The sequence below is a fragment of the Mus musculus genome, chromosome 6, assembly GCF_000001635.26.
Source record: "Mus musculus strain C57BL/6J chromosome 6, GRCm38.p6 C57BL/6J".
NCBI classification, from domain to species: Eukaryota; Metazoa; Chordata; class Mammalia; order Rodentia; family Muridae; genus Mus; species Mus musculus.
In genome coordinates this window covers 93,529,520-94,497,267 of record NC_000072.6, presented here as the reverse complement: position 1 = coordinate 94,497,267, position 967,748 = coordinate 93,529,520, and the positions used below count along the sequence as shown (strand labels likewise).

Here is a 967,748-nt window from a genome sequence, read left to right as displayed (position 1 = left end):
TTCTTAGTATTCCAATTAGTGGGCTCATCCCTAGAAAAGACTCTTTCTCCTTCTTTCAGCAACTGTTAAACTGTCTTCTATGACCTGACTCAGCAGGAAGTCAGTAGCCATTATTGCAACAGCTTACTGGCATGACAATACAAGTCATGTGTATATACCACTGTGTTGGACTATGTAAATATCAATGACTGACATATTGGGAACTGGTACCCACATTAGAGAAATGCAAGTAGAGACCACAATAAAATACCACTGCATGCCTATAATCCCAGCACTCAAAAAACAAAGACACAGGATTGCTACAAGTTTAAACCCAGCCTGGGCTACATAGTAAGTTCTGTGCTAGCCAGTTCTATATAGCAAGCAAGACTTTTTCTTTTTTAAAAAAGAAAGAGAGAAAAAGAGCCACATTCACTGTAGTGGCTAAAATTAAAAAGACCAATGTTGTCTAAGATGAAAAAACAACTAATGCACTGTCTTGCTGAAATAAAAATTATACGCCTACTATAAAATATAATTGTCACCCTAAAAGACAAACATAGTGTATCCAAAACTTTTACACTACTATTAAAAGGTTTATATAAACAGGAAAAATGGAAATACCCAGCTGTCTATCAACTAATGAATGGATGTAGTGCATGGATTGTAGTGCATAAAGAGCATCACTCAACCATACAAAGTAATCTGGGGGCTAGTGAGATGGCTTAGTGGGTAAGACCACTTGCTATGCAAGGATGAGTTTGAATCTGCCGCAGTCACATAAGAAAGCCAGGCATGGCTGAGTGTGCCCACAACCCCAGCACTGGGGAGCAGAAACAGATGAATCTCAGGAGCTTACTGGCAAGGAGCCTAGCCAAAGACTCAGGTTCAGTGATAGACCCATAAATGAATGAAGAAGGCAGAGAGTGCTTGATAGAACAGGATACCCAGTGCCTCCTCTGGCCTCCCCAGGAGAGCACATGACATGAGCATCCTCGCACACATGTACACATATTGCACACCCCATTTGCACACACCATACACACACAACAAATAATAAATCACAAATAAACATTTTATGTAAATTATTGATGTGTACAACATGGGTTAATCTCAAAGCACAGTAGTAAATGAGAAATAAACATTAGAGGACTCACACTTGGCGATCTTAGGTCAAACTCGAGAAAAGATAAAATTTTAAAGTACTATTTTTACATTTTTTAATTGTGTGTGTATACATACAGACATGCATGAATGCATGCATATGTGCCACATTGTGAGTGTGGGTCCTCTGAAAGAGGACCTTTGAACTGTGGGACAACTTATTTTTCTTTGATCAACATGCTGGAATGGAATTCATAGGCTCATTGGCAGATGCTCATTCATTCATTAGCAAACATAATAGGAGAAAAAGCTTCCAACTGCAGATCTAACATTGGCTGTAACATTCCACTAACACATCCTGCGAGGCAGCTGTGTCCATACATGCTTGTACAAGCTACAGTACTCTTAGACCTTAGGGCTGCAGTCTCATTTTGGGGTTTTACAGTGTGAATGATCATGCATGGCTCTGTACTGTACAATTGACCCATTAGGTAGTTTATATGGCTACTGGGGTTGTGGCATTGGAAAATCCATGCAAGTTGCAAAGATAGAATCAGAAGAGCTTCAGATGACATGAATGACCTGGTATAGTTAAAAGTTAAAGAAGTTGCAAGAATAATTTATATAGTACATAATGAATTAAGGATAAAGCTTTTGAACTAGAGCTCAGCTGGCTTGGTGAAAAGGAGACATGAATTGTTCTGCGAGATCTAAGGGAGGAAAGCAGAGAAACGCTGCAGCAAGCTTGTCTGAATGCTGTACGCTCCTTTAGTAACCTCCACCTACGCCCCATCAGTCCCAAGAAAGCATCTCTTCTAAACAGCAATTCCCAATTGGCTAGCATTGTCTGCATCAGCAATTCTTGGTTTCTCAGGCAGTCTTCAATTAGGTCCTCCTGCAAGAGATGCCTTTTACTGCAGCACAGTCCCTGGTGGTTACGTAGAGGTGGCCATTGCGCCATTCTTCCTACTTTTCCACCCTTTTGTTTTTAGATTTTGACAGCCTAGTGGGAGCTGGGGTGCCATTGCCTTGACATTGTTGACCCCCGCCTCAGAGCATCCCCAGAATACTGGACTGTGCCTGTCTTAGTTTATCCTGTCTTCCAGGATCTTACCCATCAGTGATTGCCAGCCCTCAAAGAGCTATTACTCCAGAGGCATGCTACACAAGGGGGAGATGAGCAGCCTACATGGTGGTCTCATGGATCTCTGGCATCCAGGCTTTAATTTCTTCCTTAGGGGCCTGCAATCAGGATTTTTTGAGAGCCATCAGCATCTGCAGGGTTGCCATATTTATGGAGCACTGCCTGGAGATATGCTGTGTGAGACATTTAAAATAATTATTAGTATGACAATTCTTCCCATCATATCGTAAGTGGCTATCCATAAGGGGTCAAACAGCCTCTTAATATTTTCCTACACTTTCCCCAAAAATCTGGCATCTAGGGAGAGCACAGATACCTTGGTCTCATTTGAAGTTGTCTATGTTCTCCCTTAGCACCACAGAATAGTTAAGGAATTTGTCTGACCAGGTACCTTCAAGATATTGAGCCAACTCTTGTTGAGCTTCAGTGGCGGTGTTATGTACCTGATAAAGGGTTAGGCAGATTGAGTGAATCCTGGGGTCACATGCCAATAGAGACATGTCCCCAACAAGGGCCAATTCTTCTGCCAGTAAATCAATTGTTGTAAAATGTGAATGACTTGATAAAGATGTTGATTTAGTACCTCTTGTGCCTATAGCATCTCAGCTGACTTAGAGACTACAGTATTGATAGTCTCTGCCCTAGTGACTGTATGGGTCAAGGCAACAGCAGCAATTTGTTGTTCAACAGCAGGCATTGTTGTTCCCAGCAATGCCTGCAATGCCTGCACTGATGGCAACTGTAATTCCAGAATCCCCCTTCCCCCCATGTAAGGGTTGTAAGTGAGTCTGGGCCATCAGAGTGATGGCATGAAAGTGGGTAGTATTTACCACAAGCATTCAAATGGTGAGTGGTTTCCTTCATCAGGATAGCTGTTGCTGAATACCCCATCCAGCAGGCGGTCAGGAGACATTTTTCATTAAAGCAGTTAAAGCTGTCTCTGACAATGGAGGTATTAGTGACCAGAAAGAAAAAGGGAGGTTGGACACAGACTGGGGTGGCTTTCCAGCCAATCTGGCTGTCAATGGTCACATTCACAGGGGTTGCCCCAGTCCACATTTTCGCTAACTGGTTTATATGGAACTATGTCCTATTAAAGAAATGGCTACCTTTTGGGAGAGTAAGAGGACATAAACCAAGACCATTAGAGGGGTCATATAAATCCCAATTGTTCATAATGGGGTTATATCAGAATCTAATGGGATCCCTGTTAATATAGGGAGTAATATTGGAAGCATCATATGAGGTAAACCTCCACATGACAAGTGTGAGGTTAGATGACAATATTGGGTAGTCTCAGGCAAATTTTATACCCAAAGAATAGGAAGTCCCACAAAAGTGGGAATTTGAGGCATGCTTGGACAGCGAGGCAGGGGTGGACATGATATGCTTGGGGGATCCTTTGGGGATTTGTAATCACTAAGGGGAACGTGAGGTTCCATGCCTAACATGATGCCATAGGTTAGATTGCCAGGAAAGTTCCCCATGGCCATATTGGGTAGCTGGATACAAGGCCCAACAGAGGAAACATTGGTGGTAAAGCAGAGAATTTCCTCCCTGGGCCAGGTGTCTTTTAATCATCGTGTAGTAGTGACTAAGTCCATGAAGGGTAAACCCAAACTCATAGTGGAAAAGAAAAGAATAGGGCAGGCCAGGGAGTTAACTGCCACAGGCAAAATAGGGGGCAGGGGCGCCAAAGCTCAGAGCTCATCTGCCCTCCCAGGCTGAAGAAAAATTAATAAACACAGTATGTGCGTTATGTCTCCACGACCTGTTCTTCTTCTGGCTCCTTCATTGTCCCCTGGTCCATGGCTGTGTGAACATCTCTCAAGGTCACCCATATTGGTGCAGTTGCATCCTGGGGGAAAACACAAACATAACCTTGCCCCCTTGTCAGAAGCAGGGCTCAGCCCTTTCTCATCAAAGGAGAGAAAGTTCACATGGAGCAGGACCTCCACCAAGGCTAGGTATGGCTACTTTTGGAGTCTGGAGAGGTGACCCAAGCAAATGCTCCCTTCAAGGAGTGATTTGCTCTTTCTATGGTTGCTTGGCCTTGAGGATTATAGAGTATTCTTAAAGAGCAAGTGATCTTCCATGACAATAGGAAGGCATTGAACTGCTAAGACGAGTAAGCAGGTCCATTGTCAGTCTTAAGTGCCTCTTAATAGCATAAGAGGCCTTTTCATTTGTCATGGCCACCACTTATACAAAGGCCGAGCAAGTGTCCACCACAACATGTACCTACCTAAGATTACCAAAAGCTAGGTAATGGGTAACATCCATTTGCCAGATTGCACTGGGGAGTAGACCTCTAGGGTTAACTCCTGATCTGCCAAGGGGCCCCAGTGGCACAAGAGGTGAACACATTGCACAAGAGCTTGCAAGATGTTTACATTTTGACATAGGCAATTCAGGCAAGAGCTTATGTAAATTCTGAGGGGAAAGGTGAAATTGCTGGTTTAACACTCTGGCTTGTTCTAGCAATTCCATGTCTACAGCCATAATCAGGGCACAGTCCTCTCATTTTCTTCTGCTAATATGCCAGGCAATTTAGAATGTAATCTTATGTGTGAGATGAACCATGGAGTTCCCTATCCTATAGAGCCTTCTAGATGGATCGCATGCAGACATGTATGGGGCTGTTTCTGCTTTAATATATGTGTTCATTAATGGCTCTCAAATCCTGTAGAAGCCTATATTTCCCTGACTTCTTTCTAATGACAAAAATGAGAGTATTATGTCAGCTAGTTGAGGGTTCCAAGTGACCCAAAGCTACTTGTTTCAAGACCAGTTCCTTGAAGGCAGAAAGCTTAAGTTCCAAAATGGGCCACTGGTCCACCCAGATATCAGCTTCAGACAATGGTCAGACACCTTCATGTCAATTGGCACTGGGTGGGCAGTGGCCAGTAGCATTGGGGGTGATCCCCAACTTTCTAACCTGTGCAGTCTAGTTGGTCATGTTGCATAATGTCATCAAACAAGGCACAATCATCTGTAGTAAGGACCGCATCCATGTCTTCCAGAAAAATCTCTTCCCCAAAGGTTGCAGGGAACATCAGCCACAACAGGTATAAAAGAACCCTGATTGCCATTCAAATCCTGCCAATGGACAGGTCAGGTAGTCATTTTGTGGTCTGTTGGCCTCCAATTCCCGTAATGGAGGAACCATACTGGACTCTCCAATGAGAGAACCTCAATGATTCATTTTTTGTTATTATAGTGACATCTGCCCCTGTGTCAACCAACCCTTTAATGGGTATGCTATCTAAATGTACAGTCATCTTTGGAGAGTAAGGAAACACAGGCAAGGTCCAAAAGACTACTGGCCAAGCAGGGCGTCTCTCTTACTGGCAGGGTTGAGGGTTTTAGAGTTTAAATTCTCTTCCTGCTATTGAGAACAGCAATCACTAGCTCAGTGGAAACCTTGGTTACAGCAAGGACATCTGGTCTTGGGCCTATCCGAGGGGCAGTCCCGTCTGAGTTGACCAGGCTTGCCACAGCCCCAGTAGGTGTGATCAGGAGGCCGTTCAGAGGGAGGGCACATCCTCTGTACATACTCCATGACCAAGGTTAATGTATGCCCTGTGGCTAGTAACCATATCAAAATTAACGTTAAGGTTATATTCCAAATTAATCCTAGCCTGATTCTTAGCAAAGTCATGATATGCAGACCTCCAATTAAGAAACACAGTGGGTGTTCCTCTTTCTCCATATCCAGCTTGTACAACCACTCTGGAAGTCAGTCTGGCAGTTCCTCAGAAAATTGGACATAGTACTTACTCGAAGATTCAGCAATACCTCTCCTGGGCATATACCCAGAAGATGTTCCAACTGGTAATAAGGACACAAGTTCCACTATGTTCATAGCAGCCTTATTTATAATAGCCAGAAGCTGGAAAGAACCAGATGTCCCTCAACAGGGGAATGGATACAGAAAATGTGGCACATTTACACAATGGAGTACTACTCAGCTATTAAAAACAATGAATTTATGAAATTCTTGGGCAAATGGATGTATCTGGAGGATATCATCCTGAGTGAGGTAACCCAATCACAAAAGAAGTCACTAGATATACACTCACTGATAAGTAGATATTAGCCCAGAAACTTAGAATACCCAAGATACAATTTGCAAAACACAAGAAAATCAAGAAAAAAGAAAACCAACGTATGAATACTTCATTCCTCCTTAGAATAGGGAACAAAATACCCATGAAAGGAGTTACAGAGACAAAGTTTGGAGCTAAGACAAAGGGATGGACTTTCCAGCGACTACCCCACCTGGGATCTATCCCATAATCAGCCACCAAACCGAAACACTATTGCATATGCCAGCAAGATTTTGCTGAAGGGACCCTGATATAGCTGTCTCGTATGAGGCTATGCCAGTGCCTGGAAGTGGATACTCACAATCATCTATAGGATGGAACACAGGGCCCCCAATGGAGGAGCTAGAGAAAGTACTCAAGGAGCTGAAGGGGTCTGCAACCCTATAGGTGGAACAACAATATGAAATAACTAGTACCCCCAGAGCTCGTGTCTCTAGCTGCATATGTAGCAGAAGATGACCTAGTTGGCCATCATTGGGAAGAGAGGCCCCTTGTTCTTGCAAACTTTATATGCCTCAGTACAGGAGAATGCCAGGACCAAGAAGTGGGAGTGGGCGGGTAGAGGAGCAGGGTGAGGGGAGAGTATAGGGAACTTTCGGAATAGCATTTGAAATATAAATAAAATATCTAATAAAATAAAATACAAAAAAAAAGAAGAAGAAGAAACAGAAAAACAAAGTGAAAAAAAAGAGAGAGAGAGAAACACAGTGGGGCCAAGCACTGCCTTAAGGAGCTTATACCAATCATAAAAGGTCTGGAGGCACATGGCCCAGTGCTTCAGTACTTGTTCAAAATAAGGGGAATCTGAGCCAAGAATCATTGGCGACTTTTCTGATTAGTGCCAACTCTTCCAGAGGAGTGGGAATCCAGGGCCTACTCTCCACATCAGGGCCAAGTTTGACAGGTGAAGCCTCACGATATACCTGAGGAGAATAAGGCCCCCAGAGGACAGGCAGACTAGCAGAAGAGACGGGCATTGCAGGAGCAATCACCGAAGGAGTGACCACTGTAAGGCAAAGTCCCCTTAAATCAGGACAGGGGTAAGCTAAGGGTACCTCTAATGGGACAGGAGCAGAAGGGCTAGTAAGGGACAGCAGGGACAGAGGACAGCTTGGACCCTGACAGCTGGAGGGCTGGAACAGTGGGATCCTCATTACTAAAATCAACTTGTTTGCCCAGAGAAAGTGGGACAGGGTCAGTAATGGAAAGGTGAATATTAATCTGATCCTGACAAACGTTTGTTATTCCTCTGGGGAAGAATTCTTAAGACTGGCAATGACTGCAAGGAGGATAGGGACAAAGAACAAGAGAGGGGTAATCCCAGACTGTCTCTTGCACTTTTGGGCAAGGAAGAGAACATGCATCTCAGTGAGACCAGGATGGGTTACTGAATGCGCACCCTAATACTGACTGATCGGGACCTTAGCTCAGAATTCAGGGACTTGAAGACAGTGGCGAACATCTTTCTCTGTCAGTGTATGAAGGCTAAAACTGCAAAACCCACAATGAGCTCATACTTGGGAGCAGGAAGTGTTGCCCCGTGATCAGCTCTGACTCAAGCCGTTTTAGACATATTAGTCCATATTGACCTTTAATTTGATGAGTCCTACATAAGGCTTTGTGGAATTTCTTAAGATTAACAAACCTCAGAACTACAGAACATAACGGGATATGTGATCAGCATGACCTTGTTGTGGATCAAGTTATTTTTCTATGTCAATGTCTGACAGGCATATTACAGCAAACAATATGAAATAGCTTGCAGACGTGGGACAAAATGGCTATAACTAAGCTGAGGGTAGGGTGCAGGTCTCAACACTAACAACATCCTTACATGGACCATAGGAAGGTTTTGCCTCCCCCTGAGCCTCACCCCTTGAGGGATATGAATTAGCCAAGGTTATCTACAGAAACAGAAATTATAGAATGTGTGTAGTCTATATTTTATAGAATTATATATTACATATAAACTATAGAAGATAGAAAAATACATGGTAGATGAATAGATACATAGACAGACAGACAGACAGACAGACAGGTAAGTAGGTAGGTAGGTAGGTAGATAGATGATAATTTATTAGAATGTTTTACAGGCTCTGGTCCAGCTAGCCCAACAATGATTGTCCACCAAGAGAAAGTCCAAGAAAATAGTTGCACAGTCCACAAGGCTGGATGTACTCAGCCAGTCTTCAGTATACACTGGAATTCCCAAGAAGTAGGCTCTAATGCCAGTAGTGGAATGGACTTACCAGAGAGAGCCAGAACAAACAGGCAAAGAGAGTAAGCTTACCCTTTTCCATGTCCTTTATATAGGCTACTAGCAGAAGATGTGGCCCTGATTAAAAGTGGATCTTTCCATGTCAAAAGGTCTTGGTTAAAGATGTATCTTCTTGTCTCTAAAGATCTATATTAAAAGTGTATCGCCCCACCTCAAAATATCCAGATTAAAAGTTCTTTTCCACTTCAAATGATTTCATTAAGAAAAAAAAATCTTTACAGGTGTGCCCAGCTGTTTGGGTTTTAGTTAATTCCAGATGTAGTCCACTTGACAATGTAGAATATCACAGTGGGGATTAACCAGCTTCCCATGGGTCTGAGGCTAAGCTCATGTCAACAACTTGCATTCTCTCAAATTTTCACTCACTCAGGGCTTCCTACTCACCAGCACAGTCCACCTTCTAGAGACCTGTCTGACTCCCTAGTCCCTTAACTCTGGGAAGAGCTCACTTAATAAAATATCTAGGTTCCTATCACTATTCATATCCCTGGTCCAATTCTTTGTTCCAGTGCACAAGAACCTTAAAATAGCAGTGAGGGTCCCCTGAACCCAAATTCACACCTATAACACGGGGACCTGCCATACAGCACCTGGCTTTCATCAGAGTAAGTGATCAAGAAAGGAGAGAGCACCCAAGAAAGAAGCCACAAGATGAGACCTGCCAATCTCTGAGTAGTGCATCTGTTTTCAGCTTCAGGACATCTCTAATGAACACTCATTAGTACTGCAACCATTGTCATTTGTATGCTCTTGTTGATGGCCTGAATTGTGCTGACATCTACTCATAAGATACTGGTTAATGAACCTGCTCTATGAACAAGCTAAAATACACCTACCTACACTTTCCAAAGAGTAACTCAATTATCTTCCATAATTGGATTTTTGTTTCATATTTAACCCACGATGAACCTGTGGCTCAGTTTCAAAATGTATTAAAATAATCATGATGGAATGTTGTTTGGCTAATTGTCACCGTCTCTGACACAGACCTTCATTTTGCTTTATCCTAAAGCCTTAAGCATCAGGCCCATAGTCCTGTCAAAATGATCTATGATGAATGAATGCTTCTTCTGTAATTGCTCTCCACCACTGAAGTACCAGTAAATAATTATAAGTCACCCTGTGACACTTACCCAGCACAGGTGATGGGATCCAATGACTTTCTGAGGCTTTGGTTTAGTGTTACGGTCAAGGACAAAGTGGGATGATTTTCTTTTGCCAAAATGAGGAGAAACCTGGCATGCTGACATACACTTATAATCCCGGCACATAGGGTATGGAGGCAAGAGAATTAACAGTCCAAGGGCATCTTCAGTCATGTTGACAAAATGTCCTCCAAACATTTATGTTTATGCCTATAGATTTGTGTTGCTCTTCGCCTGCGTCAGGAAGGCTGATTTTTGCAGTGGCCTACAGTTAACGCAGAGATCCATAACTGGTCAAAATGCTAAAAATAAGTTACTGTCCTGCCCAGCCCTAAATGAGACATTTATATCAACCCTGTATCCCCAAGGCTCAGGGACCATTGTGGAAAGCGGGACAGAAAAAGCTGTTAGTGCTGGAAGACAGATAGGAGAGCTGTGAGGTGCTGTCTTCTGGACATGGTGTGACCTTTACCTCATGGAACTTACAGCAGCCATGATTACAAGATCAAACAAGCCAGAATTCCAACATGGATGGAGAGGGTCCCAGGAGGCATCTAATGACTGCTGGAGGAGAAGCAGTCATTTTTCTCTGGGACACGGCCATTGGTGGGTTGCTTATGCTCCAGTGGATAACCTCACACTGTGAACATATGGAAAGCACTAACTGGACTCACTGGGTTATAAACTTTTTGAAAAGATGAGAGGGACATGCTGGGGGAATATGTCAGGGGAGAGTGGGGGGTGGGGGAGTAGTGGGTGGATATGATTAAAATACAACGTGTATGTGTATGAAGTCCTCAGTGAATAACTTAAAAATTGTATTTTGCCTTTTAAAACTCAAGGCTGTTCTCAGTTCCATGGTTAGTTTGAGGCAAGCCTGGACTATGCCTTACCTCAAAAACAGATGAGGAAATGAGCTTCCGTGTTTGGAGTGTGGGCCAGGAAATGTCCAGCAGACAAACACAGTGCTACCGCGCCTGGAAAACCTGAGGGTAAGCCTTAGGCCCTGTACTATGGAAGGAGAGAACTGGTTCCTGACAGTTGTCCCTGATCTCCTCATTAATATCACAGCAAGAGCACATACACACACACACACACACACACACACACACACACACACACACACACGAAGGCTTGCAAGCACACATGTGCCCACACACATGGACACCCCTACACTCACACTAAATAAGTAAATGTAATTTTTTTAAAAAGGAGAAACAAAAAACCACAAATGTGGTTCAATCACTTCAACAAACATAATTAAAATGTTCGTTATTGACCTAGACTTTTCTAGCTAAGCCCACATAAGAACTTTATTTTTTTCAAATTAATTCATTCTATCAGAATTGCTAATCACTGATTATCTCTGTATATTTTTCTGTATAACCCTCTTGCTTTTCTAAATTGATTTTAAACTTTTTATTACACTTATTTACTACGTATGTGTGGGTATGTGTCCATCCTTTCTCCTGCCATAGTGTTGTGTGGAGATCTGAAGACAAACTGGGAGTGAGTCCTCTCCTTCTGCTGTATGGGTTGGAAGGACAACCCATACATCAGGCTTGGTGACAAACACCTTTACCTTACCTGATGTGCCCACCTTGCTGCCCCCCACTTGAAGTTTTCCTTTACAATTTAATCTAGTGTGTGTGTGTGTGTGTGTGTGTGTGTGTGTGTGTGTGTGGTGTGTGTTCATGCATCTATGTGTCCCCATGCATGCCAGTGCTCTCAAGGTCAGAAGAGGACAGCACATCCCCTGGATCTGGAATTACAGAAAGTTACAGTCAGTCTGATCCCTGTACTGGTGACCAGGAGGGGCTTTTGTCTGCGACGCCATCTCTCCAACCCTACCTACTACTTGCTTTCTCATTTTTAAAGTCATGGTTACACTCTACTTGAAGTGGGATAGATTAAGAAGTCTGCTTCTTGTTTAACTTTTGAGAGAGTGGGGGAGGGGAGATGGGAGAGGGAAGAGAGGATAGTGGGGAGAGAGGAGAGGGGAGGGAAAGACAGGGAGGAGAGGGGGGAGGGGGGAGGGGGGAAGGAAGATGGATAGGGGGAGGAGAGGGGGAGAGGGAGATTTGCTAGGTAGTCCAACCTAGCTGACACTTGCTAAGTAGCCTAAGGTCACAATACTCCTGTCTCTGCCTTCAAGAGATAGGATCACAGGCATGCGCCACACCCAGATTAAGTGACTTTTATGTGAGGTGGGGACTGACTCTGAGTTCCATCTCCAGAACGTTGTAGAAGAGGTGAGATTTCCAAAAATTGTCCTTTTTGAATGTGCTTCTTACTTAGTAAAACTAGCTAATCTGAAAAACGCATAGCAGACATGGAGGGAAAAACAGCTCTGGGGAAGCAATAAAGAGTCCTGGTGGGGGTAGGGAGGTGGAGAGATGGCTCAGTGGTTAAGAGAACTGACTGCTCAAATCCCAGCAACCCCATGGTGGCTCACAACCATCTGCAATGAGATCTGACGCCCTCTTCTGGTGTGTTGGACAACAGCTACAGTATACTTACATATAATAAATAAATAAATCTTTGGGCCTGAGTGAGGAAAAAAAAAGGTAATAGATTTCTATTTTTTAATAAAGAGTAGTGGAGTCTAGGGGACAGCTCCGGGGAGAGTGCTTACCTAGCGGGAGTGAAGTCAGTGGTTACATGATTCTGAAGGAAAGAGGGATGACCAGGCAGAGCATACTGGATTCACAGGACAGTGAGAGTACATAGGACAGTGTATGGCTATGATGATGATATATGTGATTGTGCATTGTAAAAACTCAGAGTGCACAATACCAAGAGGAATGGACTTAATGAAAATCATGCAGTTTGGGGGTAACAGTATTTCAATTTTGATTCATCTTCGGTCATAAGTACACCTACATGGAGAGTCTGTGCTGTGTGGCTGATGAGAAATATCAGATTATGTGCTTTCTTATCAGTTTAGGTATAAAGCTAAGGAAGTTATTATTTTTTTACTCCTTAAGATGCCCAATGATAATATTGCATAGTCAAATCCCAATCTCCTAATCAAGGCAGAAAAGGGAGGGGAAGAGAAGAAGGCTGGACAGGTAAGAGGCAGGAAAAGTGAAAAGGAAGACAAGGTAAGCCTGGGCTTCATTGCACATGCCTACTCTGTGAAGTTCTGGGACAGGAAGATGGTGGGTGATGTGATTGGAGCCCAGGTCTACGCTTCCACTGCCAAGCTCCTGAATATCAGCTCCCTGTTCTTCAGCATCCTTATGGTCATCATCTGGATCATTACTTTCTCTACCATCTCTGTGGCAGACTTTCAATCATTTTCACAAAAAATGCCACATTCTAGATTCTAGCTAACCTGTGTTCCACGGTCCACATCTGGCCCTCCCCCTAGACTGAGGCCTTGACCCCTTTACCCTATATGTATGCAAATGTTACCTTCAAGGCAGAAAAGGGAGGGAATCAATAAAGTGCATGTGATGGCAAAAAAATAAAATAAAATGATTAGAAAAAGAAAAAAAAGGAGGAGAAGAGGAGGAGAGGAGAGGAGAGGAGAGGAGAGGAGAGGAGAGGAGAGGAGAGGAGAGGAGAGGAGAGGAGAGGAGAGAAGAGAAGAGAAGAGAAGAGAAGAGAAGAGAAGAGAAGAGAAGAGAAGAGAAGAGAAGAGAAGAGAAGAGAAGAGAAGAGAAAAGATGATCATCATGTCTCTCTGCTTGTGCTGGTCACCTTGGCACAAGGCAGGGTCATTTGGAAAGAGGAAACCTCTGCTGAGAAGATGCCTCCTTGATTGGCCTGGAGGTGAGTCTATGGGACCTTTTCTAGAGTGGTGATTGATGTGGGAGGGTCCAGCCCACTGCGGGTGGTAGCCCTGGGTTATATACAAAAGCAAGGTGAGCAAGCCAGTAAGCAGTTAGAGATCAAATCTTTGGGGTTCAAACTCCATCTTAGAAAGCCTGACCTAAGGTTGAACTCAAGTAAACTAACAGGCAGGTACCTAGCGCCAGTTTCCAGGCTACCCCTACCCCATAAGACCTGTGTCTAGCACCAGTTTCCAGGTTATTCCCCAACAAATCTGCACCTCCAGGTAACAAGCCTGCCCTGGCATTTCACCTCCTAACAACCCCCAATCATGTAAAAGGCAGAAGTTAAGTTTGTGGTTTGACTCTTAGCACCAGCCAATTATGTTAAAAGCTGTAATGGTCCCCAAATCAGATATGTACCAGGCTAGATAACCCTTGTTGCCTCTATAAATGCTTGCCTAACACTGAGCTCAGGATGCCCCCTCCCGTTCTCCTGCATCAGAGATGGTCCAAGCTTGAACTTGAATAAAGAGATCCTAATGTGATTGCATTGGATTCGGCTCCTTGGTGGTCTTTTTGGGAATCACAAATGTTTCCTGACACAACTGCAGCACTCCTTTGTGGTTTGACCTCTGCACCTCCTTGAGTTCTTGCCCTTGCTTGTCTTTATGGTGGACTGTTTGTTCCCTGTCAGATGGAATAAACCACTTCCTCCTCCAGATTGGTTTTGACCAGTGTTCTTGTCACTGCAGCGGGAAGCAAACAAGAACACTGATCCACATTTCAGAGACTCCTTCCCTAAAACCCAAAGGTTTGTGCATATTTACACATACCATAAGATGTTATTCAGCCTTAATCTCTGCTGTAACATGGGCAAAGCTTGAAGAAACTGTGCTCTGTGAAGTAGCTAGGGCTTAGAAAGAGGACAGATAAGAAGCACATGTGGAAGGTACATAGGATGTAAACTCCTTAAAGATAGAAATAGACTGGAGATTGCTAGAGCCTAGGAGAGGGGAATCTCACACCCATTATTTATGGAGCAGCTGAGTGAGATGGTTTATAATATTTAAGTGGATATTAGCCCAGAAACTTAGGATACCCAAGATATAAGATACAATTTGCTAAACACATGAAATTCAAGAAGAACGAAGACCAAAGTGTGGACACTTTGCCCCTTCTTAGAAATGGGAACAAAACACCCATGGAAGGAGTTACAGAGACAAAATTTGGAGCTGTGACGAAAGGATGGACCATCTAGTGATTGCCATATGCAGGGATCCATCCCATAATCAGCTTCCAAACGCTTACACCATTGCATACACTAGCAAGATTTTACTGAAAGGACCCAGATATAGCTGTCTCTTGTGAGACTATGCCAGGGCCTAGCAAACACAGAAGTGGATGATCACAGTCAGCTATTGGATGGGTCACACGGCCCCCAATGGAGGAGCTAGAGAAATTACCCAAGGAGCTAAAGGGAACTGCAACCCTATAGGTGGAACAACAATATGAACTAACCAGTACCCCGGAGCTCTTGTCTCTAGCTGCATATGTATCAAAAGATGGCCTAGTCGGCCATCACTGCAAAGAGGGGCCCATTGGACTTGCAAACTTTATATGCCCCAGTACAGGGGAACCCCAGGGCCAAAAAGGGGGAGTGGGTGGGTAGGGGATTGGGGGGGTGGGTATGGGGGACTTTTGGGATAGCATTGAAAATGTAAACGAGGAAAATACCTAATTAAAAAAAAAGAGAAAAAAAAAAAGAATGGAATGTACCCCATACTACTTAACTGTAAGCTAAATATGTCCCCAGCCCAACCCCTTTGGTGATGCAGGGGCTCACACACCTAAGGCCTCATGCACATTAGGTAAGGGCTCTACCAGTGACCTACAATCCCAGCTCCCCCGCCCCCAGGACAATTTTTATATTATATATATTTTATTACAATATAGAGATGCTTTCTCTTTGAAGAAAGTACAACACTTTTAATGTATTTAATCTCAAAATAAAGCACCTGTCACCAAAAAAGCTTGGCTTGGGGCTGAAGGTGTGAGGCCCAAAGAAAGAACCACACATTAGGCTGAGCCATTTGCAAGACCATTGAATTGATTAGAACTCCACTATTGAATGTGAAGAGGTTGGAATGGTGCAAGTCCAGAACCAAGTTATCTTGATTCAATTCTTAGGGGGCTCCTAATTGCCATTTACTGCCCTCCTTAATACAAGACCTAACATCTTTGTGGCCATTGGGTAAATCCTGTGGAATGTTTAAAAAGAATCCTAGTGACCAACAACCAAAAGGTCAAAAATGTTACCAGATACCACTGGTGGCCCAGAGCAGAGATATCTTTGATTTCCTTCAACTGACTGACCTGATATATGTTTTATGTGCCTTAAATTATGACTTTATTTGTCTTGTTACTACAAAAACGTCATCACACTGTTATCACATTGGAAAACTGGAATTTAGGATTACCTGAAGTTATGTTCTCAGACCCTGGACACTCATTTAGTTACAGTGTAATTTGTCTCTTACCCCTTTGAGGTGGGAGCTGTTTCTTTCATCAACAAAACTCAGTTAATAAGAGTGCTTGCCTAGCGTGCATGAGGCATACCACCTAAACTGGCTGTGGTGGCCTATAATCTCAGCACAGGGATCAGAAGTCCAAGGTCATTATCAGTTACATAGTTAGCTTGAGACCAATCTAGTCTACATAAGACCTATGTCAAAGAGAGGGGAGCGGGGAAGAGAAAGAAGATTAAAACTGACATTATGTTTTTAATCAATTAATAATCTAAGCTCTCCCCCTTCCCCAAAGTCATTGCGTTTCTGAAGTGAGGAGAGAAGGCTGCAGTAATATTGGCCAAGGGCTCTGTTAAGTGCTCAGAACCACAAGTAATTTCCCTCTAAGGAGAAGTTTTAAAGAGTGATGGGCCTCACTTTGAATTTCTATTTCCTGGCTCCCTCACCATTACCTGACTGTCGCATGCTCAGTTGGCCATTTTTTACCTTCTTCATCTTGAACCTTCCCAAAGCGCTGTGGGGCACTGCAGGCTTTTTATTTATTACCTTCTGTCAAGCAAACAGCAGGCCTCTATACCAAAGAGTGCAACCTTTTATTCTTCCCAGCTACCAGCATGCACTCTAAATGAACACATTATGCTTAATGTTACAGACCAAATATCCATTGTCTGCATCCATCCCCAGGTGAGCCTGCTTCCAAGAACTGCTCTTTCAAGTGAATGACTGCCTTTGCTTTGTCATAAGCTCAGTGTTGCTGTTATGGGAAATGGTCATCAGTTCCCCAGATAGTTACAGGGGGACATGTTACCACATGAAGGGCCATGTGTCATCTCCACGAACAGTCCAATTCGCCTTGCTCATTTTGAGTTTTGTTCAATTTACTGGTGTTATTTCCCAAATATTTTTTGAGGCGTTGTCTCATATATCCCGAGCTAGGTTGAATTTTATGATTCTTCTACAGCTAAGTATGACCTTGAATTCCTCATTCTCCTGTCTCAGCCTCCCTAGTGCTAGAATTACAGGCTATCAGCACACCAGGCCAGGCTTGTGCAGTGCTGGAGATAGATCAAGCCTAGGTCCTCATGTTCTAGTTTCATGTCTGTGGCTGTGATAAATACTCTGGTACAGACAAACAACTTAGGGGAGGAAAGACGTTTTTTTTTGTTTTTTTGTTTGTTTGTTTGTTTGTTTGTTTGTTTGTTTTTTGGCTTACAATTCAAGGTTACAGTCCATTATTGCAGGGAAATTAAGGCAGGAACTTAAAAAAAAAATCACATCCACAGCCAAGAGCAGAGTAGATCAAGCAACAGCAAGGGAGGGGAGAGAGAGAGAGAGAGAGAGAGAGAGAGAGAGAGAGAGAACAGATCCTTCCTTGCTTGTTCTCACCTAGATTCTAGGTTTCTCCTGTCTTCAGGACAACAACACCCCCACACACACACCTAGGGAATGGTGCTGCCCACAGTGAACAATGGGACAGGTCTTCCTACATCAATTAACCATTAAGACAATTTCCTACAGGCAAATATGATCTAGACAGTTTCGACAGTTTCTTGATTGAGGCTCTCCTTTTTAGGTGATTCTACATAGTGGCAACCTGACAAAAACTAACCACGGCTGTATGCTTGCTTTGTTCTGAAAGTTCTTTATCTTTCTACAGTAATATCAAGAACAATACTCTTCATTGGTGGATTTTTTTTATAAGACAGGCAGTGGACAAAGTCTTGCAGGTTTTTCATTGTGCAGCTTCAAGGGATGTCTACTATACAAACGATGACTATGTGAATGGTTTAGACTATTATATACTGTATAATAGTATAATGATTTATACTATAAACTTTATGCCCTCTTCACTGCACAGATCCAAGAAAAGTTAAGTTCTTTGCAGTCAATGTAAGTGGTAGTCTTTGAGGTAGAGCATTATGTGATCTCCATGGCAACTGTGCATTTCCCTCACTCTGAAGTTAGGTCCAGAAAAGGAGTTTGTAAAAGCTGCTGGTCATATTGCACCTGGTAACCTTCCAGCTCACCTGAGTTCACCTACAGCAAAGGCAAACAGTCATGGTGAACTGACAGCGTTCCTCCTCAGAAGTTGATGCCATTCAACCTCTTGCCCCATCATGGACACAATCAAGTATGTGGGTGCAGAAGGGCTCCAAACTTCACTGCCTTGGGGAGATTTTATGTACGTTCCAGACAGCGTCTCAGGGATAGCCATGACTACTGAGACCTAGTTGCTTGCAGTACTCACCTGCTTGGTTATGTATAGCTTATCCCCTGTCTTAGTTAAGGTTTTACTGCTGTGAACAGACACCATGACTGTCTTAGTCAGGGTTTCTATTCCTGCACAAGTATCATGACCAAGAAACACTTGGGGAGGAAAGAGTTTATTCGGCTTACACTTCCGTACTGCTGTTCATCACCGAGGAAGTCAGGACTGGAACTCAAGCAGGTCAGGAAGCAGGAGCTGATGCAGAGACCATGGAGGGATGTTCTTTACTGGCTTGCTTGCTTCCCCTGGCTTGCTCAGCTTGCTCTCTTATAGAACCCAAGACTGCCAGCCCAGAGATGGTTCCACCCACAGGGGCCTTTTCTCCTTGATCACTAATTGAGAAAATGGCTTACAGCTGGATCTCGTGGAGGCATTTCCCCAACTGAAGCTCCTTTCTCTGTGATAACTCCAGCCTGTGTCAAGTTGACACAAAACTAGCCAGTACAATGACCATGGCAACTCATACAAACAATATTTAATTGGGGCTGGCTTATAGATTCAGTCCATTATCATCAAGGCGGGAGCATGGCAGTGTCCAGGCAGGCATGGTGGAGGAGGAGCTGAGAGTTCTATATCTTCATCTGAAGGTTGCTAGAAAAATACTGGCTTCTCAGCAGTTAGGAGTAGGGTTTCATTGCCCACCCCCACAGTGACACACCTCTCCCTGTGTCAATCACTCCCCGGGCCAAGCATATTCAAACCACCACATGGCCTCCCCGCCCCTTTCCTGTCTCATGGTTTTCTATTTGCTTATCCATGCTTTAAGACGTTTCCTTCCCCCAAACTACCTGTGTCTCGGTCCTTGTCTGAGGTTCTAGCACAGATGAGACACAAATGGAACAGAGTACCTTACAAATAAATGGCCATGGTTAGGTCTAACTGAATAGTTATTAAATGAATGAAGTAATGATTCTAGCATAGGGTCAAAGCAGTTGTCTCCATATATAATCTACCACACGATAGAAAGCTCAACTGTCTTCCATCCAAGCTAGAAAGTATCCTCAATTCCAAGTGTGACTTAACCCTGTTTCATATGCAGCTGACATGAATCATATAATCTTGAGTGGATGTAGGTATTAGACCCTTGCATTTATGCTGTCAAAGGTCTCCACCCACCCATGAAATTCTCTCCAGTCTCTTAACAACATGTACAAGTACCCCACTGCAGTACCAACTGAAGCCTTGCAGCAATCTAATTTAGGAACAATAGCTCGACCTGTGAGTACATCTCACATCTTCCTAACTAGAAGAACTTATACGACTCTGGGGACAAGAAATTTTAAATCCACTTCTTTGTTTCTTAAAATTATGTCTTTATCTGTGAGCCTCAGCAATGGTTTCTCCTCTCTCGTTCAAGGGTAATGTGTGCTCAAGGAGTGTGAAATTAGCACAGTGCATGTTCAGTCTCAACAGATAAACATGAAAACCTTTTCACTCCACATCACTAGCTTCATTCAATTAGGGAAAAGTTAAAACACGGTGGCATGGTACAACCTAACCTTTCAATTTCTGAAAAGACACAATAGAACAAACAACTAATAAATAAGAAAGCCCGATGCTCTTCCCTTTCCCCCAAAGACAGTGAGTGTTCTTAGCCAAACGAGGAAGCAGCAGCATCTCCTTTTTTTCTTTTTAAATTCACATTTCTGCATCAACGCCCCTGCATCTTGCAGTCAATACCCATCACCCTTGTCCTAGTTCTCTAACCTCCCTCTTCATGATCAACCACTGTCTGACGTATTAGCTAACAGATAAGTGGTTTAACACATCCATGGCCAACATGCATTAAGGACCCTAAACTGTGTCGTGCTGTGCACACGGCAGACACCAAGCTCCTTCATCACTGAAACAGCATCCTGCTTCTTAACAAATACTACCGGCTACCAAGAGCAACTAGTCAGAGTTAGTAAAAGCAAGTCATTCCTTACCTAGTATTTACTGAACTACGACTGTGTTCTTGTATGGCTGTAAATGGTCATGAACAGATCACATAAAGAGGGTCCCTATGTAGTACTGAACGGGACAGGAAGTGCCTGGTTTTCTCTGAGGTTTCATTATTCTAGGTGCTTTTATTTGTTTATTTGTAATTGTGTGTATGTGTGTGTGTCTGTGCGTCTGTATGTTTGTGTGTTAGGGCATGAGCATGTGTGTACAATTGCCCACAGGGGCCAGAGGGTCAGATTCCAGGAGCTCAGCGTGGGTGTTAGAAAACAAACTTAGACCCTTAGCCACTGAGCCACCTCTCCAGCCCCTACTTACTTACATTTGTGGGGGGCAGGGAGTGGTAATTAAGGATCTCATGTGCTCAGACTAGAATCAAATTTACCACATAGTTAAAGGTGTCCTTAAATTTCTGATCTCCCTGTATCTTACTTGCAAGGACTGGCAGTACACAGTATGCCACAATGCCTGGGTTTCTAAGTTCTTTTAAAACCAGAAACCTTACTGCCAGGTGTGGTGGTGTGCACCTTTAATCCCAGTACTTGGGAGGCAGAGGCAAGTAGATTTCTGTGAATTTGAGGCCAAGCTGGTCTACAAAGTAAGTCCAGGACGTCAGGGCCCTATTACACAGAGAAACCCTGTCTCAAAACACCAAAACAAAACAAGAAAAAAACAAAACAAAACAAAACAGAAATCTTTGGCCTGGAGATGTAGTTACTATAATTTTAAGTTGGCCTCCATCTTATTTTGTAGCTGAGGCTAGCCTTAAAATTCTGATCCTCTTACCTCAACCTTCCAAGTGGTGGGATTACAGACATGCATAGCACCAAGCCCTGCTCTGTATCTTTTCTCTTTTAAAAATAGATTTCTCATGGAGACCCTGCTGGTTGAACCCCAGGGCCTTATACTAGAATGGAAATTTGCTTTGAAACAAGATGGTAGAATGTAGTCCTGTTGATGGATAGGGTCTTATGAGGTGAAATCATGACGATTCAGACATAATGTACAGGAGACCTTGCTGTTGGAGTCTCTTGAGTCATACAAATGGAGCAAGTTTGAGACATGTGAACACCTTGCTGAGGGAGAATTAGCCAATGAAATCTTTCCTTCCCTGCAGCACAAGCTTTCCTGATTTGATTCACTCGAGGCGTCCAATGCTGTGTTCACTCTCTTGTCACCTGTGGAATCCAATACTGTGTAATAGGCCCGGCTTCCTTCGGTTTTGATCATCTAGGAGTGCAGAAATCAAACCTTGTCCTCGCCAGTATTTATGGCAGCAGTTTTCAACCTGGAGGTCACGACCCCTTTGAGGGTGGCATATCAGATAGTCTGCATATCAGATATTTATATTATGATTCATAATAGTAGCAAAATTACAGTAGCAATGAATTATGAAGTAGTAATGAAATAATTTTACAGTTGGGATCAACCCAACATGAGGAACTCTATTAAAGGGTTGTAGCATGAGAAAGGTTGCTCATTTATTATTTCCATGATGGGCTTCAAGCCAAGTTAGACACCATGGCAAGGTCAGCTCCATACAATGTGGAGCTAGTTGTAATGGGGGATTAAAATCATTAGCTCACTTGGCAAGTTGACAGAGTCTGTTTGATCCAGAAAATGGTTAGGTTTATTTTATTTCCTGGTTTTAGTAAGATCATGGCCATTTTTCTTATTACTAATTTCTTCACTTTGCCTTTTTTTTTTCTGGATGTTTTTAACTGGTAAGGAGTAAAATGGAATTCAGTGAAGGAAGAAAATATGGCTGGGCTGGAGATGTAGCTCAGGGGTAGAGTGCTCTGAGTCCATGACCAGGCATGCATGCATGTGTGTATGTAGAAATGCACATATGTATGATTACAGTAGCTCAAACATTTTAAAGAAGATATGATCCTAGCATCAGTCAGTTGCATTTTTGTCCACCCTGACCATTGGCCATTTTAATGGACTGCAAGATGATTGTTTATGAAGTAGAAATGTCAAAGCCTTTTATCTTCACTAGCAATCATTCTAGACTAACCTTAGGAGGCAATACACACAGATGATATTCTATACTCTTTGTGATTTGCTATAAGCTAGTCCGTTGGCATTTCATATCAGACATTTTGCACTGAATACTTTTTCCAATATGAGCTTTTCAAAGATCCTCTCACTTTAATTTTGTAAGAAGCACAACTATGTAGTTAGTAAGTTTAATCTTTCAATTTATAAAATAGCTTTTATAAAAATAGCTCCTGGAGGTCTAGAGAGATGATTCAGTGGCTAAGAGTTCTTGCTGCTTTTCCAGAGGACCTGAGTTCAAGTCCCAGTATTCACATCAGTTGAGTGACTTCTGTAACTTCAGTTTTAGGGAATCTGATGAAGTCCTTTGGACTCCATGGGTGCCTAAACACATGTGGTGCCCACGTACACTATACAAACTACGCATACACACATAATGAATAAATAAATGTTTAAAAACAATAGCTTCCGAGCATAAACACTTGTTTGTTTTCCTCGTTGGAGATGATAGATGTACACTAACCATTGATAGCCTTTGCTCTTGCTGAACACATCCAATGTGTGTTTTACCATTCTCTACAGACATGGATATGGAAAGAGACAGCATTTATACTCTTTATAATGAAGAAGACACCAAAAGGATCCAGTGCTACATCTGTGGTAATATGGGAGATGTTAGAGGCACCATCTGGGCTCCAGCACCCCTAACAAGCTGGGCGCAGCCACCCATTCTCAATAACCTAATTAAACAGATAAGTAACAGTGAAAGGCAGAGAAAGGAGGTTTAGCACTGTGTCACATTGGGAAGAGGAGCAAATCAGGAGACTCAGTAACCTTCTACCTCCAGGCACATCCTAAATCTCCTTGGCCATGAAACCATCCTTAGGGTCCTGGCATGAAGCTCAGATTTAAAAGTAAGGGAAGATGTACACATAACTAAGCAATCCTGGTCACAGTGTGATCTGGTCCGGTTTTTTTTTTAATTTATTGTTTATTAGATATTTTCTTTATTTACATTTCAAATGCTATCCCCAAAATTCCCTATACCCTCCCCCCACCTTGCTCCCCTACCCACCCACTTCCACTTCTTGGCCCTGGCGTTCCCCTGTACTGGGGCATATAAAGTTTGCAAGAACAAGGAACCTCTCTTCCCAATGATGGCTGATTAGACCATCTTCTGCTACATATGCAGCTAGAGCTCTGGGAGTACTGGTTAGTTCATATTGTTGTTCCACCTATAGTGTTGAAGACTCCTTCAACTCCTTGGGTGCTTTCTCTAGCTCCTCCATTGGGGGCCCTGTGTTCCATCCTCTAGATGACTGTGAGCATCCACTTCTGTATTTGCCAGGCACTGGCATAGCCTCATATGAGACAGCTATATCAGGGTCCTTTCAGCAAAATCTTGCTGGCATATGCAATAGTGTTTGCGTTTGGTGGCTGATTATGGGATGGATCCCCAGGTGGGGTAGTCTCTGGGTGGTCCATCCTTTTGTCTTAGCTCCAAACTTTGTAACTCCTTTCATGGGTATTTTTGTTCCCTATTCTAAGGAGGAATGAAGTATCCACACTTTGGTCTTCCTTCTTCTTGATTTTCTTGTGTTTTGCAAATTGTATCGTAGGTATTCTAAGTTTCTGGGCTAATATCCACTTATCAGTAAGTGCATATCAAGTGACTTCTTTTGTGATTGGGTTACCTCACTAAGGATGATATCCTCCAGATACATCCATTTGTCCAAGAATTTCATAAATTCATTGTTTTTAATAGCTGAGTAGTACTCCATTGTATAAACGTACCACATTTTCTGTATCCATTCCTCTGTTGAGGGACATCTGGGTTCTAGCCTCAAAAATATGGGCACTGGGGAAAAATTCCTAAACAGAACAGCAATGGCTTGTGCTGTAAGGTCAAGAATTGACAAATGGGACTTCATGAAATTGCAAAGCTTCTGTAAGGCAAAAGACACTGTCAATAAGACAAAAAAATCCACCAACAGATTGGGAAAGGATTTTTACCAATCCTAAATCTGATAGGGGACTAATATCCAATATATACAAAGAGCTCAAGAAGCTGGACTCCAGAAATTCAAATAACCCCATTAAAAATGGGGTACAGAGCTAAACAAAGAATTCTCAACTAAGGAATACCAAATGGCTGAGAAGCACCTGAAAAAAATGTTCAACATCCTTAATCATCAGGGAAATGCAAATCAAAACAACCTTGAGATTCCATCTCACTCTAGTCAGAATGGCTAAGATCAAAAATTCGGGTGACAGCAGATGCTGGCGAGGATGTGGAGAAAGAGGAACACTCCTCCATTGCTGGTGGGATTGCAAGCTTGTACAACCACCCTGGAAATCAGTCTGGCAGTTCCTCAGAAAATTGGACATAGTACTACCAGAAGATCCAGCAATACCTCTCCTCGGCATATACCCAGAAGATGTTCCAACTGGTAATAAGGACACAAGTTCCACTATGTTCATAGCAGCCTTATTTATAATAGCTAGATCTGGTCTGTTTATTGGCTGGTCATTGAGTTGGCTTTGGTCTATCCTGCAAGGTGGTCTGACAAGTCAAAACTGTATGAAATCTCTTCCTGAGAGACAAGTTCTTTTGCTGGCTGTAACCAATATGAGATTCCGGTGGAAATTTCAATTTCTTAGAGCCTATTATTTCCATAATATGATAGCCAAAGGGACACAAATGACTCTTAGAGTATCCTCACTCCTGCTGGGATGGTTGCAACAGCTCTTGAGTCCACAGCAGTGAGCCATAAGCTGTGAACCATGACTAAGTCCTTGTAATCTGTGTGCTCTGCCACTTGCCCTTCCCCACTGTCTGGATTGTGCTGCCAGCTAGGCCATTCTGCCCAGTACCTGCTTAATAAAAGATAGGAAAGACCTGTGGCAGTATGTGGTTCCCAGAACATCTGTGCTCCATCTGTCGTGCCAGGAGGCCTCTCCACGGTACTTGAATTGGTTTGGACTCATGTGAAAGTTTTTGTTTTTATCTGTTTAATTTATAAGCCATCATACTCTGTTACCATAGCAACAAAAAAGAAAGTTGTTTTAGCCATTGTATTAGACCATGCTAACATGAATGAAAGCATATTTGAAAATAAGTATATCAAATATAAGCAAGTTGATGAATATGTATAGTTCTCAAAATATGTTCTCATCTCAAGTCACAAGGAAAGAAAGCATGATGAAACTAAAATGTGTACATGTAAAGACATCATGCTTATTATACTCAATTTGGTGGTAATGGGCTAGGTCACATAGGAGTGTGCCTGAAGGTCAAGGCAAGAGTTAGTGTGAGGCTTTGGGTCAGTGTGATCTTCAGAGTCATGAAGAGGGCTTCTGTATCAGGGTTCAGGGGAAGAGGGTCAGGTTAAAAGTCAGCATTAGAGGGGAAGTAAAGGTCAGAGTCAAGGTCAGTATTAGTCTAATGATCAGTGATGGGGTTAAGTCAAAGATCAAGATCACTGTCAGAGTCAGTGAATGTCATGATGTGACTAATGTCAAGCAAAAGTCAAGGCTTGGATGAATCTAAAGTTGAGTCTCAGGGTCAGGAGAAGGGTTAAGATTAGAATCAAGGGAAAGTGAGGAGTTGGTTGAAGATAAGGGATATCATTCAAAGGGAGAGAGGGAGAAGCAGGTTGAAAGTCCATTTCAGTATCCGTGTGAGGCAAGAGGGACATGACGAGGATTATAATAAAGGGAGGGTGAGAGTCAGCTCCAGGATGACTTTTGCCAAAGCTATAATCAGATTCACAATCACAATATTGGTCAGGGGCAGAATAATGGTCATGGGCAGGGGCAAATGACATAAGAAATAGCAAAACTTTCCAACGGTCTATATTAGTTACTTTTCTACTATTATGGTAACACACCATGACAAAGAGAGTGTGAGGCGAGAGTTAGTGTATAACTTAGTTCATAGCTGGGGACATGATACGAATTCTAGTAAAGGAAGGGTGAAAAGTCAGCTTCAAGATGAGATTTGTCAAAGCTGTGGGTGGTAAGATAGAGCAGGTTGAGACCCAGAGACTCACACACCTGAGGCCTAGGCAACTTCCAGCTCCCTGCCAGACTTCTGACTTGGAACATGTGCCATGATCCTCACATAAAAGAAACATGTCTATAGTCATGTAGGCTTAAAGCAGAGTTCTCCATGTTAATGAGATAGCTAGAGAGAGGCCTGGAGAGCTTAGCCAATAAGCTTCCCTTCCCAGACATTCCTCCCTGCCAAAGATATTTAATCTCAGGCCTACCCTGAGAAATGGTTATGGTACATTATGCATCCATTTTTCCACCATGAACAACAAATAAACAGTTTAGAACCATGGGCTGTCTTTTTCATCAAGATCCACCGTAGGAAGCCATGGAGAAGGCATTCGCCTACAGAGCCACAGTTTATTTCTCCTGTAGAAGGCCTCTGCACTCCCAACCACAACCAGCACCAAGCCTGTCTCTGTTGGAGTCTGCCAAAAGACCCTCACTCACAAAGACCACGGAGACTGAGATTGCTGCAAACTGCAAGAGGTTTATTGATCCAACGTGTTGGGGGCCCTTCAGCATGCAGGCAAAAGGAGACTCCAAATGAACAAAGAACACACTTTTTATAGCTTGTAAGGGGCAGATTTAGGCAACAAGGCTAGCTGGCTTATTCTAATTGGTGTAGCAAATAACCCTTTCAGGCATTGGTTGATTTGCATGGGGTGACTATCTTTGCCCTGGTCTCTCACTCTGCCTGCCCTTTTGGTTTTTTTCAGCATTGTTTAGTCGGCCAGTTTCTTTATCTGGCTCTGCATCTGGCCTGCTAGTATAGTTTGGAAAGTTCCTTCAGAGGGGGAAGGGGCTGGGTGGTCTTGAATTCATTTTGGATTCTACACCTCCACCAAGCTAAGGACTATCACCACTCACTGAGACAAGCCAGCGCTTCCCCTCTCACCCCATCCTGGGCTAGACATTGTCCCCAGCCCTAGGGCTCCCTACTCCATTCTCAGTTCTTCCTCTATTCCCAGAGGAGCCTGGGTGTCCAAGAGTCAGAGAACCCCACGGCCCCGGCCTTATCAAAGGTCCTGGGACCCTCCAAACCACCTCCAGCATTTCCATATCTCAGACTGCACTTCCCCACCCCAGCACTTCCCTGTAGTTCAGCACCAGTACCAGGGTGGGATAAGCAATGTCTTCCTCCCAAAGAGGCCTTGCCAGCAGCCTCGAAGCAGACACAGAGAAGACTTGGACTGACAAAAGCTGTGATCACAACGAATAAAATAAAGTGTTTACTTACTCTCATGATTCAGGAAAAATAAGGGTCTATCATGGCAAGGAAGCATGGCAGCAAGTGGCAGGCGTGAACAGAAAGTTGAGAGCTCACAACCTCAACCAAACTCAAGGCAAAAAGAAGAGACTGGAAGTGACACAGAGCCTTTAAACTCTCAAAGCCCACCTCCAGTGAAATTCTTTCTCCGACAAGACTGCATTTCCCAAACCTCCCCACATAGTGCCATCAACTGGGAACCAAGTGTTCAAACATCTGAGTCTATGGGGGAATATTCCCATTCAAGCCACCACAAGGATCACTGGATGGGTGAGTGTAAGCATAAAGACCAGGGTGCAGTTAAGGCTCAGAGGCATGTCAAAGTGGAAGTTCAGAGTTGTGGTTAAAGGTGAGAATCATGTTCATGGTCAGGGTCGAGACAGTGATAGACAAGTTCAGCGTGATAATCAAGGTAAGGATCACAGTAAGGGATAGGCTCGCAAGAGTCAAGGCTAGAGTGAAGAGAGGGTCAAGGTGAGGCTTCGTGTCAGGGCATATGTGGAAATGTGGGGGTGACTGTTAATGTGTTTGAGAGTCGAGTTCAGGATCAGATTCAGAGTGAAGGTCAGCTCTGTCAGGACGAGGGTCAAAGTAAGGACTATGCAGGTAACAGACTTAGGATCAGAGGGAGGACACAGTAAGGTTCAGATTTTACTTGGAGAAAGTACCAGCCCAGCTTGATAGTTGAGTTTCAGATAGAAAGAAGGCTAAGGTCAGTCAGCACCATGCTGGGGACCAGAGTGACCCTCTGCTCAGGTAATGCTGGGAGTCAAGTTCAAGGACTGGAGTGAGGATCAATCTGGATCAAGGTCAGCTTCATAGCCACTGTCAAAGCCGAGATGTTTTCAGAATGTAGGGATTGAGAAAAATGTGTGATTCCATTGAGTTGCCTCAGATAAGGCTAGGCTCAACTCCACTAATTCTAGTAGTCCAGAAACTATTGCAGATGCCAACAAGATTTTGCTGACAGGACCCTGATACAGCTGTCTCCTGTGAGGCTCTGCCAGTGTCTGACAAATATAGAAGTGGATACTCATAGCCATCCATTGGACAGAGCACAAGGTCCCCAATGAAGGAGATAGAGAAAGTACCTAGGGAGCTGAAGGGGTTTGAAGCCCCATAGGATGAACATCAATATGAACTAACCAGTACCCCTAGAGCTCCCTGGGACTAAACCACCAATCAAAGAAAACACATGAATGCCGGGCATGGTGGCTCACGCCTTTAATCCCAGCACTTGGGAGGCAGAGGCAGGCAAATTTTTGAGTTCGAGGCCAGCCTGGTCTATAGAGTGAGTTCTAGGTCAGCCAGAGCTACACAGAGAAACCCTGTCTCAAAAAAACAAAACAAAACAACAACTACAAAACCACATGGTGGGGACTCATGTCTCTAGCTGTATATGTAGCAGAGGATGGCCTAGTTGGACATCAGTGGGAGGAGAGGCCCTTGGTCTTATGAAGGTTCTATGCCCCAGTATAGGGGAATGCCAGGACCAGGAAGCGGGAGTGGGTGGGTTGGGGAGCAGGGGGAGGGGGGAGGGGATAGGGAATTTTCGGAGAAGAAACTAGGAAAGGGGATAACATTTGAAATGTAAATAAATCTTTTATTCCCAGCACTTGGGAGGCAGAGGCAGGTGGATTTCTGAGTTTGAGGCCAGCCTGATCTACAGAGTGAGTTCCAGGACAGCCAGGGCTACACAGAGAAACCCTGTCTCGAAAACAAAACAAAACAAACAAACAAAACAAAAACAAAAACAAACAAAAAAGAAAAGAAAAAAATCTAATTAAAAAAAAAAAAAGAATGTTGTAGTACCCCGGGGGGGGGGGGGGTGCAGGGTGGTGGGATTGACATCTAAATCTAAGCTTGACTCCGTCTTTGCTCTTGTATCTTTATCTTCATACAATTTTCAACTTTATTCATTTTGACTATGAATAAAAAATTCCAAGAACAATGTACAAATGTAAACACATTTTGGGCACACACATACCTTAGATTATCGTTGTCTTCCTTTCCTCCGTGGGAAGAAACCACAACTGACATGAACGCAAGTTTCTACTTTGTGGGGTTCTTCTTCTCACATAAATCTTACATACACAAGTTTGGGCAAATGGATAAGATCCTGGGGAAAAGATCATTCTAAGGGAAGTCAGACGTCAGATTCTCTGGAGCTGGACTTAATGGCAGCTGTAAAGCTGTAGCGCACCAACAACAATAACAACAGCAGCAACAACAACGAAACTTTGTATTGCTCCTCAGTAAACGGAGAGAAACGGAAGCAGAGGAGAGCAGAGCCATTAAAAAAGTATTTCTCTGGGAACATACTCTTAAATACACTTCGCTCAACCATGCACGGGCCTGGCAGGTACTAAGTCAAACAGTCCCCTGACTGGGGAGTGAGGAGGATTATAGGAAAGATGGAAAAGAAGACTCCGAGACAGAGGTTAGAAATCAGGAGGGCTGTCTAGTCACTACTGCGGCAGCCTCGAGTTTAATTTTCTTAGGCTTTAGATACTTTACAGTATCATGAGAAACAAAGCCACAAGCTAACAGAAACAATTTGCTAAAATGTACACAAGACATTCCTTCCCATCCCAAAACGCTCTGTTCTTTCCACCAAGGTCAATAGACTCTTCAGCCCCAGCCTTGAGCCCCAGGTTCACCTCCTCTTATCTTATCATTCCATGCCACAGAGGCCAGGAAATCTGCCAACAGGCCCTCCTTCCCCTCCCCCTCCCTCTCCTCCTCCCCCTCCCTCTCCTCCTCCTCCTTCTCCTCTCTCTCTCTCTATCTCTCTCTCTCTCTCTTTCTCTCTCTCTCTTTCTCTCTCTCTCTCCCTCTCTCTCTCTCTGCTTCAGAGAAGCACAAAACAGCTCCCCACACAGCAGCTAAGAGCTGATCTTCCAAAATGATTCCCAGCACAAATGGTGGCTGACTCTAGTCTCAGAGGACCCAACGCCCTCTTCTGGCCTCGTCTGGTACTGCACACATGCAATGCAGAGATGTACATGAAGGCAAAACACCCATACACATAAAATACAAATAAAAATTTAAATCTAAACAAAGTTAAGGTGCATTCTTAGTAAACATATATAGGTATAACTATTCATAAGCCATACTTTTAACTGAGTCTTGTTTCTTAAAATCAGTGAATTCACAAAATATGCAAATATCTTTTGATGACAATATGTGTATATTTGTGTTTGCCACCTCAAAATGTTAATGGATAGGAAATAATGCTTTGTGAAAAATAACTGACATGTTCTTGAACTCTCCATCCTCTAGGTGTCACTTATGTCTACAGAAAAAGAAAAAAGAAATAGCAATCGCTCCCATATGAGACAATAGTTAAAGTAAAGAGTTTATTATACTGGGTACAACAGAATTTCTAATGATTTTCTATTGATTTTTAAAGTTATTGCAGCTCGTCTACAAGATAAATTTAATTTCTTATTTACTGGTAGTTAATTATTCTTTATAGCTAAGTTTTAAAACTTTAGGTTATCATTTCATCATCTGTTGTATATATACAAGATAACCAATTATATATTTGGCCCCCCCCCCACATCTTATCTAGGCACACGCCCTCATACCTGAAGGCCCTTGCTAAGTCTCCTCACAGAAGATGAACTTTATAATAAATAGATTCTGACACTTTCGTATGGAGACAGCTTGCAGTTCCCACCACCCTGAGTTCTCCTTCCATTCAGCTAGCGATCCACGCAACAGCACCCACAGGTGAGCTCCTGGGAATCTGACCCTGGGCCTGGCAAAAGCCATTCAGTCAAGTATACAGGAACTGCGGGACTCACCTGGCCAAACTGCCACTGCCCCCCACCCCCTTGAAAAGGTAAAACAACATGAGGCAAATTCTTTTTTTTTTAAATTATTTTATTTTAAATTACATGTATATGTGTTCGTCTGAGTGTGGGTGCGTGTACATATGTGTTCAGGTACCCGTGGATTCTAGGAGAGAGCACTGGATCCCCTGGAGCTGGGTTTACAGGCAGCTGTGTGTGGATACTGAGAAACAAACTAAGAAGAGCAGCACTCCCTCTTAGCCTTAACCACTGAGCTGTCTGCCCAGCCCCAGGGAGACACATTCCTACCACACACAAGCTGAATGATTTTAAGGTTCTCCAGACAACTGCCTCTTACTTCTAGAGAACTGATTGACTACTCAGTGAAAGACACTAATTTTCAATATGTTTGGTTTTGGTTTTTGAGACAAGCCTTACTGTTTGGTGCCCTGGAACTCACTCTGTAGACAAGGCTGGCCTTAGACTCAGAGATCTTCCTGCTTCTGTTTCCCCCGTGCTGGGATCAAAGGTGTGCACACTAATTCTCAGCTAGACAGACTATTAATGTAGCTGTGAGTAGTGCCAGATCTAAGCTGCAGAAATACAGCTCTCTGAGCAGGGCACTATACTGAGAACTTTGTATGTTTGCCTTGTTTTTTGAGACAAGGTCTCACTTAGCCCAGGCTGGCATAGTAGAGCCTGCTCTACAGTAGAAGATCTTGAAGCCCTGCCTTCACACACTGGGATTACAGATGTGCACCTTCATGCCTGCCTCCTTCTCAATGTTTACATTTTTCTGTGCACATGACTAAATTCCTACAAATATTGCATAGTAATAAGCCTTTACCACTATATGGATAAGGAATAAATGATTTGCCTTACAGGTAAGACAACTGTTATTTTATTCATGAGCATCTCCTTTTGTCACCAAACCACTGTTATTTCTTCCTGCCAAATCCTCAACTGCTCTTTTAGCTATATCCCAATTTTTTATTTTTCGTATTCTAACATTACACAGCAAAGCTTAACTAAGTACCAGCAGGTGGAGACACTGAGCACGCATGCACATCCCAAGGGCCTGGACAGGCACAAAAGCACTTATTTAAAGGAACGGGGTGGGAGGGAATCCAGCTTTTTGAGGAAGCTGAGATCCTTCTTCTTTGGGAGGAAGGAGAGGAATGCAACAGATCTCCAGCTAATCCCCGATTCACCGCAAGCCGCCGCAGCAGGCATCCTCAAGGCTGCCAGAAGCCCCATACAGATCACAGAGAACAACAGTTTGGCAGCAAAGTACCTGGAATAGTCTCTGCACACTCAAGGGTCCAGCTGGGCTCTTTTCTGCAAAGCACACATGACGGGGTCTAGGGATTGTAGTGCGTTTCCTAGCAACAGCAGGACTGTACTCTCTGATACTGTGGAGGAGGTGCAAGCAGTCGCCTTAAGAATGGCACCCCTGCACGCTGGCCAGGGTCTTTTGAGGAGCAGTGAGAGGGTAACACACATACACACACAATTGCAAATGTTTTAGGGTGCATTAAACTTGCAAGCCATTACTAGGTCACTGGCTAAAAGGTGTAGTTAAATGGGTAGGTAGATGTATTGCAATGTTGTCCAGCTCCAAGGCAGCAAAGAGGCAGGAAAGAGAAGCCCCAGGTAGATCCCAGAGGGTTCAGCTGCCTGCTCCTTCAGAAAAGGAAGTCTCCCACGTACAGCTTGAGAGTCCCAGAAACAGACAGGAAAACTGAAGGTACAGCTTGGTGACAGGGGAATCAAGAGGTTCTGCAAGCTCCCTTACTTCTGTCTCAGATTGAGGGCTGCAGAGGATGATAACCCTAAGCTTCTGTGTCAAAATATCCAACAGTGGTTATAGTCAAGTGGACGTCCGCATCATTAGAGGGACTAGTGGGAACTTCCCCGATTTCCACAAAGCCAAGCCACCCCTTCCACTCTATAGTCAGATTAGCTTAGCTCTCCCGGGAAGAGAAAAGGCAGTGACCCCTGGGAACTAACACCCAACAAACATAAAAGGCATTGTATGAAGCCCATTGGCTGGCAGTTAGAAGTCATAGACTTCTTCCTTCTCATTGGCGGCCCACTGTGGAGCTTTATCAAGACTCTGCCTGGCAAGTAGGGCATGCTTTGGGTCACACTTGTGGCATGGAGATTTAAAATTAGGCTGCCAGTGTCCATCCGATGTTTATCTCTGCCTGATGCTGACAACTTGAAGAATTTTTGTTCAGCTCCCACTTTCCAGTGTTTTGGCATCATTACTCAGATATTCCTGAGATCTAAGTATCATCTCAAACCAAATTAGGGACAATTTACTTACTGCCCATTAACAGTGGATTGATTCTGCAAGCCTTGTGGATGTGATCATAGGAGTGTCTATCTAGATTAAGATTGCTGTCTCAGCACAGTGGTAAAGATTTTCATTTTTCGTGCAATGTATAAGTTTTGTTTTGTTGTTGTTGTTGTTGTTGTTGTTGTTGTTGTTTTTAAGATTGGACCCAGCTTTGTGTTGGAATGTGCTCAGCTTGGTCTACTATGCTGTGACGATTACTATGGATTGTCAATTTGACAGGATTGAGCATTGCTGAAGGGAGCATCCTCTGACCATGTCTTTGAGGGATTTTCTACCTTAGGTTAGTTGAGGTGGGACCATTTACCCTAAATACGGTGGCGCTAGTTCATCGGCCAGGGTCCCCATTGGGGCTGAGTGAAAGGGACAGTCAACTGAGCATCTACTTTTCCTTCCTCTGCTTTCCGACTCTGGGAGCAATGTGACCAACTGCCTTGTGCGCCCACCACCGTGCTTCCCTGCCATTCTGTACTAACTTCAAGCCAGGAAACCAAATAAGCCCTCGCTTGGGTTGCTTTTATCAGAGCAATGTATGAAAGAGCTAATATCTACTAAACAAATAAAAATAAAACACACGTAAAATTCCTCTCCCACCCCGTCCTGTGAGCTGTCAGTGCCTGTGAAGATGATGGTGTTAGTCTTCTCAATTGACCTCATTTGCTGGATGTTATCTGTATTTTGAGGGTGAGCTACCTGTGGCGGCATCTTAAATTTTGAACAAGAACATTTAGGTCAAGGTTATCAAAGGGACTTCCTAATGCGATGGCTGGAGATCTGCAGGAGGCATCCGCCTTGGTGACAAAAGGGAATGTCCATTGACTGTTGTGCTACCAGCCAAAATCATGAGTCATTTTACACAAAAGGTCTCCATTCTGCCAGACCTGACAATGGCGCACACCTTTAAATCCCAGCTCTAGGGAAGCAGAAGCAGGTGGATTGCTGTGAGTTTGAGGCCACCTAGATCTACACAGCAAATTCTAGGACAGCTACTTAATGAGATGCTATCTTAAAAAAAAAGAATAGAAAAGAAAAGAAAAGAAAAGTCCCATTCTAATTTATATATATATAGTAAAGGATATATTCTCTTTGCATGCATTAAGGCATATATAAATATATAAACATAAGTAACAATATAAACTACAATGTTAACATATAGTTGTTAGTATACTTAGTAAAACAGTATATGTCATGTTACATTAATGGACTACACAGCTTTAAAAATGCTTAAACAGAAGGTCAGACATTATATCAGTAATCCTGTACTGAGAAAAAAAAATATGTCAACCACTATCTCTAATTCTTTTCCTAGAGGACAGGAAGTTTCAAACTGCCCAGCTATGTTTTTATGAGCATTCATCTTATTAATTAAAAGCTCTGAAAAGGTCAATCCAAATGCATATGCATTATGAGCCAGAGAGATTTACATATTTTGTTAATTCGTTGGCATTTTAAGAATAAAGAATAGATTAAGATTGTGTTTAGTTGCTTCTTTTCTGTGAGAATGTGCCTTTGATATGTGATTTGTTTAGCTGTATGTTGTTTGTCTCTGAGCAAAGCTTTAAAAGCCAGGTGTGACCTGAGCTCAGTGATACTGTACAATTTCTTCTCATTACTGCTTCTTAGCTTCACTCTTTTGTGCTCTACTGGTTCAGCCTGGTTCTTGCAAGAGAACAGCATCAACTGGCTGGCTTCAACAACTGGCATTTGTCATTTATCGTTCTGGAGACTGGGAAGCCCAAGATCAAGGTCCCAGCAGAACTAGCATCCTTGTTTACTGATGACTTAAATGGTAGAGACCAGAGAGGGGAAGCAAGCATTCTGCCTCCTCTTAGAAGTTCTCTAGTCCCATTCATTCCTACAGGCCCTGTCATCAGATTATAGGTTAGGACTCTAATATAAGACTGGGAGATGTGAATAGTCCAACCCTGAAGGAAGACTAAGCCCTTTAGATGGGCACATGCTGTTCTTACATTCATCTTACTTCGCTTCAAGAAGCAATAAGGAATTTTGTGTTGTTGTTGTTGTTGTTGTTGATGGTGATGATGATGATGATGTTGTTGTTGTTGTTGACATATGAGACAGGCTCTCTCTATATGCAGTTCTGAATGTTCTGGATCTCACTGTGTACACCTGGCTGACCTTGAACTCACAGAGATCCTCTTGCCTCTGCCTCTGGGTGCTGGAATTAAAGGTATGCTCCACCAAGTCTGGCAGGAGTTCTTTTCATGAGGAATGTTTGAATCTGAGCTTGTTTATACTAACGTGGATCCTTCCAATGCCACTGCTTCGACTCTTCATCCTTTGTGCCTCTCCCTGTAAGGTGTACCTTGGAGATGAATGATACACACAGTCTTCTGTGTGTATGCTTATGCTCATGTCAGTTTAATCTAAGAAGCAGTGAGCTATTTGAGAGAAACGTGTAAGACAGCTTGTTTGCATTGGTGCCGAGTTTCTCAATACTACGTTTGTTTGCTTCAACCAAGACGCATATAGGTTTGATATGATTTTAAATATGATTCCCTCAGAAACTCACATTCATCTGAAGTACATTTTTTCCTTTGAGTCAGATCAAGTTAGAAAACTCTAAGCTCCATACAGTTACATATTGTCAGTTTAAAAAAAAAAAAGATCTCTGAAAATTGTATCTCTGTAAATAGACTGGGAAAATATGGAAGAAACAAGGCATTGCTCTCTCTCTCTCTCTCTCTCTCTCTCTCTCTCTCTCTCACACACACACACACACACACATCTTATTAACTGCCAGAATTAACTGAGGCTATATCTGAGGCAAGTAAAAACAACAACAAAATATTCTTCTCAAGTATATTTTTACTTTGATATATTCACGCAAATCAAAAGAATGTATTTGAAAATACAGGGTACAAGTACAAGCAAGTTTGGAATTACATATACTTTTCAAGAGTGTATTTCTATTGTAAATTATAAGGAATATAACACAAGTATATAACATTTCATGTTCAAACTAGGTTTAGTGGTGATTAGGTTATGATAATAGAATCATTATGAGGGTCAGGGTCAGGTTGAGAGTCAAGGTTATGAAGACAGTGAGCTTTGGGGGATGCTGAGGAGCAGGTATAGGGTAAATGGAGTCAGGTTGGAAATCAGGAACAGTGAGAGTGTGAGTAGTAGGATAAAGATGAAGAGAACGGTGTCAAAGCAAGAGTGATTGTATATTTTAGGGTCTGTGATCTGGGTCTGTGTGATGGTTCAAATGAAAAAATGTCCCTCATAGGTTCATGCACTGAAATACATGGTCCCCAGTTGGTAGCCCTGTTTGGGGAGGCTATGGAACTTTAAGGAGGTGTGGTCTTGCTGAAGGATGAACAATGTCCTTAGGGGTGGGCTTTGAGAGTTGATAGCCTTACCCACTTCTGTTCATCTCTGCTTCCTGTGTGCAGTTGAGATGTGATCCTCTAATTTACAGCTCCTTCTGACATGCCTTCTCTACCACTGTGAGCTCTGGAGCTATAAACCAAAACAAACTCTTTCTTCCAACACAATAATAGAAATGTAGTTACGACAGTCAATTTGAGGATCCAGTTCAGAGTCAGTGTATGGAAGCCTAAAAGCAGGGGTCATGCAAGGATCGATGGATGGATGAAGTTCATGGCCAGAGTAAAGCTTAGGATCAGGGTCAAGGTGAAAGGGATAATAAGGATAGTGCAATTGTTGAGGACAAAGACAGAGGTAAGAATAAGAAATCCAACTGGGATTATAGACTTTGTAAGATATGAACTAATTGAGGGGGAGGCTAGCATACGGTCATGATGTTGTACATGATCAGAGTGATTTTCAAGGTCAGATTGATTGTCAAGGACGAAGTAACAATTGATGTGTGGAGGAATCAGATACTGTGTCTGGGTAACGTGGGGTCAGGGTCCCATTGCAGGTAAAAGTCAGCTCCAGAGTGATAGATGTGGGAAACGAAGTGATGACATTTGTTAAGAGGGTCACAGTGAGTATGAGAGTCAAGAGGGGGTTAGATTGTTGATTATAATCACTGTCAGTTTGAGGAATATGATAAGAGTAAAAATAGAAGTTAAGATTCATGATCAAATCTAGGATTTTGGTCCATGAAAGAGTGATGTCAAGATCATGTTCAGGGACATCATGATGGTCATGGATAATGTGCTAGCTCGTCTTTCTGTCAGGCTAACGTTGTTTGGGAAGAAGATCCAGGAAAGAGTGTTCACAGTGTAGGTGAGAGTCAAGGGTAAGTGTGAGAGTGAGGTTTACCAGCATCTTGGGGTAGTTTGTTATATAGAATAATTACAGACACTGTGTCTTACAGGAGTATGATCTACATTCACTGGAAGCTAACAGCTGCTTCATACTCTTCCATATCACTCCTCCAACTTTAGCTCTTGAGATAATCACCAAAACACCATAGACTCTTATGAAGTCAGTCAGAAGGGCAGGGGAGATCTCTGTTTGTATTCCTTCAGCCTCCCCAGGGACATCCTTCAGCCCAGTGTCCTCGGTGGGTGGCAGCTTTCAGTAGACACATTTAATTTTCCATCTTTGGAACAAAGAATGATGTGGCAGGTCTCTGGTCTTTCCCACTGATGTTATCTCACTTCGGGCTGAAGGGAGAGTGGACATCTGGTTATAACATTAGATCTCAGGTCTGTAGCTCCTTTCTCTTCTCATCACATTATCTGTAAACCAGGAGAGCTGGATTTGATAGGCTTCTCCTACTCTAAGGGGACTTCTCAGGAATGAACTAAAACCTTTTAGGCCCTGCTTCTCTTCTGAAGACTCCACAGGACTGTGTTTCTCGGTTTTTAAAATTTCACACCCTTGGGGATCCAGAGATAGATCAGAGAACCCAGGTTCCTTCCACAGAACCCACCTTAAAGGGGGCGGGGAGGGAAGGGGAACAATTGAGTGAGCGAGCTGAGTCTAGAGGCATCCTTGTCATCCCAGCACTGGGGAGTGGAAGCTGGAGCATCCCTGGAGCTCATTGGCCAGCTAGCCTAGCCCACTTGGCACCTTCCAGGCTAGAGAGACTCTGTCTTAAACAAAAAGTGAGAGCTGCCTGAGAAAAGGCACCTGAGATTGTCTTTTGCCACTCCCCCAAATACACATAAAACCCATGTCTCTAATGCCCTCACATCTAATAATTTAGAGCGTCCTTCCTGTCCCTTTGGGAATCACTCAACTCCCATATAGAATGAGAGATCAGGAGCATCTGCATGGCTCTGGTTTTCCCCAGTTCACAGGGAGAGCATAAGAGGGTGGTTTTGACATTTTGCCAGCTATGTAAACGGCAATCTGAAATCTGTTCCTTCCAACAGTACCCTCCCCATCCACAGAAGACCCCAGAAAGCATTCTCAGGCTGTCATTTTCAGGCCTTCCTCACTTCCCCTTGGGAAAACTTGCTCTCAAATCATCTGAAGATATTGATTATCTTCGTCATCACAGACACGTTCTCCCTTTGTGTCCTGGCTGCCTGTGCCTGGTGTCAGTTCACAGATAAGAAAAGAGAGTGATGGGAAGGATCTATTTATACGATGTCCTTGAAGGCTGAGGCCTGGCTTCCTTAAGAGAAAAAGCTGTCAGGTATGGAGATGAGACACAGAGCGAGTGGTCACCCCAGTGTGAATGGCAGCGCTGGATGCAGAGGCACCGCCACACGGTTGCTTTCCCAGGTGGGCTCTCACACTGCACAGCTAATATCAAAATCCATACAAAACAAAGGAAAAGAAACAGAGTTCTGTGGAAAGAAAGAGGTCTCTGAAAGCATGACAGAAACTCAGTATGTGTTGGGGGAGGGAAATGACAAGAAGAAAGGAGGAGAAGGAGGAAGGGGAAAACCAGAGAGAGTACTAACGTACGAAGGAAAGCCATAGACTTGGAGCCAGGGGATGTTCGTATGAAGCCTGGCTCTATATTTAGTAGAAATCTGAGCTTGGTCTAGCTGCTTGATATCTCAGAATTTTGGTTTCCCCCTGCCTCAAGTGAGTATCATATATCCTTCTTCACTAATCTCATCAGATTGCTATAAAAATTCAATTCAAGAATGGCCGTGGAAACACTGGCTAAGTTGAAAATACTGCACACAAATAAGGCCCTCAGTGTCTGTCCAGCTAGCGATCTTCTAGAGTTCTGTGAGTCTGCACATGCCTTCTACCTAGAGAAAGCAGTCCACCTCCCGGCAAACTTGTTAGCAATCTGCCATTCCTCTTCTGCAGAAGAGGAGACATAAAATGGGGGTAGTAATTTTCTGGAAGTCACTCAACTAGTTAATGGACTTTGAACCAGATCTGCCCAAATCCAGCAGCCGATTTTCCCCAGCATTTCCTGAGTCTAAATGTATACATAATGGCCTTTCAGTATTTACACATAGTAAGATCTGCCTTCCAGTGTTAAAGGATATTGTGTTTGTGTGCCAGGTCTACCAACGCCAGTACCAGAGACTGGAGGCTGGACATTTGAGAAGAAGGTGGCAGCATGGTTGGTCTCTGGGGAGGGCACACGTCCTGACTTGTTCTGTCTTCCATGCTTCCCCCCTGTACAAGCACACGCCATGGCAACAACATTAGTCTTCTTAGATTACAGCTCCACCATTATGACCACATTTGATCTTCCTTGCTCTCCATAAGGCCCCATCTCCAGAGACGGCCATGCAAGGGGCTAGCTCTTTGTACAGAAGGAGAACACTGGTTCAGCCCTTAGCAGGCGTGTAATAGACAAATGTCCAAAATCTTAAAGAAAAAAAATCCTTGTCCCCCTTTTTCTCCCCAGAAAGGTATTTCTAATCTCTTATCAGGTCAGTAATAGCTTCTGCCGCAAAACAATTTAACTCTTGAGTCCTCCCGAGATGCCTGCTTTCCCATCATGTCAGGGACCACTGGCATAATGGAGAGGAGCCAGGCTTGGGCAAAGCCTTTCACACATGTTCCTTCTCCCTCTCTCCTGCTCAAGAGCTTTCAGTAGGGAACAGGGCTGTCTCCCTTCCCTTCTCGCCAGGCGGTCATTCTTATTTATAGTTTTTGGTGCTGGCAGACCAAAAGTTTTAAAACCACTTCTACCCTTTGCAGCTTTCCCTCCCTTCGCCTGGACCAGTAAGAACTACTTCTTGTTCCTGGTTCCATGGGTGGAGTGAGCAGGGTGTAAGAGGCACCAAACCGGGGGAAAGGGCTCGCAGCATGCAAAACTTCAGTTCGTTTTTGAGAAGGCTCTGTGGCCAGTGAATTGTACAATGTTTTGTGTTCACGGCTGCCCCTTTCCATCTGTTCTGGGACCCAAGGAAAGAGTTTTATGTTGACTTTCTCCTTGAACCCTGCTCCATGGAGATGCTGATTAGTTCGAAGACAAAGAGGAAAAGGCCAGAAGGGTTTGGTGCCTGGATGCCAGGGGCCATTAAAGGGCTTCACCATCCATCTCTCTACTCCAGCCACACGTGATAAATCACCAACATCAGCCTATCTAACTGTGTCAGACTTCACACATGACCCGTATGCTCACAGCACTGCTCTGTGCAAATAGATGCTCTGCACACCCATCGATCTGGCGTGTATCACGAGTACCTATTAGAGGGCTCTCTTGTCTCCCAACACATATATTAATAATAATAATCGTGAGTAATATAAAGTTGCAGCCAGGCACAAAATACAAACTGTGGGTAGCGTTTGCACACATAATGAAGGCTATTTGTAATCGTAAAAGAAGGGTGGAAAGCCCAGTAGCTAGAAATTCCTGTGGAAGATAGAGAATAATGCTGGCATGTTACTGTTTTATAAATGAGTAGTTGAAGAAAGAGAAACAAGGTTGAAGTTGATTCATTCTCAGTAAGAACTGTGGGTTGGTTTCAGCCATGTGGAGAAAGAAAACTTCTTTGTCTTTGTGTCCATGAACTAAGTCAGACCCCATATTTGCCCTCATATTGCTAATCTCACATTTTTTTAGGGGAAAAAAAGTACTTTTTAACTAGTATCTGTTACAAGACTCTCTCCCTGGTTTCTACCACCAGGAACCAAATTGTGAACCTCCAAAGATAAAGCAATACTGGTGATTGCACATCAACAGATTCGGAGGGAGAGGGAACATTTGAAAAAATACTATCACTTTACCAATAAAGTGGATTCTTAGCAAGTTCATAGATGAGCCTAATATCTTTCCAAGTTTTGAATTTGCTTCATTTCACTAGAAAACTGCTTTTTGAGACATTTTAATGCACCTACAATAGATAAATCTGCAAACCTGTGTGACACCTTCCAACAAACAGCCATGTTAGCATTTTGTCAACTTTCCTCTCTTATTTCAGATCACAAAAATCATAGATAATACTGAACTTCTCACTGGACTTCTTGACAGTCCCATTATTTAGTCTGCCTCTCCAAAGTGGCCACCACTAAGAATTTGGAGTGTATCTTTTAACCACAAATATCTGATTTCAAATAGTTATATAAATATCTTACGATATCACCCTTCAACTTAGTTTCTCATTCTGCTTTAAGCTTTTTAGAAAGCTTTCCTTCTGTGTCACATGCTGACATTTTTTGCAATATTTATTTTTGAAAAAATAGCCTACATTTCTCTAATTAGCAAGATAAGACATGTTACTACTTTAACAAGTCAAAATAACTGGAAGATGTCCCTTCTGGGTAAGTTCAACTGTAGAGTCCCAACACTTAATGGAATTTTCTCAGAGAATTAATTACATCCCCCTGATTTGATATCTCGGTCAGGGACTCTAAACTTGAGGACAAGGATTTAATGCAGTTAGTCTAAGGGAACATCATAGGAGACAAAAGGGAGGCAAGTGAGCCACCCTGTAGATTATGGACATCACCCCATTTGGATCCAATAGGAGTTGAGCCTAGTAAGACCTCTTAAAAATGCAGGTAAACTGGCCAGCCTTTGTGTGGAGGATATGAGGACAGAGCAGCCACCTGTGAGCTTTTTCTCCCTGTAAGTTGTCATTTGGGTACATTTGACTGTATTTTCTGTACATGGTAATCAGAAAGGGCTTTGATACAGCCAAAAAAAAAAAAATTACCCAGTATACACTCCACTAAGACTTGGGCACCCTTCACATTTCTTGGAACTTTCGAGTTATCTAAACTTAAAAATTCAGCTATCCAGTAGTGTCAGGAAGTCAACCCATATCTTCATCAGTGGCTTGTACTAACCACAACAAATAGAATGCATCGTTCTTGGTATAAAACTCCAGTCCATAGTAGATACTCAGAAAATATACACTGACCACAGCCTGTTGCTGAAAACACTTTCTTTAGTTACCATTACTCTCCTAGGGGTGAGTTCATATCTTGAGTTTTTAATACACCATCCAACTTACCCACTTCCATACCTCATGAGCCCTGGGCAACCACAGGCTAGAAGATGGGTGTTCTGTGAGAAACCATAATATAGGTTCTTTCAAGGGCAGAATTCAAGAGTGGGTATTCATTGAATACTAAATTCGTTGAATCCAATGGAAGGTAGAAGAATGTCCAACAAGACAGAAGGTAGAGCTGCTGTGGGTGGAACAGTGGATGTATAGTGAGTTCTTGTTGATGACAACTTTATGAAGTCTTGTGCTTTTGCTTGCAAATGTGCTGTGACACTCCTTTCATGCAAGGAGTGGTTTGTCTCAGTCGTCTATGGAATGGCTTCCCTGTTCCAATTTATCCTGTTACTAGTTATTACTACTTAGATTACACAGGACAACATGATAATCTCTCTCGCTCAGTCCACCATCTCAGCACTTGTAAAATTCTGCAAGGCAGAGATCACACCAGCCAACATCTCTGTGGTACCCAGCCCATATTCAGGTCTCAGTGCACCCAGATAACCATCTATTCACTCTACCCAGAGGGCCTTTCTTTTGATTAAGCAAGCCAGGCTTCTAGTGCCAAAGGGGAGCAGGGGATGATAGTAATTATCTGCAGGACTACAGCCATAATCTCACTTTTGCCGGAGTGTGAGCCTTACCTTAATTACCTCAGTAGCTAGACAGAGGATTTATTCTTGGAATTACAAAATTATAGGTTTGGAGGGAGATCTAAGGGGGTCATTTATCATCAGGATAATAAGCTTAATTATCTGGTAGAAATGGATACTGGAAACCTTTTCCCTTTGAAGAGACTGGTTGCTTTCTCCACATCTTAATCCCCCATCTCACCCCTTTTCCAATTAAGGCAACCAAAAATGAAATCCTCAGCAGGTTCTACAAAATCCTGAGAGGGCACTAGGGAAAAAAATGGCAATTTAAGATGTCCTTTGTACTAGTGTGAAGATAATGCCATTTGTTTTATTGGGCAGGTGTAATCTAATGTAAGACTTTGAAACCATGAGTCAAGTCAATATGAGAGTCTGAGACCTTCTAAACTAATACCTTGTATTTGGATGGCATTTTCTCTCTCAATAGCCCGAGATTTCAGGTAATATCCTGTAACTGCAAATAGGCTTCAGGAGAAGAGTGATTTGATTTTTGTTATTTAATCAATAAGGTTCAAATGTACTTTTGATTTACTAGGCTCCAAGGCACCCATTGGCTTTATATTAAAGCAGCACATTAGAGAAACAAGGCTGTCACTTGTAAAAGATGCCATTACCCACAGCCTCCATCCTTGATTTCCCACCCTGGCTCTAAAAGCATTCCCCGTTCCCAGTCTTTATGCTTGTATAACATCTCAACACTTGGCTCAAGTTTGCTCAAGGTTTTTTGTTTTTTGTTTTCCTTAAAGAACTCTATATTCTATGTGGGGCAAGTGGACCGTGCCACCAGACAGAAGAACTGGTAAGGTTGAGCAGGCACAAACCCTGGGGAATCTCAGAATTGAGAATGGCAGGCATGGAGCCAGCTCCCTGCCAAACTACGTGATCTGGAACCTGTAACCATGGCACCCCACTGAGAAGACCATGACAATCAGTCATGTAGCATAAAAACCTGGAGTTCTCCATGCTAATGAGGTGTATAGATAGGCCCGAGTGTTCAGCCAATGAACTTCCCTTCCTGGGCATCTCTTCCCACAAAAGGTATTTAACCCCTGGTTCACCCTGAGTAAGGTATATGCATTCACATCCCACATCAAATAAAACAGTTTGAACGAGCAAGGACTGTCCCCTTCATCAAGGATCCCCTGGTGGTGGGGGTGGGGGTGGGGGTGCTTCATCATAAAAAGCCATGCCTAAATCTCCCAGAGAAGACCTTTTCTCTTCCAGCCCATGGACCCCCGTTCCCAATTCCCAGTGGTAGCCAGCAGTGCCTGGGTACAAAGGAGACTGGGAACCACAGCCTCCGTTTCAGACTCCACTGTTTCTCACCTGGAGAAACACAGACTGGGACCCCCTTACAGACTGTGTTTTGCATTTCTGGAGCAGCTTGCCCGCAGCACCCAGGCACCCCAGCGGTGAGGCAGACACACAGCTGTGCAATTCTACATATGCATACATGATTTTCTTTTCCATTTTAAACACGTCTGTGTATATACATATGTGAATGCTTGTGTGTGAGAATATGGGCACAGGCTTGGCACGGTGTGCATGAGGCAGTCAGAGGACAACCTCAGGTCTTAGTCTTTACTTTCTACAACTGGCCATGATACTCCTGAGGATTCTCATCTCTGTCTCATCTTGCTGTAGGAACATTGGGATTATAGACATGTAGATTCTATAGCTTGCTCTGAACTCAGATCCTCACATGTACAGGGCAAAAACTCTAGCCATTGAGCCATCTCCCCATCCCCAAAGATGGCTTCGCAGAATAAGTCCCCACAAGCATAACTTATTCTTGTACTAAAGACTCAACAAGCAATAAGGCACTGCTTTTAAAATTAAATTATTTATTCAGCTAAATGGATATAGAATTAAACTAACCCCAAATGACTCACTGCCATACTTGTGGATTAGGGTGTCTCTCAAGCCTCCTCTCACAGTGATTAACACAGGAACTCACAAGTGGTCCATGAACAGAGACTAAGAGACTGTGGGGTCTTGCCCGAGCTAGTATCTCGCCGGCAAGAATTCACTCGGACAACCAGATCCTTCTACGGCAAAGCTTTTATTGCTTCTTCAGGAGGGAAGACCCCGAACCCGGAAAATGGTGCTGCTTATATAGCCCGCAGCGTGACGTTTCAGCACCTGATGTGGCGTGACAGCACCTGATTCGTTGCTCGCCCATCACCCCATTACTACCCGAGATGGGCAGTGACTAGGCATGAGTTCACTCTCACACCTGCGTACAAGGCTTGTTTACTAGTTAGGCACAGCGGAGGCCAGCGCCATCTTATAATGGCGATTGCTCACAGCACGGCTCTCCACAGTGGGGTGCTTAGACCTAAATGGGACCTCTATGTAACATCCTTTCCTATGGATCTCCAGGATCATTGTGAAAGGGGTGTGTGTTGGGGGGGGGGGGGGGAGAGATGAAGAGCCAGAAGAATGAGAAACTACAATGGAAGAGTGTTTTTCAGATAAAGCAGGGTAGTTGCACATATGAATTGTGACAGCATGCACAAGACCTACTCAAGCTCAAGCCAGACAAAATCCCACCATAGAGACGGAGGTGGACACAGAGTTCCACCCCCATCTGGGGAGCTATTGGCAGTTGATAGCTGCTGGGAGAGAGTCTGTTTTAAGGATATGAATCCCTGATAAGTTAGCCATGCTCCAGGGACTGGACCCATACCCAAGAGTATTTGAACAGATACACCGGACTTGATGGGTTATAACGAGGCTGGGCATGAAGTTGGATGAGTAGATAGGTGGGGGTGGACCTGAAGGTGAATTATGATAAAAACACATTTTATAAAATTCTTAAAAAATAAAGTATGATTTTCAAAAATCTTTCCCGGGTGGGATTTTCTGAAGAGTCCATCTGTGCCAATATAAGGTTCAAACAAGAGGGTCAAGAACACTTGTGACTGTCTCATTATGGATTGTCTCATAGGGATGCCTGCCTATGAGTTATTGACCAACAGCTGTGGATACCTGTACAAGATCAAGCTAGTCAAGACTCCAGCAAGGATGGGAGAGGGGATCTGAGGCCCCATCCTTTTCTGATCTATTAGCAGTTGACGGTGGTTGACGGATTTAAAAAAATGTCCTCTCCTTTGGGGCTATGGCTAATGGCAGGTTGCTCACACCTCATTGGGCCCTGGATTATTAACAACAACAACAAAAGGACATGAGATGGAGTGGGAGGAACAAGAGAGACCTGGAAAGATATAGTAATGGATGAATATGATCAAAATATACTATATAAATGTGTAAACATTTCCAAGAATTAAAAAAAAACAACCTAGCAATGATGGCCACTTTGCCTAGTACATCATACTTTGCCAAGCACTGTAGATGAGTGCTAGGCCATCTGGCTAAAACTTATTAGCCAGGTATTTTTATTCTTCACATAGATAAGCATGCTGATTCTTGGAGCAGTTCACTTATTTGCCCAGAGAGTTGAAAGTAGGTCTGCATAGATGATGTGTAATTTTTGTGTTAACTTTATAGAACCATGGGGATGTCTCAGCATTTGGTCCAGTGGTATTCTGCATCTTTCTATGTAGTTATTTTTGGATGAGATTAAACATTTAAATCTGAAAATGGAATAAAACATCTCCCTAATGTGGATGGATCTGACCCTGTGAATTGAGGCCTAGATAAACCGAAGACTAGCTTTTCCTTAAGTAGAGAGCCCTTTCTGCCTGAGTAGCTGACTGCCTTTGATCTGAGACATGGGCTTTTCTCCTACCTCTGTACTCCAACTGAAACACAGCTCTTCTGGGATCTCAAGTCTGTGAGGCTTCAAAACTAGAACAGACAGTTTGGCTCTGAGTCTCAGATTTAGCTGTGCACCTACAAACCTTTCTACTTTTCCCAAAGCATATAGGCAAATTCTCTGTAATAAAGATCTCTTTCTCTCTCTCTCTCTCTCTCTCTCTCTCTCTCTCTCTCTCTCTCTCTCTCTCTCTCTTTCTCTTGTTCTCTCGCTCTCTTGCTTTTTCTTTCTCTGGTTGTATTCCAAAAAGGGCTTCACTATGTTAACCAGACTGGTCTTGAACTCAGAGAAATCTACCTGCCTCTTCTTCCTGAGTGCTGGGCTCACAGGTGTGTGCTATCACACCTGGCTAAACATTTTTCGTTGTGTTATCCCAGTTCTATGTCTCTAGATAATCCTAACTAACTTCTGTTGATAACTACTTCTAATAGTATATGATTTCAAGTCAGGTTTACCAACGCTCACTATACACAGGGTGGTACCCACAGTATGACATTTTAATGTAGAAAACCATATTCAATGTGCTTATCTTCTGAGTTATCTACTGTGCAGTGCTAGGTGAATCAAGCTGTACCAACTATTTCTTTGAAACTTTAGGTGGCAACCTCTGCCTAGCAATGTTTTGTGACTTTTCATAATGCATTTTCATAAGCTGACAACATTGTCTCATTTTGGTCTTCATTTAGAAATAATGATGAATATTAATAAGCGCCCAAGGCACAGTGTCTCTTTTCTTAGGAGGGCCTTGTCACACACAGAAGAAAACTTCTAGAAAGTTGTGTTCAAAATGAAGCTGTGGGTTAGAAATGCTAATGAAGAAGAATGTGGGTGTTCTGGGCCCTGTAAACTTAGGAACAACTTCTGGAGCAAATGGTTAGCTTGGGAAGTTGGGAAAGACCTTGGAATTTTCTGGAGAAAGCTTTTCATCAATCAGGAACTGACTTTAATAGAAAATTAAGTAACTCTCATTCTGTGAAATACAGAACAAGAGCCTGCTACTATTTTTAAGTAAGCTCATTCTACCAATAGCCACAATAAATATCTGTTCTGCACTTCATCGTGCCAGGGAACAGACACACACTGTGTCAGTACGAGGAATAAAAATCACTCCCCTTTTTGAACACAAAGAACTTAAGGCTTTTAGAGATTTAAAACGCAATCGCCTCAGATGCTACTTAGAGGGGAAAGGAGTTTAAAGATGTTGTGAAAGAGAATGATGAAATTTCACTTTTGTAGGAGGTTAAAGATGAGTTCGTGGAGGAGATGAGGGGTGAGGACTCAGGGATGCTGCCAGGGATGCACTAAGACAGCATTGCTGAGCACGATGTCAACTCTTGTTCACCTCAGGCAATCCCTACTTGCTCCTTTTCTCAGGGACCACTCCCCCCTTTCCACTCTCAGTGTATCTTGTTCCTTCATCTACCCTAGCACAAAGAGAAGCCTGGAAATTTTGAATATTCATTATTTTTGGTCAGGGACCAGACTGATGGCAGGTGATAGGTTTGTGATCCATGCCAGGCCGACCACGGACATCAACTACTTTTCTTACACCATGACAGAAAATGGGAAAGAATGAACTCAGTGGAGGAAGGATTTATTTTGGCTCACGGTGTCAGCCCATCACAGTGAGAAACACACAGTGGAGTTTACAGCAGTGAAGACCATGTGATGGAAGAGAACTTGCTCACATCACGGTTGGGAACCACAAGAGAACTCAGGCCAGCCGGGCGATGGTGGCACACACCTTGAATCCCAGCACTTGGGAGGCAGAGGCAGGCGGATTTCTGAGTTCGAGGACAGCCTGGTCTACAAAGTGAGTTCCAGGACAGCCAGGGCTACACAGAGAAACCCTGTCTCAAAAAACAAAACAAAACAAAACAAAACAAAACAAAACAACAAAAAAAAGAAAGGAAGGAAGGAAGGAAGGAAGGAAGAGAGAGAGAGAGAGAGAGAGAGAGAGAGAGAGAGAGAGAGAGAGAAAGAAAGAAAGAAAGAAAGAAAGAAAGAAAGAAAGAAAGAAAGAAAGAAAGAAAGAAAGAAAAGAGAACTCAGGCCAGAACCAGAAGTGGCTACAGCATTCAAGGACCAGAAGGCCATGCTTCTAGGTAGCCTCCTAGGACAGTAACACCAGCGAGGGCCCATGAGCCTGTGGGAAACACTTGAAACTGCAACCATAGTGGGAACTTTTTTAATTGCAAAACAAAAGCCCCCACTCATCTCCCACTTGAAGATACTGGTATCCATCCTCCATTGAAATTTAGAGAAAGTCTGGCAAGAATGCCATAAACACAGGGCACAGAGCCAGGAGATACAAAGGGAGATGGTTCTGTCAGGGGCTGAGGTATGTCCTCCTCATATAATTCAATTGGGATACCAACCTTCAGCCCCTTGTGTGACCTGACATGGAAATGGAGTCACTGTAGATGTGCTAAGCTCACTAGAGCAGGCCTGGGATCTGCTGTGAATGACATTCTTATAATAAAGGGGAGGTGAGACAGAAATGTGCACACACCATGTGCACTTGAGGGTAAAGACTAGCACATGTATGTGTATGGAGTGGTATGGGAGACACTTCTGCATGCAATAGAATGCCAAAGCCTGCCAGCAAGCTGCCAGAATTTAGGAAGAGAGACAAGACAGGTTTTCCTCTCATCTCCTGGAAGGGAACCGACTTGCCCACACCTAGGTCTCACACTTCTACAGTCTGTGACACGATAAGTCCCATCATACAGAGCACTCTGGAACTCTGCTACAGCAGCTCTAGAATAGGAATTTAGGGCCCCGAGCTGAGGCTGAAGGCGACTTACCTTAGAATTTTCAGTTTAATGAACCAATAATTTTTTAAATTAGAATTATTCTAATTTGATGGAGTTTCTAGCACTGGTTACATAGTTCTCACAAATACTTCACTAGGGAAGGACAAGGGACCTGGGGACACTCACCCAGAAGAAAATACACTTCACAGAAAAGAGGTTAAGGAAGGGAGTGATGTCCTCACTGGAGCGCTGCGAGCATGCGCATGCTCTGTGTGGCTCTTTGCTCTGACTCCAGCCCTCAGCCCCAGCAGCTGCCAAGTGAATCAGTTGGTAAGAACATTCAAAGGCTGAGGCAGGGGGCACAGATGCAGATGCTAGGACGGTTAAGGGAACTGAAAAGCTGGGGAATAGTACTGCAACCATTGAAAGGCCATTGAAGGGCCTGGAGAGTTGCTGGGTGACTGGAGAACTTCAGCATCAAGGTCACCAAGGACCAAAACAAACTTCAAAACCTGTGCAGTCCAAGCTTGGCTCACCCATTGGCAACATTTTGACTACAGGAAATAGAATTCCAATAATATCTTTAGGGACTGGGCTTCATGGGGAATATATCTGCTGCTAGATATTCTGACAACAACTGAGTATGTGTGCCAGTCAGCGGACACTCTTGGATCTCGCTCCTCAGGTGCCACCACCTTATAAACCTCCTTTAGAGGTGAGATTTCACTGGTCTAGAGCATGCCTACTTTTGTGCATAGGTTCTGGGGACCAAATGAGAAAAAGCAATACAGACAGACATAGAGGGAAGGGGGAGAGAGAGAGAGAGAGAGAGAGAGAGAGAGAGAGAGAGAGAGAGAGAGAGAGAATGAATGTAGGTACTTGATTTACATACAAGTTGCATAGATACTGAATGCAGGCTCCCTAAGCCTGCAAGATGAGTGTGTTCTACCCAAGTGCATGCTTTAGTGCAGCAACAGTTGCCTTGGTCATGGTGTCTGTTCACAGCAGTAAACCCTACCTAAGACAGGAGTCATTTGAGTTGGGATCTAAATTGCAAAATGGAATGAACTTCATGAAGAACAAAAAACAAAAAAAAAAAACAAAAAAAAAACCCACAACCCTGTATCCTTAGCCAGAGGCAGTAGAATGTGCAAAGGCATGGATAGGTTATAAACTTGATCTCACTGAACAACAGAAGCAGCTTAGTTAGTTTATGGTAAATTAATATGCAATGTGAAGCTTCAGTAACTCTGGGAATACATTGTGTTAAGTTTCAGTGATGTGAAGGTGTCTAGATATTAAGTTTTGAGTGAGTGACAGTGATGCCTAAGTGACCAAATACAAGTTTTCAAGAGTAGACTCTGGTGACAGCAAAGTCCCAGGAAACCCAAAATAAAAGTTTTAAGAAACCAGTGATGATGATGGCGTATCCCTGTAATCCCAGAACCTGGGAGCTGGAAACAGAAGCATCCAGAGTTCAAGGCCAGCCTGGGCTACATACAGAGTTTGAGGTCAGCCTCGACTACAACAGGTCCTGCTTCAAAAAAGTTTTATTAGAGAAAGGATCTGTATTTTAAAAATTACAAAAATTATCTCTGGGGGTACAGATCTGCTTGTAGGAATTGCACAGTGGTCTCTTAAGGCTGCAAACAACTTTTATCAACAGGAAGTTTGTATAACAGACTTTTGAGTTCCCACCTCAGCCTTTGCGTAAGACACAAATAACATCTGAAGTCATATTCTAATGAGTACCACCTTGTGGGGGAAAGTCCTAGCCCTGTGCTTCCAACAGTGTAGTTCCTACTTGGGAAAAAAATAAAGCTGTGAATACTTGTGGTTCTGAGGACAAGGGATGCTCTTCCTTCAAATGCTTTAGAACGAATGGCAAGATTCCCCAAGCATCCAAAAAGAAGAAAGAAATTAATGTTAGGGAACATCTGCAAAACTATTCATCCGGCCTCGGAACTTCAGGAATGTGGCTGGAATAGGTTCCTTTCAGTGCCCAGGAAATCAAGGGTGTCAGATGGTGGACTGGCCTCACCCCAGACGGCAGCTAGACCTCGCTGATGAAACAAAACAGGAAAGAGCAGGGCGTCCCTGAAGGCCCTGGTCAGAAAGCAATGTAGAAATGCTTGCACTTAATTTTGAGCAGCTGTACACCGTACTGAAAGAGTGCAAAAATCTTTCCGCTTATTATTTAAGTTACAAAAAATTTTGATAGATGAAATGCATTAGCTTTGTATCAAAGGAAATGAAGGAAAGCCAAAGGTTTGACCCATCATCAGGGCATTGGGGCTGCAGGACAGGATTGAAAGAAATAGCATTTGCTAAGCACTTAGAGATGTATAGGGAGACTGAAGGCTTAACACCTAGAGGCCGTTACTCTGGCTTTTGTATAGCATTCAACAAGGTGCTTTCAAAACTCTTTGCTTCATCCTCCTAACAGCTCAGGCAGGCATGTATTAGGATTCCTCTAGGTTGTAAATGAAAGAAGCATGATTTAAGCATGCATGTTCATAAAAGGGAATGCACTGGCTTATATACCGCAGGGAGCATTCAGGCCTGACTTGGTCCAGAGGCCAGTGTATACATCTCTTACAACCTCTCTTTCTTATTCCCTCTTGTTCACTGTCCCGTTCCCCCGCCCCCATGCCCTACTTTAATTTTAGAAAAATACATCATTATCATTTTCTTCAGTGACAGACGACTCTCTCTCTCTCTCTGTCTCTGTGTGTGTGTGGTGTGTTGTGTATGGGTCTGCAGGTGTGGAGGTCATGAGAAAACTGAGTATCCTGCTCTGTCATTCTCCATTCTGCTTTTGAGCAGAGTTTCCCACAAAACCTGGGACTAGGGTGGTGACCAGCAAACCCTGATGATTCTCTTGTCTCTGCCCGTCCCCCACTCCCCGAGACTATTCTGTTACAGGCCAGTGCAGACAGCCACACCCAGCTTTTATGTAGGTGCTGGGATCTAAACTCCTAAACTCCTCATGCCTGGGCAGCAAGGGTCTTTACCCACTGAGCTGTCTCCCCAGCCTAATCACAGATAACATTCTCCAGGCAGGGGCAGCTTATGGAACCTTGTAGGCTGCAATTCCAGATCAAGTATGCATTGGTTTCTTTTTGCTGTGACAAAATGCCTGGTACAGGCAGCTTAATGAAGAAAGAGGTGTTTGGGGGCTCAGAGTTAAAGAGTACACCCTATCATGGTGGGAAAGCATGGTGCAGGAGTATAGGCAGCAATCTAATGATGTTGTGTCCAAATTAGACAAATTAACACTGCCATTCCTCTCTCTCTCTCTCTCTCTCTCTCTCTCTCTCTCTCAATTCAGTCCAGGCCCACCACTGATGCCTCCCACCCTTAGGGCGAGTCTTTTCTCCTCAATTGACCCAGTGTTGAAATTCTCCCCCAGACAAGCCCAGAAGACTTTCCCCCAGGTGATTCCAGAGACTATCAAGCTGTCAATCAGTATCAACCACCAGAAGTGGAAAGCTCCTCTCCAATAAGCCTCCATGGGAAATGGACAGTCCACCATCATACACAGGCTTGAGTCTTGGGATTAACAGTCCAAACAGATACAAAAAGAACTAAGGCTCTGTGTCCCAAAAGAGAGAAATTCTCCACTGACATCAGCTGTGCATAGGTATCGCAGGATGGCCAGCCCCATCTGCAGATGAAACAACTTCAACAGTGAACTTAGTCCATTAAAAACACACACACACACACAAAAAAACAGTCTAGTAAAGACAACCTCACACTTCTTTATCAGGAGATTAAGCCTTCATTCAACAAGATAGACGAGGCTTAAAGATGCATGGTAACACCATGAATTAAAGTCATACCAAAGTCAAAATGGATGTTTGCAGATCCCTGTCTGAGAGTCAGTCTTGTGCAAGGGAAAAGTATAGTGTGCATCTAAAAGACAGTGACAGCAGCGAGGAGTGTTACAGAGCCCCTGCCATTCTTCCTCCAGTCTGCAAGCCTCAGAAGGAAAAAAAAATCTGTGACTTTTCTTCCAGCATCCCCTGCAGGGCTTGGCAAAGGACACCAAACATCTATGAATGTAGTCAAGTAACAAGAAATAAATTAGCACCCTCTGCTTGCCCCCTTCCCTGGTAAGCTGATATGAGCTCAGTATCTTGCCTTCAATATGACATCCATCTGACGGACAGGACTGACCTTCCACACTGGCAGACACTAATGGTATTTCACTGGGCACGGAAGCTGTGCAAATAACCTGGAATCACGAGTTTACAAAATATTAGGGCTGAATTTGAAATATGTGGTTCAGCTCATCTAGTTTTATAGATCAGAGATGGGATGCAAGGAAAAAATGCATAGCAAGCCCCAGATTCTCTGCAGGCTGGGGGTGAACCCCAGGAGGGGGGGGGTCACTTATCAGCTACTGTCCTTGGTCCTGAATCAGCACATTCTCTGTTTAGTGTTGCAAACTTGGAATTGGGTCCAACTGTGCTAGACCTTGCTACTTAGGTTGTAATCTACCATGTCCAGACAGCTTTCCAGAGCCTGACACAAAATGGGGGGCTCCCTTTTCCTGGTGGGCTTCCTTTTCTCTTCCTGATCTGGAAAGCCCAACCCACAGTCTATCTAAAAAAAAAAATCACAGGTTCAACCTCCTGGAATGCCTCTCCTTGCACATGAGGTATCCCCAATACCTTAAACCTCATACAATGAAACTCCACCTTAAGAAGAACCCTTTCATACTCTCCAAGTTTCATATATATATATCCCCGATTCACCCCCAAATAAAGTGTTTCTAAGCCCACCCGGAATAAAGGTATGTGTACAAGCTACAGAGAGCTGTTTCATTGAAGATCCTCAGAGAAGGCCTTTGCCTATCAGAGCTGTAACACTAAGATCCTCAGAGGCCTCCCCTCCTCCCTTGCACTCACTCCCAGCTGGACCAGGATTCTGCAGAGCCCACCCATAACAAACTGCACTTCATGCTTGCAGCCCGGTGTGCCGCAGGATCTGGATGCCCTGAGAAGGAGAAAGCAGAGGACTCAGAATCACAGCTAGACCCCAGCACACACACCACACTACTGCTACAGGATCTTTCAGGGTTGATAGAGGTGGTCAGAAGTGTACTTCTGAGGAAATAGAACTGAGCTTTCTATTACAATAAAATAATTATTCACCTTCTCCATCCCAAGGTTTACACAAGAAGTCCAAAGCAGTGGGTTAAAACTTTCAGTTAACAAATAAACCCAGGATTCTGGGTTTCCTGAATTGCAGTCTGTTGCCCACAAATGTAACCATCAACAGCACTCCCCATTGTCTCATAAGCATCAGAAACTTCAATCCATGAGATTAGGGGCTAAGGCAGTGCCAATCCCCTAAGGATTCTCTGTATCTGCTATCTCTGGCCATGTTCTTAAAAACCACCTAAATTTAAGGAAATGACTATAGTGGTGAGTGTACACCAGCCCAGGAACTATCTGAATTTGTGAATGGAAGACACACACACACACACACACACACACACACACACACACACACCAGTTAATTTTAAATGCCTTAGCTACCTCAACAGCTGGGCACTCCTAAACCTTCCCCTGCTACCCCAGGCCCAACTGGGGAAGTAGCCAGTGGCCACCCACCCAAATTCTCACATGGCTGGTTGGCTTTCTCTCCTGCAGTTCCTATGTCCTACCCTTCTCCCCAAGTTATGCCAATTCTGTCTCTCCTCCTCTCTCCTGTGTCCTGGCCCACACAAATCTCAGGGTCCCACCCTGTCTCCCTTTGCCCACTCACTGGCCACTGGTATCTTTATTGATCAATCAAAAACCAATTGGGGACAAGGACCTTCAGCGTTTGGACAAACAGATTCCCGATTAAATCAAAGCATTAGAACCAATCCCCAACAAATTACAATAGCAAACATGCCTTCTCCTATATATATCTGATGAGAGCCCTAGGGCAGGTTAGCCAAGGTTGGGCTCAGAGTTTCTCAGGAGGTTATGGTCAAGACACCAGCTAGTGTTACAGTCAAGTGGATGCTTATCTAAGACTGAAGAATCTCCCCCCAGGTGCCTCCTCACTATGAAAGCCTTTCAGATGGCCACATGAATGTCCTTGCAGCACAGAATGGGCTTCTATGAGGCGGAGGTAGAGGTGGCAATGTATTGATCCCATTTCTGAATTGACACACTATCACTTCAGTTGGTCCAATGGACCTCTTGGCACAAGGGCGTGTGTGCTGGAGGTGCAGCTCATGAACAGTCATCTTGGAGAGGCTACCATCTCCTCCATCCAGTCTCATCAGGGCATAATCACACTGTGATGATGGCTTGTTTTCTGCACAGCCCGTGAACTAAAGTCAGTTTCTACATTTAAAAGTTTGTAAAATTAAAAATGTGTAACATGAGCCTTATTCCTCAGATGACACCTAAAACAGTTGTCACATGGCCTTTTACAGATGTTCCTGATCCCTGGCCCACATTGTGGATAATAATACAACTCTAAACTTTCCCTTAAGCATATAAAAACAAGCAGATGCCTTACTTCCAGCATGGAGGATACAAGAAGAAGGCTGCTGGGCCCTGGGAAGCTTGTGCAAAGGATTTTTCTCCTTTAACAGAAGAGATGTCCATTAGAGGATATCCCGTAAGCCTTGCACCTTTTCTGACATAGGGGTTGTCCGATGAGAATGGAACCATGGCAACTATGTTGTAACTAGGAGGGGAAAACCAAGATTGTTCTGTAGAAAGTCACCAAGATAATTGACCTTATTGAGTTGTCTAGTTAAGTAATCCCCTAACAACTGACTGGAGATTTTTTTATTTCACAAGAAAAGTTAAAATATCTTTAAGACATGGTTTGGGCATTTTACAATTTTTAGCTGAATAATGTATCCACTTTACCTTGAGCATGAACTTCTGGGGGAAAAGTCCTGCTCGACACATTCTCCCTTATTTTTACAATAAGGTCTGGCATGGAATAAAATCTTGAGTGTTTGTTGTCTATGATCAGGATTTCACAGCCCATCAACATTGACACTAGGGGTCACATGACTCCTCACTGTGGGTGGTCCTGGGCATTATGGATGCTGAAGAGCGCCCCTAGCCTTCACCCCTAAATGTTGCCCCATCCCTTCCTGGGATATGAAAGAGTGTTTCCAGACATTTCCAAAGGTCTACAGAAGGTGGACTGAGTCACCCTGCCTGAGGACCACTGACTATCATTGGGGTATACATTTTTCCCTAAATGACTTAGCATGCAAAGCTTCAGATTCTATGTGGGGTTCAGTTAGGGTTTAGTCAAGTCTGAGAGGTCTCTGTGACAGTAGGGATGTGGAGAATGTGAGATGGCAAATGGCAAGTAGTAGACATCTCAGCTCTGTCTCAGGCTGTTTGGGTTTTAGAATATAAGCCCCACCATCTCCTCTCAGAGGATCGTGAAAAATGTTTCTTGGTCTGTGTCTTAAATACATCAGTTCCAGAAGCCATAAAGGTGGGACGAGAGAAGTGCCACCTTGCTTATAGTATCCAGAGTCTAGGGAGCTGATGCTTTCTGGGAAAGAGTTCAAAACAAGTCAGAAAAAGGAGACCAGAATACAACACATTAGTAGCTATGGACTCAACTCCAAAATGAAAACACAGCTGGGCGTGGCAGCTCACACCTTTAATTCTAGCACTGGGGAGGCAAAGGCAGATGGATGGCTGAGTTCAAGGTCATCCTGGCCTACAGAATGAGTTACAGGACAATCAAGGCTACACAGGGAAACCCTGTCACAAAAATATATATAAATAAATAAAATTTAAAAAGGAAAATACAAACACAAAACAAAACCCCCACAGCCTGTGTGAGATCTGCCATGTCCCTGCCTCTTTTTAAAAGGACAACAGAAGTTTCCATCAGACCATGTCCTGTCAGTTGCTAGCCCCTGAGTGACAGGCATGCAGTTTGTACTTTAAGCCACAAGGGTCCTCTTGCTTGGCCTCACCAAATAGTGGCTGTAATGATGGCAGTAAATGCCTGTCTGTTTCTTTCCCCTTAAAAGAGCAAGCATATTAACAAGGGTGTAAAAGAGACCACATAGAAGCGTGTGCTGACGGCTCCTCAGAAGATGATCTGGAGAATACAGAGTACTCCTCAGAATCTAGGCTTGTTTTCTAGAAAGATCCAGGGGTTGGAGGTAAAAGGTCAGAGCTCTAATCCAGCCTGACCTCTTGCAAGACTGGTGAGCTTGGCAAAGCAAGGGCCTCCATCTCCCTGAGTCCTACTTTCTCAGCTGTGAAGATTTGATTTGTGTTGATCTGTAAAGACTAAAACAAGACCCTCTGTGTGAGTTTCCACAATGCTACCTCCATGGCAAGGCAAACCATTTTCCTCACGTGCATAGCACACACTCCTCAGTGGAAGCCAAGCTGGCAGCCAACAGCTTAAACACGCTGGGCCCAACCATGGGCTATAGGTACTCTGGTAATGTGAGTTCTTGCTCCACATGGCCCATTGTTCTGTTAAGATGACAAGGACCCCCAATGCCTTCTCATGCCTCTAGCCTCAACTCAACTCTTTTTTTGAAATTAGGTATTTTCTTCATTTACATTTCCAATGCTATCCCAAAAGTCCCCCATAACCCCCCCTCCTCTACCCACCCACTCCCACTTCTTGGCCCTGGCATTCCCCTGTACTGAGGCATATAAAGTTTGTAAGACCAAGGGGCCTCTCTTTCCACTGATGGCTGACTAGGCCATCTTCTGCTACATATGCATCTAGAGATATGAGCTCTGGGGGTACTGGTTAGCTCATATTGTTGTTCCACCTATAGGGTTGTCACCTATAGGGCCCTGTGATCCATCCAATAGCTGACTGTGAACATCCACTTCTGGGTTTGCTAGGCCCCAGCATAGCCTCACAAGAGACAGCTATATCAGGGTCCTTTCAGCAAAATCTTGCTAGTGTATGCAATGGTGTCAGCGTTTGGAGGCTGATTATGGGATGGATCCCCAGGTATGGCAGTCTCTAGATGGTCCATCCTTTCGTCTCAGCTCCAAACTTTGTCTCTGTAACTCCTTCCATGGGTGTTTTGTTCCCAATTCTAAGAAGTGGCAAAGGGTCCACACTTTGGTCTTCATTCTTCTTGAGTTTCATGTGTTTTGCAAATTGTATCTTATATCTTGGGTATTCTAAGTTTCTGGGCTAATATCCACTTATGAGTGAGTGCATATCATGTGAGTTCTTTTGTGATTGGGTTACCTCACTCAGGATGATGCCCTCCAGGTCCATCCATTTGCCTAGGAATTTCATAAATTCATTCTTTTTAATAGCTGAGTAGTACTCCATTGTGTAAATGTACCACATTTTCTGTATCCATTCCTCTGTTGAGGGGCATCTGGGTTCTTTCCTGCTTCTGGCTATTATAAATAAGGCTGCTATGAACATAGTGGAGTGTGTGTCCTTGGATTTCAAGCTTGTACACTCTGGAAATCAGTCTGGCAGTTCCTCTCCTGGGCATATATCAACTCAACTCTTAAAGCCACATCAAAAGTCTAACCATCCCAGAGCAATGTCACCTGTCTAAAAATCTCAGAATTCAGGAAGCTGAGGCATGAGAATCATGTGTTTGAGACAATCCTGGGCTACTTATAAAGTTCAAGGCTAGCCTCAACTACACTATACAATGAGATCCTGTTTCAAGTAAATGAATGAATGAATGAATGAATGAATAACAACACAAAGCAAAGCTACAAAAACCACTATTCAGAGCTAGAGGAATGGCTCAGCAGTTAAGAGCACATACTATTCCTGCAAAGGTCAAGAGTTCAGTTCCCAGCACCCAGAAGAGGTTTGTAACTCCAGCTCCGGGAGGTTCTGTTGCTTCTGGCCTTTGTGGGCATCTATAGTCATATGCACCTACACACACAAAACTGAAAATAGTGAAACAAATCTTAAGAGGAAAGCTCATACCATCTCAAAATGCTCACCGAGGTCTGCTTTTCTTAAACGAATGCTAAATGTGAACTTGTTGCTGTTATCAGTAGTAAGAGAGGATTACATCTCGAGAGCCCTGCCTTGGTGAATGGATGAAGGAAATTATCACACAAGAAGACTCCTAATGAAGGGAGTTGTGTGCTTTTTCTCAGTTGAGTTCACTTTCTCACTCTGCAAGTCCCTGCAAGATGTGAGTCAGCATGAAAGCTCTTCCCAGATGCTGGCCTGTGTTCTCAGTCTTCTCAGCCTCCTGAACTATAAGGAGTCTTCCTATGTTACAATGTATCCCCTCTACGGTAGTCTGTTACAGCAACCGGAAATAGGCAAAGACACTCTATACACTTGTCTCATTTGCCAACCTGGAAACAAGAGAGCCAATGCCATAAGGATGTTTGTTTTCTTTGCTCAGTTCTGTGTGTGTGTGCACGTACACACATACACACATACTTACACACACACATTTATATTTTGTAGATGTGCATGTAAGGACACATGTGTCAAAGCCAGAGGACAGCCTAGTGGCCATTCCCATACAGCCATCAGCCAGGGAATAAAGTGACAGTTGAAAGGAATAGGCCCACGGTCTGAGAAATGATTAATAAAATGCAATCTTAACCTATCCTTTTAGGAGTTTAGACTACTTTACAATACTCGCACTGGAGAGCTTGTTTGATACTTGGATAGCAAATGATTGAAAGTTGTAACCGCCAGAAGGAGCAATTAGGAGTAACGAAAATTAAGAGCTCTTAAATATATTCAGGTCTATCAACTTTGTCAGCCAAGGGTTGCCTTTAATTACCATTGATTTTTATAACAGAGCACTACCCCGCTATGTCAATTTACATTTTGTCACAGGTTGTTGCACACAGAAAATTACTCATTTTGCTACATGGGAGGGGATGAGAGTCCAGGTATACTAGGAAAAAAACATTTTCTCTTACTTGTCTGTATCTGAATTTAAAAAACATTTTGTTTGAGCACAGCTGTGTTTTATTTTAAGTCTCCTGATCAGTCATTCTGACAATGCTTTGGCTCCAGAATTTAGAAGCCACATTTTTTTCCACATCATCTCTTGGGAGTATTAGAGAAGAAGAAGAAGGCATAATGTTTCTGACCAATCAAATAAAAAAAATACATCAGGCTGGAGAGATGGCTCAGAGGTTAAGCCCACTGGCTGCTCTTCCAGAGGACCCAGGCTTAATTCCCAGCACCCACATGGTGGCTCACAACCATCTGTGGTATGAGATCTGACGCCCTCTTCTGGCCTCCTCTGGCATAGAGACAGAGGAGGCACAGACATACATGCAGGCAAAGCACTCATACACAGAAAAGTTAAATTAAATTTTAAAAATTGTAAATGTCACCTTAAAAATTCTTTTCATTAGTGACACTTTCAGAATGCAGCAGAGGACTTGGCCCTGAGTTGAGAGAATGAAGACCCTTTTCTGACACATACAACTCTCGTCATGACTTAAGTTTTCCCATGCATTAAAATGGGGCTCATAGGCTATAGAGATGGCCTGATTGGCAGCGTTCCTACCCTGCAAGCATGAATACGTAAGTTCAAACCCCACAATCCAGGTTTTAAAAAAGGCAAGCATGGCGGTGTGCACTTGCAATCCCAGTGCTGGAGAGATAAAGACAAGTGCATTCTGGGCTCCATGGCTGGCCAGCGTAGTCTACTTGGCAAGTTACTGGCCAGCAAGAGACGGTGTCTTAACACAAAGTAGATAGTAGATAGTGCCTAAAGAACAACATCCAAGGTTGTCCTCTGGCTTCTATATACATGTGCACATTCAGCACACTCCTCTGCACCCACAGGTACGCACACACACGCACACACACACACACACACACACACACGAGTCCAAGACAGATGCCTGCTTCATCTTACCTCGCAGTGTATACTGTGGTACTTAGGTGCAACAGTGGTTGGGTTTCTTAGGGCTTAAAGCCCACCAAGAAAGAATAGATTCCAGGCTTCCTTTTCTACTGCAAGCACTCATCAACTTAGCAACAGAGGACAAAGCATCCTCTCTTAGTAAATAACTGCCACTATTATCTCTTAAGACTTAGTAGTCCTGCTAATAAAACAGAAATTAAACACTAGTTACCATGGGTGGGACATGGATTGATGTGGTGGAGCCCTGCCTATCTACACAGGAATCCTGAATGAGGAGACTGCATCAGGAGCCACTATGAGGATGTTTTATGTTCATCAGTAAAGGGCTCATGCTAACTGGCTCAACAGAACACCTCTGTGGAGCCTACTCTCATTTCCTGCTCAAAACCGTGAACTTGGAATAATTTACAAGGCACCAAATCTATTAACTTCCAGTCTGTAGAACTAATGAGAACCACCAAGCTGGGGTGAAAAACTGAGGATTTTAAAAGGTCATGAATGGTTATTTCTTTCTTATCTTCACTAGGGTCAAAGCTACTTAGAATCAGCAAACTAGAAGGAGAGAGAGAAGGGAAAAAAAACCCTGTAGTTTGTATGGGGGCTTCTGCATACATTGTCCCAGAGTATGCCAGTTTATGGTGTAAAGGTTATCTCACAAACTTTAGTAATGATCACTTCCGAATCTATGTAATTATTCATATTTAAGCTAACTAACGTTATCAAGCGAAGCCTCTGGGCTCAAGCTGAGGACCTCATGGCAGATGGTAGCTTAATATCAAAACAGGAAGAGAGTCTGGAATGGGACCAACCCAGGTTTTTTTTTTAATAAAGATTTATTTATTTGTAAGTACACTATAGCTGTCTTCAGACAGACCTGAAGAGAGCATCAGATCCCATTGCAGATGATTGTGAGCCACCATGTGGTGGTTAGGAATTGAACTCATGATCTACTGGACTAGCAGTCAGTGCTCTTAACCACTGAGCCATCTCTCCAGCCCCCAACCCAGGTTTTTGGCACAGTCTTTTTTCAAGAACTAACCACAAATACCTTAATGCCTTCTGAGAGCAAGCCCATGCTGACCCAAGGACATGACACTGGCTTTACTCTTTAAAATTCTATCAGCTCCTAACCCTGACACCTGGACCAAGCTCCTAACACATAAACACAATGACAAGCCACATCTAGACCACAGCCCCTCCCAAAGCAGATCTGAGTCTCACACAGCAATGTTCAGGTGGGCTCTTTATATTTTAGTTAAACCTCTCAGGAGAGCCCTCCACAGGTACACCCAGGCCCAGAGCTTGTCTCCTTCATGATACTAAATCCTGTCAAATTAATAGTTAAATATAACCACTGTACATATGAATTTGGGGATTTTTGATATCTAGTTTTATGAAGAATATCATTGAAATTTTGATAGAGACAACATTGAATTCAAAGATTGCTTTCAATTATATAACAATTTTTACAATATTTAGTCTGCCAACCCATGAGCACAGTCCTTCCATCCTCTGATGTTCTCTTCAATTTCTTTCTTCAGTATGTTAAAGTTTTTATTCAGTTAGACTTATACCTGTGTATTTTAGTTTTGTTTTTAAAAACATTTTAATTAACATATAATTACATCACTTAACCCCTTACTTTCCCTCCATGCCCTCCCCTACTACCTCTCAGATTAATAGCTTCATTTTCTTTGATTATTATTGCTACATATATGTATGTATGTACGTATATGTTACTATATATATATTTGAATCTATTCACAGTACATAGGTTTTTATTTTCTCCTGATTTCTTTCTTGACAAGTTCATTATTAGTGTACAAAAACACTACTGGCTTTTTTTTTAATGTCAGCTCTCTATTATTTTTTTCCCCAACATAATATTCCTTTTGAATATTTGGAATTTTCAAATGCACTCTGATTACACTCATTTCCGTTCCTCCCAGGTCTTCCCTCCCACCATTACAACCTTACCCGAAAAAGAAAAAATAATACTTCAAATCCAATTTGTGTTGCCCATATACTCACTGGAGCACGGTCAGCCCCTCAAAAGTCACGGGGTCCTTTCCCACCTCACCCCCTCCAGAAGCCATCAACTGTGAAGAGCTACACTTCAGCATCTTTATCATAGTTCCTAAGGACTCTCTACAATAGCTTCTGCCTGGACTGTTTTTGGGAGAGTGGGGAGGTGGGGTATCACAGAAGCCTTCAATGTCTCTTATACTCAATCGTAAGTCCAAAGTCATCCGACCACTGCAAAAGAAGCCTCCTTCTTTGTAACAGGCCACGGCAGCACAGACCATGGACCACCACCTGGTTTCCCGTGGCAGCATGGACTATGGATGCCTTAGGCATCAGCACCGACCACAAACCTCAGCATGGTTCCCAGGCTTTAATGTTGAATTCACATGCTCCTATTTTGCTGAAAGTGTTTATTAGATCAAAGAGTTTTCTGTGGGGTCTTTAGGGCCTTATGGGATATATGGCTACCTGTGGTGCTTATTAGCATATCAAAGCTCATGCTGGCCTCCAGATTCCCTCAGATTCACCTGTTATACTTTTCCAAGTCCATGTTAGCATCCTAGCTTTTCTCCCCTCCTCCCCTGTCTTCACCTTTCTCATTAGATAGAGCCCTGGCCATGTCCAGCCCTCTGGCCATGTAAGGGAAATGACTCTCTTTTGTAGAAGGGAACCGGTTTCTTTTTTTCTTTTTTAAAATTAATTAATTAATTACATCTCCATTGCAGCTTCCCCTCCCTCTGCTCAGAAGTCTCCTTTCTCTTCTCCCTCCCCCATCTTCCAGTCCTCAGTTTCTCCTCAGAAAGGGGGGGGGCCTCTCATGGATATCAATCCCCCTTGGCATATCAAATTGCAGTAGGAAGATGCAATAGCATCTTACTACTGAGCATAGACCCAGCATATAGTAGTAGGTAGCATCTTCTATTGTGGCTAGACAAGGCAGCCTAGATAGGAGAAAAGGATCCAAAGGCAGGCAACAGAGTCAGGGACTACCCCTGCTCGTGCTGTTAGGAGTCCCACATAAAGACGGAGATGCACAGCTTTTACATATATGTGGCATGCCTAGGTCCATCCCATGAATGCTCTGTGTTTGGTGAGTCGGTCTCTGTGGGCCCCAATGGGCCCAGGTTAGGTTTTCTTGTGGTGTCCTGCACTTCAAGGGCTCCTTCAATCCTTCCTCCCCCTCTTCCACAAGATTCCCCAAGCTCCACCAAATGTTTGACCATGGTTCTCTGTATCTGTTTCCATTAGTTTCTGAGTAAAGCCTCTCAGATGACAGTTATGCTAGGTTCCTGTCTGCAAGTATAGCAGAGTATCATTAATTGTGTCAGGAGTGGGCTCTCTCTCATGGCATAGGTCTCAAGATGGGCCAGCCATTGGTTAGCCGTTCCCTCAATTTCTTCTCCATCTTTACCCCTGTACCACCTATAGGCAGGACAAATTGTGGGTCAAAGGTTTTATGGCTGGGTTAGTGTACCAATCCTTTCATTGGAAGTCTTTTCTGGTTATTGAAGATAGAGATTTCAGGTCTTTCTGTCTGTCCATCTGTCCATCCAACCACCTGTCTGTTTGTCTCCCTGTTTGTCTGTCTATCTATCTATCCTATTGCTAAGAGTCTTAGCTAGAGTTATCCTCATAGATTCCTAGGAGTTTCCTTGTCATTGATTTCTAGCTGTCACAAAGATACCTGCCCCCCACCAATCCCAGTTCTCTCTCTCTCTCCTCCTCCTCCTCCTCTTCCTCTCACTAGATCCCTCTTGCTCTCTACATCCCTCTCTCCACATCCTCCTCCACTCAGTTCTTTACGAAGGCACTTAGTGCTATGGACATTCCTTTTAGTGTTGCTCCAATTGTGTGCCATAAGTTTGGGCATGTTGTACATTCATTTTCATTGAATTCTAGAAAGTCTTCCATTTCTTTCTTCATTTCTTCCTTGACTCATTGGTTGTTGATTAGGAAGTTGTTCAGTTTCAGTGAGTATGTATGTATGCTTTCTGTTGCTTCTGTTTTTGTTTAAATCTGCCATGATGGTCTGATAAGATTTAATTTTAATTTTAATTTTCTTTTTTTAATTTTAATTTCCTTTTATCTGTTGAGACTTGTTTTGCAACCAGCTTTGGAGAAGGTTCCACGAGGTGCTGAGGTATATTCTTTTATGTTTGTGTGAAATGGTCTATAGATCTCTTAGGTCTATTTGATTCATAGTTGCTGTGAGTTTCATTATTTCTTTGTTTAGTTTCTGTCTGGATAACTTGCTCATTGGTAATATTGGGGGTGTGGAAGTCTCCCACTATAAATGTATGGGGTTAGTTGTGTAATTTAAGCTTTAGTAATTTTTCTTTTTTATAAACATGGGTGCCCTTGCTTTTGGGGCATATTCAGAATCATGACATTATCTTGGTGGATTTTTTTTCTTTGATAAGTATAAAGTGTCATTCGCCATCTCTTTTGATTAATTTTGGTTGAAAGCCTATTTTATTAGATATTACAATGTCTCCTCCAGCTTGCATGTTAAGACCATTTGCTTGGAAAATCCTTTCTAGCTCCAAGGTAATGTCTATTTTTGATGTTGAGGTGTGTTTCTTGCAGCAGAATGATGGATTTGTTTTTTGAATCCATTCTGGTAACTTGTGTCTTTTTATTGGGAAATTGAGTCCATTGATGTTGAAAGATATTAAAGACCAATGATTATTATTTTGTTATTTTGATGTTGTTGGTGGTAGTGGGGGGGGCGTATGTGGGTGTGTCCCTTCTTTTGTTTTTGCTGGTGTGGAATTATTTATTTCCTGTGTTTTCTTGGATGTAGTTAACCTCCGTGCATTGGAACATTTCTTCTAGTATCTTCTGTAGGGCTGGATCTGTGAATAGATAGTGTTTAAATTTTGTTTTATTATGAAAAATCTTGTTTTCTCCCTCAATGATGATTGAAAGTTTTGCTGGTTATAGTAGTTTGGGCTGACATCTGTAATCTCATTGGGTCTGCAAGACATCTGTCCAGGCCCTCTGGCTTTTAGAGTTTCTGTTGAGAAATCCAGTGTAGTTAAGATAGGTCTGCCTTTTTATGTTACTTGGCCTTTTCCCTTAAGTATTTTTATTTTTATGTTGTGGAAGAATTTTTTCTTTCTGGTCCAATCTATTTGGTGTTCTGTAAACTGCTTGTATGTTTATAGGTATCTATTTCTCTAGGTTAGGTAAATGTTCTGTGATTTTGTTGAAAATATTTTCTGTTGAGCTGGGAACCTTCTACTTCTATTCCTATTATTCTTAGGTTTGGTCTTTACATAGTGTCTCAGATTTCCTAGATACTTTGTGTCAGAGGCTTTTTAGATTTAACATTTTCTCTGACAGATATATCAGTTTCATATGTGGTATCTTCTACACCCAACAGCCCCTCTTCCATCTCTTTTATTCTGTTGGTGAGGCTTTAATCTGTAGTTCCTGTTTTCTTCCCTAGGTTTTCCATTTCCAGAATTCCCTCAGTATGTGTTTTCTTTATTGCTTCTATTTCTGTTTTCAGGTCTTGAGAAGATTCCTTCACCTGTTTGGTTGTATTTTCCTATATTTCTTTAAGGGGTTTACTCATTCCATTTTTAAAGGCCTCTATCATCTTCATAAAGCTGAATTTAAGGTCATTTTCTTGTGCTTTAGCTGTGTAAGGATATTCAGGGCTTGCTGTAATAGGATATCTGGGGTCTTGTGGTGCCATATTTCTCTGGCTGTTGTTTGTGTTCTGATACTGGCCTTTAGCCATCTGGGTTTTGTGGTTATTATAGGTTTAGATGCTGATTTCTGAGTTTATCTTGTTGGAAAGGTGTTTTGGGATGGTTTTCCCCCTTGGTTTCTGTATCCTCTGTATCTTCTGGCCTGAATGGCCTGGGTTTCTGGTGACTAACAAGTCTGTAGATCTAGTAATGTGTCTCCCCTGGGTTTTTGTGGTTTTCATGACCTCTGGGGTTTTGGATGCTAACTTTAACTCTAGGATCCCTAGTACCAGCCTGGCCTGGGATCCTTAGGGCTGGTAGGCCTCCAGGATAGTGGACAGAGCTGTAAACTGGTAAATGGAGTCTAGGGTGTTGGGTGCAGTTTAAGGTTGTCGGGTGTATTTTAAGGGGATATGGTAGGTAGGCAAGGGTTTAGGGCAACATCTTATGTGGTGTCAGCAGACCTCCAAGAAAGCAGGCAGAGTTGTGGAGCAGAAAATGGAGCACAATATTTGGGGTGCATTTTACCTCTGTTGGTTGTGCTTTCAGGGGAGTTGGTAAGCAGGGACTTGGGGAGGGAAGGCCTTCCTTTGGGTCCCTGGTGCCTACTGTAGGCCTCCAGGAAAGCAGGCAGAGTTATGGTGCAGGAAATTCAGCATAGGGTATTGGGTGCAGTTTACTGCTGTTGGGTTGCTTCCAGGCAGAACTAGTTTCTCAAGTTCCTGAAGAATGCTGGCTTTTATCTACCTGTCAGAAATCCTCCTCTAGTCAAAGCTGAGCTCATTTCTGGGTATTTTGACTGTCTTTTGTAGTCTGGAGAATTAGAGTTTCCATTGGACCTGACAGGTTTTCTAAGTTTAAAATCATGTGATCTGCAAATATGGGTAATTTTTCTTCCTTTTCTATTTGTATTTTTTCCTTTGTCTTATGCTTTAGCTAAGGCTTTGAGCATTACTGTATTAAATAAAAGAGACCTTTGCTGAGAAGTGATGGGTCCGGGGTGGAGGAGAGCTGTGAAGAGACAAAATGCCAGCATGGACTCTGAGCTGTGTAACGGGTACTTGGATACTGAGGAAGACTGGGCACCAGCAAGTGCTTTGGTATGCTAATCACCACCACAGAAAGCCATTTGCCTCTTCTGCCAGTGATAAGAGAAATGGCATCTTTTGGTAGAGATTAGCATAGAGGTCACCTACCCCAGAATTCCCTAGTATGCTTTAAATCAGACCTACAAGCTCATTTGGGTGTCTCTGTCTTGGTAATAGGAGACCCCAGCATGCTGGACTTCTGCAGAATAAAACACTCTTTGCATTTGCATACTATTTGAGTCCAGGGTATCATTCTCTGGTGAATCATGGATCCTTACAATGCCATCAGTTTATACAATTCCTGATTTCAATTTTTCAGGAATTTCATTGAATATTGTCTCTGTTGATCAGGGAAATTATTTTATAATTGTTTTGGTAGAGTGTGTCCTTTTGAAAATTTAGTGTAAAGGTAATTGTCTTAGTTAGGCTTTTCGTGCTGTGAAGGGACACCATGACCAAGGCAACTCTTATAAAGGCAAACATTTAATTGGGGCTGGCTTAGAGTTTCAGAGGCTCAGTCCCTTATCATCAGGGTGGGAGCATAACAATGTCTAGGCAGGCATGGCATGACACTGGAGTGTTCTACATCTTCTTCTGAAGGCAAACAGAAGACTGGCTCCCACATGGCTAGGGGGAGGGTCTCAATGTCCACCCCAACAAGAACACACTTCCTCCAACAAGGCCATACCTACTCTAAAAAGGCAACACCTCCTAATAGTGCCATTCTCTGGGCCGAACATATTCAAACCACCATAGCAATATAGGCTTTATAATATGGATTTGATGGTATACCTTGCCTTTCTCATTTTTCTTTGTGTTTATGTTTTCCTTTCCATTTCTATTTTGGAGAATGTTGTGCTGGCTCTTCCTTGAAGGTCTGGTGCAATTTGACAGTGGTCTACCCAGCCATGGGGTTTTCTTTATATGGATTTTACTTTTATTCAATTGCTTGTTATGGATCTGCTGAAGTTGTTTATACATCTTAAATTTAAGTTTAAGTTTGATAGGTCATATATATATATCTCCATAATTTATTCATTTGTTGAACCATGTGTTCAGTTCATTATCCCATTTTTAATAGAATAATTTGTTTTTCTTATTGTTTATTTTTTAAATTTCCTTGTATAGTCTAGATATTATTTCATGTGTGTGAGTGTGTGTGTGTGTGTGACAATGATTTCATCCCATTTGTAGTCTGTCTCTTCACTTGATTCACCACTTACTTTGCTATACAGAAGCTTCTTAATTCCATGAGGTGCCAATTGTCAGCCGTTGGCCTTAAGTCTTAGTTAGATTTAACTGTCAACTTGACACAGCCTAAAGTCACTTGAGAAGGGAGTCTCAATTAAGAGATTCCACAAATCATATTGGCCTGTGGGCATGTCAGCAGAGCACTGTCTTGACTGGTAATTCATTTAGGAAGTCCAGTACACTATGGTCCTTATCATCCCAAGCCACCTAAGCAGGAACTTGCAAACAAGCCAGCATGCAGGCATCCTCCATTGTTTATGCTTCAAATCCCAGAGTTCTAACCCTGGCTCTCACCCCTCAGTGATGAACTATATAACCTGTAAGCTGAAATCAGCTCTTTCCTTCTCTTAGTTGCTTTTGGTCAATGTCTTAGTAGGCTTTTATTGCAGCGAAGAGACCCCATGACTGAGGCAACTCTTACAAAGAAGAACATTTAGTTGGGACTGACTTACAGTTTCAGAGGCTCAGTTCATTATCATCATGGCGGGAAGCATGACAGCATCCAGATAGACATAGTGAGGAGAAGGAGCTGAGAGTTCTAAATCTTGATCCAAAGGCAGGCAGAAGGAGACTATCTTCTGCAGGGAGCTAGGAGGAGGCTCCCTTCTGGATTCAATGGAGCTTGATCGAATAGAAGCCTCAAGGAGGTCCAACCCATCCCTCCAACAAGACCACACCTACTCCAACAAGGCCACACCTCCTAATAATGTCACTTCCCATGGGCTAAGCATATTCAAACACCACAAACGAGATTAAAACACCTTGCTTCCTGGATGACTAGAACCCTATTCAGAAAACCTTTACCTGTGCCCCTATCTTAAAATGGTTTTCCTACCTTTTACTCTAACCGTTTCAGATCTTGAGTTAAGGTGTTTGATTCATTCAGAGTTAATGAGAAAGAGAGAGAGAGAGAGAGAGAGAGAGAGAGAGAGAGCTGGGGGAGAGAAGGAGAGAGAGAGAACTAAGGGACAATCTGAATATCCAGTTTTCCAAACATCATTTGTTAAAGAGGCTTTCATTTTGCCAATGTGTACTTTTGGTGGCTTCGTCAGAGATCAGGTTGCGGTACCTGTGAAGGTTTGTATGTAGGTCTTCTGTTGTGTTCCTCTGATCAGTTATTGTGACAGTGTCATGCTGCTTCTGTTACTATGGCTCTGAAGTATACCTTTAAATCAGGCATTGTCGCCTTGTTTCTCAGGGCTGCACTTCAAAAAGAATCGTAAGGCTAATTTTTTTTTTTTAATGTCCGGGAAGAACATCACTGGAATTCTCACAAGGGACTGCATTCAATCTGTATATTGCTTCTAGAAAAACCCCATTTTCAAAATACTCACTATACTAATTTATAAGCATAAGGTCCATCTTCTACACTCTCATTCAATTTCTTTCTAGAGTGCTTTAAATCTTCCATTTTAGAAGTCTTTTTACTGTTTTGGTTACATTTATTACAAGCTTTTAAAAAAGCAACTGTGAATGAGAGTGCCTCCCTATTTTCTTCTTCAACATGTTTTTTATTACTATAGAGGAAGTGTACTAACTTTTGCATCTTACATCTGTGGCTTTACAGTTTGATGAAAGTGTTTCTCAGTCCATGCCATTTCTCATATGCCATTTCTGGGTCTCTGATGTGTAGAATCATATTAACTATGCATATGGACACTTTGACTTCTTTCTTTCCTATCTGTATCACCTTCATTTATCTTGTCTCATTGCTGTAGCCAACACTTCCAGCACTAAATTGAATAAGAGTAAAGAAAGTAGACACACTTAGTTTTTTTCCTGATTTTACTGAAAAAATTCTCATGTAGTATAGAATTAGCTACAGGTTTGTTATAATACATTTCTTCTAGTCTCAGCTTCTTCAAGGCTTTTAAGAAATGTTGATTTTGTTTGTTTGTTTTTGCTTTGTTTTTGAGACACAGTTTCTCTGTGTAGCTTTGACTGTCCTAGACTCATTTTGTAGACCAGGCTGGCCTTGAACTCACAGAGATCTACCTGCTTCTGTCTTCTGTGTGCTGTGATTAAAAGCATGCACCAATATGCCTGCCCCAGGAATATCAATCTTTTCACAAGTCTTTTCTTGTTTATTGAGATGATATGTTAATTTCTGTTTTTGAGTTCATTTGTGTGGGATTTATGGTCATTGATCGGCCTATTTTGAACCATTGCCGCACTTCTAGTATAAATGCAACTTGATCATGGTGAATGTCATAGTTTGCCTTCTGTTACTGTGATAAAATGCGCTGATCAAAAGTGATTTGAGGAAGAGTTTATTTAGCCTATACTTCCCAATCATGGTCACCAGCGGAACTCAGGGCAGGAACTCAAGCAACGGCAGAGGCAGGAACCATGGGGGAACACTGCTTACTGGCTGGCTTCCACCAGCTTGCTTCCATCGGCTTCCTCAGCTACTTTGCTTACACAGCTCAGGCCCGCCTGCCTAGGAAGGAGCAAGAAGTTGGCTGATCACATCTTTATCCATACAAAGGAAACATAGAGAGTGAGTAGGAAGTAGGACTGGGCTATCACCCCTCAAAATCCTCCCCTAATGTGCTTCCTTCAGAAAGTCCGCATCTTCTAAAGAGTCTATAACCTCCACAAACACCAACACCAACTGACGATCAACTGTCCAGATATGTGTAAGCTTATAGGGCCCATTTCTTACCCTAACCACACAACAGTTAGTTTAGCTAGAGGTTTGTTAATATTATTTATCTTTTAAAGAATTTATTCTTTGTTTTATCAGTTCTTTGTGTTGTTGCAGTGTCTTTACTTCATTAATTTCTGCTGTGAGGGTAGTTATTTCTGCATACTGACTTTGAGATTGTTTTCACAAGGCATTAAAGTGCATCATTAAATTATTTACTTGAGATCTCTCTCCTTGTTTTTAATGTGAATATTTAGAACTATCAGCTTTCCTCTTAGAACTCTTTTCTTTGTGTACCGTAAGTTTTGGTGTGTTATGTTTTCATTCTCATTAACTTCTACTAATTCTTAAATTTTCTTTCTTGATTCCTTCAATGACTAAATCAATACATCCAATAATACATTGCCTAATCTTCATGCATTCATACGTGTTCTGTATTTTCTTGCTATTTATTTGTAGTTTTATTCTGCTGTGATAAAATAGAATAAAAGGACTATTCAACTCTTCTCCTCTTGCTAAGACTTGCTTTCTGTTCTAATCTATGGTCTTTTCTAGAGAAGGTACCATGAGCTTCTAAGAAGAATGTATTCTGCAATGTTTGGATGCCATATTTTGTCTATGATGTCATTTGATTCAAAGGTTTCTCCACTGAGGGACTGGCCTGTCAATGGTTGAGAGTATAGAAGTCATTCACTGTTACTGTGTTTTGTGTTATCTGTGACTTTTTATACCTAGTAGTATTTTATGAAACCTAATGCACCCATGTTGGGTGGATATAGGTTTAGAATTATCAGACCCGTTTGATGGTTTGGTATGTTAATCAGTATATAGTGGTCTTCTTTATTTCTTCTGATTACTTTTTATTTGAAATCCATTTTGCCAGATATTAGAACCTGCTTGTTCCCTAAGTCTTTTTTCTAGGAATACCTGTTTTCATCCTTCCACCAAAAGTCTCTTAGAGTGAAATGTCTTTCATGGGCAAAGTAATTATATGATTCCTGCTTTCTTTTCTTATTTGTTCATCTGTGTCTTTGACTGGAGAATTGAAAGCATTAATATTCTAATATTCAGAGTTACTATTGAAAGGTATGTAGTAATTCTCATCATTTTGCTGATTTTTTTTTTTTTGGCATATGAGTATACTTAGCTGGAGTGTCATCAGACACACCAGAAGAGGGCGTCAGATCCCATCACAGATGGTTATGAGCTACCATGTGGTTGCTGGGAATTGAAGTCAAGATCTCTGGAAAAGCAGCCAGTGCTCTTAACCAGTGAGCCATCTCTCCAGACCCCTATTCCTATCTTAACTATTATTCTATCATGATCTATTCTTTCTCGTGGCCTCATGGATGTCTTTGCCTTTGTCCTCAGTCTGAAGGGTTTCTTCAAATATGTTCTGTAGAGCTTGCTTTGTGGTAATGAATTCCTCTAGCATATTTTATTTTGATGGAAAGCTTTTCTTTCTCCTTCAATTAAACTAGCTTTTCTGGGTGTTGTAGCATGGTGAGGCAATTGTCTTTAAGAACTTGTAATACCTCATTCCAAGTTTTCCCGGCTTTCAAAGTTTCTTTTGAAAAATCTGCTATTATTCTGGTGGTCTGGCCTTAATATGTGCCTTGACGTTTCCTTTGAAATTTGGTACACTTTCTTTTTTCCTGTATTTCCAGTGGTTTAAGTTTAATATAATGAGAAGACTTCCTTTTCTCTTTTTATCTACATGGTGTCTTAAGTGCCCTTTGCATCTGGATTGGCACTCGTCTCTAATTTGGAAAAAGTTTATGCTATCATTTTGTTGAAAATGTTTTCTATACCTTTGGAATAAAAAGGATTGTCTTTCTTTTATGCCCACAATTCTTACATTTTGACCTTTTGTTGTACCTTATATACCTTGAAAGTCTCACTTGTACCTTCTTACTATTTTTCTTTTTGTCGTATTGCTCAGATTCCCCCTCCAGCTCATGTCTTTGAGTTCTGATGTTCTGTCCTTTCCTTCATCTGTTGTGTTCGTGAAGCTTTCCAGTGAGCTCCGTGTCTTAGTGTTCTTTTCATTTCCAGTATTTTCATTTGGTTTTCTTCAGAATTTTTGTCTCTTTATAATATTTCTTTCATACCTTTTTGACTTCTTTACTTACTTCACCCATCTGTATTCTCTTGACATTTATTCATCTTCTGTGGTTTCTTTGAACATATGTAGAATCATTTTTCTGAGTTATATGTCTGGGATTTTATCTAACCCTTTCTCAGTAGAGGCCATCGCTGTGGAATTGGAAAAAAAAATTTTTTTTGAGAACTCAGTATTGTCTGTTTTTTTGTGTTACTTGTAGTTTTGTATTGAGAATGGAATCTCTGGAGTTAGATTATTGGTCGGATTTATTTATTTTCAATCACCCTCGCTCTCTCAGATAGTGTTTACTCTGTTCAGAGATCCTTAGCTTGTGGGTTTTACCTGTTACTGGGTTTTCAGAGCATACTAGTTACTATTCTGCTGCCTTGACAAAACACTGGGACAAAGACAACATAAGGAAGAGGGAGTTTGTTTTGGCTTATGGCTCTAGATGGGTAAGAGTTCATCACGGCATGGAAGCATGGCAGCAAGTGGCTGGCATGGTGACAGGATCAGAAAACTGAGTCATCTTCAACAGTGAATATGCAGCACAAAGTAAACTGGAAATGTAGAAAAGCTATAGTTTCTCAAATATCACACACACACATACACACACACACCATTGATAATCTTCCTTCAGCAAGACTGTACCTCTTGGACCTTCCCAATAATTCCACCAACTGGAAACCAAGTATTCAAATACCTGAGCCTATAAGGGGACCCATTCATTCAAACCACCATACCAGGTTGTTCAGTTTCAGTTTTTAAAATGATGCCTAGATATGACCCTCTGAGTAAAGTGACCCACTCAACAGTGGACTCACTGTGTCACCAAAATGTGCAATCAGATTTGAGGCTTGTAAGGGCTGAGGGCTTGCCCTGAGCTTAGGAGTCAGTCTCTTTGCTTTGGGGTTGCCTGGATGTACTGGATAGTTTTACGTCAACTTGATAAAAGCTAATGTCATCTAGGAGGAGGGGACCTCAGTTAAGGAAATGTCTTCATTAGATGGGGCTCTAGGCAAGCCTGTGGGGCATTTTCTTAATTAATTAATTAATTAATTAATTAATTAATGAGAAGGGCCCAGCCCATTGTGGGTGGGTTCATCCTGGACTGGTGGCCCTGGGTTCTATAAGAAATCAGGCTGAGCAAACCAGTAAGTAGAACCCCTCTGTAGCCTCTGTATCAGTTCTTTCCCTTTTTGAATTCCTGTCCTGACTTCCTTCGACGATGTAAGGAAGTTTAAGCCAAATAAACCCTTTCCTCTTCAAATTGATTTGATCATGGTGTCTCTTCACAGCAAAAACTTAAGACAAGTTGATACCACAATAGCTGTAGTAAGAAATTTGGTTTCTTTAAAAACACAGAAATATTATAAGAATGTGTTTTCATTTAGATTCTAGGTATAGGATAGAGGACTGTTTCAGATTGTCCACTGCAGCTGACCATGATTTGCCTCATGCTCTATCAGGGACATAGTTTTGCCAGCTGCAATGTGTGGCATTTGGAATTCTGGGGATTTTTTTAGAGGTTTTATAAATGCTAAAGCCCCAATAGCTATTGTGGCTGCTAGATGGCTGTTTGGTGGCTGGATGCCACTGATTGCTGTTGGTTGAAGTTTGTCAAGTAGACATGTTTGAAAAGGCAAGAGAAAGAAGAAATTAGATATCCTGAGGGTGACGATCAAACTTGCCCCAAAGAACTTGATGCCCCGAATCAGCAGGAAGAAGTCTAAAGTCACTTCCTTTCCCCCTATCCTTTTTCCTCTCCTACCTAGTGTTAGGGGCTTGAAAGGGTTGGGGAAAAAAGAACCCACAAAGTAGCCAAAAGCTGAGGTGTTGCTGTGACAGATCTAACCACGTTTTTTTAGAATGATTGTAGAAGGACTTTGGAGCTTTGGCCTAAAAAAGTCACTGATTTGAGAACTCAGATCTGTTCTGTAGTTGCTTGAAAGAGAAGAAACTTAAGAACAGTGGAAATGATGGAGGCTTGGCTTGTGAAGTGTCAGACGGAAGCAAAGACTCCACCAGGCCTTTTGAGTTAAGAATCTGTGATTCGGGTTTGCTGGGCTATAATGAACAAGATACCAGAACCACTAAAGAGAAACCCCTGTTTCTCTGGGACAATGGATGCTGGTTAGCTTGGGTTAAAGAATGAGCTGCGATTTAAGAAAAGAGTAGCATCACAGAGGTGAAGTTTTCTAAGAAATGGTTCCTCGGGGTCAACACACAGAAGCTGCGCTACAGAAACAGCCAAGGTTGCACCTTCTATTGGCAGCCAAACTTGGTAGTGTAAGAGTCTCCCATGTGGTACTGGTTTTGTATTTATGAAGTGCTCACAGAGAGCAGCTGAGGCTTGACACCGTTTGGCAGGATTGGAGTTCCTGAAGAGACTTCAAGAAAGGTTGTTAGTGAAAGTGCATCCCAGTTGCAGCAAGGGGACTCTGGCACTTTGGAAATGCCAGTAACATGGAGAATGGCCACCAAGCAGGTGTGGAGTGGAGCTAGCTGGAATCTAGAAGACAAGCTGTTTGTGCTCCATAGGGAAGAATCAAAGAAGTAATCCAAGACCTTCCGGGGAGCCCAGAAGGTCATGAGTGAATCCCAGATAATTGGACAACGAATTACTTTCACATTTGGAATTTGGTTTTGCTTTGTTAAGATGGTGACTGTGCCTTGATTATTCCTTCCTAAAGTAAGAAAGTATTTGACTTAATTTTTTTAAACGGAGCCCACAGTTGAGAATTTTAGAACTTTTAAAAGAAAATTTGGATTTTTAAAAGAACCTAGATCTTTTAAAGGGACTGAACTTTTAATGTGTTTGAATTTTTTTTTCTTTGCAACACAATGAATTGCCTTTATTTCAGTATGCATCCACATTTCAACATTTAGTGGTCCTGAACAGAGTGGGGAGCGTGTCAATGAGCCAGGAGGCCAGGCCTACAGATCTCCAAATGATCTGCAAACGTAGTGACACAGAGCTCCTCCTGGTCCCTGCAGATGGTCTGAGGAGCACCCCTGAAACCTGAGTCTGCAGAGTCAGGGCCTCGTGTTCCAGCTCTCAGGCTCCACATCAGACCAGATGGGTGGCCAGGGTGACTCGAGAGCCCTGTTCAAACCTCTTCAATGTGTAAAAGCAAAAACAATTATGGGAAAAGGAACCAACTCAGAACCGTGTGTGCTGAGGACTCTCCGCATGGCCTTTCTCTAGGCATATATCCACCAAGGACCCAGCGCTGGCCCGTCTGAGTCATCCTGTGACTGCTCTGTTCACCTCTAGACCTGAGCTCAAAGCTCAAAGGCTGATGGCGGCCACAAGGCTGAGGACCCGGCATTCCCAGCCCAGGCTGGTGGCAGGTGAATGTGGTCCTGAGCTAAGTGAGGGAGGCCAGGCTCTTCCAACCTCATCTGATAGCTTCTGGCCACAGCAAGTGGTGGGTGGTGATAGACAACAAGGGAGTTGAGGAGGGAAAGCAGCACCTGTTGATAAAGGTGGGAAGACGGGAAGCCCTGAATTCCTCACCCGCAGCCAATTTCAGAGGGAGGGGAGGGTTACAATCTAAGATTTGGCCAAAGGTGGGAGTGGAGGAGTGGGGACCATGGCTTGGATGGGGCATCACTTAAGACTTAAGAAGCAGGGGTGCAGCCAAAGCGCCCCAAGCCCAGCAGTAGTCAATCCCACAACTGCTACCTGAAGCCTTCCCATCTATTCTAAGGGCCACCACACAGCTGTGGCGGAGGGCAGGGCGGGCAAAGCAGACACAGGCCAAGGGCCAGATGCAGGTGATTGTGTGACAGATGATGTCTGTTCACAGTTGTGTTAGCTGTGTCCACCACTCCCACAGGAAACCGACTTCAACACCTTCTTGATCCCAGAAGTTCAACCAGGCAGACAGCGGTTACACTCGACAGATGATGTTACACAGCACAACTTAGGTATTTCAAATGGACGAGAAGTTAGTATCAGAACAGTGCCTCAGGATGAAGTCTGAGTGGAGCTTCCTCTCCAGGACTTTGAGGTCTACAGATGTATCTAGAAAATTCACTACTGTGGAAAATGAAGACTTGAGTTGGATGGGGAGAGGAGGCCGGGTGACTAATTGCTGTAACACTGTCCTTCTGGTGGCTGTGGCAGCTTCATGTTCTCTTTTGACATTATCTGGCACCACAGTTCTTGCAGGATGACTTTGATACTGTGCGAGTTCTGCCACTTTGCCAGCACTGCCATGGCTCTTGGATCCACCACTCCATTCGAACTGCTCACACAGCTCATATTGACTCTTGTTGCAAATCATACAGACGGGGGTGCTTCTGGGTGCTTAGGCCCGCATTCTAGTTTAAGGCTGTGTATTCGGTTTTCATATATTGTTCGTGGAGGCCCAATTATCATGCCTGTCCATCTTGTAAGTGTGTCATGTCCTCATCCTCCTCCAGACCCAGCTAACTGTGCCGCCGCCTACTCCTTTCTGGCCTTCTTCCAGCTCTTCCAACAGTCGGAAATTTCGAGGGACTTTTCCTCCAGAGCCTGTGGTGGCTGCCATCTTGCGTTACTGTTGCTCAAAGGACAGCCAATGTGTTTGAATTTTTAAAGATTGTCAATTTTTAAAATTATGTTTTAATGTGAGTTCTTGGAGGTGACTAAGAAAAGCAATGTTGTAGCTTAATGGTGATGTGTTTGTGCGTCAACTTGACAAGCGTTCAATTGCATTGGCCAGGTTTATGTCAACTTCACACAAATTATCTGGAAGGAGGGAACCTCAATTAAGAAAATGCCTCCATAAGATCAGGCTGTACACCAGCCTGCAAAGCATTTTCTTAATTAGTGATTGATGTGCAAGGGCCCTGCCCATTGTAAGTGGTGCTAGTGAGTTCTATAAGAAAGCAAGGCAGTATGAAACGCTCCTTCATGGACTCTCCAACAGCCCCTGCCTCCAAGTTCATGTCCTATTTGAGTTCCTATAATGATGGACTATGATATGGAACTATAAGCCAAATATACCCATTTTTACCCAACTTGCTTTGGTTATGGTGTTTCATCACAACAATGTAACTCTGACTAAGACACTGGATTATCACCTTTTGGGTGAGGAGTTCCTTACCCCTGCTGCTCAAGCTGCATTATGGGAGCTGTGTGGAGCATGCCTTTTTTTTTTTTCTTTTTTTTTTTAAAGATATTTTTTTTATTTACATTTCCCCTTTCCAGGTCTCTGTATCCTTTGTAAACCCCGTATCCCATCCCCCTGCCTCTATGAGGGTGCTCCCCCACCCACCCACTCACTCCTGTCTTCCCGCCTTGACATTTCCCTACACTGGGGCATCAAACAACCCTAGGCCCAAGGGCCTTTCCTCCCATTGATGTCCAACAGGTTATCCTCTGCCACATATGCAGCCAGAGCCATGAGTCCCTCCATGTGTACTCTTTGGTTGGTGTTCCATTCCCCACAGCTCCAGGAGGTCTGACACTGTTGCTCCCTCCATGGGGATGCAAGCCCCCTCAGCTCTTTCAGTCCCTTCTCCAATTCCTCCATCAGGGACCCCCAAGCTCAGTCCAATGGTTGGCTGTGAGCATCTGCCTCTGCATTTGGGGCAGAGCCTCTCAGGAGACAGCCATATGAGGCAGACAGGCAGGTATGGCACTGGAGCTGCATCCAAACACTTACATCCTTATTCACAACTCGGAGGCAGCAAAAGAGAACTAATTGTGAATGGTATAGGTTTTCATAACGTAGTGACAAACCCCTCCAAGGTAGATCACACCTTCTAATCTTTCTCAAAAAGTTTCACTAACTGGGGGCCAAGAATTCAAACATATGAGACTGTTGAGGCCATTCTCATTCAAACCACCATAAAGTGGGTAATCAGACATGGGTCATTCAGGGCTGGAAAGATGGCTCAGCAGGTAAGGGCACTGCTATGCTTCCAAGTGTCCTGAATTCAATTCCCAGCATGCACATGGTGGCTCTAACTGTAGTCCCATGAGATCCAATGCCTTCTTCTGGTGTACAGATGCACATATAGACAAAACACCCATATACATAAAATGCATACATAAATCCTTAAAGTAGAGCTGGAGAGATGGCTTGTCCAGTGAAGGCTAGGCTCACAACTAAAACTATAAGAGATGGGTCCTTCAGCATGGAGTCCATGACTCCACTCCTGTTGTCCTCTCTTCTCCCTGTCCACCGTGAGGCAAAGAGTCTTCTCCTTTACATGTGTCTGCTGCTGTGGTGGTTGGTCGACCTCTCCACAGGCCCCAAATCAGTGGGTCCCAGCAGGACTATTAATCGAGCCGTTTGAAGCAGCGGTCCCAAAGAAACTCTTCCTTGTATAAATTGTTCTCTCTGATACTATTGCTACAGTTACATAAAAGAAATTAATACAGGGACCCTATAAAGCTCCAAGTAGGATTCTTAGCACCAAAAATAGTAATAATGGTGCTGCTGGTGGTGGTGATGATGATGATGGTGCTGGTGGTGATGATGATGGTGGTGGTGATGATGATACTACAGTCCATGTATTGAAAGGCAGGCTGAGGTGATCTGACCTCAGATAAAATAAGAAATAGGAGTTTGTCGGAATGTAAAGATGACAAAACTAACTTCAGGGAGGAAGAGGTCAAAAGCAGGGATGGGGAAAAAGAAGAGGGGAGAGGGGAGGGGAAAGGAGCAGGGAGAGAGAGGTTGAGCAAGCAAACCTGCTAACCTGTATGGGCTGAGGTCTCGCGTTGCATGTGGTCCCTTGAGACCTGGCTACACTTCCAGATTTGATAATTGCTTTCAGGTTATATTATTAGTTTGGTTGCTCTTTGATTTCTAGCAAACATTAATTCTTAACTCTAAAGAAAGGCATTCTCAAAACCTGTGGTAACGTGAGTGCGTTTCTCATTCATTCATCTGTCCACTTACTGAAGAATTGCCTAAGGGTAGGTGAGGGCTCGGGGAGGTAAAGGCACACAGGTGGGTGAAGTGGACATCAGCTTTGCTGGGGTTTCTGATGGGGCAACAGCTATCCGTGTCAAGAAGGGAAATGGTGAGGTGACCGTGTATCTCTTACTGCCTAGGATACTCCAGGAACCAAGAGCTGTATCAAAATGCCCAACTCATGCCAGGTGTGTGTGTGGGGGGGGGGGAGGTGCATGCCTTCAATCCCAGCACTTGGGACAGAGAAGCAGGTAGATCTCTGGGAGTCCAAGAACTGCATAGTAGAACCTTGTCTCAAAAAGGAAAACAGACACACAACAACAACAACAACTACAAGATACCCAATATTAAGATGCCTGTCTTATTTATTTATTTATTTATTTATTTATATGTAAGTACACTTTAGCTGTCTTCAGACACTCCAGAAGAGGGAGTCAGATTTCGTTACAGATGGTTGTGAGCCACCGTGTGGTTGCTGGGATTTGAACTCAGGACCTTTGGAAGAGCAGTCGGGGCTCTTAACCACTGAGCCATCTCACCAGCCCCCAAGATACCTGTCTTAATCAGGGTTTCTATTCCTGCACAAACATCAGGACCAAGACGCAAGTTGGGGAGGAAAGGGTTTATTTGGCTTACACTTCCACACTGCTGTTCATCACCAAGGAAGTCAGGACTGGAACTCAAGCAGGTCAGGAAGCAGGAGCTGATGCAGAGGCCATGGAGGGATGTTCTTTACTGGCTTGCTTCCCCTGGCTTGCTCAGCCTGCTCTCTTATAGAACCCAAGACTACCAGCCCGGAGATGGTATCACGCACAAGGGGCCTTTTCCCCTTGATCACTAGTTGAGAAAATGCCTTACAGTTGGATCTCATAGAGGCATTTCCTCAACTGAAGCTCCTTTCTCTGTGATAACTCCAGCTGTGTCAAGTTGACACAAAACTAGCCAGTACAATACCCAAGTCATAACTAGTATTAAAGAGAATTCAGTCTGTGTATATAGAGGAAAACCATGCCATTCTTTATCAGAGAGCTGGTTCCACACTTAGATTCCACAAGACTGGTTTCAGACTGTTTCCGTTTTATAGACAAGTTTGAAGCACTCGGCCCTCTAAGCAAGGGTTGAGTGACTGTCTTGAGCAACAAAGCCAGGAAGACAGAGAGGCAGAGCCTGAACAGTATGCTGTGTCTTCAGAGCTCTATGTCTTTTGTGTTCCTTCTCTTCCCAAGCACAGTAAGTCCGGAAGAACCACACAAGGGGCATAACCCTGTAGGAACCTGCAGCAGAAGGCATCCAGGCTGTGCTATTTTAAGGATCGGTTCTGCCAAACAATGCTGGCAGCCAGGAGCAGAGGCTCCAGCCAGCTCTACGCTGAAGTTGCTGCAAGGTGGGTCTATTTGCCTCTCTCTCTCTCTCTCTCTCTCTCTCTCTCTCTCTCTCTCTCTCTCCCCTCCCTCCCTCCTTCCCTCCCTCCCTCCCTCCCTCCCTCCCTTCTTTTCTCTCCCTCCCCACCCCCCACTCTGGGCCTGAGGTCTCCAGGGTTTGAGGGACTGAAGGATGGCTGAAGTGGGTGAGGCCATAGAAACCAGTTTCACATCCTGAGCCTGCAGTGAAGACAGATAGACCCAACACAGAGCTTCCGAGGGTGCCCCTCAGACCGGCTCCAGAAATCTCTTCAGAGTTCACAATGACATTACGGGACTTGGCTAAACTGCATACTCCCAGGGGAATCTCATTTTCTTTCCAACTTATCTCACATTACTGACAGAAAGGATAGAAATAACCTCCTCAGAGCTATAAAAATGAATGTCAATAAAACCCCCAAAGCTCCTTCAGCGCCTTGGAAACAGTAACCTTGTTTTCAGACCAGCTTTCGTCAGAGGAGACAAGAGCAGAAACCAGCTGGGGTTCGCATTTGGCTTCCCAAGACCCACCACAGCGAGAAGCAAGATGCTGAAGGGCCCCAGCAGTGCAGCCCAAAATACCTCCCCGCCCACTGCTGGTGCCTGGAATTCCACCAGGAGATGTGTTCCTGGCTCAAGATGGTGCCCCTCCAGAGGCTATTTCTGGACTTTACCTAGGCTCAAACCTGACAGCGCCACACTGCTTCTAAGTTGTGCTCTCGGATCCGTGTTTAGCAGAGTGTGTTCTGGGAAATACCTACATCTAAAGAAACTCTATCAGAATGAACGTCAACATCTAGCCAAGCGCACAACTCTTCAATCTGAGGCTCAGGTTACCCTCATCTTAAACAAGTATCCATTTTAATACACAAGTGCACCAAAGCCTGAAGCCTGAAACCTGAAGCCTGTTCTATGCTATGTTCACCTATCAGTGTTGCAGAATACATTATAAATTGATCATGGATTTATGGCGGAGGTGGGTATAATTCCTCGGATGCCATCCACTTTCTTTTTTGAGACAAGGTCTCTCCTTGACCTGGAACTCACCAAACAGTCCTTGCTGGCTTTCCAGTGAGCCCCAGGGTGGGTAAACTGTCTCTACCTCCCCATGCTGGGACAGCAAGTGTGTGATACCACGTCCAACCATTTTACCTAAGTTCTATTTTTACATTGAATTCAGGTCCTATGCTTAGACATTTTGTTCTGAGTGGTACTCTGTTTGGAGTTTGTTGATCTTATTGTAAGATATTCAGTACCATCCCACTGATACAGCAACAACACCCTTCCTTACAAAAAAAAATGTCTCTAAGTCAGGCCTAGAAATCCAATACCTGCGAGGTTTGAGGTAGAAAAATCACAACTACAAGGTCTGGACTATATAGCAACAGTCTATAAATTAAATTTAGTTTTTTTTTGTTTTTTGGTTTTTTTTTAAGTGCCCCGGTGTTCACTTATAATCCAGGTGCTTGCGATGCTGAGTCAGCAAACAGCTGCACGTTCAAGGTCAGCCTAGCCTAGAGGTCTATAGAGTAAACCTCCATCTTTCAAAATGAAAAAGACCAACAGGCTGCACTTCAGACAGGATGCAGTCAAAGTTCAGCACGGTCTCTGTCATGCTGTTCGTCTTTGAGTAGCTTTCCATCCCTTACTCGACTCTCTTGACAATGGCAAATGGCTGTGCCTTTTTAAAGCAGTTACTGCTCCAGATGGTGGTATCTGGCAGAAAAGAAGTTTTCTGTTCCCTCAGCCATCAAGAGAATGAATGATCTCTTAACTAATTTCATCAATTTAATTGGTTATGTGGGTAAGGTGTTAAGGAACTTTTTTTTTTTGAGGCAGTGTCTCTTTATGTAGTCCCAGAACTCACTCTGTAGACCAGACCAGCCTCGAACTCACAAATCCGCCTGCCTCTGCCTCCCACGTACTGCCATTAAAGGCATGTACCACCACACCCAACCCAGGAACTAACTTTTAAATTAAACCACTATATAATGTTTAAAACAGGATCTTGCTATGTTAGACTAAGTGGACCCCTGATAGGCACATAGAGCCATGGAAAGATGGACAGTCCCAAGTGCTCTGGGACAACCGGAAGGGCATTAGTGAAGAGTGTGGCAGCTTAAGGGGAGAGGAGGCCACCAGTGGAAAGCACAGTCTAAGCTGCTGCCTGTGAGCTGCATGGGTCCCAAGAAGGCTGTAAATATGACTCAATATAAAATCATAAGAATGCTTAAGACATGATTGTTTTGCAATTTTTCCTAACCCAATTAAGTCATTTTCAGGCATGAAGCTGGTAGGTGACCATGCTGTGTCACAGAATCAAAGTTAGACTTGCCAGAGCACTCAATCTTGGTTTATATGATTACATATTTTTTCAAGCAGTTAGTGATTCCTTTAGGGGCAGAGATTGCTTTTTGTCTCTCTCTCTCTCTCTCTCTCTCTCTCTCTCTCTCTCTCTCTCTCTCTCTCTCCCCCCCCCCCACACACACACACACACACACACATACACACAAACACACACACGGTTTATTTATAAATGTAGAGCTAAAATGTATTTACTAAGTGAAATGAGAGAATGAATGCACACGTGCATGAAGTTGAGATGTAACTGAGTATACAGTAGGCATCTAGTCCAATTAGAAGTAGCCAAGCTACCATGTCTACCATTGGCTTACTATCATTGACTCCATAGCTCGCAGCTCTATGCTTCCATAATTTAATATTGATGCCAGTCATGTGAGCCTCCTGTTACAGCTCAGCTTCAACTTCAGTAAACCTGGCAAAGAACTGCTGCTTTCTGTGTACAGGCATTTCCCCTGTGCTTTCCACTGGTGGCCTCCTCTCCCCTTAAGCTGCCACACTCTTCACTAATGCCCTTCCGGTTGTCACAGAGCACTTGGAACTGTCCATCTTTCCATGGCTCTATGTGCCTATCAGGGGTCCACTTTCAGCCTGTACACAGAAAGCAGCAGAAGGACAGAGTCTGGAAGACATATAGAGGCTCAGCATGGACTAGCAAGGGCTGCGTGATGGAACTCTCAAAAACCAGTGTTAAATGCAACAGAGGTCTATCTCAAGCAAGCGCAAGGCCTTGGATCCAATTCCAAGCCTAAAAGAATACAAAGAAACATGTTCAGGAAGTTTTTGTGTAATTCCTAAACTAGCAGAAAGTAATGCATTTTAAATGTATCATGGCCATGGCCACTGCCAATGACATAGAACCTCAACCTGCCTCTTAACACCTTCTGTTCTTGTCATCTCCCTTCTTACTTGTCACTGAGCCAAGTAGCCCAGCATAGCTTCTCATGTTCACACTCTACTTGCTATTTGGTGCTGGCAGGCAGAACGGGGGACAGGGCCAGTCTGCTCACATTATTTCTCTGCCATGAGTGTTGAGACAACAGGAATTAGAGACATACGACATCACTACCACATGGTTCAGTCCTCCACATTGTATCCCAGCTCAAAGAGATACAGTAAACACACACTGGATGAATGGCCCAACCCAGGCTCCTTCACTTCATCCAAGGTACAGTTACCTGATCTGTAAAATCAGATACTAGCAGTCTGTTTTCTAGAATTGTATTAGTGAAGAAACTATAAGAACATGGCACAGTAGTGGGCACAAACCATATATTCCTCACAGTATATATGTACACATGATATATCTTATATGTAGCACATGCACACATATATACACACTCTCAAAGGGATATCATACACACACACACACACACACACACAGAGAGAGAGAGAGAGAGAGAGAGAGAGAGAGAGAGAACAGTTTCTCACCAGCAGCTCCTGCAATCTGAAACAGACTCCATGAAATGTTGTCTAAGTAACTGGGCATGGTACTCACACTTATAATCCCAATTCTCAAAAAGTCAAGGTAGAAGAACCATGAATTTAAAGACAGCCTAGGCAATATAAGATCATTCATTAATTAATAATGTATGTGGCCCATGCAAAATAATTAAATAGATAATTTGGGTGGCCCGTGCAACTATCTTTGAATGGGGAAACCACAAACCTTGACATTCTCCACATACGATCATAGAGTAGACATGCTGTAACTGAGCCTCACTTCCTCAGCCCTTCCCGCAGCCCAGCACACACGTTGCCATGCGACACCGTGTATATTACTACCCCGCCTGTATGTGTTTCCTCAACAGAAAAGGAGGAAATCACTGGAAGTGCCATAGGGGCATTGGAACTTCCATGGCCTGAAACAAGCCAAGTTTGTGCCCATTTCTCCAGTGTGGGAATTATTCCAACTATCAACTGGTCCAGTTGATGTCACATTGCGGGATTACTTTGTGAACAGCGTGAGCTGCGCAGGTACATGAATCCTTTCATGACTTAGTTCCTCAGGGTCACCTGCCAAACCTCTCCATTTACCAGCACCACAACAAACAGTATCTGCATCCAAGTTTATCACAAGAAGGGATGGAAATGTATCAACAGGAGTGCAGTGAACCATTGCTACCATCCCTTTGTCTGCCCCACTGGGGGCTCTGAGTCAGAAATTTGTCAAATTTAAGTGAGAAAAGCAGCTCAAAATACTGTGTACAGCGATGGTTGATATATAAAAGCCGATGTGTCCAGGTCATTCGCTAGCTTCAGATGAATGCAAGGCCCAAGTGCTTAAACATAGCAGTGTCAGGAATGTATGCTTGTTGTCTTCCATCTTCTCTTCCTCCTCAGCTTCTACCAAGATCACCGCTTAGACTTATGGTCTTGACTCTAGAAGGAAAAATCACTTTCATTCCCAGACTTCACATCAGTCCCTAGGAAAGAGCCAGGTGGCTCAAATGGCCATGTGCCCACTCATTCTCACATCCAGGGACACGGGATATGCTGGCTAGCTAGGCTCAGTCACATGTCCATCCCATGAGAAAGGAAACAGTTCCTGTTGATTCTATCACACAGATCTGAGGATATAAAGTTCTCTAGAAAGGGTGAAGGCTAGACCAGGAAAAAAAGATGACCCTTATGTTTATCTTTAGCAATACTTAAACTATATTCCACCCCCCAGCCCTCTCCTGTCAACAATCATCTCTGCTGGACACAGAATTTATTTCAACTTTGTAATGAGCTAAGAAATGAAAAGAAAGGGCAATAAAAAGTATTTTGGTTTTTACTAGTGAAGCTGTAGAAGAGTTTCAGCCCACATCAGATAAGCATCTTTATAGAGCAGCTGGCACAGTGCTCATGCTCCGTTTGTCCTGACCATCATCCATCCCCTTTGCTCCAGGGCCTGCTCTATGGTCTGAGGTTGACCCTTGGTGATGTCTAACCTGGGATCTATGGGGTTCAAATTATGTAAAAAAAGTAAGGCCATAGGAGTCTCTCTCTCTCTCTCTCTCTCTCTCTCTCTCTCTCTCTCTCTCTCTCTCTGTGCCTCCCAGTCCTCAGCTCTGGCCTCGCCACAGTCCTGTGAACCTCAGGCTTTATCCTTTATCTTTGCCTTCATGTTTCATAGTGAGAATAGCTTCCCACCTGCAGTTCCTTGAGTGATGGGTCATGTTTTATTGCCCATTGAAAGATAACAGTAGAGTTACCATTATCTTTTAAAATTTGAAGTTGTCTTTCTGTTGACATTGGTAATAAGAAGAAGTTAATGGTTTCAACGGCAAGTCAGAAAAATTATCTTCGTAGAACACTGTTACAAGTACACTTTTTTTTCAAAACAATTACAAAATAATCCATTTTAGAGATCTCTTGTAAACAAGTGACTAAACTTCCAAGCCAAGTAAAGTAAATGTGGGGGAATATTCTAGGACTTAGGTGGCTTTTAGTGAACTTTGACATTCTCAACAGAGAGTGAGGGGACAAGAGCAGCGAGAACACTTGCTAAAGCTCCTACCCAGAGGCCCTCGTCAGCTCTAGAGGGCAATGCAGTATTTTCCCTAAGTACTTTGTTTCAAAAGAATTTTTTTTTAAAGTTTCCAAGTCCTGGTGTGTATTTTAAGAACAAGGCAGCTATGCATTGTGCTGGCCGGATGAACATTAACACAGCAATGGCTTTAAGCACAGCCAAAGCACATGGATCTATGCAGAATTATCTCTCACATGACTGAACCCAGTCACAGACACTGTTCATGCAGACTGTTAGTTTAACAAGTGCAATGAGTATGACGGCCACTGAAGAAACAGGCACGACCCTTTAAGTCCACATGGATGGCCCAGTCACTTAGAATGACCTAAAACAACAAAGTGTTTATCTACCAAGAACTAGGAAACACTAGTACAAACTGTCCTGGTTTGGGTATGAAATGTCCCCTCCAAAGGCTCACACAACGCTAAGCATGGTGGTATACAACTTTAATCCCAGTATTGGAAAGGCAGGGGCAGACTGGTTTATATAGCAAGTTCCAAGACAGCCAGGGCTATATAATGAAACTCTGTCTCAAACAACAACAACAACACAACAAACAGACTTACAGGTCGAAGGCTTGATTCCTAATGAGGCAGTGTTGAGAGCTAGGTATGTGTGGTATGCATTCACAGGGTGTGTTGTGGGTACACAAGAGTGTGAAGGCCTGACGTTAACGTTGGCTGTCTTCCTCAGTCGATCTCTATCTTTTTGAGACAGGGTCTCTCACTTGAACCTGGAGCTCATCTATTCAGCTGGAATAACTGCCACCGAGTTCCAGGGGCCCTCTTGTTCCTTCCTATTTCTGGGATTCTAAGTATAGGCTGCTGTGCCCAGCTGTTGCTGCTGTTGTTGTTGCTGTTGCTGCTGTTGTTGTTGCTGTTGCTGCTGCTGTTGCTGCTGCTTCTTTTTCTTGTTCTTGTTCTCCTCCTCTTCCTCCTCCTCCTCCTTCAATGTGGGTGCTAGGGAATTTGGACTCAGGTTTTTATGCTTACACTGCAAGTACTTTACTAAGCCATCTACCTAGTCTCAGAGATGAGACTTCTGGGGAGTAATTGTGTCATGAGGACTCTGCCTCCATCTATAGATTAATCCATTAATGGATTTATGGATTTATAATCTTCCGGCATTATTTGGAATTGGTAGGGGGTATGTATAGGTGGAAGAAGTAGATCAGTGGGGATACACCTTTAGAAGCAATCAACATCTTGTCCCCAACTCCTCTTTTTACCTACTCCTGACCAGGGGCAGAGGGTAGTGACAAAAAATAGTAAAACAGGACTCTGCGTTTGGAGGCCCTGCAGTTGGAAGGAGCTAAACCATTTAATGAGAAGGCACTGGAGGGCAAGTCTGGTGCCAGAAGCTTCAGTAATTCTAGTTCAACAGAGTACATTAAAGCTACTACGGTTGGGAGGAAACAGTGATAGAGTGTATGGAGGAGCCGGAGGGGTGGGGTGGGCATGAATTTGATCAAGATACATTGTATTTACTATGAAAATTTTCAAGTAATATTCTTGAAAAGAAAGAAAAAGGTCACTGCACTTTAAAAGGTCAGATCTTGGATCTTGGGAGAGAGCAGGGAGTCTACTGTGGGGCAGTCAGTGCCTTCTCAGCCCCTTGCCTCTCTGTGCCCCCTCTGTGTTCTTAACTGGCCTGAAGCACTTACTCAAACGGCCTGGATACTGTAGCTAGTAATGATGGGCTAGCACTGCACTTCTGTTATCTTGCTGGCTTTCAGAACTAAGGCATAATTAAGAAGGGTGGTTGGGGAACATTCGCATTGTACCCCTAGAGGTGAAATTACTGGACCCAGGCAACATTTCCTGGCCATTACTCAGTGAGCAGCTAGCTCCGTTCCACCATGCCCTTGCCAGCCTCTGCCTTGCCTTAGGCTTAAAAGCAGTGACTATAGGCTGAGATCTCTTGAGCCCAAATACATTTTATCTTTTTTAAAAGTTTATTTTCTCTGGTCTTTTTTTTTTTTTTTCAAAATAATGAAAAGTCTAACACAGAAACATTGGGAGGCTCCCAAATGCCCACCATTCATGCAATCTGGTGTCTTCACTGTCTCCTGTCAACAATGCTCACTGGTCATCTTACACTGATGGTGACTCTGCTTTGGGAAGAGATGGAAAATATGGATTTTTCACCTTTCACTAATAGTCTCTGGTCTCATGAATTCAATTTTCTCAAGCACTGGCATTGATTTTACCGTTATGCCTGTGGGATTTCTTCTGGCAGGCCTCATCTCTCTGACTCAGCCAGCACCTTTGCAAGTGTTGGCTGAGATAGAGCCTACTTCTCTGGCCTGGGTTTCTGCAGTTGCAAAGGGAGCCGTCAATGCAGACAGACACTTGACTCTTTCACCTATATGGTCCTTGTAAATGCAGTCTAGAGATATCCACGCCTTTTTTTCAGTTCCCAGAACCTTATGACTATTAGAGTTTTAAAAGGCCTAAGAGACACCTAGGCAGCCAGCAGCGATTACGGTGTAGGGCTACTCCGGCTCAGAGGCATCTGGGATATCTGAGTGGCACATGACTCATTCTGACTCAGCCTCTGTTTGGTCCTCTTTATTCCAAGGATGGTGCTCTCAGAAGCTCACATCCTCTGCAGATCCAACTTGGCAGGCCTGGGATGAGGGTGTCACTTCCTAACTTAATACTTCCTAACTCTTTCTACACCCCACATCCACCCATCCTTCCATTCACCATGCCGACAAATAGTGTATGATCTCTGTTGCAGCAGAATAAACCAGGCAAAATCTAGGACGTGCTTGGGGGAATAGCAGTGTGCTGTGTCATCATCCTCCTTAAGAACTGTGAGTTAGGGAGCTGGAGAAATGGCTCAGCAGTTAAGAGCACTGACTGCTCTTCCTGAGGTCCTGAGTTCAAATCCCAGCAACCACATGGTGGCTCACAACCATCTGTAATGAGATCGATGTCCTCTTCTGCTGTGTCTAAAGACAGCGACAGTGTACTCATGTACAGTATACATATAAAGTATACATATAAATTAAATAAATCTTAAAAAAAAAAAAGAACTGTGAGTTAGATTCTGATACTGCTACCAAGGTGAACTTTTACTGGTTTCATGCCAAAGACCAGATGACAATTTTGCTTAGACCTTTTGGTTAAACCTTTGGTCCTTTCTTCAAGAAGCATGGTGTTACAAATTACACTTAGACATAGAATACAGATAACTAGATCCCATCGGGAACACACAGAGGGACTTTGCTTCGGATCCTCTTCCTGCTTGAATGTACCACTCCTGGGTCACACTCTCCTCTCTGAGATGGACTACACCCTCTAAATGTAGGGAAATAAACTCCTACTTTAAGCTGTTTTCATTGTTCATTCACGGCACTTGATGGTCTTAGTCAGGGTTTCTATTCCTGGACAAAACATCATGACCAAGAAGCAAGTTGGGGAGGAAAGGGTTTATTCAGCTCACACTTCCACACTGCTGCTCATCACCAAAGGAAATCAGGACTGGAATTTAAGCAGGTCAGGAAGTAGGAGCTGATGCAGAGGCCATGGAGGGATGTTTCTTACTGGCTTGCTTCCCTTGGCTTGCTCAGCTTGCTTTCATATAGAACCCAAGACTACCAGCCCAGAGATGGTCCCACCCACAAGGGGCCTTCCCCCTTGATCACTAATTGAGAAAATGTCTTACAGCTGGATCTCATGGAGGCATTTCCTCAAGGGAGGCTCCTTTCTCTGTGATAACTCCAGCTTATGTCAAGTTGACACACAAAACCAGCCCGTCCAGTGAGGATTTTATTCCTTTCTCCAAAGGAGGATCAGAAAACTCTTATGAACTACTTCAGAGAACAGGGGTGGGACCTTGATTGCCTTTGCAGTTTTCTAAAATGGTGACCCATCACATTTTGAGACAGCATGTGTGGTGGTTTCGATATGCTTGGCCCATGGAAAGTAGCACTATTAGGAGGTGTGGCCTTATTGGAGTAGGTGTGGTCTTGTTGGAGGAGGTGCGTCAACGTGAGGGTGGGCTTTGAGGTCTCCTAGGCTTGCCTTCCACCCAGTGTGGAATTCCAGCCTTCTCCTGGCTGCCTTCTGGTTAAGATGTAGAACTCTCAGCTTCATCTCCAGCACCATGTCTGCCCAAAGGCTGCATGCTTCCCACCATGACAATAATGGACTTCTGAAACTGTAAGCCAGCTCCAATTAAATGTTGTCTTTTATGAAAGTTGCCTCGGTCATGATATCTCTTCACAGCCATAAAGCCCTAAGGCAGTGTGTCCTGTTAGAATGAAGGCCTGGTACATGCTACTACACAGCTGAACCTTGAGAACATTGTGCTAAGTGGAAAAGGAAAAAGAGTTACACATTGGATGCTTCCAATGTGGTGGGTAAGTCTGTAAAGATAGAGTACAGACTCCCAGCTCCCAGCAGCCAAGAGTGGGAAGTGGTACTTGTAGTCTTCACCCTGGGAGGCAAAGGCAGGGCAATCAGAGAGTTCAAGGCTAGGCTGAGCTACGTCGTGAGGCCCTTTCAGACAGAAAGCTACAGAAAGAGAGGGAGAGGAAAGGAAGCAGCATTGTTTAATGCTAATGGAGTTCAATATCTGTTAGTAAAAACATCTGGGTAGATATGGTAACTACAACACAGTGAATAAACCAGCTGCCACTGAATTACTCACTTTGAGACAGTTAGTTTTAATCAACCCACAGTTTTATGTTTTAAAAAGAGTTAAATTTAGGATAGGTGACAAGGCATCTATGCTTTAAAAAGGAAACTGGACCTTGAACAAGCGTGTGCTGCTTCAGCTCCTTTCCAGGATGCTGGGACGCTGTTAGCTCAGCCCTGGGGCCTCTGTGATTCAAGTCCAGATTTCTGAGTTCTGCATGAACATAGCAACACTTTTGCTAGGCCTAGCAAGATGGCTCAGAGGGTTAAGGCCTCAGTTCAGTCCCAAGGACCTTGGGAAAGAAGAAGAGAATCAACTCCTACAAACTGTCCTCTAACCTCCACATGTGTAGTGTGGCATGCACACACCCAGAACAAATGAGCAATCAAGCTTAAAAGAACACATTTCTAACACTCTTTCAAAAGCCATTCTGTTATCATTTCCTCCATTGAGATGCCATAGCTAGTTCATCATCATGTCAAGCCTAGCACTCTCCTTCTTCCTCTGCTTCTTCTTCTGCTTCTGCTGCTTCTTCTTCTTCTTCTTCTTCTTCTTCTTCTTCTTCTTCTTCTTCTTCTTCCTCTTCCTCTTCCTCTTCCTCTTCCTCTTCCTCTTCCTCCTCTTCCTCTTCCTCTTCCTCTTCCTTTTCTTTTCTCTTTCTCTATTTTTTTTAAGTCAAGGATGGAGATCAGACAGACGATAGCAGGAGCCATATATTGGAAAAGGAAGCATTAGAGAAAATGTCAGGAGCCCCACACAAAGTGTTAGGGGAAAACAGCTTAGAATTGAGACAGAAAAGTCACTAGTTTTCTGAGTACCTCAGTGGGCAGACTCAGAGCAGCATGGCTGCATTCTGTAAAACATTCTGGGAAAGAAAAGTATGGCATCTCATGAAAGGGACGATTATTCTGCCTGCCTATTTAGCATGGTTTAAGGTAAACCCACTTTCCTAGGAGCAATTCCTATTTTCAGAGGAGTAAGGCCTACATCAGATAGTTGATCCACCTAGCTGGAACATCAAGTCTCAAAGCAGGCCAGAGATTTAGTCTCTTGGCCAGGAGGAATTTCTCCTTAGTGAGTCTTTCCTGGCAGCCGTTCTCAACTTTCCTAATGCTGGAACATTTCATACAGTTCTTCATGTTGTGGGGACCCCCTGACCTTAACATTATTTTTGTTGCTACTTCCTAACTATAATTTTGCCCCTGTTATGAATCATAATGTAAACATCTGTGTTTCCCAATGGTTTTAGAAATTTCTAAAGAGAAATGTGAATGCTGCTCTTTCGCAGACAGCTAACCCCAAGAAATTAGGTCTCATGCTGGGGGGTGGGGCAGGGCCTACCGGGAGGCTGAGCTTCTCTGAAAGAAATTTTATGCAGCTCTCGCAACTTTGTCAGACCAGCTCACAGGACTGATTAGAGCTGATGAAATGATGGGTCAATAATGGGCGGGGTCACACCTTGATCAGGGCTGCCTAGTTATGCAGGCCCTTTGCTCTCTGTTTAAATCTAAACCTTAAGTCAGAAACCTGAAGGAAGATCATCCAGGGAACAAGGATCCACAGCATCTCTTTATCCACACTGAGCAAATCTCCTTTCATAGCTCTTGACCGTGACTTGTCTCTTTAATTACCATAATTAGCACGGGAGGACAGGTGGCTGAGCCTAGATTGTGAGGTTGGCCAGAACCCAGGCTCTGACCAGAACACCTAAAACTATCTACATCCGAAGCTCTGGACTTCCCAGAGGAGTGGGCTAAATGATGAATTACCTTTGCATGTGTGTATGTAAGTGAATTCGAATTGATTTTTTTTCTTATCATTACAATTCCATGAGAAGGATGAATGGCTAATAGCATCTATTAGATTGAGATCAAGCTCTAAATCCCCAAGCCAATTTAGGATTTATCCTCTTGCCATTCAACAATTCCCTTGTCTTCCCAGCGTCACTGACTGCAGTCATTTGCCTGACCTGTAGCTTTGATGCTGTGTTAAGTATAACTCGTAACTCGTAACTTGAGTAGATGAACGGCACGGAGAGCACATTAACGCTTCTGACCCCATCATGTCCTCCCTTAAATGGGTTATGCACGTGTAGCACTGCTGCGGACCATCTGTCCTGTGTATTTAAGCTCTGTAATGAAATGGCCCGGCCCTCATTGTTTATTTATGGGATGCAGACAGCCTCGCTCAGTCCTAACTCACTCCTCAGTCACTGTTTTGCAGGCTAGAAGGCTCAAATAGCTGCAAAAGAAACGTTTGCTGCCTCAGATGGCGCTATTAAAAAGAGAATCGTTCCCAAAGAGACACTTATCTCCTGGTGGGGGAGGGGCCGCCAAATCACTATAAATTATGGAAAGGAGGATGGCAAGTGTGTCTTGCTCTCTCTTTTTTGGAGGCATTGTTTTTATCACAACTGTCAACTTGAGCACACACCTATTTTGGAAAGCTTTTTTACGGCTTTGAATTAAGCACAAATGGAGACATAAGAGGCTTGCCTAATTAGAGCGGCTAACAAGAGCTCCGCTCTGCAACTAAAGACAGGGTTGCATGGTGACTGATTCACAAATGGCACCAGCTAGGGGCCGGGGCTGTGCAGAGAGGCAATAAAACACAGTTGAGAGGTGCAACCAGTGAGATAGCAGGGAGCCCGAGGGAGAGAAGGAAGATCATTGGGTGTGGGCAAGGTAGCACAACTCCCTTCCCGGGGACAGAAGAGGACGACCGGAGCAATCAGGGTTGAGAGTTCCTTTTGACCTGAATAAATACAATCAATCAAACCGCCTGTGTTGCTGCAGGCTTTCATATAACTGTTGCAGAAAAGGCAGCTGCCCGGTCCACTGTCCAGCACCAGAAATTTCCATAGACCCGGTTTACAGTAGCCAGGTCCACTGTTCATAACACAGTGCATGTGCTGACCAAGGCCAGCAGAGGGAGCGAGAGGTTAGTGGGTGCATTCCAAGCTGTGCCAAGGTCACAGGCTCCCGACCTGGGACCACCCAATCCATTTATGACTAGGAGTCTCTTCTAAGCCCCCTTGTTCTCTCTCAGAAATGAATGTTTGATTGCTCTGCACTGTGGGTGTAGGGGGTCAATGAGCTGTTTATTTTTCTTCAATTCATAGTGTATTATGCTTTGAATGTATACATTGTATGCACTTAATGTTATATAGTGTATGTACGTTATGTGTTGATCTAATATGGTTTTGGTTAATTAAGATCTGTAAATGCTTGTTTATTTTCTCTGGGTTCCAGTTCGATAATCTTAATAATGCTACAGAAAATGCTCTGGCTATACTAACTAGCACCACAAAAACATAGAAAATGAGGTCTTAGTGAAATCTAGATGTGAGGGGCTTTACTGGGGATTAGGGAATAGAAGATGAACTAAGCTCGCTCTGTGGTGTCAGGAGGCTTAGACGCTTTGCTCTTCATCAGGACTCTGTGAGTGCTTTAGTTAATTACGCTGCCATAACAAGATGCCACAGGCTAGGCAATTTATAAACAACAGGAAGTATTACAGCTCTGGAAGCTGGGAAACAAGAGAAGATAGGGCCAGTAGACTTGGGGTGCTGTGAGGGCCTGCTTTTTTTTTTTTAGGTATGTTACTCATTTACATTTCCATTGCTATCCCAAAAGTCCCCCATACCCTACCCACCCACTCCCCTACCCGCCCACTCCCACTTTTTGGCCCTGGTGTTCCCCTGTACTGGGGCATATAAAGTTTGCAAGTCCAATGGGCCTCTCTTTCCAGTGATGGCCGACTAGGCCATCTTTTGATATATATGCAGCTAGAGTCAAGAGCTCCCGGGTACTGGTTAGTTCATAATGTTCCACCTATAGGGTTACAGATCCCTTTAGCTCCTTGGGTACTTTCTCTAGCTCCTCCACTGGGGGCCCTGTGATCCATCCAATAGCTGACTGTGAGCATCCACTTCTGGGTTTGCTAGGCCCCAGCGTAGTCTCACAAGAGACAGCTATATCAGGGTCCTTTCAGCAAAATCTTGCTAGTGTATGCAATGGTGTCAGCGTTTGGAGGCTGATTATGGGATGGATCCCTGGATATGGCAGTCTTTAGGTGGTCCATCCTTTTGTCTCAGCTCCAAACTTTGTCTCTGTAACTCCTTCCATGTGTGTTTTGTTCCCAATTCTAAGAAGGGGCAAAGTGTCCACACTTTGGTCTTCGTTCTTCTTGAGTTTCATGTGTTTTGCAAATTGTAACTTATATCTTGGGTATTCTAAGTTTCTGGGCTAATATCCACTTATCAGTGAGTACATATCATGTGAGTTCTTTTGTGATTGGGTTACCTCACTCAGGATAATGGAGGGCCTGCTTCTTACACAGCACGTTCTCTCCACACACTGCCGCGGCAGTAAAGAGCAACAGGAAGAAATTCTGTGTCTTCACGGGGCTGAAGGAAAGCCCAAACCGTGCACTTCTCTGAGAGTTCACAAATCTTGTTTATGAGGGCTGTAACTTCAAGGATCCCAAAGTCCTGCACATGTGGATCAATGTATGTGTGAAGGTACCTGTGTGTATGTAAAGTGGGGGTGTATGTGTCTGCATGTGCATGTATGTGTGTGCATGACTATGAGTGTGCAAGTACATGTATATGTGCTTGAGGGTGGAAGCCAGAGGTCAACCTTAGATCTTGTTCTTCAGGATTGACCCACCCTGTTTCTGAGGGTGGGACCTGGGGTGAGACTAGCTGGCCAGTAAGCTCCAGAGACCTGTCTGTCTCTACCTGCAAAAGAAAAAAATCATACATGCTCCAATTAGGTCTCCACTTCAGTTTTGTTTTTGTTTTTTATTTTTGTTTTTGTTTTTTTTTAATTTTATGAAGGTCAGAGGACAACTTGCAGAAGTCAGCTCTCTTTCTCTCCATCACATGGGTTCTGGGGCTTGAACCCAGGTCGTCAGGCTTGACAGCAAGCCCCTCTATCCACTGAGCATTCTCCCAGCCAAGTGTCTACTTTTTATTAGTTCTCATTAGTCCACATCTCTATTAGTTACTTTTTCTGTTGTTATGACCAAATAAGTACCCAAAAGAAGAAACAAGAGAAAGATAGACTTGTGTTGGCTCATGGTTTGAGGGGACAGTCTAGCATGTGTGGAAGACACGGTGGGAAAGCTAGCTGCTCCAGCTGAGGTGGCAGGAGCGTGAGGCGGCTGGTCACTTTGTGGTTGGTCACAAGCCAGAAGCAGACAGAGATGCTGGTGCTCAGCTCACTTACTTTTCTGTTGTTCCCAGACCTCAGCCTCTGGATGGTGCCACCCACAATCAGGATGGGTTTTGTTGTCTACATTGTGTGTGTGTGTGTGTAGGGAGTGGGAGTGTATGTGCCATAGTATATATGCTGAAATCAAGGGCAGCTTGTGAGAGTCAGTTCTCTCCCTCCTCAGTTAAGCCTTTCTGGAAACATCCTCACAGACATGCCCAGAGGATGGCATCATTATTGCCCAGATGTTTCTCTTCTTCTACCTCCTCTTCCTCTTCCTCTCCCTCCTCCCTTTCTTCTATATTATGTCCTGTGCATTTATTAGCCCTTTGCATGCATGTATATGCAGTATATGCATGCCTGGTGCCTAAGGAAGTGATGAGCCTTCATTTGGGTGCTGGGAATTGAATTCGGGTCTTTTGCAAGAACAAGTGCTCTTAACCACTGAGCCAGTTCTCCAGCCCATCCCAGGTGTTTCTTAATCCAGTCGAGATGACAAAGACGTTACCTATCTGTACTGGCTAGTTTTGTGTCAACTTGACACAGCTGGAGTTATCACAGAGAAAGGAGCTTCATTTGAGGAAGTGCCTCCATGAGATACAACTGTAAGGCATTTTCTCAATTAGTGATCAAGGGGGAAAGGCCCCTTGTGGGTGGGACCATCTCTGGGCTGGTAGTCTTGGTTCTATAAGAGAGCAGGCTGAGCAAGCCAGGGGAAGCAAGCCAGTAAAGAACATCCCTCCATGGCCTCTGCATCAGCTCCTGATTCCTGACCTGTTTGAGTTCCAGTCCTGACTTCCTTGGTGATGAACAGCAGTATGGAATTGTAAGCTGAATAAACCCTTTCCTCGCCAACTTGCTTCTTGGTCATGATGTTTGTGCAGGAGTAGAAACCCTGACTAAGACACCATCCCAGCAGCACATTGGTGAGTTCTAGCAGAGGCATTTGCAGAGATTTCTGCACTCAGTGTGAGACGGCATCAGGAGCCTTACATTTACAGGTGGTTTGTACAAGTAAGGGCAGCTTAGCAGTCTGCACATTAAAACCATGGCATTGCTGAGTGAGGTGACAGTGCATGTAATCTCAGGGCTCAGGGGGCAGAGGCAGGTGCTGCTCTGTGAGTTGGAGACCAGCCTGGCCAGCACAGAGAGACCCTTTTTCAAAAAAGGGTGGGGGATACGTCTGAGAAGATGAGACTCGCACAGCACTTCTTTCCTTTGCCAACAGAGGCAAAATTTCCTAGCTCTTAATGACTATCAGTACTCTTTAAAAGTATTTATTCCTTTATTTCTAAATCTGTTTACTTTGAGATACCCCAGGCTGTACTGAACTTGATATGTAACCAAGGATGACCCAGAAGTTCCGGTCCTTCTTGTCTCTACCTCTTGAGTGCAGGATTACAGGTCCGGGCCATCACATCTGGTTTATGCAGAATTGGGGATATCCATCCTAGGGCTTGGTGCACAAGCCAGATAAGTATGTCACCAACTAAGTTACATCATCAGCCTCCAATCAATACTTTTCTTTACCTCAACTGATTTGTACCTGGATTGTCCTTTCTGCAGTGCTGGCAATCCACCCGAGAACTTCGCACATGCTAAGTGAGCCATCTATAGCTAAGCTACCTTCCCAGCTCGGAAATCAATTTTAAAAGAAGCTTTATGTGACTACTAAAAATGAAAATAAGAATTATATATGAGAAATAAGAAGATAATCATTAAATAAACACAATAAAACAAAGCGTTTACACTTGTGCAGTAAATGTGACCCAGGTTCGGAAAGTCACACCTCTGCCTCTCAGGGGCTCCCTTCTTAACTTCATTAGAAATTCTACATGTGTACTAAAAGACAATGGCTTTGCATGTGATTTCACACCATAAAAGACACCAGCCGAGGGGCTGCGGAACATGGCGGCTGTCTGATACAAGGTCAAGAGAAATACTCCAACCGAAAGAGGAATGGTGAAACCAGCAACTGGAAAGATAAGGCTTCATAGAGGAATATGTAAAGCAAACAGTACTGAAAGGAGTCTCAAGATGACCGGAGCATTCTGTTCTGATAATAAGTGATTGCCGTCAGAACAGCAGCAACTCAAATTCGAAACCAACAGTCACTTCTTATAGACTAACAATGTCTTATCCAAGGAAGGAGCAGTTCCGTGAGATAGAAAAAAACAGTGGTGTAAGAGCCGAATAAACACGGATTGAGATCTGACTAGGTAATCAATACAACTTACTATATGCAGGTCCTAAGTTCTTCATCTAAACACCAGCAAGGGGGATAGTATATATACTATATATGTATATGTGTGTGTGTGTGTGTGTATATATATATATATATATATATATGTGTGTGTGTATATATATATATATATATTATACACAGTATATACTATATATATATACTAATATATATATTAGTACACAGTAGGTACATCTCAGGTTAAAGCATCATACCCACAAAAGGTAAAAGCACAGAAACCAGATGAACACCTGCCAACAATCCACCTAACTCATCCTAGTGAGAGAACATGTTAGCTTTTCAGCTTGCTCAAAGGGGAAGGCAAGGAGTAGAGAGAGAAGAACACTAGACTGTTGGAGCAGGGTGCACAAACACACCTTCTTCTACAACATGAGCGGGACAGCCATTGGCTGTCCGGCCGGCTGATTTCTTTGCACAACCGAGAAAGAACTTCCTGCATTACTATCCATTCTACCATCAATTTCCTAATTATCCAGGTCAACACAGACAACTCCAGATAAACAGTTATCAGATTAATTCTCCTCAGAGTTAACAGACTGGGGATGTTGTGTAGTTGCTAGAGTGCTTACGTGAAGCCCCGGACTCCATCTCTAGAACCGCATAGATTGGGCATGGTGGCTCATAGCTCTAATCCCAGGACTCTAGAGGTGGAGGGAAATGGGGCAGGAGGATCTAAAGTTCAAAGGTCAACACCCCTTCAAGGTACATAATGAGTTTGGGCCAGCCTGCACTACAGGATAGTTCAAGAGATGGACCATCTGGCCTTGTACATGCTAGGCAAGTGTTGTGCCCCATGCCTATTTTTTTTTAAAGTTCCTCTTTTTTAAAAGCAGATTTATAATGCAAAATAGACTAACTGGAAAATAACCTCTCTAATTAACATTTATTCATATTAAAATATCACTGCTGTTAACAATTCTGTAGTAATTAGTAACACACAGGACTGAGAGGAGCCGTGCTCTTTAAGGCTCTTCTAATTCTAACATCGCAGGAATCTATCACCCAGTACACTACGGGGTGAATTTATGTTTTATTAAAGCTGAGTTCCAGAAAGGTTAGAGTCAAATTTTAAAATCAATCAGGAACAACGATAAAAGCATATCTGAAATTAATGTGCAGTGTGTAAGTTAATTAAAAAGAGAAGTTCATTATATAAAAATGAAATTAAAATATATCTGTGGCGGGGAGGGAGGGAAGGATAAGGGCGGAGGGGTGGAGACAATCACAATACATGATATATATCTGAAAGTTCCTGTGCAACCCATCACTATGAACAAGGGATATATGCCAATACAGACTCTGTTAAAGACTTTTCAGTAAGGTTTGAATTATAAAAAGCCAGGTGCTCGCTCGCTCTCTCTCTCTCTCTCTCCCCCCCCCCCCACAGCGACAACTGACAATATCTTCACCCCAGCATCATGCTCAACACAGAAATCTATGGGAAAGCTTCCCAAGGCTGTACTCAAACTGACACCCACAATGATTTTTGAATGATTTTTAATTCATCCATTTAAGTCCTTCAGTGTGTCTAGGTGACACTAGGTGTCACTTTTTTTTTTCAGGTTAATTTTTTTTATTAGGTATTTATTTCATTTACATTTCCAATGCTACCCCAAAAGTCCCCCACCCGCTCCCCCACCCACCCACTCCCACTTCTTGGTCCTGGCATTCCCCTGTACTGAGGCAGATAAAGTTTGCAAGACCAATGGGCCTCTCTTTCCACTGATGGCCAACTAGGCCATCTTCTGATACATATGCAGCTAGAGACACGAGCTCCAGGGGGTACTGGTTAGTTCATATTGTTGTTCCACCTACAGGGTTGCAGACCCCTTTAGCTCCTTGGGTACTTTCTCTAGCTCCTCCATTGGGGGCCCTGTGATCCATCCAATAGCTGACTGTGAGCATCCACTTCTGTGTTTGCTAGGCCCCAGCATACTCTGACAAGAGACAGCTACATCTGGGTCCTTTCAGCAAAATCTTGCTAGTGTATGCAATGGTGTCAGCGTTCAGAGGCTGATTATGGGATGGATTCCCGGATATGGCAGTCTCTAGATGGTCCATCCTTTCGTCTCAGCTCCAAACTGTGTCTCTGTAATTCCTTCCATGGGTGTTTTGTTCCCAATTCTAAGAAGGGGCAAAGTGTTCACACTTTGGTCGTCGTTCTTCTTGAGTTTCATGTGTTTAGCAAATTGTATCTTATATCTTGGGTATTCTAAGTTTCTAGGTTAATATCCACTTATCAGTGAGTACATTTTTTTCAGGTGCTTAGGTGTCACTTTTCATGGTTAAAAATAGTACCTGAAGTAACTCTGTCTCATCAAGACATCTTGAGAGTACCTCCCCAGCAGACAATCCCTGCAGAACCATTGCCACTGCTGATATTGTCAGAGAGTAACTATTCCTTGTCAACAGTCACTTTCCATCTTATCTATTCTGTCTTCAACTTCTGGCTTTTAGGGGTCAGTTTTGGATTTTCAGGGAAGCCCTTTAACGTTTTGCCACCATCCCCAGATAGTTTGGATCTTAGCCTTGGTATAGGAGCCTTTCTCTGTGACAAATCAACTTAATAATGTTCTCTTTGCCATTTTATCCACCCCAGTTCCTTGAGTAGACTTAGCAAACACAGCAAAGGAATTCCATTCCGAGGACGTTTCCTTCTATTCACAAAGGCATCCACTTCCTTGTTCGGTAATTAATGGCACCCTGGGAGCAGAGGGAACGCGGCAGAACAGGGACAGTAATAGTTGTCCCTGGCCATGTAATAGAGTGTGAGAGGTTATCTATCTCAACAGGATATCTGTGTTTAAATGGCAAGAGATAAAGAGACCAGGCCCAGTTGCTCTGCTCTGTGGTCTAACTGGAAGGAAATCCACAGAAATGGACTTTCAAAGAGCAAAAGCTACGCCTCAAAGCAAATGGTGACGTTTAATGTTTGAGCTCTTCTTTCTTTCCAGGGGTGGGTGAGTGGCAAGGATGTGAACATCACAATACAAAATTTCTATCCATAGAGCCCCTCATCTATACTTTCAGTACTTGAGAGTCTGAGGCAGGAGGATAGCAAGGTTGAGGCCATCCCAGACTATATAGTGAGACTCTGTCTTTAAAAATAAAACAGAGTGGCTAGAGAGATGGCTCCGTGGTTAAGAGTACTGGCTGTTCCTTCAGAAGGCCCTGGGTTTAAATCCCACTACCTACTTGGTGGTCATAACACCTTCGTAACTCCAGTTCCAGGGAACCTAACACTCTCTCCACTAGTACTAAGTACACTCATGAGGTGCAGACATACATTCAGCCAAAATGTTCATACACGTAAAATAAAATAAATAAGTCTGAAAAGTTAAGAAAACAAAAGAAAAAGGGGGAGACCCCAATACGTTGATTCTAATTAAATTCCTGTGGTATGTAATATTTTACACGGCCCCTTATCATCTGTATGCAATATGTATTTGCATGACCATCTTACAGAACAAGGATAGCCAGGTTCTAAAAGCCCCACATACAATCAGTTGGCTGATTGATGAGCACAACTCTCCATTGAGCATGTCTGTCCACATTCATCTCGTGGCCTTGCTTCTTCCCTGTCTTTTTGTTGAATGCGGTACTGGGGATGGAAGCCAGGACCTCACAACTGCTGGGTCTGTGCTAGGCAAGTGTTCATTGTTAAACTATAGCCCTAGCCCTTTTCAAATTATACTTTTAGACAAGACTTCCCTCTGTAGTTCATGGTGGCTTGCGGCCCTGTGGTCCTCCCACCTCCTGCCTCCCAAGTGCTGGGATTATAGGAATATCCCACCACGTCTGGTTACCTGGCATCTTTTCATTGTGAACCTGCCTGCCATGTTGACCCTTTGACTTCATATTTATTTAAAACTGTACTCATAAATAAAGCTCTCTAAATAAATAGATAAATGCAGAGCTTCTGGAGAGCATGCATCCTCTTCTTAGATTATTATGAGGTTGCTGGAGCTCTGATTGTGTCCACGGGTGTGGGGAATGGTCAGTTCTCAGCCCCATGCAATATTCCTTCTTATTTTTATCTTGAGCCTTTCGCTCATGCCAGAGGGAGAGGGAGAGGGAGAGGGGGAGGGGGAGGGAGGAGGGGAGAGGGGGAGGGGGGAGGGAGAGAGGGGAAGAGGGAGAGAGACAGAGAGAGAGAGAGAGACAGAGAGAGAGAGAGACTCAGTTGGAACTTAAGCCTTGCACATGACAGGCAAGTGTTCTACCACCACACTGTATCTCCAGACTGTACTCTTTTAAACTTTGACTTACAAGTTCATTATGATGATAATCCAAACGTTGTAGAGAAATGCAAAATAAGAAAGCAAAAAAATTTTACATTTTTACTATTTAGTACTTAGATGCAGTGTCTTCTGGAGGTGTTTGTTTAGTTTTGGATTGGGGCTGTGCTGGGGATAGAGCCCAGCGCTATACACTTTCCAGACGGATCACACTCCAGCCTCACATTTCAGATTTCCTGAGTCATTTTTAAAAACCAGAATCATTTGGAACTCAATGCTATTTCTTCCTTTTGACTCAGAATATATCAGTATCACAGATAGGCCCTGGAAGCCACCGTCCTGAGTCAACAGCTAGCACTCCCTTTTATACCTCTACAGTCACAGACTCCTCTACTCATTAACAGAACTTCCCCCAAACCGTTCCTCTATTACAAATTGTCTACATCCGGGTTGCTGAGACGGTTCAGTGGGTAAAGGAGTCCTCTGCCAAGCTTGGCACCTTGAATTAGTCTAACATGTGGGTCGAAGAGAACAAGTTCCTGAAAGCTGTCCTCTGACCTCCACAACTCACAGGAGTATGTGCATGAATAAATAAATGTAATAAGAACATTTAAATGTCCATAGCTGCCTGATTTCCCTGGGGCAGAAAAGAACATTCTCACCCACCTTGGCAACCAAGGAACTAAGAAAAGCACTAATAATTCTTCTGTTTTTGTTTTGTTTGAAGGGCCCCTTGCTTATATAAAAAAGTTTGTGTGGGGCCTGGTGCTTTGCTTTCCATGCTTCACCAATATGAACACACACTCACACACACACACACACACACACACACACACATACCACTCTGAAAGAGAATACTAACTATTTAGCATATCCCCCAATGCTCATTTCACATCGCTATCAAAGAGCAACTTCAACTCCTGCTTTGTTTGTGAGGGAGGAAGAGAGGGAGAAAAGGAAGAAGAGAGGGTGGGAGGGGAGGAGGGAGGGAGGAGGAGGAGGGCTTCATAAGGCATGCAGAGAGTGTTAGCTATCTTCTGGTTTGTAGAAGTAGGTGGGCGTGGCTCTGCTGCTCTCTTTTCCCAGATTAAATTATAACCAAGAGTAGATCAGTAAAGGTGTGCCTGACCTTGGCAAGGCTGCCTCTCTAATCAGAAGAAGCCAGCTCCAAGGTCAACTCTCCCTAACTCCACATAAAACAGGGAACCTGGATAACCTTTTAACTCCTCCCCACCCTGATCACTCTGCATACCACTCATAGCTGTTGGGAGTATTTGGAAAGTAGGTGTGTAGAGGGGGAAGTGTTTGCTGCCTTCTCAGCTGTGTCTACACTACAGGGGCAACCTACGTATACCATGCTTCTTACTCATTTCATGATCAATGTCACTGGTCCTCAAGCAAGGACCAGCAACTATATCCCCCACCCCCCCAAAAAAAAACTTTTGTGTGCAAGTAAGGAACCCATCAAACCAAACAGAACAAGACAGAAATTAATAGTGCCTTTCTTGTGGCTCCTTTTGTCAGGAAAACCCACAAGGTGACAGAGAATTGTTGGGTGTAGCTTTCCAGGAAAGTACACCGAGGTAAAGGGTTCTCTGGAACACAAAATTTCCCTTTTGCCTTTTCTCTCACCTGCCTGGAACACAGAAGCTGTTAGTGTTGGGGCAACGAACTTGGGACAACATGAAGGAGAAGCAGACATGGTCCTTGATAGCCCCTCAGGGCCACCATATGAGCAGGGGATTGTTTGTGTCTAGACTTCTAATTACTCGAGAAAACTGAAGCCGGCACTTGGTTAATGCCATTGCCACTGGTGCTTCTGGTGCCTCCTGCCAAAGTCGTTCCTTGTTGACATATCCCAGCGTCCCTTGCACTTTGAACAGAGCCTGGCACACGATAAGATATTCAGTACTGGGCAAGCAGCTCCGTGATTAGAGCACTTTTACTGCACAAGCGTGAGTTCTTGAGTTGAATCCCCAAAACTCACGTGGGGGGTGGGGGAAGAGGCAGTTGTGGGGGCCCACACTTATAGTCCCAGCAGAGACTGGTTCTTGAGGCTCTCTGGCCAGCTAGGCTCTCCTACTTAGCAAATTCTAGGCAAGTGAGAGATGCTGTCTCAAAAAAAGACAAAGAAATAAAAATAGGTTGACGGTGCCTGAAGAGTAAGCAAGACTGTCCTGGAGCTTCATGCATGTGTGCCCACGTGGACATGTATACAAACATGCATGTGCACCAGCACACACATGAAGATGTACACAACAGAGATATTCAGGGTGGGGTTTTTTAAAGGGAGGGGCATACATCCAAAGCCATTCACAATCAAGACCTAACATAAAATAACAGGAATATCAAACTTGAAGGAACCAATAGTTATAGTCTTCATCCATAGGGATTACAACTCATACATAGGAGTGAAATAGCTATTTTTTTAAATCATCTTTAATTTATGTATTCATTCATTCTATACTGCATGCATTGTTGCAATCTACCAGACTAAAGAGCAACCGCTTTGTGGAGTCTCTAGTGGAGGAAGAAAGACAACATACAGGAGATAAGTTCCTATGTTAGGAGCCATGGGGAACTATTACTAGAAGAAATAGGAAAGGGAGAGTGTCTGGGCAGAGGGAGCAGCCTGTTCCTGGCCTGCGGCAGACATTTCCCAGGTCCTGTGCACATCTATGTATTACACTTTATTATTTTAATCTCAGCCCAACATGAAAGCAACATCAGTACCCTCCTTGCCTCAGGGTTCATTCTGAGCACGGGAGCCTGCTCTGTCACTAGCCATACATAGCCACTAGCAGGACTGAGAACAAACACAGACCAGGAACTGGCAACATTTGACATAGAAGTTCCCCAAGCCCCTGCCATTTGGGCAAGCGAACACTATTATCCCGTTATGTGCATGGTTGGCGCTGGATCTGATTTTGTCAGAGAAATTAGACCAGTTGCCCATAGTGGTTGCTGGCTTGATAACACACCCTCTCTCTAGAGGAGTGTTTCTCTTTTCTGGCTCCCTTTTCGATTTCCTAAGGGCAGTTTCCAAACAAGTGATTTATACTCAAATCCTGGTCCCCAAGTCTATAGGCAGGAGACACAAACGAAGACAGAGTCAAGTTGGCCAAATAAGAAAGCTGTCCTGTGCCTGAGGGAAAGAGGGAGTAATAAGAAAGGGAGCCAGACAGTGGCATAAGGATGCCTAGATCCTGGACGTTTGTCCAAGTAAGACAGGAAGCCTTGGAGGGTTTGGGGCAGAGCAGGAACATGTTCGACTTATGTTTTGAACCTTAGTCTAATTGTGTTGATAACAGACCACAGGGGTAATCTCAGGAGCAGGCAAGCTCACAAGGAAACTCTTCATCGTTACAGCTAATGCTGGCAACAGATGGCCAGCGCATAGGCCAGGGAGGTGGCCTATAACTATCACAGCTTCAGGAGGGCTGAGGAGATGGCTCAGTGGGTAAAGTGCTTGCTGCACAAGCATGGATATCTGAGTTCAGAGCACCAGAGGCCATGTGAAAGCTGAGCACAGCAGCACACATCTGTAACTCTAGTGTTGGAGGGCAGGCAATGAACCCTGGGGGCTCAATGGCCAGACAGGTTAGCCAAAACAGTGAGCTCCAGGCTCAGTGAGAGACCCTGCCTCAAAAAAAAAAAAAAAAAAAAAAAAAGGTAGAGAATGACAGAGGGAGACAACTGACATCAGTTTCTCACCTCTTTATGCATTTGCAAACCAAGAACACACACACCACACACACACACACACACACACACTACATGCACGCATTGGCAAACCCATCTCCTTGTCTCTCTTCATCTCATTTGAGTTCATCATCCAACACAGCAGGCCCACATCATTGGATCTCTTTGCCCTGAGAAGTCAGTATTCAGTAAGTGACACATACCAGAGCTTGAGTCCTGGATTCCTCGAGTATCTCTGATCTGCCTTGTTTAAAGTGTCTGGCTCTCCATGGCCAAAAATACCATACCCACCATCTGAGGCCACTGTGCAGACTAAATTAAATGAGACAGTGTTTTCAGGCTGCTGAGCTCAATGTTTATCCTATGAAATTACAACATGAATATTATTTTAAAGATCACATTTCATCAGCTCTAAGCCAACATTGCTTTTAAATGGGTTATTGTTTACCCACCTCCAAGGAAGAATACAAATAGTGCCAGTTAAACTATGACACAAGGCCTCTGTGGTGGTCCTGCAGGGTGCACAAGAGATCTATCACCTTCTCACTGATCTGAAATACCTTTCATCTCATCCAAACAACTGGACCATTTATCAACTGCATGTGTGATATGAGATGGGAAATGATTTTGCCTGTATCCAAGAAACAGCATGAAAGAAAGTGTGACCGGAAGCTTCATCTGTCTTTGGATATCTTTCTGTAAAACATTCAGAGGAGTCAAAGGCATCCCTCCTTTCACCAATACCTGTTTCAGGAACTGCTTCTGGGCGCTGCTACTTTGTTTCTCACCACAAACTCTGAGGGTGTAATGATTTCTCACTCTGTAGCTGCATCACTGTATCCTCTCTTGAGTAGATGTCCTGATTGCTGCATGTCTGAGTTAGGGTTTCTATTCCTAGACAAAACATCATGGCCAAGAAGGAAATTGGGGAGGAAAGGGTTTATTCAACTTACACTTCCATACTGCTGTTCATCACCAAGGAAGTCAGGACTGGAAACTCAAGCAGGTCAGAAAGCAGGAGCTGATGCAGAAGCCATGGAGGGATGTTCTTTACTGGCTTGCTTCCCCTGGCTTGCTCAGCCTGCTCTCTTATAGATACCAAGACTACCAGCCCAGAGATGGTACCACCACCCACCAGGGGCCCTCCCCCCTTGATCACTAATTGAGAAAATGCCTTACAGCTGGATCTCATGGAGGCATTTCTCCAACTGAAACTCCTTTCTCTGTGATATCTCCAGCCTGTGTCAAGTTGACACACAAAACCAGCCAGTACACTGCACTAGACACATTCAGATCCAATGGGGTAAGGCATTATTGAGACAAAAAATTTTAAACAGACTAAATGAACAGATCCCCAGGTTAAACAAAAACAAAAAAACAAAACAAAAAAGCCACTACCCTGTGCCCCAGCTGGAAAGCATATGACCAAAACTTGTGCACTGACAGGAGCACTGGCCGAGGTCCCTATGAGGAGAGACAGGAGCAAGAGAAAAGCACTCCAGTTTGTGCAGGTTATTTGTGATGTGGGATCTTTTAGAAATGAACACCCAGAAAGGGAACATTGTTTTTATGGTGACGTGCAGACGTGTGAGAGGTGGATAAAGGGGTGTGGCCTGGTGAGAATAAGCTGGAAGTAGAGGGCTTGGCAGTATCTTCCCTCAGGCTCTTGGCATCTCAATGTCTCTGTCCTCTCTTCCCGATCTTGGGGGTAGGGGGTAAACCCACTAGAATTAGAGCCCGATGACCTGCTTCAGGGGAAGCTCTTCTGCATCGGGTGGACTCCATCAGGGGGCAGGAGCAAAGGAAAGGAAGGTCTTGCTTCTGTGGCTTTCTCAAATGCCATGGTAGCAGATCTGGGGACAGCACATGCCAAATAATCCCAATAGTCTCAGACTAGAAATCTCCCAAATATCAACTAATGGTGGAATAAAGTTTGATATACATAGTATAGTAAATATAGAAATAAGAATGAATTTGCAAAAACTTCCAGCCATAATACCTGTAAAGGCTTACAGATGGAATATGGAGAAAAGGGGGTGATTTTATCAAGTAGTTAAAGAAGGATTAAAACTCATGCAAGCTATTAGAAGTCAAGAACATTGTTATTTGTAGGAGGGAGTAGGATGGCAGTTAAGTTTGAACAAGAAAGGGACATTTAGGGTAGGGCCATGCTCTGTTCTGGAGGTACATGCTGACTGCATGAATGTGGACAGTTGAGCAGCAGCCCTCCTTTCCAACCCCAGGCCCAGGAGTTAAACTACTTAGCTCCTCCTCTTAGATGTTGGACTTTACCCTGAAATCAACATGGAGAAAGTTACCAGGTGTGATGGCTGTAATCCAAGTACTTACGAGGCTGAAGTAAGAGGATTACCAGGAGTCAGAGGCCAGTACGAGGGACATAGTGAGCTCCTGGCTACCCTGGGCTACAGAATGGTATCCCATGCCCCCACCCCAGTTTGTTCTTTCTGTAGCTTTCCCTCATCAGATTGCAACCTTCTCCTGCTGTTCTGGCCCTGAGCCTTGGTTCCTCCTCCCAGGCTCTCTGTGCCAGTTTCTTATCCTACCTAGCGTTAAAATGAGCCCAGAATCAGTCACTACCCTCTGTCCCTGTAGGGGATCAGACAGAATCAAAGGCTTGCTAACATTGATGCTGACAAAACCCTAGTCCAAATATCACCTGGGCCAAGTCTCTGCCTACGGCCCTTGGAGAGTGGCTGCACCTCCAGGTAAAGCGGACTCAGGCACCAGCAGCACTTTGACTCTGGAAATACCACACACCAGCGTACTTGCTACTCAGCTGCCATCTCTTTGTACGTAAGTCCTTCACTCTCTGCCACGAATGCCCTCTCACTCCACAACACATCACGAGCCCCGTCCTTTCAGCGTGCGTTTCCCAGGGTCTCTCAACACAGGCGTGAGAAATGCAGGCAACTTTAAAAAATATTTTACGAATATGGCCCTTCATATTTTAGAGTCAGTTGTCTTCAGGTTGCTATTGCTGTGATGAAACACCATGGGCAAAAGCAACTTAGGGAGGCAAGGGTTTATTTCACTCACCGTTTCCTATGACAGTTCATCATCAAAAGCCGTGAGGGCAGGAACCTGGAAACAGGAATTGATGCAGAGACCATGGAGAGAAGCTGCTTACTGGCTTGCTTTCCATGGCTTGTTCAGCCTGCTTTCTAATAGAACCCAGGGTCACCAGCTCAGGGGCAGTACTACCAGGAAGGCCCAGGCCCTTCCACAGCAAACACTAATTAAGAAAATGACCTACAGGTTTGCCTACAGCCTGATTTTAGGAGGCATTTTCTTAGTTGAGGTTCCCTCCTCTCAGGTGACTTTAGCTTGTATCAAATTGACATAAAACTAGCCAGCACTGTGGTAATCACAAGCCTGCACTCAAAGGTTACTAGAACAAGTCCTTCAATTTACCCCAGTGTAACTAGAAATTAACTAGAAATAGTTTAGATTATTCCTAATCTATATATTCAGTTGGTCTCCAACCAAATAGAAAATACATATATGTCTATATACTAATATGTGTACACATATACATGTATATACCTATACTGTATACACATGTATATGTATATGTGCACATATACAGAGAAAATCAAACCATGTTTTATATATGTATGTATGTTGTGCTGGTCTGAATGAAAATGGCTCCCATGCACTTGTAGATAGAGAGTGGCATTATTGAAGGTGTGGCCTTGTTGGAGGAAGTGTGTCACTTGGGGTGAGCTTTAAGGTTTCAGATGCTCAAGCCAGGCCCAGTGTCACACTCTTCCTGCTGCCTGCTGATCCAGATGTGGAAATCTCAGCACCTTCTCCAGCGCCATGCCATGGAAGCATGCCACTATTCTTCCCATGATGAAAAAGACGGATGAAATCTCTGAACTGTAAGCCAGTCCCAATTAAATGTTTTCATCTATAAGAGTTGCCATGGTCATGGTGTCTCTTCACAGAAGTAAAAACCCTAACTCAGACACACACACACACACACACACACGTGCGCACACTCCTTTTTGGTTTTAGTTAGGTTTGGCTTTAGTCTGTGTTAGTGAGCATCTTTCTGTCTGTAGATGGTTTATCTGAAATTACTCTAACATTGTAAGGCCTCAGAGTGGAGGCTGATCTAAGCCACCATCTTTTTTTGTCTACATATGTTCCTACTTGATGTCACTTAGTGGTACAGCTTTAAACTCCCACCTGAATAAAGCCAGGCATAGGAGGAACAGCTTTAATCCCAGTGTCAGGAGGGCGCAAGAGAGAAAAATCACAAGTTAGAGGCCTACCCAGCTACACAGTGAAACCCTATCTCAAGCAAACATACAACAAACCACCATCACCAAAACCAGTAACAAGTAAACCCATCTACTTGTATGTAGGAGGCTTTTTGTGGAAGGAGGAGGGAAGGAAAGAGGATTCTGGGTGCCATGCACTGCCAGAGAGGCAGCAGATCATACTGGGTGACTCAGCCACTATTCTATTGCTGTGGTGAGACATCATCACCAAGGCAAGTTATAGAAGAAAGCATATAATAGGGAAATCACCATTCCAGAAGGTGAGTCCAAGACCATCATGATGGGGAGCACGGCACCAGGCAGGCATGGAACTGGAACAGTAGCTGAGAGCTCATATTTTGAGATACACCATAAGGTGGAGTGAGGGGGGAAGCTCTAGAAATGACATGGGCTGTTGAAACTTCAAGCCCAACCCTGGTGACATGCTGGCTTCCAATAAGGCCACACCTCCTAATCCTTCCCAAACAGTTCCACTAACTGAGGACCAAGCATTTAACTACATGAGCCTATGGGCACCATTCTCATTCAAACCATCACACTGGGCCAGCATGCACTTGGGAGCAGAACCTTAAAAGTGAGCTTGGAGGGCTGGAACATTGGCTAAATAGTTTAAGACCCATGATCCACAATTGTGAGAAACACAGTTTGGGTCCCAGTGCCCAAGTAACAAGTGTGTATCCATTAGCCACAAATCCCTGCAACCCTAGGACAAAAGGGGACAGAGGCAGGAGGCTTGCTGAGGCTTGCTGGCTTCCAGCCTCCCAGAGATAGGAGACCTGGGTTCAAGAGACCCTTCCTTAGGAGGAACAGGCAACTGGGTGTGGGGGCGCACACCTTTAATTCCAGTGCCTGGGAAGCAGAGGTAGGCAGATCTCTCTGAGTTTGAGGCCAGCTTGATCTATATAATGGATTCCAGGTCAGCCAAGCTGCTGAGTGAGACCTGTTCTCAAAAAAGCAAAACAAACAAACAAACAAACAAACAAAGACAAAAGCTAGAGACGAACAGGCAAAGAACAACAGAGGATGCCTGACAGCATCTCCCTACTGCCCCTGCAGGCACAGGCAAGAGTACATACACATGTGTATACTCAGACAGACAAATACACACAGAAATACACACACACACACACACACACACACACACACACACACACACGAGGGGCGTGGGGGAGAGACAGAGACAGAAATATGAGGAAGTTTTTTTCAAGAGAAGTGTACTTGAGTCATTTAGTGACAGAAGCCATAAAGCTTACAAACATTATAAAGTTGCCACCAAAGCATGGGAAATTGATTCTGTCTCTTTGTTTGTTTGTTTTTCATCTCCAGCTGTAAATACTGCAGAATAAAAACCTGTGCACTGGCCCACCTCTGAGGTAGCTTGCAGCCTAGCTGAACTTCCAGAAAGTCACAGACACTTTAATCAAATTCCCAAGTTAATTAACTTACAAAAGTTTACTCCAGCTCACAGTCTTTTTTTTTTTTCATTTTTTATTAGGTATTTAGCTCATTTACATTTCCAATGCTATACCAAAAGTCCCCCATACCCACCCACCCCCACTCCCCTACCCACCCACTCTCCCTTTTTGGCCCTGGCGTTCCCCTGTACTGGGGCATATAAAGTTTGCATGTCCAATGGGCCTCTCTTTCCAGTGATGGCCGACTAGGCCATCTTTTGATACATATGCAGCTAGAGTCAAGAGCTCCGGGGTACTGGTTAGTTCATAATGTTGTTCCACCTATAGGGTTGCAGATCCCTTTAGCTCCTTGGCTACTTTCTCTAGCTCCTCCATTGGGAGCCCTGTGATCCATCCATTAGCTGACTGTGTCCAGCTCACAGTCTTACAGGTTTTAGTCCAAGATAGGGGAGCCCCAATGATTTGGGCCTATGAGGGGTGACAGATGGCAATGGTAGGGAGCACACAGCAGAGCAAGCTGCCCATCTCGTGGTTCAGGAGGCAAAGATCCCAGAATCCCCTCTAAGGGGACTCCTCCAGGAAGGACGTCTCATAAGGCTTTACCTCCTGAAAAACTACAGCTGTTGAAAGCAGTACCACTCTTGAAAAAGCCTTTAACACGTGGAGCTTCGTAGGACACTCAGCATCCAACTGTGGTAGTCAAGGATGATGCTAAGTACTCTATAATGTACAAGAATACTCTCTGCATTCCTATCTGCTTCCAGTTGTAAATTTGTGGGCTAAGCACATAAGAACTTTCTCTTCTGCTCATCTCTATCCTGTCCCACTATATATATGTCTCATTCCTCCAACGTTCTCCTATTCCAACATTAATGACTCAACCATCTTGGATACTTAGCTCTCAAAGTCTAGCCCTCAGTTTCTATAGTAGCGAATCTGCAAGATTGGTGCAAATATGACATTCTGTACAGAGGTTAAAGCCTTCCAGTCCTACTAGGCAAAGTGGTGCGCAGCTGTCATCTCAGCACATGGAAAACAGAGACAGAAGGACAGTGAGTTCAAGGCCAGCCAGGGCTTCATAGTAAGTTCAAGGCCAGCCTGGAGTTACATAGAGAGGCCCAGTCTCAAAACATGAAGGGCTGACAACCTAAGTCAGTGGTTGAGTACTTGCTGAGTATCACACAAGCCCTAGCCTCAGGGAGGAGCACTACAACATAAGCAAGCCAACAAACAAGAATCTGAGGTGCTATGGATGAAGTCCAGCTAGCATGACCAAATGAAGAAGCCACTCAGACTTTTCTATCTCAGGATAGAAAGAAGCTCCAAGACTCCATGGGAAGAGAAGAAGGCCAATGTCCTAGGTGAGCTTCAGCGACTCCTGTCAAGACAATAGAGGAACAAACCCAAGGACCTTCAGGTGACACCAGCTGCAGCAGATATCACCAGGAATGGAAGAATTGGCAAGCTGACACAAGGTAGCTCAAAATAACAAGAAGTAACAAAAGGGCTTGCTGTTGGAAACCACTAAGATGTAGACAACTGTACTCGTTTTTTGTCTCTACAGTGAGGAGAGACAATGAAGTAAGTCATGATAGTTTAGATCCTTACGACTCTCAGAATCCCTCATCTGGACACAGTCTTACTAAAAGCAATGGGTGTGCATATCTTTAGGGCATCTTCTGCAGATTCAAGCTTAGACAAAAGTGAATTCTTTATATGGCAAGGAATCTGGAGCCAAGGGGCTGCTGGAACTGGCTGAGTTTCTTACAGCCATCAGAGCCAACAGTATCTGTGATTCCAATCATTCTCATCATGCCTCCTTCTATGTCACCACGGGACACTTGGTATCATGACAGATGGGATGTTAGCACGGAAAGGAAGTGGCCGTAAGAAAGAGGACAGCACAAGCCATGTGTTAGAGTGTGTATGTGTCTTTCCATGCGCATCAGTGTGCACATACATGCAGAGGTCATCGACCAGTCAGGACAATTATTCTGCACCGAATCTGGAACTTACCAAATTGGCTAGGCTGGCTGGCCAGTGAGCCCCATGGGTCCTCTTGTCTCTGCTACTTGGATACAAGCCTTGCCAGAAGTCCTCCTAGCATTAAGTTTTGGGGGCCTACAAAGAGCTATGGGTTGAAGCTTATCCTTCAAGATACCAATTCCCTGGTTATGATTCTGTGAACAAGAGTTTCATCAGAAAGCAGAGGAAGGCAGAAGTGCATCAGAAGCACATCGTGGGCCACAATGTTACAGAGTATATGTGATACCTAAGATGATGGTGCTCACAAGAAACAATGTCCCAGTGCACAAAGAGTGACATAACTCCAGTCGCAATGGGGAATATTTTCTCCTATTTGTTTATTCTTCTCTCATAGATTACATCCCAACTGCAGCTTATCTTCCCTCCCCTTGCCACACCCCAGTCTCTCCCTCCTACCTCCCTTTTCCCTTTCCCATCCCACCTTTGTCTCCCCCCCACCCCAGGAAAAGAGCAGGTTTTCCAGGGACACCAACCAACCAAATATAGCATAACAATAAGACAAGACACATATTCTCACATCAAGTCTGGATGAGGCAACCCAGTAGGAGATAAAGGGTCCCAAAGACAGGCAAAAGCGTCAGCGGCAGCCCATGCTCCCACTGTTAGGAATCCCACAAGAACACTGAGCAACATGACTGTAACATATATGCAAAGGACCTAGGTCAGACACATACTGGCTCCTTGATCTCTATGACTCCACTTGAGTCCTGGTCAGTGGCCATGTTCCTGTGGTGTCCTTGATCCCTCTGGCTCCTCCAATTCTTCTTCCTCCTTCTCCTCAGGACTCAAGTTACACCTAATACTTGACTGTGGGACTCTGCATGTGTTTGATGGAGGATACTATAAGAAAGGCTGTACTGGCTAGTTTTGCATTAACTTGACATAAGGGTCATCTGTAAGGGAAGAATCTTGATTGAGAAAATGTCTCCATAAGACTGGGCTGTAGGCAAGCCTGTGGAGCATTTTCTAAATTAGTGATTGATGAGGACGGTGGGGGGCAGCCCATTGTGGATGGTTCTACCCCTGGGCTGCGGCCCTACATTCTATAAAGAAAAAAAAGGGAGGCTGAGCAAGCTATGAGGAGTAAGCCAGTTATCAGCAACCTTTCATAGCGTTCCTGCCTTGTTTGAGTTCCTGTCCTGACTTCCTTTAATGATGAACAGTGCTTTGGAAGCATAAGCCAAATAAATCCTTTCCTTCCCAACTTGCTTTGGTCACGGTGCTTCATCACCATGTTAACCCTCACTAGGACAAAGTTCATGCAGCTCCATGAGAAAAAATCTCATCTGTAAGAAACCCCAAGGAGAAGGAAATCAAACACAGAGACGGAAATAACCCAAAATGTCTTTTGTCCAGAAGATGGAGTAACTCAGAAGAAGGGAAGGCTCTTTGGAGCTCAGGCGTGTGCTTTTTGGAGCTAACCCGAACAATTTTCTATGAAACTTAAGTCAGATAATAAGAATAAAGTTATCAGCTGGGTAGTTAAAGTGAAAATGGTAAATAAGTAGAGCTATTTCAGATAGCAGAATTCTGTGTTGGTTAGTTTCACGTCAACTTGGTATAAGCTAGAATCATCTGGGAAGAGGAACTTCAACTGGGGAAATGTCCCCTCAATGGATTGGCCTGTGGACAAGCCTGTAGTGCATTTTCTTAATTAGTGATTGATGTGAGAGGGCCCAGGCCATTGTGGGTGGGACCGCCCCCTGGGCAGGTAGTCCTGAGTTCTATAAGAAAGCAGGCTGAGCAAGCCATGAGAAGAAATGCTAATAACCAACGGCCCTCCATGGCCTCTAGTTCCTGCCCTGACTTCCCTAGATAATGGACTGTGATGTGGATGTGGAAGTGAGATAAATTCTTTCCTCCCCAGTTTCCTTTGGTCATAGTATTCATCACAGCAAGAGAATCTGTAACTAAGACAAAGAGGCTTTAAAATAATTACACTGGGGGGGGGAGCATTGAGGGAGTATTTGGGGGTTATATGGGAGGACCTTTGTCTGAGTGTATGGGGAAAAAATAGTCATTTGAGCTGAAAAATGCCAGCCACGAGAAGCTTGAAAGGAAGAGATCCATCCAGATGGTCACAGAGGAAAGCTTATTTTTAAGGAGCCATGGGGAACAATGTGGCTGTACAGGAGAGAGAAAACTCGGTGGGGAGAAACAGAGCTACCCAGAAACCTGCTTGTCTGCTGCTGGCAGGCAGCTTCCTACTTAACCTCACCTTCCCCAGTGGCCTTTTTAAAGGGCTCAGCACATTTTCATTTCTACCTTCACTGGAGGTCGAATTTTTAGTGTTGCTGATTCTGGAGCCCAGTGTTTTGATAGATGTAGACTGGGAGGATACACAGACATAAAGTCTGTAAATGAATCTTTCTCTCTCTCTCTCTTTCTTTCTTTCTTTCTTTCTTTCTTTCTTTCTTTCTTTTAGGTATTTTCTTCATTTACATTTCAAATGCTATCCCAAAATCCCCCAGACACCCACACACACACTCCCCCACCCACCCACTCCCACTTCTTGGCCCTGGCGTTCCCCTGTACTGAGGCATATAAAGTTTATAAAACTAATGGGCCTCTCTTTCCAATGATGGCCATCTTCTGATTATGCAGCTAGAAACACAAGCTCCGGGGGTACTGGTTAGTTCATATTGTTGTTCCACCTATAGGGTTGCAGACACCTTTAGTTCCTTGGGTACTTTCTCTAGCTCCTCCATTGGGGGCCCTGTGTTCCATCCATTAGCTGACTGTGAGCATCCACTTATGTGTTTGCTAGGCCCCGGCATAGTCTCACAAGAGACAGCTATATCAGGGTCCTTTCAGCAAAATCTTGCTGGTGTATGCAATGGTGTCAGCGTTTGGAGGCTGATTATGGGATGGATCCCCGGGTATAGCAGTCTCTAGATGGTCCATCCTTTCATCTCAGCTCCAAACTTTGTCTCTGTAACTCCTTCCATGTGTGTTTTGTTCCCAATTCTAAGAAGGGGCAAAGTGTCCACACTTTGGTTTTCATTCTTCTTGAGTTTCAGGTGTTTTGCAAATTGTATCTTGTATCTTGAGTAATCTAAGTTTCTGGGCTAATATCCACTTATCAGTGAGTACATATCATGTGAGTTCTTTTGTGATTGGGTTACCTCACTCAGGATGATGCCCTCCAGGTCCATCCATTTGCCTAGGAATTTCATAAATTCATCCTTTTTAATAGCTGAGTAGTACTCCTAAATGAATCTTTCTAATCATCGTCCTTCTTCTGTCTTCTCATTGGAAAACATGGGCAGGCATCACATGAATCTGTCCTTGCAGTCAGTAATAGCTGGGTTAAGAAAGTACGATGTGCCACTTTCGAGGACCAACATTCTGTCCACAATCTGTCGGGAGTCAAAGCAGTGATATATGCTCCCCAACACAAAGGGAGAGCCCTGTTGCTCTTAGCGCCACAGCTGCAGAATTCAGACAAGTCCTCGGTTTCTTACAGAAAGCAGTGAGCATCAGACTGGGTAACTACAAAATCACTCTAGGCTGACTGTAAACGAGTGGGTTAAACTTGAATCTGGGACCTTTTACACACCAAGCATAGGAAACACTTCTGTGGGTAAGACCTAACTTCCCATGAGTTTCCATTCACAAGTCTGTGAAAACAGAAACTTCTCAGGAAACCATGGTATGGAGGGCTGAGACACTTCTGAAAAAAATATCTTACACAATGTTGGCATTGGCCCCAACAGCCTAATGATTGAAAGATTGAGCCTGTGCAAATTCCACGCACACAGCCTCTAATCCCTTCCGAAGGCTAAGTAAATTCCTTGAGCAGGGCCAACATTTTCTTCTGAGAATCTCAATGGAAAAACACTGACCAGCACAGAATGACGATGGTGACAATTATGAATAACAATGACAGCTTCTTGGGATTTCTTAAGTATTTTGTGACAGGAGCTTGGCATCCCTAACCTCATTATCCATCACAAAACCCTTGTGTTGGAGCCGCACCTATGATACCAGCTGAGTAATGAATTACTTGACACTGTAATAAACCCAATTATAGAGAAATTTAGTTGAGTATTGCCCAGGTTACTGAGATCCTCAGAGGGAAGTCTAGGATTTAACTCTAGAAATAATGAGAGTAACTACTACGTAGTTTTACTCTCAAATAGCATGAGGGCCAATAGAAGCAAATTTCTGTTTTTAAAGATGCTTTGAAAATGCTAGGCATTTCAAAATCCATGAAATGCTGCTTCTGGGGTGTGTGTGTGTGTACACGCATGCTTGATACCCTAGGAGGTTTCTCTGAAACTGGAGTTACAGATGGTTGTGAATCACCATGTGGGTGGTGGGAATTGAACCCAGGTCCTCAGCAGGAGCAACAAATGCCCTTAACCTCCAAGCTATCTCTGTAGGCCCTGGTTTAACTGTTGATTTATGTGTACTTCTAAGTTCACAGCAGACAGATATGCCAGGCTCATTCATAAACAGCCTAAAGCATATGCAAACTTGCTTGAGCACCTCTGTTCTGAACCTTTTGGAATGGCGAGCTCTGCTTGCTTTCCAGGAAAGGAAGTGCCATGAAGGAAGTCAAGCTTTTAATAAAATAAATGACATTCAAGAGAAAGGACTAAAGTAAAGTAATGAAGGAGAAAGAGAGAGGAGAGGAGGAAGGGACAGATATTTTATCCAAATTGATACCCACAGGGCAGAAGGGTAGAGAAATGGATTCTTTCCTGAGCTTCATGAGATACTAGACAAAACCTCTGCTATGAAGATTCTTCTATGATATAAGAATTTTTGTCCAAAGATCAATGGGAATGTCATTCTCTCTATTAGACTCTGATTACTTATTTCATTTTATAAGCTGAAAGAGAGGAACCAGTTAGAACAGTTTTCAACAAACTCAAATGACATTAAATGGTGCATTGGAACATAGATCACAGGCTCGTTCTCAGGTTCTCCTTGATCTATTGTCTTCCGACCTAGGCAATGTCTCATTCACAGTGGCTCTCTCATCCACTCACAGAGCACAGTGTGTACTTCCATGGGATGCCTCCATGGGCTGGATCATGCTACAGAAAGAGGAGAATTAGCTCCCTGTGGGGGTAACCTTAGCCAATGAGAAGAAGGTGATAGGAGGAAGCCTAGAGCATTTGCCCCTCCTCTTTGATGAACTACCCCTGCAGCAAAATATGTCAACAGTCAAGCAAGGCTGGTGAGTGGTCTGTGACCCTCCTCATGATTGCCTCATGGCTCAAAGCTGAACAGTGCTTCATATCTTTCCCGCCCCGTTTTGAAGCTCCCAAATCAGTTTTAATACCTTCAACGTGGCTACCTGAATACAGAGCACACCCTCAGAACTGATGGTGCCTGAGTGTAGTAGCTACCTGGCAGTTCTTGTGAATGGGATGCATGCAGAAGTATCTTATACAAATTCTAGCCCTTGGTTTGCAAAGAACTGAATCTTTTCTCTGCCTTCCCTATTTCCCACCCCAAACTCCACTGGCTGGGAAGCATCAACAATTGGAAGAGTTGAAGGCCACATATCAATAACATTAATGGACCATTCAGCCCTGTGTTGTTTCTTAAGTGACTGGGAATTAAATGTTAACATTTAAAATAAAATTGTATTATGTGTCTCAATTATTGACTCAAACTCTACCTTGTAAAAATACTTAAGGCAGACTATAATCATGACATCTGCATTTTGCAGGCAGCTTTCTTCAGCTGAGGAGTCTGCGTGAATCACATTAAGGTCCTGGCAGAACAGAGGCTGCGCTGGCTGAGGCGGGCAGATACACGTGGAAATCAATTCTTCCATAGTCAAGATACAGACAGAATGGATCTCGCTTTGCCCCTGCAGGGTGACCTTCTTTTATGTCTGAGATGATGGACATATAACATCCAAATATAACTTCTTCCCCTTCTTTTGGAGTATGAAGCAGTTGGTCACCTTTATGCTCAAATAGAAATACCACAAAGAGAGAAGAAAGCATGCTCAAATTCTTATGATATAGAGAAAGAAAGAAAGAAAGAAAGAAAGAAAGAAAGAAAGAAAGAAAGAAAGAAAGAAAGAAAGAAAGAAAGAAAGGAAGGAAGGAAGGAAGGAAGGAAGAAAGAAAGGAAGGAAGGAAGAAAGAAAAGCTTAAGATACACTTGGGCTTCCATTTCTCTGTTGGTAAAAGTTACTAAATTCTATATTATAAATGGACCAGTCTCCCTATAACTCCAGCTCCAGGGGACCCAACACCTTCTGCTAACCTCCAGGGATGCCTGCACTTATATGAACACACACACCCTCCTACATACCTGAGCCCATATAATTTTTAAAAAGAGAAATCTTGGAGAAACTAACATTTGAATATTGTAATAATGCAACAGATAGTAACGGTAACACAGACACTGTCATGCATATGATGTAAGAAAATAGAGTTTTCACTCAAGATGATAGAGTTGTATTTCTTTTTACAAACTGATTTGTGTGTATGTGAATGTGTGTGTGTGTATGTATGTGTGTGTGTGTAGGGGATGTGTGTGTGCAGGAGGAGGTACATTGTTCTGTGTACACAGAGACCAAAAAAGGGATTGGATCTCTTGGAGCTGGAGTTACAGATATGTGGGAGACGCCTGGCTTGTTAGAGGTGCTGGGATCTGAACTCTTGTCCTTATGACAGTGCAACATGACTTATATTTCCAGCTGCATGATGTATATTTCTTGACATTAAAAGAAACCATGATATGCCTGGGCTTCCTTTTACTTGTTTATTTTGATTATGTGCATGTATGTGTGTCTCAAGGGAGAGGGTGTGTGCATCTGAGAGCAGGTGTCTTTAGAAGCTAGCGGCTCCCCTAGAGTTGGAGTTATAGATGTCTGTGAACCATAGATATGGATATGTGGAATCAAATTCAGATCCTCTGCAAGAGAAACAGGTACTCTTAACTGATAGCCACACTCCTACAGCTTATTTGAGCTTTCAATTTGTTTATTATTGTCTGGATGTGCTGACACACCCCTTGCTAGACTAGTACTCAAGAAATTGAGGCAGGGAGGTCATGAGTTTGAAGACAACCTGCTATCTAGTAATATCTTGTCTCAAAACCAAAATAAAGAAGAAGTTCATTACTAAATGTAGTACAATAGTGTTTATTTGAGTAGTGCATTATACCAGCAACTTTGACATCAGCTGGGAATTTCCTAAAATTCCAGCATTTTGCCTCACCCCAGCATTACTGAATCAGCAGCTCTTGTAGCAGATGGAGTCTAGCAGCGTGTTTCAGTAACCCCCCTGGGTTACAGGCTCCATGCTAAAGATGGACAATTGCAGATACATGTGACAGATGAGGCCTGCTTCCCCTCTGCTGCACCAACAAACACAATAATCAAGGCAACCCAACTGCTCTTAAAGAATGGGTGCTTTAGACAGCACTTCAGTGTCAGGAATAATGTAAAATACTTCATCAGCGCTGGAGAGATGGCTCAGCAGTTAGGAGCACATTCTTTGGAGGACTCACGTTCAGTTTTCAGCACTCACATATGACGGCTCTCAGCCACTTAGAACTCAAGCTGCAGGGGATTTGGCACCCTCTTCTGACCTCAGTACCTGAACTAGAATATGGAAAGTTCTAGACTTTATATTTATTACTCCATCTCTATTTGTTCTGAGCCTTTAATGAATTTGAGAGAAGGCTGCCATAAGTCTGAGCACCATATAAAGACATTTCATATCCAGAGGCAATTCCTGAAGTCATCTTCCCTCCCTCTTGTCCCACTCTTCTTTCTTTCCTCCCCTTCCTCTTCTTTTGGCGTGTTTTTGTTTTGTTTTGTTTTGTTTTGTTGTTTTTGAAACAGGGTCAGGGTTGCCTTGAATACATGGTTTTCATGCCTCCACTTGCAAAGGCTCAGAAAGGATTACAGATCATCAAACCTTCGTGTGTGTGTGTGTGTGTGTGTGTGTGGAAAAAAAAAGCCACGATCCCTTCTCTTACCCAGAAGGCTGTAGTAGGAAGATTATGAGTTTAAGGACACCCCTAGCTACATAATACAAGATCTCCAAAGCATTTTATTTTTATGAAATAAGCTTTAAAACCTAATGGAAGAGGGGGAGAGTCAGCCCAAAGAAACAAACTTCAACACATACATATGTGCACACACAAATGGCTCCAAGGTTTGTGTTCAAATTCCCTCCTAGTTAGCTAAGCAAAAATTAAAACAGCATCAAACTACCATTTCTTGGGCCTGATGAAATCCTTGGGTTCTCAACACTTAAGAGCACACACTACTCTTTCAGAAGACCGGAGTTTTGCTTTCAGCAGCCACATTGCATAGCTCACAACGGTCTGTAACTCCAGCTCCAGGAAGACCTGCACTCATGTGCACACACTCACACAGAGACACACACATACATAAGATTAAAAATAATTTTTAAACACCAGTTCTCTACTGTCAGGTTTATAAGGACTATAAACTCTGGCAAGCCTGCATCACAAGAGACAACAGAGAAACGGGCATCATCTGGCATTGCTGTGAGAATTCACTCCAGTACAATCCCTGTGGAGGGCATTTTGGATTATCTAATAAAGCTACATATCTATTTACCTTTTGACTCAGTAATTCCCTTTTTAAGAACAGATACTGAAGTTATGCTTTCAATAATATAAGAACACATACAAGTTATTATATCATTGTCAATCACAACAAAATATCAGAAAAAGCTTCACCAACCACATGGGGCAGAGTGGCTGAATAATACACAATGGAGAGATATGATGATGGTGATGGTGATGATGATGATGATGATGATGATGTGTGTGTGTGTGTGTGTAAATGAGAAGGTTCACCGTGGAGAGATATAAAGTTATTTCCAATAGTATGGATTAAGTGGGGAGGAGGACAATAGAATACTATAACCTGTCAGCTTTCCTGGGAAATAAGAGGATATAAGAAAATGTTATATGATACTATTCCTAGGGAGACATGAGCGAAGATCTAATTATCCTAAATAGGAAACTTATGACAGACCCAAGTAAAACTACCACCAGAGTCCAACTTAAGTGAACCAACGGGTTTTATTGGGGTTACTTTCAGGAATGTGGATAAGGAGCTACTTACAGGAACAGAAATGGTTCCAATGCAGTTGCATCATCTAAAGCCCAACCTAAGCATGGGTAGCAGCTCTCAAAAGATGGGAACATGAAGCAAACTGCAGCCGGCAAGCAGCTCAACCGTTTGGAGAATGTCCTTTTCAGTAAATTCAGTTGCCCTGAGCCTCTTCTAGGCAGTTACCTAGGCTAGATTCTGTTTCTTTCAGGAAGGCTGGATTGTCTGCAAATGTCTTTAAATAACCCTTACAGCTTATACAAGCTTGAACAAGGAAGAACCTAGTGAATCTGGTGGGTTTCAGGGACTTCCTGAAGCCTTTGAGTTGTTTACTTCCTGAGTTTAATGAACTTCTCTGCAAAATGGAATGTTTCAACCTCCCTTTAGAACATCCTGTTGCCTTGCCTCCCTTTTCACATCATATATCTTGTAGGTTTTCCCCTAAAATAGAAAGTTTTCATCTTGGAGGAAACTGCTATACAACATTCAATCCTTTCCTGCAGTTCTTGCATCCTTTCCACGTGCTAACCTGCCATGATCCACTGGAGGGAGCGACTTACAAGTCTGACTCGATGATCCTCTAACTCAAGTAGGGTGGAAACTTCTTGCCCTTTTTGTTGTTTGTTTGTTTGTCTTTAATCTTTCTGTCTGTTTTTAGAGTGGTAAGTTTTAGTGGTATTTCTTTTGCTGTAAAATTCAAGCGTAGAAAAGGAAGAAAATCAGAAACAGGAAAAATATACAAGTGAACACCACTAGCAGTAATTAACTCTGGTTGTAACTACAAATGTTAGAAAGTACCTTATCCTGTATACCATATCTATTTATTAAAAACAAAAGCAGTTATTTTTTAATTGGGTGCCTATTACTTCCCTGATCACATATTTATCTCAGTTCCTAGAACCAGCTGTGATGTTCTCCATGTGGAGCAGGCCCTTACAGCCAATCAGAAAGTTGGTTTTCTCCATAATTCCTCACACCATTATCATTCTAGCTGACTATAGTCTGGCACTTTCATCTGACACATACAGGATCCACAGCAGAGAAGGACTTTGAGCCATAATTATCTATAGCAACTTAACAGCACATTCTAGCACTATAGGAAGTAGACCACAGGGAAGGGACACATTTAGCTTAGACTTCTTCTTAGTCTTCGGTCTTAATCTTTCCTCAACTCCTATAATCAAAGTATGTGCTACCTTCCAAGATGGCGTCTTACCCACTTCTGGAATGTGGCCAACATCATTGGCAGTAACCTTTATTGTTTCAGGAGTGTCTGTGGCTTCCCTGGCCAAAAACTCCTTAGGAAGAAACCATTCTCAGCACTGGGATTTTTAATAGCATAAATTTTGGAGCATCTCCTTTTATTCTTGTACAATACCTATTTTTACTGTTTATGAATTGTTTTCTCTCTTCACTCCTTTAGGTGCACTGGAATATCTCTTAAATGTATCTCTAAATATGAAAAACACTTAAGATAGGCATATTGGATAAGACCATTTTGTAGAGGGCAAACGGGACAACAGTGTAAAGTCCTGAACCCCCATCCTCTAACAAATAGTGAGGTGGTATCAATAACATCAGGGAAACACTGAGAAAGTATACTGTCATTTGTTCTGAGCAGGTGTTAGGTGATCACAGAAATTCACAGAGAAGAGTATACGCTAAGGCAAGTTCTCAGCAAAGTGTAATGAAGCATTGAGGTTTTATCCACGGTATCAGTTACCTGGATGGTTCATCCTGGAGCACTTTTATTGAGTCTCTGTGCATTTCCTTCACCCTAGTGAACTTGGTGAAGCTGGCTCTATCTGCTTAGTCTAGCCTAGGGTCAATGGAGAAATAGTCACTCACCTCCTTAGCTAGCCCTATTCCCAACTCCTAGGCTAGACCTGTACCTCTCTACTTGTCTGGATGAACACTCTCTGCACCTAGGAGAGAAGTGTACACTATTTCCTTGGAGGAGACAGCTGCCCACACCTCCTCCAAGCTTAATCTCTTTGACTTGCACCGCTGTCTATCTAAGTCTACCAACTGATATTCAGAGTATTTGACATTTCTGGGAGTCACCAAGAACTAAGACACACCCGCTTCCAATATATATATATATATATATATATATATATATATATATATATATATATTCATCAATAGAAGACCAATAAGTCCATGATGTAACATGGTGATCTTGGGCACCCTACATGGTCTTCACCTCAAGTATTCCTGGCCCATTCCATTAGTAGCTGTGGATGTTTCCTTCCCTGAAAACCACTATCCTCCATGGCAGGTGGTGGTGGTTGGATGTGCCTGTATCTCTCTATTTTCCATATTTTTCCCTCTGTGGTGAACTGCTCGTCAAGCCTTAAGGCTCACCAGCCCTGCATTTGATCTTGCAACGATGTTTTCTCTTAAGAACTCTTGACTCAGGACTGGGGAGATGTCTCAGCCATTAAGAGCACTGACTGCTCTTCCAAAGGACCTGGGTTCAATTCCCAGCACCCACATGGCAGTTCACAACTGTCTATAATTATAGTTCCAGGGGATCTGACACCCTCACACAGACATATATGGAGGCAGAATACCAATATTCGTAAGATAAAATAAAAAAAATAAAGAACTTTGACTCAATCTAACTCTACCTACATTTGACTCCAAGTATCTGGAGAGGTTTCCCTTTTTATCTGTTTTTGCTGGTTTTGTTTGTTTGTTTGTTGTTGCACCTTTACGAGTTTGCATGTCAGCTCAGACTTGTTAAAATCTCTTAATTACCAAGAGCAGGTCCTAACATGGCTCTTATCAAAGTCACTGCACTCCACCCCATCCTGAAGTCTTTGATAAGTTCATTTTTCCTCATCTCTTGAATGAACAGCATCAAACACCACTTATTATTTTAAATTAAGCATACTGACTTGTTTTAAACTTACATTTCAGCCATTGTACTCCCTCCCATTCCCCACTCCCACAGTTCTTCATCCAATTCCTCCTCTCCTTTGCCTCCAAGAGGGTGCTCCCCACACACACCAGGCCTCCTCTTTCCCTGGGGCCTCAAGTTTATCAAAGATTAGGCACATCTTCTTCCATTGAGGCCAGACCAGGGAGTCCTCTGCTATATTTGTGCTGGAGACCTCGGACAAGCCTGTGTATATTGCCTGGTTGGTGGCTCAGTCTCTGGGCGATCCCTGAGATCCTGATTAGTTGAGAATGCTGGTTTTCCTATGGGGTCACCCTCCCCTTCAGCTTCTTCAATTCTTCCCCTAATTCAAACATAGGGGTCTCCAACTTCAGTCCAATGGTTGGGTGTAAGTATCTGCGTCTGTCTCAGTCAGCTGCTGGTAGGGCCTCTCAGAGGACAGCCATGCTAGGCTTCTGTCTGTAAGCAAGTCAAGTATTAATAACAATGTCAGGACTGGGCAGTGGTGGCGCACGCCTTTAATCCCAGCACTTGGGAAGCAGAGACAGGTGAATTTCTGAGTTCGAGGCCAGCCTGGTCTACAGAGTGAGTTCCAGGACAGCAAGGGCTACACAGAGAAACCCTGTCTCGAAAAACAAAACAAAACAAACAAACAAAAAAAAAAAACAAATAAAAAAAACAATGTCAGGCCTTGGTCCCTCTGCTCCTCTCCCATGACATGGATCCCAAGTCACTGCAACACCCTTCCTTCAGTCTCTTCTCCATTTTTGTCCCTGTAGTTCTTTTATGCAGGAACAATTCTGGGTCAGAAATTTTGACTATAGGTTATTAAACCTGTCCCTCCACTTGAGGCCCTGTCTATTTACTGGAGGTAAGGTGCCCTATTGTTGGGCATTTTGGCTAAGGTCAACCCCATTAAGTCTTGAGAATCTCTCAACTCCCAGGTCTCTGGTACTTTCTAGAGGGTCCCCCACCTCCCACCCCTGAGGCTGCATATTTCCATTTATTCTTCTGGCCCTCTGGGCTTCTCTGCTGTCTTCTCCCCCACCCCATACATTATCCTGTTCCCCTTGTCCCCCTCCCCTCTCCCACCCACGTTTCTCTCTCCTTCCATCTGTGATTATTTTCTTCCTGCTTCTAAGTTGGATTAAGCATCCTCGCTTGGGCCTTTCTGCTTGTTAAACTTCTTATAGTCTGTGTGTTGTATCCTAGCTATTCTGTACTTTTTGGCTGATAGGTCCATCAACAGAATAGAATTGAAGACCCAGAAATAAACCCACACACCTATGGACACTTGATCTTTGACAAAAGAAGCCAAAACATACAGTGGAAAAAAGAAAGAAAGAAAGAAAGAAAGTATCTTCAACAAATGCTACTGGTCTAACTGGTGGTCTGTATGTAGAAGAAAGAAAATAGAACCATATTTATCATCTTGAACAAAGCTCAAGTCCAAGTGGATCAAAGATCTCAATATAAAATCAGATACACTAAATCTAATAGAAGAGAAAGTGGGAAATAACTCAAACTCATTGGCACAGGGAGAAATTTCCTCAACAGAACTCCAAGGGCTCAGGTTCTCTAAGATCAACATTTGATAAATAGGACCTCATTAAACTGAAAAGCTTTTGTAAGGTGTACTGGCTGGTTTTGTGTCAACTCCACACAAGCTGGAGCTATCACAGAGAAAGGAGCCTCCCTTGAGGAAATGCCTCCATGAGATCCAACTGTAAGGCATTTTCTCAATTAGTGATCAAGGGGGAAAGGCCATTCCTGGCCTGGTAGTCTTGGGTTCTATAAAAGAGCAGGCTGAGCAAGCCAGGGGAAGCAAGCCAGTAAGGAACATCCCTCCATGGCTTCTGCATCAGCTCCTGCTTTCTGAGCTGCTTGAGTTCCAGTCCTGACTTCCTTTGGTGATGAACAGCAGTGTGGACGTGTAAGCTGAATAAACCCTTTCCTCCCCAACTTGCTCTTGGTCATGATGTTTGTCATGAAGTTAACCTCTAAAAAGCAAGCAAATAACCCAATTTAAAAATGAGGTACAGAGCTAAACAGAATTCACAACAGAAGAATCTTGAGTGGCTGAGAAGCAATTAAAGAAACATTCAAAGTCCTAGTCATCAGGGAAATGCAAACCAAGGCAACCGAGATTCCACCTCACACCAGTCAGAATGGCTAAGATCAAAAACTTAAGTGACAGCACATGCTGGTGAGGATGTGGAGAAAGAGGAACTCTCCTCCATTGCTGGTGGGATTGCAAACTGGTACAATCACTCTGGAAATCAATCTGGCCGTTCCTCAGAAAATTGGAAATAGTTCTACCTGAAGACTCAGCTATACCACTCTTGGGCATATAGTCAAAAGATACCCCACCATACCACAAGGACACATGTTTCACTATGTTCATAGCAGCCTTATTTGTAATAGCTAGAAGCTGGAAACAACCCAGGTATCCCTCAACTGAAGAATGGGTACAGAAAATGTGGCTCATTTACACAGTGGAATACTACTCAGCTATTAAGAATGAGGACATCATGAATTTTGCAGGCAAATTAATGGAACTAGAAAATATCATCCTGAGTGAGGTAACCCAGACCTAAAAGGACAAACATCACTTTTTTTTTAATCAGAAGATTTTTAAAAAAAATACTATTACTTATGTCATATCCTTTCTTTACTACCTGACTCTCGTGGACTCAGAGTTTTTGGATGTAGGGAAGGTTCTTTTAGGAAAGATACTTGTCCCCACCTCCCCTGCAAACGGTAAAGAACAGCTACACCAACATCTCTACTGCATCTCTTCTTATGCAAACAAGTTCCCACTCTTTAGTGGCACCTCAGTCTTAGCCACAGATTTTGCTGCATTCAGTGGTGGCCACACAGCCTCTGTGACAGGCTCTTGACACTCTAGTTCCTTACATGTCACTCTCACAAAACATAGTGTGTGTTTAAAACCTTTAGCCCCCTTTAGGGCATCTCTACATTCATGCACCAGACTCCTTTCATCAAACAGGCATGCTACTACCTACCACCAAGTTCAGTCTCTCCACTTGGTGGCTGTCTGGGGAGGCTTAGGAGGCTGAGGCCTTGCTGGAGGAAGTAAGAAAATGAGGACTCTCTTCATTTCAGATGCACTCTCCCTGTTTTCCTGTTTGTGGTTCCGGATGTGAGCTCTCAGGTGGTGCTACAGCCACCGTGACTACCTGCTTCCCTGCTATGATGGACTCTTATTCCTCTGGAATAGTTAGGTAAAAATAAGCCCTTCTTTCAATGGATTCTTAGGTCATGATGTTTTCTCACAGCAACAGAAAAGTAACTAATGTACTGTAGAAGCGTAAGGACCTGAGTTAGATCCCACAGCCCACGTAAACTGCCAGGCATGATGGTTTGTAATCCCAGCCCTGTGGAGGTGAAGGCAGGAAGATGTCTAGGGTTCACTGACCAGCCAGTCCAGTCTAATTGGTGAGCTTCAGGCCACCGAGAGGTGGTGGTGTGGGTTGCCCTGGTGCTGTTTGTATTCTGTTGTTAGTTCTGCTTCCTCAAGAGCAGTTGCCCAGACAGGCAGTAAATCACATATTCAGGTGATTTCATGTGAACCTTCTCCCCATTTTAACTGGTCAAATAAAGGCTAGAGCCTGTGATTGGACAGTGGAAGGGAAAGGTAGAGCTGGAGGATTAAGAGAGTGGGGGAAGAGTAGGGAACAAGAGAGGAAAAATATGGCGGAAGACTAGGTAGAAGGAAGACGGAGCAGAACCACATGGCCCAGAGAAGCCACAAGTAGCAAGGGATCTCATAGCTGGAAAATAGAGTAGTGTAGTGGTGGATCTGCCCAATCGAGGCATGCAGCTTATAAATATTGTAACTGAGTTGTGCCTTCACACGGGCTTATTGGGGTGGGAGGTTTACTGCAACAAGGTGGTGTTCCTGAGGATGGCATAGTTGTCCTCCAGTCTCCAATTGTGCTTTCACACACACATAAACAAATGAGTGGATCTACGCATGGTGACACATGTCTTTAACCCCTTGGAGCCCTTGGGAAGCAGATGCAGGTGGATCTCTGTGAGTTCAAGGCCAGCCTATTCTACATAGGAAGTTTCAGGTCAGCCAGGGCTACACATTGAGGACCTGTGTTACTTCTGATGATGTGTCCCTCTGTCATAGTCTTGGGCATTTGAATGCTTGATCTCCAGTTGGTGGTGCTGTTTGGAAGGTTTAGGAGTTATGTGCTTTGCTGGAAGAAGAGCGCTTTGCTGGAAGAAGAGCGCGACTGTGGGCGGGCTTTGAGAATTTAAAGGCATATGCTATTTTTTTTTTCTTAACTGTTTCTGCCTCCTGCTTGCCCTTCAAGATGTGAACTCCCAAGTGTTCCTGCCGCAATGCCTGCCGCCAGGGTTCCATGCCAGGATGGACTTTAATCCTCTAGAATTGTCAGCCCAAATAAGCTCTTTTATAAGTTGTCCTGGTCATGATGTTTTTATCTCAGTAGTAGAAAAGTAACTGAAGACTCTGTCTCAAAAAAAAAAAAAAAAAAAAAGGAATGAGTGGAAACAACAAAGAACCATGAGAAGAGTGGATGAGAGATGACACCTGAGCAAGAATTCTAAATTGTAGCGCTGTGTCGATGTTCTATATTCAAAGGTGATACTCACATGAACTCAATCAGGATGTAATGGGAAACCAGACAGAACGCAGACTAGCAGAGGGCCTTGTATTCCAAGTGACACACCCATCCCTGCAGATGGGAAGAGGCTGAGGCAAAGTAACCTGTGGGAAACTGGACAGTGGCAGTCTTTTCCATGTATTGCAGGAATAAAAAATTGCACAGAGGGATAACCTATATCCATTAAAAGGCAGAACAAGTTAGTGAATACATTACTATTGTTTTATGCTGGCGTGAGAGATCAAGGCAAAGGCTTTGCACATGCTGAGGACACGCTCTCCTACATAGATTTCTCTATGTGTCTATATGTAAATATCATCTATATATACATGAGATTATATTTTTGCTGGTCAAAAAAGAGAATGAAAAATAAGAAAAAGGGGCTGGTGAGATGGCTCAGTGGTTAAGAGCGCCAACTGCTCTTCCGAAGGTCCCGAGTTCAAATCCCAGCAACCACATGGTGGCTCACAACCATCAGTAACGAAATCTGATGCCCTCTTCTGGAGTATCTGAGGACAGCTACAATGTACTTACATATAATAAATAAATAAATCTTTAATTAAAAATAAGAAAAGGATGACAGCTTACAGAAACCCTCTGTTAACTGAAACTGGAATTATCAGATGATAGATAGATATAGTCACCACAGAGAGATGATAAACAGAGACAAATAATAGTTATGGAAGTATAAGTTTATTGTATATGTGCTTGTTAGAAAATACACATATATTTTCTAGTTTTTTTTTCTGGTCAGAGAAAGAACTTGGAAACAATGCAAGCCATGACATCATACCACACTGTGCACACAAAGAGCCTAGACCTTGGTGTCAAGGACATTTCCCAGTGAAAAGGACAATGGCTTCTTACAGATATGATTGATTCTGGGGCTGGGCCAGGGAGAGCACAAGATGAGCACAAGATGAACAGTCTGTGTGTCTAGAAAATTAAGGAAGTCAAAAAAAAAAAGGAATAAAGGGATTAAAAAAGGAATAAAGGGATTAAAAAAGGAATAAAGGGATTAAAGGGATCAAGAAATGAACAAATGCTGGGAGAGAAGAGTCACCTGGAGGGTCACCTGGTGAGTGAGCAGAGGTGGGACATCACTGGGGCATCACTGCCAAAACGCACAAAATTCCTGAATTTCATCTTGAGGAAACAGCACACTAGCCAACATTGAGGAATGTTATGCAGAATAACTGACCATCTTCCCCTTTGTGTATGTGTATATGGTGTATTGTCATGTTCAAGTGGGTCTATGCATGTGTGCAAAAGGGACTGTGTATGTTTGCATATGTGTGTGGAGACCAGAGGCTGACGTTTCGTGTCTTCCTCAATTGCTTGCCACTTTATCTTTTGAGATAGGGTCTCCCACTGAACATGGAGCTCAGCAGTTAGGCTAGACTGACTTGTTAGTGTGCCCAAGGGCTTTTACTGTCTTCACCTCCTCAGGAATAGGATTACAGAAGCCAACATGTAGGTGACATGGTTGCACATGCCTACAACCCCAGCACTGATGGGCAGAGACAGGCAGATCTTGAGAGCTCGCTGAGCAGCCAGCATAGCTGAAATGGTGACCTTCCAGTTCAGTGAGAGACTCTGTCTCAAGCCAATAGGGTAGAGAATTAAAGGAAGACCCCCATATTCTGCTCTCACCTCCACATGTGTGTACACAAATGTGCACATTTATACATTCACATATTTGTACCACACACATACACATGGGCACGCACATGTGCAAATATTTTTTAAAGGGCTATTGTTTTCCCCAGGGAGAAGAACCAGGCATATTGGAATTATGTTCCATGTTGATCTGGGTTGGGGTATGTTGAATATATTCATATCTAAATTCCATCAAGCAGTGAACATTTAAAAGTCATGTACTCTGCTGCAGGTGTGTTATTCCTGAATGAAGAAAACAAAGAAAGAAAGAAAAAAGAAAAGAAAAGCACACACACCAATCAATTCACCCTAGCATGCTGAAGAGTAACCTCCAGGATGCACGTTGGACGAGGTTCCTAATAGAAGCCATAACATCCATCATCACAATGCTTTCAATAATATATAACAAATGCCCAGGAGAGGAGTCACATTTCAGATTTACAGCCCAACTCACATTTAGAGGGTATTTATAACTGACACAAATTGTATAAGGCAACTTTTTTAATGGCATTGATTCTTCGTGACATATTATCAGAGAAGTTATAAATATTGTTTCTTTTGAAGATAAAGAGACCAAATCTCAGGGGACTGAGAAGACACCGGCCCAAGTCAGACAGGAGTGAGGCTGCTTCAAACGGCGTTGTGTCAAGGCCAGGGTGTCTCTGACCCCCATCACCATGCCTCACACAGAAAGATTTAGGAGTTTGATCTCTAGCACCAGGGAGGCTGGAGAGGTAGATCATGCAGTCAGCATGGTGAGTGCTGCAAAAGCATGAAGACCTGAGTTCAATCCTTGTGCATGGTGGCAGACACGTGTCACCCCAGAGCTGCAAAGGCAGAGATGCTGGGTTCCTAGGCTTCACTGGTCAGCCAGCCAAACCAAATCAGTGAGTTCCAGGACACTGAGAGAACCTGGCTCATACAACAAGGTGGACAATGGCCGAGGAAGACACATGAAGTTGACCTCTGACCTCCACAAGCGTGCCCATATGTGAAGAGAGAGGGGGGTGGAGGGAGGACAGGGAGGGATCCACATAAAACAAAAATCAGATACCAAGAAAATACTTGCTTGCTTTGTTTTGTTTTGTTTTTATGAATTTCAAGATCATTTTTTTTTGTAGTTGTCATATCCTTAAATTTTTTATCATGGTCATAGAATTCTAACTGCCTCTATTTAAAATACACTCAATCAAAGGACACTCTAGACATGTAGATCTTTGGAAAGAAATTTGACTTCAAATATTTGAAGAGAAAAAAGGATAGCTTTTAAGTTTCCATTTGACCTCTCCAGCCACCCTTTCTGTCAGCTTTTGAGTTTCATCCTATTAACTTTCCCTTCAATTATCACCAGTCACAATAAAATCAAGTTTACTTATTGCCGACTAGATGGACAATGGCCTGTAATTCCTTTGCAGACAGCTGTGTTATGTCTTTTTACCACATGTACTAGACACTCTACCCCTAGCACCTCTTACTCTAATTGGTCCAGGAATACTGGGGTTCTCTCAATGGGATCCTCTCCTTATAGCTCTGGCTATAAGAACAATCTCTTCCATACAACACTCTGGTATGTAAGATCAGTGGCCTCTAAGATATACCTGGCCCAAGTTCTAGCTTGGCCATTTTTGGTAGTATTGTCTTAGGCAACTTGCTTACTCTGAAGATATTAAATGTGTCTACTCAGTGTTTTATTGCTGTGAAAAGACACCATGACTATAGCTACTCTTATAAAGGAAAACATTTAATTAGGGCTGGCTTACAGTTCAGAGGTTTACTCCACTGTTGTCATGGCATGGCAGAAAGCATGGTGGCATGCAGTCAGACATGCTGGAGAGGTAGCTGAAAATTCTACATCTGGTTCTGCAGGCAGCAAGAAGAGTCAGTGAGCCACTAGGCCTGGCTTGAGCTTCTGAAACCTCAAAGCCCCCCTCCAGTGACATACTTCCTCCAACAAGGCCACACTCCCAATAGTGGCACTCCCTATGAGTCTCTGGGGACCATTTTCATTCAGACCACTACAAAAATGCATGTCTATGATATGCCGTCAGATGTGGGAGGGAACAGTGGCCAATGAAACAAAGTCTACAAAATCTTAAAGGGACATTCAACAAGACAAGGATACAGATGACTGCAAATAGTTGAGAAAATAAGCCTTGTGTGACAGAGCGCTGGAGATGGGCAGTGTTTAGCTATGCTTGCTACTTGCCTTTTCTGTCCTGACCTTGTATGTGTATATGTGTATATATGTGTATATATGTGTATATATGTGTATATATGTGTATATATGTGTATATATGTGTATATATGTGTATATGTGTGTTGCAGGGGTGGGGGTGGGGGGGCATGTATGTGTGCATACATACACAGGCCAAAGGTCAAAGAGCTATCATTCTACAGAAGCTATCTATTTTCTTTCTTTCCTTCCTTCCTTCCTTCCTTTCTTTCTTTCTTTCTTTCTTTCTTCCTTTCTTTCTGAGATAGGGTCAAGCTCTCTCATTGAGTTCTGGCATTCACTGGCAGAGTGGCAGGCAGAGATCTCAAGTCCTGGGATGACCAGCACATGTCACCTCTCCAGGGTTTTTAGAGTGGGTTTTAGAGCTTGTACTCAGATTCTCATGGACAAGCACCTCACCAACCAAGATGTCTCCCTAGCCCCTGCGCTGCCCTTTCTGGTTGCTTAAAGCAGTAGTTCTCAACTTTCCTACTACTACAACCCTTTAATACAGTTCCTCGTGTTGTGGCTACCCCACCACCATAAAAGTAACTTCTTTGCTACTTCATAACCGTAATTTTGCTACTGTTATGAATCATAATATAAATATCTGTGTTTTCTGATAGTCATAGGTGACCCTTATGAGAGGGTCAGTAAAACCCAAAGGGGCTGTGCCCATAGGCTGAGAATACTGGCTTAGAGACTATGAAGCTAAAACAGAAAAATCTCATAATGGCTGTAAACATTCAAGGAAGAAGCCGGAAGGAAGGGACTTCCATCGAGGCACCATGTTGTACAAGCTGCTCTGAGTCTGGAGTAACCACTCACAGCCAGCTCACTAGTAACCAAAGCAATTATTCCCTCCTGGGAACGTTTCTGCTTTGATTGTCATCAAATATGGACATCTGGAAGAAATTCAGAAATTGATTCCTACCAGTAGAGTGAATGCCAGCGAGCACAAGGTAGTACTACTTTAATTAAATACACAGCAAATCCCCATTCATCTGATTCTCCTTCCTTTATGTAAAGGACCCACATCCTTCCTGCCCCTGAAGTGTCTACACCAAGAAAAGGCACTTCCTGAATCCTGTTACCACACACCTTCTACCCAGCATTTAAAATAAACTTTTAGTAAGTTGCAATCTACCGGGTTCATATTTTATTGAGTCACAGTAAACTAAAGTAAAGGAAAATGGGGAAACTTGCCTGAAGGAAGATGGCTTTTCGAATGCAGTTGGTAAATAAAGTGAAGAGGGGCATCCTGGCTGTATGTCTGGGCTGTCAGAAAGCTGCAGTGATTACGTTATTCAGCAGTAATCTAAGATGCTCCCATACTGGCTCCCGGAGGGGAGAACCTGGAGTTTTAATCATTTAGTAATGCACTTGTGTCCAATCTTGCAGATTTGTCAAGAGCAGTAAACGAATCACATTTTTTATTCACTTTTCTCTTTGGGGGCCAGTTCCAGTCCTCCTCTGCAGCACAAGCAATTTTAAACAGAGAGGACACATGGGAAGGAAAATAGTCTTCTCAGGCACAGCAGGGCCTCCAGGTGAGGGGCAGGCAGCTAGAGAAGACCCAAATTCCCACAAGCTGGATGCAGGGCAGCAGGGGCCAAAGGGGCCAAAAAGGGGCCAAAAAGGGTCCAAAGGGGCCAAAGGGGCCAAAGGGGCCAAAGGGGCCAAAGGGGCCAAAGGGGCCAAAGGGGCTGCAGCAATCTGCAATTTTCTGGCCCTCAGTACAAAGCCAGGTGGGGCAAAGTCTCGCTTATATGCTTGCATTCTAGTGACCATTCACCCTTTGTGACATGGTATGACCTTTTGTGGGGGGGGAGGGCGGCAAAAGTTGGGTTGTCATTTCTGCTTTGTTGTGGCTTCATGGGCTTGCTGTGTGTGTGTGGTCCACATCAGTCTCCTTGGGGACTATAGGCTGGGTGGACTGTGTGTGTTTGATTTCTGATTGCTGCAGGATGTTCACACACCCCCAGAACGAATGTAGCAGTATCAGTCTCCACCCACCTGCTTGCGTGTTTGGAAATGATAACCAGTTCAAAGGAGTTGACTCTGCAGTTGTCTAAGACACACACAATACTACCCATGCCTCAGGCAGGACATTGAACCCTCAGGTGGCAAGTGCCCCAGGATAGGCTTGAATGTGACCAACACATCCACTGAGGTTTGTTTCAGTTTTGTTCGTTTTGTTTGTCTTATCCGCCCCCTTCCCCACCCCCCCCTTTTTTTTTTTTTTTTGTTGTGTGGCTCTTCAGCGTGATCTATAAATAGCAGTGTTGGGCTATAAAGGTTGGACACTCCTGGCTAATTTGTGAGTAAGACCCCTGTGGAATTCACGTTTACCTTTTCCTGATAGTGGGGCCTGTCAGTTACTCAGCCATTCTGAAAGTCTTGTTTTCTAAAAAAAAAAAAAAAAAACAAACAAACAGACAGACAAACAGACAGAGAGACAATTCAGCCTGGGAAGATGGCTCTAAGGTTAAAGTACTCACCACCCAAGCAAAGGAACCAGAATTTGGATCCCTAGAACCCACATAAATATTAGTTGGTAGAGGTACTTGTCCTGTAATTCCAGCCTTTGGAGGTAGAAACAGACCAACAAGAAAGACTAGTGACTTAGTTAGGGTTTTATTTCTGTGAACAGACACCATGACCCAGGCAACTCTTATAAAAATAACATTTAATTGGGGCTGGCTTACAGGTTGAGCGGTTCAGTCCATTATCATCAAGGCAGGAGCATGGTAGCATCCAAGCAGACATGGAGCTGGAGGAGCTAAGAGTTCTACATCTTCATCTGAAGGCTGCTAGTAGAATACTGACTTCCAGATAGCTAGGATGAGGGTATTAAAGTCCATGCCCACAGTGACACCCCAACAAGGTCACACCTCCTAAATAGTGCCACTCCCTAGGTCAAGCATATTCAAACCATCACAACTAGCCATTACAGGTAAGCTCTGGATTTCATTAAGAGACGCTGCCTCAGAGCTGTCGGGATACAACTTTGGTCGTAGCACTCTGGGAGACAGAAGCAGATATCTGTGAACTCCAGGCCAGCCAGAGCTATGCAGTGAGACTTTCTGAGAGAGAGAGAGAGAGGTTGGGGGAGACTCGGAAGAACAAATTGGAAGGCCAATCAAGAGAGATTTCTGATTTTAACCTCAGGCCTCCCCTTGTACATGCACAAATGTACATTTGCACCTTCCCATAGTGCTCCCACATGCATGCAAACACACATACACACACAGAGGAAAAAATAATAACACAGGCCAGTTTTACTCAAATTGAATGCTTAGAAAGTTAAGTGAGCACACATGTAAAGGAGGCTTAGCTCAGATCTTTAAGATATATATTCAGGAACTAGAGTAGATTTTTCATGAAAAAAAAATACTCTCAAAGCACTGACAGGTCACAGAAAGAGAAATGTAAGTTGCTCTTGGCTATATTAAAGCTGTTCAACTTCACTAACAATAAGAGAAATACAGGGCAGTACTATACAGGGATATCATTAAATTGGCAAAGATTCAATCTCCAAATTTTATAACACATTCTGGAACAAATAACAGAATTCTACACTCTCATACACTGTTGGCAAGAGCGCAAAATGGTACAGCCCTGTGGGGACCTAAGTGGCAACGGCAATCCAAATGACAAACGCATTGACTTTTCACGCAGCAATTTAACTCCCAGGGATTTGTTTTATATCAGCACCTAAACCAGCACTAAGCAAAGTGACAGACCCCCTGTTAGAGCTGTGAGCATGAGCCATGGGCTGGATGGGGGCCCTGCCAATCCATGGACAGGTTGGCAAATAAGCCAAGGTATGGTGCAGTGTTGGCTCAGCTGGAAAAGGTGAAGGCTCTCTGCCCCTTGTAGAAAACAGCTCAGGAAAACCACTCGGTGAAACTGAAGATTGCAAAACAGCACAGGGCATCCTAGTTTCCATGAACATGACAGAGTAGCATATTAGATAGAAATAAAAGCCAGAAGGTCCCACAACACATGAATAAGACCCATTACCGAGAAGAGGCCAGGAGATAAAAGATTTGGTAGGTGGAGTCAGGACTTACAATAACAATTCCTTTTGATTTCTTTTTATTTTTCCTAGTGCTAGAGAAACCCTCTATTACTGAGCTATGTCACCAGCCCCCTTGAATTCCTCTTTTTTTTTTTTTAACCAGGTCAATATATTGTCACCTCATATTACAAATTCAAAATAAAGAAAATGATCATTTTTCTAAAAGGAAGTGCTTTCAACATCAATTGAAACCCATATTTGGATTATCTGTCATTCAGAACATTTTCTGGTCTGTTGCTGTACTGTAAACTTAGTACTGTGACCTGGGTGGCAAGTTGTGGGTCTCACGCTCGGAGTTAAAGAGCAGGCTTTACTATAGCATCGAGTGAGTGCAGGGTCTTGCTGTTTCTGTTCCACAGGGAATGATCAGTTAACTGTCTCTACCAGAAACTGTCCACCCGGGAGTTAACAGGAAAAGGGAAAGCAAATTTCTCTGTATGTTTATGTGTGTGTGTGTGTGTGTGTGTGTGTGTGTGTGTGTGCGCGCGCGCGCGCGTGCCGTGTCTGTGTGTCTGTGTGTGTGTGTCTGTGTGCGTGTGTGTCTGTGTGTGTGTGTGTCTGAGTGTGTGTCTGTGTGTGTGTGTCTCTGTGTGTGTGTGTGTCTGAGTGTGTGTCTGTGTGTGTGTGTCTCTGTGTGTGTGTGTGTAAAAGACAACCCTTGCTCTTGTTCTTCAGATGTTATCCACCTCCCCCTTGTTTTTTTATAGTCTCTCATTGGCCCGGAACTTTCCGAGTATGGTAAGGTGGATTACTGACCAGTGAGCCCCAGGAATCCACTTGTATCTGCCTCCTAAGCATTGGGATTACAAGTGTACTCATGCTTGACTGTTTTTTAACATTGGTTCTGAGGACAGAGCCCAGATATTCCTGCTTACAAGGCAAATACTTCACTGAATGAGCCATCCACACAGCCCCACTAACTTGTAGATGGGAAGGCAAAAGGACATCGCCAATAAACATGAAGGAGTAAAAAAAAAGTGTTCTTTCTTGGAACTCTGCAGGAAGACTCTGCTCTAGTTTCAGGAGGGGAGGGGGAAGAGTGTGTGTGTGGAGGGGGCGGTTCCATTCAAACCAAACCCAAAGGCATCGGAGGCCGGAAGGGAAGCCCACAACTGCCCTGGGTCAGAGTAGAGCTGAAGACTGAGGAGACACTTGTGGAATCAAAGACAACGCTCTCCACACACCTTCCAGTTCTGTCCTCATTACCAGTTCCCTTAACTGAAACAGAGGGGTAGCGGGAGATCACCACAGAGAGATGATGGATAAAAAGACTCCTACACCAAAAAGCCAAAGAAAATTTGTTCTTCCACGCCTCAACTTCCTCTACACCCCATAATTTATACAAAACACCATCTCCTTTACTGTGGGGTGCCTGATTTATAGATTGGGCATCTGTTTCATATAAAGGGCTCCGAATGGAACAACAACCTATATTCTAAGAAAACAGGATTCCTTACATAAATCACTTCCGACCCGGCAGATACCTCACACTGAATTTCTGTTAAATCCAGGCACATTTTTCTTTTCCTCAGAGCTTGTCCCGCAGGTGGCTATTAAGACAGAAAAACATATATTTCAAGCTGTTAAAAGACTGCAAAATAGCAATAATAAATCTAGAAATCAGTTTATTTCTTTAGATTTTTTTCCTATTATACAGGTTTTTGTAAATGTTTTCAGGATGAAATATTTAAAGCAATCAATGTCCTCAGAGATCTTCTAGCCCAGGAAGGAATTTGCAGACAAATGGAATTTCCTTGTTCCCTCCCTAGTCCCTCTCTCAGAGCAGACATTACTAATTGATCACTTCTTCCCTGTTCAGGTTGCTTGAGGCCCTGACTGTACTTCTCAACCCAAGCAGCCCTGGGAAGGAGATCTGTTCCCATGCAGATTGGAACTGACCAATCCAGGACTACAGGGGGAAGGGCAGGAGACTTTGAAGAGGTCACAGCAAGTCAGTGATGCCCATGGAACATACTCCCAAGTATTCTTGGGGTATTCTCCTTGGTCCACATTACCTGACAATGAATTTCTATCAACACACGTGATTCTTGTTTTGTCAACAGAACAATTCTGCTTTCCTTCAAAAATTTTTTTCTTATAGACCAAAACAATCCCAATTAGTTACATTTTTCAAATACACAGTCTACCAGGGATGTAGCTCAGTTGGTAGAAAGCTAACATAACATGCTAAAGCCTCAGGTTCGAGTTCAAGAACGAATAAAACTGAGATGGCGCAGTGGGTAAAGATGCTTCATGGCAAACCCAGGGACCAGAGTTCTATTCTACAGTCTCACACCTGTGGGAAAACAGAAGAAAACAGACTGGGGTAAGTTGTCCTCTGACCTCCGCATCTGCCCACACATATCTACACACACACACACACACACACACACACACACACACACACACATATACACACCCCCCACCTGCACATGTGAGTGTGCATGCACATAAGCACAATAAATAAATAAATAAAATAAGTAAATAAATAAATAAATAAATGTCTAAGATAAGGGTGTGTTGGCATAGGGAGCTGAAGGCAAGAGGATCAGGAATTCAAGGACTTCCTTAGCTACCAATGGAGTTTGACACCAGCTCAAGCTACATGAGACTTTGTCTCTGAATAAGTAAGTAAGCAAAATGAATGGATGAATGAATGAATAAATAAATAAATGAAATCTTTTTAAAAAAAGAACCTACCTGTCATTCCAACACAATGTAGAAACTAGCCACCTGTTACTCTAACTATTCTTTTGTTTTAGCAATAATCCTCTTACCAATCTGCTCCCTCCTCAGTACGGTGGCCATGATTATTCTTAAACCGGAAATTACTTTTCATCTGGCTATGGCCAATGAGCTTGATGCATGGACAAGACCCTCCATCACTGAAACAGTGCAGAAGCTCATTAAGCAATTCATCACAGTCTTTATTAAACCTTAGAGAGGCTTTAATTTTTCCTTGTGCCTCAGAAAAAAAAAAAAATCCCAGAATTACTGAATGTCTGGATAATGAAAGTCAGATAGAGCCTTTCAATTCCAGCGATTACACAAACTACAAGAAACCATGGGATTCTACAAATGATCTGGCCAGGATAACATAGCTGTGAGCCAGGCCTCACAATTTTAAATTCCTTCTAATTCAGCATGCCACGTGGTGGGAGGAGAATGAGAATTTTATCGTAGAGTGTATAGTGCTACATACTGGCAGTCTGGACACTCAAGAAGCAGAGGCTGGGGGAATTTGAGTTTCAGGTTTTTCTGAGCCACAGAGAGTAACCCTGTCTCAAAATAAAATAAAGTAAAATTAAAACAAAACAAAATTAAAAGGTATTTCCTATGTAGCATATAATAATACTCCAAAATATGCTAAGTTTTTATTTTGGGAGGCTGGGATTTTTGTTTTGTTTTGTTTTGTTGTTTTACTCTTTTTAGTTGTCCTGTTTGTTTGTTTGTTTGTTTCAAGCAGGTTTTCTCTTTTTAGGCCTGACTGTCCTAGAACTTGCTTTGTAGACCAGGCTGGCCTCGAACTCAGAGATCTGCCTGCCTCTGCATCCCTAGTGCTAGAACCAAAGGCATGTACCACTACCACCAAGAGTGGTTAGTAAGATGCCAACTAGTTGAGTTGGATTTGATAAAGTTATAGAAGGATACAAATTTATTTTCTCTACTGCTATCTTTAAACCTTTATTGCTATATTTTCATTTATTTTCCCAGGTTAATGTCTAAAGCAGATTCCATGGCTTATTTGAGAACAATTGCTTATTTATAATCCCATATTTAGATATAAAAATGGCAATGTGGTACAATTCTAGCTTTTCTCCCCAGCAACTCAGATCTACTTCATTGTGGGAACAGGGAAGTAGACTGTTTCTCTCCTTGCTCTGTCACCTCTGGACACCCTGAGATCCAATGGGAGAAAGGAGAAATAATTACAAACAGAGATGTTACTTAAAAATTTAAAAAGGACTTAGTGGATTGGTGATACAAAATTTCAGACATTGCCTCCTTCCTTTTGAGGTCAATACCATGAATTCTTTAGAGACTCAAAGTTTCCCCTTCCGTGTCACGATAGGAACCTTCACTGTCCCATGGCTGTGAAGAGACTCCATGACCAATGCAACTCTTATATAAGAAAATGTAGACAAACATGACACTGGAACGGTATCTGAAAGCTTTACACCCTGATTCTCAGGCAGCAGCAGAGAAAAAGACAATGGGCCCAGTATTGGGTTTTTAAGTTCAAAGCCTACTCCCAGTGACACATCTCCTTCTCAAACAATTTATCAGCTGGGAACTAAGGATGTAAATCTTTGAGCCCATGGGGGCATCTCATTCAAACCACCACAGTAGCCAAAAGAAGGTCTCAGTGTCTGATCGTAACTGCCTCTAGTTCCTAAATGCTAGGATAGTAGCTATCTACCACCACACACAGCTTGTGCATCGCTGGAGGTCAAGCCCAGGGCTTCCTGAAGACTAGGCAAGTGTTACCATTGAGCTTTATCCCCAACTGATTGATGTTAATCTATGGGTTTTAAATCCTTAGAGCTATATGTATACTTACAAAAATGTTTCTAGAATACATTTCTAAAAACTAATGCTGTCACTACTAGCATAATGATTGGGTACATGGCACTGAATATTTCTTTTAATTCATCTAATTATAGCAATTGGGCACGGAGGCACTGCTTGAAACGTTAGCATTCTAAGCTTGTTATGAATTTATGATTAAGCACTCTTGGAATTCTCCTAGGTGGTATTTTCATTTTTTTTCTCTCCACGGAAGAGAAATGTATCATACAGAACATTAATTTCATGGCTTTGAGTCCTGGAATTATTCATTGTAGGGCTGAGGCACATTTCTAGAACACAGCCCATGACAGGATATCCTTTATGGTAGTTCTGATTCTACCTCTACAGTGGTTAGGCTAGTTGGCATTCATGACCTCATCAAAGTCAATTCGACCTAACAGTGCTTCTTGAATAGAAATAAGACCCAAGCGGTTGGCAAGGAGGCTAGATTATATACTTGTAATGTGCAGAGTTGTTACTTGTACCAAAAACAAAACAAAACAAAACAAAAAACACTTAGCACTCACAGATTCAAGTGTAGTGAAAATAACCCTGCGATCTCATTACTGTGTTTTATGTGGGCCTGGTTAAAGGGCCTCTCTTAGTAACTGTTCTATTACTGTGAAGAAACACGATGACCAAGGAAACTTTTATAAATGAAGTGTTGGGTTGGGGGCTTGCTTACAGTTTCGGAGGTTAGTACATTATCAGTATGGTAGTACACATGGCAGTGGGGCACTAGCTAAGAGCTTTACGTCCTGATTCGTAAGAGCAGATAGAGAGGCTAAGCCTGGTATCAGCTTTGAAACCTCAAAGCCCACCCCCAATGATATACCTCTTCCAACAAGGACATGCCTCCTAAGCCTTCTAAGTCTTTTTTAAAAAGTTCTACTCCCTGGTGGCTAATATTCAAATATATGAGCCAATAGGGACTATTCTTATTCAAACCTTCACATTCTACTCCCTGACCCTATATGCTTGTAGCCATATCACAATGCAAAAATTCATTCAGTCCAATTTCAGAGGTCTTTATAGTCTTTCAGTCTCAACACTGCTTAGAAGTCCAAAGGTTCTTCTGAAATTCATAGCGATTACACACACACACACACACACACACACACACACGAACGATTTGGAAAGAAGAGTGTACTAAACAATGATCAAAGGAGAAGCCTCCATTGTATACTTTTTCTTTTGTCTGGTCGTTCAGAAATATGATGTTATCAGCTATGATTGCTATGGCTTGCTACCTCACATTCTTTTTATCCATGTATTCTCCATAGTCCACTTATCCTTCCACAAATGTCTAAGCCCCCCTTTTCTTATACTGATATACCACATCTCTGAGGCCTAGCTGAAACGCTGATACTCTGAACCATGCAGTCTCTTGACTGATGTCATCTATTTGTTCCACATCACCATCCCCTCATCACCACATCACATTTGTGGCTCGAGAAAATATTGTGACTGGGTTTTTTTTCCTTCCACTTGTCTCATGACAGGGTCCTGACCTGCTCACTCAAGTAACCGAACACAGTTCAGAGATCACTCAAGAACCAAACTACTGGCTACTTCAGACTCATGTCTTACAAACCGATGAACTGCCTATAAAACAGGTCTTTCGAATATGCCTTTGATTTTACTTACAATCTAATCTCTTTAGGCTTTTCCTGGTGTGCAGCACTAGACTTCCCCCAGACAAGGGCTTATAGCCATCTTTTAACTGTGACACCCTCCCTCCTATAAAATCAATAAGTGGATCACAGACTTCCAATATACAATGACACAGACTATTTGTCAAATATAGACCATTCCAAAAAGGAGAAAAGAGAGCAGCACAAGGAAATACAGGATCATGGAAAGACCAAAAATCAGCAGGATAAACTCCAAATTCTGTATTTCCATGTCTGATGTCAAAGTACTCTTCAGTACCCCTCCAGCTTTCTTAAAAGAAACATGCTTCTCTCTCTCTCTCTCTCTCTCTCTCTCTCTCTCTCTCTCTCTCTCTCTCTCTCTCTCTCTCTATATGGTTTCATACTCTGTTAGCAGCTCTCTTTGGCAGGTATTCCATGACTCTGGCATCTCCAACAGCTCGAGGTCTCTAATACAATCCAAGATTTACCTTCACAGCTTCCATCAAGTGGCCTCCATGCAGGGACACTCCTGACATGCATCTGACCTCAGAGGCTTTCCTTAGGTCCAAAAGGAGATACCACAACCCCTTACTTGTATCTTTAGCTCTAAAGCCAGAAGCATGTGGCTGCCACATGTACCAAATTCTGCTGCTTGCTGGAAATGGAACTTGGCCCCCATGTTCAGCTACCTCTGCATCAGCTCTCTGTTGCTGGTGGTTTCCTTTTACTTCTTAAGCTTTTCTTTAATTCTTTTTCACACGTTGGAAGCTAAGCTGAGTGAGGTCTTGCCCTGAGGTTACCACTCCCTTTATTCCACTTAGTACCAGGCTTTTCTTTAAACATTTTATCTACTTAAGCAAAGGCTCTAACATACCTCCTAGCACTTCTTTTCTCTTCAAACTGTATATTTTATATGTCTCTTGGTTCTCCTTGCTTCTTTTCCTTGTATATCTGTTTAAGAGTATTTACTAATAACCACATGACAGTCAGGCCCAAGCTGTCTTGAAATATCCTCTGCCAATACAGTTTATCCAAAACTCTTCAATTTAACCTCCAGCAGATTTTTAAAACAAGGGCCAAAAACAACCACATTCTTTGTCAAAATATCACAAGAACAGTCTGTAGGCCACTTAATATCCTCCCACTCTGAAACCTTTGAGCTGACATTGATGGTCCACACTGCCCTCAGCACTACTGTCTTCCATTATCCTAAGATGACCCAATAAGCTCTGCTTAAAGCATTCAGCCACTTTTCTAGTTCAAAGTCCCAAAGTCTTCCATAATTCTCCAAACAATAACATGGACAAACCTATCACAGAAATACTCCAGTCTCTTGTGTCAACTTCTGTCTTAGTCACTGTTCTACTGCTGTAAAGAGACATCTTGACCAAGGCAACTTTTATAAAAGAAAGCATTCAGCTGGGGGTTTGCTTACAGTTTCAGAGGTTAGGATATTATCATTATGGTGGGGAGCATGGTGGCACACATGGCAATGGGGCACTAGCTGAGAGCTTTACATCCTAACTCATAAGCAGCAGGCAGAGGTAGAGAGGCTTAGCCTGGTATAGGCCTTTGAAACCTCAAAGCACAGTCCCAGTGACACCCTTGGTCCAATAAGGTCATACCTCCTAATCCTTCTAATCCTTTCAAAGAGTTCAACTCTCTGATGACTAAACATTCAAATATAAGAGCCTATGGGACCATTCTTATTTAAACAACCACAGGGACTTTACCTGACTGACAAGTGGTGTCAGTTTTATTGTCTTTGGAGCCTTTGTTTAACTACCCTTACACTTAGATTGCTTTCTTGAGCCACATAGGTCTCCATCATTCTGTTCAAAGTTTATTGAGACCAACACCAACCACTGGGGAGCCAGTCTCTCTGATAATAATTCAAGAATTAGATAAGTACCTGATTTCTCAAACTAGATCCATCTTAAGAAACACTAACTTATTTTTCAGCTGTAACACATTCAAAAGCTGAAAAGGTACATGAAAATGACAACCTATAAGAGATGATGATCTGTTCCATAAGTTTATGGGGCAATTAAACAGTCTTCGTGCCTGGGAGGTTACTGCCAAGAGTAAAACAAAAACCTACCAAAGAAGGCACTGTATGGATCCAAATCTTTTTGTTTCTGCCCTTTTACCCAGGAATGTTTCTTCTAGAAATAAATTCTGAAAAAAAAAATTGTTCAAGTACCATAAGAGATATATATGGAATCATTAACAACAGTAACAATTTTCATGAAGAAAAGAAAAAGAAAAGAAAAGAAAAGAAAAGAAAAGAAAAGTCAACACAATTAGTAAACAAGATATTGGGTACAGTACATTTCTATGAAAAAATAGTCACATTTATGTCATTATGGAAAAGAATTATGGTAAGTTTAGTGAAAATCTTTCAGAACAGACAATATATATATATATATATATACACACACACAGATGTATTTGTATATATTATTTATGTGTATATGTATAGTATGTATATATGTATATAATTCATAAAGATATATTCCATAATGTAAATACAAACTCTAATTTTATGGGAGATTTTGCTACATTATTATGACTTTCTGCATCTCTGGGTTTTTTCTTGCTGTGTTATTCCTGCTATGAAAATTTTAAATCTCAAACACTTCAACATCTAAACCTTTTTAAGATCTATATGGTACCCCAAGTTAAAATTTTCAGATATGGTCTCTTAGTTTTTATTGCTGTGATAAACACCATAATAAAAACAACTTGGAGAAGAAAAGATTTCTTTGGCTCATAGTCCATCATCAGGGGAAGCCAAGGCAAGAACTCAGGGCTAGAAACTAGTGGCAGGAACTGAAGCAGAAGCCATAGAGAAATGCTGCTTACTTGCTTGCTCCTCATGGCTTGCTCAGCCTGCTTTTTTATACAACCAAGAATCACCTGCCCAGGGATGAAAACCCCACTCCCACCCCTAAGCCCTACATGTGGGCTGGACCCTCCCACACCCATCATTAATCAAGAAATGCCCAACAGACTTGCCTACAGGTAATTTGATGAAGGTATTTTCTCAATTCAGTTTCATCTTTTCAGATAATTCTAGCTTGTTTCAGGTTAACAAAAATCAATCAAGATACCTCGTTTCATGTAACAGATTATAGTCAAGATGATGGAATAATAAATGTATGAAATTACCTTTAGGCTGCATGCAAAAGCTTGTCATGAAATATAAATGAATTTCATTTTAGATTTTTATCCCATCACTAAAATAGCTTATTATGTAAATATTCAATCCTTCCCCCAACTCAAAATCTGAAGCATTTGGAACTTCTGGTTCCAAACATTTCTAATAAGAGATAATCAATCTGTATCTACAATCTAAAAGGGAAAAGATCATTAAAAAAGTAAGCCTACTATGTGTGCTTTTCTCTTTCTCTCTCTCTCTCTCTCTCTCTCTCTCTCTCTCTCTCTCTCTCTCTTTCTTTCTTCCTTTCTTTCTTTCTTTCTTTCTAACAGGGTCTCTCTATGTAGACCAGGTTATTCTCAAACTAATAGAGATCAGCCCACCCTGCCACCAAAGTTTTGGGATTAAAACATGTCCCACCACACCTGCCCTCTCTGCCCAAAACAGATTGTTTTTAAAGAAGCAAGGAGCTCAAGAGTTAGTAATGGTTCTGTTTACAGAGGAGAATCTTTTTATAGGCATTTAGAGAGGTTTAATTTTTGAAGTTTGATTTTGCTTAAATGACTGGTAAGTTTTAGAAGATGGTTGTCCACAGTTTGGTTTGTTTCATCTTTAAAGGAAACACTGACCTAAGGATGCCTTCCCATACAAACACCCTAAGTGAACTTGTACCTCTCTCTTATCTATCACTACATCCTCGATTGTTGGCAGCAGGAACAAAAGGTCATACTCTTTCCTAGACACAATTGTTGCTGGTCCCTGGGAGGAGGAGGGACAGAGTGACAGTGATAACCAGTCACCTGTGGCTTCATTGAAGAGTGGCTGAAATTAATAGTAAGGTTCCTTACATAATCAAAACAGCATTACCTCACAGGTCTAATTCAGTCTAAAGAATGATGTGTCTTGTTGGCTTTCTTTCCTCTCTTTTTGCAGCAATCTATCTAAAGTAACCCCACCAGAGAGGTTTTCACTGCCTGACCATGGATGGGAAGGGCCAGCCTTAGTACAACCTAGGACAATAGATCCAGGTGGGCCTGGGTTTGGGTGTCTTTTGTTTTCTGGATTCCTAAGATCAACATAAATAAGCTTGTTCCAACATTTGGCTTTTAATTTGTCTGTATGTGCACATGCATGTGTATACACTCTGGTTCGTGCACACATATAAATATATATATGAAGGTCCAAGAACATCTTTGGTTGTTGTTCCTCATGTTCTGTTTCCTTTTGGGGAGAAGATAGGGTCTCTCACTGTCCTTGAACTCACCACGTAGGTTAGGGTAGGGGACTAGTAAACCCCAAGAATCCATCTGTCTATAGAGCCCCATGCTCTTATTCAGATGCATGCTACTACATGTGGTTGTTTAGTTGGTTCTTTGGTTTGGATTGGTTGGGTTTTCTGAGATAGGGTTTCTCTGTGTAGCCCTGGCTATCCTGGAACTCACTTTTTAGACCAGGCTGGTCTTGAATTCTCAGAAATCTGCCCACCTCTGCCTCCAGAGTGCTGAGAGTAAAGGTATGTGCCACCAAGCCAGGTCTGTTTGTTATTCTTTAGTGTGAGTTCTGAGAATCCAAATCGACTCTTGGTGCTTGCAAGGCAGGCACTTACCCACTGAGCCATCTCACCAGCTTTTTTAAACACCTTTTTCCCATCACACATAAAGAATGTCGAGAAAAGCCTATCCATTCTAAATGTGAAGCTTGGTGACTCCACAAGTTCAGTGCTGTTACCTAGCCACCATTTGATAGAGATGGCAAGCCCTTCCAGCATACTGGCACCCCTCCCATCCCTCCCATCTGCCCATCACCACAGACCGAGCTGGTAAAAACCATGCAGCTTTGTCATTACACTGGCATCTTAGATCTTCTGTTCCCAGTCTCCCCATGTGCTGTCAGCCAGAGTTTGGCTCCCCCTCTAGGACCTGGGCTCACTCAAGCTGTTGGCTGGATTTAGTTTCTGTGGCTGCATACCTAAGGTCCCACTTCCCTGCCTCTTGTTAGCTAGGAACCACTCTTGGCTCCTATAGGCTGCTAGTAATCCTCATAGGCAGTTCACAGCTGTTACTTTTTTTTTTCCCCTAGGCCAGAATGACCTTTTCCCTCTGGCTTCTATTTCTGATCATTCAAGAGCTCACCCAGATACATGACCCACCTTAGATCGCCTGCTGGGTAATTAGGAATTCTAATGACAGGTGTGATAGACCAGTTATTTTGCAGTCAGTGTTATGGGAAAGCCTGGCAGAGGCCACTAAAGAGAAGAAGGGTTTACTTCCATCCATTCAGAAGGTGAAGGCATTTCATAGTTTGTGGCAGTAGAGAAAGCTTGTTCACATGCTGGCAGACAGGACTCAGAAAAAGCTACACCAAAGCCAGGGACAAGTATAACCTCCAAAGTCCTGGCCCCTGTGGCCGAATACATCTAGCCACTGTCTACCTCCCAAAGGCTCATAGCCTTCCAAGCAGTGCCACCTGAGACAGTAAGGCAAACTTTAGACTAAGACCCTAAGAAGTGATGTTCTATTACATCGTAAGATGCAACTGTGCTCAAGGGGCAGGATGTACATAAGGGACAAGCACTGGGAAGCAGAGATCCTTACAGTCCTTAGACTGCTGCATATGACAGCACAACTGCCTGGTGCCACACAGTGTGGTTTACCTGACTTTAAAATTTATAAGAATGGTATGGAGAGATGGTTCAGCGGTTAAGAGCATTGACTGCTCTTCCAGAGGTCCTGAGTTCAATTCCCAGCACCCAGAGGTAGCTCACAACCATCTTTAACAGGATCCAATGCCCTCTTCTGATGTGTGTTAAAACAGAACAGTGTACTCAGATGCATAAATAAATCTTTAAAAAAAAACTTTTATAGAAATGAGATGGCTTGGTATTAAGAGCACTTGCTGTATTTCCAAAGGTCCCAAGTTCAATTCTCAGTACCCGTTGGGCCCCACAAAGGTCTATAATTGTAGTTCCTGAGAATCTGATGCCCTCTTCTGATCTCTGGCCAACAAGCATGCTGGTATGCATATATATATATATATATATATATATACATGCTAACAAAGCAATCATACACATAAAAATATTTTTTTTTAATGTTTAAAATGGCATCATCTGGCATGTCTCCTGTGCCTCACTTTCCTGGTTGGACACTGTGAACTGCCTCATCCTTCTGTACGCAGTTGTAGATAAATCATCTGCATTGTTGCATATAGTACATGTGACTGTGGGGGGTTCGAAGAGACTCGTGTGTTTGGTTCCTAATTAGTGGTACTGTTTGGAAAAGATTAGGAGGTATGGCCTTGTTGGAGGAAGTGCCCACACCAGGCTTAGTCTCTCTCCCTGCTGCCTGTGGATCAGGATATGAGCTCTTAGCTACTTTTCCAATGCCATGCCTGACTACTTGCCTCCTATTGTCATGTTCCCTGCCATAATGATAATGGACTAACCCTCTAAAGCTGCAAGCAAGTCTCCAATTAAATGTTTTCTTCTATAAACTGCCTTGGTCATGGTGTCTCTTCATAGCAATGGAACAGAAACAAACAGTGGCCATACCACAATCCGTTCCAGCTTGGTGGACATTTAGATAATTCTTACTTGGAGACTAACAGTGCTGCTAGAGCATTCTAGAATGTGTCTTTTGGTAAAGACATGAATGCAACACTGTTGGGTAGATACTGAGTTGAGTTGCTGGGTGTATTAGTCAGGGTTCTCTAGAGTCACAGAACTTCTGGATAGTCTCTAGATAGTAAAGGAATTTATTGATGACTTACAGTCGGCAGCCCAATTCCCAACAATTGTTCAGTCACAGCTGTGAATGGAAGTCCAAGGATCTAGCAGTTACTCAGTCTCACACAGCAAGCAGGCGAAGGAGCAAGAGCTAGACTCCCTTCTTCCAATGTCCTTATATTGTCTCCAGCAGAAGGTGTAGCCCAGATTAAAGGTGTGTTCCACCACACCTTTAATCCCAGATGAAAGGTGTAGTCCAGATTAAAGGTGTGTTCCTTAAACTCGGAGATTCAATCTTCTGGAATCCATAGCCACTATGGCTCAAGATCTCCAAACCAAGATCCAGATAAGGATCTCCAAGCCTCCAGATAAGGGTCACTGGTGAGCCTTCCAATTCTGGATTGTAGTTCATTCCAAATATAGTCAAGTTGACAACCAGGAATAGCCACTACACTGGGCCATATAGTATTCTCATGGTCCACATGGGGAACATTACCAAAATATTTTTTATTTTAATTTAACTTTTAATTTTCCTTTTTAGAAAGGGTCTCGTGTATCTTAGGCTGACCTAAACTTCATTATGGAGCTGGAGATGACCCTGAACTTCTGGTCCTTCTACCTCCATGTCACAACAGCTGATATTACAGTATATAAAACTCTTCCTGGTTTCATGAATACTGAGGAACTAAGCCACAGCTTCATGGATGTTAGGCACGCCACAATCTACCAGATGAACTTCATCCTCAGTCTTGCCAACCTACTACCTACATTTGTTTTACCAAGCTGGGTATCCAACAGCAGTGTTAAAATAGTGCACAAGACTGTGCTAGGTGTTGCAAACTATAATCCTTACAAAGACAGTAGGACTGCACCTGAACCATAGTAATAAACTTTCTGCTGCATTATAAAAATCCATGAGGTATAATATGCATCTTTAAGTACACAGAGGAACCCATCAAAGTTGAGCATCCTCAACAAAAACTTCCTAAAGGTTTCACTTACTTTTTCCTGGTCCTTGCCTAAAGCCCATGGTAAGAATCTCCACTACTTGAGTCATGATAGTCTGCAAAGGTCTCACTGACAGGGCACTGTCTTTGAACTTAGTAAGTAGTGATATTAAGACTGACCTGGGTTGGGGACATAGCTCAGTGGTGGAGCACTTGCCTACCCCATGTTGAGTCTCGTGGTTCAATATTCAGTAATGGAGAGAGAGAGAGAGAGAGGGAGAGAGAGAGAGAGAGAGAGGAAGAAGAAGAAGGAGGAGGAGGAAAGGAAGGAAGGAAGGAAGGAAGGAAGGAAGGAAGGAAAGAAGGAAGGAAGGAAGGAAGGAAGGAAGGAAGGAAAGAAGGAAGGAAAGAAGGAAGGGAGGGAGGGAGGAAGAAGGAAGGAGGGAAGGAAGGAAGGAAGGAAGGAAGGAAGGAAGGAAGGAAGGAAGGAAAGAAGGAAGGGAGGGAGGGAGGAAGGAGGGAAGGAAGGAAGGAAGGAAGGAAGGAAGGAAGGGAGGGAGGGAGGGAGGGAGGAAGAAGGAAGGAAGGAAGGAAGGAAGGAAGGAAGGAAGGAAGGAAGGAAGGAAGGAAGGAATAATGGTAATTTTGTATAAACCAATTACTCCAGATTGGGAACATTCAGGTTGTGTCTGTAAAACATGGCATTCATGAAAGGTATTTCAGTTGCTGGGATCAGCAAATTACAAGGAACACCTTGATTAAAACCTAGCCTAGGGAGAGGTTTTGTCTTATTTTTCAGAGGATTAAGACGTGAAACTCAAGCCAAATAATCTCAAGGAGAAACTAATCTCATGTACTGATTACCTTTCATGCAAGGGACCGGGCATGCTAATCAATTCTTCCTAATGGCTTGTTACTCATTATCCTAGTGGGGGCCATGAGTCACTGGTTTCAGTTGCCTGATGCCAGACCTTGGAAGGCCAAGTCAAATCAAGAGAAGTAATGAGGAATCCCACAACCACATCAGATAAATCAAAGTCATTGCCTACTCTCAATGCCTTTTAAAGCTGGCCAGTTTTAATCAGAGGATCACTTAGCCTACCTTCCAGTTTCTCATTTGCAAAGTAGGCATTATAGGGTATCAGTTACCTCATATGGCATTAAGCATCCACTAATTCAAAAAACACTTAATTCACACTCTATGCTAGACTTGGTGCCAGGCAGTGAAGTTATTAATTAAATATTAATGAGATGTCAACTATATCAATTGTCAACATTTAATTACTTGCCTAAGACATCTACAAAAATGTGGAACCTTGGGGCCGGAGGGTTAGCTCAGTGGGTAAGAGTGCTTGATACACAAGCATGAGGATCCCAGTTTGGATTCCAGCATACATATAAAATCTAGACATGGCTGGATGTGTCCCTATGACTCAGTACTGTTGTGAGTGGAGATGGAAGGATTTCTGGGGCTTGCTGAATATAAGCCTAGCTTCAGACTCAGTGAAAGACCCAGGCTCGAGGGAATAAGGCAGAAAGCAATAGAGCAGGACATCTTCCTCTGGTTCTCTTCTGCCTACTATCTCATAGATGTACCTACACCCCCCCCAAAGCTCCCACACACCACACATACACATACACATATAAAAAAACACACACATACACATACAAACACACACACACACACATACACCGCATGCTATACATACCATACCACACCACACAGAGAGACACATATTACATACCATGCATACTACACATACATACATATATACATAAACACACATATACCACAGACAACACATTACACCACACTCACCACATACCCCACACATCACACATACCACATACCTATACATGCATACCACAACACATCACACACACACACACACACACACACACACACACACACACACACCACACATACACCATATCACACCATACTCACCACATACCCCAAATACCACACATACCACATACCTATACACACCACACACACACACACACACACACACACACACATCACAAATACACCACATCACACCACACATACCACATACACACACACACCACACATACCACATACACACACACACACACACACACACACCACACACACACACACACACACACACACACACACACACACATACACATCACATACCACACACACACAACAAAACAAAACAGAAATGTGGAACCTTCAGCTGGCTGTACATTTGTCCTCTCACATCCACTCCCACCCTCACACATGATGACATCACTACCATCTACCACTAGTATGGATCCAACCCCTCAAGCCTGAATTCTCAGTACATTCGGTCAGAGGAAACAATGTAATTGCATTATTGGCCTAAGTGCTTCATAATGAAAAAGGCAAATATGACCAGTTTCAAACTCCCAGGGGAAAGTTTGGGGGTTAACTGTCATTATGCTTATCTGCCCCACATCTTCCCTTCCATTAACTGAGAAACATTAGGCAGTAGCTCACTAAACATGTCTGAATGCAGGATGATCCATTCTTGCAGGGAGATTCTATTTCCTCCTCCAGAACTAGTCAGTGGAAGAACATTTCCAAAACACTTTCCCTTCCAACAGAGAGGTACTAGATTTTCTCTCAGCCCTAGTCATATGGTGAAGGAATAAATGTTAAATTAACTTTGGCAGAGGAACAAAAGAAGGTCACAGGAGTTAAAGAATGGTACTGAATAGAATATTTTTCTTCTCTGGAGCCAAAAATCCTGTCTGAGGATTGCCTGGATTAAGGTTGCCTGCCTAAAACACAAAGTACTAAGTTATGTTTGAGTTTCGGATAAACAGCCGTTGTTTTAGTGTAAATATATTCCTTACTCAGACTTTGGACATTTTTCTGCTAGAAATTTATTTGTTGTTTATCTGAAATTCCAATTTAGCTGGGTGTTGCTTGTTTTGATTTGCTATGCCTGCTAACTTTACTCCATTTATTAGCTGCATGAACTAGGGCATGGATCTATAAACTGTGTCTTAACTGTAAAACAAGAGGAGTGAGAGCATGTTCTTCAGAGGACGGTTGGGATACCTTACTGCTCAAGGGAGATGCCCGGTTCCTTTCCTTCCAGGAACATGGAAGGGTAGGTAGTATTTCCTCAGTTTCTTGACGAGAACCTTGGGGTTTGTTTTAGCCATTGCAAAGCGGAGCTTCCGGGTGGAAGAGTTTTCTTCCCCAGCTCCAGACCCAGGGTGTATGGGTGAGGATGGAAGCTCAATGTGTGATTTTGAACCCTGAGCCCTGGAAGCTTGTCATTACAGTGATCCTTGGCTATCTCGGTGATGAGGACCAGAACCAAAACCAATCTCTGCAGGAACAGATCGCTGTGTATTACACATCCGGAAGCACAAGAGTCCATTGAGAGAAGCCAAGGCAGGAATCCGGGGGCAGGAACTGAAGCAGAAGCCATGGAGGAATGCTGCTTCCTAACTTGCTCCCCATGGCTTGTTCTCCCTCTCCCTCTCCCTCTCCCTCTCCCTCTCCCTCTCCCTCTCCCTCTCCCTCTCCCTCTCCCTCTCCCTTCCCACTCCCTCTCCCTTTCCCTTCCTCCCCCCCCACTCCCTCTCTCCCTCTTCCTTCCTGTCTATTATATAACTAATTTTGCTTTTGTGTTTTGCCTGTACGTATGTCTGCATACCACTTGTGTACCTGGTATCTGCAGAGACTGGAATACGGTGCCAAATCCCTTAGAACTGGAGTTACTGAGAGTTGTGAGCTACCATATAGGTGCTTGATATTGAACCTAGGTCCTCTAAAAAAGCAGCCAGTGCTCTTAACCTCTGAGCCATCTCTCCAGCCTTTCAGCCTGCTTTCTTATACTACCCAGGACCACCTGCCCAGGGTGACACCACCCCTAGTAGTCTGGACCCTCACACCTCAGTCAAGGAAATTCCCACATTACTTGTCCACAGACCAATCTGATGGGGGCATGTTATCAATTGAGGTTTCGGGCTTGTGTCAAGCTGAGAAAGAAAAAAACCCTAAACAACCAGAATATTAGCTCAGTCTGCTTGAGCTAATTCAATGAGCTGTTATGGAGCCTTCACGGATTAAAAATCACCCAGGGGCCTAGCAAACACAGAAGTGGATGTTCACAGTCAGCTATTGGATGGATCCCAGGGTCCCCAATGGAGGAGCTAGAGAAAGTACTCAAGGAGCTAAAGGGGTCTGCAACCCTATAAGTGGAACAACAATATGAACTAACCAGTACCCCACCCCCCAGAGCTCGTGTTTCTAGCTGCATATGTATCAGAAGATGGCCTAGTTGGCCATCATTGGAAAGAGAGGCCCATCAGTCTTGCAAACTTTATATGCCTCAGTACAGGGGAACGCCAGGGCCAAGAAGTGGGAGTGGGTGGGTAGGGGAGTGGGGGGGAGGGTATGGGGGACTTTTGGGATAGCATTGGAAATGTAAATGAAGAAAATACCTAATAAAAAAAATCACCCAGGATTCAGTGCATTCAGAGCATGCAGGCCACACAGTAGGCAATAAATTCAGACATCTCTCATACTAAGAAGTGTGCAACACTGTTCTTGTGTGAAGAGAAAAAGGAACGAGGCTGTGCCTGTCATCTGTCTGAGTCACATTGGGTTGCCATAACAAAGCATCGTGGAGTGGATGGCTCATCGTGGAGTAGATGGCTCAAACAATGGGCATCTGTGTTCCTAATGTTTTGGAGGGTAGAATCAGGGTACCAGCATGGTCTGTCCTGGTGGGCAAATGGCCACCTTCTCTCCATGTGCTCACCTGGCCTTTCCTTGGTGTGTGTGGTACACAAGAGACAAAGGTTCCTCCTTGTTTTTCTTCTTCTACAAAACCACCAATCCTATTGAGTTAGATTCTTTATTTTTTCATATATCCTTTACTGTTTAAAAGCCCCCTTCCCAAATCATGTTGGGGGCCAGATTGTCAACATACTCATGTTAAATGGTCAGAGTTCAGTCTAGAGCACTATGCATGTATTGGAAATAAACATTTATTGTCTAGTTTCTTTTCTCTGAGCCTAAGAAATCAAACTACATATTCCTTTCCATCGTATTTGGTATCTAGCCCACCAATGAAGAAACACGTAGCTCAGTGAGTTCCTTTGATCATTAAACAGTGTGTGTGTGTGTGTGTGTGTGTGTGTGTGTGTGTGTGTGTGCGTGTGTACTCCAATTGCAGCATGGGTTATAACAGAGCAACAGACTTGACTGCAGACATCCATGGTTGAACCCTCTGCAGAAGCTAGCCATGCGCACAGTAATTCAGAAAGGGCAGCGAAACCGGATCCAGGGGGGAATCACGAGCAGTTAATGAGAATCAGATGTCCTGTAATTCAGACCACAGCACACATCCTGATCTCTGGGCACAGGGAATTACATCCATAAACAGACTAGACTTGATTTTATGCAGCACTTCCAACCCCCAAAGCATCACAAAGCACTGCAAAGCACGCCCTTGTTACTGGTGGCTTGGTAATGCAGGAGGCACACAGGGCAAATGTGTGTCTCTAACTCAGGCTCAGAGCCTTCATTGAGAATCCACATTGTCCACGGGGGCTGCCTCTGCTTTGATGCTAGGCAACCCTTTACTGATAGGGAAAACATACTGCTTTTCCTTTTTGATAAAAAGCACACACATAAAAGAAGTTCTAATATCCTCCAAAGAGGTTTTCCAACTTTGACCATAAGCCATAGTAAAAATGCAGACTCACTACACAAACATCTTTGTATATGTGCTTCTACATTTTTATAGTCAACAGAAATAAAGACTTCACGAAATATTACTAATCCTTGCTATATGTGATGTATTCTGAAGTTCTCAAGTCTCCTTGCTTTTTGAAAAGTCAATTGCTGTCCAATAATTGATCCTAGAACTTATTACCATGAAGAATCTTCAGTTCTGAATTCCATTTTACTAAAGTATACTTACTAGACTCCAACATCACGACAGTCCAATTATACCACAGCATATGGCCTGGGGACAGTCACTTTACCTTTTAAGTAGCAAGCCTTCTGGGATTCCTCCAGTTTTAACTTACTGGAGTTTTGATGTATGAAACTGAAAACATGCAACAGCTTCAGTCACTGCTGTGTTGTTTTCAGAATGTCTGAGAGTTGGCGTTCAAGGTGGGAAGAAAGTCTGTGTTCCTGTGCATTGAACAGAGTTTTGGACATGTGCAGAGGAAGCGGCTTCTCTGTGAAGAAGGAGTCAGTGCAGTAGCTGAGCTGGCCCAGAGGCTGAGATGATACCACCCAATACTGCTATCCTCGTCCCTGTATTCCACTGTCCTCACTGCTCAATTGTTTCTTCCTTTTATGGAAAGACTTCCATATAGCATCAGAGATATTCCAGAGTAGCTCTCAATGTAAATTCTCCCACCCTTAACAATCCACACTAAACATGGCTCTTTGTTTTGATGAAAAGCTCCAGGATTCTTAAAAGCCCAGGTTGGGTCATGTGCCCATTTTGGGATCAATCACATTGACTAGAGATATGCCTTCTTTCAGTGGTTCAGGTCTAGGTAATTTACCTATCCTTGAGGCATAGTCACGAAACAAACAAACCACATGAACCTGATGTGATGTTACAAAGGAAAATCAAAGGACCATTTCTAAAAGTTCAAAGCAAGGATTACAAGTAGGTGATGACAAGAGACGGCCAGCTTTGACCTTGAACTGGCTAGGCCATCGGTCCCTGTTTCCTGTTCAGTTTTAAATCACAGAGAGGAAACTGGAGCTTCATTATTGAACTCATAGAATTCTTACCAATGAAAGAAATGCATGATATTTTCCTTCTCTAATCGCCTTCATAAGTTGCAGCAAGGGACTCTCCTAGTTTTCAGATGGAGAACTTAATGTGCCATGAACTTCTGTTCACAAGCCTAAGAACTAAACGCTCTCTTTGGGGCCTATTAGAGATCATCTCCAAACTTCACACAGTGGATTTTGAGTGTAATTGCACTGTCCTGAAGCTGTCTGTGCAGTCAGTGTTTGAACACATAGGCTACCATGGATTAACCGAGGTATTGTGTACTCCAACGATTGGCTCAACCAGAGTCGTGAATAAACTTGCTCTGTCTTGCACTAAAAAGCAGACAGAGGGAAAAACACTCAGGCTCACACACAAAACAACATCCACAAAAATCAGACAAGAGAAGGAGAGAGACATGGCTTGAATATGATCATCCTCCTGTATTTTGCCAATAGTGTTTTTTCTTCTGGGAAGCAACAATATCAGCGTTGTGACTTCTAGGCTCTGCGAGCATTTTTGCCGTGCGTGGGAGGTGGTTAGCTTGCCCCAACACAGACAAGGAACGTGAGGAGCAGTCACTCACTCTTTCCTTTGGCACATGCCCTATTCCAACCTAGGTACCAGGCCAGAGTCTGGGGTTTTGCTTGTTTGCTTCCTTCGTCTTGTTTTTAATTAGTGTGGGGTTTCAGAAAGTAATTTCTCATTGCATTTTTCAATTCAGACAGAGAAAAGACAGCTCTGGTGTGATGCAGGCACATTTTATGACTTTCAAGAAAGGGGCACACTTTCTCTCATTGTGTGTGTGTGTGTGTGTGTGTGTGTGTGTGTGTGTGTGTGTGTGTGTGTGTGCTATTGTTATGCACATGTATTCAGGGGGAAGAATGTGTCTGTGTATGTGTGGACACCAGAGGAGAGCCCCTGGGTGCGGCACTCTTTGTCTTATTTTTTTGAGGCAGGTCTCTTGAACCTGGAGCTCACATTTTCTCCTTAGGCTGGCAGCCAGCAAGACCCATCCATCCTTCTGTTTCTGTGCCCCACAGTGTTAAGGTCACATGTGTGCCCAAGGATGTCCTCAACTTGTTACATGGGTGCTGGGGTCTCTCCAGCCTCCCTTAATGCCATTCTGTATTGGATTTTTTTAGTGCAAAGTATAATTATTTCCTTATAGCTATCACATATGGAATAAAGAAACTAGTGTTTTTCCATTGCCTAGACCATATCTCTTCCCCCTTCCTTGGCTATTTTTTTTTCTCCAGACTTCACATCTTGGCTTAAATGGTAAGACATATTTTCTTCAAAATTAAATATTAAAAATTAAATATAATCAAAAGTAAACAAAGTTACCATGTAACTTACCCAACCCATTTCAAGCTTTCTATATTGAGAGAAATGAAAACACATGCCCAAGCAAAACCTTATATGTGAATATTCATAGCAGAGTTATTCATGATGGCCAAAAAGAGTGAACCAGTTAACTAGCAAACAAAATGTGGATTAAGGTAAAGTATTAGTCAACCATAAAAAGGAAGCACGCATGGCTTACTAGTCCACATGAGAAGGAAAGAAAGACGTATTAGTATACACTGCAATGAATATCCATCTAAAAATATTATATGAAGAAGTCATTGTAAAAGGTCACATACTGTATAATTCCATTTATATGTTCAAGTCTACAGAGACAGGAGAGATACGAATGGTTGCACATGGCTGGAGGTAGAAAGAGAGACCCACTGCAAATAAATATATGAGAACAATGTTGTAAAATTGAATTGTAGAAATAGCTACATAGACAACTTAATCAACTCAATAAAAATCATCTAATTGAATAACAACAATAGTGATAAGCTTATGCTTCTCGTAAGCTTATTGTTTGTTTGTTTGTTTACATCTATTCAGCATGTGTGAGGAGGGACATGTGGCGATCTCAGGACAGTTTGTGTGAGCTGTTCCTCTCCTCTTCCCATGTGAGCTCCTGAGATGGAGCTTAAGTCACCTCACTTGAGCCTTTTCCCACCCAGACATTTTGCTAATCCTAACTTCCCCTGCTTTAGAAAGTCTCACATATCTTAACGTACTTGAACTTGGTCTCTCTGTGCCATTAACCAGAAGGATCTTGGATGGGTCACTTGCTTTCCCTAAGACCAAAGAGGACAGCATTCACACCAGTTTTCTTGTTGCTCTTGCCTAGTGGAGCATGCATGCATTTTGAGACCATTCTTTCAACCCCTTTCCACCTGTCCCATGCCTATGGTAACGATGTCTGGAGCCAAGGACACAGGTGAGGATTCCAGAACTAGGCTGTCTGGGTCTGAGTCCTCTTTCCAAGCTTCCAACTGCACAGCTGTTATTTAACCACACTCTCTCATCCCCGTAAATGGAGTTTTGTGAGACACCGAGGCTCTTATGAACATCAAACGAGATGTCTAAAAGAAGACATGGAAATGAGGTTTAAGAAAAAAATGCTCAACATCACCGACAGTCAGGGAAACTCAAACTGATGAATTACCACTTCACACTGGATATTATGAAGATGACATTTAAAAATGGCTGATGGAAATGTATGGGGAAGGTTCAGCAAGATGGCCCAGTGGGTAAAGGCCTTTGCTGAGAAGCCTGACAGCCTGAATTCGATGCCCATGACCCACATGGTAGAAGGCAAGAGCCAACTCCCACAATTTGTCCTCTGACCTACATGTGGGAACTGTGTCACCTACCTGCCTCCTCTCCATGCTGTTACACATCAGGCGGGACTGTCGTAGCCCACAGCAGCCCCTACAGTCCACCCAGAGCTTCAGCAAGACCCAGAGGTCCAAGCCTAGGACTCTGTGGATGAGGGTAATTCTTCTTTAAACTTTTAATTTTGTTTTTAGAGTCATGTGTATGCGTGTGCACATCACATATGTGTGCTGATGCCCAAGGAGGCCAAAGAGAACAGAGTCAGATCTCCTGGAACTGGAGTCCCTAGCCATCATGAAATGACAGTGTGAATGCTGAAAACTGAACTCTGGCCTCTGGAAAAGCAGTATGTGCTCTGAACTGCAGAGCCCCCAAGGATGACTCTTGCACAGTATGTTAGCCCCTGTGTACTATAGCAAAACACCCGAGGAAGGTTAAGTTATCTTTACAAACAAGGCATTTTTATCACTTTATATTTAAGGTTGTTTGGAGACCTTACCCTTCATGTTTGATCTCACCGTGCTGTTCAACAGACAGTCCATCAGCCAAGGAAGGCGGCATTTGCTTGGATTAATAGGAGAGTTCCAGCTGGGTTAGGTGACTTATGTTGGCAATACAAGGTGTGAGTAGAATAGCAATTTTGAAAAGTGACATTTAAGTGCCTCAAAACACACTAAAAATAGAACTATAATATGTTCCAGTAAACTTTCTTTGGGGTCTATACTAAAAGGAAATAAAACCAGAATGCCAAAATGATGCCTGTCTTGATGTGTTCATTTTAGCACTGTTCACAATAGCTGTATGGCTATCCATGGCTATTGTTGTTAACTTGATGCAATTTAGAATTACCACATAAATAAAACTCCGGTCTCATCTGTGAAGGGTTAATTGAGGTGAGGAGGCCATGTTAAAGGTGAGCAAAACCACTGCAAGACCTGTGGCTTATGGCTGAATCTGTTTTGCTTTGTTTTGCTTTGCTTTGCTTTGCTTTGTTTTGTTTTGTTTTGTTTTGTTTTGTTTTGCTTTGTTTTGCTTTGTTTTGCTTTGTTTTGGTGGTGCTGGTGCTGGTGCTGGTGTGTATGTTGGGCAGGAGGTTGAGAAAGGATTTTTTTTATATGGCCCTGGCTGTCTGGGAACTCATTCTACAGACCAGGCTGGACTCAGGCTCAGAGATCCACCTGACTCTGCCTCCCAAGTGCTGGGATTAAAGGTACAAGCCATTATGCCTATCTTCTATCTGCTTCTTGAATGCAGAGCCAATGCAATCAGCTGCCTCCCGTTTCTGCAGCTGTGCAATCACCATTGTGATGGACTGCATCCCTTGAAGCAGGAACCAAAATAAACCATTTCTTACCTGACTTGATTTTGACAGGGATTTCATCTTAGCAATGATGGAAGTCATGATTACAATAGCCAAGGAAGGGAATTACAATTGCCCAGAAAGGGATAAGCAGAAAGATTTTTAGGGTGTAACATGCACGAACACTGAAATATAATCTAGCTTTTAAAAAGAAGAGCCTGTGAGTCAGCAAAATGGTTCCACAGGTAAAGGCTCTTGCTGGCAATCTGACGGTCTGAGTTTGATTCCCAGAACACACAAGGTGAAAGGAGAGAGCCACCTCCTACAAGTTGTTAAGCAGAGTCTCTTCCTGGACAACATACATCTAGACCTAGATTCTCAGAAGGCTGAGATGGGAGGAAGGCTTGCACCTAGGTGCTTAAGACCTGCTTAAACCACATAGTGAGATGCTATGCTTTAAAAAAGAGGCTGGGAATCATGTCACATGTTAAATGTGGATAAATCAAAAAGACACTGTGGAATAAAATGATCCAGGCCTAGTTAGGCATGTGGGATCTACAGGAGCCTAGCTCTGGAAAGTAGAGAGCAGAAGGAAGTTTATCTGGACTCTATGGGTGTGTTTGGTCCCCAGGCTAGAGATGCTGAGAGAAGTAGATTGTCCTGGTAAGCCAGGGTGAGCATCCTAAGTGACAAACAGGTGAGAAGAGAGAGCTGTGACTCCTAGAGAGGAAGAAGGGCCTTGTGGTTCTAGAAGCAGAGGAAGGAAAGGGGTTATGATGTAGTTTTAGTTTTATAGTAATGATAGAAAATGAATCCAGGGGAATGCCAGGGCCAAGAAGTGGGAGTGGGTGGGTAGGGAAGCAGGGCAGAGGGAGGGTATAGGGAACTTTCGGGATAGCATTTGAAATGTATATAAAGAAAATATCTAATAAAAAAATTTAAAAAAAGAAACAAAAATGGAAAAAATAAATTTTAAATAACTCCAGACAGAAAGAAAGAAAGAAAGAAAGAAAGAAAGAAAGAAAGAAAGAAAGAAGAAAATGAATCCAGAAGGACAGACAACAAACTAGGAGTTAATAATGAATGGACATGCAAGGAAGGAGGAAGAAAACAGACATTCGATGGAATCCGTAAGTCTAGGTTAGATGATGAAGATATCAGGGAAGGGAATCAGTAAGAACACAAGGAACCCTCTGTGTTGTTCATGTGATGAACAGTCAAGTTGGCCGGCAGAGACATGGACATGTTTATCCCAAGTGCTGATGCGCTCCCTGCACCTGGTGGTTGGAAGGATCAAAGAATGGAGTAAATGTAGAAACCTGGCCTGGGGCAGTATTCAGCAAGTGTCAGAGGAGACAATCCCATGCCTACATTCTTCATCCTTTATGTGTCTCGGACATGGCATATTATGACACTGTCTTGGTTACTTGTAGTCTCCCCTCCCCCAGCCTGAAACCTGCTTGCTCAGGGGTGGAGCTTCCCGCTCAATCGGTCTGCCATGCCCACTGCTGGAACCTGCCGCTTTGCTGTTCGGAGCCGTGCATGTGGTCACCCTGCTATTGGACCCCAAGACTAATTGGCGGGAATCGGGCCCCCTTCCCCTGCGTGCAGAACAGTAAAATTGAGCTTTGATCAGAATGCCTGTCTTAGCTGCATTTCTTTCTCTCGCCACCTAGCCCCTCTTCTCTTCCAGGTTTCCAAAATGCCTTTCCAGGCTAGAACCCAGGTTGTGGTCTGCTGGCCGGACACAACAGTTACTGTTTTGTTTGTTTGTTTTTAATTCTTCTCTCACATAATGTATCCCAGTTGCCATCCCTACCTCCCCTCACATGTGGATTTACCACCTTGATGTCTCTCACTAAAAAACAAACAGGCTTCTCTAGGATAATAATAAGATAAGATTAAAAAAAAAAAAAACAAGATAAAACAAAAACTGACACATTGGAACTGGTTCACAGAGAAGGACAAGAACCCAAGATAAGGCACAAGAAACACAGACCCGTTTGTTTGCACATTCAGGATCCTATAAAAGACATTTAAATGAGAAGCTGTAATACACAAAGAGCATGTAAGGTAAAAAGAGAGAAGGAAAGGTATGTGATTTTCATGGGCAAGTGATTATGACTTGGAGATTGCTTCTGGAGTAAGGATAGGCCATGTGCCCACTTCTACATTAGTTCGAGGAACCCATCTGATGCAGACCCAATCTGGCCTTGTGCATGCTCCCCCAGTCTCTGTTGAATTCATATGTGGTGATCATGTTGGTTGGAGGGCCTAGTTGGTGTCTTCCATCCTGTCTGGCTCTTGTACTTTCTCCACTTCCTTTTCCTAGGGTTCTCTGGAAATCCTAGGGATTTGATGAAAACATCACATTTAGGGGTGAGTGTTCCAAGATTTCTTACTCTCTGCATGCTGTCTGGCTGTGGGTCTCTCTATTTATTCCTACCTACTGCACAAGAAAGCTTCTCTGAGGATGGCTGACCAAGGCACTGATCTATGGGTATAACACAATGCCATTAAGAATAATTTTATTGCTACTCTTTTTTTTCTTTTTTTTTTCTTTTTTTTTAAAGAACAGTAGTATTAGTCTCTGCTTTGGGGGCCTACATTTCTCCTTTAGTAGCATGCAAAGTAACTTCCTCTACCAAAGACACTTAGAACAGAGGTGAAGACTCTATGTCTCTATGTAGGCACCAGCTTGACTTCCCAGTGTTCAATAAATTGTGTATGCATATGTGTTCTACTGTTGTGAAGGGACACTATGACCAAGGCAACTCTTATATAAGGAAGCATTTAACTGGGAGCTTGCTTATAGTTTCAGAGGGCTAGCCTGTTATCGTCATGGTGGCAAATAGACAGGCATGACCCTGGAGCAGTAACCGAGAGCTTCATATCCTGATCCTTAAACAGCAGGGGGAAAGAGAGACCCTGGTGTGGTTTTGTAGAGACCTCAAAGGCCACTCAGCAACATGCCTCCTCCAACAAGGACACCTCCAAGTCCTTCCAATCAGCTGGGGATTAAGCATGCAAATACATGCGCCTGTGGGGACCATTCTCTTTCAAACTAGTACCCTGGCCTTTGTCCCTACCTGTTTCATATCAGTCTTTCTAGTAGAAGGCAAAATCAAATACAAGAGTCTCTAAAACAATCCTTAATGTCAGCTGAAACTTAAGTGGAAGAAAGATCCAGAGTTGGGAAAAAGTGCTTCTAAGTGCTGGAGAGAGAATTCAGAGTTTAAGAGTGCTTGCTGTTCTTGCAAAGGATCTGAGTTCAGTTCCCAGGACCCATTGGTGGGCAGCTCAGAACCCCAGTAACTTCAGCGGCATAGGATCCAATGCCTTCTGTCCTCCAAGGTCACTTATGCACACATGTGCAAATACACTCCGTGATATACACCCATGCACATAAATAGAATAAATCTTTTTTTAAGCGCTTCTATTGATGTAGAAATAGAGGTTCCCTTGGCTAGTCGATATTTCCTAATTGAGTAAACCTCATTACGCAGGACACAGGCTCAGCCAGAGTTTCTCATGTCCCCATTTTAAAGGAGAATGAGTTTGGAAACAAATGATGAGCTTGGCAAGATTTCCAAAGGGAGTGTTTAAACTACGAGAAAAAGCAAACTGCAGTTAATCACCTTCAAACACTTCAGAAGCTGGTTAGGATCCAGCTGATATGTGAATTGCAAACTGTTCCTCTATATTAAAGAAGCCTTGGGTAGAACAGGGAATCATTGTGTAGCCTTGTTATATTTCCTGGAAATGATCAAACTATTTTCTTTCAAACATTTCATGCTTTCTACCTTATTCTAATTTTCACTGGCTGTTTTCTATTGAGGACTCAAAACAACAAAAGTATTTTTTTAAGGTTTTTAAAAATACATAGTATTTTTATGTATATACGTGGTCATGAGTGTAATTCTGTGTACCACACATATGCAAATGTCCCCAGAGCCCTGGAGAAGGTGTCAGATCCCATGGAATTGGAGTTACTGGTGGTTATGAGCAACCATTGTGGGTGCTGAGAACAGAACTTTGCAAGAGCAGCAAGTGTTCTTAACCACTGGACCATCTCTCCAACCTCACAGTAAATGCTTTGAAGGATCTAAACCTCTGTAGATTTTGCAACACCACCTGTCCTTGTCACCCGGGGTTGTAGCTCAGGACAATCCTCCTCCCACCCACATCCCTAAACAGTTTATCACCAGACTCTTCCAACCCAATCCACATACCTGAAGTCTCACCTTTGAAAATCTAGACCTGGGCTCTGTCTCCACGTACCAAGACCTCTGCAATAACTCCTTCTCTGGTTTCCTGAACACCACCCAAAACCTTCCAGGACACCTGACAGCTACAAGCAAGATCGACCTAGAAGAAAGGCTAGTCCATGGCGTTGGGTGGGTTGGGATCATAAGCTATGTGGCTGTCTTGGCCCATCTGTAATCTTTCCCAGACTCATTATTTCATTGACTAATGCAGATCATACCAGTAACTGGCCCTGAGGTTTGAGGTCAGGATTAAGAGAGAGTGAAGTCCTTCTAAGATGCCTGGAAATAGCAACTTCTCCTTCAATAATAAGCGTGGACAGGCAGGACAACCTCACTTCAGTTACTATAAACACATACCTGTTTGCTAGATAATATACATTCATCTGTTTATATGGGTAAAATAGAAAAGGGGACTTCGGATTTTGTGATTTGTTTGTTTGTTTGTTTGTTTGTTTTTGAGGTAAGCAACATTGAGTATATGTAATATAAATAAAGGCGATTATATTTAGGAATCGCGAATCACAGATTTAAAGGAAACACGAGGCTGGGGATGTAACTGTATGGGTTAAAGTATTTGCATCCCCAACACATGACAAACCCTGGCTTCAATTCCCAGCATCCCGTAAACCAGGCATGGTGACACACACCTGCAGTTCTCGAGGAAGAGACAAAAGGCTCAGAAGTTCCAGGTCACTCTTGACTACGAAGCAAGTTCCAGGCCAACCTGGGATTGTTTGGGGGAGACCCTGCCTCAAAGAAACCAGAAAAAGGAAAGAGGAGTAAGGGAGGGAGGGAGGGAGGGAGGAGGAGGAGGAAGCGAAGGCAAGTTGACTGAAGATTTATCAATTCCTTAAGCCAACAAAAATTCCTTTCACACTCCTACCAACATCTTCCCTCAGTGAATTCCCCAATGACCCTCCAGTGGTGGAATAAAAGGATTTTTAAAGAAATAAACCCCATGTTGGGATGGGTGATAAATGCCTCCTAACCTAGTACATGGGAGGCAGAGAGGCTGCAGATCTCTGTGAGTTCAAAGGTAGCTTGGTCTATGTGATGAGTTCTAGGCCAGCCAGAGCTACAGTATGAAAGCCTGTTTCAAAAGGGGTGGGGAGGTCCGAAGCATCTGAATTAGTCATTAAGTACTGAGAAGAACACTTGCTCAGAATATAAAGTGAAAATGCTTTCCTTGTCAGACTTAACATAAAGAATGAGAAGTCAGGAAACAGTGTCATGCCTGAAACCTCCATGTAGCATCATCCTGAGACACAGGTCCGGCCATTATCATGTCCCCGATTTTTCTCTCTGGAGCCACGCTAGACATGCGGAGCACCTGGAGAGCAGTCACTCGAAAGTGCATTCCCTCCCAGCCACGTTTTGCAGGCAAAGCTCATTAGCTCAATGCGAGGGAAGCTTTCTCTGAAGTAATGAAAAGAATATTTTAAAATGAAACACCATTTTATTATGTTTAAAGGACCCAGAACTGGAGTTAGAATTTTAAGAGGGCTCTGAGGCCTAAAGAGATGGCCCCTTCCCACATTTCCCTTGAATTTCAAAATAAAACAACCTTAAATGAAAGGTAGACAAAGCGTTGCATTACGGATTTTCTTGATGTGGCATATACTTAATTATTTGTGTGTGTGGACATGTTTCTGCATGTGTCCATGAATAAGTACACATGCATGTGTGTAGAGACAAAAGGTCCAGGATGAGTGTCTTCTTCCATTGCTACCCAGTTTATCTTTGGGACCGGGTCTCTAATTGTGCATAAAACTCAACAGAACAGCTGGCTCGCTGGCCGTCAAGCCCCAGGGATTGTCCTGTCCACCTCATCAGTGCTGGTGTAACAGGAACGCACCACTGTGCCTGTCATTTCTTTACCTAAGTGTGGAAAGTCCTAACACAGGTCCTCACTCTGCACTTTACCAAGCCCTTCCCAACCTCTCTCTCTCTCTCTCTCTCTCTCTCTCTCTCTCTCTCTCTCTCTGTGTGTGTGTGTGTGTGTGTGTGTGTGTGTGTTTTGCTTTGCTGTTACCTAAGCACACGTTTAGTCTGCCTGCCAGGATACAGGGCTATAGGCACCAACATATATCAAATGTGCCTGACAAAGAGTGAGCCAGTCAGGGTGGAACTTAGAGATCCGTATTCGAATCTCAGATGTTGACCTGTGACTTTCCTCTGAGCATCCATTATACTGTCTGTGGCTGAAAGATGGTTCTGGAGGGGTGAAAGCAAAGTAGACCAAGACAATGCCTACTTTCTAAATGATGACTACATTGCAGTAAGCACCTGCTTGCAATGAACTCATTGCTTATATGCAAAAGGTAGACTAACACCACACCTTTACTACCTTCACAATTTCAGCCCAACAATCTAAGCAAGCTATTGTACCCCACAGTATGGAGAGAAGGATAAAGAAAGGAAATTATATACACCAACCTAAGGAAATAAGGCAGAATACACACATGTGTGGGTGTTAAGGTGGGGGGATAAGCAAAGCGCTCTTTGCAGGAGTCTTCCAGATGCCTGATGGGAAAGCCTACATTTCTGGAAAAGGCAAGCCTTCAACAACTGCTCATTACTTCTCATCTTATAGTCACAGTGAATGTGATTAAAAGAAATGGAAGGTCATTTCCATCTTTCAGAAGAGAGATTCCCCCAACATCAAATGGGGTGAATCTAGTGCCGAGTATGTTATGAAGTCTACTGGTGTCCCCATGGAGAAGGCTGGGGCCCACTGAAAAAGCAGAGCAAAAAGGATCATCATCTCTGCCCCTCCTGCTGATGCCCCATGTCTGTGCTGAGTGTGGACTCTGAGAAGTATAACAACTCATTCATTTGTTAATTTTGCCTCTCACACCAACTGCTTGCCCTCCTCCACTCCCACTGCCCTGGCCAAGGTCATCCATGATAACTTTGGTCTTACAGAGGGACTCAAGATCACATTTCACCAATGCCACTCAGAAGTCTGTGGATAACTCTTCTGGGAAGCTGTGGTATGACGGCCATGGGGCTGCCCAGAACATCATCCTTGCATCCAATGGCTCTGCCAGCACTGTGGACAAGGTCATCCTAGAGCTGAATAGGAAGCTTACAGGGATGGCCGTCCATGCCTCTCCCCTCAGGGCATCATTTGGGGAATCTGAACATGCTACCTAGAAAAAAATGCCAAGTGTGATGACATCAAGTAGGTGGTGAAGCAGGCATAAGTGGGTCACTAAAGGGCATCCTGATTATACTGAGGACCAAGTTGTCTCCTACAACTTTACCAACAATACCCACTCTTCCACCTTTGATGCTGGGGCTGGTATTGCGCTCAATGACAATTTTATAAAGCTCATTTTCTGGCATGGTAATGAATACGGCTACAGCAACAGGGTAGCAGACCTCAAAAACTACATAGTTTCCAAGGAATTCCAAGCCCTGGACCACCCAGCCCAGCAAGAACAGAGAGGAAGGGAGAGGACCTTGGCTGCTGAAGGGTCCCTGTTCCATCTCAGCTCCTGACACTGAGCATTTGAGCCTTGTAGCTTCCATCCCAGACAGCCAGCAGAAGTAGGGTGTGGGCTTAGAGAATCCTACTGTCTTGACTACAATCAATAAGGTTCATTGCTCCTGTTCCCCCAAAGAATGGACCAGTGTTCTTCCAAATGTCATTATTATGAAATATAAAGAAAGGCTGAGGCATTGATTAAAATTAGAGAAGACAACCACAATGTAATGTTTGATTTTGTTTTGGATTCTGTACTAAAAATAATAATAAAAGCCCTTATTGAATCAGTCGACAAAACTTGGTAGATGGACAGTAGATTTGAAGAAAGTATTAATCAATATTTAATTACCTTCAATAGGTAAGTGCAGTGTGGTTCTATACAGGAATGCCCTTGTTCCCAGAAAACACAAGGGTTGGTGGGTAATGTTGCATACTGAATGCAACTCAGTCACAAACTTTTTTTAAATATATATATGAAGAATGAATAGGCGAAATGTCAGTAATTGGTGAATCCCATTAATGTATATATAGGAGTTTTTCCACTTATAATTTTTTCTTGATACTTGAAATGAGTCCTGAACAAATGTTTAAAACTGTGTAAGACTGGGAAAATGCAGGATCTCTGGCAGTACAAAGGTAGGAATGAGAATTCCAGGCACGCACTGTGCAGCTGGCTATCATCAAGAATGATGTCCTGTTGTGACCAGATATTAAAAGTTTGATCAGCAATGGTGAACTTCCATAGATTTAGGCAATAAAATGAAACATCCTCTCAGATTAAGATTTTTATTATCATCCCTCTGAGGGTGTGGAGTTGGTCAGATATTCTTTATTTTGGATCCAGGCCACCTACAACTTCAGAATGCATTCTGAAGTTCATTTATCTCTTGGGTCATTCAAATATTGAAAATGGCATTTAAAAATATAACATACAACTGAGCTGATTTTTGTCTTGCAATTCCTCTAGTACGTTTCCATTTCCACTCATCATTAGGGAATTTTTGTTTGAAATCCAAAATTCCCTAATGAGCTCAGTCTCTTGATAGCCTCAACATAACATTCAACCTGATTTAAAGTTTTTCTTGTTTTACAATGTGATTTATGTGCCAACTGACACATATCACAGGCGGTGACTGATACCCACTATGACTGGGGAGTCTGGGAGCAATAATTTTATGTAGAGTCAGTTATGAGTGAAGGGAAATATTCTTACCTCAGAGGGGATGATGAAAGAGATAATTATCATTTGTACAATGTCTCAAGGTCTTTTGACGAAAGGGTCCATTCGGGTCCACAAGTCATTTTTTTTTTTGATGGACTCTGTCATATTTCACATTTTCTTGATAGTACATGGAGTGCCACCACTTTAGGTTGTTTTCTCAGAAGCTGATGAAGGTGGGTGCAAATAAAAGACACTGATTTCCTTGCCCTCGGCTACAATTATGGGTCCTGTCAACAGAATGAGACAGAAAGAAGTTCCTAGCCCGAACATGGAGGTGCACACCTGTAATTCCGTCACTGGGGAAGTTGAGGCAGGATGACAATGTGTTCTGGGCTAGCCTGGGCTATACAGTAAGACCTCATCTTCTCCAAATCAAAAAACTCCTAGCCTTTGCCACACTGTTGCTTTTCTCTGGATTACTACATGAACCAGTTTATTATATTCATTTTTGTGTTATTATTTTGTTTATTAGGTACATGGTATTGTCGACTTGACTGAAGTTAAAATCACCATGAAAACATACCTCGGGTGTGTCTATGATGGTATACCCAGAAAGGTTGAACTAAGGAGGGAAGATCCGTCCTAAATGGGAGTTCCACCCTAATCAACCAGCCACCTCATGCTTCTGACGACATGCCTTCCTCCGTTTCAAACTGTGATCCACTTAATTCCTTATGTAAGGTGCTTTGTCACATATATTGTCACAGCAACAATAAAAATAGCTGAAACAACAAACAACTTTTGACTTCGTTTATATGACTGGTTTGTGGCCAAATATAAACATGATTTTGCTATTTATTGAGCACATATTCAGTGTTAGGCATGGAAAGAAAATTGAGAGACAAACGGACTGGTCTCATCAATGAAGCTTAGAGTCCAGTGGAAGAGAAAAACAAGAAACACACACATACCACATACACACCATACACACCACACACACACACACACACACACACACATATCACATACATACCATACACACACCACATAAACACACACACCACATATATACCACACACACACCACATAAACACACACATCACATATATACCACACACACACCACATACACACACCACATACACACACACATACACACACACATATACACATACCACACACACCACATACACACACATGCACACACCATACACACACATACACATGCACATACACACACACACACCACATACACTCACACCATATACACATATACACACACATACACACACATACAATACATACATATGCCACACACACACATACCACACACACATACACATGCACACCACATACACACCACACACACATACACCACACACACACACACACACACACACACCACACAACCATATACACTCACACATACATACACATGCACACACCATACACCCACATACACATGCACACACACACCACATGCACATGCACACACACACCACATACACTTACACATACACATACCATATACACACATACACACACCACACACTCACACACCACACACACACACATACACAAATACAATACATACACACACCACACACACATACACACACACACACACACACACACACACACACACACTGGACAAAAAGCATGAACAGAAAGAAAAGAGAAGTAGTTCCCAGACCACAACTGCCTAAAACTTCAACTCCAAGGCGTTCAATGGCCTCCGTGAGCACCCATACATATATGGCATACACTCCTTTAGATGGTCATAAAAATACATGAATGAAAATAAAAAAGGAAAATATGTCTTTAGATTTTTCTTTAAGGAGAGAGATGTGAAGCCCAAGATTATAAGAATGGGGCCTGGTGTAAGTTAACTTTTAATAGTTCTTCCCACGTCTGGTTGTAGCAATGTGGTCACGGATTTCCTTATAGGTAACATACTTTAATAACACACCACTTTTCAGTGCATCTGGGCCACAGACGAACCTGAGCTCATTTTCCTAGCAGTGCCTCTCACATCTTAGAGCTTTAATACTGGGGAGGGATTATGTGACGGAATGAAATGTTACAATGATAAAAACACTCTGGGGCCCTGGGGAATTGCTCATTGGGTAAAGTGCTTGCCATGAACACCTGAATTCAGATCCCTGGCACCCAAGTAATAGCCAGGTGCCATGGCGCATGACTAATGCCCGGGCTGGCAGAAGAGGATCAGGCAGAACATGTGAGTGCTAACCAGTCAGTCTACCCAATTAGTTAGCTCCATTTCCCCCTCAGTCCTAGGGACTGAACCTAGGACCTCATATATTTAAGGCAGGGGCTCTACCGCTAGGCCCCAACCCCAGCCCTTAGCTCTAGTTCAGTGATATATATATACCCTGTCTCAAAATGAATGAGATGGGCAGTGGTAAAGGAAGATACCTGCTATTAACCTCTGGCCTTTACAGATACTTGCACATACACACAGTACATGTAGACCCACACTCACATGTGTATCCATGAATACCACATGCATCAAATATACACACACTCCTATGATAACATGTAGTTAATTACTGAATTCTAATTGTATGAAGTGATAGCTCAGTTCACCATTGGTAGCTCTCAGAAGAGCGTGTAACATAATGCCCTGGGTGTTAGGATAAGTACCTAATATTCTCTCACAATAAAAAGATGCTGAATAAACTGATAGTTTATTAGAAGAGGAGAAGGACTCCATAGACATGTAGGAGCAAAGAGTGTAACATGTCAAAACCTAACCAGTAACAACAACAACAAAAAAAAGGTTTGAATTCTCCAAGTGTCTCAAATGCAAACCTTTTGGTTCAAGGGCCTTTATTTACATACCCTGTTGTTTAGACTCAGGGTATGTATGTCATACAGCTGTCAAACAAAGCAGCATGTAAAAAAAAAAAATCTAGGACAACTTTGCATAAGTTAGTTAAAGGCCATAGCCTGAAGGACTTTCTTTAGGCATTTGGCAAGAAAACTAAAACAAGAAAACTTGCAATTGGTTGCAGGTGTTTGAACAAATTTCCTGAGATGCCGGTGAGATGCCGGTGAGATGCCGGTGAGATGTCGGTGAAGGTGTCTGCTGCCACTGCTGCTGCTTCATTTCACTGATTGACTAAATTCAGCAGCTCACCCCTGTTTGTAGGTGTTGGGAAAATAATCTCAGTGTCCCACAAAAGAACACATAAAGAAAGTAATGTGACAAGATGGTTTCTTTTTTTTTTTTTGAAAAAAAAAAAGGCACACCGGAATCCAAACCAGGCTAGCCAAAGCTCTCAGACAAAATGTTCTCTTTTATCTCTGGCATAGGTGGTGACTGCATCTCATCCCACTGGTGAGAGAGAGCTTAATGTCACAGTCTAACATGATTGGCTAATGGCACAAGGAGAAGGGAGCAGTTCAGGGAATATGGGACCTCAAAAAGCTGATTGCCTTTGATAGAAAACAAACAAACAAAAAAACCAAACATTTCTCATAATTTTCCCTGTCTATATCATACATGATTTTTCTTCAATCATCCCCTCTCTTTCTGGAGAGGTAACCCTAACTGCCTTAATAGAGTCAAGGCAATAGTCAATCCGGCTTTGTCTGTCTAGATGAAGCTCTTAGCCAGATAGTCAGAGGCCTATCTGAAAGACCCCAAAAGTGCATTGGAACTTCCCTTTTGTATAACAGCTAGACGGAGGGAGGAAAGGAAGCCCCTGACTGGTGTCCCAGAAGAGATTTGAGGGCTAAGTAAAGGCAGGAGTGATTAGCATCACAAATCTTAAAGAACCACCAGAAGCCAGAATAAAGGATATGATTTAAATCTCCAAATGAAAGTCCATGAGAATCTCTTGATGGGCCCCCAAGAGCATCCATCTACTGGACTCCTCAGTTTTCATTGGTCTCTAAGGCTGGTCGCCAGGATGCTGAACCCAGAATCTGCTCTCAGGCCCTTTGGATAGCTATTGGAATGGCTAGAACCAGCTTGTGGTCCCACCCAGATGGGTTCTAAAGATTGAGAGAAAAGAAATGCAGCCATCATTTAACTGTTGGCTAAAACCATCACGGGTGAGTCGCGTGGCTGTAGGTCAGTGCTGGCAAGGGAGCCAAGGCCTGAAGTCTTATACCTGGACAGCATTTTTCACATTATGAAGAAAATCCACAGTGAGAGATAGTCGCCTAAATGACATCCCCTATGGATTTTAGACTAATGTCTAGAGAGTGTCTTTACTGGGACTACTGTGGAAACATGCTAATCATCTTAGTCTTTTGTTATTCTTCCATGTAAGGTGTTTAAGACCGTGCAATTGGCCAAAATTAATCACTTTTTATTGCCAAGGCCAATTGAGGATCTGCTCCTCAGGGCTCACTCGGCTTGAGAAGAATCTTTGGCTCCTCTAAGCTTTTTTTTTTTTTTAACCAGTTGTTCCATCTCTGTGATGATAAGTCAGTGCCCTTGCTTAACTCTGGCTTTTGCTTGGAAGCAGAGAGGAAATTCTCTCCTTTCTGTAGGCAGGACACCGGTTAGAACTCACCAGATGGATCTCCATAGCCTCTCTGAGCAAAAGAATAGATGGTTCCCCACAGTTACAGGGCATTTCAAGAGCAGCCCACAGTGCCCTGACGTTGGAGAAGAGGCAAGATCCCTCTGATGACACCAGTATAGGCCTCTAAGTACGGCTATTGAGAACCCTGAATGTTGGTTACACCAGTCTGGCACTTTTACTCTGTAATAGTTAAATAAAGCTGGGGGCAAAAGCCAGCACCATAAACTTTGATCAGACATACATTTAAGCAGCAGTTTGACATTAAGGTATTGAACTTTGGCCTTAATTTTGGTTTTAAAATCATGTAGGGCAGTGGACTGTGCCAGAAAACTTAGTAAGGTTGAGAGGGTTCAGAGACCCTGGCACCCACCCAAAGCCCGTAGGAGTTTCTCTACTCCCAGCCAGATTCCTGGCCTGGAACACGTGATCGCCCTCCCCCACATAGGGATGTGACCAATGGTCATATAGCACAGAACAGAATTCTCCATGCTAATGAGATACCTAGATGGGCCCTGAGGGTTTAGCCAATAAGCTTCCCTTCCAGATATCCCTTCCTGCAAATAGTATTTGAATCTCTGGTCTACCCTGAGGAGGTTATATGGATCCATTTTCCACGAGGAATAATCAATAAACAGTATGGACAAGCAGAGGTTGTCTCTCTCATCAAGAACCACTTTGGGGAGCATGGAGGAAACCTTCTGTGATGATTTGTATATGCTTTCACTCAGGAAGTGGCACTATTAGGAGGTGTGGCCTTGCTGGAGTAGGTGTGTTACTGTGGACTTAAGACCCTCACCCTAGCTTCCTGGAAATCAGTCTTCCACTAGCTGACTTCAGATGAAGATGTAGAACTCTCAGCTCTGCCTGCACCATGCCTGCCTAGATGCTGCCATGCTCCCACCTTGATGATAATGGACTGAACCTCTGAACCTGTAAGCCAGCCCCAGATATATGTTGTCCTTTATAAGACTTGCCTTGGTCATGGTGTCTGTTCACAACAGTAAAATCCTAACTAAGACACCTTCATCTATAGAGCCACACTGTCTAAGTTTCCCACAGGTAGAAGGCTCCTCTGTGCTCCTGGACAATCACAAACAAAGTCAGAACCCTCCCCACATTCCCAACCCAAGATTTATCCTTGCACACACACACTCAGGCCCCTAGGCCCCCTCCATTCCCAACTCCATGTTGTTTCCAGCAGCAACTGGACACCCAGGGACTTGGGAACTCCTGACTCATCTCTTATCCAGGCTGAGGTCCACATCCTAGGCTGCATTCTCCCACCCTCTGAGCGGTATGTTGACACTTCCTGCAAGCCCATTCCCTGATGGTTGTGTAGGGTCAATGCAGTCTAGCATTCCCTGTTTAGTCTGCTCAGCGGAGTTCCCACACCTCTTTGGCGAGGCGGAACATGGAACCACAACATCATATACATTGAGCCTCATCTTGTATATACCTTTATGTGACTTTGTATGACCTTGGTAGTTTACTTAAGCATTATACCTCCCCACACCCTTTCTTGTGGGTGGGTGGGGATCCAGCCATGGTAATCTTTATCAATGGCCAACAAGCCCAGCTATGAGGATTGATCTATCACAGCCAAGCTTTTGATTTTGAAGGAGTTCAAGGAGTAGACAGAGAAAATCAACAACTCAAAGTAAAACATCAAACTTATGTTAACAACAGCTTACAAATTCATCTTAGGAAGCGATGCTAAAACTGTGACACTGGAGGGCTGGAGAGATGGCTCAGTACTTAAGAGTACTGACTGGTACTCCAGAGGTCCTGAGTTCAATTCCCAGTGACCACATGGTGGCTAACAATCATCTGTAATAGAATCCGATGCCCTCTTCTGGTGTGTCTGAATGTCTGAGGACAGTTACAATGTACTTATATATACACAAAATAAATATATCATCATAACTATGACATTGGAGTTAAAAAGAACTTAGAAAGGGATGATATCCCCATAGTCTGTTTGTTTCCCTAACCTGACTAACCATAACTGATAAATAAAAACGTAAGTAAATGGTACCCAGGGTTCAGTGGGGCAGAAAGAGAAGCAAACAGAAAATACAGAGCAAAGGAATCTTGAGAATTGAAAGAACACTGCACCAGTTGGAGAAAGATAGGCATGGAGATATTGAGCAGAGAGCAGGCGTTAAGATACAGCAGAGCCTGCATCTCCAGCCTCCAGTTCAAGAAGACTGATATCACTGGATTCCAGCTGTGATGGCAGCCCATTGGCAGTAGCTTCTGTACACCTGGCAATCATCCTTTAGGTTTCGATGGCATATGGACAATGGTGACTTTTTCCTGGGCTGCTGCAAATTCACGTGTGGTGGTTTGAACAAGACATCCCTCAGAATCTTTGGTGTTTGAATGCTGAGTTCCAAGTTGAAAGGCTTAGGAGGTGTGGCCTTGCTGGAGGAAGTGTGTCACTAGGGGCAGGCCTTGAGGTTTCAAAAGTCTCATGTCCTTTCGTGTGTACCTTCTTGCTTTCTACTTGTGGTTCAAGGTGTGAGCTCTCTGCTGTTGCTCCTACAGCCTGCTACCTGCTACACTCTGCTCTACCATCATGGACTCTAACTCTGGACCATTAGCCCAGAATATACTGTTCCTTCTACAAGCGGTCTTGGGTCATGGTGTTTTATCACAGAAGTTCAAGAGGTTTCAGAGAGGAAGACTATTGGCAACTGTGCTAGAGACTATTCTTGTGATTTTTGGCAAAGAATTTGGCCGTTTTCTGCCCACATCCTAAGAATTTGCTTGAGGCTAAATTTTAAAGTGATTGACTGATTTCTTTGGTGAAGCAAGTTTCAAGATAACTTGGCATGTAGTTATTAGTAACCATTTTATGCAGGTTTACAATGAAAAATACTAAGTGGGGCAGAAAGGTACACAAAATGTACTGTGGGAAGCCACATATGCCATTACAAGGTGGCACTGGCTACCGCTGGCCACCATGCATAAGGTTGGGTAAACAACCAATGAGTATATATGCAGTAAAGTTTTTTGCCAGGTCACTGCCTGGCCCAGGCATGATAATGAGGTTCTGTGAGGTACTGAGAGTATAACCAATCGGATGTGAGACATGCAAATGAGGTAGTAAATGCATAACCAATACAGGTGTGAGACACCCCTCTCCTAGGCCTACATAAGCAGCACCAGTTCTGGGCTCGGGATCATTTCGCCTCTGCAATCAAGCTCTCCCAATAAACGTGTGCAGAAGGATCCTGTTGTGGCGTCTGCTTTGCTGGCAAGTCGGGCGCTCACAATGTACAGTTGGGGGGGGCACTGTTGAGCACTCCCTCGTGCCCCTCCCCCACCAAAAGAAAGCACAGGGAAGAAAAAAAAAAAAAAGAAATAGCATAGTCTCATCCAAAAAGATTTTACCTTAACCATAACATAAATTCTTATTATGAACACCAAGAAGTAATCTCTGGGTCCCATTTTGATCCCCCCTTAGTTCCTTGTTGGGAAAGAGAGCCCATGAAAGCAACTGTTAGGATAAAGGCCTGCCCAGTGCCCATAGGTGCTGCTGTTTTGGGGAATCATATGAGGAAACAGGGAAGGAGAAAGTGGCCTTGGTGCTATTTTGTCCTATCTAAGACCGACCTGTGACTATAAAATGGGGCCAGGGAGCCTTTGGGTTTACCAGAGCAGATTCTGGAGGAATCTGTTTCCTTCCAGCTCTTTTCCCCTAATTGTTGGCCATCCTGGCTTCGTAAGAGTTAACCTATCAGAGTCTCAACCCCACATAATAGGGCTCTCTCACACTCCTATAACTCATCAGCACCGCAGCCTTCCCTCTCAAAGACTTTTGGTGCACTCCAATTCTGAATGTTTTATTCATCTGCAACCAATTACCTCTTGAGTCCATGTCCTGTGTTAGGTGCTTCTTAGCAAACAGATGTGTCCAAGGACACTTATAGAGCCATCGGTCAGAGTTCCACATTCACTTTGCCTCAGCAACAAGTCTCACCGACCCACTGTCTCTCACTCAGTCTCCACGATAGCCCAACCAACCAAAACATACTTTGCCATTCTTCAAATTTCCTGTCTTGGTTTTGTGCGTAAAAGTCACCGAGTTGCCACACTATTTTCTTGGGCCATCTGAAAGAGTGTTGTTCACGTGGAGGGCCACAGCAATGGAGGTGGGGTGGACTTGAAAGTCCATCTTGGAAAGCCCCCAAATAGTTGGAAAAACAATAATCTCAGTGTTGCACAAAAAAAAAAAAAAAAAAAAAAAAAAAAACAAAACACATGAGCAGAGCAAAAGTAGTTGAACAAGGGAATTTCTTCTTGCCAAAATTATGGGCCGACAAGTGTGCATATGTGTGTGTGCGCATGTGTACATGGGTGTGCATGTGGGTGCGAGTGTGTCTGTGCTGAGGCTTGAACCCAGGGCCGTGTGAATGGCAAGGACATGCTTTGCCGATGAGTGTTTCCCAGATGTTGGCAATTAAGAAAAAAAAAAAAGCATGCATATTTACTTACTTAAATTTAACTAATACATGTAAGGCATTAGTTCTTGGAAGACATCATGAAAAAAACTTAAGATGGATTTTGGAGTGATTCCATCCTTAACCTTGATCTCCTATCATACTCTTTATTCTAGAGGGTGCAACATTGTCTCTGAACTTCTCACCACCTCGGAAACTTGACCTCCAATTCACAAAGTCTCAAGTTAAATGATAAATGAAGTGCATACAGATAGTTCCTCAGGACGTCCAGAAGCAGGGCTGACTCCAGGTGGGATTTGACTCCAGGCTCTCCCAGTGTCTTCTTCCCATCCCATAAGCTCTGGCTTCCTCTGAATTAGCCCTGACCCGGAGTGACTCTATGAGTGGCATGAGTTGCCACCCCTTCCCAGAATCTGTATCTGTGTCACTACCACATTGTCTCGAACCAAAAGTGAGCCTCTCTGCCACTGCATTCCATATGCAATCAACCAGAACCCCCGAGGTTGCATGCACAGTGCTGGATCTGCCAGCCGAACTGAGCATGCCTGTGAGCTACACAGCGAACATCTACTCCTGTCCTGGGAGAGTCCCTTTTTCCTCTGGTGGAACGTGAGGACTGCTGGGAAGTGGAGGCTGATGTGGAAAACATCAAACGTGTCACATCAACTATGAGAGGCAAATCCAGAACCAGACAAGGTAGTGTGTATCTGTAGTACTAGCTACTTGTGAGACATCTTTGTGTCCAGAAATTTAAAACCAGCTTGGCTCATATAGCAAAATCACATTAGGAAAAAAAATAAAGAAAGAAAGGAAGGAAGGAAGGAAGGAAGAGAAAGAAAGAAAGAAAGAAAGAAAGAAAGAAAGAAAGAAAGAAAGAAAGAGAAAGAAAGAGTTGGGTTAATGATATGGCTTAGTTTACAAAGGTGTCTGCTGCTGGGTTCATCCCTCAGGAGCCACATAGTGGAAGGAGAAAACTTACTTTCAAAAGTAGTCCTCGGATCTCCCCCGTATGCCAACTTATGTGTCTGCATCACAAAATAAACAAACCTTTAAATAAAATAAAATAAAATAAAATAAAATAAAATAAAACATTTTAAACAAAATAAAAGAGATCTGGCTTCATCTCTGTATATTTTCTCCAAGTTGTATCACCTCTTTTTTCTCCCAGGGAAGGAGGGTGTCCTGGTCAGAAAAACTACACATAATCTCAAAGTGAAAGAATGTTGTCTCTTATCTGTATCTAACCACATTACTTTGTAACACAATGTATCCAGTGAGCAGAGCCGCCTACCCAGAACACTGGCAGGCCAGATGTGAAGCATCGCTGCAATGATGCCATGAAGCAAGAAAAAGGCCTTGGGGATTCTGCTCCTTGAAGTTTTTCATTATAAAGTCAGCTTAATTTTAAAAACAGAAACCTTTAGCAGTATGGAGGGGGGGGGTATGCATGTCATAGAACATGTATAAAGGTCAGAGGATACAGTAGCAGCAGGAGGAGGAGGAGGAGGAGGAGGAGTTTGGCTTTTCAGGATAGGGTTTCTCTGTGTATCCCTGGCTGTCCTGAAATCACTCCATAGACCAGACTGGCCTGGAACTTACATAGATCTGCCTGCTTCTGCCTCCCAAGGGCTGGGATTAAAGAGTGCACTACCAGAGGACAATTTTATGGAGTCTATTATTCTCTCCATCCACCTTTAAATGATGTGCTGGTTAGTTTTGTTGTTATTGTTGACTTGGCACAAACTCAAGTCACCTAGGAAGTGGGGGCCTCAATGGATAAAAATTGCCTCTATCAGATTGGCTTGTAGGAATTTTTGTGGAGTATTTTCTTAGTTAATGATGTCTGTGGGAGGGCTCAGCCTACTATAGTTAGTACTGCCCCTAGGTCATATACCAAAGCAAGCTGCACAAGCCCTGGAGAGCAAGCCAGTAAATATTCCTCCATGGTCTCTCTGCTTTATTTCCTGCCTTTAGGTTCCTGCCTTGGGTTCCCTCAATGATGGACTGACTATAACCTGTAAGCTAAAATAAACCCTTTCTTCCACAAGTTATTTGTGACTATGGTGTTTATAACTGCAATGGAGAAGCAAACTAAAACACATAAGTTCCTGGCATTGAACTCAGGTTGCCGGGTGTCTGAGGCAAGTGCTTTTACCCAAGAGCTCTCTCACTGGCCCTATCTCCACCTTTAATCTACAGGTTTCAAACAAAAATCACAGCTTTGAATACTGCCAAGTTGGCTGGCCTTTTCTAAATCCCTAATCTGGTAGGACCCCATTGTCTTCTTTACTAAGGCTTTCAGATGATACCAGATTGCTGAAATGTTGTACAAATTGTTATACAATACTTTTCTTGGTAGGTGCTGGGAACCCATAAGTAAATACGGCAGGGTTGTAGCTCTGCACGATTCAGCAGGAAGCAGAGACGGTAAACATATTTATTTGATCAGTCAAAGCAAAGACCCTTTGGTGAGTTGTCTCTTGAAGGTACTGTTGTGCTCATCAACCTCTAAAGCCCTGTATTTCCTAGGCTAGCGCTGCTTCCTTCCACCCCCTGAGTCTGAGCCTTTCTTTCCCTTTGTATAGGAAAGCCTCTCTCAGCCCCTCCGCAGCCTTCTTTATCTCATTAACTTCTGCATGTTTTGAGTTTTAGTTTCTATGTCCTAAGGTACTCCTTTCTCTAGAGTTGATAGGATATTTTTGTTGTCATTGTTTAGCTTGAACTTTTGAGTCGTAAAGGGTGGCTCTGGATTCCTGTGTCACTGTGCCCAGTTAATGCTGTACAAAGCCAAGATGTTGTAGTCTGGTAGACAACTAAGCCATGTCTCTAGCCCTCCATCAGAAGTCTTTATGGGATCATTTTACTCTGCCAAGGCTTTCCAGCTGACACTGCAGTTTTACAACTAGACAGCTATTGTGGAGATATCTAGTCTTTCCCCCATCCAGCTCCTTGAGGGACAAAGCTTTTTATATTGTTTCTACCTCTTGGCTTCATGCCACACCCTAGGGTCTATGCCCCTGCCATTCCTTCTGCCTATGACCCTTTCTCCCTGTGTAACAATTCAATCAACTCTCTTGCTTTCTCCAGGTCTCTGCTCAGAGATGAAGGTAGCCATGACAACTTTGATTGTCACCTAAGAAACAGTAGCCACCTTCATCCTGAGCCTCAAAGCTTCCCCCCATGTCCTCTCTACAGCACTGATCTCCAGATTTGTCTTTGTGCATTGCCCCATGAACAGTGTAAGCTTTCCAACCAGGGTTTTGGGTACAGGAAGATGCTGTAAGCTTGAGGCCTGCCTAATTGATGTGATAATTTCCAAGCTCAAAACAAAACACAAAAATAAAACGAGAATAAGAGAAACGGTGGAAAAAGGATAAAAACATAAGCCGAGCAGTGATGGCACACGCCTTTAATCCCAGCACTCGGGAGACAGAGGCAGGCAGGTCTCTGAGTTTGAGGCCAGACAAAGCCTCTACAGAGCAAGTTCCAGGACTGTCACGGATATACAGAGAAACCCTGTCTTGAAAAAAAAAAAAATAAACCAAAGCAACAAAAAATAGAAATGAAAGTCTAGTCCATGACTTTTTCCTAGTAGCCCTAAATTGCCTTTCATGTGTTAGGGACACAAACCATATGAAATGAAGGGAAGGCTAAACCCATGTGTAATGTGTAGCAAATGATCTGGTCCACAGTAGCATTTAGTACATATTTTAGAAGAAAAAGGCAGTTGGGAGTTACTAAGAAAACACAGGGTAGAGGAGTCAGTCGTGTAAAGGGGCAAAAAATAAAATAAAATAAAATAAAATAAAAAAAATAAAAGAATTTCATGCACAGCCTGAGTTCACATCCAGCGTGACTATCAGAATGAGACGCTCTCCAAAAGGAAAAAAAAAAAAAGAAAGGAGGAAAAACCAAAAAACAAATAAACAAACACAAAACAAACAAACAAACAAAAAATCTTGAAAACTGTTTGGCTTAGTTTTTTTTTTCCTTGCCCTTTTTATTATATTCATGTAATAGGTAAAAGGTGAGTCAAATTCTCTTAGTGTTGATAGCTAGATGAGACTACCTAAGCAGGGTGGGAAGGCTGAAAAACTCTTCACTCCCAGACACCCTGCTCTTCCACCCCCGCCCCACCCCCACCCCACTCCCACCCCCTGCTCGTCAACATATTTTCATGCAGCTGGCAGCTTTTGTAGTTCTATGCTTTCTTGCCAAGAATGGAGATTAAAAATGTCCCATAGAGAAATTAGCATCAGGGTTGACCAACTGGAAGCCAAACCCTGCAGCTATTTTCCTGCGTTCCTCAACTCCCGAGAGAAGCAGAAAGGGGGGCAAAGCAGAGTCTGGAAGACAGTGCTCTAGAAGGGTCATCCTCTTGTGGAGGCACAGTAGAGTGGGGGAGGAACGTAGCAGAGCAGAGGTCTGTGCCTGGAGAGGAGCCGTCGCTGCCTCTGAACATTCAGAGTTTTATTCCTAAGGATGCTCAGGAGCTGTGTGGTTTTTTTCTGGAGCCATGGAAGGTTTTGCTCCATCAGTCTTGATACTCACAGTGACAGCTTATTTACTCTCAGAGGGGAGAGAAAATGGCTACCTTTTTCTCTTCATAAATTCTTTCCTATCAGTGTAAAGATCCCATGGCTGTTCTTGTTTAACACCAGGTTGGGACCAGCGTCAAAATTCTAGCTATAGAAATTTAGCCTAAATTTCAATATAATCCTCCATAATGGTTATTATAAATTGCTCTACTCCTTTGGGAACTACTACAAAGACTTGTCGGTGGAATATTTTTTTTCTGGGATGTAGAAGCCTTGTATGGAGATAAAAGTCGTCTGAAATGTGATTATTTCTCCCAATCTGGCTCATTTGGCTTTTAATGATCACTAAAAAGATTAGCAGCCCTCAATTCACAAGCAAGAAGAAAGAAAGAACGAGGTACGTGTTGGCTATCACCATTATTCTTAGAGTAGGTGCCAACCTACTAGAGAAGTATTCTACAACCCCAACAGCAATCGTGGTTTATATGTGGAGACGCTCTGGGCTCAGTTGGGTTATACCCTTGTCAGTATGTAACACGTACTGACATTAGAGACATTGTGTGATGGCATGGGATTCTGCTTTTTTTGACACTGTCTTCCATAAAATTCATGCTTGTAAACTGTAAAACTGAGTTACAAAAACAAAACAAAAATCAAAACAAAAACAAAAATGGCTAGAGGGATGGCTCAGTGGTTTAGAGCACTGACTGCCCTTCCAGAGGTCCTGAGTTCAATTCTCAGCAACCACATGGTGGCTCATAACCATCTGTAATGGGATCCGATGCCCTCTTCTGGTGTGTCTGAAGACAGCTACAGTGTACTTATATACGTAAAATAAATTAATTAATTAAGAAAAAGCCCCAAAACCCTGATGTTTTATAAAAGTTTTGTGTTAAGCTGCATTCACAGTTGTACTGAGATGCATTCAACCCATTTGCCGTGAATTAACTACACCTGAGTCAATTTGCTGACTGAATACTGGTTCTTGTAATGTGTAACTTTTTTCCTTTGTAAGTTATACAACATACACGAGCATATTCTGTGTTGTTTTAATATATCGTAACTTTTAGTGATGTTAGAGAGTTTGGTTTTGTTTTGGGATTTTTTGTTTGTTTTGTTTTGTTTTCAAGACAGGGTCTCACTGTATAACTCTGGCTGCCTTGGAACCCACTATGTAGACTAGGCTGGCCTCAAACTCACAGAAATCTGTCTGCCTCTGTCTCCTAAGTGCTGGGATTAAAGGCATACACCACTTTGCCCAAGTTAGAGAGTTCTTAAAAATTCAGGTAGAACTCACAGGAAATACAGTTTACTATTTTATTGCTTTTATTGTGCTAGGGCTAAATTTAGGGCCTTTCACGTTCTAGAAAAGTACCCTTTTGATGAGCTGCATCTTCAACTCCAGAAGATTTTAAAGATAAATTTTCATTAATACATACATAGTAATTGTATATGTGTATTTGGGAACAAAGTATCCTTCAGTACATACAAAATGTAAGGATTAAATTGGGGTAATTGGCACACCTGTCATCTCAGACAACTTTTTTTAATAATATGTTTTATCCTTTGAAATTTTTATGCATTTATAGACTGTTTTTTGGTCAATCCACCATTACCCCTCTCCACTTCCCTCTTGTGTCTTCCCCCACCCCCACATCTACACAAAGGCAGCCTCTGATCATTTCCTAGACTGTATGAATTCTGGATATTTCATCCAAATTGGAACCGTACCATGCAGTCATTTGAAGGAGAATGTCCTCCATAGGCTCATGTGCTTGAATACTTAGTCCCCAGACGGTGGCACCATTTGGGAGCGTATAGAACCAGTAGGAGTTGGAGTCTTGCTGTCTTGCTGGAGGAAGATATCATAGCCAGCTTGAGGTTTTGTCACAGCAACAAGTAAAGTAACTAAGATGCTCTTTATAGATTTTGTGCTTTCCTTCTTTCAAGGTTCCTCCATGCTTTGGCATGTTAGTAATTGGTTCCTTTTACAGCTGAGTAATTTTTCATTGTATGAATATGTATATATACACATATATTCCAAACATGTATATATTTGTGTATATGTATATATATGTGTGTGTATTTATATTCATATGTATATATAAATGGATATAGTTCATTTTGTTTATGCATTTATTCACTGAAGGGTATCTTCTGTTTATTGTGAATAAAACTGCTATAGGCATTTTTGTACAAGGTTTTGTTCATATACCTTTTTAAGTCCTTTGGGTGTGTCTACCTCGGAGCTGTTGGCTTATGCATGAGGAACTGCCAAACTGCTCACAGCCACTATGCCACTTTCTATTTCTATGTGCAGTGCATGAAGCTTCTGTCATTTTCACTTTGTCAACATTTGTTATTTTCCATTTTACAAAGTATAGATGGCCTAGTGGGTATATGGAGGGACCTTATGGCTCTGGCTTACATTTCCCTAATGACTAAAGACGCTAAAACTTCAATTCATGCGCTTCACCATGTTTTTTAAAACCAAGCTGTAATCTTTACGAGGAAAGGCTTAAGATTAGAGAAAATGTGAAAAGATAATAGAACAGTATTTTAGTAACATAGGCTCATATAAAATATACTAGAAGTTGCTTCCTCTGTGCCTCTACTAACTCATGTACCTTAAATTATTATGATAGAGAAATATACCACAGGAGTACACCAGCCTGATTTTCTACTGCGTTACTGACTTTGCCTACAAAGCCCACCCGTCTAGAGATTCTTACAGTGAGTGTAGAAGTTAAAAATAGAAGCTAGGTGTGCTGGCTCATCCCTGTAATATCAGCACTTGAGAGGTTGGAGCAGGAGGATTAACAAAGTTTGAGACTAGCCTGAGCTATATAGCAAGTTTTACATCTGCTTGAGCTACACTGTAAGGCCTTGCCTCAGAAATACATAAATAACGGAAGTACCTAAGCGCTAGGGTTAAAAATATATCTTTCATTTGGGTCACACAGATTTAAATACTGACCATGTCATGCTAGGCAAGTTGCTTAGCATTTCTCATCCGTCTCTCTATCATCCAGGGACAGCATGTGCCCGGTAGAGTCATTACAGTGGCATTATGGGACTTAGGTGTGGAAACATATTTGAAGCAGTTACATGTAATCTTTTAAATGAAATGTTCCCTTGCTTTTAAAGCCCAAAACATGCTGACATTTTGTCCTTATGGCTAGTCAAGACCCATGGGAGACTCACTCTCTCTGTGTCCAAGGCTGCTCAAGATTCACTGGAGGAGACTCACTCTCTCAATGTCCTTCATTCATGCTTCCAAACTTCTTCCTCAGTCTTCAAGTACGCACTGATCCCACATTGTATGTCAGGCCGCGGGCAAGGAACAGCACCCAAAAACATCAGTCTTGAAGTAGAGAACTTCAGCTCAAATCTCAACGGCTACTTCCTAGGTGTCTAACCCTCTTCTAGTTACACAGCCTTGCCTGGTTTTCGTTGCCTTATCGGTAAAATGGGGCAAATTCTCCGGCCTCTAAAATGGAGAGCATTAAATAAATGTGCTACATAAAAGCATTCAGCAGGGGCTGGTGAGATGGCTCAGTGGGTAAGAGCACCCGACTGCTCTTCCGAAGGTCCAGAGTTCAAATCCCAGCAACCACATGGTGGCTCACAACCTTCTGTAACAAGATCTGATGCCCTCTTCTGGAGTGTCTGAAGACAACTACAGTGTACTTACATATAATAAATAAATAAATCTTAAAAAAAAAAAAAAAGCATTCAGCAGCATGTCCAGCACACTGGGAATGCACTGAGAGATTGCTCGCCACCACTGCTACCACAGTCATGACTTTGATCCCAGCAAAGACGAATTATTGTAAAGATTTAATGAGATAATAGTCACTAAGATTGATGGCAGTCATATGCCTTGTTGTAAACATGTCTCCATAGCAACATTTTTTTCTTTGAGATGCTTTTTGTCCATCTAAAAAGGTAAAATCAGTCTTAACTCGTGGGCCATGCAGGGGCAGGTTAAAGAACGGAGTAGAGGTGGGCCAGAAGCTCTGTCAGAACGAAAGGATAGTACAGTGTCATCCCGAGACTTGGTTTCGGTCCCATGCACAAATATTTTTGCATAAGGATATGCTGGAGAGAAAAGAAAACTGCTTTTCTTCTCCTGAACGGCAATCTGAAAAGTTTGTAAGATACAAACCTAGAGACAGTTCCCAGCCATCTGGTGAGCAGTGGCAGGAAATGCCAGCTTGCCTTAGCAAGGGGATGGCATAGCTGTAATATTTTTACATTTAATGGCATCAATTAAAAAAAAAAAGTCATACCAAGACTGCATGGTAAAGTAAAATTAGTAACTGAAGGAAACTGAGTAAGTCTAAAATAGGGTAACCCTGGTTTTAAAATAAAGACCGAGGAGAGAAGAGAGAAAAGAAGTGTGGTCTTGTGTTTGCTTCCATTACTCGGCTTCGAGAGTTCCCAGGGCTGTCTGAATTCTAGAGGCAAGGTTAAAGATCAAGGTCAAACATCTGAAAAATGCAGATGCTATGGGTCTGGAAGCAGAAACATTCCTTAGTGTATGCCAGCGTATGCACTCACTAAAGCAGAAAGCTAACTCAGTAATTAAAACTTTGGTACCTTCCAACATGAAGCTGAAGTCAGCCATTCTTGATTGCATCCAAAATCCTTGTGGGGCACAAAGGCAGACAGGCAGAGTGTCTCAGTCTGGATGACAGAAATGCTCAGCATACAAGGACTCCAAATTTGGGAAGGACTCCCTGGGACGCATTGCTCATAACCACTCCGGGGTTGGCTAAGTCTTTCCTCACCTGGGCAACAGTCCATAAAAAATGAGCTTGAAATTCTAGGAACGTGGTGAGTCTGGGGAGCGAGTCAGACCTATTTCTGGAGTCCTCTTTCATCTGGCTACATGGTTTTGGTGGGGAACAGTTTCCCTAAGATGGCGCAGGTCAAGGAGCAAGGTCGCCAGACTCCATGCTGCCTTTTTCTCCTGAGTCATATGTCACAACCTCACCTCAGAGGCAAGCTTTGTGGAGCCACATATTCTCACTAGGGGGTGACTTTACCTGCCCAAGGACCTGCATGAATATACAACACACCTTCAAGCACCAGAATGTGATCATCACAACACCAGATGGCCTCTCATTTCATAGAATGCTACTAAGATAAACAGAGGGGAGGAGACGGGAACCCTTTCTAACAGTTCTGTTTATAAGGCACCGTCCTCTCTAATGAGAAGTCCTCTCAGATTGGGTTTCCCTGTCCATGAACTTTCTAAACACTGTTTTCTTCTTTTGTCTGAATGCCAAATTTGGGGATAAGCTTCCTCTCACCCAGTAGTTTTCAACCTTCCTCATGTTGTGACCCTTTATCTTGTGGTGACTCTATCCCATAAAATTATCTTTGTTACTACTTCATAACTGTAATTTTGCTACTTTTATGAAATCATAAATATCTGTGTTTTCCAAGGGTCTTAGATGACCCCTGTGAAAGAGTCATTTGAACCCTCAAAGGGGTCATGACCCACAGGGTGAGAACCACGGTTCTACAAAGAGCTATCAGTGTATACTTTAGTCCTATGCCTCCAGTCCTTAATATAACTGACAAAATAAGTATTTAATCAATTTTTGTTGAATAAATAATGTCCTTGATATCCAGTTGTCACGTACTATCTCTCATTATATAATACATATTTTTTTCAGCTTAGACTAATAGAAACTCAAGATTTATGTTAAAGCATTTGAACCTGATGCTATGTCGTTTAATAAGACATCATATTATACACCTAAGTTTGACTGGGTTTCCATAGCAAAGGGTTTGATACTATAATGTTGCCAACTTTAGAGTATCTTAAAAATGTCTACAGAAATATGGGCCAAGCACTGCAGCTTTGATCAAAATAAACTCATACTACACTTAAATTTTTGGAACTTTTAGATAGTTGCATTAAAAAGCAACCATAAGAGCCTGCAGGGTGATTTCTTTTTGTGAGGTTTCCCCAACCATCCCCATGTCCTGTGTTGTCCTGTGTGTGTGTGTGTGTGTGTGTGTAAGTGATCTGATAGCCAATGATTGCTTTAAGGGCTGAAAGGAGAGGTTCTGGGGGTGTACCATGCATGAGAAGAGGCTGTTTTCCCATTGAGCTTGACCTCCAATGCCTGATATTTTTGAATCACTGGTAGCTGTTAAAGCTTCTAAAAAATAGATTCTATCTCTATTCTCAACAACTGAATTACTTTAGCAAGAACTGGAGTCTCTCTGCTCTCTTTTTCCCTACCTCAGTTTGCTAAACTGGATTAGGAAAACTGCTATGGCCATCTTTCCTTACAGACAGAACAAGGCCAGTCTTCCCAGAGCCAGAGAGGATGAGACCAACTAATGGAGGGCGGAGCTAGGAGACAGACAGCTGTAGCTCCGGGCATCTGTATCAGCTACTTGTGTTGCTGGGGTGATGAAATCCCTGGCAAAAGCAACTAAAGGAAGAATGGGTTTGGCTTCAACACTTTCCTTCAAGGTGAGAGAAGGCGTTGCGTCGGGAACCGGAAGCAGCTCCTCATTCTGTATCTGCAACCGGAAGCTGAGAGGAACGCCGGTGCTCCGCTCATTTTCTTCCTTCTTAATCATTTTAACTTTTATGTGCATTGGTGTTTTGCCTGCATGTATGTATGTCTGTGTGAGAGTGTCTGACTGGAGTTACAGACAGTTGTGAGCTGCCATGTGGGTGGTGAGAATTGAACTCAGGACCTCTGGAAGAGCAGGCCAATGCTCTTAACCACTGAGCCATCTCCCTAGCACCCTCCCGCCCCGCTCCCGCCCCCTTCTCCTTTTTATTTATTCTGAGACTCCAACAAGTAGGAGAGTGCCACTCACATTTAGGGTGCATCTTCTCCCCTCCAATTAGCCTAATTTAGAAAATCCCTAACAGACATACCCTGAGGTTGGTTTCCACGGTGATCCTAAATCTCATCAAGTTTACAATCAAATTTAACCATAGCAGAGTCATTTAATCCTTTCATCCAGACAGGCTGAGAGCCATTCTTAGGCTAGCCTTGCCAGTTATGTGGAATAATACATTTCCTGTTTGGGTTAAGCTAGTTAGACTGGGTTTGTTGTTGGCAACCCAAACCTACTACAAATTGTTATTTTAGTCTCATTGAAAATCTGGAATAATTGCTGCAAGGACAGTGGTTTACTCTATCTTGGAACACTCAAAATAGGGTATTCTTCAGCTCTTGCAAGTAACACACACAGGACTATGCTAACCAAAGGGGAGTTGATAATATATCAATCAGCAAAAATTTAAAAAACCGTTGCTTTGCCTGGTACAGTGTGGCAGGTGCTTTTAATCATAGCACTCAGGAGGCAGTTACAGAGGCCAGCCTGGTCTACTAGTGAGACCTTGTCTCAACAAACAAACAAACAAACAAACAAACAATATTAAAGGGCACAGTGTGTGTGTGTGTATGTGTGTGTGTGTAGTGCATATGCATGTGTATGCACTACCAAGTGCCAAACACTTGACCTTTTTTTTTTTTTGAGAAAGGTATCATGAAGCACAAAAAGGCATCAACGTTTCTAGGTGGTCAAGGATGGGCTGAACTCAGCAGCCTCTTGCCTCCACTCACCAAGTGCTGGAATTACAGGCATGTGCCACTATGCCCAGGCTTTGTCGTATGCATATATACTGATAAGAAGCCAACAGGAAGCTGGGAGTAGTACTACAAACTGGTGATAACAGGCTAGAGGTTAATCACAGAGGACCTGAAGCGTGAAGCCATCTCAAGCTACACAATGAGAACTTATCTAAAGAGACAAACAAGCAAACATTCCAGATGCCACAACAAAAAAAGTCCTAGAGGGAATCCACTCAAGCACAGGTGGTTGACTTTTGCTTATAGGAATTTGAACAGCTTGATTTAGTGCTTTCTTATTATATATAACTCTACTTGTCTTCCAAAAACCAGTGTTACTAGGACATTTAAAAAATATATAAAAATCCATTATTGTGTATGGATAATGATGATGATGGTGATGGTGGTGTGGGTGTGGGTATACACCTGTGTAGTGGACGGTTTTTGGAGTTGATTCTCTCCTTCAAAACTTAAGTGGGTTCTAGGATTTGAACTCAGGATCAGGCTTGCATGGCGAGGGCTTTGACACACCGAGCCATCTCAATGGCATTATATTTTTTTAACCTCAGGCATTCTACTTTTGGGTTGAAGCCATCCCAAGCTACACAATGAGAGCTTATGTAAAAGAAAATTCTGAGACTATCTTTCTCTTCTCAGCTTTGTTTTGGTGTAGGAAATGGAGAAGATAGACAATAAGTGAGGGGAAGAAATAGCAGAAAGTAGAACAATCAAATAATAATACCAATAATAGTAGCAGTAACAACAGCAACAACGGGGTTCAAGAGATGGCTCAGTGTTTAAGAGCACTGATTGCTCTTCCAGAGGACCTGAGTTCAATTCCCAGCACCTACATGGTGGTTTACAACCACCTATAAAGGGATCTGATTCCCTCTTCTGGCATGTAGGTGTACATGCAGTAGAGCACTCATACACAAAAATCAATAAAATAATCAATCAATAAATTAAAGGCAAATTCTAAAAATGTTTTAAAAATAATAAAATCAATATTAAAAACTAGAATTATTTAGCTTGGTGGTGGTGGCATACACCTCTAATCCCAAGCACTTGGGAGGCAGAGGCAATCGGATTTCTAAGTTTAAGGCCGGCCTGGTCTGCCAATTGAATTCTAGGGCAGCCTGGGTTACACAGAGAAACCACTCTTGAAAAAAAACCAACAAAACCAAACCAAGAAAATAATCCTAGAGCTATCTAAATATGTACTATGTTTAACCTACTGAATATTTGGTAGAATTGGTGGGTGATGGGTTAGAAGAAATATAGAAGCCAGGGTTGAGGGATGGTAACACTATTTTATTACAGGAAATGGGATCCTAAGGCTCTTTTCACTAGGAAGCAATTTATTATGCTCTTAGTACAGGATTATCCAAATACTAAGGTTGTGGGTTGTTTGTTTGTTTCTTTTTCTTTTTCTTTCCTTTCTGTTTGTTGCCAGCATCTCTGTAGTATTGGCTGTCTGAGAGCTTGCTATGTACTCACACTGGCCTCAAACAAGGTTGAGGCTTTTATACATTTTTGTCTTCTTTGTTTCCTATATATGGCTATAGGCATTCCAATTGGGTGCTTCAAACTATGAGGCAGTACAAGCTAGAACATGAAGGGAAGAGGGGGGCTACAGAAGAGATGTGGTCAGTTTGCATATCCATACAGAGACTATTGACCAACCTGCATGTACACACACACACTCACACACACACACACACACACACACACACACACACACACATGGACATTGTCCAGTCTGCATGGCTGTTTCCTGTTTTTCTTCCTCTTAGCTCTCAAGGGTCCTCTATTCCACCTCCCACAGCGCATGCCTATCACCCACAACACTTGGGAAGTGGAGGCAGGAGGACTGTTAGGAATGTGAGGTCAGCCTGGGCTACGTGGTGAGTACCAGACTAAGCAGCCCTATAACACAAGACCCTGACTCAAACCTGCTCTCTGATGAAATAAAACAAAGCAACAAAACAGAAAGTGATGCATAAGAGGGCAAAGGTGACTGCAGGCAAATCTGTCAGCCTGGGTTCAAGCCCAGGGCCCCACATGGTGAAAGGAGAGAATGGAGAGACCTCGTTGTTTTCCGTTCTCCACACAAGTGCTGTGGCATACATACAAGACACACACATGCACACACACACACACACACACATGCACAAGTGTATGTAGATAAAGTGAATAAAGTACACAAGAGTATGTACGAGTGAATAAATAAAAGTGTAAAGAGAAAGACACACACACTAAGAAAGACAGAGACAGGAGCATAAAATGCTTATTTGAATAAGCTTCATATATCCTGTTCTCCAGACAGTGAGCCACATCATCAGATGCATTTTTGATGAATTATGCAGGAGGAGGTGCTGTTATAACATAGTGTTTTATATAGTTGAACAATTTGGGAAATCCTAGGAGTGCTATAATAAAAATTTGGGGTTTTCTTTTTCCTTTGACATACAATCTACCTTCAAATCTTCCAGTCTTCAGTTTGGGAAGGGGGAAGTGAACCAGAATATTCATCAGGCTTTAAACATTTAAATCCTCTCTCTTTTTGGCCTTTATCCTCTGGGGTATCAAAAATAGAAGCAGAGATCTGATGTTTTGAGACGTCACAAAACTTAACATTTTATTTATCTTTGCTCTTAGCTGAAAGTACTAAGGGGTAAATGCTACGCACAGTGCACGGTTGTGTGAAATACAGTGACCAGTTTGCCTGACTGGTAAGAAAAACAAACCTTGTGGGTGGATCACAAAAATGCCTCCGCGAAGCCCATCACTGCTCATGATAGTCGGCCATACTTGCAGACAGGAGCCTGGCATAACCGTCATCAGGGAGGCTTCACCCAACAACTGACAGAAACAGATGCAGAGAACCAGAGGCAAACGTTGGTCAGAGCTTGGGGAATCTTGGGGAGGAAGAATTGTAGGAGCCAGACGATCAAGGATAGCACAAGAAAACCTACAGAATCGACTAACCTTGGACCACAGGGGCTCACAGAGACTGAAACACCAACCAGGGATCCTGCATGGGACTGACTTAGGCCCTCTGCACATGTTACAGTTGTGTAGCTTGGTCTTCATGTGGGACTACTAACACTGTCTTTGTTGCCTCCCTTTCCTCCTAACGGGCTGCCTTGTCTAGCCTTAATAGGAGACGATGTCCCTAGTCTCACTTCAACTTGATATGCCAGGGCTGGTTGATGGATATGGGAGGCCTCCCCTTTCAGAAGAGAAATGGAGGAGTAGTGGATGGTGGGGAGTGGGGGGTGGGAGGAAGGACCGGGATGAGACAAAGAAAACAATTAATTAATTAATTAATTAATTAATTAAAATCCAAACCATTACAATAAAAACAAATGGAAAAAAAAGCCTTCATGAGATCACTAGGAAAATTTCCTTTCTTCTGATTATCATCTGCCTGGACCAATGGCTTCAGTCTTTCCTGTTGGTGTATGACCCATGCCAGCAGTGTGGAGTTAGTTACCTTACTATACACAAATCTTTATACTGGCATCTTTAACAAACCTTCTTAATAGCATTCTTCAGGAATTAAGGTTTGTTTGACAGGCTGAGGTTGAAGGATGATGCTTCAAGGCTAGGCTGGTCTACATAGTGATTCCCTTGACTTAAATGTCTTTACATTTCCAGAAGAGTGAGGCAAAATGCTACCGTAGACTGTATTCTACTTTGCTTGTGTGTTTCTGTGCTAAAGAAGCATGGACCAAAACCAACCTGAGGTAGAAAGATTTATTTGGCTTGCAGAATATAGTCAATCATCAAGGCATGCCAAGGCAGTATGAGAAATGGCTTATTTGTTGTTTATATCAGAGGTGTCTAGGCTCACCAAGGGCCAATATTCTATAACCTTTGCCCATTTTGAAACTCTTTTGTGACATGTCTGTTTGCCCAAATCCTGAACATTCCTGAGATTTGACTTTCACACACATACACAAACACAAACACACACACACACACACACACACACACACACACACACACACACACACACACACATACTGATTATGAGCTAGCCAATCATGTCAGATTGTGAGGTTGAGCTCTCACCACTGGGGTAAGACACAGTCACCATTTACATTAGAATATAAACTAAGTGACCTTCCCTCCCCAGTGTATGCTTGTTAGCCTGGTCATAGGTCACAGACCATCCTTTTTTTTTTTTTTCAAAAAAGAAATTGTCTTGCTGGGTTACTTTGTGTGTTTGTGTGAAGTAACAATTTGGGGCTGGCCCCAGATTTCAAATCCATCTGGAAGAGTGTTTGAACCCCCTCCCTTGATGGAGACATGATCCCAATGCCCCATGGTCCTATGTCCCATTGAAGTGGCGCTCAGGGTCTCAGGCAAATGACAGTCTTTCAGATTGGTAATGCTTCGAGGACAGAAATTTTCTCTGCGTTGTAGGAAAAGGCCTGGGATTTTCCTCGGCCCTCCAGGCACAGCTGTACACAGACCAAGTTAAGAAACATCATGGAGAATGGCATCTGAGAGATGTTGGATCAGGTTTGGAGGAAGGGAGAAAAGACAGTTCCTTGTGTGGCTAGGTTCAAAGCTGCCTTAGACCACGAGGTTCTGAGGCTGTTGCTCTTCTAACTGTGTACAAGCACCGCACAAGATGCCTGAGGTTTTCAATTAGGTTTAATTATTTTAGCATGTTAGTTTTTCAGAGACAATGAAGTCATATGGCCTTACCTTCTTGATAATATCAGTAGTAAAGATGGCAAGTAAGTTATATGATTGCTGTAATCTTTTTTTCCCCAAGGCATGATCTCTCCATCTAAGGTATGCCAAGGCAGTATGAGAAAGTTCCTGGCTTTCCTGGAACTCTCTATGTAGACAAGGCTGGTCTGGAACTCACAGAAATCTGTCTGCCACTGCTGGTGGTCACAGATCTGTCTGATCTCAGCCCATGTCATGCTTGTGGGGAAAAGGGTAGCAAGGGCACTTTCTCCTTTTCGGTTTCTCCATGTGCTCCCTTAACAACAGCATCACTTATGGATACTGGGCACATCTGTCCCATTCCTCCCCATTCCTAGCCAGAGCTTATACCTAGGAACCAAAAGAAGGTTTGTAAAAGAAAGCAAGATCCAGATAATAGCCCTTGGTATTCACAGTTACAATTTGTGCCTTACCACAGGCCCTGATGAAGGATGGGTTCATTCTATCATGGATCTGGACCCATCAGAAGAGGAAGTATCATGTTGCCCTCGTGGCTGGTGACCTCATCAAGATTAAGGCAACCATTGGGCTTAATGGCACACACCTTTAATTCTAGCACTTGGGAGGCAGAGGCAGGCAGATTTCTGTGAGTTCCAGACAAGACATAGAGTTCCAGGAAAGCCAAGGACTATAAAAACACCCCCACACACCCCAAAGATTGCAGCAACCATGTAACTTGCTTTTCATCTTTATTAATATTATCATGAAGGTAAGGGCCATATGACTTCATTACCAACTTAGTTCATGCTCCCCTATAATTTCCTGTACCACAGACATTCAGTCCCACAACACAATCCTTTTCTCTCTTTCCGCTTTTACTTCCCTGGATACCTGATGGGATCATGGAAACAGGAGACCCAGAGGAGTCCCCAACATGGGCTGTATTGCCAGGTGCTAAGGTTGATGAAGTTTTATATCAAACTAAGGCAATAATACTAAACCTCCATGGTAGTTTTTATTTTTTGCACGATATCATCACAGTGCCTCCAACACTGGCTAGCTCCCAACGGGAGGTGACACTTTGAGACGGTTAGATCTGGGAGGCTCAGGGGACTCTGCAACCGCCAAGAACCAACTTGGGAAAGCACAGCTCTACAGGATTGGCAGGTGCTAGACAAACTGCTGCCAGTGCGCAGCTGCAACAGCCAGAGGAAAGAGAGGGATCAACCTGCTTGGGTAGGAGGTGAAGATGCAGGTTGTGCTGCGTCTTTATGCCCGAGCTTTCTGCTCAGCCTCGCCATGACGCTGCAAGCTAACCGAGATAGAATCTTCTATCCCTTCTCAAGGCTCCTTTCTCCATGCTTGTCTGCTTTGGTTTCTGCCCTCAATGAGCCCCAAGTGCTCCTGCTTTTGTCTTAAATTTAAATGACAGAAACAGGCTAAGAAAAAGAACAAGCTGGTGGCATGCCTTTCCAGAGTCTTTTAGATGTTATTGTGTTCTGTGTTCTGTGTTCTCTAGATTGCAGGTGACAAATAAAAAAACAAAACAAAACAGATGAAGTAAAAAACTGCTACAGTCCACAGAGAGGACTGTCTGCTTAATAATAATGATAATTCGTAATGGTAATAACAACAACAACAACAATGTAATCTCACAATGGTAAGTAACACCAGTGTCATAGTTTTAACAGAGCCTCCCTGGCTGTGTTTGTTAGGTTGTAATCATGGAATTCATGATGGTTTACTGAGTGTCGCTGGTTTTCTCTATCTGATACTTGAACTCATTCAAAGCCAAAAGCATGGCGATGGCAGATCATTCTGTGGCCAGTACACACCACAGAAACTTCATGTATTTAGCTCTGTAGGGATCTATTCAGTGCCCGTGAAGACAGAAGAGCTTGTCAGGACCACTAGAGCTGGAGTTATAGTTTAGCAAAGTAGGAAATATAGATGGTTGTAAGCCACAGTGTAGGTGCTGGGAACCTGCAAGTTCAGCAAGGGGTCTTACTGCTGAGCCATCTTGCCAGCCTTCCCATCAAAGACTTGTGGGTGTCTTATGTTTTATATAAGATTTACTCAGGAACTTACAAATTGCCATACTTTAATAGTATATTAACTCATAATATTACATATATATAGTTTAGGTTCCACTTTCATTTATTGAGGTGGTTGTTATACTGCACTCTCTTCTAAGCCAAACAACTGCTGTCTTTTTTTTTTTTAAAGATTTATTTATTATTATTCATTAGTACACTGTAGCTGTCTTCAGATGCACCAGAAGAGGGTGTCAGATCTCTTGAGCCACCATGTGGTTGCTGGGATTTGAACTCAGGACCTTCAGAAGAGCAGTCATTGCTCTTAACCGCTGAGCCATCTCTCCAGCTCCACAACTGCTGTCTTAAGAAGACCAGTTGTAGCCAGGCGTGGTGGCACATGCCTTTAATCCCAGCACTTGGGAGGCAGAGGCAGGCAGATTTCTGAGTTCGAGGCCAGCCTGGTATACAGAGTGAGTCCCAGGACAGCCAGAGCTATACAGAGAAACCCTGTCTCGAAAAACCAAAAACTATCTGTGATTCTGCCTCAATTTCATGTGTTTTGGGGGTCTTGGGAGAGGCTAGGGTATATAGGATGGGAAAGATTAGGGATAGGACTTTCCATATGTGCATCTTTGGGAAAGCCACTATCCATACTGAGTAAATGTGGTTCCTTCCAGTGTGGCTGCTTTCAGATTACCCACGTTCTTTTCAGAGCCCCCTCACCCAGAAGTGAGCTCAAGAAACATATTGGTTCTCCAAGGTGAACTACATAAAAATCAAACCTTGGTTTGTCACTGGGACTTTTAAGGGGGGAAATGACATATTCCACTCTCTTGGGGAAAAATCCTCATGGTCTTAAGAAAAAAAAGCAAAAGATAGAAGAAAATATTAGAATGATGTAACAATGGAAATTTTTTAGTAGAGTAGGACTCATGTATGAAGATTAAGATGGTTGGATTTTTTTCCAGAATGGAAAAGAAACCTATAAATAAAGTTCTGATCAAGTTACAAAAAAGCATGTGAAAGACTTTATATATATGACATTAACATTCCTAAGGTCAAAATTCATTTTTATTAATAGAATCACTGGTCTGTTCTTTATAACAATTATACGGACTGGCTTAAAGAATAAAAATGTGGGGGCTGGAGAGATGGCTCAGTGGTTAAGAGCGCCGACTGCTCTCCCAGAGGTCCTGAGTTCAATTCCCAGCAACCACATGGTGGCTCACAACCATCTGTAATGGGATCTGATGCCCTCTTCTGGCATGCAGGTGTATATACAGATATACAGATCGAGCACTCATACATAAAATAAATAAATCCTTAAAATAAAAAAGCATACAACTTTAAAGTGTAGCTGCCTTATTAGGGTTTTAAGACCTCAAAGCCCCATCTCCACAGTGACTCACTTCCTCCAATAAAGCCACACCTCCTCCAATAAAGCCACACCTCCTAACAGCGCTACTCCCTGTGGGCCAAGCATTCAAGCTTATGAGTCCATGAGGGTCCACACCTCTTCAAACCACCACAATAACCAGAAACTAAAATGATGAGTCCATTAATTTAACAATCCAGGAGATTGCATTCTGTAGTCCTTAGAGAATTAGTCCTTAAGAATCCATATGAGATGTTACTTTGACAACTATTTTTGAAAAAGGACTTTCTTCTTCAAAAGATAGATAACTTCATACTTCATTGCAACACCTACTTATAGCCAAGAGAAACAAGCCCACTATTAGTTTAACCTAAAAATTAACTGGTAGCTACATTTCTTCTTAGTCCATCTCTAGAAGCCATCTTGAAGGGACTTGAAGCTGATTTTAGCCACTCCAACAACTACCAAAGGGCCTGAGAGCAGATTCTGGGTTCAGCATTCTGGTGACCAGCCTTAGAGGCCAGTGAAAAATGAGGAGTCCAATAGATGGATGCTCTTGGGAGCCCATCAAGAGATTCTCATAGACTTTGATTTAGAGATTAAAAAATGTCCTCCATTCTGGCTTTTCCTGGTTCTCTGCCTAAATTCCCCCAGGCATCAGTGAAGAACTTTCTTTCCTCCCTATATCTAGCCATTATATAAATGGAACCATGGATGTACTTTGGGAGATTTTTAGATAGGTCCAGTTAAGAGATAACCTTGGGTACCACATCTGATACCACCATTCAATTTGCATAAGCCAGATCAGTTACGACCCCAGTTTCATGTGGCACTTACAGTTATTTCTTCAGGGAGGGGATGAGGAAAACAAGAGGTCAAAGATCAGCCAAGCAGTTTAAGGTAATAGACCCTGGAAATAAAAGAAAAAATAACCAGTTTTTCTCTTAGCTAAAAGCCAGAAATGCCCTTGGGTCTCTTGGTAGCCTCATCCTTGTTAGCAGCCAGAGATGCTAAAAGTGTTTTAGAGACTCTGTTTTTCTCATCTGGTTTGCAAATGATTCAGCCTTACCTTCTCAGACATCCACTCTCAGGAATGTGACAGTCACAGTAAAGGCAAGAGAAATCTTACAGTCAAGAGAAATCTTACAGTCAAGAGAATAGAACCTTTGGCTTAGAGAGGGAGACAGAATTCCAGCAGAGCCAGGTCAGTCTCCTGGTCACCGGCCTTGGCCTAGGAAAGTGGGCTCCCCTTAAGCTATGTTAAACAGATAGGAGAGTAGTTAATTCCTGTGCTGGGAGACTTGTCCAGAGCCTCATCGCGTCTACTCTCTCCAGACAATCCCCAATCGTTTAGCATGACAATGATTTATTATTACTAGAGTGTTCAGAAAGTCAGTATACTGACTTTCAACCTCGAAGAAATAAGTGAAAATGTATACCAAGGAGGGGCAATTATGATAAGCGTTTGTTTTGTTTTTCTATAGAAGCTGGCTAGGCCACCGATGGCCTGCGTCCCTCATCCTGGAACTTATGTGCATATGCTTGCTTGTTCAAGCTCTGTACACTCCTGAGACTTGACTCTCTAGAAACTGTCTCCTTCTGTGATAGAATCAAATCCAAGGGAACATTTTACCCAGCCGTGCCCTTATTAGCCTGGTTCAGGTCATGGCCCAGCCTTTTCGCAAGAAGAAACGGCTTTGTTAGATTAATTTCACTTTCTTTGGGTGACACTCAGAATATTCTTTCCAAACAGCAGGAACTCAACCTGGAGGCAGGGACTGAGGCGGGGATGGCAGAAGAGCGCTGCTTTCTAGCTTGCTTTCTTTGGTTTGCTCAGCTCCTTCTCTCATACAGTCCAGGCCTACTTGCTAGTGATGGCCCCACCCAACTGGGCTGGGTCTCCCTAAATCAATTAGCAATTAAGTACATGTCCCAAAGATGTGTCTACAGGTCAACCTAATGGAGAAGATTCCATAAATGAGGTTTCTCTTTTCTCAGCCCAGACTGTTAGTATGACTATCGTTCTTCATAACTCAAAACTTTGGAAAGTAACAAATTAGGGGGAAGCTGAAGAAATGAATCCTCGGTATTCATGGTTTTGTTCTTCCTTATCAAAAAGTTATATAAAAGTTGGATCTGAATTTATGGAGAGTTTTGTTGTTCAAGCTTCTTGTTCAATTCTAGTTTGTTTTATTGGGAGAGTTCAACGTTGGGGCTGGAGAGTTGGCTCAGTGGTTTAGAGCACTTGTTGTTGTAAAAGACCTGGGTTCGATTCCCAGCACCCACATGGAGGCTCACCACCTCCTCAAGCACCAGCACACGTGGTACTACACACATGAAGGGCAAAACATTCATACACATAAGATACTAAAAATAAATCTAAAAATAAAAACCATTAAAATCACTCATACATACTTTTAAAAGTTCATAGTTGGTAGCTGGGTATTATGGCTCACACCTTTAATCCCAGCACTCAGGACACAGAAACAGGCAAATCTCTGAGTTCTAGGCCAGCCTGGTCTACAAAACAAGTTCCAGGACAGCAAGGGCTATGTAGAGAAACCCTGTCTCAAAAACATCAAAACAAGTCAAAACCCCAAATCAAACCATCAGAAAAACAAAGACCAAAAATCACAATCAAACCAAACAAAATAAGAGTTTGAGGTTGTGGCTGGAGAGATGGCTCAGCAGTTATGAGTCCTTACTGCTCTTGTAAAAGACCTGGGTTTGATGCTCAGCACTACACTCTTATCTCACAACCCCCTGTAACTATAGCTCTAGGAGCTCCAGTTCCCTCTTCTGGCCTCTGGGCCATGTGTATATGGTACATATACATTCCCACACATACATACTAAATTTTTCAGAGGAGACTGAGCCACGGGATGCCTAGCTGTCATCCCAGTAGCCAATATGCAGAAGCAGGTAGAACTCTGAGTTTGAGATTAGCCTGGCCTAATCTCAAAGTTCCAGGCCAGCCAGGGATACATAGTGAGATCCAGTCTCCCCCCCCACCCCCCAAATTTAGCGTTGACCATCTTATGTATCAACAGTATAAGACTGCTTTGCACATCACCTGCAATGCATTCAGTCCTTGGTCTCTGTGTTCAGTAGGAATGCTTACAAATCTTCCTTCCCTTCATCTTCTTGATGGCTCAAATGCACACCCCAGAGCAGAACACTGTGTTCCTTCAGCCAGATAAGAAGAGACGGGAGGACCAAACATACACATTAAGCAGATTCAGGCGACCCTTCCACCAAAACTTTTCCTAAATATGCTACATGCTGCATCTGTCTTCTCACCCCCAAGTGTTTGGGGTACATGGCCTTTGGGTTGTGCCTCTGGAGTAACACCCAGCTTTGTTACTTCAAAACTCTTAGGCAAGTTGTTCAGTCCCTGCTTCACTTCGCCTAATGGTCAAACTGAGATCATTTCTGGTGATCCCCACCTCACTCGGTTGCTATAGAAATTAAATGTAACAATACCCGTAACTGTCCTGGCATACATAGTAAGTTTCAGAGTCAGGTATTTGTAGCATCACTCTGTGCAGCAGAATGTATTGCCAAACTCCTGGCACAAGTAAGAAACATTAGGATGGTGGACCCTGTGCTTCACATCTGATCAAGGGAAATATACTTTAAAAAGTGGCAGCTATAGACCTGTCCTAAAAAACAATCTTCAAATATTTTGGTTTTTAGCCATCAACTCTAAATTGTCTTTATTTTGTATCATATGATTTAATATTTTACTTTGGCTCTTCATTCATAAATACATTCAACAAAGGTTCCTACTTATGCTGGCTAGTTTTATGTCAACCGGACACAAGCTAGATTTGTTTCAGAAGAGTCAATGAAAAAAAATGTCCCCACCAGTTAGCCTGTAGGCAAGCCTGTGGTACATTTTCTTCATTGATGATTGGTGTGGGAGGGTCCAGTTCACTGTGAGTGGTGCCACTTCTGGGCTTGTAGTCCTGGGTGCTGTAACACAGGCTGAGCAAGTCATAAAGAGCAAGCCAGTAAGCAAGCAGCACTCTTGCATGGCTTCTTCATCAGCTCTTGACTTCCAATCCCAGCCCTGCTGTGTTCTTGCTTTCACTTCTATCAGCACTGTTGTAAGCTCATATAGGTTGTACGCTGATATAAACCCTTAGGTTGTAAGCTGATATAAACCCTTTCTTCCCTGTGTTGCTTTTGATCAAGGTAGAAACCCTAAGACAGACATTTGTAGCAGGTCATGGGGGTATTACTGTGGCAGACCTGACCGTGGGTTTTGGGAACAATTAAGGGAGCATCTGAGCTTTGGCCTGGAAAAGCCACTGAGTATTGAGAGCTCAGCTCAGTAGGCTGCTCTGTGGGAGCTCCAAAGATAGGAATGCCAGGGCAAGTGTAGACAATGAGGGTATGGCTTGTGAAGTTTCAGAGGGGGTTAAAGGCTTTATCATATGGTTTTATGTGCTACCTTGAATTAAGAATCTGTGGTTCTGGTCAGCTGGAGCCGAAGAGTTGGAAGAGACCAGAATCAATAAAGTGAAATCTTTGCTCTGCTGGGACTATCAAAGTCTTCTGGGAAGTATTTTGTCAGGGTCATTATATAGAAGCTGTGGTCCAGAGGTGGCCTAGACTGTGCCTCATGCTGGCAGCTCAACTTGGATATGTTAAAGAGTCTCCCAGGCCTTACTGGTTTTGGGAAGGAGAATTCAAAGTTGGATATCAGAGATGTAATTTTGGCCATGAAGTTGCATCCACTGTGGGCCTGGGAATGAGACCATGTGAGAGTGGCTGAGAAGGACCAGAAGGCACACAACAAACTCAGTACCTGGGAAATTCCAACTCTGACTGCTCAGGAAGTCGCAGTTTTTTTCTTGTGTTCCCTCTGTGCTGTCTTCACGGCTCTCAAGTCTTTTTTCTTTGGGGTCATTCCACACTCATAACCTGAAGAATGGGCTGGAGCAATAGACGGCAGGTAGAACTCTTTCCTAGTACACACAATGCCTGATGTTTGAATTCCAGCACTGGAAAAATCTAGCTGTCTATGTGTTTGTGCTCAAGAGATGGTGAAGCAACTAAGAGCCCTGCCTGCTTTCCAAAGGGCCAGGGTTTGAGTCCCAGCACCCACAGGGTAAGTCACAGTGTCTGTACCTCCAGTTCCAGGGGCTCTGATGCCCTCTACTGGCCTCTGTAGGCACTAGGCATTCAAGTGGCACACAGGCAAATAGTCAGGCAAAAACTTTCTTACACATAAAACAAACAAAATTGAAACTGTATGTGTATATGTATGTTTGTTTATATGTATGTATGTTTGTGCATATGTATGTATGTGTGTATATCAGGTAGAAGCAGAGACAAGGACAATCAGGAGTTCTATGCAACCCTTGGCAATATAGAAAGTTCAAGGCTAGGCTTGGTTACCTGAGACTGTCTCAAAACAAAGCCTTTAGACTAAAATCTCCAAACACAATCAACAGCAAACAAAACAAAACAAAAAAAACCACCCTCCATGGCTTTAATCCCAGCATATGCGAGCCAGAGGCTGGTGGAATTATAGACGTTTGAGGCCAGCATCATTTATAAAATACGTTTTAGGCTATCCAGAGCTAAATAGTGAGATTCTATCTCAAAAACCAAACCAACCCAATCCCCACCCAAACACAATAGAAGAAGGGAACTGGTCTAAATTCCAATCCTCTCTACCTTTTCAGTAGCACTGGGAGGAATTATGGAAGTCTGGCTGTGTAGATTCCTTGGCATGCTCCAGCTGAGGGTACGAGTGAAGTCAGGAAGCGAGGGACACCAGTTCTATGTGGGTAAGGGAATTATTGGCAAATAGGTCTTACTAGAAAATGAAGTGATAAGAAGAAACACAAGGTCAAGACTACCAGTGACTATAAATGTGTCTCAAACATTTTAAAATGTACATTTTTGCAGAGAGGCCTTTGCACATACATGAGGACTCCTGAAGTATTAGGAGTCAGGTACTCGTGACTGGGAGTATGCCAGGAATCCAAATGCCTTCCTGTAGTGCATACTCCAGAGAAGCATGTCATATGTTTACCCTCCCAATGGGACCGTGACAAAAAATACATAGGGATCAAGATGCTAAATCTGAGGTCTTTAGTGTTGTATAGCAACACAACTTAATGGAATCCTTAGTGGTACATGATCCAGCAGTAAGAGGGGAAGCAAGAGTGAGGGTTTGAGGTCTTCTTGGGCTGCAGAATGAGTCAGACCTAGTCTCAAAGACAGAAAAATAGGCATTCAATCTATCACACAAGTGAAGGATAGTTATATGAATATGGACCAACACAAAATAGTAAAAAAAAAAAGTGAGATTTATTCATCTGGAAGGATTTGACATTACAGAAGAGATTTCACTTTACAGTTAAGAGACTGGATTTATTAAGAGCCCTTGAACTGGGCTGGAGAGATGGCTCAGTAGTTAAGAGTGCCAACTGCTCTTCTGAAGGTCGAAAGTTCAAATCCCAGCAACCACATGGTGGCTCACAACCATCCCTAATGAGATCTGATGCCCTATTCTGGGGTGTCTGAAGACAGCTACAGTGTACTTACATATAATAAATAAATAAATAAATCTTTAAAAAAAAAAGAGCCCTTGAACTTGTAAAATGCTACAAAATTTGAAGACATGGGACTTTGAAAATCTATTTTATATTGCTGTATCAATATTATAATGGCATCTTGGGTACAAAGGCAGGGAAGGTTACAGTTTAACAGTAATGGTTGACAAAGAGTGGTGGGTTCTGCTAGTGAAGTTTTTGTCAACCTGAGGAAAACCTAGACACAGCTGGAGAAAGAGCATGGTAGCGGACCTGGGGAGTAGCTATGCCTATAGGGCATTCTCTTGATTGCTGGCTGTTGCAGGAGGACCCAGGCCACTGTGGTGGGTGCCATCCTTGGGCATGTGGACCTAGGATGTAGAAGAAAGGCAGCTGAGCAATCCAGGAGAAGCAAACCAGTAAGGTGCATTCCTGAGCTCTAAGTTCAAATAGACCCTTTTTGACTAAGTCGGTTTTGGTTAGTGTTTTATTATAGCAACAAAAAGCAAATTAAAACATCCTAGAGATGCTGATGGCTAGATCTCTGTTAGGGTTTGGCAGTTAGGTTTGAAGGGACTGCTCATTTGACCTCAGTAAAACCAAAACCAACAAAACCAAAAAGCAGCCCCCCTCCCCCAACACCACTATCACCACTTGGGGGAAAACACAACCAACCAATCCCCCAAAAACAAAACCAAAAAAAAAAAAAACAACAACAAAACACCAGAGACATGAAATTCCTTTCACCTTTTCAAATAATCAGGAGCAAGACGGTTTTTTGTGTGTAGCCAGTCTTAGGGAGCCCAGGCCATCCTCTCCTAGACTTTGCCTTGAATTCTTGGTCCCCATGCCTCAGCCTCACAAGTACCAGGATTACAGATGTAAAACGCCAGGCCCTCATTCTTATTAACTTAGAATAGCTCTCTAGAAACAGGGCTTGAAGAGCTTAAATGTATGCTTATGTTCTAGAGAGGGGATTACAACCCCAACCACTAAGGACTCTGACACCCCCCCCCCCCCCAGTTATCAGACTGTGAAATTTTATATGCCACCATAAATTATTTACTTTGCAAGTTTCCAGTGCCTATGTATTATTTCTAACAACTCTGTGTGTGAGGTGGGGTGGGGTGGGGGTGGGGGTGGAGGAGGGGGTGGGGGTGGGGGTGGGAGTGATTGTATTCCTCCAGCCTTGGCAAGTGGAAGGTCTTCACTTAATGTTGTACTTAAGATGCCTGCGGAATCTGAACTTCAGACCTATCCTCTCGACCCACCTCAGTGACATCCTCATCTCTCTGAGTGGCTCCAACTCAGCTCCTTTTATCTAGTAGATTCTCAAGTCCGTGACCAAAGAGGAACTCATTGGAAACCACTGAAAAATAAACAAAACCGCTAGGGCCACCACTGCACTGGCTTCTTGGCGGTGGGGGCTGTTCTTTCTGTCCCGGCCTCACCAGTGCCCCGATTACTGGACCCCGCCTCTGGGCGGCGAATTCCGAGGTGGCCGGCTCGCCCACGCTTGTGCAGGACCCGCACCCTGCGGTGATCTTTACTCCCCAAAGCAGTGCTTAGGTTTCTCGGCTCTCCTAGAAGCCAAAGGGGGCTGGCCACCGCCGCCCCCTTTGCTGGAAGGACAATGAGAGGCCAGCGAGAAGTCTTAGGTAAAAAGGCCACGCTAGCTTTGGCTTTTCTCGCTCGCTGGCAGTTTTTTCCTTGTCCTAAAAAGTTGGCCCCAAAGTTTAACGATGGGAGCGTATGTGTAGGTGCGTTTGGTGGGCGCGGACAGGGATGCAGAGGGTGTGTGGGTCTTGTTGATTCGGGTCCTCAGGGTCACAGAGACAAGAGCCAGGCTCCGCATGTGGACTTGAACCCCTGGGCGGGGAGCAGGCGCGGAAATGTGGCGGAAGGCGCGTGAGCGATGGCGTGGCCAGGCACTAGCGGAGGACGAGGAGGGACCCGGGTAGGCAGCAAGAGTGTGAGCCCCGCGCTGAATTGGTCTCCCAGCCCCCACCTGTTTGAAACGATTTGCAAACACCAAAGCCAAATTCTCTGTGTTCCAAAAGTTCGAGAGCTGGAGTCGGGCAAGCACACGTGTTCCCCCAAAAGGCTCTGGCTGAGCCGACCACACTGCAAGAGGAGGAATTCTAGGGGTGCAGGGAGAGGAGCAAGTTGGCGTCAATGAAGGGTCGGCCCTAGGACCCCGCGGGAGGCGCGTTGGAATCTCTCCCTTCCAGGAGGAGGGGTGGGGCGGGCCTGCCCGCGGGCGGCCGCCGGGCGCATGCGCGCGCGTCTCCTCTCCAGCCGGCCGCTGCGCTCCGCCGCGCGGAGTAGAATGAACTGTAACAAAACAAGCCGAGCCTTTGTATCTGCTTAAAGGGGCCGCGGCCACTTCCCTCGCGTCCCCTCACCCCCGCCCCGCGCCGTCGCGTCTCCAGGGCTCCCGGCAACTAGCTTGGAAAGGGCTTCCCTCGCGCTGAGGAGCGGCCGGCCGGCGCGGAGCAGGCGCGGCGTGTGTGGAGAGAGCCGCGGAGCGGAGAGCGGGCCCGGGCGGCGCCGGAGTGGACTCTGGTCCCGGGAGCGCGGTCGGCGCCGGAACGCGGACCCGGAGGCACCGGAATGCAAACAAAGCTCGCGGGCGCCCGTGCAGGGCTCTTCACGGAGCCCGGAAAGTTTGTTTTATGATGGCTTGAGAGCGCGAGAGAGTCGGGCGAGGAGGCTCGAGTAGCTCGCTCCCGCGCTCCGAGAGATGCTTCTCCCGTGAGCCCGCCGCTCCGGGGGCTCGTGCTGTGGGGGCACCTGTCTCTCGTTTTAGCAGTTTTCTTTTCTTTTTCTTTTTTTCTTTAATTTGAATTTTGTTTTCGAGGAGGGGCTGTAACTCATCATGTCGAAAGTGATCCAGAAGAAGAACCACTGGACTGGCCGCGTTCACGAGTGCACCGTGAAGCGGGGACCCCAGGGCGAGCTGGGGGTGACGGTCCTGGGGGGCGCGGAGCATGGGGAGTTTCCGTACGTGGGGGCGGTGGCGGCGGCCGAGGCGGCGGGGCTTCCCGGCGGTGGCGAGGGGCCGAAGCTGGCCGAAGGTGAGCTGCTGCTGGAGGTGCAGGGGGTCCGGGTGTCCGGCTTGCCCCGCTATGACGTGCTGGGAGTCATCGACAGCTGCAAGGAGGCCGTCACCTTCAAAGCCGTCAGACAAGGTAAGACGGGGCGTGCCTTTGGGGGGCGCACCCCGAAAAAGAGGGGAGGCCTGAGGGGGCGCCGTTTGCTCCGAGTGCTGTGAGCCAAAGTTGAGGCCCGGACCAGATGCACTCAAAGTTGTGAGGTTGTGGGCTGTGCGCCCACCTGCGTGGCGGGCTGGGGCCGGGGTTGCGCCGGGAAGCGGGGAGATGCTTCCCAGGTCTGGTTTGCCAACTTCTAGGTCGTAGCCACCTAGTGCTGCGCAGCCTCGCCTTCACCTTAAGGCAGATGGGGAACTGAGGGAGGCTAAGGTGGACGCTTCCCCCAGCCCCTTACGGGATGGATGAGCTCACGGAGCTGGTGGCTTGCCACTGCCTGTTTCCCTGAACTGGAGAGTGGGTCGTGGAAGGAGAGGGTCTATTTATGGTTGATTGGAATTCTTCCATCACAGAATTTGCCTTCATCCTGCAACCCCTCCAGGTGGGGCTGGGTTATAACCCACTGGAGTCCTTAATCCAGCCTCCTGCAGAGCCCGCAATCACCCCACAGCGGGGTGACGTCTGTGTCTCCTCCTTGTGGAGACCTACGGTGGGGGAAGGGGTGATTAGCGCTTGGCGCGAATCTAGTCCAAGTTTACCCAGCCACCTCCTCCTCTTGCACCGTCGTCCTTATTGATGATGGTTGTTGAGAGTTACAATTCATTGTTAGCGTGTTATGTGAGAGGCTGTCTGTAAAGTGGTTTAATTGCATTATCTCATTCTGATTCACATCAATGCTATAAGAACGACTCGGTTTTTGTAAGTCCTATATTACAATAAGTAAGCCGGGTCTGACCTTAGGTAAATGACTTGCCCAAGGTCACACAACTACCAAAAGTGTATGGGTCTTTTTTTGTTAAACCTTGAGCAAGGAGGAGGAGGGCTTGAGGGGACGACTTTCGGGACCTGAGTTTTGGGGTGGGGGTGGGGAAGCAAATCCTCCCCTAGAAGTCTGTAGGATAAGGATGGCTTTCTGTAGGGTAAGGATGGCCGTGGGAGAGTACTCCCTCGCAGTTTGGTCTGAGCAATGGTCTGATCCTGTAGCTAGCCACCGGAGCATAGCTGCAGTCCTTAGAGGCATCCCTCCTGCACCCAAGTGCTGTGACGCAGGTTCTCCCAGATGAAAGCACCAGAGGAGGTGGCAGAGTTGAATGTGGTGAAAAGTTGCCATATGTTCCTGTCAGGATGGCAGCAGCTGAAGGAAACGTGTCAAAGGAAAGCGGGGAGAGCCAGCGCTCTCAGCAGCAGGCCGCTTCCAGATGACCGGAGGATGAGCGCAGTACTGTGTGCGGGGAGCCTAGTAGCCAGGCCTTTCTATCCTGTTGGGAGCGCAGAGGCTGACACCTAACAGTGGAATGTCCATATCCTGCTACTTGGCCTTGCTTGATGAATCTGTCCTTAGGAGTTTCTGGTAAAATCATAACCGAGGAAGTGTGCTGGTTCACAGTAAGTGCTCAGGAAAAGCGAGTTGTATTGGAGTTGGATTTAAGCAGTTAGCAATTCAGTTTTTAGCTAGGAATTTAATGCCAGTTCCCCGGGTGTTTATGACTTGGTAGAGCTGTTGAGATAACACTGTGACAGGCATTTATTTATTGGGGGAGGGGGGCAGCATTGGGTTTGAGTTCAGGCTCATTTTGCAGAAAGATTTCTCATCCGGCAGGATGGCAGGATGTCTGGGTGGTGGTAAATGGGTCCTAAGACTTGTTGACCATGGGCAAGAAGCTTCCAGAAGCTGAGCTCTTCCACTATTTTGCAGAGACCCTGGAGCTAGCTAGTACCCCTTCTCCCTCTCCACTCTCCCTTCCTCTCTCTCACCCCTCTGTGTGCACTTTAGTGGTGGTGGTGGGAGATGCCTGTGGATTTGACAGTTATTATAGTGCCTTCAGGTGTCCTATGATCAGGGCTGTCTTTTGCCAACAGAAATGCTCACAAAGGGAGAGAGTGGGCTTGTGCTTCTGAACAGCCTTGCAATAGGCTATGAGTGCTGTGGAATCCACCACATTATAAAGACTGTCACATGTGATAATGACATGGGCACAGTTACTGTGAAGATGACCCTAGGAACCATTTCAACAATCCTCTCACTTTCCTGTTGCAAAATGATTTAAATTATAGGACATATTTGTCTCCACCTTTTTTTGTTACTGTGTCTTATTGTATCGAGTAGACTGAGCTAGTATTTGGGAAAAATATATTTTTTATGGTGTTTCCATTTTGAGTTAGCTCTCACAGGGACATAGTCACTCTGGGTACATATCTGCGTGGAGATGTCACAGTCTTCTTGTGGTAGAAGATTGTACTCTTTGTGTTGCATGGCAGGTTTCTATAGCAAATAGTATCTCATGGATAGGAGTGGGTTGTGAACGAGACTTAGTAGACCCACATTAAGTGGAGAGGACAGTTGTTGGTCATAACATGCTTAAAAATATTAGAAATGTATGTATGCTAGTTGGATCTGTGTATGCATATTATTTTCAGAATTCAGATACTTAATATGCAGAATAATAGCAGAATTCAGATCTTTAAAAAACTAGACTTTTAAACTGATATGTGTGTGCGTATATATGTATATAAGCATAAAAACAGTACCTACGGGTTTGTTTTGTTTTTGAGGCAGGATAGTCCGAGGATCGCAGGTGTCTGCTGCCATGTCTAGTGTACTGCAATGTTTTGATACTTGTATATATGTTATATCCGTTTAGGTCAGATACCAAGTGTCTGCTTTAATGAATTTGGGCATGTGTACTCTCTCATGTTCCTTCCAGACACTCAAATAAATATACACAACATTACCATCACCTAAATATTCCCTTCAGGATTCTTCCCAGTTACTCCCCTGTCAACCAAGGGTGTTGGTTCCTCTTACTATAGATTTGAACAATTCTTTTACTTCATAAAAGATGAAATATAGTATATACTACTGTGTGTCTTTTTTCACCCAGGAGGTTTTGGAGAGTTCTTGTATGCTTCACTCTAGCTCCTTTTTCATTGCTGCATAGTATTCTCTAGTAGGTATTTTGTTCTCCCCCGACCCCTCCTTTTTAGCCTTTGCTTCTAGGTCCAGATTTGACTGTTACAAACCAAGCTGCTATGACTGTTCTGGTTATTTTCTGTCTTTGCCAGTTTTTAATCTTGTCCATGTTGAATTTTAATCATTCTAGTGTTTTAGGGACAGAAAGTAATTATAGAAATATTGAATAGGAGGTAGCTAGTCTTTATTAAGTTCTTACATTGGAGTTTGCCAAGACAACATGTGTTTAGTACATGTGATTCCTTGGTTCATACCTTAGCACTGGACTAAACCCAGAAGACAAAGTATGTCAGGTGGTTGGTTAACCTAGCACTTTGTGGGCATTCCCCTTCTTTAATCCTCTGACCTTGACTCAGAGGAACCTAAGTTGGAAACTTAGGCTCAGAGAGGCTGGATAACTTTGCTAAGAGCCCTGATAACTCAGCCGAGGCAGAGGGGGAGCGCAGCCTCTACCATCCTGATGCCTCTGCTCCTGACACCTAGGGCATTGGCTATGGAGTTGGAGTTCCTACCCAGCAGGTCTGGGCTCCCTTGTCCTAGTCACAAATGTAAATTCTGCCTCCCAAGGTACCACTGACTCACACACTTTGGGCTCGGGGTCCTTGGGGGAGTTTTGTGACTTGTTGGCCCGTGTGAGAGAGAAGATGGGCAGGTGGCCTGACCCAGAACATGGTGTCACAGATCTTACAAAGTCACTTTCCGTGGGCCTAAAGTTCTCAATGCCAAGAATAAGTGGGTTTGCTTCCCTGCAGAGCCATTGCTTGCCTGAAGTGCTGGGCTACGAATAACTCCGACTCGATGTTTAAAACTGTCTGATTGCAGTGTCTCAAACGAGTATATTATAGGTCATGCTTTTTCATATTTCTGTGGATGAATTTGTGGTTTTTGCAAATTACTCAGGAAATTGCCCTTCCACTGTTTTTTTTTTTTTTAAAGGCAAGTAAGAGACAATAAATAAGACACAATTTAAAAATCAGACGTTGCCACCACCAGACCTTCTCCTCACCGCAGAGAGGAGGAGTCGTGGCCACACAGAGTTGAGTGTAGTTCTGGGTGCAGGTTTTGTTCCTCTCGGTTTGGTTTTGTTTTGTTTTGATGATGTGTGCTTGTGTTGCTGAATTGGAATATGTGACAATGGCTCTTAAAATAATTCTGTGACCATTTGCCCTTCATTTCTAAGCTCACTGCTGTGTCTTCCTCGGTTTCTTCCTTTCCTGTGAATGTCTGATCGCCCATCTTCTCTCCCAGATTGTCCCCACATTGACTCCTGTTTTAAAATTCCTTTTTCTTTTTGCTTTTAAGTTTTGTCATTGTGTGTGTGTGTGTGTGTGTGTGTGTGTGTTTGTGTATATGGGGACATATGCATGCCACAGCCTACATATGCTACATAAAGTCAGAGGCTAACTTTGTGTAGTCTGGTTCACACTTGACAGGGGTTCAGGGGTGAGCAGCGAGTGATTTTACTCACGGAACCATCTCACCTGTCTTCTTTTGGCTTTTCTAGACCACATCTTACTATGTTGCTCTGGTTGTCTTTAAACTCACTATGTGGTCCCGGCTGTGCTCTGAAGTCTTCCTGTCCTCAGCTTCCTGCATGCTGGGATAACATGTGTGTCGCACTGTGCTTGGCTTTTGGCTCCTTTTAAAATTTTAAATGATGCATATATGTCCCTGGGTGGGTAATGTGCATGTGAGCGCAGGTGTCTGCAGAGGCCAGAGCTGTTGGATCCTACTGGAGTTGTGACCCATCTGATTAAACTAGGTGTTGGGATCCAGACTCTGGCATCTCTCCTGCCCTTGGCTCTTACTGTTACCGAATCTTCAAAGAGTTCCTGATCTCCTTGTGTTCATTCCTTATGTCCTTCTCCTGGTGTTCTACCCTAAGATCATTTAAGAAAAATATTCTTATTACGTGTGTTTATTTATTCATATGTATGTATTGCGTGTGTGCATGTGACCTGCTTAGTAGTTCTGTGGAGGTAGAGGACAACTTGAGGGAGAGAGTTTTCTTCTTCTACTGTGTGGGTCCCAAGCTAAGTCTTGAGACTTAGCGGCAAGCGCCTTTACCTGCTGAGGTGTTTTGTCTGCTCTTCCCCTCAGATCTTGGTGGTAGCCGGTTGACCTTGGTTTGTAGTAGAACTGGGATTGGGGAGAGGTGCCCGACATTGGATTTCCTAGTCTAGTCTAAGCTGTTAACAGATGCTACTGTCAGCATGGAAGATAACCCTGAAGCGAGTGCGTCCCTGTTCCTATTGTGTGTCACAGTCTTATAAGGTCTGGTTCTTCTATGTCATTCTCCTCTCTTGTGAAAACAAGAAACTCGCCTCTATACACTTCCAGTCCCAGTCTTTGAAACACCGCCTGATATTCACTAAACAGGTACTCACTAAAACTTGTTACCGTCAGGAGAACATTTTCTTTCCGTTGTTTGAATAGGAATCTATGAGATGAGTTGTTTTCTGAGACAGGGTGTCACTGTGCAGCCCTGGAATTCTGTGCAGACCAGGCCGCCCTTGAACTCACTGAGGTTTCTCTGCCTTAGCCTTCTGAGTGCTTGGATTAATGGTGAGGCCACAATGATGGTCTCATGTAAGTCTGCAGCTAGATTAGCTCTAGTGTCTGTCTCTCTTTCCTCTGTCTGCCTCCTTATCCTTCCTTCTATAGAATTGCAATGCTTTCAACTTTCTACCCAACAGTTTTTCCAATTAGCAGACACCCAGTGCCTATTAATCTCTTCTGGGCTGTAATGGTTGTCAAAGCCTAATGAGTTAGCTTCAAGTACTTCTGCCTGTTGACGAGTAACTTAAGTTCAGCTAGTCTGTCTGTAAACTTCAGATGCTCGGAGGATGGGGTCTTCCTGCTCAGGTCATCTGGGCTCGGTTTGAGTCAGTGAGAATGATGTTTTAGTTTTGCTGTATTGAAGCTCGGTCCTTGTGCACAGTATCTGTTTGTTTATTGTCACCCACAGCAGCACCAGTCCTTTCTCTCACTCTTAAACTATGCTTTGGGTTTATTTATATCTTTTTAACTTAAACTTTCAAAAATCAGTCTGTTTTTGTTCTAAGTGCCAAAAGACCCTTATCAGAGGCGTATTTTTAGTGTATGTTGTGGAATCCGCCATGACTTTTATAGGGAAGAAACTTTCCAAGGATAGGCAGCCCAGGCTGTGTGTCGTTCCCTGTGCCACCCTTTGCCATTGGCTGTGTTATTTAAAATAGATTAACTTGACCTTATGAGGCAATGGCATACAGTTGGCTCCCTGCATTTGTTGGCAGTCAGGATCCCACTGGTCTCGGATAGCAGAATTGATGAGATCCACCAAGGGGAATTAAGTGGCTTATAAGAGAAAACATCCTGACATCTCCTTACCACAGGGGTTTACATGAAGGATGTTGCTCCATAAACAGAGATTATTTAACACACAACACCACCCTGGGATGTTAGTGGTCCTTTCCTTGAGTTTGTGTATACGTGTAGCAGGATCTGCTGAATTTTGTATACACCAAGAATAAAGGCTGTCCGATTTGTTAAGGGATGTCCAGGACTATTCGTGTCCTAAAAGTAGGTTACTGAGTCTTTGCCTGTCTATAGCCCATGTGACCTTGGGCCCACGGGCTTTGTCATGGCCCACTCCATGGCTGGCTGCATGGGTATTATTTCTCACGGTTGCCTTTCATTGGTTCTCCAATTGAAGCCCATTTATGTCAAGGTTGGGTCTGTCTAGTCTGGGTCTCTTATTAAAAGTCCAGGGTGTTCTGACTCTCACCTTTACTGAAGGCATGTAATACAATTAGAAAATGCATTTAAACAGTGTTTTTATGATGAAATAGTAATCATCTGTTTTTATAGCTCAGCAATTATATAGTAGAACAGTCCATTATTTATGCTTTCACCTGTAGTCCCCATCTCAGAGGTAAAGGCCGAGTTGATAGAGACTTACAAGGCCTGTATGATCTGGCTCTTGACATCAGTTCTCTATCCCTGTCCACAACCTGTAGGCCCCCACCTACACATCTGACACACGGGCTCTTTCACCTTTAATCCCAGCACTTGGGAGGCAGAGGCAGGCGGATTTCTGAGTTCGAGGCCAGCCTGGTCTACAGAGTGAGTTCCAGGACAGCCAAAGCTACACAGAGAAACCCTGTCTTGAAAAAACCATAAAAAAAAAAAAAAAAAAGCCCTTCTCGAACAATCACCCTCCCAGTGAGGTTTCCTCAGCTCATTTAAAATGTGGTTTAAAATAATCTTCACTCACACTAGTCCTTCGGTGGTCTCCTGTGCTTCATCTTAGCCTGGACTATGCAGGTCTCTTAAGTACGTTGCCTGTAGGCTCTAAATTCCAGGAGGGCAGGATTTGTTTGTTTCTCCGCTGATGCTGTTGCCCTGGTGCCAAGGATGCAGCATAGTAGTTGTTCATATAATTTGTTGAGTATTTGCTGTCAAACTTAGAACTGGAGCAGGTCTCTGGAGCTCAGTTGTCTCTGCAGGTTACGAAAAGGTAGATGACTAATGATGGTCTGTCTGCACTACATCCCTCGTGACTTTTTAAATGATCCCACTCTGACTGGAGCTGAGTGGAGCTAGATGCGTGGTCCGGACATACCTTAGAAGAGAGCAGTTCTGACTCACTCCGATTAGACTTGATATTACTGGGTCCTTTGTCTCCCGCCAAGCCTAGGAGAATGGAGTATGTTAAAATCGCCTTGGAATCAAAGATAAAGTTTCACTTAGCTTGCATTTTCAATCTCAGGAGGATACTCTTGATTTTAGGGCAAACAGAATGCTGAATTCTTGTGGTGGCAGTTCTTAGGGTCACCAGGTGGTTGATCTAGTCCACTTGAGCCACCTGAGGATCTCATAGACAGAGCAGCCCTTATATACCCATGTCTTTATTAGATACCCGTTACTTTGTTTCCCACCCTGCCTTCTCCCCACCATCATGTGGGTCTTAAATGAAATTTCTAGGAGCACACCTGAGATCAGCTTTTTTTCATTTTTATTTATTTATTTTTGAAACAGCCTTTTTACCGTTGTTCAGATTTGCCTGGGCTTTACTGTGTGACCAGGCTGGCTACCCTCCTGTCTCAGCCTCCCCAGTTGATTATTTGAATGTCAGTAGTTTATCAGAGAGGTGGTCAGTCCTAAGGACCTTGGAGGCCCAGAGGCCAGCCAGGTGTTTAAAAACCTTGCTAAGGAAGAACTTGGGGCTTGGGGCAGCAGCTTCCTGCTGATTGCGTCAGAGAAGTTTATGGATGTTTTACTCCTTCTGTGGTTGGTGAGAGCTTCCTCCTGCTGGCTATCCATCCCTGTGCATTTTTTTTTTTCTGTAACTATCTCCAGTGTTGGGAGAAAGAGTTATGTAAGAAAATTATACTCTCATTGCTAAGGTTATTGCTAAGGTATCAAGCCAAGCAGAGTCGGTTGTGTGTGTGCTTTTAATGGGCCACGGTTATGTTTGCTGCAGAAAGAATAATCTTTTACTTTGTAGGGAGACAAGGCTTGCGGCTCTCTTTATGGACAGTGGCACGATGGTGCAATTAAAAGGCTCTTGCCCATATACTGATGATAAGCCTTGTTTCAAAATTATTGCTATACACGGGATTAACTGGACTGTCAAACTGCTTGTAGACTAATCCACAAATAGAAATTAATTGATGGGTTGTAATTAAGACTTTATACTCAGTCTGGCTAATGGAGAGCTGGGTGTTTAGGGGGCGAGGTGCTTCACCTCTTTTGAGCCATGCTTGTCCCTCTGAACATGGAGATGATGAGGGCTCTGCTCTGTAGGGCTGATGGAGGAATGAGCTGGAAATGAGGAAGCCACATGGCTCTGGGCCTGTGCAGAATGACTGCTCAGAAAGTGTTGGCTTCTGTTATTGTTCCCCATTTGAAAGCGCTTCAGGGAGAAGAAAGAGTTTTCTTGGGAGGGATAGAGATTTTGGTACATCGCTCTCTGAGGGAGCTTTTTCAAGTCCAGAAACTGCCTTCCTGTTCCTGTATGAATCACATGCTCTTTCTAAAAGACTGGTTCAGACAAATGAAAAAGAAGCCTGTAGCTTGATGTCCCATGTGTTCGGTGGAGCTCTGCGCCTACATGGTCATGGGTGAGGAGCTGATTCGGACGATTGTTCTTAGGCTCCATGTTGTGAGAGTTTGGAGAGATGGCAGGTTCCTGATTTCTTGGTATGCAAGGCAGGCCAGTACCAGCATCAGTGATCCTTGAGATCCGGATACTCATGTCGGCTCCTACACTAAAAATGTCTGGGGTGGTAGTGGTGCTTAATGGTTAGTTATGTAGGTTTGAAGTCAGCCTGCCTGGCTCTTCCTCTTCCCATCAGAGACTATGGGCCAGTTAATTGGCAGACTGTCAGCTCTCAGTGGACAGAGAATAATACCAGTGTCACAGGGTGGCTGTCTCAGTTCTGTCAACTCAACACACAAACCTGGACAATAGCTAGGAAGAGTAACTGTGTCTTCATCAGATTGACTTGTGGACCTGTCTGTGGAGCATTTTCTTGATTGATGATTGATGTGGGAGGACCTGGCCCACTTTGGGGCATGTTATTCCTAGGCAAATGGGCTTGGATGTCTAAGAAAGGTAGCTGCGCAAGCCGGCTGTGGTTTCTCCTTCAGGTCCTTCCTTGAAGCCTCGGCTTGCTTTTCTTGATGATGGGTTGTGTAACCCTATAAGCCAAATAAATCCTTTCCTCCCCAAGTTGCTTTTGGGCACAGTTTTATCACAGCCACAGAGAAGCGAGTTAATACGGTGCTGTGAGGCCTGCATGAGGTAAATGTTGAATATTTAGTATTTTCCTGGGTTCCTAAGTCATAATGAGCAGCTGTGATGGTTTTTTAGTTGGAAAAATGGACACCCAGCACTGTGTTCCCTCCTCTAAGGCAGAATTTTGCTCATCTGCTTTAGGGAAATTTGCCAGTGTGTAGGAACATTGTGTGTGTGTGTGTGTGTGTGTGTGTGTGTGTGTGTGTGGTCTATTAAGGATTAGGTGGTGTTGACACCCAGTAAATAGAGATCAGGAAGGTTGCTAAACATACACTATACAAGAAATTTATCAAAACTCTCACTAAGGCTGAGGCTGAGGAAACCTGCTCTGAGCCAGAGCTTCCTAGATAGGCTGGGAATCTGAGTAGGGTGGTGGATTAGTAAGTAAAACCCTTGTTTATAGACCCCACGGACGTCTCCACCTCTCAGTTAGTTAAAGAGCTTACTTAGCTGTGTGACCTCATTCTCCTTCTAACCTTGAGAAGTATATCTTCACAAGTTGTTAGTCAGTGACAGTGAGGCTCAGGCTAGGCTCTACCTTGGGCTTCCATATTCCAAATGTCTTGATCCTATAGCCTGGCATCCTTGTGTCCCCATGGTGGGGGGATTATTGTGAAAGGTGCCAGACACAATATATGCTTAGTGACCTCAGTGAAGAAAGTTCTAGAAATAAAGTATTCTTCCAAATTTTCCCAGCCAGAGATCAGAAAGTGCTCTGATGAATCTTCAAGTAGTTCTGTTTATCTGCCATAGGCTCCTGCTCTTTATGATTTACACCACGAATTCTGTTGATTTCCTTCCTCCTTGTGGGTGTTTTTCATGCCTGTGCCTTGTAACTGTAAATCTGCCTGACTGTCTTCTTTGCTGCATGTGTGTTTCTTGTAGGAAGCATCCTTGTTTTGTGTATTGTATAATCTCTGCTTTGTGTAGGTACTTAGGAAATCTTTGTTGAAAATTTCAGAGGGTTAAAAACTAGACATGATTTTAACATAAAAAAAATCCTCGCCTCAGATCTCGTTGGCAAGGAAATCCACTTTTTATTTTTAAGGCATATTAAATATACTTAGCCATATGTCTGACTTTTCTGTGATGATTTAAGATGGTTGTCTGCCAGTTGTTGTAGCATTTTGAACTGTAGAGAAAATATTGAATTAATTGTGTTGGAGGTCTTAGCGTGCCTTTATTCTGGCCAGATGTAAGCAGCAGTTGCTTATGTAATGTGGCCATGGGAGGCACCATTGTGGCCTGATTTACATAGAGTCAGTATAGAGTCAGTGTCTTACCACCTGGATTCTTGGCAAGACCTTGGAATTTACATCTGATAGAGTGTGTTCATTTCCTTCTCCAACTATCAGCCTGTCTGTGTGCCTTGGTTAAGAATTCAAAGCTCAAGTTGTTAAAAAATAACTTTCTCTGGCATTGGAGCATGTATATTTTATTTAATAAAAAGTAAATAATCAAGGTTCTGGTTTCTAATCTTTTAAAAATCATATGCCATTGTGATCTTATATAACTATTGATCTATCTATATCTATATATACGTGCATATATATATAGTTGATCAATACGTCAGTCTAATTGCTTTCACATTTACACAATATGTAGAATACAGAAAGATGTTAATGGGGAAAGAAAATGTATGCACATATCTTAATATTCTACCCTAGAGAAATGTATATGTTAACATTGTATTTTTATATATCCATCCATCCATCCATCCATCCATACTTACACACACACACACACACACACACACACGAACATGGACACGGGTAATAGGTGTGCTGGGGACTACTTTTTTCTTTACTAAAATAAAATTTTAGCTGGGCGTGGTGGCGCATGCCTTTAATCCCAGCACTCGGGAGGCAGAGGCAGGTGGATTTCTGAGTTCGAGGCCAGCCTGGTCTACAAAGTGAGCTCCAGGACAGCCAGGGCTATACAGAGAAACCCTGCCTCGAAAAACCAAAAAAAAAAAAAAAAAAAAAAAATATAACAGTACTTGGTAGAACTTTGTGCCTAATAAAAATAATGAAGACTTAACCCCCCTCCAACACCCCCTTCCCTGAAAACAAAAACAAACCCAGCTCTGGCTGGCCTAGAACTTGTTATGTAGATTGTCCTGGCATCAAACTCAGGAATCTGCCTGCCTCTGCCTTCTGATTCAGGGATATCTGTTGACTTAATAAGTTTTTAAACACATATAAACCTAGTTAAACATCCCAATGGCTATTTGGTCACTTTATAGTATGCCTTTATGCTGTGAACATGAACATTTACATTGCTTGCACTTGTTCCATATTTTTTGCATGGTTTTGCTGAGTATCCTCTTATCTATCTATATTTTAGTGAACAAATGTCTAGAACTAGTTTTGTGAGTTCATGTGAACTTTCCTTTTTAGTTGGGAATAATATCAGGTTATAGCCCTTGAATGGGAGTGTGGGAAACCCTGTTCTTCATGTACCTCACTTGACCTGCTCCTCAGTATCTTCTTCCTGAATTATTTTTTATGGGAGTCAAGCTGAGTTTGTGTATTGAGATTTGGAGTGAGTGGTAGAGACCGGGGTTAACTAGAGGGATTTACCTTGTTCAAAAGGGAAGTTTCTGGTCTGCTGTGGTCACCTCATGTACTAACATTGGCTCAGGGTCATTAGCTCTCTCAGGTTTTCAAGAAACCTCAAAAGCTTAGAATTTTTAAAGGCATAAATTCCACCAATTTTTAAACGTTGGTTCAGCATTCTTTTGAAAACATGGGTGAACCCAATAGAGTACATCTGGGAGCCATCTTGGGTCCCCATGTGACAGGTTTGCCCGGCTTCCTCTATGTGTTAGTCTCTCATCGGTGCCTGTCACACTTCATCTCTTTGAGGGTAGCAATCACATTTCTTACGTCTATGTTCCAGGGCCCAGGATGCTGACCAGCTCACAGGAAAGGCCAAGAAATGTGTGTTGAAATGAATAATACATTCTGGAAGTGGTTTAGTTTGGCACCAAAACTTGTCCATGTATGTTCATCGAGGCCCAGCTGGTGACAGCTCTCCAATTCCAGTTGAGAAGAGCTGGGGAGAGAGTATATTTTGACAGCTGATTATAATCGTTGGAATATTCTGTCTCAGGGCTCTGGTCTGCTGAAACTTAGAACTGGGTGCAAAATCACATCTTGAAATTGACATTCATATGGATTTGAATTCCCAGTGTGGGAATAGAATCTATTTTCTGCTTAGAGATGATTTCACTGCGAAATGTATAGCCTTATAAATAAAAGAATGAGCAGGCTTTATGTTTGTTACTTAGGAATGGTGTGTGTGTGTGTATGTGTGTATGTGTGTGTGTGTGTGTGTGTGTGTATGTGTGTGTGTATGTGTCTATGAATGTGGGTATGCATGCAAGTATGTACCATAGGATAACATTGTATCCTGTTCCTAGGGCACTGTGCCAGTTTTTATATCAACCTGACACAAGCTAAGGAATCTCAATAGAGAAATGTCTCCATAGGATTGGACTGTAGGCAAGCATTTGGGCATTTTCTTAATTAGTGTTTGATGGGGGAGGGCTCATTACCCAGCGTTGTAGATGGCGACACCTCTGGGCTGGCTGGTGATCCTGGGTTCCATGAGAAGGCAGGCTGAGCAAGCCAAAAGGAGTAAGCCAGTAAGCACTACTTCTCCATCACCTCTGCATCAGCTCCTGCCTCCAGGTTCTTATCCTGTTTGAGTTCCTGCCTTGACTTCCTTCCATGATGAACCGTGATAAGGAAGTGTCAGCAAAATAAACCCTTCCTCCTTATGGTGCTTCTGGTCGTGGTGTTGCAACACAGCAATAGAAACCCTTACTAAGACAGACGCTATCTACATTTTCCCTTCCTATTGTGTAGTATTTGCCTGTGTGATGTGAGAATGTGTGTGTGCACTATTTTGCGCCAGTGCACTATTTCCCATGAGACAGGGGTTTACTGACTGTAGCTAGACTGGTGTCTGGCTGGCTACAGTCATTCAGTCCTTCTGTCTTCTGTTCCCTGCTCCTCCACAGTGTGTGTGTGTGTGTGTGTGTGTGTGTGTGTGTGTGATTACAGTCACTTGTGCATGTTTTGCTTTTCCTGTAGGTGCTTGGGATCCGAATCCTGATTTTGGACATTGGAGCCTGGAAGGGCTTAAACAGTAAAGGGAAGTGCCTGATACCATCTTGTTGGGCTATTCTACAGAGAAGCCAGGATTCCAGCCTTTCCTCCAAGAGTAGACATGCTGTTAGAACTTGGTGAACCTCTGGGGCCTGTTCTGCAGTGCCATTGTTACATGGAAGCTGCTATTACCCTCGATGCTTTCCTGCCTGCATAATGGGTTGCTCTGTATTACATAATTGATGCTGAACACCAGCTTTGCTGTGCTAGGCTGAGGAACAGACTCAGTGTTTCAGACCAGAGGCTTCGTCAATATGGTTTTTCTATCAAGGAGCCAAGTAAGGGAAGGGATGCTACAAGATCAAAACGGTGCAGTAAACGGTAGTGAAAGCCAATGCAGACTTAAGACTCGCGTGGATTTGGTTTGTGTGTCCTTCTCATTGTTGGGCACTTTCCATCCCTCTGTACCCCTGTCAGAATGGAACATTCTGGTAGACTGTCTAGGAATTCAGTTTTTAGATAGGTTAGTTTATATGTAATTTAGAACTTCATGTGTGAGACAGAACTAAGGCATTTTCGAATTGAGACTAAATGATCAACTTCCTGTGTTTTCAGAGCCTCATTTGTGGCATCCAGATGTCCCCATCCAGGCATGAAACTTGGCCTTGGTTTGCTTCTGTGAAATGCTCAAAGATGTAGTGTAGAATGCAGTGCATCTATGGCATTGTTGCGTGGGTTGTGGATCTGTGGTAGAGTTTCTGCCCTTCTGTCTTTGTTGAAGAATCTAGATGTGTTGAAGACAGCTGCTCCAGAGTTTAGCACCTGGACTGTGTGTGGGAAAGTTCATTTGCTGCAGCTAGGACTCTAAAGCTGCCCAGCTTCTCTGAATCCTAGGTGAATGTGTAATTAACACATTTTGTTCCATGCCCCTGAGGTTTCGGGGTTGGTTGTTTTTGTGGTACTCCAATAACAGTATAGTAGGTAACTGAGACAGTGGGTTCCTCTTGTAAATTGCTAACACATGGTCAAATGCTAGGTCAGTTTGGGATTTTGTACCTTGAGTGTGGTGAGGAAAAGATGGGAGGAACACAATAAGTGTTCATTTTAGCCAAAGAATATTGGTTCTGATAGTTGTATCCCGAGATGTCCTGGCTTTCCCACATGGACTCTGTAAGGTGAATTCGTTGTTCTAATAACTTAATTTTCTTTTCAAACTGAAAAAAAAAAAAAGAAAACTTCTTTTGGAAGCAAAGAGCATTATCTCAGTGTTGGTATGTTTATATAGAAAGGCCAGTAAAGGACATATCCCTGTAACTGCTGGCTATTTGTGTCTCTCCAACGCTTTGGGAAAATACTGACATAAGGAAGAAAGGACCCAGCTTTCTTGTGCAGTGTGAATCTGTGATATTTTAGCTAAAAATGTAAGCTCAAGCTATTCTCTGTGAAATAAATTATCTTGAAAAAAAAGGGTAATTGTGAGGAGAAGTCATTGATGGGGTTATAATTTCTGGCTGTTACTCTTGAAGAATGTTGGTGGGAGAAACCTATCCATGGGGTTTAATAACACATGGTGGCTCACTTTGCCTTCTGAATTCACAAGGGCAAAGAGATATTTAGAGGAGACTGGGGAGGTGTGTGGGTATGTGCATCTGTTACCAGTCCTGGGTACCTCAACACTGCCTTTAGCACCATAGGCCTGGATACAGGGAAGATAATGATCAGGGTTGGAAACACTGACTGGCAAATTGAATTCAGGTGAGCGTAGCCTCTATCAGAAGTCCCTAGGGGACTCTACAAGGTGTAGGCATCTGGAGTTGTAGCTTCATTAGCTATTTTGACTCAAGTTTCAAAGCCTAGCCCTTCTGTCCCAATTACAAAAAGAGTGGGCCACAAAACAACCCCCAGTTTGGAATCAGCCAGGGTAATTTTGAATATGGGGATGACAAGGTCTCAGCTTAGATAGTGTGGAATCAGAATCCTGGGGCCAGGGGCAGCCATTCTGCGCAGCCATGGTGTAAAGTCAGTTCTGGCTAATGGTGGGACGTCCAGAGTGGGAATCTCTTGGCTTTATGGTGCTGATTTTCGAATTTCTAATTTTCTAATAAATGGTGGTAGCGGACCTGAAAAGCACTTTGTACACCGAAAGCACATTGGTTTAGAGAAGCCAGAATAATGGGAGGGCAAACTTGAGTTATTTGAGGGAGCTACGTATTGGGATGTGCTTTCAGACCCTAGCATAAGTCTGTAATGCACAGTAAGGGAGCTTTCCTTCCATAGCACATTAGCCCTTGTGAAACAGAGCCAGTCCTCCGGAGACAAGACCATGCTGCCCAGTAAAACACACTGTGATGTTTGACTAGCCTTTATGTTTTGTACCTAATCTAGTAGCTACATGTGGCAGTGGTGGCCTTGGACTGTGGCCACTACTGTGTCTGAGGAACTGGGCTTAGCATTTTATGTACATATAATGAATTTAAATCCAGGAAGCCACACATGGCTAGTGTCTACCATACTGCATTAGTACAAATGGAAGGACAGCCATGAATATTTGGTATCACATCTACCTGCTCTGAAAAATGGTTGGAGTGACACTTTGATTTTGATGGTTCCTAAATTTGAACTTGATATTGATACTTTTTTTTTTCTTCCCATCACCGTGTTCTTAAAGAAGCTGAGTGTATGACAGCGTGCAGATTTCCCTGAACAGTTTGTATAGAACAATTATTTCCCATGAGGCTAGGGACAATGTTTTTCCTATTGGCTTCTCTGTCCCCCAAACTTAGTAAGTATCTTGGAATTGGATTGAAAAAAAATCTTTTTAAAAAAGAGTTCTTTATTTGTGTGGGTGCTATGTGAGTTTATGTGCCCTACATGTGTGCAGATGCTTTCGGAGGCCGAAAGAGTACGTTGAATCTCCTGGAACTGGAGTAGCAGGCAGTTGTCAGTTGCCTAGCACCTGTTGGGGTGCTAGAACTCTTCAAGAACTGTATCAGGTGCTCCTGACCACTGAGCTGTCTCGTTAGCCCCCTGGAAAATCATTTACATGGAAGATTGTGCTTGGGGGCTCTGGGCTACCCTGAGGGTGTATTGTTAAAGGTTTTCTAAAATGTTTTTTTTTTTTTCAAGCCCAATGCTTTGGTTATAATTAATAATAAAAGTTCAAATGGTTTCAAATGGCTTAAGAGGATTAGTAGTTGGTGCATATAACTAAGAATTTCAGAGAGACAGAGCTTTGATTAGTGTTTGATCTGCCTCCCTCGGAGCTGTCAGCTCCTCCCATGATGCCACTACCTCATCCTGGCCAGACTCCCTGCTGTGAGAGCCTGCTCTCCCACCTCTACCCTGCAAAGCCTCCATCACTGCCATTCCTTCAGGTTTAAGGAGCTGGGGGCTGTGCTCAAGGGGGCTGGAAGGGTGGTGGTGGTGCATGCTTCCTTTCCTTTCCTTTTTTAGTAAAGAGAGAGGTTTTATTATATGGCCCTGGGTGACCTGGAACTCACTGTGTAGACAAGCCTGGCCTTGAACTTACAGAGATCTGCCTGTCTGTGCCCCATGCTGGGATTAAAGATGTAATCACCGTGCTCAGCTTATGCGCATTCATAGTCCTAGCTGGAGGGAGAGGCCCCCATGCCATAGGTTGTGTGCTGAGTCACTTGGTTCTGCAGCATTTATGTTAATTATCCAGGCTTCTACAGGTAAGTGCCCTTGGAGTGTGCAAGGGAGGCTAGTCCTCATCTGGATCTGGACCATGTGGTTTCTGCACAACTAGGGAGATGTTATTGGGGGATGTTAGGGAACATCTGCATACTAATTTGGGTTTTATAATTGGAAGGTACTACTGGCAGATGGTGAGTGGAGGCCAGGGATTCCACTCTGTGTCCTCTTATCTACAGGACAGTACCAGATGGGGGAACCCGTATCTCTAGACTCAACTGCTACCTTTTCGTGGAACCAGATGCCTTCCTCTTATTCACCCACTTGTTTGTATGCTCTTAGCAGAAGCAAGTCTCCTTGTGTACTGTTGTCCTCCTGGGGTGGAGTGGCTGCAGGGCAGTCATCCATCCTTATGTTCTGCTCTCCTGACTAAGCAGTAGCTGGCAGCTGAGCGGCATTCTTATATGGAATCAAGCAAGAGGGTTGCCTGTTTTGGGTGGGAAGGTTTGTTGAGGTATGGAGATGGCTCGGGGGCGATAAAAGGATTAACTCAGGAGCTCTGAGGTAGGCTATAGAATAATGGGTGTACTGTGGATTCCTAAAGGGCAGAGTGAGAACTGATCAGACAACACGTCTCATTCTGCTGGCAAAGCTGAACAAGCAGTGACTTGAAAGAGAAGACTAGGAGATAAATAGCCAGTGCCAACCCATTCTGGGCCAAGTGACGAGAGTGACGAGAGTGAAGAGAGACACTGAACTTGTTAGCTGGCTGAGGCTGAGCATTTAGACTGCAGTGGGGTTGCTTGCTAAGAAGGCTCCCAGTGGTCACCAGTGACTGGAACAGGCTCTCCTGGAATCTAGGCCCCAAAGGGACATGTTCTATGTGAGGCAGGGTATTCGTGGGTGACAGTGGGCTGTTCATCTTCTATCCCTTACCAGTTGTGTGACCTTGAGAATGCTGCCTAACCTCTCTTCACAGTTTCCTCATCTACAAGAAGAGATGGCAGTGGTTCTTGGCTCTTAGTACCTGGCTTAGGGCCACATAAGTCAGTGATTAAGAATTCTGGCATCTCAGGGTTTAAGTGCTGGTTCTAAACACCGTGGTGGTTGGTAGGTGAAGAGGACTATGCCATCTTTGGAGGAAGAGCATGGCTAGGTGCTGTTCACAGTCTTTGGGGGTTGGGGAGCAGCCTGCTTTTACATTTCCTACTGCATGTGCTGAGTTGTGCCTGCTCATTCCCCCATGTTACAGATCAGAACGAAACTGCTTGGCTGAGGTTTCTCAGCTGATTACCTAACACCAGGAGTTGTCTGGTAGCTGCTGCCTCTCTAGGTGTTTGCCTGGATGCAGTTGCCTGGGTGCTTTCGTCTCACACTGTGAACAGTGGCGAGACCTTCGTGAGACTGCTGGATCGCTGAGTGCTTGTGATATGGGTCCCCTCATGGAGAGCTAAGGTCCCAGGAGAACCGAGGCCCAGCACTGGTTGCAGTTCTTGCACCCTCCTCAGGGAAGAGCTATCTGTGCCTGGATGGCTTGGCACATTACAGAGCGGCACTGTTTATCCATCTGTAGCCACGCCCTGCACGTGTCTAGACATAAGTGTTTGCATCTTCCACCTCTGACTAAATACTTCTCAGGGGTCCAGGGAAAGGAGCATGGATTGTATGGACCTCACCAGGTTCTACTGGCTTAAAGAAAGATATGTGTAGCATAAAATGGCCCATTGCAATCATTGTTAAGCATATTAGGTATTAGGCACATGTATGCCATTGTCAAGCCATCGCCTCTGTCCATCTCTAGAGAACTGTGCCTTTTCTTTGCAGTGCGATTCCCCTTGGCCCATGGCCCCAAGCGGTGCTACTTCAGTTCTGCCTTGGAATATGGCTCTTGTAGGAGCAGTGTATCTGTAGGTGCATATTATTTGGCTTTTTGTAGCTGGCTTATTTCACGTCTTATCATGATGTCCAGGTTCATACACATTGTCACTTTTGTCATGATTTCCTTCCCTTTAAGGCGGAATTATGTCCCACTGCTTGTGTAGGCCTCATTTTTCCTCACTGTTGATCTGTTTATGGGGAACTGGTTTTCCTTTACCCCTTTTTCTGTTTGGCATTTATCTTCTGCTCAGAAGCAGGTATATGTAATCAGATTTTTTTTAAAAAAGATTTTATTTATTTCTTTATTACATGTAAAGTACACTGTAGCTGTCCTCAGACACTCCAGAAGAGGGAGTCAGATCTTGTTACGGATGGTTGTGAGCCACCATGTGGTTGCTGGGATTTGAACTCCTGACCTTCGGAAGAGCAGTCGGGTGCTCTTACCCACTGAGCCATCTCACCAGCCCTGTAATCAGATTTTATTTAGTTAGTTTTTTTCTTTTTGAGACCAAGTCTCCCGTGTATCGGGTCTGTCTGGCATCAAATACGCTATGTACATAGAATGGCTTCCCCTGATCCTCCTGTCTCTGTGTTCCACATTCTAGGATCACAGGCATGTACTGCCTTGCCTGGTTTTATTCAGTGTTGGGGCTGGGGTTTAAAGCTTTCCTCGGTCTTTGGTCCCCTCCCTTCTGCTTCTATTCCTTCTTGCTTCCTCCTCACCTTCCCAGGTTTCTCAGGCATACTACCTATCAAGTCCCTAGCTCTGAAAGCCCATGGTGCATTGTCAGAGTGTGGCTAGCAGTGTTAGCTCATCTCTTTGGTGTTTCGAGCAGTTTGTAGATTGGGCCTTAAGTACCTCCAACATCTTTCATCTAGTTATCATTTCCACCTTCCTGGGAGGGATGCTGTACATTACATGCCCAAGATTTGGGTTTCATGGAGGCTGGGTTCAAGTGTAGGCTCATCACTGAGCTACTGGTATAACGCCGGTCATGTGATTTTTTTTTTTTTTAAACTTCTGAGAAGTAGCATCATGTGTTAGCTGCAAGAGTTGAAATGGAATGACATAGTGAACCCCCAATGTGGAACACATAGAGTAAAAACAGAGCCAAGTATCTGATATTTCTTGCTTCGAATCTGATAACTTTTGATTCTAGGTTTGTGGAGGCGCGGAATTGACTATGTAGTTGACTCAAAACACTTCTGTTTAACACTCCGGGTTTTTATAATCGTTCCTGGCACTACCACCTCCACTTAGATTTTATGGAGAGGAATTTGTTGGGCCAAGTTTTATGGAGCAGATTTGATAGGAATTCATTCTAAAGTATACTGTTATACTGTCTTTATGTTTCCCTGTTATTTCTTTTGTAAGATGGCTTGCAGTCTGGATTTAGTCACCTCCCTCTAGGGGAAGCTACAAGCGATGACAGGAGAATTCAGTGATCTGCAAGTCCCAGTGAGATAGAAAATGCAGGTTGATGTCGATGCTGTCCAAGGAGCTGTGGGGCTTGGTCAGGGTTTCTTTCTCTTATGTGTTGTAGCTGTGGATAGGATTATAACTTTATCACTAGGTGTTTATTGCTCTAGCCTTAAGAAAATAAGACTGGCATGGTGGCACACACTTGTAATCCTAGTGCTTTGGAGCTTGAGGCATGGGATCCTAAGTTCAAGGTGACACGTGCCACACAGTGCAATCCTGTCTTACTAACAAAATAAAAATAGTTTTTATGTATATTTATTTATGTGATGATGCTTCATATATTTTAGATAACACATTTAATCATTACAGAAAATAATAATTTAATAGTTATGAAGAACCTAACATAGCTTGTACCATTCCATGTAACACCCTTACCCTTTGAATACAGGGTTCCATATATTGCAGGTTGGCTGGGAAACTCAATATTGTGACCTTGAGCTTTTTTGTTTGTTTGTGTTTGTTTTGAGAGAGCATGTTACTTACTGTATAGACCTAGCTGGCTTGACACTCACTTTGTAGACCAGGCTGGCCTTGAACTCACAGAGATTTACCTGCTTCTGACTCACAAGTGCTGAGATTAAAGATGTCATGCCTAGCAGGGATTTCTTCATACATCCTGAGTTGAGTTTTGTTCACTGAAAAATGATCCAGTCACTAATTTACCACTTACACACACATTGTTACATCTCTTCCAAATGAAGATGCACACATACCTTTGAACAGAGGTCTTTTAAGTGTCTAGCATGGCTTGTGTGGGGGAAGTGTTTGTACTGGCTCTTTCATACTTCTTCGAAGAGATCCAAACTCAAATACCCATGGCCCAGTCTCTTCATATGGAGAAAAATAAAGTTACCATGTTAGATTATAGCCTTGCCAGGTGTCCCAAGGACAGAGCACATTGTTCCACTGGTTCTTTAATGCTAGACACAGTCCTGTGGGCTCAGTTTCTGACATGGTAGTTGTTGCAAAGCTCACTTTTGGATTGTTCCCAAACATGGTAGCAATGTCCAATGTGTTTCCTGTTTTCGGGTTAGTGAGCATAGGACACGAAAGTGTGTGACTGCACCTGGATCTGAAGCCTACAGGGGACGGCTGGGTCCAGGACCCAACTACGAGAGCCTGGGGCAGAGCCTCGCCTGGAGGACAGTTCCTTGGCTCCAGTGCTCATTATGTGTTGTGTTGTGTTGTGTTGTGTTGTATTGTATTGTATTGTATTTTGCGATGCTGGCAGAACGTAGGGCCTTGGGCAGGGTAAGGTGATCTACCACTGAGCTGGTGACCCTCTCAGCTTTTCTATTGTTTTAAACATCTGTTCTTTTTATCATTGGAGAAGTGTGGTAGGGGTTGTGGGACCCAGGCATGTCTGCGTAGTGGACGCTTTAAGCAGTGTTTTCCTGTGTGAGGATCCAGGCCCCACTGGTACAGAAGCCATCTGTAGATTCTGTGACTTGTTAGTGCGCGAGTGAGCACTGGACTGCTCTTCTCAGGGTGATGTGATATTTACAATGTGTGGGATACCTGTAAGCATCCAGAGTTCTTATCTACTCTGGCCTTGGGTTTTTTTTTTTTTTTTTCCTTTTGAAGACTCCATTTAAAAAAAAAACAAAATATGTACATATATTTTTTCCCCAGAGCTGAGGACCGAACCCAGGGCCTTGCGCTTGCTAGGCAGGCGCTCTACCACTGAGCTAAATCCCCAACTCCAAACAAACAGCATATAAGTTATGTGCTTTATAGAATTGCTTGTGAGCATGAACTACTGTAATGTCTGAGGAATAGTCACAGAATACTGAGTACACTAAAAGCACCCAATAAATATTTCTCTTACTGTCCTTTTACCCAGAGGTCTGTTGGAACAGCAAACAAACATGTCCTGATTTCTGTGTGTGAGTTAATGTGTTGCTTTCACAGGGGACTTGCCCTTCAGGAGTCAGTCTGAAATGACTTGATTGACTCTTGTATGTTAAATATTCTTTGTGATTGCTCAATTAATCTTTTTTGTTGTTGTTGTTGTTTTGCTTTTTTGTTTTTTTGTTTTTGAGACGGGATTTCTCTGCATAGCCCTGGCTGTCCTGGAACTTACTCTGTAGACCAGGCTGGCCTCGAACTCAGAAATCCGCCTGCCTCTGCCTCCTGAGTGCTGGGATTAAAGGCGTGCGCCACCACGCCCGGCTCAATTAATCTTCATTAGAAACTTTTATACTACTTTGCATTCCTATGGGTTCATATTGAATCCTGAGGTCTTGAATTTAGAGAGTCTTGTGGTCCAAGTCACTGGTGTCAGTGGGATGCGTGTAGCCATGACTGAGTGCCCACAATTCAGACTTGACTGGAGACAGGTGAGTGTCGATGGGGACATTAGTGTTCACGGTTGAGGTTGGGTGTGCTTCCTGAGGAGGTCATATTTGATTTGTAAGCTGTTACAGAGTTGGGGTGGGCTGTTAGTCTGAACAGAGGGGACAGCCAGAGTAGTGGCCTGAAGGCAAGAAAATTCCCAGTGTGCTGTGTGCCCCAAGTGTCTGAGCTGAGGGCCTAGTGAGGGAAGGGGATAGCAGGCTTCCTTTCCCAGCCTGGCAGTGTGTCAGGAGTGCTCATTAACTTGAGTCTTGAAATGATTTGATAAATACAGCCTCTTTTTTTGAGAGTATGTGGGAAGAACCCATTAAAAACCGTAACATTTTGGCCTAAAATTCTTACCACTAGAAACCCTTTCTCTGGAAACACTCAAACAGTAAGATATGTGAAGGGCTGTGAACTCTATGGCATTGCTTGTAAAGGATTGGCTCGCGCATGCATTATAATAGTTGAAAGCTTACAGTGCCTCCTTCTTGTACCATATTCCACAGCCAGTTAGAACAGTGAGTTGAATCTGTGTCCTGATATGTAAACATGATGCAGTAAATGGAAGAGGTACTGTTGGGTGAGTCCATTCTTGGAACCAATTGATAACCCACTTGGGTGGGTATCTAGAACAATATGGATCACTTACCCATGGCTGCCTCTGGGTTGGGTGACATATGTGCCAGTTAGATTGTTTGAGAATAGCTGGATTATACCCGATGATATAATTATTTATAGTGTGATCTTTAAGTTTTGGTGTCTCGTTTGGGCAGCTTATTCTACCTTTTTCTGAGGATTAGAAAAGGCAAGAGTAATGGGAAGAGGCTGTTACCCCTGTGACCCGCTCAGAATAGTTTATAGCAAGCATGCATTTTTTTTTTTAATAAGGCGACTTGAGAATTATGGCTCTACTGTATTAGAGAGTGACTCGTTGCTGAGCCACCATTATGTGGTCATCTCTGATAGAGAAATTACCTTTTTTCCCTCCTGCGAGTTGAACATCTACTTTGTTCTACTTGAATAAGTTATCCATAGAATTATTGAAGATTTCCGTTGTCATCTAAGTCAGCAGACTTTGCCACTCACCCAATTTTGCAGAAACCTAGTGGGGGTTATTATGTTTCCTTCTCTCATTTAACGCCTTTGCTGTTGGATTGAAATTCTCCCTGAGAAAAACAACAGAGTCTTTGAAATACTGTGAAATTGTCATCTTCTCATCCTTAGGTTCCTCAAACATCAATTTAGACCCAATAGGAGTCTGAATTATTAAATGAGCTCCCTGCAAACCGTGGAGCTAGAGTGTGTTGCAGAGTTGGCTAGAGTCCTCTTTTCTTTGCTTCCCAGTAAAACCCCAGAGGAAATAAGCCTGGGAAGGAAATAGCTGCAATTCAAAAAAAAAAAAAAAAAAAAAGAAAGTCATAGGGCACTTTCGATGTGCTAGACTCTGTGGTCGGTGTCTTCACATCTGTAAGTGACTTCACATCTGTGGCGTTTCACAGTCTTAAATGAGATTGTGCTTTAGTGTCTTCTTTTATATGTGTGTGTGTGGAAACTGAGGCTCAGAACACTTAAGTACCTGACCAAGATGCTTGGGCTGCCAACCAGACTCTTTTCATCTGTAATGTATTCTTTGCTTTTGTTTGCAACCCAGTCTGATGTAGCCTGGGTTTAGCCTTGTGGCCGGTGACCTTGAACTCCTATTTGTTGAGTACTGTGGTATAGGCATGCACCACCCTGCCTGGCTTTGATTTGGGGTTTGAATAGTAACTCCGTTCAGAGAGAGCTTGTTAGCCTCAGCCTTATTGACATATTGACCTGGCGGATTTCTTGTTGGGACCTGTGGCTGGCACTGTAGCCACATCCCTGGCCTTTATCCACCAGATGCCAGTAACTCCTACCCCTTTCTCACAAAAAAAAAAAAAAAAAAAAAAAAAAAAAGTCTTTACGAAAGTCCCCTGGAGGGTAGAGCAGTCCTTGGTAGAGAATGCCTACACTGCACCAAATTCGAGGACTATCATTGGATCTGGGTAAGTCAAGGATGCAATGGGCTATCGAAGGAAGGGTTGCCTATGCTTAGTAGTGTGTCAACTTTCCCAGGTCAAATCAATCAATCTCCCCCCTCGCTCCCTCCCTCCCTCCCTCCCTCCCTCCCTCCCTCCCTCCCTCCCTCCCTCCCTCCTTCCCTCCCTTCTCTCTCTCTCTCTCTCTCTTTCTTTTCCAGGATTGTGTTTGTTTAAAACCTGAGGACCTGGAACACAGTAGCTGTAAATCTTACTAGTTAATGAGTAATGGCCCTGCCCAGAATGTTGAGAAGGTCAAAACATCTTTGGATCTTGCCAGTCCTCTTTTTCTCTCTTTCCGGATCATTTTGGGAAGCGCTTCAACCAGGAAGATTCATGTTAGTCATTCCATATGGTTCCATTCAGCTTTTTAAAAATGCTGCTTATGGTCCACAGGGCGTATAACTTAGTTGTGGCGTGTCTGCTTAACATTTGTGAGACCTTGTGCTCAACAACCACACTGCTGCCTAGAAGCACTTTGGTGGCTTGGGGCTCGATGCAGGCATGCCTTCGTCTTTAAAGGCTGTACATGCAATGCAGGCCGTATGGTTGGTTAATTTAATGATTCATCTTGGGAAACTGTGGAGGGCTCCAGTGTGTGCACACGTCTGGACATAGAAAAGTCTGCACTTTCTTTTCTCCTTTGCCCCCACCTCTGCTTTTCTCCAATAAGCTGACTGGTTCATTAGCACTTAGCTTTCTTTTATGTTTCAAGGTATGGTGGGGACTAGAAACTTCCAGTACTGTTTCTTTTCATATCTGTAAGAACATTCAAGAGTGAATGTTTGCTGCAGAAAGCATGCTGTGGAGTGGAACGTAGTGTGCTTTCTCCCTCCTCCCCATCCCAAGTTCTAAGATACCACTTGGTTGCTTGTCCAAGACAAAAGTCTTTATTGCCTGTCATTCTTTTGAACGTAAAAAGTATAACTTTCAGAAACAGGCTTTGTTTACCATCCAGTTAAAACAAAAGAAAACCAGATCTGACTGGGACAGTTTGGCGGCTGCAGGGAGGGTTAGAGCTGGAGCCAAGAAGATAGGGCATTGAGTCTTCTCCTTATAACAACTAATTTAGAATTTTTTTTCCTCCTCAGGTTTATATTTTAACTAGTCCTGGAGAAATGACAATTAATTTAGCTTGCACAAATATAGTCCTTGCTATGTAGCTGTTGTGGTATTAGTTGCCTAGAGAAGAATATTTTGGATGCTATCTTTTATTTTCCGTTTGCCTCATGGGGACATAACGGCCGTTGCCTAAATGGGCTCTCTCCACCAGCATCAGCATTTGCTCTGAATGACTCTCCTGCTGGAAGAGGAGGAGGATCAGCCCTCTCTTCCGATTCTCAGCTAGGGATCCCTGTCCACATTGATGCCACTCCAGTTCCCCAGGGATTCAGCAGACCGCTAGCCACTAAAATGTCATGGGTTGTACTTGATTTTCATGAAGGAGAAAGTTTTGAAGCCCTGGTGCTTTTTTAAGGATAGCAGGAGCACTGGGTAGGATCAGCCATCTATAAGATTACCTCCTGCATGTTATCACTGTGTATACCCAAGTTGGTGGTGTGTGGTATGCAAAGAAAGTTGAAAATGAAATAAAGCAAGGTTTCTACAACTTCCTCCACATCCCACAAACTGGAAATCCTGCAAAGGAAGTTACATTTTACAAAAAATGAGACCCTGGCGATTTTTAGGTAACTGCTTTACTAATGACATTGGAGTCTAGCCAGGCCAGAGAAAGCCTGTGTTCATTAGAAAGCTGCCAGGGGTCGATCACCCAGGAAGTGGTGATTTTCTTTTCAGCCGTTCTGATCACCCTGGTCAGAGGGTCTCAGCTTCTTTCATTCCACCTTTTCCTGTGTGCTGCAGGCTTTTGTTAGGCATCAGAGACTCATGCTGACCAGGAGTCTCAGGCTTTCTGAGCTCACAGGGTGCTAGGCAAGGGGAGCCCTTTGTGAACCGCCCAGATCACTGTGTATGGTTATAAGCCCTGGGATTCCTTTCAGCCTAGACTCAAGACGCCTCATCTTCTGGTCCATTGTGGAGTAAGAGTAGGGATAAAAAGCAATTTCATGCTCTTTGTATCCACACCAAAAATAAGTTTTTTTTTTTATAATAAATTTATTTTTGCCCCCTTCTCCCTTTTCTGGCTTAAAGAGTTAATGTGCTCTCGAGGGCAGGCTGAGAACCAATGCTGTATAAAGTTAGTTGATCTTTAAGGGCCACCTATTGTGTGTTAAATGTCACTCTTAGGGGTTAATCCTTTCAGTCCCCTTGTGATAGTTGCATGATTGTGCCCTATGATGTAAGCACAGTGCTTGGATTTGGGGTACTCCTTATTTTTATGAGTCTTAATGATCGTCACGTATCCTCTAACATCCTGTAGCAGTCACAAGGTGGACTCACCAGCTTTGTAGTGTTGGTGTTTTGGTTTAGCACCAGGCTACTTCTTGCTGATTTCTTTGAAAGGAAAAGAGACACGGTTTGCCTTGTAGGGTTGAAACCAGAGACACGCATACCCACGTTGTAGACCTAGGTCTAAGGGAAGACAAGAGAAATTGTTTTATGGATTGTCTGTGGGTCTGCATCTTCTTCAAGTAAAACCCTTCACCTTTTTGTTTTCTTCTTCTCTTCACTTGGTGTATCCTGCTTAAAGCCAGCAGGGACTTAGCAGAGTTGATAGCATCTTTCTGGATATGTAAAAGCCTCTAAGGTCTGGTGTCTGCTTCTCTCCCTAGTGTCATGCCACACTGTTCTAATGATGCTGCCACAGGCCATTGCAGTCACCTTTCCTCTCTTATGGCATGCCGTTCCTCCACATTCCTGGTTAACCCTGGCCGTTCTATAGGTCTATCTCAGTGACCACTATTTTTTTTTTTAAAGGAAGTCTTGCATGCTCCCCAGCACAGCTGTTGCTAAGCATTTATGGGCCATTCCCCTCATTGCTCGGCACCAAGCTGTGGTAAGGTTAAAGATGTTGCTAGTTTTCTTTCACTGTATCTGTAGCACTCACCAGGTTCAGGGCCCACATAGTGGGGGTCCTCACTTTGGGGACTTATAGAGGGAAGAGATGAAGACTTGAAGTCCCTGGTTTCCCTGATGCTGTGTGGCCCAACCTGGAAGTCTCCAGCTTGACTGCGTGAAGTCCCTGGGGATGCAGACTTATTTGAGAAGGTCCAGATGCCCTCACAGCTGTGTGGCACTGTGCTCAGAGTAGGGCGCATGGGTTGGAATCCCTGTAAGATCTAGAGAACAGCTATGTAGGTGTTCTGCCCCATCCTCATCCTGTATCCCCTCCCCCTGAAAGTATAGCAAGTGAAGTGGAATGGTCTGTCTACACCGTGTACACGGTGTTTCTTCCTGTCTGCAGTATCCTTCCTCATTTGCATGCAGCCTCTGCACAGTTCTACCCCAGTGTCCTGGATGAACCCTGACATGCTAACCACTACGGCACAGTGAGGCCTGACATGCTAACCACTACGGCACAGTGAGGCCTGACATGCTAACCACTACGGCACAGTGAGGCCAGCAGCTTAGGATGTAGTCCGGCAGTGAGCCTGGCGCTTGCATCATTTCCCCTTCCTGTGCAGTTGAATGCAGTGGGACTGTGTGGTGGCATGCTGTGTCAGAAGGGTTTGTCTGTAGATTATCAGGCGTCAGTTAAGTGGGGGTGGGGTGGGGTGGGGGGTGGATGTCCAGCTTTTCTGCTTCTTGGTGTTCTCATGGTCTTATTCATTGGCAACTTGACACTTGCCAGTTAATTAATAATACAGGAAAAGACACAGTGTGTCATTGGGGAGTTGGGAGCACCATGGCGACCTGGAGCTGGTGAGAGATAATGAGATGGAGCTGATGAAGTTAGTTCTGTTGGGTCAGGGCCAGAATGTACACCTCTCTGGAGCACTAGGGACTCCACATGTTTTCTGTGTGTATCTGCTTCCTAGCCTTTGTATGGTGATGCTCAGTAGAAAGTACGTGGAAGGTGTACTCTTTAAAGATAGGACTATGATCTGCTCCAGTTCCTGAATAATGACATGGGGGCTTATTTTTATTTATACTCCTTTCTGCCTTAGTTTAGGCTTGCTCCCCAACCAGCTCTTAATTTATATTAACCCATTTTTACTTTTTTTTTTTTTTTTTCTCCGAGACAGGGTTTCTCTGTATAGCCCTGGCTGTTCTGGAACTCACTCTGTAGACCAGGCTGGCCTCGAACTCAGAAATCCACCTGCCTCTGCCTCCCAAGTGCTGGGATTAAAGGCGTGTGCCACCATGCCTGGCTTTAACCCATTTTTACTATTCTGTGCTCTGCTACATGTCTGGCTACCTCTCCTCAGTTTCATAAGTCTGACTTCCCTGAGTCTGGGTGGTGAATCTTCCCCCACTTGACTCCTTCCCAGAGTTCCGCGCCCCCCCCCCCCCAGTCCCACCTTACTGTAGGCTTTTTATTTTAACCAATCAGAAGGTGATGGAGAACTATGTTTTTAAAATACTAAGGTAGGAGATTCTTAGAAATACCCAATCTGGCCTATAATCAGATCTCTGCCAGTTCAGAAATCAGCTCTTGAATAATACAAGGATAATCTTTACACAGTGCACACAAACATCCTCCAATACCATGAGACTGGGGAGATGGTTCAGTGAGTAAAAGATCTTGGCCTGCAAGTACAAATACCTGAGTTCAAATCCTCAGCACTCAGGGAAAAATCTGAGCATGGTGCATGCCTGTAAACCCAGAATTGGAGGCCAGAGAGCTCTCTGGTCAGCCTAGCAAAAAACAAACAAACCAGCAAACAAACAAACTACTACTACCACCCCCCCTCCTCCTCTTCCTCCTCTTCTTCCTCCTCTTCCTCCTCCAATGAGCTTCTGGTTTAGTGAGAGATCCTGTCTCAAGAGAGTAAGTTAGAGAGCAATAAAGGAAGACACACAGCCCTTCTCTGGTTTTACACTTACTTGCAGGGGCACATCTACTCTTCCACTCCCTCATGTGCATATAGCACAGTCACACAATTCTCAGTGTCTGTCTGAGCCTGTCCTCTCTCTCTGCACCTCACCCCTCTATAAGATCGCCAAGCCAAAAAAAAAAAAAAAAAAAAAAAAATCCTAAACAAAATTTAAGAACTCAGTCTCGTTCTTCATTTGTGTGTCTCTATTCAAATACGCAAATGTGTTTTCGCCAAACAGTTTTATGTGGTAGCCTTAGATACTCCTCATGTTCTGGTACCACAGGATGGCCAGAGCATAAACAAATGAAAAAGCTTCAATCTGGGATTGTCAAGGCTTGGCACTTGCTGAAAGTAAGTCTCTCTAGTTTGTTTTAGTCATATGTACACATTCATTTACAAATGCATATAGCTATATATAAACACATGCATATACATAATGTGTGTATGTATACGCCACAAATGCAAAATTCCTTACTTGGCTTTCTGGCAAAATTTCAGACTTTAAACTCCTTGGCAATATTCTGTGTTCAAAGGTGGGATTTTGTTTTTCTTCCTGTCTATTGCTGGCAGTAATAGGTTTTTCAGACTGTCGCAAGTTACTTCTGACTGTCCAGCATTATTTGTGTAATAACAATGACCTGTTTAGATAGCTGATTCTTGCTTGGTGATTAGATGATCCTCAGGAATAATGGACAGTGCTAACTGTCTTTCTCTAGATTGCTATTTACACTGCAGTGTAATGTCACTAGGGGCAAAGGTTATCATCTTTCGTACAGGTAGAAGTGAGTTGTTACTTTACAAGTTATTGCCCCTCCCTCCACACACACTCTCTGTTGTCTCTGTCTCTCTTCTCTGTCCGCCCATCCATCCCCCCACCCCCCACCTTTTCTTTTGACGTCTCTGCTGTTTTCAAACTCAGTGTGCACCCGAGGATGACCTTGAACTCTCTGAAAGGTTTTTTTATTCTCTGTGTTGCCTGCATATTTATAGTCTGTGCACCACCTGCACACAGTGTCCTTGGAGGCCAGAAGAGGCCCAAGATCCTCTAGCCCTGGAGTTAACAGATGACTCTGGATGCTGGGGATTGAACCTGGGGCCTCTGAGAGGAACAACTGGTGCCCGTAGCTCCTGATCTCTCTCTTCAGCCTGCAATCTTGAACTCTTGACCCTCTGGCTTCCAGCTCCTACTTGCTGGATCACTACACCTGCTTTTTTTTTTTTTTTTTTTTTTTAACCACTGAGGATCAAACTTGAACCTTTGTGTATGCTGGGCAGGAACTTTATACGTTGAGTTACATCCTCTGCCCCGTACTCATTTTAAAATCATTTCTATGTAGCGCATGTAATGTAGGGACCCTAAATGACTTAGGTGGTGTCTTCTTTAGTGTCTACAATCCAGAGGCCAGTTGTAGAAATAAACTGGAGGAGTACTTAGAGGAAGTGAGGTAATTCCCTTTTGCTACCTGGAATCTCTACCTCCTTTGTTCTTTATTCCCCACCAGGTCTGTCGGAACCTCTGTGTATCCTTCCCTTTCTTTGTCTCTGACCTGTGGTTGCCATTTTCTTAATTTTCTTAATTTTTCTTCCTTTGCTCTCACAAACCGTGGTCCTCAACCTGTCTGGGCAGACATAGGAAGGGAGTGGAGATTAGGAGTGGGGCTAGTCCTGAGTGGGAGGTATGAAGGGTTTTCCCAGCAGGGGAAGACCCAGTGACTGTGGATTTACTAGACAGCGAGGAGGTGGGACTGTCGTTTAGAAGTAGGGATGGGGTAAGCTAACAGTTGTTTTTTCCCCTATGACACACTGCCTTATAGAAAGGAAGCAGGAAGTGATTTTTTTTGGCTCAAAGTTTCAGAGAGATTCAGTCCATCATCACAGGGAAGACATGGCCAGTTCATGACTCTCTCTTTCTCTCTCTTTCTCTCTCTCTCTCTCTCTCTCTCTCTCTCTCTCTCTCTCTCTCTGTGTGTGTGTGTGTGTGTGTATGTGAAACTATGGCGGAATAGCTGAGAAAACAGGCCAGAACAAGTGTCTGCAACCTTTAAGGGCTCCTTTGTCCTTACCAACTAACTTGTGCCAGGCAGGTCTCCCCTCGTAAGAGTTGTACAGTTGTAGGAATTGTGCCACGGGCTGGGGAACCAATATTCAGAACACAGGCCTCTGGGAGACATTTCAGATTCATCATACCTGGTGTACCCAGAATCAGATTCATCATACCTGGTGACCTCAAAATGGGAAGATAGCCTGGGTGCTATGTAGGCGGGAAGACGCTTTGCCTTCAGGTGCCACACTTCCTTCATACTGTGCCTTCCCTTCCCCCTCTCACTTCCCAGCAGACTGCTGGGGGGTGGGGGTACTGAAGTCTTCCTTGAAACACATCCAGAGAGCTGTAGGTCATATCAGCTCCAAATTAAATCAAGTGCTTCTCTGTAAACAGCTGCTCTCTGTGTTCTATTAAAAACGAAAAAGCTATTTAACATGGCAAATTCATAACTGCATGGGTTTCATCTTGATGAAATCCAAACTTTGGAATGATAATTCAGGAGATGTTTAATACTCTTATATATTATGTTTAAATTAAATGTCAATTGGCTATAGAAGGAGCCATGGTGTTTTAAGATGGCAATGGTATGTAATGTATGCAGGGGACTCTTCTAATTGTAACCAGGACCAGTGTTTATAATTATGGCTTCAAAGGCAAGTTCTTGGGCTTCTGTGGCTAACACAGTTCTGGTCTCTCTTATGAGTTTTGCCCATCCAGGTGTTTGCTTTAAATCTGCTATACTCAAGGGTGTGTGAGACTAGGAATTTTTCTATTTATGTTACTCTTGGAATTCTTTTGTTGGTGACTTATCACCAGGACAGATTTAATTTTTACAAGTGTGCCTCCAGGGTATTTCCTGTCCTGTATGTACAGTGATCTTGACTACCCAAGAGGGTATGTGAGCTGAGGCTCTATCTGTATCTCCTCTTTCCTCTGCTTTTCAATCCCGAGTTAGTGCCTGGGATCAAACCAAGCGTCTCACGAGTACATGCTAGGCTACAGCTTCTTAAGTGTTGGGTCCTGACTACCTGGGATCATGCAACTCAGTGTGAAGACGGTGGAAAAACTTGCCAATAGTGAAAGATTTAGGAATGCTCAGTGACAGAAAGTTAATTTTAAACCAGTGCACAGTGAAGCGGAGCTACTCTGGCAATGCTTGCCTCTGTATCAATGTGTGACTTCATCGCAGCCTTGGTTCTTAGTATACGTGTGTATATACCACATACACCCTACACACCGTGCATGCTGTCATATACAGTGCCTGTATGTGCATGCTGCCAGAAACACCTTTCTTTTAATGTATGAATATGTATCATACCCAAAACACATGTGCATCTGTACACACACACACACACACACACACACGTACAGACATATACATTTTTTCCCCTGTGTTAATAAAAACTGACTGTGGAGCCTCATCCATGCTACATCCCCAGTCCCATACACAACATGCTTTTTGATTACATTAAGTATCACCTTATACATGATTCCAGCTGGCTCTCCTATGTATGAAAGAAGTAACATTCTCAGCTCAACCAGCAGGGCTGACCATGATCATGAATATTGAGATTTTTTTGATATACCACCATGCCCAGTTTATTCAGTGCTTGGGATGGAATCTAGGGCATGGAGGTAGATTGTCTTGGTGAGCTCATCTCTTCTTGTTACTGTTGCATTGGTAAAAGCAAACAAGAAAAGTGGTATTTGCTCCAAACTAGCTGCAGCATCTTTCCAGGTAGGAGCTAGGAGTGGCTTGGCTTTCGGATGTCTCATCTCACTAACTGCAATTCAGGTTTTGAGTGACTGTCCTTGTTCATGACATCCTACCTATGGCCGCTTTCTTTTTCCAGACTGTTTGACTGTCAGTACAGTTTTGGGTAAGAGGGACTTAACCTCACATTTATCTACAGAAACCCAAGCCCAGCAGGAAGTGCCTTACCTCAGTCACACAGGTAGTATGTGTGCGGTTTTGGCCCCCTGATTTCCAAGAGGGCACTTTTCCTAGGACCTGGGCTCAGCTTGTTCGTTCTAGGTACAGTCATCTCTAGATTGAATATATTTGGAAAAAGACTGCACCTGACTAAACACATACATATATTTTCTTATTCTCCAAATAATACATTATTAAAACTACTTAGCGTTTACATTTTATTAGGTATCTTGATTAATCTAGAGTGGATGGAAGCATGTGCAGTTAGTATGTGCTATTTTCTATTCCTCGTTATATAAGGGGCTGGGGCATCCAGGGATGATGCTGTTCAGTGTGTGTGTGGGGTCTAGAATTAGTATCTTTACTGAATATTGGGGAAATGAGTATACATTCCTTTCGTTGCTAATATACAAACCAGTGAAGGCCATTTAAAAATGATATTGGAGAGGAAAAAAATAATTCAACAAGTTTCCCGTATCCTGTGATGTAATTGTTTTCTTGTATCAAGTCCCTTTTAACCTTGAAATTATGAGCCAGGTCTTCATTATCCTGTAGCTAGATTGCCATTGTGGTAATTAATGTGCCCTATGTCCAAGTTGTTTGGAAAGGAGGTGGGAAATGACTAATGAGAAAGGAGAGGCAACCGAAGGTAGGAATGGGCAGTGAGGGCCACTTGGGTAACTCCCGTTTCCATGGAAAAATGGAATTAGCAACAAATGCCCAGTCTGTGCAGTAGACATGCACTTTATCAGTTCGTTTTCTTCTCCTTTTGTTTCTTTGTTTTTGTTCTACAATATTTTTATTCTTCACGGGTTGTGTGCATAGTGTTTTGATGACATTCACCCCCCCACCCCAGAAAGATTTGCTTTCTGTTCCCATGATAAAACACAGACCAAAACCAACTTGGGAAAGGAAGGATTTATTTCAGCTTAAAGTTCACAGTCCCTCGTTGAAGAAGTCAAGGGAAGAACTTGAAGTAGACACCATGGGAGAAAGCTGCTTACTGGCTTGCTTCCCCTGTTTGCCTGTACAGCCCAGGGGGCACTGCTCACATGAGTCATCTCGAAAATGTCCCACAGACACACTCGTAGACCACTCTTACAAAGACACTTCCTCAGTTGAGGGTCCATGTTCCTAGATGACTTTAGTTTGTGTCAGGTTCACGGAAATCAAGCAGACCATCCATGCCCCTTACATTTGGTGTTTATGCTTGAACCCTGAGCTCCGTCCACTCTGACTGATGCTATAATGTTCAACCAGCTGGTTATTTGTCTCTCATGCTCAGGGTGTTCAAGGTGCTTCTCTTAAACATGTGAATGTGGACTGATTGCTGGTTGAGTAGTATAAGTTTGCGTGTGGAGTGATTCCATGCTGTCTTAATTTCCCTGCAAGTGCCAGTCGTTGGATGCAATTTACCTGGCTGGGTAAATGGCTCTTCCTGTGCTCCTTGTTTCCGTGAGTATCAAGGATCCAGTATCAAAGGTAGTGAATCAAAAGCACTGAGTTTGAAAAAAGAGCCCACCCAGGACATGTGAATCTTAATCAGCACAAAGTTATCTCACAGATCTTCTTTTGCTCTCTGAAACATCTTAAAAATAGGCTCCAGCTCCTGCCTACCAGCCGTATCCTTAGGCGTCAGGTTGGAGCTTGTCTTCTGTATATTTGCATTAAAAGGAAACAAAATGTCAAGTGATTAAAATGGTAGCTTAGAGAATTCCTTATTATGGAGACATTTCACACAGTGAGCCTGTCCCTTCTTATCCATTTCTTTTGTGGAAATTGCCCTTTGTTTCCCAAAAAAAGCTAGTTAAAAATGTTGTATTTCCCACTGAAAATTTGAAGTTACTCTTTGTCCAAGGAGACTTACTGGCAGTCCCTTAGCAGGTAAAGAGATTTCTGTGCTATGTATTGGTTTTGTTTCTGAGGTTCACTGAGTGAAATAGAGACACTTGCTATGCCAGTAGACTGGTGAGGTTTGAGCCTAGTGAGGCTCGGGAGACACACAGGAGGTTCTTCATCAAACCCGTGCTTGCTCTGGGCTCAAGAAGGACAAGAGAGAAGACTTTGCTAGTTCTGCTACAGGTAGCTTCTTTCGTTTTCTATGACTGATGACTTTCAACTTTCATCTATTTCCCTCCCTCCTCCCCTCTCTCTCCCTCTCCCTCCCTCCCTCCTCCCCCCTCTCTCTCCTTCCCCTTCCCTCCTTTCTTTTCTTTCTCCCTTCTTTTCTCTCTTTTCTTTTTTGACAGGGTCTTACTATATAGGGGTAGCTGTCCTGGAGCTCACTATGTAGACCAGGCTAGTCTTGAATTCAGTGATCCACCTGCCTCTGTCTACCTAGTGCTAGGATTAAAAGCACTTGCCACCACACCTGGCAATTTCTGTGTTTGAGACCCTCAACAGACTAGCCTGTGGCTCCATCAACCCCATATGGAGGTTTGTGTACTTCCTCATAGCATTCTGTACTTGATTGTTAGTTTGTACTAAACACTTATATTGTCCAAATACCTTTCTGTCTTCCATTTGATAGCAGGTTACTTAAGGAAAATATTTTCATCTTTGTATTCATTGTCTCCAGCGTTCAGGCAAGATGCCATTGTCTTAGGGTTTACATTGCTGTGAACGGTCACCATGGCCAAGGCAACTCTTAAAAGGACAACATTTAATTGGGACTAGCTTACAGGTTCAGAGGTTCAGTCCATTTATCATCAAGGATGGAACAGCATCCAGGCAAGAGGAGCTGAGAGTTCTACATCTTCTGAAGGCTGCTAGGAGATGACTGGTTCCTACATGGTTAGCAGGAGGGTCTCATTGCCCAGTCCCACACTTCCCTCCAACAAAACTAGCCCACCTACTCTAACAAGGCCACAGCTCCCTGGGCCAAACACATTCAAACCACCACAGCCATCGTAATGTCTAGTACATGCTGTCTGTAACGCTGGGCCTCAGTTTCCTTCTTGCTGGGTCAGATCCCTAGGAGGAGTCAATGAAGTAACTTGTGAAACCTTTTCGTCAGGGCTGGGCATGCAGTGGGCTCTCAGTGTGGTTGATGGTATGAGGGAAGAAATAGTTGCTGTTTGTATGAAGTAGTTGATGTGGAAGATAGAGCCCTTGATGGTGAACACTACCCAGACACTGGCATGGAGTTAGTACTTGCTGAATACTTTCTTTGAGTCAGCCTCTCAGCTGAGTCCTGCCCCAGCAGAGGAGATGTGGGGGCTAAGTGAAGTTCTTAGCCTACCAACTTTCTGACTGGAATACTCTGGGTGGGATACCTTTCATCTTGATGTGTCCTCTTGCTCCTTTTTAGATCTTATTGCCTACAGGACACATCTTGTAGCATTCACCCTGGCAAATACTCAAGGTGGAGCTTCAAAGGGATGCACACTAGGATTATTTTTACAATATTGGTTTTGCTTTAATAGTTTATTGTCATTTTAGTTTTTTTTTTAATTTTTTAATTTTTTGTACATGGTGCGCTTTTTTCCTGAATGTATGCCTATACACCTCTGCGGAGGCCAGAAGAAGATGTTGGATCCTCTGGGACTAGAGTTATATAGATAGGCGTGAGTAGCCATGTAGGTGCTGGGGATTGAACCTGACTGAGTATTCTGGGAGGGCAGCCATTGGTCTTAACTGCTCAAGACAGGTTCTCTCTCACTGTGTATCTCTGACTGGTCTGCAACTTGCTCTGAGGCCAGGCTACAAACTCAAGAGAGATCTGCCTTTCTCTGCTTCCGAGTGCTGGGATTATTAAAGCATGTATCACCTTGCCTCCCCCTTCTAAACTGTAAGTAAGGAAATGTAGCTATGTACTCGGACAAATTTTGATTAAAACTGAAGAATAAATTCCACCCTGATTTTCTGAACCCATTAGGACTCCTTAAAGGGATTATATTTGCAAAACATGATGAAATTAGTTCTTGATTTCAAAAAGATTGTGGACTGGTGATCAGTCCTATCTTAAAAAGAAATGTAGTATCCAAATAATAAAGAGTGAAATAGTAATACCATGTGCCAGAGTGACCTGAGATTTTTTTCCACACAGAGAAAGTGGATTTTAGGTCATTAAAATATATTAAAATAGGTTTGATTAGGAGCAGAGTATCTATCACGTTTACTCAAAGGCCTGGGTAAAGTGCAAAGTAAATCTTCAGGGTCTCTCTGTTTCTCTCTCTCTCTTCTCTCTCTCTCTCTGTTTCTGCCTTTGTATCGTTGTCTCTGTCTATCTCTTTCATATACAGACATGTGAATACTGTACAGTAGTAGGTGTAGAGTAGGAGGAGAAAGTCTTGATGCTCTTTAATCGTGTGTTATCTATGTGAACCTGGGACTTGGTGTGTTAGGCATGTAAGTAGACCATTGGCATAGATTGTTTTCACAGTTATTGTTTCTGTCTTCTCTCGCCGACTTTCACCCTGCCTCTGGAATTACAATGTCTTTGAAGAGGATTCTTTTATAGCCATCGCCCTGAGTGATAAAAGATCAGAATGAAAAGGCACTAGTAAAATGTATCATGGTTTTATCCCCATTTAGAGATGATTCTATCCTCTGTTAAGAATTAAGTAATTGTGAGTACAATATGTAAGTGTACTATAAAACCACTTCCATTAACTGTTTCCAATAATGGGAACACATCAACACTAACCCCATGAAGCTATGTGCCTTAAAAGTTTACAACCTCAATTTTATGGGCTTTGAGGCTTTTTGCATTAGATGAAAGGAATATTACGCTATAAAAATTGGCACCTTATGAGCCTGAAGTTTTCGCATCAGCAGCGTTCTAGGAAAGGCAAGGGTAAAAAAAATTGTTTCAGAACATGATCTATAATTTTTAGAAGTTGGCATTATCTTTTGGCTGTGGCTAAATAAGGAAGGCCTAATAGGTTAGTCTTAGTCTGGTGTCTCAGTTTCTAAATATACATGCTTTATTAAAAGAGTGAGTGGATTTTATCGTTTGTTGTTACTTCCACAAATGTTTATAGCAAGCCTGCGGTGACAGTTATCTCTCCATGAAGGGCTGCGTGACATATCATCATGCTGAACGTACTCATCGGCATGGAGTATTTCTACTTTCACCCATGTGCACGTTGGTTGGGGAACTCTGCGTATGTTATTCTGGAGGCTAGCCTTGGAATTGACATCACACGGAGTCATCTCAGCATACCCAAAGCAGGCCAGGGAAGTACAGTCCTCCCATGGACCCTAGAGTAAGAAGAGGGAAAGAATAGTTTCCAAAATTAATAGAACCTACCACACTACTGCTGTGTCTTCTGGGTCCAGATTTACAGTGAACAAGGTGGATGGCATCTTTGTTGTGTGGAAGTTCTGCCGTGGAGGAGGAAAAGGTCAGAACATGAAAGAAAATCACCGAGCAATATAATTTCAGGTAGCAGCCAGGGTGCTATGATAGAGTACAACTCAGTGAAAATGTTATATGTACCTTTTCTCTTTTGTATGGCGTTCTGTGCGGCTGAACTGCATCTCTCTGTAGTGTGACCTTATTCTAGCATGACAACTCTTGGCCACCATGGATTTTGGTGTGTGGATAAGTTAGTGCAGATTTTAAGTGGTCTGAATTTTATGTGGAGTCCTTCAGTGTAAGGTAGGTAAGGTCACAGTGCTTGAGTCAGGGATTGTGTCCATACACCCAGTTTTAAGTACTTCCTACAATAGAAAGGGTTCTCCATGCAGGCCCTGTGATGTGATCTGCAGTTGGGGTTGGGAGAAAAAGTGTGTGTGTGTGTGCATATGTATATACATACATACTATACCTGCCTCTGCTAAGCAAGTTGTGGCTTCCAACTTGCCTAAAAAGGACCTTTCCTTTTCAGCTCTGAGAAAATTGACAGTGGACCACACCAGTCAGGTGTGTAGAGATGATGTCATTTGTCGCCGTGCTCAGCAATAGCAAGCTCTGCTTGTTAAACCGAGCACATACCAGTCATTGGATGGCTTACCCTGATTGGGGGCCAGTACCATTACAGCTGTTCCCTGCAGCTGCAAGGTATCTTCACCTCGCAGAGAGTTCCTGGTGCAGCCCCAGGGATGTGGCTGTTCGTTACAGATGGGAGGAAGGAGCAGGGCCAGTGGAACTACAAGTCCAGCTTCGTGTTGTGTTCTTCAGGCTGTCAGACTGGACGAGTGCTTGGAAGCAGGGGCTATTTTTTTTTCTCTCTTAGTTTTTCATTTATAGTTATCACTAAATATATTCCAATGATGGAAAATTACAGCTTCTTACTTGCCACTTGGCAGCTGTGCCTGTATCTCCTTTTTAGTTTTTGGTGTATATTTTAAATTCAGTTAGGCTTCAGTGGGGTAGAATTATGAGACTTTAAAAAAGATGAAGTGTCACACTGTTAATTTAGGGTTAGGTGCAGTATAAAAAGACAAGCTATAATCGGAGTGGCAGTCATTGAGAGTTTCCTGTGTCCCTTTCTTTGGTAAAGTGCTGGACACATGTGATGGCATGTGTTTCCGATATTCCTAGATACTTTATGGTAGTTACTTGGCTGTTATAATTATCCCCATATTAGAGGTAGGGAGACTGGAGGTCAGAGTTCAGTGGTTTCTTAAGTTTTTCTAGCTTTTGAGTGGTGGGGTCTAGATTCTAGTCTTCATTTGTATGGGGCAGGGCTGGAATTCTTAGAATTTTAATTACTTTTTTTTTTTTTTTTGAAGGGGAAAATATCCTGTATAATCGGTGCACAGACATTTGACTGCACGTGCCTTTTCCCCGAATGCCTAGAAAACAGACTTAGGTAGACGCTGAATATTCTAGAAATGGATGCCTGAGTAAGACAAGCAGGCATCAAAGTGCTGGGGTTATCTGTGCGTGCTCGGTACAAGAGATAAGTCCGTGAGGTGGTTAAACTTGTGGGCTTAAGGGATGTAACTTCTCATTCTGTCACCTTCAAAAACTTGACGATGGTTTGAATTCACTGTTTGAGACCTAGTGATACAGTTTGGATTTGACCCTCTTAAAAAAATTCCTTACTGGGCTGGTGACGTGGCTTAGCTGGCCACATAAGTTAGACGACCTGAGTTCAATCCCTGGAGCTCATGTCTGGAGGAAAGAACCAGTTTCTTCAGGAAGGTTCAAGAATGTTGTCCTCTGGACCTTTACAGGCTCTCTGTGTTACATGTGTGTGTGTCCTGGAATCTGAGTGGGGTCAGTGTGGATGGCCGCTGCTCGTGAGTCATTGTGGTGACTGACTACTGCAAGGTCCCATGGGGAATCGGATCCAGCTCTAGGCTGGACTGCATTTGTTCTAACGTTGTTGCTATCTTAGCACCTTTCTGGAAATGTGTTGGTTGATGTCTGTCTACACCAGGGAGAAGCCAAGGCAGCGTGAGTCATCAGAGGCTCACAGTTGCCTCTGTGTTTGTTCAGGGCCTGTGTAGTCTGTGTGAGAGTTGAGGACTGGGGTAGACAATCTCCTTGGTTCCCGGAAGCTTGTATGTTGGTGGAGGAACATGCTGAGGTCCCTGTACCTCCCATGCTTAGCACTTGACCTGGCAACTCTTGGTTTCCTTCTTCGTCAAGAGAAATGGCAGTTTTACATCTTCTCTATGCAAGGGACTGGTCTTTGTAGAAAACAAAGGTAAACTGAACAGATCCAGTCACTGAGGTGGATGTAATGATTGAAATTGTTTGTTGGCTCATTCTTTTATGTGTGCAAGTTATGCTAGGCTTTTTGCTTAGATTTCTCCCACGAGTTCAGCATCCGCTGTTTGTGCACTTATAGATCCCTCTATTGAACATTGCAGGGCTGTGACTGCTTTACAGAGGTCTGTGACTTCAGCTAAGGAGTTTTTGCTATCCTCTTGCTGTGTGCCATTCTAGTGGGGGACCCCAGGCATGAGTGTGAAAGAGAGCTTGGGAGATGGCTCAGTGGATAAAAGTGCTTTGTTGCGGGAAGGCCTGAGTTTGACTCCCACACACCTGTGTGAAAAGCTTGGAAGGCAGTAAATCTGTAATTCCTGCCCTGGAGGTCAGAGGCAAGTGGATCCTCTCTGGCCGGCTGGCGGCCAGCCAGCCTAGCTGTAAAGGCTTTCAATTCAGTGAAAGCCCATCTCAAGGCAGTAGAGAGTGATAGAGGAACACACCTGAAGCCCTCTGGCCTCCGAGTGTGTGGAGTGTGTGTGTGATGTGTGTGTCTACATTTACCACACAGTCATGTGTGCACTCCTCTGAGCTGGGAACCCAGATTAGGTTAAGATCATAATGGATCAGGATCTGTTTCATTCCAAGGTGTTGGCTCTTATTGGCTGCCTGGCTGGTTTACCTGATGTTTCCTTGCTGTGCGCATGTGCAAGTGATACCTGGACCACAGAGGATTCTTACCTCATGGAGTGAGACCTCTCATCTAGCATAGCAGTTTTCACACACCTAACTAACTCATAGGTTGTTATAAGGAAGTTTCCTACAGTCAAGTGGGGATATTTTGCACATCTTTGATCCCAGCACTTGAGAGAGGGGGGCACGAGGAATGAAAGTCCTAGGCTACACAGTGAGTTCAAGGTCAGCTAACTAAAAAGAAATAATTTAATTCAATTTAAAAAATTGTCTCTGAAGGCTGCCTAGACTGCAGTGCTGAACACGTTTTTGCTTCTGTCAGCGAACCCCAAAACAGTTGGTACCCCATAGTCATTCTCTGAAGATTGAGATAATGGGTGATGTCTATTCTGATGTGGATGAGTCTTGTTCACCAGGGAGGGCTTGCTGGTCCTTTGGATCATCTGCAGGTCTCTGTAGTGTAGTGTTTCTCAACCAGTGGGTCATGACCCCATGGGGGGGGGGTTCGATGACCAAATGTCCTGTGTGTCAGATATTTGTGTTATGAATCACAACAGTGACAAATTACAGTTATGAAGTAACAACGAAAATCATGTTAGGCTTTGGGGTAGCCACAACACAAACTGTATTAAAAGGTTGCTGTATTAGGAAGGTTGAGAACCACTGCTGTCGTGACTCCCAGGGCTATGTGCTGCTGGGTAAGTGAGGCAGAACTGTCATTTTAAAGGGTTGGGGGAAACTGGCACCATTTATGTTGCCAGGAAAGCTGTGAGGAGCAAGCAAATTAATAATATGTCATTTAGACTCCATGAAGCCTGTTGGCAGCCTTTCTTGATTACATGAGATGTTTGTTAAATAATTCAGTTCCTTGTCTAGAAATAAACTTCAGTAATACCTAGCTTCTTGGGAAGAGGAGGGAGTTTAAGAGGCTTTGGTGAGGTCTGTGTGCTTCCTCTGTTCTCCTTGGTGGATCTGGAGTAGGGTTTGGCTCTTCGACAGAAGCTGCAGCAGCCTTAGATACCGATTTCCAGGTCCCCTACCAGCCTTGCTAAATGAGAATCTGTGTTTTAACAGGATCCTCCAGGGAGGGCAGGAGGGAAGTTTTGATTGGAAAGTTTTGGTGTTGAAAAGGGAGACAGTGATAGAAATCAGGTGAAAAGTGTTTTTTAAGCTCCACTACAGAGCAGTTCCTCCTCCTCCTGCCCACCCCACTCCCATCAATCCCCAGAACGGGCCTAAAAACCATCCTTGTTTACAAGGATGCTTTGAACTCCTGATCTCCTGCTTCTGCCTCCCAAGCACCAAGATTACAAATGTGGTGAGAAATCAAGCCTAGGGCTTTGCGTGCTAGGTAAACACTGGACAACTGAATTACACCCCAGACGAACTCATTGTGTGTGTTCTTGCTGCCCACTTTGCTAGTTTTCTTCCATTTACACTGCATTTGGTCCACTCTATCACAGACAGCGAGGGATAGTACTCTGCCAGGACCCGAGAGAAGAGAATAAATACATGGACTTTATTTATGGAATGAATGTCTTTGTCAGGACATTGTTGAGGTAGCTTCCTTAGCTGCCCAGCTGTCTGAGTTAGTCAGGAGTGCTGACACTGACTGTCTTAGTGAATGCTAGTCTGTATGAGGCAACTCCTGGGAACCAGTTTACCTAACCCTGCTACAGTTTCTTGAGGTTAACTAACCCCTGATCAAACCCCAACACTCTCTGATACCTACCCTCTTCTAGGCTGCCATCTAAGCAAGGAAGATATTTACATCATAACTTATATTTGACCTTTGAGAGTTTGATATGTAGTAGTGGTTGTAAGTATTTGAACTCCCCTGCTGTAGGAGCAGGTCAGAATATAGTCTGTCATGACTAGCTTGCCCAGTGGTTCCTCACTTATCTGTGAGCACTGTGTCACGAGTTCATGCTAGTCAGTTACTCTGTGCTTGGAGCAGGCTGGCTGGGACTTAGCAAGGCAGGAATGGCATTGACCAGTGAAGCTTGAGACATGTTGGAGCTGGCCGTGACAGCTTTGCTCTGTGGTGTAGCCCTTGGTGTTGAAGTAAGAGAGCTTGCCTTATCAACAAAATCACATGTGTGGTTGGTGTGTATGTCAGTCTTTCAGCACTCATGTGCTTAATCCTTAACTTTTCCAGTTTTGCTAGTGGTGGGATGATCACTGAGAACGTACCAGTAGTTTGTAACTGGAATCAAGACCTGGGTCTGACTTGCTCCTGCTCTTTACTGTGAGGGTTCCAGTGTACTTTCTTTTCTTCCTCTTTGCACTTGGGTGGCCCTTCTAGTCTTGCCAGCCTTCCTGCTCCCTCTGTAGTCTCTTTCCCATTGACCTTGGTCCTCGAACCACTATCACACACACACACACACACACACACACACACACACACACACACACGTATATGTATACACACACACATATGTATATATATGTATATATATGTATGTATGTATATCCTCCTGAAATATATTTTACAATATGTTTTTTGATCAAATTACTTTGCAAATTTTAGTCTAGAAAAATTTGTTTAAGAAAGGGCAGCTAACATTCCCTGACATTCTTTAAAACAATCACAGGACTGTTAATATAAAAAGCAGTTATACCTGGCAACCCATGTGGTGTACATAAATATTCGGCACAATACTCATACACAAAGAGAAGAACAAGTCATTAAGAAATGACCCTGGGGCTGGAGATGTGGCCCAAGCGTAGTTTTATGCCTAGAATGCACAGGACTTGGATTTGACCCTCACAACTTTGAGAATTTTTTTTTAAAGCATTGTAACGCAGTCAATTCACTTACCATGCTTGCTCATGTACTGTTACTGCATGCTCTCTCTGCGGTCTGTGCGGCACATGTGGCCAAGGCGGGAGATGAGTGTGGCCCAATACAAGCTGTAAAGTTACTGAATATTATGACGGCTTTTCGTGTCTGAATTTTTTTTCCCCTTTAACCTGACTGTGTTTCTCCAGTGTTAACTTTGCAAATGGGAACATGTTGCAGTGTCAAAAGACAGGACATACCTGCACTTGGAGCATGACATTGTCTTAATCAGGTAAGATCAGGGGAAAGTTATAATGTCTTAAGCATCACTAATGAGATAATTTTTGAGAATGGTATATAGAGATAGGCCATTTTTTCTAAAAATCCTTAAATGAGTCTGGTGTGCATCCAGGAAGCCTAGAGCCCGCTGGAATGTCCTTACTGGGTTGTCTCTGTTTTAACCCATGCTTTATCTTACTTGTATATTAATTCTCTTAAAAAGTTCATTTCCATTAGTCCTGCTGGGACTAGATGTTCCAGGACTGGGTGGCACCCAAGGGCGTGTGTGTGTGGGCTTCCTCTTCTCTGAGGAAAAGGAAAGGAGGTAATTGTAAGGGTGGGACTGGGAGGAGAGGAGGGAGGGGGCTGCAGTTGGGATGTAAAGTGAGTAAATAAGTAAATTAATGAAAAAAAGAGTTCATTTCCAGATTTCCAGGTTCTGCTGTTACATATAAGCAGGTCTCTGATAGTGTCTGCAGTGGGAGGCCTTGCGTTTTCTAATTTTAGGTCATTGGCCATTGGAGTAACTTGAGCAGTCTGAGTGTTGGCTTATTTCTGCCACTTATTGACTTGAGGATTACAGGCAAGTGTGCATCTTTCGGAGTCTTAGTTAAGCCAGCTGTCAAGTACGAGATTAATCCTTACATAGATTTCCCCACACGGAGTAAGGGTCAAGTGAGGAGGAGATGAGCATTTCCCCTTTTATTGAAAATGTATTTTTTCTCATATAATATGTTCTGATTTCTGCTTCCCTTCCCTTACTCCTCCCAGTTCTCCTCACCGCCTCTCCCATCCAGACGCACTCCTCTGTCTCTTAGTAGAAAGCAGACAGGCTTCTAAGGGGGAATAATACAATAATTAATATAATATAATATAATATAATATAATATGATAAAACAAAACAAACAGAAGGAAAAGAGCCCAAGAAAAAGACTCAGAGACCCACTCAGGAATCCCATTTAAATATCAGACTGGAAGCCATAATATGTACACAAAGGACCTGTAGAGTTAAAAAATATATCTACATACATAAATATATTTTATATAAACTGTATACATATATAATTAAATATATATGCAATTTATATATGTAATTAATATATATCTCAACTAGGATTATATATACCAATATGTTTATTATAATAATATATAATATATGTGATTATATATAATTTTAATATAAAATTTGTATTTATATATATAATAAAATAAATAAAAATATATAAAATAAGAAGAAATATAACTAAGACTTAAAACAAAAGCACCCACAGAAGACAAGACCCCCCCCAAAGATGCCATTGAATTCATTTTCTGTCTGCATCTACTGCATGGCATGCAGCCTGCCCTTAGGACTGTGTGTTTCCGCGGTGAGACCCCCTTGGTGGAAGCTAAACTTTCATTTTAGTTGCTATCAGTTGGAGATTGTTTCTGGATTAGGTCTGGCAGCTTGTGCCCACTTCTCTCCTCTCTAGGACCCCATCTGGTATAGACCTGTGTGGGCCTTGTACATACTCCTGCAGGCTCTGAGTTCCTGTGTGTGTCGACTGTGTTGATTTAGAAAGCCTTGTTTCCCTGTTGTCTTTCATCCCCTCTGGCTCTTACACTCTTCCCACCTTCTCTTCCACAGGGTTCCCTGAGCCCTGAGGGGAGGAGCTTGATGGAGACCTCCCATTTAGGGCTGAGTGCCTGGCTATGGGTATCTGTTCCTGTCTGCTACAGGAGGAGGCTGCTCTGATGATGGCTGAGCAGGGCACTGATCTGTGATATAGCAGAGTGCCATCAGGAGTCCTGTTATTGCTACATTTTTAGAATAGCCGTACTTGATTTTTCCTTAGGCTCCTATCTATCTATCTATCTATCTATCTATCTATCTATCTATCTATCTATCTATCTATCTATCTAGTCTCAGGTTCTTGGTCACCCAAGAAGTGTTGAGTATGTGCTCTGCTTGCAAGGGTTTGGGGGCATATGCAGGTTTAGAGAAAGATAAAAACCTGTCAGAGGTTTTAAGGAGAAAAGATTTCACATTAGTGACCATACTTATAAATAGTACATTCTTGCTAATTACAGCTTTACAGCTTCCTCTTGTGTCCTCGCTCCTGGCCTGTGATTGTCCTCTGTTTGGGATAGCTGCGCTCACTGAACTGAGTAGCAGCTGCTAATCACAGAGTAAACCTGTAGACTGGTCTGAACTACATCTATAAGCTTGACTGTTTTTCACTGTATGTCATTGTGTTGTCATTTTGTCCTTTTTGTTGATTTGCTCTGTGTCTGTCCTCCTTTGTGGATAGCAGTGTGGTAGCTGCAAGCTTTTGCACCATTGCAGAATGGGATGCGTTGGATGGAAAGATGTCAGGGGGGAGAAATGGCGGGCTTGCTGGGCTACCATTGAACTGGGGGATGAGTTTGGATCCTATCTTTACTTAAGCAGCAAGTTGCTGCCATTGTGGAACAACATTTAAAACCTCTGTTAATTTTCAATTCAAAAACAGTCAACCACTTTGTCATCTAGGCTCTGCAGGTTTAAAAAAAAAAAAAAGAAGAAGAATGTCATAGACATACCTTAGATTTTTAGTAACTTAGAGAGGATAGTGTTTCCCGTCAATCACTGGTATTTTCTTACTTGATTGCAGATATCACAGGCCTCCTTGTGAGAGACTCTGAAGAGTGAGGTGCTTGTTGCTGTGTGTTGGTTTCATTACTTTCCTTTTAAAAGTGTCCAGATCACGACTCCAGTTGTAGCTTCAGTATCTCATTTTGTCGTTTTGTCTTGAGAAGGTCACTAAGATGGAATTACCCCTTGCTTAACGACACAAGCAAACAGTGACGGCAGGAGAAGACACATGCTAGAGTACACGTTCTTTTAATCTCTGTTCTTGCCTCTTGAGTGACACGAGGCAAATTACCTAGCCTGTGTGAACCACACTTTGAATGGTCCCATGCATGGTGTTTGAGGAATACAAGTCACACAGATGCCATTGTGATTTAGCGCACAGGTTTTATTTGCTGAGATAAAGACAAGTCAATGATGGGAGCAGAAATAGGAAAGGGCAGCCCGTAGACCATCAGCTGATGGTACTGAGGAGAGGGCATTGTCCTGAGAGTTGGCATGTCATGCAGTAATGTCATCCCTGTGCTCTTGCCTTACCCGATCCAGAGTTTATTCTACTTAAGTTAAAATAATTCCTGTTGAATGCACTGAGGTGAAATAAAATCATGACTATAATTTTCTGGTTATACTGCCCACTGTTTAAGAGCTTAGTGGTCATGCCTGTTGCCTTGTTTAGTAACTTCTCACACCACGGAGAGACCTGTTGGATGGTTCCCTTTAAGTGAGCTGGTGAGCTTCTAGGTCCTTGCTTCAACTTTTGGAGTAGCTGGTGAAACCTGGCTGGTAAGAATTTGGTTTTTGTGGGTGTTGTCCTTGGAAGTGAGGTTACCGTTCTCTGAGCAACCTTTTGTCTTAGCAACAGCCTGGGTTATATGGAGATTTTCATGGGACCCCTTGGTCAACAACTCAACTCAGTGTTACCCAGTTGGACCGTTGGAAGCCTCCTTGCATAAGGCACACATGAGCTCACAGATAGTGAAGCAGCAAACACAGGGCATAAAGGGTCTCCACCAAGTCCTCTGTGCAGATATTATAGCTGTTTAGCGTGGTATTTTTATGAGAACCCCCACTGTGAGAGTGACTGGGTCCCTGACTCCTGTGCTTGCTTTTGGGGCTCTCTTCCTCGTGTTGGGTTTCTGTATACAACTTTGATCTGATAGTTTTTGCTTTGTCTTATTTCATTTTTTTCATGTTTGGTTGTTATCTCTTAGAAGCCTTTTTTTTTTTTTCTTTTTCTTTTTTTTTTTTCCTAATGAGAGACAGAAAGGCAATGGATCTGGAGGGAAGGGGAATTGGGGAGGAACTGGGAGGAATAGAGGGCCGGGAATCTATAATCAGGATCTATTGTGTGAGAAAAGAATCTATTTAAAATAAAAGGGAAAAAATTTGAATTTTGGAGTACTACTGACTTGAGGTTGCAGTCACAGTTTCTTTGGTCCTGTCTCATTGATGTTGGACAAAGAGTTTGGGTTCTTTGAGCTTCAGTTTGATCATCTGTAAAACTGAGATATTGGAGCACCTCCCAGACAAGTATTGTATGAGAGATCATATTAGATGTGTGAAATGGCTAATGATTTGTGCCCAGAAGGTGGCTTGTGGGTCATTTACATGTCATTGTGTTTGTGTGAGGCATGGGGAGGACAGAAGTCATTGGCTGGGAGGAGTAGAGGGTCTTCATCGATTTATACATCATCATCATGATCATCATGATCATTGGTTTTCAAGGCAAAGTTTCTTGGTGTAGCCTTAGCTGTCTTGGACCTACTTCTGTAGACCTGGCTGGCCTTGAACTCAAGATCTGCCTGCCTCTGTTCCCTGAGTACTGAGATTAAAGGTATGTGCCACCATGCCTGGTTTCTACCTTATTTTTTGAGACTTGGAACTCACTGATTCAGCTGGACCAGCTGCTCAGAAACCCTAAGGGATCTTCCTGTCTCTGCCTTCCTGGTTCTGGGATTCTAGGTGCACTCTTTACACACACACACACACACACACACACACACACACACACACACACTCACACACACACACACACACTTTGGTTCTGGAGGATCAAACCCAAGTGTTTATGCTTTCACAGTAATCAATCTCCCCATGCTGACATGTTACTTAGCAATTGTGTCAGGCACATTATGTTCATAGAGATAAAAACGAAGGGCTTCCCCTCCCCCCGCCCCCAATTTCTTTCTGTTCACTGTGGAGACACAGACATGCCCTTCTCCCCTGGGTTTAGTGTACTGGCCATCTGTCTATTTTCTCATGGCTTCAGGATGAAGTGTGGGCTTAGGAAAAGGGTTTCCATACCCCCCCTCCCGCCCCCAGTTGCTGTGTCTACCCTTGCAAGGTGTAGCCTGGAGAGAAAAGGCAAAGCTTTCTCTCTTCCACCTTCCTGCCCCTGGCCAGGGAGCCATTCCATCCCATCTGTTAGGCAGAAGTGCAGAGATAACTCTGGCTTCTTCCTGGATACATTTAAAGAGAGAAGAAATGCCAAAACCCAGCTATAAAATTGATGGCATATTTAAATATTTACACCCAATAAATTAATGCTCCTAGTGTATTCATAATATGCCATGAGGAGTGACTGCCATAAAGGAGGTAATTAAGGTTTTATAAAAATATTAATTATAAGTGTCTGGCATGTGTGATGTGGTAATAGGGCTCTCGTGGAACCCCGGTGACTGTAGAGCTGGTTCCCTTCCATCCTCACATGACAGTGACATGGAGCTGGGCGCATGGGGAGCCAGTGCCAGAGGTTCAAGTTGAAGCCATTTGTAGCTGGCAGACCCAGACTCAGACTTCTGATGTCTGATAGAGCTTATCTTTAAAAAAATTTATGAAGCCATCATAATGGTTCATGCCTGTACTGCCAGCATTCTTGAGGTGAGGGACGAGGATTGCTGTGAATTTGAGTTTGAGCCTGGACTATAAAACAGCCTTTGGCTACATCGAGAGATATTTCATTAAAAAAAAAATTGTTCCTTAATGTTGAAGAGCACAAATATGGTAACTCATGATGTTTCTTACATTGTAAGGTAAATGTACATTATAAAGTAAACTCATTTGCTTGCTGAGATAAATATTTGCCTCTCTTTATGTGGACGCACTATTGCTTTCTGCTCCACTAGTTACTGATTTATGGACCGTTGCTTACTTGTGCTGCCCTTTGAAGTTGTGAAAATTATGCAAAGGTCTTTTATCTCAAAAAAAAAATGTAGAGGGCAGCGAAGTTCTCCCGGCTTCTCTCTGAACTTGCTTTCAAACCACTTGTAAGTGTGTCAGCTGTGAACTTCTCTGTCTTTTGAAATGGCTTGAAGCAGCGTGGATTAAAAGCCTTGGGACAATGTGACATAAACACTCACGTCCCGGTCTGAATGCTTTCTGAGCCTACAGCTTGTTTTCAGATAAATACTGGGTTTGAAAAATTTTATATTCAAATTAAAGACTGTGTGAGTTGCCTTCTAAACAAGGTATTTATTTCTGTGCTGCTCCTTGGGACTTGGGACTTCTGGTTCCCCACTGTCGCAGGCTTTTCTCCTGTAGTCAGTCAGCATTCCTCCTAGAGGTGGTGCCTGTGAATTGGGAGCAGCCAGCAAGTGTAGCTCCTGTTGTCAGTTACCCAGTCTTTCAGGCCTCTTTTTTTTTTTTTTTTCCTTTGAAAAAAACTAGAGTAGTGAGTGATGTCATCTCATAAGGCAGGAGTTGCTAGTCTGTGGAAAGTATGCAAAGTGGTGCTCAGCATCCATGGAAGTGCTCAACATGCTGTCCTTGTTATTACCACCACCACTCATCAGATTTGCCACTCATCAGATATGGATCGGAGGAGGCCCGAAGGTGGAGCTCAGGAGTAGAGTGCTTGCTTAGTGTGCACAGGAAGAGAAAGCATAATGACATGCCTTTGAAGATGCCGAGATAAAACCCATTATTTGTTAACCTAAAAAATTAAAAACGATTCCACTCTATTGTATACTTTTGTGTGAGTGCACGTGTGTGTTCCTGCTTGTGCATAAGTGGGAACACGCATGTGGAGGCAAGAGGTGAACCTTAGCTATTGTTCCTCGAGTGGTTTACTTTTTGTTTAGATTGATTTTTAATGCTGTGTATATGTATGTCTGTGTGCGATTCTGTGCATGACCATGCAGGTGCTTGAGGCTAGGGAAGGTTGTTGGGTTCCTTTAAGTTGTCTCTCCAGTCCCGTCCCTTTGCTCTTTTGAGACAGTGTCTTTCCCTGGCCCAGAACTCCAGGAGGCTGTGCTGGCTGGCCAGTGAGCCCAGAGATCTGTCAGTCTCTTCCCCAGTGTGCTGGGATTGCAAACACACAAGCCAGTATACCACCATGCCTGACCTTTTTCTTAAAATGTGGGCTGTGGGGATCCAGTTCAGGTCCTTGCTCTTGTGAGGCAAACATTTTATCTAGTGAGCTGTCTTCCCTTAATTGGCTCTTAGTGGTTGGAATGCTAGGTATTTACAATCCAGAGCTAACAGAAGGACGCGTTTTTGCCTTAATGGATCCTCAAGCTTAGCATTTATTTAATTCAAACACAATTTTGTTTCTGTGAGGAAGCAAGTGCAGAAGGCTACACGGTGGCCATTTTTCATATCATTATCCTCTTTTCAACAGGCTTTGTGTGTTTTTGAGACAGGTCTGGTTATATAGCTGTGGCTGGCCTAGAACTGGCTGTGTAGACGGTTCTGGCTGCTAACTCACAGAGATCTGCCTACTTCTGTCTCAAATGCTGAGATTAACAGCATATGCTAACATGTCCCGCTTTAAAACACTTTTAAAATACGTTTTATCGCCCAAATAGTATAGCATTCTAGTCTCAGATTAGTTTTGTGACCTCCCCAAAGAACTTTCTCTTTCTTTATAGATGACCAGCTTGAGACCTGCAGTTGAAGTTCTTGCCCAAGGTTAAGGTTAGAAGATGTCTGCTGCCTCTCACTTCTCTGAAGTGGCCCTTCTATCCCTCCTTTGAGCATGATGGCCACCCCTGGGCTTTCTTCCATGAGTCACCGAGTATGACTGTCAGGAGTCTCTGTAACTTTCTTGATTTGTGAGAATCAAGGTAGCCATGGTCTTGAGTATATGACTGCAGCCTGTGTAGAGTTACTCTTTACATTATCTGAAATGAGGGTGTTGGGTCAGGGAAGACTTCCTGCTTTTCTTTGATGTAGGATCTCTCTAGGTATCTCTAGATGGTCTCAAACTTAGTACGTAGACCCAGATGGCCTCACATTCGCAGGATCTGCCTGTTTCTGCTTCTTGACTGCTGGGGTGAAAGCTGTAGAAAACTAAAGAAGTTCTTAACTTACCCTTGATTCTGAATTCAGTTTCTTCTGTGCTAAATGACCTGCGTGGGCCCTGTGCCTGGTCATTTTGGTCCTACGCACAAATGTTCTCAATGGTTAAGGAGAGATAGTTGGGGTTAGTTGTTACACAAGGATCCTTCTTGGAAAGGTAATCATAGGAGACAGAAAGGTTGTAAATATTTCTGTGTTCCAGTTCTTATTGAAAACTTTCTTGGACTGTCATATTACAGTTGGTTAAAGAAAATGAAGATCAGTGAAGTGAGAATTCTTACCTGCTTAGGTAGGAATCACCCAACTTTTTTATCTTGGCCTTTTGAGACGTTTTATTTTATTTTATTTTTTAGTACTATGTTTTTTATTATACTATAATTACATTTTCCTCTTTCCTTTCCTTTCCTCCCTCCAAACCTTCCCACACACCCACCCCTTGCTCCTTTAAATTCATGGTCTCTTTTTCTTTAATGTGTGTGTGTCCTTCTTTCCTCCTTCATATTTCTCTCTATCTCTATCTATATGTTTTGGTTTTTGAGAAGGTCTCACTTTGTAGCCCTGGCTGTCCTAGAACCCACATATAGATCAAGTTGGCCTCCAACTCACAGAGGTCCACCTGCCTCGATTAGTTGAGTACTGAGAGTGATCACTGACTACATATAATATCATACACACACAGACACAGACACACACAGACACAGACACACACAGACACACACACACAGACACATAGACACAGACACACACACAGACACAAACACACACACACACAGATACAGACACACACACACACACACACACACACACAGACAGACATATACACACAGACACACACACAGATACACACACAGACACAAACACACACACTCAGAAACACACACTCAGACACACACACACACACACACACACACACACACACACACTTTCAGGACTATTTGGTACTGGATAACCAGTTGGGGTGCTCTTTCCTGGGGAAGACTTATTTCTCTCTGAGGATTCCTTGTTGCTTGTATTTATTGTGTAGAGTTGAGCCCTCACGGGCTTTCTTCTTGCCACATGAGCATGTCTATTGATGTCAACCTTGTTTAAACCATGTTTAGGTGAGACTTCATGTGTATAGTTTCTGACATTTCTAAGAGATTCAGTTTCACAGCAAACTCTGTGTACCTCTGGCTCTTAGAATCCTTCTGCTCCTTTTCCAGAATGATCCCTGGGCCTGAGGTGCAGAAGTTATATGACAGATGTCTCATCTGGGACTGGTCCCTACAACTCTGTGATTTTATCAATTGTGCTTTCTATCTGTTTCAAAGAGAGGTTTCCTTGATGAGGGGTTTATCTGTGGGAATAAGGATAAATATTTAGAATGTATTTAGGGATTGTGCTGGTTTAGTACAGTGATGGTTATAGGTTCTTGAAACTTAAAAAAATTTTTTCAATATATGATTATTTACTAACTGCCTATTTGAAGGAAATGTCAATATTGTCACAGAACACCAACATTACTGACAGTGAGTTGAGATAGATTCAATTTAGCTCAATTTCTTTTTCTCTTCTTCCCTCCCTCCTTCCCTCCTTCCTTCTCTCCTTCACTCCCTCTCACCTTTCTTCCCTCCCTCCCTCCCTCCCTTCCTCCCTCCCTCCCTTCCTTCCTCCTCCTCCATTCTTCTTTTTCTCCCTTCCCATTTGGAAGCAGAAAATTGTAACATTAAAACTAGCATTCTTATGATACTGCCATTTTGAACATTTCCAGTGACTTTACTGAGATCCTTGAGAAATCAAACGTTTGGTGTGGTATCCCACACCTGGGATGATGAGGCAGCAGACACAGGAGGATAGCTCTAGGTTGAAAACCAGTCTGGTATCTGTAGCAAGTTCAAGGCCAGTCAGGGCTACCACCCATCCTAATTTTATCCTTAGATGAATTTGTCTTGGCTCTGAACCGGGGTGAATCTCTTTAAGTTTGAAGAGCAGAAGTGTATAATTATGTAAAGGGATTGAGCAGGCCAACCACTCCTACAACTAGCTCTTGCACTGTGTGCAAATTCACATAGCTCTGGTCCTCTCACCCTGGGCATGTCTTAAGAGAACCTCAGTGACTTGCTGGGGCTTAGATGGGAAGGTGAGATTATTATCTTCTGAATGCATCCATCATATTTGAAATGTTGACGAGCCATTGGAGTGTACTTGTTAAATGTTCTAAGGATATAGTTCCATTACTTATATTTAGCTTATATTGAGTGTCTGTCCTTCGAGCTATTTGGGGACTGGTGCTTTGAGGATACTGTGATTACCTTCATTGTCTAAAGTGAAGAGCGGTGATGGAGTCAGAGATTTTAAGTCTGCTTGCCTGGGGTGGACAGATGAAGCCCTGTGTCCCCTATGTGGCTGCAGTGAGGAAGAACTTCAGCTTTCTGCCCTTCCAGGTGTCTTCTCTTGGGCAGGTGACGCCATGAGGTTTGTGCCATGCTAGAGTATCCCCAGGGAGTTGGAGATGGCAGTGGTGCCCACCTCTCGGCGTAGTTACCAGAATGACATCATTCTGGGCTAGAGTAGGGACTAGATGAGACACTTGCCTGAGTGACAGAACTTAAGAGGAACTGAAACCTTATCAGTTATTATATCCAAGCGCACTACCTTTTATTTTATAGTTTTTGGTGCTGAGGGTCAAACCCAGAACCTCACATACTCTAAGTATGTGCTCTTCCACTGAACTGCATCCCTAGCTCCAGCACACTCCTTTTAAAAATATCAGTTAATGATAAGGCCCACATATGATGTACCACAGTCCTGAGTAAGTTATGTCTGGTCCTGCCCTCATATTCCCCTGCCTCACTTTTCTTCCTGATATCCAGGGCCATCAGTTGCTAAGAGACATGTCATATGAGAACCTCCGGCTTGTCATTACCAGTTTGCAGTGACTCAGTGCTTAGCTGCTGCTTCTTGAGTCTCTAGCCTGTGTGTTCAGAAGGACTCCTCTCTGCAGTTCCAGCTGCGGCCGGCGTGAACTACTTTCCAGCATCTCTTTGGAGCAGGATGGTTCTGTGTTTTGGTTGCATCACCTGACACAGTCCATGTAGCTGTTCATTTCGGAACCCTAGACTCCAGCTATTGAGTTTATTAATGAAGCAGTTCTTTGAAGAGGTGGGGCATAATGCCTACTCCTGACCCACATTTCAAAAACAGAACGAAGAATAGTGATATCAGAAGCAAGTTCCGGTTTTTGCTAATCTCCTCTGTGAGCATTTTAAGGTTTTTATGAAGGAAGAGGGAAGCCATTTAGATTTCCCCGAAGCCACAAGAGCTGAGTTTTACAAGCACATCCCTGAGGAAGTTAATCAGGTTTCCTTGGGGTTGCTGGGCTACGGTGCTTAGAGGAAAAATAGCACCACCCTGAAGAGTAAGAATAGCAGAAACCACATGTCCCTGTGAGCCTCAGCCAACTGCTCCTGAAGGAAAGGGAGTCTAGCTGCTAGGATGGTTTTTGTTGGACAGCTTTTCGGTTAAGCAACAGGTTCCTTCCCAGCCTGGGAATGTGATTTATTAAAGATACAAACATTGTTATCTGAGTGTGTGTGTGTGTGTGTGTGTGTGTGTGTGTGTGTGTGTGTGTTGGGGGAGGTGCTAGGTTGAGGCTGTGCTCCGTTTGACAAATAACTGTAAGCAAATTGGACTGGATTTTATGTTTAATTCCCAATTCACATTTTTCCATTTGTTTGTTTGCTTGCTTTGTCCTTTTGAGTCAGGGTCTCACTATATAGCCTTGGCTGGCCTGGAACTTGATATGTACACCAGATTAGCATTAGACTCACAGAGATCCATTTGCCTCTGCCTCCCCAGTGCTGCCGTTAAAGGCGTATGTGCCACCACACCCTGCATTTTTTCCAGAGATCTTGATATTTCTGTGTTTAGCTGTGGCAAGAAACAAGAAACGAGCCTTGACTATTCTAAATTGGTCCCTGCCTGGCTCCTGGACTTAAGAAAGAAGAGTAAACAGGATAGATATCTAAGCTTGTTGAGAAAGGGCAGTGCTGCTTTTTGGGTCCTTAAAACCCTTGCTTGTGAATGAAGACACCGGGAGCTGACTCACGGCTGTGCTGTGATTCCGATGGCCCCTGTGATTGTGATGAAGGCAGAGTCAACAGTGGGATTGGCCGTAGGAGCCATGATTAGTGATCATCTGGGTGGGATCGGAGCCAGAAAACCATTTAGGGCCAGAGTTGAGTCAGTCTTCTGCAATGCTCACTTCCCAGCATGCTAGGCTCTCAGAGCACCTTCAGTGAGCAGGACAGAGAAAGTTGCTGCTGTCTTGGGAAGGTGCCAGGATGCCCTGAGTAAGACCACGGGCTGGGGGAGAAGAAAGAGATAGCTCAGTCAGTAAAGTGTTTGCTGCACATCCATGAGCCCCTGGGTTTGATATCCAGAACACAGGTGGGAAAGCCAGACGTGCTAGCAGGTACTTGTAATCCTAGCACTGGAGCGGCAAGGGCAGGGAGTTCCTTAGGGGTTTATTGGCCAGCTAACCTAGCAGAATACAAGAATGACAGCATCCCGAGAAATGACAACCAAGGTTGATCTCTGGTCTCCACACACAGGCACATACCATGAGCACTTGTAGCTTCAGATACATTGTACCTGGACACACATCAACATGCTACTCAACCCCCACCCCCAAAAGATTGATTCTAAACTAACTACTTAGAAGCTGTGTGCCTTGAGTAAATTAGCCTCTCTGTGCTTTTGATTAGCATTTGTAGCAAGCGTATCCCTTGCCTTACACAAAGTTCTTAGAATGGAACCTGGATCTTATGCAGTTTTTCCGTATAGGGTAAGCCTTAGTTTTTATACTCTATTTTTTTTTATAGGTTTACTTTTTATGTGTGTGCATATGGCAAGTAACAGGCACACTGCTGAACAAAGGTGAACAAAATTAACAGCCAACAGTGAGGGATCAGGGATCGTGGTGGTGCAGTCTCAGATTTGCTGCTCAGAGAGACCTGACTTGAGACAGGATCGACCGGGGCTCGGGTGCTGCTGACAGAGAAAACAGAGCCTTAGTTCTCAGAAATACCAACTGGAGAGTTGGCGAGTCTGGCAAAGAGCGGCAGGTCATTGAGGCTCAGATGCTGCATTCATTTTTCTCATTGCTGTGACCAACATATCTGACAGGATGGAGCTGAGTGAACAGGGCTCATTTAGGCTCATGGTTTCAGAGTTGAGTCTGTCATGGTAGGCAAGGCTGGCTGGAGCGGCTCAGCGGTAGTAGGGAGTGTGATGGCTTCTTCACCATGTGGCCATGACCTTAGAAACAGAGCTGGATTGGAACCAGAGATGGTATAAACCTTGAGTCCACTCTACCTACATGCCCCACTTTCTTCAGCAAGGCTCCGCTTCCAAAGGCTTTATAACTGCTCCAAACAGTGCTGTCAGCTGGGGACCAAGTGTTCACAGGCACGAGACTGTGGGGAGCCTTGCCTGTTCAGTCATAGCAAGTGGGCATAAAAGGAAGACAGCACAAAGAAGAGGGCGGTCCCATGGGGCCTTACCTGCCGTGGAGACCAGCTTGTTTTTTGCTTTTTTGTTTTTGTTTTAAGTAAGGCTTCTGGGTTGTCCCTGATTAATAGCATGACCCACTGTGAACTGAGTGTATGCTCAGTGGGTAGTTAAAGGTGGAAGTAGACTTGATCATACTGACCACTGTCCAGGTCTGCTGCTGGGAATGTGGCGAGGCGGCCGAGTACAGGATGATGTCTGTTCTCCTGTTCAATGCTGAGATGCCCCAAGCACAGATTGAATGGAGAGAGAAACCTTGTAAAGTCATCACCCTTTACAGGCCAGCACTGACTGTCATTTCAAAAGGCCCAGGGTTAAGTGCTTTAAGTGACATATTGATCTCCTGGAATTAGAGTTTGAAAGATTGCATGCCGGGATGGTCTCCATTTCTTGTTAACTTGAAATAGTTTAATGGCTTGTATTTGAAAATGCCTGTGATTGTCCCTCTCTGAAGGAAGATGTCAGCTGAGGGCTCCTGCTACCTGTTGCATCTTTTGAACAAAGCAAGTGTGAAGTATGCAGTGTGAATTAATGTGAAGAAAGCAGTGTGAATTAGGGCCAACTGTAAAACTTTGCAGCCAACCCCAGGGCTTCCTGGGCCCCTTCTGCTCTGCCTGAGCTGTGTGGTTTGATTGATTTTTGCTTTGGTTCAAATAAAGTCAAGTACAAGAGTAATAAATTATAGAATGACATTCAAACTTTAAAAATCCATGAAAATTCACTAGTTAGAAAGGGCTTTACAATACATTTTATATAATTGCTATTTGCTAGTGTTTAAAAAATAGTTTTTTATTTTTAAATCTATAAAAATGGGGCTAGCAGGTTGGCGTGGGAGGTAAAGGTGCTTCCTGACAGTCATGATGCCCTGAGTTGGATCCCTGGAGCCTTCATGGTATAAAGAGACAGCCAAACCCTGTAAGTTATTCTCTGACTTCTACAAGTACACCATGGCATGCCCCCACCCCCCGAAATGTCACAAAGTCTTTAAAGATGTATCCAAACAGATATCCAAACCTCCAAGTCCTTTAAATACAGCGGTGTGTTATTTGCATGTAGCCTTATGCAGCCTGCCCTATGTACTTTATAAAGTTCCTCCCTAGGCTCCCCATAATACCTAAAGAATGTACATGGTAAGGAATTAGTTGTGATGCTTTATTTTTTAGAGAGTAATGACAAGAAAGGAAATCTGTATATTGGACACAGATGCAGTCCCTTGAATCTACAGGGGTGGAACTCATAGACTGGCTATTGACAGACTAGACAATTACATCCCTTAAAGTATTTGTGGTGATTTGCTTTATTTGTGACTGTCTTATGACTTAGTAGCTCCTTCAGGATCATGCAATGTCACATATGGGCTGACTGTGGGAGAGTGTCAGCAGGCACAACTGGAACAGAAAGTTTGCGGCCCCACCCCCCACCCCCTGGCTTCTTAGCGCTCAGAACTGTATGAGCCGTTGAGAACGGGCACATCTGAAGACTGCAGGCTGGGAAACAGCGGCAGGAAGGAGTGTCTTGGGACTTTCCATCACTTATTGACAGTGGAGTTCAGCCTGGCACAGTTTCCTCTTAATTCTCAGAAGAAAAATCTAACTTGAAATACATTCTGTCACTGCATGTTGGGGCTAGGGAGATAGCGTGGCTCGTTAGGTGCTTGCTGTGTGAGTGTGAGGACCTGTGTGGTGCCCCCAAACCACAGAGCGAGCAGGGGATGAAGTGAACTGGTGGTACACTTGTGTAACCCCAACACTTAGGAGGCAGAGGTCGGAGTTTCTGAGTTCAAGGCTATGTAGTGAGATTCCCATCTTAGAAAGAGAGCACCTTAAAACAAATTCCAAGCAAAGTCCTGAAGCTCCAAAATCAAACAGCAGCAGTAAAAGCTCAAGTCTGGAGCGATGATGGCATTTGCCTGTAACGCTGGTGCTGAGGAAGTGAATTCTGGTAGCGCAGTGCTTTCAGCCGTCCTCATGACACAGCCCTTTAATACAGTTCCTCATGTTGCGGTGACCCCACCCATGCACTTATTTTCCATGCCACTTCATAGCTGTAATTTTTGCCACTGTTATGACTTGTAATGTAAATGTCTGTGTTTTCTGATGGTCTTAGGTGACACTTGTAAAAGGGTCATTTGACCCCCCCACCCCCAAAGTGGTCACAAGAGGTTGAAATTAAGTCATTGAGAATTCATGTAGTAGTTCCTCACAGCTCACTGGCTAGCTAGTCACACTCACTTGTTCCAGGCCAACTAAGAAACCCTGTCTGAAAAAAGCAAGGTGGCTGACTCCTGAGGAGCAGTTTCCAGAGTTGTATCCACTTGAACACGCCCACCCACGCACCCACCCACCCACTGTTCTCTAGAAACATCTTAAATAAGGAAAGAAATTCATGCCAAATAACGAGGCCAAAGGTTAGTACTGTGAGGGAAGATCTCAGGCTCCAGCAGTCCACTTGCTACTTAAGACATAACTTCAGTCCAAGCCTGAGTGACACTTGGTTACAGACGAAGATGCGATGCTTTTTGTGATGTAGCAGCTGTCTTGGATTCAGATGTTTTGGGGCATCCTGGCAGGGTGTTTTCTCTTACCTCATTTCTTATATAAAGTATGGTGCTCCAGGAAGGGTTAGAAGTGACAAGGCTGTCTTTTGGGCCTTTCCGCTCTTTTATGTCTAGCCTATGCTTCATAAAGAAGATTTTGGAAATTGGTCTCTGGGTACTAATATAATTGCTGAGTCAAGCCCTGATTTTTCAGAATGAAGATTATTCTTGCCAAGAGTTGCAAGTTGGACAGCAAGAACATTTCAGTTGTTTTTGGGTGAGGCAGAAAATTCAAGTTGACATTTCTCATGGATAATTGCTGTTTTTTAAATAGATACTTCCTTTCCAAACCATTATGAATGAGTTGTATAAGTTGATGCAACTATGCAAAATAACCGTGCCTCTCATGCTTGTTGGTTTGTCACTGTCAGAACCTGGGATGGAGAGTTTATCACGATCTGTTACTAAAGCCAGCCAAGATTTCCCCCAATTGATTAGTGTCTAGTGTTTGGGATCCAAAGTGTGCCAGGGTTGGTGGATATGTTCAGTAGCATATCTGTGGCCTGACATTTGCAAGATTAATCCTTTTGTCCTAGACATTTTTTTCTCTTTCCTTCTCTCTTGGATCCTCGGCCCTGTAGGGAAGCCATGTGATGAATGGCCCACGGGGTGAGAGGCTCAGGTGCCCTGCTGTGTACAGCTACTTCAGGAGAGCTGTGGGTAGTCACTGCAAAGATGTGAAACTGAAGCACAGTCAGCCAGCCAAAGCCTCACTGTTGGATTCCTGACTCACAAACGCCATTGGATAATAAATATTGGTTATTTGAAACCAGCAAAACCAGACTCATTTGGTACACAGCAATAAATAACCATTATAGACATAGGTTGCCTAATTGATCTGCCCCCCATCTACCTGTTTCCATCGGTCCATGATTTCAGTTGTTGTCAGAGTCTGCAGTCTCTGCAACTGGTCTTGCTCAGCAGGATGTAAGAAGGTGTGCTCTGGGATCTATGCTCTCAAGGTAAGAGGGAGCATATCTTCTATCTTTCTGCTGATAGAGATATAGTCCACCCTATCATTTCCCTAGTATTAACATTTTAAAAGTAACTTAATGTTTTTACTTTTGTGATCTTTCCCTTGTAGCATTCTTTATACTAATCCTGAATATGGGACTGTCAGCATTTCTTTAAGCCATATTTAATATAAACCAAAATGTAAACCATTTAGATAAAATGAAGTAAGCTAGCATGTATTTTATGACATCCTTATTTATGTTACATCATTCTCTAGTTGGATTAATTATCCTCATTGCTTACATTTTATTCTGATTATATGAATTTTCTGAAAATAAGAATTTAGGGAGGAAAATGAGGCAAGCTAAACCAGTAAGTCCTAATGCTGACAGAGTGATTTCAGGATGTTGAATTTGGGGCTAAACCACTCATTTGCATTCCTAGTCTTCATCTTCTCAAAGTGTTATGGCTACTACATCTGGGTTTTGCTTAATAAAAGTAAGATCTAGAACAGTTAATTATTGCAGAGTCTAAAAATCAGTAAACGTTGGAGATCAGTTTTAATCTAGGCCTCTGAGCTGGATGTGTGTTCATATCCCCTTGGAAGTGACTTTTTCACATATAAAGTACTGCTAACACGTGTTAATGCAATCCCAAGGATCCAGTATGTGCGTATATCTGATTAATAAATGTTTATCACTCAGAGTTGCATTCTGGGCTGCTCTTAGTACCATTTCTCTCATTTGTTTTTCTTCCTCATCCTCCTCAAAATTAGCATCTTTTCTTTAACTCTTGACCTTAGCAAGAATACCTGAGATTTCAAGCTGAATGGAGATTGTGAGGGAAAGTTGTTGAACAGTGCTGCTCCAGCCTGGTAAAGATTATACAGTGTACTGTTCAGGACAGGGTCACGTGAGAAAGTTAATAGAACTACCTTGTAATACATTTATAAATTAAATAAAGAGTATGTTTTATCTGGGGCGATTTGGTATTCACATCTGAAAATGGGTAGGACTGTCAATGGTATAATAGTTAGGCAGCGAAGGTTACTGTGCACTGGTGTTAGTGTCTCTCAGCAGCAGCAGTTAATGGTGTGAACGGACAGGCGTAGCTCTGTCCACATCTCCCATGGCTTTCTCTGCTGCAGTGTGTGTTTTCTTTCCTTCCATTGGGCTTTTGAAGTGGGGCAGAAAGTGCTTTAATGTGGAAGCTGGCAGTGTGAGAGATTCTTTATGCTGCTCTCTCTGTTGGAGGGGAGAGCCTGTGAGAGTCTCCAAGTCCCTGTCCCTCTCCCCCCACCTCCCCCAGTACCATGAGCAAGGTGCTTTTCTTGTTGTGACAAAACACTTGACATAGTGACTAGACTCACACTCAGACGATATATAGAATTTCTTATAGTGTGGGTGGCTCTATAGTGGTGGTATCATATAGCCAAAGACTTCCTATGGACCAGGAGTGCATAAAGAATGCCTGACTGGAAGGAGGGCTAACAGACTCCCCAAAGCCATGCCCCCCAGAGACTCCTTCCCTTTATCCAGGCCCCACCTATTAAAGATTCCACAAATTTTTAGAGCAGAGCCTCTAGCTAGAGATCCATGTGTTGAAACCCTTGTGGGAAAAACAATAGACTAACCCCATAACACACAATCTCATCTCTTTGGTTTCCTTCTTCTCCTCTTGCTAGATCTTTTCCCCTTTGCCTTAAATTCTCCTCTGTTGGATGGGATATGCTGGAGTATGAAATGATAGTTGACTGTGCCCAAGAGAAAGCTATATTGAACTTGGGTAGGTCAGGAAGTTTGTTCCTCTGCTGGTGAGATAGCTCAGTGGATAAAGGCACCTCTACCAAGTACAAACCCATCATGTAAACACCGAACAATTAAATGGAAAGCCTCAACTATTCTCACTCAGTGGTCCTTGGTCTGAAGGACAAGGGAACACACCATGCAGGACTGCAGGAAGTCAGGATGCAGCAGACTTCCTCTCTGGCAGGAGGAGATGTGCCTGATTTGGCTGACACAGTTGGCAGGGCTCTCCTGTGCTCTCTGGTTGTTCATCTTTGATTCCTTTGCATTGCATAAAGACCACGGATTTGAGTTGGGTGCTGATTATACTTCCTCTCTGGGCAAAGGTCTTGAACAGTAGACTGGTTTGTTTGCTTCCCCCCACCCACCCCCACCCCGGACCGCCCCCACGCCCCAATTTATGAGAGGAGAACACCATTCAAGGAGACTGCTGAGGCCTGCAGTGCTTCTGAAACACAGTACTGGTTTCTCTTTAAATAAGATGGTCTTTAGTAGGCTACTGAGTTAGAGAGGTGCAGCGTGTGTTTTCTGAAATGCAAAACTCCATCCACTCAAGGCCACAAGCCATAGACTGGACCCTTAAGGACGGTTCTGGAGCAGTGGTTCTTAACCTTGCTAATCCTGTGACTCTTTAATACAGTTCCTCATGCTGTGGTAGCCCCCAACCGTAATATTACTTTATTGCTTCTTCATAACTATAGTTTTGCTCTGTAGCCTATTGAGTCTGATAAGTAATTCATCCGCATCCACATTCTGTGTCTTTATCTTTAGATAACAGCTGGCCTTTCTGTGATTGTAGAGTATAGGTGCTCCTAAAGCATGCTGTAGTATTTACTCTTTGATTACTCTGTTGTTGGCGGAGCCATGAACCACTGTAGAGACTTAGTGCATTGGGCAGCTCTTTGGAAGGCATGCTATGTAACAAACTGCCTCTAAGGCCTATAGCGTACAAGAACCAGATGATAGCTTGTAGCTGCAGTTTTGTAGGGTAGAGATAAGGTTTTACTTGTTCTGTGAATAGAAAAGTTTGAGCACCAAGCTAAATGTCAGTCAAAGTCCTTTCTTGGTACTGCAGTGTAAGCTGAGAAGTCAGTTTGGCCTTCCTAAGTCTGCGTCTGTTCCTAAGTACACCTGGCATCTGTAGTGTCTAGAGATGGTTTTGGTTGTCCGGACTGGGATGAGCAAAAGTGGAGGCCAGAGATGTTGGTAGGTAGGCATGCTGTGGTACCCAGGACAGTCTTCCACATCATAGACCATGAAGTCAGTGATTCCTAGCTTTAGAAATCCTTTTTGCTCCCGACAAATGTCTGTAATTGACGATCAGGGAGAGTGAGTGCCATGCTTCTCAGCGTGGGGAAGAAGCTACTGGACAGGGCGAGGTGAGGAAGCTTGCGGCCAGATGTGGCCATTGGCTTGGGTTCTGGGAAGGTCCTCAGTACCTGACTCTGTCACCTAATTACTTTGTTAGGGTTCAGCCTTGTCTATGTGAACCTCAGAGAACAGATCACTTACCCATTCCTCTCAGTCACGCCTCCTGTGAAGTTGTCTCTACTGATGTGCTTCCTGCCTGCTGTACATGTGAGGTGTCCTCAAGAATGTCCAGCTCGGGTGAAGCAGTTCATCCTGGCACACTCGCCAAGGCACCGTGGCTAAAGTCCACCTAAGCCCCACACGCCTGTGAGTGCATCATACAAGTAGTCTGGTTCAGAGCATCCACACAGTTATATTTACTGCGTGTTCTTAAAAGGACTTCACGTGGAGGATTAAAGAATTCCAAGTTCACAGAGGATACAGTGAGAAGTCTCTAACTTCTCGACTTAACTAGTTCTCCTGCGGGACCCTGCAGCTGTTCCATGTTCTGGTGATTGTTCAGCCACATCCACGTATGTGTCTGTCTGTCTCTCTCTCCAGTTAAGTATAGAATATATAGAATAATATGTATGCACATAACATAGAAATATGCTTCCTGTGTGTGTGTTTTAAAGAAGATTTATTTATTTATTTTATATATGTAAGTATACTGTCACTCTTTTCAGACACACCGGAGGAGGGCATCAGATCCCATTACAGATGGTTATGAGTCACCATGTGGTTGCTGGGAATTGAACTCAGGACCTCTGGAAGAGCAGTCAGTGCTTTTAACTGCTGAGCCATCTCTCCGGCCCCAGCTTCCTCTGTTTTAAAATCATGTGCATGTTTGATTTTTTAAATTTCCTTTTCTCTAATTTATTTATTTAGTGTGTGCGCGCGCGCGCGCACACACACACACACACACACACACACACACACACACACACACACACAAACACACACACACACACGCACACACATACACACACGCTTAGAGCCTGTGAAGGGAAGAAGAAGAGGCTAGATCTTCTGGAATGGAGGCTACTGTGAGCCACCATTTGGGTGCCTGGGTCCTCTGCAAGAAAAACAAGTGTTTATAACTGGGAGCCATTGCTCCAGCCCCAGATGTGTGCCCTGGCCTTCACCCGCTCTCAGTGCTTTATACAGAATGCACTTAACTAGTGCTCCACTGATGAGTACCACTTCTCCCAGGCTTTTGGTTTTGCAAATAATGCTGTGATGACGCTATACCCTTCAATGTGTGCCATTGTGCATGATAATGCTGTTTATAAAATCGAACCCTAGCAGTGGAGTTGCTGGTTCAAAAGGTAGGCACTCTTTGTATCTGTAGTAGGTTTTGCCAAATTGCCCCACCTTTTATTTTTACTAACTGTGCACTGATGTACTTAAAGCCCCATTCCCTTGTTTTCTCACTGTTTTCTGTTCTATTCCTCATTTCTTCCTGACCCTTGGCTCAGGACTTCTCTTCAAGTGCCTGTTTTATCCTAGTCTGGGGAACACTTACCCCAAGGGGTGTGCCTAAGAAACCCTGCTAGTCTTCTTTGAGAACATGCCTGGATTCCCTCCATGGCAGGGTGATCCTGAAGACTCACCTTACCTCCTCCATGTCAGGGTGACCCTGGAGACTTCCCTCCAGCCGCTTCTCCCGTCCTCCTCTCCTCCCCTCCTCCCCTAGCTTTGGCAATCTCATCTGAGTAAGGCCCCTTCTGCACTTTTCCTCCATTCAGTGCCTGCCAGGCTTTTAAGAACAGGTTCTCATCTATGGTGCTGGTTACTTGGAGCCTATAAACTTGTCTTGGGTCTTTGCCAGTGCATAAAGATAGGCGCAGTTAGGCGCCCGCATTCCTTACCATTTGGAGCCAGAGGTGTCTGCTTGCATGTGCAGTGTCAGAAGACAGGTTCCCCTTGAGGCCTTTGGCCTGGTATTTCCACACACACTTGTGGTGGGTGAGGATTGCCCTCACTTGGCTGGCAGAGGACCCAGTCTGACAGTCTATTTGTTTCTTTTTCCTAGTCTTGGCCTCCAGATGGGGTACCCTATAACTTGATTCGGTGTTTACAGAGTTCGGCCAGGACACGCTTGGGAAGGAGAGTGTCTGGGAGGGGTCCTTCCAGCCTGCATTGCCGTGTTCCTTATTTAGAGCTCCTCACTCCCTTGCACTCTCTCTCTTCTGTTTTAAATGGTGACTCATACTCTAAGAAGTTATTTCATTTTAAAATTACTATATATATGTACATATATGAATGTATACATATGTATTATATATGCATATATTTATGTATGCATATATATTTATATATATTAATGTTTTACCTACAGAATATGTGCCTGGTGCCTAAAGAGGCCAGAAAAGAGTGTCAGACCCCCTCGGAATTAGAATTACAACTTACCGTGAGCTGCCATGTGGGTTCTGGGAACTGAACTCAGGTCCTCTGCAAGAGTGCAAATAGTCTTAACTGCTGAGCCATCTTCCCATCTACCCACTGTAAAAGTTTAAATGTACAGCGAAATCGAGAGATTTTTATAGTAGACCCTCCTATGCCTGATGTTTAGATTATGCCTCAGACTTTTACAAGGCTTGATTTGATGGGCCATCCGTCCGTCCCTCTAGCCTTCCTCTGAATTCTTTCACTAATGGAATGTTAAAGGCTCATGCACAGGTTGTTAGCAACTTATGCTTTGAAGTCAGACTAATGATGTTTGAGACCTGACTGCCCTGTGTTCCATCCTATGAAGTCTCAGAATATCTCTCTGCGCTTTAACATTATCATCTATGAAATGGAAGTAGCAGTAGTGACTTAATAGGGTTTCGTGAGAGTAAGTGAAGAAGTACATATAGATTACATTTACAACATGGTTTTAGTCATGTAGCATGTGTGAGATATAATAATAAATGACTTAAGATTGTGTGTGTTATAAAGCAGACAGGTTCCATGGACTGTGGGACAGGAGCAGCGATGTCCCTACCACTCTGCCTAGTACTTCATTTGTACCTCATCTTTGTTCTTCAGACCAGCCTTCAGCAGATCACCCTCACTTACACACGACCAAGTTGATGTTTAGTTGCTGCGTGCTGTGCAGCCGAGTCACTGGTCTGTTGGTCTGTCATGTTTTGTCTCGTGATTTGCATACTAGGCTTTCTATTTTAGTCCCATTCTACAGAATGAAGGATTTGTCTACAAGGTGGCAGAGGCTCTTGTAGTTGAAAAGCTTGTGCATCTGAATTGGGACAACAGGGAGACACATCAATGCACATTGCCCTTCAGGCGTGACCTTGGGTTCTTGAAGGTCGATCACTTTGTGATCTTGCCAAAATACCTTCCCGAACACTGAGTTTCTGGCCCAGTCTTCTTGTTGGGCTCTAGCTGATCTAGCTGGATCAGAATCACCTTGGGGTATTTTAATAGAGAGTCATTTGTCAACTGCTTGACATCTGGGGCATTCTGGGAGGAGGCGTTTCTTTAGGGTGTAAGTTATGGCTGTGTTACCATTTTCTGCCGTCATGCTGTAAAGACCAGGGGACTGTCTTTACTACTGTTTTTATTCAGATTCTTTTCCATGAATTCTCTGTTTTTGAAATTATACCAGAGAAGTGTCTTTTAGGTGTCAATATGCTTTTATGGGTTAGTAAGATGGCTTAGTCTGTAAGATGCTAGACATTGCAAGTCTGAACTCCACATAAAGGTGGAAGGAGAGACCCAACTCTGTAAAATTGTCCTCTGGCCTCCACACCTGTGCGGTGACGTGTGCACACCTCCTCCTGTTCACACATCACATGTCACACACACACACACACAATAAATATATCAATTAATTAAAAGAAAACTTTTATGCTCTGCTAACAGAATGTATTTGAGAGAGTCCAGCTTTTAATGGAACCCTTTGCTTTTATAGTTACCTTGTTTTTATGAAACTGGTTCTATGTCTGTACTTTATAGACATATCAGTTTTTACTTAAAAAATGTTCACTTGAAATACATCTAAATACATGAAATGAGTTTGTAAAAACGGGTGACGGTGAAATAGGAGAAGCAGCACTTTTTAATGAGTGAAGTATGAGAGTGGGTACAAATGGTGGAAGTTTTCCTAAGTGCTGATTGACAGGAGCCTTGGAGTTCATTCGTAGGTCTCTGCTGACAGTGGATGCTCTGGGCAGGGCAAGCATTACCATATTGCTGCATCTGTTTCAGAGGTGTTCAGTGGAAAGTCCTTTGCACACTGCATCTGTTTCTCAGCTAAGAAAAACACGTGCAGTTGGTTCGGCTTCTTTGGAAGGTTTTTAGAGTAAGGATAATTATGCCTTGGGGCCTTGGCCAACCCCACTTGCCTCTGGGAGGCAGTCCTTGGTACCATCAGCACTCAGAAAGAGGTGAGTTTGATGGAGATAGTTTCTAAAACTGTTTATTATTTGAAAACCTGTTCCTTTCCTCTATGACCTGACTGTCCAGGAGATGGAGCTTTTAATATCGGGAGAACTTGGAAGTAGCTCCTAAACCCCAGAGCACTCCGGGCTCACTGCTGGCTTGTCTGGATGGGAAAGAGTGGAGCGTGAGAGCAAGCCTGGTGGTGTATTTCGAGGAACCTGAGGTGGGAGTACCATTTGAAGCCCAAGTTTAATGGCAAGGCCCCATTGAAAAACAAATGTGGGGTAAGCTTATGGAATCCTCTGGAAATGAATCCTGGGTAAGCCTAAGGATTTGTATGATTCATAGGGATTGTATTTCAGGAGGAGAAGACGCACAGCTGCTTAGCAGGATCCATAGCTGGGTAAATGTTAAATAACCAGGAGTGTGGGAAGCAGCAGGAGCCAAAGGCAGGATCCTTATGGCCAGAGCCAGGTACTCACCGGTGAGGCCTTAACAGTTCAGGGAGCCTTGAAGATAGGGCTTTGCGGAGGTGTATAGTTACAGTTCCATTACTGTAAAAAGATACCATGACCAAGGCAACTCTTATAAAGGACAACATTTAACTGGGCTGGCTTACAGGTTCTGAGGTTCAGTCTATTATCATCATCAAGGTAGGAAGCATGGCAGCATCCAGGCAGGCATGGTGCTGAAGAAGGAGCTGAGAGTTCTATATCTAGATTGGTAGGCAGCCAGGAGAAGATTGGCTTCCTGGTGGTTAGGAGGGAGGTCTCTCAAAACCCACCCCCACACTTCCTCCAACAAGGCCACACATCCTAATAGTGCCACTTTCTGGGTCAAGCATATTCAAACCATCACAGGTGGTTTTTTGTTTTTGTTTTAAATTTGGGAGTGTACAAGTATATTCCTCTCATTAATGTGGAGTCCTTGCTTTCTTCTCTTTTCTTCCTGAGCAGGGATATGAGGTCATGTTGGGAACTTCAAGGCGATTTGAGATGAGCCCTTTTCTTTTGTAGGCATTTCCTTCCCCTTGATATTGGTGTCAGCATGTGACCTCTCCATGTAAGGAGCACACACCTCAGCTCCCTAGTCATTTGTCTTCCCTCACTAATGGACATTTAGAATTTTTTCATCCATCCCCCTCCCCCTTTCTCTTAGCTTTCTTTTTTAGAGACTGGCTATATTACCCAGGCCGGCTTTGAACCCTTGGGCTCCAGTGACAGTCCTGTCTCAGTAGCTGGGACTATAGGTAGGCGCCATTGTTCCCATCTCTAGTGGGCTTTATGTTAGAACCAGTGTCATTTTCAAGCAGAATTTAGAAGGCCTTGAACACAGCTCAGGTATCTGCCTATTGGACCAGACAAACCCACCTTGCATCTCTTCTTATCCTGTAACCACTGGTATAAAACGGGAGAAAAACGGCTTTTTGAATCCAATCATGGACGCTGTTCCAATCGTAGAAACGGCCTTTTCAAACCACTTAGCTGATTGCTCAGGTATGTTTAGTGCTAACCAAGCAATTTGCTGGAAGCTCCTTTTTTCCCTGAGTACAATGGGACATTCATGATGTTTATCTTTCAGAAACTTTATTAAAGAGAACCTAACAGGAAGGCTGGGAAAAGAGTGATGAAGCCTGTCTGTGTTGAAAGGTGACTTTTGAAGCATGTAAAAGGGCAAGAATGGATGTCATTCTCTGTTCATTTCAGCTGCTGACTGGACCAAGTACAAGGACCGCTGTCCTCTGCAGGGCACCCTTGAAGCGCATGCCCAGCCAATATCTCCATCCTTGCTGTGTTCTAAGGTGCCCAGCACGGCAGGCTGTTAGTCACCCATGTAGAATGCATTATTGTTCAGTGCATAGTTTTGTTACATTTCTGAGTTTATCATAAGGAATCTTCATGATCCACGTCATGTTTACAATGCTGATAGTGTACAGTACAGTTCCTAATGCTTACTTGTTCACTCTTGCCTAAGGAACTCAAGATGAAAATAATAGCAGCGTCATAGCCTGGGGAGGGACGAGATAAAGAACTGAATACATTCAGAGACCTCTGGGAAGTGTATTGTGGGTAGGTAGTAACACACCCAGGGTGACTTTATTTCTATAAGTTTATGTTGAATAATTCTTTTCACCAGACAGAGATTACATAATTTTGGTGGTCTTTTGATATATGCATCCATGTGCACACATATGGAGACCCCAAAACGACATCAGGGGTTTTCTTCTATTTTACTTTACTTTATTATTATTTTTTTAATATAGGGGTTTTCATTGATTCAGAAGCTTACCATTTTACCGTCAAGTTTCTCCAATTTACCAATCAATCTGTCCAAGCAGCAGGACCAGGCCTGTTGGGTTATTTCATAGTCAGTCTGTTACACAATTTCGAATGCATTTCAACAAATGGATGTAGCCTGCCGCAGGAGGACACTATCAGATGGAAAAGCCAATGCTCTTGATCCCCTTCCTGTAATTGAAAGTGTGACGTCATGGAAATGGAAAAGACTGTGTTGGGATTTCATGGTCGCTTAAAAGGTAATGGGAATTTAGTTCTCTTAGTCAGTCATTCAGCTTGCCTGTTAGTGTTCGAGTCCCTGCCGGTCAGACTGGTCTGAGACAAATGAGACAAGGTGCAGAGAGTCAGGGAGACCTGTTATTTTCAGTAAGCACAGAGGGAGGACATATGTGTAACCCAGGCATTTGGACTCATTTCTCAGATGCTTGTTTGTTTTCGTGGGATGCAGGGTCTCGCTATGTGTCCCTGGCTGCCCTGGGACATACTCTAGACCAGGCGGACTTCAAACTCACAGAGATCCACCTGCTTCTGCCTCCCCAGTGTGGCGTGCATCACCAAACCTGGCTCCTCTGAAGTCTTTTTACTTGTGGGTCTGTAGGAACAAAAATGGTGAGTTATATAGAAACAAGGTGTGTGTGTGGGGGGGGGGCGGGGAGACTTACTAGATGGAGTGGGGGAATTAAGATGGGAGAGGGGTGAGAACCCTCCCTGCATAGCTCTACGTAATGGAAGCAGTGGGAATATTTAGGGCGATGAGGTTTCTAATTCCAGCTTGGAACTTTGGTGGTTTAGCCTCTGTGGTTTTAGGCTGCGATGCTGTAATTAACATAATTAGGTACCTTTCTCCCCTTAGAGTTAGTTGTTCCCTGGGACAGAGCACCTTCTCACTTGATGACCCAAGGACCAGAGACATGTCCCTCTTCTTTAAGTTGTTGTATGTGTTGGTTGGTTATAGGCAAAGACATGTCTGTCCACCCTCCCCCAGATCTCTTCTCCACAGATGTCAAAACCCTGATGAGGAATCTGTGAAATGTGAACTCTGACTTGATTGCGGAGGTTTAGTGAAGCAGCTGGAGAGTTTCAGAAAGCTAAGCGGGATAGTCTAGACATCACTTTCTTATCTCTCCTGGCCTTTCTGGGGGTTTTCCACAGTGGGGGTCCAGGCTCAGGAAAACTGGCTTAACTGACAAAAGCCTCATCTGGAACAAGTTTAGACCAGTCTCAAAAAGTATAGGGTTATGGTCCCTTGTGTGAGAAGAACAGAAAACAAAAAAATGTTAGTTTTGATATTAAAGATTTATTTTTTGTAGTCACGAGCAAGATGTGTGTCTACATAAGATTTTGTCTGCTACTTGTGTGCAGGTGCTCATAGACGCCAGAGGAATTGATTATCTGGACCTAGAGTTTTAGGCTTGTATGAGCTGTGTGTTGCAGGTTGTAGGTATCGAACCTTGATCCTTTGTTAGATGAGTAAGCACCCTAACCACTGAGCCATCTCTACAGCCCTACTTTTGGTATTAAAAGAGAATTTAGGGAGTGGAAATATAGTTCAGTTGATGCGTAGTATAGCATGCATAGTTTGATGACAGACACCTATGACGGTAATACTTGACTAGAGTCCTGGATGGAGGCAGGATGGTCATAACTCACCTCTGAGGTTATCCGAAAATTCAGAGTGAGCTTGAAACCAGTCTGGGCTAGAGACCCTGTCTTATAAAGACAACGGGGCAAAGAAAGGAAAGAGAGAGAAAAAACATAGAGTTTCTCGCCTATCAGGCCTTTATTAGTGTTCATTATACATAGACATTGTACCATGCATTGATGTATTCTTATGGACAAAGGAATGATATATTGTTGTGATTCGAATAATTTTTGTAAAGGAAATACGTTGTAAGACAGCCGAAATGTAGGGGACATAATGAACTGGAAGATAGGTCAGGGAAAGTCTGAACTCAGTAAGTTTGAAATATTTTTGAAATTAACCAAATGGAGGAGATAGAGAATCAAGCTACTTCAGATTCTCTGTACCTTTGGCCACTATGCCCTTCAGAAACTTCCAGAAATGGAAATGCTATTTGTGCCCTGGCAGTTGTCAAAACAATGATCTCTTGCCTATAATAGCCAAGGGACAGAATATGTACTTTCTCCCTAGGACCATGGGCGTTGGCTATTTTACCTTAAATATATGTGCCAAAGTACCTAGGATGTTGTCGCTTCCGGTATGACTGTTGGAAATGTCTCACTGTGCCAGGCTGCAGGCCCCAGGCTGTATCCTCTGCTTTTCTTAGTGACGATCTGAGAATGCTCAGTTTCTAACCAGAGTGAGGCTGTTTTGTGTCAGACAGTTAACTGCCTGCTGGTGCGATAAACCCTAAGCACTCTGTCTAGAAGGCTTTTCTCAAGATGGATGGTACATATGCCCCTTTGATGCCACAATAAGCAGATCTTTATTTGCTATAAACATAGTATAAAAGAGTGCCAAGCTAAGCTTTGAAGACTGCAGTAATCTCTCCACAGTGGTTTGCCTATGTGAGAAGGTCTGGGCTAGTTTTAGTGTACCCCAGCTTGTGCTTCGTTTCCCTTGAGCTTGTCTTAAGAATTCCATTTAGATGTTGAAGTTTCATGAATGTCTTTCTTTGAGTTTTACATGAGTGGGGTCAGGGAGAGGGAAGCAGTCCCATTATGATGGCATATATAAGAGCTGACATAGCATGAGTCAGCCCACCTGGGCTAGTGGCAGCTCAAGGAGAACCTGAAGCAACCACACCCCCCTTTTGGCTCCACCCCTTGTCATGAAATAGGACCACCATCCTGACCCCAGCCTCAGTGGTGGGTGAGTTTTATGAACCTTGAAAGTTTATATGAACAGATGAATTTGGTATGGAATCTTTTATTCCTGATTTTTACTTCTTGCTGTGTTGTTGAGGATCACTGTAGCATGTAGGCTCAGATGAGTCTCTTATTTTTGTTGATAATTGTAGCATACGTATGTTTATATTTCTTTATGTGCTCTACGTTGTGTGTGTGCACACACGTGTACCTGGGTGTGGTAGGCAGAAGTTGATGTTTGGTATGTTCCTCAGTTGCTCTCTTTTGTGAGACAGGGTCTCTTGATGGTTGCCCCAGGGGTCTTCTTGCTGCCATTGTGGATGTCTGCAGCTGTACCTGGCCTTTTGCATGCGTGCATGTCCAAGCTCAGGTCCTCGTGCTTGTGTGGCAGGCACTTCACTGACTGAGTCATCTCCAGCCCCATGCATTCTAGTTTGGTGACATTGTGTTGTATGGTTTGGGACTGTTAGAAAGAAGGGTATGGTGTTGGCATATACCTGTGTGTTTATTTCTCTGGGGTCTACCTGATTATATACTGTGCATTTCTCTAACTTCAGTAGATAGTTCCAAAGCATGCGAAGTATGCTTCATTGTGGTTCTACCTCATGGTCCACCAGCAGCATCTTCATTTTCACTGTTCAGCATCCTTATTGTAATTTGTTTTTTTAAAAACAGGTGGGTTTTTTGGGTAGGCCTACAGATTGGATTCAGGGCCTGGCACATAGTAGGCCAGCACTCTGTCTCTGGCCCTGGACATTATTTACTTTTATCCATTTAAAGAGAAGGGTGCTTATAAGCCTTTGAATTGATGTGTCACACTGAGAGAAGTGAGGAGGCTGCGGACAGAGCTCAGTGGTAGCTTGCTTCGCATGTCCACAGCCATGGCTTGAACCTAGTGTACTCGAGGAAGCATGCACACAGAGAGCAAGAGAGAGATGGACTGAGAGGCTGATTGAGGTTTGGAGTTTAAGGAGTTTGAATTTACCTAAGGCCTCCCACTGAACGATGCCCATGAGGTGATTATTTGAGGCTGTAATGTTAGTGTTAGGATCTCAGCCTTTGGAGTCTGGCACACTATGGTCCAAATGCCAAGGGCTAAGTTATATGATCTTGACACATTTTAACCTCTGTGAGCCTCAGTAGTCCTTTTAGCAAAATGGGAATCATTTAAAATTCCTCAAGAGTGGGTACAAGTGAGTGCTTCCTTTGTTGCTGGCCTTGTTCATTTTAACGGAGGGCTGATATGCTTGATCTAAGTGCAGAAGTGCCCGTTTCACTGCTTTGGAATACTCCAGTATTTGTTTGTTTCATTTTAATTTTCACGGAAACGGTTATTTCACGGAGAGTATCCAACACCAGAACCCTTGCATCCATTCTGGAGCTGCCATGTGAGCTTGTGTGTGTGTGTGTGTGTGTGTGTGTGTGTGTGTGTGTGTGTGTGTTGAAGGACATCTTGAGCCCCGGGGCGCTGTGGATGCGTCTGCATTTGACACAGGACAGCAGAGAAGGAAGTGGCGCCTGGCTGTATTTTGAGGAGTTTTATTTTTCCTTTGTCAGGTCTTTGCATCCTCCACTGAAAGCAAAACAAAGCCCCTGCCGCCTGCATAAATATTGTGACTGGCAGCTCCAGGCTTGCTGCTGTCCTTTTCCCCTTTCCTACAATTGCCTAGTGACTTAGGGAGGCACAGTAAAGCTCCATTGTCATGCTGGTGTTTGAAAGGTGACCTTGCAATGCCTGAACTAAAAAAATGGTGATCTCAAGAAAAATAAGAAAAACAGTTACTTTCTTTGGAGAGAAATTGAGGGGCATTTGATGGGGAAAGAGAGGGCCTTTCCTCCCTGACACCCAGGTTATTGTACTCTGCTTCTGGGTCTCAGAGAAGACAGACAGTGGAAAACTTGTGCAAGGTAGCAGGCACTTGGTACCTTCACCTGAGCATTTCCCTACTCATTTTTACTTGAGAAGCAGAACATGCCAGAAGTCTGGTTAGGAGAGCAGGAAGGAGTGCCCTCATGATATCTTCACGTAGAGTTTGACTTAGAGAATTCCATTTGTAATTAAGTTTTAGTTTCATTTTTTTTAATCAGTTAAAAAGATTGTTTAAGATAATTTCATTTTCTCCTTTTTTAAAATTCATATTCCCCCTTTCTATTTTTATGCCTGTGTCTTTCTGTGTCTCTCACATCTTTCTTTCAAAAATATAGGGGAAGAGAAGTGGAGGGAGAGGGAACACACCAGGGATGGATGGATGGATGGACGGACGAATGATAGATACACTGGTGTCTGAATTCATACAACAGGAAAGGATCCCTTTATATAACTTTTTACTGCTTGATTTTGAGCAAACTTCATCATACCTTTAAGTTTCAATTCTTTGTCTCTCAATGGAGACAATGATTATTTCATTTGTTGTGGAGGTTCTGACAGAAAATGACAACCACATGAATTTCAAGAATAGGCGCAACTGGCTGTGCCTAGCATGTGCTCTGTGTCAGTTTCTATTCTGAATCCGTGGGCGTCCTCAGTTCTTTCTGCCCTCAGCACTGCCCTGAGGGTTGCGAAGTCTACTCAGTGGTGAGGAAACCAAGACGGCTCCTGTTAAAGGGACTTGGCTATGATCACTCAGTTACTGTGTAATAGGGTTGGCATTTAAATGAGGAGTGCTTTAGTCTAGAGTCTGTGTCCTTACATATAACACACCTCCTGCACACCGTCCATCCTGTCACACAAACCCACTCCTTCTCCCTGGAGATAACCATCGTTCTTTCAGCATCACTTCCTATGTGATTGGAAGCAACCGGTCTGGTGTGTACCACCTACAGCATGTGCATCCTACTTTGTTTTGTGATGGACTGTTAGGATCTGTAGCTCTGCCCCGTGGCCCGAGATCAGTCAAGATCACTCTAAAAGAAAGCTAGGCCACACTGAGCTTGGGCCTGTGTGTCGCACCCCCCACCCACAAAACCCCCACTCCCAACTAGCTTCTGAGGAAAACTGTGGCAAACAAAGGCCTTCGGAGGTTTTCTGAAACATGAATGCAAACTCAAATTTCATTTTGCTCCCAAAATGTTATTACCTAAAATCTTGAAAAATATTTTCTTTTAGGGTTATTTCCACAAGGTTGTTAATCTGAAAATGATCCAGGCCTAACAGGCCTGACTTTCTGCCCCTTGCTTTGGGCTGGAGAGTGGTGGCTGAGGTTGAATGGTGGTGGAGGAAATGAACTCATTTAATATTACACCTACCATTGGGATATGTCACCTCAGAGAGGGATGCTATGTCCCACAGCCAAGGCGAAACTTTTAAAGTCGTCCACTTTTAAAAAGAGCAGCATGTCTGCAAAGTCACAAATGTGCATTGGCCATCACCCTAACCAGGGTTGTCTCTCGAGATGGATGCTATTGTGACATTTTTCTCCTCTCTGTTTCCATAGCTGGCACTTGACAGTCGTCTTATTTTCCTTTCCTTGTCGTAGACACTGCTAGCTCAAGTGCTCCTGTGTTGTGAGGTCCTTGTCTAAATGAGGCTTATCAGGCCCCGTGAGTCTTGCACAGCAGAGACAAAACTTCGCCTGTTCCTGGTTGGGAGAGGAATGTGGCTGGTTCACCTGCCTCCCTGGATACACCTGTAGGGCTGGTTCCCCTGCAGACACCTTACTGCTGAATCTGTAACTCAGCCAGGGTTTGCTCTCCCCTGGCAACTCAGTGTCAATAGTGACAGGAAGCAGAGGGACTGAGGTTTCTGTGTTGTTTTTTTTTAACCTCCTGCTTAAGTCCCAGATATGTGTGCAATCTCTCTTACTCTGGTGTGGTAAAGTCGAAACTCGGCTTATCACTGGCCTGAGAGTCTCTGGGAACATAACTCTAGATAAGGTGGGAAAAAAATGCCATAGAAAGTTAATCTTTGCTCACAAAGAACACTGCTCTCTTTAATTGGCTAGGCTGTGACTAGGTGAGGGGGTGGGTGTGAGGGAAGCCTTCCATCCCTCCCGTGGGCAGTTTGGAAGCAGGAAGGAGTCGTCTGAGGGTTTATGTTCTTACTAGGTGTTACCTGCTTCTTGAGAAAATCCCAGGCAGCCTGGTTCTGCTGGAATCCCAGTCTTGTGACCTTGTACTTAACCTTTCTCTGAGCCTTAGTTGTTTGGTCTATGAAAAGGGAATGACTGAAGGTGTGCAACGCTGAAGGTAGGATTAAAGAGGTGATATTTGCATTCCTCAGCACGGCACCTGGCACGCAGTATTCCACAAGAGATTGCAGATGGAAACCAACAGTGAGAATTATACACAGTGCCGTTGATATTTATGTGGTCTTCTTGCTTACTAAATATTCTAGCATACACGTTGCTCACATGGGTTTAAATAATTGCTTATTGCTACAGAATTTTATTTCTCTCAAATTTACTGCTCCCAAAGTTCTTCCTGTTCGTTTGGCAGAACACAGAAGTTTGAGGCAGGGGCGGGGGAACACAGCCAGCGCAAGCTCTTTCCTTATCTTGGTTTGGCTGTGGTCAAATGCAAGTGCTGCGAATCATCAATATCGTAGTCACCGGATTGGGCCCCAGCGATAGAGACCCCTTGACAGAATCTCCAGGTAGTAAAGAAGCAAGCCTGGCCTGGAGATCATGGGGCCGCAGGAGGCCTGTGGGTAGAAATTAGGGGAGCCATCGATTTGGGAAGAAAACATGGTATCCATAGCTTCACTATGGTGCAGGTGTGGTGCAGGTGAACTTGAGTTTCCTCTCAGCTCTGAGTACAGGCAGAATGGGATAATCAGGGCGCTCTGCCAGGTCATCAGCAGGACTCCGAGATTTTTAAATACCTTGTAGTATTATTTATACCTTAAACAGTCATAAAGCAGGCTGACACGTAGCTCAGGCTAATCTCAGACTTAGGTTGTAGCAGTAGCAGAGGGTGGCCTTGAACTGATCCTTCTCCTTCTCAAATGCTGGGATTACAGGCGTATACCACCATGCCAAGAGGCCTTCTGCGTCTACCCCCCCCCCCCAAGAGATGGCAATACTCACCAAGTTCAGTCTTATGATCCCTCAGGGATTTTATTAAGAAAACACATTTCTGTATTGTAAATTTATTTTACAAGTACTTTAAAAAGCCGTATTTCAGTATAATTGCTTTCCTTTGTTCTTTTACACATTTTATTTTACTTATTTATAAATTCTGAGCAGTACCCATAGGACCCATAGGCTTTACAAACTACCAAAGGCATGCATGTACAAACAAACAGCGTGGTTGTGTAGTGAAAGCTAGAATGAATTGGCTTACTTTTAAAAAAATTTTTTTTCATGTGTTTGAGTGTTTTGCTTACATAGATATTATTATACACTATGTGACTGTGGAACACAGAGAGTCCAGAAGAGGGAGACACACACATGCTCTGGAACTGGAGTTACAGATGGCTTGTGGGTGCTGGGAATCCCATCCTGGTTCTTTGGAAGAACAGCCAGTGTTCTAACTGCCAAGCTTTCTCTCCCTGATTTGCTTCTTTAGAAGTGGATCTATCCAATATCAACATATTTTGAATTGCATGCAGTCTGAACATTCCTAGCTAGGTGTGGTGGTGCAGGCCTTCCTACCTGGGAGGTTGAAGTGGGAAGTTTCTAAGTTTAAGGCCTGCTTGTACAATAGAGTGAGATTCTAACTGGGGAGGGGTGGGGAACGACTTGGTCAAAAATCTCCCAGAGACTGAAATGGGCTGGGGATGGGCAGTGGCGGAGTAAAAAAGAGCAAAAGAAGTGAGTTAAATTAATATTAGTAATGTTGTTTTACTCAAATGATTATGTGTGAAATACTATTTCAGTAGGTTGGCTCTAGTAAAAGTTAATTGTGAGATATTTCGTTTGTTTTCTTACCATGAATGCTTGAACCAGGTCTGGCTTATATTTGGGTGGTGCAGGTTCGCGGCTACTCTGTCTACATGTGATAGAATTTCCCTTGAAGCGTGGATTCATGTCCTCCCAGCCCAGTGCACTTGCCTGTTATTTGCTTACACCAAAATGATGGAAGATGAACAAAATGAGCATTAATTTTTTAACCATAAGAGCTACAGGTTGGGGGTCCTCATGGTTGCTGGAGGTTGCAGTTGATGCCGATGGATTGTGCTGCTCTGGAGTCTAGCTGGACCTGGAACCTTCCCAGCAAGCACAGTGGTTGAACAGAGTGCTGTGGGGGTAGCCTGAGGAAGCTCTCCCATTCTGTTCTAGTATGTTTAGCAACACCAGTGTGTGTTCAGAGCCTTCTTTGAGCTCTGTTCGGCATTCTCCCTGCCCAGAGCCAGACATGATGTCCAGTTACCACAGTACCGAGCTGTTTTGGTGCCTTTTGCAAGGCCTTTGATGGATTAGAGGATAATTCACAAGTTTTTGGAAATGACTCTTACTGTTTTCTTAAACAATCTCTGGTGCTAAAATGAGCATGGTTTACATAGAGGACGTTTGGTATTTTGTTTGTATTCCTCTCCCTGAAGGTGCTTGAGTGGGGTGGGGTTGTGGTTGAAATGATTTACTTCATTTAAGTGTTATTGGACAGGGCAGGGTACAAGGCTGTTTTGGGAAGATTACAAATCCAAGATTGGCATTTGGACCACACAAGTTGAGTGAGACCTCTTCAAGGGTACTTTCTTACATTAGAAATGTTTTGTCCCTCCTGTGAGTGTTTTTCTGAACTCCAGACAGCCAACTGATTACGCACTTGGACAATCTAGCTCTTGTCTGAGATTCCTGAGAGACTCACAGCCCGAGGGGAGGTGGTGTGGGAATGAAACTCAAGACCATCCTTGTGGGTACTGGGTCAAAAATCTCCCAGAGACTGACATCGTGGTTTATTCTTTTTATGCATTTAAGCATAATAAATCCTTGGGAAAGGGATTTTGCGAAACAGTTATCACAACAAAGCTTTAGACATAGTTACAATAAAACTCCCTAGCAAGGTAGCAACGTACCTGTGACCCGTATAGTAAGAATGACTTCTATTGGCTGATAAACAGAGCTCTGGGCTGGGGCCTTTTTCCAAGGGATGATTCTATTCATTGAGAAACAAAGCCCAGTATTAGGTCCTAAATAATTAGGGGATTGAGGGGGTTAAGGAGGATGCTTGCTCCTAATAGAATAGCTAAGGCTCACCACGTTGTCAGACACCATTTACTGCAGCCTTCCAGGTGAGAGGCTGCCATTCATTTCCTTCCTTGAAGAAAGCAGAAGTCTGGCTCCTCTAATGCTTTCTGATTAAAATGTATAAAGTGTTACAAAAATATGAATCGGTAATGTTGCCAGTTCTGATCCACTATAAATACAGCACTAGGTCCTACACTTAAAAGTTGGGAGAGAGAGGAGTACTGGTGAGAAGCAGAGAGAGGAGACGTCTACATTGGGAAGAACAAGGAATCAAAGGACCTGGTGATCTCCCAAGTCCATGTTCAGCCCGACATTGACCTATCATTCCTTAGTTTCAGGTCTGTCCTGCTAGGTGGTCTCATGAACTGTCCGAACTCTGTGCTGCCCTAGGGTGTTAACCTTGCTGTTTGAGAGTAAGACCATTGTCACAGTTTAAAGGCAAAATTGAAGCAAGCTTTAATTAAGCTGGCCAGGTTGATGGGTTCTCTCTGGGTTTCTAGAAAATGGCCATGAGTCATTCCTTGCAGAGGCTTGAAAAGGCAATCCCACAAGGCCACTATATTTCCCATCAGGTCTAGTTCAGGACAAGCATATATCCTGACATATTTCCTGCCTACGTACCTCCTGCCTACATCCAATCAGGGGCAAGCATACATCCTGACTTATTTCTTGTCTACATATCTCCTGCTCACATGTGATCAAACACATCCTCTTGTTATCTCCCAAAAACAATAGCCTCCAGCCTTTCAGGAAGTATTTGTCCTTGGGCAAGGGGCTTACAAGTTAGAGGACTTTTTGTTTCATAGATCTGCCAGGCACAGTAATTTAAACTTAAATACGAAATGTTGCCTTTCACAAGGGTCCAACCTTCCATCCCTCCAGCATGGGATTCCTGAAGAGATTTTAGTCTTTGGGGGTCCCTTGTGTTGATAGTCTAATAACTGAAGGGAGGGTGTAAATGTATCTCTTCACCTGACAGGACAGTTATTTGTGTCACTCAGAATATGACACTTGAAGAACTCTTGTCTGTCTTGTGTACCTGGTGGCATGTTTCGTGTGTGCAGACTCTGAGCTGGTTGTTGACTGTTAAACTGCAGCATCCAGGAGGGAATAAATGGTGCTTTTTTGCTCTTGAGGAAATGTAGTCTTGGTAAAGTCCCAGTAGGAACTTGGAAATCACCTTTGCTGAAGGGCATCGGCTGCTTGTCTGTGACCATAATATAACTAAAATTCAGAAATAAGATGTGGCATCTCAGTTTCATTTTGCATCTGCCCTGTTGTTTTAGGTCAGCCACCTGTTCACTTCTACTTTTAGGCCTGTTAACTATGCAGAGAGAGTATGTCTAAAAAACCAGTGATGTATAGCATCCTTCATTCTTCAAGACTCAGGCACAAATTTATAAGGAATTGAGGTGTCTTGAGGTAAACTTTTACAGTGTCCGATTCCAGACACCCAGACAATTCATAATGGACTTCTCCATTCTCCACCCCTCTCCGCCCCATAAGCCTGAAGTCACCTTGAGTTCCAGGAGCAGCAGAGCCTTGGAGGATGGAGATAGCCACAAGTAAGAACAGTTATCTATGATGGTGAGGCTGCGTCCTTTGGTTATGACAGGAATAGGCATCTCGAAGACGACTGACTTGCGGATCCATCGTGAGACAGTGATCAACTGGACCACACCTTGACCAAGACTGCTTAGTTGTGCTTGCCTCTTGCCCCTGGCCTCAGTTCCACCCCCCACCCCCATTTAATCTAAAGTTCCCCTCTGTAACCTGAGGATGATCTTGGGGGATCACTGTCTCTTTTATTGTTAAATTTCTTTTCTCTGCTTTTCAGTACCACTTTCTCTCTGTTTGGTGAGTTGGGGTGAATAGCTGAGCCTGCCTTTTAGGGGATTCTGTCCTAAAGACCCCAGTTGTGAACTTCAACAATAATAATGGACAATTCCAAATGATGATTTAGAAAGACGAATCCTTTTGCTAATTTTCTATTTAATCTACATTGAATAGAAACATCAATTCTTAGCCAACCCGTAGCAGTAATAACAAACAGCTGTTGACATTTATACAGTTATTCAGCACATACTTGCTGGGTATGTACTGTGTCAGGTGTATTACTAGAATACAGCAAGACAAAATGCTGGGTATGGAGTGTGCTCATATGGGTGTATTCTGCAGGTGTTAGGACAGCTGATGGAGTATGTTTGTATGGGTGTATTCTGTAGGTGTTAGGGCATAGCAGATAGACTTTGACTTGGGCCAAAGCAGTTGGATTTTCCATCCCATGCTGCGGATTGAACCACACTTTTGATTCTCTTTGAAATGAGTGACCATTTATATCCTTGTCTGATAGAAGTGGGCTTAGGAGATGATAAATGGTGTGAAGGCCTAGAGTGTCATGACTAAGGGGGACACCTCAATGGAATGACATTGTCTTTGCATGCTATGTTCTCTGTGTTTCTTGTTCTTCATTCTTGTTGCTTTCAACTGCTGGGTTCTGGGCAGTGGGAAGAGCCTGGATGATTCACTCCCTTCATTTTGGTTTGAGACATAAATCATCAAGCCTCGTGATTCATGGGGACATCACCCTCATAACTTGTCATATTTGTTTTTCAAATAAGGACTGTGTTTTTATGATGTTGAAAGTAACACATTTTAATAGTTCCTTAAACAGTATATAACTTAGCATGCACAGCACTTAAAAACTGCATTGAAATCCTTGCTTAGGACTCTGGTTCTTTGACAGCTTTTTAGAATAAGCTAAGCTGGTTTTAACTGTATTCTTACCTTTTAAAGAAAATCTAATATTTACGTTTGGAGTAAGATATTTTTGGAAGGTCAGTAATGTTGACCTTCCCAGAAATTTGTTGGTTTATGGGTTCGAGTAAGGGCTTTGGAGTATCTTCTAAACAATGTTTAGTCCTGTTTGGCTAAGCCATTTAGAGTCCAGCATGATCAAGGGGCAAAAGCCCTGGGCATTTTATTCAGGTTCTGACAGCAGGGTGTGGTTTCAACAATGAGGAAGGGTTTATGAAGGAAACGTTAAAGAAGGGTGAGGTGTATGCTTTATCTCAGACTGCGCCAGGGTAGCTTGGTATTTTGTCTTTAGTCCTTTTTTCCCTCCACAGGAGGTGACAAGCTAGAGTATGCATGTATTGAACCGAACTGCTTACAGGGCTCTCGGATCGAGTTGAGTGTTAGCAGAGAGAAGACACTACATTGGTTTTGATGCCATTGCTGATTAGTGTGTTCATGGGAAGCTGCCCCAGTCAGAATGAGCATTGGATGGCCTCTGTCAGTGCAGCACACCTTATAGATCGTGTTTGCGGTGGTGGCGGTGGTGTGTATGGGTATACGTATGGGTGTGTGTAAGAGACGGGGAAGGAAAGAGAGAGGATACATGTATGTCATGGTACTCATGTGAATGTTGGGTCTAGCATTTATACCTTATATGAGGTGTTATTTCTTGTACGGGTGTGTGTGTGTGTGTGTGTGTGTGTGTGTGTGTGTGTGTGTGTGTCTTTGCATTAGTTAGGCTAGCTGCCTTTTAAACTTCTGGAGATTCTCCTGTCTCTAAGTCTTTCATCTCCTCATAGATGTACTCTCCGGTTATAGATGCTCATCGTCCTGCATTCAGTTTTCACCTGGATTCTGGGTACCAAACTCAAGTCATCAGGCTTTGTGAAAAGTGCCTTTGCCCTTGAGCCATCTTCCCAGTGCTCCTTACTGTTACTTAGAAGGTACGGATGCAGACATTTTCAGACTTTAGAAAGGTGATGAGTTTATTCTGTTTTTTCCCCCCTATTATCTTGAGCATGTGAGATTCTTCTCTGTCATTTAATGAAGTACAGGGGGTAGAACACTGACACTGAATTACGCACTCATCCGTTTTAAGTGTTTACTTTGAATCATGATCTTGCTAAGTTGCCCAGACTTAGGTAGCCAAGGCTGGATTCCAATGTGGGTCAAGGCTGCTTCTTTGACCTCCTGAGTAGCTCAGATTGTGATCCTTGCTACCAGAACCTGGGGTTCTTAACTGCATTTAGAACACATGTACCTACCACACTTTTGAGTTTTCTGCAGATTTGAATCTTATAGTTGGTATAGCTCAAATTGTCAACACAGAGGGATACAGACCTGTCTGAAGAGCATTTAGCTGCTTTAGGAAACTGTTTCCTGTTTGCTGTGACGTTCAGATCTCCTTCTCATGCAATATCAGGATCTGTTTCCTTCAGGAACTGCACAAAGTAAAAGCTGGGGAATTGGTTTACATGGCAGTAGGTGCACACTGATATTTGGAAGTTACTCAGCACAGAAGGCCCCAGAGTACCAAATACACACAGTGCAGAAAAGGGGCCAACTTCTCTTTGACTGCTGGCTGTAAATTGACATTAATTTATATAGAGTAAGTAAGATGAAAACACCTTATTTGAATTATTTAGAGATTGCCTGGCTATTATTCTTGCCCCATTTAAAGTTTACTTGAAAAGCATACTGTGTAAAATCATCAGCTGCTGTATCCCTTCAGTATCTACCTTTCACCTGTACCTTCTTAATCTGCAGGTGAAAACGGAAAAACAAACAAACAAACACACAACAGAAAAAGCTTTCAGTGCCTGCATGTTTTCTCCCATATCAATTGAACTCTTTCTGTTTATCATGTTCTGCCGTACTTGGAAGCTGCTGTTTATGTGGTGTGCAGCACACACGTGTGCATGTGCATGCACGACTGCCTGCATCGTTGGAATGCCATTTTCAGGTAACAAGTTCCTGAAAATGGGCTGTGGGCACATGATAGAACCAACTCACTGGATTCCACTGCCAAGACAAACAGCAGTAGCCCTGTTGGTTCCTGCTGAATCTCATTGCCACCCTGGCTCTGTTTCTCACTCATGTGGAAAAGCTTGCTGAAATTCGTACCTCACGGCGTGGGTAGATGAGGACGGACCCAGGGTGGAGCGAAGTTTGAGTATTCCCAATGGGGAGATGCCTGGTGAAATGTTGCAAAGCGCGAGTGATTTCCAGCAGTAGCAGCCACTAGAGAGAAGGATTGAGGACTTGTGGTTTGCAAAAGTATTTCACCTTGGGCTCCTTGTGGCATGAAGTAATGAGCCAGCAAGAAGGAGAGAGAAGTCATGGGGATGTAAGAAGAGGAAGTCTGTCATGCTGGAGTCTGGCCGAGGAGCAAGAACTCCAGTGCAATTAACATACCTTGTAAAGGCGGCAAACACGGAGTTTGTTATTCATTGTATATATAGGCACTTTGTGTTAAATAAACTATCAGTGACCTAGGCTGAGTGTGCATGACCTTGTGTAGGACCCGATTCCTTTCCCCAGACATTGCCCGAGCACCTTAGTTAGGGTTTCTGTTGCTGTGATGAAACACCATGACCAAAAGCTTGGGGAGGAAAGGGTTATTTCAGTTTGCAGTTCCACCATGTTGTTCTTCACTGCAGGACAGGAATGTCAGGGTAGGCACTCTGGCAGGAACCCAGAGGCAGAACTGATGCAGAGACCATGGGGGAGCTGCAGTGATCTGGACCCTCTCTCAGGTTGCCCCCACACAGTTCAGTGTAGTGGGGACATTTTCTCATTTGAGATTACCACTTTGCCAATGATTCTAGCTTGTGCCAACTTGACATCAAAGTAAACAAGCAATGTGCTAAGGATCTCAAAGTTGAACTGTGCTTATGGTAGAGACATATGCCCTACCCTGTTCTCCTCAGGAGCCACCAATGAGAAGGTACTAACCTCAAACCCCACCTAGATTATACATGCCTATTAGAAAAACGAAGTGCTGTGCCTCTCCCTTGAACCAAAATCCACACCTGGGTTGTCTTACTTTCCTCTGAGCACCCCCTTTTATCTTAATTCTCTTGCTTCAATCTGTATTCAAATATCTCTAATCTGCAATCTGCATCATAAACTGGCTAACCCGGAAGAAGCCATAAATCCTGGTTTGACCTGAGCTGAGGTCCCTGAAACTCTAAGGGAATTCCTCAGGCTGCTAAGGATGGCAGAGGGGAGCTGTGCCTCTCTCACCTGTACCCGTGAACGCTGTACCCGACAGTAGCTCCTTTTTGTTCTTTCCTTGTCTCTGCCCTTTTTGATTTCTAGTTATGGCCTTCAGTTCCCCGGGAAGGCCATACTTCCAGGGGTGGCAAGCATGCAGAAAATGCTGAGAGCCACCCCAGGGGGTCCTCCTACTGTGGTATCAGTTGCTTCCATCCCCTGCTAGTGCCCATGAAGGCTGGCCTTACGGTCCAAGCCAAAGAGCTGCTCAGGTGTTCTCCTCCCTACTGAGGGATAAATTACAACATTGGGATATTTTGATTCTGGATTAAAAATAGAACATTTGATAACTGCAATTAAACTACTGAATTGTAGCTGTACTCCTCTACACCACACACACACACACACACACACACACACACACACACACACACACACACCTGTTATTGGTTCCTTCAGCAGGTTTTCCCAGATAGGCACTCAGGGCATTTTCCTAGCATGGGTGGATGTATGATCCGCAGATGAGTGACCGCAGACTCTCCTGGGTGGTCGTGCTGGGTTTAAGCGGCTTCTTGTGTCCACTCTTGCCAGGACTTTCACAATCAGCGTGTTTGGGAGACATTGGCCAGAGAATCTGCATGTCAAGAAAAGCCTCTCCAGCAAATCTTTTCGTGAACACTCATGTCCTCCCCTCCCATTGCTTTCAATTTCTCTGTTGCTTTTCATCTATATTGGAACATGGCAAAGCCTTGGATGATATTCTGTCTTCTGTGCCCCTCTTCCAGACAGTGCTAGCTATTGAATGTCCTGGGTCTAGTAAATGAATTATTATATAATGAATACTTAGAGCCTTTAAATATGTTAATAGTACAAAATTGGTGCTCCCCTTCCCAAGCTGATCTTGTAAGTGAAGGTGATTCTCCTGCCTTAGCTTTCCAAGAGTTGGGATTACAAACATGAGCTTAAAAGTGTGTACTTTCTTTATTATATAGCCATTTCCCTATTGTGGAATATCTCCCCCTGCCCCCTTCCCACATTCTCTTAATTTGTAATGATGCAAGGAGTTGATAATTTGGGCATGGTACCTTTTTGGGAAATATTCCCTTGTTGAGTTGTAGGTTCTTTCTAGAGCTATTTCTTGTACAGAGAAGGTATAATATTTAAATGGGGTCTTTTCATGGCATTGGAAAGACATTAGCATTTATATAGCACTTTCTGTCTCTGTGATCCTACTTGTTTAACTAGTATATTTTTCAAATTGTAAAGCAATTCCGAGTCACTTTTTATTACATTTCCTTAAGCACATTAAAAATGGATGAATGGACTCCTGACTTCTCCGTGCTGCCTTGTGTCATGCATGTGATCAGGCACTTCCTTGGTCATTCACTTTCAGATGGACCCAAGCAGACTGTTTTGTTTTTTTTTTTTCTGAGACTTCTCTTCTTTGCTTGAGGAAAGAAAATATTAACCTTTGATGCTTTGAGCTATATAATTCTTAACACTTAAAAAAACACTGTAAAAATTAAAAAGCCCACTTAAGAAATAACTTAGGCATTTTGAGTTCTGTAGAATTAATATTCTTAAGATGCGTACTCTCATTAAGGTATGAAGAGTTAAAGTGACTAACCACATTTGACCATAAAGTCTTTAAATCTCAACACTCCCCATGCAAAGCTTTGTTCTCAGTTGGATGAAATCACGGCTGTCTGGAGCAGGTCCTCCTCAGGGGCTGCCAGCTAGAATGTATGGAGAGTGTGGTTAGACATGCACCTACAGAAGTGTCTTATGGAGGAGGGACACTTTCACCAAATCTTTCTTTTCTCCCTCAAGTTGTGAATGTTTTGAGAGTTCAGAGGCAAAAAGGAACTTTTAAGAAGACCATTTCTCTGTTCCTGGCATCAAAACAAACATGCAACACTGTGAACACTATAGTGAATAGAAACAAATGTGTTACTTTGTACCTCAAGTAGCAGCAGAAAAAAGATGGTTTGTAATGCTTTGGACAAAAATCCAGAGCCTCATGCATGCTAAGCCAGTCTTCTGCAACAGTGAGATACATCCACCCTAGATCGATATTAATTGTGCTAATCAACATCATCTACTAATTACTATGTGCCACCCCTATTACGAGTGTTTCCTAAATACTGGTCCTGAGCAATCCATCCCTTTGGATAGAGATGCTGTTATCCATCCCTGTTCTGTGGATGAGGAAGGTGAGACTTTGATTAACATTCTGCTTTATATACAGCTGAACTGTGAAGGAACAAGGTAGTTACTGTATATGAAACCTTGATTTTTGTGTTAAAAACATTTTTAAGGGGTTGCTCAGCGATTAAGAGCACTTGTTTCTCTTGCAAAAGTCTCAAGTTTGATTCCCACTCACTACAAAGTGTTACATAACCACCTGTAATTCAGGTCTCATGGAATTTAGACCATAAGAATTTATTTTATATATATGAATGTTTTGCCTGTGTGTGTGTGTGTATGTATGTATGTATGTATGTATGTATGTATATATATATATACCACATGTGTGCCTGGTGCCTCTGGAGTTCAGAAGAGGACAGTGGATCTCCTGGAACTGGAGTTATCAATTGTTGTGAGCCATCATTTGGCTTCTGGGAACCAACCCAACCAACAAGTGATCTTAACTGCTGAGCTATTTCTCCAGCCCCTTGATATTATATTTAATAGTATTAGTAAGGAAAATATGACTGCTGTGCATTAGGGTTGGAGTCCTACTGAGTGTTTCTGGCCTCATAGAAAAATGGCAGGAGCAGAAGAGTGCGTTCAAAGTAAGAAGGTTCATTGAGAGTGACAGTTCTTCTAAGCATAGGTTGTAGGCCAGTTATCTGGCCACAGCATATAATGTCCTACCAATTAGTAAGGGCTTTCTCTTCCCTCTTTGTGTGTGCGTGTGTGTGCATGTGGAGGTTAGAAATCAACCTTGGATATTGTTCCACAGGAGCCTACCATGTTTTCTGAAATAGAATCTATCATTACCTTGGAACTAACCAAGTATTCTGGGCATCATGGCCCCTGAGCCTTAGGGATCCACCAGTCTCCATTTCCCCAGAGGTTTTCCAGTGACACCACTACTATGCACAAGCTAAATCCTGATTCTTATATTGTGTGTTGCCTCTGGGTTGGGATCTCTAAGTACTTTGCATATAGTTTTGTTTATGTCTCTTTAATTCAGTGAAGGTCATAATGGTATGCCAGCTTTAAAAGTAAGGAGCCCGTCTCAGTGTAAAGTGACTGGACTCTTGGCTGTAGACTAAGCTTCAGGTCCCCTGTCCCTCCAACCCCCCATTTTTGGTTAAGATCCTGAGTTCCAGTATGGTAGTAGAAGGGGGTAGAGCTGTGATTAAATCACAGGAATGCAGCTCTCAGGAAATTAGTGCCTGTGTACAGACAGCATCGACAGGCTTCTGCTCTTCCTGCCGCATGAAGGCGCATTGAGATGGGTAGTAGTTGGCAACCCAGAAGAGGTCTGTCACCAGAGTCTGGCCATGCTAGCCGCATGACCTCCGGGGGCATATCTGTAATTCATTGACTCTCAGGCTTTTTGTAGTAGCAGCCTGGACCCATGAAGACAGCCTCCTAGCTTTTATGGAAGCATGGTATGTGGTATAAATCAGCATGCTTAGAGGGTGATCATTCCTGGGCTTGTTTTCCCCAGGAGTTCTACTTTGTTTGGACTAAGAACTAAGAGCCTGGAGAGGTCCTTTTTGGGTTCCTTGGTCATTTTTTCTTGAACTTCTAAAGCAAAGTAAATATAGATTTATTAAGGAAAAATGAGAATGGTCTCCTGGGAGTGGGAGGGTCCCTGGTCAAGCCTTTCCCTTGTTTACAGCATGTGGTTAACAAGGTTATTATAGTTCTGATACCAAGGGACAGGACAGAGGACAGTTAGGCAACTCACAGTCTCTGCCACACTGTTATTTTAACATTTTGATTTTTTTTTTAAATTTTGGTCACCTTTATTCTTCTGTAATCTCTAGAGAGAATAGTAATGATGAAAAAACTTGATATGATGGGAATAACCATTTCTCAGATGGCCACAGTGTGCTACTAACATTGAGAGAATATGCGTAATACCAGCTCTGCTTCCAGCCCTCCTTAGACTTCTGCATACCATTGCCTGACCGGGTGGGCGTTTCGTTACCTTCCAGTTTCTTTCTCACAGTGTCTGGTGTAGTGACCACCTACCTTCAGGGCAGGTGAGAGGAGAGATTGGTATTTTATCTAACTCCTCTCTCTCCTAACTTCTGGTTTTGATGGGTCTGCAGTATAATGTTCACCATTGCAATACTCTCTCTGACTTAGATCACAGCCCATCTTTAAGGCCTCTTTAATGTTTCTGCAGGTTACTTTACATTCTCCAGCCTGTGTTCAGAACCAACTTGAGTCATCTCTGCTTGATTCTTTGTACTTTGCCCAGAATTAGTACTGGGGGGTTTTGACCCCCCACCCCCACCCCACAGTGTAATCATGGAAAAAAAAACACACCAAAAATAGTCATGGCGTTAAAGTGCAGTTTGCACGTTTTCTAACACTAGAGATTATATGGCTGCGTTGCTTCCTGTCTGTAGTCACGAACGTGTGGAAACCTTCAGGAGCCATGAATTCGACTTTGAAAAAAGAGATGCACATAAAAAGATTCTTTGTGTATCACTCTAGAGACACAGGAAGTTCAAAAGAGCATGGCTCATTGATGATCTGGCTAGCACTTTCCATGCACTGTGTAAGTTAGTTTAAAGTAAGAGCAGGCATATTTATATTTTTCTCTTAAGCTACATAGTCATAATAAAATTATTTTGAAGAGGCCACGAAAACAAGCAGCAGGGCTGGTGTTTACATTAGAGACCTTCCCGAATGAAGGCACGCAGGGCAGGATACAGCTGTTCCTGCTGTTTACCTACAGGGGTTGCATCCTCACCACACAGTCCACAAGGCTGGGCGCAGTGCCCTCTGCTAAGCCTTTCCTTTTGTCTCTGAGGACCTTTCCCCTTGTGCTGGGCTGGTCTATCAGAATGGAATGGCTTTAGTGATGTCTCATTTCAGGAAATGTTTAATGTGTCTCAGGAAAACTATAAATAAGTCTCATGTCATTGTTACACCAAAGAACACGTACAGCTGTTGGCTTAGATAATTAGGATGTCCCACCTGTGATGCTTAGACGAGGTTGTATCCAAAGAAGTGCCTGCATAATGTTATTTTCATCTATTTTATCCAGTGCATGAAATTGCTCAGCACCACATGAGAGTCTCAGGTGTCACATGTTAGTCAGTGGGAAGGTTGTCATTTTCGACAGTGTTATCTTGAGATCTTAACGGTGATTTTGTCTATTTTTAGTCTGTATGTAGCACTTCAGTCATCTTGACCAGGAAAGTGAGAGCAGAACTCTTCATTTGTTTTAAGGGCCATTATTAAACAATGTAGGGTCTGCTTGTGCAAAACCATGGGTTCTGATTTATTTAACACACCACCCTCAACTCCAAGCAGCAGCAGAAGTAGCGCCAAGGAAAAAACCAAACCAAACCAAACCAAACCAAACCAAACCAAACCAAACCAACCAAACAACAACAAAAAAAACCCCAAAAAACCAAAAACTAAACAAAAACAAAACAAACAAGCAAAACTCATTTTAAATAAGTCCTGTTCTCAAAAAAAGTTTTTTTTTTTTGCTTTGGCTTATGATTTGATTTAGTTTAATTAAAGTAAAATAAATTGTTCCTGTCCATTCAAGTCCTAATCTTTTTTTTTTCCTTTTTAAAGATTTATTTATTTATTTATTATATGTAAGTATACTGTAGCTGTCTTCAGACTCTCCAGAAGAGGGAGTCATTACAGGTGGTTGTGAGCCACCATGTGGTTGCTGGGATGTGAACTCAGGACCTTCAGAAGAGCAGTCAGTGCTCTTAAGCACTGAGCCATCTCTCCAGCCCCAAATCCTAATCTTAAGATCTCTCTTTTTATTTGTGGTTTAGAAACTTGAAGCAAAAAGACTTTTTTTTTAAAGAAGTCCTCTAAATCCTAGGTTGACTTCTGACTTGCTGCGCACCCAAAGATTACCTTGACTTCTAATCTCTAGTTCTCAAATTTGCCACCACTCTTCGTCTATGTTTGGGTTCCAACTCAAGGCTTCATGCATGCTATTTAAGCATGCTAAAACTGAGCCATAGCTGTGGCTCAGAAAACTCTTAATAGGTTAAAATTTCCATGTTGTGTGTGCTTGAACTTGATAGGACAGATGATGGGTTTTTGTATAACATAGAAGATATTTCTTTAGATTAAGAGAGTTGGTCAAACAGTCCTATTGTTTTTTTTATGTTTGAGATAGAGTCTCTCTATGTAGCCCTAGCTATCCCGGAACCCACTTTAGCAGGCTCTAAATCATAAAGATCCACCTGCCTCCCCAGCTCCCCAGTGCTGTGATTAGAGGTGTGGGCCACCACGCCTGGCTGAGCTCAAACACTTCTTAATAGAGTATTATTTTGTATACATTCTCTTGATTTTGAAAAACTGCTCTTTCTACACACACAAACACACACACACACACACACACTACAGAAAAAAAAAAGCCAACAGTAACAAGAAGTCACATCTTGGTTTCTAGTAAAGTGAATGCCTGGTCTCTCCTATTTATAGCTCTTAGGGGTTCACTTAATCGTCTAACACAAGAATGTTCACTAAGTAAAAATGCAAGCCCTTTTAGTAGTTTCTACATTTTATGTGTGTGGGTTTTTTGCCTGCATGTATGCCTGTGTACCACACATATAGCTGGCACCTGTGGGAGTGGCACTGATCCCTTGAAACTGGAGTTCTAGACAGTTATATGCTGCTACGTGGATGGAATCAAATCTAAGTCCATTGGAAGAATAGCTAATGCTCTTAACTGCTGAGCCTTGTTTCTAGTTCCTACAATGACTAATTTTGATATATATTTTTTGTAGTATTCTCTCCATTTTTTTTTTTTGTCTCATGCAGTACTGCACTGTTTGTTAGAATTAATTATAATGGAGGCAAAAATAAACTAGGGGCTATGGGGTAGATGGAGGCTCGTTGCTAGCACGCCTGTTTAGCATCTAGGAGGTCCTGGCTTTGCATCCCCAGCACCCTCTCCCCTTCCAAAAAATAGTCTTAAAAACTTCCATGTAGCAGGTACAGCAGAATGAGTTGTGGTCATGCATATCCAATGCAGGCCATACAGGAAACCCGTGTTCATGATGGACTCATGCTGCATAGGCTGCCTGTGGCTCTGTGGTTGAACCACTAGCCACAGATTGGCCAGGGGAGGGCTACCAAACCTAAAGGCAAGTTCCTATTCAACCTGTTAGGTCACCTCCAGGAACAAGCTGACTTATAAACCATTTCCTGGTGAGCCACATGGGGAGGGAGAGGATTTCCTGAGCTGAACCCAGACTGTTGTTACTCAAAACACACCAAGACCCTAACCTTGAAACATCAGAAGCAGAAGGGCCAGGGCTCTTGGCCAAGTGTCACTGCTGGTTGTGACTCTGCTGTCCGGGGATGGTTCTTGGATCTCAGAATTGATTCCAGCTCCTCAGCTTCCACTTTTGCTCATTCACCTTCCCTGGTCTCTGATGGAGACCAGTGGAAAGTGCCTTTGGCAAGCTGTACAGACTCAACCCAGCACCCGGAGGAAAGCTGCTGTGCAGAGACTTAAAGGGAAACACCCAGTTAGATCCAGCTTGTGCTGAGTGTTCTGTATCTTGGCAAGGCAAACACCGATTGTTTCTCTGCTCGGCTGGTGGATCAGCACCTTGGTGTCCTTAGCTCCTTTATCTCTGTGTTTATTCACACGATTTTCTCTGTTTTCTTTACCACTTAAGTGGCAATCAAGGTACAAAGTCCTTTGCTGGGTTTCCGCATCATGACTCACCCACGTCTTCCAGTGGACTCTCTTTGGATGTAATATATGGAGCTAAGTGAGAGGAGGTTTGTGGTTAACTCATGGGTTACCAGCAGCTTCTTAAACAGTGGCTATCCTGAGTCTGCCATTTTTTTCTTTGCATTTTGTAGACGAGTCCTTTCATCCTACTGTTATCTATAATATTTTAATATCCATAACATTTAAGTGACAGACTTGGTGCTGATGGGCTTTGATACTCCTCCATGTTGGCCCCAGGGGTTGGGGTCCTTTTAGTTTTGCATCTAGGCTTTTTTGTTGCTGACTGATAAGTCCTGCAAAACTAGGCAGCTTTGAAACAGTGGTTCGTCATTTCTCATGATGATGCCACATTGGCTGGTGAGAGAGTTCCTGGCCTTGCTCATCTGCTCTGTTTGATCGGTGGCTGACTTGGAAGTTCCTTCCAGTGTCTGCCCTTTTGTCCTCCCTAGCACTCAGCTTCTTTTTCACTGTTACTTTTCTCTTAGAGGTAGGACAGGCTTCCTTGCTTGGTGGTTTCAGATACCGTTCCAGAAGACTGACCATCGGTCAGGTACAGATTGCTGGGGAGATTGAGGAAAGAGGGTCACAGTTTGTGGGAGAACCCCATCTCTAACAAAAGAAAATCTACACAGTAGTAAGTTTGGCAGAGGCGAAGCCTCTTGAGTTTCCTACTACACAACTCACCTGTGCCACTGTGGCACCTCCTGTTCCTCAGGGCCCGTTCTGTCCTCACGTGTTGGAGAGGCTCATTACAGACTTTACCCCACCCAACTCTTAGAGTTTGCACCTCTCACATGACAATCACGTACTTGCTTTTAGCTCTGAATGCCCCCTTCCTCCGCAGTTTTTGGCCCGGAATTATTGATTTCTCTCCATCTGGAATATTCCTTATTGCCTATTATTTTTTGAGCTAGTTGCTATATATACTTCAGACTTCCTCCTCAGGGCGTTTTCTAAGGGTGTTCCTGATGTGACACCCTAGATTCTGGGAAACATAACCCTTCCTAATAGTTTCCTCTGTTTTTCCTTTAGAACTTGTTTTTTGTCTTTCCTGAGAAACTCGTACTGTGTCCCAGGGCAGAAACAATGGCTGCCTTCCCAATGGCCTGTCTACCACCCATGACAGTGGCTACTTAAGTACATCCCTTAGTTTATTTGCTTAGAACATAACTTCACTGTACCCTTGGAATTGCTCGTTCTTCTTAGGGTAGCCTCTGGCTCCTCCCCCCCATTCCAAGGGAACTTTCAGTGTCCACCAGGGTGGCCTCAAACTCCCAGAGATCCTCCTGTTTCTACCTCTCAAGTGTTGGGATTAAAGGCAAGCACCACCTTCTCTGGCTGAAATCAAGTCTCTTGGCAAATAGCCTCATGAGATATCCATCATGGAAAAAGATCCCTCATCTTGATCAAGTCTTCAGGGGACTGTAAACTATGCCAGGGACTCCGGATGAAACTGTGTGGGATCACAAATGATAACCAGTATAGTCACTGCTGCACTCTGCATGCTCTCTGGACTCCAGGGACAGCATGTATGAGTGGATTACTCAAGTTGAACTAAGAATGTTTCTAAAGGTCGTTATTGAAAGAAATGTCAACTTCCCTGGATTCTCATTTTTCAATGGAACATGTATTTGGTTAGAGCCTAAGGTAGTAGTATTTCCTCTTTCAAATCAGCTGTTTATAAGATTATTTTTTAGTAGATTGGATTAACTGAGAAAATGTAGGATAATGTAGGATACTATAGGGTAGTACTTCATCTAAACCATATAAAGAGCCAGTTTTTATTCCAAATGGTAGCCTAAGTGGAAAGAGACTTTATTAATAGAGAACTCGGAAGGGCTAGCTGGCAAGGTTGGAGTAGGATCTCCTGAAAGGTTAGAACATAGAATAGAAAGTTATGAGGTGTCTCATTTTATCTCTTCTCCTGATCCCAGGCTTTCTGACTTAGGCCACTTTCCATTCTGTAACTGTCTGGTGTCCCGCACCTTCTTACTCTGAGTTAGTTAGCTGATTTGGTTTGGAGTGTGAGGCCTTTGTTTGGTTTGGGTTCTGGGGATTCAGCCCAGGGCTGGGTGACTTCTAGTAAGCACCCCACCACTGAGCTTTATGCAGAGCCTCTGTTGTGGTTTGTGGTGTTTAGCTTGCGAATGGTAGTTGTGGTTTTCATCTTTTACGGTGTTCTTGCACCATCAAAAGGATTCAAGTTGCTGAGGAGGTGGTGTTCTGCATTGTCTTGTGTGGATTGCCTCGACTCTGGAATAGATGTAAACTCCTTTTCCTTTATTGTGTTCTCTGTCTGTGCAGTGGCAGAGTTCCCTGGGTTTGCTGGGGTGGAGGGAGGGGCACTGCTCTGCATAGCAACTTTGTGTTAGATGGAGAAGAAAAGATAGGTTGCTCGGAGGAGGTTGCTCTCTCTGTACACAGGTTCATTGTCACAGGTATTTGTCATTGACTGCTGAAAGTGATCTAAGACAGACTTGCAGGCCCCACTCACATATTACCATATTCCACAAGGCTAACGCTGACTGCATCTGTGATTATAACTGTTTGGTTCATGTTGAGGGTGCTTCTGAATACAAGAGTGCATTGTCTCACTTACAGCCTGTAATGACAGACACATCACAAGTGGCCGTTTTCCTTACACCACAGCTCCCATTGTGGTTGGATTTTATTTGAGAAGGTAGTTATTTTGGAAAGAAGGAACTACACCTTCCAGCCTTAAAAGGCGACCTTGCAAGTTTTAAGTGTTTAGAACCTCAGCCAAGAGACTAGTTGCCTATGAACTGCAGTTTCAGAATCTTTCCAGGTGGAAGGACACAGTTGAATGGAGGGACCAAGGCCAAGCTTTTGTTATGGTGGCAGTGCCGGGAGAGGAAATGAGAACAGTTGGGATTCCTGCAGGCTGGAGGAGCAGTTGAGTCTGGGAGAAAACAATGCATTATTTCTTCCCACTCGCCCTTGACAAGTGGCGTCTTCTAGTTTCAGTGTAAGCAGCGCTCCTGGTTCAGCCTGAAAAACTACTTGTGAATTCACTGTAATATCAGTGCCCAGATTCTATCCTCAAGAGTATTCCAGGGGCGTGCTGATTGTTGGCTGATTGCCCGCTCTGGGAAGAGAGTCGTGCTTGCCCAGGTCCACTGTCAAAACACCACCGCCGTGGCCGGTGTTACATAGGTGGCGACTGTTATCGCCGTGTGCAGAGCTGGGAAACATTGCACACAGTTGGTTCCGCTGTCAGTGTGAGCTGGCTCTTTCCACAGGGAGATAGATCCTCATGCAGCACATTACAATGACGAAACTCTAATAATATGAGGACCATGGTCATGCATCAAGTTCTTTGGTACACTTTGTCTTACTTTTTCAAGTAGGACTTTTCAAGATAGGGTTTCTCTGTGTAGTCTTGGCTGTCCTGGAACTCACTCTGTAGACCAGGCTGACTTCAAGCTCAGGTACCCACCTGCCTCTGCCTCCCAAGAGCTGGTATTAAAGGTGTGCACCACCACCTCCTGGCTTACTTGTTTTGGTTTATGAGACGGTCTTACTGTATAGCCTAGTCTGGTTTCCAACTTGGCGTCTTCCACCCTCTCCCTCCACCTGCTAGCATCATAGCATACGTGTCCTATTTTTTTCTTAGTTGGTCACCATAATAGTACAGAGAGATAAATGCTGTCTGCTCTCCCAAACTTAGCATGGTCTCTATTTAGTCCCAGCAGCTTGTATTTTCCATTTGCCCATCTCTCTGAGAGTCAGATCTGAGTATGAATGGAAGATCTGAGACTGCAAAGTATTTTGCTCATCTCATAGTCAGGATTTGTGATCAGTAAAATATGCGTAATTAAACGTTCAGTGTCAGGTTCGTTTCACCTACACTTTCTCTTTTTCAGTTGTAAAGAGTCCACCGTATTTTCAGAAGAATTAATGGACTCATGCAGTTTACTCAGTATCTGTTACGTGCCTGTTTTACATTGCATGGCTGGATCAGTGGACAAAATAGGGAAACAACCATATCCTCCAGGGGAAATTGGGCCAACTAATGTATGTCAGAGCAGTTTATGTGGTCCGGTGGGGGTGGGAAAAGAATGCTAGGGGACTCTATACAGAGGAGGGGCCTGGGCTGCAGTTTTAAAGCCAGAGATCATATTACTGTAATAGCTTAAGTTTCTGATACATCACATTCCTGATTGCTTTTTCTCAAAGGAACATGGTATGCTCCCTGAACTCAGGTGTAGTTTGCTGGCCCCCTCCCAGGCTGGATCTCTCTGCCTTCCCTTGATTATTGGTCAGTATGTAGCCTAACAGCCCCTGTCTTTTCTAGGCCCCTTGTTACACTCCCGGCTGGTGTTGATCTGGTGGTCAGCCTAAACCCCTTTCCACAGGCACACCTCCCCACCAAGCCGGCTTTCCTTGCCCAGTCAGTTTACTGTTGACTCATTGGAGCTGGAAGTAGTACTTTATCTCTGCAGTTTCTCATTATACAGAATCCTGCTGGGACCCATTGATTTATTGCCAAATCACTCTTCATTTGTGTCTCCCCGAGTTCTTGATGCCATTTGAGGATGGATTTTCATAAGCAGAGTCACACCTTTTAAAGTTCATTTTCCCTGAATGTGATGTTTAGAAGGATCCTGTTGATGTCAGTAAGTCTCTAGCCCTATAGGAAGAAGGGGTGGGGAGGGGAGAGGGAGGAGAGGAGGAGCCCATTAGGACAGATGGACCTGAGTGTTGGAGCCAGCACAAATATTTTTAGCTGGAAATGATTAACATTCTGTTGCTAACATCTTATTCATCTTTAGTACCACAGTCTGTTTGGATTAAGAGGAAACCCTCCTTATCATGGTGTAATACAATTTCTTTTCAGCTTTAATCTATACAAGTAAAAGTTCCTTTGGATAAATACAAGACAACAAAAATGGCCTTCAAGTGTGACAGATTATGGGTTTTTTTTTTCAATGTCAGAATCTGGTTAATACTTGCAGAAAACTGCGTGATCATTAGTAGGCAGGAAGCCCATTAAAAGCTCTGGTTAGGAGGCTGCAGAGATGCAATAGATTAGAGGCAGGGTAGTCAGCTCAGGAGGAGCAACACTCAAGGTTGGCCTCTGCTCTGTGCTCTCAGGCACACATGTACACCGCACACACGCACACACAAGTGAATATATATTAAACTGCTTGTAAAATATGTAGCATTAAAAAACCACTTTAGAATTATTTAATTACAACCATATATATATATATATATATATATATATGGTGGCGAAAAGTAGGAACTTAGGAGCCAGACTCTGGATTAGGATGCATTTTTTTTTTTTTTAAGAAATTTGTTTGTATGATCACAGATTTGCCATATTTGGTGCTTCAATTGATTTGTCTGCCAAATGTAGATAAAAAATATTTACTCAGAGGGTTCTTGTGAGGATGGAGAAGATCCAGTAAAAATGGTCACACCTATGAAAACTGCTCCCTTTTGGGAGAGAGGGGTAGCCCCCGTGTTTAGCAGTCCAGCATGTCCTAATGGTCATGGGCATATTCCTTAGTATTCTAGCCCGCGGAAGTAGGAAGCCGACTCACAGAGTGAACAGTTCTTTTGTTTTACAGCTCTGCCTGGGGATTGTGGGTCCCTGGCTCTTGGTTGTTTATACTTGCTCTTGTTGGGCTAAAGTGAGCTGTTTTTATGCTAAGTTTGGGCAAGGTGCCCTTTATTGTCCTTGGGTTTGACCTTTACCCCACCTTCTTAAGTGCTACCAAAAGTACCAGAAATACCACCTGTACTGAGGCCTTTTATCACTGTGGAATTATATTCTAGAGGAAGTGTCAAGGATGGCTCTGTGGATGAGGAAATAGAAATCTAAAGGGGCTTAATCATGCATTTGAGTTTTCTTTTCTTTTACGTATTCATTCACTCACTCACTTTGGAAGCACACTCACATAGCCCAGGCTAGCCTCTAACTTACTGTAAGTAGAGGATGACCTTGAACTTCTGATCCCGCTACTTCCCAAGTGCTAGGGTTATAGGTGTGGTGTCTGCATCGCACCTGGCTATGAGGCGATGAAGGTTGAACTGAGGCCTTGGTGCATGCTGGGCCAGCACTCAACCTGGCAAGCTGCACTACGAGCGATGACTTCACTCCCGCCAAGTCCTGATACGATCGATAAACAACCTCTGTTGCAGGTGAGATGTGTGGAGGGAGATCAGGTAGACACAGTCCTGGGGCTGCACATCCCACCATGAACTTGGTAGGAACTATCCGGAGAAAGAAAGTGCCCACGGAGTAAGAGTGTCTGTGCCAGCCAAGATTAGGTGAATACCTAACTGGAATACATAAAATTCAGATGGCTTACTATTTGCAAAACTTCTTAGAGATTTTGTGAATAAAAATTCACCAAGGTGCTTTAAAAACACAAACAAGAGCCAGCTTATAAGCAACACTTAGTTATGTGCCTGGCATGATTCTGAGCTTTTGAATGGTGTGTGTGTGTGTGTGTGTGTATGTGTGTATGTGTGTGTGTATGCGTGTATGCATGTATGCATGTATGCATGTGCCTGTGCCTGCCATGGGTGGCATTGAGTGTTTTCATCTATTGATCTCCACTCTAGTTTTTGAGATGTTTTCTCGCAGAACATAAAACTTACACACTAAGTGAACTGGCTGGCCGTGAGACCTAGGGATTCCCAGTGCTGACATGACAGGTGGATGCCCCCCTGCTGGCTTTCATGTGGGTGCTGAGAGTCTACAGTGCAGTCCTTGTGCTTTCACACACTGCTCTTTCCCACAAGGCATCTCCGATGCCCCCTGTTTAGCACCTATTAACTCACAAACCTCACAGTAGCCTTGTGAGGTTATTCATTTTTTTCTCATGTGTTCTATGAGGAGGCTGAAGTTGGGGTGTATAGGATGTGGGGTTTCTAAATGGATACCCTGAGACAGGGTTGTAATTAGCAACCACTCTGGAAGTGCTGTGGGGATATCCTAAGCAAACTGTGACTGACATTGATGTGTTTTTTAATTACTTTTAGAAAAGTCCCTCAAACAATGCATTTCACTGTGATATTTTCATTCATCTATGTCATTAAATTTTCTTTACATTTGTCCTACCCCTGGGTAATTTTAGATGCAGATGGCATCACTGTGCCTTCCTGCAGTGTAGCATCTTGATTTCCCCTTAGTATCCTTGCTGTATAGAAACCTCTGTCTGTCTGTCTGGTGTGGTCGGTCTGTCTGTCTCCCTTCATCCATCATCTATCTGTCCATGTCCATCCACTCATCTACTCCATCCATCTATCCATCCATCCATCCATCCCTTTTCCCCATGTATGTGTGGGTGGTATGTGGGGGGTGTAGATCTGAAGTTGACCTGGATATCTTCTTTGAACATTCTTTAATATATATTTAATTTGGTTAATTATATATATTTAACATATAATTTAACTTTTTATAATTTTAAAAATTTATTCTTTGACAGCTTCATATGTGTGCAGTGTGTCTTGATCCACTGAATATACTGAGGCAGGGTCTCACACTGAACCAAGAGCTCAGGCTGGTACTTTGTTTTTGTTTTAAGGTTTATTTATTATTATGTGTAAGTACACTGTAGCTGTCTTCAGACACTCCAGAAGAGGGGGTCAGATCTCATTATGGATGGTTGTGAGCCATAATGTGGTTGCTGGGAATTGAACTCAGGACCTTTGGAAGAGCAGTCAGTGCTCTTAATGGCTGAGCTCTTTCTTCAGCCCCCCCCCCCCCACTAGCTACTTTGTTACAGAAATTCACTATCTATGCCTCCCTCAAATTGGAATTGTAGATGGGCCCCAAGCCCACCCAGCTTTTATGCATTTTAGTTATCTTGTGAGGTCAGCACCTTTTTAAAATCTCTTTTATCTGCTGGGCCATTTCTCCAGCCCTTTCTTCCGTATCTCATGCTAAAACATTTGGAGCAACTCCTTGTGGTATCTGTTACAGGCATAATTTTTCAGTTTCGTAGTGCCCTGCATGGGGGTAGGGTGTCTTTTTACTATACTGACCAGACATTTCAGTATCTTGAATGCAAAAAAGTTTGGTATGTGGGAAGATTTGATTGGGGCTTGTAACCCAACTTTTGACCCATGAAGGAACACACGATTACACAAAATTGTGTAACTCTTTTAAAGCTGCAAAGATGGGAAGATGAGCGTTTTCATCTAACATTTAAATGCATGTCAATTGTTAAAGAGCCAAAGTAGCTTTTTTTTTTTTTAACAGATGGGCTTAGCTTTAGTTATTCATATGTCACTTTGAATTATCGCAGTTATCACATAATGATGAACTAGTGTCAGGCAAATGACTGTTCCTGCTCACACAGGCAGCTGAGTCCAATACTTAAAACTTTTTCAGTTACTTCTCAATATAGAATCTAGGTTCCTCAATGCTTGCAGGGTTGGCTCCTGCTTCTCTGTTGTCATAGAGAGCGGATACTAGTTGGAATTGCTTCTATGTGACGATGAGAATACAGTACTCTTGGGGTCACGATATGCCTGTGGAGAGACCTGTATAGTCCTGTGTTGCGTGGTTAGGTGCCTTCCATCTTGCACAGTCTGTATATGACTGGCCAGCCTCGTCTCCTGTCTTCCTACCACCTACCACATCTCCTTGGTCATTGTCCTTATACTTAAAGTTATTTTTTTAAATGTATTTCAGGATGTGGATGGGTAGCTCAATCAGTAAAATGCCTGGATCTGAATTTGATCTTTCGTTTCCAGGAGAAAAGCTGAGTGTGGTGGTTGGGGTGGTAGATCTGCAGGGCTTGCTGGCCTGCCAGCCTAGGCCAGATTAGTGAGTTCCAGGCTCAGTGAAATAACAATGTGTACAGACAGTTCCCAAGGAACAGTATTCAAGGTTGACCCAAGGTTGACCTATGGTCTGTTCTCCCTCCCCTCTCCCCTCCCCCTTCTCAGGGTGCTTGTGATGGAGTTCCTCCCACAAGATACGCAGTATTAACTAATTCTTCAGTGGCTTGAAATGGCAAGTCAGAATCATTTTTGAGTTTTCTGGGTGATTATGATCTCTTGGTTTGGAAGTGAAGCCAATTACGACTATAAGATTGTAGCCCAACACTGTTGTGTTCTTACAAAATATAAATGTGATTATAAATTAAAACTTACGGGAGGTATTTCAATTTAATCTTAATTTTCATTTTATTCTGAAAAGTGAAACTGAATAAATATTAAAACTCTCTTTCAACATGGCAAAATTGGGTAAATTTAATTATGCTACTTTGTTTTATGAATACTTCCTAGGTTCCAAGAGAGAGTGAAGTTTATGTGTCTGAGTGCCTTGAGGTGATTGCATCCAGGGGGAGAGAGCCTAGGTTTTCATGTGACCCATGCATCATAACTTTAAAACGATGGTTCACTGTTAGAGACTCATACTGCGCTTGTGTTTGACTGGCAAGGTTTGTAGATCCAATCTTGCTTACACTTAAGAGGAAAGTAATTTTAGAACTACTTGTGTGTTTCAGTCTCCCTGCCTTTAATGACTATTACAGAGGCCTTATAGAAATTGAGTCTGAGGTGTTTATTTGGAAGAATAAGATACAGATGATTCGGGATAGGAGAGCTGATGTGTGTAATGAAAATCAGTTTCCATTGTGTTTCCTTGAGAGCCGATATGTTAAGTAGCTTACTCCAGCTGTGACCAAGCTTCCTGAGAAACAGCTTCCTGGGAGGAGGAAGGAGTTGTTTTGGCCAGTGGCTTCAGAGCTTTTACAGGTACTTCTGTTGATTGTGGGCCCGTGGTGAGGCAGGGATTTCCTAGTGTGGGGAGCATAGTGGAGGCTGCTTGCCTCAGAGCACACAGAGCACATGTGCACTTGCCTGTGTGGATACAGCCTGGAGAGGACACACCTGCGTTATTGACTCTCTTTTTGCCCACCCACATTTGGAGTGAATCTTCCTCCCTCCCTCCCTGGGAATGCCTTCAGAGACACACATGCAGAGATAGATTTTGCTAGTTTCCGAGGATCTTCCCAGTCCCATGAAGGTGAACCACCAGTTGCGCATACATTTATAATAATTAATCATCACAGTGCCTGGGAGATGGTTCAGTGGGCAAAGTGCCTGCTGGCATGAGGACCTGCACCTGTAACCTCAGTATAGGGGGTGGGGGTGAGGCAGAGACGACAGGACCCCCAGAGCTCATTGACAAGCAACTCTAGCCAGCTGGTGAACTCAGAAAATAAGGTAGCAGCTGATGAGGAAGAAACCTGGCATTGACCTTGGCCACTGCATGCACATGTATACCATAGACACACACAGAGAGACACACAGACACACATCCCACTACAGATTCTGGCATACAATGGGAGCACTTTGTGAAACATAGAGTCTCTCATAACAATTGTAGCTGTTTGGAATTGTCTCCCCCCGCCCCTGATTCTGTGCTCTCTTCCAGTTTAGGTCATCCCAGTAAAGTATGTGTGTATTGAGACATTGGGTCAGAAAGTAAGACTAGGTGACACCTCAGATTTCAGGTGTTCCTGAGTTTCTATGAATCTGGAATATATAGAGGGGACAAAAATGGAAAAATGTTGAAAGGCGAGGTGCTTACAGGTCTGAGATATTTGGATAAAATTTACTGAGCTTTGATATTCAGAGCAGTAGAAGGATGCTAGAAGACCAGGAGTATATGCAGAAATTCTTCTTGCAGTAGAAGGGATGAGGAGAGGGGAACACAGGCTAGACTATACTGAGCTATCTCCTGGGAACTTTCGCTTATGCAAGCATTTTGGAGGTTAAAGAATAGAAACTCCAGTTGCTCATACATTTATAATTTCAGAATCAGAAGTCAGTGTTTCATCTCCTGGGATGAAAACTAACTCAAATTCAATCAGATTAATTCGCTTTTGTGCAGAGGAAAAGCTGATGCAGTGAGTTGAGCAGGATCAGGAAAGCTGATAGTTTGTGTTTACTGGGTTGCCTTGTTTCCTGTACAGTCAGTGTCCTTGTGAACAGGGCCTTTCTGCCAGAGTGTTGCAGGATGCTAGCTCTGTACCCTTTGGGCTGGTGTTGGCTCTTCTCTTCTCTTCTCTTCTCTTCTCTTCTCTTCTCTTCTCTTCTCTTCTCTTCTCTTCTCTTCTCTTCTCTCTCTCTCTCTCTCTCTCTCTCTCTGTCTCTCTCTCTTTCCTTTTGACTTTTGTCCGTTCTTCCGTTCTCTTTTTTCTAAATAAAATGAAGTTGATTGTCCTACCTTGAGAAAGCCACCCTCCCTGGAACAGCTGAACTCTTCTTACTGTCTCATGCACATTCTCATTGTCTTGTAATTACTTATTGGTGGAACAGTTGTAAGTGAAGAATATTTAAAATTCACTGGATTTGGGGAAACAATAATTTAAGTTGACATGCTTAGTAGCCCAACAGTAGGATGAAATAACTCACTTGTAGCAAGAAAAAAAAAAGGCCAGTGGATGACTGCCGAGCAGCAGGCGCCCTGGTTAGATCCTTGGACCTATAACACAGGTGACTTTACAGATCCAGGGTGTTAATCAAGATAAACAGAAGTAAAGGTTGCAGAAAGCTAGCTTAATTAACACAGTTGTATAGGTTACTTTTTAAATTATAGGTGTTCTTCCAGGGACTTAATGACATTTTTAGTGATGATGGGTATTTATATGTGGTGATTCTGACCTTCCCTCAATAGGTCCATATATCTTTTGTAACTATAAAATCGATTTAGCATAGTCCTTTTGTTTGTTGTTTGTTTGTTTAGATAGCTTTTAAACAAGTGACTCTGATTGTTAGAGCAGGTCCAGTGAGAGCCGGGTACAGAGACAAATGACGTTTCTCCTGCCAGCTGGCACAGTTGCCTTCACTGTTAGCACTTCCGCCAAGTGGGGTCCACTTGTTCAACCCAAGGAGCCCACGTCGATGTATCCTTATCACTCTAACAGTTGATACGAGGCGCCACTTTTGGTGTAGTATAGTTTATGGCTTTGGACGGATGACAGTTGACCTGGACTGCCTTTACAGTAACCTGAACTATGGTTATAGTCTCCTTTAGAGTGTCCTCACTGCCAAACTGCTCTGTGCTGTCTACTCACCAAAGCTCACCATCACCGATGCCTTCTGTGCGGATAGGCTCCTGAGCATGGCTGCTTGGCAAGCTGTAGAGAAAGTTGCTCTAAACTTCGAGGGAAATGTTCTCTCATGGATACAGGATTTCCATCTACATTGGGTAAAATGGGAGCCTGACTGTAAGACCAGGTGGGAAGATTATGCTTTCATTTGTAAACACTGCTCCACTGTCTTCTCCATTTGCTCTTCCATTGTGTGTTCCCACACATGAGTGGGAGTTCCCATTTTCCCACATCTCTCCAGCATTTGGTGGTGTCCTTGTCCTGGGTTTTGGATATTCTTGGCTGTATTATATAGTAGTATTTCACTAGTTTTGTTTGTTTGGACACCACCCCTCCCCCCCAACCAAAAAAAAAGTGCTATTGTCTGAAATAGGTCTGGGTTTCAAAGAAAGAGACTACCACTCCAAATGAAGTATCTTGACATGGGAGGACTTTACTCTTTATAAAAAGGGTGCACTGTTCACCAGTGCAAAGGAGCAAAGCACTGTGGGTGAGGACTTCCATTCAGTTTTTATTTAAATGTGGGCAGTGACTATGTCTTTTCCCCATTGGCTGGTAGGGGTTTGGGATTGACTCACTTTTAAAAAATTGGTTCAAAGGAAGTGAAGAAGCAAGAGGCCAGGAGCTTTAACCCCAGAATGTAGCAGCCTTCATTTTCATGTAGACAGAGGTTTTAGTGTGTTGGAGAATTAAAACATTTGCTTAAAAGTCAGACATGTTGGAGGAGATAAAAAGATTTCAGTTCCTCACCCTAAACACAAGGGTGTTTTTTGTTTGTTTTCTGAGACAGGATCTTTCTGTGTAGTCCTGGCTTTTCTAGAACTCTTTATATAGATCAAACTGGCCTCAAACTCACAGAGATATGCTTGCTTCTATTCCAGAGTGATGGAATTAAAGGTGAGAACCGCCATGCTTGGCTCTGAGGAAAACTTCTGTGGTATTAGAAAAACACATTTATTTAGTGTTTCTTACATTATTAATAATGATTTCTTTATTTTTATTTTATGTGCATTGATGTTTTGCCTACATGTGCTGTCTGTGCAAAGTTGTTAGATGCTCTGGAACGGTAAATATAGGCAGTTGTGAGCTGCCATGTGCGGACTGGGAATTGAACCCAGGTCCTCTGGAAGAATAGCCAGGACCCTGAACTGCCGAGCCATCTCTCCAGCCCCCACTATTAATAAGGAAAAAAAATAAAGAGCAAATATAATTTTGAAACTCAGATAAAATGTTATATTTGTGCTTTTAGAAGCTTCTGTATTTTATATGCAAAAAGGCAAATGCCTGTGCATAAAGATAAAGAGGTAAAACTGCTAAAACATAATTTTAAAAATACTGATTGCTGGGCTGAAAAGATGACTCAGTGGTTCAGAGTAAGAGTTCTAGAGGTTCTGAGTTCTAATTCGTAGCAACTACATGGTGGCTCACAACCGTCTGTAATGGGATCGGATGCCTTTTACTGGTGTGTCTGATATATAAAATAAATAAATCTTTTTTAAAAACAAAAACAAAAACCCTTGATTGCTGCTGTGGAGAGGGCTCAGCTGTTAAGAGCCCGAGCTGTTCTTGCAAGGAACCAGTGTTCAATCTCATCACCCATAAGTCAACTCTCAACCCCCTCTTGACCTCCATGGGCACCAGGCACACACCTGGTACACATATATACACACAGGTAAAATATCCATAAACATAAAATAAATATTAAAAAAAACCACAAAGGAACATCTGAATAGTTCAGATAATATATTTAGAGAGAACCAAAAGCAGCTTTTCAGTACTGTCACATATTCACGAGCTATACAGTTTCAGCGAATAAGACACTGTACAGTATGAGTTCATCTCAGCTTAGTCCCCCGCCTTCTTGCCTTCATCATTCCATTATGTGAGATCCCTTGGGGTTAGGGTGCGCATTGGCATATAGGTGTTTCATGTGTGCTGTGCTATCTGTCATGTATAGACAATGGTATGTTTGAGAGAAGTGTCATTAAGGCCTAGCTAGATAGAGAAAGCACTTGCTATGCACATGTGCAGACCCAAGTTTGGATTCTGAGCATCTACATGCCAGGTGGGATGGTGAGCCACCTCCAGTCCCTGAACTCTGAGCAGGAAGAGCCTGAGCATCTCGGAGATAGGGCGGTGAGCTAGGTTAACCCTTTGGATGGACTCTGGGTTTAACTAAGAGATCATACCTCAGGTACAAGGTAGGGAGCGATGGAGGAAAATTTTAGGCATCAGCCTCAGGCCTTGACATGTATCCACACATACGTGCTCTCCTGAACACACATATATGTCTATGCACATGTGAAAATTCAGGCACAGGAGTACCACCACACATGCATACATGGCAAAATTGTCATTAGGTGATTTCTTGCTGAATAAACAGGGTACAGAGTCACTATGTGATAACATTTTAACAGAACCTGTGTCATATGCAATTCATTCTTGACCAGAATGTCAACAAGAGGCATGTGGCTATTTAAGAAAAGTATGTGAATGTAATTCTTCAAGGTTTTTTTAAAAAAAAAAACTTGTTTATTTGCGTGTGTATGTATGTTATGGCACATTTATGGTGGTCAAAGGGTAACTTGTGGGAGTCTGAGCTCTCCTTCTTCCATGTTGGACCTGGGTATTGAACTTAGCTCACTAGGTTGGGTAATAAGTGCCTTTCCCCACTGAGCCACTTCTCTGAGCCTGTGAATATATTTCTTATGCACTATATGACTATATAATTTGCCTTTATAATTACGCACACAAATGATAGCAAATACATACATTTGCATCTTTCTTTTCGCAGATGGTAGAGTTTGATTCTGTATAATTGAAACCTTGAATCACTGAGCTCTGAGCCTCATATTTGAGGGGGGGTGTTCATTATTTTTAGAATCCAGGAAATACAAAGGAACTGGCATGTGCATAGGAATAAAAGCCGTGAGGCAGAAAATACCGTCAGTTACCTGATAACCATCTTTTTACCAAGGAAGGAGAAGGCCGCACTTGCAGTGTGGCTCCTGATGGAGCTGCGTGCCACTTGAAGGACACACATGGTGACCCCTGGGGATGAGTCACCCGGTGCAGCTGCAAACTTCTCTTTTAATTAAGTAGGAAGCACCTGCGAGTTATTACTTCATCACTTTTCCTCTTCCCAGTACAGGCTCATTAGGGATTTAAACTACAAAAAGAAAAGAGAAACAAACAAACAAAACAGGTCCAGTGAGCTGGACTTGAGATTTTTCTGCAGATGCGTTTGGTGTCTAAGAAAGGGCAAGCCTACAGACCCTGTGCCGGGAAGAGTGGGTTAGAATTATGGGGGGCAAGTGGCTGTGCCTGCTCCAAGGTGTTTGGCAGAGAAGTGTCTATTAGCAGCCGCGTGTGTCTGGATTTGCACTTCTGCATTGAGTGTTTGAAAATATTTAGTAGGATTAACGCCGAATGTGTTCAAGGTGTTGTTGTGAGTGATACCAGTGTTTTGGTGTCTGGGCTCTGAATGAGCATTTCTGTAGATGGTTCAGTATTCTCTCATGACTCCAGCAAGAGGCTGAGACAGGTCACACAGTTAGCAGCTTCTTCTAAGCCTTAGAATGGAAGGGGCTGAGCAACATCATTACCCAGTGATTAATCCCTGCAACTTTTCTGTGTCCTTTCAAGAACTGTTTTCAACATGGTTGTAACACAAACCTACCTTGTTTTTTCAGAGGAAGACAGGGAACAGAATCCCACACTATACCCCAGGTTGGCCCAGGTCACTACACTGTACCTCTGAATAGTCTTGAACTCTTTTTGGCTTTTTGAGACAGGGTTTCTCTGTGTAGTCCTGGCTGTCCTGGAACTCACTTTGTAGACCAGGCTGGCCTCGAACTCAGAAATCCACCTGCCTCTGCCTCCCGAGTGCTGGGATTAAAGGCATGCACCACCCGGCCTGGCAGTCTTGAACTCTTGACTGTCTTCCTGTCTCAATCTCCCAAGTACTAAGATATGGGGTCTGAGCCACTATATTTGGTAAACTGTTTTATTGTGTAGCTAGTATATAATCAGAGCTTTGCCAATTTATTACTAACTTTAATAGCTACCTCAAGAGACTCATCATTTCACAAATGGAGAAATTGAAGTTCAGAACTGATAGACCTCACCGAGGTCACTTAGCACGTATGATATAGGCTCCTTAGCCCATCCACAGTGGAGTTTTCCTGCAAGAATTGCTCTCTATGAGTAAGTTTGGAAAATGCCTTCTATTCTAGCCCATGGCGGTGGGGAAGACATACTTACTAAGTTATTGGTGTTGTGTTGGTTACTGTCCTGGGCCCTCATAAACAGCCTTGTTTGGCACATGTGCTCGTCCCTGTTCTCAGCTTGGGGACTTGGACATTTAACATGGTCATTGGTCCTTTGGAACATTAAGTTCTGATCTTGACAATGGTAGTGATGCACCTGCTCTGCTTTTTCGTTGGCTTTTGCTTTGCTTGGGGAGCTGGAAGGCTTGCCCTTTGTCGTCCCTGAATGACACATGGATCTTGAGGGCCGCTTGGCTCAAGGTTAACATGTCCTCTACCTACCCTGTTGACATTTGGCTCCCTGATTGCAGAAAGTATGCAGCCAGGCTGGAGCCCCTTTGTCATGTGTTCACTTGTGGCTTCAGGCTAATCAGTGCTAAGAAATTGATTCTTTTTTTTTTTTTTTTTTTCTCTAGAATAAATGTTGCGGCTTTTACATTAGTTAATAAAAACCAGTGAGTTGACTAAAGCCAGTTCATTGTTAACCAGAGAAGCCCCTCCCTGTCGTAGAATTCTCCGCTTGGTCTGTGTTTGTAGAGCACCATCTGCTGCCTGTGGACAGAGTCCTACTGGGCGCCTCCCCAAGGCGGCTGCTTGGTTGATTATGATTTACCTGGATTTTTAATTCGCAGGGTATAGTATTGGGGGGAAATTAGCTCCAGGAGTTGCTGTCCATGTAATTGGGATGTATTTTTTTGTTCCAGTATGTAAGGGTTGAGAAGGCATCCTAAGCACAGCTCTGGGTAGTGTGTGTAGAGACAGCTATTCTGTTTTGCCCAACACGGGGCTTCCTAATCAGTTAAATCCCGTAGGAATCCGGTCTTGATGAATGCTACCTTTCTGCCTCTCAGAACTATCATTTAGTTTTGTACACAGCATGTTTTTAGGGTTGTCTCCCCCTAGTCTAAAACCTTGGAACTATGTTTCAGACTTAGGCAGTGGGGCACAATACCATAATTCTCATTCCGTTTAAATGGATTGATTTCTTGAGATGCAGGTTTCTCAAATAAGAAATGTGTTGACGAAGGAGTATTTGAAAGAATCAAACTTAAATAAGACTTTGTCATTTCTTTTGGTGTCTGATGGATTGAGGGGACCCTTTTTATTTTGGTGGCTTGTAGTTAAAGCAACAATTTGTAATGCCTGGACAACTTCAGTGTGCGTATTGTCACAGCATAGACTCAGGTGGACTTGTTCTACTTTATGACAGCCAGATGTTACAGAGATGGTAATTCCAAATATAAAAATATAAATATGTACTCACCCCTTCTTTAATGCTGAGGTTTGGGTCCTCTCACATGTCAAACACACAGTTCACCCAGGAGCTACACCCCCCACCCTGTGGTGTTTTATTTTGTTTGTTTGTTTTGTTTTTGTTTGTTTTTTCACGTTCATAATAACTTTGTAAGATAAAATTCCCCTCTATTTTGCTAAGGAAACTAGTCCTGACAGATGAAGTCCCTTAATTAGCCAGACCCCATGGTGAGTTAGTTAAGCGAATCTTGTCTTCTGAGTCTTTTGTTCTTATTCTTAGAACTTTGATTTATGTATGATTTGAGAAATGCTCTTTTCTGTTACAGAAAAAAAAAGTACCCCAAAGTCAGAATATCTTAATTAGAAGACCTTGGTTTTTACACCAAGCCAGATGTATAGGCACTGTTCCAAACCTTGGTGATTCTCTGTGGTGTGCTTTTAATTCCAGCGTTGGTTCCTTAAACCTCTCACCTGCTCGTCAGGTTTGGTCCTTGCCCTGCCTTTGTCAGAGCAGGGCAAGAGGTACCTCAACACTGAAAACATCATGTGTATGGTTTTGGAAACAGATCTTGTGGTTTTTTTGTTTTATGTGTTTGTTTGTTTTTGTCCCCCCCCCCCCCCCCCCGTCTGGTGAAATGTTGGCTTGTTGAATTTAACCTTGTACTGCTTTTCAACACTAGGTTCATGGACATTCAAGTGTGTAGTTACCTGGATAGGTTTGAAAGCAGATACGGGTTTCATCATCAGTAATTGCCCAATGAAATAAGTACTCCTTGAATAAAATTATTTTCACTTCTACCTTTCCCCTTTCAAGGATTATCAACAGTGCGTGGGTCTTCGGGCCTCTGAGTCACATTTTGGTTGAAATGTACGTGGTATGGGCCTATGGGAAGGGACACATTCAGCCTAGGTGCTCATTCTTGAAGTGGGATATACCACCTATCTTGTGGGGATTGTTTACAGTAGTGGGTCAGCAGATATCAAATCCAGCCTTGTACACAATACACATTTGATAATGACAGAAGAAAGAATATTAACATCTTCTAGTTGCCATACTTGATCCTAGAAATGAGTTCTGGCTACTTTTCTGTCAGCTTGACACAGACTAGAGTCATCTGGGAAATGGGGACCTCAGTTGGCCTGAGTACAGACAGTTGAATGCGACTCTTCTGTTCCTGTCTGCCTGCATCTTCCCACCATCCTAAGCCCTATCTTTAGTGCTTCCTTAATTGCAAAGCCCTCTCTAGTTTTCCAGGACACCTTAATCTTCCCTGAGTTCACGTAATGGCATTAATCTCCCTTTCCTAGTTTAGCCTTGCTTCAAGGAATACAACTATCCCTGGGTATCTCAAGGGGATTGGTTGAATCCAGGATCCTTTGAGGATGGGAAGATGTTTAAGTTACTTACAGAAAATGACTTAGTCGTTATATACCCTACCCTACCATACTAGGCAAGTGTTTCCATTGAACTCTGCCCCTGGCCTTCCACTATACTTGAAATCATTTCTAGGTCACTAGTAATATCTACTGTAAGAGAACTGTGTTGTAAGCAGTCGCTATGCTGTCTCTCCATTAGGGAATAATGTCAACTAAAAGTCTGTATGTATTTAGTACAGACACTTTTTTTTTTCTGTCTACTATTTCCATCCTGTGGTTGCTAGCATCCATGACTGGGATTTGTGTTGCATACAGAGGGCCAGCTGCCTTCTATTTACTATTAGATGCTGTCATTTTCAAGACGTGCCTTCATCATAACTAGTGTTTTCAATGGGAAGAACGACATGCTTCTACATTGTTGGTAACACAAAACACATGCTCTCAAATAAGGATGTTAAAATAATTCCAAGTGAACAAAAGCAAACTGAAATTCCATTATTTCTGCATTTAACACCCCCACCCCCCAAAACGTTTCCTTATATCCGAGAGCATCACCGAAGTCTGTCAGGTCACAGAGCTATCCCGATTTCTGTGGCATGTTCGTTTTGAAGTGTAGTCATCTACCATTGTGTAGTATAATCAAGCCGAGTGTAATTAAAGCGTTTGCAGTGTCAAGTCAGCTGTCAGATAATGGTTTGTTCTTTTACTGTACACTTGTTGGCAGGAGACTACAGATGATACGGGGGATTGAACCTGGGGCCTTGGGTACGCTGGGGTGGGGCTGTACATTGAGTACATCCTTGGCCTTAAACTGTGTTTTGATTACCTATGTACAATAGTACGGACATTGAGAGTAAGCATTTTGAAAGTGAATCATAATTTAACATATCATTTGTGTATCTGTATAGTTTGGGCTTATATTTCATATCTCTTAAAAGTGTGTGTGTGTGTGTAACCTTTGGTTTGTTGTGACTTACTTAAGCTCTGTCACAGAATGTTCTCATATAGGGAGAGGGGTGCCTTAGAAGGGGTCCCTATCTTTTGCTTGTCTCTGTTAGCTGGGGCTAGGGGCTGCATAGGTGGTGTTGGCACACAGGCCTGCTCTTCCTGAGGCTTTCCTGGAGAGGTAGGTGGGAGATAGGCTGTCGATAGGTGTTTAACCCCAGCTAGTGCTGCTGCTTGCAGTGTTAGAGAACACTGGGGGCATGGTGCTTCATTGGGCATAGGTCACAAGTGGTGCACACCGAAGGTCACAGCTGCCTCTGCTTCCTTCCCTACGCATACTTGTGCTTTTGATCTTCCAGGATGTGAGCAATGTCTCTCCCTGCCATGAACTCCCCTGTGCCTCCCTGCCAGGATGGTCTGAGGCTATGAGTGCCAATCAGCCTTTTTTCCTGTAGGTGATTTCCCTAAGGTCTGTGGTGACAGCCACAGGGAAATGACCAATACAACTGGCAGACTCTTCAGTACTTAACCAGTGAGAGTCACATGGACAGGTCACCTGTGCCAGGCAGGGATGAGTCATGGGAGATGAGAAAACCAGAGATAGGACCCAGAAGGTCAGCCTGGACTGAGGGACAAAGGGAATAGTCCTTGAAGAAGATGGAGTTCATAGTATCATGGCATGTTGGGTGGGGAGAAGTATTCACAGAGCCTTGTAGGCTGTGGCGAGGGGTTTGGATTTTATCAAAAGAGCAGTGACTTTGGGTTGAAAGATTTTAATTAGGAAATGAGCTTTCTGACTCTAGCGTACTTCCCTGGGCCCGAAAGTCTCAGGAGGTGCACGTGGCAGAGAGAGGTGGGGTCTGGTTTCAAGTCATGCAGACAGGATAGAAAATATACCAGGCTTGTCTGGCCAGTCCAGGCCCCTCAGGCACTGCCTGCCTTGATGCTATCTCATGGAAGTCTGAGCTGATTGCATGGAGCTGTGCTTCTGCAAGGTCTGAAATGGGAAAAGTAAAAACTGAGTCAAAAGGTTATCCCATCTCCACAATGTCCTCACAGGGTGAGTGTTGGGGGTTCCTTCTCAATTCCTAGATTCACATGGTTTTGAGGAATATAATTTTGTTTTTTTTTAAACCTAATTTTAGACAAATTGACAACTCGACTACTTTTATAAAGAACACTGTAAGAACTTTTAAAAAGAAAACTACCGGTAATGATACAATACAAAGGAAGGATGCCCCTTTTGAGGAAATGAATGTGAGGAGGGAGGGGTAGGGGGAGGGCTATATGTTTCACTAGGAGGACTTTGTGTGTGCTAGGACTGTAAATCCCAGGCTCCTTTGCAAGATACACAGAGCTATTCCTATCTTGTAGAAAGAAAATCGTACCTTAGAAGCAAGTTGCCCTAAGTCGCAGTCAGCTTTGAAGAGGCGGAGCAGATACACACCCAATCCTGTTGCGCAAGTTTTCCTCTTAATCCTTACAGTACATGAAAGCTTCAGCTAAGGCCCCTGCACCCCTGCCATGGGAGCACCTCTCTAAGGGCTCCTCTTACCCAGGAAGTCTTGGTGTGGCCTCGGTCCAGCCATTTAGTGACATCCACAATTCCTTCCATTTTTCCTGCATTTGAACCTTAACATCTTCATTTCGCTGTGTCTGAGGGTTGATGCTGCTGGCTTGGTTCTGCTCTCAAGCTAGAGAGAAGGGCTGGTGTTCTGCCCTGCCCTTGGGCTGTGCACTGCTGGTGGAGCATGCTCAGGGCCTGCCAGCAGCTGAGATGAAACCCAGGTTGCCATTTTTGTTGCCCCGCCCCTTTTGCAGAATTGCTGGGAGAGCCTTCCCTGAACTTCCCAAATTGGAGTTAAGGGGAGGGAGCTACAGGCTGGTGCAGGTAAGAAAGCCCCAGCAACCTAGTTCTTCACAGCTAAACCTCAAACTCTCTGCTTGAGGCTCTAAGAGAACACTGGCGTCTCCTGCAGGACCACAGGGATTGGGCCTGGGGTTCTTGTTCCCATACCCAGGGGTGTGGATAACCCCCGCCTTTTCTAATAAGAGTTTGTTGGCTGCTGTCTTCTTGTGTTGTTTGGAATTTTATTGTTAATGGGCCATCTTGGTTTCATTTACTTTTATTCATTCGAGAATGGGCTTCATTCTGAGTGATGGTAGTCTGTGCTTCTCCTGCTCCGAATATGCTACCAGTAAGATGTGACCCAGAGATGAATGAGGGTGTCCTTTCTCTCTTTTGTTTGTACAGCAGTAAAATACCTGTAAAAGCATTACTCAGCAAGCAGATGCAAATTCGAGTATTTATTCACCGCTATTCTCTGTAAGAGATTAGTCAGTCCCGTTAAGGAATACTCACAGAGTGTGTGTGTGTGTGTGTACATATACATGTGCACACATGCACACATGAGAGTGTACACATGACATTTTGCATTCTTTAGCACTCAATGAGAACAGCATTGGGAAAACAAAAATCACAAAGCATTGTTGTTTCGGAGTGGGATGGTCTTGGGGGTTCTTTTTGTGTGGTGAAAGTTTTCTTTTTCTGTTAATGATAGTGAACTTCAAACCCGGCAAGTGTCTTCTGACAACAAGCCTGTGCTGCCACTAAACGTGGTAATTACTGGAGCCCTGTGGGATCACGGGCATTTGGGAGTTTGGAGCATTCTTGGATATATAAATGCAAATTCATGAAGGGCCTTTAAGGAATGAAAACAGAAGAATTAGTCTATACAGAAATGTGCCTTGTTCCCAGGAACTGGGATCAGAGCCGTGGTATAGCTTGAACAGAAGTGGTTTGTGTAGGTAGGTAAGTGAATCTCACTCACCATTCTGGAGCTCAACAGACTTGTTTTCAATAGCAGGGAAACCCTCATCGCAGCTCTTTCTTTTCCACAGTGGTAGCAGCCAGCCAGCGAGAGAGTGTTTTTAATTGAAAATCACAGAACTTCACATCAGCCAACTCTCAATTACTTCCCAAGTGCAGCGTTTTGCCAGAGTTTCAAACAAAACTGTACAAGAAAAAGAAAAAGAATGTGGGATTCACAGAACCTAAAACATTGTAAAGACAGCTCTGCTATCAGCAGCCAACTCAGACAGCGAGCTCTCTCCTCAGCGTTTGCTGAGGGAGAACAGAAACTTAATTCATTGCTTTCTCAGAGCTTCCTTGTCTCCATTCTCATGGTTCCTCCTCTTTCCGTGGACCACCCTGGCTTGTTTGCACTTTTCTTTCTGTGGCCTCAGCTGTCTCGGTCTTGTCTGATGATGATTGCATTGGCTAGGGAGGAAATGCTTTCGTGTGTGCCTCTGTCATGCTCTTGAGCAAATGTAAAAGGAAAGTGTGTAACTTGAGGGCACAGGGCATAGGGCACCTTGGGGAAGGGGAGATACTCCCAGTGTGTTCATGCCTCGGATGCAATGCCGTCTGGTAGAGTTTTCTGGATCTGTCATTCCTTGCTTCTTGTACTCTCCGTTCTTACTTCCAGCATACACTTCAGACCAAGGCTGGGATCTTTGTCTTTATTGTGTATTTGAAAGAGATGGACTCTGATTGATCCACTGTGGTCAGAAGCCCCGCCCCATCTGTGGCTCAGGAAGTGAGTCCCCATGCTGTACAGGGGCCGCAAGCACAGCTGTTGTAATCATCGAAGGGGCAAGAAGTGGCTACTGAATTCAGTGCGCCATTGTTAGTTTTCTTTAAAATCATTCGTATTTATTTGTGTGTGGGCATGTGTGGAGATCAGAGGACAGCTTGTGGAAGTTTGTTCTCTAAGTCTGTTATGTGGGTCCTAGGAATGGAACTTAGGTTGTCAGGCCTGGTGGTAAGCGCCTTTACTCACCGAGCCGTGTTGCCAGCCCACACTGTGAGGTTTTTCTTTTTCCCTTTAAAACAAATCTCTGTAGGACCTTCTTTTAATGCCGGGGATCAAATAATAGTGAATTGTATGCACTAGGCAATTTTCTACTGCTGAGCTACGCCTCCAGTCCTTAGAAATCCTAACCCTTTCTTCTCCAATTTCGGGCTCATCGATCAAGTCAAGGGGCTGGAAGTATAGTTCAGAGATAGATGGAGTGCCTGCTTGTTAGGCTTAAAGACTCCAGCTCCCATCTCCAGCAACACAAAAAACTAAACCATAAGAAAAGATACCAAACCTAGTGTGGGACAGGCAGGTATTGGCAAAATAATTGTGTTAGGGTATTATTAGTGTGTGAGCAGGTACTGAATGCTGAGTCCCTTCCGTATCCTAGGTCCTGCTTCAGATTAGACAGGTAACATGTGATTCATGTCGTTTTCATCCACACCATTGTCACCTTCCCCAAATCACAATGGTGTGTTCTCTGCTGGATTCCCACCCGACTCCCACTGGAATGAGAGCTTATTTCGGTTTGGTTTTGACTCCCCCCCCCCCCCACCCGCTTGTTCTGGGTCCCACTTGCCCTGGCCTAAAGGTTCTTTATTTGTTTCTCATTATGGATGGTTGTGAGCCATCATGTGGTTGCTGGGATTTGAATTCATGACGTCTGGAAGAGCAGTTGGTGCTCTTGACCGCTGAGCCCTCTTGCCAGCTGGAGAGCTTATTTTGAAGGTTGGTCTTTGAGTCCCTGATTATATTTTTTTCTGTCCTAAGTGATGACATTTGAAAAAATAAATTCTTGGATTCAGGGAGGCCTGGTATAAGGAAAGATAAGATAGTGCTTGTGTCCATGAAATGACGTCCAAGGTCCAAGGACTGGGTATGAGGAAGCCATCACTTGCTCTAGAGACATGCCAAGAAGCAGAATTTGCCAGAAGGATAGAAAGTGCTTTATGTTTTTAGTTCAGGTAATTGGTTTCACTGGATAAATTATAATGTGAAAGCAAATCTGAAATTCTTTTAGAACTATAATTATTCTCTTTGATCTAAGCATGCAAGTGATTAGGATGTGAAAAATGTTTCTCAATGAGCAAGGTCTAAATTTCCTTGGATTTAAGGGTAGCCAGTTCACTTTGGACTTAATCAGGAGGTCTGTGGCATCTGGAAAATTTGTATTTCAGAGAGGGTTTGTTTTAATTTTCATTCCTTAATCTAATTTTAACTTTAATCTTCTTTTGAAAGTCTAATCCAAAATGTAAGTGAATTAGGTAAAGAATATTAGAAGCTATCAGAAATCTTTTTGGGGGTTTTGTTCTCCGCCCATGGGGACTTGATGCCTAGGGCTTGACCGTGAGTCTGTGGTCAAGAACAGCAAGAGGACAGGTGGCTGTTGTTCTCTCCTCTTCTGCCCATCTTGACTTCGTTCCTCTATTATTGACCTCTTTGGGTTTGTAACTGAGTCATATCAAAATAGTGACTATGGATGACATCTCTCTGACAGCATGGTGACATCTCTGCTATCTGTGAGCACCTCTGAAGTGACCTCAGGTTTTCATAAAGCTGACCTACCTTTCCTGCCATCCTGTGATCAATTTTTGGGTCACACCATATCTATCTATCTATCTATCTATCTATCTATCTATCTATCTATCTATCTATCTATCTATCTATCATCTATTTGGTTTTGAGACAGCATCTCACTATGTATCCCTGGCTAGCTTGGAACTCAGTACATTAACCAGACTGGTTTTGTACTTAGAAAGATCCATCTACTGCTGCTTCCCAAGTGCTGAGATTAAAGATCTTGCCAAGCCTACAGTAGAGTGGTCCTGTAGGTGTATGTTTTTAGTGAAAATTATTGAGCTTAGAGTGACTCTAGATTTCCCTTCATGTCTGAGGGTTTGTGAGGGCATTTTTCATGTTGGAAGGAGATCCATGTGTAAAATTCATTCTCTTGTTATTATTTTCATTAATTGTTCCACGTGTGTATATTTCAAAGCAGTAGGAGCTAAGAATCAAATTGTAGAAATGAATGATCTTTAAACTGTATATATGTATATAAATGTACGTGTAATTTTATACATGCATGCATGTGTACATCCGTAATATGGACATGTGTATTGACTTTTACAAATAAATGCCATCTTGGTGTGTTGTCATTTAAATTCTGTTACTGCTTTTCTCTAGATATTTTGAAACAGAACTTCCCTGAGACCCGCCCCCTTCCCACTTTTCTTTCTTTTCCTTCGTTCTCTCCAGTTGTCAATGGACTTTTATTTGAGAAGAATAAATATTTGATGTTAGAACATAGCTGAGGCCGGATTCTAGATCAACTCTTAGCAGAAACAGATAAGTAGAGAGAGTCTGTTTGAGCAGGGATTTTATAGAAAGAACCATCTGACCTACTGCCATATTAAACTCTGGCTTATGTTTTGTTTAAGGCATTATTCTTAAAAATTTTAAGGAGAAAGCTAATAATGAGTATATGCTGAGTTAAATAGTTGGGATTATGCTTTAAATTTATATTAGGGAACAAATAGCTATTTTCCTTGAAAATATTTTGCCTATAAGTAGCAATCCATGTAGCAGGATGTTGAAATACCTCATATTTTCCATTAATATTTGGATGCAAATAGTACAGGGTTATCATTAAACAGTTAGAAAGAAAAGACTTCTTCTCAGAAAAAGCCTGCTTATAATTTCCCTAAATTTGATGAGTGTTATCTTTCAGGAATATTAGTCTAGATGTACTTCATATGTGTATGTAAAATAAAAACCAGCATTGAAATTTATACATCATTTTTTCATTTTCACCTCCCACTAAATCATGAACATGTTGTATGTTTTAAAAAACACACATTATTTTATACTACCATTTTAAAGATTTGCTTGGCATTCCATCAGAGGGCTGGCTGTTCTCTCTGTGTAAGCATTGCTGAGTAGTAGCTCGGGTGTCTTTTAGTTTAAAGAACTCTTGAGATAAACTTCCTTGTTTCTGAATATCTGCCCACATGGCTAAGGGTTTTTTTTTTTTTTTTTTTTTGCTTCAGGCAAGTCCCCCACTGTGGAGTTGCTGATAACCAGGTTTAGATGATTTCCAGGCCCTTTTGTTTGTTTTCAGCTCCCATATGATCATGTTTTGCCTTCCTGATAACCTTCCTCCCAGTGCTGGACATGGTTGTACTTTTGATGTTGCGATCTCTGTTGATGTAGAGATAGCCTGATGGCTTCAATTTGGTTTTGGTTGCCAGTTTCTTTTCCTGTTCTAGTTTCCTTACTGGTGTCTGAATTAGAGTTCTTGTGTAACATTTTCCTTTGACCACTGTCTTTAGGAGAAAATCACATTAGCTCATCAGCCCATGACTCCACAACAGGAACCAGGCTCTGTGTGTCCTGTTGATGTTGTTGCCATTGGCTGCTGTGATTGGCTGGTAGGTAGTGGGTCAGTCCTTTCTTCTTTCTGAGCCAGAAGAGTGGCAAGTGAGTCTCGTCATAGAACAAGCAGGACACTTATGTGCCTCTAGCTGCCAAGGAGGGCTGCATCATTAGTAGGTTGCCTGAGAGGTTAAAATAGTTTAGACTTAATACTTACTATAGTTTGATAACTGAAGGATCCTTTCAAAGGCCAAAAATAACTGTCTGGATAGTCTAGATCAACATTCTTTCTCCACTTTAATGTGTGTATGTGGGGTCATTGACATGAATTTGAATAAGATTTTACTATGTAAATGACTTTAATTAGTTAACTTTGTGCCTGTCACTTCACACCATAGTGAATTTAGGTTCAGTTATTCCCTATGATAGAGAAGGCTGCAGAATAGATGATGGTCAGCGGTCATAGTGCAAGGGGTTTTTGTTTTTGGCAGAGATTTGGAAGAGAGCCTGGTTACTGTATGAAGAGAAAGGTAGTGTCTGCCATGATTTGCCTTCTGGAAGGAATTATAATTGTGTCACTCAGAAGCCTCTCATTCTGAGGTAACAGTTTAATTTCTGAATTCTCAAGATGTCATATAACTCCCTGGGCCAATAGATTTTTTTTTGTGTGTGTGTGTCTATTTCATTTATTGTTTTTGTTTGTGTCCACTATCATGGCACTGGGTGGAAAGAGAGGCACTGGGAAAGAGGTGCTGAGCTTTAAGAGGAAACACTTATCTTGGGCCTTCTGCCAGCCCTTCTGAGGTGTCCTGATGCAGGAAGTCACACTTGCTGGAGGTTCAGCCAGTCATGCCTGTTGTTCAGTCAACACAAGGAAGATAAAAGCCTGACAGATCATTGCCAAGTTTCTCTTAATTGTGAACATGTTGCTCTGTTCCCCAGGAACATCATAGATAGCTGCAAAGGGGCACATTTTTTATGTTTTAATAAATGACATTATTTAGCACCACCATTCCCTGATACTGTCCAGTCCTGTTTAGGAATGTCACAGTGATGGGTGTGTATGCTTTGACCTCATAAGAAGGTTCCATGACAACAGTAAACATTCACCTTGCAGGTTTTCATGAGGTAATTAATGTGAATGATGCAAGTGGCTTTGGCCTACAATAAAGATGGTTGTGAAATTTCCCATGCCGGAAGATCTGCTCAGAGCTGGGACGGGCTCTCTGAAGACTGTGAAGGGTGCTGTTGTGAGCCACCCTTACAGACGGAGCTAGAGAGAGTGTGTTCCTCTGGTGTGCCCTGACTGGGGTGAAGTGGAGAGTTCCTACCACTGTTTGAAGTAGTTTTTGTTCTTCTCAAGGACTATTCTAATGGAATTCTGTTTGTATTTTCTCTCTTCTATTAGTCTGGATTAAAAATGACAACCAAAATCCCAACATTCAAAATGGTTGATAATGTATTTTATAGAAGGGCTGTCATCAGTTACCTTTCCAATTTGATAATTGATATTTGATTATCTTTTTCAATACTTGGGTGGAATGGTTTATTTTAGTCATTTTAATGATTTTTTAAAAAAAGATTTATGTGTATGGATGTTTTGTCTGCATGTATGTCACACCATATATGTGTAGTACCTACAGAGGTCAGAAGAGACGGTGTTGGACTCCTTGGAACTGTAGTGACAGATAGTTGTTAGCTACCAGGTGGGTGGTGGGAATTGAACCTAAGTCCTCTAGAAGAGCCACTAGTGCTCTCAACTGCTGAACCCTCTCCCCAGTTTGACTTTGATGATTTTAACAGTGGATGGTACAGGAATCTGTTTTCTCTCCACCATGTATGTTCTGGGGATTGAAGTCTGGTTGGTGATCCAGGCTTGATGGCCAGTTGGGTCGACTTGCTGGCCCTACCAATTTTTGAAGTGCCTTTTTTTCAGGAAGAAACCAGTTTTACTGTAATTTCCATGAAACGTAAAACAACAACAGAGCAAGTAAAATCTGTAAAAATGCATATCTAGTTCATAAATTTTCTGCACTGGAAACCTTGCCTTCCTTCACCTTGTAGAAAAGTGACTTCCGTTGGATGACGTAAGAACAGCTGAAAGGTGGGTGTGGAGATTTTGTTCATTTAAAAACCATCTAACACGCTTTTTATGAGGTGGCTTTTTTGGACAAACAGTTTGAAAAGAATCTTGTTATTGAATTTTTCCCCTAAAATATGAGTGTTGGTGTCTTTCCTATGTGTTATGCGAGGAAACGGGAACAATACGTGCGGTTCTCTTTTAGGTGCGACCTCTAGGTGTGCTCTCCCATCTGGGTTTGTCTTGCTTTGATGAGCTTACAGCCCATTCTAAGCTCGGTTTCTGTAGCTGTCAAATGGACCTGGCCATGGTTCCTGCTCCTGGAGTTTTTGAGGAAAATCCATGAGATACTCTACTGTTTTCCCAGGTTGTCTGATCACAAAGATTTCTCTAAAGCAGCACAAGTTAGTCTACACGGTCTTTAAATTCACGTCTATACTTCCACATAATCTTAAATAACACAGTGAATGAGCAGAGATGTCAGTAAATCGCATAGTAAAATTTGTTAGTTTTTATATTCATTAGAAGGTTTTATGTACTCTTTGCTTTATTCATTTTCTTTCCTTTTTGCGCAGGGGTGAAGAAGGACTGTGGGTTAGGAACTTTTCCCCTTGTAATATAACTAAAGAAATAAAGTTTTCAATTAGAGTCCCTTAACCATGCAGGGATTTTGTGAGCAGGGAGTGATTTCCTGTTATGTATTGCTAGATGGTACGGGGTGGAGAATGCTGCTTTGGAAAGTGTAAAGTTTCCAGTGTGCACAGTGAACACAATGATTATCTGTGATGCATTTTCTACATACAGCATCTGTTTAGAGCTCTGTGTATGTGTCTCATTGTTTAACCTAATATTTTTATAGCTGGTCGCTTGTCCCAGGTCTAAACTGCAAATTTATAGCCAAGTTTGACAGCTGTGTGGGGCTACTTGGGATAGCACTGCATTTGTGAAGTCTTCTATAGGACATGTTGAGGTTTGGTTGTATTTGTCACCGTTGGTTGCGGTGTGTGCTACAGGGACTCCTACAGAGAGTGAGGTGTGGCTCTCAGCTAATGCAGCTCACTCACTGATCACCCCAGTGTTCAGCGGGTTCCTAGGTCTCTAGGCTTCCATTGCACTTGGAGCTCAGTGGAGCCACATACTGTGCAGCAAAGCTCTGGCTCAGTGGCTGGCCAGGGGTGGAATGAGGGCTTGATGTGCTCTCAGATTGCTAACAGGAACTCAGAGCACTGTTTACTGCCATTGTAGAATCCACCTCATTCTTTAAAGAATTAGTCACTGCACAAGTTTCATTAAAGTAGGCTTTATTGTGGGAAAACAAGGTATAAATTTTATTATTTTTTTTCTTCCCGTAGTTAATGTTTATGTGATTTCAGATGCTATTAAATACAATGGGAGGATTTTAGTCTGTAGCTTGGAGCGTTCTGAAATTGGGATATAGTTGTGGTTTCCTTTTTGTTACAGGAATCTCTTGTTCTCTGTTCTTTGTTCCTGTCCTTTCCCATCCCATTCTGTCCTGTCTCATCTTGTTCTGTCCCATCTCTGTTGCTCTGGTGATTGAGCCCTGATTATCAAGGACCTACATATACTGGGCATCTCTTCTGCTGAGTCTTCCTACTTTAGCCTCTCTAGTAGCTGGGGCTTCAAGCCTATGCCACCATGCCTCCCCCCATCCCGCCCTGTTTTTTAACCCTTTATTGGATCATATCATCCTGCCCTCTTGAGGGGATCCCTGCTGGTGTCACTGTAGGCAGGGAAAGAAAGGGACCACAAAGAGGTGAGAATAAAACTTGGTTCAGTTTGACTTATTCAAACTTTATCAAACTTGCAGACTCTGATGCCAGGTGGTTTATTGAAGGCATATTTAAACACAATAGAATCTGGAAAAACATTTCCAGGCCACAATTACTCCCATTCCAGGTGCAAAGAAAGCTTAAGGTATGACTGTGTAGACACTCATTCACAAAGGACATGTGACCAGTAAGGCGGGTCCTATAGCTCAAAGTATGATCTCTCCCTGAGCTTGCATAGAGGTCAGCAGGCCATAAAATACATATGACATTTCTCCTAAGGACCATTTCTTAGTTGATGGAAACTTAGGATAAAGGCCCAGGGAGGGAAGAGTCTGGGATAATCATTCTAGGGGGTTTGGGTGAAATCTGCTCTACACATAGCAAAAGGATTGCCAGGCTGTAAACAACATCCATTCCACTTTCTGGGTGGAATGCAGGTATTTCATCTCCCCCACTGAGGACACATGCCTCTGTGTTTAACATTCCTGGCTTCCCTACTGCTTATCTGGGAGTGTAAGGACCTTGTACTTTTGCACCCTTATGCCCCACTTTTGCTGTGTAGCTTAGCATGGCCGAGTTTGGAATCCTCCTGTCTCATTCTTCCCAGTGCAGGGAGTACAAGTGCAATAGCAAGTCTGACCTCAAGTTAAAATGTTCTTGGCAATCCTTTGGGAGATTTTCTCAAATATCGGCTTTTATGACAGGCCTTGTTCTACTGGAAATGATTTTTTTTCTTTTAAATACAATCAGTGTTTTTTTGTTTTTTAAAGTTCAGTTTTTGAGGATTTGGATGCATGGACACAAGCTTTTGATCAGCATGAGAGGGGGGGGGAGTGGGTGGTTTGGTGTGTGTGTGTGTGTGTGTGTGTGTGTGTGTGTGTGTGTGTGTGATAGGGACATATACATGAGAAAAAAATGTGTGAATAAAATATTGTATGTGTGCGTTTGAGAAAGTGTCTGTGAGAGAACGAGAGCTGTTTTGTTTGTATGTGTATGAGAGACAAAGCGATGTGGGGCATATAGTGAAGTTTAAATGTCAGCTAGGGTCCCTTCCCTTAGATTCACATTGTCATCTTTGTCCTGTAAGGCATCTCATTTTATCATTTTGTTTTAATTTTTGAAGTAGTGGGTTAACCACATCACCACAGTTGGCTTTGAGCTCCTAGTGCTGCCTTCATCTTCCGAGTTCCCATCCTCAGCCTAACGTGTGTGAGCCAGTGACACGGACAGCGGTGTGCTGGAGGACACACGGCTTCCTTCTGTGCCATGGAACCATCCGTTATCCTCATGCACATGCATGTGCACGCCCACGGATGCGCTTGCATTTTGACCATCTTCTGAGCATCCTCTTGGGTACTTCCCTCCTAGAAAGCCTCCCTTGACAGCAGTCAGTGGTAACTGCCTTCACTAAGTTCCTTCCTGCCCTGACGATGTGTTGGGAATACTTGACTCTAGCCTCAGCCTCACATGTGTTCAGAAGTTGTACAGCATAAGCTTGGAATTTGTTGGTCAATCCCCCTTTCCCTCAAGCCAATCATCACCATGGCTCACAGTGTATTCAGGTAGCTGAGGGGATGGGAGGGATGGCTCAGAAGGCAAGTATTGGGCATATTGCTGGTCCATATAGAGGCTGTGGTGACATGGTGCACTAGCAGCTGGACTTCTTAGAGGACTTTGATGTGAGAAGAAAATAAGTTCTTTTTTCTTAAATGAGTGGCTTCTCTGTTCCCTTTCACACATTTCCCGCCCCCGTACATATCAAATGGACACTTTCCTTATTTCATTCATCCATCTCATTCTGACCTAAGGCAGCTATAGTTTCTGTCTCCATTCATAGTCATGTTATGAGGTCAGCTGAGAGAGCAGACAGGAGTAAGGTGGTGGTTCCCAGTCTTTTAGTGACTGTACTTCAAAAAATTTTCATATTCACTAATACTCATGGTGTTAGAAAGCCACTAGGAACCCAGTATTTAATATTATCATATGTAGGCAAAATATAGATATAGCACACATACATGTGTGCAATACATCTGACCTTTACTTTGTGTATAGTAGAAAATACAATAAGGACCTTAATTTGTACTCAGATAATTTATGGTTCGCATGTAGAATCTCAAGGCCTGTGGAATAATGGTTATCACTATGCTGGATTTTGCTGGCTAGAGTTTATAATAACATTGTACTGGACTGTCTTGAGTATCTAAGTAATATTTTTCTTCACTTGTTTAGAATGGGAAAATTAAGGCTTTTAGTTTTTTTGAATGAATGTCTTAATTTTGTGTGTTCAGAAACATCTTAAAAGTCTGTGAGTGCACCCCCCCGCGGTTTTGTGTGTGTGTGTGTGTGTGTGTGTGTGTGTGTGTAAGATTTGTAAATCAAGTTTCCAGTTTGTAAGTTCAGTCTGCATTGATAAATTTCATCAGAAACTCAGTCTCTCGAATGACTTGAGTCATCTTCAGTTCTGCCAGGTTTACTCTCAGAGTCGTCTCCTGGGAGCACTCTTGGCCCTGGAGGGCTGTAATAAGTCCCTGGGGTATTTGGACTGCCAACCTTAGTTACATATCCGTGTCCTGTGCTTCCCTGGGTTCTAGCCCCGAGGAGGAGGGACGCGGTACTCCTCTCCTGACTTCCCTTTGCAGACCCTGTGCTTTTGTAAAGCTGCTGAGGTGGATTCGGCTGTTTAATATTCCATAGCAATAAAGAACAGTGTTTTTCTTGGAATATATAGTTTATAGTCTCAAGACGGTTATTTGGCTTCTCCCTCAAACCACTAGGTTGGTTAGTGTGGATGGCTTTTACAGTAATAATTTAGATAATCACCTGAGAACAACTAGCCGTTGCTGATGTCTAACAGTGCTTGCTTTGTGATAGTCTTCCTTTTAGATTACGTGTTTATTTATTTGTGTAAGAAGTTCATGCCATGGTGCACACGTGGGGGTCAGAGGTCAACTCCGGGGAGTCAGTTCTCCTCTGCCACCTTGTGGGATCTGGGGATTGGAACTCAGTGCAGATGCCACTAATGGCTGACCCCTCTTGACAGCTGACCCTCATTATTCTTGAAACACAATAAGAACACATTGAATTAAGGGCAGCCTAAATGTAGTTGCTGTCCTATGACATAGTACTGCCACTGGGTCTGACTGTTGCTCCTGTTGAGTGTGTATCGTATTAAAATGTATACGGTATGCTGTCATTCAGTGTAGTTAGTGTGTGCGTATGTGTGTGTGCTCGCGTGTTGCTCTTTTGTGGAATAAATACTTGGATATAAACATTATACTGAGTTATAAGACTGATCATGGTCATCCAACCATATCCTCTGTAGATTCTAAGCACTATACTCCTTAACCACATACAGGGTATTTATTTTTATGATTTTTTTTTCTTTGAAGAGAGAGTCTCTCTATGTCATCCTTGCTTGCCTGGAATCTCCTTTGTAAGACCGGCTGCCCTTGAACTCCCAGAGCTCCACCTGCATCTGCCTCTGGCGTGCTGGGGCTGAAGTCTTGTGCCACCCATCATCCCATGATTTAATGAACTTTTATTTTCTTCCTCCCTTGTTTCTTCTCTCCCTCCTCCTGTCTTAAAAGATCTGTGGTATCTGTTAAAGACAAGGAAGCTAAAAACACAGATTCAAGCTCTATAGTATGTTTTAATTGTTTATATGCAGTAGAATTTGTAAGTATATAAACTTACCTTATAAGTCTTTGGTTTAATTGTCAATGGGAATTTCATTTGCTTCTTCCCCCTCCCTCTTTCCCCGATTCCCTCCCTCTGTCTCTGTGGGGAGAGTGGGCAACCAATACAGTTTGTCTTTGTCCTTTTTGTATGCTATTAAACTGTTTGATACATGCTTATTATGGAAATCCAGCTAAAACACTGCCTTATGGAGCAGGAATCTAAATTTTCTGTTACCTCCCTGGTGTCAATATTAAGTAAAAACAAAAATTTCTTCTCAAAGGGAATATGAGATAGTTTATCCTGGAGCCAAATATGAATGGCCATGTTGGAACACAGATTTAGGATATTCTAATTTGGGGGGTGGGGGCGGGGTGTCTCTGTGATCATGGCCAACAGAGTGAAGATCCCTGAGAGGAAAGGAGACAGTCCTGTGAAACAAGACTAACTCGCTGGTGTCGGTTCAAACTTTGTTTGTTTCATCCTAAGTAGTTTAGTTTAGGCATATTTAACCACAGCACAGTTTGGTGAAAATGTTCCTGGTGATAATGAACTCAATCCTTTGTGCGCAATAAAGCTCACATAAGTCTTCTTGAGGAATAAAGAAAGCTTCATAAAGATTGGACATGCCTACTTTGTAAAGTGTCCCTGACACCTTCCATAATGATAGGTTCTATAGATGGACTGAGGAAAACAAGCGCCTGATAAGGGTCTGGGGGAGGGTCCCGTGTGGTCTCTAGCCACACAGATAGTGCAAAGGTCACCGGATTAGAATGCATATCCCCTCTAGTCTGTGGACAGATAATAGGTATCACATTCCTTCCCTTGAAGGAACACTTCTGTGCCCTAACATTCCAGGAATCCCTCAGTGCTTATCTGTGAGCACTAGGACCTGTGCCTCCTACACCCCAAATTCCATGTTGCAATGTAGCAATTGTTTTGTGAAGTTTTTATCGTAACAGAACAAAGAAACTCATAAATCATGACAGCTCAAATACACTGGTGGAGACCTCAAGCAGGCAGGTCACAGCCAAGCAAGAGGTCTCCTCTGTTGGCCGTGGATGCTATCTGATGCCATTCCTAATCTTGGGTTGGTGGCAAGCACAACAAGATGGTAGGTCAAATGCAAAGATGGGCAGTACCTGGCTAAAATAGCTTGAGGGGCTAAAATAGCTCAAGATAGTTTGGTTTTGCACATGTAACATTCTAACTCCCCATAATTTCCGAAGTTCCAGTGAGTTTAACGATCTAACACAAATATGGCCTTCCCTCCTGGGAATTTCCATTAACACCGGGTCTCTGACTTAAAATTCTAATTCTCAGTAGTGATTACTTGAAGATACATTTTTTTCCTACGCATATGAAATGAATATGTTCCTGGTCTTGTGATCTTGTACATGGATGTAGGAAGGATGACTGTACTAGCATTTGAAAAGTTCTCAATCAGCACTTGAAGTGCACTTTGTGTTTTATGAGTTTGTGTGATCTCCCTGGCATTGACTAGACGCTTATTTTCAAATTACCAATGAAGAACCAGTGGTTTACATTCATTTAGAATTTTTTTATTTTTTATTTTTGATGAAGGCAACTGTGTGTTACATTGGGCACTTAAATAACTCCCTGGCTCAGCTGTATTTGACTGTATCGGCCAGAGCATGTTTGGACTCAGCACTTCACGGGAGCTGTTGTAGAACAGAAGTTCATTTCTGCCTCTTCTAATGGTGAGAGCTCTGCAGTCCAGGGTCCGAGTGAGAGTTACCTCTTGCCTGCTGTGGATAGTGGGAAGGGGACAGGGGACCAAGACTGAAGATATCTTCTTTTTTCCACAAGTGTGGGGCAGGAATGGCACACTGCTTCTGCTCATGTCTCAGAAGTCCCTGAGCAGCTGCAGTGACAGCCTTTAATCAGGGCAACCATATGTTCAACTGAGTGTTTGCAGGCATGGAAGGATGTGGTTCATGGGCGACTCACACTGCTCTGTGATGTTTAAAGGAACCTTGGAGCACATGAATGCACAAATGACTGGAAAAAAATCTCATTGATGCATCCAGGATAAATGAAAAAGCCATTGGATTTTTTTAAACAACAACAAAAAAAATCTCATCTGTTTATATACATGTCTTACATACAATGTTGTCAATAGCTGGGATAGTTAGACATGAATATTCTGTGCAGAATAGGAGCAGGATTTTGTTGGATAACGAAGTACTTAGAACTACAAAACAGGGAGATGTGGAAGTTGTCTGTTCCTGATTAGTAAAAAGTTAATCCCACTCCAGTTCGAAACGTCAAGCATATAACACTGCTGGACTGTAAAGTGATTTTTAAAACTTTGTCAGGCTTGTATGCGTAGTTCGAAAGTACAGATAAAACTGAAAAAAATCCCCTTAGAGATGGCCATTCTGTAATACTTGCTTTATAAGTGGCGTGATAAATAGATATGGACATGTCACTGTATATGCATATATATGCCTATATACTATATGCATGCCTGAGCCCTACTTTCATAAGTTTTAATTACTTCACAGTTTGGGGTTTTGCCTGTATTATGTTTGCTACCCAGGAGGGAAAGCTTTCCATGACACACTGTTTTCATCATCCCCCAGATGATGTTCCGTGGCTTTTATCACACTTATTGTGTGTTGCTTGTTGAATATAAGTTGATTCCAATCTTGTGCTTCCATAGAGAATGATGTGACATAAAGAATGGTGTTTGTCTTTATTATTATTATGTATTTGTGTGAATGGTTTTTGGGGATGATTATTACATGTGTAATTGATGATACATTTATTAGTTTTTTGAATGTGGGTGTGTTTGTGGAGGCAGGCATATATATGTGTGTGTATATATATACATACATACACACAAATATACATACACACACACACACACACACACATATATATATATACACACACACACATACATACATGTGTGTATGTTTGTGTGTATGCGTATGTGCTTATGTGGAGGTCAGAAGGCAGTCAGTCTGCCTTGATTTTTGAAATAGGATCTTTCACAGGGCTAGGGCTTGGGTTAGGGTTAGGCTTAGGCTTAGGCCTAGGGTTAAGGCTAAGGTTAGGGTTATGGTCAGGGCCGGCCTGCTGCCACCTGGCCCCATGGTTGCACATGTCTCATGCTGAGATGGCAAGTGTGCACCACCATGTCTCACTTTCACTGAAGTCCTCAGGATTGGACAGGAGCACTTTGCCAGCCAGATCGTCACAGCCATGACACTTCTTAATGCTTTCCCCACTACTTTTCAGTAATAGCTCTTAAGTCTTTGTTCATACAGTAGGGGGCCTTCTTTCATTGGTAGTATGATATTTCAGTAGTCCAGAGATTGATTCCAGTTACCTTAGAATTTCTGTTCCTTCATTCTGTGTTGCGGCTGAAGGCTGTTTACTTCTCCATCTCTGTTGTTTGCCCCCTTCTGTGTGCCTTGAGATGGTGGCTTGTCCAGGCCCTGACTTCATCTTTCACTCTAGGGTGTGCTGTTTGTCCTTTCATCTTGGTAATGAGTCTTCCCCTAGAAACCTCATGCTCAGTGCTGTGTCATCAGTGCCTTGCCTTAGCTAAGCAGAGGCTGCTGATGGCTCGGTGGAGACGGGTTGAGAGCCATGGCCTGATCCTTGCCGTGCCAATTTAGGAGGGTAATTAGTGGGCCATCTAAAGATCACCTTTGGATCTCTGTGAGGAGGCATTGGACACTTTCTTCTTCCTATTTCATTGTCCTGTGGGACAGGTGGTTTAATCCTTTCTGCTAGAATCTCATATTCTGTCTTTCCTGTCCCCTTCGCATGTAGAAAGTGAGGCTGAAGGTTCTCCTTCCTTTTTGCTTCTTGCTAGTCTGGGCAATTAAGATTGAACAACTTATTTCTTCCTAGGGAACAGGAAGTGTACTGGCTGTGGCTTCACTGAGGGGGTTTTATTTTACATTTATGAAAAGCCTGGAGATAATATGCAGAAACAGAAAGATAAATGGTTGTTCCTGCTCTGTGGTCTTCCCCCCTATCTGCGAGTGAGATGGGAAATAAGATCGGAATGGTTTGCAGCAGGGCAGCCTGGAGGCAACCCAGGAATGCATCTTAGCTCTCACTACTGGATATGCTAGTGCCCCTGTCTACCTGCCCCTAGTTGTTGGGGTTGAGCACAGCCCCTCAAGAATGCTGGGTAAATGTTTTACCACTGAGCCACATACTAGGCCCTTTGATGTCATTGTTTAAAACATCAAATCTTTCTTTAAACAAAATATTTTGAGAACTGTACATGTTGGTAGTTGAGCCATTGAAACCGGGTGGTCTAGCAGTATGTTTTAGCACATTGCCAGTGTCTGTGCAATTCTAGGAATAACCTTGTTTATCACTGTTGCAAAGATTTGTATAACAAGTATTAAATTCTTTCTTAGGAAGACCCACCCTGCTTATAAAAGACTTCTGTTCATTTTTGAGGGTCATATTTCAGAATTATTGTATTACTGTTCCTTCATGCTAGAAATTGCTAGTGAGAATGTTGTAGGAGTAATTTACTTTGAATAATTGTTCCCAACTTGCTTTACAAATACAAATACAAAACCTAACTTCAATAATTTTTTTTTGGTATGGTGAAATTTTGATACCTTATTTTCATTTGCAGACTTTTGGACTCCTGGATCTGCTTTTGTATGTGTGGTATATGTATGTCTGCATGTGTATTGGCACATTTATGTGCAGGTGCATGTGTGGGCGGGCATGTGGAAGCCTGAGGTTGGTGTTAGCTATCGTCCTTCAATACGCTCCACTGTATTGACTGAGCCTGGGCCTCTCAGTGAGCCCAGAGTTTGCCCACTTGGTTAGTCTGGCTGACTAGCTTGTCCTTGGGATTCCTGGTGACTGCTCCTGAAAGCTGTCATTAGAGGCAGCCTCCAGTGTGTGCCTGGTTTTTAAGTGGATTCTGGGGATCAGAATTCTAATTTGCACACTTACACAGCGGAGTCTTTATTGACTAGGCTATCTCCCCAGCTTCTCATTTACCTTTTTAATTAATTACTTTTCAGAGACTGTAGGGGATCACACGTAGGGCCTGGTGCAAGCCAGGAATTACTGCTCCTCTGTGCCTGCCATCCCTCCAGCCCTTGGCTAAGGTTTAATAACAGCTTTTGATTTGTGCTCTGGAGCTTAAGATCCATGGTACTTCCAGACCGGTGACTTTAACTTTTTGGTATAATTTGTGCTGATAAATAAGTGCCATGTTAAAAAAAAAAAAAACTGGGAAGATACAGAATTTTACGAATTTCTCATGTGGGTAGCTAGGTGCACCTGACTTCTTCCTTGTGAGATGGACTTGTTAATTTTCTGCATGCACACTTTCTTTCCTTCCTGTTTTTTTCTTCTTCACTCTGCCCCCTTTTGTCCTTTTAGAGAATGTCCCTTTTATTCTCAACAGGATGGTTTGTCAAAGTCCTCACCATCTTCTAGATGGGGAACTTACAACTTGAAGTTAAGTCAGATGAACTCTTCCAGATTTGAAAAGAATGGGCCTAAGTTATTCAGAGTCTGTTGACCTTGGGTATTTACCACTATTTCCTTCAAAAGTGTGCTGGGCCTGCTGCCAAAATCTGTGCAGCACTCTTTTTATTAAGAAAGTATATATATATTTTTAAATTTGCTGTTAATTGTGTTTGGAGTAGGCTTATGAATCGAGGGTCAGAGGATAGCATTGTAGAGTGGATTCCCTGTCACCAGGCAACCCAACACTCAGACTGAAATGCTCCCTTCCTCTCCCCTCCCTTCTCCTCCCTTCCTTCCTCCCTTCCCCTGCCCTTCCTGGAGGTCTCATGTAGCCAATACTGACCTTGAACTTCAGATACTCCTGCTTCCACCTCCAAAATGCTAGATTTACAGGCATGCACCATTACACCCAGTTTTATGCAGTGCTGGGTCGGTCTTGAACCCAGGGCTTTGTGCATGCTAGGCAAGTACTTTACTGACCTAGCCATATCTCTGGTCCATTGGGGCTGTTTCTTCTTTTTCTTTTATAGCATGTCCACATAAGAAAGGACTTTTCTTTTGGCTTCTGTTGTTAGCATCTGAAGAAATGCCTGCCCAGTGCGTCTGGCGGTGGGCCCAGGGACTCTCCCAGGGGAGTCTACACAACCAGTTCCCATTAACCTTCCTCGCACATGCTCATATGTAGGTCAGAGTGATTCTCAGAATTCATGAAAAGAAAGTTACCTGTCAGGATTGAATGTTCTGGATGCTATTGTTGTGCATGTGTTTCCTGTTGGCAGCCACTCAGGAAGCTGAGGAACTTCCCACACGGAAGATGGCTTAGGAACAGGAAGAGTGAGATGTGTGGTCCCTGATGGAAATATGACTTTGTACCCCAGCTTGGTCTCAAACTGACCATGCATCTGTCTCCAGCTCCCCAGTGGTGAGACTACGGACATGCACCCTCTGACCCAGTTCTGACCTCATCACTGTGTTTGTGGCGTCACCCCCGTGGTCTAGCCTTTGCTATCAGCCTTGCCGAGGCTCTCATGTCTCCGTACCATGGCCATTGTGAATGATGGAAGGCATTTTAATATCACCTCCTCTTCAGAGCAGTTATCACAGGTACTTGGGTAAATTTAGAAAGATAAGTGGAGATGAGTTTCTGTGCAAAAACTAGAGAACACGGTCTCCTCAATGCACAGTTAGTTAACCCTGAATGGAAATCATCTGGTGAATGCTTACTAACGTTCTTAGGACTACCAAGCTACTCCTGTTAATGTGGCTGCTTGGATGCTTCTGAGTTCCTTCTGTAAGTTAGAAATATCATTAGGCCCATACACAAGATTCCTTGTACCCTTGGCCAAGAGGCACAGCTCTCTAGGTTGAATGCTAATGTAGGACCCATGTTCCCAGAAACATTCATACTTGGGAAAACTCAGGGTCTCAACTGTTTGAGTTTTGTTCAGTTGTTCCCTTGGATGAATGGCCATGAACTCAGTGCCCTGACTTTATTATCTATGACTAGGAGATAGTAGCATATCTACTTGATTTAATTTCTGAAGCTAAATGTAACTAAATGTTCTTGTACACAGTGCGGCATATTTGGTTAGCTCCATTGTAGAATGGATTCTTTACAGTAGACTCTCAGCTATGGTAGTCTTGAACTCTGTTTTTTCATGTAAGAAAATTTGTACTGGAAAAGTGGTGGCCCAAAGTCATGCTCACAGTGGTGTCTCCTGGGAGCTCTGTTCCCTCAGTGCCCCTGTGCCATGGAAGTTCTGACACTGGGCCTTCTGTGATCATCCACCCTTAGTCTGTCTTGAAATCTGTACCTTGAATTATCTTTCTGATTACTTAAATATTTTTTCAGAGTCTCAATAAACCCAGGTTGTAAAGAATTAAGACAGATGAAATCTCTTGAAATACGTATTTATTGTATTGAATGACAAAACCAATTTGTAAATAAATTCTTTGATTTTTGGGGGGGGGGTAGTCTAGCCTTAAACTAGTAACCCTCCTGCCTCAGACTCTCACATACTGAGATTACAGACTGCTGCTGAACCTTGCTGTGCTTATGCTCTTAGTAGATAAGATCTTGACAGTCCTCATGAATACAGTTTCAGTGCTGTGGTTTTAAAATTTTAGGTCTTTAAAATTGGTTTTCCATTTGAGACTCCAACATGGGCCTCACTAGGCAGGTTCCCTACCACTGAGCTATACACCCTGCCTCTCAGTGTTTTACTGTTTAGGTAATTATTTTGTATATGGGGAATTGAAGACAGAAGGTTGTTTATTGGCTTGCTAAAGACCACCTGGTAAATTAAAAGCAAACTGGCATTAAAACCCTAGTTTTCCAACTCCTGTGCAATTTGCACCCTAAGCCCATTTTGCCCTTTAATACAGAGATCGAATTTAAATTTGTTTGTGATGCTTTCTCGGAAGTGTAATCTATTTGAAGTGGTGTTTGGGAGCAATTGGTACATCTGCCAGGAGGCATCAGGACCCTGGGTATGGATTACAGAGGTAGAGGATGACTGTGTGTGAGGAGAGAGCAGAGCAGATTTCCCCCACCCCCACACACACTCAAAATAGTCATTGGCCTCCTATGTTAAGGAGGTCAGCACCTCTTTTCATGGGACCCCTGGGACCACTCTTGTCACCTTGTTGCCATTTTGACTTTAAGGGGATTTTATTTAAGGCTTTTATCACAAGTATATTGAATAGGTGGCTTCATGTGTCTGCTGAGAGTTACCAAGTGTTAAGAGTATAATAGGAGAGAGGAGGCTAGACTGTTCTCGAGTGTGAACTCGAGTCTGCCATATAAGATCCTGCCAGTAACCAGCGCTGGAGCTTTAGGCAAGTGGGTAGATCAATTCCGAGATAAATTTTGTTATCTACAAATGGGAGTAATTTAAACCACCTCTTTTAATAATTACTTTTTATTCTTGTGAAAAAGCATCATGGCCAATGCAAGGGTTTATTTGGCTCTTTGGTTCCAGAGGTCTAGGAGTCCATGACCATCATGGTGGGAAGCAAGGAGCAGCAGCATAGAGCATATATCCTGATCCATAGATACCAAAACTCAAAGCCCACTTCCAGTGACACGCCTCCTCCAGCAAGGCCACACCTCCTAATTCTTCCAAAACAGTTCCACCAACTTGGGACTGAGTATTCAAACAGGAGTATGTGGGCGCTGTTCTTGAAAATACTGTAACAGGACGGCAGTGCATTTGATTCTGTACTATGTACAGGTGCACATTTGAGTTGTAGGACTCACTGTTAGCATCAGTCTACAAATGTTTCTGAGCATAAGGAGGTTTACATTTTTGTTTATTGGACACCCAGCCAGGGTGTAGGGAGCTGGTATTGGGACACAGATAGCTTGGCTTTCTGGCATTGTTATATTAGCAAACCTTTGAGCAGGATGTCGCTTAGTGCCTGTAACTTTTGTGTAAAAAGTAATGTCGTTACTTTACACAAGGCTACAACTCTCTTTCAGAGAGGACCATGGCTTTTTCTGCAGGTTCTCTCCTCCATCCCACTTACTGTAGATGCCAGTGGGCCCGCTTTTTCTGTTCTCAAGGAAGTGCCACAGCAATGATTGCTTCTCAAGGTTTCCCCTGGTATCCTGAGACCGGTGATCTTTGCTTGCCTCTTTATTTATGGTTTTACATCAACAAGTTGAGAAATTTTTGAGGAGCATTTCAGCACAAGTCCTGGGTGCTCTGTGAGATGACTCATCCCAATTAGGCTGCAGCCTGCCTGATGGGGATTCTCTTGTTTATCAGTATAGTTTTTTTTAAGGTAGATTGCTGGCATAGCAATAGCAGCCATTGCTCAGCAAGGCTCATGATGACTGATCCCAGCACCTTGGAGACAGAACTCCAACTGGGGCAAAGAAAGCAGCCAGCCAGCCTGAATAATTATAGCCCAGGAGAACTGCCCCATGCTAAAACCTCTTCCCATCTCTAGCTGCTCCCCTACCCCGTCAGTTTCATAGACAAAACAGCTGTCTGTAAATCACTCCTGGCAGCCTCCTTCGAGCTGTGGACAGGACCAGGCTTTGGTTGGTTTGTAAACAGGTCAACAGCTTTGATGGGTAGGCTATAGTGTTAGGAACTCAGGTCCTGGTGGGAGTCCTACCTGCCCAGTTTCTTGTGTGTCTTATCTTTCATTTCTCTTCTCATCTTAGAGTATAATAAACACTGGATGATGGGAGAAAATTCATTATTTCTTGATTTGATATATAAAGAATGGTCCTGCCTTCTTATTTATATCAAACTTTTGGCTTGAGGCCTGAAGCCTCTGACAGAGGTGGTGCTGGACGCTATGGCCCAGCCCTTTGTTTTGCATGTGATTGAAAACCTTGTGCGTCTTATCGTCAGTTGAGGATTCAGAGCTGTTTCAGTGGGAGGATTTCTGTATGCTCTCCACATCTTACAGTAGGTGAGTGGGCTGAGAATCCTCTCCAGTGGGAACCTGCTCTGCAGCTGGATTCCCATGGGGATATCTCTGGGGAGTTGGACCCTGGGTGGACGTAGAAAAAATACCCTATGGAAGTGTGCATAGTCATGTATGTGCATATGTGCATGCATGTGCACACACACTCTCCCATACTCCTGCTGCTAATGGAACTGTGGCCTGCTGTGTGTTAGCCAAATGTTCTACTGTTGATCTATAGCCTAAGCCCAAGTGTTTGTTTTCTTAAAGCTCCAAACACCCACGTTTGTTTCCTCTGCCTTTCTTCCCCCTGCAGATTGGTAGGCAAAGGCAAACCAGTGACCAAGTCGAATGAGTCAGTCTCTTAGCAATTTCATTTTCTCTCTCATTGTTGTCATACTAGTTACTAATCTGTAACTCATTTTTAAGCATCTTAGAGTATTAGAGTTGGAGGAGAAAGCCTAGTCCTCCAGAGAATCCCAGAGGAGATGGATGCCTTCACCAGGGGGCTGAGCCCCTCCCTACAGAGTAAGTGACTTAGTTAGGTTTTCATTGCCATAAGGAGACACCATGACCAAGGCAACTCTTATGAAGGACAACATTTAATTGGGGCTGGGTTACAGGCGCAGAGGTTCAGTCCATTATCATCATGGCAGGAAGCAGGGCAGCATCCAGGCAGACAGGGTGCTGGAGAAGGAGCCAAGAATTTTATATCAGTCAGGAGAAGACTGGCAAAGCCCATCCCCAATCCCATAAAGCCCACACTTCCTCCAATCAGGCCACAACTATTTCAACAAGGACACACCTCCTAATAGTATCACTCCCTGTGGGATAAGCATTCAAACACTTGAGTCTGTGGTGGCTAAACCTATTCAAACCACCACAGTAAATGAGAACAGTGCTTGGTTTTGTGTCCCCCCCCCTCCCCCTCCCCCTCCCCCTCTCCTTATTCCCTTCCTCTCCCTTCTTTATCCCTCCCTCCTCCTCCTCCCTTCTTCAGTCTTTTACACACATGCACAACCATGTGGCGAGAGAGGAATGAGTGCAGGCCTATGTTTGTATGATACTCATGTGAGGGTCCCAGGGCAACTTCCTGTGTCGTCTTTGACTTCTGTCTTGTTTGATACACAGTCTATTTTGTTCACTGCTGTGTAGGCTTGGCTTGCTGGCCCAAGAGCTTCTGGGAATTTCCTGTCAGTGCTTCCTTTGCCCAGGAAATCTTCTTAGCCCTTGTTTCATTTGCAGATGCAAGATCTCCTTGTGCAGCCTAGCCTAGGTGTGTGTGAAACTCATCATGCAGCCCATAAGGTCCTCCTGCTTCAGTTAGCCCCTGAATGCTGGGATTGTGAGCGTGGACCACTCATGCCTGGCACTGTGAGGGTTCAGACCGCCGGGGCTCTCCAGTGTACACATCCCTCTCCCGCCCACTGAGTGTGGGCCACTGAGATTGTAGCGTGCCTTATAATAATTCCGTGCACGGTCCCTAACCCCTTCCTGTTAATCTGAAACCTTGGTGAGCAGAGTGTAAGCATTTGGAGGGATGCATTTTGGTTCTGGTAAAGTGGAAGCATAATGTCTCAACCAAGAACCACCAGATGTGCCAGAGAATACAACTCAGCGGTGATTAATGCTGAAGTCAGCCCAGGACAGTGTGTGTGGAATGAATGAGCGACTCTGAGAGTTAACTGCAGACTTCTGCCAGCCTCAGGGTTTGTTGTGGGGCCTACCACAGCAGATGCACCTGATCCAAACTTCCCATCCCTAGACACAAGGTTAGCTCGGGCTCAGCCAGAAAGCAAGTCAGCACTTTGCTTGTGGACAGCAGCAAGGCTTGCCATCTTGGCTGCTATCCCAGTTTGATGTTTTTAATGTCTTTGTTCTTTTAAAAATTGAATTCAAAAAATACTTAAAGCACATAAAGTACTTTAATAAATAAATACAGCTTGATATTTTAACCAGTGTCTTCTCTGTAACTACCACCAGAGGGAGCTGTGTTTTCAGAGTTGCCTGGCCTTAGCACTGGCCTGACTTTTACTGTTATCACTCTACATGTGTCTTGCCTGCTTATGATTTTTCAATAAGAAATAACTATAATATGTACTTTTTTATGTTAGGTTGACTTTTTTATGTTTAGAGGACACCTTCATTTTGAGCGTATCAGTAGCTCTTTTTACTGACTGTGTAATATTCTACTTTGTGACCATGTTATATGTGTTTATTTTTCTGTTTTTTAGGTAGCTGGGTACTTTATAACTCAGAGGTCTTTTCATTAAAGATGCCTTGTTTTTTCCTAGTATTTTTTTTAGAACATATTCTCCCCCCCCCCCCGTGTGTGTGTGTGTGTGTGTGTAAGAAACGTAGGTCTTAGAATAGGTGTTTGTTAGACTTTAGAAGGTGCTGCCAAATGGGTTCTGACGTGTGTTTCTCTCTTGTGTGCATATTTGTATATGTTGTGTGTGGATGCATGTAGGTGTACATGTGTGCACATACATATGGGGACCAGAGAAAAGGCTTGGGTATCATTCTACAGGCTTGACCTGAAGCTCGCAGAGTTGGCTACCCTGGCTAGCCACTAGGCTCCAGGTATCCTCCAGTCTCTGCATCCCCAGTGTATCACCAACCCAGCTTTTACTGAGGTTCTGGGGACCCGACCCAACTCAGGTTCTCATGCTTGCATCAAGTGCTTTACTGACAGCTTTCTCCCATCCCTGGTTCTAATTCTTGATCTTATCTAGCTTGCATCTGTCTATGAGCTCTGTGTTCCCAATTTGTAGTCTCTGGTATGTGTAGACTGGGGACAGGAAATGCAAAAAAAACTTTATGGAGACAGAATGGAGCAGGGAACTGGCTACTGTGTGTTTAAGGCTGAGAGGAATAGATGTGGAGAGGGGGAGTTGGAGACCATGCAGTTTGGGGCCTGATGCTTCGTGTGGATTCAAGCTCCAGCTTCTGTCCCATCTTCAGCAGTTCCACCTTAAGAAGTGTGTTTCTACTTCAGGAAACATTGTCCTCACCTGTGTGTGAAGCTAGGGCTGAGCCCATTCTTTACCAGGCAAAGCATTGACTGAAAGGCACAGTGAAGACCTCTTGGGGTCTGCTGAGTGGCAGCCACTGTGCCCACATAGCCATCAGACTTTATCTTCATGACAAGCCCGCCATGCACTGTTATTTTCAGTTTGCCAGTTAGGAAGCTTAATGTGTTGTCTTCCTGTTGCCGTGGCAGAACATTTGGGGTAGAACATTTTAAAAGCTAGGGGATTTCTTTTGGGCCATGGCTGCACCAATTGAGGAGCATGGTTGCTTGTCCTAGTTGCTTTGTGTCTGTGATTAGGAATAGAGGTTGAGTGCCTAGTGCAAGCTACCTGGCATCTGGTTGTAGGTTGCAAAGGGGAGGGGCCTGAGGAGGCAGAGAAGATGTGGTACAGCACCACAGCCTGCTCCTACACCTCCAGTTTCCACCACTTCCCAATAACGTGTCAAGTTAGGAAACTATCAGCCGATCCCTCCATTAATAAGGTCATACCTCTCTTGTCTCCTCAAAGACCCCACCCTGGAACATGCTTGGCTGGGGACTGAACCTTCAACATGTGAGATCTTGGGGGACGAATAAGAGCAAAACTGGGGTTCAGTAACATGTCCCCATGTTACACAACTGTTAGTAGGGGCAGGATGCTGATAGGTTTATACTGATCTCTTGATTGCAGAAGTGTGGCAGATAGACAAACAGAAAAGAGAATCCCTGCACGTATAGGGTAGACTAAGTAGACAACCCACTGTCCTCATAGTAGCCAGACATGTTTCGTAGTGATCTAAGTAGGATAGTGACGACATGGGGGGGTGGGTGGGGAAAGGGAAGCTGGGCAATCTGGAGACCTGTGATGCTTAGTAATGTGTCTTAGGCAGCATCTGCAGAGTCTTTACTGGGATTTGCAGGAAGACCTTACATAGCCATGGTGCTAAGCAGTCCTGATCCCTTCAGTCTCACCTGTGCCTCCAGCCCTCTTGTAAAGAAAGCTTGCTGCTGAGTCTGATGACCTGAGTTTGATTCCCCAGAACCTGTGTAGTGGAAGAAGAGAGGCAACTCCAGCAAGTTGTATCAGACCTCCACATGTGCTCTGAGGCAGGTGTACCTCCTGCGCACGCGCGCGCGCGCACACACACACACACACACACACACACACACACTCACACACACATGCATACACTCACACACCTCTGTATGAGCACACATATAGTGGAATAAATTAGAGGACAGAAAATAACAAGGTAATAGCAGGTGGAAGTATTGAATTGAATAGACACAATAGACTTAATTGAAGAGTGAGATAAATTCCTTGGTCAACTGACTTTTCTCAGTCCTAGCCCAGGATTCTCTTTCATTTCCCTATAGAGCTTGCTTGCTTTGTTAATCATCTATTTTCTTTTATATGTACATCCCACATGCATTAAAGACTCTTCCATGCGTTTAGCCAAAAGTGGCGAAGAAGTCCTCCTGGGTCTTTTCAGCAGTGCATAGGAGAACGGGTCACCTTTGCTCTCATTGGCCAGGAGTTATTAGTCAGCCCGTGAGAAGTAATTCCACACTCCTGCACAGTGCCATTTTTCATAGCGCTCCAAGGAGGGAAGTGGAGTATCGGGAAGTGTCCCCACAGGCTCCTCAGACACCCTGCTCTGCCTCTGATGGAGGAAGACACAGAGCCCTTCTTCCTTCAGGATACTCATAGTCTGTGTGGGAGATGGCTATGGAAACGCTTTAAGTTTCATCCTCAGAGTCCCAACCTCACAGGCTGAGCCCCACATTGTATAGGTCGCTACTAGAACTGTAGTTTTCTCCTTTGTGAAAACAGAATATCCACATTTACCCCAAGGGATTGCCCTCTGGGTTCTGAGTGGCTTTCGTCTCCTGCGCCTGATGTTTAAGTGTCCAGCATGATGTTGATCTACAGAAGCCTGCAGGTTGGGTGAGAGCCACTGGCAAGGCGGCTGCAGTAGCAGTCAAGCTCTGGCAGGTGAGGTGAGGCCTGCCATCAGAAAGCACTGCCTCCTTACTTCCTCTGCCCATCCCAGAGCCAACAGTGCAGAACAGCATACGGACCAGAGGAACTCCTGGGGAGTTTCCTCAGCAGGGTGGCTTGTAAGCAAATGACAGAGCAGGCAAGACTGGCTGTGGGTTCCTGAGAGATCAGTGGTGACAAGGAGTTCTGGGAACTACCATCTGTTACCATCCTCTCTGACCTGACACACCTAAGCCTCCAACAAAGCACAAAGTGTGTGGTGGGGACCTTGGGATAGGCGGAGAAGAAGGACCCTGCCGAGAGGGATCTTAGAGGGCTGGGCTGGTGATACACATGGCCCCATGGACCTGAGCTCTTCAGGGATAGTGCCAGGAAGGACAGCACTGCCCACAATGTGCCAGCCACTGTGCCAGCGCTGGTATGCTGGGATTGTGTTGTAGGGATGGCATTTGGTGTGAGTAAAAGCTGAGTGGTTTCTTTGGTTGGGTGACTCCCTGCGTACGCACTGGGTACGTAACTCATTTAAATTTCAGAACAATCATGTGGCACACTTTTAGAATTTATTTACTTTTGATGTATTTTCTTAAACTCTGTTTGGATTGAGTCTGGCGAGTAGCAACACACTTCTTCTAGTAACATTAATTGATAAATTAACTTCGAATGTGCTACCTTCCCTACCGGAGACACTTAACACCCACACACTCTCAACAGCGTCTTGATGAGTACCCTAGTCTGGCTTCAAACTTGAGCTCCCATTTTGCTGAGGTTTTGGGTCACCTTTACCTCGCCGTGCCTAGCAAGGCGCTGTGGTTTCACGGATGAGACCAAGCTAGGGAGTGTCAGAGAAACTCCCCAGGTCGCATTTCAGCGACCGAAGGCATTCCTCTTTTGGGGGCAACATGAAAAGGTTTGCTTTAAAAAGACATCTTGTAAAAGAATTCTAGCCAACAATATATGTGTGCCTATAAACAAATGTACATCTGGGTGCAGTGTAACATGGAGAAAAGAGACCAAGAAAGGCTAAATCTTAGGGAACGAGAAGGAACTGAATGCAAGGCAGGAATTGGAAGAGGATGGAGAGCTACTTGTCATGAGGGTTTTTTGCCTTTGTGGAGGATTAGTGCATAAAATATATTTGGTAGTGAAAGTATAAAACCCAACGTGAACTTTTACAACTTCCATTCCAAATGTCCACTCTAATTGTATAGAAATTAATTGAGTTTATATAGGTTTTGGGTCTGGTTAATTTTGGTACATGATGATTTTTGTTTGTGACATTTTTTAAGATGGTACCTAGCCTTTCTGCACTTGGCCGTGAGTTTTGCTAGTCTACTCCATCAGATAGAGGCACCCAGCCTTTGGAAACACTTGACCTCAGAAGACAGTGTAGATCTCTGGGGTGGGGTGGGGAGGAGTTTCAGTAGGAGATACCCAGATACCAGGCAGGCAGGCAGGTTACTGCATCTGTAATTCTTTTGTTCTGAAGCCCACACTCCCCAGACACTTCTGCCATTCCTGATCTGTCAGGAGTAAGATGGGGCCTGAAGAAGGTGGACAAAGCCTGGTGGTGAGCTCTAGGCCTGGATTCTCTTCCACATTCCAAGACAGTTTGCTTTCTTTGTTAGTCATTAAAAAAAAAAAATTAAATATGCCTCTTATTCCCCCACCCCACGCCCCAGGAAAAAGAAAAAAGAAAGGAAGAAAAAGGAGCTGTGGCACTTCCCAGCAGCTCCTCCCAACCTTCTTTTCTTTGTTTCTGTATAGCAGTTCTTTACTTGGTGGTGGTGGTGGGGGTGGTGGTGGTGGTGGTGGTGGTGTGAGTGTATTCTATGATATGTATTTTATACATGTGTATAGTTTATGTCTTTACACAGCAAACATGTATTTACATTATGAAAATCCAATCAATACATGCATTGCGTTTTAAAGCTTTTTTTTCTCTCTGTAATGTTTCACTTACGTGTTTCTATGTAAGCTGATGGTTTTTTATTGCTTTAAAAGCTAGTGAGTGTGACTTGATGGTAGAACACTTGCCTAGAATGTATGAGTCTCTGAGTTAGAGCCCCAGCAGAGCATAAGTTAGTCTTGTTGGAGACTACCCATAATCCTAGCCCTGGGGAGTTAGAGGCAGGAGGATCAGAAATTCAAGGTTATTCATAGGCTCTACCAGGAGTTCCAGGCAACCTTAGCATATATGGGATGGTGTCTTAAACTATAAACAAATGAAATAAACAAGCTAATTAACAAAGAAATGGAAATACAGGTTTTCAGAGTGCTCTCCTTTGGCATATCATAATTTCTTGAGCAATTGACATGAGGAATGTTGCTGAATTGCTATCATTACAATGATGGTGCCCTCTTAATGGCCTTATCTATAAAAAATTTGTTTCTTTTGCTATTTGTAGCCTTAGTAAAATCCTCATTGGGAGTCTAACTTAGATTTGGACAGTGACAGGGTCTCTGGGGCAGGATTCTCTTGTCAGTCCAATGTTTCCAGTCAGTAGCCACGAAAAGCCTCCTAGTGTTTCTCTCAAGAGCCTGGAAGAAAGAAGCCGTGGAGAGGACAGGGCCATTTCTGCAAAGCCCTGCAAGCTGGAAAATGGGAAGGAAACCACCATTTTGTCTGCTTCTGATGTGCAGCTGAGCTTTGCTGATGAGGCCCCTTGGCATGCGCAGTAGATCACCCTTCCAGGGCTGATGGGCATGCTGGACAGTCTAGACTTGAGGCAGATATGGGGTTTGTAGCCGGGGAAGCAAGCAAATCACTTTCCTCACGTGCTCACAGAAGTCTGTAAGTGCTAAGCTTTGTGTGTGTGTGTGTGTGTGTGTGTGTGTGTGTGTGTGTGTATGTATGTGTGATTTCTTTTATTTTTATTATTGTATGTCTGTTGTCACGTGACACTGTGTATGTGTGGAGGTCAGAGGGCAACTTTGTGGGCTTGGTTCTTTCTTCCTGTCTATAGGAGATTCTAGGGCTTGATCTCATTCCCCAGCTTGTACCACCCAAGCCATCTTTCACAGGCCCCCGTGTATGTACGTTTAGATTGGCATGTGGGCATAATCATTTCCTTTAATAGGGTTTTGCTGTAAAGTGTGAAGCATAATTTCTTTATTGATAAGCGTATTTATATTTCATCTCATTTCCTATTCTCTTCTATGTTCATTCATTCATTAACCTATTTAGAAGTTAAAAGAAGAAGTCTCTTTGTTGCCACTCATTTTCTATTAGTACAAGAGACAGGCAACAATCAAATAATCATCCCAGTGACTGTGAAAGAATGTTGAAAGAGGCTCGCTCGCTCCATGAGTTTGTAACACAGGAGAGTGGTCCTCAGGGCACTGACTCTTTGGCCACCTCTGAACACAGTTGTGGAGCAGGGATGGATATAAGAAAGACCCAAAGCTGCTTTTTATAGTTGTTAACAGTTCCTAATAAATGTGTGGTGACTTACATATCTATTACTGGGGAGTGTGAGGATCATTGCCATATTTTCATGTTTTATTTTGTTTTGGTGGGTGAAAATAAACCCTTTATTAAAGGACAATTCTGTATTTACTCTAGAAATAATAGGAGAATGAGGGGGGAAAGAAATGGCTATTGTTAGTGACTTTGAAATGGCTCAGAGAATAAACATTTTTATCATGTCAAACACATTTAAATCTATGGAGGATGGCCTTCCTCAAGGAGCTGCAAGAAGTGGGAGAAGAGGCAGCCTACTCCCCCAAGCTTACACCCACATCCTGTTTCTCTTCCAGGGATGCAGCAGACATTCTCGGGGGCCTTCATCCTTGGCAGCGGGGATGCCATCACCATGGTGCATCCCCACAGATCTTGTTAAAAGTGTGCACAGAAGTCCCTGCAGAGTACCTGAGGACCTAGGAGTTCTCCTTCTCTTAAATTAACACGGGAAACGTTTGCACTATGGTGCCATGTGCCTTGGCGTCTGCTCTGACCAGCTCAGTGGCTGCTCACACAGTCTTCATCTTATCTGTAAAGATGACGGCCTGCACATACATTTGTCTGCAATTCTGACAAAAGAATTTAATAAAACCTCATGTTCAAAGACCATGGTGTAGTGGCTGGCATGGAGCATTTAATACTGATTGATTTTTCTTCTTCGACCACCTGCCTCTACGATTCCCCCCTCCCCACCAGTGCTGAGATTTCAGACAAGTGCACACTGGGCAGGCTCCCTTGTTTTAATGCCTTGCTCTGTCATTTGAATGACTCTGGTATATTTGTGTTAGATATAGACAAAAATGATGCTAGCTCACTCAGGGTTGATGATGAATTACCTCGGAAGTAATGCACACACCAGAGGGGAAGGGGGCTTTGATATCTTTCTGCTTTTATGTGATTGGATGCTGGATATTTGAAAAAAAAAATTCTTTTTGGAAGTTGCAGTGAGGCTTCATCTCATGCCCATCACGGATGAGAGTTTCTTGCAGAGACGGCAAAACCAGATGCAGAGTGGGCTTTTATTAAGTGAAGGCTTCCACTTACAGTGGGACTCCCTTGTCTCTTTCCTCTTCCCATAAGACAGAAATGTTCGCAAGTACATCTGATAGAGAGATGCTGAGTGGAGTGGCATTGAAGGTAAAAGAATTTGTAATTCCTGTAGGGAAGATGCAGTGATTTAGTTATCCTTATTAGGACTTTGAAAATCCTGAGTCTCCTCTTTCCTAATTTATTAATGGCATTACCCAGCCAGCCAGAGCAGCAAAATCTACAAGATTAAAAATTAGTTGAGTGCAGCTGGGACCCATTGATGTGTTGTCTCCATAACAACTAGCTTGTGTCTGGAATGACAGACCGGGGCACTGTCTAACCACACGGCATTGCTCTATAAAACATTTGAGCAGTGAGTCCCTTCCGAGGTCACCTGGAAACGTCTCAGGGTCCTGAATTTCTGTTTGGTGGTAAGGATCACAGTTATGCATAGGTGACTCTTAAAGCATTAGACTTGTAAACACCATTTTAGAATTGGCATTGTTGGAAATCCTAGGGTTTCACAAGTCTCTGTTTAGTCCCTTGAATGTTGTATTGTCAGACCTATCTGTGCCTTTCCTGTTTCCTTTCCATGCTACCACATGTAAATACCTACGGTGTGTGTGGGGGGTTCATCTCTCTGTGGAGGTCAGAGGTCGGTGCTGGTTGGTTCCCTAGTCACTCTTCACTTTTTATTTGATTTTGTTGTGTTTTGTTTTTATTTTTGAGACAGGGTTTGTTATGGAACCCACACTTATACATTTGGCTAAATTGACTGACCAGAGACCTCCAAGAAACATTATTTCTTCCCCCTTCCCCCTACCTCTGGAGTTAAGTAGGCATGCTTTGGCATCCCACTTTTAAATGGGCATTGGGGATCTGAACTCAGGCTCTCATGCCTGTGATGCCTTGAACCTGGACAGTGTCTTTAAATAAACGTTTTTGCGTCTCACCTGGGCACGTGTGGAGGTCAGAAAAGGGTGCCAGATCCCCTGAAGCTGGGGTTACAGGGTCTGGAATGCTTGGCTTGCTACTGCAGTGCAGTCTCCAAGGTGTCCTTCTTAGGGCTGTGCTCTAACTCTTCTGCACTGCTCGTTCATCCTTCCAGCTCTACTGTGTGGGTGGGTGGGTTGGTTAGTTGGTTGGTGGTGTTGGTTGTTGTTGTTTGGTTTTTGTGTGTGTGTGTGTCGGATAGAAAGGAGGAAATACAGGCAAAGGCTTGTGGGTGGCTGACTGTAGCTTCCTAGTGGATTATAGTTTTCAGAATTTTACTGAAGATGGCATCTCAGATTTATTTATTTTTAAGGTCTTCCCAGAGGGAAATACTAGATTTAAAAGCTAAAAAAACCAAACCAAACAAAAACAAAACAAAACAAAACAAAACAAAACAAAAACAAAACAAAACAAACCAACCAACCAACCAAACAAACAAAAAACAAAAAGAGAAAAGGGAAAACCATCACCACCAAGCCTGCACAGTCTTCATGGCCAACCCTTTCATCCTTTAACACCACTCTCTGCTAGCATCCTGAGAGCCATTTGACTCTCAACTCTGTGACCCGGACTCCAGCTGTTGCATGCGATTCGAAAGTGGTTGGATCTGCTCTGGCTAGAGTCAGGTGTGGATTACGAGGTGTGAATTGGAGAATAGCTATGAGAATATTCTTGATTTGCAAACAATTATAGGGGATAATGAACAGGATTCCATAAGATTTGAAGTTCTTACTGTGGAAAATAGGACATGTCTGATATCAGGTGACTTGGCCTCACCTCAAAGTGGACTTGGATTCTGGGTTCTCCTCTCTGGCTTCTTCCTCTGGGAACCTGCTTGCCAGGCGTCATAAAGACTAGCTGTTTCCTGTTCTGAACACTGCTGACCATGGGTGGCTGATGACCTCATAAACCAAGGCCAAGGCACTTAGGAAACAAGTGCCGCATGTGTGCCAGGTGGAGCCTGCGCCCATGCAGCCGTGCTAAGCCCCATTGCTGCTGCTGGGCTCATAAATTCCTGTTGAGTAAACAGGACTCTTGCAGAACGTTGGCTTTTGTGAAATGCTGGTGTATGTGGTAGGGTAGACAGTGTCTAATATGGCATGAGTTGAGGTAAAATGAAGTCCAGATCTGTATGTGTTGGCGCTCCCCCTCTCTTCTGCATCTCATAAACTTGAGCATACACAGAAACTCTCCTGGAGAGTCCGCTGCTGTTTCTTGGTGATGCTTGTTCAAGTGAGGGCACTGTTAAAACATTATAGAGAAGGCACAGACCTTTAGCTCTCAACTTGTCTGTCCCAGGCACACATATTGAGATGGCAGGGTGATTTCTTGAACAAGTACTATTGACATTGAGATGTGGCACTGAGCATGCTCATCCAAAGTGTGTCAGAGTAGTATGGAGTGAAGTCTAGCTTGCTGTCATCTGTTGTCTGATGTGAAGGCGACCTTGCTGGTCTTTGTGCAGGGAAGTGTGGGAGGGACATCCCATCAGGCAGTATGCCATGTGTATCAGATTGGTTCAGACACCTGCCACGATTACTCACTCTATCCCGTGGTGGTCTGGTACACAGTTGATCCAACAGGAACTTTAGTGCTTTTTATCATCTGCCATTCGCTTGTAAATATTTTTTTGTCCCCCAAGGAAAGCATGTGCCCTAAGGAAAGCAGTAGAAATGAAAACACCAAATTTTGGATTAGCACAGCAAGCTCTGTGTGTATAGAGGAACGTTTGGATAAGGTCTACATTCACTCTTCTGGAGTCTCCTCTGCTCTCTTCTTGTTACCTAACCCAAGGGTCCTATCCAGGAGACCCCATTGAAATAGATTCCCTATCCATTGTGGAAGCCATTAGCCCAATGTGGCTATTTAAATAGAAACACAGATTTGTTTAAATGACATATATTCCAGAAATTCCAGATTGAGTTGCAGTAACATTTCTTTTTTGTTTGTTTGTTTGTTTTTTTGTTTTTTCGAGACGGAGTTTCTCTGTGTAGCCCTGGCTGTTCTGGAACTCATGCTGTAGACCAGGCTGGCCTCGAACTCAGAAATCCTCCTGCCTCTGCCTCCCAAGTGCTGGGATTAAAGGCATGTGCCACCATGCCTGGCTTGCAGTAACATTTCAAGTGTTCAGTAGCCATTTGTGGCTACTGTATAGGACAATTCAGATCGGAAATATTCTTTATCCCTGGTTCTGCTGAGGAGTACTAGAGATAGCCAGACTCTATTGTGTGTGAATGGGTGTGTGCATGCATATGTGGGAGTGTATATGTCTCTGTGCTTACTACAAGATTTCAGGACAAAGCCTGCTCCCAGTGACTCTGGTAATATGAGCTAGTGAGGGAGTGTTCTGGTTAAAAACAAAACAAAACACAGATAAATGAAGGAAAGGCTTTAATTATGTATGTGCCTGGCTGTCCTTCGTTTCCTTAGCCATGCCAGTGTACCACATGGATCAGGGATATCGGAGTTTAGTTTTCCTAATTTTCTCTGTGCCATCTGCCCCTCCTGCTTTCATTTGTTTAATTACCCCTCCCCCCAGTTACTTAGTGCAGTGATCTCTTTCTGTAGGTCCCAAAGCAGACATTACCCAGGTTTTTCCATCTTCTAGACCACACAAGTTCCTCTTTGTGATGGTGTGTTTGGCAGAATCCATCCTGTAGACTGTATGTCAAGTACTCCCTGGATACACTGATATCCCATCCCCTTTCTTGGAGTTTGGGCCTCACTCCCAGTCTTGGGGCACTGAGGCCCTCTAGATAAGAAGCTTGCCCAGTGAGCCTATTCACCAGTCTTTGGCAGAGCCAGGGCTCATCACACCCACATCTGAGGTTCCAGAGCCTCGGGTGTCTCCTATAGCGTGTTCTCACTGCTTGCTGTTTCAGTACTCTGGCCTATCCTAGATACTCAGTGGGCTCTGTGTCCACTAGGAGTTATACTGGGAGGAAACCATAGAGGAGCCAGAGTGGACCAAGCAAAATTGACTTTTGTCCTAAAAAAGGAAAACCCTGGGTGAAGGTAACCTGGGACTCTCTGTTGTGTGTTCTATCACCCCTAAGCAAGGTGAGACTCTGGTATGGAGTGCACTGAGGGAGACGGGAGAGAAGGGTGGTAAGGGCCGGCCACAGCTGCAGTCTTTTAGAGAACTCTGGTGGGAGTCTCATCCCGCAGCTTCCCTGGTGTGGCACTGCTTGGCCTCTTGCAGGGGAGGTTAGGACAGGACTTAGCCTTCTTTCCTCTGGGCATGCTTTCTCTCAGTGATACTGACATTCCGAGAGGAAGTGAGGGCTGGGGAGGCTTGTCACAGTCTGCCACATGCTGTGTTTCTCTTACCGTTTTAGTTAACCCTGAGTGATCACCCTTCTCCTTTCAGCCTGGCATGCCCTCCAGTGATAGCTGATGCTGTGCGTACCTGCTGCTTTTCTGGGCCCACATGCATGTCCTGGAGTTGGTATGATCTGAGGATGACGATTCCACCTCTGAGGTGCCATACTTCTCTCTCTGGCCCTGAACTTGAAATAGCTATTTCCAGATTTTTCATCTGTGTGGCGATATATCTGTCATGGCACCCTGGGAGGTGTATGGGTCATGATTTGAACAGAGGGACCAGGTGACAGGACAGTGAGGCTTGCTTTCATTTGGTTGCAAAACTCCTTAGCTAAGCATCCCCTGGGAAGGGCACAATGGGAAACAGTATCCACATAGAGTCGTGTCTGTAAGAACAGTGTCTCGCTTCTCTGTGAGTTATATTGGGGAGTTATGTATTTGGAGGTATGTATGTGTGTGTGTGTGTCTGTCTGTCTGTCTGTCTGCCTGACTGCCTGTCTGTCTGTGTTGTGTGCATCTTCAAAGTCTGGTTTTAAGAACCATTCTTGCTTATCTTGATGGGCAATCTATTTCGGTAATGGGGTTATAATAGTGCTGAAGATACTGGTGTAAGGTTCTTGCACTTCTTAGAACAGAGGTGATTGGAGATCATTGTTTAATCTTTCTTTCAAGCATCCTCTGGCTCGTATGTGCAGGGAGTAGGTGACGGCCATAGCTAAGTCCCTGTGTGGAAGAAAGGAGCTTCCTGGGTTTAGGTTTTCCTGTTTGTTTGTTTCCTCTGCAATATGTTTCAAGTAACAGGCTAGAACTGGCTCAGAACCAATGTGTTTTTGTCAGGGCCACTTTGGATGGGTCTTAACAGTGACAACCCATTTGCTCTGAAGGGATTTTCATTTTTAGTGTCAGCAGCGAAATGGGTGTCTAGCAGAGGGAAGCACTTTAAACAGTTAACTAAACTGGGGGCCTGTGTAGCTAGAGACCGCTTCCCCTTCTCATTCACCCATCCCTTTTTGATACACCTTAAAGGTTTACTTACTAGTCCAAACATTTATCCCATGTTTCTCTTAACTTCAGGCTGCCTGGGAGTTCAGTAGATGTAGAACAAAGAGGGTAAGGCCTTAATGTACCAGAAACCACCCAGCAGGTGGTAAAAGGTGTGCTGTGTGTTTTAGACTTTGAGTGTTGAAGTATTTGAGGAAGGAAACTCACATTAGCATTTTTATCAGCACAGAGTATGCACAGAAGAATGAGGTTGGCCCTGCCAGGAGCTCACTCGTCAGTGCATTAAACAAACCCTAGTAGATCAGTCATAACACACACTAAAGTCATGTTCAAGTTCCTGAAGCCGTTACTACATTGGGTTGGAATAGACTAGAGCGAAAATCCGGAAACTCTAAATCTCAGGCTATGTATCAACAGACGATGCTGGTGGGAAATCTCTGACCTCTCTAATGCTTTCTTTAGTACAAAGTGTCTTTTAACATTAAAAGCGGTGGATGGAGGTGTATACATAGACACTATCTCATGTGTTGTATTTTACCATTTTAGGTAGACTTCCACACTTGGTGTCCTTTGGTAACAAGTTTGCTGTATTTGACCAGTGCCCTCTTTATTTCTGGCTAGACTTAAATCTCTTGGTGTCCAGGGAGCTCATCTTATTAGACAATGGTCTTCCTGTTTCTATGACTACCTGCCTGTGTGATTATCCGGAACTTTCCAAGAGGATTTCCTTGGGCAAGCTTTTCCCCCATGATAGGACCAGACAGGAGGGCTGGTATAGGAGTCACTGGTCCCAGAACTCATTTTCAGTGTGGGTTCTTAGCTACTCCGGATGGAAGCACACCACCAGCCTACCCTACTCAAGGTGCTCTGTAGCCCTTCACACTTAGCTCAGGGTGTTCCCTGTGATCCCGTGTAACAGCCCACGCAAAATATTCAGCCTTTGCTTAGCTGCATCCCTGTCAGTCATCCCTCTTCCTTTGTGACAGAAAGCATGCAGTTTTTTCTTCTGATAGATATGTTTTCCAAGCTTTCAAAAATGAAAAATGTGTGTGTGTGTGTGTGTGTGTGTGCGCGCGCACATGTGTGCTGCCTGTGTGCGTGCACATGTGTAAGTGTGTGTGCTATTCTCTGGGAATTCCCATGACAAAAATGTTGTATATAAAGCTCAGAGACCAGAGCACTCATTTAATCAAACAATATATAGGAAGTATTTTCTCTGTATAAACTTCAGGTACCCAGCATATTCTCTGCTTTCCAATGTGGTGTGTGTTTTTTTTTTTTTGTTTTGTGTGTGTGTTTCTAATATTTATTTGTTTGTTTGTTTAATATATGTGAATATACTTCAGGTCTCTTCAGACATACTATCGAAGAGATCAGATCCCATTACAGATGGTTGTGAACCACCATGTGCTTGCTGGGAATTGAACTCAGGACCTCTGGAAGAGCAGACAGTGCTCTTAACCACTGAGCCAACTCTCCAGCCCTGTTGTGTTTTAAAAAGCCTAGGGAGGTTAATGGCTGGTCTTGGTCTAGGCTCAGACTGCAGGTAAAAGGATTGAAGGGTGCAATCTGTAAGGCTGGCATTTGTTCTCCAGGATCGACCATATCGTCTTGCCATATTCCTATAAAAACAAAAGACAAAAACTCAACGTTACTTTGACAGCTTTAGTTTGGCTCTAAAAGTTCATCCAGAGTTTATATCGTATATTATTTCTTATCTTGGTTTAATGGAAGACTCTCTCAGATGATGTAATGTCCCTCCCTTATATCTTTACACTCCAGGAAGATGTGTCTTTCTTATCTTGACACTCTGAGGCTGTCTTTGCTTTACTAAGACCAGCAGTACTGGTCTGACGGTGTGTCTGAGACGTGAGGCTTTCAGTTCGAAACTCTAGACAGTTAGAGAATAAATTCGGGACAGTCCAGAACAGTCTGGGAGTGTGTTTGCTTGGAATGCTAAGAGGTTTCTTCAGTTAGCAGGATGTTCAGAGCTGAAGCTACCTAAGTTTTCTGCAAAATGTGACTTCTGGCCATTCTCATTTGCATAATGCAAACAGAAAAGGCCTGTGTTTACATTTTAGAGCAGGACAGACACAAACGTGATCTAAGAAGATCTTAGCATATTTCCAAATAGGAATGTTTAGATTAGCATGTTTTTAGTAAGAAAGCAGCCTGCTTAGGTGAATTTGGTAGGACGTGTTGTACTTCTGTTATTCAGAGTAATATGATACTCCCTGGAGTCGTGATAATGATTGTTGATCAGCTAATTCTGATATTAGCTCCTTTTTTTTTTTTTTTTTTTTTTTTGCAAGCTAATGAAATAACTTACCTTTCAGCAATATTGGTCAGTTTTGAGGTTGGGATAATGGGAACAGAAACACAGCTCTGCATGGCTACCCTCAGCAGCCTGAGAAGTTTCCTTCAGCTTTCAGAGACTTCAACTCAGAGGGATCACTGGCTTCAACAGAAAGAATTTTAGGGCTAGGCTAGTCATTTTAGTGAAACTAGGTTGCTCATTTTCAATATAGGCTTAAAAGATAGGTACTCAGACAGTGTGCTGGTCAGTATGTGCTTTCTGTGGGAGAGTGCCAGAAAGCCAGACCCACCCAAATGTGGATTCTGGCTTCTTCGGGATAGTGAACAGTTAACTGTTTGAGCATTAGCACAGTCCTTTTGGCAGCTTTCACTTTATATCTCTAAAGGTTGCCAAGAAATCCATCTCCCTTCTCTCTTTTAATAACAGAGATGCCTTGGATGGAGTTAGAATCTGATAAGGCTAGGGCTGCACTGGGGATGTCCTTTCCCTGTAAATGAGATTTCCACTGGGATTCGAGTAGTCTGTAGGGATTGAGGAGAGGGCCTGGGACAGTGTTAATTGTGTTGGAATTCTTGCCCTGCTGCAGGTGAGACATCTAAGCTAAATGCCTGGATAATGCTAATGCTCCTTTTTTTTTTTTTTTTTCTCATGTCTTCCAGTTTTCCCTGCCTTTCTATCTGCCCCAGAACTACAGAGCAACCTTTTTTCATTTTTCTTTTTTTTTCTTTCTATTAAATTCCCAAAGGAGCCAAATGCCATGAATCTGGAAAGAACAGAGAAGAATTATATTAATTGATGTTTGTGTTCTTTCTCCATATGATGTGAAGATACATAGAGATAGATCCATGTTATGACTGTCAAGACAGAGTACTTGTGACACACTGGGGCTGTGTTAGAAGATGTATTTCCTTTGGCTTCTATGACTGTGAAGTCGTCCATCAGTATCATCTAATACAATAACCAAATGTCAGTGTTTTCTGTTAAACTTTCTGCTTCTGCTGCTCCTGCTGATTCCTAGCTCACGTGCATGTGTACCAAATAGTTAATGGCTGGGGACAGTGACTTTGCTCAGCTTCATCTCGAAGGTTGAGAGAGGTTGAGAGAGAAGTCACTATCCCAGCAGTGGAACTCGGTCTTGAGCAAAAGGAAAAGAGGCTCCGGGTGGTCTTGAACTTGCAATGTAGAGTTCAACTGGCAGCAACCTATTTCTTTGGCTACTTGATCATAGGTCCCCAGCCACTCACAAGCTGCTGACTAGGAAATGCAGCTCTCATAGATTACCAACAGTCAGAAAAATGTGGAGATCTACTCCAGCGTCTTCCCTAGCAGGGAGGTTTTTGCACTGAATTTGAGTCTAAGTTTGTTGAAGGAGTTTGATCAGGATCTTTTCCTAGGTCTCTGGGCTCGACTTCAGTACTGAGTACATCACTCAGGCTTTTTCAGTCACTAACTAGCCCACTCCCTGCAAAGTCTCCCTTCTTGCAGATTGCTCATCTCTTAAGTTAGAAGGGCAGTTTACTTTCTTTAATGAACTCCCAGCTTAGGAGGAAAATTAGATGCAGCAGAAGCTGGATAACTTTACCAAGAGTGTGTTCATTTTCTTTGTTCAAACTGTGCCTTACGTTTGTAATGCGCTTTAATTAAAGAGTGATTGTCAGTTTTGGTTTTTTGTTTTTTTTTTAAAGAGGTATAGTATAAGCTGGGCACTAATGGGTCCATGGGGCCAGGAGTAAATGTACTTAAGGGCTCGCTTGGATTTGCAGGCCCTAGGATGTCATTTTAAGCATCTTATTAAGACTGCCCATATGGGGTCTAAACCATTCCAGGTCACTTTGCTTCACTCTGCTCCACTTGGCCCACCTCTTTAACATTCCCATATGTTTCCCATTTGGCTTTCTTTTATTGGAGATTTCATTCAGTGTAACAGGCAGTTCTTATATTCACCACACTCCCAGTAACCCAAACAGAGACACATGGGCTGACAAAATAGATTTCTTCCAACTCACTGCTGCTTCCCAGTCCTCCCAGTGAGCTTGACAGACAGACTTCCTGTCTCTGGAGCAGCGCTGACCCTCTGGTTTGGCATTTTAGCTTCTGCCGGATCTATTAGGACTTCTGAGTTAACCGGTGTCAACAGAGTAGTGAACTAACGAACAAAGTTTGTACACACGCTGGGCGTGTTGCACCTGTTCTTTGGTTTAAAACGTCATGGTAACCACCATTGATTAGTGGGAGATTTTAAGTTCCTTAGACCTCTTTCATTTCTGTGTAGGTGCTGGTCCCTGGTCATTTTGGTCCTGTAAAAGAAGGGTAGCAGGGAGCACTGTGGGAACAGGCTTAAACCGGAGCTTGGGCACTTGGTGCTCGTTCGTTCCTTACAAAATGATAAGAAGCCCACAGAAGCACTATCAAAACACCAGGGCCCAGGCTGATGCCTAGTGGTGAGCGCTTGCCTTACACGGGCCAGAGGGACAGCCCACCAGCTTTGCAAAGAAACATGACTTTTAACTGTAAAAATAATCATTGTATGTCACAGCCTCAATGGGTAGGTTAGAGAGTGAAAAAATAAATAAGGGTTGAATGATACATTTCTCTATGATAGCTGAGAGGTGTTCAAAGTACATGTTCTTATATAAAGAACATGTATAAAAATTTCTGTATACCCAGCATAAAATAATGCATGAATAATGGTTGAATGATGTGTGTTTCCCCTCAGTGTGAAAATTCACGAGTGGTCACACTGCTCAGTATGGGTCCTGGGCATTTTTTAAATTCATATATTTTTAATTTTATTAAGTTAATTTTTTTAGAAACAAAGTCTCATTGTGTCGACTGAGTTTCTCTTGCATTGTGTGTGTTTCTGGTACTATAGGCATGCACCGTTGTCCCAGACTTGACTTGTGTGTTTTAATATTTTTCATTTGCGTCGCTTAATATACTTAAGAGCATACTTAAGAGATGGGACTACCTCCATATGGATATAAGCTAAATTTGTTCAATACTTTGGTTGGAATTATATGAAAAGCATACAAATTAAGAACATTTTTTTTTTTTTAACGTGGGTCACTTTGGCAGCAGGAACGCTGTCCAGATCCTATTTTTATGGCTCGCAGAGGCTTCTATTGTAGCAGAGAATGAAGCACCAGGTGGTGGCAGTATTTTTCTGATACAGAGATAAAAACTATAAACCCAGCCAGGGAATTTCCATCCAGGATCCCCTGAAGGTTTTGGGATTTCTAAGGCATTCAGCCATCTGCCTCAGATTTAACGTTATTAAGTTTATAGAGATTCTTGAGCGTTAGATCTGCACTTGGAAGACTCAGATGTGTGATTGGCTGAGGTACAGTTGTTCAGCAGATAGGGTTATGTATTGACAAAGGAGAGAATTGACTGGAGGGTCATTTGTAGCCATGTACTCTATTTAAGTACCTTCCCTCAGTGAGGACGTAGCTCAGGAATAATTTGTCTTAAAATTGGTATAAACAGAGTATCATTAATAGTGTCAGGGATTGGTGCTTGCCCATGGGATGGGTCTCAAGTTAGGACAGTTATTGGTTGGCTATTCCCTCAGTCTCTGCTCCATCCCCTGTCCCTGCGTTTCTTGTGGATGGGATAAATTTGGGGTCAAAAGTTTTGTGGGTGAGTTGGTGTCTCTGTCGCTCTACTGGGGTTCCTGCCTGGCAACAGGAGATGGCCTCTTCATGTTCCATATCCCCATTGCTGTGAGTCACAGCTAAGGTCACCCCCTTTGATTCTTGGGTGCCTCTCTTATCCAGGTCTCTGTCTCTCCCTGGAGATGCTCCCTACCTCCCCACCCCTGGCAGTTGCTAAGATTTCCATGCAGTCTCATGGCACCGATCCCTGACACTATTAATGATACTCTGTTATGCTTCCAGACAGGAGTCTAGTATGGCTGTCCTCTGAGAGGCTCCACCCAGCATCTGACTTGGACAGATGCAGACACTCACAGCCAAACAGTGGATTGAGCTTGGGGACTCTTATGGAAGAACAGGAGGAAGGATTGTGAACCTCAGACAGGGATAGGAATTCCACAGGAAGACCAACAGAGTCGTCACTTGGGGCTCTCAGAGACTGAACCATCAACCAAAGAACAACAATGGGCTGGCCCTAGGCCCCCTGCACATATGTAGTAGATGTGCAGCTTGCTTCTTCATGTGGATCCTCAACAACTGGAGTGGGGGCTATCCCAAAAGCTCTTGCCTGTGTGGGGGATATGTTCTTCTAGCTAGGCTGCCTTGTCTGGTCTCAGTGGGAGAGGAAGTGCCTAGTCTCACAGAGATTTGATGTGCCAGGGTAGGAGGATGCCCAGGGGGTGCCCCCCAACCCCGCTCAGAGGGCAAGGGGAGGGAGATGGGGGAAAAGATTGTATGTGGGGGAGGTGGGTTGACCAGGAGAGGGACAGTGAGCAGGATGTAAAGTGAGTAAGTTTTAAAAAAAAAGGTATAAACAAAAGTGTTTCATTTCTCAGAATGACTCTGGTGGCCTTTGTAATCCATAAGAACAAATTTTCCTCTTGATTTGAGGATGAGACCCAAGAAGATAAAAACACCAACTTGTTAACACTTGTCAGTCCATTTGTTCCTTTAGATTATGCATTCAAGTCTTCCTCAGAGGGGCAGTTTGGTCCCATGGCTGAGACCATAGACCTGCTTGGACTTGAACGTCCATCATTTCCTCTAAAGGTCTCAGGTAAATACTTACCCTCTCAGACCTACAGTTTATGTGATGGGAACAATAACAGGAGCTACTGTGGAATTCTTACCAAGGCTCAGCAAAGTTCTGAAGGCTACCACTTTGAAGCCTTGCTACTTAGGTGTTTAGTGTTATTTCCCTCGGTGAGCCCAAAGCCCCACCCCAGATTCATCGCCTTACGATGGCCATGGTGGCAGAGCATCCTCCAGCTCTAACTTCTGGTTGTTAAATCAGAATCTGTAGTTCATGACTTCCGTCCTCCATCCTCCAAATGAGGGTGGGGTGCATAAGCTAGCTGAGTATCCTATAAAGTCTGCTCAGAAGGCCAAGCTGCCTGCAGTCTGCAATGACATCACATTTCTGGGATGAAAATCCTCTCTCAACTGTGACTCAGGTCCTCATGACATCAGGGCTAATATCCCAGGATGCAACTCATTTGCAGGAACACCAGTATCCCAGGATGCAACGTGTTTGCTGGAAAGCCGTAGACTCCGAGGAGTCATGGACATGGTGATTCTCCTTGAGCTTAAATTAACTTTGGCAGACACAAAAGCAGGTGCTGTTTGAATAGAAGCTAGTTCATTTCTGAGCACTGTGTGTGAGCAGCCAGGCACCGGGTCAGCATCTGCAGGTTCCAAACTTGCCCCAGAGTGTGCTCAGAGCAGGAGCGTCACTACAGACTTCCAGCTTTGATTCACAAGTCTTATACAAGTGTTGAGAGTGTTCAGCCTGGCTGTAGATCTCTCTTAGTCTTTCACTAGGTAAGGACCGACCTATCTCATAGGTTGAATCAACTGTGTGCTAGTTGTAAGGATGTGGAAACATTGTGTGGCATCATGGGTGATAATTGTCAGCAAACAAACCCAGTGTTTCTTGCAAGGATTGCACAACTTTGGAAATTGTGATTTTTAACATGGTAGCCCCATCTGTAGTCTGGACCTGGGGAAAGTTGAGGTAGGTGTGACTGATACAGACAAGATGAAACCTGTCACTGTCACATGAGAGTAGAGTTACATCACCCTGGCGGTGCACTGGCCCAGTGAGGACCTCTATGCAGCTGTGAAGGACAGGATTGAAACACTGAGATCTCAGCCCTGGCTTAGAAATTTAAGTTCATTAATTTAAGATCCAGTGTATAGGATGAGGAGTATCGTCATGGTGTTTATAGAGTCTCTCCTGTCCTAGGTATTGTACCAAAAGTACCCATGGGTCTCACTGAAGTAGGCATTTTTAGCAGCTGCCTATTACAGATGAAGTGATGAGGCTTGGTAAAACTGTTTAACATGGGTCATAGGAGACAGAGACACATAGCAATTCAGAATTACTCCAAGTATATGACCAGAAGAAATGACATAACCCTAATCCTGGAAATTCCAGTGATTGTGACTGCAGGGCTCCATGGTCTTTGAATTGGTGGAGATGGGGAACCGTCTCATTCAATATTGAATTTCTCTATAAAATTTCTCTATACTTAGGTATCTGTTCTGTGTTGGGAAGCACATCATAAAACAACACAATGCCCTTGTCTTATATGAATTGAGTTTGAATTACTTTTTAAATTATATTCATTTTTATTTGTGTTATGCTTGTATGTCATCTACACTACATGCTTGCAGTACCTGTAGTGTCCAGAAGACAGTGCCAGATCCCTGGAATCTGAGGTTATAGACAGTTGTGTGCTTTCATGTGGGTGCTGGGAGTCAAACCCTAGTCTCCTGGAAAAGTAGCCAGTGGCGGTCAGGGTCAGAGTTTTGTTTTTGTTTTGTTTCTTAAAATCATATTTAAATGAGTAAACTGTAGCTGTCTCCAGACATACCTGAAGAGGACATCAGATCCCATTACAGTTGGTTGTGAGCCACCATGTGGTTGCTGGGAGTTGAACTCAGGACCTCTGGAAGAACAGTCAGTGCTCTTAACTGGTGAGCCGTCTCTCCAGCCCCAGAGTTTTTGATGTGCTAAGACCTCCCAGAGTTCTCTCAGAGTAGGAAATAAGTTCTTAGGTTCTCTCACAGTTTTTGACCATCAGTCTTTTTTCCATGAGATTAGTGTTCAATTTTCCTGCCCTGTGCATTTGTTTAGGGCAGCTGGGTTACATCCTCAAGAATTGGGAGTCTTTGGACATGAGTGAGCTAAATAACAGGTGACAGCTTTGTTGTGACAATCAATGTCTCTGGCTGGGAAGTTGTATTAGTTATTTATTGCTGTGTAATAAATGTATCTCAAAACTTAGTAGCTGAACATGATAGATGGAATTCTTTATCCTCTGGGTCAGTAACCCGAGTACGGCTTTACTTGGGGATCTCCTTGGTTCACTGTCTGATGACAGCTGAAGTCTTATCCAAAGGCCTGAGAGTCACTGGCAGGACATCTCCTCATCACATGCCTTGCTCCCTTACTTAGTAGACCCTCAAGAAGTCCAGTGGACTTCTCTGTGACATCTACATCCTTTAGGAAGGATTCTGGGAAGAATAGCAGAGCTCACCTGAGACAGGCGAGACTCAGTCGTCTTAAATCTTGACTGAAAGAGACATGCTTAGGTTAAAAGGGAATTAGTGAGTTCTTACTAAATGATAGAAAACCACAAATATCAAAAGTGCCAGTCATTGAGGACCATTGTAGTGGTTACTAACACATTACAGCTTATGAAATGTCCCTTACAGGCTCCTGCATTTGTCATTTGGTTGGTAACTGAATGACTTTCAGGGAGTGATTGGCTATAACAAGTGGATTATGTGTCCTTTGATGGGCTCATATTCTAATTAGCATTATTAGGAGTTAGCTGGTGAAAAATAAAAACTGGGATATAATTGGAGGAAGTAAGTCACTGGAGAAGGTTTTCATTGGAGGCTGTACCTTGTCCTTTTCTGCATTTCCTGGGCACCATGACTCATCTCTCTTATCTACCTCTGCCCCATAATCTTCTGGCAAGCCCAGCAACTGTGTACCCTTGAACCATGATCCAAAATAAATTTTCCTTCTCAAGTCATGTACTTTGACAGAGAGGTGAAAAATCTGACCAACAGAAACCACACAAGTGCAAAGAGATACAGGCATTTTGGGAAGAGGACCCATGTATCTGATTTTCACTTGCAATGAGCAGGCAGAGAAGAGTCTACAGCAGAAGGCTGTGGTCACCCAGGACTGTGAGCAGCAAACTTCCTGGTCCAGAATGAAGCAGAGGGGTTGGATAGATAGAAATAGTACTGGCCAAGCAACAGAAGTCGTGACTTTGCACATGGCACCCTGTGGTGACTTTGCCCATGACACCCTGTGGTGCCATGAGGCAGCTTATGAGAAAGAAGGAAGGGTAGAAAGGCATTTTGCTGCAGCTCACGGAATTCTTCTAGCTGAAATTACGTTAAAATTGCACATGCACAAAATTCGAGAACTAAACAAAATGAGAAAATGGGTGTGAATTTCTTTGCTTGATTAAATAACCTTTTATTACCTCCTCCCTTCCCAGAGTGCAAATTGCAGTGTTGTAAAAAGGTAGCTTTGCTCTGTCTTAAGACACCCAGGAGGGAAAATCAGCTACTTCCTGCTCTGTAGGCTACAGCCCTATAACTCAGAGCTGTGGCATTTGTTTCGATGTTAGAGAAATGGCCATAAAAATTTGATGGAGGCAGAGAGAGCAACCACTGTGGTAGAGGTCTGAAGCAGGGATGGGAAAAACAAAATAGAATGGTAAAGCTGTGCATACGGATACTTAACTAGTTACATAGTTAAAATATTTAATTGTAAGTAGTTAACTGTTGAAATATTTCATTACTATGATTCTTCTGTATCTGTACTATTAAACTGAATGATGACTCTTTTGAATTAAACCCTCGATGTCCCTCATACATTTCCAGTTGGCTTATATGGAGCCATTGTAACTTGGTTCTTTGTTATTCACAGTTTGGTGTCTACCTCATGTGCGTATGCTGTAGGTTCATGGGTTGATTTAACAGGGCACAAAGGACTCTTAAGTTCTTATGTTTTATAGATGGTAAGACCCCACCCATTTCCGTAAGGAAAGCTGAATAAACGCAATTAAACAGAAGGAAATTAAATAAATAATATATGGTCAGCGTGGTGGCTTGAATGAGATGTTACTCATATTCTCGGCATCTGAATATGTGATTCCCCAGTTAGTGACATTGTTCTGGTAGGCTTTGGAGGTGTTGCCTTCCTTACTGGAGGAGATATGTTATTGTGGGCAGGCTTTTGAGTTTTCAAAAGCCATATGCCGTTTCTAGTGTACTCTCTCTGCTTCCTGTTTGTGGTTTAAAATGTGGCTTCTGAGCTGCTGCTCCAGCCTTCATGCCTGCTGTTGTTCTCTCTTGAGCAAAAGCTCTGCAACAGTAAACTTAAAATAAGCCTTTCCTTGTCTATGTTGCTGTAGCCATGGGGTTTATCGAACCAATGAACCTCTAACAAAACATCAGCAATCATTGAAAATGGAGCATATTGGAGAAAATCAATGAGCCATTGAAAGTGTCAATAAAAGTGACAGATACCTACCAAAGTTGACAAATACTCATTGCAAGTGTGAAAGATGAAACAGAAGCTGTCATTGCAGATTCTGAAGACATTGAGAATTTTGGAGGTTGCTCAATACTAGAGTGCGTGTGTGAAACACTGGGTTCAGTCCTCAACACACACTGACCGACTGACCAACCAGACAGCTAACAAACAAAACACGTTCAGAGGGAAGATATCAGGGACAACTCCCTATGCCAGTAGTTCTCAGCCTTCCTAATGCTGTGAGTCTTCAATACAGTTCCTCATGTTGCAGTGACCCTCAACCATAAAATTACTTTTGTTTCTACTTAGTAACTGCAATTTTGCTGCTGTTATGAATCATAAGGTAGAAGCTGATTTGCAGAATACCCGATATGAGACCTCTGTGACAGGGTCGTTTGACCACCCCAATGGCGTCACACCCACAGGTTGAGAACCACTGCTCTATACGGATCTGAGTAGGATGACATGGAAGAGTGGCTGGAGAAGCACAAACTACCTCACTTTAGTTTGAATGGTTTATATGAGTAGCCCCATAGTGGGAGAGCAGCTGTCTGTAGCACAAACCTATTTCATTTCCCTTACATGTACACCTGCCAGTGGGATTGTTGGATCATATAGCAGGTCTCTCTTCAATTCTCCTGGAGGAATGAGAGCACTGTCTTCCATAATGGCTGTACTAATTTATATTCCTACCAACAATAGCCAAGGGTTCTCTTTGGTAATTGTTATTCTGTCTTCTTGATAAGAGCCATTCTTCCTGGAGTTAACAGTTGTGTTAGCTTGTTGTGGAGGGTGGTGAGACATGTTGGGTATATTAATATATGCAGGTAAGAAACTAACATAGAATATATTTATAAATGCATATACCAATGTCACTTTTTACTTTTGAAATTCTACTGTAGTTGGTTAGGTAGAACCAATATGGGAAAACAGGTGATGGGTACAGAGGTCTTGCCTGCTCTATCTTTATCCTTTTCCATGGATCTATGATATCTTGAAGGGGAAAAACTATTATAAAGGTAAGACCTACAGGTGGGTGATATATGTAGCTCTGATGGTTGGGGTCTTGCCTAATAAGCACAAGCTCTGGGTTTAAACCCAGGTGCTGGGGATGACTCATTTGCATAAGGAGGGGTTCCAGGTGCTGCTGGACATGACCTTATAAGGGGGAAGACGTTTAACCTGGCTACCTAGTAAGTGACCACCTCTGATGAGGTAAAGGTAGGGGCACAGGGCTATGTGCATCAGGACATGAAGGCAACCGAGACAGGGGAGGAGAGATCCCACTCCTGGGATCTCAGCACAAAACTTCTGGGGTTTGGACACAACCTTAACCCCACTCTTGATCAGGCCTTGCTCCTCCCAGTCCCACAGCTCCCTGGCTACACAAGGAAGTAGAGGTGGGTTGATCAGAAGTTGGCTTTATAGTTCATTTGAGATCTGTAGGCTACACAGGACACTGTCTCTAAAACAAGTGAGATCTTCTAGGTCACCTCTCATTTGTTTCTAGCCCACTCCCCCACCACTGTTCTCTCCCCCCCCCCAACCCAGGCCCATCTTTCCAATTTATTTTATATATGCTTTGCGTGAATACACACACACACACACACACACACACACACACATATGTGGGTGCTTGTGCACGTATGTATGAAGGCCAAAAGAAAGTATCAGATCCCTCAGAGCTTGAGTTACCTGTGGCTTGTTATGTGAGTTTGGGGATCTAACCCAAATGATTGCACAGCAAACATTTTTAACTGCTGAGCCATCTCTCTAGCTCCAACCCTGGCAGATATTAACATGTCCTAGAGATATTTTTGTTCATCACATAAGTTGAGAGGTAAGTATTGAGGCTGAATGTCTCACTGTCCACTGTGCAGTCACCAGGATGGAAGACGTGTTCAGCCACAAGTATCCTAAGTCCGAGTTTGAGAATTTCTACACTAGTTCCTTTAAATAGCTTGAAACAAGTGTGAAATTTGGGGTTGTTCCTGTAGGGAACCAGACAGCAGATTCGGACAGGACATGATTAGAGGAGCCACATAGACCAACACGGAGAGACCATAAATAAGATGCTGAGTGTTGCCAAGCAGCAGGAGGGCAGTTGTATCCTATGGAAACAGCTAGTCTTCGCTGCTGCATTATTTCACTAGCAAAACATTAAGGCCACTATGAGCTGTGTTTCTCCCTCATGGCTGGTGGATGGCTCTAGTGTGGTCTGACTTTGCAGTCAGCGTTGATACTGGAGACTAGACTGGGAGAATTCCAGCAGCCCCATGCCACTTTGGGGAGGGTGTGTGTTTTTCCTCCTTCCTCCTGCTTCAATGTGCTGTGCCTTCCCTTAGCAAGCACAGCACCTGTGGCTGATACTGACCTGTGGGGCCATTCTGCTAGTTGCTGCAGAAGTGATATACAGGGCCTGGGTGAAGATAGGCGGGGCCACAGAGGTGCTGTGGGAACTGTTTTGGCTGAGGTTGTGTTGGCAGGATGTAGCTCTGATCCCACCTGTATCTATTTGAAGCTGTGGTATCAGAATCCTTTAGAGAGAAATAAAATGTTTCGTTTTATTTTTTAATTGTGGAAGGTTCTCTTCATTTTGCCTGTGTTAATTATGTCTTAATCTCTGAGAAATTGTTTCCATACGGCCACATTTACTACCCATTTGTCAGCAGAGATGGACATTGTATAACTGTCAGTGACTGGATGACTATACGGAGGTGACATTGTGTTATCGACATGATCATCATCATAATCAACGATGACTACATGATGATGTCAACTCCCTCTGAGTTATGTAGGCTGGTCTTGAACTCAGGGACTCAAATGATCCTCTTACCTCATTTTCCCATGTGGATGGAACCACAGGCATGCATCCTACCACATCTGGCGTTATTGTTTGTTTAATACTTTATATTAGTACTACAGAGTAGACTTTCTAAAGGCAGTGAGACAGGGCAGATGGCACAGTCAGGTGTGTGAGACAGCAGTCAGCAAAGTGATGGCTTCTTAGAAGTCCAGTCCCATCTTTTTTTTAGGCAACTGTCATTCTCCTTGTATACCTTTAATAGCTGATAGTCTGTATTTGCCACTGATCTCTTACATGTTTTACAGAGTCCTTAGGAAACTACAAAGCCAGGAATATTCACTGCCCCACACAGCAGAGTTAGTTTAGTTTCTGGGTTACTGCCCAGCCTGTCAGTGAGTAGAGTTGTTTATGTTTTAGTCCAGTCTTTCGTGCAGCATCAGAATTGAGGTCGCCTGTTTTCCAGTGAAGACATTATCCTCCTTTGGCTTTGTCATCTTGTGTTTGGTACCTGCTACCTCTTACTCAGAACCAGATATACCCATGGCATGTTGGGCTTGTCGAGTGAGACATTAGTTTGATTGTGCACGTGGGTTGATGTGAGTGGCAAGCTAAAGCAAAGGCATTACAGGCCCTGGTACTGAAGCCTTGTATCAATCAAGCCACACCCATTTTGTTAGCAGTGACTTTGACTTCAGATCAGCTCTAATCTATTATCCATGATACCAAGTTTTAAATGAAAGCAAGAATAAACATGAAGTTTAATGTAACCAGTAAGGGAGATACAGGGTGGTTGAACAGAAGGGCTGCATTCTGGCTTCAGCCATAGAGATGATGAATCTATATATGGTACCAGTGAGTGCCAAAATTGTAAGTATAAGTTCTTAAGTCTGCCAAATAATGGCCTATGAGTACTTAGTATAAAAATGTTCTCATTTGCATTGAAGTAGTTTAAATTTCTTAGATTTCACTGTAAAATGCAACATTAATGCAAATGTTGTTTGGGGAAGAAAGTAAATATTCGAGAGAGGGCTATTAATTTCTTGAATACAGTCATGTATTTTCAAACACTAGCTTATCATGAATGGCCTCTATCGTGTTACGAGTTTACTTGTAAAGGCGGACCAGAAGCCCAGGAAATACAAATGCTTCAAATAAGAAATACATTGCAGGATATAAATGAACTCACAGCTGCACTTGCCATAGCGATTAAGTGACCGTTATGTACATTCTTCTTTTCTTGCTATATATATATATATGTCTGAACCAATGATATTTCAAGTACCTTAATGTAGTATGTGTTGTGTTTCCTTGAAGCCCTTGGCTTAAAAAAGATAAATGTTGCATCAAATGGGGGCATTTAAAAAATATAGACAAATGAAAAAGAAATTCTTTAATAAAAAAAAAAAGAGTTTAGGGCTGGAGAAATGGCTCAGCAGTTAAGAGCACTGACTGCTCTTCTGAAGGTCCTGAGTTCAATTCCCAGCAACCACATGGTGACTCACAACCATCCATAATTCGATCTGGTGCCCTCTTCTGGAGTGTCTGAAGACAGCTACAGTATACTTATATATAATAAATAAATAAATCTAGAAAAAAAAAGCCCCCTTTTTTAACCAAAAAAAAAAAAAAAAAAAAAAAAAAGAGAGTTTAAATTCTCTACTTGGGGAAAAAGAAAAGCAAAAATAGAGAATAGAACAGCTAAAACAGATTGGTTTTCTGAAGACCTAAGGCAGCAATCATTTTACTAAAACACTGAGCTCTGATTCAGTGGTTTTAATATGAGTAAGACTGGGATCTGTCACACATGTGCATGTGCACACTTTATGATGTCATCTAGAAAATAGCTTTAAGCTACATGATATACACAAATTTGAAGACAAAAAGTAATTTTTTGCAATCCTTAATAGAAAGCTGATTGGCTGTATTGATATTATATGAATTAGAATTCAGGGTTACAGAGATGGCTCAGCAGCTAAGAGCATTCGCTGCTCTTGCAGAAAACCTGGCTCCAGTTCCACGGTACCAGACAACCTCTTCTGGCCTCTCTAGGCACCAGGTACACACAGGCTGCCCAGATACACACAGGCTGCCCATACATGCATTCAGCCAAACACTCATACACATAAAATAAACAAAAGATATTTAAAAAGAAACAAGCCATACTTCAAAGCATGTAAACTTACCACACAGAGAAAGACATTTAGAAAGTTACTTTGTATTCGCACGCGCGTGGAGGCCAGAGGTTGAGACTGGGTGTCTCTGTTCTCAATTCTGTTTTCGTGAGATAGCCTCTCAATAAACTCAAAGATCACTGACTGTCTAAACTGCCAGCCAGAGAGCTCCTGAGATCCCAAACACTGGGGTTCCTCTAACGCCACCCGGCTTTGATGCCGGTGTTAGAGATCTGAACTCATGTCTTCATGCTTGGGTGACCGTCACTCTGCTTACCGAGTCAGATACCCAGCCCCAGAGAAGGACTTTATTTATAAAAAAGGGTCCGTCTGCCAGATTGGCAGAGGAGTTCAAACTGCCTGTGTACCAAACAAGAGAGCAGAAAAGTTTGTTCCATGCCCAGGACCACATAAACCATGAGTAATGGTGCCCATCTATAAACCCAGCACGTGAGAAGTGGGGCTGGAGGGCTGGAAGGTGCAGGTACTCTCAGCTGCATGGTGAGTTCTAGGCCAGTATAGAACACATGAGATCTTGTCTCAAAAAATAATAAAATATACCAAACCTATCCACCAACAAGCAAATAAGCAACAACAACAAAAACCAGTACCAAAAATATTTAAAGTAACCCAAACAATGACAAGGTTTTGCACATAGCAAATTGACCAGTGGTTACTGTAGTTAGTAGATATTTAAACATATCAATGTATATCCAGCGCCGTTTTTCCCTCTCTTAGTTTCATTTGGTTAAGTTGGAGAGGAGCTGTAGCGTGGATATTGGATAATCACAGATGTTCCGGTCATTTATGTCAGAAATGGGAACAAGCTTTATTTTGGCCTCCTAACTATGCCACTATAGAGTTATTGTAAAGAGCTTAACAAAGAAGTACTAATATTGCATGCCCCTTTCATCCTTTCACGGAGTTACACAGTGAGTGAAGGTGTGCACGGGCATCAGGCTTCCTAACACAGCCTTACCTAGAAGTAGTCGGATGCCGTCAACCAACAGATTGAATCCCCAGGCAAACAACAGAGATTAATACCCACTGAGTCTGTTCACCAAGACTGTGCTTTGGAGTAATGACAGCTACAGGTTAAGATCTACTGGTAGATAGGTCTGAGGTTTTTAGAGATTATTACCTAATATTCAAAGGAAAGTTCATGGCTGCTACTTGCGTGGAATCCAGCAGCGTACCGACTGTATAACCACATCTCCAACAGAGATCTTTCAGTACTTCATGTTCCACACTGCCATGCCCTTTCCGTTCTGCAGTTTGGTGAAGTTCACAAGGCCATTCTAGCTGAAATCTCCTTTCACACAAGTAGATATTTTTTCTCCAATAGGTGCTTTAAAAATTCTTGATTGACAACAGTCTTCATGAAATTCTTTGATTGACAGGGTGTCACAGAGTCCAGGCTGTTCTCAAATCAGCTGTGTAGTCAAGAGTGACCTTGAACTTCTGGTCTTCCTGCCTCCACCTTCTCAGTGATGGGATAGCAGGCGTACCCACCAGACTGTGTTTATGTGGCTCTAGGGATTGAAGCCAGGACTTCACACATGCCAGGCAAAGTGCTCTGCTAACTGAACTATATCCCACACCATTCGTCAGTTTCTTTTATTCTGCTTTTAAGAAGTATTTATATTTATTTTTTAAGTGACAGGTACAGGACAGAGATTTTTTTTGTCTATGCATGTGTGAGGGTAGATGCCCATTGAGTCCAAAACAGGGGTTTGGATCCCCTGGAGTTACAGAAAGTTGGGGTGATAGGATTCTGGTTCTCTGGAAGAAGTGCAAGTTCTCTTTCCTGCTGAGCCATTTTTCCAGCTCCCCTTTTCTGGTGTTCCAGCTTCATGTGTTTCTTGCTTTGATTCTAAGACTAGGGGTCATTTGGTTCTTTGCTTTTTGTTGTTGTTGTTCAGACTTGGCCTCCTTTATTATAATTACATACCAAGTGTCAAGTTTCAGAACTCAGTCTTCAAGCCTATTTTACAGATTAAGTGTTCTTCTTTGTATACTTTGGAAAAAACAGTGGTCAGGTCCAATGCTGTACTTTGTTACAGTGGAATGCTTTGTGTCTAAACTCAGACCCTTATAGAGCCCATTCTTAAGGAGAAGCAAATGCGAATTCAGCTGTCTCTGGGGGTGAGTGTGCTCTTGTTCTAGGTTTTGATAGACACTAGATAATGTGGATATCATTTCTCCCCAGTAGATAATGTGGTTATCATTTCTTCCCAGTAGATAATGTGGATAACATCTCTTCCCAGTAGATAATGTGGATATAATTTCTTCCCAGTAGATAATGTGGATATCACTTCTTCCCAGTAGATAATGTGGATATCATTTCTTCCCAGTTGCTCTTGACCTTCTGTCCATCCTGCTCCTCCTCATGCACGCTGTCCTTGTCCCTCCTCATGCTTCTTCCATATGAAATTCCTATTAAAGGAGATGCTGAGATAGCCCCTCACTCTCCCCAGCTAGGAGATAAAGCTACTAAAGGAGAAGCTGAGGTCAAGGCAGGAGTCAGGGCAGTATGCTGTCTTCTATCAGAATCAGCCCTGAGGGAACTGAATTCTCCCATTGCCATTAGAGATGCTGGTGGACCACATATTTTCATGAGTTTTAAATCTAGAACTCAGCACAGACCAATGAACGTACTTCATAAATGAGCAGGGAGGATCCAGGTCCAAGCGCTTGCCCAATACTGCCTGCTATTGGCACCGTCTCAGATCCTGGTTAGTGTTTATTTTTCAAAGTTCCCGTTCCTAAAACTCTCCAGTACCACACCCATCCCAATTCCGTTTGCTTTAATGCTATAAACCTACGTATTCCTATTACCTGGTGTGCATAGCAAGCCTCCTGGGGAGCAGCCCAGGCGGGTTTTATTCACTCAAAACACTAGGCTGTTGCAGTCTTGATAAGATTTGATCAAGTCTTTGAGTGTTTAATCACATGGACATGTGTGATTATTTTTAATAGTGTACAATATATTACTGTCAGTCATAAAACACATTGAAAATTAATTGCAAACATAAGTCAGCCGTGTTTAGTCATTTGGGAAGGCTGCCAGGAGCCTCTCTTATGAGGGGTCTGGCTGTGGGAATCGATGGGAAGTGATTTCTGCTGAGAGAAAATGTGTTGTGGTAGCCCATTTTGCCAAGAATCTGGTCATCTGTGGCTTAAAATTAAAAAAAAAAAATCGGGCCATTTGTCTTGTAAAAGCTGATTTTGTATTTTCTGCGAGCATTTTTACTGGAACTGCAGTTGAACTGGGTGTTTCCATGGATCAGTGCTTGGTAGTGAACCTAACCAGGCTCGCTATGTGGCTGGTGTCTATCTGTAAGTGAACCAGCCCTCCTCCCTTCATCCCTGCCTGTCTGTTTTAGCCTTTTAATGCCTTTGTTAGGTGTTTCTTTATCATCCAAACATGGGCATCTTAGAAGGCTCGGGATACAGTGTCTTCTAATAGTTAGAAAGCTTTAAATGTAATAATCTAACATGATAACCTGTATGGATTGAGAACTACACTGACATTTATATTAATGGCATTTTTAGTTCTCAGAAACTTTTTCTTTCGTCCTTTAATCAAGGAAAAAAAGATTCTTTTTTACACATTTATACACACTTATTGAATTTCTTTGCTGCTCTCAGTGTTATAGGTCATGCCTTATGTGCCCTCTGATCTTCTTAGTTTTATTTTTGCTCATGTTTCCAGTTTACTATCATCATCATCATCATCAGTGTGTAATGTGCATACAGAAAAGTGAATGAGCTGTAACTGAACAGTGTGATGGGCTTTCAGGAACTGAAACACTGCCACCCCCTGCCACCTCCCCATCCCCACCCTGTGCTCTCACGACCAGCACCCAGTTTCTGCGGGTCTCTGGCTCATATCTATATATTGCCATAGCATCTCCTAGGCCTCCCCTCATGACTGTCCTTACCAGTAGCTACCAGCAGCAGTGGCAGCAACACAGATGAGTTTTTATCTACCTTTCTAGTTTTTATCATCAGGAGAAGCACATGGCTGTTTTGTTTTCTTCTGTGTGTGTTGCTCAACATGGTTTGAAGGCTCATGATGTTTTAACCACAGTTACATAGTAGACTTTGTTTTGGGACAGCTAATACATTTGTAATATTTTCTTCCAGATGTGGCTTTACTAATACACAAATGACTTCAGGATGATTTTTGACTATTTAAAAGTCATGGTTGGTAGGTTCGTTCACTTTCAAATCAGGAAAAGTGTATTGTTTCAAGCAGAGGTTCCTGAGATACTGTATACTCCAGACTCTAACAGTGGCATTGGGGCTTAGTGCAGGGTCCTGTTGTTTGGATCTGAGTACTGTTGGTGGTCAGGACTTAGAGTGTCTTAACGTGTGCATATGTATCAGGTCTCACCTGCACATGGCATCTTTGTATGTATGAAGCAAACTTTCAATTGTAGGTGGATATTGTCATGACTGGTAAGATAATTCGTTCTTATATGGTAATGAGTCCAGCCTATCCGTTTTATCCACCAGCATCTAATGGAAGTGTGATTCTTCACATAGGGGTCTGTGCTTCATTTGGCTGTTACATTTGCCAGCAGCATATTCCGCTGGCAGAATTTTCCAGTGACTGATTCAAGTTAACTGTTTTTGTTTTTCAGAATATCCTGGAGGGATCTTATAACTTTGATAGTAATTTCTTAAAGACTTTCTCAAACGCTGCTGGCTGTTTTTGGCATTGCAGGCGTGTCTGTTTTGTGCAACTTTTACACTTAACAAAAAGTGTTTGTAAATAATGCCTTATGTGTATTAGTCACTGGGGCTTCTGCACCAAAGATTCCGTAGACTGGGTAGTGCCTAGCAAGAGTGCTATTGCTCAGGAGTCTGGAGGCTAGGGACATTAGATTCTGTGCTTGCCAAGGACACGTGTCTCATAGACCACACCTTCTTACTGCTGCTCACAGAGAGAAAGAGATGTTGCTCTGCCTTTTATAAGGTCTATACCCTGTCAGTGAGAGTGAAGCTTTTGGAAGTTCTTTCTTAAAGGCCATGTTTCTTAAGACTGTCACAGCAGCTTCAGGTTTGACTGTAGCAATTTTGAGGGAGCACTAATAGAACAGAGCAGCGTGTAGGTCTTTCTTGTTGACTTTTTGGCCTAAACAGACATTCACAATGATTTTGTATGCCTGTGCCTGTGTTTTACTTTGCTGCAACACCACAGGCTTAGTGGCCGAGATGCCACATGTCTAATTTCTGAAGGTCAGCAGCTTGGTATGATCTTATAGCTCCAAAATAAAGGTGCTGTCAGAGTTGTATCTCTGGATGTGCTCGGGGTTGTTTGGCCTCTTTATAATGCACGTGAAGTTGTGATCAACAATGTACAACGTGTTATCTACGACTCAAAGGCAAAAATGCTCCTAATGTTTTCAGCAACTTTATGATTTTGTATTATTTTTTAAGGGCAGTCCTTTAAAGGAAGCATCATTTTAGTGCTAGGCAGATTGTAAAGATGAAGAGACCTTCTCTGCTAGCAGAAATAAAGAGCTGCACCATTGGGCAAAATATTGAGTTGATAAGCTGTTGGTATTTTACAGTTTAGTTTTTTTTCCTGAAAGCAACTCTGATGTAGATTTTCAAAGTTAAACTTTTAAAACACCTGGAACCAGTGGTTTTGAAGTCATTAATCCCTTTCTGTTCTGTGCTTTTGAAGGTAAATCTTTTCCCTACTTCATGGGTACCTTACCCTGAGCTGTGCTTGTGTGTTCAGTGAGTGATGGCAGGCAGTACATGTCACCCCCTTTTCAGGGAGCATCTTTAAATGTTTAGTATTATTTTAATCTTACCATATGCTTCAATATTCTTGTGGATATTGTCTCAAAAAAAAAAACAGAGAAAAATAATAAGACTAGAACAGAAACATTGTATTTTTCAGTGAGTAGATATTTCCTGTAACTTCTTAAGTGCTTAAATGATTAATACATAAGAGAAGGGCCGGAAGATAACTGCTAGAACCATTGACTCTCCCACCATGTAGAACACAAGGTCTGAATGTTTCATTGGAAGGGAAAGCTGGTTATTTAAGCAGCCACCTTTAGCTGAGTTGGATAGCCATTATGTCTGGTGTATTTGCATATATGGGTTTCTCTTTCTTTCTCTCTCTCTCTCTCTCTCTCTCTCTCTCTCTGTGTGTGTGTGTGTGTGTGTGTGTGTGTGTGTGTGTTTGTCTGTGTGTCTGCCTGCCTGCCTGTCTGTCCGTGTCTCCTGTCTCTTACCTGCCTCAGTGCTGGGATTTTAGGTACACATGGATATAGCTAGCTTTCTCTGTGGGTGCTGGAGATCTGAACTCGGGACCTCATGCATGAGCAAGTGTTCCTACCTACTGTGCCTTATCCCTAGCCCCTCTGACTACTGTTTAATTCCCAGTCTATTAATGATGGGTAGAATTAAGTCACGTGAGAACAAAGACTAGATTTAGTTACTGTAGATAAGGTCTCCTGTAGTGTATTCAGTCTGACCTTGGATTTGCCTTGTAGCCGAGGATGACCTTACGCTCTCTCTGACTCCACCTCTGGGACTTCCGGCCCAGATTTTGCTTATGTGATACTAGGAAGAGAAACCAGGGTTGTACTTATATTAGGCAGACATTTTACCAGTTAAGCTACATATGCCCAGCCCTGAATCTATTTTTAAAGATAATGGAACTAAGAACTCTTTCTACAGCCTGTTTCACTTGTGTGTATAGTTCCTTATGGTCCCTTCACCATGCATGCAATTTGAAATGCCTGCAGTTTGGAATTAACCTTGCCTCTTCACGCATCGGGCCCCCTCTTTTCTCCATCCACACAGCCACATGTGCTGATTTACCCTATGGACCAGGGGCACAATTGCAGTGCTTTGTTTTAGTACTCATGAAGGGGCTGTTGGCCCTGAGGAGTTGGGAAGGAAGCCAGATGTGCTATGCAAACAAGTCCTGCTATTTGCCCATCTGTGGCTCTGGCTCGCATATTCAGCTCTTCTCTAAGATCCCACAAGAGCTTAAGGAAAAGGCAGAGAAAGGGTTCCCAAAATTATGTGAACATTCAGATTTCCACAGACAGTTGGTACATATAACTTTTAATCCTCTTTTAATTAACATTTTTAGTTTTTAAATTTACCTAGAGAGAATTGATGTAATGATCAGTAACATCATTGATTGCTATGTGTTCACATTATATTAAAAAAGTTTATATGTGAGCATAACTAAAATTCTAGAAAGTAGATTTTAAAATGTTTCCCCTTTTACCAGTGAGATAAAGAAAGCTGAAGTTATTCACTCCAGGCCTCAGCTTCTGTTAAAAGATAAGATTTAGATTGGGCCTCTGAACTTGTAGAGCCAGTCTGCTGTGTCTCTGTGGTGACTCTTGGGAGGGAGCCTGCCAAGGATGGCCTGTCACCCAGAATGCATACTTCCTGAGACATCCCTAGTACCCAGGCAGTGCTGGTGCATAGTGTAGACTCTGAGTATCCACTGGTGAAGAAGAAGGGTTGCTTTGGGAAGAGTTTTGCTCCTCTTCCTGCATTCTTATAACTATGGCTGTTATGTGCTCAGTGCTGCAGGAGAAGCTACCTGCACGGCTTCTCAGGAACGTTCTTCATTCTGTGCCATCTCTGCTCTACAAAGCGCTCCAACTGTCCTTCAAAACTCAAGTCTAGAGCCTCAGAGATTTCTCCTGGTAAAAGCTGAAACTCCTTGATAGGATGTAGGAGCTCTTCAGTGATGACGCCCGATGCTTCTCTGGGCTCATCGGACCGACTTTCTGTAACCCTTGAGCTAGCTAAACATAGGGATCCTTCCACACGCAGGGTTCAGCCCCTGCTAGGCTCTTGATGCATGGCATTTCTTGGTCCAGGATAGGTCTCCTCTTTACCCTCGATTTACTATGTCTGAAAGCTGTTGCTTCCTCCCTCATCCAAGCTGGTTGCCCTTTCTGCGTGTTATGGCTGCACTCTGTAATAAGTCTCTTCTTATTACAGTTGCTATGTCTTAGATTGTCCTAAATCCAGATGTTCCATCACTTAGGGAACTTATGCTTACTATTAAAGCCTAATACAGTGCACCTAATACAGTGCTTGGCAAATCGAGCCTTGCTGAATACTAATTGAATGTAATGTGGAACTGAGATGGACATGTGAACTAGCTGTAGAAGAGTACTGTGAAGACTCCGTAGAAAAGGAATATGCCCTTTTATTAACTAATGTTTTGTGGCCTAGCACAGTTTTTGAAAGATACAGGAGTAATAAAGATGATTATGTGTTTAAAAAGATTTGAGTGTCTTTTTTATTCTACTTTTAAAATGGAAATGGAGACCCGAGGGTGTACTGTTTAGCGGTATAATGCATATTTATAATGTGTGAGTTTCTGAGTTCAATTCCCATAACTAAAATTCTAGAAAGTGCCAAATCAAGGAAAACCAAAGTGGAGAGACCGTCCTAATTTGATTTAGTTATTTTTCAACCGAAGTTGGAATGTTCTGTGTCTTGCCTCTCTCTGCATAAGTAGAAGGTAGTAATTAGGCACTGCTGTGTTCTCCTGCATTAGAACCGACTGTCTCAAGCTATTATCATAGTCCAAATTTATTTTATGATTTGCTTTTCTTTTTCACTAGACCGTTGTGTCTTGTTCTCTTACATCTGTTATGTCATTAGCAAGCCAACCTTATTGTCATAAAAATAGTCCTTCCCAGGGCCAGAGCAGCACTCTTTAGTCTGGTGTCACTGAGCAGAATATGAATGCCCCAAAGGGCGTATCTGCTAAGCACCCAGTGTCCGAGCACTTCCCACCAATTTCCATGGTCCTAGTTCACCTTTCCTCTTTCTTTACAGGATTCAGTGGGTGACCTGACTTTTATTTTTTTAAGTGAACTTGTCATTTGGATAAGCCAGAAACATGATTTGTTTGTTTGTGTGTTTCTGTTTATTTTTGTGGTGCTAGAGATGAGTCTCCCTCTCTAGAATCATGAGGCAAATCCAAAATGTCTAGCAAGCTTCCTGCCCTAGCAGCTAGGTCCACTTTGAACAATGTGTGCTGGTGAGGCTCGTGCTTTCCCTCTGAGCTGTAGCCCAGTCCTGTTTCTCTTTGTTTGCAGAAGGGGTGGGTGGGGAAGGGACAGGAGACAGGGGCGTCGAGGATTGAGCCCAGGGCTTCACACATGTTCACCAAGACCACAGTAAGAATGTGATGTTCGCCGCCAGAGTTTAATTTAGCAGACTAAGCTTTTGTTTTTCTTTTAGATTGGTGCCCTGCCAAGGCTTGAGTCTTACACCAGTCATTCCTTCTCTGTGGAAGATAAAACTCAAGATTCCTTGTGGATATCTGAAACCATGGTGCATTAGTCAGGGTCCTCTAGAGGAACAGAACTGATAGAATTAATATGTATATGGGGTTTGTATATGGAATTTATTAGAGTGTCTTACAGGCTCTGTTCCAGCTAGTCCAACGATGGGTGTCTACCAATGCAAACCCCAAGTATGTGGTAGTTATTCAGTCCATGAAGCTGGGTGTCTCAGCTGGTCTTCAGTACATGCCGGACTCCCAGAGAAGTAGACTCTAATGTCGGTGAAAGAATAAACTTGCTTATGTAATAGCTAGGGCAAGCAGGCAAAGAACAAGTGCTTCCTTCTTGCTTGCCCTTTCTATAGGCTGCCACCAGAAGACGTGGCCCAAATTTAAGGTGGTCCTTCCCACCTCCAAAGATTGAAAGAGGGTCTTCCAATTTCAAATGATTTAATTAAGGAAAGTCCCAGCTACTTGGGTTTTTGTTAATTCCAGCTGTTGTCATGTTGACCCCCCACCCCCACCCTGCCAAGAATAGCCATCAGACATGGGTGTTTCTGCTTTCTACCTATATATACTATTTTGACAGTAATAACCTGAAGTGATTATAATGAGGTACTACATGAGAGGGGTATGGATGTGGCCTGTACGGAGTCATGTTTAGGCTTTTCCGTGTCATGATGCTCAGTGAACCAGTGCCTCTGTGTTGAGCTAGGTTGGGATGACCAACGCAGCATTGCCATGCTGTCTTAGGCGCTTACTCAGTACTTACTCAGAGAGTACAAGAGACAGGCAGTCTGATGACTTAGCTACGGAGTGAGTCATGCACAGGTAGTGTGTACAGCCCGGATACACTGGGCAAGGGGTGATTTTCATATTTGTGTGATGGATAGAAATGGCAGGAGCCTTTACCACCTTACCCAGAATATTCATTGACAAACTTACTAATCAACAATTTGCCCTGCGGTTGTTCATGGTTATGTGAAACCATAGAAGGTAAAACTATCAATAAGGGTTGTATATTTGGGACAGGCAGCTGTATGATATTTGTAATAGCTAAAGACTGATGATCCATTTTTTTTGTAAAGTCCATTCAGAATATAAGAAGTCATTTAAGCTATAGGAAAAAATCCCCATGTATAATTAGATAAGTGTAATATACTGCTCAACATCCATAAATGTAATTAAATTTTGACATAGAACATGCCAAAATCTGACTTGCCAAATTCAGTTCATCTTTTTCTAAAAAGCATATTTTATGGTAGGCTTTAGGAAAGTGTGCACATGTGTGAAATTAGTCAAGTGACATATATTATTGTAGCTCCCATTAAGGGATGTGTAATAACCTGGCATGCAGGAATGCTATTTACATAAGAATTCTTGCTGAAATAAAAGTGAGAAGTACTGCTAATTTTTCTAAGTTATAACTTATGTCTAAACCATCTGTTCCTTGCATATATTAAGTATTTTATATATTCCTATTCCTTATAATTTAGCTATTATCCCATTAGCTATACTATTAAATATAGTGGCTAAATGTGTTGTCATTGACTTATTCATTGATCCATTTAATATGTGTTTAAAACATTGGAGTTGATGATAGCTATCTGAAGATGAAGTATAATAATTTTGGGCCCATTAAGACACCACTTGGCCTATACCACACATTTAATTTAATTTCACCTCTTTTGTATTAATCATATAATATTGATGGTGGCCATGCCCCGTAATCGATGCGTGAATTATGAAGAGCATATTAGGAATGATCTTGGGCTATGGAGATGACAGTTGGTTAGAACTTTTGCTGTGCAAGCATGAGGACCCAGACTGCTAGGCAAGGCTGCGTGTGCCTGTAATCTCAACATTGCAGGGTAGAGGGAAAACCTAGCAAGCCGCCAGCCTAGCCAAAATCATGAGATTCCAGTGTTGTGAAAGACCCTGTCTCCTGATAATAAGGTGGGGAGCAGTAGAAGACCCCCAGTGTCCTGCTTTAGCATCATCCCTCCCCCCCACCCTGTCTCCCTCTGTTTCCCTTGTCTTCTCGCCTCTCCCCACTCTTCCTTCTCCTGAAGTGTTATGCTGTTCGAGCTCATTTGATTGACCACATTTGATATTCTTTCAGTAGTGTTCATTACTTTCCCCTCGTAGTCATTCAGAGTATCTGAATTGTGAGCAAGGCACCACTTTGGACAGTCAGTCCTGCCAGGTCATTGGTACGTAGAACGAACACCTCTGGTTTGCCTCTGTTTTACAGTGGCAATCCCACTTAGCAAAATTTCAAGTTGGTAGAGCTCCCATATATCTAGATATCTGGAGCTGTGCTGTTCAATACAGTATTTACTCTCCCTGCATGGTTATCTAATTTTTATTTGAGATGAAATAAATTTTGAATGTCCTTTCTTGCTTCCACTAGCCATTGGAGCTTCGGGCAACCACACTGGATTGAACTCATTGCAGAACCTCCCTGTCCTGGAGGGAAAACTTTTCGATACTGCTGTTAGAGAGTTCCACAGTCTCTTGGTAGCTTAACTTCCTTTATTGAGTTGAAGTATGACCCCAGGTTCTGCCAGATGCCCTCCCCCACATCCCCACACACCCTGCTTCATGTATTCTATACATCTTCATTTCTAAGCTTGATTGTACATTAACATTAAATGGGGGAATGTTTTTACCATTCAGGTTAATTCACCATTGAAGAAAAGAGGAAATAGTTTTCCTTCCCATCATTGTGATGAAATACCCCAAAAGCAACTTAAGGGAAAAGACATTTATTTGAACTCAGTTCAGAGTTACAGTGTGGGACTGGGGTTCTGGGGAGATGGGTGGTGATGGAGAGTCACTAGCAGTAGGATCTCGGTGCGGTGGGTAGTCATATTATATCTTCAGTCAGAAGAACAGTAAGGACTCTACACATGCTAGTACATAGCGAGCTTTTCCAATCTCTATGTAGGATTCCAGGCCTAGGCAATGTTTCTGCCTGAAATGAATCTTCCCATTTCAGTGGATTTAACCAAGTTACTATACCACAGGCGTGCTCAGGGTCCCACCTCCCAGGGAGTTGTAGATTTGTTAAGTTGACTGTTAACAATAATCACCACAGCATCAGAATTTACAAAAGATTTTTACTCGGTGTTCTTGCCGGCTGCCAACACTCATAATCACTGTTATATATGATAAAATTTTATTTTCCTTTGCTTACTTATTATACGTTTGAGATTGAGCCCAGGGCCCCGAGTGTGCTAAGCATATACCCTCTATTGAGTCCTACTTTTTAATTTTTTTTTTTAACCCATAGATCAGTGGCTTCAGAACTTGATCTTCTTCCTTTTCTCTTTCTTTGTCTTGGTGCCATTGAAAGTTGTCTGGCAAGTTTTCAAAGCATGATAGAGTTATCTCAACACTCCTCCCACCCCCACCCCCACCGTTGCAGAACTTCTGACAATATAGCACCCATCTTTAAACACGTAAAGACTAAGGTAAGCACATAAAACATGCACACATGTAATAAAATACATTCGGTAGTATAATTTTATCATAATTATTAAATATATAATAATAAAATAATATGATATACATTTTCAGAATATAATGTTATGTCACTCTTGCTAGCATAAGAGGACATGATAGATTTTTATGGGAATTTCTTTCCCATTTAAGGAACTAAAATATTTTCCTTCAAATAGGTAATGACAGAGCAAAGTGCATCCCCTGGGTACTTGGCTTTGCGTCTGCTTTGTCTGCAGAAGTTGTTTACTTTGCCCTTTTGGTTCATACTTTGGAATTGTGCGATCAGGGTGGATTTAAGAGGCACCATGTCTGGAGAAGCCACCAGGGCAGGTGATATCTTCGTGCTTCAGTGCTATCAATAGTCAGTTCTTGGCCCCAGCCTAGATTAGGACAAGCACCCTTTCTCAAACTCTGGCGTCTAGAATCACCTGAGTTTCTGAGGAGGGAAACTCCTTCCCAGTTGTCTGAGCTCCTGGGACTTTCTGGAGCTTAAGAGGAAACAAGGTAGAAGCAGCGCATGCTGCCGCGCCCTGGTGTCCTGTAGGAGAGACTGTAATTGTAAGAGGTTAGGGTAGAAACGGAGACACGCTTTCCAGGTGGAGGGCTTACAGCTTTCCCAAATCTAAACTAAAGTGCAGTTTTATGAGCATTATCTGTCCTTTTCCTTCTGTAGACACTGGTATTTTCTTTCAAAAGGTATGTTTTCCTGAGTCACCTATTAAAATGCCAAGACTCTTAGCAACCGGTTATATAAACAAACCGTTTTATGTCTGTGTTTTTAAATGATCAAATCAAATTACTGTAGAGCCAGAACATGAATTATCATAATTTCTCGGAGACATGAAAACACAGCAGCTGTAATCTGCTTCATGCAAGGCTTCTTTTGTAACACTTTATTCCAGCTGCAGCAGGATCTTATTTTTTGTTTGTTGGTATGATTTGGTGAGAGTTCAGAACTACAGATTTGAAGACAAGTGATACATCACCTACCATGCCCCAACCCCAAATAGCTGTTGGTGACCTTGTAAAAGACATAGATGCTTGGAGGTCTGAGCTGATAACCTTTGAAACTGCTACATAAGAAGTGGGGTAAATACAGTAAATATTAAATCCTAAATCTTAGTATATGTTGGAAGTGCATCTCTTATAGATTATTATATACCAGTTACAGAGAAATGGAGTTATGGAGTTTCATATATTAGCTCAATTAGTTCTTACTACTACTTCAACATTGTAATTTTTTTCTTTGTTGCCATATACAGATAGTTAAAAGAAGTTTACACTTTATTTTTTTAAGAGTTTATTAGCTGGAGAGATGGGTAGGTGTTTAAGACCACGGGCTTCTCTTACAGAGAACCCAGGTTGGTTCTCAACGTTCACGTACATGGCAGCTCACAACTCTCTGTAGCTTTGCCTCCAGGGATCCAACCACTTTAGGCCTCCAAGGACATGTCCTGCAAGTGACACATATATATTATATACCTAAAATTTTGTTTAAAATTCTCTGAAAAGTTTATTTGGCTTCACAGGTAATGTCTGTCAGAGAACTCTGTAGTTTAAATGAATAAGAAATCAACATCTACCCTTCAGAGGGATCTCTCTCTCTCTCCCCCTCCCTCCTTCCCTCCCTTCCCCCCTCCCTTTCTCTCTGACTCTCTCATGTGTGTGTGAGGTGAAGAATTATGTATGCACAGGTGTGAAAGATAGAGATTGGTGTGTCTTCTTTAATCATTCCCCTCCCCTTTTTGAGACTGAACCTGGCACTCAGGGATCCCAGCTGACTTCCTGGTCTGCAGGCCGCAGGGATCTCTCAGTCTGCGTCCCAGCTTTCCCACACTGGGAATGGGGCTCCAAATACAGGGCCTCAGGCTTTCATGGTAAACACTTTACTGACTGATTCATCTCTCCAGCCCCAACTTTTTGTTGTTAAATGAAGCAATACAAGCAGTTCTTAGCCAGTGAAAGCATTTCATCCCACATTAGGGTTAATAATAATGTATGGTGCAATTAAGTAAGTTGGTTAAGTCTGAGGAGAGTGGGAGAGAGATTCACAGAAACTCTCTGGTTACCCCAAGAGTGTCGCTTTTCTGTTGTTTGACAACACATTTCTGGGATACCACACTATATGACCTTTCATACAGATTTTTTTTTATAAATCAGCAATTTTATGAGAACAGCCAGCAAGGTAGTATATTATCATTTCTTCTCCCCTCCCCACTTTCTGTGTGTCTAGTACTGAGGCGTGGAGAGCAACTTCCTAAAGTAATTTAGATAGCTTAGCCTTGAGTTAGAGAGATTAATTAACCCATCCCAGATGTCTGCCCAGGTTTATAAAAAAGCAATAGTATCTGTTTACAGCTGTGAACCTGGGTGGAGGTTGGGGGCAGGGAGAGAGGGAGAGCATATTCAGTCCCAGCTAGTAAACAGTGCAAAGACTAAAAGCAGGAACCTTTATTATAGAGTTGCTGAGTAGCTCCTGCATGCATGAATTACTGCCTGGTTGTGGCCCTGAATCTGGGGAGCCCCAGGGAGTGTATCACTGTCTTGGCTTTGCTTTTGTTGTTTTTTCCTACAGCCTCTCATTCTCCGAAGCCTAGCTCTCATGTGGAAGAAAACACGAATAACCCTTAGCTCTTTCTGAAGTTCCAGCCACCCACAGAGACCAACTAGCTGGCTTCCAGTCATAGCTTCCTTCACATTTCCTAGAAAGAGACTCTGTGCTGCCAGATATGGGTCAGGTGGCTGCTCTTGGCCAGTGTGTGGAACTTGGATTCCTAAACATGGCTGCCTAGGGCTCCTTGTAGAGACCTAGCAGGAGGTGTCCCAAGAAGAGGGTTGGCTTCTGGATTTGACAGACAATCCAAACGATGTCTGATAGAATAAGGCAAAAGGCAACCCAAGTTTTAAACACTCATTTCTTAGGCTGTCACCAGAAAATGTTAGAGATCATTGCTTTCCTTGTTTGTTGGAATCAGAAGGGCTGGATGACAGGACCAAGGGAAATGTTACCATAGCGATACATGCTCTTCATGCCTTGAAGAGCCGGGATGCAAAGATTATTCCACTGCCTAGAGAAAAATGATGAAGGGTGCATTCAGTGTTCTGCTTCCTCAGCATGTACTTTGTAGTTAGTTACTAGCAGCTTCAAGTTCAGCAGTCTTGAGAACAAATGCCTTCTTTCCTGGCTCCTTGGGTAACCATCCATTTGGTCAATTAGTTACCAGCTCTTTCCAATCAGCAGATTAGTTATGTCAACAAATATGTGGCAAGTGCCCATTCATTGTAGGCTATCTAGATACAAAGTTTCAAAGAAGGTGGCGAGTGGAGCCTTTCTCTAACAGCCTGGAGGAAGAGACAGGAAGAGGACTGACATATATCCATTCACAAGTAACAAAGGAAACACTAGCGTTAGTGCTAGGAGGTGTACTTCAGTGGCTGGAGCTGCCAGGCCCAGGGGAGGGACTGCCTAATGTCACACATTGCAACATGAGGATGTTGGGCTCTTTTGAGTTGACTGAAACACAAGAGCTCCAAGAGAGCGTACCCATTACCCTTTTGTAGACACTTCCCAACATCACTGGCTATTGGAACCTTGGTTGGATGACCTGAAGTGTGAGGAAGAAGATACCTGTCCCTTGGTTCCTGTCTTCCTGGGGAGCTGCTCTGGAGTCCAGTTTCCATAAGCTGGGCTTCCCTGTTTCCTCTCTGTTTCTGACTTCTGTGTCTAGTCACCACTGCAGTGGAATTGCTCGTGCTTTGTCTTGCATTGTGCCCTCACATATCCTTTAGGAAGTATTCTTTTTCTGGACAGAGGTGTCACGGGCACAGTGGCCATGCTTGAAGATTGTGTGAAGGAAGGAGGCCTCCTGGCGGCAGAACTTCAGAGGCAGTTTGCCCCTGTGTTGGGATGTGAAGGATTCTGGGAAGGAAGGTCTTCCTCAGCTCCCCAGAAGTGCCACAGAAGTCATGCTATGGTAAACTGGGCATAGTGGTATACTTTTAATGCTAACAGTCAGGCTAGGCTATCTCTAAGTTCAAGTTCAACTTGTTCTACATAGCAAGTTCCAGGCCAGCCAGTCTACACAGGAAGAACTTATCTCCAAACAAAACAGAACACCAGCACAACAAGAGCCCAGAACAAACAAAAAAGAGAAAGAGATGGTGTGCGGATGCATTCAGGTAGCTGCAGTGGCTTTGTCTAGGTAGGCCTCTTACCAGTGAGGAAGACATTTGACAAATGAAATCTACGTGCTGTTCAGGTTTCTCCTGTTATTGTGTTCATAAGATACTGGTGAAAAGAGGAGAGACCCTGAAATGAAGGTACATGATAGAGAACAAGTAATAGAGACCTTTTCTCTTGGCAGAGAAAACTTATCTAGCAAGACAGGCCTTAAGAGGGAGGCGAGTGAAAAGGGTGAGGTTGTGTGCAGGAACCGAAGTCGGGGGTGGGGCGGGGTGGGGGTGGGGTGGGGGCGGGGCATTTCAGGTGCTGCCTGCAGAGGGCAAAGGAAGGGGACCCATGGGATTTTGAGACTGATTGTGAACTCACACAGCAAGAAACCCTGTGCTAAGGCCGCCATGTTACACACCTGAGAAGTTGAACTGGGTGTCAGACAAAGTGTTCTTGTGTAATATCCCTAGTCCCCTATGGTGGCTGTGGGGTTCCACTTTTCCTCTAGGAGGCTGGCTCTCTTCCCCAGCCTCTGGCCTCTCCTTTGTTAACAAGGACGTGACACTGGTCACGTGACTGTTGCCAACCAAAGGGAGCCCCTGGCCTTGGGTTTGTATTGGTTTTTCTGTTATCAGCTTCTGTGATTTTTGTAGGTTGCTAGCAAGGAGCAGAAGCCCTGGATAAAGTGTTTTTGAAAGACTTATCATTTAAATTATGTGTTCTTCCCAGTCATTGTTTCTTCCTTCTCACTTATATCTACCTTTGCTGCCTCCAGTCAGGGGACTGTGTGCAAGCTGTGTCTGAGAGCTGAATTCCTCTGCTAGGTGAAGGTTTGTGTAAAACCCTCTCACCTACTTATTCAGCGTCCCCTTGGAATGGTTGACAGTTGGTACCTGGTTGTAAAGGTCTTAAATCACCTACTCCATCTGGATTGCTGAAGTGTCCAGAAAGAAGCCTAGGTCCCAGGGTGCTCAATTATCCCAGCTGTTAGAGCGGATCACCAGGATGTGGGATAGGAATTCAGCAGGAAACCTCAAACAGCATTTTCACACCATGCTAGCTAGCAAAGCGTACTATTTTAATGTGTGTTTCCTAATAACATACCCATGGAGCCCATGGACCATAATCATGGGCTCATTTCTTCTCTGGAATTCCCAATATCCAAGTGTTTTTCTCGTATTAAATACCTGTATTTCAGGTTATCTCCACCCGGGGTATTGCTCTCATTTCCCAGTATAAATCCCCTTTCCCTTCTCTGTGTTTCTTTTTTTTTTGGGGGGGGGGGGTATCCAGGGGACACATTATGGCTGTGCCTCAGTGTTCCAGGTATGCTTCAGCAGTTAAGCTTGTGTGCTCTTATAAGAGGAGAATGTACTCCAGAAAGAAATCTTATTTTGATTAAAATGAGACTTAAAAAATATGCCTTAAAAAAAAAAACCTTGTAAAAGTCCCAAGTGAATCTGACAGGCATCTTAAGTGGCAGAGACCACAATGGTCCCCAGTCTGTGAGGTACACAGACCACAGGAACATGGACTTAGAGGACTGTGCTCTTGTGAAGATTTCCCATTGATGTTTTATGTGACATTTTGTGAAGATTTATCTGTCGGCATTATTATTATTGTCTCTGGAGCCAAGAGATCATTTTGCTGCAAGCAATTGAGGGTCAGCAGCCAGACCAGTTTTCCTCTTAAGTCCAGGCTCCATTAGGAGAGTCAGTACTGTTACATTGAATAATTCAGCTCCGTTTACTAAGTCTATTTGTCTGTGTCTTTCTTGCCCTGAAGGTTGGTGAGGTTGTGTGTGGAGCACAGGTAGTAGGAAGCATGCATGAGTTCCCAAGCCAGAGGTGACTTGCTTTATCTACCCCAAGTACGTCCAGTGGAATCACTAGGTGCTATGTTCTACAGATCTCTCTCTCTTTGAATGCAGCCTGATCAGGCTGCACAGAGCACTCCTATAATGCTGTATGCGATAGAGGCGGAATTACAGAAGAGAGGTGAAAACCCACTGACGTAAAAGTGATTCCACTTTGTGTCTGTGCTGAGCTCCTGCAGTGGTCACGTTGGAACTGCATCGCCGGTACAGTCGTTCTTAGAAGTGGGTGCAACCTCCACTGTATCATTCCAGAAGAGCAGAGACCAAGGAGTCATTCCCCCTCTATCCTTTATTATCTTAGCACACACCAAGGAGAGCTGGTACCTGAGGCAAAGCCCAAGCTCTCACTAGATCCAGGAGTTGGCCCCTTCAGTATCGCTGCACCCTCATCTGGGCTTCCCCACCTTCCAGAAGTGGGAGGAGCAGATTTCTATCACCCAGGCTAAAAGTCCTTACAGTGCACGGAAAGGTTAAGAGAGCTTCTTGTCAGTGAATGGCCCTGAATAGGACAGTTATCTTTCCTCAACTTTAATGTCTTCCTATTGTGGCAGTGCCAATTGCAAGGATGATTTGGCAGAGGAGAGTACATCTACAGCAATAACCAGGTGGATTCTCTTGTCATCGCTGTCATCATCTGTGTTGTCATCAGGGTCATGAGTGGAGATCATTAGTTCTCTGCTGAGAACTAACCCCCTCCCCCAATACATGCTGTATGAGGGTCACAGACATTTTGATGCTCAAAACTTGGGGGATGCGATACTAGGGCAGAGGCTGCACTGGTTAAGTTCTCTTTGGTACCCAGAACGGTCTGCAAGTTAAAATGATTCCATCCCAAGTCAGAGCAGAAACGCTGAAATCTCTTCATCCTTTATAGTGTGGGTATCCCTAGAAAATATTCCTGTTTTCATTCTCTTTGTCCCCCCTCCATTTCTTTCTCCTTTACTCCTCCCCTCCTCTGCACCTCCCCTGTGCCCCACTATTCTTTGCTCTCAGTTTTTTTGGTTTTTTTTTTTGTTTTTTCTTGTCTTGAGATGGAGTCTCTTGTAGCCCAAGCTGTCCATCAACTCCCAATTCTCCTGGCTCCACCTCCCAAGCCTTGGCATTACTGGCCCGTGTCACCACGTCTGTCTTCTTCTACCTCTTGATGTGATAGCTGTATTAAAAATGTTCTTTTTGTAACCTGATAAATTCTTTGAGCCTTCTGCCTTTCTTACTGTGCCTGTGCAAATCATTGTCTGCCAGGTCATGCAAAAGAAGCGATTAGCAGGTTATTTCTCTCAGTTCTACCTCAGTAAGAAGGCACGGGTTAGGTTTTTGAACTTGAATGTAATTAATGGGGCTTGAATGTTCCTGCTGTTGTCTCAGGGTAGACAAGGAGAGAGCTTCGTCTGTGGATGTGTGTGGATGTGCTTGTGTGTGCCCACATGGAGGCGAGTCATCAATCTAGGGTGTCCTTCCCCAGGGCTTTTTTCCTTGTTTCTTGAGACAGTGGCCGGGAGTTCACTGAGTAAGCTCAGCTGACTGAGCAGTGAGCCCCTGGATGTACCTGCTTCTGCCTCTCCAGCAATAGCAATGCAAGTGTAACGGAGCTTCGGGGTCCCCAGACCTTCGTACAAATGACTCCACAGTGGAAGTACAATTCAGGCTATAAAACTCAGCACATAGCACCACCTGCCAAAGCTAAAGCACACACCTAACCCATCAAAGCCCACAGTTTGGGAAAGTCTCAAAATGTGCTTCTGCTTCTGGCTAGCGTTTTATAATGAAATATGTCAACCCGGAACATGGTTTTTTGCGCTTGAAAACTCACCCTGAGAAAGGCTCAGCTACACTGGTATCTCAAATACCCAGTGTAGTCCCTGGTCTGCTAATAAAGACTTTCTTTTGGCTTAAACTCATGTCTGAGCTGTCTCCTGTGATGAATACCCCACAATAGTTAGTAAGCACACACCCCTATGCCGGGGATTCTCATGTAGGTCCCGGTCCTCACCCTTGCATGGTAAACTCTTGGACAAGCGCTGTCCCGACTGAGCCATCCCCCAGTCTTTTCATAAGCAACTTTCAGGACATGTGTTTGAGGGACATACCATGCCATTTCTAAGTATCTCCACAATGTGTTTTTTATTTGTAATCAATATATAAGTGAATAAAAATTAGACAGTTTTGAGATTGTTCTTTTGCACATTTACATTTGCAAATGTGTCCATTACAGTAGTAAAATTGCATCGTGTAATTTTAGTCTAGACAGTGTCGTTATCCCCTCATAGAATGCTGCTAGGTTAACACGGTTTTAGTTTGTATCACTTTACTAGATTGGCTGTGTTTGTTCTGTATAAAAATGATCCTCTTATTTGTTACCTTATTTTAAAATTCACTTTGCAATTAGCAGAAAACAGACAAAGACCGTGCATAAAGATTTTAATTATTTTGATGTATTTATTAGTTGGTTTGTTTGTTATTTTTGAACAGGGCTTGGCTGTCCTGAAACTTACTATACAGATCAGGTTGGCCTTGAACTCACAGGGATCCTCTTGACTCTGCCTCCGGAGCGCTGGGATTAAAGGTGTTGCAGCATCATAACCAGCTTGCTTATTTTTATTTTAATGCAGGTGATTTTGAAGGTGCGTGTTGCCCGTACTAGACATGTTCCGTGTTCATCTTGGCGTGCGTAGTGATGACCTGGGTTGTATACGTTGTAGAAAATGGTGGAGGTCTAGACTTGGAGTCTTTGTGGGTAGGTTAGATGTCAACAGAGGTTCAGTAACAGAGGTTACTAAAAGGATGGTGTGGATTTCCTTGTGGTGGCTTGGAAACCATGTCTCCATTTGCCAAGGAAGGAAAGTAGCAAAGTGTTCTTAGTAAAACTAAGGCTTCTTCAGTCCTTCACTCTTTCAGTTCTGCATTCATTGTGTCATTAATACAGCTCCCCTCCCCTCCCTTCCCCTCCCCTCCCCTCCCCTCCCCTCCCCTCCCCTCCCCTCCCTTCCCCCTCCCCTCCCTTCCCCTCCCCTCCCCTCCCCTCCCCTCCCTTCCCCCTCCCCTCCCCTCCTCCTCCTCTCCCCTCCCCTCCCCTCCCCTTCCTCTTCCCCTCCCCCCTGTCTATATTATGCTTGATGGATGTTAAAGGGCTGAACAGAAGAGTCCCCGTCCTTGTATGACCAGTTCCATGTTGATATGAGCAATTGTTAGAGCCACTGGTTTCTAACCTCAGAATGCAGTGTGGGGTTGCAGGATATCATGTTCTTAGGGAGCATTAAAGTGATTGTGAAGCACCCCCCCCCGCCCCGCCCCAGGCATCCTTCACATGAAGGTTACATTCATCTCCATTTACTTTTAATCACCCATAGATCACATGAAGGTTACATTCATCTCCTTTTACTTTTAATCACCCCTAGATGATGAATGGATCTGTATGTTAAGAAATTAAAATGGTTGCTACCTGTTCCCATCTCCCTTTCTTCCCCATTTCCACACAAACAGATTTTATAATTCTCTCGAAGGTTAACATTTCTCTTCAGACCTTCCGTGAAGAGCCCGGGGTGGGATGAGGAGAAGTGGGGAGGGCTGTGGAGAACTTGATGGGTATGCACAGGTGCAGGTATACGTTCACGTGGGGAGGTTATTGGACCAGAAGAGTGTATGGATATGCGGGCATGTGTATGTGTTCCTGCAGAGATTGTAGGGCAACTGCAAATGTTCCTCAGGCATCATCAATTTCTTTTGAGACTAGCCTAGAACTGTGCTAGTTTCAGTAGGTTGTGCTGTTTGGCCAGTGCCCTAGATATCTGCCTGCTTCCTCCTCTCCGTCCCTGGGATTGCAAGCAGCAAGCATGTGCCATCTTGCTTGGCTTCTTTAAGGATTTAATTTTATTATTTATTTTTATTGTTTGTATACGTCTCCCTTCTTCCCTTCCTCCCTCCCTCCCGTTCTCTCCACCCTCCACCCGGTGTGTGTGTGTGTGTGTGTGTGTGTGTGTACAGACCAACAAAGCCTCTTGACCAGGAGAAGTTTTCTAAATAGTATACTTTTAGAAGTACTTGGATAAGGGATTTTGTAGTCAGTTAAAACTGCATTTAAATGATTTGTGGCGCACCTGTTTAGTTTATCGTAATTTGGTTTAATTAAATCAAACCTCAGTTTACAAGGAGGGTTGTCTTAGGTCTGTGGCTAGTTATCTTGACTATAATTAGGAAAAATCTGTGGTGTTAGAAGACACCCAAGCGGCACTCTTCCAAAGCCCTGCCCGTGGGGACAGCAGCAGCTCTCTGCCGCTTGCACTGTGACTCTGGCCCTCAGCATCACGGCTGCTACCTGGTTTTTGCTGGCTTTTGTGTTCCAGGAGGAAAGGGGGCCGGAATGAATGGACGAGTTTCTGTGCACAGCTACTACTAAGGCTGTGCTCAAGGTGCAGCGCCCAAAAAGTGTGCTAGGAACGAGGCTGTGACACTTTAAGGGTTTGCTTCAGCACTGGCCCCTGCACTAAAGTCACCTCCTGTTGTAATTTCAGTCAGGTCTGTTTTCTTCTTGTTGTTTAGTTTTTGTTTGTTTCGGTCTCTGCCCTAAAGCCCGAGGAGATTCAACATGTTTATATAGCTGTGCATTCATAGAAACTGTGCTTCTGTCTCCTCTTTACCAGACCAGCAGCTGTAAAACATGGATCATATTAATTACAAAAACCTTTCTAGCAACTGCAGTTGCTTGTAGACTCCAGAGCCACCTTGTCCCTATTAAAGCTGGTTTGGGCACTTCCTTCCGGAACCCTGAGCTATAGTGCTTATCTGCCTCCTCTCTTGTGGAGAGTTTGAGGCCCTTGGGGCAGGGTAGGTTGTCTGACCTGTACTAATTAAGCTCTGCTTAAATGTCATAGACTAAAGATAGTGTATAATAGCCACAACTCATGAAGTATAGCCTAAGTTTTCTAGATAAATAGAAAGTGCCATCAAACAAACAAACAAACAAACAAGCAAAAAACACAGACAGATTTCAATCTAAGGTCACACCCTTGAAACCTGGAAGACTTAAAAAAAGCCCAGAGGATGGGGTGGAGGCCTTGGTACTGTCAGAGGGGCCCTTGATCTGTGTGTCCCTTAGCTTCAGTGTGGAATGTAGCTTGTTCCCATTGGTAAAGTTTGATTGGAACACAAACATTCCCGTGCATGCTATACAGTCCAAGGCTGCTTTCCGACCCCAGCATCCTCACTGAGCAGTTGCGGTAGGAGTGTGGTTCATGATGCTTCAGATAGAGGAGTCTTGGTCAGAACATTACAAATTGTGTGCATGTTGCTCAGAAGACTTCCGAGTTTAGAGAAACTTAAATAGGATGCTGAGATTGTAGCCCAAAGGAGGTCCTAGGTTTGAGTCGCAATACTGTACACATAAAAGTAGGTGTGGGGAGGAGAACTAGGAAGAGGCTAGCCTGCTTGGCCAGCGTGCTCGAGGACACTGGTTAGATCCAAAGCCTGAGAGAGAGAAATGTCTAGTTTCTTGTAACTTTAATCGCAAGCACAGAGTGGAAAATGAGATTGGTTTATATCTTCACTCTTCTCTTGTTTCTTCCTCTTTCCCATTTCTTGATACCCTGTTTTTGTTTTTGTTTTCTTCCTTCCCTCTTCTGTCTAAAATTCATATATACTAGTAGGAAATATAGACATTCTTGTGGACCATCTAACTAATACCCCCTTACATATTTCCCAGTGTTAATCCCCATGCAGAAACATGTTCTTTCATAGCTGTATTATCACCGTAGTACTGGCATGTAGACCTCTTAAAGGTAGATATTTTGTTCTGTTCACAGCTCAGTCTACAACAGTTTCAATAGTAATGTTGAATAGTTATAAACTTTTTCAGAATCTATAGATAATGGTTTGTTAATCCAGTCCTGTTTAGCTTGTCATTTAAAGATTCCCCTAAATGTTTGTTGTTAAGCACTTTGTTAACTTTTTTAGTTATTTGGATATCTATTAGGGTTTTTTTTTTTTTACCAGTTTTCTTGGAGAAATTAAGCTAGAATTCTACCTTGAGGTAGAAGTATCAGGCCAAAGGATACTTGAAGGAGAAAAGGAACATTTTTTTCTGACATGTGCAAGTCTAAAAGGAAAGTGATTGAACACTAAGAATCAGACGCTTGGAACACAAGAGAAAGGAAGAGCGGAGTCTCTCGGGGAACTCAAGCAGGCTGGAAGACATTCAATAGCCAGAACTGATGTTGTTTCCCCTTCCTTCAAACCTTCCTTCGTCTCCTGGTGAATCCACTTGTATCTACCATCCCTTGCTAAGCTGTATTCCGTCTTGACACACACAGCTTCAGTAGATGATCATTAGTTTTGACCGGCGTGTCTTGTAGAGGTATAAACCATTGGTTTCTGTACTTGTGGGTGGCATACCTGTGGTTCGACCAGCTGCAAACAGAAATATTTGAAAACAACAAAACAAAACTGTCTGTGTTGAACATATGCTACAGGCTTTTCGTATCCTGTCAATGTCGCCAAAGAATCTGATACAACAATTACTTCCTTAGCGTTTGTATTGAGCTGAGTGTTGGTAATACAGTTAGTTTAAAGTATGTGGGAGTGCATGTAGGTGATATGCAAATACTGAGACATTTTATGTAGGGATTTGAGTATCTGGATTTTCCTGTCTGCAGGTCACTTGTCTACTTTATGTTACCAAAAAGCCTTTGCTGGGCCAGCATGACCTCTTCAGCTTCGAGGGGAAGCCTGCTTGTTCCTCTCAGGAAGAGTGGGTGACAGAGGCCGGGACAGCGAGGACTATGAAGAATGCTTGCTTTTATAAGTACTGCATGTGTGAAGCATGTTGATTTGAACCTGCTTTATTGCATCAGTCTCTTACCGCTATTGAACTGAAAGGCCCAAGGCTCCCTGCGGAGCTCAAGCTGACAAGTTGAAATGACAGGATTCTTTGGCTCTAAGCTACCCTTTCCCACTTTATTAGCTTAAGCTTAACAGTTCTTTACAGATCCTGTAGCTGACTTCACAGGCTCAATAAAATGCTGCCTAATCAGGATCTGTCTGTCTGCAGGAAAATAGGCTTTCTTATTTTTCCTCGTTTAGCTGTTGAATGGCAGTAACCCTTGTGTGATGTGACTGTCCACTTTGGCCTTTATCTAAGAAAAAGGACCATGACTGGATTTCAACGGGTTGGCTTTAAAAAGCCACTAATTTAGGCTGAGTTGTGCTGAAGAGCTTTTTTTTTTTTTTTTTTGCAAGGAGGACTCAGTGCATTTCTTCACCACCCCCCCACCCACCCTTTTTTCCCTGTGCAGACAGCAAGCTCAGCTGCTAAAACAAAGCAAACCCAGGGGGTGGTGCACACCTTTGATCTGTGCCCTTAGGAAGCAGAGTCAGGCAGATCTCAAAGTTAGAGAGAGTTCCAAGACAGCCATATTGTTGTTTGTTTTAAGCTAGGGAGGTGAATTAAGTTTAGCCAAAGCTTGCAAAGATTCTCAGGAAAGTATAGAATTATTTTTCTTCTCCAGTACTAGGAACAAAGTTTTTCTCTTGGTCGTCTTTAGGCCTACAGGTTATGAAATGAAAGTCATGCAGCACATTGATTATATTACTAAGCATTTGTGATAAAGCTTACACTAACAATTTTTTAAAAAAAACATTTGTTTTGTTTGTTTGTTTGTTTATTGGGTGTGTAAATACAGGTCCTTATATGCCCTGGAGGGAGAGAGGGAGGGAGAGAGAGTGCACGTGCCAGAGGACAGCTCTTGGGAGTCAGTCTGCTCATAGGATCAGGTTTGGATGGTTGGCCTTGCACAGCAGACTCTTATCTGCTGAAGGATCTTACAGACCAGCTTTGACAGTATTTCTTGTTTTGAGCTCTCTGGATAAGAGACCCGGGGATTTTTATGTCGAAGCTGTTTCTGCCTTGTAGAAAGCAGAACAAAGGGAGAGGAAAACTTGTCCTAATTATTAAGGTTGCGCCTTGCTCAGAGATGTTTAACAAGGCAGAATTGTAATTCGTATGTATCTGGAGAAGTACCGCATGATTTAAAGAGTGCTTTCCCAGTATTGGTTTTATTGTAGCTGTAAAGGCTCTAGAGTGCAGATCACGCTGGCAGGTCTGTCTGAGGCATCCACCTACCATGGATGTAGCGAGCTGGAGAGACTTCTCCCAAGTTCATAGTGCAGAAGCAACAGGATACAATGAATCACTTACAGTCCATACACAAGCATGCTCCTAACTTGTCCACACAACTTGCCCACACAGCAGGACGTAACCAGTGGGGAGCACTGCTCTGGTGGCTTGTAGGTTGGGTTAGACCGAGTTCTATTGCTGAGTTCACGGACTTGGCTGAGCTGCAGGGATATTATTTGTAAGACTGGGGTGACACCTACCTTGTGGATGCTTGTGTGATCCCCCAGAACAGATCACTTTTTTTTTTTTTAAATCCCTGTAAAGCCTTCAGAAGCTTGTCACAGACACGTGACGTGCTAGTGTTTTCCGAGAACTGCTCCTGATTGTACCCAAGTCGAGTTCCACGAAACAATTGAGTTAGAGTATGTGTGAATTACCTGTTAGGGTTTCTTATTTGATCTTGAGGGAATTTAGAAGGATCTGAAAATGTGGAAGAGAAAGAAAATGGCCTCTTGTAGACCTGTATGATCCCCGGGGATCAAGAGTGGGTGAGCCTTGCTTATTAGTTCAGTGGTTGTTTTGACTTTAACCTTGACCGTCTCCACCCGTGACCTCAGTCGTGCTGGGTTCCCTCTTTCTGGGTTTGCTTAGCTTCTTGGCTTTTGCGTGGGGGATTTTTGTCTAGGGTACCTTCCCCACCCACTTTCAATGGCAAAGTCCTTATCTGTGTGTGTAACTACATGATTGGCAGTTGTTTTATTAACTTCTAAACCCTGATTAGGTATTCGGCTTAGTGTTCCCAGAGTACCATAGGCTTGCTCTTAGCATTCCACTCAGCTTTTATAATTGCCCACTTCTTTGTCCCACTGGTCCGCTGGGCTGTGCAGTCTCAGAGGACAGAGAGTATGTCCTGTTTGCTGTCGTCTCTCCAGCACCTAATATAGCCCTTAGCTCCATGACATGGTTTTGAGTACATAAATGAATGATGGTGTGTGAGAGTTGGTTCTCCTGTCGTTCAAGCTCAGTGTGTTTTTGGTTTTCTATTTAAAGTTTCAGAGCTGCCTAGAACTGGCTAAACATAACATCTTTGTTTTGACAGTAGACTGTTCTCTAAAAAAAATGGTAGAGGAAGACTTTTCAAGTTGGATTTATTCTTCAGTGTGTCTGGTTTCTTTTAGGGTGTGTTGCTGTGCAAATGCTCTTTTGGTCGAGGTTTGAGAGGCTTAAAGGTGGCCACAGTGTCTTCACTACGATAGCTTTATCTCCACCTGTTCCTTGTACCCTGAGTGCATCCATCTGTCTGTGGTTGCCTCTATGATCTTCTCTGTCCCTGAATGACTTAGGGGATGGAAAAGTGGTGGTGTTACCACAGGCATTCGGATGTCAGCTCACTTAAAATATGAGTTGAAAGGAGAACCATCTAATTTCCACTAATGAATTGCTGTGTGCTTCTCAGTGTTAGGAAGGGCATTGACTGAAATATTTTTACGTAGGAAAACTTTAAAGATGAATCACTGAAAGGTGTGTCTGTCAGTACTAGAGGATCTCTCTCTCTCTCTCTCTCTCTCTCTCTTTCTTTCTTTCTTTCTTTTCGAGACAGGGTTTCTCTGTGTAGCGTTGACTGTCCTGGAACTCACTTTGTAGACCAGGCTGGCCTTGAACTCAGAAATCTGCCTGCCTCTGCCTCCCGAGTGCTGGGATTAAAGGGGTGTGTGCCACCATGCCCAGCTGCTAGAGGATTTCTTGACCAAAGGAATTACGTTTAATACTGCCTAATGTATTTCTGAGAGATACTTGGTAAAACAATTCATTTCGGTGTGGGTGCAGAGAGGGATATTTTTGATCTGGTTTACAAGGCACAATAGAAATAGAAAGAAATACTGATTTCATTCATTCATTCATTCATTCATTCATTCTGTCCCCCTGCTAAGTCTTTATTGGGGGCTAGTTGCAGCAGGAACTTTTCCAGGGGCAGGAAATAGAGCAGGAAAGCAGTCCCCGAGTATTTATAACACGTTCCATTTCTTGTACTGATTGATGTTATCCTGATGAATTCCATCTTGAGTAAGTACCTTGCTGCGGTCTGTTGTGTGACTGGAGGTTCAGGAAGAAGCACACTGGCGTGCTGTCTGTATTTTGTCTGTATTTTCTCTGTCCCTGACATTCAGTTTAAACATTTATGTTTTATTTGTGTTTAATCCTTGATTTGTCAACCTGCTATCAACTTTGGTCATGTTCCTGGCTTGGATGAAACGAGCCAATAAATGCTGCTTCCCTCAAAAAGGAAGGAGGAGATGAATATGGAGTTAGATTGGTAAGGAAATTACCCACATAGTTTAGCATCCCTTCTGTAGCTTTGAAGATAGCGCCCTCTTGTGGCGTGCTGTGTTTCTCCTCATTTCTTGGATAAACTGCTGAAAATTATATAAATTCATGGCTCTGTTGGAGTTAAATCACATTTTAAGTGGTTTATTTAGAAATAATTGATATGTGGTGCAACATTCATTCATGTAACATTTGGTACAGTTTAGTGTTTTTAATGGAATTACAGAGTTATGCAACCATCTTGCATCATGCAGCCTTCTCATTCTTATTTTGGGAGTATTTTAATCTCCTCTCAAAGTAGACTCATACCCCTCCCTTCTCTGTCCCTTTCTCCAGTGCCTTGGGGCCGGAGATATTCAAGAAAATGTACTTTCTGCTTCTATAGACTTTTGTAGATATTTCACATAATGGGAGCTATATAATACCTGGACTTTGTAGTTTCTCCCCCCCATGATCACATATTAGGGCTCAAGTCCTTTCTTGCTAAAAATACTCTGCTGTGTGACTCTATCTCTGTAATACTTTACAGCTTACCGACTAGTAGACCTTTGGGTTGTTTCTGCTTTTAAAGCTTCTTTATAATTAATGTTACTTGGGAATGTTCATCTGCGAGGTTCTATGTGGGCACATGCTTCCATTTCTGTCGTAAAGCACCTTGGAGTAGGGTTATGAGGTCAACTGGTAACTTCACGTGTAGCTTTCTGAAGAACTTCAAGACTGTTTTCCAAATAGAAACTCTCAAAACGTAAAGGCCAGTCCCCCAGCCCCCCAGCCCCCCAGCCCCCCAGCCCTCCAGCCACCCATCACTGCATTTGGAACTCATCCATTCCTTGCCTGAGAATGGCAAGCAAGCCCCAGGAAATCCTGTTTCTGGGCCTGAAACTGGGATTACGGTGCAAGATGTAGTTTCTAGAGATCCAAAACCAGGTTGTGTGGAAGCGCTTTGCAGACCAAGCCCTCTCCTCAACCCCTCAATGGTTATTTTTCTATTAGGTTCTTCTTTGTAGTTTTAACGAAGTCCACCAAGTTAAAGTTAGTTCCTTAAAATGAAGCAGTGTCTGGGGACTAATGCTGAGCAGTGATTCCAGCAGGCTAAGCATCCAGCTGTGGAGGAGGCCCCACTCCCTTCTGGTGTCTCCTGTGGGAAACTCCATTTCCTTAACTTTTCTTTGGGGCTGCTTTCTTCTTTTCAAAACCATGGCTATCACATCTCCCTGTTAGCTAGGGCCCGTCCACGAACTACTGTAAGGTCATCTCAATTAGCAATCATTGTTCTGTTTGCTGTGTGCCTCATTCAGGAGCTCCTGGGATCCAGACGTGGACATCTTTGGGCAATTGCCATACTTCTTAATTAAAAATTTTGCAGCATATACTGGGAAAATATTTTCTTCTTAATAGGCAGGGATTCTAGACTTGGGCTCTGTGATGAGCAGTCATGGAAATGCATCATGTCCATCAAAGCCCAGGAGACTGCAGCCAAGACCCCCTGCTTGCCAGCAGCTCTGTACAGAACAAATTTAACATTTTTGCATGGAACTCTCCAGCCCAGTAGCTTAGTCACCTCTACCCCCCAGTACTTGTGACCCCAGCAAAGACCCAAACTACATATGTGGTTGCCAGGGGGCAGGGTGATGCAGATTAAAGACAGAATTGAGGAAAACCTTTAGCAAGTCCTTCCATGGATCTTATCACATGGTAATACTGGCTTGAAGCCCCTCACCATGATGGAGCTCCTAAGAACCTAAAGCTCAGTAAATTTCATTGCGTCTTTGGGCTTTGAGAAACAGCAATCACCATATAAAATTGGGTAATGATTCTTTACTGGCCCTGCTTCTGGGAAGCAGACTAAGGCAGCTGTGATGCTAAAGCCCTCAGATGCTTCCTCTCCAGGCCAGGCCTAGAGAAGCCCTCAGTGACTGAGAGGAGGCTTGTCTGGAGGGGGTGGGGGGGGGTGTCAGGGTCTGTTCTGTAGATGACCTGTATGGGTGCTATTCTGTCCTTCCAAACATTTAAAAAATGAATTGTGTGGAGTCTGCACTAAAAAGCATCCCTACTCACTGTTCTCTGAGAATGGAAAAGCAGCAGCACTCAAGACCTCCTTCCCCTCTGCATGAGCTCAGTTCTTTTCTTATCACTGCATCTCACAAGCAGTTTCCTCCAGGAGACTCGGGAGGTAAACAAAAGGTCACCTCTGTGGAGGAACAGAAACTTGGAAGATCTCGCGGTCCCTCCCCAGCAGTGTAGACAGGAGTGAACAGTGGCGAGGCAGGAGACTGATGAGAACAGAGCTGCAGAGAGGAGATTCTTGGAAGGCCGAGCTGCCTGCGAGCTGTGCAGAGGGCTCCAGAGTTGCATGGGAGGTTGAGGAGGGTCTTCAGGGATGCAGCTGCTTTCAGTTCACCCTTGTTGCTTCTAAGGAACCCCCGCCCGCATTTATTAGTAACACCTCAGTGGCTCCCCACAGTGATTTGCTGCAGTCATTGCATTGCCTGTTCTGAGTTCCCTTTCTGGGGTGTGTTGTGTTTCCCCAGAAGTCTGTCACGCCGGTGTTCATAACTTCCTTAGTTTTCCTACGGTTTTGCAAACAAGTTCATGCATGCTCTTCAAATATGCACTGGGCTAATTCAAATTCTTTGGGTCACACTAATGTACTTTTTAAAAATATTAGGATCAATTTGCCTTCAAAGAGGAAACTGCTGCTCAGCCATTGACGGTTTGTAACACTGATTCTGAATGTGGCAGCTAAGGCTCTTTGTGAGTTGACCTGCACAGGAGCCTCAGGTCTCTCCTTTGACTTGCTTTAGATAGGATTTGAGTCCTTTGACTGTTTTTTTTTTTTTTTTCTTTTTAAATTTTGTTTGTTTGTTTATTTGAGACAGGGTTTCTCTGTGTATCCCTGGCTGTCCTGGAACTCACTCTGTAGACCAGGCTGGCCTCGAACTCAGAAATCTGCCAGCCTCTGCCTCCCAAGTGCTAGGATTAAAGGCGTGCGCCACCACCACCCTGCTGACTGTTTTGTTATGAGGTTTCTGCCTCCAACCTTCCTCTGGGCACTTGAATAATATTATAACTAAATGCTGATTAATGTAAGCAAGAATAGGGGGGGGACTTGTTTTCTGCTGTATCCGTTGGCACCGTTGGGTAAGCCCCTTGCCCTCCTTTCTGCCTTTCCTGATGCATGGTCTCAGCCATCCGTGGTACCCCATCTTCCGGTTGGTCAGCTGTGTTCAAGAAACATCATCTTTTGCCTTTTAGTCTCATTATTTTCGTGGTAACACATCCTGGCATCACACAGAGTCTGAGAGAGATTCAGCTAGTTAGGGAAAGGTCAGCGCTACTTATCACTGCTGTATATTAACACATTTGTCATCTTCAAAAGGTAGCACTCCATGGGGACCTTACAGGGTCAAGATCTTTCCATCTGTGGTGTGAATAATGTTCATCAGATTGTGACTTTAAAAGGCTGTGTTCCCAGAAAGGATCTATTCACAATAGGAACTGTGGACCCACAGTTGACATTTCTTGGGAAGGGGGAGAAGCCATTAAAGATGGCATATATCTGTCACTTGATCATGCCATTCCCACTGTTGGGAATCAAATTCAGTGTTACCTTTGTGAAGTTTGTCTTCAAAACAAAGCCATCTGTCTGTCTGTCTATCCATCCACCCACCTATCCACCCACCAAACAAAGAAAACAAGGCCTCCTTGTGTAGCCCAGGCTGGTCTAAACTTTGATCGTCTTCCTGCATCTGCCTGCTAAGTGCTCCCATTGCAGGCATGAGCCACCACACCCAATTTAAAGTTTGCTTTAAAATCATTCCACAGTTCTTTATGCCAAAAACATAGGGAAAGCCATGGTAGACTTTCTTCTGGGTAGGTGTGTTATCTTCGGGGGAAATGTTGGACTTTCTACATAGTCATTTCAAGCTCCTCTTCAGTGGGGCTGACACTATGAAGCCACTTGGAACCTTCCCAAGTCTGTTTGAGAACATGGCAAATTCTTTAATGGGATTCTATAATGAAATCTGGGCTGGATCTGGCAGTGCTAGCTGGGCCCATGGTGTAGGGGAGAGGGTCACACTGGCCACACTGTGTGCCGGAGGGGAGGCTTGGTGAAGAGCCAGGTTAGGCCGAGCATGGGAGCTCCAGAGCATGAGTGAGCACCATGCAGGTTCACAGTGAAGGCATTTTTATTCTCTTGGTTAATAAGGGTGCTCTTGACAGTGTGTGCTGCCTTATCACTTGTTCACAGGTAGGCGGAGGCAGCTATTCTGGGCATTAAAGGATGTCTAGTGTGTTTTCTCTTCCATAATGGTAGGGCCTTCATATGTGTGACAACTAATAATGTCCTCTCTCCAGTATCCCCTGTCGTACTTGCTCCAAGGTGAAAGCTTTGAGTATGAAACCTGACTCTTAGGAATCTTTTTTAGAGTTACCCAGCCAAAGACGAATGTTGACTAGCTTTGTGCGTTTTCCATCTGCCTATGAAGTTTAGTGGCTCCCAGCTTCAGCTCTGGTTCCTGATGGGTGTGGATAAAGGCATATTTCCCCTGGTCTCAGTGTGTGCTGAGGATGTGGTCCATTGATTTCATGATGAGCCCCATGGTCCATTGATTGTGTGATGGGCCCTGGGTCTACAAGTGTTGTCTGTGTTTTCTACTAACTTGCATCTGCCAAGAGGGTGAGTGGTAGAAATGGTTGTTGCACATGGCTTTTGTAAGACTTTAAAGAATGCAGGATCTGAAATTGCCTAGGATGAGGTAAGCGTTCCCTGGATATTTTATGGGTCAGTAAATGATGCCTGACATATTATAATGTTCATATATAATACTGCATGTCTACTTATCCTCAGTATGGCATAGTGTTGGCTATGATGTATTGGCTGTTCCCTATGTGCCAAGCTTCTTGCTAGTTATATATGTATGTATTATTCTTTGTCAGTTATTTAACAGCTTTTGGGACATATACTTGCCCTACAATAATTTGCACAGGTTTGTATGTGTACAGCTTGATGAAATTGGGCCTTTTTTAGCATCTACAAAACTATCATGCATGAAACAACACTGTTAGGGGAGCACTCTTGTTGCAGACTTGCCTGTTGTTACTGTAGACTGGATTGTCTTTGAGTGTGAAATAAAAGAAAGATGCAGTATGGGGCGGTTCAGTGCAAGATGACTCAGCGGATAAAGCTCTTGCTGCCCAGCCTGCTGACCTTAAGTTTGAGCTCAGAGACTCTCGGTAGAAGGAGAAAACTGACTCCAGAACATTGTCCTCTGACTTCCACATACATGTCACGGCATGCACACATCATAAATACAACACACACACATACACAAGATAAATAGATGTTTACAGAGTAAAATAAATAAAATAAAAGTGGTCTGGCAAAGTGGCCTAGTAGGTAAGGGTGCTTGCTACCAACCCTGATGACCCAAGTTTCATCCCTGGATCCCTCATCATGATAGAAGGAAAGAACTACGTCCTGCAAGTTGCCCTTTGGCCTCACACACATGCTATGACATGTGCACCCCACTCATCAGGAGTTTATCAATTAATAAAGTGAAGATGTGATGTAAATTTTCTAGAAAAATGAATTACTTGTTTAACTTAATGTTTTCTAAATAAATAAATAAATAAATAAATAAATAAATAAATAGGCTTGGGGTTCCCATTAGTGGTAGAATTAGCCCTTGTCTGCCATGTGTGATATTCTGGCTCAATCCCTAGCCCTGTAACAGCAGACCCAGCGGAGGTGATGAGAACTCACTCCATGCACACACTCATCATCCATCCGCCAGCCTGATTACTCACTGCCATTCTTGGGCATCTCCTGTCTTTAGACTGTGATAGGCTGTGCAGTCCCTTCTGGAAATCTGGAAGCACAGGGTAGATCCGTGTTGAAATCTGCAGCAAGACTCAGGAGCGCTGTTCACAGAAGACATGCCAGGATGTGAATGGAGCTGCCTATGATGGGCGTAAACCAGCGCTTTGAACAGCAGAAGTGTATGACAGAGGAGAACGAATGGCTCTTTGTTCGTGAATCCCACAAGTGTCTTTCATCTGCTCCCGGCTCCAGGCCATAGATTCATGTTTTATATTAGACCAGTGGTTATTTTGAGGGGTACCACTTTTTGTTGATGTTATGGTTTTTTTTTTTTTTTTCATCCCAGCGCCTGAAAGCTGGCATTAATTATCGAAGTGGTGTGCCTGCCCAGAGATTTCCTGTAGCTGCCAAGAAAACCAAATACTGGAGGAGAGTCAGAAAATCACCCCAGATGTGCTCTATTATAATTTAGAAATCAGCTTTTACAAAACTGATGTCTCCTTTATAACTTAGTTTGCTTCACAAGAAGATCTAATAAAAGCGTGTTTAAGTGAGGGTTATCTTTCTTTTTTTTAATTGTGTTTCTTGCAATTCAAAGACACAAAACCAAAATCTCCCATTCTTTCCCCTCATTCCATTTTTAACATTAATATTTGTGTGGCTTTTTGGTGAAGTTACAGTAAAATTAAGTTGCTGCAAGGTGCACCTTTTGAAGTTGTGAGAAAATCCAGCTGCCTGCCGGTAGTCTTTCTGTGCAGACAGCTTTAAGTATTGGCGCATGGATCGGTTTTTCCTCCTTTTCCTGTACCATCCCAAGAAAAGGTAGGGGTGAGGATTTTGTTGTTGAAGACTGGGAAAAATCTCAAGGCACACATAATGGTGACAGCAACCACAGAGAAGAACACTTGCCTCCTAATTGATTTGACTATTTTGGTTCACATTTTCTTTCTCTTATGGAAGTATCTCTGCCTCGTTTCTTTTATAATCAAAGAGAAGTTTGCCAAAGATCAGTTAGTGCTAGAAGCAGCTCATTTATATCCAAAATTAACCTTTTTGTTGTTAATGAACATCCCTTGCCCTCGCACTCACATGGAGATGGTTTTTAAGAATGGCAGATACTTTGTATTACAACATGCATCCTTGTTCACCAGGGAAAGTGGCATTTGTGTTAGTTACTTTTGTAGAGTGACAGAGAGGAAGAAAAAGGGAAAGACATTCTATCAGAAGATTTCAGAAAGTTTTTTTTTTTTAGGGGGATGGATTATAAAGGAGGTGGGCATAGGGTACTAGAACACGTGATATGAAAGTCAGAGGGTGAAGAATGTGAGGGAAAGGTATTAGGGGATGAGGGAGTGGGGAGAAGGGAGCAAAGAATCAACCAAAACTAAGTGTGGATAAAAATGCCACAAAGAGACTCTTACTTTACATACTAACTTGAAACAATTCGATTTTAAAAAGCATTAATTTTTTTTCAATGAAATTGAGATCACGGAATGTTTCTATTATTCATGGCTCTCTGGGATAAGAATAATAGTAGACATTATTGGTAATATTTCTTAGCTTCTATATGCCTGTGCTATATATTGTTTCATTAATTTTCATTGTCATCCCTGCAGCATTGATAATCCTTTCATCTTCATTATAAGTGGAAACTGAAGCTAAGGGGTAACAGACTCATGTCCTGGTTGACTGCAAAGACTGAATGACAAAAGGCAGACCTGGGTCTTTCTGTTCTGAGGGGCAGGCTTTAGTGTCTTGTAATTGCCGGAGGCAAGTTTATGTATCTTGTCACAGATCCTCCCTCCCATGTGTTAGGCACAGAGCACATGCTCAGTTCCTGTTAGTCTTGGTTCAATTTCTTAGCTGTCTCTTACTTTAAAAAAACAGCACTGTGATCTTTTTGTTCTATGTACTAGTTCATACACTGAGTGTACCATTTCTCTTGGTAAAGTGGAATGAATGGGTGTCAGGGTCAGCAGTGGGTTGCTCTGTGTACCCATAAACCGCGTGAACAACCGCTCTTTACACTTTGACTTTGTAGACCACATGGCGCATGGAGGTCCTGAGCACCTTCAAGTCCAAAGACTAAAACTTACGCTTAGAACAAGAATATTCAGTCTAAAGCTGGATGTGGCCGCGCACAGCTTTAATCTCAGCTCCTGGGAAATAGATTCAGAGCAGGGTGACTTCTGTGTTTGAGGCTAGCCTGGAATACATACTGAGATCCTGTCTTGAAACAAACAAATAAACACATATTCAAAATAAGACCTTTTCTGTAATAGTATATTCAATAAAGCACAAAAATAGTCTTTAAAAATTACCCGAGTTATTGCATAACAGGATTTTCAGGGGTTGTACTTTTAGTTGTTGGTTTTGTTTTGTATTGTTGTTTTGGTTTGGTATTGGAGACAGGATTTTTCTTCATAACCCTGGCTGTCCGGAAACTCACTTTGTAGATCAAGGAAGCCTTAGACTCACACAAATCTGCCTGCTTCTGCCTCATGAGAATTAGACGTGTGTACCACCATGCCAAGTAGTTGTTCTGGTTTCTATTGTACAACCTGGAGTCACTTGGAGAAGAGGAACCACTCTCTATTGAAGAAATGGTTTGTGGCTCTGCTGAAAGGAATTTTCTTAATTGATGATTGATGTAGGAGGGTCCAGCCTACTGTGGGTGGCACCATACCTATGTAGACAAGCAGGCTGAGTTTGACCCAGACACCACACCAGTAATCAGTGTGCCTCTGTGGGTTCTACTTCAGTTTCTGCTTGAGTTCCTGTCCTGACTTCCCCTCAATGATGGGCTGCTATCTGGAAATGTAAGCTAAATAAACCTTTTTTTTTTTTTTCTTTCCCCTCTTCAAGCTTCTTTTGGCCATATATAGTGTTTATCACAGCAACAGAAAAGGAAATGAGGGCAGGGTGGGATACAACTACAGGCATCTTAAAGCAGCAACAGTGCACTGTGGCAAACTTCTGGCTGGCCTGTGTGAGTGGTGTTAAAGGTGGTGACTGCCCACTTATACCACTTAACAGTGCTGGTAAAAGTGGAACTGTGATTTAGTCAGATTTATAGTTTAGATGTAGAATTTCTTAATGCTGAAATATTTTATCCCATATTGGAGCAAAACTGGATTACCACTTTATTAATTTTTTTATTAGCTAGAGACTCAGGCTATGAAAACAAATGCCCATGTTCCCCTTAATTATTGGGTTGGTTAGCATTACAGGAATCTGTAGTGAATAATTTCTACCCCAGAGCTATTTATCTTCTGGAATTTTCTATCATCCTGTGGATTCTTTTTCATATTTGCTCTTTGGAAGAAATTATTCTAATTTGTAGCTCATTTAGCAAGCTACAAATAATTCATATTAAAAAGGAAGTACAATGAGATATAACAATTCTAATCTTTGAATCTAATTATAAAGAAGTCGTTAAAATTAATGACTTAAGTATAATTAAGGCATAAGTATCCAAGACAAGGCAGTCATAGACCTGCAGAAAGCAAATTACAACGCTGTTGTATTTTTCTTCCGTGTTCATTTTGTTCTCAAGAAGACAGTCTTGTGAAGCAGTTTCAAAGGCAATTGTAACAAATTCCAATGGGCTCTGTAGCCAGTGGAGCTGTGCAAGCCAATGACTATCTTTAAACTGTCACCATGTGAAGACAGATCTGGTGCTAGGACATGCTGAGTTGATCTGTCAGTGACTCTACTCCTTTTGGTCATTCGTTCTTTGAAGATGTCTGCATTTGTTTTGACATGCCGTTCTTCATCATAGTAATTCATGGTCTGTGAGAATGTGGGGTTTTTTCCTTTAAAAAAAAGTTTGGTGTTTTATGGGGGGTAAACGATCCTTGCTGACATTTAAGGTAAACTATTCTGCAGTCAGTACTTTTTGAATATTTTATATATATGTATATATATATGTATGTATATATATATATATCATATTAATTCATTTATTCTTAAAGTAGAATTGCCTGTCAAGTAGTTTCCTCAATTAACTGATGAGGAACCCAGCTCCTGAAAACAAAACAAAACAAAACAAAACACCAAAGCAGATTGCTTTTGGAAACTTAGAGGCTGGTTCTGGGGTCAGAACCTTCGCTCAGCTCTGATAGACCTCAGGCCTCCCTCGCTCCTCATGACCTTGCTGGTCTTCTGAGAGTGCTCACATCCCTCTGTTGATTCCCTTAAGCTCTCATTCTGTGAAGTGCTTTTGGTTGCAGGCTAACTTGGGGATTGTCATCTCTTTGGGGGTTGCACTTAAGATGTCCTGCAGATCAGATATTTATATTGTGATTCAGAACAGCAGCGAGATTACAGTTAACGGAGTAGCAAAGTAAACAGCTTTATGTTGGGGTCACCACACATGAGGAACTGTATTGAAGGGTTGCAGTGTTAGGAAGGTTGAGAAGCACTCCTAGACTGTTTAGTCTTAGGGAACTGGGTCATTACTTCATCAGGTGCCTGGGAAAGTGTCTTGTGCCCTACAGAGTCTCACCGTGCATCTTCCTGCTTGTCTGTAGTCTATTAGCTTCCTGCCTGGAAGATTTTGTCCTTTTTCTCTCTCTTTTTCCTTTCCTCTGCTGGCTTCCTACATACTAGCTTGGGTCTTGGGAAGCTGTTGTCATGGCAGCTGCTGGCTTTCTTCCTAGATCCTGTGTTCCAGGGTGTGGGTGCTTCTTCTCTGTCTAGCATCATTGCCAGGGTCTGCAGTGAACTTGGGTCCTCCCTTGGGATCTTTGCTTACGTCTGCATTGAGTGGCTACTCATGTCCTGTGTCTGACCCTGTGACAGAAGCAAGGAGCTGTGCCGGACAGTTGTACCTGAATTCAGTTAGAAGAGACAGAAACTATTTATCCTATTGCCTCACACATTCAGAACCATGAAGTCACTGTTTTGACCAGGGAACATTGATCTTTACAGTAACAGAAGTGGGCTCAGTATGTTACTAAGTATGTCACATTTTAAAAAATAATATTAGCAGCATTGAATTAAGATCTTACATAGTGTAGAGTCATATAACAGATCTTAATTTCAAACTTATTATAGGCCCTCATGCCTTCAAATAAAGAAGTGTGAAATAATTGGATCACTGAGGAATGAAATGAAATACACAAAGGTTATTTTACATTAGACTTCTTTTCGGGGGTGGGCAGGGACAGATTCTCACGTAGCCCAAATTGGCCTCCAACTATATAGCCAGTAATGTCTGTGAGTTCCTGGTGGTCTCACCTCTACCTGCTTCCCCAGTAGGGAGGACGGGATGGGGGCTGCCTTTACCACTGACTTGCAGTGGCAGCTAAAAGGGCAGCAGTCAGTGAGTGTTAGTATTCTGCAGTGTCTAACTGAGCTTGCCTGATTATAGTAGGAGGGTGGTGAAACCCAGTTTTAATACAGAAGGCAGTCTTCTTTGGGTTGGAATGCACAGAGTTCTTAGAGAACATTTAATGGCCACGGTGGTCCTGTCCTTTGTCCATGTAGGGCTTGAGGACCCATGTACTACAAGATTAAAATACTTTTCCCGTGGGTATATTTTCTTCTACCTCACTTTCCCTGTAGCCTTAATAGATATAGGAACAATGGCCACGTCAGGGACCCACTCGATGGCAATAAATCTGCAAGTTGTGAAGTTCATGGGGTTACGCTCCTGTTATTCTTAAGAACAGGGTGTTGCTGTTACACAAGTTAGCTCCAGATCCCTAGACTCAAGCGGCCTTCTTCTTCCAGCCTCCAAAGTGGCTGAGGTGATATGCACTTGTTGTTGAGCCCTCCCCTAGGGTACATTTTAAGAAATGTACAGAGTGTATACAGGTACTTCTGGCAGGAGGAGTCTTCTCCTCTGCAGTGTCTATGCTCTGTTTGTGTGTGTGTGTGTGTGTGTGTGTGTGTGTGTGTGGAGTGCTATAGCAGGGTGAAGCTCAAGCCCTCCAGCCTATCCTGGGAAACCAGAGCTGTGAGTGCCCTTTGATCTCCAGCCTCACTCCTCGCACCTGCCAACGCTGTGAAAGTTCTGCTGATCGAAGATACTAGACTGTTGCTTATCTGGTTCTGCCCTGGATATTTTCAAACAGAACATGCATCACTGTCATTTGTGGGTGTGGTCTGATTCCTTTTTAATAAAAGCATTGAAACAACAGCCACACGTTTAACATGGAACAGACATTTCTTCCTATGTCCGGAAAGACTTTGCTGTTTCTTCAATCAGGGACACACAGGATTTATGCTTTACATTTTTCATCACACTTACTTATTTCTATGCGTGCTGTGTGTGTCGGGGTAGGGGGGAAGACACATTATGGCTTTGTGGGGAGTTAGGCTTCTAAAGGTGCCCATGGTTTGTCATTTCCAGCTGTCTACCAGTCCCCTCAGATATGCTTCAGATTCAGCCGATACTTTCAGGTCAGTATATTTTCAACCCTACCTATGCTGTTGCACTCTGACTAGCAAGTGCCTGGCTTATGTGAGTCCATTTTTATTTTTATTTTTTTTTTTAAAAAAAGGTTAAAGGAAAACTAGGTACATTGTGTCCCCCAAGAACTTGGAGAGTGGAGGCAGGAGGATCAGAAGTTCAGTGGTCCTTTGCTCCATGTGATTCTGAGTCCAGTCTCAGCTATATGAGACCCTATCACAACCCAAACCTGATCAGAAGACAAGCAGCCAAGTCCCTGTATTCACGAGTATATTGTGACTATATGCGTAAGTAATCATTTGTCCCTGTCTGCTCGTATTTCCTTTGCCATCATGGAAAAAAAAAGAGGCCCAGCTTTGAAGAACATTTTCCTGCTTCCTTTCTTAAATGATAAAGCAAATACTGAGCGCAAGTTTTGAGGGAAAAAAAAAGTTTGTTTTTTTTTTTCCCTTTCTAGCACCGCGTCTTTGTTAAAGCCTGTTGCCTTTAATCCTGAAATTCATCTATTAAAGTTTGTGAGAAGCTGTTTGCTGGCTTTAGGTTCCAAGGAGTTCTTAGCACTAAGTTTAGATAAGAAGAGGTTTGTCAGAATCCCAGTGGGCTTATAGTGAGGTGACACAGGAAAACGGGCTTTGTCCCCGGACTTTAAAAGGGAAATATTATTCGGTGTGTAAAGCACTTTTTATCCTTTTAAAAAATACTTCTCACATTTTCCAAAAGATAATGATTTCTTTAAAGTACTGCCACTGTAGTATTTTCTAAAGCAGAGATATTAAAAATTAAACTCAAGGCAGGTTCAACCCAGGGCTCCCGTGTGTGCTGCCTTCATGGGAAAGCATGGGCCTCCAGTTCTGTATTTCATCTTGGCCATTTATTTCATCGATGTGAATAAAGTCATTCTACCCCACAGCTGGCTGTTATTATGTGAGTCCTGCAGGAGTGATTAGTTTTCAGACAGCATTCTAACTTTCTGCTGTTTGATTTCAGTGCCCTCCCCCCTCCCTCCCTCCCTCCCTCCCTCCCTCCCTCCCTCCCTCCCTCCCTCTGTAATAGAGTGAGGCAGTGGGAGGTTATTACTGACCTGACTGATGAACGTGACCTGTGATTATTAGTTCTTGAATTTGATGTGTTGGGACCACGTCTTGAAACGATTTTCTCAGCAATTTGTTTAAAGAACGGTTAGGCAACTTGCCTGTTGATGTAGGTCAGAGATCCGATTGGCTTTTATTAGTGATTCACAGGTTGGCAAATAACTTCATCTCAGAATTTATAAAAGGCAGTGTGGGCATGGCTGAACAGTCAGGATTTATAAGGTAGCTTGAAGAGGAGTGGGGGAAATGGAGAAATGGAGAGAATGGGCGGGTAATATTAGGCTAATTACAGTCTCTGCTTGTGATAGACAAGGACAAAGCATTGAGCCTGCTAAAACTGCCTGGCCTAGGACTTAGCTATCATCTTTCTCATTTGACTTTTCATGAGATGAACAACTTAAATTTTAACTTGTCAACAGCAGACTTTGAAACGAGTGACTTAAAATTTGATTTGGCCTGCCTTTGGGGGCCTCACGCAGGAGCTCAGTCCAAAACAGTGGGTGGGGGCTTTTTGTTTGTTTGTTTTTTGTTTTTTTAGTTGTTGTTGAATTTCAATTTACCAGAGTTTCCTCTGTTGTCTTTTGCCTTTGGAGCGGTAGTGAATCTCACCCAGGTCTTCCTGCATGTTAGCCAAGTAATCTACCACTGAACCAACCTCAGAAGAGCACCACTGTAGAAGAGCTTTTTCCTTGGTGGGAAGAATAGGTGGATGGCTTTCAGCTTGCCCACCCATTGCTTGCTTGTAGAAAATGGATATTTTCTACAAAAATATTCTCCAACTTACGATCATGGCAATTTTGAAAAATAGTCTTAACAAAGTATTTATTTAAAAAACTTGAATGCTGGGGAGATGTCTCGGCATATCAAAGTGCTTGCAACCAAGCCTGATGTCCTGAGGTCTGTTCCTGGAACTGACATGGTAAAGATCAAATTGTTCTCTGACCTCTCACAATTAAAAAAAGGGGTGAAGACAAATTCAGAAAAAGATTATGTGTTTTTAGGGTGTGCAAAAATATAGGATTTGGGATCACACTTTGGGGACAAGCAGGAAGGTTGCTTGTATAAGTAGGTGATGACCAGTAATATGGAGAGGAAGATATGGTATGATCAGAGAGGTCATGTGGCCAAGCAGACATGGGTGCACAATGATTGTGTTCCCTGTGGTTCTATATGACACCTACAGAATCCAGGCACCCCTGGAAGAACAAAGAGGCAGAATAGAAACTCAGAGAGGATGCTGTTACCTCGTTGCCACCAGGATTTTCTTTATTTTAACCTGCTGAATTTTCTCTTACTGTATTATCGTAGTAACTGCAATACAGATTTTTCTTTTATATTTGTTTGTCGTCGTCGTCTTCTTCTTCTTCTTCTTCTTCTTCTTCTTCTTCTTCTTCTTCTTCTTCTTCTTCTTCTTCTTCTTTTTCTCCTCCTCCTCCTCCTCCTCCTCCTCCTCCTCCTCCTTCTCCTCTTCTCTCTCTCTCTCTCTCTCTCTCTCTCTCTCTCTCTCTCTCTCCCTCTCTCTTCGACAGGGTCTCACTATGTAGTTCTTGGTGTTCTGGAACTCACTAAGTAGACCAGGCTGGCCTTGAACTCACAGAAATCTTTCTGCCTCTACTAGGATTAATGGTGTGTGCTACCATGCCTGACTTCCTTTGATTTTAGCGTCTCATATCCCACATCCTTTCCATCTTATTATTTTTTAAAATCCACTTGATTATTTTCTCCTGTTTAGAAACTCTTGCTGTGACCAGCATTTGCTATCTGTGGTATAATGATATAAATTAGATTGTCATCTAAGTAAGGCCACAAAACTCAACCATTGATTCATTGCACATGGTCATCACAGTAGTGCTTTGGTTTTTGTAAGCCCTGAAAGGAAGACATTATGTATAATACATAATTTCAACTGTTTAATGGTAAGATTCTCTACCCTTTTTACTCTTTCTTTCTTCTTTTTTTGGGGGACAGGGCACCATTACACACATGTTTTGTTTGAATTTAAGGAATAGTGATGTAGATATGTACTTAACATTCTTCCCTTGAGATAGCCAGAGATTCTCTTTCAACCTGGTTTCCAGTCTTTCTCATTCCCATCTCAGGTGGCCACAGTCCAGTGGTGCTTCCCTCTTCCAAGGATTGCAGCAGGTTGGCTATATCCAGATGTTGCCCACCATCTCTGGATTTTTGTTTCCTGTCCTTTATTCTATGTTGCAGCCAAAGCTGATGAATGCCCTTAGGCCTGCCCTGAGGCAGGTAGTCCATCTTATGTGAATGAAGTCCTCTGATAATCAGTGTGCTAACTTGTCCTGAGCATGGTATATAGATCATTGCTGACTCTGAGGTTTAATTCGTACTACATATATTAGGAGAACAAATGTAAATATACAAAGCTGTAATTAAATAATTAGGAAAGGCATAATCCATCTTTCCTGTTGCCCTCCGTTTAGTCATTGGTGAGAAGAAACCCACGTGTAAGAGAACAAGGAAGTGCTGGTGTGGTCAGATGGGGTTTTTTAGTTGAAGAGAGTACAAATTCTATTATACCAGCTTAGTTTGCAGCTATACTAATGATGTAGGCAGATACTAGATAAATGTGATTTTTGGTTTTTCTGTGTAATAGAAATTACTTTGTAGACCAGACTGACCTCAAACTCACATACCTCCAACCCACCCCTCAAATGCTGGGATTAAAGATGTGTACCACCATGTCCTGCAAAAATATAATTGTGCAGAAAGAACCATTCCCTTGTGTGGAAACTAGATTGAGGACCAAGAAACTTGAAAATGTAAATTATTAGAAGAAAGCCCGTTGTTGATTTGCACAGTGGAGAAAAATGAATTGATTTATGGGTTAATGATTGACTTTCTTTCCTCCACACAATCAACTCCAAAAGCCTCACTGGTTGTGGTCGGGATTTTGGAAGAGCAGACACTTCATCCTTTTCAAGGCCACTTTCTTGGAGCAAAAGTCCTTGCAGCTACTCCCTGATGCTAGCGGGTTCCAGGCCTCTTTATCTTCCCCCATCTCAAACCTGGTGACCTGGGCGGGGTGGAATAACACCCTTTCCCATCCTCAAAAGATTACAATGCGTTAAGCATTGGTATGTTTGTTATCACCACTGCCAGCACTGCCACAAAATGCATGAGTGTGTGTGCAGAGGGGGGGAGGGAGGGAGGGTAGGGAAGGAGGAAGGAAGGAAAGGAAAGAAGGATGGGAGGGAGGGAGAAAGTCCAGCTCTGTGCAGTCCTTTTCAGGACAGCCCATCCTTGAGCATCTGTCCATTCCCAGTTGCAGCTGCAAGAGGGACTCAGTATTTGCCAAGCTTTTATTCTACAGGAGTTGATTGAATGGGCTACTGGTTTTAATGGGAACAGATGTGTTAGATAATTCTCCAGCACTGGGGGTGGCACACGGCGGGTCGTCCACTAGCTTCTGCTGTCATGGCAAGTATGCTTTATAAGAACTCTCTATGCCTCCTGGGAGCCCTACTTTTGGGTGAGGTACTTTAGTTCCTTTAATTTTCTTTTTTGATGTTTTGATGGTTAAGGGTCTTTTTTAATGGGTGTATCCTCTAGGCTTAGTGCTGCAACCCCAAGGAAATAGCTTAATGAGTTGCCTGGCCACTCTGCATGCCAACTGAAAAACATAAAATAAATACCACTTTAAAATAACCGAGAGGAGTCGACGTATCCCAGGGCTATCACTCAGTCCTCGGGTCCACACCTCTGTCTACTCCACGTCCTTCATTCACTTATGAGATTCCTTCAAAAGGCTTGCTGCATGCTAGTGCTTTTCTTATCATAGTCTGAAGAGGATGTTTTAGAGATGAAAGCCAAGTTATGGTAGACTTCTTCTCTCTGCAAATGTAGTCCCTTTGATGGATGTGTCCCCATGTGGTTGTTGAGTTAGGTGACATTCTAAAATGCCTCACTTGTCAGACCTTCTTTTGGACTTTAAGAAAAATTGAAGTTCAAGTTAGGACAGAAAGTGAAGAAGCAAATTCAATGAATGGATATTCCCATTCTTAGCCTTTTAATTACTAACTGCAATCTTTGCTGACAACCAAGGCTGTTTGTATAGAAAGCACATGAGATACAAGTGAATGTGTGCTCTTTTGTTGTCCTTGGGTCCAGGGTGATGTTTAAAAGCCACTAAAGCTAGAGACCCTGGGATAGCTTTTACATTTAGTGCGTGGATGATGTGAGAGGGAGTTTTTCCATGTTTCTCTTTCCTAGGGCTTCTGCAGGGACTAGTGACTTAATCCTTTGAAAGTACATGGCACGTACTGAGTAACACCTGCGTTACTGCTGCAGTTGTAGAGGAAGCGTAGGCTCAGCAGGCTGAAGGGAGAGATGTAACATACAGATTTAGGGTAAATGTTGTATAGGCACAGGAAGTGTCCCAGTGAGATGGAGAGCCAAAAAAAGTTGCAGGATTTAGATGATTTCAGGTTCTAATTTCATATTCTGCTGAATAAAGAGGAGCAGTTAGTAAAAAAGGAAACTAAACTTTGCAGAAGTTGAAGAATGAGTGCTTTTAACACGGGCTGTTTGTACAGAATTCTCTCAGCCATTACTTCCTGTCCTTGACAATAAGAACATTGCTTTCCTTTCGGTACAGGAAGGGCATTTCATGGGGAAAAAGAAAAGAGTAGGTCAGAGTGTCCTATTCTTTGCTATTTTTGCTGTGCTTTAAGCTCAAAATAACCCTTATGCCAGAGTGGCATATGTAGGATTGGGTGCTCGGCCCCTCTCTGTTTTCATCTCGCTTAGCTTGGTGTTTGCTTTTAGAGTGTGTACCATCACTGATGGATCTTCCTTCTTTAGGAAACTGAAGTTTTTTTCTATTCTTGGATCTCAAGTTATATGACAGTGAGTACTTGTATACTGCATTTGGTCCCTAAATTCTGGAAGTTGTGGTAGCACAGACTTTAAGTCCCAGGGAGGATGCTGTTCTCTTCGGGTTTTCTGAGCGCATGCTAGTGTATCAAGCTCATCTCAGTCCCTTCCCAGCTGTGCAATCTCAGAGGAGGTAGGTACTTAGCCTCCTAAGGCCTCAGTTGCCTTATCTATAAAGTGTTAGGAGCACCATTCCCTGCTGACAGAGTTGGCTGTAAGAACTAAATAAGAACGTAGATAAAGCACTCAGAGGAGCTAGCACACACACCAGATAGTAACCAAAGAAACAAGCCAGGAAAAGATCACTTACACAACTCAAAAACCAATTCCAAGCAAAGTAATAATTTTTGCTAATAACATTCTTAGTTCCTTGCTTAGAGTCTTGCTCATGATTTTCTTGCAAATGGCTAAATGAACAATGTCTATCTAGTTCACATTTTTCATGGGATCATTGTAAAACAAAATAATGGTGGCTTCCCTTGAGTGCTGTGAATTTTTGCTTCCTGTTTTTTTTTTTTTTCCTCTCCATTCTCACAGTCTCTTCTTGATGTACCATACATCTGCTCACAGTAATGAGATGCCTAAGAAAGGCCAGTTTGAGGGGGAGTGAACTTGTGTCTTATATTGGCGTCTCTTGCAGTCATCAGTGGTCCTCAGCCGTAGATCCGACTTTCTCTTCATATTAGAAGGGACTGATAGTGTCTGAAGGAACTTCCCTGGCCCCCTTCTGAGAATTCCTTTGTGAATCTTGTTGAAGAGGCAAAAAGAACTGTTTGGCCTGTGGCTGGTTATGACCCGCCTTCTTGATAGACCCTGAGTGTTGAAGGCCTTCCGCCTGGTGAAATCGAATCACTCTGTGACAATGGCAGAGTTGCAGTACAGAGAAAAGCGGGGTGCTTTCCATCACTGCCCTATTGAATACCCAGGGAGTCCCTGAGCTCACATCCCAGCCTACCTCTTCCCAGTGGCACTTGCAAGGGTCTCGAAAGGTTAAATGCTCCTTCTTTTATTCCCCATCTAGGCCCATTTATAATCAAGATGGAAAATACCACTCCTTGTCCCAAGAAGCCCATTTTTCATTTCTTACGGGCTATCCCTACACCTGACTTGTTTCCACAAGCACCCAGGAACTCAGCAATCCTGGAGGGCAGAGTGGAGATGAAGCAGAGAGCACATTCGCTCCCAGGTGGTCCTGGGAGGCAAAAGCAATCCGTTTTACCTGCAGCCCTCACTGGCATCTGTTTTCTGTGGTTTCAGAGACATTGTGCATTCCAGACTCATTCTCTGCTGTCTAATGAGGAGCAGGCTCCTGCAGAAACAAGACTTCTGCCACATCGCGCATTCAAATGGTGTCTCGTTGGAAATAAAATGGCTTGCTCCTCTTAACCTCCCTGCCTTTGCTACTAGGAGCGCGACAGCCATAAAAGCATTTTGAGAGGTTGGAAATGAAACCTCCTGTAATTACTACAGGAAATAGCTTAGCAGTGCTGGAATTTGGCATTTTCCTATAGAGTCTGCAAAGTCCCTAGATCAACAAGGTCTATTGGAAACAGAGGCACCTCTTCCTGGCAGCAGCTAGCATTGCTCTTGATTTAACCCTGCTTCTCTTCTCTTGGTGCACAGGAAGTGTTCATTTCAGTCTCACTTTTGAGTCTCCTGTAACTTGGCTTGCAGTCAGATGGTGAGGTTACAGGACTGAGGTTGTGATGTTTAAAACGTTCTAGGGACAGTGGGAATTGAATGGGCCTCCAGGGAATCAGAGAGTGTTGAAAGGTGCAGGGACTTGGAGCTGCACCTGTGCTGTGGAAGGGCAACATTGTTTCACTGGGAATTTCAGTCTCTGTTGGTGATTGTGCTCCTAGATAGGGTCAGCTTCTCTGTCTCTATCAACTGATTATGTTTCCAGTGGTAAATGAGCTCACTGCAGTCAGACTAGAACCTCTCTGTACAAGGAGATTCTGGGTGACATGGCATCCAGTTCTTCCTCTAGCTCTGAGACGGGCCTCCTGTGTTGGGTCTTTAAGCCTACAATGCCTGTTTTAAGCCAGTCCAAAATTTCTTCATTGTAAGGCAGTCGTGTGGTACTAGAGACATGGGTTCTAAGACTTCCTTCTTGTGTGACCTTGGCCGAGTTCCTTTACTTTATCGCTCCTCAGTTTCTTCATTTTATGGAGTAGATAACAATCATAATTCTTTCAAAGGGCAGTGTATGACACATAATAAATAGTTTCTTATCTGTGGACGTACATTTTGAACTTTCTGGAGGCCAGACAAAGCAGGGTATTTTGGAGGCGGAGGAGTGGAGCAGATTTAATATCAACGCTGGCTGGTCTTTTGTACATGTGCATAATGGCAGCCCTGGGCTAGAGCTTAACTCAGAGCTGGGTCATGGTTGTTCTTGTTCTCATAGCTGCTTTGGTGGCTGATGCAGGAGAGTGGTCATGAGTTCCAACCCAGCCTGTGGATCAGAGTAAATCCAGGCCAGTCTAGGTTACCTAGTGAGACCCTGCCTTTTTCCTCTTCCCAAAAACACAGTGAAGAGTTAGACATGTGCTATATCTTTTAGTTGTCAACAGAATTCTGTAAGACTCGTTCTGTTGCCAGTCCGGTTTTCAAAGAGAAATCAAGGCTGGAAAGGTTTTCTCTCCTCCTACTTACCAAACTAAGTACATAATAAAAGTGATGTATTCAAATCCAGTTATTTCTAGGTTCCTGCGCTCAAATAGGGCATTTCTTTTCCTTGCTGTCAGTGTATTGCACCTCTTCAGTGGCCATTTAAGTAAGAAAATACAGACTTGTTAGTTTTTATGGGAAAAGAAAATATCTCTGTGCACTTACTAATTCTACCTTTGTCCCATGACTTTGAAATCCATGTTCTTCTGTTAATCTTTTAATAAAAGAAAAGGGAAAGAAAAGAGGCAGATGTTGAAGACTGTCCATTTAGCCTGTTGGCCCATGTGAATGGGAGTCCGCCCCTTCCTCTTACACTCTGTGGTACTCATATGGTGTTTTGCAATCGATGAGTTTTGTGCTGACTTTTCTTTCACCATACTTTGGTTGCTTGCTCAAGTATAGTTTTTCTTTTCCATAATTATATGCATGTGTGGCATCCTGTGAGCTTGTTTTTGGATAAACAACGCCGAGATGTGTATCAGTTAAGTGATTTCTGGAGGCATTTAGTGTTGAGATGGGGTGTGGCACAGGCCGATAGTCCCAGGACTGGTAAGGTGGTGAGGGACTAACTGAAGGTTGTCCTCTATTACATAGTGAATTGGGGGCCAGTTTGGGCCCCATGAAACCAACAATCTTACAAACAAGAGAACAACAAAAGCTAAAACCAAACACTTTCTTGAAAGAGAACCATGGTGTATATGGAAAAATGGGACCGAGGCACTTGATCTAGCAGTTTAATTTTAGTGAGCAGTGTGACATTTCTAGAGAACTTGCTGGGCTGTGCTAAAGCACACACATGTGAGAAGCTCTCAAGGGACATATGTTGCATGACTAAGAAGGTCCCAAGCAGTTGATAGGTTTAAATTATGAATTCTTATAGTGTACATACACACATGAGCTTACTAATTTTTTACATGTCAAGTATCAGTAAATGTGTCTGCCTGTTTTTCAGAATTCTTGGAGGTATATTGGAACCACCTGGCTATTAACGAATAAAGACAATAAAATACCATTGTCTTCTCAGAATGACTCAACTTTGGAGCACCAACGAGATTTTAGGCTACATATTATATAGCAGGTTTAGAAACATCCCTGACTTCTACCCAGTAGATACCAATAGCTTTTCTGTAGTCATGACAACCAGAACTGGATCCAGATGTTGCCAAGTGTTCCTTGGGGGTATGATATCACCTCTGGCTGATACCCACTGTTCAGGGAATATATATATTGGCATCTAGTTCAGTTAATATACTGCAGGCTAGGTAAATGTGATAGTGGCCCCATGTGAACAGTTTTCAAAATGTGGTCCAAAGAGAACAGGTTTTTTTTTTTTTTTTTTTTCATGTATTTCAAGAATGTCATTCTTGGAAATGAGCTCCAAACAATTAAAATGTAGCAATTGTGAGAGTTCATGGGCCACATGGTGAGATTCTGTTTCAGAAACAAGACAAATGGGTGAACAAGCACAACCTAATTTAAACAAGAAATCAGTGGAACAGAGGAGAGGTCAAGTATTTATATCATTTGGAGTATAAGAAAATTAATAATGGAAACATCTTGGAAGGGAATGAGTCATACCATACTATTTTCTCCTGTGTATGTTTTTTATTTTTTTTGTTTTTAGCATGGTGCACACTGTGTGCCAAAGCATGTGTGTGCAGTCAGTCGTACAAGTGTAGGTATTTAGACGTTGTAGACAACCTCTGTCATTGGTCCTCACCCTCCGCCTTATTGGAGAGGGTCTTTGTTGCTTTGCAGCTGTGTATGCTCGTCTCGCTTGCTGGTGAGCTTTTGGAGATGCCCCTCCGTCTGCCTCCCACCTCCCATCAGGAGCGTTGGAATTACAAATGTGCTATCACAGCTGGCTTTATGTGGGCTCTTGGGTTCAAACTCTGGTCTTTTTGCTTTCATGGCGAGTGCTTTTAGCCACTAAGTCATCCCTCCCTTGTTTTGTTGGTGAACTTTTTTGCTTCCTCCTTCCTCTCCTCTGTTTTCTTTACATGGGAAGTGGTATCTTGTGCAATTCCATTTTATCTCATCTTTTCTATATCCCTCTGAAAAGATTCAGCCAGGACTTTTTAGGATTTATCTCCCCACATGAATCTGATCTTGAAGTCATTAAGAGTCTTTGCAGGTAGGAAATTTTATCTGCATAATTAGACTCTAGGATTTTAGATGTCTTAGGACTCTTGTGACTCTCAAGTGATATGACAATCTTAGAAATGGACCTCTTAAGTTGGTTCTTCCTCAGAGAAGTTTCTGGAAAGAAAAGAAGTCATCTAGTGTCTTTCTAGATTAGCATATATATCTTTCTCAAATTAAATTGATAAAAAATTTTCAGATGTCCTGCTTGCTATGTCAGAAGATGGGGATACGTGAGGTGGTCCAGAGGATGTGGCTCTTGCCACATGAGCCCGAGGATTGAAGTTTGGGTCCCTAGAAGTCATGTGAAAGATGATGGCCCTCCCATTCAGTAGCTGGGGTCAAGGTATCCCCAGGACAAGCTGGCCAGCTAGCTCAGCCATATCAGTGAGCTCTGGGCTCAGTGAGAAGCCCTGCCTCAGGGGTCACAGTGGAAAGTGATTGTCAGAGCTCCTCCGTTTCAGCCTTCGGCTTCCTCACACAAACCTACACAAGAAAACAGTTTTAAAAAAAGATGGCCATCTCAACTCGGAGAGGTCACAAATGAACGTTTCTTTTTCTCCCTTTTCTAAGTTCCGGAGATTTATTTTCAGGTTCCTTCTTCTAGGAAGTTGGCCAAGAAATCTAAAAGTCGAAGCAAGTTTTAGTAACCCTGCATAGTGTGAGATACTTCTGAGAAGGTGGCTTTAACCACCCGGAGGTGTGGTTTTATTTATTGAATTTACTTTATAGCATATTGTTTTCTAAAAAGTATAATTTAGTGTGGTTTTTGAGATTCTTTTGTAATAGGCTGAGATGCTTCAAATTTGAATTCTGAGTGCAGGTTCTAAAAGTATTATTACTGAAAGATTTCTGTTCTCCCTTGAGGTCAGGTCACAGAGTTCAGCCTCATACTCCTGTGATGATGTGCTGCTGTGCGGGGCAATCTGGTTTTAGTTGAACCTGAAGTTCAGACATTGTCTTCCATAGCTTTCACATTGGCTCTGTTCTGGGTTGAGGTCCAGGTTTTTACTGGTGTGTCACTGGGAAGAAGAACGCCATTCTTCATAGCGGTGGTTTATAGCAAGAGCCAGGTCTGTAGTTCCTGAGAGAGAGCTTGTGTACTTGACAAAGAGCATATCTCAGGTCATTGAGGGATGCTGACGCAGGGCTCGTCACCATGGAGTCCTCAGCTGACACAGAGGATGGAGCATGTGTTCGGTGCTAGGGGTGGTGTTGCCTTTAGAGAAGCATCATGGCCCTGACCCATGCATTTATGGCGTTTAAAATGTTCCAAATAATCCATAGTGTGACAGCTCATCCCCAGTTCCCTACCTCCTCTTTGCTGCTCCAGCTTTTCAACTCTTGAGAACTTTGTCCTCATTTAACTGAACCACTTGCCTTCCTAACAGATGCTGGGCAGAACATGGACCTTTCTCCCCATGCAGCCTCTTTCTGCAGAGGGGAATTGCCTTCACTCTAAGTCCTTCCTTAACTCAAGAGTCTATAATTGCATGAGATTGTTCTTCATCTCCTCAAGAGGGGTTTCAGGGTGGTCAGGAAGTACTGTAGGTTGGAAAGAGGAAGAGAAGGTATGTGTAAACTCTGATTACATGAGCCAGCTGCTTTAGCATCATGAATATTATGTAGTTCTTCCCATATTTTAGAACCAACCACTGAAAATTGAGATGATTTTTAAAGACCTGAAAGAGAGCTAGTTTAGAAGCAGGGAATGGTATTGAGAGAGAGAGAGAGAGAGAGAGAGAGAGAGAGAGAATGAATTTGAGGTGGAAACAATCAGAAGTGACAGATTTTGAATAATCGAGGTTCAAATTATTCAGTGTTTGTATTACAGCATAATAAGGCATGAGGTTGCCTCAAGGGTAACTGTTTTCTCAAATTGGTACACTCTAGAATAAATTGTCCCAGGGTTAATGAGATTTTCATTTTAATAATTATAGCAACTTTGTAAGGTAGCTGTTGCTTTAACTCTTCCTGTTCTATCCAGTTGTGGGTGAGTTAATTTTACTGTTCACGAGAGAAAACATTAAGGTAGCTCCTGAGCTTCCTGAAGACCATAGATGCATACAGAGCCGTGTCTCTGGGCGTCATTTACATCTTCTTAGAAGAGTCACAGACATTGGATGCGCCTGTATGTAAGCTGCTGCTGTGGAATTCCATCACTGTCCAGAAGGGAATTCTGACCTTCAACCCTGTGCTTTCTCTGCCACATGCACCAGTATAAACCATGTCTTTTAGTTTCAAGTAGATGTCCATGTGCTTGATTGAACATGCTGATTCCGATGACAATGGTAGACTTGGAACCCAGGGACGTTCCTGAGCCTTTCTGCAGTTTTCCCGTTGTTGAAAGGTGTTAGCAAGCCCACTTTGGGAAGAACTGTTGTAAGCATTCATTGAGTAATTCAGCCCATTCGTAGCATTGTGATCATTGTCTCTTTGGTACCTCTCCGTATGTGGAAGATTCTTTTCTATAAGTAGGGAAACAGTAGCTAGCTAAAGATGACTGCAGGTAGAGTTAGAGTCCGTGGTAACTGGTGTTGACATTGATTGGCTAATCAATTGCCATTCTTTTCCTAGAACTAGGCAGATAGCACAGTCTGTGGAACCCAGTGGGACTTCGCCAGAGCTGTAATTCTTACAGCCACCTCAAACTTAGCATACGCCCTTTTAAAGGGAAACCCCAGCATTCCTAATGCCATTTTTTTTTTCTTAAGATGATTTCTTTTAAGGCAGCCCAGATGAAAGGCAAATTCTAGAACATCAAAGAATGTATCATGAATGTATCTAAGAAAAGGCTGTTTTAGAAAGAAATAATTTTCTTGCTCTTTAAAAGTGATGTTATAGATTAAAATTAATGTGAGTGAGTTTAGAATCTCATGAGCTCTAGTGTTGTTTCATGAGTTGCAAATGTTCTTAACCAATGAGCCATTTCTACAGTCCCAAGAAACTGTTTTTTTTTTTTTTAATTTTGATTAGAGACTGAGTACACTGGTTAGTTTTGTGTCAATTTGACACAAGCTGGAGTTATTAAAGAATAAGGAGCTTCAGTTGGGGAAATGCCTCCACGAGATTCATTTTCTCAATTAGTGATCAAGAGGGAAAGGCCCCTTGTGGGTGGGACCATCTCTGGGTTGGTAGTCTTGGGTTCTATAAGAGAGCAGGCTGAGCAAGCCAGGGGAAGCAAGCCAGTAAGGAACATCCCTCCATGGCTTCTGCATCAGTTCCTGCTTTCTGACCTGCTGGAGTTCCAGTCCTGACTCCCTTGGTGATGAACAGCAGTATGGAAATGTAAGCCGAATAAACCCTTTCCTCCCCAACTTGCTTCTTGGTCATGGTGTTTGTGCAGGAATAGAAACCCTGACTAAGACACTGAGTCTTTAACTCTGAAGATGATGTTGCTGCTGCTGCTGCTGCTGCTGCTTCTGCTGCTGCTGCTGCTTCTTCTTCTTCTTCTTCTTCTTCTTCTTCTTCTTCTTCTTCTTCTTCTTCTTCTTCTTCTTCTTCTTCTTCTTCTAAAAAAAAAAGAGAATTATTTTGTTTTATTCATGTGACGTGTGTGCGGGTTCCCTAGGAAGCCAGAAGAGTGCGTTAGATGCCCTGGATCAGGAGTTTCAGCAGGTTGTGAGCTGCTGGATGTACGTGTTGGGAACCAAACTTGGGTCCTCTGAGCCATGAGTAGCACACTTACCCACCAAGCCAGCACTGATGTCCATAATGTACTGTCTTTATGTGTACACTATAGCATTGCTCTGTAAACTTAAGCCTAGAAATAGGAAGTATTTGATATTGGAGAAAGAAACAATAAGTGCCAGGCTTATGTGTATATAAATCCTTACATCCCCACGTGACTCAGTGATACTTGCAATGGCAGTCTTGAGTGAAATTTGGGAACTCTGTCCTCTCGTTCCCAAAGCTGCTATGAAATGACACAGTGATCATCTTGTCCCCTTCTGAGAAAGACTGCTGGCAGTGGGAAGTGGTTTCAGAGAGCAGCTTACCAGAACCTTCTGGAACACTGCCCCCTTTCTTTGAGGGTCAGTGAACACAGTGCTCTGAGGCTGAAAGGGGACATCAAATCAGAGAAAGGGAGACCCTGGTTCCTCTTTGAAAATGCCACTGCCACACAAAGGAGTCACTGCAGCCCGGCTCTGATGTCTTCAGCTTTTCTGTTCTTGCCCTGTTAATGTTCCATTGCCCAGCAGGGGGCAGGACCAGCTCTCCCTTCCAGAGAAGCCACAGGCAAGAGGACATTTAGATGAGGGCCTCTGACAAAGCTAGACACAGGACAGATAAAAGCAGAAATGTGTGACTGACATCCATCTCTCTGGATTGATTGAGTGGCCTTATCATTTTGATCATGTGTTTTCCCCTAATAATTACTGCTTCTGTGTATCAGATACTTTGTCCACATACCTAGTTATAAAAAAATTGGATCAATCCTTGTAATAAATTTATAAAAATTCCTAATTTCCCATCTGAAGAAAACAGGCTCAGAGAATCTTTTTAAAAAGGAAAAACTAACCAGAGTTCCATACAGCATCTTGTGTGGACAGCATGTTTTGGATCCCATAGGCTTCTGGCTTTAATCTATAGAATGACTCTACCCAGTGACCTTGTATCCCTTCCTGCTCTGCTTGGCCCTTGCCAGAGCCTTCTTGGCCAGGAGATGGTGTTTCCCCCAGTGGCTTAGCAATATACGCCTACATTCTAGTTCTGGGTGGCAACCAAGCACAGTGACCACAGCGTCTATTGTTTTGGGGTCTCTTGAGCTTCCTTGGCAAACAACTTGAAATTTCTTATGCCTGGCACTGGTAGGTAATCTGTGGCTCTTGGTGGAAGTATTACCACCCTTAAGTAGTGTGATATCATTTAACGTGCGTGTGTGTGTGTGTTTTATATATTATATAATCATTTTAGGCTGACATAAAATGATGATTCCTTATGTCCCTTTCAAACATCCTCATTGTATCCCCCTCTCTACATTTGTGTTGCCCTCTCTCCCCACTTCCCAGTTAAGGCTGCTAACACCCTGACCTCTAAACCCTGTGTTCCTTATTTAGTTCTTCCCCTTAATAGCACAGGACCCTGGTATTCCTGTTTTTAGAACAGCTTACTCACCTTTGCCTCGTTTTTACATTCCTGGCTTCTGCTTGTAACTCCAGATTCTGTGCTCTAATCTTTAAATTTAGAGCAATTATCCATAGATCATAGAGACCATGCAGCATTTGTCTATCTGGTTTACCTCACCCAGTGTAATATTTTTTCATCCCATCCATTTGCCTGAAGTTTTCCTAATTTCATTTTTCCCTCCAGCTTCATAGAATTCCGCTATGCATATCTTCCATGTTTTCACTGTGCAGTCATCAACTGAGCGACTTTGAGGTTGTCCTGTTCCTGTTGTGAGTAGAGCTGCAGTGAACGTGGCTGAGTAGTTATCTGTGGAGTAGGATGTTGAGTCCTCTGGACATACGCCAAGAAGTGGCTTCTCTGTGTCACATATGTGGTGGATGTATTTTTACCTTTTTGAGAATTCTCCATACTGATTTCTGGAGTGGCTGCACCAGTCTGCAGTCCCATCGAGCATGAAGGAGGCTTCTCTTTCCCAAGCGTCCTCATGGGCATTTGTTGTCCGTTGCTCTGTTAATGTTGGCCATTCTGACTCGGGTAAGATGAAATCTCAAAAGTAGTTTTAATTTGGATTTTTCTCATTGCTAAGGACGATGGCCACCTTTTGAGATATATCTTAGCTTTATCTATCTATCTATCTATCTATCTATCTATCTATCTATCTATCTATCTATCGATTTTTGAGGATTCACTATTGACATCCATAAAAATTTTTAACTGGGTCATTGGGTTTCTCTTTCTTTTTTCTTTTTTTTCCTTTGATTCTGTGCTTTAAGTTCTTTATACATCCTGTAGATTTATCCTCTGTAACATTTACCGCTGGGTAAGACTCTTTCCTACTCTGTGGGATCCTCTCCCCTTGGTTCGTTTCCTTTGCTGTGCAGAGCTTTTTAATTTTATGGAATCTCACTTGTCTGTTGTTGATCTTAATTTCTGGGCATTGAGTTGAGTAATTCCCTTCCTTCCTAAACCTGTATCTTGTAAGGCACCGCCTGTGCTTTCTTACAGTAGCATTCCAGGTTTCAGATTGAGGTCTTGATGCCGCTGGGGTTGACTTTTGTGCAGACTGATAGACATGAATCTAGTTCCATTCTCCTAAACATGGCCATCAGTTTTCCCATCATGACTTGTTTAAGGCGCATCTTTTCTCCAGTGCATGTTTTTGGCATCTTTGTCAAATTGTCCACTTGTGTTTGGGCCCGTTTGTTTCATTGGTATATGTGTCTGGTTTCATGCAAGTACTCTGTATTATACCTTGAAATCTGGAATGGTAATTCCTCCAGAATTGCTCCCCCTACCCTAGGATTGCTTTGTTTCTCCAGGGTCTTTGTGGAAATTGAATTTATGCCCTTTGGAAGAGCAACTAGTGCTTGTATCTGCTGAGCCATCTTTCCAGTCCAATGATTGTTCTTTGAAGTTGTATGTTGTATAGCTAGGTAATTTTCATTAGAGAATATTTCTATAGAATTGGTAAGTTATACCAATAACTTGGGGAAATATACCATCTTGGCCTTTCTTTCGTATTGTTTGTTTTTGCAAGGAGAGCTGGGCATGTGGACTTCTTTAATTGACTGTGTGTCTAGTCTAGGTTGCCAGGTTGGATAGAGGTTGGCTTTTTGTTTTGCTATTGCTGTTGTTCAGTATTGGTTGGTTTCAGATCAGGGATGAGGAGTTGGTAGGTCAGTCCTTCAGATGCTTAGTGCTGATTTTGGTTTGGAGGAATGGGGGTGATTCTAGTTCACTGGTAAGCAGAACAGAGTGGGAATAGGGAAAATGGCAGATTTACCCAAGGTAGCGGGCAGGCTTTGCTACCTGGGCTATGCCAGAAGGTTCTATAATAGCATGGATGAGCCTGATCTTGCGAACTTACCAGGCAAGTCAGCATACAAGAAGACAAGTCCGAGTACAAGCCATATGGCAAGGCCTTAGTATTGTGGCAGTGCAAGGGAGCAAGGTTTTAGTGACTCTTCACACTGGATCATTGAGCAGGGTGTGTGACCCGGGCTAAGCCTGGAGATTGAAAGAGGTACAGGGTTGTTTTATTCTACTGGGCTGGCCCACAGAATGTGCAGTCTGAGCTAAGTCAGAAGATTCAGGAAAGTGCAGTCAGACGAGGGTTCAGAGAAATCAGCAGTCTAGCCCAGAGGCACAGGATGCTTGTCCTGAACAGGATGTGGTAGTTGGATGTGGCGTGGGGTGAATGGTCAAAGTTATGAGAGCTGAGCAGATTGGGCTAGCATGAAGTACAAAGTCTTGTTGCCATATTTTCATCCAACAGTGTTGAAACGGGGAAGCCTGTTCTTTGAAATAAGAATTCAGTACCCAGCCGACACTGCCTGCCTGCCTACGAAGAAGAAATAATTGACTAAACATGTGGGCTAAACTACTAAGAGATCTATGCCAATTGAATGCTAACCTGTGTTATGTGTTTATGTTTTTCAGGTAAGGAATTACATTTGGTTCTGCCTGGTTTCCTAAGGGGCGTGACAGATGCTGTCTTCCTGTGTTCATTTGTAACCTGCCAAATCGTTCACAATATGCTCGCCTACAAATCTAGAGCTTCCAGTTGTAAGTCATTTGCTTCATATTACTGTCTGTGGAGGCAATCTTGTGAGAAGCACTAGACAGACTGTGCTGGGTTGTTTCTCATACTGTGTGTGGCCCATTTCATGGTAGCAGTCAGCCTTACTGACCACCCGGCCACTGCCCTACTGTGTGTGGCTCATTTCATGGTAGCAGTAAACATTACTGGTCACCCAGCCTCTGCCCTACTGTGTGTGGCCCATTTCAGGGGAGCAGTCAGCCTTGATGAACACCCAGTCACTGCCCTACTATGTGTGGTCCATTTCAGGGTAGCAGCCAGCCTTACTGACCATCAGGCCACTGCCCTTTGTGTGCCTTTTCTCTTTCATTTCTTTTTTATTCTCATTTAAAGCACAAGGCATTCTGATTTCTTATATATAATATAGGAAATTTCCACTGTTAAAAAAAAACAACTAAATATGTGAAAATAGTTTTCAAAAGTATCAGTGTTGAAAATATCATACAAAGTAAAATAAACCAACATTGTATGAGCCCATGTTTTTGTAATATGGAATGAACAAATGCAAAGAAATCAAGTCGATCGAAGGTCATCGGGGTCTGGAATGGGCTGGGTAGGGAACTTCTTGTTTAGCAGTAACAGGATTTATTTCAGAGGTATTGAAAGTGGATACCTGTGATGACTGTAGAACATTGTGAATGTCATTAGTGCTATAAAATTATACAGTTTAAAATGGTCTAATTGGGGCCATCTATGTGAACAGGCTGTGATAGTTTAGAAGCTAGAGGCACCTGCTGTCTGACATTTGAGTTTGGTGCAAATTAAAACCCGTGCAAAGGTGGAAGAGGAAAACTGATTCTATGAAGTTGTCCTCTGACCTCTACAAATATGTCTATGGCACATACACATACACACAATGCATGCCCACATACACATGCCCAGGTGTAAATAAATAAACATGGATTTAAAATATTATCCAAATGGCAAATTTTATACATCTAGAGATATCAAATAAAGGGAAAAAATTACCCAGAAGCCCCTCACCCTGAGGCTTTACTATTTACGCATTGACAGTAGCCCCCCACCTTGACACCTTGGCAGCATTTTTATACATTTATTTTTGAAGCGTATTTTCTGTAGGTCTGTTACTATTGTAGTTTGTGGGAACAGTACCAAGGGAGGAGGGAGTGAGAGGTGATAGAGTCACGGGGTGAATACCAAGAAATCCGATTCCAGAGACCAGCATCAGGGAGCAGAACTGAGTTTACTGCCCAGCCCATAACAGTGAGCCGATCCCAAAGACATGAATCTTCAGCCAATCATAGCTTGCCACACTGTGCTCCAAGGAAAGACCTGACCAATGAGGTAACCCAGAAGGATTGCAGGGGGTGGGGTGGGGTTGTATCCTCACCTGTGAGGACTTCTGTGAAAATGGGGGAAGCTGCCACCGCCCTGGCCGAGGTTCCTTTTTGCTATGACTGCTGTGTCTGTAGCCAATTTAGATCTAGTGTTGTGCACAGCAGATCAGGACTCTTGGAGGAGTCGCAGGAGCCTATCGAGCCTCGCTCTCCACATTACTTTTTTACTGCACAAGGTTGACCTCCACAGAAGTTGAGATCATAGAGTCTATACAGTCCACATTTCACTTTCTTTTTTCAGCTTTTTGTCCTGAACATCTCTGTGCTGTGGGAACCTTTGCATCAATATAGTGAGCTGCTTAAAATACTGTGTCACGGTCCTGGAAAGATGGGTGAGAGTACTCGCTGCTCTTGTAGAGGACCTGGGTTTGGTTCCCAGCACCCACGTGGCAGCTCGCTGCAATCTAACTTCAGTTCCAAGGGAGCCAACATCCTCTTCTGGCCTGCAAATGTATTCATGTACACACTTAGGAACTTATACATACACATAAAGTTTATGAACAATAGTTAGTAAAAGCATTTCTTATCTGACTCATTCATTATGACCATGCACCACCACCACCTTTCTCCATGTTCTCCTGTTCACCCTGTGTCTCCATTTCATTCATTCATTCGTTCATTCATTCATTCGACAGTGAGCATGAGCTGGACCCCAGCCAGGCTGGTCATTGCACCTGAGTTAGTTAGAAGTTGGTGCTGGGCGTAGACATTGAAGCTCCATCATCCGACCCATGCAGACTGGTTCCACATGGTATGGTTTGGAGGACACTGGGCTGGATAGTCTCTAGAATGTTCATCACTGCTCTGGGTTTGCCATTCTCTCATGCAGACTTTAAGGCTAGTATGTGAAACCTATCTGAAGAACCCTGGCAAAGAAAAGCCCGTCATAAAGGTTTTCTACCATCACTTCCCATGCTGACTCTGTGCCACTGAGATACAGAGGATACTTTTGGCCCCTTACTAAAAACTGGTGTGTAACTGAACCTTTTGAAAGAGCCTTTGCAAACATGCACCCAGTACCTTTCCTCATTTGAGTTCCCGTTTGTTGTGAGTGGAAGGACAAAGGTGCCATACACTTAACCGCATCTTTGTGAATTCGTATATTGTCATTGTGTGTAATTTAATTGTTCCCAGACTTTCTTATATTATTCCTTAGAACTTGAGAACTCATACAAAGGGAATATATAGTAAATAGTCTCTAGATACAGAGAAAAGAATCATCGTAACAAAAGCTTTAGTGAGGTGAATAGACGATTCTAAAAACCTTTAAAATCTTAGCAGAGGCATGGACTGCGTCAGAAGTTTTTACTCTCTGGCTAATTAGGATGTTGGTGGGATGTGATGAGTTGGATAGACATATTCTCTCTCTCTCTCTCTCTTTTTTGGTTTTTCGAGACAGGGTTTCTCTGTATAGCCCTGGCTGTCCTGGAACTCACTTTGCAGACCAGGCTGGCCTCGAACTCAGAAATTCACCTGCCTCTGCCTCCTGAGTGCTGGGATTAAAGGCATGCACCAGGATAGACACTTCTTAAGAAGCTTCTAAATTTTCTTATTTTACAGGACCTAGCACACAGTAAAAACTTGACACACAGTTGACTGGATGAATGCACTTTGAAAGGACAGACCTTTCTATAGTGGGAATGAGCAGGATAATGACTTTATGTTAACTGATGATCTCAGGAGGAATAATAATAGATGCTGTGTGGTGTGTGGCTCTGTGTGTGTGGCGTCTGAGGAAGTGCAGATCTCTTTTGAGTTGTAAGTCCATGGGGACAGCTGTCTCTATTTTTCTCAGGTGATTTATAAAAACAGGCCCATTTTACTATGCCTGCCATTTTACAATTTCTTAGAAATGCTACTTTTCATATCTGTTTTCAGGCTTTCTCATTTGGGCAGATGTATTTTAGAGTTTGCTTACAAACATTTCCCAGACATATTGTTGATCATCGGGTCTCTTCAGTTAACAGCAGCTTCTTGGGGGCTGTTTTCGTACATTTCTGATTGGCAGTTTGATGAATGCTGTAGGTCTTCACAGATGCAGAGATAGAGAAGTGAATCCAGTGGAAATCAGATAGAGCTGGGACAGTTCACCCAAGATGAATTCATAAGGGCTGGGGGTGGGGCTTGAAACTGTGCCTGGGACAGTTCATCCAAATTGAATTCACAGGGTTTAGGGTGGGGCATGAAGCAGCGTGGCTGTAGCTTGCATCTCAAGTAAGGTCAGTGTTGATTTTTGTGCCGCTTCCCCAGATGCGCACACATTCACTTGAGCTTGTATTTCATTTATTTCTCTGAGGCATTCTGCATAGAACCTGGGCTCTTCCTTTCAGGGCAGAGGGCAGAGAGGCTCAGTTCATAGAACTTGCCCAAGTGTGCATGACCAATTCATGGTTTGTAGTAAAAAAATATTTAAAAATCCCGGTATGGAGTTTTTACCCAGCCTTTGGTTATTGAATTCCCAGATGAAACACACACACACACAGAGCCTTTATATTTACAATTACTGGGCAGCTGCCTACCCTCCATGCTGTTACAATCTACTTTCCTAGTGATAACCCTGAAACACTACTTGCTATGTTTCATGGGCTGCTCTTAACTCTAATTTGCCATGCCCTCCTCTCTCCATCCCATTTCTGTTCTCCCTCCTCCCTCCTCTCCTGCACAGTCTTCCTTTCTTCCATGGAAACTCCTTCTTCCTCCTTCCTTCCTCCCTCCTTGTCCTCTCTCTCCAAGTCCATGAACCCTCAACCTACCTATGTCTCTTCTGCCCAGCTATTGGTTGTTGGCATCTTTATTTACCAATCACAATTAACTGGGGGCAGAGTCACTCAGTATTTTACATGTGGATTTGTCTTTGGGGTAACCAATCTTGAGGGTCTCCAAATTAGCATTAGAATATCAGCAGCATTAGGTGAACCCAATGCAAGGTGCGCCAATGGTAGAGCGCAAAAGCCACCTGCCCTGAAACATCCGGCATCACCAGCTTCCTTTGGTCTCTATATAAGAGTTTATAGAAATTAAAAGAGTATTCTGGGAATGATTGGATTTCTGTAAAGAAGGAAAAAAGTGTAAAAGTGAGTCTGAAAACCCAGGCTCAAGGTTTCTAAGAGTTATGTCTCTAGATGGAGTGGCCGGTGATGTAAGATGTTAGGGATGGTGCTTGGTGAAGGCCTCACCATCCACATGCGATGCTCACGCTTGCTGTTGTTTGGGTTTCTGCTGTTGAACAGCAGAAGCCTTTGAAGAATGCCTTTGTTCTTCTTGCATTTGATGAAGTGTTAAATGTTGCACAGTTGTAAGCATTTTGATATAAATATGCATGAATGCCATATTTCCTTGCACAGATAAGCAAGGGCAGTGGGAGCCTCATGATGCAACTCTGTTATCTATTTTCCAGACTTCAGTCTGTGTAATCTGAACACGCTGCTTAGTCAAGGTTGCACCTCCTCTCTGCTGTACCTGTTACTCGATACCAAGTTCAGTCCATGAGCTTACTAGATTTTTACTGAATTAATAAGTTGAAGTAAGTCATGAACATTTGTCATAGAATGCTATCCTTCAAGTTAACAGCTATCTGCATCAGAACAGCTGTGACTGTTCATTTGCAGGTGACCCCCCAAGATCAACTGGTTGGCTGCTGACATTCCCCCATAGATGATGGGGGTGAGGGGGCCTCCTGGACTTACTTGGGATTCTGGTAGTTCTCTCACACCTCCTGGTCAACTGTGTGTAATTCTGCTCCAATTGTAGGGGGCCTCATTGTCTTGGGAAGCACTAATATACATAGAGTATGGTAGGGTGACTGAAGGAGGGCTCCATCTGTGCAGTTATGGCGATGTCATCATCCATGCCGAGATGGGACTGATCAGTGGTGTGGCTGCTTCCCCTTTCTAGTGCTGCTATGAATAACCCCTCACCACGTGCTGTATGTAAGCCCAGTAAGTTCAGCGGTTCCTTAAGTTGGAGTTTGATGCAATCATTCTTTGCTTTGTCATTGGATCACTATAAGGAATGGATAGGCACACATCTGCCCAAAGAAAAGACTTTCCATAAACTCATTAAACAAGCTTGGATAGAATCTTTATGTGTGTTTCTGTTCTAAACTTTGAATCTCCTTGGTGAAGGTTTTCTGTTTTCCTATTAAAAAAAAATGACATCACCAAATAGAATATTGTGCATTGTTTTGTATAACAAAGAATGATCTTGGGGTGTCTTCCCTGGCATTAAATCCACTGATTTTGTTCTATATAGAAATGCTGATTATAAGGAATCCTTTCTGTAGCTGGAGAAATGGCTCAGTCTGTAATTACTGCACAAACTTTAAGTACCTGGGTTACAATCCAGTGAATCAGTGACCTCATCTGTGGAAGGCACCCGGTGTCAACTTTTGGTTTCACTGTGTGTACATACCCCACCCGACACACACACACACACACACACACACACACACACACACACACACACACTTACACAGAATCTTTTCCATATGTCCTTGTCAAAGCTCTCCCTGTTGTAGCTCATCATAGGTTTTTAAATTTTTTTTTCTGTTTTTTTTTTTTTTTTTTTTTGAGACTGGGTTTCTCTGTATAACCTTGGCTGTCCTGCAACTCACTCTGTAGACCAGGTTGGCCTCAAACTAAGAAATATGCCTGCCTCTGCCTCCTGAGTGCTGGGATTAAAGGCATGCGCCACCACTCCCCTGCGGTTTTTAAATTCTTTTGTAAATTTTAAATATTGTTGCAGTAACTAAAGGAGCCAAAGGTGAGGGCTTTTTATATCATAAAGAGTGCCCATCAGCATGTACCTTAATAAATGAAGCAAGGATAATGGCTTCTGCACTTAGGTAGAGCTGTAGACTCCACAGTTGGTTAGGAGTACAAGGTCTGTCTGGTTCTAACTAGTTTTTGAGCCTGCTTGCATAGTGGGGTCCAAAATGTCCATGTAAAAAATAGCGCAAGGGCCAGCCGAATGGCTTAGCCAGGAAAGATGCGTCTGATGCCCTGAGTTCAGTCCCCAGAAACTATGCAAAGGTCAAGGAAGGAACGGGCTGCACAGCACTGTCCTCTGACCTCCACTGTAGCATGTGCGTACCTCAACAATAACAACAACACGATTTTTAAAAGAGGAAATTGTCTAGCTGCTATTAATTTTATCTTTTCCTCCAAAGATTCCTCTGACATCTTCTTCCTCACCACAGAAGCAATAAATCTGAAACCCTTTGGAGAGATTAAGCAATTTAGATGAGGAAAGGAAACGCTTGGGAGATGGTGTCTAGCAGGAGGCACGCACAATGCATTTGCAACTGGGTTTTTCTCATCAGTGTCTTCCTAAGATGTTCACATCAGTAAAGTCTTTTTGTTTTTTCATGGCCTAATTTTAGTAGTTTAAGAACGGTGGTTTTACAGAAGCTTAAGTTCACAAAACGTGTGTTGGTCCTAGCTGAGAACTGCTTCGGAATTGCTGCAGACTAATCCATAGCAATTACCTCTGCCTTCTCGTCTCCCTCCCGACTCAGCGTCCTTCCTGAGACCCTGGAAATGCTCCAGAGTAATAGGACTCCTTTGCCTTAGAAATACTTCCCCAGTAATGAACATGGTAATTAGATGCAGGGTTTGGATTAGGGCCTCCTGGATTCATACCCAAGCCTTCTCAGCTCTCTGTGGATGTGACCTTTGGACACGCCCATTAACAGCTCTCAGGACTAGTTTCCAATCAACATGCATTGGGATAGACATTGTAGGAAGCTCCTGGCAAAGCCTGCAGGATTGGAGAGAGGGATGTATGTGTGCAATGCACCTTGCACCACATCTAGCTCCCAGAAAACATTGTCAACATTCTTACGAACCCTGCTATCACACGCCTAAACAGTCACCTCCAGGAGAAGCTGATTCGAGGCATGTCCTCACAGATACGTGACTGTGGATTGGTATTTATTTTTCTCGGTATGTGGTCGTGTCTGTGGGGGAGAACTTGTGTGAACTTAGTGACTACTCTTTGAATAAGCTATCGTGTAAAAGCCTTTCTCCGTCTTCTCCGAGGCTGTCTATACAATTTTTGCAGGGAAGCCTGTGATGTAAACTCTTGAGTGCTGCTGTGCAAAATGGTGGCCTAAAGCACCACGCAAGGGGGGTGGGGTGTTGCCAGGAGTTTTTTGAGAATGTTGATTGCTTATGCTGTTTACTTGCATATTGGAGAGTTGTAAGGATGTGCGCAGTCTAATTTTAAGAGACCTGAGGAGGTTAATGGATCATGGGCTAATGATGTGTGTCTGTGCATCTTTCCACCTTTCTAAATGGCACCTCAGATTTCACCTTCACCAGTTCCCTCCCCCCTGACCGAGTGTAGCTGTGGCAGTGTTGACAAGCAGGCTAATGAGCTCTGTTCCTTGTTTCTAATTTGACACATTTTATCTGGATTTCCTGATTTGAGGCTTGTTATCCTTCTTCAATTCTCCCTCCTTCCCTGCAGATGAACCACAGGACCTGAAGCCACAGGCAGCGAGCAGTCCTGAGGGGGAGTGGGATGGTTAGACCAGGTGCTTCAGGTCCTCAGCTCGTGGATGCGCCTTCCTGGTTTTGAAGAAAGAAAAGTTTCCTTGTACATGTGCTTCGTAGAGCAGGCTGTACCCACTCTAAAAGTTAGAAACCCAGATAATACATAGATCCTGTCTGTCTATTATTAAAACAGACGACAACAATATAGAAACTGGAAATGGAATTTTTTAGACAAAAACACTCTGCATGGCCCCTTTCATTTTTGAGGGAGAAATTAAAGGATAGGATTCTAACACAACCCAGTAAGAAGGATCTGATGAAAAATATGTGGAAATTGGAGTACACCGCAGGTCTTTAAATTTAGTTTTGTGTCTCTTTTAGTAATACATTATTGAAATATTCCTGGGCATATTTTAAAGAATCTTCTTTGTATCAAAATATATGTGCTTTAAAAACCATCCTGAAAAGGTCTGGGGAGACGGCTTCGTTGGTGAAGTGCTTGCCATTCAAGCATGAAGTCTTGAGTTTGGATCCCCACAGTTGCTGGGTACGGAGATGTGAGTGTGATGCTGGAGCCAGGGAGTTGGGCATGCTATAATCCTTGGAGCACCCTCTCCAGCACAATAGGTGAGGTCCAGACTCAGTGAGAGTCTATTAAAAATAAAGGGATGGAGAGATGCTCAGTGGTTAAGAGCATTCATTGGATGCTCTCCCAGACGACCTGGGTTCAATCTCAGGCACCAGTATGGCAGCTCACAGCTGTCCATAACTCCAGTTCCAGGGAATCCAACAACTTCACACAGACATGTATGCTGGCCAAACAGCAATGCACATAAAATTAAAATAAATAACAAATAAAAATTAAAGTGTAGAATAATTGACTAGAACACTGGCTGTTAAACAGTGGCCTCTACCTGCATGTTCAAACGTGTATACACACCCGTATACACATGCGAACCAACACAACACACACACACACACACCCCTCACCAGTACATTTGTATGAATTGTAATGATCAGAAGGATACTTTTTGTTTTCCTTTTCCAGAATACTAGATATAGCCCACCTGGAAATTTCCACTAAATATTTGCATATGTTCAAGGGGATCGGGCCTGTTCTTATACTTAGGAGTTCTGCTTCCTTTGGGAATCTTCAGTGGTTGGTCACATTGAATTGGAAAAAGGATGGAGTGTCCTGTGACTCCTGGGAGTAAAGGCGGCGTGGATGAGACAGTGTATTTAACCTGAATATGAAAATGCACAGGCACCTGGCCCACTGCCCTGCTCTGCTGAGCCTGGTCCCTGCTCCTTGTCCTATCAGCTGTGGAGAAAGCAAACTGAGGGCCTATCCTTGTTCCTGGAAAAGATAAATGGACCTAAGGAGGGCCATTGGAGCAATAGGAAGAGAAAATTGAAGTTTAAATCAGACCCAGAATTGGGGAAAAGGAACAGCTGGGATCAGGCCCTGAACTGCTGTATTAATCTGGCTGTCGGTCCTTCCTAGGAGAAAGTTAAGTGGTCCCCTACAAACAGGGGAAGGTGGTCTCTTTGTCTCCATCCCTTACTTGGGAATGTCCAGTTTGTACTATTTCCCACACTTCCAGACTGAACAGGCAGAGGATGAAGCAGCCCAGGCTACCGTGGAGATTTATTTATGCTTTAATATGCCACGTAAAGCCACTTGTTTGTTTCAGAATTAAGATGAAACACCCAGGAAAGGGACTGGTTGAAGAGTTAAGCAGTCTTCAAATTACCACAGCTGCCGCGTCTGTCCGTCCCCGCCAGATGGGTTTTGATAGGATGAATCTCATTGTAGGAGAGATGAATGAGGTTTTCTTGTGTTTCTCTCTGGGATTGCCTTTGCTCCAGATGATATTATAGTAGACATGTCTGCTGGAGTGAATGCATTGAATAGGTTGGCGTGGCTTCTTCCTTCCCATTGTTTGAAATCATGTGTCATTGAAAACATAGTCTCCATATAAAAATTATTTTTCTAGCTTATCTTACAAACATACACAGATGCGTGCATATGGTCGCTACAATAATACGACAAATTGGGACATACGTAATCAGTTACCAAGAACTTAGATCTGGTTCCCTTCATTTCCTAATATCTTGGAAATCATGTCTCTTACTGCAGTTTCTGGTCAATGAATTAAGAAGCACAGGCACATAATTTTATTTAAGTTAAAGACAATCTTTCTATGCTGTGTTCAGTTAGTAGATATGTAAACCCCAGGGAGTGGGCCAGACCTTGCTGGGGGGGGGGGTGCGGGAGTATGGGTTATTAGTACTTAAGTGTGGAATAGAATCTCCTAGCAAGATGCTTGAGGAATTTCTTTATGCTAAGCAAAGATAGAACCATAAGCCTCAGTAAACATTCATTTTACTTCCATTCTTGTGCAAAGCCTTTTCTTTTTGTGCTGTAAAAAAAAAACAGGGCCCTCTAGAGGGCAGTAGAGAGCAGCTTGCTGATAGAGTGTCTGGGGCAGAGGGGCTGTTGGAAAATTCAGAAAGTTTCCTTTTCCTTTTTCTCCCACTGTAACTCCTGAGAGAGTACAAGGAGCTTGTGGGGAAAGTGGGGAAGGATGGAAGGTGTATTCTCGGGCTTTATTTTCTTTATCAGTATCTGCAGGAATCAATGTGAAGAATGTGTAGTTTGCAGGAGCTTATGTCTTGAATCAGAGTATGCACATGTCTTTTGATTGACGGCTAAATGCACAGCCGAAGGGCTATGGTCTGGGTACACAAATATTGTGAAGGGAATCTGGAGTTTGCTGTCTTGTCTCTCTGAGGTTTTATGACTGCTTCCTTTTTAGACCAAGACTGAATTAATTTTATTCCTAAACATCCCTAAATGTAACTTTATTTAAGTGGATTTTTTTCCTACCAGAAAGTGATATGAGGTGGTGGGGGGTATGGGGTTCACATAACCTAGGATTCTTTAAGTGTGGCTTTTTAATATCTTAATATTTTAATTATTAATATCTTGATATTTTAATTAATTATCTGAACAAGAAATAATTACCTCCACAGTATTGGATTTGTTACTTTCTGAAGTGTACAGGGTGATTCACCTGTGTGCTTTTAAACTGTTTAAGAATGGAGTGGCCCATTCCTTATGTTCCAGTCTGACTGCTGTGGGCATTTAATGCTCTTCTTTGTCTCAGCCTCTGTATCATGGCCTTGGACTCACAGACATCCACCTGCCTCTGCCTCCAAGTGCTGGATTAAAAGTATGCACTACTTCACCTGGCCCAAAATGACGGAATTTTAAGAAATAAAAGAATTTAAAGCCCTAAAAATTATTAATAAATGTATGATAATGGAACTTATTTATATGGTGTTGACTTCCACTTTAGCCATTTGTAATTGAGTTTGATCACATGATGGTTTTAACTATAGGGTGCAATTTACTTGTGTAGGGGGTAAGGGTGGATCACTTTCTCCAGAGTTACAATTTTCTGATGTCAGGGATTCAGTTTTGCAAGTGATTCTAGATTCTTCCTCTTATACCACTCATGAAATCCTAGAATTATTAGTTATACGTCTTTTAAACTTTTTTTGGGCTTCTGTTTATATTTATTTCATATGTATGTTTGTCTGATTGTATGTTTATGCACCATGTGCATATAGTGCCCCATTTGGCCAGCAGAGGGCAGTAGATCTCCAAGGACTGGAGTTACAGAAGTTGTAAGCTACCATAGTGGGTGTGGAGAATTGATGAACGGAGATCCTCTGGAAGAACATTCAGTACGCTTAACTGTTGACCTGTCTCTCCAGCCCCTTGGTTATCCATCTTCAATATATGTTTAAGACTTTTTCAAGGGTAACTTGAAGAAATGCCCTGTAATTCTGGTTACCATTTTAATACCCAGTTCCTAAGTTTGCAGCCAGACAGTATTTCCAGAGATGGCATGATTGATCTTCCTTCTTTTCATTGACAATGAGTTCATATGGCTTTAGAGTGGAGGTGATATTTTGTCACTTCTCCACATATCAGACAAGAAAAAAAAAGCAATATATGCTATGATTTTTATTCTTTAAAACTTAATATTTAAATTTTATGTTTTGAGTGTTTTGCTTGCATGTATTTCTGTGCGTGTGTGTGTGTGGCTGGTGCTCTTAGAGGTCAGAAGACAGCATTGGATCTCTCGGAGCTGGAGTTATGGATGGTTGGGATTGAATTCCCAGCACAACCTCCATGTGGGAACTGGGAATGACACCTGTGTCCTCTGCAAGAACAATGAGTGCTCTTAACCACGGAGCCAACTCTCCAGCCACAGTCTCTTTTTTCTTTTTTTTTTTTAAATTTTTATTAGGTATTTTCCTCATTTACATTTCCAATGCTATCCCAAAAGTCCCCCATACCCTCCTCCCCTACCCCTACCTACCCACTCCCACTTCTTGGCCCTGGCGTTCCTCTGTACTGAAGCATCTAAAGTTTGCAAGACCAATGGGCCTCTCTTTCCACTGATGGCCGAATGAATAGGCCATCTTCTAATACATATGCAGCTAGAGACACGAGCTCTGGGGGGTACTGGTTTGTTCATATTGTTGTTCTACCTATAGGGTTGCAGACCCCTTTAGCTCCTTGGGTACTTTCTCTAGCTCCTCCATTGGGGGCCAGTCTTTCTTTTTTAGGCAATCATTTGTTATTCACAGATCTTTCCGCTCTTGGTCCTGGTTTCCCTGTTGTTCCTACTCACAGAACTCAGACTTTCGTCAGAACAGTTCATCTTAGCACTTCATTTTAGCAAAGCAGGTATGCCTCCAGTTATCTCTGCTGAATCACAGTTGTTCTAAGACAGAATAGCCTCCTATTCTCTTTCAAGTGTCTAGGGTCTGGGGATGTCACTCAGTTGGTAGAATGTTTTCTCTGGCTTAAATCCTCAGTACCCATAAATTGAGTTTGGTGGAACATACCTGTCATCCCAAAAGTCAGGAGATGGAATTGGGAAAAGGAGAAGTTCAAGGTCATCTCCAGCTACATAAACCTATAAGACCCTATTTTAAAAACAAAAAATGAGAAAACCAACAACAAACAAGACCTGGGACTGGCTCAGTGATTGAATCGCCTCTTCTGCATGTGTACGACCCTAGTTCGAATCCCCAGCACCTGTGTAAATGTATGAATGCTGGGTGAGCGTGTTGGCCCACTTGTAATTCCAGTTCTCAGAACGTGAAGACAGAAGATGTACAGAGCAAGATGGCTAGCTAGACTAGTCATACCAGTGAGCTTTGGGTTCACTTGGAAATCTGTTGGTCAGTGAACAAGGTGGAAATCAATTCAGAAGATTACAGATATTACCTTCTGGTTCTCTGCCTTCACTGGGATTTTTTTATACATGCAAAACAAAACAATAATAAGCAACAACAAAAATATGATTGGCTTAGAGGTGTGCATGTGACCAACCTTTTGCCATTGACATTGAGAAGAGACCTAACCATTAAACTGAAGTCAGGACCCCTATGTTTGAAGTAGGGGAAGGACTGAAGAAGCTAAAGGGCAGGGCAACCCCATAAGAAGGCCAACAGTCTCAACTTACCCAGACCCCAGGGAGCTCCCAGACACCCAAACACCAACCAGGAACATACACAGGGCAGTTCGAGGCCCCTGGCACAAAAATAACAGAAGTCTGCCTGGACAGGCCTCAGTGGAAGAAGATGTGCTTAATTCTTGAGTCTTGAGGCCCCAGGGTAGGAGGAGGGGGAAAGCACCCTCTCAGAGGCAAGTGATGAGGAGCTGTGGGAGGGAGGGCTGAGGGGGAGGGGCAACGACTACTGGAATGTAAATAAATACAATTAAAAAAAAAAAACAAAACAAGTAGGTAAGAGAGTCCATTCCTGAATAAAAGTGTCAGATACTTATAGAAATTAATCATGTCAACATTCTCTCCTGCTTCCCGCTTTAAGTACAGATCTAGAAACCATCTTATGGGAATGAGGTAGAAGGCTGAGGATGGAGAGCAGAGTGGAAAAGAGAGTCTTGTTGAATAGCTGAGTCAGCTCCCCAGACCACGCCCTCTTCTGTCTCTCTGGGGTGCAGAACAGGGTGGGAGTCAAACAAAAACGCGCAAGCTTCTCACTATTTAAATAAATAAGCCCCGGTTTCTTAGGGATTCTCTTATTTTCAGCCCAAATTTTCTCGTTCATAAATACCGTTAGGGTAAAGCCAGTTGAGAGAGATGAGAAGACAGCCATATTTTTTTTTCCCTCAGTCTTGCTTTTTTATATAAACATTATTTTCTTTTGGCTTGAAAAGAGAGGCAGATGTTGAAGAAATGTAATTAAACTCTACATATATGTGGTTAAGTTTTAATTTTTAATTGAACCAGAGCCTGAAAGTGTGTGGTAACAGAAAGAAAATAATGGTGCCTATCTTGTTTAATTAAATCATACTGAAGTCCTCTTGTGTAGTCAAACATCAGAGGTAGCAGGGCTGCCTTCCTCTGAGCTTCCAGCAGTGTGGTGTCCGTTTCCCCTGCTTTATACTGCATATAGTACCATGTGAACAGCAGGCTGGCTCCGAGACTCTCAGGAGACTATGAGTATTCTCAGAGTGGCTGAAATGATCAGGAGGCCCTGTGCACGTGTGTGTGTGTGTGTGTGTGTGTGTGTGTGTGTGTGTGTGTGTGTGTGTGTATGTGTGTGTTTGCTTGCTTGCTTGCTTGCAGGCCAGAGGGTCTTGTCCCAGTGCTGTCTTCAATTGCTCTCCACCTTGATTTTTGAGATAGGGTTTCTCAGAGTCTGGAGTTCATCGTTGGTGCTGGATCTGAACTCAGGTCCTCATGGTTGCTGAGCTATCACTTTTACCCCAGAGTCATTTCGTTGGTCCTTAGAGTCTCGTTTGTTCGTGATCGTAAACTTTATAAGTGGTCCCAAGGATGACAAACGAATTTCCTTAAGGAACTCCTCTTTACTGGGTAGTAACTAGAACGTTAAATAAATCAGCGTTGGCAAGCATTTGTCTCTTTATTAGTTGAGTTTCTAAGCCTCAGGTTAGAGTTTAGTTTCCTTACCATTTCAGGGAGTTAAGCCTACACTGTAGTTGTCCGCCGTGTCCAGTGTTACACTCAGCATGTTAGTAGATAGCATGCCACAGGGCTTTACCCAGCCTGATACTTTTATAGTAACTCTGTTAACAATAGTTAGAGTCTGGCACTATGTAAATTCATTTCTACATGGCATTTGCTGGAGTAATTACTGTCTCATTCTGGGTGTTTTGTTTTGTTTTGTTTTTTGTTACTTTCTAATTTCTAAAGCAGAGTTTTCTTACTGAATGAAGACTCAGACCTTTACAGTTATAAACTTTTACAAAATTAGTTTTAATTTGGTCAGAGTTAATTAGATTGTAGTATATTTCACACCTTTTTATTCCTAAGAGTATTACATATGTTACCGTTTTGTGAGGAGATGTCATGGGATATTGATTAGCAGTCAAGGTAGAGGCTTACTGTTTAAAAACGAATTGACTTCAGTACATGCTGGAGCCCTCCTGGAAGAACAGCACTTGTGTGATTGAAAGGCTTTCTGCTTGAGCTCTTGTTTCCACATTCAAAAGAAGTTTGTTAAAGAATAATGCTGCCTGAGGCAAAATAATACTAAGGCAAAGGTTTCCTCTTTTGGGGGTGGGGGTGGGGGTGGAGGGGCTAGGGTAGGGGATGACTGTGCCTCTTCCAACAGTGTGTTTCTGGGAGAAACATGGCCCTGAACATGTCCTTACCTCTCTGAGGAAGGCTGGGCTTGAGGACGTGAACTAGGGTGGTGAGGTAGGAATTCTTCCCACACAGCAGCAGCAGCCGTGCTCACAGCAGAAAACATATCCTGGCATTTTCCAATGGTGGGCCTGGGGATGTGGCTCAGTCAGTGATGGCCAGCTGCACAGGTGATAGAGTCTATGACACAAGTTGTCATTCCGGTGCACATGGGGGAAATCTCACAAGGCCCCACCCCCCAGAGGAGAAGCTCCCGGACTTTAATGGCTGCTGAGAAATGGAGAATCCGTTTTCTCCAGCACTGAGCCCCCTGACAGGTTACCTGATCCAAGTGCTCATCCCCAAACGCAAACACATGTAAGTAACATCAAACAGAATCAACAGGTTGTATTTATGAATGCACATGCGTGTGTGTGTGCGTGCACGCATGCTTGCATATGTCCCCATGTGTGACAATAATAAGTAAAGTAAAAGGGGCCATGAATTTGAGAAAAAGTTGGGAATATTGGAGAAGATGAAAATGATGTAAATATAGTTCTTGTACATATGAAATTCTCTAAATATAAAAAAATAAGAATATACGACACTTTGATAAATGAGAATAATTTTTTTTAAGTCGTGTATAGTGCTGTATACCTGTAACCGCAGTGACCCTGGTTCTGGAGAGGCAGAGATAGAGGAGGAGGATTTCTGAGGTTAGCTGGCCAGCCAGTCACAATCTTCAGGTTCATTTGAGAAACTGCTCTCAAAAAATAGGGTAGAAAGTAATAGAGGAAGACACCCATGTTGGCCTCTGGTCCTCTTTTTTATGCACACACTGTATACATTCAGAGATATGTCACACGGAGAGGCTCAAGTGCATGGACACAGCAGCAGCAGCTGCCGCCCTCTGATGAAGAGCTGCCTTACTGTGCATTTGACAACCCTGTATGGTCTGTACCTCCCTGGGCCTCCAGCACTGGGTTAAATAAACCCTCTTCACCATTCAGAGGGTGCCAGGACTCCGCTGGTCTTTCCTCACTTTCCATCTGCCTGGTGTTAAGAACCTCTTTGCACAGCTCTTTATTTGACTGGTTACTGCTTGTGTCAGAGCCCCAGTGTCACCCCCATTAAAGTGCTTCGGTGCCCTCATCCAGTCTTAAAGCAGTACCCCAAAGTCCAAGGCACCAACACACTATCACATTACCTTGACAAAAATAAAATATGAGATTCTTCTGTCTACTTTTTGCTGTCTTGTCTGTTTAGCCTTGCCTACCTTTGCTATGCATCCAGTTTGCCTGTATAAGGGGGTGGGAGCTGGGCACCCCAAGGCCTGAAACATATCATGACTTTTCATAATTACTTCTCAAGTAAAACAAAAATAAGAAATAGCATTAAGCGTATATCTGAAAATATTCTACAAGAGACTGACGTTTTGGTTCAGGGTCGGGGACGGGGTGGGGGTTGAAGCCAGGGCCTTAAACATGTTAATCACATTATACTGCTGAGCTGCAACCCAGACTACATTGAGTCCTCTTTTTTATCGTAAAGTGTCCACCACCTTGTGAATTCCAATGTAAATAAATCCCTGCTTCTTTATTTTTAAAGAAATTCACATATAGATCAAATACCTATTGGTATCTGTGGATCAGTTAATACATCTTAAGTGTCTGAAGCTGGGCCCTCATACTTTGTGCTCTGTGGATTCTTGGCTCTAATGAAACTTCATTAATATGAGTATACTTAGCAGATAATTCATAAGTTGCCGCAGTTTCATACCCCTTTAGAACATTCCATTATCATTTCGAGGGTCCTTGTAAGTCCCAGGGTGTAGAAAGGTCCATTACTTTTGCTTTACAAATGACTGTATGTACGGGGCCTTCCCTGTGTGGCCTTCCCTATACTCCCCTCTGGGTGACTGTTAAGACTGAGTTGAATTATGCCCTTTCTGCTTTGTTTCCTAGTTTGTCATGAAGGGCTGTTGCAGTGGAGAGTGAGGTTTTCATAGTTCTCTGGAGAGGACTTGCAGTACTCAGGATACTGGGAATAAGCAGATGGTCTTGGAAGGCTCACCCTCATAAGGACCCATCCAAGCCCCCAAGGGTAGAAGGTACCCTTGAGTCCAAGGCCAGTGACTGAGAAGTTGTGCTTTAATGCACTTTCTGACAGTGGTCTACTTTATGGGCTACTTTTGGATCGGTACTATAAATTACCATAACTCGCTTTCTCTCCGTGTTCAAAATACAACCTGTGAAGTAAAAACAGCATTAATCAGAGATTTCTAGTCATTGTGGGGGCTACAGAGCCTTGGTTTCTTTAACAAAGACAGACAAACAGTTTACAAAAGACAAAAATACAAAGCAAATAAAACACCCAAGACAGCATGTGCTTGCCTCGTGGAAGAATACTCCAGGACCTCTCTCTAGGAAGTGTTACACGGAATCCTTATCTACTGCCAGTCAGGCAGTGTCTTCGCCAGGTAGTTAGCACCCCCTTCATTGAATATTCCTTCCCAGACTTCCATTTTTCCATAATTGAATTCAAAAGGAGGGGCTCTCATTGTGAAATATTAAGCTAAGGTGTTTTATGTAAAAAGCATTGAATTATCTTATTCTCCAGGTGGCATAGTTTAAATAAGATGGAAGTGTAAATCTAATCAACTATGTGACTATGTCTATTTTATACTGCATAGCTTCTGTAGAACACACTAATTCATATGCAGCAGTATATTTCATTTAATCTCAAAAGCCTATGCATAATTTTATATTCCCATTCTATACTTTTGTTTTTTTGTTTTTTTTTTTTTTTTTTTGCCAAGTGTATGTTCATGTAAATTTCTTTTTGCCTGCTATACTGGCTCCAGAATAGATTTGAGGAGCAGTGGAACCAGCAACCCTTCACGTACTAGTCTTTCTCTGTCTTCTGTTTTTATTGCTAATTGGATTACTTGAAATTGGGCTTTTAAATATTCATTTTATTTCTAATTATGTGTATGTTGGTATACATGAATTAAGTGCAAGTGCCCATTGGGCGTGTAAAATCCCCTGGAGTTGGAGTTACAGGCAGTTGTGAGTTACCCAACCTGAGTGCTAGGAACTATAGTTGGGTCCTTTGAAAGCACAGTACATGCTCTTAATTGCTAACAAGAACTTGCCATTTGATTGTTTCTGACAAAGAACTTGTGATGGTCTGTTATATGTCAATATGACACAAGCCAGAGTCACTGGAGAGGAAGGGACCCCAATTGTAGGAAATTTTCTTAATTGGTAATGAATGGGTAATTAATTGTGGGTGGTGCCACCCCTGGGATGATGGTGCTGATTCTATATGGTTGAGCAAGCCATGAAGAGCAAGCCATAAGCAGCATTCTTCCATAGTGCCTGCATCAGCTCCTACCTTCTGGTCCCTACCATGTTTGAGTACCTGTCTTGAGCACCTTACAAGATGAACAGTGATGAGGAAGCAAAAGCTAAACCAACTCTTTCCTCCCTAAAGTGCATTTGGTCATGGCGGTTTTGTCCTAGCAGTAGAAACCCTAAGTAAGACAGAAAGTAAGGGTATTTTGTTCCATTTAGTGTTGTCTTCTTTGTAGGTTGTCATTGCTGTCTTTGTAGACGTCCTTTTGTTGTCCTTATCTCCTCTTCCTCCTCCTCTTCCTCAGTTTGCTTTTCAGGACAGTGTTTTTCTGTGTAATACTTGCTGTCTTCGAACACTCTCTGTATATCAGGCTGGCCTCAAACTCAGAGATACAACTGCCACTGCCTCCTGAATGCTAAGATTAAAGGTTTGTGCCACCATGCCCAGTTCTTCTTTGTGTTTTTAGTCTGTAGTTATTTATAGTTGCACACATTTGAAATAGGTCTTGTTGTTATTCCTGTTTCTCAGACAGAAAGAACAAAGCACACAGAGGTTATGGGGTTCTTCCTAGGTCCCTCAAGGAGAATACTAAGTTTCAAATCCAAACACCATTTTTCCAGAGTCTGTGAATTCAACCATTACATTTTCCTGCTTCTGTTGAATGAGGAATTGTTAATTCATAGGGATGGATTGATCCAAACATGTTGGACTGGAACCATATTTGGAGTTCTTTCCTTCTGAGCATATTGAAGAGTTAGGTTCTTTCAACTCAAGTTGTGGGATTATTAGATCAGGTATGGAGATTTAGTTCTTGGGTTCCAGTTAGTGCTAGGTTGGTTTTGTGTGTGTGTGTGTGTGTGTGTGTGTGTGTGTCCGATCTTTTGTTCATTTGGTTAATATTTATTTATTGAGAACCTTTATTTTAGGGAGTATCTTGGGTAATAGGTATGAACAACAACAGAACAAGGAAAAATATCTCTTCTTAAGGAATATACATTAGATTGTATTCTGGTAAAAAAATACTGACTGACCTGAGTCATGTATGCAATGAAATTTTTTTATCCATGGACTTTGCATTTACAGCTATTTCGAGATGATTCCAAAGGACAGGGCCTTGTACCTAAAACACTCCTATGTCTGATACAACTGGCACAGGCACGTAAGGCGATGAAGAATCACTTGGATATGCTGGATAAGATCCTGTGTATAATGTGTGGTGGTGATTTTTGTTGTTTTTGTAACCACTTCTCTTGTCATCTCTCTCCACCACTGCATTATAATTTCTACAGCAGAATGTGAGTTTACATACAAACAGGTATATATTATAAAGCCTGGTAGATTTGGAAGAAAACTCTAATGTATGACCTCTTTAAGATGTATTGTATTCTTTCTCATTAAACATGCCTGTTCAGGCTTGTTACTGTCAGTGTGTTGCTTAGAGTTTCAAATTGCTTTGTTTGAAATACGGTGTGTAGTTGATGATATTTTAGAAATGCGTGCAGGCACTGGCACACCTAGCAATTCTCACAGTTTCTAATCCAGAAATGTACTAATTTTCACACATGGATTTTTTTTTTTTTTACCCCCGCTCATAATGTGTCTCACTGACAGTTAAATATCCGAGGCTCTAATGAGGCCCTCCTACGTGATTAAGGTCTCATCACTTTCTCTTTAGCATGAGTTCTACACCAAAACTGTGAGCATGATGTGTTCTTCATGGCAGCGTTAGTAACTTAGGCATTTGCTGTTGTTTCTCACATAGTAAAATGAGGGAGATTTGTGTATAGCGGACTGTACGTATCACCTGGGTTGGATGGTATTACCAGATATGCTATGAATACAGTGTGGTGGTTTCAATGAGAATCTTCCCAGTTGCTTAGATGTTTGAACACTTGGCTGCCAGTTGGCGATGTTGTCTGGGGAGGCTGTGGAATCTTTGAGAGATAAAGTCTCATTGGAGGAAGTAAAGCACATTTAAAAAGCCATAGGGAAATTGTTCATGATAAACTCTCAGTGTGTAGTCACTGGTGAGGAGAATAGTGCTTAAAGAGTATAGGATGCATCCTAGAAAGTCAGGAAGCTGTGCTTAGGGTGGGCTTAGCCCACCTACATAGCAAAGTTAGGACAACCCAAGAATGGAAGATTATAGGTAAAATAAGGGAATTGAATTTAATGTTGTTGCTGTTAAAATACTGAATACTAACAGCATTCCATAGTGTATTAGTTGATATGCACTAGTGCTTTCATTGTGTGGTGTAAATGATAAAAAAGAAAGTTAGAAAATAGCATATACAATTTCACCTTAAATTAAAACATATTGAGAGTGTTATAAATACTTATTTTGTTTTGTTTTGTTTTTTGGAGACAGGGTTTCTCTGTGTAGTCCTGGCTGTCCTAGAACTCACTTTGTAGACCAGGTTGGCCTCAAACTCAGAAATCCACCTGCCTCTGCCTCCCAAGTGCTGGGATTAAAGGAGTGCGCCACCACCACCTGGCCCTAAATATCTATTTTGTAAAAACAAAATTCTACATGTAAAATCCAGACTTGCAGATATATAATACATGTATATATGTGTTGTATACACATACGTGCATATGTATGCACATTTGAGCAAATCTTTAACAGTATGCTTACATTGGATCAATAGACTACTGGTTATCAATAGACTACTAGTTATGGTTTTCTTTATTTACCCCGCCTTTCCAAGTCTTTTCTTTTTTCTTTTTTAAATGATTCTAGGTTTGGGTTTTAGAACTTATTTTCTCAGCTGTTTTTTTAAAATTAATTAATTATTACTGCCTAATACTTTTAGCATTAGCATTTGCTCTGCTTTTTTTTTTTTTTTTTTTTTTTTTTTTTTTGATAGGGCTATGTACTGAAAAGATATTTCTGAAAGGATGGGGCTAAGAGTAGAGAGAGAGCTGGGTAAAGGAGTATCAGTGTCTGTTAGAGCCGTGAGGAAAGGGACATAGGCTGGACAGAGAATGGGAAGGAGGGCGGAGGATGAATGAGTGAGTGAAGAAGAACACCGTGGCCCAGGCGGACAGACAGCGGGAGCCTGTCAAGGATGATAAAGAACGAGGACCAAAATCAACCCTGGAAAGAAAAGGTTTGTTTCAACTCCCAGCTTATCGTCCATCACAAGACAAAGCCAGGGCAGAAACTGAAAGCAGGAGCCTGGAGCCAAGAACCGAAGCAGGGGCCATGAAGGAGTGCTGCTGCTCACTGAGTGCTGGGTTCCCTGAGAATTACAGGGAGTTAGGAACTGTCATGTGGTTGCTAGGAATCAAACCTAGGTCCCCTGGAACAGCAGCCAGTGCTCATAACCTCTGAGCTATTTCTTCAGCCACTCACCCCGCTTTCTTATACCACCCAGGACCACCAGGTTGGCACTCTTTGCAGTGGCTCCATTCCTTGTCCATGAATCATTAAGAAAATGCTCTTCACGGGGCTTGTCTTCAGGTTGGTCTGACGGAGCTAGTGTAGCTGGTCTTAGCTACTTTGTGGGTTTTTCTTTTTCCCATCTTTATTCCCCTACCACCTAGTTTCACCCTCTGTCACCAGATAGGATAGTAAAAAAGGTGAGAGGAGAAAGGGAGAGAGAGATATCCCTGGATCCAATTTCTTGTTTTGCCTTTTGTTTTTGTTTCTTCTTTGAGCACAACAACGAACAAACCTCAATCTATACCCCTGATCTACCAACACCCACCAACCCTGCTATTCAGGGGTCCTCTGAAAAGTTCCCAGAATTCCAAAGATCATACAGTCACAGAAGGTATGCTGGCAAAACCATGCCCCTGCTAGAGCATGAGGCAAATCATAGTCAGCTACTGTGAAGCAGCCCCTTCTCCCCATACCTGGGATTAAAATGAAAACATATCCTTACAATATTTCTTTGCTTTTTAAGAAACAAATTTCCAGAATTCTCACTACAAGGCGGTTTCTTGATTTGGGTCCCTTTTCCCAGATTATTAGCCTGAATCAAGTTGATTAAAAAACAACAACAACATCATCACACATGACAAATGATTCCTTGAGGAGCAATAAGAAAAAAGTGAATATTTTATTCACTTCCTTTTTTTATGTTGTGCTCCTTAATGCTGTATTGATTTTTGGCTTAACTCCTATATGTGTATGTAAGTTTGTCTTAGTTAGGGTTTTACTGCTGTGAACAGACACCATGACCAAATTTACTCTTATAAGGACAGCATTTAATTGGGGCTGGCTTACAGGTTCAGAGGTTCAGTCCATTATCATCAAGGCAGGATCATGGCAGTGTCCAGGCAGGCATGGTGAAGGAGAAACTAAGAGTTGTACATCTTCATATGAAGGCCGCTAGCAGAAGACTAGCTTCCAGGCAGCTAGGATGAGAGTCTTGTTTGTTTGTTTGTTTGTTTGTTTGTTTGTTTGTTTTTCGAGACAGGGTTTCTCTGTGTTACAGAAATGAGAAGAAATTTAGTGGCCGGGTGTTACTAATAGATAATGAAATAGACTGCCTGTGCATGCGTGTCAGAGAGTGGAAGCGTGATGGAAGTGCAGTGGGAAGGGCAGAGCAGGGCACCAGGACAACTTCGTCCATCCTGCCTATGCATATGACTAATTTCAGAGTTTCATCTCCGTCGTGTCCTGGAAATATGTCGTCAGGGATTTGCTACCTGCGCTCATTATTATGTTCCTTTTCATCACTGTAGGGAACGCAGATCCAGCAGAGTCTTCGTGGCAATATTTCAGAACTTTCTTCTACAGTGAGAGTGCCTGGTTAGTCTCAATACCTATTCTCTAAAAAAACAAAACAAAACAAAACAAGTTCGTGGTGACCATTGTGGTGTCACATTAACCATAGACAGTCGAGTCTCTTATTTTCATGTCATCATGACCTTGACAAATATCTTGATAAAGAGATTCACAGAATGAATTCCAAGTCCTAGAGGAAGAACAGAGGGACTTAGACATGGATGGGATTGTTAAATAAGACTCGGGAACTCTCTCCACAATCATTCTTTCGCCATAGACACATTGACCAAAATCTCTTTCTTCTCAGCTTCTTTTGTTCTGCCACGCTAGCTGCCGTATTGTAAACTGTAGAAATCTAGGGCCGACGACTCTTTGATCGTAGAAGAGGGTCTGAGTCTGACCTTGACTTTTCAGGATGCTGGCCAACCTCATCTCATGGCTACTGCAGTTAATTCCGGAATCTGTCAGTGATTCAGGCTGGACGGGTCAGAATCAACTGAAGGAGTTCTGGTAGTTCTATTAGAGAGGGCTCCTCTGGGTGTAAGGTTGTTGTCTTGAGAATGTGAGGAGATTGTTAGATGGAGACATCATAGGATGCACAGCAGCACCTGTACCTGTGAGATGGGAGTAGCCCCTGCACCACCCCTGCTTTTATGACCAGACCTGTTCTAAGAATTGCCAAATGCCCTCAAGGGCAAGGATTTTGAAGATTGTCCTTTGGCTTTTTAGTCATTTGTGTATATAGTCTCTGTCTGTCATCTGTCTGTCTATCTGTCTGTCTGTCTTGGGGTCGCCGCACATGCGTTTTGTGCAAGCACGTAGAATGGGTGTAGGTGGACTTGTTCCTGTGTTCTTATGTGGTTCCCAGTTGCCTGAGTGTCTTTCTTAATCCCTTTCTACTTTTGACATTCTCGTGATAGTCTGGAGTTCACCTTTTCATCTAAACTGGCTTGTTCCCAAGCCCCTGGGAGCCACTTGTCCCTGTATTCCAGTGCTGGGGTTACTGGGGCAGAGCTTCATGTCTAGCATTATGTAGGCTCTGAACTCAGGTCACCACACCTTCATTGACTAAGGTGTCTGCTTCTCTTCTTGTGTTTCTGTAAAGCCCAGAAAGGTTCTCTTCTTTTTAAGCTGCACCTGTCTCAGCACATCTGGAAAATTCCTGTCAGTCTCCCCTTCTTGACTCGCATCACTGGGGCCCCCAGTGAAGGGACATGCCCACAGGTCCCAAATAGCAGAACATGGACAGATTTGGTGGGACATTTTTCTGCCTACCACATTTGGCAATATTTTTTGGTTTTGCTTGAGCTAGTTGACCTGACTTTCCATTACAGCATCTAAGACCTAGCTATAAAATGTTTGTGGTGTAGGTTAGAAAACCTCTCTTTAAATGTTGCTTCAATTCAGAGACTGGGATTTTCTTTCTAAACACCAGCCTTTTAACACAAACACAAAGCCTGCTACAAAGAGGCCTCCCCGTGCGCTCACTGAACACCAGGCTTATTCTTTCCGTTCATCTTGAGCCCCATGAAGAAGTGTTGTTTGAAGCCGTGCATTGGGAACCGTTAGGAGACAGTTGTGAGACAGTATGCGGAGAAGGCAGCAAACAGCCTCCAAGATACGTGGTTAAATGGTTTCCAAAAGCTGAAGATTCCAGAGTCAGGTAGCAAGGGAGGAATTGCAGCCTCCCACTGTTCCTAGTTCCCTGTGAAATGAGATAGTCTGTCTCTGTGTCGCCTAATTGCAGCTCCTTCTTCCCGATTCTTCTCTGCATTGCACACTGAGGGAAGTGCCCAGCGAATCAATCCAGGGTGGAGAATAATTTATTCTGTTTATTTTCTTTCTCAGTGCAGCTTCTCAAGATGAGATGCATCTCTGTTCTCAGGCTGGCTTGTTCTGTAGTCTGTGTTCTTCAACAGAGTGATTGCATAGGTCCTTTGGGATTACAATTCCCTGACCTGTAGCATTTCTGACAGTACCTACCTCACCTTTGGTGTCCTTAGCAAATATCCCAAATTTTCAGGCCAGCTCTGCATCTGCTTTAAAGTGCAGAATCTTTTCTATGCTAGCAGCTAGATAGGCTAGCTCCTGGCAAGATGGTGTCTGATGCATCAGTCCCAGAGATGTGGACAAGAAGATGCTTCTAATTCAAAGCCATCCAAAGGTACCAGAGTTCTTCAGTTTGGTAATTGCTTTCTTGGCAGCCATTGTTTTTGTTTTGTTTTAGGACCCAATTTCAAAGACCTGAGCCTTCACATACCTTCAAGGGTAACAAGAATGTCTGAAAGCCCCGCTCTAACAAACTGTTTCCAACACCTGGCTGCTCACAGGGGCATCCCAGCGGAGAGAGGCAGCTGCCTCCGCTCTAGTTGACTGAATTAACAAATCCCAAGCAGAATGAGTTCTACAGCCTCACCTTTCCCTGCACTTTTTTCCCCTTTTTTAAAAACTTAACTGCACAAAATCTTGGTTATAAAATAGTGTTTTCATATAATGAGAGCACATAAATATTTCATTGATGCAATTATCTTTGACATGAAATAATTCCTCCGCATGGCTAGTGCCTGGGAGAAGTAATAAATCTGCTTCTTTCCCCCAAGTAAGTTTCAGTTTAAACAAAATGTGCGTTTGAAGCAATGGTTCCTGTGTGTACATGGCTGTTGGTAGACGCCATGGCAGCCCCTGGAAAGTGCATGTGTCTGCTGGGGTAAGAGGTGCTGTTCACGAGAAAAATGTTGCGTTCCCGTAGGTAAGGTGAGATAAACAGACAGTGGTCTGGTTGGAATTTCCAAAGTTCCAAAAGTTACTTAATTAAAGAAGCACTGCAGAGTCTGTGCTTTTGCTTTCTGGTGGCAAATTGGACTTAACAACTTTGCACTCAAAAAGTAAAAAGAAAGGTGGGGTGGGACTGGCGATGGTCTGGAGAAAAAGGTACAAAGAAACAAAAGAAAGTCTTCATTATCCCAAAAAAGTTATGACTACACTACATGCACGTGTACACACACACACACACACACACACACACACACACATTCCAGAAGATTGTTCCAGTCCATTTTACCTTCTAAAGTTGTGTGTCCTCGAGGAGATATCTAAGATACCAATTACCAGTTTGCAAGCATCACTGATTAATACTTTATCTAGCAGAAGGCACTTTTTTTTCTTTCTAGCCAGTTTCCATTTTGAAAGCAGATCTATGAACTATATTAGATCTGCAGATTTTCTGGTTTGGCTTGTTGTTATTGGTGGTAATGGGTGTGTGTGTGTGTGTGTGTGTGTGTGTGTGTGTGTGTGTGAGAGAGAGAGAGAGAGAGAGAGAGAGAGAGAGAGAGAGATTGTTCAGGTTTTTTTCTTGACCTTCTCGAATTTGCCATCTTATACCTTTGAATCATTTTGTCTGTTGGTTCTTAGGCTGAGTCTGTCTTCTAGTATTGGAGTTTCAAGGAGAAGAAAGGACAATTGTTAATGTAACAAAAGTAACTGCCAGGCTCATTATCAATGATAAACAGAAATTAGTAGGATCTAGATTGCAGTTGTGGAGAGAGAGAGAGAGAGAGAGAGAGAGAGAGTGTGTGTGTGTGTGTGTGTGTGTGTGTGTGTGTGACATCATTCCCTGGGAAACAAGAAAAATCATCTGTTTACTCCAGATCGAAAACTAATGATAGACCAAAGTAATAGTACCACTAAGGAACAATTTGGTAAACAACGAGTTGATTGGGATTACTTACAGATATGTGGGTAGGAGGTTACTTACAGGATTAGGGACAACTCAAAGGTCACCTCAGTATCAGAAGGTCATCTCACCTTTGGTGATGACTCACAGAGGCTGGAACCCTGGAGTTCTCTGCTCTTCTTGAAGGCAACTTGACAGGTTACAGACCTCTCCACAGAAAATTTTACTCCTTTTATAACTTTGGGCAAGGAGAGATCTTGTGAATCTCCTAAGTTTCAGGAATTTTCTGATACTTCTGAATTATTTACTTCCTTTTAGAACTTCCTGGATCCTAACAAGCTTCCTTCAACACTAGAATGTTCCAATGTAGAAGAAATTGCTTCACAACGAGTGTGTGTGTGTGTGTTTGCGCGTGTGCATGCACGGTGATAAAATAAAGGCTGTCATAAAAAAATTGATGGTGTCAGAGAAGAAATGATTAAGGACTTGAGCCCTCTATAGAAAACCAATCTTAGGATTGTTGGTGATTCTGGAAGGATAGTGTCATTGTTTGAGAATTTCGCTATACATAAAAGGTGACATTTTGCTGATTACAGTTTCATCCATATCAGCAGAAGACAAAAGACTCTTGAGCCAGAGATAAACGAATTGATACTACTCAGAAACCGCAAGTAGCATGGCCACGGGGAGTGCAGGCTTCCTGCACCCTTTGATGATCAAGAGGATGTTTTAAAGGGCCAAGATGGGATTGTACATGGTAAGCGTACTTCCCAGACCTGGAACTCTTGATGTATCTTACACTTTTGTGGTAAGCCTTGTTTGGAGGAGACATTTTCTCATCTCTCAAGACACATGGTTCATTACAAGTAAGTACAGGCTGCTATTATCTGGGCAAAGGATTGTCTCTTTCAAGAGGAGTTGCCAATGGTACTTTATGGTCATATTAATAATAGCAGTAGGAATTATATTGAACTGCATGTCACATGATGTTCACCTGTATTAGATATGTTAATTTTAATGGCTTTTAACCCTTACACCTATTTGTGGCACGATTATGCTTGTCTTCCAGTACAGAAACCAAGGCTAAGGCTTAGAGAGTTTAAATGATGCTGCCTTGCTTATTAGCATGACTGACCAGAGCTTTTGCAGTAATGTCAGGTCTTTACTTAAATTTGGCTTTCTTTGTCTTGAGACTGAACTGCAAACTGTTTTAAATGTCTTTGTTTTCCTAGTCACTAGAATGTACTTAGTGGTGTGATGTGGATCCTGGGTTAGTGTTTAATGCTGTGTCTGTTTTAGGATCTTCTGTAACCCACTCTAGACTCAGATTAATTATAAAGCTAAAGCTGGCCTTAAACTCTTCTTGCTCCTGCCCCTGTGTTGGGCTTTGAATGTAGACTATCTCCTATAGGTTTGGTTCGAACTGTTAGTCCTTAGCTGGCAGTGCTGTTTCGAAAGGCTGCAGGACCTTTGTGAGGTGGGGCTTCCTGAAGGCACCAGGCCACTGAGTTTGAGCCTTGAGGTTTTGAAGTACTTCCTGCTGCTCCCTGCCCACACTTTGCTTTCTCACTGCAGCTGCAATGCCATCGGCTACCTTATATTTCCGCTGCTGCCTTGGCATTGCTGCCATGCTGAACTGTGTTCCTTCTGTAAGGCAAAATAAACCGATCTCTCCTCACATTACTTCTTGCCAGTTTGTCACAACAGCAAGAGGATTAAGCAGTGTGCTTCACCCTCTGGCCAACTCCCATCCGCCTCCCAATACAGTAAGCTGACGTTCTATACAGTAACACTAGATCCTCCTTAGGCAGAGGTGGCTTCAGAGGGGATTGCAGTACCATAGATAGCATCCAGTGAGGCAGCTCTGGTCCGGGACCTGAAACATGAGTCCAGCCCTTGACTGCAGAAGTACCCTCCACCACCCACCTCTAAATTTAAGTCATTCTTTGATTTCATCATTCTGTAGGCTAAGCTGAGCACAAATTCAACTACCTGCTTCTGCTTTCAGAAAGCTGGGATGACAGGCCTGTCCCACCATTTTTGGCTCAATTGCCTCACTTTAATGAATAAAGTAGCAGCTATGCACAAAAATTTGATAACCACACAAGTTATCAGTGACTGTGTGAGATATCACCCTAATATTGAGTAGAACATTGGGGCTTGAGTTGAAGTTTCTCTGATCTTGTTGGCTTTATATTTAGTAACACCAAATATAAAGATAAACAAGATAGACTAAGTCCAGTGCTTAAAACTCTTTTCAGGTTTAGGTTGTCTGGCTTGCTTTAGTCACTCCCACAGGTCGATCATCAGTATTATTTTGGAAAGCAGTTAGAAATGAAAGTGTTTCATTTATTTTTATTTTTTGAAATTCTCTTGTGGCTGGATAGGAAGAAAACAGTGGGTGTCTCCTAGAACCCGCAATACCCATTTTCAATTAAATACCAGGCTTTTTCCAGAGCTCTCTGTAGGTAACAGCGTAGGGTTTGACCAAAGATGTTGAGCTTCTTCTCAGCCTGGTTTCCATGGTGATGGCTGCTGCTTTGATAAGGTTCACATGGCAGCAAAAGGAAGCAGAAGATAGGATGCTATTCCATCACTCAAGCAGCCAGGGTCCTCTATGACAACAAGGGTTGCAAAGGACAATGGCCAGGCACCGGCTCCCAAGCAGAAGAAGCAGAGAAAGCTTTTGTCCATATTAGTTCCACTCCCGATTGCACTGAGAAATCAGCTTACCTCTCAGGCAGAAGATTAGCAGTAAAATTACTTTCCTAACGATATCTTTCTGATGTATATCTAGTTAGAGAATCTTCCAGTAAGGGAATAAAGGCAATGTTTACCTGCTAAGGCTATGACAAAAGATCTAGGGTGGAATTGCTAGAAATGTCTCCTTACACATATCATGCAGCGGTTTGATTATAAAGTAGACCATCTATTGCTACAGAACAAAACCCACAGGTCATGAAGCTCTGTGGCTTACAGAAACAATTGTGGTGTTTCTAGTGCTTTGGTGTTTCTCCCTGCCACTGACCTATGTGGCTGCTCTCAGAATGAAAAGTCCTAACTTCTTCTGAGGCTGAGCGCCTTGACTTGGATGTATGCAAATGCATTCTCTCTGGTTTCTAGTGCCCTGGTGTTTTTCCCTGCCCTTGACCTCTGTGTGACTGCTGTGAGAGTGACAGATCTTTTTTTGTTTTGTTTTGTTTTGTTTTGGTGTGGTTTGTTTTTTTTTTTTTTCGAGACAGGGTTTCTCTGTATCGCCTGGCTATCTTGGAACTCACTCTGTAGACCAGGCCGGCCTTGAACTCAGAAATCTGCCTGCTTCTGCCTCCCAAGTGCTGGGATTAAAGGCATGCACCACCACGCCCAGCTGAGAGTGACAGATCTTAACTCCAGTGTGGCAGCTCTTGGTAACTGGCTATCACTTGGGATCTCCACTGGAACTCTACCAGAGCATGCACAAATAGCCTACCTATAGCTTCCTTTACCCATGTTGGTTAGGTTCAAGGAAAAGTCTCCAAAAGTAGTTTGAAGGCTCTTGGGCTTTTTGACCTGGAAAGAATCACTGTTATAGGACGGTATGGAATGGTGAAGTATCATCTCTCTCATGGTCTGGTAGTCAAGTAGTAGATCCTACATTAAATGGTTACATAGACCTTGCTTTGTAGTGGGTGGTGTACCAAAGAATTTTATTGCTAAACTACCACAAGAGTTCCCTCTGTGCTGAGTGCTTTAGAGAAACGTATCAGCTTTGGTCCTCATGAACTTCATAGACTGGGAGATAGCTTTAATCTCGAAAGCTCACACAAATGGAAATTATTTATAATATGGCAAAGATCTTGAAATGGCTGTACTCGGAGGGTGACAGTAGGTGGTTTTCCTTGGCTTCGGCTGCTGTAAGTTGCTATAGGCTGAGTGGCTTGAATAACAGTTATTTTCTCTTCCTCCTAGAGGGTAGAAGTTAAATATTAAGGAGTCAGTGTGTTTGCCTTCTTCTGAGGCCGGTCTCCTTGACTTGTCTGTATGGAAGTACATTCTCTCTGGGTCCTCACATGGTCTTTCTTTGAGCACATACATGTTCAAAGCCCTAAGGTTGTTGTTATTAGGACATCAGCCATATTGGATTAGGGTCTACCCATATAATCTCATTAACTTTCATTGTATTTTTAAAGACCCTATCTGTAACTAGACCCACTCATTCTTGGAATTCTCATTTCCACATATGAATTACATGTGCATGTAACGAAATGAAGCTTGTAGTGGAGATTTGACCAAACATCAAATAGATCCAAATTCAAAGTTCCAAGATGCAGATCATTTTGATAAGTCTCTCTTTTTAGAAATTGCTGAAAGCAACACTTTTACTTTTAAAACCAAATAGTTTATTTGATGAAAAGTCCAGTGATCATATTACAGAGCTTAGTGATTAATCCTCACAGTTAGAGACACTTTCTTGTTCATAGCATCAAACCTGAAGTTCTAGCCATACATAGGATGTAGCTGCTGCATGATGGATACTTACTGAGTGATGGTGTTTTATTGGAATTGAGGGCACAGATGAGTTTTGGGAATTATCTTCACAAGAGGCTATGAAAGTGGATGGCTACATCAAGTGGAGTGAGTTATAAAATGAAGGGCAGAAGCTAGGTGTGGTGAATCATGTCTGTGATCCAGCACTGTGGAAGACAGAGCCACAAGGACCAACCCAGGCTCCATACTGGCCAGCCTGGCCTGTATGCAGTTGTCTCAGGAAAAAAAAAAAAAAAAAAAAACTTAAAAAGAGGCAATGAAAGTTTTATACTTAGGGTGTAGTACACACACAACAGAGAAATTTGGTCAAAATGGGGCTCAAAAGTCCATGTCTGCAGGTGTCAGGGAAGACCATATTGAAGATGTGGCTATTGTTTAGGAAATAAGAGAGCTGGATATTAAAAGTCACTGGTTCCAGCTAGGCAGTGGTGGAGCATATGTTTAGTGCCAGAACTTGGGAGGCTGAGGCAGGTGGATCTCTGAGTTTGAGGCCAGCTTGGTCTACAGAATGAGTTTCAGTACAGCCAGGGCTACACAGAAATCCTGTCTCGAAACAAACAAACAAACAAACAAACATGCCACTGGTTCCAGTTTGCTTCCATGAGTATTCATTTCGCTGAAAATCTTCATCTCTAAGAGGATCTGCATGTGTTTCCTCTGTCATGGTTTAGTGCGAAAGCTTCCAGAGACAATGCTGACATTAGTAAGTGCTCTGGAAATATAGAAGTAAAGTTTCCTAAGATCAGGAATCTATTAAGCCTGCCTGGCTGAAACTTACATGTTCCTTTGCTTATTATTTATCTTGTTTAGGATTGAGCACAGAGCATCTACTGTACTGAGAATGCACTTTAACACATTTCCGGCCCTCCTGCATCTTCTAATTGATATCTTGCCTCCATTGAATGCTGTTGTATAGCATTTTGCTTTTCTAAAAACCAAACCCCAAATCCTCTTGGACAATACCATCTACATGTAGCTTTTTTTTTTCTCTCAATGACAATGTGAGTTCTTTTTAAATGTATGTATGGGTTTCTGCATGCAAGTTCATGTATGTGGGGAGACAAGGGAATAGGAAATCTGGATATTATTGCTCAAGTGACATTTATTTCCCCCCGACTCCCCTTTGTTTTTTCTTTTTGAGAACCAGTCTCTAATGAAACTCAGCAAGTAGCTTGCTGGCCAGTGATCCCCAGGGATCTGCCTGTTTATGCTTTGCTCTCATTGGAATTATGAGCATGTAAAACAAAATCCATGTTTGTTTGTTTGTGTTTTATGTGGGTTGTGAGGTTTAATTCAGGTCCTGGTGCTTGCCCTAGCCCACGAGTCATTCCTTTCTCATTTTTGATTACACATATATGTGTCTGTTCATGTGTGGGTATGTAAGTGTGACTGCAGGGGCCTGAAGTGGCAAGAAGAGGGCAGCGAGGGCATCAGATCCCCTGAACCCAGAGTTATCCGAGGTACTGATCAATCCACCTGATGTGCATGCTGGGAACTGAACTGGAATCTTTTGTATGACAGTATTTCCTAGTAACTGGTGAGCCATCTCTCCAGTTCCCATGTGCAGACTTAGAGAAGACTGAGTCACAGGGGAAATGCTTGAGCTTCTATGTAGTCACCCTGAAGGTGCTTTGAAGGGAAGGTTATTGGGTTTTGAAGAGCATTCCTTGTGATTTGCATGATGCCAGGTACTTCCTGGCAAGCACATTTTAAGCAAGGCCAGATTTATAATTTATTTCTCTCATAGAACAGAGGTTAATACCATAAGCAAATTAGAGCTATTCAAATTCTTCTAAAATTGCCTATTAAAAGCAGGTCTTGAATTTTCAGGATGTCAGTTGTTACATGTGAAATGAACACTGTGCTCAGAAGCTGATTAAGGCTGGCATTCTTATGTCCGTGTGTTTAAATACACTGCTGGTGGATCAGATGCCAAAAGATAAGTGTTATATGCTCACGTTGGTCAAAAGTAGCATATTACGTACATATGTACATACATACATACATACATACATACATACATGTTATGCTGCTGCTCCTACACTATAGACACAGAGAGATCTAGGGGTGAGAATCAGTTAGTAAAGTGCTTGCCTCACAAGCATATGAACTTGACTTGAGCCCCAGAACATATGTGGAAATCGCTGATCTGGTCCCAAGAGTGTGTACTTAGAATTCCAACACTGAGGAGGAGGAATACCATAGGTCTTCAGGTTTCATTGGCTATTGTGTCTATCTTACTTGTGAATTCCAGGTTTTGACTCAATAAAACAAGGTAGCTGGTATCTGAGGAATGATAGGTGAGCTTGCTTCATGGCCTCTGTAGGCACATGTGTACATGTATCCATCCATATCTCTCTCTCTCTCTCTCTCTCTTCCTTCCTTCCTTTCTTCTATCTATCTATCTATCTATCTATCTATCTATCATCTACCTATTTATCTGTCTATCTGTCTATCTATCTATCTATCTATCTATCTACCTATCTATCTATCTATCAATCATCTATGTGTGTGTGCTTCTACATAAACATAAACGCACAGACATACACATACCTATAAACACACAAAAATAAAAAGAGATACTACAGGAATGTTAATAGAGTTGGGTGAGTCAGGTTACTCTGAACAACAAAGGCTTGGTAGAGACACAGCTTTAAGGATATATTCTCTTAAAACCTTTGCGCTTCATCATCCACTGTGCTGCGCAGTAGACTGAGAACAAGCCGTGGTTCCCATCTCCAGAATGTCACCACTGCCTTTCTGTGAGAGACTGGTTTAAGAAACGTGCCAAGCTGTACAGTTTGTTTTGTTTTATTTCTCATGCTTTTATGTATTTGAATGCCCACCCCCCACCTGAAAGTCATCGACGTGACCTCAGAGGCCATATCTGTCACACAGAAGAACACAGAGACCAAATGCCTGTTTATTTTTGTATGAAAATGTATGACTAACTTTCTAAGGCTCCCCCCCCCCCACACACACACACAGTAGACAAAGCTGAGCTGTGTGGTCTGTCTGCTTTTCTAGGACTTGTTAAGTTAGAACAGTTCATTAACCCTTACAAAACATCAGACTCCCTCTACTACCTCCAAGGCCACAGCTCCCAAGAGGATCGCAGATGGGAGACCAGTTTCCAGTTATTCTTCTTTCCTTGGCTGGATCTACCCTAGGCCCTTAACTTCTTCTCATAGGTGTTACTTACCTTGATTCTCTGGCATTTGGGATAGAAGAAGAGACAACGAGGAAGGGTTAAGACATTCAGGAAAGGCCTTCCTCCAAAAGTGAAATGCTTTCTCCTGCCTTCCCACCCTCACCCCTCCTCCCTCTTTTGGTCTACACTGCCTTCTCATTAGCTTTGTTCTTTAAGGATACTCTGGATGCATCAGGCCATGTAGCTCATTTGGTAGAGTGTTGACGTAATATGCGCAAGGTTCTGGACTTGATGCACAGCCTGATTACTGGATAGAGATACAGCATAAACTAGATGTGCCTTTAAATGCCAAAGGAGCTAGGTTGGATCTCACCTATGTGTTCTGAGAGCAGTAGTCACACACACACACACACACACACACACACACACACCACACACACACACACACACGGCATTTCTATTTTGTCACATGATGCTTTGCTCTGCAGTCACCACACCATTCCCACCATTACAAACTTGGGTTGAGTAGGCATGGCCATGACTCTGGGTTTTTAGAGGTTTCCTAACTGTCAATATTTTATTGGCTTATTTTACCCTGGCTTAGCTGCCTGTGTAATTCAAATACTGTATTGCTAGAGAAACTTGAGAGGGAAGTTTGAAACCATGGCTACTGATGGTTTCTTTTATCTTTTGCTTAATGACCCTTCCTCTGTTCTCCAGAGATTTTTTTTTTGTCAATCTTGAGTGCCTGTTTTGATTATTTACAAAGTGCTTCTCTCTAGCATAGCACCAACCCTGATGGATCCAAGTAATGAAATATTTACTTTGGGAACATGAAGAGGTATGCAGGTTTTAAGCTATACCTTAGGAGCTCTCTTAGGCATCATTGAAGAGAAGTTGCCTACATCCGAGGTGTGGCCAGGCTTTGGGATAGAAGTTCCTACACCATTAAGAACAGCAGTGAGCACATCTATGTTTGATCAATGAGCTGTCAACCCCTCCACATCCTCTACCAAGTCTTTAGTTTATCCTACTGCCATACTGAGACTGGCTCACTTGAAATGATAAATGAAACCCATAGATTGTTTGGGTATGGAAATGTTTTTGTCTGCGCCTTACAGAGATGAAAGCATTGGTTTAGATTTAAAGTAAATTGAGCATCCTGCAAAAAAAACCCTTCAGTGGCTTCCTGTTGCAAAGTAGAATGCTGACATGTTCTGCCATGGCCAAGAGGGTCCTTTGCTGTCTGGTCACTGTCTGCCTTTTAGTATCATCTCAGGTGACTTCCCTCCTTTTCCTATCTATTAAGCTGTAGTCTACAAAGCCACAGGACTTTCAGATTCTCTGTATTTCAGGTCATGTGAGTTCTCTCTCTCTCTCTCTCTCTCTCTCTCTCTCTCTCTCTCTCTCTCTCTCTCTCTCTCTCTCTCTCATCCTTTGTCTTTCTTTGTCTGAATCCTCATCTTTCATTCTACCCCACTCCAGGCTGCTTCTGGTTCCTAACATCACAAGCCATTCCCTGTTCTTATCTTGGCCCCAGCACAATCTAAATTGATGCTGTTTTTCAGCTCCTTCAGAGAGAAGAGCTTGGCTTGTTTTTTACGGTTTCTCCATCTCTAGCTCTGTACTCGGTACATTGGATGCTCTTCCCATACATTTGGCAGGGCTAGAAAGATGACTCAGCAGTGAAGAGCCTTTGCTTGCTGCTTGTTGTAAGTTAGGGTATCTATTGCTGTGATAAAACAACATGATGAAAGCATCTTGGGGAGGAAAGGGTTTATTTCATCTTACAGGTTGCACTCCATCACTTAGGAAAGGCAAGACAGGAACTGAAGCAAAGGCCATGAAGGAGTACTGCTTACTGGATTGCTTTCTCAAGGTCTGCTCAGCCTGCTTTCTTACAGCATTCAGGACCTCAAGTCCAGAGATGGTATTAGCCACAGTGAGCCGAGTCCTCCCACATCAATTATTAATCAAGAAAAGACACTGCTGGTCAATCTTGTGGGAACATTTTCTCAATTGAGATTCCCTCTTCTAAAATGACTCTAGCTTATGTCAAGTTGACTGAAACGAGCCAAACACCCTGCCCACTCTCCTTCTGACACTTTAGACATGTAGAGAAATAAAAGTAAGGCTCAAGTGTATAGATTTTTTTCTTTTTGATCAATAGGCACATGCGCTCTAATATCCTGTTAGAACTTCTCTTGAGATACTGTTTAGCCCCAGGCCTATCTATCAGCCCTGTGTAATTAAGAGACTTGAGGTTTGAGTCACATGAGGGAGCTAACTTTTTTTTTTTTTTTTTTTGTGCTCATGCAAAGATTGTGCTTTGCCATACTCGTATAGTCTTCTCAATAAGACACATTAATATTTCATCACCTAAGGTGATTGGGAACTGTCCAATACATCTTACAAGATATTCAGGGGGACAGAGGGTATGGCTCAGTTGGTAAATGGTATGGAGATTGGTACCTGTGTGAGAAGAGCCTGGGAGGAAAAAGGTAGGTGGATTCCCTAAGACTTGCTGGCCAGTCAACCTAGCTGAGTCAGTGAGCTCCAGATCAGGAGAGACTGAGTCTCAAAAATGAGGTTGGTGGTATCTGGGGGAAATAACACATCTAGCCTCCATGCATGTATGCTTGCATGGTGCACATACCTACATACACATTCAAATATATACCACAGACACACATGTAGTAGCACATCAAAAATATTACATTTAAATTATATTTTAAAAACCACTTCTATTTCCTTAAAAAGAATATCCTAGGAGGTTTGTAGCTGGTCAGGATAAGCCCAGGGAAATCCCATGAAAATGAAGAAACTGTAGCATCAGAGATTGTTTGCCCTGATTTATATTTTACACAGCTGCTTTTTATAAGAATCAGGATGAGGTGCACTGGACATAAAGTATTTTAAAGTCAACAGCTTAAAGTGCATATATGCAACTTTTCACGACCAAATATGTGTTATGAATAATGTTCCTCTTAGGAATTTATAAGACAGTATCTATTTAATTAGAATTTCAGTGAATTTCAAAAGCCGATGTAGCTGGTCTTATGTGCTACTGAATACCAGCCACTTTATGAGGGTTTCTAGGGTAGAGAAGGTTTTCAGTTGAGCTTATACTCTCTAACAGTATTAAATGACTTAAAATAACACTTTATTATCCAAATGTAAGCTTAGAAATCATTTTTTTTTCCTTACTACAAATAGGCCTCAATAAGAATGTAGCTTGCCATAAGACCAGGAGAATGAGGGACTTAAGGAAATGGCCCGAGAGTCCCTGCATCACTGTGCTCCACACACAGTATTTGTGTAAAAGTAATATGAGATGCATTGTGACTTACCCTTAACCTCAGTAAAGGTCTCTGAAACTCCAGCCAGCCAGAGCCACTTTTAATTGATTGGGGATTTGGGGAAGGCACTGAGGAGTTTGCACAGCTGGAGAAAGCTGTGTTTGAGGCTACAAGGAAAGCAGGGATTATTAGGAACGGTAGGGTGACTATGAGACCCTCGGCTCCCTGTGCACAGCCAAGACTAGATGGAAGGAGATGGGGTCCAAAGGGCAGGGCGCTTAGTTACCTCCTCCCATAGGTGCATTTCTACAGAGTTGGCTGTGTGCCCACCGGTCTTCTTGTGGCCATGCACTTGAATGTACAAATATTCTCAGGCACTGGTTTAAATGATTGTTGCCAACAAAAATGTAAATGATCTGTTAACAATTACAGTCCCAAATTTTAGACCATAGGGACCCAAGTGAGTCATTTGTTACTCGTGCAAGGTAGATGAAAAGGAAAAAATCAGTACACAGTGTGTTTTGGCAGAGATAATCAACAGCAGGTAAAAGGTAAAGTTGTTGAGTCAGGAGAAAGAGGCGAGTAATAAGGTGTAGAAATCGGAAGGAGTGGGCAGCAGTGGGCCGTGTAGAACAGCCAGTCTGACTTGAGTGTCCTGCTGTGGAGGCTGCATGGTCTTTCCTTGACGTGTCAGCCAAGTTCATGTCTAGGGTGACAGCTCATTTTGTAGCAACTGTGTATAAGAAAATTATCGTTCAAGAGTGGCAAGGGATGGCAAATTAGGTGCCTCCTAAGGGCATCAGAGTTTGTTTAGGAGTGGACACAGCTTGGCTGCCTGTATTGGTAAAGACTAAAAGAAGAAATACCTTAGAGCAGACGTACAGAATGCTGCACATCAAATGGTTCTCCCCATGACTATTACATAAAGAGAGCAGTGGACTTGGAGACCGTACTTTTCTGCCTCTGTGCATCCCTTATATCAGGAGTCACTTCTGTAACTGTAACCGTTTTAAAGAAAAGCAAGGGCTAGGAGATGGCTCAGATGATAAAGGGAAGTTCCTACTTGTGTGCAAACTTAATGACCTGTTCAGTCCCTGGAACCCACGTGGTAGAAAAAAGGAGCTGATTCCTATAGGTTGTCCTCTGATTTATATATGGATGTGTCATGTAAAAAATAAAAATAATAAAGACGATGTAAGGAATAAGAGCTCCTTAAATTGAACAATTCTCAAACAAAACAAAACAAAACATACCTAAACCACAACAAACAACCACCAAATTGAAGGTAGTTTATTTTCTGAAAGTGTCTTAAAAATCTCAAACTAAAAAGAAAAAGAAAAAAAAAATCTCAAGTTCAAGTTAGCCGTCCCCAGGGCCAGTGGAGGATTTGGTCACATTTTATTGGCATTGCCGACCTAGAGCTCATTTTCCTGTGGTTCCATTTTTCTTCAGCAACTTAGTACAGTTGGACTCTCCCATCCTGTGTCCTCTGGGAGCCTCCATCATTGAAGGGAGAGAGGTTGAACATTGGAAACATTTTTATATTCTCTGGCACTATCTAAACCCGAAATTAACCTGCCATTTACTCTCTGTGTGTCTGAGGCAAGTTTGAGATGCCTGAGTAGTTGCATCCAAGAAGCAACTCGATCCATGGAAGAAGCTCTGTAGCTCTGGAAAAAGGTCCGGGAAAGACTCATTGCCACAGAGATAGTAATTGAGCCTGCGCACTTGGATAGAACTGCCTGGAGGCAATCATGCAGGGAATGAGAGAGGGCACCTGGAGGGTTTTTAAATTTCCTTAGACAAGTTTTCATTGGATCCTTAATCAGTGAGAAAAGTTGAGCAGGGCAGCCTTGTGATAATTGACTCTCCTATCGTGGGTCCTCACACTGTTCTCGGGCGCAGCAAATGCCTTAGTGGAGTTCATTACTCTAGTTAGACTCACTGAGCATCGAAGGCATCAGATTTGTTCATCTTCTGGTTCAGCAGTCATGTGGCACATAGAGCAGTAGGACCAGAAGCCACTTACCCCTGCCAAAACAGTAGGGCATGAAGGCCTTGCCTTACAGGCGAGAGGAGGCAGTTGTGGAGTGCATCCAGGAGCTCCTGAACTTGGAGGGTGGGCTGCCTCTCCCCAGCCAGTCCTGTTGGTTCCTCTTCTCCAGGTTCTGCAGCAAATGCTCTGTGAAAGCAGTGGGAATCTTCCATCAATCTTAGCAGGGGGTAGCCCTGCATCTCAGAGATCTAAAGAATCGAGTTTCTCACACCATGTGTTGAGCGGGAGCACCAAGCTGTAGAAATAGAAAAGAAGCTGCTTATTTATTCGTTGTTTGACAAATATGCCTTAAGGACTGAGACTTCAAAAATACCCTGGTATATCAAGCAATCTCTCCCCTTTCAAGGAGTTCAAATTCTTAGACATAAATAAGTGCCATGAGTAATTACAAGGTCTTAGTGTCCTCTCCTGGGGTTGGGTGGAGGATGGCTCAAGCAGTATAGTATTCGATGTGGACCTGAGTTCTACTCCCAGCACTAGGCTATCAGGAATGGTGATGAGCTCTTCCAATCCCAGTGCTGGAGAGACACAAGTGGATAGATGCTCTGGTGCTCTCTGACTGTCCAGCCTCGTCTACTTGGTGGGTTTCAGCCCCGTGAGAAACACTTTCTCTAACAAAGGTGGATAGTGCCTTAGAAACTACTCAAGTCTGTGGCATCCTCACACATGTGCATATCTATGAATTATGTGTGCAGCTACATACACATGTAATCCAATACACGAAGAACCCCTTTTATGTATTCAGCATTTGTATGCACACACACACACACACACACACATATGCATATCCATGCATACGTATTATCTTCTTTAGCCAGAGAGGGTGGGCTAAATGATGTGGAAGATGTAGATATAGGGAGTCAGGAGCAGGACAAAGGCCAGGTCAGGAAAGGGATTGCTGGGTAGCTCTAGGGAATAAGAGGGAGCTGGCTGGTGAGCCTGCTTACAGCTTCTGACCAGACTTCAGCATGTATATTTTAAAATTCACCCTTTACTGCTATGTCTTGTATCTGTGCTATGTGAGACTACAGGGGCAGTTGGAAGCTTGCAAGTTATACTACGATAAATTACAGCACTGACCCAAAAGGCTCTGGTGGTATCAGGCTCAGCTGTGAAAAGACTTTCTGCTTAATCATACATGTAAGGGGTGGATTGTTATGTCTGTGCATTGACTTTTAAAGAAGCAGGGGTGGGGAAGGACTGGCTGTAAATAGGTGGATGCTGTATAAGCTGACACTTTAAAAATATATGTGTAGAGATTCTTCTTGACGTTTGGATTTAATGCTGACTTTGAAGGAGACTGGTGGACTCGCTTGGAAATGTATGTGTGGAATAGCAATCAGAAAGTCCATCATGTTTGTCACCTCTCCTGCAGCAAGTGCTCTATCCAGAGCTTGAGCCACAGGGCGAATCACAACTCCCTTGTTTCTACTTGGATTTCCCAAGGGCCACATAAGGGGGAAAGCAAATGAAACAACAGGCAAGGGAGACCATTGTGTGGGATTTGCATATGATTTGCATAGTGCTTGATAAGCTGAAATCTGTTCTTTGAAACATTCACGTTAACATTTCAGTATGTCTTCCTGTCAGCCATTTCGTTTGATTATTTTGTTCTTATTGACTGTCTACAGATTACACATCTCTTAACTAGAAGTATACAGCTGTAATTTTTTTCATTAATACAGACATCATTTAGGGACCACAAGAGACCATTACTTGGCAAATGAGGCTCCTGTTTAAATTCTTCCTAGTCATGTCTTTCTTAGTCCTGTAATAGAAGTGCCTTTATTGGGGCCTTGTCTCAGAAGCTCAGGGCACCCACACATGGGCAGGACAAGGAAGAAAACGTAAGCCATGCATTGGAAAGCTACGAGGAGCCAGCCTCTGACATCAGTCCAAAAAACCCAGTGCAGTTCGAACTTGGCTCGTTTATTGTAGAATCTTACTTTCTTCATTGTCAACTGGAGATAAAATGTCAAGCAAGGGCTGTGGCAACACTTAGCACAGGTCAGTGATTGATCCTGTTAGCTTGTTTATATAACCTGCCCTTCAGCCATATTGTGGGCTTAGATTTTTTTTCTATAGGCAAGGACCTCCTTGATGCCAGCTAGCCCAGGACATTAAGAGAGAGTGTTGGCTAAGTGATTTGGGGGTCTCAGCATTCATGCTCTGTCGAGATCAGAGTGGGAGTGACTAGTGTGCATTTTCATGTTCTGAAGAAGTGTGTTGCACCTTACAAGTACTTACATTTGCACTTAATATTTAATTAACACATGCATTGACTTCATTAGAAGCAATTAAAGAAACAGCTTCAGGTAAAGATATGCTGTGAAGTTTCTGGACCCAGGCTGTTAGGCATTCACATTTTCTGTCCTTTGAGGGTTTCCTAAGATGTTTTACAGTCATATTTTAATTTGCTAATTATTAGAAGTGCTATCTGAAACAGTCACTACATAAGCAGGAGTTAGACTAGTTGTTCAGTTTTATATATAGGTAGATTCAGGGCAGCCATAAAACGCAAAGCATGTTTATGAAATTGCTTTTTAATACACAACTCGTGTATTGTTGGTTTTCAAAATGATAACTCACTAAGGGAATCATGGAAACTCTGTTATTATTTAAAGGTTATCTCAAGAATCTTACAAGGAAGGGTATTTTTAATTTACAGCCAAAAAGATCAAAGTGTTCTTAGTTGAAATAAATTTCCAATTGGGTATGATGGCATAGTTCCATCCTTGTATACTCAGGAGACCTAGACAGCAGGGTAATCAGTTGATCTCAGATCTTCAAGGTGAGACTGTCTGAAGGGAAGAGGAGACCTCTTTGCTTCTTTGCCTAGGGCAGTAATTTCTAAGCATGACTAGGACATATATTATGAACATGTATTATGTCACATGTTAAGAACATAAGTGTGTCCAGCATACTTAGCCTGAAGGCTGTAGGTAAGGCCTGAGGATTTTCCTTCTCAGCAGATGTCCTGCGGCTTCGGTGCTGAGTCTGGGGTTGCATGTGGAGAACTGCTATAGGGAAGATTCGGCCGTCCTCCTAGATGCTGCATGGTTGGACCCTGCAGTGCTCAGCCTGCACTTCACTGCTTAGCTCCGCCCTCTGTCTTCATGTCCCCTGCTCTTAATTCATCTCTGCCTGTGTTTTGTGTTGAGATGCATCGATCTTCTTTCTATTTGGGTTTTTAACCACTGTCATTTCAGGACAGGAAGTTCAGTGTTTGGTATCTCACAAGAGGGAACCAAAATGTGAGATCGTGGACAAACATGTTGATGGGCAGATGAGTTACTGTTTTAATGAAAATAACCTTAACCATTTTAATTACCAAGAAATCTATCCATCCTTCAATATGAAGCCGTGTTCCATGAATGAGTGATGGCTCCTTACCTGGTGGAGTTTAGTATTGAGTGACATTTGGGAAGGAGAAGAAGGAGGAAATAGACAGCAGATAAATGTTATCTCAAGTATGAAAATATTATGAGGAGACAAATGTGAGGGCTGTCTGTTTTACACAGGGTGAACAAGAGATACCATCTTGATAAGTGAAGCATGAATAGGTACCCATAGGAAGGTGAGGGTGAGTGCCTGTGGATGGAAGGTAGTGGTTCCCAGATGGAGATGCAGGACTATGCTGCCTGTGTTTACACATGAGCAGAGAGACCATCAGAACTGGAACTTAATAGGTAGGTAGGGAGGTGGATGATGAATGGCCAACGGATTTTATTCTGAATGAAAATGGTTGCTGTTGGAGGGTTTGGAGAAGTGCAGATAGGATCTAGGTGCCACTTGAACAGGGCACACTGTCCTTGTGGAGAGTGGGAACAAGGAAAGCATCCTGAGTTTACAAGAGTAGAAAGTGACCAAAGCACTGATATTCCATGCCGCTCTTCTAACATCACAGAATCATCACCAGGGCCTTTATCGGTCGGTGGCTTGGCTATTGACTTCCATGACTTGTCAACACAGCATGCTGCGGGAAGCTGAGCATTGGAGTCTGTCCATGGAATGGAACTTATTTCTGTCTGTCCCAGAAGTCTTTGTATGAAATGGCTTCTTAGTTCCTTATCTGTCCTTGAAGAAGTGTAAGAGGCATCTTTCTATTCCAGAGTCACTCATCCACTCATCCTGCTTCAGACTCATCTGTAAGGAGGGAAGTTTAGGAATATACAGATTTGATCATTTCAGAACCCAAGTTGTGTGTCCAAATGTGATGTAATCAAGACATCAAAATGGGGACCCAGCTGCATTTTTAAAAACCTTAAATTGATGCGCGCGCGTGTGTGTGTGTGTGTGTGTGTGTGTGTGTGCGCGCGCGCGCGCGCGCGCGCGACGAAAGGATGTTTTAAGGATAGGGCAGTCAGGTGAAGATTCCCCGCAGCTCCTGGCACAGAAGGAGCATGTCTTCTTCCTTCAGTCCTCAGGTGGGTGTCCTTATGCGCACTTCTGTCAGTCTGAGCTCTGCGCTCTTTCCCTGTCTTTCAAGAGGAGCAGCTGCTCACCACGTTATTTCACAGAATGGTGCCCAAGTCAGTCTTGAACTTCTTTTGAATACTTTCTACTCAAAATACCTCCCCTCCCCTCCCCTCCCCTCCCCTCCCCTCCCCTCCCCTCCCCTCTTTTCTTTCTCTCTCCTTCTGCCTTTGTTCCTTGAATTAATTTCCCTCTCACTCTCTTCTTTTCACCTCACTAGTTACCTGCATTGAAGAAACTTGTTTTAGGGCACATGCAAATGAACTCCACATGGACATGCTAATGGACTCCACACTGGCGTTCATGTGCTAATGACGTCGTTAATTTAGGGTTCTTCATCTTTTTCTTATCATAATTTTTTCTGATAATAAATACCTAATAATTTATTAAATTTAGCTTTGGCATGAAATGCCTTAAATATAAATTTCTCAATTGGTACACAAATGTAGAAGACACTAATATGTACTCAATGTATTCCGTAAGAAAAATAAAATAGAAAATCATTGTTCTCATTCTGCTTTTAGAGACAGCTAGCCAGAGGAGTAGTAGTTGCAGCATTTTATAATGAAAATCTTTTTGTGCAGTTGTGTTTACTGCCTGTTAGAGGACCTTGGGTTGAGAAGTGCAACAGCGGCCACTCATAGGAACATGGGTTAGATGTCTTGTCAGGGCACCTGCTATTTGCAGCATAAAAGCTTGTGTGTGTGTGTGTGTGTGTGTGTGTGTGTGTGTGTGATATTGTTGTGCACATGTATCCTCCGGTGTCTTCCTCTACCACTATCTACCTAATTTTTAAAAGATAGGCTAGCCAGTAATTTCCAGGCTCTGTTTGTCTCTGCCCTCCAATGCCAGGGTATGCACAGCCATACATGAATCCTGGGACTTGAACTCTAGTCCTCATGGACTTTGCTCTTACCTTACTTGCTTTTACAGCAAGTACTCTTGCCTAGCAAGCTACATCCCCACCCCCACCCCCAGTTACACTTATGAACAATTACTGTTAGCCAGGTATCGCACACTGTAAAGTCAGTTAGTTCCCACAGCATCCTGGTGAGGTGAGCAGGGACGGCTGCTCCTTGTAGCTGAACGGTGGTGGGGATAGAGAGTGCCCTCCAGGCGCTGCTCCTAATGCAGTACCTACTGCTTGGATTTAGCTTTTATATTTTAAGAAGTAGTTGGAATATATTGCTGAGAAGAGGAGATGACACTTTAACGCTTCTTATTTTCTGTTCCTTAGTTGTCTGACGACATTTTACAACACTGATTTTATCTGTATTGTTTTCACTGCTGATTAAAAAAAAAATCAGTATTTATTTCTTGCTCATGTTTTCTCCTCTCCTATATGTGTTGTGAATATGAATGCCCAGGAACACTAACTCTCCTGCTTCTCTGGGACAGGACTTCTTTCTCCTCTACAAAGATGCTCATCTCGTTTCCCTTGTGTTTGTTTTGTTGTGTTTTCCTGAGACAGGGCCGTGCTGTGTCGTCAGGCTGGCCTGAAATCCACAGTCTTTCTACCCCAGCTTCCCAAATGCTGGAGTACCTGTGCCCACACCACATTCAGCTTCAGTTGCATTTGATGGCAGGATGGCATCAAAATCTTTCAGGAAATCCTGATTTGGAGAATTTTCTTCACTGTTTTAAATCTTAAGTGTCATCAGAACCTAAAATCATGCATCATTCTTGTGCTGTGTTTTGTTTTTCTGGGGCTTTGAACTAGCTGTGTGGGCAGTGAAGAAGAGGGCCTCAGTTGTATGATCTTTTTTTTTTTTTAAGATTTATTTATTGTTATTCATTAGTACACTGTAGCTGTCTTCAGATGCACCAGAAGAGGGCATCAGATCTCATTACGGATGGTTGTGAGCCACCATGTGGTTGCTGGGATTTGAACTCAGGACCTTGGGAAGAGCAGTCAGTGCTCTTAAACGCTGAGCCAGCCCCCCAGTTGTATGATCTTAAGGAAAGTCTTTGAACTTATTCATTTGCAGTTCTTACTCACAGCATGGTGATGGTCATGTTAATGAAAACTCTAGTCACCCTACTGGGTTACAGGGGTTAGGAAACACTGCAGGGGTAGGTCAAGGCTACTTTTGGTTTTTCTAATTCTTTGTGTGTGTGTGTGTGTGTGTGTGTGTGTGTGTGTGTGTTCCCTTCAGTATCTAATTAGTGTATGTTGTTGTTCCTCTCCACTCTCTCTCTCACTCATCTGTCTTTTCTTCCATCTTTACAATAGCTTGTCACCCAGATCTACATCACTGCCTGTTATAGAGTAAGCATTCACCAGGAGTGTATGAGTGAATGAGCGAGCCAGATGAATGAAAGAATCTCTGCTGACCTGGAGCAGAGTGGCACATTGAGAATTGGATTATCCTGTTCTTCATAAAAACCTGTTGTTCCTTAATGGTCTTGGTAGTTTCTGAATTGTTCTATCAGAAAGCAATCAATTTTGAAATTACCAGCTTGGAAATGCATCCAGTCTTAGTTTTCAGGCTTTCAGATAGCGGTGTAGGGAAGGATTTTACGGGAAGGGAAAGCAGTGTTGAGGTGCTGTGATTCCGGGCTGTGTCACCAGCCTCCCTCAGAGTAGCTGTGCTTGTTGCTGGCTTATGTTCTGGCTTCTGCATAACATAACAGCTGAAGGATCATTTTTCACTACTAAAAGCCCTCTCTCACGCATTATGATTGAGTTAGAATGCTCTCTCCACAATGGTCTTCACTCCCTTTACTTAAATACCACTATGGCTTCTCTTTAATAATAAAAATGAGGCTAAGAGGGGCTGGAGATTTGGCTCAGCAGTTAAGAGCACCGACTGCTCTTCCAGAGACCGAGGTTCAGTTCCCAGCACTCACATGGTGGCTCATGATGGTTTGTTATTCCAGTTCCAGGGGATCTAATGCTTCTCCTGACCTCAGCTCCTGCATCCACGTGATACACAGACATAGACTCAGGTACAGAAAGCACAGTTTGCCCTTTAAAAAGGCTTACAATTTAAAGCAGTGTCTTTACCATTGGTTGAACATTGATGTACTCTGATAATCATCCTAGGCATTTACATTTGTGATGGAATAGTGTGTTCTAAGTTTGCATTTTACAGATGATAAAACAGAGGCTCAATTAATGAACTTGTTGAAGTGATAACTGCTAGTAATTAATCTTGGAATAAAGTGACATAAATCCTTTGGGGATTTCCAACCATTTTGTGCTAGAAACGTTAGGCAGTTTGGTGAAGCCTGGGGCAGCATCTGAAAATGTTTTTAGATGATAAAACAGAGACTAGAGAGGTGGCTCAGGTGTTTATTTAAAAGCACTTTGTTGCTTTTGCAGAGGACCCAGGTTCAGTTCCCACCATACTGTGGTAGCTCACAACCATCCTAACTTCATTTCCAGGGAATCTAATACCCTCTTCTAACTTTTACAGGTCATCAGGCGTGTGTGTGTGTGTGTGTGTGTGTGTGTGTGTGTGTGTGTGTGTACATATTTATATGAACATTTATACATTCACATATTTATAAATATATAGATATATGTATGCGTATATGTATATGCAGGTAAAACATACGTCATACTTAAATATGATTTAATCTGGTTAAATTTAGAAATCTGGTTAATTGGAAAGCTAATTAAGCTTCAAATAGAATTTCAAAAGGCAAAATTATGATTTTTAACAGAAGTAATGTGCACCGGAATCCCCAGCATTGGCAGCTGTGAGGTACTGAGTCTTGAGGTAATAAGGAACCAGGTGCTCTTTAGATTAAGCCAATTCAAGTAAGTGGTAGAGACTTACTTGAGAAGCAGCACGCTTGTGATTTCACCATATAGGAGGCTTAGGCAGGGACATTGTGAGTTGGGCTACAGAGAGAGATCTTGTATCAAGGAACCAAAACCAAATCAAGCCTAAATATCCCTGCTCCAGCATCAGACCCATGTACCCTGAACCTGTGTGCTTGGTGCAGCTTCAGTAGTGTTAGTCATGTGATGTGCACACAATATTTGCGTTGACTGGAGTGGTTCGCTCTGACTTTAATCCCTGTGTTCTAAATGCATCATTTTGACTTCTGAGTAGTTAAGAGCTGTTTGGCTGCATCAGGCTAGATTTTTGGCTTCCGTTGAGAAGTTGATTAAGTTGAAAATGGCGTAGGTACTTTTCCTGAAATGGTTTCACTGTAGTAATCCAACTCTCTTCTGTGCACTTGTGTGTGAACACAAGGGAACACAGCAATGGCAACAGGAAGCTGAGCACGGAATGCATTGCTCACAGTGTAACTTGCCCCGGTGCCTTGGCTTGCGATGTGCCGGGATAGCAGCTTTCCATTCTGTTCGATTTTGAAAACCCAAGTTCTTACATTTATATCAGCGCAGCCAGAGATGTAGAACAAGAGCAGCGGTGTTCTTAAGGCGGACAGGAGACCTTGGAGTTCAGGGCTCACCCAAGTGTAATGTTCTGTCATGTTTTATTTGCCAAGAATATTTGCATAGTAGTTTGAATGTAAAATTATGTGGTCAGAGAGGACAAATATGTTTCTAAAATGCAGAATATCCCAGCCCCTTAGCATGCTACTGTTTGTCATGACCTCCCTAGGGGTTTGGCATATGGACTATCATAGTTGGTCTGGACAGTCTAAAAGCAGTTCACAAATTTTGCTGGTCTGGTAAATGAGGTTTATTTATCAGAACAGCCTCATGTCATAATACATAATACCACACCCTAGCATTTTTGTGACCATTATTCTGATTACTAGGGTTTTTGTTTTTAAAACATGTATCCTTCTTCTATAGTCCTGGCTAGCTTGTAACTTACTATATAAACCAGGCTGATACTGAATTCACAGTATCTATCTGCCTGCCTCTACCTCCCAAAGAAAGGCATATATCTCCACTGTCAGCTTGATTGCAGATTCCTTAAACAGATCGTTATAATGGTTAAAGTTGTATAGATATTGGCCTATACTCCTTATTTATTTTGGATTTGTTTGTTTGTTTCTCTTCAAATGAGCCTTTTTTTAAAAATTGTATCACATGTACATTCAATCTTTTGTTGATAGCATCAGTTCACCAGCTGCACCTGGCTTTCAAAACAGTGAAACTATGTCTGGAAAGGCATGTCTACATAAGTCTACAGATGTCTCACCAGGGCCAGGCACATTCCATCTCCAGTTTGTATTGTTTTCTGTGTTGTTGTTGATCTGTTTCCTCCACTGTATGCATGTGGTTCTGAAGGGAACTGAGGAAGCAAATAGACACCACTTACACTATCTCCATCTATAGTAGAAGGTGGGTTTTTCTGCTCTCCCAGTAATGTGCTAGGTTGAAATCCCATTGGTGGGTCATGGTCATGTGATTTTCATGCCTTCCTCAAGTGAAAGGCTGTGTGAGAGGCAGAGCTGGGCTGGGATCCCTGTCGTCTTTTGTGGGAAGGGATATGTCTTTCCCAGGCAATGCCCATGTGCAGTCAGGAATGGGGCTTGGTCTATGAGCCGTAGAAGAAAGCTAAGGTGCTGAGGGACAAAGCAGCAGGAAAGCTGCTTTTGCCTTGGTAGGTGAGACAGCAGGCGACCTTAGCCTGTCAGCTTGTGAAACCCTCTTTTACTGTTAATCAAATAAAGATTTTCATTAATTGAGCTTCTTGTTAGTTAAGGTGCAGCTAATTATGTTTGGTAGATAATTAGGTACAGGCAGAATAAACAAGTGGATGTGTCACAAAAGTAAAAACAAGTGTGAATGCAAGTAACTCAAGGTTGGCCTTACCTTTTGGTACTACAAAAGTGCCTAAGAGATCAGGCTTAAGCAAGCTTAAGGTTAGACCGTGAGCTTTCGCAAGCTAGGCACATCCTTGCACGCTGCCTCTATGGACTGGTGTCCGTATTGCTGAATTTTGTTGTTTCTGTAGAATTCAGAGATCGTGATAGGAGGGCTGGTTATTTGCTGAAAGATTATATATATATATTTATATATATATATATATGTATGTATATGAATATATATATCTTGGAGAAAAGACACTGTGATTCTGAAGGCAAGAGTTTAGATTTGTTCAAAGCAAAATCGTCTTGGTTAAAAGTGAAGACGTGTTTCCTTGTGAGAGGCAGCGGCTCGCTCCTGGGCCAGTGAGAAGAAGTTTAGTAGAGGTGTTCTTGGAGCATTCGTTTTCTCTTGCAGACACCAATATCTGGGTCTCAGAGGGATTTTGTGTTTCTGTCTGTGTTTGGTAAATTGTATTATTTACCACATTTTTAGTGACACGGTGAGCAGCACATTGTTCAATGAGGATGATTTCGGATACAGAACTGACAAATAAAAATCTCTTTTGTTTCTCCTGCTGTCATCTGCAGTTTAGCTATTTTTTTTCAAAGCCTACAGTAAAATAAATAAATAAATAAATAAATGCGTGTATAGAGTTGGCAGTGTGTGGATAGTTTTCTTGCCTTGTAGCTTTCTACCCACAGTCTGTTCTATAAGATATTTTTGATTTCTGTTTATTTGCCTCTGGTAGAGTTAATAGATAATTCATCCCCTTCATTTCCCCAATGCTTAAAGTTATGTAGTGACTAAACTGTCTATGGAAAATAAAAGCAGTGAAGTAGATGATAGTGGATGGTGCACACTGAAGTGTGTGTGATACATGCTCGGGGCCAGCTCTTCCTGGGATCTTGTCAGTGCCTCTTCGGATGAAGCAGCTCCCATGTAATGCTTGGGAACGTGCATTTCAAGCCATTTGCTGAAGCCATTATTGCTGTTCCTAGACATAAAACAGAAAGGCTCTAGAAACCTGTGCACTGGGTCATTATGAATTTCAGTCATAAAATTGATTGCTGCAGATCCAGTTGAGGTCCCCAGGCTGCATAGCAAGCATCTTTATGCACTGCATCATATTGCTGACCCCAAGATCCACTCAGTTAATATGTTTTTTGCATATTAGAATCATAAAAATCATAATTTACGGGGTTGGAAAGATGGCTTGGCAGTTAAGAGCATTTGTTGCTCTTGCAGAGAACCCAGGTTCAGTTCTTAGGACGCATATAGCATCTCACAACCACAAGTAACTCTAGTTCCAGATTGTCCAACAACCTCTTCTTACCTCAGTGGTCACCTTGCACATATGTGATACATGACCTAAAATAAAGTAAATGTATTTTTACATCATACTCTAGGTTGGAGAGAGAGTTCTGTTAGTAGCGTGCTTACCCTGCAAGTCTGAGGACCAGAGATCAACCCCCAGAATGTATGCCTACAAACAAGCTGGGCATGATGGTGCATGCTTGCAACCCTAGCACTAAATATGATTGTTTGGTTTTCGTCAGCTTCACACTCTAGGATCATCTGGGAAGAGGCAACCTCAGTTGAGAATTTGCCTTTATCAGGTTGTTTGTAGCACTTTTGGGCAGGTGGTCCTGGGGATGTAAGAAAGCAGGCTGGGGTAGCCCTGGGGAACAAGTAACCAGTAGTCTTCCATGGCTTGTATTCAATCTCTTGTGTGGGTTTCTGCCTTGACTTTCCTTCAGTTTGGAATATGACTAAGGTGTGTAAACAAAACAAACTCTTTCCTCCCCAGGTTGCGGGGTCATGGTCGTTATCACAGCAGTAGAAAGTAAACTAACAAACACGGGATGTTGGGATGAAGTAAGTCCCCAGGGTTCTCTGGCTAGCTAGATGGATGACTCCTGATGGGATGCAGCCAAGGACGTCTGACCTACATACGCAAATGTGCACTCACATGGAAGCCAAAAACCGTATATGTAGAGAGAACCTCTTATAAGCATCATCAACTGTCAATCAAAAAGCCGATGGCCAATCAGTGAGGCAGCAAATAGGAAGTGGGACACTGTCAGGAAGAGAGAGGTTTCTGGGAAATAGTGAGAGAATAAAGAGAGACAGATGCAGGGAAAGCTGCAGAGAGAGATTAGAGAGAGGCACCTAGGAGATGCCAAAGAAGCAGGTCGGCATTGAAGGAGAGGTAACTAACCAAGTGGTAGACCTAGACTAGTTAGGAGCTAGTCAGGGAATGAGCCAAAGCTTCTGACCCAGGCCTTTCATGACCAATAGTCTCCGAGTTGTCGTTCCAGGAGCAGGACTGGGAGGAAAATATTTTATTTTATTTTATTTTATTTTATTTTATTTTATTTTTTACAACCATACTTTGCCTTTATAGGTGAAGGGTGAAGGGCTTTTAGCTCAGATTCTTGGGGTCTTGTTCACTGGCACAGCAGGCAGTCTTCAGTTGTGGCCAGCTCATCTGGATCTTGCCTGTGAAACTCTAGTTATGCCTTCACGTTGCTGCAGCAAGCTGCTTCTTTTTATTTGGAGATCAAATTCTTGGTTTTGATTTGTTTTCTTGAGGTAATAGGGATTAAACTTGGGCCCTTATGCATGCTAGCTAGGCAGATGCATTACCACTGGGCTGAGCTACAACTCTAAGCCTCTCTCTCTGCAGTCACAAGATCCACCCCCATACACATTGCCAAAATGTCTCATAGGATGGCAAGCCATCTGTGGAAGGCCCCTGAACCCAAAGGCCAGTAAATGGCAAGGACCAAGGCTGGCCTTCAGTTTGGTGTGACCACATAAGATTTAGTCAGGCAGATTGTCCCCGTAAGCCCAGAGCCCAAGGGAAATTCAAGTAACTTCCATTCTGGTAGGCAGCACAACACCCGGCCGGCAAGAGCACAGTCATTTTGGTGATGTTTTCTCTGCTGTTCACTTTGTTCTCACCATAATTGGGAGAGAAGTTGCCATGGCCATATTTGCAGTGACAGATTTGTTTTGCACTGTGCTGCAGTGGGGTGTTAAGTGGAGGCCCGTGAAGAATCGGAAACATTTTGAGGGTGGGGGCATAGCTCCAGAAGCGTTGGTAACTGCAGACTGAATTGCGGTTTTTTTTTACAGCCTTTCCCCGGAGCTCTGGGGCTTTAGTGTCAAGAGCACAGGTGTTATCCAACCCTTACAGGCCACTGCAGTTATATGAGGCTGTGAGTTCCTTGAAGTACCTAGAGTTCCTTGACTATACCTAGATCTTGCAGTCTGAATGCTCTGGTTTCCTGTTTTTGTTTCGAGACAGGGTCTTGTACAGCCTGGGCTAGCAGTGAACTCTTAATGTAGCTGAGGCTGGCTTCGAATGCTTGATTAGCCTCTTCCCACCTTCCTGGTAATGAGATTGCAGATATGGGCCTCCACAGTAGCTGTATAGTTCAAATTTTGAAGGCATTGTTGGTGCCAAAATTAAAATGATGGAATTGACAGAACGAAAATAGTAACATATAGGGTGGGTTTATTAGTTGCATGGAAAAGAATGTTTACTGATATTATATGCAAGGGATTAATTATCACTTCTAAATTGCTACTCACATGCTTGAACTGAAAATATTTTAGCCTTCTGCCAAGCTATATTCTTTGAAATTGTACTTCATATGAAATATGCACACTATGGCTTTTCTTCTTTTGATATAATGCAATTTCAGTAATCATAGACTATAAAATATATTCACTATAGAACATTTGAAAGATAGATTAAATTTCTGAGAAAATTAAAAAATTAAAAAGCAAATGAGGATATTCAGCACCCCCAAAATGACAACTATCAAGAATTTCTTTTCATGGTTTCTAATTTTTCCTTTCTTCTTGATTCAGAAATGTTTAAACCTGTGGTCACATTTTTACTGGATGACATTGTTCTGTGGTTTTGTATGCCAGTGTTTCGTTGAGCACTATGGAGAATGCACATTAAGAATACTCATTTCTAAGCACTTGCTTTTTAACTTGGAAATCTGAAATAATTACAGATTCCCATGTAGGCTTATGCTGGTGCTTCGTTGAGCGCTACGGGGAATGCACATTGAAAGTACTCATTTTTAATCCCTTGGGCTTTTTGACTTGGAAATCTGAAACAATTATAGATTCACATGCAGGTTTATGGAATAATGGGGTGGGATCCCTCTGGTCTTAGGACAGTGCTCCCAAAGCTGTACCCAGAGTGACAGTGTAATACTGCACCGAGGACCTTGACATTGATGCAGTCTTTAGCAGGTTCACATTGCCCCAATTTTATGCGTACTGCTTTGTGTGGATCTGGGGACTTAATCACCCTTGTAAGATGGTTTGTTGGTTAGGCTGTTCATTAGTTCTCCCAAGCTAGAGTCCTTTGGGAAGAGAGAACCTCAACTGAGAAAGTCTCCATAAAAATGGCCTGTAAGCAAGTCTGTGGAACGTTTCCTTGATTAGTGATTGATGTGGGAGGGCTCAGCCCACTGTGAGTGGTGGTACTAACTGGGCAGGTGATCCTGAGCTGTATAAGAAAACCAGGTGAGCAAGCCTTGATGCTTCAGTTCTGCGTCCACATTCCTGCCTTGATGTCTCTCAATGATAGATTATGATGTGGAAGTGTGAGAGAAATAACCCTTTCCTCCTCAAGTTGCTTTTGGTCATAGTGTGTTATCACAGCAGGAGAAGCCTGAGCTATGTATAACAGCCACATCATTGAACAGGGCTGGGCTGTAACTCAGTGTTTTGACTGGCACATATAAGTTCAGTCCTCCCAGCAACACACATGCACGCATACATGTCCCATAGGTCCCGCACCACCAGGGTAACATTTATATTCATATCTGCCCTGCTCTTGCTTTTTCCTAGACTTCTTAGTCTGTAGTAACTGCTAATTTCTCCTTAGATTCTAAAATTTTGTCATATCAAAAATGTTATTCCTTTGGAATATACAAAAATATAAAATATGTTCCTGAGTCATATTACTCATATTACATACTCACCTGTTACAGGATATCTTGGTTAGTTCCAGATACTAATTTCAGGTGCTCCAGTGCAGCTGCTATGAATATTCATATGCAGATTGATGTAGTGTTTTTCTTTCAGTGCAGCGTTCTCTTTTTGTGGTTAAAATGCACAGGCTACAGTAGTTGAGTGGATGTTTAGTTCTGCAGGGAACTCTCAAACCGGTTACAGGAGTGGCCCACCATTTCACTTCCTGCCTTACTCAGGGGTGTGTACCCAAAATCTGAAAAATGTGAAGGCGCTGATGCTCAGATTCCAGTTTCACAACATTTTGGATTTGGAATTTTCTGGTCCAGGGTACACCACCAGGCTGTGAACGTACCTTGCCCATCATGGGCAAGGGAGGTCCTGGGTTCCATTTCCAGGACCACAGTTAACCAATAAAGCTGAGATAACACTCTTAAGTTGAAAAGCTTCAGCGCTTTCCCCAGGCATTGTAGAAGCATCACTTACCCATGAGTACAGTCAGGTGGACCACATCCTTGCTGGTTCTTACTTGGTGGGGCCACTGTACTTTGTCCATTCTGAAAGCAGTGCAGCAGGCTTGCTGTGTTGTGAACGTCCATGGTTTTCATGCCAGTATGCGATAGACATCCTTCTCATGTGCGTGCCTATCACTTTCAGCCAGATGCCTCTTGTTCAGGTTGTTAGCTTATGCTAGAATATCCTTTTTAAGTCCCAGCTCTTCATCACCTCCAGGTTTTGAATATTTTTCCCAGCCAACAAATTGCCTTTGGTTTTTTTGTTTGTTTGTTTGTTTGTTTGTTTTTAAAATAATGTAAAGGCTATTTTTAGAAAAGCTTTGCAGCAAAGCTGAGAAAATTACACAGATTTTTCCCATATAATTGCTGACCCTACACAAGAAGATCCTTCCTGGGCTGTAGAAATGGCTTAGCAGTTAATAGTGAGGTTTCCTCTCCTAGAAGACCCAAGTTTGGTTCCCAGCACCCACATCAGATGGCTTACAACTTCTTGTAGCTCCAGTTTCAGAGGTTCTGGTGCCTCTGGTCTCCACATGTATGTGCACAGACCCAGGTACATACACATGCAATTAAAAAAGAATCAGAAATAAAAAAAATTAAAAAAACAAAGGCTCTTTTAAGATTCTTCTTCATTTTGCTCCTCACAAGAGAACTGTTAGAATTCATGTACTGTGGACAGTCATTTTCACCTGAACACTCCTGTCTGTTCATGGGGATATTCATTCTATTGGTTTAGATAAATGTGGTGTGTGCCTTCCCTAAATACCCTGGGCCTGTGAGTGGGTCCTTTTGAATCTTTCACTTTGACTTTCAAGTGGTTAACCTTTTAAATTTTTGTTAGCTTCAGAGTAACAATCTGTCCTTTAGTCTATTATAGGTAGTGTCATACCAATAACCCTTTCTCTTGCTCTTCGTTAAATTTTTTTTTTTTAAAGATAACTTTTGGTTGTTCTGCGAACATTCTTTTCTTTAGCAGTATGTGCTGAAAAGGTAACATTCCGTTGATTGACTTTTTATCATTACCAAAAAATCAGGGGCACATAGTTCTATAGGTCTATTTCTGGGTCCTGTAGTCTGTCCTTTATCTATATGTCCACCTCCCTGCCAATACCTCACTGCATTACTATTATAGCATCTATGGGGGACCAGTAATGGTTGCAGTGCTCTCCTTAGCTCTTCTTTGCCTGCACTGTTGGGTCTGTGATATCAGCAGTCCCGTTGTGTGGGTTTGTGTGCCCTCCTGTGCTCCTTTCCAATCCTGAACTCATTTTCTAGCTTTTCCTCTAGAGGCTATTTTACTTGATTAAATAATTCTTTCCCTTTTCCCAGGAAATCCCGATGTTCATTTTCTCCCTGAATACAGTGAAAACAAAATTGAGTTTGTGGATGATTTTATTTTTTGCCCACCATCACCCCTCCTCCAAACTCCTAAATATCTTTCTGTGAACTTCTCTGATTTGCAAACCATTGATTTCTTGGTTTCTTAGTTCTCAACTTCTTTTTCTGATGACAATGGCTCCCTCGTAGTCTCCAAATGCTCTCTACTCAGAAGCAAGATGACAGAGTATACAAACCAGCACATGGGTCTGCAAATATTTAACCAGGAAGGTTTGAGGGGGAAATTTCATCAGGGAATGTTTTTCAAACAGCATGGCATCGGAGTGATACTGTAAATTGTAATGTCTGTCCCTTTGGCTACATAAACAGAAGAGGAATGTATTTTTCTTTAAAAATGGGTTAGTTGGTCATTTAGAATAAAAGCACTATAATTCACACTCTACAGTAATGGCAGGACAGAGCAACTGTAACATCTTCTGGTGCTGTATATGGGTGTTAACTCTTAGAGGGAGCCTAGTGTGGAAATGGAGTTGAGATGAGAGTTTATTTGGTCCTGTTTCTCAGTTCCTCTCTGTGAATAGGATTAGGGATTTGGAAGACAAAGACAATAAATACATGGAGGGGAGAAAGAATTCAGAATTCTATCTTAATTGCACGCATATCAGAACAGCAGTTCCTAAGTAGCTATAATGATGTTTTAGCCAGTAGGTCAGAAGATAAGTCACCCTATTTCCAGACTCCAGAGGCACTTATGCACAGATGATGCCGCAAAGTATAAGAACGGCCAGATTTTGCCCCTAAGCCCCACTGCAGATCTCAGCCAAGTAGGTTCAATCTGTGGACTGAGGGAGGACGCGTTTGTCAGAGTGGGTGAAAAGTTAAGGAATGCCAAGCCAGTTCCTTTTCCTCCCCAAATCTCAGACATCCAGTCCTGCTGTCCCACGATGGCAGAACTCAGGTCATGCTTGCTTTGGACCATTCTAAGCTCTCTGCTCCTGGCAGCGTTATAATCATGATCATCATTGCTTATATTAGTAATGGCTATTCCCATTCAAAAGTGATAAATGACACTGTAACTTTATACTCTGGCAATAAAGACCATAGTTCAATGTTTGGAGAAGTCCTATGTGGCTTTGTCAAGGCCAGGATGGGGTAGAGGATGGGAATTGTAAGAGGCCAACCCTGTGGTACCTAATTCATGGAAGAATAGGAAGTTCACAAAGGAAAGAGTGGAGCCGGGCGTGGTGGTGCACGCCTTTAATCCCAGCAGAGGCAGAGTCAGGCAGATTTCTGAGTTCGAGGCCAGCCTGGACTACAGAGTGAGTTTCAGGATCAGCCGGAACTACACAGAGAAATCCTGTCTCGAAAAAACAAAATACAAATAAACCAAAAAACAAAAACAAAACAAAACAAAACAACAACAACAAAACCACCACCACCACCAACAGCAAAACCAAAGGAAAGAGTGGGATGTGAGGTCTGCCAGTCGGTCACTCTCCCACTTTTCTCATCTTTACCCTCAGAAGGTAGAAAGCTTTGGGACTAAAGGGAAGAGGCGTCTTTTCTGTCTCCTCAGGAAGGCTCTGGCTGCCTTCTTCATTCTTGCTCAGTAGAAAGTCTGGTGAGGGTTTTTGGGTGTGATATTATCCTAGCCAGCCATTGTCCCAGTTGACCCAATGAAAACAAGGGATGTAGGTGATTCTGTCTCTCTGGCAGTCTTAAGATTTCTTAAGATACCCCCAGAGGGCACACCTAGCTTATCTGCAGCTACTGCATCCTAGCCACGTACTTGAACATCCTGGAGTTTAATGTCTGTGGGTGACTCCTAGAAGCATTTCCCTACAAGTACAGTGTAGCTTTAATCTCCACAGTGCTAGATTTTAACACCCTTCTCACTTTAATTCATATATAACACACAACATCTGTGTGCTCGTTGAGTATATTCATCTGTGGCTTTGTGCCAGAGGATGAAGACAGGTAAACAGGAGCTCTCAGTGCACAAGTGGCCCCTCTGGGGGGGAATTGCTTTGTTAGTCCAAAGACATGCTTAGCCGACGAGAAATTAAACAACACGATTGAGCAGGGAAAGCAGAGCAAGTGGGATGCAGAAATAAAACAGGGTGGCTCCGTTGCTATTTAAGCCCATTATTCAAGTTTGGAGATTAGATGGTTCTTAATTATTCACTTGAGTATCAATGAGGATAGAAAATAGCTATCTTATAAGTGACAAGGACATGTGGGTACGATGAAGTGATTCTCAAAATTCAGAATAAGAATGAGGGGAAGTTTTCAGGTTTGTTTTTTTCCCTAAGCCTGTTGAGTCTATGCAGAAGAAAGATGTTAACCTAGTTGACAGTTTCCTCGAGGAATGTGCACACACAAGGTGACAAAATTTGAAAAGAACTGCACTGAACGAGCCCATAGCTGTGAGCTTCCTGCATTTGCAAGGCAGACTGTGCCAAGCATCTGGGTAGCCACATGCACATCTGAATGTTTGTCATCAGTCTCCGTACAGGGGTATTGGCTAAGTCTCCGTCCTGGAATCTTCTCTTACCAAGGATGTCTGTCTCCTTATCCCACTGCAGTTTCATTGACCCTCTTACATTTACACCCTGACTTCTTTTGTTTGTAGGGAATTTTGTACAGGAAGCAGACACTTAAGAAAAATGCAAACACGGTATATACTGGGCCTGAGGAGATAGCTGCTCAGTGGGTAAAGGGCTCGCTACAGAGCCTGCGGACCTGAGGGCAGATCCCAGCAGCCGTGCAACAATTGGTAGATGTGTAGGTGCACATCCCCTGTGCCAAGGGGATGGAGACAGGCGGGTCTTTGAAGCTTGCTGGCTGACCAGTCCAGCTGAATTGATGCGCTCCAGATTCAGTCTTTAAATATAAGGTGGAGATTGAGAGAAAAGGAAACCCCTGCACACATGCATGTCCACACACAAACATGTAATACACATAAGTCCACAGAAAATACTATCACTTGAAATATGAGCCTCCCTCCCCCCCCCCTCTCTCTCTCTCTGAAATCAGCATAAGTTGACTTAGAATTAATATGGAGACATATGTCTGCATATTTGAATCTTGTGCATTCCTTTTGGATCCAGATCGGGCAGAGGTGGCTTTATGTGAAGCGTGTGTGGGACAGAGTTGGAGGAACTGCCAGGCAGTTTTCTGAAAGGCTGCATGACACTGCCAGGTGGAGAGCGTGAGGCAGTCAGTAACACAGAGTGCTCAACTCTTCTGAGTGCTGAGCCAGGGTCACATTTGCCACCCTCTGCTTCCTCAGACCGAGAACTTTCCACATTGTCTTGAGCACCTTGCCCCCAGAACACTGCTTTTCTTCATTATTTCTCAAATGTCCCCTATTATCATTGAGATCAAAATGATATCAGTAGGCCATGGATCTATGTCATGTCTACCTGTGTCCCTGCCCTTACTGAATTCCTCAGTGACCATGGAAACTGTTCTTAGTCAGTGGTACCACTTTGTTGTATATCTTTGGCTTGATTCTTTTTGGTAAATAGTGAATATTAATGACAGTAATAACCAGGCAAACAAAAGAAAAACTAGAATTTAAAGGTGGGAAAGAGGAATCATTGTAGGAATTATTACTACCATTCTTAAGACTACTCTCAGTTCAAAAGAACTCTGTGTTGTTACTAGAATAATCTGCAGATACATCTCTCTAATCTTAATTACATACTTATTCTTTATCATGTGTAACATCCCTTCCCCTCAAAGTCTACAGTTCCTAAAGGACCCTGAGCAGCTGTTAAAATGTTGTGTGCATAGAGACATTGAATTAATACTTGTTGAATTAAATGAAATACATCTGTTCATGCCCCTTTGTCAGTCTCCTTAGTAGGAAGGTCTGTTATATTTGCAAGTGAGGGACAAACTGGGACATGTCATTCTGTATTGTGAGCACAATATTGTCCCTCCAGAAAAACACTTGGTTCTATGTAGTTCTTTGACAAATTCAAAGGATGGTGTGACCATCTGTTTTCTTTAACTCCTGGGGAAAGAACAAAAGGATTGTACTTTGGCTGAGAATGAGGACTAGCTAGAGAAAAGAACACAGGAAACAAATCCCTCTTTTGGTTTTTAATTGTTGACTGAGCTGATCAGGACGTCCCCTGTTTCCTTCCCTGGTCCCTGTAAAATCCAGTGTCTCCTTTGGCAGCCAAGCTGGACTTGACCAGGTCAGCTCCCTGGCTTGGCCCAGGCCTCCTTAACTCAAGTCTTTCCTCATCCTCCATAGTACTTTCAGTTAGTTTGCATGACAGAAGCAATGTACTTGGCCTTCATAGTCTGTGGGTTCCTTATCTGCAAATTCAGTCAGCTGCCAATCAAAAATATTTAGAAAGAAAGAAAGAAAGAAAGAAAGAAAGAAAGAAAGGAAGAAAGAAAGAAAGAAACCAACTCAGAGATTTCCAAAAGACAGATTTGAATTTGTTGCACATTGAGTGTAACCCCAAATCTATATAAATGAAGTAACATGTAACTGTTCTGTTATAGTATCTTTAAAAATTATTACACTTAATGCTTTCCTCCCTCTCCCCCTCCCCTCCTTCTCCCTCTCTGCCTCTGTGTGTGTGTGTGTGTGTGTGTGTGTGTGTGTGTGTGTGTGTGTGAATTCTCTGGAGTAGTGGCTACTCCTTCACTTAAGTGACTTGTGCATCCACAGATTTGGAGCATTGAAGGTTCTTGGGGTAGGGAGGCAGGGAGTCTCTCACAAATTCATAGGAAAAACTTATGTTTGTTAGAAGAAATAAGATTTCAGAATCTGTTAAGTCGGAGCTGAAAAGTCCCTGCTCCAGTTTCTTAGCCTGGCCTAGGCACTATCAGTAATTTGATAGACAACATTTTGTGGTTTTTACTTTAAATATAGACATGTATTTTGCATGCTATGGCTTTTATAAAAATGTTACAATAATTTTCATCCTTTAATTTATGTCTGTTCTTATTACTGTGGATGCATGGGTCTCTCTTTTTTTTTTTAATAACCACATAGACTTTTTCCAGCATGAATATTCTAGAATTCTGTGCTTGTTATTATATAGGCGAATATCTGGATGTTTAAAATTTACTGTTAAATAGAATGCTACGGACTGTGTGCTTAGGTGTTCCTTTGGAACTGGGAACTGTGAAGTGGACGAGGTCATACCTAGTGAAGACTGAGTGCTGCTACATTTATCTTTGAAAATCTGTCAAGTTGTCCCTCCTACTTCTCCACCTGAGAAGTCGTTTTTTCTTCCTGAGAGCAGTTCCGCCAAAACTGTCTGCAGCCTTGTTTCTTTGGTTGAACCCTTGTAAAATTGATTGGCTTGTGTTGTGAGACAGTTGTTTCAGTTTTATTGTTATTTATGTTTTGTTCTTGGCTCAGTGGGTGGGGCTGAATTCCGATGTAAAGAGCTACCTCATTAATCTGTCTCCTGTACAAGCTTGCAATGAAGGCTTGCTAGGTTCACAGAAGGTTTGTGGTTTTGTTTGCATTGCTGTTCTGTCTCCATGGTCATTTAAGAATTTCCTCTTTTTTTTCCCCCTCAAGTACTCTGCTAAGTGCTTTAAACCATAAAGTAAGCAAACAAACAAAAAAACCTTGAAATGTTTTTCCTTTTTTCTCTCGCCCTATTTCCCCATTGGAAACAAACCAACCAACCGCTGTTTATGCTCTGGTAGAAGTTTGAAATTGTTAACTACAGTTTTTGAACTGTAAAAAAGTTTTAGGCTTGTTGTAACCAAATATCTACTGTCCTTGGTGCCTAGAGGCCATAGGTGTGCCATTTTATAAAGGTGATCTGTTATTTCAAATTACATTTGAAACTCCAAACATCTGGGGTTATCTGCCCTGGAGTCACACGTGTAAGCAAATACTATAATTTTATTTTCACCTGTCTTTGTGAGTCTTGGTGTCCCCACACTGTGATTGAGACTGGCGGGGTGGCTGAGAGTTTGAGGTGAGATCAGAGTGTCAGGTCAGCTTGCCTCTCTCCTAATTTATCATCTTATCTTAAAAGGAGATCAGCAGCGTGCTCCCTCCACTGATAGGACAAGTAGCAAGAACCATTTGGGAGTGCACTTTCCAGTGTCTTGAGAGGGTGACGTTTATATATTAGTACTAAGTGCATCTGCAGCAGCAGTGAGCGAGCATAATTGTCAGCTTTAATATTGAACTGCCCAAATTAAGCACGTTAGCCTCTTCTTTAGAACAGTTAGGTTAGCAGTATGTCTGAGGAGTCCCAGGGTTCTGTATTGTGCAACAGGTTGTCTGAGCATAACCTGCTCAGGTGTGGTCGTGGCCGAACAGGGAATACAGAGAAAACAAGGACAGACTGAAGTCCTCCCTACCCCCTTTCTTTTGCTGATGACTTTGGTTTAAGGCAGTGTTAAAAGCTGTCTGAGAACAGAAAGACTCCGTTGAGAATGGCTGTTCTAGAAACTAGAGAAAAAGTGGAATAGTTTCTATAGAAGAAGTTTCACAGGCACCGTGTGGAGTTAGGAACGCCTGTCATCATAGGTTGAAATGAAACAACGGAATCACTCCTACAGACCGACTGTGGTCGGCTTCAGGGTGAACTGGAACCCTGCCTGAACGCCCCCTGCTGAGTGTGCTGAGCTTGTCCTTCACACTGTCCTGTGTGTCTAGCCTTGTCAGAGTGTGTTGAACATACATGCTCCTGGCTATCATGTGTATGGAGGGGTCTGAGCTATTTAACATAATTTTCAAAATTCTTTTTACATTAAACAAATAAACAAACAAACAAACAGAAAACCAACTGTGTACTTATGCGCGCCTTCGTGATGTGCCCAGGCGAAACTTGTGGAAGTTAGAGGATAATATTTGGAAATCATTTCTTTCCTTCCACTTGATGGGTCCTGTGACTCGAACTCTGACCATCAGTCAGAGTTTAGTGGTAGGTAGTTTTATCGGCAACTCTGTTGGCTCCTTCATGTAATTTTTGAGATCTCTTGTGATGCGGCCATTGCTCCTCTGTGTAGTGTCATCTCTTTACCATAACCAAATGCTAGGCCCTTGTGAGCTCCTTCGCGTGTGTCCGTCAGAGGTAGCCCTGTGTGGAAGGCACCCTCACTTTGCTTATGAGAAGTGTGAGGGAGAAAAGGCTCTTATTTTGCCAGTTTGAATGTGTTAGGTTTTAATAATGTAAGTGACATTTCCGTTAGTTCTGTGCTAAGGAATAACAGAGTTTCCCATTCTCAAAGCCCATGTTTTATGAGATTTTGCACCTCTGGTTCCCAGTAGACAGAGGGATTATGTCTAAAGGTCTCTGGCTTGTTTCAGAGCTCGAAGCATCCTAGAAGTCTCAGCCACAGTACTTAGCCTTACAAATAAACTGAGGGTCATGTTGGCCTAGAGCAGACTGTGGCAGATCTCAGGTCCGACTTATTCTCAAATTCAGGTGAGAGAGGTGGCCAGTAGACAGTCTACAGAAAATGAAACGTCCCTAAAGCTCTAACCTCTTGTTGATAAGCAGGCTACAAAAGTCGATCCATAATTAATTTTCATTTTTTCATATGTTTAATATATGTGAATTACTCTAATTTTAGTACAAAATTTATATGACATTTTAAGACAAGAATGAGCCATCACAAAATTAATATTGAAGGGCGTGACGTCAGACTTCCTCTGCGGTCCACACTGTGTTTGGCTGAGAAGGGCCGGTAATTCGGAGAAATGGGTATGACCTGCCACACTGTTAACAGAAACCTGTGACGCCCTTTTCCTGTGGAAAACTTGAACCCAGAAACCCTAATTAGATGACCATCCCAAGGCCTAGCCAAAGCAGGACAGTTCTGCCTGTCGCCAAAAGGTGGCGACAGTGGTTGTTTATTTGATGCCCTTTGGGGCTTGAGAGCTTAATTTTAAGTCACCTTTTCATAATCTAAAGCCGAACTGAAGGGACCGGGATAGAAGAAAGCAATTGATTGTGCTTGGTCTCATCCTGTTGTCCTGTCCGTTAAGATCAGCTGAGCGCTTTCTCCATAGTTCCTGGTCATCCAGCAGATTGGGACAATTTCTTTAGCACTTTAACTCTGGAGAGTGCCTACCCTTGAGGGAGCTTCATTCACAATGTGCATGTTTCAGAGGAACTGGCTTCAGCGATACCTGCAGGTCTGCTCTTTGAGATCAGCTCTTAGAAAATTGTATAGCGGTACTGAATCATCACATAATTAATAAAATGGAGTTTCTGGCCAGAATTGCATCGTGGTCCCTATGTAAGAAATCTACCCCTTCTCTGCCCTTTGTAGGCATTGGCTGCTTGGCACATACACCACTCCTCACCCCTCATCTCCCAAGGCAAGATTTCTCTGTGTAGCCCTGGCTGTCCTAGAACTCGATTTATAAACCAAGATCTGCCTACATCTGCCTCTCTAGTGCTGGGATTAAAGGTGTATGCCTCAGCAACCCAGCTTTGCTCAGTATTCTTATGTGGGTTTCCTGTTTTTGTATTTGTTTTTCTTCTTGTTCTTATGTTTAAAAACCGGATGCCAGCCGAGCATGGTGCCGCACACCTTTAATCCCAGCACCTGGGAGGCAGAGGCAGGCGGATTTCTGAGTTCAAGGACAGCCTGGTCTACAAAGTGAGTTCCAGGACAGCCAGGGTTATACAGAGAAACCCTGTCTCAAAAACCAAAAAACCAAAAAACTCCCCACAAAACAACAACAACAAAAAAACGGGGTGCCGATGACACAATTATTTTTATTCTGTTTCTTCGAAATGACATGTAAATACATGTGACCTCCTTGCTGTGACCTTTAGACCATCCATCAATTATTAAAAACAATCAAAGGTGGTGTCTTTTTAGCATTGGATCCAATATATCAGCATATCAGCACTTTTGCAAGTTAGGGATTTGTTACATGTATGGTTGCCACAGAGTGGACTTATTTTCTGCAGTATTTCTTGCTTTAGAATGCATTTTTGTTGGTTTGAAGTTAGGAACCAGGATTTTTTTTTTTTTTTTACTGTAAAGCGGAGGTGTCTATTCACTGTTCGCATTGCTCATCGGGGCCTGAGATTTCTGGTTAAACTACTTGACGGCAGTTCTGCTTTGAGATGCTTCACGTTAGCATGCAGCAGCCACTTGGCATAGTGGGAAAGAACATCTTTAATCTGAAGTGCTTTACTTGTGGGCGCTCTCTTGGGTAAAGAAAACTAGCCTTTCCCTCAGCAAGGCTCTGCCTGGGTTTTGTATCTGTGTCCGTGACGCTGTCTTAGCAGGTTTCCCCAGAGGAATAAAATTTAGAGTTACTCATTCTTTCATAAGATATCTTTTTCCTGATGGTTTGGACCCATGTTCGTGGTGTGGAATGGAAGCCTGGCCAGGGGGCATGCAGGGGATGTCCAGAGGTGTGCACAGTCTGGGCTGTGAGCTTCAAGAAGGTCTCAAACACAGTCTATTTCTGTCCACTCTGTCACCACACACGGGAGCACATACAGAGGGCCTGTGACTTTTACAAAATGACATTTAATCTGTAGTGACTGGCTACTGTAATAGATGTTGTCCAGGCCCTTGTATTCTGTGAGTCAGGATTAGGACCTAGTATCTTGATTTTTGTTTATTTTTCATTAATTGGCTTATTTACTCACCCATTTATTTATTTTGTGAAACTAGTATGTTTATGTGTGTGCTTTTAAGTCAAAAACTTATAAGTCTATACTCTTCTACAAACCAATGAGCTTATCGTGGCAGTTTTACACTTGTGTGCAAAGGTACTTTGAATAAAGTACTTACAAGAAACCATTCTCTATAAATATTCCATACTTCTTACATAACTAACTTTAATTATATTACAGAATAATAAATATAGCCTAGAACAGTGAATGAAGCCTACAGAGAAAGCAAATCAAGCACAAATCTAGCACATTCCGGAGGCCCAGTGCATGTGTGTTGAGTCTCACTTGACTGAAGAATGGAGTGCGTGCCTTTGGAATATGTGTGTATATATACACACATATATACATTGTATGTAGCTTGTCTGTAGTTAGTCTCCACATTAGCTGTGTTGGTATTTGACATTTCTAAGGGAGGGAATCAGAGCCAGTATGCCCTAGTGGTGTTTAATTTAATAAAAGTAATGCTGGACTTATCAGCAACTTGGTGCCAGGTTCCCATCTTCTCTTCTTTTAACCTAAGAGACAGACCAGAGCTGATGTGGAGGGGATGAGGGGAGGATGAGTCTGCCTTATTTTGTGACCTTTGCAATGCCCTTAGTTAGAATGCAAACTCCGTGCTGGCAAACCCCTTTGTTGTACTTTGTTGTACTTTGGCAATAGCACAGGCTTGTGCCTGGTGGTTTATGATGCTCCATAAATACAGATAGACTCAGACTTATTAATGCTATGGTGGTTTGGAATATACCTGTATACTTTCAGTGCGGTGTTCAATAATTGAATTGTATACGGTATTCAACCCTTTGTTATAAAAGGTTGGATGATTTTTGGGCTGACATTTTTGCTGGAAAATGGTAAGGAAAGTTAGGCTGATCTGTGGTGTGTGGCAAGTTAGGAATATTGAGGAATATTCTCACAGTTTGGTGTTTTCGGTTGATAGATTCACTGGTGGGCAATTCTACTGTAATTCGAGGAACTCTGTACTTGTTACTTTGAGGATTTATGACAACATCTCAATTTTTGTGTAACCTGTAATAGAGCCAAGAATTCAAATGAATCTCTGTTTAAGTCAGATATAGCGTTTATGATAGCAGTTCTGTATATACACAGAACTATACATGTGTATTCATGTGAACATGTATGAATGAAGGTTTGTATGTGGTGGTTTGAATAAGAATGGTTCCCATAAGCTCAGGTAATTGAAAACTTGGTCTCCAGTTGGTGGCATTGTTTGGCAAGATGGTGCAGTCCTGCTGGAGGAAATACCTCAGTGGGTAAAGTCTTGGAGAGTTCATAGCCTGGTCCCACTTCCTGTTTGGTTTCTTTGTTTTGTGTTTGCAGTTGATGTGATAATGGATCTAGCTTCCTGCTCCACACACCATGCCTGTCACTTGCTGCCATGGTAGACTTTTTTTTTTCTTTTCTTCTAGAAACCTAGACCTAAGTAAGCTCTTCTTCCTTAAGTTGCTGAGGTCATGGTGTTTTATCACAGTGACAGAAAAGTTACTAATACATATATCTACACACGTACACATGTATGTAAACACCCCCCTGTGTGTGTGTGTGTGTGTGTGTGTGTGTGTGAGAGAGAGAGAGGGGGGGGGAGAGAGAGAGAGAGAGAGAGAGAGAGAGACTGGCTCTGATGTCACTCAGTATGAAATTGGGAGGAATTCCTCGTTAAGTGAATACAATCCTGCTTCCGCACTGTTTAAAAACACAGTATGTTAGGTGCTGTGCTACATGCTCTAAGTATGTGGAAAAACTGAGCATAGAGTGTCAGTAAATAGCCTGGAGCCACACAGCTTTTAGGAGCTGTGTTAGAGGTCCAGGTAGCCTAGGTTCAGATTTGGTGTTCTGTATCCCAGCATTCTACTGCTATTACTCAGAAAATCTCACACAGGTCCAGTTACAACTGGGGGTGTTGGGAAGTTGGTTCCTCCTTTACGATACAGAAAAATTTCTTAGAAGACATCTGCCCTTCCTGGTTCTCTCTTGTCTCCCTCATGTGTCCTTCCTTCCCCCTTCCAGAGTCTGTGCCCAGCATGCAGCACGTTCTTCACGCTCGCATGTCGGTCTCCAAGGGCCTCAGCAAGAATAATTAAGTTTTACCTTCTGGCTGCTTTTCTCACAGGATCCTGCCGACATGGAATTGAGATGAAGCAGATGCTTCCCAGCATTCCACGCGCACATTCTGTTCTAGCTGACCCTCCTTCCCTGTCCTAACCCTGCTCATCTCATATTCTTGTCCTTCTGGTTGATTTGTGATTTAGTTCTCAAGGCCAGACCCATTGTGCCTTCCTTCCTGAGAGCCCTTACAATGTCACCAAATAATTTTGGCAAATGCCTGTGAAATGGAAATGTCTAAATTAGAAGTCTTTTTCCTCTGTTCCCATTCATACCAAAGAGGTACCATTTCTATTCACTGTGAATAGAGAGGAAACTGCTATTCTTCACATAGAACATTTCTTCTTAATGTGCTCCATCGGGGGTGGGAGATAACTAGGTGGTTCTCTTGGCATTTTACAGGTCACTGAGAAAAGGGTGTGGAACCTGATGCTCCTCTCTGCCTAAGCATGGTTTGCTTTTATGGTCATGCACTGAATGGTGTATAGGGTCCTTCACCTTGTTATGAAGTATAGGTGGGTTGTGACGAGCTGGTTACACCTTTGTGGCTCTCAACACCAAAACAATAAAACTTTTCTTAGCATCGTTCCCTGGACTTGATAGTCCTGTAAAAGAAATCTCAGGATAGGAGGTCTGGGAACTACTCCTTGAAGCATGTATTATATATATGCTTTTATATATATGAAGGAAGGTGAGAAAGAAAAATTCAAATGTTCCCAGACCTCTCACCACCCAATCTTTCTTATCTTTCTTACCCAGAAGCACTGTGGGGGTGTCAGGGGTCTCACACCCTTAGTCTGTTTAGTGACTTCCAGGCAGTGTTTTCCCAGAAGGACTATGGGGTGTCAGGGGTCTCACACTCTTAGTCTGTTTACTGACTTCCAGACAGTGTTTTGAGTGATTTAGCCCAGCTCTTCTTAGACAAGTGTCTTTAGTTGCAAGCTGACATCTGGCTGTTGGAATCTTCTGCAATGTCAGCACTGGGTACCCGCTAGGTGCAGCTGCTGCTGCTGCATTCCTGGCCCTGATGGGGGAGTCCACGGCAGTGACTATTTCCTGGGTGATGAGGTAGGTCAGCCTAGACCCATCTCAGAATAACACCTCCACCAGGGCTCAGAGCTGCTGTGCCTTATGTTGTTGGTGATGACAGTTGAGGTTGTTGATACAGGCCTTCTCTCTGCCTGGAGAAAGGCCCTCTTCCACTCTATGTTCTTCTCAAGTAGGTAGACCCAAACTCACACCAGCTGGCCTCCCCTAAGCTGCGCTATGGTTCTGAAGCATATTTTAGTCATTTTTCTTTATCGTTTTCTCTTCAGGTCTGCTCAGAGCTTTTACTCCCATGTGTGATCGTCTACAAGATTTAATTATTTATAGTGTTTTTCAGAAATCACTTTCCATGGTTTTTTTTTTTTCTTTTATGTTTCATGTGACTTGTGTGCAGAACACTGGTTCTCAACCTGTGGGTCACAATCTCTTTTTAGAGGAGTGTCAAAGGACCCTTGCACAGCAGTTGCATATCAAATATCCTACATGTCAGATATTAACATTACAATCCATAACAGTAGCAAAATTATAGTTATAAACTAACTACAAAATAGTTTTATGGTTGGGGCCACCGCAACATAAGTAACTGTGTTAAAGGGTTGGGTTGCAGCGTTAGGAAGATTGAGAACCTCTGGTGTAGAGGAATGACATCTGGGAAATTCTTTATTGCAGTAAAAGTTGTTAGACTTGAGGATGACCCCAAATCCATTCTGTTCTTTTAAGATGCTATTTGTAGTAACTGTGAATATACCTCTGAAAAAACCTCCCCCCACACCACCTTCTTTTATTGAGCCAGGGTGTCAATGGTATATCCCTGGCTGTCTTGGAACTCTCTCTGTAGACTAGGCTGGCCCGGAACTCAGACATCCTCCTGCTTCTGTCTCAGGAATGTACTACCACGCCTAGCTTCTTTTGTCTTTTGTCTCATTTTAGCCAAAGCTGATCCTGAACTTGGTATGTGGTAGGAATGACCTTGAACTTCCAATCCTCCTGTTTTTGGAGTAGGGGCAGAATGCAGTTTTGGGGAGTGACCCCAAGAGCTTCCCGGGTGCTCCAAAGGCAGTTAGTATCTGATTATCCATACCTGAGTTCACCTCCAATTTGGTTATCTTTTAATGTCTTTTGTACATTGCTAGCATATTAATACTTGGTGAACATATGTGTACAAATGAGAAGTTTGAACGAGGTGATAAGTTTGCTGAGAGTGACAGGTTGCCAATGGTAACCACACAAATCCCTGGCTCTCCTCTTAGTACAGAAAAACATCTTCAGCAGGTGGACTAATGGCTAGAAATTTGGGTGTGATTACCTCTTTAATGAACATATGGAAACTGTTGGGAGTTTTTTTTTTTTCCTTTTTTTAATGTTTTGGATGAAATTATTTCTGCAAGGTTCAGGTCAGTTTCCAAGCATACACAGTGCATCATATAAAGCAGCTTGTGGAGCTTGTATGTCAGAACAGGGTGATACAAAAGCTAAATGGAGGCAGGTCAGGCCTCTGGGAGCTTTGTTGTTTCTGATGCACAGTGATTGATAAGCTTGGGTTGTAAGTGAAGAACTTCTAAAACATTTAGATTTCTGGACAGATCTGCTGAGAACAACAAGGTGCTGAGGTCAGAAGTGCATATTTATTAAAGGAAGGTGTAGGTATAGTCAATTCTTGTTATCTGTGATAGCTATGTTATGCAAAGTTACCATGAACACCTAAGCCACTTCTAATGGAAATACGTAAGTAGGTTGTTGTGGATCTCTGGTAACAGTTTTTGTTTGCTACTTCATCACAATCTTAAGGTTTTTGTGTTTGTATTTAAAGGCGCTTTATTTAAACATACCTACAGTCTTAGTGTTCTGCCTTTGAGAAAAGACACTGTTACCATGGCATTTAATTGAGGCTAGCTTACAATTTGGAGATTTACTTCATTATCATCATAGTTGGAAGGATGGCAGCAGCACTTAGGCTGACTTAGAGCTGGAGAAGTAGCTGAGAGCACTACATTTGGATCCACAGGCAAAAGGAAGAAAGGAACATTGGGTCTGGCTCGGGCATCTCAAACCTCTAAGCCCACCCCCAATGACATACTTCCTTTAGCAAGACCACTCTCTGTAATGCTTTCAAATATAGTCACTTGCTGGTAACCCAGCATTCAAATATGTGGGTCTGAGGAAACCATTCTTATTCAAACCACCACACTCCATTACCATCCCTGAGGCTTGAAGCTGTATCATAATGCAAAAAATGTATTCAGTCCAACTTCAGAAGTCCAAATAGACTTTAATAGTCTCAACATTGTTTAGAAGTTCAGTCTCTGATACTTCTGGAGATCTCTTACCTGTAAAAATCAAAATTAAAAAGCAGATACTTCACCTACTTCCAACATACAGTGGCATACAATATGAATTACCTCCCAAAGGGAGGAAAGCAAGCATAGTGAGAAAATACGGGACCAAACCAGGAAAGAAAGCCAGCAGGGCAACCTAAAAATTCTCATCTCCATACCTACCTACATGCACACACAATCTCAGAATACATCACAGAGCTGGTCTAGAACTCGAAAGAGCTCTCGTTCTGCCTTCATCTGTTTGTGCTAGGATTATAATAGACATGTGAGCAGTTAGTTATCCATGACTTTATACATTTTGTTTGTTTGCTACAGAGATCCACCTGCTATTGCCTGTTGACTGCTAGGATTAAAAGTGTGCTCTGCCGGGCGTGGTGGCGCACACCTTTAATCCCAGCACTTGGGAGGCAGAGGCAGGCAGATTTCTGAGTATGAGGCCAGCCTGGTCTACAAAGTGAGTTCCAGGACAGCCAGGGCTACAGAGAAACCCTGTCTCGAAAGAAACAAAACAAAACAAAACAAACAAACAAAAAAAGTGTTCCACCACCATGTGACAACTTTCTACACGTTTCTCATAAAGCACACATACTGGTTTTCTGTATCATTCAAAGCCACTGAAAAGGGATTGCTATTTTACTAATCCTAGCTAACATGGCTGACATGTTCTTTGGCTTTTGGCTTCATGACATTGATGCCTACCTACTGTGCTTAACTTATTGCCCATTGTATCCCAAGTTTCCATCATTAGTCTGTTTCTTATCATCTATCATCTGCTCATACACACACACACACACACACACACACACAGACACACAGACACACATAGACGTTGGACTCAGTTTTGGGAATTGCTTCTCCCTGTTTAAATGTGCTTTATTGTGGGTCTGTTGGTCTTGAACTTACAATCAGATATACTGAAACTCAAAGCTAAATAAAGCTTAACTAACACCCATGAAAAAGCACACCATAGCTGTATCCTTAGAAGCACTTTGTAGGCTTCAACAGGACAATTGGGGGCCATCTTTAACAACACCACCAATAAAAAGCACAAAAATATGCCAAGATGGTAGTGAATAGATGGTGAAGGGGAATTTCCCTACAGTATAAGAACTAAAACAAGAAGGCAGGATGTTATCATGTTTGATCTCTGCCGGGAACATGCACATTGTTTTGGGGGGGGAGGAAAGTTCAGTGCTTTTTTGGATGTCTGTAAGTGATTAAGAAAATATTTTGTGTTGGTTTAAGGTTAAAAATAAAATTTAGGAGTTGGCTTTATAATATGTCCCATTAGTAGAGTGATAGTAGTAGAGTCTACTCTAGAACCTTTGACCTGCTTAATCAGAGGTTGTAGCCCCAACAATTATACCAGGTTCCAACTTCAGAGCAAGTCTTAAAACTGACAAGAAATGTTTGGTTACGCCCATGCATTTGTGCCGCTACTGCACCAGTAGCCACATCGTGCAAGGCGGGTTACTGTTGTAGCTTGCAGGGTTCACTTCTGTGTTTGAGTGTGGATTCCATTCCTCTTCTAGTAGAATGTATAGCTTGTAGCATTATGAAAGCCAGCCCGCCGAGAGGAAGCCTCCAGGTCAGTACTTGTTGATATCTTCATGTTTTGTGGCTCAAGTGTGTGAATCATCCTGACACAATACTATTTTGCTGCTAATGGGACTCATTATTAAACTGATTTCTAATGATTTCTTGTTATAGCCCTAAATGAGCAAGCTTCTCAGATCTTCTTGGAGAATGTTCTTTGTGCAGTAGATGGTGACTAACACAGAGACCCACCACTGGTCAGAGAGCACAGGATAGGTGACTACACAGTGCTCAACCCTAAGTGAGACCTCTCTATCGCACCTCCCACCTCACAAGGTATACTTTGCACAAGAGAGGACTGGAAGAGCAGAGTTAGTGGGTGACTACAAGGAAGCAATGGTTTCCAGACACGATAGGCAGTTGCACATAGGAACGTACAGGCTGAGGGGCTAGTGGTCCTGAATGGCTCCTGAGAGACAGGGAGAGTTGGTTTTCTCCGGTGGGTCTGATACACTCTTGTGAATGGCCACATACCTAAGTGTATATATGCAGCAAAAATGGAGCTTGATGGGAGCTTACAAATGAGGACACAAGCCAGGTATTGGTGGGAGACATCTTTAATTCTGGCACTCAGGAGGCAGAGACAGGTGGATCTCTGAGTTCAAAGCCATCTGGTCTACAGAGGGACTTCCAGGAAAGCCAGGGTTACACAGAGAAACCAACCAAACAAACAAACAAAAAAAGCCCCAAATCAAACAAACAAAGAAAAACAAAACAACAAAAAAAAGAGGACACAATGTTGCCTAAGTATGGACTGGGAGATGGATCTAGAAGAGTTGGAGGATAGAGAAGAAAGGTTCAAAATACAATGTATAGAATTCCTAATAATTGGGGCTGGAGTGATGGCTCACTGGCTGCTCTTCCAGAGGTCCTGGGTTCAATTCCCAGCAACAACATGGTGGCTCACAACCATCTGTAATGGGATCAGATGTCCTTTTCTGGTGTGTCTGAAGAGAGCAACAGCGTACTCACATACATATAAATAAATAAATAAATAGTATCAATAATTAATATAAATGCTTTTTAAGAAGTAAGATTTAGTGGGTAGGGAAATTTACAAATATGGAACCACTGCTGAGGATTAGCTACATTTCTCCATAGGAAGCTGGAGCCATTTGTACAGAACAGTTGAAATTGCCCTGCCTTCCACCTGATCATCAATAGTGATAAGACTTTGAGTAAGCAGTTTCTCTTAGCTTCCATTTTTAAAACATGGCGGTCGCAGGAGCCGCCTCACTAGGTCCTTTTGAGCACTATACTCGATTAACAGGATTTCAATACACTTTCGATAAGCACATGTTGACAGAGTACATATTATTACCCCTTTATGGTGGTAATGGCACGATCCTCGTCTACTTGGGGTGCTTCAGAGAAATAGGTGAATCGTTCTGGAACTTTTCCCCCTCCCTCTTCTATTTAGTTCATGCTGTAATGAGTTGGCAGTGCTGTTGCCTGCATTCTACGAAATGCCATAAGTGACATTTGTATCAGTTAGCAACTAGACTGTGTTCTGGGAAACACATTGTTAAGTGATCTCATCAATATGTGACCTCTGAGTGCATTTGAACAAACTGAGAGAGCTACAGCAGTCTGATTGTTAATATAGTCCATTGGGCCCACTATAGCATATCATTTTTGTCACTGGCAGAAATATTATCCTGCATATGACTGTATTGTAATATTCACTGGAGTTGATTTTTTTTTTACCTATTCCTACCACAGAACAAAGGAAGACAGCTGGGATCCCACGGCTCTATGAATATGTATCAAACATATGTATTAGCATCATGTTCTAATCCTTCATAATACAATAAAAAGCAACATTGTTACCACATACAAACACACCATCATGCCATCCTTGCTGACCCGCCACGCTCCTCTTCCAGTCAGTCATTGGAATAGTCTACCTGTTTCAGAAGTCATCTTGAACATAGGCACATTCCTTTGGTCATTTCTTGCCTGTCACTACTTTTATCCTAAACAGAATCAAGTCGTTACTATAGAGACCATATGGTCCTTAAGCTTAAAATAATTGATTCCTGGTATTTACAGGAACACCTTACTAATTCCTAATTTAGAAGAGTCTTTCTCAGTTAAAACTAAGCCAGGCTGCTGACTTCCATGCCAGAGGTAAACAATGTGCCCTTTGCAAGGACTAAGTCATTGTCATCGTAAGGGCGAGAGAAGCACAGGCCCAGTCTCAGTCTTCAGTGGTCTTTACGTCATTCACCTTTTCTTTGTTCCTGTTCACCTTCTGTCCTAAACTTTTTCACAGTTTTAGTAATGGCTCTGCTTTTTCTATATCACTGTTATTCATGGAAATAATAATTTTTAAAAATGCAAAGGTGACTGATGATAAGATAGTACAATGGAGTTGGGGTGGTGGCATAGCTACTTTTGCAGTTCCAGTGCTCATACACCAAGGTCATGAGTTCCAGGTCAGACGAGGCTACATAGCAAGACCCTGCCATTAAAAAAAAAATAAAGAAATCAAGACTTAAGGTATTACTTGGTAGTACCTGCCGAACATGCCTGAGATCCTGAGTTCCAGCCTCGGCACCATGTAAAACTGGCTGTGCTGGGACATTGCTGTAATTCTAGTACTATAGAAACTGAGGTAGACTGTTGAAACGTTTACGCTCATCCTCAGCTACCCAAGCAGTTTGAGACTAGCCTGAGATCCACAAGACCTTCAAAAACAAACGAAATACCGAAACCGAACTAGTAAAACAGGTAACGTGATGGTGCCAGATATCAGCCACCGTACTTGGATGAGTAAACTGTCCCCGGAGTAACAGGTAGCTTGCCCAAGATGTTCTGGGCAGAAGACTAGATTCTTATCTTGAATAGAGTGACTCTCAGTCTAGTTTCGATAAGCAGTAGAGCTTACTCATTATTTTTTAATTACTGATGTGTTTTTGTGATCTATTGGATTTTTTGTTTGTTTGTTTGATTGATTGTTTTTGTTTGTTTTGAGATGGAGTTTCTCTGTATAGCTCTGACTATCCTGGAACTCATTTTGTAGACCAGGCTGGCCTTGAACTTGCAGAGATCTACCTGCCTCTGCCTTCCAAGTGCTGGGATTAAAGGAATTAGTCGGCTATTTTCAGATGACTTTTTTTTCTCCCCTTGAAAAACCTAGATGCCATTTTAGATGGCTTCTTTTAAGTTTATCCCAGTTTAATTATGAAGATAACTTCTATGTTTAATAAGATGCCACTTTCAGAATTCATGCCACATAGGAGAATTCATTGTGTTGAAAAGAAATTATTTATTCTGTAATTTACACACAATGATAGAAGGATAACTTTACATTTGTTTTTCTCTCCACTCTGAATTCTAGACCAGCAATCTAGAATGTCTGGTTCTTTTGCCACACCTCTCCCCCCCTCCACACACACACACCAAGAGGGCATATGTGCTCACAGTCTATCTAATTGCATTCCAGCCTGTGAGCAGAAATGCAGAAAAAGATATGGGACTTTTCTTCTCTTGAGCTCTAAGCTGATGTCAGAGAGGTTGATATTATGTCCCGAAGGGTACCTAATTTATTTCAGAAATGTTTTGAAACCCTGGGGTGTAGTTTGGTTGTTTTGTCTTATGTACCATGTGGTAGCGGATTAATAACTAATTTTTTTCCCTTTGATGCATTTTCTTTTATCAGTCTGATTCCCAGAACTGAGATTCTTACCATAATTGGTCCATTGACTCATGTAAATGACTCCACTATGCTCTGGCAGCCTGGTATGGAAGACTAGACATTCTGACCTCCCATGGAGATGATGGTCCCTGCTTCTCTCTCTTCATTATAGTAAAATTTGTTTAATCTAAAATTAAAAAAAAAAAGAGGATGATTAGGGGATGAAAGTTACAATACTTCCTGACATTCCCTCTTCACTGGTTTAATGAAGGTCTGAAGCAATCCTAAGAGTAGAAATCTGGACCGTTTTCCTTAATGAGATTTGAAAGCTTGGAAAAGGCACTCACAGTCTTGCTCCCCATGAACGTTTGGATATCACTGTTGTCAGCAGATCCATTCATAGTTAGGCACCGTTATAACTGATTGACAGTAAGGGACCTACACTCAAAGCATGTAACTGACCTTCCCAATGTCCTGGAGCTAAGTCCAAGAGTTGACAGCACTTTCCCTTCCATTGAAGGTCATTTGCAAGGTGCTTGACTTCAGTTAGCTTTTAACTTCCAACCTGGGAACAAGTTTCCTTTCTCAAGGTATCAGCTGGCATCGCCCAGGCTAACTAGAATGCGGTCATGTAGGGATTTCAGTGGAAACCAAAGTTCAGCAAGGCTGGAGAAGTAAGGGTTGGATTCACCTTCATTCCCTAATTGCTTAGGGGTTCAACTCCTGAAGCCTTAACAGAAATCAAAGCAATCAGCCCCTCAGTAGTTCACTATGGCATTCCAAATTGCTCACTGTTGTGTGTGTCAAGTAAAGGGTACTTACATAACTTATCTTTGTTAAATCAGAGGCAATAACAACATAGTTTGGATCTTGAATCCCAGCAATAGCTTTTAACTTGTCTCCTCAGGTGAGAAATTTAGCTTGTTTCTGTTTGGACTCTCTTGGCTTAATGTTGGGGCACAATAGAATTTAGGTCCCCCATGTGTAGAAATAAAAGGTTCAGAGTTATGTAAAGTTCTTAAATTCGTAGAAGGTGTTTCAGAAATACTAGCTGTTGATATCATTGTCCATATTTTATCTGTTTGTGTGTCTGTCTGTCTGTCTGAGTGTCATCTGTTTGTTTATATTTCCTGATATAATCAATAGGTACTTTTCCCCACTTTAGCTTATTGAGGATCAAATCTAGAACCTCATGAATATTAGATGACTGTTCTTCATTCCTTCCTCTCAGTAAGTTTGTACTAAAAGATTCAAATTTCCTTCATCCTATGCTTGTCAATATACACTAGTGTCACAGACCATTTGAGAAACAGGCAAGATTTTGAACTTCTGGGCAAAAGCATACACTGGCTGGAGGGATGGCTCAGCTGCTGAGAGCACTGGCTGCTCTTGCAGAGGACCTGAGGTTCAGTTCCCAGCACCCACACAGTGGCTCATAATCACGGTAACTCCAATTCTAGGGGATCCAATAGTTTCTTCTGATCCCCTTGAACATAAGGAATATACCTAGTGCATAGACATACATGGAGGCAAAATATCCATACACATAAGATTAAATAAATCTAAAATATTTTTAAAATAATGCATTTTCTTGATATGTGACTCTGAATATCCATGGTTAATTTTAAAGATTTAGCACTTTTGTAACATTATCTCTCTTCCTCTGATACAGACATGATAACATCATAAAACTGTATCTTATTAGAAAACAAAAATTCTGGAATGGCAGCTCACTTCTTTCTGCACTGTTAGAGATCATAAGATCTGGTCTTTGAGAACAGACAAGGAAAAAGAGCTTTCTCTGTCTCTAAGGATACACTTACTTTGCTCACGGGAATGAGTATTTACCTGTATGTGTGTGTACTATGTAGGTGCCTGATGCCAATGGAGACCAGAGGTGACAGAGACCCTGCAACTAGATGCCTGGGAGCCAGGATGTGGGTTCTGCAGACTCTACCTGGGTTCTCAGCAGGAGCAGCCAGCACTCTTAACAGATGATTTAACTCTCTAGTTGCCAAGGCTTTTCTCTTTCTTAGTAGGATTTTCATAAAGAGCAGAAAAGCAGCTGGAAATTAGAATGCAGTTACCCAAGCTCAAGTTTAATGTTGACTTTGAGCAAAGCTGTGTGATCTTGGGCAACTTTCTCAACCCGTCTGTGCTTCCTTCTGTCTATTGCCTCTGAAGTAGAAGACGCTCGTTCCCATTTCAGAGTGCTGAGGATGGGACTGAATAATGTATAAGAACACTTAGCAAAGTCCTGCAATAAATTGTAGTCATCATGGTGATAGATGATGACAATTTAGAATTCTCCTCTGCATATCAAATTGAGCAGAAAGGAAAAAAAAATCTCCTGAGATAATAAATCCTTAGGAATTCCATCTTCCCAGCAGCAGAGGAGGAATGGAATCTCTTCCTATTCTGTCATTTGTACTTTGCTGGAGTTTGACTAGGTTACATTTCAGAAGTCATAGTTGATGGTAACAATCTATACCACAGCTATATGTGGCTGCATGTAAACTTCTTCCTCTGTCGGTTTAATTAGTGTCTGTCTGTCTGTCTGTCTGTCTGTCTGTCTGTCTGCCAGCCTGCCTATCTTATTTTCCCTCCCTCCCTCCTTTGGCTTTGATGGAATCACAGTGAAGTCCTCTAGTGTCATCCTGGAGGACAGGTGGTGAGAGGCGGTTTCTCTCCCCCCCCCCCCCCAATCTCTGCACTCCCAGCTTCTCCTGCTAGAAGCTTTGGGCATTGAAGGAAACACCCTTTCTCATTGGTAAAGGAAATGCCGAATAATGGAGGGTGCTCATAAAAGCCCCTACACTGAAAGGCTCGAGGCTTGCTATTCCATGGCAGTAGATAATTTCCACCTTTTGAAATTGATATGAATGAAGTGGAATAATGGCAAGAAGCATTTTTCTGTGCAAAGTTAAATTAGTTCACAATTACAAAATCCGTAGAGTCTGAGCATATGCAATAATATATTTGTAGAAATTTACATTTCCATAACAACTGAGCAATAAAGTGAAGGGAGCTTAGAGTTTTACATTCTGGAGCCTAGCACTCAGAATTTATATGAAGAATTGCAGGAGACAGACCAGTCAGCAGACAGCACAGATTTCACTCCCCAACCAAGATGCACACTGTAGGTTAAGTGTTAGAGAGAAAGAGCAAGCTTTGCACGCGAGGCTTTGCATCTCCATGGGACATTGGATTTTGAAATACGGACAGGAAACCTGGATGGTCAGCACATGGCTGCCACGCTCCACAACTCTCTTCTTCCTGGGTTTATATGTTCGGCACAAGCTGCCGTCCTCCAAGGCTGCACGGCCTAACTTTCTCTTGCAGTCACTTAACAGTTTTATGGGAAATGGCTCTCAGCTGAGTGTTCTCTCTCTCTCTCTCTCTCTCTCTCTCTCTCTCTCTCTCTCTCTCTCTCTCTTTCTCTCTCTCTCTCTCTCTCTCTGCCCTGTCCCCACTCTCTGTTTGTGTATGAAAAAGCTTAGGTGTGATTGATTTTTTGCAGTTAGCAATGAAAGCACCAAATGATAACAGTTTCCAGGATGGGGCCCTCAACTGGGCTCAAAAGCCTGCAACTTAAAAAAAAAAAAATGGGTGGGTGATCAATCTTTGCATTCTAAAACAACATTATGGTGCCTCTGCTGTAGGCCCTGGATCTGGGTATATAGATACAGACATTTTACAAAGCAAAGGTTTAGAGTTTTTGAAAGCATTGAGAATCAATTTATCCGTCTTTAATTTCATCATCCAGACATACTCCTGTTAGCATATGGCTTTATTTTTTTCCTAGTTTATTTGTCTTGCATACGTAACTGTGCTTAGCAACCCTCTCTGCCCCCTCATGGAAATTGGATACCTTTGTGTATGCATATCTTAGATGTAGTCAGAGTTGTGTTTTATATATGGAATTTACATCAAAAGCACAGTTAGACTCCAGCATATGTAACTGAGATGATGGATAAAAAGACAGAGGAACTGAAATTCCTCTAATTAACTTTCCCAGCCCCCAGCCCTGCTAGGTTTAAAATAACCTTGGCTCAGTTTTTCTCACTGTCTTTGAGAAAAGAACAGTACTATACAAGTGCAGAAAGGAACTGAAGGTTCTAGCTTCCAAAAGCCCGAGTCCTGGCCATTTGGAGGTTTTAGTGGTAATTTGTATTTATTTGTTTAGCTAATTAGTAAAGCAGTTATTTCAGCATTTGAAGCCCCTGTAGCATCAGGACTCCTGTACAGGCACTGTTGCTGACCTCTGTTTTGTGTGTCCCATCCTGTAGCGCCTCCAGTAAATCCTGGTTAAGAAAGAGAAGCTTCATGGGCAGGCACACCTGCCATGGTGTTCAGGGAAGGCTCTTTTAAAATGAAAGCTAATTGGGGCTAGAGAGATGGCTCAGCATTTAAGAGCATTTGTTGCTCTTGCAAAGGCCCCAGGTTCTGTTCCTAGCACCCATGTGGGCAGCTCAGAACCATTTGTAACATCAGTTCCAAAGGACCTGATACTCTTTCCTTGTCTTCACATCACCAGACACACATGTGGTGCACACACATACATACACGCAGGCAAAATCCTCATGCACGTACAATAAAATAATCTAAAAATGAAATGGATAGTTAGTTATTGTGCTTGTGTGTGTGTGTGTATCATGGTGTGCATGCAGAGATTAGAGGACATCTCTCTAGAGTTGGTTCTCTCCTTCCAGCTTGCTGAGGCAAGGTCTCTTTTGTTAATGTTATGCAGTATATACTGTGCTAGCTGGCCCACAGACTCCTGGCTAGTTAGTTCTTCTGCTCCACCTCCCAGCTGGGGTAGGGGAGTACTGTTGTTACAGATGTGCTTACCCTGTCTGACTTTACTGGTGGATCCCAGAGATCAAACTCAGGTAGCCAGAGTTAAACCGTAGGCACTGTACCCATTAAACCATCTTTCCAGTCCTCCTAGGAAGTGTTCTGATTGCTCAGGTACTACCACTGGCAGAATCCAGCATCTACTAGGGTCCTAGCTCCTAGCTGCATCCCAAGCCATACAAACTCATGGCTTCCTGACTTTGACTTAGTCTAGAGCAGCAATTCTCAACCTTCCTAAGGCTGCGACCCTTTAGTACAGTTCTTTGTGTTGTGGTGACCCCCCAACCATAGACTTATTTCATTGCTACTTCAGAACTATAATTTTGCTACTGTTATGAATTTTAGTGTAAATATTTGATATACAGAATATCTGATGTGTGGTCCTCAAAGGGGCCGAGACTACTGCTCTAGAGTGATTTGGGGTGTTGCCTCCAGTGAGAACCCTCCCAACAGCTATTTTATCTGTCTTAATTAGCTAAAACCACAGATGGGTTCCTGGCTTCTCTGGATTAGCCCATCCTTTCGGATTTCCTTCCATTCAGTGATTCATGACCCTAGAATAGAGAACCCTAACCCCAGTATCCCTCCCCTGGACCCATCTCACTGCATTCAGTTTCACATTCTTGGTAAAAAATCCATGAAATTTTCTATGAAAATAACCTTGTTTTAATTGTATGCATTATGTATGTGCCTGAAAACTGGTGTTGGAAGTTGAAGCCTCTGACCGGAGTTATTGATGGTTGTGAGTCCTCATGTGGGTACCACAAGAGTAACAGATCGTAACAGGAAAAACACCTGACGTCCCATCAAGAACCATCCTGTCAGCCAAAGGGTTTTCTGACTTTTCTTTGTCAGCTTGAAGACATCCCCTCTAATCATAATTTTTAAAAGTTTATATTTAATTATGCATTGGTTTAGTACCTAATCAAATCGTTCTGAATCCGTTGATAGGATGCTGTGTTTTTTGATAAGTTAAGATGCTATTGTGAGTTATACTTACTGATCTTCAATCACTGTAATGAAGCTATATTGATTATCTACAAAAACAAAAAACACACTTCAATGAGTCCATGGTTCATATTTCTTTTTGTATATTACTGGATTCAGTTTGTGCATTTTTTTCCCTTTGGAGAATTTTCATAGTTGAGCTCATGAGAGAGAGATACCAGTCTGAAGGTATTTTTGGTAGCAGATATTAGCTTTGTAAACAGTATTGGGAAATGTTCACTTCTATCTGTTTTCTGGAGAGGATTGTGTGGAATTGGTGTTCATCATGTCGTTGTTAGGTTTGCATCTTTAGTGGGACAGAATGTGAGCCCGTAGATCCCCTTGTGCGTTTACTTCTCAAGTAGTGCTTCTATAATTGTCCCAGAGTTATTTAAACTGTAAGTTTCTTAGATAAACTTTGGCGTTTTCCAGTTCTCAGTCCATTTCTCCACATTATCACTGCATCCCTTGTTGAAGCATTCCCTTCTGTTTTGATACGTTCATGGCCACTAGCAGCAGCATTTATTTAATTCCTGTGGTGACGATTCTGTCTTACTCTTTTATTCCAGTTTGTCAGTCTCACAGGAGAAGCTGCCATTTGCTTAATCTCTTCAGAGAACCAGCTTTGTTTCATCAGCTTTGTTTCATCATTTTTTCTGTTATTCTGTTTTCACTTTCGTTTATTATGTTCTTATTCTTTTTCCCCTTTTTCTGTATTTGGGTTTTCTTTTTGTGAATTCTTGTTGAGATCATTGATTTAAGAATTTAGTTCTTTACTAATATAAAAGCTATCAAATTTCATCTGAATCTACTTTAGCTGTTTGCACAGATTTTGTTATAATGCAGTTTTCCTCAATTGAAAATTCTTTAGAGAATTCCTCTCTAACTCATAAGAATTTATTGGTTTTTTAAGCATAAATTTAAGTGTGTAAGTGTTCAGATATTGTTCTCATATCGTTCTCTTACTGATTTCTACTTTGACTCCTTTGTATTATAGAACATAAACTTTATACTTTCAGATAAAAAAATTTGGAATTTTATTTATGTGCGTGTGGGTGTCTTGAAGAAAACCTTTGGATCCCCTGGTTCTGGATACAGGCAGTGTGAGCTACGCTACCCAATATGAGTGCTAGAAGTTGAACATTTAGTCCTTTGCAAGAAAAGCAAGTGTTCTCCACTACTGCACTGTCTCACTTGCCCCATAGTTTACATTTACTGGACAGGATGTAGTAGATATGTATATTGGCTTTAATAGGACATATATCTGTGTCATGTTCATTGGTGATTGTGAGCTTTGGTGCTAAGTTTGCCAGTTGAGAGGGATGGTGCGGCCTGTGCTTATCTCGGCAGATTTGTGTCCTTCTCAAAGTTGCATCTGTCAGGTTTTGAAGTCCTCTTACTCATTGCATACACTTGCTCTGTCTTTTCAGTTGGCTTGACCCTGTGATCATTAGCCACCGCCTCAGTCTGCGTTACCTTTCCTTGCTTGGGAGTCCACTTTAGCTGTAATTAAGCTTTACTGCTTCTTCTGGACTTCATTTTCCATGTTATCATTTCTGTCCTCTTTATTCTACTGTTTTCTGTAGTGAGATCTTAGAAGAATATAGTTAATTTATGCTTCCCAGCTTACTCTGCTGCCTCTGTCTTTTAATTTTGTTAGAAACATTCTCCTTGTTGTACAAAGAAATATCAAAACAAAGCAAAAGGTGTCTTGTAAAGTCAACATTTGACTCTTGGAGAGGGTGACCTCACAATTGGCTTCCTTTCTTATTCAGGTGCTGACTGTGTCTTCCTTGTCTGAGGTCCGACCTCACAGTCTGTCCCAACTGGCTAGTCCTGCATCAAAAAACCAAACCAAACCAAACCAAACCAAACCAAACCAAACCAAACCAGACCAAACCAAACCAAGCCAAAAAGAATCCTACAAAGAAAATGAGAGCAAGGCGGATAGGAGTGGATCCTTTAAGATACTTAGAATCTCAACATACATCAAGGCTTTATGTTGGGCAGTGGGTGGTGGGTGGGACTGAAACATTTGCATAAAGTGTTTACAAGGTAAGAGATAAAAATATTTTAATTTCTTGTCATAAAAGTTTTACAGTGTTTGACAGAAAAGACTAATATATTATGTTTTTATACTTTATTAGTCCATTTACAGTTAATGGAATTATTGTCATGTTATGGCATATAAAGATACCATATTTTACTTCTTCACTTATTTTCTATAATTTTCATTATCTGCTTTCCTAAGAGCTGAGTATTGTTTCAGTTTCCAATTTCAGTGTATCTCAAAAGTTTTATTGTGTTGTTCTTTTTATGATCTTTGTAGTAGTTGTTCTGGATATAGCAATATAGACTCAGAATGTATCTATCTACTGCTATGGTAATTCTATTAGCTCAAGTGTATTATTTAAACTTCACCTTCCTTTTGCATCCTCATGTATAACATATTTATCTAAAATATTTCTATGTGCTTAGGATCACATTAGACAGTGTTATGCCTTATTTTTTCAATTATTAAACCTGTTTAGGAAATTTAAGGAGAGAAGAACCATAAGTCATTCATTCATACATACACATAAGTCACTCATACATGCATACATAAGTACATACAGTTTCTGTACTAGCCTTCCTTTTGTTCAGTAAATCTGTTTGCTCATTGTTTATATGTGTGTCCATACAACCATGCCTCATGTGTGTAGGAGTTCCTGTGGAAGCCAGAAGTAGGTATCAGGTGCTATCCAGGTGAGTGCTGGGAACTTACGCTGGGTCTTCTTGAAGGGCAAGTGCTCTTAACTACCAAGGCATCTCTGCAGTCTCTCCTCACTCATTATTTATAATAGGTCTGCTGTTAGTGATAACTTTCATCCATGCGACAATGCCTTTATTTCTCTTCACATATTTAATTGAATTTAATGTGGATTAATTTTCTCCTTGTTTTCTTCTCCTTGAATTTTTACATTTATATGTTTTGCTTAATTTGACTAATTGCATGATTATTTCTGTCATTACAGTTTTAAATGTGTTCTTTCTCCTTTCCTTTTGGGATAATAATGGATGTATAGTTCCCATTAGTCCCACAGTTTGCTGAGGCAGACAGGCAAGCTGGCTGGGGTGCATTCTCTGTGGATCTGTTTCTGTCTCTATTTAGCCCTGCCTGTCTTGGAACTCACTATGTAGACCAGGCTGTCCTTGAACTCATATCGATCCACTTGCCTCTGCCTTCTAAGTGCTAGAATTAAAGTGCTAGTAGTGTACCACTACTCCAAACTATACTTATTTTCTTGTCTGTCTGTTTGTTTTTCTCTTTTAAGGATTTATTTATTTTATGTATGTGAGTACACTGTTGCTATCTTCGGACACACCAGAAGAAGACATTGGATCCCATTATAGGTGGTTGTGAGCCACCATGTGGTTGCTGGGAATTGAACTCAGGACCTCTGGAAGAGCAGTCGGTGCTCTTAACCTCCAAACCATCTCTCCAGCCCATGTTTGTTTTTCAACATGAGAAACTTAAGAAAACTTATGGAACTTATATTCATACCATTGTATATTTGTCTCTTTATATTGAGGGCCTTGTTTGTCTTAGAGTCACTGCCCAGGATCTCTGGTTGTACTTAGTGTGAGAAAGAAGCAACTGTGCCTCATCTTCCAAGAAGAACAGTGTCACTTAGTCAGTAGGTGGGGTCCTCTTTCCATTATCCAGAGCATATAATAATTGGAGCTATGGAGTTGGTATGAGGAAATTGCTAGTAGCTTGCTTTTGTAGACAAGAATGATTATGAAGAGCAAAGGTTAGTTTATCCAGTGATTGACTTTCTAGCCCTTCTGAAATACTCTGAACTGGGTAGTTGGTAATGGAAGGGCAAGGAGAGCGAGGAGCTGAGAAGTGAATAAGCAGCTTCGCCATCTGCTTTCCCGCAGTTCAGAAAGTCACATGGCTCCACCAAGTTAGAGCCGTTTCTCTGTGTGTACTTGAGGTGCCAAATGCTATATTTAAGCCAAGAACCAATTTTGAAAATATTTTTCTACTTCTGTTTTGTCACACACATTCCTTGGCATATTATGTTAGGGCTTCTGCTGTGAAAGCTTTGCAGAGCCTTCTGTTTCTTCAAGCTGATCTGGCGTGCACTACTCAAACATTAGACCCTAGTTTTGGAACAGAAGTCTTCTCTAGAGATAGGACAAAGAATATTGTAACTCTCGGCCAGGTAATTCCTCCCAAAAGGAGCTCTTATTCCTTAATTGTTATTCTTTTATACATGAGACTTCTTTTTAAGCTATTTTCTGCTCAGGCCTATTTGACTACATTTTCTCTTCCCAGAACCTTTCTAATTATGGAGAGGGAAGGAAATGCTACGGCAGTCTCTCTTTATAGTGAAAAAAAACGGAAGAAACTCGAACTAACTGACTTAGTACTTTCATAGTTTGATTTTGCTTGAACTTTTAAGATACCAGTGTGACTTCAGTCTGTATAAATAGAGCACACATATCCAGGCTGCATATCTAGATACGCCAGCAAGATAAGATCCTGTGCAAAATGTTAGTGTCTGTGGAAGGAAAATGGTTTTCCACTGTGCTTATACCATTTTAGTCGGCTGGTAGACATTTGTTATGGCCTTTGTTTCCAGATGCCTTTTAAAAATAGGGCATGACTGTCACCGCACCTGTACCTCTGACCCATGGCAGGGTCCTTTCTCATTAGAGGAAATTAATGGTTCCTGTGAGCAGAGAAGGCTTGATCTTTATGTGGCAGTGGCTGCACTTGGTGTTGGTGACCAAAGACACCTTGTTGGGGTTCATGTAGGCCAATGAAATAATTACCCTATTTGTAACAGTCATGTTGAGTTGTATTCAATTTGGGAGAGGCTTCAGTTTGTCCTTCCCTTTTCTATAGTTCTAAGTGTGCTGGTGCCTGCTAGAGCCTCAGATATCAGCCCCACGGCTATTAAAAGGTCATTATTGTGATAGGAGTGTTGGAAGCACAGTGTTCTAACAAAGCCAAGTGGAAACTGGTCCATTCAGGTTCATCTTACATTCTCTCTCTCTCTCTCTCTCTCTCTCTCTCTCTCTCTCTCTCTCTCTCTCCATTCAGGTTCATCTTATATTCTCTCTCTCTCTCTCTCTCTCTCTCTCTCTCTCTCTCTCTCTCACACACACACACACACACACACACACACACACACAGCTTGCCCTTCACATTTGATATCTGTTTTTCAGATTATATACAGTTAAGATGACTTTTCTCAGGAACATGTGTGATAAAACTAGTCACCTAGAGTCTCGTGATCTTTTGAGGTAAAATGTCCATCTCGCTAATTTGATTTCAACCTGTCCCCTGCCCCCTCAGTCTGGACAGGCAGAAAGCCTATTTAAATTCCCAGGGCCATGACTCTTTAAGGATGTTAGAATTTTCTGTGTCCTTTCTTATTGATGTTCTTCACTCCTGCCCTACTTTGCTCTTCTCTCAAGAGTCTTAACTTCAACATCTTAGGTTGTGCAGGGTGCACTATAAACAGCAGCTCTATATAGTATTCTGACATTAGCTAACCCACTATGAATTCAGGATTGAGTGATCAGGCTAGGCTCGCAAGCCTGACTACACATTGGAATCACTAGTGGGTGCTTATTAAAAATAGTGTTGTGGCTTTTGTTTGCTTGCTTGTGTTTCTTCAGTTAGGGCCTCATGTATCCCAGGCTGGCCTGAAACATGCGATATAGCAGAAGATGACCTTGAACTTCTCATCTTCCTGCCTTTACTCATGTGATTATAAAACTATACTGCTGCTTCCAGTTTACACCCTGCTGGTGATCTAACCTCGGGCATTGTGCACTGTAAACAGGTACATTGACAACTGAGCTATATTCTATACAGGTGTGTGTCTATGTGAGTTTCTTCTATATGCCTGTATTAGTGTCTGCCACAGGTATATGGGTGCCCAAGGAGATCAGAAGTGGTGCTGGATTCACTAAAGCTGGAGATACAGGCAATTGTGAGCTATCCAATGTGTGCACTGGTTCCTGATGGCTCAACTGTTTCTCCAGCCCACCTGGTATTTAAAATCTTTTTAAAATATTGAGTTTTGTTATTTTTTATTGTTTGTTGTTTACTTTTTAAAAGGTCTGCCTAGTCCTACCATGTTGGTCTGTTGGTCTGAAGTCAAAGACTTAGGTGTGGGTGGCATTTTAGGCATGTCTGAGCTGATTCTAATGAAACTCTAAAGATAATCAAACCTTTATCTGCTAGTACCCAGCTTCCATATATGTTCTTGTGTAAGTCTGGCTGGTATTCTGGCATTAGATTATTTGAGGACCGAAGGAGAGAAAAGATGCTTGATTTTTCTGTGAGAGCCACATAACACTGACATAATAGTTCCTTTTCCCCTAGAGCAACAACACAAGGGAGAGAGAATTTCTTTTTACTGAGAGTCCCCAGGGATCACAGTCCCTCATGGAAAGGCGTGGGCTGGAGCAGGCTGGGTCCATAGTGGCGAAGGCTTGGGCACTATAACATCTTGGTGAATCTACAGGTAGATGCCTCAGGGCAACCAGGAGCAGATATTACTTACCTTCAGGGCCTGCCACAAGTACTCGTTTCTGGTAGCTGAGCCACAGGTCCAAAGTTTCTGCAGCTTTCAAAACAATACCACTGGCTAGAGTCTGAGTGTCTAGGCCATTCTCAAGGATCAATCTGAAATCAAGCAACTGAAAAAGTGTCCCACTTTAAAGGCAGAAGATGACAGACTTTTGGTCTACTCCGTTGTATGTTTGGATGCAATTTATGAAAAGTAGGAAAGTGGCAAGGACTTGCTCACCTAATAGAGCACTTGCCAATAGGCTCTGGTGGCTCATAGGGAATCTTTGGTGCAGATTTTAAAATGCCATTTAAGGTGCTGGAGAGATGGCTTAGCGGTTAAGAGCACTGACTGATCTTCAATTCCCAGCAACCACATGGTGGCTCACAACCATTTGTAGTGAGATCTGATAGCCTCTTCTGGTGTGTCTGAAGACAGCTACAGTGTACTCATATAAACGAACAAACAAACAAACAAACAAACAAATCTTTAAAAACATAAACAAAAACAATATGCCATTTAGAATTCAAATGATTCTTTCTGTGTACAATGCATGTGGAGAAGCAGCAAGATGAATCTAGATGTTACAGCCCTCCTGATTTGTCTTCATTCTGAACTGGAGACAGAAAGGATTGCATTCTGTACCATTGTGCAGTAAGTAAGCAAGCACAATGTTGTCCAGTCATATGTTACAGAATTCTTTTAAAATCCCTTTGACCTCATTGAAAAGTGGTGCAGCCAACTTAATCTTAGGGGAGTGCTGACGTTAAAAAAAAATAGAAACCGGAAACCAAAGTAAGTATCGGGCCATTTTAAAATCAGAGAGAACCTAGTATATTCTTTTTTAGGGCCATTTAAGGCTGGAGAGATGGTACTGTGGTTAAGAGAGCATATTGCTATCAAAGAGGACAGGAGTTCAACTCTCAGCACCCACAGCAGGAGCTCACAACTACCCATAACTCCAGCTCCAGGGAAGTCCAGTTCCTCTAGTCTAGGGGCTCTCAACCCTAATGGTCCCACCCTTTAGTATGGTTCCTGATGTCATGTTGACTCCAATCCATAAGATTATTTCAAGCTACTTAATACAGTATAACTTTGCTACTGCTGGAAATAGTAATAGTAAGTAGCTGCATTTTCTGATGGTCTTGGGTTGATCCCTGTGAAAGACTTGTTCTACCCCACCCTCCTCAGGTTGAGAACCACTGCTCTAGTCTCTGAGGGCACCTCAACATACTTACATGAACAATTAAAAATAACAAAAGTAAATCTTTAAAAAAGAATTAGGGCCGTTATATTGAACATTCCAGGGACATTTCTCAGATACTAACCACAATATGTGATACTATGTCAATGCTTGTGGAAGCAGGTGATATATCCTTCTGGCTTCCCCACCCCCATTAAGTGGGCTGTGTGTGTGTGTGTGTGTGTGTGTGTGTGTGTGTGTGTGTGTGTAATACCAGGGAGTAGGGGAGAGGAAGGAGGGAAGGATAGAGGGTGATTTAGATTAGATTGTAAGGAGTTTGGAGGTTGGCATAGTCCCAGAACTGAAGTGGAGAAGCTGGAGGCCCAGAAGAGCTGGTGGTAATTCCCACTAGAAAGCTGACAGCCCTGATGCTCAAGGGAAGCCCGTGTTTTAGCTCTAGTCCAAAGAAAGGAAGAAGCGACTCTTCATTCAGGGCTGTCAGGTGGAAGAAAATCCCTGTTATTTTTAACATGGCAAGATTTTGATACCCTCAGGTCTTCACCAACTAGATCAGGTGTGTGCACACTGATGGAGGCAGTCTGATTTACTCAGTCTATTGATTTTTGTTAAACTCATTGCATTTGACCAAGAACCTGGCTATTCCGAAGCCCAGTAGAGATGTCACGTGAATTAGCACTTACAATGATTCTTTAAACTGGATTGTGTACAGATATTGGTTTTACATCCAGGTCTTCGAATTTGTTTTTGTTAAATTATTTTCTGATTTAACATATAAAACAGTAAACAGTTAAGAAAAAATAACTGTAAATCTTAAACTTCGTTAATATTGACATGCTTTCACTTGGGTAAAGATTCCACTAAGTTTGGAGTGTGGTTTAGTAGTATAATGCTTGCTTAGCATGCACCAGACATGAGGTTCAATCCCTGGCTCCCTAAATAATAAAATAGAATTTTGAAAAACCCATATCACTAAGAAAAAACAGGCAGCCACAGATTGACAGAAATTTACAAAATCCCCTTTTGTGCATGACTTGAAATACAGTGTATGGGGAACAGTTTTGCTAAGATAACCTAATAAAAACAGGCAAGCAATCTGAAGAGAAACTTCACAACTGGAAAGATACTTTCATTAGCACATAACAAGATGGGCTAAGGGTTAGGCTTTTGAGGGAATGCAAATTAAAACAATGACTAAACAATATAATGTACACATAAAGGAAGGAGAATAAGTGGGGGAAGTTGAAAATGAAGGCTGCATGCCCTGATGTTTGGGACTGGAAGAGAGGGGAGTCTGTCTCCTGTGCTTTGTTTCCTTCCAGAGCTGAAAGCATGCCTTCTCTTGGCTTGCACACCTACCATCAGCCATGTCGTGTGGAAGTATGGGAGTGTGGAAGGAACCTGATGTCTGCATCAGATTTAGTTCACATTCTGGTCACATAGAAGGCTGGCTTCTTTAATTCCTTTTGCTTTATACATACGTGACAGTCATGAAACTAAAAACAAAACAAAACAAAAAAAAAAACCAACAAAAAAACAGATTCCCACAAGAGTTGTTGACTGTGGACACAATTCGTTTGGTAAAGTGGTTGCAAAAGGCCCCAAGTTCAGTTTATAGAAGTGACAAGTTTTTTCCTTTAAAAGAAGATAGGCACAGTGACATCACTTATAATCCCAGCACTGGGGAGGCAAAGACAGGCACTTATTGATTTTTTTGTTTGTTTGCTGGCTTGCTGGTCAGTCCTTTCGTCAAGAACAAATGGCTATTGAGAGCACTGTTATTGTGCAGCCAGAGGGGAAGCAGGCTGGCAGATGTGCCAATGACTCCCAATATATTACCTCTTCTTGTTGAGGTTGGCATATGGCCAGTGAGTGTCCTAATTACCCAGTGGCTTTTATAGCCCATTATTTGTACTCACTCTTGAATAGTAGCTGGGAGCTGACAGTGAATCAGCATGGAAATGGTGGAGTGTAAGAATGGCAATCGTTGAGAGCATTTTGGAGATGCGCAACCTCGGAAATGTTTGCCTCATTTGTTCAAAGTGGGAGCTATAGGCTGTCCAGAGAGATAAGTCTTAGTGAATTAAGATTTTTTACCTAATAGGCTTATTATGAAACTTGGATATCACAGTATGTGCCTCAACAAGCCATACTTCTCAGTAACCCACTTAAAAGAGACAAATAATGAAAAGCAGAGGAAATGATGTTTTCAGTGTGGCCAAGAAAGGACAAAGAGATCCCAGGACCAGACTCCCACCCCCACCCCAGCTCATCTTGGAGGTCCTGACACTCAGGAGGAGGCTTAAACAGAAGTCAGAGGTATATACAACCAAGCTAAGGTGGTGTGGTCCCTGTACAAAGCTGTCTGCTTCCCAGTCTCTTGAAGTTCCTCTTTTCTCAGTTAGTTTCTTCTCAGGCTGCAGGTCTTCAGCCATTTCTTTCTGCTTGAGACTCCTGGTAAAGTTTTGTTTTCTAGGGACCCATTCTTTTACTAATCTGATAGTACATTTCCAATGCTATACCAAAAGTCCCCCATACCGCCCCCCCCACTCCCCTACCCACCCACTCCCCGTTTTTGGCCCTGGCGTTCCCCTGTACTGGGGCATATAAAGTTTGCAAGTCCAATGGGCCTCTCTTTGCAGTGATGGCCGACTAGGCCATCTTTTGATACATATGCAGCTAGAGACAAGAGCTCCGGAGTACTGCTTAGTTCATATTGTTGTTCCACCTATAGAGTTGCAGTTCCCTTTAGTTCCTTGGGTGCTTTCTCTAGTTCCTCCATTGGGGGCCCTGTGGTCCAGAACCATGCATATGCACATATTAGGTGTTTCTTTCCACCGCTTTTCTTCACACTGTTACATTTTTTTTTTTTTGTTTCTAACTTTGAACTATACCTAAAGCCAAGATTCTATGCAAAGAATAAATGTGTACAGGTTCCTTCTTGAGTGGGAAACTTCCTCACTTTTTTTTTTCCTCTCAGGCTCATCTAGTGATGTATACAGATAGCAGTAGTCTGCTGTACTGTCTGTCTGTGATTTGCCAGGGTCAGTCAGAGTGCCTGGAACTCTGGCCCCAGCCAACTGTTGCACGAATGATATCAGAATATGGTTTTCAACCCAGATTCTCTCTCCACTCAGAGAATAAATTGGGGTGAGGCTGGGAGGGCAGGAGAACAGCTGTCTTAATTATTCTGGATGTTCAAGCCTGGGAATGCCAGTGGGATCTCAGTCACATTTGCATAGAAACCTTTGAAAGGTCCTTCTTGTCCCCAGGGGTGGGGGTGGGACTGTTTCCCTGGAAGGAACCTTACCTACAAATCCAGGCAAGTGCCTGTGGAAGGTAATGTTAATCCCAGGCCAATTCTTTATTTTGTTTCCTCATAGTAGGAACATTGAGGACTGCTGACTTTTACTTTCCTGATTTGTGAGAGAAGTTGGTATCTTTCATATTGACAGTCTTACCTATGTTTGCTACCTTAATAGTAATTATACCAGCTTTAGAGAAGGAATTTTTTTATTATTGTTATACTGAAAAACTTCGAACCTATCTGAAAGGCGAAGTAACAGTGTTAACTCATTACTGTGCTCACCCCCATCTGGCCATCCCTGTTCTCTGTTTCTGTATCTATACCTATCTGCTTTTCCCCACATTTTCTGACTAATGGGATGTAGATGCCCTAGCATTTCATCACCTGATTGATGCTATTCTTCGGCACGTTTTTGGCACAGCTGCCATGTGCAGTATTCTTTCAGGAGCATCATTTGACTTTCCCAGCCACACTCACATTGCCTCGGCTGAGTGGTTATTGTGTTGGGTTAAGATGTGATGATGCTGAGACTCACCAGTCTTGGAGCCCATGCCATCTATAACGATGGGGTCATAAAGTCAGCGGATCCTTTGGGAAGGCTAGGATCCCCAGGGATTTAGCATCTCATCTAAAACCTGCTGCAGAGTTTGACACGTAGAGCTAGTGGAGCCTGGCTTGAGTTCTGCTGGGAAATCAATCATCTTGGTGTTGCACAAAGAAGATGAACGAAGAAAGCAAAAGGAAGTCAGTACCTGCCATAAGTAATGAGATTGACTTCGCAATCTGATGTGATTGGCTGATAAGAGCAAAGGGTATGGGGAGGTTTAGAAAATATGGGCTCTTGTTGTCCTGACTACCTTTCATAGGAAAGAAAATCCCTTTCTTACCATCAGGTGCTTTTGATTGCATGCTACTGTCAGAGCCCGGCTCTCCAGGGATAAGTCTCATGTCACTTGATTCTACAATATTAGCAATGCTTTTGGACAATTTCCCCAAAGCAGAAGCTCTTTAGAAAACACAACTTTTGCAAATGTGAGAACTTGAGTTCACAAAGAGTATGTACTAGTTTCTTGGCCTTAATTCTCTAACTTGTCTCTTCTGAGATGCTCTGTTCCCATGGTGCATGTCTGACTTTCTGACCAAAGACGCTTGGAGAGCCCCCATCTTCTGGAGATGAGTCCTATTTCTTCTCTGTTCTGGTTGGGTGATGGACGGATTTGTGAGCTTTAGTTTGTTCTTTTACAACATAGCACTGGCAATAAGAACCACCTCAGTGGGTTGATGGGTGAGTGTAAAGAAGTGCTTAGCAGTGCATACAAATGGTCCATAAACGCTCACTATCCTCACAAAAATCTGGAAGGTCCAGTGTTTTGGATGTCATTGTCAGGTCTGTGAGATGGCTAGATGATAGAGACATTTATGTTAAGCCTCACCATCAAGGACAAGGATTCGCTGATAGAAGGAAAAACCAACTTCTGTGATTGTCCTCTGTGACCTCTACAAGTCCACTGTGGCACATGTATGCTCCCCTCCGCTCTCCAGGAAATGATAAATATGCAAAGAAACAAAAGGGAGGGAGACAACAGGGAGAGGATGATAAGGAAGCAGCAGCAGTGGCCACTACCACCATCTCCAGTGCCATGGCACGGGACATAGATGGGACACATGCGTCTTCAGAGACTGCTGAGGAGTCTGAGCTTGGGTGCCCAGCGTCAGCTTTTGGAGAAACTGTACATACAGCTGCTTATTGGGCTGGCCATAGAGTGACAGGAGCTGTATGGCTTTGACAAAGGGATCATAGTCTTTCTGTTTTCTCTATAGACATCTTTCCCCCACCCCCACTCCCTGTTTTTTTTTTTTTTTAATTCAATGAACAGATGTTATTCTGTTTCTTAGCCTAACTGCAATAAGCAAAGGGAACATAAAGGCTTTAAGTAATGAAAAACTGGAGATGATAACATTTAAAACCTGAGCTTGCTTTTACTTAATTCAAGTTTCTTCTCGATGTGGCATGAAATCTGTTATAGAAAAATTCGCCGGGAGAAAAAAAAGAATTGAAAGGGTGGCCAGGAAGTAATAAGGAAGCCGATTTCGTAAGTGCTGACGAAAGGGTCAGTGCTCATCCATGTGGGGCATTTATTAAACGTAAGCAGTGTTTTCTTGTGTTTATTCAGTGGATATAAGTCTACTCTGCCATCCCGCTCCCACCACAGACTCACTGTGCATTGGTTTTGCTTTTTTTTTTTTAATTTTATAGAAACATCCTTCCGTGGGCAGCTGTCCCTGTACCACCAAGGTGTGAATTTAGACCATGTGTAAAGGGGTTCTTGTCAAATTGCGCACCCACCTAGGATGCAGGGCTATCACCAAAAACAGGAGCTTGCTCTTCAAACAGTTATCTCAGAGGAATCACAGACAGGAAGAGCGGGTTTATTCTGGAACATAGATTTATGTCCTCCCCAAATTCAATGTCTCACCATGGAAGCAGTTTCGTGGAATTTTTATGCTGACAGAACAGATAAAGTTATAAACCAAGGCTTTTTTTTTTTCTTCCCCCTAGAGACAGAGTTTCTCTGTGTAGTCCTGACTGTCATGGAACCCTGTATGTAGGCCAGGCTTGAACTCATAGAGCTGCCTGCTTTTTCCTCCCAAGTGTTATGATTAAATGTGTGCAGAGCCTCAAGGCATTTTAAACGTACTTCCTTGGAAACATGAGGGTGGGGGTCACAGGAAGATGTCAGAATCTCTACTGTCGTAAAGGTACAGTAAGAAAAGTGTAATTAAAGTGTAAAATTTCATTGCCGTGTTAGTCACCAGCCATTTTAGAAGGAGCTTCTTTTTAGGAATTCTCACTGGAAAGCTATAGCTCTGAAACCATGCCAGGTAGCCTTTCTCCTCCTCCCCTCCCTTCCCTCCCCCTCCCTCCTAGACTTCTTGGGAGGATCTTACTATTTAGCCTATGCCAGCCTCCTTCCACAACAGGTGTGTCCCTCCTTGTCTGTCTCTTCTCTTCTTGTAAGTACAGTTTTGATGGAAGCACACACACACACATACAGTATTTTATGAAATATAATAGAGCAAGGGACTATCCTTAATGGGCCTTGCCAAAGTGTGCCCCTGAGAAATTATGTCATACAACAGACCTGGTATAAAAGAGGTATATTAGGGAAGGAGAAAGGAGTGAGGGCCTGGGAAAGAGAAAGAGGCCAACAAGTGGACATGTAGATGGACAGACAGACAGAAGTAGAGCCATGAGGGCACAGAGAAAGCAGGAGGACTGGGAACATAAAGTGGGGGTGGGGGTGGGGGTGGGGCGCAGCTGAGTGCTAGGGTGGGTGGGACTTTTTCTATGCAGCACACACCAGGGACACCTTGCAACACTTCCTAAAGGCAGGCCAGGGGCCTGTACACTAACTAATGTTATCCATGGCTGGGAAAAGATACTTTAATTTCATCCTGTATAGAAAGATATAGCCAACCCTGACTTAGGCCATTGCTTTGGTGTTATTTGGGGTAAAGAAGTCTGAGGTAACTATATAACGACTTGACATATCCAGTGTTCCCAGATTGGGGGTTTCTTTTGTTTTGTTTTGGATTTTTTTTTTTTTTTGGTTAAATACACATGATAATGACAGCCATTCATTATTTCTCAATAGGCCATTCTCTAAATTAATTTTCTATAGAGAGCAATTTGTCAAGGTTAGGAGAAACTAATTAAAAGGGAAAACCCATTCTCACTTCAACATTCCTTGTCACCTGCGTGACATTGAACTTTTCCTATACCTTAGCAGAAATTGGTATGGCCTTTGGGAATGAAGTAATTCCACATACAGGGCACTTTCGACAACAATATATATTTAAGGTTTACATTGTAGCATTAGGTAGAACATCCAAATGTCTGGTATATGAGAAATCTCTCCAGCAGTTTTGAGCCATTTGAAATGGCTAGGGATGGTGTGAGGCCCACCTGTAATCTCAGCACACAGGAATTAGAGGCAGGAGTAAGCAAGGATACAGGGAAAATAGACCACTCCATGGGCAGAAAGAAAAGTTGATTGGGGACCAGACTGCCACGACTTTGTGGGGTGGGGCAGAGAGAACAAAAGGGTGAAAGAGCAAACCAACTTGAAATGACAGCAGGGTGGGGGGTTCTGACTATTATAGCATCTAGAGGCCCTTGCCCTAGGGAGTTGACCTTTATGTTAAGATTAAAGACAGGTCCTGATAAACAGAAACCTGCCTTTGGAAGTGTTAATCCAGTAAGAATGTTTGTATTACCAGGCCAGAGTCTTTCTGTTTAGGACAAGGTCAGTGCTGCAATGGGGTGGGGTGGGAGTCAGGGACTTTGGACTTAATAGCAGAAAAATCAGTTTGAGGCCAGCCTAGGTTATATAACTTTAAAAGAAAAAAAAACCAAAAAACAAAAAACAAAAAACAAAAACAAAAACCTAAGAAAAAGATTAGGTGGGAGATGGGGACACTACCATAGTCTTTTGGAGAGAATTTGTTTTAAGAGCCTTAAACATTTCCACAATTTTTGCTCCAATACCATTACATGGATCCTGGAAAAATACTAAATATAGACTCTATGTGCCTGTTATGATACATGTAGGCTCATGTAGGCTGGCCTCAAACTACTTATGCAGCCAAGAATAAACTTGAACTCCTGAGCCTGCCTCTATCTCCCAAATGCCAAGATTATAGGCCTGTGGCGTAGCTCACAACTACAGGTGGATTTTGTATACAAAAGATAATTCACATGCTTACTTGGTAATGGTTATCTAGGTTGTAGTGAATTGATAAAACACACAACATTTTGAATTATATTTTACAAATGCCTATAAAATGTGGACATAAATCTCATTCATGATATGATCTGACATTAGGTCATAGACAATAGGGCTCAACTCGGCTTTATGGGCTGCTTTATGGGCTGCTGGACCCATTCATTGCCAGTTTAAAAAAAAAAACACCTTGGTATTTTACTCTCCTGTTGCTATGATAAATATCATGACCAAAAGCAATTTAAAGGAGAGTATGGTTTGGTTTTGACTTATAGATAACACAATGACAGAGCCCATCATGGCATGGAATCAGGAGCCTGAGACTTGCCTAGCATTGGGGGAGCACAGAGAGCACACAGGAAACAGAGAAGGCAAAGGGAGGGAGGCCAGATTATAAACCCTCAAAGCCCACCAGCAGTGGCGCACCTACTCTAGCACGGCTTTGCCTCGTAAAGCTTCTGTAACCTTCCCAAACTGTCTCTGGCGAAGGATCAAGTGTTCAGTACATGAGATTATGGGAGGCATTTTTCATTCAAGCCACCACCCGCCCCAGTCAGCCTCAGCACTAAATTACACCTCCCTTCTATCCTCTCCTGCTCTTCTCTGTCCTTCCCTGGGTCAACAACACTCCTCTTTACCTGCTGTGGATATACTGGCTTCTTCCTGTCACCTACTCCTGCACAACCCACTGCATGTGAAAATGTATACCATGCCCTCTGCTACAGCTGGAAACCCTTGGAACATCCCCCTGCACTTAGAGGAAGGTACAGGTTCCTTGCTGCAGCCTAAGATACAAAGCCCCTTTCTCTCCCACCTAAGCTCCTCGACTAAGGTCTCTGTGCTCCCTCCTGCATGCCTAACTCTTTGTTACCTGGAATACTTTCCTCCACACTTCACAGGGCTAACAGCGTCTTTGCTTTCTTTTCACAATTACCTCTATCCAGAGGCTACCTCTGCCTTGGGCATCCTGCTACTTCCTGCTTAGGGACAGCATATCCTCCGGATGCACAGCACATTGGTCTGTGGGCACTTAATAAATCCCTATTGAAGGAGTTGATGCTCTTGCTTCATGTGGATAGGCGTGTTGTGACAGGATTTGCTGTAATCCAAGTGTTTGTATAGCTATTCATACACAGGACAGAAATCAATAAAATTAATAAAAGTGCGCAAATGGGGCTACAAGTGGTTTTAAGTATTTCTTTTGGGAGGCTAGACAGATGGTTCAACCTGCAGTCAGGAGCACTGACTACTCGTCCAGAGGTCCCAGGTTTGATTCCAATTACCCATGAGGAAGCTCACAGTCGTTGCTAACTCCAGTTCCCAAGGATCTGACACCCTTTTCTGGCTTCCATGCGTATGTGATACACACATACACAGAAAAAATGGCCACACACATAAAATGTATTTTTGGGTGGCAGGGTCTCCCTATAAAGTTCAGGCTGGTTTTGAAGTCTTTATATTCATGCCTCAACCTTTTAAGGACTGAGACTTACAAGTATGTGCTCCTGGGCCTGGTTTGTCTCTCAAAGCTGATACTTTTTATAACTTTGTTATAGTGGTAAAATATGCATAAATTCCATTTGAACCATCTTTAAGGAGAGCCCACTCACATTACAGTCCGGCCACCACCTCTCTCCTTCCCAGGATTTGTTAAAGATACTCAGCGGAGCCTCTTCCTTATTGTACACTAACTTCCTGATAACTATATTTTTTTCTTTTAAAGAAGAGAGAAATGTTGGGGGGAAATATTGTTAAAGAAGAAACATGGATAATACCATGTTGATATTTTCTGACACAGATGGTATAGTTGCAGGTCATAGTGGCTTGGTCAGCAGTTGATAATAATCCTGTTCTCCTTCCAAACTATATTTTATTATAGGAATTTACAGTTGCTTAAAACTCACAAGAAAAATACAGAGAGTTCTGATTTACCCAAAGTAAATTTCTTTTTCTTTCCTGAACTAAGATTTTTTTTAATTGAAATTAGCATTCAAAGTAATGTGTTTCAGTATGGTATTGATGTAGATAGCAGGTGATTCTCTTGCCTAGACAAGGCCAGAAAGAGACAGAAAGTCCTGTTTAATGCTTAAAGGCTAGCCCAAAGCTCCAAGGGAAGGCAACATATTATGTCCAAAGACATGAGAAGAAAATGGGGTGGGTCACTATCCCATCCATGAGATATGCCTTTCCTACATTTGCTTGCCAACTAAGCGTCTGCTCTGTGGAAATCAGTTTCTTGATCTTTTATGCATATTTTCCTTCCTTTTTGTTTTTTTAAAAAAACATCCCAATAACGATTACAGCAGCATGGCTTGTACTGAAAAATAGCTTGATTTTTTTTTTTATATGAAGAAAAATGAATTTTCATGTAATGAAGATGGAGTCTTATACAATATTAAAATAATATATCAGTTAATCATTAAACTTCAGAATACTCAATGGAAAAGTAAAAAAATATCTTTGGAAATTTAAAAGATAGAATTCCTATATGTTGATAAATATAAAATAATGGCAATCCAAGTAGGGTCTAGGCTCCATTGTCCTCTTTTAAAATTTAAAACCTGATCTTTGAGAGAGAGTGTGTGTGTGTGTCTGCGTGCATATGCAGTTGAGACAGAGTCCTACTCTGTAGCCCTGGCTGTCCTGAAACTCACTCTGTACACCAGGCTGGCCTCAGACTCACAGAGATCTGCCTGCCTGCCTCCCCACAAGTGCTGAGACTAAAGGCAAGCTTCACCACTCCAGCTTCCCTCATACTTCTTTGAGACAGGGTCTTTTCACCAAACCAATATGGCTAGGCTGGCTTTCCCGTACGTAGGCTTCAGGGGTCCACTTATCTCTTCTCCCCAGCAGGTTGGTTAGATATACATACTACCATATATATGGGTACTGATCTGGACCCGGGTTATCTTTGCAGATTAAGCATTTATCCACTTACTGAGCCATCTCTCCAGCCCTACTTCTGAACTTTTTTTCCTTAGGCAGAGCCCTACATATTTCTGACCTGTGTTCCTCTTCCATTTGAAGAGAAACAAATCTTGAATTTGAACGAAAGTAAAGATGCTGTGACATACTTACAGTTTATTATTTATCCTCTTTACAATTTATTATTTCAGTGGCTCAATGCCCTTGACAGTTAGGAGAAGATTTACTGACATGTCCTCTGAATAATTGCCAATTAATGTGAGATTAGCTGCTCAAAGTACAGTATTCTTAATGGAATGTGAAGGTGGAGGCTTTTCTCATCCAAATGTCAGGGAATGCAGAGTAAATGTTAACTGGTGGCATAGTTAACCCTGCCCTTTTGCACATGCACAGAAGAGAGGAGTTTCAATCTTATGATCATAAACCACAACTGGCTTGCTTAGTTGGAGCCGACGATCAATTAGAATCTAGCAGAGTCTTAAGAATGCCACCCCATCTGTAAACCTCTGCTTTATCTTGATGGTGACTATAGATATATGCATCTGTGCTACATATAGGAAAAGAACTAATGCATCCCAAATGTTCTGTAGAATTTGCTTTGGACTCCAATAGTATATTTAAAAATCACAGACCCCTTTGTTACCCATGGCTCAAATAGAAATGTTCAGTGCCTTTTGAAATTTTATTTATTTATTTGTTTGTTTGTTTATTGTGTGTGTGTGTGTGTGTGTGTGTCTGCCTCTGTCTGTCTGTCTCTGTGTCTGTCTGTGTCTCTGTCTGGGGTTCACTTCTATCCTGTGGGTTCACAAACACCTTTACCCACTGAGCTACCTCACTGCCTCCGACTGTCCTTTTCATGTCATTAATTTGACATGACTTTCCATGTCAAAAACCACCTAGATTGTAGGTGATTGTAGAACAGTATTCTTTCCGTATCATTCAGGAGTGCCTTATCCCTGGGCTAGAATTTAGCAAGTGTGACTATCATACACCTACCAGTGATTTGCCAGTCAGCCTTCTTTGCTGAACTTTCTCCCCGCTATCCCTAGTTCAGCACGAATAAACCTTCACTCATTTCTAGAAGCACTGGAAATAGTCCTTAACTATCTCAGCTTACGTGTTGTCTCCTCTTATTTCTAACCCATTTGAATAACTTTCATATTTATGTGGTTTTTTTATTTTTGAAAAACAATAATAGTTCACATTTGGCCCAGTTTTAATTTTCTTTCCCTCACCTCAAAAATTGTCCACTTGACACTGAGTGATTACGAGTTTGCCTTTCATTAAGTGCTTCCACTCTGCCCTGCACTGTGCTAGCATGTCATCCCCTCTGATGCTTACAGCAGCCATGTGATGCAGCTACTATGATATCATTGTTCTATTCTTATGAGTGAGAGGAGAGAGGCTCACGAGCCATGAACAATGAAGCTGGATCCATACCTGGACCCTGTTTCCTCACTGCCAAGATTTGCCCTATTCTTTTGTTAGGCTCCCTAATGAAATTGAGAGAATTAAGCCTCCAGCACAGTGCCTAGCATACTGTATCCAGCCAGCCAGCATCACACATCACTTTGTTTTCTGTGTGGTTCTGTGTGTTCTGGTAGGTACACTACCACAGTCAATCAACTCTGAATTGACATCTCCTTCAAATAGTTCGTTGTTGTCTCTGTTTCTTACAAAGTTATTTGGAAATTTGGAAGTCATTAGCATTGTTGTTGACTCAGAGACTGTAGTGTAGTGTTTCTTAATAACCTTCATGACGTCTCCTATGTAAACTCAAGCATAAGGTAACATGCATGTACCCCATTGGCTCTTCACCTTCATGCTGTTCTACTTAGTCTCAGTTTCCATCTATTCCCAGGGGGAACTTTTATAAGTTTGTGGATAAAGGTTTGTTCTCATTTAAGCCTGGCCTCTGGCTTGTGAGAATTGCTGTATGTGCTGGTAGGTTCTCCTTTTTAAGTGCTGTGTAGCACTTCACTGAACATTTTTGTATCACTACCTGTGGATAAACATTTGAATAGTTTATATTTTGGGGTGCTGTCATTGGGGTTGCTGGGGTGATGCTTCATCTGTGTTTTCTATTTGTGGACTTATTTTCATATTCTTCATTGCCAGTGAAATTCTTGGGTTATTTACTTTGTGCAAATTTGAGTTAATGAGGTATTGTGTTCCCATGGCGCTGAACCTCTTTATATACCCACTAGCTGTAATATAAAACCTTGTTTTATAACTTTGCTAAAAGGGAATGTTTTCACTCTTTAAATTTTACTCTTCCAGTAGATATGTAGTAGAATCTCCTTGTGATTTCAATTTGTATGTTTTATTGCCTAGATCAACATCTTTCTTGTGTGTGTGTGTGTGTGTGATTGTTGTTGTTGTCGTAGTTTTCTGAACTGTTGCAACATCCTATCTGTTTTGGGTCTAAGGAGCAGATAAAATAGTGCTCATCTTCTTCAACAATAAATAACTGATAGATGAATGAGTGGTGTTGTTTAGTGATTAATGTGTGCATTTTCATTTTGACAATGTGAGCCTTGGTCTTGCACAGTTGTGACAAGCAAGCCAGTAGCTTCATGCTGTAGTGGGGAATACCATCCCGTTAGCCTCCCTGTCATAGCCTGAATTGTTCTTCTGAGCTCAGAGCAGTTGTTGTCCACTTCAAGGAGTTATGTGCCTCACATGGTGACCATAATACCTATGGCTGGAATGCCTTTGCTTGATTCTCATTTTCTCTAAAAACTGGAAGGACAATCTTTTTTTTTCTTTTTTTTAAGAAAACAAAACCAGAGTTCCTCATGTAGTCTTGGCTCTCCTGGAACTTGCTCTATGAACCAGGCTGGCCTCAGACTCAATGATCTGCCTGTCTCAGCCTCCAGAGCACCTGGATTAAAGGCATGCACTACCACTGCTCAACTGGAAAAACATTCTTAGTCTTGTTATTTTGAGCTGTTTCTCTGACATCTTTATCCATATGAGTGAACTAGGTTGATCTGTAAGAGTTTTGTTGATCTTATCGACTATAATTTATGGTTGCAATCTCTTAAAATTCTTTCTTTTCTATGACACATTTTTGTAACATTTTGAAGCTTTTCTTTTGTTCTATTAAATATACAGGATTTCAAAGAAATAAAACACACAGATCCCCTCAATTAACTGTGGCTCAAACAACAATAATTAAGCAATGTGTACATTGAATCTGAAAGGCAGTGGAGGGCATGGGAATGCACAGCAATATTTATTTATCCATATAATAAAGAACAGATCTTCTTTCTCAGCTCATGTCCTTTACTCTAAAGGAGATGGCTTGCCTCCCTCCCTCCCTCCCTCCCTCCCTCCCTCCCTCCTTCCTTCCTTCCTTCCTTTTCCTCCTAGTAGGCTTGAGAGAGTGGCTCAGCAGATAAGAGCACTGACTGCTCTTCCAGAGTCCTTGAGTTCAATTCCCAGCAACCACGTGGTGGCTTACAACCATCTTTAAGGGAATCTAATGTCCTCTTCTGGTATGTCTGAAGAGTGCACAGTGTACTTGCATATAAAAAATAAATCTTTTTAAAAAAGATTTATTTTATTAATATGTGTCTTCTGTCTGGAGAGCTGACTCAGTGCTGACTGCTCTTCCAGAGGTCCTGAGTTCAATTCCCAGCAACCACAGGTGGTTCACAACCATCTATAACAGGAGCCAATGCCCTCTTCTGATGTGTTAAAAGAGAGCAATAGTGTACTCATATAAGCAAGTAAGTAAGTTAATAAATAAATAAATCTTTTTTAAAACACGTTTTCTGTTTTTTACTGTATAGTTAATTTATTTTGGTGTTTTGGTTTGATTCTGGGGATTAAACTTAGTCTGAAACTGGCTAAGCTGCATCTCATCCCATTTTCTCTTTAGAATTCTTTTGTGCACAAAAACAGTCATGAAGACAGACACGCTGCACCCATGAGCTCTCTCATGCATGGAATATACAATGTTGATTTCATTCCTAATTGACAGTAGAATGGTGGAATGGTACTTAACAAGAGTCGGGGGGAGGAGGTTTGTCAGTAGATACAATGTCCTATTGAGGTAGAAACAAGAAACTGGCTTGTTCCCACACAGAAGAGTAACTAGACATGATAGTAAAGGACTCTACACCTCAGATGCTTGGAGAAAGGATTTTGAAAGTTTTTGCAGTATACAAATGATATATCTAACTTAATCATTGTATAGTACATACATGATGCACTCTTAATATCCTTAAAAACGGATCCAGTAAAGCTCAGCCCAGCCCTGTGGTTAAGCACATGCCAGCTACACCTCCATGTGCCAGTCACAGGGAGGAAACTCAGGAAAACAGCCTTCAGAGTCTGCACCCTGTTTGCCTTTTGTTGTTTCTATGTTGTTTCTGTGCTTTTATTTAGTTAGTTAGTTAGTTATTTGCTTTAGTAAGTTACGCTGGAGTCCTGAATCAGCTTGCACGTATAACCTGTGAAGAATGCTTTGCAGTTCAACAGTTATTGCTGGATTGTCCTCTTCAGTTTCAGCTATTTGTTCTCCCTCTGTGTCTATGTTTGTGTCTGGCACCCACTTAAATGCAGAGCCTAAAAGAAATTCTGTTATTTAGCCTTCTGGTATGGTGTGTGATGAGGCCCACACCTTACTTCAGTGTCTATGCTGTTTTCTCTTTATTGCATCCTTCCTGCTTTTCCCCGGGAGAGGGAAACTGACGCGTCCTTGTGGTGGCCAAGAATCTGTGTGTGGGCTGGGTTCGATGGATGCTGCTTTCTCTCTCACCCACAGCTTTGACTGCCCACCGCTCAGGGAAACCCAGCTCTTGTTGATTTGCTCTGTTTTATGTGTTTCTTACAGGAGGAAGGCTCAACAAGGACCTACGACATTTCCTCAACCAACGGTTCCAGAAGGGGTCTCCAGATCATGAGCTCCAGCAGACCATAAGGGACAACCTCTACCGCCATGCTGTGCCTTGTAAGTAGCCAGCTTTAGCTTCTCACTACTGGTGTGTGTGTGTGTGTGTGTGTGTGTGTGTGTGTGTGTGTGTGTGTGTGTGTACACATGCATGTGGCTATAAATAGAAGAAAAAAGCAAGGCTGAAGGTTCTTAGCCACGGCAGCACAATGTCATGGCATGCCAGTGTGACTAGATTTCCATTTGGCTCTGCTACCTTCTAGTTTTAAATACTGGGCAAATGATCTACCATTTGTGAGGCTCATTATCTGATCTGTGGAAAGACCAAGTCAGCCAGGTTAGTTTCATGAAACTGTTCTAGAGTTTGAATGGGATGGAGTACTTGGCATGGTGAAGCCTATAGAAGTGAGGCCATTGTTGTCTTTAATGGAGAGGGCCAGGCAGAGACCCTGATACTGACTTGTGTAGAGGCAGGCCACTGTGCCTTTAATGGCCCTCAGTGGAGGGACTACTATATTCTTTCTCGAGATTGGCTTAGAAACTTCTAAATCTGGATTGTGCGAAGAAAAGACTTTCTATACAGTCAAATTTGAGCAAGCAAGATAGAGGACATCAGGTCTCTGAAAGGAAACCTTTGGGATATGTACAAGGAAGGGGACAGTGTGTTGGTCTGTGAGTGGAAAAGTTCACAGCTGCCTTATAGTGGGACGTGGCCATACTGTGTCCTTGAACAGGCCACTCTCACCTCGTCTCTCTGGAAGACATCACATTCATTTTATTACATTCAGACCTCAAGAACATATTGTTCTGGTATTATTCCTGGGAGTTTTACTTTCTGCTTTCTGTCATTTGATCTGGTCAGGTTTGAAAGAGCTTTAGAGGTACCATTTTTTAAAACACTGCCTCCTAGAGGAAGAATACTTTTAATCTCCACAAAGCTCCCCTGTTTCTGTGATCTGTTGTCTAGAAATGATTTTCTTTCAAATATAATCTTTTGTGAGCAATGCACTTGACTGCCAGTGATTCCTGATACTACTGTCAAGTCACAAGTGGAACTAGCCAAAGGCATTCAATGGATTTGAGAACCTTAGTTTCTAGAATGATCCACTGTCTCTACAGGCTCTGTGGAGAAGAATACCGAAAGCAACTTGGGACAACACTTCACAGTCCCCTCTTCACCGTATGGCTTCTGGATCTGGCAGAGAAGAAGGGACCTGTCACTGTGGCTTAGTGGCCCTCACTCATTTCAGCTTGTCAATAATGAACTGAAAATTCATATCCCAATAGTGTCCTTGGATAATTCCATATATATTTGTAGATTAATTGCGATTCCTAATTCTAATTTTGTGGATGGAGTAGGAATTTTTCATTCCATTTTTATTGATCTAGTACCACATTTTTTGTGACATTGTGACTCCAGGTGAGAGAACAGTGGCTCTGTGGTCCAGCTTGGTCCATCTATGTTACACTGGCCCAAGTTATTCACACTTATCTATGAAAGCAGGGGAGGAAAGAGAGTCATGGGGAGCTTAACTCATTTGGAGTTCAGAGCATTTGGAGTTTTTACTCTTGGACCACCCAGGGCCATTTTTTAGCTCTCCTGTGATGACCTGTAAGTTAGAATTGCAGGGTGAATACAATTTTGCAGAATTCAGTAATTGCAGACTCATGGTTGTTCTCCATGTAATTTTTCCCCTACTTAGATTCCAATTTAAGAAATGGGGATAGAGCAAATGAGCACACCATTGCTTGACACATCTGTGGTGTTACCATGGTTACAGTGTTGGTGAGCTTTCCCATTTATTCCCCACTCCCACCCTCCCCATTGATCTCTTGGACCTCACTGTGAGCTAAGTGGCTTGATTTTAAGTTTGCTACTATTTAGGAAGTAGGCCCCAAATGACCATAGTCTTTTAAAAACAGTGGGAAAATCATGTTTGTCTTTGCTTGAAAAAATGGTATTGATGTTCCATTTTTTATGAAACTGGGAAATCGGGAATTTGTAAAGTTTAAATAATGTTTGGACCTAAAAAAGAATATACATTCACTGTACATCCAGTTATAAAGTGTCAGGAAATAAGGCTTATTTCTGTGGCTAGTGTGGTGTGTATGTATGTATGTACGTATGTATGTGCATGTATACCCACATTAGAAGTGGAGACCCAAGGTTCTATCTTTGATGTCATTCCTCAGGTACTGAAAACGTAAGCTACACTAGGACTTGGGGCTTACCATTGAGGCTAAGCTGACTGCCCATAGAGCCTCAGAGACACACAGGTCTCCACCTCCTCAGGGCTGGGATTACAAGCAGGTGTCAGCACATCTGCCTTGTCTTGTGGGTACTGGAGGTGGGATTCAGGTTCTCATGCTTATGTGGCAAGCACTTTGCCTACTGAGCGACCTCTCCTGCCCATGATGTGGTCTTTAACATGAGTTGGTGAGGGTGATATAAGATGTGTGGTAGGCTTGGAATAGTCTACCACATGTGTTTATTTTGACACTTTGGCCCTGTGCTGGGCAAAGCAGAGGTCTTTGCCGATGCCTTGTCTGAATGGCTGAGGAAGCCCTGTATTGGGAGAATCAATCCTCCTTGAGGTATAATAGGAAAAAAAAGTTCCCGTGACCCATTGCCTTCTAGAACATCCATTGGCTGACACTAACTGACCTCTGCATGGGGAAGCGTGACCTCATGAGCAGGGGTTTGTGGATGGTGATGAGTTTCTGTTCTCCACATCATAGATCTATGTTGGTCATTGGAGGTGAAGAAATGAAGTTTCTCTAGTCTCAAATCATCTTAACATCTTCAGAGTATGGGTTTTGATGGATGTCACAGCTCAGAACTCAGTCCTATGCATGCCAGCAACACACATGATAGTAGTCTGTTATGCCAATAATCACAGGAATAACTGAGCTTAACTTCTGCTCGGTCACACTTGTAAATACTCCCTTCTCACCCACTGCTGACGTGATTATTTTTAATCTTCAGTAACTCCGTTGAAGTCTAACTTGCATACTATCCACGTCACCTTTTAATGCCTGCATCCCGTCCTATTTGAGTTGCAGCTATTATTGTCCTTTTATTTTTCTCTATTTGAGAACTTCAGTAGAAGGAAAAGGTCATCATGGTAGGAACGTCATTATATTTACCATGAAAATCACTCCCACTCCCTAGGACAAAAATGAATACAGATGAGAAAGCTAGATGCAGAAGGAGTTAGAAGTCCGGGTGTGAAGTATGGAGGGTTTGCTCTGCCAGCTCTGGCCCCTCGTGCCCGTTACAGAACCCCTCTGATGCTCTTTAAATGGACGTAGTGATCTGAGCTCAACTAGTACCTCTGGAGCAGGGGAGGCCTATAAGGCCTAACCTTGGAGGCCTAAACAACTTCCTGAGTTTGCCACACTATCTCACACATGAGAACCAACACACACACACACACACACACGATATCTCATCATGTCCTAAGTTTACCATTTTGTCTTGTGCCTCATTTGTAGCTGTCCTGAGGCACATGAAGCCTGTTTTGCAGCCCCTCCCTAATGGGTCAGCCACACAGACTTCTTCCTGTCGCCAGCAGACATCAGCCTTCTGTGTGCACACATTGCTTTCACTGACCAGTTCTTTATTTTCATTTTAATTTTAAGGTTATCCTAGATGCCTCTTCTCCTATGAAGTCCTGCCTCATCTTCTCCACTGGGACAGGCATCCTCAGGGCTCCCAAAGCACCTCACTTTTTACCATGTCCTGAGCCTGCTATAATTCCTACTCTATGTAGTTTGTGTCCTTTCGAATCAACTTTTGCTGAGCCAGGTAGTATGTCTCCCTTAGTGACCCTGTGCCCTCAGCTTGGTGCCTGGATAGTAAGATAACTACTTGTTGAATGAATAACAAAAGGAGAAATATGGAGGAGCATTCATTGTTTATTATTATTATTATTATTATTATTATTTTGGTTAGGCAGCCCTTACGAGCTGATTTTGCATAGGCCTACAGGCTGCTCAGAAGTTTGCTCCCCTCAGAGATGGCTGGTAAGGACTTCTTTGGTGACTTGGCAGGTAATCCAAGCCCAGAGTAAGAGCCCTTTGCAGCAGCTCTTAATTACAGTCTCTATTGCTGTACCTCCCTCAATGATAGCCTTCCTGTTTTATGACTTTTTGTCTTCAATGATGTGACAGCATCTAAGATTGTTGCTTCCGAGTGGCCACGTTCCTTGTGAGGATAAATGCCTTACCTGACAGGGCTTGTCATTTGCCGTGCTGCCACTGTCAAAGCGAGATGCAAGATGCAGCTCATGGCTCATTCAGCAATGTCACTTCTCTGCAATGCTAAGCGTGCGCGCGCGCGCGCGCGCACACACACACACACACACACACACACACGCACACACGCACGCACGCACGCACACACACACACCTTCTGCCTCCCATGTCTTGCAGCTCTGCTCTCAGGAGCTCATTTTCCCACACAGGCAAAGAAATGTCTCCTGGAAGGGGGAAGGAGAAGGAGATGTGGAGCCTGTTGTATAGCTTGATCTTTTGTTGGTCAAGGTTCTCCTTGATTCTGAGACCATTGTAACCTGCCTAAGAGGTATTGATTATTAACTTATAGGAATTTTTTTTTTTTTGAGACAGTGTTTCTCTGTGTAGCCCGGCCTGTCCTGGAACTCACTTTGTAGACCAGGCTGACCTTGAACTCAGAAATCCGCCTGCCTCTGCCTCCCGAGTGCTGGGATTAAAGGCGTGTGCCACCACGCCCAGCTAATTTATAGGAATTTACAAAGAGATTACCTGTGTTTGATCTCTAAGACATTTTAAATTGGATCTGATAAACAGGTGACCTCAATCTTTATTTACAGAGGTGCCATACTTAGATGGATAGTTGACCATCCGCCCACACTGACCACGTATCCCCCTCATTCATGGAGTTATGCATTACTTTAGGGACTATCTGGACCTATTAGTCTTCTCTTAAGTACCATTGTTTCCACCATGGCTTATCTGAAATCAGCCCATGCTGCCATGGTCTTTAACAGGTTGAGCTAATGATACGTTAGATCAGGAGCAAAGAAGCTGGTGCCGAATGTAGCTTGTCTTTGGAGTGTGTGTCTGTGCTCAGGTTGTGTTTGATGTTAACGAAGTGGTTCCAATTGGAGTGTGTAGAGAGCTGTGTAGGCATCTGAGAACTGTCAGGGCTGTTACCCTCTAATCAAAGTGCTGCCTAAAATTAAAAGGGTTCTTTAGCTCTCTGCAAAGCCTAACCTGACTTATAACATTGATAGTCACCTAATTTTGTAACTCTTACTGTGTCTCAGATACTCTCCTGTGATTTGTATAGATGGTCTGCCTTGTCATCTCTACCTTCAATCTCATCTAGGGTATATAGGCTCTCATGGGCCTGAAGTACAGACAGACAGATACATATTCTCTCTCTCTCTCTGTCTGTCTGTCTGTCTGTCTGTCTGTATCTGTCTGTCTGTTTCCCTCCTCCCTCACCCCCCCCTGTAGGTATGTATTCATGAATGTATACAGCATGCATACATGCAGGGCTAGGGGTGGATACATCTGTATACTTGCTTGTGTGTACCAGACATTGACCTTGAGTGTTGTTCCTCAAAGTTACCTACCTTGTTTTGTGAGAGAGGGCTATTTGAGGAAGACCTGGATCTCAGGTTCATCTAGGTTTGCTATTCAGTAAGTCCCAGAAATCCCCCCTATCTTTGCCTTTTTAGCATTGGGATTACACTCCTGTATTGTAAAATTTGTTTTCTTTTATTTTTAAACTCACATCTATCTTCCTGTGTCAGATTTCAGTGATCTCGTAGGCACACAGTACCACACCTTGGGCATTATTTTTTTCATTTTATGTGCATGAGTGTTTGCCTACATACATGTATGCCTGATGCCTGCAGAAGCCAGAAGAAGGTATTGGATTCCCTAGAAATGGAATTATATTTTATGTGATTTACCATGCGAATGCTGTGAACTGAATCATGGTCCTCTCTCCCGGAGCAGCAAGTGTTCCAGACCACTGAGCCATCTCTCCAGCTTCTATTTTGTTTTTATATTTAATTATTTGTATGCAGGTTAAAGTCATTTGGAAAATGCCTAGCTTGACTGTTACAATCAGGTCTTCTGCAAGAGCAGGATGCATTGTGAATGTTGAGTAATCTCTCCAGCTCCAATTTTTCTGTGGATGCTGGTGGCCTGAGCCCAGATCTTTGTACTTGGACAGTGAGCCCTTTACTGACTGGTCCTTCTTCCTAGCCCCCATTTCGTTTTTTAAACCTTCTCTTATTTATTTCACCGTTGGAGTTTGTTGCCTGCAGCGTGGTGAGAATTGGTTTTCCTCGCTTCTCACATCTTTACTGTACCTTGTACATGCAGCAGAAATATTTTCCCATGTGTCCTTGGCTCTCTGTAGTCTGTTTCCAGCCTACTTATCTATCCCCTTTATGGCACAGTATGAACACCCCGGCTTCCTTTTTCATGAAAACTTATTTGTCCTACATTAAAGAATTCCTTAAAGAATTCAAGATTTAGAACAAATATGAAAGATTCCTTCTGCGGTATAGGATTTCCTATCCCACATGTTGTCTATATGTAGCTTGTATTCTGAGATGTGCTAATGTGGTGTAATGGAGAGGTTAAACAATAAAAACGATTCGTGGGTGGTGACGAGCTCTTACCCTTTGGACTGTCCCACACGTTTTTCTCATGCTTGGCGCAGTGCTGATAGTTGGCAGTGTCATCACTAATTGCTCAGGCCTGGTCACTTATAAATTAAGGTAGAACAGTCACACAGTAGTCCAGGTAAGAAGTTCTGAGCCAACCTTGAAAAATATGGATTAGGGGAAAAAATGTTTTTCCCATGAATAGAATTTGAAATTAGAGTGGGATCAGAGTAGATGAGGTGGCTCACTTGGTAAGATTGCGCCCAGCATTCAGAGAGCAAGCACCGTTCTCTGGCCCAGTGCTGCACACAGTCCAACATGGCAGTGCTCATAATCCCTGCACAGAGGATGTTTCAGACCAGCCAGGCTTTCATGTGACCCTGCTGTCCCCACAGAAAAGTCAGGCACCATATGACTCTTCAGACTTTTCATCTGATGGCAAACAGAAAGGGGCACAGGCAGTCCTTTGCTGGGCTGGACCATCCGTCACTCCATGCCTGTTTGCTTCTTGCCAGTGGAGAATTTTAGTTGCAGTGAGTCATGAGAATAGCAGGCTGCCCCTGGCTGGGGTGGGTGGCACCTTCCCCTGGGCTCTGCCTGCGTCTGGGAATCACCTGCTCACTCACTGAGGCTTCACACTGGGTGCTTGGTAGGCCCGGGGCCACTGCAAAGATACTGACTTCAGGATCTGCCCTGGCACAGGGTGACTCATCTTATTTCATTGCAATGTATTGACAAGCTGAGTGCTATCAAAACTCCAAAGCTATTTCCTGCAGTGTACGTTTATTAGTAATAAACCTGACACTGGTTACGGGAATTGTTTGTTCTGGGCTATGATGGTGATTTTTAATGATGCTCAGAAACACGTATACATAATAAACATTATACACGCATATGTTTTTTGCTTATTTACTTCTTTTTCTCATCTTATATATTCTAGTGGGTTTTCTCCTTGAAATTCATTAAGACTGATTTTCATTTTAATCCTTAAGAACTATTCTGAAGATCAGGTGTCCCAGGCAGTACACACCTTTAATAACGGCACTCCAGGAAGAGGTAGTTGGATCTGAGTTTCAGGCCAGCTTGGTCTTACATAGCAACTTTCAGGTCAGCCAGGGTCATAAAGTGAGATACTGTCTCAAATTTAAAAAACTAAAGCAAAAACAAAAAAACAAGTCTACTCTGAAAGTCTAAATTCTACACTCGATTGGCAGCTGTCATTTATCCCTTGGTTCCAGTGGAGTCTGAAAACCAAACTGTTGTTACCCTATTCTGCAGACAGTGGAGATTCGAGGAATGGTTGTTGTTACCTATGATGTATAGGGAGGTCTGCTGCCAAGCTTTATAACTCAAATTTTATTAATGAGAAGAAAGAAACAAATGGGGCTCACTGAGTGCAGCCAGTATGTCAGGAATTCCACAAAACGCTTTGTCTACCTGTTGCCTTTAGTCCTCTTTCTTTGGTTTGATTTTCTTTGGGACAGAGTCTAATTATGTGGTCCTGGCTGGCCCGAAACTCAGAAAGTATGTCTGTCAGTCTGTCTGTTCGTGGGGGAGTGGTTTAACCTTTAAGCTGGTTTCTTTAGCAACTGGTATGGTAACCTGTAGAAGAGTATCACCACAAAGGTGTGTATGACCTTTCAGATTCCAGAGTCCACTCTGCTCTCCTGGGGGACCTCACTGACTCTCTGGGACTTTGAAGGACCTGAGAGGCCAGCAGCTCTCCCAGTTAGCAGTTTTGCTATGCTGTGTGGGGCCATACCACTCTATCTTCCCATGATATGTGTCAGGTGTTTCCAATCCATGACTCACAGGCCATGTGTGCCCTGGAAAGCTGTGAATGACCCAGTCTTCCACAAAATCTTAAACTTAAATCCTGAAATGGGGTTTCTTTTGTAATTCAGGTGCACTTCAGTGGGAACTTTGTAGATAATGCGTTGCAATGTGAGAACTTTATATGGGCCTGCAACCTTCTTTCTATCTGAAGGTCTTCCATTGAGGTCTGCCCTGCTCCCTACTGACATGAACTTCCAAATATATCGTCACTGCTTGTTAAAGCTCTCTGTAGACTTTGGCTGGGAATACAAAGCAGAACTTATCACTCACAACTAGAGCTACCAATAGCTGAATCTGTCGCGTTTGGTCCTGCCGCAAAGAAGCAGAAGAGAGGCGGCCACTCTCCTTTGTTTCGAGCTTAGGCTGAGATATACACTTTGTTACTTTATGTATTCTTAGAGCAGAGAGCAAGAGAGCAGAGGACATTTCAGCCAGCGGTCTCCACTGGTACCCAGTTTATTAATGATTGAACTCAAGCACAAGTCCTGTTTGTTTGTGTTTGTTTGTTGGTTTGTTGGGTTGGTTGGTTTTTCAAGACAGAGTTTCTCTGCGTGGCCCTGGCTGTCCTGGAACTTACTATGTAGACCAACCTTGAACTCCTGAGATCTGCCTGTCTCTCTGTTCTAAGTGCTGGGATTAAAGGCTGTGCATCAGCATGCCTGGTCCCAAATTCAAGTTTAACCACCGTTCGAGACCTGGCTCTGCTCTTGCTGCTCTGCCTGCATTGCCTTAAAGACCACATTTAAAATTTATGTACTGGCTCTTAAAGCATCTTCTCTTAATAACATATGGATTAGTCCTTGGCTGAGTCCGGGATACTAATATATCTATTTGGCAGCCACGTTAATTTATTTAATTGCTTTATAATTTTAGCTGACATTTCTTATCAAGATTTGTTGCAATTAAAAAGCAATTTTTGAAGGTACAGGAGCATTTCCATTGTGTCCTTGCCACCTACTATGTAAGAGAAGTTTCTACTATTTAAAAAAAATATATATTTAAGTCCAGAGATTAAAATACAATGTATTTCAAAAATCCTCTTTATATGAAGTATGGTCAATAAAAACAAGTGAAATGGGGCTGGGGGCGTGGCTCAGTTGGTTGAGTGCTAACTTTACATTCATGAGACACACCCACTCCACCTTCCTGTGTGTGATTCCCTAGCACTACATAAAACTGAGCTTGGCGATTGTATTAATCAGAGTCCTCTGGAGGATCAGAATCAATCAGATTAACATAATACCTATATACAAATATATACAAATACACATACATATGTATGATATATGTGTTTAACACCTCTTTGTACTCTGGAGAGGCTGACAGTCTCTAGCTGCTCAGTTCATAGACAGGATGCTCCACCAGTCTCCTTCTGGTGCTCAAGGCCTGGTGAGGCACCGGCATCCTATTCATATTGGGAAGCTAAGAAGGCTGGGTTGTGTTGTCAGTGAAGGATGGTGCCAGCAGCAGCAGCAGTAGCAGCAGCAGCAATAGCATAGATGCACTTAGCCGCATGGAGCCCAAGGAGCGCTGGTTTTCCCTCAGCCCTCTTTTTAGCTGGCCCTCCTGGAAGGTGGGGCCCACTCTGAGGGATGGACTTGCCTTTAACTAATCGTTCCCAAAACACCCTTCCCAGACCTCCTCAGAGGACTTTTGGTTGATCCTAGAGCCATTGAAATTATCACCAAGATTAACCATAATAGATTACCCTCTGTGCCCAGCACTTAGTAGGTGTGGGTAGGAGGATCAGATGTTTAAGGCCATTCCCAGTTATGTAGGGAGACTGAGGCTCTCTCGGATTGCATGAGACTACCTACAAAACAAAACAAAACCATACAGATCCACCACCACCCCATTTTTTTTTTTCTAGCCTTTTTTGTGGATTGTGAGCATTTATATTAAAGTCTACATTTATGTGTAAGGACACACTTCCTCTTGTCATTGGATTGTCTTACTAAAGATGATGATGAGATAGGGGGTTTGAGAGATGACCTGGCAGTTGATAGCACTGTGTGCTCTTACAGAGGGCATGGGTCTGGTTCCCACACACAGCTCAGGCAGGCTGTAATGGCCTGTAACTCCTCTTCCAGGGCATATGATAGTCTCTTCTGGCCTTTGTCACCTCTGCTTTCTCATTCGATCGTGACACACAGGAGACAAAATTTAAAATAGACATGATATGTATCAGGACTTCTTGAATATTTGTAATCTACAACCCTATTTGCTTGAGAAATTTTTATATGACACTAGGTATATAAATATATAAAATGTTGTATAAATCAATATTTGCTGAGAAGAAATCATAAAGCAACCTTTTTTGGGTGGGGGTGGGGTATAGGTTAAGATACAGTTTCTCAATGTAACAGCTGTTCAGGAACTTATTCTGTAGACCAGACTGGTCTCAAAGTCACAGTGATCTGCCTGCCTCTGTCTCCCAAATGTTGGGATTAAAGGTGTGCGCCACCCAGCTCAGCTAAAGCAACCTATTTTAAAGTAACTAGTTGGGGTGTGTGTGTGTGTTTATTTTACCAAATAGTTTACTCTTGGTTTACTAAAGATGAAAACAAACTTGCCTAAGCACGATGGGTATACTTGTGCTTATTACATAATGGTTTAAACCTTTGCTGAGTATCGGACAGTGTGGGACATAAAGCTCTTCAGTATCTTTGAGAATTGATCCGTGGCGTGGTGTTAAGGTGGCGAGTCCTGGAATGCTGCTTCCCCCGAGTGCATCGTACCAAACAGCAGAAGCATATTTACAGCCATTCAGAAAGTCTTGAAACTCTGAGCTTATTGCAAACCAAAATTCACTGAGCCATTGTTTTTAAATGAAATTCAAGTCAGCAGCTCAGACAGTAATTCAAAAAAATCAAACAATTTAATACAGTATCATCCAAAGACAAGACAATTTGATAACATGCTGAGGAATGGCAGTAGGGAAAATTTTAAAGGATTTTTGCTTTGCATAGCTAAGTTATGTTCCTATAAGACCAGAAAGCTTCGCATGAACAGTAAGAGTGCTGTAATTTATAACCTACAGCATCTCATAGCTGCGCCTGGATCCTGTAGATGGTGTTGCTGATTTTCCATGGGGACACCGTGCTCAGTGCAAAGTCATCCTTGTGTGTTCAGGACAAGAAAGTAAAGTCACAGATCAAAAAGTGTGAGAACACTGACCGACAGGCATACCTCAGGCTCCTTACATGCCAGAGTCTCACTGTTGGTCCTTGCACATTCAGGATCCTTTTACTATTCCCAAACATTTCATATCCTCCACATTCAGTCCTAGGACCCTTTATGGATTTCAGCACACAGTTTTAGAAATTGTTGCGCTGGCAAGATGGCTCAGCAAATGAACGCCCTTGTAAGGAAAGCTTGGTGACCTGCGTTCAATCCCCAGTTGCAATTTTGGAAGGAAAAACTTCTGAAAGTTTTCCTTTGACCTCATTATACACAACGTGGCACATGATTGTCTGCACTCACACACAGAATGCACTCATGCTCACACACACATGCACACACACACACACACACTATATATATATATGTATATATATATATATATATATATACACACACACACACACACACACAGACTCTGAGGTGAAAATAAACTCCTCAATATGATTTTATTAAATTCAGACTAGAAAATGTCTATTATTCCATTCCAATTATAATATGAATGAAATTGCCATATTAATGAATGGCATACTGCATTTAAAATTAGGCAGTTAACTTGTGAAGGTAGCAGGGTAACACCGTAAATGAACCCTTTAGTAATCTTCAGGAAGGATCCTCCCTTCACATACAGTTAACTGGTTACCACTAAAGTCTGGAAACATGAACTGGAGTATACGGCCAGGGTGAATATACAACTAATGCCAGTTCTTTTCAAGATATCTAAAGCAACTTAACATATATTGCCTGTACAGAAAGGTAGAGAGAGAATAACAGGCCAGTAGGAAGAAATGTTAGCAGTCGGTGAGGCTGGGACAGGGCATGTGACTGTCTTTGTATCATTTTTTTCCTTTTGATTTCTTTAAATTTGGAATTACTCCGAGATAAAGTATTCTTTTTTTCTTTCTTTTTTTTTTTTTTTTTTTTTTTTTTTTTTTTTTTTTTTTTGGTTTTCTGAGACAGGGTTTCTCTGTGTAGCCCTGGCTGTCCTGGTTGAACTCAGAAATCCAACGGCCTCTGCCTCCTGAGTGCTGGGATTAAAGGTGTGCGCCACCATGCCCTGCTCAGATAAAGTATTCTTAAAAGGAAACCATACCCCAAAGAGATAAGTTAACCAATTATTATTTCGGGGGAAGAGAATCTGTGTGCTTCATCTGTGGATCACTCTTCCTGTATTTACATCAGTGCCTTTAGCCTAGAGCTGAGATTGGCTGAGCACCTCCATGGATCATGAGGTACAGAGTTTCCTGAGAGATGCTCATAGGGTGAAAACAAAAATCTCTTGTGGAATAGCAAGTTCATGCTATGTTTTAGTTACAGCGTGTCATGCCATGATTGCAGAACTCTTTGAAGTTAAGTACTTCCATGATACTGGTACCGTCTCGTAGGTCAGGAAATGAGGCTGATAAAGTTGACTTTCTTACTTTTGTGAAATAGGACTGAAACACCAGCCCTCAAGTCCCATTCAAAACTCTAGCATTTTAAATTAAACTTTGAGTATATAATTGCATGTATTTTTTTTTTTTTTTTTTTTTTTTTGAGACAGGGTTTCTCTGTATAGTCCTGCCTGTTCTGGAACTCACTTTATAGACCAGGCTGGCCTCGAACTCAAAAATCTGCCTGCCTCTGCCTCCCGAGTGCTGGGATCAAGGGCATGCGCCATCACGCCCGGCTAATTGCATGTATTCTTATCTAGAAAATAAATTAGGAGTAATAATTTCTAGTAAATTCTAAGGATTTGCTAATGGAATTCTAGACTAATATAGAAGTATTCATAGACTAGTAATTATTTACAAGCATACGCTGAATGCTTCCCATGCCAGGTTTTACTCTACTGTAGTGTAGTCATCTCATGATGGTCATACAACACACTGCTGTTCTCCACATTCAAGGTTAAATAAGTTGTTCAAAATCTCATTACCTCTAAGTCATACATCTGTACTGTGTTACTCTATGACATTCACTCTTAATCAGTGGGTCATAGTGCCTAGAGAGAGACTTTTTTTTAAAAGAAAAAAGAATTAGTAATTAAGTATAGCCGTCTTCTTGGTGGGCTTGTATTTTATTCTCTGTTAATTAGGTTGTAGTCTTATAATCCCATCAAAGTCACCATGATGTTCAAATACAAGGTAATACAGTAATCTGTGGTTGATGCTCTTCAGTGACTATATAGCCTTAAGCAATAGCCCAGTTCTAACAGTGGTGTCCCTGCTAGATGCACAGTTTGAGGGGGAGTGGACTAAAACTGCTACTCATTTTGGAAGTACGAGTCCCAAAGATGCTTCCTAAATATTACGACAGTGTGTTATCCAGGTGATATCTGCTACAGATTTATCAGAAACCCAATCTAAAAGAGTTCTTCATTCTTTCTTAATCCATTCTTTATAGTTCCTAATTTAAACATGATCTTTGTTCTGAACCTGGGATACTTCCAAGTCTGTGGCTCCCACACTGTGGCGAGTCGGGGAGCAAACACAGAAACTGGGTCAGCTAGCGTATCAGACTCAAGGGCTAATGTCACCCCAAACAGAGGAAGGCCTTGCTTCAGTCTTGATCGAGATCACCTTTCTCCACACTGTGAGATTACTATGGGCAGGTTGGGTTTACTGTTGGAGCCCATGGGAACATTTTTTCCTGATCTTGCTTATCATGAGAAGTCCATCAATGGTCTTTCCAAATACCACCTGTTTCCCATCCAGCCAATCACACTTAGGACATGTGATAAAACAAACAAACAAACACCTGGCAGCCGTTTGTACTGGACCTCCTTTGCTGTTTGTTTGATAGCATGTGAATAGCTTCAGTTGCATGCTTCCGCATCTTTGAGCTCAGTCACTCTGCCGTGCTTTCTCTGTGGTGATGGATGGACTCTGAAACTGGGAGCCAAAGGAAATTTTTTGTTTCTTTCAGATATTTTGGCCACAGTGGTACAAATGTAATTAAAGAACTACCAGGATTGACCCTTAATGAGTAGTGACTATCCACCCTGATTATTGAATTAGAATATCTATTTATCCAGCCTATATCTATTTATTCATTTCTCAGCCTCTGGGAAAAAGTTCTCCTGAACAGCAGTACCCAGCAGATGAATGTGTTTGCATCAGAGATAAGCTGGGTGAATTTTCTGCTTCCAGAGAGCTTGTTGTATAGTAAGGAAGACAAGAAGAGTGCAGGAGATAGCTGTCATGAGCCCAGTGGGTTAGTGTAGTATGGGATGCCACGTAATTAACCAAAGAGATGCAGAGACAAGCAGTGGAGGAGCCAGGAACTGTCTACCCTGTGACTGTGAGCTAATAGACCCCCATAAATGCCTTGCATCATCATATTGTCTATAGGTTTATGTGACGAGGACATTAAAGCCTTGTGTAGTGGTATATACCTTTAATACCCAGCACTTTGGGAGGCAAAGACAGGCAGGATCTCTGATCTCTCAGCCAGCCTAGACTATGCACTAAGTTCCAAGACAGCCAGGGTCACATAGACCCTGTTTCAAACATGAAATTCAATTTGAAGTCCTTGATGAGTAGGAGACTTTAGACAGATGACCTTGACCCTACCTGTCCTGGCTAACTCATCATGGGAATGGCGTTCTTCACAGCTTCAGGCTCAGCTCTGGCTGCCTGTTCAATGAAGAAGCCTTTGAGGGTAGTTAACAGATTTCCAAAGACATGAGCAAGATGTCTCTGATAGCCTCAGACCTTTCTCAGGGCTTTGCCTTTGAAGCCCCCCGGTCTTTATTTCCAAGCCATCTCTTCTGCATTTGACTTAGGTAGAGTTGAGATTTTCTGCCCCTTCCTGCTTGTTAGAAGTGGGCCATTCTATTGTCTTAGGAGTTTTGTTTGAAAAGTGAGACAAGTTTTGGTTAGACTGAAAATGAAGTCATTTTCAAGGTCCCTCACTGGTAGCCTGTGGGGGATTTATTCCTCTTGTTTCTGTATGTAAATGTGTTTGGTGTTAGGGACAGGGCCATTAAGTCCTTAGAGCATATGGAAGCTGCAGCTTTTGTCTTCTTCGTTTCGTCTACTGATTTTAAGGATATATATGTCTTGTTTTCATCTCTAATTGGTTTTCCGTAGCTTTAGCTTCACTTAATTAGGATTTTCGAGAGAAGCACCACATCTGTTTCAGCTGAATTTTGAAAGAAAACTTTGCTTGGGTGGTAGATGAAATGTTCTTCAGTTGTGTGGTCTGACTTGAAATGAGGCGCCCTGTGAGCCACTGGGAAGGAGAGTTGGGTTGGCTGTTGGTACAGTGGGTGCCATGCCAGTGAGAGAGCTTAAAGCTTGAGCTCAGATCTTAGCACCCTCATAAACAGACAAAGTGTGTGGCTCTTTCTGCAGCACTAGTGCTGGGGATGTGGCACCAAGAGGATCCCTGCAGCTCACTGGCCACAGAGTCTTCTCAGTCAGTGAGCTCCACTCAGTCAGAGAGATGTGTGGGGCCAAACAGTAAGGTAGAGAGCAGTAGAGGAAGCTACTTGATATTGGTCTCTGACCTACACACACACACACACACACACACACACACATACACACATACATACATACATACACACACATACACATACACACACACACACACAGAAATTCTGTCAGATTTCTGTCAGTGGAACTCAGTGACCCTGGCTGACACTGTCTGATATTTTGTTGAAGACTATGACCCTGAGGTTTTATTGAGAGTTTTGTTTGCTTCTCAGTTCTAATTCACCGAAAGGATGGCTTAAGGATAGACACCTATGTAATTCCATGTGCATTTTGCCAGAATTTCACACCTGTACAAAATTCACACCACTCAAGGATTCTGCCGGGGGAGTCAGTGTCTCCGTCCCCAGGCCACAGTAGACTGCATCATTCACAAGGGGAAGTGGGCGGCAGGGAGAAGATAGCTCAGAAGGTAAAGCGTTGCACCCGAGTCCCCACCACCCACGTCAAAAAGGTTGGGCACACCAAGTGATTTTAATCTCAATGCCGGGCATGGAAGATCCCTGGGGCTTGCTGGCCAGCCACCTAGTGTCACCTTACTTGGGACTTACAGAACAGGGAGGGAACTTGTTTTAGAAAACAAGGTGTACATTGCCTAAGGAATGACACCCAAGGTTGACCACTGTCCTATACTTCCATATCACTAACTCTCAACCTCTGAGACAAATGGCTGAGGTGCCTATTTAATGTTTCAGAGCGAACCTGGCCTGAGGTTCCCCTAGAATCCCCCAGTACCTACCTGTTACAGGGTGCATACGCCACCCTCTACCTTAAACTTCTCCAGCCCAGGGACTGGGCTGCCCTTTTCTACAAAATTGTGATTACTTGGTCCTTTAAGTCTTTCTTTTGGTCCTCCTGGCTGCTGCACCTGGTTCCCCCCCTCTCTTCCCCTCCTCTGCTCCCATGGCTCAGGGTCATGACCACTGTGGAGTTTCCCAGATGTGTCTGTCTCAGGCATTGCTCTCCCTCTTAGCTACAATAACCCTTCTCCTCCATCACATCTAAGAGCAGTCATGCCCTTTCCTTGCTTTTTTTTTTTTCAAACACACACAAGCACATATGTATACCTGCTTATTTGTGCACACAGATATGTCACTGGTTCCAGATGAAAGCATGTGTCCACATTCTACAGGTCCCTTATAGTTCTACCTGTGAGTGTGTCCTTTCCTTCTAAGAAGTAACTGTGATACTGATGCTGTCCTATAAATACATGTTTTCCTTGAGCTTCATGTCAGTATAACCATGTAATATGTATATTGTGGTTCTCTCCTGCCTCCCCCCTCTCTTTCTTGTGTGAGTGTGTGTGCGGTGCCTTGCATGCTTGTATGTATTGATTCTTTTCTCCCTCCATGTACTCCAGGGGCTGACTTAGGCCTCCAGGCTCGCAGGCATGTGTCTTGACTCTGCTGAAGCATCTAGCCAGCCCCAGTTCTGTCATCTTTTACTGATGTTGCAATGCATCCATGTGTTTGAATGTAACAGTCGTCTCATTTTTCCCCACTGGGTAGTTTTTCACTGTATGGATAGACTACCATCCTTCCTGTTGGTTTCACTGGACTCCAGCTTTTAGCTCTTCCTGTACGTGTTCTTACATAATTGGACACGTCTGCAAAATTTCATACCCGGAGGAGAATTATGGGTTAAAGTGAAGACATAAATCAAGTTGGAGTAGATCTTTCCAGAACACTTCCAGAGTGGCTGTAGCTTTTACTATACACCTGCACTGAGTTCACACCTCATTGTCAGAATCATGACATATTCTTAGTTTTATGAAAGAAATACTTTTTTTGTCACCTTGGTGTGTATACAACAGTGTCTCTTTGTGACTGTTTTGCGTTCTTGCTGATACAAAATGACATTGAGCATCATGTCTAGTTGTTTGTTTCTACTTTTCTTTTAGATTATCTTTTCCCCAAAGTTGTAGCAGGGGTTCAGTTTTAAGTCTCATCTATGAGTTTGGGCAGACTGTAGAGTGAGTTCAGAGAGAGCCTTGGCAACCGAATGGAACTGTTAATCCAGCTGGGTGAAAATAAGAGCACTACTGCAATTGTTGAGCTAAATTTGAAGCAAGTTTTATTAAATACAGGCCAGAACAATGGATACTGGCCAGGTCCATACCCAGAATCCTCAGAGAATGGCCCCAAATATATTAGTCAGGGACTTACTTCCTATCTTCATCCAGTTGGGGCAAATATACATCTTAATATACTTTCTGCTATGAATCTCCTGCCTACATGAGCAAGAGCATTCTGTGCAGTTGAGGCTTGTTATCTTACATCAGTGGTTCTCAACCTGTGGTCATGACCCCTATGAGGGGAAGTTTAATAAATCTTTCACAGCAGTTGCCTAAGACTATTGGAAAACACAGATGTTTACATTATGATTCATAACTAACAAAATTACAGTTATGAAGTAGCAGTGAAAATAATTTTATAGGTGGGAGTCACCACAATATGAGGAGCTGTATTGAAAGGCCTGCAGCATTAGAAAGGTTGAGAACGACCGTCTTACATGAATACCTGCCCCTAGCATTCGTAGAAGTTATCTGTCCTTGGGCAAGTGGGGCTTACAGGTTAGAATCATTTCAGTTTTATAGATCTCTTAAGCACAGTAATTTGAACTTCAGCCATCACTTTAGCCATCACAAGACCTGTGTTAACATTAAAAAAAAAAAGCATTAAATAGTAGACCAAAAATCAAATATTAAAAAAAAAAAAAAACTCACTTGGGCCTGGGGAAGAGGCTCATTGGATAAAGAGCTTGCCTTTTAAGCACAGAACTTGAATTTGATCTCTAGAACCCATGTAAAAATGTCTGGATATGGTAGCTTAGATTTGCAATCTCAGTGAATCAGAGACTAGCAGATTCCCAGGGTTGGCCTCGGCTGCTTAATGAGTTTCAGATTCAGTGAGTGGCTTTGTCTCATTAAAAACAAGAGAGATGGCATTTGAGGAATGACAGGGCTTGAGGTTGCCTTCTCCCTCTCATGCTTGCCTTGTACATTCATACATAGGAATGCACATGCACAGACATGCACGTATATACACACACATTTAAAGAAAACCTTACAGAATAGGTCAGTTCAACCTGCTTTCTAGGAGGGCTGCAGGAAGAGTGACGTGGCAAGTGTAACACAGTCACCAAGCACCAAGCAGTGAGCACTCTGTTCCAGACCTGGAAGAATGCAGTATAACCCAATGACCAAGCACTGAGCTGTGAGCACTCTGTTCCAGGCCTGGAAGAAGACAGTGTAATTCAATCACCAAGCACTGAGCAGTGAGCACTCTGTTCCAGGCCTGGAAGAAGGCACAGGAGAATAATGTCTAAATTAAGGAAATCTATTCTTGTATCAGGGGTCAGATTCATTAAGACATTGTAACGGTTTTTCCCTTTCTCTTTGTGTGAGCCCTCACCTGCCTCCTATTCTTTTGTAGTACAAAAGGAGAATGGTCACATGCATAATACATATGGGGCTAAAGTGACTGATTTGTTACAAAGGCACACTAGAGGTCATATCAGTTCTCCTAAGGAATTTGTCTTTGCAAGGGAAACGGATGTGGAGTGAAAGTGAATTTCTTAAAAAGATGGGCACTAAGATAAAATGTAAATGTAGCACTCAATTAGCGACATCTCCGTGCCCTGGTGAGGAACAGGAGGGAAAGGCTTTGTCTTTCATGCCTTCTTCCTTCTTTGTTACTTAGCTCCTCAGAGACTCAGGTTGTACATTTGTGCGGCTTTGCTCAGTGCTTGGCCTCCAGTCAGGAAGCACTCATTCTATTGTGGGCTGCCGATGGTTGATACTCATGGGAGGGTGCTAATGCTGATGAAGATGATGAAGCCCCCTCTGGCTCAGAGGGACCTTGCCTGCCTTTGCCATCACTAAGCTTGGTGAAAATAGTCTCAGGGCAGAGGCCTTAGCAGGTCCAGAGAGCAGCGTGAGACGCAGCAGGAAGGACAGTGTTCACAGATGCCTCTTCGCTTATCAGGCTTGGGTTGGGCCAGCCCCGACAACCCACATGACTTACATGAGTTTCATTGTTATGTGTGCTATGTGTATTTGGAATTGTGTGTTAACCAGGCTGTGGTGGTGGTGCTTTTATTCTCAGTCCTCGAGGAAGAAGCAGAAGGATCTTTAAGTTCGAGGCCAGCCTGGCCCATAGAATGCATTTCCTGGATGGCCAGGGCTTTCCAGAGAAACCCTGTCTTGAGGCAGAGTGGGGTGGGAGGAGTATATGTACATAAGAACGAAGTCACAGTGATTTGAGAAGGTACTGGGATTTAGTTTAGGCAACCTAGGGCTTTAGTTTAGTTCCAGCATCCTGACTTACGGGACACTGAAGTATACTTTTAGGGTTACTAGTAAATGCAGATTTCGAATGTGAACTCACAACCGAACCCTCCACCATCGGATTTCTGTACGTGGATAACTTGCTTCCCTTAGGGTTTTTTTTTCGTTGTTGTTGTTTTTTTGAAAAGGATTGTTTATATAGTCTTATAGAGGGGACTGAGAGACATAACCTTTGAAAATATGACCTGGCACACAGTTGGTGGCCACGTTGCTGAGATAAATCCACGCTGATGGGTAGCGTCAAATTTAGTGATCTTTCTTTATGAGCACAGTTGACTGGTACAAAGGAACGTATGTTTTAAGCACACCTACTAGACCATGTAGCCTTGCTCAGCCTCAGCCGTGTTGTTGTGGCTACAAGCAGGCTTTGGTTCTGTAATTCTGTCACCAAATGTTCCATGCTCTTTAGAGCAATTGCAACTGAGATAAATCTGCCGTATAACTAGCCTACCATTGAGCGATCTATAATTTACTGGCATAAAACACACTAACCTGCACATTAAATGGTAAGTGTGATGTTGTAGCCTTATTTTTTTTCTCTCCCCCTCATTACCTATAAAGCCTTTAAGCATGCTTTCAAGGTAGGTCAGGCAGTGCAAAGGGGCCTGGTTGGCCTCCTGGGCTTTTACTCTTGTTGCTATTTCTTGAGCTCTCTGAAATGAATGGCTGTCTGTGTGAAGGAAGGTGGGCTTTCTTTCAATAGCGCAAAGCCCCATGAAGCACACACCTATGTGACACAGCATCTCCCCAGCAGACACACACATCTATGCTCCCTACCCACTTTAGTTACTTATTGTGGTGGATTTTCTTTAGGGCCTCATCTGGGTGTTATGAGAGTAGACCATAATGTATCCCACACATGTAAAAAGTTCAAACATCATGTCCCCTGTTCTCCTGTGTTCTGAGCCCAGTGAGAGCCACAGCAAAGAAGATCAAAAGGTGGCTTAAGGAAGGTTACAGTGTTGAGACAGAGGAGTATGACCTTGTTTAGCTCATCTGTAGTGAGGCCCTGCAAACAAAGATCCCACACTCACAGCACCCTGCTCAATACAAGTTTGCAGTTTCTGGAACGTTTTATTTTTGATGGCGCCATTATAGAATGTTTTTTCTCCTCATAGCCTTTCTGCATAGATTTCGTTACATGAGCCATCGTCAGGTAACAGCTGCTCGACAAACCTGTGGCAAAGTTCCTGTGGGTGCCATTGAAGGAGCTGGGTTCTTTGCACTCTGGAGAGTACTGTAAAATGGCGACAGTTGTAAGGAATGCTCTTTGTCTACTCCTTCCTTGTTGACGTTGACAGCCTTTGGAATTTGGTGGGGTTTTTTTTGTTTGTTTGTTTGTTTTTTCCCCATTTGCGATATGGTTCCCCAGATGGCTTAGGAAAGCCTCTGAATTGTCAGTGAGATTGTTTTCTATAAGGGTGGAAGGGTTACTTCCTAATATATTTGTGGCAATTCAAGTCAGAATCCAGCTGGAAAACTGCAATTATTACATTTTTTTCCCTTTTTACTTATTGAAGAAGTCAGGGGTTCTCATGAGGAAAATGGGCCTCTGTGGGCCCCTATGTAATTGTGAAGTGATTTATCGTTTGTCTTTGACGTTACATGAAAGTCGTCATAATCCATATGCAGGAAGAAACACCAACAGTGATTTCCCGTCACCTCTTGGTTATAAATTGACATAATTATCAGGTTCTTTGACTAACTTAAAAAAGCATCAGATAAGTTGAAGTTCTTTTGTGTGGCTTCTCTTTCCCCAGCAATATCTGTTACCTCCTAAATGAGCATTATAGACTGACTCACTCACCTTAGGAGAAAATTAGTGTCCTTTTCCTGGCACAACTTTGCTGCAGAATCCAAACAGGTGTGCTTAGGAATTGTGTCCTTTGCAAAAGGGCTCATTTTGATCAGTGGCTCCTGCATTCTGTAAAACCAGTATTTCTTGATTTGTAGATATATGCTTTTCTGCATTGGGGAGTGTAGACACACAGATGTATATATGTAATGTTTAAATTTCCTTTTTTATTGAAAATTTTATTAAAGATTATAATTAAAGTTTATAATTAAATAGTATAAATTAAAGTTTATAATTAATAACATGTTAAAACTAAGGTTCTTTCCCTCTGCCCCCTCCCACCCGGACCTCATGTATCCTAGGCTGGCTTTGAACTTGCCTTATAACAAAGCAGGACTTTGAACTTCTCACCATCTTGCCCCCATATCCTGAGTGCTGGGATTTCACACATGATCCACCACACCAAGTCTATGCAGCTCTAGGCATTGAACCCTTGGCCCTCAGCTTTTTCTGGGCAAAGCACTCTAGCATCTGAGCTATATCTCCAGACCCCAAACAAGGGAAGATTGATGTTGAAAAACAAAACAAAACAAAACAAAAAAACTTGCGTAGTGCTATGGTCTGAAAAATGTCTCCCTAAATCCAAATGTTGAAATAAATGGCCAATGTGATATATAAGACTTAAATCAAGTCTTGAGTGTGAAAAGATTTGTAGCTGTTATGAGAGAGCTTAAGATAGTGTGTTTGTGCTCTGTCTTGGCTCTGCCCTATGATGACCCAGTGTTCATCCTTCTGCGCATGCAAAGACAAGCTGCCATTTTGGTACAAAAGAGCTTTTCTTATGGGACTCCCAAGCCGATTGGCATGTTTGCTTTGAAATCTCCAGTTAACAGAACTAACTGTGCGACACAAACCTCACAAATCTCTGCTTCTTATAAACATCAATGCAAATGAACTAAGACACAGACTATTTATTTTTGTTGCATGTGCTTGGAATTTGTGTGTCTAGGCTGATAAATCAGCACATGGGTGACTTTAGTTCCAATGAATTGCTTTCAGGTATCGGCCCCTTATCTACCTTCATGGCTCCATCAACTAGCAGGAAGTCCCAGCCACATTTTTAATATAAGCATCAAGTTATTGTATCATTACCACATATATTTTTATTATTAAAAATAAAAGCACAAAAATGTCATGTGACCTTTGTAATACCATAGTGTTTACCTTTTGTCTGACAATCATGGACTGTTATTTAAGTCATCTAATCATTTACCTAGCAGATATAAGTTACCCTGGGCCTTCAGCATCCCATGCCTAATACACACAACATGTACACTCATATCTGAGGGCCAGAGGGAGCATAACTGTAGAAGCTCAGTGTGGGAGTACCTGCTCAGTATGTCATATACAAGGCTCTGAGCTTAATTCACAGCACTGCAAAAACAAAACAAAACAAAATATCTTTCTGCTACCTTTTTCCTAATAATCCATCAAAATGTATTCTGAATTGTCTTTCCCTCACTGTGGCAAAGTGTCTGAAGAAAAGTCAGCTTAAAGGAAAAGGCTGTTTTGGCTTAGGGTCAGAGAGTTTTGGCCTGTGGTTGCTTGGTCCCATTGCTTTGGGGCCTGTAGTGTAGCAGGACACCAGAGCAGAAGGGTGTGGTTGAAGAGATCTCTTTACTTCGTGATAGCTGAGAAGCAGAGGGGCAAGAGGAGAACACAAGGACCCTAGTACCCATAGGGCATGCTCCTAACTCCCTACCAGTCCACACTTTTTAAAGTCTGCCTTGCCTCCCAGTGGCCCCACAGTCAGCAAACAAATATTTAAGCAGTTGACTTTGGGGGATAACAGCATAAACCATAATATGTATGAGCATATACAAAAGACATATAATGCATAGCAAAGAATTATATAATGGATGCTACCCTCTATTTTAATGGTTGAGTAAGAGCTTTCTGTGAAACATTCTGGCCTGTGTGCTTGCATGCTTGTTTCAGTAGTTGGGGGCAGGGGGGAGACTATCACTCTTCCATTGTAACTACTTTATTTAGTCATTTCTCACCTTTGGTTTTCTACTGTTTTGTTGTTTGTTTTGTTTTGTTGTTGTTTGTTTTGTTTTGTTTCATATATTACATCAGGACTGTAGCTCCCTCCTTCCCTTCCTCTCTCTGCAGGATCCACTCTGTTTCCCTTCAGAAAAGTCCAGGCCTCCCAGAGTCCTCGACCAAATGCGACTTATCAAGTTGCAATATGACTAGGCATAACCCCACATATTGCTTCCACTTTTTCTTAAAACAGTTTCACTAGTATATTGTCCCAGAAAGTAACACCTGTCTAGGTTATCAAATTGATAGAGTTATGTATGACATTCTCTTACACGTCAAGATAAAGTTTTTCTGCTTATAATACTTTCCCTTCTCTTTTCGAAACTAATGTCATGATTTCTTCTTTCTCTTCTCATGATTTTGTTTTCCAAAGAGTTTTTTCTTATACTTTCACAGAAAAGAACAAGCAAACATCTTCCTCCCTTCCTTCTTTTTTCTTATTGCCTGTAGTTTCTTAATTATTTATTTTTTTACATCGTACCTTTTAAAATGGCTTCATTGAAATGTATTACCCATTTCTTAAAACTCATTTTATGGCCAGGCAGTGGTGGTGCATGACTTAAGTCCCAGAGAGGCAGGCAGATCTCTGAATTAGCTGAGCCTAGTCTACATGGTGAGTTTTATGACACTAGAGAAAACAGGGAAGCTCTGTCTAAATAACCCAAAAACCAAACACACACACACACACACACACACACACAAAGCAAGCAAAAAACCAAAAAACTACTCATTTTAGTATATACCAGCCTTTCTGTACCCATAAATTCAAGCAACTTCAGATTCTCCTTTAAGCTCACAGTAGATGTATCAATCTTGAGTATTAATGACTTTTTGATTCTTATCAGTGTTATCAAAGCATCACAGTGTAACTAATGACTCTTGTGTATTATAAGTGACCCAGAGGTGACTTACAGTGTTTGAAAGGTATGTGTAAGTTACGAGCAAATACTTGTTCTTTTGAGTGTTTACTTCTTTTTCACAATGATGAATAATGCTACCACAAATACTCATGTATACATTTTTATATTGGCATGTATTCTCATTTCTCTTAAACAACTGTCTATGAAATGGGATTGCTCTGTCATATCACAAAAAAAAAAAAAAAAAAAAAAACGGTTTGCGGCCTGATTATCCTCCAAAATGGCAGCTCCAGTTTATATTACTATTTGAGAGTTCTCCCTTTTGTCTCTTTTTAGTTGTCTTTTGCCTTGAGATGTCTTCATAACTACCAAGTGATTCCTCTTGGTTGTGACTTACGTTTACGGATGGGATACCCAGTTATACTGAGCACATTCTTATGTGTTTATTGGTCACCCGTGTATCATCATTGGCAAATGTCTGTTTAAATCCTTCACTAATTTTTAAATGGTCTGTTTGTCTTTGTATTAACTAGTTGTAGAAGTCCTTCACATACTTGTATGTAAGTTCTTCATCAGATATGACTCACAGATATTTCCTCCTATTCCAGGTGATTCTTCTCTCCTTATCTTGGTAGGATTATTCTTCACTTTGTAATGTGCCAGTTTCTGTGTGTGCCCTTTTGGCATCATTGCCTAACTGAGGATCATAAAGATGAATAAAAATGCTTTCTTCTGGGAGTTGTATCAAATTCTATGTGTCATTACTTATGTTCTTGGTATGTACTCAGTAAATTCAGGGAAGGACATACAGAACCTGGGCATGGTGAAGCCCAGTTGAAAATCCAGGACACGAAGCTGAGGCAAGTGGACAGTGATTGAGTTCAAGGCCAGCGAGTACTATATAGTGAGAGCCTGGCTTAAAATAATACACCAAAACAGAGGGATCTGATCACTAGTCCAATCCTGGCATGGTGGTACAAGTCTATCGTCCCAGCACATAGAAAGTAGAGGCTGGCTTGTTTTACATGGAGAACTCCCAGCTATCTAGAGATATAGGGTAAGACCGAATATCTCAAACTACTTATCTCCTGAAAAAAGGCATATTCATAGATAGCAGATCAATGCCTAGAGGGTAGCTAATGTGATTAAAGAGATAGCACTCTCTGTACCAGGCATTTACCATGGTCTGAATCCTCCTACCTAGTCATTATACCCACCTGCCTTATGGGGCAGGAGAGAAAGTAGAGGTGTTGCCAGGTCAAGCTGTTTGCCATTAGTCACATGAGAAAGAGGCAGAGTTGCTACTGCACTTGCTTGGTGCCAGACCCCACCCTAAAACCAACCTGCACTCTAAAATGGCCATAGAGTTTGCTTTGGGGATGTTCAGAACTAAATCCTTTGGCCTTTTCTCGGTTTGTTAAAATGCTGGTAGTAGAACTACACTTCCCTGTTACTTTGAACTGAAGATCCTGTCTGACTGGCCCTTGGGTCTAGAAATCACATAGTAATGAGTGAATTATAGCCCGTGATGAATGAAGGAGTCATTGGTTCTTAACTTGTATATGTTTCAGGAATGATTTTTTTTTTTAAAGACAGGTTATGGTCATCTTTCCTTACTTTTGCTGGAGACCATTTGACCTCTGAGAGCCTGGATTTGTGAAATTGAGAGTGTGCTCTCTGATAAAACCTGAGCAGATTTCCATGGCCTCTTTGCATTTCTCTATACATAGAGAAGCCTGGCCTTACACTAATTGAAAATCATTTTTATTTTCCTGTCTGTCTGTCTGTCTGTCTGTCTGTCTGTCTCTCTCATTCACTTATTCAGCTGGGTGGGTAGGGAAATCGGGAGGAGGTAGGAGGGAGTAGTATATGATTACAAAATTATTGTTATCGTTAGGGATATTTTCCATCCAAATGAGGTCTGCTTTTCTCACTCTTTTGCAAACTGGAAAGCTGTCCATGAATCTGACTGCTCGAAAGTTCCTTCCTTATTTCAGGAAGAGGACATTCAGTAGTTTTGTTCCCTCTGGTGCAGGCTCTATGTCACTTCATTTCAACAGAGCAATTTAATTTGTACTGCACAACCATTTTCTTATGGAAAACTAATAAAATACAAATTTTAGTTTCAGCGTGAAATTGTGGCTGAAGGCCTTCGAGAGTTTTATGTGATCCCTGTCTGTGTGATGACAGAGAGTGATGTCAGCGCTTACACACATTAGGTACAAGGTTGATAAGAAGAGGATTCGCTAAACTTCATTATTTCCCTCAAAATGAAAATGTAAACTGATTCTTTGCATTCAGCTCCTAAGACCTTACCTGCCAATGCAGTAGGCAGGAATCTGGAATGAAGCTTTAAAAAACAAACAAACAAACCCAAAAGCATCTCACTTATTCTGGCAGATTGAATTTGAGGTCAGCCTCTTCTATATAGTGAGTTCCAGGACAGCCAGAGCTATGCAGCCTGTCTCAAAAAACAAACAAACAAATAAACAAACAAAAAGCAACCAAACAACAAAAATTACTAGAGATGCTTAGTAAGTGATTGTAGTGAACAGTAACAGCATGATATACAGTAACACTTTTTCCTATGGATGGACCATAGAGAAACTTTGCTTATCTGTTTTCCCATGTGTAAAAATTTTAACAGAAATGGTGATAAAGGTGACACCTGACACTGACTTGTGGCCTCACATGCACACACATACATGTGCACACATGTGAACTCATCCATTCATACACACAACAATGACTATTATCATGTGAGAATAATGTACAAAAAGTTCTTAGCACAGTTCACAGATGCTCAAAAGCAGAACAAGGAGAGATGGACTTGGGGCACACTCCAGTGTGGAGTCTTAGAACTCTAAGTGCCCATAGGAAGAGGAGTGCTAGAAATGCAGACTTGAGCCTGCCATGGTGGCCAAAGCATAAGCTGCACAGAGAAACCCTGGCTGGAAAACAAAAAAGCAGTGAAATCTTGTCATGCCTTGGATTGTTCAAGGAACAAAAGATCACATTTCCCAATGCACAGCGACAGGTTCCTGCTTAGTAAATTTTTTTCATCTGCTCTGACATGTAGTTGATCCTGTGTCCTAGGGAAAGTTCTGTTTTCTAGTTATCTGACCTGTAGACTGCCCTCTAAACCTTTCTCTCCCCCAGCTTTCAAATGCTTTGCTCTCTGTTGGCTTTGGACCTCTCCATCTATGGTTCCCCATCATTGTTCATCTGAAAGTTTTAGATTCCCTTGTCTCCTGTCCATTCTTTAGTACTTAATTCTCGACAGTCCCTTACATGTGACCGTGGAGCTGGGGAAATACAGGTGGTGGGTCAAAGGCAAGCCCTGTAGTGTGGCCACTGCCAATAGGGAATGTTTACTCTCCAGAAGTCTTACAGCACTGTTTCCCACTCCTGGAGCTGAGGTGAGGATGCTGACCTGGGCATAGGGCTGGGATCAAAGCCCTGAGTTTGAGGGGTAGGGAGATGACTTAGTAAAGGGTTTGCTGCACAAGCAGGAGAACCTGAGATCCCCGGCTCCCTTTCAAAGCCAGCTGCAGCAGTATGCAGTTTTAATCCCAGTGCCTAGAAGGCAGAGATAAGGGCATCCCCAAGGGGCTTGCTGGCCAGTTAGTTAGTCTAGCTGGACTCACATTGAACTTCAGGTTAGTGGTAGACCCTGCCTCAAAAATTAATCTACAGAAATGACTGAAGAAGGCACTTCACAAAGATCTGTGTGTGTGTGTGTGTGTGTGTGTGTGTGTGTGTGTGTGTGTGCGCGCGCGCGCGCGCGTGCGTGCCTAAGACACACACAGACACACGCTAAAAAGTAAGTTTGAATACGAGGTGGTAAACCTCAAGTGTTTGGTTCTAAATGGGATTCTACCTTTATTTTATTTTTTTTTTCTAATCAGCTGCTTGAAGGGGAATCCTTCAAAGTCTCATTCTCAGCTTCTCCATCATCTTTAACTTCATGAAAACAGTTATTTCAAATATAAGAATTATTTCTATGAAATTTCTTTCAAAGTTAGGAGAGAGGCCGAGGGGACTTGGGAGGCTCTTGTCCCCATTCTTGAGACTCACCCACCTTTCCTTACCATACCCTCAAGCCCTCACCCATCTGTCCACTCAGCTGCTAGTCCTTAGCAAATGGGGCAACCCGATTTCCCGCCTTTCCTTGGCCAAGAGCTCCCCAGGACCAATCGGGTGGTGGGGACTTGACATGTCCTGGTAGGGGAGCTAGCTGGGTCCCGCCCCCTCCCGCCCCCTTCACAGGTGCAGCCCTAATCCCCCCTGGCCTAGATATCCGGCAGCCTCTGAGAACCCGGGCTCTGTGATGTAATGCGCTTTTTTCACACTCCCGGCTTAAATACAGATGGAAATTGTTGTCATGTGTTAGAAATGTCGCCAGTGATATAAAAGGCGCAAGCTTGAGCATCTTCTCTCCCTTCTCGCACATCAGCTGCTCCTCCAGCCAGAGCCTGTGCCCTGGAAAACCCACTCAGTGGTCAGGTGGCCAAGGAGCCCCTAGCTAGCTTAGGAAGGGGTTCAGATCCCACTCCCCACCCCCGCCTCTCCTTACAGCCGCTGCGGAGCCGAAGACCAGCGTGGTGGGAGGCTCTTTCAGGCGCACAAAAGGAAGGATTAATCTTGGCGATTGGCTGGGCTTTTGCAGGCAAGTACAAGTCCATGATCTTCCCAGGCCAACCCCTGCCCACCTCTGGATTCGAACGCTCGGCCACTGGAAGAAGGCTGGGATCAGGCAGGCTGTGACCGGAGCGCCTGCCACCGGAGGTTTGCGCTTGGGTTGTGGGAACATCCATGGAGGTGAAGATGCCATGTGTGGTGTGTGGACCAGGGAGGAGGGGAGACTGTGGGCCAGCTTGGGAGGGCCAGATGGCTGAGGCTGCGTTTTAATTCAACGGGCAGGCAGGCCCCGTTTGGCTGGGCAGGGTGGGAGGAGAAGCAGGGAAGGGAGAAAAAAAAAAAAAATCAGAGGTCAGTGGGTAGGGAGAGGCTGGGCTCCAGAGCAGATGCCTGGCGAACAATGGGGCTTTTGAAGGGGATGCTGGAGGAAGTGTGGCGTGCGCTTTGTATTGCCTCCTCCGCATTGCAGGTTGGAATCGGGCAGCTAAATTTTAATGAAGTGCATTCCAAAGTGTGCTAGTCAGCCTGGGTTTGGGGAGCCAGAGCGAGGGGCGGCCCCCAGGCTTTGCTGAATGGGGACTGGGGGTGGGCGGGGGAGGGGGGCCACCGAAACGAGTTCCTGATGGATGGTAAAGGAGGAGATGAAAGCCTGCTCAGTGTGGAGGGCAGGGGAAGGGGAGGGGGAAAGCCTTAGGCCCCCGTGCATATTAATAGGCTCCAGCAGGTGTTGGTAAATGCATGTTGCTGCATTGTTCCGGCGCCCAGGCTGGAGTAGGCGGGGAGACAGCGACTGCTTCTCCTGGCGGTAGTGGGCAAATGCCTTTGCACTTTGAGAGAGCTTCACAAGCTCTCCAGAAAATAAAGAGGAAAAGGACCACCATCCCTCTCTCCTCTCCCCCACTTTTAAAGGGGGGATGTACATGCAGAAGGCTTCTTAGGTTTGCTTCCTGGAGATTAACATGTGTTTGTGAGAACACTGTCTTGTCTAGGTAAGGTATGCTTGTCTGTGGGCATCAGTAAATAGAGGAATCTGGAGTCTGGTTTGTAAGTGCTTGGGAGCTGGAAGGTTGTTCTCCCTGGCTGGTTCTTAATGGACCAATCCTGGAAGACTGGTATCTTTATTTCTTTAAAGAGACAGGAGGGTGTACCTTCTTCCCTCTTCTCAAACTCGGAGTCTGTCTGACCGAGTAGCAGGGGGCAGTGAAGTGTGCAAGGGGGCTGTCTCATCCCCAGAGTTGGCCTTCCACACAAAGGGAGTGGATTTGTGTCCGAACTAAATGGCTTGAGGGTCTGTGTTGTTTATTTGTACGGATTAGGAATAGGCCCTTTCTCTCTCCAAGAGTTGACGGTGCCTATCCAGTGAGAATCATTTAGGAGGCTTTTTAGTTAGGACTGTGCACTGCTCAGATAACCCTCGCTGGCTTTGTTGTTTGCTGGCATGCTTGTTTTTAACTACTCTTGACCAGAACCTATTCAGTGTTTTCAAAAGGTTCAAACGTGTTCATTGGAGGTTCAGATGAAAACTGAAAGTGTCTGTAGAGGAAGGGGAGTGTGACTCTTATTTTGAAAATATTTAACCATGGGTTTATATACAATATATCCATATATATTACATATGTATAAAGCTATGCACATTTTAACATACACTAACATTGCATTTTGGTTCTGGGGGAAATGATTTGGTTGAGAAAGGCTTTCATTGTATCACCCATGAGGCCAGTGCCTTCTGAAAACTGGTGTTTTACCAGAACTTCAAATCCTGCCTTGGGGGGGGACATGTTCAGATTCTTTTCATGATTGAACTTGCACAGCCCCTAGTCAGCGAGGCCGAGCTCCCCACTTGTCTATGAGTTTGCCTGCTGCTGAAAGCCTGAGCAGATTAATGCTATCAACACTGTCTTGATTCCTCCATCCCTCAGCTGAGAGAACAGGAGCTGCCTTTGCCCCTGGCCCTCTTTCCCCTCTGAGGCTGGGAGGGTAGGGTAGGGGAAAGAGGATGGAGCAGGAGGAAGGGATTGTGGCTGAGGCCCACCTTTGACTCCCCAGCCCCTCTGGACCCCACCAAGTCAAACGTTAGAGCCTTCCTTCTTCACGTCCCTCTGTAGTTTCTCAAGCTGCAAATTTCAAGTTGTGTTTCTATGGCAATGCCTTGAAGAAAATGTTTGATACTGTATCTGCCTCTCTTGTGTTTTTACTACAGAGGTGAAATTGGCCTGGTTTTTGTGGTTGTTGTTGTTGGTGGTGGTGGTGATGGTGGTGGTGGGTTTGGTTTTGTTTTCACTGAATAGGCTTGAGGTTTACCTGCTGGTCCTTGTTGAGCAGAAAGCAGGGGGCAGTTGTGTTTGTTACAGAACTTTTCCCTAGAAGACTAGAGTTTTCATGTACAACCCAGGGTGTGTCCACTGGAGCAACCATCCAGTGGATGTATTCACCACTGAGACAGTTTCTGTGATACACCGCTGTAGATGGGCCTTTTGACACATGAAATAATACATAGTCCATGAGTATTTGGTACAAAAGAAATCATGGCTGTAGCCGATGTGCATCAGGAACGTACTCCGCTTCAGTCTTGTCATGCACATGGAAGTGTAAGAAGGGAGAAAGCAGAGGAAGAAAGAAGAAAACCTTTATATTCACAGAGTCAAGCCCTGATGTATTAGTACCAGTTACCAGAATGAATAAACAAATAGAAAGTTGTACTTTCTCTTGGCACCTAGGCAGTGTCTTTAAAGCTGTTAAGGAAACAGCAAAGGAGATGGCCTGTTTCATGACATACATGTACCGCAAAGTATGTAGCTCAGTGTGTCTTTTCTAATGTGAGCTTCTTAGCCTTTCCACAGGGAGTAGATTTAGCCCTAAATGGGAAAGAGTTCCCCAAGGTAATAATGACTATAGAGGAGAGAATACCAGAGAAAGCAGAGTGGAGGACAACTCTCCATTCAAAAAACAATTTTTTTTTCCCTTTGCAATCGTAGTTTTTAGGCAAAATCCAGTTCATTTGGTAACCATTATTCCCACAGCCTGTTTATTTTCTCCTTTAAAGAATTATGTTGATAATCAGTCCCCAAATATTTGAATGTAAGCACATCCTCGCCGTCATACTGACACCCTCTGGCACCAGACAAACTGTCATAGCATTTCTGAGAAGGAAGGCAGCAATGCCAGTCACTGATTTGGGAACGCAGCAGAAGCCTGTGTGACAGGGTCTCTCCTCTGCTTGGCTTCCGGTCTTCTGAAGTGTTATGAACACATGCTCCAGATATCTTGTTCTGGATCTTCAGCAGTTTCTGCCATTTTTGGTCTCCAGCACATCTACACAGTGTCAGGAATGCCCACAACTGGGGGAATTATGGCTAACCAGTCCCTCCCAAGTACTGCAGTGTGTCCATTCTCTTTGGCAACTTACCTGACTCTGGGTCTATACTAATGAAAGTGACTCTTGTTCCATTTGCTCCAAGGGTCTGCTGAGTTGATGACTGTGTGCCATGCCATGTAGATACTTGGTTTGGTTTGGTTTGATTTGGTTTGGTTTGGCTTGGCTTGGTTTATTCTTCCTATACAGGTCTTGGCCTCTGGTTACTCATTTTGATTCTTTTTTTTTTTTTTTCCCCCAAGGAGATTGGCACCTTTAAAGTTTCAACAGACTATTAGATTCGGGCATAAAATCAATGGGAAAATGTTGTTTGACATTTAATATGATGTTTGAAAGGATCCAAAAACATGAAAGTAAAAAGAGACCCCGGGCTTGAAAATGACCCACTAGACTCAAACCTCTTCAATGTTCGTGATTGCCTGATGTGAATGGGAAAGGAGGAAAAGTCCTTCTGGATAAACTTCTATTCTCTGGAATTCTTTGTTTGTGGAGGGTTTGCTGCTTTCCTTTCTGGCTCTTAGTTCTGAGTGCCAAGCCTGGAGTAACCATGTGGGCAGTGAATGCACCAGGAACCCTGAGCAGTCATTTTGAAGTTCGATCTGAGTCCTAGAGTGCTGTTGCTTTTGCCAGTACTTGAAAAATCACTTCAAAAGTAGAGAAAGGTGGGCACAGGATCCCTTGTTTTTAAAGATGCATGTTCTTTCTGCACACTAGATAGTGGATCCCATATTTATGAAATTAAAAAAAAAGGCACTTAGCTTTCTGCTCAGAGTTTAGCTGATCTTCAAGGTGATGCTAAATTATTGTGTGGGGTGTATTTCTGTTCCACAGTAAGATTAGAGCCACGTGAACCTACAAATTTGACAACAGCTATATGAAATAACTTGCCTAAAAGGAGTAAGTGCCATAATTTTCTAATTAATTGTGGAACAATGCCAAAGAGTGTTGCTTTAGAAATACTAAGTATAGATAGGGCCCTGAAAGGGAGGCTAGTCGGCAAAAATTTAGCTCTTTTTAATGATGCTTAGCACCTGGGTGTATGTAAACCTTTGCTACTTCTCTTTATGGCTTTGTGGACCTTTACATCATTATTGACATTTCTGTCTAGTGGCGATACTCAACTGAAAGTAGCATGTGTGTGGGTGCCTACTCTGTGACCTTGAATATTGAAGATTGTAATATAGCAAAGAAGACTAGGTCTTCCTTAGCTTCTGAAGCTTGAGTTAGAACCCATGTTGATTTAATCCAGTCAAGGTAAGGAAAAGAGGATAAGGTAGAAATGATTATTGAAAAATACTTTCCCTATGTGAAGTTTATTCCTAAAAGGTATAAAAGACTTGATTATTTACAAATAAGGTCAATCACAAGGATAAATGTAATATATAATTTCCAGTTGATCTCAATCTCATACTTCAAAAGGACTGCTTGTGTATGTGCTCTCAAGTTCCACATTAATATATGCAGTCAGAATTTAGTCAACGCCACTGTATTCTACTTGGAATTGACATCTTAAGACAATAATTAAAATATCCCTGCCATTGGTAGCAAATACCCCATGTCCTGAGGTGTGGGATAGAGTGGTATAATGCGTTTAATTTCATTTGATGCCAAGACTTTGGGTCCCTCTTCCATCCCCAGTTGATAAACAGGAACTAGTCTCACCCATGAATTCTGTGTGTTACCATCAATCACATCCGGGTAACTTTCCATGTCGGCGCGTGTTTGCCGACTTCCTGCTTTCTAGTCATCATCTGTGTTTTCAGGCTGCTTCATGCTTAAGCCAGCTCACAAGGAAGATTTAGACATTGCGCAAATACTGAGTTTGCAACTTCTCTGTGCGGAGAACCATTGGGGTGCTGGAGATTTATGATCAACCGGATGGACAAAGATCCAGCATGGGGATCTTCATGTGTGCTATAGTCAGGAGCGTTGGGCAATGGTCAGTTATTTGGAAGGCAGAACAGTGCAGATGTGGTGGGGGTCTGGGGAGGAGAGTATGTCCAGGAACGTGGGGATTGGGTACATTGTGGTTTGCAGTATGGTCTTTAAGGTGTCAGGTTAGGCCCCACAGGGAAGGAAACATAAAACGTGAGAGAGTGAGGGAAAGGATTATGTGTGGATGATGGACCATCCAGTACAGATACTACAGTAGAAGTGCTAAGTGCACTTTCTGAGAAGTAGCAAGAGAATGGCTGGAGTAGAGAAGATGGCAGAACTGTGGAGAGAGTTCTGACTGCAGGACAAATGGTGCTTGGCATTTTAGGGCACAACCACACTACTGACAATGGGTGGCAGCCATTGCAGGGTGCTGACTAGATGGCAGACCTGGGTAGTCTCACCACAGAAGAATGGAAAGAGTGGGGGCGGGGCACGGCTAGGGAGATGTCCCTTTCTTCTGCTTGGAGGAGAGGTGTGCAGAAGGCAGGGCTCTATTTGTAAATGAGTTGATGATGGTAAAAGAGAGATGAAGAGTCACTCTGAGTTTCTTTTGTATTATTTATTTTTCAAGACAGGGTTTCTCTGTATAGCCCTGGCTGTCCTAGAACTTGCTGTGTAGAACAGGTTGGTCTCAAACGTGGATATCCACCTGCTTCTGCCTCCCCAGTGCTGGGGATAAAGGTGTAAACCACCACAGCCTGACTTGATCTTTTTATTTTTCAAGGGTAGTTGTTTGGGTGTGATGGCTCTTTAGTTTAGCTTGAACTTTATGGAACGTGTCTCATTCTATGGTTTAGGTCAGGAGCTCAGCTAGGACTTAGTGAAGGAGAGATGTCCTGTTAGACATGAAGTAGCTTTTCAGGGAGGCTGTGTGACATTGATGGAAACCTCCTTTATGCCATGAGTTATGCTGTCATCAGTGAGGCCAATCATACGACACAGCCAGAGCCATAGCTTTGTACCTGTTTGTGATTTTCTGCAGTTTCAGCTCCTGAGGGCATCTCCAATCATTGGGTGAAAAGGGGTATGCAGTGTGTGTGTGTGTGTGTGTGTGTGTGTGTGTGTGTTCATGTGTGTGAAGATAGATCTGTACATAGGTCCTCAGGCATGCTTGTGAAGGTATATGTGGTAGGCAGTAGACAACCTCAGGAGTCCTGTTTTGGTGAACATTATTTGGGGGTTTCTTCTCCACCTTAGCTCCCAAATAAAAGACATAAAACATTGATATTTATAATAAGCCTTAAAAGCACTAGAGCTGGGCAGTTATCAACCCTCTGTGCAATTTTATCTACTTCCTGTCAATAACCCCAAGTTATAACTTGCCATGTTCAGCCTGGGCTGTTCTTACTGCAACTGGCCAACCTCATGGCCATCCTCTTCCAATCCACCCACACTATGGCATCTTCTTCCTTCCTTCTCTCTCCTCTTGCTCCTCCTGGGCTCTGCCTCAGACCCCAAGCCTGGCAACTGAAACCCACCAACCTCTCTTCTGCCCAGCTACAGGTTGTCAGCATCTTTATTTAACCAATAGTTTTAAATTAAGGAGCAAGGTTACATAGCATCACTTGGTATAAGTGAGGATTTCCTAGTCCCTGTGGATCTCTAGATCTTGGGAGCCAGTATTTAGCATTCCAGTTCATAGCAACAGACCAAACCTCAACAACCTCCTGGGAGACGAGACAAGAGTGGTCCAGTCGTCTGAAACTTAGCAATCAGGTTAGACCAACTGGCCAGGTAGCTGCAGTGATCCACCTGTCTCTGCCTGCCCAGTTCGAAGATTACAAGCATGGCCCACTGTGCCTGGCATTTTTCTGTGGGTTCTGTAGATACATCTGAGGTCTTCTTGCATACAGATCTACCACTTTCTAAATGAGACATTCCTCCAGCCTTAGTGAATGCACGTTTTTAGGATTAGAAATACCCCCACAAAGGAATTCCATAATACACATTCTTGTCAGTGTGCACAAGTCTTCCTTTTAATTCAACTTCCTTCCAGTTGAGTATAATCCATCTTTAAAAGTTGCACAGGTTGATAGAAGTAATGCTGTGTATAGATATGGTCTATAAATATTGATTGATTGATTGATTGGTCTTTCGAGACAGGGTTTCTCTGTATATCCCTGGCTGTACTGGAACAAACTCTGTAGACGAGGCTGGCCTCGAACTCAGAAATCTGCCTGCCTCTGCCTCCCGAGTGCTACCACTCCCGGCCCCTATAAATATTTAAAATAAATGTGGTCTTTACTCAGACCTCTCAAGGCCTCTGGGATCAGAGATTCTGTTCAGGTTCTGGGAGATGAGAGAATTTGCTTCCCTTTGTGAAAGTTTGGCTGCCATGGGCACAGTGGTAGCATAGGCCATGTTTAGCAGGACAAAGTAATTGCCTAAGGACTTAGCTTTCTGCAGAAGGATGTAACATACTCAGCATTGTTCAAGCAGCTAATTAAAGACTAATGGGGAGACAGCCAAGTAGCAGTTTTAAAGTACATCTCCTGTAAAGGGGGAAATTTTAAATTATGCCATTTTATCATTCTCAGAAAGAACAGTGCCTTCCGACATCTGGACAAGTTTTAGTAGTGAGTGTTAAATTAAAAAAAATAGTTGGTACAGCCAAAAAAGTTATACAAGGTTAGTTGAGAAGTTTTTTCCCCAGTTAATGAAACAAATACTTACTATCTCTCAGCTATGAGAAAGATAGTAGACTCGGGTCTGGGAGACAAAGTTGCATGACTTGTGGCCCTTTTCTGTCAGGATCCAGCAGCATTGATGGTGAGCAGTGCATCTATGAGAGATGATAGCATGGTGTCCCGTGAACTATGTAAAAGTGTTTGGGGGACAGTGAGTATAGTTGACTTGGCTGGAATTCAGGTCAAGGATGGTTTTGTGGCACAGGAAGTTCTGCTGGTGCCTTTGAAGGGCAGAGAGACAGGACACTTCAAGTGAGACCCCAGAGGAAAGGCTGCTGCTGGAACTGTAGTCACTCACTGTGTGGGACTGTCACAGGGGGACTTAGAGACACTCCTGTGCCCTACTGGGACATCAGTTTTAGAGCTTCCCTTGAGGGCAGTGGGAATCTTGGAGGAATTTAAACAGAAGGAATTCCATGCTTGCATTTTTTTAAAAAAAATGATTGCCTTCTAACTGATCCTCGGGCCAAATGTGATCCATGGCTTGCTCCTTTTCACAAATGAAGGTGTTTGTTTGTTTGTTTGTTTGTTTGCATAGTCTTTCATTTGGGACATGATGGGTTTTTACCCCTTTCTCAAGCTTTTATGCTATAACTACAGGGGAGAGTGCCTGTAGCACGGAATATAGCCCCAACCCCCCAGCTTCAGCTATTTACTTGAAGACAATTTGTTATCCCTTAACTTTTTTTTTTTAAAGAAAATTTTGCTAATCCTTGGCCCAAGTTTGAAGTTAATGTAGGGGCATTTATGAGGAAGCTATAGCTAAAGCCCCAAACCCAGTTCTTCAGGAGAGAGACTTTGAAGAACTTAATGGTAATGGAATGAGAAATACAAGGGAGAGGAAGGCTTGGAAATCACATGCTAGTTCTAGGAGGAGTGAGCATGGAAATCAAAAGGTCACAAGGGGCATTTAAGTGGAGATGCCCAGCAAAGTGGGAGGTGTTTGAGCCTGACATTAACCTGAGCAAGTCAAGAGTTGGGATTTAGATATTATTAGTGCATAAAACCCACCCCGGAAGTACCACATTGTTTTTCTTCCTCCGCTTGTGTGCTCCAGAAAGGAATCTGTCTCTGCCAGTTTTCATCTTGATGATTCAGATTTCAGCTTCACGGGCTTTAGGGAGCCAAACTTGTATGTAGTACGTTTGTCAGTTTTTCATTGCTGTGATCAACAGCAGCTGCAATGGTGGTTGTTGTTGTTGTTTGCTCATGAGTTCAGAGGTTCCAGTCCACGACCACCAACTGGCTTAGAAGTGGTGAAGCAGACCATCAGGTGGAAGGACATGGGGACATGAGGATGTGATGGGAGGAGAAAGCAGCTTCCCTAGTGCCAGCCAGGAAACAGAAAGGAAAGGGTCGGGACAAACTAGATCTTTTCCTGGTGACCTACTTTAACCAGGTTCTACCTCCATGTTTCCCTCAACTCCCAATAATGTCATAGTAATCCATTGATTTATTAGAGCACCCAGCATTTAAACATGCCAAAGATCTCCCCCTGAACATTGTGTTGCACATGAAGCATTCAACCTTTGGGAAAGTTTCATACCTAAACTTTAATATGATACATTATGTCATCTGGTCCAGACCTACAGAAAACCCTTCTTATAGAATCATGGGAGGCTCCTTAATGGCTAAATAGTTGTCTTTTCAAACAAATACTTATTTCTTGGCCTAGAATATTAGTCTAAGGTTAAATATAGTGTCTCATATATTTTTATGTGATTCTAGGGTCTATCATGCAGTCAGTTCAACATACTAATCTTCATTTTATAGTTACAAAATGTGACACTTAAGTGAAAGAAGACAAACATCTTTCTTTAAAAATCTTTCTTTGACTTGTTCAACAAAAACTTGTCTAACACAGTATATATTATCCCAGGCAATACCCTTACCCTTTCTTGGTTCCTAAGACTATAAAGCATAATATTACAGAAGGATTTTAAGTATTTTAGTCCAATCCCATCGTTCTTAGAGATAGATAGGCTGTGGATTGTCCATCTATCTCTGTGCATGATCTGATCCCCTCTGAAGGACATAAGATACATTGTTTTCATGTTCACTTTCCATTCCTGGAGCAGCACATCATCTTGGCCCTGGCTGGGGCTGATTTAGAAGATTGTATTTTCCCCTTTTTGTTACCAGACTTGCTTTTATTGCAGATGCTCTGCTTTAATGGGGTCAAAATTAGGGAAGAATGTCTCACCCTTAGTCCATTCTCTTATCTCATATGACATGCTGCTATCTGCATTCTTGAAATGTGACATGGAAAATTAAGGAACATGGAGTTTCTGGCAGTTTCCCATTTTCATCATTACATGAGCTGAAAGCATCAATTTTCATTTCATGCTTTGAATTGCTTGTAATAGGGGTTTTCAGTGAGTCTTTGGTAGGCAGATGAGCCAGAGCTCTGGGGCTGTTCAGGAAGGAAGAGAATAGCTCTGGAGCCCAGCAAGACCCACATGCCTCTGGAGAAGAGGATTCTAGATGCATTCCTCACCCCACCCTGATAGAGAGCTGGTCTTACCATGCACTATAGAAGCTAATTTGTTTCTCATGAGTTTTCTTGTGTTGCGTGTAATGTAAAGACCTGGGGTAGGCACAGTTTATTTTCTGCAGACAGCATGAGAGTAGCTGAGGTTCTGAGCACAGTGGTGTCTCATTTCAGCATGTGTGGTCATCTCAAAGATCCTGACCTTAGAGCAGAGAAATCTCCCATCAATGGGTTAGGGATAGGAATCCAAGACAGTAGACACAGTTACATAATGCTCAGTTTGACTTTATTCCTCGTCAGTAAACCCTGACTATGGGAGGTTGCAGTTTCCTTTGTATGAAGTCACCTTCTCCAAGACAGCTTTTGTGACTTCCAAGCTATATGGAAAACCTGTGTCTCTTACTCCAGACGCCTCCTGTGTTGTGTTTGCATTTTCCAGAATGCAGAATGAAGGTGTTGGAGTGAGCTGTTGTGCTTGCCAACCAGCAAGAGGGTGTTAAAAAAAAAGTCTGTTATGTTTCTTACCAGTTTGAAAATATGTATATTCTAACATTTTGTCATCAAGAAAACTTATGTTAGTTTGAGATGGCTTTAATCTAGGTGAATTTTAAGTGTGTGTGTGTGTGTGCGTGCGCGCGCGCGCGCGTGCGCGCGCGCTTGTGCACCTGCTTCTGAGAAATGTTAGGGTGTTTGTTAAAAACTTTAACTTTTTTGAAGTGAATTGAATTCACTTACAATCAGGGATGTTGTGGTGAAATTTGGGAGTCACATACAATCCTGGACCTGTCAATCATTCAAGGAGAGCATTGAAGTCTCCCTAAGAATTCCTTCCTCCCCATCCCTTTGTCTCCTTCCATTACCAGGCATCCATATTTAGTTTGTGTTAACCAATTTTTTTTCTACTTATCTCAAATGCTACATAAATGAAATCATTCCGTATTCAGCTTTTGAATTCAGATTTTTGCATAATAAATGGAGTTAAGTGTCACCCCTGTTGTTGCTTACATTATTAGTTCCTTTGTATTGCTGTGTATTGTTCCGTTTTATGAATGTACCACAGTACACTTAATCTGTTTACCTCATGAGGGACTATTGAATTGCTTTTACTCAGGGATTATGAATAATGTCATTAAGGAGGCTCCCACATAAAGCAATCAAATTGGCTTAGAGTTCCTGGGCAAAGAACCACATGAGTACACAAGGGTTTTGTCAACTTAGGTTTTCACTTTGGGTAAATACAGAGGAGTGAGGTCTTTGGGTCACATGGTAAGTCCATGGTTCATGCAGTGAGGAACTTACCCGCTTCTACAGTGGTTGGCCATGGTGTCTCCTCTCAATCGTAGACAGTGTAAGGCTCTCAGTTGCTTTATGCCTTCCCTGGCACTTGGGTTTGTTGTTTCTGTTTATTTTTTGAGTCAGGATGTCACTGTGTAGCTCTGGGTGGTCTGGAACTCCTAGAAATCCTCCTGCCTCTGCCTCCTTAGTGTTGCTATGAGAGTTGTGTACGATTTTTCTCTAAGACTTGGTACAGGTTGAACATCTTCCTCGGTAATCATAGTGCTGAACTCCAGTGGGTTTTTAGTGTCATGTCCATACTTAAAATCTGAGTTTTCAGATGAGAGACACGCACTGGGTAAAGGCTGTACAGATACTTCAGAATCCAAAGGACTGGGGACACTGAAACGTCTTGTCTCAAATATTTCAAATAAAAGAATCTCAAGCTATATTGTCAAATGTTTTCTTAGTCTTTTGAAAAACGTTTATAGATGTGTGTGCATGTGTATGGATTATAATGCTGATTCTGTTCATTGTGTGTATGTATCTCTGTGTGTGCACACACACAAATTCACACTACACATGGAGGAGAGAGGGCAGTGTACAGGCTTAGGTTCTCTCTGTGCACTGTGTGGGCTCTGGGGTTGAGCGCAGGCTGTTCCTCCTGGCAGCGAGTACCTTTACATTTTTGAGGTATCTGATAGTTCTTTTTTTTTTTTTTTGGTTTTTCTAATGCTGTGGTAGTAAGTTGTCTTGCTTTTCAGACAATTATAGATGCTAAACATGTCTACATGTGCTTATTTGCCACCTGTATATCTTGTTTGATGAACTGTGTGTATAAATTCCTTATCCATTTAAAAAAATCACGTTGTTTATAATCAAGAATTTTAAGGGAATACACAAGCTGTCAGTCAATCCTATTCATTAGTTTCTCTGAGTTTTAAAATATCAAGATGGAGCCTGGGGCAGTGGCTCACTAGTTAGGAGTGCTTACTGCTCTCCCAGAAGATTTGAGTTTGGTGTCCAGTACCCATGTCACACAGTTCACAACAATCTGTAACTCCAGCTTCAGGGTGTCTGATGCCTTCTTCTGGCCCCTTTGGGCGCCCATATTCACATGCAGACATTTACCCAGACATATGTACACATAAATAAATAGCATGATGGATTCCCCACTTTCTGCTTGCTGGCTTGTCTGCTTGCTTGCTTGTTCCCTTCCCCTTCCCCTTCCCCTTCCTCCCTCCCTTCTTTCCTTCCTTTCTTTATTACATTTTTACTAGGAGTTGGACAAACCTAGGTTTGCTCTGTCTCTGGCTGTAGAGATGGCTTTAGCCCACCATTTCACCTCTGTGGGTCTGTTCCTTCATTTGTACAATAGTCTGCATGCCTAATTGCTAGTTAATATTAAACAGAGTGCCGTGCATAGACCCTCACACAGAGTGTATTCTTAGTGAGCAAGTTGGGTAGTATTACTGACTTCTGTAAACTTTTTTGTTAGCCTGTCTGCCTTCTTTATGACAGATCTGTGGGGTCCCACAAGGGAAATCCTTGTAAAGTTTTCCTTACTACTACAGCCCGAGTTGCTGGCCAATAACTGGTATTTGAAAGCCACGGTAGCTGCATAGTACTTCGTTGTGTAAATATACCACACTTTCTGTGTCCATTCCTCTGTTGAGGGACATTTGGGTTCTTTCCAGCTTCTGTTATAAATAAGGCTGCTATAAACATAGTGGAATATGTGCCCTTATTACATATTGGAGCATCTTCTGGGTATATGCCCAGGAGTGGTATTGCTGGATCTTTTGGTAGAACTATGTCCAATTTTCTGAGGAACCATCAAACTGATTTCCAGATTGGTTGTACCAGCTTGCAGTCCCACCAGCAATGGAGGAGTGTTCCTCTTTCTCCACATCCTCGCCAGCATCTGCTGTCACCTGAGTTTTTTTATCTCAGTCATTCTGATTGGTGTGAGGTGGAATGTCAGGGTTGTTTTGATTTGCATTTCCCTGATGATTAAAGATGTTGAACATTTTTTTCAGGTGCTTCTTAGCCAGGTATTCCTCAGTTGAAAATTCTTTGTTTAGGTCTGTACCCCATGTTTTAATAGGGTTGTTTAGTTTTTCTGGAATCCGACTTCTTGAGTTCTTTATATATATTGGATATTAGCTCCCTATCAGATTTAGGGTTGGTAAAGATCTTTTCCCAATCTGTTGGTTGCCTGTTGTCTGTTGACTGTTTTGGTCTTACTGACAGTGTCCTTTGCCTTACAGAAGCTTTGCAATTTTATGAGGTCCCATTTGTCGCTTCTTGCTCTTACTGCACAAGCCATTGCTGTTCTGTTCAGGAATTTTTCCCCTGTGCCCATATCTTCAAGGCTCTTCCCTGCTTTCTCTTCTATAAGTTTCAGTGTCTCTGGTTTTATGTGGAGGTTTTTGATCCACTTAGACTTGAGCTTTGTACAAGGAGATAAGAATGGATCGATTCACTTTCTTCTGTATGCTAACCTCCAGTTGAGCCAGCACCATTTGTTGATGATGTTGTCTTCTTTCCACTGGGTGGTTTTAGCTCCTTTGTCAAAGATCAAGTGACCATAGGTGTGTGGGTTCATTTCTGGGTCTCCAATTCTGTTCCATTGATCTACCTGTCTGTCACTGTACCAGCACCATGCAGTTTTTATCACAATTGCTCTGTAGAACAGCTTGAGACAAAGTTCGGAGCAGAGTCTGAAGGAATGACCATCCAGAGACTGCCCAAATTGAGGATCCATCCCATAAACAGCCACCAAACCCAGACACTATGGCAGATGCCAACAAGAGCTTGCTGACAGCAGCCTGATATAGCTGTCTCCTGAGGGGCTCTGCCAGTGCCTGGCAAATACAGAAGTGGATGCTCACAATCATCCAATGGATGGAGCACAGGGTCCCCAATGAAGGAGCTAGAGAAAGTACCCAAGGAGCTGAAGGGGTTTTCAGCCCCATAGGAGGAACATCAATATGAACTAACCTGTATCCCCAGAGCTCCTTGGGACTAAACCACCAATCAAAGAAAACGCATGGTGGGATTTGTGGCTCTAGCTGCATATGTAGCAGAGGATGGCCTAGTCAGTCGTCAATGGGAGGCGAGGCCCTAGGTCCTGTGAAGGGTTTATGCACCAGTATAGGGGAATGCCAGGGCCAGGAATGGGAGTGGGTGGGTTGGGGAGCAGGGGGAGGGAGAAGGGGATAGGGGATTTTCAGAAGGGAAACTAGGAAAGGGGATAACACTTGAAATGTAAATAAAGAAAATATCTAATAAAAAAAATCAACCTCCCCCCTCCCCACCAAAAAGAAAGAAAGGCATGGTAGATGGAGAGCAGAGAGAGATACTGCTGATGTTTACCTAGTAAGAACCCAAGTCTTGGGTATATTTTATTTACACTTCCATTTATTTTACTGCTGCAGTCATTGATAGCTTTTTTTCTAGCAAATAAGGATTTAGTGTTAGGGAGCCTAACAGCAAGATTTGGGGAGGCGATGTTTGCGAATCCCTTCTCTCTCCTTAGCGCTTTTCGGAAGGGCTTGTAGGCTTCCCTTTGCTTAGGTGAAGTATCTACCATGATGTAACTGTGGGTAGACTGATGATTTCTCAGTGGTGCTGAATGGCACCTCCTGACCAGACCTCCCAGGTTGTGGCCCATCATTTCTTGGCTGTTTTTAGGGAGAGTGAAGGTGGGTTCACTCTGACTGGCTTAGCTTTCTTGCAGCAGCAGTAAGGCCATCAGGGTTCCTATAACCTGACCTCAATTTTAAGAAATCGCTGACTTTGGCAGGGTCCTGTCAGAGCCTCACCAATTCCAGCGTTGGCCTCCTGAAAAGCATTGTTTCAGCTGGTCTCAGCTGAGTCAGCTCTAAGTCAGAACTAGGTCATAATAGCTCATTTTGTAGGCTGAGCAATGCTTCTAACCAACCTTCCACAGGGAGGGAGAAAGTTAACTTTAAGCCAGCTTGCTTCCTTGCTTGCTTTCAGAAAGTGGCTTTTTGAGACCCATGAGTAAGGAAGGGAGGGAGGGATAGGTTATGCCAAGGGGGTCTGGGATGTTTTAATTATTATGTTATATGAGCTTTACACTACCATAGCTGTGGAAATCTCTCCAATCTCTCCTTTCATGCTCTGGTGATCCACTTTCCAAAGCCAGGAGAAGCTGTAATCTCACCTTCAAGGAGAAAGAGCGACCTTTTCATGGTGTATAGGGTGAGAGAGACGCCCTATTGTCAGTGTACCATCAATTCCTTCCCTTAAAATCTTGCTGAGAACACCCTTCAGAAGCTCAGTTCTAGAGACACCTCGTCTTGCTAGAACCCTTCGAGTAGCCCGAGGCGTGTTGTTGCAAGACAGTTTGGAACTCCACTTGTGGCCTTGTTGCCTATGGTGCTATTTCATTTTTGTTGTGTTTGTTGTTTGTCTAGCTGTTTGAAAACCTTAGAGTCAACATACATTAATATGTCATTAGCAAGGAAAAACACTGTTAAAAGGAAGCTTAATGAAGCAATTTCTCCTAGAGGTCAGGGAAACACAAATATTATTTGCAATACAACAAATATTATTTGCAATACAACTTTATTACATGTAACGGCCCATTCCCACTGTCACAATTCTTCATATAGTAACCGCATTCCAAGAAATATCTGGTGGCTGAGACTAACACTGTCCTAAGTTAGGAGAAATTCCTAACTCCCTTCTGAGAGAGATGTTAAAAAAGCATGACTCAAAGAATAACAATAGAGTCTGGAAAAAGAAAGTGCCTAACATCTGTGAAGAAGTCCTCTGCCACATGTAACTGTTAGGGCATTTCAGGTAGAGATCATGTGAATTGAGATCTGCTGACAGGTTAAAATACTGTGTACATTGGAAAGATTCAGTGGGGGCAAATGAAGGGGAATACCTCACTAGTCATAGTCCTTAGACTGATCTTGCATTATTGTAGTTTGAATATGCTGATCTAGAATAAACTAATTGTTCGATTAATTTTGCTTGTTCAGCTTGAGTTCTTTCTTTTTAAAAATCTTTTTTGTATTATGTGAACGAGTATGAACATGGGTATGTACATGTGAATACTGCGTTGGCGTTACCGTCAGTTGTAAACATGAGTGCTGGGACCCAACCCAAGTCTTCTGCAAGAGTTGCACACACTCTTAACCACTGAGCCACCTCTCTGGCCTCTTTGAATTATTTTTGATGTTACTTTTGTGTCTTTAAAGTTCCACATGGGTCCATATTATATCTCTGTAAGAGAGAGGTATAATACTAGGGTGAGAATGGCACTCATAATTTCAAAAATGTAAGAGGTTAGTCATGTTCTATGCCAGTGTTTATTTGCTGATTGAAAGATTTTCTTTGAAAGATCTTTGTATCCTCCAAGCAAACGTCTGGAAAAATAGTGCCCTTGCCATGCATGTCTGTGCTCACAATGGCCTTGGTCTGAGGTTCAAGATGAGAAATGAGGTAACAAGGTCAGAATGCAAGGGGGGGGGGGGGCGGGAATCCCAGCAATTGCCTTGGAAAAGCTTGCTCTCTTCAGCAGTTGTATTGACCTGGATTTCATGCTCAGAGTACCCTGGCACTCTTCCGTCCACCTCCAGAGCCTGCCTTTGGTGTTACATGTCTAATAGCAATTCCAAGGGCTCTCACCTGCAATAAGTGCTTTTGTGGTGTGCTTACAGACACCCACTCCACTCAGCTCCCAAAAACACTGAGGGAGGTTTCTGTATATTGTTGCTCACTGGGATATTGGGTCTGCCCATTAGGAGAAGAACTAGCCCAGGCCTGAGCCTCTTCTCTTTCCCTGCTCTTCCCTCTTCCTACCCCCAAGTCTACCATGTAGGCTCATAAATGACCTTTATTCTTTGTCTCCTGAGAGTATGCCCTGTTACTGAATCTGTAGCTGTGTGTGGTTTAACTTCTAGGGTTTGCAGTATATCAATAGAAAAGTCAAACTAATTCCCGCTAAGCTTGATTTAGGGAGCAGATAGTCTAGAAGAGCCTGTTGTATGGTTGTATATTTTAAGACACTCAATTTCGATGAATAGCCAACCTACAGAGAACTTGGAAGTTACAGAGGCCAAACCACTTATTTAGCAATCATCACTATAATGTTGACTCCACGGGGGTAAAGGCTGTGTTTGTGTACTAAGGTCCTCAAGATGCACCTTTACTCAGTCAGTATTTCCTAAACAGCCGCCATCTTCCAGATACTTCCTTATACTCTCAGCAAATTGATGAGTGAGAGACTGTTGTTCTCTTGAGTTCATACACACACACACACACACACACATACACACACACACACACACACACACACACACAGGTGAGTTGGAAAAAGTTTGGTTTTGTTCTGGAAATCAGGGTGTCAGTGAGTCAGTCGTTCCCAGTTCATTGGACAGCAGTGCAAAGTCAAAGATGCAGAATCCTGCCTGCCTTGTTTGATGGGCAGTGGAGCTGGGTAGAGTAGGGCAAGGGGAAAGGAAGATGAAGTTGCAGGCTAGGGAATCTAATCAGAAGGGGGCTTCAGAGTCTTTTTGCTTTTTTGTTTTTGTGGGGTTTTTTTGATTTGCTTTGTTGTTTTGGTTTCTCTATAGAGGCTTTCTCTAGGTAGCCCTGGCTGTCCTGGAACTCTCATGTAGACCAGGCTGACCTTGAACTTAGAGATCTTACTTGCCTTTGCCTCCTGATTTCTGGGGTTAAATGTATGTGCCACTAACCTTTTTTTAATAGAGGATTTTGAGTACAGTTCTGTTCAGCTTACTTTTCTAAAAAAAGTTGATACTATGCAGTAAAATTCTAGATTGCTGATGTGCAGCTCTGCTAGCTTTGATGGTCATGCCCGATCCTTGAGCCTTCATCCCGCCAAGATGCTGAGTCCGGTATTGAGAGACTCCCTTGTGACTTAGCATTTCAGAGGCCAGCTCAGGAGGCTCTTGACAGAAAGGCAGCCTAGGTGAGGAAGGACAGTGTGAAGGTTCATACAGCTGTCAGTTGTGGGGGCAGCAAGCAGCTATGGGCCTGAGCTCAAGGTAAAGTTTGACGGGCTGTGTAGGAGGGAAGATGGCAAGATTTTGCCCTTTACTCTAAAGAAGGGCATTTACAGACGTGGAGCAGATTGGGAAGCATATGTATTTAACACATATCTAAGCAGCATTGATGTGTATGCATTCAATCTGTGTATGCTTTGTAGGAGAAAAAGGTGGAAAGAAAATTACTGATGTTTTAGTGTGCCCTTTAGGATTCTGGGGTGCTTGATTATCCCTTCTGCATGGGGCAGGGTCTTAGTTCATTTTGTTCTTTGATGGAAAGATCTCTCTCTCCCTCTCTTTCATAGGTAGGCACAACTACAGAATTGAGTACAACTGTAATCAGCCTACACTCTGCTTGACGTAAGAAACGTGACTTGTGGTAGGGAGACCTAGCTCCTACGGAGTCTTTTTTTATCCCACCAAAGTTGAATTTTAGGAAGCAGCTCTGGTGTTTAACTTTGAGTCATGTGCTCACTTCTGGCACTGTTAACTGACAGCGCTTGCTCGTGAGGGAAAAAGAGAGCCCGAGAGAAAGTTAACATCAAACCCTGATAAAATGATGCTAGTTGCACGGAAAGGATATAGTTACTTTGTATAGCCTAGTCCCTGACTCAGTGGAAAGCAGTCTGAGAATGGCTGTCAGTTGCTCTCCCTGTTGTTCAGTGATACAGACTTCTTCATTCCAGATGCTATTCTCCTTGTTTGGGGAATTTCATCAACAAACTTTTCTTTCTTTTTTTTTTTTTTTTTTTTTTCTTTTAGATGAATTTACCCGACAGTAGACTCAGACTTAGTCTTGGGACAAATCAGTAAATGAGACAGGAAAAAAAAAAGGGTTTGCATTGAGGGAGCTGGTAGTCCTTTTGAAACAGGGTCTCACTATGTAGCTGTGGCTGGCTCGCAACTCTCTATGTAGAGCAGGCTGGCTTCAAACTCACAGAGATCCCGTCTCTGCCTCCTGAGCACAGGGATTCCAGGCTTGCACTACCACTTCTGATTGATAGTCATCAGAACATATGTGATCATTATAATTTTATAATAGAAAATACACTGATGAATGAAGACAGAATATAAGTGACTTCATTAAGTTTTATTAGCCATTTTTCCCCCTTTTTACAGTGCTGGGAATGATAGTCATGGCCTTCCAAATACTTTGATCTTAAGCTACACCCCGTCCTTTTTTTTTTTTTTTTTTTTCCTTTTTAAGTGAAAAACTTTAAAACCTAATGCTTTATTCCTTGAGCATTTCAGACACTGTATTTCAATCATAGTCATCTCTTCTCCCAACCCCTCCCAGATCTGCCTCTGCCTCACCGCCCGCCCAACTTTGTGTTTTCTCTCTGTACCATGTCTGTTTTAAATCCATTAAGTCAGTTCTGAGGTAGCCTGGGTGTGGAGTGTGGCCCTTCCATCAGAGGTCACACATCAAAGAAAACGGACTCTGCCTTTCCCAGTCACTCCGCAGTAGGGGACTTGCCTGCCTCCCCATTTGTTGGAGATTTGTTTGGCTTGGGTTTGCACAGGTTTTGTGTCTTCTGTCACAATTGCTGTGAGTTCTTACGTGCATATGTTCTCTTGTATACAAACAAAGATAAAACAACAACAAAAACCCAAACCGAAAGTAAACAAGGGGAAAAAAAAACGCCACTATTTCCTTGTAATAATACATCCTTCTTGGCCCTTAAACTATTCCTGTCTCCCTGCCATTAAGATCTCTGATCCTTGAGGGGGAGGGGTGTGATCTGGATGTCCCATTTGAACTGAGCACACTGAAGTTCCTTATTCTCTGTGCATTGGGCAGTTGTATTTTCAGTGTTAATTCCTCTCTTGTGTAAGAAGCATCCCTGGTGAGGGTGGAGAGGCAGACACACTGATCTTAGGGTAAGGCGATATGTCATTAGGAGTCATTCTAATGCTATGTCACTTCAGCACAATAGTAATAGTAGGTTTTCTCCTAGGCTCTGTGACCTGCCTTGCCACGGGTGCTTGGCCTCACTAACAGTGCTGGGCTTGTAGAGTGGGCCTTAAATCCAATAAGAAAGTGATTGGGTATCTTCATGATATATTTTTATTAAAATATTTTATTTTTAATAAAAATATGCATCATTATCCTTTCTTCATTGTTTCCATGCTCCCTCGACCCTGCTTCCTCTCAATTCCTGTCCTCTTTTTCTTTAATTGTTATTAATATTGTCTAAGTTAGGGTTGGGATTGATATGATTCAACACCACGCGCATACATATATATATACATATATATATAGTGTATGTAAATATATGCATAAATACAACCTGCTGAGTCTTTTAGTGTTACTTGTATGTATGTTTCTGGGCTGACCATGTGGTGTTGGATAACCAACTAGGGAGCTTGTCCCTGAGGAAAACTATTCTTCCTCTCTCAGAAGTCACGAGTTGCTTGTGGGCCTATATATAGGAGTAGGGCTCCAAGAGATTTTCCCCATTTCATTTGGGTTGTCATCTGAAGCTGGAATTATTCAGGTTTTGTCTACTAAACTCAAGGGTGTGGTGTGTTCAGCAATAGGATCTTACCATCAACTTCTGGAAGTCGCTGATAATAACCTGTAACATAGCTCTGTCATCGACTCAAAAAGAATTGACCCATTCTCGTTCTGGGGTTTTTATTTGGTAGCCAGTGATTACAGGGTATGTGTACATACATGCATGCATACATACATACATATGTATATTATCTTCTGTAGTGTTTCCAAAAGGAATTTACTGTTAGCTCTTGCTCCCCACATTCCCTCATCTGCCCTTCCTTTCTATCCCCCACTCCACTTGATGCCTTCTATTCCACGTTTTCTCTCTTTCCTCTCTCTCTACCATTATAGTCCATCTCCCCTTGCTTCAAAGAATCCCTGCTCCCATATAAGCCTTTACTAGTTTCCTAACCTGAGTGGGCATTCCAAATGAAAACACACATATCTAAAGCTTAAAAGCTAAAATATGTATTTTCAAGAAAGCAAGCGTATGGTTTGTCTTTCTTCATCTGAGTTTTCTCACTCAAGATGATGGTTTCCAGTTCAGTCCATTGGCCTGCAAATTTGACTTTTCCTCTGTTGAGTGTTTTTCCATTGTATAAGCATAACACATTTTCATTATCCGTTCATCAGTCTGTGATGGTTATTCCTGGTTGTCAACTTGATTACATCTGGAATGAACTACAATCCACAAGTGGAGGGCACACCTGTTGTGATCCAGATCTTGAGGCTGGAAGACACAGGCTTCTGACCCAGGTCTTGACATGGAGATCTTGAGGCATAGTGGCCATGAAAAGCTCAGGCCCAGGCAAGGTACTACACACCTTTAATCCCAGAAGACTGAGGCAAGTAGATCTCTAAATTCAAGGTCAGCCTGGGACAAGACAAGTTCCAGATCCAGGCATGGTGGTAGACACCTTTAATCTGGGCCACATCTTCTGCTGAAAGCCTGTATAAGGATAACATTTAACTGGGGCTGTCTTACAGGTTCACAGGTTCAGTCTAGTATCAAGGCAGGAGCATGGCAGCATCCAGACAGGCATGGTGCAGGAGGAGCTGAGAGTTCTACATCTTTATCTGAAGGCTGCTAGGAGACGACTGATTCCAGGCAGCGAGGACAAGGGTCTTAAAGCCCATGTCTGTAGTAATGCACTTCTTCCAGCAAGGCTACACCTACTCTAACAAGGCCACACTTCCAAATAATACCACTCCCTGGGCCAAGCATATTCAAACCACCACACAGTCTGTTTTATGTCATATGTATAGGATGTTTCTATTCTCCTTTCTACCTTCTCAGAAAGATAATAACAGCCACAGGTACTGTGCTGACCTGAGCCAAGCTGTCAGAGTGTCTCCGTCTCGCTCTGTGATATGGTTGGGGATTCCATGACCATAACTCAGCGTAAGTCCCTGGAAACATACTATTATTTTCTTGGTTCGTCTTTACAAATCAAGATTCATTCACCTTTCTCATCTGTCTATAATTTCTGAGGATCTAGAACTGAATGTTTTGACTGTCAGATCCTCTTTGCAAAGCAAATTTGATGAGATGGTGTCTGATAGCAGGGAGAGAGTTCTCTCCCACTCACCATAGCTGGTACCAGGTTTACATGTGTGTCTGTCTGGAGCTCAACGGTCCACCCACTGGCAACAGAGGTGCTGAGGTACCTTCGCAGAAGCTCTGCTGGAGGGTCCCACCTGGCGTCTTCATCACCTCAGTGCCATGTGATACTGGGTTTTGTTAAGTGTCTGTTATTTCATCTGGAAAATTTCTGTTATCCTCATAGAATCTGTCACTCTGACTCCAGGACTCCCACAGTAGTGAGACTGGGCAGTTCTTCAAGGCTGCTACCTTATGGCTCATTACATTAACCTAGCTGTCCAGTCTCATTTTTGCATTGGGAGGTTCAGTGCCAAGTGTGTCTCCTGTTTTGTGGACTCCCAGAATGCAGCAGATTTTAGAGAGTTTGCAGGGGGCATCTGTTCTTATTGAGAGAATCTTTGACCAGGGAGATTTCATTGTCCCTTGTGACCAAGTTTTCATACAAGATTAATTATGTTCAGTAGCATTTGGCATCCATCTCTTCCATTTCTTGTGCTGGATCAGTGTTGCAAGTGGGATTTGAAACCTGCAAAAAATGTTTCCCTGTGTTTTCTTTATCCTGCCTCTTAAAAGCTGGTTGAAAATTCCCTCTTCCTCCTCCTCCTCCTCCTTCTCCTCCTCCTCCTCCTCCTCCTCCAAGAAGATTGCTGAATGGCTTCCTTCTAATTTTATCAAATATAGTATGTCCAGAAACAAAACAACCATGTTTCTGCAATGTGATTCCTGGCAGAAATGGTGCTACTTCATCTCAGGATAAAACTGTGAATTTTTAGGAAGCAACAAAATGTGATTACTTAAGGACAGCATAACCTTCGTGCCAGAGTTGCTTTGGTCTTGGTTGCTTGAGGACATTGCTAGTGATTTATAGGAGCTCAGGTTCCTGGCTACAGGCAGAATCCTCCATCAGCTTGAAGGGTAGCTGAGTAGAGAGCCAAGGTGTGGTGGGGTGGCCACTGTTGCCTTCCCAGGAGGGTCTCATTGTCATATTTATTCATTCACGGGACACAAGCCAAGGATGTGCATGTGTGAGATGAGGCAGATACACTGAGACACTTGTCATGCATCAATCACTCACAAAAAGGAATGCAGTGGGGGAAAACATCCTAGAGGCCGAGTCCAGAGGGAGACTGAGCTGGGAGACATAAATCTCCCCACATCAGTACTGACCTTATTATGTACACTGCCGACCCTTAAATGTAAGCCTACTTCATCCTGGGACTCACCTGCAGAAGCAGTGAGCTTTTCTCACACTGGAAACTCACAGGCAGCATTGAGCTTAAGCAGAGTAGACCACTACATTTTGTGGAGAATTTAAATAGTACACTTCTAAGACAGTGTTAACTTTTATGCAGATGGGTAATCGGGATAAAGTAAGAGAGGTGTGCAATTTAATATTACTGAAAAACTTAGGAATCATTTTATTATTTTTGGATATGTTTTAAATTGTATTTCAAGGGGCTGAAGAGATGGCTTAGGAGTTTAGAGTACTAACCACTCTTTCAGAGGACTCTGATTTGATTTGTAGCCTTTGCATGACTCTATTACACTTTATAATTATAGTTCCAGGGGTCCAGTACCCTCTCCTGGCCTCTGTAAGCACCAGCCACTCAGTGGTGCACAGACATATGCGCAGGCAAACAAACACATACAATGTAAAAAAGTAAAATACAGTATTTTAAGTAGAGATAGATGAGAATTCATGCTTTTTCTTTTATCCTAGAATGTCTTTGAATATAGGCATGGCTCTGGTACTGATATTTCCTTCATATCACTCTTACATGTTTTAGTTTGAAAGAGCATCACCCTCATTAGCTCATATATTTAGGTACTTGGTCTCCAGTTGGTAGAACTAGTTTGGAAGGATTGGGGGTATGGTCTTATTGGAGGAGTTCTGTCACTGGGGATGGGCTTTGAGGCTTCAAAAGCCCTCACCATTTCCAATGTTTTTCTTTGCCCCTTGTTTGTGTGGATCAATTTTGTTCTGTTTTGCTTTGTTATTTTTCAAGACAGGGCTTCTTTATGTAACCCTGACAGTCCTGGAACTTGCTCTGTAGACCAGGCTGACTTGAACTCAGAGATCTGCCTGCCTATACCTCCAGAGTGCTGGGATTAAAGGCGTGTGCCACCACCCTCTAACACTTGTGTGAATCAAGAAGTAAGCTCTCAGATACTTCTGAGGTCATGTGTGCCTTCTTCTGTGTTCCCTACCATAATGGTCTTGAACTCATTCTCTTCCGGTAAGCCCCAGTTAAACACTTTCTTCTATAAATGTCTAGCTAATCATCCTGTCTCTTCCGATTTCATTTGAAAGGTAACTAAGACATAACTTCATCAAAGGTTTCTTGCACTAGCCTAGTTTCTTCTCTCTCTCTCTCTCTCTCTCTCTCTCTCTCTCTCTCTCTCTCTCTCTCTCTCTCTCTGGTTAATATATTGTATAACCTGCTCTTACGTGAAATTACTAAAGTTTTCTGCCTTTGTTTTTTACTTTGGAGAGTCAAGATCCTTTGCTTCCCTTGTGGTCTGGTTCTGTTCTTGACTTTAGAAATTGATTATAAGCGACATAAAGAACATCTAAAGTGATTTTACAATTTCAGCTCTTACAGAACATTGTGTATGGATTGAATTCTTTGTGTGTGTTTCATGTGAAAGGCCCATTACATATTCCTTTATTCAATAGATATTTATTGAACCTTTACTGAATACCAGCCCTGTTCTGAGTACTTGGATTATATAAGTTAAACAAATCTGTGTGTTCTTGCAGCATGCATCCCAATGGTAACCATACGTCATTCCTAGTCCCCATGATGACTCTTCAATATAGATATTGGCTCAACCATTTCTCAGGTGAGAAGCGAGCTGCCTCAAGGACGATCCTGGCAGCAGATGATGAGTGTGGTCATGTTGAGCATAGAAGAACGTTGAAAGGATGTAAAAAAAAGTCAGACTTGTTACAACCTGAGTTTAGTCAATAGGGGGATTCCTGGAATGTATGAGTCCTAAATTGGCTCTTAGAGGAAATCGTTATTTAAATTCAAAGGAGAAATACAATGCTCATTTTCTTTGATTGTCGCAAGTCAACAGGATGACCCAGAGAAAGCCAGGTATGGGTGAAAAATCAAGTGTTTGCTTGCTGTAGTCAGCAGCATACATTAAACTTCTAGAGTAGCAGAGGTGGGAGTAACTCTAGTCTGTAAGAACGAGGATCCTTTATCTAGAGAAGAGAACACAGTGTTTTATTAGCAATATCTGCACGGGAATGACAGGATCACCACTGATTCTCATGCTAGTATGTCACATGCGTTATTATAATTATGTTGATTGCATTAGTGCCCGGAGATGAATCTTTAGAAAACAGCTATTAGAATTGCTGAAGAGATTCCTAATACATGGTGGCTTGATTGCTGGGAGACTCTGATAGGAGAAAGAGACAGAAAGTGGAGAAATTTAGGTTAAAATGTTGATCACGTAGTTTGTAAATACAATTGAACAAAATGCCTGTATTTGTTAACACGCCAGACAATTAGAAAACAGTTAAAAATTAAAATCAAAGACCTTTAAAAACCTTCTTTATTGAGATAGATTTTATATACAATGTATTGCTCATCTTGAAAAAAATTGAAGCCATCACCATAATTAAAACTGGTCAAAAACATAGGCCCAGTTTTATAGATTTTAGTCCTAGCTGCTTGGAATACTGAAACAGGAGAATGACTGGTATTCAGGAGTGAAACCAAGCAACATACCAAGACCAGCCAATGAGAGGGGACAAAACCACAGTCACGTTTCGTTTGTGTAGGTTTTCTTGTACCTATATGTAATTACTCTTATCCACCCTATACTTTTCCCATTCCTACAAATGATATATAAATTTCTTTTTTTTTAATTTTAATATTTTCTTTTATGTGTTTTGACTGTGTGTATGTCTGTGCCGTAACTTCAGAGATGCTAAGAGGGTGGTAGATCCCTTGGAACAGCAGTTACAGGCAGTTGTGAGCCACCATGTGAATTTAGAATTGAACTTTGGTCCTCTGGAAGAGCAGTCTGGGCTCTTAACTGCTGAGCCATCTCTCCAGCCCCAATACATATTCTATTGCTAGGCATGAGGTTGCTTTTCTTAGAAATTTTATGCAAGTGAAGTCATGCAGTATGTATTCTTTTTGTGAAGGAACCAGTCTGGCTTCAATCAAAGCATAATGGTGAATTATGCTTTATTCACTGGCATAATTCCTTGAGATCCATTCATGTTATAGGATATAGCTGTGGTTTACTGTTTAACTGCCAAGTAGAATTGTGCTTCTTATGTGTAGACGCCATAATTTACCTACTTCTGTGCTGGTAGAAATGTCTGTTGTTTCTATTTTGGGGCTGTTGTGAACATCTGCAAGTAAGTCTTTGTATGGTTTTAGGCTTTCTTTTCTCTTCTGTAAGAATCTAGGTGTGGGCTGGGCGTGGTGGCGCACGCCTTTAATCCCAGCACTCAGTAGGCAGAGTCAGGAGGATTTCTGAGTTCGAGGCCAGCCTGGTCTACAAAGTGAGTTCCAGGACAGCCAGGGCTATACAGAGAAACCCTGTCTCAAAAAACCAAAAAAAAAAAAAAAAAAAAAAAAAAAAAAAAAAAAAAAGGAGGAGGAGGAAGAGAAGAAGAATAATCTAGGTGTGGAATGGCTGAATGTTGCCTTAATCTGAAAATTTAGGCAACACACCAACATTTCCAGAGGGCCTCTGGCATGATCCTTCCCCACCTGTAAGCATATGAGATTTCCGTTTTCCCACATTTTAAACAGGTGTCAGCCTGGCCAGTCTTCTTTGATGATGACGATGAGTCTCTGAGGAGGTGGCTGTCTTGTGTGGGTATGTGCGAGCAGTGCTGGTGCCAGCTGAGGAACTTTTGGTAGCTGGTCAGTTGTGAGCTTTCTAAGGTGGCCGCTGGGAATCAGACTCAGTTCTGCTGCCAGGGCAGTATGACTCTTAACCACTGCTCCATCTCTTCAGCCTCTTGGCTAGTCTTTCTAACTTTCATCCTTTCATAGTGTATAGTTCGACTTCATTCTCGATAGCAGATGACGTTGAGTCTTTCTGTGTCCTCACTTCCTTTTCATGCATCTTCCTTTTGGATGTGTATCCTGAAATATTTTGCTCCTTTTGTGCGGGTTATTTTATTTTCTTAATGCATTTCTAGAATTTTTTACATAGTATCAATAAATGTTGCTTATCAAATATTTGGTTTGCTGTGCTCTGTGTTTTTCTGATTTTATACTCTCTTGTAGAGGGCAGAAGTTTGGATTTTATGGCAGTCCACATTACCCCTTGTAATATGGAGGGATCACGCTCTTGCTATCACATTTCCTGAAATGGGGGCTCAGAGGGGTTTTCTCTTATTTCCTTTATAAATATTGTAGTTTTGGGATTGTCCTTTTATGTTCCGGATCCGTTTGTTTGTTTGTTTGTTTGTTTGTTTGTTTAGTGGAGTCAGGGGTGTGGAGACAGAGTCTTACTATGTAGCTCTGGCTGGTCTGGAAGTCACTGGGTAGATCAGGCCAGTCTTGAAGTCATAGAGGTCGCCCTGCCTCAGCCTCTGCCTCCCAGTGCTGAGATTCAAGGCGTGTGCCGTCACACACTGATGATATTGCGGGGTTTTGGTTTGGCCTTTTGTTTGTTTCCTTTTAATTTGGACTTTTAGTTGGCTTTCTACCATTTCTTGAAAATGTTTCATTCCTCCACTAGATTGTATCTGTACCTCTGTCTGTAAGCATGAGGTCATATATGCTGTGCAAGTGAATATTTGCATTGTCTCTTTTTTACAGAGTAGGATAGCACTGTGTTGGTGATTGGGAATCGATAAGTCTTGAAATTAGAGCTAAACCTTCTTGTCCATCTTTAAGTATATTTTGGTGATTGGAAAACTTCTGCAGAAAAGTTCTACATGAATTTTAGAGCCCCTGTTTGCAGTGCTACAAATGTAAGCTGGAATTTTAGTTAGGGCTGCATCAAATATGTAAACTTAGATCTATTTAGAGTCAGTTTACGTTTTAACAATATTCCTGTGGGGCCAGGGGTCTGGCTAAGTGGTACAGTGTTTCCCTGGCCCATGCAGGGCCCCTGTTCCATCTACAGCACATATCCTGCCCCCAATAAAGTGAGTCTTTAAAGGTATTGGTTTTTCCTTTTAAATTTTTTGTTTTAATATTTATTTGTGGAGAGAGAGAGAGAGAGAGAGAGAGAGAGAGAGAGAGAGAATGTGTATGTGTGTATAGTCTCAAGATCCTGTTCTTTCCTTTCACTGTGTGGTCAGATTTAGTTTTCAATATTACATATTTTTGATGCTACAATAAGTGCTACTTTAGCATTTCAGTTCTGACTACAGATTGTAAGTGGATAGAAATATATTTTTGGACATCATTCTTGTGATCTGTAATATTACAGATTGAATCCGATTGTCTGCATCGATCAGGGGTTAGAAACCTTTTTCTTCAAAGTCCTTTAGCAGATATTTTCAGCTTGTGGGTTGGATGGTCTATGTGGTGGTGGCTTCTCTGCCTGGTGTAGGGAAAACAGTTGTGGTTAATACTTAAGCAAATGGGGAGCGGGGAGGTTCCCTACCAGGCTTGGTCATGGAACTGCTGCAGAATGCATGGTAACTGTGCTATCCGGGGAAAATCAGCAGCTTGCTCTACCATCTCCCATCTCACTTGTCTTTCCTTTCCCCTTTCCTTTCCTTTCCTTTCCTTTCCTTTCCTTTCCTTTCCTTTCCTTTCCTTTCCTTTCCTTTCCTTTCCTTTCCTTTCCTTGGTGTTCTTTCTGGGAGTATTTGATGTAATGTGTTGAGTAGAATAGAGAAAAGCAGATGTATGTCTCTTATTTAAAATTGCAGGGGAAGCTCTCTGTCTCAGTATTAAGTACTGCATTAGTTAGTACTAAGTACTGGCATAGGTACTGGCCTAGGTCTCTCCAAGATACCCTCCCTCTGACCAGCAGGTATGAATGCTAGTGAAGGTCTATTGTAAGCCTTCTTTCCATTCTAATCTAGCTATAGTCTGACAAAAGTTGGTGTTTGTTGCAGGATATTTGATCACACTGTGAACCCCAAGACTGAGTTATTTATGCTTGGCCTTGAACTAACTCTAGCAATCGTTGTAATCTTCTGGCTCCTCCTCATTTTCTGACTCTTTCTGTCTTCACTTGTGTCTAGCTTGTTCTCCCTCTGCAACCTGTCTCTAAAACTCTCCTGGTAAAACTGCTTCCCTCTTTCTTTTTTTCTGCTCTAAGTAGCCTTTCTATTCTCTCCTTTCTCATGAGAGTTGGGCATATCCTATTCTGTCAGATCTTTCTCTGATTCATCACTTTGTCCACCACTCAGTCAGACGTCGCTTTCAAACATGGGTGCTTCCTTCTGCAAGCTAACTTTATCTTTATTGTTTGGGATTAAAGACATGTATTATGATCACATCTGTGTTCCATCTAGTGGATGTGCTAAGGGATGAGCCACACCACAAGGAGAAAGAAACAGGTTCTTCTCAGTAAATACCACTACCCTGGGATTCGCACTGTGATCAGATATCTTGTAACAGATTATTTATTTTCTCTTTCTTGCTTTTTTTAAATCAGTATTAGAATTTCTCAAATGTTTTTTCCATGATCACAAAGTATTTGCATAGGTTTTCTTTATTGAGCTTTTGAGAACAATAATCAGATTTATCAATCAGATTATTATTGTTATTATTATTATTATTATTATTATTATTATTATTGTTATTATTATTATTATCAGCTCCCTGCGCGAGTGCAGGCAAGCAAATGAAACTCAGCCTTCCTTATATAGAAAGTACTTTACTAAAGTGCCTTACCCCTAGCCTTGTTGAGAGGTTTTCTTTCCTGGTTTTCCTTTGGAGTCTCTTTGTAGCCCCAGGTGTCCTGGAACTCACTCTGTAGAGCAGACTGTCCTCGAACTCACAGAGATCTGCCTGTCACTGCCTCCTAAGTGCTGGTAGTAGAAATACATGGCACCACTGCCATCCTGATCGAATTTCTTATGTCTAATCTGTCTTATATTGTTGAGAGAATCCTTTCTTAACGGTGGTATATTGTTATTTTATTTAGAATTTTGTTCACGTATTCATGTATTTTTCCCTGATGGATTTTAAATATGCCTCTAATATAAGGAAAATAAATTATTTGATATAAAAGATCTCATTTTTATTAAAAGAAAATAATTATGATAATAGAGACAAAATGATTAACTGTCTTCATTTTTAAATTTTTTTCCTTAAAAAATATGCAGTTAGAGCTGGAGCAATGGCTCAGTGGTTAAGAGCATTAGCTGCTCTTCCAGAAGACCTACCTAGGTTCAATTTTCAGTACCCTACATGGCAGCTTTACAACTGTCTGTAACTTCAGTTTTAAGAGATCTGACGTTGTGACACAGACATACATGTAAGCAAACCACCAATGCACATAAAATAAAAATAAATCATTAAAAATATGTAATTGAGGTAGAAATTCTTGAGTAGGCTACACTTACAGGAACAGAGAGTTGGAAACAGACCTTATAGGTTTTGTCCGTCTTTGATTATTAGTGATGAATAAGTCCAGTGCTCGTGTTCTGGTTCTTCCTTTATTCTGTTTGTTCTTATGCTATAGCAGAATACCTGATAAAAATGACTTTAGGAAGCACAGGTTTGTTGGGCTCATGGTTCGAGAAGGTAGAGTTGGACCATCTTCAGCTGGCTTCCCCCCTTTCTCTTCTTTATTCAGTCTCAGGGCCTCTGTGACAGTGCCACCATGTTCAGGTTGGCCTGTCCTTCTCAGTTCAACCTCTCTGTAAACTCACTCTTAAAGATAGGCCCAGAGGTGTCCTTCCTAGGTCATTGTACAGCCAAGTTGACGATAGTGATTAACTGTCTCAGTAATGGGAGGGACATGGGCTTTCTGTCACTGGTCAGGTCTAAGTTTGAATCTAGACATCCATGGGCCTTTGATTTCCCACTTTAGATAACAGTGGTATAAGAATCAGTGTAAGACAGCAATGCATAATACCATGCATCTGGTAATGGCACTTTAAACTAACCGTAGCTTCTGCTTCCAGGGCCATAGCAACTCAGGCCTCTCAGTCCCTTCTCCACATTTGCCAGGTAGCCACTTATCACCTTATGACTTTTTAAAGTAGACATCAGCCTTCCACTAGAGAGTACAGCAGTGACTTGATGGTTGTCCAACACAGTAGGCAATGGACTTGCTCTTGGAACACTGGCCTTTTTCCTGTCCCTTGAGTACCCTTCTCCTTTGAGGGCAGATTTGGTGGGACACTACTGTAAAATATTGAGGATGTTTCCTGGAATACAGTAAATTCGCAGTATTGTAATCTGGTCTATTCTGCCTTATTATCCCCGACTCCCTTCACCCCACTTTACTCCCCGCTCCCATGCACCAGTGCTGGGAACTGGATCCCATGTCAAATTCCTTCTTTTCACAGTGAATAATATTCCACTCATAGATTTGTGATACTTCATCTACTTAGCACATTTGGTTTTTTTTTTTTTTCTACATCAATATTTAAAGGAAGCCTAAATGTATACTTCACTTTATATTTTACAAACTTTGAGAGTCTTACTAGTCATCTTTGTGGAACAGTTCCATGTACACCACGATTTTAAGTATGGAAGATGATTTAATATTCTTGCCTCTGCATTGTAAATGGTAGTAGTACCTATCTGTCATCATGGGACACCCAAAGCTGTTCCTAGACATTGTCCCAATACCTCTGGGTGGAGTTACAGACATTGCCCCTCTGTCAAATTTATAAGAACTAACACCTGCAAATTACAATTGCTCTCCACAGATAGTCACAATATGAAATTTGACCAGAAGTAACCTTTGCAATTTTCATTAAAGGATCATTCACCTTAAATTTAACCTATGTTACATCTTGTCGGTGCCTCCCCTCTTCCTTTTCCTTTGGGTGGAATAGGCCCTTCTGGCAACTCTCATGGTTTACTTGCCTAGATAAAGAGGAGTATCTCTGTGTTGCCAGTGGCTGAGGAGGTAGTCACCAGGAGTTGCCTCTGATACAGTGCTGTGAACAGTGAATTTCAGAACCTTAGCAAAGGGTCTGGACCTTTCTTTACTGAGAGGTGGAGGTTCGTCTTCATTCCCTGCAAAGCCAGAGGACTGCTACTTGTTGTGAGAGCATAGACGTTCTAATTTTTAGTGCACCCCATTAATGGTGCATATTTAGTCTCTTCTGTCCTTTTTATCTCGAGCTTTGTGTATTGAGGAGTCAGGTAACTCTGATATAAAGTTGATAACATGGGCTCACCCAGCTCTTACAGGTATCTTAAGGCTCTGTGACTAGAACAGCATTGAAGTTCTTCATATATGCAGTGCTCTTTACACCCTCTTGACCTGAGTACTTGAAACCTGCTATGCAGGTTTGTAACAGGAGATGCTGGGAATTGGGGAGAGCTGGGCCACATCAACTGGGATGGTTACTCTTCCTATGTCTCATCATTGCTGGTTTGTATCATGGTCCTATTATAGCCACCTCTTCTCAATTTCAAAGAGAAGCTGGAAATTTGATCCCCGCCCCCCACCTCTGATTTATCCTGTTTTGAACTTTTTAACTGGCCTCTAAACCTGAACTAGATATATAGAATATAGGTCTTTCACCATCTTTTTAAAAAGATTGACTTTTATTTTATATGTCTGAGTGTTTACCATATATAACTCCAAGTTTGTGCTTACTAACGTGGAGGCCAGAAGAACCGGGTGTCAGATCCCCGGAACTGAACTTCTAGGAGGTTGTGATCCACCTTGTGGTGCTAGGAACCAAACGCAGCTCCCCTTGGCGAGAGCAATAGGCACTCTTAACCCCCTGAGCCATACCTCCAGTCCTAGAGCCTACCAGCTAATCGGTAAGGGTGTGAAATACTTCACAGTATTTAAGCACATTCACATAATTGCACAACCAACCTTCAGTCAGATCTCCTGGCAAATCTAAACTTTTGTTCCCAACCAACAACTTATCCTTTCCCTCCCCCGAGTGACTGTGGATTGACGTTGTCATTTGTCTTTATTAATTTGGTTACTGTGGTGATCCAATCACAGTGAGTTTTTAGGGCATTTGCCTTTCTGTGTTGCTTTCCCCCACTCAGCTGATTGTCCTTTGGCTTATTCAGGTAGCATATCCACCTGAATAAGTCACCTTGATGCTGTAATTGAAATGTCCAAACCAGCTGTTGTTTGTAATCAACCGATAACACTTTGCTTAACAGTTGGCTTTTTGTTGTTTTTGTTTGCTTGGTTGCTTGTTTACTTTGAGACAGAGTCTCATGTGGCAGCCCCAGCTAGCCTGGAACTCACTTGTGTAGACTAGGATGACCTCAAACTCACCGAAATCTGCCTGCCTCTACCTCCCAAGTGCTGGGATTAAAGCTTGCATGATCACACCTAGTTAGATTTAGAAAATAATTTAAAGCATTATGTAATCTTACCAAAACATGAGTTCCACCAACTGGATTTTGCATTGGCCCATGTGGATAATAAAAGTAAACATGAGAATTATTTAACTCATTCCTGAAGGTTGTTAGAAATTAGAGAGGATCAATTACCTTGCATAGTTACACTGAAAGAGCTAAACTCCTTATACTTTATATAATACAAAGTTAAGGAACATAATAAGATTTGTGCTTTTGTGCCTTGTACCCCCCCCCTCTCTCTTGCTTCCTCTCCCTCCCACCCTCCCTCCCTCCCTGTGTGTGTACATGTGTGTGTGTAGAGATGTTCCCTCAGACACGTGCATATATGTGTGCCTGTGTGTATGTGTAGGGCTGAGTTGAACTTTGTGTATCATTCTTCAAGCACTGTCTACCTTGTTTTTAGAGACAGAGTCTCTCAATGGCTTGTAACTTGTCCAGTAACCTAGTCTGGCTGCTCCCTGAGTCCCTGGATCCACATCTCTTGTAGGATTGCAAGTGTGCGGTAGCACATGCAGATGTTTTTATTATTTTCAAGTGTGAGTTATGCAGTTTACTGCCATTTCCCCAGCCCTGTCAGAATTGTTTCTAGACACTGAGCACTCAGGATCAGGCTAGCTCAAACCCCAAAACAAACTTGGCAATCATTAGTCTCTCTTGGAATCTATAACATACAGGACCTCACCCAGGCGAGCAGATACTAAATGGCTGTAGAACGGATGAAGCTTCATCAGTCCTGAGTTGCCTACTCACTAATAGTTGGAACACTGATGGGGAAATGTATTCTACTGTTTAGATCACACTGACCAGAGCCTGGAGTATAGTACTTCCAATTAAGTGTCTGCTTGGGATATATACAGTGCAGGGATGTAGTCAGGTCGATTCACGTTAGGGGTCTAGTGTGCTCCCTGATTTGACTATGGCTAAGGGTTTCCTTCATAGCAAGGAGTTACTGAAGTGTTTGGATAAATACATTAAGGACTGACTCTAAAGTATAACAAGTAGACAGAGGGAGGTTGTGTGTGTGTGTGTGTGTGTGTGTGTGTGTGTGTGTGTGTGTGTGAAATCAAAAATTTTTGGTTTAGGCGCTATGAAGAATCAGAAATAATAGCCAGGGCAGTAGTGGTGCATCCCTTTAATCCCAGCACTTGGGAGGCAGATGCAGTTGGATCTCTGTGAATTCAAGGCTAACTTGGTCTACAAATCGAGTTCTGGGACAGCCAGGGCTACACGTAGAGAAACCCTGTCTAGATTTAAGAAGAAGGAGAAAAGAAAAAACAGAAGTAAAAGAGACCAAGATTAGGGACAGTTTCTGCCTCACTGTCAGCGAGTGCCTCCTACTTCAGTCCCTCTCCCTTGACTGTGTGCAGCAGTAATGAAAAGCTGGGCTTCCACGCATGCTAGGTCCTTCACTAGCCCTTCACATTAATTGCATCTCTGCTGGTGCCCTTTCTCTGGTAAACAGGTGCCCTTGGGACCGTGTTCTTAAAGATTACTTTGTGGATGCTGGCATGGATGCTGACTCTGGGATTTATGTCCTGGTGTCCCTTTGAAGGCAACATTTAACTGCTGAAGAGATTTGCTAGGGTTGTGTTCAGCCTAAATTAAATGTAAATATAACAGACCAGTGGGATCTGTTACGACAGAGTACAAAGCTCCGTTGCCGCCCCCTCATCTTCCTTTCTTCTTTAATTAGCCTCTTTGACCTGATAAAATTATTCCGAGCATGATTCTCTTAGCGCTTTTTATATCAGAACCTTTCTGAGTTTTGTTTGTTTTTTTGTTTATTAGTTTGGGGGTCTTTGTTTTCTATTTTCTTTTCCTTTTTTAATTTTTCTCTTTCCTTTTCTATATATTTAGATACTGTCATGACCTGCCTGGCTTTTGTGTGGCTGGACGGGTCATGTGGGATATTCCTGTTTACACTTCCCAGGTTCAAGGCTCACTTGGAGAGAACTGAAACAATCCTCTATTTTGATATTGGGACTTCTCTTCAAGTGAAGGTTGAGGTTTAGCCAGGTCGAGACAAAGACTGTCCCAACGTCCATGTGAAGTATCCAGGCACATGCTGCAAGTTTTAGACTCCTGTTGGGATAGTGTGTATAAGATGCTTTAACAGGTACAAGCATGTCCTCGCAGTCTTGACAGTATTGCTAATGGAAAATGGCTCGGTGTGCTCTGTGTACATCATGGTGAGTGTGAGTGTGAGCACAAACGTGTGAGCACAGCACCTGACCCGCATTCCAAGTGGAAGAAGCAAAACCCGCATGACCTGGAAGTGACGCTTGACCTTAGAGTTAATGCTGCCCCTTCCACCAGAGCTCCAAGTGACTTTGGAAGCAAGCTTCCTTGTGTCATTGCTGAGAAGTGTGTACTGTTTGTCCTGTGCCGCTTACAGTTAATGTGGCAATCACAAAAGCTCTTTCTGTTTGTCATAGAAAGAAAACACAAAAAGGCAAAGTAGAAGAAAAAAATTCACCCTGGACCCGGATGCTTAGTCATTGCTATTATATCTGTCTAGATTGATAACCACTCCTGCGTTTCTTCCTCTGTGCATAGATGGTGTGTTCAGATGAGTGTCCTGTACATCTATCTTAATGTAACTTACTCTATACACTACTTTTGTAAAACAAACATGTGATATTTTTCTCTTGACACTTAACACAGCTGCCACATGATTGGTAAGGACTTGGTTCCTCTGATCTGCCGTGTGGCAGCTTTCTCTCACCTGCTACTTACCCTACTCTGGATATAGAGTGTATCCAAAGATGGTTTCTTTTCTCTCTCTTCCTCTGACCCCCACTCCATGTGTGTGTGTGTGTGTGTGTGTGTGTGTGTGTGTGTGTGTGTGTACACTCATGCACATGTGCTCTCAACATACTGGTCAATTTTTGTCAACTTGGTACAAACTAGAGTAACCTAGAAAGAGGGAGCCTCAATTCAGGAATTGCCTTCACCAAATTGGCCTGTGGTTTTCAGGGCATTTTCTTTATTTATGATTGATGGCAGGTGAGGGAAGATTGTCATAGTTAGTGGAAGTGATGCTAGGTTGTTGTGTCCTGCTCTGACTTCCCTCACTGATGACGACCTGGAAGTGTAAGTGAACGTACACCTTTGCTATGCCATGTTACTTTTGGTCTTGTTTTATCATACAAACCGAGAAGCAGGCAGACTTGGCTGCTAAACCTAGATCTAGGTTGGCTCCGAAAGGCACCTGTAATCTTCCTGTTTCTACCCACAGCTCTGGAAGTATAGACAAATGCCTAACCACACCTAGCTTTTATTTGGGTGCTGGGAATCTGAACTCAGGACCTCATGATTGCAAATCAAACACAGTTGCTTTCCTACTCACCTCCTTTACATCCAAGAATGTTTCTTAGGGAGAGTGGCATCATCTGTCATCCTAGCGAACAAGCAAGAACACAATGGCTATCACTGTTCTGCATACACTTGCGAACTATCCCTGGCCATTAATTAGCAATGCTTCTTTGGCTTTATGTTATGAATGATCGCCAAGACAAGGTTAGACTCTTGATAAAACTGTGAAACTTATTTTCAGCTAGAGCTGTCCTTCGTGTAACACAGGCTGCAGCCTCTCCTGACAGGAGACAGGGAAGAAGGATGTCTGAGATAATGTATGTGCCTTTTTTCCTGTTGCTAAGTTGTCACTAGAAATATCTGTAAGTCTCTATTAAATTACATATATGCACACATGTCCGTGTGCCCATATGCACATTGCCAGTGGGTTTCAGTTGGCACCTTTGATGAATATCTGGCTTGCCACCCTATCTCAGCAGTTCAGCTGGCCTTGGCTGTAGGTCTTTTCATGTTCTCCTGGGAGCCAGCACTCTGGCTGTGAGTTTGCTGGCTCATCTGTTTTTATATTGTCACTGCACTGGCTAGAAAGCCTTTGGAGCCATGTTGTTGGTTGGCAGTGAGGAGCCAGGAGATGTATTCTGTCACAGGCATTTAATGACGATAAAACATTAGTGAAGCTCTTTGAGAGCATTTTTGACAAGTGGTCCCTCTGCTAAAGACCTTGACTGCAGGTTAGAATACTATTAGGAAATCAAACTGTTAAGCAAATAAATCTTTAGGTTGCTATTGAACTTGGGATGAGGCTGTGCCTATTTTTAATTTCCCAGCGGACTGGTGAATAGCCATTACACGGCCTACTATTTTTATTTTTTATTTCTTTGGTCTCCATATTGTTAGTATTGTAGATTGGATGACAATTCTTTTTCCACAGTTATTTCAAGATTTCTGCAGATAGTTATTTATAAGAGATCTTTAAAAAAAAAAAAACTCATTCATTCTTCTGCCATATAATTGTCTCTTTGCCTTGGCTGTATCTATTCAGTGAAGAAGAAAATTCAGAATTAGACGTGGAAGGAGGCCAAAAAACAGGGGCAGAAGATGGCAGTGGAAATATCCAAATCAGGACACTTGTAAAAGCACATTGTGATTGTAAAGGAAGGGATCTTTAAAATAGATTTGTTCTGCCCCTGCTCCTCTTTTTTTCTTATCTAAGAGATGTATCTACTTTTGCAGCTTTGTCTGAGGCAGGGAACCGCTCCATGTTTGTGAGGTCTCTCCTGTGCTCCATTCTCCGTTCTGATCGCTTTGCCCTTCTTTGGCCAATATGGTGGCTGAAGCAGTAAAGGTGTAAAGCAGAGAGAAGGGGAGACTGACACTGTCCACGGTGCAGCATTAGGCTCCTGGCTCTGAGCTCTGGTTTTCTCTGTCCTTTCTCCCTGTAGCCTTCTTCCTTCTGCTCTTAGTTATTTGAGTCAGGTTTCTTTGTCATTCTGCACGGATTGGTCTGGGAACTTGACTGGACACTGAGGGACTGAGGAAGGGACAGACTTACAGACACACATACAGAAAAGCTGGGTGAGCCATGCTTTCTGATGGCTACACACTGTGAGAGCCCTTCTTCTATTCCAGGGAAGAGACACCATGACAAGGCAACTCTTTTAGAGAGAGCATTTAACTGGCGGCTTGCTTGCAGTTTCAGAGGCTCAGTTACATTGTCTGCCATGGCTGCACTCATGGCAGTAGAGCAGTAGCTGAGAGCTACATCCTGATCTGCAGGTTGGGGGAGCACTGGTACAGGCATTTGAAACCTCAGAGCCCACCCCCAGTGACACACTTCCTTCAACAAGGCCACTCCTACCCTAACAAGGCCACACCTCCTGATCCTTCTCAGAGTCCCACTCCCTGGTGATTAAGCATTTGAATACATGAGCAAGTGGGGGCCATTCTGATTTAAACACCACAGGCAGCAACAGCCACAGCGGGTTCTCTAATCTCATAGGAGATTTATTTGTTGGAGCATCATCTCACACTGTCTTCATCCCAGAGGAGGAAACCATAGTTGATACTTTCTGTGTATACTGTTCACATTTGCACACACATTTCATCCTGGGTTTCCTCCTCTAACCAACAGTGTTTCATGTAGCCCAGGTTGGCCCCAGACTCCTGTTCTCTTCCTTGCATTCTCCAAGTACTGAAAGTAAGTCATTTGCAATCACACCTGGCTTCGCTCCCTTAATGTTTAAGAAACATTCATTTATGTGGTGTACATGTGTGTGTAACATGTGCTGCATATGTGCCACAGCCTGTGTGTGGAGGTCAGTGGACAACCTGTGGGACTTGGTTCTCATCACCATGTGGGTTCCAGGGATGGCAACAAGTGTCTTTACCCACTGAGCCCTTATCTCACCAGCCCTTTGAAGCTCGGGTAGTGGGAACCTACTACCTTCTCTTCAGAGAGAGCGGATGGTCCTGTGGTATAGGAGACAGGCGGGCAGAGAAGGGCATCAGCTGCACTTACTAGAAATAAGAGAAACATCTGAGATCAAGGGAACTGCAGCCTTTTGGATGAGGTCTTTTAAGGGCAGTGGGATGGAGCTGATAGGTAGACCATCTACATAAGGTTCTGTTTGTTTTGGTTTTGGATATTGTTTGTAGGGCTGGGAGTTGAGCCCAAGGCATCATATGATATATGTAAAGCACTCTTCCATTGAACTTTTCTCCTTGCCCTGTACACTTTACCCATGTCCTTATCTATAAACTTAGGATGGTAGCATTGCTTTAGAGATTATATACAAGAAATAAAGGACTTGTTGGCTACATCTGAGTAGAGACATCTATTTCTGTTACTGTCATCGCTTCTCGGCCTTTTGGCTACGATCAAGTGTATTTCTGTTACTGTAAATCAGAACCCACCCTTGCCCTGCCATGAGTTTTAAGATCTTAGAGATCCGCTTTACCCCACATAACCTCACAAACATACCTTAGCTCTCTTCACATTTCACAAAACATATTTTATTTAGATCAGCCTTCACCTGAGGCTTTGGTCATCTTCCTGATAATGGATTTTCTTTTCATGCAAAATAGATTGAGTGTTTTGAATTGTTGGTCTTTTCTAAGTATGTCTTTTTCTTGTTTTTTTCTGCCTTCTTTGCCTTGTAATGAAGCGGAGTCCCATGTGTGGTCTTCAGAGACTCTTTCCTAACTCATCACCTAGAGTGGTGATACTAAACTGTAAGGACCTGCATCCAGCTCTAAGCCAGAGCTTAGTAGGTGACTAGGTGATTGGCCCTCCCTGGACATCTTGATCCTAACAAGTACAGAGGTGGGACGTGGTGTCCCCATGTCCACTTCTGTTTGCTTCGGGGCAGTTCTTTCTCCCTCCTCTGGGTTGAGTACGATACTAGGTGGTTACTAAGGGAGAGCGAGCCTTGAATGTAAAGGGCGTTCAGTAATTCCTCTGTTCTGAGTGTTCATCCTACCCAATTGAGAGTGATCCTCATCAAGACAAGAAATGTCAGTCAATACTGGTGAGAATATGGGGACAGAAACACTGCTGTCAAAAATATAAACCACTGCTCGTGGTAACGGAAGCTAGGAAGCCATTCTGAGAAAGATTCTGCTTAGACATTTAGCCTTTCCATCAGGAAGGTGCCCCTTGCTGACTGTACACAAGCTAGAAGAGGGGTATATTGACTCCTGGTACTGTAAGATGAGCTCTCCATTTTACTAGTGACATTGGTGATAAACATGCACTACCCTATACAGGCTCTGTCAGAGAGAAATCTGCAGTTGCCTGGCCGAGTAGCTGGGGCCAGTACTGTGAATTTGAAGTTCACGTGTGAGCTGGGTTGCTGCAGTCTCCTCTAGGCTTGACAGAGCTGGAGGATATTCTCTCACGATGTCTCATCGCATGCCTGATCAGTTTTTCCTGGCTATTGGCAGGAGGCCACAGGGCCTTCTCTACAAGGTTGCTTTAAGTGACCTCAGGATGTGGCATCTGCTTTTGCCAAACAAGAGAGCAAAGACAGCACACTGAAAGTTGTGGTGTCTTTTAGGATTTCCCCTCAGAAAGCTCCATCATCCTTACTTGTGAGTTCCTTCAGTGGCAGAGCTTCAGAACCCAGGGACAATCAGGTACACTGCTGCCGACCCTGAGTTATATGGTGTTCCCAGTGAATGGTCTTTTCTGTTTGTTAGCAGCCCAGCTCATCCCTGTCACCTTTACTATAGGTGTTTAACTTAATTAAGAGCCATGGATACCAGCAACATAATGAGTGAAGGAAAAGGAGAGTTGTCCTTTGTCATTAGAGTCTTCTGGGAAGTCCCAATAAAGGGTGGTTGATTAAAAATCATTGTGAAATTAGGTTTACATGAGGTCTGTAAAAATTTTAAAACACCAATAAAACCTCAAAACACTCAAATTGCTTTGCAACTGCCTCTAGTATCAAACCATTTCAAATAAAACACAATTGGAAATCATAGCCTCTGATTTGTAAGCATGATTTATTCCAAGAAAGAGCTCCCAAACAGAGACTCTAGGTTCAAAACTAAATTCTCAGTGTACTTTAAAGGATGGATTAGACAATGAATGTGTGTGTGCTAAAGTAAAGAACTTTGAACTTATATGAATTTTTATCTGATTTCTTGCCCCTTTTCCTCTGATTTCAGTATTTACTATGTATTGGCCTTAGTTATGTTAGAAAGATGAGTTTTAGCTTGTGAGGTAGTCTCAAGGTTCTTATCTACAAATTATTACAAAAGGCCTTTACCAGGCTCTGTTCTAAACAAAAGCATTGTCATAACTGTCCATTCTAAGATGTTTGATTTCCTTCTCTTTAATGGCCTAGGTTTTAAAGCACACTCTACAATCAGTGACATTTTGTAATTTAGTTGACAGTATATAGTTTCTTCTTAAATTATAGTTTATGCCTTACATTTGATAATGTGTTTCACAGTTTTTAGGTCCTGGAAAAAAAAACATTAAATATCTGAGTTCTTCTTTAAATATTTGTTAAGAGTAGAGGTAGGTATTCCTGCCCAATTGTGGCTTCTCTGAATCTGCTTCCGTTTGTTAATAAAGTTGTTCAGAGCAATGCAAACTCACTCAGCTCTTTTTCCATGTTGATAAGAAACACGTTGTCTGGGGGCTCAGTGTCAGCTGTTTATTGAGACAAATGATCTAAATTAGTCCCAGGCTTTTTTCTACTTGAACATAAAAGTCCAAGTCTTTTCTCTATGGAAGCGAGTTTTAGCTTCTGATCTACCAGTGCACTTTCTCTTAGGTCTTTTAATAATGGAAAGAAATGGAAGGGAGTGTATCAAGCCTGTCCAGTCGACGATGCCCTGTCTGGTTTTATAAGATAGAGGAAGTAAGATCAGGGTTGTGTCACATGGTAGGCTGACTACAGACAGTGATCATGTATCCTGTACATCCAAAGGCCAGAAGAAAGAGTTTTTACCGCTTTCACCATAAGGAAATGGCACTGGGTGTGGCAGCCACAGTCCTAGCACTAGAGAGGAAGAAGCTGGAGGATCAAGACTTCAAGGTCGTCCTCAGCTCCATGTGGAGACTGAGGACAGGCTAGGTATGGGAGCTTATTACTGAAAATCCCAAGTGAAGGAAGAAGGGAGGGAAATTCCTTCAGGAAATAGATATATTCATCTTGATTTGAACATTACAAAGTACATATGTGCATTTAAGCATTACATTGTTACTCATATACAGATGTTATGTTTCGATTTTAAAAAGAATTTTTGAAGAAACAAAATGGAAGTAAAAGTGATCTTTTTTAATATGCAAGTACCCATGAGAGTAAATACCCAAGATTTTCAGTTTCCAGAGTTAATACCTTCCCCGCCCCTCCAAGATTATAGCTAATCATCAGGGCCCTTTGAGTTCAAGGTAATGGCTATCTAGAGTTTTACAGCTTAGATTTAGTCCAGTAGCTCTCAACCTGTGGACCGAGACCCCTTTGGGGTTTGAATGACCCTTTCATAGGGGTCACATATCAGATATCCTGCATATCAGATATTTATATTAGAATGGATAACCGTAGCATAATTATGATTTGGAGGTAGCAATGAAATAATTTTATTGTTGGAGTCACCACAACATGAGGAACTGTATTAAAACCCTCACAGAATTAGGCAAGTTGAGATTGATTTGGACTTTTCTGTCTATTCCTCTGATGCAGTAGATTATTCTTTAAGGCTCAAGCCTTTGCTCGTTTCTTCCTCCTAAGTTCTATAGAAACTTTTGTTTTATATATACTAACCATGGATATCATAACTGGGGGCTGGATGCTGAGAGCAAAGGATCATGGAACTGGGGGTAGCATTCAGAACACCTACTCAAGAGACCTCCGCACCCAGATTCTCCCACTGTGGAAAGAGATAAATCTTTGTTTTCTTAATAGTGTTAAAGATTTTGGCAACCATTAAAGACCTCAAGTATCAGTCAAAGATATAATAGAACTCTGCATACCACATGAAAGGTCCTGAGGTCAATCCCCAGCACTTAAGAAAGAAGACAACAAAATATAAACAACCCAACCTTTAAAGAACTAGGGAAAAACGTAAGCTCTAATATTCAGTTCCCTAGAGCAGCTCTTTTCATAAACATTTCCTAGATTTTTAGATCTCATCGAATTAAGAGGGAGTCACTTTCGTTGATGCTTAGATTAGCTAATCTATTAGTTTCTCTCTGGAAGAGAGAGATAACTGGAAGGAAGCCTGATAACTCTTCTTGCCTGACCTCCTCCATGTTTGGCGATTTTGCAACAGATCCCTAGCTGTTCTCAGCAGGCATAATGTCAAGAGCCCTCCCATTTCAGTCTGCCTTAGTACCTGTTGGGATCTTGCATGAGGTGGTAACATGGTGGCTGTTCACTTTGCCTCTGGTATTCTTTGTTTCATGTGTCCTTTCGCCTGTGTTTCTATACCTGACCACAGGTCACCCCCCCCCCACACACACACACACACACCAAGGCCTGTAAGTAACTGGTAGGTGCCTAGTTCCTTCAGAATCCCAAAGTGCTATTAACACGTGAGCTAGCACTTGTAACCTCTCCTTACTATGGGATGTGAGTGAAAGCAGTGCGTTCCCTGCACTATCACCATGGATACAACTTTCCCTGAAGAGGATAAGAAGTCAATGCTGACAAATGCCAAAGAATCCCAAAGAATTGTTCTTACCAGGTCTTTTACTATCACCGTGGGAAGATGATACTTTATCTATACAGTGAAACTTACATTTTGTTTTTTAAAAAGCATTGTGATAATATCTGTGTTTCCAGTCATATGAATTTAGATATGTGTGTGCTCTGTTTCTACATCTGTGGGTGTGAGATCTGCTTTTCATGACATACTTTGTAGGTCAGAGGATAGTAGGGTCTTTATTTTCTTTTATATTTATTGCTGCTACACACACATACATACATACACACATACACACACACACACACACACACACACACACACACACACACCCCAGACCACTTGACTTACGAGCTGGTGAAGATGTCCCTGCCTCTGCCTCCCTTTTCCTGGCATTGTAGATACTCAAGCTATACAACTAGCTTTTACATGACAAGTGTTTTTACCCACAGAGCCCTCTCCTCAGTTCCTAGATGAGTTTTGTAAACGTCTCTTGGCTGCCATTTTCTGCTCTATAAAAAGAAAACAGCCATCCCTGCTTTGTTGGGGCTTGGGGCAGATTTAAAAAGGAATGGATTGACTTACGTGGAAGAGCATCTGGCACTATAGGAATATTAGACCATTAGAAATAAGAAATGATTGACATAAATGGTTCCCTAGAAAACAAAGGTAAAAGTATAAATTCAGCACTTTAAAGTCCTGAGTAGACATGGTCATATAGATAACTGGTATTCTATGAAGGAAAGATAAATCATTCATATGAAACATCACAGATTTTCAGACAGGCTTGCTTTGAAGTAGATTATTAGTTTGCCACACAAGCTGCCCCTTCAGAATAAGGAAGAGGGGGCTAGCTGGGTGACACACACCTGTGTTTGAGCTGTTCAGGAGGCTGAGTAGCTCATGGCTGGCCACCGAACATGGTCAACCCCATATTACAAATGCGGAACCAGAACAATAAGAAGGCATGGCAGAATGGTTAAGAAACATATAAGACATGTTCAGCCCTCATCTTTGAAGGTCACTGTCTCTTTTTATGATGCCAGATGACATGAGGGCAAAGTCCTTGTTCTCCCTCATGCTCAACGGAGAGAAATGACATGGAGAGATGACTTGCATATGAGTTCACCCAAGAAAGTGAATCCTAAAAGGGATCCTCCCCCCACCCTCACCTCAGGCATAGCTCCTGTGTTTTTAACCCCCTACCTGTGCTGAAAGGCTTTTGGGCTCTCCAGCTTGTGCAGTATATGGCTTATTCATTTGCTTCCGCCCGAGCCGAGTAGTGGTACTTGAGATTGATGTCTGTAAAGCTTTTTGCTTTAGGAGTTTCCCTGTTCTCTGCCATTATGTCCTTTACATTAGTGAAGTAGAAATGGTTTTTATATCGAGCAAAGCTTTCGTGCTTGGCAGTATGCGCTACTGCTTGTATTAGCGGCTAAGAGTATAGAGTCCTAGCCTTTGCTTACAGGAATTCTGACCAAATATATCCGGATGGTTTGCTAAACATTCCTTTCCCCCTTCTCCCTCTGCACTCAATCACTCACTCTGTCTTATTAAGAAAAAAAAATTTAATTGGGGCTGGCTTACACTTCATAAGTTCAGTCTATTGTCCTGGCAGGAAGGATGATGGCATGCGGGCAGACATGGTGCTGGAAGAGGTAGTGGAGAGTTCTACATCCAGATCAACAGGCAACAAGGCTGGGGTGGGGTGAGGGTGGGGATGAGGGAGGGAGGGGGGAAGAAAGAGAAAGAGAGAGCACTGAACAACACTACATTTGAAATCTCAAAGCCCACTCCCACGGACACACTTTCTTTAACAAGGCCACACCTACTTTAACATAGCACACCTCCTAATAGAGACACTCCCTGTGAGCCTATGGGGCCATTTCCATTCAAACCACGGCACACTCTTTCCTTCTTTCATGTGTGTTAGCAGTTGTAGCCTCTTTTTCCTCATCCCAGAATAGGTTTACCATTTCATGGCGCCATGACCATGAGCTGACTTTTTTTTTCCTTTTCCTTTTCTCTCTCTCTCCTCTTACATTGTCTCCTATTGCTTTTATATTCTTTCTCTTTACTTTTTAAAACCTTTCTTCATGCTTCAGCTGAAACTGTACATTCAAGGAAAGCTCAAACATGCTATCCTTTCGCTAACCCGTTGGAAATGTTGGCTGGAACCCATATGCTTGTGGGAAGTGGGGCCAGAGTTTTCATTAAGCATGAGAGCAGAAACTGGGGCAGTGGCTGAGAGGGAATGATATATGGGAAAAATAAAACCTGTCCCCTGTTTGATTATACACATTGAGTATTGTTGGCTTCCTGACCCCCTCTGGGGCTCTGCTGGCTGTGTTCTTACATGTCCTCATTTGAAACTAGCAATATAACATTACAGAAAAGTCATCAGTAAGGAACAAGAATTCAGTCTATTAGGTGAACCCTTTAGACACATAGCATCTTCCTCTCATTCCAGGGAAGCTGAGGATAACAGTTACCCCTCCAGGATGAGGAAGACTGTGTCTTAGTCATGCATACATCTGTAAGGAAGTGACGAGAGACTGCAGTCTGGCCAGATCTAGAGCTCATTCTACTTTATTGTTATTAATTGACTCTTAAGTGGAAGGCAGTTTGGCCCAAGGTCCCTACTGAAGGTGTACCATAGAGGAAAATTAATGCTAAATGAGGCTAAGCCTGGGCACTTGTCTAGATTGTTATCGATTATTGATATTAATTATAGTTCAGTTTTAAGGTTCACATGGCATCTGTTAATTTCCTACCAGAAGCAAAATTATCAAGATGCTTGCTATTGAAGGAAAACTTTCTAAGCTATAAGTCTAGAGCGGTGACCTTAATTGTGTAATGTTATTGAAAACTCCATTCTGCCTGGTACAGAGTTCTGGAAATACTGTTGTGAGGGGTAAGACGGTACTGATGAGGACATTGACATGGACCAATGTAGTTCAGGAAATATAAAGAAAAGAGAGGAGCAAGCTTTTCTGAGAGGTTATCACCATGACATTGAACCTAGGGAATGTATTTCCAATGCTGTGTGCATTTCTTTCAGGGTGGCAGCTTATGAAGGCAGACTTATGTTGTCCTCTAGAGTTGCTGTGGACCGAGAATCCAGGGGTGGTGGAAAAGGGTGGTTCTGGCTTAAGGACTCTCTTAAGGGCACAGCGGGGCTGTTGGTCTTACAGTCATCCTCAGACATTTTGTCTGGGTCTTTTGCAGTGTTGTTTTAATCCCTTGGTATGGGTGGCTCTCCATAGGGCAACTTCTACCAGGGCAAATTGTTTCCTCAAAGCAGATACAGTGTATACACAAACAAGGTCACCTCATCTTGGTTACATTTGTAACCTTTCTTTTCCAGTGTCTTTTGTTGTCGTTGTTAAATAGATCAATTTTGTACTATGTGGGTGGAGAGTGTACAAGAGTCCAAATAAAAAGAATTAGGGTTTCTTGAGGGCGATCTAAAAGGTTACCCACACACGGAGGCTGGAGGATTGTTGATGTCCATTCCGGTAAGATGCTGTTCAAGATGGGGTGAAATTGAGGGCTCTTTGGAACACAGCCTTAGATGCACTGGGAGATGATGCCCAAGAACTTGACTGGGACTGGATCACACACGTCCTTTGAAGTCAATTGATGACTTTCATTCTTTGAATGCTAGTTAATGACAATCAGATTCCTTCCTTCTCTCTCTCTCTCTCTCTCTCTCTCTCTCTCTCTCTCTTAAAAAAGACATTGGTCTGCTTTCTGTGAGCAGTCTGAATTATAGGTAGGGAAGCCAGCTGGAAAGCTGTGAGAGTCATCCAGGCAAATGATCATTTCGGGTGAGAACATTGGCAGTGAAATTAGCAGTGGATAGATGGTGTGCAGTATATTTAGGAGGAAGCTTGTCAGAATTTAGAGTGGATGGAGCTGTTGTCCAGCAGGACCTCTGCTTCTGGCATCTAGGATGGGATGAACTGAGGTGACATTGTCAGATAAAAGGAACTGGTGGCTTAGAGCATGTAGCTCACCTGGTAATAGGTGCCTGGCATGGATGAAGCCCTGGGCTCATTCCTCAGCACAGCATAAACTAGAGAATGGTGCACACCTGTAATCCCAGCACTTAGGTGGAGGCAGGAGGGTCAGGACCTCAAAGTCATTCTCTATTACATGAGTTTGAGGCCAGGCTGGAATTCAGAGATCCTTCCCCAAAAAAGAGGGAGGGAGGGAGAGGGACCTGGAAAGAGGACCAGCCTTCAGAGGCGAGTAATAGATGCTACTGAGGGCAGTGAATAAATGTATCAGGTAGTGAATGTTAGGAGATGGGGGAGGAGAGGAAATCAAGCTGTGCCAGGAGAGTTTGTAGAAAGCATGTTGGCCTTTTTTCTTCTTTAATGTGTAGTGTGTATGTGTGGTATGTGTATGTGTGTGTGCATGTGTGTGTGCCCACTGGTGCTCGTGTGTATTTTCATCATTCATTCGGGTGTGCTCACCGATGTGGAGGACAAAGGTTGGTGATGGTGGATTCCTCTATTTGACTCTACCGTATTAGTTGCTACAGGGTTTCTCACTTAACTTGCGGCTTGCCTAGAGATGTGCCTGCCCTCAGCACTTGGGTAACAGATCCACACTGTCACACAGAGATTTTATGTGGGCTCTAGGAATGCTTGCTCAGCAAACTCTTTACTTACGCAACCAGGTATAGTACATGCTTAAACCCTTAGGACAGATTTTGTTTTCATTGTGTGTAGATAGTTCATGTCTGATAACACACGTTGGAATTCTTGGTATTTTCCTCTAGAAGATCTTTCTTATCTCTTAAAGCAGCTTGATAAAATCTTTTCAATCCCAGTTTATTTATTTATTTCCTTAGATGTTGAGGTCCATTTGGCGTGTCCAAATTAATTCACCAACTTTCAAACATTATTTACCTGCTTTCTTTGTCTCTTGCCTCTGCTTGCTCCCCGCTTCCCTTTTTGCCTTTCTCCTTCCCACCCTCTCTTCCCTTCTCAATCTTCTTTCCATTCCCCCTCTCCTCTTTCTCACACTTATGTTCACGTGTATTTTTTGCTTGTATTTTGGGACAGTATTCCATGTCTTCCACACTGGCCACCAAATCTGGCCTTTAACTTTTGCTTCCACTGCTGCTGTTCCGAGTTCCTGGATAACTTCTATGGACCACCATGCAGCCAAGGGGCTCAAACCTAGGGTCTTGTGAATGCTAGCCAAGCGCTGATCCATGTCTCCAACCACATAGACATAATTGTCAAAGAATCAACTTATACATAGCAGAAAGCACATGAGAATCTATAGGACTAGCGCAGGCATCATTCATATTTTCCAGAAAAAGAAACAGGTTGACTGAAGAGGCACTTTGTACCAGCTCTAGGTTTTTTAGGAAATGCTACCTCCTCTCCCTTATCCAGGGTACTTACACTAAGCCTTATTCCATATGACAGGCAGTGACTGAGTGGAAGCCATGCTCTGCCCAGGAACAACTCACCGTGCTCACTCTGTAGAAACACAGGGCCTTTGAGCCTGGCATATCAAGTAGTGGCAGGATAGGCCTCCCTACGTAGGCATTGCTCAATAGCTATGGTGAGGAGAGATATCCCTGCTCTCTCTCTCTCTCTCTCTGTGACTATATTGATGCTTGTCTTTGTTCATGGCTGATTTCCAAGCTCCTAAAAAGGCCGAGTGTCAGGTAGGTCCTTGAGACATATATGTCAGCATAATTGAATGAGCAAATCACAATTTAAAAACTTTCTATCTGAAATAATCAGATTTGATAGAAAGTTGAATTAAAATCAGTATAGACAGCTCCCCTATCTTCCTCAAAGCTTCCCCTAATGTTGTCTCTACTCTAATATCCTCTCATGTCACAGGGGCACTGTGATCAAAATCAGGAAGTCAGAATAACTAACCTGTGGACAATGGAATTTCACCACCAATCCAAGATCGTCCTTTTTATTCAAATGTCCTCTGTCTGATCTGCAGCATTGTCACTCTTTTCTGGCCTTGACACTGCTGGGAACGGTGCTGTCGTTAGCTGCTCTGTAGACAGACCTTGCACTCAAGGCCCTGCTTTCAAGGCGATATGCCTGTGCTACAGACAACTTCATGAGAGGTTGTGAGGCTTGATGGAAAGTGAGAATCGGATGGAGCAAGGGATACAAGGAGAATATTTAGGCTAGGAGAATCCTGAACCTGGAGCCTTGTGGTGCTGTCTTGCTCCTTTATATCTGCAAGTAAGAGGTGGCCTCAACTGACTAGTCAAGTGTTGTTACCTCATCTGGCTTCCCTACAGCACTGGCTCTAACCTGTTTTCCGTAGTAAAAGGATCTCTGTGATGCTTGCCTACCCCATCCTTCATATGCTACCAGCCCTGCTATCCAAGCTTTGGCTCCTTGGCCATCAGACCTCATGTATCCCCGACAATCTTTCAAAAAGAGTTACTATTCTTACTTCATGTGTATGTGATTGGTGCCTGTGTGTGTGTATGTATGTGCACAATTGCATTCCTGGTGCCTGAGGAGATTGAAGAGGATGCTGGATCCCTTGCAACTGGAACACAGTTACAGGTGGTTGTAAGGTACCACGTGAGCTCTGGGAACTATACCTGATGCCTCTGCAAGATCAGCGTGCAGACTTAACCTCCAACTATCCCTCCAGCTTCCCTTCCCCTCCTCGTCATTTTTTATTAGACTCAACCAGCCCTTCCTTAAGACTTGGAATGGTCATACTTAGCTGAATTTTTCTTGTTATTTTCATTTATCTTAATTACTTTTTCTTTTGCTGTGAAAAAACACCAATACCGAAGCATCTTATTAAAAAAGAAAGAAAGAAAAAAAAAAAAAAGAAAGCGTTTAATTTGGGCCTTACAATTTCAGAGGGTTAAAGTCCACAAAGGTAGAACACAGGCATGGAGCAGGAACACCTTTTAATCTTTCCAAACAGTTCTGCCAAATGAGAACCAACCAGGTTTTCAGACACAGCTGATGGAGTCTGTTCTCTCTTCCACCACACCATTATAGTTTCTTAAATTCGGGAAGTAGTCCATGCCAGAGTCTTGACCATGCCTTCCAACTGGAAAGCCATGTCAGCCCTGAAACCGGTGAACGTTTGCTCCTGGGACTGTGCTCTGCTTGGTTTTCTTTTTGTTTTGTTGTTTGTTTTTGTTGTTGTTGTTTTTTGCTTTGCCAACAGCACAGGTTGGAGTTATCTGGGAAGAGGAATGGCAATTGAGGAAATGTCTCCTTCAGACTGGCCTGTAGGCACGTCTGCGCCATGTTCTTTATTAAGGATTGATTTGTAAGGGCCCAGTTCACTGTTGGCCATGCAACCCCTAACCAGGTGGTCCTGAATTGTTTAAGAAAGCAATTCAGTGCATGTCTTTAATCTTGGCACTGGGGAGACATGCCTCAGGTGGATCTCTGTGAGTTCAAAGTGAGCATAGTCTTTAGGGTAAGTTCCAGGACAGCCAGGGCTATACAGAGAAACCTTGTCTCAAAATACACACTGCCATTCCTCCCCGCGCCCCCCTCCCGGAAAAGGAAGGAAGGAAGGCAGGTTGAGCAAGCCATGAACATCCAGGCATTAAACAGTACTCCTCCAGGTTCCTTCCTGTTCTTGCCCTGACTTCCCTTCATGTAAGACAAGATAACCACACCCACCCAAAAAGTTGACTTTCATCATGTGACCTAAATAAGACATAGTAGATAAAAACTTCCTATGTTGAATCAATAAAGATGTACTTTGACAGATATAAACAGACACAGAATACCAAGTAGATGTTCCATGTGTCCCTGCTGCTCCGCTTTGCTTGGAAGAAGAGTTTGATGGGGAAGAGGGAAGGTATCGGAAGAGCTCTGTAGTGGAGGCGATAATGAAAAAATGTGTTGCAAAGCACTGCTGTAGGCCAAATGGTTTCTCTTTTCCTGACTGATCTCAAGTTTACATCAGTGCCTCAAAGAAAGTATTTCAGTATCTCCATGACAAATCCCAGATGAGTCAAGAATTAGCAAAGTTCAGACATTTGCCTAAGATCAGAGAGAGAGAGAGGGAGTGAGGGAGGGAGGGAGGGAGAGAGAGAAAGAGAGAGAGAGAGAGAGAGAGAGAGAGAGAGAGAGAGAATATGAATATGGATAGATGATATCTATACAAGACAGGCAGACTCAAGTAGCAAAGGCCTAACCACCATTCATCCTTACCGAGTTTAGTATTATTTATGTTATTATTCATATGCAAAGCTGTCTAGAAAGTCCACAGAAGAAAGATGCAGAAGCACCTGGAAGTAAGGATGATTATAACTGGGGACCGACTCCCCACTTGTGCTGTTGATACTAGATCCTGGTTGGACACAAGCACGTCACCATGAAGGTCTGTGCCCTGCCGCTTTTCTGACACCAGAGAAAGTAAAATATAAGAAGGTGTATTTTAATTACAATAAATGTGTTATCATCCACATTCAAGAGACTACGATAGGAGGATCATGAGTTTAAGGCTAGCCTGGACCTACATGGTGAGTTCAAGGCCAGCCTGGGCTGCATAGTAGAATTCTATCCCCCACCAAAAAAGGAGGGTTGTTGAATGAATAAAGAAAAAAGTAATATTTTTACAATAAAGATATCTGTCAGAGCTAATCTAAATTGTTCTGTTTGCTGTTAGGCCATAATCTCTTTGCAATATCGGCAAGAACGAAACACTAGTCATCAAACTGTAGGGTAAGATCCATACCTACCGCAGAGAGCAGATTCTGGGTGGCCACTCCAGTTTAATGTAGAAACTGCCTCTAGCTACTAAGCCTCCAAATACATGACGTAATAGAATTATACCCTGCATAGCTCATAGATTAAATCAGACTTAAGTTTCCCATCCATCTTGAGGTGCTTACAAAAAGGCGAAAACACCAGTGTTGTTGTGTTAGACATAATGGACATGATGTATCTGAGATAGTGAAACACTGGAGTGTGTGTGTGTGTGTGTGTGGGGGGGGGGTGTCTTCCTATCCCCCTGTGCTCTTCTCACATGGGAATGCAGTGTAGTTGTTCATGTTTGCAGTGGGGCCTTGGGTTCGCCTGGGTGTATTAGTGCCTGAGCAGGTAAGCACCAGTCTCTAGTTGTGTGAACATGTAGTTCTCTCTCCCACAGAAATGTTCCCTTCACTTTGAACTAGAGGATTGAACTGACAAATATAACTACAGGAAACAATGAATTTATCTTTCATTGCTTTCCAGTATATCCAGAATAGAAATGATAACTCTCGTCTGTATCAGGTCAGGAGTGACCATGCACCTAAGTTTAAGTTTCTAAACTTCCCCCATAAGCAAACTGCAGTATGCACACAACCTCACTGAGTAAGAGTTAGGGCCCAAGAAAAGCTACATTTTCTCCAAAGAGGTCCATTTTGCTAGAAACAACCAGAAATAGACAAGAATGGTGATGTCACCAGCGAGCCCTGGTTTTCTTGTTCCCTTTGGTAGGGAGCAAGCCAGTGACGATAAACCAAAAAGTGCGCAGCTCAGAAACTGACAGCTCCCCCACCCTTTTATTCTTTCCCCTGCCCCTCTGGATACTTCAAAACATAGCCTATTCTCTCTTCTTGTGCTAAATGGATGCTTAGGTGTAGGTTCAAGTATGTTTTTCTCTGAATTACAGGTTTTGGAATTATGTCAAATGGCTTTTTGGTTTGCCTTTGCTTTGAGTTATTCTTTTTCCACCACCTGAAGCTTATAAAACTTGATAAAGTAAAGGTTAACATTGGAAACTGGACATTGGAAACTGGACGGACACACACACACACACACACACACACACACACACACAGACACACACACAGCCTGTCTGAGCAAGGCTGCTCTCCAGCCCTCTTCATCAGAAAAGGTGGGTGCTTCAGGGCTTCTAATTACTAGCTTTCTGCCTCCTAGCACTCAGCCTTCAAGAACCCTCTCAGCAGGAGATCCATATACTACAGACACTCCACTCCACCCACTGAGTGACCTAATGTAATTATTCCAAATTGAAAGTCACTCCAACCCAGCAGGAATGAATATCTTAGCTTGCCACCCTAAGCCATTTTGGAGTCACCCCCTTAGACACTGCCCTTCAGCATCTCGCCAGAAGCAGATGACCAGGTCCTCTGACACACACACACACACACACACACACACACACACACACCAGTTTGCTTTGGAGGACCCTGCATGTGAAATCTGTCCTTGATCCTTGCACTAAAAAAATAAAGAAAAACAGAGTGTTTATGTTTCTACCTTCTTGAAGGCAGGCCTGCCTGCTGCAGCCCCTCAGTGGAAATTCTGTTTCTTCTGCTGCTTCTCTCAGCCACATGGAAACACCTCTGGAGTATTTTGTAAAGTGCATCGAACCATTGCTTTTGGCTTCCTTTGTAAGTGGGCTTGCTGTTCCAGGCATGTTGAGCATGCTGTCTGCCAATCCCAATTTAGTCACATTGATTATTGCTCCTGGATGCCCCATGAATGATTATAGCCCACCTGAAATTAGAACTGAAATTGTATGTAAATCAAAAAGAAGAGCTGGCCAGGGGTACTGGATTCAAAAGGAGATTTGGGGAAGGTGTGTGTGTGTTTGTGTGTGTGTGAGTGTGAGTGTGTGTGTGTGTGTGTGTGTGTGTGTGTGTGTAGGAGGTATGTGGGGGTGGGGGTTAGTGATGGGGAGTCTAGAGAGAGTCCATTTATATTTTTTTCTTGCCGATAGAATGACAGAATATATTCCCAATCTCTAAAAGGCATGGTGTCCTTGATGTTAAAGGTTCATAAAAGATAGCAACACTGGGCAAAGCTGGATCTTCCTCATCTTTGAACTTGGACTAAACAGAGACCTCATGCTATTTCTTAGTTTTGTGGCCTTCATGGTTTTTGAGCCTCAAAGGGAAAAACAAATAGTCACCTTTCTCTGGACTGGCATGCAGTGAGTTACATCCGTTTTGAAACTGTAGAGTTGGGCCAGGATAGCCTGCCAGACAACTGTTAGAATGATGGACCAGGTTGTCCTTTGTGTATCCCGTGGAAGGAGGACCAGAATCATACCCCCTCAAAACAAGAGAATATAACCCCAAATTGGGGCTAAGTGGAGGGCTACGATAGCACAGTGCTTTTAAAGTGGTTTGGACTAGAGCACATTGTACACAGCTTATCATAAACACTTAAGAAAATGGCCGGTGCTATTAATTAGTTATAAGTGAATTGATTATGAGTTAGTTAAGCTTCTGCCTTATTTCAAAGTAATCTCAACATTGTCATTTAATTGTCATCTCCATTTCCATTTCTAAGTTTGTAGTAGTTCTAGGTGAGGACCCTGCAACCCTCTTCCCCTACTGGGTGTCCTGAAAGCCACGTTTATCTCCCTGTCTGAGGCCTTATGTAACAGGACCCTCTGGGAGTATGAATAGCATGCTGTAAGAAGGCAGCAGTGGGCTGGGGAACACTGGGGCCATATCTCCTGCCTGTAATCCCTTAAAAGGAGCAACTGCTACTCAGCTCTTAGGTGCCTGGAGATGAGGCAGCTGGCTACAGAGTGCTAGCCTGGATGTAGGCTGTGACTGAGTAGGGCCTAAGGAGACTTGGCAGACAGGTAAATTAGGGGCTGCAGGGGCAGGCAGGCAGTTTCCTTGAAGTGACAGCAGGTGGAGGACTGGGAGGTAGGAAGGAGCCTGGGATGATGGAGAAAGAGGGGCATTAGAAACTGGAGACAAGGGAGGAGGCAGCCCCCAGCAGCTTGGAAGCACCACACTTGGCTCCTGCCAGACTTGAAAGTTCCTCTCCTCCTACCTCTACAGCCTGAGCCCACCTGCCTCATATGAAGCATCTGAAGAAGTGCTAAGACTTGCCCTTGGCATGCTTCCTCCAGTTTGTTCAAGCCAGCCATGTTTTCTGGGCAAGCATTTTGGGTGCACTGCTGAGCCCAGGACTGCTCTGCTACAGCTTAGGAGCCTGTGCAAGGAGGAGGAAAGGGATGGGAGCCGCCAGCATCCCTCCCTCAGCTGCCCTGGCTTAGTGGCCTAGTCATGGAGAATGCCTTGCTGTGTGTGGCTCTAGTGCATTGTGAGCCAGGATGCTTTCCTCTGTGTGTCTGTTTCCTCTTCCCTACTTCCCTGCTTCACTGGCTTGCTGCTGCTCGGGAAGTGTTGGCTCCCGCCACCCCTTAAGGAGCCTGTAATCTGGGTATCTGAGAATGATGCTTACATAAAGCTGAGCTCAGCTGGAGAAACAGACTGAAAACAGGGAGGCTCTTTTGTTCAGATTCCTATTGTAGAGCCATCTTTCTCTCCTGGCCTCTGGAGGCCCCTAGCTTAGTAAGAAGTCTGTGGGGGCCCCCACACTTCCCTGGCCTCCTCCTCCACCTGGGTCTTGGTTTTGAGGCAGGAGGTTGCTCTGAAATGGAGAGAGCGGGCTGTTACCTGGGATGCCCCTAAGTGCCCTGTAGCTCCAGTTTCCATGGTTTCCCTGCCCACTCACAGGAAATGTAACTCTTACACGTCTGCCAGAAGCAGTTTCCTCCCAGCAGCCAGCGTGTGATCCACATCCTAGGCTGGATGAGTTCATGTCTGGGTTAGGAGATTGACGGAGACCTTAGCAAGGAGCTCTTGATTTGGCGTCCCCAGTGACTCCACCTACTCCTCAGATGAAAACTGCCCCAAGTTTGCCCCCAAAGTCACTGGGCTTCAGGGTTTGACATTTCTATGGTGTGTGGTGTTAGAACTCCAGGTTCTGTCCTGAGGTCCAGTGTGAAATAAACGGCGTGGTGACATTTCTGTTATAGAGTGTCTCTGCATAGGCTTGGCGCTGTTTTCAGTTCTTGGCCTCTGTTAGCACTTTTGATACACCTAGCCAGCGAGGATGTTATCTGAAGTCAGTAGATTCACGGACTCGTGGTACTTGTCATGAGATTTTTCCACTGTTCACAGCTGGATGTACCATGTTAGTTTAAATTAGGTTGAGTTGAGGCAGTCTAGGTCCTTACCACTGCCTGTCCAGATGTACTCGGTAAAACTTCTCCATGACTGTATCTACCACAAAGAGTCAGATGTGGTTGAGTCTCGGATCTAACATTCACAGAATTTAAATTTATTTTGCATAAATCCTGGAAGATAGAAGGTAAGAGATATGAGGCCTAGTATGTAATTTATACGCAGGAACAATCAAGTAATTTGAAGTAAATTAACAACTGAGTGTTATATCCATTAAAGCAGTGCAGACTGGACATTTACATTCATCTCTTCCGTCTTAGTGATTGAATGCACTTGGCAAAATAGCCAAACTTCCCCAAGGCTCAATCTTCACATCTTCAACATGTGTTTGGTGTAGAAAATGGACTTGAAGCATTCAGCATAGGGCCTGACAGTGCTAAGTTAGGCATGGTAACACAGGTAACACTCGGACAGTACTAAGTTGTTAGGCATGGTAACACAGGTAACACTCGGACAGTGCTAAGTTGTTAGGCATGGTAACACAGATAACACAGTTTCAGTACCAGGGTGAGGCAGAGGATCAGAAGCCTGAATCTTTGTTGGGCTCTCAAAACAAAACAAAACAAAACAAAACAGACACTACCACCCATAGTTTGGAGCTATAGTTTTGGTAAGCATTTCTTTGGTTATATGGATAAGTGTCCTAGGAATTCAGCCATACTTAATTTCTGAAATTTATGGTAGATCTTCTCTGCTTACATGCATGCATTAAACACATGCAACATGCTCATCTGCCCCATGTATACATGCTTTTAAATGTCACATTGTTAATCAGGTATGCCAGGAGAGCTAATATTTGAGTTCTGTGGCTTTGTTTTGACTGAACTACTGACAGGAAGTTGCAGACGTGAGTCTACTTCACCTTTGTCTCCCTTTTTGCTGATTTTTTTCTTTCAAGTTCTATTACTTTGGGCTGGGTATCAGCTGCTTTCTTCCTTATGGCTTTACCCAGAGCAACACATTAGGTTGTCAAGCCACACACATCTTAAAAGCTGGCCTGGATTTTCACTATTTGTCCACGACCATCCTGATAAACTGAAACCAGTGTGTATATCACAGTTATAACCCTTGAAGACCTTCTGGACCAGATAGGATTGGCCCAGAAAATTACAGGGAGAATGAGTGATGATGGTGACAGCGTCTACCAGTGAAGAACTTTACAGACCACGGGCTACTTAATCAGCTCTGTCACCCTGTCTCGGTTGGTTTCCATTGCTTGTTATTACAGAGAACACACCACAGCGCTTCTCCTTTTCATGTTTTCATTTCTACATTCCTTCCTCTGTTCTTTTGTTTTGTTTTATTTTGTTTTCATTTGATGTTCCAGGGATTTGAAACCCAGGGGCTTTCAGATGCCTATTAAGAGCTCCATCACTGAGCCCCAGCCAGCCATTTATCTCTTAGTATTTTGAACAGCATGGATTGGATTTAGGAGTTAGCCTAGTACTCTAGGTTAGGTTCCAATGTTGTTTAGTAACGTAGAGATGGATCTGGGGGAAAAACAATTTCTTCATTCTAAACTATTTTGTTTTTAATTTTGAGATTGTAATTTAATTACATTTGTTGCTTCCCTATTTTCCCTCCAAATCCTTCCATATACCCTTCTCCATTCACCTTCGAATTTGTGGCAAATTGTTGTTGCATGCATAAGTGTATTGTGTAGGCACATATAGCCCTAAAGCACAACCTGTTGAGTCCATGTGATGTTCCTTGTATGTGTGCTCTCAGGGCCAGCCATTCAGCACTGGACAACGCTCTGTGGTGTCTTCTCTAGGGAGGGCCACCCCTTCCTTGCCCAGGTTTACTTCTTAGCCTTAGTGCTTTGTGTGGGGTTGAAGCCTTGTGGGCCTTTCTCCATCCACGCTGGCACGTGTTGTCCTTGGCGTCACCTTTGTTCAGCTCACATTTGGGCAGTCGTGGTGAGACTTTACAGACAGAGCTTCTGATGCTGCTAGGAAATAGCAGTTTCACAGCGAAGATCCTGAGCCTCTGGCTTCCTCTGCTGGTCTCCTCCACCTCTTCCTCGTTGCTTCCTTAGCCTTAGCTAAGGGACTGCTTTGTAGACACATCCACTGGGACTGGGCTTCACGGCTCTGCATTGATTGGTTGTGGTTTTCTGCAATATTCTCTGTTGCAAACAAAAGGTTCCTTGATAAGGAGTAAGAACTACGCTTAGCTTTGTGTTAAGGACAAATGTTTATAGGTTGTTATTAGTGGTTATGCTGGTTTAGTAAATTAGAAATTGTAGATTTTCCCTTGGTAACCATGATTTCATTAGTGCTAAGTACTTAGCTAGGTAGTTTCTGTAAACTTCCTATAAGCTTTCTATAAACTTCATGGCTCCCATTTTGTTAAGCAGCCATTCTTTTATGTTGGACATCATTATTTAATTTCCAGACTCTTTATAACAAATAATTATCATTTTACTATAAAATGAATTTGGCATCCTGTAGACATGATGTTGACCACATAGCAACAGTGGCTCACATTCCTCCTGCCTGGCTGTAGGAGTGACTACTGCTTCCTCCCTTTACACTTGTGCATTTCCATTGTTTTTCTGTATTCAAGTGAAGAGCCATTAGGATATGCAATCCTGAGGTGCCCTCCACTTCCTAACAGCATGCAAACCACAAAGAAGCCCTTCACCAAGTCATCTAAAATTACCTGATAATAGCCAGGGGAGGTGGCACACACCTTTAATTTCATCACTAATGGTCTTTGAAGCACTTGGTACTTGGTTATTCACGAACAAAAGAACTGGGAGTCTTTAGACTCTTAGGAACACTTGTAGCCTGACAGGGTAGTCATAGAGACTGCATATCATGGAGAACTGTGGAATGAGTGCCTTAAGAAGAGGCCTCTGTAAGGTTTGGAGCTATATTTATTTGTTTGTTCATTTGTTTGTTTGAAACAGGGTCTCATTATGTAGCACTGGCTGTCCTAGAACTTATTATGTCAACCAAGCTGACCTTGAACTCATAGAAATGTACCTGCCTCTGCCTTTGCTGGAGTGCCCATTGAGCCATCTTGCCAGCCATATATATATATATATGTGTGTGTGTGTGTGTGTGTGTGTGTGTGTGTGTGTATGTATGTATATATATATATATATATATATATATATATATATATATATATATGTTGCAGTGTATACATGAGGTGTCAATAATTCATTGGAGGTGTTCTAGAAAATATAAGATTTTGAAAATATAAGAAAAATTATTAATTTTATAATCTATCCGTGATCACAATGGGTATTCAACTGTATCTCCCTTAGTTATCTACAACTGATTCTATAACTCCCACTAGATATTGACTCATGATAATGCACTGTCTATACTGTTTTTATCCTCTTCATATAATATATCAACACATCATGATTGTTGTGTGATGTTTTTCTCAAATACAAATTTTTGGTTACTGAATAGTATCTTCTCATGAGAACAGAAAGGTGATCGTTAACTGTCTACAATGATAAATTTCTTCCATTTATTCAGTTTTCTTTTTTCCCCTTCCTTCCTTTCTCTTCATCCCTTCCGATAGAAACTATGTCTCATGATAAGCCCAGGCTGACCTTGTACTTGACCCTCCTGCCTCAGCCATGTGGATCACATGTCTGGCAGTTTCTCTTTTTTAAATAAACATGAAACATATTGTTATGTTTTAATGTACATTCAGATTACTGTTTTCTCTAGACAGATTTTCTTAAAAGAGCACAGACATTGTCTTCAGAGCTCAGGACCAAGGGTCTTTTGCATCTGTGAAGGTGTCTTAATACTGAGCTACACTCCTAACTCTTGGGAGTTTTGAGATAGGAACTTACTGTATAGCTCAGAATATTGTCAAATCCATGATTCTCCTGCCTTTGCCTAAGAAAACATTCCTGATTTGTGCTTGAGTATCTTAAACAAACAAACAAACAAACCCAACAACACTAGTGCTTTTGTTCCTTGCCCTTCAGAGACTGAGGAACACTCAGGGCTTTTGAGGGCTTACTGCTATTCATCTCAAAGATGGAAGGAGGACGACCTCAGACTCAAATCATCATGGCCAAATTAATTAAAGCAAACGATAAGTTAAAGCAAGCTTTTAAACTTATGTACAGGAGCTACCTCCCATAAGACAGATTCAGAGAGGTCAGCACTGGGCATGAGGAAGGCAAGGCTTTTCTAGCTCAGGAATAGGGGGCTAGAATTTCCAAATGTGAAATTTGTCAGGCAACATAGGTAGAGTTATAGGAGGAGAACATAAGCATAGCAAACTATTCCTAACAACCTCCTGAAACAAAGACATGCTTGCAAGGAGGGCATAATAAGGTAATAAGACAGCAGGCAGTCATAGGTGGCCATATAGCCCTTTGGAAATGAAGGCAGGGTTGCAAGGTGGTCATAAACAACTTTTAAAAACAAAGACATGATTGCCATGCCTGGAACAGGCAGTACAGAAGCATTTGTAGTTAAGGTTACAGGTGGGGCATAGTATAATCCTTGTGAAACAGAGGTTTAGTCATAAACAGGAATGAACCGGGTTTGCCTTTACAGCTAAGATTTTTTTTAAGCCTAAAATGGAGGCAGGCTGGTTCTTCCTTCCACCACCGGGAACCATGAAGCTAAGCAGCACCTTGCTGCTGCTCTTCCTCGTCCTTCCCTCTCACAGCACACTGGTCGTTGTGTGCCATCAGCATGGCTACGTTTGCTGTTGCCCTGAGCAAGAAGCGAGAGGGTCAGTTCATCGGGAAAGGTGTGGTCGTACAGTGTGGATGAAACTCGGGGTAGATGAACGGAAGCCCTGAGAGGCAGAGCTGAAGGGCCTTGAGCTCTCCACTGCTCTCAGGAAGCTTCTGGAAATGCACTATGATGTCTGTTTGTTGGGGGAAAAAAGTGATAATTTTTATTTTTAGATCAATATCTACTATATCAAAACTCCTTGGTCAAAACACAGCTAGGGATGTAGCTCAGTTGGTAGAGTGCTTGTATAACATTCCCAAAGCCCTGGTGGGTTCAGCTTCTAGCTCTGGATATACCATGATTGATGGTACATCTCTAAGCCCAGGGGATACGGAAACAGGATGATCGGAAATTCAAGGTCAGCCTTTGTTACACTTTGAGTTTAAGGCCAACCTAGGCTACATGAGACCCTGCCCCCCAAACAAAAACAAAAGATCCTTTTTATTATAATACAGGTCCTTTTCAAAACAAATAAAAAATATATAGCTCTTTATATATTTTAGATTTATATCTAGTCTCCTATTTTTTAGCTATGGGATTCTCTTTCTTCTTGGTACTGTGCATATAGCAGTAAGCTTCACCAAGCTCCCCATTATGAAGCAGGGATATAGAAGTGGATCTGGGGAGGAATACCTCTAATCCCAGGAGGTAAAGGTGTGAGTCGGGAAATTAAGGCAGGTCTCATCTGCAGCACTGAGTTCGAAGCCAGCTTGTTCTGCATTAGATCCTGTTTCCTCTCAATTAGAAAAAAAAAAGGTAATATATAAACCCAAAAGAAATGTAAAATGCCAGTGGTGATGCATACTTCAGTGGAGCGTAATAAAGCAGCATGAGCTGATGGAATAAAGGGCACATTGCTATTTTAGATAAAGTGGTCCAGTAGCAAATACAAATTAAGAAGTCTTCTGTTGGTGGTGATGATTGCCTTAGCTACCGAGTGTCTGAGTCGGCCTGGCGTGTGGCTTCGGACTTCCCTCTGAGCCTATCTGATTGCCAAGCCCTTTCAGCCTGTGATTTGATCTGAATGTTGCCTTAGATTCGTGAGGAAGCAGAAACACATTTCCTTCATAACAGAATGTGCAGGGAGGCAGAGCTGCTGCCCTTATAGCGGGGGCTGATCCTGCTCTGTTTAGAACGCCTTGCCAGTGACCAAGAAGTCCTCTGTGTTTCTAATCCTAGAAGGAAAACATACTTGACAAAGTACTGATGAAACAGTGAGAGGGACATTTGGTGCATATGCTGTAGTTCTGTGAAGAGCCACCTGTCATGTCTTCAGAAAGTGCTCCATGCAGGGCAACCGATTCACATGCTAACTAGCTGCACACACCCCATCTGAAGCTGGGAAGGCCAATTCCTTTGTGTTTCCAGCAGCAGGCAAAGCAGTGCCCTGCTTTTCATCCCAAGTTGTGCTGCAGAGTTACTTAACATATGTTTCCTTACACTCCTGTTATTGAGCACATATGCTTTGGCCCACAATCACAAACTCAGAGACAGGTTAAAAGGACAGGGCCTCCCCAGGGGGTGGTATTCTTGTTCCCTAGAGAATGGTATTTTCTTTCAAATGGCCCCCTGGGAGCAGTGGAGAAAGTTCTGTTTGGTGGTAGTTTATGTGTGTGCATGTGTGCCTTGTTTCCCTGAGGGGGGAGGAGATAGTGAGGATGCAAGGGCAAAGGGAGAGAACATGGCTGTTTGGGGTTCATCTATATTGGACATAAATTGACGTTGGGCTATATTAGCTGAGATTATAGTCTCTAACAGATCTTGCTGATTGATGAGAACCACGTTGATGCAGTAATTATTTTTTTAGTCCAATTACACACTTCTTTTAGACACCGTTATATTTTATCTGCCATATCTGGGAGTGTCGCATTATGCATCTCCTTTCACGTGATTGATTTTTGAATGTATGTTTCAGAAAGTACTTGGCACACAAGAGAAATGTCTCAGGATTTGAGAGAGGGACAGATCAGAAAAAGGATGCTGCGTGCCCTTCAGCCTGACTAAAGGATAGCCCTTGGGTTTGTACCACATAAAGGATCATTCCTGACTGTGGTGTTTGTTGTCTGTTGAAGCTGTTACTCCCCTGGTTCCCAGCAGTGTCTCCTGGTTTTGACCCGTGTGTTAACTGAGAATGTAAATGGTCCTACTGTTTCTATGACAGTGAGTGACTGCTTCCTTTCATGTCACACTCCAGTGATTCTGCAGTGGAAGGAGAGGGTTTGGAAAGTTATTTTGGAAACATTTGAATCTGATGCCAATCACCTGAATTTGACTTTTCTTACAAAGCTTAGCCAGCCAGCCTTTGGAGACTCTCATTTAGAACCCACCCATCTTCACTGTTTCCATCCTATGTCTTCTTCTGAATGTTGAGCATTCAGCCATGGGGTGATGCAGGTGATGTAGTACAGTTTATAGAGAATGATGAGCATAGAACAGTAGACTGATGCTTATAGCAGATGCTACGGGAAGATGTAGAACATGATGACATGGTAGGGAAACACCAGAGGCTGGGTCTTCCTAAGAGGGTTGAGCATAGCTTTCAGGGGGAAACAATGTCTTTGTAGTATCACAGTAGGAGTGGACAGAAGAGGGCGGGAGCAAAGGCATGTTGGCCTCACTGTATGTGGCTGATTTATTTGTCAGGGACCAGGAGAGCTGGAGACAGCTTCAATACTGTTTCCGCTGGGGCAGCCTAGGGGCTTTCTTTAGAGGCTTCTACTTTGGTGAAGCCAGGATTCCTGGCTTCATCACAGAGAAGAATTTCAGAATGACTCAGTGTGAAGCAAGGCTGGAATCTAGCATGGATTTGATGCAGACATTAGAGCAGGAGAGATGTACCTTGGTGAAGGGCAGTATGTAGACACCAAGACATGGCTTTCGGTTCTCAAAAGAGAGCCTAACAGCTGGCCATGATGGGAGAGGCATGTAACCATGTAACCTAGCACTTGGCTGATGGAGGCAGAAGAATTAGCAGTTCAAGTTCAACTTTGTTTAACAGCATTGCAAGTTTAAGGCTCAGAGACAGACAGAGACAGCACTGATTTAAATACCTTGGCAATAGGGCCAAAAATGTATGTACCATTTGGGTAGCTTCTGAAATTACATTGTTAGGAGCATTTCTAAGAAACTTCATTTTTTTCTCTCTCTCCCATCTTCCAGCTATTCTCCCACTTTTTCTTTTTGTCTTTTTCTTTTTTTCTTCTCCCTCTTCAATAAATGAAATCATAGGGAGATTCTCAGATATAGGTTTCTAGCCCAAACAGGAGTAGAATTCGATTCAAAGGTACCCCCTATTTGAGACCTCATCTAGACTCCAGAGTGAGGGGCTTCTTTCCCTTGTCCCTAAGTTTTCGTTGTCTTCCTGTCCTGCCTCATACAACCCAGACAACACCTGGGTTTAAATGCATAACATCTGCACCTAAGGTTAGAGAATGTGGGTTGTGGTTCATTGTGTAGAGACAGAGGACGCCACTCCTGTGCTCTCCTCAGCAACACCCCGAATACCAATTCATTCTGGTGGTAGAAAAGAAAACTCACTGGATACTTGGTAAGAGCAAAAATAGCGCAGGCATTGGCCAGATCTCAGTGGCCAGAGCACATTAGGGGTTTATCCCAGGGTCTCTGTTCTGTCTTCTGATGTGTTGATGTCATAAGCCCAGCTTTGGTGGGAATGCGTTGTTTTTAGCAGCTCTATGCCCCAGTCCTTTAACCACAAGTTTCTTTTTCGCAGTGATTACAACTCACATCCTGCTATCAAATCCAGCCCAATTATCTGGGTCTTGTGGTCACTCCAGAACACTCTGACTAGAGGAGAGATGGTGCTGGACAGGGTCAGGCTGATGTGGGCCCTCATGGTCTGGGAGCTGGTTGCAGGGTTCCAGATCATGGAAACTAGAGTGAGGTGCTTTATGTGTGATGCACATCCCTGCCTACACTTTTCAAGGGATGGGCTTCTTTTGTAAACACCCAGAGCCTTTTGATTCCCCCGTCTTTGTAATGGTTGTGAAGAAGCCAGTCATCTCATTGTCATTTTTTTTGTAGATCCCCTGGAGAGAGGATCCTGCTTTCTTGTAGTTACCCAAAGAGTGAAATATATGGAAGATTCCAGACATAACAAGTCACATGTCCCCTGAGTAGCATGCTCTGAAGTCTCCCTTTGTCATGCTTTGTCCCAGCTACCATATAATCATCTCTTAGTCCAGTATATCCATGCTGTATGCCATATGCACCAGTTAGTCCCTTCATAGCTCGAGTGTTAGACTTACTGTGAATAGCACTTTAGTGCTTGTAAAAGAATGGTCACTTTACTTAGTAGTGGCCCCAAAGATGGTAATAACGGTGCTGACAACTGGGTATGACAAAGAGAAGCCCTAATGTGTTTCTTTCAAGTGGGTAAATATTATTGGCTTAATAAAAGATTCCTACAACCCCAGAGGTTCTAGGATTCTACACCAGAGTAAAACCTTTTGAACGAGACCTCATTTACATATTATAAATATTCTATTTCATTACTATCCATTATTGATTTTTATTATATTAATATAAGTATTAATATTTATTGTCTAATTGAGACATTAGACTTTATCATAATAATTTTAGTCATTTCTCAGGGCCTTAGACCATATCCTGTGTTGATGAGGGACTTTAAGTGATACAAGCACTTTTCCTATCATTTTATCCAATATGACCCTGACATCATGGTGTTCAGAAAGTGCTGAGTGGTAGGAATATCCACCTTCACAGATTTTACAGGAGAAACAATTAGAATAACAACAATAATCTCTAATGCTAGTATAAGTGTGTATATAACAGATACAAAACCAGCTCTATCTGCTTGCTAAAAGGTGAAGGGAGACCCCAAACACCACAGTCCTTACTATTGAGGTGCCTTTCTTGGGGGTGCAGAGCTCTCAGGACCCTCAATGGGACTTCAGGCAATGGTTAGCTTTTCTGTTTCTTTTCAACGTGCTCCTCCACCTCCCCCCCCCCCCCCGCCTTACTGTGAGTATCTCACCAAATGGGTACAATTCTAGCACTCAGTGTGTATTCTTCAAAAATCCCACATGCTCCTTGGATCTAAGCCACCTTCCTCAGCTGCTGTTTAACCAAAGCAGCAGCAATCAGGGTGATTTTGACTAGAAGCTGTCACGAAAAGAAATCTTGAGGTGTCATAATTAAGACAAGTGATTACCTAACTGATAGCTATTTTAAGAAATATTAATTTTCATTTTGCCAAATGCAGACTTTGGTTTTTCTTTTTCTATCCTTGTTTCACCCACTCAATCTTCAATGCATAAAATAGCTTCCTGCTGAGTGAGTGCCTGCGTTTGACTGTCATTGACAGTTTCATTCCATTGGACACAGAGGGAGGGGACACTGGAAGTCTTTCCAGATTGGGAGGGTGGGTCATGAGGCTGTTTTTCCCTCCAGTTAAAAATACTTGCATACTTCAGGGAATGCCATTGAGTCTGTCCCTAGTTCTTTTCCTTGAGTAAAACTTCCCACACAGAGCTTGTGAAGCCTCCACCTACTGCTTCTGTCACTGGCTTCACGCAGCCAGACGAGTCCTTCAGATATGGGCGTTCACCTGACATCCTTCTCAGATGGGAGAAGGGGGTCCTTATACATCTTCAAAGTTAACAATGATCTTCTCCTGGGAAGATGTTTCCTTTGAAGAGCTCTTCGTTCACAGGCTTTTAGGAAGGGAGAAAATTGTTTTAATGACCTGTTATTAGAAATATCCACTATCATCAGACTTATTTTCATCTTTCAAATCCTTTTCAAATTCATGGGAAGAAATGACAGTAACATCCCCTGGGGAGTGAGAACGCATGGGGAAGGAGTTGGCCTGGGCTGACTTCTGCCAGCCGTATTCAATTTTGCCAGGGTTATTTTTGCCCTTGGCAATCTTCTTCCTCCCTAATTGCAGGGCCATATGGTGCTTTGCGGTCCCCCTCACTCCCAACAACACACACACACACACACACACACACACACACACACACACACGAGTGTGCACTTCCCCTCCATTCAGTTTTTATCTTCTGTTGCACAAATTCCTGGCTGTGGTGCTCAGGCTCAGCAGACTCAATCCTAGAGGCCTAGATTTGCAGTTTCCAAATCTTAAACATGAGAGCTGAAGAAGCCTCCAGCAGATGACTCCCCAGTGACTAGGATTAAAGACGTTGGGTAAGATGCAGCGAAATAAGACGACTGAGTTTTGGAGGCGGCCAGACATGGATTCAAAGCCTGGTACATACTGGCCATTTTCATCAATCTCAGAAACAGCACGGTGAACATTTGCTGAGGTTCTACTGTGTGCCAGTGCTCCCAACACTGTGAACTAATGTCCTCATCTCCTGTATTTATCCTGCTCATTCTCAAGAGACTGACTCTAGGGGCACTTGCAGAGGTCACATAGCTCAGGCCAGTTTCTAACTGCAGCCTTATTAAAACTACACTCTAAGTTATTGTTTCAGATGTCTTTTAAAATAATTTTATGTATTTATTTACTTATTTATTGTCTTACGTGCATTGGTGTTCCATGTGTGTGTATGTCTGTGTGCTGGTGTGGAATCCCTTGGAACAGGAGTTACAGACAGTTGTGAACTGCCATGTGGGTGCTGAGAATTGAACCCAGGTCCTCTGGAAGAACAGCCAGTGATTTTAAGCACTAAGCCATGTCTCTAGCTCTATCTCAAATGTCTTATTGTCTGTACAGGTGGTGTATGTATGTTTGGGGAGGTTCCCTTGTGCACACACAAGTGGAAGCTACAGGTCAATGGCAGATGTCTTCCTCATTTGCTCTCCATTCTGCATGTAAACGGGTGTGTCCATGTCACAGTGTATGGATGAAAGCCAGAGGACAACTTGTAAGACTTTGTTCTCTTCTTCTACCATGTGGGTCCCACGGGTCAAGTTCAGTCTGTCAGGCTTGGCTGTGAGCACCTTTTCCTATTAGGCTGGCCCTCCAGCTTACTTTTTAAGTCAGGGTCTCTCGCTAAATGGAGCCCACTGATTTTCCTAGACGGAGGGCCAGCAAGCTCCAGCCATCTTCCTGTCTTCAGCTTTTCTAGTACTGGAGATATAGACATGCATCACTGTGCCCAACTTTAAATGGTGCTGGAGATAGAAAGTCAGATTTTCATGCTCACGTGACAAGTACATCATGGAGGCATCCCCCTCAATAGTTTATTAAATTGACCCTTTTTGGTGTATCCTATGGCATAACACAATCTGTGAGTAGGATGGTGCTTTTTGTGTGTTTTAAAAACAGTTGTTGTTGGTTATCATCAGATTCCTAGGGCCTGGAGTCTAGGGGCAGCTCGGCCGAGCAATTCTGGCTTAGGGAGGTTGGGTAACTTTCAGTGATGCTGCCAGGCTTCAGTGATCTCAAGGTTTGGCTGTGGCTAGAGAACCACTTCTAAGCTGGTGGCCGACTGTGAATGTTCTTCATAGTCAAAGTAATAAATTAGCAAAAGCAATGTAAGTATCATGGCGATTGTAGGTCCTGTGGGCAGGGTTGGGTTGGATGGGTCTTATACTTGGGGTGGTGTCATCAAAGGTTTCAGGTTTCATTTTCAGTGATCTATCTTTAGTGATACTAAACCAAGAAATGGTCGTAACTACATGGAAAATTCCTCAATCAATGCTCTGAGAATACTTTGATAGAGATGTCTTTAGGAGCATTTTGAGGGAACATTTGGTCTTGTTAAAAGACCTGCGTACACATGTCCCTTTCTGTGGGCTTTCTGAAGAGTCTTACATGTTATGCTCTTAGACACATTGAATTTTAAAATATATTTTTGAGAGAATGATGCTGTGGTGACATGGTTTTCTAAGAAGTAGACATTTAATGATACTTTGAAATTGCATTTTGAAATTTGTTAATATTGTATGATAGTAGAAACACTGAAAAGCTATTGTAGTCTGGTATATAGTAGGTACAAACAATGAAAATAACTTTAGAATTAGTGTCTGCAGCCAGGTGTGGTGGCGCACGCCTTTAATCCCAGCACTCCGGAGGCAGAGGCAGGTGGATTTCTGAGTTCGAGACCAGTCTGGTCTACAAAGTGAGTTCCTGGACAGCCAGGGCTATACAGAGAAAACCTGTCTCGAAAAACAAAACGGAAAAAAAAAAAAAAGAAAGAAACAAAAAAGAAAAGTGTCTGAGCATCTAAGCATGCTTCTATTAACATACGGCTCCCTCCTTGGACGCTGCACACTTGCTTTAAGCTTGGAAAGCAGTATTGCCCCTGTGCAGCCTCTGGGCCACGGAACATTGACATCACCCCCTCTTATCACTGTTTCTTCAGCGCCCTCTGTAGTGTCTCTCCTCAGTTAGGTCCTCAGTTCCTTGTGGGCTGAATTAAGTCCACTAATTTGAAATAAATACAAAACCAGCCACAAAAAAGACAGTCTCTGTGTGCCAGAGTCTATTCTAAGCACTGTGGAAAGGGCCTCTCAATCCCCAACCTAAGTTTACCTTTCAGTGGAAGGAGACATAAAAATAGTTGTCTGTGCTACCACATGCTGCAAAGGAAATGTACAGACATGTAGAGAGCCTGGGAGGGGGCAGTGCTGCCTGCTGAACCGTAAACACCATTGTGATACTATAGAGGGGAGACAGACCAATGAAAAACAGGCAGCCATACAGGAACCTGTCTGTCAGGAAAAGGGGAGAGAACCCAAATTAATGGACCTTGACCAGGGTAGCAGTACCCAGACTCTTCTCTCATAGACCAAGTAGCCCCGAGCTGACCCTTCAGGTAGGGTCATGGTCACCTGAACATAGATGCCTTCTCTGACTCGCCATTGCCTCCACGCCATTGGCTAGTTCTCACTTACTGCTTTGCATCCTCTCATTTCCTTCCTAGCTCTCTTGTATCCTAAGCTTTGCTATGTAGGTGAGGATGACATTAAACCCCTGATACTGATGCCTCCACCTCCTGAAGAGAATTACAGATGTGTACCACCACACCTGCAGCATGCCGTGTTGAGGTTCAAACCCAGGGCTTTGCACGTGCTCATCTAGGACTCCATCCCTAAGCTACTAGCCCTGCCTTGCTTTTTTTTTTTTAAATCTTGTGACTCAAGTCTGAGCCTCCATGTTTCCACAGGAGCCATTCTCATATGGAAGAGGTAGAAAACTGAATACTTTCTCTGCCAAAGGATTTTTCCCTGAAAGACATGCCTAATACTTGTGCATAGGTGTTTTTGGTTAGATGCCTGGACTCTGTAGTTTCTGTTCCAGTGTTTGACATAGCTCTGGGAATTAAAGTCCTTGCTAAGAAGGGATGGGAAGATGGCATTAAAAGTCCAGGCCACAAGCAACAGGTGTGAAGCTTTGGATGTGTTCAAGGCCACTGCTTCTAGAAAGGAAGCCTGAGAGCAAAGCGAGAGTGAGGTCAGACGTCTTGGCGAGGCACTGGTATGGTGTTGCTTTTATTTCATTCTTTAAATTTATCATGCATTATCCTTTTTAAAAAAAACTTGTGCATGCCAGGGCACAAGTAGATAAGTTGTTAAGCCAGTTCTTTCTTTCTACCATGTGAGGCCCAGGATTTGAATTCAGGTTTTAGCTCGGTAGCAAACACCTTCATCTTGCCACCCCCACTGTTAGAAATTTTAAAGTCCTCAAAATGAGAAACTATTGAAACCTTAAATAGAATCCTAGGTTTCTGAGTTCTGGGGTACAGGGAGGAGCATATGCAGACTCATGGGAGTTGCTAGTGGCAGAGCACTGGGGTGGTTGGTAGGTCAGACAGTGAGGAGTGGCCAGGACATTGGACACAAAGCAGTAAATGAACCACTCCACACAACTGCTGAAGTGTGCGTTCATACCAGAAAATAGCCTGAAGAGCAAAGCCTTAAGACTATATTGCTGGCTTTGAATCCTGGCTCCTCCAGTTTCTAGCCACATAACCTTGGACATCTGCACTGTAGGGCTGGAGTGTCATATTAATTTTATTATTATTATTATTATAAAGCAACATAATACTAAGCTAAGTTGTAATAGCTGCTATTATCAATCACTATTACAGCTTTGACTTTGGAATAGTTTACAAGTCATAGAACCAAACACAGTGAAGAGGGTTTCTGTTTATCCTTCTCCCAACTCCCCCCAGCCCCCAATGATGGTGTCTTCAGCATGCTCCATATTGACTCTACGATGCTCATAGGGTTCTAAGTGGACATGCCATGTAGGTTGTTGGATAACAGGCAAGGTTGTTCAGCTATCAACCGTGACAACAGACTTGACTTTCTTCGTCATATCCACGTGTGACCATGGGTCTGCATTGGAACAGATAAGTTGATATATTTTCTTAGAGATGTGTGTGATTCCTGGATTTAGCATAAGAAGACAGATTCAGCTAATGCTCAGAATTGATTCAGAAGAACCATCACAAATGGCCTTACGTATGAGCCTGGCACTGTTGGGTACTTACTTCATAGGACACTAAGCCATTCTGTTCTCATAGCAAACCAAATGCATGATACTTAGCATCTGTTTTCCTAGGAGGTAGGGAGGGGGGTGGGAATAGAACCTTAGAGAAGCTGCATTCAACTCATAACGAGGCTGGTGGGATTCTATTCTTGCACTGTGCTGTATGCCCTTGCAGAGCAGTTTGGGGATATAGCGCAGGGCAAAGTGCAGCCTACCATGGATAACAGTGGTCACAAACACCTGACAAGTGACAACTAAGACAGCCTTCTGAACACTACCCTTTCTGCTTACCCTTCTAAACCGCTGTGGTATCGGCTATGCTGCAGGTATTCGCTGCATCCATGCCACGAGCCCTGTCCTGTTTATTGGTTCTTTGCTCAGGCATTTACCTAACACCTAGTCATGGCAGGCATTCTCACACATCTGAGCTAATGCGTAAGCAAGGAAAATAACGGCATGAGTTGATGTGGTTTGAAAGATTACAGTTGGAGAGCATCAACCAGTGATGGAGAAAGGAGAAAGGCCTTAAAAGAAGTATGCTGAAGGCAACCATTGCATACGTCAGCTGCTGTGTGTGTTCTGCATAACTATTAATAATTTATGTCTGTGTATCTGAGCTTAGGGGTTTTAGGGGTGTGTGTGTGTGTGTGTGTGTGTGTGTGTGTGTGTGTGTTTATAAATGTTTCAGGTGTATCTAAACCATGGCCTATGAGATGCATGTGGCCAAAGAGAGTTACTCATGTAGGCCAACACAGGATTTTAAAATTACTTAAAATATTATGGGCTATTTTGGAGGACAGAGGAGTAGTCTGGTTGGCCAGTTCTTGAACATTAACATTGTGGATGGCAACGTTGACATCATAGTGTTAAAAATCTGAGACCTGTCTGGCTCTAGGCCCCTTTTAGGTATATGTGCAAAACTATTAAAAACAGATGTTTAATAAGATCTTACTCATGAATGTTCATAGCAGAATACTATTCACTGTGGCCAGAAGGTATAAACAACCTAAATGGTCATCAACTAATTGATGGATAATTGTATGGATGTAACACATCGTAGTATGTCTATGTGAGAGAATACTGTTTAGTGATGAAAAGTATTGAAGTGCATGCTGCATGGTGCACAGATCTGCAAAAGGTACTGTGTGGAAAGGTCAGGTGCAAAGGACCATCTAGTTTGTGATTGAATTTCTGTGAGAACTATATAGACTGTGCAAACTAAATTGGGTGAATCTAGAAGCTGGAGGAAGAGGGGAGCATGGAATGGATTCTTCGTGGGTCTGTGATGATGAATTGATACAAACTGGGTAATGGTGACCTCTGGGCATTGCCTGTATGCTGTCCCTCAGTCACACATTGAAACAGCTCTTTATTTTATTTTACTTTTGTTTATGCTTTGAAAATAAAAACCAGTTATGAGAGGGGTCTGTTCAAGGCCTATTTTTTACAAGCGGGAATCAGTTTTGTAGTATAGAAAAGTATGTATCCCAGGCTGCCTAGACATGAGTTAGCAGCAGTATTTTTGAATGGCAAAGTGATACTGGTAGAGTGACCAGGTTTCGCTGTGGGAAGAGAGCCGAGACGTGGAAAATGATACTTGTAGGGTATTTGCTCTCTGCCAGCCCCATACAGAGAGCTTAGCTAGATTATCAAATTTAAATGGTCCAGCAGCCTTTGTGGTGAGTGGAGCTTTCTTCATGTTGTAGAATTAGTAATTGAGATGCAGGTGGCTCTGTAACCTGTCCAGCATCCTGTGGAGAAGTAGTGTTTGTGAGCACTGGATCCATTGGCTGCCCTACACTGAGGGAACTGCTGCACATCTTGAATTTAGTGCTGAGATGGATTTTGCAGTGTAAGGTGAATTTGTGTCTGTTTACTTGAAGTAAAAGAAAATCAATGTAAAAACAAGGGATCCTGGATTCTATCGACTTGATAAAGCCTGTGTTCCATTCTTTCAACGCCTCGCCTTCAGTGTTTCATTGCTATAGATGACTCCATTGGAGCAAAGATTTAATAAACACATTTTCATTAACCTAGTATCTTCTTTTTGTCTTTTGTGCATGCGTGTAAGTGTGTGTGTGTTTATGTGTGTATCATGGCACATATGTGGAGGTCAGGACAACCTAACACATCATTTCTCACTCACCAAATTGTTTGAGTCAGGGTATCTAGTTATCCACCTCTGTGTATGCCAAACTAGCTGCTGTACAGGCTTTGGGGAATTCTCTCCTCTCCACCTATAACACTAGTGCCATAGAGCCATTAGTATTACAGCGCAAAGTTCAACACTAGGATTTCTTAGTTACCTCTCTGCTGTGATAAATGCCAAAAGCAACCTGAGGAGAAAATGATTAATTTCTTCTTACCATGCCATGGAAGTCATTGCAGGTACTCAAGGCAGGTATTGGTGTAGAGACTGTGGGAGAATGCTGCTTTCTGGCTTGCTCTCCATGGTGTCCTCCCCATGGCTTCCTCTGAGTGTTATTAGTTTAGCACTGCTTCAAGTAAGCTGGGCCTTCCCACATCAATCTCTAATCAAGAAAATGCCCCATGTACATTCCTCCAGGCAAATCTGATGGAAGCAAATTCTCCCTTAAGAGTCTCTCACTTTCCAGGTGTCTGTAGTTTATATCAGGTTGACAAGAACTCACCAGTACATGGGGTCTGGTGATTCAGACGCAGGGCCTCGTACCTGCATGGCAAGTCGCTTTGCTCACTGAGCTATCTCCCTAGAACATACTCTCCTCTTGGTCTTGTTTCAGATGACTTCAAAAAGGGTGATTTATGAAAGATGTTTATATAGGGATCCATAGTCCCCATTTTCTGCAAGACTGACACCTGACACTTTTAATTTCACTAAAATATAATTAACTTTGAAAAGCACACTGTGGATGTGTAGATGTAAGTCCCCACCATGTCCTTGTGGTGGCATTCCATGCTCAGGAAGCAGAGAAAATGCCCAAACTGAGACTTGGGCTTCTGCTGCTTACAGCGGTAGCAAAGGGCTGTGGCTTTCCCCCTAAAGTTTCTGCCTGAAAGCATTACGTTTGGATGGTGATTAGTAAGCCTGGAAGTAACCTGATGAAGAAGAGAATACACAGAATGTAAGCATCCCTCTGCACACTTAAAGCCCATCTCTCTCGCTATATGTATGCTTTGTAGGTTTCAAATCCAGACCTAGGGATCCTGCTTGCTGGCATCTGAAGGTCTCAGAACTTAATGTTGATGATCAGTAGCAAAGCTAGGAGCTGTGGATTTGATGGCTGTTCACTGTTTTTAACCTTTCAAAGGTTGTAGGAATATTGATTCACCAATTAATCTGAATTGTCAGTTGTAGGAATAACCCCATCTGAGTATTGAAAGAGCAATTCTAGATATAGACAGGGTGTTATTGGAGTAATTTGAAGGTAATTTTCGTAAGGAGAAGAATTCACTATCAAATTCCTGATTTTCTACGACCATAATAGCAGCGGCCACACCTATGAACTAGTTTCCATGCTGATTCAGCATTCTGGACAGCTTGGTAGCATAGTTACTGCGTAGTGTTTGTTGCTAGGACAAATGAAGCTGTTGCCAGAGGTGTGCTCATGGGGCCCATATCCCTGACTTTATTACATTTCAGGAACTAGTCATTCCAGTGATGCGTCATTTGTTTTACAGGCAGTAGCTCACAAGTTACCATAATCTGAATAGTCATTTTTTGTCAAAAGGAGGTTGTAGGCAAGAACAACTAGACCTTCACAGTGAAATGAACACCAAGTCGGGCAGAGGGAGGGAAAAACCAGAAAAGGAAATGAAATAATCAGATAACTATCCTGGCAGTAGAGTGGGATGATAAATATTGCCCATTCATAATTATATCAGTTAGGCATCCTAAATATATGGTACAACTGTTGAATGTAAGATAAGTATTTTAAAAAAAAACTAATTATATAGTTCAAAAGCTTCTCTCGTGTTTCTGCAGAGATTGGGAAGCCCTCTGCTCCCAAATGTCACATTTTCCTAAGTACCTTGAACTCCTCTTGGCTGAGATTGGGTGGCATTATTGTGATTCCCAAGACAGTAAGTGATGAGCACGGGATTGTGGGACATAGTGCTCCAGCATGTGAATGGATTTCCATCACTGAGCCCGAGGTTGTAATTAGGCACATTCTGTGGGTAGAGGATTGACAGCCCGGCTATTTCATCCTTTTGTCTCTTTCCATACATTTTTACAATGCACAGACTCTGAATAACTGTAATCGGTGCATTATGTGATATAGTGTAAGAAGTTAATTCATTTATTCCAGACAGTCGCACGCCGGCAAGTGCCAGCGTCCTTGGTTTTACAGTGTGTGAAGCTGAGTTAGAGGTCTTGATAGGCCATCTCTCTATGCAGCATATTTAGATTTCTCAGATTGCTTTGATTCTTCACTGAGAACAGAGCTGTTGAGTAGCCTCAGTTTATCTTAGTCCGATGGATCGAAAAGGCATTTAGCAGCACAGGTGTTAGGCTGGTATTTTTCTGCAGGTACCATGGATGCTTTCTTAGAGAGGAAAAGGCGATAGAAACCCCTTGAGAATTGACGCAGTCTATGAGAACAGTATTGAGTACCATTACAGATTGGATGAAGGTGTCCTGCCTTGGATTTAACTCTGGAAGATACTCCAAGATGAAGGGAATTTGGCTTCAAGGAAGAAGGTGGCAGTGGGTCAGAAGGACCTCAGAGTTGTCTGTGCAGTTGGCACTAAGAAATAGTGAGTGGGTGCTTAAAGTACCTAGAGGATAGTGTTCAGTGAGGGACAGCTTCAAGCAGGTAGCACCTGTGGACTTCTAGCACCAACGCACGGATTTTACATGACAGATGTGAGTCTGCATCACCATGACCTGTGGCTTGAAGGGCATCATTTGCAGATTATTAATGAGCTGTGCTGGGAGATTTGCCAGTTTTTGTCTTATGCTTTTCTGGATCTTGGCCAGTGTCAGTCGGTGAGATACAATTTCCAAGGAGAGCTACATGATGCTGAGAGAGAGTAAGAAGGTGGGTGACCACAAGGAATCCTGTATGGCTGCCATTGCAGATCTCCACCTGTGGCGATCTGCAGAGCCCCTCTTGTTGTGCAATAAGGTCTACACACTGGACGCTGTCCACTAACTTAAGACTCAACAGGGCAGCAGGGTGGGATGGGTTGACCGTGAGACGAGGCATTGTTCTTATATCCCCAGTGTTTGCCTGGTCCTAGGGAAGCTAGCATTCTCATCTGTGCTACAGGAATTCCATGATGCTCTGAGACACCCATGCATTTGCTTTAGGAATTTGTCAAACGGCAGTCCAGTCGTCCCCAATGCCTATTACTAATCTATATGGGAAAGGAAAGTAGCCAGACTGGAGGTGAGTGTTTATAAAGTCCTGTGAAGTGCCAGCTCCCAAGTACCAGGAACCTTTGGTTTGGTCTCGAATTCAGAAATTATTTTTCTCAGTCTCTTTCCTTTCTTCTTTCGCTCCCTTCTTTTTTTCCTCTCAAGCTTTTTGAGATAGGGTTTCACATAGCCCAAGCTGACCCGTTTTAGTTAGAGTTTCTATTGCTGTGAAGAGACACCATGACCATGGCAACTCTTATAAAGGAAACATTTCATTGGGGCTGGCTTACTGTTCAGAGGCTTAGTCCATTATTGTCATGGCAGGAAGCATAGTGGCATGCAGGCAGACATGGTGCTGGAGAAGGAACTGAGAGTTTTACATCCAGATCCATAGGCAGCAGGAAAGAGTGAGACACTAGGCCTGCCTTGGACATCTGAAATCTCAAAGCCCACCCCTTGTGACGTCCTTCCTCCAACAAGGCCACATTTCCTAGTAGTGCTACTTCCTGTGAGCCTATGGGGGCCATTTACTTTCAAACCACCACATGGCCCCAACTTACTGTTTAGCTAAGGATGCCCTTGAACTTTTGATCTTTTTCCTACTTCTGCCTCTGGAGAACTGGGGTTCCAGGTGTGTGCGGTCATGGCTGTTTTATGTGGTGCTGGTGAACGACCTCAGGGCTTCATGTATACTAGGCAGCTTCTCTCCCACGTGAGCTGCACCCCAGCCCTCTTCATCATCTCAGGAGTTTTCTCAACAGGCCAGGAAGAACGACGCTGCTACAGGATCCTTCTGCACACATTTATTCAGTCCTGTTTCTTCTTTCTCCATATATCTCCCTTGTTTATATCTCCCCTGTTTATATATCTTCCTTGTTTATATCTCCCTTGTTTTTATATCTCCCCCGAACCCTGGGCCTCTCACTCTTTTATACTCTCAGTTCCCATCCACGCACAGCAGGCCACGCCACCTCACCAGGCACGCAGCTTCAGCTAATCAGGGCAGCAGGGGCAAATCTCCACCAAACTGGATTCACCTGTATCCTGGTACACCTGCGCAGCACTCAAGATGTTTGTGTCTTATATGAGGAAGTCAGGTGCAAGTCATATGACTTAGCTGCAGTCCCTGGCGCCTTTGGGACTGCCGCCACACCCGCTCCCCACAATCACCCAGCACCCTAAATGTTTTATTTATTGTCATGGAGGCATGCCACGGAGTGTGTGTGGAGGTCAGAGGACAGCTGTGCAATTGGTTCCTTTTTTTCCTGAATTCTGGGGACCAAATTCATGTCACCAGGCCTGTGGGGCTAGTGCCTTCTTGCCAACCCTTCATAGATCTTATTTTATTTTATTTTATTTTTTAAAGATGGATCTCAAATCTTGAATAACTAGGAACTTATTATGTATATTAGGCTGGCCTCTGCCTCCCAGTTGCTGGGATTAAAATCATGTGCCTATATGCCTGGCCCCTTCACACAACATTTTAATTAACAGTTGCTGTGTTTAAAATGGCTATACAATTGTGATTAGTGTGCCCATGAAACTGGCTCCTTTTGTATCTGGGTTTCTGCCACCCAGAATTCTCTATCCTGTTCTTGCTCACAGCAACAATACTATATAATTTAGGGGTGTTTATTATATCTCTCCATCTACTAGAGTATAAAATCCAATATGAGAGGACTTTGGTTTTATTTATTTATTTATTTATTTATTTACTTTTACCTGTTTTTGTTGTATATAGCATCTTTTTCTTTTGTTTTTTGGGTTTTGGTCTTAGAGACAGGGGTATGTAGCATCTTAAACTTGGCACACAGTATTTACTAAAAGTTTACTGAAAGCAAGATACTGAAGCTTATAACGTATCTTATTTCATTAATATAGCTTAACATCTGTGGTGCTGTCAGCTCAGATTTAGTCTAATAAGCTACCCACTCGGGATTCTAGGGTCTCACTGTGATTCCTCCTAATTCCACCCTCTCTTAACCATTCATTTATGGGACAGTGTGCTCCAAGAGTGCATCCTCCTGTGAAATTATAGCTAAGTCCCTCTGTACCTTTTAGTTCCACAAAAATTCCAACAATAACTGTTTGCTTTGCTGCATTTGTCCCTGGGAATGTACTGGGACAGACACAGCCCTAATCCTCAGAGTGTTAATATTGTGGTGAATGAGGGAGAAAATTACTATAGAGAAACATAAACTAATTACAGATTGTAGAAGTGCTATGAAAGAAAAATGAGTGCCCATCAGAGGACAGTTGGGAAAAGACATTTCTAGTCGTGGTCAAGGGAGACTTTCAGGAGGCAGGAATGTCTTCAAGTGAAGTGTATATCATAGCTTCTTTCTATATTTAAGCAACTAACCAGCTGGATTATTTTCCCAACCCATGTCTACTCAGCAACAAGCATAGGCCAGATGATACTGCAGGATTTTAGAATTACACAGTAACAAGACAGACAATGGGCCCTCTTCTCACAGAGCTTGTATGCTCACATAGGAAAGTGTTTTCTGCTGCACAGGACTTAGAGGGAAAACGCTTCAGGCATAGCAGTGTGCGGAGCATACTTTTTATGCACAGCAGAGCTGTTCCAAGATTCCCAGAGGATGTTTGAAATAGCACCAAGCCCATATCAATATGTTTGCCACTGTATCTACATACTCACAATAAAATTTAATGTATAAATAGACACAGTGAGAGATTAAGAGCAACAACAACCTCTATGATATCAGGTATGTGAATATCGTCTCTCCGACGTATCTTAGTGTTCTTTCTGCACCTTCTCATGTTGGTGCCTCTTCATCTTAACTGTGAACATTTTGCCCAAGCAGTGAGTAAGTTTGCAGTTTGAGGTGTGAAAGCAAAACTGGTATAAATGCCTTTCCTTCTTGTCAGTTTCGCGGGCAGAAGATTTATGCTCACCGAGAACTTTGTGATTTCAGCCCACAACTTGAGAGGTTTCAGTCTATAAGTTTCTCGATTCCCTGTGGTGAGACATAACATTATGGGCACAGGGCTGTATCACGGAAGCTGTTTACCTCATGGTCTGGAAAACCAGAAAACCTCATCATATGAAGCAGAATAAAGCTGTAATGGAGACGGCCAGGCTTAGACAGGCCCCGGATGCTTTGCCCCTAGGCACCTCCAACCTCCGTCCATGGTTTTGCACTTAGGAAGTTATGCTTTGAATATATTGGTGGATTAAACCATTAGGCCAGAGCTCCCAGTATCTCAGTGCCTATGGAAATGCCTCCTTAACACATAGAGATAAGCTTCACTAATCTCCTACACTCTCCACCCTTCCCCCCGCCCCCGTGTGTGTTATGGTATGTTATGCATGTTCAAATGTGTGCTGGGATAACATGCATGTGCACCTGAGAGAGAGAGAGAGAGAGAGAGAGAGAGAGAGTGTGTGTGTGTGTGGTGCCCAGAGGTTGGCATCCAGCACCTTTCTCGATTGTTCTGTCCCTTACATGTTGTGTTAGTCTCTCACTTGACCCTGGAGCTGCTAATGTGGCTAGTCTAGCTAGCTAGGTAGCTTGACCCAGGAATTCCTTGTCTTCCATTCTCTGGGCTTGCATGCGGATCACTATGACTGCCCAGCATTTATGGACGGGTGCTGAAGAATGTGTACAGTGTCAGAAAAGGGGGAATGGAGGTGGCAGAGAGTCTGAAGGACAGGTATAGTGGAGGAATAGGAAGGGCAGGGTGGGAAAGCTCTGAAGGAGGAATAGGAGGAGTTGGATGGGTGAGAGGCTATGACTTGGAATAAAGGGCCAAGGAACTTTCCCTGGAAGGTGACATTTAAGTTAAACTTCGAGGAGGTTTGGCAACAGCCTTAAGGCTGTTTGTGGAACACTGGCCATTTGAAGGACAGTGAGGGGAATCAGCCTGTAGAAGCACAGATGTGCAAGCCTGATGTGCAAGCCTTTGATCTCCAGAAACCAGGTAAAGGTAGGAAGAGAGAAGCGACTCCACAGAAGCTGTCCTTTGACATCCAGATCTGTGCACATATACCTGTGCATGCACATAAAGTTTGAAACACGAGCCATCTGATAGAAGAATGTGGGTATGAGGCCTTTGAGGGAGGATACTCCCTGGAGTGCCGCAGGAGGCCACTGAGAAGAGACACCCTGTTTACGCTTAGGCATAAACGTCAGAGTCAGTAAAGTTTGGGTTTCAATGCTAGCATAGCCGCTATTGAAAGATAGCAAGTATGCAATACATTCTTTTCCAGCCCTGTGCTGGTGATGGTGATGAAGTTTCAAGAAGAAAGGATGCCAAGTTACACCTGAGTCAGGTTTTATGGTGGTAACATTGATAGCAGACCTCAGCCACTGGTTGAGCACCTGCCGTCATCATCGGTGCTGGTTTTGATTATTTTGCTGATCCAGTTCCTCTGCGGCCTATAAAAGTGTCAGGCGTGTGTCCTCACTCACTTTCCCTGCTTGCGAGTCCTGGGTAGGAGCTGTAGGATGCAACAGTTGAGAAAGGCTTCTTCCCATAACCTTTGGTGTGATGATCAGTGTTGGTCAGTGTTGCTCACGGGGAAGCTTGCATTATTGCAGGGCACTGCTTCTGGCTGAGCATTCCAGCGTGGCGGGTGGGGACCTTGGGTAGTCAGCTGGGATGGCAAAGGTGCCTTTCCCCACTGGATTTCCTGCTGGCACCTCCATTTTCTTCATAAATTTAGAGAGATAAAAGAACAAAAACTTGTAGTACAGATGTCACCAAGCCCTCGGAGACATTGTTGCTTTTTCCAGTGTTTCATCTTCTTCTTTGTATCAGTCATGGGGTCGGAAGCTGCAGCTTTGCTTACAAGGCTCGCTTCCTGCTTTACCTTTATAGAACAAGAAAGGAATCTTATCCTTTACAACATTTTCTGAAGTGACTGACTTGGGAATTACTGCTGCCTTCAATTTCTCATCTGTCTTTTCAGAAATAACTTGAATTTCGTGTTGAATTAGAAAAAGACTTTCAGAACGCCCAAGCTCCCTTTACCGAGTTCTCCCCACTGTTTTAGTGTTCTGGTTTGTTAGGTCACACCCATGGACCTCCGGGTAATGGCTGGTGGGTTTAGTAAAGACTTTGACACTCTTCCATTCTGGGCAAAATGATGGGTTTCCCTGTAGATGAGACAGTAGCTGCTAGGTAAATGGGTTAAGAATTCAGGGTCTGAGGAGAGGGCTGGTAAGGGCTCCCCTGGGTCATTTATCATCTCCCCCAGGTGCCCCTGCTGACAGGGAACTAATGGCAGTCAGCTTTTGCTGCTAAAAGAAGGAAGTAAGGTTGCCTCGCCCCCCACCCCCACCCCCACCCCCACCCCCCTTTGCCCTTGACCAGCAGATGCTGTTGACAGGAATGAAGAATTAGATGAAACCCGGGAGTGAGACCAATCAGCTTCCTGTGTTCGGACATTCAGTTCACATATGGGGGCAAACAATGTATCTTCCTTTTTTCCCCCCTTTTGAAAATAAGTTTACTTTTATTTCACAACAAATCCTTCATTTTTAAGGATTAGTGTACAAATTTGTGATCATTGATTTGATCAATGATTGGATCTTATCTAACTAACTAACATTGTCCTGTTTCCATAGATGACAATGGCAAAATATACATTTGGTGGTTAATGAGACTCCTGTAGGTTTCAATAATGTTATCATTTTAGAAGTCAACATGGTCACCTGATGTTCAGATTGGAGACAGGCTTGCATTGAAAACATCCAGTTTCTGTTAAAATCTTTAAAACAGTTTATTATTCTTGTGTAATTATTTAAAGTCACTTGTAATGGTAAACATTTCTCCTTGGCACGGTTATTTTTGAAAGCTGGACACTAATCCTTTCTTATTCTCTTTGATGTTTTATGTAATATTCTTTTGTGTACTCTGTGTGTATGTGCACGCGCACATGAGTGCATGCAAGCACACGTGTATAAATATCAAGGTCAAAAGACAACCTCCAGTATCATTCCATAGATGCTGTCCTTATACCACAAAGTCTACACACATGGGCAGTCTACTTCTCTTAATGTAGGCTTCATTTATAGCCAGTCCCCTTTATTCTTCCAGCGTATTATCATTCTGGCTGCACAGCATGCCCTGTTATTGACTTTGACATAGCAATGTGTACTTTATGGGAGCTAAAATAAAAAAATCCCACATTCTTGACTATTTGGCTGGATGGCTGAGAAGGCTTCAAAAATTATCATGACTATGTGAAACAGAAACCCTTGTAGTTGTTAAATCAGCAGGAGACTTGTTCTTATATCTATCTGGAGTTGTTCTTAGAATTGCTCAAAGTACTAAACATTAATTGTTGTCTGTCTTTGAATCCACTTCTATGTTATTTATTAAAGAAATAAGTATTCCATTCACTCAGTGAAAAGGAGTCGGCCACAGGAGGAATATCCTGGTTGATGTGCTATTGGGAGGGTTGAGGTTTTTCCAATGTAGACATTATGTTCAAACAAATAGGCACCTTCTAGTGAATCAATACCAGCGCTAGTGCTGAATGGTGAGCGATTAACTAAAGTGGTGCTGTTTACACAATATGCTGACCGTATGATTTGTTATCTAAAGATAACCCAAGGAGGTGTAGGTAACGTCATGTACATCGTGTGAAAGGCTTTAAAAATGTTGATTAAAGGTGGAGACCTGTGTTAAGGCATTAAAAATGTACCCTGCCTTGGAGAGTGAAATTGGGCATTATGTGAAGAAAGCCTGTGCTCTGTGTTAGTATAGCAAACGATCAATAGCTGGGTCATTATTTCTTGTTTATGTGTGGTGCTGCAGATAAAACCCAGATCTCCCTGCAAGAGAATGACGCTGGTTGTCACTGAGCTACAATTGTAGTCTGCCTCCTCCTGTCCCAGCAAAATCACTAGCTTTGGTTCCTTCGTCCTTTATTGTGTTTTGCTTGAACTACAGAGTTTGTGGAAGAGATAACAATAATGGCAGCTGATATGTCACAAGTGCATATTCTAACCCAACTAAGCATTTTTCATGAAGCATGTGGTGTTTTATTATTATCATAATTATTTCCATTTTAGAGATAAAGAAACCATGGTGTTGAACTTGATCATCATTGCTCAGTTTGTAAAACCCTGAGCTCTGAGATTTGAATTTACAAAGCCTGAATTTAGATTTTGTAGTTTCTCTACACAAATTCTGAAAGAACTCAAGATCTCTGCAGTGTTTAGGAAAATTATATAAAGTAGACCTAGACTTCAGAACTCTAACGTTCTCTGAAAACTGAGAGCAGGAACTAGGTTTTACTTGCATCTTAATCGTGAAGGGTAACACACACATACGTACATTTTTATCTGTTTTGAATTAGGAGCCCACTGTGTGGCTAAGCCTGACCTAAAATTCCTTATATAGCCCAAGCTGCCTTCAAACTTGGATTCCTCCTGCCTTAGCTCCATTCGTGCTAGAGTTATAACCATGCATCACCTTGCCCAGCTAACATTTATTTATATTTTAACAGTCTGATTGGTACAGTTTGGATACCATAAAATTCACTCATTTGGAGTGTACAATTCATTGGTTTGTATTATATTCACATAACTACTGCAACTAGTAAATTGCAGAATATTTCCATTGTCCCCAAAGAAACCATATGCTCATTAGCAGTCATTCCTGAACTTTTTTTTTCTTTTAAACTAAGAAAACAAGCTGCCTAATATTAGAACCATTTGATATTCTTAATTAGTCATTGCTTTTCATTCAAATAATCACTTCTTCATACATTTTTAAAAATTGTCCAGTTGAAAACATTGGGAATGAATCTGAATCTGTTCCATTCTATACAAACAATTGTGTAGTGACTTCAGAGACAGTTAAAGTATCACCTGTCATGCTGGATACAGTCACCTTCAGTCCCCCTTTATCACAGACAGCCTTTCCCATGCAGATTGTCATTCCTCACTTCCTGGATTGTACTCAGATGGTCCCCAGAAGTTGATTTGATAAGGGCGTCCTCTCACGGTGCAGATCCTCATTCTTCATTTCCTGAGTGTTTTTGCTGCTCTTTAGAATGAAGCAGCAACATCAGGAGACCTTTGCTCTCCTGTGTTTAATGACGGCAGGCTGTCTGCGCTCATGTGTGCTAGCATTCTGTCCCACATGCAAAGGCGAAGAGCAACAGCTAATGCCCATGCTCCTGTGTACTAGAATTTGCTACTGAATGGAGGCTGGGATCTTTACCTGGTTTCTCTTGTTAGAAGGTAATGTGATAGGATGCCATACAACTTGGATTGGGATCCTGAAAATCCTGAGAATACTTTATCAGCTTTCTTCTCAGCTAAGTTACCTCAAGCCACCTCATTTCTGGGCCCCTCACCCCACTCTGGGTTTCTGTGACAGTAACTTTTCTTCAGATCTAATTCTGCTATTCACTAGCTATATCATTTTGACAAATGACACAGCGCCTCTTTCTACCTGTCATCTCACCTGTGACGATCCCTACCTACCTTCTAGGATTCCCGTGGGGATGAAATGGGATAACACATATAAACTATGAACATTGGTATAAATATGAATTCCCCCCGACCTCCAGGTAAGATTTCTTTTTCGGGCTTTTGTGCCTCTTTAAATGCTGTCGAACATCCTCTCCTCGAGCTCTTATTCTTCACTCTCTCTCCTTTTCCTTTACTTTTAGTTTTTTTCTCTCCCTGGATATTTTATTTCTAATGAAACAAGGGGTAGTTTATATATTCAATGAAATCTAAATTCCACAAGTGAGGGAAAAAACAACTAGAATATTTGTCTGTGTTTGGCTTATTTTTAATATGATTATCTTTTATTGCTCCCATTTTCCTGTAAGCAACACAACATTTTCTTTTCCTATATGGCTGATAATTTTTCCTAGTATACATATTCTCTGGTTTTCTTACCCATTTTTATGATGTTGGACATCTAGGTTGCTTCCATAATTTAGCTATTAAGAATAGGTGTATAATAAACAGATATTCAAGTGTCTCTGCCATATGATGATTTTGAGTCTTTTGGGTCACTACCAGGAGTGATATAGCTAACACATATGGAATTATAAAATGTCTTAATTGGCCACAAGTATGTAACCTTCTGTGTGAATTGATTTGTATATCTACAGTATATTCCCCCAAAATAAGATGTTCTGTGGTACAAATAAGGACAGAAGACATAGAAAGGAGTGGTCAGAAGTCAGCCAGCTACACAATTAATTTGGTCACAGAACTGACCAAGACTTCTTCCTCTTCTACACCCTTTTTCCTTTTAAGACTTTGTCGTTTGCTTTCTATGTGCCTTTTGGTGTCATCCCGTGGTTCCGTTATCTGTCTACAGAATCCCTACTGAAGCACAACATGTGCACACATGTGATCACTGAGGGCAGGCTGCCTCCAAAATGACAGATATGGACAGTTTGAGGATTTTCCCTCGAGCTTCTTGGATTTGGCACAGCTTTCTTTTTTTTAACTCAAGTCAGTTATAGAGAAAAGAGCTAGGGATCACAGAGCCAAACTAGACACTTCCTATCTTAGATGGCCAGGTTCCTGAGTCCTCTGCATAGGGGACCGTTGCCAGGAGTGTGGATGGGATCTCCCAGTGCTGTTTCTGAGACTCCATTAGGTAGTGTTCACACACAGGGATGAATTATAACTGCAAGAAGAAAATGTCTCTCTGTAGCTGCTGTCAAGCATCTATTCTGTTTAAGACACAGTTGACTATTCTGTTTTAAGGTCTGGGATGGAAAGATGAGGGTACTATTGTACACCTCTGTACTGTGGTGGGGAGGCTTAGAAAGAGGCCCCAGGGAGTGAAAAACCAATTCCCTTTGACCATGTGGCTGTCTTTGAGAAAAGAGGGACTTGTATCAGCACTTAGGGCACATTAGAGAGAACGCCTCCAGAGTTTGGTCCTGCCCTTGCTGGGACCTGGTCTGTCTTCTTCATGTCTGTTTGTGGTATACTGTTCTATATGATGACTTTTTAAGATATCATTACTGTTAGCGATGAGGCCGTCAGTTCAGGCAGGACATGGACCTAGTCAGATTGTAAACAGTTTGGACACAAGACAGGACTTTCTCAGCTCTGTTCTGTATTTTGTACATGCCTATTGCTCAGAGGCACTAACAACAGTGTTCTATCTCTGGGCCCTAACCCCTACAGCGACTGTGGTGATGCTTGGAAGTAGAGCCTCTAGGGAGAGATTAGGAAGGCTTACAACAGTATCAGTTACCCATGATGGAATTAATGTCATTTAAAAAGGAAGAGCTCATGCTTTCCTCCTCCACCTCCTCCCTCCATGTGAGGACACGATGCAGTAAGAGAGTGGCTACCTCCAGTCCTGAAGAGCCTGCACTATGTGAAGTACAGGCTTGTCGGTCTCTGGTATTGTGTTAGAGCTGCTCCACTTATGAAAAAAGCCTTATAATTATGTTGAGGAGATGGTCTCCACCTGATGCTTACAGATATCTACAGTGGTTATCTCATTTTGTAATAAAAGAATTCAAGCCTTGGGCTTCAGATTAGATAAACAACCTTTGTTTTTATTGGGTTTAATTTTGGTTGGTAGTTATGACAAAATGAAATCGATTCTTCCCTTAATGAAATGCTGAACATTTCCTTTTGTTCAAAAACTAATAAGCAGTAGCATTCACTGGTGTTAATTGAGGTGGGAAAGACCCAGCCACTATGGGTAGCATGGTCTTTAGATTGGAATCCTGGACTATATATAAGGAGAAAGTAGACCGAGCACACACACTCTCTCTGCTTCCTGATTGTGAGTGCAGTGTGACCAGCCATCCAGCTCCTACTGCTATCTCTCTCTGCTTCCTGATTGTGAAGGCAGTGTGACCAGCCATCCAGCTCCCACTGCTATCTCTCTCTGCTTCCTGATTGTGAGTGCAGTGTAACCAGCCATCCAGCTCCCACTGCTATCTCTCTCTGCTTCCTGATTGTGAGTGCAATGTAACCTGCCATCCAGCTCCCACTGCTATCTCTCTCTGCTTCCTGATTGTGAAGGCAGTGTGACCAGCCATCCAGCTCCCACTGCTATCTCTCTCTGTTTCCTGATTGTGAAGGCAGTGTGACCAGCCATCCAGCTCCCACTGCTATCTCTCTCTGCTTCCTGATTGTGAAGGCAGTGTGACCAGCCATCCAGCTCCCACTGCTTTTGAGTTCCTGATCATCATAGTCTATATCTCCAACTGTGAACCAAAATGAGCCCTTCCTAAAGTTCCTTTTGTTAGGGTATTTTATCATAGCAACAGGAAAACAAACTAAGACTGTATACCATGAGCTTAAATAAATGCCTAAGTCTAGAATATCCATCTACTACTGTCGGGAAGCAGAGTGTTCATGTATCCTCTCCTCCTAGCCACCTTGGCATGCACCTGTGTGCTGTGTAGTCAACTCAGACCACCCATACTACCTCTCTGTGATAGTTTGTCTTCCTTGTAGTGATTTTGCCTTTTATAGACCATCATGTAAATGGTAATATACTACAGGTAGCCTTGTAGGCCTGGGTTTGGGGATTTTTTTTCTCCACTTAGCACAATATATTTGAGATTCATCCACACTGTCGTGTGTAATACTTTTTTTGTTGAGTGTTGTTCCATTGCAGTGATGCGCCATAGTTTGACCAGTTGAAGACCATTTGGGTCATTTCCAGCTTGAGGTGATTACAAATGAGGCTTTATGTGTGTTTATGTGATTACAAATGAGGCTTTATGAGTGTTTGTGTGTGTGTGTGTGTGTGTGTGTGTGTGTGTGTGTGTGTGTGTGTGTGTTTGTAAACTTGTATTTCACTTCTCTGGAAGAAACACAAGAGTTGGGTTATTAGAATGTATGGCTCATTTATGCGTAACTTTTTAATAAATTGTCATGTTGAAGCTTTTGAAATACTTTGGTTTGAAGAACTAACATTACTAGTGCTGCTAGTTTTCAGAGCTGTAAAACAAAGTAGTATGAGATGTTAGTATGGAGTAAGCTAGAGAGATGGTGGCAGTGCGCACTTCTGTGCTCCGTCTACATTAGCTGAAGAACGACTAGCATAAGGCTGGCCTCATCATCCAATATCTAGGATGTCTAAGAAATGCAAGCAGCTGTATTACAAGATAAAATGCTGTCTGTGTGTAGCATGTTCAACTGTCCTAAACCATGAAATGAAAGTAATCTCCTTGAAGTCATGCTAGGCTTTGATAAACAAGACTCAAATTAATGTAGCAGCAAATGATAACATTACACATTGGCTGTTGGATCTGAGTAAGATGCTCGTGGCCCCGTTAGCAGGCTGGACCTGAGACTCACTGTACAGCTGCTGGGAAAGAACTCCATTGAGAAGGCGTGTCTGGAAACCTGCCTGTGTTGGTAACCTGAGTCAGTACGAGAGGAGACAGCTTAGCAGCAGGGTTTCAGCTCTAGGGTCTCTCCAGCCACCTCAGGGGTCGTACGGGGATCTCTAGAAGGGCTTTCTATCCAGTGTCCTCTCCTTAGCTGCACTGAGCAGAGTGTGATGGCAAAGAAGGTCACTTTCTGATTTCCTCAGCGAGGGTCACTGAAGCCAGGTACACTAAAAGTTTATGGACCATAAAATGTGCATAAGAAGCAAATAGCCACTCAGACTTTGCTAGGAGAACTCTAGGGCCATTGCTAATTCTCACCGAGACATTCAGTAGCACAGTGTCAGATTAACTGATGATCTGGTGGGAGAAAGGGTTGGGGAACCCGCTGTTCAGGTACTGCTGACTTATCAGTCCTTTTAAGACAATTAAGGAGGACTTCAATGATTGAACACTTTAAGGTTTGAAAATAAAATCAGGTGGGAAAATAGTACCACTTTCTCTAAAACTTTATTTGCACTATATTCTTCTCCACAACTGAAGGTGTGTGGTATTGACCTTGGTGTTAGCTTCCTGTCACCTGGGAAACCTTGAAATGCATTGTTAGTGTAGCAGGCTGGGGCCTATAGTTTGTTTGCATGATTTTGTGGGAAATAAATTGAGATTAAAGATCCTTGGGTTGAGTGTCAAAGACTTAGGTCTTAAATATTTAAGTAATTGTTTTATAAGATGCAGAAATAAATACACACCCTCATCAACACAGTTCAGATTATGAGAGGTAGCTACTGAAAGGAACAGCTGTTTCCTCTCTCACTGTTGCTGCAGCCACCCTCTGGAAAGTGCCCAGTGTTGAGTTTAGTATTCCTCGAACCGTTGAGCTGTTAGAATATAAGCTTACAAAGCATGGGCTTTCATCCTCTGCTCTTGGGGGAAATGCAGCAATAGTGACTTATTATTCCGTGACTTGTTTGTGTCACTTGAGTGCACATTGCTAGCGTTCCTTGTGGCAAGTGCCTGCCGTCTAACCATTCCTGCCATTTGCAGTTACAGAGCTAGACCTGCTCCTGAGGGCACATCTGCTGTGCTCAGACCCGTTGTTCCCCTGTGTAGGCTCCTTGTTTTCCCTCCTTATTTTATTTTATTTTGTTCAACTCGTTGCAATACAGGCTATCACAAATTATCTTAAAATATCTAGATTTTTCCCCCCAAGGAACATAGTCAATAAGGACAAAAACACAGACTTTGACTAGATCATTTTTGAAAGCATTTACGGGCTTTTAAATGTCAGATTTTCAAATAGTGGTTCAAGATGTCTTGCTGTTTAAGATTAGTATGTTTCCTGCTATTTTGAGAGCTAGAAGTCTTTAGGGGACTGTATCAATACACAGTGTAAAACCAGTAACTCATATTCCCTTTGGGGAGAGGTATCCTGGCTAGTCTGCTGGCTATTGGCAGCTGTTCTTCACATTTAAAAGAAAATAATATTGAAATCAGTCCCACAGGCTCAGTAGTGCCAACCACACCCCCTGGGTGTATCTCTCTATGTTTGCACGCAGGTGTGTATAGTTGTGTGTGCATGTGGAAGCCAGAAGTGGACTTTGGGCATCTTTTCTATTCTTTCCCCATCTTATTTTTTTGAGATGTAGTCTCTCTTTGAACATGGAGCTCACGGGTTGGTTAAACTGGCTGGCCAGCAAGCTCTGATCCACTACCCATTTTTATATTAGAATTACAGACTAGAATTTCTTCTGCTCCTGGCTTTTATGTGGATGCTAGGGGTCTGAACCCAGATCCTCATGTGTCCATGGCAAACACCACATCCCCTGAGCCATTTCCTGGACCCAGGAACCACTTTCCAATAGCCACTTAAGTGCTAGGGCCTACATGTTAGGCAGCACCAAAATGAAGCATTATTGCTATAACAGAAGGTTCTGTTGGACGAGCCTAATTTAGAATGGGGGATGATATGAACTGTTGTCATTCAAATATTTTCTATAGCTGTGGATGGGTTACTTTCCCTGCCTGAATCTCAGGCTCTTCACCAGCAAAGGGAATATAATATTAATCCAACTTTTTTGGGTTTTTTTTTTTTGTGCAAATTAAATATACTGTTGATTAAATGTGTAATGCCTTTCTATATGTAAACATCTAGGAGCTAGAAGCTGTTGTTTTCCCCAGTGTTTGATAGTCTCCTTTTCTCAAAGAAGAGAAACGCTGTGTTTATGCGCTTAAAGCTAATAACTGGAAGATATTGCTGGCCTGGTTTCCAGCTCGGCAAACAGAAGGTAGCATTTTAGGCTGCAGAAAACCCGAGTTTGTTAGCCTGGTATATTTTTATGTGTCTTCCTAACATGATAGAATTTGTTTTACTTCTCTTCTTTCAGGAAGTAACCCTTCTGGCTTTGTTAGAAGCACGGTTTGTAATAATTGTACCCACCCCAGATGGCTCCCGAAATCCCTTTGAAATGCCATCTGTCAGGCGTGTGTCCAGCCAGCAGCCTGTCATTCTGTTACAAGAAAAGAAGAGGCGGAGCCCCTCCCTATGGCCTTTTCCCCAGCATCCTCTCTGAATGGATCCTGGGAAGTTGGCCCAGGTCCAGAGTGGGTTGCTCAGAGCATCCCTGGGAGTCACCCTCTTGGTAGCCTATAGTGAGGACAGGTTTCGCCTGGGTAATAAGCCCTGTGAGTCCAGTGGGTGGAGAGGCACCCGCCTTCCTACCTCCTCCCTGCAGCTCAGAAGCAGTTTGAAGCAGATTTGTTTTCTTGGGAAGACAGTGTCTCTAGCAGTTTCATTTTTCCTGTAAAATGTAATTTTTGAAGTTCCGTATTACTTCCAATCCTTTCAGGAAATTAAGACCCAGGGGTGACTGGTTGTCTTTAAAGTAAATCTGGCAAATTGGATGAAAAAAAGAATTGGCAAATATGAACCAGATTGGGCTGAGGGAGAGGAGACTCTAGTCTAGGAAGACCCGAGAGGCTCAAGGACGTTTCTTAGGTTTTATTTTCTCCTCATCTTTTTTATTATTTATTTATTTATTTATTTTGCATGGACTTTGTGGATGCAGGCTGAGTGTGAGTTTACCCCAAGAACAAACTTGAAGCAGATCCTTTTGCAGCATGTCCTGAGAGACTCTATCCCTGTCCCACGGTGGGGCAGGGTGGCGTTGGCTAGTAGCGCCTTACAAGTTGCTGACTAGACAACTTTTTTCTCTTGGTTTCGGGACCTCACCCTTCTTTGCTTCTTTCCCCCAGACTCCTGCTCAACTGTATTGTAGTCTTCCTCCCATCCCTAGAATGGAAAGTAGAAGGGTTTCCTGTCCAGCCAGTGCTTCTTAGCTTCTTCTCCTACAGATTCTCCTTGGATTGTCTTTCTTAGAGGATTCCATCAGATGTCCCTGGCTTGCTAACTGAGCCCTCCAGATGTCTCAGTCTCCATTTGACCTTCAGATGTTCCTCCTCTGCACCAAAGGGTCAATCTCAAATTTAACACAACTAAGGTGAACTTTTCGACCCCCCCCCCCAAGAGGGAGCTCTTGGGACAATTTATTCCATGATTTCAGTTTTTATAAACAGCATTGCTCATTTGTCCAGGTTAAAAATGTTCTTAAGTCTTCATTATTCTCTCCTACATAGCAAGGACATCTGATCCACCAGCAAGTTACTTTATGTTTGTCTTTTAAATGCAGGCAGAGTAATTCTAACCTTCCTGGTAGGAGAGAGGATTTTAAAGAGAGACACTTGTATTATCAGACTATTGAAACAATGCCCTCCACCCAACCCCACCCCCACCAAAACAAAACAAAACAAAACCACTAAAGAGCCCCTGGAAACCTCATGGTGAGGGAAGGAACAATTGACATCCTAGTGCCAGCCAAACTTACCTCCCCCAAGGGTTCCGCAGTCCTGACCACTTACTTTGTAAGACAGACTGGACAGTGATGGGCAGAGTCACAGCCTCACTGGGTCTGCATAGTTGTGCATAGCTCTTACACTCTGTGTAAACCGAAACCTCAGAGCAGCACCCTGAAGGTGGCCAGTGTGGCTCCACTGAATCGTGTTCTTTCTCGGCTCTGCTTGGCTCCTTGTCTCTTTGATACATGGAGGATGGTTGGTTAAATGGGCTTGTTGGAGCTTCCAAACTCAGGGTTTGACCCTGAGAATTTTAGTAACAGTATAACAGGATCAGTTGGATGTCCTCATTTCCGTATTTCATGTTCATGTCTATTGCTGTTTTGCCTGCGTGTGTGTCTGTGAAGCCTGTACAGGAGGTACACGCACAGACCAGATGAGGGCATCAATCCCCTTGAGTTGGAGTTAGGGCCAGTTGTGAGTGGCCACCCTGCAGGTGCTGAGAATCAATTCTGGATCCTCAGGAAGAGCAGGCATTACTCTTATCCATTGAGCCATCTCTGCAGCCCTGCGTTATATACTGTGAATAGTCTGTGCTATGGACCATGCTATGGCGACTTAAGGTTTGTGTGTTTTGTAGTAGATACTGACTGCTGCTTACCACTGGCACCTTAACCTTCCTGATCTCTGGTTCTCTCAGTCTTGGGCACTGTGACTGCCCATGATTCACCATCTTGTTTTCCTTGCACCCACCCTCTCTCCCTCCCTCTCTCTCTCCCTCCCTCCCTCCCTCCCTCCCTCCCCCTCTAGTCAAAGATCTTTTAGAAGTAAATGTTGACCCAAGGCCCTGCCACGCTCTAACCATCCAGTAGCTTCCATCTTCCTTCAGAGTATAAAATGTGAAACATTTCTTCTGGCCCCATCATGAATGAAGCCTCTTGCTTTTATTTTCAACTGATTCCCATCTTTTTATTATAGCCCAGTGGCCATTCCCCTGCATGCCAAGCCATGCCCACACCAAAACCTCCAGGAGGCTTGTCCCCCTGCCTTTGACACTTTCTTGACACCTTGCATGAGCCAGGCTTTTCCTGGTTCCTAACCCCAACTTGCCTCTGCACTCCCAGCCTGCCCCCTTCCTCCACATTCCCTCTTGTAGGCTGCATGGCACTACGATGCTTTCCAGGACATTCTTTTTACCTAAAAATAATACTCTGCGTTTGTTTGCATATGTGCATATGTTCTGTCTCACAGTAAAATGGCCAGTTTTCGTTATGGCAAAAACCTTGCCTTATTTACCAATGCTTTCTCTGCTTCCATCCTCACTTGGCGTGCACTGGGACCTCAGAAAAATACTAAGTAATTGATAGAAACAATGTCATCTATATACACACATACATGCATACGTATTTGTATAATTGCAAGATGTTAGAGTAGAATCCGAAGCTTAAGAATGTCAAAACTCATTTAATTCAGGCAACATAAAAACAATACCAGGTAACAGTGACTGGCTTCAAGTGTTATCTCAGTAGACGTGTTCAGCAAACCTATGCTGTAAGAACTATTGTTAATCCCGTCTTGCCACAAGGACATTGAAAAGTAATAGAAACTAAGGACATGCCTGAGACCATGAGTAGAGAGCCAGATTGAGGATTTTGTCCTTCTCATCCAAGCCTCTGATCTCCAGTGGTATAAGCTCTACTATTCTGTGAAAAAAATAAAATGAAGCTATCTTGTAAGACATTTGGATTTAAGGCATTTTAAAATTGTAGAACACTAAGAAATGGAGCAAAGCCTGAGCAAAGTACGAAGCAATTCTTGAGGGTTTTGACCTGAGGAAATTATAGCTACACAGTATATGCATGTCGACACCCATCTTATACACAGGTACCAGATGCCACACAGCACACAGGGTATTAGAACCACTGCCCACATATAGTTGCTTATGTAATTGCTTTACAATGACAAGGAGCGTGTTCTGGGAAAAAGGCAAAGCCCTGCTTATTATACTGGTGAACTTTAAATCACCGCCATCGATGATGCTGTGTGAACTCGGCTCTTGAGTCTCATCCCCTAGCTGTAGCTTGTAAAGTTGACACAGGATCAGAAGTCATATTGTATGGCTCTGTTTTCTTCCTCGTAACATTCATCACAGATTCCCAGTACATACTGTGTGATTGCATCTTTATTCTCCCTTTTGGAGTATCTGTGAACCACGTTCCCCTTGTGGCTTCCTTTCTTTGGTTGACACTGTGTTGAAATGTGATAGATAGCTCTACAGTTCAGAGCCTGGAGAGAATGTCTTAAATTCTCTCAGTGGCACATGTCATTTCCTAAGAGAAATGGATACATTGATTAGCTGTTGAAAGTGTGAACAGATCAATTCAGGGGGAATTTTCCTTTCATACACGGTGTCCTTTCTCTGTCCTCGGAGCTCATGAGTGTCCACATTTTACGGAGCATAATAATTACCTGGAGAGAAGCAGCATTTTAATCCCTAGTTGATGTCCAAGCACAGATGGGGCAGTCGTGTCTCTGCAGTGCTGAGCCTGTACAATGGTGTCATTTTCTTCAAAGCCTTGTTGCACTGGAATTTGCCAGATGTATTGAGAACAAGGATTTCAAGGCCTGTGATAACAATACAACCCCTTAGGCTCTGAGCTCAAGGTAGATAATTTTGTGGCATTTACTAGAGTCTTAAAAGCAGATAACTGTGAGCATTGCCTGTGTGGCATTGAATTTAATTTTTTTATTTGCTTCTGCATTAAAAACAAAACAAGACAAATGCTAAAGCTGTCTGTGGATTACCTGTGTTCCCTTTCCCCTGCAGGAGGGAAGGGCAATGGAATTGGGATGCTTTTCTATTAAGAAGCTGCTTTTCCTGGGTTTGAGTTCTAGGCAGGCCAGCTTACAGAGCAGGTTTGCTTAATTACTTAGGTTGGAACTCCCTGTTCTAATGGACTAATGGCATCTTGGGCCTTTGTCTTTTCTGCTGCAGGCACAACCCGGTCTCCCAGAGAAGGAGAAGTGCCTGGTGTGGATTACAGCTTTCTGACTGTGAAGGAGTTCTTGGACCTCGAGCAGAGCGGGACCCTGTTGGAAGTCGGCACCTATGAAGGTGAGCTCTCCAGCTGCCCTGGGGCATTCCTAGTGCCTGCAGTGGTCCAGGCAGAGCGTTTAGACTCTGGGAGAGTTTAAAGAGGGAAGAAGAGATTAATTTACCTAAATATGGTTCGTGCCAATAAGACATAGGAAAGCGTGAAGACTCTCTTTGCAAATACTTTTTCTCTTTTCCCATTTAAGCTTAAGGACATACATTCTGTGGTTTGATGTGGACACACGTACTATTTCACTGAATCATAGGTTGTCACTGTTGGACTTCTAGGAATTGTTTTTATCTTGAGGAAATGGAATTCCATTTTTACCAGGAGATGGCTTTGCCTGGAAGTGTGTTTACACAGATCATAAAGAAATATCACAGAGTTTCCTATGGCAGAATGCTGCCTGGCTGGCTGGAATTCAGTGTGACGGGCAATGTGACAGCTGACTGGAACTCCTGGTTTGGTTTGGTGTGTTTGGTTTTGGTGTTGTGTATATTTTTAAGTTGACTTTCGCATTAGCATGCATGCATTTACACACCTGTGTGTGTTCATAGCTTTTTGTTTTACAAAGAGGACCATGTGTGCTGCATGCTTTTGATGCCTTGTTCTTCTATTTCTTGTTCTGTCTTAATAGCTTCTTGCCATTCAGTAATAGAGAACATCTTGTTATCCTTTCTCAAATCACTGTGTGATTCTTCATATGATTGTGCCATCGTTTATTTACTTTTCTTCCTCTGGGTAAAATTTTGGGTTGTTTTAATTTTTTTGAAGATTTATTTTTACCATTTAAAAGTATTTGTAATTTTTGCTCTCTCAGAGTATGAACATTAGCTGCAGTGATAGTGTAAGTTTCTGTAAGTGAAATTCCTATGTCAAAACCTAGGAGGGGAAAAATTACATTTCCTTACTTGTTTGGGGATTGTATTATAAATTATCTAACTAGTTCTTTATGTGTGAGTTTTTTCATACCTAAATTTTATAATTTTTTTCCACATCTTGTAGTTATGTTTACAGGGTACAGTTTCATATTTCATACATATGTAAGGATCAGATCAGGACATATACTTGGAACTCCAAGACTGTAGGGCTACTGAAACCAGAGGTCATGAGTTCAACACTCGGCTGGACCACAAGTGATATTCATCATTTCAAATACTGATCTTTTGTGTTAGGTATATTTAGAATCCTTCCTACTGGCTGTTTTGAACTGTGTAATTAATTAGTGACAGCCACAGTCATTCTATCATGCTACGGTAAATTGGAAGTTCTTCCACTTAGCTAACAGCATCTATGCTACTGCTAACTGTCCTCTCTGTTTCACATACTCCTCCCAGCCTCTGGTTGCTGCTGTTCTCCTCTGCCCTCTCCTCTTCTGTTACACAGCTAGCGAGTCTCACACATGCAAGTAAGAACAAGAGGTATCTGTCTTTCTGTGCCTGACTTACTCGTCTAGCCTCACGTCATTCATGCTCATTCATGTTGATGCCAGTGATTGAAGAGAAAGACTTCATATAGTCCTGGTAGGTCTTTGCTTTTGTTTTTGAGACAAGTCTCATGTAGGCCTGGCTAGCATGATGCTCAGTATGTAGTTGAGGATGACCTTGAACTTGAATTCCTTCTGCCTCCAGCTCTCCAGTGCTGAGGTTACTGGCATACCGGGAAAACATGTTATCAACATCCCCAGCCCCAGTTTTTAATGACTTTTCATTGGGGAATATTAGTACGTTGTCTATAGAAATTGTTTTCTTTAGGGTTGATGCCTTGTTCTGACCTTTGTGAAAAATGATAAACATGGGAGTAAGGATGTGTTTTACATACCAATTTCTCTTTGGACATCATATACATATATACTCAGGAGAGGCATTGCCGGATTATATGGTTTTGTTTCTAGACTTCTAAGGAATTTCTGGGTTGTTTTCCTGCTGGACATACAACTTCTATCTTGGTTATAGCCACTCTGCCTGGACTGAGACAATACCTTGCTATGCTGTTGATTTAGTTCTGATGATGACTGATCCACGGGGATATTTTTATGTCCTGGTTGACCATGTAAATATCTTTAAAGTGTTACATTTTCTGGAAACAATATTGTAGCTTGATCATTCTTTGGAGTACTGTTATTTGAGACTGAGTAGTATAATATGATACAATTAACTAGATTAAATTTCTAATTTATTCATAATCTCTCTTAAAATTTATGTGTATTGGGTAATCACAAAGAAATTTAAAACATTAAGATTAAAAAGCAAAGGTAAATAAAAAGGTGATTATTGACCTGCCTCCGCCCCATCCTGCCTGAGGACTGTGTGCCCATTGCCTAGCCCCCTTTTCAGGTAGGGGCTCAAGGCTGGTGCTGCCAAATCTACTCATGCTCGTGACTCACTCTCCAGTTACTCCTCTCCAGGGAGGTACCTTACACTCTCATGACCAACTCTACCTGTTCCCCAAAGCTTCCGTAGTACTGCCTGTCCCATTCCTAGCTACTGTTCTCCTAGTAGGGACCCAAGACTCCACTAAAACTCCACTTATCCCCCTTCCCTGCCTGAAGATCATATCTTGTGTTGTGTTGGTCCTCGGGCCCCACCCTTACAGGCTTACACTGTCAATTCCGCACTATCTCTTGATGCCTAACAGGTAGTCCTGTGCAGTGTAGTCCTGAGGATTGTAGGAATCCTCCCCCCCACCCACCTTCCTGTCTTGTCTCCTCCTCCTCCTCCTCCTCCTCCTCCTCCTCTTCTTCTTCTTCTTCTTCTTCTTCTTCTTCTCTCTCTCTCTCAATCTCTCTCTCTCCTTCCCTCCCTCCCTCCCTCTCTCTCTTTCCTTCTTTCTCTCTTTCTTTCTTTCTTTCTTTCTTTCTTTCTTTCTTTCTTTCTTTCTTTTATTTATTTAATATATTCAAGTAGCTGTCTTCAGACACAACACAATCTGTTACAGATGGTTGTGAGCCACTATGTGGTTGCTGGGATTTGAACTCAGGACCTCTAAGAAGAGCAGTCAGTGCTCTTAACTGCTGAGCCATCTCTCCAGCCCTGTTTGTTTGTTTCTTTTATTGAAACACAGATGTTTTCATACAGTATGTGCTAATCATGGTTTCCCTTTCCTCAACTTCTCCAAGATTCCCCTCTAAATACTGAGTCCTGTGTGTCCCATTCCTACTTACTCTTCTCTTGTAGGGACTCAAGACTCCACTACAACTCCACTTAACCCCCTTCCCTGCCTGAAGATCATGTGTCTTGTGTTGCCCCTCAGGCCCTACTATCTCCTGTACTCAAATACTTCCCCTAAGTCTAAGCTGAACTGGGATTATTCTAATGCTCCATTTGATCATCAACACTGAATTGCCCCAAGACTATCCTGATACTGATCAATGTTCTGCTGATCTACAGCCCTACAGGTTGCAATAGGGGTAAACAGAGATTTAAAGCAACAATTCAACAAAGAAAAGACAAGATATATATATATATATATATATATGAATGAAGAGACCTTACCAAAGACCTAACTCTAGAGACCTAGGTCTCATCACCAAAACACAAACAATATGAATAACCAACACAATAGGTCACCACCAAAAATTAATAGTCCTGTAACAATATTTCCAAGAGAAATAACTTAGATAATGTATAAGACAAAGATTTCAAAATGATAACAAAATAGTTTAAAAACTGAAAGAAGATCTAAATAAATACTGAAATGGGGATAGAGAAAACACAATGGAATGAATAATGAATGCAATTCATAATGTGTAAATAGAATTTTAAAAAAGATGAAAACTCAGAAGACATACTGAAGTAAAGCTCAAAGGGAAACAAGAAATTCGGAGATAAGACTCCCCAATAGATTTGATCAAGGTAAAGTAAGAATTCAGGTCTTAAGACACTCCAGAAGAATTGGATCACTTAGTCAAAGAATGTGTGAAAGAATAGTAACAACAAAGATAATGAACACAATATACAAGGAACTCTAGGACAATATAAAAAGTGAACGTACTCAGGAATAACATGTATAAAGGAAAAGAGACTCAGGTCAAAGACCCATTGTCAACGAAATCAAAGAAGAAAACTTTCCTAATCTAAGGAAGGAGATGCCTGTCAAAATAAGAGGCATACAGAGCAACAAATAGACACAAACAGAAAGAAACTTCTCCACATAACAGTCCAAATAGTCAATGTACACAACAAAGAAAGGGTGTGGAGGAGGAGGAGGAGGAGGAGGAGGAGGAGGAGGAGATTTCAATATTTCAGTAGAGACTGAAAACCTGAAGCACTTGGATAAGTTATGAAACACCAGAGATACCAGTTTAGGTGACTATACCCAGCAAATTACCAATTATACCAAAGGAAAAAGAAAAATTTTTTCCATGATTAATACAGATTTATAGAATTTATGACTGCTAAGCCAGCTGTACAATGGAAATGGGAAGAGATTTAAACATGCCCAAGAATCAAGCTTAACTTTATTTGAATAGAACACTAATTAATAGATATCTAATAAGATACCATAAAGTAACAGGAATTAATATATATTGTTCAATAATAGCTCTTAATGGTCTCAATTCCCCAGTAAAGACACACAGACTAACAAATTTGATTATAAAATAGGATCCTTTTTTTTTTTTTTTTTTTTTTTTGCTGCCTACAGGAAATACTCCCCACAATTAATGATAGACACCACCTTAAGGTGAAATGATGGGGAAAGATATTAAATATAAACAAGAGGAGTGGTTATTCTAATATCTGAGGAAGTTGACTTCAAATTAAAACTATTCAGAAGGGATAAAGAAGAATACTTCATACTCATTAAAGCATTAATCCACTAACAGTATTACAGTCTAACCATTTATGCACCAAATATAGGAGCATTCAATTTCATAAGAGAATCACTATTAGATCTAAAACTACAGATTGTGTCAAACATGGTGATGGTGGGCGGTTTCAGTACCCCACTTACCAATAGGCCATCATTAAATAAGGGTGGGGTTAAAAGCCTATATTGAGAAACTCTGGAGTTAAAGAACATAATAAATCAGTATCAACACTTGACCCAAGTCTTAACAAATATAGAACGATTGAAACCACACTCTGCATTCTGTCTGATCATAAGGGAATAAAGCCAGATTTCACCAGCAATAGAAACTATAGAAAGTACACCGACTCCTGGAAACTGAACAGTACACTACTGTATGACAATTAGGTCAGAGGAGTGATCAAGAAGGAGAAGAAGGAAAATGGGAACACAGCACACCAAAATTTGTGGGATAGAGTGAAAACAGCCCTAAGAGAAAAGCTCAAACTACTAACTATGTTGCCTTGAAGACCTTGGGGAAAACATAACAACAAAACCCTAAAGCAGTAGGCAGGGGTGTGCTCGTGTGTTTTTTGTCTGCTTGACTAAGCTAGGGTCATTTGGGAAGAGGGAACCTCAACTAAGAAAATGCCTCTCATCAGATTAGCTTGTAGGCAAGTCTATGGGGGCATTTTCCTTATTAATGATCCACATGGGTGGGCCGAGTCTTTGGGTGGTGCCATCCCTGGGCAGGTGGTCCTTCATTGTATAAGAAAGCCAACACAGCAAGCCTTAGAGAGCAATCCAGTAAGGGGTGTCCCTCAGTGGTTTCTGCCTCAGTTCCTGCCCCCAGATTGTGGGCCTTGAGCACTTGCCCCAACTTTCCTTCGTGATAGACAGTAAGCTATAAGATGAAAAAAGTACTTTTCTCTTCATGTTGATTTTGATCATGTTTTTATCACAGCAATAAAAAAATCAAACTAAGACAAAAAGAATGAAAGTCAGGGCTGAAATTAAGGAGATGGAGAGGGGGGAAAACAACACAAAAAATAAAACAAAGAGCTGGCTCTTTAAGAAGATAGCAAGGTTGGCAGTTTGCTAGCCTATTAGCCATTAGGGAGAAAGATTATTCAAATTAATAAAATTAGTGATGTAATCACTTCAGATACTGAAGAAGTTTAGAGAATCATAAAACAGACTTTAGAAATTTATATCCCCGCTCCCCAGACTGAAAAGTTAAAAGAAATGGATGAGAATAATGTATGGCCTACCAAAGGTATATCAAGATTTGATAAAAAATGAAAATGTGATATATTTACTCAATGAAATATTAGCTTTTAAGAAAAGTGAAATTGGGAAATCCATGGGTAAATAGACAGAGCTGGAAATAATCATTCTGAATGCAGTAATCCAGAAAGAAACATCATATATTTTCTATCATCTGTGTATGTTACTTTTGAATCTTCAGATATGTTTGCTTTGTTTGGAATATCCATAGATATCAGGAAATTAATAAAGGGCAATGATAAGAGCTTTCAAGGGAAGAAAACTAGAACAAACTCAGTGATATAAAGGGCTAAAGAGTAATAATGGGTCAGGAAGAGTTAACATGAGGTTGGGTATAATAGAACAGGGTAGAGGAAGGAGCCAGAGAGAGATAAATAATTTTTTTGTTCCATGAAAATTCATATGGAGACCTACCACTATAGAAGCTTCCTAAAATATATACACGCACATATATGAAAAGAATGGAATTACCCTGGAGCAAGGTAACAGTGCCCCTACTAGACCATAGACTAACAAATAAAAAGTTCAATGCTTAAAATGGGTTGCCTGTTTTGAAGGTTTTGGCCAGTTAGGTTACATAGATGACCAAACATTGCAAGTTATAGCCAGTGATATTGGGTACTCTCTAGAACTTGATGATAAAACTGTATTGGTGGACAGACATATATCCTTGAGTCAAAGAATGTGGGAAAAAAAAAACTTTCCTAGAGGAGGAAATGAATCATCAGTCTTACCCATACTCTGATAGCCAGAGTGACAACTGGCTTAGAAAAACATGCCAGGGCAATAGTGACATGAACATTATGGGAGTAACCAACCACATTCTAATTGGATTTAAGTCCCACCTCACAAGATGAAACCCATACAGATAGATCATAGGGAGAACCTACTACTAGTCTTTTGCTAAACAGACTTACCATTATGCTCACAGATTAATATATTTCTCAACCCTCATTAGAGAAACTCCTGTTTGTAGTAGATGGTTGTTAATACAGACATCCACAAGTGGTCTAGGTGCACAGAATAAGAGACTGCGGAATGCTCACTCCTAAAATAGAAAGCTCGGGAATCCTTGTAGGAGAGCAAGCTGAAGGATTGTAAATACCGGTAATAGCGGATGTCTACGCAGAAACAGCGTTTCCTGGATACAGCAGGGCACTTGCACATACAAACTCACAGTGATTGTTCCAGCATACATATACGACCTGCACAAGCTCAAGTCAGATAAAATCTCAGACAGGAGAAGGGAGTAGAGCAGAGCTTCCCTTGCTAAAGAGCAACTGCTGGAGAATAAACAGAGTGTTTTAAGAGTGATACCCCTGGTAGACGGACAGGCCCAGTGGAAGGCCTCCATCTAAGGATAGTTTTGCAGTACAAACGAGACTCAGTGGATTTTTAAAATTGAGGTGTGTTGAGTGTGTAGGGAGATGGAGGATGAGTAAGGGAGGAGCTGGTGTATGGGGTAAATGAGATCAAAACACATAGAATTCTCAAAGAACTCATCACTTTCTAGAAAGGTGCATTGCTGTATTCAGGGCGGTGTGGATTTTATGTAGTGATATCAGTGTTATGGATAGAGACTAAAAGTCAAGCGAAGATCATAACCCTCGCGAGGGAAGCTTTGTTTTGATATTCTTTGGAAGGAAAAGGGCCATTCTCTTGCTACCTATTGTTCATTTCTAAATATTGAATATGCCTTTGATAGTTTAGGAGTTATTTGATTTGAGGGGTTATGTTTTGTTTAAAACATTCATCTATTTAGCTCAGGCAAGCATGAAACCCATCCTCCCATCTCAGACTCTTAAGTCCTGGATTACAGGTGTATGCCACAGTGCCAGTATTTAAGTCTCAATCATTTTCTAGTTGTGAACATAGAAATGCTGTTGTGATAGGAGTTGGGGGGCATGGGGGTGGTATTAATTATTTTTGTCTTAGGCTCCTGGAAGGGAATATGTTTGGATAGCTTCTGGGATGCATGGTCTGAGAATCAATGAAGAATAGAAAGAGGCTGAGAGAGACACAAAGGGCTTAGTGTTTATGCGATTCTAATAGCCCAGTGACTTTTTTTGTGGAGCAAGTACAGCCTCTTTGTTTAGTGACTGTCCTCACCTAAAATAATTTATTCTTTGAATATGAGAGCCTTAGTTCCCAAGTGTACATCCCCTACATTTGCATTTTAGAGGCAGAGCTAGAGGAATTGGGGTAAAAGGAAAAGCATAGGCTATAGACAGATGTTTAGTACGGGAAAAGAGAAATAAACGTAGTTTATCCGATATTTATGTGACAAATTACACACAGGTAGAGCAGGTTCCTTTTCTTCTTTACTGTCTTCGGTACAGGAATGGCACCAGTGCTGTGACTGAAGCTTCCGAACGGGGACCCCGGGGCTAAATGAAAGGTTTTCATGGCAGCTCTGAGGCACTAGGTCTCCCCCAAGCCCACCAGGATACCCCAGATGTAACAGGAAGCTTGCTGGTGCTGCATGCTGACTTCCTTGCCCAGCAGAAGAGGGAAAGTTAGTATTTTCCAGAAAATCCCTGATTGTCTTCTGTTCCTATAAATGCTGCTTGGTTGTTTTGAAATTGAAATCTTCTCATCCGCCAAGTCAGTCCTTGGGACATTTTATGCATTTATTTCCCTATGCTTGCTCTGCAGCGTTTGACCTTTTACTACCTTAATTTCACACCTGTACGAGAAGGCTCTTCACTTTTTGGAACCAGCTAGCGTTTGACTTTCACAAGCTGAAAGCAAATGGAATTTTTATTAAATACCAGATTTCGCCCTAGGAGTAATGCTACTAGATCCCCAAAGGCCTGTCTCACCTGCCGCCCCCGGACTGTCCCTCCACAGTGGTGGCTGCATCGGGGGCAGGAGGGGTAGGACACTCAGGAGCAGGCAGCTTTGCCATTCCACTGCTTGAATCTCAGTTTCCACCCACGCTGAGGAGCTGTGTCCCCTTTGACAAGTCACTTTATGCTTGGAGTCTCCATTTCCCCTTTGGTAACTGCAGCCTTTCCTCCCGAGTGGGACTGAATGAGGCAGTGATGGAAATGGCTTAGCAAGAGCCTAACACAGGTCCGCTTCCCATCAGCATTTGCTCTTACATGTATACATGGCCTTACTTAAATTGCGGCGCAGTATATTCATGACTTCTTCCAGTAAACCAGTGGATCTGCCAGTGAGTCTATGGATTTCCTTCCCAGGCTCCTCCCACCTTTTTTTTTTTTTTTTTTTTTTTTTTTAACCACCTACAGTGTCTTTCAGCCTCTCATTACAGAAAGGCAGAACCTGATTTTACAAGACTTTCGCTTTTACTTCTGGGTCTACCATGCTGTGAACTGAGTACTCAAAAACTATGAGCAGAAACAGCGCTTCTCCTTGAGAACAAAACAGACCACACAGCATAGTCTTCCAATATTTCATTAAAAATTACTGTATTTGATTGCTTTTGTTCAGGTAAGTGTCCTCAAGAGCTATGTCCTCAAGAGCTACATGAAGGGCTTGTTTTCCTAGCTCATGGTGCTGTTGGGAAATGGTAGAACTGTTACAAGATGGAGTCAGTCAGACTGGAGAGATGGCTCAGTGGTGAAACACATGGGCTGCTCTTCTAGAGGCCCTGAGTTTAATTCCCAGCAACCATATGGTAGCTAACAACCATCTGTAATGGGATCTGATGGCCTCTTCTGGTCTGTCTGAAGACAGTGACATTGTACTCACACACATGCAATAAATAAATCTTTAAAAAAAGAAAGATGGAGTCAGTATATATTTAGAAGGCTTTTGGGAAGTTTTATGGCACATGCTCTTGAAGGCACTATTGGGAGCCTGGTTTCTCCCTCCTCTCTGTTTGCTTCTCAGCCACACAGTTTGAACAGATTGCTCCGTCAGGAACCTGTATCTCCCTGCTGTCCCTGTGCCAAAACAAGGGAAGAGAACCGTCTGATTTGGCCTAGAACCTCTCAGGCTCTAGTACAAAAGAACAACACAAGGCATCCTGAAAGGGCTCCCGCAGCATACTCTGGAAGTCTACAGCAGCTGCTTTCTCCAGCTGTAAGAGAGGAGCTTGTGGAAAGGTCAGGAGAACTGCTCCGAGACAGCAGCAGAGCCCAGACATCAGCACCCAAGGACAACCTGAAAGAGGGCTGACTGTACAGAGGGGGTTAGAAAGATGGCTTGTGGCTGGGGAGTGAAGCAGCCAGGCTCAGCGTCCCCAAACCAGTGAGAGCCTTATTTAGTGCACTGCACTCTGTATTTTCAACTTCCCATATAGTAGCCACTAACCCACTAACCCACTGGGGCTCTTTAGACTGAAGAGTTGGATTTATTTTCTAGATTTACTTTTTGGTTTTTGAATGTTACATATGTTCATATGTGCCCAAGTGCAAATTCATGGAGCAGAGCAGGCCATGAGTTACAGGAGGTTGTCAGCCACTTAGTACGGGTGCTTGGAACCAAATGATAGTCTTCTGCAAGAACATTTTTATTACTTCTATGTCTTAATTTATTTTTTGTAATAATTTACTTATTTATAATAAAAAAATTCTTCAAGGAGAATTAAAAGTTCTCTGCAGGAACAGTGCTCTTTTGTTATTGTTGTTGTTTTAAAGATTTATTTACTTAATGTATAGGAGTACAGAAGAGGGCATCAGACCCCATTACAGATGGTTGTGAGCCACCACGTGGTTGCTGAAAATTGAACTCAGGACCTCTGGAAGAGCAGTGAGTGCTCTTTACTGCTGAGCTATCTCTCCAGCCCCAGAACAAGTGCTTTTAATGCTTAGCTGTCTCTCAAGCCTCGTGATAGTTCAAGTTAATGTGATATTTTCTTCTTTTTTTAATCTCTTCTTTCAGAGTTTCCTATAATCTATTTTGATCATACCCAGTACCTACCCTCAACTCTTCCCAGGTCAATACCACCCTCCCTACCACACAAGTTTGTGACCATTCCCCAGTCCCTAAGTTCCTGAAGTACCAATTTGTACTGCCCTAGTCATTTGGGATGTGTGATCTTCTACTGGAAACTGGTAAACTTAACTAGGAGCTCCTCTCTTAAAGTAGACTCTCCCTCTCAAAGCTAACACATGTCAGCTGGTCCACAGTTAGGAATCGGATCTTGGGCCTAACTCCCCTCTCCATGCTGGCATTTGCTCTGGCTTGGGTTTGCACAGGTTTTGTGCATGACCTTGCACCTCCTGTGAATTCATACATTGGAGCTAGAGAGATGGCTCAATGGTTAAGAGCAATTACTATTCTTATAGAGATCCTGAGTTAAGTTTCCAGCATCTGTGTTATGCAGCTCACAATGGCCCATGACTCCAGTTCTAGGGAGATCTGATGTCTTTGATCCTTTTGGGCATAGACAGACAGACAGACACACACACACACACACACACACACAATATTAACAAGAATAACTGATAATTTTTTAAAGTTGAATTTTTAAATTAATCATTTAGCTGCTGGCCACTGTATTTATTTCAGTGTCATTTTGAATAAAATCTTCAGGGAGAATTAAAAGTCCCATAGAAGAACCCCTTTCTCCTCAGTTGCCAATTTTGTATAGCAAAGAAAGACATCTTGAGCTGAATTTGGCTCCCCAGAATCCTTGTCAAGCTTAATTAATGCAGTAACACAAATCCACATAAATGCTGGACACTGTAGTGTGTGTATCAGTGAGAGGGAAGACAAACATGAGAGAACCGGAGGAGGAAGCTTGTGGGCCAGCTAACCCAGAGTATACAGTGGTGACTACGATAGAGACCCTGTTTCAAAACAAGCTGGAAGGCAAGGACTAACAACCACACATGCATAGTCATGGGCCATAGGATGCATGGTCATGAACTCACTTTTATATGCATGTAGATACACACAGACACCCCCCCACACACACAGAACCTTCTGTGTATTTTATCTGGCAGTTGGTGGTGTGGTTAGCTGTGACCTGCATAGGTGATAGTAGTGATGAGTAGGTTGAATCCAGAGATATGCGTGTAACCAAAGAGTTGGATTTGGTGGTGTATTATTCATTGTGAGAAGGAAAGAAGAGATAAGTGACGCTCATCCTCCTATGACAAATCCTAGCCACTTTTCTTTATATGTCTATCTCTAAATCTATATCATCCATAGCTACGTCATCTATATCTGTGGTGTTAACATGTGCTAAGATAGTAAACACTGGGTGGCTGTGGTATCCAGAGAGGAGGCAAGGGGAGCACGATTTTTAGCTTAGCCTGGATTACATAGTAAAACCCTGTCTCAGAAGAATGAAAGAGGTGCTATATTTTAACCAGGATAGGGAGTGGGCAAGGACTTCATCCTGGAACTGTCCCCTCACCAGCTGTAACTATTGACTAACAGCTGCTGATGCTCCCAACAGAGTAGAGCCCTGAAAGTCCCTTCTTAGAAGGCACAGAAGTTAATTAGTGGAGTGTGTCAGCTTTGCATTTTGAACGGACTCAGACCAGCTCCTCATTCTTTTCTTGGACAGACAAGGTATCAAAGCAAATCAGAGAAAATAAGAATAAACTCCTTGGCCCAACTGTCTAATGCACTGAGCTAATTTACTTGATACACTACTTGAAATAAATCAACAGACCCATCCCTGTTGGTACTTTTTTTTTTTCCTGCTGACATTTTTACTCTACAATCCTGGTTGTTACCATTGGACGCACCCTTGAGACTTTCCTGGGAGAGAGTTTACAATGGATGAACTATTCAGGGAGGCTGATTCTGAACATGCCTGTTTTACAAATGCCTCTGGGTAGAAGACACTGATTATACACTTTGAGCTTTGCAAAGGTTTTCCTTCAGCATAGAAGTGCAGTGCGGGGATGACATTTCAGACTGGAGTTATGGGCTGCATATTTCTGCATGCTAATTAGAAGGGGATGTCAGTGTTCAATAATGGGATTGTTTTGCTTCCTGGAAGATCTGCAGAAAAGCAGCTGTCAGCAGTATACTTTTGGGGGACAGAGATATAAAGCAGGGTGAAGAGAGTTCATGTTTGTCGTTGAAGAAAATGAGACCGTCTGGAGTCCTGTTCTTTGGCGGGCCCTGGGAGCCTTCTGTTGTGATAAGCTCTGTTGGCAAACTCTGCTCTGGAATGTTCTCTGTTGATAATGAAAGTAACCAAATGAAACCTGTGCTGTCATTGGCTCTCCCCTGAATTTGAAGATCGGGAGGCTGGAGTTAGGAAAGTTTTACTTACTCTGTTGCTGGAATTGAGTGCATAGATGTTGGACACAAACCTATGTTTTGATGCCTGCATCATTTACAAATTATATGACTCTCATCTCCTTCAACTGAAAAATAAGACTACTGATTACTTTTGCTGAGAGATAATCATAAGTACTAGCTTGTCTCTTCTTTGGTCTCATACTCAAAATCCTGGGTACAGAGAAACATCTAATTATAGGATGTTGGTTTATTGTCCTTTTTATATGTACCTTTACAGGGCAGGGCAGGCATGTGGGAAAAGGAGCAATAGAGAGTGTGATGGAAGTCTTTTGAATGATACCATAATTTGTGGAACACATACATGGCAAATAGCATAGTTTTGTGTCACTCAGGTATAGCTGATGGAGTGGAAAGAAATGCCATGAGTCATGTCAAAGAACCGGATTTTTAGTACTGGTATCTAGGGCGGTGCCAGGCTGGGATTTATGTGTGCTGTCACTGCTCATTCCCTTATATGTTCTGCAAAGTATTTCTGAGTGACACGACGTACCTTACTGTGCAGCCCTCAGGGAACACGGAGGAGCACAAAAACAGCCATGCTACTGCCGTAGAGAATTTATAACCCAGAAATGAGAAGTAAATGCTAAATCAAACAACTTGATAAATGGAGCACAAGATGTTAGAAAGGGACAAGTGTGTGTTTCCCTGTTGAGGCTGAGTAGAGCTTTGATCTAGCCTGTTGGATCAGAGCTAATGTCTTGAGCACAAGTAGTAGTAAGGATTAGGGTCCAAGGGAGGAATGAGTACAAGTGCCATGCGATGGTGAGGGACTAGTTTAAGGGGCTACAGAATGAAGCCCAGTGGAGTTTGAGAGAACATATGAAAAGCAGTTATAGACCAGCCTAGGGAGTGGGAAGGGCCAGAGCCCTCAGGGCCCTGAGGCCAAGGTCAACCCAGATGAGCTAGATGTCTGTGTTCGTTAACTGTACAGATGTCTGCACTTTGTAGAGGAAAATTAAGATTTTAAAAATTCTGCTCTCAAAAGGAGAAAGGACTATTGTCTACTTGAAGTTGATATTGCCCTCAGTGGAAATGTTTTGTCTGTATTCCCCTCAGAGAATGACATTGCCATCATGGTCTTTTGCTTATTTTCAAGTGTTTTCCATCTAAGAGGACAGAAAAGGGTGTGCTCAGTTGTGCTGAAGTAATAACAGTGCCTCCTTTCCACAAAAGGTGGGATGGTTTTTTTCTGTCTATACAGGGAGACCCTGCAATGCAGGAGAGTCACCTGTATACTGGTTAAAATCTTAAATATCAGGTCTACCATATGGTTTTCGTATCTGTATTTAATGTTCTCACACTGTCCATTAAGGTTTCAGAACACTGATATTTATCATGTAAAAAGATTTATATCCTTTCATCTTATTTCTAGTATGTAGCATAGCATTTAGAATTTAGATTTTCTCCAAGGATATGCATGAAGTTATAACTTTTTGTGAGTTGAGAAACTGTACAGACTTGATTCATTCTTGCTGAAAATACAGGGATAGTACAGTCTTCCTTAAATATTTTATAGAGCTCTAAAAATTGATTTGCAGCCCTCATTAATTTATAAGTGTAAGTTGGAAAGTATTTTCTTTGGCTTTGGTCATGGCCGTAGAGATCGGTTGTTAATTAAGGCCTGCCTTGCCTTCCCTTTCCCTGCCTTCCCTTTCCCTGCCTACCCACAACCCCTGTTGAGTTTTATTGTAGAACCTGTTCTGAAATAGCAGTGAGGAAGGGGAACACATTCCCGTTTGGGCTGCAGCCCAGGCACCTCAGGAAGTGTCTGGTGGGTAACATGGAGACTGTGAGCCAGCTAGGTTCTGTGCTCACAGAAACGATGTATCCTGCCAAGCAATAACCTTAATTAATTTTTTAATCATCTGCAATGCCTCAGATTATTTATGTCCTTCACAGAGACTCTTGTACAGTCTGCATGTTCCCTATAAGGTTTGTGCTTCTACTCTGGCTAGACTTGGCCCACTTATGATCAGACTGTAAATTCTGGATAAGGTAGCGTTTTTTGGAAGGTGCATTTTGGGTCTCAAACTCCAAGGCAGTAGACACAGGCAATAGAATCCTGGAGTAACTGTGGGAGTCTGTATGTGACCCATTTGCCTACGGTAACATGTTAAGGACAGGCCACAATGTTATACTCTTTTTGACCAAAATCCAGGACCCAGACACATGCATCCAAAATCAGTTCATTCAGAGGCCAACTTACAGACTCCTGAAGGACTTTTGGAAGTTGTAGTTTTTCTTCACCCTTGCCATCCCTCTGTCTAGGCCCCTTTACCTACATAGGCTTTTGCATCTCAAAACCCTTAAGGTACTGACCCTAGCTTGTTTCCAGAGCACTTGTGTGCCAAGAGCGAAAGAAAGACTAAGGGCAAACATTCTCTGCATAAGCCTCGGTTCACTGAGTATGCTGGGCACCGTCCTGGTTATTTGCTTTGTCTCCGCGACATGAGCTACAGCAGTGGTTCTCAACCTGTGGGTCACAACCCCTTTAGGGGTTGTAGATCAGATATTTACATTACTATTTATAACATCAGCAAAATTACAGTTATGAAGTAGCAACGAAATAATGCTATGGTTGGGGTCACCACAACAAGAGGAACTGTATTACAGGGTTGCAGCCTTAGGAAGGTTGAGAACCACTGAGCTAGAGTTACTTGAGAAGAGGAGCCTCAGTTGAGAAAATGTTTCCTTCAGATTACATTGCCTGTAGATAAGTCAGTAGTACATTTTTCTTGAATAATAGTTGTTGTGGGTGAGTCCAGTCCTTTGAGGGGTGATTTTTTGCCCCTGGACAGGTGATCCTGAGTTATAAGGAAAGCAGGCTGTACAAGCCAGTAGGCAGCATCTTCCACGGCCTCTGCTTCCGTTCCTGCCTCTAGATTCCTGCCTCAGTTTCTGCTCTGACTTACCCCAGTAATGAGCTGCAGTGTCAGATGAAATAAACCCTTTCTCAGAAGCTGATGTTGGTTGAGTGTTTTATCAGAGCAGTAGAAACTCTGACCAAAACAGTGTATTGGTTAGGGTTTTCATTGCTGTGAACAGACACCAGACCAAGACAACTCTTATAAATGACATTTAATTGGGGCTGGCTTACAGGTTCGGAGGTTCAGTTCCTTATCATCCTGGCACGGCACTGGAGGAGATGAGAGTTATACATCTTCATTCAAAGGAAGCCAGGAGCAGACTGTCTCCAGGCATCTAGGAGAAGCATCTTCAAGCCCACCTTCACAGTGACAAACTTCCTCCAACAAGGCCACAACTACTCCAACAAGGACAGACTCCTAATAGTGCCACTTCCTGGGCCAAGCATATTCAAATCACCATAAAAGGGCATGCTGGTTTTGGACATAAGCTTACTTATCAGTATTGCTGAGGTGGGGGATGGAGTGGAGTCTTCCTAATAGTTTGTCTCTCTCCCAGTCTTTAGAGCATTAGTTTCTATTAGAACCATTCCACTTTTTTTTATAATTATTTTATTTATTTGGGTACACTGTCACTGTCTTCAGACACACCAGAAGAGGGCATTGGATCTCCTTACAGATGGTTGTGAGCCACCATGTGTTTGCCAGGAATTGAACTCAGGATCTCTGGAAGAGCAGTCAGTGCTCTTAACTGCTGATCCATCTCTTCAGCCCTCTCCCCCAGCCCCTATTCTGCTTTTTAAAGAAAGGTGTTAAATCAAATCATTTTCAAATGGTGTATGGGGAATAAACCAAAACATATTATTGAAGTAAAAATCTGAACCCCCTTACATAGAAACTTTTACATAGAAGGCTTTCTATGAAGGAAAAAAAAACATTGGAAAGATTAGAGTAATAATGGCATGGTATAATCTTAGCACTTCTGGATCATGAAGCTTCTCGGAGAGTCTAGTACTGTCAGGATCATCCTGTAGGGTCACTACACTGTTGTTATGGGTAGCATCCTGTAGGGTCACTACACTGTTGTTATGGGTAGCATCCTGTAGGGTCACTACACCGTTGTTATGGGTAGCATCCTGTAGGGTCACTACACTGTTGTTATGGGTAGCATCCTGTAGGGTCACTACACTGTTGTTATGGGTAGCATCCTGTAGGGTCACTACACTGTTGTTATGGGTAGCATCCTGTAGGGTCACTACACCGTTGTTATGGGTAGCATCCTGTAGGGTCACTACACTGTTGTTATGGGTAGCATCCTGTAGGGTCACTACACTGTTGTTATGGGTAGCATCCTGTAGGGTCACTACACTGTTGTTATGGGTAGCATCCTGTAGGGTCACTACACTGTTGTTATGGGTAGCATCCTGTAGGGTCACTACACTGTTGTTATGGGTAGCAACTGAGAACGTTCTTAAGAGTCTGAGCATAGATAATTATTTGACCAGTGCTGACTTGCTTTTGCTGTTTTTTTGTTTGTTTGTTTTGGTTTTGGTTTTTTATTTTATAGTAGAATAAAAACTGTCACTCACAATCTGCTGGGCATTTCAGATATCAGTGGTTTTAGAGGTGAAATAAAAATCTTTCTTATTCACTTTACATCCTGCTCACTGCCCACCTCCCGGCCACCCCCTTCTACAACTTCTCCCCATCCCACCTTCTCCTCTGAGCAAGTGGGGATCCCCTGGGTATCCCCTCACCCTGGCATTTCAAGTCCCTGAAGTTCAGGTCCAGCTGTTTGAGACCCATGTAAAGACCAAGCTTTACATCTGCTACATATGTGTGGGCAGGCATAGGTTCAGCCCATGTGTGTTCTTTGGTTGGTGATTCAGACTCTAAGAGCCCCAGGGTTCCAGATTAGTTGACTCTGATGGTCTTGGTGTTCCTGTGGAGTTCCTATTCCCTTCAGGGAGCTGAAATCCTTCCTCCTATTCTTCCATTAGAGTCCCCAGGCTCAGTCCACTGTTTGGCTGTGGGTGTGTGTATCTGTCTGAGTCAACTGTTGGGTGGAGGTTAGAAACACATCAGCATCATGAAGCATTCGCCTGATCTCACTCTGGCGCCAACTTCAGCATGGATGGAAGAATCTCTGTGGACCATCGCCTGTGTCCTTATTCGAAACATTCAACGTGCACAATGCATCTCTTCAGCATCATAATTTTAAAGTTGAGAGCAAAGACTTGGGTTTTGTCTGCTTTTGCTTTTTGTCTTGTTGTTAATGGGGAAATGATGAGTCCTGGGTACCTTGGGCAGTTAATGGTGAGTTGGAACTGTGGGCCCCCTCTTACAAAGCTTTTCTGACAGGCAGTGCTGAGGCTGCCCAGTATCACTGATGCACATATATCATTATGTTAAGCTGTGCTACATTAGTGATGTTTGACAGGTTTTAATTTTATATGGTTCGCCTGATAATATGCACAGTATCTGTCTCCAAGACTACTTTGTAGACATGGGAAACAACTCTGAACAAGTGGGTGTGGATGTGCCAACAGATCTGCTAGTCCTTTTTCAACTTGAAAACTGAGGACAGGTACTTGCTGGAAAATCCACACGTATTTGTCAAATTATGTGAAACTTTATTTCCTAGCCATTTATTTCTGTCATAAACTCTGGATATCAAAGAGTAAATTGATATTAAAATGATAACTTTATGAGCATGACTTCAGTTGAATGTCACCAAACTGAGCAATCATAGGAAATTAAGAGTGCAGAGTCCTATCTTTTACCTCTCCCCCTCACCTTTTTAGTAGGTTTTAACTTGTAGATATCAGCCTCCATTCAACATCTAATTCTAAGATGAGTGTTGCCTTTGGTATATTAGTAATTGGAGGGATTAGTGCTTTACCTCTGTCTGTCTATCTGTCTGTCTAATTGACTGAGGAGATTTAATTTTAAGTCAACAGTCTTACTTTGCTAAACCTCACAAATACTCCTCAGTTAAATTATTTAAAAAATGAAGAAGAAGGAGGAGGAGGAGGAGGAGGAGGAGGAGGAGGAGGAGGCACCCCTGATCTAGACACACCTTTAAAGAGTGTGGAGTTGCCTTTACATGTCCTTGTGGAAATGGAAAGACAAGATGTGTTTCTTTGTTACCCAAGATGAGTTTCTTTGCTTGCCTGTGCTCAGGGAGGTCAGCATACCGAGGTACTGATGGTACAGATGGTTGTGAGCAAATGCGAGGGTGCAGGGAACTGAACCCAAGCCCTCTGTAAGAGCATCAAGTGCTCTTAACTGCTGAGTGATGAGACAGCTCCACTCCCTGATCCTGTGTGTTTTAATTTGTAGAGCTAACTGGTGGCACAGATTGTTACACCCCCCTCAAAAAAATTTGGGTTTTGTTTTTGTTTTTTGAGACAGTGTTCCTCTATGTAGCCCTGGCTGTCTGGAAACTCTCTGTGGACCATGCTGGCTTCAAACTGAGAAATCTGCCTGCTTCTGCCTCCTGAGTGCTGGGATGTGATATCATCACCTGGCTATAATTTTATGTGTGCTCATAAATGAATTGATTCAAAACACAATTTAGAGAAATAATTAGATTTGGAGAGATGATGCAGTTGTTGAGAGAGCTTGCTATTCTTCCAGATGACCAGGATTTGGCTTTCAGGACTCACATTGACAGATCACAACCATCTATAAACTCCAGCTCCAGGGGATCCCATCCCCTCCTCTCCAGAGCAACCACACAGAGAAGCACAGCACATACATGTGGAGACATACATATGCACACATTTTAAAAAAATGTTAAAGTCTCTTAAAAATGCTATTAAACCTTCCTATCTTAAAAAAATAACAAACTATATTTACTTACATCTATTTATGTAACTGTAGATATAGCTTAGTTGCTAGAGAGGTTAGCTTGTATGCTTAGAGCTCTAGGCAGGATCCCACCAAGCATAAAGAGAGCGTCAGTTCATGCCCCAGGAAGTAGACCAGCCTAGCCTGGGCTACCTGAAACCAAACCATGCCTCTATATGCCCTCAATATCACTACCATTAAAACCATACTACAGGAAAGCTGGTAATCCATTAAAACAAGAAAGAAAGGTAATTACAGTTATAAGGAAAAGCTTGATAGAAGCACATTCTTTGTCAATACCCCACCCTACTATCAAATACGCTCTCTAAATCTAGATTAGACATGAAGCACTCGAATTTCTTCATATTGGGGCACACCCCTAAAGGTTCATTTAAGACAATGTTAAAAATCACTTGCTTTTAGACATAAATCTGTAGAAGGACATTATCATTACTATCATTTCCTCCACCATTGATTTCTTTTTCATTTTAATGTTTAATTACTTGTTTGTAATTTTTTAAGTCTCTGAGTATTTTATGCATAAGTACTATATACATACCATTTATATACCCCAACTCTCTTAAGCTCCTTCTGTGACTCCCACTCTCTCAAATTCTTCATGACTTCTTCAATTGTTATTGTTACATATATAGAGACCCAAACTACTAAATTCATTCAGTGTTGCTCGTTCATATACTCTTTAAGGGCTTACCACTTGGGCATATCCCTGTAAGAAACAGATTCTCCCTCTTTCAGCGGCCATTGATTGACGGTGGCTCTTTATCTAAATATGGAGCTCTGTGACATTTCCTGTCCACATTGTCATGTCAACAGGTTTTGTCATTCAGCCTCCTGAATATTGTTTAAGTAACAATATTATTAAGATTTCATGGGTGCAGCTTCCTTGTAATGCTTAGAAGGCGCAGTCTTTCAGCAAGTGTCCTGTTCTTCCGATCTTATAGTCTTCCTGTGCCCTCTTCTGCAGTGTTCTCTGAGCCTTAGGTGTGGAGGTTGTGTTGTATCAACTAGGGTTGGATACCCCACAGTCCTCTGTTCTCTGCATTTAGGCCAGTTTTAGTCCTCTGTAATAGTCTCCTTCTACTATGAAAACAAGCTCCCCTCTTAAAGGGTGAGTGCTACACTTTCTCTATGGGTTTGAGGATAAGCAGAAATTATATTGGTTGAGGAAAATGGCGATAGTAGGTTTTTATCCTTAGGTTGGTGAGCTTTCTGGCCATCAAGTAGTTGGCTAGGTTTACAAAACCAGTCATGAATTTCTTCCTAGTAGACAAAATATACGTCTAATTAAAGAGCTGTTGGTTACCTTCAGGATAAAAACCACCACTATTGCACCAATGGAGATAGCTTATGTGGCCAATCATTGTCGTAGTTTTCAACTACATAGTTGTAGGCTTTTCAACTAGGTAAGATTATCGACTTTTTCGTAATTGGCAACTTGCACAGCCCCTTTATGTATGAGAGCCAGTCCTCAGGGAGGGTTCCTCTAAGTTCTGTGTCTACTGTATGTGTTGTCTGCAGCAATGGCATCTTAACCTGCAAGTTTTGAAAGACAACTAAGGAAAATGGTAGTAGTCTATACTGTTTTGGGAGACTCTTAGAACCCACATGAACACAACTCAAAGTGAGGGTTCTTATGCCTGGCACTGGGTTTTTCGTAGATAGTCTATGGCTCTTGAGAATCATTATTACCTTGATGTGACATAACTCCATTTAGTGTGTGTGTGTGTGTGTGTGTGTGTGTGTGTGTGTGTGTGTGTTAGATGTATTTTTTAAGTAGGTTTATAAGATAAGATGCTTTATAAGACTTTTAAAAAAATATTGACTTTGTGCCATCCTTGCTCAGAGGCCTGTACATATCTTCTCTGTATTATTCCAATGTTAGTATGAGGGCTATCAAAGTGAGCACTTGACGCACTTAACTAACTTTCATTTATGAGACCATCTTTTAAGACATGTGGTTAAAAATAAGCCTTAAAAAAGTATTGTTTTTCATTTCAAAGGTTAATTGAATTGACTAGTTAGAATTTAGTAATTATATCACATTTAAATATACATATCTGGGGCTAGGTGCATAGTTGATAAAGTGCTCATCTTGTATGTATAAAGACCTGAGTTTAGACCCAGAACCCACATTTTTAAAAAACATGTAGATGATATGGGGTATACTTGTAATCTCTTTGCCTGGGAGGAGGCTAGATGAATGGGGGCTCTCTGGTCAGCTAGTCTAACGAAGTCTACACACTTTAAGCCAAGGCAGATCCTTCCTCAAAACTCAATGCAGATGGCATCTAAGGTATGCCACCAAAGGCTGGCCACTCTGGTTTATATATGGCACATGCCCATGTGTATAAAGAATATTCCATATACAGTATGATATACATATAAACAAACTTAAATGAAAATAAAACACACATTTCCAAATAGTCAAGTAGTCTCTTCATGTATCACTTATAATTGCAGAGTAGAGTGGGGCCTAAACTCGGAGGAACTGACGGTGTCTGGAAAGAAAGGGGGAGATGACTGAGAGTGAGTTCCCCCAGAGGGCACCAGTGAAACAGTTTTCACTTGAAACTTGGCAAGGATCTGTTCCCACCCGCCATGACACCCCTATAGTCAACCCTACCATTCAGTTTAAGAGGTGCCACGTGGTGCTCTCTGCCCTCCTTTTACAGAAGTGCCCCACTACCCTCTTAAAGAGAGGCAGAGACAGAGACCTTTGAAGCCTGGGAGGACCTAGGCAGTAATGGATTTTTATCTTCTGTGGGACTCCCTCTTAATCGGATTCAGCATTATGTGGTTGCCTATGTTAGAAAAAAAAATGACCAATTCAAATTCAAATGTAATGACAATGAAGTGCTTCTATTCAGTACAGCCACCTCTGTTTTTATCCCTTCTAGCTCTTTTGCATCAAAACCATGTGGCTTTCTTTTTCCCTTCTGTAACATCATAACTAGCTAGATAGGAAAGATGTCTGTGCTAACTTCTAGAAGTAAAATACAGCATGTTCTAGCTTTCCAGCTTCATTTTTTTAAAATGTTCTTAGAGATTTGGATGTGAATTCTTGGGGCTTTGAAAAAAAAAGTATTCATTTTGAAACATGCAAATGTGTCTCTCCATCACCTAGGAAACTATTATGGGACACCCAAACCTCCTAGCCAGCCAGTCAGTGGGAAAGTGATCACGACGGATGCCTTGCACAGCCTGCAGTCTGGCTCCAAGCAGTCGACCCCTAAGCGAACAAAGTCCTACAATGATATGCAAAATGCTGGCATAGTCCACCCGGAGAATGAGGAGGAGGAGGATGTCCCTGAAATGAACAGTAGCTTTACAGGTAAGTAGAGATTGCATGCCTCCTGAATGGTTCTCCCAGAGTGCTGGTCAGTCTTTACAGAAAGGCTCCAACCAGTGTCTCCATTCAGGGGTTGTCTCCATTCAGACTCTAACCACGGAGTGCTGAGGAAGGGAGAGTCCTTCCATGGTCTGTGTACCATGCTTGTTCATGAGAGTCCTTGAACTCCACTCAAACAATCTTTAATGCCCTAGGAATAACTATTTGAAATTTCAACCTGGTTTCTTTCTCTTCATAATACTATAATATGTTGAAAATATTTCATATTTTGTTTCTTGATATGGTTTTTCTGGGTGGGGGATCATGGGACATGATTATGGTTATTTAGTATAAATGGAAACATGAAAATGGGTTTTTATCGTGTTACTATCACCTGAGGTTATATTGGTAAGCTACCAGCATCCTGTTCTTACCTAAATAAAGCTATAATGGTGGAACCATGTCAGGTCTTCAGTTAACGTGTACAAAGTTTACTGTATACTCTACAGGGGGAATGATGAGAAAATCAATATATAAGATTTTTAAATGTATGTGCATGCTGTATTATGTTCTTGGATTACTGATATGTTATATATTATGAAGGGATGGTTAAGGACAAAGCCTTAGGTCAGTATAGAACCCACAGACTGGGATGTATATTCTTGGCTAGTATAGCATATTTTTCACAGTATATGTTTGATTTATATAACATAGCTCAACATGTAATAAATAACGATATAAATGGCTATGCTTTTCAAGTTTACAGCATGACACAAACACCCAGCCAATAGCATATATGAAGTTGCTCGTGTGTTATGTGACTTAGATGTCCATCTTGTTTCTCCATTTTGTCTCATAGTTTTCCTTTACTGTCTGAGAATTATAGCTATGGATGGGTTATCTATTTTCAGCATATTAGATCATCTTCTCTTCATATCCCTAGACTTCTGTCATTGTCTAGTTAGATCTAGCCACAGTGAGTGAAGAGACTGATCAGTCAGTATGCCCACTTCCTTCCTCCATCTCCAAAATCCAATAGGATATTCAGGGGGAAAGTTGTTATAGTTGAACACTGTCTAAGTCTGTTGTGCTTCTCAGAGGTTTTTCCAGGCATTCAATTAAAAAACCTGAGGTGGCAATGGAAGTTTTGATAATTGTGCTACCACCGTAGTGTGGCTCAACATTTTTGCAAGAAGTTTTGAGTAAATAAAAAGCTCTTAGATATTATGGTTTGATTTATGATGGTTTACAAACAGTATGCACAGCCTCATTTGTATGTAAAATGGCTAGTATTAGATCACTTATAGCTTTCTCTGAGGATTTGATTCTATGAAAACTTCATTTTTCTTTCATTTAAAATTGACTAGACAGTGGCTGGCCTTTAATTGTAATATCCAGAAGATACAGATATTTGCCATTCTTATGCATACTTTTATTAAAATCGATTGATTTTAATTTAATATTCCTATTCCTTGAGTATTTCGTGCCTTTATAGTGGTCTTTTCCAAAGTGAAAGTAAATTATGCACAAGTGTTATCATCTCCTTTAAAAAACATCTCATATTTTAATGTCTTGGTGGTTCAGTAGATAAGAAATAGCAAATCATGATTTAACTTATAGCAAAGAGGAGGTCCACAAAGCAGATCTAACAGGTCAGATTCAGTGAATCACCTCTGTCAGTGCAGGGGTAGTCCTGAGGAGTAGACACCAGGAGTAGATGCCAAGAGTAGTCCCAAGGGATGACTCAGGAGTAGTCTCTCTAGTAGACTTCAGGAGTGATCTTCAGTAAACCACAGGAGTAGACTCCAGGAGTAGTCTCCAGGAGTAGATCCCAGGAGTGGTTCCAAAGACTAGTTCCCAAGAGAAAACCTGAGGGATTGACCCTAGGAATAGACCTCATGAGTAGACCCCAGGAGTAGTCCTTAGGAATAGACTCCTGAAGTCCCCTCAAGCAGACTCATATAGTGGTCTTCAGTATCCAACAGGAGTCTTCTCCAAGAGTAGATTCCAAGCATAGATCCCTAGATTGGTCCCAGGAGTGGTCCCCAGATTTATTCCCATGAGTATACCTGTTCCTTTACCTGTCCTCTGTGAACATGTTAATGGGGATTCTTGGCAGAAAGCAAAGTCAAACTCATGGTAGTCGCTGTAGTTATTGGTGGATTTCCTGTTCTACCTACTATAAATTCCTATTGGTCTCAAAGTCTGACTTCTTTATCATTCTCAATTGAAATCCTAGCATCTAAGGACAGCATTTGTTTCCAGGCCATCATTGATAAATTAGTCTTACCACCAATTTATACACTGACAAAGAGGCCAAATATGAGCTATATAAACTCCTGCCTTAATACCAAGAAGGCAAGTAGCACAAAGCAATGACATATGCTGAGAGAATAGCTCAGTGGCATAGCACATGCCCAGCATACAAGTTCTGGGCCTGATTCCAAACAATGATCTGAGGATTGGGGGTGGCAGGGGATGGAGAAAGAAAATAGAGAAGGGAAAGACAGGAAGGGTTGCTTGATGTGTCTGTGTGGTAGGATAACCTCAGCATGTAAAGAATATGTTAAATAAATACTAATTTATGGCACTGATGCTCTGTCATGCACTAACTCAAACTGATGCTTTCAGTTAACTAACACTACCTCTTCTGTGATGTATGTGTAAAAGGAATTGCTCCAAATAACTTTGCCCTGTCTACCTCTTTAACTTGCAGTCCACCAACACTGAGCTAACAGCCCCTTGAACAACAGCGCAATAAGGTCCTAGCTCTGCTTTAGACTGGCTTTGCTAAATTTATGGCAGTCCCGTCCAAATGTAGAAGTACTATGTGAGCATACTCACCAGGACATTAAAAAATAATCCGACATTGCTGTTGTCCTTTGCTTGGGTCATTTAATGAAATTGTACCCCATAATGATGCCAGTATAACATTCAGTGTCTGTAGTGGGACCCCAGATAGAATAATGGCCACATGCATCCTGAGGCCAAAGCCTGTACCTTCTTTCTGATGTGATGATAGCAGACACTCAGCAATGAGCAGACACTAATCAGAGGACTGGTGGTCGAACGCTGGGTAGTGGGACAGTCTTCAACAAACAGTTCCTGAATTCCAGAGCTACGAGGAGCCACTCAGGGTAAATACTTCTTATCTACTCAATGGTGGTAGAATTATACTGTTGGCCAAAGTACACTATTATTTGGAAACCCATAAACATTAAGAAAGCAATTTTTGGGACTGGAGAGACAGATCAGTGAGTATGTCTTGGCTGCTCAAGATTGAGGAGCTAAGTTCAAGTCACTGATAGGAGTAAAATTAAGACTTTAAAGAACTCACCCGCTACCTTACTTTATGTCCATACATTCTTTGGTGAACTGTCTGAAACATGGTTCTTGTATGAACTGAGTCTTTTTCAATTTGGTACTTTAAAAAAAGTCCCTTTAAATATATACCTCAATCTTGTTGTTTGTAGCAAGGAACCATATTAGTATTTAGTAGTAGGTCTGGGGGTCTTGGGGCACATTTCTGCATGGGAAGTTCAACTTCCAGAAGAATGTCAGAAATGAGTGTGTGTTGACTTCTGTGGAGTTAAGGATGAGTCTTTTTATTCTTGCTAATTACTCAATTTATATTGATATCTATTAATTTCAAGATGATTTCTGGTATTGTTTGATGACTTTTCTGTTCTAGATTTCTATTAACCTGTACTTTTAGATATAAGTTGTGAGACTTGATTTGAATTGGTTTAAGAAGGAAAGTGATTTTAAGGAATGAAGCAGTTGAGTAGCCTGATGGACAGCCCTGGTTTCAGACATGAATCTTAGGCAATGTCCACCACCTTTCCTCTCTACTCTTCTCTGTGTAGGTCTTACTAAGACATATGGCCCCTGGCATACCAAGTGTAAATACCTGTCTGTCTACCTGATTATCTCAGCATCAACAAGCTGCCAGTTGCTCTACCAGAGTTTGTACACCTGATGTGCTGCTTAGTTTTATGTTAGCTTGACACAAGCTAGTCATTGAAGAAGAGGGACTCTTAAGTTAAGAAAATGACTCCAGTATGATTTGCTTGTAGGCAAGTCTGTAGTGCATTTTCTTGGTTAACAATTGGTATGTGAGGGCCAACTGTCTGGGGGCAGTGCCACTCCTGGGCAGGTGATCCTGGGTTATATCTTTATATATATATGTGTGTGTGTGTATGTGTGTGTGTGTGTGTGTGTGTGTGTGTGTGTGTATCCACCCACATGATAACCATTCAGCCTGCATGTGTGTGTATACACACACACACACACACACATGCAGGCCGAATAAACCATGGGGAATAAGCCAGTAAGCAGCACTCCTCCATGCCCTCAGCCAGTTCCTGTCTCCAGATTTCTGCTTTGAGTTCCTGGTCTAATTTCCCTCTGATAGATTACAATAGAAAGCACAAATAAACCTTTTCCTCCCCAAAGTTGCTTTTGGTTTTGGTGTTTTATGATAGCAATAGAAATGTAATTTAAGACACCCGACCTTCATGTTTAGCCTTGCAACATTTACGAGTGCCTGAAGCAATAGAAAAGGCAGAAATGAGAGAATCTCCCTAAATCCAAAAGTGTAAATGGGAACCACAAATGGGTTTGTCTGTTTCTATCTGGACCACCTAGACCAAGAATGGCCTCCATACAGGAGCCTGAATGATGTCACCAAAATAAGAGGTGGGAGATGTTGGCCAGAGAAGTCCTATAGATGGCCTAGTTAGTGGTGCTAGGCTCTGGCAGAACTGCTCATCTTTTGTAGGCTTGGCCTTCTGCCATCCACCTTTTGGAGAACCTTCCTTCTGGGGTGTTGACTTCACCAGCCGTTCATCAGACGACGTGAGAATCTATGTTTTATCTCCGATTCTCAGACCATCTCTCCTAGACTCAGAAATGTCTACAGAGGGATGACGTGGGAGACAGAAAATGACTGTCCTGGTTATTCTATGTCGAATCCCCATGAAGTTTGACATCCAATCTCACCATCCTCTATAAAAACATCAGCAGGAATGTCAGCAGGGCTGGTTATGGGTGTTTGGATGGCATCATCCTTGATGTTTCTGGTTAATACAGAGGCAAGGGAGACACGTTCACTGAGAACCTTCCTTTAAGATCCACCCACATGATAACCATTCTGAGGTAACTGTCTTGGTTTTCACAAGAATAGTCTCTTTAGTTTCCCAAAGGAGTCTCAGTTCTGACTCACTGTATGCCAGTGAGTCTTCATATTCTAAACTTTCATATTCTTTCCAAATTTGTCAGTATTTGATCTTTCCTGGTATCTATCAAAAGTCTTCTAAAAGCTTACACAAAAATACCACTGTGCCTGTATGTTCAATTTGAGCTCCCCTGACCTCCACTCCCTACCCTCCCCCAAATTGGGAAACTGGATAAATTTATGGAATGAGAGTTGAGCTCAGTTTGAGGACATCTTGGAATAGAACCTTTAGGGTTCCAGTTGATACATTGGTTTCTTCTTTGATATCTTCAAGATATTTTAAGTTTTGCTATTTTTGTTTTGTTTGGGCGGATCCTTTTGTGCTAGATATTGAACCAAGCCCCTGCATGTGACAAGCCTATGCTCTGCTGCTCAACTGTATCACCAGCCATGCTAGTCACTCTGATTCCTTCTGTTTATCCAAGTGAAGCAGAAGCCATAGCTGATAACCAGCAATTAGGAAAAGATAAGGTCTGTTTTAAAAAAAAATGTAGATGCTGGATTGGTGGGGGTAGGGATGGGGGTCCTCCTCCTCCTCCTCCTCCTCTTCTTCTTCCTCTTCCTCCTTCTTCTCCTTCTCTTTCTTCTTCTCTTAAAATGGTCAAGTGATTTCTGTCTGAGTCTATTAATGGTGGCACATTACACCTACTGACTGAATCATCTCCCAACCATTTCTGGAATAAAGCCAACTTGAACAGGATGAAAGCTCTTTTTGACGGGTTCTAGAATTCGGTTTGCAAGTGTTTTATTGAGAATTTTTGCAACTGCATTCATCAGAGATACACAGTACAGGAATTTCATAATGATTAAATGCCTACCTATTGGTAAGTCATCTCTAACACCCTCACTGAGGCTCAGAAAATATTGCAGAGGAAGGAATGAAAGAATGTAAGAGCTCAGAAAGCTGGAAAGTAGTGTGGAACTCTAACAACTAGGCATGACATCACTGGTGCAGCCTTCATCCCAGCATCCCTGATTACATGTTCAAGGTCTCTGTAAGATTGGGCTTGGCAGTGGGCTGCTATGAAAGAGGAAGTGGCTCACAAAGTCCCACACCCCATGATGATTTATACATAATTACTGGTTGATTAGAGGAGACAGAGGCACTTTCTTCAATGACACTGTCATTGGCAATGCATTCGTAAGTTTCTATAAGCAGCGCAATGAGAAACTCATGGGTCACTAGAAGATGCAAGAGTAAAATAGAAGGCAGGCTACATGCGAAGAGAAGATGAGAGGGTATAAAATAGGGTAGTGAGTTAATATAATGCAAACATATTATACACATGTGCGGAGATGACATAACGCAGGGCTTTATTATGCATAATTAATATCTGTTAACAGAATCTAGGATCACAAATGAGTGTGGGGAAAGAACACAGATGTATTCGTGTGTGTTTCCCAGGCTTGTGCTGTGTTGTTGAACAGTTCTGTACTTGTTTTTCTCTCTCCCTGTGCCTGACGCAGCCGACTCTGGAGACCAGGACGAGCACACTCTCCAAGAAGCAACGCTCCCGCCTGTGAATAGTAGCATCCTCGCTGCTCCCATCACGGACCCTTCTCAGAAGTTCCCTCAGTACCTACCTCTTTCTGCAGAGGATAATTTAGGTCCTCTACCTGAAAACTGGGAGATGGCCTATACTGAAAATGGAGAAGTCTATTTCATAGAGTAATGTATACCATTTTCTCTACTGAAAATGCCCTTCTCTCTGTCCCTTCCCGTTCCTGCTCTGCATATCAGTTAAGCCTGAGGAAACTGATCCCACGCCCACATTATTCTTCTCCGACATTAAACAGGCTTCTCATAAAAACAGTTTTCATCCATATCATTCTTAATTATTCAGTGTGAAAAGGTTTTAGGAAGCATAAGATCTATAATTTCTTGAAGGGGTAAGACAACTGGATCTTGCTATATAATTATAATAAATAACTATTCTATTTAGCCATTAAAATGATAAATTGTTGGCATGTTTTTCTTAACAAGTCTTTAGTTTTCTTACTCCTTAGTTTTCAGGCTTCTTCATCCATTCTGGACATAATTTATTGTAATTGCGATTTTTCTCAAGTGTGACTCTACATTGCTTTTCAAAGTCCAGGAGCTTTTAATTTGACTGATGTGGACTATGTTTTTTCCCCTTTGTGTTTTGTGCCACTGTGGTGTAGCAAGACTCTGCTTTCCACAGCATGTACTATTTTTTTATAGATCACAGATGGATGGGTGGTCAATTATTCTATTAGAGCAGTAGTATAATGTTCTAATTGTATTCCCAGTACATAAACAAAATATAGATAGATGTATTATCCTCACATAAATGCCCTATTAATTGAATCAGCAAAAGGAAGCATTGCCAAAGAATATTTAAAGCACTTCAACTTTCTAAAATGCATTCATGCGTCTAAGTGAAGGTTCTGTGTTCTAACTGTACTATACATTTCTGTGAGTTTTAAAATTTCATAGATGTCATATATTTTGTTATTAGAAAAAGGGCAATTAAAAATTAAAATTATTCATTTTCCTAAATTTTCCTAAGCACGTGGGCGTGAGAAAGAAAGCTAGAGGCTCAGAACAGTCACTTTTGAAACCCAGCTGGGAAGAAGTTTGCGAGGCATGGGGGGAGCTCTGGTATTCTCCAGCCAGAGGGCAGAGACACCCACGGCTCTGCCTGGTTCTTGTTAATAGTGGATGCTTATTAAACACAGCAGCATAGAAGGCACAGTGGTCAGTGCTTTGTGTTCTCCACTTCTCAGCTGTGTGACCTGGGATCCTTGCTTCTTCGGCCCTCTCCCTTATCTGTAAAAGGTTTTGATGGATGGTACCCACGTTTCCTGAGGGTTGGGGAGAGTGCTGCTTAACGTGCCTGGATCGGTAACATTTAGCATCACTGCTTCCGTTCCTACCACATTCATCACATGCATGAATTTCAACATTGCTCAAAGAAAACTGGATACCACATTTAAGTTCAAACATTCATAGTGAGATTCCATAGCAAATTGCCTTTGAAACTATGTCCATTAACTAGAATTATGCCAAACAAAGGAATATATAATAGAGATGTTCCCAGTACCAAATAATGTGTGAAATAGACATTCCTGGAAAAGAATCTGCCAATAATTTTGCCAAGGACTGAGTTGATAAGTTTTAGAAAAATAAGTTCAATATTCTAACAGTGTATGAAAAGTCAGCCCCATACTACAGTTGGCTGAAGTACATACTCTGTCCTCTTTGTAAGTTAACATAGCTTTGGCCTTTATCGCTCTAATCTCAAAAATTGTGGCGTATTAGCTGTATACTTCATTTAAGGTTAGAGATATAGTTTAATGGTAGAGCTCCTCCCTTGTATATATGAAGGCTATATTTGATCCCTAGCACATACATACATACATACATACATACATACATGTTCACTTATATGTATAAACATTCATACATACTTGCAATTTATATGCTAACCTAAATTTTATACATACATACATACATACACACACGCACACACACGCACCCCTAAACTTTCAGCGGTCTTTTCATTCGGAAATGAACTTAGAGTATCTTGCATTGAATGGCAAGTTAAATTAGATATGAATCTAATGAATGCGTGTTTTTTAGATTTAGAAAAATATAAATACTAGATTGGTTTTGTTTGCAGTTTGCAGAAAATCTAAAATACTATAAAGATGACCACTAAAGACAAAACATAGACCTAGAAACCTCATGCATTGTGTAGCAAACTGGCGTGGAGGACTGAGAGGAGCCAGTGAGCAGGCTGTCTCAAGCGTGCCAGCAAAGGAATATGGAGCTTTCTTTTTAGTTCAGTTATCCCAGGCTTTGAGCAAAAGGAACTGGCAACCCAGAAACACTAGCAGAGAGACAGCCAGACGGTCCTGATGTAAGCCTGCTTTCTCTAGAAACACTAGCAGAGAGATAGACAGATGGTCCTGATGCAAGCCTGCTTTCTCTAGAAACACTAGCAGAGAGACAGCCAGACGGTCCTGATGCAAGCCTGCTTTCTCTAGAAACACTAGCAGAGAGATAGACAGACGGTCCTGATGCAAGCCTGCTTTCTCTAGAAACACTAGCAGAGAGACAGCCAGACGGTCCTGATGCAAGCCTGCTTTCTCTAGAAACACTAGCAAAGAGATAGACAGATGGTCCTGATGCAAGCCTGCTTTCTCTAGAAACACTAGCAGAGAGACAGCCAGATGGTCCTGATGCAAGCCTGCTTTCTCTAGAAACACTAGCAGAGAGACAGCCAGATGGTCCTGATGCAAGCCTGCTTTCTCTAGCTCAATGACTAGAGAAGGGCTGGGAATCATATAAGCCAGACAGCTTTTGGTGAGCAGCTCCTGTACCCCAGAAAGAACAGCATGCCAGTTTCTTCCCCTTTCCCCCATCAGCCAGGGTCAAGAGGGAACCTAGATATGACCCCTTAGTAGTCTAATGGGAGCCAAACCTGCCTGCCAGGGTACTCTTGGAAAGACTTGCCTTAAAGATGGAAACAGTGCCACCTGTCCTTCCCCTGTATAAATACCGTAGGACTGTTAGAGGAGAGTGTGGGTTTCCCTTCTACCCGGGGAGGAGCAAGCTACTGTTTGCCTTCTAGAGTGTTGTCCAGAGAGGCTTAGAGGAGAGTCAGGATTCCCATCATTGTCCTGTAGTAGAGCCCACAGGTGGAGGCCCTACTTTGCAACAATAATGAGATTCTATTCCATTCCAGCTTCATCAGTATCAGGTGCAGCCTGGAAAGTAGCTGGAATGAACCTCCCCAAATGGGAGGTGGGGGGTGGGGTGGGACAGGATAACAAGGATGTCCTTCCCTATCTAGTATCATTGAAAATGACATAAGGCCCACCGACAACCAACTATTCTTCTCTGAAGCAGTTACAAGATAAGCCAGTTAAAGTAGGTTTAAGTGACATCTATAGTTTTGTAATATAATACTTTGAATATTCAAGTTTATAAAACAGTCACTTCTTAGCAGGACCTGGGCTGTCAAAAGCCTATAATCCACCCATTTATTTGGCTGGAATAACAAGATTTCAAAGGCCTTCCTTAGCGACATTTTTTGTTTGTTTGTTTATTTGTTTGTGGGGGTTGTTGTTGGTTTTTGTTTTTTTTGGGTTTTTTTTGATTGTTTGTTTTTGTTTTTTGAGACAGGGTTTCTCTGTATAGCCCTGGCTGTCCTAGAACTCACTTTGTAGACCAGGTTGGCCTCGAACTCAGAAATCCGCCTGCCTCTGCCTCCGGAGTGCTGGGATTAAAGGCGTGCATCACCACGCCTGGCATCTTAGCAACATATTTAATACCCTCTTGCAAAATAATAAGGGCTTTGGGTTATAGCTCCGTGTTAGGACATTTGCCTAGTATGTGTTAGGACCTACTTTTAATTCACAGTACCACAATAGATAATGATTGATTGGTTAGTTGACAGACAAGATAAATTTCTTGTAGCAAGAGCCAGAAAGATCTCAAAGTAAGCGAAAGAAAAGTCAACAGATTCCAACATCAAGATTGCAGAGGTGTTAGCATTGTCTAAGATTTTACAAACACACATTATAGTTAGGCATGGGAGTGCACACCTGGAGTCTCAACACTGGCAAGACTGAGGCAGAAGGATGGAGAATCTAGGGCCAGCCTGAGCAACAGGCTGAGATCTTATTTCATAACTGAATGAATGACTACATACATACTTACAACCATTACAAAATACTTCACTAGTCAATTATAAACATACTTGAAACACAGACAAAAATGGAAAGGTTCAGCCAAACAATAGAAAATATTAAAAAAAAAAACCTGGATCATTAAATAAAAGTGCATCAAATTAAAAGCCCAGTAGCTGGGTCTGACAGCACTGTCAACAGCAGAGTGAAACAAAAGACAGAGGCCAGATGTGGAAAACAGAGATTACCTGAGCTGAACCACACAAACACTTAGCAGAGAGGTAATGGAGCAGACTTTTAGGATCTTTCAGGTCAACAACAAAACATCCCACAGTGGTGACCAAAGTCTTAGGAAACGATAGTAAGTGGGCTGGAGAAAAAATCCAAAGAATCAATGTGTCCAAATTTCCCAAATTTATTGAGGAGAAACTACAGATTGAAGAAATTAGGTGAGCTCGGATTGGATAAATTTATTTAAAAAAATGCATGTCAAGTCATTACTTTTCTGTTGCTGTAATAAAGTACCACAGCCAAAAGCAACTTATGGAAGACTTTATTTCTGGTTAGAGTTCCAGAGGGAGAACCCATAGTGACCAGGAAGGCATGGCAGCAGGTGGCCAGAGCAGGGAGCTAGCTGGTCATTTATTCCTTTCACATAAGAGACACAGAAAGTTAACTGGAAGTGATGCTAGGCACGAAGCTGTCAGAACTCCCCAGGCCCCTAGGACTTTCTCCAACAAGGCCCCACATCCTAAAACTTCTGCAACCTCCCAAAACAGAGCCACCAACTGGGCACTAAGCGTTCCAAACACACGAGTGCATGGCAACATTTCTCAGTTGAACCATCATCCGTAAACAGAAAACCTTTGCAGAGGAGAAATGACATCTTGGAATATACAAATATAACGACTGATTTACTTCCCTGTGAACGAGGCCAGAACAATGGTTCTCAGCCTGTGGGTCGCAGCCCCTTTAAGAGTCTACGTATCAGATATTTACACTATGATTCTTAAGAGTAGAAAAATTATAGTTATGAAGTAACAACAGAATAATTTTATGTTTGGGCGTCACCACAAACAACTGTATTAAACGGTCGCACGAAGGTTTAGAACTGGCAGATTAGAAAGCAGGGCAAAGCCGTTCGGGCCCTGAGAGAGGAGCAATAACTAACTCAGTGTCTACATAGACTGAAAGGACCTTTAGGATGAAGGTGCTTTTAGATGAACAAAAGCTAGGAAAGGTATCCACACCAAGCCTACCCTAAACTAAACAACTACAGAAGACAGTGCTAGAGCAGAAGGGGACCAGAGCAGGAACAGTCAAAAATACAAGTAAATATGAGAAACTTCTCTTCACCTCTTGATTTTTCTGAATTAACTCAGAGGATTGGAGTAAAAAAGTTTAACATCTTTTCATACAAATTTAGAAAAGAAACAGTAAGCTAATTATAAATCAGAGGGAAAAATGTTAAGTGTAGGTAAGCATAGATAGTAACACCTGCAGTTTGTGTAATATGAAGGAAGATATAAATGTGATGAGATATGTAAATACATATGAAGTACTTCCAAATGTGACATGATATATCTTAATATTTACATGTAACATCTTACATTAGCTAGTTGTGTGTCAACTTGACATAAGCTAGAGTCATCAGAGAGGAGGAAGCCTCAGTTGAGAAAATGTCTCCATAAGATTAGGCTGTAGGCAGGCAAGCCTGTAGGCCATTTTCATAATTAGTGACTTATGGGTGAGGTGGAACCCAATCCACTGTGGGTGTCTCTCACACCAGCCTGGTGGTCCTGTGATTTATAAGAAAGCAGGCTAAGTAACCCATGGGAGCAAGCCAGTAAGCAGCACTCCTCCATGGCCTCTACTAGCTCCTGCCTCCAGGTTCCTACCCTGCTTGGGTTCCTACCCTCACTACTTTTGATGATAAACTCTTACATGGAACTGTGAACAAAGTAAGCCCTTTTCTCCCCAAGTTGCTTTGGTCATGGTGTCTCATCACAGCAATAGTAACCCTGACTAAGACATACCCAAAGCAACCTTTTCAAAAGCAAAATAAACAATTAAAAGTAGTACAGATAAAGAGAAAAGAGGTCTCAAGTCTAGTGGCCCACAGAAAATCTGGGAAAAGAGACAGGAAGCCAGAACATGGCTAGTGATTATCAGTAACTATGAAATTGATTTTCTAAACCTCATTTTAGATGTAACAGTTGAGGTTGGCTGAACATAAAAGCATAGGAAAAGCATATCATAAAAATTTAATCATAAAAGAGTAAACATTATAGAATTATCTAATAAAGGAAAAAAGGAATTTTCAAAAATAATCATCAGACTTCTTGCAAAAGGAAGAATCAATAATCTAAAACAGTAGTCTCAAAAGAAATTGTTTGGTTTTGTAAATTCTTGTGACTGAGTCTTTCTTTGTAGCCATCCTGACCTCAAACTTATTATCTTGCCTTAATCTCCTTAGTGCTCAGCTTGAGAGAAAAATCAAATTAAATGAAAATATCACATCTCAGAGTGAGTAAAAAGCCAGGGAATGACAGAAATATGTGTAGTATTAACTGCATTTAGAAAAAGAGATGGCTTTAGGCTGTACTCCTAAGCCTTTATCTCAAGATCCTAGAGAAAGAAGAGTAAGTCAATCTCCAGGCAAGGGATGCCTTAGCAGCTAAGAACCCTGGCTGCTCATTCAGAGGACCTGATTCCTTTCCCAGCACACACATGATGGCTCACAAAATTTGTTACTCCAATTTCAGAGGCTCTGGTGTCCTCTTGTGGCTTCCACGGGTGCCTGCGTGCATGTGGTACACATGTATATGTGAAGCCAAACACTTATACATGTAAAATAAAATAAATCTTAACAACATCCTTAACACACACACACACACACTCTCTCTCTCTCTCTCTCTCTCTCTCTCTCTCTCTCTCTCTCTCTCTCTCAGATCAGAAGGGAGAATGAAGAACAATCAGTGTAATTGAACCCTAGAAAAAAATGCATGGAATATTTCGGGCATCAAAGGTTTAGTAAAACGGATGAGTGTTTATAAGCCAAACAAAGAAGGAAAGATAGAATCCCCACCATTATTGACCAAGGTCACACAGAGACATATGAAAAGTCCCATGAAATGGACCAGTGATTCAAGAGACACAGACTGAATTTCATCTAGTATAACATGTGTCTTTAGGAGCCCTGTAACAATTAGGAAAATGAGTTTTTAATTTTAAACTTCTGAAAAAGAACTCTTAGGGCTCCCAAGTTTTCATATAGAATTCTGTCATAGAAGAATGAGCACCATTTCTACACAATATTTTAGAAAATAAAAGTGGAAACATTATTCTGATGAGGATACAAGTGAAGGCTTGCTGTGTATGCCTACAGCACAGGATCAAACCCTAGTACTGAGAAACAAAAACCATCAAAAACTCAAGGACATTTCAAGCAAAGCAATGAAAAAGAAAATTCTATAGTCTAAAGAACATGGTAGTGTATACCCAAAGCCCCAGCTCTCAGGACAAGGGCGAGTTTGAGGCAAACCTGCATTGTGAGATCCTGTCTTCAAAACAAAACAAAAATAAAATATGGACAGAGGAAGAATAGTACACACATAGACCCAATCTTAATGATGCAAACAGAAATTTTCAAATTTCTGTACTCTGAATAGATACATATCTTAGCTGACCCAGTACACTGCTTTCTAGAGGTGTTGCCATTGATGGTATCTAGGTAAAGGTATATTGAATATAGCTGCATTCTTCCTTGTAGTGACATGACCATCTATAGTCATTTCAAACTTAAAGGTTGTACCTGTTAGGTTTTGTCAAGTTGACGTATTTGGAAGTATGTAGTACTCCTCCATGACTTCTGTATCAGTCCCTGCCTTGAGTTTCTGCCCTGACTTTCCTGGATGATAGACTACAAGCTGTAAGATGAAATTGTTTTTGTTCATGGTGTTTTATCACAGCAACAGAAAGATAATTTAAGACATAAATTGGTACCAGAAGTGGGATACTGTGGCAGACTTGACTGTTATTTAGGATTATGGTAGGACTTCAGAATATTGAGCTGGAAAAGCTATTGAGTACTCAGTAGGCTTGTGGGAGCTCAGAAGATATGAATGCTGAGGTCTCTTGAGATAATGAAAGCCCTGACTTGTAAAGTATAAGAGGGTTGTTTTAAGGGTTCAGTATAGACTCTGTTGTGGTCCTTTGATAATTTCAATATAAAATTTGTGATCCTGGTTAGCTAGGGCTTAAGAATTGGCTGTAATTAACAAGAGACCGCCACCCCCAAAGTATAACTTTTGCTTTACTGGGATAAGTGATGCTAGAGCTGACAAATTAGTTGTGTTTAAAAAGAAGGCACCATCATAGAGGATCATATGTCTAGAAATATTTCCTCAAGATCACCACACAGAAACTGTGGACCAGAGGAGGCCAAAACTATACCTCATGATGGCAGCTAAGCAGAGTGATGTATACGAGTTCCTGGGTAATGGCTGGCTTTGAAGTTGTGAGGTAGTCATGGACAGCAGCTGAAATTTGGCACTGTGATAATCCAGAAGAGGCCACTGGTGATGTTGCAGCCTCAGTTGTAGTAGAAGCCCCAGGATTTAAGAAATCAAGGAGAGAAATTGAGGCTTGGCATCCTGTGGCATGGTCAGAGGCCCTGAACAAAGACTGAGAGAGGTCATTGGTAAGGCTGCTACCTCAGATCCGATGGAGATCCCAGCATTCTGGAGATCACAGTACAATGGAGCAGCCACCTCCAAACAGAAGCAGCTGCAGAGAGGAGCCGGCCTGAGCCTGGAAGATGTATTATGTATGTTCTGTGTGCCAGAGCCAGAGGGGTGGAGCTGCTGAAGTCCCCTGAAGCCCAAAGGATTTTGAGTTCCAAACACTGGACAATCACTGAGTTTATATATTTATTATGATAGAGTTTGACTTTTCTTTGATCTGATAGTAACTAGACTCTAGCTCTGCCTTTTTAAAATAAGTATGTAACTTACTTTTTTAATGATATATTTTCTTTATTTACATTTCAAATGTTATCCCCTTTCCTAGTTTCCCCTCCAAAAATCCCTTATCCTCTCCCCCTGCTCCCCAACCCACCCACTCCCATTCCTGTCCCTGGCATTCCCTATACTGATGCATGAAACCTTCACAGGATCTAGGGCCTCTCCTTCCATTGATGACCGACTAGGCCATCCTCTGCTACATATGCAGCTAGAGCCACCAGTCCCACAGTTTTCTTTGATTGGTGGTTTAGTCCCAAGGAGCTCTGTGGGTACTGGTTAGTTCATATTGATGTTCCTCCCATGGGGCTGCAAACCCCTTCAGTTCCTTGGGTCCTAGCTCCTTCACTGGGGACCCTGTGCTTACTTTTTATTTTATAGGAGTTCACATTTGAGATAGTTTGGATATTTTAATGAGGTTTTGGATATCTTAGAGCAAACATGAGTTCTGAAAATGACTGGTTATTTTTAAAGAGACTGAACTTTTAAAGTATTTCATTTTTTAAAGACTGGGACTTTTAAAAGTTGGAGTATTCTGTATTATGATACTAATGTTAATATGAGATATTGGGAATCAATATGGAAGATTATTGATATATAAGTTATGTGTTTGTGCGTCCAAAAGGAGTTAATTGGCCTTTTGGGGTTTGTTTTTTGTTTGTTGGTTTGGTTTGGTTTGGTTTGGTTGTTTTTCCTTTTGGTTTTTTTTTGTTTGTTTGTTTGTTTGGGTACTTTTGGTCAACTTGACACAAACCAAAACATATTTGATAAAAAGAAACTCAACTGAGAAAATATCTCCACAAAATATTCCCGGCTGAAGAGCATTTTCTTAAGTAATGACTGATATGGGTGAGTTCAGCCAATGGAGGTGTTGCTAGCCCTGGGCAGCTTATCCTTAGTTATTTAAGAAGGCTGAGCAAGCCAGTAGGCATCACTCCACCATGGCCTCTGCATCAGTTACTACATTAAGCCCGAGACCTGCCTTCCCTTGATGGTGGACTTAGAGCTGTACAATGAAATAATAAAATAATCCCTTTCCTCCCCATATTACTTTTGTCATATTTTATTATAGCCATCGAAATATAGCTAAGACAAATACTTGTTTCTGAAAGGTGCATTCTCTTGCCTCCCGGCAGTGTTCAGTATAGTGTTGCTGCATCATTGTATAGACGTTCAGACCTCAGAGTCAGCTCTACAACCCCATGGCTTTCATTTCTATTTCTGCCATGTGTCAGCCATGTCCTTTGGCAGATTTCACCTTTATATTCCCATTTTTCTCTTCTGTAAAATGGGGGTGATAATGTTACTACTCATTAATTTCCCCAGAGGGTTGTTATGAGAATTAAACTAACATATGAAATGAGGTTCTCATGGTTGCAAACAGCCCCATAGAGTAAAGTGATGATGAGAATCGCTGTAGTATTTTTCCTTTGCTGTTGTTGTTTAACATGGTGAAATGGCAAAATTCATTTGAATAGGCATAATCTTCTCTTTAATAATTAGTAAGATTTGAATCTAAAAGGCTGATGGAGCTTTATGCCTCCTCTTATATTGATAACCCAAACTGTAAACTTGGGATAAAAAGGATTCATGCCAAAACTTCAAATGTCTCTTCCCCCTGCTCCCCAGTTCTTGTTTTTACTCCTAGTTTTGGGCCAAACCTCTTGACCTTGGAGGTCGCATCTCACCCACTTAGTTGTTCAGTGAATCAGGCTCAAGCAGAACTCTGACCCCCGTGTCTTGATCCACTTGGAGAAGCACAAAGGCAACTTCTTCCCACTTTGCCTGTGACATTTCTAGCATAACTAAAGGATAAAAGACCCTTAGGGTATTTCCGTACTCAAAAGGCCCCAGTCACAGTCTGCCGAAACCTCTAGGGTTGGCCTGTACCCTTCAGGAATCATTTGGGCAGCATGCCTGTTTCTCTCTGTGTGTTTCTTTTCTCTCCCCTTTCCCCTCCTCTCCGCCTTCCCCCCTCCCTTCCCTTTCTCTTTCCTGGATTCTATTTGGGGTGCCTTTGACCTCTTTAAGGCCTGCTTTAGGAAACAGCACAACAGCTTACCAGTCTGAGAGCTTACTTACCACCAAATCTGACACTTGAGTTCAACACATGGGACCCTAATGATGACACAAGAGAACTGACTCCTGTTAGGTGTTCTTAGATCTCCACGAATGTCCTAAGGCACAAACATGCCCACACGTTGATAAAGAAGTAAATTAGTTAGTTCATTAAATGCCTCAAGGTTGATGTTACAGAGTGATGTCTATGAGTATCTTTGAGGTGCTGCATGATCAAGGGGCTCCACAGTGTCAGGAAAGGGCTTAATGTGACACAGTGAGTGACGTTGCCACCTCATTTGTGGCTTTCAGGATTCTAAATTGACGTTATAGGCGAATTTAAATGTAATTAAAAGTTATTCTTAGGCAAGTGTGAAGACTGATGAATAAGTCTAGACAGGCGTAGACTGTATTAGAAAAGCATGCCATTTGTATCTATTATTCAGAAATAATGCCAGCATTATGTTTTAAGCATTCAATAACTCGTTGATTATATCTTAGAAAGGAAAACCTCCTTCTCACACTCATCCTAGGCCACTGTCGGTCTAGCCTCCAGCCCTCTAGTGTTTTGCCTGTACTATTGGAATGCATCTCTTTTGTGCTTCATGAGCAGATATGCAAGTCTTTGTACTGTGTTGTCATTCTTTCTTCTTAAACAAACGTCTTGTTGTTGTCTCTGGGTTTCAGCCACAACACGAAAACAACATCATGGTTAGACCCTCGGTGCCTGAACAAACAGCAGAAGCCTCTGGAAGAATGTGAAGATGATGGTAAGGACCAAGAGGTGTTAGGATCTGCACGATGGGGGCAGAGCTTATTGTACATTTACCAAAGAGTGCTCACAGGGCAAATGGGTTTGTAACATTGGAGTGCTTTGTTCCATTTTTAGAAATCACACTGTGGCTTAGAATAAAGGAGGGAATGAAATAGAATTCTTTTAGAAGAACAATTCATCAAAAGACGTGTACATTCCAAGATGGCTGTTGGGAATATAGGCAGGTCAGACTTGGAAAAGACTCTAGAGAAACTCTTCAGGAATATAGAAACCAAAGATGGTTTGATGTTTCACGTTTACTAATGGACTAGATCTTAACCTGTGCTATAAAAGCCTTCAGGGAAGAAACCAGATTTCTTACCTCTTTTTTCATAATTGTATTGCTTGTTTAATTTAGGGTCAATGACACGTTAGGAGTGTCTTTACAGCTTAAAACGCAGCTGTAATTTTTGGAAGGCTAGAGCTGTATCTTCATCTTCCAGACATTCCTTGTGACTATACAAGTCTCTGTTAGAAAGGATTATTTCAAGTATTTGGAGTTTCTCATTATTTCTCCAAAGCAGAAGAAAGCTTAATGCAAGTATATTCTCTTTAGCACTAGAATCTGTCCCAAGTTCTGTCAAGATTGCTTTCTGTTGTGAACTTATTAAAAGGCAAATAGCTTGCCTTGCCTTGTTGCTCATTATACAATCCTAGCATTTGAATGAATACTACTATTAATTGTGTATTAGTTGTGGAATAATTATAATAAAGTAATACATTATAATATGTATTATAATATATAACATATGTGTATATATACATATATATGTGTGTGTGTGTGTGTATAATAACATATTTACCTGTGAGATACCAAAGCATTATTAATTTACCCTGTAGTGCACAATTGTTTCATATGCATAAATGGTGATATTTGGAAAATGCAAGCTAATATTGCAAAGTAGTATACAGTTAAAAGCCTTGTACTCTGTGATTTTTCTGTTACATATGGCTACAGATTTTGTTCAATAAATATAGGTTTGCATGTTCATGTTTATTGGAACAAGTTCAAGTGGAAATATATGTGTTTCTAATTTGAGGCACAGTCCACATGCTCATTTTACTCCAGTTCCTTGCTCCCTTAGCTGAAGAAGGAAGGAATGAACTAGGTGTGTGAGCAGATCTGTGTCTCATACGTGGGGAGTAATGGCCATCTGAGTATTCAGTGATTCTGTTTAATATAATATATAGGTAACCAGTTTTCAAAGATGAGAACACTACAAGGTTTCTGTGAACTGTACTTTAGTACAACTTCATGGAACAGGTTTAATATCTTTGACAAGAGATGAGTTTGAAGGCAGTTTAACCATTTTTATTACATTGGATCTTCAAAGTCCATGTCTACCATAAGTACATGGGAAATGTATGATAATAGATGATAGAAGGCCTTTCATTGAGAAAACTGCTGTGGAACGGGTGCATTAAGAAGGGCTACAGAAATTTTTTTTTTCACTAACAGCATTTTCCTTGACACAAGTATACATGCATATCCAGTGCAGGTCATTCAGTAATTATCTCATCAATATTAGAATCACATATTTCATTCATTTAGAATGATATATGAGTGCATAGACAGCATAAACACATAGTCACATAATGGCAGCTGTCAGTTTGTGGTTTTGCTGTAAGCACAGAGCTGCCTTGCCTCACTGTTTGCTGTCATGATCTGGATCAAGAAATTCTACTTCTCACACATACTGTGCCTGCAAAGTACTATACAGTTAAAAGTCTTATACTCTGCTCCACCTGCCCATGGAATTTTATTCATAAATATAATTACTCCTTTGGTCATCAATATTTGTCTAGCACCATTAGAAGTCTTGACCTTCCTTGTAGTATCAGGTCAATATTTTTAGTTGCCTGTGTTTTTGCTCCAGCGGGCTGTCTCAAAGAGATTTCTGACTCAGGATAATTAGAACTGAACTATTGACCCTATACTCAATGCTCCTCGTGTTGGTTGGAAGTAAATGGGTACACATTCAGGAATCCAATTGATCCATCACCTTTCTTCACCTCCATTTCTAATGCACGAGTCAGCTCAGTTCACATGCTTCCTTAATATGTCTGAAATCCACTCCATCTTTTCTTCCCCACCTGTAGAGCTCCTAGCTGGGTTACACAAGTCTCCTACCCAGATCCCTTCCTTCTGCTGCTCTCAGCAGTTGGTTGCTTTGGGGGTTGTTTTGTTTTGTTTTCTATGTCAGTGTGAGGGTGTCTTCTCTGCACTGCTGGGGCCTCTCTGGTTGCTTAGTAACTGCCTGTTCTGGTCTGCCTGTCCAGCCACCCTCGCTCTGCTCTGCCCTGCCCTGCCTTTTGCTTTGCACTCCCTCTAGACCTCGCTGAGTTGCTGCCTAACAGTTGGATGCTCAGGGCTTCCTCCTTAGAATGTGGTCACATTGCTCACAGTTGCTGAATATCTTCTATGTGAGACATCCATCCGTTGGAGACCCTGCAGACATGTCAGTGAATGCGACAGCAAAGCATCCGACTCTCACAGAGCTTGAATTGAGTGGTTTTCATTGACACCCATGCATCTTTCACATTGTAGCTCAGATACCATTTCCATGACCTTGGCTTCAGATACATACATTCACGTCACTCTAGTGTGTAGCGTACTCTGGAGACTTAGGCATGGTCTTAATTTCACTGAATTTTGTTTAGTTTTGTACATGTCTTTTCTTCCAAAAGAGTCATTGTATTTGTGCCAGTTTTAACAGTTGCCTAACACAGTGGCTGGCACATACTCACTGGGGTGGGGGTGGGGTGAGCAAGCCTTCCCGTGCACCTCATTAGGTAATACTAAATAGGCAGTTTTGCATTTTGTAATATCTTTGAGGTTTCCTTGTTCTTAAGTGGGAAGTCACTTATTACAGACCTTATTTTATTTAAATCTGATCATTTAAACAATAATAACAACAAAAAGAATGCTATTCAAAACTGATTGCTCATGCCAGCTGGGCATGGCAGCCTGTCTGTAGACTCTACCAGGAGGCAGAGACAGAATCCTGAGGTCAAACTAGCTACCAGGATTAGCTGATTAATGGTTAGTATCTAAGACAGTCCACAGTGTACCCTGAACACTGGCATATACACTGGAAAGAGGTTTGAACCCCCTTGCCTCTGGGGTCATGTAGCTTCCTTCCAGGGTAGGCGACAGCCACCTGCTCTCTGTAGCTCGGGAGCCTTTAACAACAAAATGAATGTTGTGTGCTGTGCCATGTTCTCATCTCAGTAATAACCAACTTATTTTATTGACAGCCAGAGGAGGTCAGAGGTGACTTGTTTTGCTAGCTGAAATAATTGAGCACAATTTACACTCAACTATGTCTGAACCGTTGGCTTAGAAAGCTTATGTACAAATCAACAAACAAACTCAAATCGGTGAGCTCTGCCTGCCATGATGCCCCTTCAGCGCAGCCTTCAAGCATCATTTCCTTGATATGTATCACCGTGGCATAGTTGATCTTTCTCCCCCTCTTGAAAGGCACTGGGGACATTATACAATCTCCCTTTTCAATTTGACCTCACTTTCCCTTTTCCAAGCCGCATTACTTTTAAGTTAAGTAATGCTCTAATTGCGAGTGTAATTGCTTCTGTGATGAGAGGATTATTGAAGGATTAAAAGGACCTATATCGAAAGGTCTCACGGCTTTGTCTGCTGCAAATAAGGTCTGTAATAAGTGACTTCCCACTTAAGAACATAGAAACCTCAGAGGTATTTGTCATCATTTACAACCAATCAAATAACATTTTGACATGCAAGGAAATGAGCCGTCTAATTATTTTGCCAATATCAGCTCTTACCATTTTGTGATTTACACTGAGGTCAGAAGTTTACTAGCCAAAGCCAGTGAAACTAACCACAATTCAGGTAAGGTCGCTGTAATGATGTTTTTTTTTTTTTTTTTTTTTTTTTTTTTTTTTTCCTGCTGTTTTTCTAATGGAGTTTCTCTCTTGGTGCTGGTGTCTGAATTTGTCTTTCTCTTTTCTGTCTCATTCCTGCTCTTCCTTTGGAGAAGAAGGGGTACACACCGAGGAGCTGGACAGTGAACTAGGTAATGCCTTGCACCCGCTTGATCCCCTCTCTGCCTTGAGTGCCCTTCTCCAGTCACAGGCTTCGGCCTGTCTTGCCCATGAAAGGCAGTGCACTTGCTGACAGGCATGAGGCAGAGCTGTATGTAATACACGGTGTTCACAGCGAAACCGTGGGAACAGAGTGAGACTAGAAAGAGTAAATTAGCGATAAATAGCCCTTAAATTTAGAATTGGAGAAGAAAATGAAGGGATACTTGCCATGACCCTTGAACTTTCATATAATCTGTCTTCGCTTCATTGCTTTACTTGTGTAGTGTGTAGGGTTGTTCGTATGAATAATGTAAACAAGCCAAGTAAAACAAAAGCTCTGGAGTTAGAGGTGATGATCAGTGTGCTAGCGGAATAGAATAATTCCAGTGAGGGGCTGCACGGGTGATGAGTCTTACGATGGTATTGTGTTTAAGCCACGGGCTGTGTGCTGCTGACCATGTCACTGCAGTGAGTGACTCTGGCAGCAGGTGCAGTGTCCGGTGCCACTGTCTGTATTGGCTCAGTGTAGATCAGCTTTTGACCACCGTGGCTGTTCCAATGTGGCCATCATTTGCACATGTCTATAATGCTGTTTCTTTCCTTTGCTGGATTGCTTTGTGTTCAGCGTGAGGTGATAACAGTGAGATCTGAACACTTCTGGAGTTAGCGGCAGTCTACCTGAAGCTTCACTGAAGAGAGATGGAAAGGCACAATCTTTTTCAGTAAATTGCAGGAATGCCATAGCTCATCGAAAAGTGGCCTGCCCTTGCCTGTTCTAAGTAAAAGATCATTTGACATCAGCGTGTGTGGACTCTCCCAAGATTACTGAGTCCGCCTGCGTTTTATGATTGTCTTAACTCCTGTCAATGTGGATGTATTTTATAGAGATTACTGCTCTCATTTGCTTTTGTTTTTTCTACATACATACATACATACATGCATACATACATACAGTATTGGTTCACTAGAGCTGTACTATAGAATTTGGCCTTTTTTTTTTTTTTTTCATCATTTGGAAGGTACCCTCTTATAACAAGCATCCTCATTCAAGCAAACCAGGGGAAAGGTGTGCTCAGAGATGTTTATTAACCAGGCAAAGTCCACAGAACAACAGTGCTAATATGGACCCTACCTTCCAGTTCCCCACATCTGAGCTATGGCTGAAGGATCTCATCTCAAATCCCCATAACAGGCTAAAGAGTCTTGCCCATCCGCCATCCATCATAGACAAAAGCAGTGTGTCTTCATGAATGTTTGCTTAAAACATAATGTAATCAGTTTCTCTGTTAAATATTTTCTGACCTTTTTCAGTTTTCCAAAACTAAATGGCAAATTCTGGGACAAACAGCTTCCTTTTTTTAAATTGATGACCTATTTCTATTTTAAGCATTAGGAGACTAATTCCTGTTATTAAGTTAATTACCACATTGGAAGTGAGAAATCTGTCTTTTCATTTCAAAATAAGTTTTAGCTTAAAAAATTCAAAAATTTTATAGAATTGGTTCATCTGTTCCAGAATTGTTTAATGTGTGTGTGTGTGTGTGTGTGTGTGTGTACATGCTAGTACATAGAATGCATACCAATTGAGCTATCACTTGATTCCCCCCCCCCCACACACACACACACACATACACAGAAATACCAACTGATTGCATTTCTCAACTTCAGAATGTTAGATTGTTCATAGTACAGAGGTTCAGGTCAGGGGCAGTTTCATGTACCCTCTGTGTACTTTCACCAAAGCACAGGTAATGACATGTACACTTCCTTCTGTGTTCCTGGTATCTAACATGTCCACGGGTACACAGTAGTGGTTATGTTAATATTTGCTAAATTAAGAAAATCAAGTACCTATTTCTACCATTTTATGTGAAGATAATCAGGTCAATTATTTTAAGTTTTAGGTTTTGGTAGGAGATCTGGCTCAATTAGTCATAGCACTATCCTTCCCTCTCACCTTTTCTCCTACCCCACAACTGTGCAGCAATTTGCATTTTAACCTTCCCTACTTCATTTTCACTTAAATGGCCATTTCTAGCTTTATAAGGGGAAACTGGTTCCCAGGCATTTGAAGTTCATCAGTCCTTAAGACTTGATATGACCAATAAAGGCCATGTTATATATTTACAAGTTAGACTCATCTTTTACTATAATTATAATGTCTCCTAAACTCAAGAGACATCTTAAAATTGCAAAGTGTTTTCTACAAAAGAAGGAAGGGAGGGAAGGAAGGAAAAGAGAGAAAGAGGGGGGAGGGAGGGAGGGAGGGAGGGAGGGAGGGAGGGAGGGAGGGAGGGAAGGGAGGAAGGAAGGAAGGAAGGAAGGAAAGAAGGAAGGAAGGAAGGAAGGAAGGAAGGAAGGAAGGAAGGAAGGAAGGAAGGAGATAGTTTCTTTGTTTCCAGACATAACCTGTGTGGCAAATGCCATAAAACCAGTGTCTCTGGATGTGCAGCCAAATCTGAACAGAATATGAACTTTGAGTAACCAGTTTGCATGTGTCTGTGTGCACATGCACACCTCCATCATACTCTGTCTGTGACTGTTGGTAACATGTAAGAACCCTCTGATTACAAAACTGTCAGTATTTGAAAATCCCCACAACATATCATAAGTAAAACACTACATACACAAAACAAACAAAAATGTATTGAAAACTCCAAGAGAAAAAACCCAAGTCATATATAAGTGAAAATCCTCAAAATAACATCCAGTTTCACAATGAAAACTTTTAAATCCAGAAGAGCCTGGAGCAATTCATTCCAAGTCCTAAAAGGCTATGATTGCCAACCTGTAATAACATACCCAGCAAAACTATCCACTATAATAACTGAACTGAAAGAAAAAATCTCTGATATAAACAAATCAAACCTAAAGAAAATATAGGAAACAGTGTTTTCAGTTGAACAAAGGAATGAGCATAGCAAAGACACTGTGTGACGACATAGGAAGCCATAGTTATTAAACCACAGAGTTCCACTGAGAACACAATGCCACCAAAAATCAGCAGTAGGACAATTGCAACTAACATACATTTCAATTGATGGCTTTAAATTGGTCTCAGTTCTCCAATCAAAAGACACAAGTTGAATGAATAGAGAGAGTAAGACACAAAAATCCATCTCTCTGTTCTATCCAAGGAACACATCTTACTTTAAAGGTGAATAGCATCTTAGAGTAAAAAGATGGACCAAAGTACTCTAATCAAATGGGACCAGGAACCAATCAGGTGTTGCTGTTCTAATATTTGCCTCTATGGACTACAGACTTGAAAGTAAAACTAATCAAAGGAAATAGAGACACTTCATCCTAAACAAAGTAACAGTTATAAGAAGACATTACAATTCTAAACCAAACTTTTTTTTTTAAAGATTTTTTTTTAAGATTTATTTTTTTATTTCATGTATGTGAGTACACTGTCGTTATCTTCAGACACACCAGAAGAGGGCATTGGATCACCCATTACAGATGGTTGTGAGCCACCACGTGGTTTCTGGGAATAGAATTCATGACCTCTGAAAGAGCAGTCAGTGCTTTTAACCGCTGACCCATCTCCCCAGCCTTGTACCAAACTGTTGTACCAAATTTCATTTTAAAAATGTACTACTTGATTTAAAGACACAGATTAATATCCATCTCTCAATACTAGGTGATTTCAATATCCCAGTTTCTGCACCAGACGGACAGACAGACATATATACATATATACACACACAAACAACATACACATCAGAATTTGCTGAGAGTACACACCAAATGGACTTCACGGTTTTCTACAGAGTTACTCCTTTCAAACGCCAAGGAATATACATTTTATTCAGTAACACACAGAAGATTTTCTAAAATATACCACATCCTGAGACACTAAACAAATCTTTACAAACCAAAAAGATTCAATCAGTCCATGCATTCTATGTGATCACAAGGCAATGGCAATAAAATTTTAAAGTGGACAGCAATCTCTAGTAAGTACACATACCCATGGAGATTTAACAGTTCATTTCTGAAGCATGATTGTGTCAAAGAAGAAATCGTGAAAAAACTTTTTCCTTCCACTGAGAGAATATGAAAACACAACAGAACTTCTGGGACACATTGAAAGCAGTTATTAGTGGCAAAAGGTTTAGCTCCCAGTGCCTACATTAAAGAAATGAAGAAGAGCACAAATCAATGGCTTAGTCAAGCCACTCAAAAATTTTGAAAAAACAAAAGGAATCCAAATCCAAACCCAGTCAACAGCAAAAACAATAATAAAAGCAAATATTAATGAAATAGAAACAATGTGAAGAATCAATAAATCTAAGAGCTGGTTCTTTGAGAAGATAAAACAATGGTGACTGACAATTGGTGAAAAGAAAAGAGAGAGGAGCCAAGTTAACAGATACAGAAGCAAGCAGGAGAAACATTACAATAGACATCAAAGAAACTCACAGTATCATACGGGAACACTTTAAAAACCTGTACTCCATTAAGCTCAAAACCTAAAAAAAATGGATGAATTTCTAGATTCCTCCAAATCATCAGATGAGCAACCTGACGAGAACTATAAGTATGAGGAGCTTGAGATAGTACTACAAAGACAGGGCCAGGTGGATTCACAGAATTCTACCACCCATTCAGAGAAGATCTACACCCAATCCTTCATCCTCCTTATTCTACTGAGAGAGAAAGAGAGAAAGAGAGGCAGAGACAGAGACAGAGAGATTCCAGACTCTGAGGAAGCCAGTATTGCTCTAATACTAAAATCAGGTAGAAAACAACAAAAAATATTTCTCAACATAGATATGTTCAATAAACTACTTGCAAACAGAATAAAGACATCCATCAAAAACTTTATATATCATTACTAAGTTTGTCCTATCCCTAAAATGCAGGGAGGATAAACACAAGTCAAAAAATATGATAAACCACAAAAATCACATGATCATATTAATGGATGCAGAGAAAGCCTTTGACAAGATTCAACATCCTTCATGCTAAAAATTTTAGAGAATGGTAGATGAGAGGGAACTTACCTCAAATAATAAAAGCTATTTATGAAAATCCCTCCATCAGCATCATTCTAAACTGAGAAGAGCTTGAAACAGTTCCACTGTGCTCCGGAGTGAAACAGATGTGTCCACTAAGAAAGGAAAAGCTGGAGCCATAAGAAAAGAAAAGAGAGTTAAAGGGATGCAGGTGGGTAAAGAAGTCAAAGTACTCCTGTGTGCAGATGGCCTAACACCATGCTTTAGAGAGTCCCGAAATTCTGCCAGAAAAGTTCTAGAAATGATGAACAAATGGAGCAGTGTGGCAAGATATGGAATTGATTTGCACAAATCAATCCATCACCAACACATGTGCAGAGTGTGAAATCATTAGCACACCCCCATTCACAATAACTTCAAAGAACACAAACTATCTCGGGATAAACCTGATCATGAAAGAGAAGGACCTCAACAATGAAAACTTTAAACCTCTAAAGAAAGACACTACAAAAATGGATGGATAGATAGATAGTCCATGGATTGATAGATTTAATATTGTGAAAATATTTTACCAAAGCTGTTTACAGGTTCAATACAATCAAAATGAAAATCCTCATCTTACTATTCACAGAAATAGAAACAAAAATCTTAACATTCATATGGTAACACAACAGACCTCAGATAGCTGAAACGATCCTGAATGAGAACAGTGCTAGTTTGTTTACCACACCAAGTCTTAAGATATACTCCAGTATCATGGTAATAAAAGGAATATGGTGCTAGCATAAAACCAGACTTGTAGACCAAATGAACAAAATTGAAGACCCAGGCAAGAGTACACAAAACTTCAGCAACTTAGTAATTGACAGAGATGCCTAAAACATTAGCTGGAAAAAAAACATTTTCAGCAAATGCTACTGGGAAAAGAAGATGTGGGTGCGCAGAAGAATGAAAATAGACTTGTGCCTATTGCCCTGCAGAGAAACTAACTCAAAGTGGATCAATACCTAAACATGAAACCAGAAATACTGATACTGCTAGATAATTTTTGCTAGATACATATCTGAGAGACACTTAATATGATATAGCTGTAAGACATAAATTTTCTGAATAAGACTCCAGTCGCCCAAGAAAAAGCCAACAATTGACAAGTGGGAGCTCCTAAAACTAAAATGCTTTGCACAGCAAAAGAAACAATCGGCCGGGTGAAGAGGAAAGCCACAGTATGGGAGAGAATTTTTCCTAGATACGTATCAGAGAGACAATTAATATCCAGATTATATAAAGAACTAAAAAAACCAAATGCCCCATTCAAAAATAAGGCCTATGACTGAACAGACAATTCTCAAAAGAAGGGGGGGGGGAAGAGGCTAAGAAATAATCTTTAAAATGTTCATTATTCCTAGCAACTGGAAATGCAAATTGATACAACTTTGAGATGTCATCTTACCCCTATCAGAATGTCAACGGTTCACCAAACAACTAACAAGAAATGCTGGAGGGATTAAGGGGAAAAGAGAACCCACATTTGCTGTTTGTGGGACTGCAAACTGGTGCAGCCATTATGGAAGTCAGTGTGGAGAATTCCCCCCCCCCAAAAAAAAAGCTAAAAATAAATCTACCATATGACCCACCTGTACCATTCTTTGCTGGACAAAGGACACATGACATCTTACTCTACACATACCGGCTCAGCCATGTTCATTGCTATTCCAACCATAATAAGTAGGCATTGGAAAGCACCTAAATGCCCTGTGAATGAATAATAAAAATGTGGTATAGACACACTAGGAAATCCAGATTCAGCTGTAAAGAAAATCCCCATCATGAACTCTGCAGGTAAATGGGTAAAACTAGTAAGGACCACATAGTGTGAGATACCCTAGACCCAGAAAATCAAATGTCATGTGTGCTCTCTCATTAGAGCTTCTAGCTCCACATCCTCATCCCTCCTCAAGGATGACTGTTGCAAAAGATGGAGACCTTTATAGAAAATCACAACCAATCAAAATGGTCATTGTTGGCCATAGTCCCAGTGGATACATCTATACATCAAATCCTGCACCTATAACTCAGGGAACATTATGGAAGAGGAACAGAAAGAGCCTGAAGGTTAAGAATCCTGTGAGACTGTCTTGGCTGTAAGACTGTCTCCCCTAGGAATGTGAGAAGTCTCACTAATATGTGCCACCTAAACATGAGCTGAACAAGGAAAACAGACATGCCAACATGGATGGGACGTGGGGCCCATGAGGCCTCAGCTCTATACAAAGTACTTAGGCAACTAAGGAATGCTTGCTTTCAGTGGGAGAGATAATCTTCAAGGAAGAACACACCAATTGGTTACTCGGTGCCAAATGGTCAGCGCTGTAAACATGCATACAAATAACAGTGTACAGACTGAGCAGGTTATATTTAGGAACATGCATGAATATACGTATGCATATGTGCATGTAACAACAGTTTTAGAAAGAGGCTGTGAATTTGAAAGAGCAAAGAGGGGTACATGGGATGGTTTAGAGTGAAACAAGGGATGGGGGAATGATGTGGTTGTACTATCATCTCAAGTAGTAACTACATGATTCTTGGAATTGAAAAATTAAACTGGTTCAAAGTAAGCAGTATCTCTAGTATTTGTGGTGTTTGGCTCACACTCTGTGACTAGTGATTTCTAGGAATAATGATTCCCGGTGAAGGGATAGCATTACCCAGTCTTACCTTACCTTCACAGATCCTGAGAGCTTTAAAAATCAAGTTGAGTAATTGCTGCCCTGCCTGAAAGAGCTGCTTGATGACACACATGCAGTCTAGGTTCTTCCTTCTCTAAGAAAAACACTTCAGTACAACAGGACTTTCAGTAATAGATTCATCTAACGGAACTTGGGAACCTAGTTAAGAGTTCCTGACTTTGGTTTGAGACCTCGGGAGACAGAGTTCACTATCTGCCTGGTGCCATTCCACCCTCACATTTAAAAGATACACATAGAGAGGTATGTGGGTGCAGGCTGGCAGTCCCAGGGCTCCAGCAGTGAAGACCAGAACATGTGTGAGACCAGCCTCACCTACCTAATGAAGCCTGGTCTGTATTCCACCCACTAGGGGGATGTACAAAAGAATATTTGCACATGACAGTGAACTATCTTGCATTATCTTTCAAAGATAAAGTTCTGGAAAGACAAACTGACACAAGTCCAAGAGTGAAGTAACGGTGTATGTGTGTGTGTGTGTGTGTGTGTGTGTATACTTTGAACACCCAGCTCAGCCTGCCATTTTAATTCACTCAGTAATGTCTTCATTAGGAACAGTGAATCTTATCTGGATAAGATGCAAGCTTAATTTTCTTTCAAGGAAAGCAAAATAAAACCACTGACTTGAAAATGAAACGAAAGTAATTTTTATGTGTTCTTACATATGTGGCAAAGTAGTCTGGAAACAGAATGAGAAAACTATAAACACTTAAGGGAAGAACTAGGTGTTAAAGAAAGTTTTAAGTATTTCTATTAAAATCTAATTCAATACTTGGCTGATGATGAAGGCAGCTAGGACTGCATTTTATTGTTTTATTTTCTTAAGTAAAATACCAATAGATAGAGAGACATTTTCCATGTATAAAAGAACAAAGAAAAAGCAGTCAGTGCTTCTTTGCGTTAGAATACACAGTTTTAATTGTGTTCAAGATATTTGAGTGCGTCACCCTCCGCTGACTGACTCAGTGTCTGAGCTCCTGAATCAGCTCTCGTCCTGTGCTAATGGTCTTTTGTTTTTCAGAGTTGCCTGCTGGCTGGGAAAAGATTGAAGACCCTGTCTACGGTGTCTACTATGTAGAGTAAGTGTCCGTGGATATTCCACATATAGATTTTGCACTCCTGGGCCATTGTGTATATTATACGAAACACATCTTAGCATTGTTACAAGGTTCAGCATGATATTATTAATTTTATAATGGAAAGAGGAAGAGTTTAGTGAGTAAGCAAATATTCACCAAACCTGGAGAAATTCAGAAAGGAAGTCGGTATACATGGCTTTTGTTAACTTCCGAATCCCCAAGACCCAGTGTGCACCACAGGTTCTCAGCGAGTGGTAGTGAAGAGCTGGCTGCAGGAGAGCCGATTAAAAACTACAGAAAGCTTGTGCTTTTTCAGAGCAGCCTGACTGCTCTTATTTTGATGCCTAGGTCTGAACTTCATAGCAATTATTTATTCACTCTGCCATTCTAAAAGGGTTAGACAAATCTTAATAATTTATGAAACTTTGCCAAGAGTAAGAAGGAAGTGGAAAACTGGGATAAGATGCAGGGCCTGTTATCTGTCCCTCCTGGCCTCTCCCAGGATTCTCAGCCTGTAGTGTGATCTCTTTACTATAGACTTCATTCTAGCATTGGACATGTACTTTGTCATGTTACTAAAATCATTGATTAGCAGGATGCTAAAAAAAAATTTTAACAATAACCAAGAGGTAGAATACTGCAAACATCAATATCAACATATATCGCAGCTTTTCCTCTAAGGAAAGAGAGAAAACTGTAACAGTTCCTTTGAACAAGACAAGCACCATGTGAATTTTGTGTCATTATTGTCCTTCATGCCACAGTGAAGATAAAAGGCCTCCTTTCTCTTTCTCATGTTGCTGGCAATAAAAAGTCACTTGTATAATGCCCCAATAATAGGAACATATTATGTAAAAATGCCAGGCTGCAATAAGATGCCAGCGTCTTACTGTAAAGCAGTTGCAGGAGTTCAGTATAGCAAGTGCCCTTGACCAGTACAAGGCCTGATTCCCCTCTACAGAACAGGGAGAAACTTCAACATCAGATACAAGCAAAGTCATTTTTATTGACCTTCATAAAGTACACGTCCTTTGTGAGCTCTGAAGATCTTTTATATTGACAAACAGAGAGGCTGCTGCCAGGCAAGGCCGGGCTTGCATTGGTACTTAGCTAGCTTGTGCATTTAGTAAGAAAGGATGCAGCTGGGTACCACTATGAACCAAGAAGAAACCAGGTCCCGAAGTGGGAAGACAGAACTTACAAGGTTTGCTTCTCGGTCTTTTCATGGCAGATCCACAGGGCATGCTAGTGCTAGGCAATTTCTTACATGAGATTGTCTAAAGGAACAAAGAGGCAAATATCCTTTTAATAAGAATTAAAGATAATCTGTCCACCCTATTTGATAAACTATTCTTTAAAAGAAAAAGTCTCATTTTCAAAAGCAATACTTGATGTTTTAAATAGTAACGTAATAGGTATGCCCCCAAACTTCTAATGAACTGTTGTTTTGGCTAAAGGAGTACATACACGTGTACATACACACATATGTATATGTGAAACCATCTATATATACATGTATTTATACTTAGTATAAATACAAAATAAATAAGGCCATCACACAGAAACACTCATGTGGATGATGGGTGTATGTTGATGTGTGTGCGTTGTGGGGGTAAGTGCGTGTGCTTGCCCGGCCTTACTAGTGACAGAGTCATCTAAAATGTCTGGATCTTTGTCACTTTAAATACATTGCATTCACATAGTTTAACTACCTTAGAACTATCATTGCCTATAGGCTGTGAATTTGGTCTTTCCTCTTGGTCATTCATTGGGTTGCCATAATTGACAGATGTTAGTGGAGTCCTTTTGACTTCACCCTTAGGCTTCTCCATACCTTGCTATGTAAAGCCATTCAAGAGTTTTGCTATTGTAGACCACAGACAACATCCCAGCTCCAGTTGACTCTTAATTCTTAGTAATTCAGAGTGTACTTCTTGGTGAATTTAATGTACCCCCCCCCTCTCAGATGCTAGCTTTGAAATAGGGGTAGAGTCACTGGCTCAAGCCCTTGAATTCAAAAGCAAGCATAGCTGAGTGAGCATACTAGTTAATAATGCCACACAAAGAGAACTACACAGAGGCGTACTTCTCATCCCCACATGAAATACTATTGTGTCCACACTTACATGCTTCACATACTCAAGGTGAATTGTTGCTTGAAAAAAAAAATGGCATAGAAAACTTTAGAAAAAAATAAATAAAATTTAAGTTTCAAGTTGGGTGTCATTCAGGGCACGGTAAGGTCTCTTTCCTTGCTGCTCCATGGAGATTAGGCCACAAAGCACCCCTCATCCAGTGCAGCTAAGCTTTATGCACTGCCTGTCAATCAGTCACTTGGTGGCCAGCTCAGTTACAAGGTCAGCTGTCACAGTGTCATACACTGTCATACACTGTGTTCAAATGTCCCTTATTTAACTTCCTGATAGGCCCAGAGCACAAAGGTCACAGCGTGGGCAATTGGAACGTGCTGAAGAGGCAGGCAGAAGTTCCTTTAAGTGGCTAAGGAAATAAATCATATGTGGAAACTACTGAGGGCTACAGTGAATTGTTGCTGTTGATCTGTTGCTGTGCTTGTTTTATAAGTTAAACTGGGTCATAGGTGTGTACAGATGCAGAGGGAAAACCATATTCATATTGGATTGGACGCTATCCTGGGCTCCAGCATTCACTGGGGCTCTGGGAACAGGTTCCCTGTAAACAAGGGCTTTCCGCTGGTGAGTAAAGCTATTTGCCTCAGGACATTTGCTAGGGATTTCTAGTAAGATGCATTCCAACCACACCCTAGGTCTCACTGCACATACACAGCCATAATGGGAGCTGTGTTTATGTCTATCTGCATATCCACTCCAGACCCTCTGCTGTGCCTCAACTAATCGATTTGCCCGGCCTTTTCTTGCTAGAATGAGTATTTCCTCCCTGAGAACTGCTTTCCTTTCTTCCCAGCCACATCAACAGGAAGACGCAATATGAAAACCCAGTCCTAGAAGCCAAACGGAAGAAACAGCTTGAACAGCAGCAGCAACAGCAGCAGCCTCAGCCACCGCAGCCAGAAGGTTGGCTTCTTTGCTGGAGGCATTTCCCTGAGCTGGGAGTGTGGGGTAAAGCCTAGGCACTGTCACCCCCGTGTGGTCAGAGCTGGCCTTGATGATAGATTCTTTTCTCCTCTAGTCACCCCTCCCTCCAACAGCACACCCCAGCACACTGCAGAAGGGGGCGCCCCTGCATAGCGCTCAGACCTCTGCCTTGCTTTGGATGGAATTTAACTTGCGGAGCTGAGGGAATTTGGGCCCCTGCAGCATTTGCATGGTGATCCCTGTGTAACATTTAAGCAGAGTTTCTGGGCACTAGGCTCCTTTTTCACGTTAGAAACGCCGTACAGAAGGATCTGCATGCTTCTGGGAAGTCACAAATCATATTCTTTTATTTTTTTTTTATTTTATTTTGGTTTTTCAAGACAGGGTTCTCTGTGTAGCCCTGGCTGTCCTAGATCTCACTCTGTACACCAGGCTGGCCTCAAACTCAGAAATCCGCCTGCCTCTGCCTCCCAAGTACTGGGATTAAAGGCGTGTGCCACCACTGCCCCAAACAAATTCATATTCTTTAGAGAAATCAAAATAACCCAGGAAGAGGGGGGAACATTAAATCTTCCAGTGCTTGCCCCATCCCATTCTTAGGGGCTCACTGTGTAGAATTTTTCTGGTAAATAAAAATCACAAATACCAAAACCAAGAATAATTTTGTGAGTAAATATATTTCATTTGAGCAACTTTTTTTCACTTTTTATTTCTTAAACCTGCTTGAAGGTTTGAGTTGACTCATAGTTTTAATGGCTAAAAGATGTGCTACGTAATGAGTGTTTCTACTAATATGTAGCTATCCATTTATTAATATTTAAGGTTTTCCTAATTTTTCATTAAATCTTTCAGTGGTAGGCTTTATACCATCTAAGTATAATATCAATTATGTGAATATGAACTATAACACTTTTGTTCCCACGTTATATATAATACATATTATATGCTATATATTATTATATATTTAATTAATTTATATATTAAATATTTAACATAATTAATTTATATACTATATATTTTAAATGTGTATGGTGCTAGAAATTGTACTGAGGACCTCATCACACCAAGTATCTACCCAAGCAAGCACTGAGTCCTTGAACATAATCAAATATAGTCCTTAAACTATGGGAGTAGCCAAATGTTACTACTATAAATATATATAAACATCACAAATGTTTTAGCATTGATGTTACATAGTTCTTGTAATAACTACTCATCTTTATAGTGTAAAACAGATACAGATAATATATAAATATAGGCAATTCTGTGTGTCAATAAAACTTTATTCATGAACACCCATTTGAATCTCTAATTTTCGTGTATCAGAAAATACTCAATTTTAACCTTTTAAAAATGTGAAAGGCCAACATGGTTTACATAGTAAGTTCCAGGACAGCCAGAGCTACACAAAGAAACCCTGTCTCGAAAAATCCAAATAAATAAGTAGTAAGTGAATGAATGAATGAAAAGCATTTATGCCATGTACTTCTATAAGGCAGACATTGAGCCCAGTTTAGCTGGTAAACCATGCTTTACTCTCTACTACCCCTATGCACCAGCTGAAAAGTTCTCTGGCTTAATTCCCTTTTTAATTTAAGGATAACTTTTAAAAATATTTTTAAAGATATTTTTAAAGATAGTAGTCCCAGCAAATGTGGTTTGAGCTGTGGGCATATAGCTAAGGGAAGGTGACTGCTTTACATCTTAAAGATCACTCACTGCAAGATGTTACAGGCAGTAGCTTCCCTTTGAGTTTCAGAGACAACAGAAGTTAGTGCCGCAACAAAATAATGGCGTATATTTTCATCCAACTTACCAGGCAAGACAGGTAGGCTCTGCAGACCAGCGCACCCCTCACTGAGCCTTAAGAAGGTCCTTTCTCACATGGCTACCTTCAAGCAAATCCATACCTGAAAAAACAAAGGAAAAGAAAACCAAAATTTGGTTTTCACTTAAAACCTTTAAAGTCAGATTTTTACCAGTTGTGCCATATTTCTTTAATGAGAGAGAGAGAGAGAGAGAGAGAGAGAGAGAGAGAGAGAGAGAGAGAGAGAGATATTTCACTGACCTTACCACAAAGGGAGGGAGGGCTGCTGCTTTTGCTCACAGACTTAGTGAGGGTTTCCATTGTTGTGAAAGACAACATGAACAAGGCAACTCTTATAAAGGACAACATTTAATTGGATGGGGCTGGCTTACAGGTTCAGAGGTTCAGTCCATTATCATCATGACTGGAAACATGGCATCTTCCAGACAGATATGGTGCTAAAGAACTACATCTTGGCTTGAAGGCAATCAGAAAACTGGCATCCTCAGGAGGCTAGGAGGAAGCTCTCTTTGCCCACCTCCACAGCGACACACTTCCTCCAACAAGGCCACACCCCTTAATACTGCCACTCCCTGGGCCAAACATACTCAAACCACCACACCACCTACTTTTGATTCATTGGTCTGACTATTACTAAGAAGGTAAGTGGCTTGGCTGTTCAGAGACAAATCACGAAACTGCTTCTTCTCTTTCTTCTAGAGTGGACAGAGGATCATGCATCTGTTGTGCCTCCTGTTGCTCCTTCCCATCCCCCGAGCAATCCGGAGCCAGCCAGGGAAACTCCACTTCAGGGTAATGGGGGCTTTTGATTGCATCATAGTTTTAGCTCTGGGGTATCGCTGTTAATTTCTTCATTACACTGAGTGTGTGTGGGGGGGGGGGAGGGGGAAGCCCCTACATTTGTGCCACATATACATGTGGTGGTCAGAGTACAACTTGTCATAATTAGTTTTCTCTCTCACCATGTGGCCCCGGGACCAAATTCAGGTTGTCAGTCAGACTTAGCATGATACACCAAAGTCGCTTACTAGTTCTAAAGTCTCATTTTTAAAAAAAATGAAGACTTGTAACTCAAAGTCTCAACACTGTTGATACTTCTGACTAGATTATTCTTTATAAGGAAGAATGTCGTAAGCACTTACTTATGGGACAAGATAGGAGGATATATACCCAACCTCCCACTAGTAACCAATAATGATCAGAAAGGTGTCCAGACATTGTCAGATCCTCCTGAGGAGCAGAACCATCTCAGAGTTGGAATGAGTGATTTGGAGACCACAGTATTAAAATAAATAGATAGGTAGGTAGGTAGATAGATAGATAGATAGATAGATAGATAGATAGATAGATAGATAGATAGATAGATATTTTGAGATTTCAGGCAACACAGTTGCTGTTGAGTAATATTTCCTCCTAAGGGTAAATAAGTTTACCTTCAATGTCCTTCCCTGCTGCTGTTTTTGCATTGGTATATCCTATAACATTTAGATTGGTCTCACATTTGTAAGTATAGCCCTTAGAAAGGACTGTTCCTGACTTGGGTTCCTGAGCCTTGAATAGTCAGGCTTCATTAGTCTTCAGTGATAGAAGAGGGGCAGTGTGTTTCGGGGTTCCTCGTTTTCTTTCTTTTCCAGTAAGAAAACTAAAATTGAGCCTTCCATTGGATAGTATTATGGAATTACAGAACATTAGTGGTAAAGAACCTAGTGGGACATTGTATCCAGTAGTCGATGTCGTCATTACATCATTGTCAATACCTTTGAGCACACAAATGTATTTTCTTATGATAATGGCTTTCCTGAAGATAGACTGTTGTCCATAGTAACAGGCTAATTAACACCATTACTGTTGTGTTCTTAGTATTTCTTGGAATATGAAATTCCTTCTTTGGCTCATGTCCTCTTGCTTCACCACTGTCATAGTAAGAGAGTTGTTCCTGCCTCATTTAAATACCCTGGACCAACTACACTGTCTGCGGACCACCTTAGCGGGTTGCATAGCCTCTCACTTCTGTGTGGTTGCCTTTTCTTCCCCCTCTTTGCTGACCTCTTGATCCCTGTCACTGGCTCTTCACCACCCTGTGCTTGTCATTTATAGAACTAAGTGGTTGTGATTAGAGTTCATTGATGAGGTGTTTTTTAACAGTAATTTATTAAGCTTTAAATTCACAGAGGCATGAAACTAATGTTGTGTGTGTGTGTGTGTGTGTGTGTGTGTGTGTGTGTGTTTGTGTGTGTGTGTGCGTGTTATTTTGTTAATTTCCAGTCAGGTAGAATCTTTTGATATGTATGAAATTACAATAGTATTGAAACAGTGTGCCTATATGTACACACACACATATGTTCACTAGCTCATGTTCTTGAAAAGAATTGTCTTGGAGGTGAAATACACTAAAGATTGAAAGGTGCATGTCCTAGGCGTACCATGTACTTAAAGCACCAACTAAGACTACACTTCTCATTTGTCTGTATGCTTCATCTGGAGTCTCCCTCTTGTTTTTTGTTGTTGTTGTTGTTGTTGTTTTGTTTTTTTCTTGCCTTATTTTATAGCATGTTCTCACTATGTTGCTGTGGATGGATTTGGAACTAGTAGTATAGACTATGCTGGCCTCAAACTCACAAGAGATCCTCCTGTCTGCCTCCTTTGTGCTGATATTAAAGGCCAGCATCATGATGCCCCGGGCAAGTGCTCAGCCACTGAGCCACACTCCCAGCCTTTTGGCTGTTTTTTTCTTCTTCATGTTCATCATCATCCCTCAGACCTAATTAGAATCTTTGGAGTATAATTGATAACAAAGAAATACATTACATCTTATTGCATTCTCTAAGCTGTGTATATAATAAACTTTAACTTAGACGTTAGCTTCATTGTTTATGACTAAATTACACATCTTAGTTTTTTACACAGAATCTAGTTTTGGTAGTAGATCAAGAAGAAGCCATTTGCCAACTTGGCTTATTGGTTAATTTCTAAACTAAATTCTCCTCTGACTGTCCTTCCCAGCACCTGGTCATTTGTAGATGTATTCTTCAGCACACTCTCCAGCTTCCAGATTCGGGATGGGGAAGGCTTTCTGCAGCTTCCTCTCCCCACTGTACTCCATCTCCCACCTCTGTGATAACTGATATATTGAACCTTATTACATGCCAGAGTCTCCCTCTAAGCCTTTCACATGCATTATCCAATTTCATTACACCTGATAATTATTACGTTAAGTTGGTACCATTTCTGTCTGCCTTTAGACATGCAATACTCCAACAAAAAGAGGTCTAATGGCTGGTCACAATGTAGTAGAGCCTATATACCAATGCCCATTTGTCATTAGAAAAAGGTGAAGTTCTGGCTCATAGCTTTTTATCATTCTACATTTTATGGGACCCTTAATTGCATGAGCTAAGTTCTACTGTTAGTGCAGTGTCACTGGTTACATATTGTCACTTAGGTGTAAACTTACAACAACTGCAAAAATTAAAAATTGAATTTCTTTGGCCACTAGCCTCATTTTAAGACTTTGCTTTCTACTTATGTGGTATAGTGCCTGCAGTGTACTTTGGTGTAAATACACAATGTTACCAGTATTGCAGTAAGTGATGGTGGATAGCTGCCAGTCTAGAAAATTCAAGCACTAGAGCTAAGAGAGATTCTGGCCTGGCAGAAAATATTGAAGGGTAGTTCAAGGGCAGAGCTTTGAACCCAATCCAGAAGATCGTCATTCAGTGGGCATAGGGTGAGAACTAAAACAGATGCGTTTTAACAGCTATTCAGATGAGTTTACAGATAATCAACCAAGTCTTACAACTATCCCAGGAAGTGAGAGTCTGAATAGACGGCATAGACCACAGAGCTACCACCAAGATCAAATCCCGCTGTTTGTGGGAGAAAGTTCCCAACATACCTTAACTCATGACCCACCCATACCTAAACCTTAATAAAATTCTGTGCCTATTGTTAAAATTCAAATAAGCCATGTGGTGCATTTTCGTGTCTTCTAATTTTGCCTATGATAAAAGTAAAAGGTGCCTAACCTGGTCACTTCCTCTCGGCATTCTTCACATCCTGTTGAATCTGTTCACTCCTTCAACAGAAGAGTCAGAGCACCTCCTACATACTAGACAGTACTCAGATTCTAAGCCCTGAATCTGCAAATCGATCTTTGTGGAGCTTTCATTCTAGTGAGTTTAGTGCACACACAATTCTCCTTCAGCATAGGCACAGGAAAACATGAAAACCCAGACAGTCGGAGAGATATGTACTGTGTTAGAGTAGTCCATTCTAAGGACAAAAACAAAGCAGGAAACGGAGCTGGAAACATTGCGGAGGCTTTGTACATTTTAATAATGTCCTCTCAGTGTCTCAGTCAGTTGCTGTTGATGTCTCTGCATAACTAAAATGTGTTCACTTCAAGCTCTTTAAACTCCTGTCAGCCTCTTCAGTAAGGTCTAGGCCATTTGGCTTCCATAGCACAAAGGCCATTCTCCCTGTCCTTGATTTCTTACCTAATAATTGGCTTAGGAGCTATCTCCCAGAAGTCTTCACTGGAGGTGCCATCCTTTCCCCACACCTTGGCAGATGACTTTGCCTGGCAAGTCCTGCTACGTCTTGCCTCTATTTAGCCACAGTTACAGGACTGCCATTTGTTGAGTTTCCAATAATCCTTGGACTGCACTGGAGAGGAGGTTTGTGAGCGGACCTCTAACTCCAGCCAATTTGAAACAGCCTTCTTTGTAAGAGCCAGAGACTTTTAAAAATATGCAATTAAAATTTGTGTGTGTGCCCAGAGACCTTTTAAAGCCTTTTAGTTATAGCTAACCAAAAATAACTTTCCTAACTGGGTGCCAAGGCTGCTAAGTGCAGAGGTGCACGGTAACTTCTTTTTCTCTTTTTTAAAAAAAAATTGATAGATAGATAGATAGATAGATTCTCTTTTTTTAAAAAAAATTGATAGATAGATAGATAGATAGATAGATAGATAGATAGATACATACATACATACATACATAAGTACATACGTACATACACACATATATCCATACATGATAAAGAGATATAGATAGATAGGTAGATAAGATGAGGAGGTTGTAACAAGGGCAGGACATAGGAAATGAAATCAGGAAAGAGGCTGCATGGGATGACCCTAGAAATTCCCAGAAGTCTCTTGGATACAAAGAAGGACTTAAGGGAGCCCTGAATACAACTTTGTGGTTTAGTTCTAAACTGCTACTTCTATCTGTCTATATGTCTGTCTGTCTATCCATCCATCCATCCATTTATTTATTTGACATTGTCATGCTTGAGTACTATATTTACATAATTCCCATCCACTTCACTTTGTCCCTCTCCATTTTCTCCTGTGGCCCAACTTCCTCCCAAATCCATGACCTATTCTTCTTTCATTATTATTATTACATGTATGTACACACACACACACTTAGATACAACCTACTGAGTCCATTTAGTGTCACTAGGGTTGTGTATGTGTTTCAGACTGCCATCTTGGGATTGGATAGCCTATCAGGGAGCTTGTACCTGCAGAAAACCGGTTCTCTCTTTGCAGCCATTGAAGGCCTGTAGTTCTAGAGGTGGGCCTGGCATATTTTCCTCCATCCATGTCTCCATGTTTTGGCTGGTGTTGTCAGTGTGTAGCCCTTGCTTAGGCAACCATATAGTTGAAGTGCAACGTTCTGTCATATCTAGAAGACACTATCCAGCATCAGGGATCTTGGCCCTCTAGCTCTTCAGATCTTTCTGTCCCTCTTACATGATGAGCACTGACCCTTAGGTATAAATGTGTTGTAGATGGATCCCTAGGGACCAGTAGTCCCGAGGTCATTTATTCTCTGCATTTTGACCAGATAGTGTGATGATGTCCATCTGTGACTAAAAGAAGTATTCTTGATTAATGCAAAGAACTTTACTTACCTATGGACATAAGGATAAGTATTTAGGATATCATTAGAAACTATATTGGTTTAGGAATATAGCAGCAGTAGGTTCTTCTCCCAGGCCTATGATCTAATCAAGTTCTGTGACTAAAGTGTGTGCTATCTTCAGTAATAGAGACCTACCTTAAAATTCTGATAGGCAGTCAAGGTCAATGCCAGTAGACTATATGGTTTGGGGAGGGGGAGTCTTTTGTAATCTGATCAACATCTTGGAGAGTGAGTTCCTGTGCCTGGAACTGTAGTTTGTTATTCTGTGGCTCACATGAGGATGTCCCTGTGGATTATCTTCCTATGTGGTACAATTCTGTTTAAGCTATATGTATGTATATGTGTGTGTGTGTATATATATGTATATACACATATACCTAGATATTACATATGTGATTTTAAGTAAGCTTATAAAATATGGTTCTCTATGGCTTTTCTACCTTCCTTAGTGTTTTTTTTATCTTTATGACAGATCTGGAATTATAGCTCACCTAGCTAAGTGCTCATCCCATAAGCATGTGAGGCCCTGAGTGTGGTCCCGAGCGCCCGCATGAAAATGCTAGACATAGAGATATGCACTTCTCATGTCAGCCCTGGCAGGGCAGAGACAAGAGGATTCCCTGAAGCTCTGTAGCTAACCAGGCTAAAGTAATTGTTGAGCTCCAGGCCAATGAGACACCCTGTCTCAAAAGACATGGCAGGCTCACAGTCAGCTATTGGATGGATCACAGGGCTCCCAATGGAGGAGCTAGAGAAAGTACCCAAGGAGCTAAAGGGATCTGCAACCCTATAGGTGGAACAACATTATGAACTAACCAGTACCCCGGAGCTCTGGACTCTAGCTGCATATGTATCAAAAGATGCCCTAGTCGGCCATCACTGGAAAGAGAGGCCCATTGGACACACAAACTTTATATGCCCCAGTTCAGGGGAACGCCAGGGACAAAAAAATGGGAATGGGTGGGTAGGGAAGTGGGGGGGAGGGTATGGGGGACTTTTGGTATAGCATTGGAAATGTAATTGAGGAAAATACGTAATAAAAAATATTAAAAAATAAATAAATAAATAAAATTAAAAAAAAAAAAGACATGACAGCATTTCTGACGATGAAACCTGAGGTTGTCTTCTGGCCTCCACACTCATCTACACGTGTACACGTGCAGCCAATCCATATACAGGCATATACACAGACGTATATGCATGCTTGAAGACAGAGAAACCTTAGTAGGAGTGAGAATTGCCTAGCTAATTGATTTATCTTGAGTAAAATAGCTGAATTTGAAGCTGTGTGCATCTTGCTTGTTACTAGTTTCATTTGAGGGGTTTGCTTTGGCTAATGTGTTTGCTGTTTTTTATTTGCTTTTGTTCTTTTTTAATATTCTAAATCCAATTTCCTAAGGGATTTTTGTTTTGTTGTTTAAAAGAAATAAACCTTAGCAATGACTACATGTTAGCTATTTCTCAATATGTTAAAAGCTGCAGCTAAATAATACACATCAGATGACTTTGGAATTCCATTTAAAGTAATGACCTTGAATTTTCAAAATAGTGATACATTTTTGTCACCTTACACTTTGTGGCCATTATGTACTTCCTGGTATTATCCATGATTTTTTTTATTTTGAGCCTTCCATTTGGCTAAAAAGTAAAGTTTCTGCTAGTTAGCCCTATACATAAAAGCCATGTCTATGGTAGCACATTATAGTAAACACTCCAAAATAGAAAAGGAAACCATGGCACAAAGTGAAGACCATCTGCTTTCTTTAAGGAGGCTTTGGCAGCGCAGTAGCTGTGGAACCTCATCAGCTGAAATTCAGGGAGAATGTCACATGGCTGAGATTGGGGGTTTGGCTTTGTCTTGTTCTCTTTTCTTTTGGACCTGAATGATGGTGTGCCTGAGATAGACCTGTAGCTGAGAGAATTCCCAACATGCTAAAGCACTAGGTGGGCTTCCTGTACTGAACACCTGTAATCCTAGCTCTTGGGTGGTGGAGGCAGGAGGATTGAGAGTTCAGTCTTCTCTATATAAGAGATTGGAGGCTAGCCTGGGCTACATGAAACCCTATCTTGAAAGAATGATATTCTCTATGTATGTCAATATGACTATGATACTCACCTCCTAAACAGGATTATGCAGAAGCACCCTCATTCCTGCAATTAAGAGAAGAATCTTTAAAATGTGCGTGTGTGCATGCGTGTGTGTGGTGTATGTGCAGGTGACTATAGGGAAAAGAAGATCATGTCAGATTCCCTGGAGCTGGAGTTATAGCAGTTGTGTGAGTTACCTTACGTGGTGCTGGAAACCAAACTTGGTTCCCCCGCAAGAGCAACAAGTTTTCCTAACTACTGAGCCATCTCTTTGTCCCCCAGGAGTCCCATCTATGTCCAGAGGCCTCAATCCATGTACATGAACAGCGGTCTCCTTATTGTCTCATAGCATCCTTGGTTCAGGTTTACTCATGATGAATTCTTTACCTTTTTCTCTTTCTAATCTAAACCAGGCAAACCTTTTTTTACAAGAAACCCCTCTGAGCTGAAAGGCAAGTTCATTCACACGAAGCTACGGAAAAGCAGCCGAGGCTTTGGCTTCACGGTGGTTGGAGGAGACGAGCCTGATGAGTTCCTGCAGATCAAGAGCCTCGTCCTCGATGGTCCTGCCGCACTGGATGGCAAGATGGAGACAGGTGAGTCCACAGGGCCACAGCATGTTCCATGTGGTGAGGCCTCTGCCCGTGTCGGAGCAAGAGCAGACAGCACCATGATCCTTTATAAGTGTCCTTTAAACGCCTCGCACTGAGCCGGATCCCTCCCTCAGTGCAGATGAAAACCTTTGAAAGTCCTTTGACCTTAGGGACCTGTTAGGTGCTAATGCGTGCAGTAAAGTAGTAGTTTACTAAGAATGTCAATCCATTTGAGTACATGATTTCTAAACTTAAAACCCCAGTGTTTTCTCAGTGACTATTATATTGTCATTTACCAGAGGTGGCACTAGGTGCTACAAGAAAACTTTTATTAGCAGTTCAGACCTGCAGTCTGCTTTTGCCTTGCGCATTCCCCGTCCTCACCCTCTCTCCGCCTACTTGGTATCGATGTTACAGATGTGTTACAGTTGTGCTTCACCCTCACTAGGGTTCCGCATGGGTCTTAGCATTACAAAAGATAGGTCAGTAAGAGGGAAGCATACAAGGTCATTCGAGTTGAGTTTAAAACCAGGTACAGTGGCACTCAGATAGCTGTGGGAAAAAAAAAAAAAGACCACAAATCGGAGGCCAGCCTGGGCTACATAATGAGACCTTGACTCTGAAACTGCCTCCTTAAATAAAAAGAATGGGTTGTATGTGACACAGGGCCCTCGAAAGTGAACAGCAGCCCAGAGATGATGTTCATCACGTGGTAGAATGAACACAGAGCAGGGCACATGGGTGGGATATGAGTGGGGGAGTAGAGAAGCAGCTAGGAACTAAGACAAGCTAGGAACTTAAACAAGCCGGTGTGCATCTGCTTCTGCTGTGGGCTTCTTGATTTAAACTCACCTTAGATGAATTCATACGCTTTTCTCTTACTGACCTGTCATGTAATTTTCAAGGCCTCTCCTAAATGAGGGTGAAAGTAAAACTTTAGTTTTTCCATACCTGCAATATGATGTGAAATGAAACAGTGGGAGTGGGACAGGCACCAGAAAATGCACTGATTAAGAATCCTCCTGTGTGTGTCCAGTGAGAATCTTGGGTTGTTCGATCTGAACATTAGAAGAATGTTATTGTAGCAACATTTTTTTTTTGAAGCTATCTTTTGACCTCGAAACCTTTTCCTTTGTACAGGGGATGTAATTGTGAGTGTGAATGACACCTGTGTTTTGGGACACACACATGCTCAAGTTGTGAAAATCTTCCAGTCCATTCCCATTGGTGCCAGTGTGGACCTTGAACTCTGCAGAGGTTATCCATTGCCTTTTGACCCGGATGACCCTAATACAAGTTTAGTGACCTCGGTGGCCATTTTGGACAAAGAACCAATTATTGTAAATGGACAAGAGACCTACGATTCACCAGCGAGCCACAGTAGTAAAACAGGCAAAGTCAGCAGCATGAAGGATGCCAGGCCAAGCAGCCCTGCTGATGTGGCTTCCAACAGCTCTCATGGTTATCCCAACGACACAGTCTCCTTGGCTTCCTCCATAGCCACCCAGCCAGAGCTAATAACTGTTCACATAGTCAAAGGGCCAATGGGATTTGGCTTTACGATCGCAGACAGTCCCGGTGGGGGTGGCCAAAGAGTGAAACAGATTGTTGACAGTCCACGCTGCAGAGGCCTCAAAGAAGGGGATCTTATCGTGGAGGTGAATAAGAAGAACGTGCAGGCCCTGACGCACAATCAAGTCGTGGATATGCTGATTGAATGTCCCAAGGGAAGTGAGGTCACACTGTTGGTGCAGCGAGGAGGTATGTAGACTGACTTTGTTCTCTGCGTTCGAACTCTGAAGTGCGGTGTTGCTTAGCTTACTAGCCTTCAACTATTTGAGGTGTTGTTGGTTTTTTTAATTAGTTAAAGATTTATTTTTTCGAGACGCTAGCAATTGAACACAGGGCCTTCAGCATGCTAGGCTTAGTGCTGTGCTCCCAGGCTAAATGCCCAACCTAGGTCACTTTCACTTACATTCCTAAAAGACTTTCCAAATGTCTTTTGGTTGCTTTGAACACACTTCACAATAAAGTTTATATTTTGTGCACACAAGATTAGAATGATCTGTAAACCAAATCACTGTGCCTTTTAAAAAGAAGTAAGACTTTGTCTCTCAAAAGCAAGAATTCTCTTGTAAGGCTCCTGTCTCTCCCTAGCCTTCACACGTCCTCCTGCGTTCCCTTTCTCAGCTTCGGTTCTTCCTGGTCTGCTGCTTCCACTGGAGTTTAGCCATGGTGGCTTTGTCCTCTCCTGCCTCAGGACCTTTCCGTTCCCCTCCCCTCTGCCTGGAATGTCCTTTTCGCACAACAGTGCTTCTCTGGCCCAGTTTCTCAAGATTTCTCCCTAGGAATTTGTCTATCTCACTGTCTGAATTAACTACAGGTACATCCTAGGCCTAGCATCAAGAACACCTGACGCCGATTAGAACTCACATCATCTTAGTCTTGGCATTAAGCTTCCTTCTTCTTTCTTCCTTCCTCACAGCTCTCACATGAAGAAATACTCAGTATTGAAATGTCTCTCACTCCTGATATTCCAACTTGTAACTAGTTGTAGCTGATTGTTGTTCACAGGAGACCTGAGATTGCCTCTGCTGATCCCCCCTCAGTGTGACATGCCATGCATAACAAATTTGAGCCTTTGGAAAGCAGATCAATTATCAAGTGTGGTTTCCTTGCAACAAAGGTGCTCACTTGAAGCTGGGTATTGTATGATCAAAGTGATTAGGGTCATAGGAGGAAATCTGAAACACAGTATTCTTCTACCCTACACCTTTGATCCCAGCACTTGAGAGGCAGAGGCAGAGGCAGGTGGATCTCTGTGAGTTCAAGGTCAGCCTGGTCTACATACTAAATTCTAGGACAGCCAGGGCTACATAGTGAGGACCTGTCTAAAATTTAAAAAAACAAAACTAAACTAAACTAAAACCAACAACAAACATTATGCAGACTAATTTGGCAAAACACTCCAGTATATCTGAGGTCTCTTATTGATCACTTAATACCCAGAAAGCTGATTCTTAAAAGTGACCTTGGTTCACATAGACAGACTGATGATTCACAGTGTTCTCATACATATATGCACCTCTCGTTTGATCATTATCATGATGTAGGAAAGTGCCAAGCCCTAGTAGAACCAAATTGTTCACCCTAGTTCTGTTTCTGCTGACCCTAGTCTAGTGCTTTTGCCAACTTATCCTCAAGTTAACAGAGTTGATTTTGCAGACTTCTTCACATGTTTGACTGGTCCACCAGGCATCTCTGATCCAACTGGGTATTTTATACCCATATCCCTCTCTAACCTATTTGACCCTTTGTTTCTGTTGAGTATATTACTTACTGGCTTTTCTATCCTTAGGTTCACTTTTAAGGAGACCAAAAAACATAGTTTTGTGACAATCTACTAAGTCGGACTGTATTATAATGAATTTGCCAAAAATACCCAAGAGTTGATTATAGAAACATATATACCCCTTGATGTTAACTAAGTGTATCTTTTCTTAATTCCTGAGACTCTCTCTGTTGATGCTATTACATTTTATAACATTCATATGGAAAGATCCAGAATATATTGCCTCATTAGTCAACATCTACATGGTTTACTCTACAACCTGAGTAATTTAAAATCACGGTAACAGCTACTGTCTGTAAAGTATGCCATATACCCTGTGCTTGATTTATGTGTAGGATGGGAAGTTTGTACATCTGCAGTTGGCAGGCCATCGCCAGCTGCTATTAATCTTTCTCAAAAGCATAAAAATACATTTGGCTGTGCCACACACTAGTTGTTTGCATCGGGGCTGACATTTAATCATCCCTCTGTGAGGTGGGGGGAATAAAGGAGGATGTTTGATGAAGAAACAGGACAGCAGCTGGGTGAGATGAGGAAGTGAGCGGTCAGTCCACTGACTGCTCATGAATCTCATTTCTGTCATAGCTTCTGGTAAGCAGATTGATTAACTCATTAAACACGCGTCGTTTCTGATCTTAGGCATCCATGGTGGGGGGATGGAGTTAGTGTGATTTAAAAAATGGGTTTGTTTTACTTTGGGGCAGCATTGGACGCTTGCAGCATCTATTTTCGGTCCTAAGACCCATGTTCATTTTTGGTATTTGTCCTTGTCAAGATTTCCTCCATTTTACCTTTTACTTTTTATATTTTTCTGTCTATTTCCTCCTTCCCAGCAGTAGGGAAATCAGGCGGAGGATCGAATAGCTTTTGTTAATTTCTGGAGTCAGTTTCCAGTGGCAGGCGTGGATTTTACCAGAGTTGCTCACCCATAGGCTGGATTGTACCAGGATGTCCCTAGTCTCTCAGCTAGAACTCACTCCTGCTGTTGCTCCCGCTTTAGGGTTTGTCTGTTAGTCACAACCCTCCTTCTTGTCTCCATCTTCTCAAATACATCCTTCCCTCCTCCTTCCTCTGCTGTCCAGACCAGAGAGTGCTTGCTTTCTGTTATGGTTTAAAATTGTGTCAGCATTTGCAGTCAGCAGTCTGCCTCCCAGCGCCAGTGTGAGCCTGTAGGCTTTCTTGACTTGTTTGGAAAATAATACTAGACCATGGTTAATTAATAGCATTTTAATGTGCTAAAGAGCTTGCCCTATGCAGGGTTCTCCATGTTTAAGGAGAGCACTTTACATGCAGTCAGCATAGCACCTGTGCCCCACAGTGTACAGAGCATCGCTTGCTCAGCGTATGCACACCTCTGTGCTTCTCCTTGTGAAATAATTTTGTCTTGACACGGAATGTTTTGTTTCAGGAAGCTGGGCAGTATGTGGTGCATGTGGAGAGTGTATACTGTGGTTAGGAGAGAAGGCATCTGTGGGAAAGAGAATTGAACTGGGGCTGTCAGGAGTGAACAGGCCTCTGAGTTAAGCTGTGTTCTTACAGTTCAGCCTCTTGCCTTAGCATTCATTTCTTCATCCTAAACAAACAAACAAACAAACAAACAAACAAAAGTTCTGACTTTTGAGCTCCCATTTCATGAAAACAATGATCCCCTTGTGGGGGAAAGGCAGTGGAGTTGGAGCCAGAGGAAGCCTGGTTCTGCCCTCAGTGCTGTGCACTGTGTGCTTCAGCATGTAACATAGGAGAGTGACTTTGCCTTAAGTGCAAGATGTAGATAAATAAGAAGTAGCTGTGGATGACCCATCCTTCCATGGTGCTGTACTAATATACCAGGTAGCAGAAGTAACTGCTTAAGTTGGGTGAGGCTGGCTTTTTATTAACACACAACGGAGGAGGAGGAAGAGGAGGAGGAGGAGGAGGAGGAGAAAGAGGAAGAGGAGGAGGAGGAGGAGGAGGAGGAGGAGGAGGAGAAGAAGAGGAGAAGGAGGAGGAGGGAGGGGGAGGGGAAAAGAGAAGAGAAGAGAAGAGAAGAGAAGAGAAGAGAAGAGAAGAGAAGAGAGAAAAAGAGATGATCTCTAACCAGAACTCATAGGCCTACAATCATCCTGTGATGTTTTGACATGCGCGTTTTGTTTTTGAAGCTCCATTGTTGGTTATTAGTTAAGTAGCCAGGGTTGTGAGTGAAACCAGGCTACCCCTGTGACCCACTACTAGCTTTAATTGCTTCTCATATACTGTGTGTATGTGGTCTGGAGAGGGGGTTTTAAATTCATAAAGCCAAAAGTTATTTTCACCTTTGAGTGATTTTCTTTTCTAACAGCTTTTCTGTTGTTGGTGCCGAGGATCAAGTGTGTAGCCTCCTCTCTCCCACCTAAGCTTCAGTAAGCAGCAGGTGTGCCTCTGCCCTCAGAGCCATTGCAGCTCCCACTGCCTGCATTCTTCCGATTCAGAGAACGAATGGAGTGGCTTTATTCTGAGGTCCTTGTCCTGGGTGGAGGTCATCACTGGCTTCTGGTGATCACGACCGTAAGGGAAGGAACATCCGTTCCACAGCGTGCATGAACTGTACCATATACAGAATTCTGTTGTCAAGCCACTAAGGAAGTTTTTCAGGATCTGATCCTTAGGTAATGAAATGTTGGGGTTCCCAGAGGGTGGGGTCTTTGTCTTCTTCAACCACAGGCGCTTTAGGGTAGACGGCTTCATCTACAAGTCACAGGAAAATATTGCCCATATAGCTTTATAGTCTAATATATTTACTGTAAAAGAGCAACGATACACATTTAGGGAAAAATGAGACATGAAAAGAGTGCCTGAGCGTGTAATGTGTGGGTCAGGCATGTTACCATAGCGCAGCAGTACACATTCAAGCACATAAGTATGTTAAACCTAGTGACACCACACTTTTGCAACCAAAATGGAATTAATGTCATGCATAGACTTACTCCAAGTGGGACCTTCTATGAAATGGAATCACTCATTACTGCCTCCCTCCTACAATAGGAAAGAATGTGGAGGGGTTTGGGGTTGGTTGGTTAGTTGTTTTGGGGCTTTTTTGTTATTGTTGTTGGGGGGGTTGTTTTGCCTGTTTTTTTTTTTTTTTTGGTATGGAAGGAAATTCTACCTAATTTGAGAAGTATATAGCAAAGTGGGGATCCCTGGTTGTTTTGAGAGCAGGCAGAAGACTTGTAATTCAGACAATAAACTTTGCTATTGCAAAGTGCCATTGCACCTCACTGTCCTTACCGGTTAGCATACACCTGACCTAGAATTCTTGGAGCCCTCTGAAAAAGGTGCAGTACTAGTTCTGGATTTTACACGAAGTTGAGATCTCAAGAGTGTCAGATTTTCCCAAGACTGCACACCTGGCTGAGTTTTGGCCCAGGAATCTGGGCTCCAGAGACTGTGCTTAAACACTATGCTAAATGCCTCTTGGCATTTAGAGAGAGGGGGGGGGGGGGGGAAGGGGGAGGAGGAGGCAGCGGCAAAGAAAAAAACAGCAACTCTGGTAGCAGAACTGTTGAGTGTATTTTATGTATGGAAACTATCCCACTAGCGTAGTTGTTAGGAAATTTGTCTCATATGTAGATGAATAAGACTGAAGTCCACAGACAAATCGATACTACTTAATTCTCAGATGATGTTTATTCCATTAAATCATTGATCCAAATAGCCCAAGCAGTATCTAACATAAGCATCAAGCATGTGTGTGTGTCTTTGTGTGTGTGTGTATCTGTCCATTTGTGTGTGTCTGTCTGTCTTGTCTGTGTGGCTTCAACCTGAAATGATGCAAAACCATCATAATTAGGACCCCAGCAATCTGCCTGAGAGCTAAACTGGGTAATCAGGTATCGCTCTTGGCCCCCTGCCTGGTCTTGGACTGGAGAATGAATGGCAAATTGTATCACTTAAGTGTTCAACTGCCTGAATGTCTCACACTGGGCTGCTGGGCCCCAGGAAGGGGAACTCGGGGTGTTCACAGAGTGAGATCCTACTAGACTTGATCCTACTATTACCTGTTCTCCTCTACGGTGCTGTCCCACTCCTTCTTAGCTCTCCAGGCTCAGAGCACGTCTCAGCTTCTGCCAGGCACCTTTATGGCACTTAGCTTATGTACTGTCCTCATAAGAGGACTCGACGCTTCTCCTGTCCATGCTCTGTCTAGAGTGGATTCGAGTCAAGTCAAGGCCTTCACATCCAAGTGACTTCCCAGCATCCAGTGTAAACGCCACGGTCCTGTGTCAAGCCCTGCCATGTGATTTGCCCTCTCCCATTCTGTGTTCTCCCATAGATCTCAGGACCCCCTTCCTCACATCCTATGGCCTCTGCTCTGAGATCCTTTCATCTAGGAAGCTGACTCTGACCATGCACATAAAGTGAAACAGCATCAATCACTCCCAGCCCTACTCTCTGGGCTTTCCGTATAGCAGCTACACTGTGTGTCCTCCTTTAGCTTTTACACTGCAAGAACCCCAGTGGCTGCCTGAAAGGACAGCCACCACCCCACCCCCCATGTATATACACACTTCTACTGAAGATTACTTTGTGAGGCACACAAGAGACCAGCTATAGCCTATAATAATGAATAATTAGATAAAAAAAATCATGCTATTCTGGACAGCCTATAATTCAATACCTATAAAGTGTTTATTTCTGGAAACTTCAAGTTAATGTTTTCAGACTTTGAATGACTTAACCCTCAAAAAGTATCTCCTCGGGTAAGAAGCAGGTTTCTTGTGCTTACGTGAGGTCTCCATGAGAGCTGGAGCGCAGCCAGTACTTTATCCTATTGCCTGAAACCGAGCCTGACACATGAGAGACGCTCAGAAAATCACATGGGTTAATGGCTCTTCCATAAAGAACCTTTACCTACACTTGGGTGTGTCTTAATCTCTATGAGTCTTCTTTGAGAAGCCCACACCCATGCTTAAGCCATTCGGACATATCTTTATTAAATCCCACCTCTGTTTTATTAAGAATGAACAAAAGGGCTCGGCCCGGCCATGCTTCCTAAACAGCGATCCTTAGCAGAACTCCCTGAGATGTAGTTACTGAAGATAGCTGAAGGAAAGGACCAACGCCTCACAGCAGAACAGTGGCCACACCTGGATCTGAACTCAGATCTCTTTGTTTTCGAAGCCCGAGTACTCTCAGGATTGCTAGACAGGACTGGGAATTGTTTATCAAGAGCATGTGTAAGCCAAGGAGCCAAAGAACCAAGCAAGTGAGTCCTATCAGCAGTCATTGCAGAAAGTGTTACTGTGTGTGGCGCTATTTCATGCCAAGAGTGAGGTGTTGAAAACCCTTCATTTCACCGTCTATCTTGATGCTATACCTTGGAACAAAAGAGAATCTGATAGTGACGATGGCTTCATAGTATGTGAAGTTCTTCTGTATGCAAGGTAGAAATCCGAAAGCTCACATACAATCAGTTTTTTCATGTGGCACTCTGAGCTCTGCATACACAGAACTCAAGACTTGTAGAGTGACCTGCTTAGGACAATTCTGAGAGTGATTTTTTTTTTTAGGTCCTGGAATGACCTTTGCAAGATTTCAAAGGATTTCTTACAAAGCCCTAGTCTGTCTGGGGTGCCTCTCACACTCCAACACTGGACTGACATTTAATGAGTTTGTCTAGTTTCATTCTGTTGCTGTGACAAGACTCTGACCAAAAGCATCTTGGAGAGGAAGGGCTTTTTTTTCAGCTTATGCTTCCAGGTCCATCCATCACCGAGAGAAGTCAGGACAAGAACTCAAGCAGAAGCCATGGAGGAACAGTGTTTACTGGCTTGCTTCCTTCCTCTAACACATGCTCAGCCTGCTAACTTGCTTGCTTTCTTAAATATTATGAGATTATTTTATTTGTTTCTGCCTGTGTGCATGTATGCATACACATCATTTGAGCGCCAGGTACATGAGGAGGTCAGAAGAGGGCATCAGGTTCCGTGATCCTGAAGTTACAGCCACTATGTGGGTGCTAGGACTTGAACCCAGTCCCTCTATAAGGCATTTCTCTAGCTTTCTTATACAACCCAGGACCACCAGGGATGGCCAGTGCTCAAAGTGGGCTGGACCCTCCCACATCAGCCAAGAGTCAAGAAAATTCTTCCCACAGGCATGGCTACAAGCCAGTCTTATCTGGGCTGTTTTTCAATCAAAATTCCCTCTTCTAAGGTAACTCTTAACTATGTCAAGTTGATGCTACAAACGAACCATGAGAGATATATGTGTGTGTGTGTGTGTGTGTGTGTGTGTGTGTATGTATACACACACACACACACACTATACTCAACTGGACTGGAAGATGACTTAACACTGAAGGCACTTGCTGCCAACACCTGACAACCTGTGTTCAACCCCTTGTCACATGGTGAAAATAACAAACCGATCCCTGCAAGTTGCCCTGGGACCTACATACTCACATACACTTTAGCACACATGTATGCATATGTGCACACACAAATAAAGGAAAGAAAAAAAGAACAGAGGCTGGAATTATAGCTCACTGGCTAAGAGCACTTGCTGCTCCTGCAGAACACCCAGGTTTACTTTGCAACACCCACATAGTGGCCCAGAACCATCTGGAACTCCACTTCTATGTGATGTGAGACCTTCTTCTGGCCTGCACACCACACAGGCATGCATACACATACTCTCAGACACACATGCACATAAAATAAATATTTTTTTAAAAAAATTTAAAGTACTGCAGGTATTGGTGTCACATGCCTTTAATCCCAGCATTTATGAAACAGAAGTAGATCTCTCTCTCAGTCCTAGGCCAGTCAGGTGTACATAGTGACATCTTAACTTTAAAATAAATAATAGCTAAAATTATTACCTATAAAGTACGTGTGATCTGCCACCCAAGCTACAAGCCACATACAGTTTGTCAGAATCCCATCGAAGAAAGAAGCCATTGACATTTCCTCAGTATGTTGATGGGCATAGTATCTCTAACCGGCTTCCCAGATTACTTAGGGTGTTTGGGGCTTGGAGCACTATTAGACGTTGAGGCCTTAGTTGGATCCAGTGTGTTGCCTGATGCCTTCCAGGCTGTTAGAAGTTGTTCACGTTAAAATTAGCAAACTTCTTGCACTTGCACGGTGCTAAGCAGGGTGGCTTTCACGTTTGCTATTAAGGAGCCTCCTGGCCTTTATTAGTAATTCAGTTTGAAGTTGTTATTTTGGTTTATTGCCATGGCTTAAAGTCATCAAGGATTTTATTTTGGAATTCTTCATAAAATGTTAGGTCACATTTGCATTTGAGATGACTTATACCAAGATAGGAGATAAATATAAAAATGTGTCTATTTTGGTTGTGTTTCATTATATAATGCATAAAAATTGTCCCTCATTTTTATGTCTTGAATTCTAGTCTTTTTAATTGTTTTTGTCTTAATATTTAAATCTAAGCATAGTGCGTATTTGTTCTAGCATTTATGCGCAGGGTCAGATGTAATTGAACAATTGAACTCTATTTCTTCATTTTGGATGACACTGTGTGTGAGCACTGTGCCCTTGCACATGTGCAGACTGAGGTCACCCTTGGCTGTTATTCCTTAGAGGCTGTTCAGTTCGGTTTCTGTCTCATGGGCCTAGAGTTCATCTGAGTAGGTTTGGCCCAGTAGCCAGTGAGCCTTGGGGATCTTCCTGTCTCCACCTTTCCAAAACTGGGATTACAAACATGTGCTACCATGTCTGGCTTTTCCTATGAGTTCTGGGAATGGAACTCAGTCTCATGCTTGGCCTTTCCAACTGAGCCATCTCCTCAGCCCTGTTCCTTTATTAATGCTGAGTGGTTGACACACCTCAAACAAATCATTTTTTCCCACAAGCCGGTCCCTCACCCTCCCCCAAGAAGGTAAATATAATATCCCAAACGTATGTGTATTATTTATTATAAGTATGTATAGGATTTATCGTCCTCGTTAAAAAGTAGTGGCATCCTGTGCTTTTCTGGAAGAATAGTAACATTTCATTGGCTGGGCTTGCAGCAGTAAAATTAGTATTCTGGGCTGCTACTTACAGAGCTGGCTCTGAATGTTAAAGACAGTGATTAGTTGTCTCTTTGGGGGGAAGAAATGGAAAGGGAGGGCAAGGTGACTGGAGACAACAAGCAAGAAGAGTCAGAACTGAGGTCAGGTCCTGTGTGCCAGGACCAGGACTTGGCATGTCATGTTCACACTGGCATTCAGTATGGCCCAGTGGAGGAATGGGCTTACACTAATGTTTGCACATCATCTGCTCAGCGTGTGAGAAAGGAGAATGTTAGGGATGGCAGGGAAAGAAACAGGTCCCCTGGAGCTGTTGCTGAGGGTGAGCAAGGTCTGGTAGCTCAGAGCGACAAGAGTTAAGATCAAGGGCAACTTGTCTTGGGCTGTGTTAGGAGAGTACCAGGATGCAGTGGGTGAACTGGAGGTAGGGGTTGACAAATTTGTGTTTAAAACTACCTAGTAAATGTCTTAGGCTTTCTGGGTCTTGCAGCCTCTGTATTCACCACCCATGTGCCCTGAACCAGGTAGAATGTAAGTAGGTGGGTTGTTCCTGTTCTACAAACAAATGTTATGCCTTATTGTTCTAGTTTTCATCTGTTGTGACAAAGTCCAAGACCAAAAGCAACTTAAGGGAGAAAAGGATTTGTTTGGCTTATACTTCCACAGTCTCATCATGGAGGGAGGTCAGAACAGGAAGTCAAGTGGGGCCTTCAAGGCAGGCCTCCTTCTTATTCCACACATGTTCTGCTCATAACCAGGGAGCTCATTTACAGGCAAGGGAGCACCGCAGAAACCATGGAAGAATGCTGCTCACTGACAAACCCATTCTTAGTTACCTTCCTATAAAGTCCGGGACTGACCGACACTAGGAACGGTGCTGCCGATGGTGGTATGGGCCTTCCTACGTCAAGTAACAATCAGGCCAGTCACCCACCTGATGCCCACATGTCAAGCTGATCTGGGTGATCTTTCAATTGAGACGACATTCTCAGGTGACTTCAGACTGTGCCAAGTTGACAGTCACAGCTGATTAGAACACTTACAGGCTCCAGTTTCCTTGACCCTAGTTAAAAGAGGGAAAAGGCAATAGGAAAAAACTAAAAATGATCCCTGAATTTCCTGAGACTAGAATTCGGATTTGTACTAGAGGAGGAGTGGGCAGAGTTGTGCTGTGGAGTCAGGAGTTCCTTCTTAGACACATTCATTGTGAAATATCCTATTAGAAGTACAGTAGGAATGTCTTCTGTTGTCTGGAGTCTGGAATAAGAGCAGAAGAAATATGTATTTATGGACCATTATTAAATCAATGAGTGTTCTGCAAACTGTTAGCTATGACCTTGCTAGCCATGAAATCAATATATTAGGCTATAATTGGTATTTTTATTTTAAGTGAAAGAGAATATAAACTTATCAGAATATACCTCACTATGGAAAAGTAAGGACTCTCTCATAGAACTTTGTGTACATGTTTGTGCACACCTGAACATATATATAAATGTACATGTACAGGACTGTGTTATGTACTTCTTGTTATCACAACTCTTCACATGTGTAGACAGTCTTTAGAGCCCTCAGACCGACTAAGGTTATTATGAACAAAATAAAACGAAGGAAGAAGGGACCAAAACAGAAACCTCAGGGGCCTATCACCCTGCATGGTCAGGCTGAGCAGAAGGGGCCAGAAGCAATAGAATAGGTTGAAAAAGGAACAGGAATAGGAAAACTAAAACTGGGTGTTTCGGAATCCAGGAGTAAAGACAGGCCCATCCACAGTAGTCGTGGCATCAGGAAATAGAGACGCATGAGGGTGTAGTGCTGCCTGTGGTGTGGGTGGTCTCCGGAGCACATGGGAAACCTCCTACACTGCACTGGGGTTCTCAGAAGACAGTCAGCCTGGAGTGAGTAATGAGGGCAAGGGAATTGGAGGTTGAGACAAGCTGTAGGAACTCTGTCATAAAGTAAAGGAGACAAAAGAAGGATGAGCAGAGAGCGTGGAGTCATGGGAGGGGAGCACTTCGTTTTTCTTATTAGGAAGGGACATCTTGGAAGCTGATGGGTATGACTTAGAAGACAGGGAACCTGGTATTTGGAGAATGGAGAGAAGCCAGGGTTTGCTGCTGGCCAAAGTGCTCTGCGGAAGTGAAGCTCTCACAGGGGAGGAAGACTGGTCTATGGGGATCTGTGTAAACTGTAGAAAATGGACCAGAGTTGATCATTGTTTTTTTTCCTGAATGTAAAATACTCAAACATGTGCATATTTTTATGTGCATGTGTTTTTAGATGTATATGGGTTATGTGTGTACGTGTGAAAGTGTGCACATGAATATGTATGCCAGTGTTTATCTTTGTGTATCATTCCTTAGGAGATATTCACCTTGGGTTTTGAGACAAGATCTCACGGGAGGCTGGAGCTTTCAGATTAGAACAGGACAGCCTGCTACCAAGCCCTAGAAATCCCCCTCTTTCTGCCTCCCTACTGCTGGCACTACAAGCATATGCCACCCTGTCTGGCATTTTAGAGGTGTGCTTAAGATCAAACAAGACAAGCACTATACTGACTAAGCTATCTCCCCAGCCTTCATTTTCTACCTAAAGTAATTGTCATATTAGTAATATTTATTATAAGCCTTTTATCATTTAACCCATCCTTGGTCCCATCAAAGACTGAAGATATTCTTTGTACACAAGTCTGGAATGTGAAGAGTGAGAACATAGTATGCCTAACCTAGTTAGTTAATGGAGTCAAGACCAGGAGATGAGCTTCACTGGAGTGGCATGTGTTCTCTTTGCGTGCTGTAGATTTGGATGAAAGGTGAATCAGGGAGGAGATGACTGGGGAGTCTGTTTGGGTGATTGAAGCAAGAGCAGAATCTCTAATGTTGCACAGTTGACACACGAACCTGGAATTCTTTCCTGGAAGTCTACACCCACGTTGTATATGATCAACAGCATCCCTGGTTAGATGTCAGTTGCATACCTGCCTGACAACAACGTTGCCAGATATCCCTTGGATGATAAGTGATGAGAACTTCGGAACTGAAGCTTTGACGTCTAGGAAGGACATGGAGCTGGGAATAGGTGGTTTGTGAGCAGTAGACGGCTCATCTACTTTTCAGCAATCTCTGAAGAATTTAACATTTAAATACATTTAGCTTAATTTTAACATCAGTTCCAGGATGCCATGGGCCTGTTGTATCATTTCCTCTTATATCTGGCTTCACTCTTGCATATTGCCTGTCTATAGTCTACAGGTAGCCCATAACAGCACACATGAAGACACTAATGGGGAGGGGCAATGGATGGATGTAGTAGATGGCATAGAGACCAGCTATGGTCTACTACCTAGTATTTCTTAGTACAGTGTCACCATCTCAAAACCCCAGGGAGTGGCTTTGTTGTTGTCTCTTCATTAATATAATTTGTATTAACAAAAACTCAATACGAGTGTACTTTTTCTCCCATAGGTTTTTTTTCTACCCCTTTACTTTGTTCGAGATGAAGACTGTTACCAGTAACTTTAGAAGTTCTCTCATATATATATATATATATATATATATATATATAAAGTATATAGTATAGACGAAGAGGAAACCATAGTGGTAGTTCCTTCCTCCTCATTAAAGGATGAGGTACTGTTGCCGGAAATATTAAAAAACACACTGGCGGGCAATGGCCTACCTGTTTTTATCTCGTGGAGACTCTCTGGCCCGGAGATCCCACTAGCAGGTCGCTACCAGGACAACCCCATGCTGCAAAAGCCCCACAACCTATGTGGTGCACCTCAGGCTAACCCATGCTTTGCTGCCGTACCTTTCTCTCTTCAACAAGCCTTATTAAATCTAAATCCTCCGGTGGTGAATCCTAACAGATCCGCCATTAAAACTGGGAGCTATATCTTGTCCTCCCCTCCAAAAAATAAATAAATAAATAAAAGCCTCACTCTCTCCTGCCTTCTCTCTTTCTCCATACAACCTGGAAGTCCCTCCTACTCGCTCAGTGTTTGACTTCTTTATTCATTAGGGGATTGGTTCACAAGAGCAGCACCAGGCTCATCCACAACAGAGGTACCTTCCTGTTTCTGATTTTGAAGCTATTATGTGTAATTTTAATTTTTTCAAATCCTATTTTTAATGATGGTTCTTAAATGTTTGCTTTAACCGTCCTTCTGGCCCACCACCCACCAAAGGTAATGGAAAAGAAAGGATATGGGGGAAGTGGACCTGTCTACTCACAAACATTTCAAGAATACACCAGCAGTCCAGCTCGGTAAAGTTGGGTTAGCAACAGCGGTGACATGACTTAGGAGAGACAGCCAGGCCTCAGCCTCAGCTCCAGTCGGCAGGAGGGACCAATAGGAACACCAGGAGAAGTTCTGGGCTGTGCCTCTCTCAGGGATGTGAAGATCAGTGAGAATCAAGACCCCCAAACATTGCACAGCTAGCTGAACCAGCACTGTCTCTGTCACTCGATGGAGTCCCATTTATAGCCTCCAAACATCATGTGTCCTCCTTATGCCTTGCCTCAGCATAGGTCTTGCCTCAACATCTAGCTTGCCTTAGCACATGCATCCAATCAGCCCGAAGCCAAGGAATCCTGACATGCAGCTCAACTATGCAATGTAAGGTGGACCAATACATGGGAGTTATTAGCAAAGAATCCTTCATCACGTGTCCTTTCAAGCGTTTGCTTTAGCAGAACATCCTCTCCTCTGTGTCTGCTTCAGTGAAACATTCCTTCACGAGTCTTCTTAGTCCTTCACCTGTGTCCACCTCAGGAAAACACTCCTTCACGCCTGTGCCCCAGCCAAACTCCATCTGACTTTCCAAAGAACCCTCAAGTTTCCACATCACTTGTGTGAGGAAGTTTGCCCTGTGGGATAATCTTTTCTCTATTCTGTCAAGGTAAACCTCACACGTGTTAGTACCATATTGCATTAATTAATATTTTACTGGAAAGAGGGCCTGCATGGGTCTGCAGCAGGTCCTCTGCGTCTGATTGCTTCCAGTTTAGTGTTTTTATGGAATTCCTGAGTGTGTGAAGGTGTGGGTCTCTTGTTTCTTGTGCCTTTTTTTGGGGGGGGGCTCTTTTCCTTCTGTTTGTTCTGTTAGATTTTGATGTGTCAGTTTTGGTTTTATCTTACTCTATTTGAGTACATTATCCCTTAGAAGCCTCTTTTTCTTTTCCAATGAGAGACAGAAATGGTGTGGATCCAGATGAGAAGGGAGGTAGGGAGGAACTAGGAGGAATAGATGGAGGGGAAACCATAATCAGAATGTATAACGTGAGAAAAAAATCTATTTTCAATACTTGAGGAAAAAAAGAACAGAGGTTATAAATGACAGGGTGGGGAGACTGCTGAAACACTTCCTGATCCTCCGGCATCCCCGACAGGTGCAAACGTGTTCTCAGACTTGCTGAGTGTTTGTTTTTATAATCATGCTCAGATATTAATCACAGCCCCTATCTGTGAACATACGTCTTTACAATTCTTATTAGTAGAATCTTTAGTATCTTCAAAAATAGCAATGTCTCCTTACAAGTGTGAGCTTCCTCCCGGCAACATCAAATGTGCTTTTTCCGTGCCAAGTTGTTACCTAGGTTTGTTTTCCATTCCTCATTAATCTTTCTTGTGTTTCACAATTTCCCTATGTTCTTTTGCTCTTGCCACATGTAATAAATGCTACTCTAATGGACCCAGCACACTTCAGAACCAAGCTCATCTCCCATGGATGCTGACATGTAAAGTGCGCTTACTCACGTCTGTTTTCATACTGTCGCATGCCTACTTCAGTTCTAGGACACTCGCTGCCTAAATGATTAGCCGTAAATGATTCTGTGTTACTATTTTGTCATCTCCATCTTTGAAGAAAGATTGCTCAGAAGATCCTGTTTCCAGTAACAGCTTAGCAGATGCTAGAACATTCCACTAGAGCCCAGTAGAAGGCGCTGCAGTGAGAGAAGCCCATCTCAGTGATCTGCTGGCCTCAGGCAACACCAGGGTTTTTAGTCAGGCTTCTAGTTTGTTGCTCCGTATGGTCATCAATCCCGGCATGATTAACCCTGCAAAGGCTATATTTAAAGAGACTTCCCTATCGTTGGCATGAACACTAGTCTGTATTTGAAAAATCATTTGGAGATAGTTAGAATTAAGTCTGTTCTCTCATAGACTTTTTGTTGTTGTTTCTAAATTTAAAAGTGGATTATGTTCTCTAGTGATTTTTGCAGTGCATGCCACCTACCAAAGTGACAGATGACTACATTAAAAATAGCAACACTGCCCATGAAATTAATGAAATTCTGTGTTTGTGGAATTAGTCTGCTCTGATAAAGCAACTTTTACTAACATCCTGGGAGGCTGAAGGAGGGAAAAGGCTGGTTTCAAGTGAGGCCTGGATGCCATAACACATCCGTCCCCCAGTTATAACAACGACTGTCTGCGGGTGTGAGGGACTCCTGTCTCCTCTAGGACAGTCAATTGTGGGACCCATGTTCTGAATCCCTTTGAGACCCATTTGTGTTTGCTTGTGGCAGTTTCTCTGTCCTGCTCTTTAAAATGCAAAGAATTCAATTTCCCCGTTATCTGTTATTGTTGTTGAACTTGGGCAGAAGGTACTTAATTTCTTAGTCTCTCCTTAGTTTTCTCTTGTAACTACTCAGTAAGAGAAGTAATGGTTTGGCCTGTTCTGGCCCCTTGTCATGGCTGCCACTCGCTGGTGGGGCAAGCATAGCCTGGGCCAGCCTTAGGCAGTGTTTCTGAACTTCCATGTTGTTATCTGAAATCTGGGTAGAAGGGCACTCTCTTATGTTGTAACCAAGATGGGACTGACACTGGTTTGTCACACGCTTTGGTGCACTGGAGGTGGGAGGTTCTGCCTTAGAGCCCTTGCTTTGTCTGAGTGGATGATGCTTGCAAAGGGAGAGGGGGTAGCACTCTTGGAGATGTGCTGTCACTCTGGACTTTTGACTTAATTGTCTGCAGTTGGAGATCAGGAAGAGGGGCAAGGTGATTGGCATGTTCTTTTGGCTGCGGTGAACAGAAGAAACTCAGCAGCACCGAATAGGGGACTTCCGGGTGAAGTCTCCAGTGAGATAGCTCAGTGCCTTTGGCCTCCTTTTTAAGTCGTTCTGAAGACATTCTCAATTTGCAAAGTAAGGAACTGGCAACTTATGTTCAGTTGCTCAATTCTGTTTTACAAAAATGTGCTGGTTTGTGAAAGAGCCCTGCAGTAGGGAAGAGGCCCCCAAGAAGAGTCTAGGATAGGAGAATGTGTGGGGATGGCCAAGGCACTCTTCCTCCCATGACTGCTGCTTCCAGGGCCCCTTAATTTAAGGGGAGGCAGAGTCCCAGGCCATGGTTACATTTGTTACTCTTTTGTGTGCCGCCCCTTACTTACTATGACATTTATTGAGAAAGCCCTTTCATGTAGTTCTGCCCTCTTACAGTTGGAGGGATCACCCAGAGCTTGTCAAATCCGCAAGCAGAAGGGAAACACGGAATGAGCTGAGCACTTTCTGTGTGCTTGAGGATTTCCACAATACCCATGGATGGTGTTTTTGCCTTCGGTTTTTGGTGTGGTTGTTGTTGTTGTTTTGTGTTTGGTTGGTTTTTGTTTTGTTTTAAAAGAATAAAAGCAGTCACAGAAACTTTATGACACCCTTTAAAATTGTTTCCCAGTGCTTGCTGACATTAAGCTCTCCCATCCACATTAACTTTTAGCCTGATTTGCCAAGAAAAACAACAGGAAAGAGCTAACTTTAGACAGGCAAGGCGAGAAGCAAGGGGTCCTCGGCCTTCACCCACCGCTGTGAGCGTGACTTGTGCTTCCAGCGCACTTCCTCTTCCCTGCCACACACGTAGTGCTCCCTTCTCTTGCTTTTCCCTGGCTAGCAGATTCCATTCAGTGGCCTCACCGGTCCTGGACCTTTCCTGCATCTTAAACACACTTGACCTGTAAAAGTTTGTAATGAGACTCACCTGGGGAGGGCCTGCGTCTATTGGCTGTGTGGACTGAAGCCGACGCCTACATTCCACCTGTAAGTTCACTTAAGTGGTGACTGGCTGGACAAAGTGTCAGCTCCTCCCCCGACCCTAGAACTCTTTAGAAATTGACAGAGCCAGGAAACGCCTCCTTCCCGGCTCAGTAACTACAGTCACTTAGCTCACGTAGATACTGTTTCACCGAGAGGATTTTGAAGACATTTAATATCTCCAGGGGACACAAATGGGCTTCGCATGATACATCCTTTGCTCTTTGGAAAGCCTGACCCCTGTGTAAGTGGCTTCTTTAGGTCTGACTTGCAGACTCTTTGGGTAATGCAGTGCCATGGCGGACTGTGTCATGGAATTGTCTTGCTGTTATAAACCACAGCCTGTGCTATATGAGACTTCTTAAAGTTTGATTTGGTGTTAAGTAGTCTTATAATAAAGTCAAAAGAAATCACCATATCCTTACAAAAGGCATCAGAAACGTGCCTTCCTATTTAAAAAAAAAACAAAACAAACATTGTGACGTAAGAGAAACTAACACCCTCCTCAGGCTCTTAGGCCTTTATGGAGATGCATGGTTTGGCCTGCAGAAAGCAACTGCCCATCTTCCCATTAGCACGCATATGCCAGAGAATGGGAGCCATTTGGAACCTTGTGACTCCTGTTGTAGTGAAAGTTTGTTTCATAAGCAAAGATAAGAAGGTCTCCTATCTCAGACTGGGGAAAAAAAATCTCTGAGAACATATGAATTTCCTGGGGCTGGCAGCTTACAGTAGGTTTGAGCTCTGAGAAGCAAGCTTGTTGTCATGGGAAGTCAGGACACAAGGTGGCACAGTGGAACCTTGTTGTGTGCCTCCGGAGTAAGGCTGCTGGAGTTGAGCTGTGCCTGGCGGCTCACTAAGAAATAAATCCCGCAGCAGAGCAGGGATCAAGAGTTGTTACTTAGGCACTGTAGCCTCGATGGTACTAAAGTGCAAGGCCAGGTTGCCCCTCCCAGGTACCTTGTCAGTCTTTCCTGGAGTCCTTGAGATATAGGCTCACTCCATAAGGTCTGCACATTTACATGTTCATTGGAGATTTAGTCCTGAAGCTCAGCATAGACAGATAAGGTGGATCAGAGACAATTAAATGTATAAACAACAATAACAAATAGAGATGTGGGCAAATACAGTTATTTTAGGGAGTGTCAGCATATCTGGCAACAAGCTGGATTTGTAAATCAATTATGATAAAAGGTGTCACTTCATATCTGCTGGGAGCCTCAGTCAATCCTGAGCTCCCTGTGTAAAGAAGGTGAGAAGTTGCGCATGCATAAAGCTTTGGCCTTATTGTTGCAAGGTGCGGGGAGCAGCCAGTGAAAATGTCCAGGGAGAAGAAGTGAATGGCCCCTAGACTAGAGTATACAGACAAAGCGGGCGACTCGAGTGGAACTGAAATGGACCAAAGGCAGCTCAGATGAAGGAGGGCGTGGCAGGATTCAGGGAAGAGTGTGGGGTGCATTGACATGATGCTGGGAAACCACAATTTTATGTAGCCGAGAGACCACGTTGTCAGATCTGTGCTGCACATCTCTGGCCCCCGTGTGAATAAGAAAGGGCATGCACAGTAAAGCTAAGGGTGGAATGGTGAGACCTCTGTGGTCATTTAGGGAGATGAGACAACGGAGATGGGACTTCTCAGATAGTGGCAGATATGGTGAGAGAGATAAAGAGAGTCCCAGAAGCCACCGCTTCTTCGGGATTTGGGTGTCTTGTAAAGATAAAATTCAGAATATTCTACTAGATAGCTTTCTTCATCCCCTGCCTTACTTAAGCTGCTAAAAATAAGCAGTCGGGATAAGAATCAACCTTAGAGTCAGCAGAGCTGGAGGAAAGGGTCCTGGTGTGGATTTTACAACCCAGAAGCTCAGTACCAATTACAGTGACAGCTTCCCCTTGGAGGCCAGTGACCTTAAAATAGGGACACACTGCAGCATCCTGGTTTTGGAAAAGGAATTCTTACTGAGTTTTTCTCTCAATAATTTGGAGCTATTGTTCCTTAATCCCCTCCCTACTTCCTAGTACTCTTTTTTTTTTTTTTTTTTTTTTTGTTATCTAGACACAGTTTTAATGAGAAAAATCAAGTACAATGGACATGCACTACAGTTGATTTTCTTTTTTTTTTTTTTTAAGATAGATGTTGCCAATGGCATTTTATTTTTTTTTCTTTCCATTTTTTATTAGGTATTTAGCTCATTTACATTTCCAATGCTATACCAAAAGTCCCCCATACCCACCCACCCCCACTCCCCTACCCGCCCACTCCCCCTTTTTGGCCCTGGCGTTCCCCTGTTCTGGGGCATATAAAGTTTGTGTGTCCAATGGGCCTCTCTTTCCAGTGATGGCCGACTAGGCCATCTTTTGATACATATGCAGCTAGAGTCAAGAGCTCCGGGGTACTGGTTAGTTCATAATGTTGATCCACCTATAGGGTTGCAGATCCCTTTAGCTCCTTGGGTACTTTCTCTAGCTCCTCCATTGGGAGCCCTGTGATCCATCCATTAGCTGACTGTGGGCATCCACTTCTGTGTTTGCTAGGCCCCGGCCTAGTCTCACAAGAGACAGCTACATCTGGGTCCTTTCGATAAAATCTTGCTAGTGTATGCAATGGTGTCAGCGTTTGGATGCTGAAAGCCAAACTTTGAAAGGACTTCTGTAGAGTTTCCAGGCCACCCCAATTCTCCCCCCCCCCTGTTCAAACCCTCTCCCATCCCCCATCCCAACAGCTTCTCCATTAGGAAGAGGAGGAGTTAGCAGGGCCGGTCCTGAAACATCCGTACAAGTGGCCATTGAGGCATGAGGATGGCGTTCAGGGACATTACCCAAGGTGGAAATACTTGGAAAGTGAGGTCAGACCCCCTGAAGAGTTTAATCACAAATATCCTCAACTCCCACAATGTAGATCACTGTGGGAACTGCCTCCGTTCCACCTTGAAACAGTACATTTCGCTAGGGAATTCCCTGGAGAAGGATCGTCCCTGTGCTACCTCATGACAGGACAGAATTTTTAAAGTGACAGTTCTTTTGCTTCCCCTTTATGCAGGCAAGGTGCCGTCATCCCCCCTACTTTTGACTCATTACCTCTTTTCTCTACACCCCATTAAAAAGAAGTCCTTTTATTGTTGTACTGTCAGGAAACATTTCCAAAGCAGATAGATTATTACTATTACTGCTTCCAGCTATTAAAGGCCAGCTGTATAGCTCTAGACTTGCTTCTTTGCCCCCAGTCAGGAGCAGAGCCGACTATATTTTCAGAACACACAGCTTTCAGTGGGCAGTGGTTCTTAGAATAATAACTTGGAGACAAATTAAGAAATAGCTGTACAGAGACACCTGTAGGAGAAAACCATCTTACTAAATATAAATCATGAATGTGAATCTGAGATAGCCTGACAAACTGACCTGTTTGCTTGTGGATGGTAAGGCCGTATTCTCAGTAGAGCTATATGGAAACTTTTCTGTAAATCTATTTTATACTGTATGGACAACTATAGTTTTCATCCCTTCCTTGTGGTCTCCTCACTTACCTGACTACGTGCCATAGGCTATGTTGTTTACCATTTTGTGTGACCATTTTCTAGTATGCAAAGTAAAGAGACGATTCGGAGTTGCTCAGAGAGCTATTGTAAAGAGCAGTGCACCAGTTGTTTTGTACATAGGCCTCATTTTAAATATGTAGCAGAAGATGGCCTAGTCGGCTATCATTGGGAAGAGAGGCCCCTTGGTCTTGCAAACTTTATATGTCCCAGTACAGGGGAACGCTAGGGCGAAGAAGTGTGAGTGAGTGGGTAGGGGAGCAGGGTTGGGGGAAGGTATAGGGGACTGTTGGAATAGCATTTGAAATGTAAATGAAGAAAATATCTAACAAAAATTTAAAAAAAAAGAAATAAGAAGAGAAGGCAGATTTTCTGCTTTGTGTTTGGGGTTTTGTTTGACTGTTTTTCCCATTTTTCTTGCATGGTAGGCAAGCCCTCTGCTGGTGAGCTACAGCCCCAGCCCATACTTCATATATTTTTGAATGAACTGTAGGAACATCTTTCCATTTCAGTGATTATTTTCCTCGGGTAACCGTTTACTTCTGAGGAATTACTTGAATGTAGTTCATCCATCCTACCTTGGACTTTCAGCAAGCAGTCCATGGTATTAATGACTTCAAGTCTCTCTGTGTCTGTGTCAGTTCAGGGCTTCTGACTTGCAGGTGAAAAGCCCTGTAACCATTAGAAATCACCAGTCTCTCGGGCCATTCATTTCTCCTAGAGACATATTTATAAGGCCATATGTACTGTGTAATTGAAGCCAACTTCTCTATAGCTGGAAAAAAAAAAAAACCTGCACAACTGCATTCTTAATCTTCTTTGCAAGATGCTAGGTAACAAAGCATAGGCACTCCTCACTCTAGGCCTCTGAATTACAGGAGTGATGCTATTTCACAGTGACCATTATTGGCTCCCTAAGGAAAGCATGCCTTTATCTTTCTGGAGCCAATGGGTCTGGTCCTCGTTCTTGGCAGCTGATACTGTGTTTGCATTGAAAAATTACTCTGCAGAGTTGATGATGGTTTTTGGCTAGAGGAAAGAGAAAAAAAAAAAAACCAACAGTCCAAAGTAGAATAATTTTTCATTTCGTTTCATGGATTTAATTTTGTGATGTATTGTGTTTGTCGGATGCATCAGTGGAAATGTACCCTGGCTCGAGTTTTGCTTTGAGTCTTTGTTGACACACTTATTTGGCCTGAAACAATCCTAAAGTCGTGATCCTTATTCAGTCAATCGTCAGTCATTGTGTGTTGTTCCCAACTGGGCCCCTGATGGTGAAACCCTGACTGTCCCTCACTTTCAGCCCATCCTTTCTCTCCTTCCTTCCTAATGGAGTAGATGCCTGTCCTCTGTTCTTTCTCTCTGTGATAGGGTTTCCTTTGATCCTGGTGGCTCGTGATCTTCACTCTGTTACTTTGGGTTTGTGAACAGTGAGCCTCCCCAGGGCAAGGCTCATACCCCAAGTCCCTGGATCTCCCCGGTCATCTTCTGCTCAGCATATGCCAGAGCTCAGTACATCTCGGATGAATGAATAATCTCATGCCAGATCCCTTCTTATGATTCAAGTCTTAGCCAAAACACTGCCTCTTCCATTTACCACTTTGTGAACCACGCACTTTAAAGTAGCTCTTCTCAGGCCCAGCTTCTCTCACAGTCACATTCTTCATTGTCATCAAAGAAGAAACTTCTCTCAGGAATTAGGTACTACAGAGCTGATTCTCTCGACAGACTGAATGCTGTAAAATCAAGACTTCAGCCTCTTCAGTCTTACTGCTTTATATCATTTTAACTCATGACATGTAGTAGGGCTTCCACGCCATGTGTTTAATCTTGTGAGTGCCCCTGTCCTGCATTCATTCCAGCCCGAACCCTCCCTAGCACTTAAATTTTATCTCCATCAAAACATCAGAAATTAATGTTCTCATTTACTTTTGTAACGTTGTGTCCCCTTTTACATATTCTCAAACAAGCAAAATGAACAAAACAGCTAGTTAGTGAAGAATAGAGTTCATGGCTTGTTAAAAGTATTGGTTTTCAGATTATCATAATTTCTACTTGGATGGGGGAGCCTTGTTCTCAGCCCTCAGTCCTACCCCTTAAACGTCTGCAGCTCAGTGGTCTCTCTCTCAGTTCATCCCCATACAAGTTGATGTACTACCTAGTAGGCACACTATTCACAAGAAGCATCTTGCTTGTAAACATTAGTGTTGTACTGTGTTCTTCAATGCCCAGTTTCTTCCCCCACAATCATTTTCTAGATATTTCCTTTTAGACTGCTCAAGAAAAAGCAGACGTGTCCAATGGCATGTAGAAATAGTAACGCAGTGTTTTTTGAAATGCTTAAAGAAAACCGAAGTGTTTGTAATAGGATAGCCATGTCTAGAGACCCAGTGGAAGGAGAATTGGAGCCATGCTGAAGACAGTGCCCACCAGTGATGATGTATGTTTTTATTATTTGTTAGATCCTCTTTGTGTGTCACAGTGACTGCAGAGTTCACCCTTTCAACACCCTTTGCCCATTTTTTTTGTCTTCACTCTTGTCAGTCAGAGTGGGTTGCTTGACACCTCATTTCCTTTAATCCTGAAGGACACTGTGTTCAGAGAAGCCTTCTGTCCCAGCAACTGGAGATTCACTCTTTTCTAGGGTGAGGTGAAATTTTTTAACTTCCCTGACAGTTGACCATTTTATTTTGTCATTAGGGCAAGGACAAATGTTTATCTAGACAAAACTATGCGTCAGCTTGGCATGGTAGCCCACTGTATATTTCTAATGTTCGAAAGTTGAAATAGTTCAAAGCGAGCCTGGAATACATATTAAGACCTGGTCTCAAAAATAAAAACAGATCAAAACTCAGGGCTGATAATACAGCTCAGCTGGTACAGCACTGGCCTGGCATGCGTGAGAGCCTGGGTTCAGTCCTCTTAGAACACAGAAGAGAAAGTGATGGATCTGCACACATTCTCAGGGGAAGAAGTGACTCTTGCAGGCTGCAGAAGCCAATGATACCCTAGCAGTTGTTCTCAGATATGTTGTTTGTCTTGCTTTAAAGGGCAGTGAAGATTTTTGTTTATTGCAATAAGCATGTGTATGTGTGTGTTCATAATTAAAGCTTTCCTGGTTGCAGGACATAGCACTGTGGGTAGTAAAGGAACCTGGAATACCAGGAGCTAAAGAAAATGGGGTTTCTATGTCTGACCTCCTTACTAACCAAATACTTACACATTGCTACTTTTTCCAATAAATTGTTTGTACCCAGCATCATATAATTTCTTTAAAAACACATTCTTCTCTTTAATAATGTGAGAGTGGTTTGGGGAACAAAGTTTATGGCCTTACTATTTAATGGGAGAGAACACTCCCTGTTGAGTTAATGGTCAGGTCCCACTCACTAGCAGAGCATTTACCTTTTGTTTTCTCTGCTGGGGAGTTTAGAAATCGAAGTGCCAGAATTTTCTCACTGCGTAGATGACACTAAGGCTCACACCTTGAGCATACGCCGCCCTGTAAAAGTTTGTTGGATTCTCTTAGAAGTAACATTTGCTGCTGCTTGGGCGCTAGGAGCAGATGGTGCCATCCATAAATGCTTTTTTTTTCCCTCCCTCTTTGGGAAACCTTCGTACCTTGAGTGGACCATATGAGCCCATGAAGGTAGGTGCTGTCTGTATTCCTATGCCTCACAAATAATATTCAACATGGTTTATAGAGCACAGCCCTCCTTCCTGCTGCCATAGTATGCAGAAAGAATGAATTTGCCCAGGCCACACCAGGGCTATGCCATGAAGGGTGGTCTGCAGGCGATGCTGTCTGGGTGAAAGCTGTGTTTGCATGATTTCTAGGGCTGGGAGAACACATCCCAAAAGTGACCCTTTGACTGTGTTTGAGGGCTTTTCCTGACTGCTTTCTGAATAGTGTTTTTTGCTAAAATAAATTATAAATTGTAATAAGGAAGTTTGTTCCAGCATTCATATTTATTAGATTTTAAGATTTAATGATCATATGGGCCTAAAACAAATCTTTGATTCCCCCTGCTCCTCCATTTTAAAGCAGCCAAATGGAGTGTCTTGATTTTGGCTACTTAAATATTAATTTGTGGTCATAACCCATTTTTGGCTCCTGTCAAAAGGTGTGGCTTTTAAAATGAAAGTTTCAGTAACTCACTAGCAGAGAAAAATAAAGCCCTTCTTATAAAGAGGTTCTTATTTGTTGCAAAATGCAATTCCTCTGAGGTTAGCTGGGGCCTTCTAGCATATCAGTAGGCAGCCTTCCTAGAGGACACACAGACATGCTTTAGTTGGTTAGCTCTGTTTCTTTAATGCTGATTGATATTATATTATATTTGGGATATGTAGGAGTTCTATTCACTAATTAAGTTTATTTTAAAATTGCTATCTTACTACCTCTTTGATATCAGAATTCTAAGTAGTAATGAATAATGTCCCTGATATCAATTTGGGAACATTCACAGAAGGCAAAAACTGTGTGTCTGTGTTGCCACCTCTCTCCAGTTACATGTCTCTCTGCTAGCCACACTCCAGCGTTATGTTTTGGAAGCAGTGGCATTGTTACCTGTAGAGAGAGCTCATTCCTTTTAACTCGTGTGGAATGCTTTGTGGTTGGTTACCCTGCAGGCTATATAGAAGTTCTGGTAGTTTCCAGTTTTCCTGTATATCAGGATGCTGCAGTGTGTGTCTTTGTGAAGGCACTGTAGGGAATGTGAGATCGTTCCTCCGTGGCAAAGAATGAAAATGTCCTTTACCCTACAGTGGCGTAAGAGACAGTTAGAGATTGCCCAGATATGAGTCTGACTAAGCCAGTTGGAGACTCTACAAGAAGTTTTGTGGAGGTGGGTCAGTGCAATGCTGATCAATAGAGATTAATAAAAATTGATGGTAGTGAAACTTGTCTTATTCTATTAAGTGTGTATTAATTAAGAGAAAATGTGAACATAACAGTGCAACAGTATGTAGTTTGAAGCATATGCAGTGACTCATTAATGTAATTTGATACAGATCCGTTAAGGACAGCCTATTGACCAATAAAAGCGCCCAATTCTTTTAAATTAAAGTCATATAAAAATTGTTCCACTCAGTCTGAACTGCAAGTAATCCTTCCCTAAATCTTTTTATATGTTAATTAACTCAGCAAAAATGATGGTTTTTTTCCCCTGATCGAAATCAGCTGATCCTAATCACTTTTTCACAGATGATGTCAGTTAGCCAAAGAAGGTGAAAGAACATGGTGTTGGAATTCAACCAGGACAGAGGCTCTCAAAGATTTTGTGTTATTTAGTTGCCTTAATCTTAAAAAGCCAGCCTTGCTGCTTTTTCATTCATTCATTCATTTCATTTATTAATGCAGACACTGAGTTGCAAAAGACTCCAAAGTGACCTGCCCGCATTTGCCTCACTTGCAACAGTAACACTCCTTCTGCTCCGTCATAAGTTTTTAAAATTACGAGACTGTTATCTTGGCTTCAGAAACACTGAGAAATTGTGTTAGTGCTGCAGGTCTCTGCCCCCCTGAGGTGGGTAGGGGGACACTGGGACTGCACTTGTATTTTTTAATGAGGTCTTATCTGAGAGCTACTCCGTCAGACCAGGGTAGCCTCAGTTTGGTGATAGGAGGAGCCTTGCCAGACAGTGCCCCCAACTTCTCAGAGGACCTGTGACTCTAGCCATGCCTCACCAGCAGTGTGTATGTTAGCACTGCTCATCTGAGCGGCTCCCTCCTTCCTCACCAGCCCCCACTGCTTCCTGTTGTTTTCGCTGATTTAGCAGGGCTTCAGAACTGACAAGTGACTTCCCGGAGAGTTGAAACCATCAGGCTACATCAGAATCGCTTTTCAGAACCAAGCTGAAGTGTCTGCAGAGACATCCCATCCCAAATGTAGCTTTGGCATCTGTGCAGGTGAAATCAACCGCCTGCTCAAACAAGAAAATAAATAAATAAATAAATAAATAAATAAATAAATAAATAAAGAGGTGGCAGTGGGAGAAAAGATGACTTTTCAAACACCAGTGTGTGCTTGTTTTCCTTTCTCACCCCCCTTCCCCACACTTGTCTGGTAACAGGGACCCCATAAGCCTCCCTCTGATTGCTGCTCACTTTCCTAGAAGTGATGAGATCACTGGTTCCTTCCGGCTCTAGCCCTACCCCCATAAGGACAGGGTCTGAGGACAGCCCACCAGGTTCAGCCACCACCTTTGTCTCCTTTGCCTTTTTCCTTCTCCCTTAACTGTCTTTTCTTTCTCTCGGCTTTGTGAAATTTCCCTTGTTCCTTCCAAATGGCATACTTACCTCTCCAGAGCCCAGTCCAAACCCAGGTTGTTTCCAGAAGCCAAGTTAGGAGGCTGCTTAGATGACTGACAGATACCAAGATGAGTGCTGATGATCGGAGGATCCTAGACCAACTTGAACTCGGGCTCCGATTTTAGCCTCCTCTGCTGCCGAAAGAACATTCATCTTTGTGTTGAGCTCATCCAAGCTAAAGAAGGCATTCCTTTGCCTGAAATACATAGGGGGGAGAAAAAAGACAGAAAGGTGTGGGGGGGGGGGAATAAATTTAACCATGCTGTCCTTTAAAACTAAATATATACCCCTTTCTCTGTTCTGATTGGTCCATTTCCGTTGACAAGTGGATCGTGAGGAAAGGGAATATCCTGAACTTAATTGTAAGTTAAGTCTCCCTTAATCCAGAAGAGCATTTGAGATTCTGTCCAAGTGTTCAATTTCCCAGGCCGCTGAGGTCTGTGAATTTCTTTTCCCAGCCTCCAGGCTGCTGCAGTACAAGTCAGCATAGCTAATGCAGATAGATCTCCTGCCTCTCGCTCTCCTCCTCCCTCGCCTTTGATTCGATATGAACAGCCTGGTAACTCCGATGCTGGGGAGAAATCTGACATAACTCTGCAGATGACTAGGTGGCCATGAAACACCTGGGGATTGTTCTTTAAGAAAAGGTAACATTTATATGCTAATGATGTCTTCCCCCCACCCCCTTTGTTGCATTTTTTTCCTAGGGCTACCAGTTCCCAAGAAGAGCCCAAAGTCGGTAAGGACTTGTCATTTACTTGGTGCTTGGAGGGGGAGGGGGAAGCGGGGAGACCCCATCGGGAGGAAGGTAAGCCGCCCGGGTTCACCTGACTAAATGTGCTTTTAGATTGGTTGCGGGATCCAGGAGCTTAGGCTCGTTTTATTAAGTTCTGGAATACGTTTGATATCGATGGTCTTGGGGTTTGTCTTTTAACTATGTAGAGATGTAGAAGCAGGATGCAAAAGCCAGGAGGATTGAAATAATGCAGTGTGGCTTCTGTACACAGATGCTCGCAACTCCTTTGAATGGGCGAGTTTCTGAGCGGTTTCAACTTGATACAAATGCTATTGTTTCCTTTGGGGGAGGAAGAGAGAGAAAAGGCTCCACCTGCTTGCTCACTGGCTTCTCAACTGGTGTTCGCAGGGCAGCCGTTCACATGGCTACCGGCTCTCTCCAAGCTTCCTTATGCACGCGATAGTTATTTTGTGAATAATTATTTTTCACAAAACCAAACGCCCATGGGTTTAGAGGAGAATTGCTATGCCTGTATATGTCCGTGCTCTCAGATAACAGTGTTCACTGCCCAACACTAAGAATAAGACATTTCCTTGCTAGGGAAATGTCCTTTGTTGTTTTGCTAGCTTTAGCAGCATTATGCTGCAGGTATGGGATTCTTTTAAAAAAAAAAAAAATCAATGTTTTGCTGTCCTTTCTAATCTGGTTTCCATGAAGATGCATTACCTACTTGGCATGCTGGCTAATAACCTAGAGGCTATAGTGTTTTGCTTGGTCGTATGAGCTTTTACTCCCAGGGCACTAACAACAAATTAAAATGCTACTTAAAAACTCCAGACCTGTGACTTGAATGCCTGTGAAATTGAACGAGGTGGCAGGAGGGCCTCGAGTCATTAATATTAGGATGAAGAAGGGGGACTTCCTTGTAACTTAGAAGATTTGAGAACGGGGAAATGTGTGGCTTTGTGCCATCTCCGGAGGAAGAGGACCTTTAAAACTTTGCAGCTTCGACTGCTGCAGCCGAATTCTTTCCACCTGTCTGCAAGCAGGCAGAAGTTTATTAAGGAGGGGGCTGCGTGCGTTCTGAAACGCAACTCCCTAGTTCTGCAAAGAGAAAAACCAGCGGTAATCGGTGTGGCTCTGATGGCACGCACGGTACCGTGGCCACTGGAACACTGACATCGGGGGCTGCTTCCCGTGTCAGTTTGTGTTAATGTCCAGGCAGGAAAGCGCAGAGATGCGTGCGCATGTGTTTATCGCCGTCCCTGGGTCATTGTCAGAAACCCATTCGGCCCTCAGACAAATCAAAGGCAGCTGGAAGATGTGTCTCCTGAGCCTGAGTTAGTGTGAGCTTTCCTTTTTCTCCCCACCATGGCCACGCTGTGCTGGTGCACGGGCCTGTTTTACACATCCCACAGGCTGTGGAATCTTGACAAGGGAGGCTTTGCACTAACAGCAAGATTTCAGGTAGCAAGGTGTTCTCTAGCACCTAGTATTGAGCATGCACAGAGCCCATGTTCATGAAGTCAGTTAAGAGAATTCGCTGGCAGTTTATTTTTGTAGTTACCATGTCATTAGTGAGCAACAAGCCAATTACTTGGGTTGCATTCCTAGGAAAAAGCTCTCTTAACTGCTTTGCCCACAGTCTGCTGGCTCCTAATTACCACAAGCTAAGAGGGTGTGTGCTGCTGGATTTAAGAGCAGGTTCGCAGCTTGGGGCTTGTCCTTACCTGGGTCCTGCTTCAGGACAGGGACGGCAGCTTGCATGGCATGCTGGCACGCTGGCAGCTGCTGCACATGATGAAGGGACTATCAGCCAAGGGCTGCTGTTGGCAGGAGAGCATTGCAAACATCTGTGATCAGTGGGGGCTTGTACAGGTGGGTGGAAAGCTGTTTCCCTTTCCCCAGTTTGAATGTGGATGGTACCCTGCCAGCGGGCCAGATGATGGTGGGATGTTTTCAGTGGGGTTGGAGGGAATCCACAGGGATGCTGGGTGTCCAGGTGCTGGATGAGCCGCTCAGGTGGTGACAGATAGTGTCAGTTCTATAGGCTGCATAGTTAGTTAAAGGTGTAGCGGTGGTGCCTGGGTTGTAGTCCCTGTGGATTCCACCCCAGCTCTGTGACTAGAATCTGAGTCAGGTCCACACTATTGGCTGCCTGCTGAGGTTCTGACACGCTTGGCTTCCCCCGATGATGGACAGGGTCCCTGTATTCCCATACTTTTTCTTTCTTTCTTAATGTTTTCAATAATTGGGCAGTTGAGGTTTTATTAGGGCAGAAGGGTTTAGCATATTAATGTTGTTTTACCTCCTGGATTGTCCCTACAGCTTACTCTGAATAAGTAACTTACTAGATTTAGTTTAAATGACGTTTGTGGGTTTTGTATACTCTTGCAGGAGATTGATGGTACCTCAGTAACATTTTATTAATTTAATACCTGGATTTCTACATCATAGATTTTTCTACCACATTGCAGTAAAATAAATAAATAAATAAATAAATAAATAAGACACATTTGCTGTGGAGTTTTAGACTTCTCTGAAAAACTTGTGCTGTAACCCAACTTAGTCATTCTGAGGAGAAACTTGAATTGCCAGTGCAAATTGCATACAGAGATCTTGAGAGTGTAGGGATTTCTGAATTCTAAATTGCACAGCAAACATTGTAAGTCAGATCCACCCGTGTTCCTGCTGGGTTACCTCCCACAGTCTCTGTTCTCCTATTGTTGAACTTTCCATTTCTTTACCTGTTCACCAGTCTTGTGCCCATCCATACATTTCTCTTCCTCTTTCTCAACCATTTATCCATCCTGTCATTCAGCACATGTAGTAGTGAGGACCACTAAGTGTGGAACTTGGAATGAGACATTGGAAGTGGAAATGTTTAATGACTGTCTTCTAAGTGATAATAATAGCATGGGTATCCGGGAACTAAGACAGAAAATATCCCTGCCTCCCAGCAACTGGGGAGTGAAATAGATACCACAGCATAGACAGGCCTGTCTAGACCCTCTCCTCGTGGGGATTAAAGTCTGCTGAGCGCAGGTGTGGAGAGTTGAAGCAGAACTGAGTGTATACCTTATGCTGCTCATGCTCTCAGTCACAAGGACCTAAGTTGAGTGTCTTACAGAGCCCAGACCCAAGGTAGAATGAAGAACTGTGGCCAAGAACACCCACAGTGTTAAGACCAGTGGCGAGGTGATGTCTTCAAGGTAGCAATAGAAAGCTTCACTCCATCATTTCCATTCCTTTTACCTGTAAGCGATGCTGAAGGAAATTTCTGGAAGGAGTCATTCATTAACACATGTGAGGAGGACACAAGACCTCTTAGCTGGCAGCCGCCCTGGTGACCCCTTGCCTGAATCACCCTCTGTGACATGATCTACCTCTCACACTGCACTCCTAGGCTTCACAATCCCAAAGCCACCACATGATCTCGTCACAGCTTCTACAGGCCTCGAGAAGTAGTGAGGACGTAGATGAAGAAAGGAATAGGTGGACTTCGAATTATCTTCTGGCCTCTTACCTCCCACCTCAGTGAACAGCCCATGGGAGCCTCTACAAGTATACACTGTCCATCTTGCCAAATTCCTTATATTTTTATGTGACTCAAATTTCCTATTTCTGTCCAGCCAGTGTTCTATGCCTTCACCCATCTGTGAGACAGAATTTGATTGAGAGGCAAGAGATATAGGAAAGAGGCCGAGGGAAGAGAAGCTGGAGCTCTGGGCATCTTCACACCTCTGATGACCTTGGCCTCATACCTCAGCCGCACTTGGATCTGCTCCTGTTGTCCATGCAAATCGCTGCAGTGGCCTTGGGTCTTGGCAGATACATCAACTGTAAATAATTTGGCTTTAAAATGGATCAATTTGTCATCTTTAAGCCACATGAATTCTTTCCATCATCTAAGCTCCTAAGTGCTGTCTGTATTCATTTGTTCTCCCGAGCAAATATTTTCAGTTTACTTCATAAGAGCCTCCATTTCTAACTCATTCTGTGAAATCCTGATGAGGTAAATTTTTTCCCCATTTCCATTTATACAAACCACCGCGCCTTCCCAATTTCCCTGACCTGACAGTAAGTAGTATGAGAGAATCATTCATTTTAGAGAGATAGGTACAATTTCATTCTAAAAGGCTTTGTGATACAAGTTCATGGCCAAGGACTCTTAAGGAGATTTTAAAATTAAGCCCATTTTCTTCTTCTAAGTTGGTGGAGATTTGAGATTGAGGAATGAAAATCTTAGTTCAGAAATCTCAGCCCAGTGACATCAGCATGGGTGACGTGTCTGGGTGCATAGCACACGCCCTGACCATGAACTCAAGCTGGGCTGTCTTGAGGACAATGCAGTGTCTCTAAGCTGGGGGCTTGCTGCTTTGTGTCTAAGGTGCCTTATCCTCCCTCCTCTCTCCCTGGTCAGCATTGTGTCTCCTCCATCATACCTTTGTCCCAGTAGAAGCTATCTCAGTGCAGAGCAACAGTGAACTTCACACTAGCCCATCTGCTCCCAGTCTTTTCTCTATATCTGTCCCCAACCTAGGAGCCTGACCAAACTTCCCAGAAGTACATTAACTCTAATGCACTCCTATTTTGAGTGCATAAATGGATTCTTGCTCTAAAGTTAAGAATGAAGCCAGTGCTTACAGTACCACACAAGGCTCTTGCATTTTCTGGCTCCTAGGTCCATGTCCAGCTCCTTCATCCAATCGCTATTCATTCTACATAGTCCAAGCTCACATTTTGTGTGAGGACTTAGCCCAAGCTGGGTCCATTGCCAAAATACTCTTCTCTACACCCATCCATAAAGCCTGCTACCCAAAGGACATTGCGGTACATTGCTTTAAATGTATTCTGAATGCTTGATTCATTTAATCTCCATCTGCACACATACTTTTATACTCGGATATAAATTCCAGGCAATTAGGTAACATCTTTTTATTTATCTGTTGTTTTTCTTATTGTCTGGCACAGTGTAGATTATTCATTTGTATTTGTTGGTCGAGCAAATAAATATGTTGCAGGTGATCGCTGCAGGAGGGCCTTGTCTGATATCATGTTATGGCACTGTTTCTCTTCATCCATGCACACACAGGCTTCCTTTAACAGGACTACAGCCACAACCTTACAGCTGCTTGTCTTTGAGCAAGTGCCTCACTTAGAGAAATGAGATGGAGGTAGCACACGCCTATAACCCCAGTACTCCAGAGGCAGAGACAGGAGAATCCAGAGTTTGTGCTTAGCCTGGGCTACACAGTAAAGCTTGCTTGCTTGCTTACTTGCTTGCTTGCTTGCTTGCTTTTTTTTTTTCTTTTTCTTTTTTGTTTTGTTTTGTTTTGTTTTGGGTTTTTTTGGTGTTTCAAGACAGGGTTTCTCTGTATAGCCCTGGCTGTCCTGGAACTCACTTTGTAGACCAGGCTGGCCTCGAACTCAGAAATCCGCCTGCCTCTGCCTCCCGAGTGCTGGGATTAAAGGCGTGCGCCACCACGCCCGGCTCATAGTAAAGCTTTCTTACACACAAACACACACACACACACACACACACACACACACACACACCGAATGATTTTAGTTTGAGAGCTTTATATAAATGGTGTTTTCCCCTTGACCAGTTTTGAACTCTAATAAAGGATGTCATTGAAAATGAAAAACATTTTGAAACATTTGAACATATGCACACAGAGTACAAGTCCAAAAACCCTAAGATTTCCATTATAGAATGCATCTTCTTTAAATTGAGGGGATGTGGTTGGTTTTAAAATTAAGCATAAGCCAGAGCTAAATCTTACCAAGGTGCAGATTCAGAAAGCCTCCAGATGACCGGGCCATAGTCCTCCAGTATGTCACCAAGTCAAGCCAGTGAGTGAGAGTTCTGTGGTATGGTTTTTGGACCACATTCTCCATACTTTTGGAAATTCCCCTCACTGGTATTTTCCAACTGAGATGCCACTTTGGATGACATTAAAGGGACTCCCAGAGGCACAGTTGGACAGAAATGCAGCTTTGTGCCTCTCATTTTGTTTTAAATCAGACCTCAAAGAGGTCTTGCTGGTGAGGTGAGGCTGTTATAATGTGAAAGGTGGCTAAAATGTTTTCAGGAGACTTCATCTGCTTTCTCCCTTTGTGGCCAAGCAAGCTCTAGTTAAAGCTGAGGCTAGGCCCTCAGTGGTAGCATAGGCAGTGTCTAGGATGAGATAAGCATCCCAGGTCCTTAGACACCTGTTTGAGTAACATGTCTGACTCTGTACAGGATTCCTCTATCAGGGTGAGATATTCTTGACAGAAGCAGCTTAAGGGAAAAAAAATGTTCATTTTGGCTCATGCGCTCAGGGGATACCAGTCAGTCGAGATAAGGAGGCACAACTTCAGGATTGGCTTAATCTCTGTCAGCAGGAACAGGAAGCGACTAATCACATTATAGCAACAGACAAGAAGCAGAAAGGCTGGGCTAGCACCAGAAGGGCATTATCATCTTCAAGAACCACCCAGGAGACCCACTCCTGATAGCTGGCCACATGTCCCCAAAGGCTCAGCAACCTGCCAACAGCACCACCAGCTGGGGACCAGGTGCTCAAACTCTTGGCTCTGTGTGGGCCACTCCCTGTGTATAAAAACCAATCGGCATGTTATACATCAGGAGTGCCCAACACTTTCATCAGACTCTCAGCGTGACAGGGAGGAAAAGCTTAAAGTGTGGTTTTCAGGGACAGGTACCCAAGAAGTTAGGGGAGAACATACTGCAAAGTGTGCCTCCTTAAAGAGCCACATGCGAGCATTCTTCAGGTATACTGTAGCAAGAAGGCTTAGGGGATGCCGGGCGGGGCGAGGAGAGGGAGAGTGAGCATGAATGGAGACTAAAGCTTTCAGGATTCCAGACTTACCTCATCTAGGAAATGAACTCAGTGTGGATGGTCTCATCATACAATCAGGCATTTGCCGTTCTTTTAAGGAACAGAATTAGGGTAGACATTTGCTGGGAAGAGTGTGAGTCTCCAGGCAAACTCAGCTTCTGTGTTGGATGAGTTTTTTTTTCATATTTAGAATGTCTCCTTAACAGTATAAAGGTGATGGTCTGGTTACTAATGTTCACTTCAAGATGGAAATAGCCTTTAATTTTCCTTGTAAAATGTTACCTGTTGTTATTTTTTTAAGAGGTATGAAAATTCAAGGAAGAAACCTAAGCATAGTACCTATTTTTTTTCTTCTAAAAATGTTATGCGATATGTTTACACCAACAATGGGTAGATGCTACTATGTGTGCTTTGTGATTGAGAGCCTTGTAAGAGATAGACATTGAGAAGGACAACTTGCTGTGCACATCTAAAAAAGAGAACTTGTGCTGTTCTCGCCCTCAACAGCTTCATCGTGTCACCCAAGGAAGCAACAGAGATTGGTTTTCAGGGCATGATACGAGGGCATAGAGCTGATGTCAGTGTGGAGAAGGACCTTAAAAGGTGGCAGGGTGCCTATGTCAAGCCTGTCTAGTCTGGCCAGTCTATCTAGCACAGAGCCAAGTGCTTTAATCGCCTGAAGAAAGACAGGGTGCTGTGTTGTATTTGCCCTGTGCTTTCCCTGGCATCTTTACCACTTCATCTTTACATGTGAGGAACGTTCCCTCAAGTACAGAACTTTTTCAGAACCTATAGCTAGAGCTCTAGCAGTCAGGAGCAAATCAAGGAGTTGAGAGGTGGCTGCCAATAAGATGTTTGCCACACAAATATAAAAACCTATGTTCTTTTTGGACTTTTCTTCGTCTACTTATTCGAGGATAGGCCCGTGGACATTTCTAACAAAGGTTGAAAGATGGAGGCCACCTGAGGGGAGAGCAAGGAGTAGGATTGATGATAGCCTCTGATGACAGAGCTCTAGGTGACCGGATTGCACATTGTCAGGATCTTATGGACCCCATTTAAAATAGCTCTGAGGTTTGTGTAACAGAAGATAGAGATGCATACACATGTGCAATCAAGCACACACACATGTACACATACATAAACACACCATACACACACATGTACACACACACACACGCGCACGTCTCCTACCTCCTAATCACTAGGCACAGAAGTTCAGTAACATGGTGTGTTTTGCAAAGGAGACAGAATTCCAGTATGGCATTTGAAGGGGTGAAACCATTAGGACAATCTCGGCTGTCGTCTCTGTCAATTCAGAGAACATTTCATAAAATGAAAATCTATGTTAAGCTGGTTTCAGTGATCAAGAACTTGACTCTGCCTTTGAAGTCAATGAAGTTCCCTCTTTGAAAGGTATTTAGACTGTTGACAGTTACCAGTCTGGGAAGGCTGACCCCTGAAGGGCAATATATACACACATCACATTTGCTCTTGACTTTTAAACTCAAAGTAGTATCATTAATTCAAGAAATGGAAAGCCACACCTTTAGAATTGATTGATAGAAAACTATAGAAACTCTTGACTTGATGGTTCTCTGCACTTGGGTACCAGTGCACTGTGGCTCTAGGCGTGACTACCTAATGCTCTGACCCAGTCTCTATTGGAATAGAACTAGCAGAAGCCTTTAGAGCAGAGTGGGTATTTTATTACTAAAAGGAACAGCACCTGGAGTCATGAGAAGCATTTTTAGGCATGGTTGTATTGCTTGTAGGTAGCACAGACTTACATCTGAAACATGGTATCCTGAGTCGCTTATTTTGTAAGGAAAGAAGGGTGTCAGGATCGATGCTGCATCCTCCAATAGAGAAGACCAGTGTATCCTCCCGAGAACTTACAATGAAAATCAGACTTGTTTCCTTACTACAGCCCAGAGAACACCATGCTCTGTGGTTATATCTTTCTGTCTAGTCCAGCCCTCTGTCTTTCTGCCAATCATTTGAGGATTTATCTGCATCCAACACTTTGCTGGGAAAAGGTAGTGGCCAGAGTCTGTTGTTGTTCTAAACTCATATGCACACGTGCGTGCAAAGTCAGGATGGGGAGAGATGCCCACTGCAGAAACCACAGTCGTCTTCCTTTCTTGGCTCTCTCACTTGCTTTCTTACAGCAGCCACTGGAGAGGAAAGACAGCCAGAATAGCTCCCAGCACAGCGTCTCCAGCCACCGGAGCCTGCACACTGCGTCCCCGAGCCACGGCATACAGGTGCTCCCTGAGTACCTACCTGCAGACGCCCCTGCTCCAGATCAGACCGACAGCTCTGGGCAGAAAAAGCCAGATCCTTTTAAAATCTGGGCCCAGTCCAGGAGCATGTATGAAAACCGACGTGAGTAACGCCTGGGTTCCTGCTTTTCCGGGCCCTTTCCCGCTGTCTAACTTGCTCTTAATCGAAAAGGCCTAGGTGTCAAGTAGTCAGATAGAGGTAAAGAAGGTGGGAAGCCACAGCTCCTCGGAGCAGGTAGAATCCTCTGGTTATCTGTGTAGCCTGGATGATGGCTCCGTTTTGAGGAAGCCAGGGTAAAGAGGTGGTTGCTAAGAGCTACCGTCTTCAGTTCTTTCCCAAATGGACCCTGGCACACTCTGTGCGCCTGTCTGGCAAAGCTGCTCAGACACACAACAGAGCACAATTGTGATTTGGGGTTTTTAAATTTACTGATAATGTTTTTTATTTTCCCCTCCTCCATCTTTACAAACATTTCCCTTCAAAAGGTGGGGAGGGAAAACTCACAAAGGATGATTGTAGCTTAATTATCTATACACTGGTCAGGTGCTCTCTTGGGAAAACACTCACAGGGGATGGTTGTAGCTTAATTATCTATACACTAGTCAGGTGTGCTCTGTGCTCTGCCTTTTTATTAGACAGACTTGGAAAGATGGGCTTCAGAACTTCCCAGATCTTAAAAACCTAAAATTCCCTCTGTCTTTCTCATCTCTCTTTTTTTTAATGACTACTGCAGACGCTCACCATCAGTAGTTTTTATTATTTTATCAAAGCAGGTCCCTAAAATGCCCTGGGCTTGGTAGAAGCACATCAGGCCTTTTGGAGGCTTTGCTGTCACTGACATTTTTCTCTCCATGTGTTGGTCAGTGTGCCCTGGAATGAGGCAGCATGTGTTAGGAGGGAAGACATTATTTGTGACTTGGGAGAAGCTGAGAGCAAAAACAGCATTGCTTTGCCTGGCTGCCCGTAACATGGGTTTTGTCCCTAGCCACAGTCTCCATGGAGACTGTAGCCCAGAAGCTGATGAGAGTTTGAGAGTTCTCCCTGCTCTCACCAACCACTCTGACTTGGCTGTGCAGCATACCTGTGCTGGATGAAGGGTGTTTTAGGACACTCCCATTGTTCTGTGACAAAGAATAAAGGGAACGTGTAAGGCCAACAACCCCAAGAAAAAAAAAAACTGACCAAGCCCTTAGGTTAAAGTCAACAATTAAGGGGCACATGATAAGCTCACCTCTTGTCAATTATCAGCTGTTGGAAGTCCCTTGAAGTATCATCAAGGTACAACAGTGAGCCATTAGATAGGCTGGGGTACTAGCCCAGCCTCACCAGGTTGACAAAAGGCAGCTGATTTGGAAGTGGAGCACGCATATCTACCTACCTCACCCAAACTGAGGAAGATGCCATCAAACTCTTCTGGAAGCCAGACTCAAGGAAGTTTCCCAAAGTTGAGCATCCTTTATCAAAAATGCCTCCAACTTCAGATTTTGAAATATTTGCTTATCCATATGAGATAGTCTGAGAATGGGACCTGAGTCTAAATTTCAAATCCGTTTATGTTTCATATATCCCTTACACGCAAAGCTAGAATGTCATTTTAAACTGTACTTGCAGTGATTTTATTTGTGAATGTAAGCTTTATGGCATGGCCTTTTCTTTGTGTGGTATTACGTCATACTTACGAGCTTTGGGTTTTAGAGCATTTGAGGTTTTCAGATGAGGGATGACCAACTGGTATAAACCTGGACTTCATACCAGGACTCCCCTCTAACTGATTTCTCTTCAAAATACCACTGAAGGACTGCCTTCTGAAGGAAAACGTTCCATATTCCCTTCACATCTCTCTCTAACCATGTGGCTTCTTCAGTCGATGATCCAACTTCAGGGGATGTTGAGTGATCACTTTATTGACCATGGCCCTGCTTTCTTCAGTACGGAACACATTATGATTGAGTTTTCCGTGGTCCAGTCATTTTGTGATCCAGTAAATCATTCCCTGAACTATTGGTGCGTCCTCCTGGATTGACAGGATGCTCTAAGCACATGCTCAGTGGTAGGCATATTTACCCCAAAGCAGCAGTATTTCTTGGGATTTGGATATTCAACTTTTAAGAGTTCTCACCAGGAAAAGAAATTGGAATATCCAGTATGGCTATATCCAGTTGCTATAAGCACTGACATTGCTCAAGTGGTGGAGATGAGACAAACATTTGGAAATCTTTCAGTTTTGCTCTTTGTACTTGGTGTCGCATCAAAGCAATCAGGAACATGAGGGAGAATCAACGACTCTTTGGGGACTGGAGGTTCTGTGATAGAGTGATAGTAGCAGCCCAATGGCTGTTAAGAGCTACATAGATTTTTTTTATTTCTCTACTAAGTGAGAATAATGAAAATCCACCCGCCCCCAGTATAATTATTCTGTCTATCACAGATACTCTTCTTTCCATGGTACCTACTGATGAACCTGTATCAATCTTGCCTTTGAATTAGTATTTTGCTTAATCTCAAAACTGTTTCTCTCATTGCCCTAAGTTATTTTGTATTTCCTCTTTTAAGAACATTAAAAAAAAAAAAAAAAAAAGGAATATCTCGATGGAGGGAATTCCCTCCCCATCCCATGATAACAAAAGCAAATACTGAAGGAGAACCAAAGTAAGTCACATTAAATATACACATTACTCCCTTAATGTTTAAATACCTTTTCCTTTTTATTAAACTTCATTGTTAAAGGTGACATAAAGATAGACACACACCTGACTGTTTCCTTTACATGGTCTAGGCGTTTCACAAAATAACATCCTCTCAATTTAGCCATCTGCCTGAGCAGCAGTGTCCAAATGATTTCATCTGAGTTACAAATGTGTTAATAAATACCTTTGAAGGATTTCAGTGTTAGTTAAAGACTTGAAGTCCTTTAAATAAGCCATCTTGCCTGTTTTATATTTTCTCTAGATAACAGGCCAGTTGGATCCGTGTCTTTAAAAATGACATGATTGGTCTTATTAGCAGATGTTCACACAGTCACCTAGTACACAGCAGCATTTAGTGTAAAAGAAACTCCAGTGCTTATAACTAAAGTATTTGCCTGTTTGTGGCATAGCTTGAAAAGAAAGCAGTCAACACTGTCATCTTAACCAGCATTAGAAAGCTGTCCTTTAGGGAGTTGTGCTTACAAGTCTGACACCAGGAATTTAAGATGATTATAACAATTTCTATGTGTGTGTTCATTCAAAGTCGACGGATTCCGTGATTGCATCTCAAACATAAGAAAGACTATTCTGGTTTGAACTGCCTAGAATTCACTAGGGCATGCTTCAGCCTAAGAACAGAGTCTCTGGGGATTGATGCGCTCCGAAATAATCAGTGTTGGTGTGTAATGGTGGCACGAATGCACGTCCATTTTCTCAAAAGGCAATGAGAATGTAGACAGCTTTCTAGTGTTCGTGACTTGAAGCAAGGTCATTCAAGAAGGTGGTTAAAGCCTAATTAAACATAAGGAGCCTAGACAGTAGCAGTACTGAAGCCACAGGAAGCCCTCAGTGTTCACTTAGCTTTTTGACATGTAAAACACCATGAAAAAAAAAAAAAAGTGAAACCCAGAGCCAAGCTTCCACCCTTTGAACCCAAAGCAGCCGCGACCTTTTCTGTGATGCTGAATTGAACATCCCTTACCAGTCACAATGAAGTTAAAATGGACTAAGAAAGAACACATATTAAGCTTTACACAATTGTGAAATTGATATTCCAGCTATGTCACCTTCGCCTGCATCAGGATTGAGCAAGGGTGAAAGAGACAGAGAAATCAATTCCACGAATTTTGGAGAATGTCAGAGTAAGGATCTGCTGCAAACTTTTGCTCCTTCATTGTCATCCATCCTGTTTGATGTTCCCATCTGTCTGGGGAGAAGTCCACTGAAGCAAGGGAAGAGAAAAGTGCATGTATTGGCCAAGCATAAGCCAGGCATCAGATGAGATTAGGGGGTGACGTGTGTGTTTTCACGGTCTGTGCCAGTGGTGACACCAGGGCCTGGTGACCCACTTGCACTACACTTCAAGGAAAGTCATTCTGCTACTTTGTTAAGTGACCGCGACCAATACCAGAAGCAGATTAGCTACAGAGATTGCCCCCTAGGTGAGGATTTAAGATGCACACAGATGGATCAGAGCTATAAGTTCTGTAAGACTGGCCTCACTAAAATACTAACAGTAATTAAAAAAAAATAGTAATTTGGGGAAAATGGCCTCACCTTGCTGCTCTCTAAAATACAACCTTTGAAAGTAGAGAGTGAAAACATTTGGGGGAAGTAAACCTTGGTACTTTTTATACAAAGAACTAATATCATAGAAGATAAAATTTGAATACCATGGTATGGGTCAATATCAATTCACAAGTCAAAGTTATATTTATTTGGGTACTCAGTTGGTAAGAAGAATAAAATTGTTAATAGGTTAAAATTAAAGTACCAGAAGACTTCCTTTGTCACATGTCTGTGTTGGTGTTTGTGTCTGTGTGTCCTTGTTCATTGTCCCAAATGTCACAGGGCACCTTTTTTTTTTTTTTTTAAACTTGCCATTTTCTTGTTGATTCTTGAAAGGAAGAAAACTTTTTTCCTGTGGACTAACTCAGGTGATTGACCTAAATCTGTTGGGTCTCCTCCTCCAAATACCATGATAGCTGACACCACATTGCCACATAAAGCAAAATGAGCTACTTTTTTGTTGTTGTTGTTGTTGTTGTTTTGTTTTTTTTGGTTTTTTTTTTTTTTTTTGTCCCTGTAGGATGGAGAAATGACAGTGTATGACAGTGTGTTATGTGATGCTGAAGAAAAAAGATTCTGGGCTGAAGGCCTTTGCAGAGGTTCCTTAATTGCTCACAGAAAGCTCCAGCAGCCAACTATACTGGCTGAAAATCACCAGTGGCCTTTTGGGATACTAGTTTTCTTCCCTGTATAATCCAAAAGACAGAATACCCTCTGAGTTAGCTTGTTATTTCAATGGGGCAATTAACAGCAAGTATCGTTTACTAAGCTACTCACACAGAAATGAATTATGTATGTATGTTTGTGTGTATGTGTATATATATATATATGTATATATATATATATATATACATACACACACACAATTGTATGTATATATAATGTGTTCAAGGAAATATCAGTCTCTAATTGTTAAAGTAGGAATTCTGTGGTATAGCTGGGTTTACCTTCCTTGGCATTTTACAAGTTAGCAAGTTAACCTCAGCATTTATAATAAAAAGAACTAGACGCATACACCTAGGTAGAGCCCCAGTGTTAAAGTAGCTCAAGCAAAATATCCACGTGTGAGCAAGTACACTGTGCCTTGTACTTACCTATTTGTCTTGTTCCCCTTGGATTATTCATTTACTGTGCATCTTAGGCTCTAGACAAAGCACCAAAAAGGAACAGTTCCCCCCAATGTGAAATCTAAGCCACCATTTTCATCTTTCCTGTCCCATCATACAAAATTGGAGAAGATGGGAATTAAAATCTCAGGCCTGGATACTCCTACAGCCCAAAATACAATTAACGAAACAAATAAGAAAGAATGTGTGGTGGTAATTTAATGCCCCTTCAGGATTCACTGCAACTAAGTTATAACGTATTCTCTTTAACTAAAAGTCGTATCACTTTATAGACTGTAAAAATGTACACACTTTGCGTGTACATTAAATACTCCGTAAGAATGACATCAAAGTAGCCACTTTGATTGTCTCAGGGCAGTGACAGTGCAGTTATATAGAGTGAGTTCATGCACAACAAGCATTTTCTAGAATTTATTGAGAGCTTCATTTTAAAGCACTAGGTCATTACTGAGTGTTAAACATAAAATAGCAAGTTATTGAATAATGAGTTATTACATATAATGTTCAAATACCATAGGCAAATTAAGGGAAAGTTGTAATTTAGTAATGAGATGCAGTTAATTGCTCAGAAGAGTCTGTCCTCACTCGACCCTAGGGACAAAGTCTGACAACTCAGGGGTAATAGGACTAAAATCGTATTAAACTCTATTTACCAGTCCTAGAGTTGTTTTGTTTTGTAATGGTGCCAGGGATCAAACCCAAGGCTCGGGGAAGGCTAGGCGAACAGCATACCTTCAGGCTGTGCATCCCATAGCCCTTTAAAGTAACTTTTTTTCCTTACAAAATTGATCTTGTGTCAAATTACTGGTATCACTGGTCTTGATTATGATAGGAGAAAAGAAAATAATTAAAAATTAATTAGAGATTCTCTTTAGCCCAAGCCATAATACTTATCCTCTCAGTAAAATAACAAATCATTTAAAGGAATATTCCAAACCATAGAGCCTATGTCTTCTCCAGAGAGAGGCTCACTACGGGTGATTTTATTCGTGGATGCTTGCTTTGTAGTGCAACACATGGTGATTTAATTTACTTGATTCCGGTTGCCGCAATGCTGGGGAGAGAGGCCCTTTCTGACTCCTGGCTCACCTGTCCATGATGGTGTGAGCTAAAGTAGGAATTTATCACGAGCTCCATAGTCCTTTGGAGAACTGCAGAGCTGACTGGCCCTGCTACTTACTTGTGCCCCTTGTTGTCACCCAGCCATGACCTTTTCTTTAGTTGCCTGTGACGCTTTTATCTGTGCATACACCATCCATCCTGGTCCTGTTTGTACTCATCTTAGACACCTGATCCCTTTTATTAGTGAAATGATCTTTTTCCCTTCTGCCTTCTCTGCAGTTCCAGATTACCAGGAACAGGACATCTTCCTCTGGAGAAAAGAAACCGGATTTGGATTTAGGATTCTGGGTGGAAATGAACCAGGGGAACCCGTGAGTCTTTTATCTGTTTCCTTCCCCAGTGCTGTTTGCTAAGGCTTCAAAGGAAATCGGCAGCAATGACAGATCACCAAGATAGGAATCCAGCTAGCTGTGGCTCTGGGCTCTTTCATGCTGGGTAGTATGGATCTCAGACTGGCTTTTTGTGGAGCTGCATGTGTTGTTGTTGTTGTTGTTGTTGTTGTTGTTTGTCTTGAGGAAGAAGGAAAGTAATGTTCTGTACAGCTTCTGTGTGTGCTGGGGAATGTGAGCAGCTGTCCACACACACACACACACACACACACACACACACACACACACACACACTAAGAAGGAAAGCAAAGGGCAAATTGAGCATCCTAACAAAGCTCTGTGGCATGTGCAACAGGGAGAGGGTATGTGTACTTGAGTAGACAGTGTCGGGAGGGGTCTGTGTAGTAAATGACTAGAGCACAGAGGGAACTTCCCCAGGCAGCAGTACTGGTTCAGGAAAATGGCACCCTGTCTTTAAAGAACAGAAAAAGGCCCCTGAACAGTGATGTAGAAACACCAAGTCTCCTTCCTGGGCCTCAGTCTCATAGAGTAAGTTGACTTTAATGTCACAACGTCCTTTGCAGGGAAAACAAAAGAGAAGAAGCCTTGTCCCTTTGGAATAAAAGCTGTTATTCCTGGAGCAGTTACTGTGTGTGTGGTGTGCTCGCTAAAGACTTTTAACACATGTTCTCTCCGTTATCCAGGATGTATTCCTGTTTTTCAAACCAGAAAATAAAAGCCCCAGAAAGATTAATTAGCTGGCCCAAGGTCACAGAGGTAGTATAAATGGAGGGTCTGACACAGCCCAAGTCCTTCATCCTTTTGTTCCTGTACCTTCTAAACTCTAAATGTCATGTAAAGAAAAGGATAGCATTATTGTCTACTGAGAAGGCAAAGCCACACACCAATATTTAAACTCACATTTAGTGAACAGTGAAACTTCAAGACATTAGATATAAGCATTCCTCTGCCTTATGGTCCTGAAAGATGGCCAGACTGCTTCATTTTTCCCTCCTTTTATACTGTTTAGTGAAATGCCCTACTGCTAAGCAGACAGTACTAGACCCTTTAAGAGAAGAGGTGTCAATATAATTAGTGGGGTGCAATGAAAGTGAGTTTCTTGAATCGACAGGAAATGAGGAAAAGCCTTTCATGTAAGGAAATAGTGGTCATTTTCCCAGAGTAGAAGAAAAATACATGATTGACAGACCACAGATGCATCTATTTCAGAGAGCCCTGTAACAAATAGTTACTCTTTCCACAAACTGCTACAGGACCTGGCACAATGCCTTATACACAGTAGGTGCACAATGCCTTATACACAGTAGGTGCTCAATAATTGTTTGTGGCATGCATGTGGATATGAGTAAAGTGAATTTATTTTTAGAGATGCATGGGCCATCAGTCTTGATAGTAAACCCAACACAGGGCAGTGTTTCACTCGTCATCTGATTACTCAACAGATTTATATCGGTCACATCGTACCGCTGGGTGCTGCTGACACAGACGGCCGCCTGAGGTCTGGAGATGAATTAATCTGTGTGGATGGGACACCAGTAATTGGGAAATCACACCAGCTCGTGGTCCAGCTTATGCAACAAGCTGCCAAGCAAGGCCATGTCAATCTCACAGTGAGGCGGAAAGTGGTCTTTGCCGGTATGTTTTTCATTCATTCCTCCAGACCGTGCTCTTGTCTGCGTCTGCCTCCTCAAGCTTCTATTTTAGCAAATGTTTGCAAATGTGATCGAGCTCAGACTTTCCAGATGGTTTGTTTCTCGCCAGCCCTGCTGTCATTCAGATGTAGTTTAATATGCTGTTTGCATATGATCCAGAAAGACGTCCAGAGAGTGCTAGTTGACCATACATCCTCCCGCCACTTGCCCCCTCACCAACCAGAACTCAGACTTCCTCTTCACTAGGAGATAATCCTCTCAAGAGCCCATCAGGACTGTGAGAAAAGGTCAGCTCGGGATGCAAAGAACAGAAGCCAGGTTTGGGCTGCGAAATGAGCTCGCCCTCATACCAGCACCTTGCTCTTGTTTTGCCCCTCAAGGCTTTTCTTTGTCCCTCACTGAAAAGCCAAAGAGCTGGCCGGTTCTAGGGAATCCCTGATTTCCTCTGCAATTTTTAAAATACCCTTTCAGGATCAACTCACAAAGAACGCTTCTCCAAATGCTGTCTGGTTTTAGCACCCCCTTCCTGCCATGCCTGTGCCTCGGAGGGTATTTCCGTCTCTGACTCTGCCACTTTAAGAAAGCTGCGGCATATCTGTTCTTTCCTGAAGCGTATGTCTTTCCAGTTCCCCTTTGCATCCAGCCTATACTCAACGCCGGTATGGCAGACTCCAGAAGAGGATGATTAACCGTTGTGTCAGTTGATTTACTGAACAAGTATGGTGTGAAACTGTGGGTTCTCTGTGGTCTTAATATCAGAGTAGCAGTTACCTACCAGATAAAATTAATTGGCCCTTAAAAAAATACTAATGTAGCTTACTTTAAGTGATATATAAGTAATTACAATATGATGTTATTAAATGCCAATATAAGAGTCTAATGGCAGCCATTGAAAATGGTCCCATTCCACCACAGATTGTGTCCTTAGAACTCATTCCAGGCCACCAAAGCTCTTTTACCATGCAGCTGGTGGCAGTCAGCTAGTTTGGTTTGAGTTTTGAGATGACTTGAAAACTATTTGATTTCCCTGGTTTAAATTAAAGTAGCAAGACAATGTAAATTTCGCTCTATTATTTCAGGTTTATTTTGAAAGACTTAAAACGTTTGGGATTTTTATCATGTTGGTCCTTTACAGACATCATATTAAGTGAAAGTAGGTAAACAGATAGCAAGCAGAAAGGGGGAGAACCGGAGAGTTGTTCTCCAATGGTGAGGGCTTCCCATGGGGAAGCTGATGAAATTCTGTCACAGCGTGACCATACACCTGAGTTACATGTAGCGACTGTCAGATTGTAACATTTGTGCTTCCCATAATCAAGAACATCTATGAAAGGAAAAGCTTTGTGGATAAAGGTAGTCCCAGCCACAGCCTGCATCAGCACACACTCCTTTTGGTACCTGGTTCCACCTAGGGTGTGGACTAAGAATGTTCTCCTCAGTAGCTGCTGAGGCAGCAAGACGGAAAGGCTGACTGAAGTTGGAAGGGAGCCAGTGCCTCTAGCTCTGTGTTTGGAGTAGATGTTTACAGCTGGGAACCGGGGCGAGCAGTTAAGTGTGCCTACCATGGTTCCTCATGAATCCATCTGTGTGAGTCTTACAGGTACAACCCTTCACAGCCTCCTACCCAATGAAGAAGTAAACACTGAGCAAACATGTCAGGAGGCAGAGGAGGGGAGATCTGCGAGTGAGGGAGCCTGTGGAGCTATAATCCTTGCCTTCACTGGCAGAGCTCAGACGAGAGGCCTCTCACAATTCCTTCCTACACAGGAGAAAGTCAGAACTGGATGTCGCTGTAGACTGAATGGCATTATGGGTATTGTCACTATACTGTCTACCCTGTAAATGCCATCTGCCTCCTAAGTACAGGACTATTTAGGAGTCCCCTTTGGGAGTCAGTGTGTATAGTCTGCCTTCCTAGAGCCTGACTGTTAATGTTTCCACAGCAAGGCTGCATTTCATGCCTGTGTGGCAGTTCTCTGAGTCGAGGCACGATCGTTCGTGTCTTGATTTTTTTTTTTTTTTTTTTTTTTTACAGGCGGGGAAGTTGGAAGTGTGGTGGCTGGGTCCATCTTCTGGGGATCAAATGGTTTAAACACACATCTCTCTTGCAGTCCCCAAAGCAGAGAATGAGGTGCCCTCACCAGCCTCATCACACCACAGTAGCAACCAGCCCGCGTCCCTGACGGAGGAGAAACGCACACCGCAAGGCAGCCAGAACTCTCTGAACACTGTGAGCTCTGGCAGCGGCAGCACCAGTGGCATTGGCAGTGGTGGCGGCGGGGGCAGCGGTGTGGTGAGCGCTGTGCTGCAGCCCTATGATGTGGAGATTCGGCGTGGGGAGAACGAGGGCTTTGGGTTTGTCATCGTGTCCTCCGTGAGCAGACCCGAAGCGGGCACAACCTTCGGTGAGTGCTAGAAAGGGCCCAGGATGGAGTCCCAGTTTAGGATGTTTACTGCCTTGACAGTGGCTCTGAGCTTAGCTCTCAGCAGAAATGCCTGAATGCTTTTTTGCTTCATATATTAAAGTCTTAGTTGGAGATGAAGTTTATTTGGTAGGTTTTGTTGGGTCCCCTTCCCCACTGCCTGCTTTTAGCTTTCTTTCTAAATGTGTGGTCATGCACAGCTTCAAGTACACAGGAGATTTATGTCAGATTTGAATAGCTGCCCCTGGGTAGTATAAAGGATTATACAATGTTTGCTAGCGGAAGACTTGAGAAAGTTCCTAAGTAGAAGATATTAATAACAATGGCCTCAGAAAGTCCTAAGGATTTCTAAAAGCAGCAGATGTTGGTAAGAATGCCTAGGAAAAGTAGAGGTGTAAGAAGTAAGAAAATGACCTGTGAATCTCCCCCCACCTCATATGGCCTTTCTCTGTCCCAACCTGAATGCTGCCTGAAGTTTTAAATGGCCCTTTATTGTTGCTTTAGAATCTAGCCCAACGCAGAGTCATTTGATTTGGGGTCTTATTCAGGTCTTGGGTTTTACTGACTATGGATAATGTTTTGTAATCTTCTCCAAATATTAACCTCTCCTGGGTGGATTCACAAAGGCAAACAGGAAACCAGTTGAATCTCTGAGTCTCCTCCTGTTGCAGTGGGTGTGCCCCTCCTTCCCGAATCCTTTCTGATTCAGTCCTTTGTCATCTCCAGAGCACACTGGAAAGTGATAGGAGACAGGAAAAGTAATGATACAGGCTTCAGTTTTCTCTCAAATGGCTCAACCCCATAGGTCCTTGTGGCCAGAGGCAACTCATTGAAGTCAAGAAGGGGCTACATCCTTTTAACATTCTGAGCCAATAGAACCCACTCTGTCTCCAGTTAGTCTTGATAAGTTGCTTCTTGCTAAAGGGGACACTCAGCCTGGTCTGCCCATGTGTGAGTGCAGTAACCACCCATTACTAACATGCTCCTCTGTGCGCTGCGAAGATCAAGTCATCACAGCATGGCCCAACGCATGATCCACCATCAAGGCACTGGTTTTTCATTTTGTTTTATTTTGCTTTGCTTTTTAAATTACCCCCAAAGAGTTTTCTGCCGACTTTAAAGATAACCAGAAACGGGGAAGGGAATCCCAAGTTGTTTTCCACCCCAAATCTCCAGTGTACCCCAGAGCACACTGAGCTTTACCGTAGTTCTTGTTTTCAGGCTCCAGCAAGAAAACGCAGGTATGTCAGGTGACAGGCTCTGTCAGTCAGGTGACAGGCTCTGTCAGTGTGGATGAAGAGTATTGAACGTTTTCACTCACGGTTGGATCTTTTGATTATTTTCCTTGGGTTCTTACAATCAACAAATTGAACTTTTCCCTAACACCTTTCGCGAGACTGCTGAGCTATGCAGAGCCTTTCTTCATGCCTGCTGTTTGAGATCCTTGTCCTGCAGGTTGGCCTTAGAGCCGAGCTGCATTTACTCTGGACCTTGGTCCCATGTGGACCCCTTCTGCTGCACCTCCTGCCTGCATTCACGACAGCTCACTTGGCTTTTTAAAATTCTTTGAGTTTGGCATTCCACTTAGTGACACAGACTCAGTCAACTCCTCCCTCCATTCAGATTTGAAGGAGTCAGTGTGTTTTTCAGATAGTTTCCCCTTCAGGTCAGAATTATAGTGAAGGTGTCTGCACAGTTGACTCTGTTGTTTCCCCCTCCCAACCCCCCCCCATATTAATTTTGTTACCATTTCCAAAAGGTGGCCCAACAGTGTCGCTGTTTTGATAATTCTGAGAAGACAAATTCTAAAAGTCTGCATAAAAACCATTGGAACTCAGCCAGGTGGTGGTGGCACAGCCCTTAGGAGGCAGAGGCAGGCTGATTTCTCTTGAGTTAGAGGCCAGCCTGGTCTACAGAGCTAGTTCCAGGACAGGCAGGTTCAACACTAAAGCCCTGTGTCAAAAGCAAACAAACAAAAAAGGCACACATTGGAACTCAACACACAAGCACCTGCTTATACCAGAGCACCCCTCAAAGACAGCTTGCCCTGCAGAGTGGCTCAAGCAAGCAATAAACCTGCAGATCCCTTCCACCCTGTTTCCTATCCTATTATGTCTGCCTGTAAGTCTGTGAGTCAACACAGATGATTAAAGGAAGAGAGCAAGGGAATGACTTGAGACAAGCTTTGCTTTGCTGTCCTCAGCCTGAGTAGGTGCTAGATTTTCACTATGTCCCTTTAAGGGCATTTGCTTGTGAGGCAGGAAGAGGCTCCAGGCTAATGAGCCCACCAGGGCCTCCCTGAGAGCTCCTGACTGGGCTGAGTGAACATGGATCCCTAAGCGTCTGTCTGGGTGCTCTCCTGGCTTATCTCTTACAATTATGCCTTTCCTAAAGCTTCCATCAGCGTACATAGAGCAAAGGTGTCGCTCCACTCTGTGTTTTCACATTGAACTTTTAATGCTAGCCGACTCTTAACCTCCCCAGAAGCCCAGTGATTATTTTTGTAAATGGAGAAAGAACAAAACATTGGCAGAAGCGTTAATAACAGTTGGCAAAATGAAGTGGCAGGAAGACAGAATGGATAAAAGCATCCACCCCAGCTCTGGGGTTTATATGTACAGCCCCAAAATAAACCAACGGCCACCAAGTTATTTTGGGGTTTCAAGACTCAAGTTGCCAAATACCCCAAATTCTAATTGTTTTAAGGAGAGAAGCTGGGGTTTTGCCATCATTTTAAAGTAAAAAGGACTGTGACGTTGAACTGTAGACTCGGAGCTGTGGCTTTTTAGACACCCTGAGTATTGCCAATGTTTTGACCATCAGCACAACGCTCTCCTTTAATAACATTTGCTTGATGCTTTAATTAATTAACACTTAACCTTCTCTTTCCCTTTTCAACCCTTTTCTCCTCCCTTCACTATATTCCCACATAACTTAAAAAAAAAATAAAACTCAATACCAAAGCAGGCAATGCATGTGTGGCTATGCCTCACAAAATAGGTCGGATTATTGAGGGGAGCCCTGCTGACCGCTGTGGCAAGCTGAAAGTAGGAGACCGGATCTTGGCAGTAAATGGATGTTCCATCACCAACAAATCCCATTCTGACATTGTCAACCTAATCAAAGAAGCGGGCAACACAGTGACTCTCCGCATCATCCCCGGGGATGGTAAAGTATACCCATATCTATCTATCTATCTATCTATCTATCTATCTATCTATCTATCTATCTATCTATCTATCTCTATCTCTCCCTCTCTCTAGCTCTCTCTCTCCCTCTCTCTAGCTCCCTCCCTCCTTCCCTCCCTCTCTCTCATCTTCCCCCATTATTGTCCGTGAGTAACTGAACACTTGATTTTGGTCTCGAGGCAGCTTTACCCATCCTAACTGAACATGCCTATCAGACGAACCAGAGTCATTGTTGCTAAACTCCTTCTCACTCTCACTAATTAGAGGACTAATTAATCCTCTAGCCTGGCCATCCCACCTTAATGCACACGGTAAAATCTCCAGCTTTCTGTTTCTTTTTTCCCTTGCTCTTCTTGTCTTCAGAGGTATAGGAAAATTTGGCTGTGGGGAGTAATGACAGACTGATAGGGTAGCTGAAAGGTTTTGATTTTTTTTTTTTTTTTTTTTTTACATTTTCTTTTTTCCAACAATCACTGAAATGTGACATCACAAAACTTAGCTAACAGCAATGCAGAGGCAAAACTGTTTTTTTTTTTTTGTTTTGTTTCGTTTTTTGTTTTCAAAATAAAAGAACATATCAATACTTTTGATTTAATGACCAGTTCCTAGGTCATAGCCTACTTGGTTTGAAAGATTGGATGTCTATATGTTTGACAGGTCATGTACATTAAACTTGAAGTGCTCTTGTTTACTTGGGTCGTTTTATTTGGTTCTTTTTCCACCCGTGGCCATTCTGCAGTTGGCTGTGCCTGCAGTGTGTACAGTGTCCTCTTATGGGTGAAGGCTTGGGATATTCCTAAACATCCCACAAGACACAGAGCAGCCGCCACAATGAAAAGTGACTTAGTATAAAATACCAGCATTCATATTTGCAAAAATGAAGTTGATGTGCTGATATTGGTAAGGGGAGGTTGCTTGTACACTTAAGGCCCGAGAATTGGTCTCACTAAGCCAGCCTTATGTTAGGAAGAAACTAATACTTATTCAAAAACATTTAGTTGGTTTTCCCCCATTATTTCCATACATTCTATAAAATAAATTACATTCTAAAATGTATGAGTGTTTCCCGAGATGAAAAACGGTATGCCATAGATCTAGAAAGTCGGACATTTTATTTTAAATGAATATTCTATCTGCCAGTTGGTAGGAAAATGATACTTATGATTTAAAAGTTGCCAGGTGGAGATGGAGCTTTTCAGTAAATTTCAAACTAGACACGATTTAAAACTTGTGTATTCTCAGAGCAGAGAGCTTTCTCTGTCCTACGAAATACCCTTTGCCCATTGTGGAGGGCAGCATGTAGCTCCTTAAGTAGTTGTATGTGTCACCTTCTTTAAATGCATGGTTTGTAATTTACCTTCTGATGCAAGGGCTACTTCACTAATTTGCCTCTCTGGAAAGTTACTGCAATTTACAAAACTGATCACAAAATGGCAGAGCCTAGATTCTAAACGAAGCACATAAGGGAAGCCAGACAAAGAGAGGGGAAATGGTTCAGAGAGCCAAAAGGTAGTACAGAGATAGGTTTACATGTCATAGGGAGCTCTTAGTGCCAACCCAAAGAACTAGGAGAGGAAGTAAGTTAGTGGCACCACACTGGGCAGGCAAGATGTGAGGAGAGTGACTCAGGCAGGGGGAGCAACTCCTTAAAGCAGGCACCTGGAGAAAGTGAAGTCAGGAGAGGCCGCCTGTACTACGGCGTGTATGCTGAGAATCAACCTGATTAAATAGTATACAATAAACTTTCTAAAACCTGAACACCAATGATGATTAGATAGATAGATAGATAGATAGATAGATGGATGGATGGATGGATGGATGGATGGATGGATGGATGGATGGATGGATGGATGGATATAGAATGTCCACTAATAACTGCCAGTTAAGAGGCCTTTTAAAAACTAACACTTATATCCTACTTTGATTAGATAGTAAACAAAGTTAATAAAAATATGGCATGATTGATTGATTTTTTTTTTTTTAAGGCAGAATGGATTCTCTAAGGATGTGATTTTATCCATGATGTTTCAGGAAAGCATTGCCATGATAATAAAACTCTCTGCCAGATACTTAAGTGACGTGTGGTGTCAGGTGCTGGGTGAAGGCAGTCACACCTCTTAGGGAGGAACGTGTGATGTTCCTGCAATAAAGGGTCTGAAACTGAAGCCCGAGGCAAGGGAGTTAGATTCCAGAGAATTGTGCAAGCATATAAAAAAAGAGTAGCCATTACTGGGTGATGGGGAGAAAGCTTGCTGGTTCCATTTCTTCTGTGTATAGTTGTAGGACAGGTTTATGGGGTAAAGGGGGAGCTCTTCAGGCTAGGGAACTGTGGTCTCCTTCAGATGTTCCATTTGAATGTTCACTGTACTAAATAGCCTGAAGCCCCGTTATTTGATGGTACCTACAAAGAGACGTTCCTAACCATGGTGATCCCATGCCTCAGAAACCCTGGGCCTGCACAGAATGACCGCTTACCTTATTTTTTATTTGGGCAATGCTTAAAAGCATCCCCTGGATGCACATCTTTGGTTTGGTTAGTTTATTTCTTTTGTTGCAGACAAGGTCTCATGGTATAGCCCAGGCTGCCCCCAGCTTGAGATTCTCCTGCCTCAGCCTCTTGAGTGCTGGGATTACAGACATGAACCACAGCCCTAGGTGAATTGTTCAGCTCCTGCTGCCTGGTTCTCTGTTCCTGTCATTAGATACCTCAGTCTTTCTCTAGTCTCCCTGACTATTTTCCCCCTTCCTTATCTGTCCAGTAAACCTCTAGGACATTACCTTTATCTTTGTAGATCTATGCGGACCACACACCTTTCCTCTCTGCCTTTTATATGGTAGTGATCAAGATAGATGGTAGAGTAGAGGAAGGGCCTCTGCCAGGGTATGTAAGCAGGGGTTACTAAATATATAATGACAACCCAGAACGGCCCAGAAGATAGCTAAGCATACTGAATCTGAGCTTGAATTTTCAGAATCAAAGTATATTTGTATTGCATAGAAATGCCTGTGTAAGTGGGAGTAAGACTTTAATCAGGCAAAGTAGAACTTAACTGAGCTTAGCTAATGTGGAATCAGTTTAAGATAATAAAAATATGTATATGCTTAAAGTGGAACTAATATTTCGTTTCACTGTTATTCAAAGTATTTACTTATAGATAAGACAGAGCTTAGCCATCCAGTTTCTGTTGCTTCCTGGGGAGAAGAAGGAGAATAGCAAAAAGCTTCCAACGCTTTCATGGATACATGGGATTCAGGTTTTGCAATGTATTCAGATACTTGGTACATATGTGTGAGCATGTTAAGGTGTTTAAAAAACCATTGCATCCTTTGGTGACTTGCTTGGCTTTTCAGCATACATTTCATGAGAGAAGATAAGAATTTTAGCATGGGAATGAAGTTAGTAGAGTAACTATTTGTCATGGAGGGAAGTTGAAACTTGAGGTAGTTGCTCCTGTCAGGAGCTTGGCATAGCCCTCCACTGTGCCTTGAGAACTAGGGTTTGCTCTTCAAGATGTGTGATTGCTTTGAAAAGTGAGGATTATCTGTCTTCATCCCTCAGGGGGAGTGAAAGTAGATATAAATGCTGTTTAATAAAGGATATAGGCACTCGCTAGATTTTTTGTCATCGAAATGCTCAATCTGCTCATTACCTGAGAGTGGTGACAGTCATATGCAGTGTGACACGCCCTCCTACCATTGCTGTTAGAGGACAGGGAAACCCATGCTCCTGTTTCTGCCCTTTGATACCTTTTTGTCATGTTTGGGGCCTAAAGCCATAATATATTTCTGATGATGGGCTGTATCTCTGAAAGCTGGACAGTGTTTTGGCAGATATAATTTTGGTTTAATTCCAAATGAAGACTTAAATGTTTATAGAAAATAAGTATAACTTTATTGATATTATAAAAGCGTACTGGAAATCAAGCCTATTTAAACTATTTTGGTACTCTGAAGATGGCCTGTAAAATGCAGTAGGCAGCACAGACCATGCTATATGTTAAGTAATCATTGATGGTCGTTAGTGAAGTTACTGGTAGTCGTGGAGTAAAATTAAAGTATTGCTTATTTGAAAGGAATGTACCAATTGGGTGTGGTTTTCTTGATAAATATAATTCCCATATAAGACAAATAAGTTTGAAAATGAACTGTGAGGCAGGCAAGCCTTGGGTTCAATTCCCAGCATCTCCTCTTGCTTCCTGGGAGACCTTGAGTATATTCTTTACATTTCAGTGCCTCAGATCCACATCTGTAAAGAGAGCCATTCATTGAGTCTGCCTGCTTTGTGGCAATTGATTATCATATTTAATGGTGATTATCATAATGAATCTACAAGGTACAGTGTTGGCTTTGCACACTATAAATAAATAGTAACACAAACAATGGGATGAGGAAAATTCATGAGACTCAGAGCAGCATATTAAGTGTTAATGTGTTTTAAATGCTTAAAGTTAAGCTTCAACACCCAAACAGTTTGCATTGGGAGACATCGCCAAGTGAAGAACTGAAGGAAAATTATTGATGACATTCTATTTATAAATGTAGTGCAGGATCATCATGTGCCGTCAAACCATGAAAACAACAGAATAGAAAATCTGCTTGACAATAGGATTTGATGTGCCCAGAAAACACTGGCGATTAACAACACACAGACATTCTAAAGGAATTCATTCAGCACTTATAATCACTCTAATTACAAGAAAACATTCTTTTTGTTGTCTCAATAATGAATTTACTATGGCCCATTCTCATAATTTCCCATCTTTATGCAATGAATGATGATGAGCAATATCAAGGGTGTTCAGAGCCCGGTGTCCTTGGGCATAAGTGTTCCGTTGGGTATTGACAGGGGTGCTATCTCTGTGTCTTCTACTGGCACAGCGAATCTGTTCTATGTAATACCAGTTAGACTTATCACTGTGGTTCTCCAGGTTAGCTGCCCTGGTATGGAAGTAATATAAATGAGCTAGTGGTCCTCCAGTCTCCTGATAGCAGTAATTAAATTCACCAATATGCTCTTAGGACAATGGCAGTAATAAGTAATACCTCACATAATTATTTTGTCTAATTATTTTGGCTAATATTTACGTGTCAGGCACTATCCTATTTTTTAATTATAATCATTGCATCAATGTCCTTAAAGACTTGCCTTGTTCCTCTTATGTAGATAAGAAAACCGAGGCAGCAGGTGCTTACATCGCTTTGTTTAAACCCCATCCAGTAAGCTGCAGAGCCTAGGATGCAGAACATGATGGTGTGACTCTGCAGTCTGACCTTGCAACCACTGGGGTGTCAGCTTGCCAGCTAGCTTGAGCACCACCTCCTCAGAGGACACAGAGCACATGTCACCACCTCCCTACTCGGAGGACTCAGAGCACATTGTCACCACACCAGACAGAGAGCAGCCTAAGAGATGCTCCTAGCCTAAGCACATTCTCCTTTGTTTCACATGGCAGTTCCTTCTGGCCACGCACTCGTTCCCTGCTCTCTACAGAAATATTTGATAAGGACAGATGATAGAAAGCACTGCCCTGCTAAGTAACTAGGATATAGAAGCAATTCTCTGGTTCCAGTTAGAGTCTGTGCCTTGGCTGTAAAAATAATAATAAGCTTTGGGGTATACTAGAGAAACTGTTTAAAAAAAGAAAAACATATTTGTCATTTTCCAGAGACTTTAAACAACTTCAAGGATCCCCCTTAGAAAGTAAGGCCCAAAGGTGGAGCAGCTGTAAGCTGGGCACCCAGTGCATATGTGCCAGGTAGTCTATGAAACACACGTTCTGTCCCTTCATCCACAAGACAGGGTAGAGCTCCTTTTACCAAATAAGAAAAATAAGGCTTGTACCAAAATGATGGGGGAAGCAGTCTGGGTCTGAAATCTCAAAACTTGTGGTATATAACAAAAAATAAAGCTCTCAGAAGCTAGATATAAGCAGAGTACATGCTAAGGAATGCAAACAGAAGGCAGACCGCCATTGGCTGGGATAATGGGTTGTCTTTTGTTCCATGAATGCAATGGAGAAAGATGTATTCCAGGTTTCTAGGTTTAAAATACTTAAAATATTTTCTCACAGAAACCTTGTTGTACCTGGTAGATGGGTGTTTGCATTCAGCAAATGCTAAACTGTTTGCTGTGGATCATGGCTTGTGGGAACTTTGAGTTTCCCAGGTGCCCCACAAATTCAGTGGGCTGTACAGGCTAATACTAGACCATCACAACCACAGTGAGTCTGTACTTTCCTGATTAAAGAACATCCAGAGTCAGTTTAAAAATCACACCGAGAGTAGGGCTTGCTCACGGCTGGCTGATGCCTGGCTTGCTCTAACGAGAGGACTAATAAATGATTAGTAGATAGAGAATGACTAGCCACTGCTAACAAGTGATTAGACTTTACGAACCCGTGGGTGTGCTGAACATGGTGCCGTTCGTATTTTCAGATTCCGTACCTCCAACCTTCGAGAGATTAATTTAGTTGCTTTTGAATTTGATTAGTGGAGAAGAAAGTCAATTTACATATGAATATGATTGTATTCATTACATTAAGGTGGCTTCATGATTTATGTGGCTTATATTTATAAACACTGGGTATTCCTAATGCAGGTTTCAGAATGAATCTTTCATGAGAGATACTAAGTGAGGTTTGTCAAGAGTCCCATGTTTGCAGTTGGGCTCCATTGGGGAAGAGAGCAGATGTTGCTTACATGTGTTTGATAAGATGGTCCAGCATTTCAGATGCTAGTACGCACATGAGGAGATCAAACAGACTCAATCAAATATAGCTGATAAATTGCAAGAACTGTTAGGGAAGCCATTTATCATCACCCTATAAAATTCTTGAACTTCAATGTGGTGTAGTATTTTGATGGCTCCTGCCGTCGTTCAGTGTCAGGGCAGGAGTGACGTATTCCTGTAAGCTACGTTTGTGGGGACCTGGCAGGTGAGGAAGAGAGTAGACCTCAGGAGGAATCATTGATTGCCTGATTGTTTAGAAATTTCAGTCAACTATTTGAAATGGAGGCAGGGAAGTCAGGCTCTAGATCCAGGGTTTCTGCATGCCTCCCAGTTGTTCGATGTCTTCTCAGAGACCTTCATGTCTTTATGCTCTGCCCTACAGAGTCCTCAAATGCCACGCTGCTGACTAATGCTGAGAAGATTGCCACCATCACCACCACTCATGCCCCCTCTCAGCAGGGGACCCAGGAAACAAGGTCAGAGGTGGCTTGGGTTCTTTGTCATTGTCTGCATTGTTGAAGGGATAAAGTAGATCCCACCTGAGGAATGGCAGTCTTTGATTTTTCTTTCTTGTTTTTCCCCTTGGATTGCTGTCATATTTGTGTCTCTCATTTTGGCAGGACCACCACCAAACCAAAGCAGGATTCTCAGTTTGAGTTCAAAGGACCGCAGGCTGCACAGGTGAGGGCTGCTTCTCCTTTTTCTCTGAACCTCTTACTCATTTCCTGAAGCTTTTTTAAAAAAATTAAAAACACATATTTGAAAATAAACAATCTTTTTGCGAAGTGATTTAACCAGATGAACACACTCATATTTGATTGTCTAGGAAATGACATTTTATTTTTACTGCCTTTGAAAAATATTTCTAGGTCCTCTTTTCTAAGGGGGAAGAAAGAAAGGCTGTCACAGACTCAGTGATCAGAGAAACAAGGCAGCTAGTGTCTCGCTTCTCATGGTTTTCAAAACCCTGTTACTGTCAAGAAAATGTCTTTTCATATAAGACATTTCTCTGGCTAGTGAATTTCAGATAAGACCCCTAGTGTGCATGCCCTGTCCTCGGCTTGGAAATGCCCAAATAACAGTCAGTGGTGCAAATTTGAAAGACATGGCTGATGCAAAGTTAATTTTATTTATTTTTTTTTTACTGGCCTTCTTGATGCCTTCAGTAGTTAGTCATGATCTTTCCCCCAACAGAATGCACACCAGACCCTCATTTACAGAGGCTGGCATTGGGCACTGCTAGCATTTGTCAGGTATCAGGCATCTAGCAACATCTCAGCCAGTGGTTGGTCTTCTACTAAGTAAAGAATTTTCTTGCCTCAAATGCCAACTGTAGCCTAACTGACTAAACATTGTAAATGCATGCATGTGAGTGCTCAAGACTGTTTACAGATTCAGGATTCCTAACACCTCAGATGAACAAAGATTGATAAAGATGATTAACAAACAGGAACCACTGAGTTGCAGGTGGAGCCTCTCTGCCTTTCTACAAAGTCACTAAGAGAAATGGGCATGGATCTGAATTCCCCCAGAATGACTGCATTCAATTTCTTCAAATAGGAGCAAGATTTCTACACTGTGGAATTGGAAAGAGGGGCCAAGGGATTTGGCTTTAGTCTTCGAGGGGGCCGAGAATATAACATGGATCTTTATGTTCTGCGCTTGGCAGAGGATGGTCCTGCAGAAAGATGTGGGAAGATGAGGGTAAGTGACGGGGAGGCAGGAATGGTTTTAAGTGCATCCTCTGTGACTCTCCTTAAACTGCCCACAGCTTGCAGGATGGTGAACGGATGGCTCCTGCCACAGATTTCTTCCTAACGCATACTTAGTTATAGCGACTAAGTTAGATGGGTCTCATGGATTGTACTTTACTCCGGGCATAGTAAAGTAGGTGTTTTCTGAATGCCAATCTCATTGTCCTTGTGCATAATCTTGATGGTAGGCACATCCTGTCACAAGACACAGGATGCATAGAAGGCAGGGAATCTGAGTAGCCCTGTAGGTTCTGAGTAGAAAGCTCATTCCTTCTCTAACTGGTCACCAGCTGCCTTCCCTTAGCCTCAGAGATTCCCAGTCAAGCCTCGACCCCAGCATGGGGCCAGTAATTCCATAGCACTGCCACTGAAGGTTGCTATAGGTGTGTCAAACCTTCTGAAATTATCATTTCATCTACATTATCATCTATAAGGTCGATGATGCACATTTTGGGACCTCGAAATGAAGCTTTAAAAATTGTCAACAATAAATTTCACGGAGTTTTGAGTAAGTTACAGTTTTATGTTAGGCCACATTCATAGCAGTTGTCAGCTGTGCATACGCTCATGGCATAGGTGGGGGCCTACCTAGCCTGAGAATTTAAAAGACACCTATACGGGCCCTCTGTTGTCTAGCTATTTAATGTTTGTTACTATGGATAAATGTTACCTTCTGTGCAGATTAGATAATGGAGAAATGGCAAATCATCTCATTTAAATAAGCCAAAAAAGCCCGAAACACATAGGGAGCCACTGCAGTAAACGATGTCATCAGGGAAGGAAGAAATGTGAGTTGGAAAGACAGACAGACCACACACTAAGCCAAAGTGAGGAATTTAATACACTGTTTATACTTGTTTTTCCTCTTTCAATCTGAAGTGGTTTGGGTTTTTGTTGTTTCTATTTTTATATGTTATTCTGCTTCATGTGTGTTTACGTATCCATAAAAATGCATGGAAAATACTAAGACGACTTGCAGGAGTCCGTTCTCTCTCCACCCTGTGGATCCTGGGATCAGATTCAGCTTGTGGCAGGAGTCTGTGGCAGGAGCCTTTGTCTGCTGGTCCATCTCATTGGTCCCAGACTGACAGTTTTTAACAGCCTTTTCTTGACTGGGGAAGCAGAGCATAGTTTCAAGAATTAAACAGCGAAAAATGATAAATATTTGGAGGAAGCCGTTTCTAATAGCATGAATTAGCATCATTACAATGGCACATAGCTCTTAAGGCACGTTTATCCCGTGCTCCCTTGAGCTTTGTAGGCGTGAGCTTGTTTTCATCTCTCAGTTGTAGCCTGAGCTGCAGGGGCTGATGGGCCATGTGATTACTCGGCAAATGTGACATGGATTCCAAAGCCAGTACTTCCCCTCTTCTTCTAGAATATAAGCTGTATGTGAGTCAGATTCTGGCCTAGTTCTGATTTTGCACAGCACCTAGGTGAGTCTGTAGAAAGTTTCTCCGGAGCTCATTCTTGGGTTGTCTTCAAGATTCGGTGCCTGTCAGCCTGTGACTGGAGTCTTCTCTCTTTTTCTTACCGTGCAAGTCCTTAGTGATGTATTGGTCAGATTTTGAAACCAGATGACTACAGACATAAAAGCCTAAAATGAGGACGAGCATATTGTGTCTCACACGTCTCAGAGGTTTTAGTTCCTGTCTGGAAGGCAGAACGTTATAGTGGGGTAGAGGGATGTGTGGTGTAGCTTTAAAGCCCCTTACCTCACAGGAGATAAGCAGAGAGAAAGGAGCAGGTCACTCTCCCTGCGTTCCCTTCAAGAATATGTTCTTTGCTACCTAGCTAACTTGCGTTCAGCTACTTATTAATAGTATTGCTCTAAGTCTTCATTCAACATGGGGGCCTTGAGGGGCCACATTCACCATAGCAGGTACCCCATAACCTGCATCAGAATGGGAGACTAAAAAGAAAAAAGAATGAGGGTAAGAAAGATGGGAGACATAATTTTTCTGTAACTGTTGACCTAACATCCTATCATATTTACCATGTTCTTTTGATTTGAAACAAGTCTCCAGTTCTAACCTCCATCCAGAGGACAGATGATTGTAAATGAGCATCCCTACATGGGGTGAGAGAATGGAGCTTCTCAATGGAAGCCGTGCTGCAGTTCCCTCTTCGGTAGCTCACATTCTCCTGGTAGCTTGTTTGCTTCCGTCAGCACTTAGCATTATGTAACGTACTACTTGTATAGCATGCCTATAATTGCCTTTCCCTCATTAAAATCTAATTGCCATGAGGGTTTAATATTCTCATGGCTCCATCCTGAGCAGTAGGAGAGAGGCTGGAATATGCCTGATGTGTGTGTGAGAGTCAATGAAGGGGGGAGAATTTTAAGTCAAGAGACTTGCATAGCTTATGGAGACCTGGTGTGACCACATCTTTTCCTCTCTTACTTCGGCAGATTGGCGATGAAATTCTAGAGATCAATGGTGAGACCACCAAAAACATGAAACACTCTCGGGCCATAGAACTGATCAAGAATGGCGGCCGCAGGGTCCGTCTGTTTCTGCGGCGGGGAGACGGCTCAGTCCCAGAATATGGTGGGTCAAACTATGAAAACATCCCTTCCTTCCCTGGCATGACTCCATGAGCTTGTCTCCAGAGCGGCAACAGGAAAGCCCTTTTTGTTTCCCTATTCACCAGTGTCTTACCAGCCTCTTGCACCATGTGGTTATTTGCCTCGCTTGTTCTGAAATCTCTACACATTTCACCCTTTTGCTTGCTTACGTGGACTGGGGCGTGGCCTAAGACGAGATCTTGATAGCCCCCTTTCTGATAATCAGAGAGAACATCCTGTCTGGTCCAACCAAGAGCGAAGGAATGTTTGTTTGAACTGTGCCAAACTGTTTCTCAGCTCCAATTGTTAGCACAAATGACTATACGGTCCTTAAAGAAGCAGGTTTCCTGACTCGTGATGAGGCACAAGATCTAGTTGGGTTTGTTTCTTTGTTTGTTTTTCTCTGTTTCGTTTTTTGTTCCGTTTCGTTTTTGTTGTTTTTCTTTAAGAGGCGTGAAGTTTTGGAATATTGGGTGGGGGGGGGGGCTTTGCTCACCTTGTTTAGACTCTGTATATGACAGTTCTCTGTCCCTCTGAACTCGTCTTTTACCCCAATCAGACCACCTGAGCCCACACTATCAAACAAACAAACAAACAAACAACAACAACAAACAAATGTTGATCTATTAGCCATATGTTTTTAATGATAAAGAATGGAGTAGATTCCCAGTGCTCACCATGAGGGAAACAATGTTACTATACCTTTCCTATGAGGAAAGCCGGGTAAACGTAGAGGTCCTCTGTCATGTCTTTAAACATAGTTTGAGTAGACAGCAATGCTCTTTACCTAGCTTAGTGTTCTGATGGCAAAAATATTGTATATTGTGATAATTATGTCCTATTTATTTGAGATTCTTGTTTAAAATTTAAAAAACAAAAAAACAAAAAAAAAAAAGGAAGCTATGCCCTAGATGTAGGGCTTTTTTTCCCAACCAAAGGTCTACAAAAGTTTCTATAGAAACTGTGATTGAAAGATCCCCATATACATTGGTCCCCTTTATTCGGGATTTCTCTGTTATCACCCTCTTTTCTGAACGTCTTTCTGCACAATTCCCAGATGCATTTTGGGCACAATGAGATACTCAAAGATTCAGACATAGTTCAAGGAGGAGAAGGGCCCCTTTGCAGGGCTGCCTTCCCAGGTGTTGGTACCAGTGCACTGTATGAGGGGTCTGAGGTAAGGGGGAACCGTGGTGACAACACGAGGTGCCATGGCTGCACACTGTGCTTGACTTCTGACCGTTAGGTGTATTGATGCCACTGAAACTGTGTAACATGTCTCCCTTTTCTGTCTTCCCTAATGCTTCTGTTGGATGTGGTACCTCATTTGAGAGTCATCGTCAGTAACCTGTGTATCTTCTCCAAACCTATGTCTGTTGCACTGAGGATGAAAATCCAACACTAACAAATGTTCTCTGGGCTAAAAAAATAAAGATCATTGAAGTGAATGGTTTTCCACAAAGGGTTGACCATGCCGGGGCTGTGCTGCTGTACTGTTTCCATGCGTCATTGGGACTAAATCTCTCTAATTCTATTGATTAGAGTTACAAATGGGTTATAATATGTTACGTTCCACTATTTTTCTGACTTGACTGGAACCTGCTTCTCTGTGAGGCTATTTTTGTAATGAGTTTTTTGTACTTAATTTAACTGCCGCGGTATGGGGGTTGGGGTGGGGCAGGAGGGGACTTTGTTCTTTTGTTGTTTATTGTTAATGCTCTCCTATGCCAGCCTGTCATTGTTCCAGTTGTTCGAAAACAAAAACACAAAAAACACAAAACAAAACAAAACAAAAACCAAAAGGATGCATTATCATCTTGGGTTTTCGAGTCATCTTACGGCTGTCTAAAAGAAACGCCATTGCTCCAATTGCGGTCTCTGCAGCCTTGCGTGTCGCCTTAGACTGTCTGACCGGACGAATAAACTCTCTTTGCCCTATGTTAACAAATGAAGATTTTTTCTTTCTTGTTATAGGGAATCTAAATGTTGAACTTTTTCTCTTTCTCTCTTTCTCCTTCTCTCTGACTGTTCTTGGTGCTGGGCCCTCCCTCCTCCAGCGATGATCCCTCCTAAAATCGCTGCATGTATGAGAAATGAAAAGCTCGGGGAGGCTTGCTTCTACCTTATGGGCCATAATCAAACTACGGTTTGTAGCTCAATCAATACTAGGTGTTTCTGTGCTGTGGCCTCATTTCCTCATTGCTTCTGCTTAGCTCTATCTTGGTATGTTTGGCAATTCATTCTGAGCACCCTGCCTTCTTTGAATTGTAAGTACATAGCTGACCTGTTGAAGTGTTGCTCCCCCTTGTCTTAAGACTACAAGTAAGGGTCTAGTTAGGTTTATGTTAGCTGCCTAAGTGCTTCCCTCCCCCAAGTGTGCAATGACTTTGTCTTTGTCTGGTAGCTTATCTAGCATTTAGAGAGCATGAGCCTCATCTGGATGCTCTACCTGGTGGGTAAGGAACAAGAGATTCCCCGGCTGTTCAGGTGTCTCTCAGCAGACTGCAGCCCATGAGCCAAATCCTGCTCACAGCCTACTTTTGCAAATACGGCTTTATTGGCATATAGCACATCCACTTTTAAATAAAAAAAAAAAAAAGAAAAAGAAAAAGTTTGCAGCATAGTGGCAAAGTTTAGGAAAGATTGGTTGACCCAAAATAAGGGTTAGCTGCCGCCCCACCACCACCACACACACACACCGAAAAAGAACAAAGGTGTGAGGACCCGTGCTGTAAGCTACATCCCTGCCTACATTCCGGGTTTGGGGAAATCCTTCATTAGACACACATTTTTGTTCCTGTTAGCCTGGCTAGCGTATAGCATATTTTTAAAGCCCTGTGCCCCATGTTGTAGCACAGCATCTCAGGCACTTAAAACTTGGTTTTTTAGAACAACAAAACATGCAGCTTTGCAAAGGAGCTCATAAACTCAAGGTGCTGCCTTAAATGGCTATAGTGTCAGATCAGATAGTTAAACGATAAATGGGACTTGTCCCGAGCTGTCTAGCCTTAGATGCCTTGATACCTGTGTGAAATAGGGGCAGTCCAATGGTTTCACAGCTCTTTCTTCTCACATCAGGAAGAAAGGTCCTTTTAAACTTCTTGATTTGATGAAGCCCCAACTAATTTACAATGTGCACCTAAACAACCTATCCCCCTTGCTTTTATCTGACAGAAAATTTATTTTGAACACAGTTCCTTGTTTGTTTGTATTTTTTAATTTGCTTGAAAGTAGACAAAAGAGTTCAATGTAAAAGTAGTGGTTTAATGGACCTTCAAGCGGGTGTCCTATTTGAGAGTTAACACCTGCCCTGTGCAATGTCTAGATAGACCCCCTTTCCCGATACCCTGGGTCAGTTTTTAAAATAGAAGGATGTTTTTCATATAACAGAACAGATCCTCAAGGAACTGCCCTCGCTGTTAGATCACCACCCAGATAAGCCAGCGACTATTTGTAACCCTAGGAAAGCTTGTCTTGTGCCCCCACCCCAGGTCTGTGTCCTAGGTTAATTTTAAACAGAACAGGTATTCTTCAAATAAAAATATCAGAGGGAAACAGAAGAAAGGCGGAGGTGAGGAAAGGGCTGATGGGTGGCCAAGAAGAGCAGTAGTGGGACAGGTGGGGCAATTCTGGTACCTCTAGACAGACTCCTGCAGTTCTGCCTTTAAACGCTAAACCCATTTATAATTTCTCCTATGGTATGTCTTCAGGGTAGGGGAACAGTGAGCTAGATGTTGAAAGCCACAGCGCTAGTTTTTAATCCTAACTAGTTGCAGTAATACTTAAATTAACCACGATTCAGTTGGCTTTGATTGACTGACTGCTTTAACAGTTGTTTGTTTGTTGTGACTAATGAGTCAAGTGTGGGAGGGAACTGGGCCAGGAGCCGCAGGTCCTTCTTATTAAACTGTTCGTATTTCTCTCCCCGACAGACCCCAGCAGCGACAGGAACGGCCCCTCCACCGGTGCACAAGGTGTTCCGGAAGTGAGGCCGGGGCCGCCAGACCACAGACCGCATCCAGCCTTGGAGTCCAGTTACCCACCCGAACTTCACAAATCATCACAACATGCCGAAAAGCGAGCACACGCGAAGGATCCAAAAGGCAACAGGGAGCACAGCAAACAACCCAACGAACATCACACCTGGAATGGAACTTCTAGAAAACAGGACAGCGGGGCATGCCGGCCCAAAGACCGGCCACCCGACGCATGGAGAGAGGCGCAGCCAGAGCGGACAGCCACCAATGGTTCAAAGAGGAGGTCACCGGAGAAGCGCAGGGAAGGCACCCGCAGCGCTGACAACACTTTGGAAAGAAGGGAGAAGCATGAGAAGAGAAGAGAGATATCTCCCGAGAGGAAGCGAGAGCGTTCACCCACCCGGAGAAAAGATAGCTCCCCGAGCCGCCGGCGGAGGTCCCTCGAAAGACTCCTGGATCAAAGACGGTCCCCAGAGCGCAGAAGAGGGGGCTCCCCCGAGAGGAGAGCCAAATCCACCGACAGGAGGAGGGCCAGGTCCCCTGAGCGCAGGCGAGAGCGGTCACTGGACAAAAGGAACCGGGACGACAAGGTTGGCCACCGAGAAAGAGAGGAGGCTGGTCTGAAGCTGGAAGCGGGGAGAAGCCCCCGAAATCCCCCAGAGCAGAGAAGGCGGCCTTACAAAGAATGTAGCACCGACCTCAGCATCTGAGACTCAGCATTGCAACCTTTACCGTGTCAAAGGTTCTAAGAGGAAGGTCGCAAAACGAAATCATTTAGTTTCTTACCTGAGGAAGCATCTGACACCTGATAGTCCTAAGAATAGTAACGAACATTTTATGCATCTGAAATCTTATAAGGAAAAAATATATATGAAAAGTCTTGTGCCTGGTGTAAAATATTAAAGAAAGTATTTTTAAATGCATACTTTTTTTGAAAATTATTTGCCAAAATACTGGCCCAAAGGGATATACATTTTGTTTCTTCACAAGCTATAGAGTTGTTCCTTATTTGGGGCAAGCTCTTTCTCTCCTAGATAAACAGGGCTGTTGGTCATGTCCTATAAGTAAATGCAATTAACTTTAACTCAATAGAAACTGTTCCGAAGTGATGTAGTGCTGTACTGTAAACCTGTTTTCAGAAAAGCAGAACGCAAAAAGACAAACTTGTACAGACTGAGGATCTTTTAGGATGGATTAGAATGGCCAGTGAGCCTAAAATTCAGCAAACTATGCGACAAGAGTACTACTGCGAATGAAGGGTATTTATGACTACAGTGTACAGCACTAAGAGACCTTATGGTCTTGAGTTATAGTTGCTATAGTCAAAGAACAGTCTGTGCTCTCCCTGGCCCAGGAAGGTGCAGAAACAAGAAGGTTGGCTGCCAGTAACCAAACCCAGCCTTAGCTCAGAGGGTCAGATTCATCAGGCCCCGCCACAGAACCAATACATCTCACCTGCAGCAGTGCCCATTGCAAAGCATCAGCCTCTGGATAGAACAGACAAGCTCCTTCTGGGTTGTCTGGTCCAGTCTGAAGCCGAGTAGATCCGAATATAGGACCCCATGCCTCTGGGATGAGGGAGATGTCTGTTAATGTCTCCAACGTGGGAAGAGTCCCCTCCCCCAGTGTTTAGCATAAGCCCCTGCTTGCCTTCTGCCCAGTGGGAGCAGAGGAATGAACTGTGGTGGAGGAAACCTCTGTCAGCATATTTTAAAAGGATTGAGGCTCCATATTCCCAGAATAGTTGATCATGCACTTTTTGAAACCATAATCCAGGTCCTAAGGATTGAGTGAAACGTGATGACACCAGTGGATCTTGATCTGTCTACAGGGAAATGACCTTGTTCCTTGGGTTTGGGGACAGCAAAGGAAAGTGTAATGGTTTTTCTTGCTAAAGTAGACCCATTTTCTGAACCCTCAGAAGGTGTGGTTGTGTCGGCTGTAGCCCTGAGAAGTGGTTTAAGTGGATTACTGCCTAGCTGAGCCAAAGTGTTTGCTTGTACCTGTAGGACCACTACAGCAAACCCTGCTGACAGAGCATTTGTATTTCTGTAGTACCGGGTTTTTTGTTTTTTTGTTTTTTTGCATTTTCCCTTCAGACACAAAACTTTTCCAGTCAATCACTGTTGTTCCTGTGGTACTGTAATAAGGGAGAGGGCAAAAAAAGAGAAAACAAAAACAAAAAAATAGAAAAGAAAACCAGCCAATCATTGTATGTAGAGTTTAAAATTGTAATTAATAGAGCCTGTTTGAAAAAAAACAAAACAACTGTTGCCTTTTTTTTTGTATAAAAGAGAATTTATGACAGAAGTCTAGCTGTGGAGAATGTGACATGTGTCTATATTTCTGAATATGAACAGATTGATTCTTGGGGATATACTTTATTGTAAACTAAATCAGGTATGTAAAGTTGTTTTAAAATTATATAAGTAATCGCTACAGCTTTAGTTTGTTGGGGCTATTGTTTCCCCACGGAGAGACTGCTCATGAATAATCAAGCATTCATTTGCATTCTCGTTTCTTCATTTATTTCTTGCTTAACACTCTCTCTGGGTTGATGAAAAGCAATGTGTGGGCCAACCTTTTTATAAAACACTATGCACATATAAATATTACATTGTTCATAGCTTTATTTGACTTAGGGTTTATATATAACATTACACCGAGTAGTTATAGTTAATATGGACATTTCTCCAAATTCTTTCTCTGAATCAAACACAATATACATGTTATAGCTAAAGAGGGCAGGGAATCTGTGATTGCTACTTCTACTATTGGAGTTTTCCCTACAAATCATACATTGGCAATAGAATTAGGCTGAGGAAGACTCCTACTGAGTGGTGATTTTTATTTTATCCAATTACCTGAGAGCCAGCATGGAGGTTGCTCTTGAAGTTCTAAAGCTAGGATTTTTCTCACTATTTCTAGCACAGCCCATGATGTTAACTCATGGATTCATTCCCTTGATCATGGACTATGGGTTTTAAACAAGTTTAAAAAAAAAAATCAAGGTTGATTTTTTTTTTTTTTTTTTTTTTTGGAATGAACATCATGATATGTGTCTCAGTTTAAGAAATGGTATAGGGCATTTAAAGTCAGTGCTGAGCCCGGCTCGGTATCTGAGGACTTTTGCTGTGACAATTTCACCTTAAATTCCATACATCAGATTTGAGTTGAAAGTACTGCACTGTACGGGAAACTACATGTGCTAAACCGAAACCTAGATGTCTCTTCAATCTACTGTAGCCTGTATTGGAAACTGATTCTTGTGAGCCTACTTCCCTAACCTTTCACTTCCCATAAGATGAGGGATGAGGGGTGAGTCTTCTGTATGATTAAATCAAACACTTTAAGACTCCCCAGCCCCCATGACACAACCTGAAAGGATGTTCAGGGGTTGGGGGAGTCAATAGCCTACTTGTATTTTTTAAGTTTCTTTTGTGAAAGATTTTTTAATGCATTTTTACTGTAAAAATACATGGAAGTGTATGCATTCCATAACCACTATTGCTTCTGGATTGGTATCTTCTTTGTCTCCATGTGGTCTCAAATGTATCAAGGTCAAGTAACTACTCAAGGGTCCCGTGACTGCAACTCTTGAAGTATCTCTGATGATGAAAGGGGTTCTTCATTATGGAAAAGTGCCTTGCTATTCAAAATGTAGCACATGACCTAGCTGCCTCATGATTATCAGGGGGGTTTATTAGAAGTGTAAAATCTCAGACCCTGCTCCAGACTTCCATAATCAAGCTATGCACTTAGCAAGATCCTCTGTTAATTTGTATTACATGAATTATAGTCGCAGACACCTAGTAATAGCAACTTCCTCGAAGCCAAGAGTCAAGTCACTTACGGATGTGCTACCTGGCCAGGCTTCCTTAGTCTCTTGCAGCCTCCCCTTCCTCATCTCTGAAGGAGCACACCCCACAGAGTTACAGGTCAGAATAAGTGCAAAGTGCTCAGAGCTTACCTGGCAGACAGACAGATCCTGAGCGCGTGACACTCCCTGCAGTTAGCACTTCCCTTAGTTATAAAACCAGCAAGTCACGCAGTTGTACTGGGGACAGATGGGATTGAAGTGTGTAGCCAGAATGCTATGTTTTGAGATAAAAATTGGGTCTCAGCATAACATGGAGGTAAGTACATAGGTGGAGTCAGATGTACTCCCAAGTGATACAGGAAGTCATCTGAGCTGACCATGGAGCTTCAACAATCCAGTTTCCTTCTATTTTCAGTGTGTTTGATATGGTGACTGGCATTTTTTCCTAAGGAGCCTAAGAACCTGGAGACTCAAAGGGCATTGTGTAGGCTAGTAAGCCTTGCCACAGCCTGGCTCTGTTTGCTGCGTTATGCTTTATTTTATCACCAACATGGTAATTACGAACATTGGCTCTTTAATATCTCTTTTGTTGAAGATGGTATCTAGCACAGGCCCCCAGCGTAACCCAACAATTGAAGCTATTTGTAAAGCCTTTGTGTCCAAAAGTTCTTTACCAGCACTGAAAGAATGTCCTGAAACTCAGTTACTGCTATCAGGACTTTCCCGCTGGTGCCCAAGCTGAGTCTACTTCTGATGTTCCGCATTAATCTTGAAAGGAATAGCCCTTTCAGATTCTCTGATTATGAGACAACACAATCAGCGTGAGTGTTCCGTACAATCAGCCGGGAGTGCTTTTACAATAGAGACCATAAGCTCCAAGGAGGGGAGAATAAAAGCTCCCACCATAATTATTTGGTGTATGGGCCTAACACGAGCCATTTTGACAAGCTTCTATGCACTGAGGTCATCACAAGGGGCCCAAAAGGTATAGTAGGATTTAATTAGTGCAGGCTTTACTTGTTGGCTGGATTCAAAGCACTTAGGAGTTCAGTCAGATGTTGCATTAGAACATGTTCTTTAGCACAGCATATGATGGCCTCACATTTAAGTAGAAAGCTTGTTGTATGTCTGGGTCTGGTCTACATGGCCAGCAGCAACAGACACCTCACCAATAAGCATTGATAGTTTATGTTTCTGTGAATAAATTCTCCTTGATATCAGAATTAAAGGCAAAATGGAATGTCTGATAATCTGTGCAGGTATAATAACCAAGGCTGTTTCCCAAAGGCCGTTTGTTGGGCATGCATTTATTGAAAAGCAGCTCTACAAACTAGGAATACCTGCTTGGTGGGGAGAGCTTATAGTTGGGTGCAAGGAGGAAATGCATAAAAGACACCAAGTCAGGGCCCAAGGCCCTGCAATGGTGGCATAAGGGGATCTAGCCAGATTGAAGAAAATGGGAAATAGATGGACTTTTAAAAAAAAAAAAAAAAAAAAGGATTTACCTGATGACATAAGGAGCACGGTGCAGGCTGAGTTGAAGGTTACACATAAAGTGTGACCCAAATGGAAGGACTGGCCGGCCATGTTTACAGTTGCCGACTTCAGCAGCACATAGTTGGGGAGTGTTTACAGAGCCTCTGCTGAGTTGCATATCTCTCTGGGAAGGAGATGTGGACAAGTTTAGGTTTAAGATTGGGAATGTTAATCTCAAAGCACCATGACCTCCAGACTGAAAGGAGGTCTGGGATCATTAGACACTGATTCTCTCCCACATCATCCCTGCCACCATGGACCACAGGACACTACAAGAGCCATGTTCCCTGGGCCCAGGCTCATTTACTGTTTGAGTAAAAGAATTTGTTTTCTTTTCAGTCTGCATATTTATTACTTCTTTTTGGTGTACCTTTATAATCCATGTAAAGACCTGTTGAATTTTGTACCCTACAGTTTAATCTAGTTTTCTTGAAGCTTACAAATCCATACTGTTTGGGTTGGTTGACCACATCTTTGTCCAATGGCAGAAGCATGTGCATATATTACGTGGTGCTTGCCAGGCATTCTCCTTTTGAGTATTAAGAACCATGCTTCTGACATTCCATTTCGAAGAACACCTTTAAAATTTCAAAGTAATGCAAGCTTCTAATAGAAGATTCAAATACTTCAGAACCGTATAAAGAGCAAGGTGGTGTGCTTTGTGATCAGTCAATTCCAGCCTTTCTATATGGCAATATAGAGTTTGCCAGAAGGCACTGCTGGGGTAAGATGTCCGTTTACAAGTTCCTTCTATGAGAATGAGATGAGTCAGGTAACAAAGACTATGTTCTCCCAAGAGGAGGGAGAGCATCAGGAGTCAAAAAGGAAGTGCCAGGGTAGCTAAAAAGCCTGGAGAAGCTGGTTAGAGTTCACAGCTCCAGCCTTGGCTCTCTCCCGCTCACGGAGGGGATCCCAAAGCTACCACAATGTGAGCCAGATGGTCCTGGCAATGAGCATCAGTCCCAGGAGAGTCGGTGTTCACAAACCCTAACCTCAGTGCATATTTTTCAACCTAACTCCCACTCTGGGTTGGTAGATAACACCGGAGACTAGCCATGACAACACTCCTCATATCTCCGCACTAAATCCAGGTACCATCTTGAGAGCAGTTCCGTTGTCTTAAGACTGAGGTGCTCTGAGGACTTGAAACTGAGGCTCCGTTGTGAGTGAAGCAGCCTGGAAACATGCCTCCACAGTATTTGAGTGGGACTGGCCCCAGAGACTTAGGTCAGAGAGCAGTTCAGGCATCTGGAAGCCTAAACTGTCAAAACCAGTAAGTGGCCAGTGGCTCTGCACTCTGAAGAGGAGTAAGCGTTAATTGCCTGTAAACGAGGAACCACCGAGAGCTGGATCAGAACCTGGAACCGGCAGGCAGTCACGTGACCTCCAAGTCTACCTTCCTTCCACTGGGAAGGTTTTAGAGGTCCAGCTGACTGCTGGATTCCTACAGCCTTCTTTGTCCCACAGTTACCTGCAGTGTAGATTCTGAGAGCTCTGAAGCCACCGGGTGGACTGCCATTCCTCTCAGCTGTTCCACTCTGGGACAGAGCTCTCAGTCCACTGTCAGGAGGGACGCCTCAACTGGACTGTTTGCTCCCTCTGCATGTACAAACTGGGTTCTCTGGAGTGAGTGCCCAGCCCGCAGTCCACTAAGCTCATGATCAGCAGTATCTCCCTAGTAAAGAAAGAAATGAATATGGCCCAGATACTGACAACACATCCTTGACCACCTACCTGGCCTATCAGCCTGCAGAGGGCCAGGTAGAAACGAAACGACCTGAGCCTCCAGCTACACCCCACCACTCCCTTCCCCAAGCACATCCGGTTGATCACATCCGGGAAAGATGTCTCACCAATTCTTTGTAATTGGTGGTTTGGGAATTTTGTACAATTAGTTTTGATATTTCTCCCACCCCATTCCTCACAGATCCAAACCCTTTTCCTATCCACCAACTCTACGTCTTTTTTTTTTCCATTCATCAAGTCCAGTTTGTATTGTCCATAAATTCTTAGATGTATGATCTTCCAGTCAACTTACCAGAGGTAACAATCGTTTTCCCCCTAGAGGCAATTAGAACATTTCTTATTGCAAAATCCTCCTTTTCTGGAACAATTTAAGAGATATTAAAAATGAAGTCTCCCATGATCCCATCTTCCAGGTTCTCTGATGAAAACGGTTACTTGGCACTTCTCAGTATCCTCTGGTCCTGGCTCTCTAGCAGTTATTTTCTATACTAGTGTATTTTCTCTTTTTTATTCTTTTACTGAAAATCATTTTCCCCCTCACATGATATATCCTGACTACCGCCTCCTCTCCCATCTTTTCCTAGGTTCTTTCCCCTCCCCTACCATCCACATGCACCCTCTTTCTGTGTCTTGTTGAAAGAAAGAAAGAAAGAAAGAAAGAAAGAAAGAAAGAAAGAAAGAAAGAAAGAAAGAAAGAGAGAAAGAAAGAAAAGAGGCATCTAAGGTCTAATAATAAACTCTGGTTAAAAAAAACAACTAACACATCAGAAATGGATGAAACAAACAAACAGAAGGAAAAAGGCACAAAAAAAAAGAAAAAAAAACAGAAACCCACTCATTCATACACTCTGGAGTCCTATAAAAACACTGACTGCTAGAGTCAACCCCATTCCAACCCCCTCCTCCCATTCTACGTCTCTGGCGCATCCTAGAGATTGCACCTCCCCCATTGTCCCCTTCTCTCTCCCCTGCTCTCCGTACATATTATCTCCCCCCTCCTTCAGCCTTGCTCCCTTCCCCAGTTCCCTCCTTCCATTCACCTCTGACATCTATTTTGTTTCCCCTTCTGAGAAAGACTCATCCATCCTCCCTTGGGCCCTCCTTATTATTTGGCTTCTTTGGGTCTGTTGATTATAGCAAGGTTATCCTGTACTTTATGTCTAGTATTTGCTTAAAAGTGAGTACACACCATGCTTCTCCTTTTGGGTCTGGGTTACTGTCTTAGTTAGTTTCCATTGCTAATAAGAGACACTATGACCAAGGCAACTCTTACAAGGTACAACATTTAATTGAGACTTGATTACAAGTTCAGAGGTTCAGTACATTGCCATCATGGTGGGAAGAATGGCAGTGTCCAAGAAGACATGGTGCTGGAGAAGGAGCTGAGAGTTCTACATCTTAATCTGAAGGCACTCAGAAGAGGACTATCTTCAAGCAGCTAAACCCACCCTCACTGTGACACACTTCCTCTAACAAGGCCACACCTCCAATAGTGCCACTCCCTTAGCCAAGCATATTCAAACCACCACAGTCACCTTACTCAGGATAAATTACCTAGTTCCATCCATTTGCCTGTGAAATTCATGAGGTCCTTGTTTTTAATGGCTGAGTAATATTCCATTGTGTAAATGAACCATGTTTTCTTTATTCTTCAGTTGAGGGACATCTAGGATACTAGGTTGTTTCTGAGCTGAGACTCCTACCAGTGGGAGATATGAATCCTGAAGTGGCCACTCCCTATAGCCAGGCAAAGAAAAGCCAGAGATAGGGCAGATTAACTGCTGAATTCTCTTAGACTTTTCAAGAATAGCCAACACAAAGTCACCTAAAACAGAATTTTGAAGGGAATCATGCAAACCTAAATAGCCACATGTAGAACACTGGACCTATATCCCCACCTCCACCCTGTCCAAAAACCAACTTAGTGTAATTTGGATTCCACTCTTGGAAAATGCAGTAACAGTCCAGAACTCTCTCATGAAGTCCTCAGTGGCTTAGGAAATACCAAGAACTGGAGATTGGATTGTACCAAATTAAACAGCTTTTATTTACCAAAGAAAACACTTTCCAGAGTAAAGAGATGGCCTACCAGAAAATGGAGAGATCCACGTTCATGTTTGATTTCCTGTCCTGACTACCATTCACAATGTACTGTGAGATATAAGATGAAACAAACTCTTTCCTCCCAACTGGAGAGGTGGCTCAGCAGTTAAAAGTACTGAGGTCCTGAGTTCAATTCCCAGCAATGACATGGTGGCTCACATCCATCTGTAATGGGATCAGATGTCCTCTTCTGGTGTCTGAAGACAGTGACAGTGTACTCATGTAAATGAAATAAATAAATCCAAAACTAAAAATAAAAAATAAAATGGAGAGAATGTTGGTGGGCTCTTCATGCATCAGAAACTGATCCTCTAAATATAAAGAACTGACAAAGTTAATCACTTAAAGAACAGGACCAATTAATAAGTGGGCAAAGGAACTGCAGGGGCAATTCTCAGAATAAAAATCATAAATGACCTATAAATACATGAAAAATGTTAAGCATTTTCCCAAATCAAAACTACATTAGGATTGCATATTGCTCCAGTCAGTATGGTTGTCATATGAAAACCAAACATAGTAAATACTAGCAGGAGTGTTGGGGGCAAGAGGGAGAAACCCTCACACGCTATTGGGGGTGATGTTAGTCTAGCCACTCTGAAAACTAGCATGTGAGTCCCTCCAAAAATCAGGAATACCATCCAGCTATCCCTCTCTCCTGGATATACTGGATATACATGCACCCAAGAGCCAAAGTCAACACACACATGTATATTTACTTGTGCACAAGCTCTGGAATCAGCTTATGTACCTACATATCAGTGGTTGAATGGGTAAAGAAAATGTGACATATATGTAGCACATGCATGTATGTATGTACTATCAAGCCATAAAAAAATGAAAGTTCTACAGTTTGCAGGACAAATGTGTGAATCTGAGAGCACAATATTAAGCAAACTAAGCCAAACTTGGAAAGAGAAATATTACATTATTTTTCAAGTATGTGAAATTATAAGGGGGAAATATTTGGGAAGAGGAGGAGGACCAGCAGTAGAAGAATGTGGAAGAGAACAATGGAGGGTGACTGTGACTATACATGTAGGAAGATGTCATAACAAAGATCATTATTGCGCACAACAGTTAGAATGGACCAGTGAGTACTTAAAAGAACTAGTTGACAAGCATTTTTTATAACAACTCTAAAATCATCAGAGCACAAGGAGAGAGAGAGAGAGAGAGAGAGAGAGAGAGAGAGCGAGAGCAAGAGAGCAAGCGAGCGAGAGGGAGAGAGAGAGATTAGAAAGAGCATGTTTTTATGGGTGTGTATAAAGTCTAGTTTTTATTTTCTTGAATTGCCTAGGAATCACTATTTAATGAATTGTTTCTTTTGCTTGGCTATTATGACAAATTAGGGGTGTGTACACATATTTAAAATAAAATCTACATACTGCAGATCTCCATGCTCTCCCTTTTTTCTCTGGGCTCCTGCTGTAGCTTTCTCACTTTTCTAGTGACCTTTCTACTTGCCCACTTACATATTTTCTCCCTGGGAGTCAGGCTAGATAGATACCCTGACTTTTTCCCCCTTACTGTTTCTTGCATCCTTTCCTGACTACCCCACAGGAGAGGAATTTTAATCCAGCAATATGGCTGCTCTAACAAGGGATCACAGCCAAAGACCTTCTAGGAATGCAGACACACCCTAGATTACAGTTATAGTCTGGCTGGAATACACACACACCCTTAGAATACACCTTTAATCACAAACAGTGAAAAGTAAGGTTATCTTATAGGAGGAAGCAGCCATGTTTGAAAGTGATTTCTAATTGAGGGGCAGACAAAGTGATGAATCAGAGAAAAATTTGATGGAGTGAGTCAGAGATAGGATACTCCCAACTATCACAGGAACAGCACAAGAAAGTGAGGACTTAAGAGGCCAGGCAGAGTGACAGAGACAGACAGAAAGAGACAGGGAGACAGAGAGACAGAGACAAAGACAGAGACAGAGGAGACAGTTTTACCAAAACAGTTTTACAGAAACAGGTTGCAGGTAAAGGGCCAGAGATTAGGAGCCAGAATATCTGAGCTGAAGCAGCCAGCCAGAGTTCAGAAAGAACTAGAAAGGGTGAATTTATTCAGCAGTATGCCTCTGAGATGACAATTACATCTGGTGAACAAGTTACTTTTACACCCTACTTTACGACTTCAACCCACATCCTGTTCTTTCTCTTTCATAGAAGTTGAGTCTGCTTTTCCTTTTCTCTGTACCATGGACCACCTGTTCCCTCTTGAATACCTCTAACTTGCAGCCACACAGCCACACAGAGAGATGCATGAGGAAGGACTTGGCCTGTTCTAATATTTAGCGATCGTGGTCTTTAATTTTTAGTAAGTCTTTGAATAAGGAGTTGCTCATCTTTGAATTTGCATGGCTCATCTTTATGTAGAGTTAAATCCATGCAAGAGCCCTAATGAATGTTTGGAAAAGTCAAGGATCTTTGTCTTTTAGACTGGGACAAACCTGCTTATAGTTGTCATTTTGTAATTTAAGTAGTTTGCTCTTTTAATAACTACCCATTCTGTTGTTGACCACAATTTATTTAGCTAGTTCCCTATGGATACACAGTTCTATTACAAAAATCTGCTGCGCTGAATAGCCCTGCTCTTAATTAAAACCTGGTACCCTTGAGCCGTTCCGTTTAAATACCTTTGAAGGAATAAATCATGGCTCCTAGTTCTTTTCTATTTCTGGTGACACTAATACTGAGAATATGTATACTGTCATTGAGAACAGCTGTTTTCTGCTAAGTGTTTGCAGGCCTTGGGATGGTGTCCCATTGATGTGTGTTTCCAAGCACAGCCTAATGGCTGACTGGGATAGCTCACAGCCTCAGGTGCATGCAGCAGCCACCTGGGGAGCTTCAGAAAATGTGATGCCTGGGCCCCTCCCAAGGACTGTGATGTAATTGGTCTGCCTGCAGCCTGGGTTTATAAAAGGTCCCTGGTGATTTCAATTGGCAGTGGTGACTTTCTCTTTAACCCCACAGAGAGGGATGCTTTAGCTGTAGGGGGTTTGCTCTTGCCTTTTGCAGTCCCTCAGCTGCACAGAGGAGAAAAAGGTAAGATGAGCTGTACAGACCTTCATATGAGGCTATTACCCAAATATAAACTGAATAGTCAAGTGGGTTACCAATTGTGAATTGTTTGATATCTCTGTCGTGGCTGGATTTATGGTAAGGAAGCGGAGAGGTGCCTGCATCCTCAGGTTCAGCAATGGTACACTGTGGTTTGGCAAAGGCAATTTCATTTTTTCTTTTTTTAAGCCTAGAGGAATACTTTAATGCTCTTATTTAAATGGAGCACGTGAAGTGTTAAAACAGAGCAAGAAAGAGAATATTAAATAATGAGCAGTTTGATGTGATGACAAGACTAGAATATTTTTCTAGCACATTCTTTCTTTGCAAATTCTTTGTTTCTGGGCCCCCCACTCTCTCCAGACTCTGCCTGTGACTGCCTTGAGCACAAGACTTCATGAGAGTTACTCAGAGTGGTTGGTGTAGAGTGTATACACATGTTAAATTGTTTAAAAACAAATTTAATTAGTAAAAATATTGGTTAAATTGACCATTTTTTTAAAGATTTTTTTTTAATTTTACATGTGCATGTGTGAGCCTAAACGTGTGTGTGTGCAATGGAGGCCAGAAGAGGAGGTCATGCCCCCTGGAACTGTAGTTGAAGGCACTTGTGTGCTACCTGATGTGGGTACTAGGAACTGAACTCTAGTCCTCTGGAGACCATCACTGGAAAATGAGTGATTTCTTTAACTCCTAAATTAAGCATCTTAGAGTTTAAAAACTGTGTGTGACTAAATGATCAGACTGTGGTGTTCCTCTAACCAAGGCAACAGTCGAGTTTTAAAATACGTGAACATTCCTGAGAGCATGTTATTATTCACATTAGCAAAAATCAACTCATGTGACTTACATTTGTCCAGACTAGTGCCCTAGGCCAAAATTCACCATTGATATTATTAGCTCTAACAAGTGACCAGATGAGAACTCAAAGATCTATTGGATATGCTGGGAAGATCTTCAGTGGGTAAAGAAAGTACTTACTGGTAACTCAAGCATGGAGACCTGAGTTGGGATCCCCGGGGCCACATACAAAGCTGGATGAATCATCACGTGACTAGGATCCCAGTGCTTGGAGGTGGAGACAGGAGTAGTTCTGGAACTTTCTGGCTGGGCAGACATTCAGTGTTGGACCTCTAGTAAACACACGCACGCGCGCGTGCGCGCACACACACACACACACACACACACACACACACACACACACACGGTGGGGGGAGGATGTTTGTTTATGGAACTGATTATCCTCTTGCAAACTGAAATGTGACTGATTGATTAAACTGCTTCCCAGAACAGTTTGTTTACAAGTGTATTGAGTGACTCCCATTTTGAGGCATGGCGCACAGTGTTTGTGTCAAGAGGTAGGGGTGGGGGCAATAAAATTCCTACAATCCTGAAGTTTGGAGTCTGGCAGGAAAGCCAGACACCGGCTAATTGAGTTTCCTTGTGGTAAGAGCTCTGGAGGTGTGTGTGGTGTCCTTGAATGTCTATACTAAAGAAATGTCCTTTACAAAGCACCAAGAAGGGAAAGAAAGAAACATGAGCTCTCCACAGGGAACCCAGGAGTGGGCAAAGACTTCAATGAGAAGCTAAGGTGGTTTTTCATGGTGTGGAGGGCAGGCCTGAAGGACAGAGATGGAAAAAACACTGGCAGAAAGCTCAGAATGGCTCTATCTTAAAGCCTTAGGGGAAGACTCATTGTGTGCAGAAAGCCTCTCAGTGACTGCTAAAATAACTCCTGTAGCAAAGGGCAGTAAGGACAGCCCACATCCAACATCCAGAGAACCCCTAAATCTATTAGAAGAACCATAAACATGTGAAGTGGCCTTTATGGGTTGGCATCCATTCTGCAGAGAAAGAAGCATTTTCTTAATTGGTCTCTTAAGAGCCAATATTGGGTTCCAGAGAGCATCCTCAGGCTGGGTGTGCCTTCACTGCCACTGGCTGCTCTGTGTAGAACCTCAACACAGGTAGACATTCCTGAAGGAAGATGGCTGCAGTAAATACACCCTGTTATCAGCTCCATGGAGTCACTAGGCTGGCTCGTGGTTTTATTTTTTTTTTTACCTCCAATCTCTTTGAATTTATTTTAAAAAATCTTTTTCACAGGTTGTTACTATTATTATCATTATCATTGATTTGGTATATTTTGTCTGATTTCTGTGTATTACTCTTCATTTTTATTGTGAATTTATTTCTTCTCTCATACAATACATCCTGACCACAGTTTTCTCTCCTTCCTGTCCTCCCAGTGCCTCCCTCCACTTTCTTTCTCCCCCAGGTCCACTCTTCCTCTCTTTCCCTTCAGAGAAGAGCAGACTCCTAGGGATATTATCCAAGCGTGGTATAACAAGGTACAATTAGGCTAGGCATAAACCCTCACATCAAGGCTTCAAAAAGCAACCCAATAGGAGGAAAAGGGTCCCAAGAAAAAAAAAGACTCAGAGATACTCTCTCCCACTGTTAGGAGTCCCCCCCCCCCAAAAATACCAACGTAACAACTATAACTCGTATGCAGAAGACTCTTCATTTTTTATTGTGAATTTATTTGTCTCTCTTTCTAGATTCCTTTGAAATAAATGAAAATGTGTACCTTCCTCTACTAATGGAATGAAGTTGAGATTTGAGGAAAGTATTCTGCGTGGTCCACTACTGCATCAGCAACTAGGTTCAAAGACTGAGAAAAAGTGTGATCCATTGTAGAACTTAGAGCAGAAAGAATTGCGTGTTCCTGTGACTTTACACTGCCTATGGAAGACGCTAGACATAAGCATCACTGGGAAGATAATTCAGACTCTAAGAAGACAGAACAAGTAGGCAATAAAGGGCTTAATTACTGTTTATGATATAAGCAGTGCTACATGATACATTAGTTGTGTTGTCACAAGACCCTCACTCACAAAGACCACAGAGATCACCATCGCTACAAACCACACGTTATTATTCCAACATAATGGGGACTCCCCTCTCAGCATGCAGGCCAGGGGAGAGACCCAGAACAATGAAAGAACACACTTTTTATACCTTTGTAAGGGGCAGATTTGAGCAACAGGGTAACTGGCTTATTCTAATTGGTGTAGCAAGTAACCTTTTCAGGCATTGGTTGGTTTTCATAGTGACTACCTCTGGCCTAGTGACTCACTTTGCTTGCCCCCATAGTGGGTTATTATGATTTTGTCAGCAAAGCAATAGTACATTTTGAACTTATGGGTCAGCTATTAACGTCACAGTTATTAACATCACAGAGAATCCTAGCAAGGTCAGGGCGGTTTGTGGTCTTTCTCAGAATTCAGTGTGAGGAAGGGGCAGGAGAATTCTTCTGAGAACTGTTATTTTCGTTATGGTTATTTCTCTGAGAACAGCTAATATTATTTTGGTGTAATCATTTTGACTGCTAAAACTATGTTTAGTCAGCCAGCTTTCTTATCTGGCTCTGCACTTGGCTTGCTAGTACAGTTTAGAAAGTCCTTTTTGAAGGGGGAAGGTACTGGGTGGTCTTGAATTTATTTTGGATATTACAGTTGTAGTGTGTGTGTGTGTGTGTGTGTGTGTGCGCGCGCGCATGCACACGCGCACACACACACACACATATGCAGGTTCACAAGCCAGAGGACAATAACAGATATCACTCCTTGGAGGCTATCCACTCTTTGTCTTAAGAAGGGTCTCTCGCTGGCCTGAACTTGCCAAATAAGCTATGCTGGCTGACCACTAGCTCCAGGTATCTTCCAATCTCCAATTCCCCACCACTGGGATTCTAAGTGCTGGGTAATGCCTGGTTTTGTGTGTGCCATGTGAGCATGCATGCATACATGCATGCATGTGCTAGACACCCAGTTCTTGTGCTTTCATAGCAAGTACTTTACTAGTTGAGCCATCTCTCCACATCAGTTGAGTTTTCAAAATCAAAACAAAAGATAGAGACTATGGGAAGCACAAATTAGACTCTGCGAGTTACTTAAATAAATAAATGAATGATAAATAAATAAATAATAAGTGTCAGGGCATGGTAGTGCATGACTTTAAATTCCCTCACTCTGATAGCAGAGACAGAAGATCTCTGATTTCAAGGCTAGCCTGATCTACAAACTAAGCTCCTGAACAGCTAGAGATACATAGAGAAACCTTGTCTTGAAAAACCAAAATGGAGGAGGAAGAGGAGAAGACAGGAAGCTGGGAAAGGGTGGAGGTGAGGGCAGACGTGGGGGAAGCTAAGGGCAGGAATAGAGGTAAGTGTGATCAAAACACATGGAGTGAAATTCTCAAAGAATTAATAAATACATTATTAATATATAATAATAAAATATATAAATATAAACATACAAATATATAAACATTAATATATAATATATAACAGAATATAAAACTATTAGATATACTTAGAAACCTTGCAGATAAGATGAAACACCCCTTGACCATTTCCTCCCCAGTTCCAATCTTCTCCTAGAGCTAACTGGGGTTATCACTTTGGGATGATTCTCCCAGACACCCCTGTTTCTACAGCAACGTCTCAAAGCATTTGCAGTTGATTGTGCTCACAGTTTTGTCTATGGAGTCTTCAGATGCCACATGGTGGTGTATCTCTTGCTCAGGGGTTGTGTGTTTTTCCTGCTTGGTACATCCTGGTGTTTCTTGCTCAGCTTGGAGAGGATCCTGTACTTGCTTTCTGTTTGCTTGGTTTTGTTCCAGTTAGTTCACTGTTGAATTCTGTAGTGCATCAGTCTTCTCAGGTTGCTCCTATAGACTACCGTGGAGTTGGTGATGGAACAGACATTTATTTTCCAACACTTCTTCACTTGCAAGTGACTTCTCTGCTGTCTTCTACTGCTTTTCTCCTAGTGTCACTTCCTGGAAAGGACAACAGCTCTGTCTGATTAAGTCCTGTCCTTATGATGTCACTTAGCCCTAACTGTTTCCTTATAGAACCCTCTGTTGCAATGTGGACACACTGTGTGTAAAGAAGTTACATATGTGAATGTCTAAATGCTAATTTGTTTTCCTAACACATAGTATGGCTAGCCAATACTTAGCCCTATGTTCATCATGAGATGAATTCCTTTATTTGTTTAAAGCTTTAATAGAGCATGATTATTTCCCTGTAAACTAATAGCAACTTGGGCTTCTAACTCCAGAGACAGGCAGGGCATGGCAAGAGAGAAAACCACACAGAGGCATGGAGGAGTGGTTGTAGAGAGGCTGGTCCCCAGTTGCTCATTCTCAACAGCCCACAGAGTTCTCAGCTCTGAGAGTGGGAGAATTTGGCATTTGAGTATGCAGAGATGGAGGAGGCATGCAAAGCCAGAAATGTCCTGTGTGGGCTGCTAGCCTTCCCTGAGCACTAGAATACCCAGCAGCCAACCTGGGAAGGAGAAAGCTACAGGCCACAAGAAGACTCCCCCCAGCTCTGTTCCTAGCACCCCTCCCCCACATTGTCCAGGGAAGCCATTTCCTCATGCTAGAGTGCACTGCTATTTGGAGGATCTTCCAAGACACCTTGTGTCATCTAAACCCCCACCAAATCCCCTTTCCAGGAGACGTTCTGGAAATCGCTGTTCATAGGAGTCAAAGAGTACCAATCCAGACAAGATGAAAGATTTCTCCCCTCGGTAAATCTAACGAACTGGGCTCGGACCACCTGTCCTCAATACACCAATTAAGCAAGAGTTGTAAAAAGCAAAGAATGGGGGCTTTCTCAATGTGGCCATGATGAGTGAGAAGAGGACGAACTAAAGAAGCCCAGTGACCTCCCAGACAACCTCCTAGGTTTAGGAGACTCGAGGCTTAGGTTTCAGCAGAGAGCAAGAAATAGGCTCAGTTTAGCAATCCTGCCAAGGTGTGATCCTCCGATCATTGACCCATTCTGTCTGCTGAGCTTCCACCTCTCCTTCAAGGTAATTGGACCAGCTGCTGGGGCTCTGTGAGATCTGTTTTCAAGAGACAATTTCCTGCTGTGGCTGGCTCAGCCTTCCTCTTCTTCCAGCATCAGATTCCTGGGAATTCCAATTTTGGGGATTTCCGATTATTGTCTCAAGAGTCTGACCGACAAAGACAGGGATAGCAGTGTCTCTCTAGCATCCCCTCATGTCGTCAGAGCAGTTACAAATCCACAGGGCTCTCTGGATGTGGAGGGAGCTGGGAAGAATTACCCTGACATCTAGTCCAAGTATGTAGTTCTTACACGCGCACAGTTTGGATGGCCAGGGGACACGTAGAAATGATGGAGATATTTTGTTATCATACTGGGAGAGGGGTTTGTGCTATTAGCATCCACCAGTGCTCCCCAGCATCCTCCCACAAGGCACACAGAGCTCCTCCTCAGTAAGCAATCAGCCAGCCACAGTGCCAGCAGTGGCAAGGCTGAGAAAGACTGCCTTTAGCCAAATTTTAGGAATTCCCAGGGAGCTTGCAACTGGAAAATACTTCAAAAATATTAACAATTTAATTTTGTAGAAGCTATCATTTTAGACAAGCATACATTCATCCTCTAACTCCCAACTTGCTGGTTTGAATGCTTCTTTGAAATGGTTAGTGCATCAATCAATTTTCCTTTATGTTTGTTTTTTTGTTTTGTTTTGTTTTATTAGACAGCTCCCAAAACAGTCTGTTAAACTCCTCTGTCAGAACACCCAGGGTTCTCTGAAAAAAGCATGTGACATCCACAGCTGTCCTGGTTTGGTTATAGATTCACACTGTCATGTGGCCTCATTAAATTTTTAGCCTCGGCTGAAGATCCGAAGTCTATCCCTTGACTCAGAAGGCACTTTTCAGAGGGTGTTTTGAGGATTAATTAGTTAACTTTGGCAAGATGCTTTGAACAAGTACATTCTATATTCTATAATCATTGGGCAAATAGGCACCTTTTAGACACTATTACCTCGAGGCCCGACCCCTCACTTGCTTGAGCAGTTCCCTGGGAGCAAGCGAATTGGAGTAGGCAGTGGCCAACAGCCAAAAATCAGGAGCCTTATTGAAGACTGCTAGCTGAAGAGTCTCCTTGTATGATGAGAAAAACACTCCAAGGGAAGTTAAAAGCCTTTTGTAGTGACGGAAGACTTCTGAAGTGCGGTAAGTGAACCAGGACCGCCCCCACCCCCAACCCCCGGCCTGTTCGCTCATTTGTAATTATTGATCAGCTCCTACTCTTCCCTTTTCCCTCTTACAAAGAGCAGAGCCTGGTCAGGGACCGACCGCTCAAAACCCTCCCATGAGAGAGAGAAAAACACACACACACACACACACACATGTAACTTACATTCACGATGTTTTAGCTTCCGTGCAGACGTTTTAATTCTCTATATGGGAAGGATGTGTATGAATGCAGGTGTCCTTAGAGGTCATAGGCATGAGATTCCCCTGCAGCTGTTGTTACACATAGTCGTGAGCTCTCCAATGTGCTGAGAATTGAACTCAGGTCCTCTGCAAGAGCAGCGCATGCTCGTAACCATGGAGCCAACTCTCCAGCCCCTATGCAGACTTGACCTTTAAAAAATATATTCCTAGCTGGTCGGTGGCACACGCCTTTAATCCCAGCACTCGGGAGACAGAGGCAGGCGGATTTTTGAGTTTGAGGCCAGTCTGGTCTACAAAGTGAGTTCCAGAACAGCCAGGGCTATACAGAGAAACCCTGTCTCGAAAAACAAACAGACAAAACAAAACAAAAACAAAAACAAAAACAAAAACAAAAACAAAAAGTATATTCCTCCAGGAAGCGGGGGACCGGGAAAGGGGATTATGTTTGAAATGTAAATAAAGAAATATTCCAGTACAAAATAAAAAATATTTACTTATTTAATTTTTTAAAAGCAACGGCAACAAATTTATTTTTATTTTATGTGTCTGTCTATGTGACTGGGATTCACAGGTGCCATAGGTGGCTAGGATGGCTGGTTGCCACCTCCTTATGGTGCCTGCCTGCCATAAAAGCTTAGTCCACAGGGAGGAGGCATTCAAGTAGGTGTGAGCTCAGGTAAATCTTCTTTTTCTTCTTTTTATCATTTGCATTGCACTTATTGTCATTTGTAATTTTTAATTTTTACACAATATTTTTTATTATTTGGGAATTTTACATTATGAACCCAGATCACATTCACTTCTCAGTCCTCACAGTCCTCCCTTGTGACCTCAATCCAGAAGAAGAAGAAGAAGAAGAAGGAGAAGGAGAAGGAGAAGGAGGGGGAGGGGGAGGGGGAGGGGGAGGGGGAGGGGGAGGGGGAGGGGGAGGGAAATGACAATGAAGACAAAGAAGACAAGTCAAAAGTCAATATGTGTTGACCATTGGAGCATGGTCAGACTCCCAATGGCATCCCCCTTAAAGAAAACTGTATGCAACTGTACCATGTGCATGCCTGGTGACCACAGAGGCCAGAAGAAGACATCAAATGCCCTGGAACTAGAGTTATGGGTGCCTGTGGCAGCTGTGTAAGTGTTGGAATTGAAAATTTCCTTTTCCTTATAGCCTTAATTTTTATAGCCACTATCTGCTGCACTTGCAAGCTCCTTTTGATTTGGGCAAAAAGCAATTTTTGCCACTGTGTGTCAGGTACTGTGCTTGGAACCTATCTCATCCTCCAACACCTGTTAAGATAGGTATGGTTTTGTCCAGTTGACGTATAGCAGCATGGACGAGTCCTTGAGGTTACTCTGTTGATTACGGTCACCAAGCTGGGAAATGAGAATCATCCCCCAGTTGTTTCAAAGTTAGTGCTGTAGTATTTCAGCATCTCAAGCCAGGACAAACCTGTGCATCCCCCTTTTCCCACTTGGCTTTCATCCCCAAAGGAGTTGAATAGGGAAGATAGCACACTTGTCTCTTTTCAGATAAAGGGGATGTTTCCCAGCGCTTGAAAACTGGCTTCCACGCAGACTCCTTGACCATGAACCCACTAGCGCCACCTACCAGCAGCTGCCTAGTACTGCATTCTTCTTTCTCTTGGGGCTGCCCTGGGTGAGTCCTTCCCTGGCTCCCTTTGGTTTGGGTGGATTGTTTGTGAAGCCCAAACCATCACTCTCTGTTCCCCTTGCTGTCTCCTTGTCCCTGTGTACCTTGGAAGCACTAGTTGCTCTGCAGGGACTCAACTTGGGCATTCTTTTCAACCTCTATCAGTGACTTCATCTCTTTCTCCGGCTTAGATCAGTAGTTCCTAAACTTTGTGGGGGATTAGAATCACCGTGGGAGCCTTTAAATGTCCTAGACTGCTCGATAGATGAATTAGCTCAGCAGTGCTGATAATCAGGACGTTTTTCACTTTATTTTTTCAAAGCTCTCTGGGCGATTCTAAAGTGCAGTCAGACGTGAGACCCAGACACATGAGTCATGTCCTGTGCGTTCTTGGGTGACAGCTTATAAACTCCTCCCTCCACATGAGGCCTGTATCTCTGTTTCTAGTTTCCCCCGGACCCTGAACGTCCAAATTTAGCAAGTGAAAACGCAGAGGGTCCAGTCATACTCATGTTTCTCATAGGATGCATACTAAAAAAAAAAAAAAAAAAAAAAAAAAAAAGTATTGGCTATTTACCCAAAATACCTGCTGTGTCACATCTGGCAACCCCTGCTAAGGAAAACATGACTTCTCTGAGTTTCCCCTTAGTTGGAAAGGCTTTCCTGTGAGCCCAGGAACAAGCCTTAGCTTTCTCTGACACACCTTCTCCCCTGTCTCTTTGATTCCTGCCCTGTGAGGATGGGCCACTTTACACATCTTTTCTCGGCTCATACTGATGCCTTGGTCTTTTCTCATCACCTGGGTCTTTGAGGATTTTACAGTAACAACACTGAATCCTACACTCCATCCTTTGATGATCCAGGTTCCGTTATTTCCCAAAATATCCTCATGAAACACTGAGCTGATTCTGCACTTGGACCTGTAAAGGCCACTCATTAACGAGGAACAATGCAGAATATACTCTAGATTGCACAGCCCTGAAGGACGTTTCAGAAGGGCTCCCTGGCAGAGCCCAAGTACTGGGGGCAGTCTAAGAAAACCGTGTATCAGCATGAGTCTTCTACTTAGATTGGGATACCTGATCTTTTCCAACAAACTTCTAACCATTCAGGGAAAGCAGAAACCATGTCTTCCCAGAGTCGTTCTTGCTGATTTCTATCTGCATTTCCTAAAGACCTCTCTTACAGTTCCTGCTTGCTTAAACCCATCCTCCTCATCTTCCCCAGCACGTCAGACCTGGGATTGGTATACTAGGATTTTCACTGGTACCATTGCTTCCGACTTGTGTTCTCCTGATATGATTGGGTGTGTTGTATAGGTTGATAGTTATGAGTGTGTGTGTGCATGTCGGTGCAAACATACAGGTGCTTCCTCAATTGTTTTCCACCGTAATTTTTTGAGACAGTCCCTCCCTGAACCTGGAGGTTGCCACTTTGGGGAAGCTGGCTGGCTGCAAGGGCTCACGTCTCTAGCACAGGGATTATAGCTTTGTATTCTGCTCTACATTTTATAGGGGTGCTGGTGATCAAAGCTTAGACCCGAACTCTTCTGCAGCAGGCACTTACAGGCTGAGACACCCCCCTAGCCCAATGTGACCATTACAAAGTAGGTTGGCTTTTGCTACCAGTGTTGCTGTGTGGTTCCTTCCCCATAGTCCCTAGCTGTCCCCAGCATGTACTGCTTCATAGCACACCAACAGAGATTGTGCTAGCCTAGCTGGAAGCTGAATTTTTGTGCCCATGGGCTTTCAATGAGCAATGGAACCAGCTCTTTCCATTAAGTAGCAAACTGGCACTTCTGGGGAATTAAATACCAACTCAACAGCCTTAACTACCGTGGCAAGTCCTGGGTACACAGCCTCACTGTTTCTCCAAGTTCCCCGCTTAGATGCAATTGCATGAGGTGCCTGTTTGCTTGTTAGGTCTCTATGCATTGATTTTTCATAGATCTTTCTTGTCTAACCTTTTGCCCTTTCTAATAACTACCCAAGTCAACTGCTCACCTTTGGAGCCTTAACGTAAAGTCGGTTTGTGGAGGAAGCTCTCATTCATATTTTTGGCATGTTAGCTCATTAACATAAAATTACCCAGTGATGGGGAAACGTGAAATTTGAAAGAATACATAGATTCAAGAGGTTCATGAGTCTACAAGACTTTTTGTTCCTTACTGGAGTCCTGGCTTAAAACTCCAGAGATGATTTGTTATAAGCTATTTGTGCCATGCTCCTGCAGCCTCTAGCATCCCTTCAAGTGTCCCTACAACCACAAAAGAGGAGACTTGGGAATCATGTTATGGTCAGAGATGACTGAGCTGAGTGGTCATCAGACTGACACTAGACTAATAAAATCATTATCATCAGGAACATGGGGTTAATAATTAAACATTCCAGTGCCAACACAGTCAGGGGCCTGGGGAGATGGCATGGTCATAAGGCGATTGCTGTATAAGCATGAAGACCTGAGTTCACACCCCCAGAACCCACATTAAAGAGCTGGGCATGGCAGTGTACACCTGTTATCCTAGGGCTGAACAGAGACAGGAGGATTCCTGGGACTAGTTGACTAACCAGCAGAACAAACTGGTGAGCTCCAGGTTCAGCAAGAGACTCTTGTCTCAAAAAATTATGTGGAATGCAATCAAGGAAGACATTCAACGTGCTCCTTCACCCTTAATCTTCACTATCTTAGCTTTAACCATCAGCTTGACACAGTTCAGAAGAGAGTCTCTACCGAAGGATTATTGAGAGTTGACTAGCCTACAACTCTGATTGTCTTGATTTTTGGTTGATGTAAGAAGGCTCAGTCTACTATGTATGGCACCATCCCTAGGCAGGTGGTCCTGAACTGTGTAAGAAAGCTGGTTGAATATAATCTGGCATGAGAGAAAGTTAGTAAGCAGCATCCTTCATGAATCCTGCTGTATCTCTTTCTTTGGCTGTGAGGTGAGTTTCTTGGTTGGAAGTAACGTTGTCTGGGAGAGCAAGAGGTTTGCCCCACCTATTTCCTCTGATTCCCATCAGTCAAGGACTGTAACCTATCAGCTGAAATGCATCCTTTCTTCCTAAGTTGCTTTTGGTCATAGTAGTTGTCATAGCAACAAAGTGAATCTCTCTCTCTCTCTCTCTCTCTCACACACACACACACACACACACACACACACACACACACACCCCAAAAGAGAGAAGAGAGTGCCATCTCAGTCCCTGACTGTGTTTCAGCTCCTCCTTGACGCTCAGCTTCCATTCTCCATGGCTTCTGAGAGGCAGCCACTGTGCCCTAATGCTAGGTTTTTCCTTTCCAGCACTGTAGCTTGCTCAAGATGGCTTCCAGTCCTTAGTACCAAAGGGTCCTAATGAATAAAATTCCCATGGAGCTTGCTACCAAACAAAAGAAATATCCTTTACTGTACTTTCTTAGTGGAATATTTTTGTCTAGACCACTCAGATGACCAACAGTAAGAGCTCGGAGCCACGCTTGGGCTGCTGGGTAAAGCTGTGTGGAGAGGTTCAAGGCTGTGGTTTTGTTTTCTAAGGAACTTTTCTTTGTTGATTTTCTTTCTGTAGCCAGACAACTGGGCATGTTTGATGCTACTTCACTTCTTATAGCACTTTCTGTCTGAACTCTGCAGCATAAGTGGGTGCTCTAACCTTGGGAATGACAGACACTTCTTTGTAACATGGTCAAACAGAAGGAAATAAACAATGGCTTTTAGCTAAAAAAAAAAAAAAGTTAAAAAACACGATATGTTGAGACATAAATCTTCGAAGAATCTGAGAATGAACTGATTTTTCCCTCCAGCTTCTTCCTAAGTAACATGCTGGCACCCAGAGAGTGTACCAGTAATGAGCTGGTACTGGAGTGGTCTGGTGACAACCTGACTCACTGAGGACCCCAACTAATGACTTCTCTGTACTCAGTAGTTTGTTGACTCGAGTCTTGCTTCAGTGTGACCCTGGCCTAGTTTATAACTTACTGTAACCAAGATGATGCCGTAGAAATGACATCCTGACAGCTCTACACTTCTGTCTCTAGAGGCCTGAGCAAGCCATTCGCTCTCCAAAGGCTTGCTCTGGCCTGACAGTGAGGACCATCTAGAGATGAGGAGCCATATAGGACAGAATCAAATTATTCTAGCCAAGGCCAGCCCCAGCTAAACTGCCAGCTCTGCAGAAATATGAGCAAGGCCAGTCCAGATCAGAGCCCATGGACTTTGGAGTAATAATGAGTGCCTGTTGTTTGAAACCATATGGTCTTTGTATGTTTATTAAACACTGTGGTAGTGAACAACATAGCTTAATCATCTCTCAACTGGGATAACTCATGCTTAAGTCCCTAACATGGAACCTGTAAGAAGATAATAGAAACCTGCCAATAGATTTGGAGGGTGTGTTCCAGTAACTGATTCAGTATGGGCCTGCATTGCAGGTATGAAGGCCATGCTACAGGGATTTCATAACCTGGGAGAGTCGGCTCCATGGCCGTGGTTAGCAAATGATAGCCCATAAGCCAAATCCCATGGTCAATCTTGACAAAGTTTTATTGGAATTTAGTCACAGTGATTTGTTCTCTGGTGGCTTTTGTTTTGCTGCATTGGAAGAACTGTCTAGTTGTGACAGACAGGGCTTGTAGACTCTGAACTGTTTGTCTCTTATTTTTTACATAAAATGCCTATGATTCCTTGCCACAGATCATCTAACCCTAAGATTCCAGGCAGTAATAACTGGACAGTACATGGAGCATAAAATGAGGTCAAATCAGGGGAGGTGAGTGTGGCAAATAAGAAGAAACCCCTTGAAGGTGCAGAGGCATGGTGGGCTCCAAACAGCAGCCATGGGACTCGAGTGGTGTGTGTGCGCCCCAAGGAGTGCAGCAGGGAGCTATTTAATTAAACACTAACATACCCCCTAACTTGAAGGCACAGTTTGTTCTATATATAAGTGGCATCCTTAACTCCTTCGAAGTCACTCTCCTCTACCCTAGCTTATGACTTGTGATCCTCTCTAGGGTGTAACCTTTTTAGGGATGGAAGAGACCATAGAGGAAAATACGGCAAGAGTTTGGTTCTGATGGTTTCTGCCACTGGTGTATTATCTAATAAACAGAGGGAGAGGACTGGAAACAAAAGCTACTCACCCACGTTGGATCCCAGATACACAAATACTTTCTCCAGAAGGCAAAGTTTTCCATCTTAGTGTAAAATTCTGGAGAACAAATGACAAGCGTGAATGACGGGGCATAGCATATTCTTCCTAAGTTTACCTTAATTGAAATGTATGAGGGAAATACATAATTTAAAGGAATAGCTCATATGCCTTTGTAATGTAAATAACTTCCTGATGTGAGTGTCACATACGACTGCTGTCTCTTCTTGTCTCACTGAACCATTGTCATGTGTCAAGCTGGTGTGATGCTTGCATCTTGACTCTTGAGACATCACACCTAAGTCAGTATGTCCAGAGCACCATTGGCTCAGCATGCTGCCACTCCCAAACTCCCAGGCCTGACCTACGGTGGCCACCCGACTGAACCGCTCATTCTCACTCCGACGTGGTCGGATTTTTACTCATTTCTCTTTAAATATTCAGATTCTGTCAGTTCATTCATTCAGCAAATCATAGCCAACCTCGGGCGACTTCTCTATGACACTGTGACCCCAGCAGTGCAGCTCCTGCCTAGAAGTCCAGACCACAGGCCTATTACTTTCTACCATGCCTGGTTCTCACAGCAGCCAGAATGATCCTCTTAAGAGGAAAACCGGGTCGAATCCCTTCCTGCCAAATCTTCCAGTAGCCTTTCTTGCTGCTCAGACTCCAGTCTTCTCACACCCAAGTGCTGGTGTTCTGGCCGTGCATGGTTCTCCATGTTCTTCTACCTTTGCTGGGTTTCTTCCTGCTGGCTTCCTGGAGTCCAGCTCCTCCATGCTCCCTGATTGCCTGCATTAGTCCTAACTGCCCAACCCATAGCCCTAGCTATAAAGTTCTCTAGTGCACTTTCCTTTACATTTCAGGCCTTGTCTGTAGTCATCTTGTATTAATAGCTCTGGGATGTGGGATGTGATTTCATCCTCTGGAGCAGGGGGTGGGGGTGGGGGGTGGTCAGGCATGCTGACAAACAGCCTGTACTTGACACAGGGAGCCCCTATAACAGAGATATTCCAGCCCCATGGCAGTAGTCCCTAGGCTAAGAAACCTTGCTTTATCTCAGTGCTCCAATGTTTCCTCCCAAGGAAAGATGTTGTAAACTCACACTTTCCACAGTGTCTTTCCCCATCCTTCCCACTTCCAGCCCTCCCTCACGTTCAGCAGCAATAAGAACACACATTTCACAGGGCAGTGGTGGCACACACCTTTAATCCCAGCACTTGGGAGGCGGAGGCAGGCAGATTTCTGAGTTCGAGGACAGCCTGGTCTACAGAGCGAGTTCCAGGACAGCCAGGGCTACACAGAGAAACCCTGTCTTGGAAAAAGACAAAACAAAACAAAACAAAACAAACAAACAAACAAACAAAAACCTAACCAAACAAAAAACCACATTTCTGCTTTTGTCTCTCCTCCCTGGTTGAAAGTAAGCTCCCTGAGGGAAGGATCTTTGGCTGACTCATTGCTGATTCGCTTGGTGTGTAGCACAAGGGCCTGGCACATAAATCCTTGATAAATGTGGCTGCATCCTGAAGTTTTAGAGTCTGTCTCCCACCCACAGTTGTGCAGGCTACTAAGAAAACTACTCATGTTTATCAGTCCTTTAAGCCACTTCAAGATTGAAGCACATATATTATAAGCAAAGGGTCTTACACTTGTTAGAAAATAAATCTTGTTTTAGGGGATGTCCTTGTACCAAGATGTCATAGGGAAAACCCGTTCTTCATGTAATACAATATTGTTTTTAAATGTAGTTAACCGCTAAGACACCCGAAGTCAGCCTCTGACCTTCATATTCAGATGTACACGTGAATGCACACACGTATAGACACATGAACACACACAAAGGAAAAACAAATGCTGCTTTAACAGAGTCCTCCTGGCTCCCTCCTTCCAAGTTGGCACACCCTGTTGATGACGTATCCCGTGTAGAAAGCCTAGCCCTATTATCAGCCAGGTCCTGGCATGCGATGACCACTGCTCATTCCTTACATGTCTGTGGCCCTTCTTGCTAATCACAGTGCTGCTGTGAGTTGGGAACTCTGGGTAGCCTGATGCCCTCACCCATGGGACAGGCCCTCACTCTTTCAGCACACCCCACAGTCAATATTAGATTAAAAACTTACTTTATCTCAAGTTCTCTGTTGATTTTTTATCTTGGACAAAATTACCAGTCTTCCTCAGCCCCAGTTTGACAAGAATGGAACCTTGAAATGATTATCCCAATTTAAGGACAGCATAGATTCTGGGCTCATTTTTATGAACATAAAATTGTGTGTCCTTTGTTCTTAAAAACCATGTATGGGTCTCTTGCCAGGCATCCTCATTAGAGTGGCATTGTCTTTAAATCCTGTATGGCAATATCTGATGCACTGTCGTGATGCCCATGGAAGACAGGGCAACCCAGAGGTCCAACTACTTCCTTAAGATTATCCAACTACTAGATGATTACCCAAAATGCTTCGTTGTGGGAGTGGACAATGTGGGCTCTGTGCAGACGCAGCAGACCTGAGTGTCCCTTCGAGGGAAGGCTGTGGTGCTGGTGGGCAAGAACACCATGACTCACAAGGCCCTTCAGGGGGCATCTGGAAAAGAGCCCAGCTCTGGAGAAACTACTGCCTCACTTCCAGGGGAACGTGGGCTCTGTGTTCACAGAGGAGGACCTCACTGAGATTAGGGGTGTGCTGCTGGCCACTAAAGTGCTGGCTCCACCTCTGCTGCTGCCATTGGCCAGGATGAGGTCACTGTGTCAGCTCAGAACACTGGTCTGGGGCCGAAGAAGACCTCTTTCTCCCAGGCTTTCGGCATCACCACTAAAATCTCCACAGGTACCACTGAAATTCTGAGTGATGTGCAGCTGATAAAAACTGGAGACAAAGCAAGAGCCAGGGAAGCCACACCGCTGAACATCTGCCCCGTTCAGCTGATCATCTAGGAGGTGTTTGATTGACCAAGGCAGCCTTTACAACCCAGAAGTGCTTGACACCACAGAGTTGACTCTTCCCTTCTGCTTCCTAAACGGTGTCTGAAATATGGCCAGCGTTTGTCTGCAGACTGGTTACCCGATGGTTACCTCAGCCACACACTGTATCGCCAACAGTTACAACCTTCCCACTTGCTGAAAAGGTCAAAGCCTTCTTGGTTGATCCTTCTGCCGTTTGTGGCTGTCACCACCATGGCTGCAGCCCAAGCAGAGGCTGAAGCAAAGAAAGAGTTGGAAGAATCAGATGAGGGTATGGGATTTGGTCTCTTCGATTAATCTCCCTCTCAAAGCAACCAACTCAGCCAGCTTAATTTGAGATACAAGGAAATAAAGGCATACTCCTCTTAAAACAACAAAAAAAAGCCAAACCAAGCCAACCAACCAAAAAACCATGCATGAACTTAAAAAAAAAAATCAGTTCATTTATTTTTGCCACTTAGACTTGTCTGCATCTCAAGATGATTTCAAGTTTTATTTTTCAGAGATATAAATTTCTGTATTTGGCATTAGGCACTTTAATTTTGGACTATGACCATTTCTCTGCTTTACGCCTACGCTCCCTTCCCTGACAGTCATATGCACACATGCACGTTGACTGCACATGCGCCATGCTCAATAAATAGCCACCATCCCCATGGAAATGGTCTAAACAGGAGCTAGCTGGTTAGCGGGAGCCTCTGGCTGGAGACCCCCCAATGTTACCAAGTGATGTTAACCTCTTCCTTGGAAATGGGCCACAAGCTTAGCCATGAGCCCTGCAGGCCTTATCAGAGTTTTGAGTTTTGCTGTGCTCTGCAGTCTACTCCTTAATGAAATCACTGTGTTTGGCAGCCCCTTAGCAAGCGGCTGAGTACTTCAGCTTCTCACTTGGGATTTCCTGTTGACCTTGACCTCCCTTGGCTCTGACTGGAAAAGTAGCCTGCAGACTTGTCTGACTCCACCCTTGCCTCCTCCACATTCCCTCTTAGGATACCACAAACGTATTTGTCTCCTGTTATCCCGCTGTGCTGGCTGGTTTTGTATGTCACCTTGATGTGCTAGAGTTGTCAGAGAGGAAGGAACCTCCCTTGAGAAAATGCCTTCATGAGATCCAGCTGAAAGACATTTTCTCAATTAGTGACCAAGTGGGGGAAGACCCAGCCCATTGTGGGAGGTGCCATCCCTGAAATGGTGGTCCTGGGTTCTATGAAAAAGCAGACTGAGCAAGCCATGGGAAGCAAGCCATAAGCAGGATTCCTCCATGGCTTCTGTATCAGCTCCTGCCTCCAGGTACCAGCCCTGCTGTTCTTATCCTGACTTCCACCAATGATGGATTTTGATGTGGAAGGGTAAGCTGAATAAACCCTTTCCTCCCCAGCTGGCTTTTTGGTCGCAGTGTTTCATCACGGCGATGGAAAGCCTAAGACACCCACTGAAGTTTTCAGCTGGGGAGAAGCCCTGGGGCATCGTAGTCACATTCCAGCAGCAGCAGAGTTGGCTATGGAACCTAAATCAGCAAAGCCCAGGAGAGAGTGAGCCCTTTGGTTTTCCGGAAGTATGTAATGCATTGAAGGGGGAGGGGGGGCGTAAGAGGGCGCAAAGCTGAAAGAATCAGCTACGGAATGTGGAGTAGGTTTGAGGTTTGTTTTACCACATGTGGTAAATCACTAAACCTTTCTGGGATTCACTTCCCACTTACTGCCCACCCCATCCTCTGCCCACCTTCACCGAAATGGGGGTTTATAGCATCTACCATTTGAGAGCTTAAAGAAGGATTAATAGTAAGTAGTAGCTTTAGCATCAAAGGATGTGGCTAACCCACATTACAGACTTGTGGTGGGTCACATTGGTGGTCAACTTTTGGGAATCTAGAGTCACCTAGGAGACAAATCCCTGGGCATGCCCATGAGAGATGCTCTAGATTCGATTAATTGAAGCAGATTCACTTTCCGTGGACAAGGATGGCTGTGGTGAGAGTGGGAGAGTGGGCAGGCATGGCGTCTCCTGAGCTGGGTAAAAGGAGGATGCTGAGCTGAGGGGAGTGTTCATGTCTCTGTGCTGCCCGAGCACAGACGCTGTGTGTCCAGTGTTCTGACATCCTGCTGCCCCAGGATGAATCATACCCTTGAACTGAGCCAGAACAAATCCGCCATTTTTTTAAGGTTGCTGTTGTCAGACCTTTGGTCCCAGCAGTGTGAAGAATAACGCGTTCAGGGCCATATGCATTTCATTGAGGATCTTAAGCTATGGGATATTTGTTCTCTGTGAAAATACCCATGATGTTATTTTGTGGAAACACACTTCATAGCTGGGTTCTTGTTATATGACAGTAGCCCCTATTTTCCTACCTGGGCCTTGGGAGCTTTCTCATTAGGGATTCTAAGATGTGTTTTTAGTGTGTACACTAGTGTGGATCTCATCAACCATTTATCTGAGTGATAAGCTAGCCCAGTTCTCTGAGTCCTCCAGATGTAGTCTGTTCCCTCCTCATTAACCCATGTGCTGTGATTGCCTGTATTAAGAGGTGACCATGTTATAGGGGCTCTGCTCCCGTGAGTACATGACTATCTTTCTTAAGAGGGTGGCTGTCTCTGCTTGTGAGTTGAGTACTCTGAAACTGGATCGGTTATTGTGCAAGTGTGTTCTTATGGAACACATTTTCCACTAGTATTCTGGTGCACCTGTGGTCACCTGTGGTCATCTGTGGTCACTAGCACATTTGATCTTGCCATAGGACTCACAAGAGAGACTGGGATGTTGTCCTACAGGGACACAATTAAAAGTGAATATTCCCAACATGATTCCTTAACATGCTTTTGAATTCCACTACTGTGATCTATAGAATACCTTCTTATTTATAAATTCTTTAGCCTCAGGCATTTGATCTACAGAAAATGGACTAAGATGAATATCGTTGTGTAGCTCAGCTCAGCCTATTTTCCTGGATGCCCAACAGAAGCCAATTACCACTGGGTTTGAGAAACAACTACTTTTATATTTTATTGAATTTTAAAGTTTCAAAGCATAATATAACAGCAACATGTCTAACCCATTGGATATATATTATATATAATTTTTATAGATTAGGAAGATAAGCCCCTCCAGAGGAAAATTCCCAAAGGTTGGTTAGTGGATTAAAGCCAGATATCCATTTACCAGCATCCTCACCAGAGTGTATATGTGATAGTCTTCAAGTTCAGATTGAGGGGTGCTCTGGCTTCTAAGTGTTCTATACTATACTCACCCCCTTTAAAGTACTGTGCCTGCCTGGTATGTGGGATGATATCACAGAACCTTGTCCCTTCAGATCTGAGTAGTTTCTCTGGCTTGTCTCAGTTGGGGTCTGTAATGTTCTGTCAGCAGAGGACGTCAATGCCTTTTGACAGGGTTTGGGTGGACAGTGACAGTGGTGAGTGTGACAGCAGCCAGGATCTACTCAGGCCTTTCAAAGGCACTGGGTAAGTGCTTCTCCAATGCTCATTTAATGAACTTCATAACAATGAAAAAGCGCCTGTGCAGACAGCCTGCCCATCACTCTGGGAAAGAAGCCAGGGAAGCAATGTCACCTGTCCAGGGTCACACAGCAGCGTATGGAAAAAGGCAGGATTAGACGGGAGAGCAAAATATCCATGGGAGGAGATACAGAGACAAAGTGTGGAGCAGAGACAGAGGAAAGGCCATCTAGAGACTGCCCCACCTGAGGATCCATCCCATACATAGTTGCCAAACCTGGACACTATTGCGGATGCCAGGAAGTGCTTGCTGATGAGAGCCTGATATGGATGTCTTCTGAGAGGATCTGCCAGAGCCTGACAAATACCGAGGAGGATGCTCGAAGCCAACCATTGGACTGGGGGGGGGGGCCCTGATGGAGGAGTTGAAGAAGGGACTGAAGGAGCTGGGGTGGGGGTGGGGTTGCAGCCCCATAGAGGGAGCAACAGTGTCAACAAGCCAGACCCCCCAGGAGTTCCCAGGGACTAGACTACCAACCAAAGAGTACACATGGACGGACCCATGGCTCTGGCAGCATATGTGGCAGAGGATGGCCTTTTTAGACATCAGTGGGAGGAGAGGCCCTTGGGCCTGAGGGGTTTCGATGCCCCATTGTAAGGGAATGCCAGGGCAGGAAGGTGGGAGTTGGTGGGTGGGTGGGTGAGCACCCTCATAGAGGCAGGGGGAGGGAAGATGGGGTAGGGGAGACCTGGAAAGGAGATAACATTTAAATTGTAAATAAAAGGAAAAAAAAGAAATAAAAAAAGATATATTCTTGTGTAAACACAAAGTTAAAATTATGTGTATTTGCATTTAATATTTTAAAATAAATTATTTTTATCTAAACTAAAAAAAAAAAAAAAAAAAAAAGGCAGGATCAGAATTTAGGTCCAAGAGCCGTAGCAGCTTAAACTTTTTTTAATGGACAAACCTATTCAACATTATTTTGCATCCCTGCTACATACATGGCCAGGGCTCTATTAAGACCTGGCTAGGAGTTCCTGCTGGCCATACAAACTGAAGTTCATGAGACTACACTGAGGCATGCCTTTCCAAATCTATCATCTAAGTGTAAAGAGTAGAGAAGGACACAAGTAACTGAGAGACAGGAGCAGCTAACATCACAATAGAGCCAGGGTCTGCATCCTACAGGAACACAAGAAAAAGAAGTGTTTCTTAGAAGAATCAAAGGATGCTCCAAGGAAAATAATAGTTCCTTTCCAAGGTATGCCCAACAAAGGTGGGGTATTTTTAGAAACAGTCATTGTTTTTACATTTTTTTCCATGGCCAACCCAGAGGAACAGGAAAGAGAGGGAAAAGGATAATAAAAGAAAGGAAAAAGAATCTGAGTCAGGACGGTGATGATGTCATGTGTCACTCTAACAAGGGGGTGGGAGGGGTGGAGACATGGCTCCTGGGTAAGAGCAGGTTGCTGCTTGTCCTGAGGATCCACACTGGGTTCCACCACTCACTGGGCAGCTTACAGCTGCCTGTAAGTTTAGTACCAGGGCATCCATGCCCTCTTCTGACACTATAGGCTTCTGCATACAGGTGGTGTACATTCAAGCGCATACCCTACACAACGAAAAAGTAAACCAAAGTCTCAGAAGGTTGAATTGGCTACTGAAAGAAAGAGGCATACACATTGTTTTAAGCAGGGAAGTGCTGTTTTGAGAGTCATTCTGATAAGTGAAAATTGGTTTGCCAAGGAGCAGTGGTAGGGCGCACTAGTGGGGTATCATTAAAGTCCGTTATTAAAAGGATGTGGGCATTGGGAGACGGCTTACTGGCTAAATCACTTACCTTAAAAGTTTTAGGACCAAAGATCAGATCCTCAGAAGCTTCCGGAAAGCCAGTAGGCATAGTGACACTTTTGTGGTCCCCAGCACACCAGAGGCAGAGGAATGGCTGAAGCAAGCTTCCTAATCAAACCAGCTGACCTTGTGAGCTCCCTATTCCAGAAGAGAGTCTGCCCCAATGTGAAAGGTGGGAGAGCAATACAGAAAGACACTACATGCCAATCTCAGACTTTCACATGCACACATATGTACATATGTCATATACACGGGTATGCTTGTCCTCTGACCTCTACATGAACATGCCATACACATATACTTACACACATACACACACCCACACATATGCATGGCTACCATACACATATACAAACACAAGTTGAGAGGGCTTATCTAAGACTAGAAATTAAGAGGCAAGGAAAGATAGTTTTGAGACACAGTGGGTGGAATTTGCTCTTTGGAAGGAAGATGGAAGAGATGGAGATAGTGAGCTGATGCCCATTTCTCAAGCGTAGGGAGAGCAAGTAAATGGTTTTTCTTCTTGAAAGTATAGTAAGATGAGAGATGGAGCAAGAAGAAATACAGCTTTTAATTTTCATCTTAAGATATCTATATTGAGATGTCTCAAGGCATTTGAGTTTAAAGTTTGAAGGAACATTTGCAGATTCTTTCTATGAGGCCCAGATATGTATTATAGGTCAGTGTCTCTGATGAGCCTGGATGCAGAATTCTTAAAGAAACACTTGCAAAACAGATTCAAGAGCACAGGCAAAGGATCGTCCACCACAATCAAGTTGGCTTCATTCCAGAGATGCAGGGCTGATTCAACATATGTAAGTTCACAAATGTAAACTATCACACGGGCCTGAGGATAGAAACAACATGATTCCCTTAACTGATGCAGAAAAGGCCTTTGACAAAATCCAATATCAATTCATCACAAACACCCCAGAGAACCTTGCCATACAGGCCATATATCTCAGCGTGATAAAGGGATAAATCTTGGGATTAAAAAACAAAACAAGGTAGTGAAAGACTGAAAACTTTAACACATACACTCACTCACTCTCACACATATGTGTGTGCATGCAAAGAAACTCAAGATGTACCAGACTATAGAAAGATCTTCTATGCTCATGGATTTATACAACTAATATTATAAAAGTATCCATCCAACCAAAAGCAATCTACAGATTCAACACAATACCCATTAAATTTTCAATGTAATTCTTCACAGAAATTTTAAAAATAATCTTTGCATTTTTATAATCTTAATCTTTTTATAAAGAGTATAAAAATAACCTTTAACTTTTTTAGACCAAGGATAGTCAAAACAATCCTTAACAGTTAAAATATTATAGATATAATAATGTTTCATATCTTTAATAAGTGGTATGGGTCAAACTATATAGCTACAAGTAGAATGAAACTGGATTGTTATCTTTCATCTTGCACAACACTTAATTCCAAATGGATTAAGGGCATCAACATAAGATGTGATACCCTGAACCTGATAGAGGAAAAAGTAGGGAATATGCTTGGACTTATTGGTACAGAAGGACTTTCTGCACCAAATCCTGATAGTACCATTAAGACCAACAACTGATAAATATGATCTTACAAAAAAATCTGCATGACAAAGTGCACCATCACTAAAGTGAGGACTAAGCCTACAGAATGGGCTGGCTCTTCAGCAGATGTACATCTGACAGAGGGTTAGTATCTAGAATATATAAAGAACTAAGCAAACAAAGAAAAAAAGAGATAAAGAAAGGCACAAACAAAAAATACAGAAACAAAAAACAAAAACACATTAAAAAAAACCAAACCAAACCAAACTTAAAAAGCAAGAAGACAACCAACCCAACTAAAACATGGGATAGGTAATGGAAATACACAGAAAGTTCTCAAAAGATGATACCTAAATAGCTGAGAAACATCTTTAAAATGTTTTATGTCAAAAACAATGTTTCATATCTTTAGCTACCAGGGAAATGCAAATCAAAACTACTTTGATATATAATCTTACCCAAGCTAGAATAGTCATGATCAAAAGAACCAATGACTACAGACTGCTGGTGGAATGTGAACTGGTGCAGCCACCATAAAAACCGGTGTGGAAGTTTCCACCAAAGTTAGAAATACATCTACCACATGATCCAGCTCTTTGCTAGCCCTAGAACATATACCCCAAAGACTCTATCACCTATTACAGACATACGTGCTCATCCATGTTCATTGCTGCTCACAGAACCAAGAAATGGAAATAGCCTAGATACTCATCAATGAATGAATGAAAATGTGGTATATCTACAAAATGGAATCTGCTAAATGGACATAGTATTAAACTGACTCCTTTAGTTATACCCACAGATTAATGCATCTCTTAACCTTCACTGAAAAGGTTCTTTTGTAATAAATATTAATGTAACACAGAGACCTACAGCTGGTCAAGGTACAGAGAAAAAGTTACTGCAGAATTCTTAACCCTATATTGGACACCTATATCACAACCTGCTCCCCCAAGGCTCAAGACTAAGTGCAGGAAAAGATGAAGAGAAGAGGTAGTAGGTGACTAGCAGGAGACATTGTTTTCAAGATATAGCATGGTAGCTGCACATATGAACTCACAGTGCTTGTGACAGCATCATCAGTCTTGGGCAATGTCAAGTCAGGCAAAAATCCCAGCATAAAAGGGAAGGTTGGCACAAATTCCCATTCTTAGCTGAGCTTTTAGGGTGTATTCCGTTTTAGGTTAATCATGTTCCATTGGATAACTTCATTTCAAAGCATATGTGAGCATCATACATTGGACTGGATGGGTTTAGGATGAAGAAACAAAGACAGAGCTGGGTGTTTAGGACAGGGAGGGATCTGGAGGTGGAGTATAGAATATGATCAAACTGTTTTCTATGACTCTTTCAAAGCAGGAATCCAAAGGTTAGGAAGACAAAAATTTCCAGTGAGAAACATTGTATGAACCTCTGCTACTATGACAATTCAATGAATCACCACAAACACCCAGCAGCAATGTTGGCATTGCCTGTTTGGGGGTCATGTATATTATACAATAGTTATCAGGTAAGGCAAATGTCACCCCAGGGCACATTTGGTAAGAGCTGCAGTTGATGTTAGTGACATTTAGCAGGTAGAGTCCAAAGATCCTTCTAAACAGCTTGCAATGCACAGGGAAGCTCTGTATAGCAAGGAGTTATTTTGACCAAACTGTCAATCACACCGAGGTTGAGAAGCACTCTCTGTGGGTCAAGACGCTTCCTCCAGCAGGACCAAGCTGAACTTCCTTTTTTAGGAATCTGAGGAGTCACATAGTGGTCACATTTATGGTTAGAAGGTGTCTTCGTTGGGGTTTCATTGTTGTAAAGAGACACTATGGACAAGGCAACTCTTATAAGGGACAATATTATTATTACTATTATTATTATTATTATTATTATTACTACTACTACTACTTCTTTTTTTTTAAAGTCCAGCCATTGCCTCCCTCCTGGTCCCCCCTCCCACAGTTCCTTATCCCATTTCTCCTCCTCCCTGTCTCCAAGAGGATGCTCCCCCACCCCCACCCCACCGCCACTATTCCTTTTCATTTTCTGGGTTTTCCAGTCTCTTCAAGGTTAGGTGTGTATTCTCCTACTGAGGCCAGCCTTGGCAGTCCTGTCCACTGCTATATATGTGTTGGGGGGAGGGGCAAGTACTGGAGACTTGGGAGGTGAGAGACTCCCAGAATTCAGGGAAGCACCTTAGATGAAATGCCCAACAGTGGGGAGAGGGAACTCGTAAAGTCCACCTCCAGTAGAAATACAGGGCATCTAGTGGAGGGATGGGATTGCCCTCCCACTGCCAAAAATTCTGACCCAGAATTGTTCCTGTCTAAAAAACCTGCAGGGACAAAAATGGAGAAGAGGCTGAGGGAAAGGCGATCCAGTGATCAACCCAACTTGGGATCTATCTCAAGGGGAGGCTACAAGGCCTGACACTATTACTGATGCTATGGTGTGCTTACAGACATGCCTAGCATGGCAGTCATCTTAGAGTCCCAACAAGCAGCTGACTGAGACAGATGCAGATACTTACACCCTACTATTGGAGTGAAGTCAAGGCCCCCTGTGGTTGAAATAGGGAAAGGCTGGGAGAAGCTGAGGAGGCAGGCAACCACATAGGAAGACCAGCAGTCTCAACTAACCAGGACCCCTGAGATCTCTTACACACTGAGCCCCAACCAGGCAGCATAAGGGACAGCATTTAATTGGGACTGGCTTACAGGTTCAGAGATTTAGTCCATTATCATCATGGCAGGAAGCATGGCGGCATCCTGGCAGGCATGGTGCAAGAGGAACTGCGAGTTCTATGTCTTGTTCAGAAGGCAAACAGGAGAAGACTGGCTCCTCAGGCAGCTGGGAGGAGGGTCTCAAAGCCCACACCCAAAATGTCACATTTCTTCCAACAAGACCACACTTCCTAATAGTGCCACTCCCTGGGCCAAGCATATTCAAACCACCACAGAAGGCAACTGAATCAGGTCATATTTTGATAATGTCCTCAAAAAAAAAAAAAAAAAGTAATAAAGTAAGTACCTCCAACTGCTGCCTGTACGTCCTCTAGTTGATCCATCTCCTGTTTGACTCTAAGACAAGACTCCTACAAATTTATTTCACTTTCGCTATACTCTGAGCCTGTCATGTATCCTGTGTTATTTATATTTCTCCTTGTTTTTACTAAACACCCGTGGAAAGCAAATTAAGGAAGTATGGCTCACAGGTTGAGGGGACAGACCATCATAGCAAGGGGGTATGGTGGCAGGAACTTGAGGCAGTTGGTCACATTGCATCCAACCAGGAAAGCAGAGAATGACAAATGCTTTTATGAAGCTAGCTTTCTCGTTTTTGTTACAGTCTAAGACCTTAGCCCACAGACAGAGGAGTGCTGTACTCATTTATGGTGGGTCTTCCCATCTGAAATAATTCAATCGAGAGACTCCCTCACAGACAGGCCCAGAGGTTTGTCTCCCAGTGACTCTAGGTCCTGTCAAGTTGACAATGAATATGAACCCTTAGATCCCAAAACCCATGCATTGACGCTTCATTTCCTCCCGTGGTTCTGTTAGGATGTATTGGAGACTTTAAGAGGTACAGCCTCATAAAAGGTCTTGTTTAGGTTTTAGGACTGAACCTTCAGTGGGACTGTGGCACCGATCTCTTCCTCTTTTGTTTCATCTCCTGCTTGACACAAGGCTAGTAGCTTCCTGGAACTCCCACCATGATGTTCTGCCTCACCATAGGCAAAGTTCTAACTAACCATGGCCCGAACCTTCCAACACTATGTCAAAATAAAGTTTCCCTGTTCTAAATAGACTTGTTCCAGTTATTTATTATGGTAACAGAAAGCCAACCAACACAGTGCTCAAGTGCTTTCATTAGTTCGAGTTTGCTTACAACCAAAGACCTTTCATTAGTCGTCAGTACTGTGCACTGCTAATAGCAGAATTACATTCCAAGGCAGCAAAAGCTAATAGCAAAATGGTGGTTCGTGATCCAGGGATGTTAGGCTTTTTCATATCTTCAAACACCTTTAAATAATGACATCAAGATTGGCTCTCTCTCTGTTCTGTGACTAGGAGACAGAAGGACATGCTGGACAGACTATAGTTCCCACCCGTGCCCCTGAAATGGACCTCTTCTAGAGTAAAGAGTAGTTGTATTGCTATGTGTGAATCATTGCAAATTAGGGCTGGAAGTGATTGAAGAAATCTGCCATTGCCAGAGGCTTCCACCCAGCAACCTATGGGGACATTGCAGTCACCCACTCCAGGATCCAAACTCCAGGCATTTGAAGCCAGCAGCAGGAACCGATGCAGCCATATTGGAATCTTCCAATGCAGCCATACTGGAATCTCGCTATGTAGTTTGCTAAACTTGCCACTTTCATACCTTCCCCTCCACACTGTAAAAGAAACCCAAAGCTCTCTCATTTTGAGTCAGAAGAATTGAGTAACTTTATCATAACTAGCTAGTAGCTAAGTCTAAAATCCTCAGCTCCTGGGTCAAAGTGGGAGTGCCTTTGGAAGAGACAGCTGTCTACAGGGTTTGATACCTCCTTCCTTTCAGGTACCATGAGACCATTAGCCATAGGTCTAGTTAATGGACTATGGTCAGAAGCCATGAGCAGCACTTCAGCTCTACCTGTAAACATTTCCTCCACACCGTCTGTTCATCAGACTGATTTTCCAGGTGGCTGCCTCAAATTGAGACATATCCAGGTCACCATGGAATTCATATATTGAAGATGGTATTGGCATCACCAATTTGCTCCCTAACAAACTGTACAAGAAGATTCCCTGACAGTGTCTACCCACCCATAACTACTAGAAAATCAAGAAAAAATTATTCTAATATTTAAGTTGTATTTGTTACAAATGTTAGCTAAGCTTTAGAGTCATTTAAACTGTGCACAGTGCTGAAAGCCTGTAATCCAAGTTTCTTGGCAGGGGTCTCTGCTGAGACAAAAGAGTCACAAGTTCATGGCCAGTCACATAGTAGGCTCTTTCTTGAGGTAAAAAGAAAAAGGAGGGTTAGGGGCATGTCTCAGTGGTTGAGCATTTGTCTAGTGTGTGTGTGGGGTGGGGGTGGGGTGGGGCCTAGGTTTACTCCTCAGTTACCCTCACCCTCACAGAAGTTCTCTGCCCATAACAGTACTCCATACTCACCATGTTAGATGAGCTTCTGTAGGGTGAAATATGACTTCTCCCTCTCAGTGCAGTGCAGAGGAATGTATGCTTCGTGGTGGTCACATTTTGAAACAGATATCACGTTCATTTTCCATTGGATTTCCACTGGGAGCTTGACCTGCCTGATTACAAAACTGGGGACAAATGACATCATTTCTTAAAGATCTTTAGGAAACGACTGTAAAATTTAAATTGGAAGCAGAGACCCATGAATCATTTTCCAGGAAGCTTTAAAATCCATCACAATAGCTTTTTCTCTTGTGCTTTCTGTGCCTCTTGGTTCTGTTCCCAAGGCCGCTTTCCTTAGGATTAGTTAGCACACTGTTCTTAGAACACAACATTCTCTCTTCTCAGTGGTTCAAAGACAGACTGCAAGCCAGTCTCTTTCAGGATGAAAGGAGAGGAAGTCCTGCTTCTATAATCCCCAGCTGAAGAGAGTCTCCCACCAGGACAGAGTGGTAGGAAGCCAGTAGAGTGGGCAGGAGGGAGGCCATGAGGTAACAACAGCTCGCAGCACACTGTTTCCATAGCTGTATTGTTTAATCGTCACACCATTGTTAGCCTTACCAGCTCCCTGGCTTTACAGATGAGAAGACACACTCACAGCGACAGAGCTGCTCATCACGCTTTGCAGTGGAATTGCTGCTTGGCCTTGAGCTGGTAGCCTGTTTCAGAAGCTTCGGGTCAGAATCAGTCCCGCTAATTTCTTTGTTGGCGGATGTGTTGGGGAAGTAAATGAGCGACCAAATCTTCTAGGTTAAGGGTTTCTGTTTGAAGAATGTGAGGAGGGGGGTAGACTTTTAGGGAAGAGAGAGAACAATATTTTATGGGTACCAGCTGATAGAGAGAGATGCTGCCAGGCTTGTGCTGCAATGATGTTTGCAGAAAGGGTATGGCGACTTTATGGATGGTTGAAGGTCCTGCCTAGAGATCTGCAAGTGTGTTTGAACTCAAGTGTACTTAGACTGGAGAGCTGGCAACAACCAGCCCGTACGTTCTGTTTCAACTTTCTGATGTGCACATATCTTTCGATGAAGTGTTTGATTTTATACTAACTGTCTCCTTCTTTTGTTAATTCATCACATTTGTGGAAGTTTTAGGTTGTGCTATCCCAGAGGTGAACCATGGTCTAAGTAACTGCGAGGAGATACCATGAACCCCTGAGTACATGATGAAGAAGCAAGAAGAGAAAGAAGCCAATACAAGAAGCATTAGTGATCAGGCTACCTCTGGGCACAGGTGGGGGCTCTGACACATGGGGAGGGGGATATCTGGGAGGTGGGGTACAGCGTACCTTGGAGATGACTTTCAAGAAGCAGAAGTCACTAGCTGAGCAGTGAATGCTGAGGTGGTGAATGGACACAGGGAAGGTGCGCTACAGCGGAAATAGGGTGAAGTGAGGGAGCTGTTCTAGGTGAGAGTCTGAGCTGTGTTGGTGAAAGAGCCCCAGCCCAGGAAGTATGAGCAATCTAGCATAGGATTCCTTAAGTACCTTCCACTTTTCTTAGTAGCTGTACATGCTTGTGTGTGTGTGTGTGTCTGTCCAGATGTATTTGTGGGCATCTGCTTGCCCATGGAGGCCAGAAATCAACCTTTGGTTTCTTCCTCAGTTGTTCATCATCTTGTTTTTTTTTTTTTAAGTTGATGTCTTTCATTTACTCTGGAAACTCACTGATTAATCAGACTGCCTGACTTGTTGGGCCCGGGGATCTGCTTGTCTCTGTCCCCCTAGCACTGGAATTACAAACCAATGCCTGTGCTCTTTGCTTTCCTGTGGGCTCTGAGGATTGAACTCGGGTCCTCATGCTTATTCTGCACCAGGCACTTTGCAGATTTAGTCATCTACCCTGCTCTGCCTTCTAGTTTTTGTTTGAGACAGGGTTTCTAATTGGTCTGCAACTTCTCCAAGTTGGCTAGACTAGTTGTTGAGTGGACTTTAGGGATCTAGCTGTGTCTTAGTTGGCGTTTGTATTCCTGCACAAAATATCATGACTAAGAAGCAAGTTGGGGAGGAAAGGGTTTATTCAGCTTACACTTCTACTTTGCTGTTCATCACCAAAGGAAGTCAGGACAGGAACTCGCACAGGGCAGGAACTTGGAGGCAGGAGCTGATGCAGAGTCCATGGAAGGGTGCTGCTTACTGGCTTGCTTCCCCTGGCTTGCTCAGCTTGCTTTTTTATAGAACCCAGGACTACCAGCCCAGGGATGGCACCACCCACAATGGGCCCTCCAATCCTTGATCCCTAATTGAGAAAATGCCTTACAGCTGGATCTCATGGAAGCATTTCCTCAAGGGAGGCTCCTTTCCCTGTGATGGCTCCAGCTTGTGTCAAGTTGACACACAAAGCCAGCCAGTACAAGATGTCTCTGTTTTCTGCTTCTCCAGCACTGGTACGCCGCTGTACATGGCTTTCCTTATATTCTGGGGATCGAACTAGATCCTTATGCTTGCAGGACAAGTGTTCATCAGTGGAGCTATCTCCCCAGGATAGACTTTCTACTCTCTAATGCCACCTCTGCTTGTATCCATCAGGGTATGGCTAGACAGTAATGTCCCTCCTCTTGACCTCAGTTTACTGCTTTTTAAAGAAAAGAGTTGGGTACATGTCCTCAGGTGCCCTCCACACCCAGACACTCTGTGGTTCTTTGAATCGAGGCCCGTGTGCTGTCACTCGGTGTTAGAGTGCTTACAAGGCATTGGGTTTGATCCCCAGCACTGCAAGAAGTGAACCAAGTCTTGTATATAGGCAAAAACACAAAACAAAGCAAAGCAAAACAAAACAAAACAAAGCCAGACCGATGCTCTGCACTATCAGCACCCTGACCATACAGGTCAATTGTGAGGGCTCTTTTTATCCAGCAATTCTTTGGCAACAAGAGAAAGAGTTGAATGTGTTTTATTTTTATAATAGCACAATGAGCCCAGGCACTTCTGTCAGCACTATTTACAGAACAACAAACAAAGCAAGGTTAACCATTTGTCTACAATGCACACTGCGTAATAAGTGATGGAGCTGGTGACCAAGCTCTTGCCAATCTGAGTCACATGTATTCTATTCTGCTGCTTGCTCCTGGGGTGGGGGTAGTCTGGAACTTCTCATATGGAACCAACTCACATGAGGTGTACAGAGAAGCACAGTAATGCCCTTTGCTCTGTAATTATTATGGGACATATGGATTATGAACACTATCAATGTCTGTCTGAGAGACGTATGACAAGCTGAGCCCTAGAATGGGAATCTATTATTGAAATACACTTTTTCAAGATTGTCATTAGTGTCATTGCCATCATGTTAGCCATGGCTTCTGGCATGCTTACACATGCCTGGCACTATTCTTAGTCCTTCACACTAGCTTGCACATTCTACCTGTGAAAGAACCCATGGCATAGGAATGGTCATTGTTCTCCATTTTGGCAGGATCAGATAGTGTATTAGTTAAGGAGAAGCAGAAGTAATAGGATAATACATTGTGTACAGGATTTTATTAGATGGGCTTACATGATAGTGGCTGGGGAGTCCAACTGTAGCCATCTGCACACTGGAGAATCTAAGCAATGGGTTGCTGTTCAGTCCTCAAAGCTGGATGCTTCAGTAGTGCTATTGTGATGCTGAAGGTTCTCAGTCCACACCGAAAAGACTGATGGAGCCAGATTCCAATGGCAGCAACAACAGGATAGATACATCAGCAGCAAGGAGCAAAGGCAGTGCTGCCCACTCTTGGAGAGAGAAGTGCCCATTTTTCTCTACCAGTCAATCATTCTGGGAAATAAAAGTTAACAGTTACAGACGGCTAGTGAGCTAAGACTCTGGCTTCACAGGTACATTCTCCAGCTTGTGCTCGTTTTCCAGATGCAGGCTTGGATGTGCATGTTGGAGCTTGGAGCTATCTGATCATCTTCCCTGGAAACCAACAAAGGGGGGTGACTGAGACCCTCCTCATTCAGTCTAAGTTATCAGGTGTTGATATTAAATAGTAGTACACAGAGATGCACTCTTGGTGCATCTTCTTTGCCTGTGACTTGGATAACATCCAAATACAGTTAAAAATAATCCATTCAGGGTTATGGTACCTGGATCCTTGTGATTTTGCAAGAGCTGTGCTGCATAATGCATATGAGTGGTTCATAGACTTTGTGCTAGATGGTTTTATGTCAGCTTGACACAAGCTAAAGTCATCTAAGGGGAGGGATCTCAACTAAGAAAATGCCTCTGTAAGATTGGGCTGTAGGCAAGCCTGTAGGGCATTTTCTTAATTAGTGATTGATGGGAGATGGCCCCCTTGTGGGTGGTGCCATCCCTGGGCTGGTGATCTTGGGTTCAATGAGAAATAGGGCTGAACAAAGCCATTAAGAGTGAGCCAGTAAGCAGCACTCCTCTACAGCCTCTACATCAGTTCCTGCTACCAGGTTGCTGCCCTGCTTGAGTTCCTGTTTTGACTTTCTTTGATGATGAACTGTGATATGTGTGGAAGCTCAAGCACTTTTCTCCCCAAGTTGCTTTGGTCATGACATTTTGTCATAGCAATAGTAACCCTAACTAAGATAGTATCCATTCACATTCTGCTACCAATTACCCCTAGGCCAAGGTAAACAAGTTATTCTGCTCAGTGATGGAGTTTGGAAAATGGTTGTTTTTTTTTGGGGGGGATTATAATTATGTGATTTCCTCACCTTCCCTTTCCTCTGTCCAATCTCTCTCATGTACCTCCTTTTTCTCAAGTTCATGATCTTTTTTTCTTAAGTCATATATATTATTAATATATGAAACCCTAAATATACATATACCACTTGCTCAGTCTGTATGTTACTTGTACATATGTGTTTCTCATGGCTGACCATTTGTTATTGGATAATCAGTTGGTGTGTTCTTTTCTGGGGAAGACTAATTTTTACCACTCTCAGCATCCCTTAGTTGCCTGTAGCTCTTTGTCTGGAGGTGAACCTTATGAACTTTCTGCCTTTCACATTAGTATGTCTAACGCTGTAGCCCTTGTCCAGGTCATGCTTAGCTGTGTTAGTAAGACTTCATGAGGGTAGCTTTTCTGACCTGTCTTAGAGACACAACCTCACAACAAATTCCCTGTACCTCTGGCTCAGTCTTTCTTCCTGTCTCCCCCTTCCCCAGTGATCTCCAAGCCAAAGGTGCAGGAGTTGTGTTGTAAATGTATTAGTTGCGACTGGGCTCCATAACTCTGCATTTTATCTAGCTATGGTTTTCTGTAATGGTCTGCATCCATTGCAAAGAGAAGTTTCCTTGACTGGGAGTGATAACTACACATATCTGTGGTTATAAAAATAAATATTTAAAATGTAGTTAGGGTTTATGCTGTCTTAGTGAGATGATAGTTGTAGGTGACCCTTTAAGATCCATGACTTAGTTATGGTTATCACTAAGTCTTGGTTAGTTGACTAGGTTTCCAGTACCAGGCATGATTTTTTTTTCTTGTGAAGTGGACCTATGTATAATTAGAGAGATACCAAGGTACACATGGCATTATTATGCCCTTAGGGTTATTGCGCCATGCTGGTCTGGTCATTGCTGTGGTTAACAGATGTCACAACTGGGTGGGACTGTTGGTTGTTTCCCTCCTTTGGATGTTTACATGTCATCTTCTGGCCCATGAAAGACAGTCTCAGAGGGGGGTTTTAGGCAAGATCTACCTCAGGAGCCTTTGGGTCCTGTGTTCAAAGTTCATGGTGTCTTCAGCAATATGGACTTAGCTACTTCCCTTCCCTTGGAGATGATCAAGAGCAACAGCAATAGCCTATAATGTTTTGGGAGTCTCTTAAATAACCCTGATAAACTCAAAAGGTGGCTTGTATGCCTGCTGTTTAAGGTTTTGTTAGATAGTCTATGGCTCTTGGGGGAGGGGAGAGCATTGTCAGCCCAGTTGGGACATTTTCATTTAAACTACATATATGTACACACACACACACAATCTATTATCTATATTTATATTTATCTATCAGACTTGCATGTATTATATGGTTTTGTTTTAGGTAAATAGTTAATAGCAAGATCCCTTGTGACTTTTCAGACATCATCATTATTATTGTATGCTCATTCCTCTGTATTTATCTCCTTGCCTCCTCTTTCATTTTAAAGAGGCTTAAGCCCCCTCTACTCTTCCCATTTCCCCCTTCAGATCAGTTGTGCATGGCTGTTCCCCTGAGAGCATTTTCTTTTCTTCCTTCCTTCCTTCCTTCCTTCCTTCCTTCCTTCCTTCCTTCCTTCCTCCCTCCCTCCCTCCCTCCCTCCCTCCCTCCCTCCCTCTCTCTCTCTCTCTCTCTCTCTCTCTTTCTTTCTCTCTCTCTCTCTCTCTTTCTTTCTTTCTTCCTTTCTTGTTTTTGTTTTTTTGAGACAGGGTTTCTCTGTATAGCCTTGGCTGTCCTGGAGCTCACTCTGTAGACCAGGTTGGTCTGAGAACATTTTCTATGTGAGGACGTATAGGCAAAGACTGGCCATCCAAAGACACATGTGGGAACTTCTCCACCTGGGTACTCACTCACTCATCAACTCATTCACTCACTCACAGATCCATTCATTCAAGAATTCCACATCATCTCAATGTCAGAGTCTAGATGAAGTACACAGGCAACTCAAAAGGATGAATCAGACAGTCAGAAACTTCAAAGATGGCTGAATAGACTACTGACAAAAAAAAATTGAGGCACAGGAAATAAAAAAAACCTGTTAATTATAGAACAAAAATTAGAGATAGTCACATCTTTCATTAAACCAATAGTCAATAGTAGAAGATGGCCACGCTGAAAACCATGGACTTTGGAAAGATAAGAAGATTATCCCAGTTTTGAGATGACAAAGGTTTATCCCAAAATTGAAAAAAGAGGAGGGCTTGGCCTATTTCCAAAACAAATGATATTTCATTAAAAATGAAAGGGCATCTTTAGTATTTGCTTTGGGAAATGTGATTTTGTTGTTATTTAATGAAGTTAAAATTAGATCGCAGTAAGTTCAGTCATATTTTACCTATAGCTCATTTGATTTTAACCTGTTGTAGACTTATGCCACCTCAAAGCATGCTGTCAATCAAAGCATAGTTGCATTTCTTTTGACAGATACAAAGATGGTTTATAATGGGGGGGGGGGGGAGGGAGAGGGTGTGGAGGGAGGGAAGGAAGGAGAGAGGAAGGGAAGAGAGATAGAAAATCTAGATTGCTCTAAAAGGTGACAGCTCCAAATGTGGAAGTGTTGACTTCTCTCTATAATAATAGCTCTATCTGTTTTATCATCTGTTTTATCATCTAGTGTGTTGTGTTGTATATATGGATATGTGTTGTAGGAGTAAGCCGGCCAGAGGCCTACATGAACCAGGTATTTCTGGAAGGCAGGCCGGGGCTGAAAAAGAAACTAGACGGTGAGAAAAGAATGATGAAGCCAAGACAAATTTTTCTCTGATCAAGGCCCACGAGTTTACTAAGAAACTGTCCTTATAAGGGGGAAGGCCCATTCACACCCCACCACCACCACCACCAGTCCATTCTTGGTGTCTGCAGCCAGCCTGTAAGCAATGTGCAGGATAGGGTGTGTCTCCAGAATGTCTTCAGGGTCTCTCAGCAGGTAGCAGAGTCTCAGAGAAGAGCAGTAGTAGTTGACATAACAATAGAGCCATCTAAATCGGAAGGCTACACCCCAGGTGATCTCATATTCAGTGGCAGCAAAGCCTGAATCAGCCTGCTTCAAGGCTGGGGGAGGCTACAGACATGCATGTGTGCATGCCTGTGTGTGAGTGTGTGCAACGTGTGTGTGTGTGTGTGTGTGTGTGTGTGTGTGTGTGTGTGTGTGTGAGTGTGAGTGCACATGTGGCTGCTGTGGTCACTGATCCCTCTTGAGTGTCTTTCACAGTTGCTTTCCACCTTATGAGGCAGATTCTTCCATTGAACACAGAGCTCATCTCTTTGGGTAAGGTAGCTAACTAAGAGCTCCAAAGAGCCTCTGCCCCCTCCCCTCCAGCCGAGATCACAGGCTGTCATGGCCAACCTTTACATCAGTGCTGAGAATGAACTTGGGTCCGAATGCTTGTGCATCAGACACTTTGTAGACTGAGCCATATTCCCAGGTCTTCTAAAATTAAAAAAAAAAAAAGTTAGTTTCTCCAATTAGCATACTAAGTATAATAATCACTGGGATGTAGTCAGAGTAGATTTTCTAGTCTGGCTCTGGTTAGTAGAACTTTTCTGAATTTGTATAAATCTTATATCTCTGCTGACTAATATGGTGGCGGCTAGAATATGTGGCTATTGATTGAGTACTCGAGATGCAGTTGCTGTTCACTGAGGGCAGTTTAATTCAATCTTAAACAACACAGAGTTATTCCTAGATAGACATTTGTGACTAATGACTCTTATTGCACAATGTACCTTTGTGTGAATGTATGATGTGTTTGCATGAACAAAGACACAAACTTGTTCTATAAGTTCCCACATGTGTCTTTGTGCGTGGATGCATATAAACATATGTGCGTTAGCATACAGAGGCCAGATGTCAGGACCTGTGTCTTCCTCAGTTGCTCTCATCCGTGTTTTCTGAGATAGGGTCTCTCACTGAATACGGTGCTCACTGATTCAACAAGCCAGCTCCGGGATGCTCCTGTCTCTGTCTCCACAGTGCTGAGATTCCAGGTGCACGTCCATCTTTCCTTCTCCTGGACAATGCACCATGAGAGACTCACCTTAGTGAAGGGAGCAAAGCACTTCGGTAACAAGTTATTTTGTGCAGAGTCAAAGAGGCTTCTATGCTTTCAAGTTTTACTAAATATTACTGAGTGATAACACTATTATTCCTCTAACCATTTTGTTTCTTCAGTATTTAGTAAGCTACTGCTACCTGCCTGGTCTGCTGTGTTTCCCAGTGGCCTTAGGTGACCCTTGTGAAAGGGTCAGCCCCCAGGGGGTCATGTCCCACAAGGTGAGAACCACTGCACTAATATTCGCTGAGAGCCTAGTTTAGGGTTGTGAGGGGGAGAAAAGTTCAGGATGATTCCCAGAATTTTGGCCAAGGCAAATAAAACTAGTGCTGCTATTTAACTTAGAGGATGGAGCCCATTTATAATGTAACTTTGACATATCAAAAAGAGGCTAAATCATTAATGCTCAATACCTAAAAATGAGCCATTACGATCTTGCTGGGACCAGAGTAGACATCACTCCGGGTTTGACTGTGACCTGAGAATTCTTCCTGGTTCTCCTGGAAGCCAGTATGTCTTTGAGTTGGTGCTCAAGATAAAATCATCAGTGGGGTCCATTATACTTGTACAGTTAGGAAGGTGGGGGAATACAGAATTGATTTCATGAATTCTCAAATGAATCACTTCATCTTATATAGTTGCTTACATTAATGTGATTGGATTCTTGAGAAAAGCCTTTTTGCTAGGAATCGATGAGAAGAAAAGATTGGCAGAGCTCAGTGGATTTCTCCTCTGATATCTGGCTGTTTGCATCTTTATTATCCACTGGAATCCTCTGCATCTTGGGCTGGTAGGTGCTGCTGTAATAGGATGCTCTGCAGAGCTACTGCTGCTGCCATTCACATCTATTTCTTCGTGGCTTGGGTCACTGCAAATGATTGATAAGTGTTGGTTAGCTTGAATGCATTTGAATTCACCAAAGAGTCCACTGCAATGTGACCTCACTACATTAAATTATACTGTCAAGCATTCATTAAGTACTTTATCCATGCTAGGTACCAAAGGTTTAGTAGTGTCAACGAGGAGAAGAGTGTGGGCTGTATTTCATCAAAATTAAGGCAATATTGATTGGAAACGTACTTCACAAACCCAGCTAGATACCAACACGGCACAATGTGCGATCCAGTTCTCACCTCATCTAGCTTATTTTCATAGAGATTCTCTTTGTTTCACTGAGTATTCTAAGGTCACAGAGCACTGAACTTTGACATTCCAAGCATGTTGTTTCCCCTTTCTCTCCTTAGACAAGTGCTAAGACTTTCTCCACTTTATAAATCAGTGTTTGAGAGCCAAACAGGATTAGTAATTTCCCAAGAACACATAACCTGAGCTATTGGGAATGTTGTCCTCAGAAGGGGTGTTTTGCTTTCCAAGGGGCATTCAGTAATGTCTGAACACATTTCTGACTTTCTTAGCTTTAAAGATGTCACTGGTATCTAAAGAAGAGGCCAAGGAAGCTGCTGAACGCCCTGCGGTGCACAGGGCAGCCCCACCACAAGGTTGCTCAACTTAATGCCAGCTGCTTCAAGGTTGAGAAATTCAGCTTCGTTCTTCACCCAGAACTCATCTGAGCTGTGACTCTCCTTACGTCATAGATGATAATTCCAGAAGCACGTATATGTTGATATTTCACATTTAAAAATGCAAACATGAACCAGTAAGAGACATTTCCCATCTCTGTGTAGCATCTCTGTACATCATCAGTGAGTCATGGGTTATAAGAGGCATGCCTTTGGCTGTTAGGATCCCTTCTGCTCAATTCATTTCCTGTCCACCATGAGATAAGTAGCTCCTGTCACATGCTCTGCCTGCTGTGACACTCTGCTGTACTGTTTACCCAGAATCAATGAAGCAGGACTACAGACCGATTTCTCTGATGCTGTGAGCCAAAATAAACCATTCTCTCTGAAGGTGTCCCTGTTAGGTGTGTTGTCTCAGTGATGAGAATCCTGACTAGTGCGGATAGACGTCTTTGACCACTTTGTCTCCCGGCATCTTTAAATAAGTTTTCCCATTGTCTGAGGTTTGCTATAATTTACATCTTCTGGTTGGGTTGGTCATTGTCTTTTTTTCTCCATTTGCTTTGTGGTCTCATGAAGACAGAGATACTCCTCTTCATTTCATGCTTCTCTCCAACACACAGCACAACTCCTTGGAAACACTCAGTTCTGAACATGCATCTGGAGAGAGAGAGAGGATTTCAAGTCACTTGTCACCTAGATAAAGATGCTACCATGGGAGTGCAGTGTGTTCTCTACCTAGGAACCTGTGGAACACTATTAAAAGGCTTCCAAGAAGGCTTCCCAAAGGTCTCTTACAGAATTTCTTCCCTTTGAGTGAAGGCTGGTGTCACATCATATCCTGTGAGGCTTGGTTCTGGAAACCTGACTTGGACTGCAAGAGAATGAAGGAAGGACAGACACATAAATACATATACAGAAAATCTGGGGTCTGCTGTGCTAGGCATACTCTGATGGGGTCACACCAGCTACACAACAACCTGGACCCTCAGTGTGTTTACTATATTCAGCACACGGTGTGAGTGGTTAGCTAGTATCTGGAGAGGGTCTCTGAGGTAGGAGAACAGTCTTAGACTGTAAGCATCCTGGGGGAGGAACCTGCAGTTGCTAGTCTTTGCATACACTGGTACATTTTTCGTAAACACTTGTGCTTACACACAGTGCCCATGTTCACGCTCAGACCAGAGGAAGGCTTTGCCAGTCTACCGTAGGTCAGAGGCGTTAGTCCTTGGCATGGCCATTCCTATGTTGATAATACACAGTCCCTCATTCTCCAGCTCCTGACAGGCTGGGCCCAGGGATTTGCTTTCTTGAGTGAGATAGGACAAAGTTTGGACTGGAAGTTTGTAGGGCTTTGAGAGGCCTGGTGTGTGCTTCAAGTCAAGTTTCTCTCGTTTGTTCCTTCTGAAAAAAAAAATCAGCACAGTGTGGTGGGCAGCCTGGAGAGCCCAGCTGACTGGGACTTCTAGCCCAGTTTCCAGAGCACTGATCGCTTCAGCCAAACCTTCAGCCTAGAGGAAATCTAGTCGTGCCAAGGACTATGGGAGTGGGTTTCTCCACTCCTTCTCCACTAAGGTGGGTCCTTCTCCACTAAGGTGAGATTGTTGGTCTAGAAGCCTGGGAATGGTGTTCTGAACAACGTGAGGTGCTGTGAAGTGAGGACTCATGGCCCTCACAATGGGAGATTTCTGGCCCATTAACACTATAAACAAAAACGTTGCTTTAAGCTGCTACTTTAGGTGGCAACTTGTTAGGCAGCAACAGCTAACTAATACAAACTATGTAAGGGCTCAGGAGGGGACAGATGAGCAAGAAACACGTTTTCACATCAAGGGTACAGTTTTGTGGGAGAAAATAAAGCATTCACATATAGACAAAGGCTTGCCCAAAGACACTACCTGTCATGCTCTCTGTGGCTTAAAAGTCTAGGGAAGGGAGGCAGTTCAGACAGGGGCCACAGCCAAACCTTTGAAAGGCTGTATATATCCCGAGAAGGGACCTGGGGGGATTTTCTTATGGGTAATGGGTACACTGAAGTATTTTGAGCACTGTAATATGTTAGAGGAAAGCTGTGCCAAAAAGGATTTTACATTTGGTGTCAATGGGTTACAATGTTAAATTGTTTTAAGTTGTATTTCTTAAATGCATAAGCCATGCATTTATTCTCATTGTTAATAATTAATGCAAAGCCAAAAAAAATCTCCTTTCAATGTTTTTAACCTACATTTTTCTTCCCTAAAGGGATTCAGGTTTTATTTGTTGTTTTGCACACAGGGACGAAATGTGCAGTCATGTGCTGGAGCAGGCTACAACACTCTTTCTACAGACATTGTTTTAGTACCAAGAAATCCAGAACTTGAGCAAATTTGCATTACCTTGGTAAGGACCACAAACCAAGAGCCATGACCCTCCCGACAAAGATTGCTTGCTAAGACACTTCTAGTAATCTGTATCTTCTAAGGTCAATTTCCTCTTATTGAAAAGTAAAAAGTTATTTTAGACTGATAATCTAAAGATATGCGTCTTAGTGACTCAAAAACACCAGCCCCAGCATCACGCTACCTAAGTTCAAATCCCGACTCTGCTATATGCTAAATGACCTCATCTGAGCTACCCACTTTCCTTCTCTGTGGGATGCAGGTAATTGTACATTGATCATGAGGATGGACTGTATGGATGTGTATAATGGGTCCTATGAAGGTAGTTGATATCAATGTGCTAGTTGGGGCACAATTCTGTGTGTGTAATGTTCTAAACTTACCTTCTTTTAAAACACTGTATCTTGGAGAGTTTAGAGACACCATTCCCTTTTTAATTAAAACATATACTTTGAGATAACTATAAATTCTCATGAACCTGTATGGAACTCTACATAGATCCTTTCAGAAGTGCTAAGTACTGGTAACACTGTGCAAAGCCAAACTAAAACAGTACAGCCTGAATGCTGGCACTGATACAGGATGCAGGACGCAGGGTGCAGGATGGCTCAGCTGCATCCCGAGGGCATGGCATATAGTCAAAACCACATACGATTCCTTTTTGCCCTACATGGTCTTTTACTACCCCAGAAGTACTGGCATTTTTCAGTTTCCACAGTATTTGGGTTTCAAAAAAAGACTGTGACTCTTCACTCATTGGTTCCCTGAGCACCCATTTAGTCGCCTTTGTCAAAAATTGGTACTCTTTGTTGCCTGGTGGTAGGCTATGGAAGAGACAAGCAGTAGCTGGAGTAAACCTTTCACACACTGTTATAAGTGACTTTTTCTGAACTGAAACATGCTTTCCTGGAGAAAGGAGGGTGCCTCACAGGCCCCTGCAGGAAGCTAGAGGTTCCAGACACTTATGTGTAAGGGGGAGCTGCACCTAAAAGGACGTTAAATTTGGAGCTATTGAATTACACTGGCAAACTGTTCTATATTATATTTCTTAAACACATGAGCCATGCATATATTCTCATTATAAATAATTAATAAATCAACAAAATCCACTTCACTCTTTTTACCCTCATGTCCCAAGGGGTAGCTCTGTTTTAACTCAAATGTGTGCCCACCTCTTGGCATCTCTGAGCACTGAGCATTTCAGAGCTAGGCAGGCATCTGATGAGCTGCTGGCCACACAGCTGTTTGCACTGGTGTGTAGATGGTGAGGGTCTACTTCAGCTGATTAGAGAGGTATTCAAACTAGTGGGTGATTGAGCACCACGCTCTTGTCTTCTCTACGGCTTGTAACTGTGGAGAATTGCAGGCTGGTATCCAGTCGAGCTGAGGTCTGAACACCGATGGTCATAATTCACCTAAATGACATGGTAGGCGTTCCCTCATGCTCCTGGAACTCCAGCCCCTGCCTAAGGTACCACCCCCCACAGCCCACTACAAGAGAAGCATGGTCAGTAGTCACATAAGCAACGGCCCAAGCTTCTGACCTTCAGGCGAAACTCCTCCCCAGTTACCTAGCAACAGTGAAGACCATAAAAAGGGGTGCTCAGCCCCCACTACGCTCTCTTACTCTTCTGCTCTTACCTTTTAACCCTCACTCTCACCCTCTCTCTCCTCTCTCTTTGTTTTCTCTCCTCTCTCCCTTTTCTTTCTCCTCTCCTCTCCTCTCCTCTCCTCTCCTCCTCTCTCTCTCTTCTACCTTCTCTCTTTTCCCTGCATTTCTATAATAAAGCTCTTAAACCATAGATAGTCTCTGCTCCTTCAAGTTCTGCTGTGCACTCTGGTCAGTGTTGAGAACCTCTTCCCCTATTCCCTCTCTCCTGCAACCCTAGGGTGCTAACAAAGTAGCTCCAGGGGAGGGTGGGTCCCCAGGCAGGGCTGGCCCTTGGCCACCCCCTGAAGAGTGGGATAGAGGAATGCCCACCCTGGGATGAGTGGATAAGGTAGGTAGCAGCCTTCCCATGCCTGACTGACCAGAGAATAGGGAAACTCTGGCGAAGGCGGGGGCTTCTTTTCCCTTCCCCCACTTCCCCCAGACCCCCTGGACCCCCTTTATTTTGTTCCCAACATGTAACTATGGGGTTGTCTTCTCTATGGCTTGTAACTATGGGGTTAAGTTGGCTGGGGGAAAATTGCATGGGTTCAAAAGGAAAAGAACACCAGACCATCTCACTAAAGTGCAGGAAGTTTAGAGCTTACCTTCCCTGTGGGGCCAGCAGAAGAGACTAGAGGTAGACAGAGGCATGACAGGCACAGGAAAGATTAAGAAAGAAGTTCCATGTAGAGGGAGGAGATTATTAATATATGTAAGTAAAGCCCTGGTGATCTTTGTGGCAGTATGCAGAGAGATCCCAAGACACCAGGATCCAGAGTCACCTCTGGGCTATTAAGAAGATAGCCATCTAACTGCCAGGAAGGCCCTTGGAGAAATTGTCAGCTTTTAGGGGTTAAAATGACAGAGAGGATTTATACATGATTCTTCACAAAGGTGCAGGATTTCCAAAAAGGGAAAAGAACACTCTTGAGAGATGACACCGTCTAAGATACATTACTTTTCATTGCTGTGTAATGAATGGCAGATTAACAGAGCATATCCATGACCTTCCGTGGGTGAGGAAGCCTAGCAGGCTCTGAACGCAGGTGTTCCCCAGGGCTGTGTCCTCATCACTTTCACGTTTCTCTCAGTTATCCTCTGCACCCCATTTCCTTGCAGAGAGTAAGGTAGAGAAGGAGGGAGAAAGGGCAGGATGAGCCCACTAGCAATGCAGGGTTTTATGCACAGAACAGAACTGCAAGAGTGACATCTTGTGACATTTGTTTGTGACAGGCACACACACTCAGAGGGATAGGATATAAAAAGATGTGATCATGAGTTTGGGACTACATCCGGGAAGTTTGTCACAGTAGTGAGTACAGAGGGCCATTGGAGTATTGAATTCAAGAGAAAAAGGAGATGGACCAGCTGCTCGGGAACTATAGGGAAAAAGATGGAGGGAATGAAGCTTGGCAGTACAGTTTGGGGAATCTTGAAGTCCTGTGTAAGGCGCTCTGGTTTGGGCACTGTGGAACATTCCGGCCTTGACCTTCTGAAGCCAACATGTCTGTTGGGAAACCTGATTTTGCTTTTAGTTCTTTTTGTGCATAGACTTGTTTCCTAAGTAGTCACTTCTTCTAAAAAAAAAATGTTTCAGAAGTGAAATGATAATTATATTTAAAGTCAAGCATCTGCATTAAGATGAGCATCTTCAGTAAGTAGTTTGTGTGTTTGGTGAGCTGTTGAAGGCAGATTTACACATTCCTGAATTGAGAAGCAAGACAAAAGACAACTGCCATCTTCTTTTTTCCAGCGCAGTTTCTCTGTGGACTCATTGTAGAGACAGACTGAGCTACTCAGTAATGCGTCATGGCTTTAGTCTCTCCTACGAGCAGCTGCTTCAGGAATTGATGGGAGGAAAATGTGCAGATGCGCAGGAAGGTGAGACGCAGAGGTGACACGGATTTGGATGGCGTCAGAATCAGTTCTCCGGTGTCACAGAGATGACTGAAAATAATGGCAGTGCCAAATGAAATAGCTCCCTGCGGGGAGAAACTCTAGCCTCAGAAACAGCAATTGAGAGATGCCGTTTGAACTTCCGTGGGGTGTTGGATGTGTGACTTGTTAGCATCCCTTAGCTGAGAGTATGCACGTTGACTATTAGGAAAATGTTTTCAATGAATTTATGCTTTCTTGAAGGCGGCCACTACGTCAAAAATTAATTTTAAAACTATTTTTATTTATTATTTGTATTATTACTATTATTTTGAGACAAGGTCTCACTAAGTATCCCTGGATGGCTTGGCCTAGAACTCACTATGTAGACCAGGCTGGCCTTGGACTTACAGACACCTGTCAGTGTGTGCTCGCACGTGCGTGTGTGTGAAGGACTCTCTTGGGAATCTTTTTTTGCGTTTGTGTGTTTGGGTTTTGAAGTAGCATCTCATCAGGGTGACCTGGAGCTTTTGTCTCTGTCTCCTGAGTGCGTGGGGTTTGCGTACACACCACTGCCCAGGTTCCTTTTGAGAATGTTGGTGGGGACTATAGACTTTTCTCCTGAAAAATGCTTGTATGCAGAAATTTCATAGTTTAAGAGTACCCTACAGTTCAAGTAGTACCCACTGTGGAAACCATCCATTTTATATGTACAAATATTGAATTAAATGAACTTCAAAATAATAGTAAATAAGCATAAAATACATAATTAGATCCACCTCTACCTAGTGATAGCTGTGTGTGCCTATAGATTTGAGCATCACTGTTTAGATATTCCAACTCCCTTGTCTAAGAAATGAGATGGAGTCCTCGGTACATGTTGGAGATCCTCATGTGAACTCTTAGATGTAAAAGGTAGTGAGGCACTGATTTGTATTTGAGGTGGAATTTTATTATTTTATTTTGTTTGGTTTTTCAAGACAGGTTTCACTGTGTAGCCTAGCTGTTCTGGAACTCACTCTGTAGACCAGGCTGGCCTTAAACTCATAGAGATCCACTTGCCTCTGCCCCACTGAGTGTTGGAAGTGAGAATGTGCGCTACCACTACCTGGAGGAATTTTATTTTCTAATAAGATTCTTAATGTATCTGCATAGAAATTTGTTTTTCAGGTAGAGGTTTCCATTGTACAGTATGGGAAATGTGAAACAGCCCACGGGGCTAATCAAGGTAAAACAGTGATGACTGTGTGTGTGTGTGTGTGTGTGTGTGTGTGTGTGTGTGTGTGTGTACGTGTGTGTGTGTGTGTGTGTGTGTGTGTGTATGTGTGTGTGTGTGTGTGTATGTGTGTGTGATGGGTGGAAAGTGTAGAAGGAGGGCAGTGTGTTGTTACCTTTTACTTGCTGTAATAAAATAGCTAAGACAACAACTGAAGGGAGAAAGGATTTCTCTCACTATTTTAGAGATTTTAGTTGATGGTCACTATGCCCAGCTGCTTCTGGGGTCTGTATGATAGGTGAAAGCATCATGGAGGACAGCTGTGGTCAAGCAGAGTCATTGTCGGGATGGTGGCCAGGTGGCATAGACTTGAGTTGGAGGGACTGGGGAGCAGACATCCTCTTCCATGGCACACCTCTAGTGAGCTACTTCCCACAGCTAGGCCTTACTGCTTCCAATACTCCCCAGTAATGCCAAAAATAAATATGAATCCATCAATAGATGAATCCACTGATTAGGCCAGATCCCTCTGGATCTAATCTCTTACCCTGGGCATCATCTTGAAATAATGCATTGGAGACCGAGGCTTCAATACATGAATTTTAGGGGAACTTTTTAATATCCTAACCATAACATCTAGAGCACAACTGAGAAATGGCAGAAAGGAGTAGATAGGGAAGGACACGAAGACAGATATGAAGAGAGAACAGCAGAGATGGATAAATGTGTAGTTACAGAGAGGTAAGGGAGGGGCAGCAGACAGAAGGAGGAAACCCAGAGGTAGACAGACACATGGAGGATGCCATGGTCTCAACACCTGTGTGGCTAGAATATCCTCCCCAATTCAGTGATGTTATAAGAGGCTTGAAGAGTGTGTCAGATGTCACATGAATCAGAGCAGTACCCTAAGAACCAAGAATCCCTGTATCCCTTCCAGCTTTTGATGATGCAGGTAGAGTTCACCATCTATGAGGGGTGCGATATTACCATACACTGAATCTGCTAGCACACTGGACTTGAACATTTTAGCTTTAGAACTGATATATATATATATCTAATTATATATATATAATTAGAACGGATATATATATATATCATTAGAACTGATATATATATATATATATATATATATATATATATATATATATATATATTCTACTTGGAAGTATTTTGTTATCTCAACTGGATGGACTTCAGACTTTGGCAGGCAGACTGGTGGGGAGGTAGCTGAGAGTACAGGAGAGGCAGAATGGAAAGGTGGAGAATTTCCAAGCAACTGAGCACTGTGGGGTCTCTTGCTGCTGCTGAGTAGTGGGGCTGCTGGTGATGCTGTTTATCAGTAAGATAGGAAATGAAAGGACCGTGAGTGCTTAAACAAAGACGGGAGGTCCCACTGAGTAGGTTGCTTTCTGGGCAAAAAATAAATAATTCAGGCACTGAGCATGTGAACTGAAAGAAACTGGTACCTCTCGGCTCTCTAGGAACTCTGTTGTGTTTCTGAGACACTTTGGGCAACTTTTGAAAATGTGTGTATCATGTCTCCCTAGAGAGGGAGGGAGAAGGGGGGGTGGGAGGGAGGGAAGGAGAGAGGGAGGGAGGGAGGGAGAGAGAGAGAGAGAGAGAGAGAGAGAGAGAGAGAGAGAGAGAGAGAATAAGTTAAAACATTGCCCAGAAATTCTTCCTAGAAACTTGAGAAGGTTCTTCTGAATATGTGGTCTGCAAATGTTGTGCAAGGCAAGGAAAGGCCATTTAAAGAGACATTATACTAGACTTTGAAGAAGGATCAGCCAAGGCCAGCAGTAACATTGAGAGAGATGAAGAATTTGTATGCAAAATCTTTTGATGTGCAAAGAATTACTCACTGGCTTCCCAAGCAGGACATGACTGTAATTCATAGAGCGACTGTTCAAAGCTTTTAATGTCTTGTAACATGAATGTGCTTGGAATTTAAAATCTTGCTTGGAAAAATGATCATTCGGGTGTTAGGACTGATGTCCCTGATAAAAATATGCTTTGAGTAGGTACTAATTCTCTGGTATCTGATGAACTGATGAAAACTCTAGAGAATTTTCTGGAAAGCCTCCTTTTCAAGGGTCACATCACTACATTAGGGTCTCGTGTACTTCACAGGAATGACATTTTTTTTTTTAACCAAACCTCTATCTGAGTGGTTTCCATCTAGCAAAGTTGAACATTATTACAGCTCACTGGTGCTTCTTTGATCTACTGGATAGCAGCTTCATTATACGGCTTGTGGAAAAACATGGAATAGAAATAGAAATGGAAGTAAATATGATTTGGGTGAATTATGTTCTGTAAACACAGAAGCTTAGAAGATGAAGACAAGATGGAGCATTTTTAGGGAGTAGAATGATATAGGATTGGCTGCAAGCCACGTTGTGAAAAGACCTGGAAGTCACTGAGGGTCACAGACGGAATAGGGTATTGACTAAGTCCTTTGAGACTAGTATCCTGTGTAGTTTGACAATATTATTTCATTAAATATATTTTCTCAAGTGTCCCTGAAGACCCAGGAACTACTTTGGGTTTAACACTATGAAATAATATCATTTCATATTTCTAGACCCTATTCTATTCCTTAAATCTCGTTTTTCCTTAAAGAGAAGAAAACTATCAGGGGTAGACCAAGAACACCAACCCTTTGGTAGGAGAAATATAAGCCTGGAAAATGGAAATGCTCACACTGCGAACCCTCTGTTGTCGGGGTTGATATCTTTTGGGTGATTATTGCAAAACAGCTTGGTGTTGTGTTTTCTACTTGCTCCATTATACACCTTGGTCCCCTGAGTATTAGGAGTATAGATGTGTGATGCCATACCCTGATCACTTATATTCATTTTCTTCTTTGTAATCAAACAAAAAACTTAGCTTCTTTAGAGTCTCAATCCTGCTGGCTTCCAGACTAGATGTGACACCATGGATTTACTGGTTCTCAGACTTCTGGCATCTGCCAATGAGAGACAGACACTAGGATTTAGCTTCCTTACAGTGTATCTTTTCATAACTCTTTCTGCCTCTACAGAAAAGTTTCTCTTGTTGATCTGATTCTCTGCAGGATCCCAGGCAATGCACTTAGTTTCTATGAACACAACATTGTTCTGCTAAACTGAAGTGATTAGCAGGCAGGGTTGCCATGGAAACAAGTGATCCAGGAGCAGAAAGTGCTTGGCAGTTCAGTAACAGTAAGGACCCAGGCTTTCCTTATTTCTTAAGTTTTTATTAGTGTATATTGATTATAAAACAACAATAGGTTTCATCATGACATTTTGAACATCTATATAAGGCATTTTGACCATAGTCATCCCTGTTTCTGTCTCTTGATCTCTTCCCCAATTCCCATCTCAAATAGCATTTCTACTTCCTGTGTGAGTGTGTAAGTGTGTGTACCAATGAGCCAATGTACCAATGACATTAACTAGGGTTGTTCACAGGACCATGGACAACTTAGCAGTGGCTAGTCCACTGAAGAAAACCTCTCTCTCCCAGTTTCTTCATGGCCTAGGCTTCCTGTGTCTGCATAACTGGGTTCAGCTTTTTTTGCTTTCACCAAGAGGTGCTTTCTTCCTAGTCAGGAAGGAGGTGGCTCATCAGAAGACCCAGTGAGCTAGCTGGAAGCACCATGCTCTTCAGGCTTTCCTTATTCCTCTCTGGCTAGGCTTATGCCACAGGGATGTCTTTAGCTTCCACATATTGCTGCAAGAAACAAAGTTGGGGTTCTAATAATGAAAATCAAGGGATGTATCCATCCTTGAGTATGGGATTAGAAGTGCTCTGCATGCATTATTTAATGACCATAATTTTTTTTAAAGAAGGATACATCTCAGCACTTAGTTGGAAATGGAGATTATATACATTCAAAATGAATTTAAGATTTAAAACATTATTTCCGAGCTTCTCTGACAATGTATTAGTATGATTTTATTAGACAAGAAAAGCATACTTACATTTCTTTAGGTTCCTCCTTAGATTCACTGCATACATCTTATTCCCCTCAGGTTTTGTATACTCACGACTGGCCTCTTTCACTTGGAGCACTCCTATTTTGCCTCCTAAATACTGGGGTTTTAAGTCTGCACCACAATGCTTAGCTTGTCTCTTGAATCTCACAGCAGAGGTTGTTCTCCTGTTCTCATTCTGTAAGTTGAAAAAAGTGAATTTCATAGACACTTGGTATAAGTCATCGAAAGTTTTACAGCGATCAACGGAGGTTGGCTCTCAGGTCCCTCCTGGCCTTAGAGAACGCTTAATGTATAGTCTATGGTAATGTATTGTTAAAACCTCTGATGTTTAGCATAGTATTCTTCAGTCAATTCTTATTAAATCAATAACTTCAATGTATGACTTGAAGGTTGAGGTTATCCATAACAGGAAAATATATCCAAGAATAAAGTTGATGAAAACTCTGTCCTCTCCCATGGCCTGCCTATTGCTGTCTTGAAGTAGGAGCAGCTGGAATTGCCCTCACAAGACCCTGGAAAGATTGGGCCCATTCACATGGTCTGAGATTCCATGGACTTGTTCCCTCTTACCCCACCCCTACCTGCCTGTAGGTAGGATAACTATAAACCCTGACCAACACATTGGTAGATGCCCAGGTCATGTTGTGGTATCTAAAGAAGCTGAGACACAGAGCGGGTAGAATGTGGATTAGGCATGTAGATCCCAGCACTGTGGCTGTTGTCAGTCATCACCTGGGTTGCAGTGGACTTTTCCCACTGTGCAGCTGCCAAACTCACCCCATGTCCCTGTAAGGAACCTCAGTAAACTCACTGGCTCATAAAGCTGGACGTGGGTGGCGTCATTTCCATCTCTATCCTAGCTAAGGAAAAGATTTGATATTCCTTTCTATTTATGAGTGATTAAAATGTGATTATTTTTACATTTTGAAGAGAGAGGGCGCTTCTTAGTTCTGTTCTCTTTTCCACATTCTTGGCTCTTCATTCATTGTGGAGTATCTTTCTTAAAGAGATACCCGTCTGTTGTCCAAGGTCCTTAGTTTAGAACTACATTGTGTGGACAGTCTTAATTTTAGGTTAGCTAAAACTGTCTTTTTTTCACTCCTGTTGCTGAAAGACTCAGGTGAGAGGGGAATTTAAAATTCTAGGTGGGAGGTTCTTCATACCAGGCAAGTGAGTACATGAATCGGCTTTTGTTCCACTGCTAACACTTGGGGCATCAGGAATCCATCTACTACTATGACCTCCTGTTTAGAACATACATCTGCTTTCTAGCTTCGCTTGACTTTATTTTTATGTAGCTTTGTTGTGCTATCTCTAGGTTATAATTCTTTTACATTTCTTTCTTCAATTTCACTTAACTTTTAAATCTGTGGACAATCTTTCAACAATTACGGAAAATTGTTTCTTGATGCTGCAAATATTACCTTTGTCCCCTGCTCACTTTTAATACTTATTTAAACATTTGAAAATGTATCTGAGGCCATCTCTCCATATCAGCCTCTCTCTTTGCCTTTTTCTGTGTTCTGGATAAAGTCATGCTCACTCTCTCAGTTTATTTATTCTCTTTTTATCTAATCAGCTGCCCAATCTAATTTATGTTTAAAGTGTTTGGTTTTGTTTTTAATTTATGGAAATACAGCTGAGTCTTCTTTCAAAATGATAACATTTTGTATAGTTTTCCATAGTTTGTGTTCATTTTCATATATATGTATATATGTGTGTATATGTATTTTAAAATAAAAATTTCCACTTATTCTTTGAGCTTTTCATACAGTATATTCTTATTCTTCCCCCTTCCTCAACTCCTCCCAGACATCTCTCTACCTCCTACCTAGCCAACTTCATTCTCTCTCTCTTTCTTAAACAAACAAAATGAGCAAACATTATTAACCAAAAAATAGAGTCCAGCTTGTGTTGGTTGACTACTCCTGAACATGAGGCCTGTCCTGGGGTGTGGTTGATATACCCGGTGTCACTCCATGAAGAAAACTGATTTTCTCTTTTCCCCCGCAGCTATCAACTGCAAATCATGTCTTCGAGAATGAGACTTTGTTCCCTTTCCCTCCTTCATGCTGGGGTTTTGTCTGGCTTGAGCTTGTGTAGGCTTAGGTTTTCCACTACAGTCTTATGCGTGTTGTCAGAGCGATGGTGTGGTTTTAAGTCACTGCCACCTTTGCCTGCGGTTGGACCGTGATACTACCTACTCCTTCTGGCTTCCCTTTTGTTCTACCTGGCTTTAGCTCCGGGAGGTGAATGTGCTACCAGCCTACTCCAGAGACCCTTGAATCTGCAGATAAAAGACACACATCCATATTTTGTTCCTTTACAACATTCCTCTAGACACAATTGTTGGGCGCAGATATCTCCCTCCTGGAAAAGCGTGCCCTTACCAATTTATTATCCCTGTCTCTCCATAAACTTCAGTGGCTAGTCCCACCTAGTCCGTGCCAAACAACCTTGGCCACCCACCTATAGTGGAGGCCACAGGCCCCAGCTCTACCAGAGACCTCACATGATTGCTGTGTTCTTCTTCTCCAAAGCAGAGTAGAAAGCCCTCTCTCTTTCCCTGTGTCTGCCTAGGCCTCCTGGAACACGGAAGCACCACCTCTACCTTCTGCCCAGTAATTGGCCATGGACTTCTTTACTGACAAATCAAGAACCAATTGGGGAACAGGATGTTCGTATCAGAACCTCCCCTTACATCACGGTCTCTGAGTTTATATGTGCATCTTCTCTGTTATGATTGGAAAATAGTGTTTCCTTGAATTTGACCACCCTCTCTGGCTCTTATAGTCTTTCCATCCCGTCTTCCATATAGGTCTCTGAGTCTTGAGGAGAGGGGTGAGAAGAAGAGATGATACACACATCCCATTTAGGACTGAGAATTCCAAGGTTTCTTGTTCTACACCTTGTCCAGTGTGATTCTCTGTGTTAACTTCTATAGTAAGAAGTTTCAATGACGAAGGCTGAGCAATATGATCTATGGGTATAGTAATCTGTCATTAGGAGTTGTTTTGTTAACTACGTTCATGTAGCAGAATAATGGAAGTAGGTTTCTTCCTGGGGCCCATGAGCTATCTAGCTTCAGGCTCTTGACCTCGTTGACAGTGCCAGGTACGGGTTATGTCTTGTGGAGTGGGTCTTAAATCCAATTTTAAAAATATATTTTCTTTATTTACATTTCAAATGTTATCCCCTTTCCCAGTTCCCCCAACCCCCAGAAACCCCCTATCCTATCCTCCCTCCTCCTGCTTCTATGAGGGTGTTCCTTCACCTACCCACCCACCCACTCCAACCTCCCTGCCCTCAGTTCCCCTATACTGTGGCATCTATCAAGCCTTCATAGGACCAAGGACCTCTCCTCCCATTATGCATGATAAGGCCATCCTCTGTAACATGCAGCTGGAGCCATGTGTACTCCTTTGTTGATGGCTTAGTCCCTAGGAGCTCTTGAGGGACTGGTTGGTTGATATTGTTGTTCTACCTGTGGAGTTGCAATCGTCTTCATCTCCTTTGGTCCTTTCTCTAACTCCTCTACTGGGGACCCTGTGCTCAGTCCAATGGTTGATTGCGAGCATCCGTCTCTGTATTTGTAAGGCTCTGACAGGGCCTCTCAGGAGACTGACATATCAGTCTCCTTTTAGCATGCACTTCTCGGCATCTACCAATAGTGTCTGGGTTTGGTAACTGTATATGGGATGAAACCCCAGGTGGGACAGTCTCTGGATGGCCTTTCCTTCAGTCTCTGCTCTACACTTTATCTCTATATTTGCTCCTGTGAGTATTTTGTTCTCCTTCTAAGAAGAGAAGATTCTGACTGAATGCTGGCTAGCTTTCTCCATGCTCTATGACATGAGCATGTGGAATTTTCAGCAATACGGTCTCACCATCAAGTTGTGGAAGGCTGGCAATAGTACAGGCAGTCGCCTGTAATGCTTGGGGGTGCATATGGAACTCTACTGGACAACAACTGAAGAAGATGTTACCCATTCCCAGTACTGGGGGTTTTATTTGGTAGCATATGACGTTACGTTTTGGTTTTGTTTCCCCTAATATATGGTAACTTTATTTAAAATCCTCTTACATATATGTATATTTTAGTTAGTTTCTACAATGTTAAAGTTCCATATGACTTTTTCAATAGGCCTTTAGAGAAAGGCATAGATAATGGGGGGATGGGTATAATCAAATTTGTATTTTATTTCTTTAAACTACAGTTCTTAATAGTGTATTTTTATTTATTGAAATGTGTATGTTGTGAAAGAGAGCTTGTGTATGTGTTCGCGTGCACACACACAGAGGCACGCATGCATATTCCTTAATACTAAACAGCTACTTTAAGTTGACATTACAGTTTTTGATCACTTGAGTGTGTCACAGTCAATGACACGAATCCTTGTAATTGCTTACCCATGGGTCACAGTTTTCTCTTTTCTTCTTCTCTGATGAGGCTCAAGCTACCTCTTCTGAAGTCCACCATGGTGGGAGGAGATGAGCAGACATACCGTGGCTTATCCTCTTCTCCTTGGTGAGGGCCAGGTTAGTAGTGTGCGAAGGCTATTTCTCACACAGCCTTCACTCAGCTTCTTTTTTAAATTTTGTTTTCTCATGCTTCTCAGTGTCACAAGTAGATCTGTTTCTACCAGATTAGCAGATGCCTTGGAGCTAAAGCGACTCAGCAGTTTTCCATCCAAGTCACTTATTTAATGTTTTTTTTTTTTTTTGATATATTGTTTAAATTATTTTGTCTGATTTCTGATGGGTTAAAAGGATAACAATATGTATTATATTAACTTTTTCTGCCTTATATGTGGAATTTGTCCAGCTTAGTCACTCATTACTGATTAAACAACATCTAATGATAGCATTTTACTAACATCATTCCCAGTGGCTATTTTATGATTATAACTTCAGAAAAAGGCAAAGAGTCTAGGAAATGCTTTTTTTGTAACTTAGAGCTGCTTCTTCTTCTTCTTCTTCTTCTTCTTCTTCTTCTTCTTCTTCTTCTTCCTCTTCCTCTTCCTCTTCCTCCTCCTCCTGCTCCTCCTCCTTTTTCTTCCTCTTCCTCTTCCTCCTCCTCCTCCTCCTCCTCTTCCTCCTCCTTTTTCTTCCTCTTCCTCTTCCTCCTCCTCCTCCTCCTCCTCCTTTTTCTTCCTCCTCCTCCTCCTCCTCCTCTTCCTCCTCCTTTTTCTTCCTCTTCCTCCTCCTCCTCCTCCTCCTCTCCTCCTCCTCCTCCTCCTCCTTTTCTTCCTCTTCCTCCTCCTCCTCCTCCTCCTTTTTCTTCCTCTTCCTCCTCCTCTTCCTCCTCCTCCTCCTTTTTCTTCCTCTTCCTCCTCCTCCTCCTCCTTTTTCTTCCTCCTCCTCCTCCTCTTCCTCCTCCTCCTCCTTTTTCTTCCTCTTCCTCCTCCTCCTCCTTTTTCTTCTTCCTCCTCCTCCTCCTCCTCCTCCTCCTCCTCCTCCTCCTCTTTCTTCCTCTTCCTTCTCCTCTTCTTTTTCTTTCCTTCTCCTTCTTGGTTTTTTTGGTGTCGAGATAATTTCTTCTTACAACTCATAGTCTCTCCAATGGTGTTGTCAACTTCAGAAGCTGAAGGAAATGATGTAACTGGGTAAAACTGGCATCAGGGAGGTTTGAGCCTTGACTCATTTGTCCTGGATACTAGGTTGTAATCATAACCATCATTTTTCCCTACAAAATTGGACAAACTAATAACTATTCATGGTTGTCAACTTGACTACATCTAGAATCAATTACAATCCAGAAATGGAGGGCACACCTGTGATTCAGAAGACACAGGAAGACACAGGCTTCTGACCCAGATCTTGACATGGAAATATTGAGGCATGGTGGCCATGAAAAGCTTAGGCCCAGGCAAGGTAGTACACACCTTTAATCCCAGGAGATTGAGGCAAACAGATTTCTGAGTTCAAGGCGAGCCTGGGATAAGGCAAGTTCCAGATCCAAGTATGGTGGTTGTACACATCTTTAATCTGGGCCGAACCTGCTGGAGGCCTACATAAGGACACTGGAAGAAGGAAGACTCACTCTTCTTCACCTGCTTGTACTTACTTGCCAGCACATGTGTTGGAAGCTACTTCTTCAGGATTCCAGCTTATACAGAAGACCAGCTGAAACACTGAGCCTCGTGGCACTGAGAAACCACTAGATTTAGACTTCCCATTCACAGCTGCCCAACATTGGGCTAGTTGGACTACAGACTGTAAGTCATTCCAGTAAATTCCCTTAATATATGCAGGCATTCCATAAGTTCTGTGACTCTAGAGAATCCTGACTAATATCATTGCCTAATTTATATGATTTCTTAAACATGATTCAAGAAGAAAGTGGCCTCAGCTGGATCAATCCAATAATAATAATAATAATAACAATAATAATAATGGGACATTCATAGAGGCCTCAACAAGAAAGATAATTAGACCCATGTCTTTGGCATGGATGGGATTTTATTCTGTGCAGGCCAGAATCCCATCTCTCTGCACTCAGGTGCTGAGGTCACAGTCATGTGTTGTTTATCATGTTCTCTGAAATGCACAGTGATAGTTTAGTTATTATGGGAATTGTAGGAATGTATGCAGCAAGTTACATTTAATGAGTTTTGAAGATTTATTATTTATTTCCTTCCCTATTTTAAATGTCTTCTTTTTTTTCTCCTAAAATTTTTACTTAGGATTTTTATGCTTACTACTCATCTCACACATACTAAATGTGCCTTTTTCCCCTAAAAGGTAATAATTTTATTTCTATTTCATCATTATTTGACTGATATATCCCTGAAAACAATAGAAAACCAAAGTTTCTAACATTACTTACCCAAGACATCTTGTTCTTTAAAACATATCTGTTTATTGTGTGTGTGTGTGTGCGTGCGTGTGTGTGTGTGTGTGTGTGTGTGTGTGTGTGTGTTTGTGATGTACATGCATGCCTGTGTATCTGTGTGAGTGCATGTGCATGGGCAGAGGCCAGAAGGGGACATTGTGTGTCCTCCGCCGTACCCTGCCCATTTCTTTGACTGGGTCTTGCCCCAATGTAGGAAGCCATTTCAGGCTGTAAACAGGCCATCGAGAAGGAAGTCTGCTCCAGGTAGTAAACAAGCCCATGTTTGGTGGATGGCCCGCCCTTAATCCCTGATTGGCTGAGCAAGCCTGCCTGGTGAGGTGATGTGACCTGTGGTGATTGATGGGGGCGTGGTTGTGGCTGGAGTGGAGAAAAACACTTGTAACTAGAGAGGCTGGGGGATTTGAAGAAAGTAGCTGCCTGAGTAAACTGCTTAAAGAAGAACCGGTGGTTGTGTCTTTCTTGCTGGTCAAGTGGGACGCGACACCCCAAACTGCAGCCTTTTTATTTATTTTTTCCAGCAAACCCCAGTGATCCTCCTTACAGCTGACATAACAGATATGTATGGAATGGCTAGTTTGTTATTGGATGCTGGAATCTGAACTCCCATCAGCTATTGCACAGGAAATGCTTTCATCCTCTGATACATCTCTTCAGAGCCTTAGCAGTAACTTCCACTAACCTTAAGTAAAAATATTGGTAGATAGCTTTACAAATGTCTTTCTTTTTCTATCCATGCATATGCCTACATTATACACATGCAACATATATGTACAGTAACATATATAAGTAGATAAAATATATTATGTATACTTACATATAAATCTATAAAAACAAGACATCTTATGTGTCAGAGTGAGAAAAATAACACTGCTCTTTACTGAAACTACATATGTCACTCTTTCTTTCTCTCTCTTTTTTAAAGTTAATTCTATTTTAATGCTATATTTTAAGCTTTCAGTAGGCACGCTGCAATCTGTTTAACCACAGTGTTTAGGTATAGAGTAAGGGGCTAGCAGGGAGGAAAGGATCTCCCAAAGAAGAGGAAGTAGAATATATGGCTATTGGAGGGGGATGGGGGAGATATTGGAATGGGAGGATTGACAGGAGCAGATAAGAGAAGAGGTGGGTACAGCAGTAAATACAGGGAGGGACGACTAATACTACGGACCATTTGAGGGGTCATATGGAAACTACTACTATAATAGAAGCATCTTAAAAATATATGCATACATGACTAAATAGAGACACCAAGTAATGGGGGAGACAAAGTCTCAAGTAGACATCTTTCACTATCAAGGGAGTTCTCCAGTGCTTAGAAAAGAATTATATCAAATTGAGTTGAGTTGTTGCCAAAGGGGGTCCCATGGAAACCCTCAAACAATTCAAACATTTTGAAGGCTATTTGTTGCTACTGTCCACAAATTCATACTAAGACCTTATTGCCAAAGACAACATTTACATATCTCATTGAACATGGAGAAGTTGAGTTAGTACCTATTTAGAGCCTTCAACCCTACTGACTAGTGTTCTTGGTACTAGAAGTTATTCTGCACAACCCAGCTACAATAGCAGCCTGCCTATATGATACAGTACAACAGTGGCATGAAAGTCGTGTGAGTAACCAACCACTATCTGATTTGATTTAAGGCCCATTCCATGAGATGGAACCCATGACTGACAGTATTCAGGTGGCCAAGAACCTGAGACTAACTAGGTCATTGGCCTAGGGTAAAATCAACTACTATCATTTTGGAAAAGGAACATAACAATAAAATGACTCCTCATGGCATATTGCTATACTCATAGATCAGTGCCTGCTCAGCCATCTTCCTCTTACAGTAGACAGGAATTGATATGGAGATTTACAATTGGATAATGTGCAGAGAGTGAGAGACCTTGGACCACTCAGCTCTACATGGGATATATTCATCAAATCTTTCCCCTCAGGGCTCAGGGAACTATATAGAAGAGGAGGCAGAAAGACTGTAAGAGACAGAAGGGATGAAGCAATCTCCAATTGATAATTGCTTGCAAAGGGAAATTTAGTTTTCTCTAGTGGTTACTGGGTATTCAAATCACAGTTAAGGTCAGGCCCCATGGCCAGCAGTAGATGGCCAATGCAAAACAAACTCAATGTCATTTTAGGAGTTGTTGTTTTTGTTTTTGTTTTGTTTTGTTGGTTTTTTTTTTTTTTTGCTTGTATATTGATTTTGTTTTTTTTTTTAGGGTTTTGTGTCTGGTTTTGTGAATGTGTTTCTTGTGGTACTCTCCCACCCCCACTTGCTCTGGTCCGATTTGTTTTTTATTTGCCTGTTCATTTTCATAAACAAAAACCAACAAAAAAACGTTGTTTTTTGTTGGATGGGTGGGGAGGTGAGGGAGGAGAGATCAAGATCAGAATGTATTCTATGAAAAATATTTTCATAAAAATATGATTACAAAGCAATTGAAAAAAGTTAAATTCATTTTAGACTGATACATAAACACATAAATCATGCATATTTATGAGTAGCATGAGATGTTTGGTAATATATGCATTGTCCCATGCATCTGTGTCTTCAAATACCTGCCATTTCTTTATATAAAGATTTTTAAAAAAAAAAAAACCTGACCTTGACCCTTTATTACAGAACAGCACATTATTTTCTTCTGTAGCCCCGCAGACCTCCTTAGTCCTATGTAACTATAACGTAGCATCTACTGACAAGCATTTCCCCACCCTGTTTCCTTTCTACTCTCCCTGGCCTCTTACAAACACCATCTTTCTGGTGCCTTCTATAAAACCAACCTCTTTACCTCTGTGTGTACGTGACAGCACACACCCTTTGCCACTCTGTGATTGTCTTATGTCACTGAACATAATGATCTAGCATCATGTGTGTTATCACCCAGGACAGAATTTCAGCCTTTTCTGGCTGAATAGCATCCCAGCATCCCATTGTGAATTTGTACCAGGTTTCTTCCTCCACTCGTCATGTGACAGACGTTTAGGTTGAGTTTGCTATTCAGCTGTGATGAGCACTGTTGTAATGCACCTAAGAGAACTGTGTCCCCTTGCTGTGTTGTTTGGATACATACAAAAGAATGGGAGAGCCTGGTTACATCTGGCTTGATATAGTTTTTACAGTCTCCAGACAGCCATACTAACTTACAGTTACCCCAACAGTGTGGCTGGGTTTTTTTCCTACACACACTCACTAGCCTTTGTTATCAGCTCCATAATACTCACTGCTACAGTGAGGTGATGTCTCCTGCTACGCTCTCTGGTCGAGTCAACTGGACAAGCCGAAAGGCTTAAAAGTCACTCATGAGGCAAAAGAGTTTCAAGGAAGCTCTCCTCCTGGAGTCTAGTGTTCTCTACCCATACATTAATTTTTCATTCCCAAGTTCCATTACCGCGCTAGTCTAGAGTATGGATCCACGTGCTCTCTTTCAGTATTTTCCTATAAGTGCTCTGACATGGCTAAAGCCTTCCGCCAGTGTTCCAACAGTCCAAGGGTGTCCTTGACCAAGATCAAGGGTTTAGAATTCAGCAAGATTGTAAAAGCTAAGTCACTCCCTTACACAGGAATTTACCATCACTTAAAAAGAAGGAAGTTTCAGACCAAAGGAAAAACCAGAATAGATACTATAGCAGAGTTACACCCATACACACCTATTTACAATGGCCTAAGGGGAAGGTGGACTATACAAGAGACTAAATTAGGAACTGTGGCAAGGACGCGAAGCCCTTGACCCTGGCTTCTAAGATTAGTGAATTTTAGGTGGAGCCCTTGTTGATCCCAGCTGTTATCAATGTATTCTATCCTGGGTGGTTCCCGTTAGACCTTTTGTGTTTACATTCCTCTGTTTTATGTAAGATTCCGGTTACCTCAATTGTACCTTGCGAATATGTCACCCAACTTCCTTATTGTCCTCTGCATAAAAAGTCTGATGCTCGAGTTGTAAAATTACATTCAGATTCCACACAAACTCTCCTGCGTGTGTGTCTGTCTGTCATTCATCCACGCTTTGCCCACCCGCATCGAGAGACCCCGTTCCACGCAGACATAGGGACCCAGAAGGTCTGCGGCAGTCTCCATATAGTTTAACTAACGTTTCCTTCACAGGGAGTGACAGTGAATATTTTGCACACACCTGTTAGCCATTTGCAGGCCTTTACACAATCATTTATGTCCAGTGCCCACTTTCTAATGATTTGTCTGCTGTGCCCTCTGTTGAGCATTTTCCCCACTTTGTAGGCTGCTTCCTCACCATTTCCTGGGCTGCTCCAGGGCTTTGCGTGTGGTGCGCTCTCATTAACTCATTTTCCCCTCTGCTTCCTGTGATTTGGGGATTTTATGCCAAAGGATCCTTTCCTGTTCTGATGGCTTTATGGTTGCTTCTAGTAATTTTACAATTCCAGTTCTTACGTGTAATTCTTTAGCCCAGTGGTTCTCAATCTTTCTAATGGTGCGGTCCTTTAATATAGTACCTCATGTTGTGGTGACTCCAACCATAAAGTTATTTTTGTTGTTATAACTACAGTTTTGCTACTGTTATGAATTGTAATGTAAATGTTTTTGGAGATAGAAGTTTGCCGAAGGGGTCATGACTCACAGGTTGAGATCCGCTGCTTTAGTCCATTCTGAGTAGACTTTTGTGATTGGTGGGTGATAAAGGTCCTTTCTTTCTACTATCTATGGGCATACTGTTTTCCCAATACCCATTATTAAGAAGCTCTCCTTTCTCAAGTGCTCATTCTTAGCGCCTTTGTCAAGCCAGTGGACTATAAATGTGAATGTTTATTGCTAGTTTCTATTCTTTTCCATTGATCCGTGTGGTCTCTATGCCAGTGCCATGCTATTTTAATTACTCCAGCTTCTAGTGTATCTTGAAGTCAAGTATAATGTCTGCAGCTTTGTTCTGTTTGCTCAGTAGGGCCTTGAATATACATTTTTTGGTCCATATATGTTTGAGGGTTACTTTTTTTTTTCTGCTTCTGTGAAGAATGCCCTTGGTAGTTTGATAGTGATTACATTTAATCATAGATCACCTCTCATAGTATAGGCATTTAAATAATATTGATTCTTCTAACACAGGAGCATAATGGGCTTTGTGCTTTTTGTGTGCCCTCTTAAATTTCTTCCATGGGTGTTTTTATAATTTTTACTGCAGGATCTTTGTTTTCTAAGCCTCTGAGTCAGTTTAATCCCAGGCACTGCCTTGTGTTGTTTTTGTCTGTGTCGTGAATGCGGCTGTTTCCTGATCCTGACTCAGGTGTTTGCTGATGGAGTGTAGCAAAGCCACTGGCTTTCCATGTTCATTTCTATCCTGCAAGCTCGGTGATTGGACTCTGTACCTAAGCTCATGCAATCTGCACACAGTGACCATTCGGCCTCTTTTATCATCGGATGGCCTCTATCTCTCCCTTGTGTTTGGATGCTCAGTGTGATGGCTAGTCTTGGTTGTCAAATTGACCACCTGGAATTAACAAAAACCAAAGCCGCTGTGTAGAGCTGTGAGGAAATTTTCTTAATAAAATCGTTTGACGTGGGAAAGACCCACATTTATTTTAATCCAAATCTCTTGGGATGAGACGGTACACCTTTACTATGGGTCATAGCTTCTGGTGGCAGCCTGTTTAAAGGACATGGAAGAAGGAAGCTTGTTCTTTGCCTGCTTGCTCTCACTCTTGCTGGCAAGCCCATTGCTTCAGTGGCATTAGAGCCTACATCTTCAGGATTCCAGCGTATACTGAAGACCAGCTGAGACATCCAGCCTATGGATTGAGCAGCTACGGGATTCTTGGACTTTCAGTTGGTAGACAGCCATTGTTGCACTAGCTGGGCCATAGCCTATAATCAATTCTAATAGTATGTGTGTGTGTGTGTGTGTATATATATATATATATATATATATATATATATATATATATATGTATATATGTATATGTGTGTATATATATAATATGTATATGATATACACATCCCACATATATGTCATAATATATGTCAATTCTGTTTCTTTAGAGAATCCTGACTAATACATCAGTTTAAATCCTCTAGCACTCTCCTCAGCTTGTTTCCAGCTAGTAGTGAAGACACAGTTGGTTCCCAACCAGTGTATTAGCTGCTGGCTTAATATAAATGGCTTTTATACTGCAGAAATCTATCTCTTCCATGCCTAACTTATCAAGTATTTTTATCATGAAAGAGCGTTGATTGTTTTTTTAAACAACATAGGAGTTGATAATTTTATTTTTTACATTTACAACACAAATGAAAACTTCCCGTTTTGTTCCACTTTCCTTCCTTTAAAAGGATTCTGCCTCACATGACACCTTGCTTATCCCTCCAGGGCCTTTGGTTTTTGGTTTTTGTTTTTGTTTGTTTTGTTTTGACAGAAGGTGGTTTCAAGTTTTCCTTGTTATATTGTTAGGGACACCTAGTGATAGCATCATAACCTCCCAACAGAGCAGGACATATACCATCCTTATCTGCCATCTACTTATTGTGCCTGAGTAGGTACCATTGTGGAGTGCGTGGCAGTTCTCATTACTGGCAGGCCACACATCACTGGTGTGTGGCCACCTATGAATGGGCTCATTCCACCAGCATCAACCCATGAGGAAGACAGGAGAGTGCAGCCGTCACTATGTGGAAAGTGAGGTAAGAATGGAGCGTGAGGTGTCCTTCTGGTTGAAATGCAGCCACCCGAAGCTCTCCTGGCTCATGGCTTCCTCAGCTGGTTTCCCACCCACTTCATAGTCTGCATTGTTTTGTTTTGTTGGTCCTTCTTATGGAAACAGTATCAGGGTAAGATGCATGTCACAGGACTCACAATACTGCTCTGCACCAGATGGCAATCCTTTTTTTTTTAAACAAAACAAAACAAAACAAAACAAAACAAACAACAGTCTTGCTATATTTCCCAGACTGACCAAAACCTCCCAATTCACTTGTCCGGTCTCCCCAATGCTGGGGTGCACCACACTCTCTGACATGGATACTGAATTTTATCAAATGCCTTTTCTGTGTGTATTGAAATGATCATGTGTTTTGCCTTTTACTCAATAGTTATGGCACATCACATTTATAGATATGTGAATGTTGCACTACCCTTGCATAGCGATGAATCCCACTTGATGTGAATGTTGCACTACCCTTGCAAATGATTTTTTTAAGATGTGATCTTTAAATCAGTTTGCTAGTATTAATATTTGGTTGGATTTTTTTCAACCATGTTCATCAAGGTTATTAGCCTCTCCCTGGCCCCCACCCCTACCACCTCTCTCTCTGCCTCCCCTATCCTCCCCCTCCTCCTGCTCTTCCTCCTCCTCCTCCTTCCCCTATCTGGTTTTAGAATTCCACTATGGCTGACATCATGGAATGTGTTTAGAAGAATGTCTCTTTTTCTGTTTTGTTTTATTTTATTATACTTTATTTTATTTTATTTTTTTAACAACTTAGGAGAACTGGAATTACCTCTTAATGTTTAGCAGAACTCATCAGTCATGCTTGGCCTTGGAATTTTTTTGATGGGAGACTTTTTATGACTGATCCAATCTCTTTACTGGTCTGTTTAAGTGTTCTGCTTCGTTGTGATTTAATCTTGGTAATAAAGCGATGGCCTTGCAAATCCTTAGGGTAGAAAATAATAAAACATGCCTCTGAGAGCTGTGCTGATTGGGTTCTTTTAAAAAATATATATATATTTTTTGTCAACTTGACATAAGCTAGAGTAGTCATCTGGGATGGACCTCAGCTGAGAAAATGCCTCCATCACACTGACTGCAAGCAAGTCTGTGGAACGCTTTCTTGATTAATGAATAATGCAGATGGGCCAAGCTGAATATAGGTGATGCCTGTCCTGGAAGGTGGTTCTGTACAGAAAGCAGACTGAGTCAACCAAGAAGAGCAAGCTAGTGTGCAATGCTCATCTATGTCTGCTTCAGTTCCTGCCTCCAGGCTTCTTCCATGAGTTCCCTTGCTGAACTGAGAGAGGTAAGCCAAGATAAACCAGTTGTGGGATATTTACCGGAGAAGACTGCTGGAACATGTGTTTAAGCCAATAGGAAGTCTTTATTAGCAGGCCAACAACTACCCTGGTTGTTTGGGGTTCCAATGTAGCTTGAAGCCTTTCACAAAAATCATGTTCTGAGTTGACATACTTCAGTGAACAAGAACAGTTAGCCAGGAGTGCAATTACAGAAGCCAAAAGCAAGGTTAGTACATTTAGAGACTTTCCCAGAACTATGGACTTTGATGGATTGGGCCTTTGTTTCAGTTTTGACAGGTGGTGCTGTCTACAAGTTGAGTTTTACAGCCAGAATGGGACTTCTATCATGGAGTTGGTTGTGCTAAGATCAGGGGGACTATTCAGGTCTGGAGCCCTGTTACAAACCCTTTCTCCCCAAGTTACGTTTGGTCATGGTGTTTATCATAGTGGTAGAGTGAGACAAGAGCTTTCACTAGATCTTTAGAAGGAGGCAGGGGGCAGCAGGTATGGTTAGCAAACAATTTGAACAGAGTTAAACTAAAGGCCAGCATAAAGGTATAGAAGACCTAAAAGATAATCTACCACCACAGATGGTCAAAATCAAGTCTTCAGTCATTCTCTATAAACCTAAGTGCTGTTGGTCACCCCTTTCCCACCTTTGTACGACCACTACTTTGTACCCCCTCTCTAGAGGAACTTCTGTATTACTTTTTTCTGGGACGCTTTGTGGAGTTGGGATGGTATCCAGTGTCACCTGGCACCAGAATGCTGAGAGCCAGGCTGATCCCAAGCTTTCTCAGAGGTCCTGATTGAAAGGACAAAGGGAACTTAACTCTGTGTCCTTGCAGAAGAGCAGACTTGGCAAGGTCTGGTCTGGAGCTGCGGCCAAGGCCTCAGAGAACTTAAGGATTTGGTTCCTGTGAACTTGGCTTTTCCCCCTGAAGAGACTGGACTTATCAGTTCCAAGGCCACTGTGTGCTTAGGCTCTAATGCCCTTGAGATATTCTGTATTCCCTTTGTATAGTATTACTTGATTAGCTTCCTGCTGAATTCATCTCACTTCTCCCCCAAAATATGACTATAAGATTATAACTTCTCAATAATGTTGTTTGGCATAGACATAGCTTATGCAAGACCTCTTGGCTTTTTAAAATCCCCTGTATTTCTGATCTTTTAGATCTTTCTCCTCATGAATCTGTCACTGAAGAATGACCTGGTCCTGGTCAAGAACAGTACAAACAGAATCAAGATTCAGGAGGGAACTGAACATTCCATGTTAGATAGTAACTGGAGCTGGAGTGGGTAAGAAGATAGGTAACTGGGACTTAGGCTCAACAACAGCATGGCAAGTTCCATGCTGTTAAATACTTACTTCTCTGGCACAGTGGCCTCCATTCTCATTCTTCTTGTCCTTGTTAGCTATGGGACAATACCAGCTTTAAGTCTTTAACCAGCTTAGACCCCAAGGCACGCAGAGATTTCCCAGCTTTCTCTGTTCCTGCGCCCTCATCCTATCCCACTTCAGAATTCTCCATTTGAAGGTCTCATGCCATTTCTGCCCTTTCACATCATGGTAGGACAGTTGGAATCACTCTTATCCATTATCAGAAATCAGTGTTTGAAGTAAATGCTTTGGTTGGTAGCAGCATCCAGTACTAGGAATGGACCTGTAGGGTGCTTGGTACACAGAACACCCTATGAAAGAAATAGAGAAATGCATCTACTTTTAGGGGAAATGGGGTTACTAAAGGCCAGATTTCCTGTTCTCCTAACTGTAGACAGCTGTTCTTTGTCCACCCCTGAGGAGAGGAGCAGAGAACTCCTTTCTGGAGATGCTGACTGTGTTACCACCCTTCAGTGAAGTGATCCAATCCACCGACTTCCTTCCTGCACAGGCGGCTTCTGACTTAGTAATAATAACAGATGGTCCATGCTCTCAGAGGGCTGCCTTCAGTTCGAAAGAAAGACATCTTCATTGTCTTGGAGAAAGAGAGATGAAGCAAGACCCCCCCCCCCTCTCCACCCCACATATAAACAAAAGAACCTCAGTAAATGTTAAAGTGGGGAAATGGCAACAGCAGTAGTTATGCTCAGAGATGTTAGATGATATGACAAGAGGCTGTCAAAAGGAAATATAAAAGAATCCCCAAGAGATATGACTTTAGGAAATTAAACAATGTTGTAAGACCTTGGTCCTCTGCATATATAGCGTGCTGCTTAGTGTTCTTTTGGGATGGCTAACAGAGGGAGCAGGGGCTGTCTCAGACTCTTTTGCCTACTTTTGAGAACATTTTCAGTCTACTGGATTGCCTCGTCCAGCCTTGGTGTGCCAGTGTGGGTCTAATCTAATTACAACTTGATATGCCTTGTTTGATTGCTATCCCTGGGGAGGTCTGCTTTTTTTCTGAAGGGAACCAGAGGAGTCATGGATATGGGGGAGAAGGGAGGTGAAGGTAAGAGACTGGGAGGAGAGGAGGGACGGGAAGCTGTGGTTGGGATCTGATCTATGAGAGAAGAGTAAATGAAAAAGAAAAACGATGTAATAAACTAGACACCAAGACTAAAATGGAAAGTTCTACAGAAGGACACACTGAAGAGAGACTGACAGGGGAGCACAAAGAAGGACACAGGGTGGTTCCAGGACATCTGGGATACAAGCAGCAGCATCTCAGGGAATAGCAGAGAACCCGGAAACAGCAGCAAATCACACTGGGGATCGGGGACCAGAGAATGAAGGGGCAAGCACAGGGTTTAAGGGATCCGTCTGCGAACGCTGTTGTGAACTGAGCAACGTGGCCTACGCACATGGCTCAGAAAGAACGGAGACTCTGCAGATAGTGCCTAACCCCAGTAACACTGGCAAGTTAGGGAACAACACTAAGCATACCAGTAAGCTGACTGTAAATATGGAGTTAAGTACCAAGGAGAGGGAGCAAGGCTGGAGTTTGCGCCTAAAGAGCAAACTGATGAACTGGTATGCATTGAAAGCTTGCTGTCTTCAGAGTCTCATTAAATATGCAGCGTGATATTTAAAACAATGTACCCGTATTAGTGTGAGGCCATATCTACTTTTATTCTGCGTGCATGTACTCCTAAAACATTTGGTACTCAACTATAAAATTTTCCAGATTGGGGGAAAAAAATCTTAGTGGAAATCAAAGGCAGTTCAAGAATATAAATCCTACAGTCAGCTGGGTGATTCAAAAGATTTTTATTTTTTATGAAAAAATTTAAGATAAGCAACTTTTGCCTCATTCTTGGAGTAAGAAGCTTGCCTCAGGTGAGAGAGGACTCCGTGCTGCCAGACTGCAGTTGCAAGATTTAGCAAAAACAATCAGTCAGAGGGACAAACCAGGACAATCATTTACATTTGAATCTTGATGAAACAGTTATTGTTTTAGCCCAAGTATGTCCCCAACACTAAAGAGACATATACTAAAATATTTTCATTATTTACTGGATACCAATAAATGTTGCAATTGTAATGGGGCTTGGGAGGAAATGGTTAGACCTCTTTAGTTGTTGTTTTTACTAGCCCATCTGTTATTCATGATCAATAACCTGCTTACAATGCCTCTCTTTTAGGGTCATTCAAGTTTTGGTGTTAATGAGTTCCACAAGATGACCAAGCACTTCCAACTGCAAAAGAGTAAGTTCATCTACTGTCCTGGTATAGTTTTCTGTCACAGGATAATGACCAAAATAATGTTTTGGATGGAAACCTTAGGAGTAAGTTCAGCTGAATGTATGGCAAGCAAGTCCATTCCCTTCAGTGGGAAAGGGAAAGTGGAGGGACACTCGGTAGAGGCTAGTAACCCTGTCTAAGGCTGTCAGACACACAGTTGCTCTCTCCCTCCCTTTGAACTGAGCTCCAGTTGTCTTAATAGTCAGAGCTGACACCTGTCAAGCTTTCCTCTCTGTCAGCTCTTGCTGGAATGATTCTCTGGGACCGCTTTCACCTTCGGCACAGTTGAAGAATAATTTGTTCTTCTTCGTTGGCAATTGGATGGTCAGGGCTGGCATTTGCACTTTTCAAATTCTTTCCAGAATTCAATTCTTCAAAAGAAGTCATCAAGTAGCCAGCTGTGTGTCTCTGGTTTTCAATTGCTTCCAGCATGGGAAAAAAAAAATCTATCATGGAGTCTGAAAATTTGAGCTTCATAATTTGGGGTTTTCAGTCCCCAAAGCAAAGCTTTCTGAGATCTAATGTGCCCTACAGGACTGGCCTCCATAGCTCCTGCTGGGAATTGTCCTTTCTCACTTTAAAAGGCAGAACAGCATTTTCCCTATAATTCTCAGTTTTGATTATCCAAACACGTCAATATGTTTCTCTGTTCTTGGACTATTGACTTTTGGAAGCATTTTGTAGCTTTTGCAATTCAATCTCTCTCTCTCTCTCTCTCTCTCTCTCTCTCTCTCCCCAACCCTTCTTCCACTCTCCCTTCCTCCCATCATATTCTCTCCCTCTCTTTCTTTCTCTCTCTTTCTTTTCTTACTTTCTTTCTTTTGTTTTTTCTCTTTCTCTTTCTTTCTTTCTTTCTTTCTTTCTTTCTTTCTTTATTTCTTTTGTTTTTTCTTCCTTCTTTTCTCTTTCTCTCTTTCTTCCTTCCTTTCTTTCTTCCTTCCTTCCTTTCTTTCTCCCCTTCTTCCTTCCTTTCTTTCTTTCTTTCTTTCTTTCTTTCTTTCTTTCTTTCTTTCTTTCTTTCTTTCTTTCTTTCCAGTTCATCTGTTTTAGTTATTTTATCCACCTTCTCATAGTTTAATACAAATTTCAAAGAACCAAACCCAAAAGTCCTTGCCACAATTCCGAAAATAGCAAGACATTTATGGAATGAACCATATCATATAGAACCAAACCTGACTTCTGTCACCATGCCTTTCCATCTGTGTAATTGAGACTAAGACACTTAGGCTTTTCCTCCCCATTTCCTCAGCTGTCAATAAATAGCAACAACAGAACCTACTGTGTAGATTGGTTTTAAATAAGATGAGAGCCAAGTGTGCATTATAGGGCTACTGGTGCAGGCCACATAGTAAAACATAGTCATTTAGTAAGTACTTCTGCACAAAAATACCGTGATTTTTGTCAGTTCTATGACTATCATCCAAACACCTAGTGTTATCTGGAAATAGCTCTACACAAATGTACTGTTTCATTCCCAAGAACTTATTGCTGGATATACAGTGTCAGAAGCAAGAATTTTCGTGCTTTTTTTTTTTTTCCTTTCTAGTACCTTTACATACTTGTCAGAGAATGACCTCATGACATCAATGGCAAAGAGATCTTTTGAAAGGCATCTTTTTCCTCCGGATTAACTTCCAAATTTTCTACCCCATGTTTCTGTTTTGAGAATGGAGAATCTGACTTGTGTGTTTGTTAGCTCTTAAAACTTTTCCATTACAGGATGCCTCTGTGAGGCCTTTCTTGCCTCACAGAAAAGGAAAACAAAACAAAACAAAACAAAACAAAACAAAACAAAACAACATATCAAGACAGAAAATCAGGGACACACTTGGCATCTCTAATGATGAGCATTGCCAGGTGTGGTGGTTTGAATGCGAATGGCCCTCAGAGGCCCTTGTTTTCCTGTTGGTTGAACTCTTTGAGAAGGATTATGAGGTAGTCTTGTTAGAGAAGGTATGTGGTGAGTTTTGAGGTTTCAGAAGCCACCATCATTGTATGGTACTGAGCTCTGTGCTACTGCTCCAATGTCTGCCTGCTCCTTGCTATGCTGGTCATGGACTCTAACCTTCTGAAACTGTAAGCTCCCAAGAAACTCTTCTAGATGTTGCCTTCATCATGGTGTTTGTCATAGCAATGGGAAACTATAAAGACAGTGACATATTATGTATGGTTTGGAATTGGGATTATATTCAATACTACTTACTTAGCATAGGAAGTGTTAGGCTGAATTTCAAAAGAAGGAATTATTGGATATTGTAGCCTCCTGGTGCGTGAAGGAAGGTTTGAAGAGTATGCATCCACTCTGACAATGCACTCTGGTTGAATTTCCACATGGTTTTTCTGATGTGCATTAAGAGCCTATAGGAGATATGAACATATTTCTGCCATTTGCCAAGGAACCAGGTTTTCAAATGGCTGGAGGGCATTTATCCAGAGGATCACCCCAGTCTTCATATCTCTGGCATAGAAGCTAGTGAGTTATGGAACTCTTCACAAGTGTCATAAATGCTCTTCTTTGGATGGATTTCTTCTAAGTGTAGTATATATAATATCACTATGATCTGCTATGTTCATAGCAACCTTATTTATAATACCCAGAAGCTGGAAACAACACAGGTGTCCCTCAATGGGAGAATGGATACAGAAAATGTGGTATATTTACACAATGGAATACTACTCAGCTATTAAAAATGAGGACTTCACGAATTTTGCAATCACATGGATGGGACTAGAAAATATCATCCTGAGTGAGGTAACCCAGACCCAAAAGGACACACATGGTATGTTGCCGAGGACTGGACTCAGTCAGGCCCTCAACCTGCAGGAGAATCAGGGTCCCGGTATAGGTGGCGGCGAAAAGTGACAAATAGACACAAACACAAGGGAGTGCTGTATCTGAATGTAATTTCTCAAAGTGAGCATCAGACTTATAATACAGAAGGACACAAGGAAGTTAAGTGATACATTAAGGTCATCCAAGGTACACTGAGGTTACTCGATGCAAAATGACTTTTAACACAAAACAGAGGAATGCATACATAAAAGCTAACAGGAACCAACTGGGATAAAAATCATTGCTAACAACTCGGATCAAAAGCAGCCCCACCTAAGGTCAGTTTATTCCTAGAAGCCAGGGGCAAGGGCTTCATGCCCTTGCTATAGTTCCAATTCTAGTCTATTGTATAATCCACCTTCCCCTTAGGCCATTGTAAATTTCTGTGTATGGGAATGACTCAGCTAAGTTCAGCCCAGTTCTAAGTATACTTTGTAGACTAGTCCTGAGATTTCTAGCTCAATTCTAGTAAATTTCACTGTCTCTCTTACAATACTAGTGGTAATTTTGAATATTACTGAATAGGTAACATTCTTACTGAATTCCAAACCCAGGGTCGGCTCAAGGACTGCCTAAGACATTGGAACACTGGTGGAGGCTAATATAACTTAGCTATATGTCAAAATCAATCCTTAGAGGCACTTATAATAAAACAATATTGAAGGAAAGCACACAGATCTGTTCACCAACTAACGCAAGGACAAGTTTGGAGCATTCGTTTTACAGAATATCACGGTTCCAGGAGACTAAGTTTCCATGAACTTTTCTCCTCGGGAATGTGTCCAAGCTTTGGGCCTGTCATGTAGCCACTACTGGAGAGGGTGTGGCAGTATGTACTCACTGATAAGTGGATATTAGCCCAAAAGTTCAGAATACCCATGATACAACTCACAGACCATATGCAGCTTAGCAAGAAGGAAAGTCAAAGTGTGGATGCTTCAATTCCACTTAGAAGAAATAGTTACTGGAGGCAGAGTTCCTAGGCAGAGAGACCTGAGTGGTAGAGGAAAAGGGGAGGAGAAGGGGGAGCAAGATCAGGTATGGGAGGAGACAGGAGAGAAGTCCAGAGGGCCAGGAGAATGAGTAGAAATATGTAGCAGTTGGAGGTGAGGAACTGGGGGTGGGGAACCACTAGAAAGTCCCAGACACCATGGATGTGAGAGGTTCCCAGGACCCATTGGGGATGACATTGGCTGAGATGCCCAACAGTGGGAAGATAGAAACTGAAGAGACCACCTCCAATAAATATGGCCTCCAGTTGAGGGATGGTGCCACCCTCCCATCTCAAAATTTTTAACCCAGAATTGTTACTGTCTAAAGGAAATACAGAGACAAAAATGGAGCAGATACTGAAAGAAAGGCCATCCAGAGAGTGACCCACCTTGGGATCCATCCCATCTGCAGACACCAAATCCTGACACTATTGCTGATGCCAGGATGTGTTTGCAGACAGGAGCCTGGTGAGAGTGTTCTCTGAGAGACTCTGCCAGCACCTGACTAAGACAGGTGCAGGTACTCACAGCCAACCACTGGACTGAGCCTGGGCACCTAGTGGAAGAGTTAGGGAAGGAGTGAAGGAGCTGAAGGGGCTTGCAACCCCATAGGAAGAACAACTAACCAGACCCCTCAGAGCTCCCAATGACTAAACTACCAGCTAAAGAGTGCACATGGGCTGGTCTGCAGTTCCTACTACATATGTAGCAGATGACTGCCTTATCTGGCATTAGTGGGAGGGGAGGCACTTGGTCCGGTAGAGGCTTGATGCCCTAGAAAAGGAAGATGCTAGAGAGGTGAGGTAGGAGTGGGTGGGTAGGTGGGGGCGGCACCCTATTAGAGACAAAGGGGAGGGGGTATGGGATGGGCAGTTCATGGAGGGGAGACCAGGAAGGGGAACAACACTTGAAATGTAAATAAATATAATAATTAATAATAAAAAAGAAAATCTTGACTTCATTACCATGTCTTGGTGCCATGGCCAACTGTATTTTTTTCAGTGTCAAATGAGAAGCTGACAATCACATTAGTAATAATGGCTAACATCTATTGCTCATTGTGATGGCTATTCTTGGTTGTCAACTTACCTGCATCTGGAATTAACTAAAGCTACAAAGTGGAGGGGCACACCTGTGAGAGATTTTTGATTAATTTGAAGTGGGAAGAAGATCCACCTCTAATCTGGGTATTTGATGTGAGAAGATACACCTTTAATCTAGATCTTTGAGGCAGAAAGGCACACCTTTCAACTAGATCATTTGACCTGGGAAAACTCACCTCTAATCTGGGCCACACCTTCTGCCGGAAGCCTCTAGAAAGATGTGGAAGCAGGAAGATTTTGCTCTTTGCCTGCTTGCTCTTGTCTTGCTAGCAAGTCCATTCCTTCACTGGCATTAGAGCCTACTTCTTTAGCATTCTGGTGTCTACTGAAGACCAGCTGAGACATTCAGCTTTGTGAACTAAGCAGCTACTGGACTCTTGGACTTTGTATACATAGGCAGCCATTGTTGGATTAGATGGACTACAGCCTGGAAGACATTCTAATAAATCATATCTATCTATCTATCTATCTATCTATCTATCTATCTATCTATCTATCTATCTATCTATCTGTGTGTATATATATGCTAAGCAGTGGGGTAAAGAAATTCAGGGGTATTATCTCAGTGTTCTTAAAACAGGTATATTGTTGACATTATTATTGTTTTTAACTCTATTGATAGCAAAACTCAAATTTGTATAGCTAAGTAACTTATCTGAAGTTATGTGACTTTGACCTTACATCTCTCAGCTTACTCAACATCTATGTTAGCCAGTCTCAAAAAGTCCCCCAATGATCCAATTCTTTGCCTCTAGTACAGCTTCCAGCAGCTACCAGGGTTCAGGTCCATTTGGCAGCTTTTTGTGTTATTCTTACACTTCTTCCTCTGTGCCTTTCTGGCTCAGTGGAACGATTGTTTGATTTCAGAGAAGAAAAACTTAATTCAATCCGTTCCAGAAGGGAGGCAAATTTCCAGGCTAGCATGAGTGAAGTCAGGAGCTTCAGATACCATCTGACTTGGAAGTTTATGATGTTACAGGTAAGCATATCCCTGGGATCTGCTTGTCTTTGACTTCTCTCTCTGTGTTGACTTCATCTTGGTTGCTTTTTGCAAGTGGTGAAGATGACTAGTGTCGTTTAAGTTCCCAACAAACTAGGAATCAGAGAATACACATCTATTTTTCCAGATTCCAAGTGCAACCATGCTGATCTGGAATGGGCTGTTATATACCTAGAAGAGGTTGATGATTGTCCTGTGACATCCACTCTCCTCCTCTTCTCTCTTTTTGTGTACATGTACAGTTGTACACATGTGTGCACATGTTTATGTGAGTGAGGTCACATGCTATTCTGATGACCTTTGGGATGTCAGCTTCCCAATCCAGGCAGCTCCTTAAATGAAAATTGAATCCTGCTAAGAAAGAAAGAAGTACAGAAAACCACTGTCAACTTTCCACTAATTTCTTTTCTCCATCACTCTTATTCTGTTTTCAAAACCCATGATCAAATTTGTCTGCAACTGAAGGGCTGCTGTGGTCTTTTGCTAATATAAACAGGATGGAAACGAGGAGGTTGCCACAACATTTTAGAGAGTGTTGATGTTCAGGTCATGATTGGCAACTGCTGTAAGCGCCTTCGGGAGAATAAGGGAAGATTGGGGTTCATTCCTGTTTTTGACTGCTGGATTTTGTGAGTAGGAGTTGAGTCTCCTTCACAAAAGAGATGTCCAGTGCATGTCTGTCACTGAATGTGTTTAATCACAGTACTAAGAATTAGACCTTTTTCACAGTGAATCCTGAATATGCCATTAACTAAGAAGAATAGGAGCAAAAAAAAAAAAAAGAAAAAGAAAAAAATTAGAAATGTGGAAATGCCTCATTATAGAGAATAAATTATCCCAGTGGCACCAAAGTCTATGCTTAGGGGATACTTTCAGAGGAAAGCTGAAAACAGGAAACTTTTTTAGAGTGTAGCTCACTCCACAAGTTTGTTTGTATGAATTCCATTGTTTGCTTCTCCTCCTTGAATTCAAGGATGGAATACTGTTATGTTTTTGCTTGTAAGGGGCCCCTTAAGAACTTAAACGCTAAAGACTTGGCCTGGAGCTGACAACTAAGGAGCTGGTGAAACCTTTGAGAGGTGGGAACTTTTAGAAGGAAGTGAGGCCCCTTCTCTGGGTTTCTGTAGGATAAGCTGTTTTGTTCCATGCACCACAGTGGTCTGCCTTACCATAGGCCTCAAAACTATTGAACCAACTGGCCATGGCCTGAAACCTTTTAAGCCATGGGCTTGAATAAGAATTTGTCTTTAAGTTGATTTTGTCACAACAACCAGAAATTAATTGAGATCTTCAGCCCCCCCCCCAAGAATTTGCTTTGAACATGTGTTCTAGGGCAGGGCTTGGGAGTAATGATGGAAGTGTCTGCTTGCCTGGTTGTTCACCGACATCCTGAAGAGCTCCATCTATCTCACCAACTCAAGTACATTGCTACAAAGTACCATCACTTACCCTCAATCCTTCCCTTGAACAGAAAAGAAGTGTTGGGGATTTCAAAAGGCATTGCCCTTAAACTTTTTGAATAGAGTTAAAAGACACATCTGTGTTTGAGGGAGGCAAACATTTGCATTAAACAACCACAAAAGTCTGTGGAAGAAGCCCTCAGAGCACCCTGAAGAAAACAAAAGCAACTGTACAGAATGGCCCTGAGTAGGAGGGAGGAAACTGGAGCCAATGGCTAGAGTTTATATTTGCATAAGAGCTCTTGCTAGGTGCATTGTTTCAACTGAGTATTTTATAATATGTCACCTTGGGATGTATCGCACATCAGTCAGAGCTCAGAGTGTTCGCTCAGTGTCTCTTTTCTATTGTTGTATGAACAATGTGCTTCAAACACTTGTCTAAACAAAGTTTATAGCTGCTTCAGTCAGGAGCAATGACTGCTGGGATATTATACTAGGAAAGGGGGGGCTAAGGAGAAGGGCTTTGCTGTATATAAATTGCTAGCTTGGATTCAATACTTGTTTAGTACTCACTGACTTTGAACGGTGTTGGATGTTTGGCCAAGTTATTATCGGATGAGCCTAGGTGCCACACATCTTTGCTGACTTGTTTAGGACCACGTGGTGAAAGTGATAGCTTCATTTGCCTGGCACTGACAGCCATGTAAATGAATGTTTGCATGTCTATACAGCTTTCAGCTCTGGTGGTTTTTACAAGCATAGAGACTGCTTATGGGGTACCAGGCTTATCAAGCATTTCCACAGTAGAGAGTTTACTTGTAGTGAGTTTTTGTCAGGAGTACAGCAAGACACTTAGATAGCCAACGCCTCTGCTGTGAGCTTAGGTAGACAAAACAATGAGTACCTTTGGATCTCTATCACTCAGAGAGGGCTCACTGTCTCCTTGTCAGTAGCTAAGAGTTTGGAGATGGCCATGGTCTTGGGAAATAGAGATGGTTATTAATGGGCAGCTTAGCATTCTTGGGGCAGGGAGCAGGATTAAATTGAGAGAGTTGATGTACAGATGTCATTAGTATAGGAAGATCAAAAAAACTTTTTACAGTATAGGCTACAGTCTGTTTATGATTTTTTTTGAGCTAGGGTCTCACATGGTCCAGGCTGGCCTCAAACTGGCTATAACTAAGGGTGATCTTAAACATCTGAAGCCTGCCCCCCCCCCATCTCCTGATTGCTGGGATTAAAACAGAACACCACCACATTCATTACATGCAATGCTGGGAACTAATCTTATGATTTTACCAATGCTAAACAAGTACTCTACCAACGAAATTGCATCTTTAGTCCAACCAACAGACTCCAAAGCCTTTTGTTAGTGTTAGACTGGCCTTGATCTCTGTGGAGATTTTCTGCTTTGAGGCGGGAGATTGCATTCCAGTGAATACTCCCAGATAACCTAGTTCTACAGAAAAACAATCCCTTGATTTCCACAGGAGACATGACACTGTTGAACGGAATGTCATGGTTCTAGGGAGGAGGATGCAGTCAACTGCACCCTGACGGCATGGTCCCCTAAATCTGGGGTTTCTGAATTTCCTTCATCTCTAAGATTACTGGGTCCTCACTAGCCTTTCTGAGTATGAGATTCTGGGTATGAGTTTTAAGATTAAATCTCTGATGTTTCCTTACCCAGGGTCCACCTCGGCCTGTACCTCAGCTGATCTTTGGGCTCTCTCAGCCTGCACTCTTACAAGCCCCATGGGGTGGCACCCTGTCATGCTGCTGGTGAGCTACAGGAAGGTGGTCATCCTGGGGTACCACTCCGTAGGGAAGACATCTTTGGGGATTCTGAAGTTGAATCAAGAGAATCAAGATACTTAAAAGTCCATCCTGATATGAAGTGTGGAGGCTAGGAGTGCAGTTGCACAAGGCTAACCCTTATTTGCTGTTTCTGAGACACATTAGCCTGGACATATTGCTTAACTTGTCGTAGCTTAGTGCTGATGTGCATTACGTGGGGCAGTGATTTTCCTTGTCCCCTGTGCTGTGAGTGAAGCTTAACGATGGGGGATGATGTGTTCTATAAAGCCAAGATCCAATTTATAGAGCACAGTATGGTGTGGTGGGAGGGGGTACTTTAGCAGGCATATGTTGAGGCATCCCTCTCCCCCTTCCAGAGGTACCAGCTATGTGACAGGTCTAGTATAGAATAGAGTTTATTTGGCGACATGGGAAGTGGGGATAAGAAGGGAATAGAGGCAGAGAAAGAGGGGACAGAGAAGGACATAGAGAGATGGGGGGAGGGGGAGCTTGGCCAGGAACAGGTGGGGAGAGAGAGGGGGAGGGGAGGGAGGGAGAAAAGAGTCAGAGAGTGGAGGAGAGAGAGGGACAGGCCAAACAGTCCCTTTATACCAAGGCAGGCCTACCTGGCTGTTGCTAGGTAACTGTTGGGAGGAGTGTAGAAGGAATGCCAATGGGAAACTCTTCATAATGCCTGGAACACAGCTAATACCTGTACAGGTTAACTATATTATTTGATGGTGAGGCTGTGGTACTTAGGAGCCAGATATGTCTACATTTTTTCTCATCCATCAAACCCCAGAACTATGATGGTAATGACAGTATCTAAGAGTTATTGAATGTTTAGATCAAATTAGAAAACACAGAGTTCTTTCATTTATTGTCTCCTTACAAATAGCCCTTAAAGAAGAAAGTATTATTGTCTCTAATTAAAGAAATGTTCAAAGGGCCAGGGGATGGCTCTGTGGCTAGAGCACTTCTCCATAAGCATGGGACTGTTGGTAGAATCCCCAGCATCCATATAAAAGCACTAAGGTATGCTCACAATCCTAGAGTTCTGGAGGCAGAAAAGGAATTCCTAGGCAAGCCAGTTAGCAAGGTTAGTAAAACTGACAAGGTCAGAGTTCAATGACAGATTCTGTACCAATAAATAGGGTGGACAGCATGGAGGAAGACACTAGCCATCAACCTATGGCTTCCACAAGTGTGCACACATGCATACACGTGAACATACATCATGCATCTGCACCCACATATGCTACCATACATGCAGATATGCTACATATAATATACACATGTTAACACACACACACACACACACACACACACACACACACACACACACACACACACATACACACGTAAACACATGTAAACACAAAAAGGCGAAGCAGCCAGACCTGGAGTCTGGTCCCTTCCAGCTGGCAAGCGACTGAACTGGGACTGGTTATGTCTGTCTGACCTCCAAACTTCCAGGCCTAATAACTACTGCCTTTGATCCCTGTTCTCTATCTTTCCTCTAGATGAAGAATTTCTAGAGATTTCCAAACCACAAATTCTCTCAATACTTTCCAGTCTTCTGTGGATGTGTGCCAGCCAAATTCTTGTTAATATTTGTTTTGCATAATGTGGAATGCTTTCCCCAAAGTCATGCACTTAGTTTTTTTTTTTTTTTGCATTTTAATCATTTTCTAGGAGAGGAAATGAATTTTATTTGTTTTACTTCATTTTATTTTGAAAATTTATTTATTTCTTTATTTACACCCCAAATGCTGCCCCCTCCTGGTCTCCATTCACAGAGTCTCTCTCCCCACCTCTTCTCCCCTTCACCTCTGAGAGCATGGGGCCCCTCTGGGTATCCCCCCCAACACACACTGGTGCATTAAGTCTCTGTAGGATTAGAAGCATCCTCTTCCATTGAGGTCAGACAAGGCAGCCCTCTGCTGCATATGTATGGCAGGTGTGTGTGTGTGTGTGTGTGTGTGTGTGAGTAGGTCTCTGTGCATGCTCTTTGGTTGGTGGCTCAGTCTCAGAAAGTTCCCAGGATTTCAGGTTAGGCTCTGTGTGTGTGTGTGTGTGTGTGTGTGTGTGTGTGTGTGTGTGTGTGTGTGTGCTGAGAACCATTGTCCTTGAGCATGATCTGCCTTTTTTCATCCAACTGTGCCCTTGAACAAATGGATTCCTCTTGTTCCTTCTGTACAAACAATGAGGATGAGGAATCCATGCTTCTCCTCTAGCCTCTGCCAGCCTCTGCCCAGTGCTGGTGGCTAAGGACATGTGCCGATGCTCCTGAAGTCCTTTGATGGAAACAAGCTGACCTAATTTGAGTTCAGCAAGGATTTTTCTATCTGAAATGTCTTTGTCTGGAGTTTGGCTATGTTACATGTTCTAGAGGTTTGGACGTTTTCTCATTCTCAACTGTATCCTTTGGTCTATGTCTGTGAGCTTTGGAGAGGCAGATGCTCAAGGGGGCAGGACATGGAGCCATCTTACCTAGCTGGCCTGGCCCTGTTTCCTTGGTTTCTCCTGGAAACTGCTACTCAAGTTCTCTGAGACAGTAATTGTTTTTCACCACAGGTATTTGATGATCATCTGTTGTCCCAGGTTAGCTGAGACCTTGTCTGCAGTCTCACAGCACTGTGTCTGTGTGCGTGCTTGTCTAACTAACATCTTTCTCCAGTGCCAGATCTGTGTCTGCCTTTTACATTTTGTTATTGCCAGACTCCTATCAAACAGCTAGGCACTTTAGTCAGTACTCTGTACATATTTGCTGAGTGGCTTTTTATCATCTTAGTATTTGCAGAGAATGAGCAAAGACAGAAGCATAATGCAAGCTGCCTTTATCACAGAGAAGTGATTACTGACATATATAACTAAAATTTCAGGCATATGTTGTCAGGGATGGAAGCAGGGATGGCTGCATTTGCATGATACAGCAGCCATGATTAAGATCTGTTTTCCACCCCTCAGTTAAGCTTTTTCCATTTGTCATCATTCTAAGGTAACCCATTACCTTGTGGTGAATAGGCGGCCACTAGTGCAGGACAACATCCTCACAGGGGTGTCACTGGGGTATCTTTTTCTCAGCCTCCATCAGAGGACTTTAATAACATGTCCCAGTTTAGACAGAATTCCCATTCCCAGACTACCTGTTATTGCCAAGAGGGGTTATTCAACTTCCCGAAGTTCTGGTCCCAATCTGGGGAAGGTGCAGGTGAACCACGTGATCTGAGAACGCAGGAGATGGGTTTCCCCTCTGCCAGCCGCAGATGGTAATTCTGGAAGGAAAACTGGGGTACCAGTTTTGGTGACGCAGAATACCTCTTGGTCTTAGCTTCATTTCTGAAGCCACGAACTAGACATTCTTGACAAGGAAAGCTAATAGCTTGGTTCAATCCAGGGCTCCCTAGTTTACTGGGTGAGAGCCATAGTAACAAGCTGAAGGCTTTCCTCATTTCTAAATACATCCCCATGGACTTTGCAAGCCTTGGCTTCTTATAGTGAAGGGAAGTCCCCCACACTTGTAGGGAGTGAGACAGTACTAGAAGCCCATACCCAATGGAAAAGGACCAATTCTCTAGGGGGAAAAATGCTAACATTTAACCTTAGAAAATGAAGGATTACCAAGTGAATGGAAGCTGAGGACTTGTGATCTCAGGTTATATAGACATCCATGGAATTTTAAAATCTTTTTGAAACCCTCTTTTGGCATGCAGGTATGAGTATATTTTGTTGTAGGTATGTGGAGGTCAGAGGACCACTTGCAAGAGTAGGTTCTCTCCTTCGACCACCTAGGGTGCAGGGATCGAGCTCAGGTTGTCAGGTTTGGTGGCAAGCCCCCTCACTCACTAAGCTATCCCTCAGGCCCCATCCATGAGAATCTCATTGGAGTGTCAAAACCTAAAGGTAGAGAACTGGGCTACTTAGTGTCATGGGGACTCTCAAGCTAGGAGGAGGATCTGGGACATGGGCTAAGTCAATCAGATATATTTTCCCTGGACTTTGAATTTTGATTTAGTGATCAAACATTTCTTCAGTGTTTGAAAAGGTTCACATGGCAGTTGGTGGCAATGACACTGGCAAGGGAGGTATTCCCTGCCCTGGTCTGACTAAGGGAAACACTTGCTGCGCTTTCAGCCTGAGATACTGCCATTCCCAGCCCCCATCTTCTACCTACCCGTAGACATTGAGACCATCAGATCATTACACTGCACCCTTCTTCCTAAAGGTGATCTGTTTGACATCTCTTCACTCCTGCCAGGAATCCGAACTGTCTAATGGAATTTTCTAAATGAATAATTCTAAGCTAATATTCCCCTTTGAGGAAATGTTCCAGCCACTGGGCTGGGAACTAGGAGAGCTGAATTTATTCTTGCTGGGAAGAGACACCATGACCAAGGCAATCCTTATAAAAGAAAGCATTTAACTGGGGGCTTGCTTACAGCTTCAGAGGCTTAGTCTATTGTCACTGTGGTCAGAAGCATGGCACCAGGCATGGCAGACAGGGTTTGGGAGCTATGTCCTGATTCAAAGGCAGAGTCAGGGACACGGGGCTTGGTATGGGCTTTGTTGAAATCTCAAAGCTGGGGTGCGGTGGCGGTGGGGAGGGGGCAGTAAGAGACTTTTTCCAACAAGGCCACAAGTCCTAATCTAAATTCAAATCAAACCCTAATTCAAATAGTGCAACTTCCTGGTGACTAAGCATTCAAACATATGAGCCTATTGGGGGTAGGGTGGGGATTTTTATTTAAGCCTCCATAATTCCTGATACCATAGTCATTTACCTAGATTTCCAGTTTGCTATTAATGTCTGTCTTAGTTTCTTTACCTGTAAAATGAGGTTGGGAGAATTTTCTACTTTTAGAGCTATTGTAATTGTCAGTAGGCAAGTGTGGTGGAGACTGAGAAATAGAAATACCTTACCAGTTACCCATGTGAGACATAAATTGTATGGCTCATCCATAAGCAGATGAATTTGATTGAATTCTTCAATGTGGTAGCTATGCTGAGCCTCTATCCACTGCATATTCGGATTCATGAATTCATTATAGAGAACTCATGAAATGTCCACTATGTGCCAGGTACTGTTTTTAACGTTTATAAATTTCCTTTATAACAAATTTATTTTTTGCTGCCCAGCTGTCTTCTTCTACCTCTATAGACTCTGCTCTGATCTTGGAGCCTGCACAGGGAGGGGAGATAAGCTGCAGGTGTCTCCCTTCTCTGTAGAGTCACTCTTCTCTCCTGAGCAACACCCATGAGGGAGCCTTTCCCCCTGCAATGTCCCCTTCTTCCCAGGGAACATGTTCATCTAAGGAAGTGATCTTCTTGGGTAGGCTTTGCTGAGGATATTCTTGAAGATGTACATCCCAAAGAAGGGAAGGAGATGGTGCTCAGCCACATTTAGTCTTTTTTTTTTCTCTTTTCTTTTTAAAAAACTAGATATTTTCTTTATTTACGTTTAAAATGTTATCCTCTTTTCTAGTTTCCCCTCCCAAAATCCCCTATCCCCTTCCCCCTGCCGCTGCTCCCCGACCCACCCACTCCTGATTCCTGGCCCTGGCATTCCCCTATACTGGGGCATATAACCTTCACAGGATCAAGGGCCTCTCCTCCCATTGATGACTGACTAGGCCATCCTCTGCTACATATGCGGCTAGAGCCATGAGACCCACCATGTGTTTTCTTTGATTGGTGGCTTAGTCCCTGGGTGAGCTTGGGGGGGGGTACTGCTTAGTTTATATTGCTGTTCTTCCTGTGGGGCTGCATACACCTTCAGCTCCTTGGGTACTTTCTCTAGCTCCTTCATTGGGGACCCTGTGCTCCATCCAATAGATGACTATGAGTATCCACTTCTGTATTTGTCAGGCACTGGCAGAGCCTCTCAGGAAATAGCTATATCAGGCTCCTGTCAGCAAGCTCTTGTTGGCATCCACAATAGTGTCTGGTTTTGATGGTTGTTTATGGGATGGATCCCCAGGTGCGGCAGTCTCTGGATGGTCCTTCCTTCCATCTCTGCTCCAAACTTTGTCTCTGTAATTCCTTCCATGGGTATTTTGTTCCCCCTTCTAAGAAGGATCAAAGTATCTACACTTTGGTCTTCCTTCTTCTTGAGTTTCATGTGTTTTGAAAATTGTATCTCAGGTATTCTGAGCTTCTGGGCTTATATCCACTTATCAGTGAGTGCATATCATGTGTGTTCTTTTGTGATTGGGTTATCTCACTCAGGATGATATCCTCCAGATACATCTATTTGCCTAAGAATTTCATAAATCCATTGTTTTTAATAACTGCATACTACTCCATTGTGTAAATGTACCACATTTTCTGTATCCATCCCTCTGTTGAGGGACACCTGGGTTTTTACACTTAGTCTTTCATGTGAGTAAGGACGGGTCAACAGAACCAGGAAGGGAGCAGATGACTTGAAATACCACCAAAATAGAAAACCATGTGACTTCATAAAAACGTCAACCAAAAAATCAAAGTGAAGACCCTCCTCTTATGTAACTAATGATTGTATGCATAAAAATGTCCTAAAGTGAAATGTCCTGACACAAGTTGTTCTCTGCATCAGGTGACCAACTGTGTCGCATTTCATCAGAGTGGCTTTTGTTTTTGTTTTTGTTTTCCAGAATATACTGAGAACCATATACCCCTGCAAGTGTCAAGAGTCAGTTTTGATCTGCCTTAAAATAGTAAGATATGATAATGTCTCCAAATATTACATCTGCCAATATCCAGCTGATTTCCTTGGAATTTTGGAGAGGTCTAAGGAGCGAATCCACTCTTAAAGTTGTCTATTTATGATTCCAAAGAGGACACAAAGGGAAGTTGTCTTCATTGCATAATTACTCTGGGCAACTCTGCCTGCGGAGTACCTGCCGCTTATGAGGCCCACACAGAAAGGAGCGCAAAGCTCACAGCAAGAGCCGCCTTCTGTCTTTGTTCCAAGAAGCTGATTGTTTCCCACTTGCTGGGCAAGCCTATGCCCAGACTGTCTTTGCTTTCCTACTTGAAAGCAAGCCCTTGCAAAGGGAGACATGTTGAGACTCACAGAACATGTGTCTTGGAAGGAACCATGGAGACCTCTATATTCAGCTTCCCCTCTTTTCTCAAAAACTGTAAAAAGTTCACTTCAGTGAGTCTGAAGCATCATGACAAATATCTCCAGCAATAGGTTTTTACCTTCAATAGCAACAGCAACAGGCAGTTCAAGAAGGTGCCGCGGAAAGGGACAAGCTTCCTGATAGATTATCCAAGGCCAAGGGGACAGCCATAAATACACATACACATGAGCAACACTAGCCGGGTTCGGCAGGTTGTATTAAATACACTTACATATATATGTTCGTTCATGTAACAGTAAGAATTAAGGAGGACGAGGTCATGATTTTGAGAGGGAGTTGAGACTGAGAAACATTGGAAGAGCTGGGTGGGGAGGAGTCAGGTGGAAGTGATGTAAACACTCGTGAAATTCTCAGGAAAAAAAAAAAGACTCCAGAAAAATGTTACATTGGAAAAGAAGCATTTTTGAATTTCACAGTCCTTCCCTCTGACATAGATACTCGCTCCATTCTTTTAACTCCAAACCATCATATGTATAGTGCAGTGTAATGCCGGATGATAGAGACTACATCCGTGTATGAGCCTCTCCTCTTCTACAGATGACGTGTATTTAAATAGATGGCTTTGTAGAGAAACTTGGAGAGGCAGACAGGGGAAGCAAATGCCCCTTTCTGTGAGCCATCTCCTGTGAGAGCAAGCCGGGGAGAGGAGCTGGGGAGGTTAGAGGGGCTGGGTTTTTGACAGAGGCTCAGTGAGCTTGATGACCTTGATGTTCATTGCTGGAGTTGTTATGGCAACAGGAAAGTGAAATTGTGGTTGCTAAGGGACACTGAACCGAGACAATCTCCATCACTACCGGTCATTCCACTTGGACTCAGAAATCCATCTAAAACAAGGATGAGTCAGCAAAACATCTTTTAAAGGTTGCCTTCAAATCGGGCCCTGTTTAGCAGTGTTTGTTTTGAAGAAGTCCCTAAGGTTTTGGAGTGGTTAGGGCAATTTTTAAAAGTCTTAAATGGTTTAGAGGCGATGAAAATGTTCTAAATGAAGGGGCACTCCCTTCACCCCATCCGCCAATCCCCCCGAGGTGCCACTGCACCATTTCACTTACAAACAGATAATTTTCAAAGCAGGTAATATATTCACAGTATAAATCTTCGCCCCTAGAAAGGTCAACCTAATTAATGAGGAGAACGCTCAGGCTATACCTGAAAATGACTAATGAGTCATGAAGTGGGATGCTTCCCCATAGCATCCTAGGAAGACAGTCAGTGACATCAATGCCCATTTACCTGAGTGATGAGTCTCATCCCCCTTCACATCAGTCAATTCCACAGCATGTGCAGAATGCCTTGCTGACCAATTAGTATTGGGCAAAGCATGGGTACCACCTGCCTATAATAGACTAGGATGCTCCTGTGTTTCAGTGCCTTGTCAAGACCATGCACATGTGATCCATTATCTCTCCATCTGGCACATGTTAATGCACACTTATTCACATGTACTTTTTGCGGTGCTGGGGATTGGACCTAGGGTCTAGGTCAATGATAGGCTACTATAAGTATTTATTTGGTATTATGTGGGAAACATGAAGAGACAGGTTACTCTATACCTGCATTCTTTGGATGAGCATATTTGTGTCAGCTGTGTGTTGAGATAAAATGAAATAACTTCTGCCCTTTAACCTTTCCTCCTTCACTCTTTCTGCTGTCCTTTCTTTTTTTATTTCCTCAACTGCTTATGACCATGTTTTCTTTGCCAGGAACTGAGAATACAGAAGGAAATAAGAATGTTCCTTTGTCCTTCCAGGATAATTTTTACATTGGGATCACTGACTTATGAACAGCTATAATACAATATGCTAAGTCGTTTTCTTCTTCTTCTTCTTCTTCTTCTTCTTCTTCTTCTTCTTCTTCTTCTTCTTCTTCTTCTTCTTCTTCTTCTTCTTCTTCTTCTTCCTCCTCCTCCTCCTCCTCCTCCTCCTCCTCCTCCTCCTCCTCCTCCTCCTCCTCCTCCTCCTCCTTCTTTGTGTTCTTCTGGAAGTGTGACAGATGTATTGAGTATACAGAAGAGTGTGAGCTTAACTTTCAGAAAGGCATCTTTGTGTAATATACTCAATTATAAATGTGTGTGTTTACCTAGTCTTTTCTCACAGAGTCTCAGGGAACACTTCATGTGTACTTTCTTAGTTCCTTAACGAGTTCTTTGGGAGCAAATGCTGATAAAGGTGGATATCCAAGGAATTTGGTGGGATAACGCTTCTGCAGGACGATGAAAAACCCAGATGTCCCTCAACAGAGGGATGGATACAGAAAATGTGGTACATTTACACAATGGAGTACTACTCAGCTATTAAAAACAATGAATTTATGAAATTCTTGGGCAAATGGATGTATCTGGAGGATATCATCCTGAGTGAGATAACCCAATCACAAAAGAACACACATGATATGCACTCACTGATAAGTGGATATTAGCCCAGAAGCTCAGAATACCAGAGATACAATTTTCAAAACACATGAAACTCAAGAAGAAGGAAGACCAAAGTGTGGATACTTTGATCCTTCTTACAATGGGGAACAAAATATCCATGGAAGGAGTCACAGAGACAAAGTTCAGAGCTGAGACGGAAGAAAGGACCATCTGGAGACTGCCCCACCTGGGGATCCATCCCATAAACAACCACCAAACCCAGACACTATTGCATATGCCAAGGAGATTTTGCTCTCAGGAGCTGTCTCCTGAGAGGCTCTGCCAGTGCCTGACAAATACAGAAGTGGATGCTCACAGTCATCTATTGGATGGAACACAGGGCCCCCAATGAAGGAGCTAGAGAAAGTACCCAAGGAGTGGAATGGGTTTGCAACACTATAGTTGGAACAACAATATGAACTAACCAGTACCCCCAGAGCTGGTGTCTCTAGCTGCATATGTAGCAGAGGATGATCTAGTTGGCCATCAATGGGAGGAAAGGCCCTTGGTTTTATGAAGATTATATGCCCCAGTACAGTGGAATGCCAGAGCCAGGAAGCAGGAGTGGGTGGGCTGGGGAGCAGGCCAGGGGGAGGGTATAGGGTACTTTCAGAGAGGAAACTAGGAAAGGGGATAACATTTGAAATGTAAATGAAGAAAATAGCTAAGGATAAAAAAGGAAATAGCAGAAGTGAGCAATAAGAGCCTTCAGACCAATGCCTAGATCTGTGAGTGATGGTATGGGAAGAAAGAAGGGCCCAAGTCTTTGAACATCCCACTGGGGCCCCTGGTACAGAGAGTGTCCATAGAGGTTTCCAATGCCAATTACTCCTGTGTTACCATGCTGTTCTTCACATGTGAGAGTGTGTGTGGAATTTGATGTGCTTAGCTGATGGTGGTTCTGAGTACATCTGCTGCTGAATCTGGCAACTAACTGTTCAGTCTGAGCAGCTCTCAATAAGCAGATCAATGGACAGAAGCATAGACAGACAGACAGACAGATAGAGAAATGAGGCTTAGGGGCATGGCAACTTAGGGGATTAATAGGGTAGGAAAACCAACCTGACTTGATAGTAATTCTATGAAGTATAAACTGCCTGTTAATGGCAGCATATGACCTAATGTTGAAAAGTATCCAGACATGCAGTATACATACAGCATTGTATTTGGTTGTCTTGGATACAATCCTATCTTATCCAGGGACATGTGTAGCTCCTTTTGTGAAACTGAGGGAGGGTATACAGGCTAAAAGTAGACTCTCCCAGGGGTGGGGTAACTTTGGGCACATTATCTTCAAGGGAGTGTAGAAAGCTGGATTAGGCAAAGAGTGAGCTTAAACTGTGATGTTGATAGGGCCTACCTGACCTCCAAAGAAGGTCCAAGGTTGTTATGGGCCTACAGTGATGTCTTCAATAGAGGGATAATAGCCATTCTCTGTAATAGTGTATCAAGCAGGCATTGGATGAGGCTGCTCTGGCAGGAGTGGACAGTTCTTGGGAAGGGATGTGAGAAATTTCTTGGGAGGGGATGCCTACATAGACTGTTAGCAAGCAGCATCGTTGGAGCTGGGAAAGAGGGCTTGTGCCCTAAAAGGAAAACTCGACTGACCAAGAAGCCCCCTGAAAGCTAAACTCATGCTCCACAAAGCTGTGGCCCTTCTTTGTATCCCTTCTCTGTATCCCCTGTATCTGTCATAATTTTATTAGAACTCTCAGCATGTATCATAGCTGCTCACAGGTCAGCAATCCCAATATGAACACGATCCTGCAAAGCCAAAGCCATGTTCGTATTTCTGTGTACCCAGCTCCTGGTAAAGACTCATAGATCTTCCAAGGGGTGTGTTCTTCTTTCTGCATGTAGCTTGCTTGCTTATTGGGTTATGTTTGCATGAACTATGCTCTGCCCACACAATTCTCTTACCGAAGGTTTTGACTTGAGCCTGTGACACCGAGTGGAAGGATTCAGCAGCACCCAGGTGCAGCAGCAGTTGAAGACACGATTGTCTTTTTCATTTTTTATGTGCAATGTGTGTATGTGTGTTCAGGTTTGTATCTGCCTAGCATATGGTGGCTAGAAGTTGACACTGGGTGTCCTCCTTAGCTGCTCTCCACTTTACTTTTTGAGACAAGGTCCCTTACTGATCCTGGAGCACAGCCATTTACTCAGGCTGGCTGGCGGGTGAGCTCCAGGGATCCTCATGTCTTTGCCTCACCAGTGCTGGGATCACAGACTTCTGCTGTGTTACTAATTCAGAGAAAGACAACTTTAAAATATTAATTTTATTTTATGTGTAGATATGTGTGCCTGGGTATATGTGTGCACACCAGGTGCATATAGGAACCCACAGTTTCAAATGGCATTGAAGTATCATGTGGTCCTAGGAACTAAACCTTGTTCCTCTGCAAGAGCAGAAAGTGCTCTTAACTCCTGAGCCTTCCCTCCAACTCCCAAAAGACATATTTTAAAATGAGGTAAGATTCTATTTTTGAAAAAAATATTTAAAACCCATGTAAAATAACATTTGGTGGACTATGTTTGAAAAAGACAGTATCCGTTATATATATGAGTTTTTATATAATTATCCTCAAGCATGTTTATAAACTGAGTGTGTTTGCATGAGATGGTATACACAAGCTGGAGTCATCAGACTGCAAAGAGCCTCAGTTGAGGAAATGCCTCAATCCAGATGTAGGGCATTTTCTCAATTAGTGATCAATGGGTGAAAGACTGGTCCATTGTGGGAGATGCCATCCCTGGGCTGGTGGTCCTGGGTTCTATAAGTAAGTAGGTTGAGCAAGCCATTTGAAGTAAGCCAGTAAGCAGCACCCATCCATGACCTCTGTCTGTTTCAGCTTTTGCCATGTTCCATCTGTGTTTGGGTTCCTGTCCCAACTTCCTCCAAAGGTGGACTATGATCTGGACATTAAGCCAGATAAACCCTTTTCTTTCCAAGTTTTATATATTGGTCATGTTGTTTTGTTGCAGTAATAGAAACCCCAACCAAGAGAGATGGATATTACTAATAGGGGCAAGTGTATCTGTTAAGAAAATGCAACGCCACACCGTATATTAAAATTCCTTACAGGGACAAGATATATGAAGTCAGATTGAGAAGTACGGGAGTTAGTTAAGTCTACAGTGCCGACTCCATCAAGGGCACTTTGGACACCCCAGAGATATAGGTTGGGGAGTTAGTTAAGTCTACAGTGCCGACTCCATCAAGGGCACTTGGGACACCCCAGAGATCTAGGTTGAAGGGTATGTAGGCAGAGTATGAGCCAACAAACCTCAGGGGCAACAGCCTTTAGAAGTCATTCTAAGAAGTGGGCCAGAAGAGGGAAGAGATAAAATGATATTTGAAGGATTAATGACCACATGTTAGGATTGCTGGAATCTTTCTCTAATAGATTAATGAATCATGGATTAATAGATCTCCAGAGGGGCAATCAAACTTCTCAGCCAATCTCCCTGATATGTTAATAGGGATCTCCCTGGGTTGGGTCATTAAGGCTCAGTTAGAATGTACAAGGCTAAATTGCTTCGCCTTGTTGACTAGATTGAAGGCAAATCAGCTCAAGTGGGCTCCCGTCATTCCTTTTGCAGTGTGCCTGCTGACAGAGAAAATGGGTCCCAGCAGGAGAAGATCTCTGAGTATTTAATCTCTCATCGCTACTGTCTAGGCACGGATGGGCTTGGGTTGCCTGGGTGTGAATTGTGGTTACTGTTTCTCAGTTTCTGGTAATGAGGAAACCATAGAAAGTATCCAATAAGCTTCTGGATATTGATCATGACCCCTTCGGGGATGGAGGTCCAATGACCCTTTCACAGGGCTTACCTACGACCCCTGGAAAACACAGATATTTGTATTACAATTCACAAGAATAACGAAATTACAGTTATAAAGCGGGAACAAAAACAGTTTAATGGCCAGGGGTCACCACAACCTGGGGAACTGTATTAAAGGATCACAGCATCGGGAGGTGGGAACCACTGCTCTGGGGAAGGACGCTCCTCGCAGGTCTTAGGGTTTGAAACGGGAAAGGATGTTATTTGTGTATTGTATTCAGCAAAGGGAATATTGAGGTCACTTTTAAGGCGTGACCGTAAGACAAGAGGGGCTAGCCAGACAAAGAGGTTAGGAGTGAGGCTGGGGTGAATGCGGGAAGACTATCCCAGGAAGAAGGAGTGGTGTTGCAAAGGGACTGAGAAGGGAAGAGCTTACTATCTTTGAGGATATTGAAATGGACCAGCATGGCCAAATGGATGCATAGGGACCAGCTGGGCCCATAGACTACATAAGGGACCTGTTCTGTTTTGCTAATTAGATTGCCATACAAAGCTGAGATTTTGTTCAAAATACCAGGGAAGTCAATTGAGGGTTTTTTGTTTTTTGTTTTTTGTTTTTTTTTGTCAAGGAGGGACACAATTCAATTTTTATAAAAGAACATAAAGCCTTATAAAGTGTCTGTGAGGAGGGTGGATCAGAGGGAAACAAAGAATCAGGCAAATCAATATGAGGTCATTTGAGACATCTTGAAGAGGGGCGGATAGTCTTGGGTGATAGGACCAGTGAGAGCAAGATTGATGAATTAAGAGCAAAACTAGGAGGCAGAGAAAGGAAGGACTCAGTGATAGCTTAGCTGTGGGGCAGAGTTGTTAGGGTGGGAGGAGGCATCTAGGATGTACCCTTGTTTCTGTCTCAGGCAGCCAGGAATGTGTGTATAGGTGCTTGAGTTCTGCCGTCGACCCAGTTCTATTCTGAAACTGGATTTCTTTCACTTCAAGTCCTAACCACTGCCCTCCCTCCTCCTCGTGTCTGCTTCGTGTCTGGAGAGAAAGCAGCTTCTTTCCTGAGCAAGCTGTGCACCTTGCCAACAGAATGAAAGCTGCACTCCCTTTTGATAGTCAGTGCCACATGACCAGCCTCTCTGGCATGCAATACTGGATCCCTGAATGATTTAACATCTGTTCCTCTTACTCAGCCCTAATCTGAATGCACTGCCTGTTGATTATCTCAGACACAACTTATTACCCTGAATCTAAGACTCCTTCTGTACTGTTTCAATTAATGGGACCATGAGTGTGTGTGCTCTAGAATGGCGGAGCACAGCCAGGTTTAATTTAATTGATTTAATTTGCATGTCTCATTCTGAAAGAATTATGTGTCATAAATTCACCTACTGGCAGGACCTGGCCAGTGCTGCTTCCTTTGCGAATACACAATTAGCTTGTCTAAAGGTTCTCCCAACCCTTGTTGCATTAAGTTCTCCTGAGATGCCTAATGTGTGCTCTCTTTGGGAAATGGAGTGAGTCTGGGGGAGCTGTGCTTAGCATTAGACTGCATATAAGAGAGGCAAATGCCATGGGAACTTACATCATCTTGGCTGCCATCTCTAAGGGAGTTATTGAGGCTCTTGGCCTGGGAGCTGAAGCTAGAGCAGATACTGTGGAAGGTGAGTATCATGGGCAAGGGGGCTTTGTATCCTTCCAACCAAAGGCATACTTCCTGGATACTACTGAAGGTTTTCTATGAGGCTGTGTAGAGAAAACAAAGTGATGCAGACCTTTATTTCACATATGTAATGTATGTATATATATTTCAATGCATATGGATAGGTATATGATGGGAAATTATCAATTATGCAACAGCATCTCTACCTGTGGCAGATGATGAACAGTACCATTGCACACAGAAGGTAGCTTGGTGCTTTTTGTTGTCCCTGGCACCCAGGAGCTCCCTTGTTCCAGTAGCTGGAGCAACTACACTTAGCCATCCCAGCATACTTCTCGGCCTCTTCCTCCTGCTCTGTAACTATAGGTGGAGTCTTTCTGATTGGCTGTTAACTATTCTGAATTCTCTCCTTTCTCTCTGTGTGTAAATTTTTGGTCAATTTTATGCTAAAATTTCTTTCATACATTCATTCAGTTGACAAAGACTGGGTACGGACTAGATACCAGGAGCTGCGCTAATTTTACAGACCAGGGGACTGAATTAGATAATGACCTGTGCTTAAGAGAGTTAGTTCAGGAATGAAGACTGTTACATAAACGAAAGTCTAATGACAGGGGTGACTAAAAGGAACTGTATGATTCTTGGGGGCTTCTACTCCTGCCCAAGGTTATAATGTTGTGGGCAGCCAGAGAAAATCTCTTACAGGATCTAACCATAGAGCTGAGTCTCACAGAATGAATGGGGTCAGTTACCCTTAGGAAGGATGGAGGTGAGGGAGGAGACCCACTGGGTTTCACTGAAGAGACTATATGAAAGGTAGGAGAGGCAGATGGTACCAATGCAGGTAAAAACTGGTATATGCAGTATTTACAATTTTGTTTGCTGGGCATTCATTTTGCTAATAAAACATGTCTCTTACTTTGGAAGTGTGTGTGTGTGTGTGTGTGTGTGTGTGATCACTGTAGCCCCACTAATCTTACATTGTTAATTTGAATGTGATAGACTCCTACCTCTAATATCAGGAATGGGCATACAATAGAGGTCTAGTCAAGTGTTTGTTCTGTTGCCTTGGTGAAGTGATTGGTTCCATGGTAGACAAGGACACTCATGTCAGTCTAGCAAGAATTGTGCACCAGAAGTACAATGGAGGTATTCACAAACGAAACCCCTTTCTTGCTGGCATTGCTGAGCCTCTGATACCCAACTTGCTACTGTAAGGAGAGCTCTCCAGTACCTTGAAAAATAGAGTTGAGACATAAAAGCAGATTCCCTATAGGAGCTGGATTCTACTGTGCCAGAGAGCATATGTTGCTTAACGCCCTTAGTGACACATACAGTAATAAAATTCCTTCCAGCTTAAGCCAAACCAAGGTCATGTACAAGTGAAGGAGACCTGATGACTCCATGGTGTCCAGCAGAGTAAGCCACCAGAACCCCTGAGAACAATAGATCCAGAGACAGATGGACACAGACAACCACATAAAGGCTATAGAGATGGACATTTCCCTGAGCTGGGAGGAGAATGGGCTGTCTGGACCCAGGACTCTGTGTCAATTCAATGAAGGTGATTCTTACAAGCAAGGCTGAGCTGAGAGCAGAATCAGATTCTGACTCCAGGAATATAAGCTCAGGTTAGTGTCGTGTGTAGCATCCACTGCCAGTCCTGCATCCGAAGCAGTGTGTTTTCATTCCAGGGTGGGTTTTCCTGGTGAACTTGTGTCCTCCTTGACTAGTATATTTTCATGGGGGACCATTCCATTTGGTCACCTGTTCTCTGTATTTCAGGGCAGGAAAACTTGATGATATGGTAATATCTACAGTGACAATCTAGACCCATGAAGGTCCTGCGTCTCGAATGTGAAGGGCTCGTTCTATGCCATATCCTGTTAAGTGTCTGTGGATGAAGATGGTGCCCAGCACTTGTCCCATTTCAGACACTAGCAAACTGAGGTTAAAAATCTAAAAAGTTCCTTCAACTGGCCATTGATCAGGCTGCACATTAAATGTCACTTTATTCTTTTTTTTTTTTTCAGAGAAAATATTTTGTGTACCACAGACATCTATATTGAAAAGTTAACCTTCCAAGGCCTAGATTTTTATGTTTCCTGACATTTGTTTTATATGATTGCTAATTTATCAGTCTTTCAGCTTTTCTCCTGGATTTGTATAGCACTTCCCTGTCAATAACTTAGGGCCTGTAATTAACGACAGACAGTGGTTTTTCTACGCAGCTGTAATGACCACTCTTTCAAGTTCTACTTCCAGCTGTTCAAACTCATTTCCTTCCATGGATGATTCTCTATGATTTCTGAAACATTGCAATCAATATTTTATCCTTGGCTGCTTAATAAATACAACCAAACCCACAGCCTTTAGCATTTCAGAGAAACTGTTCTCTATGATTTCTCAGCAACAGTGAATTTATCTACCAGAGGAACAGCCTTGAGGGACTCCATTTATTTAAGAATATAATGGATTTTTTTTTTCTGTAAGCCTCTAAAGCAAAGTCAGAGGCTTCCCTCAGTGCTCTTTCATGATTTTTTCTTTTTCTTTTTTCTTTCTTTTTTTTTTTTTTTATCCTCACCTGGCTTGAAGCTCTATGATTGGCATTCCCTGAGTCTTAGGACAAGAGCAAATAATTTCTCGGGTGACAATTGAAAGACCCGGCTTAGTCTGGTCTGGCATTTTGCAGGTATGGGAAGCTGTGTAGGGTCATCTGCAGCAGCATTTCATACTAAATGGACATTTCTCATATTTTAAAACTTCAAGTTCATTGTAAGACACGGTTGGTCAAACTCCCCGCTTGCACTGAGTACTAGTCACTGAGAAAACAGTGTTTTCTTTTGAAACATTTGTCTCTACATTTCCAACTAAAAATAAAGTATGGCCCCCTGCAGAAACAAACTCTAAACCAAAGCAAAGCACATCTCTACCTCGGGCAATCACTCAGAACCCCTAGCGTATAGCCCAGAGAGAGAAAACAGCAAGGACAGCCACTGTCTGCATTCAAGTCTCACTTGAATCCACCTTCCTTCTCACTGTGGGAGGGGTGCTCAACTGTCTCGTGCAAAGATTATTCCTCCATAGGAGAGATCCTGTCCCTGTTTTGCTTTTGTTTTATTTTTCCAGTAAGACAAAAGTTGTTGGTCATTAAGTCCCTCAAGCTGTTGGGTCTGTATGCAGGCAGATTCTGGGTATATTTATTGAGGCATCCTATTAAAGTGTCCTAGATGATGGTAGATTTAGTCATTTGGAACAACTTTCCCTCAGGTAAACACCCAGAGAGTGGCACAAAATTTATATATGTATATACATATATAATTGTATAAATATATATGTTACACACATATGTATATGATGTATATGTATATGTATATGTATATGTATATGTATATGTATATGTATATGTATATGTATATGTATATGTATATGTATATGAGCAGTCTGATGGGAAGTAGAAGTTGGGGTTCAGGAGGCATTAAGGTCCTCTATCCTTCACTAGAAACTGAACCAGGAGCCTCTAAACTTCCTGCCATACAAGTCTAAGGGCCCGAGTTCAGATTCCCAGAACCCATGTAAGAAGTCAGGCATGGCTACTTGCATCTGTATCCTAGCACTTGAGGTAAAAGGTGACGGCCCCTTGGCCTTGTGAGCCAGCTACTCTAGCTGCACTAGTGAGCTTCAGTGGGATTGTCTCAAATAATAAGGTGAAGAAAGGACCCTGGCATTGCCCTCTAGACTCCATACACAGGGACACACACAGGCACATGTACCATCATCATATGCATATGAAAACACACATAAATGTACAATACCACCTACCTGCCCATCCACATGAAAATGTGACTCTAAAATAAAGTGTCCCTCTGATAACTTGGAACCCATGTTGAATGTCAGGGCATTTCCTGCTATAAGACATTGGTGGATAGTTGTGTGTTGTTTAATTATTGAGATTCTGGGTCTAGGAGTAGGATAGATTCCCTCCTTTCAGACCCAAGTATATTTATCTCAAATCATCATCCAGGTCCCCTTGCCTAGGGACAGGCAGGCCCCCTGGCCCTGTGATAAGGAGAAGAAGCAGCTAAGAACCTAAGTGTAAATGGACTGTACCTGTGAGAACAGTGAGAAGCTAAGCCGTTTTCTTCAGAGGTTCCTATGGCTGATCCTGCAGCGGGAATGGGAAGTTCGTCCCAGGAAAGGAAGCTCTTACAGGGGAACTCCAGCTGGCTGCCTCTGCGGAGCTTCCCAGCCAACATCTGCTGGGGATTTAGGACCTGGTTTGGTGTAAGTTTTGCTTGCTTTCTCAATCTGATGGCTCCGGTCATCTGTGCTGGGTGCTGTGAGTACCTAATTTGATAGTATGTTGCTATCACCCTACCGTTTCTATCTGCTCTCTCATTTCTGCTTCTTATATGTGTGATAAACTCATGTATTTGAAACCGAAAATATAACAGCTGTAGATCATTCTGACCCCACAGAACACCTGGCTTATAACAGATACCTGTAGTTGGCTGATAAAAGTGAATGCCAAATCTCCTTAGAAGAATTGACTTTTCAAATTATTTATAGGAAAGCTTTTCTGAGTGCCTTTGTAGGCGAACAATTCACAAGTAACCAGACACATGGGGAAAGAAGCCAGGGTTGAGTACAGACAGAAATACAGAAGATAGATAAGCCCCACCCAGATGATAGAGAGGTAGAAGGTAGATCAAGTAGTTGTACTTAGGAAACGAAATATATTGACAGGAAATTGGGAAAAGGATACTGTGTGTTTTTCAAAAGAACAAATTGGAAACATGGAATTGGAAGCAATAATAATTAAACTGAACAGGGTCAAGAGATTGATTTGACAACAGATTCAGTGTGAATAATAGAATAATCGAATGGTAAGGTGGAAATGCAAGGAGCTGGGCTCTCTAAAGTCCTAGGGTTCCGCAAGGATGGGACAAGCTCATGGGAGGTCTGGGGTGACCCCACTGAGATGAAATTTATGACCCTACCACTGAGGTAGAATTCAGAACCGTTTTGTTTATGGAGCATACTTCAGGAATGGTGGTGGGAAAGTTTTTTAACTTAGGCCTAAGTACCTGATGGCATGGAAACGGACTTGTGACACATCTAGAGACACTTTAGAAAGGTGAGAGGAACAGGCTGTGGGCTGGGTTTCTGTGGAATTTGTCTGAAACTGTACCATGGTACAACCACACTAATGACTTAAAGTTGTCACTGCAATTTTTGGCCTTAGGATTCCATTGCCTTGGCCATGAGTAAGTGTGTGTGTGTGTGTGTGTGTGTGTGTGTGTGTGAGAGAGAGAGAGAGAGAGAGAGAGAGAGAGAGAGAGAGAGGCCTCCACATCTGCCTTGCCTTTATATGGGCACCATGTAGCTGGACCCTAGTCTCCATGCTTGTGGCACCAAGCTCCTGACGCAATGAGCTACCTTCTTAGTCTTTTGGACAGGGTTTTTACCAGGGCCTTAGATACCTGAAGTCAGTCTCATTGCCAAGTAAGTTTGCACATCCATAAGGCTCTCCTAGATGCTTCCTTATTAGAACAGTGTCAAGTATGTCCACGAGCTGAAGCCATCCTGCCAGAACCTGTGGGAAGGGGAAGCTGTGCTAGGTGGCTTTCAGTATGCAGCTTCTAGAATCCAAAACAGAACAGTCCAAAGGAATGGGGATGGAGAGGCATGGTGGGCCAGATCCACGGTTGCTTCTGTTTGCTTGGCAGCCCAGCATTCTGTCTCTTTTGGAAATGGAACATGTTCTGTGAGAGAACAATTCAGCTAGTGGTAGACACTGAGTCAGACATGCCAGTTATGAGCTGTCCTGCTAGACTCTGTGGTTGGGCTTTGGATGTTCTCTCCGTCCATGCTAGTTCACCAAGAGCCTCCTCTAAGCTCTTCTGCCAAATCTATCGGGAAAATTCCTACTACAGAAAACACTGAGCATACGAGGCCTGGATTCATATGGCTGCTGTGAGTTTGCCACTGTGGAGAGAGGGGAACAGAGATTCCAGAAAAGGGGGTGGTGGTGGATCGGAATGGGAGAGATAGATACAGGGTTCTTAGAATCGTATGTGAATCCCTGGATCAGTTTGTGTCACCAGTTACACAATCCTATATATTCCCCTTTCCTTAGTTTGAATTGAGATCTTGTAATATCGACTACTGACACATAATTATGTAAATTAATATATTATGGTATACTCCTTCCTGTCCTTACAGTTATAGAATATTGCTCTTTCTGCAAATGACATAGAGGTTTGAACATCTTATTTCCCACGGAAGTTCACATTTTATTGGTTGAATGTTTGTGGCGGGGACTCAGGAAGGCTCGCTTGAGGTTTGTATTAGTTCATCTTAATTGTTTCTGTGACTAAATATCTGTTTGAACTTAAAAGTAAAGTTGTCCATTTTGGCTGAAGGCTTTAGAGTCTGTGTTCACTTTACACTGTGTTTCTGAGCCCATTGTGAATTAGAATACCATGGTGGTGGGAGCCTGTGGAGGCGGAGGTTGCTCACCTCGTGGCTCACAGGAAGCAGAGAGAGGAATCCAGGAAGACGCCTAGGCAAGCTACAGCCCCCAAGGAACCCATTAGCCTTACACTGTCCATGTAAGCCTGCTTTCTCTTCCCTGATGCTATCCCATTGTAAATCCTCAGGAGATTAGTAAATTCATAGGGTCAGAGTCCTCAGAATCTAATCCCCTCTTAAGACACCTAGAGGTGTGCTTCACTAATCCATTTGTTTCTCAGCCCACCAAACTGACAATCAAGATTAACCATCAAAGGTTTACACCAAACCTCTTTGTGTGGGGGTCTGGCGATTTCAGCTGCTAAGGGCTGAACCGTGAGCATTAGGAAAGCCAGGCCATGTCATTTCAATTAGAATAGCCAGATCAGAAGTCAATCCTAGATTATACCCTGTACTCCTCTTAGTACTCCTTTCAATAGTCATATCCATCAGTACAAGGGCTTGTTTGTTCATTTGTTCATCCATCCATCCATCCATCCATCCATGTTCATTCATTCATTCTTCAGCATTTGGAATCTCAGTTCTCTCAATGAGTGCAGATACCATATACACCAACGAGTAGCTAAGGACTGTGCTGTTTACAAACTTACAGAGGCTCTATGTTGCCTGAGAAAAAGGGCACAATTTGTGTTCCAAATTACCCTGGTTTTGAAGTCTTGGCTTTGATATTTTCTGTCAGTCCATGGGGCAGGTATATTATCATGTTTTGCTATCTCCCAGGGAGCCTTGTTTCCTACCCGTGTCCCCAGTGCTGTTGCTCAGGTGCCTCTTTTGGCAAAAGTGTCCTTCCTCCTTCCTCAGTTTATGAGGTTTGGACCTCACTGGACTCACTGCTTGGCTGACCTTTAGGTGAGGACTGGTTTCTCCTTTGAGCTCTCACTGCATCTTTTACAACACTCTTATTAGATTTGTAACATCACAATGAAGTTGTTGCTTATGTGTTCTCCCTCTATTGCATTGTGAGCTATTAAAAGGTCAACGTAGCATCCCATTCACCCCCTAATCCTCAATGCTGACATCAAATAGTGACGATCAGGTCCTCTATTATATATTGTAGCTGCAACAATTTCTATTTGTCACAATCAGAATTTTATGGGTGTGCCTGTGAATTCAGATTATTTTGTCTTCTTCACTAGATAGGAAGCTCCAAAGGGCTTAGCAGCACAGATAATTTTGTATGCCTACATAGCCTGATAGCCTAGTACAGCTCCTGACACAACGGGGACTGAATATACTTATGGAGTGGATCACTCTAAGCTTTTTTGAGTCAGTGGATCAACTTTGGATTATAGAAGATGATACTCCACTTAAAGAGTTTAAAAAGACGAATCTTATTGGGCAAGGTGGTGCACACCTCACTCTCAGAACTCCTGAGACAGAGAAACAGGAGCCTTGCTACAAGTTTAAAGTCAGCAAGGGCTATATAGAGGGCTCTTGCCTCAAAACAAAAGGGAGGAAAAAAGAAGGAGGAGGAAGAGGAGGAAAGAAGGAAGGAAGGAAGGAAGGGAGGGAGGGAGGCGAGAGAGAGAAAGAAGGAGAGAGAAGAAGAGAGAGAGGAGAGAGAGGGGAGGCAGAGGGGGAGGGAGAGGGAAGGCAGGGGGGAGGGAGGGGAGAGAGAGAGAGAGAGAGAGAGAGAGAGAGAGAGAGAGAGAGGCAGAAGCTTAGAATGAGAGGATACTTTGCAATCCTGATGGGAAACCCAAGTCATGTGCATGAACCCTAGAACGATAGGCACTGTAGAACCTGGTGAGGGTGACTTAACAGTGCTTAAATTTCTACCTTTCAGAAAAGTTGAGAAAACAGTCCAATGAACATTCACCCCCCAGAGCCATTTGATGATAAGTTATAAACATGGTGTCCAATTATTTATCGATGTTAGACTATGTTTTATGTAAACACAGACAATCTCTTATATAGCATGATATGTCTGTGTTAGTTATTTTTCTATTGCTGTGACCAAGGTTACTCATCCAAGGAAGGGTTTATTTCCTGCTAACAGTTCCAGAGAGTTAAGAGTCCATTACACAGGCACCCAAGAACTCTGCCTGACCAGTGGCACAAGTTCCTTCTGGTCTGCTATGAGTTCCTTCCAGTCTGGGCCTGTGCCATGAGTAGACCTTGGTCACTAATTCTGTACCAGTCCCACAACATCCACAGGAAGCTTCACTCCCAGGCGCTCTGACATGCCCAGGGTTCTAGGATCAGGGCCAGTCCCACAACACCCAGAGGAAGCTCCACTCGAAGGGGTTCTAACACACCTAGGATCCCAGGATCCCAGGATCTCAGGAGCTTGGCCACACCAGGATCTCAGGGTCCCAGAGGCAGCTTGACACCCAGGAGCTCTGACACAACCAGGATCTCAGGATCACAGGACCCCAGAATCCCAGGATCACAGAGACAGCTGGATTCTGAGGAGTTCTGACACAACCAGGATCACAGGTAGAACAGGCTCCAGTCAGATATACCGAGGGCAGGTAGTACTAGAGATAACCAGATGGCAGGAGGCAAGCATAAGAACATAAGCAACAGAAACCAAGGTTACTTGGCATCATCAGAACCCAATTCTCCCACCCTAGCAAGTACTGGATACACCATCATACCGGAAAAGCAAGATTCGGATCTAAAATCACTTCTCATGATGATAGAGGACTTTAGGAAGGACATAAATAACTCCCTTAAAGAAATAGAGGAGAACACATGTAAACAGCTAGAAGCCCATAAAGAGGAAACACAAAAATCCCTTAAAAAATTACAGGAAAACACAACCAAACAGGAGAAAGAAATGAACAAAACCATCCAAGATTTAAAAATGGAAATAGAAACAATAAAGAAATTACAAAGGGAGACAACTCTGGAGTTAGAAAACCTAGAGAAGAGATCAGGAGTCATAGATGCAAGCATCACCAACAGAATTCAAGAGATAGAAGAGAGAATCTCAGGTGCAGAAGATACCATAGAAAACACTGACACAACAGTGAAAGAAAATGTAAAAAGCAAAAAGTTCCTAACCCAAAACATCCAGGAAATTCAGGACACAATGAGAAGATGAAACCTAAGGATAATAGGTATAGAAGAGAGTGAAGATTCCCAACTTAAAGGTCCAGTAAATATCTTCAACAAAATTATAGAAGAAAAATTCCAGAACCTAAAGAAAGAGATGCCCATGAACATACAAGAAGCCTACAGAACTCCAAATAAACTGAACCAGAAAAGAAATCCCTCCCGTCACATAATATCAAAACACCAAATGAACTAAACAAAGAAGGAATATTAAAAGCAAAAAGGGAAAAAGTCAAGTAACATATAAAGGCAAGCCTATCAGAATTACACCAGACTTCTCACCAGAGACTCTGAAAGCTAGAAGATGCTGAGCAGATGTCATACTGATCCTAAGAGAACACAAACTCCAGCCTAGGCTACTATACCTAGCAAAACTCTCAATTACCATAGATTGAGAAAACAAAATATTCCATGACAAAACCAAATTTATACAATGTCTTTCCATAAATCCAGCACTCCAAAGGATAATAGATGGAAAACAACAACACAAGGAGGGAAACTACACCCTAGAAAAAAGCAAGAAAGTAATCTTTCAACAAACCCAAACAAAGATAGCCACACAAACATAATTCCACCTCTAACAACAAAAATAACACAAAGTAACAACCACTTTTCCTTAATATCTCTTAACAAACAAGACCCAGCATTTTGCTGCATACAGGAAATACACCTCAATGTCAAAGACAGATACTACCTCAAAGTAAAAGGTTGGAAAACAACTTTTCAAGCAAATGGTCCCATAAAACAAGCTGCAGTAGCTATTTTAAAATCGAAATCAACTTTCAATCAGAAGTTATCAAAAAAGATAAGGAAGGACACTTCATACTGGTCAAAGAAAAAATTTACCAAGATGAATTCTAAATTCTGAATATCTATGCTCCAAATGCAAGGGCACCCACATTCATAAAAGAAACTTTATTAAAGCTCAAAGCACACATCGCACCCCATACAATAATTGTGGGAGACTTCAACACCCCACTCTCAGCAATGGACAGATCATGGAAACAGAAACTAAACAGAAACACAGTGAAACTAACAGAAGTTATGGACCAAATTAATCTAACAGATATTTATAGAACATTTCATCCTAAAGCAAAAGAATACACCTTCTTCTCAGCACCTCATGATACCTTCTCCAAAATTGACCATATAATTAGTCACAAAACAGGCCTCCACAGATACAAGATGAATGAAATAATCCTATGCACCCTATCAGATCACCATGGACTAAGGCTGGTTTTAAATACCAACAAAAGCAACGGAAAGCACACATACACATGGAAGCGGAACAATGCTTTGCTCAATGATAACTTAGTTAAGGAAGAAATAAAGAAAAAAATTAAAGGCTTTTTAGAATTTAATGAAAATAATAATCAAGCTCAGGGCTGAAATCAACCAAATAGAAACAAAAAGAACTATACAAAGAATCAACAAAACCAGGAGCTGGTTCTTTGAGAAAATCAACAAGATAGATAAACCCTTAGCCGGACTAACCAGAGGGCATAGAGACAGTATCCAAATTAATAAAATCAGAAGTGAAAAGGGAGACATATGAAGTATATCTTAAAACAATTATTCTGTTTGTGAATATTAACAGTTGAAATCATGTTCTACAAACATGGAAATATTATTGATATGTTTTCTCACTGTGCTTGAAATTAGCATTTTCTTAATGTTTAACTTCAAAGAGATTTGCTATTTTCAAATTTTTAAAATATCCTTAATGATAAAATAATTTCTCTCCTAGAAACACTGATAATCTTTTTAAAGTAAACATAGTTAAACAATGTATACAGATATATAATGCATTTTAAATACTCTTTCACTATGTCAGGTGGTATCATATAAGGGCTTTTGAATATATTTCTTAATGATTCATTTTAAATATCCTGTGTTATTTTACTATGCTTAATTCCCAAAGAATATTTTGTATGTTTTGATACAATTTAGTATTCAACATTAGATATATGATCCTCAGTTATTGATTGTATTAAATGTTCATTCATGATATTTTTAGGGTATGAAAGGATATGAATATAAAAGTTGAACAAATTTTTTATGTATTATTTGATTCTCAAAATACTCAATATTATTCATATTTTTGATGTATAAAATGTATTTAAATAATAACAAGTTTAAGAAAAAATAAAATCATGGAAGTAGTTAGGCATGATGACAGAAACAGCTTACATCTTAAATATCACACATGAAGCAGAGAGAGAGTGCTGGGGATGGAGCAAGGCTTTGAAACCCCAAAAGCCTGTCCCTACTGGCATACTTCCTTCAGCAAGCTCATATCCCCTAAACTGTTCAAACAGTACCACTAACTGGAGACCAAATATTTGAAAGTCTGAGACTATAGGAGACATTTCATTCAGATCATCACATTCTCCTCCCAGGCCCCCATAGGACTGTGGCCATATCATAACACAGAACACATTTAGTCCAACTTCAAAAGTCCCCATAGCAGTCTTTCCGTTTCAACAGTTTAAAAATCCAAAGTTTTTATCTCAAACTCAAGGCAATCTCTTATAATTGTAACCCCCCTGTAAAATCAAAAAAGCAAACTATGTTCTTTCAACATCCATAGGCACAAAATATATATTACCATTCTGAAAGAGAGGAATCAGGGCACAGTGAGGAAATACTGGACCACAGCAAGACTGAAACCCAGGAGAGAAAACTCCAAATCCTGCAGTTCCATGTCTGTTGTCAAAGGGCTTAGATGTCTCCACTGCTCCTCTAACTTTGCTCCCTGCCTCTCCCTCTTGGATTGGTTCCACCCTCCCTATGTAACTCTCTTTGGCAGGCACCCCGTGGCTCCGAAATCTTCAGTATCTTGAGGTTACCAGTTCAACTTAGGCTTCACTTCCATAGCTTCCTCCATACACCTCCATACAGAAACTCCCCTGCCTCATGCCTGGCCTCAGTGGCTCTCTGTAACCACATAGGAGGATTCCACAACCTCTTTATTCTTGTGCCCTTCGTGACTTTAAAGCCAGAATCTCGAGATGGTACTGTCAAGTTTAGCTACCAACTTGGGGTGGACCTTAACCTCATGAATCACCATTTTATTAGGTTCTTTTATCTCTCACCTATCCAAACCCCAATACGAGTGGTAGGAGAGAAAGAAGGCTAGAAAAGAAAGGGTGCATAGACCTCTAGAGGTTATTTTCTGCTGATTAGGGGCTGAGAGTTTCTTCAGGCCAGTCCAAATGGTCCAGTTGTCAGGATATCTCCAACTTCTTGTCAAACCACAACAGCAACCAGGGGCAGCAGCCACCACAGGCTCTCCTGGGGCTCTCGTATTTATACCTTCTCCAGAATGGCTAGAATTAAACTATCTGCAGCTGAAAATATCACCCCCCCACACACACACACAAACACACACCACATGAGCATGAGAAAATCATAGTTCACAGCTGTGGGCAAACTGAAGCAGCCCCATATCTCATTCCTGGGATTAGAACACAAACATGTTCATATAACATAACTGGGTTTTTTAAGAAACCAAAACACTCCTTATAGCTTTTGTTTGTTGTTTCTTTCTAGAAGAGACTTCCTAGGTCTTTTCCTTTCACAAGGTGGAAGCTAGCTGGATGGGGTCTTGCCCTGAAGGGACTCTTTCCTTTATCCTAATATTTATCAGGCCTCTCTTTGATCCCTTCATTATCTCTTTCAACACAAGCCTGGCTGCAACATTAAGTTTCCTTAAGTTTCCTGATGTTCTCTCTCTCTCTCTCTCTCTCTCTCTCTCTCTCTCTCTCTCTCTCCCTCTCTCTCTCCCCCCCTCTCTCTCCATACTGTAATATTTTGTATTTCTTTCTTCCCCACTTGCTCATTTTGTTTGTAGACCTGCCTAAAACTGATTACTAATGACCATGTGACGAAGTCTATTCTAGACTGTCTTAAAATCTCTTCCACCAGAGGAATTAGTTGATTACTTTTCAGTTTAGCCTTTGACAAGTTCTTAGGACATATTACTGTCATGTGATCTGGGTCCCTGCAGTTCCTGTTGCTCCCAGCACTGTCTTCCCAGTTCCTACTAGGGTGGCACACTGAGCTCTGCTTTCAATATCCAAGTGTTTTTCTACTCCAAAGTGCCAAAGACTCCCACATTCCCCCATAAAACAGCATAGTCAGGTCTATCACAGGAATAGCCTATTCCTTGGTAGTAGATTCTGTATTAATTAATTTTCTATTGTTGTGATAAAACACCATGACGAAGACAGCTTACAGAAGAAGGGGTTTATTTGGCTTATGGTTCTGGAGCAGTGGCTCTCAACCTTCCTAGCACTGCAAGCCTTTAATACAGCTCCTCATGTTGTGGTGGCTCTAATCACAAAATTATTTCATTGCTACTTTATAACTGTAATCTTGCTACTGTTACGAATAGTTATGTAGATATCTGATATGCAGGACACCTGATCTGCCATCCCTGTGAAAGGGTGTGCAACCCCCAAAGGGGTCACGGTCCCACAGGTTGAGAAGCACTGTTCTAGCGAGGTAAGGGTCCAGCATGATGGCAGAACAGCTGAGAGCTCACACACTGAACAGCAGAAAGCAGAGAGATAATAGGGAACAGTGCAAGGATTTGAAATCTCGAATCCCAAGTCTAGTGACATAATTCCTTTGTTAAGGCCACACCTCCTACACTGCCCAAACAGTGCCAGTAACCAAGGACCAAGTACTTAAAAGGCAAAGACTACTGAGGGCACCTCATACAAAGGGCCACCACAATGGCTATTCACTCCAGGGAATTGGGGTTTAATAAGTTGCTCTAGTTTAAGCTGCAGGCCTCCATCTACAACAAATGACCTTGATGTAGAAGGATCTAGTTGCGAAGTCCATTTGATTGTCATGCCTCCTTAGTGTCCTTCATTGTGGAAAAAAAAAATTGGTCTTTCTTTGGCTTTTATGGCTTAGAGACACTTTAAGATATTACAGTCCATTTATTTTTCATTATTGTACTCGTTTGTTGTTGGTCTGATGTTTCCTCCTGATTAGATTCGGCTTAGCACGGTTGGCAGAGCTAACACTGAGAGCAGGGTTGCCCCTTCTCATTGCTACTGATTGCTGATGAGATGAGGTACCTTCATCATTGTGTGGAGTCAGTGTGGTCTAGGCTTCCCCACTGTGCACCTACTCCTTTCTTTCCTCTGTCATCAACACGTGTCTGAGAAGCTGCTTCAAGGCTATGCACATACTCATTGCTCAACGGACTTTCAATAAATAAGAGGCTTTATTCGACAGATATTTATTTGGTATCTATAACTGGGATTGTAGAAATGTTATGTGGTTTTACAGTTGTACTTACTTTTGGAGACAAACCTAATAACTAATTTAAATACATGCAATGAATGAAATAATGGTTTTATTAGAGATTAGATAGAGGACAGTTGAGTATTTCTTACAAGAACAAATAAGGAAGACTCCTGGAGAGAGAGACCACTGGGACTAAGTGGGAGTGTATGGGATTTCCAGACACCAGAATAAATGGAGGCAGAAGCTAATGGAGCCCAGGCTATGAGAGCAAGGTGATGGGTTTGTGGTATACATACATTTACGTCATCCAGCCCCACATATTAGAGGGATTGGGGGAGGTGTGGGAGTGTGAGTAGCTAATTGGAAGGTCTCTTGTAGGCCAGGCTGGCCTGGAGCTTGCTAGATAGCTAAGGATAGCCTTGAACTAAGGATAGCCCCCCCCCTTTTGTTTTTTTTAAACCTTCCTAGAGCAGGATTACAGATGTGTGCCACCACTCCTGCTGTAGGTAGTGCTGGGTACTAAGCCCAGGGCACATCCAATTCTGGGCCGAATGCATGCAAGAAAAGATACATCCCTAGATTCCCAAAGGGGATTTAAAATTTATAGTTTATTACTATTGTGTGTGGATGCTGTGTGATGTGTGTACAGGCACATCCATGACACATGTACATGCGGAAGTCAGAAGACAACTGTTATATAAGCAGTGTGTGTGTGTGTGTGTGTGTGTGTGTGTGCAGATAGATGTACCCATTGGAGCTGGGCAATCTACAATTATCTGTTCTCTGCATTTTGTCCAGTTTTGGCTTTCGGGAATGGCCTCCTTCTGCTTCTCTGATATGGGGTGAAAGCTATATTTACCATTGGGAATAAGGATGTGTATTTAGAATACAGTTAGAAATCATACTCCTTTTAGAAGGATGGCAGTAGTGGGTTCTCCTTGAGGACTCATGCTTCATCAGCTGTGAGTCATTGACTGTGTTTACAATACCAAGCCTGTATCCCTTCCTTTGAGTGGTCCAGCTGTTTGCTACCTCCTAAGATGTAGGCACCACTACTGCACCCTTGTGGATGTTCTGCCATTCTTGTCACTGTTGTAGTTTATAGCATCAAGGCAGGTAGGACTCTTGATTGCTTTTTCCCTTAGCTGCTTCGAGTACTGTGTAAGCCGGTCCTCAGGGAGGAGGCTTCCATGTCAGATCAATTGCTCCAAGTCCTGGCTCTTAAGTGCATTGTGCCTTCAGCAACAGGATTTTGCTTTCAAGTTTAGGAGGTAACCAAGGGTGGCAGTAATTTTGTACAATGGGCAGTAATGCCCATACTGTTCTTGGAAATCTCTTGGAGTCCCAAGCAAAGAACTTCAAGGGAGGTTTCTATGCCTGGTATTTGAAAAATTTAAAGATAGTCTATGGCACTTGGGGTGAGCATGATTACATCGAAATGTGACATAACTTCACACACATGCACACACGTGTGTAAGCACTTCTATATATGTATTTTAAGTAAACATAAAATGATGTTTCTCTATTGCTTTATCAAACATCCTTAGTGTTATTCATCCCTCTGGCATTTGTCTCTATATTTATCTCTATATGCTCCTCCTCTCCCTCCCCAGTTGAAGCCTCCACTTAGCACATTTCTCCTTTTATAGCTCCTGCATCCTATTATCCCCATCTCTAAAGCTCATTGTCCCTCATCTTTTATGGTCCCTCTTTATTTTCCTGGTGTGCTACTTAGTTTGATGTTACCTTGTCACCCACAATTGATAAAACACCCTCACCAGATTGGCCTATGGCTCATCTTTGTAATAAGCTGTTGATGGGGAGAAACCAGCACATTTTGAGTTATGCTACCCCTGGGAAGGTGGTCCTGGGTTTATGAGAACACAGGCTGAACTTGCCTTGTGGACCAATCCAGTAAGCAGTACTCTTCTACAGCCTCTGTTTCAGTTCCTGCCTTTGAGTTCCTGACTTGAGTTCCTGCTCTGACTTTCCTGGATGATGGACTACAAGGTGTAAGTTGAAATAAACCCTGTTCTCCACAAGTTGCTTTTGATCATGTTTTTTTTTTATTACTGTATAGCTGAATAGCATTTATGTACCACATTTTCACTGTCCATTCATCTAGGTCGTTTCTATTTCCAGGCTATTGTGAATATAGCAGCAATGAACAGGGCTCAGCATGTATCTGGAGTAGGATGTAGAGCCAGTCCTTCAGGCACATTCCCAGGAGTAAGATTGCCGGGTCCTACGGGGTGTTTGCTTTTAGCTTTATGAGAATTCTCTATCATGATTTGCACAGTGGCTGCACCGGTTTGTAATCCCACCAATAGGGAAAGACAATTGCCCTTTCCCCACATCCTCACCCATATCTGGTTCCAAGTTGTTTTCTTGATCTTAACCATTCTGATTAGTGTAAGGTGAAATCTCAAAGTAGTTTTAGTTTGCATTTCTCTAATTGCTAAGGGTGTTAAACACTTTTAAAGATGCCCCATTCACAACAGACCCCCCAGAAACCTAGGAAGAACACCTAACCAAGGAGTTAAAAGGGTGCTTCAAGAGTGAAAAATTGAACTCTTTGAAGAAGGATGGAGGAAGACACGAGAAGATGGAGAGACCTGCCTTGCTCATAGATTAGTAGAGTTAATATTGTGAGAATGATTGTCCTACTAGAAGTGATTTACAGATTCAAGGCAATCCAAATCAAAATCCCCATGTCATTTTTCACAGAAACAGGAAAAACGTACCCTAAAATCTATATGGAACCCAAAAGACCCCAAATAGCAAAAGCCATCCCGCACAAAGAGAACACTGGGAGGATTATCATTCCCGAGATGAACCTACATTACAAAGCCATGGCAACAAGAAACGATAGTACTGGCCCAAAAATAGACATGTAGACCAATATAAAAATATAGAAGACCCAAACATGGATGCATGTAATTGTAATTGTAGAAAAGCCCAAAGCCCCCCAACAAAACAAAAAAACAAAAACCCCACCAAAACCCCAAAACAAACAAAAACAAAAACACACCAAAGAAAAGACAGAATCTTCAACAAATCATGTTAGGAAAGCTGAATGTCCATTGTGGAGGAATGAAATTAGACCTGTGTCTGTCCCCATCTTCCTGACCTCCAATGCATCAAAGATCTCAGTGTGAAGCCTGGACTGCTGAGCTGCTAGGAGAACACACAGGCAGTGCCATCCTGAGATAAGCACAGAAGAGGACTTTCTGAACCAGACTCCACTTGTCCAGGAGTTAAGGACAACAGTTAACAAATAGGGCCTCATAAAACCAAAACGATTTTGTACAGCAAGGAAAACAATCAAGTAAGTGAAGGGAAGCCCAGAACGGGCAAGAATCTCTGCAGCTTCATATCCAGGATATATAAAGGATCAGAAATCAGAGTCAAGAGAACAAATGACCCAATTACAAAGGATCCACTGGTCTGAACAGAAGCTTTTGAAAGAAACAACTAAAGTGCCCAGAACATAACTTTTAGAAGTGGTCATCATTAAGTGGGGGATAGTTTCATATGAGGAATCTGCTTGACTGTCCCCTGGTTGCTTGACTGACCCCTGGTGCTGTTTCACCCTTAGATGTGGACATGAGGATCCTTGTCTAGGTCCTGGACTACAAGAGTAGGCCACCATTAGTGGGTCACATGACAGGAGGCCAACATTAGAGTGTCATGTGTTAGTGTGTCACATGGTAGTGCTGGCCAAAAAAGCAGGATTGTAACCTTAGCATACCTTACCATGATCAGCACCTCCCAGGCCCAGGAAGCAGACTGCCACATCTTAGCTTAGGGCTGCAGGCCCTGAGGACTGTATGCTGCGGTCACAGGGCACAGTGCCCATTCTTTCTTTGCATCTCATGATGCACGAGTCCTTCTTCAAGGTCAATCCTGAGGTAGCTGTGGATTTGCTGTCAGGCAAGGCAGCCAAAGCAACCTGACTGAAATTCACCTCCTGACAACGAAATTTGTCACATTGGGTATATATGTAGTATGACTGAAGTTAGGTACAGTCAGTGTAGAATTTCAGGAGACAGAATTGTTAGTAGCTTTATTTTCATATACATAGGTAATAGGATACACTGAACATTGAAAAAATAAATATAGTATTATTTTATATAAATAGTTTTGATTTATTTTGTCCTTAATTTTAGTGGGCAGTTTAACATACAACAGAAGAAAAACAAAAGCTGAAGGCAACACTTTAATATTAAGTGATTTAATAATTAATAATGTATAAAAATAATAAAGCACTAAATAACAATTAAGAATTTAATGAAATATTTAATGTATTGCCTCATTATATTTACTCTAATGTAAATTTCAAGTAAAAACGGTGTCAACTTAATTATGTATTATATAATAACAGTTGACAATGTAACTCCAGTCAATTTAATGTAACTTAAATATTTGATTGTAATTAAATTATTTTTGTTAATACTTACAAGTTTTGTGAAAATATATATTATGATACATGATTAATTATTTTTTGAAATAGTGACATAAAACATAACTTAGGAAATTGATACATACAATTTATGAATACTTATGACCTTACTACAAGTCCAGATATAGCTCGCCTATCCACTACTATCCATGTGAATCTTCGGTGTATGGGTACTTTGCCTGAGTGATAGCTACACTATCCGCATGCTGCATCCAAGGAGGTCAGAAGAGGGTGTCAGATCCCCCGGTACAGGCATTACAGATGCTTGTGAGCCACCATGTGGGTGCTGAGAATTGAACCTGGGTCCTCTGCAAGTGCAGTCAGTGCTTTGAACCACCAAGCCACCTCTCCAGCCCCAGATGATAATCTTGATATGTTTCTGGTCACACGATATCACTGGGTTTACACATTGTGATGAGCAATCTTGGTTATAAGCTTAAACCAGCCAAGAGATAAGCCACTGAGAACACCTGTCAGGGCTTTTCCTTTTTTTTTTTTTTTAACTTTCTTTTTCTTTTCCTTTTTTTAAGGAAAAAAAATTTACTGATATGAAATGAACTTATAAAGTCTCCACAGAGGACATGTGGTTTTCACCGCTATATAATTAAATGTATTAGTAAGGTTATTAATTACACCTATGTCATTTTGTAACCTGAACATCCTGTAAACAATTAGGTGTACTGTAAAACAAGTGAGTCCCTGATTCTCGGCAGTCGCTGGTTTACTAATTAGTAAGATTACGCAATCGCGTCTACATTCTGGAGTGTGCGTTTACTCTCAGGCGGGAGTTAAGTGGAGTCAGAGCACAGCCACACAGGGACAGGGACAGCTCAGAACAGTTGACTCTGCTCCACTGTCCTCAGGACAGGTGGCACTTCCTCTGCTTGAGCAACGGCAGCCTTGGTGACCATCTGCAATGCGGCTCCTGGTCTCTGAATGCAGTCTATGGCTACGTGCGGCTACTTGTGCACCCGTAGAACAACTTGAAGTTTACTTCTTGTAAGCAAGTGCAGCATCGTTCTCAGCTGTTTTGCATATTTAAATAGTATAGTCTAATTATTCATAAACAAATAAAACACACAAATACTCTTAATTCTATTTTTAAAAAAATTTCTATCAGCCCATAATACCTCTCATATGGCTTACACAAACACATGGTGAATTTCTGCTAGGTGCATGAATTGCCTTAGATAATTCGACTTAGTAATGAGTGTTTCATATTTCATGCCATGAAATGTGCACTACTGACATTTATTTTACGCAGCATCAAGGAATTCCAAATCCTGAATGCCATAGCTAACTTTAAAACCTCCTCAAAGTTGTGGCTCTGCAGCCGGTTTAGCAGATTAAATACAAAGTAGTCTAGCTCATAAGAGATTCTCTTGATCATGTCATTTGATGTGGGGAGACCCATGCTACATGTTCCCAGTGCCTTCTGGTGGCAGTGGATAAAAAGAGGCTGTGCTCTTTAGCTGCTTGCCTTTGCACTCTACTGGCAAGTTCATCTACTCTGCTGCAACTGCTCCCGCTGCTGCAGAAATTCTCGGCTGACTTCAGAACCATCTTTTTCAGATGTGAACTGAAGACCATTAGCTTTCCCTCAGGCCTTCAAGGCATCCTACCTTTTGTACTGAGCAGCTGTTGGCTACTCGGTCTTTCCTGTGTGACAATAGCCATTGCTGGACTGCCCAGATCACTTGTATAAGCCGATCCCTTTTCTTTTTTTTTTTTTTTTTTTTTTTTTTTTTTTTTTTTTTTTTAAAGATTTATTTATTTATTATATGTAAGTACATTGTAGCTGTCTTCAGACACTCCAGAAGAGGGAGTCAGATCTCTTTACGGATGGTTGTGAGCCACCATGTGGTTGCTGGGATTTGAACTCTGGACCTTCGGAAGAGCAGTCGGGTGCTCTAACCCACTGAGCCATCTCACCAGCCCCCGATCCCTTTTCAAGATATGTTCATCCTATCAGTTCCGTTCCTCTAGTTGGTCATAACCCTTTGGGAGCTGAATAAGCCTTTCACCGGGGTCACATATTAGATATCTTGCATATTAGATATTTATAGTATGATTTAAAACAGTAGCACAATTCCAGTTACGAAGTTGCAATGAAATAATTTTATGGTGCGGGGGGTGGGGGGGGGGTTGGTCACTACAACCCGAGCATCTGTATTAACAGCATTAGGAAGGTTGAGAACCACTGCTCGAGAGAACCCTGACATTTGGATGACCACTCATCCAAGTAGGGAGAGAGAATACATTTATCAGTTTTCACATCGCTCTATGGGATTTGGGCTCCCATAGAGCTTTTTTTGCTTCAGGCTGGGCAAATGTTATGGGTGGGTTTTCCCATTCCCACTTCCTACTCAGTCTCTAACATAAATGCTGAGTTTATGTCTAAGTTTTACTCCAGAGGTAACATGGGGATTATTTACAACTTCTCTGCATAAGGTGAGTTGGATTTATATACCTAGTAGCCACTGGCACCTACTTTAAGCTCAGCCAGAGTTACGGACTGTGGGACATTTGCACATGTTGTCCGTCTTCTTTTGGCCGCAGTCTGAGAGCAGTTGACAGCTAGAGGTAGACTTTAACTATTTGGGAGGTTACTACACCTCCAGAATGATCCCGGTGTTTTGGGGCTGTCTGGCTTATTGTCTAACAATCTCTCCCATCGCTGGTCTGTAGAGCATAGTGTGTTTGTAGTCTCCTCCTCCTCATGTTCCTGCTTCATTATGATTTCATTTCAACAGCAACAGGCACAGCTCACCCATGTCTTTTTCTAAGGGACTGGCTGACGTTGTAAATGGCTTATATTGCACCCTCTTTCCTTCCTGTGCTTTGATGGCGAATTCTTTTTCCTTATCAGACAAAGCTGTGCATATGCTTATAGCAGAGAATGCAAAGATAAGCAAAAAGAAGCAAATAAAAATGCCAGCAGTCACACCAGGCTGAGATAGCCTCTGATAACAGTGTCTCCCAAGTTTGTAGTCCCTTGGGGAGCTGTTAAGAAAGACCAATGGCTGTCCTTCCACTCAGGTGGTCTGAGCTGGCCTGCCAGGGAAGTTTCTCAAGGTCTAATGTGCAAATCTAGGAGACATTCAGTCTAGACATTAGGCTATAAAATGTGTGCTTTATTCCAGAATATAGTTTTGTTACCCGATTTCATCATTTAATTGTTTATTATAAGCATCATTTCATAGAAAGACGACAGATCTAACCCATCTTCTTAATAGTTTCCCAGTGTGAGTTAATTTAATCATTCTCTTGTGGTTTGGGTAAAAGGGGATGTTCTCACCTAGGCCAGGGTGTGTGTGGGGGTGGGGTGGGGGGGGAGATAAGAACAGAAATGTCCTGGTAGGCATCAGAAAGATAACACATGCAGAGCATGCCAGGGTAAGTGTGGCTTGTGTTATGTTTTTCTTTTCCTTCTTTCCTTTCCTTTCCTTTCCTTTCCTTTCCTTTCCTTTCCTTTCCTTTCCTTTCCTTTCCTTTCCTTTCCTTTCCTTTCCTTTCCTTTCCTTCCCTTCCCTTCCCTTCCCTTCCCTTCCCTTCCCTTCCCTTCCCTTCCCTTCCCTTCCCTTCCCTTCCCTCTTCCCTTCCCCTTTCTTTCTTTCTTTCTTTCTTTCTTTCTTTCTTTCTTTCTTTCTTTCTTTCTTTCTTTCTCTCTCTCTCTCTTTCTTTCCTTCTTTCTTTCTTCCTTTCTTTATCTCTCTCTCTCTCTCTCTTTCTCTTTCTTTCTGTCTTTGTTTTTTGTTTTTGGTTATTGGAGTCCTTGGCTATAAAGCTATGGTTTTGAGTAGGTCAGCACTCGTAGTTCATTCAGTTATTTATTTTATTCACACCACTGACACACGATGAGCATCACACTGGGGACACCAGAGTTAGATTTTTTTTTCACCCTAAGGAATCTATGCTCTAAAAGAAAGCAGAGGCAGATGAGCCAACAGTCTATGTTTGTTTATAGAGCACTTCCCTCTGCCCCAGGCCCTCTTGATAACCTCAGTGAGTAGACTTCCTGGGTTAGTGGTCAGCATTACCTAAGGAGGTCAGCATCATGGGAATTATTCCCTTCCACCAGAGACTGAGATCAGGAGAGAAGGCTGCCCAGGGTTACACCACCAAGTGGTAGCAGAGCTAAGGTCACACGAGTGTTTTTAGGTGAGATATGAATGAGGTCTCTTCACACCAGATAAGACATCAACCACAACTCTGTCCAAGTCCATCTTGAAGAACCAGCGAGTTTGATGAGCTTACTTACAGAGCATGTACGAGGGCTGATTTATAGGAATATGGGTAACCCCAAAGCTGCCTCATCACCCAAAAGTTTCAACCAGAAGGCATGATAATTTCCCTACAGCTGAATAGAAGGAGTCCCCATCAGTTAACTTGCCACACACTTTTATTCTCAAATACCTCCCTAGAACACACAACCACAGGCAGCTTGAATGGAATAAATATTACTTGCAGGAAGGAGGCTCTGAGATCTCATATGAGGGTCTGATCCCTCTCATGTGAGAGTCTGATGATCCTTCCTACCCGCTCCTCCTATGAAGACACGTCGATAGGTTCAGTCTGAGGCTCTCTTGCAGAAGTCAAAGCCTCTCTGATCAGGATGGTAATGGATGCTGTGTTTGCAGCACAGAATGTCCTGTAACAGCTAGGAGTCAAGCCAAGGTACTCTGGCTCCAGTGACCAGAGCTCCCACTCTCCACTGTTATAGGAACCCACACAACCACAGACAGCAGGTTAGACTAGAACAGTCATTATGGAAATTAGTGTGGAAGCTTCTCAAAAAAAAATTAAAGATAGAGATACCATATTACCCAGCTGGACCACACCTGGGAATATATCCAAAGGAAACCATATCCTCCCCAAAAGATCCTTGCACATCTATATTTATTGCTGCATTATTCAAGGAACGCAAGGAAATGGAACCAGCTAGATGCCCATCAGCAGATGGATCGATAAAGAAAATGTGGTACATGTCCTCAGTGGAATTTTATTTAGGCATAAAGAAAATGAAATATGAAATCATGAAGTTTGCAGGATCTGGAAATGATCTTAAGCAAGGTAGCCCCTACTGAGAGAAATCTCACATATTCTCTGTCACATGCTGATCCTAGCCTTTAAAGCTGCATATGTGCATATGTGTATATAAGTGTTTTATAGGTCATGAAACTAGACTGGGCTCCATAGGAGAGAAAAAGTGAAGTGTGTGTGTGAGTGTGTGTTTGTGTATGCATGCGTGCATGCATGCCTGCATGCATAGGGGCAGCAGAGCACATGTGACATGGGAGGAGGAAAGTAGCACAGGGAGTGTTAGGGTACCGGGAGAAGAGTCAACAAAAGCAAACTTCGTTTGAAAAATGACATAGTAAAACGTAATACTTGGTATGCTAACTAAAAACAAAACAAATATTTAAGAGAGGACACCAGGTACCGGGCGGGGTTCCTGATGAAAGATATCAGGCTGAATGTGGGAAGGGAGTGGAAGGGAACCATTTCAGGAGAGGCTTTGACACAGAAACGATTTCATCACTATTATTTTTCTTGGGATGCTGGGATTTAAATCTAGGGTCTTGTAGATGCTAGGCAAGCGATCTACAACTGAGTTATATTCTAAGCCCTGCTTAGTTCTTCAAAGGGAAAGTTAATAGGGTGTGAGGAACACATACATGGTGCTTACAGAGGTACACGGTGACAGCTAGTGTAGGAAATGTTTCCTCCCTTCTCAGCATGTTCTGACATTGCACAACAGATGCAGCAGGAGTAGCTGAGAGTCTGGAAACCTTTGAGAGGGATCTGGCCCATCAACAGACAAGTCTCTAGTGGGATGATGTGCCCAGCAAGCTGGGAGGATGCAGTACGTTAGGAGAAAGGCCCATGTTGTGTAGCACAAGAGCACTCTGGGCTCTCCTTCAAAGGAAGCTCCTGAGCCAAACCCCATTAGATGAGCCTGGGAAGAGATTCAATTTGATAGTTTGATCTGAGGAAGCCACTTAGGGAATCCTCCCCAGTAGGAATGAGTCTAGAACAATTGTTTTCAACCTGTGGGTAGTGACCCCTCTGGCAAAGCTCTTTCTCCAAAAATGTTTACATTGCAGTTCCCAACAAGAGCAAAATTACAGTTATGGAGTTGCAATGAAAATAATTTTATGGTTGGGGATCACCACAAGATGAGGAAGTGTGTTAAATGTTCAGAGCTTTACGAAGGTTGAGAACCGCTGATCTAGACAGACACTCTAGAGAGCCTTCAGCTTGAACCTATCGTAGGAGTTGCCTTGGGAGGAAGGGGCTAGCAAGGAGCAGAATCACTGAAGAAGCAGAAATAAGCAGGTGGCTCTTGCTGACAGTAGGTGGAAAGTACACGTCAGGGTTCAAATGCAAATTGCCTCCAGGGAGGGCTAAACTTTCCCATTTCTAATGGCTACTTTCTTCAACAGTGTGGGTCCCGAACAGGCTTCTGCTATCATTTTGTTGGATTTGTTTGTAAAAGAAACTGGCTGTAGAGAGATGAATGATTCTGCAAGGATGTGGTAGGGAAAGTAACAGCAACAAGTATCTTTTCCCAGTGGATTTAAAGAATAAGGTCGTATTTTCTCATTGTAAAGTCTACACATGGGAAGGCATCAAGGTTGGTTGATCCAGTCTTGTGGAATTTGATTGTGGTATACGTTGTACCTATAGGCTATAACTAGCTAGCCCAAGACCTCAGTGACATCACACAGCACAGCATAGCTGCTCATTCATGTTATCAATCCAGGCAACTGTGGCCCTCAACTACATTCAAGGACCTTGGCTTCTTTTAAGTTGTGGCCTTATAGCTAATGTGGCTTAGCCTGCAGAAGGAGGAAGAGAAGGGGTGTGGAGAACTGATGTGATCTTGCAGGTCTGGTTTTGGAGCTATAAACACCACTTTCATCCATAATCCAGTGGTTGGTGTTCAATTTGAGGGCTCTTCCTAAACTCAGGGATGCTGTTAGCTGGGGCTTTGGTCTCTTAGGAGGGATCTACAATGGGTTTTGTGAATTCTATTATGGCTCTTCCCACGAGTTCTTCCCACTCTTCTGTGCTGTCATCCTAAAGTCTTTCTTTTTCTTCTTATATCAAGATGGCTGAAGTGGTGGGATCACATCTAGCCACATGGCTCAGAGAAGCAAAGAAACCATATCTTTTCTATTTCTCACAATCATGGAAACTCTCGCCAAAGTGCCCATAACACACTTTCTGTCATCAGTCACTGAACAAAATAAGGTCACCTTCTTTTCCTGTATCAATCTCCAAGAGAAATGAGATTATTTTCTGATAATTAATCTCAACCTGGAGCTAGCAGTAAGGAAAAAGGTCTTTGAAACACACAGGCCAGGAGAATCTCTGAAAAGCACCACGATTCTACCAAGATGCAAGAGACAGGGATGCTGCCAGTGATGGGTGGGGCAGGGACTGATGGCAATCAGGAAAATCATTTGGCTTCTCTCAGGGCAGGGGGAGGGAGGGAGGAAGAAGGTTTGGTAAAATGGAAGGGGTTCTCATATGACAGCTTTCTTGTCCATTGAACTTGAAAAATATCCTTTTCATTCTCAGAGGCGGCTTCTTCTTCTTCTTCTTCTTCTTCTTCTTCTTCTTCTTCTTCTTCTTCTTCTTCTTCTTCTTCTTCTTCTCCTCCCCCCCCTCCTCCTCATCCTCCTCCTCCTCTTCTCCTTCTCTCTCCCTCCCCCCCACCAGCAAAAGATGGCAAAGAAATAGAACATAGAACTGGAGAAGCAGCACTGATCATTGGGAGACAGCTGGTTAAATATGTGAATTATAGTCTTACTTTGCAGAGGGCATCTGAGTGACCATAGAACTGCTAGGGAAGATAGTCAAGGGCTTCTTGGTCTCTTCCTCAAAGCATTATCCTTCCAGAGATTACAACATGGGGGCCAGGTAGGGAATACTTCCTGGCTGTATCAGAGGGTCATTGCTGGATTCTTTGGATTATTCAATGAATCCACACCTTGATAACTGCAAAACATGCATTGGCCTCTTCCCTCTGCAAACTAAAATGATAAGACAAATGAAGAAATTCAAGGCAAGGCTGCCCAGGAGGGCAAGGGTACCAGAGGTTAGGAAAGCAGGTTGGCCAAACAGAATGGGAGTTTCATCCTTAAGACCTTCAGAGATGTTTCTGCTGTGGAGGTTTCCATGGAGAAGATCCCAGATGCCCAACCAGCTGGGAAGGAGCTAACGTATACCCAAATGATTGCCCAAGGGTTTTCAAGGGTGATCAGAACATATTATCCAGCAGGTGTTGGGCCACAAAGGCCAAGAGCATGACCTTTAGAGTGGGACATTCCAGGGTTCGATGTTCCTAGCTCCTTCCTAGCTGCTTGATCTTGAGCTGAGGACTGCTTTAGCCTCAGTTTCCCCATATGTAACATACATTCATGTTATTTTGCAGCTTATGGGGTATAAAAGCAAAAGAGTCCTTGAAGAGTAGAAAATGCTTAATAACGTCCACCTGTCTTGGTTTTCCGTTATCATTGTCTCTGACAGCACCTGATGAGCTTTGGGAAGGGCAGAAAGGTGGTTGAAAGAGAAGAACACACACAGAACCGCAGAGCGCAGCCTCACACACCTCATGAGTGTGGCTAAAGTCAAAGCAGTGGCCTTAGGAGGAAGAGCCTTACTTTTGAAATGCTTGATGTCTGTTGCGTGTTTAACTAAAGTTATTTTAAACAACTCCAAGGATTTTATTTAAGTAATATTTCTGTGTGGTGTTTAGCTCAAAAGTCTTACTGTCCCTTAGTTTCATCCACCCACACATTCATTCTATCTATCTTATCTATCTTATCTATCTATCTATCTATCTATCTATCTATCTATCTATCTACCTACCTATCTATCTATCTATCTATCTATCTATCTATCTATCTATTTATCTAATCAGTCTATCTACCATTAACTCCCTCCCTCCCCCTCCCTTCTTTCTTAGAGTAGGGACAATAAGGAAATACAGAGAGAATGTGGGCAAAAGATGGGAGTGGAGAGATGGCTTCACAGAGTGCTCCCTGTGTTCCCCTGGAAACATTAAGGACTGAAGTTCAGAACCTCAGCACTCACTGGGTTGAATACTGAGACAGGGATACGCACAGCAACCTGAGGTTAGGCTAGCTAAGTGGATAAGCTCTGGGTTCACCTGGAGACCCTGTCTTACTAAGTAAAGAGTTATCAAAGAAGACACCTGCCATCAACCTTTAGTGCACACACACACACACACACACACACACATGAATCCCCCCAAATGGACACACACACAAAGGTATACACACACACACACACAAAATTAAAGATAAAAACTACCATAAAGCCTCTTTTTCACTCCGCTGGTTTTGTTTTCATTTTTAAAAGACCTGTACCTTTACAGGGCTGTGGATTTCCACAAAGTTTCCCCCACCCCCACTCTCCATGACTGATGAGCAGCCAGCAAGCTAGTGTGTCTGATGCACTCATCGGACCTGGTTTAGCACAAGGTCTGGTAGTTTAGGATAACTGGCATTTCCAAAGTCTTAGGTGAATCTGGGTTTCTAATCCTAGCAAAGAAAAGCAGAGATTCTGGTCCAGGTGGTCTGGACTGGTCTGGCAACAGGGCAACAGTGGAAACTCACCAGTAAACAAAGGGAGGCCTGAGAGATGAGAGCAAGAAGGGGGTGGGTAGAAACCAGGGACAGTTTGCTGTTGTTTGAGACAGGTTTTCACCTTGCAAACCATTCTTGCCTTGAACTTGTTATCTTCAGTCCCCACCTCCCAAGTGCTGGGCTTACTGGCCTGTGTCACTATGTCTGCCTCATGAACATTTTTATAGCCACCCTCCTTCCCCAGATGCCTATCTGCCTAATCTTCAGGCATCTGTTGCTGGCCAAAACAGTCATCTCTAAGATAACCCCAGAGGTGGATGCTGGGTCTAGAGGGTGAGAAGGCAGAGTCTCCCGCAGCTCTGTCTCTGGAAGACTGAGATAGTAGCCTGCAGACACCTGGGTTAGGTTTTTATTATGTTAACTTAGAGGTTGGCTTGCCTGCATCCTTTCTGCCTCAGTGACATCAAAGTTTGCTGAATCGGTTGTCTAGGCATTTCCCACTCCAGTGCTGTGTTGTGGCTAATCAAGAGAAAAATACTGGCTCCATTTCTGAGCCAGGAGTTAGGCTCAAAATACGGCGGTTTGTACCTGTTTTGAAGTTAAGTCCTGCCCTCTTCCTTATGAAAAAGATGTTTTTAAAAATAAAACCAAGGATTACTGACAATCAGTTTTAGGAGACACACTGTTCAGAGGTTTCTTGAGCATGCCGCTGTTCTAAAAAGTCTGGTCGCTCTTATTGGGTTTAGTTTTAGGTTGTGACCGGAGCTCCTAATTACACTCTGCAAACACGGAGCTATGGAACTGGAACTCAGCAGAAAAGTAATTACGGGGCTCGGGACTGATTGCTTTTCCCGTTAACCAGTCTATTGGAATCGCTAAGCCAGCTGTGGCAAGTCTATTTAATAACCTTCTTTTCATTTCCTGGTTTCTTACTCAGTTTCTCTTGCAGTCATCATTCCTGGGCAGCCTGGATTCATTGTTTGCTATTTCCGTCCATATGCTACTTTAAAATAATCACATGTGGGTTTATGTTTAAGTCGGCCCGTGTAGCTGGTTTCCATGGCCAGCAATTATCAGTTGTGAAAACCAATGGAATAAAGGAGTGAGCTATAGGACAGGAGGGGGAGTTAAGCTAGAAATATCCTCCAACAACACAGAGTTTACTGAGGTGCCAAAGGTATGTTTCACTTTTAATTAAAAGTAAACCTTTCCCCCACAGAGGCCCCTTGTGTGCTGAGGCACAAGAGGGCAGTGTTACGTTAAATTAAACTTTATGAAGATGTGATTAGTGGTAGAAGCCTGAAGGGACTGGATTCATCATAACCTTGGATATGAGACTTCTAGCGGTGATGAGAATGTGAACAGGCAGAGAAGGAGGGGATGGAGCCCATCTCCAGGGCTCAATAGTATTGATCATGACATTAACAAAGGAACTGTGATCTCTTCTGGGTAGGAAACCAGTTCTTTATACCCGAACCAGACCAGGGATTCTGCAGACCATGACTGCTCTAGAACACATTTAAATCACCTTTGGACTTTAGATGTCTTACTTAAAATTCACTATCCATCTAAACAAATGGCACAGGATGAAAAAAATGCTAAGAATGGGTGGTTGAGATGAGAAGCAGCAGCATCCAGCTTGGCATCTCAGGGCTTCAGGGCTGCCCTTGAGCATCTGGGAAGCTGAAGGTGTGTGTATTCAAGTGTTCATGCTAAGACACCATATTAGGCAGGGCTTTCTGCAGGAGCAGAACTGATAGAGTGGGTAGAGGTTAGAAAAGAGGATTTCCTGGAATGCTATGCATTAAAAGGGTTCAGTAGGCTGACAATGGCTGTGTACATGCTAGAGTGTCTGAGAACTCACTAACTTCTCAAAAATCTGGATGTCCTAATTGTTTCAATGCTTGAGGGTTGGAAAATTCCTGGGGAGCTCTCCAAGGGGCATGTCCCTTAATGGACTCGAGATTCTGTCAACCTGACAAGACCTACTATCGTATGTCCACCCGTTGTCAACTTGACACTCAATCACATCTCCTTAAGTTATGCTTATTTCCAAATGAAGAGAATAACAAAGGTATCATTCTACCTAAAATGATATACGTATCCAACATACAGCTGAACTATGCTAAATCATCGCCACCAGAACAGATGGCAAAGTTACCTGAAAAATGTTTAGTTTTTTTTTTAATGTCCCATACTTAGATATGATAATACAGTTAACAAAACAGAACTCCTGATATCATCTCAGTTGATGCTATAACATAGAAGGGGAATGGAAGAGGAAAGAAAACAAAAATATCTACTCAATATATGTGTATATATGAGTAAGCATATTCTTTTTTAAGAGATTTATTTATTTTATGTATATGAGTACACTGCTGCTCTCTTCAGACACACCAGAAGAAGGCATCAGATCCCATTACTGAGGGTTGCTGGGAATTGAATTCAGGACCTCTGGAGGAGCAGTCAGTGCTCTTGACCACTGAGCCACCTCTCCAGCCCTGAGTAAGCATTTTCTTAACAAAGTAGAACAGAAACATGTGATGACTGCAATCATGGTCTCTGTAACAGGTCGCATGGCCTAGAGCTGTGTTTATTGCTATCTTTATCTACTACTCATGTGTTTCCTCAACAAGCACCTTGGCTCTCTTTGTTCTTTACCTGGAGAGGTGACCAGCACCTTCATTCCAAATGGGTTTGAGCCATTCGTCATCCTGCCTGGATTGGTACATCCCATTGACTTGAATACCAGGCCATGCCAGCACCAAGAGATGCCCTAAAGCAGTGGTTTTCAACCTTCTTAATGCTACAACCCTTTATCCAGTTCCTCATGTTGTGGTGACCCACAATCATAAAGTTATTTTTGTGCTACTTCAGAACTGTAATTTTGCTACCGTTAAGCATCATAATGTAAATATCTATGTTTTCTGATGGTCTTAGGTAACCTCTGTAAAAGAGTCATTTGATTCCAAAAGGTTGAGAACTGATGCCCTAGAGTGTCTCCTGCTCTCAAGATGTACCTGTAGAGAAACAGTCTAATTTTACACTGCCAGTCTGGACTACTCATCTCTGCTGAAGTTGTGACTTCTTGCTTAGTGTGTTGACTTAAGAGCACAACGTGGCCATGGAGAAGTCTTAACTTTTACTCAATGGAATGTTTGTTGTGCCTCAAGGCAGAAGTGTCCACCTTCTCAAGAACTAAGATTTCTAGATGAATGGAACATACAATTAAAGGGACAGGAAACAAAAATGTTGTTAGTGGGTAATAAGGAGTGCTGCTAGGTGCTCCATTTGTTTGTTTTGATTCCCGAATCCATGAATCTTGGCAGGGAGAGAGAGAGAGAGAGAGAGAGAGAGAGAGAGAGAGAGAGAGAGAGAGAGAGAGAGAGAGAGAGAGAAACCATATAAAGGCTGCTGATTCAGACACGGTTAACTTGGAGTGCCCAGTCACAGGCCTCCAGACTATTACTACCTAGGTGTTGTTATAACTGTGTCTTTGTAAGTTATTTGACTCTTCTAACAAGTTAGCTGCTTCAGGATGACAGGGAACATAGTAAGACCAGTGAATTCCACGAATGTTTCCTTTGGTTAATTTGAATATTTCTGCTTATATAGATTTATCACGAACTGAATAGACTTCCTCCACTTCTGCAAACACCATGAGTGATTAGCCAGTGCTATGAGCCTGTAGGAGTCTGACCCATGGGTTTTGCCTTGTTTGTGCCATCCACTACAGTAAGTACACCTTGCCTTCGGCAGTTCCCTGTTGCTATTTGGCCCTTGATACTCTGTATATCTGTGGACCCACTGTATGCAAGTAACTGAGCTGTCACCCCTTCCGTGGTAAGGTCTGAGCTCTCCAAGTCTCTGGTGGCTCTCTCACAAATCTGCTCCTTACAGCATTGGTGAAGGGCATGTTCTTTGGACTCTCTTATGGAGGAGGATTAGTTTTAAATAGCAAATCTCCCTGAGCATTCCACTTCCCCAGAGCCTTTGAATCCCACCATCAACTCAAAGCCAAGGGATATCAAGCATTTTTTAATTCATTCAGTGTAGGCTATCTTTTGACCTATACATCAGCCAACTAAAAGCCTATTTGCACTCAAAAGAAAATTTTTTGCAAGTACCTGTATTAAAAGACATTACTGCAAGCCTCACAGAAGAGCACTACGTTCTGTTTTAAATTTCTTTTGTCTTCATATATGGATGTGCTATATTTACATTATTTCTACCCCTCCCCCTCTGCCCTTCAACTCCTCCCATGTTCCCCACATTCCCTCTCAGGTTCATGACCTTTTCTTCTATAACTGACCCCTCCCAACATAAGACCTACTGAGCCCATTTAATGGTTGTTACAAGTGTTTAGGGCTGACCACTTGGATTGAATAACCATCTGGGAGCTTGTCCCTAGGGGAGACTTTGTCTTTCTCTCTTAGCAGCCATTGATTGCAGGTAGCTCTTCATCTAAAGGTGGGGCCTTGTGAGATGTTCTCTATTGTGTTGTTATGTCGACGGATGTTAGCACCCTTTAAAACTGTACAAAGTGTAGCATTTAACCCATAATTTCTGATCAACGAGTCTCTACACGTTCAGATGGAGTCAGTTTTATGTTCTTTCCACAATTACCCGATATGCTTAGAATCTATTACCACACAGTTCCTATAACTTAAAAAATTCAAGTTCTTTAGGAGTGTAGTGCATCACATCACAAGACACATTGTGTACTTAATCTCTAGGGTCCTGCTAACACTCTGAGTCTGACAATAGGACTAGGGACAAAGGTGAGGGGTAAGTGGGAGACATTGGAATTATCTTCCTTGGCATCTCTTTCAGGGAAGGATATTACTGTTTCCACAGACAATGCAGAATTAATTCCTTCAGCAAATGTGGAGCGGGCAATACTTCAGGAAGTGTGGGTGGGGACACATTTGCTAGTACTTACTTGAGCAAAACAAACTTGTCAGAATATGAGAGTTCAATGTTCTTGGCTTCATCAGGGTCCTCCCACATGTCTCCATCCCAAGTTCTGCTCTTTTCCAATCAGTGTGCTCACTTTAGCTGCTGACACCTTTCAAGGCAGGGAGTTAAACTTGTGTTGTACACTAGCCAATCAGGCATCAAGAGCTTGGATTTTTTTTTTATTTATTTTAAATACCAGGCCTATGGCTGCTGGAGAAAAGATTATTTCTTAAGATACACTGGAGAAGCTGAGAACCCGATAGTTGCTCAGTTTATGATAGTGGATGCCTTAGCAGTCTCCACCTAACTCTGAAGGCGTGGAAGGTTCATGCCAAGTCACTTGTCATCAGTCCATGTTGGAAAGCCAAAGAAGCTGAAGTCTGATGTCAGCCAAGGATGACAGCTGTGGTGACAGCAGTAGTAGCAGCAGCAGCCACTGGACTCAGCAGTGAGTGAGGGCAGGCCGTCAATCAACAATACTTTTTCCTTGGACCTCTTTACTTGTGTCTGAGTTCCCTGCTGGGACAGGACATTGGAGGATGGTCTTCTCCCTCCAGTCAACGCTCCCTGAAAGTACCCTCATAGCCCTTCCTAGAGGAGTGCTTCTTAGTTTATTCTGACCTATCAGGCTGAAAATCAAGTTTAACCATCACAGACTCCAAGTATCATGAATTACTCTGAACCTAGAAATGCCTGCTCATTGTTTTGGCTGCTTCTAGTGTATGTCTATCTGTTGACCGATGAACCCTCACCATGTAGCTTCCATGAGTTCATTTATCTGTAGAAAGAAAAAAAAAACAGAGCTACACTGTAAATATATAAACACACACACACACACACACACACACACACACACACACACACGTGTGCATGTGTAAAATAGTTTGCTATAAGTTTAACATACAATTTCATTTTGGTAAATGATAACAAACAACTGGATTATCATATGAATTAATCTCGACACGAGCGGAATTCAGGTTCAGCATCTTTAATGATGCTTCTTCTTTATTTTTTTCTCCAGTGTGGCGGATTCAGCTTGGGGCCTTATATGTGTTAGGCAAACACTCTACCACTTGGCTCTACACCCAAAGTTTTTTATACTTTTAAAATATTTTATCCCTGAAAATACACCTAAACACAAGTTCAGAAAGGTTTGCTGAAACTTTGGTACCTCTATAAGTATAGCTAATTATTCAAACTAGATTTCCTTTAAAATCGAAAGGTAATGCTGGTAATAATTGCTCAGAGACAGCAGGCACAAACCAAGTCTATACAAGGCAAATCAAGATGCATTATGGCTCTGAACAGGTTTTACTGAAGCAATAAATTCAGACTTCAAATACAGAGAGACTGACACAGGACACTTTATTATCTAAGCATCAGTGATAGCGTTGGAACAGAAGCTCCACCTTTGTGGCATTGAGTACAAATATCTCCCCAGTATACATGGAAGCATCTTTTTGACAAGCCCTGGAATCCAGGCCTAGGCTTCACCTCTCCTCCTCCTCCTGTTCTTCTTTTCAGGACAATTCTCAAAGCACTTAAGCCCAGCTGGGGGATCTTGCTTTAGTCTCCTGACATGAGTGGAATGCTATTTGTTTTTCATTTAGGTTGAAGTGGGGTCTTGGGAAAGGATGTCATTCAAATGTCACCTGAATTGGGGCTGCCTAACCCAGGCTGATGCAGTCCTTTCTTTGTAGTGTCACAGCCTTAACATTATTTTTTGACTGATTACATTGTGTGTATTGTCTATAAAGGACAAGGACTCTGTGTCCTCTATTATTGTCACTAATAAATGAGGACAGTGCCTGAGCAGAGTTAAATATCCTTGAATTAAAGAGGCTAGAAACTGATAACTTGAGATCATGATGAGTTATGAAGGAAAAGGTCAACCAATATTCATAAGGATATGATTTCCAAGGAAGATATATAACTCACAACCAAGAAATAGTTGTTGGGCTCTTTACAAGGTGCAGAGTCTTACCAAGCGCCACACACCATTGTCGCATCTAACCTAATAGTTCTAAACACTCTTTCTTCTGACTTGTACATGGGGAAACTGAGGCACAGAGAATTTCAAGTGTTTGCTTTAGTTAGAAGTGCCCAAAATTCCACAAAGAGCTGTTGAAGGATGTGTGGAAAGCCTAGTGATGTGATGTGGAAGGCAGAGGAGGATCTCTCAGCTTTGGGCAGCATAGAGCCTCTATTGATCAAAAGCTCTGAGCTCATCCTTCTAAACACAACAGCCCTATCCATCCTGCCCTCTTCCTCCTCTTCTGTGTTCTTACAGGATCTTTTGACTAGGTTGAGTTGGGACTCCAGGAGACTTCACTTTAAGGAGACTTTTAAAAGTATCTATGTTCTTGGAGAGGTCACTTCTACTTCAAAGAATTTCAAGAGTAGCCCATTAGAGCCACTCCAGGTCATGCTTGTGGAGCTGGCACAAACCAAGGGTGTGGAGTGGCATGAGGGGTGCCCACTAAGGCACTGGCTTTTCTGCTTGGCATCAACAGTGAATTCACTGCTCCATTATGGCTTTCTCCTTGGGAATTTCTGTAAAGCAGATATTTTATTTGCCTTGTAGTTTCATAGTTACATATGATGGGCGCTAATGGACTTTGCAGTGCACCAACCTCTCTCCTTCCCCATCAAATCACAGGAAATAGCTAACACGATATACCCTAAGGTTTTACAATGTTCTTGCTTCTTCTCTAACATTATTATAGGATCTGTTTCTGGTGACCAGGAAAGAAAAGAATGATTTCCCCAATACTGTTTAACAGCACAGATATTTTAAAAGGCTGAGCACATTGTGCTTAATGTTGGCCATGCTTTAACTGATCCTTTGAAATGGTGGTGGTGGTGGGAATATGGCTGAAAAATTAAACTCAGTTTACTTTAGAATCATATTATCCCAGACAGGCCACGCTAGCAGTAAGACCTGCTTGTCTCTAGCTGTGTCTCTGGGAGGACAGACTTCTGTCCTCTTTTAGGGAACATATTTCCTTGGTTTCCCTACTCCTTCTAGATAAATTTTTATACCACAGTGATTAGAAACTCATCTTTCCCAGGTGACTGTGGATCAGAGTGGATGCGGCATGCTTGACCACTTGGAGAATAATAGGTGGTTGTGGAGACAGGCACACGTTCTAGAGAAAAAAATGGGGGGGGGCAGGCAGTTGAAAGCATTTCTGAATCCACCCATCTATTCATCTACCTGGGGGTCAGAAATAAACAACGAAAAGCAAACCAACACATACAGGGTCTTCCTAGAAGCTTACTATCAGTAAGGCAGGACACTGAGCTCTATGAGATCCAAGGATCACAGGGCAGAAATATTGCCATTAAAGAGAACATACAATCTTTTAGTTTATAATAAAAATAACCATTTATGTTTCTCACACATATACATATAGATAATATAAAGTTGGGAGTGCTAAGTATGACAGGAAAGGTATAACAAGAAAAGGATGAAGTATTTCAGAGAAAGAAGCTATTTCTATGGCTTGGAAAACTAGGAATGATTTCTCTGAGGTGGTGTTGGAATAATGCTTAAACGATGAGCTAATGGCGCCCAAAAGAGTCTAATTTGAGTCCCGGCTCCCCTGACTAGTAGCTGTGTGGTATTAGGGAAGTTATTTACACCCTCTAAACCCATCATGCTGTCTCCAAATTGGGACAATGGTCTCTGCCCTGCAGGCATGTGGCACAGAGACCAGGCAGGCTCTGGGTCCTCAACAGAGTGTCTGGTGGGAAACAAAGGCTCATGCCGTGACAGCTGCCTCTGTTTTGTGGTAACTGTTTTTAGAGAATGCTAAGAAATGTTCTACTAGGGAAGGCCATGTAGTACAGAGATGCTCTCAGATGCACTGAGGGTACCAAAAGCTGATAGAGTTGGAGGACACCACAGTGTTCCGAGAGAGAATGAAAGAAGCAGGGGTCGGGGTTTCTGTGTAATGGAGAGTAGCCGTATGGTGGGTGGCAGTGGATTGTGTCATCCCATCTAAGGACCAAGAGCTTGGTGTTTCCTATTGAGGAGGGCAGGGAGACAACTAAAGAAAAATAAACATGAGTTACAGGGGAAAGGGCACAAAGTCTGCTTTGCATTAGTGGAAATGAAATGGGCGGAAAACATTTGGTTGTTTGATCATGAGAAGAGCTATTTTAAAAGTTCCAGGTTTGCATGCTCTCCAGAATGGTTATTCTTAGTAATAATGCCAGGAAGTCATGTGATGGAGGAAATAAAAAAGATGCAACTGGGACTCGGAAGATGTGACCTCAGTCTTGATGTCACCAGACACAGCGACATGAACGAGAAAACCCACCTCAAGTTGTCAGCCTCTCTTGCCTCAGGTGCAATTTAGGTTTGATGCTGCTGCCTGAGGATTTAGAAGGGGTGCAGGGCCAAGTGACATCCAGGATGTAAATGATTGGGGCAGCATGAGAACCATACAGCAGTGCAGAAAGTACTGGATGCAGGCAGAGGGCAACTGAGAGGTGAAGTCAGGAAATTACATTGTAGCCTAGTGGAGGGTTTTCATTTGGATGTGCATTCTAGCGGGTCCCTGCCTGTCTTTGGAGGACAACTTGTGTGCTGTGATGTGTTAACTCTACAGGTTCATGTTTTGAATGTTTGGTCCCCACTTTATGGCATTATTTCAAAGCTCAAGGAGACTTTAGGAGCTGGGGTCTGGCTGGTGGAAGCTGTCATGGTCGCACAGAAACTTCTGAAGAGGATACCCTCCCTGGGGCTATTCTGACTCTACCTCGGGGTCTCTTCTAAGGCCAGAGCTGCTCCTAAGGAACCAAAGTCAAGTGAAACTGAACTCCACAATCTCTTCCGTGCTTTATCTTTTGGGACAAGTATTTTGACATAGAAATGACCAAGCAGCCGATGTAATCTCTGAGGGTATTTCAATACCCTTGGCTTTAAATTTTTGGAAATCCAACAAGAGCATTGTAAGTGAGGTCTAGACCAACTTCTCCCAACTGACTGTTGCCACACTGTGTCACTGGCTACAATTGCCTGGTGTCTATGACTATGATGGAGCCAAGAAGGATTTGCTAAGGCTAAGAGGGGAGGCAGAACTTATACACGAATAATAAATTCCTACCAAGGGACACATACACCACACCACTCCACACCACCACGGCATAGCACACCACACATACACCATACCACACTACACCACAGCACACCAAAGTACACCACGCCTCACCATGCCACAGCACAGCACAGCACACTACACCACACCACACCACACCATACCACACCACACCACACCACACCCACACCATTCGCATCATACCACATTATACTCCTCCACACCACATGATAGCATACCATGCCACAGTACAGCACACCACATACACAAACAGACACCACACCACATATACCACACCATACACACCACACACAGCACACCACATACACACCACATACCACACCACACACAGCACACCGCATACACCACAGCACAGCACAGCACACACACCACACACATCACATATACCACACCACACATACTCTACCACCCCACACCACAGAGCTCCGTGTGTAAATACATCTTCAACTGGTGAAGTACGTGCTACAAACTTCACAAGCTCTCAGTGTTCTTTTTACTAATTGGGAATTCTAGTTGTCTTTGGATATTATTTTAACTTTTCTATGACCATATAAAAGTTTCAAATTAAAAATGCATGCTGACATTTGTTGTTTTGCAACACACTTTGTTAATATTATAACAAAAGTGGATATTACTATGTTGAAAATTTGGGGCATGCCATGATTTTTTTCCCTAGTAAAGACAAATCGCATTGCACTCATTTAAGACTATTATGTCTTGCACTCAATGTGCAGGTTTGCATTTCAAATGAATCCATGAGTGTATCCTCACCAGCATTAGTTAATGAGGAGATGCAGATTAAACCTGCAACAAGACCTCACTATTCAATGCCATACTTAAATTAAAAAGACCGACCCTTACCAAGTACTGGCAATGCGGTGCAACATCTGGAGTTCTCGTACAGTTGTGGAGGGAGTATATCATTGTACAGCCACACTGGAGAACAGTTGGCAATTAAATTTAATGTAGTTACTGAATGACTCAGCCATTTTACTCCTAGGCATTTATTCACATTTATTCAGGAGGAGTGGAACCATATGTCCACGGAAAGACATTAGAACACTTACAATACCTTTATCTCTGCTATGTCCAAGAGAAAGAATCCAAATGTTTATTAGCAAGTAAATGGATAAAAATGAGCTATGGCCACACAATGGAATATTACTCAACAATAAAAAGGAATGAACCACTGAAAAAATACAAGAATGGATATCAAAATGTGATTTTTGTTCACATAAAACTCTAGGAAATGCAAAGTAAGGTATTATGACAGAAAGACAAGTGGTTGCCTGGGCATGGGACAGAGACTGCAGGGGAGAGATGTCATAGGAATTTCTTTAGGAGGTACAGCAACTTTTTCACCGTGGTAATGATTGTACAAATATAACATATTTCAGGTAAAATCATACCTATACATGTATATGTATATATGGTGTACAATGTATTAAGTAAAGATGGTAAAACACACACACACACACACACACACACACACACACACACACACACCACACGCTTTCCCATCAGACAAAGTTTCAAACCACAGCTTTGCCTCTCACTATTAGTGTTTGTTCAGACAACTACTTAAAATATTTTGAGTGTCAGCAGTTGATGGGTATAGTGGGCGATGCCTACTTCAGAGTGCTGTCCTAGAGAAAAGTTCTAGGACAACCCTTTGGACATAGTTAACACTCAGTTGCTGATGGTTGCCGGTGATGGTTGTAGAGTGAGGATTTCATCCGCTTGAGAGAGATTTTAGGGATATTTTGCACCAATGCCTTTCCTCTTGTGTTTGGAGTTATAGCACATGTCCTGTAGTTATGATCTATAAACACTTGAATAAAAGTAATACCACTGTCACCTTATTGTACACCTGCTAACAATATAAGCATTCAATTGCAGCTACTCTCTTCTTCAGTAAAATCAGACTCTTGGGTGAGGGCAGCATCTTAAATCTCCCAGTCAACTGAGACATCCAGGGATAACTCTGTGCTACTCTATGGTGTCCATAGACCAGGAGCATCCCATGATGGAGTAGATTCTTAGATGTGAAGCTTCTGACTCTGCCTTAGAATTGCTACACTGGAAGCTATACTGGAGTAAGAATTCTGCTTGGCCATGCACACAAAGAAAATTGACATCTACAAAGTGGGATGGACTCTCAGAGTTTCTTTTATATAATGTTATGTCACATATTTGAATGTTATGTAGTAGCATTGAGTTCCATTGCAGATCTTATTATTGGAAGGAATCAAGGAAGCCAGGAAATTATTCCTTAGAGAGACAGAGGGGCAGGCAAGCCAGAGAGAACACGCAAGTGCATATGCTTGCTTCTTACAACAGAAGGCCCCTCATTAGCACTTCATAAAATGGTGATTTGGGATGATTGAGGACAAATTGATGCTAACTGAAACTTTGGATTTAAATACTTTTCAAGAAGCTCCCTTGAGGCCATTTATTTTCAAGCACTTTCCAAATAAGGCAATTAACACGAACATCTTTCTCCGAGAAACCTGGTTTATTAGTCAGGTCTGAGTGTGGGTTATGTGTTACTGTTTACTAGTTGCCCTTATGCTGGGCTTTGTGCATGAGCTTTGCTGCACTGTCACACTCAGTGAGCCCTCACATTAAGCCTGTAGACACTTTTCATCCAAAAACCCATGTCTGCAAAGGGCATGGGTGTGCAAGCCCTGAGTTCTTTCTAAAGGTCACAAATGGGAAGCTTGAGATTTGAACCCATGCTGTTTAATCAAAGCTGTGGGTGCTGAGTCTAGGGAAGCAAAGATTGAAGAGTCTGCTGTTGGTGGTGATGGGTTTGAGTCTTGACTTTATGTTTACATGGATGGGTGGATGGATGGATGGATGGATGAATGAATAAATGAATGAATAAAAGACACTTTCATAGAACATCACCATGAGACAAAAGGTCTAGAATTTTCTAATGAGTAACCGAGATGAGGAAGCCAATCTGGAAATAAAGAAGGCATCCTGCTGGCACTCGGCCCCTAACTTGGAGGGTTGGAGTAGGGGTGGAGGACTAATGAGTGGGGCAGCAGGCTAGGAGGAGGTTACAGGGGAAATGAAGGTATTGATCACAAACATTCCAGCCATGTGTCTTTGCCCCAATTGTGTGGCAACATGCATTGCGTTTGGCCTCTGTTGGACACACAGCTCTTAACAAATGGTAGATTATCATTGTTATCAACATGATGCTTACTGTATTTTTTTTAATCAAATGAGAGCCTTTGCAGGGAGCAGCTGCCTCATCCACGGTCATACCATTATCTTCCAGTTACTTCAAATGAAAGCCCGGTTCTACACAGCCCCATCCCAAAACCCTACAGCAAAGGCTGTAAGTCACCTCTTTACAATTCCTCTTCGGCATTCTTTTTTGTTATCTAACTTGAGGTTAATATTACTTTACTTTTGAGATATATTTTAATTTAAAACAAGAAATACACTTTTTTTGAAAAATAGAAAAATACATACAGGCAAAATAAGGAAAGCTTTTGAAGATGCCAACCCTCAGATAATTGGTCATAGGATAGCATCACACATAATGTGGATATGGCCATCTTTGCCTGTTCACCTTTATGTCTATACTTTATCACTAGAACCTAATTTTAAATCAGAACTAGCAAAGCTGTTTGTCCCTAGTCTTGTCCATGAAGCCACTACTAGATTCAGGGGCTTTGGGGTGTCCCTTGGAGAAAAAGACCTGATGAATGGTGACCATTTGCCTTTTGAGGTTTATATCAATCTTCTCCTGAGACCGAATCTCCTCGAGGTATCTCAGAGTGATACTGAAAACGATTCTTGAGAAATCCACCTAGAGTAAAAATGCCCCAAGCCACTTCAAATCTGCACATGCCCCAGGATTCATTCCTGAGTAGCTGCCTCCAGGTCCAGGGTCAGAAATGCCAAGAGTCGAGAGCTCTCTATTGAGTAGGAAAACTTCTAGAGAACTTCAGTTATGAGTCCAGAGTCTTCATCCTTAGGATGAATTCTGAGTGATGTCACATTTTGCCATCAATATATAAAACCAGTGCTGGCTAGTCAATTCAGTTATCAGAGATACCAGCACCGACCCAAAGCCCCGTCATGCCCACCAAACATGTCTATTTTCTCTAGAAGTTAAGAAGGTAGAGAAGGGATGAATCAGAACATGGTGGAGCCTGATGCTGGAGACATCCCACCTCTGCCCCCTAAGGCAGCATGCACACTGATGGGTGGATGAGCACTGATGGAAGATGAGCATTTTGAAGACCTCAGGTCTTCTTGGCTTCTAAGGATCTTGAACCCTGTGAGCTGTGTTCAAATTCCTTTTGAGAAGAGAGAAACAGAGCTGCTGCTGCTGCTGTGCTATTAGGAGTGAGAGAGAGAGAGAGAGAGAGAGAGAGAGAGAGAGAGAGAGAGAGAGAGAGAATCTCCAGACAGTTCAGTAATTAAGGAGATTGCTCTGCTTTTTTCTGGATTGCACAGTACCTTCCAACCCCTCCAAGGCTTTTGATTGAACAACAACAACAAAACAAAAACAAAAACAAAAAACCAATGACGGGAAGCAATAGAACCATACAGCCCAATAGAATTCTTGTAGTCAACACTCTTTTTATAGCATACCACCAGCCAAAATGTTTACATATAAATTTTGGAAAAAAAAAAAACCCCAAAACAACAAACTTTTGTGCAAAAAGTAATATTAGAGATGGTCACCTCATTAAAAAAAATAAACAAAATATTTGTATAGATACTTTATGACCAGGTATTCGTACCTGGTGGGTAATAAATATCTGATATCAGTTTCATTAATTGTCACAAAATGCAAATGAATATAATGAAATATTACTGCACACCCACCAAAATGGCTAAATTGACTATGTGTTTTTCAGGTGAACATGTGTTCACCTGTTTAACACATATCATGGAAGTATAACTTATGATCATTGGAAGACCAAGATTGATCATAGGTATACCACTGAAATATATGTAATATTTTTATTGATCCTTTGATAATTTTAGACATTTATACAATGTGTATTGATTATATTTATCCCTGCACTCCCTAAATCCCTTCAGATTTACCTCTGGCCTTTCTACCTCCCC

At 42.8% G+C, this 967,748-nt stretch overlaps 1 protein-coding gene, 3 long non-coding RNA genes, 2 other non-coding genes and 4 pseudogenes across 56 annotated transcripts, besides 1 other annotated feature; 5 read left to right on the top strand and 5 right to left on the bottom strand.

Annotated features, from left to right (window-relative positions):
• On the top strand, nt 1,302-1,837 carry Gm19079 (predicted gene, 19079; annotated as a pseudogene).
• On the bottom strand, nt 77,763-79,497 carry Gm7825 (predicted gene 7825; annotated as a pseudogene).
• Gm19908 lies at nt 143,033-155,691 on the bottom strand (annotated as a pseudogene).
• Nucleotides 155,692-205,181: 49,490 nt separating this feature from the next.
• Gm31661 lies at nt 205,182-213,347 on the bottom strand. Of its 2 annotated transcripts, XR_377886.4 has the most exons (5): nt 212,339-213,347; nt 210,205-210,346; nt 209,330-209,489; nt 207,590-207,702; nt 205,182-205,426 (listed from the first exon to the last, which is right to left on the bottom strand). It is a non-coding gene; the product is annotated as a predicted gene, 31661 (long non-coding RNA). The 2 variants fall into 2 exon arrangements; XR_001785459.1 differs by lacking the exon at nt 212,339-213,347 and having other exon boundaries at nt 210,205-210,513.
• Nucleotides 213,339-821,815, top strand: Magi1 (membrane associated guanylate kinase, WW and PDZ domain containing 1). 50 transcript variants are annotated; one of them, XM_006505601.3, is made up of 25 exons: nt 213,339-214,258; nt 553,948-554,064; nt 681,443-681,562; nt 704,715-704,921; nt 711,622-711,823; nt 723,579-723,661; nt 727,725-727,760; nt 736,503-736,560; nt 739,504-739,613; nt 742,162-742,254; nt 749,894-750,076; nt 751,214-751,834; nt 779,997-780,028; nt 789,048-789,264; nt 792,908-792,991; nt 795,887-795,978; nt 797,460-797,652; nt 799,781-800,074; nt 803,060-803,260; nt 810,393-810,486; nt 810,631-810,691; nt 811,571-811,714; nt 814,178-814,316; nt 816,391-816,479; nt 818,266-821,815. In XM_006505601.3, exons 1-25 carry the CDS (start codon nt 213,946-213,948, stop codon nt 818,320-818,322), a joined length of 3,840 nt encoding a protein of 1,279 aa, XP_006505664.1. In that variant the 5' UTR covers nt 213,339-213,945; the 3' UTR covers nt 818,323-821,815. The 50 variants fall into 50 exon arrangements, 48 of the variants coding, with proteins under 48 accessions (XP_006505664.1, XP_017176888.1, XP_006505656.1 ...); XM_017321399.2 differs by having other exon boundaries at nt 727,722-727,760; nt 803,093-803,260; XM_006505593.3 differs by having other exon boundaries at nt 727,722-727,760.
• 4930511A08Rik (RIKEN cDNA 4930511A08 gene) lies at nt 259,826-364,345 on the top strand. The gene is made up of 2 exons (NR_130996.1): nt 259,826-259,908; nt 364,037-364,345. It is a non-coding gene; the product is annotated as an RIKEN cDNA 4930511A08 gene (long non-coding RNA).
• Gm52867 lies at nt 269,414-309,303 on the top strand. The gene is made up of 2 exons (XR_003956333.1): nt 269,414-300,438; nt 301,262-309,303. It is a non-coding gene; the product is annotated as a predicted gene, 52867 (long non-coding RNA).
• On the bottom strand, nt 606,518-606,653 carry Gm22840. The gene has a single exon (XR_003956586.1). It is a non-coding gene; the product is annotated as a small nucleolar RNA SNORA44 (small nucleolar RNA).
• Nucleotides 673,885-678,912: an enhancer, noted in NCBI's record as "VISTA enhancer mm1316". NCBI's record gives its function as "enhancer in: hindbrain (rhombencephalon)[4/9] | midbrain (mesencephalon)[4/9] | forebrain[4/9]" and the evidence as "EXISTENCE:transgenic organism evidence [ECO:0001131][PMID:17130149]".
• Nucleotides 703,389-703,496, bottom strand: Gm23035. Its single transcript, XR_003956565.1, has one exon. It is a non-coding gene; the product is annotated as a U6 spliceosomal RNA (small nuclear RNA).
• Gm7812 (predicted gene 7812) lies at nt 847,043-847,918 on the top strand (annotated as a pseudogene).

Excerpts from the sequence above, each read along its gene's own strand:
- Magi1 (XM_006505580.2), top strand. The coding sequence starts at position 213,946 with ATGTCGAAAGTGATCCAGAAGAAGAACCACTGGACTGGCCGCGTTCAC. Across the intron at positions 723,662-727,721 it reads GGAAGAATGTGAAGATGATG|AAGAAGGGGTACACACCGAG; the intron begins GTAAGGACCAAG and ends CTTCCTTTGGAG. Across the intron at positions 789,265-792,907 it reads GAGCATGTATGAAAACCGAC|CTATGTCACCTTCGCCTGCA; the intron begins GTGAGTAACGCC and ends TTGATATTCCAG.